Raw genomic sequence first — 1,153,433 nt, 5'->3', positions numbered from 1 at the left:
AAATTGATGGGATTAGATACATAGTAAGGTACTTTTTAGGGCAGCCTAATCTAAGTACTTAAAATTATTTTTTAAAAAAACAGAATAAATAACAAAAAACATAAAACTACATCACGATATTCCTTAGGTTTCCCTGCTCATCTCTTATTGACAACTAAGAACAGCATCTTCTCTTCCCATGATCCTATAGAACCACACAACCTGATGTCTCTTTAAAGCTGGTCAAATAAGTAAAGATTTAGGAATTATTTATTTGTCAGTTGACAGAAAAAAAGATTATAAACAAAGCTATTCTTGGGTATTATCTGGCCACCTGCTATATGGAAGTCAAAAAATACTGTATGTGTATTTTTGTAGTTTTTTGGCACCTCATTTTCTACAAAACAGTTTTTTACAAATAATTTGCTGCTAGTTTTTGAGGCAGAGTTTACAGGGTATATTTTAGAGCAAATACACACAGTGCTCTCTGTGTATACTTGACTATTTTCTTGTACATCTTTTTCTCCTTAGTCTAAATAAAAGGAATTCATATTGAAAAGCATATGGTTGCTTTTTGGATAGAGATAATTATTACAATAATTAGATTCTGCCTCCTAAAATCCCCCCTTCAATTTCAAAAGGCAAAATTATTTTTCATTTCCTGTCCTAAATTGTAGCTGCTCTCCATGTTGGCTGTATTTATTTGTGGATGAAATGATTCAAGTGTATAATTTGTAAAGCACTTCAGAGCCTCTGGGAAGAATAACGCTTAACAAATCATTATCAGATTAGCATTTTTGCAGGGACATCAGCACCTTTCTTCTGCCTCTCAAACGAAACTTGTCCAGGAGAGGACACAAAAGGCCTTGGTATATTGTACAGTATCTAGTATTTGACAAATCAGTGTAGAAACATTGAGACGACTCACTTCGTTGACACTCCACTTTCTGGGTATGTCTACACGACCCGCTGGATCAGCGGGCAGTGATCTATCCAACTGGGATTGATTTATTGCGTCTAGTCTAGACACGATAAATAGACCCGCGAGCGCTCTCCCATTGACTCCTGTGCTCCACCGCCACGAGAGGTGCAGGCAGAGTTGACAGGGGAGTGGCAGCAGTCGATTCACCACAGTGAAGACACCGCGGTGGGTAGGTCTAAGTACGTTGACTTCAGCTACATTTTTCACATAGCTGAAGATGTGTAACTTAGATCGATCCCCCAGTGTAGACCAGGCCTAAGACAGTAGACAAAGGTGGGAGAAGTAATATTTAATTGGACCAACTTCTGTTGGTGAGAGAGACATGCTTCCAAGCTACACAGAGATCTTCAGAAGAGGAAGAGCTTGAAAGCTTGTCTCTCTCTCACCAACAGACGTTGATCCAATAAAAGATATTACCTCTCCCACCCTGTCTCTCTAATATCCTGGGATAAACATGGCTACAACTATACTGCAAACTGACAGTGACAATTAGACTGTGAATCTGCTTGATATAAAAAAAATAATGAAAATTGGACTGTTCTGTGTGGGGGGTTTTAATTAGAAGGTGGGGAGAGAATGAATTGGATGGTAGTTTGTCCTGTGTTCTTTTCCTTTTGGTGCCTTGCCATTGCTCCCTGACCTAGACTCCTCTTCAGCACAGGTGTTTTCAGAATCAGATTTCTCAGTCATTGCTTCCTCCGTCTGTTGCTTTCCAATAAATCCAATGACTCACTCCTTCCGCTCACTTTCCCTTGTTGACTCTGAGCCATCAATTGATTTTTCAACACTTGGCAAATGAAAGGACACTATCAAAGTACTTATGCCACAAAATATACCTTCCTTTACAAAAAAGTAAATTTCATATCTGGAGGAGGAAATACATGACTTAAAAAACAGTCACGAACAGAGCTGGACTTGTGCTACTTCCCTCTTTGATGGGTAAGTGCCCAGCTTGGAGGGCAGTAGTCTACATCTGACACCAGCACACAACTGAAAAGGATGTTTTCAAACAACATGGGGCTGGGTTCCCCTGAATCACCAGCAATAGAACCAGGCCATTTCTGGCAATGGTTACCACTCAAGGGAACAATGTGATATGTGCTGAAGTCCCTGTACACGCAAGGGCTTCGGTGAATAATGTTTTCCATATCGAAGTCTTTAGGCACCAAAGTTCACAATTCTTGTCCTCCATATCAGTCACTATTAATATAAAATTAATAAAACACACACAGAGAAAGATTTGTTTAATAAATTACATTTATCATGCACCTTCAATCACCTCACTTGCACTCTGCTGAGTAATGCAATTCCTCTGGGATTACTCAATGATCATATTCTAAATTTCAGAGATCTTCCAATACCTGCAGTTTTTAAATAAAAACTGCCAAAAATATTTCCTTCTCTACCTCATAAATGAGGGCCTTTCCTACAAAATTACATTGGCCTGTGACCAAGGATGGGCAATAATCAGCACTGGACCAGTGACAGATTTAAGCTCCAATATTTCACAAATTATCCTGGCTAGAAATAGATACTATATTCCCAAAGATGTACTGTACATGATTCCCAGCTTTGCAATGGGATACACTGCACCTACTTTTGGACTTGTGAGGTTACCTAACGAATCACAACTCTTCTATAACGTAGAACTTTTTCACATAATACTGTAGGTTTCTAAAATATAATTTCTTCCTGTCTTCCTTGCAGGCCTGTAAAGTTGGACTTGTGACAGCAAGGGAACCTGACTTTATTCATAGAAATATAAGAAAAATTAGTCCTACTAAATTTCATAATACTCTCCAAAACTTTCCTAAAATAGCTGATCTATAAATGATGCAGTACATACAGAATACAATACTGTGGTACTAGGGATTAAATGCCACTTCTTTAGGATGACCCACATAGCACAAACACAACTTTGCTACTGGTGATAAATATGGCCATCCCAAATCCATGCCCATAAAACCTTTATGCTACACCTTAACTACATAAACTTGTTTACTACAGAGATAAACCATTATTTTAAGCCTTTAGAATATTATTTAAAATATTAATGTACATAAGAGTTCCTTCAAGGATGCTACATGAGATTGAGTAACCTTTGTGGAAAAAAGACATCACGGTCTAAACAGATCAATGGCATCTTTTTAAATGGTGAAGTGTTTGGGCTGCAAATAGAGCAGTAAGAATATATGTGCCATTACACTCACCACTGTCAAGTGGAAGATTATTTAGCTCTTGGTACAATAAATAGAGCTGGTTGGAAAATTGGGGGTTGGGAGTGGTTCCCACAGAAAATATTCAAATTTTTGAAAAATGTTAATACCAGAAATTTCTGGCTGAAAACTAAAATATTTCATTTAGGAAGTGCTGCCATGGTGCTTTGAGGGAGTAGTAGTTCATGAATCTGGTGCTCCCATTCTCTTCTAAAGAGCAGGCTCCCTGTTTAAACTACATCTCACAAGATGTACCATGGTCTCCCTTCTTGGAGAGGGGAAGGAATCATCGTAGGGGGAAGGCAGTTCCTGGCCATGGTGCATCATGGGAGATGTAGTCTGTCGCCATAGCCTAGCCCATAGAGGAGAATGGGGACATGAGGCAATTGAACAACAACTCCCAGGAGGCACCAAGGCAGGATAGCCAAGTACAAATACTTCTGTTTTCAGGTTTGGGGTTTTTCAATGAAAAAATGAAATTTTCAGTAGAAAGCAAACTCTTTGTGAAAAAAATTGTTCAGCAAAAGACCACAAAATGTTCCTTTAATAAAAAAAGAGTTTTGATCAAAAATTTTCAACTGGCACTAACAATTAGCAGTCTTGGTAATTTTTCATGGATGAAAGGAATCAAAGGAAAAAATCTTGTCGTTCAATAGCAAAGCTATTTTCTCAAGTTATCAGCAGGCAGTAATTCTAGCTATTTCTGCAAGAGATATTATTTTAGTGTAGTGTATGCCATCGCCTCTTGACCGTGCCACAAGAGTAACAGAGGAATGGTAGGATAACCTTGTAACTATGGTGTGACTGATGAACCAGAAGACTGTGCAGATTGTTTCTGAGAGTGGAATGCACAGGAACAACTTCCTTTTTTGTGTTTTCGCCTTTTTTCATTATGTTTGACATTTCTGAGACTTACGTAGCTTTGTTACCAAGCTATAGCTGATAGCAGTGAGTTGTGGGAGAAGAGACTTCACTGAATTACATTATGTAGACAAACAGAAAAAAGAAAATATATAAAAACTAGATAGACAAGCCACTGGTTTGGAGACTGAGGTAATGACCTGTAATACAGCCAAATAAAATATGTGCTCTCTTCACCTATATAAGAAGTTTCAAGCATTAAAATAAAAACCTTATTTCTTCTTTACTCTGAGTTAAAGAGAGTTATGACTTTGCCATTGGTGCAGATTATTGTGCTGTAGTGAAAATCAGGTTGCAATCTGTGCTAGATATTCCCAACATTAAGAATAAAAGCAAAGCCAAGAGTGTTAATTCTAGTTAGGGACCTCTGATAACCTCAAGTCAGAGATACACAGCTTATGGTGGAACAGTTTCATTAACTACAAAACTGCACAGAACATAAATCAAGGCAAAATGTGGCCTTGTATTGGCAAGATCCTGAAAATCATATGTAAAAGCTGTGTAGGTTACGAAGATGCATGTAAACTAGGCATTCCCCAGTTCTCTCCCCCATATAAAAAAGCACACAACCCTGTCACCACAAGGACATTTAGGCTCCTTTATGACAACACAGGATGCATATGAATCTCAAGTTATGTATTTCACCCATTCATAGAATTTTGGCACCTAAGGTGCACCAGCCCTGCTGGCTAAGACACTTGTTCATCTTCACTGGATTTGGCATTCCGGCCTATGTCTGCTTTGGGTCAATTTCACCCTTAGTATAACTATGGGATCTTCAGGACACATGTCTTGGGATACATCAGTATTGTCACTTTGCAGCTTGCTTTTGTATTCTTGAAGAACTATAGTTTTAACAAGTTTCTTGAAACTTCTGAACTCCTCAAAGACTTCACTGAACCTGCCCCTTTTCTGGTTGCACAGAAGCTTTTCCCCGAAGTCTGAAACCTGCCTTCTCCACAAGGAATGCCTCTTACTCGCAAACCCTTTAACCTCTGTTTTTCCTCCTCTTTTTTTTCAGATCCTAGTAGTAAACCCCTTCTTTGGTTAAGTTCACACATTACCTATAGATTTCTCTGTAGGCTAGGGAAAGGAGTCTTATCACATCTCTTCTTTTTTAAAGCCGCCTGGAGTCTGAAATGGTGAAATCCAATCTGATTGCCTGTCTCATCTCAAGTTGTCCTTCTCTGATTTGAGCTTTCCACAGTTGACTATTGATTTTTTCTTTGCAAAAGCATAAATCCTCTACTTTACAGGTATCACATAATACTAAAGAACTTTGTATTGGCCTTAAGATTGAGCTTGACATTTCTCATATACACTGTCTCTTTACTGTTTATTGATTTTTCAGCAACTGTAGTGCCCAAATTCGTGTGAAAATCAGTTTTGCATCTGTGATTATCATTAAAAGATGGACTAAAGCATTCAAATAAAGTAAAAACGAGCCCAAAACTTTTGACCTAAATTCAAAATGTTTCTTTCTTTCTATCCTTTCTAAATTGTCATGCACTTCAGCTTCTATATTTGTACTTTTAAAATGTGTTTATCCTTGACCTTGGATGCATGAACAAAATTTCAATGACAAAATTCCCAACATTTGAGCTGGTTACAATATCTGGGGATTCTCCTGACTGCTTATGCTAGCTTGCCACGAGCTCTGACTCACAAAGCAGTCAGAACTGGCACCTGGATGTGTCCTTATACATAACTAATGCCGCCTACTCTGTTAAGTCCAATTTTCTAGGATGGTTTCTTCCATTGTTTCTTTCTTCCTTTTCAGTTATGTTTTAAGATTGTCAAAGTTATAGTCTCAGTATATTATAAGATCATCAGATAATGTCTTCAGGATTATGAAGAGTAGTTGAATGACTACCAGTCTTAAGTATATCTTGTGTGCTCCTAAATCAACATTTCAGGGATTTTTTTTTCTCTGCTGTGAAAGAGGAATCAGTCATTTAATCTTTGTGGTATCGCTTGAAATCCTTCCCTTCCATTTGATCAAAGCTCAGTATGTACCAATAGGTGAGTATATCTACAGCACCAGCCATTGCAGGGAGACAGTTTTTAAATCTATAGTGTTTCTTTGCTCCCGGCCCGCCCTTCTCTTGTTCTTGACTCCATTGTTTGCTGCACTTTGTGAAGGCATCATCCTGAGAACAAAGACCTGACTAGGGTGACCAGATGTCCTGATTTTACAGGGACAGTCCCTATATTTGGGGCTTTTTCTTATATAGGCTCCTATTTCCTCCCATCCTCGGTTCCGATTTTTCACACTTGCTGTCTGGTCACCCTAGACCTGACTCTCCTCTCACTTGTACTGATATAAATCAGCCGTAGCTTCATTGACTTCAGTGAAGCTACTCCCCATTCACCTCAGCATACAAGAGAGGAGAAGATTGCACTACATTTTGCTTTATTGTCCCTGCAACGAATGGTACATACTGGAGTGGTGCAGGAAAAAAGAGAAACATAATACAATATTTTAGTGGTGACAGGGAGAGAAAATGTCAGAGCTCTACTCTATTGCTGTTGATGATCTGGCTCTGTGTGACTTCACTAGAAAAAAGAACATATAGAAAGGAGACTGGCAATTGGTAAATGAGAATAGAAGAGGAGAAGAGATTGTTGAAGATGAAAGAAGCGATCAAGGAACATGAGGAAAAACTCGCTCAGTGAATAAGACAAAGAGAAAGAGGAATGACAAACATTGAAAGAGGGTGGAAGTGATGCAGAGTATTGTAGCCTGGGAATGACCTAGGGCATCAAGTGCTACTATCACAAATAAGTTTCTTTTGTAGGCGGCTACTTAGAGTTAATTAAGAAAATGAAGTTGGGGAAGCACACACACACACACACACACAAACCTTTATGAGCTTTAGTTAATACAGTAAAATATAACTGAAATCACAGGAAAAGTCAATAAACAGAATAAAATAAATACAGTGAAGTGGTTTCCTGCATTGTTCATATTTACAGTCATACATTGTGCATACTCACATTATTATGGAGACCATTAAATAAAGATGGGAGGAAAAGTAAGTGGAGATCCTCCAAGAGGAAGGCAGTGGGCCAGGCTTCCTATCTGGTTGTCACATGTCATCGTCCCAGTGTCCCAACAACAGGTTGAATAACCATATCTTCTATGCACTTTTTCCCATTGATAAGTTATCAATCCCTGCCCATATGTCATATGCCAGCTAACCACCGTTAAATTTCTGTCTGGTAACACCACACTTGTGTCATTTAATATTCCAATAGTTTTGAGATGTCAGTGCAGTTAGCTCCATGGTTACCATATTGCAAAAATACCCTAAGATGCTACCATATGTTGGTTTGTGGTTTACCTATTTATCACACAATGCATTGCTAAAACGTCACAAGATACATATTGCTCAATTTTATAACCTTAGGTCAAGCACATAATACTTATGTTAGCTTATGCCAACTGCCAACTTCTACTGGGCCACACTCTAAGCCCTTAACAATGCTCAAGACATATAGTTATGTCTATATTTAATACATATTTTTTAGTTCTTCCCCTTGCTGTTACTACTTCAATAGCTTCCATTATTATATCTACAGGCACGCTTAGCAGATAGATTACATTTTACCCAAAAATATACACCTCCCTAGATCAGGTCAGGATCAAGAGTGGTCAACAGCACACAATTGTAGCCTATTGATATAAGGGCTAGGTATAAGGCAGTAATGCAAGAAACCTACAGGTCCAAAACCTGAAAGATATTAGCTTAGCACTTAGCAAAAGGGTTTGAAGTCTATAGGCCTTACCATAAGGCAGTTAACCAGAAGTCACAAGATAGCAGAAGATGCATTCCTATAATAAACAAGTATGCTTAATCGCTGACAAGTAACTGCAAGAAGTCAGTTGATGCCAGTTGCGGGTATTTTAGGATAGGAACATCAGCAGATGTTCAACCTCAAGATTGCTATAGTAATCTATTGACTTATATGTTAATAGGTTTGAGATAATGAATACCCTAACCTATAGGATAAGGACACCCCAACATTATTAAGATGAGGAAGTTTATGAATATTCATGGCAGTCACCAGACCCTATAACAGGGCTAACCATAGTCTAGACTTTTGGGATCTCTTGGCATGCCAGAGATGAGATAGGACCTTCATGGATCATCACTTGTCTCATCACTCCTAGATCTCCACAAGGAAGGTATGAGTATGTGTTTGTCATGACACTGGGTATTAAAACAATTCTGGATTTTTGTTACCAACTTGTTTGGGTTGAAGTGTGTGGGTGTTTATTAATTGTGTTAATAAAATTGTTGCAAATTCAAAAGGTTTTTCCTAAGTATTGCCACAGTGCACAGCGGGGTTCCCAAATTAATAGTAATTCTAATAACCCTGGGCCTGATTTTGGGATTACAACCTACCAAACCTCAGTTTCAAAGTGAATTATGCTAAACCAAATTAAGGTCACTTTAATTCTGAATGAAAGTGTCCACAGTGGTGTACTGCAGTTTAACTAATCCATTTTAATAGTTAATTCAGATTAATTTTACCTGAATGTTCCCATTTAGGCAAGCCACAAATCTCACTCTAAACAAAACTAGTCCATTCTAAATAGTTTTGACCAATTCCAGGTTAGATGCTGCCAGGTTGCATGCTAATTGTGTCTGTAGAATTATAACAATGAATGGATCTCATTCAAGGATGTAAATCATACACTTCCCTGGCCAAATACAACACACAGTGCTCCCATCCTCTGCTGGCCTGGGGAGTGAGCGAGTTGTAGACCTTTGTAATACTGTCCTCGGTTTCATGTCCACTGAAATAAGAGAGACTCAGACTTCAAGACTTTTTATGGCTCTCCATCATGTATGTGACTCTTCATAGCCTTTGACAATCTCATAACACCCGATACATAGCTTGGTGATTTTTCACTGAGTATTGCAATTAAATAGGCATACCAGTTTATTAATTCAAATTGAGCACTTTTTTCCCCACATGGTTCATTTCAGATATATCCCCTCCTGTTTTCAGCAGTGTAAGCAAATTAACACCAGAGAAACTTGAAAACTGTGAAAATGCATCTTCTGAGCATCTGTGAAGTGGACTTTTGTTGTGTCACCTAAATGAGAATCAGACCTATGCCAGGTCAGGTAGTGTGAAGGACATACTAAACATATCAAATTGCTGCAGTCACTCATCTGTGTGGTGCACAGTTTTAAGACACAGAGAATAATAGCTCCTTCATCTCAACATGCAAAATTATTAATAGAATTAGCTTTTACAATGGGAAAAATAAGAAGCCTTCAGCTCTGTTTGATGTTTAATTTTCTTCTTGATGGCAAAGAACAGAGGTTCCAAAATTTGGAAAATACTGTAGGAATATTCTGAACACATACCACTAAGGGACACAAGCCTGGAGATCTTTCAAAACCCAGAAGGTTCTGCTTAAATACATTAGATTTTTACTTTCTAACATCAGCAGGGGTGTTAGACTCTATAGTGATAAGATTAGATGGATTGATAGTTTAGATGATAGCATCTATATATGGTAAATATGTCTTTAGTCCCTTATGTTAGTTGGTAGTCTCTAGTTGCAAGGTACCCACTTTAACGTATAGCGGTGACTGCTTCGCATACATTATTACACAGGCTATGCACTTAACACCACTGGAGAAAACAAAAAGACTGGGTTAGTTTGTGTTACCATTCCCAGAGCAAATCCAGATAATTTAGTCAATAGCTTGTGTTACTGCTATCTAGATATTGCTTCAGAAGCAAATGGCAAAGGATGGATATGGAGAGTCACTTTCTTTGTAAAGGAAATTTGCAAGGATTTAAAAAAAGGTGGGAAGTCACTTTTAATATTCTTAAGCACTAGTCTCATACATAAAATGGAAGCACTGATGTCCCTCAATAAGAGCAATTCAATACAAAAGCTATTACATTTAGACTAAACTGTGTAAAATGGTTTTAGGGCACAGACAACTGTCCACTGGGACTTAGGCCAAGACAATGAAATTAATTTCACCCTCCTGCTAGCATCAGATTTAACTTGAAGTCCAAAGATGAGAGGTTATTTTGCATTATGATTCCATCTCTGAGTCTTCCATTTTGAAGTGAAATGGCAGCATCGTATTCTGTAGCGATAGTATGCAGAAAATTGCATGAAACAAAACCTAAGCCATCCACACTCTGAAACAGCATCTCCATATGCCTCAGCTCACTATCACTTTGCTTATTAGGGTTCTAATGCAGAACAACTTTGTTTTTGAGGATGTTTGCTCTATTGGCAGGTATAAAATTGGAAATAATGCTACAGATAAACATGCATGAATTTAAAATGCAAAAAATCCCACAGTTACCCACATGCCAGGAAAGGAAATTATTTTTTTATTTATTATTAATTTATTAATGCTATTTTGCATTGTGTTCATATTTCTCTCCAAAGCATTTATAAAAACTGCAGAAGTGCAGAGGCAAAATGCAGAGTTTCACATATGCATATAGGCTCTCAGGTGAACAATGGACTTTGAGAGACAACAACTAACAAAATCATCCAAAGCACAAACTGGATGGTGATGGAGGACTTCAACTACCCAGACATCTGTTGGAAAAATAATACAGCAGGGCACGGATTATCCAACAAGTTCTTGGAATGTATTGGAGACAATATTTTAGTTCAGAAGGTGGAGAAATCTACTAGGAGAGAAACTGTTCTCAGTTTCAATTTTAATAAATAGGCAGGAACTGGGTAAGAATTTGAAAGTGGAAGGCAGCTTGGGTGAAAGTGATCATGAACACTAGAGTTCATGATTCTAAGGAATGGTAGGAGGGAAAACAGCACAATAAAGATAAGGATTTGAAGGTAGTGGACTTTAGCAAACTCAGGGAGTTGGTAGGTAAGATCCCATGGGAAGCAAGTCTAAGGGGGAAAATGTTTTCAAGAAAGTTGGCAGTTTTTCAAAGAAACATTATTAAGGGCACAAGAGCAAACTATCCTACTGCATAGGAAAGATAGGAAATATGGCAACAGGAGATCTTCAGTTATCTGAAACTCAAAAAAGGATCCTACAAAAAGTGATTGGTGCTTTAATTCTCAGATTCTTATGGACTTCAGTGAGTTTTGGATGAGGCCCTACTACTACAATTGCAATTTACAGCTCATAAAAACATGACACCTAAAATGCCATCCTTAATGAACAATTGCCTCATTGCTGAGAGAAGGCTGTTTGTTGTCATTTGTTATTTTAAAGGAAACCATTATAAATGCAAAGGGATGATAATATTTAACAATGCATTTCAATTCCATTTTACTTAAATTATAAAACTGAAAGGGCCACTCTTTCAGCACAGAGCTGAAGTAAGTTCCTTCCAAATCACTCAATCGGCATTTTACAAGGCATTAACCTCAATTAACTAAATTGTTGTCTGACAGGAGTTTTATTCAAGGAAATATACAGTGTGTGAAGGCTTTGCCAGGAGTTTAAGTCCAGTCAAACTAACAGAGCCGTTAAGAAACAGAAATACTAAACCTGTTGAAAGGCATTCATAGGTCTCCACTATCAGCAAAAGAAATTGCTCTGAAAGTGCTATGACTAATATGTCACCAAATCAGCCGACAAGAGAGACTCAAATAAATCAGATTTGTCTAAATACTATTAGAAATGTCAGCTGGGATTCTGAACTCAGTGTACCACAGCAATGTGTTTGTAAGCCTTGATTGAACTTTGCAAGGAGGTTGTTGTTTTCAGCAAGCAAGAAACCATTTTCTGGTGAGAAATCTTTCAGTGTTCCTATCATCTTTCTTCTGTCCTTTTCATATCAGGTAAAGATGCTCATTTTCTTCTCCTTCCTTAATGTGCATTTTCTTAACAAGTGTACTGTCAAACATATAAAAATTGCTCTGGGAGAAGCTCTTTTAAACAAAGCTGGCTTTCCCCTGTTCATTTTCATAATAGGTAGCACAGAGCAGTCATATTGCCTGTACTCATAGAAAGCCTATTTATCTATAGTGTTTTAAAACATTTCTATGTTTTATAAAGTGATTCTCTTTTTCAAAAGCTCTGTATTGTAGAACCAGCCACTTAACATTCATGAGGGGAAGGGGAAAACACACACAAGCTTCTAGGTAACTTTTGGGGTTCTTTGAGACAAACTAAATGCTTCACATAAAATAGGCCATTGGCTCGTAAAAGAGCATTCAGTAGAAATAAGTCAAAGTAAGAGCGTAACTAGACTGGGCCTGATTCTGATGTGACACCTCTTTTATGGTGCTGTAACTACCTGGGGCCTGGGTCCCCTGTGCCTTCAGCCCAGTCTAGTTATTTACATGTGCAAAGTTGCCCAGATCCTTGGGTCCAGCAGTGCTGTGGCTGGTCCCCAGACATAAATTAGAGCAGTCTGAGGGCTACTGCCAATTACACTGAGGGTCAAATGGTTTCAGACAGGACATTATGATAGTTAGCAACACTAAGGCACAAGGAAAACATGAATGCCACCCCCTCATTTTTTTTCCAGTCATGCCTCCTATGAAGGCTACATGGGTAGTGAATAAGCAGCTATACTGGCTTTATGCAATCCAAGATCCTCCTATAAATGAGTTGACCTTTCTGTAGCTGGCTATACCTTTACGGTTGCTCTGCACCAGTACCATGGCACAAAGTAGCCTGAATACAAAGGGGAATCTGGATATGGGGCTAGATCCTTGGCCCCAGTCTGCCCCCTTTGTGTTGTTCTGGTGGTGCAGAGGGGCCACAAAACTGTTTGAAAAAGCAGTGTGGGAATCCCTAAGTGGCATCCAGTTATCACAGCCATGTTTTAATTGCAAACATCACAGGTATTTTAAAAACCCATTTCCAGTGCATTTATCAAAGAATATTCCCAGAAATATTTCTATTGGTTTGGGAAAAGTTTCTATTTATAAAACCTAACTTTGAGGCCTAATCTGATTTATAAAATAGACTGCCCTATCAAATGAAAAAAAAATCCCAATCTAAACTGACCTTCCATCCACAAAGAAACACAGACGAGCATTACTGAGATTAAATCATCTGTCTCTCTTCTCTACCTTCAAGATCAGAAAATGTTTCTTCCCCTGAAACATTTAACTACAGTTTATGGATAAGTGGCACGGTCTAATTGCTACCCACAAATGTAATCATTTCCAGGCAATATCTACTTTTATAGCAATGTAAATCCAAGAGTTCGTTTTAAAATGAAAGGCTTTGTCCTTTATACAGAAGCACAGTGAGAAAACAAAGCATCCCTCCTTTGGTCAAGAGGTCTTGGTCTCCCCTCAGGATCCAACCGTTCTGAGCATAGACTTGACTCCTTATTAATTATTACTCATTTATATTACAGTAGTGTCTAAGAGGCACAGTCATGGACTGGGATCCCATTTTGCTAGACCCAATACAAACACAGAACCAAAAAAAAAATGGTCCTTGCACCAAACAGCTTAGAATCTAAGTAACTGCTTACAGAGAAAGCTGTTAGCACATTTGGCTGGATCCACAAATGGCTTTAGGCATTGTGACACTGAGCATCAGAGTGTCTACTGTTGTGTATTTGGTTGTCATGGGTTTTGTTACTATGGCAACTGAGTTAGACTATTAAGGGATAGCTCAGCCGGTTTCAACCGGCTGAGTGAGCTCTCTGTTTCTGTAAATAAAATGGAGGTTTTGGTTAGCTGTCTGCTCTCTGGCCTCAAGTGATTGCTTCCTACACCGGCTGCCCCTAGGACATAACACTGGTGACGAGGGTGGGATCCTGGTGCTGCTCCAGTAACAGGAGGAAGTAGAAGTCAAGGTAAAGACAAAACAAAGAAAAAAAGCTGCTTGTTTGCACTGACTGTGAACGTGAAACTAAAAATCATGGCTACTCTGACCAGGCCCCTGGAGCCTTTTGATGAGAATACAGAGCAGTGGCATGTGTATACTGAGCGTTTTGAGCTTTTTGGTATTGCAAATGACATTACAGAAGCGAAGAAGGTGCCAATATTCTTAACTGTTGTAGGGGCTAAAACCTACTCTCTGCTACGCAGCTTACTACACCCTGTTAAGCCTGAGACTAAATCTTACAGTGACATTATGGAAATCCTGGGGTCTCATTTCTCCCCAAAACCACTGGTAATTGTTGAAAGATATAGGTTCCACAAAAGAGACCAAAAGGAAGATGAAACAGTTGTACAATTTGTAGCCATTTTAAAAAAGCTAGCAGAACACTGTGAATTTAAAGAGATGTTAAATGATGCCCTGCGTGACAGGTTAGTGTGTGGCCTCTGCAGTGAAGCTATACGGAAGCGCCTACTGACAGAGGCTCAGCTTACATTACAGAAGGCTGTTGATATTGCTGTCTCCATGGAACTGGCTACAAGGGAGGCACAATACATCGGTGCATCCCCTAGGGTGCAAAAAGTGTCACAAGAACTGACCCACAAAACGGTGCAGAGTCAAGAATGTTACCGCTGTGGTAAGCTGGGTCACCAGGCATCAGAATGCTGGTGTAAGGACCTGGTGTGTCGACACTGTGGCAAAAAGGGACACATTGAGTATGCCTGTAAACAAAAGAAAAAGAGGCCTGTGGTCTGGCCGACAAAAAGAGGAACCTTGCATACCCTAGAGCAGACCCAGGATGATCAAGGTGACACCTCCTCACAAGAGGAAGTGCCACTGCATGTTTTGTCTTTGGCAGCGGGCTCACATGAATACTGGGTAACCCCCTTATTGGAGGGCAAACCTATACGCATGGAACTAGACACCGGTGCAGCTGTCTCGCTGGTTCCTGAGACTGTGTATAAGGAAAAGCTACAGCATCTTCCACTTAAGGCAACAAAAACTGTTCGAAGACGTATACAGGTGAAGCTGTGCCCATGTTGGGCACTATTGATGTTAAGGTGGAGCTCAATGGACAGGTGGCTAAATTGTGGTGTTTGTGGTGAGAGGTGACTACCCAGCCTTAATGGGTAGGTCTTGGCTTGGGAAGATTCAGCTGAACTGGGCAGAAGTGCACCGGATGATTAAAGAAGAAACCAGTCTAACCCCTATACTAAGGAAACATGCTGCTGTTTTTGGAGATGATTTGGGAAGTATGAAGGGAATCACTGTGACATTGAACATTAAACCTGGCAGTCCACCAAAATATCTGAAAGCCCGAACTGTGCCATATGCCATCAGGCCAAAAGTTGAAGCAGACCTGGAGCGCCTGGTCACCAATGGAGTCCTAATACCAGTTACCCATAGCTCATGGGCCACTCCTATCGTTCCAATAGTGAAGAAAGATGGCTCTCTCCGGATTTGCGGTGATTTTAAAGTCACTGTCAACCCAGTGTTGTGTGCAGAGCAATACCCGCTTCCCCGCATCGATGACCTCTTCGCAGGCCTGGCTGGGGGACAAAAGTTCAGTAAGATTGATCTGAGTCAAGCATATTTACAGATGCACGTCGATGAAAAGTCCCAAGAGCTGTTGACTATTGTGACTCATAAGGGTCTTTATCGATACTGTCGCCTACCCTTCGGAATCACATCGGCTCCCGCCCTGTTCCAGAGGGCTATGGACCAGATCTTGTGTGGCTTGTCAGGAGTTCAGTGCTATCTGGATGATATCCTGGTCACTGGAAGAAATGAAAAGGATCACTTAAAGAATTTAGAGGCTACCCTACAAAGACTGGAAGAGTATGGCCTACGAGTTCGCAAAGACAAGTGTGAATTCTTCAAGCCCTCTGTTGAATATTTGGGACACATCATTGATTCTGCAGGTCTTCATAAGGCCCCTGCAAAAGTTAAAGCTATTGTGGAGGCTCCCCCACCTCGAAATGTAAGCCAGCTGCGCTCATTTCTAGGACTACTGAACTATTATGGAAAGTTCATCTCACAGTTAGCCACACTGCTAAAACCACTTCATGAGCTCCTTGGGCAGAACAAGGCCTGGAAGTGGACTGAAGCCTGTGATGTTGCATTTAACAAAGCTAAAGATGCATTGTTAAATTCTGAAGTTCTAACGCACTTTGATCCATCCTTACCCCTGCAATTGGCCTGCGATGCTTCCCCTTATGGAGTGGGAGCGGTCGTGTCACACATTATGCCTTCGGGAGAAGAAAGACCTATTGCTTTTGCTTCACGCACTCTAAGCAAAGCAGAAACTAACTACGCCCAAATCGAACGTGAGGCATTAGGAATTGTTTTTGGAATTAGGAAGTTTCATCAGTACCTGTTTGGGCGAAAGTTTACTCTTCTTACAGACCATCGACCTCTGACATCAATTTTTGGACCCTACACAGGCATTCCCCCATTAGCTGCTAGTCGTATGCAACGTTGGGCATTGATACTTTCTGCACACACATATGAAATCAAATATCGGAAATCCACTCTGCACGGCAATGCAGATGGCTTCTCAAGGTTGCCTTTACCGGTCAAACATCAAGATAGTGCCCAAAAGGAAATCTTCTACTTTGAACAGGTAGAGAATACACCCATCACTGCTACTCAGATAAAGAAGGCAACCCGCGTTGACCCAGTATTATCCCAAGTTATGGACCTGGTGATGCATGGAAAATCTCGACAAACCTCTCCAGTCTCACCTGACCTTGTTCCCTACATGTCCAAGCGGACGGAGTTATCGGTCCAATCTGGTTGTTTGTTGTGGGGGAGGCGTGTCATTATTCCACCACCCCTGAGATCACAGATGTTAGAACAGCTACATTCCGGTCACTGTGGAATAGTGCGCATGAAGGAAATTGCATGAAGCTATTTTTGGTGGCCTAGATTGGACAGTGCTATTGAAGAGAAGGCAAAAGCTTGTATGTCATGTCAGAGTGTAAGAAATGCACCCCAGTGGGCACCCCTACACCCATGGGACTGGCCTGAAAACCCGTGGCAACGTAGTCACGTTGACTTTGCTGGCTCCCTTGAAGGAAGCATGTTCTTGGTGGCAGTAGATGCCCATTCTAAATGGCCAGAAGTCTCTATAATGCAGTCCACTACTGCAGAGAGTACTATCCAAAAACTACGAGGACTCTTTAGTCGTTTTGGTCTGCCAGAACAACTTGTGAGCGACAACGGACCGCAGTTCGTCTCTCAGGAGTTTCAAAATTTTATGAAGGCAAATGGGATACACCACATCACGTCAGCACCATATCATCCGTCCACCAACGGATTAGCTGAAAGATTTGTGCAGACAATGAAAAAATCAGCAAAGGGACAACACTCCATTCAAAAGCGTCTGGATATCTTCTTACTTTCCTATAGAAACACACCTCATGCTACGACCCAGGCTTCCCCAGCCTTTCTAATGATGGGACGACAGCTGCGTACTTGCTTTGATCTGCTGAAACCTTCTGAACCCAGACAAACTGTGCAACATCAGCAGCAATATCAAGTAATCAGACGGGCACCCAGAGCAAAAGACCGAACCTTTAGCCCAGGGCAGCCAGTTTTGGCTTGGAATTATACTTCCAGAGCTAAATGGGTCCCGGCCACAGTCATCACTCAAACAGGACCTGTTTCCTATACAGTCCGGACTGCAGAGAATCTTACCTGGCGGCGACATGTAGATCAGCTGTTGCCAGGTCATGCCAGTCTTCAGGACCCATCTGCAGTTGAGGGGTCTGACTTCACCCCTTCTGGTGAGACACCGAATCATGAGTCACCTGTTCCTGACTGTTCTCCTCCATTACTGCCGGCAGCTGAGATACCCCTTTGCCCAGCACGAGCTGATACCACCTCCTCACCTATTCGTGCTGTGGACCCTGAGCCCCTAGTACTTTCGGGTGCAACAACACCAGAAGTTCGCCGTAATCCACCTAGAGACAGAAGGCCTCCTCATCGGCTGGATCTTTAGTTAGGGCGAACCCATGGTTATGGGGCAAAATAATCCCCAGGGTTTAGCCGGGAATGGAGGCAGTCTACCCTCCTTCTCTAGTTTAGTGTGTGTTTTATTTAGGGGATGTTCTTATTAGGGGGGGAGGAATATGTTGTGTATTTGGTTGTCATGGGTTTTGTTACTATGGCAACTGAGTTAGACTATTAAGGGATAGCTCAGCCGGTTTCAACCGGCTGAGTGAGCTCTCTGTTTCTGTAAATAAAATGGAGGTTTTGGTTAGCTGTCTGCTCTCTGGCCTCAAGTGATTGCTTCCTACACCGGCTGCCCCTAGGACATAACATCTACCTTCTACATAGTGAGAAAAATTACAGAACACTGTGATCCACAAAGCCTGAGTTAGGCACCTATGATCTCTATACAATGAATGGGAAGAGATGGGACCTTAAAATGCAATCCACCAAAAAGCCAGCATGCTAGGCAGTGAGTTGTCTAAGATAGCCAAAAAGAAGGGTTTGTCCTAAGTCCTGCACCTCTGATTGAGTTAGATGTCTAAGTGCCAGCTGCAGGGAGGTGCCTATCTCTGCTAATGTTCCACAACTGGGAACCCCTCTCTTGGACCTCTCCATCCCCATGTCACTTAGAGCAAGATAATCTTAATATTTGTTTATACACTATTGTAACATCATTGGCTTCAATGGAGTTACTCCCTATTTAATCTGTGTAAGGGCCTGATCTGGAGCCCTGAAAAGTCTATTGAGTTTTTCCATTGTCTATGGACTTTGGATCAGCCTCTAACTGATACTGGATTAAAAAACTTTGCCTATAAATAACAGATTAAAAAAAATCAATTTAGAATAATGTGGTAAGGTCGATAGAAAAAAATCCAGCTTCTGTCTGTAAAATGAATGCATGTGCATCTACTATTTCACAGTTTAATGTTTTCCTTCTGTATTTCTGTTGAGGGCTTAAATTCTTACGTCTTCATGAAGGATATTTTCAGAGAGGTTGTTTTTCACCATGGGATGTCATATTACTCTTCATTTTCATTAAGATGCATTCTCCCTAATCTATACAAATGACACTTCCATTTGTCCCTGATCTCGAAAAAGATTTCTCAAAAAGGAAGATAGAAATGCTTTCCACTCAAACCCACATCAATTTCTGCAAATGTCCTAACAATAATATTTTGAATTCACATTGGCGAATGTATTGTATTTTCTTAAAAAAAAAAAAGTCAACATTTTTTCAGAAAGCATTTAAGTGTCATAACCTTTTCTAGATCCACACAGGCAGCGTTACATAGCAACAGGAAAAACTGCTCTTAGTTCTATCTATTCAAAAACAGTCAACAGATTTTTTTAATATAACTAGAAGCATATGCTACACACTATTTAAAAGCTTGCATACTACACTTTGCCATTGACTATATTATGCTGTCAAATAATTACAAAGCAAATAGCAACAATTCATTTTTCTGCTTATGTATATTTCTGTAAATGTATGCAAATGTATGTCAGTATATCTGCTATGATCTACTAAAGGTGGAGCTGGTACCACCTAAAGTTAAGGTTGCCTGACAATTTCCAATATAAGACCCTGTTTTCAGCTGCTTATAACTTTGCAAACTGTAACCATAGACATGTGTCTATGTCAGGCTGAATAATAAAATAATGTATTATTATATTTATATTTTTTTAAAGTTGAAGTAAAAAATCAGACATCCATTTCTGAGACTGAGAGTAGGAAAAAATACATTGTTTTGCCCAAATTAAAAAAATTCTGGTGACCTTTTTGTTGAGAAGTTCTACTGCCTCTATGCTTTGGAACAGGGACTTGAAATTTGGCAGAGGGGTTACTCTGATGTCAGGGATGTGCCTTTGGCCACCCTCATGCCCCCTGAAAACTACCCAAATTTGTCCAAGTTAAGAACCTTTGAAAAAAAATATTCGTTTTTTTAATAGAGACTTGTTAGAATTTGCCCGCTAAATTCTCCAAAGATTCCATCTGCACTGAGCATGCTCCATCCCCTCACAGCTGCTAGTGCCAACCAGACTGTGCATGTGCTATCTTTGAAGAGCAATTAGGCATGTTCCAGCCCAGAACTTCAGGGGCTGAGCAGGACTTTCTCTGCAACTGCTCCTTCTGTCTGCTGCAGGCTGATGTAGTGGTGAGCACATCAACTGAAAGCAGGGGGATTGTGTTTAATGTGATTGCAACTCCCCTGCTGGGACTCAGCCACACAGAGGAGGAAGCCACCTGACTCAAATGCAAAGGGGTGAGGCTTGGCAGTGGCTTTCAAGAGCCAGAGGGTAATGGGAAGCAGACAACAAGGGGGCCGGAGGGGTTGTAAGCAAAGAGAAGGAGGGTGGCAGCAGACAGGAGCTGCAGAGTAGTGAAAAGGAGCAGAGGGACAGGACCAAATTACAGGCAGAGGAGTTAAAGAGAAGCAGGAACACCCAGAGGATTCAGGGGACCTGGGGCAAAGCGGGGGAGCTGCGGCGCTTGTACTCACCTGGTGGCGGTCCGGGTCTTCAGCGGCATTTCGGTGGCGGGGAGCCCTTCACTGCTGCCAAAGATACGGAGTGACTGAAGGGCCGCCCGCCGCCGAAATACAGCCAAAGACCCGGACCACCGCTGGGCCAGGGCTCGCAGGGCCCCTGTGGGGCCCGGGCCTGGGGAAAATTGCCCCCTTGTCCCCCTGTCTGGGCAGCCCTGAAAAGAATTGGAGGGGGGAGGAGTGCAGGAGCCATGGGTGGGATGTAGATGGGAAAAGAGAGGAATGGAGAAAGGTTGTGTGCACAAGAGCAGAAGGGTCTTCCACTCAAAAGTTGGAATTGAACCAAGGAGTCCTGAGTCTCTGCTGTCAGTGAATGGCTGTAAAACCCACTGCTAAAGTGTGTTTGCATCCCTTTCCTGTGACTGGTCCAAGTGGTGAAATATGTCCTGCCCCAAGTCCAAGCAGCAGGACTTTCTGCCATGTGTGGAGTGTGAGGAGCCCCAGTGGACCAGCTTGTATATCTCCTTGGCCAGCGGGCCTGCCAAGAATGTTAGTGGCTCCTCCATAGAGCCATAAGCACTCGTGTGTATCTGGCATAGTCCATGGACACCTGACACCTGTCCCTTATGCAGCAAGAGGGAAACCCTGGAGCATGTAGAATGTGTCAGGCTGCAGCCCCTCTTCCAGAGCCTCCAAAACCTCTTATTGATGTTCTGGCCGCACTTTTCCCTGCACCTCCTCGTTTATGCACACCCCACGCATGGTCCTACAAAGTCCTGAGACCTCCTTCTAGCTCTGCCCACAATGGCTATCCACCATGCCAAAAGGAGGAAGCTAGACAGGGAGTTGCTCTGCAACAGTGGGGCCTATTTCTGCTCCCTCGTTAAATCACACCTCTGAGCAGAGTTCCTCCAGGTGGTGTCCCCTGTCTTCTTAGCCACCTTCCAGGAGCACAGAATGATGTTGCGGGTTCTCTGCCCCATGCCCCCTTCTAGTTGCACTATTTTTAACTATTAACCCTCACTCCCATTCCTGTTTTTTTTTCCATTTATTGTTCCAAGAATTCATTTGTGACTTGGGGTGAGTGGTTCTTTCCCCTCATTTGACCTTTAACTCTGGGATGGCCTGGGCCCACTGTCCCAGTACCCGCAACAGGTCCAAGGGGTGCAAATGAATGGGCAGGGATGGGAACTGGGTGGAGTCTTAATCCTGTCCCCACCCCATACAGCTGACCCAAGTAAAACTGTGCCAGGACTGGAACAGATGAAAGGAAGAGGCTGCAGTAGGAAAAGCAGCTAACAGGTGGGTACAAGATGGTGTAAAATAAAGCTGGTGGAAGCCTGGTCAAAGCGGAGTTGAGAACAGGAGATGATTTGGAGGCAGAGTGAAAGCAGCTGGGAAGTAACCAGCAGTTGCCCAAATAGGGATGCAGTGCTAGCGAGATAGCCGTAGGCTGTGCTGGACAGGGATATGGCACTTGGATCCATATATATAAACTGTGAGTTATGAGCCTATGCTTTATATTGCCGCTAGGTGAGATAGAATTACTCAGTCCTCACTCTTGTGGTTTGTCACTGGAGTCCCAGAGTGGAATTACAGATTTATAATTTACACTTGCCTATTATTTCCCTTATATGTACTTTGATCAAAAATCTTATAACAAATGGATATTGTGACAGGTCTGAGTATCAGGGTATGGAGTAAAAAATTAATTGGCAATTACTACATCAAGATGAGGCTCAAAATGTTAATAGCATCTTTATATGAAAAAAATGGTGCAGGAATCCTGAGTTTTATACAAATTCAATGGTTTCCACCCACACCCACCCCAAATTTACCAGTGTTATTCCCGGGTAAACTCTATTTTGAGCAATATACTTGAATTCATTTATTAATCCTGTCAAACTTAGTTCATGTACAGCAGTGATTCTCAAACTTTTGTACTGGTGACCCCCTTCACATTGCAAGCCTCTGACTGCGACCCCCCCCCCATATAAATTAAAAACCCTTTTTAATATACTTAACACCATTATAAATGTTGTAGGTGAATTGGGGTTTGGGGTGGAGGCTGACAGCTCACAACCCCCCCCCCATGTAATAACCTCATGACCCCCTGAGGGGTCCCGACCTCCAGTTTGAGAACCCCTGATCTACAGGATTTCTTATGATGGATAATAGAAGATATATTTTATATTTAAACTACCAGTGAAATAGCTTTAACTGGAAAAATTAATGCCTTTTATGGAATTTCAATATTGATCCCCATTTTCGGGGTATAATACTGAATTGCAGATTCCCTCTTAACAACATTTAGTTCATTTTCTGATCCAATTCTGTCATACGATATAAAGTTCCAACCATCCATTGTTACATTTGACTTGTATAGAGTGAGGTTAAATCTATGCGAGCGTGGATGCACATGCATGCACGCACACACACACACACACACACACCCACCATTACATTTCTCTAACTCTTTATTGTAACAGACATTATTTAAAAGGGTTGAATCTTTTGCTTCATCTGTCCAGAGCTTCCTTTAGTAAAATATATAACAGGAGATCATTTCCCTCTCCCCATATAAAATTAATAGGTTAGAACTGCAGTCAAGTGCTGAAAGTATGGAATGTATTTTTCTTTAACTGGGACTGCAGTTGACACTATTCACAGAGATGCAGAGTGACACCAGTGACACCAACATACCTAATTCTCTTCCACTCTCAAACTCAGAGCTGACATTAAAGAGCAAAAGGAGCTTGACGATGCCCTTGGACAGCTAGCCTAGTTCCAGTGGTGTCTGGATGCATATTTAGTATCTTAAGGAGTTATCCAAATACACCTGACAAAAGGTAAATAGGATTTCTTTAAGCCCACAATTTAAATGCTCTCTTATCCTCTCAACTATCAGCGTCTAAGAGAAGCACATTACATGGACAGATAGCCACTCCATCCTGTATAATGCTATGAATTAAAAGTTTTAAGATTTACTAGAACGAGCCAGTGTGTATTAAATAAATACCAACTAATTACTACATTTAAAATCATATTAGAGGAAGTTTCCAGCCCATAGAGCACACAAAAAGTTGTGCAAAATTCAAAATCATTCAAAACTTGCCTATTTTTCAGCAGTGTAGTTTTTCACACAGGTAAAAGTCTCACTGAAGGTCAGCAGAATATTTTGTGCACTACCAGGATATCTGCAAACCTTCTTAGTTGTCTATTGTTGTTGTGACTGTATTGGTCCCAGGATATTAGAAATACAAGATGGGTGAGGTAATATCTTTTATTGGACCAACTTCTATTGGTGAGAGATACAAGCTTTCAAGCTGTATATAGGAAACCCACTGATAACCATACTACCTTCAGAGATCCAGTAATCACCCAAAAACAGATGAAGAAATCTGTTGTTCACAGCCTGGCACTCAGATATCACACAACATGCTCCATGGAGAAAGTCCAGGATATACATTTTAACACACTTAAAACTGCCTTCACTGAACAAGGACACTCCACCAGAGAAGTAAATCACATCATGGAACAGGACACCCAAATACTCTGAGACAACTTGCTTCAACATGGAAATAAAACCCTCTCTGACCACACACTCCTAGTTTTCACCTACCATCCCACACTGGAACCCATCCCGGGTGTTACTAAACAATTACCCGCCACCCCACACTGGAACCCATATGGGGTATTACTAACAATTACAACCCATAGTCAATGGAGACCACAACCTGAAAGAATATTTTTCCTGAACCCCCTCTTCTGGCCTTCAAGCAACCACCCCCAACCTCTCCAAGCTCATCATCAGAAGCAAGGTCCCCAAATACCAGCACATACCAACTCAAGAGTGGCGCCAGACCCTGCAAACAGATCTTTCAAGACCCATCTGTCCCACTCATGCCTATCCACAACATGTGGTGTACCTTATTCAATGCACTAAATTCCCCAATAGCAACTATAGGTGAAATGAAATAATCGCCATACCTTCGAAAGAACTCAGACAGAAAATAAAAGACAAAAACACCATATGACCATATGGGTGAACATTTTTCACAAAGCGATCACTCTATATTTAACCTCTCAGTCCTCACCCTGAAAGGAAATCTATACAACACCTTCAAAAGATGAGCCTGTAAGCAAAAATTCATAACTTTGCTAGACACTAAAAATCATTGACTGAATAGAGGCACTAGATTTATGGCTTATTACAACAATCTATAACCACGAAGAGCCCCCAATCTTTTTTCCTCTCCCTCCTTTCCCACCTGTGACTGGAGAGGTGATAACTGGGCACTTCACCTGCAATAGTCCCTTGAAATGTGTTAACTACTTATGCTGAACAATCTGTTCCACTTTCTATGTAGCTGTAACCCTCTGAGTACATCCCAGGTCTGAAGAAGAACTCTGTATGGCTCAAAAGCTTGCTTCTCTCACTAACAGAAATTGGTCCAATAAACGATATTACCTCAACTGCCTTATGTCTCTAGCCTTCTTAGTTGTCTTTTTTTCAATTCTGAGTTTTGAGCTGTGACTGATTACATGCTTGAAGCCACATGGCTTTGTTTCTGGTTCCCTCACTACGTGAGCTTACCCCATGTACTCTAGAAGCCATATTTGACACATGTTCTGAGAGGATAGGGCTCTATTATGTGTGTCCTCTGAACCAAGAACAAACATTAGTTTCTCTTAATATTGAAGAGTTCTTGGTGTTTCTCTAATGAATATTCACCAGGTCTGAGGGACATGTACTTTCTATGAGTCATCAGCAGAGTGGAACATCTCTGTACTGCAGGATGGTTCTTATTTCTCCATCCAAAACCATCTTGTGTTGAGGGAGGGGCAGTGTCCCTGTCTGGCAGCTACATCCCATCTCTAAAGACAGAGACTGAGTAGCAGGCCTGTCAGCCAATACCACAATGGGTAAAGTGGGGGTAACAGGCTGCAACCATTCCAAGTAGTGGTGTGAGAGATTTTTGAAGGGAGAATCTGTTGAAAAGAAGATTTCAAGAGGAAGAAAGGATTTTGGGGCCTGGTTCAGACAGTTGGGATACTTTTTCACATTGAACTCCGTACTTTGAGGTGCCCACAACATTAGGTTTATATAGTTTTGTTTTGTTTAACTCAAGCTTTTACATGATTTTTCCTATGTAGTTTTCCTATGTAGTTTCCATAGTAGTTTTGCTATGATTACTTTGATCTGCCCATGTGAAAAGAGGAAGATCTCTGTGCACAAGGTCCAATCTGTATGCAGATTCCATGGGCTTATTATAGGTCTCATTAAAGGCATATTGGGGAACATAATGTAAATAATTGCCTAATATTGTATTGCTGGTGTAAGTTACATACTTTATATGGAAATCCTTTGAAACTGATCTTATCTTCAGTTCTCTGTTCAGATCCACTGCAAGGGGATTCGTCCCCCCAATCATGATTGTTTTTATTACATCTTTATCTATGAGGGTTATGTTTTTTGTAGCCCTAACATTCCTTATTCAGGAAAACCTCCTATTGACTTCACTTAGTTTGTGTGAATAAGGAATGCATAAGAACTCCAAGATTTGGACCAAAAGCATTAAGGTGATCATCCAAATAGATATGAGGTCTGCTGGGCCTCAGGGAATAATAAAAGTAAGATCAAACAAACTGAAATATTTATATTTGTATAAAAATATTTTTTGTTTTTTAAAATAAGTAAATGTGAATTATTTCCTATTACATGATTTCTTTATCATGCTTATACATAATTTCTCTACTCCATTACTAAATATAAACTACCGTAATCAACTATTCACCCAGTTTTTTCACGATTCTATCCAACTAACAATCTAGTGTATTTTTGTCTCTCCTTTTACATATATTATGGATTCTCTTTTTGCTTTCAGAATCAAATCCAGGTTCAGTCATATTTGTTCCAATAGATGGATTGTAACAGTCCTCTCTTGAGGAGCTTGGCCTAGTGGTCACATTTGCAACCCCTGACTGCCAAGGGCTTGTGGGGAGGGGAGCCTGGGCCCTCCCACTCCACCGGTCTCTGACCCAGGGCCCTTTGGGCTACCAGTAGTCTAGCAACCAAGACTGCTTATGACTGTTCTCCCTGGGCCTCTTCCTCTCGTCCACACCCCTGGAGTCAGCCTAGTCCAAGGCTTTTCCTGGTGGGGAAACCCAAACCACAATAAGTAAAGGGGGTTACCAAAGTCCAAGGTTCACAGGATACATCCCTCTCTGTTTTCTGTAGGGTGGGTCCTCCCTCCCCTTGCCTCCCACTCCCCCGGGCCCCTTTGGGCAGCTGGGTCAGAGTCTTAGGCTTCCCTCTGCTCCGGAGCTGTGGGCTGCAGGTCTGCTCACCTCCAGCTCTGCCACTCAAATGAGCTAATTTCCTGCCCTTTAGTTCCTCCAGCAGCTGGAGCATTTTCTGCAGGTGTGGCAGGGCACAACTGGCTGAGCCCAAAATAATCCCCTAACTCCTTGTTGCCCAGTATGGGGTTTGTACACCCCATCCCAGGGATACATGTTAACTTCTTCATAAAAGTCATACTGTAATTATTGTCTTATCAGTTTGGGATCTTTGACCATATTGGCTGATAGTCTTCTCGGTGTATTCTTCTCATGTAGAAGATACCTTTTCAAGAGGGCCCCGATTTGCCAGAACAGTTAAATATGTTCTTAACTAAGTGAGCAGGGAGTTTCATTGAAGTTATTTAGTTTATTCAAGTTACACAGAGACGCTTTGCTGAATTGGGGGCATAGATGCTCCAACAAATACTAAAACCAAGTAATCACAATTTCTCATGTGAAATTTCTTCTCATCTGGTTCATGAAAATTCTTTGTTTAGCAATTAACAAAGATACGGACACAAAAGATCTGACTTCTGTACGTTTTCACATTCATTATATTCAACATACAGAAGAATTCCAGTGTGGCTGATATTTCAATTCCTGGTATTTCTGAGCCTAGTTGTGGCCTGCTTCTTGCAGGGATATCGGGGCCTAAGGAGGTGCAATGTTTCCCTTTACATCCCATGACAGTCACCACATCATGGGCAGCAGCACAGGAGAGAAAACAGGGTCCACAGAGCTGCTGCATCCACCTCTCATACAGTTGGGCAGGAAGGGGCAGAACAGAGCAGGGACCCTCAACACACTGTGTGGCACTAGTGCTTTGGACAGCATATGCTGGCATAGTTTACCCATCCCCAGAGCAGCAATGAAAGCAGAGGGGAAATAGTGATTCTCAGAGGTCGCCCTGTCTGCTCCTTGGACAGCACAGCTATTCACTACCCCTTACTCCAGGCACAGTGGCCTTCATGTGCTTCTTGAGCAAGCAAAAGAGAAAACTCTACTTTCAGAAAATGGAAACAACCATTTAAAAAAGGAATATTTATTAGGAGCTGGTTGAGTAAATCATTGTCGTTAATATTTGGACCATTTGTATCTTCACACATTTATTCACTTATAAACGTTGCTATTCTTCGACAAAATGCAACATTGATGATGTTGCCACCACCACCAAAGAAACATTTTATTACAGTTAAGTAGTGTCAAAGTTAGACTCAGGACTCACAGTTTGTCAGACCACTCTGTTTTATTAGCACAGCGCTCTGCTAATGACACCCAGATAATGTGAGCACCATGCAAGACACAAACTATCTTATTTATACAGATAAAAGGGTGAGAACTTAACAAGATAACAAAGGAAGCAGAATCAGATAAGTTTACCTGGGCTAGGCATATCTTATTTCCTTACCCATCTTCTGTTAATGTTTTGCCATTAGCACCATTGTTTATGCCTAATGTTTCTTTTCCTGGCACCTGTATTTCAACATTTCTTATTTCTGCTTAAAGGTACATACAACATTTCTTTAATCCATTCTTATTTTTACAATATAATTCATTCTACTTTCACAATCCCTCCTTTTGGTCAAGCTCACGCCATGACCAAAATTTTACTGGGTTCCACATATTAACCATTCTTTATCTCTTTGTTCATCAGCAATATTCAAAATTATCATATTAGCACTCTGTTCTGGGGCAGTCACCTGAGTGGCATGCCTTACGCAATTTTGGGTACAACAGGAGACTAACTGAAAACATACAAAAATTATTAGGATTCCAAACAGGATAGTCAGGGCTCCCTGAAACAACCAGTTTCCTATGCCAGAGAAATTGAACAGGTTACTTAGCCACTTCCATAAAGAACTCGGCTCTTCATGGGGAAGATATGCGATTTGTTCTAAGTGGCTAGCGTGATCTATTACCTCATTGGTATCGTCAGGTATAAACACACAACATTGTTTTCCAATGAGAACACAGGTCCCTCCTTTGGCCGCCAGCACTATGTACAATGCCTGACGGTTTTGGAGGCCACCTGTCGGATTGCCCCTGTTTCTTTGGCCAGGGCTCTTAAACTTTCTCCAGTTTTATTTGCAATTATTTTAACTACTTCTTTTAACCTCAGGAGCCTTTTTTTTTTTTTTTTTGCCTGGTGTATTACTCCCCCAAGTGGGTTAAAGGAACTGCCAATAGTCTCTTCCCAGGTGTCATTACTGTTCCATATTGTGTTAAACGGACAAGGTCCTCCAGTGAGGTCTGGGGAATTGAGTGGGATAGCCAGGACAGGAACATCAGTTTGAGAATGGGTTGGGATGTGGCTGCAGACCCAGCATTTAGAAATATTAAGGGTCTGAGCTATCCACACTTGCTGCTGGATAAAAGAATTGTCATTGTGAACTCCCCAGACCTTCAGACACCAACAGCCGAGGAACAGGCACCACATGTTGGAGGCAGGGCCCTTCTGGTTCTGACAACCTCAACTGAGGGAACTGTAGTAACAGTTTTATGTCCACCAGGCAGCAGGCGCTAGGCTCACTACTGCTTTTTCTTGGGCCTTGCTTTAGGTAGTTGTCTGCTTCTGGCAACCCTTACGAGAACGTAGATTGTAAGGTATTGCAGGCTGTTCCTCTACGTCATCTTCTGGAGTCAAAATTGACTCTGCGTGGTCCTGAGGTGATGATTGGTTCACTGGGGGTGGTGCATTCTTACTCGGCAAAGCATGTATTCATGCTGCGGATGCCAGACAGTTTAACAGCCGTCTGGGTAGTAAGCAGTGCCTGATGATTCTTTGATACTCTTTAAGTCTTTTTGCTTCTTTCCTTGACTCTGGCTATAACAATGGCCTTCACACCTTATCTTTTCCTGATGCATTCATTCCTCATTCACACAAACAGATTGAGAATACAAACAGTAGTATTTTATATTGAGCAAAAAGGCATTGCAAATTAAACCTTGCTAAGTTTTACAATTAATAACCAAGACAATTTACATTGAGACCCAGGCCTTCAATGTTTCTCTAATTTACTTAACATAGACACAATAGAGAATCCTGTCTCTTACTACCTAAATCTTAAAACAAAGAGTTAGAGAGGGCCCAATTTGTAATGCATATGGGAAAACAGAATCTTATAGTCCCAGAGGGTCATTTCTTTCTGCTATTCAAAAAGGGTGGCTGGTAGGATGAAATCAAATTATACATTATAAAGTCCAGCGCCTACATATCCCCCTTTTGACACTAAGATTATTAATCGCCAGTGTCACTTCTTATGTAGTAAAATACTGGGAGGTGATTTGGGCCTGTGGCTCTAGCTTTGCATACATTTGTTTTATCCACCAGCATACTTTAAACATTTCAATTAAACACATACAATTTAAAACCAAAAACAATTAGGGGTAGTAACATTAGTATGCCAGTAGTTGTGGGAGACCATCCAGATAATATGAATGGTTCTGTTTCCCACATTGTTTTGTTTGTTTGTTTTTAGGAACTATGTTACCTTTTTACCTTTTTAAACAGATAATTGGTAACTGTTTGCCATTCAATGCGCTAAGACTGATAGAGAACTCAGCTAAATCAGTGCTTACAGTAGGCTGAGACTTTTTGGTTGTGGCAAATAGTAAATGTGATTATTGGTAAACACAGTACTTACATTACATGTACATTTGTCTACTGGTGGGTTGCTAACACTTTTATCCTTTTAAAACACTTCTTTCCAATAATTAACACACACATTGCCCGTTATACAATACTTTGGCCTAATTATTAATTTTATCCCACATACAGGATCCTAGTGAGATGTCTTCACTACAGGGCTTTGGAGCAACAGGCATGGATAAGCCTCTAGTGTCCAATAGTTTCCCTTCCTCCCCAGCCCACTGGCTTGAGGTCTGAGGTAGCCAGAAGGATCCCAGGTGCAATCTGTGGAGTGGGTTAACTTTCCATATCTTTGCTTCCAGAGCCTGTTGGTGTGCAATTTTAACAACAATTTCTTCACTTAACAAATTTTGTCTTACCGTACTGGAGACATACTGCATCCAGTTATATTGATAGGTATTAAACAATTATCTTTTATTTTATTTTTTTTTGCTTTAACAGATGTATCAAAATCTTAATTTTTTTTATATTACCCAAAACATTTTATGTTCTAAATATCTGCATTTCGGTACATTTCATAGCTATTGCAGTATGTTTTTTTTAACTTTCATTTGTTTTTGTAATAGGTTGTTCTGTAGCTGGTATTATCTTTTTCTGATTTTCTGAAAGACAAAAAACATTTTTCTACCCCTTTCAGGGTGGCATTGATTGTCGCTTAAAAGATTCCTTTCTTTTACAAATACCCTTGCTGATTGCAGGCAAAACAGAGGAATTGCCCCCATATTTTCCTGTTTTTTTTTGTTTTTTTTTTATAGGCAGGTCAGGTTTTAATGGCTTCTACTTTTTAAGGGTTATGGGGAAATTATTCTACTGTTTAGTTATTAAATTCATGAGGTGGTGTACCTCAAGTTTTTCTTCTTATATAGCAGACCAAGTTTGTAATGTTTTTCCTGCTGTGTTAAGCTTTAAGTTTATTCACAGGTAATAGCTGAGAAGCATCATTACCATATTACCTTAAAGGATTTTTCCAAAAATCATACATACTATACGTTGTTAAAGGGGTACTTACTAACATTACATTTATTTCAATGTTTAATATTAACAATAACATTAGCGTCAAATCTATTAAAGATATCTTGTTATACCATGTTTTTTTTTTTTTTTTTTTTTTTTTTTTTAGGTAATTTCTTTTGTGCTGGCAGTTTTCACCTTCCTTTATCAGTTAGGTAATTTGCATCAACACAGGCTTGGCTTTTGGATTCAAAGCCATCAGCAGAGCTCAGAGACTCTGTCTTGGGGACACAATCAACTTTCACCACAGTTTTGATTTCTTTCCACTTTCAACTCCTGCTTACAAAACACACAGAGATCTGAAAAAGAAAACAGTCTATTGCGGCTCTTTTTGGAGCCCTAATAGGATTTTAATTCAGTAGCATATTTCATTTGTATTTCTTTTACCCCTTTTTACAATATACATTGCACATGTCCTAGGGAAAAAGCACATTCCTTCTATACTACAACTTTTTTTTTTTAAACATTAGCCATATCAATTTTTACATACGATGTAACTTTCTTTTTTTTTACAGAGTTTTCATGTACCCTTATCAAAAGTGACAGTCTGATTACACAGAGCCATTATAAGGCTCAATGTTTTTAACATTGCTTCTTTTTGTTTTATGCACCTCACCTCTGCAGTTGCTTCAGAGGGGCACTGTTAAATTTTTTTATTTTTTTTTTATTCTTTCACTACGGCTCTTATCTGCTATTGTTACAAAAAAAACCCAAACAAACAAACAAAAAGACTCCAGAATCTCTCCCTATTCTCCTGATTTTGACTGCCCTATTGCAGCCATGACTTGGTTTTTATTTAAAAAAACATTTTAAATTTTATAAAGAATCAAGTTACCCCTTAAGGGTTAAATGCTAAATCCCAAAGCCAAACAACACTAATTACCTGTGTCTTGCAAAAAGGTCTGTCAGTTTTGCAACTTTGAATTAAGAGTCAAATGAATTTTTAGTGGCATTAAAAACAAAAACAAAACCAATTTATCTTACACCTACAAAACAGGAGTTTTACAAACCAGATGTGCTGGTTTAGCTTCTTAGAACTTTACATATTTTCACAGACAAATAGATACATACACATTTTCTATTCCTTTACACTGCTTTGTTTTTACATAGCTCTATATATATTTGGATTATTTACAGGCATTCTTTTGGAAAAGGGCCCATTTTCCCTTCAGAATGGCTGCAAAGAAACCAAGAATTCTTTCTTTAACATGGTCCTTTTTAACATTTTCACAAAGTTTAACTGCTTAATTCTCTCCAGCCTTTGTAGAGTTAAATTTTCACTCTCTTTCCTTAAATCACTCGTTTATCTCCCAAAATAACACCTTAATCACCTCAGATTTCACCATTTTAAGTATTGTTCCAGGGGTTCATGCCTGCACTTACTGCTTTTCTTACTCCTTACACTATGCCCTTAGGGCTTCCAACCTGTTTTTCAGTTTCTTTATCTGTTGCTTGCCTGCTTTTCTGGGCCCGATCCTGCTTTTTTTCAATGAACCGTTTGTGAGTGATATTGTGGTCACTTCACAATTTTGAAATAAATGTTTAAGGAAAGGGACCAGGAAGGGTGGGGGCTAGTTGAGGAACCCACCTTCTTTGCTGAATTGGTAGTGGAACACTAAAGAATCATTTTTTTTTGAGGCAGACAACAAAGGGGAACAGAACAAGGGGCTTTTTGTCCTTTTTACAATGAGATGGGAGTATTAAGGGGGTTGGATCGATCCGGGGTGGGTTTTTGAGAACGGGGTAAAGGGGAGCGCTCGGTCTGGTGGTGGGAGAGGAGGCTTTTAATAAAGCTTTCAACTTATTATTTGAATATTTGAGAGAGGCGAGTTTTTTATTTTGTCCAGCTACGATTTCCCTCTTCCCACCACTGAATGAAGCAATTAACCTCTTCTTTAGCCAATTTAGTTTTAGGTTGGCCGAGTTTGTCCTTTAAGACGTCCACTCGGTCTTGTTCCAAGATTTTAACAGTGGCCACTGAGTTTTGGGATCCCCCTGAGTTAGCCTAGACCATTTTTCCAGAAATTTACAGGAGTCCGGACCCTTCTTACAGGAGTCTGGACCCATCCTAAATATATAAAACGAGCCAGCGTTCGTTTAGGGAACTGTCCTGACTTAGACGTCTGGTTACCCATACAGGAGGACTTCACACACCAATCGCACAAGAAGGAAATTCGGGTTAGGAGCCCACAGGCTACTGCCTCAATCGCCCTTGCTTTCACACCAGGGCTTTTACCCAAAGTGCGGTGCGGCTGCGATTGTGCAGATTCCACTCACTCAGACCGCGGGGACAGGAACCCCTTGGTCGGCCGATCCCCGGACGGAGATGGCACCCGGACTCAAACACTCCACAGGAGGACGGATAGACACAGAGACAGGACAGTCCTCAGTCCGGACAAAACACAGAAATAATTACCTGACCAGATTCCTGATGTCAGATCCCGGGATCCCTACCAGAACAGAGTGGGAACCAACAGGTTCAATGGCGTAGACTTCACTGTGGTCGTGCACCTTTTCGTTATAGTGGAGGACCGCTCGGGCCAAATGCCCAGGTGCCGGCTGCCACGGTCGTCCTACAAAAACAGTCAGGAATCACACAGCCCCAGTGAAGACGGTTGCCATCTCGGTGGAACCTCCAAATTGTCAAAGTTAGACTCAGGACTCACAGTTTGTCAGACCACTCTGTTTTATTAGCACAGCGCTCTGCTAATGACACCCAGATAATGTGAGCACCATGCAAGACACAAACTATCTTATTTATACAGATAAAAGGGTGAGAACTTAACAAGATAACAAAGGAAGCAGAATCAGATAAGTTTACCTGGGCTAGGCATATCTTATTTCCTTACCCATCTTCTGTTAATGTTTTGCCATTAGCACCATTGTTTATGCCTAATGTTTCTTTTCCTGGCACCTGTATTTCAACATTTCTTATTTCTGCTTAAAGGTACATACAACATTTCTTTAATCCATTCTTATTTTTACAATATAATTCATTCTACTTTCACAGTAGACACCAGCATATACTTTGCCATGTGCAGTTGCACACTTTTGCCAAGAAATATATAGAAATAATAAACATTTCCAGTGGCAGCATTGTGAAAATTTGCCCATAGGTAACTCAATTAACAACTGAACGGCAGTAATAAGATCTGTCACATTTAGAAAGGAGTACTGCTAATCCTTCCTTTTCAGTGAGTAAAATTCACATCAGCCACCATTTATTGCATACTCTTAAAGATGAGCTCATCCCCATTAGCCCTCCCTCACCACACACTTTTAACTCCATGACCAAATGAGTGCAAAGTGTTATTTATTATCATTATTGCCCCAATAAGATTAAACTGGTTATCATGCATCCAGCGAAGTGGGTATTCACCCACGAAAGCTCATGCTCCAATACGTCTGTTAGTCCATAAGGTGCCACAGGACTCTTTGCTGCTTTTACAGATCCAGACTAACACAGCTACCCCTCTGAGACTGGTTATCATTGTGGTTCTAACCAAAAGCCATAAATATTTCCTCTTCCTTCTCCTTTATTTTCCCGTCACCAGTCCAAGGCTGCACTGCCAGACTGGGGCTGCACAGCTGGCTGCTCTCTACCCCAAATGCCCAGTGGCAGCTGACATGCTTAGTTGCTAAAGCAGACTGGCACCCTGGACTACTAGTGCTGCTGCTGCTCAGCAGTTAGGTCCAGAATTACACTTAGCCTCACCTGTTCAACCCACTGATGCCAAGTCCAGACTGTTTTCCTTGACTTTTGTTTTTTAAATACCATTCCATTTTGTTGACTAGTCTTTATGTAATGAAATGCTTATAGGACCTGATCCTCTGGTCCAATAAAACAGTGCTCAGAACTAGAGCTGGGCAAACAATAGATTTTTTTGGTTCCCTAGAAATTTGAAGAGTGGGAAAAGTCATTTTGGGTTAGGCGATTAAACGTTTTTTGGAAAATTTTCAGCAAATCAAAAAGTCAAGAATATTTTCATTTCTGGAAAAAAAATTGTGTTTAAAAAAATGAAAACGTTTTGTTTTGATTTCAAGCATTTTAAAATAAAAGATAAAGGACATTTTGAAACGAAACGAAACTGAAAAAAATCTTAGTGTTTCATTTTGAAAGTGTCAAAGTGAAATATTATGGGTTTTTCTTCTCAAATTTCTTTCAAAACCATTCAGTGAAATCAACGAATTCACAAAATGTTGCCAAATTTTCATTTTTCACCAAAAAGAGTTTAGGCCAAAAAGTTTTGCCCAGCTGTACTCAGAACAGAACCCGAGGAGGTGGGAGACCTGTCTCGTGCTCTCCTTATCCTTATGTTATTTGTATCCAGTTACAATGGCCCTGAGTCATTGTGGTGGGAAGGGACTGCAGGAGTACAGCAGATTACACCTAGCCTCAGCCACACCCCTTTTGCCTGGGGATCTGTCTTCTACCTGACAGGGGCGGCTCTAGGCATGCCTGCGGAGGGTCCGCTGGTCCTACAGCTCCACCGAAGCCGCGCGGGACCAGCGGACCCTCCCCAGGCAAGCCTGTGGGAGGTCCACCAGAGCCGCCTGCCGCCCTCCCAATGACTGTCAGAGCGCCCCCCGCGGCATGCCGCCCCAAGCACGCGCTTGGCGTGCTGGGGTCTGGAGCCGCCCCTGCTACCTGAGCAGGGCCGGCTCCAGGCACCAGCTTATCAAGCAGGTGCTTGGGGTGGCAACTGCGGAGAGGGGCGGGACTTTCACGTATTCGGCAGCAATTCGGCGGAGGGTCCCTCACTCCTGCTCGGAATGAAGGACCTCCCGCTGAATTGCCGCAGATCACGATCGCGGCTTTTTTTGTTGTTTTTTTTTGGCTGCTTGTGGCAGACAAACCCCTGGAGCTGGCCCTGTATCTGAGTCCCAAGTAGCTGTTTAATCCAGCAATACAGCCCCTGTTGTGCCTCTGGAGAAGTGCAAAGGTGATGGAGCAAGGCCAAGGATTGTCCCTTAATGTTTTACATTTATATAGCACCCTTTCCTCACAAAATACTTCTCATACAGTATACAACCAAAATGAGACTACAGTATAACTGAAATGCAACCAACTCTGATTGGGGAAGACAGCTGCCAATGAAAACACAACATGGGGAAGGGGAGGAGGAGTAATGCTGGCCAATATCAGAAAAAATCCTTCCCCCTTTACATAAGATACTGGTGCCTTTTTTTTAAATTTAATTAAAACAGCATGACTTTTACATTTACATGACAATGCCTAAGAAAAGCTCACCACTCATGCTAGTCGAGCATTCCAGACTAGTTGTAAGACAGCTAAACATGAAAAGAGTTGTTAGAAGTAGGAGATTGGTACTAGCCATGGTGATTGCTGATATGGCCCTAGTTCAAAAATAAATGGAACCTGTGTGTAGTTCACATGAAAAGCAGAAAAAAAATGCCTAGTAAATAAAAATGTCAATGAAAAAAGTTAAATCTAAACAATTTCTGATGAGTTCATGAACTCAAATGATTTCTTGGGATCATTTTTTGCTGGCCTGGATAGCAAAAGCTTTTACAAGCAGTCATCACCTAATCATATTATTTATCATACGGGCCTCAAAGTTAAATCATGTCCAGCTCTGTAAATAAGTATGATGTGAAACAGTAGTCTGCTTGCACAATACATACTGCAAAGCCATATACTTCTCACTTCACTGACCTCTGTATTTACTCTGACTAGGTTTATGGATGTGCAACTTGTCAGAAAAGTAACCAGGCTCACAGGTCAATCAATCCATCCAGACAGCAGTTTGTTCTGAAGTTCAGTGCATATGATTTTGGTGGAGGGGCTATAGATCCTTGAAATACTTAGAGATGTAAATAAATTCAGTATGATGTCTCTGCATGTTGCTATGAATAAAATTTAAGAGACATCAAGGTTGTTTGGCCTAGAAATTATTAGGCAAAAAAATTAAAAACAAAGCCCACACATGACTTACTATGCAACCCCCTGTATACCTGAGCCAGCTATTGTTGGTGATGGTTGTTTTTTCTTTTAAAGATGTGCCCTTGAAAAAACTGGCTTTACAAATGAATATATCACTGAAATCAGGAAACAAATTATATAAAATGGGAAAAAATTGTAGGTCATTTTGTGTTTTGGTTTATTAATTTTAAGTAATAGATGATCTCATCTCTTAACAAGTGTAAACACATGCCACTGTATGGATACAGACCTCGGATAGAAGGTATACTGGGTATAAACTGATCCTATCCTGAAAGTACAATACCTACCAAGTATCTCCTTTAAAAACATTTCATATTTTTACTGAATAAAAAAAGTTAAAATTCATCTGAAGTGTGTCATACATCAGGTCCCAAAGGATTAATATATTAAAGGATGCATCTTGAATTCAGAACACAGAAGGCTATTAAATACATAAATAAATAATAATTTTTAAAAAAACCAAGCTTGCATAAAGTACATCCATTTTATATAAAAATGAAAGATGTGGCAACTGGATTTCTATTTACGTATCCAATACTAAGCAACACCTTTAAAGATATCACAAGAGTAACATTAAGTAGCAGAAAATAGGAACATCATTTCAACTGATGGGCAGTTGAAACGTACCAGAGGGAGACAGCTACAGTAATGGTATCTCTATATTTATTTTGACAAACCTATGATAGGACCATTCTGTTTCCTGATAGACAGACATAACCCATGAAATGTGCTGAGATTCCTTCTGCTGTTTTTTCTCTCAGTGATGTATTTTCATCACAAACAAAATCCAACCAAATGGAAAACAAATTGTTTTCCTTTTAACGTGCATTTTATTATTTTTTTTCCACGTGGGGACTTTCAATCTTGAGTTTGGTTTTCTCTGTTAATTAGCTTCAATATCAGTATGTGAAAAAAAAATTTTTAAACTAATCTCACAAATATTGCTTCTTTTATCTAGTATAAAATACCAATTATTATAGTACAATTTATCCATATAGATTATATTTAATGCATGCACATATTTTACACACAGGGGGTTTCTCTGTGTCTGGATGCTGTTGAAATGTCTACAAGTGTTCAATCTTGCAGAAATTTTTCATATGAAGGCAAGGATTCAGAGTGTACACAAAATGAAATATGTACATTATCAATCTCCGTTTATAAAAAGCTTGTAGATAATAGAAGTTTAACTTAAAAAATTTTATTCAAGGTTCTATAAGTTCAGAGAAATGACTCATATGGCCTTGCAGTGCTATTTCACAATTGAAAATAATTGCATTTCTTCTGCTATCAAGGTTAATAGCCAAGCAATTTTTGTCCCTACCTACCTAAAATAAAAATCAGCCTAAGTAACCCAATATGCAGCGAGTGATACCTACTTGTTCTAAAAATGTTTTACTTCAGTCAGTATTCCCAAATGTTGCTGTCAGGCACACCTTCAGAGAGAGACCAGGTAAAGACACTCCTTTATCATATTAGAGGATTCTTTTGCTAAAATCCAAATGAATGGCAGTTGTACTGAAGAGACCATGAACACCACATAGGAAGGGGGAAGATGCAGGGGGAGGTGAGGTTGTGGGTGGAGAAGATGGTGTGAAATCCCATTTCCAACATGACTTATGATAAATTATACAGTACAGATTAGTCCCAAAGCAGTTACCTTGCCTGGAAAGTTAAGGTGAAGCTGGCCTGAGTAGATTAGAGGAAATATTAAACAAATTAAGTATCAAAAGCACAATGTAGTCAGGGCAGAAGCAGATCTAGGTCTTGAATAAAGTTTTTTGGAAGTAAGCTTGAGAAGAGATCAAACAAGTTCAAAACTCTATCTTCACCAAGCATGAAATTCACTTCTGATGCACAGGACCAGCCTGGGGCCCTGTACAGGAGGTGCGTGAAGGGAGCATGGGGAGAGTGGCTGTGCAGGTGTGCCAACCTATCCCCAAGGCATCACACAAATGTTCTCTGCAGTGGCACTGCATAGAATGGTGCCATGAGCACAAGCCAAGGGAAGGCCATAGGTGCTTCATTTACATGAATCCAGCAACCCCAATATCTTGTACAACTTGTGCAGATGGGCTACAATTGCTGTTCAGCAGCTGTGGGTGGGCTGCAAGACAGCTCTGCTCCGCTCTGGGTCAAGGGGTTGGCTTTAATCTCTTCTGCCCTCCACCTGCATAGAACCCTATTACTCAGACTGTATGCAGGTGGAGTAGAATTGACCTAAAGTAACAATTGAAGCTGCTTTGCTTCTTCTGCTAGATACTAAAATCATTCTAGAATGACTAAATGATGCAAAGAAGGATAGCAATAGAAAATGATGAGGACTTTATGGTACATAATCTGTTATATACTGGTGATGGACGGATGTTTGGTTTGGATAAGGCGTCTTAAGTTTGATTCTCTACTAAGATGATTATCTGTTCAACTACTTGGTTGCTCTCTAGAATTACAATTTTGGAAAGGGCAAACTTTACATTTAGAAAAATTGCATATTTTAAAAACATAAATGCACTGCAGATGACAAGGGGAAAGGGAGAGACAAACAGTTTTTAGAAACTTGCCTAGACTGACCTCAGCCAGCTGACAAAGCTTAAAACACATTGAGAGGAGGAAATCCTTAAAAGCCAGCTCATTTCCTGGGTGGAACTTGCTCTCTCTCTTTAACTTAGCTATAAATGACAGACTTATTTCCTAACCCTAGCGCCCCACTGTGGCCGCTAGGACCACACATACCAATGTTCAGGTGACTTCCCTGCTCTCTCACCAAGAGCTAACAACCTTCATTATCCAGCCAATCAACTCTGTTCTGGAATTTGTAGCAGCATGACTCTCATTCTCCTAAAAACATCAGGTTTGAGAGGCCATAAACTCCACTCTCTTGTGCTATTGGGCTTGTCATCTGACCTCTTTGCCAGGTCAACCCCATCATAAGATGCCACCAGCAAACTGTTTTGCTGGCCACCTTCACCCCCATCATGTGACAAGAAATTCAGTCCAAGAGTTTAAGTGAAAAATGAAAAAGTCTCTGCATTCTGCTGCCATGACTTCACTCCTCCACACCAATGGTACACTGGTGGTGGGTGCAGAGATTAGAGAACCCCAATATGCTATGGACAGGGTGAATGCAAGACTTTTTATTTCCTGTTTAGACAGACTTACCTCCTTGCTGTATGCCCCTTTCTGGCCAGCCTATATAGTGGCTGAAATGTTCACAACTAATATAGTGGGATACAGAGAGGAATTCCCCTTTACCCTTCATTCTCCTCGCACTAACTCAGACAAACATAATTTGGTGGGGGGCTGATATTTTAAAACATTCAAAAAGTGACTCATGGTCACATTGCTCATACACCTTACTGTATGCACAATGGCAGGGGGCTGGGGGGGAAGGGAGTTGTTCCTTATTTTTAATTAACATTCAGACTATGAATTCTTTTGTGCTTTTGATTCCATGAAACTAGAGACCATGACAAATGCATTTTACTCATTTGAAAAGTAAAGAAAACGAAGAAGCACAAACACACACAGACACTTCCTATATCACTGGACAGTAAAACATTTCTTTTAAAACAGACAGGGAGAGACAATATAAAATTTACAGACTCCCAAAAGAAAAATCAGTGGCTCAACATTTTACACGGAGGAGGAGACTGCTGCATGATTTACAGATAGAATAACTTGCATAACAATAAATAACCATGCAACCAAATCAGTTCCAATAAAGGGCCAGATTCTGCCTCCCTTTCTCACACTGAATAGCACCTTATTCCATGCATAGTCCTAACAGTCCCGTTGGGGAAAAATGGGACTACCAATGAAATACATTACTAAATATGATTTTTTTTTTGGTGAGCTTCTGCCTTTCCTATTTACAGCTGGGACTTTAAGTGGTCATGGTAAATCATCTCCTGTTTTTATGGTATGTACAGACAGAAAACACTAGAAATCTTGCAATGCATCCTTATTGTGTGGCATTCTTCAATTTAATTTTTCAGAATCATAAGCTTTGATTAGTCCAAATTAACATTCTAAATTTGGGGTTCTTACTCAAACTGAAATCAACATCCAAATTCTGGTTCTGATCCTGGTCATGTTTCAGCATGCATGTTATTTTACTCACATGAGTAATCTGACTGTAGGATCGGGGCCTATGTTTGGGTTTCCCATCACAGGTATGGAAGCAATTATTTTCTTTCTATATCATAATGGTGATTGTTTTATATCCAAAAAGTCCACTGAAAGTTTTGCACTGAAGGTGAAAAACTTTTATACAGAAAATGAACAACATTTAGTTTGCCAGGACTTCTCCTGGATTATCATCAGATTTTAGAGAAAGCCTTAAACCTTTCCAAGGAAGAATATTTTTCTGACAGCCCATTTATTTAGCACTGCTCTCTGTGTTGTTTAGCCTGCCTATCCGATTATTTCTGAATCCCTGTGAAAACGACAACATTTCAGAATCAGGCAAGAAGGTTTTCTGGGGCATCAAACTAAAAGAAAGATTATAAAATTGATAGGAGGAGGAGCTGCTGTCTGACGTTGTAAGGCGTACAGTCAGGCTCAATTCATTTAGCAATTCCCAGCCTATCATCTTTCATTAGTTACTTCAGTGCAGAGTCTGAACACCTCATGGGCTACTTGTCACAGGGACCAAGGAAGAGATAAGAAATGATGTTAAACTATTTCCCTTGACAGCAGAGACACAGATGGAGACTTCATTCTGACCATATTGTGTGCTTTAGTGCCTCCCTGAAGCCATTAACTATCATAATGATGGGGCTCAAGTTATTTATTTCTTCACAATTTCCTGATGTTTTTGCAGTATTATATAAGTGCATTGAGTTCTGCTGCGAGCCGTGTGTTTGTCCTTGAAGACATACGGGACATGCAAAAATCTCTATCCAAGGCCATTATATATCAGTTCAAGTACATATGTGAAATAACATTCTGAAGTTGGTACGCTAAAAGTTATAGCCAGAAAGGAAACATGTCACAAATAGTCAGTGAATTGTCATGCGTTCCTGGGCCAGAATTTGCAGATTTATATTTGTTTTGCTTTTCAAAATGTTAATGAACAGATTGTTCTTAAAAGTTATATTTTATTATCTGGTCCATTGTAGTTGTTTTTGTGAAAAATGCCATATTTCGTAGCTTGCAGAAAAATGGAAAATTGAACTCTTTCACACAGTGTTCCGAATAACCATAGACAGCGTGTGGCAGATTTCTATAAACATGAACATTTAGTTAAGTAAACCAGTAATAATGAGGAAATCCATGTATGAATAAAAAATAGAAAAATGAAACACTTTATATTTTCACTTATTCTACAATGCCAAGTGTTGGAGGATGGATAGTGAGAATTTTTTAATGGATAGAGGAAAGGTCACAGTCAGAGGAAAGTTCTAGTAAAGAACTATTCAACGTTTGAGGCATTAAGTGGTAGGAAGGTGGTATTTGGTAGCACCTTCACAAATGTACCACTCTGGTGGTTGTCAGAATGGACTATTACAGTACACCAGAAAATGGGAAACAGAGGAAGGATTTTTTTCAAAAAGTTGCGGGGGGGGGATAACAAATGAATAAATAAAAGCTGATAGCGATGAGATTTAAATAAGAAACAACTGGAATCAGAGCAATTTTTTTTTTGGTGGGGGAGGGAAAAAGGATCATTTTATCACCCACGGGAGAAGTCTTTTTACTAAAAAGTTGCAGACCCTAAAGATATTCTTAATTCAAGAACTCGATGGCATGAAGTTTAAAATCTAAGACTAAAACAGGTGAAGAAGTATGGTGCTGTATGATATCACCGTGGGCCTGATTCTATCACTCTGAGTAGTATCTTACTCTGCAAGAAAATCCATCGAATTAATGGATTAAAGTGCTACTCAGATGAGGAAAGGATGAAAGAATTAAGCCCTATGTTTGGCAGACATCTGATTTTGCCGACTCTTGCCGACATCAGATTTTCCCAATCTGCATCTAGATATTTTTTCAAAAAGGAAATTGCAAAAGGGCAGGCACACATTATTTCATCACAGGGGCAAAGGGGAAAACAGGGACCAGACTGAGAATCTCAGTCATGCCCTGCTGATGGGGGAACACAGTTGCCTTTTACTGCAGTAAACAGTGTTAAAAAAAAAGCCGATTAACCAGAGAGGCAAAATAAGTAAAGAAAACAGTTCATTTAAAAAGAACAAAGACATACGCCTGTTTCTGAACCTGGGATCTTCCCACCATAGCAGATGCACTGTTCATAGGAAAGCAGGGAAACTGAGATTGAATTGCTAGTTTGATGTGGTTTTGTATTTATGACACTTTTATCCCAGGGAGCAGCTGAGAGTTGGTTTTTACTTCAGGCCAAATTTTATCCTTGGATGCTCGCACTTGTAACTGCCATTAGTTCCAATGGGACTTCATGCATACATGCATCCAAAGACAAAAATTGTCCCTTGCAGTTTGAGATATTTTAGCAGGCTCTTCTGTACTTCTAAAAAACCGTAAAAGGGGAAATTTTTAAAGGGCTGTGACATCCACACTACTGTTCTTTTGCTTTCATTTATATTGGTAACTACTCTAAATTATTGGTTCTGCAAATTAATTGACTAACTTGTGATCCTCAAAAAATCTCTTTCTACGTTGTTCAACATCTCTCATGAGGATAGGTATTCACACCTGTGCTGTTCATAAAACTGCTTTGTCAATATTGTGCAGCAATCCAATTCTGTTTAATTGGAACAGTGGCTTTGATGCTCAGAGCTACTGTTCTGCAGAAATTAATAGGGAATTGTGTGGCCTCTCTAATCATAGTGACGCATATAATCTGCTGTAAAGTAGTTCAGATAATAGGCTCTTAACTAGAACAAACTCCGTGGTGAATGACTAGTGTGCACATGAGCATGTGCAGTTGTAACAGTCACCTGCAGGTGATCAAGCTGGTTGTCAGTTTTAGTACCATGCAATTTTGTAGGATAATTTGCCCGTTGTTAGAGGCTAGTTGCCAACAGACATGCAACGTTTAAGTTAATCACAAGCCACCTGACCAGGAGGATCAGTTCAACAAGGTACTTAAACATTTGCCTAACTTGAAGCACATCAATAGTCCCAATGGATACTTCGTAGTACCTTGCTCAATTAGACATCAGGACAGCTAACTCTCTGCCTCCACAAAATGTATATACACATACATTTCCCCCCCTCAACTGTAAATTATCCACTTTGGATTTGAAAAATAACTCTTTGGAACAATCATGCCATACACTAGATCAATAGTCATGGAGGACTATTTACTCTTTACAAATGTTTTACTTTTTTCTTTTAGGAAAATTGAGTTTATCATTCTTGTTGCTAAGACAAAAAGGGGTGAAAAATGGGGAATGGAGGCCTTACCCCAGCGCTCTGGGAGGAACTAGGATTATCATTGACAGTGAGAACATAGTTAATCTTTGGCCAGGCTTGGATATATATCCAGAGTATCGTATGGGTTAACTCGGTTTAAAAAAAGAACTGGTCAAAAAATGGGATCTAATTCCACAGCAAATTCTTTTTGCCAAAAAAAATGAAATCACACATTTTTGATCAAAAACAAACATTTTCAGCCAGAACCCCAACATTTTTTCTCTTTGTTATTCTGATGAAAATTCAATTACTTTCAGGAAACAAGCACTTTCTGAGAAAATGTTCATTAGTCAAAACACCAATTTTTGACTAGCCTCAAATATAGCGATTTAATTAGCATAAATGTGGGGTGTCACTTTAATTATGAGTGACAAAGTCATGAGTGAGTTATGCAGATCATGCCAAACGAGCCCTGATGAATGCTCTATAACACAGCATATGATTAGGCACCCTGTATATGCCTCATGTTAGAGAAACTATTTTAGGAATGTTTTGATGAGTTTCTAAAACATTATTGGAAGTCTTATCCCTGCATCTGTGTGTCTTTGTTGCCATGAAACTCACTGTACATGAATCAAAAGGAAAGAAAAAAATTCAAAAATAAATCTACATCATCTCCAAAATTTATCTTTTAAAAAAATCACTTTTTCCTACTTAAATATATGATTCACCTATCTTGGGAGCATCCAGTGATAGAAGTGAGTGCTATGTCTCTCTGGGAAATAGACATCTCACTTCTTAAATCTCCTGGTTTTGCCACTTCAGCAACACCAGAAATTTGACTTTAAAACTGTGACATGATGTTTGAAGAAATTGCAAGTGGCCTGGGCTTGAATTTCACTCATCTTGGGCCTCAGGCAAATGTAATTTTGATGGAAAAATTCCACATTTGGGAGTGGAAACAGGAAACCTTTGTCTGATAGATTTTAAAAAATGGGGACTGATGATTTTGTGATATATTACATAGCCACATGATACATTTTAGAACTTTGAGATCATTGAATTTAACATACAGCTTTGATTGTCTCACCTGCATTCTGTCCAGCAGTCTACAACTCCTAGACCTTAGTCTAATATTCCCAACTCTTAATCAGCTTCAATCTTTGCATAAAAAAGTCCTACAAAAATTCATTTTCCCTCAAAATGTGGAACTTTCCCCCAAAATTACATCTCCCCAAGGGCCAGGATGAACAGTTTTGTTCTTTACCAGTGATCAGTTTTATGCACACAAAAATTGTCATTGTTTTAAAAGTCTGATATCCTAGGGTCCTTTTAGGGCAAGAAGCAGGAGACAGATTCCCAACATCCCCATGGTAGATACAGCACTTGTCCTAAGAGAACCTAAGACAACAGATTTTAAATTCAAGACAATTTAATGTATAAAAAGTAACAGTATGTCTTTAATACAAAGGATACAATAACTGCTAGGAAATACTATTGATTATCAATTCAGGAATAGAATTCCTTAGATGGATCCTAGTGTTTAAAACTCTAGTGATTTATGTAGGGAAGTCTATTTTGTATATGCTGTGGGACATCTGTGTACTAGCATCTGACCCCATTGTGGCCTTCCTGTGCGCTTCTGTCTGGCTCAGAGAGTACAGACAGTGTCTCTTGGACAGCCACGAACTAAGAAGGGAGTCACCTCCTCTGTGAGTGACATATCTAAGGGTACATCTACACTACGAAATTAGGTCAATTTTATAGAAGTCATTTTTTTAGAAATCGATTGTATGCAGTCAATTGTGTGTGTGCAAAAGCGTTGCACTGTGCGTAGCTATCCTACAGTTCCCGCAGTCTCTGCTGCCCATTGGAATTCTGGGCTGAGCTCCCAATGCCTGAGGGGGCAAAAACATTGTTGTGGTAGTTCTGGGTACATGTCGTTAGGCCCCCCTCTCTCCCTCCCTCCCTCCACAAAAGCAACGGCAAACAATCGTTTCTCACCTTTTTTTCCTGGGTTACCCATGCAGACAACATACCACAGCAAGCATGGAGCCCGCTCAGCTCACGGTCACCGTACGTCTCCTGGGTGCTGCTGGCAGATGTGGTACTGCAGTGCTACACAGCAGCATCTCCTTGCATTGCCTTGCCGGTGGCAGATGGGGCAATATGACTGTTAACCATCGTTGTCATCTCATGGGTGCTCCTAGCCGATCTCAGTGAGGTCGGTTGGGGACGCTTGGGCAGACATGGGTGCTCCTAGCTGACCTTGGTAAGGTCAGTTGGGGGCGCCTAGACAAAAATGGGAATGGCGCCAGGTCAGTCTCTTCTTTAAGTTTCGTCTAATGGAGATTCAGTCCTTCCCGGAATATCATGCCAGCTGGAGGCTTCTGCCTCAGGCTGCTCTCCCAGCTGGCAGCACCACGCGATCACACATACCCCAGCCTACCCCATTCTCCCATGGCTCATGAAGCCTGGACAGTAGTAAGGAGCTGTTCAACTATAGGCTGAACAAGTACAGAATGGTGGCCGAATGTGCTTTTGAACGTTTAAAAGCTCACTGGCGCTGTTTGTTGACTAGGCTGTTTATGATTAGATTAGAAGAGCACAGCAAGGTGCGCTGCATATCACAGAGGCTTTGAAAACCAGTTTCATGACTGGCCAGGCTTCGGTGTGACAGTTGTGTGTGTTTCTCCTTGATGCAAACCCGCCACCTTTATTGATTTTAATTCCCTGTAAGCCAACCCTGTAAGCCATGTCATGAGTCGCCCCTTCCTCCATGAGAGCAATGGCAGACAATCATTTTTTGTGTAGACGACATACCATGGTAAGCATGGAGCCTGCTCAGATCACCACGGCAGTTATGAGCACTGTAAACACTACACGCATTATCCTGCAGTTTATGCAGCATCAGAAACTTCAGAAGCAGGCGAGGAGGTGACAGCAGCGCGATGACGAGAGTCATGAGGACATGGACACAGTTCTCTCAAAGCATGGGCTCTGGCAATTTGGACATCATGGTGCTAATGGGGCAGGTTCATGGTGTGGAACACTGATTCTGGGCCCGGGAAACAAGCACAGACTGGTGGGACCGCATAGTGTTGCAGGTCTGGGATGATTCCCAGTGGCTGCGAAACTTTTGCATGCATAAGGGCAATTTCATGGAACTTTGTGACTTGCTTTCCCCCGCCCTGAATCACAAGAATACCAAGATGAGAGCAGCCCTCACAGTTGAGAAGCGAGTGGTGATAGCCCTCTGGAAGCTTGCAACACCAGATGGCTACCGGTCAATCGGGATTCAATTTGGAGTGGGCAAATCTACTGTGGGGGCTGCTGTGATCCAAGTATCCAACACAATCACTGAGCTGCTGCTATCAAGGGTAGTGACTCTGGGAAATGTGCAGGTCATAATGGGTGGCTTTTCTGCAATGGGATTCCCTAACTGTGGTGGGGCAATGGACGGAATGCATATTCCTATCTTGGGACCGGACCACCAAAATAGCCAGTACATAAACTGAAAGGGGTACTTTTCAATGGTGCTGCAAGCACTGGTGGATCACAAGGGACATTTCACCAACATCAACGTGGGATGGCCAGGAAAGGTACATGACACTCGCATCTTTAGGAACTCAGGTCTGTGTGAACGGCTGCAGCAAGGGACTTACTTTCCAGACCAGAAAATAACTGTTGGGGATGTTGAAATGCCTATAGCTATCCTTGGTGACCCAGCCTACCCCTTAATGCCATGGCTCATGAAGCCATACACAGGCACCCTGGACAGTAGTCAGGAGCTGTTCAACTATAGGCTGAGCAAGTGCAGAATGGTGGTAGAATGTGCATTTGGTTGTTTAAAAGCCCGCTGGCGCAGTTTACTGACTCGGTTAGACCTCAGCGACACCAATATTCCCATCATTATTACTGCTTGCAGTGTGCTTCACAATATCTGAGAGAGTAAGGGGGAGATGTTTATGGTGGGGTGGGAGGTTGAGGCAAAGCACCTGGCCGCTGACTATGCGCAGCCAGACACCAGGGCGGTTAGAAGAGCACAGCAGGGCGCGCTGCGCATCAGAGAAGCTTTGAAAACCAGTTTCATGACTGGCCAGGCTACGGTGTGAAAGTTCTGTTAGTTTCTCCTTCATGAAAACCCGCCCCCTTTGGTTCACTCTACTTCCCTGTAAGCCAACCACCCTCCCCCTTTTGATCTCCGCTTGCAGAGGCAATAACATCGTCGTTGTTTCAAATTCGTGCATTCTTTATTAATTCATCACCCAAATGGGGGGCTAACTGCCAAGGTAGCCCGGGAGGGGTGAGAGAGGAGAGAAGCACTGGCTGGGGTGGCAGAGGAGGGGAGAAGGGAAGGACAAGTCTACACTGCACTTCAAAACTGCCTTCTGTTGCTTGGGCAGTCCTCTGGGGCGGAGTGGTTGGGTGGCCGGAGGGCCCCCCCCCCACACCGCGTTCTTGGGCGTCTGGGTGAAGAGGCTATGGAACTTGGGCAGGAGGGCGGTTGGCTACATAGGAGCTGCAGTGGTGGTTTGTGCTCCTGCTGCCTTTCTTGCACCCCAACAATACACTGGTGAATATCAGTTTGATCCTCAAGTAGCCTAAGCATTGCCTCCTCTCATCACACTGACGCCACCGATCATCTTGATCCCAATATCTCTCCTCTTGCTCCTGCCACCTGTCCTCACGTTCATTTTGTGCTTTTCTGCACTCTGACAGTGTCTGCCTGCAAAAGTAGCAAAGAATCCTGTGGCACCTTATAGACTAACAGACATTTTGCAGCATGAGCTTTCGTGGGTGAATACCCACTTCTTCGGATGCAAGTAGTGGAAATTTCCAGGGGCAGGTATATATATGCAAGCAAGAAGCACCAGACTAACACGGCTACCCCTCTGATACTGTCTGCCTGCAGACATTCTGCTGGGCTCTTTCAGTGTGGGAGGACTGCATGAGCTCAGAGAACATTTCGTCGTGAGTGTGTTTTTTTCGCCTTTTAATCTTTGCTAGCCTCTGGTACAGAGATGATACGGGGAGTGTTGAAACATTTGCAGCTGCGGGAGGAAAAAAAGGGAGAGTAGTATTTTAAAAAGACACATTTTAGAGAACAATGGTAGATTCTTTCACGGTGAACCAAGCTGTTAACATTACATAGCACGTGTGCTTTCTTTACAAAGTCGCATTTTGCCTCTTGTATTGAGGGCCTGCCGGTTTGGCATGAGAGATCACACACGCAGGGCCGGCGGGCAACAGAATTCAGCTTGCAGGCAGACATGGTAAGCCACAGTCTTTTGGCTTCTTTAACCTTCATAACATGTGGGGATGGTTTCAAACAACAGCGCCCTCATTTCCCATACCAAGCACCCATTGGGTTGGCCATTTAAATTGAGTTGGCCATTAAAAGGAGGGGCTGCGGTTTTGGGGTTAACATGCAGCACAAACCCAACTAACCCCCTCCCCCACCACCACACACACACACACCCAATTCTCTGGGATGATCGCTTCACCCCTCCCCCCACCACATAGATAACAATGGGGATTATTTCTGTTAAGCCACAGGCAAACAGCCCGGCAGGAACTGCCACCTCTGAATGTCCCCTTAATAAAATTCCCTTATTTCAACCAGGTGACCCTGGGAGTACATCCAGGAGAGCTTCACTGAGATGTCCCTGGAGGATTTCCACTCCATCCACATACAGACTTTTCCAGTAGCTGTACTGGCCGCCAATGCATCCCAAGTCTTCAGGGCAAATTAATCATTAAACATGCTTGCTTTTAAACCACATATTATATTTACAAAGTACACCTTCCAGAGGTGCCTTCTCTGCCTTCAAGGTCCAGGAGCCCACTTTGGGTGGTTTGGGAGGGTATTAGATCCAGGGTGAAAAACAGTTCCTGGCTGTCAGGGAAAAATGGCTTCGCCACTTGCTTGCTGTCCACTATCTTCCTTGTCCCCAAAATCCGCATCCCTGTTGTGTGAGAATCCATTGATGGAGTCCATGCACAGGGGTGGGGTAGTTGTAGGGGCACCCCCTAGAATGGCATACAGCTCATCACAGAAGTGGCATGTCTGGGGCTCTGACCAGGAGCGGCCGTTTGCCTCTCTGGTTCTTTGGTAGGCTAGCTTGAGCTCCTTAAGTTTCATGTGGCACTGCTGCAGGTCCCTGTTATAGCTCTGTCCTTCATGCCCTTGGAGATATTTTCAAATATTCTGGCATTTTGTCTTTTGGAATGGAGTTCTGATAGCACGGATTCATCTCCCCATACAGCAATCAGATCCCATACCTCCCGTTCGGTCCATGCTGGAGCTCTTTTGCAATTCTGAGACTCCATGGTCACCTGTGCTGATGAGCTCTGCATGGTCACCTGTGATGATCAGCTCGCCACGCTGGCCAAATAGGAAATGAAATTCAAAAGTTCGCGGGGCTTTTCCTGTCTACCTGGCCAGTGCATCTGAGTTGAGAGTGCTGTCCAGAGCGGTCACAATAGAGCACTCTGGGATAGTTCCCGGAGGCCAATACCATCAAATTGCTTCCATACTACCCCAAATTTGACCCAGCAGGGTCAATTTCAGCGCTAATCCCCTCGTCGGGGAGGAGTACAGAAATCGATTTTAAGAGCCCTTTAAGTCAACAAAAATGGCTTCATCGTGTGGACGGGTGCAGGGTTAAATCGATCTAACGCTGCTAAATTTGATCTAAACTCGTAGTGTAGACCAGGGCTAAACAAACATGTTCCTGTTGTTACCTAACCCTGTATCTGCGCTGTGTGTCTGTTCCCCTGCTGACACAACTATTGCTGGCAATGAGATGGACCATTCACCGGCGCCGGCTTTAAGCCGATTCACCCGATTCCCCGGAATCGGGCCCCCATGCCAAAGAGGGCCCCGCTCCAGGGGTCTTCGGTGGCATTTTGGCAATGGGGGGAGTCCTCTGGTGCTGCGGAAAACCCGGAGCGGACGCCCCGCCACTGGGCCCGATTAGACGAATATAGAAATATGTGGAAGGATGTAGTGTTTGGATTCTTTTCTTATTCATCCTTAAAACATGAAGCTAAAGGAACATAGTCTGTGATAAGAACCACCATGACCTTGTAATAAAGTTTCTGGGAAGCTGGTGTATGTTTGGTCTCTAGCTTCATCCCTTCAGCAGCAAAGTGTGAAACATTTTTTATAAACATTAAAATGTAAGTAGGTGTACACCTGTAGGGCCAGGTTCATTATTGACATCTTACAGTTCTGCTCCAGTGGTGTGTAAATATACTTGGCATTCAAAGCACCAGTCCAATTTAGCTGACACAACAGCTATATGCATTTTCAAAAGTATAAGTTTAAAAGCGAAACCCCGGCTAAATGCGAAGTCTCTGTTAGCTCCACTTCTGTTCAGCTGAATGTCTGCTTTCACTGCAAGTTTTATTTAGAATCTCCTGTCATCCTTACCCTGGATTTCTATACATTTTTTCTACTCTCCATGCCCATTGCACTATCTGCAGGATTAAATCACTACTAGAAACAGAAAACTTGTCAATATAGGGCCAGATTTCCAAATTTAGGCAGCAGTAGAAAAATAAAAGATAATTAGGTGCTCATCACCATAGTAGCTCAGCCTATTCCACAGAAATTAATAGAAATAGCAAAGTCCCTAGTGGACATCATTGAGTCTCTAGCACTGCTCCCTTTATAGGATCTGAACTCTGCTTGGAGTAGGTTTGATTTTTTTGTGGAGAGGGGGTCGGGAGAGTGTTGGGGGAAAGTGGATGTTTGCATTATGTTACCTGTACATATGCAATTATGTGCATCTTACGTCCACAGCTTTTTTGCATTCTGTGTCTCTGCAAAAAAGTCAATTAAACGTCTAGCTGATCATGTATGTGCACTCAGTGGTATTTGTGCAACAAATCAGGTATGTTCCAAATACATGCATGCATTTGGATTTGTCTACATTTTGGAATCTGCTATTCTGTGCTGCAGTAATTACCCAGAAATTTATACCACAGGAATCAGTTCTAACAAAGTGGTTAACAGAATTAGAGATAAAGTCCATATATTTTCAGAAACCTTCTGACAGAGATGATTACTCCAAAAATATACTTTATCAACTCCAAGTGTTACTCTGAAGAAAACATGCATTACCTATGTGCTACTTTAACTATAGAAACATATTGTTCTTCTCCTCTTCAGTGATGTAACTAGAAATTACATTAACAACTGAACTTGAAAATGCTTTTTAGTCTTTTACTTATCAGAACTCTGTTCTTTATTCCCTTACCACTGAGCAGGCAAACTGGAGCTAAATTTAGCAATCACTACTGAAACTGCAAAAATGTCACTTCAATTTTACATCAACATCTTATTTTGACATTGACCATTTTGGGGTGATAATGAAGCAAACATTTTGGGGTACTAGATGGCTGAGAGGGTTACTAATGAGCTGCAGTGCTTTCCTCCTCTCATTCCCCCCAGGTCATGGATTCAAATCCTGATAGCAGGCCAGCAGTGACATTATGATTTCATGGCTATACAAAAAACAATGAGCTTGGTTGTTTCATAACTATTCCTAGTGGGTCAGTGTCCAAATTACAAAAAATAAAATTATAATGGTACAGCTAATAGCAGGCTGAGCAGAGAAGGAAAGAGATTAGACATGGAGACTTAACTGCAGTATTCATTCAGTCCTAACAGTGGTGACTTTCTACAACAGAGCTGAGGCACATTGGCAGGGCACCATGGGGATGGTTAGGGCTTTTGCTGCACTTGTTCTGGGGATAGATTCAGAAGCTTTGTTTCCACTGCAGTCAATCTGGCCCCTTTATATAAACATTAAAATACCTCTATGCATATACATATGTACCAGCACATATATACACAATAATGTGAGATGAACAGGGACAATTTAACATTCCCAACTTGTTTCTAAAATAATGCACTAAAATAATTCAGTTAGTAATAATCCTAGAACCAATAAAATGAAAGCCTAGAAAAGCTTCCAAGTTATGCCCCTCTATACAGAATCTTGGGAGAATATGCTCTTAATTTTCCAAATAGAAACCTGAAGTGTGTTTTTACACTTTCTTCCCAACACTGTTGTCGTCGTCTCATTGATGTGAACAGTGGCACTGAATTAACAGCATCCCCTATAATATAAGGGAATTGCATAAATGTCAGTGCTAGAAAACGGTGCAATTCACTGGCATTTACACATGTCTCAAAAGAAACTCTTCTGTCTTAAAAAAAAATCCCCAGTGGAATTTGAAGGCATGCCTAATAAGCTGATTTTGGAGCTAACAACTTTGAAAAAGTAATTGTCTTTTAAATGTTCTAAAATAGTTTTTGTTCTCAAAGACTACCAGTATCTGGGGACTCTTTATCATCTGTTTCTGCCTCCAGATGTAACACAACCCAGTTGCTGAAAATGAGCATTGCTAAATGTGAATAAATCAGGGTTTCTGCCTTTATGAACTGCAGGTTGGAAATTATCAGCTTGACCCAATAAAGAAATGTGTTTATTTAATTTTTTTAATGCCTGAGGGGGCTTATGGTCTTTTATACGTAAAAACCTAAATGTTAGATGCCAGTTCTCACACAGCATATGTGATTAGCTAACACTCCACTTTTCATTACAGGAAAATCATTTGAAACATTTCATACTATCGTCTCTTTCTCCCCTACACCCTTGCCCCCCACCCCCCCATGGTTCTGCAGGTTCACACAAACACATACAGCGGCAGAGTGGACAATCATGTTTGCTCTGAAGACAGCTTCTCATCAAGTTAGCATATGGTGATAACACACTGAGTGACAACTGTAAGATTGGTTTCTGGGATGAACTCAAGCTTTCAGCCTTGAGAATAGTAAAGAAGTTTTTATGGAGGTGATGCCCTCTGTCTCTGGGAAGACAGCTGCCCAATGCAAAAGTCTCTCCCAGTAGACTGGTATTGGCAAAAGTTGGTGTTCTATTCCTGGCTGAAGGAACAGCTGACTGAAGGGGAGGAGATAAGAAGGGAACAACTAGTCGAAACAATTACAATCTTCTTGGGAAACTGCCTACGCAGCATACATCAACATCCTAATCAGACAATAAGCAACAATGTGGACAAAACACAACGCCACTTTTTCAGTTGAAAGTGGGGCATTTTTTCATAAGCTATGTTGACCTAATTAATCACTTAGAAAACTTTATTAAAAATGTACTGGGCCAAATTCCTCTCTCAGATAACAATGGTAATCTGGAGTAATGCCGTTAAAATCAATGGAATGACTCTGAACTTTGCCCTCAATGCCAGAGTAGAGTTTAGTCATCTATCCAGTGTATTGTTTCCTTTTTTTAACCTATTATTTTACTTTCCCTCACTATACTTTCTCATTTTTTCCTAAAAACTTTTAAAACACTATTTGTTATACATGTCTCCTTTCAGTTACTGGATTTCCCCCAGTGACACTGTCAGGGTCAGCCCTAAATTTTTTTTGGTGTCCTAAACAGAATAATGCAAGCAGAGTTTTATACAATTCCTAACTCGTCTTCCCACCACTACCCATGTCATGATCTCTCCTGCTTGCCATTGAAACCCTCCTCTGCAAGGTGTCTGTCTAGGTGTTTATACCACATTCATCACCATGGTACCCAAGCACCGCTTCTTCACTTGTCTGTGAGACTCTGACCACCACTCGCCCACCTGTCTGAGAGGCTCTGCAGCTCCTGTTAACTCTCCTACCTGTGCAGGGAATCAGAACTGAAACAGTTTTCTAAGCAGAAACTGGGGAGAGCAGTTAGGGAATTCACTCTGTGCTTCAGGCTGCTAGCATCAGAATGAAGTGGAATCATGAGCAGGAAAGTGTAAATACTGCTCTGATGAGCAGGTCATGTGGCTGTGTCGGGGAGCACGTGGCTGTGTCGGGGAGAAGGGCACATGTGGCTGTGTCGGGGAGAAGGGCACCTTACAGGTGGTGTACGGCCTATGGCCTGTCACAATTGTGTGCTCCCTTGGGTTTGGCATTTTTAACCTCTTCCTTCCTCCCACAGCATCCTGTAATTGGGCTTTCCTCCTGCTCCCCCCAACTCTTTGATTTCCCACAGCTTTTCTTATCAGACTAGTCTGTGTTACTCACCTAGTCTATTCCTTTCTGAAACACAAGAGCACAGTGAGGTGCGAAATACTGATTGGAGGAGAGTCCTTTGTCCTGTTTTACATGTAAGCACTTCCCAAGCAGCTGCTCATCTTCCCACCTTGGCTGGGATGTTAGGCAAAGAGGTGAGCCCTGATCCTAGCTCAGGAATGGAGAGAGATGAGGAATGAGTTCAGAAGTGATGAGGAAGAGGAGGAGGAAGAAACAATCAACCCCCTTCTGCTCATCCAATTCTGTAAAAACTCCCTTGCATATCACAAAACCTGCTCTTTCAGAATTCTCACTTTACCCTTGCAATTTACTTTTTCATTGTGGTTATTTAACCTTCTTTCTTCTCTTGGAGTACTTCTAGTAAATCCATCTTGACTCTCTTTCCTGCTTTCTTACTCTTCTTTCTCCTCACCCTAAAAGAAAAGCTTGTTGGGGACCTGTAACCATCCTATCATTCCTTTCCTCCACCAATCCCTACAGACATTCCATCTTATTTTCCCCCTACATCTCTCTCTCATAATGCTTCCCTTCCCTCATAGTTACATCTCTCCCATCAATTCTTTCCCTACAGTCACATTATACACCAGTAGTCGACTTCCCCGCCCCATACTGTTTTCCTGTTTGCTATGCACTTTTCTATCACACTGACTCTACAGGACTTGTATGTTCCGTTCAAAATAGAATCCTAACCTGTTGGCATCATCTCACAGCAGGAGGTGATTTGGGTGTTTTTCTGGGGATAATACAAGAAAACAGGAAGAAAGAGAATATGAGGAAGAAGGCTTTCTGGGGGAAAAGGTCTGAGAAAGGAGGACATATTGGCAGATAAGATAGAGAGGAAGGGGAATAAAGAGGAAAGAGGGGATACAGAACAAAAGGAAGATAAAAGACAAAGAAAGAAAGGGAAAATTGTTTCTCTGCTTTGCATTTTCCACTTGCCAGGTGCGCAGGCAGTCCCGACATTTTATATCCAGCTCTATTTCCTGTCACACTTAAAGTACTTTAGGACAGAACTCTACTGTGTCATGTCTTTTTTCCACACATAAACATGGACTTGGGCTATTTGCAGGGTCCTGACATGCTTGTCCAATGCTCATCTATTTGAAGTGCTGTACAGACTGTGATGGTGAAATTGGCTTTGGCATCTGTTCTCTTTTTTTTTTTGTATGTCTGCAGAACTACAGAGAATGGGAAATGATCAAGCTAGCTGAGATTTTCTTCGACACCCCAGCACTTGTCTAGCCTGCCTCTCCCTTGTTCTTTGACCCTGTGTCATGTTTCTTGTTTTCCTATCCCTCCCTTCTATTTTTTTTGTCCCTTTGCCCTTTCTTGTTCCGCTTTCTCCTCCACATCATCTCTCAAACTCTTCTCCTCTTGTCTGTTCTTTTCTTTTCTCAAGCCTTTATTTTCTTATCCTCTTTCTTCCCATCCACTTATCCCTGCAACCTATCTAAACAACCTACTACTGCAAGTCAATGCCATGATGTTAATAGGCCATTTTGAAAGGAACCAAAAAAAAATACTGTATTCCCATTCAACTCTGATGTACTTAATTCAATTCCTTTTCACACTTTTAATGTGTGTGCTGTCACATCAAACATAGCAACACAGCATGACCTCAACCTAAAGACTATGTCAGAGAAACCCCTCCCCCCATTTTTATTTTATTAAAGAGAGATGGCTGGTTGGAAAAATTTCAGTGGAAGTTTTCCCTTGAAAAATGCTGTTTTGTCAAAATCAAAATGTTTCCTGTGACCATGTTGATCTTGCTGAAAATTTTGATGGAAAGTTTTTGAAACCATTTGAATCCAATTGGAATATTTTGTTTTGATGTTCTTGTTTCATTTAGACTCATCATTTTTCTCTGCTCTGTCATTTCATTTAGTTTAGGCCTTTATATTACATTATAATGTTTATATATATTTTACTTTATGGTATAACATAATGGCTCAACATTATAGAAATGAAACATTTTGACAATGTCAGAATAAAGCATTTCAATAAGGTTGTCTGATATTTCCACATCAAAATGTGGCAAATTTCCATTCTACATAAATCCTGAAATTAATTGTTTTGTTCCAATTCATAACAAAATCAAAATGTTGAAATGTCAGAATTTCTTATCTGACAGAAACCCCATTTTCTGACCAGCTCTACTTATGGACCAATGCTCAGAAAATATTGGCTACATTGAAAAGTCCATTTTGGTCACTTCTCCCCACCCCCACACAGCCACAGCTCAAATGGACCTGATGTTGTTAGAAGCACAGTAGGGTCAGCTCTAAACAGTAGTTCCATGACTATCTTGTTAGTTTCTCAGTGGCAGGGTACCATTATAAGTGGAGCTTGGCAAACCTCAAAAACATTTAGATTCATATCTTAATTGAACCAAAATGTTTAGATGCTCATCCACAGCTAATATATAGTGGGGAAGGATGGTCTAGTGGTTAGAGCCCTAGCCTGGGCCATGGGAGACCTGTGATTTCAATGGGAGGTGCATAACCTGCTTTTGAAAACCCTACTCAGTACTTATCTGAATACCATTGAAAATCTGGCCTTCTACACATCAGTGCCTAGTCTATAAAATGGAGAGAATAGTACTTCCCTACCTCATGATGGTATTATGAGGTGCTCAAGTACTATCGTGGTAGGTTTCATACAAGTATTTAGGACAGATAAATATCCCAAACTCTCTGGTCTAGATACATGGCTGGAATTTTCCAGGTAGGCTACACAGGCTGTAAAGATGCCCTTTCAATACATCTGGCTCTAGTCAACAACTAGGAAATAAATACTTTTTTTTAAGTTCCTTTTCTCTTCCTTCAGGCAAACTTTGGTTCAAGGTGTAGGCAAAAGTTCAGGTTGGTTCTTATTTCATGCAGAAAGATTTCCACACCATTATTTCCAAATCTAGAGGATTTTGACTCTCGATGTATTTACTTGTACGTGTACCTTAAGTAGAGCTGGTTGAAATTTTTCAAGTGTCAATGAAAAATGTCACTGAAATTTAGAATTTTGACCAAAAACCCCACAGAAAACTGTTTCATATTTTTTCATGAATTTCTCTCTCATTTTTCAACCAACTGTTCAGCTAGTTAATTTTTTTTTCAAAATTTTGGAGAGATTTCAAATTTCAATAAAAAAAACAGGACAAATGTTTGTGTGTGATTCCTCTCTCCATTCCCCCTCTTTCCAATCTTATGACCAGCTCTATGCTACAATGTTTTCCAAACAAATTTTTCTCAGGTAACACACAATCTTCCATAACTATTGAACCATCAGTTTTCCTGTTTACAAAGCCCTGGATCAGCATTGTTACTGAAATGCTCACCTGAAAACACTGTGGCTGATGGTGATGGAGTGTCACCATCAGTCACAAAGTTTTTAGTTGAGCATTTCAGTAATAATGTAAAACGCATCACAAAAGTTTGCCCTCAGTTCAGAGATCACCAAAGGATCTGCCCCGAGAGAAGCATGGCTAAATCCAGTTGAAGGATAATATTCTGCATAATATTCTAGGGGAAAAGGGATATGTGTTTCCTAGGAAAACTGAACTCTGAGGGGGAAATGAGTGGGTGAGCTAGAATAAAATAAAGTACATGGCCTTTTGATTGGCCAGAGCTGTACTCTGTTACAGAGAGGCATGATATTTCCTGATTTATCTTAATATAACGTGACTACACAAAATTTCTCTTGAAGCTAATTTAGAACCTACTCAGAGAAGCCTCTTCCTCGCTATCTTCAACTGAATAGTGGAAAGCCTCATGTCAGTCATTTTCTTCTTCATAACCAGTGGAGTTGATTTCTTTCTTCCCCCTCATCACCCAGGGCTCCCCTGATGTCATACTGACCTTCCATCTATCTCCTTGAATAGAATTCAATCTCCTAAACCATGTGGATTCAGTTTAATGTGTTATTGTTTTATAAATGCAGCTACACACATAAATGGTAAACATCTGAGCCAGGGACAGGAGATGATGTTGAAAATACAGTGTGTATCATAATTTCTGGGGATAATCACTGTTCATGTTAGAGCAGAGGCCACAATTCCCCATGCTACTGACTTGTTTTCACTGTAGTTCTACAGCAGAGTTATAGGTCACTGTGCCAAATGGATAAATTCATAAAAAAATTGATCAATAATGCAGATAGTTTTGTTGTTTTACTTTGTGCTTGAATTTTAAAAAAAGCTATACTTATCGTTCATTGGTTTAACTAATGGGCTAGTATCAGAGCAAATGGTTTAATCATTAGAACAGATGCTTCTGAGCTTGCAGCCATGGATTTAAAACCCAATTGGGGATTTACTATTAGCCCTATCATTAGCATAAATTGATTGCTCTGATTGGCTAATCACTTAATTAGCAAACAGACGATATTGAACCATTTTGGAATAGTTTCTATAACTATGGGAGGATTATTTCTCATATTCAGATTCTGTATACACTTTAAACTGGATTTGTTACATGCTGTCTATGTAGTTGTTTAAGCCTTTACTTTAATTACACACAGTATATTCAAGAGTGTGCTGGACCTCTTATCATTTGTAAGTTCCCAAAAGTAAGGATGGACAAAATTGACTGGAAAAAGAAAGTTTGCCCATTACTCTACACTGATTTCTTCCGAATTCTCCAAGATTTTTCTGTCACAATGTGCATACAAAGCATGCATACAAAGTAAAATTAAGGATAGTCGGCTAGGTGTCAGTGGCACTAAAGTCACACAGCCTATGAATCTAATGGAGAAATGTAGTCATAGGGCAAAGAGAAAGAGCAATCAAACTATCAAGGAACACAAGGCCTATCGCCTGCATTCCTTACAGGGGAATTCCCAGAACATTGATACAAGAGGATAATGGATGGTACAATATGTTATGCTGGAAAGGTATGAATAAGATGTAAGGGAATTGTTTCAAAGGCCAACCCAACAATTCTGTGAAAGAATCCCAAGGGCTCTGCCACTTCCACTTTCTGATAAACCTGATTAGCATCCCTGCTCAGTGACATCACAAAGTAACTAGTTTAAAACAGAACTTCAAGAGCTTTTTAAAGGCAAGAATTAAGTGAGTCTGTCTCCTTTAATTTCATTTAATGTAAGCAAGCCTCTGAATTGCATTCCTTTGCTATAACAGAGCTTGAAGTCATGCTGGCTGATTAATGCCTAGCTGTTTGAAGTATACTCTTTCCTTATCTGGTGCTGTGCAGGCCTCACTACAGCCTGCGGAGACCTGCTGGTAAGTCAGAGCTTGGGGAGATTTTTGTCTGCTCTACACAGAGGAGGATGGAGACCAGATAAGCTTCATGCCATAAAACAGAACACAAAATGAAAACCTGTTGCCAATTCTGAAAAAACTTCTTTGTAAGGGAAGAAAAAAACCCACAGACACACACTTCAAAACTGAGTTCCCTGTCTATGGATTTGCATACGACTTCCACTGAACTGATACATTAATGCCATCTCAATTGAAAATAATGAGATCGCATCACTGCCTAGAAACTTACATTTCCCTAAAGATGTCCTTGTTAGTTCAATTTGAGTGTCTGACACAATATAAATGGGCATGATAATCATTAAAAGAAATCTTTAAAGGGGAAGTTAGCAAGACCTGATTTCTCAGATTGTGGGTCAATTAACTCCAGGAGGAATTTCACCGTGTGTCTAATCTATTGGAATCCATGGATAGTCTGGATTCCAACCAACTTCCATTTAAGAAATAAATAAATGTGACAACAGGATCACCCTGAGAATGTACACATTCTACCATGTTTGGAACTCAATGAGCGGTATATCTTTCCATCATCATAGATTCAAGATACAGAGGAAAAACTGTTCTTGTTAAAGGCACATCCTGGAAGTACTTTGTAGTTCCTCTGATACTAGAAAGTTATGTAAATATATTACTTTGAACATGTTAAATGCCACTTTATTCTAATAAGATGTTCAAATCTGATTGGTGTTGGAGCCAAGTAGATAAAAAGGAAGAATATATAAGCAGGGGTTTTTTTAAACTTAGTATGACAGTTTTCCCCAGTCACATCATCAAACTGAACAGAAAAGCCCTTCACAGACAGCATCCACAGAGATGAAGCAAGGAAAAATAGTAAACTGGAAGGCGTTTCCTTTCAGTTTGCATATTAACTTGAAGGAAACAGTAAGAATGGGTTAAGGAGTTCAAAAGCAGTGCTCACTATAATGAGAGTTGGCTGCAAATGTGTTTGTCTCTCAGCTCTGTTATGTTATGCCCATTAACACTCCATGATATATACAAATAAGGAGGGGAAAAAAGCTCTGAGCTGGAAGATTAAAAACATCTTTGTTTGAACCACATACTCTGTCAGGAAAGTTTGCACCTTCCAGATATTCACAAAAGGGGGAAAAAAAAAAAACCCCTCAGAGCAGTCCTGGTTGGCATATCAATCATTTCTGTAAAGCAAAGCGTTGTTTCACAGATTTTGAAGGCCAGGGGAACCATTAGATTATCTTGTCTGACCTCTTCCCTAACACAGACCAAAGAGTTTTGCTCAGTTATGTTACCCAGTTATAACTAAGGGCTGAATCCAAAGCCCGCTTAAGTCACTGATTTGAAGTGTATTTGGGTCATTTGAACTTTCGATCAGGCAGACTGTAAATGAACAATATACAATGTGTGTTTAGATACCAATGTGATAGGCACCTTAAAATTACCAAAGATTTATACAGAAAACACTCACCACAGTGTGACAGGGCTATGTTGGAAGGACCTTGTTGCAGCTCTTTTCCACTATCAAGTTGAAGAGAAGGTTGAGATGAATTCCCTGCCTCTGACAAAGGCCCACCCTGTTCTCCAGATATTGCCAAATTATCCAAACCAGAGATCATACTTATTTCCCAGAGGTTCACAAATATTTCTGAAGATTTTTCATTTTGTATTTTACTTGTTGAATGCACCTGATCATTTGTTACAATCACATTTTTAAAAACAAAATTTCTAATATGATAATACTGGTCCTCCTGAAAATATATATACATACACAGACACCCTATTTCATAAGGTGAACACTGGTAGGCTTCAATATATTTAGAAAAATATTTCACAAACAGAAAAATCTCCCATTAAGTGTACTTGCTATGCCTTTATGCCAAGTTGGGTTGCCTCCTTATGACTTTTTTTTTGTTTAAATGGAAAAAACAGATGAATAGATAGCCTTTCATTCCTATTCACTACAACCACATGTATTCATGGGTACGTGGCATTTGCCACAGGATATATTTTGGAATCTCCTTATAAAAATATTGACACCACATCTCTGAGGTACAGTATTTAATACCTCACTGAGCTGTGCATTTTTAATATAGAAAAAGATGTGGTAAAGTAAATGTTGTGCAATTGAATAGTTTGGCAATTGAATGTCATCCACCATAGAGAAGAAATGATGTCTGCCTGACCTTAGGTTCCACTTCCTGGGTAAAGAGGAATTTCTTGTCAGGTTTTCCTAGATGTTTGGGAGGGCTGTTTTCCAGTAAACTCCTTTTTTCTCTCCCCCCAAATGGCTGGTGTGTTTAGTAGGCAGAAGAAACAATCCAGGATCCAAGATCAGAATTGAGGTCATGTTGTTCTCAAAGTCCTCCTCTTTTACTATCTGATTCTCCATACAGGATACTCTCTGGCTTGAAACTATTCTTAATATACCATTGATGCAAATGAATAGATAATAGATTTAGGTACATTTGAAAAAAAAACACACAGCTTTCAAGGCTGTTCAGAAGTCTTCCAGCTGTAATTCCAATAGGATAAGTCACAATAGCAATCTGCACACGAAATTTGAACCAAATGCTCATTGTTCTTGATTGACCTTCATTTGAGACAGTTTAAGTATCATTTCTTACAGGAAAATGGCTTCCTACTGTTTTTGAATTCATTAGTTTCATTAATTCAGAATTAATCCACTATATATTAAAAGCACTGCCATGTATTATACCTGCATTATTAATTATGCAAAAGTCATAAGAAGCCATACCAGGTATTTGAAAGGCTATGTTTCATAAGAGACCCTTATGCTTGTGCTGGTATTTCAATACACACTAAAGCTTTTTTTTCATTATTGCTATTGAACATCAATAGTTTGATTGGGGTCTTTTAGTGACATCTTCCATATATACGGTATTTAAAAAAAAATCAACAAGAGGTATTTTTGTTTTGTCTTTGCATGAAATTCTGTATAACATGCTCATATTAATTCAGAAATCTCATGCTTTTGAAGCACAGTACTGTATCATGATTTGACTACTTGTTTGTGTGGTTCAGTGCTTAGAGTAAGGAATAGAAAGTACACATTCCTATTTCTGTTCCCACTTTGCTACTGACTTGGTGTCTGATTGGACAAGTGATGTAACCTCCTCTAACAAGGAAGAGATGGAAACCTTTCACCTCTCTCCAAAATGAAGGTTTAAACTAAAAGACATTTATAAAAATATAGCACCCATGTTCACTACAGAAACAGGCATTTTTGCAATATGGAGTATTGAAGATGAAAAAACTGCTCAATTTTAGTAATCAGAAAAGGAATTATTTCTTATGTAAGTGCATACACAAACCACAGAATTGGGCTGTAGGTGAACCTCAAATTAAGAACAAAACTACAGAAATACCGTTCAAAGAACTGCTTTATCTCCCTATGAGTGAAGAGCTCAGTGGGATATATTTTCAGCAAAAAGTCTAGCAATAAAGGCAACTGCACACCTGATTCCTCCTACTATGCACTAAAAAGCTGCCTCTGAAATCTTTAGCTAAACCAAGAAATGGTTTCATGAGCTTGATGTTTTCTTCTCACTTATTGTCACCATTTTAAGGTATAACTATGCCTATCACTATTCAAGAGATTCTTCTGCGAAAGAAAAAGAGTTAGGGTTTGATCTTAAACAACACAGGTCACTGATCTTGGATTAATAATGAGAGCACTGCTATATGGCTATCAAGTTACTTCTGCCCAGCAGCAAGAGGAAGACCTGAGAGAAGGAGTAGCTAAGAAGCCTATTAACATGAGGATTGCATATTAAACCTTGTCTTCAAGTACTGAGGGAACTGGGATTGTTTAGTCTACAGAAGAGAAGAATGAGGGGGGATTTGATAGCTGCTTTCAACTACCTGAAAGGGGGTTCCAAAGAGGATGGATCTAGACTGTTCTCAGTGGCACCAGATGACAGAACAAGGAGTAATGGTCTCAAGTTGCAGTAGGGGAGGTTTAGATTGGATAGTAGGAAAAACTTTTTCACTAGGAGGGTGGTGAAGCACTGGAATGGGTTACCTCGGGAGGTGCTGGAATCTCCTTCCTTAGAGGTTTCTAAGGTCAGGCTTGACAAAGCCCTGGCTGGGATGATTTAGTTGGGGATTGGTCCTTCTTTGAGTAAGGGGTTGGACTAGATGACCTCCTGAGGTCCCTTCCAACCCTGATATTCTATTATTCTACACCCTATCCCATACTTTTACCTGGCATGTTTGCAAACAAGGGCACAGCTATCTTAATTTGATCAGCGTGAAGGACTATGCTTAATGCTCAACATTACACTGAGCCTGATCTGAGTCTGCTCACGCTGCAATGAATGGTAAGACTCCCACTGACTGCAATGGAAACTGAAACAGACTCTTGATCCTATGCTTAGCTTCCACTCTCTCCTGCTGGAGTACAACAGACTTGCAAACCTATCTGCACACTGTGCAAGGGCTTGCAGGATCACCTCAGGAAAAAGCGTTTGCAGTGCACAGCAGTATTGATAATTCTTCTCTGGAGAAGGTTGTTTTTGTGGTTTAAAAGTACAAAAGTGAGCACTAAAAAAAAAAAAAAACAGCTTGGGTTCTATTCCCAATTCTACCACAGACTTCTGGTGTTATTTAGGGCAAGTTACTTTACTTGCTAGTGCTTGGGTACCTATCAAAATGGGATAGTCTCTGCTTTACAGAAATGCTGTGGGGTTTAATTTATTAATGTTTATAGAGCATTTTGTGAGCCTCAGGTGGAAGGTGTTGTTATCTAAATGCAAAATGTGACAATCCACCTACACTTGTGTGCTGTGGTTTACGTATGTGGAAACCTTTTCTTGATCTTTGGCACATTGTCTTTTCCAGATGTATTTGAGAAAATATGGTTGAAACTGTGCCAGATTACAAGTAAGGTACAAATCTTCTGCTGATATAAGCATGCACTATGTTCTCCATTTGTCTGTTAAACGTGCTTGTGACTGCTATTCAAATTAAAACAAAGGAAAGAAAGCTGTTGTGATGGACTGCCTCCATAAATAATCTCCAATGCCACTCACTCTGCACCAGTTTTCAGACAAGAGAAAAACAAGGGTGAGAATGGCAGGCTCCTTTTTAAGTCACTTATAACACAGCTGATAACAAGTGAGGGTGAAAAAGTGTGTTGACGTTATTCTAGATCGTAACCTAGTTCATAATACTAAAATTTAGATGTAGAATATTCTGATTTAGAATCTCGACTACTGTTGATTGTTAGTCTTTTGACTATTTCAACAAGCCAAGGTCTGATCGAATTCATCCACCATGATTGTTCATTCCACTACCATATGCCAGTCATTAGTTTCATTTCCCTTCTGGTCAGGATGGGGCAATGCAAGTTAATATATGTCACCATATGAGGCGTTTCAGAATGACAGCTCTCTGTGATGACAAGCTGATCAAAACCCCCGTCACAAAGCGGGGGAGAGGGGAACACCTGTCCTAAAGCCAGTCGATTTCTCACAACTTTGGCTAGGTTCCCACTGATGGCAAAGCAGGCCCCAACAAGCACATGAAACAGCTGACAGCTACAGCAAAACCAGACATGAGCTCTGCAGGAATCAGTCACTGAAAGCCATGGAGGCTCAAAAGAGCCTCTGGTGGGAATTTTTAGACAAAAGAGCAAAACAGCTTGCGATGTTCTCATTATCTGCAAAACAAAGTGCATTAATAAGTGTGCCAAAATGCTCCCTGTTTCTGAAGGCTGTGTGCTGCAAACCTAGCTTCTTTTCATCGTGGAAAGTTGGAAATTATCTTTAAAAAGGAGAGAGTTGGTTGGTTTTTTTTAATACCCAAAATACATCAGCCAAACTTCTTAATTCTGTAATCAATCTTTTCAACAATTGTTTCCCCTCTAAAAACAAAATTTTGTTCTTATAGCTGTATATGGAGCACTAAAGGATAATACAAATAATTGTAAGTTACATCCAATAGGCACAACTTTTATTTTAAATCTTAAATTTGAAAGTATGAGCATTGGATAATAAGTTACAGAAACTGATTTAATGTTTGTTACATAGGTTTATTTATAATTATTTTATACACATATATATACATCCACACACAATATATATGTTATGCAATGAGTAAAGAGTATTCATTTCTGTATATTGTCGATGTGGGAGCTGTGATCTTTTCTTCCCGAACAGATAAATTAGCAAATCCCTGTTTGGGGTAAATGTTTAGAAATATAGTACTAAAAACGGAATAGAGTATAATATGTAGAGATGAATATCTGTTAAATACCTGGGTCATAAATACATTATTTCCTAGGAGTTTCTACATTCTAAAACTAGAAAAACTGGAGAGTAATATGATGTGATATTATATTATATTATTATTATTTAAAAAAATCAGATGCTCACTTTTCCCATCCTAGGGTATGTAAGAATGACTAGTATGACATAACCCCCTCCTCAACGATAAAGGTTAAAGCTGTGCCATTTGTCAATGGAAAGGTAATTTCTCTACCATTTGCAATCATGTCTCAAGATCTGACATTTGATTATGCCACAATGATTTGGGCATTTTTAAGGTAGCTAGACCTCCTACAGACTGCTTTTCCTTTCCAAAAGAAAGTGTAATCCCCCTCCTAGCTCATTGATGGTACCTTCTCCAGCCAATCTCTTCTCACTCAGTGCTGCAATATCAATATTGTAGCAAGCGAATTCTCTGGAGACAAGAGCTGTTCTTCTCTCAGGCCTTCGTGCATCACCTCCGTCCATAAGGGTGCAGACATTCCATGCTCCTAGAATGAGTCTTTTGTCCTTTATTGTTTTTTGACTGCTGTAGGATGATCAGCCAGCTGCGTTTGCCTGCCCCATAGTGTCTGGCCAGGCTTTGTTTGGGGTATCTTTTCTAGCCCCTTCCCTTAAAAAAGGTGAGCAGTGCTACCCTAGAAAGGGCTGCTCAGTCACCTAGGATGCTGCTGAACTTCTCTGCTGCCCCAGGGACGGACCTGAATGGCCATTACTCCCAAGGCTGCCTACCTGCAGGATTGGGGCTATGACTGCCAGTGGTCATCTCCATCTATCGCTTTGCCACGCTCCCATCGCCACAGGACTTGGATTAATTATACGATGTTAGTGATGGTGAGATTTGATAAGATGTTATTCCTGGGATGAGAGTTGCGAGAAAACCTATGTGGGAAATTTTTGAGTGAGAAAGGTGTTGCAGAGGAGCAGTCACACTCTATCGCTCTGGAAGAATCATTATGGCTGGGGACTTTGTTAGCTGCAGTGGGTGACCAGGACATCTTCAATGCCTTGTCATGGTCTCCGTTCCCCAGAGCACGTTGCTGAATTGCCTTCATGTCTATTGAATCACAAATTGATTTCCTCCACCCAGTCCACTGGAACAGTTTTCACATGCTAAAGAAAGGCGATTTCCCTATCTAGCCAAGGGCAAAAGACCCATTGCTACCCTCAGACTAGTGTGGAGAACAACAGCACAGATCTAGATGGGGAAAACAAACATGACTAAAGAGCAATTTACAAGGAGAAATCTCCAAGAGGTTTCCCCAACTTTCACAGAGATTCATAGTCCCCAGTAGGGAGAGACATGGTGTCAGTGTTACCCAACTTGAAAATTGTCCCCCTACCCTCCTCTCCAAGGGGGACTTAATCCTATTTCAAGGTGTGGGGGACATGGGACTGAGGACAACAATGAGAGTGGAGAAACTACATGAGCTGGGATCCACCCTGACTTCCACTGAAAATGTACTCCTGAACTAAAGCAACAGGTGGTGCTTTGAAAGGCATCTGTCAGCCATCTCAGTGACTGCTGATGCAGCTCATAAGTCAACAACAAAAGCAGCTCATAAATCAAAGATTGCAGGTTCTAGTACCACCTCATCAGCTCACATTCCTCTGGTCCCACAGCACTCAGTTCATGCAGCCTGGCTCTGTAGACCTACTACTGGATACCATTCTAGTCCCAAGATCATATAATATGTTGGTGAGTGGGGAACGTGGAAGGAGATTCCTAAACTTGAGAGGAAAACAAAAAATGAGAGTGAAAAAAAGAAAGAAAGAAAGATATGGCAAAAGAAAAGTAGAGGAAAAATAGGGAGAGAATAGAGAAAGTGATCGGGAAGGGAAAAAAAACAAAAGGATGACCTGGCTTGTGCCATGGCCTGATATGCAGAGAGACAGAAATGGAATATCCATTTGAGTTCCACAGAAGAAAGAGATTCCACAGAAAAAGGCTAGGAGCTACTTCAGCATGCAAGTCAATCATTACAAACAAACAAGGTGGCAGTTCACTCCTTAACAGTGAGGTCACCACAGAGATAGTCCTAGCTTCCCTACCTGAACATGATCAGCCCCAGATAGCTTCCTCATGGAAGCTGTGTGCACTGCTTACTGACCATATGCATATCTCAAAATCTCTCTGAATAATGAAGTATAGGGAAGAATGCAAGTGGTAAGTATTGTAGTGTTGTCTGTATTCTGTCAATAATCACTGACACACATGCTGACTTCTTAATGGTGCCTATTGTATGCAAGTTAACCAATACATATACTCCTATGTATTTAATATCCAAACATGGAGAAATATAAAAAGCAACATCATTTATTCATTTTAAAAAAGCATCTAATGAGTAATCTTTTTTATTTAATCTGACGCCATTTGGTCAACCACAGAAAACTTGAAAACAACCTAAACCATAACTGTTTGTCCTTCAGGAGAATTCACAAATTTCATTTTATGGCCAATTCTTTCTAGAACATTAGTTCATCCACCCACCTACTTGTGTGTTCTGAGCCAACCAGGAAAGACACTATTTCAATTGCTATCTGGGAAAATAAAACTGTGATTATGCCAGTTTGTAAACAGAGCTGTTTTGTGGGAGTTATCTAAAGAGTGCCATGCTACTTTTTTGCAAAAACAAGATGTTAAAGAGCCTCAAAAAAAGTTGTGTTTTATTTGCAAAGGCTCCTAGTTTCTTTGATGAGTTGAAAGTTCTCTTAAGCAGCCCTGGTCCATCACCCCGACGTCTATGCTCAGACCCACTGTGCATAGGATTCCCCCCTTAGCAGTTTAAATCAGGAATTCTCCATTGAAAATAGTGGAGTTGGACCCTGTTATACAACAGTGTAAGAGAGAAGTATCAGCCCCAGTAACCTTTATATAGAACTGATACCTTTAGTCTGTCTGTGGACATGATTCTCCAAGCAAGGTTGGGATTTTCAAAAGTGCCTGTGTGACATAGGAGAACAAGTCCCATTGCCTTTCCATGGGACGTTTACTCCTAAAGCTAAGTCTGTCATGCATACTCAAGAAGACAGACTTTAGCAAACTCAGGGAATTGGTAGGTAAGATCCCATGGGAAGCAAGTCTAAGGAGAAAAACAATTTAAGACAGATGGCAGTTTTTTAAAGAGACATTATTAAAGGTAAAAGAGCAAAATCTATCCCACTGTGTAGGAAAGATAGGAAGTATGGCACTAGACCACCCTGACTTAACCAGGAGCTCTTCAGTCATCTGAAACTCAAAAGAGAATCATACACAAATGTGGAAACTAGATCAAATTACAAAGGATTAATATAAACATAACAAGTATCTAGGGACAAAATTAAAAGGCCACGGCACAAAATGAGATTAAACTACCTAGAGGCATAAAGTAACAAGAAAACATGCTGCAAATACATTAGAAGCAAGAGGAAGACCAAGGACAGGGTAGGCCTGTTACTCAATGAGGGGGGAAAAAAACAGAAAATGTGAAAATGGCAGAAGTGTTAAATTACTTTTTTTGTTTCTGTTTTCACCAAAAAGGTGATTAAGCAATTGGACGCCAAACACAGTGAATGCCAGTGAAAATGAGGTAGGATCAGAGGCTAGGACAGGGAAAGAACAAGTTAAAAATTACTTAGACAAGTCAGATGTCTTCAAGGTCACCAAGACCTGATAAAATACATCCTTGAATACTCAAGGAAATGACTTAGGAGATATCTGAGCTATTAGTGATTGTCTTTGAAAAGACAGAAGATGGAAGAGATTCTGGAATAGGGCAAATATAGTGCCCATCTATAAAAAAGGGAAATAAGGACAACCTGGGGAATTACAGGCCAATCAGATTAACTTCAGTACCCAGAAAGATAATGGACTAAATAATCAAGAAATCAATTTGAAACACTTCAAAAATATTAAGGTGATAAGCATGGGTTTGTCATGAACAAATTGGGTCAAACCAATCTAATAGGTGTCTTTGACAGGGTAACAAGCTTTGTGGATGGGAGAATCTGTAGATGTGGTATATCTTGATTTTAGTAAGGCTTTTGATACTGTCTTGCATGATCTTCTCATAAACAAACTAGGGAAATACAACCTAGATGGAGCTACTATAAGATGGGTGCATAACTGGTTGGATACTCTCTGGGAATGGTTATCAGTGGTTCACAGTCAATATGCACGTTCAGCTTGAGTGGGATCCCGCAGGGATCTGTTCTGGGTCTGGGTCTGATCAATACCTTCATTGAATATTTATATAATGGCACAGAGAGTACACTTATAAAGTTTGCGGACGATATCATGCTTTGGGAGGATAGGATTAAAATTTGAAATGATCTGGACAAACTGGAGAAGTGGCCTGAAGTAAATAAAATAGCATGAAATTCAATAAAGACAAATGCAAAGTGCTCCACTTAGGAAGGTACAGTTGCACACATACATCATGGGAAATGACTACGTAGGAAGGAGAACTGCAGAAATGGATCTGATTTGCTGCTCCTGCAGCCCCTCTGATTGGCTGCTTCCCCTGCAGCCACTCTAGTCCACTTTGAGGCCTTTTCTTCTGTCCTCCCTGGGACAGGGTGCAGCAGCTTGTCTAGCTTAAATGGCTGTGTAAAGTTTCTTGTAGCCCAAGCCAGTGGCAAGCAATGCTCATTGCCATTTCCTAGCATGATTAGTCTCATTCTTTTCCCATTCCCATCTCCTTATTCTCCCTTAATACCATAAGGAAACAGGACTCACATAACAGCAGATGGTGGTAAAAAACTTTTCCTGCTCTTTATACATAGGAATATAAAGTGACACCAGGAGTTATTCACAACAACTTAATGGTCCACATTAAGCGCTCCATGGACTTCAGTGGAGTAACACCAAGGATCCATTCAGCATAAGTGGAAGATCAGCAGAATACACCCACCATCGAAACTGAAGACTATTTTAATAAAAAAAGACATGATTTTCAGAAGTGACGAATGGTCCTTGCTACACAACTTGACCTAACTTTCTCAGGCCCAGGAAGTCCATCTCAACAGTTAGAGCCAGGCTGAGGGGCCAAAAAGCAGAGCCAAGAGATGGAACCAGAGTCAGGGTCAGGATCAAGGCGGGAGCAGAAGAGGGCAAAAGCAGGACTGGAGCAAGAGAAACCACAGCTGCAGGCCAAGCATTGAGCAACCAATCACCTGCTGCTGCTGCTGAGCTGAAAAGCAGACTGCTGCCTCCCTTCAGCAGGCCAGCCAATCAGGTGGTCATACCACAACACAGCTGATCTTGCTAATTTGCCTGGAGGCTGGGCTGGCTAGTCCTCAGGCTCAGCAGATGGTGCTCAATCCTGAAAAACCTAAAGAAGGCCTGGATATTAATTTTTTTTTAAAAGCATTCAGCTCTTTCGAAAAATAATAATAATAAAGGCCCCTTTAAGGCATCTTGGGGTTGATAATGACATAGCTGATGCATTCCCTCATTTTCAGATTGACAGATTTTGGGAGCTGGCCCTAAACCAGCAAAGAACATAATTGATGCTGCTAGCTAAGAGGGACTTGAAGCAGATCCTAGAACTTTTCCCAGGAGTGAAAGTTATTTGGTCTGTTAAGTTGCAACGCAGGGTGTAGCAGGGAGCCATGAATCATCTGAAGGTTGACAAGGCTAGTAGCTACATGTACAGGGAGGTAGCCACATTTATATAATGGGGGGTGGAGGGTTGATAATTTCTCACCCAGGCATAGGTTACAGCACAGCAGGTATTCAGGGAGGAAGGGCTTAATCTATCAGACTTGGGACCGATATAGTTTTGGCTGATATTAAAAAAGGCATCAGTAAATGTCTGGGAACCCATCTAGATATAGAAGGCAAGCTGTCAAACTAATTGTTGGCGCCTCCTTGTGGTGGCTGTCCAGTGCAGGTACTCTGTATGGCATGGATATGGTGATCAGATAAGAGTATTGGTGAAGTATTTAAAGGAAGCATCCTTTAAAGGAGCAGAGAAAGAAGGAGGCGTTTGGGGCTCCTACGACTGGTACAGCAGGGAGTTTTCCTTTATAGCCCTATTAACCTTCATACGGGGGAGAGAGGGAAGAACAGCAGCAGGATGGCTGGGACCAAGACTGCTGGAAAGGGAGAAGGTGACCAGCAGCTCCAAGTATATGGAAATGGAATTTCTGGCACTGTACAATTTTATCTACTAGGTACTCCCAGATATTGAAGAATAAAAGTTGTGGCCTGATAAAAACCACATCCATTGCTTCCTGTCCTTCCTCAACATAGGTGGACAACAGCTTGAACAGGAAACAGGGGCCTCATTGTGGCAGGATTGTCCAAACACTTATTAAATTCTCACTACTTAATCTGTCAGCTCCTTGTGCAGGGACCATCATTTTGTCTTCCTTGTGGTGGATGTCCAGCGCAGGTACTCTGTGTGGAACTGATATGGTGCCTAACGTAAGGGGAGTCCTAGTCCATCTTTGGTCAGGTTTAGGCCTGCTAGGGCTGTTCGATAAACATTCTGCATCGCCTTCTGTGTTCCATTTAGTGGTGACAGATTAGTAATCGGACCTGTGATATTGTTTGCTTGCCTGGGACTCCTGAATCTGACTTCTCTGAAAGAAGCCATAGAAGGCTGAAAAATCTCATAAATACGGTACATTCCAAGAACAAATGAATTTTAGTCTTAATCTTTATTCTTTATAAATCTTGAACGATACGCATACCACTAAAATCACCACCACCACCAACTGGAATCTTTGACAACCTTTGCAGATTATTCTTCACTGAAATGTATCAGCAGGTAATGGATCGTTAGATAATAATTGCTGATTTAGGTCCAAATCCTGCAAAGTCATCCTCATGTACTTAATTTTACCAAAGTGAGTTTACCCAGTTCAAGATTGTTCCTTCAAAACAATATGCATACAATTAAATGCATAAATTAGTATTTCCAAGATTGGGTCCTTATTTTCATTCTATAGTACTTACACATGCTCTATTTTATTATTAAACGGCTGGCAATATCGATTTTGCCTGTATTTTTTCATGTGTCCTTTGCTGAAGGTAGATAAAATACCTACCTGTAATAGGTAAATAAGATCTATCACAATGGTTTCTAAAGCTACTATTAATGTATTTAGAATTATGTGTCCAAGCCGCTTTGTGAAATATATACAGCATGTAGTTTGAATAACTCCATGCTCCAAGAAGATCACCATCTAAACTCGATGGATGAAACAAACTACCTTGATATCTATTGGCATTAGGAAGCAGTATATCTGCACAAAAACAGTGTTTATCTTATAGTAGTGCCTAGATGCCTCAGGAATCAAGGTCATTCTGCTAGATAGAGCTGTGTTCACATTTGCTTCAACATTTCAAAAAAATAAAAAATAAATTAAAAGTGTTTCGACCGAAATTTGCCAATATCTACACAAATTCACAAAAAGTTTGACAGTGGGTCTTCCAGAGAGTTACACATAGAACCTAAGTCTCTTGACTCCCAATCCATTGTGCTATCCACTAGATCACAGTCTCCTGTCACATCATACTTTATGTTATCTGGTGCCCTCTGAACAACACTATCCCCTCAATTAGAGAAGTACAGAAAAGAATATTCTGGGAAAGTGGATGGATGAGCAGCTCACAGCAAGTTATATTATCCACTTGCTTCTGTAATTTCACAAAAACAGTAACAGGAGATTGTTCATCTGACTGTTGATTTGATCATTGTCTATGATTTTCTTTCCTAGTGTTTAAAGAATATACTTTCTGCATTGAACACTTAGTGAAGTCATTGTTCTCATTATGTCTATTATACATAGTAACGTGAAAAGAATCTGTTTTGATTTTTTAAAGCTAACAAGATTTATGCCAAGAGATTCCTGGAAGACATTAGACACTCCAACAAACATTTTACTGTTTTCTTCTCAGCAAAACGCAGATATTGAATCCATGAAATATTTTCCATTTTTTTTAAGAAAAAGGAGGTACCGTGTTAGTAAACCAGAATCAAGGAGCATCCATGAGAATGGCTGACTTTAACCATTATTGAATGTGCAGCAATGAAACTGAATGAGCCTGTTCCTCTCTGGAAAATACATTGTGTGACTAATCACCATGTCTTAGTATGTGCTTAGAAGTGTTTGGAGAAATTATTATATTTGTTCATCTTTTCTAAGTTTATTTAGAAAGAATCGCAGCTCCTCATTGCTTAGCAACAGCAACCAATCAAAAGTTGCTAGTCCCTTTATTCGGCTATCACCAATGGCTTGGAAAGGACAGGTTTGTGGCAGCTCCTAACCCCCCGTTGGAAATTACTAGCTACTCTGGAGATTGCTCCAGATGATGGAAAGATAATCTTCTGTCTCCACACATCTGCATATCCATCTGCACAGCCTCTCAAGATCAGACGTTACTGACAAATGCCATAATAATTCTTTTTTGCGTTACCCTCTATCGTGCTTTCACGCCTGACAAATTGCAGTGACTGGTAGGGAGATTGTTTCTATATAAGCAACTAAATATGGTGCAGTCAGCACTTAGGCAGACCTGACTTACTTCATGGGCATTTGTAATTTTTCATCAGTGCTACAAACGGCCATAAATCTTTGCAGTATAGAAAATAGGCATACTGAATATGTCATTAATACATATAGATTATCACTGGAACCAGTGACCCTAACAACTTTTGGTCATTAATATAAAAAAAATGTACCGCTCCCTAAAACACTGATTTATTTCTTGTATTGTCTATAATGTCTAGAAAAATGATAATGCACTCTATGCCAAATCTGGAACTACTGTAGACAGGAAAATGGTTATTAAACATACTGTTTAGATTATTCTGCATATCCTTTTAAACCCTTTTATGAGGAAATTTACATTCAGTGATTCAAAGCCAATTTTCTATAGATCCAACCACCTGGGCCAACATTAAACAGGATTGCCTAAAATTAGGCACCTGAATCTATATTTAGCCTCCTAAATAAGTAGCCTGATTTCCTGAGCTCCTGAAAATTCAGAGCTGTCATTTAATTTACTGGAGCTGTGTCTTCACCACCTCCAAAAAAAAATAAACCAAGTCTCCAATTTATGTATCTAAATATGGATTTAAAGCTGGGATTTTCAAAGGAGCTTTAGGACATTGAATGGGAGTTGTGTACCTAACTCCTGTGGGCACATTTGAAAATACCACGCTGTATGCCTAACTTGAGTCACCCATTTGAAAACTGACTGTTCTCTAACAAAACATTCAGATTTACTGCACCTTTGGAGATGTGATGACTCCACTTTGGTTGAAGTCTGTGTACACCAGATACTAGCTGCTCCATCCCATCAGCTGCAATTGCATCCTGTATTATACAGAAACATCCTATGGTAACATGTGGCCTTGCAAGGAGCATAGAGTCAGTTTCCTGCAGTGAACAGAGATTCCAAAGCACTGGAGACAACTAAGCAGAGTAGATTGGCTCCAAAACATTTCAAGCTCCATCTTGCTGAAGAATTGCTGCTAATCAAACAAACGGGTAATGCTGAATCTATACTAGAACAGCTAAATGTTAATATCTGTTGTTTCCTTTGATTCTGGGACCAATGAGCAAGAGACTATAATATGGAGACAGATTTGCCAAGGTGGAAAAACCAGACAGTGAAGAACTGCCAATCCTTCTAGGAAGCACCTGCAGTTTCTTCCATGGCCTATTGCACATCACCCATACACCCCATCCCATTAAATGTCTTGAGTCATACGAATCAAGAGCATCTTCAGTATCAGAGTGCTAAGGAGGGAAGAATTATTCCTAGGAAGATAAAATGCCTCCTGGGTGCTGGGCACAGGGAAGCATGCTTCAAAATATGTATTCCCACTGCTCTCTGAGTGCAACTCTTCTAGACTTGTGAACCAAGGTCATGAAAAACTATCTGTGGTATGCAGACATTTCAGTTATTTTCCAATCTCAACTTTCATGTGAAGGGGAGGGGGGGCGGGAATGGACAAAAAAGCAAGTCTCTAACCGAAGAATAGCTTCACAATATGAAGCAAGTTTAGTTAATGCAGAGATGTCTGCCTAAATTTGTAGATAGCTTGAAACAATAGCTCTGAGGAGCGAATAGCCCCAGACATTTCAATAAATGCTATTACTCAGATGCCAACAATGATCATTTTAAAATATCGATATTGTTAATTATTTTACTGCTCAAAGATGCAAGAAAGGATGGGAAATGTATGAGGAAGATCAACAGCAAGATTTCTCAAAGTGAGAGCAGGGCGGAGATGGGGAGAAGGACTAGACAGCCAGCCAATGTGGAAGATGTATAAGTGAAGATATCTAGCTAAGGTATCTATTTGGCCCTCATCAGTGTAGATACCAATATCTAAACTGTATTGTTAAATTTATTCACCTAAATTTGGGTTATTGCTGATTACGCAGTATATGAATCTTATGACTTTTAAAACAAACTTTGTATTTGTGGATAATTGAAGCACTATGCCCAGATGTCCAGACACTTTTCTCAACCTATGTATTTATACAATTGTTTAACATTAGCTTTAATAAAAATTTTAAATCTGAGCACTTCACTCTTCAGTGTATTCATTCTTTTAATACTGCACTGAGTTAGGAAAGTATTTGCCCAAAGGCACACAGAAAGCCTGTAATAGAATTTAACCCAAGTCTGCTACGTCCCAGGCAAGAACTGTCACCATTGGACCATTCATCTTCTGTAGCCCTTCATCACCACATGGCAGGGTAGCAGTGGGGAAGGGCACAACCAGGTTTTATTTTCCTCAAGCAGAGGCTCAGCTTCAAAATGTGGGTACCACTGTAATAGGTCTGTTCCACTCATGTCCTCAGGATATGTATTAATTGACTTTCACCTTCCCAGAGGCCCTATAAATATGAACACCATATAAAAAATAAAATATTTAATTGGATCAAATAAGTTAGAGATGGAACTGTGTGCAGAGCAATTCTGACTCAGATAATTCTCATCTTTCTCCAATGACGTTCTCAGGCAAGTATTACTGCTCACACTGGAGAAAACTGAATCACAGTAATGAAGTGTTACTGCTACTGAACTGTATGTCAGACACCACCACTGAGGGGTACTTCCAGAAGTGCTCTTAAAGAGCAACTGTAGAGTAAGACAAAATACATTGTCACACACACAGTTGTGATGTAAAGTCACCACTGTATAAATAATGAAGGCTGTAATCCAGAACACCGAGACTAACACCTGACTTCAGTGGGAGCTGTTGGGGGTCTCAGCATCTTTGGAAATCAAGACATATTTTTGGTGGTTTAATATAGATTTAGGAACCTAACTGTGGGCACCTGGTGTGTTTTGTTATTTTTAATTGCGTCCATAGAATTGGAGCTTCATTTTCCTATCCGGTCATCTTTGTTACCTCATGTTTTGGGGCTGATTCATACAAATGCGTTCTATGATTTTTCTTTTAGCACTTTTGGAATGATTTGTAACATAACATGTCTGAGCCACAAACAAAAATATATAAGTAATGGGGAAATGGACAACTCTCAAAGTTGATAAGCCACTCATGATGCCTGCCAGGAGAGAACTGTTCCTTACAAGAGGAGTCTTTTTTATTGCTTTGTCTGGCCTTTTTTTTAAAAAATAAGTCCCATATGATGAAACTTGCACCACATTTCTTATGGGACTACTTGGTACTCTCATTTCACAGACAGATTTCCTGATACTCAAGTTATTTTTTCTATTATAATGAGTTGAGTTTTTCTGCGATATGTTCTTCCAGTGGAAGCCATTGTAATCTATTCTCACACATGCCTAGGAAACATTAGTGGTGATCAGCATTTATTAAACGGACATGGAAAGTGAAAGGTTGGTCACTTTTTTCCAGTATTTGCCTCATCATTCAACTTTTATCTAAATTCTCACTGAACAGTTTAGAACAGTGCAGCCCGTCAGGGTAATCTGCTGGCAGGCCACCAGACAGCTTGTTTACATTTGCACGGCCGCCTGCAGCTCCCAGTGGCCCTGGTTCACCGTTCCCGGTCAATGGGAGCTGTGGGAAGCAGCGGCCAGCACGTCCTTGCAGCCCACACCACTTCCCGCAGCTCCCATTGTCCGGGAACGGCAAACCGCGGCCACTGGGAGCTGCGAGCGGCTGTGCAAATGTAAACAAACTGGCTGGCGGCCTGCCAGCAGGTTACCCTGATGGGCCACATGCAGCCTGCGGGCCGCAGGTTGCCCACCACTGGTTTAGAGTTATCCTGTGGCAAGAGAGAACTTTCAAATACTTCATAGAAACACCCTTTCCAAGTATACTATATTGTAACCTGTGTATACATACAGCCAGATTCTCCCCTCATGTACACCAGACAACTTAAATAACTGAGTTCCTCCTCATTTTACACGGATGTAAGTAAGAGGATTACTGGGACACAGACTTGTAATATACCAACATTTTAAAGTGACGAATGCAGGAAAACAGCCCTACAGTAGCGGTAAAACCTATTTTTAAGCAGTATTTTGGTGTTTTTTTTTTAATCATTCCACATAGTTTTTCAAACATCAACTAACATTTCTGCTGGTTACAGGCTGTTTTGTTTTGTTTTTTTAAACTAACAAAAACTCAATTCTTGTTTCTTTGGGTTTTTGTTTGTTTGTTTTTTTAAAGGGTGACCAACTTCACTCCTGATTTCAGAAATGCTGAACACCCAAAAGTCGAGTTGAAATCAGTGGCAGATCCAGATCCTCAGCACTTCTGGAAAAAAAATAAATCAGGCCCTAATTAATGTGTTAGCAGCAAATTATATGTAATATTTCATGGTATCATAATATTTGACCTTTTGGCAATACATATCCTCTCTGCACAATAAATTGAATGGAAAAATATTTCTGAATAATTTGATGTATGCCATGCTAATCAAAATATTTCTATCAGAATCTGTATTGGCATGTGTTATAATTATAAGTAGGTATTAGATCAAATACAATACAAAAGGTTTGTGTATATACAAGATGAATTGCAATTCGAGTTATGCAAAAAGATACAGTTATACCATAGCTCAATATTTCCAAAACCCTTCAAAAGAGAAAAAAAACAAAACTTTTTTTTATTTAACACACAGACTTAAAGACCAGAGAGAGTTAGTTAGTTAGTTAGTTACTTGGAATCCTAATTAAATACAACACAGTATGAACGGCAGCACTGGCATTTAACAAAATTTCATAGCCTTAGGGACTTTATCTCAACCAGGAGTCTGAAATAGGAATGAATTTGCAATTCCAAACAACATCCCAACTAAGCTCAAGGTCAAAAATATAATTGAGGGTGGACAACTATACAGCTATTGAAATATGAAATAAAATAAGGTAGAGAGGGACAATGTGTACATTATTTCAAGTGCTGTGTGGTGCTTAGCATGTTAACAGGTGGTTATACAAAGAATTTGTTAACAGATGAGAGTCAGAGAAATAGCAAGATAATGTTAGCATTAAAGGTCAGCCCAAGACATGTTCAGTTACCAGATTCAAAGTCAAGGGCTCAAGTGCATTGGGATGACAGTGATGTTCCAGACTCTTGTGAAGGAGGTAAAAACTAAGAAGAAAGATTAGGATACTCCAAGTACCAATAGTCAATCATATGGCTCTAAATAGAAAATGAAAGTTAAAGGGAATTGTGCATCCAAACCCGTAGGCAACTTTTAAAATTTCATCCTAGAGGAATAGATAAATATGGAGAAAAGACAGAAAGTATCTCCCTGTGTTCTGAAATCAGCCAAAACAATATATTTATCCGATTTTTATAGACTGATAGATTCCCAGGCCAAAAGGACCATTGTGATCATCTAGTCCAGGGATCAGCAACCTTTGACGTGTGGCTCGCCAGGGTCAGCACCCTGGTGGGCCGGGACAGTTTGTTTACCTGCCACGTCCACAGGTTCGGCTAATCGCGGTTCCCACTGGCTGCGGTTCACCGCTCCAGGCCAATAGGGATGGTGGGAAGCGGTGGCCAGCACATACCTCACCCTGCACCGCTTCCCGCAGCCGCTTGCTTACCCTGGCGAGCCGCATGCCAGAGGTTGCCAATCCCTGATCTAGTCTGACTTCCTGTATAAACCCAAGCCATAGAACTTCCCTAAAATAATTACTACAGCCTATCTTTAGAAAAACATCCAATCTTGATTTAAAAATAGTCAGTGATGGAGAATCCATTACTCTGTTAACAACATACAACTTATTCCCAGCCTGAGTTTGTCTAGCTTCAACTTCCAACTATTGCATCATGTTATACCTCTCTCTGCTAGATTGAAGAGCCCATTATTAAATATTTGCTCCTCTTGTAGATACTTACATACTGCAATCAAGTCACCCATTAACCCTCTGTTTGTTAAGATACATAGATTGAGCTCTTTGAACCCTCATGTTTATCAACATCCTTCTTGAATGGTAGGCACAAGAACTGGATGCAGTATTCAAGCAGCAGTCACACTGATGCCAAATAACATATAAAAATATGTAAAATAAACCTCTCTACTCCTACTTGCAATTCTACTGTTTATGCATCCCAGGATCACATTAGCTCTTTTGGCCACAGCATCACCAGGAGCTTGTGTTCAGCTGATTTTCCACCACAATCCGCAAATCTTTTTCAGAGAGTCACTGCACTCCAAGAGACAGTGTCCTCCTCCCATACATATGGCCTACATTCTTTGTTCCTATAAGTATGTTTACACTTTTATCTATATTAAAATAGATATTGTTTGCATGTGGCCAGTTTACCAAGCAGCCCAGATCGCTCTGTATCAGTGACCTGTCCTCTTTCTTATTTACCACTCCCCAAGTTTGAATGTCATCTGCAAACTATCAGTGATTATTTTATATGTTTTCCCACTAGGTCGTTGATTAAAATGTTAATTAGGGTAGAGCAAGAACCAATCCCTACATGATCGCACTGGAAACAAACTGCACAGCGAGTCAGACTTTAAGATCGGAAGGGACCATCATGATCATCTAGTCTGACCACCTGCACATTGCAGGCCACAGAACCTCATCCATCCACTCTTTCAATAGACCCATAAGTTCTGGCTGAGTTACTGAAGTCCTTAAATCATGATTTAAAGATTTCAAGTTACAGAGAATCCACCATTTACACTAGTTTAAGCCTGCAAGTGACCCAGGCCCCATGATGCAGACGAAGGCAATTCCCAATTCATGATTTCATTTTGAGACCTATCCGTGAGCCAGTTTTTAATCCATTTAATGTGTGCCATTTAATTTTATATCATTCTAGTTTAATAAGAATGTTGTGCAGTACTGAGTCATGAACACTTTTCCTGAAACTCTGACTCATGTATGCAGCAGCCCTGCTTAGATGTATATTGGCTAAGAAAATAAATGTCATCGCTCATTGGATTATGAGCTTGAATACATCTTTGATTAGAATTAAGACATCTAAAAGGCTCTACTACCTCACAGAAGACTTCGAAGAACATTTTGCTCACGATATCTCCTTTACTCATTTTCATTTTTTAACTATAAACTAGGGCTGTTAAGGGTTCTGGCATTTATTTATATATCTCCATGAAATCGAAGTGCCTCATAGAGCCCTTTCTTGGCCTGAATTAATGAGATATTACCTTTGGATAGTAGTTCAGTTCATAAAGGGTGTAAAACATTGAGAAGATCTCATTATTTTGGCTTTTCCTGCCCTTACCACCTTTGTCAGAGCTATTTCTGCTCTTCTCCCTCTAAGCTCTGGCAGCATAGTCTGTTCTGAGGCCTACTTCTATGCTTCAAGATGAGAAATACAAATCCTACCCACTCCGAGCAGGAACTTCCCTTACTCTTCATTCTTTCCCCTGGCTTTTCTCTTCTTTCTGAAGGGGAGATCAATTCACTTCTGACATGTCATGTTGTGGTACAGGCAGGAGCCAGGATCACAGAGAAATCCATGTTGTTGGAAAGGTAAGTGCTTTATTAGAAGTAACAGTGAACATCAGCACTTCCTTCTGGGTGTAGTGAATGACTACATTCTTAACTTTTAGTTAAGTCTTAACTTTTAAATGCATTCCAGCATACCATACAGAGATGTGGCCAACATTGTTGTAATCAAAGATGTTCTTGTACTGGAGCTCAGAACAAGCAGCAGATTACTGAAGTTTATTTGCTAATAAAGGAGACCTAAATCTATGTGTGTATCAACATCTGGATGTGTGCATCAACATCTGGATTTTCCTCCACACACAAAAAACCCAAAACCCACTATATGGTACAAACAAAGGAATGAGTAAGGTAAGACATATCACATCATGCCTCTTAAGATTTCCAACGAGATTAGTGCATCCTTGAATGATCCTAGAGAAAAAGTTAACTTTATGTCCCAGTACCATAGTCCGAGTCTCTCACCTAGAATATATGCAACTCCTATTGGCTTACTCCAAAAAGTTTTGAGGACCAGTCTTTTATGAGCACTCAACATCTACAACTGGGGCCAGATTTTCTAGAGCTCACTGGATGCTGAATTCTTAAAAACCTAGCCCTCGAGCTTTTTTGATTTCTTGAGGAACTTTAAAATTATTTGAAATTTCCCCTGAAAATGGCGCTTTGGGGAGAGTGATACTTAGGAGAGAACTAGTAAGAATCCAGTTAAACCCCCGGAATACAGAACATCAGCAATCACACAGCAGAAAGTGTCCTGCACAGTCATGAAGTGTAGTTAGTTAGTTCATCCCCCAAAACAAATTTTCAAGAAGGCTCAACCTGTCCTCTAAGTTTGTGCCCAGAGAAGCACATTCTTAATAAGAGTCTAAGCAAAAAAGGGAAGAAAGTGACCTACTGTATCTGGAGGTGGGCTAGAAGACTTCTTATGGACATAAAGTTTATTTTTAACTCTTTCCAAAGGCTGGAGTATTAACAGTGACTAGAAAATATAATAAAGGTTACAGTGTATGGGAAGGTCCCATCTGATTTGGATCCTTTTTCTGAAAATCATTTGTATTGACTTTGGAAGGAATACAGCAGAAAATGTGTGTTGTACATTTGTGCTAGAGATCAATACAATTATAGCCCACTTGAAAAATAAGATACTTAAGGGAAAAACTCTAATTTCTAATCATTGTTAGCATAACACCCACACTTCCTTCATCAAGCTATTTGTGTGCAGATACCATAGCAAGCAGAACTTGTGCATTTTACTCGCAGGAAAAATTTTCATTTTTAATTTTCCCTCAGCCTGCAGTGATTGTGTGCTAATAGCCCATCCTTATGCATGACAGTTTAAACAGGAAGAACAGTATTCTGACTAGTAGAGACAAAAAAAAGCAGGCGATGTAGGTGCTGTTGGAGCTGTTCCTTATAGTACAGACAGAGAAAACTTCAGTCTCAATTTGCGTTTGTGTGTTTGGGGGGGGGGGCGGGAATCAAAAGCTCTCCAGTAGTCTCCACTTCCTATGGTATTGTCCAGGCCAGCTGGTATGACAGAATTATGGTGTTTGCTCAAACATAATTCTGGGAAATGACTGTCAACTAGAGCCTATCTGTAGTACTTGGAGCACATATGATCTTTGTGTGGACAAAGACTTTTTACTGCAGTATTATGATGTGTGGTATGATAACTCTTAGAAGCCACAGCCAAGATTGAGCCCCATTGTGCCAGGTGGCTACATATTCATAGTTAGACATTCCCCAGCACAAAGACCTTACAGTCTAAGAAGTGAAACAAACTAAGGATGCAAGAGAAGGGTTATTCTTCTAATTTTACCAAGGAGAAACTGAGGCACATAGGAGTTAGGTACCAACCTGCTTAAGCATTTTTTAAAATCCAACAAGGATCTCTTTGAAAAATCTGTCTGTAATTGACCTACTCAACATCACAAAGGAAGTCTGTGGCAGAGTCAGGAATGGAACCCAGATCTCCCAAGGCCCAGGTTAGAGTCTTAAGTATAAGACAACCCTTAGGCATAGTCTATACTTAAAACTTATACCAGCATAGCTATGCTGGTGAGGCCTGCGAAAAGCTGCACCCCCTAACAGCACAGCTATGCCAGCAAAACTCAAGTGTGGATGCAGCTCTGCCAACAGTAGTGGGCAGGGAGGTGGTGTTCCTAAATGGGCAGAAAAAAATCCTTCAGTCAGTATATGCTGCATCTGCACTAGTGAGCTATACTAGCATAAGTTCTGTAGCGTAGCCATGGCCTTAGTCTTTCAGGAGGGTATGGGGGGGTGGATCAGTGTTTGTGTCACACTCCCCATCAGTACCTGGCCTGGGCAGCTAATGAGCCAACCAGCGGATCAAATTCAGGATGAATCCTAGTCACATGCCACCTGAGGCACATTGCACATATGCTAAGAAGGAGTCTTTCTAGAGCTGGAGGTGTGAAATCACATTAGCTAGATCCATCTAATCAAGTCTCTCTTGGAACTTAACTTACCGCTGGGCCCACATAAATATATATAAAATTTACTAAGTTAAAATATAGCAGATATGTCTTCTCTTAGGAATAGAGTTTGTTTCTTCACAAAGTGGATTACAGGTTTCTTGGAGGTGCAAAGATTATCTATCCTGTCCAGCAGAAAGGATTTTTGAAATGATACAAGGGACCAAAAAAAAAAATCACTGCTGGCTTAATCCTCAATGGAATAACATCCATTTATGCCAGTGGTGAATTTGGCTTATGAAGTTTAGACCTCCACAAGTTAACAGAACTAGTTGTGTCAATTGATAGGAGTTAGATTTCTAAGGACTGACAAGTGTGAAGTCTGCTATTTATCATAACATAATTGGATGGCAACTTAGATTTTTAAAAGCAGCATTTAACTTGTGTATTAGTCTTGGACTGATAGCTTTTCTGTTATAACACCTCTGTTCTGAAATTTGAATTTAATTTTAAAAAGTCAGTAGACCAAATATCAAAGGACCAGGGAATTAATTAATAAAACAAACTTGTCCTATATCATAATACCTACTATCTATGAAATAAACATACAAGAGAAGACATTCTCCACTTCACTCTACTGATACGGAGCTTTCACAAGTTCTTTACTCTTAAAAAAAAATTGAGTTAAAGTTATTCCAATTTCAGTTTAAGTTGCCTGTCGATCCATTTCTCTTTTTCTCCATAGGGCTTGGAGATGTTCTTCCATTTAACTTGAAGGGAGTCCACACAACTTTGAAGCTCCTCAATTTGTTTTCACAAGAAAAAGTCCGACTACTTGCCATATGCTACATAACCAGAAATCCCAGTTTCATTAAGGGGGCTAAACTTCTGTAAAGCCTAGTTTCAGTTAGCTTAATTCTCTGGTATGAGTTTGTGACTTTAATTAGTGGTTTAATATCGGTGTGTGTCCATGGCCATGGCCAAATCCTCAAAATGGTCTTCCAATTTGCACCTGCTATTTTGAACATAGAATATCAGGGTTGCAAGGGACCTCAGGAGGTCATCTAGTCCAACCCCCTGCTCATACAGCTCTTTGCACCCCCTTGGAATGGAATTGGTGCTACAGACAGAATTTTGACCAATAGATCAGGTGATTAGGTATCTATGTTCAGTTATATGTGGACTCAAACAATTTTGTGTTCAAAATTCCATGCACAACTCCAGAAGAGGAGTTGAAACACCATTGAAAATTTGGCTCTGGGTGTGAATGATCCATTACATTCCTATCTGTAAAGACTAGTTACAGATTTATGGTATTTTCATTCTTTATGAAGGAGTACAAATATGATTCAACTTATTTCAGATGATCTGCCATGAGTCTCTCTCTGAAAGTGTGCCCAAATGACAGCAAATATCAATTTCTAACACTGCCTCTATGCAATGGTTTATTTACAATAAATTAATCACACCACCACATTGGTTGTAGCAGCAAACAAGTACATACCCTAAAATGTCCAGAATCTGCAAAACACAAACTCTCCTTGGGACAGAAATGTTTAACATTTTTGTTATTATTTTTGCCCCCTACAGTACAGGGTCATATTTCTATGACAAGGATTCTCTCAAGCTAGCTTTAAAAAAATAAAAATACCACACAGACACACCGCTACCAAAAAATAGATACAGAGGAAGTTTAAGGAGTTTTACAGAACCTGTTTCCATACTGCATAAGTTTTTGATTAGTATGGAAGGCTTGGTTCTTCAAAATCTCAATTTGTTGCCCTATAGCATTTAATCTGTGTTACACTTTGATCTGGCAATATACCTCTGTAGTAAGAATTCTAATCCCTTCATTGTGAACAGTAAAATGTATGACAGCCCAGAGTATCTTAAATCCTACTTGACTTGGTTTGCAAAGGCAATAGTTAGTTATAGTTTAAATTTAAGAATTGAAGGGGAAAATATGGGGTATGAGTGGAAAAATAGAGGGGGGGTCAGCTTTTGAAGATTTATTTATTTAATAGTGGATCTTTCAAGACTTGCCAGAACTACAGAAGTGATCGTCTCAGTGTTTGTGAGTTTGATTAAATATATATCATTCCCTGAGACAGAATATCTAATGGATAACTGGGTGTCTCAGTGCTGAGATGTCCAGCACCCAGAAATCATAACACTTTAAGGCCAAGATTTTCAACTTTAAAGTTCAGTACTATATGTAGAGAGCAGGGCAGTCTAATTCAAGAAAAATCCTAGGATGTATTGGATAGCAACGAGACTTAAAAGAATGTGATAGCTTCTGGAACTGCAACAGTAGTAAGGGAACACTAACTCATTTAGGAAAGTGCTCAACAGTGCAGCCATTTTGTTCAGATGCCTCCATCTTTACAATTACATTGGTGTTGACTCAGCATGGAATTTGAATCAGCTTTATCTGTTGATACCTCTTGACTTATTTTGTTCTGTAAGGATGAGCTGCATTACGGTTTCTTTCAAAGCAAAAGAGTTATTTCTAATAACCTGAAAACACCTAACCTGCCTCTGATATAAGTTATTTCTGATTTGATTTGTTAGAAATAGCTAAATGTGAAGGCCACATATACAAGACTAAACAAATATTACTATGACCACATTTTGTTTCTATTTGGTTAACCCTATGCTGACAAGAAATGTAGAGAATCCTCACAATGCAGTTCTGAGATTATGTTCAGTTTTATTTGGCTATTCCGAGGCATACTTAACATGAGATACCAAGATATACACCTGCATAAACCAGTGATAGCTGTATCTCTTATTATACAGTTCACAGTGACTAGTGTCTTGTCTAATCCTGTGTGTTATTTTGGAGACGTTTCAGCTTGTCGTCTGTTTTGTTTGCTTTGCTCTAATTATTTTGGAATTAGCTTGAGTTTTACAATTATTACATCAGCTAATGGGATATTTGAATATATTCACTCAATAGCTCAGCTTGTTTGCTATGTTAATCTTTTCTTAACAAAGGTAATGAATACTAAATGATTAAAAAATAATCTTGTTTTTAAAATCTCTAAAGTCACCATCTTCAGACTTGGAGTGTTTATTATTTGGAATTGTACAATGTGGATAAGACTTAAATAAAACCATATTAAAAAAACCCCAAAAAGTCTATTTGTCCTCTCCTTATTTTCACCTGTATTTGGGGGGTGCGGGGTAATGCTGTTCATGCTTTGGAACTTCTAGATGCCCATGCAATTCAAAATTAATTCCCCTACCTCAGAACTAATTATGATTAAATTCTCTATTTAATTGAGCTAACATCTTGAATGAATCATTCAAACCAAAATACAAGAAAAAATTATGTGCGATTCGGCTCTTAATTTTGAAGGTCAAAACTGAGTCAAACCTGAAACTGATTCGTAGCTGAGTTTTTACTCGACAAATCATGCTATGAAGTCACAGGGAATATTTCATTATTTAAGATTTGCCAAACAGGTGTGTAGGTAGCCTCCTGGACGTCAGTCGGGGATGGGCATCGTGAAGTCCTTGTGCTTTCCTGCATGCAAGGCTGCATCGTGTCAGTCTCTCTAAAGATGGGGAGGAAGGACAAGACACAGCCCTGTCTCCCATCCCCACACTGGGAAGCAGAGCTGGCCGGGCACAGGGGAAGCAAGTGCTGCTCACTTGCAAAGGGTGGCAAAACAATATCACTCCAGAAAGCTCTCGGAAGCATTGGGCCTCCATGCTGATGTCCAGATGTGCCTTATGTTCCCCTCTGTCTGTCAGTATCCACCTGTTCTCTTATCTTAGATCATAAGCTTTCTGGAGCAGAAATGGTCTTTTTATTTTGTGTTTGTACCATGCCTAGGACACTGGGGTATTGGTCCATGACTGGGACTCCTAGGTGCTATACAAATAAAGGAATAATAATCTTGTGGGCATAACAGAGGGCCTACAAGTCATTCCGAATCCAGCAAAACATGCTTGAGGGGGGCCATCTTCTCGCAGCATTTCAGCTGTAAATATGAGACAACATAGACGGCCATTTCTTTTCAGCTACAAAATGAGAATGCTTAGCTTGTATAGTATTGTGACGGTATATGCCAATGCAATCAAACAAACTTGAGCACATTAAACTTTCAGCAGAAATCCACAACCATACAGCCCACTTCTGGCCATCCATTTATTTTTATGATAGGTGCACAAAGTATTTCTGAAGTCTCTAAACATGACTTCAGGGGGCTGGCACTTCTTGCCTTCCTTCCTCCGATTTAGAAGATACTCCACTGATTTCTGATGTCTGTTAATGATAGATCTCATTCTGTTTTGCAACTGCTGATATCCTGTCCTGACTTATTAAAATACTAAAAGCAACATTTCTAACTAGACTGCGAAGAAGATATTCCATTGTGTGAGCCAAGTGATGCGGAAACTCATTTTTCTTCCTTTGGAGGCTACCAGGTTCTATAGAGCTTAGATAAAGTTCAGATTTTTTAATACAAAATAAATCTTAGGCTTTATTATGTCCTCCTAGCTGTAACAAAACTGACAAACATTGTCTATTGAAAATACAACTCGCTAATTCTAAATTACATAAAATTACTGGTCTCTCTCCCTCGCTCTAGAGCTTTTTGCTGTCTTTATAAACAGCAGTAGGAAAAGAAGACTTGCAAGGATAAAAAAGGACTGCCATAGAAACTATTATTACAAAGCCACAAGGAACGTTAAGCTGATTGTGCCATCTGAGTGGAATCTCTCTCCGTTTACACACAAGCTATGCTGTTACAAGAAGCATAACAAATCAAAACCAAGACTGACATCTTAGCTCTTTGTAGAGTAGGAGATTTTTGTGTCAAATAACAAAAAAAGGAAGAGCAGAAAGCATGTAAAACTCTTATATGTTACTTTATTAAAGCTTCTATCCTAGAAAAAGAAAACAAAATAAATACGAGTTAAATGACTTTGGGGCACTCAGTTGATACTTTGCCGTACAATACTCTCCATAAAACTATCAACTGATTAGTTTAAGACAGTACGAAGAAGACAGAGAAAACAAAGACTAACCTAACCTGCGGGCAGCCCAGAGCCCTTTAAATCCCGGCCGCGGCTACGGTGGCCTGGCTGGGGCTGGGATTTAAAAGGCTCAGAGCTCCCCGCGGCTGCAGGCAGCCCAGAGCCCTTTGAATCCTGGCCGCGGCTGGGATTTAAAGGTCTCAGAGCTCCCCGCTGCTGTGGGCAGCCCAGAGCCCCTTGAATCCTGGCCATGGCTCTGGCGGCTGGGCTGGGGCCAGGATTTAAAGGGTTCAGGGCTCCCCTCAGCGGCAGGAGCTCTGGGCCCTTTAAATCCCTGTCCCAGCCCCACAAAGCTCAGGGTTCCCCCGGTGGCAGGAGCCCTGGGCCCTTTAATTTGCCCCTGAGCCTGGGGGTGGGGCTCCCAGCCACCTCTTCAGCTGGGAGCCCCTGATTGATTTAAAGGCCCTGAGGCTCCCAGCCAAAGCTGGTGCCCCAGGGCCTTTAAATCTTGAGAGGCCACGCCTCTTCTGGATGAGGCCACGCCCCCTTCAGGACTCCGGCAGTACCGGTAAGACCCGTAAGTTACTTTCATCCCTGAATAAGGGAGGCCATAGTGAAGAAACCTAGGAGAAAAAAAGTGTTCATTGAAAGACTTGGGGCGGGTGTGTGGAGAGTAGTGGGGTTGGCATAAACAAAATGAGAAGAGCAACCAGTTTTTGGAGTTTAGTGTGCCAGAGATACTGCCAGCCCTGGTCAATCTGAAGTTATTCTTTCCAGCAGTGTCTCAGTTTCCAGGTACAGGTATGTTACATGCTCCATTCTACATCTTTTCTTCTGAGAAGGCAGGGTATTCAAATACTGTATAGAAGAATCCTGCTGTCTGAGTACTATAGATAGTGAAGCTCTTCAATGCCAGGTTTTCAATACCCTGCCTTCAAACAAGAACAAAGCAGACTGGCAGCTTGGAGGAATTGTGTATCATGAGTGCTGAGATCTGATCCCATACACGTTTGCAAAGTAACGCAGTGGCTCTGTGCTCATTTGGCAGGTCGCCCAGCAGAGAAGGTGCTCTAATACATTTTTCTGGATTGAGTACAAAGAACAAAAAACTCCATTTTCGAGGTACTATGAATTGAAAATTTGATTCTGTTAGCTTTGGCAGTGCCCTTTTTAATACTGCATTCCTTTATACAGTATGTCCTAACTTATCAAAATACAAGATGTGGAGAAAATGCCGACTCTTGTGAGGTTTCAAGGACTCAATGAAACCCTCCATGGTTTACTCAACGTCCAAGCAGAAAGTCAAGTGTCACAATAGGCTTGGCTCTCTCCTGATCCATCTCTTTCCAATACCACCTCACTATCTAGCATCAAACAACAGGAAATACTACAATGGAGAGACTACAATTGCAGCTGGTGCATTTACTTAGCCCCCAAGCCTCTCCTGAAGACAACATGTAAGCAGAACCCTGAGTCTCTAGCATGGACTCTGATTGTTAAGGACCAGCAACACAGATACACCCAGCAACCATGTTTAATTCACAATACTAGGTTGCATTTCACGTTAGGATGTTAGAAACAAAGACAACAGGAATTGCATCCCTTTGAATCACAGCTTCTTAACACAGTCAACAAAACAGGAAGCTACTCTTAACAAAAGATCTTGAAAAGGCAAAACATGAGGAGGTTTGAGACTAATAGCCACACTTAAAAAGGAGGTTGTATTAAATAGGAGCAGTTTACTTGAAAGGAACTGAGGGGTTAGAAATATGATCTCAATGAGGGCAAAGTGACAACTTAAAGACGCCTGCTATGGTTAATTTAAACGGATTCCATAAATGTGTGTTGGTATTATCAAATTGTTTATAATAACAACGTTAATGCATCTGCTCCATCTTTGTGCAGTTACCTAGACTACTTTGCTTGATCCACTGTTCTGTAATAACCTCCATCTGCTCTGCTCTGTCTATCATTTCTTTTGCTGTAACATATTGTGACAGAGGCTTCATTTACCTAAACTTATCTTGGCAACTTGTACTTCATTAAAGAGAATCCTGCAAGCATCAGTTAAAGCTTTCTTATCTGGCCATGCATAGCCAAGCTTCATAAATCATTCTTTCACTTTCCATTTTGCAGCTTCTGGAAAGGTAACATTATTGAATTCAGATCACTGGAATAGAGCAGTACTAAAATGTTTATTGACCAGCTTTTAGGCACTGAGCTCTGCTTTGAATGCAGACAGTAATATTAGCTAAAGCTTTTGAATTTAAAAGGGATGTCACTACTATGTTTTATACATTGCTATAAATATCAATTGATGGCAGGCCACTTTAGCAAGCTGCTACCAACCTAGCAACAACAAAATATTATTAGCATACAGTTCCCTCCTTGTCCTTTTTACTTAGCACTTGCAGATTAAGGCTTATACATACTTTGGACCAGATCTTCAGGTACAGCTGAGGAGCAAACTGTGCAATGCATGCTAGGACAGGCAAAGGGAAGGGGGAAGATAAAAGTGCCTTAAACTAACATTTACACTTCACGGACACTGTGCTGGCTTTGCACCATGCCAGGCAGCTGGTGCAAGTTAGAGCAGCCTGAGAGACCATTGGTTTTCAGTGGAGTTGCTCCTGATTTGCACCTGAGTGAGAAGAATCAGGCCCTTCCTGCCTCAGCATAGACTCCTATATTAATCCCATATTGCAGGCAATGCAATTTTCTGACAAAAGTTACCTGTTATCAGAAGGAAAATTATTATGGGCGATATTCTCAGAGAGAGCAACACACATTTACATCAGCTGAGGGACTGCCCCTATGTTTTCTGTGTTGGGTGATGAGAAATCTTGCAAACAAATGGCAAGGCTGCCGAAAATAGAACATGATCAATCCCCCTAAACCAGCATATGTCCTCTTCACAACTGGCCAGACCACCATAGCCCCCTGTTCCAGACCCCTACAGAAAGGACCTCAGCACCTAGTGGGAACACCTATGCTCAGTTCTCTTTTCTGTGGCCCTCACCCACTGGGAAACCCAGCTTAATGAGGTCAGCTGCCAGTAGAAGAAAGCCTGTAGTATGGTCTTTATGGGGCCACACTGACAGGTGGTGGGCCAGACAGCAGGGGGCACTAGTACCAGTTTGGAAGCACCTGACCTCCATGCAGATAGTCATGTGCTCCCTATGGATCCCTGAGATCAGCTGGGCTTGCTGGCTGTGATTCCTGCTTCTTCCATGGGAACCTAATGGAGACTTCCCCATTATAGGCCCCCTTCCATGAATTTTACTAAGGGAACATATGCTCTGGTCCAGTTATTACTGTTGCACTCTTTAAAAACAGGAATGATTCCTTTCCAGCCTTAAAAACTGTTGCCTGCGTTGTTAGAATTTTTTAAACTGAGAAGAAGTTTGTGTCACTTTATTTTATTTTTTTTTTAAATCTTGGAATTTGGCCAACATTTAAATAATGCAGACTTATTTTCAGCTAAGAAGTGTTATCAGTTCAGATAGCAATTTTCACCACTATAAAGCTGCATCTTTTAATGGAATATAATACCAATAATTTCATTTGATCTGCAGTATTTGTTTGGTTTAAAAGGTTTACTCTGCATCAAATACAATTAAGCCTAATTTACAAGACAAGTAAAAAGAAGCTATTCTTTTTTGGCTAAGGAAGCCATTATCTGCTCAGGGTTTGTTTTAACCAAAAAAAAAAAAAAGCCACCTGTGACTGTATAATTTTGATCCTGTCAGGGACAAGGGGTATCAGAGCGCACACACACACACACACGCACACACACTACCAGCCCTGCTTATTAAAGTTGTCCAACACTTCCCATTAGAAGACACTGTTTTCAGTTGTTTATAACTTTGTAGCCTGAATGGTTCAAGTTTGGCAATCTTACTTGCCAAGCATTGGAGTTTGGGGAGAAGAATTTTAGCCAAAAAAGTTCAGACAGTTCTAAGAATGAGTCTAGGGAAATATACCTTCGGCTAGTGTTAAAAACTCTGGTTACCATGACTTTGAGAAGCTCTGGTACTCCTATGCTTTGGAGCAGGGACAAGAAATTTGACAGGGGGTGGCCTCCATATTGGGGACGTGCTGTTTGCTGCCCCCATGAAAATCTGCCCAAATCCAGCAAGTGGTAAGCCTTTGAAAAGTAGCAGTTTGTACATGCTCAGTGGAGACTTGCTAGAGTTTTGCTGCTAAAGATACCATCTACACTTGGTATGTTGTAACCTGGAGATGGGCAGAACTTCCACTTCAACTGCAGCTCAGGTATGGTGTAGACACCAGAACTGTGTCTCCTGTGCTCTCAATGCCCCCGACACTCCCATTGGACTCAGGCAGTGAGGAGAAGGATGCTGCCTGATATGAGCGCAGAGGGAGCATGTGTCATTCCTGGAGGGGGAAGGGAAACTGGGACTGGATGGGATTGGGAACCAGGTGTGTTGGGGGTGGGGAAGGGATGAATTCAGTGAGTGGGAAGAAAAATTGAATGAGGAACCAGGATGCAGGGGGGAGAACAGGAACAGGTTGGGCAAAAAGACTGGGAGATAGGGCTTTGGAGGGGCTGGCCAGGAGAAACAGATTGAATAAAATGGATTGGATGAAGAGCCTGGGGGGTAGATTGGGAGCAAGTGAGATAGGCGAGGTGGGAAATAAGTGGTGAAGGAGAGAGAACAGAGAGCCTGAAAGGGGAGAATAGGACTGGCTGGGCAAGAAACTGGAGCAGGAAGTGGGTATGACTGGGCAAAGAAAATGTGACAGGGGCAAAGGGAGAGGTTCCTCAAGTCCAAAATGGAATTTCTGGTCAAAACCAGAGAGTGCCACCTCAGAATAGCCAGTGGTTAGGGCACTCGTATTGAACCTGAGACTTCCATGTTTATTTCCTACCTTGCCCAATTCAAATGCGGAGCTTGAACCTCACTCTCCCCCATACCACGCAATGGCCCTATCCAGTGGGCTATTGGGGTGCGTCTCTCAACACAAAATATTTCACAAGGTCTTGGTTTCATCCTGATGGGGAACAGGAAAGTGTTCAAAATCATGAAACTTTTCAAAGGACAGGAAAACCATTTCCCATCTGCCTCTTTTAGGAACATGCTAGGAATGCACGTTCCAGTATTCTGCCTGGGTTCCATATAGGACTCAAGGGGAGGGGAAGGCTTCTCTTTTGCTGCTCATAGGCTTGTACAGTATTAGGCACAGTTTAGCCCTTTGGAACTATTCATGACTAGATAGACAGATTCCAATGCTCTATGTATATTAGAGAATGGAGGGTTTCATTCATGTCCCTTTCAACTCCTTACTGGCCTGCATTCCCACCTATTCACAATGCACACAACCCCTAGGAACCTAAAGATTGTCCCCCTCATGGTATCGAGCAACCCATTCTGTGAGATTCTGCATCTTCTGGTGACCCACTCTCTCCTGCCCCATTACAGCAGCACTGTGAAAGCAAAAGTGCAAGTTCCTCTTGGCAATAACTTCTCCTCGGAATCTGCCTCATTGTACTTCTGTTATTGTTAGACAGTTTCCATGCTTATGTTCTAGCAGCCTGTGAATCATACTTAGCGCAAAAGTTGCTGAAGCGTTCAAGCTATCCAGCATCCCATACCATACCACAGCCAAGCAGAGAGGAAGGAATGGAATTCTCCAATACAGGCTAGTGGCAGATGGATCAGAAAGGATGATGGGTTGCTGGAAAGCATGCAACTGGTGGCTGGAATAGTGCTTTAGTGGGTGTGTGGGGCTCTGAGTGCACACATGCCTCTTATGACCGAATAGATGCAAGGCGAGCAATGGAAGTGATTTCCAGATCAATTAGTACTCCATCCTTTATGTTCTTTGCCCTTCTCCTCATTTATATAATCAAACTCACATTTTAGAAGGACAGCGTTCTGCCCATTTTGAACTTTAACAATGACATGTTTGTACATACAGCACCAAATGAGCCTTACACAATGTTTTAAATAAGCACCAGCAAGAAGGGAAATGCATCATTTTAGTCATGGAGTCAGCCAGCCCTCATCTTCCTGTATGAAAGTAACGCTCCCAATTTGCCAAGACTACAAATTACACTTTGCTGTAGTTTAGCATAATCCTTAAAACCTTTGAGAAACAAGGCATATTGAAAAATCCATTTTGCTAGCTACAAAAAAAAACCCCACCTCTTAAAAGCATCAAGCTCCTTTGTGCCAAGTGGAGAAAATGCAATGAAAGGTGGAAAGATATTACTACAGAGCAAAGTATTTGCCTTTAACAGGGTTTCCTGTCGTGTTATTAAATGTGTATTTTTCTGACAACAGTGATTTCATTTTGCATGATAAAAGCCCTGTATGTCATCATCTAATCTTTTTTCCCAAAAAAGATATTGGGTTTTGAGAAAGAAACTGGTTCGCCACAATGCAGCTTTTCTTCCCCCTCATTTGATGGCCACCAGCAGTTACAATCATATTGCTGTTACCACAAAGAATTTAATCAAGATCAGCAGCCTGATGACTGTGCAGAATATGACTGCTCTATAAGAAGGGAAGAAGCATTAAAAAAAACACACACACACACAAATCACTTTTTTCCTGAAGCTAGTAAGGAAGGATGCCAGCTGCTAAGATTTTATCCGAACTAACCTGACTCTTATGATGTTGCCAGGGTAAGCGGTGGAAAGGAGGCAGTGGGTAGGGCAAAAAGCAAAGAATCTTAAATGTTTAATTGGTGAGCCCCTAGGTATCATAAAATCTAAACTCTTTGGGACAGATCCTCAGATTGTGTAAATTAGCATAGAGCCACTGAATTCAATGGACCTGTGCCAGCTTACACTTGCTAAGGGTCTGGTTTGCTAAGCGCATGCCATGCAAAGCAGCTTCCTGTTGCCTTGTATCCTGCTTGCATTTATATTACTCAATGACCACACACACCACTAGAAAGCATAAGAACATAAGAATGGCCATACTGGGTCCATCTAGCCCAGTATCCTGTCTTACAACAGTGGCCAATGCCAGGTGCCCCAGAGGGAATGATCAGAACAGTTAATCATTAAGTGATGCATTCTCTGTCGCCCATTCCCAGCTTCTGGCAAACAAAGGTTGGGGACACCATCCCTGCCCATCCTGGCTAATAGCCATTGATGGACTTATCCTCCTTGAATTTGTCTAGTTCATTTTTTTAACCCTATTACAGTCTTGGCCTTTACAACATCCACTAGCAAAGAGTTCCACGGGTTGATTGTGCATTGTGTGAAGAAATACTTTCCTTTGTTTGTTTTAAACCTGCTGCCTGTTAATTTCATTTAATGAGCCCTAGTTCTTGTGTTATGAGAAGGAGTAAATAACACTTCCTTATTTACTTTCTCCACATCAGTCCTGATTTTATAGATCTCAATCATATCCCCCCTTAGTCGTCTCTTTTTCAAGTTGAAAAGTCCCAGTCTTAGTAATCTCTCCTCATATGGAAGCCTTTCCATTCCCCTAATCATTTTTGTTGACCATGTCTTCTCATGAATTCCAAAATAATTGCATTCAACAAATACTAGTGATAAATCTGTAACCAAATAGACTACAAAAGCAGCAAAGAATCCTGTGGCACCTTATAGACTAACAGACTTGCATCCGACGAAGTGGGTATTCACCCACGAAAGCTCATGCTCTAAAACGTCTGTTAGTCTATAAGGTGCCACAGGATTCTTTGCTGCTTTTACAGATCCAGACTAACATGGCTACCCCTCTGATACTTGACAAATAGACTATAGCTTCCCACCCCCAACATCCCAGATAATACATTCCAAAGATGGTGAACAAATGTGTCTTGCACAGTGTTCTAAAGGCAACAAAACTTAGGTTTCACAGACTTAATGAGGGTCTATATTTGAAAGGCTCTCCCTCTGATAGTACCCCTCTATCTATTCCCATGAGTTCAACACTGGAGACAGAAAGGAGCCTTCTGGTTAATCTTGTCCCATTAGTGCTTTATCACATTAGTATCCTTATTGCATTAGTGTGTTACTAGTGCACTATTTAATTTAATTAGCTTACTTTTTAGATTACCATTCCTACCTAATACATGCAAGTCCCTTAACATCAGGTTAAGTGTAAAATTAAGATATCTGTACTATAGGGTGAGGAAAAACCCTGTCAGGGAATGACTTTTTAAAAAATTATCTCCAGGTGCTGAGGCAGCTAGATCTCTTCATTTCCCCCTACCCCCAAGCCAGGACACACATGCCTATTTACAATCACAGCTGGTCAAAAACTTTTCAATTAAATATTTTCCTGTTGAAACCAAAATGTTTCATAGAAACAGGTAGACATTTCATCAAAACGGTGTGGAATATCCAGGATGGACTATCCTGCCATGGCCCAGTGGTTAAGGCATTGGCTTAGGAGAGTGGACAGACAGGTTCAGGCCTCTGCTCTCAGCTTCATTTCACATTGGAATGAACCAAATCCAAAACCTCATGTCTCTTTGTGAAACAGAATACAGAGTTCTGGGCAGCTCTACTTCTGATGTGGATCTGCTTGGGTATATGGGCAGATTATGTGATTTGACTGCTTATTTATAAAGGAAAAAAGGAAGCTTATATCATGCTCTTCAACTCTACCTATTCTAATGATACATTACCTGGTGTTCTAGGGCTGGTACCAGGTACCACACATGAATAAGTTAGCTGGATTCCTATCTACTCTCTCTTACTCCACTAGAGAGGGTTATTTACCACCACCTCCACCTCTCCTCCCCCCGTTCCTGCTAGCTCTTTCATAATGTTTGTTCTTAAGAGCTACCCTCACTACTGCTTGGAACATACCACCTTCTCCTTCAGCAGGTTTCACTAACACCTCCTACAGGGATTTTTTTTTCCATCTCATATGGTTTGCAAAAAATTTCCAGTAGGGATTTAAAAAAGAACCTTTTCCTTCCTGCTCTGTTATGTACAATGCATTGCTAAATCAATGCAGTACTGTAGGGCAAATAGCAATCATATGAAATGAATATGTTCATTGAAATTGCTCATATTTGAGAGTTGATTATTATTCCGTGAGAAGGGATAACAGCATTTAGTGAGCTGGCTTAATAATGGTCAAGATGCTGAGTCAATTAAGTGATGACTTGAGAAAGTCAATAATTCCTGATTGAGAGAATGGGTCAAATGCTCGAAGGCAAAAACCAAGATTGGCTCCCTTTTTAAAGCCAAGTAACCCCAGATTGATAAGCACATGCATTCATGTTTTTCTGGCACCTGATGGGTGGCTTGGTATTGTGACTGAGTCAGCAGCCAGTCACATGACTACCAAAGTGTGGAAAGGCCAGATTGTTGGTAAATTGATAATTGTGGATGGAATTTTCAAAGGCACTTAAGGGAGTAAGTCTCCTATTCTCCTCATTGATTTTCAATGGGATTTAAGCACTGACTTCCTGAAGCTCCTTTGAAAATCCCATCCAGGTGTAGACTTGTGCCCACAACATAGGTGACGCAATACATGGACACTTCCCTGATAGAGACACCTAAATTATTGACATTCTAGAAGCAAAGGATTGTGGCTGTCATTTTTCATCTGCAAATAAATATGGAAACATTTTTGCACTAGCCATCCTACTTCCACAAAAATAGAGACCCACCTGCTGGTCACATATGGGCCTTAATTTGTTTTGGGGAGGAGTTAAGGTCTAGTAGCCTCAGTGTTTGAGTTAGAAGTATTATCTGGGGAGAAGCAGATGACAAACACTATGACTAGAAGCTGAATACAGCCATTTTGCTGGACTGCTGAAACTGATGCTACCTCTGAGACTTATAAACAGCAGTTTGCTTTTACCATTGAATACCCCCTAAATGAGTGTGTAATCTTGTCAACAAATTAGACTAGAAAGACAATATCTTGTATCTTTGTCCATATTTTTTCCCCATTAAAGGAATAGCCTGCACCTGGAGCCCAAAGCTTTCCTAGCTATTTGGAGGCTGAAATAATTCCCGATGCTGGTAAATTAACAAACATTAAAATACGATGAAACATCATCTTTGAGGCCCCAGCCCAGAAAAGCACTTATACACGTGCTTAACTTTAAATGAGTAGTCACACTGAAGTCAAAGGGACAATTCATATGCCTCAGGTTTAAGCACATGCTTGAGTGCTTTGCTGAAATGGAGTCTTTAAACTATTACAGGAGTACAAATTTAGGAACTAGGCAAATCCTAGTTCTCATGCTAGAGCTGAAATTGACTTCCTTTGTGGCACTGGTCAAGTCATTTATTCCACCCACCCTCCATTTTCGATTAACATTATCCCATTTTAAGATTAACCAATTAATATGCTCCCTATGGTCTAGTTATGTTTTTAAAAAGCTTCGAAGATGAAAGACTTACATGCATATAACTAAATACTATTATTAAATATAATGTAATTCCCATGTTAGTATCATCTTGTGCAATATGCCACAACTTGTCATAGTTCACCATGATTAAGTTTATAATGAAAATTAAAGCCATTCATGACACAAGACAGAATTACTTAATAAGACTTTCAGATACTATGGTGATGAGGAGGTGGGCTAAATAAGACCTAAGCAGAACAGAAAATAATAGTATTTTGAAGTGTTGCTACTTCATTCATAAAGTTAATCTCTTCTGGTGGTGGTTTTACTATAAAAAACCCAACAGAAATGCATCTTACACACTAGCAAATGTTAATGTATGAACTCTGGAAAAGAAATACATGCCTTTTGGGAACGTATGTACAGAATATTCTTTTCCCATAAAAATCTAACATTTACATTGATTTTGCTTAAATATATCTGTCCCCCAATAATCAATCGCTCTGGGGCCTATCTTCCTGTGCTTCTCAATTTTGCCCTATTGAACTGATGAAAATACTGAAATCCTAAACACCAGCAAATATCAGCAACAATATAGTTGGCATCACACAGCATTATAATATGTAAACGATTATATAAGATCCACAGAACCAGCAGAATAGACTGTCTTCTCTCAATTTCTAATTGCAGGATAGATAGAGGGACAGGTGGGTATTTCGAGCTCTGTTAAGCACTAAAGTTTTAGTGTCTCTCTGGACATGGATTTGGATTGATGACTGATGTGTCATCAGCTGCTTGGTAATATTGAAACATTCCATAAATAATGTGGACAGATTCCCATAAACCTTCTCCCCTGTACCTCCATCAGCAGTAAGCGAACATAAAGCCTTGTTTCTAATTAAACTACAGTGCAGGGGAGAATGCATAATGGATTTGACCATGGAGTCGAACTGTTGGGTAAATAGATAGTTGGCAGTAGGGAGGCAGGAGACAGTAAAGTGAGGATGAGCAATGTCCGGGTGAGAACCATAGCTGAGAAATGGCAACAATTACTCATAAAAAAAGAGAGAAAAACCCTAGTTTTGCAAAGAAGTCTTCAGAAAATTAGAATCCGACACCAATTTAGTAAAAGAACCACACTGCCATGGACACAGGCTGATTCAAACACCAGATGGCTTCTTTTAGCTTGGACTTGTTAAACCAATACTGTTAGTTCAGGAAACGCTTAGAGGAAAAAGGACTAGCTGAAAGGAGTAGCTAATCCAGAGTAATGTGTTGTCATCACTACACTGACCCTGAAATCCAGAACACCGGCTTGTTCTTGAACTACTCTGGAGAAAAAAGCCAAAGCAAAATACAAGATTTATTCCAGCAAATTCCGGACCAAAATACCAGGAGGGAACTTCATAGCTTTACAAAATGCATCTCACCTTTTGAGTCAGGCAGGGAGATTACCAAAATACCTACTATGAGATCACAGCGCATGTGTTTATAAGGATATATGTACAATAAATGGGTTAGTCTTTTTGCTCATGAAATTTAATAAACTCAAGTCAACATACAAGCTAGGTTTTTCCAGAGTGAGAAAAATTAACGGTGCTTGTCCGATGCTATTTAATATGACAGTTTAAAAAAAAAAGGCAATTACCTTGCTGAAAGGCAATTTAAAGCTATTAATAAGCACATTTTATTTGGGCAAGGTCTAAAGATTCAGCATGAGGTGGGGACTGGCACCCAAGAGTACACTCAGGTGCACCCATCCCTGGCTTGCATGCAGCAGGGTTGCACATACCCGATATCTGACATGCTCACTCAAAACTGCAGGTACACAATTTTGCACATGCACTTCTAAATATATGGGCTGAAAAGATTTTTTTTTTAAAGAAGTCCAATAGGAACACTAGGACAACCCTCCTCCCAGATCCAGTCCAGTAAAGTACTTACCATGTGTGACTTTAAGCTCAATATTACAGTTAAATTATTTCAGTGGACACTACACGAGTGCTTTAAGTTTGATCCAATAGAGCACTTGGGGATGGATATGTCAACTAGATTAAAAATTACCTATTGATATTTAGTATCAGAGGGGTAGCTGTGTTTGCTGCTTTTACAGATGCAGACTAAGAGTCCTGTGGCACCTTATAGACTAACAGACGTATTGGAGCATGAGCTTTACAACATGCTCCGACAAAGTGGATATTCACCCACGAAAGCTCATGCTCCAATATGTCTGTTAGTCTATAAGGTGCCACAGGACTCTCTGCTGCTATTGATATTTGTATATTTTTAAACAAAAAAAGTTTCCTATTTCATTTTTAAAACATTGACTTCTTTTAATACCACAAAGAAATCCTGTGAGTTCAACAATCATTTCTCTTCAAGCAAAGAGGTGGAAAGTCCACCCACATGTGGGAGGAAGTAATGGAAAGGGAGAGCACTGATTCTGCAGTATGAATTTCCATCTTCAGGAACTTTCTGCAGGTGTGAAGGTAGATCCAGGGAGCAGCCACAGTTCACCAGGTTATGCACCAATCAGGACTGAACAGATTACCAAGGAGTTAATGCTGTTCTTATAATCAGCATCACTCTCCATATCTTCTTACCCTCAGCAGAAGAGTCAATAGGAACCCACCTTTCTTAAAAGGCATAATTGCATGGAGATGGGTCACAAGACCAAGACACCCCGAGGAAGTACTGATTCTCCTTGCAGATATTCCATGATCTGTGAGGTCCCAGTAGACCCTGGTAGCATACATTCTGGCTCTTCTGGGAGACTTCCATTTATAAGGAAGCATTCTTGAGAAATACTGAGCTCAACCTTGTGAAGTTTTCCAAACCCTCTCACCTGGCCCAGGATTCAGAGACGGCTAGAGGAGTGAGTATGGAGATGGAAGTCAGAAAATCCTGACTTCTAATCCTAGTTTTGCTTCTGATTTACTGTATGGCACTGGGAAAGCCACGCCAACCTTTTGTATTAACTTCCCCATGTTTAAAGTACTTACACAGCCACAGGGGTCAAGGTGCAAGAGAGACCAGTGAGGGGTTTAGATACCACCTGCTCTGTAATCCTAGGTGCCTGAAATACCCTGGTCCTGTAGATCCTAGCCTGAGATGCTCAAAACCAGTCAATTAGCATATCTCACACCCTGAGTGTCTGTGTGCTAGACAGCCCTAGTTCAGCAGCTCTGAGCCCAACACCTGTCTATAGCGCCAAAGTACCATTCTGGCCTCCACCAGACAGGTGTCCCCACCACACTCCCAATCCCAAATTTTCCCAAACGAGTGCACCCTGAAGTGTCCAGCCCATTCCTAGATCACTCAGACAAATAGGATCCATTGCTCATTTGAAGACAGCAAAGCACGTTACAGCTTGTTTACTTAACTAGGGTAAACACACCCTTCCCCTCAAACGGCACTGAGCTGGTTTATAGTAAAAACTAGACACATTAACCATAGGACGTAGCCATAGGTTAAGTGATCCAAAATAAAACACATGAAGTTAGAAAGGGTTACAAGCAAATAAAAGCAAAAACATGCATCTAAAAGTCTACAACCATCTAGCAAGGTATTGGCTTTGTTTGAGATGGTTTCACTCTCCAGTCATTCTTCCCAGGTCCCTAACTCAGGACCTACCACAAAAAGGATAAGATGCTGGCTTCCCTTGTCTTTAAGCAGGTGTCTTTCCAATGTTCAGTTTCCAGAGATGTCAACTCCACCCTTCTTGGTTGAAGGGCCCATCTTTTTCAGCTTGCAAGAGTTCTGGCACCTGGTGTCTATCTACTGATGGATGCCAAAGATGGCTTCTGTTTTAGATTACATTTTCCAAAGTTCAATGACCTTGTTTCAAGAGATAGCATGACCTCATGCTGTTCTTCCCTTTCTGTGGGCTTCCTATCCCCTTGAATGGGGCTTCCACTATTTAAATTCCAGCAAGAATAGTTTACATAGGAGACACGTGACAGCTGTGGCATTCCCTCCTGTCTGTGAGTTGCATATTTCTCCTTTTGTTTGGGCATAGAATGTAAAGCCTAATATCAATGAGTATCCATAATTCCTTATATGATGTTAATACATACATACACTAGTAATTAAGGGTGTCATATGCTTTCATAAAAACCTTTATATAAATACAGTAATATCACATATAATCAGTTGATTCAATTGCTTCTAACTTGAGGTTCAAGTCACTTATATTTCTGTGCCAATAAAGTTTCTCTTCCCTTCTGGAAGCAGTCTCTTCCCCGAATCGTTAACTTTGTTTACATAATATGTAAATGGACCTTCATTGTTTCTGCCTGACAATCCGGGTGGTCATTCCTTTGTCTAGGGCAGACCTGTTTACCAACTCACCCTGACATGCCTGGTTTAAACACGTTAGTCACTCCTGCATATATCCATAAATCTCAATACACACTGCAAACATACATCATGCAAGAATAACCATGATCAGTGAATTAGTTTTCCAGTGATATATTACATGACACCTTTTACATATAGATTAAAATGTCAGTGAGTTGGGATTCAGCTGGCCTGACCAATTCAGTGTAACTCATTTCCTATTACCAGTAAGCCAGGTGCTTTCTGGCACTGGGAGGCTCTTAGGGTTACACCCACCTTCTTCATAAGGTGGCTTTGAGGTGTAATTAGTTGATGTCTGTACAGTGGTTTAAGTGTGATAAAAGTGGTAAGCAATCTTATTTCCATGAAAATATAATTTAGGTCCAGTTTCAAAAACGTACTCACCTACTCCATCTACTTAAAAATAAGTCTCCTCCCCCATTCTTTAATTGGGAATTTCATATTTTGCACTGTGAGAATATGGTTTTGCCTCAGCGATAAGAAAGGGAGAAACTGGGACTGGTGTTCTGGGGGAGGTCATCACAGAAATTAAGAGCACTTATCAGATGAAGAACAGAGAGCGAGAGATGGTAGGAGAAAGCAGCTTGTAAAATGGCCACTTTAAGACTACAGTTGCTCCTCTCTGCCAAATTTGGAGGGCCAGCTCCAGAAAAGTTCATATGGGGTGGATTGGGGGGAAATCCTATGAACAGGCAAGCTTGCCGTGGGCGAGATGAGGGGGGAGAGGCAATTATAAACTAGTGTTTTGGAGCTGTATTGTATGCTGTTATATCACAAAACGTGGACATATTTACATCCAATAGGGTAATGTTAAGCAAGGAAATTCAGAGCTGATTCATGACCTCAATATTAGTGACAGAGAGACTTCTAGAGTAGGAAAGTGTGGGAGAGAGATCTCCATATTGATGCAAAATTGATAAAGTTTTTAAGTCTTTACAAACTTGAACTTTTACTAAATATTAATACGTAGCTACAAGAGGATGCTTTGAGCTAAAAATACACACATTTAGCTAATTAGTATTAATATTTTGTAACAAACAAAAACATACCAGAAGATTTCCCCTTCCAGCTCCCAAGTAAGAGAAAACAAGCAGAAACCATGTAAACACTTAGGCAGAAACCTGGTTGTGAAAGGAATGCAGGGTTATGTTATCAGAGCAATAAATCAAGAGGTCAAGTGATCCTATACCCGCTCCCCTCTCTCCCCGCCAAACACAGGTTTTTCTTTGAAAAGAAAGTGTGTAAGTTTAAACCCACACAAAAAGAATTAGAGAAATATTTATTGAAACTGTTTTTTGTTGTAAACACACTGAAGTCTTCATGCTTTTAACATTTATGGTGGGAAATATTTTACAGAAAATACTAGTTACTTCCCAACTCATGTTTCCACTTAAACGTGAAAACCTTTGCTGTTTCTCAAATGCATAATATGGATATTTGCAAATATTTTGTCTCTAAATGAAAATCTGATATTGTTATGTACAAATATAGCAAGGTCATTTGATGCTAAACTAATTAGCAATGTAAGAAGCCGTTTAGGTAAAGCATATTTATATTAATGGGCAATTAATTAATTTACTGGCAGTGTGCAAGCAAACTCTCACCTAATAATGCAGTAAAACAAGAAAATCATGATTTAAAAAATCATCCTGTACAGTCAACAACTTAAGCTAAAGAAAGACTGTCTAACAGTTTGAAAAGGGACTACATTAACTTGCAGTAGGAAGCTTTTAGTGTGCGCCAGAAGAATCAACAACTCAATGCATAACTCCTGGTGCACATCAGAATTTATACCCCAGCTGGTGAAGACTAAGGCACTATGCTGACATGTCTTAGTGTTTTACTAAAATCTGAAAGCAGTGGCCCATTGACATCTGAGCCCCCTAACTCATGACTTTCTTTAGCTATTGGACCAAAGTAGTAGCACTTTGAAAGCACACATCTCATCACTTAATGCTATGCCTTCAAAAAGATCATGCTCTTCCAGGTCTCCCTGTTGCTACTTTTCTCTCTTCCATGATACTGCTATTCTCCTGGAAAGACACTAACTTTTATTGTTGCTCCTGGTGTGCTGATTCTGGGCTAGCAAGAGTGTTCTAGTTCTGATTCTCTTCCACTTCTTGGGAAAGAACCTCCAAAATTTGTTTCTATCCCTCTATAATTTTGCATCTTTTCCATAGTCTGGATCGATCCATATTCCTTCAGGCTGGGCCAGTTGGCTCTGAAGACTTGTGACATACTCAACTAGATTGTGAGTGACTGTGTTCAACACTTAAAAAGCAACCTTGTAAACAGGCCTCCTATTGCATCTGTATACATACAACCCATCTCTTAAGTATGCTGGAAATAGCTAGCAATTAGCCCAAGTCGCCAGAGACCTCACTCATAACTCCATCAAATGACAATGAAGGTAAGTGCAGGTTAGTAGTTCAGCACAATTCCTAAAATATAAATGCTTCTTTCAATGTGAGTGATGAGATCCCGTTAAGCTTTGTAGATTAACTTTAGGAGAAAGGATTTTGAAAATAAGGTCATTTATTCAAGTGAATAAATATGGACCAAGGAGTATAGCTTTAAAAATCATGGTGAGATATCTGAGGTATTGATATATCCCCTATTACCATAGTATTTGAGCTCCTCACAATCTAATGTTTTTATCATCACAGCATTCCTTGAGGTAGGGACATACTATTATCCCTGTTTTATAGATGAGAAGCTGAGGCACAGAAAGACTAAGGCCCAGATCCTCAAAGGTATATGAATTCAATGGGAGTTAATTACCTAAATACCTTTGAGGATCTGGGCATAAGTGACTAGCACAGGAATAGCAATGGCAGAGCAGGAACTGGACCTATGTCTCCCACCAACCACATTTGGCCTCTAACCATTTAATCATCCTTCCTCAATATCACACACACACACAGAATTGAAAACCAACATTTAAAACACTGGTGCATATGAAGGCAACTGGTCACAAGCCATGTCTACATAGACCCTGTATTATCTGCACAGTGTGTGTGTTTATATTGTCAACATATGTTAGCAATATGACTTTTTTGGGGGAGAAACCATTTAAATAATTTCTCGTAATTACTAAGTTGGCATGCACACAATATTAGACATGAGATATTTTTACAGTCCATGGTGCAACTTAATGTAAAGAATGCATCATGTTGATTAAAGAGTGTTGTTTTCCAAAAGAATGAAGAGAGTTGCTCAGCTAGGAACATCTCCATATTTATGTAAAGCGAAAAAGACTGACTTCCAGCAAGAGATTCATACCATACAGATTGTTCCCCAGTTGCAATCTGTACAGTATGTCATAGGTTAACAGGCAGCATGCAGCACACATTTTGAAGATCTGTTGTTCTCACTTTAAACAAGGAAATTGCTTTAATTTTTAAAAAGCTTAAATGGTTGAATGGGTACAAGAGCATATTGCAAGGATTTCACTTGCGCTTGGCTCAAGCTATTGTACTGTTAGGTGTCTTAAAAAAAACTGTGGAAAGGAACAATACAGCAACAAAGGAAATGTCTTTACTGACAGCTGAATATCATCCCTAGAGAATCTACACTTGCTAAATAAATCTGGAAACATAGTTAGCTGGAAATACAGTAATTATAGGTGCCAGCTGGAAGCAAACAATCATTGATGCAGGCCACCAACTCAGAGGATGTCAGTGGTTTTAAGGTACAAAATAAATTCTCACTTTACTCCTACCTTAATTAAAGAATCTAAGATTTTAGTACCCAGCCTTTTCTCAGAGTGTAATGTGCTGCAAAAAATAACAGCCTCCCACTTGATTAACACTCTCTAGGGCAAGGAATTTAATTATTTTTTTATCTGGTCAGACTTGGTCAACCAGATGTGACTTTCAGTAACATGGTATGGATTTATCCATATTTCATTGCGAATGTAAAGGCATGTCTGTAAATCAGCAGTAAAGGTGTGCTGTTAAACTGGAGGTTGTAAAATATACATAACATGTACTATATATAGCAAAGTGGGCTTTTGTAGCAGTTCTCTCTTTATTGACATAAAGAGAATGATTATGTATACCTAATCTAGCTAAATTTACAATAAAGAGATGGGCATGTTCCAGGCATGGTCCTCTGCCAAATGCCCAACTCCAAACACCCTGGAACTATCATGTGTTGGAAATCCAAACCTGAATCCAGATCCAAAACTTACAGCAAGCTCCTATCTTTATAGTGGGCTAAAACAAAACCCTGGATCCAAATACACGTTCTCCCCAATCCCTTGCTAAGGTGACCGAAACTTGGAGATGTATCCACATTGTGGTGGACTCCAGACACACTAGTAAATTCTTTATCAATGGGATTTACGTATAATTCTAGGAGTTACTGATGATGAATCTAGGGGAGGGTGTGTTGCCCCACTAAGTGGGTATTAAATATTTTGCATATGTATTGTTAAAGTTCTAGATGGTTATTCATATGGTTTTTCCAATTCCATATAGTTGTGCCTGCATCAGTAAGCCATTAGAGCCAAACCAACATTCCTAACACTCACAACTAGTAACTGTGTGTGCACTAGGGTTCCCCACTAGGGAAAACAATCCTTCTACTAAGTTGTAGAGTGACAGTGGAGCAGGTCTACATATGCTCCTGAAGCCTCAGGGCAACAGCCACCTCTGCTGTTGCTTCACCCAGTTCATGGGGGAAATGGCCAGTAAATCTTCAGATAGGGCAGGGACATAATTATTTGAGCTCTGTCTCCAAAGTCTTCCTCCATGCTGGGACACAGGTTGTTTCAGTGAAGCTGTGCTCCATAAAATGCTGGCACTTCCTGAATACTTCATCCTCCCTTCCACCTACATGTAGTAGAATCACACCAGTTCCTTTCCTTCAGGATCAGCCGTGGCCAAGGAAGGGTCGATAGAATGTACCATATCATTCACAATAGTGAATCAAGGACAAACGGCAGTGAAAACCAGCCTTATTAAACAGTCTCCTCTCAAAGAGAGAGACTGCCCTAAAGGGACCCCAATTGTGCTGAATATAGTGAAGACCACCTCTGTTCATTAAATGGATTTTTCTCAGTCCCTTGGTTACTCTGATAGGACATGTAACATTGTGCTTTTAGGGTGGGCTTTTCAAAAGCACTCAGTGTTGGCCTCATTCTAAATTATTTTAAAGTTAATGGAAGTCTCACCATTGACTTCAATGCAAGCAGAGTTAAGCCAATGTTGAAAGTTGTTGAAAATTCCAATGCTGAATGTACCACATTAACCTAAATGAGAAAACACAAGTTTGCTTTTTTACTGTAAAGTTAAAATGGCTGTGTCTAACAATTCTATTTTAATCTGTATTGCCTGATGTTCACACAGCAGCAGAATGATAAAAGGTGATGATGGCTGCATGTGCCTTCACTCCGCAGTAGGGTTTCCACTTCGCAGCTGCCTAAAAATATAGTTGGCCTTTAACTTGTGGAGGGAGGGAGTTGTATGGCAGTGAACATGGCCACCAACACGCCATAAGTAATCAATTTCTCTCACACATACAGACACACACAGAGAGAGAAACGGTGTCTTTGAAAAAGGTGGGGTTTATTTGATCAGGGTTTTTTTTTCCTCTGAAGAAGCTTTGTGTGTGATTACTGAAGTGTCAAGAAACAAAGCACCTATAACCACTGGTGCAATCCCCAAAGGGAAGTCAGCTGTATTTGTGAAATTATGTCACAAGGCAAGTAACATACTAGAAAACACTTTGCTGCCATTGCCATTTCATTGCTTGATTGGTCAGAACTGACATGTGATTTATCATCTTCACTTCAGCTGTTAGGGTTAAACCTTTCTAAAACGCTGCAGGGCTCAGAAGGATGCTACCTCCGCCACCCTTATCATCTCTTCCCTTCAGATCAGTCATTGCTGATCCAATTATCTTTGTTAGAAGATTCTCCAAGGCTCCAGATACAACTGAATACAACTATATTGCACCAAACCTTTTGAATCTATTCATACCTTCTACATGGCACAAATAAATGGAGATAGACTGTATTACCAAATTATTAATGCTGACATCCTGAAGAAGAAACAGATGGAGAAATGATATTCATGTACATGCACATGAGTAAAATGATCCAAAATAAATTATTCTAAAATAAGTGATACAATTATAGGCATTGGATTGATAGTCCTGCTCCTATTGAAGTCAAAAGTAAATTTCCCATTGAGTTAAGTGGTGCAGGATGAGACCTTAAATCCTCAAAACCTTGGTATTTTAGAGCTTATTGCTTCTGAATATGCTACATCCTGCAAACATGTCTCTTGTGCTGCTTAGTGCAACTGGCTCAGTTTGCTGTTCTGTTAACTTTTGTGTAGCCAGGTGATTTGGGGCTCAATCCTGCAAGATGCTGAGCAACTAATGGACCCATGCACCTATTGACTTCAGTGACCATCATGGACATTCAGCACCTGTAAAAGTTACTAACATTTAGCAAGAATGAGCCCTTAAAGTGGCAGCAAGGCAGTAGGCTATGCAGAAATGGGGTTAATACTACATCTGAGATTGTGTATCCATTTGCTCTCCTTTCCATAGGACTGTATGGACATAAACCAACTCCTACTGAAGTCAATGGAAAGACTCCCACTGATCTGAGTGGGAGCAAGACTGGGGCTGACAAGTTACCTATATGGCACATATTTACAGTGAGGATCATATAAGAATGGAAAATCAAAACTTACTTCTATATTTCCTAGAGTTCCACATGTTAGCCAATTTATTTATTTATTTTTAAAAAAAAACTGTGGGGTTTTGGTTGAGAATGCCTTTGTATTCCCCTTTGCAAATTAAGTCAGAAATTATTATGTGGTTAAATTAGTTTCAAGTTACTTGGATTTGGCAGGGGGAGGGGTGGGAGAGGAAAAACGAGGAAGGTACGACACAAATTAATTTAAGATCAGTCAGACTCTGCTGCACAAAGCCTCCTACCAATGTCATTGGTCTTTTAAAAATATTTTTCCCTGGCCTGCTTTAATACAAAGCTTGTCATTTGTTGCAAAGAAAAGGAAAATAAACGCAATCTAAAATGACTCCACCAAAACACTAGTGCTGCTGCTGCGATTCACTACCGCACATGGGATATGAGCAGCTGGATCCAGATCTCCACACCTTAGTGGGATGTTGACAATAGCAGGCTGAGCAATACTAAAGACACTTAAGGTTCAACAGTGGCAGTTGTACAATGAGATCATGATCCTGGCTGGAGCTCTTCATCGCACAGGTAATGTGCCTGCTGTGTCATCCCTTAGGAAACTGTAGCATACACACCACTCCATGGCAGGCTAGCTCCATTGGCTTCTGTGAAAGTAGAGCCATGGGTGCTAAGAGGACCAGTGCCTGCATTCAGGGAAGTATTGAGGCTGGAGACTCTGCCCAGCCTTTGCATGGGTGAAGCAAAAGGATAGGATTCTTGTATTCCCATGCTTCTTGTGCGCCCACATAATAGACAGACACAGCATCGTGCTTGTTGTACATCTCCATTAGTGTTATATTTTCTGTGTTTTCTTCATTGCTTTTTTTTATTACCAACAACATTAGCATGAAAAACAAAATCTTGGTAGCTTAGGACTTCATCTTTTCATGAAGTTTATTCCTCGCTTGAAGTAATCATTCTCTCCCTTTCCCTTTTGAACTTACTCTTTATTCTGCTCTTTTGGAATATTGTGTATAATTTTAATTATAACTTTGTGTATAGCCGTAGACAGAGATAGATAGATTCTATTAAAAAACATACCAAAAATAATGTTGCATGGGCTGATCAAAAGTCACACAATCTGAACATTTACACTGCACACAGTGGAGCCCTGCCTCCTTCAGCGCACATCCTAAGACACACATGATCATAAAACCAGTTAGCTATGCACATGTGTGAAGTGCAGTTATAGACACACAATACATATGATGAATTCCTTTTGATAAGTTAATTTATCATGCACGTCTGACTATCTGACTCATCCTTTGTCCACAAATCCATCTCCCAAGCATATATCACATACATATAAGCACACCCCACACAAAAACATACACACGTAGACTTATCAATCTAAGATGTGGAGTTTATACTGTGGAACATCACATAGTTCTTCTGTATTCTTGCATTTTCCAAGCTGAGTGCTTGATCTTGCAACCTTTGTAATGATATTTCATCATGCTTTTTTGGTATATATATATATATATACACACACACACACCCCAATTGTTAATTTGGAGTTCTTCAGGTAGGACCAAATCATTCAGTGGTTTGGAGGTGGGGTGTTTTTTTGGGGGGGGGAGGAGTAGAGGGGGCAGAATGTAACTAAGGGAAAAGTCAAGGCTCTAAAAAAAATATACTTGAGCTATTTCTTTTTCTGCAAGGTACTGAAAGAATGAGCAAACCATTTCAGCTCAAATAGCTGTCTTACTTGTGTGTTTGGGACTGAATTTCTTACATGTATACCACAGTTAATGTGCAGTAGTATATATTGTATAACAATCATGATATTCTTGCTTCATTTAGTAATAAGCACATTAAAAGGAAATACTGAACCCCATCTTGCAGTGGTAAGTCACCAGGATCCACCTTATCGTGCTTGTAAAGGATTGGGGCCTATCTTTCAGTGCCTTCCTCCTACAGGCTTTGCTCCTGCTGAGCCAGCTCACTTCCTGAGGTAATTCTGTCTGAGCACTCTTCAACGAATTTAGGGAAGCAGCTTCCAGCAGGCTTAGTTGTTTATTTTAACTCCTCTTAACAAAAGAAATCAAAGCTTACACTTTATTCCCTCAAAGCCTATGCAGGCTAAGCAGTCCTTTCCCAGAGTCTGTCCCTCACAATAATACCTTCAGCAACCCAAAATTCCTGGCACTTACTTACCTCAGAAACCAAAGATTTCCCAGTCTCCCTTCTGTCCATTTGGTTTCTAAAACAGTTCCTTTCTACAGTGGTTCCAGTAGCAGTCCTTTGAAAGTACAACCTCTCAACAATCTGAGGAGGGGGTTACAGTCTCCCCCCAGGTGTCTTCTTTCATAAGAATCTGTTAGTTAAGTTCAGCTCTCCTCTCAGGTGCAGCAGGCAGGGCTAATCAGCCAGGCAGCCAGTTGCAGGTCTCTGACCCCAAAGGAATGGTATCCTTTGTACCTTCATAGTGCTTTAAAAATACAAACTCTTCAGGAAAGGGACTGCCTCTTACTATGTGTCTATACAGTGCCAAATACAATGGGGCTAAGATTTTGGTTAGGGTCTCCATCCATAATAATTGTTACTGTAATAACAATAGTGGACTTGTGCAAGTCAATATGAAAGTGAATAAATCGAACACTTCAATTCCCATCAGTTTAAACATTTTTCCTGCAAGTTAGATGCACACCTGCTAAGCAAAAACTACCCTGTAATTTTCCCCCTGTATGTATGCTGCAGTTTTTGCTGAATTCACTCCCTGATTTATAATAAAAAATTGCTTAAATGGAGACATTTCCACTCTGTGCCAGCAGCTTCCGGAAGCAAAGCAGTATTCTGCACACTTCTGGTTCTGTATAAATAAATGATAATAACATTTTATGACTGCAGTAATTCAGATAGCCTTACTCTGTTGCCAGGTTTAACACTCAGTTACACTAATTCACATCTGCCCTGATTCCCTGTATGCTCCTCCATGGAGTGTCTGGTGATAACAATTCTCAATAGATAGAGGGTCCTGTTCATTCTCATCAGGAATAAGTTAGTGGTTAGTTCTTCAAGTCTGCACCTGGCTCTCACCAGGACATCCAGCGCTCTCACACTTTTCAGCCCTCTCTGGATGTCAACAATCTCAATTTCCTTGTGCCAAAAATTCCTTTTGCTCCTTTCTGCTTTCCAGATGGATAATTATTTTATGCTCATTTTTTTTGTTTGTTAATTTAACCCTCAGATCTCATTTTCATTGATGTTTCAAGTAGAGTGCGTTCCAGTCTGAATCAAAATCCTAGATCCAGTCACCCCCAAATGTCAGGGGTGTCTATAATCCAGATTTGGATCCAAACATTACATGTGACCCTGACCTATAGAATGGACTGAACCAAAACTCCGGTTCAAAGCACTAATGAATGTGAAAGTGTTCCAAATGCAGATCTAGATCAGAATGTTGGGCCTTGCAGCCATCTCTAGTCCCAAGGAAATGAAGAATATTTTTGTGTCATTCTGTTTAGGTTATAGATCCATGGGAAGCTTTAATATAGTACAACTATACAATAATACCATACAGTAGATTGTACACTATATTGTAGTAGTGGGGCTGCCACTGTAGGTCAGGCCAGGAGTGTCAGATTTGATTCCCTGAAGTGTTGCAAGTGGCATCTGGGATCTGGTTATGTCTGTTTTCTCCTTTTTCTTTTTTTTTTCCTCCCAATTCTTGGCCAAGATTTTTAAAAGTGACCAGTGATTTTGAGTTTCTGAGTTTTTGGGTGCCCAACCTGTGGCATGTTAAAGAGACATGATTTTCAGAGAGCAGGTGCTCAATTGAGCTGGTTTGGAATTTTCTGATGAACCATTTTCTCTCCAAAAAATGCCAATTGTCAACACTGTTCATGAAACAGGATCGATTTTGACAAATCTCCCAACAAGAAAAAAATGTGAGTAAAAACATTCTGAAATTGTTGAAACCCCGTATTTTTACATTTTCAAACTTTTAAGTTTCAGACTTTCTTAGTAGAAATGATTTTTTGTTTTGGAATTTAGGTAAATATGCACTAAAAATTAATTTAAAAGGTCAACATTGAAACAAAATATTTCAAAATTATCTAAGTGAAATGTTTCAATTAACCAAAACTGAATCTTTGTTTAGGAATTTTGGTTTGTGAAAATGTTTGAGAGCTTGACTTTTTGCCCCAATTCAGGATGGGAAAAATAGTTTGGTATCTTAAAAATGTTTGTGGGATAGAAAAACTGTTTCCCTACCAACTAAGATGCAAATTGTGGGCACCAGACCACTAGAAACTGAATTAAAGCCACTGAATTGGCATCCTATAGCATCAATTTTAAAATCACTCCTAACCTGGGCTGGATTCAATCTGGTAACCTAATCCCACCAAGCTCTAGTGCTCAGCACTTTCTGAAAATCAGGCCTCTTCAAGGTTGGTTGCCTAAAAACTGAAGCACTTATTATTAGTCACCTTTGAAATGTCTCATTTCATGACTCAGCTCTTCCCAGCTTCAACTGGGACTAGAAGAACCTGGAACATCACCAGAGAGACTGTTGCAATATTTCCAACCCAGTCAAAACCAATAATTACTTAAAATCTTGTAGAAGATCCTATTTTATCCAGATTTATTTCTAGACTGAAGAGGTTCTGTTAAATATAGACTAGCTACATGTAAGAACCCAAACCTTTGATTTCCTCTTCAAATAGAACAGCACCCTGGAACATTTTGCTCTTTGCCTGTTGCTGCTAGGAATCTGATTCCTCGTGGCCCTGCTGCTCTCTGTCCCTCTTAAGATATTAGTGTGTTCCCGACTGTATTGAATACAGTTCCATTACCGTACACTTGTAGTACAAACTAAGCCCTCTTATCCCCCCAAAATATAACTAGTATTCACACTTATTTACCGAGGATTAGATTGTGTCACTAGAACACTGCCTGTGGCACTGTTTTGCTGCACAGAAGCATCTCATGGAAGGAACTGTGACTCAGGGAGACAATTCCATCCCTGCTCCCCTGTTGCTGCAGAGGGATCACAATTAGCTGGTGCCCTAGACTGGCAGAAAATCATTAACCCTGTCTGTCCCTGTGTGTTAATCCAGCTGGGCTGGATAGTTCATTTCCAGGGATGGAGTCAAGTGTCTGCCAGTCTATACTCTTCCCTGCCCACCTGATCTGGTGTGCATTGCCCACGCAGCCCAGCACAGCCAGACCCAAGGTCTGAGAAGTCTACTCACAAGCAAATGAGGAATTTTGATTTGGTCTAATACTTTTGGGGAGGTGTGCTGCCCAAATCATAGTCTAGTCTTGAGTTTTTGCAAAATACTGTCAAAATTCTGGGCAAGACAGTGGTAAACTGCAAACAAGCTTGTCTTGTATTACACTGAGACAAAGTCATGCATATAAAAAAAAATACTGCTCCCACTTACAGCAGTACAAATGAACTGAAGTCAATGTATGAGCAGAATTTGGACCAGTGTCTTGTATCACTACAGTATTAGGTTAGCTGCGTTCTGTATCACCCAACGAAATCAGTTTTAGTTACATACCATACTGAATGAATTCCAGTGAAACAATATGGTCCATTTAAGCTGAGCAATGCAAAACCATTATAAAATCCTATCTACAAACTTGGAGGCGAAATATTGCATCAATGTAAATATTTCTTTCAGTACTGCTGTAACTTGTACTTGAAACTTGTGTTACAAGGTTAATTTTTTTGAACAGCTATCAGCCTAGCAGCAGTAAGTCATTTATCTGACTTGGGCCAAGCACGCAATGTGAGCCTTTCGCGAATGCATGTAGAGAAGTGATGCCTTACGATTTAAAAGATGGAGTCAATGCACTGTCATTGCACAGACTGTGCATTAGATCAGACAGCAAATTAGATATTGATAGAACTATTCTGAACAGTCAATAAGCTTTCTGATGATTGATATCTTTAAGCTGGCTGGTAATATCAATGTCAGCATTTGGAAACTAGAGAAAGAAAACGTAATGTAATAGTCTCTTGGTGGAATCCTTAAGTGTAATCCAAGCTCACAAACCTACCCAGTAATTTAGGCACTGGGGTTTGCATTGAGTTCTTTTTCTCAGTAACAGGAGGGAGAGAAAATTAAAACTTCATCCTTTTCCTTTGTGTGCCAGTGCTTCCCATCCTAAAGCAGTCTTGGGGAGGATGGGCAAATGGAGAGAAGAGTGGTGAAAGAAAATGTCCAGAAAAGCAATTAATCTAAAGAATACGAAATCAGAGAAAATAGGATACTCAGATGAACATTGTGCATTCAGAAACTGCAGACAGACATAGAAACAAATTGTGCCTCCCCAGATCATGATAAGCGATGCCTTACCCTGCAAGTTGTCCCACTGATTTCAGCATAAATGTTTGCAGAGTAAGAAAAGATGGGCTGTGAGGAATGATAGATAAATTGGGGCCAAAATGTTTTCTGCCGTTTAGTCCAGGAAAGTAACAGATTAAAGAAAAAAGGTGTTGCAGTTTTTATAAAATATGGCCAAGATTTTCAGAAGTGACTTGTGATTTTGGGGAGTCAATTTAAGAGACCTTAAGAGACTTGATTTTTCAGAGGATGGGTGCTCTGCTCTATCTGAAGGTGGGAACCAACAATAACTAGTCACTATTCAAAAATATGCCTCGTCCTGATAAAGCTGCTTTTTTAGCATTAATTTCTCCCCATCTCCATTCTTTTGTCTCGTTTAAATTCAGTAGTTACCCCTCCCTAGCCTTTAACTAATGGCCATTGTGTTTGTTCACAGCACCTTCATCTTGATGGCTGGGATCCACAATGGCCTATGCACTGAAACTCCTAAATTTTAGATGACTAGGCAGCCAGTGGAAACCATAAACTTGAAACATCAATGAAAATGATATATGAGATCTGAGGGTTAAATTAACAAACAAAAAAAAATGAGCATAAAATAATTATCCATCTGGAAAGCAGAAAGGAGCAAAGGATCCCTATACAAAGAATGTGGAGAGAAGTACCTAAGAATGGCATCGACAAAGGCAAGCATGCTAGGCAGGGAGCCATCTAAGTTAGCCAATAGCAGATGCTGACAAAAGGGATGCATCCTAAGCTGTGCCCCTCTCGCTAAGTTAGGCACCTAAATCCAGTCTAGAGAAAGGTGCCTAATTTTGCTTGGGATCCACAGCCAGGAACCTTCTCCTGGAGTCAGGCTCCTTAGGCACCTAAGCTGTCTCTTGTAAAAGCAGCAGCGGTGCATGCCTAAGGCCCAGAGCAGATTACCATTTTGTGCAGCCTGGGGCCAGAGCAAGTGGGGGCCCCTCCTCACCCCTTCTGCCTACAGTCCCTCCCGCTCCCTCTCCATGAGCCTGCTGAGGAAATGGGGTTGGGGTGTGTGGACTTGCCCTGACCTCCCCCCCCACATACACACACCTGTCGGGGTGCAGGGGCTTGCCTGATGAAGAGAGGAGATGAAGAGTTCCCCATATACCAGGTGAGTACCCCCCCCATGCTCTCTCTCACATGCAGAGTCATTGCCACACTATTGTGGGCTCAATGCATATCCCATCGTCTAGTGGTTAGGACACTCACATAAGATGTGACAAACCCCTGTTCAAACCCTGTCTCCTCCTTGGCTAGAGGGGGAAATTAAACCACATCCCAGGTGACTACACTATGCTATAAGGGCGGCCTCCTTTTGTGTAAAGTTAGGGTTGCTCAGAGCATACCTATCAGCTCAGGCCCTGCAAGAGAGCTGTGTGTGTACCTTCAGCTGCTTTAAAGATCACACTGGGGCATGGGCATGAGCATGAGCAAGGCATCCAGACTCCTGTCAAAGAAAAATAAATGAGGTAGCAGTACAGCAGGAGTTTTGTGGATTGTAGTAGCATCTAATCCTGGGCCTTAGGCACCCCAGTGGCTCAGGGCCAACATAAAGAAACATAAAGGTGGTGCTGTAAAAAACATGCAGATTCTGTTTAAATTACCTCAGTGATATCTAGGCTGAAAATGTAGTTTCCAATTAGTCATCAAGTAAATTTCACTTCACTTCCTCTAAAGTCTAGACTCCAGAGGATGAAATTTAGGGCCAGTTTAGAAGCCCTTTCCTTCAATTGATGAGGAGTTACTTGTACTTTTAGTCTCATTAAAGTCAATGAGATTACTCCTGGGTAACTGCTCTATGTTGTGAGTAATGTGTTCACAATCTGGCTCTTAGAAAATGAAAATGGAAAAGACGATATGTCTAACAGATTATATATTCTGTGAATGCGGTCCATAAGGATTACTAGGTTATTCATCAAAGGTTCACATTTAAATCTGTGACCTTTCTCATGTACAGTTGCGTACAGTGTCTGGGATGAGGGGAGGGAATTTTAACTCTAGTAGCCAATACAATTGTGTCTGCTTGGGTCCACAGGTAGATTGACCCCCCACACACGTAACCAGTCAGGGTGCCTGGATTCTTTGAAGACTGCCATTGGCTGCTGGAGTTAATGGACTTAATTTTGATCTCACTTAGCTGGTTTTACACCAATGTAACTGTGTTGACTTCAGTGGAACTACTCTTGATTTACACTCGTGTAAGTGAGATTGGAATCTATCCCTGGATCAGGTACTGTATCCAATTCATTACTTTTTTAGCATCTTGTTGAAACAGTTTGCTTGGGTGATCTGGCAACTCTCCTTCACCACCATTATGCCAGCCCCAGACAAAGGTTTTATTTTATTCCAGTTCTTCATTTGTACATATGTAATTTTCACAGCAGTGTATTGGACCAGGCCAGTGGCATCCTTCATTCTGCATTCTTATGAGAAATATACCCGAGTCACAATGTTTGGATCTGTAAAAGCAGCAGAGTCCCGTGGCACCTTATAGACTAACAGAAGTTTTGGAGCATGAGCTTTCGTGGGTGAATACCTACTTCGTTGGATGTTTGGATCTGGATCTAAACTGTCCCCAAGTTTTGACAAACGTAAAACTCCAAAGGTTGAGGCTTGAGTGAATATTTAATTTGTATTGGTCATACATATGTGGTGTGTTACCTGATGTTTTAGTTCATTACAGTGGGGCAGTTGCATTGTGTACACATTGGAAAAAAGTGGTGCCGCAAAATATATTATGTAGCAGTGGGATAATACAAACCTTTTATAAAGGCATTTTTAAAGTAATGGGACAGAGAGGGCAGGATCTATGTTTAATGTTCTGAAACAGCATGTTGTATGTACTGCACACTATCTGTTCATTACTATTATACTGACTACCTCCTGTTCTAATACAAACTTAATGAACAAACAGGCACTGTGGTATATTAAGGAGAGCTGAAGTACATGTGTGGGAAAGAGAATAAAAAGAAATCATCTGCTGAGAGAGGAAATGAGAATAATAGACATTTTGTGAGTCCTTTTCCCACACACCCACATACCACAATAGAAACCATGGTGGACTAAGAGGGATATTGAAATTAAAGAAAATAATAAATGAACAAAATCTTTTAACAATTCACTAGGGATTGTGAAGAACCAGAACTAGAAAAGGGCTCAGGGGAGTATAATTAAAGGAAAAATCATCCTTTTTTTTTTAGTGTTCATATTTTTAAAAGTTTTTGGACAAATTTTCAGCTGGTGTAACTAAATTGGGGCAGCCCCACTAAAAGAACTATGCCAATTTCCATCAACTCCAGATCTGGCCATTTATGTTCATAGTAATATCAAAGCAAAAAACCAAACATAGTAGAAAGGGTTAGCCCTTGTATCTGTACTTGCTTCTGCAAGTCTTGCTCCTGGTCAGCTCCTCCACAGCTCCAGCCCAGATCCTGACCTGCATCCAGCCTTGTCCCTATCCTGTTCCTGCCTTGCTCCAGCCTCAGACCCAACCCTGTTCCTGCCTTCCCTGACTCCTGATGGTTCTACCTCAACCCTGAAGTCAGAGTCCAAATACCTCTGGCATTCGGACTCTGACTTCAGTTCCAACCCTCAACTCTGATTCCAGACTTTGACTCTGTCTCGCACCTTGGCTTTGGCATTCGGACTCTGACCACTAGCCCTGTCTCCTGCCCCGACCACTAGGCCTGACCGCCTTAGACCTGGCCCACTGCCACAGTGTAGGTTATGCATATTTAAACCTGACATTTTAGAACATCTGCCACCCCTAGTGGTAGAACTGGAACTAGACAAGAGACACTATAACGGGGTCCTCCACATCACCAAAGTTTGGCATAGGGACTGCTTGAGAGGAAGGAGTGTCTGCCTCAAGAGCAATGTTAGAAAGTGCTTGTGCACCAATATTCACTACAAGGAGGATCTTTTGCACCAATCTTGTGTAAGTTTATGTCAAAGATCACTTTGGGGCAATCCACAGATTAGCTGAAGGAGGGGCTATGCATCCATGGTTACACTTTTTCATGGACTCAATACTTCTGACAATTTGTGCTGAGGAACTGTTTTAGCCCATTAATTGAGTCCAGTGGATTGGGGGTGGTGTGCTGCCCTTCCAACTTATGGAACAAATTGGTGGCAAGTCCTTTCTGAGTGGGGTCCTATACTCTGGCTCTCAGCCCCCACCTTGGTACAGCACAGCCCAGATTTGTTAACCTTCAGGGCACATGGCAATGTGCATCTTTTCTCTTGAAATGTTCAGGCCCTGATGGGTTGTGGGCTATAGTTCTGCTTGAGGGATTATTATGAGTCATTATGATTATTAGTAGCATTGAGGGGCAAACTTGGGTGGTTTTTTGCATTATTGTAAGAGCACCTAGTACTGGGGATAGACATTCTAAAAGAAATCAAAATACTACTTCGACTAAGTGGCAGAGGGAGGAATAAAATTTACAGCTGCCTGGCTCCTGAGCCAATGATTCTTCCACTAGACAACATTGCTTTGGGGGAAAATTGTTGCTACCTCTCTTTCTCTTTGCTGCTTTTTCAAAATCCATGAGTGTGACTTATTGGCTGGAAGCAGATTTTTCTGTTTTTCAGAGACATTCCAATTCAAGAACATTTTGCACACAGCTTTGTTGAGTACTTAAAGATCACAAAGTCACTCCAAATCTGACTATTTTGCAAAGTCTAAAAGGGGAACGTTTTGTTTAATCCCTCTCCCAAAAAACAAACAACTTTTCATTACAAATATGTCACCTTGCTCTATTATATAGCATGACGGGAGTCAGAGAAAGTCGATTTAATTTGTACAAATGTCACCTTGGGGAAAGAGTGATCTCTTGTATATCTGAAATCCTCCTGAATAGGTGGAGCTGTTTTATTTCCTTTTCTCTGTGGTTTGAGTGCATTACATTTTACAGTTCTTCAAAACCACTACAAACCTAATGGGGCCTTTTCTGCTTTTCATCTCTTTTGTTTCTCTGTTGGAATGCAACTAAAAGACTTTGCATTGCCTTTAACTAAAGTCAAGGATATTTACTCTGATTTGTCCGTCTCCTATTCATCTCTCAGGAGGAAACCAAATTGCCTACTACCTGGGCTGTGTTGCAAAGGGGGAGGGGCGACATGGAAAAAGGAAGGCCTTGTGGTATTCAAAAATCTCTTCTCTCTCCAGAAGATAGACAGGGCAGTCAATGGATCCAAGACAGAGCCTTTCTCAGTCTTCCTTGGCTGCCAAGGCAAAGTACATTGGACAAATCCTCAAGGCTCTGAAAAGGAAGTGGAAGACAACCTGCCAAGTCACACTGGGAAAGAAATGAAAGTTGCCATGAGACAAAGAGCTACTTTTATGGGGAAACTGTTCAAATGTGAGTGCTCAATGGTAGGCACCTAGGTAAGTGGCCTGATTTTCAAAGCACCCACTGGCTCTTTACCAAGGAAAATCCGGTTACTTATTTAGATAACTGAATATGGATTTAGGTGCCAAACTTTAGACACTAAAATTGTGCCTTATGGCTTTTTAGAAACAAAGGAGCTGGGGGGTAGAAGAAGAGTAACAAGGATTGTAGAAGGAAGCATACCTGGTTAATTTTATGCATTATGCCTTGTTCCCGTCAGAGTATCGGGTCACGGCAATGGCAAATTTCCCCAGGGAGATATGTTTTGGAGGCAGCATGGACTTGCCTTCCCCCAAGCACACTTGGATACTAAGCTGCCAAATTATGACTGCCTTTTGCAAAGGAACAATGGAGGAGAAAGCTCTTTTGTTCACTCATGCAAGAGCAGCCATAATGCTCTATAAGGGCCAGATCTTCAGCTGGTATAAATCATCAGAGAGCCACTGGATCTCAATGGTGTTTCACCAGTTTACACCATCTGAGGAGCTGGTCCATGTGTTTTCAAGTCCAGTCTGCATGTGAATTCTTGCCACTCCACCTTCAGATTAGCCCATTAAACGGGGAAGGAAAACAACAACAATAAAGAACCCTCAACTGAAAAATTCAGTGAAATCTCACTCAAGAATATTGTCACTGACAATTATGTCAGCAAAATCACTAACCCTCTCACCAAGAAGCACACAAAGAAAATTGATGTGATCGATTGGACAAGACATTAGTGCCAAGCTCCAAGAAAAATATCTGCACTGCTTATAAAGCTAAATGTCCAAAAGTGATCAGTTAAATAAGCAGACTGGAGGGAAATGTCGGGGAAGGCTGATTTTAAGTCCCCATTTCATATTATCTAAGGTAGCAAACACACCAAGGAACTTAATGTGCTGTATACACCTGTGTTATTGTTAGGGTCTTGTTTTCTGTGTTCTGCCCTGTCACAGAGTTTGCTGGCTCTTTAACAGGGCTGTGCCTAAGCCTCACCTGTGCTAGGTGTAGCTCACCTCCACGGGTCAAGGGAATGAATCCAGAGGTCATGTGATGGGAACATGAAACTCAGAATTTGGCCTGCTGGGAAATAGAAGGGCTGCCTGATTTCACTCAGAGAGGTCCACTTTCATTAGTTTTTGGGGTGTTGGTGAGTGTAAGTCTCTAGGGAGCCTTCATGGTCTAGGACCATGAGCCCCACACTAAGGGCTGTGAGACAGCTAGGGAGGCTGTATGGATGCTTGTGTTTCCTTTTAAACTTTATGTTAAACTTCACCCCAAGTTGGGGTGTTATTTGACCCACGAAAGCAGAGGTGAAGTTAGAAAGGACCTCAAGCGGGAGAAACTGAGGCAGCAGCCATGGTCAGAAGCCAAGCTGCGTAAGTCCGGGCTGTGTGCCCTCTCAGGAAGGGGAGTTATACAGACCATTCTAGAAGAGAAGGACAATGTGTGCTCTTCCATGAAGACTGCACATTTGCTCTTTGTTTTGTTCTTTTAATGAAAAATAAAGGCCATTTTGACTTAACATGTACGTGGCGGGGGCAGGTCTGCTTGAATTCTCAGAATGAATGTCTGGTCACCTGTGCCAGATAGAATTTGATGAGCAGGGGAATACAAAAGGATCTTTATGCCCTTAATCTTATTTGTGATACGAGAAAGTGCTAGAAGCCAGTAACACATTAGGAGAGTACCACACTATCTCTCTAACTTTGCCAAAATTCAACCAACTGAAATGCAATGTGATATGCAGGATCTTATACCAGAAAAGATATTATTGTGTAAGGTTTGACCATGGGCCTAATTTTAGGGGAGGTAAGGAAGGATATTTCCCCTCCCTCCCCCATTTATATCTTAGTGGAAAGGGAGACAATGTCTCTTCACACCCCAAGGGTTGACTAGCCAGAAAGGGGAAAATGGTAGAATGGAGGGTCTGTAGCTGCTTTGCACAGACCACTTTCTCCCTCCTGCTACTGCCTGCCAATTAGTTAATTAGCTGCAAGGTTTCAATAGGCAGAAGGCATCTATTGATTCTCCAGGGGATGGGTGGGCACAAGCCCACCCACATCTAAAGGCCCTAAGGGGAGGAGCTACTGGACCCAGACATCAAGAAATTCTGAGGGACAACAAATGAAAAAACAGAGACAGGATTGAGAGTGACGGGGTCAAAAGCAGGGATCCAGAGGGGGCCACCTTGGCCAACGCCAACTGGAGGCTGATGAAAAAGCATTGGAACTTCATGGGAGCACAGATAGGGTGTGTATATATTAAAAGGTGCAGGAGAAAGTGTAGCCAGAACCAGAGGAGAAGGTTCTGAAGGAGCCATAAAAGGGGCTGAAACCTGGTGCACTTGTGGTACAGGTGCGCCAGGGTCTCCCTCTTGTCACAGAAGGGGCAGGTGGCAGGTGAGATGGTGAATCATGCCAGGTACACGCCTGTGCTCACAGCTCCATTAAGGAGCTGCCAACTGATATCCTCAATGGGCCATGGGACCAGGGTGGAATACAGACTAGCCCACCAGGGCTCCTCCTCCTCCACAGCTGGCAGATGGTCCCACCAATTGGTGGGATATGAGGGTGAAGGAAGCAAAGGGCCTGGCGCAGGAGTGTGTACAGATGCTTCCTAGGCTCAGGTCACAGGTGTACCGGCTGCATGACCTGCAACCAGCCCAGGTGATGCAAAGGGTGTGGCTGGGGAGGCTTGTGGGGCAGTAGGCAGCTGCAGCAGTCTGCAAGCAGGAGTTATGTCCAATCTGCTGTGCAGGTAGCAGGGCCGGTGCAAGGAAATTTCGTGCCCTAGGCGAAACTTCCACCTTGTGCCCCCCCACCCAGCCCTGCGGCAGCTCCCTGCCCCCCTCCGCCCTGAGGTGCCCCCTCACGGCAGCTTCCCCCCCACTGCCCTGAGGCGCCCCCTCACGGCAGCTTCCCCCCACCCTGAGGTGCCCCTCCCCCACCGTGGCAGCTCCCTTCGCCCCCGGCCCGGGGAGCCGTGCAGCACCTGCCCACCCCAGCTCACCTCTGCTCCGCCTCCTCCTCGAGCACACCGCCCCCACTCTAATTCTCCTCCCAGGTTTGTGGCGCCAAACAGCTGATTGGCGCCGCAAGCCTGGGAGGCGGGAGAAGTGGAGCAGCAACCGCACTCTCAGGGAGGAACCGCTGTAAAAAAAATTGGGGGCACCACTTTTTGGCGCCCCCAAATCTTGGCACCCTAGGCAACTGCCTAGTTCGCCTTAATGGTAGCGCCGGCCCTGGCAGGTAGGGATCTAGAGCTCAGGTTCCTCTTTGCAACCAGCTCAGCTCTTGCCCTGATGGCTGTGTCTTTCTAAAACAGGATGCGTGGGATAGGGCAGCATTTTCTCCTTCCTCTCCCACAGGGAGACAGTTGCAAGAGACACAGATATGCAGGGGATGTACGAAGAGGGGAGAGATATGGGGGCAGCAGTCACAAGGGTTGAGTGATGGGCAGTAGGGAGATCTTGGGGAAAGGGAAAAGAAGCTGGAAGGATTTTGGAGAGGGGCAGCGAAGCAGGAGAAGAGAAAAGGGGGAAAGCAATGGTGGTTCTTAGAGAGGAGACTGAGGGAGGAGCTGTAGAAGGAGTTTGTGGGAAATAGAGGTGTCTGGGAGGACAGTGTAACCCACTGGAGTCTGTGTGTGTTACAAGTCCCCTGTGTGCTGCTCCACAGAGAATATGAGTTACAGCCGCAAGCTACAGAGTCTTGACTGTTTAGCTCAAACTATAGCAGCTTATGCTATTAGCTCTGGAGGTCTCTGGGGTGCCAGCCAAGATGGCAGCTGGCACAACTGCCCATGGAAAGAAGTCTGAAGAAGAAAGGAGAGAGACTAGCAGGTTTAGCATGCTGGGTTTCTGCTGTCTCCAGACTGCTGCAGCATGGGACAGGAGCCAGACAAGGTCTGTACCACAGGAAGAAGGCAAAGTAAGTGCCAGAGCCTGTTTGGTTTTTAATGGAGGTGGGGAGAAAGTAACTTGATAAATCAGGAACTATCCAATTTTCCATAAGAGACACAGGGAACTAATACGTTCTTTTGGCATTGTTAAAGGTGTACAATATTCTGTTGGCTTGGAGAACAGGATGGGCAGAGTTAAGATTCTTTGGGGCTACCTACCTTCATTTTGTATTTCCATACTTTCCAGTGCTTGTAGAGGGTTGTGAGTATAACCTTAACTTTGACTTTCCAGGCCTTCCAATTTTTTAAAGTAGTGTTGTTTTATTATTTTCCCCATTAAGTTGTTGATATGTATTTAAAATTTTGATTCCAGTTTAATAATTTACTTCTTGTTTTTGGTCTGGTTATCTATAAGAGATTGATCACCCATCTGCTTTCTCTAAGGATTAGTTCTTTCATAAGGAAGGAAAATAATACTTGTTTAGTTGCTTGCAATTCTCCAGAGTGGCTATTTTGGATCTGCAATTCTTCATGAGAACAAATAAAACACTGCATGAGGGACGTTTGGTTTAAGTCTGTCCACCTGGGTGGTCCAGATGCCAAAATTTTAGCTTGGTTGAGAGAGAAATAATGGTCTATAAAGTGCACAGCAATCAATAAGACAGGAATAATAAATCTGTTTTCAAACCATTTTGAAGGTTTATCAATCCTTCTGGGATTATTTGTTTGGTTTTGTTGAATATGTTGTTTTCAAATTCAGTAGTTAAAATGAGCATGTTAAATTGCTACAGATTTCTATAATTCACAGTTACGTTTTCAAATTGCTTTCTCAATCACTTAAAAGAGAGAGGTTTTATCTTGCTTTCTCATTCTTGTTTACAGTGAACTGTAGTAGTGTCAAATGAGTGTCACATAAACAGGAACACGTAACAGGGATCAAACCTAGAGATAACAAACAAAGAGAGGAATGTAAACAGAAACTAAACATTTGGAACATTGGAATAAACTACACTAGATATATTAAATATCATACACAATAGCTAAAATTGCCAGCAAGTGATTACAAGTTGTGGTTTCTCTGGGTTCTGTTCATCTCTTCAATAAGAAACAAACCTAAAACTGGCTGCCGATTGTCTACTGTTTTGAGAATATCTAGATCAGATCATCAATGTACAATGAGAATGGCTAATGCCATGGGGTAGATCCCTGCACAGGACTATTTTTTTGATCTTGCTCCGATCAAACCCTTGAAATGCATTCCTACCTGCTCCTGCATTGTTTCTTGCATTTTTATCCTGCTCCCACCTGCAAAAAACCTTAAAACCTGCAAATCCTGCAAGCAAAACTTGCTTTACATTGCTGAAATTCTATTTATGACAGACAAAAGTTCTAGTGTTTTCCTGCAAATTACCAAGGTCTGGTTTTTTTGCCCACTTGATCCCACCTGCAACAAAGTATGGCCCATGGTGCCCAGGCTCCAGCAGTATTCAGAGACTGGGGGCCTGGATCCACCAATGTTTGGGGTGGGGTCTCTCCCTCCACCCCACCTGCTGCCCCCCACGCACCTCCCCCGAGTGTCCCCCGGCCCCCACTTGCTCCCCCTGCATGCCTCTCCCGGGCCCCAGAGTGTCCCATCCTCAAGCCGGTGGCTGCCTCCAGGAGCTGAGCTCCACTCTTCTGGCTCCCAGCATCAACTACCGTTGCAGGGTCCTAGCGCCCCCCTATCCAATAGTGCCAGGGCAGGCTAACCCTGCTTTTCTGCCTCGGACCCTTTTTACAGCAGGACACTCCACCAGCACCGGGGACACCCTCCCCGCCATCCCCCACCTAGATTCACTTCTCCTGCCCCACACTGGGCAAGGGGCAGCCCCACCCCCAGTAAGGCTACAGTGAGGAGCAGCAGCAGGGGAGGATGTGATGGCAGCCCCCTGCAGCACCCACCACAGGAAAGCGAAGGGGCTTCCTGGACCTGACCGGGGGCCCTAGGAGCATGTGCAGTGACAGTGGTGTGAAATGAGTGCTGCCAGGAGCCTCCTCCTGCATTGTGAAACCCTCATCCCCAGCTCCCCCACAGCCCTCCCCCCTGCACCCCACCCCTCTGCCTGAGCCCCTGGCACACCCCAAACCCCTCATCACCAGCCCCATCCCAGAGCCCTCACATTTTTACATTATTTTTATAGATAGATATAAAATCAGCTTACAAGGCAGGTCTGGGAGGGCGGGACTTGGACCAGTTCTGGGCACCACCAAAAATTATACAAATCTGCCACCCCTGGGTCCTGCAGGACCCTGGGGATCCCACACGACTCCACGGATCCCAGTCCTGCTACAGAGCTCTACCATAGGGCACCTGCTTGGCTTCTGGCTGATCACAAGGCTAATGTCATCTCTGCTTTGCACAATATTGGCTATTTCTGTGCCTGACATTGTCAAAACCTTTTGGGAGGGGGCTTGCAATTAACACAAAACTTTGTATCTAATATTATACAAATATACATATATGGATATTTTAAAAACTTTCAGAAGGCTCATGACTTCCTGAAAAGAAAACAGTATATGCAAAAAAAACCTTACTGCCCACTTCAGCTCTCACATAGGATAATCTTACCTGTAGGAATTCTATTTTTTACGTGACACAGATCTCAGAGCCAGAACAAATAGTACATTCCTCTGGGTGCCTTCATGTAATGAAAGCGTATGCTGCAAGGGACCTCTAGATCACTGATGAATCATCAGCACACTTTACATATCTTCTGCCTTTGTCAGAATATAATCTGAAAATTTCACATTCAGCCAACCTGCTGCCATAACTGATTTGCTGAAATAAAAACTTAAAAGTTTCAATTGACTTGTTCGTGGTTATAGGGCCAGTTCCTGGAGCCATTCAGTTTTCACTTACTCCTGACTCCTGAGGCCAGGTTCCTACTGGTATTTTTCAGAGTCAAGACTAAATTAAAACTGAATAAGGGTTTGGCCCATTGCCCCGTATTAAATGTGTAGCAGTGGATACTGGCACGGAAGAAAGCAATTAGTTGCACCTGGGGGTGGGTCAGGCCCTATTTAGGATTAGATGCAGCTGGGAGGCTGAACTAAGGATGAGGCCTAGCTGAGGGGAGCTAGGTGACTAAAAGATTTCAGGGAAGTAGAAGGGAGGCATGAGATTAGTAGGCCTTGGATCTTTTCCTGAGACAGCAGCTCTACAGAGGACCAGAACAGACACTGTGCAGCCATAGAAGCAGACTGAGCTCCTGTTGTGAAACCTTGGCAAAATCCCAGGCCTGGGGTCTGGGTTTCTGGAGGAGAGAGACCCACACACAGAGGAAGAATGCCCTGGGAGGCATTGCTTGGTCCAAGAACTGAAAAGGACTCTGCAGAGCCTGGCTGAAGAGCCTCTGGAGTAGTGAGCCCAGGAAGGGGCTGGGGAAAAGGGCCTAGAGACAGGCTGTGATAGGAAGGGATATAGGGAGGCAGGGAGGAGTGTGAGGAAGCAGACCATAGCTGCTTGCTAAAGGACCCTGGGATTGGAGCCCAGGGCAGAGCAAAGTCCTGGGTTCCCCTACCAGGAACAGAGGAAGGGGGTATGCAAGGCCCTGGATATAAGGGGTATAAGGCTCATTGAGCCCAGAGTTGAGCTGAACACCTGGCATAAGGTCACTACTGTTTTGTGGGACTCTGTTACCCCCAGAAGGGATGGGACTGAATGTGACCTGGCCAGAGGGTCAAGTCATGAGATGAAGCAGACCACTATAGAGCTGGAGTGGCTGTCTACAAGGAGTGCTGGAGGAGGAAAGCCTGGTATGTCATGCCCAGCTACAAAGGGGCAACCTGGTTGCTGAGTCACTCTTCAATACTAACATGCAGAAGGTATGCTAGATCCCCTAAACTATGGCAGAACTTTGAACAAGCAGACACTTGAGTGCCAGATACGTTCTCCTCTTCTGGAGCCTCAAGTTTAAATGGTAATGACGTCCACTTACTGCACATCTCATTCTCACAAAGTACAAGGTAATGCACTTTGCAGCAGAGGACTGAAGTGAGGAGGATGCCTCTTCACTTATTAAAGCAGTGCTTTTAACCAATAGCTGGTTCAAAAAAATAAAAAACTTCCCTTCTGAGGCTACCTAGAACAGCCCCGGAGGAATGTCTGGGTTGGAATTGCAATACCCCAAATACAGTCCTGATGAAAAGGAAGAGGGTCTGTTTCAAATTCAGTTTAAATATGGGGAAGGGGGGCAAATCCTCTGTTGGTGCAAATCTGCTTAGTTCCATTGAAGTCAGTGGAGTTATACTGACCCACACCAGTGGGGGATTTTGCCTGGCATGTACAGGTTTTCCCTTTCTCCTGTCTTGTTTGGCTTGTATGCTACATATAATTTTTTTTTAAAAAGGCTTTTTCATAAATACTATCCTGGCTAGGTACAGGAAAGAAGAAACATCTGGTCTCCATTTTGCTCTAAAACAGTTTTTGTCCCACTACTGTTTTTACTAGTTTTACTGGACCTGTATCTTTTAGATACCAGCACAAGGATCTCTCTAAATAATGGTACAAGTTTACCCTGGTGGAACATCATTGATTAATTTGGGCAATTGCATTTTAGCTTTCCTAGTCTCCACATGCAGGGCTCTGTAATATGAGATCAAGGGGATTGCTTGATAAATTAATAGCAGGCAAAATTAGAACAGAGAAAAGGAAATACCTCTTCACACAGCATGTAGCTGGCCTGTTGCACTCATTGCTACAGGAGGCCTTAGACTCAGTGAGCCAAGTTTCTCTAATGTTACACCATTGAAATCAAGAGAGTTCTGCCAGTGATTAATCTGGCTCAACTAATGTAGCTACTTTCTTAAAGGGGCTATATAATCTTATGAACAATTAGATTTATAGTGCAAAGAGGAAGATAAACAAATCTCATACTTCTGGCACTTACCAACCACTGTTGTGGTCCGGGAGGAAATTTCCAACAATATACAGTGGTGAACAATTGGCTAGACTATAAGGATTATCACCTACCTCATAGTCCTGAGGTTCTGTTGAATGAAAGAAATCAATGTTCTGATATGATATGGAAAATGATATGATGTGGAATTGTGTGTGTGTGATGAAATACAACTGAAATAATTATTGTACTTATTTTGGGCATACCTGTGGACAGAGCTGTCAATGAATGGGTTAAAAATTAGAAATTGTCTCCTTGCATGTTGTTTCATTCTCTGGGATCTTCTAATCTAATTTTGAGAATGTTAGTTTCCTTTGGGTATGTATTTCCTTTATGTCCAGTGGGGTTTTTAAATGTCTTGACTGGGTGCTGCTTACTATGTTTCAGCCTAAAGGAGATGGATTCTGTTATCATTGAGATATTCATGTATTATTCTGGCCCCTGCTGGGGAAATTCGTTTTCCATATCCTATGGTATCTTAGTTTGCTGCTGGTCAGGACTCTTCGCTCCTGCGCCAGTATGATGCTAAAATTGCCATGTTTGGTGTTGATCTAGAGAAGCCTCGAAAATTACAGTACCAAAAAGACCAACCATCTATTCCTAGAATGGAATCAGCTGAGAAACAGTTTCTAAACAGTCAAGATTCCATGGGTAGGGCAATGGGAATTAAGCCAAATGAGGCTACCTTTGGCGATACCAAGTTGCTGAATACCTGAAATGGAAGGAGATTTGTTTTCTAACTCACTCTATGGGAGATTTCTTGCAAATAAAATTGTAAGGTTGCTGTTGTTGCTATGCAGAAGGGTCCCAGTTAGACCACTAGATGACATGTAAGTCACCTAACCCAGATGCAAAACTCTACGAGACCCAGGAAAAGGAGTCTCTTGCCCTCAAGCATGAGGGACTAAAAGAAGAAAGCCAGGTACTAAATCTGAGATTCAGAAGGGGCAAAGCAGCCTATATATCTTGTTGTTGGGACTGCCCCTTAGGTAGTAAAATAGAGCTGGTCCCAGGATGACAATTCCATTTCCTGACAGCTTTCAAGGTTTTGAAAATTTTCCTTCTACAGTGGAACAAAATCTAAGCCTTTTGCAAAATGGCATTGTCAAAATACCCATGTTTGGCTCAAATGGTCAGATTGTCTATTTTGGTTTTTCTCTGGAAGTGCCCGGAGTCCACCCTACACCTCAGAAACTTTCCTGTCAAAACTGATACATCTCTGAAACATTTTGGCTTCAACAAAATAACATATTTCAATGGAAAAAAAAATGTTCCAAGTAGCCCTCGGTTTAATCTGTTTCTTTTTCCTTAAAGAGCTGTAATCATGTTGAGGTAGGGCTTTTACCCCCCACCCCTCCTTTTCTGCCAGCCACAGTAAAATATTCCTTGTCTATTGGATGCCTCAATTGGACTTGTTAGGAACCCAGAAACTGTTAGTGCCTGTGGTCTGGTATCTAACATGCCTTCAAACTTGTGGTACAGGAAGCCTCCTTTGGTACTAAAAGGTGCCAGGTGTCCCACAACACACACAGTAGTAACCTCAAAGAAAGGAGGGTGGGGAGTCACAATGCTGTCAGCTACTGGATTTGAAAACATCCTCAGCTAAATTTTGTTTACACTTATGCCACCCCACTGACATCAAGGAAATGGTACTGATATGATTGAAGGAACCATCTGGCTCCATATCAATGAAAGGAAATGTAGACATTTTAGCAAATCTGTACATCGTTTTTTTAAAAGCACAGATGTTATTCATTTCCCCCTGATTTCCATAATGTTTATGGAGCATCACTTTCTGTTGACCAAGTTTGGCTTTTTCAAACCTACTAGACAGTTTACCGAGTTGATAAGATGTATGCTTTAAACTGTAAACTCTGCATAAAGTCAAACTCAGAATCTACTTATTTAAGACATTGAAATCTGCATATATTGTAGCATCAACATGAGTCATGCATGAATCCACACTTGGCATCCTCTCCCGGCACAGAAACAAGCAAGCCTGATATTAAAAAGACAGAACCTTTACTCAGTAGTTCCTAAAAGAACTGTTGACACCAGCAAAGAGGATGTGTGTGTCATGGTGCCTGGAATGGGTCACAGCTGAAAGAACCAATCTCTAGTCACACTGCTAGAGAACAGGGCAGACATAACCAAACTGGTGGTATAGTCTATAATTAGATTTAACCAAACCAGCAACAAAAGTGTGCTCTTGGACCACTATATTAGCTTACCGTGGAGCTACAGCCAGTCCTCTTAGATCAGTGGTGGGCAACCTTCAGCCCGCAAGCCACATGTGGCCCATCAGGGTAATCGGCTGGCAGGCTGCGAGACAGTTTGTTTACATTGACCGGCTGTAGGCACAACCACCTGCAGCTCCCATTGGCTACAGTTTGCCATTCCTGGCCAATGGGAGCTGTGGGAAGTAGCGTGGCCCACTGGCAGGCCACAGGTTGCCCACCAGTGCCTTAGATGCTCCAGCCTATATTACCAGCCAGACAAACTGGAATTAATGATGAAAGGTGATTAAAACCAAAAATCTGACATTTGTTTACTCTCAGCCCCAGGGCCAGTCACTTACCCCAGGTCAAGGTATAGTTCAGATCTCATCAAAAAGAATACTGAAGCCAATTTCTTTAGTAAACTAAACTAAAGATTGATTGCTGAGGAAAAAAATGAGTTAGGGAGGTTAAAGCAGATAAAATATGTAATCAGGGAGTCAAAGTTTGTAAGACCAAAATTATAGCAGAGATGGTATATCTGCTTAGTTCTTCATAAGTCTCTGAGGGCTGCCCAAAATGTATCTGGGGACCTCTGTCTTGTATCTGAAACCTCTCCCCAGCATCCAAGTAAATCAGAGATGCGGCATCATTCCCTTTAATTAGTAGTTGTAGATGGTGCTCACCTAAGGCAAGCTGACAAGCATCTTGACCCCCATGGGTGCTTCCTTTGAGGAATGTTAGGAAATGCAGACTGGGACTGTGAATGTCCAATGTTGAACAGGAAACGACCCTGGCTTTGAAGTGAACATTCTACTTCCTATGCATAGACAAGTAATCCAGTTACAGTGATATACATAATGTAATTGTTGGCCACTCATTACAATAGGGATGGATAAGTGGGAACAATACAAGTATCCTTCATTAGTATTCATATTCTGCTCACCTAGTAAATTCTCATCCTTACATTAACACACCTTTTTAATCTAGGGTTATTTCCTATTAAGCATGCCCTGTAGTAAATAAACAACAGGATATAGTCAAGCTTAACAATACAGTTGCATCTTACAAGTGAATTGGTTTGAACACGCCATGAACTTTTAACATTCCTTTGATTTCTATTAGCATGAGAGTGAATTAGTCTGCTGGCAACCTATGAGATAGCATCACAGCGAATGAAACACAAGCCCCTGTATTACCAATTCCCATCCCCCTCCTCAGGCACTAAGGCCCAGATCCTGCAACATACCACATACCAGACTGCTGCACCCGTCCAGAGCCCCACTGACTTTAGTGGGCTCTACAATGGGGCGGCAGTGCACCCATGTGTTACATGTTGTGGAACTGGGGCCCTAAGTTTTGCCACCAAGATATAGCATTGGTGTGGCACAAAGCTGCACACACCGGTTTTACCCTTTATTCATGAGACTGAATAAACTTTGGTTAACTGCATTGGGATGTTAAAGGTGTTGATTTGGCTGCAAAAGGGGGCATAAATTGTTCCATGAATGTAAATGAAACATTAATGATCACTAGGGGAAAATATACAAAAATTGAACAAAAGCGATACAGGTTTCAAAATACATTCTCTAGTTCATGCCACATACATAAATACGAATGCATCCAAACCTGGTTAATTCACTGTGGTTTCACATGGACACAATGCAATTCATACTTCTGCCCCTCTGCATGGTATTTATGCCTTGTGAAGGACCTTTCTGCTTAACTCAGGGCTGAACATTGTCTCAGGCAGCAGGCTGCCTACTGTATTGCTGTGCTCAGCAGAGCAACACCCAAATCCCTTTAAAAATCTGGCCCTTAGTCCTTTTCAGGTTCATTGTTTTCCAGAATGCAGTGTCCTCACCCCCCACATTCTTTGTTGCTAAGTTTATGACCTTGCATTTAACAGGTTGTTTTACTCTGACAGGTTAGCAAGTGATACAAATCAATTTCACCTGAAAAGAACAAGGATTTTAAATTCTCTATAAATAGAGAACTTAGTCAAATAGTTATAACATGTCATGATAAAGTGATTAGGTCTGTGGAAAAGTAGAAAAGGGAATATAGTTGCAATGCTTTTATTGTCAGGACAATATCTTAAAATTTCCTATAAAGTTCAACAAGTGTAGACAGTTCTGTTTTTGTTTTAGTTCTGTTTGAATTATAGTAACTTATGGCTAACTCTTTCAAAGGGTGGGTTGTGACTGTTGGACCCCAATATCAATATCAATAAAATAGATTTCAATCCTTGAGGGGGCCACTTAGGGATCTGGGGCAAAAATTGGTCCTGCTAGTGAAGGCAGGGGGCTGGACTCGATGACCTTTCAAGGTCCCTTCCAGTTCTAGGAGATTGGTATATCTCCAATTATTACCTTTATTACCTAGCCCCACTGAGTATTTTGCTTTGACCGCTTTGTGCCGAAAATCAAATTGAGGTGCAATTAACTACCCTCAGAATTACGGTACAATTAATTGCACCATAAATAAGACTATCTGGGTGCTGTCTAGATTTGTAAACGTATACAATTGAGTCCCACAAGGTGTGGAGCACTTCAGTGAGTGCTCAGTACTCTCAGCTTCTACCAAAGTTGATGAGATTTGAAAGAACTCACCACTTCACCTGAATGCTCAAAACCTTGCAGGTATAAGCCTTTAGGCAATTACAATTCTAACTTACTTAAACCTGCAGTGGAGAACAGGCACAAACAAGCAGATCCAAAATTGGATGCCCCTTGTGTCTTTTCCTGGTGATTCATGTCTCTTTTAAAGCATGTTCCTGTTCAAGTGATTACAGTACCACTCTTATTATGTTAGTTCTAGCAGAGATGGGGAGTTTATATTTACATACATGATTAATCTAGTTTGAGAGACTGTCCACACCAATGATACTTGTCACACACTGTTTTCCAGGTTGTTTTCATTTTTTAAAGCTCTTTCTGAGGTTATTACTTAAAAATAAGTGTTTGACTTCTCTTATTGATTGTTTTTCTAAATGTAATGCTTGTTTCACTCTAGTATGCACACGTTTCTTTAAAGTGAATCAATAAAAAGGTAGTTTGGACTGTGCATCTTACCGCTATGTGCATGCTATTAGTTCTAGACTCCCAAAGGCGGTTTGTGCAGTGAACCACAATAATGAGGTTGATAGTTCATAAAGGGGCTGATGTGACAAATTGCTGACCTGCCTCAGAAACACAGCAGTCTTACCCTTGCCAAGGTCTTGACATTCAGACTTTCCCTCGGCATAATATTAGTATTAAATGATGGTTATTAAAGTGCTCGACTCACCAAACTAGTCAGGAAAACACAGCAGAACATAACTGCTCACTTGGGTAGTGACGCATCTCACAGGAAAGAGCACAACTCCTGCATTGGCTTGAAGTTGATACATATTTAGGTGTTGCTATTATAACTGATGAAGCCCTAAATAGTATACATGCTGGTTAGAAACAATCCCTGATATTTCTCCGTTTATACTGCCACAGCTGAGATCACCTGAAGTTCCACAACTACGTTGTTAAGAACTTGCACCTTATTTCCAGTTTGAATTTGTGGACCTTCCAGTTTTTGGATCATGCTATGCCTTTGTTAGTTAGATTAGAGTCTTCTACTGTCAGATTTCAGAGTTGTAGCTGTGTTAGTCTGTATCAGCAACAATAACGTGGAATCCTTGTGGCACCTTAGAGACTAACATTTATTTGGGCATAAGCTTTCGTGGGCTTTAATCAGATGCATGGAGTGGAAAATACAGTAAGCAAATATAAAAATACAGCACATGAAAAGATGGGAGTTGCCTTACCAAGTATGGGGGGGGTCAGTGCTAATAAGGCCAATTCAATCAGGGTGGATGCGGCCCATTCCCAACAGTAGATAAGGTGAAAGTATCAATAGAGGGAAAATTACTTTTTGTAGTGACCCACTCATTCCCAGTCTTTATTCAGGCCTCATTTGATGGTGTCAAGTTTGCAAATTAATTGCAGTTCTGCAGTTTTTTGTTGGAGTCCTTTTTTGGTTGAGGAATGGCCACTTTTAAGTCTGTTATTGAGTGTCCAGGGAGATTGAAGTGCTCTCCTACTGGTTTTTGAATGTTACAGTCTTGATGTCTGATTTGTGTCCATTTATTCTTTTGTGTAGAGACTGTCTGATTTGGCCAATGTCAGAGACTCATGTGGGTACTTACAGGCTGTGATTGAGTCATCTCTTTGATAAGCTGAATAGATTGAGTTTCTTAAGTCTCACTGTCAAGCAAGTTTTCTAGCTCTTGAATCATTCTTGTGGTTCTCTTCTTGGACACCACAATATTTCAGAAATGGTCCCACCAGTGCCTTATGCCAAGTTAACAGCTCCCTGCTACTACATTTTTTTGTTTGCACATCAGTGCAGTCCTTGAGCCCTCATACATACATCACATTGGATGCTCATGTTCAGTTAGTTATTCAATTTGACAACTAAGGGCCATATTTTTAAAGGATGTGGGTGTCACTGACATTTTCAAAGCTGCAGCTCAGGCACCATCTAACCCCCAAAGCACTTAAGTATCCTAGATGCCCAACTTTCAGCCAATCACCATTTTCAAAGCTGCCTAAGTGCTGCTGCCCTAGCTCCAACCTGGAGGCCCCAAAGTAGGATTTTTTAATTAGGCAGGTGAATGCCTGTTTTGCCAACAAGACTTGATCTTGTAGGTGTGCTCTGAGCATGCCTAAACCTGTCAGACCCCACACCAGGAGACTGAATGCAGACCACCAATAGGTGGGGGAGGGCGCCTTGGCACAGGGATAAGTACACTGAACACAGGAAGGAAACAAATGGTGTTGGGGCATGAGCTACATAAGCAGCTAACTCCAGAACAGCTTTTGCAGCTAAGTATTCTTTGCAGAGGGAGGCACCAATTTCTGAACTATCTGAAGTGCACCAGGTCAGCCATGTAGGGTAGGTCTACATTGTAGTGGCAGAGAGCCTCACAGCATGAGGGGGGAGGGATAGCTCAGTGGTTTGAGCATTGGCCTGCTAAACCCAGGGTTGTGAGTTCAATCCTTGAGGAGGCCACTTAGGGATCTGGGGCAAAAATTGGTCCTGCTAGTGAAGGCAGGGGGCTGGACTCGATGACCTTTCAAGGTCCCTTCCAGTTCTAGGAGATTGGTATATCTCCAATTATTATTATTTATTTTATTTATGGGTAGCGGGGTTTGTGCTAGCGAGGCTCAAAATACTGCTACCCCCTCAGGCTCTCAATCCCACCAACCTTTTGAGTCTGAGCTCAGGTGGCTAGTCCAAGTCTCTGCTAGAGCTGCAACATCCACACTTTTTTTAGCATGCTAGGTCGAACCCCGCTACTGCAAGTTTGTCTACCAGGTCTGGGAGGCTCACTCCCAGCTGCACTGTAGACATATCTTCTGGCATTTCACTCCTGGCTCACTTAGGATGCTCCTGTTCATCCAGTGAGCTTCTGAAAATCCCTTTTTAGGTGCTGAGGTCCTAGCCTCATACACCTAGATGGCCCCAAGCCACTTTAACTCTGGGCTACAAATTCTACTAGGCAGCTCAGCAGAGAAACTCAGACTGCACACTGCAGTCATTCCCCCCGACGCACTTTGTTAGTACATTTCTGACCTTGCATTTGGCTGCATTACATGTGTTTGATTTTTGCCTATGCAACACGGCTAGACTCACCACTGCAGCACTTCCTACTGGCCATCCTGGGAATTACCTCTGGTTCACCAGTGCACCTTCATCTAGTAGCATCTCACCACCATCGCTTCTGCCATCAGGACCCATGTTGCTTTCAGGACTGCAGTGTTCTCTTCTGGACACAGCCCTCTGGCCATGCCCCACTCGGTTTTCTTCCCTCCACCCCCTTCCAGGGGGAGGACCAGCAGTCACATACTGCTTCACCTCCATACTCCACTATCTGTTTCTCTGGGCCACTTTCCTACAGCCCTAGCACCTTCTCCACCCTTGTGTCAGAGCCTCAGTCTAGCAGCAGTCAGCCAGGAGCTCACTTATGCTCCCCTGACTTGGCACAGTACTGCGCAGACTATGCTGCTGTCTCTTCTCCCTCCTTCATGGCAGCCAGCCCTCCCTTCTCAAACTCCAGGGAATGACTGAAGCTGCCCTTGAAGCCTGGCTTACCAAGAGATCCAGATCATCCTGAATAACGGACTTGTCCTTATTTAACACTCCCACCAATCTCTGCCATTTGGAGACTTAATCTGCAATCTTCTATTTTCTTCCAGATCACTGATAAATATTGAATAGCACTGGGCCAAGAAAAGATTGAGAGAGTCCCCATCACCAGTTAGTTTGAGATCAGTACATTTGCCATTTTAACCCTTTCAATAAATGCTATGTTTGTTTTGTATAGTACTAATATCTTAATCAGATCTCATACTCTACTAAGTCAATACCTTACAGAAATCTGTTTGGGCCACCCAGTTACCTCTATCAACTAAATTTTAATCTCATAAAAAGTGTTTATTATTAGTGCTGTTGTAGCACCTAGAGGCCCCAACCAAGAGCAGGACTCTTGCATTAATTTAGATGGACTAGAGGGGCCCAAAGATGTTGTTAAAGCCTAGATGCTGTCCAACATTAAACAGATTTGGTATACAGAGATTACTATCGTACTAAGCAGTCTGAAAATACACCATTCAGTTCCTTTTTAACCTTTTATTAAAGATAAAAGGAAAAAAACAGTGAAAGCATTTGAAATGTAAAGTCTTAACTAAGGCTTTCATTTTAGCATCCGAGATGTTCCTTTTCCCTGCAGCTAGAGACAGTTTTTAGCAGAAAACCCCTTCCCCCTCGCTCCCCCCCCCTTCCATGTTTGACAGTCTCTTAAATAGTATCAAAGATAACTGCCCTTTAGAGGAGAAGACGAGAAAAGGTTAGTTGAGATGAGCTGGAGCTGTTGTTAAAATCCAATGCCATTTCATCCCAGGTGGTGGTTGGGATTCAGCTGGAGTGGGTAGAGGTGGAAATGACATCTGAGTCCTTCTCCCTGGCCCTGTCCGGACAGAACGTCTGAGGATCAGGATGAAGGTCTGGGGTCCCAGGAGATGTTGGGGTTGGCTCCCATGATGGTGAAGTTCACTCCAATAGCCAATTCTTCACCCCCAAGCCTTTCTTTTTAAGGACCCACAATGGGAATGGTGGGTGGAATGGCCAATCTCCTCATAATTTTGTCCACCAATTATGCCTAATTTGTGACACAACTTTGATTTACCAGTTCTATACTTTCCTGTGTTACCAGGCATGATCTTAACACAATTACATCAGTAGGCCTTTTGTTTGGACTAATTCCATCTGTCTCCCTTCATACCTTTTCCCATCTATCTTTGCTATAGGTTAGTGTGACACCTTATGAACTGCCACATACTTTTTACAGTTGAGCTCACACTTAGGGTAAATTTGTTGCCCTGATTAGCACAACAGGACCATACTGTGTTCAACTCTGTACAAACACATAGTAAGACAGCCCCTACCTCTAAAACCAGGATGGATTTGATTTTATTACTAAGATTATTTATTAGTTTGCATATGTTTGCAGAGCTGTGGAAGTATACGTTGACAGGGTACATTGACAGGTATACAATGCATATTTACATGTGTTCTGCAGCAGCATGGAACACAAGCAAGTGTCACACACTTGAAAGTGTGAGCTGATGTTTAATTTGTCACAAGTTACTTTTGGAACATTGAGCAAAATAAACTTCATTATCTTATTGATGTGACCATCATAGAGAGTTGCAGTGATGATCTCTTTGCTTGTTATAAGAAATGTAATTGTCTGTGTCAGCTTTCATCTTTACCTACGGTTGTTGCTGGCGGGTTGGGGGGGTTGCTGCAAGGACTCCCAATATTCAAGTGAGCATTGCTGACCCCTTGGAGAGGAATAACAATCCCAATACACCATCACTGTCTCACACATTTAATGTTTGGTTTTTAAAAGAGAGTGTGTGTGGGGGGTGACACTGCATCTCTAGGACTCTGAATGCTAGATGCTGTGACTGGACAGAGGATGTATCACCTGATTGCCTTATTCCATTCATTCCCTTTGAAGCATCTAGCATTGATCACTGACAGAAGTCAGGATACTGGGCTAGATGGACAATTGGTCTGACCCATTACAGCCATTCTTATTTACTTCACATCACACAGGAAGTCTTTAGCAGATCCACTAACTGAAGCAAGTTCCTTTGAGTCTCCATTCACTGTTTTAACTATAAGACCATCCTAACAGGATAAAGCAAAGCTTATAGTCTGGTCTGCTACATATATTTAGACTTTTTTTCCCCCTTGTGGTACTACAAGGTGAAAGAAATACTTTTAGGGGAGTGTGTGTGCGTGTATTATATAAGGGATAGGATGGGCAATGTTCTTCAAAACACAAGACTGTTAATTATTTCTAGAGGTTCCATAAAACTTGCAATGTCACCTGATTCTCAAATCCCTATTTGTCTCATTGCTGTATTTTAAAAATATTCCATATTAAAAGGATAAATTGCAGAGGGCATTCTGCTTGGACTGACTCAAGAACCAAAAAAATCTGACCTATAATTAAAATGGCAGCAAAGGACCATTTAGTAAGTTGTGCCCTGGTAAGCTTTAGAGCCCTGGTAAGCTGGAGCAGGTTCCCAAGAACCGGTTGCTAAAATTAGACCTCTGTGGAGAACCGGTTGTTAAAGGGCCAGGGGGTGGGCAAAGAACTCCAGTCTGTGGGCCAGACCATCCTGTTGCTCCCAGGATTTCCAGCTGGGGAGGCTGAGGCTCCCCCGGCCCTTCCCCGCTTCCCCCCAGCTACAGCGTGGCCAGCCGCCGGCATCAGCTGGGCAGCTCAGCTGAGCTCTGGAGTCGTCCTGCTGCCACTTTTTGAATGTCCCAGCAAGGTGGGTGGGGGCTGCTGCAAGCTCCAGGGCTGGCCAGAGGGAAGGGGAGGGGGCAAGTGGGGCAATTGGCCCAGGCCCTGCAGGGGCCCCCGGCCCCACGAGGATCTCTCCCCCGGCCCCTCCCCCGCTCCCCCCTTAAATCAGAACTTTTTATAGGGAACCGGTTGTTAAGATTTTGGCAGCTCATCACTGGAGCCATCTCCATGAAAGTGCCACTGCTCCAGCTCATCCTCAGCCACAATCACTCATGCTGAAGCACAGAAATAAACAAAGGCTTTTCTCTGTAATTCTTGTTAATCACTATAATACAGATAAATACTGCATATCTGTGTAACCAACTATTTCTCACTGTATCTACAATGGGCCTTTCACCTTCATCTGGAAACCAAGTAGTAGCAAAGTAAGACACTTTTTCCATTGAAGTAATAAATTAAAATTGTTCAAAAAAAGTTTACACTAACCCAGTGTCTTCAATAATTACTCACATTCTTTACATTATTATTTTTTGTTCCATATTTGAGCTAGTTGGTATACAAAGTACACAGGAAAACTTGGTCTTTGCCCAGTAGACTACAAACAAAATGCTCGTTGTGGTGACTATTTCAATGGAAATTTTACTGTTGATATCAACAGGAGGAAGACCAGGTCCAAAGAATCAATCATCCTTCTGCGGAGGGTCAGCACAAGACCTATGCACCACTTAAATAGCATTTATGCCCTCAACATAAGGCTTAAGGGGTGCACGGGGGCCCTAAGGCAGGCCCTTAACATGGCAATGACTTTCACTCTAAATGTCTGACTCAACCAAATAACTAATTTTCCAGTTAACTATGGATTAAATTCACTCCTGTGAATGGGGCTTGCACCTCCTCGGTCCTACTTGAGCCTTACTTTGAGAGCGTAACTCATAGCACTTGTGTAGGCCCTCTGCACAGGGGTGAATTTTTTCTAGAGTGGCTTTCACTGTAACACTTTTCAACTGGAAGGGTTCCTGAATACTTTATACACAAATCATCTGGTCCCTAAAATGCAGCAACTTACAGTGACCATGTTGAGACTGACCTGTTGAATGTACTACTAGACATGACATAGCTCAACCAGAGTGGGTATTGTAGTAGTTGAAAAGTAGCAGCTGCCTGCTGCACCAAACTGGAAGGAACACTTGGACTCCATAGTGTAGATATCTTCTATATTAGCATAGCTCTGTCGGCATAACTATGCTGGTAGAGTGCTATCACATAGACATTGACAGAAAAAACCCTTCTGTTGTTGTAGGCAATGTAGGAACACCAACAAATTTAACAATGTTGACAGAAGCATTCTTCCGTAAAGGGAACTTCAGGTACACTAGGGGTTATGTCCACATAGCTATGTTGGGCAGGATGTGGTTTTTTTCTTTCAAGTGTAGCTCAAGACTTAGAGGTTCAAGTACTTTATACTGGTGTTTGTCCCTTTCCCACAGTGGGGAGGGGGGAATCACTCACTTCTGTTCCTTTAATTTTGAACCAGACTCTGCCAGCTGATACGGCTTTTGCTTATCAGACTTGCAGTTCCCTATGCCTACATGGAAACATGACTTATTAGCAAACCACAAAGAGATTTTTTTTTTCTTGCCTCCTCTTTGAAACACCACACATTTGGCTGACTTTGTCATCCAACTCAATGTCAACACGTTTACCATACCATAGGTGAAATGCTGCCATTTTCACAGAGAAAAGTCCAAATATGTGCCAGCAACTGTTGCCTTAACTGTTGTAGGAAAACAGCAAGAATGGCCAGTGTAATGGCATTGCACCCACCTCTCGTGAGCACCCCCTCAATGGATATGCATCTGCACCGCTCAGGCTGTGGCAATCCCAGTCTGTGGTTTCTCAGGAAGTTTCAGTGATTCAGCCTTCCAGCTGAGTCTCACACAGTCTGTAGGTAACACAAACAAAACAAACCCCTTCCAGGGTTGACAGTCCAACAGAGACCTATCAGTCTTTAAGCAGTCTCACAGTCTTTACACAGTCCTGGCCCTGGCCCTGGTATTGAGCCATACCCCCAGGGCTTCCTCGCAGGAGGCAATAGTTTATCCCTCTGTGGGCCTTTCTGGCCCCAGATCGGCCACTAAGCAGTTCAGTTCCCCATTTAGGGGTGTATCAAAGTCTAATACAATTCCAATTCCAGACCCACTTTGGGGTCTTCAGTCTCCTTTCTGAGGAAAATTTGTCTCCCCTCTCTGGAATTAAGGCCATCTGTGGCCAGGGAGGGACCTGGGCCCACTCACTACTCCAGGCCTCAGCCCAGGGACCCTATGAATAGCAGTCACATGCCACTGTGTCCCCTTTAACTTTTCACTATGCTGCTACAGTTCCCTGGGCCACTTCCCGAGCACCTACATGAATGCTTCACACCCTTACAGTAGGGTTGAAGTCTTGTATTCGGTCCCAGCAGCCAGTCAGGAGCTCCCTCTTGCTCCCCCAGTCCTTGCCAGAAACTGTTCTGTCTATAGATCTGTAGGTCCCTCAGCCACTCAAGAACACCATCCATGCTCCTCCAGCTCTAGGCAGCAACTAACTGTCTCTACAGCTGCATCTCCTTTTATATGGCCCTATTGGACCCTGATTAACTGCTCCCTGAAGCCTCTCTGATTGGCCACTTCCCCACAAACACTGTAGGCATCCCGGAGGACTTCTCTACTGCTCCTTTCTGGTTCAGCATGTGGTAGGACCCTGAAGCATCCAGCAAGGGCCTCTGGGCCTACTACACCCCATCACAGCCAGGGAAAAACATTAAGATATTCTAGTGTTCCCCAAACTAGCAAATGTTTGAATTTTAGGATGTTAGAATTGTCAGCGTGATCAAAAAACTGTCCCAAATTCTGAGGAATTTAGGATTTTATGAGAATTTCAATGCTTAGGCTTATGTATAACTATAAATCATACATAGGCTATAACCAAATCACATTTAATAAACAAAACTCAGGTAACAAATATAGCTTTGCTATTCCTATGACTTCTTGAAGAGTCATTGGCATGATATATGGTGCAACAAGTGACTATAGTGGACTGAAATGTACTCAGATTGACGTTCCACAAGACAGTAGTCTGAATAATTTGTCTTCCGCCAGAGCTCTTGCTCCTACTCACTTCGTATGACTAAATCATTGACAAAACTCTGATAAGCCTCTGTCTGATTTGGCATGCAGCTTGCAATAAAAGCCTCAATTTGAGAAAGGCTGTGTGTGTGTGTCTGTCTGTGTGTGATATTTTAAACGGCTACTCTGAGCTGGCCTACAAGCCTTTCCTATCAAGGTGAAATGCATTAAAGTACCTTCTATTTCTTCTGCCTGCTTTGTGTTGGTTGAAGAGCTATAATCAATTTGCCAAATGAAAAAAGAAATACATCCCTGTACTACGTGAAACCTGGAACTCACCAGCAGTGCAAACAGTTTGTGAATACAGATAAGGCAAGATTTATAATGCTAAAACTCCCAACTCCAGATACAATTGTTAAAATTCAGCATCCTTGAAATCATATTATCTTCTGAATAAAGAAAATAGGAAGAAAGATAATATTGCATATTAAACTTTTCTGAAATGAAATTGCATAACTAAACCTGAATTGAATGTGAAAGTGAGTGACACGTGGGAAAAATCTGTTTTAATTCATAAGGGCTATGAGAATCTTTCTCCCTACACCTAAATTAAGTTTAAAATTATGAAGATGAAGGTAATTCATAACATGCTCCATGGGATTATTTCACATTTAAAATTGTGTGTATGGTTTGGGGGAGAGGTTCCTCCTCTGAAAGAGCTGGGGTGCCAATCCTTGCTGCTTGACCGCAGTCTCTAAAATGTATAGATATTTAAGTCACTGTTGGAGGCATCAGTTCATTAGACTTTTTTTTATAACATCATGGACCGCCTGCTGAAGATATTGGGAGATAATGGGACCCCAGACCTGCTGTAAAGACCATATCTTCTACTCTTTTTGAACTATATTCTAAATTTCACCAGATCTGTGCTTTAAGCCACATTTGTGCCCCTCTCCCAACACAGTCCTGGCCCTGTCTCCCAATCCCCAGGGCTGCCAGTGGCTTGGCAAAAATTAGATTAGCCTTACATCCATAGGCGCCAACTTTCCCTGGCGCTGGTGGGTGCTCGCGTCCCCCCCCATCCCTGGACCTGCCCCAACTCCACCCTTTCTCTGCCCCAACCCCTTCCCCAAAGTCCCTGCCCCAACTCCGCCCTCTCCCTGCCCCTGTTGGACCCCTTCCCCAAATCCCCGCCCCGTCCCCGCCTCTTCCCTGAGTGTGCTGTGTTCCCCCTGCTCCCCCCTCCTTCCCAGCCACACGAAACAGATGTTTTGTGGTGCAAGCGCTGGGAGCTAGGGGGCAAAAGTGAGCATGCAGCACGGTCAAGGGAGGAGGCAAAGGCAGAGGTGAGCTGGGCGGGGAGCTGCCAGTGGGTGCAGAGCACCCACTAATTTTTCCCCATGGGTGCTCCATCCCGGGAGCACCCATTGAGTCAGTGCCTATGCTCACACCTATTTCTAAGTTATACCCATATGCAATGGCCACCAAAGGGCTGTTCTGCAGCCAGGGATAGCCAGAGGCCAATGGTACTCCAGCTACCTCCTATTACCCTGTGGCCAGGAAAGTATGTAGCATAAAGTGAGTCCTATGCCACCTGCAGATTTCCCCACATTGGGAGAATCCGTACCTGGCTAAATCTACTGCTGTTCCAATTGCTTTGTATTGCCAGAGAAACAGCTGGTGAAGGGGGAGAAGATCTGTTTGTTTTTCAACGGTTCTATCTAGCCCATCTTGAAGTTTAGAGTGCTGGAGATCTTCTTCTTCCCTGCAGAAGCCACGGGAATGACGTTCTGGACACTTTTCACACAAAACTGATGAAATATGTTTATTTTCTTAATGAATTCCACTTTGAGCCAAAACCAGGGTACAAATTTATCATGTGAACCTAAACTGCCACAAAGGTGCCAGAACTTCTCGGTAAATCAAAATCGCCGAGATGGCATCTTTACCCTTTGTGCGCACCCAAAACCTGCACACTTCCTGAGGATTTTCTATTGCTAAATATAACCTATTTTTCTCAAGTCACAGGTATATTTCTCCTGATCAATGCTTAATACTCAAGGCATGTCATTTTGTTCCCTTTCAGCTATACTAGTTTAAATCTATTAATGCAGTACCAGTCTAATCAGGAATCAATTTCCATGTGTGGTAGAGGGAAGTATGACATATTCTCACCTATATTGTTAGATTCAACACTGGTTTTCCATCATCACAAGCTAAACTAAAAATTAAACAACTGGAGCTGGGCTTCTTCATCAAATAAAGGCCTCTGTTTGGCTTACAAAATTTCATGGCCTGTTTACCCACCATCTTCTTCCCTTAACCACGCATCCAACTATGAGTTATCCAGACATGATTTAAAGTCACCTTTCTGTATTCCCTATTTAACTCTGAGACTGACAGTGATATATATAGATATCTCCAAGGAAATGACAATTTGCTAACTCTAGCTTTTGTGAGTAATAAAGTTTTTAAAATAAGTTTAAACCTACTGGGTCTCCTAGGATCTATTCTTTCTGAGCAATTACATCACTGAATAATTCACTCAAGTGCTCTGTGCTCATTAACGTACTAATGGCCAGTAAGAATGTTACCTAGAGATTCAGTAAGTTTTCAGATCACTACTTATTTCAAAATGTTTTCAGTCTTTTCTTTTTCTCTTTGAAAAACCATACATGGAAATGGAGACATTTGATGGAATGAATAAGAACAGATAGACTAAGGGGTTCTGGTGACATTTCAGGGACTTTAAAATGGGCTTTTTCTAATCACTGCTGCAATTTCATCATAAGCCTGGGAACTAATTTGCTCAGTAGGGGGGCTTATTTCTCACAAAACTGACAAAAGTTCTACATAATTGATCCATTTCATGCTGCCCTACTACTTTCTGTGACTTCATACATTCATAAATATGGTCAGCAAAAAAAAAAAACCAAACTACTAAGCTGGCTTTTCAGAGTTCAAGATGAGAACAGCAAAATCCTTTCAAGCAGGAATACATCAGCAAACTGAGGGCCTACTCCAGCTTCCATTGAAGTAAATGGAAATGTTGCCATTGACTTCAAAGTGAGCGAGATTAGGCCCTGAATAAGCAGGTAAGGAAGAGAGCACATTAAATTTTCAGTGTGTAAACTGTGGGTCAGAATGTGTGTAATGTGACACCGGTAAAGACTCACAGGAGGAGTTGCTTTCTTCCAACGCTGAACAAGGAACTTTATTACATTCAGAAAAATATTATCTCTGCCTAGAAGCTTCCTTGATTCCCCCACCTAGCCCCTCCTGGGTGGTTTACTGCTGACAGATTTAAAGAAACAACACACATCTTCACAGTTTGTTTCAAGCCTGAGCAGATTTCACTGCTGTGTAAGTGTCATGCATGCTGGTGTTTTGGGAGTGTAACAAATAGGAGCTGACAGGGTGTAACACTTTCCAAAACACTACTGCTACCAAGTGCTAATGAAGTGTTTACCCCAGAACATAATTAACATTGAAATGATGCTCCCTAACTGGTGCCTGTGATCACAATGCTTTAGAATATTCACCAGGGGTTCTTCTTTAAGTAGGACTTCAAGGACTCCAAAATTGTTTTTTTTTCTTTCTGTTTTTGAAGTTTCTTATTGGTAATCCTTGACAACGGGCTACATGTGTGTTGGCAGACATCAAAAAGTGTCTAAGATTTAGTATAGTCTTTGTCTTTTAAACGTTTAAAAAGAAAATCATTTATTTCTAATTTTTTTATTTTATTTTTTGGCACAAGTATCATCTTAGAATATTTTTCAGTTCCTTTCTCCACATTTCAGTATGTGGGGTCCCCCTCCCCATTACTTGAGCTGGTCATGTACTATGAGACAGTCTTCACTAATTATTATTTAGTTAGTATTACAGTGTTAGGAGGTGTTAGGATTCATTTATTGATAAGCCATCAGATAACTATGCACAATCAAGTGTATTAAGTAAACATATAATAGCACATACGGACAGGGAAAGTCCACGCCTACATGTACAATGCTGCAGTGGAGAAGCTATACCAATACAACTGCGCCGCTGCAGTCCGTGTGGTGAAGACGCTCTATGCCGACGGGAGAGAGCTCTCCCATTGGCATAAAAAAACCCACCCTCGCGAGCAGCATAAGCTATGTCAGCAGAAGAAGCTGGTAGCATAGAAATAACCAAAGATTACACTGTGGCTGCATCCCCAGATTGTGTAAAATTAATCTGCTCCAAAAAATATTAACTTACTACCAACCATATATATATACCTTAGTCTGTTACCATGCTCAGGAAACTCCACAAATTCCTTTATTTCATAGAGTACCGTAATTTTCCTTTCCCAGGCAGTTTGCACCTACTGTCCAATGTTCTTGGGTATCTGTACCCAGTTAGTTTAACAATCTTGCAACAATTATAATAGTTGCTTATTACTTAAACAAAGCTCAGCATAAGGCAAACTCTTCACTAATATATTAATTTTGTCTAATGGAGGCCACAACTGAGGTCAAAGCCCAATTTTTCTGGGTACTGTAAAACACTGTAATTAATCTGCTAAGCAGGAAACTACTATTCCCATTAGCAGTACTGCCAGCCTGAAAGGTTCATAGATCAGGAGTCATACCCCCCAAAAATCAAAGGATTGGCCCAAAATCATGAGATTAGTTTTCAAAGAGTATATTGTTGTTTGGGCTGTCTCTTAATTTTTCTTTTTATGCATTTAACTTCCCTTGCCCACCCTCAGTGTGTGTGACAACCTGGGGGTGTCAATGCTCCCAAAATCAAGGTAATTTTTGGCCCCCACTGCAGGAACTCTTATCCCAAATCTGCCCTTACCCTTGCCTTGCAATTCCACCCTCACATCAGTTCTGCCCCCACATCAGTTATGTCCTCCTCCCTCCCCACCTTCCATGTCAACTTTGCTTCTCCTATAGCTCCCGGGTTCTTCACCCTCCTTTCCCAGGCCTGAAGAAGGGTTGCAGTGGTGTCCCTCATCCCTTTTCCGTGTCTAGTGTTCCGTGGAGGAAAAGAGGAGCCAATCCAGAGTAGGGCAAAGGCACATTGAGCTGCTGTTTTTTTTTCTGCTCCCTCCCTTCCTGTGAGAATGGTGCGGTTTCTGAGGGAAGGGAGCTTTGCCAGCTTCTTGCAGCAGCCCCGATTGGCTGCCCTTCTGTGGGATGTAGGGTAACAGAGAAGGCAAGGAATCAGAAGGGATTGTCCTCAGACAGAACTGAAATTCTGAAAGAGAGAGAATGTGTTACATCATCATGAGACTGGCTCTACCAAACTCGTGTGACTTTGAAGATATTGTGAGAGTTGGCCACACTACATCAGCCTCACCCCACTGATTTATGACTCTTTATGGCAGAGAGAGGTGGCGGCAGCATGACAAGCCAGGAGAAGTAGAGAAGCTGAATGCAGGGCAATCCAACAGGTTGAGTAGGCTGCAGCAGGAGCTGGGAAAACACATGTGAAACGGTGTATAACCATTGGCCATACAGCCAGGCTTCGGTTTGTAGTGAACTTGTGAGGACGCAGTAGAGACTGAGCAGAGCTCCAGTGCAGAGGTGCCCTAACAAGATACACCCCTAACTAATCCTGGCCTGGAAACCTGCAAATTGCTCTTTGCCTCTAGTGTAGACTGGATTAGAGAGGAAACCCAGCCAATAGGTCCAGGGGCGGCTCTAGACATTTCACCGCCCCAAGCACGGCGTCATGCCACGGGGGCCGCTCTGCCGCTCGCCGGTCCCATGGCTCCGGTGGACCTCCTGCAGGCGTGACTGCGGAGGGTCCACTGGTCCCGCGGCTTTGGTGGAGCCGTGGGACCAGCGGACCCTCCACAGGCACACCTGTGGGAGGTCCACCGAAGCCGCAGGACCAGCGGACCCTCCGCAGGCATGCTGCCGAAGGCACCCTGCCTGCCGCCCTCTCGGCGACCGGCACAGCGCCCCTCGCGGCATGCCGCCCCAAGCACCCGTTTGGCGTGCTGGGTCCTGGAGCCGCCCCTGAATAGGTCTGAGAAGCCCTAACCTTCTAGTAGATTTCCCTCTGACCTCAGCGGCCCAGATAGGAACCAGTAGTGTTGTACATTAAATTTCAACAGCTTAAGCCACTGAATTTAGGGTATTTGCAGCCTTCCCCATTAAAATACACTTAGACAAATGTCTGAGTCATTGCTGGGACCCCCAAGGTGTAGGAAAAAGGAAGTAGTATGATTTTACAGATAAGAAGCTGAAGCAAAGGGAGATTTTAATTGACTGGTTTCTAATGTCCCCCAAGAAGTCTGTGGCAGTGCTGGGAACTGAAGGGAGATTCTGTGAGTCTCAGCCAAGTGCTTTGACCATAAGATCAACTTAATTGTTGAATAAACCATATTCATGCCCCTTTTTATTTGCTACTCATGAGTGTAATCCCCTGGGATTTACCTGAGTTTTGTGGCTCCTGGTCCTTGATCTATTGATTGTGTATTGATTCTGTTACTGATTTAGTTTCCTCAGTTAGCACTCTGAAATTTGGTAGGTTCTTCTCCCAAGATCAGGTCCACTATTATTGGAATTACTGTTTATTGGAACCCCAAGGTGAGCGGTTGAAACGCTCATACTTAGGAAATCACTCTATATTTATAATAGTTTTATTAACACATCTAACAAAGTCACAAACACTCCAACCCAGTAAGGTAGGTAGAGATAATACAGAATGAGCTGAGCACCCATATCCTTACACTGCCCCTTACATAACCACCTGAAGTGTTGGTTATTATCTTCCTCCTCACTGTCATCAGTCATCATATCCTGGCATCTTCCCAGGCACACAGGCTGGGATACAGCTTTTCTAATGTGTTATACTGATGCCACCATGCCTAATGCATGTTCAGTGGGGGTTTTGGCCCCTTTTCTTTATTTGCAGTTCTTCACCCCACTAATATTGGGGTGCCTTTCTCACATAGGTTAGTAACCTGTTTACCACAAGCTTATTAGCATATACCAGGCCTGCACAACATGCAGCCCCCGGGCCGCACGCGGCTTGCGTGGGCTCACTGTGTGGCCCGCGGGCAAGCAGCAGGGTGGGGCTGCTGGGTTCGCCCCCTGCCCGGAAGGGGGGCCGCCTCACAGCCCCACGCGCATGCCACACTCCAACCACCCTAACGGGCAGAACTGCATGTGTCTACGTCTCCTGCTCCCCCAATCTGGCATTCAGCAGCTTCCGGGGCTCACTGAGGCGGGAAGCGCTGGGCACAAGGCAGAGCCGGTAAGTGCTGAGCGAGGGGAGAGGCACCCGTCCTGGGCTCGAGCTGCAGCGCGGGGGGGTGGAGGACTGGGCCAAGATGCACCCCCAAGCCTCCCCCTTCGGTTGGGGGCAGGGCGGGGCGGATACTGCTCTGGTTGGTCCCAGGGCGGCCTCCATAGTGATCAGGCAGGGTGGGGTGTTGAACTGTCTGTGGGCAGCCAGGAAATCCCCGGAGGAGACGTGTGTGTGTGTCTCTGTGTATGTGTGTGTTGCACCTGTCCTGCCCTGACTGCTGCCCCTTTCACTGGTCCAGGGACCTTCCCCATCCCTGGCTCCTATCACACTGCCTCCCCCCTCCCGCCCCGGGCTCCCTGCGGCCCCTGTTTGTGTGTTGGACAGTCACATCCAATCCCTTCACACTGCCCCCCTTTCCCCTCCCCTTAGTTCATGCGGGGATGATGAGCCGAGCGGGTGGGCAGGTAGTGTCGGTGAGGCTTTATACTTGGGGGCGGGGTGAGGAGGTGAGCAGCAAGTCGGTGGCTGGAGGGGGCATCCATTTTCAGTATTTTAATTTTTGGTACTGCTGTGTGCAGTAATATAGTGACCCCTGGGGGGTTGAAGAGGGGTGTGATGGTAGGGCCGAGCGGAGAGGGGGCGGGTCCTATTTTACTGCTGTGATCTGGTCCCCCTACGCACACCATTTCTTTCCCCCTCTACAGGCTTCCACACACCGTCAGTGCCTTGCTAGTGTGCCTTGCACCATGAGATATCTCTTCTCTTTGTGCGTGACTGTGAATTTTTCCCTTGTGTGTGAATGTATTCAACAAAATCTTGAGCTTCATAATGGATACCATAAATGAAAAGAAAAAGAGAAAAATAGAATCAGAGCACAGAGTTTTCAACACTGAATGGATGAATAAATACTTATGTACTATTTCCAAAGATAAAATACTGTGCGTCTTGTGTCGCGAAACGTTAGCTGTTCTGAAAGAATACAACCTTCGGCGGTGTTTGGGGGGTGGGGGGCGCTAGGTGGTGCTGGGGGGCAGGGGGAGTGTTTCGGTGGGGCTGGATGGCACTGGGGGGGTGGTTCAGTGGGGCAAGGGGGTTTCGGCCCTCAGCTGTTTTCTTTGGAGTAATACGGCCCTCGCCGCTTTATGAGTTGTGCAGGCCTGGCATATACTTCAATTAGTTATCATGGCATCCTTGTGGTCAGACATCTGTTGTATCCCTAACTTAAAATATCTCAGGCTGGTATAAACTTGCATCTGGTGGTTACTTGTCTGCAGTTTAGTCATTACAGCATTCCGTCTTGTGATCTCTTATGATCCGGGGTAACTCTTGGTTAGTTGCTTGTACTTAAGGTGTTTTTTGGGCCTTATGCCTTAATTAATTTAGCTACGATGTTATCTTGCAGGCCTTGAGGCTTGTCGGTGCTTTGCATTATTGCTTTAACATACGTCCCCTAGCAAATATTTATACCTATAGATTATGTTCCTATACAGAGACACAATGGGGTTTGGAAAAATACAGTTGTATTTGCACTAGAGACTCCAGGATGTAAACTACCCCAAAAGCCTCCTGATGGGAGCACTCCAATTGCCATCTAATGAGATCTCAAACTCAGAAAATGTCCATTGGAGACTAAGAAATGTCACAAGATGCACTTTAAATCCATCAAAATCCAGTGATATTTCTCCAAAATGAGAAGAAATAAAGCAGTAAAATTTTGGCAGAGTCAGACCAGGGAGTTCCAGAACAAAAGATGTCATAGTTCTTAGAACAGCCTCTGCAAACTCTAGTCAGAGAGAAATGCCATTCACACCCTCTCACTCAAGGGAGCTGAGCCTGTGATGTCATTGGGGAAACAGGGAAATACATCAGACAATGAAGTGAAAGAAGACATGTATTAGCATAGAGCAACTTGCTCACTCTTACTCTCCTCAGAAGGGTCTTGGTCCCTGTCCCCTGCCTGGAGGAAGGAAAACCACTAATTGATCTGGATAAGCTCAGGTAATGGTTAGGTAAAGTGTGTTTGTGTATTTAGTCAGCTAGGCTTTATGATTATGGTAGATATAGGTATACATATAAAAATAACATTAGGCTGGGCTCTATGTATTACAAATGGAAAGAATATTGGAAAGGGTAGATAACACTCTTCCTGTTCCATTTTTTTGTCTTTCTCCTCCCCCTCATATCATCCAGATGGTAGTTTCCTTATCAGATCCAAGAACTTCTCCTAGTCAGCAACATATATGATAAATTTTCATTCTTATTTTTCAGTTGTTACCAGGCCCATACTGGCTCATAGCAGTATCCCACAGTGTTACCTCCACATATCTGTTGATCAAGGCCATGTTAATCTCCTACTATTTTAGGATTTGTCTGCCTTGTTTGATATCAATGACCATCAGTTTCTGCAGCAGAGATTAATGATCTTCTCTGGATTATCTAGCATGGCATGAATTCTATTTCTTTCAGTGAAGCCAGCTTATTGCAGTTAAGCCCCTTTATCTTCAATGTAACATTCATTATTTCTGGGGCTCTACAGGATTCCATTCTGGGACCCATACTGTCTTATAATTATGTGCTTCCCTTAGGCAGTATCAAATTGAGCTCATTGTTTCCAGTATCACATGCAGGTGATCCTTGGATCTGCCTTTTCTATTCCATTCCAAACTGAATGCTAACAAGACAGAATAGTTGCTAATTGGTCCATCTTGAGATCTCTGCACACCTCACTCAGTGCTTCTATAAATATATGTTCCATTTTCCCTGTTACCAAGGCTTGTAGCCCTGGTGATAAAGAAAAAGGGAAAAAATAGGCCCCTTGAACAGCAGTGAAGATGTCCTCCTGGTGGAGGACATAGCAATTGTAAAGAAGCTGAATGTCTACTTTGCTGGGATGTTTACAACTGATAATACAATGGAACAAATGATTAATTATAAAAAAAAATATGGCATGGATGACAGCAAATGTGGTACAAGGCATTTTGGAAAAGACTGGTCTTGGTGATTTGTTTAAGCCTGATGAGATACTGTCCTAAGATTACTAGGTAAGGAACTGGCATGGCTATTGATGCATCTCTGTAAAATTTCAGTAAGTGCCAAGATGGTACTGCTGGGATGCATTGTCACTTTAGGCCGTGATGCCAAACCTGCAGCCTCCCTGAGGCTCTGAGTAAAGGGGATTTCACCTCATCAGGGAGAGAGAGAAATCTCAGTGTGATGTTTGTTAGTGATCCAGTCCAGATGGCATGGAATGAAAGCTGCTTTGTTCTGACAAAAAGCCTCCGTAGGGCACAACACTGGTTTTCCACTCCTTCTGGTTGGAAGGAAACCTCCGTTTTCCCCTAACTCTCAGAAGACACCAACTCTGGTCCCATGTGCTATTGACTCTCCCTACTTCCTACCCCATTGGTAGGAAAGAACTGTTTGAGGAGAATGGGGAAGGGGAAGGTCACATACTGAAACCTGGCTTTGAACTGGGAGGCCCAACCAAACAGACACGCTGGGGGAACAGCTTTGCTAGCAGTAGGCCTGCTAAGATGGTACAAGGAGGCTGATGTTTTGCAAGTCATCAGTAAAAGAAATAGCTGTGAATCAGAGAGCAGCAGCCTTATAAATCTAACTGCTGTGCAGGGAAAGATTTCAGAATTATTCATGAAGGATGAACTGGTTAGCTTGATAGATACAAAGTCAGTTAAGCAGTAGCTAAAGTCATGGGTTTACAGCCATTAGGCCTTTTCATAGGCATCTGATCGCTGTAAGGGCAGGCAAATCCGTTCTATCCGTTCTATCAGCGCTCCGTTACAGAAGATGAAATTCAGAATCCTTTTTTAAAAATCTCCAGACAGACGCCATAGCAGGGACTCAGCGCACTGCAGCGTGACAAGCGTAACGGAAAGCCAAAGAATCAAATGGATGCGCATGGACTGGAGGACTGAAGCTATCCCACAGTTCCTGCAGCCTCCTAAAATTATTTGCATTCTTGGCTGAGCTCCAAATGCTTCTAGGGTCAAACACAGTGCCCGCGGTTACAGGAGCACCCCCTGTGAATAGCATACAGATAATAATTTCTGCGGGCTCTGACACAGAGCAGGTGGCTCTCTAGCACACTTGCCTATATTAGGCAGCACTGATTCTATTTTTAGATACCAAAAAGGAGGGATTGACTCAGGGAGTCATTCCCAATTTTTGCTTTTGCGCCCCTGGCTGATCGGCCAGGGGCACTTATGACAGCAGCCAATGGTACAAAACGATGGAAGGTACAATATGGCTAGTAACCACTCTTGGCTTTTGCGCCCCTGGCTGATTGACCAGGGGCACTAGCAGCAAATGGTACAAAAGGACTGGTAGCCATGATCATCCTCAGTTCCAATTTATGGAAGGGTTTGGATGGTGCAATATGGCTAGTAACCATCTCTGCTGTCATGCAAAAGCAAAAGCATGCTTCTGTGTAGCGCTGCTGAATCGCCTGTGTGAGCGGCATCTAGTACACATACGGTGAGAGTCACAAACGGCAAAAAAAGCTCCATGATTGCCATGCTATGGCATCTGCCAGGGCAATCCAGGGGAAAAAGGCGCGAAATGCTTGTCTGCCGTTGCTTTCCCAGACGAAGGAGTGACTGACGACATTTACCCAGAACCACCTGCGACAATGATTTTTGCCCCATCAGGCACTGGGATCTCAACCCGGAAGTTCCAAGGGGCGGGGGAGGCTGCGGGAACTATGGGATAGCTAGGGAATAGCTACCCACAGTGCAACGCTCCAGAAATCGACGCTAGCCTCGGACCATGGACGCACACCACCGATTTAATGTGTTTAGTGTGGCCGCGCGCACTCGATTTTATAAAATCTGTTTTACAAAACCGGTTTATGCAAATTCGGAATAGTCCCGTAGTGTAGACGTACCCTGATAAAACTAATAGAGGAGCAAGTGGGACAAAGAAATTAGAGGCTGGTGAGGCTATAGATCTTAATTGACCTAGATCTGACCTGAGGCTTAGATTAAAGTTTTACATAATTTGATACTGGAGTCAATGAGAGAGTGATAATATGGATGGGAAATTGGATGGAAGGGAGACTACAGAATAAACTGGCATGAGTTCACTTGGTGAAAGGTAACAAGTGAGGATGCCTGGGGCACAGTGCACACATCTACTAAACCCTGAAGTCAGCCTATTGCCAGAAACATCTCCAGGCTTTAATCAAACATTGTTGTGATCCATCATTGTAGCACTCTTTCCTTCATACCTGAAAACACATGTGGGGCCTGATTCTTCTCTTGGTTTCACCAATTTGACACCAGTGTAACTCCACTGCCTTCAATATTATCAATGAGTTGTCTTATCTGCCTTATAGGACTTCCACTTTAATACATCCTAGAAGTGCCCAGTTCTTAACTGACTACATTTTCCTTTCCATCTCCACCTGTCTTCTCCCTTTTTAACTTTGGAACACTGAGTGGAATTAGAGTGCACCTAAAATATTCCAGTCTGAATCCCACTCTTTAAAGTGGAGAATTCCATTTGAACCAGAAGAATCTAGAAAACATTGTCCCATCCCCTGTCCACTAGACAATACTCATTTTGTTCCAATGAATTCCAAATTGGCACAATTTAATTACATTGGCATTAATGTCCTCTATTGGTCCAGTTTCTGCCCTCACGTACATCAGTGTGAATATGACTTTTAACTGAAATAAATGAGAGCAGAGTTCAGTTATTTTGTGACTAATTTATATCTTTCTATGTATTGGTATGTATATAAATTTATCCCACCAAATGGAAAACAAAGACCAAAATACCTACCCAAATAAGGTTTATAGACACAATCCCTTTGCCCAGCCTTGCAGGGTCCTTGCGGTGTATGGGATACCCGCAAATGGTTAATCATTAACTCTTCATAGGTGCTAAGATGCATTGCCCTGCCTGCTGGCTATTGTAAAAGTTCATGTCTTTGGCCAGTACAGCTGAGCACTGAAGAAGAAGCCATAGCAGAAGAGGGTGTCCTCCACATGACCTCACTTCCTATTCTGCTCCTCAAACACTGGCAGTGAAACTTATATTTAGCTCCTGTTGACACTAGTTTTTTTTGTTTAAAATTTGCCACTATCGGTACCCCCAGTGCAACTCCACTACCAGTAGCAGAAGTGGAAGCACTAGAGTAGATGGAACATAGGCAGCTATCAGAGGTTTAACCATCACATTACCTAGGCTTGCACTGAGTAGGGTTAAATGACAAAATGGCTAAAACCTTTGAGGTTGGCCTACACTAGTGTTTCCATCATTGCTACTACCAGTGGGACTGCATGGGTGATGGCGGGGGAGGGACGTTAAAGAAAAAAATCAAGCATTGGAGTGCAAAGAGGGTTCAGTACAATACCTCTCATTTCTTGCATTTAATTTTTTTACTAATGCCTGTATCTTCTTTTAGTTCAAATGCAAAGTTGCTTTGAGCCCTAAGAGTAAAATTCCTCACGGTACATATGGCCCAAGAAAGGTCCTACACACTACCTGAATAAGAGCTTAAGCATGTTCAAAAGTTTTATGGACATAACTTTTTTCCATATCTTCTTTACCTGGAGTTTTTCTTTTGTGAAGTCTTTCCCTCTGTCAAAAGTTCCTCATAGCTGGTTCAGCCAACAAGATTGTTCTGATAATTGAATGACTCTAGCTTGTGTTTTGTCTTATAATAGCCTCTTGAGGGTGAATTTTTTGGAAAGATTACAGGAGTCTCATTCTGTTCATAAAGTTGAGTGAAGCTCTTAGTAAAAGTTCTAGATCACTTCTGCAAGCTTAAGCTTAAGTAATTTTCCAAATGCCGCAGACCTGTCTTGCTCATATTTTGGACCCAGTAGCCTGGCTGGATAGTATGGTGTCCATTAATGTCCTTCCTTGAGGCAGTCTGCTTGCAACACACGTGTGATGCTCTAAAATACCAGGAGCTGCTGGTGTTCCCTATAGCCTCAGAGCTTTATTTAAACAAGTATTTTAAAAACAAAAAAAAAAGAAAGTGAAATAATGTTTAGTTGGGGATTGGTCCTGCTTTGAGCAAGGGGTTGGACTAGATGATCTCCTGAGGTCCCTTCCAATCCTGATATTCTATGATTCAAATATAGTCTGATTCGCTAGAGCTGCTGTAATTCACTGGAATAGATGTATTTTGTCAGTCAGCTGAATTAACTGGATTAAATCAGTGGTTCTCAACCAGAGGTACATGCTGAGGCCTTCCAGGGGATACATAAACTCATCTAGATATTTGCCTAGTTTTACAACAAGCTACATAAAAAGCATTAGCCAAGTCAGTGCAAACTACAATTTCATACAGACAATTATTTGTTTATACTGCTCTATATACTATATTATACAGCAATGTAACTTGCGTATACACAGTGTATTAGATGCGTTTTATGTCATTTACTGATGTGTGCAACCATGTTAATGAGGTTAAAGTTGTCATGGTGTGTATGTGGTTGCAATATAAAAATGGATAGATTTTTAAAATGAGGTAGAAATGGCTGTAACGGCAACAGTGAAAATTGTCTGAAATTGAAAATGACTGACTGAAAAAAAATCAGTTCTGCAAGGAATCTGTTGCTTTTGGGTTCACATCTACAAATAGTGATCCACCTCAAGCTTTGTGGTTCCTTTGGGGAGAAACTCTAACAAATAGCGCATGAAGCTGGTGCATTTGCAAAGACGTTTGAAGACAAAACACCCCTGTGCATGCAGGTAAGCCAGTAGAATTTTTTAAAGAAAGCTTTCTGAGTTCCAACCTTGCCAGTTTAAATGAGAAAAAAAAAAAACCTTTTGTAAGCACTATACCGTCTGCAAGCAGTGCAAGTAGTTTTTAAGTGAGATGAAACTTGAGGTACACAAGACAAATCAGATTCCTGAAAGGAGTACAGAAGTCTGGAAAGGCTGAGAACCACCGGGTTAAATTATAACTGTGGCTAAACTGGTTGTGCAGTCTCATTTTTCTGTGCTGTACAACTAGAACTGTATTATAGGGCAATATAAGTAGTTAACAATAGGGGATTGGCTCAGTAAAGTAACTAGTTGCTAATATGATTGATTTTTCTACTCATAAATCCTGATCATGTGGAGAAGGTGATCATCAGGTCAGCACTTTGTTCAAACATTATACCAATCAATGACGTTCCAAAAAACAAACTTGCAACTATTTCTCTCCTGCAGGGAAGGTAGAAAAGCCTATAACGCTCCTATTGACTTTAAGTTCAGTGCTTGGGAGCATCACCTCAAATCCTGAGCAATTTATTCGCTGAGTTCAACAGCAAGGGGCTGACAAGTGATCAGTTCTGGTAGGTGTTATTGCAAGTCATTAGGCGTTACCACAAAGGAGTTCAGAGGACAGGGAGATAATTTGACCAGACCAAAAAGTCATTAGGCAGCTAGTTCTGTGAACTGTGACCGACTCTCTCCAAAAGGAATGACAGGATTATGACTGGTCTTCTTCCTATATGCCTGTGCTGAAATCTTTTCCTCCTTGTTCCTACCAATACCTGACCTGTCAGTCATAGAAAAAAAATCAAGAATGATATGTTCTCAGCCCACATTCAGGGGCTAGAGATGGGAGGCATTTATTTGAAGATCACCAGTAAGCCCATGTCTCTTCAAACATGCCCATTCTGCCCTCACACCCCATCTACTTTTACCATGTGCTCTTAAGGGCTTGGGAGCAAGTGTGTAAGATGCTTGAGATATACTTGTGGCTAATATAGGGGATTATGCTTAGGGCTTAACCTGGCTTTTTCTACATACAGCCTCAGCTCACATTTGCAATGGGGTGAAAAAACCTTTGTGCTCCTTGCTGCACTCTGCAGGATCAAGGCCATGAAATATTATAGCCTAATTGCTCTATTCCTTGGTTTCTAAGAATTTAGTTGCATACATCTTTACTTTCAATTCCCTTCTGTTGTGTCCAAGAAATGGTGTTATTTCTGTATGTGTAATTCTAGCCTCATGGGGTTCAATATTTTCTGTTCATTGCTTTTTCTTTTCTGATTATTTCCCTGAATGCTGCTCATTGTTTCCCACAGAATTACCTGGAAAATTTTGCCATGGTGATTAATTTGAAATAAAAGATTATTTCAAAACCTCCACCTTAACAAAAGATGGCTCACAAGAAAAAAAAATGAATCAGAAGTAATTTCAGTTTTGAACACTTTGTTTCACAAAGCATCATCTCAAGCTGCATCGCAACTTGTTTCTTCTTATTCCCTAGTCAATCACTTCATATTCTATGGAGCCTTTCATACCAAAGCAATAAGGCAATAGAAGTTCTTTCTTATGCTGAGCCTTCTAAGCCATTGTAGCTCATACCTCAAGGCCCTTGAACAGTGTTGCCCAGGATTCATCATTACTGTAAAGTTAAAACCTAATCAGCTGATAATGTATATGAACGTGTCTTCCCCTTATGTTGGATGTGCTTTGGGGGACTGATTTTGCATCTGATAAGCTATTGCAGTTTCAGTAGCAGACCACCCTTCCAGTTTGTGTCATATGCTGCTGAAAGCAGTATCCTTCTCTAGGAGTACTTCCGAAAGTGGCAGCTGAGACCAGATCCAAGCAAACTGATCGTCTCTACTTTCCACCTTGACAATAGAATTGCACAAAACTCTGAATTTTTTGGTCAAACTGGGTGTTATGATACAACGCCAACATATCTTGGTGTCATTCTTGACCACACTTTAGAAAGTAGCCTCTAAAGTGAAGGCTCATGTCAACTTTATTCAAAAGTTAGGGGGAACAAGCTGGGGATCACCAGCCCCAATGATCTGAATATCGGCCTTTTCCCTGGTGTTGTCAGTTGCAGAGTACTGTGCACTGGTGTGGACAAGAAGCTGCCACACCCAACCTGTGGATAGGCAGCAGAATCAGACCATGTGAATAATCACAGGAATTTTAAAATCAACACCTCTACCATGGCTTTCTGTATTAGCAAACATCGAACCCCCTGTTATCCATCCAGATATAGCCAGTGGAAATAGTCAATGCTACCTCATATGCAGATGAACCAACACTTGGAACCATTTAAACCAGTGGTTCTCAAACTTTTGTACTGGTGACTCCTTTCACACAGCAAGCCTCTGAGTGTGACCCCCCACCCCTTAGAAATTAAAAACACTTTATATCTATTTAACACCATTATAAATGCTGGAGGCAAAGTGGGGCTTGGGGTGGAAACTGATAGCTCACAGCCCTCCATGTAATAGCCTCGTGACCCCCTGAGGGGTCCCTATCCTCAGTTTGAGAACCCCTGATTTATACAATGCTTCAGATTTCAGAGGTTCAGATAAATTGGGATTCAGATGCAAACTTTTGGGAGCTGTTCTGCAAAACAAAAAACAACCAAAAAGATTTTGCAGAACCCACCTCGTTTTGACCATAACCATAATAAATGGTAGCATAATCGATGCCAGTAGATGCCTCAGATGAACAAAACAAAACCAAGAGTAACCAAAGAAATCTAACAGCTTTGGTGGCCACCGGAGACCCTCTGGACAGAAGTATATTCTCATTTAATTAGTGTTGGTCATAAGAATAAAGCAATGATCTTAGAGCACTTTTCCAATAAATTATTTTAGCCTCAACTTCCCTACACATTATTTGTTTCTATTTTATAGATGAGGAAACTGAGGCACAGAGTGATTCATCCAAAGTCATACAGGCATTTATGGTAGCCAACAATAATGCTATCAAAGAGAGAAAGTGACAAATATCAGAGTCAAAACTTTTTCCAGAAGGTTTCATGCTAGCATGATTCTGATTGGAAAAATATCTTGTATCTTAACATTTTCCTTCTTAAAGTCACCCCAGATTGCATAGAACCTTCAGTTGTTAATACTGAAAAATTGTATGACAAGGTATTATATAGATAAAAGTATATGTTTCTAAAATATTAAAATGCTATGCATAATGTGGGTTCATCTAACTTTATTGGAAAGAGTTTTATGGCCATGGCCTACATGGCCTGAAAGTGTAATATGATTCTATATTTTTCTGCTTTCTTCCAAGGACATTCTGACAATGAGATGTAATGTCTCAAGCATTTTATCACAGTAGGTAAAATGTTAATAAATAGATAAATCTGAATTCCTGCTCAGGAGAATTTGAAGGGGAACTGGGTGGCTCTGGGGATTTAGAAATTGTATACATAATCTTCAGCTGCAGGTCACCAGTAAAATATCTAGCTCATGTCAGTTGTGATACTATGTTATCATCATTTGATGGCACTCTGTCTGAAACAATTTGGTGACCTCAGTGGACTTATTAGGGGTTATCTATGTGAACTTTTAGTTCACAGTAAGTTGTCACGTGAATCTACCGCGTACTAGCCTGCTGCATGCTAACTGTTCATGGGGACTCTGTTGATACACATTAACAATCTGTTAGTGCGTATCAACAGGGTCTACTTGGACAGTTAGTATGTGGCAGATTAGTGCAGGGTAGAGTCACACATTATCTTGCCACAGACTAATTATTTGAGTAGACAAGTTCCCGCACCTTATAGGAAAGTTTATAGAATTTAATAGAAAATTAAGTTATAATTTTGAGCCTTTACAATGCATTTAATAGGGAATTATATTTCCCCAATATAGGATAATTTAAAATAGCATTTTCTATTAAACACAGTAGGTTTGTGGAGTGATTTTTTTATAGAACTTTAACATATTTCTGTGTAATCGTATTGGTTCAACTCTGTTCACTTCTACAGAATTTTCATAATGGATGTCACAGAAATGACTCTCACATTGGGCATTAGCTTGCTCCTTTGCACTAGGTGGGTGCTCAGGAAAAGCATTGAGACACATTGAAGTTCTGGTGTATGAAAGTTTGTACTGCCTTGCATGAATGGTACATGCTCAGAGCATAAATCAGTGTCTTCAATCTCCAATTCTGTCAATTTACCTCCTTCCACAAATACAAAAAATGTACCTAAAATATTAAAGACCTTGGCCCTGATTCTACAAATATTTAGGGATGTTCCTACCTTTACTCCCTGTGAGTTAACCCATTGGCGCCAATGTAACAAATCGCATGAGATACATTTGAGGTTATCCAGGAGTGTTTGCAAAGCTGAAGCCTTTGGCAATCTGTCTGCAAAAAAGAGACATTCTAGCTAGTTCTTTCTTGTGCTTCCTTTGTTATTTCCACACTTTCTATAAGTTTAGATGTTAGAGTCACTGTATATCTGGAAAAATAATCTTAGCCTATAATAAATGAGCTTTAATAATTAATTACTGTGTATTTAATGGGCACCTGTGACTAAAGGCCTTTCTGCAGCTTGAGGTCTTCAAACCACAATTTGAGGACTTCAATAACTCAGACATAGGTTAGGGGTTTGTTATAGAAGTGGATGGGTGAGATTCTGTGGCCTGCATTGTGCAGGAGGTCAGACTAGATGATCATAATGGTGCCTTCTGACCTTAAAGTCTATGAGTCTATAAAACATGAATGTCATTGTCCAAATTGTCATAAAAAGAAAAAAAAACTCTCTAACTTACTTCCCAATATTCAATAATTATAAGTAACTCCAAACTAAAAAGGAAACCAACACATGGAGCTTTGCCAAAAGGATGCCAAAGGCATATGTTGGGGTAAGAGCATTTATCAATACTTCATAAGAGAAAGCCCTGTCTCTAGTCCACTCAAGGTTATACTGTGCAGTTAAAATATGACAAAAAGTAACTGCTTTATAGAGCCCCTGCTTTCTCACATAAGACATTTTTTTGGTGTCCTTCACTTGTCTACTGCATTAGCTCAGTCTTTAGTAATGACACAGCTCACATACTGAACTGAAATCTTCTCATTGCATTACTTGCTTCAGAGCTTGGTATGAAAGACTACATGATCATATGCCTTTTTTGCATTTAATTCCAGAAACTTGCCACTGGGGAAGTTAACTAAGCAGTTGTGACAAATACCATTTGGATTTGCACACATTAATACCACAGCGCCGTTCTGCAATTCCACCTTCCCTGCATTTGTGGATGTCTCTAACGTGTCAAATCGTTTTACCATTTCTCAGAGACGGTGTAGCTGGAAATACATCTATATTATTCTACATATCATTCTAGAAAGGTGTTGGTTTTTGTTTTTTTATGACCTTATACAGCCATCAGCAATAATTATTAGAGCAAAGATTAATTAGTCAAGTTTGACAGTGAGAGATTGCTGCATGTCCCCCCCTCCACACACACAGTATTTAAAAGGTAATTATTTTATTAGGAGACAAACACCTCATCTGTATCATCTCTCAAATGGCAACTGTGCATGATGATAGCTAGATTAGAATGCTTTGTTGCTGTGTGGACTGAATCAGCTTTTACAATCAATGTTTTTAGAGATTATTTATATTATATGCCTAGGAAAAATGCTGGGAAAATAAACCTGTTACATTGTAACTTGTGTAAGAGTGTACTGTGCATTACATTGAAATTCTGCCATTATCTACCTCTCTGCAACCCCAATGATTTCCGATGATCTGTTTATATATGATTTTTATTTGCTGCATCATTGGACCCTGCAATTTGCCACATATTGCAGAAATGCTGTGGAGTCAATTTAGATACCTGTGGCAGTTATTAGTCAAAGTTACCAGAGCTGAATAATTAGATTTGAATTCCCCTATCTGACTGATGGGGAAAGGGACTGTCCTTCTGACAATTGGACTGAGAGCATGACAGCAGGGGCCTGGTTTTGAGAGCTGCTGAGCACCCATAACTCTGATTTACTTCCCTGGGAATGGAAGGTGCTCAGCACCCCTGAAAATCAAGCTCTGGAGAAGTTGGGCTTGTCATGCTGTCTGGAGTAGTTCATGACCATGAGGACCAACCTCAGGACCAGCAAAACCAACGAGGAGTCCTTGTGGTACCTTAGAGATTAACACATTTATTTGGGCATAAGTTTTCGTGGGCTAGAACCCACTTCATCAGACGCATGGAGTGGAAAATACAGAGGCAGGTATAATGCTCAACTTAGTGGTAGTTGGTATTGTAATGTCCTGCAATGGCCCATTTATTTTTGATAGCCTTCTTGATGAGCTGGAGATTATTCCTCCTGACAGGTTCACCATTTCAGAGCAAACAGATTCTATATTTATAATGCAAAAACTTAAATGTTACCTTATAGCATGTGATAAAGATATGTGAGATTAATGCATGCAGCAATTTACAAGCGTTTCATAAAGTCTAAACAGTAAATGCATCATTATAAATCCAATACCTATCTTCACCATACTAACACCCAGGTGAAACAGGCTGACTTCCAGCAATTAATTTGTTAGTGCTTGGCTGACGCCTAAAGCGTTGTGAAGAACTGGCACTTGGTTTGCCAGCATCACAGGGCCGTGATCCAGCAAAGCACAAAAGACTACACCTGGGCTTAATGTTCAGCACATGCTTGAATGCTGTGCTAGATTGGGGCTGAGAGGAGGACAGTCAGAAGAACTGAAGTCTTGTTATTTGTCAGAGAATGCTTACAGGTCTAACTTCAACACTAATTAGCCAGGAAGTGCTGGCTTGCAACAGATGATCTAGTCATGGATTTGGAGCACATTATGGGGCTATGCATAGATTGTTACTTGTGCAGGAACAAGTTCATATTACTTCCACAAAAAGAGTCATGTGTATCCAACCTTGTGAGCAAATTCCTTCTGCTTGTAATGGCCTGACAACCTTTGAAGTACTTCTAATATTGTTTTCCAAGACAATGGGAAGGAAGTGTAAAAAAAAAAATTCATGATAATAAAAATATCATTGACAAGTAGGAGTGGATCCAAGTTTATAAATATATAGTTGTTTTTGCTATTATAATTTTTCCTCCCTTTTCTGTCTTTTACTTTACATTTTCATTTTTAAAAATAGCATATGCATAGTAAATTCTTGTGACTTGCATCAAACATTCTTGTGGTTTTGATATAATTTGGTTTTACCACTTCCTGAGAGTATACTGTTGAAAACTATTGAAAAAAAATATTACAAAGAAACAAAAAATTGCATCTGCCACTCTAGAGGCCCATGTGAGGTTTCAGATGTTTCTATCTATCATATTGCTGTAGTTTTTTCAGAAAAACATTCACTAGGATGGAGCAGAGTAGAGCATTGTTTGAACACTGGATAGGTGTATTATATCTGACAGAATCCGATGCAGCTCAGTGACCTTGCCAAATTTTCTTTTGTTTTTAAGAACTCTAGGGTCAGAGCCAAACTCCATTGAAGACAGTGAAGAGGATGCCACTGGATTCAGTGAACTTTGGATCTGGTCCCTTGTATTGAAATATGGGAAGGGGGTTGTTACATTACTATTCACAGAACCATAGTGAAAAGAAATGTCAGGAAGCTCCTAGAGCTTCATGGATATGTGTTCACAGTCCCTAAAGCCTGTTCCCACCCCACAAAGACAGCAGAAGGCCAAACCTTCAGTGACCTGACTGTTTATGCAAAGGAAAGGGGAGTTGGGCAGAGATCAGTGGGTGGGAAATGACTATTAGGAGTGAAATATTGAGAGTAAGCTGGGGGAGGGACACAGAGTTATACTGCAAAAGAAAAGGGAGAGATAAAACTGGAAGGATGGTAATTGCGTGGCTGGCTGGCAAAATAGAAGTGTACTTCCCACAAATGTAAAGGAATATTGGAAAGAATTTTTAAAAAGAGAGGAAGGAAGGGCAAGGCAACAAGGGCTATAATTAAAATAAAAACAGACTGAAAATGCAGATAGGAAAGGAGAGAACTGCATCAAAATAGAAAATTGGCTTGTGTTTATAGCCATTCAAATATGGCACTAGATTGTTCAGTTTTGAAAACTGTATAAAGTCTTTAAAAAGAACAGGCGTACTTGTGGCACCTTAGAGACTAACCAATTTATAAAAATAAATAAAATTAAAAAATAAAAATAAAATAAATAAATTGGTTAGTTTCTGAGGTGCCAGAAGTACTCCTGTTCTTTTTGCAGATACAGACTAACATGGCGGCTACTCTGAAATAAAGTCTTTAAAGTCTGGCTCCCAAGTCCCACGAAGAAGGATTTAGGAGTCTTATTGTAGGCACCTATTTTTTAAGAAAATTTTCACCATAATGCACAGTCCTGCCCTGGGGGCAATGTTGAGCTGTCCCACGATGCGGGAGAACACCAGTTACACTTGGAGAAAGAATAACTTAGTAGCTTCCTGGCAGAGTGGCCGCATACTACTCCTCCTGTCATCAACACTATTCCAGCTGGATAGCAGGGGGAGTGGAGGGAGGACTAAGCTACAACTCCACCAACTCCTCACATCCCACCCCCTTTTCTGCTAGCCGGGTGTGTCTCAAAAGAAGCCCCTACTCTCGCTTGAGTCCAAGGGGATTGATTATGGATGGTTCTTAATCAGGCCTCATAAAAGGGGAGTTTTTAATCTGATTCCCTATAACTGTGCACCCACATGAGAGCGGGGCACAGTATACCTCATAATCAATAGAAACAAATAGATAAAGGATAAACAATAACAAAAGAAAACAAACAAGGGTTTAAAAATCATAAAAAATAAACTAAAACCAAAACACTAGACATGTTTTTAGTTCTTTCCTCCACTTCTTTGTCACTGTGTTGTCTAGTTAGGTCCCTGACCCTGCGAAAAATACTGACCTGCCAGTATTCCCATTGCACTATGACCACCAGATTCTGCACTCCACCGACTAGCTCTATTCCACCATTATAAGACTCTATTTCTGGATAGCTCTACTTGGGCCCTCTACCAGCCCCATGTCAGCAAGGGAGAGGATGTGTGCAGGACATGGAGCAGATCTTACACCACCTTTGCACCTATGTCTTCTGTATTACAGTTTTATTAACAGTTAGCAAAATCACAAGGGCTGGGTGCAAAGGTGGATTAAAGCTGATTTTGCTCCTGCTCACCTAATTCTGCACCAAGTATAGCTCAGGTGGAACAAAGAGTCCAACTCAATGGGCAAACTTAAATGGCAAAAGTTAAGCATGTGAATAAGACATTGCAGATTTTGGTGTCTCTGAGGCAGGCACCTGGCTTTGTAAAGTGCCTTGCAAATTCTTGCATGAAGTAACAATGAATTAGTTGATATAATAAATATTTTACACAGTAACTTTTTAAAAATTGTTTCAACTGTTCTCAAGATGCAAGTATATTTCATTTTGGAGGCATACTGGGTTTTAGATTCCTCTTATACTCATTTCATCTAACAATCAACTACAGTAAACAAAATACTATTTTTTTCAGTTAATTAATTTGTTCATAATGAGGCTAAAAGTATTGCTGGCTATTTGGCAAACAAAAATAGACAATGTCCTTTCCTTTATAAAATGGGTTATTGTGTGTGAGTTTTCAGTGTATATGTTGAAAGGGTTTTTAACACACTGATCTATTGCATATTGACCTGAGAGAAGGAACCAATAATCAATCAACTCAATGATCTGTGAGCTAAATTATGTTTAAGTGGATCATGTTGTAGTAGATCATAGCTCCCAGAAGAGGTGGAAAAATTCTTAATTAGGCACTTATCCCAAATGTCATTAATATTGCACACTTAAAAACTTACCTAATAATGACTCTAGTGGGGTAGACAAACCCCATGCTGGTGAGGCCGTGGTTAAGCAGCTGGTCTGGGCTCAGGCAGCCCCACACCACCATACCTGCAAAGCCTGCACAGACTGGAGGAGGAGCTCAAAAAGGGAAGTAGAGTAGCAGGCAGACCATGGAGATGAGCTGACCTGCACTTGGAGCTCTTGGAAAGGAGCTCCATAGGACCTCTTGCTGCCTGACGCCGGGCTATAGTGACCTGGTCAACTCAGGAAAGATGGGACCAGTGACTCTTTGAAGCTCAGAGAGTTTATCTTCAATCCTTTACTTTACCTGTGAGAAGAGAGGGGACTGGTAGGAAGTGATCCAGGGAGGCAGCTGCATAGCACCCGAGGCTGAAGGATTTAACTGCCTGGGCCCTGGATTGGAGCTGAGTGGAGAGGCTGGGCTGGGGCTCACTTACCAGCCCCTAAAAAAGGACAACCACAGAAATCTATGCCTCAGCAGGGAACCTAATTGAGGGGAGACCCTGAAGATAGAAGGGTCCATGAGACCCTGACCGAAGGAGGAAGCCATGAATAAGGTCTCCCCATTACTGGACTCTATGCATACCCAAAAGGGGTGCACTTGAAAATGTGACCTGGACAAAGGGCTGAGCAGTAGTGGAAAAGGGGAATGCTCAGAAGAAAGACAACTCTTCACACACTCCCACCCAACCACTAGGCAGCACTGGCAGTGAGTGTTCCCCTTCACAATGAGCCATATCCCAACCCTTGCATGTAAAAAGATTCAGAAGCAAAGTTCTGTCCATCAAAGATGCATGGCTTTGAGGTGAGCTGGAAGCTCCCTGGCCTTATGTCCCCTCTAGTAGGACCATTCCAAATGCAGACCCTGAGACTCTCTATAGCTCCTGTGGAATTTAGGTTATCCATGCTATTCCTGCCTTCCCACATTGCTATTGATGCTCCCATGCTAAATACAGTTAGCCCCTTTGCCTGCATGCTCTGTAAAAGCTAATTGAAGAAAATGGTGGCTTTCCTAAGCAAAGTCTAAAGGCTGGAGGATTGCTCCTATGGTAGAAAGGAGAAGGTGTTGACTGCAGAAAAGACTTAGGATGTTATTAATTGCTACAGACAAGGGACCAGGTTCTAGTTTCTGTAACACTGTTAAATTCAGTGAATTTACTCTGGATTCACTCAATTGGAACTGAGACCAGAATCTGGCTCTTAATCTGGTTAAACTGGTAGTTTCTTGAAAAGAATTGGAATCACTAGTATTAGGCTTCCAATCTACTGCTGACAGGATATTGATCAGTTTGAGAATGCCTTCAGAGAGACAGTTTTAGTTTCTGACCAGATTTCTAGAAGTTCTATCACAAAACCAATACAAGTAATTTTAGTATGAACTTGCATAATCTTATATGTTCCTGAGCATGCAAATATTCTTTAAAAACAAAAATGTTGCCTCCTGAGGCCAAGTTTAAAAAATGAAACTTGGAGAAGAATAATTTTTCCTCCAGAGCAATGACATTCTGAGCTTTTCACTGCATCATCTCAAAACATGGAGGGCCTCTTAAAATACTGCAGCAAAAACTCATCTGTGCACGTAATTCTTTCAGCTGATGGGACATACACTGTAATTCACTGTGCCTCCACCCACTGGATTCATCCTCTTGTCTATTTCTGTACCAGTTAACTTCTAGTTACACTTTATTCTGTGCCACATGGTAAGAATTTAATTCAGTTGATATATTAACTGTTTGGTAATTGCCATTGAGGTATCTATAGCAAATGTCACACAGCTGCACCCTCACCCCAGGTCAGAACTGAAAATGCAATGTTGCACCTCAGTGCGTTTATCCAGGGAAATGAAAACTTAAGATAACTTATGATTTATCGTTATCAGTAGTGATATTTATGATGATTATTTATTACAGCATAGGCTGGATGCTGCACATATGGGTGCAGAAAAAAAATGTCCTGTATATAAATGCAAGATAAGAAATGCTGAATGGGACAGGGGGCATGGGAGAATCCAATTTGGCATGAATGTCAGCACTGCTGTGTGACCATAAAGTTATTTTTCCATGTCATATTAGCTGGAATAAGGCCAAAAGGGGGGGAATTGTAGAACTCACCGAGTAGACAATTTTTGTCTTAATCTCCTTGTGCCTCAGTTCCCCAACTCTAAAATGGGGATAGTGCCACCCCTTCACATCACAGGATTGTTATGAAGATAAATTCACTGTTTGTGAAGCACTCAGCTACTATAAGAGAACCATAGAAAAGCACCGGAGGAAATTAATAATTTCATATTCAGTACAGGTTTTGTATGGTGTGTTGCATATAAAACATGGGTTTATTTGTTGAATTAATTTAATCAAAATTAAAAAAATATTGTACAAGTAGAGATTTAGTAAGCAGTGCACACTGAATGAAGCAGGAGTCCTGTTGGGGGGGCTTGAAATGTGGTAATGTAATTAAAGACCATGTCATAATGCACAGGCAACCTTAATTCTGGCATTTCCTAACTTTTGAATGTTTGACCTGGGAACCTTAATGTTTTTATGTTGTTTGTCTGCAATATATATTTAACTGAATGTAGACTCCATTTAGGAAATCTGCCCCCATAAGATTTCAACCATGATTATAGAGTCTAAAGTATTGACATGACACTGACCAATTACAATTTACAGGGTGGTGGAAATTATCATTACTATTTATTTGTATAACAGTAGTGCAGAGAGATTCTGAGATTGCGGTCCCATTGTGATAGGTACTGGTCAAACACATACTCCTGAAGAGTCCAAAATCTATATAGATGAAGATGGGAAAATGACGTAGTAGAAGTATCCCCATTTTATAGACATGGGAACTAAGACACAGAAATTATGTGACTTGTCCAAGATAGTCACACAGGAAGTCTGGCAAAGCCAAGAACTGAACCTAATCTCCTGAGTCCCAGTCCAGTTGCTTAAATTTAAGACCCTCTTTCCTCTCTAATGTTTCTGTATTTGTTGTTTTCTGCCATCTATGAGCTATTGAATATTTGTGTTTCGGAAGTGGTGCGGTATCACTTCCCTCTTTTTTTTTTCCTACAGATTTACTTTGAGGGTTATCCTGCTGAGGTTGTTAACAATTTTGCATGTTTCAAATAATCAAGATAAAAGGAAATTTTTTTTAAAAAAATCCCAGCATTCCACCAAAATAATTCACTAGATACATTTATAAAAAGGAAGGGTGTTTCTCAACACTTCTCTACTGCCAATACCAACATTTTTAAGTTGCAGTGCACTCCAAATAGAGCAGTCCATTCAAGGTATTCAAACTTATATTTATTAAGTGAGGCAGCAACATTCACAAAATGTCAATGTTTTGGCCAGTAATTGACACTTTAGGAAATCTGCCTCACTTAATAAATGTAAGTTTAAGTATCTCAAATGAACTGGCTTGCCTGGAGTGCACTAGAGCTTGCTATGTTTCCACATGTAGTAAGTAAAACAACTGTAGCACATAAACTGCCACATGAGTTGGAACATGCTAAATTATCTTTTTGTATATAACTGGGTATCCTCATGTATCCAATAGAGTACAGAGAGATTTAAAATATTTGGGGGGAAGTGGAGTTTCATTTAATCCCCAATGGGTAGTAAGGTAGTTAAAATAAAGAAGTATGGATGCTTATGGTAAAATCCTGGCTTCACTGACATCAATGGCAAAACTCCCATTCACTACAATGACGCCAGGATTTCACCCCTTCGTTATAATTCTGGTTCTCCCACCGACTTGCTGTGTACACTTGGCCAAGTCTTTTAAGTTCTTTGTATCTTAGTTCTATAAAATTGTTATTAATAATAATTAGCTACTTAACAGGGTGTTGATGCTTGCTTATCAAGTTTTTATGAGATCCTTGGATGACAGGTGCTATGGGAAAAAATGTTGTTGCTGTTAATAAAAATCAAGTATTTTTATTTTAGCAAGGGAACAGTGTTGGGCTGTCCATAAATTACATAACTCATTTGGGTGTGGTTGGGTCCTTAATTTTGTGTGTTTGTTTTTCAGTTTTAGAAGATGTTACACGAGTGGTTGGGTCTTGATAATCACCAAAAATAACTTAAGGATAGCCTCTGCATGTTGAGTAGAGAAGAGAGATAAAACCTTAATTAACTGGGATATTAGGTTAACAGAAGGACAGCTAGTTACATGTGGTTGAACTATATTTAGCTAATATTGCCACATAAGACTCTGTTAAAGTGAATTAGAAGTTGCAGGCACATAGCACTCTTCTGAGTGCATGTTACCGCTCAACAATGTTACAGTTAAAAAAACAGAGACCATTAGAAGTCTAGAAAAGAACATAAGAATGGCCATACTGGGTCAGACCAAAGGTCCATCTAGCGCAGTATCCAGTCTTCCGACAGTGGCTAATGCCAGGTGCCTCAGAGGGAATGAACAGATCAGGTCATCATCAAGTGATCCGTCCCCTGTCGCCCATTCCCAGCTTCTGGCAAATAGAGGGTAGGGACACCATTCCTGCCTGGCTAATAGTCATGGATAGACCTATCCTCTATTAATTTATCTAGTTCTTTTTGAATGCTGTTATAGTCTTGGCTTTCACAACATCCTCTGGCAAAGAGTTCCACAGGTTCACTGTGGAAAATACTTCCTTTTGTTTGTTTTAAACCTGCTGCCTATTAATTTCATTTGGTGACCCTTAGTTCTTGTATTATGAGAAGGAGTAAATAACATTTCCTTATTTCCTTTCTCCACAGCGGTCATGATATTATAGACCTTAATCATATCCCCTCTTAGTCGTCTCTGTTCCAAACTGAAAAGTCCCAGTCTTATTAATCTCTCCTCATACGGAAGCCATTCCATTCCCCTAATCCATTTTTGTTGCCCTTTTCTGAACCTTTTCCAATTCCAATATAAAAATTAAGCATTGAGGTGGCATGTCCACAACGAGCGTTAAAGTTCTGTTCAAATAGCAATCACAACGTTAACTCTGGCGCTGTAGAGGTTTGACAATGCAGTAGTCTCTAATTTAGACAGTGTGGCATATTACCCTTGTCCAATTCACTTCAAATTTGTACAATCATTCCACTTTGTCCCCAGACCTTATGTACCAATTTTAAGATTATACATTCTCATGAGTTTTTAAAAGGGAAACAAAAAGAGGGCTGTACTGAATTCTTGATTGCAACCTTAACTATACAATGGCTAATACCACTCCATAATATCTAGAGCAAGAAACAATTTAGTGTGGGGTTATGCTAAGTTAGTAACTGTCAAGAGTGCTAGTAACCATTTTTCTGATATTTCTGAATTTTCTCCATGTGAAATTTGGCAAGGGAGAGTCATTAAAGTGCATTGGGCATGCTACAGTCAGCACTGATTGCTTTTGAGAATAGCAGGCAGAGTAGCTGAATCCTGGAACCAGGCCACATGCTATAGATTTAGCATTAACTAGTTACTATTATAAATGATTTAATCCTAAGTAGTTTTTTTCCACACAGGGATGATAACTGCAGGCCATTCCTTAGTTTTGTTTTTTTCTCTCCATCACTTAACTGGAACAGAGTTGTCACCTATGTGTATAGAGAGAGAGAGGGTAAACAGAAACATAGTCGTCAAATTCAAACCTTTTTGGACCACAGGGGAGCAATTATCAAGGGAAAGATCTCTTCTATTGGATTCTCCAAAGTGAAGAGAACTAACAGAAGTTCCCTAATGTGACCCATCAACCACTTGATTTGTTGGTGCTGGTTTTGTGACACTGTATCTGGAGAAAGCAGTCTACGCAGCTAGTTCCTTGATAGGTTCTATGGGAAGATATATCTACAGTTGCCTCTGGGTCTGTGTTATGTGACTGATAAGCTGTCTGGTATGCTGAATGCATTTGATCAGCTGCGTACCGTATACTCAGGTCTGTTAAGGTATATCTGTTCTTAACATCCACCTGTGGATTTTTACAAAGTACCATAATTTTTAGTGGAAAGGAATGTCTTTTCTAACATCATTTGACTTTCTGAGCAAATCTACTGTGTGTTCTTTCCAGACAGTGCCGTGCTGCATTTCATGTTCTTTCTTTCAATCCGTTTTCTTTTTGGTGGTGGTGGGTTGTTTATCTGGGTGGGGGAAGGGGGAAAGGCGGTGTTGATTCTTTAGGTTTTTTTATACATTGTTTCTCCCATACACACTAAGTGCTCTAATAGATGTGCAGGTACAACTAACATTATTTCTACATGGTTGTATGAAAGACAAAGGTTAAATCTTTAGATTTTGAAGATGTTAAACAGTAAAATACTGCAAATGATGCTCTTCCCCTTGGTGCTTTCTTATCTTTTCTTGTTGCAGTACAAGTCTGAGGCACCATTCATTTGAGACAGTTACTTGGAGGTTCTGTAGTCCATGCTGGCCTTATAGAGGTAAAGGGGTGTATGGGGTTGTCAGGGAGGGGTAGTACCTCTGATAGGGGAGCAGTCGTACTCCTAGGAGTAGCTCATCCACTTTGGTCCCCACTTGACACCCAGCTCTCACCTGTGGCTCCAAGTAGCTGTCAGCATGCGACAGCGGCCACACCCCGGAAACCGTCTCGACTGGCGGGCTAAACCAGGTAAGGGTAGCCGATGAGTCTAAGACCCTCGGTGAGTTAGGGCCTGTCTACCCATTGCATGCGAAGGCTGGATCTGGCTGACTGAGGAAACCTGGTTCAATGGTCAGGAAGGCGGTGACAGCAAGCGTTGTGGAACGCTCAAGAGCACGACAAGACACATAGGCGTCCTGGTCATCCACTGCGCCCTGCCCTATCTCCAGCAGTCTCGACTCTTGTCCTGCCACTGGATACAGATAGGAACTGGGAAGAGAGAGTGAGGTTGACGTTGCGCAACTCTCCCTCACTTTAATTCAATTCACGCGCAAGTCTCGACATCATATCATATCACATCATATCAAGTCCTGTGGCGATGGGCGAGCGACGAAGCAGCAGGTGTGGATACACTGGGAGCTGTAGCCGCGGGCCTGCACACAGGCGGCTCAGGTATAATGGTTGTTCCTCACTGACCGAAGCAGCGGTGGAGCTCGGCATCTTCTTGAGCGACTGAGCAGCCCTATTCAGGATTGCACTGCTCTCCTCCATAGAATGAGGAGGGGGCTAGAAAAGGTGCCCTAAACATTGCCTGCTTCACCTTATCCTGGCCAGCATACCGCAGCTGGCGGGGATCCCATAAAAGCGGTCGAACAAAAACAAAACTTAGAGTGACACCGATCACCATTGGCACATGGAATGTGCGCACGCTACTGGATAACATTACGGCAGACAGACCAGAGAGAAGAACAGCACTTGTCACCAGAGAGCTCGAACGCTACAACATCGACATTGCAGCCCTTAGCGAAACTCGCCTTGCTAATGAAGGACAGCTGTCCGAGTCAGGCAGAGGCCATACATTCTTCTGGAGTGGCCGCAGCGGTGATGAGCATCGCAAATCTGGAGTTGGCTTCGCCATCAAGAATCACCTTGTTCGAAAACTTGCCAGTCCCCCCAAGGGTGTGAATGATCGTCTCATGACAATGCAGCTTCCACTTCAAAATGGAAAACAAGCTACTTTGATCAGTGCATACACTCCCACAGTGACCAACCCAGAGGATGTGAAGGATAAATTCTACGAAGAACTAGATGCTCTGCTATCATCAGTTCACCGCACAGACAAGCTGATCCTGCTTGGCGATTTTAATGCAAGAGTCGGATGCAATGCCGCAGCCTGGGAAGGAGTCATCGGGGAAAAATGGAGTGGGAAAGTGTAACAGCAATGGTCTGTTACTGCTGGAAACTTGTGCAGCACATGACCTTCTGATCACCAATACGGTCTTCCGCCTCCCTACCCGTAACAGGACTTCGTGGATGCATCCCCGTTCCAAGCACTGGCATCTGATCGACTATGTCATCATCAGGAGAAGGGACAGACAAGATGTCAGGGTTACAAAAGCTATGTGCGGCGCTGACTGCTGGACGGATCACAGGCTCATACTATCTAAAATGAAGCTCCGTATCATGCCGAAGAGACGACCACAAGGCTGTAAGGCTCTCAAAAGGATCAACGTGTCGAAGCTGAAGAACAGCCGCATCACTGAAAATCTAGCAGAAGACCTAGAGAACGAGCTTGCTGATCTTCGTATTGAGAATGACGCTGAGAGAGACTGGGAGCGATTCCGCAACACTGTCCATACAGCTGCATCGAAGGTATTGGGGCCCTCCACACGCAGGCGGCAAGACTGGTTTGATGAAAATGATGCAGAAATCCAGGCCTTACTTGCTGAGAAGCACCGCCTGCATCGCGCATATCAGAACAATCCATCCTCAGCGGCAAAGAAGACTACCTTTATCAACGCTCGCAGAACAGTACAGAACCGACTGCGCAAAATGCAGGACTTGTGGCTGAGCGCCAAAGCAGATGAAATACAGGCGTACGCGGACAGGAACGACTATTAGCAGTTCTATGAAGCCCTCAACACGCTCTATGGTCCACAGGCTTCTGGGAGCTTTCCCCTCCTGAACTCTGATGGCACTGTGCTCCTTACAGAGAAGACGCAGATTCTCCAGAGATGGGCTGAACATTTTGAAGCAGTTCTCAACTGCCCCTCAGTCATCAATGATGAGGCCATCGACAAGATGCCCCAGGTTGCAGTCAATGACTCCATGGATGCTTCACCAGAAGAGGACGAAGTGAAGAAAGCCATCAACCAGCTGTCAAGTGGCAAATCCCCAGGGTCAGATGCCATACCAGCAGAGGTGTACAAAGTCGGTGGACCAGTGCTGCTACGGAAACTCACTGAGCTGTTTCAGTCCTTCTGGAAGCAGGGATCCATTCCACAGGAATTTAGAGACGCGTCCATCGTGCATCTCTATAAGAGGAAGGGCAATCGCCAGGTATGCGACAATCACCGTGGAATCTCGCTGCTCTCTACAGCGGGGAAAGTTCTTGCACGGGTTTTGTTGAACCAACTGATCACTCACCTGGAGCAGGGCTTACTGCCAGAATCACAGGCGGCTTCCGCAAGGGGCATGGGACTATTGACATGATCTTCGCTGCACGTCAGCTATAGGAGAAATGTCAAGAGCAGAACCATGAACTCTATGCAACTTTTGTGGACCTCACGAAAGCGTTCGACTCTGTCAGTCGCCAGGGCCTGTGGAGGATCATGTCGAAATTCGGCTGTCCAGAGCGATTCATACAAATGGTACGTCAATTTCATCACGGTATGATGGCTCGTGTCCTGGATAACGGTGAAACATCTGAGGCCTTCCCAGTCACCAACGGCGTCAAGCAAGGGTGTGTTTTAGCACCCACTTTGTTTAGCATGATATTCTCTGCCACTCTGACTGATGCCTTTCAACACTGCACTGAAGGAGTAGGCCTGAAGTTCAGAACCGATGGGAAACTATTCAATCTGAGGCAACTGCGTGCCATCACCAAGGTGAAGGAAACTGTACTTCGAGACTTTCTCTTTGCCGATGATTGTGCTCTGAATGCTAGTACAGAGCCAGAAATGCAAGCCAGTATGGACAAGTTTTCATCTGCATGCAACAGCTTCGGCCTCACCATTAATATCAAGAAGACTGAGGTCATGCACCAGCCAGCTCCCCACGCCCCGTACTCAGAACCGTCCATCACTGTAAATGGACAGAGACTTCAGGCAGTGGACCACTTCACGTACCTGGGCAGTACCCTTTCTCGAGCAGTGTCAATCGATGAAGAAGTAAAGTGCAGAATTGCTAAAGCCAGCTCTGCATTTGGCCGATTGCGCTCCAACGTCTGGGAACGTTGAGGGATCAGCCTACCAACGAGGCTGAAGGTCTACCAAGCAGTGGTGCTTCCAACTCTGCTGTACGCCTGCGAGACGTGGACTGTCTATCGGAGTCATGCACGAAGGCTCAATCACTTCCAGACTTTCTGTCTGCGAAAGCTTCTAAAAATCAGATGGCAGGACAAAGTGCCCGATACTGAAGTCCTTATCAGAGCCAGTCTGCCATCAGTTCACACACTGCTGATGAAAGCCCAGACCAGATGGGCTGGACATGTCGTGAGAATGTCAGACGAGCGCATTCCTAAACAGCTCCTCTACGGAGAACTCGCCCAGGGAAAGCGCTCCCAGGGAGGACAAAAGAAGCGGTTCAAGGACACGCTGAAGACCTCTCTGAAGTCCTTTGAGATTAACACCGCCACATGGGAAACCCTCGCACTGAACCATCCAGCATGGCGCAGCCTCATTCACACAGGCAGTAATACCTCTGAGGCGAGGCGTACTGCTGAGGCTGAAAGAGAGCGTGAGCTGCGCAAGTCCAGAGCTGCCCGCACATCATCGACAGTGCCATCACATGTCTGCCCAACGTGTGACAGGATGTTCCATGCCCGAATCGGACTGATCAGTCATCTTCGGACGCACAGAGTCCGGTCATCGAAAGAATGAGTTGTTGAGGTCTTCATTGACAACGATGGACGAACATCAATAGAGGTAAAGGAGTTGTTTCACCATGGACTCTATAGTTAAGTGCTTTTGAGAACAGACTTTTGTGAAAGTGATAATTATAAATGAAGATTATGAACAAATACCATATAACCCAAAGCTGAAGGAGATTCTTTATGACAGAATCAAGATTCAAGAGACCAGTGTTGTAGCACAAATTCATGAGGAGGCTCATTGACTTTATTGGGACTATTAGGGGTACCGGAACAGGGGGGATGCAGGAGGCCATCGCCCCACCACTTTTTATCATCCATAAGGGTGAGCGAGGGGGCAGAGAGGAGCGAGCGGGGCGGGGGTTCTTGAGAAGACAGGGCAGCATGGGGCGGGGCCTCGGGAAGAGGTGGCATGGGAGCGGGGGCTCAAGAGGAACGTAGGCGGGGCCACGGTTTGGGCTCCAGTGGGCCCCCCAGCTTCTAGGAAGCTTTCACCACTCCTGCTACTAGCATGTATAAATACTACCCAGCATGAGTAAGGGTTGCAGAATCTGGCCCCCAAAATAAAAAAGGCAACCTGTTTCTTCATCGGGATATAGAAAAGCGCAACAATATAGAATAGAATACATGATCTAGTAGAAGGGTATTGATTCAGACATCAGACTTCATTTCAGAGTTATAAAAAGAGACCATAGAGAAACTCTATAAAAGAGTGAGGATGGCAGAATCTAACCTATTTTTACGAGAGAGAGTTAAAATAACATCTCCCTGAATCTTCACACAAAAACTAAACCAAACCCAAACATTCACTTTTTCTGCCTCTCCACTTTCAGGTTCCAAATGCAAGTGGAACTGTTGAAATGCCATGAGAGATTTTTTTTCCTCTCAGTATGTCTATCTGGACCAAAAGCAGGAAATGTCAGAAAACTTCTGAGAATGCCTGTTATTATGAAATCTCTTATCCGACTTTGCAGATACAATAGGTTGTGATTGTCTGCAACTTACTCAGTCATCTAAAATTTTGATAATCTAAAATTATCTGAAGTGAATATTTGTTACCCTTGTGTTATTGAAGGTAGTATTAATCAGCAATTCTACAGGATTAAAATTGAAAGAAATGATGTTCAATCACATGCAAAAGGAAAAATTATCTCCTCACACTTATCAGCAGTTCACCAACCATTAAGGTTGTTAACTCAAAATAGGTTCTTGCCTTGGGCACGAAGATCAAACCCATGCAAAGTACAATTCTGGAAAGAAAATGTTTATCTGAATAGCTAATGAATCAGATTTTATTTCTGGTGGTTGTGGCCAATTTTTTTTATTTTCAAATCTATCTATACTATATATTTATGCCATGACCATTCAAAAGTTGCTTTGGATGGCACATCATTTCTGCTGTTTAATCATAGGAATGTCTCCTCTTCATTCGTTCATTTAGCATAATGAAGTTTGTGTAGGCTTACTGGAATACACTGTGCAATTTAAGCTGTGCCATTCTTTCTCTTTTCTAAAATGGCCTTCATTTTATTTTATTTTTATTTTTTTTAGTGGTGGTATCCTATTCACTAAACATCATCCCAGAAGAGCTTTCGTTTAGGATTCTGTTTGCAAGTATGAACACAGTCCTGATCTTTAAAAAGAAAGAAAAGAAACCAAATACAATATGAAGTTGGAAAAATTAAGCTGAATAATTTACAATGCTAATTAGTCAGAGGAATACATTTTGACAATGTGTTTATACGATATTGGGAAATAATTTTCCACTTTGTCTCTCTCCAGTACAGTCCTTATGACTGCAGAACATCTAAACAAAATTTTCTTTGTTTGCAACCTCTATGCTCCTAACAATGCTCACCATAAATGACCTTTTTTTTTCTTTCTTATTTATTGTGAGTAAAATGTTGAAGTACTAAATGGCACTAAAACAGCTGTTTGAATTTCCTCTAGCTATCCTATAGTTAAATACAATTATTCTAAACACACATACCCATATGCAGCTTTAAATTGTGAAGATGTAGGCAGAACCAACCTGGGGAGTATTTTGAATTGAGGACTATTATAATATTTATTTAATGCTGAGTGCTGGTCTTTACCTACCAATTTTTGTACCAACGTAGCTCTAATTACAGCTGTGAAAAGGGAAAGATTTGCAAAGAAAACAAAGGCTGTGATTCTGTGGGACACAGTCGGCCAGCAGGTTGACATCTGTGAATTATGCAAATAAGGGAGTACAAAACTATGACCTTATAAGCAGGCCATATTCAGACTGGAGGAGGGATTGGGAGAAACACTTTTGTCTGGTAATTATTAAAGTTGGGAGGGAACTTATTCCCATGGTGCTTCTCAGAGAGGAATAGTTTGTTTTGCCTTGCCTCTTCAAGTGGAAATGTAAGTGTGAATTAAAAAATGGCATGCTGAGTTTTAGGAATGGCTTTTTCTATCTCTGCCAGAGAAAAATGCTGGGTACAGGGCAACTTGTCACTGATTTTTGAAGCTTGAATGCGCTTTTTATACCCTTATGGTGAATAGTAAATAGTCTAATGCTGCTTGTGGTAGAAATATTATGAATAATGCTAATAAACAGAGTGTTTGCACTGCTGCTCCCCTCCTCTGACATAATATTACCACCTGCTCCTTACACTTTGATTTGGTGCAGGCTAAATTATTGCCTTATTTAGAATACTAGATGCTAATTTATTCTCAATGGGAACATATTTCCACAAGTATGACTTTATTTTTTGTTTTGGTCATGATCCTTGCTAATGCTGTTAGATAATTTATGCTGGCAATAGAAAAGTATAGGCTCAATTTATGAGAGAGAGAGCAATCTTTAAGCTTGAGAATATTAATGTCAGTAATATCCTTCTATAAACCTACAGTCAACAGCAGTAATACTAGAAATGCCATCAATGATCAATAGATTTGGATGGAAAGTGGTACAGGAGGAAACAATAGATACACTGTGGTTATATCAACATTATGTTCTTGGGGAGGCTGGGGGCAAAATTTGACTGTAGCCATCATCATATAATTTACAGTCTAGGGCAAATGTGGGGCCTGATCCTTTAGATCTTAGCCACTGAGTAGTCCCATTGACTTCAGTAGGACTACTTCCATATATATGGCCCAGAGAAACATCCCCTTATGCCTGGGAGCAGTGATGCTAACCAGACACAGTATTATAACAATTTTAGTAGTAAGAAAAGCACTTGAGATCATGAATAAAGTACAAACATATCAATAAATACATAGCATTAATTAAACATCACAGTGTTAAACGAAATACATTTATGCAATGCTGTCCATCAAAAAGTAGTGCACACTTTCATGAAAAATGATTTCATAAGGATTGTAAGAAATTAACACACATCTATATCTACCTGAAGATACACACTGTATATATCATGTATAGCATTATCATCATCATCATTCATGCCCTTCACCCCAACCGGGGTATGGGCCGCCAACCATAGATCTCCAGAGTCTTCTATCCTGGGCCATTCGCTCTAGCTGGTTCCAGGTATAGCCCATTTTTTTGCTATCAACCTGAAGGTCGCGTCGCCAGGTATTTCTTGTACTTTGGGCAAAATGGTTGCCTTCCTTGGATCACTAAGTTCTGACCACTTCTAGAAGATATTAAAACTATATGGATTAATGGTCTGACTGGGTATGCCAAACTACCCTTATTTCTACTCTTGTTCATAGTCTATGACCAATAACATCTTATTATAAAGTAAAAAAATGAATGGGAACTTGAGTTCCACAGATTTTTTTCCTGAGAGTTCCTTCCTTTTGGTGAGGGTGGAGGGGAAGAAAGGAGAAGGGTTGTTTTTGAGAGTCACCTTTGCAGTAATACATGCATTAGGTGTCTCCCTTATTTTTTCTTATTCTAACTTTTCCAGTCTTAATTACATGGCAATTATTTTCACTTAGTAGACAAATAATGAATTGTTCTAGTCTACTTGCAATACAGTTTTGCAAGAAACCTAGACTGGCCCATTGTTGTGTGATGGAAAATGTTTGTCTTGTATTCTTACTTTTTTAACCAGCATGCTACAAAGGCACTCTATGTAGCAATAACACTTGGGAGTTTTTTCAGTTATTGATTTATATGTTCTATAAAAAATTCCTGAGTCAGCATAATATTTTTTTCTCATGCCCCTGGAAGAGATTAAACAGTGAACTTGTTAACCAGTAAAACTCCCTCTCTATTCACTGTGAGTGAACTTCACCCCTAAGCAGAGTATTTACACAGGGTCTGAAAGATTATATGAAGTGCACATGTCTGACAAGGAAAGGCTGACGAAGGTTAACAGTGTAAATAAGTTCAATAACATTGTTCATACTAATACCATCCTGTGTGTTCTATAAAGGGATGGCTCGTGTTCAAAAGGTTTGGAATTCTGGTTTTGTTTGGGAAAGCGTTCAAAAGTGCAGATACGTACCCAAATGTCTTGACTGAGAAAAGTTTGATTGGAAATCTTGCCAAAGAAGTTTTCTAACAAGATCTTTGGTGCTTCTGCTTCTGTTCCTGATGGGAGATTCTGCGAGAATAGCCTTTGTCATAGTATTTGGTACTTATCAGTCGCAATCTGGCTGAAAACCAGAAGACTAAAAATAATTGTATGAACATTTCAGAACTTCAGATAAGGTTCATTTTCAGTCTGGGTCTAAAAACAGTAGAGCTGGTCACAATGTTTCCAATGGAAAACTCTTTTGACAGGATGCTTATTTTCATGAGAATTTCCATTATTTAGCAAATTTGGGTTTCCATGTCAATTCTGCCAAAAAAAAAATCATTTTTTTAAAATGGAAATAATATGTCCTTGTCCGGCTTCTAAAAATATGCAGAGGATCAGAGTGACAACACCTGCTCCTGTGGTCTGCTCTCCACACTAGCTGTGAGTGAAATGGAAGGGGCTATACTGTGACATTTTGGGGTTCACCTAGACCAACAAGGGACTTGATCAATGTCTGCCTTGTAATCCTGGATGTCTTGTGGCTGTTCAGTTTTGGTGCAGAGCTCTGACCCCAACAGCCTGCTAGCAGCCCACACATCTCACCCTGCCTTTACCTAAGTTGGTACTCCTTGCAGGCTGATCTTAGTATCCTAGCAGCCCCAAATTTGTCCCAAAATTGTCCTATTGCAGAGAACAGTCCCTCTCACTGGATCCTCACAGAAAAAGTATTAGGTTTGCTGCCTCTACAGACAGTATAACACTCCAACCTTTCAGCTTGCTAGAAACCCACACTTTACTGAACTTACCCAGCACTGATGATTTATAACAAAAGCAAAACAAGTTTATTAACAAATGAGCAGGGATTCAGCGATACCAAATTAAAGAGATAAAAGTAAAGATGGTTACAAGCAAATAAAATTTAAAACAGGTGTTTAAAAGTCTAAAACTTAATCTAGCAAGGTACAGCATTTGTTCAAGATGGTTTCTCTCATCCCCAGTCATCTTTCCATCTTTTTTTCTGGCCAGGACACATCGCAGAACAAATTGCTTGGTTTCTTTGTTTCCTTAAAGTGAAGGATAACTTAAGGGTTTGCTCCCCCTCTTTTTATAGTTCAGCGAACCTTTGAAAGGTATCTGAACAGTACCCCCAGATAAAGTTGACTAGTTCATGCTGGGTAAAGGAGCCATGAGGTCTGGAAGATAAGGATTCATGCTGGTTCCTCCCCAGCTGGTAGTTGCTACTCTGCCAATTATCTCTTCCTGATGCAACCTCTGATACAAATGAATAGCCCATTAAATGTGAGTAACAACTGTTTAGAGGTGTCAGCCTTGTTCCTTTGTCTGGAGAACCTCTTTATCGGCTCCCACTAACATGCCTGATTTGAACACCTTGTAGTCACTGACTTTAAAACATAATATTGGTAGGTATCCATAATTTCACACACAGCATTAACACATATTTTATAATGATATAATTCACTAGTGTGTCATTAGTATTCAGTTGATACCTCGCAAGGCATATTTTGTACACAAATCATTGCAGTTTGTAGGGTGTGAATACAGGGATGCCTAGGGTCACATAGACACGATCTATAAAGCTTTAAAAGGCTTAGGTCCCATCACCCAAACAACTATCTCTCTTCCTATAACTTGCCACAGAGTCCACTGTAGCTGAAAGGCTTCTGTTGACTGTTCTATGGGTGACACCTGTAGGAGCTGAGAACCGAGTGTTCTCACTATTGAGGCTCCCTGTCTGGAACTAACTCCAGATGATTATACATCTGAACCAAGCCTGACTACTTCTAGAGCACAATGTAGAATGAATTTTTGTCCAAATATGCTAGTGCTTAGCACCCTACTGCACTACTACCCTGTTGATGAAATGTTCCCTACTTTGTCCATTAAAGTTAATAGCCTGGAATTCAGGTGGTCATGGAATATATATGGTTTCCTTTCAGTTTGGGGGCAGCACAATAGTTCATAAACCTAAAGAATATATATAGCAATGAAATTATAATAATGAGTGCCTCAAGAATGCTTGTAGTAATAAAACTTTTTACTGTACAGTAGGTATGTTGGGTGGGATTCACAAATGGGATGTAGACACCTAAAATGGAAGTTAGGCACCTAAGTCCAACAATTAGAAACCATTCACAAAACCCCTGTTCAGTTGCCACTTAAACTTTAGGATATGGGAGACCAGGGTTGAATTCCCCCCACTGCCTGATGTGGAGAAGGGACTTGAACTGTTGGTCACCTGCCTCCTTGGAGGATGTGCTAACCGCAGGACTATACGGTCATGCTCTCACTCTCTCTGACCCAATGATTATTTATATATTTATACAACAGTATGAACAGGACAGACTGAGAGACCTGCATCAGCATAGCCCAGTGGCTTGTACAATCTCCAGGGATGTGGGAGAGCCAAGTTGAAGTTTTTGCTCCACATCAGGCAGAGGGACGAATTGAACCCATGTCTTGCATCTCCTGGGTGAGTGCCCTAACTATTGGGCTAATAGTTATAAAGGGACGAGCACCACTACTTCCTCCCTATTTTTTGGTTGCTTGGTTGTTTCTTGCAAAAGGACTGACTTAGCTTAGGAATCTAACCCCAGGGAGGGTTCGTAGCTTGGAATCTTAAAGGGAGATAGGGGTCTCCTCTAGTCTGGAGTTAGGAGCTTTGTTCTTCTTCTTCTGTTAGGAGCCTAAGCCTCACCCCTCTCCTTGGCATTTCCTACTGGGTAGCTTAGGCAGCTCCCCCCCACAGCATGCTGGGTTTTGAGAATTGCCTTTCTCATGCCTAACTCTCCCTATGCTTGTACAGGGAGCCTGCGCGCCTAACTCAGGGTTGTGAATTCTGTTTGGTGGCAAGGAGCCTAAAAGTTGTTGCAACGCTTAAGTCTCTCTTTGAATCCCACCCACTATCCTTCACAAAGGCTCCAAATTTTGGAAATGTTTTGCTGGGCAGAGCCAAACTCTGAGACATTATTCTTTGCTACCACAAGTACTGTTGTAGCTCCAGTATAAGATTTCCGGGCTCTGTTGGCACTGGCAGTCTATAAAGTCTCTAATGGAAGCAAATTAGAGACTTTCTAAAGTGACAGGATCACTTCAGTAATGTAACAGATAAGTGTTTGAGGGAAATCTAATAGCTCTCCCTCTCCAGAAAGAGTATTAAAATAATTACTCCTCTTTTTGCAAAGTGATATTTCATGTAGCAGCAATTTCTGAAAGGAAGGTAACCCAAACTATAACAGGAGATGAAAACTGCCAAGACAATGCTTCACTTCTTTCATTCCAAAGCACAGCAGTCAGAACAACTCAGCAGCCCAAGACCCTGTGTTCTAAACAGAACATGTCTGTGGGTAATTGATCTCATTCTCATTGTCCGAAAGATCATGGGTCTGAGCTGAGCTTGCCTATGTTTTTTTTTTAATTATTCAGTATGTGCATTTATTTACCCATCATTAGGACAGCAATATGAGATCTTTGTCCTCTCGTGTTTTCCTAATTTTATTTTCATTTGCTCACTATCAAATCTGTGTCTATGTATGTACATTTCTATAGCATGTATAAATAGGGTTACCAGGTAGCAACTGTGAAAAAACAGGACAGGGGTGGGGGATAATAGGCGACTATATAAGAAAAAGTCCCCCAAAAATGGACTGTCTCTTTAAAAACGGGACATCTGGTCACTCTATGTATAAAATACAAGACAGTGGAAAATACATGAAAACAATATTAAAGATGCAAAACTAAAAACCTCACAATTAAGGAAATGTGAAAGTTTTATATTTTCAAGATCAGTGTCAGTTTGAACCTATTTCCTTTCCTGTATATGTTATGGGATATGTCATGACATAAACAGTAATATTTTAATCTTCACATTTAAACCAAAAAATCAGGAATAACAAATGTCACACATTTGTAGCACAACTGAACTGGAACCTTCAATGTGCAATTCTTCTCTGAAAAGTGACTAAAAGAAAGGTATTGTGGATTTCTCTCATTGCTATCCAATGTGCTTAGTTTTCCTATTAAAAACAATTGTCTTTCTGTTACCTCTGCAAATACAACCTGTAGTCTCAAGCTGTGTTCTTTCTGACCCGCTGCCTCAAAATATAGCAAGCTAGATGTTTGTCACTCCCTTGGGCTGCTTTGCACCACAAAGCTGGTGTAATTGGCTACCAAAAATGTCTCCAATGGAACAGGGTCTCTCTTCCACACCCCTCCCAGCTCCCAGGATCCACTGGGGGTGAGACAGAGGGAAAGAGAGCATTGCCTGAATCCAGCTGTGCTGTCCATCTCTGTGTGCTACAAGAGTCTGTTACACACCATTGCAGCTGGGGCTGCTCTAACTTGAGCTGGGGTCTGAACCAGCTGCTAGCCAACTCCAGGATCAGAGAACCATAAATGTGGCACAAAGCCACCTTTGTCCATCCCCCCAACACATATTTGTCCTCACTCTCGTGTGTGCTTGGTGCAGCATCAGCAGAGCTACTCAAAAACAGTATACTTTTTAGACTTCTTGAGGGCCTAATGCTAAGCTACACACAGTGCAACTTGGGAAGCATGCAAAATTTGCTTTACATTCCTGTATGCAGTGCTGTTGTAGCTGTGTTGATCCCAGCATATCAGAGAGACAAGGTGGGTGAGGTAATATCTTTTACTGAAGCAACTTCTGAGAATTCTCATTTTGGGATGAAATTTCCTAGGGTTGGTTTCTGGCAAACAGTTGATTGTAATCTTTGTAAACTTTGGGCAAAATGAATTCAGGTGTTTTTAAATATGGGGAAAGTTAAAATAAAAAAGCACTCTTTTGCCCACAGATAATTCAAAAAGAGCTGAACTTTGCAGCTTGAAACTTGGCATGTTAAGGTCCTAATCAACAAAAAGGAAGCATGACCTTTTTAAATAAAACTGGGTTGCTAATACATTTTTGAGCGTTTGAAAGTACATTTTGAACATGTGAAATATAAGCTTTTGTTAAGTTTCAGTGTTCTTCCACTTAGGGGCCCTAATTCAGCAAGACAGGGTGTGTGAGGTAAAGTATTTTATTGGACCAATTTTAGTTGAGGAGAGAGCAAAGCTTTCAAGCTTACACAGAGCTTCCTCCCAGGACTGGCTATTCTGCCATTAGGGCCGCCTTGTTCATTTGGTGCTGCACAGAGCAACCACACTACAGCCCAAGATCTGGACCTTTACATTTAGGCTTAGCAGAATTTGATTTTTATTTTCGTATAATTTCAACAGATAAAAATAAGCATAATTATTAAGTATGTCTTTCTATTTTTGATTTAAATTTTCAGTTGTTGGACATTATAGGGGGTGGCCAGACAATAATGAGTGAATGAAAGTAGATGTTGATATTCAAGAAGTTAAAGCTTTATAACCATTAAAACACGAATTGTGTATTTTGTCATGTGATGTTAACAAAGTAAATAGCTTAGAGTTTGATTTAAGGATATAGAGTAGCATTTTTCTTACTTTGCCTATCTGTAAATTTCTGTTATAAATGGAAATATTTTTTGTCAGTTTGTGTGTGTGTGTACAGTGAAAGCGACATTTGCCGATTCAAAAAATCTAATCCTTCCAAGCCTATTTATACTTAATAGCACATAAGTGCTTAAACCACCAGAAATGCTGACAGTAGTATATGGTTTTAAGGCATAACAGGCCAAATTCATCCCTGCTATAATTCCATTGGCTACAGCTGAGTTGCATCAAGGACAAGCTTGTTCCAGTAAGTCCTAAAACAGCACACCATAAGTACTTAAATCACGAGTAACCTCCACTAAGCATTGTGCACTTTAACCCCTTCTATTTCCATCAGCCTGGGAAAAGGAAAAAGTGCCAGATGAGTGGACCAATGGGATTATAGTGAAGATACCAAAGAAAGGAACTATCTGTGATTAATAACTGGTGTGATATCACACTTTTATCTGAGCCAAGCAAAGTATTGTGTAAGATCATAGTCCAGCATATATCAGAGGCAGCTGATAGTGTTCTCAGAAAAGAGCAAGCTTGGATGCACAGACCAGTTCTTCACTCTATGAAACATAATAGAACAATGCTTAGAATGGCAATGGTAACTCTACATACATTTCATAGACTTTGAGAAGGCTTTTGATAGCATTCACAGGACCAGCGTATAGCGCATTCTGCAGGCATATGGAATTCCTTTCCATATAATCAATGTCATCTAAAGCTTCTATTTCAACTTTACATGCAGTGTTGATCACAGTGAGCTCACTTTTGAAATCAAAATAGGAGTACGTCAGGGGTGTGTCATGTCTGGAATCCTCTTCAACATTGTCATCGACTGGGTAATGCGGCGTACAACAGAAAACATGCCAGGAGGCATTAAATGGACACTTCTCATCCCTTGAACACCCGGACTTCGCAGATGATGTCGCTGTCCTGTCACCCAACACCATATACTCGACTCAATGAATTCAGCCAGCAAATTGGACTGAAGATCAACCGCAATAAGACAGATATCATGACCTTTAATATTGCCTCCCCATCACCAGTATGGCTAGAGGATTATGTTCTCACCATGCAGTAACATTCACATACTTGGGCAGCACCATCAGCCAGGATGGTGGAACAAGCCAGGACATCTGGAACAAAATCAATAAAGCCAGGAACACCTTTGGAGTTTAAATACAGTCTGGAAATCATCAAAATACAATATCAAAACCAAACTCAAGATTTATTAGAGCTGCATACTTTCAACACTACTTTATAGTGGAGAATGCTGGGGAATGAGAAAATATGACATGTCTAAACTGTCTTCATTCCATACAACCTGCCTCAGAAAAATCTTCGGTATCTTTTGGCCCAGAAAAATCTCAAACCAAGATCTATTAACACAGTGCAGCCAAGGGGACCTGAGCACCATCATTGCCAGGAGGCGTTGGAGATGGATTGGTCATGTGCTTTGGATGGAAACTGATTCCATCACCAGAGTAGCAATAAGATGGACACTTGAAGGCAAGCAAAAATGAGGTTGCCCAAAAACAACATGGCGAAGAGCTGTGGAAGCCGAGCTGAAAAACATGGGGCACAGCTGGGGAACCATTAAAAGACTTGCCAGAAACAGACAGGAGTGGAGGAGCTTCGTCACTCCCTAAATGCCAGAGGCATAATAGGAACATGATGATGATGAAAACTTGAAAGTGTGGTTCAAATCTGAGAAGTGAGACTATACAATGTGGCACCTTCTTACTCAACTGATTTGCTCCCTGTATGTATTTGGAATAATATCCTTTGACTTTAGTTGCTAAAATAAGGTTTTGTAGCACTGAAGAGGCATTATACCCAAGACAAGATGAGCTGGAGTCTATATTTCATCTTGTTTTGCACCAACAGGACTATTAACAAAGTTCCAATCCAAACCCATTGATACGTACATCTAGGAACACATCGTAGGCCATAATTACAGAAGGGAAGACTCTCTCCTGGGAAGCAGTGACTCCAAAAAAGGTTTGGGGGTTGTGGTGGGTAATCAGCTGAAAATGAGCTCTCAGTGCCAATCTGTGACTAAAAGAGCTAATGGGATCCTTGGATGCATAAGCAGGGGAATCTCAAATAGGAGTAGAGATGTTATTTTACCTCTATATTTGACTCTGGTGTGACCGCTGCTGGGATACTGTGTTCAGTTCTGCTGCCCACAATTCAAGAAGGATTGTGATAAATGGGAGAAGGTTCAGAGAAAGAAGAGCTACAAGAAAGATTGAAAAATTAGAAAATTGCCTTATAGTGATAGACTTGATGAGCTTAATTTATTGAGCGTAACAAAAAGAAGATTAAGGCATGACTTGATCATAATTTAGGAGTAGAGCCCTGCATGGATACAAAATTTGTATTCACATCCGATCTGCAAATATGGTCCGCGGATATCTGTGGATGCAGATATCCACAGATATAAAGCAGATATCCATAGATTTGCAGTGGTCTATTTATGATACTTAAATTGGGAACAAATATTTGATAATGGGATCTTCAGTCTAGCAGAGAAAGGTAGAACGTGATCCAGTGGCTGGAAGTTGAAGCTAGACAAATTCAGACTGGAAATAAGGTGCACATTTTTAACAGTGAGATTATTTAACCACTGAAACAATTTACCAAGGGTCATGTGGATTCACCATCACTGGGGATTTTTTAAATCAATATTGGATGTTTTTTTCTAGCAGAGCTGCTCTAGGAATTATATTGGGGAAGTTCTATGGCCAGAGTTGTACAGGAGGTCAGACTAGATGAAAAGAATGGTCCGTTCTGGCCTTTAAATCTTATGAATCAGATCCCCAATGCAATTTCTACAGAATCAGTATTGGGAGCAGCCATGCGCTTTAAAGCTGGTGCTTATTGATACGTGCTGAAAAGTGCATACATTTAAAAAGATCAGTATATCTTTCTAGCCCTGAATCAACAATCAATTCTTATTCAGCAAAGCATGTAAGTATATGCAGGGCCGGCTCCAGACCCCAGCACGCCAAGCGCGTGCTTGGGGCAGCGTCCCGCGGGAGGGCGGCAGGCAGCTTCGGTGGACCTCCCGCAGGCATGTCTGTGGGAGGTCCACCAGAGCCGCGGGACCGGTGACCGCCAAAGCGCCCCCCTGCTTGGGGCAGCGGAAATCCTAGAGTATATGCTTAACTTTAAGCAAGTGTTTAAGTCCCAGTGGGGCTTGCTGACTAGGGATAGATTCAAAAATGTGCTTGAATGCTTTGCTCAGCTAGAAGAATACCTGTGTAAGCTTGATAGCTTCCGTCTTTCACCAACAGAAGTTGGTCCAGCAAAAACGATTACCTCATGCACCCTGTCTTGCTGAGCTATCTGAGAAACCAGCCAAGTAATGTCTTTTTATCTTTAGGGTTTTTATAACTTTTTTTTTCAATATGCTATGCACTATACCTCACTGAGGCTCTGATGTACACAAACAGAACAAAAAGACCATCCCTTCCTCAAGAGACAATATAAATAAGCATCCGCTTAACTTTAAGTATGTCCCCTTGAAACCAATAAGGCTACTCCCATGCTTAAAGTTAAGCACGTTTAAGTGCTCTGCAGAACTGGGACCTGAGCTACCACACTATTTTAGTGATGTCCTTCTTCCTCAGAATCCTTGTCCTCCTCCCTTAGACCATTCCCTACTATTTTGTTACCCATCCCTCCTCACTACACCTTGTTTGTTATTAGCTTGTAAACTCTTCCAGGCAGAGATTATTTTATATTTGTTAATGGGAAGTGCCTGTCAAATGTTTGGGTGCTATAAGAAATAACAATCAGACCCTAAACATATGGGCCCAAGAGCTATGCTGATTTATCTTAGCCGAGAACCTGGCTCATAGGCTGTAAGCCTGGGTGATAAACTCGTGGAATTTGAGTATCCTCCACAAGAACCCAAACATGGGATAAAGGAAAGAGTAATTTCCCCCCTGCCTATTTATATAATCTCCCACCATTTTTGAAGTGGGGGGGGAGAGAGACAGGCTTGAATTTAATGAAAATAAAATCTTCTTGTTCTGTCATTCTCCCACATAATCAACAGAATTAAAACTCTTGCTTTGTCCTTATCACTGTAACCATGTCTGAATTTATCTTTTCCGTTAAGGTTCAGATGGTTTTTATTTGTCTTTCTTCTGCGCTCTTCAAACTCCACACACTCCATACATACAAATAGACAGGTAATGCACAATGTAATTTCCCACCGACTACAACAAGGTCTAAATCATAGACAGTGTGACTCCCTAGTGTGTTAAACCACTGAGGAGATGAGACTCAGCACTGCAGGCAGAGTGGCAACCTGCATTATCTCCCCTTCTGATGATGCATGGCCTGTGATTTTGCACAATGTTGCATATAAGCCCACAGTAACCAGAAGCAAGGCCCCATTTATGCTAACCAACGCATCTGAACTCGTCCAAACCATTTTGTTTTCAGCCTTCATCAGGATGCTGGATTAAAACCTACAAAAAAGGAATGGCTTGTGTTATGCATGATTTTCCTTATTATTCTCTCAGTAGCTCCCCTCTTCACCATACACACAGCAGCATGTGTTTGCTTTATTTAACACCTCATTGGATGAGCCCACAGTACAGATAGAGCAAACTGTGTTACCACTGTACACCAACCGTGCTGGCAGTTGCTGCTTTTTTCTTTTCTATTCCCCGCCTCCCCCCTGCTGAAGCAGAGAAGGGAGTAGCTTGTTAAAGATGATATCCATTTTAAAACTGGATTGCCCAGGCATCACAGTGGGGTTTGATTTTTTTCTAGGTTAGAATTCTGGTATTAGAATCGACAAGTCTCTCTGCATGTTCTTTGCACCCCGTTTGATAGTGCTGCTGTCACTGCTGTCCTTCTTTCATTCCTGCAGGTATTCAGTGTCTCTGGGGAGCACTATTTCTGTGAGAATGAGAAATATGACACTGCAGGATGGAACTGTAGTGTTAATGGGTCACTGACTGACAGCTGAGCCTTCTCTCGGAGGTATCAGGCTGGCTATCGCTGCCAGGAACACAAGGTCTGTACAGTGAAGGGTGCCAGTTAAATTTTGTGGCCTGGGCTGTACAGATATAGCAGCTTTAAAAAAAACAACAACACTCTTTGACAAGGCTAAAACCCTTAAATATGCTAATCAGCAAATAATTGTGCTGGGTCCTACAGGTTTTACCATATTCATTTATCTTAGGTTCCTATAGAATGGAAAGGGGGCAATTTAATGTACTTTGTGTGATTTGTAACGAAATTCATTATTATTGCTGTTCACTAGTAAATAACAAACCACAAATAGCTTTTAAACAGCTAAAATCCAGTTGATTTGCTCATTAAAATGGGTTTTGCAGCTGCTGTCAAACTATTGCTCTCATTAATTAGCTTTTTGCCTTTTTTTTTTTTTTTGCCATTTTACTACGTACCATTTGAATACAAGGCAATCTCTTGTGCTTTGCATAGGCAACAAAATATCCTTCCTTTGCTGAGAACAACAGTTAGTCACTGCTTCCTAAAACGTTTATTCCATACAAGAGCTAAGTAGTCATCTACATACACACTATCACAAATCAGTTTGCGATATAAACTAATCATAAATCCAAGTTTTTAATTAATGTCAAATCTCATTTTGAATCTATGCAGAATTAGAGGAAAACAGATGAACACTTTTATAAGGCTTGTGGCAGACTTTATATTTAATTAATTGAAAAAAAAAGCCTACTAAGAGAAGATGATGATTATGATAATTGTCAGGCATGCCACTATGATATTTTTCATTTTGTGGTTGATGGATTATTCTTGTGATAATCCCTAAAACTGCCTTTAAAGACATCATATGCATTGCCAGCAAGAGTACATAAAATGCACAAGATCATGCACGAAGATATAAAATGAAGCAGAATGAGTATGGGAAAGGACAATCAGTATAGACTTATTTGGTGTTTTTTGATTTTTAAGTGTGATTCCACACCAGTTAAGACCGGGATATGGTTAGGGGCTATTGAATTATTGGTTGTGAAGATATTTCCTCTAAATAAATTATTAACAAACTGATCCTGATTTCTATGAATATATGCATTCTTCACATGGTTTCACTTCATTGAATATGCTAAAGGTTGACTGCAAATTTTTCACTTTAACTACTTGGTATCCAGTAGTTATGAGTTAGGTATCTCACCACATGTTTCTACTTCTTAATCTTATGATTAAAACATTTTAAATAAAAGACACAAATAGGGCCTGATCCAGTGCTCATTGAAGTCATTCATTTCAAAAGGGATTGGATCAGGTCCATAATGAAAAGTGAATAATGCGCTCTCAGTATGAATTACTGGACAAATCACTTTTGCTGATATTCATATCTCTAAGATTTTAATACTTGCAAACAAATAACATGACCCCATAAATAACAGTAGAGTGAACTTCTCAGCTTTATTCAGAAAATAGTTTGTGAATCACTTCTTACATTTGAGTGTCTCTAGCTGTAGTAGCAGAGAAGAAGGTTTTGTATTTTTGACTTGAATTTCTCAAACTTAATCCCTGAAATAACTAGAACCAATCTGTTTTCCTCTGGCATGAAAATAAATAAATTACTATGATTTAAACCTAGCCTATTTTAAAGCATTTTGGAGATTATTGATGAATGTCCTGTCTTTCATTTTACATTTGTTTCTGTTATTGGCTCTATGGAAGAAAAATCCAAAACCTGTCTGTTCCATGTGAGCTAGGAATGGGCCAGTGCACTGGGCTTTGGATCTGACTTGTGGCTAATGCTCATGTTCAAGACACACCTGGTACTATTTTAATAATGATAATAACAAAATTCAGTGGGCCAGATAAGCATCTGCACTACGCCAGACTTCCAAACTATTTGAAATTTGCCTCTCATTATCATTGCCTCTGAGGGAGCAATATTGAGGTAGAACCCTGGAAACTGAGTCAGAGGGCCACAGTAGCTAACAATTATCCTTTGGAGCAGGGTTGGATGTACTGTGGGATCAGTGTTGCAGGAGGAGTGAGACCACATCAGGGAGGTTAGGAATGACTCGTAGGATTTGTCTACACTGAAATTAGGCCCATGCCAGCTGACCCGGGCTTGTCAGGCTCAGGCTAAGGGGCTGTTTAACTGTGGTGTAGACAGTTGGTCTGCAGCCCGGGCTCTGGGACCCTCCTATCTCACATGCCCTTTTAGCCTAAGCCCAGTGAGCCCGACTCAGCTGGTATGGGCCAGTCATGGGTTTTTAATTGCAGTGTAGACATACCCATAGAGCCATAATCCAGTGACACAAAAGACCAGGATCTATAGATTATCTCTTGTGGATCCCAGCCCCCTTCTAACTCTTACAAGTTGCTTTCCTAGACTTATCCTGCCATATGCTCTGCCTCCTGGAAAGGACATGGTAGTGGGTCAGAAGCTGCTTGATCTATCCTCTTCTTCCACACCTTTTGAATAAGCAGGGGGGAGGGTTTGGCCCTTCTGGGATTGGTATCTCCTGACTGACAACAGATAGAGCAAAAGATGCCTTATTTTCAGCTAAATTAATCCTGTTATGAAAAGCAATTAGACTCTTCATGAAATGAGATCAGCATTAATGCTGCAGAAGCTCATTCAATCAGAGAGAATTCTTCCTCTGACATGGCTGCGAGCTGGCTCTTGATCAGAACATAGCAATCATTGACTATATCTGATTGGCTGGTGAGGCCTTTGTGATGTTGTCACAGAAGTACACCTGCTCCTACAGATGTACAGCTGAAACCATTATCACTTAAACACATTTAAACACCAGTAGAGCAGTCATTGGAACTATGCCACCTTACACCAGCTGAAACTCTCGTCCATTATATCGAATGTGTTCAGGGCAAAGTTTCAGGGGGAACAAAGACATCACTCTCTGTGGGTGTGGAAGGTAGAGGAGGAGAGATGGAGAGGTGGGTGGTGTGAAGGAGAAAAGGTGACTTGTTTAACATGCTCTTTCCTCTTAGTGCCAACTTGCCCTTTCAGCATCAGTCTGTGGCCCTTTCAGCTACTTTTACCCCCATCTTCTAGCGACAAAGCTAAATTGAGAGCTAAATTCAGTGGGCTACATTATTTTTTATTTTTAAAAAAAGAGTTAAAAGTAGCTGTCAGGCCACAAACTGTTGCACCAGAGCGACTTTTGTGGGTCAAGGTGGAAATAAGAAAATGGTCCAGTCTCCTCCTCACCATTTTCCAGATAGGTTCTTTCCCAAAGATAGCAAAGACCAAGCATTTCCTGTGCCTATGAATTGTAAACAGACCTTGTACAGCTCCCTCCCCAAACCTGTGCACCCCCACAAGGTCCTGTTGCAACACGGTCCCAAACTCTTTTTTCCTTACTTTTTTTTAAAATTTTTAATGATAAATAGAATTAATGAACCACAGTATTATAGGAATGGACCATGCAGGATTTGCGCACTTCTCAGATGTCTGAAGGCACTTAGCTTCCAACCTCATGCTTCACCACACACTCAAGGCATGCACAAATAGTCTCCTAATGCATATCCAGTGATGGCTTATTACTATAGTAGTTACTTTTCATGCATCCAGAATATGTACTTGTGTAGTCATGTCTTCACACTCCCATACAGTCACTTATGCAACCTCATTACTTACACATATGCACGCACACTTGTGACAGCTTTGTAGTTGGGCATTCATAAAATATCACAACAGAAAGACCTATTCATCAGGGAAGTTTATGTTTTACAATAACAAAATAAAATCTTCTCTGTGTAAATACAAGCTCTCACTCTAATTTGTCCCCCCTGTCTTCACTTTGTCATCATCCCTAAAAGCTTGCCACCCACTCTTGCTTGTCAGGATCTTCTATCTAATTCTCTCTTTAATGGTCACACCTCCCAGTCTAATGCACTAGTTTGCAGTAGTGCCTCCTGGCCCCAAAAGGAGCCAGTTCAGGTTCCTTTTGCTGGTTCCGAGGTGTCTTCCAACATTGCTTCTGCCTGTTGGGTTGGAGATAGTTATGCTCTCTCTCCTTTAATCTCTTGCCACCATCTCTTAGAAAGTAAGGGTAGAAGAATCAGACCCAAAAGCATGGCAGTCCTGAATGACAGTCCCTACATGTCTCTGTTCCATATGTGCACATTCCATACCTTCGTTAACGTGTAAAATTATCCTTTCCATCACTTATTACAATAGTTGGTTTCTTCCATTATTCTTCCACCTCTTTTCTGACTGACATTCCAGCTATTTGTGACCTGACCCGTACACCCACCTCTTTTTCATAAGTTATGCCATACCTGCCATTTAAGATCTAACCATGAATTATTACTACACTACTATTATTATGAATGTATATAGCACGCAAACTTCACACAGTCCTTTACAAACATAATTACAAACATTATCTAGATGACTTCTTCCATATAGATTTCCAGAGCATAAATATGTTCCACTTCCCAAAGATCTTGACCTTTAAGACAATCAAAGCCAAGACAAAACAACGGTATGATAGTTTTGGAAATGGATGACATAGTATTATTAAGGAGAAGAGGTCAGGAGTGACTTCTGGAAGAAGTGAGTCTTTAAGGACTTTGCCAGGGGGAGGGTGGGAGAAAAGGGTGTTTGATGGATAAGAAGAAGGAGACTGAATTATTAAAGATAAAAAGCTGAGAGATAGAGAGCAATAAATCCAGAGAACTGGATTGGGCTTCAGGAGTGAAAGGAGGGGCAGGAAGAAAGATGCAGGTACAGGCAATATTAGATATGGACACAGTTGGTATGTGGACTAGGAGCTTGAATGCAGTATGATAAGAGATTCAATGATAATCTGATGATGCTCTGTACCTCAGTTTGCCCACTTGCAAAAGTGGATAATCCTGGCTGATCTCAGAGAGACAGGCCAGAACTGAGAATTGGTGGTTGTCTACAGTAACAGGCAACTGGATTTGATGACTCAATTGTATGTTCTTACATTAACTAATTCTGGTATGTAAAGCAAAATCAGATGGTAATGATCAAACACAGGAGGGAAATTTTTCTTAAAACTGGGACAAAAACACCCAGATCTTGCAAACTCAGGCAGAGTGCCCAGACAGGCTGCTGCTATCAGGGTACTCCTGTAAAATCTGGACAGATGGTCTCCCTATGCATGCCAGGGCAGATGCTGAGAGTTCCTTTTCTTCTCGGTATGATTTCCATCAAACAGCATGGATACACATATACGTATGGGGCAGAGTTAATATGCTTATTTGGAAAGGAAGGATATTAATTCTGCCCCATACGTATATGTGGCATACCAGAACCCCAGAGGGGCCTAGTGTAAGAATAGTTTAGGGGGCTGATTCTGAGTCATCCCTGACCCCAATTTACCCTACAGCCCCTCCACACTCCCAACTCACCCCATTGTCCAACCACAACTCAACCCCAGGACCTTTCTGGCCACTCACTGGCACCTCTTCACTGAGTGCTCTGCTGCTGTCCCAGGCGAGGGAAGTTATTCCCAATCCCAGTTGCCCAGCTGCTCTGCTCACATCCATTGTCTTGCCTGCACTCACATGTTGTGGGTCAAATTTGAGTGATGAGTGGCCTTGTGACCTGGGACACAGGGTGGTAGTTCCACTCATGTTTGGCCCAGCTATCCCTCTGTAGTGACAGAAGGTGGCCAAGCCAAACCTGAGTGGTGCTGCAATTCTGTTTGTCCCATCCCAATGCCACTGAAATTTAGCCTGTCTGACCATTTCTCCAACAGAGGAGCGGTGAGGATAAATTTGAGTGAGTAGCATTCACTGTGTGCCAGGTTAAGTGCTGGAGCGCCGTTCCATCTGGTTGGACCCCCATAACTTTGTAGTCCCTGGCACGACTGCACCATTTGCACCATTGTAGCTACACTACTGGAAGGATTTCCTAAGGCATGAACAGGAAGCCCAGTGGGCACACATCCATGTTCACTGGCATGCATTGCTCATGTAATTCTTCAGAGGGGTCATTGAGTCTTCAATAATGCAAGATACTCTGGGCCTGATTCACCTCTTCCTACCACTTTGTGAATGCATCTACATCTATGCAGAGTGGATGTAAAATGCTACTACATCAGAATTATCCACTCCCCTAGACAGGCATTTACATCCGCTTGATACTTGCTTTGCAGAAATGAAAATGATTCCATAATGTGCAAAGGACTGGGGACTCATGCCCTGTGTGGGCCCCTGTAGCATTCCCCATGGCAGGTCTGATGCAAGACAGCAAGAGGGCTACTGAACACAAGTCCCTTAACTCAATGGCCAGTGCAGTTTCTCTAGTTGAATATGGTCACCTTTACGTAAGTAGGTTAAACAACAAGTTTCGGTCAGCCCATATTTGAAGACCTCAAAATCTTTCTCCCCTCTTGATACGTGACTGACAATTGAGTCTGCTTAGCTTTCCAGATGAAAATTAATGCACAAATAATGCAGATGTGCCCATGGAACAAGAATATACATACATGGGTGACATTTTTGCTAAACAGCACTTTTAATATTGTTCCATAGTATTGAGAGAGAATACATTAATCACGAATAATGAACAACATAATGATGATGGAAATATGTTTCCAATTTTCCTACTGCACCTGCAGAACTATTTTGCATTAATTTAAATGAGACCTTGTACCTGTGCAAAAGTAAAACCTTATGCTGCCTACTTCCAATGTGATGGGATTGCAATTGTAAATTGTTCATGATCAGTGCTAATAAAGACAAACTATGGGTCTAAGAGGTGCCTTGAATTCAATAGCATAGTTTTATTGCCTCTTTAGCAACTGTTTATGTGCCCCTTCCCCTATCACTCAGCAATATGATATGCCTTTTCCTCAAGACAAGTCCATCATACTTGCCAAAGCTCCCAGTACTATACTTCAGCACACTGCATGGGATCCAATCAGGTTGTAAACTGCTTGCATATCTTTAGAGTCATATAAATAACTAATGAAGGAATGAATGCCACTTAACAGAATACAGTTATAATAATAATAAATCATACAATTGTCTCTCTTGTCTCTCATGAAGGAAAGAGGATTCAGGGTAAGGAGAGATTTTAGAACTCTTTGGGAGTTGTATCAAAATATTTAAGAAATAACAAATTCTGGGTCAGGCATTTCCTGGCACTCTTGTCTAGCCAGTAACTGCCAGAAAATGACTGGCCTGGATGTTACTAATGCTAAACTATGAAAATACTTAAAGAAATAAATTAGGTAATTACCTTCTTTAATGCTGAAAACTTAAGCTAAAGTGAATGTTGCCAGTTGTCTGTTGCTCTGTTCACAGTACTGATTTTTGCCTACCAGTTAAAGTAACCAGCTGGAAGCAGTGACTTCAGATTTATAAATTTGCATTATTTCCTCACAATCTTAACACCTGGGATATTATCAAATTATTTTAAGAAACAAATGCTGTAAAGGCCATAAATGTAACTAATTCACCTACAAACAGAAGCTGGGCAAAAAAAAAAGATGGCAAAATATTTGTCAGCTTCTGTTGGCATGTTGAGAATCTTTGAGCAGCTCTAATATAAACCTTGCTCCTGTAAAATGACATTTTCTAACGTAAAAATGTCCTTCTGCTAGCAAAGACTATGAGCCTTCCAAAATAAGAAGTGCATCTCTATCGTAATCTCAGTTCCTTTGTTGGGAGATGCGCTGACTGAGAAATTCATGGCACCTGGCACGTCGTGAGCATGCATAAAGTGGTCCTGTTCTCTATGATTTCTTTGCCTGCTCCATCCCCGAGGTGATGTGTGATTGAAATTGGCAGCATGCCTGTTCCATGTGGATTTCAGCTTATAGGATTCTCATAAATTTCAAATCATAGTAGGCTCCCGAAAGAGAGGGACGACAAAGGGACAGCACAGCATTATCACATGTACACACAATGGGTGACATTTTTTGATGCATAGGCTTTGCGCTAGCCCTCTTCATGGAAGTGAGTTGTACTCTATGGAGGTTTCTTATTTCTCACTGTAGTGAGGCGGTGGTTCCCCGCTGCCCCGGAGCGAGACGAACCCCTCCAGATACCAGAGTGGGCGGAGCTAGTGAGCTCTGAGCCCACCCTCCAGAGGGTGAGGCGGTGCCCTGGAAGTATAAAGGCTCGACCTCAGAGATCACTGGGGAAACAGGTGCTGGAGAGGCCAGATGCCTCTGGCCTAGGCTGTGACTGGGAAGCACCAGTGGCCTGCAAGGACTGGCCCGACCTGCCCTGCGCCAGCTACCCGGAGGAGCTGCCGAGCCTGTCCCACGCCAGCTAACAGGAGGAGCTGCCAGGCCTGCTGCTCGCCCACTACCCCGAGGAACCCATGGGGCTGGACCCCCCAGAGGACAACACCCCAACCCACGTACTACCCGAGCAGGAGTCTGGAGGTAGCCCGAGGGCACCTGACACTAGTCTGGCTGCAGCACTGCCAGAACCCATGTCGGTGTGTTGCGGTCAGGACCCCCATTGACTCAGCAGCGAGTCTTCTGCTGCTGCTAGGGCCCCGGGCTGGGACGCAGTGGAGTGGGAGGACCTGCGTCCCCCCTGCCACCAACGAGGGCGACCAGACAGCAAGTGTGAAAAATCAGGACAGGAGGTGGGGGTAGTAAGCGCCTATATATGACAAAGCCCCAGATATAGGGACTGTCCCTATAAAATCAGGACATCTGGTCACCCTACACCCAATTCGTGGGTGGCAGTCTCCCCCTGTCCCAGGCCTTTTGGAGGCTTGGGCCTCCTGTTGTTGCTCAGCTCTGCCTGAGGGCCTGAGCTCTTGACTCATTATTGCCCCACCCTGACCTAGGGCTGGGGCTTACTACAGTTTATATTGCTACTGCTATAGTGCTATTGCTCAGCCCCGGCCTCAGGGCCTGAGTCATTTTTGCCTGCCCTGACTAAGGGCCCAGGCTTATTACTGCTGTTGTACTGATATTGCTCAGTCCCTGCTCGAGGGCCTGAGCGCCTGACTCATTGTTGCCCCGCCCTGACCTGGGGCCTCGGCATAACTGTACTTATTTCTGCCTCCACAAGAGCTGCCAAGGAAGACTTCCGCGGCTGAACTAATTCTCCAATACATCAACAGTGTGTAGTGAGGCGGTGTGGTTCCCCGCCACCCCGGAGAGAGATGAGCCCTGGCTAACCTCTCTACACTCACCCACCAGAGGATTTGGCATTTTATGTGTGTGCTGCATCCTTGTTTTGATGGATTCAGTTTTGTTTTTTATTTTTTAAAAAAGCCACCCTGATGATACTTACTTTTAAAGGGAATGTGATCCTATTTTCATGTCATATTTCTTTTAAGCAGCTTTCAGTGGTTTTGTCAATAAAAAAGCTCTTAATTTTATTTTCATATTTTTATTTCCCAATGAAATTACAAATCTAGGCCTGAATTTAAAAGAAATTAAAGCTACTTAGGCATTGCTGCATTTGGCATAGCAAAACCTAACCAATTTAGAAGCTTAAATCTAATTTTCAAAAGGGATTCAGGTACTTAGGGAGTCTAAATGTCATATTTAGACTCCTAAGTGCCCACACCATTCAGGCACCTAAATCAGTTAGGCATTGCAATGGTGAGCACAGAAATGCCTAAATAGCTTTACAGATTTGGGCTTCACTGCTTGCACTCATGTGAATAGCACAGATAATACGCCCCGGAGTGTGTCCTGTACAAACATATTTCTGCTTCTTTCTCCAAAAAGAAAGGAAGATGTTATAAATATTCTGTAACAACTAAATGTTTTACTCTTCTAATTATTTAGCTGTTCATAAGATTCCTACAAATATTTCATCTCACATGGGAGGTTAAATCTAATTGTTTCTACCACACCTACTGTACATAATTATACACCCTCTGTTGCTTTTGCATTGTTTAGTCTTCAGAGCTTTGCAACAGTGATGCCCATGGATATGCTGATGAAGGTGTTGAGCTAATTAATGTATAATAAAGTAATGGCTAGGTTTATCTCTGCGCTTCCACACACCCATCCTGATGACAAAGTCTTTTTATAAATAAGCATCCATGCTGAAAAAAATTACTGTGAACACAAGGCATTTAGGGGGAAAATGTTAATTTGACAAGATTACAAAATGAATGTGTCAGATGCTTTCATTTGAACTTTGTTCATGAAAGAGATTGTTTATATTTTAAATTCTGTTTTTTAAAGAAGTGATGAAAATTCACCAATGGGCAGCCTCTAGAACCCTCAGATAGAGAAGTGGGTTTGGTTTTGGTTTTCTGCCTCAGCAAACAACTTCGCTATATGTCCAATGAACCCTGTATCCAGTCAGAACTAACCACCGCAGCCTGGATTTTGAATCATTGGCTCCCGTGGATACTATGGTGTTCAGTGATCACTCAGTGCTTAAACTGCTTGCAAGAGATCTGCTTTATTCTGTGTTTAGTCTCACCAGGCCGTGCATAACAACAAGGTCAGAGCACCCCACCCAGACTCTCTGTCTGGAAAGCTCAGCCCTTAAAGACACAGTCACCAATACCACATCTTCTTCCAAGTCAAAACTTAATAACAATAATATCCAAATAAACCACCTTACAAATACTTGTAACCAAGCTAATAACTACACTAAATAATAATGTTCAGTTATTCCTTTGAGGTGCCCTGCACTGTCGCTTGAAACTGTAGGGTACCCCTAAAACATCAGCACCACTGATGTCATTGAGCCAGGGAGTATGGATCGTGTTATAGCCTGGTGTTTAGGGCACTCACGTGGTGAAGGCGAACACTTAAGTTCTAGTTTCTGTTCCAACGTATATTTAATTATTTATACAAAATGGAACAGCCTCAACAGGACACACTGAGAGAGACCTACTCTAGAATAGTCAGTTGCCTGGTTCTCAAGGCATTCACTTAGAATATGAGACATCTGGGTTCAAGTGCCTGCTCTATAAGGGGGATTTGAACCAGGGTCTCCCACATCCCAGCTGAGTGCCCCAAGTATTGGGTTAGTGAAAAAAGGGGATGACTATCACCACTGTTTTATGCATAGCGCTTAAGTCCCCTTGTGAATCTCATCTGAAAAATTGAAGTGTTTCATTCCGGAAAAGTCAAAATGGTTCATTTAGACATTTCAGGAGATGAGAGAGGATCTGAATAAAATAGCCAAAATCAACACATGAATTCAGACAACATCAACCTACATCTGCTGTGTTAACTTCTCTCCCAGGTAGACTCTTTCCATTACACAGAACTTACATGTTTGTTTGTTTAGCTTTAGCTCTGGTTCTTTCCAAAGCTACTTGAAGCCTCTGGTCATGCTCCTCTACTGTTTTTTCCCAGGTCAAAATATGATCTATGTACATCTTAGTACCCTCTACACCATCAAAACTTTGTTAGATGTTCCAGTGACAGGGCTGCCCAGAGGCGGGGGCAAGTGGGGCAATTTGCCCCGGGCCCCGCAGGGGCCCCCACAAGAGTTTTTCAAGGCCCCTGGAGCGAGGTCCTTCACTCGCTCCGGGTGCCCTGGAAAACTCTCGCGGGGCCCGGGCCCCCGGAGCTTCTTCTGCTCCAGGTCTTTGGCGGCAATTCGGCAGCGGGGGGGTCCTTCCGCTCCGGGACCCGGCGCCGAAGTGCCGGGTCTTCGGCGGCAATTCGGCGTCGGGTGCCCCCCACCGTGGGTCTTTGGGGCACTTCGGCGGCAGGTCCCGGAGCGGAAGGACCCCCCACCACCGAATGACCGCCAAAGTGGAGGCCCCCCACTGCCGAAGATCCCAGGCCCCCCTGAATCCTCTGGGCGGCCGTGTCCAGTGAAATACTGTGGATGCCCAGTATGACGCAAAGAGCAGCATGGGGAAACAGAGTTTCCAAAGGGGGTGTTGAAAGTACACAAACGTACTGTTTTTCTAAGAACACTTGCCTGAACCCTGCTGACTCATCAGCAGTAGAAAAATATTTGGCATCAGCCATCTCCCCCAAAATGTCTTCCCTTGCAGAAAGTGGAAAATGTTCCTTTTTTACATATGTAGTCAGTTCTTTGAGGTTCTGTATTTTTGGTTGTTTGCATAAAAAAGCATCCCCACTGGTGGTTCTTCTACTGTGGGGGAGGGATAGCTCAGTGGCCTGTTAAACCCAGCATTGTGAGTTCAGTCCTTGAGAGGGCCATTTAAAGAACTAGGGTTAAAAAAAAAAGTCTGGGGATTTGTCCTGCTTTGACCAGGGGGTTGGACTAGATGATCTCCTGAGGTCCCTTCCAACCCTGATATTCCATGATACTCACACTACAATTCCCAGAGTAGTAAGCCTATCCAGCTCATCATTTAGCTTCTGCTTTAGGTCAAGAGGAACTTTCCTAAGGACATGAATGGTGGAGCAGTAGGGCTCTTTCAGCTCTATTCTGTAGTCTGTTGAGAGCTTCCCTATCCCAGGGAAGATATCCTCAAACTTTGTCAATTGTTTTGGTCCCTGTCCCTCCAAAGAGTGCACCCTTTTCATGGACCAAGATCTTGACATGCTTTTTTTTTTTTTTTTACCAAATAACGTGTCCTTTTTTCTCTGATGCAATGTGTAACAGCGTCTTTTCCAATTTATTTGCCCATACACTTAGCTCATGTTTGCCCTTGATGGGGATACACTCACCACTGCAAGTCCTGAGTTACCCATTTACCCTCTGTCTTTTTTTTTAAGCACTAATAAGACATTATCATGTGCATCTGTGTCCACTTAAAATAAATGTCCCATTTGCTTTCAGGTTGATAGTCCAGTCATCTTCTGCTGCAATGTCATCTCTTGCTCCTGTGAAAAATTCATCTGAGCTAGTGGTGCTATTGTCATTCCTTTTGTCCATGCTGTGCACACTCTGCTAGTGTTTGCAAGCTCTTGCAAAGTGATGTAAACCGTGGTATTTCTTGCATTTTTTTCTCATATGCTGGGCATTGTCTTGGCTTGAGTTGGTTGCCACAGCATCAGTAGCTCCATGTGCTATTTTCTCTGGCCAGTGACTTAGACCTGCACAGGCCTTTCTGCCTTTTCTTGTTGTATTTTGGATTATTTGTCATTGACCACAATGTTAGCGAAATGTCAGCCATCTATAAGCTTCGTTCTGGACTGGGTGACTTCCTTTGCTTGGAAAATTCTAATTGCTTTGTCACAGATTAATTGTTGATCTTCAGGTAGTCTCTGATTTTTTTTGTCCCAGATCCCAACCATAATCTGGTTTTTGACCAGGGTCAGTTAGCCCCCCCCAAAATTGCAAGTTTGGCAGCTTTAGAACAGTCACAAACACTTCTAAGGTTTCATCTTCTTTTCATACTCTTTGTTTAAAAACACATCTCTCGTGTATTCACATTTTCATGAAGTACTATAGCCTCCAAATTTTGTAATACCGTTTCATAGTTAGCCTCCTGTGGGTTAACTGAAAACTGTTGAACAAATGAAGAGCTTCACAACCAGCTATTGTCAGAAATAAGGCCCCCTTCTGACTTTCTTCCTTGTTTGCTGACACCCTTTACTTGCAGATAGAGTCAAGTTCCATTTAAACTTTCTCCGGTTGTTTTCCATGCTTTCAGGGAGTTTCAGCCCTGGTGAGGCTTTTAACTGATCCATTCTTCCACTCAGGGTCTTTTCCTTTTCCTTTTATTTTTCCTCCCAGTGATCACTCGGTGTTTAAGATGTTTGCAAGAGATCAGCTTTATTCTGTGTCTGGTTTCATCAAGCTGTGCATAACAGCAAGAGCTTCACAGCATGCCCCCAGATCTCCCTAGGAAGCTCAGACTTTAAAGTAACAGTCCACAATACCACAATCAGAGCCTCACAAAATACACTAAGCACATTACAGTAACACTCTGTATGGATTTGATCCAATAAAGGACTAATGGTCCAACCAAGGAAAGCTTTTAAGCATATACTTAAGTCCACCCCAATTCAGAGAAGCACTCAAGCAAATACTTAACTTTAAGGATGGGCTTCAGAACCATTGATATCAATGATACTGAAACACAGGCTTAAGTAATTTGCTGAATAGAGATTCAGTGCTGAATTGGGGCCTCTAGCATGTGCTGAGTTAAACGCATGCTTCAGTTCTTTGCTGTATTTTGGCCCAAAAATAGAAACTTCTTAGAGCTGATTGAATAATTCATAGTGAATTTAGTTGCCTTTTCTGTTTGTGAATTGTTCATAAGCATTGCATGACTTTCTCAAATGTATTTGTTTTTCAAAATTTAATCACTATATCCACTTTCAATATATTTGATTTTCACTATATATACTGACCAAATTGCAATTTTGTTTTCATTACTATAAATACAATGCCAACTATCCACTTATTCTAATCAACCAAGCAGTTATTGATTGATTTTAAAAAGCATATTTTAATATAGGTGTCATGGAAGAGGTGGGTCTAAGAAAAAATATTTTTAAACAAGCAGGGAAGCATGTCTTTTGTCAAAAATCAATATTTAAAAAAAAATTCAAGTTAAGCTAAAGTTTTTAAATTTCCTTAATGTCTAATAATGTATTTTCTCAATAATAGCCTCTTCTGCCCAAGGTAGTTTTATGTTGTTTATTTTATTTCATTTAGTTCATAGAAATGTCTTGAATCATGATAATAGAATACCTTGGGGTAATGTTCAAAAAATCATTTTAAAAACCTCTTTATTGATTTTCACATTTTTACACTGAGAAAATGTACATTAAAGCTTTGGAAAGCAAACAGATGCCTACATGGAGCACAACAATCAAACAACAGAAAACACAAGAATTAAAGCACATCCCTGAGTCAGGGGAATACTTTACTAGAATAACACAATAAATTCCAGCAGTTCTCTTTAATGAGTTTCTAAATAAGCATTAACATCCTTTTAATACAAAATAGGTTGATCTGATAACCAGATTCATGGCATCATTTGAATTAGCTACTAACCATCTCCCATGAGTTAAGAGCAGTTAGGAAATGGGTTATTAATAGACAGTGTGAAACGAAACTGAAAATATTTCCATAGGCATATGTACATTTTTGCTTTAGATGATTTCACATGACATTTTGCTTTGTCAGTTGTTGAGAGCACTTTCTAAACTGAGTGCCTTCACATGCCAGTGAGCCCCATCCTAGTTCTGTACAGGGAGGAGAAAGGTACTCTATTTGAAAAATATTGTTGATCCAAGCAATTAGTCATAGTTCAGAGCCATGGTGATGTTCCAGTTGGAAATAGTCTGCATCAAAGAGATATCAAGCAATTTCTATCTTGTTTATTTACAAAGAATATTCGAAGTCCTGCTTCTCAAACACAAGAGGAACCAAATCCTGCTTCTCAAATACAAAAGGAACAGATTCTTAGCTTACAACCACAATCCTCTTTAGCTAACCAAACCAAAAGCTTTCTCTCTAAATCTTTTTCTAGGCACTGTGCTCCCTGGCTACTGCTTGCTTTTCTTGCTTTTTGCCTCCGTGTCTATGTTCTGTGTCTTCTGTTTCTGTGTATTCTTCACACACAAACACACACACAACCCCTCTTCAAAACAATACTTAGCAAAAACTCCGTGGTAGGTTCACATACTCCCTTTGTCTTAGGTGAGGGCTTATCCTTACAGTTACGTTAATTGAAGGATGTATTCACGCCTGTCAATCTCAATGAGGTATTAACCCATAACAAGGCTTCACCCATCTCATAATAATATTTTGAAACATGGCTCCATTTTTAGGAGAGGTTCTCCTACCAGCTTGCATGCTGATGGAATCCAAAAAAATTACAAATAGTTTAGGGACCACTCACGCACTGCTAAAATGCAGGTGGGTGGATAACAAAAAGTAAGATGTAGGATACATTTTTCAAAAGCATCTGAAGTTACTTCAGAGCTCCATTGACTTTGAATGGGACTTTGGATCCTAAGTGCTAAATTCACAAGGGTCAACTTAAGTGCCTACCTGCCCCTTCAGGTATCAAAGTCCAATGTTTTGGCACCACTGGCTTTCACAAAACCTGCACTCAGCTGCCACCTAATCTTGTAGATGTCTGAAGTCCCTAGGCACCTAGGTTTCCACTGGTAAAGTCTTCTAGTTGCCCAAATGTCTGCCAGAGCACATGCACAAAGCCTCTTAGGTCCTGACACCACCAAGCCAATCAGCACCTACGTTAACTCACACCTAAATTCTAGCAGGATTCATGAATTAAACATAACTTTTTATCTCACCGGTGGGGCCCAACCCCAGTCTCAGCATTGTGATGCCTAATTTCCCCTTGTGAATCTACCTTAAGTGACTACGTCAGTTTTAAAAAAGGGATTTAGATTTCTAAGTCACTTTGGTGCTTTTGAAAAAGTTTCCTCATAACCTTCTGACACCTACCAAAAACAAAATGGGCCAAGAGTGAGAAGCAGCCCAATTTTTAAATTTGGGTGCCAAAGTGTGTCAACTCAAACTCCACCTTTGGGTGTTCAAATCAGTATATACAATAGGTGACTAAAACAGGTGATATGGACACCTAATTGCTGATTTGAACACTCAAATCTTAGCTCTCTTAGGTTGTCATATTCCTTTAAAGAAGCCCCTCTGACTGAATCGAGAGTGGCATTGATTGGAAGGTGGATGTTGTGCAGGTGGGGATAAAATAGTTAAAACTGAAGGACGCTTCCCTACATGCACCCGAAGGCTCCAAGGCAGACTCAGAGAGAGAGAAAAACATCTGCTATTCCTTTCCGACTGCTTCAAGCAAACACAGCTCAGCCTTCACCTCTTCTCTGTGACAACTTCAGTTTTACTTACCCGGAAATGCACATCATTTGGCTGCTAAAGGTTATGCTGCAATAGAACATAGGTTTCTGCTAGGTTTATTTCATGCATCTGCACCCAAAAATGTCACGCTGTAACCTTTTTTATCTCACCTTTAATTTTGCTTTCATACTCTGTACTTATATTTTTTTCCTTTACCACTGAGATTCTGGTCTCCAATATTAATTAATCCAGTTGTGACTTTTGAAAATTGACTGCTGCATTCCATTTTTCGTTTGTTCTGATTACTGTTTCATTTCATTTACCTGTGCTAAACAGGGGGAGCAAGATCAATCATTATTAATTAGAATGGCATTTTGATACCATTAAGTTTGTAGGGATGCAAATGGATAAAAGCCAGGCAGGTCAGTATAAAGGCTTACACACTTTCCTTGGCTTGTCCTGCTGACAGTAACTATTCCTGCATGTGCAGGTAGGGCACATTATGTACTGGTGTGAGAACTATGAAATGCCTATGTCAGTAGGCCACACTACGAACAGGTTATCTGTCTTAACTTGGGTGTTCTTTGCTTCTCTCACAAATTTGTGACACACCCTTAGAATTACAAATAGCTTTTGTGTATGTAGCTTTTTCCTGGAGAAACTGTTCTTTGTTTTCTGGGTACTGCACCTTTAAATGTAGAGGTGTCTCCGTCCCTGCTGCAGAGGCAGCTGGCATTTTGTGTTTCGGTTCAAATGAACACTGTAGGCGGATGAGTACCTCTGTCCTCCCTCTTTCATGGAGACTTACTTTTTGTTCTTTAACTCTTCCTTGTTTGCCTTAATCTGAAATGAGTCATCTAAATTGAAAATACATGGTTCACTCTTTTTGTATATGAGGAACAGCAACACCCTGGTCTAGTTCCCTATCTATCTATTTAATCAGGTTTAAAGGTATGTTTAAAGACAAAGATCTACTAAGTTATAATTATTGAAAATGAGGCATCTCCATGTCATAAACTGTAATAAATCCTCTCCGGTATTGTTAGTGTGAAAGTAACAGTTTTTAAAATGCATATTTAATATATTGAATGATACCCTTACTCACATCAGCCTCCAAACTGAAGTTCTTCTTCTTCTTAGCGTATGTGCAATGTGCCTTGGGTGGCACATGATTAGGATTCATCACCGAATTTGGTCCACTGGTTGGATCATTAACTTCCCCGGCTTGGTCTGGGTACTGAAAGGGAGTGAGACATGAACGCTGATCCATGCCTCCCCACACTGAGGTGAAGGCGCATTAATCAATGGAGCTATTTGCATGAGTAAAGGTTTACAGGATTGGATCTACAAAGAGATAAAATGGCCTGTGAGTTATTTGAAATCTATCCTGCCTCCAGTTTAGTTTCTGTTAGAGTATATCTGGGGACACTGGGCCTGAGTCTAATCTCAATTATACTGGAAAAAATCCATTGTAATTCCATTGACTTTAGAGTAGTTACTCTGGATGTATACCAGTATAATGAAGGTCAGAACCCAGTTCACTCACTGTACACATCCTGATTGACTAAATACACCTTTCTGATGTCACAGCCATTCATAAACTCCCAAAAGTGCACAACTGTGACCTCATCACTTATAGATTTAACAAAGAAAGTATTTAGGAAGAATGTCAACCCAATCCTGTAAACTCCCTTCCCTTCTCCTGTTCACTTTCCTCTCTTCCCCTGTCTCCCAAACTACCTTTGTGGCAGGCAGCTGAGAATTTTAAATGGCTAACATGACTGAAGAGGTTTGGGAATCCTAAACAAGATTCCAATTCAGGATAGTTACTTGAGAAGCCGCTCAGCTCTGACACTCAGCAGAACCTGAGAAGCAGGTAGGCTGCTTCTAATAAAGCTAAGAACAACTAGGTGTGGTCTGTACTTCCTTGCTGGCCAGCTCCCTTGAGCATAGAGACCACTAGCTGGCTTTCCTAAGGCTGGTTGGTGCAGACACCGAGGCTTGACTCTGGTTTCTTCAAGACTAGATTACACTGAAGAGTCTAGCATTCCTAAGGCCAGTCAGTTCACCACAAGAAGCTGGCAATTGTGTCTTCATGCTTTAGGGCTTGATCTAGACTACCATGAAGAAAGGAAGCAGTGGTGAGGGAGGCACTGTATGCCTTTGAGAAGATATAGACAAATCTGGGTTGACTGGGAGACTCGGACAATCAGAGTTTGTGCTGTAACAGCTTGTCTAGACCTCTAATTTTCTCTCTCCTTTACAATATTAGCCTAGGAAGGAAAAAAAATCTTCTGGCATTTTCTGTAGTGAGATGGTATTCTAGCCTAGCTCTTTGAATGATTGTAAGTGAATGGATGTAGCAATACATACAGCACATTGACTTTGTTTCAGTTAATATCAAGATTTATTGTCCCAACTGTTAAATATTGACTTAAGCCAACAGAAGTCAATATCTGCTATTTTACATGCTCGATATTAAACTTCAGGAAGAACAGTTGGGGGGGGAAGGCTGAAGGCCATGTAGGGCCATGACTTAAGCCTTCATGTAACTGGTCATTAACTGCTTGCAAATACCTTCCCCCTCCACCCCCCCACCCCAACTTTCATTATTATTTTTACAAACAGTGAGAAGTTAATAAATGAAGAAAATAGGTTGTATCTCCTTTATTAGATGTTCATTGAGTGCTGTAATTTTTGTCTTGTTTGCTCATCTCTCCCTAGCAGTTAATGACTGGGAAGCAAGCCTTCATTTTCAGTGTTCTAGTGGGTGCATAATAAGCATTGCGTTATTCCACAGGCAGACATACTGGCCTAATTTTCAAATGTGAATAGTGATTTTGGATGCCTCCAATTTTGGTGTCCAACCTAAGACACCTTAAAGGAGCCCCATTGTTTTTTTCAGAAAATGGTGAGTGTTGTGTATTTGGTTGTCGTGGTAATAAAATCTTGTTGCTATGGCAACTGAGTTAGATTATTAGGGGATAGCCCAGTCAGTTTTGGCTGGTTTGGTTAGTTCAGTGTGTGGCGATAAATGGCTGCTTTTAAGGTTTACAGCTCTCTGTGTCTCAAGTGATTTCTTCCTAAAACTGCTGCCCCCAAGGATACAACAGTGAGCATGTATCCATGGCAAACCAGTTTAATTTAAGGTGTCTCGGGTGGGCATCCAAAAATTGAGGCACCCAAAAATCACTAGTCACATTTGAAAACTTAGTTCAGCATAGATTTTTACTGCAAGTTGAATCCATGTGTGCCCCACTCCAATGTAAAGGTGCTGGCATCCCATGGGAAACCCGAAAAGGTCCAATTCTCAAGTTTTGTAATCCTATAATTTAAAAATAGGAGAATATAGTTTTGTCTTTGGGCTGATGTCTCCTGTACGTAAAGCTTCATTACCATGCAGAATCTTTCCATGTCCTGGCTAACTTCTAAATAAGAGTTATTAGTGGAAGCAATAGCAGAACTTTTATTCAGTGGCACTGCTATACCAAGTAGCATACTATACTAGTAGCATTACTATACTAAGAAATTAAACCCAAACAATCTACATTAATCAATAGTGTGATGTTGCACTCCCTATGTTTTATGGAAATATGTTTCTGAGTGTAAATATGATGCAACTGGAATATGCTTTATGCAAAAGGTCTCTTGTAAGGTATCATTAGAAAGCTTATAATCTACTGAGTGTGTTGAGCCTATTTGTATATATGTATCATTCTTGTATCTGAAACTAGGAATATGTAGCATAACTCTGAGGTCCTATTGTAATTATGCAAAGTGTGGGCCATTAATGGTGGTTTAGAATCTTGGTGGCTCCCATTGACTAGAACAATTAACTATAGATGGCTCTGTTTACCTGCAAGTCTCCACTGCATACATATGGGCCAGTCCTGAAAGAATGGAGGGGAGCTCACGGAACATGTGAACATGTCACATGATACTGGAATCCATCTTTAATCTGGTGCTTTTCCATTTAGAAGGAGGGGTGGGAACCCAGAGAGAGACAAAGGATTCCTGCCTTCTGCCAAAGATATAAAAGGGAGTGGAACAGAACAAAAGGGGCTGCCAGTCATGAGAAATCCCCTAGTTACCACCTGAGCTGGAACTAACAAGAAAAGTACCAGGGGAAAGGCTTGGGGTCCAGACTAGGAAAGAGTCTAGTCTGTGAAAGAAGCTTACTGGAACATCTCTGAGGGTGAGATTTACCTGTATTCAGTTTCCTAATGTATTAGGCTTAGAGTTGCATGTTTTGTTTTATTTTGCTTGGTAACTTACTTTGTTCTGTCTGTTATTACTTGGAGCCACTTAAATCCTACTTTTTATACTTAATAAAATCACTTTTGTTTATTAATTAACCCAGAGTAAGTGATTCATACCTGGGGGAGCAACAGCTGTGCATCTCTCTCTATGAGTGTTATAGAGGGCGGACAGTTTATGAGTTTACCCTGTATAAGCTTTATATAGAGTAAAAAGCTTTAAATAGAGTATATTTGGGGTTTGGATCCCATTGGGAGCTGAGTGTCTGGGTGCTGGAGACAGGAGTACTTGCTGAGCTGTTTTCAGTTAAGTCTGCAGTTTTGGGGGCATGGTTCAGACCCTGGGTCTGTGTTGCAGCAGGTTAATGTATCTTGCTCAACAAGACAGGGTTCTGAAGTCCCAAGCTGGCAGGGAAAACATCAGGTGACAGTCCCAAAGTGGTCTCTGTGACCGAACCTATTACAAATCCATTTCTAAAGTTCCTGTTAATATCAATGCAAATCAGGACTCTCAGTGATCAAGCTATATCCTAGGAATCCTGAAATTAAAGGAAAAAAACATTACGGAGAAACAATTACACCACGCCTAAGTAGTATTTCACTTGTGTCATCTGCCTTCCGTGGGGTTGCCTGCGTGTAACTAGGGAGAAAATCTGGACCTATTCTTTATATTCTACGACTAAAACTGGCCACACTATATTCCTCTCCCCTTCCTGTCATGAAAAAACACCAAAACAGTCTCAAAAAATAAATTTGAGCTTAGACTGACTAATCTAACATGCCAAAAGCGCATTTCTACAACCATGCTTTAAACCTTTCAAAATAAGGTAACTGAGGCCTAATATTTCTTTATATGACATTTTTCCCACCTTTGCACACACATTTGTTATTTATTTACTTATTTGTATTAGCGCAGCACCTAAGGGCCCCACTCATGCATCAGGACCCCATTGTGCTTGGCACTGTACAAATACTAAACAAAAACAGATGGTCCCTGCTCCAAAGAGCTTTCTAAGTGTAAGACAAAAAGGAATCCACTTAATACAAAACAATAATAATTAAAACAAAATATATAATGCAAGCTAAATAATACCTAGTAAAATACTGGGAGGCTAAAAAAAAGATTCATAGTTTAAAATCATCACGTGCTTAAAGTCGGGGAAATAACTTTAGTTACAGCCAGTTATGTTACTGGGCACCAATGGGGAACCAAAAAAACCCAACCCACCAAATTGTGCACATGATCCTGTAGCTACTAGTGTTCTGTGTGTGAAACTCCCATTGAAATGAATTACTTTTATACAGACACAGAGGCAACTACAGGATCAGGTCTTAAGATGGTAGTGTGAAATAGTGTAAATGACATACTCAGGACAGACCTAGGGTGAAATCTCTCCCCATTGAAGTTAATGGCAAAAATTATTTCAATGGGGCCAGGATTTCACCCATAGTGTCTAATTATTAACTTGTCTTTTGAATCGCAAGCCCTTTATAAGTCCCATCCTCCATTGCATTGTGGAAATTTGGATATTACTTTGTACATTATTGCATCAAAGGCATCTTTTGGGCTAATGCTGTTCCTAAAGAAAGCTTGACTTGTGATGTCTGTTAACCCAAGTTTGTGACATTGACTTGGAAAGAAAAGCGATGTGAATGAAAGCAGTGTTTTCTCAGCACGACCCGCACTATTATCCTGTTTTGGTGCTCTGACTCTATGAATTTAAAAGGCTGGGCAAATGTACACTAAGAAACCAAACAACAATCCAAAAATGGTCATTCATGCAACTGTAATTTTGTTTTATGCATACCGTAGGGGCCAACTAAATCAACTTGCATGTATTTAAACACTTTATAGACTTAATCACAGTTTCCCCTTTTTTCAGCTGCTTAGAGCTACAAGAAAAGTCACATCTCTAATCTTTGACCTCTGCTAGAGACCAAGAAAGTGAGCTAACCAAAACTGTCTGCATGATTACAATTCCCTCAGCAGTAGGTACAAGGAAAGTATCCTCTGGTCTTAACTTTTTAGCATCAGTTGTCTGTCTGCCTGACTACTTCCTAACAATTAAGGAAACTTTGCACTGTTAGGTTAATTGCTGAGCAAGGGAAAACATCCCTTTTCAAGGTTTTAATATAGTCCAGTACTGAAACATCACTATTCAAAATTCATATTTCCTTTTAATAACAAGAAAAGAGTAAACAGATTTAAAGGTGGCAAAAGAACAGCAAAGCCCCAAGCACTGAGCAAAGTAAATAGCAGGTGAAAGACAAAAGGGTGGAAGAATTGATTATGCCACTTGGTTGCTCTCCTGAGGAAGATAAAAGAGGCCAGGATATGCTCTGCTACTCCCTGCATGTAGAAGTCAGGCTTGGAAACAATACTTTGACATCTCTGCCATGCAGATAACTCCAACAAGCAAGTCTGCTGTTTTAACTATTCACACTTTGTATTTTTTGTGCCCACTGATTGACAGCTACAGAACATATTCTACTGGCCCAATCTTTGTATACTGGTTATAATAAAAAAGGGAAAGAAAGAATTAGGAGAGAAAAGAGATGAAATTGAAAAGAAAAATTATTAAATGAACGATAAGGTGTGCAGGGCTTATGAAATCTGAGACTCTGCAAATGTATGCTTTACAACAGGGGTGGCCATCCTGTGGCTCCGGAGCCACACACGGCTCTTCAGAAGTTAATATGCGGCTCCTTGGATAGGCACCGACTCCGGGGCTGGAGCTACAGGTGCCAACTTTCCAGTGTGCAAGGGGGTGCTCACTGCTCAACCCCTGGCTCTGCCACTGGCCCTGGCCCCACTCCACCCCTTCTCATCCCCTCCCCTGAGCCTGCCATGCCCTCACTCCTCCCCGCTCCCACCCAGAGCCTCCTGCACACCATGAAACAGCTGATCAGGAGGTGCGGGGGGGTGGGGAGGGGAGGCACTGATCGGTGGGGCTGCCAGTGGGTGGGCAGCATTGGGAGCAGCGGGGAGGGAGATGATGGGGGGCTACTGGCTGTATTACTGTGGCTCTTTGGCAATGCACATTGGTAAGTTCTGGTTCTTTCTCAGGCTCAGGTTGGCCAGCCCAGCTTTACAAAGAATGTTGGGAAGAACTGTGCCACCTCGATTGGCAGCTTTCCAAATGTGGGTCATAGGTGTTGTGTTAACTAATGTTCCCTAATACTTCTAAAACAGCAAACCAAAGGACTAATCCTGTACTGTGCTGTGCACTCTTAATGGCTATTTAATACAATGGCAGTTGAGGTCTCACAGCACTGCTCAGGAAGTGCTTAGCACCTTGCTGGGTCAGACTCTAAACTCTATATAACATTTTGCTGATAGTAAGATCTAAACTGAGGACACGGAGTCAGCTGACAGTCATCTAAGAGGAGATATGAACCCCTGTGTAAGACCAGTCAAATCAACTCAGTGATGAAAAATACAAGGCAGCATGATCCAGGCCATTTTCTGCATTGTCTTGGAGCAAAACTGCTAATGGTCTGGGGGGCTTTGGGTTTTTGTTTGGTTGGTTGATTTGGTTTGTTTATATATATAAACTTGGGCTTTGCTTCACCACTCACAGTTCCTAGAAATAATGATTTCTGGGAGCTGTGTGAAACAACAAGCTGCATGGAGGAGCAGGATATTGGATTACAGACTGGTCTGGGAAACCAAAATAGAGCGAAGCTGCAGAAGAACCTTAAGGGCAAACAAATTGTGCCCTTAGGTATGCAATTGCAAAGACCATGGCTTTCTCTAGAAGTTGCACATGAATGTCTGAGGGCAAAAATTTGGCTCCAAAGATTAAGGGCCTGATCATGACATCCCAAAAAGCCAAAGAGAACAGATGGACATAAAAACCATGAGAGAGCCAGAAATGCTTAAACAGATTGAGTTGACCTTCCTTAGGTTTCCAGGGTTTCATGCTTTCAGAGGTTGGCTATCTGTGGAGTGGTTGTCAGTGTGTCCTTTTAATCTGGGGGATAACCTGAGTTCTGTGGGAATATCCCAGGGATCTCAGAGCATCTGTCAGGAGGCTGATGCCCTCTATGGCACTCATTCTGTCTCACTCCCTGTGAAGAATGGCAGCAGAACTCTTTTCTGACTGTTACTATGGCCTCCCTTCCTCCACGCGGGCTCTGTAGGCCCCTCTCTCTGAAGCAGGTCTCCATGTACCATTCATATATATGAGGAAATGCCAACGGCTATTCAGGGGATGATGCCATGGACAGGATTGTTCTCTAAACTCCTCCCATTCTCTACTCTGCCTTGTGCTCCCAGAAAGAGGGAGGAAGCTAATACCGTGTTAGCCCAACACCCTTCCCTTTCGGGGGAAGGAAAGGGCTATACACACCATTCATTCTCTCTGCTGAAGAAAATTGCAGGGAAGATATGGGCCCAAGTTCTATAAAAATAGCATCCACATTACACTCACAAAATATACAGTCACAAGCGCAAACATGTACCTGATCAATCAAGCATCCATATGTGTGCACACTTACCAGTTTGTGCATGTTTGTGAAGATTGTAGTTTCAAATGGATTCAAATAAGTAGAGTGCACTAGGAAGAAACAGAAAAGCTCATAAAAGGAAAATTGTATTTCCCTGAGGATGGGAAGACAAAATACAGGAAGATGAAAACAAAACCAAGCAAAAAACTGCACTGTAAGAGAAAATTGCATTATCTAAAGTACCAATTAAAGGCATTACTAGGCCTAGGTTGCCAGAAAAATGAAAGGGCCATTAGAATAACTACAACAAAGAGCTGACTAATGGGAAATAATTGGGAAATTAAGAAGAAACTCTTTTAAAAAAATCGAAAAAAGAAAGAAAACGGAGATAGCTGGCACTGTGGGGAATAGGAGGGAGTGCAATAGTAGTAGTAATAATATCTTACCTTCATCCAAAGGCAATTTTGAAAAGTGTGCGCTTGATGTTCCCATGCTGAATTAGGCACAATCAGTATTAACATCAACAAGAATCACTTCACTACTGATTTGCAGTCACCTTTGGAGTGAAGAGTGGTAGTCAGACAGGCAAAAGACACAGCAAACAGCCCAACAGTGAGCTGGGAAGGGAATTTTGTCCAGAGACATCCAGGCAAACTCACAAGCTAGATTTAGTAATAAATGATCATATACCTGAATATTTTGTCATTTTAGGTGTTGCTCCCAGTCTCAAGAGACCAGTCACTTACCGCAGATCAGTTTGTACCTTAGATCTCCCACCTAAGATAATGCTGGTAGCCAATCCCAGAGTAAACAAACTAAGGATTTATTAACTAGGAAAAAGAAATGAGATAGTTCTTTACAGGTTAAAGCAGGCAATATATAAGTACAGATGAGTTACAGTCTACAGTTCCACCATGCATCTGATGAAGTGGGTTTTAGCGCTCGAAAGCTTTTGCTCAAATAAATTTGTTAGTCTCTAAAGTGCCACAAGACTAACTGTGGCTGATACAGACTAACACGGCTACCACTCTGAAACCTTTTCCCAGACAGGAGGATATATACTGTAGGTCCATTTAGAAGATTTCATATCACTACTGACTTATTTCCCATATTTCACATGTAGTCACTGTTCAAAGACTTCGGTGATGCAGGGTGTCCTGCCTTCAAAGATAAAGCTTTTATGGCAATCCCTACACGGGGAAAAGTATTTTTCTTTTTGAAGATTTCATCTTCCAATAACATGTTGTATCATATTTTTCTGCGGGAGGATCTCTCCCTTAGACTTGCTGTCTCTGCAGAAAACCATCAAGAACCTTGAGCTCACCTTTCCCTGTCTTTGGGAGAAGAGTGAGCTTTCTACAGTTGTTTGGGTTGACCAGGGGAGAGAGAACCCCCAGCAGCAGCAATGAAAAGAAGGTTGTCTGGCAGGCATGGATTGCACAGTGAGTTGAACAGCAGCTGAACTCTCCTCCAATCTAACACCACACTCCCTCACTGCCCCTTGTACTTTATAGAGATCATTGACTACTTATTTTCAACTTTGGGAGGCACAGTTTGACCAAATAGCAGCTTTCCCAGACCAAAATAGAGGACTGTTTCACATTTCACTTTTTGAAGGCCTGGTCACTTTGCAGATAGAATGTTGCAGTTGCCCCTCCGAGTGATTTGGTTTAGGGAGTAACTGCATTTTTTTATTATTATTTTTGCTGAGCAGGAAAAATAGTAAAACATCTTCTAAATAACTCCACCTAATGTTTACATTTGGTGCTACAGAAACATGTAACAGTGGCTTTGACTTTGCAGAATCTGAAAGAAAAGGGAAAATGATGGAAATTGCTCTGACCCTTACTACCAGCATAATAGAAGTGGATTATTTCAGTGTAAAGGGAGCTTTCATGTGTTTTGAATGAAACTAAAGGATATTTATCACATATGCTGTGTGATTTGTAAAAGCTGATAAGTCTATCTGAGGTTTAAAAAAAATCGCATACTCGCATGAATGCATATCACTCGGATATCAGAGTGAGCATCTATTGTACATGGCATGGGCCAAACTCTCCCTCTGTGTGAGTGTAGTGGAGTTGCCAGGGAGTAACTGAGGAAGAATTTGGCCTTTTATAGCTGTTTTCTCAAGTCCTTTATATTTTATTCTCTGCCTCCATTGTGGGTTATGTATTTTAGATTATTTATCATTTGACCCCATCATAAAATTGCACAGCTTCAGCAAAAACAGGAAAATAAGAGTGTGCGAGTGATTCCTGATTAGCATTCATTAGGGAATATTCTTGACTGAATATTGCAACAGCATTAAGAGTTCCTGATAGTAATCATGCAAGTTTGTTACTCTCCCAAAAACTGGAAAATGGGCCCAAAATGGTCTCCAGCTACCTTGTAAGCCAGACAGAGATGTACTAGCAAGAGGGACTCTTGTGAAGGAGGGGATAGGTGACCCACCCATAGAAATTAGCTGAGGCTAGACAGGCAAGGCAAGCACAGTATATAAACAAAAGCTTATTAGTACATGAATAGTTAAATATAGAAAGCCAAGCAGCACAACAGCCAGAGCCCATGTTTATTTTTCTTTAAAAATAAATTACTTTTAAAATATCATGAGTGGGCCAAATTCAGAGATAATGCATAAGGTAGTGTTAGACCCTCTGAGAGCCCTACTTACACCCATTATGCCCACAGATCTACTTGCACCTACACAACCCATGTGTAAGTGAGTCTTATCTATATATCATAGGGTTTTGTAGTGCACTGATCCTCCATGCATGTTAACTCCCCACCCTACTCATGTCTTCTTCTTGATCTCTGACTTGCCAGTTATACCAGCTTCAACTTCTCTTCAGGTCAGCCTAAGGGAGCTTCAGTAAATGTAAAGGAGGTAACCAAACACAAGGTGTTGTAGCACACACCATATGTCATCTCTGGGTTTGGCTGTGTGGGTGGGCAGTTACAGTTGGGGGCAGTAGGTCACATTTTAGATTTTGTAAGGCACCAGATTTTAATACACTTCATACCTTTTCACACCTTTTAAAAAAATTCTTTATTAATTTTGCTAAGAAGAAAGAACCTACAGGGATATTGAATGAATATACTCAAAATACTAGTTGATGTGATACTACAATTAAGTCTAATTCAAAATTACAGTGAAATAAACAAATTACACCCCAACTTCCCTACAGAAATAAACATAAATCTCATTGAAAATATACACAAAATGCATAAAAAGTGCAAGCCAAATATAAATGGAAAGATATTGTAAATCATATATCATTGAAGGAGATCGGGTTGTCCATTAAACAGAGGAGGTATTATACAAGTGGATGTTAATGAAGCAAAACCAGATATCTTTTTATTTCTTTCTTCTCCCCGTATCTACAGATACATAGGGAGTCCACCAGTGACTGCCATTTATTCCAAACAGAATGAATACTTGAAAAATCCCATAACAAAGAAGTTAGTGTTTCTTTGCTATTCTTAAACTTCCAGCCTAAGCTGTGACTTAAGTTATAAGATTTCTTCTTTTAAGTCTTAATAGAGTTTAATTTATCTTGGGAATGACCCTAAATTGAACTGTTCATGTTGTTAGAGCCATAGAACCTTTTATGTATTATTTGCAATAATGCTGTTCCAATTAGTTTGTGATGTTTTGATTCTCACAGCAAACTCCCAAACCATTTTAACCCTATTTTTGATTTAACTTGTTTAACTCTAACTCTAAATACTAACAGTAGCACATCTGGACTTTGCCAAAGAAATAGAAGTATACAAGTTGGCAAGAATCGGAATATCATCCTTCCCAATTTCTGCATGACATTCTTAAAACATGCATTTATTTATTTGGTCTTCAAATATATCATAATCACTGAAATTTTGAAGTCTTGGACGAATCACTATCAAATAAGTCTTTTAGAGCTGAGACCCCCCCCTTATCTTCCCTATAGTGATGCACAAACTATGTCTAGATTTTTAAGTATTAATTAAACCAAACTGGAGCTAGTGCAGATCGAGATGTAAGAACCAAGCTGTTTTTATGAAAGATATACATTCTGAAGACAGTGTTTTGAATAAAAAGCAAATTCTGTTCATACTGGTGTTGCTGACATCTTTGTCAGTGCAAGAAGGCTTTTAAGGGAGTTGAGTGGGAAAGATTGTTTAGTGTATTGGATGAAACTGACCATTACGTTTCTGTGCTACAACATGGAGTATGTCCAAAGAAGTTCTTTGTTGTTAAAGGAATCAGTGATTTGCAATATGGCCTCCTGCTATTATAATTTGTTTACTAAGATAAACAAGGCCTAATGTTCAGAAATGTTGAGCTTCCATTTACTTTATTTGGAGCTGTAGGGTCTCAACACTTCCGAAAATCAAAACTCACATGGAATTACAGTAAGCCACTACCCACAGAAAATATGGATGAGTGTAGATGATATAATGATGATCCTTCATGAACATGAATCTTGCATCCCGGTCCTCCTGGAGGTCACTAATTTTTCACAGAGTTTAAAATAAAATATTAGACGTTAGTATTTGTCACTGTCCCCATATTGCCCTAAAACCGTTTTCTCTATATAAGATTTTATTTGGTGCCAAAAGAAAGGTGATATTTATGACTTTAAATGATATTGTTTCCAAGAATGTACGCTAATGGGGAAGGTGGAAGCAGCTACATCTTTCACTTGTGGGGAGGGTGATTAATTCTCTCCTTCAGGGTGATGACTACTTCCTGGGCAGTCCTTAGTGCCTCTAACTCTCACAGATTCCATCAGGAGCTATAGTGCCATTGCCCAGGACCGGGGCGGCTCTCGGTATTTTGCCGCCCAAGCACAGCAGGCAGACTGCCTTTGGCAGCTTGCCTGTGGGAAGTCCCTGGTCCCACGGATTTGGCAGCACGCCTGCAGGAGGTCCGCCAAAGCCGCAGGACCAGCAGACCCTCTGCAGGCATGCCGCCGAAGGCAACCTGCCTGCCACCCTCGCGGCAGAGCGCCCCCCGTGGCTTGCCGCCACAGGCATACGCTTGGTGTGCTGGTGCCTGGAGCCGCCCCTGCCCAGGACCCCTCCACTGCTGCTCTGTAGCTGTTGGGGAAGCGACCCAAGGGGAGTTTGTATTTTTTGAAGCAGCATTAACTCCTGCTCTGATATCCTCTGAGATGATATTATTATAACAGTAGCTATTGAAATAAGTGGATAATGATCTGTGCCATGTAACAGGAGTATTAAACTTTTGTAGCTTCTTACCCATGTTGGGTGACGGGGCAAGAAATAAAGTTTGACCTCTCTGTCTCAGATTTATTGCATGGTGCAAAGTGGGTTGAATTTGCTCAAATATGCTAATACATCCAGGTCTATGTCTCTTTCCATTTGTACAATTGCCTCCACTTTTCTTGGATCTGATCAAACTCCTTTGTCACTGAGTGTGTGTCCTACATAACTAATTTCTTTCAGCCCAGTCTGCCACTTATTCCTGTTCAATTTAATTCAATTTTCCTTGGTACCCTGGAGAATTTTATTCAGTCTCTCATCATAGTGCTGAGCATTGTCATCTACATGTTCATCACTCTTTACCTCCACTCCATCTCCTTCATATCTTCAAAGATCTGGAGCATAATTTTTTGCTTCAGATACTCAGGTAATACTCAATTTAATTTACATGTACCAAATGGGAATTGAAGGCTCAATTTAATTTACATGTACCAAATGGGAATTGAAAGTTGTCATAAATATAAAGAAAAGGGTAGCATAAAATCTCTCCTTGGCAGCTGTATTGAATCACTTTACCTGTAAGGAGTTAAGTAGCTCAAAGCACGTAGTTGGCACCTGACCAGAAGGACCAGTGAGGAAAGAAGATACTTTTAAATATGGGGGAAGACAATTTGTTTGTGGCTCTCTTTGTTTGTTCCCTCTCCAGATGGAGGGAGAGACCAACCAGGTACAACATTTCCTGAAAACATACCTGGAATAATCCATCTAAAATTTCAGAAATTGTAAGTAAGGCAAGGAAATGCATTAGGTTATCTTTTGTTTTGGCTTGTGAATTTTCCTGTACTACAAAAGGTAGTTTTATTCCTGTTTTTGTAACTGTGAAGCTGAGTCCAGAGGGGAGTCCTCTGTGTTTAAAATCTTATTACCCTGTAAAGTTACCTTCCATCCTGATTTTTCAGGCGTAATTCTTTTACTTTTTTCTTTATAATAAAGTTCTTTTAAGACCCTGATTTATTTTAGTGTCTTAAAGATAAAGGGTCTGGTCTGTACTCACATTGCTAAGGCAATTAGTTGTATATTATTCTCAAGCCTCCCCAGGAAAGGGGGTAAAGGGGCTTGGGAGGATATTATGGGGGCATAGGGATTCCAAGTGACCCTCCCCTAAATTTGTGTGTAAATCACTTGGTGGTAGCAAAACAATGCAAGGACAAGGAAAGGAATTTGTGCCTTGGGGAAGTTTTTAACCTAACCTGGTAGAACACAAGTTTAGGGGGTCTTTCTTGCAGGTCCCCACATCTGTACCCCAGAGTTCAGAGTGGAGTGGAGGAGAACCCTGACAAAGGTGCAAAGACAGATTCTTCCTTCCCTATTCAATTAGGAATAACCTCTTTGAAGTTAATGCAGCAAAGAGTCTTGTGGCACCTTATAGACTAACAGACGTTTTGGAGCATGACCACTTTCACAGGCCTTGGGTGGCAGGCCAATCCTCGCCCACAGACAACCTGCCAACCTGAAGCATATTCTCACCAGTAACTGCACACTGCACCATAGTAACTCTAACTCAGGAACCAATCCATGCAACAAACCTCGATGCCAACTCTGCCCACATATCTACACCAGTGACATCATCACAGGACCTAACCAGATCTGCCACACCATCACCGGTTCATTCACCTGCACGTCCACCGATGTAATATACGCCATCATATGCCAGCAATGCCCCTCTGCTATGTACATCGGCCAAACTGGACAGTCTCTACGGAAAAGGATAAATGGACACAAATCAGATATTAGGAATGGCAATATACAAAAACCTGTAGGAGAACACTTCAACCTCCCTGGCCACACCATAGCAGATCTTAAGGTGGCCATCCTGCAGCAAAAAAACTTCAGTACCAGACTTCAAAGAGAAACTGCTGAGCTTCAGTTCATCTGCAAATTTGACACCATCAGCTCAGGATTAAACAAAGACTGTGAATGGCTTACCAACTACAAAACCAGTTTCTCCTCCCTTGGTTTTCACACCTCAGCTGCTAGAAGAGGGCCTCATCCTCCCTGATTGAACTAACCTCGTTATCTCTAGCCTGCTTCTTGCTTGCTTATATATACCTGCCCCTGGAGATTTCCACTACATGCATCCGACGAAGTGGGTATTCACCCACGATAGCTCATGCTCCAAAAGTCTGTTAGTCTATAAGGTGCCACAAGACTCTTTGCTGCTTTTACAGATCCAGACTAACACGGCTACCCCTCTGATATTTGAACTTAATGAAGTTATACCCTGCTGTTATTGGGCCATTAAACTAGAATCATGCAAAGTAGATGGACAGTACATTTTTATTGGTGGAGATGATTAATCATTGGAACAAACTACAAGAAAAGTGATGATTTTTCTATCTCTTGTAGTCTTCAAATCAAGAGTAGATGCCTTTCTGGAAGATACCTTATAGTCAAACACATTGGGCTTAATACAGGAATAAGTTTATTAAATTCTGTGTCCTGTATTATACAGGAGGCCAGATTTGTTGATCTAACAATACTTCTGGCTTTAAAATCTACAAATCCTGGAGAATATAGCTCTCTGCTTATTTCTCAATTATTTATTATTTCAGGTTTTTTAAAGTTTGTTTATTGTTTTTTTCATACAATTTAAAGAGGTTTTTCAAGCTAGATGAGAGGAAAGGATATTTCTTCAGTTATAGAATATAAAAGGTCTTTATCCTTATTTCAATTAAGCTGCATTTATGGCTACTTCATATTGCAAGCTGGAGAATTCAGGTGAATCTGGCACTGTGTGTATTGAATGTTTAATGTACTAGGAGAATATTTTTTCCCATTGTCATGTTGGTGACAATTTATCACAACAGATATCTACATTTTGTTGTGGAAAACATTACTTACAATGATGCTTGAGTATAACTGTTGCAGCAGGCATGGTGTACATGATAGAAGAAGTGGGGAAACTATCTCAAATGTAAATGTTAATGCTAGTAACCTTGCACGTTAAGCTATTTAGCCTTGAAACAGGTAAGTTCATGCCATCTTTCAACATCTGATATCCCAAGGTCAGTTATATACAGCTCTGGCTTCATTGAATAAAAAGTCAAACTATTGATAGTTCTCCATGTTAGTCAATTATTGTAAACTAATACTATTGACTCAGAGCAAATATTAACTATACAAGTGCTCAGTATAGAATAGAGTGAGTGACAAGACTGTGTACTATTGTAAATTTCTGGTAACCAAGCTCTGTTTACCAGGAATAAATCATTCATCTGTGTCATTTTTGGTTCTACTGACTATTTCTTTGATGGATGTTCTCCCAAAGAATCCTAAACATAACAATATGCTAATATATTTTGCAGATGTGTACTTTTAATATTAGATACTGATGGCACCCTCTATAGTTAAGGTTTAAATATGCTTATCATTATAAACTCTCCTTTTGCTCACAACTGTCTGAACCTCCTTTTGGGAGGAAATTCTACATGCTTTGTCCTAGTCCAAAATGCTGAGCAAATTTGACTGTGGTTTTGGTGAGCACTGAAATGTAAATTAAAAAAAAATCCATGATTTTTTTTATAATCTAGTCAGATATTTTTCACTCAGATAACTTAAAATTGGTTTCCATTGAGCCTTTAAAATCAAATCTGTTGTGAAAAATTTCTTTCAGTAATTTTAAAGCTGTGAGATTTAAATATGGCAAAATTGTGCATCGTTTCTAGTTCTTTTTCTAACATGTTTTAAGGATGCACTTGTTAAGGATGCCCGAGTTAAGGATACACTACTCTGATTAATATTCAATTGAAGCACATATACAATGCTTATGAACAGAATATGAGTACCTTCCAGATTTAGGAAAATACACAAAGACTAAGGTCTGTCAAACGCAGTTTGTTTCCATTTTCATCTCCCTCCCCTGTGAGAAAATTATGTTTATAGTGAATGTTGGGGTTGTGAGTAAATTAATATGCTGTAGGATATCTTTGGGGAAGTTCAAAGAAGTACACCTTGCATTTGAACCAGAACATAGTAAGGTTTGTGGTAATTCTTAGTTCTTGTAGGAGAGAGAGCTATAGTAAGAAACTAGCTCCCCAAGAAGTTCTATCTCCTGCACAAATGAATTTTACCTTAGAGGAAGACAGTTCCATTATTCCTGAAGAGCAGAATAGACAATGGCAGTTGTAGTTCCAGACAGTGAAAGTCTTTTAGGTATCCTTAGCCCAAGCTGCTTAGCACTTCGAAAATAAGACTCAGACCTTCATAATTAATTGGAGAAAACAGAAGATCTTGAAAGCTTCCCAAGTGCAATATATCCAGGTAAAGGAATATACACCTACAACTAGAAAATCCTTTTAAGCTTGTAACTGTTACAGGCTAAATAACCCTTTATCAAGGAACATTAAGGTAATTGAGGACAGCTAAGTTAAGGACATTTCAATGAGTCAAAGATAGCACACTCAAGCACTGAAGTTAAGAACGGTTCTTTTAGTGTCCCTGAACTCTGAACCTGCTGAGTTGATAAGCTCCACAGGGGAATGAGCCAGTAGGAAAATGAACTATTAGAAAAAGGCCCAGGATCAAGGAACTTGCAAACTTCACTGCTGAAGATGACTGACCTTGTAAGTGCTACTAGCTGAATAGGCAGCTCAAAGACTTAAAATACCTGTTGGGAAAGTCTGTAAACCCCCTTGTAAAATTGCTCCATGTGGCTTCCCCTTCCCTTTCTCCCCTCTCCCCCCAAGTAGAATAATTAAATATAAGCCCCTTTCCCACCCAATACTCCCTGAAAACTCAACAACCTAGTATAAATTATGCAGCATTAGGAGTAAAACAACAGTCACTCAACAAAAGTTAGGTGCTTCTTAAGGTAAAAGTATTGTGTCTGCATTGTTACTTCAGCTAGATTGCATATTGGCACTATTTTATATTCTTGTTCTCCTTGTTAAATGTTTTATGGTTTATGTTTTAAATATGCTCGTATATCAAAAACTGTTGTGAGAATCCATCTTCTTTGTCTCCCCTCAGCCCCACCCTTTACATTATATCTTAATATAGTTCATCCTAGTAAAATGTTTACTTAATGAAAAGTATAAATCATTCTAAAGTAAGGAAATGTGCCTATGATTACAGTCTTTGATTCCAGGGCTTTACTGCTGTCTAACATCCCTTGCAATTTCTAAGACTTCTGTGGAGATTGATCCTTAGAATATTTTGTTTTGCACATTAGGTCACTCCTAGAAAAGAGGTTATATTATTACCCTGGGAGAATAAAAAGAAGAATCCTTGATTCCCATCATCTCACCATGGCCAGCCACAGCCGCACTCATCTCTTGGCTATCATCAAAAACCAGCCACCATGAGAGCACCTAGCAAACTCAGCAGCAGACACTACCACATTTGCCCCGGACAGCTGACCAGAAGAGTCACAAGCAATGTAGAGAATGCAATGCATTTATATGCACAGAGCACTCCACATTGATGCTGATGTGTGAACATTGCATAGAGGCTCACAATGAGACTTTCTAGTTCTTTCAATTTGCTAGTTAATGTTTTGGGGCTAAAGAATTGTTCTTAGTTTCTGAATGCATTTGCGGTACAAACTTCCCTCATGACATAGTTAATGTAACTTGTTTTTCTGACACTGGATGAAGGTAAAATAAGGGTATGTCTACTCTTAAATTTACAGCTTCTGGAGACATGCTTGCATTAGCTCTGAACAAGCCAGCACACTAAAAATAGAGTATAACTGAGTGGCAGGAGGGGCTAGCAGTGCCTAGCATATTGGATGGGTGTGTACTCAGGGCAGCTAGCCCCTCACACTGCCACAGCTACACTCTATTTTTAGCACACTAACTCAATCTGAGCTGATACACATACGTCTCCTTGAGTGGGGAATCATTCCCTCAGATCAAAGTGTGAACATAACCTAAATCAGTTCAAATTCACACTATAGCTTAAACCAGTGAAACTCCCTCATGAAGACAAACCCGTACAAGGATTAACAAAGGCCCATACTCTTATGTAGGTCACCTGGACTTGGGTCCAAGTACATAGTAATCAGAGCATTTATTTACCTACATACTCCCTCTCTGGGGCAAGTGAATGAGGAACGGGCAAACCTTTAGGATCCCCTCGTCCCCCTTCCGCTTCCCCCTCCTCACCTCATCCCACTCTTTGGTCGTATAAACATGCACTCTGTTCTATTTTATGCTAAAATCTCTCAAAGATATCAAATGTACTGGGTAATAGATAAGCAATAGGACTAGACTTACTGAGCTGATCCAGAGTGGACAGGCAGGGTAGTAGTTTATTGAGGGTATAGGCCAACAGAAAATTACTAACCCCTCCCTAACTGTAAGGAGGATCCCTGGGTAAAATTGTGCCTCAGACATGCCTCTGACTAACAAATGCCTCCTGAGGTGGGGCAGCTTATGCACCACCGCAGCTCAGGGCTGTCCCGAAAGCCCTATCTGATTATCTATTACCCTGGATATTAGACTTCTTTGAGAGACTTTAGCATACAATAGAACCATGTATGTTCAGACTCACTGAAACCTGGAGGAGGGGTGCTGAACATCTGATATAATGGAGGAGTCAAATTTCTGTTGCAGACACTAATCCCAGAAGTTGCACCTCTAACTACCTGATTACAGGGGCACATTAGTTGACTAGAGGTTTAACTACACAACTTTGTGCCCACAACTCATTTTGCAAATGCAAAAAAAACAAACCAAAAAAACCATACACATGAATTTGGCAGATGCAGTGCAAAGAGTAAGGCCACATTTCAACCTGGCTGAAATAAAATTAAGTGATGCTGAAGGTTAATAAATAAAAAAAGAAGGCAGTGGGCCCTTTGTTCCATATTTGTATCAGGATGAAGTAGGCTGCACTGCAGAACAAGTAGTTTTCACAGAAAATATCTTAGCTGATACAAAGAAGTAACCTTGTCACCTTCTGTATCTTTTCCTGAAGTTAACATTGTCTTTGTGCTTTTGGTATCTTGCAGTTTTAGCGCAAAACACTGAGTCAAAATAGTGCTTCTTTTGTCTCTTTATTTTTGTCCTTTTCCTCAGAGCCTTGAACTCTAGATAGACTGTGGGCCTTGAATCAAACAGCTGTGCTCTCCAGGTTTAAGAAACTGGCACTTTCATTAGGATTTCAGCACATATAGGGCCTGATTCTGTTCTCACTTACATTGATGTAAATCAGGCATAATTTCAGTGTGGTCACTGGTGGAAAACTGGTTTACGTGAGATCAGACGTAGCCCCAGGCTTTCATACAATTGGAAAAGAAGCCGCAACATATCTTCTGATTACTCTTAACAAAAGTGTTCTTCCCAAAGTACCAATTTCTTTTGAGCTCTTCTTTCCTTTAAGACTCCTCTTGAATGAGGACAAATGAGATTGATGCTCACGTTCATCAGCAGCCCAGTATTGGAGCATTGGTGCTGCTATTGATGTGCACTCATGTTGGTTCAGAAGCAATTGTGCCTCTTTTAGGAGTCGGACTTGAAAACTTCTGAAAAAATAAGAAATGTTTAAAAGCTTAGCTCAATAACAGAATATGCTGTGTGACTAGACTTAAAATAGCAGATACCTTTAAAGGGCAACAGAGGTGGCTCACTTGATGATTACCTGGTCCGTTCATTCCTTCCAAAGTACATGGCATGGCCACTGTCGGAAGACAGGATACTGGGCAAGATGGACCTTTGGTCTGCCCCAGTATGGCCGTTGTTATGTTCTTAAAACAAAATCCTTGGAAAAATCAACTCTTCCTCTCTTTTCATGCCAAGTTCTGAGTTCAGGGTTTGGTGTTTCTCTTGCAAAAGTTGATGACAACAACTAGCACTAGTGCAAAGAAATGTTTTTGCTTTGGTTGTCATCAACATCATCAACTTTTAGAAGGGAAATCTGAATTCGGATCCTGGCAGGTGAGTGAAGGAGGGATGGACTGTCAAAATATTTTGTTTTGCAATGAATTTTAACTCTGTACACTGAGAGCCAATCCCTAGCCTGGATCACACACTAAGTAATAGGACTCTGCGATGGGGCATTCCAATGGAACAAAAAGTGAAATCTCAGTGGTTCCTGTGTATCCATTCTACTGGGGAAATTGCTGGAGAATCCATATGTTCAGCCACTGCATCTTTCCCTAAATATCTCTGCTGTGTCCCCAAAACCCTTTGTGTTGAGATGTAGGGAGTTCCATGAAGCACTGCTCTGCAGACAGCAGGAGTGGATCCCCTTTCTGAGGGTCCTGGCATCCTCTCTCTCCTTTCCTCTGCACAATTGCAGAGGTTCTGCTCTGTCATGCACCTCTGTGATTATCGAGAAGGGGGAAGATTTATCCCATAGCAATTATTCTGTAATATGCAGAGGACAAGGGAGAAATTTCAGCTGTGGAATTTGTAGTAGGAAGAGAGCCTGACACAACAAATGAATGAGGTAGGACCTGCTCACGGAATTTGGCAAAAACAGAGCTAATATTGTAAAAATACACATTCCTAAGAAGTGCTAGTTAGAGTGCTTATGCAAATACATCCAGATATTAAGTGGTACCAAAACATCCCCAGTTACAAACTGTGTATGTTACCACATGTGATTCATTTGTACAGTAACTCAATTATTTTGTGGCTTATAGTCCAGCCAGTCCCCTTTCAGATCCTTCCAAAATAAATAAAAAATGTCATTGATGATAATATGAAAGAACTCCATTGGAGTCAGTGGAGTTACTCTAGATTTATACCAGGTTTGCACCAGAGGAGAATCAAGCTACACTATCCTGATCATGTAAGCTTTTACTCATGCAAATAGTTGAGTAATAATTACATTGGCTTGATTCTCCTCTGGTGAAAATCTGGAAGATTGACTTCAGAGTGTAAGGGTTTCCAGGACTGGGACCTAAACACTCAGTTCTATCATCCTTTGGGAAAAGCTTCTAGAGATCAGGAATTGTACTGAATTTTTAGAAAAGTATATATAGACATACAAACAAGCGGAGAAAGACTAAAAATACAAATACCAAATAATATGGTTAAAATAAGGGAAAGGGAGAAAACAAATTCCTGTGTGACTATTGTTTTGTCTTCTAATGTGTTCAGATATCTCATAACTGAGGCTCTTAGACAGGTTATACAACATTAGAAATATAGTTGAATGCTAATCTGCAGATATATGTTTTCTTATTAGTACTAATAGTACCTAGCTCTTTTATATAACACTTGGTAGATCTCAAAGGGCTTTACAAAGGAGGTATCATTAGCCCTGGTTTTTAGACATGGGGAAACTGAGGCACCAAGCGGTGATGTGACTTACCCAAAGTCACTCAGCAGCCAATGTCAGAGCTGGTAATGGAACCCAGGTCTCCTGAGTTCCAGTTAAATGCCCTATCCACTCGCATGCTGTTCCTCTCAGTGTCTTCAAGAAGTATAAATCTAAAAAAGATCCAACACCCTCCTGGAAGATTTGCCTGTGTGAGGATTACAGGATTGCTGCTTTAGAGATTAACTTTCTGATGAAAAACACTTGGCCCTTATGGAAAACGAGCGCTTCCATTGATATCATTCTTATTTTCTAAGTGTCCTTTTATTTCAAATATGAAGTTAACGCCTGCCTGTTAACTATAATGGCTTAACACAGAAGTTGCTTTTATATCATCTATCAATATCTCTACATTAGTAGATGGAGCTACTGCCTCTGCTAGGGGGGTGGATCTCATTACAAAGATACTTGTCTGCAGGTGCCTAATTTGATGATGTGAAGGGACCTCTGTTTCTGCATGAAGTCCCATTGACTTCAGTGGGACTCCATGTGGGAACAAGGGTCTGCATGAATGGAACCACTTGTGGAACTGAGGGCAAGGACTAGGAAAAGGAGATGTCAATGTGAATTCTCTAATTTTTATATATATATAAATATATATATTAATTTCACAACTCTAAAGTTAACAAACTTTTTTAAAAAAATGTTGAAACATTGATTTCCACTGCTGTTTAATGGGAAAGCTGAATCTCCCAATCCTACCCGTCATCATCAAGTTATTGGATTGCTTGTTCATTTTTAAAATATATTTTGGAATGTACCTGTGACGGGTTGGATCACTGAAACCGCCCTGGGAGCTGCCACCCAATGTGCCAAGACTACCTCTGCTCTTGTTTTCCCTGCCAGCTCAGGACTCCAGCACCCTGTCTTGCTAAGCCAGACACTCCCGTCTGCTCCAACAAAGACCCAGGGTCTGAATTACTTGCCCCAAAATTGCAATTTTACCTGAAAGCAGCTAACAAAAGTGTGCTTGTCTTTAACACCCAGATGCCCAACTCCCAATGGGGTCTAAACCCAAATAAATCTGTTTTACCCTGTATAAAGCTTATGCAGGGTAAACTCATAAATTGTTTGCCCTCTATAACACTGATAGAGAGATATGGACAGTTGTTTGCTCCCCCAGATATTAATACATACTCTGAGTTAATTAATAAGTAAAAAGTGATTTTATGAAATACAGAAAGTAGGATTTAAGTGGTTCCAAGTAGTAACAGACAGAACAAAGTAAGTCACCAAGCAAAATAAAATAAAATGCACAAATCTATGTCTAATCAAACTGAATACAGATACTCTCACCCTCAGAGATGCTTCAGTAAGTTTTTTCCTCAGACTGGACACCTTCCAGGCCTGGGCACAATTCTTTCCTCTGGTACAGCTCTTGTTCCAGCTCAGGTGGTAGCTGGGGGATTCTTCATGATGGCTCCTCTCCCCTCACTTTGTTCTGTTCCACTCCTTTATATATCTTTTGCATAAGGCGGGAATCCTTTGTTCCTCTCTGGGTTTCCACTCTCTCCTTCTCAATGGAAAGACACCAGGTTAAAGATAGATTCCAGTTCAGGTGACATGATCACATGTCACTGCAAGACTTCATTGCCCACTTGCCAGCACACACATATACAGGAAGACTTACAGGTAAAGCTCACTCATCTGCAGACAATTGTCCTGGTTAATAGAAGTCATCAAGATTCCAAACCACCATTAATAGCCCACACACAGCATAATTACAATAGGCCCTCAGAGTTATTGTTCATATTTCTAGTTTCAGATACAAGAGTGGTACATTTATACAAATAGGATGATCACACTCAGTAGATTATAAGCTTTGTAATGATACCTTACAAGAGACCTTTTGCATGAAGCATATTCCAGTTACATTATATTTGCTCATTATCAAATTTTCATAAAATCTTATAGACTGCAACATCAGACTATCTACCTATGTATTGTGCTGTTCTTTGTAATTGTATGTAGTGGTTAGAATTTGGATGATGTTACAATGGAGCTATCCATTAAGAAAACACACAGACAAGGCCTAAATGTTAAATTCCTTAGATGTTGCCATTTTGAAAGGAGGGTGAAGTGTATTTCACCCCTTTATGGATAGCAATGGTCAATATCTTAAGGATACTGATTGGGTTTTAGCTGCTACTGTGTAAAACTGAGAGAGGCAAAAATACCCTGCTAGTTTTCCCTGAACAAAATAAAGAACAGGCAGGATTACTTGAGTGGATTTGCCATGTCTCAGAGGCCTGCTTTACCTTGTTTAGTGGCACTTTAATGAGACTACTGATAAAAATTTCAGCATGAGCCTTTCAACTATGACAAGACTGACTCCTAACAGCCTCTTCGGCTCCGTAAAGCACATCTCCAATTCTCTGGTTTGTCTCCTTGATGCTATTCATTGTGGTTTCTGTCCTCTCACAACACCCTGCTTAACTAACCTTGAGAAAAGTAATTATGCACTCAATATTGATTAGTAAGGATCCATATTTAATTATGTGTAACATGTTCCACTCTCAGAGTTTTAGTTCTTTGTTCATTGATGCACGTCAGGTCAGATTGCTATGTAATTTTAGCCACACAGTAGTGATCTTCACACTATAGTGAATTTCCTCCCTTCCTTAGGTTGCACAAGGAAAAGTGTTATTTCCTGCTTTCTTCAAGAAGCTAGTGGACCAGTCTTTTAGTACACACGTCTAACCAGTCGTTCCTCCTTGTTGGGCTTTTACTTATTTATTTACCAAAGGGAATCTTTTTATATGCTGACATGGTTGGAGCAGAGCTGTAGGATTTATGTGCAGTATCTGTGGTGAGCACCTGAAGAGAGTTCAAACATTACACTCGGAGGTTCTCATTTTTTAGGTCACAGAGACAGTTAGATCACACTTGTACAGAACTTCTTCTTTCCTGACTTCTAGATTTGCTGCAACATAAACTTTGCCAGCACAAAAAGGACATGTAATTAAAAGTTCTTCAGCTCCAGTACTTGCTTGCCATGTGCTATCACTTTTTATAAACACCCTCTTTAGAAGCAACTTGTGGTAATTTACCTTCAGTTAATAATCAAAGTTGTTTAAAATAATGCATCAAGTTAACCTTCTTTTAGAGTATTGTGATTATAGGTATAAGTAGAGATGGTCCCAAGCAGGAACCCAAATCTAGCCTTACCCACCCCACCCCACAAGTCTCAAAAAGAATTCCGACTAAAAATCTTTGCGTCTGAAACCATCCCATGGGTTTTTGTTCCAGGTCAGATTCAAAACCAGAAGGAGCTTTCTCTTGGTCAGGTTCAGATGTGGGCTGAGTGACAGAAATTTCATGAGAATAGCTCACAAAATGTCAGCACCACTGAATGCAAACGTTGACCCTGATTCAGCCTCAGTCTCTGAATCCTAGCCTAAACTGAATCCAGATCCAAACGCTGTCCCCTTAACCAAGTTGTTGATGATAAAAACATGTTCTAGTTCTATATGAAATTCTTTAGAGAGCCCAGTGCAGGCCGGAGCACTCTGACTGGGTGCTGGGTGGATTCCCGGGAGGGAATGGGGATGACAGGACTCTTCCCCGCCCCCCATCATGGAACTGCTCCATAGAGGTTAGTTCAGCCCAGTGGCTGAAATAAACTGCTACAGGCTCTTCCGTAGCCCCAGACTTGAGGGGCAAGTTGTAAGGATTTGCATCGGAGTAGATCCTCCTGGCCCTTGCACCACCTTGGCCCTTGTGCACATTTACATGGGAAGTTCACATGAAGCAGAGCTCTGCATTGCACAGGAGATATGCAGCCCCAATGTGCCACTCTTCACAACCAGGCCTTCCTTCTCCCCCACTTTATACAGGTGCTGCTGTCTTGGGAGCTTCCATGGCCACAGAAGAAGGGCTGTGTGTGGGCGGCGGGGAGGTTAATTTCCCACTCATAGGCCAGCAATAAATTATTACTCTCTGGAACAAGCAGGGGAAGGAACTGTGACTCAGAGACCCACCTTGGAGTCACAAAGCATCCTTGCATTGCTTATAAATTGTTGGAGTTTACACATCACCCCTTGCTCGGGGCTGTCCCTAAAGTCACACTCTGACATTTGTATCAGATAGTTGTACACTGTTGAATAGCTGCAGTATTTTGCCCAGAGATGGCTGTACTGCAAAAGTGGACACTGATGCCTGTGTATATAGTTTCTACAGCCATCAGAATAGTGCTTTGGGAGTCATTTGGATGCAAGGCATTAGAAGTGCAGGATCATTATCATTGAAGAGTTCTTTTGCTAGCAAATGGTCTGTATGAAACAACAAAACAATAGAGACTGTAATGGAAATGCATAGATATTCCCTGGAAACACATTACATTAACTCATAGAGGCTATACTATAAATTGATATACAGTAGTGTCCCGGGGTACCTCTATTTATGTCAGGAGCAGTTCTGGTTAAGCTGTAAGGACTACAAAGTGAAGCTGGGTAACATTGCCATGGCTGAACTGAGAACAAGACACCCAGTGGTGAATAAAGGCAGGATGATAATCTTTCATGTGATGATGGTAAAGAATCACAAAAAGATATTATGGTATTGGTTAAGGCAAGGAAAAAGTAAGGAAAACTGTATTATCCGTAATCCTCCTTCCTTCTCATTCTCTGAACAAGAACTTCCTCTGAGGCTCCTGGGCTGTCCAGCCCAAGGGAAAAAGAACTCTGAAAATATTCTTAAGAATCATTTCCTAGTACAGTAGCTATTAAGGGTTGAGCAGGTCCACCTCACAAGAAGGAAAGAACTGTATAATATATTTATATAGCAGGATGTAAAATATAGTAATTTATATGAAAACTTATTTCTGATAAGAATCAGAAACCAGGCAATTATTGTTTTATAGTCTGGATGGCTGTTACTGACAGTACAGAAAAGCTGGATTCTCCTGTTCATATAAACCAGTATGATTGAAATCTTCCACATTCTAGTATTGCATGTGCTGCTGCTCCTCTTATTTTATGCCTTATAATATTTCAGTGATGAATTTTGTTATCCAGTTCTTTTTAAAAAACAACCAAACCTTAAACAAACATGCTTATTTGTGAAAATGAAAATAGATCTGTGCCTCGATGGAAAGACTGAGACTCGGATTAGTCTATTGTTCTTCTGAAAAGTTCAGGGTTAACATTTATAAAGCTAAACAGTTTGTACCGACTGAACCAGAAAATAGGCAGAGATTTTTGTGAAAATTCTGCTTAAAATAATTTTTTTTTAAACAAAACCTTAGTGTTTTGTTTGTTTTTAATTTGGGGATTTTTTAAGCCAAAAAGGGAGGGCTGCAAATTGAAAGATTATTTTAAACAATTTAAAATAGTCAATTATGACAGCCACCTGAATTACCCACAAATAGCCAAGTGCCTAGGAGTTACAATTATTATTTTATTTAAAAGTGTTCCTCCACTACTTTCAAGTTTGTAGCCTTTTCATTGATTTAAATTGAATTTAGTAATTTTGTATTAAACCACCATGGGTTCAGCTCCTGTTGCTACAGTTTTAAGATCAACACAGTGAAAATTACCTCTGCTACTTTTCTCAAATTTGAAGACTCTAGGAACAGATGAAGTCTAAGGATAGCGACCACAGATATGATCACAAGTACAAAGTCTTATCTGAACTACAAGTTTTAGTAAAGCAATATGTGAATATATATAAATCCTAGAAAAACACATGCAATGGCATAGACTATAGTCATATTCACATCCTCAAAGATATTCTAGGGTCCAACGGACCTCTCAGTAGACTATCATCAATAGAGGGAGGGTTCCTGCTGGGGTTTCCTGTGGGGGTCTTCCCACTTTTACCCCAATAGGGTAACTCTTTTATATTGTTGTTCTGACCACATCTAACACCTATACATATGCATAAAGGTTTCAAACCTCTTTTTCCTTATCTGTACTTCCATGCCCCACAAATTTGGGGTGGCCCATTTTTTATAGTTTGTTTTTAGTTCCCCTTATTCTCATTAGCATCTACACACAACATATATCCTGCGGTCAGGACAGACCTTTCCATGATGTTACAATCAGGTGTCTCGTGATCTTGGACAATACCTTGCGGTTTATTGCAATCTAGGTTTTTGTGTAACACTACCTATTGGCACATTTTATGCAGTAATCTTGTGACATTGCTATCATAGGGTTATTCCTAGGTCACCCACTCATGTCAAACAATCCTAAACCTATGGCCTAGTAACTTAAATCTATTTAGCATATGTCAATTACATATGGACTAGCATATGAATTGACCATAACATCACATAATAGAATGATAAATGGATGATAAAGTGAAGTAATTGGCTATAAGGTGGTACTTCCAGGACATTATTAGTTAAAAATTAATCCAGACACTACACTCTGAAGGAATGTGCCCGGCATTTATATTGGACACTGTGACCTCACAATGCAAATAGCATGACATCAAGCCCGACCATTTGTAGCCTCTATTTCAATCTGCTTCTTCTGAGCAGAATTTAAAAAGAAGCAGCTGTTCAGAATGTAGGTCAGGTAATCAAATAACCAGTCCCATATGGGTAGGCAGATGCTCTACCTCCACATATTGAAATACTATATTAGGGCCCAAGACTTGCACATGTACTTGTCTGTATGTCATTGAAAAGTCAGTGTGTAATTCTAATAGCAGAATATATTACATAATCGTCCCATGAAGTCAATGGGACTATTTGCTGCCTTAAAGTTAAGCATGTATGTAAGTCCTTGTGGGATTGGGGCCAAATAAACCAAACTGGATAGGTCTACAATAGCTCTAAACCAAGTAAAAGATTTAACATTAATATAGTCTTCTGTATATAAAAAGCTGCCATTTGCTTAGATTTCTCTTTTACTATATAATATTTACAAGACAAATTACTGCATTTCCAGACTTTTGGAAAATCTGTAATCATAGTTTTTTTTCCCATAGGCATATTTTAGTATCCTCAGGGTCAAATTTGAAAGAAATGGGCATCTAAATTGCACCCACAAAATATATGAATGTACACTCAAACACATGCTTGATTATATTCTCACAATTACCTATTGTGTGCACAATTGTATCTTTAATTACCTGTTTGCATATTCATATGAATATTTTGTAGGTGATTCTTAGTTGACTGTTCTTATTTACACTTAGGTCTGAAAAGTATTGGCTATAGAGTCGATATTTTAACTGTTAATTTGTTGTGTAAATATTTTATTTTAATATCATTTATATATTTTTAAATTTTCCAAAACATTTTAACCCCTCTCAAAATGGTAATTTCAACTATGAGATGGTGCTGAGGAAACCAGACCAGCACTCTGTGCTTTTATTATGCAATATATATTGTCTTAAGTACACATGTATTCCTGAAAGTCTCACTGCATGCCATACAGATATGTCAAGAATAGCAGCAAGAGCCTGGAATGTGTGAGTCTTCATTTCCTTAGTTCAGGTTTCCTTGCATCCAATAATGCTGCATATCTAGTAAATGACAAACAACAAGAGACATAGCGAAAGAGTATGAGGAAGAGAAAGAGAAAGGGATGCATTGTTTGGGTTTGAGAGTCATCAATCATATCTTGGCTGACAACCACAAATATAAGAACATGCCAGAAATGCTATAAGAAATCTTGTGGCCTCCTTGACCAATCTATCAAAACTATCAAGCTCTTGACTCTGTTATAATGGGAGAAATAACTTCTGGCAACACTAACAGACAAAGAAGAAAGTTTCAAATTTCATGGACTTCCAAAGGTTGATCTGACTTCTGGAAGGACTGTAAGTACTAAAGACAACAACATATACAGGCAAAGCAAATGTTAAACTGACTCACTGCATTGATTGGAACCTGATACCCTCTTTGACTGCCCTAATCAAGCTACCAGTTAAGGTGAATGCATGTGAAATCAAGTGTAGCCCAATAGCCCGTCACTTCATGTTAACACGCAAGGCTGAAGGAGTGGGGTAGTATGTGATGATTGTTCAAAGACACATTGTAAACTTGCTTGATAAATATATTTATTGGAAAGAGGCACAGCAGTCAAACCTTATTACCCTATAGCCAGTGCTCTCAATTCACCAAAGTACAGTGATGTCCCCCAGCAACAATGCATGGCATGCATTAGCCTGCTATTTATGTGGAACACTGCTTTTATGAAGGCCTCTTATGGTCCTTCCTTTGGTGGAGTCCACTCTCCTTTACTCACACTAATGATGGGCAACCTCTGGCAAGTGCCAGAAATCAGACTTCTAAAAACGTTCCTAAAATGAATCCCAATTGGTGAAAACAACAAATTACTGCCACACAGGGATCTTCACCTAGTCCAAGCCCCTGTTGATCCAGGAATGAGGGAGCACTTTCAGTCCTGGTGATACAAGGGCAGAGAGAACCTTTTGTTTTTCTTTGGTGATGCCCCCACCCCCAACCAGCTGAAGAGAAAACACTGAAGGGTTCCTGTGGAGTTCTTCTCATCAGAAGGAGGTTTGCTTTAGGGTTGCCTTTGGGGGAAAGAACAGGGCAGAGAGAACAAGAGGAGGATAAACTGGAAATATCTGAGATGGGTCCAGCCAAATCCTTGGAGGTAAAAAGTAACAGAACTATTATTGCTTTAACAATAGAATGAGAGAGGCATAAAACTCTCCTGATCAATCTCCTAATTCAGTCAAATGAAAGGTTCTTGTCCACTTTGGTGGAAATTAGATCATGCCCATAGTCACTTGGACACCATTGGCTGCAATTTGGTAAAAGCCTACACAGCATTACTTAAAACCTTCCTGGGCTCAGGAACACGCTGTTAGTCCCTCTGTAACAGGGTGCAAACTCACCACTGCTACGCCTCCTGCTGGCTTGCTCTGGAATTAGCTCATGCAGCTGTGGAGCGCCCTCTTCAGGTGATTTCTTGGCCATTGCCTGCTCGGCTGTGTTGTCTCCACTGTCAAGACACGCATGGGTCTCTGGACCACCATGTACTCTTCAGGACACAGCCCACCAACAGTGCCCACTACTCCATTTTCCCCCCTTCTGGGGGTATATCAGCAGTCCTAGTCCACACCTGCCTTCATGGCTACCTGTCACCCCAAAGTCTAGTCCCTTACCTCAGGGACCAGGTGCAGTCCATGGGCCACACTCCCTCATGGCAAGGTGCAGTGCAAGGGGGGAGGGGAGAATCAGACCCGCCCACTACTCTCGGCCCCAACCCAGGGACCCTTGAGTGGCAGCAGCTTGCTGCCTTCCTCCAGCCTGGCCCTGACTGGCTGCCCACAGGCCCTTTCTGATTGGCTGCCCATTTGCGCAGCCTCTCTGGCCTATTTTAACCCATTTTCTCCTGGAGTGGGGCAGCCACCCCACTACACCCTCGTATTCCTGAATACTGAATTTACCTACAAATTATGGGTCTGCAAGGTGCAGAATGACTGGTGCTGAGAAATGCAGAGTGCCCAGAGCTCTGAATGAGACCTATTCCTAATGTACTCTGTTAAAGTGATTCTCCCTAAGGAGTCCTTCAGTGGAGCTTCTTCAGCTGGGCAGAAGGGGTCACCAGAAGGCAAAAAAGTGTTCTTACTTCTCCTGACTGCATGTAGGGCTGGATGGCAAATTAAAATTCTGATTTGTGAAAAATTTAGCCATTTTAAAAATTGGTTTCATTCCAGTGTGGAACACAAAAGAAACCTTTTGCAGAGGAAGGGAAAGAGAGAGAGAGAAATCTATTCTGGACTTGAGAAACCTTCCTGACAAATTAACATTTTTTGCTGAAAAATTCCCAACCAGCTCTAACTACATGTGCTCCCTCCTAGCTGGAGTTAGAAACACTGGGTCACATACAACCCCATGCAGAGAGTCAGGAAAGGACTATGCGCCACTTAAATACTCTATGTTTTGAGAACTTAAGTAGGACCTAAGTGGTACATAGATTGAAGAGATCTTGTGCTGGTCCTGTGCATTAGAGGTATATTTCACCAGCTCAGCACCTTGCAGGATCTGGACCAGAAATCCTCAAATATAAATGAAGACATAAAGATACAAAATGCACTCTGAAAACATTACAGAAATATGAGGATCAACATGACATTTAATTTTTAAAAGTGTCCTGGTTAGCTGCTAAATTACAGATGAGGAGGAAATGCTTCTGATGATACGGTGCAAAATCAAATAGAAAAGCATTGGTGACAGTTGTGTCAAGTATAGTATCTTGTGCGCTTTCATATTATTCAGGTTGATGTCAAACGCAGAGCAAACTATATAAATGCTGAGCTTTGAGAAACTCTGAGTGAATAAATATGTGCCTACCATACCTCATATATAAAATATTAATATATTTCAATGCTAATTCTTCCCTACTTGCTTTCTGAAATGATATTTTGACAGCAAAGGTGCTGGCTGCAAAGAAGAGTTAATATTATTGGTGCAGACAAGTACTGAAAAGAATAACTAGCCCCTTTTTATTTAATGCTCAATGGATGGCCATTTTCCTATTCCACACTGATAATTACAAGTGCCAAACTCAGTAGAGAACAAACTGCATTTCTCCCGCATTATTGCTTAGTAGTATAGTGCTGGTTGTGATGCAGATCCAAACCCCGAATTCACTGATGTGCTCACAAGTAGTCAAGGATTAGTGTTTAATAAAGAGGAGGTCAACTATGACCAGTTTTAATTGCAAACGGGTGGCCTGAGATAATTTAGAGTGAAATGCTGTGATTTTCTGCCAGCTTTGGAAAGGAAGAAATGTCAATTCTCTGAACATCCTTATTACTGGTGGTGGGAAAACTCCAGTGACAACTAGAATTATCCATCCAGTATTGGATCCCTTGCAATCGGGTGTCTGACCCAGACAAGGAGACAACACTATACCAAGGTCAAATGCTCATGCTAGTTGTGTTGGTTCTTTTGATGGCCTTTGACACTGTGGATCATAAAGTACAGCTCAGCCATCTATGACACGTGACTGGCGTGGGTAGGAGTTATGTCAAATTAGCTTAGTGTGGGCATTAGTAAGGTCTACATCATCTTCCCAGTAAATGGGTACATTATGCTGTGGGTCTGATTCTCAGGTGCACCATACTTGCCTGTGGGGCAGGGATGGAGAAAGAGGAAATGTTGGTTTTTAAGCTACTTTTGTGCACCGCGTATTCTGGGGGCTTTCAGGGGGCCGCTCATCTGCTGGTGTAAGGTAGAGCAGCCTCAGGGCTACTTCAGTGTATGCTTTGCTTTCAATGCCCTCCCCGACCCGCAGTGGGCTTTAGAAAGCAGAGAATACCTGTAATGCAACGGGACCTAGTCATGCCTGCGGACATGGGCTGGCCTGGGACATGGGCTGGTGTAAAGCCAGTTCTTCACTAGCCAGGGAGGTCCCCAGCATAAGGGGGGCTGTTTACAACCACTTTAAGGCCTCTTTACACTGCCAGAGCAATGTAAAGGAGTCTCAGTGTAACTGAGAATCAGGCCCTGCAATTCCCCCAGTGCCTGAATATAGTGGGAGTGTGGATGAAGAGCAACTGGCTGGCATTCAGTCCTACCAGGAGAAAGTTGGGGAGAAGGAAAAATGTTTTGAAGGAACAGATATAAAAGGGACTTCACCTCCCCTGGAGGCATGTCCATCCTGTAATGTGTCAACCATGGTATATGGTCTTGGATCCTCCTTGATTCATTGCTCCTTTTAGATGCCCAGGTAGCATGGCCTTTCTGACAGTGATCCACCCATTCCCTCACACTCCTATTAAAGAACAGGGAGGAGAACTGGGACCTATGGGGATAAATGATGGTCTTTAATCTTGTAGGGTGTTAGGATAATAAAGTGATAGTACTATATAAAAGCCTATACATAAACAGAGACTCCAAAGGGGTCTTTTATCAGGGGACATGGTATATACATTGCTGAGGTCACAACATTGCTGTTACCTCAGTAATTTTGCCTAGATTTGTCCTTGCTTGATTTTACCCCTGCTGAAACCCTCTTCCATGCTATCACCTCACCGTGTTCATGTCAGCTCCCTTCACTATGGCTTCCCCAGGCTCCAGCTATCTGGCTTCCCCCACTACCCACCTTGTCAAAAAAAAAAAAAGTCAGAAACACCACCTCATGTTCAAGTAACTTTGATAGCTCTCCATTAATTTCGGAGGCCAGTTCCAAACTGACCTTATTTTAAAACTCCCCATGAACTCACTTCAGTCTGTTTCATTGGCATTTTCTCTCTCCACTCCCCTCCCTTGTATTCTCTGCTCGTCTACAGTTGACCTCCACACTGTCCCTCCACACAGCTTGAACCTGTGGTTCAAGAAATTTCTTTCCTGCAGTTCCTGCCATCTGGAACAGCTTTCCTGTACCTCTCTGCCTCATCAACTCTCCCTCTAGTTTCAAATCTCAGCTGAAAACGTATCTTTTTCTGTCCCTTCTGTACCTCTTACTTTCTCTCTTTCTCTGTAACTGTTTATTATTTAGCATGTCAACTCTATTATTTAACTCCGTAAAACATTTAGAGACGAGATGTATATGTAAGATGCTATACAAAATAAGGGTGGGTTGTGTTATAGAAATTTTGAAACTTCTCACAAGAAGTATTGTCCTGATCCTTCTCATTTACCCTGTTTTTTCCCCAGTGTAACTCCCTTAGCTTTAACAACGTCATCACTGATTTATGTGAGTGTAGGTGAGAGGAGAATGGGACACAATTTGTGTTAAAAGAAGACTTGCCAGCTGTCCTAGCCAATACATAATGGGCCAAATTCTGCTCTCATTTGCCCTATAGTGAGGCCTGGCCTCAAGATCAGGGAAATGCACAGATAACATAAAGCCTTTAGTACAGTAAGCAAAGGGGATGCTACAAATAAATCTTATCTACTTAAGTACAACATCGTTGGCAAGTAAATAGATTTTGTCTTCTTTTTAAGTATAGTCTGGTTTTCTTTTAATTCTCACTACTTTTTTCTTTAACTTTTTTTTAATCTTTACAATACATTATACTAAGGTCTGGTCCACACTAAGAAGCGAGGTCGAACTAGGGTACACAAATTCAGCTACGTGAATAGCGTAGCTGAATTCGAAGTACCCTAGTTCGAACTACTCACCCGTCCAGACGCCGCGGAATCGAAGTCCGCGGCTCTAAGGTCGACTCCGCCACCGCCTTTTGCAGTGGTGGAGTACCGGAGTTCGAACTATTGCTTCCGGAGTTCGAACTATCGCGTCCAGATTAGACGCGATAGTTCGAACTCCGAGAAGTCGAACTCACCGCGTCGACCCGGCTCGTAAGTGTAGACTAGCCCTAAGAGTCTGAATATATTCAGAGCCATTGATGTATGCGCATTTGGAGTCACTGATCACTCTAAAGCCACTCATCCACCTTTGTCATGCACACACACTGAGATTTGGCTACACTAAGGTTTTTTAATTGCTAGAAGTTGCTTTATTTCAAATTCAGAGTCTTACACACTCCAGATCTAGAGCTGGGATAATCTGGCATCAACGAGACATGGTACATGCTGCCCCTGGAGGTTCCGCCACTGCAAAGAAGTCAGGCATTGCTGATTATTAAAGTGGCTTACTGTATACCTTGGCTTAGCTGACTAAAAATCTGATCCAAAAATCTCATTGAAATCGGTGGAAGTCTTTCCATTTACTTCAGTGGGCTTTGGATCAGGCCTTTATTGCATTGTTTCAGACCGTATTTAAATACAGCTTGAGTTTTGGCTCGTCTCATAAAGTAGATCAATTATTCCCAGATGCACTTTTCAGAAAATAATTATTTTCATTTTCCATGTGACCTTTAACATGAACAGCAAGTAATCTGAGAATTTTGTGGGTGGCTGGCTTGACTTCTGTCCTAGAAACTCCAGACTGCCCATGCATAACCTTTCTTGAGTAGACAAAAAAAATCAGATTGATTTTGATGTGAGCATAGCCAAAAGGACTGAAAGCTGGCTGAGAAGACACTAACTTGGGAAGTATTTTAAACCAGTGAGGACAGAGAAATAATAAGAAAAGAGACTAGAAATATGAGCAGGAAATTACAAAGTGAAATTAAAATTGCAAAAGGCAAGTTAATAGATGTGGGCCAAATTCTGCATTCACTTGCACCTTATGTAGTCCCTTTGTGCTTGATCTTCCTCTCTCACTGCTTTTAAATTGGTATAAAAATTCCATTGGCTTCAGTGAGGTTACTCCTGGCTTGTCCCAGTGTAAATGAGAGAAAAATCAGACCATTAGACTTTAATTGGGTTACATGGGGTACAGATCAGCAACAGAGGAAAAACAAACCAAAACCCACTAACTCAACAGGAAGAAGATACTTGATCCGTATACAGGACCTCTCTTTCATTCAGTGCACAGGATGGATACACAAGCGGTAGCATAAAGATTGCACAGGGAACCTTAAATCTGGCATTTCCTAACTTTGGATTGCTTGATTTTGCAATCTGAAATAACAGTTTTCTCGTAGCTTTTTATGTAATATTTATATAGCTTGGCTAATTATGAATAAATGGGGAATGTAATTATTATAAACCTCTAGAAACATTGCAAGTTAAGATCTCAAACACTAAGGAGAGTGAGAAATTAGGAATGATGGTATGGAATTGGGTAGAGAAGAGTTTCAATTTAACATCAGGGAACAGTTCTTCACAGCAAGTTTTATTAGAAGGGAATAATCTTGATAAAAGTCCCATTTCTTGGGTATGTGAAATTAACCGGACAGAAGCACTGGAGAATAAATACTTTATAGGAAACAATCTTGTATTGGCAGAGAGACAGAATTAGATAACCATAAGTAGATATATATATCTACTGTGGATCCTGCTATGATTTTAATGAACTATCTTATAACTAGGGTCCTGCCAAATTCATGGTCCATTTTCATCAATTTCATGATTTCAGCTATTTAAATCTGAAATTTTACAGTATTGTAATTGTCAGGGTCTTGACTCAAAAAGGAGTTGGTGAATGGAGTTGCAAGGTTATTGTAGTGTACTGCTACCTTTACTTCTGCGCTGCTGCTGGCAGGGCGCTGCCCTTAGAGCTGGGTGGCCAGGCAACAGCTGCCACTCTCTGGCCACCCAGCTCTGAAGGCAGCAGTGCAGAAGTAAGTAAGTAGCTTTCTTTCATAGGATAATGAGTCTTGTGGATAAGGGAGAAGCGGTGGATGTGGTTTACCTAGACTTTAGTAAGGCATTTGATACGGTCTCGCATGATATTCTTATCGATAAACTAGGCAAATACAATTTAGATGCGGCTTCTATAAGATGGGTGCATAACTGGCTGGATAGCCGTACTCAGAGAGTCGTTATTAATGGTTCCCAATCCTGCTGGAAAGGTATAACAAGTGGGGTTCCGCAGGGGTCTGTTTTGGGACTGGCTCTGTTCAATATCTTCATCAACGACTTAGACGTTGGCATAGAAAGTACGCTTATTAAGTTTGCAGATGATACTAAACTGGGAGGGATTGCAACTGCTTTGGAGGACAGGGTCATAATTCAAAATGATCTGGACAGATTGGAGAAATGGTCTGAGGTAAACCGGATGAAGTTTAATAAAGACAAATGCAAAGTGATCCACTTAGGAAGGAACAATCAGTTTCACACATACAGAATGGGAAGAGACTGTTTAGGAAGGAGTACGGCAGAAAAGGATCTTGGGGTTATAGTGGACCACAAGCTAAATATGAGTCAACAGTGTGATGCTGTTGCAAAAAACGCAAACATGATTCTAGGATGCATTAACAGGTGTGTTGTGAGCAAGACATGAGAAGTCATTCTTCCGCTCTACTCTGCGCTGGTTAGGCCTCAACTGGAGTATTGTGTCCAGTTCTGGGCACCACATTTCAAGAAAGATGTGGAGAAATTGGAGAGGGTCCAGAGAAGAGCAACAAGAATGTTTAAAGGTCTAGAGAACATGACCTATGAAGGAAGGCTGAAAGAATTGGGTTTGTTTAGTTTGGAAAAGAGAAGACTGAGAGGGGACATGATAGCAGTTTTCAGGTATCTAAAAGGGTGTCATCAGGAGGAGGGAGAAAACTTGTTCACCTTAGCCTCTGAGGATAGAACAAGAAGCAAAGGGCTTAAACTGCAGCAAGGGAGATTTAGGTTGGACATTAGGAAAAAGTTCCTAACTGTCAGGGTGGTTAAACACTGGAATAAATTGCCTAGGGAGGTTGTGGAATCTCCATCTCTGGAAATATTTAAGAGTAGGTTAGATAAATGTCTATCCGGGATGGTCTAGACAATATTTGGTCCTGCCATGAGGGCAGGGGACTGGACTCGATGACCTCTCGAGGTCCCTTCCAGTTCTAGAGTCTATGAATCTATGAATCTATGTGTGTGACAATACCGCAACCCCCCTAAAATAACCTTATGACCCCCCTGTAACTCCCTTTTGGGTCAGGACCCCCAATTTGAGAAACGCTGGTCTCTCCCTCATGAAATCTGCATAGTATAGGGTAAAAGCACACAAAAGACAGATTTCATGGTCCATGATGCATTTTTCATGGCTGTGAATTTAGTAGGGTCCCACTTCTAACAGGAATAATAGAAGCCACACAAATGGCTCCCACAAAATGTTAGCAGGAGACTTAATTACCTAACTTCCCTATTTCTTGAGGATCAGTACTTGTTTGAAAATTCTCACACACTGATATATTTAGAACCCAACAGCAGCCTAGTTCAGGCTGGCTGTCACACATGTAGGATGGCTGCTATGTACAAGTGACAGCAATAAATATACTTTTAAAAATAACTCTGTAAAGTCTAGGACCCAGAGCGCTGTAATGGTCTAGGCAAAAGATGAGGAGCCAGAAGGGTCCTGCAGTCTGAGTTTACTGATCTCAAGCTGTAAAACAAACTAAAAATTTAGTTTTCTGGCATACCCACCACTGCCATACCAAGATGCTGAATCTACTCTATGCAGATAAACAAGATATGTTTTGCAGTGTATCTATTTTTATATCAAATTCACTATACGTATATAAAATAATCTATACAGAGAATTTTTTCATTTAACTAAATGAAGCAAATAGGATTAGCGTACATAAAATGTACATGTATGCAAAACTTGCAAGCACATAGTATTTAGATAATTCATGTAGTTAGTACACAGTTAAGCATATTGTACAAATATTGGGTCTGATTCTCCTCTCACACTGGTGTAAATTAGGTATAAATTGGATTAGTCAGGTAACTTTGACTGATACTTGTGGTGCCTTAGAGACTAACAAATTTATTTCAGCATGAGCTTTCGTGAGCTACAGCTCACTTCTTCGGATGCATAGAATGGAACACACAGACAGGAGATATTTATACATACAGAGAACATGAAAAGGTGGAAGTTCTATATGCATACCAACAGGAAGAGTCTAATCATCTCAATTGATTAGACTCTTCCTGTTGGTATGCATACTTCCACCTTTTCATGTTCTCTGTATGTATAAATATCTCCTGTCTGTGTGTTCCATTCTATGCATCCGAAGAAGTGACCTGTAGCTCACGAAAGCTCATGCTGAAATAAATTAGTCTCTACAGTGCCACAAGTACTCCTGTTCTTTTTGCGGATACAGACTAACACAGCTGCTACTCTGAAATTTGACTGATACACAATTTCATTATATAGTTTTATATTGGTATGGCCTCACTGAATTCAGCATAAAGCTATTCACATGCAGTAGCAGCTTAATGACTGCAAACCAAAAACATTTCCACCAATGTAAATCTCCTTTCACACCAGTGCAAATTAGCAGTAACTCCACTGAAGTCATTCTTCCTATTCCTTTTATAATTATGTACTGTGATCCATTTGCAGGACCAATCTGTTGTAGAGTTGAACAGGTATAACTGAGGGCAAAATTTGTCCAACAGAGCTTTTATAGCTGGTGATGATGTGTGAGAAGGAAAGCTCTCAGAATGCATTCTGAAAGATGGCCCTAAAACAAAATCAGTATCTTTGCTTGTCAGCTACACGTTTGCTCTGGAAATCACCCAGGCACAATAAACATAGAGAACCATAATTAGAATGATACAAAGAATAGAAGTTCCATTCTGTGCATGATTTAGAGATTTCAAATTTTGGCTGTGTTCTGAATGAGACTGAAAATTTCAAAATTCTCCACAATGAACAATTAAAAAAAAAAGTAATTTCAGGTCATTCCAAATGTTTTGTTTTGACAAAGTCAAAATATTTCACTTCAATTTGACTTTTAAAAATTTTTATTACATTATAAAATACAATACAAAATAAAAAATAAAACTGAGAAGACATTTCAAAATGAAAAATCAAAACATTTTGTTTTCACACTGTTAATTTTTTTTTCCTTTTCTAAATATGAAATTCAGTCTAAATCAATCCAAAGTGTTTCAATGTCAATGGAATCCCATATTCCATCAGAACATGCTTCTATCAAAGTGTCTCTGAGCAGCTCTACCCACAATAGCACTTTTTCACATACCAGAGCACAGTACAACCCCACTTTAAGACTACACCCAAAAAGTTTACAATCCTTTTGTGAAGGGTATCTGCTAGAAGAAGTACTTTACATCAGTGCTCTGTGATCTACACTGGCTTCCAGTTCACTTCTAGTTGCAATGTGAGTTTTGTTTAAACCTTCAAAGCCTTCAGTGAGCTGGATCTTGGAAACCTCTGAGACTCCTTCTCTCTCTCTCTCTGTGACACTAAGGCAGTTGAGAGAGCCTGAGACACTCAAGCTAAAAATCCCCCTGATTTAAATGTGAAGGGGATTCAGCCAGGGATGTCCCACAACTGTGGAACTTAATTCCATGCTGGATTCATCAGAGTCTGAATCTGTTGACCTTTGTGTCATGTTGCAGGGTACACCTTGTCTCCTTGCACTTTTCTTGATGGGATGAATGGTTGGGAGAGTTTGGTGGGGGATAATTGGGATTGTTGATTTTATTTTTTTTTACACATTGGCCTGATTATTTTTTTTATGCTGAGTAACATTTGTACATGTGCCAAGAGCATAGGATAGACATATTTTTAAAAAGGAATGCCAATAAAATAATATGTGGTAAGAAGGGACTGTTGACTTGAAGAAAGATATGCATAACTAAAGAAATATGAAGTAATGGGAGGAGGAGCAAACACTTCATGCAAGGCCCTAGTCCCTCATCAGAGTTGCGCTAGCTTAAAAACAATGTAAGCAATCTTACCTCTGGACAGAAATAACTGTTTGAGTTTTCCACAAACGACACCTCTGGGACCACTTTCTTTCCTGTATTTGTTTCCTGAGTTTGTGTTTGCAGGATAAAAACCTAGAATGGAGTAAATTGGACCCCGAGCCTTCCATTCTTAGTCATACATGGCCTGTTACCACCTTGAAAGTCTATACTAAAGCATTTATTTTGGATATTCTTGAGGATGAGGAGATCACTTCATAAGACTAACAAATACCCCAGCCATTTAATCTGACTTGCAAGTCAAACTTGACTGAACTGAGAATAGAAGAGGTAGCACAAGCAGAAGTAGACTAAACCCTTGGTAGAGATATATAATAATAAGATTGCAAGAGACCAAATAGGAAATGTGTGACTTATGCAGATATGAACAGGAAAGGTTTGAAGCTTTTGTTACCACAACAGCTGATGATGATGATTATACACAAGTTTCTATCTGTTTTTTATTTTTATAGTTTTACCTGAGAAAGCCAGATATATATCATTTCAGCTCCTTACTGCATTTGCAAACCTCTGGATGACTAAGCAAAAGGAAAAAGTCTTCCACAACAATTGAAGGGGGGGGGAAGTGTTGCATAAAAGCAGCCTAAGTTTAAGACGAGTGTAGGTTAAACTGGAAGAGGTATTTATAGGACTGAGTCAACAAATCAGCTTCAACCACCACCATACGTTTGCTTTTGGACCATCTGTAACTCTATTTCTGGATTGTTTAATCACATTTACAGGGGCTGATTCTTGTGTCATTTATACCCGTGTAAATCAGGACTATTTCCAGTTTAGTCACTGTTGCTGATATGAATGCTGTAACTGAGAGGTGAATCAGGCCTAGAGAAAATTAAATAAATGCAATTTTTAAACACTACTTTAATTGAATATGATAAAATAGTTTACAAGCCAAATAAAAATTATGGGTAAGACAATCCATAACTGATCAAATCCACAACTGATGTCAATCAGCATAGCTTTTTTTAAGACAATGAGGAAACATTGATTTATACCAAGTGAGGATCTGGCCAAATAGTCCAACGGTTATAATTACTCCCACTGTTAGTGAGCTGGATGAATAATATACAATTTCTGTGAATCATCACTTAACTTTGTAAAATGAATTCAGGTTGGCCTTGTGTGCTGTGCTGTGCCATGCCGTGCCCCTTTTGTGTTTGCACTCTGTGAGCATTGAGATAGTAAACTTTCTCTGATTTCAAAGTCTCAAGCATGAGTATTCACTGAAACCACATGATAAATTTGCATGTGCAAGATGGTTTGCATGCATGCACACCCAGTCGTGAAACAGAAATGACATTGCGACACTTGTCTGACATGTTATAACTCACCACTATAGCTTAAGCAGCTAAGATAGAATACTCCAAAAGAACTGTTCACCTTCAGGACCTCAAGAGTGCTATGTAAGCAAAAACACTTGTACTTTTCACCAACAGGAGTTGGTCTAATAAGAGAGATTACTTCATCTGCCTTGTCTCTTTAATATCCTGGGATGAACATGTCTACAACAACACTGCAAACAATATATTCAGTCCACACCACTCAACAAATTCCCCCAAAATTAATTTTGGATAATGAATACATTGGAGGAAATCATGACGTGTGGAGACAGTTCACAAACAGGAAAAGAGACTACATTAATTTGATAAATTACTCATTGCAAATTACTCAGATCCGCTTAAGCAGCAGGCACATTGTGAAAGCTAAGGAGCTATGTGCGGGGAAAGGAATTATAAGGACTGTTTCCCAGGAGAAATGTATATCCCAGCAGAAAAGTCTATTTCCTACCAGGTACAAGAACCCATCTAATGATCACTCCCAAAGAGCTTCCACCACCATCCAGTTTCCAAGAGCTTATTATTTTAGTATGAGAAAAGCCTTCCCTTGTGGCCTGGATGACTTCAGAGTAAGAACAGTGGGACAGGCTGATGCAGAAGAGTACCTTTCAGGTTTCTGGCAGTGAACAAGGCCACAATTGTTTCCTTGCAAATTGTTCAGTCCCATGAGATGCTGACACCCTCAATTCACACTAACTTCAGTGTGGGCTGCAGGTGCTCAGCACCTCACAGGGAATACTGTGCACTTCACAGGAATGAACCCTATGTGCCAAACTCTGAGGGGAGTCTGAACTGGTATAATTCATACCTTCGTATAGCTCCCTTAGCAGGTATATTACACAAACTTAGACTCCTTGTAGACTTATTGAAACTGAGTCTGAGCTACACAACAGACCTATATCGGTATAACTACGTTGCTCAGGAGTGTGAAAAATGCACACCTGTGAGTGACATAGTTATTCCAACCTAACCCCCCACGTAGACAGCACAATGTCAGCAGGCAAGTTTCTCCCACTAACATAGCAACTGCCTCTTGGGGAGATGGATTAACTATGTCACCAGGAGAGCTCTCTCCCATTAGGGTAGAGCCTCTCCATTAAAGTGCAGCTATGTCCATAAGTACAGAGCTGCAGCATCTGGTGAAGACACTCTATGCCGATCGAAGAGAACTCTCTGTGAGCGGTGGGAGCTATGTTGGCAGGAGAGCTTCGGTGCACATGAGCGCTTATGTCAGTGTAATTTATGTCGCTCATAAGTTATATCAACATAGGCGGTAATGTAGACATAGCTTTCTACAGCAGCGCAGCTGCACTGATGCAGCATTTTAAGTGTAGACTTGCCTTGATTCAGATCTCACACACACCAATATAAAATGTATTCACTTCAATACAGCTAATGATTACATTGTTATAGTGAAGTCAGAATCAGGCCAGTTAGTCTCCCTTAAACTTACTTATGTATATAGGATGCTGTCATAAACAGATAGTTAAGGGTTAAGGTCTGTTTTACCTGTAAAGGGTTAACATGTAGTACCTGGTGACCACCTGACCAGAGGACCAATCAGAGATAAGATTTTTTCAAATCTCTGTGGAGGGAAGCCTTTGTCTGTGTGAGAACTGTTTTTGGATTTAACAGAGGACAGTCATGTCCCCAAGTTCTCCTGGAGTAGTTTCTACTAATTAATAGTGAGTATTAATTAGAAAGGCGAATTAGTCTTATGATTTGATTTCTATATTTGCAATTGTGTGTTTGCTAAAGGAAATGCTTTATTCCTGTTTGCTGATATTGCTTTTACTGAGAAAAGGGGGAGAGGGGATTCTCTCCAGAGATTGATAAGGTTATACCCTATGAGTGTCCAGCTTGGGCTCATAGAGATTCTGTATTTTCTTTTTGTTCTCTTAATAAATTCTTTCTTTTCTTTGGACTTGGTTAATTCCTTCCCTTGGGGAAATTCAGGGGAAGGGGAGGGGGAAGTGGGCTGCTTCCCTGTGTGTAGAGATTCAAGGCGTTTGAATCCAGGCAACTCTGTCTCCAGAGCAGGCTGGAGAGAGGGAAGAGGGGGGGAGGTTCCTCCTCTGTGAATTGATCTGTGTTCCCAAGGGGGGAAACAGGGGTGTCCCGGCCCACGGAATTGACCGGGTGGTGGCAGCCGAAGGGGAGACCTACCCTAGGATTTTGGGGTGGGGGGAAGACATGCGGGTCCTCACTTTGAAACCGCCCAGTTTCAAGTGAGGGTAGACTCCTGACATGGTGGCAGTGGTGTTTCGGACCCAGAGAGAGAGGCTAGGCTTTTCTACCAGAGGCACTCTGAGGCAGTTTCAGGGTTAGAAGTATTTTCAGTTTTTTGCAGGGCTTTCTGTTACAAAGCCCTCTTGCGTCCATTGTGATACGAGGTACCACTCAGGATTCCTCAGGTGGGGGGAAGTGCTCGCCAAAGTACATTCCCATCCAACAGGAAAAAACAGGTTTGGGGGAGGAATAGACCAGATTTTTCTCAGGGGTATTGTTAGCAGCAGCCTTTCAGCTGGGCTGCTGGGTACAGCAACTCAGAGCAGAGGCAGTTTACAGTTTCAGCCAGGTTGGCTGGAGGCAATTTAGTTTTCCAGCAGGCTTTGTTGGAGGCATATTTTCGTTCTTGTTGCTTGAACAGGCAGCTTGAGGAAAAGGCAAGTTTCAAGCAGTCTTCAGGAAAAGGAGGAGTTTTTTTCTCTGCTGGCTATGCTGAGGAAAAACTCTTCCCTAGAGGTGTGTCCTTCCTTTGTGATATCAGGTATCACTCAGGATTCCTAAGGTGGGGGGAAGTGCTCGACAAAGTACATTCCCATCCAACAGGGAAAACAGGTTTGGGGGGGGGAGACAGAAATCCTCCAGCCAGATTTTTTTTCCCTGTGTCTTTTCAAATCCTCTGGAGCCAGGGAATACAAATCTCCGAGAGGATTTACTACACTTTTCTGCAGGTACTAAGTAGCACCAGCCGGTCCGCTGGGCTTATTAGTAAGATTGTTTTTTTGGAAACAGATTTTCAGCTGGGTTTAGCTGAGGCATAAGGTTTCTAACAGGCTGTGTTAGAAAAGGATTTTTTTCCTTCTTCTTTTCTTTTTTCTCCTTTTTTTTCTTTCTGTCTGCTTAAAAACAGCTAGGAAAGAGGTGCAAGTTTTTCTAGGAGGCTTGTTAGAAAGGACCCCCACTGTGAGGTACTTAGCAAGTGCTAGAAACAGGACAAACCAGTTTTTTGGGTCTTCTCAGTATATCAGCAAACAGCAACTACACATTTGCAAATGAAAAGGTTTTGTTTCTTTTCTATTCAGTCTCTCGGGAATAGAGAGGGTTAGGAATTGGGGAAACCAATTCCCTGACTGCAAAGGGGTGTGGCCAGCACCAAAAAGCAACACCAGCAAGCCACACATAAAATTCACTGACTGCAGAGGGGTGTGGCCAGCACCAAAAAGCAACACCAGCAAGCCACACATAAAATTCACTGACTGCAGAGGGGTGTGGCCAGCACCAGAAGGCACTGTTCCCCATCCCAAGAAATTTCCCACCTACATGGCAGGTGAGGACACTAAGGCCTTCTTCAAAAAGGTTAAAAGGACCTGCCATGGGTACAGCATCCCTGAAGACCAGTACAAGGACTGGTCAGGAAAGAGAACTTTTGCTGTCTATTACAATTATTCCATCCCCATGCTACTGGGGGAAAACTTGGCCAACCATGTGCAGCTGGCCAAGAGTGGGGGAGTGGTCACCTGCGGCCAGGCCAAACAAGCAGGCACTCCCATCCCTGTTCCTGAGCCATCCACCAGGACCCTGTCTGTGTTACCAGAGACCCAGACAGAGGTGGTGAAACCGGATCTCATGCCAACAACTACAGCAGCCATAGTACATCCAGTTCCAGGACCGGAACTGGAAAAGCAACCAGCGGCAGAACCAGCGCCGGCACTGACGCCAGCGCTTGCAACTCCACCGCCAGGGGGCGCCAACGGGCCTAAACTGGCAGAAGCAGCAGACAACTCTACCCAAGAGGCTCAGCCAGAGCCTGATATATCACCTTGTGCACCAGCGGAGAGCGGTTCACAGTCAACGAAAACAACCTCATCACCTACATCGCTTCCAGAGGGACCAAGCCCAAGTCCACAGTCTAAGGAGGAACTGGTGTCTCCCGCCTCAAGGGAACAGTTCCAGACTGAGCAGGAAGCCGATGACAGCCTTAAGAAAGCTTGGGCGGCGGCACGCAGCAACCCACCGCCTCTCAGCTCTTCTACCCAATTCCAGTTTGTTGTAAAACAAGGACTTTTATATAAGGACATTCTTTCTGGTGGACACCAGGAAGGCCAGCATCCTCAAAGACAGTTGGTAGTTCCAACTAAGTACTGGGACAAGCTCTTAAGCTTGGGCCCTGACATCCCAGTGGCCATTCTGGGGTCAACAAAGCAAAAACAGGTTAAAAACATTCCTTCCACTGGGAGGGGATGGGCAAGGACAATGCCAAGTATGTCCGCTCAAATGCATACAAAGTGTTCTTCAGTGTCAAATATCTTGTTGTTTACATACTTAGTAGTATATGTAATAGTGCATGTGTTTTGTTTATCTGTTTATGTTACAGTGCTAGGAGGAAATCACCACCAGTAGTTCCCACTGTTGGCGATTTGGGGGGCGTGTCATAAACAGATAGTTAAGGGTTAAGGTCTGTTTTACCTGTAAAGGGTTAACATGTAGTACCTGGTGACCAACTGACCAGAGGACCAATCAGAGATAAGATTTTTTCAAATCTCTGTGGAGGGAAGCCTTTGTCTGGGTGAGAACTGTTTTTGGATTTAACAGAGGACAGTCATGTCCCCAAGTTCTCCTGGAGTAGTTTCTACTAATTAATAGTGAGTATTAATTAGAAAGGCGAATTAGTCTTATGATTTGATTTCTATATTTGCAATTGTGTGTTTGCTAAAGGAAATGCTTTATTCCTGTTTGCTGATATTGCTTTTACTGAGAAAAGGGGGAGAGGGGATTCTCTCCAGAGATTGATAAGGTTATACCCTATGAGTGTCCAGCTTGGGCTCATAGAGATTCTGTATTTTCTTTTTGTTCTCTTAATAAATTCTTTCTTTTCTTTGGACTTGGTTAATTCCTTCCCTTGGGGAAATTCAGGGGAAGGGGAGGGGGAAGTGGGCTGCTTCCCTGTGTGTAGAGATTCAAGGCGTTTGAATCCAGGCAACTCTGTCTCCAGAGCAGGCTGGAGAGAGGGAAGAGGGGGGGAGGTTCCTCCTCTGTGAATTGATCTGTGTTCCCAAGGGGGGAAACAGGGGTGTCCCGGCCCACGGAATTGACCGGGTGGTGGCAGCCGAAGGGGAGACCTACCCTAGGATTTTGGGGTGGGGGGAAGACATGCGGGTCCTCACTTTGAAACCGCCCAGTTTCAAGTGAGGGTAGACTCCTGACAGATGCAATTAAGAAATGTGCAAAGTGATGCTAGACTCCATAGACCTATTTACACCACTTTACTCATATGTAAGGAAGTCCAAGTTGGTGTACCTTGCCCACCAAAAAGAATGAAGGATGAAGAAGAAGGTGTGCAACAACAGAGCAGAGACTACTTTAACACGCATGCTTTGACACCCTCTTCCAGATTCTCATTTGATAAGTTCCACCAGCTTAAATCCTTTTCCATGTGATAGAATGAGTGTCAGAGTCAGAGGGAGTCTGAGTGCAAGAGCCTCTGACACCTCTGTACACAGCATCTCTGAATATGGCCCTAATGGTTCACAGATATTACCAAAACGGTTGCTACTACCATATGTAACAAATGCATTTTTCCATCTGATTCTGGGCCTGAGCCGCCTTTCTCTCATATAAAGGCTGCAAGAACTGACTCTTTACCATTATTCCTCCATATTCAAAGGCAAGAATGTTCTGCCCAGCAAGTAATAAGAACAACGCTAATAAATCATGGAGGAATGTACAGTATTCTTCAGAAAAACTTAATTTAGGGTATTAGCATATTGGGATTATATAAGTATTTTTTCTCAGCAGAAGCAGGTATTCTGTGTGATGCTTTTTAAAAAATACTCATTCCACAGTGCAGGTAGAATAACAATTTTTACCCCAGAGAATACTCAAGTGACAGACCAAGTAACGCTAAGAGAAACTTTGAGCTGAAGTGTGATTTCCTCAGCCATTATCAGATGCACTCCCGCGACTAAAATGCATTCCTCAGGAGAGAAAGCAAAGCCAGCAGAGCTTCTAACTAATTTACAAGAAATCTTTTTCTCCTTGGGAAAAGGGCATGAAAGAGCAGTAGGTGGAAAAATTAACTTTATTGAGATCAAACTCTCAGAACTCAAACTGACATGAAATAGTCACTTATTGCAGAAACTTAATGCATCAGGAGACAACGGCTGTTGTCTTCAGTGGAGCTATGGCCGTTTACATCCGCTGAGGATTGGCCCCCACCCAGTACCATTTATGTGGTAAGTTAATAAAAAGTTGTTTTTTTATCCAAATTGTGACTCATTCCATCAAGTTTTTATTTCTGACGTAGTGCAGCCACAACAAATAATACTCAATTTGTTACCACTAGTAGACAGTCGTAGTAGAATGCATTTCTATAGCACTTACTGTGGGAGGATAACAAAATTCATTATAGATGGTACCAAGTCAGGTTTCTGTCAGCTGATGATCTGACCCATTAATTGCAGTAATTACATTTTTAACCCCCCCTCTCTTCCCCCGGTCAGATAAATAGGGATTATTATGCTCATTTTATAGATGGGGGAACTTTGAGAATCTTATAGTGCAGGGGTAGGCAACCTATGGCACACATGCCAAAGGCGGCACGCAGGCTGATTTTCAGTGGCACTCACACTGCCCGAGTCCTGGCCACCGGTCCGGGGGGGCTCTGCATTTTAATTTATTTTTTAAATGAAGCTTCTTAAACATTTTAAAAACCTTATTTACTTTACATACAATAGTTTAGTTATATATTATAGACTTCTAGAAAGAGACCTTCTAAAAATGTTAAAATGTATTACTGGCATGCAAAACCTTAAATTAGAATGAATAAATGAAGACCTGGCACTCCACTTCTGAAAGGTTGCCGACCCAGTTACAGTGAGTCAGTGGCAGTCAGGAAGAGAATCCAGACCTTATGATTTCCAGGATCCATTCTGTGTTCACTAGGCCATGCTTCCAGATACTCATAGCGTCGTCATTCTATATAGTCACTGCACTGATGTTCCTTGGGCCGTTTGGTACAAGATGCAGTTGATAGATGAGGCAAATGACCACAAGCAAGTCCGTGGCTGAACATCTCTTTCAGATTTTAACTAAATTTCTTATTCTATTGCAACCTTTGTAGCTTCAGGCATCTCTACCTAGGGCTGTGTACGTTCTGAAGACTTGTATTCCAGTAATATCTCACAGTCTCTGTTTCCATCTCAGTACAGCACTGTAAAATATCATGGCATTCTGTCAGTACAGATCTTTTTGAATGATGCACAGAGACAGAATCTGAGATATATGATGAGCAAGTGTTAAAAATTACTCAATGGGGCAAATTTGTACCTTAAATGTCCTTTTGGTAAATTCAGAATGTTGCCATAATACTCAAAGGGACACGCCATAAAGTTGTTAAAAATAACACTTCTATCTGGACTAGGTTTTTTGGCTCATTTTTGTCACAAGCAACACTGATGATTATGATGACAAAAAGAGAGGGGAGAAAAAATACACCATTTTTCAGTTTGTTTACAACTGGGCATTAGACAGCATGTTGTGCATGTGTCACTGTTTCCACGGTACAGTCTGTTTTAGTCACTTTCGGGGCCGACGAGAGTGGGGGTGAGGCTGGTACAAATTACCGGGGCCCGGCGGTCCGGAAGGGGGCCCGGGGCCCGGTTTCGTCGGCCCTGTTTAGCCAGGCTGCCCTTGCTGGGAGGCCCGAAAAATTTTTTTCACAGGGGCCCGAACCCACTCTCAGCAGCCCTGGGTTTCCCTCTTGGGTGTGATGGAGGAAAGTTCCCAAAGTAACAGGAAAGGTGATATATTTTGAACTTCAGAAATTGCAAGGGGAGTCAGGAGCATGTTTTCAAATGCGGCTACAGATTCCAGGTGCCTCCGTGCTTTTGGTGCCCAGCTTCAACATGTTAGTGTCTCAAATTGAACAAACACACACAAAAGCAAAACGAAACGAGTAGCTGTTGTGTATTTGGTTGTCATGGTTTTTGTTCCTATGGCAACTGAGTTAGATTATTAGGGGATAGCCCAGCCAGCTTCGGCCGGTTAGGTGAGCTCTGTGTCTGTAAATAAATGGTAGTTTTGTTAGCTGTCTGCTGTCTGGCCTCAAGTGATTTCTTCCTAAACCGGCTGCCCCCCAAGGATATAACAGTAGCTACACTTGAAAATGTGGGAGTTGGTGTTTTAAACACTAGAACTGTCTGTGTGGGGGTGTTTGTCTTTAAATATAGCCAGTCCTAGTTAGGAGGAAGTAAAGAACCCAGAGGATTCTGGAAGGAAGAGAGAGCGAGCGAAAGAGAGAGAGCAGTAAAATTTGTGTCCTGAGGGGAGCCGTTGTTTATAATGAAAGAAAGTGTTAATGTTAGAAATACCTCTACAGTAGATAAACTGCACGCTAAGAGCTGAACAAATTATCTAGGACTGAGGTAAAAAGATCCCTGTTTTTAAAATACAAGAGAACAAGCCCTGCTGTGAACTACAAGAAGCCAAAGAAATCTGCTTTGAACTACAAAAAGAGAGACCAGTAAGAAGAGCCCTGCCTTAGCACAGCAGTAAAAGAATTCTACTTTGAAATGCAAGTAGGTGAAGAAATCCTATTGTACTGTGAGATAAAATGAAGTAAGAAATGTGCTTCCAAAAACAAAGGCAAAGCTGGATTTAGGAACTTGAAAAGGAACAAGAAAAAGACATAGCTGTAAATACAGCAAGAGGTTTAAGGTAGAGAGAAGTGTCTAGTGGATGTTGCATAGGATTGGAAGCCAGGAACTTCTCCGTCCTGGCTCTCCATTGAGTCACTCTGTGTCCTTACCAAGTTACTTAACCTACCTGCTTCAGTTTCTTCATCTGTAAAACATAGATGTTTACACTTACCTGGTTCACAAGGATGTTGTGAGGCACAATGTTTATACAGTGCTTTGAAGATGTAAAGCTTTAAGTACATGCTAAGAATTATTATTATTATTATTATATTTATAACTGATGATTACAATACAAAACAGGAAGTAAAGGACTGCTTTAAAACAGAAAAGATAAATGCATTTTCTATATGGAAACAAAAACAAACCAACTTCCAAAGAGCAAAGGATCTTGAATTAAAGAAGAAAGAAAGGGGATATTCTTTTCAGAGTTCCTCCTCCCTTCATGTCAACCACATGGAACTAACTTGCAACAAAGTAAACCATTTCTTACCTCAGTACCTCCTAGCAATGCAGTGGGCCTCTTTCTGCTGTACTGCCATCTGGTGGTGGAAAATGCAATGCAACGGGCAATAGTAAACTTCATAGATTTTTAGGGTTGGACAAGACCTCAGGAGGTCATCTCTAGTCCAATCCCCTGCTCAAAGCAGGACCAACACCAACTAAATCATCCCAACCAGGGCTTTGTCAAGCCGATCCTTAAAAACCTCTAAGGAAGGAGATTCCACCACCTCCCCTAGGTAACACATTCCAGTGCTTCACCACCCTCCTAATGAAATAGTTTTTCCTAATATTCAACCTAGACCTCCCCCACTGCAACTTGAGACTATTGCTTCTTGTTCTGTCATCTGCCATCACTGAGAACAGCCTAGCTCCATCCTCTTTGGAACCCTCCAGTTAGGTAGTTGAAGGCTGCTACAAATCTCCCCTCACTCTTCTCTTCTGCAGACTTAATAACCCCAGTTCCCTCAGCCTCTCCTCGTAAGTCACGTGCACCAGCTCCCTAACCATTGCCCTCCACTGAACACTCTCCAATTTGTCCACATCCCTTCTGTAGTGGGGGTACCAAAACTGGACACAATACTCCAGGTGTGGCCTCACCAGTGCCGAATAGAGGGGAATAATCACTTCCCTCGATCAGCTGGCAATACTCCTACTAATACAGCCCAATATGCCATTGGCCTTCTTGGCAACAAGGGCATACTGGTGACTCATATGCAGCTTCTCATCCACTGTAATCCCCAGGTCCTTTTCTGCAGAACTGCTGCTTAGCCGGTCAGTCCCCAGCCTGTAGCAGTGCAGGGATTCTTCTTTCCTAAGTGCAGAACTCTGCACACGTCGTTGTTGACCCTCATCATATTTCTTTTGGTCCAATCCTCCAATAATCAACACAACAATAATCAAGACAGAATTGTTACAATAGCCAAAATGACACCAGAGGAGGCATTAGTTCAGAGCAGAACTGGAGGGTTTGGATGAATCACTTGGGGAATTCCATGGTATCTATAAACATTATGGGAGATAAAAGACAGGAAGCTTCATGACGCTGATTTAAAAGTACACATAACATATAACAGTACATATTGTGATAAACAAAAGTAACTCAATCATGCCAAAGAACTCTTACTTCTTTATATTCTTACATGAATACTTCAACACAACATAAAATATACTCTCTGAAATCCAGACATTCCATATGGGGTAAGTAAGTGCCCCAAGAGTCAATGTAAAAGCAGCAAAGAATCCTGTGGCACCTTATAGACTAACAGACGTTTTGCAGCATGAGCTTTCGTGGATGAATGCCCACTTCGTCGGATCCGACTCTTGCATTCTTTGCTGCTTTTACAGAACCAGACTAACACAGCTACCTCTCTGATAAGAGTCAATGGATATCCTAACCACCCAACTGCCTGTCCGAGCTAGTCTCGTGCCTTTGATATTTTCAATAGGCATGGAGAAAAATGACACAGATTATATACATGTGCATCTTTATATGTATTAAATAAAGAGCTTAGAGAAGATTTTCCATTGGATGGTTTGCTAATTACATCCAGCACATTGGAGAATTATGAGGAACATTTAAAATTAATGTGACACAGTGCAAAAAGTGTCAAAATCCAAAGTAACCACATGCAGATCCAAAGTAGGTATACACACAAGGGAAGAGTATACATGAGACTAAAATGATCAGAAGTGTTAGTACTCTACAGAAGGTTTTACCCAAAATTAAAATGAATGTCTAGCCATGGGATACATATATTGCATCTGCAGCAAGGACAATTATTTTCAAGCAGCATACTAATCCTTATAGACTAAAACATATTCCCAACAATGTAAATAAATCTATATAAGAGTTCAGCTATGGTGCACTGCATAGAACATGACTCCACATTAATAGCCATCTGAATATTACTGTGTCTTCATCAATGAGAGAGACAATACAGTCCTCTCAACTCAGAGGCCAGATTCTGAGTTTATTTACCCCAATGTATTCTCACCCACTACAAATTCAATTTTAAGGTGATCCCATGTAACATGATAATTGCAAAATGTCTAGCAACTGCACCTGCTAACAGTAGAGTTACATTTGAACCAGTGATTATACTCTCTGTGCAGTTTCACCTTCACTTGAAACCTTTAGCAACAAAGTGCAAAAAAGGTCCCCAGAACTGAACATTTACCTGCTTATCTCATTTAACAAGTTTAATCACACTGTGTAAGTTATTTATTTTTGTCCTTTGACCTATTAGGAGGATCTGACATTATTTGGGACAGTTTTCCTGCATTCTCTTCGCCTACATTATATGTTCTAAAACAGGAGAGCTGTCATGTTTCTACATGAAAATGTGTATATCTTTAAATATTACCCATTCTAGTTAAGAGAAAATCAAGAACCCAGGCAAATACATGAAGAAAGGGGAGAGAGAGAGAGGGAGAGAGAACTAGGAAGCAGTAGGATGTGTGTGCTGACTGGGGCCATTCTTTAAACTTAACGATTAAGAGAGGGAACAGTTGGACCCAGACTTGTCTCTATCAGGACATCTGCTATGTTTTCAGTCATCTTTTCCTGATTGTTGCTGTTTAGTAGGGCAGAGAACCAGCCCCAACTCCAGCCAGACAGAGGGCTCCCCAGAAGAATATCTTTTGTGATTAATTGATCACATCAACCTGTTCCTGGCAACACAGAGCTACTCTGGTAGGACAGCAGGAGAATGACAGCATCCCCAGGTCACATGAAGCCAACATAACAGGCTTTACACAGCAATGCCTGGCTCTACCCCCACATCCTGGTACAGGGAATAAGCCCAGGATGGGCAGGGGTATAGCAAGAACACATGTCATTCTGGTCATATCCAGCTGGTGGAATGGTCCCTAGGGGGCCATTCCTGATGGCACAATTTAGAGCAGCCCTTTGTCCTTGTCACCTTTCCCTGCCTCACTCAGGGCCTGTGTCCATAAAGTGCTAGGTTGTGTTAATCACTGATTTTTACCTTTTGATATGGTAAGAGGTCCAGGTTTTTTTTTTCTTTACACATTTATTTTTGTATGTGTATTGTACTGTGCTGGCTTTCTGGATACAGCTTTTAGTAGGAGGTAATTTTTCAATGTATTTTTGCTCTGAAAATAAACACTTGGTAATATAAAATATAGAAATTAAAATTAACTACAAATATTAAATTAAAATATGACGTTACTGTCAAAATTACCGTAAGTGGTTTCCAGACCAGCATCTATACCTCCGGGGTCTGTGAGACTCTGCAGGCTATAAGCACCCAAACTACAGTTCTGGAACTGTGCAATTTCACCTGTTCTGAATTTCTTTCCTTGCAGAGTGACTTCTATTGCATAACATTGAGTTCCTATAAAATCTGTCTTTTCCTTCATACATGCTATGTGGAATTCTTAGTCCTCCGATTTCCCTTTTAAAACTACAGTCAGATATATTGTAAGACAACATGTAAACCAGTAATAATAATTTAAAATTCAATTGTTATTAACCAGAGGAATTATAAGAATACAGGGCCTAATTCTTTCCTGCTTATGTCTTGTGTAGTCATTTGCACAGATGGATGGTAAGTGCAAACTGGGCATAAAACCTTATCAAATCATAATATTGTTTTACATCCAGTTTGTGTTCACTTTGCACAAGTTCAAGATATAAGCCCATGGAGAATCAACCCCATAAAATGTACTGTGCAACGACTGCCCAGGGCTATTGTGGGACAGCTCCTTAGCTGATATAAATCAGTGTTGCTCCACTGATTCCATTAGCGACACCATTTACTCCACTGGAGCTGTAACTGGATGCTCTGCCCTTGGGGCCACCCAGCCCTGTTAGATTATCAGGTCCAGGTTATCCTTTTACAGTTCCTGGAGATCCCACAGAAGCAGCAAGAAGCACAGTTTGCCTCTCAACAGTGGTGGTGGCAGGAGATCCACCACCAGCAACAGGAGCAGTTTTTGAAATGCCTGGAGAAGTGGGATCCAGGGAATCTTACTGGACCTAAAGAGGGTAACTCAGGCAGGCCTGGCTCTAGGTTTCCAAAGCTGAGGACAGAGGATGGCTTTGAGGCCTTCCTCTGTGCCTTGGAGGGAGTGCTGCTGGCTGGGAGAAGTCAACTTGAGCAGCCAGGGTTGCACCATTTTTTATGGGAAAGGCCCAGGCAGCGTACCAAGCCATGAGTGATGAGCATTCTGGTTCATATTATGAGGTAAAAGCTGCCATTTATGTAGACTTGAACTTAGTCCAGAGGAGAATCACCACCAGCTGTCAAGCCATTTCTATGAGGAGCACACTTTCATATAGTGACCTAGCAGTTGCAGGACCTCGCTACCCATTCGTTGGGTCCAGGGACTAACTCTGTGGAGAGAATCATGGATCTGGTGGTCCTGTAACAATTCTTATAGATCCTATCTGGGTAAGAGGCTTTCACCCATTGTCTGTGAGGTGAGGTGATGGAGAGAGCAGAGGCCTATATGTGGAGGCTGAAGGAGCTAAGTAACTTGCCAAACCAGGAAGAGGAAGTGCCCTGACCTGAGGAGGCTGGAGAAAATTCTCAAGACATCAAAATCCTCGGTAGCCCAAAATGTAAGGTTTCAGAAGGGCCACCAGACCCCCAGTCAGCCCACAACCTAAGAGAAGTTCCCTTGGGGGCGGCCAGGAACTTCTGGTAGTATGGTACCATTGTGGCAAATGTGGGCACATCTAGAAAGATTGCCTATTAATGCAGAGTAAATATGTAGGGCACTATTCCAGTCCCCAGGATGTCTGGGACCCCTTCCTAGGAGGTTGTCCTGTAAGCGGTATATAAGGCCTCAGACCACCATGGAGAAAGGACAACTGTGAGGTGTGCTTTGTATATGAGATGGTGGGACATTTACTAAAGGGCATGCCCTTTTGATAACTGAGACCTCTGAGAAGTGGGTGATGGCTCTGAAAAATGAGGGGCCCTGTAAATGAAGAGAGAGTCCCCAGGACCAAAGCAGGGAGAAGTGTATAGTCTGTTAATGGGGTTATGTGAGCCCCAGGTTCCTGAAGTGAAGCAGGTGGTGACAAGGATTCAGTCCAAGCCCATGGATATAGATTGGACCCAAAAAACAGCACACCTGAGGAGGCAGAGTGTAGGACTTAGAATAGGGCAGAAATCTTGGCCCAACCAACCAGCCTATAGACTCAGTTGGCAGGTGCAGATGCAGAGGTTGGCTACACCCCAGACAGAGATAAGTGTCAGGAAGTAAAAGCCCAAACTTGAGACTCAACAGTGCACAGTGGAAACCCAGGAATTTTCTCATGGGGAAACAGGGAATGTGCTGGTGACTATGCCCCCTTCCCTCTCCCTCGTGTTTGTGTACCTGGGAGCAATTGGCAGAGGAGCACCAGAAAATTCTGAAGGAGAGGTGTCACCTACTCTTGATAGTGGAGCAGGAACATCTACCCACACAGACCCCACAGCCTCAAGTTAGAAAATATAAGTGACCAGATAAGAAGAGTCTGGAGTGGGTACTTCATTAGAGTGTTGAACTTGCCTCGAGGTCAGGCAAGATTCTAAGCGGAGTAGGTGTGTAACTGTGTGGTCTGCCCCTTTAGGGGCCATTGGGCCAGCCCGGTTTGACTATCCAACCATCTGGGAAGGAGTCGGAGGATCCCTGTAAAGAGCTAAGAAAGAGCAGTTGGGAGGAGTGAACAGGAAGAAGATGGCTTTCTGCGGTAGGCCCTGAAGCAGAGGAATTGAAGGGAAAGGTGTGTTGTCCTTTCAGCACTGAGAGAGGCAAGGAAAAAGTCACTGCGACCTATAGACCAGGGTGGGCAGAACTGCTTTGTTTTGAAGTTCTACTTCTGAAGAATAAAACTGTGCCCTGGAGGAAGGACAGTGGCAGTGAGCATAATCTGGGGAGACAGGCCAGCAGGCTACAGGAACTACACCAATTTACACCAACTGGAGATCTAACCCTGTGAGTTTAAGAGGGTTTTTTTAAATGATATTTCCATCGTGGCTTGCAGAAAATGCATTTTATGGTGCCTCTCTCTCCGAGAAATCAAAGTGTTTTCTCTGATCTTCCTGAATGGAGGTAGATTCAACAATTCAAGATATTAGAAGCAACAACACTGTATGACTTCCACCAAGTGCCCTGTGTGGCTGGAAACTCAAAATGCATTACAAAAAGCGAGAGTGATTTTCATTAGCATCTGGATAGTGCAATGAAATTTGCATTTTGTTTCAGGAAAAGTTTAGCGGGTGCAAAAAAAAAAAATTTAGCGCAACGGGGCTCTAGTCCATAACTAGGTGTTACTGCAATACAGATTAATAACAATAATTAATAAGAAATTGCACCATGTTTGTGGAAACAGTTCAGATTTGAAAAGTGACACTTTTTTCAGTTCTTTGAGTTTCAGGTTGAAGAGTTAATACAGCTCTGTACAAATTGTGAGAGTTATTCTAATTGCCATTTTTCAAGAAAGAACGAAGAAACATTGATCGACTATTTGGTTATGATACGTAATGAAGAGAAATACAGAAATGCTCACATCCATTAGCAAATGCAGCTTCTACCTTGCAAAATTCCTTTTATTCCATTTATATCACACTGGACAGAGCGGTTTATATGGCTATTTAATTAAACCCAATTCTCACAAAGTGATTCTGTTTTCTGCATTGCAGTCCCCTTCCTTTACTTAGGAGTGCTCTGAATTTACATCAGCTTGACAATTAAAGCTCAAAACTTGTTATGAAAGCCTTTTATATCTGGTTTTCATTAGTTCATATTAAACGATTCATTGGCTTGATTTTCACTTCAGTGAGCCTTCTCATAAAATCGACTTAGGCATGATCACATAAGAAGTGAAATGAATTAATTCATCAGCAAAAACACTTCCTAAGAGACTGTTTTCTCTCACATTTTATTATTGTGCAGATATACTTGTCAGTCATGTGCAAGATATACGGAGGCAAAGAGGACAGAAAAGACTAAGCAGCTCTAAGTCAAAAAGAATTCTTTGAAGCTACATTCAGACTTCATTTGCTGAAGCAGGTGTATAGTCAGCAAGTCTCTAATGGGAAAAATTACCCTTTTGATTGTGTCTTCTTAGTATTATAATGGTGCCCACTAATGCTGCAATAATTCAGGGTGTCTCAGCATTTCCATTATACATTCATAGTTTCAGTTAGGTTCATAATGCAGGTATAAAAATTTTTGCTTCTTCCTAAAATTTGTCAGTCAAAGTCTCAACTTGGGTGTGGATTTTAAAATTTGTTTTACCAATGTGAGGGTCGAAACTATTTAATAAATTTTAAGTTCAAAAAGTTTGGAGGAGCAAATACAATGCTTAGCATGTAACAACCATTTGACATCTTTCAAATGCGGTACAAACATTACATCTTTGTTCACAACACTCCTCTGAAGCAGGTACAGCCCTGGAGCCTCAAAAATTCACGTTATTCACTGGAAATCCTGCAGGCAAAATGAAATTTTAAGACTCTGGCGTTTTATATATTATTTAAAAGATGGAGGAAACCGAGAAACAAAAATTACAGCTCACCCAGTGTCACAGGGCTAGTCAATAGCAGATACAAGAATAGTAATTCTGGATCGTAGTTCCATGCCAAGTCCAATAGACCACTTTGCCCAAGAAGGATGGCTCGGGGCGGTTACCTCATTTCTTACCACTCTATTCTGTCCCATCTCCATGCCAACAAGTCTCATCATAGTAAGGTCAGAATAGTAAGCCCTTGGTTATACATGTGTGTATATGGTAAATGGTATTGAAACTGTCAATTGTTAGGTTGCCATAATAGACCATTTTGCATGAGTCCCCTCCTCATCCAGTTCCTCTGTTTGCTACCTCAATGTTCAATAGGGAAGGGCAGCTAAATGCTGCTGGATGTACATGCAAAAATATTTTCTACAGCACATTTTCAGACAATGATGTAGCATATGATATTCCATGACCTAAATATGGAGAAACACATTAAATAGCCTGTAATAGTATCTCTAAAAAGAGATCTGAGTACTGTATATACAAAAGCAACAAAAGAAGATGTTCTGGTGTCTTTGCCACATAATATACGTTTTGTTTTTTTATTTTAAAATTACGTAAATATTTATATTTAAATGTATCCAATATTTACCAAAGAAACTGAAACAGCTCTGTCTGGAACATATTGTAATATTGCCTATAAATAAAAAAGAGGTATAATTACATAGCTACCCAAGAGATGGTCCCTGGATTAAATTATATCAGTTTTTAAAAAACTGAATATTATAATTATGCATTTGCCTGAGAGACCACACCAGCACCATGCAAGATATTAAAAATACAAACCCAGAAAATATTAACAATTAACTCTATATATCACACAAACTGGACATAGACTTTCAGAACTTGTTCAGTTCGAAGATAAGTGGCCTGCTTTCACTCTCCTCTACACCAGTACAACTCCATTGCTTTGAATGGAGTTATGTCTGATTTACACTAGTGTAACTGAGTGGAGAATCAGATCAAAGGCTAATGTTTTGCTCTCCATAAATCATGATGTTCTACCTGGTTTTGTCATCCTTGACTTCAAATGTTTGAGCTAAACTGTCAACTTGTCACATTCTTGACACTGAACTATATTAAACTGTACACTTTTGTATAGTGCCTGCTGCATATCTAAAATCTATGTAACTGACACTGAAAGAGTAGGTTCATATGAATCTGTGCCTGTGTGTACTATCCTTTTGTATTTTCAGTAGGCAAAACAATCCACAGTGTAATCAATTTATGAATGTAGCTATATAAAAAAGATAGAAATTCACATATCCAAAATGTGACAAATCCCAGCACTTTGGTATGTGGAGATGCAGTCTTATGTTTAAATCTACATGTTTTACTAATTCCAAGCAGCCGACTTTATCCCAGTTAGTTCCATTTAACTTTAATATAATTTTTTGTAGTCCCCTTTCATTTGTCTTCAATATTTCTACCTTTCAATTTTTCAAAGGAAAGAAATTTGCACTAAAGTTAAATGTCTTTTCCCTGCCTGTCCATGCAGTGGAATGAGTCATACATGTTTGACATCTCTGCCTGTTGCTATGGAAAAGGCTCCAAGTCTTTCCCACATGTCCAAAAACGTGGTCTTTTCGTTACTGGGACAAAACGAGGATTCCCTCCTTTCTCTCCCCCCAATTAATGAATGGCTTGTACAGCTTGTACTTATACTTCTAACGCTAATGTTTTTATAAGTATAATTCATAGCAGCAATGTTACTGTAATTTTGCACAACTCTGACCTGGCTGTTTTCCTACATGATATTTTTGTGTGAATCTAGTGTTAACGAAAGATGCCCTAAAGATCATTTCCAGATTAACATCCCTAGGCCCTGATCCTGCAAACCCTTATGCACAATTTTTTTAACATCATTTCTTTTTGTCAAAAATGGCCCTTTTTTCAAAATTAATATTAATGAAAAAATGTGACTTTTTCCAAAAATTTCATTTTTCACATGTATTGACTTTTTATTTTGTATCAAATTCATTGCTAAAATAGTTATAGATATTTTTCATTTACCCAAATCTCAGCTGCAAATCAAAATCAATTTTGAATCTAAGTGAAATTTTTCATATTGAGGAAAACTCAGAAATTTTTTTGAAAAATACAAATATTTTCCTGAAATTTTTCATATAGTTTGAGAAGCCTTTTATTTTTCTTAGTCCAAAATCATTTGTAAACCAAAAACCTTCAATCCATAGTAAAAGAAAGGCATGGGAAGTGCAGCACAAGCCCCTGCACCAAGAAGTAAAGGACTATTGAGCACAGGGTTGGCCCATGAAGGACCTGTTTGTTTTCATCTATATATTTTTTGTTTGGCCCACAAGGGAAGCACCTTTTGCTTTGATTGCAGGGGAGAACTGAGATTCTGAGTTAGGGAGATCAGACAGGTAAGAACCCACTACAGCTGCCAAATGCAGTGTGACCCTGAAACCATCACCATCTCCTCCTTTTATGCATTCCATCAGACAGAGGTTATATGATAACTATTTAGACACAGCTGACGAGGACTTGTTTAGTCCTGTAGAGATGGGAAAGCCTGTTTCTGATGTCACTTATACCAGTTCCACATTGGCATAGCATCACTGACTTCAATATTGTGTTATCTACCAGCTCTGTGTTCTTGGGGACTCATGGTGCAGTATCCCTGCCCGTTTCCCCCAGCCTCTGCTTGAACCAAAGCCGATCAGAAGAAAGACTTGCAGAAAGCAATGAAAAGGTGGTGGAAGACACACTTAAACTCCTCCGAACAAGAGTGTCAAGATTAAGAAAACTCCCCTAGCCTCATTTGCATCAAAGATGGGCTAGGGAGGCATTCCCATTAGCATACATAATGGAGAACAGAGATTCCAAGGCAAGAACCACACTGAACTCTGGGACCAGAAAAGCAGGAAAGCACTGCATGATGGGGGAATCTCTGCTCCAGATGTTAATGGACCAGCCTGCACACACCCAGATCAGTACTTATGAGACCAATTCTAGGAATAAATCCTTTATTGGTATCCAAAATACTGAAGCTGCCTAACTGCATTGTGAGCTCCCTCGAAGGAATACCACCCATAGGAATGATCAGCTCTAGCCGGAACAAAACAACTTTGGTATACTCCCTTGAGTCATCGCTTTACCCACAAACAAATCTAGTGTTCTCCTTTGAACCATTGTCCTTTCCCTACAAAAACCCCTACCCACGCTCAAGTAACTGCTCTGATGCCTGAATCCAAAATCTGCATCAGTTCCATTGGGACTTCATCTTCTCCTGACTGATCAAGCTGGGAGCTCTGCCTGTCTCCAGCACTCTGGACCCTCAGCTACCACCACCACCTGGGACCCCCGATTGATTCAAGCTTCATGGAGTGGTGAGAACCCAGCTCTCTCTCTCTCTCTCTAGGTATAGCCTTCTGACCTGACTGATGTGATCAGTTCTAGTTTTCTAAACCTGACTTTTGTAATCCAGTTTAAGATATATTTAATATTATCACTCTTTTGTTTGTTTGTCTCCCCTTGTATGGTTATTACCTGGCAATAAATAACTTTCACGGTTAAGCTGGTTGCTTCTCTCTTTCTCTCTCTCTTTCCCCCCACCCCCGTGGGTGTTTTTTGACTTCCCCATTCAACCTGCAGCAACGCTCCTAATCTAAAGATCCCTGCAGCACCCAAAAATACTGTGAGGTTTGCTCATCAAGTGGGTTACTAACAGAACACTTGTAATGTGAAAGTGGGGATAGGGACATGCTGAACCTGGGACATATGAGCGTGGCAGCTTGGAAGTGCTGTTCAATCCAGCCTGCTGAGTCCAGTGGCATATAAGGGTGGCAGCTTGGAAGTGCTGCTCGACCCATCCTGCTCAGGCATACTCTATTCCAATGCGGTGCCCATGGCATATGAGGGTGACAGCTTGGAAGTGCTGCTCGACCCAGCCTACTGAGTCCAGGGACATATAAGGGGTCATCTTGGGAGTGCTGATTAACCCGGTCCTCTTAGACGTGCTCTGTTAATGTGTGTGTGTGTGTTTATCTGATTCTAGGGCTAGAAGAACCCAGCCTTGGGTAACCTAGGTCCTGCAGGATAGCCTCATTGGGAGGGAACTTCCAGAAGGGAGAAGTAGAGCTCCATATGAGAACACAAATAACACAAGCAGTACATTGATAGAATTACCAAAACCTGCTCCCCCAAAAAAGAGTAATCCTAATAACAGGCAAATCTGGTAACAGTTGTTATTTCTTAATTACTCTGGTGTAAGGATCATCAGACTTAAGCTCCATATCCTATTACCTGTTATGTCCCCCCTACTACAGAATTATAAATTAACTACAGTAAAATCTTTGTTGTTTGTAAATGCCTTCCCCCCATTTGTCATGAAAGCATTTTGGTAGTGGTCAAGGGATAGTAATCCAGAACTTTCCACTGGGATACAACAGAGTGAGTGAGTGGCAAGGGGTTGACAGGGTGTCTTGAGAAAGATGCAAATATAAAACATTTTTAAAAAACAGTGCTAATAGTTTTAATCTTTAGGTGTGTAATAATATTTAACACTTCTAATCATCAAAGAGTTTCACCCTCCAAATGTCTCTGTGAGATAGAAAAGCATTATCACTCCCGACCTTACAAGGGCAGGAAACAGACAGGGATCTTAGATGATTTGCCCAAGGCCACAGAGAAAGTAATTCTTGGAGCCAAGATTAGAACTCAGATAATCCTGGCTTCCACTACATTTCTCTTAAGAAGCAGAAAGAAATCACATACCCAGCCATATTTTGAACAGATTATAGAATGGATGCTTCAAACAAGAAGGCCAGCCATGAGCACAATGGGGCGGTTGTGAAATGACTGCTAAGTGAGCCTAAATTTACAAAACAATGGCAAGAAATTGTTGTTCAAACTGATTTGAATAAAATGAGAGCCAACTACATACTAATGCCTAAAACTCAAACCAAACTTAGTTTGTTTTTGGTTGGTTGGTTGGCTGGCTGGCTGGGGTGGAGGAGTCTAGTTTGTTTTTTGCCTTCCTCTGTGCTTTTTTGATTTACACACAACAGCCAAAATACTACAAGGCATCTTATCACATCTCATAGTATTTCTAGCTTCTCCAGCACCGCAAACTACTGGAAAACTCTCAAGGAAAACTTTCCTTCCCAGATTTCCAGCTTGATTTCCTCACCAAAGAGATACAAATAAATTCAGATGAGGGTGTGATAATCATTGGGTAGGTTATCAACACCAAAACTCCAAAGCTTTGAAGTTGCCAACTACCAATGAAAAACATTTTGGTAGTATCAGGGGTGAAAGTGGGCCGGTACGGGCCGCTACAGCGTACCGATTAAAGCACTGCTGCAGCAAAGGACTCTCCTTAAAGCACTACTACGGCAGTGCTTTAACGTCGCTGCCCCTTTTGCGTCCCCATTGGCAGTCCTGCCGGTAGGGACCTTATCGGTGGGGCCGCCACTGGGGGGAAGAGAGAAGGGGCAGATGCCCCATGGGACGGCGATTTAAAAGGGCCCAGGGCCCCCAGCTTCCACCACCGCTACCATGGCAGCGGCCGGAGCCCCAGGTCCTTTTAAATCACGGCCAGAGCCCCAGGAGGCATGGGCCAGGCAGCACGGATGGGCTGGCTGAGGGAGGCTGTCCCCAGCCCCGCTCCTTCCTTCTGAGGCTCCACCCCTTCCAGGGGCCCAGAGCTGGGCCCCCATACCAGTAAGTGTTTAGTATTACTTTCACCTCTGGGTCGGATGATGAATAGATGGGCATCAGAGCATACCACAAACCCTTGACTGCTCTAGAACAGACAGAACTTGACACTTGCCACATCATTTTTGACTGCATTATTAAGAATTGATGGCTTTGTCCATTATTCCTCCAACCTGCATAATATAGTGCAGTGGTTTTCAAACTGCGGGTTGAGATCCAGTACTAGGTTACGGAATGTAAGGCACTGGGTTGCAGTGGCTCTGGTCAGCACTGACGACCGAGCCATTAAAAGTCCCATCAGCAGGCTAGTCCTTACCTGTTCTGACACCATGCTGCATCCCGGAAGTGGCCAGCAGCAGTTCCGGCTCCTAGGCTGGAGGGCCATTGGGCTCCGCACGCTGCCCCTACGCCAAGCACCAACTCCGGCTGGGGGGGGGAGGCCGTGCTTGCGGGCGAGAGCTGCACAGAGCCGCTTGTGTGTCTCTGCCTAGGAGTCAAACCTGCTGCTGGCTGCTTCTGGGGCACAGCGTGGTCTGTGGTGCCAGGACAAATGGGAAGCCTGCTTCTGCACCCCGGCTGCACCACTGACTGGAAGCTGCTGAAGGTAAGCCCGCGGCCCAACCCTGCGCCTCAATCCCCTGCCCCAGCCCTGAGCCCCCCACCTCAAACCTGGAGCCCCTTCCTGTACCCCAAACCCCTCATCCCTGGCCCCACCTCAGAGCCTGCACCCCCATCTCAGAGCCCTGACCCCCTCCCACACCCCAACTCCCTGCCCCAGCCCGGAATCCCCTCCCACAGCCTGAACCCCTCATCCCCAGCTCAGTTGGGTCATGGGCATCAACAAGTTTCTTCAACTGGATCACCAGAAAAAAAGTTTGAAAACCACTGCTATAGTGGAACTAGCCTCACAAGAATGCCTGGCTAGGTGAACCTTTGTAATGTTCCTATCAAGAACATTCCATCACTTATACAGATTCAGTAGCAAGGGCAGTTTCAGCATTAGCAAGAACCTCATCCAGAACCAAGTGCAATTGGTTACATGGCAGAAGTCCCCATCAATCCAATGAGTGACAGTCTCCAAAATAGTACTGAGTATTCTTCATGGCAGAGGCAAATGAAAGCTTTGCTGACACCTTGCGGAGAAGCCCAAAGGGGAATGGGATTTGCTTCTCTAGGAAGGAAAAACAATAGCCTCATTATATTTATACTATCCATTGTCCTAACAGCTAATAGTTTAGTAATATGCCTGCATACTTTTCGACTGAACTGAATGCTATTTCATGTTATTCCAACAGGAATTTTATCAGTTAAAACATTCTTTCCTTCATGAGACAGACATTTCTAGGAGACGTGATTGGGTTTCTGTTGATCTTCTCCTATTCAGAGTTAGCAATCAGATATAGTGTTAATGTATGCCTCCTGCGTGGTGATAAAGCATGTGTTCTGAAAGCATACAGTGTGGGCGAGCAGGAGGAAGCCTTAAAATCTCTTTTCAGTATCCTAGAACTTTCTCCAATCTCAAAGCTTAACCTTTGTTTTACCCACCGAGAAATTTGTTCAGCATTTTACAACACCTCAAAATACATTGCCCCAGGGCTTTGTCAAAACTCCTCCTCCTAACCAGCTTTCTTACTGCCAGCTACACTGTATAAACCATACGTAGTATCTTGGGGAAGGGCAATTTGTCTGTCCATCTGTATGTACAGTACATTAGACTAGATTCAGAAGTACTAGTAATAGTAGGTGAGATTTAAATCTTCCTATGCACATTCTGGTTAAGTGAGCATTCCCCATACCAAATATTGGTATGAAATAAACAAATTATTCCCCTGGCAGAAACAGATAGTACTGTGGGATTTCATCGTTGTAAACAGGAAACAACAGGGGAAGGCTGACATACATGCAGTTTTGCAAGTCACTTTGATTTAGACTACAGGCCAGACCAGCAAATTTAAGTCAGCCTTTGGCATACAGCCCCAAGAGAGCTAAACCACCTAGTCAGCTTCAGACATTATCAGACAGATGCGATTTAATTTTGATTTTTCTGTTTATAGAAACAGAGTAACGTGATGATGTGCAATTTCTGATGACAGGTAAAATATGTATTTAGCAGCATGAGAGGGGCTAAATCCAAAGATGCTGAAGACTAAATGCCATTAATATGGTGTTTGAGGCAGGTGTCCGTGGATGTAAAATTGACTCCTTTCATCTCATCTGCCAATATTGCATCATCTATTTATTATTTTTTGGATGAAAAAGTATTGCCTCTAAAGAGACCGAGAGAGATTGCACATACGGGCAGTACAGGAATGCACAGATAATTACAGTACTTAAATGAGGGCTAAAAAGCTAAGGCCCATATTTTCAGAAAAGAACACTGATTTGGTATGGCTCAGTTTTGGGGTATTCAACTTGAAACAAGTAGAACCCATTATTCAGAGGTGCTGAGACTTCAATTGGTGTCCCTCAGCACTTGTGAAAATAGTTAACACGCAGGACACTGAAAAACTGAGGAACACAATTACAGTGTTGGCAACTTCTGGAAACTTCTGTTTCCACCTGCACACGTTACATTTAGACCTCCATACAGCTAGCCAGATGTGCTAACACAAGGAAGAATTTGTGGTCTGGAAGCATCATCTGAAAATTATTTCTCTTCATAGGCAACAGAGTTTTCAGAATCACAGTTAGCATTTATATTTAGGACTGAATTCAAACTAGGATTTTCAATGTCTTTAAAAAGAAAAGGTATAATGATTGCTAGTTTTCTTCCTATATGTACCATTTGTATTCACTTACTAATAAGATATTCCTGACCTCCAGCAGATTAGTACCAGCCTGTATACTGTCCCTTATTCATAGCATGTGCCTAATCACTTTAAAAAAAGAGGACTAAAAAGATGATTTTGATTAACTTCAAAAGTGCTTGAAACTGACAAGTATGGGCAAAAAATAAAAAAAAATCTGTTTGTCAAGTGTCAGATGAAATATTTTATTTCTTATACTGGTCTGAAATGATTAAAGCATCTTCTACTTTTTTCAGTGATTTTTTATTGTTATTTTGACTACTAAAAAAAAGAAAGAAAGAGAATTCTGCTTGATGAGCTGTAAACTTTCAAAACCATTATCAGTTGAGAGAGAAAAATGTCAGGACCAAAAGAAGGAGAAAAAAATGCTTCTGTTTGGTGGAGCTAATTATTGCATCTACCCTGGTAAAATTGTAAGTATGCACAGCGCTTTGTGATCATAGTGTAGGACATCAAGGGAAAGAATATACAACTGTGGACGCCTATTTTGGCTTTGTAAGTTTTGAGCAGCATTTCATATTACCCTTTAAAATGTAGAAGCCTTTCAGCCATGAGCTGGAGCAAACCAGTGGCCTGGACTGTGCTCTCCACTTCAACTGGTGGACAGGAGCTAAAGTTGGTTGAACTGGACAAAGGATGCAGAAGGAGGAAGCAGAACCTCTGCAGCGTGTTCCTTTGTCAGTCTTTAGAGCCTATTAGGAGGTAATCCAGGGGAGGAGCTGCTGTATACTAACTAACTATGCTGCTTCCATGACTTGGCCATTATACAGATGAGGAACAAAACACAGAGAGATTAAGGCGCTGATTCTCCTCCCACTTACACATGCTTTACACTGGTATCATTCTTTTGACTTAAGTAGAATCAGTCCTGATTTTGAAAGAGAGAAGAGTCAGGCCCTAAGTAACTTGCCTAAGGTCATAAAAAGTCAATGGCAGAGCCAGGAATTGTATCCACATTGTACACATCTGTTATATCCTTGGGGCAGCCGGTGTAGGAAGCAATCACTTGAGGCCAGAGAGCAGGCAGCTAACCAAAACCTCCATTTTATTTACATATATACAGAGAGCTCCTCAGCCGGTTGAAACCGGTTGAGCTAACCCATAATAATCGAACTCAGTTGCCATAGCAACAAAACTATGACAACCAAATACACAACATATTCCTCCCCCCCTAATAAGAACATCCCCTAAATAAAACACAAACTAGACTAGAGAAGGAGAGTAGACTGCCTCCATTCCCAGCTAAACCCTGGGGATTATTTTGCCCCATAACCGTGGGTTCGCCCAAGCTAAAGATCCAGCCGATGAGGAGGCCTTCTGTCTCTAGGTGGATTACGGCGAACTACTGGTGTTATTGCACCCGAAAGCACTAGGGGCTCAGGGTCCGCAGCACGAACAGGTGAGGAGGTGGTATCAGCTCGTGCTGGGCAAAGGGGTATCTCAGCCACTGGCAGTAATGGAGGAGAACAGTCAGAAACAGGTGACTCGTGATTCGATCCCTCACCAGAAGAGGTGAAGTCAGACCCCTCAACTGCAGATGGGTCCTGAGGACTGGCATGACCTGGCAACAGCTGATCTACATGTCGCCGCCAGGTAAGATTCTCTGCAGTCCGGACTGTGTAGGAAACAGGTCCTGTTTGAGTGATGACTGTGGCCGGGACCCATTTAGCTCTGGAAGTATAATTCCGAGCCAAAACTGGCTGTCCCGGGCTAAAGGTTCGGTCTTTTGCTCTGGGTGCCCGTCTGATGACTTGATATTGCTGCTGATGTTGCACAATTTGTCGGGGTTCCGAAGGTTTCAGCAGATCAAAGCAAGTGCGCAGCTGTCGTCCCATCATTAGAAAGGCTGGAGATGCGTGGGTCATAGCATGAGGTGTGTTTCTGTAGGAAAGTAAAAAGGTATCCAGACGCTTTTGAATGGAGTGTTGTCCCCTTGCTGATTTCAAAGCGTTTTTCATTGTCTGCACAAATCTTTCAGCTAATCCGTTGGTGGACGGATGATATGGTGCTGACGTCATGTGGTGTATCCCATTTGCTTTCATAAAATTTTGAAACTCCTGAGAAACGAACTGCGGTCCGTTGTCGCTCACAAGTTGTTCTGGCAGACCAAAACGACTAAAGAGTCCTCGTAGTTTTTGGATAGTACTCTCTGCAGAAGTGGACTGCATTATAGAGACTTCTGGCCATTTAGAATGGGCATCTATTGCCACCAAGAACATGCTTCCTTCAAGGGGGCCAGCAAAGTCAACGTGAATACGTTGCCACGGGTTTTCAGGCCAGTCCCATGGGTGTAGGGGTGCCCACTGGGGTGCATTCCTCACACCCTGACATGACATACAAGCTTTTGCCTTCTCTTCAATAGCGCTGTCCAGTCCAGGCCACCAAAAATAGCTTCGTGCGATTTCCTTCATGCGCACTATTCCACAGTGACCGGAATGTAGCTGTTCTAACATCTGTGATCTCAGTGGTGGTGGAATAATGACACGTCTCCCCCACAACAAACAACCAGATTGGACCGATAACTCCGTCCGCTTGGACATGTAGGGAACAAGGTCTGATGAGACCGGAGAGGTTTGTCGAGATGTTCCATGCATCACCAGGTCCATAACGTGGGACAATACTGGGTCAACGCGAGTTGCCTTCTTTATCTGAGTAGCAGTGATGGGTGTATTCTCTACCTGTTCAAAGTAGAAGATTTCCTTGTGGGCACTATCTTGGTGTTTAACCGGCAAAGGCAACCTTGAGAGGCCATCTGCATTGCCGTGTAGAGTGGATTTCCGATATTTGATTTCATATGTGTGTGCTGAAAGTAACAATGCCCAACGTTGCATACGACTAGCAGCTAATGGGGGAATGCCTGTGTAAGGTCCAAAAATTGATGTCAGAGGTCGATGGTCTGTGAGAAGAGTAAATTTTCGCCCAAACAGGTACTGATGAAACTTCCGAATTCCAAAAACAATTCCTAATGCCTCACGTTCGATTTGGGCGTAGTTAGTTTCTGCTTTGCTTAGAGTGCGTGAAGCAAAAGCAATAGGTCTCTCTTCACCTGAAGGCATAATATGTGACACGACTGCTCCCACTCCATAAGGGGAGGCATCGCAGGCCAATTGCAGTGGTAAGGATGGATCAAAGTGCGTTAGAACTTCAGAATTTAGCAATGCATCCTTAGCTTTGTTAAACGCAACATCACAGGCTTCAGTCCACTTCCAGGCCTTGTTCTGCCCAAGGAGCTCATGAAGTGGTTTTAGCAGTGTGGCTAACTGTGAGATGAACTTTCCATAATAGTTCAGGAGTCCTAGAAACGAGCGCAGCTGGCTTACATTTCGAGGTGGGGGAGCCTCCACAATAGCTTTAACTTTTGCAGGGGCCTTATGAAGACCTGCAGAATCAATGATGTGTCCCAAATATTCAACAGAGGGCTTGAAGAATTCACACTTGTCTTTGCGAACTCGTAGGCCATACTCTTCCAGTCTTTGTAGGGTAGCCTCTAAATCTTTAAGTGATCCTCTTCATTTCTTCCAGTGACCAGGATATCATCCAGATAGCACTGAACTCCTGACAAGCCACACAAGATCTGGTCCATAGCCCTCTGGAACAGGGTGGGAGCAGATGTTATTCCGAAGGGTAGACGACAGTATCGATAAAGCCCCTTATGAGTCACAATAGTCAACAGCTCTTGGGACTTTTCATCGACGTGCATCTGTAAATATGCTTGACTCAGATCAATCTTACTGAACTTTTGTCCCCCAGCCAGGCCTGCGAAGAGGTCATCGATGCGGGGAAGCGGGTATTGCTCTGCACACAACACTGGGTTGACAGTGACTTTAAAATCACCGCAAATCCGGAGAGAGCCATCTTTCTTCACGATTGGAACGATAGGAGTGGCCCATGAGCTATGGGTAACTGGTATTAGGACTCCATTGGTGACCAGGCGCTCCAGGTCTGCTTCAACTTTTGGCCTGATGGCATATGGCACAGTTCAGGCTTTCAGATATTTTGGTGGACTGCCAGGTTTAATGTTCAATGTCACAGTGTCGACACACCAGGTCCTTACACCAGCATTCTGATGCCTGGTGACCCGGCTTACCACAGCGGTAACATTCTTGACTCTGCACAGTTTTGTGGGTCGGTTCTTGTGACACTTTTTGCACCCTAGGGGGTGCACCGATGTATTGTGCCTCCCTTGTAGCCAGTTCCATGGAGACAGCAATATCAACAGCCTTCTGTAAGGTAAGCTGAGCCTCTGTCAGTAGGCGCTTCCGTATAGCTTCACTGTACAGGCCACACACTAACCTGTCACACAGGGCATCATGTAACATTTCTTTAAATTCACAGTGTTCTGCTAGCTTTTTTAAAATGGCTACAAATTGTACAACTGTTTCATCTTCCTTTTGGTCTCTTTTGTGGAACCTATATCTTTCAGCAATTACCAGTGGTTTTGGGGAGAAATGAGACCCCAGGATTTCCACAATGTCACTGTAAGATTTAGTCTCAGGCTTAACAGGGTGTAGTAAGCTGCGTAGCAGAGAGTAGGTTTTAGCCCCTACAACAGTTAAGAATATTGGCACCTTCTTCGCTTCTGTAATGTCATTTGCAATACCAAAAAGCTCAAAACGCTCAGTATACACATGCCACTGCTCTGTATTCTCATCAAAAGGCTCCAGGGGCCTGGTCAGAGTAGCCATGATTTTTAGTTTCACTTTCACAGTCAGTGCAAACAAGCAGCTTGTTTGTTTGTTCTTTACCTTAACTTCTACTTCCTTCTGTTACTGGAGCAGCACCGGAGTCTCACCCTCGTCGCCAGTGTTATATCCTTGGGGCAGCCGGTGTAGGAAGCAATCACTTGAGGCCAGAGAGCAGGCAGCTAACCAAAACCTCCATTTTATTTACATATATACAGAGAGCTCCTCAGCCGGTTGAAACCGGTTGAGCTAACCCATAATAATCGAACTCAGTTGCCATAGCAACAAAACCATGACAACCAAATACACAACAACATCCCCTGTCTAGTGCCTTAACCACAAGACTAACCTTCCGCTTTCTCCCTTCCTACCCAAAAAGTGGTTTACTCCAAAAACAAACATAAGCTAATATTGTCTCTTAATTTTGTAAAAAAGATTGATTATCTAGTACTTTCCTCAAATGCAGCTTGAACATTGCTGCATTATACTAGCCGATGTCTACAAGCTTTTCAAGTGTTTTTGAATGTGTATGTTTAGCTCCCAGTGAAGTCAATGAGAGTCATATGTGAGCACCCTTGAGTAGAATTTGGCCTACAATCTGCAATACTCTATAAATATTTCAGTATCACTTTAAAAGAAATTAGGTGTCCTAAATACACTGAACAATTCATTCAATTAATTTCTGGTAGGCTGATTGTTGTGCATTAAATACAAATTGATCCCTACAGGAAGGGAGATGCCAGCTTCCCTCTAATGAGCAATTGTTGGGCCCATTAGAACAGAGGTTTTCAAACTGTGGGGCATGGCCTCCTATGGTGGGGTAGGAAGGAACGTTCAGGGGGGCGAGTGGTGATGCCTGGCAGCTTGGGCCAGGCCCACACCATTGCCACCCCCTGACTCACCTCAGTGGACCACGCAGCATATGGGTCAGTGTCAACATCTGCCCTGGCTGCACTGATTTCCGTTCCTGGCAGCCTCTGCACCTAGTGCTGGCTCCACCCCCTGAGGCTTCCCCCACCCTGAAAACCTGAGGGGGGGAGGGGAAGGTATTGTGTCTATTTTTGTCTAGGTTGGGGGGGGGCGCACAACCAAAAATTATAATTCAGAGGGGTGGGGCTCAGCTCAAAAAGTTTGAAAACCACTGTTTTAGAAACCTTCAGATTTCTTTGTTCTCTTTAAATCCTGCTTTCAGCTTGGATATTTCACAGACAGGACATGTTTTATTGGTCAATACGCTCCTGCAATGGTGGCAAATTTCATCCATGTTCATTCTCTTTGATCTTTCTGGCATAAGAAGGTTTTGTTGATCCATATGAAGTATATAGTCTCTCTTGTTCTTTCCTATTTGAAAGATCTCAGAATGTCATTTTGGGAAATTGCTTCTCTGTTCTGAAGGAATCAGTCATGCTAAATTCTACCATTCTCTTCTGTTGCCCGATCTATTTAATGCAATCTGTTTAATGGGCAACTCTACGTCTTGTGTGTGTATGCACGTGTGTGTGTGTGTTTGTGTGTTCATTTCTCCCTCCCGCCGCATCAAAACCAGATGGTGCTGTGTATACGCTTTGTCAGTGCCTAGAAGAGATAAAAATTGGATGAGAATGAACTGACTGAAGTGCAATACAAACAAGACCAAAATGATTCTACTGACTTATTAATTTGAATTCTAAAACAGATAATATCAGTCGAAGGTGTAACAAGACAGGGTACAGTAGGAAAAATATAAAAGGTAAAGGGTAACTTTTCTTGCACCCCTTAATCTCCCCATGATGAAGCATGCTGAAAATTCTGAAAAGTACCTATCTGTTTTTAAACCATTCTTCCAGTGATTGTGAAACTGCTGCCTAAGGACCTAATCCAAAACTCGTTGAAGTCATTGGCAGTCTTTCCATCCACTTTAGTGGGTGTTTAACCAGATGCTAAAAGCCTAATCTTGCATTCCTTTTGCACCCAAAACTACCAACCCAAAATCAATTGGGAGTTCAGAGTGTGAAAGAATGCATGGCTGGCTCTTAAGGATATTTATAACCTATTTTTAATCCATTTTGAAACGGAACTGAGATAAAATTGCTCTGCATATGGCCATAACACTTACTTCCACGGTGCTTTGATATTTAAGGCCAAATAATGACATTTTGCCACTGGTAACAGATATGTGTGATCCATGGGGAGTTGTGCTGCCCTGTGGGATTGTACTGAGCTAGAGAAAGCCACAATCTCTCCCCAAGCAGCCCAGAGCATAGTGTGGATGGGGGAGACCATGGCTCCTCCCATCCCACCCACTTTAGGGCACCAAGAGTGCAGCTCTTGCACTTCTCTGAGTTCACAGTCTGCAGCTGTGGTGGGCCATTGACCTAAAGAGCAAAGTTATACTTCGTTGAGAGGAAAGTATTCAGCTAATGAATACTTGCCAAGACAAGGGACAAAGAGGAAGTGTTGAATATAGCAAGGGCCCAATCTGCTGCCAACTGAAGTCCATGGGAGTCGGTCTATTGACCTGAATGTGCACTGGATCAGACCCTTAGAGTATGTCCACACAGCATTTTGGAGCAAGCCTCCCGGCTCAGATCAATAGACTTGGGCTTGTGGGGCTCGTACTGATGCTCTAAAAATACCTGTGTAGACAGTGCTTTGAAGTTGGGTCTTGAGCTGGAGCTCTGGCTCTGAAGCTCACTCAGTTTCTTAGGCTTCAGATCCCAAGCTCCAGCCCAAGCCTCAACTTCAAAATGCTAATTTTAAGTTAAAAATTAAGGCTCAACTTTGTGGGCTCCAAAAGGCTATATAGACATAACTTACATGTCTTTGAAAACCTACAGGGCTTACTAAATCCAATTAGGAACTTTGAAGGGAGCCGAGGTAGAGAACTCAGAAGGGGTATGACATGATCACTTTTTGCTTCCCTGTGAGAATATGCCATGTTATGGTTCAAGCAGCAGATGAACTGGCCTTCAGTCTTGGAGTTATGGGGAGTAAATAAAAATAAATTTAAAAGATCCTCTCTTGCAATACAACGTAAGGAAGCTTCAAGAATTTGCACGTAAGTGGAAAATGGAATTTTCTTTGCATCGTCCAAAATAAATATTCACTCTTTTTAAACTGCTCTGATATAAACTGCTCTAATTTACACTGACGTAGAGCAGAAGAATTTTCATTTAAGTCATTGCAGTTATGACAATGTAAAATCAGTGTAAGAGGAAAATGTCGGGAAATTATATTTGTAGTGAATACAAATGAAGATAGCTCATTCTTGCAAAAATATTGCCTGTGCATTATTGCCAAGGTTAGCAACTGACTGACATTGTTTGTGTAAGTGCTGGTTTATTCAGTGAAATTAGTCCCTGGATATCTTTAATTTCTAATACATATATTTTAAATGGTTTATTGAGAGAGAGAAAGAGAGATGTCAGCTCCTGGACATCTTTAACTTCTCATATTTATAGATTTTAAATAATTTTGCATTCCCAAACTATCCTCTTCTTTTATAAATCATTCTGTTAGTCTTCTTTGGACCCATGCAGAGACTCCTTCTAGCTTCTACCTGCCATGTTTTCTACTACTACTGTTTGTGTGCTGATAAAGGTAATGGGCATTTCATACAAAAAACACTAAATATTTTTCATTATGATTCAGTTATGTTAAACTTATTAAAAGGTATGTTACACTAACTGCATCCTTTTGCTCCTGCTCTTCTATTAATTCCCACATTTGCCTTATTCATTTCTCTTGCAAACTTCCATCTAAGTAACTGATTAACTTTTCTTTCTTTTCTTACCCTCTTTAAGTTTGACATAGGGCTATGATCACATCAGATATACACTCTTGTGTCATCTACTCTGCCTTCAGATTTGACCTTAGTTCTCTCCAAATAGAAAAGGAGTGATGAAGGAAAAGAGGGAAGAATATGCACTTACCACAAATGTCCAATTAACTTATTTTTCTATATAGAGAAGACTATCATCAATGGGAAATATACCTTGCTTTCACGAGTTGCATTGCTCCTTTAGCAAGGACTAATGTATATTTTGGCGATAAGCAATGGCATAGGAAACGAGATTAAACCCATCATATGTTATGCTTCACAAACGATCTCCATGGAAATGCAGAGTTGACTTTCTTTCTTGCTCAAAAACAGTTTTGGGTAGAGATCACTACTGATTTGAAATTTAAATCCAAATTTCCTCATGAATGAGAGGACTTTGTAAGTCATGCATGGCACAGTTTTTTCCAGTATGACCTCTGTTTTCAAAACAATGGCTAATTCCCATTCTCAGGTTGAGGGCATCTACAGTGAAGGAGGAAGGTTACAGTAGCTTTGAAAGAGGTAACTGTTTGTCTTGAGTGCTTATTTTAACATTTTCTGATGCAAAAGCAGAGAGCATCAGAATCAATTTCCCTGGCTGCTGTTAGTCTGCCTCACTTCTTCTGGAAGGTGCTAGCTGTGGGGATTTATTGCAAAGAAGTGTTGGTCCTCATACTGTCCTAAGCATAGCTCTTACTTTCATTTTAATATGCTCACAGTGTGAGAGCATTGCATGGAGTGGAACATCATTTAACATATACTGTATAATATAGTAGTCCCTGATACCAATGGCGCATGGCTGGATACTAAAAGCAACAGAGAACTCAGCCACCATATACTGTTATCACATTTTTTTTTCATATTACTTCTCCATAGTGTGAAATTGATTGATGTCTTTGGTTAGCTCAATTTCAGCATAAAGCAAGAAATGGGTTATTCTAATTTCTTGTCTAGACATGATTTAAAATGCAAAGAGCAATCTCCAAGTAGATATTCCTTGTATTTAAGTATTACAATTCCTTTAGTTCCATATCAGATTTAAGGTTTTGTGTAGTATAAAGCATATACATTCATATTGTAAAGTAAAGCTCACTCTCTTTGCCAAGGAAATGATTAGGAACCTAAGTGCCAGAGATATGTATGTAAGTGTATTTATTTCCATTCACTGGAAATTATTAATCTAAAGTCAAGATTTAACATTCCATCTAATGACATTTTAATTCACTTTCATTATTTATGTACTTAAACAAGTTTCAGTTCAGTGTTTCTATTAAACACGGCTTTAAAAAGCTCAAATAATTCATATGCTAAGTTTAAATTAAAATGGCAATAAACATGGTATCACAGTAAAATAAAAGTTGAAAAACTTCTTATGAAAGATACTGGACTGTAAACAAAACTGTAAAGAGAAATTTATAAGCCCTTAAAGAAGGTTTTGTCATTTACACTAATGAATAGACCCAGTGGAATTTTCAAAGATCCTGATAATGAAAAAATCTAAATATAATGATTGAAGGAAGATTACCCTTTCTCTTCTTTCTGTTCATTTTTCACCTAGTATATGTAAGAGGGAGTATATGTTTGAAATTTCACACTGAAAATGTAATTGTCTTAAAATTAGAAAAAACAGGCATGAATGGATTTCCACAGTGTTCAGTCATTAGTCTTGGAATATAAAACTGGTTTGGAACTGTTAGAGGTAACAATACTGTTGTTATGATTCTAATATATTTCTGAAGAAAAATCAATGGTTAAGGAAAATTCAGTTTCCCAACTGAGTACAAAACTGTGCTTCTCCTATAGCAAAATGAGCACAGGTGCAATTGCTAATAATGCAGGAAGCATAAGTGCACCACTTGAGAGGGATGAGTAATTCATGGCCATCTTGTTCTTTTTGCTATCCTGGTCAAGTCCCACTCAGTATGGCTGCAGTATGCATTCATTCTTATTCCTAGTTCCTTCCCTCTTCCCCAAAACTCTTTTGTTATAGGTAACGCCACTGGAAAGGGGGGCTTTGAATTCAGTTTGACATAACTGCACAACATTCCAGATGTGTACACAATTGCTTAGCATGTAGTGAACATGTGGAAATGGCAAAACCAAACAAACACGAAAGCTGCTAATCTGCTCCTATGCCTTCTACTCTATCTACTTTACTTCCATCTGGAGATGGCACTGAATTTTGCCATGCCTGGGTAGATCCATGGTCTTGGATTGGGCTCATGTCTAAGTCAACCCAAAATGCTGGATCTGAACAATACAAACTTTAAGGGTGTTCAAAATCCAAGTCCAGATCAGAAATTTGAAAATAGAGCAAAACATAACTTCATGCCCCAAACCCCTGTACTTCAAAGTGTTCAAGATCCAGATCCAAGCTCTGAGGCTTGAGTCCATCTCTCCTTCCAATTCCAGTAAAGACAGATGAAGTGATTCAGAAAAAAGTAAGAATACTTCCCTCTCCCTTTGAATAAAACCCAAATAAAACCTTTCTTGAGATTCCAAATAGTTTTTTCCTTAAAGGTTGCCTTATTTTCCACTATTTTTCATTTTGTGCTCCTGTGCTCCTGAAGCTTCCATCTTGATCTTCTGAGGTTCAGATAAGTTTGAAAGAGTGTCCAAACTGTAAATGTTTAGGCCCCAGTTCTGGAAAATATCCCTGTTCAGGACAGCACTTAAGTCCCACTGACATCAGATTAATTAGTGATTATATAGTAGTCTGACAGCCTCAACTGGGAGTGGTTTGACAGCCTCAACATAAGATGTACAATTTTTTGTTATTTTATTTAGGAATACAGGACTGAAAGGGACCTGCTGGGTCATCAAGTCCAGTCCTCTGCTGTTACAAGCAACCCCTTCATATAATCCTGTTCATAAACTTATCAAGCTCCAACTTGTTTTATTAATCAAACAGAAATCCAAAAACATTTGAAGATTGCATTAGCAATGTCATCATATCCTGAAATCTCCAAACCAAAAGTCTTTCTCCATAAAAAAAAAATCTGAGAGTCATTCTCCGAGACCTTGTAACTTATTTAATTTGTTACTTCTGTAAATCTTTCAGTGATTGATAATTCAAACAAATGTAATAATATTAAGCTTTCTTAAAAATATCCTGCATATACTTTGTAATAAGAGGAAGAAATAGAAATGTTTGTATTAGCATAATCACAAGCACAGCAAAAAGATCATTGTGAGGTAAGAGGAGAAAAAAAGTAGAAAATCTGAAAATTAGGTCATTCAGCATATGTTAATTTATCCTTTTTGGGGGTAGAATAATGGAGATTTTTGCATAACAGCTTATCTTTTCCAGAAAAATAAAGCTATGTTGGAAACATAAAATCATTTCAATGTTATCTTTAACGCCACAAAATATATATTTGCAAACAAACATTAATTGTTTTTAAGGCATGGACACTTTACAATGTATGGCATGCAAAAAGAGTATGTGTAATCCATATAGCAGCTACCCAGCTCTGACAAGAACAAGCAGTCAAGTGCTGATGTTTATCAGATGAGCAATATTTTAAATTGATTTAAAATGAGTAATTGATTTTTTTATGAATGTTCCTGATTTAGAGAATCTTTCTTTTCTCAAATGTGCAAATGCATGACAAAATTATGCGTTCAGGACCTGATCCCCAGCCCACTGAAGTCAATGAGAATCTGTCTGCAGACTTCAGTGGGTTTTGGATCAAGCCCTTAATTAACAAGTTGAACAAAAAAAGGCCTTGTCAGAAAACACTAACCAAATATATTCACTAATGTCTCTTTATCTGTATTTCTCTCTGTTAGGTTCACACATGCCTTGCCACCAAACAGCTATCATTACAGAAATGGCTTTCCTTTACTATCAACCTGACTAAACTTCAACAGGTGACCTAGAGGTGAAAGGTTCTATATATTTTCTTAATTCCCCTGATCCTATTTTGAAAGGGGTGGTTGTCAAGAATATCTAATATACAGCACATCAGAAAACAGATATACTTTTTGCTTGGAATATAATCCAGAAATGTAATATTCAGTGTGTTAAAAACTAATAAGAACAGTGGGATACTTAGACTAACGTTGACTTTGTAAACTTCCCTATAACACAAAGTGAACAGCAAAACTTAACATTTAAAAAAACAGATTAAATGAAACTCTTGGGTCAATATTTATATTCCCAACAGTATTAAATAGGCTTAGACACATTTTGTGACTCAATCATATTGGAATATACTTGTCCTATTTTTGTCCTTTTCTATGGAAGACTCATTCTCCACAAAAGGGCAAGACATATTTTTGTTTCAGTTTAGTTCTAACCAGATGTTCAATGTCAGTATTCTAAAAGATTTCCCGATTGAAAATAAATGGGATTTAGGCTCTGAAGTATCTCAATCACTTATAAAAATGAGACTTAGGCTCCTAAATTGCTTAGGCCTTGCAACACTTAATAGAGTAATGCCTAAATACATTTAAAAATCTGGGCCTTAGTCTCTCTGTGCCTCAATTGCTTCTTTAAAATGGGAATAATAGTACTTCCCTGTATTATGGTAATAGGGGCTATATAAGTTCCATAGATAGATTTTGATACTTTTACTTATGATGGGCAGGGTCTTACTCCACAAGTATTCCCATTTACATCTGTGGAGTACTGACTCCAGAAGTATCGCTTTGACTATTCATGGAGTAAGGAACTATTCAGCATGAGACAGTGTATCGGGATCTTACCCTAAATAACTCAGCAACAAGTTGTCCTGATGGTGTTTAGTTTGGGCTGAGATTCTGCAAAGTGGGCAGCTGCTGGGGAGAATTGTAGCTTCTGCATGAGAGAGAGACAGAACCAGACAAGACAAATAAAAGAGAGAAATTACATTATGTAGGAAAACTTCAGAATTTGTGCCTTGCCTGTGGGCATTCCGACTTTAGACTAAACAGACAAAGGAAGTCACACAAACAGGAAGAGGATATATGAAGAGGAGGCTTTTTCTTATCAAGAACTCGCTTCCCGTCTACAGACATTTTACTGTAACTTTATTAGCTGTTATTTATGACCAGCCTTTGCTAACCATTACCATTGAATCTCTGTCCTCTTGTTTAGTTAATTTCTCACGAGGGATATATCTGTCTTCACTTGCATTTACTACATTGCTTTTTCCCCCTCACACAAATCATTCACTTCTGTTTTAAACAGGAATACATGAGATTTGTTCTTTGTGAACATGGCAGAGACCTTTAGAGATTAAAGGCTCTTAGACAGTTTGGGATCTAGAATCTCTGGGCTGGAAAAGGTAAATATTTTGTGACTGCTGAGCAATACCTCAGTCCTAACATGACTTCTTCTTCTGGCAATTACAGCAAATAAACAATATATTCTTTCTCCTTTTAAACAAACTGTTCTTCATTGTTTGCAGGAGAGTCTGATCATAATGATGGGCCTGAAGTAGCCAGGGATTCTTTACATAAAACTCTTTTTTGCATTGGTGTCTCAACATTCCCCCCCCACCCCCTTTCCCAAAGCACTTGCTGGATATTTTCATCCTATAGGCTAGCTCATTTGTCTCTGTAGCTCTTCCATTCAACAGCATGCTACTGCTTTCTGGCACATAGCCCTTCAGCTAGCAGAGCCAATTAACTGCTTTTTCAGCTAAAAAAAGATCTCCCTCCTCCCATTCTTACAAGAAGGTTAGCCAAAGTACATCTTAGTTTCTATGAATATATCTCTTGAAAAAGTATAAATGTGCCATGGATTGGACTTATTTTTATCTTGGAAAATCTCACTTAATAAAGCTATACTTTTCAGCCTTTTCTTTGCTTGTCATCATACACATTATTAGCATATGCCAACATTTATACTTCTACTAACATACAAAAAGGCAGCGGTGTGTTCATGAATACGGAAACTAGCCAGATGAAGTGATGAGGTCACAGGTGCAGAACTCACCTGAGTCATTGCATTGCCTATTGAAAAGCCAAGATCCTGCAGCAGTTTGGGATTCAGATCAGTGGGATCTTGCGGAACAAACTGCCCCATCTCTGCCAAAAACAATAAATCCTCTATAAAGCACTGACATCAACTCAGGAGAGGAGGTCATTTTCTCTGTGCAGGAGAAAGAGACACTGGATAAGCCATGAGGTTTTTTCCAGTTGCAATATTTATAATAGAATTATGTGAACAATTTGTAAGTGAACATCGTACTTGGCAAATATAACCTCCTATGAAAATCACTTCAGTGCAGAGAGTCAGCGCATGGCCCATTTAAGCCCTAGATAAGTCAGAATATTTCTAACCATAATATCATGGATAGAGCTGGTGAACACTTTCCAGCAAATTAAGTATTTGTCAAATATATTCCTCGATGTGGTCAAGAATGGAAATTTTTTGAAAAATAAATGGGAAAATGTTCATGATTTTTAGCCCAGTGTTTTGACCAATTATAAAGCTGATCATGGTTTTATTTCAGAACAATTTGAATTTTATTTACAACCTGAGAATATTTTTGGAAATCTTTTGCTATTTTTTTTAAATCAAAAACTGTAGTTTTTGTTTTAATGGTGAATTATCTGCAAATAGGTTGTGAATTCCCTGGGCTACAATCTGTTATAAATATTTACCAAGGCTTCCAACAACTTCAGTGGGCATTGGATCATGCCCTAATTGCAATTCATTGTTCAAGTTATGTGACTGGGCACATATGTCATGTGGTATTGACTGGAGAGTACCTAAAATTTGTAAACAGAGGGACTGCCTGAAAAAATAATTGGGGATTTAATTCTATCAGGGAAAGGCTGGACTGGAGACCATAACACTAGATAGAGAACAAGGAATAGTATTTCATTACACTTGGCTAGGTACGTGGACTCCGGATTTTAAAATAGAAAGATATAAACCAGATTTAAGAGCTGTATAACAGAATTTACTTTCCCTATTTTTGTCCCATTCACCCCAATGTAACTGCCTATGTATGTCATGCCCGTTCCTAGCTGAAAAACTTGTAACTTTAGATCCTAGTCCTGCTCATTTAATTTTCCGCATGCTATGGGTCCAGCTATGGGAGTTTGGAGAGCATCTGTGTATTGTCTCCATTCCATCTCTCTACCCAGTGCATGTATATAAATCCACTGGTATCCATTTTATGTCACTTAATCACCAACCACTCACTACTCTCTTTAGTTTTATGTACATGCACAGTGTTATTTGCAGAGGGTACGTTCTTATGGCCTTATCTTTCTAACAGTGCCAGGTCTTTTTGGAATACTGCCTTATTGGCGCAGTGGAGGAAAGGAGCCTTTCTTGGCACCAAAGTGCCTGTCTCTTTGCCCAATGGAAATGTTGGGGATTTATGGATATAGGAGAACTTGGTGGTTTTATTTGACGTTTATGGGGAGGGGGGTTCTGTGTCTGTCTTTTTCTTATTTTTTCTAATGAGTCTGATGGATAATTTTGCATGAAGCTCTCTGAATGTGAATGGGCACAGGGACATTGAAAAAAAACATGAATCTTTTTGAGTACTCGTCCCAGAAGAAGGGGGATATTTTATTTTTGCAAGAGATGCACACAGATGCAGGCAACCAAACTGATTGGCTTTCTGATTGGAGCGGGGCGGGTGGGTTTCTGAGTTATGGGTCCACTGCAAGCACAGGGTTTGCCATTCTTTTCTGTGGACAGGGTGAAACCTGATTCAGTGGTTGTGCAGAAAGTTGTTCCAGAATGTTTATTGACAGTTCAGGCTACTTTTGTGCAATATCTTTTTTTAAAATTTATTTATTTAATGTCTATCTTCCTGTTGTAGCAAAAGACAGGGTGGAGTTTTCTTTTTTCCAGAGTCTGGGGTGTCTTGACAAATGGCTGGACAAGTGATATCTTAATTTTGTGGGGTGATTTTATTAGAACTCTGAATGAGAGATGGATAGGACTCATTTGGAACTGCAGCCACTGACTGCTCAGCGACTTTTACAGGCTTCCAGCCTGACCGATGTGTTGTGATGTTTTCACCACTATGCACAGCAGGACACCTGGTTGAGTACTAGTGCCAGCTCTTTCTCTGTGGCCCATTTGGACCATTTTTATGTTTTTACTCATCATTTGTCTCATTTGCTTTCTCGTTGTATTGTCCCTCCTGGGATTGCAGATCATGGTTTGGTCTCATTTGTGTTGTCTCTTCCTTCTATTCAAGACCACCATCCATACTGACATTTTAACAAGATGTTCACTTTTGGGACTCTTTCAATTATTTTCAGAGAGCCAGGGTTGCCTCACAGGATATTTTCTCTTCCTTGAGGCAATGGTGGGAGGTGGGTAAAGTTAATGTTAAATGTTTTTTGTCAGCAATACACACAGTGGACAGCCCTAGGTCTTCACTGGCGTATGAAGGAGCTAGAGCTGTGGATTGAAAAAGCCTTTTGTGGCAGTAATGATGCTGGGTTGCATGAGAGCCTTTTTAACACTTGGAGATTTTTTTATGCAGAGACCACTTCATAGGCAGTTGGAGTTCCCAGGGCCGCTTGCTGAACCCCCTGTTTATAACCCTGCCATGAGGATTCCTAGTCTTGTTTCTAGGAGTCTTGTCTCTTTTCTTACTGTGGCAAGTGTAGCAAAACCGGTTCATTTAATTGATTTTACTAATTTTACAAAGGTCTCTGTGGATAGCTTGGCTGTCAAGCTTGTTTTTCATTCCATTCACTGCGTTTCTCAGTTTTTATCAGAAGGTGGAATCAGCCCTTTCTAGGGGCGTTATTGCCAGGGTAGATAGTTGCTTCCTTGAGCGAGCCATTCCTGATTATATTCGCGTTTCTATCTTCTTGCCTGTTGCTCCTGCTGAAGATTGGGATGGTGACAAGCCTGGCAGCTTGCTTAGGCCATAAGTCATTGTATATGCATTTAATTGTGGGGGATGGGGAGCTCTTATGAATGGGGAAGGAGGGTGTCTTCATTAATTATATGGAGAGATGCATCAGTTGAATTTGAGAACAGTCTGGGTAGGACCCACCTTTTTCCATTCATGTCACCCTCCCACTGGTACCCTAAGCCCAGGCAGGGACTCCTCCCAACCCTCCCACCCAGACAACCACACACACCTGGGCCCTAAAAGATTGAAATGTGACACCTGTGTTTTCTTGCACATTTGCACCATAATTGACAGATTATAACGTTTTTAAACTATAGAACCTGTTTAAAGGATGTTTCCTCACTATGTGAATCAAACAAACCTATAACGGGTTAATTTTGTGGGGGGAGGGGTCCTGTTACCAATTGCTGAAATGTTTAATTAGATTCACACAGTGGGGGGACTTTAGACTTAAAAACATAATCTGTTGCTAATGGTATGGTATGCAATAAAATGGAGGTCTCACACGTCAGTCAGCTGTCACACATTTCCAGGTTTGAGAGGCATAGAATTGGGGACCACTAATTATTTATCTATAGTGCGTACAGATGCAACACTAGCATAAGTGTGCCATGCTGTGCATGTGCAAAATTGAGAAGTTGCACACCTATGGCAGTATATTGGATTAATTATATGCTGTTGTTGATGTGTGGTTGACAACATCTTCTCTCTGCATTTGGTTCTTGACCTCAGATAAAGGGTAAAATGTGATGCAGACATGTGATCGCTTTTTCTCATGGGTATTCTGTGTTGTGCTTTGCCTCTACATATTGCTTAAGAGGTACCTCATCTATGATCCAAAAGCTCTGTGCCCACTTTAGAGGAGGTGTATTCTTTGAAAGATTTGGCTGATTAAATCATGAACTTCCCTGTCTTCAGATAGAGCAGGAGGTGGTGATTAGAGATGGTTCCCCCCCCCCCCCAAAAAAAAGCATAAGGAGTAATGTCATGACATTTGTTTCTAAATTATTTTCTGTTTTCCTCAAAATTTGAAATTTTTAAATTTGAAACTTTCACTCAGCTTTAGAGTTGGTCAAGTAACGTGGGGAGGGGTAAAACACAAAAATATTGTTGAAATTCTCCCATCTTTCTTCACTAACTTTTATTTTAAACATCACTGAAATTTTGAAATTCAGAGGTATCTACCAACTTTGGAATGTGGAATTCCACATTTCACATGTTAGATTACTTTGGTGAGCTGTTTGCTTCCATTCAGGCTTTCTACCTGCATGGCTCCACCAAGAAATATGGCAGGCTTTGTACTGGTAGACTAGCCACTAGTAATGACTGGCCCCATTGAAGTCTCCATTGGCAAAACTCCCATTGACTGTAATGAGGCCAGGAATTCACTCTCTGTGCAAACAATGCGAATGATAATGTTTGTTATGGAACGAAGATCTCCAGTGGGGATGATGCTGACATGAGCTAGGTCATTCCACTGGTCTGCCTATTAGGAGAAAAATTCCTGTATTGACCATTACAAGGAAATGACAATGCAAGTCTGGAAGTGGTGTGAGAAATGCTGGCGTCAGGAGACCACCTTCTCAGAGAAATAGTCAACAGCATTATGATGTTGCTATATATGGCCACTTAAAATGACCGTGATTTATTCTACCTGCCTGAACGAGAGACAGACAAACCACTGGAAGGCAAGACTAATAGACATGATGGCTATATTCATTTAGCAGCGCCTGAATGCAAACTCCAGGCAGTGTTATGCTGCTCAGAACAATACAGGTACAGTACATCATTGGCATCACCATAGCCTTTCCATTCGCAAATACTTTTTTGCTGTATTTGTCTAGCTCAAATCTATTATATTAATTCTCTTCCCTCTCATAGAGCAAGTGCTTTCTAGCACAGTAGCAAATCCAAGAACATGGAGGCAAGAATGGATTAAAGGGAAAAGTTACAGTCTCTGTATCTCTGAGTTATTTAGTCTCTAATTTTTACATATTATACCCCATTATTCTTTGTTGAATCAGAAATCTTCCTAGAACCAAAAAAAAAAAAAGCAGCTTATAAGCTTGTTTGACAGAGTTGTGGGAAACCCCATCCTATGCTGGGTGAGTGTGCCCGCCTCTCTTAGGAAATAGGGGGTGGGGTGTATACATATCTTACATCTACATCCCTCCCAGCCAGAGTCTATACGCTCACCCTTATCAGCAGGGTGGTGCGGCCTAGTGGCCAGAGTCCATAAATTCACCCTTGTCAACTGGGCGGTAAGGCCTAGGGGGCAATGTCAGTCAATCTGCCCTTTTCGCAGGGCAGTAATGCCTACTGGCTCAAGTCAATAACTTCACCCCTTTTCACAGAACAGTAAGGCCCAATGGCCAGAGTCAGGAAATCTGCCCCTTCTTGCAGGGTGGTCAGGCCCAGTGGCCCAAGTCACTACATTTGCCCGTGTTCACAGGGCCATAAGGCTTAGCAGCCAGAGTCAATAAATTCACCCTTGTCAGCAGGACAGAAAGGTCTAGCGGCCACTGCCAGACACAGGGGGAGGGGATGCACCCCCAGCAGGGGGGTCCAGGCCCTCCCTCTCCACCGGACCCCAGCCCAGGGCCCTGTTAGTGGACATAGCATGGGCCACTGAGTCAGCAGGGAAAGGCTCCAACCGAAACATGCTGACTCAAGGCTTTGGCTCACTCACCAGTCTGCCATCTGATTCCCCTGAGCTGCTTCCTGCCATCATCCCTGCTGCTGTAGTCTGGGCATCCCTGTTACCTCTAGATTCTCCAGTATGCCCTTTCTCCAGCGCCTCCAAACCCTGCAAGACCTCCGGGGTTGTCTTGGCGTCTGCCTGGGCTGCGGCGTCCCCAGCTCCTACAGTCCTGGACTTCTGCTGAGCCTTGGCTGGAGCAGGCAGCACATGTCCTTCCTCCATGGTAGTCAGCCTCAACTGAGCCGAGCTGCTCCTTTTTATACCAGTGCACCTGGAGCATGCCCAATAAAGTGGGCCTGGCTTCCTCAACCCACAATGTAGGGTTAACCTTTCCCCATCCAGTGCGGGGCGAGTGCGCCCCATCACAGCTTGCTTTTGATATTCCAGTTGGAAAATGTTTTGTTAATTGATTGGGGGAGGGGAGGAAACCCTCTCTTGGAGCATTCAGTAGAGTATGCAAAAAAAAAAGGCGGGGGGGAGGCATTCCAGGTTTCTGTTTTGTGCCTATGTAAAGGACAGTTTCCATTTTGTCCAACTCTAGCATTAGCTTTAATCATGCAATGCATACCTCATCCTTTCCCCCTTCTGAACACATTAACTTCCACTGCATGCCATAAAAGCAAAAATACATTAGAATGCAATTTTACAACTATTTGGTGCTTTTCCTTTTATCTCTCAGCTCCTTGTGCTGGAAATGCTCCTCCTACTGGTTCCTTAGTATATCACAGTGCAATGTATAGAAAATACAGCACTGTCAGCTATGCATCTTATGTAGTCATTTATATCTGCACAAAATACTACTATTCTTTCTGGTAGCATGCTACACCCACTTTGTTTAGATGTAAGTGATTAGGGTTACACAATGTTGAATGCAGTGGAGAAACAGGCTTCATTTGTGTTGTTGTTGTTGTTGCCTGTCTGTATTTTTTTATTTCTAACCAAAACTGCAGACAGCAGTTACAAAAAATCTGAACCACGAAACACAAACTTTTCTAGACGCACTTACAAATTCCAGGTTGGGGCTTTCATTTATTTCCAGAGGCAGATAACGACCTAAGTAGAAGCTGCATCTACCCCTAGTAAAGCTTAGAGAGAGAATTTCTTCTCCATCTCTTACCTCACTGCTTCTGTTTGCTGAGCCTGCCACGCTTGTTCAACATCAGAGTTGAAAAGACTGAAAACTCATGAAGCAAAATAAAACCTGCTAATGCTGTGGCCCTTTTGTAGTGGCCTCAGAGGAGTATGGAACAGGGAAAATCTCATGCCTCACTCAAGGGCATTAGAGTAGGAGGAAAATCCGTGTGAAGAGGATGGATCATTGGGGATGGAAGGTGACAGTTTAAAATGCACTGGTTAGTAGCTGTGGGAACAGGTGAAAAGTGAGGGGGTGAAATGTGAAATGAAAGGAAAGGATGGGTGTGTGGATGGGACCCCTTTCAAAGTATGTTTTCAAAAGCACAAAATAAAAAAATAGACCAAGACTTCAGACTAGGTAGGCAACGAAGAGGGAAGAAGTATTGGGCTACCTTTTTATATACTCATATACTGTGATGAGACTCACTTAGCAATATGATTCAGGCCCCAATTTACGAACAAGCAGTACCACTAGGAAGTTAGATGCTTATTGTGTGTTCGTTCCCAAAACATCATCCCAACTCTGCTTAACATAAGTTTCAAGTGTCTGGCAGTCTCCTTTCATCACAACAGTTTACAGAAGACAGGCTTACAACTCCCTCCAATCATACCTAGCAGCCTTGTTAACAATCTCAGAAGAGGCCAACGACCCAGCAGGCACGCAAGCTGAACAATTATCCAACCTTCAACGCCAGGATTGAGGCACGCAGATAGAGCAGTATAGTGAACTTGTGCTGTCGTGGCCTGGCTTTACCTATATGTGGATTAACAAAACTTCACTCTCCAGGGTTTATTAGTACTTATTGTTTGTGTTATGGTAATGCCCTCATGCCAACAAGAATGGGCCCCCACTGTGCTATGCCAGGGGTCGGCAACCTTTCAGAAGTGGTGTGCCGAGTCTTCATTTATTCACTCTGATTTAAGGTTTCGCGTGCCAATAATGCATTTTAACGTTTTTAGAAGATCTCTTTCTAGAAGTCTATAATATATAACTAACCTATTGTTGTATGTAAAGTAAATAAGGTTTTTAAAATGTTTAAGAAGCTTCATTTAAAATTAAATTAAAATGCAGAGCCCCCTGGACCGGTGGCCAGGACCCAGGCAGTGTGAGTGCCACTGAAAATCAGCTTGCGTGCCACCTTCGGCACGTGTGCCATAGGTTGCCTACCCCGTGCTATGCATTGTACAAACACTGAGCAATAGACAGTAGTTTAGGGCTGTCAATTTGGCACATTTCATGGACACTCAAATCACACAGCATATTTTTAAAAATGACAGAAGTGGCAAGAGGGGGAAATCTTGTAATGCTAGAGATGTAAAATGCCGTTGGAAGCCAGAGAATCTTTGTCTGATATGCTGGGTTATACAGGCTCCCAGTCCCAGAAACTCTCCCACCTCCAGTTTGAGAGGAAAAGCTAAATTCACTTGTAGCCAAATGAATTTAAGAAGTTACTTGCACTTAAGTGGGGGGAAATATAGCCTGATTCTCTGTCACTTCCAATCTGCACTCTTTCCCATGCAGAGGCTCTGCGAGCTCTTCTGAGTACACTAACAAGCATTTCTCTGCAAGACAGAGAACAAAATATTGTGTCTTAATAGAAATGGAAAAATGGAGCAATGCAAAGTAGATGCCAATTAGTGAGTCAGGTTAATTCTTAAATTTGTGGCAGCTCTGGACGATGAAGTCAACATTCTGCCTCAGCATTGTCTTATAGACATTGCCCAGGGTGAGGGCCATGCAGGGCTGCATGGCCGCAGAGGGAACTCTGGAGCTGCCTGGATTGCAGGGAGAAATTGGCCACTGCTGCACCCTTTGAGCGTGACCAGCCTACTACTAGGTAAGAGGACCAGGCTCATGGCTCAGTATTTGGATAGATCACTCAGAGGAACCCAAGTGTTGCAGACAGTGGTGATGGTAACGCAGCAGATTGCATTTTTTCCCTAAATCAATACTGAGATTGTGAACCAGCAAGATGATAGGGGACACTTTCCTATTAGGGGTGCTATCTAGAGACGTAAAACCGAGGCCCTAACTATTTGTGGATGTTAAAGTTGCAAATGCACTTTCCCACAAAGCATAGGTTAGCGCCAGTGCTCTGTCCCATTTCCAATTTAGGCAATTACATTCTGTTCACCTACAATTCTGTGTGGTTTTGTCTTGATGTGATTGTTCTTCACTCTCTCTACCAAGCTGCTGTGTAGTGTTGCTGTCAGCTGTTAAGAGGGGCTTCATTGCACTGAGAGGTAGCTGCACCTCTGGGCCTGAGAGCCTGTGAACCCAGCATATCAGAAAAAAATTATCTGGCTTCCAAATGCATTTTATATCTCCGCATTACAAGATTTCCCCCTCTTTCCCTTTATATAATATTTACAAATATGCTATGCAAGAAAACATTTTGGAATCTTTTGGAAGATAGAGTCTATGTGATGTATATAAAACCCTGTTTTAAGCCTATGATGTTGTTTAATTCAGGTGTAATTACACAAGACACACAAACACACTAAAAGAAGCAAAATTAAAGCATGGATTTTTTAAAGTATAGTTTGAAAACTTGTGCTGTGAACAAAATACATTTTTACGCTAATGAGATTTTAATTAGACACAGTTCCCATTTGCTAAGATTAGGAGCTGGATTACATCTGCTGCATTTTTGAAACATTATATGATGAAAAGGATAAGTGAAAAGAAAGAATTAACAGGAAAAGTTTTACTGCATCTAGGGATTTTCTAAATAACATCTGAACAAAGATAACTGACTTTCATCCACCCCTCCTCATGTGTTTGGGTTTATCAGCATGAATAAGAGTCAGAGTCTGTGTTTATGTATTGGGAGATCTTTGTTTTAAATATTTATAGGGTGCAAGCTCCTTAGGCATTTAGAGAAGGCTTTGTGAATTCATCATCGTGTTTGTATTTAGACATATTTTATTGAAACATTTTGGCATTAACACAAAAGGACCAGGACCCGTCTCAACTTTAATATCACCAGGTTGTTTGAAAAGAAGGGGGTTCAGTGACACATACACTGCTGGAAGGTATACCTGATGACCTCAGAACTGTAAATTCAAAGCAATATGCCACTGTTAATAACACGTAGTGTTGTTATAGCCATGTTGGTCCCAGGATATTAGAGAGACAAGGTGGATGAGGTAATATCTTTTTTTTAATTGGACCAATTTCTGTTGGTGAGAGAGACACGGTTTCAAGCTTGCACAGAGCTCTTTTTCAGATCTGGGAAATAATATGGCACTCAAATCCCTGACACCTATGTTAAAGGTTTATTCACCCCTGCCTTCCCAATCCCTCCCCATACCCCACACACCCACCAGTACATGCAAGTAAGATCCATAGTGCCATGGGAAAAGTGGGCAGCTAACTACCTATTTATGTTAAGGTGACTAATGGACAGAAACCTTTTTCCAACCTTTCCCCAGAATCCTTCTGTGATTAGCCATGAAGACGTGGAAACTTCCTTATCCTGCTTCTCTCCACCCATTGCCTTCAGCTTCCTTGCCCTGTTTTTCTCCATCCCATGATCCCCTTTCATTTCCTATATAATTTCCCTTTATCCGGTTCCCCTCCACGTCCTCCAGTCTGTATGAGATGAATGGGGCTACAGATGTTTAAGGATAAGCCTAGGTCCCAAACTCTGGAATGTGGGATCCAAAATATTCACACATGCCAATGTGGGTTTATGTTTAGCCAAGCAGCCTCCTTTTGAGCTGAGGGATTCTTTTGTCCTCTCAGAATAGGTCCTTCCTTGCCTTCTCCTCAGTAATTGTGAGGGTGGGGGAGAAATGATCAACCTATTATTTTTTCTCCCTTCCCTCTCTAAAGAAGGAGAGTAGGAAAGGTTGGCTAGCACATTCTTCTGTCCCCACAGCTACAAGGGAGGAGGATGTAAATGGCCCTTCTCCATCCTGCTCTAATCCTCTGTCAGTCCTTTTTTTCTATGAAACTCAGAGGAAGAAAGGGGCCTGGGTCTTTTTGCAGAGCAAAGAATGCACTAGTGAGAAAGAAACCACCATTGGGATCGTGCCTCCTGGTCTCCTTGGAACACGTCCATGGAGAACACACCTGGAAAGTAATTTCATGGGGGTCAATTACTCTCTCATGAGCACTATTCCATAGCATAAATATCAGCCTCAGTATTAGTGATATTTGGGATTTATCTCCCTAGAAAATATGTAGGGATCAACAGTGGCACAACACCTTAATCATAGACATGTGAACTGAAGGGTACGTCTACACTACGGGACTATTCCGAATTTGCATAAACCGGTTTTGTAAAACAGATTTTATAAAATCGAGTGCACGCGGCCACACTAAACACATTAAATCGGTGGTGTGCGTCCATGGTCCGACGCTAGCGTCGATTTCTGGAGCGTTGCACTGTGGGTAGCTATCCCGTAGCTATCCCATAGTTCCCGCAGCCTCCCCCGCCCCTTGGCATTTCCGGGTTGAGATCCCAGTGCCTGATGGGGCAAAAATCATTGTCGCGGGTGGTTCTGGGTACAGCCTCACCCCTCCCTCCCTGAGCAGCAGACAACCGTTTCGTGCCTTTTTTCGCTTGGTGAACTGTGCAGACGCCATAGCACAGCAAGCATGGACCCTGCTCAGCTCCATACCGCAATCGTGAATGTTTTAAACACCTCGCGCACTCTCGTGCAGTCTATGGTGAACCAGGACCTTCAATCCAAGGCGAGGAGGAGGCGGATACGGCAGCGCGGCGATGACAGTGATGAGGACGTAGACACAGAATTCTCTCAAACCGCGGGCCCCTGCGCTTTGGAGATCCTGATGGTAATGGGGCAGATTCTATCCATTGAACGCCGATTTTGGGCCCGGGAAACAAGCACTGACTGATGGGACCGCATTGTGTTGCAGGTGTGGGACGATTCCCAGTGGCTGCGAAACTTTCGCATGCGTAAGGGCACTTTCATGGAACTTTGTGACTTGCTTGCCCCTGCCCTGAAACGCCATAATACCAAGATGAGAGCAGCCCTCACAGTGGAGAAGCGAGTGGCGATAGCCCTGTGGAAGCTTGCAACGCCAGACAGCTACCGGTCAGTCGGGAATCAATTTGGAGTTGGAAAATCTACTGTGGGGGCTGCTGTGATGCAAGTAGCCAAAGCAATCACTAAGCTGCTGCTACGAAAGGTTGTGACTCTGGGAAACGTGCAGGCCATAGTGGATGGCTTTGCTGCACTGGGACTCCCTAACTGTGGGGGAGCGATAGATGGAACCCATATCCCTATCTTGGCACCGCAGCGCCAGGGCACCCAGTACGTAAACCGGAAGGGGTACTTTTCAATGGTGCTGCAAGCACTGGTAGATCACAAGGGACGTTTCACAAACATCCACGTGGGATGGCCAGGGAGGGTTCATGACGCTCGCGTCTTCAGAAGCACTACTCTGTTTAAATGGCTGCAGCAAGGGAATTACTTCCCAGACCAGAAAATAACAGTTGGGGATGTTGAAATGCCTGTCGTTATCCTGGGGGACCCAGCCTACCCCTTGATGCCATGGCTCATGAAGCCATACACAGGCAGCCTGGACAGTGGTCAGGATCTGTTCAATTACAGGCTGAGCAAGTGCAGAATGGTGGTGGAATGTGCATTTGGCCGTTTAAAGGCGCGCTGGCGGACATTACTGACTCGCTCAGACCTCAGCCAAACCAATGTCCCCTATGTTATTACTGCTTGCTGTATTCTCCACAATCTCTGTGAGAGTAAGGGGGAGACCTTTATGGCGGGGTGGGAGGCTGAGGCAAATCACCTGGCCGCTGATTACGCGCAGCCAGACAGCAGGGAGATTAGAAGAGCACACCAGGAAGCGGTGCGCATCAGAGAAGCTTTGAAAACGAGCTTCATCAATGGCCAGGGTACAGTGTGACTGCTGTGTTTGTTGATGAACACCCAACCCCCTTGATTGACTCAGTCCCTGTAAGCAACTCCCCCTCCCCCTTCGAGTACAGCTTACTTATGCAAATAAAGTCACTCTCATTTAAAAAGCATGAATTCTTTATTGATTCATTATAAATAGAGGGAGAGAAGTAAGGGTGTGGTTTGGGAGGAGGATAGGAGGGATGGAGAAGGCCATTAAAAAAAAATTCACAGTAACGACATCCTTCTGGTTGGGCTGTCCACGGGGGTGGAGTGGGCGGGTGCACGGAGCCTCCCCCCACGCGTTCTTACACGTCTGGGTGAGGAGGATGTGGAATATGGTGAGGGTTGAGGGTGGTTATACAGGGGCTGCAGCGGCACTCTGTGATCCTGCTGCCGTTCCTGAAGCTCCACAAGACGCCGGAGCATGTCAGTTTGATCACGCAGCAGCCCCAGAGTTGCATCCCGCCACCGCTGATCTTCCTGCCGCCACCGCTGATTTTCCTGCCGGTCTTCCTGCCGCCACCTCTCATCTCGGTTGTCCCTCCTGTCCTCACGTTCATCCCTCCTGTCCTCACGTTCACTGGCCTCTTTCCTGTAATTTGAAACCACGTCCTTCCACTCATTCAGATGAGCTCTTTCATTGCGTGTAACTTCCATAATATCCGAGAACATCTCATCTCGCGTCTTCTTTTTCCTCTGCCTTATCTGTGCTAGCCTTTGGGATGGAGGAGGTATGGTTGAAAAATTTGCAGCTGCATGAGGGAGATAAATATTTAGACAGATACATTTTACAGAACAATGGTTATACTCTTTCACAGTGAACATCACTATTCACCTAGCACATGTGATTTCCCTATAAGGTCGCATTTTTCATCTTAATAGTGAGTGCTTGCAGCTCTGGAGTTACAGATCTCACAGACACAGGTCCAGGCATCAGAATTCAGCTTGCATGCGGCCATGGTAAGCCACTGTCTTTCGGCTTCTGTAGTGATTTACCCCTCCCCCCCAACGCATGGCTAATACCACGCTAGTTCCCTGCTAATCAACAACCTTCCCACCCCCCCACCCACTGCGTGTCTGGTAGCTTGGGGAAGATCGCCGGTGACCAAACACAGAAAAGATCATCGGCATTTCACTCCTCCCCTCCCCCCGCTTCGCTACGTGCAGGAAAGTTTTTTTTTTAAGCTGATCCAGTCCACGAACCCAGTAGAAAAATGGCCACCCCCCTTACTTAAATTCCTGATTTTTAACCAGGTTATCCTGAACGATATCACTTTGCTGAGGATAACAGAACAAGATAAAGAGCGGATGCTTCTTGAATGCCAGCAGTCACCGGGACCATACGCTGCTATGCTTTGCCATGCAATGATACCTGATTACTTGCTACATGCATGGCGTGGTAAAGTGTCCTACCATGGTGGGCGGAACAAGGCTGCCTTGCCCAGAAACCTTCTGCAAAGGCTTCTGGAGTACCTACAGGAGCGCTTCATCGAGATGTCCCTGGAGGATTTCCTCTCAATCCCCGGACATGTTAACAAACTTTTCTAAGTAACTATACTGTCTGCGAATGCATCCCAAGTCCTCAGGGCAAATCAATCATTAAAAAAGGCTTGCTTAAAAAACAATGTTTGCTATTTGCAAAGGTACACTCACCAGAGCTCCCTTCCATGGCGTCATTGTCTGGGATAGTGGCTTGTGAGGGCTGGGAGGACGGTAATTCCGTCAGGGTGATAAAAAGCTCCTGGCTGCTGGGGCTCACGGAGTGCTGTGTGCTCTCTGCTAGGTCTTCCTCCTCTTCTTCATCTTCATCTTCCCCGTCTGCATAATCCTCAGCCATGGCAGAGATTACAACCCCCACCTCGGAATCCACGATCAGGGGTGGGGTACTTGTGGCGCAGCCCCCTAAAATTGCATGCAGCTCAGCATAGAAGCGGCATGTTTTTCGACCTGCCCCGGACCTTCCGTTTGCTTCTTTGGTTTTCTGGTAGGCTTGTCTGAGCTCCTTAACTTTCACTCTGCACTGCACTGAGTCCCTGCTGTGGCCTTTATCCGTCATAGCCTTAGAAATTCTTTCAAATACTTTTTCATTTCGTCTTTTGGAACGCAGTTCTGTTAGCACTGAATCCTCTCCCCAGATAGCGATCAGATCCAGTACCTCCCGTGCAGTCTTTTACGTGGGGCTCTTTTACGATTCTCAGGAGACTACATTGTTAACTGTGCTGATGAGCTGTGCGTGGTCACCTGTGCTGATGAGATCTCCACGCTGGGGAAGCAGGAAATGAATTTCAAAAGTTTGCGGGGCTTTTCCTGTCTACCTGGCCAGTGCATCCGAGTTCAGAATGCTGTCCAGAGCGGTCACTGGTGCACTGTGGGATACCGCCCGGAGGCCAATACCGTTGATCAGCGGCCACACTAACCCTAATCCGATATGGTAATACCGATACTAGCGTTACTCCTCTCGTTAGGGAGGAGTACAGAAACCGGTTTAAAAAGCCATTAAAATCGATATAAGGTGCCTCCTAGTGTGGACGGTTGTGGCGTTAAATCGGTTTTACGCTCCTAAAACCGATTTAAACGCCTAGTGTAGACCAGGCTGAAGATGCACAGCCTGGCTGGAAAGGCTGCCCTTCACACCCACACTGGATTAATATAAATGCTGCCAACACTCAGGCCTATCTGTTAGAATGGAAGTTAACCCAGTTAGATGTTTTTCAGACCCTTGCCCTAGGTCATGGGTCCAGGCAGCAAAAGGTTTTGATGCATAGGTTTGATTCAAAAGTCGCACTTTATGTGCTGAAAGCACAAAGACTTTTGCAAGCTGACCGGGGTGTTTTTTGACTGAAGCAAAATGTAATTACACCAGAAATTACAAGTTTATTTGTGTGGGTGTGTGAGCGCATACTTGAGTATGTGTGTGAACTACTTGTAATTCTTGTTATGAACAGAAAAGAACACACACTGATGAGATTTTAATTAGCCACATTTCTGTGCCAGGACCAAAGCATCGGCACGGCATGCCTTCATACACTCTATCACACCTGCTGACATTTAAGTTCCAAAAAAACTTATAAACAAGACAATAGCCAAGAAGCAGAAGACAGGAAAACTCAAGGTTCATAAGACTTTGAGGGTGCCAAAAAGACAGATTGCACGCAGCAGGCACTTCACAAAAACCAGGAAAACCACTTGGTCTCTCAAAGTGTATGTCACAGTAAAGAACTGTTCCCAGGCAGCTCAAATACATCCACTGACACCTGGAGATAAACAATAAAAGAAGTTAATCAGATGAGACATACACAGTAGGCCGCTAGTCAAAAGGGAGCAATCCCAACTGGTCAGCCACAGGGTATGCAATGCCCTTGAACATGGAGCAAGGGCTCACCAAACTCTTAGTACAGTCGGTGATTGTTGTTATTAATTATTATTATTGTATCACCTCAGAGCCACAAGGTAGATCAGGTCCCCATTTTAGAAGGTCTATACAAACATAATAAGACAGCAGGCCCTGCCTTGAAGAGCTTAGTGTTTAAATAGACTATATGGATAAAAGGTGGGAGAGGGAAAAAGAGGCAAAGTAACTTGCCCATGATCACACAGCATGTGAGTGGCAGAGCTGGGGATAGAACCTACATCTCCTGAATCCCAGTTCAGTGCTCTCCAGTGGCCCATGCTGCATCTCAGATGAAAATCACCCCTGGTTGTGCTGTGCATGCTCATTAATAAAAGCAGACAAGTTAGTGCTTTGAGATTTTTCAGAATGGCAGATGCTATAAAACTGTAAGATATATTTACAAGCCATCTGTCATAAAAACAGACAATAGATTTGGAATGTAATTTGCACGCATTGGACAAAGGACAGAGACATTGATTTGCAGCTCTGATTTGACTGTATTTATTTGCTAGCTCTGAGATTTTTTAGGCCTATTCTGTTTGCTAATTAGCTGTCAAATTGGAAATCAGGATTGACCACAATTCAATTTTAACTCTAGGAATGTGACCTCTACTAATTCATTGACTTCAGTGGGAGCTGATGAGTAATCAGCACTCTTGTGCCTAACTTTGAGCACCCATTTCTGAAAATCTTGGTCTTGTTGCAATCATTATGGCACAAATCCTCAGTTTTCCAATAGGAATTTTGAATGGTAAGGACCACATGATTTCATGAAGACTTGTATTAGAATCAGAATTAGAATTAAAATTATAGAGCCCTGGAATTACAAATTTGTCCAAGAGCAGAAGCCTTTTGATTCTAAATAAAATAAAACTTCCCATACAAACTAATAATGTTGCAGGCTGTGTTTGGACAAAGCAATACTCACAAATATGTGATCTTGTATCTTAGAAAATATATATCCCAAACTTGATTTTAATCTAGCAGTTTTGGTCTGGGCACATTCAATCTAGGTGTATTTCCCAACCAAATATGTCAATCATCCATAATGGTTTCCAGATCATTTGAAAGAGTGCTACTTACGTGCCATGGGAATGCACACTAATCTAGAGGCTATTTACACAGTAGTTATGGCCTTTTCTACAAGAGAAGCACTGCAAGACCCTGATCCCACAGCTGGATTCATGCAGGAGCCCCGTGGATCGTAATAGTGTTCTGCGTGGGCTCAGGAGTCTGCCCACATGGATCTAGTTGCAGGTTCCAAGCCCCTAGATGTATCTGTAAGTTATTGGCAAGCTAACATAATATCTTTGCAAAGGCTGGATGGATGACAGGTATGTATAAATGCTGAGTCAATGAGGCTCCAAAGTAATTCCTTTCTCTTCATAGTACAGTAGTTTACATCAACAAGTTCCAAATCACAGTGTACTGTAATAACTCAGAGAGACACAGATGGCAGCATACATTTTTTACACAGAGAAGTCTAAATCTACTTCTTCTTGAACTTAACATGTCATTGTATTTCAAATAGAAACTACTTTACTCTCCTCTCCTCCTCCTCCTAGAAGGAATCTCACTTCACTGAATATTTATGGAATGTCAAATGCTCTTCTGCAGATGCTCCCATGTTTTGAGACATTCTTTACATTACATTTTTAAGGTTGATTTTTGTGAGTTTTCTTTCTGTAATAGACAGTCATCAAATGAGAAATGAAGTCTTCCAATTTAAAGTACTGTATCAGCTCACTTAACATTTAATTTTGTATATCTCCCTGCTTTTAACTTCAGTTAGGGGCTAAGAGCTCAGAAGATTATTGCTGTCAGAGTATTACTGTTTGAGGTATGGCTGTGTAATAGCAAACTGCAATAAATGCCTTTTATCTATATTGATTTTTAGAGATGAGCCAACTTAGGAAAACCTAATGCCCACATGTACCTGTCAAGTACCCACCTGTCTGTAAGCTATTGAAGTCATGTTTGAAATTATTCCAGAGGTCCAGAAAATAATATAGAAATATGAGTTAATCAATATCATCCAATGCTGTAATACAAGTTCTAGGAGTTACACTTCCAAAAGCAGCACTTCCAGGAATGATTAAAAGCATGGTGCTGCCAGCAAGTTGAGAGGTAGCCTGAGTACCAGTTCCCAGGTACCATTTCTGCAGGTCAGCATCCATCACCATGTTTAAGAGTACTCAAACTTTATTGGACTGTTTTGATCTAACCACAGTTGAATTTGGTTTTGATTTACTCAGAATTAGGGGTTATTGATTTTTGCAGCTGAATCACATCTTTTTACATCCAGTCATAAATTTATGCAAATGTCTTGTCACCTGCTTAACTTATTTAGATTTCTGCTTCCCTACATGGAGGTCCTATTACTGTAAGTTCTAGATCAGTTGGCTGTTGATATCCTTGAAGCTGGGATACAGGATATTCTTTCAAGTGATGGTGTTAGTGTGGATATCAGACTTTAACAAATTGCAAACCCAAGATCAGTCTGTGTGCTGCCAATGCTGTTGCTGAAGTTGGAAAGTGCTGGCAAGAAGTTACCCCCAAAATATTTTAGGACTGCTAACATCCTTTTTCTTTTTTAAATTAACAAAAAGAAAAGGAAGCAACATCGAAAAATTTTAAAAAGTTTGCAAACAAAACCAAATACAACCAGGGCCGCCCAGAGGATTCCGGGGGCCCGGGGTCTTCAGCAGCGGGGGGCCCTTCCGTTCCGGGACCCGCCGCCGAAGTGCCCCGAAGACCCGCGGCGGGAGCCCCCCGCTGCCGAATTACCGCCGAAGCGGGACCCGCCACCGAAGTGCGGCGGGGGGGGGCCCCGCCGCGGGTCTTCGGGGCACTTCGGCGGCGGGTCCTGGAACGGAAGGGCCCCCAGCCGCCGAAGACCGGGCTGCGCTTCGGCGGCAGGTCCCGCTTCCCCCCGGCCCCGGCCCCGGCCCCAGCCTCTTACCCCCGGCTCCCTCCTCGCCCGGAGTCTCAGCGCCTCGCTGAACAGCCGCAGCGTGTGGCCGGCGGGGCCTGAGCTCCGTCCCGCTCAGAGCCACGTGGTGAGGGGGCGGGGCTGGGAGCTCCACGCCGAGCGGAGGGAGCTGAGCTCCCAGCCCCGCCCCCTCACCACGCGGCTCTGAGCAGGGCGGGGCTCAGGGGCTCCGCTGGAGACAACAAGCGCTGAGGCTCCAGGAGAGGGGCGGAGGCGGGAGCCTCCGCTGTTCTCTTGGGGGCTCCTGCGGAGCCCGGGGCAAATTGCCTCCTTTGCCCCCACTCTGGGCAGCCCTGAATACAACACAAATTAACAATGAAGGCCATGCATGACCACCTATGCATGAAGAACAATTTCTATGGCAAATGACAACTTTTAAACCTCAGTCATTTCAGCTACAGAGTTGTTCCAAAAAAGTCACCAAAATACTTTTCTAGGGAGAAAAGTGGTAGATTCCGCCCCCCACTCTCCTTTTTTTCTCATTCAAAATTGGCTGAACCATTTTGACTCAAATATTCAAGAACCTTTGGTCAGAAGCAAAACATAATGCAACTTTAACCGTCTGGGGTGAATGTTCTATAACCATTTGGAAACAATTATTGCAGTAGAACCCAATTTGCAAATTTAGCCCTCAACCTCTACTCTTGAAAATACATGTGAATAACTTTAGCACCAGAGTTACTAGCAGCACTGATTCCAATGGGACTACTCACATGCATAAAGTTACACACATGCATAATTGTTTAAAGGACTGGGGCTTTAATTGTTAGAACTAGTAATAAATTGTGAAAATTTTGAGGAAAAGTTCCTTTTTTTAACAAAAGAACAATTTTACAAAATGATTTTGATGAGACTTTCTCCATTTTTCGATGAAAATTTTTATTGATCAATTTTACTGTTTTTCAGTTTAATGTTCAGATTCCTTTTTTTCATAGATTTCTTTCTCTGTTGTCACTTTTGATTTGTCACTCTAGTCACATGAACCCACATCCTATACAAACATATGCACATATTTATTTTAAATATGTGAGCAATTATACTCATGCTTAAGTTTTTTCAGTCAAGGGGCTTAATACATTAAATATTTAATTAGTCATACATTAATACAAATACTTACTTAAAACATTTGGTGGAGGATGATATTTTCTAATTTTTAGGATGATTTTACTGTTGCTATTTCTAAAAAACTGCTTCCAGGCAAGTCCCCTTTTACATTTTTTTCACTTTCCATTTTATGTCTTTATCTTTTTTTCTTTCCTTCTTTATTTCTGGACTTTATGACTCAAGACTCTTTTTATAGTTCAAGCAAAGCACAGTGGTTTTGGTATTCTATTTCACGTATTATTAAAATGTATAAAAATGCAGAACTGCACAAAATATGACAGTAATGGCAGACCAAACTCAACCAGTCACAAGTGCAACTGCTTTACATTGAAAACTCTGCCACTGTGCAATTAGGAAACATACTGGATAATGCTGGGTGACATAACAGAAATGGACTTACCCGTGTATTTCTTTTATAATTCCAATACAACAAATGTTTTAAAGTTGAAGTTAAGGAATGCTACAGTAAACAGTATAATCCTTATACAAAGTTCATAAGAAGAGAATTATATTTAAAATTGAATTACATTAAAATGATTAGATCTCAATCCTGCAGACACTTAAGTGTGTGTGAAATTTTATACACTTGAGTAATGGGATACTTGCATAAACTTAATCACGTGCGTACATATGTGCAGGACCATGGCCTAAAAACATTATAAAGAATGAAAAGGTCCAGTTTAAGTAGTATGTGTAAATATTCTATCCCACGGAAGTGCATACATTCAGTGAATGATGTTGCAATGTGGAAATTCACCTTACTGATTTTGGTTTTCACCAATACAACTTTCACTGTGAGCCACAAGACTTGCAAAGTCTTTAATTTTTAATTTTCTTTATCTGGAAAACAACTTGTGAATCTCCTGAAAATTTCAGGAAAAGGAATCTACTTGTCATCAAGACTTAACCAAAGCATTTTGAATTTGTAAACATCTTTTTAACTTACAAGACTCTGCGTGTCTCAAAATTGACTTGTAATGGGTCCCTGTTTGCAACCATAATTATGGAGACACTTTCTGCCTCTCCATAATTTTGTTTGTGTGTGAACTGATTATGAAAGATATAAGACTGACAGCTTTGGATACTCTTCATGGTTAGAACAGTTACAGCATCAACAGGGCTACTGAAAGCTTTCCAACTCTGAGCAGCAATATGGCTTAAAGTTTAGGCTTGAAATTAGATGAAGGTTTCTAACCATCAGAGAAGTGAAGTTTTGGAACAGCACTTCAAGGGAGAAGTAGGGGCAAAAAACCTAACTGGCTTCAAGGCAGAGCTTGATAAGTTTCTGGAGGGCATGTTATGACGAGACTGCCTACAATGGCATGTAGCCCATCTGCAACTGCTAACAGCAAACATCCCTGATGGCTGGAGATGGGACTCTAGATGGAGAGGCTCTGAGTTACTATAGAGAATTCTTTCCCAGGTGTCTGGCTCGTGGGCCTTGCCCATATGCTCAGAGTCTAACTGATCACCATATGTGGGGTTAGGAAGGAATTTTTCCCCTGATCAGATTGGCAGAGACCCTGGGGTGGGGTTGCCTTTCTCTGAGCTTGGGACATGGATCACTTGTTGATTTAAGCTAATGTAAATGGTGAATTCTCTGTAACTTGAAGTCTTTAAACCATGCTGTGAGGACTTCAGTAACTCAACCAGATGTTAAGGGTCTATTACAGGAGTAGGAGGACGAGGTTCTGTGGCCTGCAATGTGCAGGAGGTCGGACTACATGATCATGATGGTCCCTTCCGACCTTAAAATCTATGATTCTCTGAGCCTATAAACTGGAGAGACCACTTCTTTTCAGTCTGTATGCCCACTCGCACACCTACTTAACTAAAAGAAATATTACCAAACTTCAGTGTGTGGGGGTGGTATACATATAATTGTGAACTGGATTCTTAGCTGATGTAAATGGGCATAGCTCCATTGACTGCAGTGGAGCTAATCCAATTTACACCAGTTGAGGATCTGACCATTATATCCATCTATTTGTTTTACAATAGCATTCAGAGGCTCTACACAGGATTAGGCTTCCATTATGTTAGGCACTGCACAAATACACACAAATACCTGGGCTTTGCCCCAAAGAACATACAGTTTAATAAATATATTTGGAACAAACATGACTTGTAAACTTCAAAAGCAAGTTAATTCCTGATCTGAGGCCATATAAATCTCTCTCCTCTTCCCAATCTCTTACCTACTGTCATGTCTCCCTGTTCCATGTCAAGTTATACGTTATCTAGACTATGCATTCTTTGGGGGTAGTACTGTACCTTTTATTGGTTTGTGGAGTGTTGTGGGTATACATGATGCTGTATGATTGATAAATCATAAGGCATACATTTTTAACAGTGAAGATAATTAATCCGTTGAACAATTTACCGGGTCATGGTAGATTCACCATCACCTGGAATTTTTAAATCAAGATTGGATGGTTTTTGAAAAAATATATGCTGGTTCAAAAGGAATTATTTTGGGGGAGTTCTATGACCAGTGTTATACGGGAGATCATGATAATGATAGTAGCCTTTTCTTTATGGTCTCCTCCCTTCTGGAAACTGGACTCACCACTAAATATATTGCACACAGGCCACCAGGGCTTATCTTGCAATTTATTTTGAGATGAAGTATTCACAGATAAATTAATGGGATAACTCATGTGAGTAAGTGATACTCAACCTGATTAAAGTTTGCAGAATCAGGCTCAGTAACTTAGTTACCACCACTCTGGGCTGAATTTGAAATCATCCCCTGCAGGTGAGAGGCTTGATAGGCCACTAGAAGTCCTCTAAGACGCCATCCACACGTATACAAACTTTTAAACTTACTTTCTAAACTAAATTTCCTTACTCTTGTCTTGGATCACATATTTCCATACCTTGTAGAAACCTTGTGATCCTAGCTTGTCAAATGTCAGTGTCTTAAGTTTTTTAAATTTCTGTCCTATGGGTAGCACTTCATTTTCTAACTGCATGGTGTTCTACATATAAAATCCATCAACCAAACCAGTACCTGATTCCAGCGGTGACCTTAGAGACTGCAACTAATAGGATTACCCTCAATGAAACATTTGGAATGTCTTAAACTTGTGAACACTTAATCTCTCACCAGTAGTTAAGAATACTAGTAAGAGATTTTAGAGTTATAAAGCTGGTTTGTATCAGTAGCAGATGTAATTAAAGGGACAGCTCTTTGGTTAATGTTCACCTTTGGCACAAATTCTACTGATGCTTAAATGTAGAAGGATATGACTGTGGTATGTGAGGAGAATAGCATCTCTGTTTACAAACCAGTTGGATAAAAAACCACAAACAGTTGGTCCACATGAAAACTATTTCTGGCAGAAGTGAAGACCGTATTACATACTGTGGGCCTGATTTTCAAAAACACACGAGCCCACAGTGAATTGCAATAATGAATGTGCAGTTGCATTCCCAGTCTGTGTGTGTATTTTCTGCTAATGCACACACAAACTGGGCATTTGGATACCATAAATAGCCAGTTAGATATCTGATGAGGTATTTTGTGCTGACGAGCTCAACTAGGTGGCAAAGGTGACAGCATGGAAGGTATGCTCTCATTTTTCACAGATTGTAGATGTTTCCAGACCACTTTTTTCCTTTTCTCATCCAGTTGCTCTGAGTTTATGCCTCAAAACACCAATCATCACCCGGTATTAATACTTAATAGGAGAGAGAAAAAAACAGGATAGCTCAGCTTCTAATTCCACTGCCAGCTATGTCTATTTATCAATGCCTCCAAATGAATCAACTAGTTGCAATGGTGCTAAAAAATGTCTTTTTGTTAGAAATCCACAAACTTGCACAGAATACTGAATCATACCGCTGAACAGCAGAGAATCCAACATCAGTCTAATGTCCAGGCAAACTCTATTAGCTTTGGTACCTGTGCTTTTTTATATATCTCCTGTAAAACCTTACAAATCTTCTCGGTATAGAGATTTTTGTATGATTTAGATGCAAGGAGCCAATTACACTGTCTACAATTCACAAACTGGTTTCAGGGAGAAGACAGATTTGGAATGGATGTCTTGAGGACTATTATCTTTTCTAAAATTAGCAGTCAAAACCAAAGTTTTTGCCTAAACAATATTATAAATAATGTCTATCACCAGTTGAATAGAAAAATGATAAACTCTCCAAGTTATGGAACAGAGATCTGATATTGGTAAAGCCAATCTAGATCTGAGACTAATACTAATCCAACCACATTAAACTCTGTTTAGACCTTTTTTCCCAGACCCTAACTTTTAGCATTGGTTTGGATAAAGATAAATGATTAATGCTGGAGTTTTGGTAGTGAATAAACAGATCTTACTCATAAGACCATATGTATACTAAGTCTGGGAAAAACAGCTCGGAGAATAAACATATTGAATGTAGACGTGCCTTTTGCTCCTAAGATCTTTATCACAGGAGGTTTTAGTTCTATTATAAACATTAAGGGCACACAGTATTCCTAGTGCAGAGGGGAACAGAATGGCCTTAAAAATGCAATGAAGGGACAGTGGCCCATGAAAAAATGATTGAGGCTACATGGGAAATGTCTTCTCATTATATAGCTCTTTATAGCCACTCTGTGTCTGTAACTCATGAGCAGAGCTCCACCACAAAGAAGTGGCTGACAGGGGCAAGAAGTCAAGGAGCAGCCCTCTATCAAGCAATTCCCTCATTGCAGGCAACCCAAACGCATAATACAAAGTGCATTATAAACCACTACTGTCCTGGCAGCTGTAACTCACAGTCCATGGCTTTTGCTTACTCCAAGAGAGAGTATGGAGAGGTGGTTGGCAAGGACACCTTCCCAAAGGTGGCACCATGAAACAGATTGCTGTGCTACCTGTTCTGTGGGAGACCTGGGGTGGAACACAGATGAACCAAGATCTGTAGGAACTGGCTTTGTTCATCCCATGGGTCCTTTGCAGGAAATAGCTACTATGACCCCTGCTGTTCTGTTCTGCTGGCAGCCTTCCCTTCAGAGGGGATAATACAGAGAAGCAGGAGCTCAAAATAAGTCACACGACTGCAAAAGTTAAATGCCACATTGTGTCACACAAAGAGAAGGGGAGCAAGGCCCTAAGAGTGAGCAAGAAATATTTAATGTAAAAGCAAACCTGGGACTCCCAGGCACTACAATAATACAAATAATAAATAATTAGAATAATAATTCTAAGTGCAAGAGAAGTTAATTCTGCAAAAAAGTAAATTGGCTAAAAAACATAGAAGAGCTGATTTGTTCTGTATGTATGTATGGTGGGAGCTAAACTATCCAGAAAATAAAACATTTCAAATGCAGAGGGGGAAAAATGATGAAACCTCTTCTGGGTGTATAGCTGTGTATAATTATTATCATGCTAGTACATATTATTATTCTCACTGTTCCAAATAACCAGATTTTGTTGTTTATGAATATACCGTATTGCTGTTTTTCAGCTTGTTGCATCCCCTACACTCTTCCCAGTTGTTCACCTTTGTAACATTAAATACAGTTCTTCATTTTTCTTTTAAAATAGCCAAATCTTCCTCCCCCATTATTTTTAAAAAAGAGGCAAATGAAAAGCAGAGATGACCTGTGCCTACCGATAGTGGGGAGGCACAGTGAGGGGGGCACAGATTCACCACTGTTACTGAGCATGCTCAGTCCATGTAAGCATGCTCAGTACAAGCCAAGCAGCAAATGTGGGGAGTCACGTGACCTCCCACACACCACGTGATGAAAAGTCAGCTGCTGCCTCCACACACTCAGACTCACTGGGTTCCTCCTCATGTTAAGCTCTAGTAGGAGGGATCTGGGGCAGTATAGACATAGTAAAGGGTTGCAGGAATGAAGCTTCAAAACTCCACAAGGATTGAAAATCCATTGTCAAACCTTGTGGAATTTGGGATCTTCTTGTAATAAACAAGTGCTGCCTACCTCCTTCCACCTGACTTCTGCAGGAGACATGCCTCTATTGGCCTCTCTGTCCATTCCTCCATAAAGCCTACCTCTCTATAAGGCCTGCAGGCAAGGAAAGGAAGTTGGTGCTTCCTAGTAGCACTAGCTCCGTAGTGAATTTCTGGTAGGAAATCCAGTGGCTCCCCCAGGGAGCATGTTACAGAATACGTCTGCTTCAGTAACATATCCCCTCATTTACCTCCTTACCAAAGAATTGTGATGGAAGAGTCATTACAGGCTCAGAGACAGGAGAGGTTGCTGTACACCCTGTCCCAGTTTGACCCATTTTTTTGTACCTCTCTGCCAGCAGGCGGGAAGCACTAGGCACAATGAACTCTGGTTTGTCCTACCTGTTTTCTTACAGAATGCTCCTATGCCTATATTTGAAAGCCATTTATTACATCAAAGAGTAGTAATGAATAATGAAAGATATTAGAGTTATGGAGTTAACACTAGTACCCTATTTTTCATATTAGATGCCATATCGCCTCTCGGAGAAAGTGAGTAAGCCTTGTCTTGGGCCATTATAAAACCAAGATTTTAATCTGCCTTACATCTCCTCAGCTTCTTAAAGACCCTGTGGATAGTTTTATTTCTTTAAAAAAATACTGAATATTTTTATGGAGGATAATGTAGAATATTAAGTTTTTATTAATAGATTACCATCATCTAATTTATGAATGCATGTGGTATGAAATGAACTAAGAAATTCAGTGCAAGCTACTTAATAATCCTTGAACATAGATTGACAAAGATTTCTAATAATGGAATGCATTGTGTGTTATCACAGCCAAAGAGCCATCCATTATACAGTCATTTATTTGATATTAGTTTCCAAGGTGTTACTCAAAATTGAAACAATATATATAAAAAGTGTAAGCCTTGAATTAAAGATATAATAGACTGGACAGCTGCTGATAGCCTCTAGTGCTCCAGAAGAGAAATAACAGACTCTGGGCTGTTGTATTTATGGTAAATGCAGTCTTGCAAATAAAGGACCTAATCCTGCAAAGCTTTCTGCACAAGTAACTTATATGAATACTCCCAAAGGGCCTGATCTTGCTCCTATTGAAGTCAATGGGGCTTGGGGGAGGAGCAGACCTAAAATAATTACATTTTATTTAGGATAAAAGTTTCAGTTATAATGTATGCTGTGATATCAGTGAATTGTAGATAACAGGTTTATTTACTTATGGGTGTGCTAGTTCTTGGACTGTAAGCTGTTTGAGGCAACAACTGTTTCTTCCTGTGTATTTATACAAGACCTACCACAATAGGGTCCTGGATTGGATATAGTTATTAGTGTTGACGTAATATACTCAGACTTCTGTAAGGCATTTGACTTGGTACCTCATGACATAGTGATTAAAAAACTAAAAAGATATAAAATGTACATTGCGCACATTAAATGGATTAAAGGCTGGCCAACTAATACGTCTCAAAATGTAACTGTACATGGAGAATCATTATTGAATGGGTGAGTTTCTAGTAGGAGTAGGGAGGTTATTTTACCTCTGTATTTGGCACTGGTGCAACCTCTGCTGGAATAGTGTGTCCAGTTCTTGTGTCTATAGTTCATGAATATGTTGATAAATCAGAGAGGGTTCAGAGAAGGGCCACTAAAATGATTGGAAGGTTAGAAAACCTGTCTTACAGTGACAGACTCAAGGAGCTCAATCTAGTTTAACAAAGAGAAGGTTAAGGGGTCACTTGATTGCAGTCTGTAGGTATCTACATGGGGGAAAATATTAATAATGGGCTCTTCAGACCAATAGAGAAACATATCACATGATCCAATGGCTGGATGTTGAAGCTAGACAAATTCAAACTGGAAATAAAACATCATTTTTTTAACAGAGAGAGTAATTAACCATTGGAACAATTTACCAAATGTGGTGGATTCTCCATCACTGACAGTTTTTAAATCAAAATTGGATATTTTTCTAAAAGATCTGCTCTGGGTATTATTTCAGGGAAGTTCTATGAGCTGTGTTATACAGGAGGTCAGTTAGATGATCACAATGGTCCCTTCTGGCCTTAAAATCTATTAATCTGTTTGGATTTACCATTTTTTATTACATATATTATTTTTCAACTCCAGTAGAGAGAGATTGTTTTAGCAGAAATACATGATGTCATCTAATTACTGATAAATGATTGAACGTATTGTTAATTATGTGACCTAAACTAAGAATAATGCTTCACAAAACATAAGGTCTATTATAAAATGATAATGAAATTAATGTTATAACTGCCATTATTAAAACAATTGTAGAATACATTTTAAAGAAATTCCATTTTCTTTTTGTTTTTACACATGCTTGTTTTACTCCTTTATCTCTGAATTCATAAGCAGTAGATATACTCATAGCTTGCAGTATTGTATAAAAGCATCTTCTTATTCTAATCAATAAGTTAACAGATAATTTCTAAATAAACTGTATAATGTTTGCTTTAAGTACAGGGTTTATTTTTGGCTGTGTAATTGAAACACTATTAGTGCTGCCGCCAAGAGATCAAGAAAAAAGCCTCCACCTGTGGCTTATGGATAGATTCAGTTAGGCTTGGTCTACACTAGGTATTTATGCTAGTATGGGTCAGGGATGTGCATATAACTCAGGGCTTGTGTTCACTACAGAGGTAAGTCGACCTAAACTACATCGACTCCAGCTACGTTATGTTATTCATGTAGTTGGAATAGCGTAACTTAGGTCAACTTACCCCAGTGTCTTCACTGTGCTGCGTCGATGGGAGATGCTCTCCAGTTAACTTCCCTTACTGTTCTCAGGGAGCTGAGTACCGGGGTTGACCAGAGAGCACTCTGCTGTCGATTTGGTGGGTCTTCAATATACCCACTAAATCGACCCCTGCTGCATCGATTGTAGCAGCGTCAATCTCCCAGTAGTGAAGATCAGCCCTCAGTGACACAGTTATACTAGCCTAACCCCTGGTGTAGACAGCACTATGTCAATGGGAGGGCTTCTCCTGTCAACACAGCTACCACCTCTCAGGGAGGTGGAGTTCTCCTGTCAGAATAGGTAGTGTCTTCACTGAAGCTCTACAGTGGCATAGCTAAAATTGGTGCAGCTGCACCACTACAAGGTTGTACATGTAGATAAGCCCTTAGACTCAAGCTTAAAGGCATCCATAGGAAATCCACTTGTGCTTAATGACAGCACCACCCATTTTGCATAGGAATTTGACTATTTCTCTAATCACTCCTTTTTTTGTCCGAGCAATCAGTCTGGCTTTATGGCACCATGATGCCTCATCCATCTCTAGAGTAAATCAGAGCCTACTAATAAAGTGCAAGGGAGCCATCTATTTGAGCTGGTCAGATTTTTTCACATTTTGAACTTTCCATAAAATGAATCATCAATTTTGATTTTTGATTTAAAAAGTGGAGATTTTTTCAATATTTTTTTCCTGTTTTTTTCCCTTAGAAGGATAGTTTGGGTCCCAGATTGTTAATAACTTTGCTTAATTATCTATTTTCTTCAGATAGCTGATTCACAAATTTGCAAATAAATTTAACTATAAAAAAAGTTTGAAAAGATAGAAAGAAGATGTTTTTGAGCAACAGGGAGACAAATACATGTTAAACGTGTGTGTGTATTTGATCTGTCTGATCTGCACAGCACCCTAATATAATTCCAATAGGTTAACTTTCTTTGCAATTTCATTTTCTAATAGCATAAACATTTTAGAATCATAGAATTGTAAGACTGGAAGGGACCTCAAAAGGTCATCTAGCCCAGTCCCCTGCACTCAAGGCAGGACTAGGTATTATATAGCCCATCCCTGGCAAGTGTTTGTTCAGTTCGCCAGCCTTTAATCCATTTAATGTGAGCCATGTAAAATTTATATCTTTTTAGTTTTTTAATCAACATGTCATGAGGTACCAAGTCAAATGCCTTACAGAAGTCTGAGTATATTACATCAACACTATTAACTATATCCAATCCAGGACCCTATTGTGGTAGGTCTTGTATAAATACACAGGAAGAAATGGTTGCCTGACAGGAAACTTTTCCTAATGTCAAACCTAATCCTCTCTTGTTGCAATTTAAACCTATTGTTTCTTGTCCTCTATCCTCAGAGATTAACAAGAACATTTTTCCCTCCTCCTTGAAACCACGTTTTATGTATTGAAAACTGTTATCATGTCCCGTCCCCCGTCCCCCCCAGTCTTCTCTTTTCCAGACTAAACAAACCCATTTTTTCAATCATTACTCATAGGTCTTGTTTTCTAGACATGTAATCATTTTTGGATCACAATACTCCAATTGAGGCTTTATCATCATGGAGTAGAGCTGAAGAATTACTTCTTGTGTCTTGCTTACAACACCCCTACTAATGCATCCCAGAATGATGTTTGCTTTTTTTGCAACAGTGTTATACTGTTGTGTCATATTTAGCTTGTGATCCACTATAACCCCCAGATTCTTTTCTGCGGTACTCCTTCCTAGGCAGCTATTTGTACAGTTGATTGTTCCTTCCTAACTGGAGTACTTTGCATTTGTCCTTCCTGAATTTCATCCTATTTACTTCAGACCATTTCTCCAGTTTGTCCAGATCATTTTGAATTTTAATCCTATCCTCCAAAGCACTTGCAAACCCTCCCAGATTGGTATTGCCCACAGACTTTATAAGTGTACTCTCTATGCCATTATCTAAATCACTGATGAAGATATTGAACAGAACTGGATGAAGGACCAATCTCTGTGGGACCCCACTAGTTCTGCCCTTCTAGCATGACTGTGAACCACTGATAATCACCCTCTTGAAACGGTTTTCCAGCCAGTTATGCACTCACCTTTATAGTAGCTCCATCTAGGTTGTATTTCCCTAGTTTGTTTATCAGAATGTCATTTGAGACAGGATCAAAAGCCTCACTAAAGTCAAAATATACTACATCTATCTCTTCCCCCCCATCCACTATGCTTGTTACCTCGTCAAAGAAAGCTATTACATTGTTTTGACACTGTTTGTTTTGGACAAATCCATGCTGACTGTTACTTATCACCTTATTATCATCTATGTGTTTGCATATTAATTGCTTGATTATTTGCACCGTTATCTTCCTGGGTACTGAAGTTAAGATGACTGGTCTGTAATTCCCTGAGTTGTCCTTGTTCCTCTTTTTATAGATAGGCATTATATTTGCCCTTATCCAGAGACTCTTCTGAACTTTCTCCCAGCTTCCATGAGTTTTCCAAGATAATCACTAATGGCTCAGATATCTCCTCTGTCAGTTCGTTGAGTAGTCTAGGATATATTTCATCAGGCCCTGGCAACTTGAAGTCATCTAACTTGTCTAAGTAATCTTCTTAGATATCTTTAGCTGCATAGTTTTCGGGCTTTTTACCTTTATTTTTATTTAATCTTTTGTATGCTATATGTTTTCTGCCTCAAAAAGTGGATTTATACATGGTATCATTATAATTCTGTTTTAATTTTAAATGTGTTACAGAAAAGAGAATTTACATGGTATTATTGGTCATTCTGACCACAGTAGCTGAACACACAGGAGAGCATTTGAGAGAAAGCCCCTCCCAAAGCATAATGAATCCATTATCTCATAGTGAGACAAGTTAGAGAGAAGATGTGAGCAATGTGGGCAATGAGGTAGGATTGAAGAGTCAGAGAGAGGACTCTATGACAGCAATAATACGAGGAAGTCCATCCTGGATTGGAAAGCCAGAAATCAATATGGGGTAAACCAAAACCATGTCAATGACACCAACACAAGTGAATAGTTATGAGTTAACATTGACTGTGTTTGCCAGCCATGTGGACATCCAGCTCTCAGATAGATCCATATACACATATCTACCAAAAGAGAAAGAAAAATATAACATAACCAGAAAGCTGAGTTACTTTAACACCACACGGAGAAATAACTACATTTTCAAGTTACTCACGTTTTTGAGCAAAGATCAGGCTTGAGCCCAAGTAAGCCTCCTGTAGGATGAAATAGTTAACATGGTCAGACTTTAGCCCTAACAAAATGTCCTGTTCCAGGACAAAATGCTTAGATGATGAGAATCCATGGCATTCTGACATCTGAAACATTAATCACTTCGCATTTAAGATGTTTGAATTTGAAATGAACTCTCTCTCTCACACACTGTGTGTGTGTGTGTGTGTGTGCGCACATGCGTGCATGTGTGCGTCCGTGTGACTGTCTGTCTTCTGCATTTAAGATGTTTCAATATGTAATGAACTGACACACATGCGTGGGATAGAGTGTGTGTGATACTGCCATCACCTGGATGGAATCAGAATTACTCAAGTGTATATCATAATAAGAGATGGGTGAAAACTTCAAAAACACTTCTGTGAATATTAATCTGAATTTTTAAATAAATTTGTTTTGACAATATTCCTATCCCCTTTTGTGTTTGCTTTCTGTGACTACTCTAGCAAATGAGGTTACAAGCAAGAATGATCAAAAGAGGGATTTTAAAGTGAATATTTGTAGAAGGCAAATTTTGATTTCATAATCACAAGTATATGCACAAGGAACCTGACTCTAATATACCACTTGTCCTCCATAGTAAATAAAAACAGCTTGAATTTTATACTTCAGATACTCACAGTGAATTGTTCATGAATGAGCTACATGAATTCACAGAAATTATTCATCAAACAAATTTGAATAGTGAATAAATACAAGAAAAATTTGTCCTGTTCACAGAAAATTTACAAATGGAAAAATAAACAAAACTCTTCAGATAAATTATTTGTTATGAATTATTTGTTCAGCTCCTGCAGTAGGGTAATATTTTAAAAAGTGTCATAGTGACTTAGGAGCCTAAGTCCCATTTACTTTCAATTAGATGTAGGCTCTTAAGTACCTAAGTCTCTTTGACAATGAGACTTAAGTACCTTTGACGTTTTTCCTGTAATCACTAAGGGTCAGATTCTGAGCCTCTTACTCATTCTGGGTAGTACCTTACTCCACAAGTGTTCTCTTTGACATCCACAAGACTATTTGCAGAGCATTCAACATGAGTGAAAGTTTTAGAATCTATTCCTAACATTGCTTTAGCTAGTGGAAGTGCTCCTTTAGTTCAAGATGCTTGGATATGTGTTTTTGAAGAAGGACCTTGAATTCTGTCCCTGCTGTCACTGTGAAGCCCTGAAATGTCAAGGTGTTTTGCAGTATAGTGAGTACTGTGAATTCTTAGGTTGCTATGGATCTGCTACAAAAACCAACCAAAAGCATGTTTGAGCCAAAAAAGCACCATTTTTAGCACAGCACACTGCTTATTCCTATCTTACCATCTGAAAACTCCTTAATGTGGTCTGCTTCAAGAGTATAGTATATATTATTAGGTGAAATACTTCAGTCTTTGAACCCTTCTCTGGCTGGCAACATATATTTTGGTATATAAAGCTGCTAATATAAAGTTCCCAGTGCAAATTTAGCACACTAGAACATTATATGAGTATGGACATTCTCAGAAGGCATTTTGTTCCATAAACAAGCAAACAAAATAATGATTTTGGCAGCTTGGGAGATTTTATCTCGTTTCCATATGTTTCACTGAGTATAAAAGAAATTTTCCTCAAATCAAGACTCCAAAATTTCACAATGTAAGTGGTCTCTCTCAGCATGAATTAAAGCTTGGAGATATTTATTGAAAATGATTTTATGTTAACTTTTGAAATGTCGGGCTTCTGAGATGAGCAAAATGGGTACAGTTTCTTTTAGCTCATTTACAGTACTGTATGGTATGAGAGAGAATAAAACAGAATGGAGTTGCTTACCCAAACTGTGAGAAAGCAGCTTTTGGTAGCATGTGGCATGCATGTCAGTAAAGTGAAGGGCATGGCATACACCTGTGTTTTTTTCACTATGCCATACCCCCCCTAGGTTCTACCATAAACTAAGAGTGGCATGGCAGAGCCTATAGGCATGGCATAGTCAAAAAGCAGGTGCACCTTTCACCTACATGCATGCTATATGCTACCATATCTTGCAAGCTCCTGATAAAAAAAATCTTGCAACCCCCCCAAACCTTATTCAGATACTGTATATTGTTTTATATGTTCCTCAGTATTTGAGACCATCCTGACAATCAAATATAATTAGCTGATACAGAACCTGATTCTGCATCCCTTATTCATATTGTTTAGAGAATGATTCTGCAGACATGTAGCCCCACAATGGAAATATGTGCCTGAGGAAGTGATACACAATGTGAGTAAGGGCTGCAGCATCAGGCCCATAATTAACAACACACTAACAAGGCACCACTCTGTGGTTCAAGCTAAGACTCTCAAAGCCTCTCATAATACAGGAAGTCAAATTTTCTATTTACAAAGCTAAATACATTTACCCCAATGTCATTAACTAGATGTCAAGATTGCAAGTTTTTGGGGGCAGTGACCATCTCTTTGTTATGTACAGTGCCTAGCCACCATGGAGTCCTGCTGTGTGTTGCCACAATGTAAATAAATAATAAGCAGCAGCATTTCTCAATCTCCTAAATTCTTTAATTAAATTAAGGCTTGTTTAAATTGTTTTTAACAATCTTATTGTAAACAACAAAGTATCTTTATCTATATTACCAACACCATAAATTATGAAAATTGAAAGAACTTTTAAAATCCAATTTAGGTCACCGTATTTTTATTTTTTTTCATTTCCTGTAGGTTGGGCAATTAAAATCATTCAGGTCAATGGGCAATATTTCCAAAAACAGGTACCAGGCTTTCAGAATAGCCTAGCACACACAATTAAGATGGGTAAAATTTTCAAAGGTGCTTAGGAATTCAGGTTTCATTGCAAGTCACTTTTGAAAATGGGACTTAGACTCATAAATCACTTGATTTTACCTAGATTTTCCATTCACTCAATTAGGTACCTGAATGGGAGATGCTGGATGCTGAGCTCGTCTGAAAATCTGACCCTAGGGCATGAAATTAATCTTATGTATCTATCTTTCAGCACCTGCCTGATTTTCAAAAGTGTATGAATCCCATAAAAGCTATTTGGTGCTCATCATTTCTGAGAATTAGACAAGTGTCTAAATAGGGAATTGAGAGCCTTACTTTAGGCTCATATTTTTTAAAATATTGGCCTTCCAGGTTATGTCTGCTGTAGGGTTTCACTGGGTTTATTTGTAATTGTGTAATCATTTCTATTAGTCAAATTTGGGAAATGTTTTAGTCAACCCAAATCTACGTTTTTTGAGTAAAAAAGTTTCAGATGAAAAATTTTGCTCGACTCCTGAGTTCTAAACCTGCCTCTGACACTAAATCCTTCAGTGGTCTTGGCCAACCCACTTTCCAGTCTGAGTTTCCAAATCTTTCTCACAAATTGTTGCTGGCTCTTGAATAGATGTGCAAGATGGAGGAAGGATGGAAGCCGCCTTCTTGTTGAGAACCAGGTACAAATGCAGTCCTTGTTATCAGGAGAGTGCAGGGATTTCTCCCCACTAGTGCCTTCTGGGATGGATGCCATCCCAGAAGAAGAGAGGCCATACTTCTTCTCCCCTTGCCGCAACCCAAAGTCCAGCAGAGTTGCCTGGGTGCAGAGGAAAGGCAATAATGCATCTCAAGGGCACAATGTACCTCCTTAAGGGCACCCAGAACTCACCTTACTAGGCACAATATGATCCAAAATGATTTTAAAGCGCTTTTAGATGAAAAGCTCTATATATGTGCTGTCAATAAGAATTGCCATTTAAATAATTCTCTCCAAAAAATAGCTCTAGTTATAGCAGCTTGAGTTCCATGCTGTGTTTCACACAGTAGCAGAATGTGTTGTCAAGAGGCTGCCATGTAATGGGACACGCTGGGCTACTCCCCAAGGAAAAGCCATTTGCTCAGCATTTCCTATCAGTAAGTCAGTATCCAGAACAGTGACTACTCTGCATCCCACACGGCATTACTCAGGTCTTGCTCATCCCCTGCTTAGCATCTACCTGACGCACGTTAGGTAGCAGGGAAACAGAGGAGTCCAGCAGCTACTTTACATCCAGACTCGGAATAACTGTCCTTGTGCAGTTACTCCTGTTGTGGGTCCAAAGCAGCTAAGTTCCCATATTTTTCCACTCCTGGTTGAGATAGGCCACTGGGTTTGTAGCCAGAGGGGATCCCAAGACCGAGTTGGAGGGATACCTGCTTTGAAAGTGGGAAGGAGCTATTTCATGAGGTCAGGTCACCCACCACAGACTTCACAGTGAGCCTCAAACAACAAGTACTAACCATGGGAATCCCTGGATCATCAGAAATAAATGAACTCTGGGACATTGCACTCGATATGATTTTATGAAAGTATGCTGATGAGTGTGAACATAATTAACTAAAATATGCTTAATGCAAAAGGTCTCTTGTAAGGTATCATTACAAAGCTTATAATCTATTGAGTGTGGTTATCCTATTTGTATACATGTATCACTCTTGTATCTGAAACTAGAAATATGAAATATAACTCTGAGGGTCTATTGTAATTATGCAAGGTGTGGGCCATTAATGGTGGTTTGGAATCTTGATGGCTCCCATCAACCAGGACAATTCACTGTGGATGGCTCTGTTTGCAGGCAGGCCTTCCTGTGAGTCAGGCTGGGAGGAATGAAGGTTTGGGGACTCACAGGACATGTGACCATGTCCCCTGACCTGTAATCCATCTTAAACCTGGTGCTTTTCCATTTAGAAGAGGGAGTGGGGACCCAGAGAGACAAAAGATTCCCACCTTGTGCCAAAGCCATATAAGGGGGTGGAACAGAACAAAGGGGGCTGCAATCATGAGAAATCCCCTAGCTACCACCTGAGCTGGAACAAGGGCTGTACCAGGGGAAAGGACTGTGCCCAGACTAGGAAGGAATCCAGTCTGTGAAAGAAACATATTGAAAAATCTCTGAGTGTGAGGTTTTATCTGTATTCAGTTTTATTGCTGTACTAGCCTTAGACTTGTGTGTTTTATTTTATTTTGCTTGGTAATTCACTTTGTTCTGTCTGTTACTACTTGGAACTACTTAAATCCTACTTTCTGTATTTACCCGTATTTTTCCGTGTATAAGACGCCCCCATGTATAAGACGCCCCCACTTTTCTAACCCCAAATTCAGGTTTTTTGTTTTTTTCCCCCCTGCTTTGCCGCTCCAGCCATGCCCCAGGTTTTTTTTGTTTTGTTTTGTTTCCCTGCTTAGCCCCTCCGGCCACGCTGCAGGTCCCTCCCCCCTCCCCCGCTGCTCCGGCTGCGCTGCAGGTTTTTTTGTTTGATTGGTAGGGGTAGAGGGAAGGAGGAGGGCCGTGCGCCCAGCTGGTCTCCGGCGGCGGCCCTGCCCAGCTCCTGCCGCGTCCCTCCCCGGCTGCGCGACTCCTGCCGCCCGGCTCCCCAGCTCCCCCGGCTCCCCAGCCGCCCGGCTCCCCGCGTCCACAGCCGCCGCAGTGCCCGGACCGCACTACCGGAGCCGGGGAGCGGGCGGCTGGGGAGCCGGGGAGCCGCCCGGCACCCCGGCTCCCCACCCGCCCGGCACCCCGGCTCCCCGGCACCCCGCGTCCCCGGCTCCCCCGGTCCCCAGCCGCCCGGCTCCCCCGGTCCCCAGCCGCCCGGCTCCCCGCATCCACAGCCGCCGCAGTGCCCGGACCGCACTACCAGAGCCGGGGAGCGGGCGGCCCGGGAGCCGCCCGGCACCCCGGCTCCCCAGCCGCCCGGCACCCCGCGTCCCCGGCTCCCCCGGTCCCCAGCCGCCCGGCTCCCCGCGTCCACAGCCGCCGCAGTGCCCGGACCACACTACCAGAGCCGGGGAGCGGGCGGCCGGGGAGCCGCCCGGCACCCCGGCTCCCCAGCCGCCCGGCACCCGCGTCCCCGGCTCCCCCGGTCCCCAGCCGCCCGGCTCCCCGCGTCCACAGCCGCCGCAGTGCCCGGACCGCACTACCGGAGCTGGGGAGTGGGCGGCTGGGGAGCCGGGGAGCCGCCCGGCACCCCGCGTCCCCGGCCGCCGCAGTGCCCGGACCACACTACTGGAGCCGGGGAGCAGGCGGCTGCGGAGCCGGGGAGCCGCCCGGCACCCCGCGTCCCCGGCAGCTCGGCACCCCGCGTCCCCGGCTGCCTGGCTCCGGTAGTGCGGTCCGGGCACTGCGGCGGCTGCGACCCCACCTACCCGGATGCCCGGCTCCGGACACTGCCTGGCCCCGTGGCTCCGGCCGCCCGGCTCCCGCCCGCAACTCCTGTCCTGGCCCCGCGCTCCCAGCTCCAGCCGCGGATGGACTGTAGCGCCGCCAGCCACGTGCAGGCAGCGCGGTAAGGGGGCAGGGAGGGGGTGTTGGAGAGAGGGCAGGGGAGTTCGGGGGGGGGTGGATAGGGGTTGGGGTCAGAGGGCAGGGAACAGGGGGCTTACTTCCGTGTATAAGACTACCCTCAATTTTTAGTCTAAGGATTTTAGGAAAAAGTATAGTCTTATACACGGAAAAATACGGTAATAAAATCACTTTTTACTTATTAATTAACCCAGAGTATGTATTAATACGGGGGAGGGAGGACAGCTGTGCATATGTCTCTATCAGTGTTATAGAGGGCGAACAATTTATGAGTTTATACAGGGTAAAACGGATTTATTTGGGGTTTGGACCCCATTGGGAGCAGGACCGCCCAGAGGATTCAGGGAGCCTGGGGTCCTCGGCAGCAGGGGGCCCCCACTGAATTACCACCAAAGACCCAGCTCTTCGGCGGCGGGTCCTAGGGCGGAAGGACCCCCCCCCCCGGCGGGTCTTCGGGGCACTTTGGCCGTGGGTACCGGAGTGGAAGGACCCCCACCACCGAATTACCACCAAAGACCCGGAGCAGAAGAAGCTCCAGGGACCTGGGCCCCACGAGAGTTTTCTGGGCCCCCCGGAGTGAGTGAAGGACCCTGCTCCAGGGCCCCTGAAAAACTCTCATGGGGGCCCCTGTGGGGCCCGGGGCCTGGGGCAAATTGCCCCACTTGCCCCCCACCCTCTGGGTGGCCATGATTGGGAGTTGGGCATCTGAGTGTTAAAGACAGGAACACTTCTCAAGTTGCTTTCAGTTAAGTCTGCAGCTTTGGGGCACGTGGTTCAGACCCTGGGTCTCTGCTGGAGCAGACTGGTGTGTCTGGCTCAGCAAGACAGGGTGCTGGAGTCCCACGCTTCCAGGGGTAGAAGAAAAGCAGGGGTAGAAGTAGTCTTGGCACATCAGCTGGCAGTTCCCAAGGAGGTTTCTGTGATCCAACCCATCACAAACTCAATTTAATGGAGAACTGTTCCCCTTTTTCTTCCAGTGACTTAAGGTCCCTGGTGATAGCAGATGTGCCAATCATTTTGCTCCGCAGCAGGTATATTTTCTACATACTGTATCTTTTAGTGGTTCCCTTTTATTTTCTCTCTTTGCAAAGTTTCCCCTGGAATATTAAACAAATGAGAGAAAACTTCCCAACTTTAACAGATTACACAAAAATGCCTAAGAAATGTCACATGTAGGAAAATTATTTGTGTACGTGCCACTCACTCAGGCACCAGCTTCAGTCATAAGACTACAGAGCACCAAATCTGGGGTGGGTGTCTCGAGAAAAAAAAGCACCATAAACAGGCCTGGGGCTATTTGCTGTGGTTCACTTAGTACAGTAAATGGTTACAAAGCAGTACCTTTGCAAAGCAATGTAGCGGAGTAATCTCTGCTATGTACTGCTGGGCTGGGCCTGTTGATGGGGGGACCTACTAGGAGTGATAAAAGATTGTTGGAAGGGAAGGTGAGAACTGATGAGGACCAGCCAGGAGTTAGGTTGCTTTTTTCATCCCCCACATTAGGGGTTAAGCTATCCAGCCATGACTTGCCTTGCCAGTGTCTACCCAGGAGCAAGTCTGGATAGTTGGGAGAGCCTCCTCTCCTCTTGGCTGGGGGATTGCACGGGGAGGATCTCTCTCCTCCATGCCAGAGTCCCTTTCCTTTCCCCTCTGCCACACTCCCACCCCCGGGAGCGGAGCTCCTCCAGCCGGGTTTCCATGGGGTCTGCTTTCGTCTCCTCTCCCGAACTGGGGGTCTCTCCCTTTCCCTGCGTTCTTCCACCCCGGGGAGGGAGGCAGCCAGCTCCTGGCTGCCGCCGTCAGCGCTCTCGACAGCAGCGGCCGGACTCACATAGTTCTCCAGGCCGAGTCCTTTCTGCCCCTGCCCGAATCCCCCCGCTCTGCTCTGCCGGACGTAGCAAGGAGATTCCTGCCCAGGAATCCAGCGCAGGTTTTGCTGGTACCTCCGGACAGGCAGAGCCCCATTGGATAGACAAATGTGCCTTAGCCAGGGCTTCTTCGCTCTCCGTCCCTGCATGTCGGAGCCTCGTAGAGGGCAGAGGAGAGAGGGGCAAACACCCCCAACGCAATCGCTCTCTGTCCGCGTCTCTCTCCACACACGCCGCTCTCATGTGAGTGCTAGATGCGTACATATTAATCTCCGTACTACACAACTGTCACGCTCTCCTGGGCAAAGTTGAGGCTGCTGCTCTTTTTCTTCCTCTGAAAGACTGGGCTCCTAGGGATTTCATTTCACCCAGACAATCCGCGCTCCAGGACTGAGCTCTGAACCCAGCCACAACTCTATTGCAATGTGACAAGAGGGCCTTGGCAGAGAAAAGAGGCGCAGAGCCCCACTCTGTCGCCTCCTGCCCCCCACTACTCCACGCAGGGCCGTCAACATTTTGAACGAGACAGACTTCAAAACATATGGTGACTCTTCCTTTGCAACACCTATTTCGTTGCAACAACCCTTCGTCACTTTTTTTTGTTGTTGTTTTGTTGATGTGTTAACCGGATAATTTACAAAAGACTGAAAAGCCAATATAACCAACATCAGTAAACGACGAGATACGTTTATATAACAAAAGCAGGTCTCATCTGCAACACTGTTGCAACGCTTGTTCTTTCCATAACTTTTCCACACACCTTTGTCTGACATCCCTAGCTGTGCTATGTCTACTTTAGAGTTAGGACAGATATTTGTTGTGTGCAAAGCAACGTGCACACCTGTAAATATAATAAATAATATTTTCCATTGGGCGTATAGGGCAATGGTGCGTAGGGTCTGTTCAGATATGGAAATATTGCAAGTATAGCTCAGCATAAAATAATTCTCATTCCCTCTCTCTTCACCTCACCAACCAAAGTGGCCTGCTGAGCCCTGGAAAAGGAAATTCCTTTTGGAATACCATATTGATTTGTAAGAGCTCTCCTACAATGTGGTGGCAGCAGTCAGAGTGTTTCCTCTATGGACTTTGCAGATGTTACAATCAGTAGCAAATTGTACCAGATAAGTATCTGCTAGCTGGCCTGAGCATTCTGCTGTACTTCTGCATACTCAGCAAGGTTTTAAAACACTATTTCCTGGAAAATTAATTCAAAATGTGGGAAACTTCCCCCTAATGAGTGAGATTTAAGAGGTCTAACACAGAGAGAGAAGTGTGCATGAGAAACAGAGCTCCCCAACTGACAGTTTCCTTCTAATTCCTTATGGTAAAAAAAAGGGCAGGATGGCTGAGGCCAATATTGGGATTTGGATGATATTCCTATTCAAGCCTCCTAACATTTGGATGATATGTTGCTCCCCCAAATAGAGACCAAATCTGAATGTAAGATTCCCCCCCCCCTCTCCCCATTCCGGGAGCTCATCTTTATGCTCGGGTGGGGAGGGAGGAGAGAGGCCAGTCTCCCAGCCCACATCCTGGGATGGAAAAGAAGAAAGATTCGCTGGTAGAGATTGGGGAGAGGCTGCCCCTTCCCCCGTGGAGAAGGGGAATAGCCCGGCCTGGGGACAGTCATCCCCTTGTCAAGTGGGAGCCAGATCTGTTTGGGGGATGACCCAAAATTCCCAAGGGGGTGACAAATCTGACCCCTTCCCTAGAGCTTAGCAACCCCCAACAGCCTTCCCGGCCCAGATCTCGGCTCCTTCATAACTTTTCTCTTGTCACCTGGTGGGGCGGGGGGGGGGGGTGGCCCAGTCACCTGTATGGGGCCGCCTCCTCCTTACAGTTTGTGAGTCTGCCCCTGCCTGTGAGACGGGGGCCGGTGTCTGTGCCCCGGACTGTGGAGCTCCTGCACGGACGCGTCAGGGTGCACAGCCCCGTAGCTCTTGACTGGCCAGCACGGGGCCGCGGGCGCTCGGGACGTTCCTCTGCTGCAAGGAAACACAGCAGCTGCGCCGGTGATGCAGCCCAGCACTTTGCGGTGCACGTGAACAATTCCTGTAATAAAGCGGCCGGTTACTGACCGACTGTGGGGTCTCAGGCTGAGGGCTGGGGGTGCCCTGGCTGGAGGCAGAACAACGTTTCACTTCACGATGTTTATGGTACCTGGCCAGCAGGGTGGGGGGGTGCATGGGACAGACAGACCGATCGGTCCCTGGCAGGGGTTCTCCTTGCTGCATTCCCCAGATGGATGGATGGGGCCTGGGGTGAGGGAGCCTCTCCCCCTCAATGGTGTCTCCTGGCTCTGTTTCTGCCGTTTTCAGCAGGCGGGCTGGCAAAGGAGCCCTTCTCCCTCCGCCTGGGCAATAGCGGGCCGCGTCCAGGCCGGGGATCCAGCGCGGGTTTTGCCGGTGTCTCTGGGAAGGCTGAGCTCCATTGGACGGAGCAATGTGCCTTAGCCAGGGCTGCGCTCCCCTCGCTAACATTCAAAGGAGGGAGACAGGGGCGAGCGCGCTCTGTCCCTGGCTCCCCCAGGCGCGGGGCTAGGTGTGCGCGCAGCTCTCCCGGCGCTACTTTGCGCGCGCTCTCTGGCGCATATGCAAATCCACGCGCCCCCAGCCGGAGTTAGGAGGATGCTGCTGCCGCTTCTTCCTCCTCGGCAAGCCCCAGCTCCCGCAGACTTGTTCTCAGGACTATGAAATGACCAGTCCTCTTCACCTAGCAGCAGCAGCAGCAGCAGCAGCCTGGGCACCTGACCTCCTCCGCGCAACCTTGAGCCGACCGGGGGGGAGAAAAGGGCTCCTCTCCTCACCTCTCCTCCTGTGCCTGGGTGCGGTGGCAAAGCCAGGGGGGCTGTGAAAGCAGCGCAGACTCGGGGCACGTTGGTGGCAGCCTTTGGGCTCCTCAGACTGGACGAGTGGCAGGAGAAGCAGCCACTTGAAGAAGGGAGGGGCTCTTGAAAAGCTGCCCCCCTCTTCTTCCCTTCCTCCTCCCTTGCCCAAAGAAAGTGGAGTGCGGGGCTTGCTTCTTCCCGAGGACTGCTGCTGCTGCTGGTGGCGGTGGTGTGTTTTTTCCTTTGCTTGCTTCTCTGCCCAGCCATGGGGAAAGGTCTGGAAAGCACGGCTGCCCGATGCGGACTGGGACTGGGATACTTACTGCAAACGTTCGTGTTACCTGCCCTGGCTATCCTGAGTGCCAGCAGCACGGGCTCCGCAGCGCAAGGTAAGCCACTCGGGAGGGGCTCAGCTAGCCACCCACCCAGCCTCTCCTCCCTCAACTCCTCCAACAGTAGTGACTGTGCACCTGGATTCCCACTTCCCCAGCTAGCCCGGCTATCTCTCTCTCTATCTATCTAGAGATTTGCAGATCTATACAGAAAGGGACAGAGAAGACGAAAATTCTCTCTCTTTCTCGCAGTGCTTCCAACTAACTGAAATGACCAGGGGAGCTTTCTCCGGGGGACTGACGGGGGTGGGGGGCATAAGGAGCTGACACTGTTCTAATATGCGTGTTCTCTGCATGTGTGTATTTAGGCACATAGTGCATATTTATGATGATTCCTCTGTGTGTTGTGTGTAATACATTCCTCTGCACACATGCATCCTCCCTGCCCATGCTGCAGAGTAACTTGAACAGCAAGGGGGTCGGAGGAATTGGCTGTATGGACTCTCGGATTCTCCCACTCCGGGAGCAGAGAGAAGGGGAGGCTGGGATCCACACGTAGTGGAGCCCTGCAGCTTACGTGTGAGTGTATATTGGTGGTGCCGAAATTGGTGAAGTCCTGCTGGAGCTCGGGAGGTCCTGGTCTGATCGCATCCCTCTCTCTCCCTTCCCTTGCTGAAATGGCTTTGCCGGATCTTGGGAAGATGGAGAAGGAGACTGACCCAAGATGAGTCTCCAATAAGAGCACATCTGGGCTCCGCAGTTCTGGCTGGTAGGCTGTCATCAGTGGCAAAAGGGAGCGGTGGGCCGGGTAGCAGTGGCCGCTGACTCCCGGGGCAGACACCTGGGGAAGGCATCCCGGAGCTGGTCTGCACTTCCCATACCAACTTGGGCACTCGCACCTCCTTGCTACGGTCCCTTACTTCTTGTGCCTTCCCCTTGAGCGACCGGTGTGTGATGTGTGTATTGCCGCAGCTAGTGTCCCTGATGGGGAGCTCGGGTAAACAGGTATTGTGATTGGTTTAATCGTAGTCATTTCCTGGGTCATCGACCTGACAAGTTCGCTTAAACAAATAAAATAACCCTCCACCTCTGTAAGGAAGGCTCTGCTGCCCTACGCCTTCGCCTGCCCTTCCATTTCACCCCGAAACTCAGCATACCCTCTGTGCTGCTGTTTGCATCAGTTTCTTTGGACTGCAGAACCGAAAGCTTAAGCAGAGAAAAGAACTTCAGTGGGAACTTGCGGAGGTTAAAACCAGGCACAGTCAGGAGAAAGGTGTATGTCTGTGTGTTGGTGTTTTGTTCGTAAGCTTCTGCTTGCTGCTCCAACATCTCTGTGCTTGGGTGTGCTGGAAAGAGACCCTCTGAACCTGACTAGGACGAATGAGTGAATGAAGGCACCAGATAAAGACACATCATGATAAAAGGGCGGTGATCGGGAAATTTGAGAGCAGAACTCGGCCTAGGTCTTATCACGTCAAAATAAAGAAAAGAGATCAATCAATGAACAAAGCAAGTTCAATAGAGACAATCAAACAGGAAAATAAGCTGATTAATACTGGAAAGGTGGGGAGGATGGGCTTGGCATCATGAATGGCAAATTGGAAGTATCGATAGTGTTTCTTTGTATATTCCTTTAGCCATTTCTGTAAATCTCCGATAGCCTGAGGAAACAGGGGAATTGATCCTTTCTCCTCTCTGTGCTGAGAAGAAGCAGATCCTCCTTTTATCCTTTTCTTCCCTGCCCAAAATATCATATGCCCGAAGGGAGTTAAAATGTGTAGAGTGTAATGTAATTCTTTTTTATTTTGTTTGTTCAGTTTTCTGTGAATAAATCTGCAACTGTGTTTTTATTATAGCCTGTAGGGAACCGTAAAATGCCCCTTTCAAAACTATCATTACTTCCAACCCTTCACAGTGAATGTTTAGCTACTTCTTGAGTACACCACAAAGAGCACTGAATCTATATGTCACTAGTCCTGGCTATTGCACTACAGATAATGTCTGTACAATACTATTTCTCTCTCATACTCTGACTGCACATAAAACTTTGCTTGTCCCTTCCTCCCCTCCAACTCCCTCTCATTCCAGTAATGGAAGGAATGGAAATGGGTTGCTTGTGTGCCAACGTGGTAAATAAATGGTGGGCATTGGTTGCGTCTGTGTGGCAGTGTACTGTTCGTAATGAAGATCAGGTTCATTAAAGCATTTGAAAGAGCTGTTTGCATGGTTACCAAGTAGAAAAGGAAATATTAGAAGTTGATATTTTTTTTGTCACAGCCAAGCAATATTATGTTTTAGGGACATAGATTTTATTAGGGAGTGTTGGCATACTGTACATGAAGGAATTCTTTTTAAAATGATCTCAATGGGGAGGTTCTTGAGAGGACTCTGCAGATCTCCCCCAGTATAATCACCCTGTGATTAAAAGCACACTCATTTATGACCTTTTTGACAGCACTATACCAAAGTGCTGCTGATGGTTCTGGGTTTCAGAGGACTCTGGTGCTGCTGGCTGACTGTCACAGATCTAAGAGCTCTCTTGTTTAGGACTGAGTGAAGATATATGTGTTGTATATTATGTTTCTCTGTGTGGCTATTCTGATCAATTTCCTGTCAATGCAAGGGATCTCTTATTCTATTCTCAGATTTACCTCATTTTACTGAGACCTGGTCTTAGCCAGCATAAGTAAGGTACATCAGAAACTTGATCATGAAAAAGAGGTTACAGAAAATGTGAATGAAATAAAATTTTTGGAGCATCATGTTGCATTTCTTCTGTGTTTGTTTGTCCCATCATTTTGTATCACTGGTTCAAGTCTGAGCCAGGGCAAGTTACATAGAGGTGTTAATGGTACTGTGTGTATGTAAACCTTTATATTAGAGAGTATGTAACAATGAATATAGTTGTAGATAGGGGTCATGAGGAGAAAGGATCCTCTTGGAAGAAATTGGACAATGGGTAGAAAGGTATTCAACTATTAAACAGTCAGGAGAACTGTAATTCACATGACAGATGGGATGAGGGGGTGGAAGAGAAACCCAAGAGTTCAGATCTCTCTAACCTCACTTCTCAGAGACATAGAGAGCTCCTTGCAATTTCAGTTTGTCACTAACATATTACTAAACCTCGTTCCGTTTTTGCTACTTCTTACATTTACTCTTTGTAACAAAACTATGCGTAACAAACCGAAAGCACATTGGACCTGATTCCTCGCACACACCAGAGTAGGGAAGGGGAGGATCAGTCCACACTAGACCGGAGGAAGGTATCAATGTAAACTACAAAGAGACTAGTAAATATGGTACCTGACACATAATATAGCTGTGATCATGCAGTGAGAGGAAGGGGAGAGATCACTGGCAACTCTTTCTGTTGTTTGTAATAGAAAATTTATTATTTGCCAGAGTGAAAGAATCCAGAGAATGTGGCTAGGATACATTAGTTTGGGGTTTTTCAGATTTCTCTTTCCATTTCTTGTTTGTTAGAACCAGACATAAAATTTGGATGCAGATCTGGATTTGCGATCTTTCCCAGAGTTTGGGGATCTTGAGATCCGGTATATTGCTTTGGTGATCTCTATATATGTAAAATTCCATTTTTTAATGGTGCTGTGTGACAAAGGGTGCTACAATTTAACTGCAGCCTTGTTATGACGTTTTCTTTCCATACAGGGTTGGGTAAGATTTCCCTCCACCTTATTTAATTCTTTACAAAAAATATTGTCGGTTGATTTTTACTCAACCTGCAATCCAAAGTCCTTCTCTAATTTGGCCATTCCCCTCCACCCATGAATACTCACACTTTGCATCTATATTGCTTTGAACTGTTTGTGTGACCAGCAATAGAAAATAGCCAGACTGGAATCCTTTTCTCTGACACACATATAGTCTTCTGATCTTTGAAGGACTTGTCTCCAAATCACTGCTGGTTTTGGTTTTGCAAAATCCAGACCTGATTGATGCTATTTTCCAAAATAATTCTGCCCCCATTTCCCCCCTTCTTTAGTATGTAGCACTGTTTGTCTTTTGACTGAAGGAAAGAAGGCATTGTTTTAATTTTACTTGGTTCTAATACTATTTCTTCATAACTATCAAGTACTTTTGTCCTCCCCCCTCCACTCCCTTCATCTTTTGAAGTAGGGTAAGGATGCCTTGGGCATTTTTGGAGCCCTCTCTCTCCTCCTCTTTCCAATGCCTCCTGGAAAATAAATCCACTAATTGAGTAATTGGTGGATTTTTCCCCTCTCTCTAGAGATGGATATCTCTGTGTCTCAGAATGTCAGTATATATGCCATTCAACAGAGCTACTAACCAGCAACAGAAGGACATACACTTTCTACTTTACTAACTTCTTTATTTTATCTGGAGCCATAGAAATATTTTTCTTCAGTTGTCATGAAATCATATGAAAAGCCCACAGTGTTTTAGTTAAATGGTAATATACACCAGAACCCCCAAATCCAAATACCCCTGAACTTTTGAGGATCAAGAGGCTTAGCAAACCAGACACAAACCATGATCTGATATTCAAGATTGAGGCCCATCTCTATAGTGGGCCAAACCAGAGTAAGATTTTGGACAATGCCCAGGACAAGAATATGACCAACCCCAAATTTTGAGAGAGAGGATGTCCAAATCTCAACCCAGATCTGAATTAACCAACTCAGGCTCATCTCCAGTTAGAGTATTTGTTATTTCCATATGCCTGTTCTGTGTGAATAATGGGAATCTGCCTTTCCACTTACCAATTTCTGCCTTTGAATTCACAGTAAAGTTTTTCAGAAGTTATACTGCAGCTGCTATCATTTCTTGTAAGGCACTCAGATACCACAGTGATGAGGATGTTACAGACAGATTTTTGGGCTAGTAATGATGGTGTGAGATCTGGGCAAAATGAAAGGCAAAGGTGATGCATATTAGATAGGTTTTGTTTCAATTGTTCCTTAACAAAACAAAACAAAACCAAAAAAACCCTAAACAAACAAAAATATACAAAAAGAGAGAGAGAGAGAAAATGTTGTTAATCTTAACCCCTAAAACCTAATTAAATTAAAGTGATAATTTAAAAAGAAAACCATAAAAGAGCCATATGTACAGATATTTGTCCTAATTCAGAGTACCCTTTATTAGCAACGGCAGCAGTCTGAAAATGCTTGGTGCGGAAAAAGTGAAATATAACATGTGAATATACTAACCTTTTGGGGATGCACTTTTTAATTAAATACCTAAATGCATCTTGTTGCAAAAGGAGTATGTGTGTGGGGGGGGGGGGGACTTAATTATCTTGATGCATCAGTGGACCATTTTTATTTGATAGTGTGGATGTAACTGTATTTGTATGAGTAAAGAAAGTGCCGAGTAGTATTTCACTGTGAAAATTAATTTATTTTAAAGTCATGTGCCCTTGCAGGTTTCAATGACATTAATAATTTTGGGCCAGATTTTGCTATCCCTTATTCAGATTTTAGTACTGCAAGTAGCCTCATTGAAATCAAAATAGCCCATTAAAGCTACTTGCTGAGTGAGTGGCAATTTAGTCAAATCACAGTAAAATCAATGGGGCCAGCTGTGGAGTCAGGCACTTCTCATTTGGGAATAAGGGATGCAGAATCTGGCCTTTTGTTTATAAGTATTCAGTCACTAGCGCCACATTACAAAACTTATGAAAAGTATAAACACTGAGAACAGCACCATTTCTGATGTCTTTCCATCGTACTTGTATCCTTCCTTGTAATTTGGTTGCCTATATAACCAAAATACATAGGTTCATTTAATCATCCTGATGATCAGCAGTCACACTTCTCTTGTGTTTAGTCGTATGTGAATCATTGATCACGTGGACTTTTTAAAATCACAGTTTCAAAACTTTGTCTCTTCACTATATTGTGGAAAAAACTTAGTATGTGACATGAAATCTCTAAAAGAAAACAGCATTCAACATATTAAAATGATTTTCTTAATTTAATTTTCAAAGACAGTATTCTTGAAAGTAGGAGTAAAGTTATGTTTGAAAATGTAGGCAAATCAGTTCCATAGCTGGCCTGCAGACCAAAAAAGAAGGAAATGTGTATTATATTTATATTTAAAAGGCATTTTCACGTGACTATGCCAACACTTGTACATTAGTAAAAGACTGATGTTGTGAGCAGCAGGCTCTTTTGGCTCAATCGTACGAGGTGCAGAAAACCCCCAATTCCCTCTGAAGTCAGGAGGAGTTCAGAGAGCTTAGAACATTGGAGGAGGCTTTCTTACCATACACGATAAGACCATTTGTGCATGTGTGAACTTCTGGACAAATCTTTGGTTTGAAAAATGAACCTAAATGGAGAAATTTCATTCACCATAGCAACACAGTCATCTAATTAACACTGGCCCATTTTATAATGTATAACATGTTTGTTTCCTGAAGTTTAATTCATTTTGTTATCTTTCCGGAATTCAAATGAACCTAATGAAATTTTTGAAGAATCAGGTCCAATTATCCTTTTGGAAAATGGTACAAACATTGCTTTTGTGGCCTGCCAGGAAAAGATTTTTTAATTACTGTAAAAAGTGAGTTGTTTCTTTTCAACGGGCTGAATCCTGCTTGCTTTACTCAGAAAGTTCATTGGGAGGCTGGTGTCAGACCAGGAGGATTTAACCGAATGTAAGGAATCAATTGTTCAAAATCATAGATAGCTTTTTTAATTAAAAAAATGTTTTCTATTCATGACATTTGAGCACATTCTGTTCTAAAATAAAGGTTAATTAAAGCCTGAGTGCTCTTTTGTTAGGGTGTAATATATTTCCATGTAAGTGTATGACTGTCAGTAAAGAACAGGGGGTATATTTATTTTTTAGTTTTTTATTTTTATTTTTGGAATTGAGAGAGAAATATTTTAGTTTGTCAAGTGTACACATTATTAGCCACCCAGTGGAGGTGTTCAAGTTTAGCAGGCAGCAATCTTGGTGTCAGTACTGATAAAACAGTAATTACCTTGCCTGTCATTTTCATTAGCCATTTTTGCCTTCAGAGTCTACTTGCAGTGATGAAATAGTATAAGCTTTTAAAGCGTAAGTCAGGGATCAAATGCAAGGAATAAAAGAGACAGGCAGGATTTTTCCAGTCTACTACAACCACCACCAACACAGCCACAGAATAGTGTTATACGAAGGCATAGTTCACTGCCAACAGCTTTCAAGGACTGGAGAAGAACAGTGATGTTGTGATTTAGTGCATGTGCTCCGCAGAGTCCAGTCTCAAGATCAGACATCTTTTGAGCATTCCATCATAATATTGTCTATCCAACAGGCAATCTTAAGGAAATGACATTAAGCCCTTGCGATGCACACTTCATCCAAACAATGGCTTAATTTGCATAATTTTAAATCAGTTTTTTGAAAGTTTTTAAAAATAAAAATATATTGAAAATGAAAAGAAATGTATGCTGGAATGTGTCAAACCAATAATAACACTGTTTGTTCGGTGATCTACTGGTATCGTAAATATCATATTTCCCTATGTCAAATTTAACTGGGGTTCCATTTGCAATATTTATAAGCAGTGGGTGAAATCCTGAAGGTTTAATAGGACTTCACCCTTTCTTAATTAAACATGCTTTTTTTTTTAATCTTGTCATCATACAGGAATACACAGGCAATGAGATTTAAGTAATGTAACGTGGCTGATTGTAAGCTGACAGGCAGATATGCTATTCGAGGGAAATAAAATAAAGCCCCAAACTCTAGCTCAGTTCATGTCCCTTTCCTCAGGGCTGGCTCTGTTGATACAAAAAAGATTGAGAAACAAGAGCAAAGCAACTCAGAACACTTGGTAACAACCACCAAAGGCCTTTCCAGCTTTCAGCAAGCTATGAAGGGAAAGCACAGAACCTTCTCCTCAGGTAGTCATTGCTTCTGAAGCTTGGATAGCCCCACCCCAAATAACCCATTTTATAAGCAGAAAATGTGGGCAACCCTTGTAACTCATTATACACCGGCATTGAAGGAGCTCCGTCTATGTGGTCACACCATTATCTAAAAATCAGAGCTGACTGAAATTTTTAATTCAAATGTTTTTTACCAATTGGGGGCATTTCCCTGGGAAATGTCCTTTCTGACTTTTTTGGTTATTGTTGTTCTGATTGAAGAACCAAAAACTCTAACCAAAACCTGAAAAATTTCAGTCAGTCTGATGAAAATTTTCAGTAAAACCAAAAATGTTTGCCGAATTGGCCAAGGCTTTTTGGTTTAAAGTTGCTAAAAACTGAGACTATTTCAGTATTCCAATGAAAACCAAACAAAAAAAAATCTGTGGAAACATTTTTGACAATAATAATTTTTAATTTACATTAAATTTTTTCATGGCAAAAACCAAAACATTTCCCAACCAGGTCTACTAAAAATAAAACACAAAGTTAGATCTGATTTACAAAACTGGTTAATGACAATAATACTTTGTATGTCTATAGCACTTCCTGGGCCTGATTCTCCTCTCCATTACATTGTTTTTACATTCGTGTAACTAGAATCAGGCACTATGACTTAGTAACAGTCAATGGTGCCAGACCTCCACTTGGTGCACACAAAGAAGGGGAGGTAAAGTTGGCTTTAAAGCCACCTTTGCACTCTGCCAAGCCCCAGAGTAGGGTACGTCTACACAGCCCACGACAGTGAGTCTCAGAGTCTGGATCAACAGAGACTCAGCTTGCGTTGTGGTGCTAACAATAGCTATTTAGGCATTGCAACCTGAGCTGCAGCTTGGGCTCTGAAGCCCACCCTCCCTAGGCAACTCTTTCTGTAGAGGTACTCATAGCGGGAAGTTTGACTTCTGGTGCAAGTTAGAGCCGTCTCCTGGCTACCCTAACCTGCACCAGTTTGTAATAGCCGCCTGTGGACCATTACAGCAGCAGGGAACACTGGAACACAACAGTGTTCTGGCCATGTTTGCTCCTGCCCGGCATGTCCCCTACACAGCCATGACAGAAATGGGTGGTGCACAGACGGCTGTCTGCTCTACATCAGTTGCACAAATCCCACACTGGAGGAACCTTTAATTCCTTTTTAGGGACGCTTTACCCACTGTTGCGTGGCTGTAGCATGGAATGGGAACTCACCTAGTGTACATTAACTGTTTAATCCTCAGAATCTCCTGCTGTGGCTATAATTGTTCCCATTCTTGCAGATGGAAACACGGAGGGAGAGATGTAAGAGGATTTGCCCAAAGCCACACAATGATTTTGTAGCAGAGCCAAGATTAGAACTCAGGATTCTCAGATGCTGAAGATTGTGCTCATTGCTCCACACAAATTGTCTGACAATTTGTAAAACAGATTGCACAAAAGGAATGCTACCTTGATGGATAGTAGATTACTTCATGAAATTTGAAATTATCCTTGCTCATTTATGGCTTATTTGTATGCACTGGTGATATCTAGAAAAAAATGTAAGTATTAAAGCCTAAGGACAAAACAAGATTTCATAACTCAGAAATGGGTACTTACTAATTAATATGACTGCCTAAAAACTGTGCCTGATTCTTATTTCACGTACATCAGTGTAACTCCACTGAAGTCAATGGAGTTACTCAGAATTTGCACAGAACAGAATCTAGTCCAATAGAGTTACTTTGATGGAAACACTAGTGTAAGTGAAATTAGAATCATGCCCTTCATCTTTATTTTCAGTGCACTAACATTTTATCTGACTGTTTTCTGCATTTTAATCAATCACTTTACACTCATAAGGGCCTGTACAAGTCATAAGCATTGAGGTTGCCTAGGCAATTAAATCAGCATCTTTTTCTCTTGCTGAGGTAACAACCAAGTCTAGTGCTGAGATGCTTGCTAAGGTTCAACTGACCTGGCAACAGCTGAGCATTTGCTTATTATCTGGTATCTACCAATCTCCTTTCAGCCATTTTCATGAAGCAAAGTAGCTTTATTGCTTAGTCGCATACTGACTGAAAGGTTGAAATGTTAAGCTATGTGGATTAACTGTGTATCCTTTGAGAAAAGGAAAGCTTGGGTTTTTGTTGATCCCCTGGCTGCTGGATGTAATTGTTAGAGAAATCTTGAATTCCATCAGTTATATATATCAGGGAACATGCAACTAACCATTCTGAGATCCTTCAAAGGAAATTGACTCTATCTCAAGCTAGTTTGGAAACTTGTTAAAACCAATAGTCCCAAAGATGTTTCTTTGCTTGCATCTGGTACATTTCATGTACGGAAATGAATAGTGGACACTCTGGGAACATACTTAGTACAAAGATTCTTAGAGAACAATAGCTCTACAGTAAATTTGCTGAAATGATTGTGGGTAGATGATTAATTGCACTCTTATGAAGTGTTTCATTTATTTATTAGTTTTAAAATGCATGGTTTATCTTTGCCCAGTCCCAACATATATGTTTCTGTTGGAAAGTTTACAGTTTGCAAGAAAATAATGTGGTACCACTGAACGAGGTTAACTGCAGTTCAGTCATACAAAATCTGAGGACCAAATAATTAGGCACAGAAATGCCAATATAGCAAATGGGCCTTATTCTGTTCTCAGTTAGACTATTCTTATATTGGTGTAATTACACTTACTACAGTGGAATTACTCCTAGGTTACCCCAGTGTAAGTGAGAATTTAATCATGCCCACGGTCTCAGTCTGAATTAGCCTACTTTTTCTTTGTAAATTTAACTTACACTTTTGCCAGTTGTGCTCTAAATTGGTACAGACACATTCTTCTCTCTTGTCTTAACAACATTAATAGTGATTTTCGGTGTCAGCCTTATTACTGCAATTTTACAAATAATGAGCTACCAGGAATAGCAATAAGTAGCCACAACTTAAGCAAATCACATTGCCACAAAGGTGTCCAAAGTGAATTCTGAGGGTCACATGTATTTAGATGAGTGCTATTATGAAGCCCACAGTGCCTCTTTCTTGTATTCCAAAGTGAGGGCAAAATTGATTAACTACTTGTTTTTATTCCAGTTAAACAAGCTATTTCTATTAATCTGTTAAAGAAGCTTCAGGTCCATGTAAATATCGTGGGTGTGTAGAGTAATTAAAATATATGTAAATGGACATGGAATGAGGTCTGACCCTCAGGTGAGTTGCCAGTACCATTCTTGGTGTCTCATGATTTGGGAACAATGGCAATAAAACTCTCCCAGTCCCCTTTGATACTAGTATTTCATTATAGCTGGAAGAAGGAACCCTTCTGTTAGCTTAGAAACTGTGTCTTCGTGTTGCTCTATAAACCTCCATCACTTCAGTTCAGACCTAGCTCACTGCCCACATATGTGATGGGGATGTGTTAAATGGAGAAGAATGTGATCTTCCATTCATGCAATGGGCTCTATACCTTATTCTGTTGGCTCAGAACCTGTCTGGATAGCTAGTGACCCTCACATTGAGCTTTTTGGACAAATTTGTGCACTAGTTTGTCCCAAGCCAACATTCTTCTGACAAACTTATTTCATGTAGTCGTCCTAAACATGGCTCCAGACTGCTGCTTTCTGCCTCTTCACCAGCTTCTGAAGGCTACAGTAACTTCTTCAGCCTCTAGTTCAACTAAAATTGCGCTCCATAGATGTCCTTGTGTTCCTCACTACTGAACTGAAATGGAATTAGGATACTATTTGCTCTGTTTTCTTAATTAAATTCACTGTGATCAGAATGCTAAAAGGTAAGCCAGGAGCTGAAGGTCAGTTGGGATGCCAGTTAAGCAGGGGCGGCTCTAGACATTTCGCCGCCCCAAGCACGGCGGTCCCGTGGCTCCGGTGGACCTCCCACAGGCATGCCTGCGGAGGGTCCGCTGGTCCCGCGGCTTCGGTGGAGCACGGGACCAGCAGACCCTCCGCAGGCACGCCTGCGGGAGGTCCACCGGAGCCCTGCCTGCCGCCCTCCCGGTGACTGGCAGAGCGCCCCCCGTGGCATGCCACCCCAAGCACGCGCTTGGCGTGCTGGGGCCTGGAGCCGCCCCTGCAGTTAAGTTACTTTCCCTACCCTGTGACAGCCAGTGTTCAGCAAAGAAGGCTTTGGTACTTTTTCCTTGGGGGTATTATGCCAGATCTTCATCTGGTGAAAACTGGTGTAGCTTCATTGACTTCAATGCCAATTTACATCAGCTGATGATCTGGCATTATCTATGCAATAATGATACTGTATATTGGAATCTGGGTCATGATATTTAGTTTGTACACAGGGAGGTAAAAAAAAACCCTGTATTATGCAATGAGTTGCTCATATCCTTGATTGCTACTCAAGCAAAAGAGCCATTGAAGTAAATGGTGCTATGCGTCATTGTAGTAGGACTGCAGGATTTTGTCCATGTTGTGGCTCTGTTGTCTTAACATGCATTGATAAATACATTAGATGAATGTGGAGGCTTACTTGTTACAAGAGCTTGCAACAGTACCTCTTAACCCTGTGGCTCTCGAGCCACCTGGGGCTTTGCAGCTCTGTATTTTGTTCCCTTTTTCTGGGCTTGAACAAGGTTTCACAGAGCATCCTGCCCTCAGTGGAGTGGGATCCCCCAGGGGAAAAAATGGAGACTCAGAGAGACACTTGCTCTTACAGCTTGAGTCTATGACATATAGAACAAGACATCTCAAAGCTGGTGAAAGGCTTTGAAAGACAAACCTTTCACTGAGTCCTAAACACCCCTGCTCATATTGTAACCTTTATGGATATAATCGTATTTACTATAAGATACTTGTTGCATATATTTTTGTTTTCTTAATTAGTACAATTCACCCTCGTGCAGAGGATCAACGCAAAGCATATGCAGCACTTAAATCTTCAAAATAGGGCAAAAGGGAGGCTGAAGTGGTATATAGGACTTGGGCTGGCCCTCTGTACTGGGTAGTATTTCACCCAATAAGTTGAATGATTTCATGTCTCTCTCTCTGCCTCTGGTTCATAGTGAAGTGGTCTTTAGCTGCTAAAAGATTAATTTAATTGTTTTACATTAAAAACTATTGGCTAAATTTCGCTGCCAGTGACTCAGCATCTCCTTTCATGTCTATGGAATTACACCAGATTGGCACCCTAATTAGGGTGACCAGATGTCCTGATTTTATAGGTACAGTCCAGATATTTGAGGCTTTTTCTTATACAAGTGCCTATTACCCCTCACCCTCTGTCCTGATTTTTCACACTTGCTATCTGCTCACCCTAACCTAATATTAGACAGCAGAAACTGGTCGACTATACGTACATATCCACATAAACATACATTACGTATAACTGGTGTAATGACTTCCTGCCTGAGCAATCAGCAGTCTTTGAACCCTAGACCTTCAGCATTAAAAGCACAGGCCTCTACAATTTGAGCTAAAAGAATACTCCCAGTAGCTGATATCAATAGAGGGCTATTATCCTCTATAAAACCATTCACTATCATGCAGTATGACAAACACTTTGCATGTGCACTGTAGAAGACAATAACTGTTTTGCTTTGCTAGTATCTGTCCATTCTCTGCCCTGCAATATTTCCCCATAGATCTTATTTTCTCTTACATTTATTTTGTGTATTGAACATATCTATTGGATGAAACCTTTCAACTGCAAAAAGCAATGTTAATTTATTGACTTTCTTCATAAATATTTCTGTGGCTTGTAGTCTCCAAGGGGAAGTCTTACATTTGCATTTATAAGAAATCACAGGATGAAAACTGAATTAAAATGACTGAGTGACACTGCATGGACTAGTCATTTGCTACATATTGCTGATGAGCTTTGTCTATGAATATGTGCTTTTCATTAAAATGAGTTCTCACTTAGAAAAGCATTTGATACAATATTTGGAACAAATCCTGTTCTCTTTACTCATCCACCTAGCCTCACAGACTTCCATGGAACTTAGTTGCTTAAGTAAGGCAAGTAGGATTTGGTTTTCAAAGACAAAAGTTTCACCACCAGCAGTGCAAACGTAGAAAATGTATTTTGCTGGCTGAGGCTGGGCTAAGGTTAATAAATTGGTTTTAAAGATAACAGCAGATTCCAGCGTCCTTGGGTTTGTTTTGCATTCGGTGACAGTCACTAAATCAGAGAAAGGAATGTTCAAACAACACACTTGAGGAAAAGTGATTTTTATAGAAAGGGTCCATTCCTGCTAATAGCCAGTAACTGCACATAACCCCACTGACATTAAAAGTCCATTAGCTAAGCCCAGTTTAAACAGCAGCTGATGCTATGTCAGCTAAATGTACATTAGAATTTTTCATGTAATGCAGCAATAGCACTTCTGTAATTTTTCTAAAACTATGTACATTAGGGGAAGTAAATGTCTTCTGATAGTAATAAGATGCAGAGCTCATATTAAAGTGGGGAAGGAGTTGTAATCAAACTAAAGTAACCACCTGGCTACATTAATTAGCAGCATACAATGGTAATAAGAAAAGCCAAAAGTGACAGGTTTGAGAATTAAAGTTAAATCAATATTGTTTGGAAAAGTTTGGGAAATTATGCTTCTGAAATCAGCACGAGTGCCACAAAGGTGCATATTAGTTTGTTTTTTGCTCATTAAACATACTGTGCTCTAGTTCAAGAAAATCCTCCATTGAAGTCAATGGGAGATTTTTCTTGTACAAGGAGTACTGAATTGAATTTCAAGCAAAAAAGGTAGTTTCCTGGTATATATGAAATATGTCTGTTTGCAATAGTTTGAAAGCATTTAAACTTTTCAAGATGCAGTGTTTGTGTTAGAATGGGCTTAAATTGTAGTTAATCATTATTAAAGCAATTAATGTATAGCCCTGCTTAAGCTGCTTCCAAAAGTACATTGAGAAATATTTTGTAGAAATGCTTGATGCATGTTTGCTAAGAGGAAAGTAAAAATTATAAATGACAATGTAATGAAAATAAATGTGTTCTTTACAAAGCTTATTACTCGTGTTTAAAACCAACCATAAGCTGTTAACATAGAGAGATCACAGAGCCCACTAAAGTACAAAGAGCTTAGTGCCCAAATTATATTGGCACCCAACCCGATTTTGATAGGTCATTTTAAAGTTTCCTGTGAAAATAGATAATTGCGCTACAACTATAATGCCGTTGTGGAGTCAGACTGAGGGTTGTTTAGTAAGCTAAAGTGAGAGCTGGGAAGAGAGCAGTAATTAATCACTTACAGTCACATTCACAACTACTGTGAAGTATTACTATAACCTCCTCCTCCCCCTTTTCTATTATCAGTCCATTAGTGAAACCCTGTACAAGTACCAACAAGTGTAGATCTGTCCTTCAGCGTACGACATACCCTCAGCAAAAGCCCTGCATATTTGTTCACAGTGGTTACTTAAATTCTTAATGCTTTGGGTTAGAATGCAAACTTCTTTACTCTTCCTTTCATGAGCCTAGCTTTCATTTTTGTTTTCCAAATTTGAAGGCATTTTCATCAATATTGTGCCCAGAACAGAGCATATGTTAGTGAACCACAGAATTTAAGGAGGGTAATTTAATTGCATTTTTTTCCCTTCTGGAAATGAACATGTAAACATATTACTGCACTAAAGCCTGTTTTTAATTATAAGCAGTGACTTTTTCTTGTTGACAGATTTTCACATGGAAACCTTTATTGAATCTGAGGAGACCTTTTTGCCATCATTAGTTCTTGCTGCTTAGTGCTTTTATCAAGTACAGTAAAATACCATTTGTAATTAATTCTGAGCTTACATGGACATATTTAATATAATTACCCAACAAAATCCTGTTTACTAACATATTGCTTGGGAAACCTGTCTGAATAATCTGGTCTCTGGCACACATAAACCAGACACTAATAACAGCTTCAAATATTTTGCAATATAGTTAGGGAGCTTTGATTTTAATTCTAAACCCACGTTAGGGTTTTAGGGATAAAGCATAGGGCAGAAGTGACTTTTCCCATGTTTTGCCTTGTCTCTTGGACAGTTTCTGCCATAAAAGATATATAAAAATCATTACTGTATTTCATGACAAAAATAAATATGTACACATTTATGAGCTGGGAGAATTATGGAATTGAATTATGTTAGTGCTAACAAGATGATGATGTTCAGATTGGTTCTGGACAATTGCTGCATTATAGTCATGAATTTTTTTCATAGCAATATGTATTGCAATGTCAATACACTTTGTCTTTCTGAAGGTTTTACTATTTGTGTCTCATTGGCTGGGTATTTGTATATTGTGTGTGGAGGAAGATTTGCCTGAAATGTATACATAAAACTGTTAAGTGAAAGTGACTGTGCAGATAATTCAAGACCCCTGCAAGCTATGCAAACTTTTGATGACCATAAGCCAGATTCTGAGCAGAGTTTACATGGCAATGATGCACACACAAGACCTATCAGATTGTGCCAACTGCTATACTCTGGACCAACTTGTCTGGGGAACTTGAGGCCTGGTGCTAACTGTGAAGAGGAGGAAAGGGCCCATAGCCACTCCACTGTTAAAGTTATGGAGTTGCCTGAGGCCAGCAAACTCACCTTTCTGAACTTTCCCCTGCATTACTCATGGCCCATTTGCCTCATATTTCCCCTCCATCCCCCAAAACAAATACATTGAACAAACATCTTGTGGGGGATTGGAAGAGGTCAGTGAGGAGGTCTTTTCTTCTCCTGCTCCTCCTCTTCCCCTCACCTCAAGATTGCTAAGCGACGGGTATAGATTCTTTGGACTGTTCAGATCCTGGGATTACAGATGTATGTTGGAAATGCCAATCTGAGAGTGAGGTCTTTGGATCATATGGCCAGTTTTGTTTCTCCATGGCCATCAGTCAGTTTTGTCTCTCCATGCCCATCAGGACACTGGGAGGTTCTGCACATGTATAATGCATTCTCTGATGTCATCGCTCTGTGACCCACTGACATGTAGAGTGGCTGAACTTGGAGAAGTCTGTTTCTACAGTTACAGAGCCCAAGTGGGCCATGTAAGTCTAAAGACTGTCACTCTGTAGAAGCCACTGGACCGGCAATTTATCCTATTAATAGTAATTATTATTAATAATTTATAAATGTTTCTTTTTTATTATTCAGCTGATGCAAAATGTGGATTTATACCAGTTGAAGATTTGGCCCTATAACTCACTAAGGTTTCAGTGTGATTGTGTTCATAGTGGAAAAGTTTGTATCTCATTTTTTTTGCCCAGAAAATTCTCCCTGATTATAAGAATTCTCTCTCTCTCTCTCTTTTTTTTTTTTTAAGAGCAGAAGTACCAAAGCACATTTGATAGGAATCCAGGCAATAATAAACAGATTCTTTGACACCAAACAATCATGAAAAAACTTCTCTATCTTTGTATGATCTTATCTAACTTAAAAGGACCAAAAGAAAAGACATGCATCCAGAACAGCAATTATTGGGTAAAATGACTTTTTATGGCTAGTAATTGCTTTTTTATATGTTAAAAATAGTTCAGTTTGCAGAGATTTTCTTTTAAAGTCTTTTTTTAAGCCAACCGTACCCCCCAACCACAGCAAATCCTAATAATTAAAATAAAAGACTCTACATCAGCATTGGCCCTCACTGCCTAGGGCTGTTTGTTCTTAAGAAAGCATCCTATTTATGATCAAAAAGTGAGATGAACTTTTCCAGGCAGGTCTCCTGTCTCATCACGGCGGTGTTTTCAGCTATGGAAATGATGAATAACTTTTGATCATCTTATAAAACTCATTTATTTAAAAAAAAAGTTATATGCCCTCTCCTGCCCTCCCTTTTCCTGAACTAGACTATGGAAAAAGCAAACAAACAAGCAATACTTTGTCAAGTTAATGATTTATTTAGAAATAGTGAAAAAAGTTTTATTTCTCTCAGGAACCAGAGATTTCTAAGGTATTACAGTACTTCTTTTATTTTTGTTACCCTCTGAAACAAATTAGACACTGTGTTGGGCATAAAGACAAGAAAGATCTATTTCTGAATACAAAATATATAGTAAATGCAAAATTCTTTTAATCTAATTAGCTATTGCTTGGGAATTTTGGATAGGAACGAGTCTATTTATTGGAGTTCGTTTGTGGAGATTTTGTGGAGACTAAATAAAATGTCACCTTGGGAATAGTATAACATACATTTAATAGATGATCCTAACTCATGAGTCAGACAAAAAAAAGCACACAGGCAGCCTTTTTAAGGTCACCAAAACATGTTATGGATGATGTTATTTCAGGCAACAAAGGGAAGATTATAAAGTAACTGTTCCTCTTTGTCAAGACTCCAGTAAACACAAAGCTAACTTGTCCTGTGTAATTACCACAGGGAATTGTGCAATGGTCTATTACTGGTAGTTGTTTGTAATCAAGTAGACTGAATCTTGCTGTGAGGGGCCCACCCTCATTCTAGTAGAGAGAAGACTTACAAGCTCTTCTGGGCTTGGCCAGCACTAACCAGGTGTGCCTGTAAAACTTGCTCTGTCTGGAGTGGGGAAGCTTAAAAAGGAAAAGCCTGCCCCAGGAAATGGTGGTGAACAGGAAGACAACTACTCTCCCTAAGGGATTGATGGCCACAGGGACCAATCAGCAAAGAGGAAAACAGTCACTGACCTTGCCACCCTTGAGATAGCACAGATCTGCGTGAAGCAGGGTGACCCCAAAGGAGGGGTTGGAGGCACATCCGAACCCCGATTAAAGACGCTATACCCACTGATAGGCCAAACCCCCAAAGGGTGACCAAAAAGACTGCCTAAGAGACAGACCATCTTTTTTTATTCTCTGGTAACTTCCCTTCCTACTCCCCCCCTTGGGAAGGAGAGAGAAAGGGAACTTTTTGTTTGTTTTGTTTGGTGAACCCCTTGTGTGCTACAGGACGCAGGGGAGCCCCCAAGCCCCCACAAGTGGTGGAGAATTACCCCTGATAGATTGGTTTATAAAAAAAAGCCATAGAGGGGGATAGAGTTCAGCAGGTCTGAGAGAGATGAAACTGGGATGATGGTATAAGTGGCTAGCGGAGATGCAGAAGCAGCAAGCTATTCAGCAACAGCAGTTCCAGCAGCAATGGCTGCAGCGGACCACCCAACAGCAAATTGTGATTCATGCAGGAACAGAGAAACGACCCTACACTGAGCCATAGATATGAACAACTGGCCTCCGTAAACAGAAAAATAAAGGAGCCTCAGGGCGGTGAGCAGTATCCGCACTCTACACTCAAGAAAGAGTACCTGTATTGAATCAAAAGAGATCAACAAACCGAGACAGTGAGGGCCCAGCTTCTGGTGCCACGCGGGTACCACCTGACAGTGTTGCAGCTCGCACAAAACATGCCTTATGCTGGACACCTGGGAAAAGAGAAGATATTGTCACAGGTATTAGCCCAATTCTACTGTCCAGGCGTGCATCAGGAGGTGAGAGAATACTCTTCATCCTGCCTGGAGTGCCAGCTAGCCAGCAACAAAGTGACTCCTAAGAGGCCCTTTATCCCTCTGCCCTTGACTGAGACACTCATCAAAAGAATCAGAATGGACATGGTCGGGCCCCTAAAAAAGATTGCATCAGGGCATCAGTACACATTAGTGATTGTCGACTACGCAACTAGGTACCCGGAGGCTGTAGACCTTCTTTCTGCGAAAGCTGTGGTGATAGCACCAGAGCTCTAGAAGCTCTTCTCACACATGGGATTTTCCTGGGAAATACTAATGGATTAAGGGATTAACTTCACCTCCCAGCCGATGCAAGAATTATTCTTCCTTCTGAAGGTCAAGTCCCTGAAAACCTTTAGGTATCACCCCCAGGCTAATAGCCTAGTAGAGTGGTTTAATAGGACCCTGAAAGAACTGTTGAAATGCTTTGTTAGGAACAACCCCTAGCATTCGGGCCAGCTACTCTTGCCACGCAGGTTTGCCATAAGGGGGGTTCTGCAGGCCTCTGTGGTGTTCTCTCCCTTCGAACTACTTGATGGTCACTGGCTGTGGGGAAACGTGGATTTGCTATGAGAGGGCTGGGAGGAACAGGACACAGGTGCCTTAAGCATGCCCCTGTACATCTTACAATTAAGGGAATACCTCAGGGATATACGGTTGTTTGCCAGAGAGAATTTAAGAAAGGCCGAACATAAAAGAGGGGTGCGACTATAGACTTTCTACCTGGGTAACTGGTTCCTTTTGCTGCTTCCCTCAGCCAAATCAAAATTAATGGGCTGGTGGCAGGGTTGATTTGAAGTTGTTAGGCAGTGGACTATGAGAGAAAACTATCAAGTAGAAGGAAGTAAACTAAAACCTATTATGTGAATCTTCCTAAGCCTTGGAAGATCTGAGAGGCCCTGCTGATAACTCCCTCCCCTACAGAGCCTGAATTTTGCCCCCCAAAGTACCGAGTGGCCAAGAACCAGCAACAGTGCCTGGGGGTGGGGACCCACCTCTGCACAGAGGATGCAGCTCCTCCAATCAATTGAGGATTTTGCAACTGTATTCTCCCCCCAACTAGGCAGAATGCAGCTGGTCCAAGACCACCCTGGGCCAGCTAGGCAGGGAGAACCCTAGACTATTGCTGCAGAGGATGTTGGATGCACAATTAGAAGAAGTACAGCGATGCTGGAGATGGCATAATTATGGAGTCCAAAAGTGAATGGAGGAGCCCCGTAGTGCTGGTTCCCAAAACAGATGGTTTGGTTCAGTTTTGCATCGATTTCAGGCAGTTTAATTCCATCTCAAAATTTGATGCCTACCCAATGAGTTACTAGTGCAGCTGAAACCAGCAAAGTACCTGAACACTATTGATCTGACAAAAGGTTATTGGCAGATTCTTTCATCCCCATCTTTGCAAGAAAAAAAATGTTTTGCTTCACTTCCTTTGGGTATTTTGAGTACAAGTCTATGCCTTTCAGCCTCCCTGGAGCTGCTGAGAGTTTCCAGCAGCTTATGAATAGGATCCTCAGCCCAAAACCTTGAATATGCTGTGGCCGACATAGATGGCATTATCTTCTATAGTCCTACCTGGGGAGACCACCTGCAGTACTTAAAGGTAGCTTCAAAGGGCCTCCAAGATGCAAGTCTTACCGTCAACCCCACAAAATGTAAACTAGCCATGAATGAAGTAAGTCACTTGGGATAGTGCGTAGGGGGTGGCCTCGTGAAACCAATGGTCAACAAGGTCCTAACGGTGTGCCCAGTTCCCCAGATGAAGAGGTAAGTGAGGCATTTCTCGGCCTGGCAGGGTGTTTCCAGAGGTTTATCCTCGGTTTCACCTCAGTCACAGCCCTCCTTATGGAATTCATAAAAGGTAACAATTCAAAAATATCTGATGGGATGGGAAATGCAAAGAAGATTTTTGAGAACTGAAAGTGTGACTATGCCAGGCGCCTGTGCTCTTCACCCCCAATTTTTCTCTTGAATTCGTACTGCATACTGACACCTCGGATATCGGACTTGGCGCTGTCCTCTCACAAGACTTCAGAGGAGAAGAAGATCCAATCCTATACCTGAGTAGGAAGCTATTCCCTAGAGAAAAGGCCTAATCAGTTATTGATAAAGAGGCACGGGAAATCAAATGGGCCATGAATTCCTTTAGATATTACCTGTTGGATAGCCCCTTCTCCTTTATCACAGATCATTCTCCCCTATGCTGGCTTCACATCATGAAAGACACAAACCTGCATGCAGTGTGATGGTACCTTGAGCTACAACCCTATATATAATTTCAGAGCACAACCCTGGGAGGGAAAGGACCATGCTAAGGTTGATTTCTTTTCACAGGAAATTGGAGATGGAGATGACTTGCCCCAGGACTGCCTTTCCAACTTGAGGGACAGAGGTCTGAGAGAGAGCGAACACCCTCACTCTAGTGGAGAGGTGGCTTATGAGCTAATCTGGGCTCAGCCAGCACTAACCAGGTGCACCTGTAAATCTGCTGTGCATGGAAAGGGAAGCTTAAAACGGGAAAGCCTGCCCCAGGAAGGGGTGGTGAACAGGAAGAAGACTGCTCTACCTCAGAGACTGCTGGCACAGGGACAGATCAGCAAAGAGGAAGACAGTCACTGACCTTGCCACCCCTGGGACTGCAGGGCCCAGGTATAAAGTGGGCTGACCCAAAAGGAGGGGCTGGAGAGAGATCCTAATCCTGATTAAAAACCTGGTGATAAACCAAACCCCAAAAGGGTGACCAAAAAGACTGTCAAAGGGATACACCCTTTTTCTTTCTTTTTTTTTACTCTGATTCCCCCCTCTCTCTGGAGAAGGAGAGCAAAAAGGACCCTTTTGTTTGTTTTGTTTGGAGAACCTCTTGTGTGCTGTAGATGGGAGAACTGACATTGTAAACAACTCAAATCATGGTCTGGTGTGGACTCAAGGGAGCCCCCAACCTACCATGCTTGCCTTGACATAAAACAGAGGAAGTGGTTAGGAGATAGGCCTGTAATTATCATCAGCAGGTGCCCATAATGGAATGCCAGAGAGATGTTTGAAGAGACAAATATTGCTTTAGGAAAGACTTCAGGAATGTCAGGCCAGACCACAAGACAGCTAAATGAGAATTGGGTGGATAGAGAAAGGGGGTGGAGAGAGTTCTTTGAAAGCCAAAAGAAAAGGCAAATTAGTTTAATTAGACTTTTGGAAATTACTTTATTTTATAGTTTACCTACAGCACTGGAGTTTTTTTGCAAGTATTTTAAAACTGATTATGTTATTCTTTAACTTACTACAAAATGATGAGACGTAAAATAAAGATACTTTTATAAAGACAGGAAGAGAAAAGGTTAATGTTGACCGCAGATTATTTGTTGATTTATTTTATATGAGCCTGATCCTGCAACATTTTCTCATGTCAGGATTCCGTATTTACATGGATAATCTTGTTGAAGTCAAAGGGATTCCTGGAGCAAAAAAAGTATTACTCTCAGAAGTAAGGATTTGCAGGATTGGAACTGCCTAGATTTCAGGAATTCTTTATTAACTTTGAACACGAGAGGAAGCTGTAGAATTAAAAGAAAATATATGCAAGCCTTCTGAGCAAAGAACTCACAACTATGAGCTGGGATGGGACTTTGTGTGTGTGTGTGTGTATGAGAAAGACAGAGAGAGAGAGATCAGTCAGGGCCTTTGTTCAATATTTAACATTGCAGCAGGGGCAGGACCATTTCTTATCAATAATGTTCCTGCTTTGATGCTAAAATATGCATAATTTGGGTAGAGCCAATGGGTACAAAGGGCTGTATATTGTATAAATAATAGTGATAAAATAGACATATGAGCTCGTTGGCATCACACACTGTAAAACTTTCAGAAGAAATCCAAAAAGTTGAAAACAAACATAAAAGGAGCCAGGGGCTGATCCTGTAAAATCCTTACTTCTGTGAAGCCCTAGTAAAACTTTGAACATGCAAAGACATACACAAGTGCTCAAGTTTAAGCATGGGAGCAATCCCATTGAACCTCAGCACGACTGCCCTTGTGCTTACAGCTAAGTACACGCATAAATCTTTGCAAGATCAGGGCCTAAGATGAGTGGTCCCATTGAAGTCAATAATGGGTTAAAGACTATTCCCAGGAGTAAGGGATGTCAGGACTGGGATGCAACTTTTTTCATGACTATTAAGCTCCCATCATAGACGTTTTTGATGGTCTATTGATTTATATTTTTTCTGTACCTTAAAGAGGAATCAAAGGTCATTTTTATATGGGCGTGCAAGGAATTTTATTGATTCCTTTTTATGAGGCATTAATGAAATCTATAGAAGCCTAACAAGATGGTATAGATAGGTTTGGCAGAATTGCCAGTGCTTTTAACATGTGCAAAAGATAAAATACAAAGTTTCATTTTGATTGTTTAAATTGTGTGGAGTAAGTGAATTTCATGGAATCGAACACCTCTTAGTAGAGAAAGAGGGCATGATATATCTATATGACCCCATTAATTCCAAAGTGTGCTTAGCAGAGTTTTTTTTTTGAATACTTTGTTTTCCTGACTAGTGGCACCGTATATTTATCATTATGAAAACAAGCAAAGAAGTCAATCACTCATTACACTTGCCAGATATGCCCTTCTGCATTCACAATGGTAGTATATCAAGATTTTATCCTACTTAAAAAGAACATGCAGGATTTATTCTGGAAATGTACCAGTATGGGCCAATCCTTCACAAATATATGAAGCTGAGATCAGCCTCACAAAGTTAAAATAAACTGTAGTCACATTTGACCTAGTATATGCTAGCAGAGGAAGAAATTGAAAGAATTGGTGAGTCTAAGGAGCTGGGTGGGATGAACACTGAACATAGGAAATTTGATTAAAAAGAAATACTGACCTAAAAAATAAATGCATAATAAAAATTGGACAGAATTTGCAACACTTTATTTCCTCCTGAAATACTTTATTATTTGTCTTTTCCCAACTATGTCTTAAATTAATGAGAGCCATGTGAAATCTTTACAGTGAAATTCAAAACTATGTGAAACTTATTTGATTCCTGTTTTCGGGTTCCATGACAAACTCAGACCACGTTCATCCAGAAGGTTACTAAGCTTCGCCAATCTTTTGAGTGAATATGATCGGATCTATGGTGCATTTTTATCTGCAGAAGTCAAAGCGGTTCACAAAATTGGGCAAGTATCATCACCCCCATTTGATAGATGGAAAAACATGGGAGTGGGCAGGCAGGGCCAGGGAGTGATCAGAGACTTGGCTTAGTCACTTCAATGTGCTGGCTAGTATAGCACAAAAGTAAGTTGTGGTAGGGAAAGGGTTGGTGTATCTTACTTCCGATCTAGAGCGAGGAGGAATCCAGGGCCAGATTGTGTCTCTGAGTCACAATCTTGGCTCTTGGATGCTTTTGGAGCAGCACAACTGTGTTGCGCTTTACAAAGGGCTCATAGTAACTCCACAGTCTAGCCTATTCTGACTGGTCCAAGGTCAAGCAGTGAGTAAGTCCATGGCATAGTCAGAATTAGAACTCAAGTCTCCTGACATCCCATCTTTTGCCTTGTCCATTGGAACGAGAGAGAACACTGGCTGGCACTAGAAACTACAGGGGAGGCATACAGTTTGTACAGTTCTGCCAACCTATGTTAGTACTGATCTGCTACTTTTTTGCCAGTAGTGTGCATCTTTCTCCCAGCAAAGACTTCTGTATTAGTTTATGCGGTCATTTTAGTAATGAAAAAGCTCGTCACTCGTTTCTCTTGTGACATCAGCTAAATTTTACCCATTATCTAAATAAGAATCTCCTCTCCCCCTCCCCACTGGATTGGAAGCCCCTCTGAAAGCCCTAAAAAGCCCACTTGTTTTTTCTATCTTGAGGCCTTGTCTACACTGGTATTTTTAGCATCAGAATGTCTACAATCCTGTAGACATGCTGCACTGGTATAAACCATGACTTACACTGCTGCAAAATATTCTGGTTTAAAATCAGGGGAAACTGCACCAGTGCAAATCATGGTTCATACTGGAGCAGTGCATCTACACTAGGGCTTTGAACCTGGTTTCAAAGTAGGATAAACTGTATTGGTGCAAGTCATGGTTTACACCAGTGCAGCACTCTGCTCTAAAAGTTTGCACTGCCTTATGCAAGAGATTAAAAACCCCAATGTAAACGAGGCCTTACTCTTCTTAACTTCACTCATGTGTCAGGTCAGCTGTCTTTCCAGCTAAAGTTGAGAAAGGCTGAATGGGTTCCCTCTGCAGCTTGTCAGTGTTGCTTTTGACTTACCTAGAATGGTCACTACATAGCAATGCAAGGCTTTCTATTTGCTCTTTCCTTCCTACCCAGGTGCTCCCATGCCCTCCTGGCCCAGGAATGAAGGACAAAGCCCACTCCAGTCTCTTCTATCACTAAATCACTTGGCTATGCAGAGATGTGTTCTAACAATACAGATGTGGTCCCCCACCCAGATCTTACTGTTTTTATTAGCTACCATGAACTTAAGGCTAGACATTACTGCATCTCTCAATTACCAACTTCACATTTGTCAGATGGGCACAAATCAGTTGTGTGTGTGTGCGTGTGTGTGTGTGCGTGTGTGTGTGTGTGTGTGTGTGTGTTTTAAAGACGTTTTACATGCTTTAATATTTGTTTGAGTAATGGTCACCTTGGTGCGCTGGTGTTTATAAAATGATGTCAGGGCTGGAAGGCAGTGGCCTGCAGTGTATTAGACTCTTCCCCCCTCTTCCCCCAGCTTTGAAAGATACATCTAGAGAAAACCCATTGCCTGGATCTCCCTGTGTGGGAAAAGCCGTGGAATCAAGCTGAAGTAATCTTCTGGGCTACTGTAAGTAAACTGTAGGGACCAGCTGAATAATAAATCTAAACCCCTTTACAAGTTCTAAATGAATCAAATAAAAGGACAGGCAGATATATTTGAATGTTCTCCCAACCCTTGATTTTCTGAAGTATAAATAACATAATAAACAGGAACTGCTGCTGCTGCTTCTTTTTATTATTATTATTATTATTTTTAACTGAATATTTTGGTTAGATTTCCTCACAGCTTTGAGATGTAGATGCATTTGTAGGTTTATTTTAACTGAAAAGGAAAGGGATTTTGATGTCCTCTAATACCTAGCAGAAAGGCTTAACCCTTGGCTTTCACTTCAGCTGAGCTACTGAAAACAGTTCTCTATTGATCAAACAAGCATTATTATTTTATTTTATTCTATTCTATTTTGAAGATTAAAGGATGCCAAGAAGAGTTTTTGAAGCTTAACAATCCTGGCATTTTACTGCTTCAGAAATGTAAATAGTAAGCCCAGTATGTGAAAAATATCTTAAAGTAAATTCTCAGTGTAATAGCATTCCCAGGAAATCAGACATAAAACATTTTGGTAAGAAAAAGAATGATAGAAAGAGAGACCAAGGGACAGGAAGCTAGAGAGATGGATGGATGGCCGAATGGACCCACAGAGCTGTAGTTAAATCAACCCCCTTTGAACACAATGTCATGCATCTCCAGAAATTATGATTAATGCCCACCTCAGAAGGTGTGGTAGCAGGGCTCCATTGTCCTTTTGGAGGTATACCAGAGATCTGTGTGTACAGTAAGCAGACAGGTTGGTGGTGGGGTGATCGGGGCAGAAGATCGGGTGCTGAGCTGTCTCAAAACTGTCCTGAAAATCCAGCTGTTAGGAGAAATCAATGGAAAGAAAGCTGGTTTTAGGCATCAAAGACTCAGCTCCAAACAAGGATAGCAGCATATAGCAATCAGAGATGTTTGGCTGCCAGGCATCGACAGCCACATTTACAATTCTGACAACTCAGCTTTCTTTGCCCCAAACTTTGCATACCATGGTTTATGTGTTTGCAGGTGAGTGCACCTGCCGCACATTTGTACTGAATGCTGATGATGCATGTAGCTAGCAGTGAAACAAAAATTGCAACATGGCTTCTTCCACAGCTCTGCAGCTGTGGGTCTGGGGACTGACATGCCATGTACGAGACAGGTCTTCATGGCAACCTTAAAATCAGAAAGAGGACCAAGATCTTCAAAGGCGTCCAGTGATTTTGAGTACTCGGTTTGAGATACCTTCATGGGTCTTAATTTTCAGAACGTGCTGAGCACCCACCCTATGAAAATCAGGCCCCTTTTGAGGTGTCTCAAGTTGAACACCCCAAAATGGAAGCATTCAAAATCATAGGGTGACAGGGGATGGATCACTTGATGATTTACCTGTTCTGTTCATTCCCTTTTGGGCACCTGGTATTGGCCACTGTCGGAAGACAGAACACTGGGCTACTTGGACCTTTGGATTGACCCAGTATGGCCGTTCTTATGTTCTTAAATTAGTTACTTTTGATTGTCTTGGCCCTATTCTCAGGCCCTTTATGTATTGAATGTGTGTATTTCCTGTACCCATTGGTTCCTTCTCAACTTCCCATTTCCTCCTTTGAAATCCATTAAGCTGTACCACTAGCACATGGAATCTGAGAGATCCTTTCAGTCACTTTAGTATGGTATTTAGTCCTGTATCTGAAGTTGAGGATGATTCACACGGTGTGTTGTGGGAATGTTGTCACTAGGGTTGCCGAGCCTCCAGGATTGGCCTGGAGTTTCCAGGAATTAAAGATTAATCTTTAATTAAAGATTATGTCATGTGTCATGTGATTAAATCTCCAGGAATACATCCAACCAAAATTGGCAACTCTGGTTGTCACTGTGGTCCTGTCTGCTGCTGCTGTGGGCTTCTCTCTGAAGCTGGAGGCTCCCTAGACATGCTGAGTCCCTTCTCCTCTGAGGTGCACACATGCTTGTCTGCACTAGAGGAATTACTCTTCCTTGGCAATATCAGCAATGGGCAGCTGAACTGCTGCTGAACAAGGTTTAGCTGCAGTTGTAGACTATGTTCATCATAGTTTCAGGAACTGGGGTTAAAACCTGGTTAGACAACCTGGTTATATGACATTATATTCAGCTGGCTGGTCCTCAGAAAGGATTAGGGAATGGCTACAACTGTTGCCTACTTCAGTTCAGGTAACAAAAACCTGTGTTTTTTGGAAATGAAGGACAAGGGTTCTAGACCCAGCTCTGTAACAGTAAATAATTATTGCCTACCAGATTTGAATGTATTACAATATACTTTAAAGCACCTGTGGCTGCTTGGCTTTGTGAACAAACTTGTGCCTTTTCCATCATGAGCATGGATAGGATATGATGCTGTGCAGGTCAGATTTCCTTAGACACTCCTCTTTCCATGTCATTATTAACTAACTATGCCTCTTTCACTGAGTCCAGTAGCAGTGCAGTACACACGCCAAATGAGGAAGTGTGCACAAAGGGATGGGAGGGACATGCCATGTGTTAACTTTATTACTTTTTCCTCCATGATATTATGCAATCTTCATGGACTCCTGTGCAACTTGCAGCCATTAGGACACCCTGATAAACCAAACGAACAACAAGAATTGCTCTAAATACTGCAGTGCCTTTATATCATTACTGTAAGAAACTGTACTATGTTTTTATAGGAGGACAGCTGAGCCCGTGTACTTTTCACACGGCAGAAATAAGGCCACACATCCACAGCAAAATGGTTCCAGACCAGTAAATGTACTATTCATCTTGCCTAACATATGAATTTATTTTGTGTTTATACATGGGGAACTTGTTCTCCATGGCATTGTGACTAAATGGTGGTGCTGTGATTCCAAGCAAAAGTATAGCCAATGTTAGTAGTTTCTGAAACCGCATTAGCTGAAGGAATCAAACATGCTGTTAGCAAAGTTACTGCAGGGTTCTTGACATGTGGCATGTGCTTACTAGCAGTAGACACAGTACTAGAGAGGTTTTTCTCTTTGCATTTTATATTGTAATCTTGACTGAATACATTTTTGGTTTCAGAAATTCTAAAACAGTGTCTTCAGGAAGCTTTCTGGTTCATCTCATTTATTCTTTTGGTAATTCATATCCTTCCTATTATTTTTAATTGACACAAAATGATTTGTTTCTTATTTTTCATGGAAAAGCAAAATAAACTGTGGAGGCCTCAGTTTTCCTAAATATTATAGTAATCCCCTGCAAGTGCCACAAAAGAGTCTGAGGTCTGAACGTTTTAGGGAAGTGATGGAGAGAAGGTGGATAGATAGCGGTGTATGCACTTGTGGCCTTCACTTCTTGTCTGCAGCTTTCAGTTGGTACAAAGACACAGAATAGCCCTTGAAGAGAACATTATTAGAATTAGAATATTTGTGAATCTTTTAGTAAACTTGAAGATTCAAACTAAGATCAGTGTGAAAGTTAAGAAAGTAATAAAAGAGGTGGGGAAAATTAAATTCTAATCTTTGAACTTGTCCTAATGACATTTCATTAATCTTACCCTTCTTCAGAGAGGTAGCAAAGGCCTATGCACCACTTAAGTCCTCCACATAGGACTTAAGTGCTGCATAGGCTTTGCGCTGGTCCTCTCATAGAGGTGAATAGCACCCATGAATATCATTCATTTTAAGAAGGCAGGAAAAAGACTTGGGTGTTTTTGTTTAATTTTAAATAGCTTTAATTATGTAACATTATACTCAAACTCTCACTTGGATATTGGAATTATTGTATATACCTCCATTGTCTTAAAGGGCTGCTTTAAAATCTTGCTCTCTCTTTATCTTTGTCTATTTCGTAATAAATCTGGTTCAGTCAGTTAATATATGGTACAGTACTTTATACTACAAATAAACGTGGTTCAGCTAATGTATATATGGTATAGTAAATGCATGGACTGGAAAAGTGAAATAATATTTTTAGTGCTATTGACCACTTTCTGGTGACATGGAGAAATGGTGTGTTATGGACATGCCTTTCTCTTTCTATGAAGTATTTAAGGTGTTGGATTATTCAGTCAATTTCATATTAAAAATGTATTGAAACTCAATTATAGGGTCAGAAACAGCTTTCTGGAGTGAAAAGGAAGTACCATTTCCTAACTTGGATAACTTACTGTAACGTGTCTTGACTGTCTTGATGGAAAAATGGCGAGTTTATGTTAACTGAAATGGACTTAACTCATTTATATGAGCATTATAATCAGCTGTAGTAAGATAGACATTGTCTGGATAAGCAGTATGGTCAGAAGCTTCCTAGATGTATGCTTCAATACAAATTAGTGAGAATAAATGTATTTTCCATATTCTTTGTGGGTGTTCAGTGTGCCATAAATACCAGTTCTGTGAATCCCTACTCCCCTGAGTGGCCCTTACCCACCTGAAAGGTTCCATTGAAGTCTAATGGCATAATAGTTACTCACATGAGTAAAAGTTTGAAGTGTGCCTTGGATATCTAGAAAGTGCTTGTATTCTGTTCTACAATAACACTGCATAGAGGATGGTAAGAGAAATCATTATTAAAAATCTGTCCAATGAACAGCTTTTAGTTGTTTCAAAGTGAAGTCATGTGGAGATGTAAAAGAACAGCCAGGACTTGTGCTGTGAGGAACAATTGACACAAAGCCGATCTAATTCGCAATGTGAGGTACTAAAAGAGATTGTCGCCTAACTTGACTCTTTAAAAGAACATTTACAGCAATACTGGCAAAGGATAAAAGAGTAAACTTTGGGGAAGAAACACTTTCTCAGTCACAGAGAACACTCAATAAAAGGCAGAATTGACTGGCTATATATGTGTGTGTGTATATATTAACATGGTAAAAATAATGCATACAGTGGTTGCAAAACAATGTTCTAACTGTTAAAAACTTGCAATTTTACTTCTAACTGATTTCAATAGAACACAATATTAAATAGCGTATTTGGTACATTTATACATATGGCTGTTTAGAAAATTCATAATGTGCCTGTGCTAGCGTAAAGGTTCTATTGGCAGGAGTTCGACTTTACCTCCCACACAGATGTCAATAAAGGTGGGATAGGAGCCTTGGGTGCCCAGCCCCTTGGCATTTTTGAAAATCCCCAGCCTAACTGGTTTCTCCTCTAGAAACCATCTCTTAATTTCTTTATCAGATATTTTACAGAAAAGCAATTTTAGACCTTTTTAGAATGTTTGTTTTGTTTGTTTTGAATGATGGGCCTGATTCTAATTTCACTCAGACCAGAGGAAATTAAAAGAATCTCCACTGAAGTCAATACAGTTATAGCAGCATAAAAATACTGTAAATGAGAATTAGACCCAGTATTGGTAGTGTATTTTTTTAATCCTGCACCTGTTAACTCATGTACCTTAGCAGATAACGTAGCACGTGTGCAGGTGGTATGAAAGAAAGAAATAATAATAATACATTTACCTGCTCTGTAAATTACATTGTCACAGTTTTAAGGTCCAATATATCTGGTGGTCTTTCAAGACTGAAAACAAATGTTCTGTGGCCTGATTTTGGTTTCCTTCCCACCAGTTTTACACCAGTAATTTCTCTGGAGTTGTTCCTGATTTATACTTAGCATAAGTGAGATCAGAATCAGGTCCTAGTCTATACTGTTGAAAAGCCAGGTTTTTAGCTCTCCAGTCCCTGCAGTGAAATAAGGCCAACAACTTGTGTTGCACAGTTATCTCTGCGGGTGACTGGAACTATGTAGGAAGCTTTGGGGGCATTTTCAATATCATTTTGCATGGCAACTTTAATTACTACAAAAATAATTACTTTTAGAAAATTGGCCCTTTTTGCTTAATTTTTTTTCTGCTTCATATTAATGTTCTGTAGCTGCCAGTTCCCTCTATTCCCCAAGCAAAAACAAAATGGAAACACAAAACTGAACTGCAAATTAGGTTCACTCAGCATAGCCTCACACTTTCCTTTTAGGTTCTTCCTCTTTCATAACTAGGCTAACCAGTTCTGAAAAATTAACTTCTCTCATCATGCTTTCTCATCCCACACACCCCAAAAAAGTCTGGAATTAAACTAGAACTTTTTTGAAGCTTCTGAAATTTTCTGTTAATTTATATTTATATTTTATTTTGCCTCTGTACACCTAAGCTTTAGAACCTGAAGGGAAGTATGGAAATAGCAAGTCTGTTCTCTCCGTATTCTGAAAACAAGGATAGGAACCCTTGTGAAATCACCTGTTCTCATCAGATTTCCAGCCAAATTTTGCAGAGCCAGGATTTTCAGATGCTCTTAGGACACATGTCCAAACTTCTTGTTGCTTATCTGGACCTTTTGAGGTTTCTCTGTCACAGGTTGTAATATTTTCTACCTCCTAGTGTAAATAGAAAAGTGCAAATAGTGATTAATGAACATATTTGTTAATAAGTCACTGAATTTCGATCGCAAGTATTTGTTGGGTCATATTATTCATTATTTATGAATGTTGGGCAACAGCCAGGTATTATTCAAAATATCTGTGACACCTGAAAGTTTTGTGAGTTTTAGAGTGAGTGATTATTTGTCTGTAAATTCATATCAGAAGTGTATGATTCATTATTTGCAATTTGTTATTTTCCAGTTCACAATGTTCAAGTTTTTGAATCAGAGAGCTGGAACCATACTATGTGACTTATGTGGTTGGCCATGCAATGCAAATATCAAACAGTGAATAGCCAAAGTGAAGAGTTTGTGAACAACTCCCAGTAAGAAAATTGTTCATCTAATCAGTTCACTGAATACTTAGAAATAGCAAATACATTTGTATAACATTGGGATCAATTTGCAAATAAATCTAAGAAAGTATGTAGCTTGTAAATAAGGACCTACTCACTGTGCTGTTCATTTTTGTTGCTATTTTATCTTCTCATTGTTATTCTCAGCCATTCAAAATCATTGTAGTTATTTTAAAAGGCAGGTTTGACTTATTGGATTTCAGGAGACGTAAGTTTGAACAGCTCTGTTATCCCCTTTGCATTGTAGTTCACATAAAAGGAAGAACTTTTTATAAAACAAGTCAAAAGAAAAGTTACTTTGGCTGGTGTGGAATTAAAACCTTTTGTAAGGTTAAACTGATACAACAGGAATCATGCTATGAAATGATAGAAGGATACAGCAGGGGTCAAATCCTGACCCCATTGAAGTCAGTAATAAAACTCCCATTGACTTCAGTGGGTCCAGGATTTCATCTTTGGTGTTTAGTGAATACTAGTTTAAAGTTATAAGTGATTGAGTGTTGTTCTGGACTTCCTTCACTTGTGCACATTTATTTTTTAAAGAGGCACCAGTTCCACTGAAAGGCGCCAGTTCCACTGAAAGGCATTCTGAAGCATTATCACATATGCTTCACTTTCTATTTACCTTGTTGATATATCTACCACTGTGGGTGCAGTGGAAAGTGAGTCAGTGATACATAGTGAAAGAGAAAGTGACTACAAAATGTTGGTATACTCTTCCATTTTATTTGGAGTCATATTTACCATTAGATCCTGGCTATAACGTAACAACCTTTACCTCAATTTATGGTAAAGGTGGTTACAAAATGGAACATGTTGAACCAGTGTTTAAAGTCTGTCCATGGAAGCAGGAAAGAGTACTTTGCTTTCAAAGAGAATTATAGCTCCTAAATTGCATATGCGCCTACAGGATTGTTGATTTTTTTGTTTGTTTTTGTCAGAGTGTCCTCAAAAGGAGATCTGCTCTTCTCCTCTTCAATGTGTTTGAAAAGGGATAAGCAGTGGGGGTTCTGCAGCATATGATTTATTGGGAGTCAGAGTACGAGACATGTTTCTTGAGACACAGTCACCGGAGACATTCAGGCCAACCTGAAAGAAGATTATGTTGCCTCCATTCTGGGAAAACTGGCAGGACAAGAGATTTCCTCTGGTATTTTATCAGACAGTGCTTGGATAGAGAGTGCAGGGTTATCTTAAGTAACACATTCACTATCACTGTTGATTTTTCTTCCACCCTTAAGTAAAAGAAAATCAGCTTTCAGAGTACAGATAGTATTCTCGGTGCTTAGAGCAAATGCAGTTGCTAACATCTTCCAGATGTTTTAAAGTCTCATGCGTCAATCTCACAATGAGATGTCTCTGTCCATTATCCATTTCTTTTTTGGACTGAATGTTACTGTTTTTAACTTCAGGAAACACACACCTAAATACTTTAATGAGTAACACCATTTATAATAGATATAGACAAAAGTTATTCTACTTTCTCAGTCTCTAACCAACGGTATTTAGGGCCTGTTCCCATTGACTTCAATAGGACAGGATCAAATCTTTAGTAAACATATTCACATACGAACCTAGTCACAGAAAGGACTCCAGGAAAGTGAGGATTTTTAAAATGGGAATGTGTAAGTCAGAACACTTTCTTCCTGAATGTGAAGAATTGCCATTTCATTCTGGTAAGTAACAAAAAATAAACCACTGAAGAAAAAAAAGAAAGAACATATTGTCTTGGCAGGTGTCTTATAATATTCAAAAGTAGACCTGGTTGGATATTTGGTGTAATGGGTGAGGGGAGGAGGAAATACTGAATATTTTGTGAATGCTAGTAGTACTTTAGTTTGATTCAGTCATATTCAAGCCCTTTAGTAACCATGAATTCACAAAGCTTTGAATCTGGTCTGCATGATGCATTAGAATGAATGCATTTGACATTGAATACAAATACTGTACTTACTAGACCAATTTTGAAGCTTAATATTCTTCTTACCTGACTAGTTTTGAAGCTTAATTACTGAAAACCTATATTTCATAATTCACAAATAATTCCCCACCTGCCCTTAGGAGTATATTTTCATATACCAAATAAATTCTCAGATAACATGACTGATTTGCAAATACTTCATAATGCCAAAAAAGATCAAAATTAATTGAATTTTGTATTCAGAGTGTATTGTATACTATTCAACTGGCTCTGTAGAGAGGTGAAATGTTACCCCACACTTTTGGCTTCCCAAGTTAACATTTCCCAAGCCTTTTAATGCTCTTCTTTTCATAATATCTTTCATCTTCTAAATCTGAGAAACAGAACAGGTTTCCCTTGTTTTAATTCAAGAAAAGATGTTTTGCCCTTATAGTTCACACATTAGTTATCTGCAAATACATTTTCTTAGTCAGGGGGTGGGGGGGCGTTGTAAGGGAGACTAAGGGGTTTTAAGTAAATAATGTATTGTGGACAAATCCAGCCCAAGAGTAAAGAGGTGCATCTCTAGTGACTTAGAGTTACACCCACTTAGACCAGTGCTAAATTTGATCCCTGTACTGTAGCTTGAGAAATTTTCTTTTCCTGTTAGTTTTATGGAAAACTTTGCAATGCATGCTGGATCATTTGACTGCCAGATTCAGTTAGCTAAAGCACTATATACCAAGGGACATAAAAGCAATATATCTAGCAATGGAAATTGCTGGTATTGATTTTTGCCCCATAAATTGACCTTATTTTTAGTAATAATGGTATCACATTATTACACATAAAGATTCAGTAGGAGTGCTTTTTCTTTATGAGCAGAAGTGACTTGGAAACCTTTAGAATTCCTTATGATCAATGTACAAATGATACACAGAGAAGAATCAGGATTTTGCATTGGGAAAAATACATCCCAGCATCAGGCAGTGCCATTCAAATATTTCACCTTTCTAAGGAAAATATGTCAATAACAGAATTGCTACAGTAGTTTGAATGCAATAGGATGTTTCAAAATTTTGCCAGGTAAGCTATAAGTCCTGCTTGTTGTTCAGATCATTTTAATGTTCCTGTAAATTGCCCACATTTCTAGGGAGAGGGTTTCTATGATTATCTGCCTCTGCAAAGAGGCAACTCAAACAAACGTAGAAGGTATGCTTGACACGTGAAGTCTCTGCTCCCATTAGTTTACTGATGCTTATACCAGAATTTTGAAGTGAAATCCAGTTTGGTCATGGGTTTCAGATTCCACTGGACATGCAGTATGTTCAGAATAGTTCTCATTGTTTTCTGAATTGTTGGCCCAGATCTATTACTGATGTGAAGTATCTTTAATCCCCTTGAAATATCACATATGGCAACTCCAGGAAAAACAATATAGTGCTGCAAACCAGCCTGACAAAAACTGAGTAATGTGGAACACTTTTTTGTGTACTTCCCTCCCCCCTCCAGCTTTTTAGACTGAGGCACGTAAAAGGTGACACCAACTTACTGCATTACTCCCAGCACCATCGATCAAACAACAGTAGCAGCTTGAGTTCATCCTTGCTCAAGCTGCTGCTGCACTGAGTGCCAGAGGGGCTGTGTATGCACTGTTATCACTTGAAGAGCTGCACATTCTTTTGATGAAAGCTCAAGGATGCTGGGTGGCCAGATACAAGAGAAGCTGTAAATGCAACAGAGTGGTTTGTGTGGGAACCCATGGAAAATGAGAAAATCTGAGAGTGGCAATGCTGAAACTAAGGCTGTCTGACGCAGTTCAGATAAATGAAGCTGTGACCTCAACCTTCACTCAGAACACGACTCACACCTGGTTTTCTTTTTTTGTTTGTTTTAATGTTTAAAACAGCTCAGTTGGGGGACAGAGGGGCCTGAATGGCTTATGGTGAATTGTGGTGAGTTCCAGAGCCTTCCATCTCTAAGGCTATGTTTGCACAGGCTAGCCCAGGTGAGCTGACTCGGGCTCTCAGGTCTCATGCTCCCGAACTGAATAATCTCTGTGTAGACACTTGGGCTCCAGCTGAAGCCTGAGCTGTGTGATCCTGCGAGGATAGAAGGTCCCAGAGCTCAGGCTCCAGCCTGAGCCCCAACATCTACACAGCTATTTTTAGCCCCACAGACCCGAGTCAGCTGACCTTCATCGTGTCCGTTTGCTCCCCCAACAGACGTTTCATCATGTCTGTTTGCTCCCCCATTAGCCTCAGCATCGTGTCCTGCCTCCGCTCTTCATGCTCACTTAATTCTTTCCTGGCCTCTGGCACTGAATGCCTCCATGCATTAAGCTGTGCTCTATCAGTGTGGGAGGACTGCATGAGCTCGGAAAACATGTCATCGTGAGTGCATTTTTTTTGCTTTCTACTCTGCGATAACCTCAGGGACGGAGATAATAGGGGGAGCGTAGAAACATTCTACACTCTATGATTCTGGGGGGACTGCATGGTCACCTGTGCTGCTGAGGTCGCCACGCTGACCAAACAGGAAATGAAATTCAAAAGTTCCTGGGGTTTTTCCTGTGTACCTGGCTAGTGCATCAGAGTTAAAAGTGCTGTCCAGAGCGGTCACAATGGAGCACTCTGGGATAGCTCCCGGAGGTCAATACCGTCGATTTGCATCCGCACTACCCCAAATTTGACCCAGCAAGGTCGATTTTAGCGCTACTTCCCTCGCCAGGGAGGAGTACAGAAGTTGATTTTAAGAGCCCTTTAAGTCGATGGAACAGGGTTGGTTGTGTGGATGCATTCATTTTAAAATCCACCTAACGTGGCTAAATTCGACCTAATCCCATAGTGTAGACTAGGGCTTAGGGACTGTCTTCACTGCAGTGTTAGCCTAGCCTCTTACCCTGGTGTTGCCCCTAACCCCCTCCAGTTCACACACAAAACCATTTCTCCTGAGTTTGGTGGTGCTTTAAACCCAGGCTAGCTGGCCAAGCTGGGGGCATGGGGTGGAAACCAAGTTCCACATTCATTTGGGCTGGTAACCCTCCCACAGGCTAAATCACTCACCTCCTGATAGTCCTCCAGTGCCTTCCCACAATTCCCCCATGTGCTCAGATGAACAGCTGAGTTATCCCACAAGTCACTGGAAAAGACAGAAACTTGGGTATGGCTTTGCAGTGTAAATGCTTATTCGCAGGCTAGACTAACCCAGGTGCTCAGACCAGAGCTGCCGATCACCTGAGTTAACTCTGCAGTGAAGACAAATGCTTAAGGGTGCTTCCTCTAATTTAGAGTTCAGATGCATTAATTGGACACTGTTGAGAAGATTGTACTACTGCTGACTGGGCTAAATTTGGTCTGTATATAAACAAAGGACATTAGTTTCCAGGGACATCTGTCTACTGCCTTAGAGCAACAAATGGGTGTATGGGAAGAGGGATAGAGGGTATCAGTAAAATAAGATTACATTAAATAAATATATGGAGATGTACCTATCTCATAGAACTGGAAGGGACCCTAAAAGGTCATCATATTTAGCCCCCTACCTTTATGAGGAGGACCAAGTACAGATTTTGCCCCAAATCCCTAAGTAGCCCCTTGAGGATTGAACTTACAATGCTGGGTTTAGCAGGCCAATGGTCAAACCACCAAGCTAGCCCTCCCCTGAATTAGTCATAGTTCATCAGCCATTTAACATCAGGAAATGCCAGAAATCTGATAAGCAGCCTGATTTCCTGGAATTGCCAGCCCAGTTTGGGGATCAGATGTTTACTAAAGTTTTGGATAAGTCACCTAAATCCACACTGAGCCTCTGACTCATTTGAGGATGGCCCACTACTGAATGGGATATGGCACCAGTCCTGTAGCAACAGCTACGGATTCTTCTGATCCTGTAATGGCCCCTGGGTCCAGGCGGAGTCCATGACAGGATTGGGGCCATATGTATCAGAGTTAGTCAAGGGTGTACTAGTTGGATTTGTGATGTGCAGAGTGGTCTGTCAATATTTTCAAAGGGCTTAGCGATCTGCAGCTGAGAGGTGCTATATAAGTACAAAGTATTATTAAAGTTGCACAGCAATTTGTTGTTAATATAACACAGCACCCAGTTTGATCACTATTATATCAAGTTCTGAGAAACAATACTCACATTTAAAGATTTGTAGAGTTTTTTCTTTTATTTATATGAAATACTTCAGTATATTTAATGAGACAGCACATAGGGAGCAGAAAACTTTAGCATCACATCTCCCTCTAATTCAATATGATTGTAATGTGCACTGTTTTTACAGCTATTACTATTGTATAACACAATGAGTGACAAACACTACTTAGCATACTGGATGGGGGCAGCGTCTCCAGCTTTAATCTACCTAATGCCCCCACTGCAAGATATAAATAGATTAAGAGAGAAAATCCAATATTTTCTCCATTCTCCCACCAGAGCGATACACATTAGTTGTTTCTTGCCATCTAATTGCATTACATGGCAGGGGATGCGATAAACATTTAATGGGAGTCACAATCATCTGTCACTTCCCTTTAGATGGATAACGTTCAGTATGATTTACATAGGGTGCACTTGTGCAGGGATCATAGTGCTAGCCCACATCCGGGAAGTTGCACTTTTTGCGGATGGATTTTCTTTAATTAGGGTTAAAAAAAAAAAAAAGATCATGAGTACACAGGCCCTCTGAGGTACTTTAATTAATCCTTCATAAAGCAAGCCTGGGCCTTTAAAAATGCCTGGGTATCTTAGGCCTGAATCACCACTATGTTACTCCAGTTTTATGCTGGTGTAATTCCATTGAAATGAAACTGGAAGAACAGCAGTGAATTCAATAATTTATATTAAGCTAAACAAACACTCTTCAGAAACCTTTTTTAATTAACTTCCCCTTTTGTTTGTTATTTAGAGAACTCACATAAATCACTATATTTCAAAGAAAGCATACCGTAAACTATCTGCCCCAGCTATAGTTAGATCTAATCATTGAACTAAATAGCAAATTACCGTTAATTTCAATAGGAGCAGGACTGGTCGATCACTTATAATCTACTAAAAATACAAAGATCATGAAACATTTTTAATGTTTAAGCATTCAAGAGAAAAGCCAAGGATTACAGTAGATGAGTTACTGTCAGGTTAGAAAATCTTTGGGAACATTCGTGTAGAAAGAGATAATGGAGATTACTGAAAAGCTGATGGGTGATGTGTGTGTGTGTGTGTTCATTTGCCTATCGAACACTGTTCTAACTGAGCCTGAATCAGAAACCTGAATATGAACTCTCACACAATCAGAAAAGTTCTGATCTGAATCAATTTTCCCAGATCACCCCCATCTCTAACTCCAACTCAGTTTGACTCTGCTGTTGCTAATGGTTTTCTCTATGATAGAAAATGGTCCAATGAGAGCTGTAATTGATTCCTGTTGTAACTTGGTTTGTAGAAAATGTTCCCTTCTGAGGCACTGTCTATATACACTAGGGACAGAGTTCAAAATCCCCCTCCTCTGCTAACACCACTTCACCTCCATCAGTAGGTAGCAGCACCGGAAGCTCTAGTTTAAATGGACCACTGGCTGCTGCCACTAATTTAAGCAGGGCATCAATTAAGACCTGCTCTGAGCACAGTGTTCAATGTAGTGGTGGCAGCCAGGGGCCCTGTAGTGCTAAATTAGAGTTAGCAACCATGTGGAATTTTTGAAAAATTCTGTAATGTAGACAGGGCCCAATGGTGAGACTTAGTATGAGTTGAGGTGATGGCTTTGTAATTTAGGCACCTGCCTAAACAGGTGTGGGAGCAAGACCACCAACTCATTTCACACAGACAACCAGAAAGACCTCAGATGGTAACAGCTTTCTTTCCTTATAAATCTGAACTGGATTAGAAACAGCAGCCTCAAGGTGACAGGCTCTGTAGCCCATTAACAATCCCCTGAGGCCTCTTGTCCCCCAGCTGAGCCCATTTCTTCCTCCTGCTGTGAGCTTATTTCATATTCCTATTTGCTGTGCTGCACTTCCGGCTCAGGAGTAGTTTAGAGAGAAAGTGCACTCTGACATTCTGCATTAGAGCCCAGAGAGCAGTTTGCCATAGACCTTCATTGACCTGACTTTTCCTATCAATTTTAAGAAAGATGATGAATATAAAATATTTCTCAATTTAGCTTTTGCAAGTTGTGCGGGGGGTGGGATTTAAAATATATATATATATGTATGTGAATTTCACTTGTAGGCCTCCTGGGACATTTCATCAAGTGATGGAAGAAACAGAAATCCAACACTGGGTCTCCCAGCACTGAAAATAATTCCTAGCAATTGTGTTCAACAAGAAAGAGAAACAATCTGGCATCAAAAAAGCAATGGGGTGCAGGGAGAGAGATTCATTTATTGATAAAATTGCCAGTGTAGTTTGCCAGTGAGATAGTATTATAGGATTCTGCTAATTTGACAAGGTCAGTTCATGTGGTACTATCTGCATTGCAAACAATTACCAAAGGTTGTAAGGCAGCTTCTCTTATATGAATCACTAAATCATTAACTTCTCTGTCACTGAAAAAGTATCCTAGCTACTGTTGGTGTCCTCTTCAATCAATATCCCCAGACCAAGTATCCATGTCCTTTATCTCCCACAGGAATGGACTAAACCATTCTACTAGTTCCAAATCACTCAGCTAATGGGCACAGGAGTAGGGACCTTAATTGTCCCTGACACCAACACAACCACTTTTCTTCTTTGCATATCAATACTATACATCTCTGTCAGAGAGGAGGCAAATTGAGTTATGAAAATGCTTAGGCTGGTCTCAGAGAACATTATATCGAATTTGGGGCATACAGAGTTGATTCTGTTAACATACCTCAGAATTTTAATATCCAACTGAAAGCAGTTATTTGTCATTCATTGTTGAGGTTGTCTAAATTACTCTTCTACAAACGTGTAATACAATTTCTGCAAAATCCACTGTATTTCAAACTCCAGTTATGAATCACTGACAAACCTAATTTTTATGCTAGGAGGAAACAAAAATAGGAAAACACAAAAATTGATGATAGATCCTGCATAAACAAAACACAGTAATACTTTGTGATTTGTTTGCTGAAAAACATCACCTAGTATACAGAAACCAAGAACTTTAGGCAACCTAATGAATTTATCACACATCAGTCAGATTGCAATGATGAGGCCCTCTAGTGGTTTGTCCTGATGAAGTAATTTGAAATCTAAAAACGGGCTGTGACCAAAATTCTATTTTGTTGGGGTTTTTTTAGAATTATTGGGTCATTGGGTTCAGAGGAAAAGATATAATTTTATGCATAAAACCATTTTACAGTGTGTTTTATTTTGCTAGCATTTAACAAAATTTAACAAATATTATAACTATTATTATTGTTGATCTCTTTGCCATACAGCAAAAGGAGTAATTTAGAAACCAAAGCACAGGTTAGTAATTATTGAAAACGTGTTTTTCTTTTCTTGTTGTTTATAGCAAACTCTTTGGATCTGTCTTATGTGGGTGTTTTAATTGCACTGTCTAACCTGTGGTTTTTAAAACAAAAGATTAATTTCCTTATATTTGATATTCCGTGATGCAAAGATTTTGCAAAAGTCTAACCATTCCAACCAGTAAAACAAATCAGCCTACAACACTAATACAACCACAAACAGCAACAAAATCCCCATATTTCTAGGTGGTTGGAGAAATAAAATCTCTGTTCATGATGACAACAACAACCTCAAATCATGAACACCACTGTAAAAGCAGGGGTTGGCAACCTTTCAGAAGTGGTATGCTGAGTCTTCATTTATTCACTCTAATTTAAGGTTTTGCATGCCAGTAATACATTTTAACATTTTTAGAAGGCCTCTTTCTATAAGTCTATAATATATAACTAAACTATTGTTGTATGTAAAGTAAATAAGATTTTTAAAATGTTTAAGAAGCTTCATTTAAAATTAAATTAAAATGCAGAGCCCCCCAGACTGGTGGCCAGGACCCGGGCAGTGTGAGTGCCACTGAAAATCAGCTCGCGTGCTGCCTTCGGCACGTGTGCCATAGGTTGCCTACCCATGGTTTAGCGGCTTCATTGAGTTTTCAGGAGATCAGCTCTAGATAGTCCTTCACTCTTCTCTCATAGGTGTGTATTTTACTGTGAAAGGGGAATATTCTTATTTAGTTGAAGAGATTTACAAGTGTAACTCCCTATCCATCCATTTGGGAATTTGTGGTTTGACAAATTAGGAGATTCTTTTTTACAAGTATCAGGCCTTTGAAAAATCCTCCTATATCAATTATGTCAAAACAGTATTTTTGGTTGTGTTTACATAGAATAGGATACATATGCATGTCTTCTTCCTCCTTTCCCATATTCCATGTAAAACCGTGTATTCCAGTCAGCGTTTATGGGAATGTATTTCCCCTTGAGGTCAGTGGGTTGTGTGTTCAGTTATGCTAATTCTGGTCCCAGCAACTATCCTAAATCATTGAGATGGGCTCCTGAACTGAGCAGGAAGGAATTCTCCCCCCTATGCTGTAGAATGGCAGCAGTGTCACTCGGACGTTGCTACACAGCTTCAGAGCTGCAGTTCTAGTGCATCCACTTAATGAAGGGGAGAGGGACAATTGCCATGGAGAGCTAGATCCACCAGTATTAGCCCTGCCACAACCCCTGCTCAACCCCACTAGGCCCCTACAATGCTATCATTCATAGCAGCAAATGGAGCTCCCAAAGCACATCTAGCCGGGCCTCAGAAAATCCTGTTCCTTTCGTCACTGCAGCAAAACCATACTGGTTCAGATTAGGCTTGGTCAACACTACAGAGTTAGGTCAAGGTAAGGCAGCTTATGTCGACCTAACTACGTCAGTGGCTACACTACAACCTTGCTCCCACCGATGTAAATGCCCCACTACACCGACATGATAACTCCACCTCCAGGAGAGGCGTAGGGCTTATGTCGGTGTAGTTAGGGTGATGCAGTGTCCCTGTAAAGCTGTTAGCTAAAATTCTTGTCAATTTCACGGCTCTCACAGGGAGCCATGAAATTGACAAGAAAGGCTGGTAGGTTCCCTGCTGTGAACCCTGGCTTGGCTCACAGCTCAGGCTCTCACCCCAGGCTGGTAGGGGGCTGCCACCCCAGGCTCCCGGTTACCTGCTTTAGCAGGCTGCTGCCCATGCTCCCCTCTTCCCACTGGGAGCCCTGCTTCCCTCCAGCTCCCTGTTCCCAGCAGGCTGCTGCCTGGGCTCCCCGCTCTGAACCCAGCTGCCGAGTGCTTAAAGCCCAGGCTCCCAGCTCCCCAGGGAGCTCCCAGAGCACTCAAGAGTGCCCCTGCTCTAAGCAGAGACAAGAGCAGTGTGAAATTGACAAGAATGTCAATTTCTCTGTTGGTAGGCTCTGTGCTGAGAAATGGAGCCTATGCAGGGCTCACAGCTGGGGCTGTCACCCCAGGGCGGATGAGGGCTCCAGTTGTGAGCCCTGTGTGGCTGTCAGTGCCTCACAAAACCTCACTTCAGTCGGTGCAAACACTCCTGGTGAGGATGTGCTTCATCGGCAGAAAGAGGGTAGTGTGGACACTAATAGCCGATTGACTTACTGCGGTGGCTGCAGGTCAACCTACATTAAGTTGACCTAATTTTGTAGTGTACAAAAGCACTTAGTCTGGAACCCTCTGAATTGATGGGCATGTGAGACACAGAGTTCATCCTTGTTCACAGACTGTTGCCTGTTGCTTACTGTGCCAAAGGACTTGTTAGAAATGTTGATATCTATATATGCATATAGATTCATTAATACATTTATTACTCATGCATACAGTCACATCAATCATTAACAGAACAAATGTGAGCAGCATGCAGCAGTACTATCAAATTGCTTGAAAAACACTTATGTCCTAGATCCGCTATGGGTGTAAATTAGTGTAACTCTATTGAAGTCAGTGGAGCCATGTGATATACAGCAGTTGAGAATCTGGCCCATATTCCATATTTTTTTATTTGGAGTTTGGGGGTTTGTGTTGGGTTTTTGTTGTTGTTGTTTGGTTTGGTAATTGCTTTTCTGAAGGTCCACCTCCAACAGGTCTATTAAAAAACAAAACAAAGCCCCCTATCATTTTATTATATTTATTACATATCTCAACAGACCAAAAATATGCAATAAACCAGTATAAACAGTCTCACCCCCAGGGGATCTGTTTTTACCAAAAATACATTTTTATACAACATACAAAGCATTTTTTGTATGACTCCACCAGCGGCAATAAAATTTTCTTAAGCTGCTGTTTCATACTATGAGAACAGACAGACATAAAACACAGAGTTAGAGGAGAACAGAATGCACTGAGCAGAAATTATTTAACAACTCCTTCAGGAAGAAAGTAAAGCCAGTAAACTGAAAGCAAAAGGCATTGTCTTGGATGTCTTCTAATATGATAGTGGCATGTCATCATTTTAAAAATAAATACCCTCTAAGAAAAGCCTAGTGTGAAAGCTTTTTTTTTTTTTTTTGGTGTGGTGGGGTGGAGGGTAGCTGAAAGGGGTTTGGTACTGTGAACAAAGGAACTGTCTCCTGTTACTCTGGTTTCTCCTATATTCAGGGAAACAGAACTTTGTACATTCTTTGTCAATAAACAAGATTGCATCGCAAGTACCCAGACTCCCTCATCAGTTTATTTTCCCTACTGGAAAAACCTACAAGATGCCAAATTTTGCCTAGTCACTTTTGTACAAAGGGGTAACACCCCAAACCTCTTTCACTTTAGTCTTGGGAACTGTATGCCAGATGACAAAGGATGCCCTATAGGCAGGGGCGGCTCCAGGCACCAGCATGCCAAGCGCATGCCTGGGGCGGCAAGCCACCGGGGGCGCTTTGCCGGTCGCCGTGAGGGCGGCAGGCAGGTTGCCTTCGGTGGGATGCCTGCGGAGGGTCCGCTGGTCCCGCGGCTTCGGCGGACTTCCCGCAGGCGTGCCGCCAAATCTGCAGGCCCGGGGACCTCCCGCAGGTAAGCCACCGAAGGCAGCCTGCCTGCCGTGCTTGGGGCGGCAAAATACCTAGAGCCGCCCCTGCCTATAGGGTTTCATACCAGAAGGCCAAAGTTAGAATAAAATACAGTAAGCTACAGAGGTGTTTTTTACATGTCAAAGATGGTATTTTATTAGAAATATATCTAGCACTTTTTGTAAGAACAGGACACACAAGAACGTTATGTGTCTTTACAAGGCCACGCAGAGAGCAGTAGAATAAGAATTAGAACTCGGAAGATTTGTGTTCCCATTCCTTTGCTCAGTACATCATTGAGAAGTCTATATGCAAGAATTCACAAACTATATGCACACCCGGCCACCCAAAAGAGACTTCTCTAGGGAGCAAGCAGATATCCAGCCAAATTGCAACACACTATGTAACAGCATGGAGATGGGAACATTTTGGCTAAAGAAGCTGGGGCAAACATGAAAAGTTCCATGAGAATTGTAATGTCTATGCAGGGCAGACAGGACCCTAGTTTTAAAGATTTTATCTGTAATCATTTGGAAAGAGTTTGTGGGGTGGGGGGGGGGTTTGCTAAGTATTTTTCCAATATGTTACCAGACCTACCATGTCTAGCAGTAAAAGTATGCATGCATTACAGAGCTATCTATCATTACCTATTCATAGGAGGCTGTGGGAGTCAGCTACTCAGCCCTCTGTGTATTCTTACCTTTCTTTAATGTGTTCCTAAAGTGCTTAGAAGTTTATTTGCAGCTGCTGTGTCCTTGTACTTTTCCCATTTTGTCAGTGGTTTGTAGAATTATACTTCAGTGGTCACTGAAGTTTGAAATCACTGGCAGCATTTCTTATTATATCACTTTGATGTTGTTAAAGGCTGTTAAGAAAACAACAAAATAAACCTCTTTGCTTAGTGCAATTAAGGTTTCTTCAAGACAGTGCGCCTCTGATGGTTTATGCAATCATCACTCACTTAATATGACAGAACATTTGATAAGATATTATTGGTGTAATTTACCATTGAACAATGCAAATTAAACATTGGCTTTACACATGCCCAAAAAACTGACTAGAAACTGTTGATAGATGAAACCTCAAAACATTTAATGAATGTTAGATTGTATTCTCATAAAACAATTTGATAATTGCAGCGTAGTAGTTTGTTCCCCTTTAGAAAACAACTGACATGTGGCACATGTGATATTTCTGAGCATCAGGGTTTAAAAATCAAACTGTGGACCAAATTCTTAGAAACATCTTAGTTCCATGGAAATCAGAACCCAGCTTTGACTTATTCATTCATAACTTTATACAAATTTGACACAAGTTTTTCAAAGCAGATTAAAAAATGTGTTTTCAGGCTGTGTCTACACTGGGGAAAATTTACAAAACAATTCCCAACTGAACCAGGATTAGCACCAATGGGAGCTCTAGTATTGTCTATGCTCCCACAGGCAGACCAGTTTTCAGCTCCATGTAACTTAAACCTATTTGGTACATAGGTAAAAATGCGGTCTGCTGCTGGAGCTTTGTCTACATAAGGGCGCCTCCTGGCACTAAGTATGCTAGTTTTGATGGAATTTTGTTGTTTTTTGTAAATTCCTCCATGTAGGCAAAACTTTTGAGACTGAGGATCACAGAGGTTTTAATTATGATTATCTGGAATATTTCTGAGAAACCGCCTGTTACAGACCATGGACTAAATGTGAGCCAATTCCTGCAGTTTTCACTCAGGCAAGACTCCCAGTGGAGTTATGCTTATTTTTAAAACTTAGAAGCAAATAGAAGGCTGTCTTTCTTTGTTTGGTTTTAAAGAATGTAGTGCTAGTGAGTGAAAGATCCCAGGTTGCCATCACTGGACATTGAAGTAATCGGTTTGTCCACATGTAAACAACTGTGGTGGAGACGTCTTTGTAAAGGGTTCCAGGTACCACTGATCCCTCTATAAAGAGCTGAGCTGAGACTACTGTAGAACACAGACAGTGCAGAGTTGCAGTGGTAGTAGCTTTAAGGCAATAGATGGCGCAGAGCTGAGGTAGTTCAGGCTGAAGCTGCAGAGAGAGCAACAGCCTACCTAAGGACTCTGGTGTGGGTCTCCTTAGCCAGCAATTAAAGCTGAAATCACCTGAGCTGGGTCAGCTGGAAGAGCCCCTCGAGTAGCCAGGCAGCACTGGCCTGCCAGCATCCTTGGACTTCTTCAGCCCAGGACAGCTAACTGTGAGTGGGGACCTGGGAAGGAGGGAAGTGGCTTGAATGCCCCAACCCCTTACTATTTTTAAGAGGACTGAGGTTGGGATTACGGTTAAAAGAACCAAGAGGGTGGGAATCTTATTGCACAAAATTTGTTCATTTATTCATTGCTGGTTTTCGCAAATTTATTTTGTTGTCCTCCCCAATAAAGTTATCTTTGTTTTAAACCATTGGTATTTGCATGTGGGAAAGTATTGCTTGTCAGGGGTTCCCAGAGTGGCAAATATAGTTTTCCAGGTCTCGGGGGGGGGTATGATTCTGAGGACCTCAGTGCACAAGGAACTGGGCTGAGTTCTGTAACTCCTTTTACATGTAGGCCACCACACAGCCACCAGATGAGGTCAGACTTGAACCAGTGACCTAAGGTGAAAAAATTCCATATTCCACTGACAGTCCCCTGAGATATGCATTGCCCTTTCCTCCGCTCGTAGTCATTAACCACAAATCACATTTTTCACATCTCCAACTCTTGCATTAACAGCTAGGATGAAGGCTAGAAAAAGAAGAAAGAGCTGACAGTGTAAAATTGTATGAATTTGCTATCATTTTCTGAAATTTCCTACTTGTTTTTCAGTTTTTGGTTTTTTAACTTTTAACTGGCTTTGCTGAGAAAGGGAGGCATTTTGCTTTTGATCAAAATGGGAGATTGCCACCAAAAAGCAATTAATTTTGTTGCTGTTTTTTCGCAAGGCTGAGGGAAAACAAAATTTGTCAGATTCACTGTGTGTGAACCATTTCCATGTTACTCTTTTAGAGTAGCTGCAGATTGTACCTGATTTTAACCTCTGAAATCCAGACAGGCACTTTCTCATGTGCTGCTTGACCTGCTCCTGTGCTAATGCAGCACAGAAAGATGAAAACAAATACAAAGTCTCCGAATTTCCTCTGTGGTTTTCATGCTCCTTCATTTCCTTCCTGAAACGCCTGTGCTACCTCTGTGTGCTCTTAAGTAGCTGCTGCCTTCCACCCAGGGCCGGTGCAACCCATTAGGCAACCTAGGCGGACATCTAGGGCGCTAGCATTTGGGGGGCGGCATTTCGGGTCCTTCGGCGGCAACCACAGCGGCTGGATCTTTGGCCGTCCCGGTCATCGTCAGCATTTAGGCGGAGGGAAGTGGGGCGGGGGGCACGGGGAGGGCCGCTTGCAGCAAGTAATGGGGGGGCATGCAGGGGAATCGCTCCCCACCCCAGCTCACCTCTGTTCCGCCTCCTCCCCTGAGCACGCCGCCCCGAGCCTGGGAGGCAGGAGAAGTGGAGCGGCGATGGCGTGCTCGGGGAGGAGGTGGAGCAGAGGTGAGCTGGGGCGGGGAGCTGCCGCATGGCTTCCCGGGCCGAGGGGAGCTGCCGTGGGGGGGGCGCCACAGGGCATGGGGGGGAGCTGCTGCGGGGGGTGGGGCGCCTTGAGGGGGGGCGGAGAGCTGCCACAGGGCTCGGGGAGGCGCAAGGTGGAAGTTTCACTTAGGGCGCGAAACATCCTTGCACCCGCCCTGCTTCCACCCCAGAGGTGGCTGCCCTTCAGTGTTAGGTCAAATAATTCCTAAATAGAAGGAAAAAATGAAGGCTGTCTCTGCACAAGTGGAAGGGGAGGGAGAGTGCATGCAATGCGTGGATGGTGCCAATTTCATTCTAGCAACATGGGCAGTGCTAGTTGACTGTGAGTCCCCCCCTCCCCTGAGTGCATGTGGCTCCCATTTAAAAGATGGCAGAGCTGCCACTGTATTATGCTCTCTTGGAGCCTAAGGAGGGCTTCTGGGTAAATCAGCAGTATGATCTGTATCGTGTGTGTGAGAGAGAGACGCACGCGTACACACACACCACCCCAGTACACAGCGTGTACATTGCTTTGAGACTGTAAATAGCTTTGGGATCCTTTGGGATGAAAAGTTCTATATAAATGTATTACTATTCATATCATTAGATTATTATTATTATTTGTTTATTAAGGTACTAGAGGTACCTATTGATGAAGTGCTGCTTCATTTTTTCTGGAGTGAGGTGAGTAAGCAGTTTTCAGTAATTAATCCCAATCATCTAACAAAATGTGAAGAACCAAGTAATGGCTTTACCCTAGTCTTAGCCTGATGTGCATAAATGGGACTTTTCATACTCTGTGTGTGCAAGTGTTTGCTTTACTTCAAATATTACGTCACAAAATGACCAGAACAAAAGGTGTTTGTGAGGCATACTGTACAGTTAGGAAGTGAATTCCTGAGCTATATAGCTAACTCTGCAGCAGGGTTTGAGCAGCCCCATTTCTGAGGCTGAATTGTGGTCTTTGATGAGAGCAGGCTACAACAATGCACTCTTTGAGAACCTTGCTAAATCTCAGTTTAGTCACTGAAATGTTTCCACAGTTTATTTTTCTAGGATCTCTTCCATGGCTGCTTGCTCATAAAGACCTGGCTGTGGAAGGAAATTGGGCAGGAACTTTTGAATTGGCCTCTTGTTTGCCCAGCTCTATTGACCTGTATAAGGGGTTGTTGCACTTGTGAGGCCTTGAGTTGTTTGTTCACAACTGCTTAATCGATAAATTGTTCTCAGTTAATGAATAATTAAAAATCAGATTCTGATAATGGACCAGCCAGCCCTGCTCAGGAGGTGAAAATCCTCAAGCAGGGCTGCTGGGAGATTGTACTTATAGCTCCCTGCCTTAGCCTTTCGTAATCAATGGGAATTGTTTTGAGTGGGAAGTTGATACACTGCTCCTTAAGCTTAACTCATAAGGTAGAAACCAGGAAAGTTGGACCTAAGTTAAGGAGCTAAGTTTTCTTCTGGGACTTGTTTCATTTGTCTCTTTATTTTTACAGAAGACAGGCTGTATAAACAAAAATAGAAATTTTCTACCTTTTTCCCCCACACATATTTGAATTGCAGGCACATAAAAATGAGACAGAGTTTTTTGGATGAAAAGGTCACAGATGTTGGGCCAAATTCTGAGTAGTCCATTGATTAAGTACAATGGAGTTCCTCACTGTTATATTAGAGTAACAAAGAGCAGAGTTTGGCCCACTGAATTTAAAAACACACCATGAAGGTTGTGACTGTGAGCTTGATTGTGGTCTCATTTACATCAGTGCAAATCAGGGGTTACTTGTCCAAAATCAGTGGAGTTACACTGGAGTCTAAGTACTGTGAGACTAGAATCAGGCTTTGTGTCTTTTACAATGTAAAATTAAATGCATTTGGCTCTGCACAGAGGGTCAGCACAAGTGAGCTGTATTTTGAGGGATTAAGTGCAGAGGGGTGAATTTCACCTATAATGAACAGTAATCTCTTAAACAGCTGAGATGTGACACTAAATTCCATAATCAAGGGTCATACAGAATCCTCTCTTTGCATAGTTTCATAAAGGACAATTAACTAAGTCTTTGGATTTCTGTACCAGGAAGAAATTTGTCTCCTTTGTCAGTCTGAATGGCTTGAATTTGTTATTGTTGTTTTAGAAGAAGAAGAACCAAACTATTATAGTATAATTATTGGTTTACAGAGATGTGCAACTTTCTCAATCAATTTTTTTCTTTCCTGCTGTTGACCTTTAAATATTAAAGAATTTGGTGTGCTGAAAGACACCTTGCATAAGCCAAAGCCATGATGATGCTGAAAATTAATTGCAGTGGTTTTGGATCACTGTTATAAAGTGAGCTTCACAAAGGTGCATTTCAACCTAAAATATTTGCAGCGAAAGCAAGACAAAACTGCTCTAGAGAACGAAGGAAATGGAGATGTGAGTGGTAAGGAATAGCAGATTTGTTATGTAGCTATTGTCATTCTGTGAAAAAAACTTCCAAGATGCTTAACACCAAATTGTCAAGACTGGACTAATCTCAAATCCCTTCAACAGTGTCCACAAAATCCTGTTGTTTGTGCAAAACTTGTATTCACTGATCCAGGCAGTGTAAGAATAGCACATGGCCAACATGATAGGACTGTCCACGTGTGTCTCTCCACCCTCACTCAGACACCCACTCCGCCCACCCCCATGTGGCCCTGCACCCCCTCTCCCTGTTCCCATGTGGCTCTGGGCCCCCTCTCCCTGTTCCCATGTGTCTCTGGGCCCCCACCCAGCCACTCCCCTGTCCCTGTGTAGCTCTGCACCCCTCCCCCATCACCAGGTGGCCCTGCACCTCCCTTCCCTTTGTGGCCCTGTGCGTCCACTCCCATTCAGCCCCTGCCCCAGTCTGTCCTCCCCCACTAGCCCTTATGACCTCCCCCAGCACCCCACGCTGCCCGTCTCCCCATAGCCCCTGTCTCCTGACCCGGCCTGACAGGTGCTGCAAAGAAGGCAGGCTCTTTCTCGTCCCTAGCTGGCCAAGTGCTGCTGCTGTGTTCTGTCACCACAGTGTCCTCTGGTGGGGAAAAAGGCAGAACTGCAGAAGTGATTTTCTGCTGGGAAAAGCGACAAAGACTCCTGTGGCACCTTATAGACTAACAAAGTATTGGAGCATAAGCTTCCATGGGTGAATACCCACTTCGTCAGACGAAAACTTATGCTCCAATACGTCTGTTAGTCTGTTAGTCTATAAGGTGCCACAGGACTCATTGTCACGTTTTACAGATCCAGACTAACAGGGCGGCTACCCCTCTGATACTTTCTGCTGTTCTTGTGCCGCAGCACTCTCTGGTGGGCAAAAGGTGGAACTGCAGCAACATTTTGGCAGAAGCTTTTTTTCTGTGCAAAAAATTTAAAGTATGCACAGCTCATTAATTATGCACATGCACAGTAGCGCAGAATTCCCCCAGGAGTCATACAAATAATACTAATAATCCCATAATCTTCCATTTCTGCTAAAAAGTACACCCAACTCCCCCTACACTTGGGCATGCAAACTGTCAATTGAGCATGCAGAACTGGTAGCTGCTGTCTTGTGCTCATTGCTTGCACAGGTACCTCTTTTGCTGTGTGCATGCAAACCCCACGTCTTCATGTGCAACATGCAAACATGTACATTTTGCTGGTGCAATTAAATGGCCAGTTGTCAAAGGGTGGTCCAAAAATATTACCAGTACCGGGTCTAAGTAATGCACATTTCTACAGGTTTTACAGAAAATGAGTGATGTCAGTATTCCCGAGGCCAGGAAAATATCCTGCACATTATTCTCCTTGCTCCTCCAAAAAAGGAGTGGGCTGGGGTGAAGTCTATAGGCTACGGCAATTATAGACTGAGTTGCTCAGCGTCAGTCATGGGAGAATTATTATGAACTTTTTTGCAGGATTTGATGGAGGGAATTAAACATTAAATATTGTCATTTATTGAAAGAAGGCTAAAAGACTAATGAAAGGAAAGTTTTCCTGAACCTAACCCTTGGACTTATCGAAAGGCACATTGACAAGAAGAAAAGAGATGTACATACCTTTTTCCATAAAGATTTTTATTAATTTTCAGATATATAAATGCAGATTTTTTAAATTAAACCTGACCAAGCCAGTGTTCTTGAATCAGCACGGACAGGGCTAAATCCTGCCTGCTACTATTGCCCATGGTTCTGCACTCACCTACTGGTAGGAAGGGATGTGGGGGGGAGGGTGAAGGTATGGCGAACCTCTTTCCCTTATACAAATAGCATGGCAAGAACTTCTCCAGGAGTACACTAAGATGCAAGTTCCGTTAACTTACCAAACTTCCAGCCACATCTCTAAGGGGAGGGAATGCAGGTAAGATACCCCCAGGAGACTTTAGAAACTCTGCTAGGTCTATTTTGAAGTATTTGAGGCATTCACAGAAGCTAGTACTCTTTATCTGGTGCTCACATACAGTACTCGAGTGATAAACACCTTAGGTGGACAGGCAGGACCAATCATAAAGTCAATAAGCATGAGCATAATCAACATTCCTGCAGTGGCAAGGCTGTTTAATGGAATAAGGCTAACTAAGACAAGATTGCTAGTCATCCACCTCAAAAAAACATATCATCTATTTTCAGCTACATTAAGCTGTTTGTTGAATTGGGAGGTAGTTCATTTAGATTGCAGTAGAGGTTTCCTGCACGCAACCCAGTGTCAATTTAAAAAAAAAATATGGTAGTGGATAAACTTCCCTAGTGAAGTTGTTTGGTTAATGTCAGGCATCACAGTCTAGGGAGGATAATAGCTGATTAGGTAGAAAATTGTCTGGCAAACAGGACGCAGCGTGGGAGGCTGTACATTGTAAGTTGCCTGGTTTGAAAGAGAGTTACCCTGAATGGTTAGTTTTAGGGGCCCTGCTTTGTAGACAGATGTAAATGATCTGGCTAAGAAGGGAAGATGTAGCGATCACTATTTGTGGATAGTAATAGGGAGCAATACAAACAGAACCAGGGGGATTTCAGTCTTACGGGCAAGATCCTGGTGGTAAACTGGCATAGCTGCTTCATCCACATCAGTGGAGTTGCATCTATTTACACCAGCTGTGGATCTAGCTTCCTTTTAAAGTGCAATAGGCAAGTGAACAGAAAATGCAGTTTAACATAACATACAATGCACTAATAAGAGGAAGGGTAGCAGTAATAAATAAGCCACATATGAAATGCAGCACTTGTGGTATAAAATGACTTAGAACAAAAGCTAGAGGTAATGGCAGAAAAAAACCCTTCAAATCATCAGAGTAGTGTAGGGTTGCAAGATAAAAAACAAACATGACTGTAAGATTCATCAGTGGAGCGGGGAGAAAAGAAATCTGAAGAAATTACATTATTCAAGGCACTAAGATTCAACCTCATCTGGAATACAGGGTTCAGGTTTGCTGAAGTTTTCACGGGCAGACTACTATTGCTTTAGAGACAGCGTGACACATGGCAACCGGGATGAGTTTTAAGCCTATTTTTAGAGGAAATCTAGAGGAAAAAAAGAGTTTCTCTCGTTGGAGAGGAGAACAATAGAGTGTGAGCTAACAAGAGTATTAAAAAAATAAAAACAGAGGCTGATAAAGTAGAAGCAAGTAATCTGTTCACAGTGGCATTGGGTTAAAAAAACCATACTAATCATTAGGAAATTATGAGTAAACGGGAATTCAGACAGAACTGTTTTACTCAAAGTGAAGTAAACATATGGACTAAGTTGCTGACCAAAGCCAATAGTGTAGAGTTCAAGAGAGACAGAGAGAGACATATTTATGGTGAGAGAGGGGATTGAAGGATACAATGAAAAAAGCAAGGAAGTGGGGATGAGATAAACTTAAAGGGGCAGACAGGATTTCTTGGGCCCAGTGTCCTTTTACCATTGGATGACTCCAGATGTGTTTGTAAGCAGAGATGTGGAATATATTTTTTAATCAAAGAACTATGGTTAAAGGAACCGTGTTTAGAAAATGATTGTGAACTTTAAATGTTTGATTTTTCTTTTACTTTGAACTAGCATTTGACTGAATTTCTTTTCACATGTTATCTCTACCAGATACCCATAGTGTCTGATCCTGTAGCCCATGGCACAGATGCTCAGCTGATATAAATTGCCATAGTCCCATTGATTTCAACTGAGATAATTTGTACCAGCTAAGGATCTGGTCCTTATGTGCTCATAACTTCCATTGACGTCAATGGGCGTTCTACCTGTGAAAAGACTACAAGATTGGGTCCTAAGTAAAAAATCTGTAGAATAGTCACACTCAAGTAGGGTCAAGATAAGTCAACAGTAATAGAACACACGCAAAGTGGGTTTCGTTATCAAAGTGCTTTACAAATACTGTACTTGGTTAAATTCTGCCCACCTTACACATGAGTAGTTGTTTGCTCTACACTGAGCAGAAGCAAGTCTCCAGCCTCTTGTACACTCGCTGCTTTGCTCTCAAGAGTGCAGGCTGCAAAATAAGGCTGTGTGTGGGTTTGGTATTAGCCTGCAAGAGGAAACATGATTCTAAATAGGATACTTAGTCTGCACGTGAGTATGTTAGTCACAATACTTGCTTCCCTTTTTGGTTTTGATCCTGTTATGAGGTAGGAGTAATTTTGTGGTCCTGCAGAAGTGTTCTCCTTAATTATGTTAACTGTGTTTATACACGCATTGTTCTACCCCTGTGCCATGCAACATTAGGCTTGCGATGAATCAGTTTTACAGCCAGGTCTGGGATGCAGGAATTGGTGACTCCTAGTCCTTTTCTCCAGACACTGGACTCAGGGCCGGCTCCAGGCACCAGCATTCCAAGCTGGTGCTTGGGGCGGCAATCTGCAAGAGGCGGCAGTCTGTGTGTTTTTGCCTCCAAGCAGCGCGCCAAATTGCCAAGGCAGACAGTGAGGGCAGTCCATGTGCCATTAGGGTGGCATGCGTGTTTCCGCGGCAGCAGCAATTTGGCGGCAGCTTCTATGTTCAGCTGTCTGCGGTGGCGTAGCTTCTGTCTTCTGGCTGAAGACAAAAGCTGCTGCCAAATTGCCACCGACGCGGAAACGCGCGTGCCGTCCTAACGACACACAGACTGCCCTCACCGTCCATGGCGGCAATTTGGCGTGCTGCTTGGGGCGGCGAAAACAGTAGAGCCGGCCCTGACTGGACCCCTACACTCCATGGTAGCCCTCTGTTTCATTTGTACCCACAAATTAGGCTAATACTTAAGACATTTATATGGTCTATGAAATAATAAATATTAATAAAAAATAAATATAAAACAAGATCTGAGTTTTTCAGCTTTCCTGCACCTTGTCAAGAAACTGAGCAGAGCACGAAACACTGCACCAAGTCCTAAACTGGAAAAGTCAGTTTCAAAAATATCAACCACCCACACCCTCAAACAAATCAAACTCAATCTTCTGTGGTTTAAAAGAGCCATTGTTGTCCTCTGAAGGCTCAGTCCTGTCATTTTAATCAATATTCTGATTACTTCTAGTTCTGTCATTTTCTAATAAATTGAGGGGGTGTACAAGCACCAATTAACTGCTTCAGCTTTAAGGTTTGTACAAATTACTTGGGATGGAAGTAGTTATAGGCTGGTCTTTTGCCAGAAGTTGTTACTCATGTAATAGACATTTCCATCAGTATCAGAAGGCCTTATAATAATGTATTTCAAAATAAAAAAACAGTTAAACGGACATTCATCACTCTGAGAGCATTTTCAAAGGAAGTGTCAGACTTGTAATTCAAGACAGCTTCAAAGCTGAATTCCTGAAAGAGGATTTAACAGGAGAGAAAAAACACAGCCAGCACTGTTTGTGTCCTTTGGTCTCTCTGGTCAGCTTTTTTTCTGTCACTGAAGATGTATGCTTTGCCTCTTTATTATAAATCAAGGGCCTAAACCTGCAGCCCTTACTTAGGCAAAATTCCAATTAACTTAAATGAGAGGTTTGCTTGAGTAAAGCCAGTAGGATCAGATCCCAAAGATGTAGCCACGCTTCTTATTTATTTCAGTGGGCTATGGATAAGGCCCAATATAGGGAAACACCCTTTCCCCATCTGGCTCTGCCAGTGTATCTCCATCCTGACTTGGAACATGCATGCTGTTTCAGATGCAGGCCTTTCATCAGTTTGCCTTTCAATTATGCAGTACCTAATGTCCCTGAGAGAGAAAGATGGGACTAACAGACCCATTTCCATTTGGGAGCCAAGGCAGATTTTGAACACAAGTTTCCATTGGTGTTATACTAGTGCATTAAGGCCTGATCCACACTAGGACTTTAATTCGAATTTAGCAGCGTTAATTCGAATTAACCGTGCAGCCGTCCACACCAGGAAGCCATTTAATTTGACATAGAGGGCTCTTTAGTTCGAATTCTGTACTCCTCCCCGACGAGGGGAGTAGCGCTAAATTCAACATGGCCATTCGAATTAGGCTAGGTGTGGACGGAAATCGACCTTAGTAGCTCCGGGAGCTATCCCACAGTGCACCACTCTGTTGACGCTCTGGACAGCAGTCCGAGCTTGGATGTTCTGATCAGCCACCCAGGAAAAGCCCCGGGAAAATTTGAATTCCTTTTCCTGTCTGGCCAGTTTGAATCTCATTTCCTGGTTGGCCATCGGGGCGAGCTCAGCAGCACTGGCAACGATGCAGAGCTCTCCAGCAGAGGAGTCCAGGCAATCTCTGAATAGAAAGAGGGCCCCAGCATAGACTGACCGGGAAGTCTTGGATCTGCTCGGTGTGTGGGGCGAGGAGTCTGTGCTTTAGGAGCTGCGCTCCAAAAAACGGAATGCAAAGACCTACAAGAAGATCTCCAAAGCCATGACAGACAGAGGATCCAGCCGGGATGCAACGCAGTGCAGCCTGAAAATCAAGGACCTGAGACAAGGCTACCAGAAGACCAAAGCGGCAAACAGACGCTCCGGAGCCTGCCACCACTGCCCCACCAGTGAACGTGGACTCTGACGATGGGATAGCGTCGACGGCTAGTTCCTCGGCGATGTTCGCGGACGGGGAAGATGAGGAAGGGTTTGTGGAGGATGAGGCAGGTGACAGCGCTTACAACGCTGGTTTCCCCGACAGCCAGGATCTCTTCATCACCCTCATGGAGAGCCCCTACCAACCCTCCCCGGCCGTTAACCCGGACCCTGAATCAGGGGAAGGATCAGTCGGTAAGTGCTTTAAGCATGTAAACTTTTATTATTAATGGAACAGGAATCTGAACTATGTGAAAAGGAGGTATATAGATATGGGGATAGAACAGAAATCCTCCTGGGAGATCTCCACGAAGCTCTCCTGGAGGTAATCGAAAAGCCTCCGCAGGAGGTTCCTGGGGAGAGCTGCCTTATTGGGTGCTCCATGGTAGCACACCTTTCCACGCCAGGCTTTCATGAGGTACTCAGGGAGCATTGCCTCCCCGAGCACGGCTGCATAGGCCCCTGGTTTGTGCCGGCTTTCACACAGCATACGCTCTCTATCTCCTTCAGTGACCGTCCTCAGGGTGATCTCGCTCGGAGACTCCTGCATCTAATTAGGGGAATTACTGTAATGTAACGCCTGGTCCAAAGTATTTTTAAAAAATCTCCAGACAGACGGCGTAGCAGAGACTCAGCACACTGCTGCGTGACAAGCGTAACGGAAAGCCAAAGAATCAAATGGACGCTCATGGAGGGAGGGGGGACTGAGGACGCAAGCTATCTCACAGTTCCTGCAGTCTCCGAAAAGCATTTGCATTCTTGGCTGATCTCCAAATACCTGTACGGTCAAACACATTGTCCGCGGCGGTTCAGGGCATAGCTCGTCAATGTACCCCCCTCCCACACCCCCAGAAGGAAATGGAAAAAAAATCGTCTCTTGACTCTTTTAAATGTCACCTTATGTGTACTGAATGCTGCTGGTAGACGCGATGCTGCGGCACTGTACTGTAGCATCCTCCCCCGCCGCCTCATGGGTGGCTGACGGTGCAATATGACTGATATCCGTCGTCATCATCAGCCTTGCGGTAGATGGTGTAGTGCAATACGACTGGTACCCGTCCTCGTCATCAGCCCATAAGTAGACGGCCTGCTAACCGTCTTCATCATAGCAACAGGGGGCTGAGCTCCATCAGCCCCCGCCCTTCATGTGTAAAGAAAAGATTCTGTACTGCCTAGACTGTCATAGCAGCAGGATGCTGTTTTCCTCTCCCCCACACTGCTTAATGTCCTGTCTGGACAATCATAGCAGCTGGAGGCTGCCTTCCCCTCATTTCATTTCAGTAACAAGTCACTGTTGCTTATTCCTGCATTCTTTATTACTTCAGCACACAAATCAGGGGACACTGCAACGGTAGCCTGGGAAGGCTGGGGGAGGAGGGAAGCAACAGGTGGGGTTGTTGCAGGAGCACCCCCTGTGAATGCCATGCAGCTCATCATTCCTGCATAATCTGACACGGAGCGGCTGTTCTCTCTGGTTCTCTGAAACACTGGATCTCTACTACACTAGCCCCATATTCTATACAGGAATTCTTCTATTTTTAGATACCATAAAGGAGGGATTGACTCGGGGAGTCATTCCCAGTTTTGTCTTTTGCGCCCCCGGCTGATCTCGGCCAGGGGCACCTATGACAGCAGCAGAAGGTATAATGCAATACGGCTGGTAACCATCATCACCTTGCCAATTTACAATGGCATGGTAGATGGTACAATATGGCTGATAACCATCTCTGCTGTCATGCAAAAGCAAATGAATGCTGCTGTGTAGCGCTGCTGAATCGCCTCTGTCCGCGGCATCTAGTACACATACGGTGACAGTGACAAAAGGCAAAACATGCTCCATGGTTGCCACGCTATGGCGTCTGCCAGGGTAATCCAGGGAAAACGGGCTCTAAATGATTGTCTGCCGTTGCTTTCCCGGAGGAAGGAATGAGTGACTACATGTACCCAGAATCACCCGCGACAATGAAATTTGCACCATCAGGCACTGGGATCTCAACCAGGAATTCCAAGGGTCGGGGGCACTGTGATGGGGTGGAACAGGGGCAGAGTTTATGCTTTCCGGATTGCCTGCAGCAGGAGTGCGCACGAGATAGGTGCTGTGCATGCTCTTGTTCACAGACACAGACTAGACTGTGTTCATTGTTCGCAAAAATGTATCTTTGCAAGGAATTCACTCCCTTTTTCCCATCACACAGCTTCGACTGTCTCCAGACCTGCCACAGCATCCCCCTCACAGAGGCTGGCAAAGATTAGGTGGCGAAAGAAAAAGACACGGGACGAGATGTTCGCTGAACTTATGGGCTGCTCCCGAGACGAGGCGGACCAGCAGAACCAGTGGAGGGAGACCCTCTCTCTGTACCAGCGCTCACACAGCGAACGGGAGGAGAGGTGGCGTGAGGAAGACAAGCAGGCGACTCAAACGCTGCTTGGACTAATGAGGGAGCAAACGGACACGCTCCGGCGCCTTGTGCATGTTCTGCAGGACCGCAGGCAGGAGGACAGAGCCCCCCTGCAGTGTATCTGCAACCGCCCTCCCCCGCCACAAAGTCCCATACCCCCCTCACCCAAAATAACCAGAAGGAGGGGTGCCGGGGGGCGTTAAAACTGTCACTGCACCCCAGCAGAATGCTCAAGTACCCAAAAGCTCTCATACCCTAAATTTTGAGAAGTCCTTCCCTTCCAGACTCACCCAAGCCCCAATCCCAGTTTCATCCCCTAACTGTCTAGTTAATTATTAAAAATACTTTGCTGTTAATTACTGTTTCCGTCATGCTTTTTTAACAGAAGACTGTGTTTGAAGGGGTGGGGTGGGGAAGGGGGTTGGTAATTGCATAGGACGGTCACCTTTACCAGAGTACAGACACGGGGGCAGGATCAGCAGCAGGTCACACACACAGTGCAGTCAGTAGGCACCCTGGTCGGTATGGGAGGTGGTTTCCACGTTCTGTGTGGGTGGGGGGGGACGTGACTTTGTAGCGGGGGAGGGCGGTTACAGATCTTATGCAGCGGTCCTTGTCCTGGACCGCAGAGTCACGCAGCAGAGGAATCTGTATCCGTCCTCCTCCGCCACAAGGTCACATAGCCCCAGCACACAGAATCCGAAAAAGGAGGGATGGCAGGCGCCGTTGAAACAACCAGTCCGGCACTGTGGACCGCTCTAGGAGCAGGAGCCTGTCATTCCTCGAGTTCAGAGGCAGTCTTTACATCACCGCACACCCTACCCAGCACAGTCTGCGTCCCAGTTTCAACCCTTTAACGCAAAGTCATTAATAAAGAAACCTTTGTTAAGTAACAATGGAACATGTATTTTATTTTTACACGTGTGTTGGAAGGGGGGAAACGGGGTGAACGGGGTATGTAACTGCAGAGGATAGTCAACAGTAACCAGGTAAAGAAACAGGGGCAGGTTCAGCTTCTCTGTAAAGAAACTGAACAGTCACAGGTCACGCTGCTCGCTGGTACTTGAAGAGTTCCTTGTCGCTGTCCAAGGCGCCTGTATAGGGCTTCATGAGCCAGGGCATTAGTGGGTAGGCTGGGTCCCCGAGGATCACTATAGGCATCTGCACATCCCCAACAGTTATTTTGTGGTCCGGGAAGAAACTACCTTCCTGCAGGCGTCTAAACAGACCACAGTTCCTGAAAACATGCGCGTCATGAACCTTGCCTGGCCACCCGACGTTGATGTTGGTAAAACGTCCCCTATGCTCCACCAGTGCTTGCAGCACCATTGAAAAGTAGCCCGATTTCTCAGCAGCTGACTGTGGAAGAGGTGGATGATAAGGTGCGAGGAGGTGAAAACGGCCATAACTGCAGCGGGCTCCATGCTCGCAGTGCTGTGGCGTCTGCGCTGTCACTGACCAGAAAAGTGCACGAACAGATTGCCCGCAGGCACTTTCGGGGAGGGAGGGAGGGCGTGATTGACGGTTCAATGATGACAGTTACCCAAAACCACCCTCGACACATTTTTTCCCCCAGCAGGCATTGGGGGCTCTACCCAGCATTCCAATGGGCAGCGGGGACTGCGGGAACTGTGGGATAGCTTCCCACAGTGCACCGCTTCCAAAGTCGACGCTGGCCCCGTTAGTGTGGAATCACAAAGTCGAATTAGTGTCCTTAATGTGGATACACAAATTCGACTTCGTAAGGTCGATTCCATAAATTCTAATTAAGTTGAATCGAACTACTCTTGTAGTGTAGACATACCCTAAGTAACCTACTGTACATGCAATGGGATGTTTTCTAACACTCATTTCCTTGTAGCTGTTCATAGTGCAGCATTTTCTGTAATGCTTGTTAGTGTCACAGAAGGAGTGAAAGACTTTGGTTTTAATGTACAATGTGTGGATTGCCATACTGTAAAAATGCATAATGCCTGGAGACAACATGATCAAGGTACTATCAGTGAGACTACATTTTGTTTTTAACTTCAGATAACTGGAAAATGAAAATTGCTCACTAACATTTCAATGAGAAGTGCAAGAAACTATTAGCTAAAAGAGCTTTCTGCCTGACAGCATTAATTTCCTATTCATTTCATTAACAGGATATTTTTGGTGGGGCTTGTAAATTACAGCATGCTCCTAGCAGACTAATAGCTTCAGGAAAAACATGTAATAGCTCTCCTTAATCAAAATAAGGGCAAGAGTCTTGTTTATCCTGCTGAAGAACTGCAGATTACTGGAGCTTGCTTTCAGTTCTTAATGCTAAAACATCACACAGTTTTTGAAATGTGTATAAGATAAGCAGGACTCTATTCTAGTAAAACACATATGCAGCCAGTTATTTGTTCCTAACATATGAGTGCTCTCATTACCTAGTTGCTTTATGCCAACATCATAGAAGATTAAGGTTGGAAGGGATCTCAGGAGGTCATCTAGTCCAGCCCCCTGCTCAAAGCAGGACCAATCCCAGACATTTTTACCCCAGTTCCCTAAATGGGACTGAACACACAACCTTGGGTTTAGCAGGCCAATGCTCAAACCACTGAGCTACCCTAGGTTTCACTTATCTTTCTACTCTGGGACACATACCATCAAAAAGGAAGCAACCATTGGCTAAATAAACCAAAGTTCTGTCCCGATTGGACATTGTGCCAGATACCTATAATTCTTTGATTAAAAGTTGGTCTTAATTCCTCCCTCAAGAGAAAAATTCTGTTTGTCTTGCTCCTGGGACTAGTCCAGTTGATCTGATTTACTGCTGCTTTGTACTCTGCATAGTCATCTACACCTCTCCACAGAGGATGACAATCATGACCATTTTTTTACACCCACTTAGCACAAGTGTAAATGATTAGACAAAAGTGCAAGGGAGTGGAGAATCAGGTCTATTGATGGCAGTGGGGCTTTTCAGGGAGGTTTTGTCTACAAATGGGTAAGTCCCTGAAAATAAACCTTCTAACATTTTCTTCTTTGTTTAGAACCATGTTCATATATGGTTTGGCTTGGCCCAGCCTGGGCCCATCTCTGCTTTTAATCTCAGATTCTGGAGATGTTTGGTATCATGGAGTTGTGATTTCAAATGTTTCTTTTTACATTGTATCTTCTCTGCAGTTCAGAATACTACTGCTTTGCATTTCTATGGTGCACGAGTTTATTATAGCACTTTACAAACATCAATTAAGCCACACAGCATGAATTTATTAGAAAAAGACTATTTTACAGGTAGGTAAAATGAAGTTTCAGGGAAGTTAAATAGCTTTCCTAAGATCACAAAGCAAGTTAGTGGCATGGAATCCTGCCTCCCAGTCCTTGACTTTGTCTGTTTATATATTGTACTTATCTGGACCCTATTACCATTGTATCTGATAATATATCATGTTGAAAGTAGTTATCCTCACAACACCCCTGCAAGATAAAGATTATTGGCACTTTTGAGGGGGGTAGCTGAGGTACAGAGGCCCTTAGCTAAAAGAGCTTTCTGCCTGACAGCATTAATTTCCTATTGTTCCTATTTCCTATTAATTTCCTAATTTCTGTACCTTTGTGGATCTGGGCCAGAGAGAATAAGGGCTAGATTTTTGGTACTTCTTAGGCACCTAAAGATATAGGTTCTTTGTAGGATTTTTTAAAAGCACCTAACTCTCTTTGAGTTCATTTGCCTAAGGTCATACAGGAATCTTGTAGAAAGAAGCAATTGAACCCAAATCCCAGCCTCGCACCCTAGCTACTGGGAAATCCTTCATCCCTTTTATCTGTTAGTTAATATTGCCACCATGTATACAAAGACTTGTTGAAAAAGCCAAATATAGAAATTCATTCATTGATAAATGACTGGAAAACATATTTAGGCTTGTGTGTCATTTTGTTTTAAATCCTTTTGGCTCAAATAATGAGCCTGCCAGATTTACCAAAAGCAAGGAGAGAGAGGAGTACTGTCAGTGGGAAGAGCTGTGGGTTCCTACAGCATATATGCTAGAGCAGGGGTAGGCAACCTATGGGACACATGCCGATTTTCAGTGGCACTCACACTGCCCAGGTCCTGGCCACCGGTCCGGGGGCCTCTGCATTTTAATTTAATTTTAAATGAAGCTTCTTAAACATTTTAAAAACCTTATTTACTTTACATACAACAATAGTTTAGTTCTATATTATAGATTTATAGAAAGAGACCTTCTAAAAATGTTGAAATGTATTACTGGCACGCAAAGCCTTAAATTAGAGTGAATAAATGAAGATTAGGCACACCACTTCTGAAAGGTTGCCAACCCCTGTGCTAGAGGTTTGGAAACTCTGCCCAAATTCCATTTGTGATTAGATTTGTAATGCAATTGTGCTTTTAATGGCTTATTAATTAAATTTAGCAATTTAAATACATATTTTGGGGGGATAATGCAGGGAGAGGGCCATGAAAAGCCATAATATTCCTCAATAGTAGCTTGTGTATCAGACAAGTGGAATGTAACGTGTAGCATACATGTCTAGATTGCATTCTCCATCTGGCTAGTTACTGAAAGCTTAGAATTTCCTAGGCTTCTTTCAGTTATTTACTTTAATCTTCTGCCTTTTATAGAAAAGATTACCTTACATTACTCTCCATACTGGATAAGTTTTGTGGTTTAATCCTACACCTGCTATCTAATTCTCTTAAATGTAATATTTCCCCTGACATACAGAAACACACACAGGATTTCTTGTCTTCTGGTTCTGGTAATGTCTCAAGCAGAAAATCTTTCCCTGTTACACTTGATTTAAGAAAGAGCTCACATGTGACGCTGAGGACCATCCAACTCTTTCAACATGGGGAACCGTTCTCTGTTACCCAGGAACTCTGTTCCCTTTAGATGGCGCCAGATCCAAAGCCCAGTTAAGTCAATGGGAATTCTTCAGTGGGCTTTGCATCAGGCCCTTTCTCTTAGGTACTTCTATGGCCCCGTTACTGTAGTATTTGAGCACCTCACAGTCTTTAGCAGATTTACCCTTGCAACACCCTTTTTGGGATAGGAAAGTACTATTATCCCCATTTTACTGATAGGGAACTGAGGCACAGAGGGTGGGATCCAGTGAAGGGACTGGGCATTGCAATGCTGAGCATTACAACATCTAGCTTTTTAGGCACCTAGAAAGTCACAGGAACAACACAGGGACCCACTAACCTGAGTTAAGTGCCTAGACCCCCTATACAATCAATGGGGAGAAATAGGCACTTGCAAATACTATCCGCAAAAGCCAGCGTGCTAAGTGAGGAGCTGCCTAAGCTAGCCAATGGGAGATGTCAAACACTGGTGGGTGTACTAAGCCCCTCCCCTCTCTCAGAGATAGGTGCCTAAGTCTGGGTTGCAGGGAGGCGCCTTGCTCTGCTTTGTGATCCATGAATAAGAACCAGCCACCTGCAGTCAGGTGACTAAGATGCCTAAGCTGCTGCTTCCAGAATTTGGTGCCTGCCTTGCTCCACACAAACCAGCTGGAGGAGGAGGAGAAGGTGGCGGTGGTGGTGCCCACCTTATAACTTATATCCCAATGGTTAGAGCACTCACATAGGATCTGAGAGACATAGGTTGAGTTCACCTCTCTCTCCCAGAGGGGGAGAATCCCACCTCTCAGAGGTGTGATCTACCCACATTCTGATGGGATCCCTCAGTTTTTCCGGTTGAAGTTGGTCCACTGTAGATGAGAGTGACTGGAGAAGGGGGACTAGAGTTGGCATCTCCCACCTCCCAGGTGTGTGCCCTACCCTGCAGACAACAGAATCATTCTTTCTCTCTCTCTCTCTGGCCCAATATCAGTATAAGTATTTATCCACAGTCGAACGGTCATTGGGCCAGACAGAAAGAGAGAGAGTCTGACAATGACTCTGTCCCCCTGCTCCAATCACATTGTCATTATTGCTTCAACAGGAGAGACTGACAGAGCCCCACATGAGAATATCTGATAGTTCAGTGGCTAAAGAACTCTCTTCAGAGGTAGAAGCCCCCTGTTTAAGTACTTTCTCCATCTCAGGCAGAGTGGGGGGAATTGAAACTGGGTCTTCCACAATACAGGTGAGTGCTTTAACCACTTGGCTAAAAAGTTACAGGGGTGCAGCACCACCATCACTATCTCCTCCATCTCCTCTGGCCAGATTTTGAATGGGATCCAGTTTGGCAAGCATGCTCAGCAGCAGCCTGCTGGGTCAGGCCCTGCATGTGGCATAGGCGGACGAATGCCTAGATTCCCTGGTTTGTGAATCAGTCTGGGGCGTACGGAGGAGATAGGTGCCCAGGCAGCAGTGCACATGTCCCAATGTCTAAATCTTAGTCACCAAGGGAATTTTTACAGCAGAACATTAGGCACCGAGCATAGGCATTAGATGATATGAGCCTGGGCCCCACCAATGTTTGGGCCCAGGGCACAATCAGAAGAGGGGGCTCAAGTTACCTGCCTGGCTGCACCAGGTTTCAGTGGTGTTTGAGCTTGACACACAGGGTTGCAATGTCACTCAGTTTGGCCTGGCGGCCCTGATCAACATGACAGAGACAGTTATACCTGTGCACCAGGTATGACAGAGATATGGCCCATATGCCAGGTATTTGCCCCTGCCTGGGAGGCTTCACTGCCCAGGCTCCCCTGGAGTCCAACCCATCCCCTGGCCCCAATCAAAAATTTTACAACCCCAACACCTATGGCGCCTAATGAAGGTTTGGCGGCAACCAAGCAGGAGTTTCATGTATTACAGTGGGGCCATGCACAGAGTCTGAGGCACCTAACTAGAGTTTAGGCTCCTAATTTGCTTTGTGGATTGCACCTAGAGAGACTAAGTGCCTTCCTCTGTGATCTTGGGCAACTAACAGCAGAGCGAGAAATTGAACCCAGGTTTTTTTTGAGTCCCAGGCAGGCAAGCACTCTAACCACTGGAGTGTTCTCATTAGTTGGGAGAGAATTTAGGTGGTCTCCATATTGGCTGATACCAATAGGGTTCTATGGGTTGCACAACAGGAAGTGCTTATGTCACCAATCCTGTCACCTCCCAGGCTATGGGCAAAGTTCATCAGCTCTGAAATTTCCCTGAGCTTTACCAGTTTACATCAGTTATGATTTTGAAATTGAACACAACCCCTGCTCCTTCCCTGCACTGCACGTACCAGTGCAGCCCCACGCTCCTTTGAGAAAGACAAATCCAATCTCTCCTGTGATCTAGACTCTTAATTTCATGCAGAAAAAGAATTTTTCTTTTAAAATCAGCTCAGTCATCAGTGTAGGGACCACTTAATGCCTTAAGCAAATCATTGTAAGAGGTTAAAAAGCTTGTGGGAGTACGTTTAGTCTTTCTACTAGGCTGAAAGGGGTTTAGGTTTCCACTGATTGACCACTGAACCCCTCCCCTTCTCCCAACTCCACTCCTCTGGCCCAGATCAATGTCAGTAGTTAAATGGATCAGTTATTTGAAAGCTGTCTGTTGACCTTTCCTTCATGATTGATTGCATAAAAAATGCACAGGAGTGAGGTTTCCAGCTAGGAGAGCAGTCGCTGCTGACTGCTTTCTCTCACCACTCCCAGTAGACCACTAGGATTTCCCACAGAGGAATAGGCTGCTTGCATAGATGGAGGACCTGAGAGTGCTCTCACGTAACAATAAAGAAACCGAAAGCCACATCTAGTCTTCTTCCTCAATGGTCTAGAGGAATTATTTATGAAGAGAAGACAAGGGTTGAGTGGTTTACTGGCCTTCAAAACACTTCCTGACCTGAGGTCTGCAATTGGCGAGTCACAAGAGCCCTGTGTGACAGTTACCTCGGGGTGTTGGCCTGTGCACCACAAGCGTGAGGAGAAGCGACTGAAGGGGAAAACCTAGGGCATCTGGCTCACTCACTCAATCACATACACACACATGCCCCTGCTCATTATCAAACATGTGCCCTTGCAGGCCTGAGAAATAATTAAATTTTCTATCTTTCAATGTGTATTTAAAATACATATTTTTTTTCTACACACCTTATAGTGTAGGCTATTTTTGTGCAACTCTCTTCCCCATTATGCTTTCTCTGTCTAAAACAAATTTTGTCAGGGCCTTAATTTGCTTTAAATCTCATGTAACCAGTTCCATGGTAACCATTTTGATTTGTCGCACATGGAATGTTTGAGCTGCCAGGGATTGTGTTAGCAGTGTGAATAATAAACCCACTTTTTAACTCTTAAAATAAAGTTTGACAGTGCAGTAAGTGACATTCTGTTTGCGTGGAGGCAGAGAATATAAATTACCCTAATTCAGGAAACACAAAGCAGATAGATGGTGATTATGTTATATGCATCATCCTGTTTTAGTCTCTTCTGTTGGATCAGTTATTCAATGCATGATCTCTCTTCTAAATTACTTACTTAATAAACACGTAACAATACTAGCCTATTGTAGGGCCCAGTGTAACAAGGCCTCTATGCTTAATCCATATTTTACAATCTGGCAATGCACAGCAAGTAATGAAAAGGTTCATAATGGCATTGCTTGAGTCATATTATCAGGGACCGCTCTGGGAAGAACACAGTGCTGCATAGATAACTAGAGATGAACCAGAGCAGTGAAGAAAAGTATGTACCTAGATGGACAAATAAGATTGTTAGCTAAATAGCTAGATATGGGGATGTCCGATATCTTAACAATTGGAGAACAGGTGTTTTATAACTTGCCAATGACAAATCATCAATGGCCGTTTACTTGGTCCACTCCCTTTTCCCATGATCTCTCTGTAACTTCCCAGTACTGCCAGCTTCAGGAGGGTCAACCCTAGGATTTGCAAAGACAAGACATAAATGGAAGTGGAGCTGGAGGAAGGAACCTCAAGCAGACTTCTGTTTGCTTTCTGTAAATAGTGTGAGAGAGATTTGATGGCGAGAGGAGGTGGAGGAGCATCCGTAGGACTTTGTCATTTTGAGTGGGCCTGTTGCTGAAGAGGTTTTTGATAAAGGCTGGAAGGGGCAGGAATTTGACCTGAGTGCTGGTCACTAAGGCTAGTGGGTTGAATTCTCAAGTCCAGTGAAGATTGGGGAGGAGATCATGATAGGCTAGATCTTAAATGTATGCTGGGAGAAAGTGCTGAAAGAGTGGGACCCCAAAACACATGGGGCGTAGGCACCTGCATGCTCAGCCCATGCCTAAGGCATGCCCTGCCTTTCAATAGTTTAATCTGGGCAGGTTACATTGATGTAAGGGTGTCCACAGAAGTAGTGCCAGCTCCTCAGTTGTTCTGTTGCCCCCTCTGGTCCATGTGAATTGAAGAATAGCTACTGTATTCCAGTGCTTTCCAGCCACTACTCCCCCTGCCCCACCCACTGGCTCACCTGTATCATGCCTTTGATGCCAGGGCTGGTGGTAGAGTGGGCACAGAACTCTTGCACAATCTTACACCACCTGGGGAGGCCCCCTATACAGGGATTATTAATAAGGGCCTGTTTCGTCTCCCTTTGAACCCACCTTATGCTGTTAGAGTGACCTAAAGGGACCTTAAAGTAACTCAGAATGGGGCCTGAAAAGTGAAATTAGAGAGGGGAAAATAACTTGCTAATGCGTGTGAAAGACACTTATTCCAGGTTGTGTCTACTGATATTCCCCTTTCCCTCAGCCCCTGCACCCGCCAAAGTCAACAGCACCGTCCTATATATGGGGATTAGGACAGATATTATCATGATCAGTTGTTGTACTTTTCTAATTAACTGTGAGCTGCTGCCAGCTTAGAACTCGCATTGATACAATTCCATTCTGGCGGCGTTTGTAGATTGCCATGGTTGCTAGTCTGAGTAAAGCATTGGTGCTGCTAAGCAGTGTCTAGGCCTATTGTCCCTTCCAAATCAAGCACTAAATGATCTAATAAGAGACCAATCAAAACTGTTGCAGAGTTAATAAAAAGTAAAGAGCTTGTGTAGGTGGTAGCACTTCTCCTTGTCAAATTCCAACCCAAAGTAACAACTTAGTTGTCCTGTGAAGGATGACAATCAAATAGTGACTTAGCAAGTTAGAGGAAAGTGAGATTAGTTCAAGCTCTGGAAGTCATATAAGAAGTAATGGACAATATATTTCAACTGTGGCAACTGGCCTACTTGCTCTCAAATACAATCTGAACCACCCGTAGGCTAAATATGCACAGCTGTATGTGACGGTGCCCTGCTGATCCATTTGCATCACATGACAGTTGGAGTAGGTTGGCTGAGAGATGCATTAGACAAACCAAGCCCTCAGGACCCTTAAGAAACATTTCCTCAGCCAGTTTTAGCAAGAGTTTGGTGTGCCATAAAAGATGCTGGTACCAGCTCTCCACAAATCATGCCACACTGAAGGAGTGATGACAAAAAAAACTTCACTGACAGAGAGCTGTTGTTATTAATACAACGTATTAAATACTGAGGAAACATATGCAAAGTAATGTTCTATTAACGCTTGATGACTTGACTCATGCTAGAGAATAGCCAAAAAATGGCTCTTTGCCATTCTGCCAGGATCACTCTGACAGTGTTTACACATTACTAACAGAAAAGTGCCTTTAATGTAAATTGGTTTCATAGCCTATAGGAAAAGGACTTCCTCCACGCCCCTATTTTTGTAGTCCCAGGAATTCTTCTCTCTTATTCTTTTTCCTTCCTCTTGCTTAAAAGGAAGAATTAGGGCACTGTTGGCTCAAAAAGAGGGGGCTAGAGAATGAGATGAGATGCTCCATCCACATCAGAGGCTGAGGGCAGTGCCCTAGTAGCTCTGTGAGCCACTGCCAACCTGGGAACATGGGTCTAAGCTTGGTACCTGAACATAGATATGCACACGGGACAGCACAGGACACTCTCGTAAAGAAACCAGGTACCGCAGACAAAAATCACGAGGGGAGCTGGGACTGCAGTCATAGTCCTTCAGCTTTCAGACCCCAGCGTCCCAACCCTCCAACTAAACAAGAGCCCTTTTAAGTGATAGAACTAACAAATCCCTTATCCCAGGGGTGGGCAACCTATGGCATGGGTGCCGAAGGCGGCACGCAAACTGATTTTCAGTGGCACTCACACTGCCCGGGTCCTGGCCACCGGTCTGGGGGCTCTACATTTTAATTTAATTTTAAATGAAGCTTCTTAAACATTTGAAAAACCTTATTTATTTTACATACAACAATAGTTTGGTTATATATTATAGACTTCTAGAAAGAGACCTTCTAAAAATCTTATAATGTATTACTGGCACGCGAAACGTTAAATTAGAGTGAATAAATGAAGTCTCGGCGCACCACTTCTGAAAGGTTGCCGACCTCTGCCTTATCCTCTCTGTGAGCCTGCCAAGAGCAGCTATCCCCCATACTTATGACAAGGCATTCCACTAACATTCACAATATCTTAACTACCAATAATAAGATAAAAGAAAATATTTAACTTCAGCCACTCTATGAACCCCTATCTCTTCTCATGCTGAATCAGTTACCAAGAGCCATATCTAACACAGGTTCAGTACAATGCTACTCAGAATCTCAGTCATATGAGGCTGTGGTCTCGGTAAGCTTGTAGAATTGTTTCACAAGTGGGTCCCATCTTTGCCTAATACCTTGCATTTCTAAAGCACATTTCATGTGAGGATTTCGGTATGCTTGGCAGAAACTGATCAATTAATTTAGCTTCCCAGTACTCCTCTGAGGTTGTTATCCCTATTTCTCCTACAAGAATATGTCTGATTTGTGTTCCTCCTGCTTCCAGCAGATAGTGCCGTTTTGCTGGTCACAAGCCTTGTAGAGCCTTGTCTCTACACTGTGTTCCCAGAGTTTTCTGTCTTTGCACTAGAGAGCTGAGCAGACATTAGTGGAGCTCCTGCCCCAACCAGGAATTCTACAGTTTTTCAGAATGCAGACACCAGCATCTCTCCTAGTGGCCATGTCACCACATGGCCACCTAACATAGTCAGGCCTGGTGAACGCACACCTCCATGTTCCTGTTTGTTGGCATATCATCAGATTTTGCAGCCAGAACCTTCAGTGCTAGTAGAGTACTCTACCCTTTGGATTCTCAGCCTTGTTGGGCTGCATTATCAAGTGCATGGTAGTAGAAATTATAACCTTCACGATGGAGGGAATTCAATTTTTCCTCTTTCTAAGCCATAATCCCAGTAAGCATTCCTACAAGGAAGCCAAATAGGCCCCTCCCTGATATACAGTGAGATAGAAATGGATGGATTTGTCATAAACAGACACAAGAGCAGCCTAATCACCTGCCAGTCTTGACCCAATGGTTAGGATTGAAGAAAAGAAAAAATAGCAGGTGGGTTATTTTTTTCTCTTACAGAGGGAGAAACTGAGGACAGTTTCCATGACTTGCCCAAGATCACACCAGGTTTCCGGCAGAGCCAGGAACTGAATGTTGGTCTGTTGCTGTCCAGTCTTGTAATTTAGCCCCAAGACTGTCCTCCTCCTTCTTAATGAATACAACTATTTTGAACAAACGAACTGTGATTCTTTCTTACTTGGCTTCTTTCAGACCGTCTCCGTGCACATAACGACTTTAGAAAATTTGAAAATAAATGCAGGTCGCAGCAGCATGCTTTCTTAATAAAGTTTCCTAGTGAATTTTGAGTGCATAATTTATGTTATATCATATTGAAATGTAGCACCTGCAGTGAGTTATTTCTTTGCAAATGCCAAATCCGATGTTTTCAAAGGGGGTTGAAGATGAAACGAAAGCAGAAGTTTTATATAGCTCTTGTTAGCCTTGAGATTGTTTATGAATACTAGAGCTGACCTGCAGGTTTAAATGACATTGATTGTTACACTTTAACTTTGAGCTAATGGATTAATGACTTGCAAAGCTCTGAGTAGCCAAAAACAATAGGAATCTATGAAAGATTTTGGTCTGAAGCTATAGTATTCTGCTGACTTTTTCTTTAAGTGGGAGCATTGCACAGAAAAATAGAACTTTAAATATGTAATTATTCCAATTTGTTGCTTAGAAAAATGCCTTTTTAAAACAGCATCAATTTCTGTGTCTTTAGCAACAGAAATAGAAAACATTAAACTGATTCCTGGTACTTTCAATTATAATTTCTCAATATAAGAGGTAAATCTTGCTGCAGTTTGGCAGAATGTAGCTATCGAGCCATCCTTCTGAATTGTTCAACTTAAGGGAAAGGCAGCTCAGTGAATACAGATCAAAAAGATATGAAAAACATCCTGCCTCCCTTCCACAATTGTGTATGAACTAGATTCTGCCCTCATTTCCCCGTTAAAGCCATTAGAATTGTGCAAGATATAAGGGAGGACAGAATTTGGCCTTGTGTCCAATACATTGGTGATTTTAAAATTGCTGTTTGCCTCTTGTTTTTATCATCCTGAGTAAAATGTGCCAATACAGAAATCCTTTCAAGACTTGAAATATGGCTAAAAGGTCACTGTTTACAACACAGACAATACAGCATATGAGACGCTGCTTATCTATTGGTTCTATGATGAATATGTTGACAAGCATTTGAATTTTAATAATTAATCATGATAAAACAAAGGAGTGTTAATAATTTAAAGTCTCCTAATGCAGATTGGTAAACTACTTGTATACACGGTTTCTGTTAAGTTTTGCCTGCGTTAATTTTAACCAAAAAGAGCACCATCAATTTTAATTATTAAAGAATATAATAACATTACATACTGGCTCAGACCAATGGTTCATCTAGCCCAGTATTGTGTCTTCTGACAGTGGCAGGTGCTAGATGCTTCAGAGGGAATGAACAGAAAAAGTCAATTTATCGAGTGATCCATTCCCTGTCATCCAGTCCTAGTCAGAGGTTTAGCGACACCCAGAGCATTGGGTTGCATCCCCAACCATCTTGGCCAGAAGTGCGCAAACTACAGCCTGCAGGGCACATCCAGCCCACGGGACCCTCCTGCCCGGCTCCTGAGCTCCTGCTCCAGGAGTCTAGCCCCCGGCCCCTCCCCTGCTGTTCCCCTCCCCCGCAGCCTCAGCACACCCCCACCGCCAGTACAATGCTCTGGGCGGCAGGGCTACGAGCTCTTGCTGGGCAGCGCAGCTGCAAAGCCCAGCCTGACCCGGTGCTCTGTGCTGCGCTGTGCGGCTGTAGTGCTGCCAGCCACTAGTGCTCCTCGCAGCGCAGTAAGGGGGCAGGGAACTGGGGGGTTGGATAGAGGGCAGGGGAGGTCGAGGTGGTGGTCAGGGGATGGGGGTGTGGATAGGGGTTAGGGAGGTCAGAGGGTGGGGAACAGGGGGGTTGAATGGTGGCAAGGGTCCCAGGGGGGAAGTCAGGAAGGAAGCAGGGGTTGGATGGGGCGGTGGGGGGCAGTCAGGGACAGGGTTGCCGGGGTCAGTCAGGGCACAGGGAAAAGGGGTGGTTGGATGAGGTAGGGGTCCCGGGGGGGGCATCAGGAATGAGGGGGAGAGTTGAATGGGGAGGCGGGGGGCGGTCAGGGGACAGGGAGCGAGGGGGTGGTGGATGGGGCAGGGGTTCCAGGGGACTGTCAGGGAACAGGGTGAGTTGGATGGGACAGGAGTCCCGGGGGGGGCCATCAGGGAGCAAGAAGAAGTGGGGGGGATGGATAAGAGTGGGGGCTGGGCCACGCCACCCTCCCCTAACTGGCCCTAAATACAATTTCCAAAACCTAATGCAGCCCTCAGGCCAAAAAGTTTGCCTGCCCCTGATCTTGGCTAATAGCCATTGATGGACCTATCCTCTGTGAACTTATCTAATTCTTTTTTAAATCCAGTTATACTCTTTACCATCACAACATCCCCTGGCAATGAGTCCCACAGGTTTACTGTGCATTGTGTCAAGAAGTATTTCCCTTTTTCTTTCTTTCTTTCTTTCTTTCTTTCTTTCTTTTCTTTTCTTTTCTTTTAAACTTGCTGCTTGTTAATTTAATTGGGTGAGCCCTGGTTCTTGTGTTTATGTGAAGAATAAGGAAGTGCTATTTACATCACTCTCTCCACATCATTCATGATTTTATAGACCTCGATCATATTCCCCCTTAGACATCTCTTTTCTAAGTCCCAATCTTTTTCATCTCTCCTCATACGGAAGCTGTTCCATACCCCTAATCATTTTTGCTGCCCTGTTCTGAACCTTTTCCCATTCTAATATATCTTGTTTGAGGAGGAGTGACCCAAACTGCACATAGCATTCAGGCTGTGGGCATACCATGGATTTATATAGTGCATTATGATATTTTCTGTCTTATTATCTATCCTTTCCTAATGTTTCTTAACATTTTGTTAGCTTTTTTGACTGCCGCTGCACACTGAGTAAATGTTTTTAAGAGAACTATTCAGAATGACTCCAAGATCTCTTTCTTGTGCGGTGATTTAGATGCCATCATTGTGTACATATAGTTGGGATTATGTTTTCCAATGTTCATTACTTTAAAAAAAGGTCTGGGTGCTGGCAAAGAGGAGGCCAGCTCCAGTAAATGTTACAGCAGATTTGGGGAGGAAAAATGAAATGAGTCAAAGGCCAATCACCCAGAGTCATTGGTTCCTCAGGCTACGCTTATGCTGTACTATAATAGTTCTTTATGGGGGTTAAAAAAGGTAAACCTAAAATGTAAAATTATTATGTATAAGTAAAAAATAGACACTTGTGACTTTGGGTCTTTTAATCACAAAAAGACGGCATGAAATCCTGGCCCAAATGAAGTCAATGGTAAAATTCCCATTAACGTCAGTTGGGCCAGGATTTCACCCATAATTTTTTTTACTGGGAGATTGTTATTAGCCATCCACCTCAACAGACAATATTTTTTCTTGCTGTTCAGCTCATGACAAGATTGAACAATATTTTCTCTGTCATTTTCCTTATTATTATCCTGGTGATACACATGTAATGTTTTCTCCTAATTTAATCTACATAACCAGGACACTGCTGTGCTCTCCCTTTACAAAATGGCTAGCTTGCCATTAGAAAAAGTCACTTCAGTGTCTGCAGTGTTCTCTAGCATTTCCCAGGTTTTACTATAGAAAATTCCTGAAATACTGGACCTACTAAAGTAGCTGTTCAGTTATCGAAGGCATTTGGCAAGTTTTTAAGGGTGACCACTGTATTCAAATTGTTATTTTAGTAATTTTACAAAGCTCCTTGATAAATGGAGATTGACATTAGTAAAGAGCCCTAGCTGTTCATCATTATTGCTGCTAGAGTCTCATGCTAGCTCTCAGGTTACACAAATCAGATCATTTAACAGTCATTCCAATGTTAGCTGTTTAAATAGATGTTGTTGTTCCACTCATGGCTGACTTTTCAATTCTCAAATCTCCTACCATTTGCTTGCAAAAGTCCAGCTTTCATACTGAAAAACATTAATACATCAAAATGCTCTTAAAGGAGGAAGAACAATAAATACTTGAAACATACCCTATGCAATAGTCAGGCCTATCTGTCTCAGTGCTATATTAACAACACCCCCCCCCCCGCCGCAACATTTAAAAAATGTTCAAGAGCAATTAAGAGGAGCGAAAAAGTTTGTAAGAGCTCTAAACAATGATCTTTTAATCACTCTGATCTAATAGTGTATGTAAACTCGTGTGTGTGTGTGTGTGTGTGTGTGCGAGAGAGAGAGAGAGAGAGAGAGAGATTTGCCCAGGGTCCAGAAGATTCTTACTAGAGGCTGTTTTGTCACCGTAGTTGTCACGTCTCTGTTTTCCTTGACATTTTCCCCTACTGCTTTTTATATTTGTCCTACAGCACAAAATAACTGCATCATGACATTTGTAGCTTCACCTTGTGTAATGTCAATGTGTGATGATGCAGTGTCCTATTATGACTTTACGTCATTGAATGGACAATGCAACTTCATGACACATCGACAAAATACTACTAAGTTGTGTTACCATGTGTCAACTTATGCCATGGTAAATTTGCATCAAAGTGTCATGATGGTGAAAGGCTCAGAATTGATTCAGGACTGTGCTTCATACTAGGCTTCTAGGATGTGAGAGATTCATGAACATTAGGATTGTCCCAGGATTGTCTTTGTTTACCTCCTCTGCATGATTTTCCAGCCTGATGCTATTGCTACTGCTGCTCTGTGAACTAACCAGCCAGCATGGGTATTGAGTTACACGGTGTTTGGCATCCACCCCAATAGAGACAAAACATGTAATCGCTGTACCTGATGACCTCCCATCAAATCATCAAGCGGAAATTCTGAATCATCCATCCCGTATCCCACACCACGGCGTGGTAATACAACATACCATGGTAGCCAGATAGCCTATTTGAAAGAATGACAGTCCATATAACAGATTGTAGTTTGATGGAGTATAGACACTTACACTGGGGGTTTTTTTTGCAACCTGCTTGAAAAAGCATGACACTTACAATGTGAACAGTGCATGTTTACTGGGAGTGAAAAATAAAGCTGTATCTATGTTACAGTAAATGAGTTTTAGATTTGGTTACCTTCTGAATAAAAGGCATCAACATTCTCTGGGTAATATATAAATTATTTTGTGAGTGAAGTGATGAAAAATGTGTAAATGAGAATTTTGGATGTGTTTCACCTACTCTGTGAACTCAAGTTATATTTGAACCAGACTTCTAGAGCTGTGTCTTTATCCTTTGGGTCACCACGCCTAGTTATCTGATATCGACTGTATCGTCTAATGATTTAGTTTGTTTGTAGAAGTAATTACATATGTCATTACCCTATATCATTGTGGAGTGTGTACTATAATTTATTCATTTATATATAAGGTCAAGGAGAAGTCTGAAATCAGATAATCTTTTCTACTCGATATGGCTACAAGCAGTGATAACTTCATAACACTCTTATATACTATAGTTCCTGTTAATAATTATTAGCTTCAATTCTTTAAGCTGGAAAGGGAGCAATATCATCTTCAGGAACTGGAGAAGGGTTTGTATCATTTGAAGAACTGCACATTTTTAATAAGATTTCAGCTATGTCTATATAATTCTGTTCAGGTTTTCAGGGTCTTTTGATTATTTTTTTTTGTTTCTCAAAATTTGAGACAATTTTTGGAAGCAATAGAGATTAGTTGAAAGTACAGGATTTAAGGAAAAACTACAAGTCATCCCTATTGCCAACTATTTATCACTTTTCTGCATATAAAACTCCAGCACTTTTTCTATCCTGCCTTCTAGCTACTACAGAACATCAATAACTCTACATATATCTTCTGTGCATTCTGTGGACTAGAAGAGAAATGAAGTCTAGCTTGTAATTATTTTTTTTAAAGGGGAGTTATGTTTGATTTCTGGCCAACAGAAAGTCCTTATACTTTAACTGTCTCTGCCCAGTCAATAATATTACAAGTATTCTCAAGACAGTCCACCATTTAGTATACATAAGAGTGAGCTCATTCCTACAAACTTATCAAGTTGTCGGTCAGTTAAAACTGCAGCTTGTTTTTCAGCTTTTATCACATTTTAACCATTAATCACTTTTTCTATTTTTAAACAGCAAATCAATTAAGTAACCTAAATCATTTAATTTTTTTAAATGATCAAGCAGTCTACTGTTTAAAATCAGTATTTAAGTATTTAAATTCAGTATTTGATTGATTGATTTAAAATCAGTATTTAAGATCAGTTGAATCGCAGCCACCAAGCATATATGATAATTTTATCTGTTTTCCATTTAACTCCATGGGTGTTCTGGGACTTGCAGTTCATATTCACAAAAAGAACAAGAGTACTTGTGGCACCTTAGAGACTAACAAATTTATTTGAGCATAAGCTTTCGTGGGCTTATTTTCCACTGCATACATCTGATGAAGTGGGCTGTACTTTGCAGTACAGTACTCCTGTTCTTTTTGTAACTACAGACTAACATGGCTGCTACTCTGAAACCAGTTAATATTCAGTGATGCAGCATACTGCTTTGTTCCCATCATTTTTGCTCTTCCAGTGGCAATGGGGACCAACCCTAAAATCTATGACAGTGGTCATAACAGTAGGGAAAGGAAAAGAGTCCAATTCTGCAAAGTGCTGAATGCTCCTAGGATTTGAGGACACGGAGCAAATCATATCTAATTATGGAATGTATCCCTTATATAGTAGGCAAAGCTCAAGATATACCTTCCCTTTTCATTTGTGTCCACCCTATAATTGTTTCCTACTTGTAGTTTTTATTTCCAGATTGTTTGGTTGCTGTGTGGCAGCTGCACAACTGATACATACTAGCAAAAAGTAAAACCAATTAAAAAAAATCAGACAAAGAAAATATCAGTCAATTCCATCTGAGAGTTTATCTCCTTTAAATTACTTCCATATAATAACTGTAATTGTGTGCACAGCTAAAATGGAAAGAGAGCTTCCCCAGCCCTTGTACAGTTTATATTAATAACTAAAGAGAACATATTTCCATTTGATTTGTGTGAAAGCTCCCACTGACACTGTTAGAAGATGCATATATGGATTGATCATTAGCAGCAGAGTAACAAAGTAAAGATCATAAAACACAGTTAGGTTTTTCCTAACAAGGACCTCAGGCTGCAACTAGTGTAACTGCCTGCCAGTTTACCAGATTTATCAAAAACACGTCTTGCAGTTAACTGGACTTTAAGTGGTTTAAAGACACATTATCAACATTTTGGTTTTGTGTGAAATAACGCAAGATAGGGAGATATAATGTGCAATGAATGCAGGCAGGTTTGTTTTTGACGAAGTGAGGATTGAAAGGGTTGAAATACTCTACAGCACTGGAAACGCAAACATAATATTATTCTAATGCATTATTATTAATTTGTTCATGATCGCACTCACAATGTGCTATAGGAGATTTCCAGACCTTCAAGAAGGAGCCAATTCTGCCCCACAAGTTCACAATTTAAGGGGGAATGTGCCAAGAGAAGGGACACAACAAATAGGGATCTTTAAAATACAAGTTAAGAACATTCACTGTAGGCAGTATGGCAGAATTGGTTCTTAATGGGGCATGACTGGTTAGTTTCACACTCTGTCTAGTTTCGCTGCCCAAGCTGAGGGAAATACTTAAATGCCCCATTTAATCAAAGCACTTAAGCATGCGCTCAACTCATGACTATTCAGCAAAGTACTTAAGTATGTCAATGGGATTTAGCACATGCTTAAAGCCTCTGTTCAGATGAGCACTTACGCACATAACTTAAGTACTTTAAGCACATGCTTAAATGCTTTCCTAAATAGGGTTATTTTCCTGAATCCGGACATATGTGCTTTTCTGAATAGACCTGGGCTCGAGCATGAGTTTTAACATCAAGTAGGTGCTTTAATGGATTGGGGAATAATTAAACAACAGTATAAATGATGTAAAGCAAATCCGATTTTTAAAATTAGTTTAGCTTTAATAATTTAAGGGAGAAGAAAAACATGTAAGAAATTGAAAATACAGGTAGTGGGCCAGGTTCTCAGATGGTTTAAATCTGTCTAACTTCACTGACTTCCTTAGTTGAGGATTCAGCCCATTATTTTTATCTTGACAATGCCTCTTGAATGTGGGTATTATAAACTATTCAAGCTGGATAATGCTTTCCAAAGGATCATTTCTGCTTCATCCTGTTCTCTCCTTGTGCGCAGCGATTAAGGAATTTAATGGGTATGGACCAATACTGCTCCCATAGAACTCAGTGACAAAACACTCATTGACATAAATGGAAGCAGGATTGGGTCCAAGGTGGCTTCACAGGGTTTCATTATCCAGAAAGTAGACTCTTCTATTTTGAATTATTTGATAATCCTGTGTTTTAAGTGTTCGTTGCTTGAAGGACAATGTAATGCTTAGCAATGTGTACATAGTATCAACTGTCCTTATTGTCTGAGATCAATAGATATCAAAGGCAAACAGAGGACTATCTATGTATAGCTCATTTGCCCTCATGTGCCCTTCTCTGAGTTCTGGAATCTGCTGCAATTCCATTCTCTACACTTGTGCTCCATAGGAGAACCATAACACTCGTAGGATAAATATGATGTTGTGTGTGGTACATTAAGTAACTGATGATGTTAAGAAATGTACTGATATGATACTTATGTTTGTAACTGCCTGGTCCAGTCTTGGTTCTCATGAGCCTCTTTAATACAGGAACACCATGATTTAAATAATACAGGACTGTAGAACAGTCCTCATTAAATAGTTTGTTTATTTTCCATGAGGAGAAGCCTGATTATATATTCTTTCTTTCTCTCATGTGTGTGTAATATAAAATTTTTAAAAGAGAATTTTAAAATTCTCCTCTCTTGAAAATTCTCTGTTCCCAGAAGACATCTAGTCATTTTTAATGTGGGTTAGTGGCAGTAAGTTAATGAATTTCTATCAGAGACATTTCAACTAATAAGATATAGTACTGAATTTAAATTGGAATATAAATTTTATACAGTAAAATGTCTGTACTGATAGAAGAGGGGCAGAATTACAAATGCTAAATATTCCAAACTGCCTCTATTTTAAGACTACTGGAGTGCATTTGAAATGTTACATCAGCACAGAGAAACTGCTTAGAGTGGGAATGATCTTGTTTACTTGTTTGTTTACTGTGTTTACTAATCTTGTTTATTGGTTGATACATTCTTTGCATATTTGTCTGTCAACACTGAACCTTGAATAGGCAGGTCAAACCTGCTGCAGTCCTTTTCAAGTGACTTAGATCAATACTTAAAAACCCTGCATCAGCATAGCTGCACCAATGCAGCTGCACCACTGTAGCATTTAAGTGAAGATGCTCTTATGCTGACAGGCGTGGTTAATCCACCTGTGTGAGCAGCGGTAGCTGTGTTGACAGGAGAAGCCCTCCCATTGATATAGCACTGTCTAAATGGGGAGTTAGGATGGTATACCCCTGAATGACATTGTTATATCAACATACATCTGTAGTGTATACCTGGCCTTACTTAAGTTCCTGTGCTATTAATAAAGCTAGGAAGTGTTACATCACTACTCAATTTGCTAAAACATGTTGTTTAACCCCTTCACAAGTTTAATGGACATTGCTCCAAATTCTGAGGTGTTTACTCAAGACCCCATTCTCCTTTTCATGGGAATAACTTTCACAGGGAAGAAGAAATGCCTCCCACAGAATATAGAAGAAATAAGAAAGTCAGTCCATTGACCCTTTTATCCCTTAAAATCTCTTGGGATCTTGAGGAGTTTACAACATCACTACTTCCTGGACAGAATTTCCTACTACAGCCCCTATAGAAGCAGAGAGCTTGAGACATAAGCCCCTGCATTAGAAGCCTGGTACGAGGCAGGACCTGCTCACAGAATCTGGCAAGAACAGGGCTGATGTTGCAGACATACACATTGCTAAGAACAGTGGCGTAGCCAGGTGGATGGAACAGGGGGAGCAATAAAAAAAAAAAAAAAAGGCGCCACCCGCTGCGGCGCTTTTACTTACCCGGCGGCACTCCAGGTCTTCGGCGGCGGACCCTTCACTCACTCCAGGTGTCTTCAGCGGCACTGAACGTCCTGCCGCCGAAATGCCACCAAAGACCTGGAATGAGTGACGGTCCCACCGCCCAAGTGCTGCCCCTGCCACGGCTGGATCCGGGCTGCACCACCCTAGCCGTGGCTGGGTCCAGGCTGCTCCAGCAGGTCCGGGTGCCCTGGGGTCGGGCCGGGCCTGGGCTGGGCCAGATCGCGCCACTCTGCTCCGGCTGTGCCTGGGGCTGGCCCAGGGCCCGACTGCCCCACCCCAATTGTGGCTGGACCCTGGCTGCTTTGGCTGTGGCTGGACCCAGGCAGCCATGCTTGGGGCTGGCCCCGACCATGCTGCAGCATAGTTGGGGATGGTGGAGGGGATTCCCTGCCCCCTGACCATGGCAGGTTGGGGGCTGGGTGAAGTGGGGACTGGGAGAAGGGCACCTCAGCCCTAGCAAGTCCCCAGGCGGGTTCCTTGAGCACCTGTGCAGCACTAAACAGGCTGCTGCGTGGCTACACAGCTTACAGGGAACTTAGAGCAGAACATCCCAATATCAAGAATGGTACAAAAACATTACCCAAAGATAAAAGGAACACGGTGACCCCTCCTAAAAGATAACGTCAGGATGACAGTTCGTAACTTGTTTATAGTAGGGTATAAAGAGTATTTTTGGCCAGCTTAGGGGGCAGTGGAAAGTTCCGCCACTGACTGAGCTGTGGCATACATGTCTTAGTATCCTCATAGCATCTGCCAGGTGCTATTACCGTGCTTCAATGACAGTAAACCTGACCTGGGGCCTTCATACCTTAACGGATCTTGTGGTCATTTGGCGGTTTGCTTGAGGTCTGCTGGGACAGCACACAAGGCAAACACACACATGCAGCCAAACATCTTACCACAGGGGCTATGGTTACTTTTAAAATGGGTTTCTATAACCTGAGGGAGAAAGCATGCAAGTTAATGCAGCTTCACATTGTATTAACTTGGGGGCTGTTCCACGTGGGATTTATGGGTTGTGGGCTAGGGTGGGAAGAAGAACATGTAGGAATCTTACTCACCCCACAGAGGGCCTTCTATGAGGAGGGAGAAGCAAGCCTGGAGCTCTCTCCTTGTACAAGCAATCTCCTTGCCACATATGGGCCTGGAGAGGATTATGGGACATCTACTTTTACTCAGATTTTACTCAGTCCTTAGCTGGGCAAACTCCCACTGATATTGAGACTGAGGAATAACCTCAAGATTTGTCTTAGGCTTTGTAATATTTTGGCACTAGTCCATCTTTCTGAAGAAAAAAATCCTATTTTTCATTTATGACGCTGGCTGACCTGGTGCCAGCTCACACCGAGGCCCTTAGGCCTAACTGAACACTGACAAATACAGAGCTGGAAACCAGTCTGGCTCACCTGTGTGTTAATATTGTTATAATAGGTATTCGATTTATACAAATGTGATTTAGTGCTTATGAAATGCTTGTCAATTGCTGCAATATTAATCTCATTTATAATATCTGTACCCCCATATTATAAGGTTATATTGAGTGTTTGCATTGCAAATCTCTGTAATTGTGTAAATCATCAAACAGGAAAGGAACAAAAATGCTGGCTCCCTACAGTGGTGTTAGGTCCTGCCCACCAAGAAGGCCCATTGATGTTTCACAATGCCTCATTTGTTTTCAAACAAAGACTTTGTTGATTGGTCCCTCCTCCCCCCATGTAGAGGAGACATGTAAATAGACTCCTACCATCAGCTTGAACTCTGGGGGAAGGGAATACAAATCCTGACAAGAAGGAACTGTCTCTCTATGCTGCTTGGATTTGGAGATGTCAAGATTTCCAAGCATAAGCAAGGGATCCCTAGTTGCTTAGCCTGGACTAGCCCTCAAGGACATAAAGCACTTGCTTATTATAGAAGCTTCTGCCGCCTTTTAGAACCTAACACTGCAACTCGTCTGTGTGTGTATATTTACCTGCATTAACTTTGTAAATAAGTCTCATTTCTTTGAAATTTCTTAGTTAATGCATCTTTAGATAGTTTATTGTTGGATTGGCTACAAGCATAATCTTTGGTGTAGGATCTAGTGTGCAATTGACCTGGGGGCAAGTGACTGGTTCTTTGTGTTGGGAGTAACCTGAATATGGTTTCAAGTATCAGAGGGGTAGCCACATTAGTCTGGATCTGTAAAAAGTAACAACGAGTCCTGTGGCACCTTATAGACTAACAGACGTATTGGAGCATAAGCTTTCGTGGGTGACGAAGTGGGTATTCATAGGACTCTCTGTCGCTGAATATGGTTGTGATTTTTGACGTAAGGGACCATCTATCACAAAGGCCAGGCTTGCCTAAGTGTCAGGATGGACCGGAGTACCAAAGGGGACTGTCTGTGACTCCATGTTAAGGATGTTATAGTGCTTGAGGAATTACTTTTCCTCCCTTTTTCTAGTCCTGCAAAGGAGGGGCAGATTGTTCTTTTTGAGGCCTTTAGCGTCTCTCTCCCTTCTGGAAATGCTATATTGTGAGTTATGTTTTCAGGGTAACAAAGCTGTTGCATTTGGCAATAATACACCAGAAGGGAACTCCTTAGAATGATTATTTTTGCTTATAGCTCCCATAGAGCAGCTGCCTTATGAACCCAGTGATAAATCACAGTCAAAAGTCCACAGTGGCGATGAGGCAAGGTACAAAAAAACCTGGAAAGTAGAAGGCAAAGACAGTGGAGGGAGCGTTGATTTGATTTTGATAGCTGCTAAACAAAGTGGTCTGACAAAAAGCATTAATGCCCCTTTCAGTTCTCTCGACAGGAGGTCAACTGCCAAACAAGAGAGAAAAGGGCTGGGGTGAGTTATTTGCTGGATATAAGACTGATGACTTCTTATGTCTGAATGGAACCAGAGTTGCCTGCTAGTGGATGTCTTGGTGTACCAAAACAGAGGCCTGGGCATTTAATCTCTGTGGGAGATCATGAAAGAAAGGCAGCAAAGGACTGTTGTCTGCAGTGGGCTGGCAACAGTTGGCATGTGGGAACTGCTACAGCTCCCTGCTGATGTTCCGGTAGATTCCATTGTGGTCCTCTGAAAACACACTATTCTTGTCTGAGGCACGGCAAGGGGGCACGTACAGCTGTTGTGTGTGATAGCAGAGACGCGGTGGAGGGTTGAGTGAATGTAGTTTTGACATGGCCTTTTGAGCAGATATTTAGCACAACAATGTCTCCACGCCACAATTGCATTTTTATGATGATGTCTTGTGTCTATGAAGGGAAAAAGGAGCCTGTTTCTAAGAAACTGGTTAATGGTTTTGTTGACTGATCATCGTCTTTCTGACACAATGAAAGTGAAAGATGGTCAATATATTGTTTTTGTCTCATGTAATAGTGTTAAGACGCAAGGGGGCATAGGGTGAAGGGAAGGGAGAAGTAGTAGTTAACAGGTGGTAGGCCTGGGGAAGAATAGCTTTCAGTTGATGGCACTTGCATCAAGTTTTTATGTGTGTGTCTGTATTATTTTCACCCTTTTACTCAGAGTCAAATTATTCTTGATCAGATCTTTGTGCTTTTGTAAACCTGTATAGATTTGTAGAGCTTAAGGCCAGAAGGAACCACTAGATCATCTAGTCTGGCCTCCTGTATATCACAAGCCAACAGCACCACCGAGCATCTGCACCCTAAACCCAGCAACCGATATTAGTCAAAAGCATTGCAGCCTACAGGAGACTAGACTATTAAGTGCCACTGGCAGAGAAATGAACAAAGGTGCACCAATGCCTGAGGCCCCTGCAGTGGCAGGAAGATGACTGTGAGGTACACCCAGATAATCCTGGCAAGTGACCCACACCCACATGCTGCAGAGGAAGGCAAACCTACCCTCCAAGGTCACTACCAGACTAACCCAGGGGAAAATTCCTTCCTGACCCCACATGTTGTGATCAGTTAGACCTGGGCATATAAGCAAGAACCAGCCAAGCACCTGAGACAGAGAATACTCAGTGCCACCTCAGAGCCCTGGCCCACCTCATGTATCAGGAACTCAGCTGGCTCTAGGCATGGTTGCCTAGTAACCTAATGAGTTTGGCTGGGCCCAATAAGCTCTCACTAAGTGACTGTGCTTCCTGATTGGACAGAAATGCCAGGAGATCATCACTGGAGTAAGCACAGAAGCTGCTCAATGTGTTCTATACCCGCAGGTGCTCCAGACCTGCTTCCTGTACCTGATCCTTGCTCCAACCCATGCCTGTTCCCACTCCAGTCCTAGTCTCTACCTTCCTCCAAACCTCCTGGCTCCGAGTGTTGGTTTGTCTCCTGATCATGGCTCTGGTTCCACCTTCCAGCTGTGCTCTGACCACTATGACTGACTCCTGTTCTGACCCCTAGTTCACACCACTTACACCCCCAGTGTGAGACAGTTTGAACAGCCACAAAGACGATAGATGCCTCCCTCTGGGGAAGTCAATGGGCAGATTTTCTTCAAGATACACCCTGAGGATCTTCAGCTGTGGTTTGGATAGGGCATAAATATATCTGGAAGGAACCTCCATTCTCTGTTGAAGGTTGATGGGGTAATCGTAACTGTGGTGAGGTGGTTGAACATCCACCTTCTGTTTGTCAAATACCTTGGCACGTTCCGAATATTTGGTAGGAATTCCGGGCACTGCTGATGAACTTACAGTTTGCCCCTCTGGATCACTCGGGGACTGCAGTGACCTCAGATCTTGACTAGTCATTAGTTGGGACTGGGAAGTCATGCATGTGCACTGTGGGTAAAAGAAGAGTATGAACCGATTGCCCGTGCATTCAGAGGGTGGTGAGTGATGGGGCAGGGGAGAAAGTGAGCCAGTACAGGTGTACCGGTAAGGACCCGTAGCACGCAGCCCACATTAAAGCACTATGGGCTCTGGCCCCCAGAAGGGGCCTGGGGCGGAAAGGGCGGGGCTGAGTGTCAGCAGGGCTGCCGATGGGGGAAGCAAAAGGAGCAGGGACATTATAGCGCTGCCGCAGCAAAGGACACAGCGGTGCTTTAACTTCCCTGACCCTTTTGCCCCTCCTCGGCCGCCAACACGTGAGTGGGGGGGGCGGGAGAGAGCAGCTGCCCCAGGGCCGGCAATTTAAAAGGGCTCTGGACTCCGCTGCCATGGTCCAGAGCTGACTCTCTTAAATCACCACTGGAGCCCCAGGCAGCGTGAGCCAGGCAGCCTTTATCAACAATTTTCTTCAACTGGGTCCCCAGAAAAAAAGTTTGAAAACCACTTCTTTAGTGGTCCCTTCTGGCCTTAAAAATCTATAACTATGACTCTGTGACGTGGCGACATGGCAGCTGTGTCCAAATTTTGCAGTAACTAACACCTATGAAGCTTAATTACTATGCATTAAGCAACCTTAGCCAAGGTTAAATGGCACTCAACCAATGGGCAGAGGAAAATCTAAAAGAAGAATGGCATTTCATTTGTATTTTTTCATTTCACTGCCTCCTTGGATGCTTTTATGTTCTCCACTATGGAAAATTATTGGCAAGCTGTTACATATACGAGCCACAACATATCTCAGGAAACACAGTAAGGATTTCAACAGTGAGCCACAGTCAGCCTGTTTACTCAAATATTACAAGGGTCAGTTTGGATTCAAATCATTCTGACACCAAAGGAAAGTTTGTCTTTGAAACTTTGCTTCTCAGGGGACAGTCTGGGGAGTGGAAGGCAATGTATAATTATAGTGTACAGCTGTTATTTGTGCACTGACGGCATGTATCCCATCTGGGGGTCCATAGATTGTAAGTGAAAGAAAACGTAGTGTGAGAGGATTGTATGTTTTCCCCAAGGTTGCCACCAAGTTACATGCCACCCTCTCTTCCCACTCTCTCTTTCTCAGGCCCACACATATCCCTACTCCTCATGACTCTGATACTACAGTAATGAGCACCAATATAAGAACCTGTGTGGATGGATCATATCTACCCACTTGTACCAACTCACACAGCACAAAATACAGGTGCTTTTATTTTGGGCCAAATGATTACCAACCAGAAAACGTTACTCAGGCTTTGAGTGAACCCTGAAAACATAAATGGTGCCTGTCCTGATTCCCTCTTTTAATCTTTTAGAACCATTTTTTATAGAGTTACTTTCATTTTACAACCTGCCATGTTACCTCCCCTCCAGTTTCCTCCACCTTTTTTAGGAGCATGACAGATAAACAGCCTCTACATATGTGCAGAATGGCTGGCTCCCAAGACATATTTCCATTACTGATGTCAGGACAGCAGTAAGGAGGTATGAAATCATCCTGACCATGAGACGTTTTCTAAGCAAAGTCTCCTCCAAAACAAGCAGGCATTGTGAGCCTGACGGAGAAGTGAAAGCTGCATAGCATGAGGAGGGCCTTGGAGAGCCATATATTTGAAGGCCGTGAGTGGCATTTCTGCATTTCTTCCCACATTTGGTCCATTTCTGTTTGTTTTTTGTGGAGAGGCTGGCTTATAATACAAGAGGACAGTGAGGCTTTCCACATACTCTAATGTAAGCAAAATAGCAATGAATATAGTTCAAGGAAAAGCAAGGGTGTGTTTCGGTTTGTTACCCTTGTAAAATATGTGAACTGTTCTAGCGGAATACATATGTTTGAGGAACCATTTTCTGAATATGCTGTGGAAAAATGCTGGGTTGTATCTCATTACTCAGAATTGAACCAAGTCCCGAAACTTTCCAGTTTCAATCCATTATTATTTGTATCCCTTATTATTTGTATTACGGTAGCACCTACAGGACTCAGCTAAGATCAGGGCCTAATTGTGTTAGGCACTGCGCATACACCTCTCTGAAGAGCTTACAGTCTCATCAGATAGCGCAGACAAAGACTGGGAGGAAGGAGGTATTATTACCCATATTCTATAGGTGGTGAACCTGAGACACAAAGAGATTAAGTGACCTGCCCAAAGTCACACAGGAATATTGTGAGAGAGCTGGGAGCTTGAATCTCTCAAGTCCCAACTGGCTGCCTTAACCACGACTTCTCAAAACAAAGCATTAACAGCAGATGTATTTGTCATCCCAGAATTGGGGCAGTATTTTTGCTAATTACCCCATAGTGCTGTTAAAGCTGGGATAGTTAACACCTGCCAGCGAAACCGTAGCCCGAGAGGTTTCTAAAAGAAGTAGGTGCTAGGAGAATAAAAAGAATGAGACTATCCACCAGCTCAGAATGGGAATTGTTACTGTGGCAATCTGGATGGAGCCCAAAAGGCTCTCTCCGTTTTCTGGAGGAAAGAGTTTAGGAAAACTGGAGGAACTAATGGATTCCTGAGCATGTGTAACCGCATATGAATTAAAATTAGTGACAGGGAAACCCCAAAGCGGGTCGGCAACTTGGATAAGCACCTAAAAATATTACCTGAAATATCTCAGTGCTTTGGGTTTGCAAAACTGGGCTGGAAATCTTTAGAGAATGGGGCTCCCTGTGAGGTTTCTGGTACTTCCTGTTTTTTGTTAGCCAGGAAACATGCCGAGAACAGGCTCTCACATTGTATTTTGGCATTTCTGTTTCCAGCTGGACTTAGGAAGAAAAGGGGCACATAAAACTGAAATAATAATGATAAGGAAAGGGTAACTGAAATGTTTTGAACCTTTGTTCAGGTTGGGGCTGGTTTTATCACTCCTCCCCCCGACACACACATTTTAAAATATAGTACCTGATTCTTCTTGTATGTGATCTGGCAAATCAGGAGCAACTTCACTAAGTCAATGGAATTACTCCAGTATAAAATGAGTGATAAATTAGAGAAGAATCAGGTGCATAATCTACTTATTAACCAGAATTGGGTACTCCTACCGTTGCAGTGTTTGTCCATGACAAATAGGCTCAAAATGAAAAATACAAAATAATACAATACAATTATGGAATTTAATCATCCAGCATTTAATCATTGAATCTGGGGGTAGAAAAATAATACAACAAAAGATGACGTCCTTATTGAGCGGGAAGGATATGCCAGGGAAGAGGCAACTCAGGATGGTCCATGATATGAAACCAAGACTGCTCTTAAATAAGTACCAGAAGAAAAGCATTAAATTGAGTTCAAACTACAGCTGATCAGTTCTGTGGTCCTGTACACTAGACAGCCACTGACATGATAATAAATAAATAAACACCTACAAAGCCCTCATGCCACCGAAGAGAGTCTAGTACTTTCTGTGGAAAACAAAGGTCTTTTCCCAATTTTTTACAAGACTTATCACGTAACTGTGATTCTGTGTGCCTCAGATGCCATCACCCTAGGACATGATAAAGGAATTGCCGTAAGTCGAAAAACAGGATATTGAGATTCCATCAGAACAATGAGAGAATGTGCTACCGCCTAGGAAAATTACAACAGGTGGCCAGTACAATAAACAGGCGATACCTAAAGGGATCAGCACAAAGGTCTCAGTGGAACAGGAAATCAAGTCCATTGTTGTATTACAATACTTTCCTATCTCTGTGTAAGGCTCCAAAAGATTCCCAAAAGCAGTGGATGTGATGTGGTGTATTATGAAATGTAGTAGATCATATTCTAGGATTGACTAGACATATATGCAGGTAGGCAACACTGTATTGCTGAGACCTAGATTATGTCCATATTGGATTCCAAGGTGTGATTCCAACTTGGGCAGACATACCCATGGTAGCATACCTAAAAATAGCAGTTTAGATGCGGTAGTGCAGGTTTCAGTGTGGGCTCTACAAGCACTCTGGGGACCTACTCACTCTTCTAGCCTGCTCCGAAGTCCATGCCACCACATCTATGCTGCGATTTTTAGCCATGCTAGTGCAGGTATGTCTAGCGAGCTGCAGTCACACTTTGGATTTCAGCATACACATACCCTTAGACTATCACAGCCATTAGTCGGCCTTGCAGAGGAATAATGTGGAGTAAGGCCCCATTTTTACTCCCCAATTCAGCACTACCCAGCTACGGTGGAGGGAGCAGGACTACTCACGTGATACTCCTTGCTGTTAGCAAGTGGGAGAGGAAGGATTGGGAGGAATCCTGGTTCCGCTCCATACCCCACACACTCATTGACCAGAGCAGCTGGCCAGGTGTCTGTGTGGAGCCACTCCCCGTCCCCCAAAGAGTTGGGAGGGGTAACCTACTGCCCCTTTCCATCTCCAGAATAAGGGTGGATCGAGGAGGAAGTAAGTCCTCCAGTTGGAATGGGAGGGAACCAAGTGATTGTTTTTCCTTGTCATAATTCATTGCTTGGTCTGTTCCTGGGATGGTGCAGCTATGCACTACCGCTTACTCAGGGCTGAATGTAGATTTGCAATCTCGCTCTGAGAAAGGAATTGTATGTGCAAGGCAGGTTCTCATTAAAATGTGACCAATCTCTGAAGATTTAAAATCAGATATCATAAGCCAAGTACTTTCACACACGCCCAGAACCATAGGTGTGCGTGAAGTGTACCAGAGCATACATCTGCTATCTTGACACAAACGCTTAGGTGAGAGCATATATGGAACAATATGAGACATGCAGGGAGTACAGTGGCTGACCGAAAAAAAGAAGGAACTATAGCCCCAAGAAATAATCTTATTCATGTTTAATGAGATGAACAACCTGATCACAAGAGACTACCTCTCTAATTTCTTGCAAGTGGATTACCTCAAGGGCATCTAGATAGAACTAGTATTAATAAACTCTGTCATGCATATTCTGCCAGATGTGACATAGCAGATAGGTTATGATCAGACAATAGATCCCAGTACACCTCAGAAAGATTCAAGAAAGTCTGTGAAAAATGGGAACTCTAGCACAAGACGGTATCCCTGGATGCATGCAAAGTAAAAGGAAATCATCCCTAGCTGATCGTGATGGGCAGCCATACTGTATCTTCACAGGGTGGGGGGAAGAAGATCATAAAGGCTGATCTGCCAAAGAATCAAGATAGTCATCCCAGCAATGACTAGCCTTTTACAACAAAATGGAGGAGCACTGGGGCAAATCCCCCAAACTATCAATTGTTCTTATTTTTAAAACATTTTTTTTTATTAAGTGAGTGCAAAACAACACTACTGGACTAAGAACCAAATCCATTAAGCATGGGAAAGGAAGTCTGGACTGAACCACTGACTAGTGATATAAGGAAATGAAAAGAGGCATCCCTCCAATTTCCAGTTGTTCAAAATATGAATATTTTGATATGACACACAGATCACAGTGTGGTGTTTCTGTCCCATGATTGGATCAGAATAACTCTCAGAATCGAGTTTGCAGTGGAGATACTCTCAATTATAAATGTGAAATTTGCTTTCTATATACCTTCTGCAATAGTCTTGTGAAATTTCTGCAGGTAAAACTATTTGCTAGAGTATTTTTTGAAAATCAAATACATAAAGGGAATGAAGAGAGTTGAAGCAAATTTATCTTTAAAATTTTGAAATAATGCTGTTTTGGGATCTTTATTCTTCTCTGTATTCATCCACGTACTGGTGATAAAAAGTTGTGATTCAACAGCTAGTCCTTTGCTAACAATCTCTGGCCACAGTAAGCAATCAGCTCCTGTAACGCTGACCTTTCACATGCTCAGATAACCTCTATAAAAGGAAAGATGTAACAAGTGACATGAAGACCAGGAGGCAGCACACCAGGTTCACCAGGGAAATATTTAAGGGAATCCCAAGGAGTGGAATGAGGTCAGAGGGCAGATTGTGAGGTGGGAACTTGAAGGACTAACCTGAATTATTTGAGTTGCTGTAACATTACACTGAATGAAAACATCCTTTAGTTATAAACCAACGTCTTTATTGCAGCCCTATGCTAGGTATATGAAGCAATTAGTACAAATAAACTACAACATTACTGAACACGAGCATATATATATTTCTTTAATTTTACAGCAATAGAAGAGGCCAAATATCCATATATATTATATTTAATGAGAGAGATTCTACTTTTAATGAAGTCTCTGTGCTCTGCAGTGCAGTGAATGCAGATTTGCTAGTTAATAAAGCCCTAACAGTGTTTCTGTTCATGGAAAATGAATCTGAAACGATTGTCAGATTATCTGTTTGGCATGCCTGACTGGTGTCTGGAGTGGCTTTGCTAATGTGCTATTACTCAATGTCATTAACCCATAGAAGTGATTGAAAGGTGAATTTATATTTGCATCATGCTGTTCAGAATAGGCGGTGCACTGGATTAATAGTGTCCTGTGAAATGATGCTGCACAGGATAAAATGAACCATTCATTTCAGAAAGCACATGTCCCTACTCTGTGTCGGTCCCCTTAAGATGTGTGTAATATTCAGACTGTGAAACAACAGCAACAAAAAGTTGCCTATAAAAGAGATGCATTTGTTTGCTATTTTGTTTGACATTAGAAATCTGAAGTTTTTACAGCTCCTAAGAGAAGCCTCCTATTTCGCTCCTCAGCAGCAAAAGCCACATTAAATACTTTGGAAATATACTGTGTAGAGCATCTATAATAAATGTTCCATTAAAAAGGGTGGGGAATGGTTAGAGAGAAATTCCTTCACCATGACTTTAAACATGAACGGATTCATTAAGAGTCCTAAACATTTCCGACCCCCCTTCCTAAATATGTGTACTTTTTTTTTTCTTCATAAGATAAAGCATCAGTATTAAATTGCTAGTTTGAGGCAACTTAAAGCTTTCAGTCCCAGGCTATTTTTTTAAATAACATTCCTTCCCGCACCGCCCCTCCCCCCCCCACAAGCACTATTTGCACAGTATAAATTAGCATCCACACCATTCCATTTGAATGTTTCTTTCAATTGAAAGGGGTCTGCAAGGATTTGTCCAGGCTTGTAAGGAAAAGGAACTGTTCTGTTGCCTATTAAAACAAATAAAATAGGAGGAAAAATGAGCTGTGACTGTATTTTGTGTTTTTTGGAGATCAACTTCTACCATTTGAGTTTACAACCATGTTTGAGGCCTGATGTGATTAACATTCTGCCTGTTCTGGTTTTTTAAATTATTTGGGTATTTAAAAAAAAGAAAAAAAAAAAAAGGTTGTGTAGCTTTTTTGTGCCACACTTCACATAGGACAGAAGAGTATGATAGAACACGATAATCTGACTCGACGTACGGTATTTCAAATGCTTTCAAGTACCCAGATAATGGACATTGACTTTACGACATTAGGCGCATACTCCTCTAGGGTTTACCCAATCAAAACTCCCATTGCCTTTAGGAAGAGGTTTGCCAGCATGATCATGTAGTAGGAGTCCACGCCCAAATGTTACAGAAGAAAAGTTTAAAGATCTGGCATGTAAGTGAAAATTGTGTGACATTAACAAATTATAGAAAAGGAAATTGCAGGGGGAGAAAACTTGATCTTAAATGAGAGGTGTCATGGTAATAAATGACATCTGAGAGTTATGTTGACAGGCTAGTGTGTCTTGGATGGGGATGTGCAAAACTGCATGTCAGCAGTATGGAGACACTTCTGTGTTATGCGCTTGATTTAGATACTTTTCAGCCAGAAGTACATTTTTTTGTTTGTTTTTGTTTTTTAGGAAATTTATCGTATTAGAAAATGTTTTCTTAAATACCCTAGATTAGTGCTGGTGATTTGTTTATAAAGTATAATCTGATAAATGATGGCAATATTCTGTAGACACACAAAAATAGATCATACCTACTATTCTTACTAATTACTGTTGTATTTATTCTGTTTAATCAGATGGAGACCAGTTTTCTATTGTCATGTCTCATAATAATAATTGCACTAATGAGTGTAATTGTTACAATAATGAGAACTGAAACCTAACAGCAGTAACCCCTAAATTATCTTGCATAAAAACAGATGCATGCAGAGCAATCTTTAATTTCCTTGCTTGTGCTGCTTAGTGTTAAAGCTTAAATATACAGACTCTTGTGTGCATTAATTTGTGTTTTATTTGATGGTAAAATAAAAAGAAAAGAATCCCAAGTTCATCCACATGGACATGATAGATTGCAACAGCTTTTCCAGGGGGATTCATTCATCACATACATTTAATACATATATTTAATCTCCTGTTTTTTTAAACAGAGTATTCATTGCTATGTACAAAGTTAATTAGCACAGCTTCTTAGGAAAAGAGTTATGCCGGAGGCAGTTTTAAAATCTTGTGTATTTTAATTTTTTTTAAATCTAAACATTGAAATCAAAAGGACTGTGTACACTTACCTGTACAAAGTGGATTTAGCCCATATTTCTAGAACCAAAACTGCTCTTTCACTTAAATTTGTTAGTCTTTAAGGTGCCACAAGTACTCCTGTTCTTTTTGCGGATACAGACTAACACGGCTGCTACTCTGAAACCTGCTCTTTCACTATCACTCTGGACATTTTTTTTTATGCCAAATGGATTTTTATTTTTGCTAACCAACAAAACGCTGTCTGAGCTTTGTCCGAGCACACCCAATGACAAGCAAAAAGTGACACATTCTATCGCTTCATGATACCAAGATGAAAGTAGCAGAGGTGGGATACAAAAGTATAAAATAAATGATTATCTAGTTCTGGAAATCATTAAGTAAGCCCAGACTTGTAGCATATGTCCTTCTGTTGAATCGTTATGCCACTGAAAAACCAACTTTGTGTAGCATTAGTATATATGAAGTGTCGACAAAAGCCTTGAAAATTCAAGCAGTTAATTTTTTAAAGGGCAAGAAATGAATCAGAATTAAAATGCATTTCTTATTTTTATTACTATAACTTAGACTACGAAAACAGAAAGTATGTTAAAAATCGCTGCTGATGTTGTTAGTGTAGTCTTGCATTTCACTCCAAAAGGAAAACAAAATGAGTGACCCTTTCCTCTTCCCACTGAAGTCTGTGACATTGATTTAAATCTGAGCAGGATCAGACCCCAGACTGTTCAGTTTCATTGTTGTCTCTAGTCTGTTATGCTTCCTGCTTCTCTTTCATTAACAAAATACTATTGTGTTTGCATTCCCAATGCTGGATTACCCCTGAAAATGGAAGAAAAAAATCACATATGCATGATAATTATGAAAATTAAAAAATAAAACCCGATAAAATATATTTAACATTGGTTGTTGGTGGTGGAAGAATAAATTATTCCTGGTTTAATCAATTTTTTAAAATGCCTCTGTAAAATCTGTTCAATCTAAATGTTTGTGCCTACGCCAAACTGACTGTGTTCCCTTGACTTTAATAGCTTATTTTCACTAAACATATAAATATATTGTAAAACAACTCTGTCAAGAATTCTTCCAAAATAATATTTGTCACATTTCTAAATAGGCTGAACTACACTAAATCCTTTACAGGTTTCTATTGCTGGTGAGGGAGATTGGAGTTATGAGCACCAAAATCAATCTAAATGTATTCCTTTCTCCTACTGTGTACTCATGCAATTCATTAATAGCCCAAACTTAAAATGTATAAAGAAAAACAAACAAACTGCTCTCTGGGATGGAGATGTCTTTTATAGTTCATTTCAGAACAAATTTATATTCGCTTTATAATCTCTAGAAAAGAAAGACACTAACCTACTTAGGGCAAGACCAGAGTACACCTGGACTATCTAATTATAGATACATTCCCTGCAGTTAGTCTGGGTGCCTTCAAATGAAATAGGAAATTTTGTTTGAGAGGGTCCCCTCAGTATGAGTGGAGATGTTTGGATGAATTAAGAAACCCCTGCACTCAATTGACTCTTTGCCCAAAACTTGAACTAGAACTTCTGGAAAATTCAGAACTGTTCAAGTTAATGGTCCATTCCACTCTCCCCACAATTGCTATTTCTTTGCTACAGTGGCAGGCATCTGTGGCACTGCAGCCTGCTTCCCTAGGTCCTCTCTTTAGAGAGGTAACCTGCTGCACACCTCATCCCCTCTTTCTGACCAGGTCTTCTCCTCACAGTACAGCTAAGTAAGTGGATCACTACCTAGCTGGATAGTGTCCTCCTGCAGGGGTCTTCTTCAGGGATATCATTTGCTCAGAAATGTACAACAGAGAGAGATTCTAGGATATAAATAGTGCCAAAGCCTTCAAAGTCCTTTTACATATGAAAATAGTAGGAATAATGAGAGCTTCCGTGAGGAAGGCTTACTTGGTTGGCTGCTGGATGCCATGGTGCTGGAAGGGGCAGAGGTGTGGGCTGAACAGTGGCTCTTTGAAGAGGAAACCTGCCTAAATGTAAGAGCAGACCTTTCCTCCCTATGTCACTTAAATCCGATAAATGGAACTCTGGCTTGTTGTGGAGGGTTTGTATGCAAGGAGGGGCCCATACATATGTGGTGGAGTGGTACAGTATTGAGAAAGCAATGCACAGTGGTGGGAGCTTGTCAGAGGTTCACATTATTCAGGTAAGTGTTGGGTAATCACCTGAACTTTAGGGTGAATGTGTGAACGGTGGTTCAGAAAGAGAAGACCTCTCTCACTCATGTAATTCAGGATCTCTGACAATTGTGAAGGCAGCCAGTGTGGTAGAACCCTCCGAGGGGCTGTGTTTCACTCTCACTTGGATACGTTTTACTTTACGGTTTAAAAGGCCAGCTGCGGGGAGTGGCTGGCACTGATCCTCTTGTCCACATGAGAAACCAACCCCCCATCACTCTTTCTCCTGAGTGCCCTGAGGACTTTGTGATTGTTCGATTTTAATTTTTTATTGTTGTGTTAGCTTAACCTGCAGCTGACCCATACAGATTTCATTTGGAGCAGCGCCACTTAGTAGTAATGCTTTTTCTGACACCCTGTAGAAATTATGCTGCCAGTCTTGTGGTTTCAGCCGTCAGCGCTGGTGTAAGTTCTTTCTGGTGCATCCCCCTGTGAGGAACCTTGTACAGGATTTCTTTTTTCATTATTTAGCACCTCGCTCTTGGCATTACATTTGAACTCTAGAACTTTTCAAGTCCACTTACTTTCCTCGAGTTTGATAGGTGGTTGCTAGCCCTTGGAGTGCCACTCTGATGAAGCCGAACATGTTCTTGGAATATCTACATACATGGCTAAAATATGCAAGGGACTCAGCTCTTGGCAGACATCTTTAAAAGAAGGAGGATGGGATGATTTTTCACTCCCTCCTCCTCCCCTGAACACACACGCACACATGCCCCTCTCATACACGCCCAGGAGAGAGAAGGAGAGAAAGCTCTTTGTCCTAGAGTGGATGAGCATGGTTGATGATGATGACAGTATTGCACATGTGCAGAGTTGTGATTACACTCAGCTTCCAGTGACTATGAATGTGTGAAATGTCCCAGTAATTTTAAGATTCTGTGGGGAGTAAACCATTACTTTTTGGGTACATGCATGAATTTTAAAACCATTCAAGATGTGTTCCCACAAAGCAGTTTAAATGTGATTTATACAAGCACATATAAGTCTATACTCAAGACTGGCCACCTCAAAACTATGCACAATAATCCTAATCTTGCATCAAGAACTATGCAGGTGGATCCCTACGTCAGCCTGGAGCCTCATTGAATTAAGTGGGGTTCTGTGCGAGTTCAGAAGCCTGCCCTGAGTGGTTCTCAGTGAAATCCGAGCATTATATCTATCTCCACTGCTTACAGATGCATACAGCTTACTTGTGTTTCATCCTTCACACTGGAAAGGCTGGGTGAATTCCTGGCTCTATTAAAGTCAATGGCAAAGTTCCCATTGACATCAGTGGCTCCAGGATTTTATCCACTATGTCCAACATAATTTCCAGAGGTATATGCTCCCCCTAGAAAGCAGTATTTAAAGGTGTTATTTCACAATGCCTGCTCATGTACATTTAGTTTCTTCAAGTAGGATTTGTAAGAATGACTTGGTAAAATATAGGTGCGGTAATGTAATTAATGCTAACAAAACAGGCTGATTAACATGCTGATTTCTGATTATACTGAATGCTCCGCTCCTCCCAGCAAACATGATCCTTCAGGAAATCAATTTTAATTTTACAAGAAAAAAAGCAGAAAACTTAAATAAATGTGCCTGTTTCAACTGAGCCTCTGGCATAGCCTCGGGAGCTCAGAAATCAGGCGGACTTGGGCTATTTTTCCATTTTAATATGTTTTAGAAATAGCAGCAGTATGTCTAATTAAATGGCAAGAAAAACAAGTACATCATTAAAATTTCAATGTTGGTGTTGGGTTTCAATTTGGAAAGAATTCTCTTGTTTGATTATAAACCCTGCAAAAACACAGGAACAAACTCCTGAAAGAGGTGGGTGGCTGTGCGCGTGCCTACTGACCGATCCATTGGAAGGGCTTTGTGAAGCTGTGGTGTGGCCTGGTGTGTAGTCAGTGTTTTCATTCTCCAGTGCTAGCAATTAGGCAGCTCTCACAAGCATTAAAAATCTCACATGAAAGGGGAGGGGTATTAATATAATTGCCAATATATACTTATTGGAATTTATGTCCTGATTGCCAGGGTAAAACTTGTTTGAGGGGACCATGGATGGAAGAAGCTCCATTGGAGTTCCGCTTCCAGAGTTTATCCCTCCCACTCTCCTCTCCTCGCCCCCTCCCCCCACCCCCAGTTTATCCATTGTGGAATAAACGGGGGGAGGAGGGGTCTTGGCAGCAGAACCTGTGGATTTTCTAATATCCACATTGATTCAAGGAGCTGGGTTTCTGCACCAGAACTAGTCTTGCTCCACCTGGCTTCCCAGCATCCTGGCTCCACTGAAGCTATGGTAACATGGCAGTTGCTCCTGGAACCTTCTGAGAGGAGAGGAGAGGATTGGTTTCTCAAACACAGGAGAAAGGTGCTTTAGAGGCAGTGTCACATGCATGGGATGGGAGAAATCAGGGTATAGATTACTCTCTCCATATGCAGGTCTTGGGAAGATGACTCCCTTTCTTACTTAACTGTAATCATGTCAGGTAGAGAAACAACATCTAGAACCAGGCTGAGAGATGGGAGTGTCTGAATAAGGACTGTGGCATTGGACCCTAGGCAATGACACTCTTAACGCCTAAGTCTCGTGTGAGGAACGGCAACTGCAGCAGAAAATATTTAATATTTATGGTAAATAAATAACGGACAGGCTGAGATATCAAACAAGAACGTCTCTTGCTTGGTGATTGATTGAACTATTAACACAACAGATTGTGATTCAGGCAAGCAGAGACTCTTCCTATTACACATACCGTATTACGTTCTACATACTACATGGCTCCAAATGGAGCTGTATAAGGGTCTAAAAAAAACTCCATGCATCATTGCTTGATTAAAAAAATTGAATTTGCTTCACCTGTGTTTACACTTCTTGGGCCTGTATACAAGATGGAGAAATGTTCTTTTTTAAATCAAGTGAGATTAATATGATTGTATATTCCCCTTAGCCTCGCTGTAGACACACTTTGATATCTTTATGTGGTTTTAGTTGTTTGTGTTTGTAGCCTAGGCTCCAGCATAGGACAGCAAATAACAGCAGGGGGTTGCTGTGACACCCCTTCTCCAAGGCACATGTGATATAGAAATTCATTTGTGCAGCTGATAAAGCAGGACTTAAAAGGGGTGGAGGCCTCATGAATTTCATGCTCCCTGGAGCTGCTCCTCTGCTAGTTCTGTAAGGGTGAGCAGTGAGTTACAACGTTGTAAATAATTATGCAAAAAAAGTAGCAATAAGGTGTTGTGTAACAAAGTGAATTTATGACTAGATCCCTGCAAATGGACAAAGCCCTGTGCCTGTGGGGAGCCCTACAGACTTCTGTGGGGCTCTGCATAGGCAGAGTGGCCGGCACACCTGCACACAGTGCATTCCAGGATCAAGACCATAGTATTATGAAATATATATAGTAAATCACTGAATTTTTAAATTTTGATACAAAGTTATAGTATGGAATGACTTTATATAGTCAGGCTATAAATATTTGAGAGACAGGTATGTACATGAACACATGAAATGATTGCACCTCCTTAGCTGCAGTACAGCGGTATTAGGTTAGATTCAATTCACAGCCATCACAACCTATCTATCTACAATGTTAGATAATGCACTATCACTGGTAATTATTGAGCATTACTGCTTTAACTACTTGTATTTTCTAAATTAGGCTTTATCATTTTAAATAGGTGGAACACGTTTTTTTCCTGGCAATATTATAGGTACATTGATCATACTTTCCTAACCCTGAGACCACTAGAAATATCACAATTAATTGTGGTTTTTAATTCCAGTTGAAATAGGTTTTTGGTTTTATTTGGGTTTTAATAAAAACAAATAAACACTATTTGCAATCCAGGCAGAAGACTCTGAAATTGACTAGAAAATGACTCCAGACAAAACTGAAACTGACTAGTAGTCTATTTTTGTGGTCCAAATTGAGAGAAATTCAAACATAAGTAAAAATATTAAGCAGTGAAAAATAAATTATATTTAAAAATATTTTGGTGTTCATCTTTTCATAAACTGTAAATATTCACTACATGAGTATAGACTTTTGTTTTGTTTTAAATGTTTTTTAACTCTTTCTTTTAACATGAGGAAATGCTCTTTGTTTCTGGAAGCCTGATAATTTCTCAACCATCTAATCCACATCATAAAACCCACTAGCAAATTGTGGGGAATCAACTGGGAAAGTGAAAATCAATATTTAGCCCACTGAAAGTCACACAACCACAACAATGGATACAAGAGAATCAGAAGTCACTCCTTTCTGAGGATTTTTTTTTGTTGAATTTACACATTAGTGTTTCCACTTGAATGGCTAAATAGCTGATCATACCTGCTGTGCCATCCCAGGGAATTTCTTAGGGTATGGCTACACTTGCAGCTGTACAGCGCTGCCGCCGGAGCGCTCCCGCGGCAGCGCTTTGAAGTGAGAGTGTGGTCGCGGCGCCAGCGCTGGGAGAGAGCTCTCCCAGCGCTGCAGGTACTCCACCTCCCCCTGGGGATTAGCTTACAGCGCTGGGGCACTGTTTACACTGCCGCTTTACAGCGCTGTAACTTGCTGCACTCAGGGGGGTGTTTTTTTCACACCCCTGAGCGAGAAAGTTGCAGTGCTGTAAAGCGCCAATGTAGCCAAGACAGAGTCAATGGGCAAGAGCAATTTGCACTTTTGATTTAGCACATGATTTGCAGTGCAATCTCTCAGACACTTTTGAACCAGTTTAGGGTGAGTGTCTGATCAAGATGATCGTAGCCTTGGAAAAGGAAGGGAAAACCTCTTAACTTGTCCACCAGATCGTTTTATTCTCCAAACTTGCCTCTCTTCCACTTCAAAATGTAATCTGCCACCTTGCAAACTGGAAATCAAATCTGGAATGTCTGAAAAAGAGAAGCGGGGTGGGTGAGGTAATATCTTTTATTGGACCAACTTCCATTGGTGAGGCAAGCTTTTGAGTTTGTCTCTCAAGCTTCTCTCTCTCACTAGTGGAAGTTGGTCCAATAAAAGGTGTTGCCCAGCGCACCTTGTCTCTCTAATATCCTGGGACCAACATGGCTACACCACCACTGCATATAACAGTGTAAAAGAGGGCACACTTTGTCCATAATTTGCAGTAAAAGGCCAACTTCTCCAACCAACCTCCATGTTGTTCTATTATATATAAAATAAGATATCAGAGTTCAAGTTGTTTACCTCACAGGAGTGTTTTGGGAATATGATTAATAGTATTGATTCACTTTTCATTATTTTACTCTTTAAATTTGTGAATATATAATGCCTTAGGTGTACTTGGTACTATATGGAGAATAAGGACAAGATCCCCACTCTGAGGAGGTTATAACCTAAATGGAATTCAGAGCTAGCCTGTGCCCATGAGTCACTCTGATTTGGAAGAACTAGAGGTCTCATTTACCACTGCTTTGCCCCTTGTGTAATCATCTGCACTTGTGCTAAGTGGGTGTTGAATGGTAGCATTTCACGCTAACTTAGCATAGGTGTAAATGATTACACAAGGGGCAAAGCAATGGTGGATCAGCCCCCATGAATGTCAAGGTCACTCATAGTCCGCTGCAGTTTGTTGAAGAAATTCTAGCAGCTTGCTTGCTACTCAAAATTCTTTCAATCTAAGTATCCCATTTCTCTTGCATCTCTTACCCAGAATGTTGATGGGACCAGTCTTGGAAAAACTGTCTTATTGGTGCTTACTACCAGACCTAGTCCTGTTGAAGGTGTGAATACTACACACTATACAAAAGCCAACATTTTCAAACTTTTATGTGCTTGACATTAATTCCAAGAGCACTCTGTTAAGTTTATGTCTGCATTTCCATTATGAAGCCCTCATTTTCAGGGGAAATACTGTGTATGAGTACTGGCCATGAAAGTTTTCTCCATATTAAATGCAAAATTTCCTCTGGTTATCTTTTTTGTAAAATCATTTGACTGCTTCCATAATACACATAGGCTGGAAACATGAACAACAGAATTTGTGAATTGATTTTTGTGGGGGCTGGGGGAAGGGAGGTGGGTTGGCATTCCTGAATCTGAAAAATGGTTCCCAGCCTCATGTTTGGCAATGACTTTCAGAACTTTAATGTTAACTACCTCATTTAGAAAATGTTTAAACCAAATAACAGTGATAATTCCTTTTTTCAGAGAAATAATATTTTCTTGTTCATAGTTTTTTTCAGAAAAAAAAATCATAGATCTTTGACAGTTTTCAGAGTGGTAGTCATGTTAGTCTGTATCAGCAAAAACAATGAGGAGTCCTTGTGGCACCTTAGAGACTAACAAATTTATTTGGGCATAAGCTTTCATGGGCTAGAACCCACTTCATCAGATGCATGAAGTGAAAAATACAGGAGCAGGTATAAATACATGAAAGGATGGGGGTTGCTTTACCAAGTGTGAGGTCAGTCAAACAAGATAAATCAATTAACATCAGGATACCAAAGGAGGAAAAATAACTTTTTGAAGTGGTAAGAGAATGGCCCATTACAGACAATTGACAAGAAGGTGTGAGTAAAAGTAGGGATAAATTAGTATTGGGGAAATTAAGTTTAGGTTTTATAATGACCCAGCCACTCCCAGTCTTTATTCAGGCCTAATCTGATGGTATCCAGTTTTCAAATTAATTCTAGTTCTGCAGCTTCACATTGGAGTCTGTTTTTGAAGTTTTTGTTGTTGAAGAATTGCCACTTTGAGATCTGTTATTGAGTGACCAGAGAGATTGAAGTGTTCTCCTACTGGTTTTTGAATGTTATGATTCCTGATGTCAGATTTGTGTCCATTTATTCTTTTGCATAGATCCTGTCCGGTTTGGCCAATGTACATGGCAGAGGGGCATTGCTGGCACATGATGGCATATATCCCATTGGTAGATGTGCAGGTGAACAAGCCCTTGATGGTGTGGATGATGTGATTAGGTCCTATGATGGTGTCCCTTGAATAGAGATGTGGACAGAGTTGGGACCAGGGTTTGTAGCAGGGTTTGGTTCCTGGGTTGGTGTTTTTGTTGTGTAGTGTGTAGTTGCTGGTAAGTATTTGCTTCAGGTTGAGGGGTTGTCCGTAGGCTAGGACTGCCCTGTCTCCCAAGGTCTGTGAGAGTGAGGGATTGTCCTTCAGGCTAGGTTGTAGATCCTTGATGATGCGCTGGAGAGGTTTTAGTTGGGGGCTGTAGGTGACGGCTAGTAGCATTCTCTGACACTGCATCATGGCAATGATGTGCATGCTACAGATTGCTCAAGTTCCTGTTAACTCTATACCCTGCAATGGCTCTAGACCCACTGTTGTCTTTTGCAGATAGACAAAGAACATAGTTGCTCAGGCTTTTGGGGAGTGAGTAGATGGCTGAGCCTTAGTTTGTTAAGGGAAAGCAGAGGCATTAATACAATTAATAAGAGAAATTGTATGGCTGGTTGACCTCTACTTTAGTATGTGAGTGAAATGATACTGCTAGATTTGTTATTTCGTATTAATCGTGTCTAGAACCTGGAAAAAGCACTTTTACTTTTTGTATATATATATATATATAAATGTAAATAAATGACATTACCATAGACCAAAAGATATCAGGTCTCTCAAGTGAATGACTTGTATCAGAAAAGTCCCAGACACGGGGTAGCCTGAAAAAGGAACTCATAATTTGCCATTCAGTTCAGTCAGATTCATTTAGAACCTCCCTAATAGAGTACAAGCATTTTACTGAAATTTGAGGGATTTTATTCTTTATAATCATTACAGTTCTATAAAAATAAATTAATTAAAAAGGTTAAACTTGTGCACACAAAATTACCATATGTGTTAGAAATAATTGTATATAATTATGAGTATATGCTATAGGTGTATGAGTTATTCTTTAGAGAGAGAGAGAGAGAGCGATAACTCACACATTTTGAAAAACACTAATTGACAGCCTTGCTTAAATTATTAGCTAAAAGGGTTATGGTTGAATGGACATGGAACTTCCTTCTCAACCCTGGAAGCGGTCTTTATAGGTCAGGATTCAGGAACTTTGACCCTGATCCGGCACTCATTGAAGTTGATGGAAAGAAAACTAGCATAAATACCCAGGGCCTGACATTGCAATTGGATACTGTCCTATATGGACACTTGCCTGCATTAAGAGTTTAGGACTGAGTCCACATTTGGCCCATTTATGCAAACACCGAGCTCTGTGGAAGACTCATATGTGTGAATAATTTAATCACATAAGTGTTTCCAGGATTAGGCCCTTGGTCTGAGGGACCTCTGCATACTGACACTCTAGTTTCGGTGAAGTACACACAAAATTAATACAAAGTAACATAGGGATAATAGTCCAAATTAATTACAAGTGAAACTTTGTTGACTTCAGTGAAGTTACAGCTGGGATGCATTTGGCTCAGAATTCAGAACCCTGTGTTTGCTGGCCTTTATGTAAGTCATGAAGAAGACAGTTCTGCCCGCCATTCACACACACAGCTGGAGTGAAATTCACCAGTCTTTGGGCTGGAGTCTCTACTGCTACCCTCAGTGAGTTCAGCACAAGGAGGTGCTGCTAGGAGGGGAGACATTAAGCCTTTTTTGTGCTTCCTGAATTCTAGGATGCCCCAGGGGCTGCTTCATCCCGCAGCAACTTCCCCAAGGCTGCGCATGGGCTGCTCCACAGCCCGGAATAGCTGGAGTAGTGCCCCATCCACTACCCCTGAGGCTTTCCCAGGCTTTCCCAGCCCTGCACATCACTGGAGTGATGCACAGGGGTCAGCATCTGGCCCTAAATGTTGATTTTTTTTTTTAATGGGAAACTAAGTGGGAGTTGGATGATGGAATTCCCCTCATTTCTACTCTCACAACCTCTGGGCAGGCAATTGTCACCTCTCTGGCCTTTCTCTGGCCTGTTCTTTATCTGATCTGGCTCAGAGCCCGTGTCGGCAGCATGCAGGGGCTCTGGTGGTTCCCCTTATGGTTCCATTTATGGGTCCTACTGTGGGTCTTCAGCAGCACATAGGGTCTTGTACTTGCCCCTCTGCAATAGGGTGAAATTGATCTGTGAAAGAGGTGACTTGATGTAAACGAGGCCTGATTCTACAGCTGTGCCATTCGCAGGATTTCTGTTGGAGTGAATTGGAATCTCGTATGCTGAAGGATGGTAAGATCAGGTCCTGTGTTTAGTGTGCTTAGCAAGATTTAAACTGCAGGCCACAAAAGCGTGGACGGTGACCTTTTTTGTAAGCCTTTTCAGACTTTTTTTTAAAAATTCTTGTTTCACTGTTGTTTTAAAAAAAAATTCAACAGAAGGTCTGTGACTGACATTTCAGAGTGTAACAGGGAGAACAAAATTTCAATTTGACCCTGGCACCACAGCTGCTAAAATATTAACAGCATTAAATGCAGGTGAATCGGAAATGTGTGCAGGCCAAAGATTCCTCTAGGCGGTTTTATTCTGGCTTGCTTGTTCCTTCACTCATTGCCAAGAGACTAGAATCTCATCTGCCTCCCTCACCCAAATGAAGAGTGACAGGGGTGATGAGGATGGTGGATATTGCAACAGCATTTCTTTGATAGCAAAAGCTGCCTGTCTGATAAGATTTAACAGGCAATATGGGTATTTCAAGAAATACAAAGCCACCTTTGAAAAGTGCAGAGAAACTCCAGGGAGAGATGTTTATACAGTTTCTGGCTGATACAGTCTCTCTCTTTCTCTCTCTCTGTTTTCATAACGTATGTGTAATTAATGCTTAGATTCACGTTTACATTAAAATATCCCACTGAAGCAGGGTTTTCGAATGATCCTACTTTTCAGAAGGTTTTCTGAAAAAGAACAAATCTTAATCCCTTGAGAATGCAGAAGCACAATGGGCCAGATTTGTCTTTGGTGTAACTCCATTCACCAGGGATGTATTTGACCCAGTAGGTTTTATTGTCCTGTTCTTTAAGGCTACATTTTTCATTATCACCCTTTCAGTGTATACATACCATTACTACTCTTGCAAGTGGAAATCCAGTTCTTGAGTACATAACAGCATAGATTGACCAAGCAAATGCTTAATTGCTCTCAAAAAGGCACTAGCTGGCTGTTTGTAAAGGAGGTCTTATGCACATGAGAACTTTACTCCAATGAGTAACATTTACTCTATGTCCAAAAGCCTTTTGTTAACCAGGACCTTTGTTAAGTGTGCCTGTTCACAAATTTTGTTCATAGCTTTGTTTTTGCAGGGTAGATGTTGAGCTTCATGTGCAGGGTGCTGGCAGAGAGTGACAGATGTTTCTATGGGCATAAGAATCTACAGAGGGATTTTCCTTTTAATTGATTTCTTTGAAAAAAACTGTCTCGGCCATCACTCTAGAAAAGCAAATATTGGAATTAATTGTATTAACTGATTTAGGAATATGTTCAGCTGCATACTGTGAAAAGCAATGTGAAGTATTCTCACTACACTAATATCAGGCTCTAGGTACTTGTAACTGGTCTATTTTAATGATGCTGTGAGGATTAATATTTCAAAATGGGGACACACACCCTTTTTGCAACCATTAGGATTGTTAATTTCCATGAATGTCATACAAGCTCTCTTGCAGAACTAGTTAATGAGGTGAAGCAATCATTTGGCGTGACCACATTTAGATCATTGGAAAATCTGCTGCGTACATAAATGGAGGGTTTTGGGGGTTTTTTTGTTTTGTTTTGGAGGGGGGGGGTTTACAAATGTATTTAATTAGCCTGTTTTTTTTTAAACATAAAATGCTAAAATTAGCGCTTAAATAACTAGATCTATGTCCAAGGCATGAATTTCAGTACTGATTACCATTAGGGAATTAATAAAAAGCCAAAATCCAGCTGTTTTCTACAAAGTTAGCCATATAATGGGTTTTTTTCCCAATTTCTCTGACTTTCTCTCTACTACTTTATCCTAGCCTTCTTCCCTCCCCCCAACCACGGCTGCACATGAACAACTCTTGCTAGCATTCTTGCAAAGCTGCCAAGAAACTGTGAACAAATTTAATGTCTGAATAACTGCTTGGTCTCCCAGTGACCTTGAAAAAATTAGTTTGCATCATTAAAAATTCATAGAAATGAAATTTTTGTGAGGAGACTGGCACATGCAAAATTAGTACTTGTTGAAATGCAGCTGGAGTAATTCAACCTAGTGAACTTTCAAAATGGTAATTCTTCTGAGAGCTAATTGCACCCACCTTACAACTTGGATTGAGTGTTGCTATTTGACTTTCTAAAATAATATCTGTGTGTGTGTGTGTGTGTGTGTGTAAAGCACAGGTAAAATGCATATGCAGTTTCATAGGAGCAGAGTGTTTAAAGATTTAAGCATTGGCAAGAGGATATGTACTGTAACAGGATATAGTGACTGAGGAGGGTTGTTGGGAGAAAAATAAATTATAATGCTTTGCTATTATCAATAAATTGTTAGTGATCTTTGCTCTATAACCTTTGGGAATTCTGTATACATGGTTAGCAATGTGTCTGAGTTGAGAGGTTAGGATCTGAAACCAAATACAGTATTTTCCAAAGTCTGGGGCTGTTCAGATTATGTCACAGGCCTGGTCTACACTTAAAAATTAGATTGACCTACTTATGTCACTGAGGGTTGTTAAAAATTTTGCATGCTGAGCACCATAGTTAGGTTGACCTAACCCTGGTGTAGGCACATCTAGCTTAACAGAAGGATTCTTCTGTCAACCTAGCTACCACCTCTCTCAGAGGTGGATTAACTTACTTCACTGGAAAAACCCTTTCTATTGAGGTAAGGAGCATCTATAATATGGTGCTACAGTGGCATAGCTGCAGCACCACTGTAGTGTAGACATGCCCTCATTCTAGAGGAGGTCCAAAGCCACAAAACTCAGATCTGGATTTAAATCGAAAGTTTATTTCAGATTTCAGGTGCATTTATGTTTGGATTGGAGGCTCCAGCACAGACCAGTGTCTGCTGTGACATATGGATATCTGTCTATCTTCATACTACAGGTTCATTGCATGCTATCTTATAAATAATGCTTGTTCCTCTTAAATACTAATCGTCATCAAGGAAAAGCTAACAGAGGCAGAACTGAATACATACCACTAAAACCACAGCATTTAGCAGTAAGGTATCCTGCCCTCCCATCCAATGAATGGCAAGATACAATTTTGGAAAAGTGCCATTTGTAACCAGTTCAGGGACGCAAAGCACAAAACCCATAGAAACTGGGCAGTTGGAATGCTGTCCCTGTGCACAGAGAGTTCTGATTTTCATTTGGTCCTTACTCAGGCAAAACTCCCACTGAAGTCATTAGTTCCATATGCATGGAATAGGACCTGATGATTTGGCCTTCTGTTTTTAACACAAGTTTGTTGCTGTAGGAATGTTTTTAAATCCACAAATACATTGATGCATACTGGGCTTGATCCAAAGCCCATTAAAATCAATGGGAGTCTGTCCATTGGCTACATTGGCTTTTGATCAGGCTCCAAATGAGCAGTGGGAATAGAAAAACATTCCTTTTTATGATTAAAATTCATGGAGGCTAAATTGTGCTGTCATTAACACTAGTGTAAATTGGAAGCAAGACTACTGACTTCAGTAGAGTAACTGTGGATTTACTCTGGAATAACTGAGAGCAGAATGTTGCCTTGAACAGAACTGAACTGTGGTAATTTTCATTCCGGCACTTCACTCTCACTTGGAGAAGGAAAGCAAGTGTCAGGATAATGCCGTTCCACCAATTTCCTCACTTATCTCTCAAGCAAAGCTGGAAATTTCTCGAAGGGTGCAGTCAGAAGTGTGAATATTTCTCTCTAATTAGCATTTGTGCCACCAGCCTTGAGATTTGCCCTTGAACTCAGCTTAATTGTTGAATGCTAGCTCAGACTCTGTCAACGCGTGCACAGTGGTCCATTTTGCTGTCACATCCTAATTAAAAAGTCATTGCTCTCAGTAATGTTTACCACCATGGCAGAACTGACGTGGTAGGCAGTTTAGACTGGATACGATAGAATGAAAATAAGTTGCGCTGCTTGATGTTTTCATGTTAGGATGATCATACAAGCATACATTTGGGGAACCAATTTCAATCTTTATTGATTTTGTTTTGCTCCCGTGTTTTTTTGTTTGTTTTTTTTTGTTTTGGTTTTTTAACACAACATGTCAGCTTGTATGGCTGCCTCGGCTGCTTGATGGCATTAACATATATCGGGCCACCCCTTGTGCAGAACTGTCCTGAGGTGAAACCTCTAGTGGTCTGGAATGGAAAGAGGCTGCAATTTACTGAGTCCATTATCACCTCTGGACGTGTAGAATGATAATGGAAGTGACAGAGGTGCAGCTGAAAATTGGCTCTTAATATTTTATGTGTTAAAGCTGAGAATTGGAAATCTCACACTGCTCTTCAGGGGAAATGAAGTGTGTGTCTTTTTTTTTTTCCTCCTTCCTCAGAAACACAAATTCAACTACTGGGCAAATCAAGTGTCCTATTTCGGAGGGCAAGATATTCTTATTATTTGAAATATGCTTCATCAGTGGTTTTAAACAATAATTGCATGAAATATTATGAGGACTGAACACATTTATTCAGCATTTATAGGATGGTGGCATCACTATAATTACTGCAGTAAAGCTTTTTCAAAATGTACATGCAGTGTTGTTTTCTTTTTGCCAGTGTGTTCAATTGAGGGACAAGCTAAAGTGTTTGCCCTGAAGCAGCATCTTAAAATTGCTTTCTTTAAAACCTTTTTTTTTCGCTGCTTGCAGCTTTGTAACCTGTTCTATTTCATCACTGCTGTATAATGCTTGCAAATTGTGCTCTTCTATCAAGGCAAAAATATTCTCACCAAACTATTAAACAAGATTACCATCCATCCATTCCTATGTAATGGGAAATGGATACAACAATTTAAAAATAAAATAGTTTCTTCTTTTAAGCAACTTCTTATGAAAATAGCAAATTAGCTCCCTGGCCCTCCACCAACCCTTGCCCACAGACTTACTGCATCTTCTTGGCCCTGATTACAAGCAATATCCAATTATGTCAGTTCTTGCAGATTGGATTTATACATTTCTCATGTTTTCATATAAGTTGGATACTTAGGGTTGAATGCAGCTGATGAGGGCATGTGCACTGACTCCCATGGAAGAAGAGATTGCTTGAATGAGTTGGGAGACTTTTCCCTTTCTGCATAGTCTCTGTGTTTGCAAACACTAAGGGTAGGTCTGCGCTGCCAAAAATAAAAAGGTGTATTCTTAATTTGAGTTTGCTAACATGGGATGAAATAGCAGTGAAGACAAGACACCTTGGGTGAGCAGCTCCAGTTAAATGAAATCCAGTTAATGGGGGAGCCTGGGATTGTGACTCGAGCTGCTAAGTAGAGTTAAATGCAGAGTTGCCATAAAGAACATACCTTTCATTAGCAACATAGATATATTCTAACATAGGGAATCAGGCCACTCGGCGGTTAAGAATATTTCCAAGACTACCAAGGTGATTGTCAAATTTCCAGTGATCTGTACCTTCCTCGGTAAAAGTGTCATTAACTTTTCATAGTAAAGTCTTGTTTTGTACAGAATTGCTTCCCTTGAAGGGAAGGTTCACTCTGGTCAGAATTGTGACTTGCACACGGCAATGCACTGACCTACTTTAAGGCTTGCAGCTGGCTTTGTTATAGAACAGACCAGTGTTACATTGTGTCCGATTTAGTCACATGCAACTTTTCCTGGTGAGTTTCCTGCCTGTCTGTTCACCAAGCCCGAGCTTTGAGATTGCATTTCCTGCTCTCTGCCAGTAAGGTCTGCATCAAAAAGAGGCTCAGACCAAACCCCTGAATGCAAACCACCCCTTTAAAGTTGTTATTGCTTTAAAGGGATGTGGGTCTTCTATTTAATACACTTGGACTAGGATACAGAAGTCCTGGGTTCTATTCCTGGCTCTTCCACAGACTTCCTGTGTGACTTTGGGCAGATTGCTTAGTCTCTTAGTGCCTCTGTTCCCCATCTGTGAATGAGGAATAAAAATACAGCTGCAGAGGACTTTTGTGGGATACATTCATTTAAAATGTGTGCAGTGCTCCCATACTACCGAAATGAGATGATCTTTTTCACTAGGAGGGTGGTGAAGCACTGGAATGGGTTACCTAGGGAGGTGGTGGAATCTCCTTCCTTATAGGTTTTTAAGGTCAGGCTTGACAAAGCCCTGGCTGGGATGATTTAGTTGGGAATTGGTCCTGCTTTGAGCAGGGGGTTGGACTAGATGACCTCCTGAGGTCCCTTCCAACCCTGATATTCTATGATTCTATGATGAAGTACATAGATGGATTTCTTATTGCACAACTTGTGTGCATCGTGCTTTACGAACACACATGAAGATATGGGCTTTAAGAACTTAGTCTATACAGGGGTGAAGATCTGAAACTGAACCCAGATGCAGGCATCGTGGCTGATCCAATCTCTGTAAAGGTTGAGCTAAAGCCACAGAATCAGCTCCACCTTAGCCCTCTGTTTCTATTCTGCGTATAGCTAGTCTCAGTTCGCTAGGATCACCATTTGTTGTAGCTGGCTCCATCAGGATCACAGTGATAGGACTGCCGGTTTGAGAAACAGGGCAAATTGCCAGCATAATACACATCTTTTCTTCAGTGGCTCCAACTGACTGTTACAAAAGTTAGAGAGGTTTTTTTAATTAAAATTTGTTGTTATTGAAGTGAACAGCCCTGCATGCCGTATGGGGACAAATATAATATAAAATCAACACCTTCCACACCATTCACAACTGTTTTTGAGCTTGCTCTGTTTTAGATGCAGAACTGAACACCACCCTATTAAGGTTTTAATTGACTTAATTGGAGAAAAAAATCAACAAAGAAAAATGAGCAAATAACAACTGCTTTAATCCCAGAGGGATCTTATTCAGTGTACAAATAAACCACTCAGTTCAGACTGTATTATATTTAATGGGTATGTGCATGCCTAATTTGTATGTCCCACTCTAAATCCATTGTAAGTGAGCGGTCAGTTTTTCTAAGAGGAAGATAGATGATAAAAGATGCAAAAAATATGTGCAGGATATTTCAAGGAGCTTTGGGGCAAAGGAATAAGGGAAACAGTAGAGGGAACAAGGGGAGGAGGTGTTACATGGGTGGGGAATGGGAGTGAGTATGGAAAACTAGGCTCTCAAATTCATATTCCTTGTCACCATAAAAGTGTTTAGCAGGAAATAAGTTTCCCAGAGAAGAACATAGGTGATTTTTCCCCTACCTTTTAGAGTTTGACATGTGAACCACAAATCTTAACATTTGAATCCAGATTGAGATTTTGAACCCCTCAAACTTTGAGAACGTTTGGGTCTGGGTTTTGGATCTGAGTCCATCTCTTATGTTTACAGCTGATAATAAAACAGTTCAGGATATTTTCCTTTTACCAAATGTGTATTTTGGTGATTTTTTAAAAAACCCTTTCATTTAATAGATTCAGTTCTGGTTTCTCAGAATCAAAATGTAAACATGTGTGTGGTGACACTGGTGGGGGAGTTAAGACTCGCTTGGGCAGCTTGCTGAGCTAGAAGATTCAGTGTAAGCTAAAAAAGTCTTGGCTATTAATACTTTCTGTTGTTTGACATTGGGTTACTTAACCCCCCTATTTTCCTCTTCTATAAAATGGGAATATTAACACTTATCTGTCTCAGAGCAGGGCTGTGAGCAGAGATGATTGAAGATTTTAAAAATAATCATAATAACTGCAGATACATGTGTTAGATTCTGTTTGGTGCAAGTCATGGGGTCAAATTATTTGTTATTTATGTATTTTTGGAGCACCTCAGAGAATCATTAAAATATTTCTAAATCCACCAAATTTCCTGAAATTTAGCATAAAAAATGTGCTATTCTCTACTTGCTATTAGTTAGTTATTATTCTCCTGTTTTAAAACATTTGTCATTCAATCAGAGAAGAATACTATGTGATTGAATACTATTCAATCACAATACTATGTGACCTCAGTGACCAGGAAACAGAGGAAGTAAACAGTTTGCAAACAACCCATCATCTAAAAATGATTTTTCCCAAACGATCTGGCAAGCACTTACAACTAACAGATAATTTCAAGGTGAATTCACAAGTAAGTGTCTCTTTAAAGAGTGGTGTGGGGATGGGGGATGGGAAGCTAAATTCATAAAAAAATGTGGCAAAGGTCTGTGCACAGGTTAACTGGGATATTCGTATAGTCTTTTGAAAACACACAGCTCTAAATAAGTCATTATTATCTGCCCCCTACAGCTTGGAGGAGCAGAGAGCACTGCATGGTGGAAATCAAACAACATTCCCTCTATCCTATGTCTGCTGCTTTTCTCAGGGGTGGGAGATACTCAGGATTTAGAAACAGAGAAGGAGTTGGAATGGGAAGAAATTTAGTATAAAGATTTTGTGTAACGAGAATTATTGATTTAAGAAGAAAACAAGAGAGGAAGAAGGTACTTGCTGTAGCAACTGAGTTTTCACACTCTTCGAGAGCAGATGGCTTAATGGTCTAAACATCTGGTTTGAAATGTTTATTTTCCTTAGAGCCATCCACTCAAATTTAGGCAAGCTTGGGTCATATCGTCATTCTCAAGCTAAAAATACTGTGCCTGATTCTTCACTTGGTTACACCAGTTTTACATTGGAGCTGGTGGTGTATCAGGCTGAGTATCATACAGTTAACAGTATGGATTTTTCAGACCAGTGGCCATGTTGTGTGTTTTAAAGAGCCCATGAAGCTTTCTAGAAGAAAAGAGGTTTGGTCTGGTGTCATTGTATTACATTTCCCTCACCTCCTCATTGATGTGCAACATTTCGTACATTGATAGATGTTGCTGCAGCTTTCTCTGGGTGCTCTACGTTTATAATCTGTAAAGTGCTTTGTCATGGTAACTGTATCTGAACTCGGACTGCAGGCTTATGCATGGGGCAAGGTAGCTGTGATCAGAGTGCCCACTGTGGGTGAAATTCACTTCACAAAGAGAGCCAGCATAAGTCATATGCCTCCCTTACGTCCCACTTAACGTCTCAAAGTAGAGCTTAAGTGGGATTGAAGGGATGCATAACCCTTGTGTTGACCCCTCGGTACAGGATTGAATTTCACCTTGTGGATGCAGGGTATATGATCGCTACCCCGTGGTTACTAACAAATGCTAGGATTAATTTTTTCTTGTAATCAAGAGACCAAAACCCAGATAGTAATGTTGTTAGAGGGCCAGTTTGGTTTAATGTTAGACATTATGTATTCTGCTGTATATTTCTCATTGCTGAATTTGTCATATTTGTGGGTTTCCTGCAGAATTTATATTACGTAGCAGTACAGCTTGGGTACAAGCAGGTTGTCACCTGCATGAATGGTTGTATAAGAAATTCGAGTGTGGTATTTTTTCTGTTATTTATTAATAGAATGTATTTATTTAACAAATGAGATAAAATGAGTAACATAGAGATTATGTGCCAAATTCTGAGAGCATCACTTAGTCCACTAAATAATATTGGAGAGTGATGAAACCAGAGAAGAGATTGAAAAGAGATTTAAAGAACTAACCACAAATACAGACAAGGCTACTTGCTTGGGCAATACTTACAACAGCCCAGGACATGTTCCAAACAGATTTAATCCCTCCAATTTGCAAAGAAACTCGAGGATTTCAAGATATAACACAGAGTGTTTCTGCTTGTAAATCATTGTAATCAAGGCATCAGTTTGTGTCATGTTTTGTTTGTTCTATAAGTGAAAAAAGCACAGTTCATAATTTTCTAATCAAATCTCTGTCATCCATATCAGTTTAAGCAGTCAGATCCTCAGCTGTGTCAAGCACTTCCTTAGGCCACTTTTGTACTCTCAGTTCTTGGACCCATTCTGTGCCAGGCCAGTCCCCAGATCCCACTGCAGAAAGTAGAGTAGTCTGATGGCCGCTCTAACTTGTACTGGCTGGCTGTGATCTAAAGATACCACTCTGACAATTGAATGTTTCAATGGCATAGGGAAGCTATGGTCACACTTTCCTTTCCCACCTCCAGTGATGGCCACAGAGGCAGTGGTGTAGGCACCACTATGGTGGCTTTATGTTACCCAAGGATTTGCCTGTACTAGGAGGGGGATCCTTCAGTAGCCAGTTTAGCTGTCTTTAGGCCAGATTTTGCACCAGCAGAGTGCCAAAGATCTTCCCTAGTGCAGGAGAGGATCTGTCTGTAGTGTTACATTTTGGATTTCAGAGAAGTTAGATAAGTTCTTGTCTAGTTCTATAGGCAGTACCTCTGCGTGGATTCCCAAGTATAACTTTGCAAGCCTTGGCTCACCATCTAGTAAGGAGGGTCATCTGTTGACAGACTAGGTTTCCAGGGTCCTTCCACTGCAATATTTATCATGAAGAATTTCTGTTTTGGTCATACTTAAAAGCAGTCTGCTTCCCACCACTGGGTTCCTCCTCGGTATCACCATGGATTCTCTGCAGTGGAAGAAATAAAGAAAGGATTTTTTAAAAAATTACTTCAAAAGGAAAATGGAAATCCTGCACAATTCATTTCAGAAAGAATCTTCACCTCAGGGGCTTTCACATTGCAAGGGGAAAAGAATCAGTGGAAGAACAAATGATTTTTGAAAACTTCAGTAAAATTTGGTGTGGTGGTCATCTTCAGGCTCTCTCCACTGCTGGAATAAAAAGTCAGAGAGAGAAGGTGGGTGAGGTAATATATTTTACTGGACCAACTCTATCTGACCAACTTTAAAAGTTAATCCTATAAAAGATATTACCTCACGCACCTTGTCTCTCTCATATCCCAGGACCAACATGGCTACAACAACACTGCAAACAGAAATAAGAAGTGAGTTAAAATTGCAGCAGACTGGGAACAAGATGAGAGAGGTGACAGCTTTGTCATTATTTTTAATTGGATTTGCTCTTTACCTCATGACTGACATACTCAATGGTTTTCTTTCAGAGCTATCAGCTCTCCTACCACAAATACCTTTGCATACTGTAAAGTTCCCATTAAAAAAAAAAAAACTGTTCCAAGTGGATAGACATCGGTACTGGTATAGGGACCCTGGATCTGGAAAAATCTTCCCATCCTGGAATTTTGAGAAAATTAGGCCCTTGAACTGGATCTGAAGTTTTACAGTTTGAACCTAACTCTGTAATGGACCTGAACCAGTACCCTAAGTCCAACAGGCTGAACAGAGGGAACTTTTCATCTGGAATATGATCTGAACTTTGCATATTAGTCCCCTCCACATCCTGAGATTTACAAAGGGGGTGTAGTCGTGTTGGCCTATCTTTAGTGCATGTGCACAGGGGCAGATTTAGATTCCATGTACAACCTTAACTGTGTCATATCTTGACTTTGTTTGCATGGTTAAGCGCTCACGAGTTCTCTTAGCTTAGGAGTTTTGATGAAATCTGATAGAACTTGATGGATAATGTATGTTTAAGGTTAGTTAGGAAGTGCCCATTAGTTTAAATACTCTTTTCCCTCTTTCCATCATTGAAATACCTGTTCTGTATCAACTTCAGGTGTAATGTTAAATAACTACAACTCAATAGGATCATGAGTAAGTGAAGCATTGGGTGGTTAAAAAGCTAGAAGGCAAGCTTCATTATGATTACATCTAACTGGTAATTTTTCTTTTCTTTTTTTTTAATCTATTGGCACCTACAAACTCCTTCAAAATATTTACTCAAGCATCGTAAAATGTCATTCTGTCTTGCTGAGTGGCTCAGTTGCTGGATCCATTCGAAGTGATGAGCAACAAAAAAAATAATCATCATTAAATATCCTAACTGATACGGTTGGATGAATCCTTATTTTACAAAACTGTTTTCCTTATAAAATAATCAGCAACATTTTTTAATTGCATCTCAGCAACTTTGGGGGCCAAAATTAATATTGAATAAGCAATTAAAGAGTTGAAGAGTCATGAGTGAAGTCCTGTTGCTCTGCATGGAAGAGATTTGAATGACTAATAACAGAGTAAGAACCACACGTACGGTTCAGGTCTGGTTCTGTTACAGTTGCTGGGTTCCCATGTGGAGTGCACTGCTTTTTGCTTTTGCCATAGTCTAGATTTGATCTCCCCTCCGGCTTTGGGTGGACTTGAGACAGCCTTACTTAAACTTGATTTAACCCTCTTGGATCCAAGACACAGAGCTTTCACTTTTCTTAAAAAGGATGTTATCCTTACAAGAAGTAGTTAATTATACTTAGCATATACCCTCGATTTTTCCTGCTCTCAGTGGCTTGTGGTAGCAGTCGTGGTTTATTTCCCCTTCCGCAAAAGTAAAGCAGAGAGAAGTTTTATTTGTCTGTGTTATTTTGGTGCAGGTCTTGATTAGTGTTGCCAGCTTCGGTTGGATGAATTCCTGGAGATTTCATCACATGACATTATCTTTAACTAAAGATTAATTTTTAATTCCTAGAGACTCCAGGACAATCCTGGAGGTTTGGCGACGCTAGTCTTGATGAAGAATGCTCTGCATAATGGATTGTTTACAGTGAGGACTTAAATGATGGAAATGGGGCTTAGCTTGATATGTGAACATTTAGCTTCTGGGAGTGTTATTTGTCTCATCACATGGCAGTACATAAAGGAACCTCAGTCATTTGTAGGGTTTTTAGAGCTTGCGATGTATTATTGAATGCCTACTGAAGAAAAGGTGGCTTAAAATAAGTCTGTAACCACAGGTGTGGATACTGGAGGGAGAGGATCTAAGGTAGCTCTGCCCACCCCAGCCTGCCGTAGGCTGCAGTGTTTCATCAGCTTGCTGAGCAAAAACTACGTGCAGATAGTAAGAGGAGAGCCAGGAGAGAACAGCTGCTGGGGCGGGGGCATGTGTTTGTAACAATCTTCACACTGTGGTCCTTGAGCAAGTAAAATATAACTAAGACCCTGGCAAGTGGTAATATGCACCCCCCACACAAACATAGAGCTACAAACTGATCTTAGCTATGTAGGTGTGAACCTAGAGCAGTTCCTTTCGCTTCAATGGACTTAATCCTGGATTTGCAGCACTATTTGTGAGAACAGAAGTTGGCCCATACACTCGGGTATTATGCGGTTCTGTATTTCTCATTGTCTGGATGAGTCATGCCTGAAGGCAACAGTAAGTCAAAGTAACATCCAGCAATAAAAATAGAAGAAAGAGAGACAAGGCCACATCCTAGGAACCAGATTTTCTACACCCAGCACAACTTATCTGCAAAGGTGACAAAATGGGGACCAGAATCTGCCCCATACACTTTTTTCACTTCAGAGATTCTAAGGCCAGAAGGGACCATTGTGATCATGTAGTCTGACCTCCTGTATCACCCGGGCCAGAGAACCTCCCAGATAATTCCTACAGTGTATCTTTTAGAAAAACATCCAAACTTGATTTTAAAATTATCAGAGATGGAGAATCCACCATGACTCTTGGTAGATGTTCCCATAATTAATTATTCTCACTGCTGAAAATGTACACCGTATTTCCAGTGTGAATTTGTCTAGCTTTCACTTCCACCCATTGGATCATGTTATACCTTTCTCTGCTAGATAGAAGAGCCCATTATTCAACCTTAAACCCATGGGTGGCTAAGCCTTCCCTGGCGCAGCTGCCGCCGACCCGCCACTGGACACCTGGGCCATGGTGGCCCTTTCCTGAGACCCTCAGTGTCTGCTGGTGCCTGCTTGCCACTGCTCACCATGTCCCTCCTCCTTGGGGGCTGGGGAGTCAGGAGGGAACGCGGTGAGCCAGTGGTGGGCAGGAGGGTCTGGCGGGCAAGTGAGGTGGCTCGCTCGGCCATGCTCTGGGGCTCTGCCGGGCATGGAGGGGCCGGCACCTCGGCCCATCCGGGGGAAGCTTGGCTCGGTGCATGGCCCAGCATCCCAGCTCAGGGGGCTGGCAGATCAGCCCGGAGGGGCAGGCGGCTCGGTCTGGCATGGCTGGGACTGGACTGGTGCTTGGGAGGGAGGTGGCCCACCGTGGCTGGGGTGGGCAGGCTGTGGGGCTCCTCCAGTCGTGGGAGGGGGCCCTCAGGGGTCCTCCTGTTATGGCAGGAGGGAGGGTTGGGGGTTTGGTGCGCAAGGGGAGTGGGGACTCGGGTGGAAGGGGTGTGGCCAGTGGGCTAGCCTCCCCAAAGCGGGGGTTTCTGAGCTGTCCCTTTCTAAAACTGAAGGGAGCAGAGTGGGACTGGCTGGCAGGATAAAGCTGATTTTCCTGCCGTGCTGACAGAATTGCGGCAGAGCTGTTCTCTGGTAAGAAAAAGGGCAACAGCAATAAATGCTGTTTCCATGTAGCAAAGCTCCTGTATTATATTTTTTGTTTGATTTTGTTTCAGTGAATGAATAAGGTCTGCACGGATTATTAATGGAGTCAGGGGCACAAGTGAGCTGGCTCTTACCCTGTCATTATCTCTAACGGGCAAATAAACTACAACTAATTGGCAGAATTAATCACACTAAAGTCCTGGGCCCTGATAAGGATCCTGCCACTCTATTTTTATTTATTTTGAGCCTGGAAAACAATTTAGCTCTGTTCCTCTGGATGTGCCTTTTGCAGTATCATATGGCATTATGTTAGATCTTATCATTATGGCTACATTAGTGTGACAGAGCAGCATTCCAGTGATTATATCCACCTTATTCAACTCTAGTGCTAAATGAAGTGGGACAGGAAAGCTAATTTGCTGTGGAGGAAGGGTTCTTGTTATCTAATCTACCCATTGTGCAAGAGAAATGTATTCTGTGTGCTACAACCCTTGATTTTAAAAAAATGTACAGCTTGTTCTGTGATGCTAAACAGAATGTAGTTTTTTGCTTTACTGGTGATTTCAGACCTCTGAAGACTCTCCGGGTCTTGAGGATGATAGAACTGATTGGCAAAATGTTCAGAACCTTTTATTTGAACCTTGCTGAAACTGGAAAGGGCCTGTATTCCAATTTGTGGTTCAGGTGTAACTAAGATTTCATAGAAGCAGCTTATCTTTTGAGAATGCCACCATTCAAGGTGGAGCTCTGGGCTGCATTTATTGTCTGCCTTCACCTCTGCTCTGGCTGGCCCTGGCCTGCTTACTGACTGCGCCTCCCCAACATGGATCTCTGAACTGCAGATTGCCCCGTCTAGACCTTGAGAAGGGGCAGGCATGTCTGTCATTAAGGCAACTGAGCCTTCAGGCCGTGGTGTGGATCTATGTGCAGAGGGTCCCCTCCATGTTAGTCATGACTGGGAAAATGTCCGAGTCAGGACTGAATAAAGGCCAAAAAATACTTTACAGTAGAACCTCAGAGTTACGAACACCTCGGGAATGGAGGTTGTTCGTAACTCTGAAACATTCATAACTCTGAACAAAGCGTTATAATTGTTCATTCAAAAGTTTACAATTGAACATTGACTTAATGCAACTTTGAAACTTTACTATGCAGAAGAAAAATGCTGCTTTCAACCATCTCAAATTAAATGAAACAAGCACAGAGTTTTCTTACCTTGTCAAGTCTTTTTTTAAACTTTCCCTTGATTTTTTTAGTAGTTAATGTTTAACACAGTACTGTGTTGTACAGTACTTGCTTTTTGTTTTGTTTTGTTTTGTTTTTGTCTCTGCTGCCTGATTGTGTATGTCCAGTTCCAAATGTAGTGTTTGGTTGACCGATGATTTTGTAACTCTGGTGTTCGTATCTCTGAGGTTCTACTGTAAGTAGCTCTGGGTGATAAATGCAAACAGTTCTGTGTATTCAACTGAATTTTTGTTCGGTGAATCTTCTTCATCTACATTCAGCCGTTTGTGATGTTGTTGGTGAACATTTAAGCAATTTATTTTTTAGTTGGAACTGTGTTCAGAGAGGGTCAGTTTCAAGGCTGCAAGCGCAAGTAATCATTCAAGAAGCACTTGCATGGTCATGCTGTCGGGGAACAGAGACATGACTATGGGCCTTGTTCTGATTTCACTTACACTGGTGTAAATCAAAGTGACTCCACTGAAGAAAATGGATCAACACTGGTGTAAAACCAGTGAGATATCAGAATCAGGCCCCCTGCAACCATTCACAGCACAGCTCAAATTTTAAATATGTACTATCATTCCATACATTGTCTAGCACAGTGGGATCCTGGTCCATGACAAGGGCTCTTATAGGCACTACAATAATACAAATAAGAAACAATAATAAAGGGAACAAAATTAAAATATTGTTGTACAACCTCATGTTCTCCTTCTTGGTGGGTTAGCACAAGCATGCAGAGTCCCATGAATGCTGACATTGCCACAAGCTCAATAAACAACAGAACATGAATTTATTATTTGTAAGAGGGTCCTCTCCTGCTGGTGCTGACTCCAAAAAACAGTTTTGCTTTCCCTCCAAGCAGGAAGTATACCTATACTCCATTTCCCCTCTAGAAGAAGCCACACCCTCTAACGGGTCTCTGTGGATATGCCACATACAGACCCAGTCAGCACCATAAATCTGTTGCAATATATTTGTAGTAGTCAGAGAATCATGATCTGAATGTGAAAAACCTGCCAAATTAACTATTTCCTGAAAATTATTCCCTCAGCTATAGTAAAAAATGATTAAAGACCTCAGCGTTTGAGCCCCTGGAATTACTCCCAAGAGTCAAGATTTCAGGATTGGGCCCACTTAACTTCCTCTATTGGAAAATACACTTTCCCCACTCATCTGCATGCTGTTGATTTAGAAGGTTTGCATTCAGGAAGATTTATTTCTTGGATTTCAGCTGAAGTAGAGAAAACCCTGCTAGTGTGAGAAAACTTTGAGTGAGACTATTTCACGCTAAAAATAAGCAAGATAAAATATGAAACTTAAATCCTGCAGATGTATGCAGTATTGAGCCAGTCGTTCTGGGATTACTTTATGGTCTGACTAAACCTAAAAAAGCAGGACAATCTGTTTGACTGTTAGTCCATTCTTAATGCATGCTGTTGTACCCAAATATGGGGGCTGAGAAGGGATACGGGCCCACTCACTGATGTAATACAGCATGAGAGAGGAACATATGAACTGCAGTATCTTGTCACAACAGGGTATACTAAGAACAGAATGCAGGACTTCACTCTGCATTTCCCTGCCTTTGTCGATTTAAGTCTGACCCCAGATGTTGTCATTTTAATGCAATTTTAAATTTTAATATATTTTAAAATTTTAATAGTCTGACTTTCCATTAAAGGGAATAGGGAGTTTGCGTAATACGTTAGTACTGTAGCAAAGATAGTAGATATGGCTAAAACCAAAACATCAGATCACAGCAAACCTGAACTTCGGACAGTTCAAATTCAGATCTGCATCAAGCCTAAAATTATGCTCTTAAATCTACATCTGTGCATTGGTTTTGAATGAGTCTTATACTGCTAAGTAACAGGCCTGATTTAGGGAGTCTTAAATAAGGATTATGGGCCATAACTGTAGGCTGTTTTAACTCCAGACTTTGTATCTTGGCCTATTTCTATTATGTAACATGTGGGGACACACACACACGCAGACTTAAATGCACTCAGCAGAGATTGCATATTCAAAAACATTCAGATACACACACACGTAAATGCACTCAGCAGAGATTGCATATTCAAAAACATTCGGATACACACACACACACGTAAATGCACTCAGCAGAGATTGCATATTCAAAAACATTCGGATACTATCACACATCAAAACTTTAGGGACAGTGCTCTTAGGATTTGGCTCTGATGGTGTACAGTGTCTTTCATACAAATTGTATTTCAAAACACTTCACAGAGTTTCATAATAGTTACAGAATGATGTGCAGCATCTGCTTAGGGTGACACTGTCATGGTTAATAAGCTCAAAACAGACTTTTTTTTTCTTCTTCTACTTGTAAATGTCCACTACATTCTTTCCCACGTTTAAAAAGCCCCCTACTAATACTGTAAAGAAATGAATACAATAAAGTTTTGGAGCCAATGTATCCTCAATTAACCCAGTAACAATGAAGTGTATGTATAAATGTCAAGGGGCAAATACATTCAGGAAAGGATCAGATACATGTTTCCAAATGGTTACTGCTGACAGCAGTGGGAAAAAAATCTATGTTTAAATTAGCAGAAATACCTATCTTGACAGTGTGCTTTCCAACACTACAATTATCTGCATGCAATCTATAGAAATAGCTTACTATTGGTCATACTCAAACTCCCATGAACATCTATGAGAGCTTAATTACTAAATAATAGTACTTTGTATAATGCACATCATTGTTCTAAATATACCTATCTCCACACAGTTATAAAAAGGGATCTGCAACGTAGGCTTCTCCATAACTAGTTTGGAATTACAAATATCTCTCTAGCAAGAACAAAAAGGGTGTCGTACACATTATGGACTAAAATCCAGATCCTGCCAAGACTTATGAACATGTTTAACTTTACACACTGTGAGTAGTCACATTGAAATACATGAAATTATTCAGAGGGAAAAGTCTTGTCCACACTGAAAGCAATGGCAACACTTCTGTAGATTTGAATGGGGCCAGCGAGGATTTCACCCCCATTGTATGAAGTGAAGTATGTATCTAAATTTTACCAGTTTGGGGCCTTAAAGCCAAACTGTACCCTCAGATACCCCTGTATGACTCTTCTGAAGTCAATGAAATTGCATAAGTACAACTAAGGGACTAGCTGTCTGAAATATTTGTTCTGTGTGTGTTTGTTTTTTCAACTGGTGACATGAGAACCTCCTAAGGGCTGGTTCAAGATAAGCGCCCAGAAGGTGGTTTAAACAAGACAGCTGTTGCAGTTGTGGCCAATAAATAAATCAATCCTTATTTGATATTTTCTGACAAGTTGACTTCTGGACAAGGTAACAACAGCAGATTAGCAGAATCTAAGGCCAAGATTTTCAAACTTGGTGTCCATAGTCAGGAACTTACATCCATATCAAGGCACCAAACAAACTTTTTGCAGAGGTGTACTGAGGACCCACAAGTCCCAGTGAAGTCAATGGGAGTTCCAGGTGCTCTTCATACCTCCAAGAAACTAGACATGGTTATTTAGGACTAGGTACCCAAGTTAGAAAATTTTGGCATATACTGTTGTTTAAGCTAATGCTGTGCAGAAGTAGAATGTCAGAGGCTTTACCGCTCTGTACGTGTGAATAAAGTCGTGCATGTGAGTAAGTCTTCCCAGAATCAGAGGTTAAGTCAAGATTTTAACCCCAGTCTCAAGGGGTCAGTGGCTCATGCCCTAGTCCATTGTACATTTCAAGCTAACACAGTACAGAAGCTGAATATTAGAAACTATCAAATAGAGGTTTTCTTCTGCACCAGTTTGGCAGTAAAAGTCTAATTTTAAAACATAATTTAAATAATTTTATTAAAACCAAATTTGCATTTGGACTGATATAACTTTTTTGTGCCAAGTTCCGACATGATGCTATGCAGTATGACTAAGTTACGTGCTCCTGGAAGAAAGGGATTTATAATGGAAAGGTTGACAGACCATTAATTCCAACTGACTTAAAACTGCAGATGGATTTAGTTGAAAGTAATGATCCATGCTTTCATGAGTACTTTTGAAAACTCTGCCACTCCTTTACATCTAAATATCAATGAGATGTAAGAGTTAATTTTGTTTTCAATGCACTTTTAATTGTGTTTCATTTTTTCTTTTATGATGCCACCCACCTGCCCATGAAGAGTTAGAGACATCTGCTACCCTTGATCTTTGCACAAGACTCACATTGACAACAGTGTGATTTTCCGCATGTGGAATGAGCAGAATATGACCCACAGAGTATTGCTAAAACAACACATTCCTTTCTTGATTATCTTTTTTTTCTCTTCACTTCTGCAGCCAATAGAATAATTTTAAAGAGGGAGACTCTTTTTAATTTCTGAGTTTTCAGTTTTGCAAATACTGATCCTGTTTTGCTAATAACCACCCTCCCTGGGTTTTTTTTGATCACCCTCTGCTTTTGTCCTTTGCCAATTTTCAATTGCTAATATTCATTAAACAAGGAAAGATCATGCTGCATCTGGTACATTTAACAGCAGTAATTAAAGAGTTCACAATTTCAAAGGAAATATATCATCCTCTGTTGAAGTCCTATAAACAACCAGTTATGAAATCTTGAAATCTAGTGCAGTATCAAAAAGTCTGTGTACTGGGCAAGACCATGATGGGTGGACAGTCTGAGGGAGAAGGGAGAGTGCACAGCTTGCTATGCAATACTCATAGGGCCAGATTTTGCTCTTATTTAGAGCAGTGTAAATCCAGAGTAATTTCACTGATGTCTGGATTTACATCGGTGGCCCTGAGACCTTTAAATGGAACAGGAATAGCAGCTGTTCGAACAGATCGCCTTTTTCACTTTCCCTACAGCAGGGCTAACACAATAATCCAAGTGGACAGGCAAGTGAAAAAATATAGGACTAGCAGTGGGTCTGGCCTATTACATCCTGTTACTGCACCTAAGGGAAAGGAAAGACCCACTTCTTAGACCCTTCAAAACCTTGCTCAAATGAGTAATTTTTATTTATGCTAGCCTTCCTGTTGAAATCAGTGGGAATACATTTGACAGCAGCTAATTGGTTTAATGCAGTCAACATGCATAATGAAAGAGTATACAGTTTCAAAGAAAGATACACCATCCTCTTTTGAACAGGGCCGCCCGGGGGGGCAAGTGGGGCAATTTCCCCTGGGCCCCACAGGGGCCCCGTGAGCCCTTGCCTGGCGGGGGTCCAGGTCTTCGTCAGCATTTCGGCAGCGGGGGACCCTTTAGTGCTGCTGAAGACGCGGAGCGACTGAAGTGCCCCCCGCTGCCGAAGACCCGGACCACCGCCGGGTGAGTACAAGTGCTGCATCTCCCCAGCTGTGCCCCAGGCCCCCTGAATCCTCTGGGCGGCCCTGCATTTGCAGTCATACAAACAACCACGTGTGAAATCTTGAAATCTAGAGTGTTATCAAAATCCCATTGAAATCCGTGGGAATACTCACAGGAGTCAGATTTCACCAGACCATGCCCTCCATGTTTGACATGATAGGCATGGCCAGTTCCCAATATGTGTTCTCCTTTTTACTTGTACACAGAGTTGCATACAAATTGCCAGTAAAATCATGTTACAGGTATAGAGCACAACACGGAGACACCATTGAAAAAAATGCAAGGACTTCTCCATTTTTCTGCAGTGTGTAGTTTAGTAAATGTTTAATAAACAAAAATCTAGTTCTCTGAGACAGTGTGTCTTGTGAGCCACTGGGAATGCTAAATTACACAGATGAACTTCAGTACAGTGGTAAAAAAGCTTCAGTACAAATGTTCGGCGCTGAAACTCAGTTTGCATTTTTAATAGGCTTGTTTATTAACATACAATAAACTGATTATAGTTATCAGCATGGTACATTTATGGAAACATAACAATTATAGCTGCGTAATTTATTTTCAATAATAGAAATTGGTGATAAGTGAAGGAATTATACAAAACATTCCGGTGAGGTTACATTAACTCCAGAATGTGCATTTCTTACCATAATGTCTGATTGGTTTGGATTTTTATATCAGGTTCTCTTTCCTCTTTTTATTTTGTTAGTGACAGTACTGCAGACCTGCTGTCTTGGTATTGAATTTTTAAACTAATATAAAGAAAGAAGAAGGGAAAATCTAAGCAAATGACCTATGAAGATTAGGGGCAGTTTCTACAGAGTTTACAGACATTTCAAAGAAAGCACATTTTGGTCAAAATGATATTTGGAAATTTTACCATATGACTTTTGCTTCAGAGATGAACTAAAAGATGTATTGGAAAATAAGTTTAAAAAAATTAAAATTGGTATAACTAAATTTACGGCTGGCACAATGACAATCTTGTGTAAAAAGTAGCTCTGTGTGTATATATATATATATATATATATATATATATATATACAAATACTACTACTATATATATACAAATATATACTATATATATACAAATATATATCCTTTCTGCTTTAGTACTGGTTTCACATGTATCTATCAATAGGTCAATAGATTGCTTTTGTGAAAAGATGGGTCTGAAGCTAAACCCCTGATTTGAAGACACCGAGATTCTGAGAAAGTTTGGATCCAAATCCAGACTTGCAGTTGGGATCTATGTAACTCTACAATGGGCCAAAGCAAACATGTGGACCACTTTCAACCTTTGCTCGTGCCCAAGGCTTATATCTAGTTGGTTTTTAAAAAAAAAAAGTAGAGTAGGGACCTGCTGTTATATCATTATTAGAGCAGGTGATTTACAGAGTGTTACAATGAGCTTTCAAGCTGTCTGTGTTCTAAAAACTCTGTGTGAAATCCTGAGTTGTGCCATTGACTTCCACAGGGCTAGAGTTTCGCCCTGTTCTCTCACTTGCTTGCAGACATAGGTTTGGTGAAGTGGTCTTAGCATAAACCTGAGGACTGGGACTTATTGGGTTGTAGTTCTAGCTCTCAGAGTGAGGCCCTCTGTGGCCTTGAGCAAGTCAATTAAACTGTCTCCCTCCATTTTCCCCTGTCTGTTAAATAAGATAAAAATACTCACCTTTCTCACAGGGACTTTAAGAAGATTAGCTAGTTAATGGTTGTAAAATGGTTTGAGGAGGGGAAAAAAACTACTCCACAGAAAAACACGGTGTGAAGTATTATTACTTTTCATCAAGATGGCCGCCACCAGCTGCAGTCTCCGAGATGCCAGTTTTAATAATTAAAAGGTTTATTCCCTGACACAACTCCCAGTTTTATACTCTCTGCCCACAGAAACTTTAGGATTTCTCTGCTGCTGAGTAAATGGCTGCATCTTTGTTTTAATGCAATAGCTTGCTGCCCATCCGGCAGTACTGTGGAATGCGATGCTGGCAGGTGGGAATGCGAACGTCACTGAAAAGCCTAGAGAGCGTAGGGGACAAGCAAATACTGCTCTGCCTGCTGAGGCCTGTCCCTGTACATTTCTTGGCAAGTGGACAAATCTGCTGTGATGTGTTCAGACAGCCTGGCAGAATGTTGCCCAGAGTCGATGGGAACAGGAGTTCCTGCAGGGCCCAGCACAAAGCCCCGGCCGCAAAACCAGCACTGACAGTTACGCTGGCTTTTGTGCTGTAGAAATAAATTGTGCAGGATTGAGCATAAACGGGGGTGGGAGAGATAAATAAATAGCTGCTTTGAGCTGAAACTTCAGAGTCACAGTGGGGGGACATATATGCGGCCACCGCTTTCAACTTTGTTGCACTCCACAGCACTGGAGTTTGAAACCACCAAGTGGGAGTCACTTTGACATCTCAGCCACAACTAACTCACCTGCCATGTAAGGAAAAACTTCCCATGACATGGTGGGAAAGTGAAAGGCAGGAGGTGGAGGGGTAGGGAAATAAGGTTTTGATTCTGGAATGAAGGAGATGCTATAGCTTCAGAGTAGTATTGTTGACAAAGCAATCGTAATTCTTCTTCACTGCTTTCATATTGCCAGTTGCGCCTTTATGATTTATTTTCTCTCTTTTAAAGATTTATAGTGCGCCTCCTGCCTAGTGCCTCAGTGCTTACTTACAAAGTTAAACATAACAATAAATTACGTAAGCCCACCCAAATTGGACAGCATTAAAGAAACACTGCCATGTTGTCAGGAAATAAAAACAGATCATCAGACTGAAGCTAAGCAAAAGATAAATCTGATTTGGGCTCTGATGGACCACCAGGAGGAGAGAGTTCTAAAGGCAGGAGCCCTCATCCGAGAGAGCCACGCTGCCCATCCCAGAGTGTTTAATCCTAGGAGCCGACAGCCAGAGCCTCCAGGCTGATAAATAGTAACAATTTCTTATTACTGGAAATCAGGGGAATGGTTGGTATCTGCGAGTACTTGTGGTATTAGCATCGCATTGTAGGTTCTTCCTGTCTGCATCTGACCCTTATCAAAGATTGGTCCAGTGGGATTCTGAGGATTCATCGTCCTCACCCTCATTCATTCTGTGGTCCACTGTTTCCTCCATTTGTCTATTAGTTGACTGTGAAAATGCAGCACATCCTCTGAGCAGTGTCATTGGTAAACCACCTTACCCCAGAAACCGAGTTGAAGAGCTGTCTCATCCCCAATGTAATGCTACAGAAAACAAAGGAGTTACAATGGGGATTAATTTTCCCATTTGAATCTGCATCATGACTCAGACTGGATGATTGCACAATTAGCCCTTCTCCACTGATTAAGCTGCCATGCTCCAGGAGATTATTTTATTCTATCAATGTTATTTCCCTTAAAACATCGTGGCTAGTGTGGGATTAAATTATAGAAATGAAGGTGGCTTTACTGGGAGCCTGTTAAATGGTCATGTGACTGGTCCATTTCATAGTTTAGCTTTTAAAGTGCCTCTGCTAACATTTGAGTAATGCATGTTGCTTATTACAGAAGAGGCTGAGATTGTTCCTTTGATAAGTTGCTTCCTACCAGGAGCAACACAGTAATGCGTTTAGATAAGTGTCGTATAATCATGCTAGGATGGAGGTATTTGGTTGTTTACAATCCCCATACATTTTCAGTGGAAATATTTTCCCTTTTCTCTTTGTTCTTCCTGACCCTCTCCAGTCAGGAAGATAGGGTTCCTATTTTAATCTGTAAATCAAGAGTGGTTAGCTGGGTCCTGCCACAGGATTTGGTTGCGTTCCAGTTGAAATATGCAGTTTTGACCAACTGCTGTGGGGTCTGCTTTTCCAAGTGTCTGACAAAGAAGAAAAATACAGATAGGATAGTCCCAAGCAGAAAGAAGCCCTTTGTAATTTCAAAATGCATTCTCTTCCGGTGTTGGCAAAAGGCCAAATTCAATGTGTGACAAATAACAATATATGTAGGATATAATAATTTTGTTTGTAACATTAGAGAAAAAATGGGCACTTGTAGTGTCCCAATTAGAGAGAGGGCACAGAGTTTTCAGATAAAACATAAATTTGGTTTTAAAAAGGGAGATGGAAAAAATGTCTCTCTCCCTGCCCCTCTTAAATTAAATTTAAACTCAGAAGGAAGTTAGATTACTGTTTATGTTTATAAGTATGCTCAGATCAATGGTACTTCAAGACTGATGAAGCCAGGCGCCTGCAATAATATTAAATGGCCTGATGTCTATCAGAAATTGCTGAGAACCTTCCTAGGGTGGACTGCTGCTAATTAAAAACAGGGAATCCACAGAACAGTTGTGCAGGAAGTGCAAGTACAGATTGCAGCAGTAACCTAAAGGGTCATTCCAATTTCTAAACTGTCTTCAGTGGCATCACATTTTTAAAAAGTCTCCGTAGCTGCACAATTTCATTTATTTTCATTTGCTTGGACATTTCTTTCACTTATGCAATGCTGGTTTCTCAAGCTCTGTGTGCTTGGCATTCTGAGGGCCTGGCACCGAGGCTTGAGAGCTGATACGTGAGAGCCCAGTAATTCCACAGTCTTGTGTATTCCATTCCTCCTCCTTCAGCACCAGCTCCTGGCTGTGCCTTTGAACCCCCTCAATACTTGTGACTCTGGGTTTTCCTTTCTTCTTTGCTTGTAAGCAACTCTTCCATATTGTTCTTGCCAGTCGCCATTCTCCTTCCAGAAGCTTCCTGACAGGCTGGACAAAGTATTTGAAATCAGACACCTACATCTACATTTAGGCAGCTACACTAAGTGGCTGGTTTTCTATGGCACAAAGCATGAATCCTCTCTGAGCTTTCCAATATGCAGAGGGACTCGGACTCAGCAGACTACGCCAGACTTTAGCATAGAACAGCCTGCTCTCAAAAAATGTGCTGAGCCCACTCTGCAGGCTGGTGCGGAGCATAGGCCCTCCTTTTCCCAATCTCCTTTGGGACAGTGCATGGCTCTGTAAGTTCATGGAGGGAGTACAGTCCCAGGCACAAAGACTACCCTTGCGACAGGTCCCTGTGCAGGGTATGCAAGATGGGAGACTCCCTTGGCACCTGTATGCCAGTCACAATCTCTATTTAAACCCCTGTTAGGTGCCATTTTTTGCAACAAGCTTGGAGAGGGAAGAGCCTTGAGATCTCCCACTAGATTCCTGGGTCCCTCATGTAACAAGGCCACATGCCACCAGTACCATGTCCCAGTATTCGAGAGAGACTGATTTTCCTCATAAGACTTCCTTAGCAGAAAAAAACAGCAGCAGAATGAGGCATGTAACATGGAAAACTTGGGGAACCTGCTGCACTAGTGTCTGACTGCTGCTTAACAATTCCCCACTTCATTAGTGATTGGGTATTCATTAGAAAAGCCAAAGAGAGTATGAGAGCTCATTTGGAGAAATGGCAATGGGAGACGAATAAAATAAAACATCAGCAACAAACCCCAATGCCCCTAGACCCATACACAGCCCTAGCGCAGCTTGCATGCCCTGGATGAAGTCTTTATCCATTTCAGGCGCATATGAAAACAGAAGTTTGCTTTCACCATCCATAACACACCTCTTCAAAGAGAACAGACAGAATGAACAAACTACGGCTTATGTTAACCTCCAGGTCAAAGAACTGACAATATGGTATTGCATGTCTCGTTCACTTTTAATCACCATTTCAGTCTTCCTGTTGGCTTGTGTGTGTCTGTGCTAATGGCAGGCCAAACATACACCAGAAGCCTATAAATGCAGCTAACCTGAATTTTTATATGAGGAATATATCGACTCTACTACTGAAAGCTGAGTGCTGGGCCCTGCTCTGATTCATATCCGTGTACAAACAGCCACCTAAACATTAAGCACAGAACCTGTCAGAAGTGGACTGGGAGGGAAGGAATCTTTATTTTTTTTAACTTTGAAAGTGGGTGGGTTTGATATTGATCAGCACTAAAGAGCTGTCACCTCAATGAGCAACTGGATTTCATTTCTTTTTTGTTTGACTTTTCCGATCTGGATTAACTCTCAAACAAGGGAATCACTGCCACTCAAAGCAGGTAATGGACAGGAAATGGCTTTTCACTGTTCAGGTACTTGATATAATCCAGACAGTCCACACAAAATGATTAAACAATAAACCCCACTTCATTGTTAAGGATTCGGTAACATTTGTTATCTGAATGGAAAGATAAAACCAGGCTGCTTCAAGGAGAAAACAGCTTATTTGAGACTCTTCAAAGGAAAATTTTTAAGAAATGTTAATGAAATGCTATCAGTAATATAGCACCTAATGAACTATGAGGAGATAACTTAGCTGGCAAATTTGCTTTCAGTGTGTTTCTGCCTCCAGTTTGAAAGGCTTGCTTGGGGCCCCCTGACCATCCCTGCTTAAATAAACAGAGCAAGGGGAGAAAGCTTTTAGATCTCTTACAAGAAGCCATTACAAGAGGCTGAAAGTGCAGCCCATGAAAGAAAGGAACTGTTATGGTGCGGTTTAGGGCTAAGGCTGACACCGAATGGTGGATAATAGACTTCTAGTGGTCAGTCTTTACAGGAGACTGCGGCAAACTGTAGCAGCTTTGTCAGAAAATAGAATTGCTGGGTTTACCCACTTGACCTTTAGTCTGAATAGATGGGCTTAGGGAGATCACAAAAAGCTTTGCAGAAAAGTGGTCTGCTCGGTTCCATTGGTGCCTGAAGGAGTTTTGTGAGACTAGGAAGCCTGGGCTTCTGCTCTTGTAGACCTTTAGTGTTTGTTTGCCTTTTTGGATTCTTTGAAATCTTGATATCAAAATGTAAACGAAAAGAAATAAACATCTTGATGGAAGAATCAGGAAATGTCTATGTGCCTGTAACTGCTGAGTTTGTTTCCCTTTAAGGAATATGTTACTTTAAGTAATAAATAAAATAGATTTAAAGAAGAGTCAAGAGCAGGACAATATGTATTGAATACATCCTGCTTCATCCTGCAGATTTGTATCCAGACAAATTTCCATTACAGCCAATGAGAGCTTTGGCTGAGTATAAAGATTGCAGGATCAGGTCCCCTCAAATGTTGAAGCAGCATAGAGGGTGTTTCACAGACCAACAAAAAGGTTGTAATGACACACTGGGGCAGATTCTGCCCACAGTAACACTTGTACAAACCCTTTTAATTGAGATCAGAAGTTGGCCCTCCGAGTAAACTCACAAGGCCATGAAGTTTAAAAACAACCACCACACACATACACACAAACAGTAGTGATACAGCTAGTTCAAACTTTGAAACATTTTTTCAGCGAAAATGGCTTTTTTTTTTCAAAGCTGAAAACTTGAGTGGAAAACTTTCATTTTTAAAAAATCTTCAATTTAAATTGTTCTGTTTTGAGCCCACTGAAATGGAAATGAATTCAACATTTTTAGGATTTTTTTTTCCAATTTTTCAACTAGCTCTAACTCATGAGCCAAGCTGGATCTTTCATTTGCTCTTTTTCTTGGGTCTTTAATATCTTATTTTTTTCTCTTTAATTCACAGCATGCTTCCAAACATGCAAGGATTCTGTTCTTCCCCTACCTGTGTGAATACACTTCTCACTAACACTAATGAGAGTCATGAACACATAGGAAAGACAGAGAAGACGCCATCTATTATTTTCCTGCTTGAATGAGAACTTATTTTTATTTCTAATACTAACATGGGTCCTGGAAAGGAGCGCATATGGGTTATGTCCCCCGTTATTGGCAGGTTGAGTTTCTCCCTAAAATGTCACCTTTCCTTAAAAAGTTGTAAATTTCTAGCTCTTTTTGTTGTGGAGGAAATGTCAGTTTTGTGATGTCACAGATAATTCATAGTTTCAACCACAGCCATCCCAAGACTGGCCTTTGAAGCACATGAACCCCATAGCTGTGGCTATGCTGATGTATTTTGAAAAGCACCCCAACCAACTTGCAGATGAGGAACTGCTGCCACTGGCACTAAAGCTTTTTTGAGCTTCTTCTGGCCAGAAACCAGTTGTTTGCAGCTCATTAGCTGCTCCATTGAGCTATCAGTTTGGTCTCTTGCCACAAGGAGATGGGGGGGGGGGGCAACTCCTTTTTTCCACTGGGACCCGTTTGTGTGTGTGTGGAGGGGAGGACAACAGAGTACAGTTCAGTGGGTAAAAGAGAGTGTTGTCAACTCTCACAATTATATCATGAGTCTTGAGATATTTGGTGGGTTTGCTAGAGCCCACACTGCTGGAATTGGGTTGTTATCTGAGAAACTCGGCATTCATTTTAAAAAAGAAAAAGTCATGATAGCCATATGCCAGCAATGCCCCTCTGCTATGTACATCGGCCAAACTGGACAGTCTCTAAGGAAAAGGATAAATGGACACAAATCAGACATTAGGAATGGCAATATACAAAAACCTGTAGGAGAACACTTCAACCTCCCTGGCCACACAATAGCAGATTTTAAGGTGGCCATCCTACAGCAAAAAAACTTTAGAACCAGACTTCAAAGAGAAACTGCTGAGCTCCAGTTCATCTGCAAATTTAACACCATCAGCTCAGGACTAAACAAAGACTGTGAATGGCTTGCCAATTACAGAACGAGTTTCTCCTCCCTTGGTTTTCACACCTCAGCTGCTGGAACAGGGCCTCATCCTCCCTGATTGATCTAACCTCGTTATCTCTAGCTTGCTTCTTGCTTGCTTATATATACACCTGCCCCTGGAAATTTCCACTGCTTGCATCCGAAGAAGTGGGTATTCACCCACGAAAGCTCATGCTGCAAAACGTCTGTTAGTCTATAAGGTGCCACAGGATTCTTTGCTGCTTCTACAGAACCAGACTAACACGGCTACCCCTCTGATACCTGATTTTTAAACAAGTCTAATTCTTTTTTTTTTTAGGACAATGACTCATGTTGTTTGAACATTGGGGTTGGCAGAGCAAGGCTTGATCCATGAGGAGCTGGAAGGTCCACGAGAAACAAGAGATGACATTGGACTCAGTATTTCAAAATTTCCCCATATTTTTTTGTTGCGTCTCCTCCCCATTGTTGACTGGCTGGTGATGGGCCCAGTGAATTCGGGAAGGGGAGAGCAGCCACAAGTTCTGTCCAGTTTTGTTGCCTCCTAGGGGGCACTTGCCCTTCAGACTTGTCCTGCCCCCTTCTTAATAATGTTGGTGTTCCTCTGTTTGGTGCTTTTGAATTTCACTGGGAGCGTGTGTGTATGTAAGAGGGGGAAATTTTTGCTGCAGATTGGTAGTACCAAGGTTGAACTCTGCAGTCCATGGACATTTATTTCTTCTAGTTCTATTTGTCTTTAAGAAAAATAAATAAGACACTCATTGTGCTACTCTGTACAGATTATGGTGAATTCTCACTTAGGGTTATTAGAGCTTGGTTCTTAATCCCATGAAACCGCATTATGAATACTCTTATTATAACAAGTATCTCACTGTCATGTATGCAACTATCTTATCTCCTGAGAACAGCCGGGCACCGAGGGTGCTTTTATTGAACACTTAAAGGTATGTGCTGAGATCACTTGTTTCTTTTAGCGCCAGTCCATCACTAGAAAAATCAATAACGCTTCTATATTTGTCTGTGACTTTTCTGTTTTGTTAGTTTCGTCTCAGCATCAAAAAATCTAAATAGTTAAGTTACTGAAAAAGGAAGATACATTTCTACTTCCTGCTGCAAAGAAGCATTTTGAGGATCCACAAAGGGAACAGAGGGAATTGTCCATCTCTTTCAGTCTGCCTTGTTTGCGATTATCATCAATGATAGTCTATGTCCTTGTTTTAAAAATTACTAATTCCCCATGTTTGTTTGTTTTTTTTAAATTACTTAAATGCTTCATATTACTATCGTACATTTAGCTTGTCAGGAGCATGCAGTAAGCATGCGGGACTCAGGCATGTGTTCTGCTAAAGAGAATCTTTGTTCCAGCAGTGGCAACTTAAATATCTGAATTTTTTATAACATGCCTCTCAGTCCCATGTGGGGCTTGATTTGCTAGATCCTGCTCCTAGGTATCCTTTTATTCATCTGTTGGTAGCCTTTTCTTTTCTTTCTCAAACTGGTGAGAAAAGCAGTGAACCCAATAAACCATCAGAGGCCCTCACTATAAAACTAAACAAGGATACTAATGTACTAACATGTGCAATGTGAAACCAGTCTGTATCCTCTCCTGAGGTCTCTTTGAGAGAGATACTAGGACTTCATTAGGCACACTGTGTCTTACTCTGGACTAATTGAGCTGTCATAAAGAGTAAATCCATTAAGAAGGTCAGATATGTCTCTGCTGTCACAAAATCCACAATTTGCAAAGCAGTGGTCTTCAGAGAAAATTTTGTCCTCAGTTGATAGACCTTTAGCTGATGGGGTGAAGGGAGAAGAGAAAAGGTTAAGAAGAAGAACAAAAGAAAAGGGGAGGAAAGAGCAAGAAAATCTGAGGTCTAATTGGCATTAATAGGGCACTCATCTTAGAAAATGTTTTCTTAACCGATTGCTGCAGCCCTGTACCTCAAGGTTTTTGATTAAATTAATGATGGTAGAGATAAGCTCCATTAGTGTTGCTGTTTCTGGAGGGAAGTTTTCCATAGCCTCTCCCCTCCTCTTCTCCCCTAAATCTCAGGTACAATGATAGAATCATTAATTGGGGCCAGAGTATGCCAAGAGGATGAACTTTTTGTATTACTATGCAAATGTAGACAATCTAGGAAATTAATATTTCATGTGTTCCTATTTTAACAAGGAGCGTTTCGATTACAGGCTGCTTGTCACTCATCTGAGAGGCTGGTTGAGAGGATTGTTGTCATAAACAAGGGCTTGAACTTATTTTTGTTGCATGCTGGCTGCTATCTCAGGATCAGTCAGTGAGTCCAACATGTTGTGTTATGTGGACTGCTGCTGGAGCCGTATGAACAGTGCAATGAGGAAAGTGTCAGGAGGTACGCAGTGCCTTTATGAATACCATACTGTCTTCTAGTAGTAGAGTATGGTACAGAGCATCAGCATCTCTTATCAAAGTTGTCAGTCAAGGAAGGAGTGGGAAGGGAAGGGAGTCAGTCAAGGAAGGGAAAGGCCTCCAATAATTGTGAGAGCTGTCGAAATATTTTCTCCTCATCCCTCCTAAGAGGTATATAGGTAATGATACATATGGACATAGCTGTTAATTTGTCTGTGTTGCAACTGACATTGAAAGATCACAAGTCAGTACATGAATATAGGGACAAGTAATTGCTTTACTCTGAAGTGGTGGGGTGGTATTTGGGGGGTCTGGAGCTGTTGTTGTGTTCTGAGTTAAGGTCCTCCAGACATTCTGTCTGCCGCAATCGAGGGCAGAGGAAGAACCAGATTGCCTCAGGGGATAGTGTGCTGTACAGGGTTCCTTACAAGTGCCTTTGAAAGGAGGGCCATGCATTCCACAGGCATCTGCTGCCAGATGCTAGTTGGCGCGCAAAGGGAAGGAGACCCTAGGGTGACCAGAGAGCAAATGTGAAAAATTGGGACAAGGGGTGGAGGGTAATAGGAGCCTATATAAGAAAAAGACCCCAAAATCGAGACTGTCCCTATAAAATTGGGGCATCTGGTCAACCTAGGGGACCCTGGCCACACCCACAGTGTGGCTTGACATGGTCCCTTAGGACCATGGATTGCCAATAGCCATGGTAGGCTGGCCCCACAGCCTAGTGTTCTAGGAAATAGTAAATCTATTATGGCTGGGTCCTGGGCATTTTTCCTTCAATCTTGCACAGGACAGCTGTAATTTTGCCCTAATTAACTAAGCCTCATAACCTATCTGTGAGGTAGGTAAACCAGTTGTTCAGAAGGTAGAGTTGTTAAATAACTTGTCCAAGGTCACACAAGAGCCAACGGCACTCAGGGACAGAACAGAGGAATCAAGTGTTGAGTTGTTGCTTTTTTGGCAATATTTTTAATGAATATGCATTATATAACATGAGACATGAGATAACAATAGGAACCAATACGTAACGCATCCTAAGAACACATTGGCCAGATTTTGCCAAAGACACATCACACACAAGTGAGGAGAAGCCTTTTAATGTGTTCAGAGCATTATTAAGCTTTGGGGTGATTTGAAGGAAAGATAAGAGGACAGTTAGTTAGCTATCGATCCTGGTATTTCATTATTAAATCACAGACATTAAATTGCTCATGGATTATTCTGTCCTAGAACTATAGCAGTTAGAGATGGAAAAGCTGTTCAGTTATCCCATTCATCTTCTCACCAATGGAAGAGTATTCCCAATGGCACATTCTCTTAGTGGTTGATGTTGATTACTTCATACCAATTACTGACTGTCTACTAATTTCTTAGGCCTAATTCCAATTTTCGTCATCCCTCCCTGTCAAGAGATCTGTCCTGCCTCCTATAAGTGAATAATTTGAGTGTTCTTGAGTAGAAAAACTAAAAATAAACCAAAGACTTTAAAAAAATATTATTTCCTCTGTTTAAGTCTTGGATAGTCAATGTTCTTTTTGTCTCTTAGCTTTTCTCTGATTGTTTGAGTCTGTGTTCTATTTCTTTATTTACCTTCACTTTTTAACAAATGCCTGACTCAATCAATGCAATAAAACAGATGTGTGTGAAAATCCCCAGCTATGATTATTTTCCATCCCATTTGCCCAGCTCATGTCCGCTTGACAAACAGATTTTTCAGTTTTCTAAATAAATTAACATAAAATCTCTACCAAAATCTCTAGCATTTGTCCCCAGAGCCCAACTCATTTGTTTTTCACACCAGTCAGTTAATTCCACACCAATCTTTGGTTTTTTAGAACTTAGTCTTGATTAAAATAAAACAATAATAATTTTCTCTTACTCATTGGCAAACCTGCTCCCTAGTACCCACCTCCTCTCTCTCTTTAGAACTCACTTAACCGAATCTCTGTTTTAATATCGGTGTGAAAGCTTAGACATGCATTGGCAAGCGATCCAGGGCAATCTACGTTTTCTGCCTTCCCTAAATCCTTTTTATCATGTATTTATTCACTCATGTATTTGGCTAAAAAGTGAGTGAAACAAGGGTTCCTGATGGGATTGGGCAACTAGATATGCAACAGATGGAAAGGGCAGTGGCTGGTGGAGACATAGATCACAGAATAGTAAGAACTAGTCTGAACTTTATTTAAAAAGGAAGAGTTAGTAGTGGGGAAAAACTGGCATGGATCCGTGCAGAAGATAAAATGGATGATGATATAAAAGGGTGATTTGATAGTTACTGAGGTTTGCAACCAAAGGAAAATAAGATGGAAGAAGAAGGCCATCTATAAACTTCTTAAAAAGTTGTCTAACAGCCACATGAAAACAAATCTCTTGGACCTCCCGGCACAAAAAACTAAAGAATTCTGCTCAGTCACTAGACGACACAGAGAGATGTCAAACTTTTCATTGAAAAGTTTCTAAAATAGCCTGCACTCTTCACTTGAGTTTGACTTTAAACATCCTAACTGAGTGCTAAAAGAAAGAATAGCTATGGAGAAAACAGGCTAAAAATAAACAAACTTGGCAGAGCCTTTGCATTGGAGTCCATGTCCTTTCACCAATCTTCAGCTTTATCAGCTAACACCTTCTCAACTGGAACGTTTATCTTATAAGATAAACTGTATGCAAGAAAAAAAATGTGTGATAGGCTGAGGGGACAATATTCAGGTAAGTGAAGCATAGAGTTTAGAGAATGAATCAAGGATAGGGCCCAGGATCTTATTATTTATTAATTATTTATATTCTGGTAGTCCTCAGAAGCACCAATCAAGACTGGGGCCCCATTATGCTAGACACTGTACAAACTCACTAACTTGAACAGTTTACAATCTAGACTACAGAATAAAATGGATCTAGCATGAAATCTTGTTATGGAAGAAGCATATTGGCTGTTACCTCAGTTATACCATGAAAATCTCAACTCAAGGGTTTTTTTTCATAGCATGTAGATTTTTTTTTCCCCCGCCTGCAACACACTCAGAACGTGAATTCAGTTCTGAGATAGCCATCCCTTATGGGAGCAGGACACTTTCTCTTCACAGAATCTCAATCCATGATTTTACATGTTTCAGCCTTAATTTACTGGCATATCACACTATTGCTACACCTTGGACCATGACATCCCTTAATTAAGGGCTTCATATTAGGGAAACTTTTAAAAACCTATTTATCATTTATTTTTCATGAATTTTCTTGCCGTGTTTTTTATTGAGATATTTGTGTTTAAACAGGAGCTTACTACATCCACCGTGCTTAATCATTAAGGACTCAGTCACGAGCCCTGCTGTGTGCCTGAGCATGGGAGTAAAGGGTGTCAGAGCACCTGCCACCATGCAGGTGGGAAGGGTGGGGAATGGTAGAGCTTTGGCTTGTCTCCCACGCACTACAGTGCATTGGCCCATGCGCCAGAGCAGGCAGAGAGGGGGAAATAACCTGCACCAGCGAAAGGTCTGGCACAGGTTACTTCCACCATACTGCAAGGAGGAAGCAAGAACCAGATTGTGACTGAGTCACAAGCTGGTTCCTGCCCTGCTTCTGAAGGAGTGTGCTGCCTCTCACACAGCTGGATCGTAGGGTTGCAATCTAAACCGTAGTGATAATGCTACGTTTGTGGCATCCCATTAATTCTGAGAACATATTAAGTAGTCGCAAAGAAAAGATTAGGAGTTCACTACAGGATTAAGCAGAAAGAAAAGATGGCAGGGGGTGGGGGGCAGAGGGAATTCAGGTAAACATGTCTTCTTTCAGGTGCGCTCCAATTGACCTTTAAGCAACTGTGAGCAGGAGTTACAGAATGTTGCTACCAATTAGACAATGTATCTGAAGTGTCTTTAAAAATAGTAATGATAAAAACCCTATACTGGCTTCCACATTGCGATGGAGGGTTTGTGGTGAAGAATGGGGGCTCGATCCCTGAATCTCTTTTTCACACAGGCAGTGCCATTGGAGCTGCTACAACTACTAGCATGTGTATGGGTTGCAGGTTTGGATTATTTGTTTGAGTCACAAACTCAGAGCCTGGTCCCTCAGTCCTTTCTGTGGGAAGTAGTTCTACTGGAGACAAAAGAGCGATTAATTTCTAGGCTTTTTGGCCGGCAGTGTTTAGTTACTTTGTTGTGAAATATTTGGTGACAAGTTGGCGCTCTGGTCATGCTGCCTTTGATAAGAACTAGTTTAGCTGCAGCCAGATTGTCTCAGTTGCCTCAGAAGCCGTGGGACCAACAGACCCTCCACAGGCAAGCCGCCGGAGGCAGCCTGCCTGCCACCCTCGCGGCGCCGGCAGAGCGCCCCCCGCGGCTTGCCGCCCCAAGCACACGCTTGGCGTGCTGAGGCCTGGAGCCGCTCCTGCCCCAGATGCAGTAATACCATCGTTTCTGCTTGCTGGAACATTGACTTTTGAACTACTCTGAGAGCGTATCCACTTTAATGCATGCCCCAGACGAACCTGGTATACAAAATGAATATCTTCAGGTGGAAATGGAAAATCCAAGCAGGCAGCAGTGTCTTTTCAAATTAACTGAACATTTTTTCTCAGACTTTGACTTAGAAGCAAAGCTCTTCAGGAGGCAGGGAGACAGGGTTGGAATGCTGAGTAAGATGAGTGTGCATGTGTTTATTCTAGAAATGACTGTACTTGTTTCTAGTGTTGTTTTGTAGGTGAAACAGGAGAAATCTTCCAATCTCTGCTGCACACCATCTCTGATGGATTGATGTAGTGTGCACAGGAAAGGGGGAAGGGGAAGGCATGTCTAAAAATGATTTCCCATAGCCTTGAGAAGAACAGAACATATTATTTTTCCCCTTTTTATTAACACTAAAAGCTTTACTTTTACTCCTTAATAGATGGCTGTGTTTGATTAAGCTTTTTGAACCGCCTAAATTGTCAGGTGTCAGAGATATATGGGTAGCTGGTGTTTGTTTAGTAAATGATGTTCATGTTATTGTAGTAAAAGACAGGCTAGGCCGTAGGTTATAAATACACTCTGTCCCCATGCATCATACTGCTGTCTGAAGGTTCATTTCAGACCTTTGGTTGTTTGCTTTCTTATGTGTTTCCTTTTCATTTTAGTTCTTCCCTCTCTCCCCCTCCCAATTATTTTGCTGATATGGGACCAAAATATAACACTCTGGAGACATACTACTGTCAGAATTTAGGAGACATGAACATACATAGTGATTTCCATTAAAACTTTTACAGTTGTCATTTGCAAGTAATTGATATTTCTCTGTTATTTGAATACAATGAATACCAGGACTATGTTAATTAGGCAAAAGGTAAAACTGTACAAATTATAATGGGGATCTCTATTCCATGCACACTCTCCAGCTTAAAATGATGTTAGATAGCAATGTCAGGTTTTTAATCCACTTTCCAATGTTGCTTAAATGTCTATATTTTAAGGATGGGAAGGGAATCCCATCTGTTCAGGGAATTGTGGGGTTTCATTAGATGGGCAATTGAAGTTGAAGCAGCATGATGTGGATTATTTATCTGTCTACCCATCTAGAGTTTTATACCATGCTGGTCACAATGACACTGAAGGACCTCTTTATGAAATTCAAATAATTCATTCAGGTTCAGTTCAGAGAAGCTCCCAAGAAATTTGTATGCTTATCTAAGCCTCCTCTGAAATAGCCAAACCTCTAAGGCCTAAAAAATTGTGTTGGAAATCATAGAACACTCTCTCTTACATGAGATTCTCCATTCTTCCTGTTTATAGGTAGGCCAGAAATCGTCTAAGAACAGCTTTTCTTATGGTGGCTTGGCACTGTTCTCTCTGGGACTCGGAAGTGTGTGAAAATAGGCAGGTACACAGATGAGATTTTTGAGGACACAGTCTTTTGTTCTGTATTTGTACCATGCTTAGCATAGTGGGGTTCTGGTCCACAACTAAGACTCCTAGGTGCTACCGTGATTCAAATAATAATAACAATAAACAAAAATGTGGTTGGCTGTAGGTGGGTGTGAAGGATAAAATTTGGGATGAAGATTTGGAGTCAAGGTGCGTGTTTGGGGGGTTATTTTATCCAAACCCTTAGAAGTTCCTCATATTAGACAGTGAAGGTTCTGTATTCCTTCTTTTGACTCAGATACCACATGATTTTTACCCACTGCTGTTAATTGTCTGAGCCCATTTTTTGTCTCGTCACTCATGCCTACCCACTTTCGGATGTCAATAACCTGTGCTGATTTGAACCAGTTTGCCCATTGCTTGTGTGCATGTTGGAAATGTGAGAATGAGTCCAACAGGGGAAACATTTTTACCTGCGATGGTCCTGAACTGGAACTCCACATCTGAATCTCTCCTGAAATTTTGGGAAATTTGAATCCAAAACAAGATTTGGATTGGAATTTTTACCACTTCGGTGTAAAAGAGGAGCCCAAAATCTGGAAAACCCTGAACCTGGATCTGAACTGTATTACTTGGAATGATCTCTGCTTTCAACTCTAGCTCTGAGAAAGTGACATTTCACCGTGGCCACCAAACAGCCCGTGGAGCATTAAGCCCTTTCCATTAAGCCACTTAAGCCATTTCCCACGGAAGCATGGGAATTCAGTGCTCCTGTACAGACCCTGTGCACAGGGGTGAATTTCACTAGGAATTAACAAAGTGTAAACTTTAGTTTTAGAGGATTTTAAAAGATATTGAAGATTTAAAAGTCAAAAACAATTTTGACTTTAGGGGGGTGGGGAACTAAGTCTTGCAAGAGCTAAAGATGTGAGGACCAAGAAGAACCATGGATCCCCATGGTTCGGAAAAAAAAGGTGATCTTAAGCAGGGATTTTTGGATACTATTTTGAGTACATGACAAAAGAACAAACAGATCTTCCTTGGTGAGGATAAAAAGGGAAGGGGATATCCATTTAAAAAAAAAAGCTATAAATGTTTTCCCTTCAAATGTCCATGCCAGTTTTAGATCTGTAATAAAATTATCCCAAGAAATGTGCAAATCTGCTGTGATTGCAGGTCTCTTTCAGCAGTTTTTTCCATTTCTTGTTTTGCTGCTTTTTTCAGTTTTCATTTCTTAAAGCTGCTGTGCTCAAACCCCCAAAAGCAGCAGTTCATGTTTGCTATTTTCCTTCCCCCCCCCCCCCCCCCCGGTTAGGTTTCCAGCCTCCTCACTGATGTTGCAAATTAAAATCTTTGAGGTAACCAAATATTTTGGATCTTCAGGGGTACTGATTGCTCGTTTTCCACAAAATATGGAAGTCATTGGACCGAACCATGAATACAGCAGGACTCACTTAAAGGGTACGTAAAAATGGAAATAAAAGGGCACTTATTTTTTTTAAAGGCAAACATCATGAAAGTGACATTTCCCCACCTTATCCTAAAAATATAAAACTATTTTAACAGCTTTCATAACTGATACCATGCAAGGAGACCCAATTAATTTTATCTTCATGCCACTATGCTATTGGTATAATTCTTTTGGTTACTAAAATGTCTTTTACTACATTGTTATTCATACAGATTTCACTCCTTAGAAAAGAAATCATATTTAATCTCTCTCTATCTGTGGACTGATCTATGAACAACACCAAATCTTAGCCATAGAAAAGTTCAGGTAATAATAACCTGATAAGTTCTGGAAGAAATCATAAAGAGACAGCAAGTTCACGTCAGACACAGACTGACATATAAATAGAAAAGCACATACAGTATGAAGATAACTGTGTTATAAAGAGAATGTGCCCTAACTATTACTACATTGACAAAATGAAATTTATCAGCATGGCATTGCAGTGACCTTACAATTCATGTGTGGGTAATAAAGGCAACACTAATAATAGCAGATAACATTCACATTCTATGCATATTTATGACATATTCAGCATAATCAAACTCTACAGGCTAGATTCACTCTCCGATTCCATTGGTGGAAAGCAGCGTATCTGCTAGCATAGTGTTCCCAGAGGGGACGGGTACAGAGCGCTCTAACAGAGGGCCTAGAGCTGATCGGCAACCCCAAAAATGTATGTAATGTCGATCAGGAGAGCATATGGCCAGGGCCCCCAAGGGATGTGCAGTTCAGCTCATCACCTGAGCAGCCTGCGTTAGCAGAGCTTGTCTGGAACCTTTTCTAGTAGAAAGCTTGGGACAATGGTGGTAAATTGCCCTTAGCATGCAGGGATATGCATTCTGTCTTCTTTTTGCCACTAGGGGTGAGTGAGTCAAGCATCTCATCTTCAGAACTGTTTCTTGGTTTTAGGCCCATTTGCTGCAGTTATCTACTCAAGTCTTGAGTAGAGTTCTGTGCATATTATATACTTACCATGCTCAGAAAGAATGCCAAGCAAGCAGAGCTTCCAAAAATGAGAATCCACTAGAGAGTCTGCTATGGACAACACCATGTGAATCTAATTTAGAGTGTTTAGCAATTAGTCTGTGATTGGTGCTCTGAAAATGCTTATGAGGGTGGGAAGATGGATAGATTTCATAACTAAATCTGAAACTGCCTAATTTTAGGATTTCATTACCAACCCAGAACTCAGCCCCAGTTTGGCAAAGAGTTTGCTCAGATTGGAAACCTTTCAGCAAACTTGGGTTGAGTTTCAAGCAAGGCTGGGCTGAAGGTCAAGTAGATATGGGCTGGGTTTTGAGCAAATTTGTGTCAATGTATGATTTCAGGTGTTAAAGTCTTATAGAGTGTCAACTAGAGATGCATCTAAACCGGAACATTAGATCTGAACATCCCTGAACTTCTGGCTGGACTCTGAACCCAGATCCTGATACAAATGTCATAGCTGGCCCCTTTTTCTGTATTGGCTCTAACGAAAACCCTAGATCCAAACATGCCCAAACTTTAGGGAAATCAGAGTTTGGATCCAAATTTTGGTAATTGGGCCCATATTAGCTTTTAATCCTAAATCAGGCAAAGCAGATTCGCTTTGTCTCAGTCATTTGAACACAAATACTGGGGTGAAATTCTGTGGTGTTCAACCCACACAAACAGAAGCCATTAAAAACGTTTGTACAACACACTGTGAATTGAACCCGAGGCGTTTCTCTATCTGGTGCCAAGCTGCAATGAACCGACTCTATAGGGGCCAGTCCATAGTGTATCCCCGGCCATTGGGCCCTAGAAGTACATTATAGAAAAGGAGGGTGAGGCTGGGACATCATTAGACAAAAGCTGATAACAGAAGAAAGAGCGTGTTTCTTTATTTAAACTTTCAGAAACTGCAAGTTTCTAAGAGCCTCATTATAGTCGGGTATCTGAATGTTTTCCATATTAATATGCCGTGCCAATTTGTTTAGAAATGGTGAACTTGGTGGGTCACATATGCCCCACACTACAGGAAATGCAGGACTAGGGCACCCAGAATAAGATTGTCATAGTCTTACTTAGCTATGCAAATAAGTAAGGATGAGTAAGCCCCCACCCCCTTTGTCCCCTGCTCAAATTTTGATTCCAGCTATGGTCAAGAGCCGGAGCAACTCTCTCACTGCTCCCCGACATTGCAAGTAAGTGGTTTAGAGAGCAAGAAGTGGGAGGAACCCTACCTCTGCTCCCCTTACTCATTGGCCAGGTGCAGGGGAAGGAGTAACCTGCTCCCCATAGAAGGGAAGTAATTTACTCCCCATGCAGGATAAGGAGGGAGCAAAAGAGGAATTGTGACTTTGAGTTATGGTTCTTTCTCTGGTCTGCTGCTGGCAGAGTGCAGCTAAGCACTGCCCCTTACTCAGATTATGAAGTTACGATCCAGTCCACTGTTTTATTTTTTTTGTTGTTGTTTGTTTTTTTTAAAGCAATGTCTCCAATCAGCCCTATTGTCAAGGTGGGTGGGGAAGCATGTTGGAATATAGGTCAGAGATTCTGTCCTATATTCTGATTTTTTTCTCTTCTTTTTATCAACCGCTTATATACCATGCTGCTGATAGAAAGAAGTGCTATCCTGAACAATGGTCCATTTCTGAATGTGCATCTGCTAGCATTTAAAAATATTTTTAATGAAGACAAACAAGCAAAAATCAATGGATTTAAACATGTGTACAAGTCACACACAGGTTTTCATAAATGTAAGTAATACTTGGCTCTTTCCTCACTGAAATTTAATTATCTTTCAAATGCAGTTTTAAAATGTTTTATTCTAACAGTTTGGTCAGTACAGTTGAGGCCAACCAATTTTTTGGTTATTACTTTTCTTTTTTTCCTTTGTAAGTCCCGGATTAGTAGAACTCAAGTTAGCAGACCCTAGGTTTGTTAACCTAGGGATTGTGCATCTAAACTCATTTGTAGCCATAGGTTAGGAATTATTGAACCCTGGGTTCCAATCTATGACTCCAGCATCTACACTGCATTATGTGGGCCTGAGTCCAATCATTCATATCCCAGACTTCCTAGCATCCTCCCAAAATGTAGCCCTTTGTTCGTGGTGCAGTGTGGGAAAAATTGACTTTTTACCAAACTTGACTGTCCAGAGTGAAAAGAAAGTCAGCCCATGGGATTGTGGGATACGTTTGGTGGATTCCTAGAACACAAGTCCAGTGGGGCTGTGTCTACACTGTAAAGCTTGAACCCTGGGTCCTGGCTTGACTCAGGCTTGGACCCTCCATGGCCATGGGGTCCTGGGACCCTTGATCCAAGCCCCGCGTTAGCACGATTTGTGCGTAGATTGAAGAGGGGTTAGGCTTGAGCCTGAATTTGAACCCTGGGCGTACATTGGAGTGTAGATATATCCTTAGATTCTCTCTCTAGTGCACACGCAAATAACTACCCTTCAGAATAACATGTTCTCTACATATCTGCTGCATGCACAAGATATAAATATAAAAAAGGCAACTATGGTTACTCCTTGAGGATGCATCTTACATCATGTGAAATTGAATCATGTTTTGTATTGCTTTAGAGGTTCTGAAGAGAACTAAACTCATGTAAACTGCAAACAGCTGAGAAGTTCTTGCTACCCAAAGGTAGAGTACTTTATCTTTAATAGCCTTGCCCTCTTGGCACCTGATTCAATAAGCTGGCTGTGATAGAGACAGACACCCCCCCCACCCATACACACACACACACACTTGTACAGTTCAAGGTTTTTCTTGTCCCCTCTCTCCAGAACCTGAAACATAAATCTTGTTTCTCTAATAAAGACATTTTAAAGCAGAAAGTTATGATACTATTTCCTATATTTCTAAGTTAGGTCTGTCACTGGCAGTAGGAGGCATTTGTCTTTCCTGTCACTCGGCCTCCTTGCTTGGGTCCCTGGGGACAGGAACATTTGGTTTTCCTGAAATTTTCAATAAAGGACAGGCAAATAATGTCTTTCTCTACTCTACTTTCCCAAGCTTAACTCCAGCAAGGGTGTCTTGCAGGGACAATTAAACCGAGCTGTTGCCTCAGTTTAGGTGGACATTGTTATTGCAGCATTTGTCCCCTTCCTGACAAATCACATTATTCCTGTGCCCTTAGACCATTAGTGGGCCCACAGGGAGCCAGGTGGTGATCATGAGTGGCTGATCTTGCATTCCTCAGCCCTGAGGCAGATGAAGTCTGACTTAGAGAGGTCCTTTGATTCTGTGTATTAGTTAAATGGGGGGATGGAAGAAGGACAAAAAGAAACTCTGAGTGCTGTCCTATGCCTCTGAGCAGACGGCTGTCGTCTACTTAATGCTTAGAGTGTATCTGGTGCTGTCAGACACGTTCAATAAGTGCCCCACTTTTGTGCCTCAGGCTTGATTTTTTTCTAGCCAAAGGTTGCCATGTCCCCCTCCTCCTTCCATCAGCAAAGTATCCTTTTTCATTCGCTCTTCATTCTCCACAGTAGCAGTTTGCGCTACAGGGTTGTTTCAACATGAACAGCATCTTACGAACCTCTCCAATTGTGCTGAAATGTCTTTTTTTTTTTAACTTAGCAAATTTATTGCTTGTGAATTGACAGCCCTGGGAGACAGATGTGCTCTAGATTTCCAGAGAATAGCACAGGTGGCAGCAGCATGAACTTCCTTACATCGCCCCACCCACTATGTCTCAACATTTTTCTGAAGGTGCCACTTTTTAGAGAGAGGATGGATAAGTCTCCATTTAGTCCTTAGCCTCTGCAGTAAGACTGCCAGAAAGGGTGCCAAGTATAGTGGTGTGTTTGTTGGATGGGGACTTGTCCAAGCAGAACTAGACTAAGATGATCAAGCTCAGTTCAAAGACTACAAAAGCAGCCATCAGATAGCAAACTGTCTGGGACACAATTGAGCTTAGTCACCGAGGGACAAATTCATTCTTGGTGCAACAGTATTAAACTGAATGGCGTTACCGTAGAGATTCATTTCACTTGCAGAGACTCCAGTGATAGGGGCCATAAAAAGATCAATAGATAGATAGCAAACCACTGATCTCAAGCTGATAATCTCTCTATCTAATTACTAACCCCGAGATAACTTTTAACTCTAATCCTGCAATACTCCACTAGTACATGTATAACCCACTGGGCAGTCAATGTGTGTTATCTGTCCCCCTCTGAGCTCAGTCCACAGAGCATGTGAGCCTGTGGCAGACCAGGGCTGCAGAGTCTGAGTCTTTTGCTCAAGCTACTAGAGACTCTTGCTTTTAGCTCTGCAAGCCCCTGGTTCACTCCCTGGTGGATTGGCCAAAGTGGCAGATATCATAGGTGCCCTTCTTTTATTTATCTAAAATAGCTGAATAGGGAGTGAACCATAATTGAACCATAGAAATGTAGGGCTGGAAAGGACCTTGAAAAATCATCATGTCCAGCCCTCTGTGCAGTAGCAGAACCAAGTAAACCTAGAAGACCATCCCTGACAAAAACAACAAGGAGTCCAGTGGCACCTTAAAGACTAACATATTTATTTGGGCATAAGCTTTTGTGGGTAAAAACCCCACTTCTTCAGATGCATGTTTGTCCAGCTTGTTTTAAAAGCTTCCAGTGAAGCCTATTGGAAGCATATTCCAGAGCTTAACTACCCTTATAGTTAGAAAGTTTTTCCCAATAGCTTCCTTGCTGCCGATTAAGCCCATTACTTCTTGTCCTACCTTCCGTGGACATGGAGAACAATTGATCACTGTCCTCTTTCTAACAGCCCTTAACATATTGGAAGATTGTCATCAGGTCCCCCCTCAGTCTTCTTTTCTCAAGACTAAACATGCCCAGTTTTTTTAACCTTTCCTCATAGGTCAGGTTATCTAAACCTTTTATCATTTTTGCTGCTTTCCTCTGGACTCTTTCCACTTTGTCCGCATCTTTCCTAAATTGTGGTGCTCAGTACGCAGTACTCTAGCTGGGGCCTCACCAGTGCTGAGTAGAGCAGGACAATTACCTCCTGTGTCTTACATAGAATGCTTCTGTTAATATACCCCACAATCATATTAGCCTTTTTTGCAGCTGCATCACATTGACAACTTATTCAGTTGTGATCCACTATAACCCCCAGCACCTTTTCAGCAGTACTACCACTTAGACATTTTGTAGCTATACGTTTGATGTTTCCTTCCTAAGTGAAGTATTTTGCATTTGTCTTTATTGACTTTCATCTTACTGAATTCAGATCAATTCTCCAATTTCTCAAGGTCATTTTGAATTTTAAGCCTATCCTCCAAAGTGCTTGCAACCCCTCCCAGATTGGTGTCATCTACAAATGTTATAAGCACACTCTCTACTCCATTGTCTAAGTCATTGATGAAAATATTGAATAGTACTGGGCCTACGACTGACCTCTGGGGGATCCCACTAGATATGACCTCCCAATGTAACAGCCAGCCATTGATAATTACTCTTTGAGTATGGTTTCAACCAATTGTGCACCCACCTTATACTAATTTCATCTAGACAACATTTTCTTAGATTGCTTATGAGAATGTCATGTGAGACTATGTCAAAAGCCCTACTAAAATCAACGTATATTGTGTCTATTATTTCCTCTCTATCCACTAGGTCAGTAATGCTATCAAAGAAGGAAATTAAGTTGGTTTGGCATGATCTGTTCTTGACAAATCCATGATGACTCTTCCTTATAATCCTATTATCCTCCAGGTTTTTCCAAACTGATTGTTTAATAAAATGGGTCTAGTATCTTTCCAAGCATTGAAGTTAGGCTGACTGGTTTTTCTCTGCTCCACTTTCCCAAGCTTAACTTCAGCAAGCATGTCACAGGGGAAACAATATACAGCAACCTATGGCTTGTTTTGTGGCTTCATCATTTTGAATGCTTAGGAAATATTTGAGAAGCTCAGCATTTTGTCATATGTAAGGATTCTATCTTCTTTTCTGTTTGTTCTACTTGCCCTAGGCACACCATGTACCTTCAGATAGCGATCTCTTCACCCATATCATGTCAGTAAGTGTCAGTGATATAATTCTACCATTCTGTTGGGTTAAATAGGCAGATGGATCTCTGTCTGTCTATATAATACATTCTCTTACTAAGCACTCCAGTCTAATGTCTAGACTTCCAAATGCAGTGATGCTATTGATTTTTGCATTTGGTAAACATTGTACTTGTCACAAAGAGGCAGGCTCTCTTCTTCAATAACTTTCTAGGGATAACCAATCAGGTGGAGTGTTTACCATTCGTTAGTATTTTTCATATTTGCATTCATAGATGAGAGACATTGTGGAGAAGATTTGTATCTTAATTGAGCTAGGTTGGATGAATTTGTGTTCTAGGGGAGAATTATTGCAGTGCCTGTGTGGAAACATGGGTCCAAGTGGTCAGAGATCTCCTAGATTTCCACCACCTATAGCTCTTTATGCTAAGCACCCAATCCTGCCCACATGTATGAATATGTGTAAGTGAATTCACATGAGTACATCATTGAACAAGAATGACTGCAATGAGGTAAGTTAGACATGTCCAAAAGCCTGGGCATGTTCTGACCCTACGTAAATAGTAAAAATGCTTAATTACTTCAAGGAGAATTGTGATAGATTGATTAGCTATTAAATTACAATGTGAGAAGTGCTATGTCAGAGCTAAGTATTATTACTGGAATGAGGGTCTGATCCAAGCCCCAAATGCTTGCGGTTCTGAGGACCTGACCCTGAAAGTGACTCCCTGTGGGGAGACCTCTGAGCCTGTGTGGAGCTCCATTGATTTCTGCCCATGTGGAGTCACCTGCAGGATATAATTCTCCCCCAGGCAAAACTCTTTTTGATTGGCAGAGTGAGGGCCTCAAAAATCCATCTAGCAGTTAGTATTTTTAGTAGAGGTTCTTTTCAATGTCCATTCTAGGGTTGTTATAGTTTGTGGCCATAGAAAAAATAAAAGGGAATTTTAAAAAAATTCAGCTTCCACCCCCCCGCCCCATGTTGGACTGAATAGACTGAAATAATGCAGCTTTTCAGTGGATTAAACAGTCTCTTTAGCTTAATCCTGTTTACTGGACACATTGGTAACAGGAAACGGAGTAACTTTCTGCTTCTGTTAGTAGTGGCTAGAAAATGATCTCTCTGTTCATCTCCCAGCTTCATGGGTGTGTCCTGCTACTTAAAATAAAGGCATTTCCAAGAGTTTTTTATATGTATATATATACACCACAGAAGCTGATGAACTTTTTTCCCTGCTTTACTTAAAAAAATATTTTAAACCATAGGGAAAAAAACTTGGTATTTTTAAGAGAGATTTTGGTGGATTGAGGCATTTTTGACAATGAGCTAAACGGATAGCTAGACCCCAATTTAAGAAAAACTTAAGCATGTGTTTAAGTCCATTCATATTCAGTAGAGGGTGTCACATAGTTGCTTCTGAAAAATGTTCCCTGAGCCACTAGGTGATAGTGACCATACTATAATTAAGTCTGACATTCTCATAAAGTAGATCTTACAAAGATTTAGTACTGTGACATCAAACTTCAAGAAGGTTGTTTTTTTAAATACGGAAGTGAAGATGGGAGCTACTGTGGAATACCTTACTCCTCTTAGAGTCACCAAGCATAAGTAAGCATGTCCCAGAAAAAAACAAAAAGCAAAGTTGAGAATCAAGTTACAGAATGTACTCGGGCCCCAAAGCATCTTTTAAAAATGGAAATCCATCGCAAGTGATAATTATAGAAGAGAATAAAAAGTATTGGGAGGCAAGATGCAACACAGAGATTGAGGGCTATGAGGAAACAGGAAGACCCATATAGCCAAAAGTATAAAGAGAAACATCAGGAAAATATGTAAGTATGTCAGGAGTAGGAAGCTCTCAGAAATCAGCAGGTCCACCAACATATTAAGGGATAATCAAAGGGGATAAGGAGATTAGAGTCATTGGTGCATGATTTCTTTTCATTGGTCTTCAACATAGAGAACGATGAGGACATACTCAGCATGAGTTCACGCTTTACAGATAGTGACAGTTTAAGAGAGTTTCATTGATGGAGGCATCAAAAAAGATAGAATAGATCAACTTGGGACATTTAATCTCAATAAATCATTAGGACCAGATGGCATTCATCTGAGAGTTCAGAAAGAATTGAAGACCAAAGTAGCAGAACTACGAACAAAAAATATGTAACATATAATTGACAACAACTTTGTATGCTGCATATCAACACGGTAGCAATTTTTTAAAAACAGGTGTGATCTAAGGAATTGTATGTAAACCAATGAGTTTTGCTTCAATTCCTGGAAAATTGTTGAAACAGGGTAGATTTATAAAGTGTTTAGATGACTAAATTTAAGCTAGTGTGGCTTGTATAATCTACTAGAATTCTTGGACAGAATTAACAAAAAAAAAGTAGCTAGGAGAACAGGGAATATAATTTATTTATTCCTTCAAAATACTTTATAAAAAGTTTTTCACCAAAGTCTGTTAAGGAAATTTGTAACTAGAAGGTGAAAGGTAAAATCAGTTCCTGTCATAGATCCACAGCTGGTTGAGAGAGAGGAATAAATACCTAAGTGTCAGAATGGAAGAAGGTTGTTAATATGTTGCTGCAGGGATCAGTACTAGAACAGGTGTTGTTAAATACACATAATGTCTTTAGTAATGATTTAGGAGAGGGGGAGAGTAGGGAAGTGGCTCGTGACACTATATTAGTCTGCTTAGTTAATAGTGGGAGTTGTGAGGTGCACTGAAATGCCTAACAAAACTAGGTAGTTGGCAATATAATTCAGTACAGATAGGTGCAAAGTAACACACATTGGAAGGAATGATTTAACACTGTTATTACATACAGATAGGTTCCAAATTAACTGTAGGGATAGATAAAGGGACAGATTATGGCTGCTCTGTTGCAGGTGCACAAGGGAGTGTCCCTTTGATTATAATAGATGAGATCAGTGGTGCATAGAACCCGTTCTTCCAGAGCACACTCAGCATGGACCAATCATCACGTGGCTGGAGGTCTGGACAGCATCTGGAGGGGAAGGGCAGCAAACACTCCAGGCAGTGGCCGGGGCCCCAGTGGGAGGTGTGCCTGGATGGGATGAGGGTGAAGTCATAGCAGGATTGCGCCGGGGAGTATTGGCTTACCCTATACTACAGAGGTAATAAGGGGCATGTGAGGCTGTGTCCCACAATGCTTTTATACCAGGGCTTCTCAAACTGTGGGTCGGGACCCCATTTTAATTGGGTCGCCAAGTCTGGTGTTGGCCCTGGGCTCCAGCAAGTCTAAAGCTCAAGCCCCATCACCCAGGGCTAAGGTTATATGCCCCATGCCCAGGGCAGAAACCCTTGGGCTTCAGCTTTGGCCTCCCCATCCCAGGCGGCAGGGCTCGGGTAGCGGGGGGTGGGGGTGGGGGGGGCTCAGTCTTCGGTCTCCCTCCTCGGGTCATGTAGTAATTTTTGTTGTCAGAAGGGTGTCGCAGTGCAATGAAGTTTGAGAACTGCTGCTTTATACAACACCTCATTTATCACTGTTCAGGCAGCCAGACGCCTAACCCTGCCTTTGCCTAGAAAGTTCACTTCAGGCTTGTAAGAAGTATAAATGAGCCCAAGATCTAAGCATCAATATAGATAGCTGATTGAAGATGTCTGCTCAGCATGAAGTGGTGGTTGTCAGAAAGCTGACGTTAGACTGAATTAAGAAGGAAATAGCATTATAATGCCATTGTATAAATCTATAGTATGTCCTCACCTTGAATATTTATTCATGTTTGCTCATTTCATCCCAAAATGACACACTCACACACTTTTAAAAATGGGTCAGTGACGTTTGTAGAGGATGCTGAAGTGTTGTCTTACTAACCCTCCTTATTTAGATAACCTTACTAACCTTCCCTATATATAAAACCTTCTCTTGATCCTTTCTTTTTTCCAACATAGATCCAGAGAAGGTCGACCACAAATGAGAGGTATGGATTGAAGAGGGAAAGAGGCTCCATAATACAAAAAAAGGGGGCACTCTGTGAAATTGATTGCTATCTATTATCACACCCCTATGCATGGGTCTAGCCTAAGGATTTTGGGGAGGGCTAGTGAGACAACACTTTGGCATCCTCTCCAAACTTAATTGACCTATTTTACTTTAAAAGTGTGTGAGGGGGTGGAGGAAAGGAAGGTATATTTGCGTTCCCCACTCCAAGCAGAAATGGAGCCCAGCTGCGTATTCCTTTCACTCCTAACAATCAGTCTGCATCATTTATATTTTCACGGCTAGCTTCACAAAGAAAAGGACTAGAGACTTTTTTTTTTAACGTGAAAGCTGAGATTTCCCCCCCAGGGGATCAGAAGACTAGCCTTTTAACAAGGGGCTCATAGGAACCTTTTCCAAATCATCAGAGCTTAGTTGAATAGGAAAACTGTCTCCTTGGGAGGGTTGGATTGGCAAATTATTGCAGTAGGTAGGAAGTGTTTGCTTTATTTTGTTGCTTTTTATGCTTTTTGTTGTTGTTGTTGCTACAGGAATATGAACAGCAGCTTCCCTGCCTAGGTTTACAAAGCACATATCTAAAGTGAATGTTTTATGTTTTGGAATTTCACGGAGAGACAATATTTTCTTCTATATGGTTCAGGAAATTTGAGATGTCAGCAAAATGCTTTTAAAAAAAATCTTCCATGTTATAAACTGGATCTTTTTCTACTATGACTTCCTCTAATTAGATAAAAACCTACTTCCCATCAGAAGGGCTGTGCCTTCTGCAGCTCCCTCATTTCCACTTAGAATGCACTGTTGGCAGAAAGAGGACATCGCTGAAATTGTTGCTACCAATTATATAGTAAAAAATCATTCCACTGAGAAAGCATTGACCAAACTTTATCTCATTAAGATAAAGTCCAGATGTTTTGTTTATTTGTGGTTTAAAATCAATGCTGTAAATTTTCCCAGCAACATATAATTTGCAACAGAAACAGAGTACAAATGGGTATGACTCCCCTCTTTTGTTTTAATTCCTAAGTGAAATACTAGTTTATCTTCCAAATACAAACTTCAAGAAGGAAATTAATTAGGTGGCATGTCAAAGAGACTTCACAGAGAGAAGTTGCAGGAAAGATTGTGAAGTAGGTGGAGGAATTATAAAGAATGTGTTTCGGACTAGATAATGTTGGATAAGAGGCCAGATAGCAAAAATTTAAGGAATTATGTTAAATTCTAGACTTGATTGTTTCCTGTTTTAGGGTTATCAGGGAGGGAAGCGGGGGGGGATGGGGAGGAAGGAACCAAATACTTTCAGGTCTTCAACAGGGAAATGTTTCTCCCTGTGGGTTGGGATGGAAAATAGCTTCTTCTGATTAGCCAAATTGTCTGAGAGAGCCAAGTGGAGGGTCTGATTATAGACACAGAATCCTTTGTCTCAATTTACACAGGAAGTGAAAAAAAACTGCATTTAGACAATTCTTGTTGGAAAATTGTAGCTCAAGGGTATAATAAAGATGCCAATTCTATGAAACTGAAACTGGCCTTGGACACATTGAAGTATGAAGTATGAGAAGAACATAGACAATTAATAGCAAAACTGCTCTTAAATATAAATGAGAATTTAGGATAATGTTTTTGCTGATAATCTTTGTAATAGTACAATAAAGTGATCTGTACTCCTTGCCTTGCACATAAGAGCTTATTTAAATGTCCTCTATTCCCTCAAGACTAGGCTTAGCTATTTGAAGTACACCATTATGTCAGTCATTATTTCCTGAGCACATTGACAAAGTTTAACTCCATTTCACCTAAGTGCTGAATTTAGCTGGGGGCTTTATCGGCACCATATTGTACCAGCATGCCTAGGAATGTAATGTAAAATGATGTGAGATATCTAAATGCTGTTTCTGCAGAAGCCTCTGCTTCCACTGGCAGTGGATGTCATATGCTCTGTTTTGGCCTGGAACACACCCTTAGCGTATATTAATCAAAAGCCCACCTCACCTCTCCATAGAATGAGAGAGAGCTCTCAGAAAAAGTAGTTGCCCAAAAGGGATGTGTTTGTAAGGCAAGCTATGGACAAAATCCTCTAGGTCTCTTTGTCCTGAGTAAATCACGTAAGCTCTCTAAAGTTGTTACCACTTTGGGGGCTTGAAGTCATAGACTGCAAAACTGTGTGTAACATAGTGTGACCAGATAGCAACTGTGAAAAATCAGGACACCTTTTTGGGGGGCAAGAGGAGAGAAGGGGTACTGTCATATATATAAGACAGAGCCCCTAATATCGGGGTGTCTGGTCACCCTAGTGAAACAACAGTGCTGGAGAACACCCAGTATTACTCCTGTTCCTGTAAATATTGGATTCACAAGACACTACAACAAAAACTAAGGTCCCAGTCCTTCTCTCATTGGAATAGTGCCATTGACTTCCAGGAGCATGATCCTACTCCCACTGTGTTTATAATCACTGTTTTCTTTCCATGTGACCAGCTCAAGAGCCCACTTAAATCAATGGCAAAATTCCCATTGATATTAGTGGAACTGTTATGATTTAAGTGATGTAGAAGGATGAGCTTTTTCCTTTAAATAAAGAGCCTATATTTTTTGTAAATCTCTCTGAATTCATCTTTACTGTAATCCAGTATAGACATGATATGCATCTAGTCTCCATAAAGGTCCAACTTCATGTATTTCTTCTGTCTGCTTACATATGTTTCCTATGGTGTTGAAAAAACCTGGTTGTGTTTTCAGTTCAATTTCTGCATTGTGAGTCTACAAATTGGGAATCTGGACAGAACTTAGACGCTGGTCTCCACTCTGCGTATTCCATAATTGGCAGTGTAGAGAAAATGGCACATCTTTATTATACCAGCAGGATGTGCTTTTTCTAAGGATAGGGTTAATTAGCTTTGTTAGGACAGTGGGAGAGAAAAGACTTAAACTACAACAGCTGTTACATTAGACAGGGCTTGGAAGAAAACTGTTGAGACAGTGCACCCTCCAGAGTTAACCTCTCCTGCCTGAATTTCACAAGCTCACTTTAAAACTTATGTTTGAAAAGGTAGTTTTTTATTTTTAATAACATTTTATTAGAGTCTGTGCAGAAAAAAAAATATACAATAACTTTACTTTGATGGTGACCTGCATTTTCTCCCTTCATATAAATGAGAGAATGGCTCACCCGGGAAAAGAGAGAGGGGATTTAAAACAAAATAATAATTTATAAAACACATTACTGCAAGATAAATACGTTTCTAAGCACATCTAGTAATCTGCCAGCCTTGAAGTGTATAAAAAGCTTATAGCTGAAAGCCATTAAGGGAATTAGGACTCTACAATACCTCAGTGCTACTTCATATTGACAGAAGGACTGACCAATGTGAATGACCTCCCAAGCAGACCGATTTACTCTGTCTGAGAGACCACCTTCGTCCTAATGCACTGCTACAGCAACTGAAGTCAGCTGGGTGTGCTCTTGCTGGGCACTGCTGGATGGGCTTTTTTTGTTTGAAATCTATCTACTGGAATTTCCTTTCCACATTGATCTGACAGAGTTCACATTTTTTAGCCTTTGGGCCTGGTGCCACGGTTTTTTGCTGTGTGAATAGAGTAGGGTGCCTTTCAGCCCCAGTTTATTAGATGGGGATTCTAATTTGTTTTAGTTACATTATAATTGGTACTGTTTGAATTTGTACCTGTTTGAGAGACATATCTCCAGATTCTGCTCCAGGTTTCACTGGTGTAAGTTCAGAGTAACTCCCTTGACTCTGAATTTATATTTGAGAACAGAAAGTGGCCCATTTTGACGAGTGCTTTGTTCAAAATTAGTCAGTCCCGCTCTCTCCACTTGGGCTTGTCAAAGGGTGGGGAAAGGGACATGCAAAGGGGTGGCTGCAGTGAGGTCTGGGGGGTGGGGGATGGCAGGCTCAGTTTGAATGTTTGCCCTTTGAATTAATTCTAGCTGACCTACTTGAGCAATGATTGAAGAATTTTTTATTCAGTTTGCCCCGATCTATCCCCTGGTGAGGATGTGCTTGTTATTTTTTAATGAAACCATTTTCACAGCCTGTTGTTTTAGGTGTTGAGAATGTAGGAGAGTGAGGTTATTTTTTTGGTTCAGATTCTATTTTCTCTTTCTTCAAGGTTGCCAGCACCACTAAGTTGCTTTTAACTGTATCCTCACAGCAAACTTCACCTTCCTTTCTATCAAAACAGCAGGATTGTTTTCACAGCAAATAAAAATAGATAGTTTTGGTTTTTTAACAATTGATTTTTTTTAACTCTTTCTCATATAAGAAAAACAACTGTATGTTTCTATCTGTTCCTGTAATTCGTATAAAAGTTTATTTGAGGAACAGCATCTTCCAGCAGTAAACTTTGCTGGCCTAACTCATTTCATGTCTCTAGATAAACTGTATGTTAAGCATTATATCCTGAGGTAACTGTGATAAATATTATTAATTTATGTCTTGCGTTCTGAGGTCGGACACAAAAGGAGTTGCCATACTGGTTGAGAACATCTATCCAACTAGTCGTCTTTCCTGCCTGTGATCAAAATCCTGCCCCTTCCCCACACTCCAAATATATATGTATGCCCAAAACCCAGCAGGACTAGTCTGGTATGATTGTGTATGGAACTCAGAGAGTCCATGATCCTTGTGTATCGAGAAGCTTTACTTCACAAGAGTGTATTGACTCCACCATGGTGCGGAGTTTGTGGGCAAGGTAGCATGAAGCGGAGTTGAGGACATGGCTAGTGACTCAGTGATTATATGGATTCATAGGTTAAAACCCCTCATGGTATGTGCAGTGGCCATGAAGTAACAGATATGACCCCCACCCCCCAAAAAAAGTGTATTTGGCATCATGGCAGTAACCAGTACCCCCAGATGAAGGTGAAAACTTCCCAAAGCATACTAGCTCATTGGTAAAAAGCTCCATCAAAGATGAAATTCCTTTCTGACCCCTCACAGATGACCAGTTTATGACCCCATTCTTAAGAAAAATCTCAGCCTTCATTTAAAAAAAAGAAATGTTTCTAGCCCTCATGGTTGCAGAGAAAAGCTGGAAAATGTGAACTCTAAAGATTCCCAAAAAAACCCAGAAGGCAAATAAAAACGTCAAGAGTATTATTTTTTAAAAAAATTAATGGTTTTTAATTCAATCTGCATTGACCTCAGTTAGCAAAAGCCTAGGATTAAAATCTGAAGGGGAAATTGATAAAATGCAGATAACATTTTTCTTACAAAAGAAAAGAAACCAAACACATTCTAGAAAAGATCAACATCATGCAGTGTTATTTATTCCATCATATTAGTATGATCCACCAAGGCTGTTAAATATGTGCATTAATGGCCATATTGTGTATTTAATGCAAGTTTAAAGATGCAAAATAAGTCCTTATAACAAACAAATGACGATGTACTGCTTTATTCCAGCTTCTCAGTATAACTAGCCTGGAACAGATTTCATAATGGGACACCATTATCATAACTTTAATCTTGTTTAAATTCAAAACTCTGTCTGCAAGCCTTGAGGCCTAGAGAAAAGACTTTTAGTAAGTTATCTTAAGAAAGCAGATTGCATGGGAATCACTTCTTATAGTCTATAAAATCCTTTGTAATTTACAGAACAGCTGTCCATAATAAAACATCAGAAAAGCTCCTATTTGAGTCTTTAAATTGCAATAAATAAACAAGTGCTATAGAAAAAGGACCAGTGCACCACATACAGTTAGAAATATGCACGTGCCAATTACCAGCTTTTCACCATGCCCCTGATGTACATACCCACTTTGGGAAAGGGGATGTCAGATCAAATAACTGACAACAGAAATCAGGTCAGAGGTATGCCGCCCAAAACAATTACCCAAAGACAATGCACCAGGGTTGTCAGAAAGAAGCTCAGCGGTAATGCGTTGGTGGGGAAAATTATTGTTTCTAAATACAGGTTTTGTTGGGTCATCAAACCTCATAATTTTCTGTTATTCTTCCTGTTATTTAGACAAACAAGTGCCAGGGCATTTTCAAGATAATACAAGAGGTGGTGTAACATTCCAAAGTAATGGGTCTTTACTTAGTATTCGTTGGCTGTGATGCATGATCAGAATAAGCAGAGTATTGGTTACATCATGGCGGTTTGTAGAACATACACAGTATATTTATCTCAGGCAAATATCTTCATTAATGTATAGTTAAGTTGCTCAAGTGAAATGTCCCATCAAAGAAATCATTAAAAATACCAGATAAGGCCACACTGATATCCGCATCAAGCTCAGTTCACGCGCCATAACAGCCAAACGCACCCATGTACTCCTCATTTCTAAAACAAGCCTCCTTACACTTGCAACGTACAGCTATCCATTATCCATTATCCACGGACTGGCTTAGGACTGAAGGGGCAGTGAGAGGAGATTGTCTGGCAAACCTTCCTGTGAAGCAGAGCTTGGACTTCCACTATTGAGGGAGATGATCCCTCGGTAGTTGGCCTGAGCAGAGCTCTGTTTTGATGAACTTTACTGGGTCCATTGGACTGGAGTTCCCTCTGCCCAATTAATGGAAGTGTGGGGGCTGGGAGGCTTGCATGAGTGGGGGGCTGTTTACATGACTTGTCTGAGGGCAGATTTGCCAGCCCACTGGAGAGATAGGCTGAGCTGGGGTGGGATAGGGACAGAGGCTGGGAGTCAGAATGACAGATGTATGCCTGTTGGGGAGCAGGGCACTCTTCTGCTTAGCCTACCTCCCTTCCTCCCCAGGGTCACGTTGGTCAGAGATCAGAGTTAAGAGGCAAGTTGAGCAGCATTGGGAATGGACGTATGGAGTGGATTCAGAGAGATCTATTGGCTTGTACAACAACAAAGATTATTATAACTTTGTTTAATTTTACAATTGCCAAGCTGGCCTACACCCAAAATGTGGTGGTGGTAGGCAGTGGTGTTTGAATGCATGTGCAAGCGTACAGGCATGTGGAGTTTTGAACGTGTGATAATTTTGGTTGATAACACATCAGAAGCCACCCCAAAAAAAAGGAGATTGTCAGGGCCAAATTTCCAAACTAGCAGTGTAATTGTTTTCTCTTGAAACAGTAGCAGCTCTAAAATCCAAATAATGTTGCTGAAAATTCAGTTGTCCTCTGAACAACTGAACTGTGGGGAATTTGAAGACTAAATTTTCTCATTGAACTGTGCAAAAATGGAATTTGAATTTTCCTGTGAGAGAAATCTTGACACAACTATGGAGCCACTACCAGTGCTTCCAAAATCTAGGACTCAGCTGGTAAACAGGCTGGGAGTGAGTGCTGGTAAATGATACCTTCTTCACTGCACAAACAACAGGAGTCTAGATTGGGGGGAGGGTGGGGAGAGAGAGAATTCTAACAAATTCTAACACACTCTCTATTTAACAAGCACAAAGATTATTTTCCCAAGTAAATGGGCTATAGTAAATTTTAATTATTGAATTTTTTTCCCTTCTGTTCCCATTTGTCACTCTCTTCTCTCTTTTCCCTCCCCTCCCCAAAACCGAGCTCAAATCCACACATATGTACTAACCACAGCCTAAACCTTCCCAAGTGGAGACTGCTTCCAGGAAGGACTGTAAGCTATTTAGACTGGTTGGACCAAGCATTTTCTGAAAAAATTACAGGTATTTCAGAAAAGCTGGGATATTTGGACTCTGGTGGATAGAGCTACAGTCACTGATACGGGTTGTTACATCATGTGTGAGAGTATCTCCCTGAAGATGGTTCTGCCAGGAAAGATTAAGCTATGCTTGAGATGATTGGCTCAGGTGTGGTGTATGCCTTTTATCATAGAGTACATCCCAGTGTCTCTCTTCTTTACTTTCATTACATTTCTCTCCACTTTGACAGTGATGAGGGTGTTTGCTGTTGGTAAGTACAGGCAAAAAGAGAAGGTCGAATCAGGTGAATTGCGAGCAGCCCCCATATCAATAAGAGGTCCTGGGATTTGTCTAGGTATCAGAAACTGCTTTGATTTTTTTTTTTTTTGGCCATTTTGTAAAAAACAATGGTTGCTGAATTCACTATTGATTTGGGAGAATTCCAGTAAATCCAGCACATACACACCCTCACCCTCTGATTCCCTCAGGATTGCTGTGATAATGAATCAATGTCACTCTTCAGCATAGGTGGGGAATGAGCTAAGCAGTTATTCTTACCGTCTAAACTCAAAGCTCTGTAATGTGTTATTGTTTTAAAGGTCTGGCATTAGTCAAGCTGGATGAAATTTTCCGCAGTTTTAAATTTTGATGAGATTTCAAGTTCTGAGGGGGGAAAGTTTATCTGCATTTTCCCCCTTTTCTCCTCTCTTCCCCACTGGATCAGCTTTACTAATTAGAACTCTTTGTAGATGCACAAGTTCTATGTAACGTCTAATAGTGGTAGGTGGGCATTTTTGAGTCTAGGATGGTAGAAGCCAACAAAGACTATGGAACAGGAAACTCAGTGAGAGTCCACAAGAAGAAAGGCTGCAGCAAAGTCAGATAGCCATTACTTCTCCTGTGCTGTGGACATGCAGTTGGTCAGTGCAGCTTACAAGTGCGCAAGGTGGAGCAAATAAGGTATTTGCTGATCCTGAGAGTCCGCTCAGCACTCTCCCCCTAATCTCCAAAGGGAGTGTAAAGCAGCGGCAAATCTGGAGGGAGGAGATTAATGATGGAAATAACAACTGACCTCCACTCTCCCATGGATGAAATCCCATGCAACACAGAGGACAGGCTAGCATGCTGGGGTGTGATTTACAATTCCCTGAACCAGCTAGGGTGAACCTGGCCTAATGATGTCAAGGTAACCGTGTATTTATTGTTCCCAGGTACCTCTGAAATTCTGTAGTCTTAGCAGTCACATTTTGCTTGTTTTACAGAAAGAAAGAAAGCAACCCCTGCTTCTCCTTTAGCCCCAGCAACATCTGTTTCATTTCATCAAATGATTTCCTAATAAGGTTTTAGTCTGCTCTAAATGAAGTTCCATTTTCACCTGTTTATTGAAGAAACAAGTTGTCTTGGTATGTCTCACACCTTTATGCACAAATTACTTGGTCTTTTTTTAATTCATCCTATCTGAATCTAGAGCAGTGATTCTCAAACTAGGGCCACTGCTTGTTCAGGGAAAGCCCCTGGTGAGCCAGGCCAGTTTGTTTACCTGCCGCATCCGCAGGTTCAGCTGATTGTGCCTCCCACTGGCCCTGAACAAGCGGTGGCCCTAGTTTGAGAAACACTGATCTAGAGGCTGCACAGAACATATGAGACAAAAGAAAAACTCATGTCAAAAGTGATAGGAAGACAAAGCCTGAGAATTGTTTCAGCCACAGCTAAAGTTCTGATTTTCCCCAGGAGGACTTTGCCAAGTTTCAGCCTTCTAATATGCTCCTTATGCTTTCTTGGCTCATGCCATCAGCTCAGCCATGCATTGGAGCTTCCTTCATCTTTAACAACCTGCTCTTTCAAAGTGACTGCTCAAGCGTGGCAAAGTTGAAGTGTTTAGGTGTAATAGCATTCCACTGGAAATGGATCAACTAACTGTTTATGAGGCCTCAAGAATCCACTCATGGTGATTTTTAGCGACTTTTGCTGGGGTTGGTAATGGACTGCTGAGAGAAAATAAAACGGCTGTGCTGCCCCAGGTATAGACTGAAGCTATCTGAGCTTAGAAAAATTCACTGGGTGTGAGCAGCATCTCTGTCTCGTATTTCTTTCTTTAAAAAAAAAAGGAGGGGGGAGAGACCTCTAAGCTCATGAGCTTGAGGAGGACAACATTAAATTTCTTTGCAGCTGTTACTTTAAAATATTTCCACTTGTGCTTTGATGCATTCTAAAGTGACAGGTTTAAAATATACTATTCTTGTTGTGTCCTCCCTTCCCAGCTGCAAAATTTCATCTTATCTGTGTTTTGAACTCCTGTAAAAGTGTATATAGAATAAAATACTGGTCTCTTTTTGCCCTCCCATCTGCAGATTGCTGCCCATGTGTTACATTTGGAGACATAATTTAATAACTAGAAGAAATTAATATGTTAAAATATTTTTGGAAGTGCATTTTAAGTACTTTTAGAAGGTGCCAGATGGACAAGCAGTGGAAAGTGAAGACCTCTTTTTATCTAAAAGAGGATCTAAAACATAGGTAGCAGCAGTTCAAATCTCCCCACATGGCTTGTTAATGTGTCTTAAGGTTGCCAACAGTCCCTTATTTTTTCATCTCTGTACAAGATCGGAATTGCTGAGTGCTGCAAAAAGCAGCAAGAAATACCTCTAGCGAATGTAGGTGAGTGCTGCTGCTTAATTATTATCAATATTAATAATAATATTGGGAGGTTGGATGGGGCAGGGTGCTGAGAAAACAGTCTCTTATTTTTAAATACATAGTTGGCAACCCTAAGTTAACATTGACCCAGAAGGACCATCTTCTAGGAGTAAAAAGGTAGTGCTGTTTCAATGCCAATTATTTGTATGGCCCCTATGTTGAGACTTCCATTAGGGGTAGATTCAACAGTGCTGTGGAATGTGGGAATAAGATTTAACCCCCAATGAAATTAATATAGGGCCACATTGTATCCAGTCCTTATGCCCAAAGAAGATGGAAGGAAGGGTGCAAAACCCTTCTTCTCTGACCCGGTACACAGGCGATGGGCTGGGCACAGTCTAATTACTTCTTCTGAGGACTCCTCCTGGTTAGTGCTGTTAGCCACCTCAGTAATGGCAGGGAGCAGTCAGGGCATTGGCCCTGTCACTGTTTCAAAGGCTGGCTGGTAGAAATGGAGTGTATAGTACACCCTTCAAAGGGCATAGCTGTGGAAATGCTCTCCAGCTCTGCTGGGAGTTCCTCATCAGACCAATATAGGCTAGTGTCTTCATGATACAGCTGAGCCCATAGTTACCATGTAAAAGTACCTAACTTGATAACCTCCACTATCCCTGTTCTCCGCTGCAGATTCTTCTTCCTTAGAATCATTTTGACCTTCAAGTCATAAATTTATTTCACAGAAAATTTCACCCTTTCTCTCCATCCTTTCCAAACTGATCAGCACTCCTTTGAGCTTGTTCTCAGTCTTCACTCCAGACCCAGATCCTTTCTGTCACTCTGTTGGAAGCAGTGAGGTCAGTTTTACAGCAGGTGCAAAAGAAATTCAGACTAATGGAGGAGCTGTACTAGTACTTTGCTAAATATCTGAGAGTTTGTTAAAATGGGCGAAGGAGACTGGCAACCCCATTAATGTTTGCTTTTTTTCCATGTGAGTGTACAAGGGTAAATGTAAACACAATGGCAGAGTTGGTGTTCTAAGCAGTGTGCACTGACACCGGCTGTGGTTGTCACATTCACCAGGACGAGATATAGCAGTAGTGTGTTTCAACCCTCGGTTTATAAACTAATCCACAAAAACAATACAGGCTGGGCTTTTAATCAAGGAGTCGTCTTGATGTTCAGAAAATTATTGCAAAAAAGTCAGTATTACATGATCAAATTGTATGCTTAAAAATCAGCAGCTCGATCTGTTTTAATTTTTTCTCTCTTACGGTCTTTTTCACCTTTTTAAATCTATATTATCCTCTGGTCCACTTGGAATGATATTTCTCAGTACATTCAATTAAATAATGGCAGGCATGAGGTTTCTGGTGTTTGTTTAAAAATAGGTCACCAACAGTAGGTGGTTTCCGTTGTAAAAGTAATTCTGCTTACTCACTGAATGATTTTTATTTGCACTAGGACAAATGTGTAACCTTGCTGTACTGAAGCTGAATTCTTCTGGGTTCTATTTATCTGCTGAACTGTCTTGTAAGCATTGCCTGCAGTAACTCATGTATTTTTGATAGCAGCCAACCACTTACCTTAAAAGGTCCTATGATCTACAAGATTCTTTGAGATAATTTTGTTTTTTAACAGATGGATTATCTCCAGGAAGAGTGTATCATGTAAATGCATGTAAAATCCTGCCCACCTGGCTTTCAGGTGCCACTGCCACAAGCATTGGACCTCCAGCTTCAGTCCCTGAAATTCTGATAGTCGAAAACTGTGGCTGGAAGCATGTGTACTTCATGTGCAGGCTAGATTCACAGCCAGCTCAACTATGGATGAACTATATGTTTGTGTCATGTTCTAGGCATTACTTTTAAATCTTTTGGACTGAGCTTTCAATCAATGCTTAATTTGTACCAGGGCTGTGCCCCCGCAGCTCTGGGCTTCGCAATCCATAGCCCCAGCATCTCTGGGCTTGCTGCATCAGTTATGAATGTAAAAACAATTGCATGAGTCCCAGCCAGGGCTGGCTTTAGGCTGATTTGCCCGATTCCCTGCACCTAAGAAGGGCCCGCACTTTAGGCGCCTTTTTAATTTTTTTTTTTACTTACCCGGCAGCGGTCCGGGGCTTCAGCGGTATTTTGGCAGCGGGGTGGTCTGGCAGCATTTCAGCGGCATTTCAGCGGCGGGGGGTCCTTCAGTGCCGCGGAAGACCCGGAGCGGAGCCCCCGCCGCCGAATTGCCGCTGAAACCCCGGACCGCCCCCAGGTATTCAAATCGGGCCTTGCCCTTCATAAAGCCGGCACTGGTCCCGGCATCTAATTGTTTAGACCTCTTTCATTACAAATTAAGCACTGCTTTCAACAATTACGTAGAAGGGAAAGGAGTATTGTAGCACTCTTTCTGATCTTGAGAATGGGCTAAGGTATTGTCAGAAGAGGACAGGAATGAATATGTAGGATTCAGGAGGGTTTTTTCTATCTTCATGTAGCTCTTCTGCTTGATGATAAAAATCATAATTCATGTTGGTGAGATAGAGAGCAAGAGAGAGCACATAAGGAACACTTTATATAAACAATATGTAAATAAGAAATGAACAAAACAATCAATGGAAGTAGGAACAATTGCAACTGATGTAATGCAGAACACTTTTTCATCTTGTACAGTACGTTTAAGAAAATCATCTTTTATCTTCAGGATTCAGATACATAGTTTCGGTCACTTGGACTATGTTGCTTCCTCATGGGATCTCTGTGTTGCTGCCACGGTGTCCTAAGATTGTCAGAGGGCTACAAATGCGAAGTTCAAACAAGTCTATCCTTTCCCTTACCTTCTAAGTCTGGATGCATGCATCAGGAGTAACCTTGAACCTTTTGGCCTAAGATTGTACTGTAATAGAAAAGGGGAAATAGTGCTCAACTAAGTAATGATAATATTTTCTAAGACTCTACGTGCTTTATAAAAATTAATTAAGCCTCAGAACACTCCAGTGAAGTAGGCACATGTTGTTATACCTATTTTGAAGATGGGCAAACTGAGGTCCAGAGAGTTTAAGGCTGAGGTTTCGCATTGACTTCACAAGGAGTGGGTTAGGCCAACACTAAGCACTTTTGAAAATCCCACTCCTAATCATTTTCCCTCCGTGCTTGAGTAGGGTCTCAGTGAAGTCAGTGGGAGATTCTAGATGTTCAGTGGAACCCACTGGTCAATGTGTGTCTCTGTGCTCTATCCACAGAGGATGCAGGTCTGTTACAGCTGTCAGCTAGAGAAACCTGCTGTTCAGCTCAAGCTGTAGAAACTCATCAGTTTACCTCTATAGGTTCCTGGCTCAATCCTCAGTGTCTTGGCCAAGAGAGACATTCACACATATGCATTTATAAAAATCAGAGCACTTATTTAGACACCTAAATAAGCACCTAAGTCCATAACTTTAAGCCGCCATTTTTTTCTAAATCTTGGCTAGTATGTAGGCTGTTTTGAATCTTATCCCAATAAATAAATATACTGGCATTTTAAAGTGCATACTGGCATTAGAATCGCAGCACTGATGGTGTACCCTTTGTCTAGGGAAGAAACGCATGAGAGAAAGTTGTAGGTTTTCAGTTCGCTTTTTCTAATTGTCATACTGTCTTCACTCCAGCTGTGAAGTTGTGTCGTATTTTAGATGTGTTGCTTACTGCATGCTAAGTTTGGTTCATATCATATGCTCCCATTATCCTATCCTGCTGACAACACAGTAAATGGAAATTTTGGCAAATATGTGACAGCAGCGTCGAGAAAGTGCTCGTATGTCTCCAGTAAGTTAATCAGCTTTTGATACCTGAAAACTAACTGTAACATGGCCCGCAAGACTGATGGCACAATGCTGCAGTAAATTGTTTCTTAGCAGGAAATCTACAGTAGCAGTGTAATTTGGACAATGGAGCATTTGACAGCTCACCCATCAAGAGCTGTGCACCCCAGGGAAGCAGCTCACTTTCAGTTTTACATTCAGCCAAGCATTGATGAAGCAGTGGCTAAATAGGAGAATCATTTTCCAATCAAATAAAAGAGTGGCTATTTATCCCATTGCCAAAAGGGTCTCTGTCAAATACTACTCTGTCAGAGGGCCATGCTTTTGGCATGCTTATCCAAGAAAGCCTTGTGCTTGACTGGTTATTCTGTATGCATCAGGTACTGTAAACTTTTTTTAAGGCCAAGGAATTAGTGAAGATGATAAAAAGCTTTTCTGTTATATGGTCCCATCAGATTCATTAACGCAAGATGGCATAACAACAGACACAGGGAAAACTGTCTGTGGTCTGTGTGCCTATGAGAAGAAGATCTTGCCTGTATTTAATAGACAGAGAGAGTGATCAGACAAAAACTATACATACACAGACTGACCTGGTTAATCAGTGTTTGGCTCATCCAGATGTCTGAGTATCCAAATGGCTTAAATGATGATCTGTAAGCAGGGTAAACAATATTATGCATGTACTATTGACTGGTTATTCAGAATTTGTGGAGGATTTTTAAATCCAAAATACAACTGTGGTTTAACAAGTGATTGGGATTATCCAAGTTTTAATATAGATATTTCTTTTACATAAAATGCATGATCCCTACTCAGCTTCATCCTGCAGTACAGTTCATGTATATGATGAATGTTGGGCATTTCTCTTACAGGTGGGATCCTGCAAGCCAATACACATTTGTACCATTTTATTTTACAGGGGTAGAAAAGTTATGATTTTTAATACTATTTAAACTATGTGTAAAATGAAGGACTGTAGTTGAAATCCATATGTCATTTTACATCCCTTTGCATGAATCCCACAACCTTTCCCTCTATCTACATGTACTGTTCTTTCCACCACTACACCACCATATTGGACATACCAGGAATATTTTTTTAAATCTGTTACTTACAAAATAAATATAATATAATCAGTTTGAGAGGTGGTAGTATAGGAACTCAAGAGCATTCAGAGCAATTTATATTTCCAATGTTCAGTTACCCCTTTTGCAGGCTTTTGAGTCTTTCCTTGGAATCTGTAGTGGTAACATTCTGAAAGCAGCTACTTATTCTGTTATGTAATCTTACAATTTCTTCTCCAGATAGAAATCTTTTAGATTAATTGGGTTAAAATTCTTCTCTTACTTAGTGTGACATATATGCAGAATATTTCTACTGATGAACGCGAATGGCACTAATTTCGATAAATATTAGTGCAAATAAGATGAAATTTAGTCTATTATGTACGTATATACACACATACACTGTTTTTGAAATCCTTCGTTAGATTAACAGAAATTATTGACATCTCTGAAACCTGGTTCAGCGTGATGAGGATACATACTTAGCAGTGAAATACCCATCCAAACCACAGTCCTTCAAACAGAATTTCCCTCTTTTTCCTGTTCATTACTATAGCTATGTCACCTTGCACTTAAACTCAGTTCTTGTCCATCATCATTAGGTATTTCCTGTATGTCATTGGGAACACAGCCATAACAGCAAAAACATCTTATGGGAAGTGAACAGGCTTAGGGTTTGCATAGTACATTCTCTAGCTTGGGTATTCAGCTTGAATCCAGCTCACTGTCTGCATGTGAAAAATCAAGGCATGTCATTTTCTTATAACTCCCTCTTAAGTTTATTCCATTCCAGATCAGATATGAACTACTAACATTAATGTTGACATGTCACAAAATAATTGGGTTTTTTTGTTTAAATTGTAAAATCAGGGGGGATCTTTCGCAGCTAAAATTTGGAAATCTCTTATCAACTTCTTAATGAGCACTTTTGTAACCTGTACAACTACTTAGCAAGTCTATTGACATTTAGATGATAATACCAGATCTCCTGAGAGGTCCTGTATGCCAGGACCTGACTTCTTTGATCAACAATGACATCACTCATCGCTTGGTCTTTGGAGAGAAGTATTTTCTAGAGATGAGGGCTCAAACCAAAATCTTTAGATCTGACACTTGCATCCAGATCTGGGTACAGATCTGAGATCATAGCTCAAATCTTTCTCTATAATGTGCCGAATCCAAACACCAATCCTGAAGATGCCATCATTTAAGGAAATTCAGATTTGGATCCAGATTTTTAAACCCCAGTTTGGGAATGATTGGATCTGGGGGTGGGGTTGGGTTGCTTTTGCCTATTGTAGAGTTATTGCACCTTGTGTAAGCATTTACACATGTGCATTCTGATTTGGTAGAACTTTACATTGGTGTAAATGGTGACACAACGTGACAGCCAATGGGGAATCAAGACTATGAAATTCATTTCTAGGGGTTTTGGTTCATGACCATCTCAAGTATTTTCTTTAACAAGTTTAATTAGTTTAATATGACTTGGTGCTATTAGATACAATGGAGTTCAAAAACTGCAGATTTCAGAATAGGTACTAGAGATGATAAATTCTCAATGATAAATACCATTCCCTGTTTTCTTAAATCCCATGCAGCTTGCTGGGGCTGTCTGCACAGTGATACTGACCTTGAAAAGCACAGTTATTTAACAGTTATTTAATGCTAGGGAGACTTGTACTCTTTGTACATCACACCTCCATATTAGAGATGAGGGTGACTGCAAGTGTCACTGCGGAAACCTGGGCCAGATTTAGCATGGAGGCCACACTGGGAGCCCTCTGTCATATGTCTCTATGATAGAAAAAAAGCATCAACAACAAAAGAACATAGCATCAATAACATAGTTGACTACAATTTTCATATACACTGAAGAAGCCCAATGTTATGATTGTGAATTACTGTAATTTGAAAGTAAGGAATCCGTTTGCTCCCTCTCCTTACCACTCCAGCTCAAGACTCTGCTTTGGGGACTTCTCATTGTACCTAAGTGTATAGTATCATAGAGTGACAGTATATCTGGAGTGCTTATCTGCCATTGAGTCAGCTTCACCTCTCATTGTTGGGGAAAAAAACAAAATCTTGGTTCTCATAAGGAATCAGGAAGCTTGAGACTGAGTGAAGTAACAATCTTTTACTGAAAATAATGATACATCTTAATATTATTGTTTGACTTTGGTTTGGGGGCTTACCAAAAGTCTTCTGGGACATACTGCATAAATCTCTCTGCAAGTTTCCATGTCTATGCTGTGATTTTAGAAAGCAAGCACACTGTGATGGGTTCAATCACAGAAACCCCCTTGGGAACTGCCAACTGATGTGCCAAGACTACTCCTGCCCCTGCTTTCCTGCCCTGACAGCTTGGGACTCCAGCACCCTGCCTTGTTGAGCCAGACACGCCCGTCTGCTCCAACACAGACCCAGGGTCTGAACCACATGCCCCAAAGCTGCAGACTTAACTGAAAGCAACTCACAGAAGTGTTCCTCTCTTTAACGCCCAGACACCCAGTTCCCAATGGGATCCAAACCCCAAATAAATCCATAAATTATTTGCCCTCTATAACACTGATAGAGAGAGATGCACAGTTTTTGCCTCCCTCCCACCAGGTATTAATACATACTCTGAGTTCATTAATAAGTAAAAAGGGATTTTATTTAATACAGAAAGTAGGATTTAAGTGGTTCCAAGTAATAACAGACAGAACAAAGTAAATTACCAAGTAAAATGAAAATGGAACAACATGCAAGTCTATGTCTAAGAAAAATGAATACAGATAAAACCTCACCAGTTCCAGTAAGCTTCCTTTTACAGACTTGTCTCCTTCTAGTCTGGGTCCAGCAATCAGTCACACCCCCTTTAGTTACTGTCCTTTGTTCCCGTTTCTTTCAGGTATCCTTGGGGGTGGAGAGGATATCACTTTAGCCAGCTGAAGACAAAATAGAGGGGTCTCCCACAGGCTTAAATAGACTTTCCCTTGTTGGGGGAGACTCCCTCCTCTCTCCTGTGCAAAGTCCAGCTCCAAGATGGAGTTTTGGAGTCACATCGGCAAGTCACATGTCCATGCATGACTGAGTTTCTTACCAGCCAAGCCACATTCCTGAGAAAGCTCCAATGTGGATTGGCGTCTCCAAATTCATTGTTGGCTTAAGCGGTTCTTGATTGGGCACTTAATCTGCTGGCCAAATGCTCAGGCTAACAAGCAAGTAGACAGCCAATATTCCTAACTTCAAGTACTAAAGTGATACATGCATGCAAATAGGATGAATGTATTCAGTAGATCATAACCTTTACATAGAGTTGTTAGATGGCATATGTAGCATAAAATATATTCTAGTTATGTCATATATACATTCATAAGCATATTCCATAAAGCCTTATGGGGTACACCGTCACACACTCCTAATCAGAATATCCAAGTTTTCTGGCAACAATGGCTAGTGCAGGTTTTCTAGCAACCTGTAAAAGAAAGGTCATCTATTTGAATAATCTTCACATTCTTTCATGGGCATTTGTGTTTTTCAGATGATGTGAAATTTGTTGGGTTTGTTTTTTTGAAGATATAGACTGGTTTATCTAAACTATTGCTGCATGCTATTTACTATATGTCATAACCTTATCTTCTTAGTGGATTTTCCAATAGTGCACAGTGTGCATCTGTGACTGAGACAAAATCAATGCTTATAGATTTGGCTGTGTAATCCTATCACTTGTCCTGTTAGATATGATTTGAAATGTAAAGTTCGTTAAGGTTTAAATGAACTTGAAGGCTCAAGTCTCTAGAGGAGTTTTTAGTTTCTTAGAGAATAATCCATTTCTTTCCTTATCTTTTCCCCCCTCTTGTCACTCTATCTGTCTCTGTCTCCGTCTCCCTCCTCAGTTAACATCTAGAAACACTTAGCCATTCTTAAAGTATTTATTAATACCTTTCTTAAATAAAAAGAGCATTCTTGTTGCTATTCATGTTCCCAATAGTTGTAAAAGCAAGTGGGGCACTCTGGATCCCTCCACTGGGGTCCAGGTTAGTATTGTACAAAGAAAAAGAAAACCCTTTGCTGCTTTTATCATAAAATCAGTTACAAATTAATTGTAAGCTTCCTGAAGGATCTCATGTTATATCCTTCAATCGTTTCCCTCCCCAAAAATAACCCAACCCACCTCCAAATTTGTGCTGTCCTAAAATACCTTACATGACATGTCTTGGCACTAAGTTTTTTGAATGCAGGCTTTGTTAAAGAAGCATTTAGAAATTATATTTTTATTAGATGTTTATATTATTATTATTTCTTTTGATTAATTTCTGGTAGAACATGCACATCATACAATTTTAAATAATGTTGTTAGTAAAGCCAGAATTACTGTATAACTCCTTAGAGGAAGCAACATAAACCTGGTATGTTTGCAAATGTTGCTAGTCCCCCATTTGTAACCAGCTGTTACTTACTGGGATTGCATTGGCAAGAAGCCACTCGTATTTGCATAAGTAGCAAAATAGAATACTATGCTTTGGGTCTTTTAAAAAAGGTCACCTGTTTTTGGCCTTTGGACATTAAGAGCAATAACTAATTATTCTTTCATGTTTTGGTCCCTTAACACTGAGCCTAATATCGAGAAGAAGTGCTCTCTCATTTTACTAATGATTTATCCTTTTATGGATAAAGATCTGGACTGGGCCCTAAATTCTCATGTCTGTGCTGCAAACTAAATCTCACCTTGCACTTATCGTATATTTGCTGCAGCCAGAGTGATGCTTTTTGTAGTGAGAGATAGTGACACGCTCTTCACTGTCCAACAAGCACTGTGCCTAAGATTCACATCAAACTGCAACCCCATGCACACTGAACCTAGGTTTTGCATTTTATGTATTTGTGAACTTCAGCTGTGCTTGGCAAAGTTTGGTGAATGTGGACCAAGTTAGTTCCCATCACTTTCTTCCCTTGCTCTCCTCCAACAGCTGACCCTGCCCACAACTAGGACACCTTTGAAGATGTCTAAAGAAGAGAGGATTTAATGGCTTGTTGGGGCAGCTGCCCGTTCAGGTCTGCATGATGGTGGTGAGGAAACTGTGAAGGGGCCAGCTGTAGAAGAATCCCTTTTAGGTTTCTTAAACTTGAATCTCCAAATGAACCTACAAAGGTCAATACACTTCAGTCTCTGGGGAATTAACAGGTGTCAGTCCCCAAACTCCTTTGTGAACTCAACCCTCAGAGGTTGCACATCCTTAATTCCCACACCCCACAAAAAGTCTGAGCCATGAATAACATAATCCTTATTTCCCCACATACAAGGCAGACTTGTCATGGAATCCCAAACTAAAATTTAAACTAGGAAACTGAGAGTGATTAGAAATTTCACTTTAATTTCCTTGTGAATCCAAATCCCTTGCCATAAATCAGGGCTAATTCTAATGTTGTTTGGGGTATTTCTGTTTACTTGACAGGAAGGAAGGCTTAACAAGTAACTTTATAGGAGATGACTTGACCTTGTTGAGGGGTGCCCTGTTCAGGAGATGTCCAAGAAGTAGGGCTAATATAATCTGTATTTACAGAAGGTCTCAGAATTCTTCCAGCTAGTTTGGTTTTATAATCCAACTAGACAAGAGTAGTGGAGGAAGAGATAAGTGGAGGAAGAGATAAGTGCCTCAGATCATTTATATAACACTCCCATCTGGTTCCCAGGTACGATAGCAATTGCAAGATTACTAATACGGTAATTTTTGTATCTCAGAGTGTACTGTTAGCTAAGTAGAAAATCTTACTTTGAAAATCATTATCGGTAGTGGGCAGATGCCTGTTTACATATATACAGCCGATGGGCTGAGCTTTGATATAAACCTTTTCACAGTGGCAAGAATAATCCCCTGAATGACCTTCCCATAGTTCACCAGTTTAAACACCACAGCCTGTGTATCAAATACATCTGCCACCATGTAGTAAAAGTTCCCCTCTGCATGAAATCGTGATGTGTGGGGAGATAGCATGTGTAGGGAGAGGGATTTCTCTGCTGCTGGGAGAGGTAATTCTCTCCAACAAATCATTAAGACCCATGTGGTGTGCATATTTGTAGGAAGGCAGTGAGTTCTGCTGCTGATTTATTAATAGGGATACATCCAAGCTATACATTCAGATTGTAGATCTTGATATTGAAGCCATCAGAGTTCAGAAGGGGGAGTTTCTAATTCAGGACATTAGTTTGATGCATTTGTGGCCAGCTAAACAATATGGAACTGGGTGTGAATTTCAAATTCCAAAGCTTAGGAGTTTTCAGAAATGGATTTCTGACTTGGATCCACATGTAGTTAATAAAAACAATTAGCGCCTACACAGAGCTTTACAACTTTAACTTAATCATCTTTACAACATACTTGTGAGGGAGGTGAATATTATCGTTCCCATTTTACAGATGGGGAAACTGAGGCATAGAGGGGTTACGTGATTTGCCGAAGGCTGATCAGCATGTCAGTGGCAGTGGCAGAGCCAGAAGTAGAACTGAGGAGCTTCTGTCTCCTGCTCTTATGTTCAGTTGAGAGCACATGCTGTCTCCCCTAAACAGTATTTACAAGATGATGAGCGTAGCTGCAACTGCAATTAGTAGAAATCCAGGCCATCCAAGCTATGTCTACACTTCAGGGTAAACCTGGGTCAGCCAGACACTGACTTGTGGACTCAGTGTTTCTAAGTCCGTGCTTGATCATCCACACCTGGGCTTACAATTGCTAAACTCACATCTGTCCTGCTAAAACGTCCATGCTGCACTATGCAGACCTTCTGACATAGTTCTAAGGCTTGAACTGCGTCCACACTGCAAAATGACAAGGCTTGGACCTAAGTCACAGTGGGACTTGGGCTCTAATCCCCACCACCTCCATCAGGGCCCTAGTCCCCGGGCCCTGAGTGCTTGCTTACCCGAATCAGAGTGATTTGTGTGTGGACAGAAATGGGGGTTGGGCTCAAACCTGATTCAGAGCCCAGATGTAGCATGCAGTGTAGACATACCCATAGAGGCTCGAGGGTCTAAAACAGGAGCGGGCAAACTTTTTGGCCTGAGGGCCACATCAGGTTTCGTAAATTGTATGGAGGGCCAGTTAGGGGAGGGGGTCGTGACGACCTCACCTCCTATCTGCCCCCCCCAGGACTCCTGCCCCATCCAACCCCCCCCCCTCATTCCCTGACAGCCCCTCTGAGACCTTGCCCCATCCACACACCCTGCTCCCTGTCCCCTGACTGCCCCCGGACCCCCACTGCACCATCCAACCCCTCCCCACATTCCTGATGGCCCCCCCGGGACCCCTGCTCCATCCAACCACCCCTTCTCCCTGTCCTCTGACTGCCCCCGGAACCCCTGCCCCTGACTGCCCCCTGCCGCCCCATCCAACCCCCCCCCTCCTTCCTGACTGCTCCCCCGGTACCCCTGCCCCCATTCAACCCCCTGTTTCCTCCCTGACCACCATCCACACCCCCACTCCTGACCACCACCCCAAACTCCCCTGCCCTCTATCCAATCCCCCTGCCCCCTTACCACGCTGCCTGGAGCACCAGTGGCTGGCGGCACTTGAGCCACGCCGCTGCCGTCGCCACCACCACACAGCACAGAGCACCAGGTCAGGCCGGGGTCTACAGCTGCGCTGCCCCAGGAGCTCACAGCCCCGCTGCCTAGAGCATTGCGCCGGCGGCGGAGCGAGCGAGTTGAGGCTGCGGGCAAGGGGGAAGAGTGGGGGAGGGGCCAGGGGCGAACCTCCCGGGCCAGGAGCTTGGGGGCCAGGCAGGACAGTCCCGCGGGCCGGATGTGGCCCACGGGCTGTAGTTTTCCCACCCCTGGTCTAAAAACTGTACCTCAGCTTCTCTCTCAAATCAAACTACATTCTACATTCTTCTGGAAATTTTCTTCTGGACATTTCTCTGAAAAAATAAAATAGTTGATGCTGCTGCAGCCAGCTGTAGCAGGAGTGGCGTCTGGGATTTAAGTGCTGTTTAAGACTGTGAAAATCATCTATTTTAATAATTGATTGTTCAATTAGTAAAGCAAATGTTAAAAAGTTAGACAGCTCTTTTTATCAGTGGCGGCATGGAACAGTTGGCTGCAATTCATTATCAGTCTGAGGCTGAAAAACAGAATTTAAAATCTTATTTGTTATTCTTGTTGCTTGTTTTTTCCTCCTCCTCTATTGTTCTTAGAGTGTGTAATATAATCAGACAGCTAAATACATGCTGTGAATAATATTAGATGGTGATTTAGCTTTGATGATTATACTGCTGGTAATAGCATTGGATAACATGAGAGCCCACAAACTTGTATACTCAGAATAATACTACACCATCAAATTCTTCTGAAAATGCAGGGGCAGAAAAGCAGGCGAGTCGGAGTTCTTGTGGAGGAGTACTGAAAGACCTTCTTGTGCTGCTATTTCCAGTTTGCCCTCGCAATGTTATTGTGCCCAAGGTGATTGCAGTTTTGCAAAAGAATACTGAAAATGCAGTGTAAGCAAATTAATGTTTTGACAACACTCAGAGGTGAATTCATATTCATGATGCACTTTATAGTGTACATTTTTAAAGGTTTACTATGTCAGTTACAAGGAGCTTGTGATTTTCTGGATGAGAGAGTTACACAAATCCCTTATCAGAAGTTTGCACAACAGCTGGACCTCTTCTGGGTACTTTGTTGCAATCTAGAAAATTTAATTTTAAAATCTGCATTGAAAGTATTGCACCGCTAATCGTCCTTCCAAATTATCGATCATGGTACCTAGGGCTTCTACAGTGCTTTCCATACAAGGGTCTCAAAGTAGGTCACACACATTAATTAAGCCTCACTACACTCCTGTCAGGTTGTATGGCAGGTACCATATTATTATCTCCATTTTTCAAATGAAGGCTACAGCTGAAGGGAGGTAGCTAATAAATGGATGTACCATATATATGGATCTCATTCTCTTCTACTTGAAAGAGTGCTGACTCTCTTATGCAACGTTGCTGTCTGTCTCAGCATTTTTCAGTCTGCAGCCCAGAGGTTTGGGAATTTGAACTTGCGGGGGATTTTTTTGTTCCTCTGAGTTTAAGAAAAACTATAAGCTAGACAGTCAGGATCACTCAGTGGAGTTGGAAGAAGGGGAATCGGGACACGGGCACACATGCGCACACACAATCGCAAGGCCCCAGTTCCCCTGGGGAGGCAATGGGGGAAGCACTTTTCCAAGGGGACATGAGTGATGGCATATGACATGGTCAGAAAAAATTCTCTGATCAGTAAGGGTCTGATTCTACATCCCTTATTGACTTAAGTGGTTCAGGATCAGGGCTAAATGCTTTCATGCAAATGACTGTTTGGAAGTGAGGCATGATCAAGGAAGTAGCTGACTGGAGTGGTAAGAATTTGATGGTGGGGTCACTGAGATGCATTTTATCTAAAACTTTTTTAAAGGGACAGTGAAGAAAAAAATAGAGTAAGATGATTAACTATAAAAATAAAAACAAAGGTTAAGGACACAATTATAAAACAAACACAAAATAAGGCAAGGGTTTTGTTTTATTGAAACAATAAGGGTTGAATTAAAGAATAAATTGAAAAGTGTTGAATAAAAAATACGAGGCAATTAACAAGATTGACCTATCCCTTAGCCTGATCATTTTGTCTGTGTTTTGTATCACATTCCTTCTCCCTTCCTTTGCCTTTGCCTTTTTCTGGATTCTAAACTCCTCAGTGAAGGAACTTTTCATGTGTGTTTCTACAATGCCCAGCATGTTGGCACCTAGTCCTGATTGAGATCTTTGAATGTTACCATAATATAAGTAGTAATAATTATATTAACAATATACACACACGCATAGGGAGTATGTAAAGTTAGTACAAATCTCAACGTGATGAATTATTGGGCAGGTTATGCAGTTGGAGACATAAGGTAAATTGCACAAGTATGCACAATACACATACACACTGGAGAAGTAAGTGTATTTGTGTGTATAGATGTCTGTATGTATATATATTCACCCGCTTCTCCAGTTATCACATAAAAATCACCTTCGCATATCTGGGATATAAAATAGCTTTTCTCTACATGAATATGTATACGTATTCTTACATTGGTGCAGAACTAAACATTGACTTTTCTGTTCTTCAGAGTAGTGTAATTTTGACAGGAAAATTTCAGAACTGCAGACTTCTTTTTAAAGCAACAGCAACTGTTTGAAGCTGCTCAGACATTTGGAATATGAGTCTCAGGGCAGATGGATGAGTGGATAGAGTGCAAGCCCGGCCATCAAAGGAACATGGGTCTACATTATGATAGCACAGCTCCATATTTCATACATGGATATCATGACTGCATCTCTTTATAGATACATTTATATATTTATAAATACAGTGGACCCTCACTAGAACGTGCGTCTATATAGCACGAATTCACTTATAGCATGGGACTGTGCATGGATCCCAAATTTAATTACCTTCATTAGAATCCATGGTAACGCGGTTCCCCGCGTTAGTGCGGGACCGTGCATGGATCCAACGAGGGTACGGTGTAATAATAATTAGCATTTTTCATCTTTACAATTCAAAGCACTTTACAAAGGAGGGCAGTCCATTTTACAGATGTGGAAATTGAGGACCAGAGACAGGTAGTGACTTAACCAAGGTCACCCACAAGGCCTGGGATAGAGTCAGGAGTTGAACTCCAGCCTTAGTCCAGAACACTATACACTAAGCTGTACTGCCTGGACACATATATAGATATTTAGCTACATTAGTTGGAGGGACAATACATGTTTTGTATTTTTTCCTGGCAAGTTAATTTAAAATAAAATGGCACCTGCTTGAAGCTGTCCACGGGCTCAGTGTCTTATAAGAAGTCCAGTAAGATAGATCAGTAGGCAGAACGCAGGCAAGGCTGTCAAAGGTGTGCGGTAAATGTATTTATCACAAGCTTCGGTAAGTGATAGCTATTCCCCATCACATATAGGGTCAGATCATCAGCCAGTTAAGCTGAGTTGACTATCGCTTTGTGTCGTCAGAGTGTATCGATGATTCTGGCCTTTTATTCATATGCTTGGTTTGAACTGTATGTGCAGAGTGGCTGTTCAGAGGGCTGGTCTCAGTCTGGGCAAAGTTTCAAGCTGCTTTTGTAACAAATATGCTAACCTGGTTTTGGCTGGGTTGGGGTTGTCCTACAATATACAGAATTTGGGCCTAATGTAAAACTGCAGGTTTCATAGTAATCAATCTCCAAATGTTGGTCGTGTTCCGTGTAATTAGCTAGCAAGCTGCATGAATGGATAATTACTACCTATTTATGTGACAGTTGTCTTGGAAGTAAATAAGAGTTACAGTGCATGATTATATGTATGGTGTATAGGATAAATTGGTACCAAAGGAAGAATAAATTGGGTTGGGTGAGGGAGTCTTGATCTGTGTTAAAGGAACATATTGAAAACCACTGCTTCTTTCAACCTGGATTTTATCTTTTAGAATTGGATACAGCATCTGTGATATCCTGCGGGTCTGTCATGTTAGTGGCAGTATTTGTTGTTTAGCGTAATTTAGGCCCCGAAAACATGGAAGCCAAACACTTAGAAAGCAGCTGTTCTTCTAAATGTATTAAGCAATTTACTTTAGGTAATGTGTAGCCTATAAAATTTTAATTTTGGATTAAATAAACCGTATCCTTCAGCATGACTATTGCACCTTGACGTTCAAAAGATGAAATATAGGCACATTTAGTGAATTTCTTCTCCAGGATGCTCTAGTGGAGAAGGGTCAATAGTTTCCTAATGAAAGCAGTCAATAACAATTTCTCTTAGTAAGCTCAAAGAAATTAGCATTAAACAACAGGCGTCAATGGCTGGAGTTTTAAACGATTATGTGGTTGGATTGCTACCTGCTTTAGGAATAGCTCTAGCAGGTAATGCACTGACTAGTTAATTGATGGGAAACAGTTTAATTATCTCAGTGCTGGCTGGGGGTATAGTGTTCAAAAAAGGAGTGCAAACAACTTGGCAGCAAAGGTACAAATATTTGTGTCTCTGTGCGTGCATGCATGTGTGCTTTCAACAGTGTTGATATTATGCATTTTAATTCTAAAGGTGTGAAACTGAACAGATGTTTTCCTATGCTAGGATGGGAGTTGAAGTCCCCTTCCCTCACAGTAATGAGCTATTTCACAAGTACAATGCTCACCCTTAAAAACTTGCCAATTCTGCCTCAGGATTGATAAGGTTACATCCGTATTAACTTCTCTAGGGGACCAGATCCTCAGCTGGTGTAAATCAGTGTTGCTCCATTGATATCAGTTGAGCTATGCTATTTACATCTGTTGAGAATCTGCCCCTCCTGTATTTAATGTAGGGTATACCTAGAATGCTGCAATACTGAGGTAGAGTTATTTAGTTATCTAGAGCAAGAATTGAGGCAATTGTCATCCATTAGAGAAACATTTTATGCTACAGGTTTCAAATCCAATTACTATTGAAGTCAATAAGAGTTTTTTCCAGAGACTTTAATGGGCTTTTGTATCAGATCCTGAGATAGTACAATAAGAGGTTTCAGCAGGGAATACAGGTAGTTACAGAAGCTATAGTGAAAATATGGTCAACCATTTCAAATTATTTGTAAGGTCTTACGAATCCCATTTAAGGTATGTGAAACAGTATGTTAAGCAGAGAAAGATCAGCTATATCTACCACATTGTAATAAAAACATGTATCCATCCCTCCTGCCCCACCCCACCCCCCACACAGTTAAAAGTCAGTGCACACCTGTTAGCTCTTGCTTATCCATGTTTATTTTGGCCTCAAATTAAATGTTTACTTACAGTGCAGTGTCACATACACTCCACAAGTGTGAGAGATCAGAATTTGACAGTTTTCATTGTTTTGTGTATGAAATATAAATGGAAGGTTTAAAAAGGACCCTACTCTATAATACACTCCTTTGGAAACTCTTAGAACAAATATCTCCTGAAGAATCCTATATAACCCATTTCTAAATTTGCACAATCTTTACTGTAGTATTGATTTGGAATAGGCCAGGAACTGTACTATTGGCAAATTAGGGAATGAAGGAGCATTTTTAATAAACCTTAGATAAGATGGTGCCAGGAACTCTTCCTTCATCTGGGTTCTAGTCTGGATTCATTATATCTGAAAACAAACATGTGCACCTAGCCAAAGGATGAGCTAAAGCATGTTTTTAAGGTCTTCCTTTTTTTACAAGTCTCTCTTTTTCAAGATGAAAAATATTTACTGAGGCTGTAAGTCTGAGATTTGTTTACTTTTCTCTTTAGTTTATTTATTTCTGGTGGAAAGTGGAGTATTGTCAGTCCCTGGGATAAAATTCCTCACTTTATCCACAGAACATATCCTGGGTCTCTCCTGTTCTCTGCCTGTGCCACACAGCAGTTTTGTCTCCTAAGGACTGAAATACTTTTGTCTAAATCACATTATGGGGCTCTGTATAGTGGTAACTAGGGAAAATTTAATGGCCTGTGATACAGAAGAGGTCAGACTAGATCATCTCATGGTCCCATCTGCCCTTAAACTCTATGAAACTGTGAAAGAACAAATCCAGCACAGATAAATATAGTGTGAGCTTCCCCACACTGCTTAGCTGCCAACATGCCTCAGTCTTGACTTGGAGGATCTACTCCACCTTTTCATGTTCTCTGTATGTATAAATATCTTCTGTCTGTGTGTTCCACTCTATGCAACTGAAGAAGTGAGCTGTAGCCCATGAAAGCTTATGCTGAAATAAATGTGTTAGTCTCTAAGGTGCCACAAGTACTCCTGTTCTTTTTTCAGATCCTTGGTATCTCATTGCAAATGCCAGTTAGTGCCACCTATGGTAATGGTGACTTTTTGTTGGGCATACTTGTTCAATGAGAACTGGATTTAAAAATCAACTTATTTAATAGTTTTTATTATAATTTTTCATTTGGATACTAAACAATCATGGGGGGAAATCCATGGACCTTTACTTCTAGCAGAAAAGCGGTTCAAAGTAAGGCAGTTGAACTTATTTGTATTTGTAACAATACTGTACAAAACCTAACATGAGCACAAACATCTATAGTTTTTTCCCATGTGTTTAGGTGGGATATTTGTATGAGATTTTTTTTTAAAAACTCCCTGGGAGTGATTCAGGGAACATTTCTTTATATATTTTGGTTCCTTCCTTCCCCAAAAGTCTGAGATTAATTTGAGATTCATGTGAACTCAAAATGGCTAGAGAATCTTGGAAGCAGGAACCAGAAACCTTCTGTGAGATGTTCAGAAAGAGGTTTCATCAGATCCCCCAGGAAAGGTTGGTGAAAACCCATTTAATCTCTTCTGGAAGATTCTGTAAACCTCGCATACACCATCATCCCTCTCAAACATGGACAAGAATATGTTCTTTCCGGTTTATTACAGGTTTTAAAAGCATGCACACTGCCATGATGGAGATTATGTGACAGCATAGAGATAAATATGGTATATTAGTATCTAGGCAGATAGGTAGAGATGCTATTATTATTTGTATCTCTGGAGGGCCTAGAGTCCTAGTCCTGGGCCGGGACCCCATTGTGCTAGGTGCTGCACCCTAACGTTGGAAAGACATAGACCATATGAAAATGACCTTTTGCCAAAACACTGTGTCTTTGCCTAAATGTTGCCCTAGGAAAAAAAATCATGCTTAACTCCTAATCGGCTTGTCCACTCATTTGCATAGAGGTGGGGGGAATAAACAAGGACAAACCCAGTATGAGTTAATTGTTGAGCTAGAGGCCAATTCACTACACACACAGATGCTGAACTGAAAGATGTCTGAGTTCATGAGGCTAATACCAAATACATGTGTTACTTCTTGCTTGGGTGGTTTAAAGATTAGCTTGTTGTCTAATAACATCTCAAGAAATTCCAAGTCTTTGAACAATGTGAAAATAAGCCCACAGAGCAAAATAACTTTGGGATGAGGGATGGAAAAACAGTTTTATTTATATACTGCTATAAGCAGTTAAGTTACTGTGTCAGTTATTAAGACCCACACTTTCTTTGATGGGGAAGGTAAAGTAACATTATATATCATGTACTTTCAGAACAGTTATTTGATAGATACAGAAATTCTATCTGAGGCATGGATGGGCTATTGAACTGTTGATTTTTATTCATGGATAGTCTACCGATCCATCCGGCAAAGTAAACTGTTAGGGAAAAATTCTTCAGTCTGATGCATTCCACAGGTCTCTTATCCACAGTGCACATCTTTGTTACATATTCTGCATTAATTCTCTGCTTATATTAATGGAAGTTCCATGCCCAGAAGGTCTCTGCCATAGAGATCTGCCCTGCCGATCAGAGAGAATTTTCCTCTTAGTCAACCATGATTTTATGAATAACCAGACAGAGAATTACAAACATCTCTGCCTCATGTGGCCCTATTGAGATCTAGTTCAGATACGGTTGAGTCTGGGTTATATTTGTCAGAGGATTACTGCGAAAAATGAAATTGGGCGTTTTCAGGATGGTATATGATTCCATGCCCACAGAACTTCACTGCCATCTGTAATACTGCATGGGGGCATGTTCATACGGGCTTAACAATCATAAGCAGCGGAGATAGAATTCAGACTCTTTCACACCAAAAATACAAGCCCCTACCACTTGAGCTAAAGGAGAATTTCTGTTAACTGTATTATTTATTAATATTTGTATCACAGTAGCACGTACTGTATAGAATACTAGATACTTAATAATATATGAAGGCAAGCTAATAGAGGAAAAGGTGGTCATAAACATGAGTGTGTATTCTGTGCGGTACAGGACAGCGGTAAACATTCCCGATTGCAAGGACATTCCAGTGTGTTGGATCAAATTCTTCTGCTCTAAGAACAAATTATTTTGAGGCATTTTCAGACAGACTCTTGGCTGATCTAAATCAGCAATTTACAGCAGCTGAGTATTTGTTCCTTCATGGCTTGGCCAATGTCTCCAAGCTATGGTTGGGGTTGAGGCTAAGAGTACATATCAATAAATTAGGGTACACTTCAGTGATGGTGCAATTATCCCAAATAAAGTGTTATAAACGCGGACAATTCAAAGTTAAGGTACCACTTAAAAGAAAGCCCCACGTGTTAAGATATGGAAATTCACTATTAGAGTCCCCCAAGCAAACTTAACTTTTCCCTATCGTGACATCACACAACAATGCTATGAGTATGATTAAGGCATTTTAGTGTTTGTGTTCCCACGTTATTTTTTCTTTCCCCCCCCCCTACCATTATTGTGCCGTTACAGAGTTTTCTCGCTTTCCTACAGCCCGCTACATTCCCTTTATACACACACACACACACACACACACACACACACACACACTCACTCACTCACTCACTCACTCTTATCAGATTTCCTTTCCCTCCTGTATTCCCTCAACACCCTTAGGCCTGGTCCACACTAGGACTTTAATTCGAATTTAGCAGCATTAATTCGAATTAACCATGCACCCGTCCACACCACGAAGCTATTTAATTCGACATAGAGGGCTCTTTAGTTCAGCTTCTGTACTCCTCCCCGACGAGGGGAGTAGCGCTCAATTCAACATGGCTATGTCGAATTAGGCTAGGTGTGGATGCAAATCGACCTTAGTAGCTCCAGGAGCTATCCCACAGTGCACCACTCTGTTGACGCTCTGGACAGCAGTCCGAGCTTGGATGCTCTGATCAGCCATACAGGAAAAGCCCCGGGGAAATTTGAATTCCTTTTCCTGTCTGGACAGTTTGAATCTCATTTCCTGTTTGGACATCGGGGCGAGCTCAGCAGCACTGGCAGCGATGCAGAGCTCTCCAGCAGAGGAGTCCATGCAATCTTTGAATAGAAAGAGGGCCCCAGCATGGACTGACCGGGAAGTCTTGGATCTGATCGGTGTGTGGGGCAAGGAGTCTGTGCTTTCAGAGCTGCGCTCCAAAAACCGGAATGCAAAGACTTACGAGAAGGTCTCCAAAGCCATGAGAGACAGAGGATACAGCCGGGAGGCAACGCAGTGCCGCGTGAAAATCAAGGACCTGAGACAAGGCTACCAGAAGACCAAAGCGGCAAATGGACGCTCCGGAGCCTAGCCCCAGACATGCCGCTTCTACGAGGCACTGCATGCCATTCTCGGTGGGTCTGCCACCACTGCCCCACCAGTGACCGTGGACTCTGAGGATGGGATAGTGTCGACAGCCAGTTCCTCGGCGATGTTCGCGGACGGGGAAGATGAGGAAGGAGATGAGGATGGGGGGGCAGTCGACAGCGCTTACAACGCTGATTTTCCAGACAGCCAGGATCTCCTCTTCACCCTCACTGAGATCCCCTACCAATCCTCCCCGGCCGTTATCCCGGACCCTGAATCAGGGGAAGGATCAGTCTGTAAGTGCTTTAAACATGTTAATATTTATTTTTAATGGAGCAGGAATAGTTACTAGTTGAAAAGAAGGTCAATATATATGGGGATAGAACAGAAATCCTCCTGGGAGATCTCCGAGAAGCTCTCCTGCAGGTAATCGAAAAGCCTCCATATGAGGTTCCTGGGGAGAGCTGCCTTATTGGGTGCTCCGTGGTAGCACACTTTTCCGCGCCAGGCTATCATCAGGTACTCCGGGAGCATTGCCTCAGCGAGCATGGCAGCATAGGCCCCTGGTTTGTGCTGGCTTTCACGCAGCATGCGCTCTCTATCTGCCTCAGTGACCCTCCTCAGGGTGATCTCGCTCGGAGACTCCTGCATTTAATTACAGTAATTTGTATACTATTAGTATTGGGAGTGCTTCACTGTTCCTTTGCATAACAATGAGCGTCACTTTACAGCCACGTGGTGGAGGCTGCAGAGTGGCAGCATACAGGGATCTTTCCCAGGGAACAGACGCGAGGGGGTGCAACAGGGGCTGAGTTTATGCTTTCAGGATTGCCTGTAGCAAGAGGACAGTGGTATACATTCACTTTTAAGCAGCCAAAAGTTTTTGGCTTACCATGCCTGGCTGCTCCACGGATTCTGCTGTCCTGCCCCGCTTGTCTGATCTGCAGTGCAATCCTCCAGGCAATGAAAGCGAATTCCGAAAATTCGAACTTTCCCTGAGTGAGTGCTGTGCATGGTCTTGTTCACAGAGACTGACTAGACTATGTTTCTTCTTTGCAAAAATGTATCTTTATAAGGAAGTCAATCCCTTTTTCCCATCACACAGCTGCAACTGTATCCCGACCTGCTCCAGCATGCCCCTCACAGAGGCTGGCGCAGATTAGGCGGCGCAAGAAAAAGACACGGGACGAGATGTTCGCAGAACTTATGGGCTGCTCCCGAGCCGAGGCGGCCCAGCAGAGCCAGTGGAGGGAGAATCTCTCTCAGCAGCAGCGCTCACACAGCGAACGGGAGGACAGATGGCGTCTGGAGGACCAGCAGGCGACTCAAACGCTGCTTGGACTAACGAGGGAGCAAACGGACACGCTCAGGCGCCTTGTGGACGTTCTGCAGGACCGCAGGCAGGAGGACAGAGCCCCCCTGCACTGTATCTGCAACCGCCCTCCCCCGCCACAAAGTCCAATACCCCCCTCACCCAAAATAACCAGAAGGAGGGGCGCCAGGGGCCGTGAAAACTGTCACTCCACCCCAGCAGAGTGCTCAAGTACCAAAAAGCTCTCATTCGCTAAATTTTGAGAAGTCCTTCCCTTCCTGGATCACCCAAGCCCAAATCCCAGTTTCGTCCCCTCACTGTGTAGTTGATTATTAAAAATAGTTTGCTGTTCATTACTGTTTCCGTCATGTTTCTTTACAGAAGACTTTGTGTGAAGGGGGGGAGGGGTTTGGTAATTGCATAGGACGGTCACCATTACCTGGGTACAGACACGGGGGCAGGATCTACAGCAGGTCACACACACAGTGCAGTCACTAGGCACCCTGGTCAGTCTGGGAGGTGTTTTTCATGTTCTGTGCATAGGCGGCAGGTGCCCTGCTCCAGCTATATTTGGAGCTGGGTCTCTCCCCTGGCCCTGCCTGGATCGGGCCCTGGCCCCCACGGGTCTCCCCCCCGCCCCGCCGCGCTGCGTACCTGCCTGACAGTAGAGCGGCTCCCCGCAGAAATGCTGTCTGGTGCCCCAGGGTCCTAGTGCCTGCCATACACAAATGGCAAGGCAGGCTGCCCTTACCCTGCCCTTCCACCATAGCCCTGAGCCTCTCCAATGCCCCAAACCCTCAGCCCCAGCCAGAGCCCTCATCCCCCTACACCTCCTCCCCCTTCCCACACACCCCTCACCCCTTCCTATGCCCCCACCCCCAGCCCAGAGCCTGCACCCCTCACCCCTTCCTTCACACCCACCTGTAAACGTCCTCCCTCCAGTCCTCCCCCGCCACAAGGCCACATAGCCCCCGCACACAGAGTCCCGAAAAGGAGGGATGGCAGGCTTCGTTGAAACAACCAGTCCGGCAGTGCAGACTGCTCTAGGGGCAGGAGCCTGTCATTCCTCGAGTGTAGAAGCGGTCTGTACATCACTGCACACCCTACCCACCACAGTCTGCGTCCCTGTTTCAACCCTTTAACGTGAATTCATTAGTAAAGAAAATGTTGTTAATTAACAATATTCCATTAACTTTATTTTTAAACGTGTGTTGGAAGGGGGGAAACGTGGTGAACGGGCTATGTAACCGCAAAAGAAAGTCAACAGTAACTGAAAGAGGGGCAGGTTCAGCTTCTCTGTAAAGAACCTGAACAGTCACAGGTTACCCTGCAACCTGAGGAATCTATCTTTCAAAGCCTCCCGGATGCACAGCGCTTCCCGCTGGGCTCTTCTAATTGCACGGGTGTCTGGCTGAGCGTAATCAGCAGCCAGGCGATTTGCCTCAACCTCCCATCCCGCCATAAAGGTCTCCCCCTTGCTCTCACAGAGATTGTGGAGCACACAGCAAGCAGCAATAACAATGGGGATATTGGTTTCACTGAGATCCGAGTGAGTCAGTAAGCTTTGCCATCTCCCCTTGAGATGTCCGAAAGCACACTCCACCACCATTCTGCACTTGCTCAGCCGGTAGTTGAAGAGTTCCTTGTCGCTGTTCAAGGCGCCTGTATAGGGCTTCATGAGCCAGGGGATTAGCGGGTAGGCTGGGTCCCCGAGGATCACTATAGGCAACTCCACATCCCCAACAGTTATTTTGTGGTCCGGGAAGAAACTACCTTCCTGCAGGCGTCTAAACAGACCAGAGTTCCTGAAAACACGCGCGTCATGAACCTTGCCCGGCCACCCGACGTTGATGTTGGTAAAGCGTCCCCTATGGTCCACCAGTGCTTGCAGCACTATTGAAAAGTAGCCCTTTCAGTTAATATACTGGCTGGCCTGGTGGGCTGGTCCCAGGATAGGGATGTGAGTCCCATCTATAGCCCCACCGCAGTTTGGGAATCCCATCGCGGCGAAGCCATCTATGATGACCTGGACGTTTCCCAGGGTCACTACCTTCGAGAGCAGGAGCTCAACGATTGCGTTGGCTACTTGCATCACAGCAACCCCCACGGTAGATTTGCCCACACCAAAGTGGTTCGCTACTGACCAGTAGCTGTCTGGCGTGGCAAGTTTCCAGAGGGCTATGGCCACTCGCTTCTGCACACTCAGGGCTGCTCGCATGCGGGTGTCCTTGCACTTCAGGGCAGGGGACAGCAAGTCACACAGTTCAAGGAAAGTGCTCTTACGCATCCTGAAGTTTCGCAGCCACTGTGATTCATCCCAGACCTGCAGCATTATGCGGTCCCACCAGTCCGTGCTTGTTTCCCGTGCCCAGAATCGCCGTCCCATAGCATGAACATGACCCATTGCCACCATGATCTCCACGGCGCGGCGTACCGTGCTTTCTGAGAGGTCTGTGCCACTCTGAGACTTTATGTCCTCACCACGCTGCCGGAGCCTCCTCGCCCGATTTCTCAGCATCTGACTGTTGAAGAGGTGTACGATAAGGTGCGAGGAGTTGACAACGGCCATAAGTGCAGCGATGATCGCAGCGGGCTCCATGATCGCAGTGGAGTGCTGTGGCGTCCGCGCTGTCACTAACAGGAAAAGTGCGCGAACTGATTTCCCGCCGGCGGGAGTGACGGTTGAATGCTGACAGTTACCCAAGACCACCCTCGACACAGTTTTCCCCCCAGCATGCATTGGGGGGAAATCCCAGAATTCCAATGGACAGCGGGGAGTGCTGGAACTGTGGGATAGCTTCCCACAGTGCACTGCTTCCAATTTCGACGCTTGCCCCGTTAGTGTGGACTCACAAAGTCGAATTAGTGTCCTTACTGTGGACACACAAATTCGACTTTGTAAGGTCGATTCTACAAATTCGACTTAAGTTGATTCGAACTACTCTTGTAGTGTAGACATACCCTTAGTTCCCACTATGTAGTACTGGTGCAACTGTTGAAAAGAAATATTTAGGGTTAATGGTCTTTTTGTGCCATTGATTTTTATGACTGATAAAATCATAAAACTGGTGCATAAAAATCTTGAGAAACTCATGAAGAATTGCTCCCTTTCATCATGGCTGCCATCTTTCATTGTTCTCAAAGGGACTGAGACAAAAGCTTCCCTTTTTTAAGGTGCCTCATTTCATAGTGACCATTTCCGCCCATTATTTCGAGTCAGAGTGAAATCATCATTGCTAAGAGCAGCCCATGGCCTCAGTCCCATTCTGAACAATGGGAGATAGATGCCCTTTTCAAAATGGCCATCTACTCTGGGGAAGTTATGACCTCCATCTCATTGAGAACAATAGGAGATGGCAGCCATTTTGAAGAAAGGCAGTTCTGCCTGGAATTCTCTGTAGTGGACTTGTCAGCCCCTACTGAAGAAGAAACTTTCAGTTATGAATAGTAACAGGAAAAATTACCATGAATCCTAAAAAGTTATCAATATTTCAGTGAGATTTAATTATAAGAGAAGTAAGAAGCATCTGCATTATTCTGTTATAAAGATCATCTGGAAGAAAGATGCAGTCTGGCATCATATGGCAAGTTATTTAAAGGACCCATTTTAAAAATTAGTTTTAACTCATAAACTAACCAGTTTACTTGCATAGCCTCAGAAAATTAATTCTTTGTTTAAAGAGTAATTGCTGTAATTTTGGGGTAGATACATTGTATTCTTCATACATAGCAAAGTGGTAGAATCCATACTTTCAGTGCAAAACTCAACTCAACCACTGTTCTAGGCACTATACAGTGCATATAGTAAGAGAGTCTTTGCATCAAAGAATATACAGTCTGTGCAGATAAGATGCATAAAGGGTAGGAGAAAGAGAAGTATTATCCCCATTTTATAGATGGAGAACTGAGGCACAGAGTGATTAAATAGCTTGCCTGAAGTTCATACAAGGCGTCTGTGGAGGAGCTGGGGATTAAACCCACATCTACTGAGTTACCGTTTGAGGCCTTTCCTAGAAGACTATCCTTCTACATAAATAACATACATTGATGTTACATTTCACTCAGGACCTCACTATCTTACTCATGCCACATTGGGTTGGTTGGGACTCGTATCCTCTGCAAGAACTTTAGCCTTTCATTTTCATGCCCAGTGGAAATCCTATTTACTTAGTCCTTCAGGGTTTAGTTTTTCAAAGGCAACTTCAGCATGTTGGGAAGGCACATAAGGAGTTTGCATCATATTTAAGGGCATGATCCATCTGACTGGCACATCATTATATATAGAATTTACTCATTATTATTGTATCATTGCAGTGAGGGACACAGCTGTGAGAGAACTCTTGGTAACTATAATATAGAGCTCTTTCAAATTTCCTGGCAAATTTGAGATATTCAGTACACAGTTTGCTTTACAGCTATGATAATCAGATGTTCCATAATGATGCATGATTGAAAAATACTGCCATATCCAGCCCGCCCACCTCTACCCCCACAAGAAAAGTATTTCATATTAATGGGCATCTTAGCTGATTTTTCTCTTGTATTATGTGGAGCTTCATCCATGTAGCTGAGTTGTATTAAATGCTGAATGCATCGTAGCCTACTATGCTTACTCTAGGGCATAAAGCCCAGCAGTGATATCCATTCATTGGACTAGTCTTGAGTCTCCTCAGAAATACTCTGGGTCCCCCACAGTGTTGCAGCTTTGATGGCTCTGAGTTTAGAGCAAATGCTCAGAAGTCTCCAGTTTTGAGCATGCCTGAAGCAATAGGAGCTGTCACTACCATGTGAGACAGTGACCACATGAGGGCTTTCCTCTCCTTCACTTTTGTCAAAATGAAGAACTGTCCTCAACATAGTCACTGCAAAGATAAATAATAGGCAATTCACAGTGTGTGCTGTTATGATTCTGTTGATATTGACTGGCGGTACCAGGACACTGCAGAATTAGCTTTGTCTAGCCAGCAGCTGATCATCTGTGACAGCCCTAATAGTGCTTATGTCAGGAGACAAGCAAAGAGCTGCCACAAATGGATCACACATATATATAGATATAATTGCTTTGAAAGCAAATTTGCTAATAGAAGCATAGGAGAAAATTGACAGAAAGAAATAGGTTATCTCATGCTGAATTTCCCTAGCTTTTTTTTTTCTTTAATTGGAACTCCATCTCTGGAGAATCCCATTTGGAAAGCTGTGGGGGGAAGTACTAATTAATAATAATTACAATAATGAATTGTGTTTTGCCTAAATAAGGGTTGAGATTCAAAATGGGTATATCCAGCTCAGGTCAAAAGTGACTGAAAGTTGTTACCCGTCCGATGGCTTTTTGGGGTATTCTTATTATCATTTATATAGCACCATCGGAATGCATTGCAATGTAGGCAAATGAAAAACAAAGGTAATTGCCTTAGAGGTTATAAAAGTTAAGGACCAAGTTTATGTCCTACACAAATTACCCTTTGGTAGGGGAGTGAAAATGCTGCACGTTTCAGCTCACTGAGATTCCTGCTTATTCCTACGTTACAAGAGAATGTTTGAAGGAGAGGATTCTGCACCCTCAACCCATGATTACTTAAGATCTGTGTAGACAGGGACACCTATGTAGAGGCCACAGCAGGGCCGCCCAGAGGATTCAGGGGGTCTGGGGCAAAGCAATTTTGGGGGCTCCTTCCATAAAAAAAATTGCAATACTATACAATACTGTATTCTCGTGAGGGCCCCTGTGGGGCCCAGAGCAAATTGCCCCACGTGCTCCCTTCCCCTCCTCCCCCCAAACGGGCGGCCCTGGGAAAAATAAACCTTCCGCATCTTGGCACAAACCCAGTTTTGAGAAAACATCTTTACAAGGTAAGACTGGTTCTCAGCATCAGCTAGTGCTAAAAGGCACTAAAGCTCATTAAAAGGGTTGGACAAATATTTTCCGTCAAAACTTTTTTTGGATCGAAAACTAGGGATTTTTAAAAAGCAGAAAAATATCACGGACAATGTCTGCTTTCCTTCAAAATTTGTTGTGTTTTTTTAATTGAAAAGCTGAAATTAGTCTGCCAAAACCTGAATATGGTTTGGGGTTTCAGAAGTGTGTGGCCAAATATTTGCCGCTTGCTGTGTTTGATTGTTTAAAGAAACAATAAAAAAAATTCTGCTTAAAAAAAACCCAAAACTTTTGAACCACCTCCGCTTGTGACCAAACGCCTGAGCCCATCCAGTCAGAGATTTTTCCAGGTTTCTGATACTCCGCTGGCTTCCTTGACTCATATCTGTCTCTATAACTTTGGGTTCATTTAGGTTAGAACATAAGAACAGTTATACTGGGTCAAACCAAAGGTCCATCCAGCCCATTATCCTGTCTACCGACAATGGCCAATGCCAAGTGCCCCAGAGGGAGTGAACCTAACAGATAATGATCAAGTGATCTCTCGCCTGCCATCCATCTTCACCCTCTGAGAAACAGAGGCTAGGGACACCATTCCTTACCCATCCTGGCTAATAGCTATTAATGGACTTAACTACCATGCATTTATCTGTTTTCTAGAGACTTGCTCCATGGGGTCCCTCACAAACTGGAGACGATCACTGTGGGTTTGTCTAAATATAGCTGATATACATACTCCACGAACTGAGCATTTGAGCTTGTTCCAGAATCTGGGATGAGCCTATGTTGTGAAAACTGAAATGCTCAAAATAGCACATGCATGTGAATGGACACAGGGTGCTAAAATTAAATTAACTCAGGGGTTCTCAAACTGGGGGGTTGGGACCCCTCAGGGGGTCATGAGGTTATTACTTGGGGTCGCGATCTGTCAGCCTCCACCTCAAACCCTGCTTTGCCTCCAGCATTTATAAAAGTGTTAAATATATAAAAAAGTGTTTTTAATTTATAAGGGGGGGGATCGCACTCAGAAGTTTGCTATGTGAAAGGGGTCACCAGTACAAAAGTTTGAGAACCACTGAATTAACCCCTCTGAAGCCTCAGGGAATGCAGGGGAGAGGGGTCTCCCTTGGTAGGGTTGGGAAGGAGGTAGGTGGTGTAGGATATTGCTCTTCTCATGTGATCCATCCCCCGGTGGCTAATGTTAAATGAAGCTACCCTCCCCTGACATGAATCTCCCTATGGCACTGAAATTAAATATAGACTATAATTTGGCATTTGAGAAGTGAAAGGGATGGTAGCCCTAATGGAAAAGCTAACAGCTTGGATCTTCTGCAAGCCTCAAACTGCTGAATGAACTTCAGGGTAGGGAAGGCTGTGCCTCCCAAACAGCCTGGCCCTGCACCCTATCCGACCTCCACTCACTTCCTGCCCCCTGACTGCCCGCCCCCCTCAGAATCCCTGACCCATCCTGCTCCTTGTCCCCCAGAGACCTTCCCCAACCACCACCCCAAAACCCCACCCCTGCTCCCAGTCCCCTGACTGCCCTGACCCCTATCCACCCCCCCACAAATCCTGACAGACGCCCGGAACACCCACAATCCAACCCCCCCGTTCCCTGTCCCCTGACCGCCCCCTCCCCAACCTCTGTCCCCTCCCTGTGCCCTGACTGTCCCTGGGATTCCCTGCCCCTTAGCCACCCCCCCCGGCCCTCGCCCCTTACCCCCAGCTCCCCTCGTCACCCAGAGCCGCACCATGCTGCATCCAGAAGCGTCCCTGAACAGCGCTGCAGCGTGGCTCCGTCAGGGCTCCTGAGCTCCTCCCTGCTCAGAGCCGTGTGGTAAGGGGGGGCTGCGAGCTCCAGCGGGGCCTGAGCTCCCCCCGCTCGGCCTGGAGCTTGCAGCCCCGCCCCCTTACCATGTGGCTCTGAGCGGGGAGGAGCTCAGGCCTGCCAGAGCCATGCTGCAGCACTGTCCAGGGATGCTCCTGGATGCACTGAAGCTCCAGGAGAGGGGCAGAGGTGGGGTCAGGCCGGGGAGAGAGCTTTAGCCATTCTCATGGGGGCCCCTGCGGAGCCCGGGGCAAATTGCCCCACTTGCTCCCCCCTCTGGGTGGCCCTGGCCACAGTCCCTGAACAGCAAAGCTGCAGAGTTACTCATGTGAGTAAGGGTTTGCAAAAAGGGACAGTACATAAAACGGTTGTGATAGAGTATAATGAAGGAACTGAAAACTGAGTTGTCACAGCAACTACATAAGGAAAAGGAAAAAAAAACCCTACAATAAAGAGAAATGCATAAAGTTAGCACATGAGGCAGTAAAGCAGAAAGTAAATATCGTGAGGCAAACTGTACCAAATACTCAGATGATTCTTACTTTCACTGAAGTCGATAAGCGGATCTGTGTGAGGTTAGTGGAAGTAGAATCAGGCTCAACGTATATGAAGCCAGAAAGCGAGTATTTCTGTGAAAATTAATAATCCTATCATAGCTCCTTTGTTTCAGTGGAAGGAATGTAATGAAAAAATTACATTTTGAAAAAATTAACTGCAAATTCCCTCTCCCGTGTTTTGTTTTTGTTTTTTGTGGGTTTGTTTGTTTGTTTTGTTTTATTAAGACCCACAACAAACAATGAGTTGTACTGGCTGCTGCAACAGGGTGTTCCCAGAGCAGTGGTACTATCACAGATGCTGATGTACAAACATTACATATAAATTGCTACAGTGTTGTTATAGATAATGAGAGCTATGAAGCAAGGGGCGGGCCCAATATGTATATATCCATATGGCTCTATAAACTCTTGTTTACAAACACCCACCCAGATCAATTCAAAATACAGGTGAAAACTAACATACTTAAGATGGAAGGGAGCAGTTCTAGGTTATGGAGCGTTTCCCCTCCAGGGTAATGGTTTGTATCTAGCCAAAGTGGAACAACTGAAAACTGTTAACATCTGAAGGATATCTAATGCCTCTATGAAGTGAATTTGTGGTCTCGGTATCATTTTTAGTGGACACTTGTCTACCTCAAAAAAAGCTGAGGCATCCTCATGGCACCTTAGAGACTAACAAATGTATTTGGGCATAAACTTTCATGGGCTAGAACCCACTTCATCAGATGTATGAAATAAAAAATAAAGGAGCAGGTATAAACACAGGAAAGAATGGGGATGCTTTACCAAGTGTTAGGTCAGTCAAACGAGATAAATCAATTAACAGCAGGATACCAAGAGAGGAAAAATAACTTCTGAAGTGGTAAGAGAGTGGCCCATTGCAGATGTTCGACAAGAAGGTGTGAGTAACAGTAGGGAGAAATTAGTACTGAGGAAATTAAGTTTAGGTTTTGTAATGACCCAGCCACTCCCAGTCTTTATTCAGGCCTAATCTGATGGCATCCAGTTTTCAAATTAATTCCAGTTCTGCAGCTTCACATTGAAGTCTGTTTTTGAAGTTTTTTTGTTGAAGAATTGCCACTTTGAGGTCTGTTATTGAGTGACCAGAGAGATTGAAGTGTTCTCCTACTGGTTTTTGAATGTTATGATTCCTGATATCAGATTAAAGCACCCCCATCCTTCCATGTATTTATTCCTGCTCCTGTATTTTTTACTTCATACATATGATGAAGTGGGTTCTAGCCTACGAAAGCTTATGCCCAAATAAATTTGCTAGTCCCTAAGGTGCCACAAGGACTCCTCAGGGTTCTTTTGCTGATACAGACTAACACAGCTACCACTGAAACTTGTCTACCTCAGAATCTCTAAAACCCAGTGTTAGGGGGCTTATTCCTTCACCCTCTCACTTCCATGATCCTTCTCGCATGAACAGAGAGCAACAATACCCGAAGTCCAAAGGCGCAAACAATTCAATGTTTATTGGGGTGAACTTCCAGCAAGCATGATTTCAGTTTCCTTCCTTAGTGTCCCCCTTCCCAGCTCTGACACCACAGAGCCTTGTCTGTGTCCCTGTTCTTGTTCCCATCCCCTGTTCCCATTTTCCCCTTTAGCAAGACATGATTTTAATTCCCCCATCCCCAGTCCCTGTTCCCATTCCCACCCTCCTTACTTCCTGATTGACTGCAGACTATATAGTAAAACCTGAGTTTTGCTTAGCTATTCCTTAACCAATCATTTTATTGAAATTTAACTAACCAGTCCTAACATATTGTAACATGGTTATTTAACCAATTATACCCCACCACCTTAATTGGTTTACACCCAACAAAATTAATTATACAGCAGACAGAAGCAATCACAGAACCAGACAGAGACCATGCAAATAAACATATAAAACAATACAGAAGTGAGGATTTCACAACTACATCTATACAGACATAAGGGTTTTCCAGCTGTCTATTGATAAGTGAGTTCTTGCCAGACAGGATGCTATTAAATCAGTTTCCTTTTACATCTTCTAGGCTCTACCCTTTCTCTGGAGGTGATAGGAATATCAGGACAGGATTGTATTCCTAATAGCCCAATAGCACCTTATTTCAATGTGACTAGTTTGGAATGTGAGGATGTGACCATACACTTCCCAGCTTAAGGCTGCCTAACGACATCTTAGCTGATGGCCTTAGCCTGTCACAGTAAGAGAAGGTCATTCCACAGACAGTGATTTTGATTCTTTCTTTTATACCGCTATAACTAGCTAAGTGATAAGAATACACCTAAATTCTTAAAGTATAGGCCTTTACAGACAGGCCTGAATATCTATATCCTAACACCCAGCATCTAAATTGGCAATAATTTGCAGTTTCAGCAGAGAGGCCACAGATTAAATTGGTTCAGAGACATAGGATGAGATTTTTCAAAGCTGTCTAGACAAGTTGATTTTGATGGAATCACCTAGGCTGCATTGAAAATCTCAGCCAAAATGACGCTTACCCCTAGAGATGCTCCATCGAGGTGAGTACTAAGGTTGGGGCACAGAGAAATCACTAGCCTGGAACTTGGGAAACCTGGCCTTGATTCCTGGATCAGCCACAAACTTCCTTTTTGGCTTTGGACAAGGTACTCAGGGTATACCTACACTGCAATTAAAAATCAGTGGCTGGCCCGTGCCAGCTGATTCAGGCTCACCGAGCTCTCTGTCTGCAGGGCTGGAGCCTGGGCTCTAGGACCCTCTGAGCTGGAATGTTTACATCACAATTAAACACCTTCGCAGCCTGAGACGAGTCAGCTGGCACAGGCCAGCTGTGAGTTTCTAATTGCAGTGTAGACATGCCCTCTGTCTACCCTGTGCCTCAGTTCCCATCTGTAAAAAAAATGGGGATAATTATTTTCCTATCTTGCAATGGGGAGTGGGGAAGATAAAATCCATTACTGATTGTGAGATGCTTAGAAAGTATGATGATGAGGGCCAGAGAGTTCAGGAGATAGGAGAGGACTGATGCATATTTGGTGGCGGTTGTTTTGCTGTCCTGGTTGTACTTGTCCTGTGGATAAATTGAGGATTCTGGAGCTGTCAATCTGGTGTTTTTGCTAGCACTCATTTACATTAAAAAGACATAAAAGGAAAAAGATCATTGTTTGGGGGAACAATTGTTTTCAAGCTTCTAAATAATAATTAATTACAACTAATGGAAAGTAGAAAAAGAAAAGGAAATAACAACTATTTAAAATATTTCTTCATATTGTTCTTTCAACAAGGATTAATATGGAAGGTGAATATCTCCACAGCTGACTGCTGTGCTTGGTGCTGAAACAATTTGTGGTTGGATCAGTTTTCACACTCGTCATCAATTGTTTGGGACTTTGCATTATTTAAACACAAAGTAGAGCTTCATATTCATTATTTCCTTAGCTACACATTCTGTTCCATAACTGGGGTTCCACAGAGCAGTTACCACATGAGCCTTCACTGCCTGAGCAATGAAGAACAAGTTGCCGTACATGACATTTCCTCTTTGAATCGCTAGGGACAGTAATGCATGAGCTGCAGGTGAAGGCATTAATCTCCTTAGCTATCCAGAAATTAACTGTCATGTACAGCAACTTGTTCTTTGCTGCTGCTCCTACATTTTTCCCCTCCGCCCACTCCCAGTTTGTTTTTCATATATATTAAACAAATACTTGTGGAGCTGACATTTTCTGACTGACAGTGTCTTGTTGGCACTTTGGTTGCTGACAGGGGATGCTATGTATCCCAGAGATCTGGGTGCTGCAGTTAAAGGGGCCTTGAACAGTAAGTGGTTTGAGACACAGCTAGTTGCTACTGATGCAGGAGGAGGAGCTGTATCATGAATCTGAGGCATTGATTCGCCATCAGTTCCTCAGGTAACATCACCAAAGGGAAGCTACAGAAACGGCCTTCGTTACCAAAGACCCTGTTTTTGAGCTGGGGATGTAGTATTCTGAGGAGCATCCCGAAGGTTGATATCATCCCAGTATAACCTCAATTGACCTCTGTCAGTCAGTTAACTGGTTTCCAATAAATTAATTATCTTCGCAGCCAACATCAAGACACCACCTGTCCCCTGGTTTCTGATCGCTTTGCTCAAAGTTTAAAATACAATGTTTATATCTGGTGAAAGGGATAATCTCCATTTAGAAGTGAATGGTGATTTCCAGCCTAGCTTTGGCATTTCAAAACAATTGTCAGTGTAGTGGCAGAGAGATTTTATTCAAGTATTTAAAAAATATAGTACGGGGGGGAGGGGGAAGAGTTGGTATCAATAAGGTGATGTCAATGTACGACATCTTGCCAGGTAACAAGGATGGGTTTGGGGAAAGACTGTCGCTTTGGAAAGGACAAACCTGGCAACAGCTCAGCCTCCTGAGGCAAAGTGCTGACTGCCGTGTTCTTACAGTACCTGTTTGCAGCTGCACAAAAATACATCTTGGCATCATCTTAAAGTACAGTGGGAATTAAACCAAAATGCTCCTTTTGCCTTAAGTATTAACAGCAAGCAAGGGGATATGAGGTTTCTTGCATACCGTGGATGTTAAATACTCTCGAAATGCACCAGGGCTGTTTTAATTTAGATATTAATTTATTTATATGCTGTGCTTTTGCCACTTAAGGTGAAATGAGGCTCAAAGTGTAAAATCAAGCCATTGTAAGTGACCTTTTAAGTGTAAGCATTCTCTTTCAGTGGCTAATAATTAATGTTATATGTGTTCCAGCCCCTCTGCCCCAAGACCTGGGCAATCATGAAATGTGACCTTTTCTCCCTATATTTACAGATGTATGATTTAATACTATACTGTGTGCTGCTGACCACGAATTAGAAATCTGCTGAATGAGACCAGCTAAGCTCATGTTAGGTTTGTGCTGTTCAAACTAGTGTTGCCAAATGTCTGGCAGAAAATTTGCCCAAAACCAATGGAAAACCAGCTCAGATTGTGACTGTTGATTTGACATTCAGCACTAGGTCTAAATTCACTTATGCCTGTATGAATCAGGATTCATTCCCAATTAACACTGTGATGTTTTACACGTGTGTACCTGCTGTGGGTGAGATTAGAATGACACCTGTAGTCTAGTCAATAATTCTGTAGATAGAGTAAATGAAAGTGGATAGAGCAAATTAGGATTGTTGTTGGCTTCTGGGGTACTACTTGATCATTCCCTGGTTCTTCTTATTGGCTTCCAGAGCTACAACTGCACATTTTTTCTCCCTCTCAACAACCCAGGAAGATTTCTGAAAAGGAAGAGTGGCCATGGTGCTACTGGGCCTGAAATAGAAGAGAGAGGGAACAACAGAAAGACATAAGGGGAGTAGAGAGATGGGGGATAGAAAGAATGGAGCAAAGAATGGAGAAGAGGAGGGAGAAGGAAAAGGGAAATGAAAAAATTGGAGGATAGAAAAGGAAGAAGAGACAAGGATGTACAAAGAGGCAAAAGGAACTAGGATTAAGAGCAGAAGAGAAGAGGTGGTTAGAGGAGAACAGAAGAAAGACATGTTAAAAACAAGAGAGGAAGGAAGTGAGAGAACCTTGCCAAACTTGTAAACGCTGTTTTTGTTTTTGTTTTAAATAAAGTGTGTTCCTTGCTGAGCAGACATTGGAGGCAATCCTCCAGTCTCTCAGTATGTCGACCAGAATTTCACTTCCCAGTGTGGGCCTACAGTGCCTATGAGATAATAGTGAAAATACCTGTGATCTATACTCCTAGCTGTAGGACAGAACTGAAAGAAAATCATGTAACCCTGCAGCTTTCGTCTGATGTACTGGGAAGCAAAGAAGAAATGAACTAGGACTGAGCACTATAGAACAAGTTCAGTGAAGACTTTTAATTAATTAAATCTCTCTCATTCCTCTTTTACATTTCTTATTAATTTATTTCTCTTCATCCACTTATTCAAGTAAGTCTATACTTAAAAAAACAAATGTAACCCATTCATTTCTGTATATTGCTGAGGGCGCCAATGGAATGCAGTGGTGCTTTTCATGGAGATGGCTGACTTTCAAGAAGGTTTAGAAGTTTGGATCAGATCAAGACTTGAGTAAGGCCATATGTCAGAGCCTCACATTTTCAAAACATGGTTTGCAATGGCAGGTTCACAATAGTTGAATAGTTGTTCATGTGTTCACGCAAGGAAGGCAACTGCAGGGACAAATGGATATGCATGCAAAATTTGTGCATGTACATTTATAGGCCAGGTTAAGACTGTCTTTAAAAAGAAAGTATGGCCCTGAATATTTATGCAAATCTTATCTGAACCTCTGGGATCTGCGAAAGTGAGCTAGAAATCTCATCTTACTTTTGAATCATGCTGCCAAGGAAGGGTCTAGCCATAAATACCTCCATCAGCCTTTCTCACAATATATCATCATGTTTGCTTTCAGCTACAGCTCCTGACATTAAAATGTAATAATTTTATACTGTTATGATTATTATTGAAACCTAAAAAAATCTTTGGGTTGGTTCTGATTTTGTCCAAACCAGAGCACACAGCTCATGGCAAGTAACATATCCTAGTGGCTAGAGCACAAAACTGCAAAGCAAGGTACTTGGGCCCTGTCCCTGCAGTTTGTTCCACGTGGGCAGACCTCTGTGCCAACATGAAGTCCTAGTGGTGTCCATTCACCCATGTGGAACATACCCTTGAATTCTGTTTTTAACTTCGCTGGGTTAAGAACATTTGCTGTGTGACCTTGATTCTCACCACCTTAAAAGTGTTTTTTGAGATTCCTGGATGAAAGCTACTATATAAAAAGTAGTATTCCTTATTATTAATTTATCCCTAGTTCTCTGAAGTTGCAGTGATAACATACCTGGTGCATGTGACAGTAGTGATAGTTTATTTTTTCTACATGTATTAGATACATTAGGCAGCAGTAAAATAGTTAACATGCTCACTATTATTACTTACATTACAGCAGTGCCTAGCTCAGATCGGGCCCACATTGCCAATGTCGTCATCAATAGACATAGTAAGAAAAAGTCTCTCCCCATAAAGCTTTAATTAGTAATAGATAGGACGGACAAAGGAAGAACTATTAAGCCCATTCTGCAGATGCAGGACTGAAACACACTAAGTGTGGGGCAGAGGCAGGAACTAATCTCCCATTTCCTGAATCTCTGTCCAGTTTCTGAATCACAAAACGATTTGTTCTTCCTCAAAAGGGATGGGCTGGCACTGTTCTCAGCTCCTTCAAAGGGTCAGTGTTGGAACTGCTCTTGGGAACTTCTGTTTACTATGAGGTACATCTGTAATTGCAGTGGGTACTACTGAATTCTCAAAATTGACTCCTTTCCTCTTGATTTCCCATATTTGGTTTTAGGCCATGTCTACACTAGAGAGCTTACAGTGGCACCGTTGTACCAGTGCAGCTATGCTGCTGTAAGATCTCTCATGTAGCTGCTTTGTGCCAACGGGAGAGACCTCTCCCGTTAACATAATTAAACCACCCCCATAAACCACCACATAATTAAACTATGTCGGCAAGAGAAGCTCTCCCACTGACATAGCACTCTGCATACTACTACTTATGCCGGCATAACATTTGTCACTCAGGGGTCTGTGTTTTTCATGACTCTGAATGACACAAGTTTTGCAGACATCAGTGGTAATATAGATGTGGACTTAGAGTAGCTTGTTTTGGGTGTGGCTGGCCATGCGGTTAAGTTGGGCAGAAAGGACAAAAATGAGGGAAGTTGAGGATTTGCTGCCCAAGGCAGGAGAATGTGTATTTTTTAGCCAGCAGCTTTCAGAAATACTACATCATGAGTCTATGAATCCTTCTCTTCACAGGGCTGTTTCATAACACAGCCAACAACTTCCATTTGAGGCAGCTTTTGTGTACGACGGCAGGAGATTAAAATGATAACACTGCACAAGAACTTTAACTGAACCCATAGAGGGTGGGGGTGAGGCAAAAGTCAGGAGCCTGCTGGCTGAGGTTGCCCTCCTTGGTTAAGTAAATTGGAGCTGGAGAGTAACAAATCAGCAAGACCTAGAAAGGGAGAGTGGATGAAATTAGTCACTGTAGGGGGAAAATTGCAATCTGTAACCAAATACTGCTATACATCAGGCCTTTCATGAGCTTTTGAAATAGGTCTATGAATTTAGATTGTTTCTGAAAGTCATATGAGCCATACTGTATTGTACTATCCCACTGTGAGCCCTGAAATCAATCCATTGCTGTTTCCAGTTCTGGAAAAGGATATGGTGTTAATATCAATGCACTAGCTGTATTCTCCTCACATTTTTTCACTTGCCGAGTTTGTTGATGGGAGGTGTGGGGGAGAGGAGCTGGCTCAGGGAGAAGAAAGGACACATGCTCCAACAGCTACATTGTCTATGCATCTCCTCAAATAAACAACCTCCTCTGCATGGAGGAGACTAGCCATTTAAATTATTGTATGTATTCTAAAAATACATGAGCATTACACTTTCATTTTTCTCCATGGGGAAGAATAGGTTTGATTTTTTGGCATGAAGATTTCAGGTGCATGCCCACTTTTTTCCATTTGTGAGCACTGAATGCCACAGTAGTTTCAAAAGTCCTGTGTTTTTCATCTTCCTAATGACTCTTCTGTAGAATTGATAGTTTAAAAAAATGTCTACGCCACATTTCTGATTCCAGACTGCAGTTCATGTTCTTCCATCTAGTTGCCTAAGTACCTGGATGTCTAATTTAATAATGAGATATTTATCTTATTTTTTTTCCCTTTACCAAGGCTGGCAGACAGAAGCCATCCCTCTTGTCTTCCCCCACCCTGTAGAATTTAGCTAATGGATTTCTAATGTAATTTGAACTTCTGCTGAGATCAATCAGTCACATATAAAAGAATTTATGGTTCTTGAAAAATTGGCCATAGATACAATCAGATAACTAGTGCTGGGCAAATAACAGTGGTCATTAAGATCCAAGGAAGAAAGTAGTGAATTGGGGCTTTTAAGTAACACTTGTTCATAGGAAAGGTATAGTTGTGTATCCACCTTTTGACCTGTGGTATTAATAGTTGCCTGAGGTGAATTCAGATACTTGAGGTGAAATTCGGGCCCTATTGGTCAATGGCAAAACTCCCATTGACTTCAATAGGACCAGGATTTCACTCTTGCCATTTTCTGGATGCCCTGACTTCTGTGTGCTTTCTCCCTCATGTTTGCTTCAGATTTTGTGCTGTTGATTACAAATGTGTCATCTAGAGTAATTCTGCACATTGAAGAAGAAGCTGAGGGATTCAGGTTTTTTTCCCCCTTTACATGTACAATGAGTTTGGGGTGACCAGATGTTCTGATTTTATAGTGACAGTGCCAATATTTGGGGTTTTGCCTTATATTGGCACCTATTACCCCCGCCCCCCTCCTGATTTTTCATATTTGCTATCTGGTCACCCTAAATGAGTTGGAGTGTTACCTGTCAAGGTATTTATATATGGTCCCCCTCACTATAGTACTTGATTGCCTCAGGCTACCCATGTGAGGTAGGGAAGTATTATTATCTCCATTTATCATGAGTTCCTGAGCACAGAGATTATGTGATAGCTATTTCCTGAATACCAGTGCTTTAGCACAAGACCATCCCATTGAGTCAGTTTTTCAGGCACAGGTAAGCATCCAGAGTATGATCCCACTAAAGAGATCCGCTTTCCATTGCAGGTTGCTCATGTTTTGATGGAGATCCACAATGTCCCTCCGGACTTCAGCGGCCTTAATTATGTAAAGTTTTTACGACCACCTCAAACTCAGAAAAAGAATGGTCTTGAAAGCAGCCGCAACTCTCTGGGTAGAAGGAACCTGGAGGGAAATATGCAGAATTTTTTTAGGTTTGGGAAGATGGTGGTAAAAATATTCACTCTTGGCAGAGCTAGAAGACTGAATTTATGACCCTAAAATGCTGGCTTGCAAACTCCAGCTGTCTTCTCATTCGATTCATTCTGTATTTGTTTTTATACTGTGCTCACCACCATAGTATCTGAGCTCCTTCTAGCAGTGCATTAAGCAATATGACTAACATCTGTCATGTGGTTTGTTCTCTCATCTTCTCTCCATGTTACTATGTATTTCTGTTAAATAAGGCAAAGTAAAGAATTTCACCTTACACTTGGAGAGGAAAGTGGTGAAGTTTGTGATGATCCTTTGATCCTGCGGGAGTTTGTTCCCACTCCCGGGAAAGTTCTTTCTCCTGCACTGATAAGTTTTACCCTTATTGCGAAGAGTTCCACTGTGTCAGAGGAGTGGAGTTGTTACCTAGTGTCCTCATCCCAGATCTTTAGATGGTTAGTTATGTAGGGCCAACATCATGGAGCACCTTGAAGATAAGGACCAAGACCTTGAACTTGATTCAGAATTCAAAGGGGAAGCCAGTGTAGATAGATGAGGACAGGTGTGACGTGGTTATAGTAAAAAGAACAGGAGTACTTGTGGCACCTTAGAGACTAACAAATTTATTTGAGCATAAGCTTTCGTTGGCTACAGACTAACACGGCTGCTGCTACTCTGAAACCTGTGGCTATAGTAGTCTGTGTTACTGAGAAGATGCGCTGCAGCGTTCTGTACTAGCTGGCAGGGGCGGCTCTAGCCATTTCGCCGCCCCAAGCATGGCGGCACACCGCGGGGGGCGCTCTGCCGGTCACCGGTCCCGCAGCTCCGGTGGACCGCCCGCAGGCGTGCCTGCAGATGCTCTACCGAAGACACGGGACCAGCGGACCCTCCGCAGGCACGCCTGCGGGAGATCCACCGGAGCCGCTTGCTGCCCTCCCGGCGACCGGCAGAGCGCCCCCCCGCGGCATGCCGCCCCAAGCACGCGCTTGGCGTGCTGGGGCCTGAAGCCGCCCCTGCTAGCTGGTGATTCCTAATTGCTGAAGGCTTTGTGCCCAAAAACAAAACTCATGAACTAAGAAAACATGTGTAAAGTGCAACATAAATTTACAGGTCCTCTGGCTTGGAGGACAAGATGGGATTCCTTTCAGCAAACAGCAGTTCTCAACCCCTGCCATCTCGATAGACCAAGATATCAAACGACATTCTGCCATATGGAATGATTTTACAGGTGATCCCAACATCCGTATGTGCGCAGATGAGGATATATAGTTTAGATCTAGCATCCCTTCCAGTATGTGGGTGTATCATAGAAAGTTATATTTGGAAGGGCAAGATCAACCCTTTAATTTGCTAATTTTATTCACTGTAACACATTTGGATTGTTGACATGGCATCCAGATAAAGAACTGGAATCTGAATTTCTAACTCAAAAAATACGCACACAGTAATCATCTTCAAGTTTTGCCAAAGTTGTATGCTTTGGAATATTCCCAAGAAATCTGTTTCTAGTGCGTGTTGGGAATGTATTTTGCATGTTATAAAATGCATCCTACCTTCTAACCACAAAGGTTACGTTAAGTCTTGTCTTTCATCTTCATGTAAATATGGCAGGCGTTGTCCTAAGTGACAGAATGCCTGAAGGGGACTTCAGAATGAATAGGTTTAACAAAAACTATTGTAGCCTAAGCCTTGTCCATCTTTAATTAGTTATCAAGGTTAGAAGAGGGGTCAAGAGCCTGAAGCTGCTTCAGGACTAATGTGTCAAAGAAAAGTGAAGCGTAACACTGAAAAGGAAATGATGCTCCTTGGAGGTTTAATAATTTTTTGACCCTATGTCAGCCATTATGACTACTAATGGCAGCTGGGGCAGAAATGTTTCAAATTAAACTTTGCATTGCAGGTGGTTTCGATTGAATCCTATGCCATCAACTTTGGGATACAGCCTCTTCAATACTACAGTACAAATGGGGAAAAAATACGTTTAGTTTTACAAGCTATCCACAAAGAAGGAATCTTATGTTGTGATCCACAAACCCTATTACTGTTCATACATTGTATTGCATGTATTCTTCCCTCCCAATCAAATATTCATTATTTAAAGGGAGACAATAAAAAATATTAATGAGATGCGGCTAAACTGCTCATAATGTCCACATCTAACTTGAGTAGTGTCAGTTTTCTAATTAGATAAAGTGCCTGGAGCTCACACTTTTGGAAGGAGGTGCATGTGCCAGGTTAACGAAATACTTCAATGTCACTTTCTGTGTTTTTGTTGCATGAGAGACCAAGAGAGATAACGTTTCAGACACAATTTGTGACCCACTTTCTTTTTCTTTTAAAACTTAAATATTTTATTAGTTTTAAGCAAATATAAAGAGAAAGTGACAGTACAAAAGACTATAATATACAGCCCTGTAATAATTAGAAGTAAGTTTCATCAGCATCATTTCTAGTTTGCTCAAGCGTAGTTGGGATTTTTTTCAGATACTGTACTTTTGATAACCTGACTCAGTAACCAACCCAGTTCTGTACAGAAGCTCTAAAGAGGCAGACTCTATCTAATTTTCCAAGTAAAATGTTGATGAACACAACTTCCCAGAATTCACACACTAGGCTATAATCCTGGCTTAAGAGTTCAAACAAACCGAAACCTTTTTGCTTTGCAGCTTGATTAATCCTTTATCTTTGTAACAAATGGAGGGGAGTATGACTGTTGTGATGATACAAGTAAGCATAGAATTCTGATCTTTGTAGAATTTTATATTTACTTCTCACTCATTTTGCATAGCTGTAAATGACTATGCAGAATACAAGGTGGTGGAGAATCTAGGCCTGCAAGTCATTATCATATATTGGAAAAGTCAATATTATATATTTGTGTCATGAATGGTCATCACAATCATCTTTTAAAGAAAAATAATGCCCCAACATGTCTTTGATATTCAACTTTTCAAACATCTTGGGCCAGATCCTCCTCTGTTGTAAATCAGTCTATATCCATTGAAGAGCCGGCTCAATCTTTTCTCTATCGATAGCATTAAGACAACAACACACACAAAAAAACAAGGAGTCCTTGTGGCACCTTCCACTTTGATACCTGGCCCTATCAGGAAGTGTGTTGCCATATGTCCTATGTTTTTCCAGGGATACCTGGGCAGGATGATCCCAAAAGGAAAAAATGGGGAGGAGTGTTGGGATATAGATATTCAGGCCTTTCTGTAAAGGCCTATACTTTAAGAATTTAGGTATATGTTTATCATTTAGCTAGTTATAGAGAGATAAAAGAGAGAATCTGTATAAGGGCTTTCTCTCACTGTGACAGTCTGAGGCCCTGTTCTTAGGCTAATGCCTTTGGCTAAGCAGTGGGAGCAGCCATGCGCTTCCCAAGCTGGGAAGCGTATGGACGTCCTCACATTCCAAACTAGTCGTTTTGAAATAAGGCAAGCTGGGGCTGTTAGGAAGGTGATCCAATCTATCACCTCCAGAGAGAGGGAAGAGCCTAGAAGATGTAAAAGGAAATTTAGTTTGATAGTTTTCTGTTTGGTAAGAACTCACTTATCAATAGACACAGCTGGGAAACCCTTATGTCTTTATAGATGTAGTTGTGAAATTATCACTTCTGTATTATTTTGTCGTTATAGTTCCCATTTTGCTATTGTTTATTTGCATGGTCTCTGACTGGTTCTGTGATTGTTTCTGTCTGCTGTATAATTAATTTTGCTGGGTGTAAACTAATTAAGGTAGTGGGATATAATTGGTTAGCTAATCGTGTTACAAAATGTTAGGATTGGTTAGGTAAATTTCAGTAGAATGATTGGTTAAGGTATAGCTAAGAATATTATTATATAAATTAGGGGCAAAAAGGAAGTAAGTTAAGATTCGAAAATAAGGAAAAAGGAACTTGGATTTAAGCTTGCTGGAAGTTCACCCCAATAAACATTGAATTGTTTGCACCTTCGGACTTCAATATTGTTGTTCTCTGTTCATGCGAGAAGGACCAGGGAAGTGGGAGAGTGAAGGAATAAGCTTTCTAACATCCTGACCATCTAGCACCACAAGGACTCCTTGTTGTTTTTGCTGATACAGACTAACACGGCTACCACTCTGAAACCTAACAAAAAAAGAAACTTGCAGACATCTCCATTAGGTCTTGTAGAGATAAAAATTATCATGACTGTACTTGCCCAAATGAACAATTTTATTTCCTCCTATAATACAGGCTGGATTTCCCTTGTCTTGTATGTAACCTCGTTAAGAGCTAATGTTTACCTAGGCTGAATGCAGTGCTAACAAGTACATTTATGGCTATATATGCCATCTCTTACTTGTTTCAGTAAGAGCCTCAAGTCAGATGCAGTTTGTCCTGAGCCAGTGGTGGACTTTGTTAACAGAGCCTTCATTTACATATTTGTATCTATATATACGACAATGAGTCTGTCTTGAATTACCAATATGACACCTTGAGCAATGTCCCTCCCTTAGAAGAATGCAAGGTACACCTTGAAGGGATAGATTTAGGGTCTGCTTCTCCTCCCAATCTAGTCAATGGCAAAGCTCCCATAGGCTTTAGTAGGTTGAGGAGCAGGCTGTTAGTTATAATTATTAATTAAATGTGATTAGGGGATGACATATGCTTTATGAACAGTATTAATTAACCTTACAAGTTGTCCTATAAAATCAGGATGTATAAAATAATGAAAAAGGCCTTTTTCTTCCTTTATCTGGGATTGATTCTCCTCTCTCTTACAGTGGTGTAAATCAGGAGTAATTGCACTGAAGTTAGCTTTTCAGAGAAGTCAGTGGTGTTACACCAGCTTTACCTTTCTGTAAGTGAGAGGAAAATCAGGCCCTTTGATTTTTTTTTCTAGACATTAATTGGTGATAATAAGGCTGTAACATAGTACACTCCAGAAGAAAAGCAGAGAGAAAAAGAAAGGAGATCCAGCTCAAGCAAATTACATGTTGAATACTGCAAAGAAGTTGGTTGCAAAGAAGTGTCTGCGTTGGCAGCATGAGCTTGACTAGTTAATATTGAGTTTCTTTCATTCTGAATTCTTCTGTTTTCTGTTTTAAAACCTACCATGTCCCATGCAGTTTAATTGACGGAGGTAGCCCTTGTGAAACTGGAAGTCTGATTCTCCTCTGTCTTGCCCCTGACATCAGAGGCGATGGATTCTTTGTAAAAGTGGGGAGGGCATGAGGCCCCGCCCCTCCATGGCCCCACCCCTGCCCCATCTCTTCCCCCGAGGCCCTGCCCCCTCAGGCAAGCCAGAAGTCGAAGCCTGACTGTGGAGCCCAGGCCCCTCCACCTGCCCACTGTAGGGGAGCCCAAGCGCAGCCCCTGGCGCGTGTCCCTGCCCCCTGGGTCCCCCACCCAGGGCAGGTGGTGGGTCCGCAGCCCCCCACAACTGTCCACACGGCTCCTGTGCCGACCCAGCTTCCAGCCTGGCCTGGGCACGGGGCCTGGCCAAAGAGCCGCAGCCGGGCCATGGTAAGAGCCGCCTGGGGAGCCGCAGACCCTCAAGGTACTCTGGGTGGAGGGTCTGGGGGTGGGGACACAGGCCAGGGGCTGCTCTCGGGCCCCTCCACCCTGGGCAGGTGGAGGGGCCCGGGCTCCTCACAGCTGGGGGAGGGGGGTGGGGCATCAGAGGGAAGAGGTGGGGCAGGGAGCTGGGCCCGTTGCGAAAATTGGACTGACCTGGCCTGTCCACTTTGAAAAGTGGGAGGGCCATGGCCCCTCCCCCCTCAACCCCACCCGCCTTACATAGTCTTTTACATCTCTGAGGAGGGAATGCAAAGTAGGGTAAAATGCAATATCCTGGAAATGAAGCCTCAGTCTCCCATTGTTCAAGCAGATCTACTGCATGTTGGGAGCACCAGCAATAGACTTTTACAACAACTGAACTTTCCTGATCTTGGGATTCAGGCTCTCGATCCTAAAGTCAGCAATGATAAGTGGGAATGTAACTGCTGCGAGGAGCAGGTACAGTGCTTCTCTTGCCTTCCTCTTGTTCCCAGAGTTCTGAGTTAGGCTGAGCTGGCAAAGTGGAGGTAATCATACTAGCCCTCAGGTGTCATAGAGGCCCTTAGTCTTCACAGTTAACAAACTTGTCACTGGACCATCCCTGGAAACTGTTTCTCCTCACTCACCATTGATCCAGAGTCCAAAGTCCTTTTCTCATTCAGAGCAGCTTGGAGACTTCTAGATGAGGCCTTCTCCTCTGAAGTGCGGACCTTGAAGCTGCAGAATGCCGTCTTCTACTGATAAATTAGCAATACTGGTGTTTGCTGGGCCACTAAGAAGAATAACACACTTGTTCACCGCACACTATCTTAGGCTGTGGCTACACTTAGCGCTTCAGAGCGCTGCCGCGGCAGCGCTTTGAAGCGCTAAGTGTAGTCAAGGCGCCAGCGCTGGGAGAGAGCTGGGAGAGCTCTCCCAGCACTGTCCGTACTCCACCTCCCTGTGGGGAACAACGTACAGTGCTGGGAGCCGCGCTCCCAGCGCTGGGGCTTTGACTACACTGGCGCTTTGCAGCGCCGCAATTTGCAGCGCTGGAGAGGGTGTGTTTTCACACCCTGCTGCAGCGCTGCAAATTTGTAAGTGTAGCCAAGCCCTTAGATTTCCTCCTTGAAGGGCTTTAAAAAGGCCTCCACACCAGTACCCTTCAGAGGTGAGGGGGTTATAGCATGGCAGAGATGTTAGTTCCCATTCTTATGGTAGGAATTTTTAGTTTGTTTTCGCTGAAGAGCCCCCAGGATCATCTAGTGACTCTTCAATGTATTTGTCTCTCATTTTCCAAGTGTACCCCATTTAGACCCCTGTGGGAAGTCCCCCTAAACTACTATATGCTAAGGTGATGCTTTTCATTAGAAACATGGGAGAATTCAGTTCTTTCCTGAGAACTTATATCTTTTGTCTCTGACCAGAAGTCATCCTGAAGCAGTATTGCCAACTTCAAGAGATCAAAAATCACAAGTCGGACCCCCCAAAATAGTCAGATTGGCCCCAAAATCATGGCATTTTAAAAAGAGATTGTATTGTGTTTTTTAGGTCAGTCTCTTGGTTCTTAGGGCAGTCTGCCCATCCGCAGGGTGTGTGTATGTGACAATTAGTGTTGCCCACTCTTCCACTTGTACTGTGATTCCACAGGTGATTTTTGGGCCCTGCTTCAGCTCTCACCTCCACATCTGCCTGTCTTCTGCCCAGCAATTAAGCCTGTCTCCCAGTCTCCAATCAGTTCTCTCCCCACCCAACCCCCACTCAGTTCAGCCCCCCCCAGTTCAGTCCCCCAGCCCTCATCATCACCATCCCATCAGTTCATCCCCCCATACCCCGTCAACCCCACCACCCTCAGTTCACCTTTCTAGCACTTACCACATCTGTTCAGAACCCACCCTCAATACAGTTCCCCCAAACCCTCATCCTCCTCACTTCAGCTCCCCTGCAGTCCCCAGCCTCATTTCTGCTCCTTAGGGTTCTTCACCCTCCACAAGTTTGGGAGAGGGCTGCAGTGGGATCCCCTCTCTCACTTTTCAGGCTGACAGCGAAGCAACCACTTGGGGCTGATAGCAGGACAGAGCCCTGGCCGTGGCTGGAGTGGCTGACAGGATTTCTAAGTGGAAATATGCCTCACTTTTAGAACTCAATGTCAGGATTTTTTTCCCAATTGATTCAACTGTTTACTTGAGGGTTGCCCTCCTCCCTTCTATCTCAGATGAAGTTTCTCTTCCCTGCTGGGGTGTAGCCATGCTGTCTCTTCCTCCTACTTGTTAGCTTGATAGCTCTGTTTATCTGGTATGTAAATGAATTCTCATTGTTTTTCAAAGTACTTTGGAGAAATCACATTCTTTTGTTTAGGGTGAGGTAATTCCTGTTTGACTGGAAACACATTTGTGCTGCCACCAGCCGCGGCTCCAGGCACCAGCGCTCCAAGCGTGTGCCTGGGGCAGCAAGCCACAGGGGACACCCTGCAGGTCCCTGCCAGAGCAGCAGACAGGCAGCCTTTGGCGGCTTGCCTGCGGGAGGTCCACCGGACCCACGGATTCGGCGGCAATTCGGCGGCGAGTACCCGGAAGCCGTGGGACCAGCGGACCTCCGGCATGCAAGCCACCGAAGGCTGCCTGACTGCCATGCTTGGCGCGGCAAAAAAGCTAGAGCTGCCCCTGGCTGCCACTGGGGGGAAAAAAATCCTGACATTTGAGAGTTCTATCACGAGATCGTGAGTGAGGCTCAATTTTACTCAGAGATTGCAACTCTCATTATCAATTCGCAAGAGTTGGCATCTCTACTGAGGGGTGAACATTGCATGCTGCATCAATTACCTATCATCCTCCCCAGTCTCTGCCTCAACTCTGCTTCTCCACAGGGAGGAGTACTTAATTCCCAGTATGTTTAAATGTGAGTTTGAAGTTCTGCTTACTTCATTCACAAGAGTTCAGAAAGTTTCCATAATTGTTTGGTGGGCTGCCACATAACCTACCATGATCTCCAGACAGGTAACAGGCTGCATTGTATTTGTTCACAAGTTCTGACACCAGCCTTCCAAACAGGTCAAATATCACTCTGTTATAAAGGTAACAACTTCCTGGCATGTTTGGGTGGTAGTTTCCATTTCCCAGGGATGTAGTGCCACAGTGTGGTTGTCTCAGCCCACGTGCATAATGATCTATCAGATGGATCTGTCTACATCTGATGACTCTTCCACTGGTCATAACAAGGTTTTTCAAATAGGGCCCTGAAGTATGCCCTCCTTCTCTGCGTACTGCTCATTACATCCACGTTTGTCCTCGATTGTCCATAGGGGTAGGATGGAAGAATAGGGACATGCGACAGTGGAACGTTATGCACTGGTAATTCCTTTTACCATAGTCCTCTACACCTACTTTCTATCATTCCATCTGCTTTGAGTTCTCTTGTTCTTGTTTCTCTATTCCTTTCTCAGGGCTTGGCTACACTTGAGAGTTGCAGCACTGGTGGAGGCTTTCCAGCGCTGCAACTTAGTAACTGTCCACACCTGCAAGGCACATCCAGTGCTGCAACTCCCTGGCTGCAGCGCTGGCTGTACACCTGGTCTGCTTGGGGTATAACGAGTGCAGCGCTGGTGATGCAGCGCTGCTCGTCAGGTGTGGCCACACACCAGCACTGTTATTGGCCTCCAGGGTATTAGGAGATATCCCAGAAAGCTTTTAACTAAATTACTCTCTTTGTTTTGTTATGCTGCCTCTCTTTGTTTTGTTGTGACCTCAGAGCTCCGGGAGCTGCTTATCTAAAAAACAAACACAGCTCCTGTTTGCTGTGATCAATCTGTAACTGACTGTGAACAATCAAATGAGAAACCTATTACCTTGCAGTGAATGAGGCAGGCAGGGGGATGAGTGTTTGCTTGAGGATAGAAACAGCGGGGGTAGAGGGGAGAAAGGGAGTCCGTTGGAGCAGCTGCTTATCTGGTCTGCAGGCTGTTTGCAGTTAAGAGTAAGGGGTCAGGAAAATTTTCTGATTTTGCAAGGCAGGGAGCTGATACACAGCGTCTGCTCCAAAAATCCACTCTCTCTCTCTCCCCCCTGGTCCCTGTCACACTCCACCCCACCCCCCTCTTTTGAAAAGCATGTTGCTGCCACTTGAACGCTGGGATAGCTGCCCATAATGCATCACTCCCAACAGCGCTGCAAATGCTGCAAATGTGGCCACACTGCAGCACTGGTAGCTGTGAGTGTGGCCACACACCAGCGCTTTCCCTACACAGCTGTACGACCAGCGCTGTAACTCTCAAGTGTAGCCAAGCCCTCACTCTAAAAGGACTAATTCTCATCTGCACTAAGGACTTATTTTCATTACAGCACTACAGCTTCTCCCATTATCTTAGGGTATGGCTACACTGGTGATTTGCAGCACTGGAAAGCCTCCACCAGCGCTGCAATTAGTAAGTGGCCACACCTGCAGGGCACTTCCAGCGCTGCAACTCCCTGGCTGCAGCGCTGGCCGTACACCTCACTCAGCATGGGGAATAAGGATTCCAGCGCTGGTGCTGCAGCGCTGGTCATCAAGTGTGGCCACACACCAGCGCTGTGATTGGCCTCCAGGGTATAAGGATGTATCCCAGAATGCTTTTATAAATTACTTTCTTTGTTTTGTTATGCAGCCTCTCTTTGTTTTGTTGTGAACGAGCTCCGCGGAGCTCCGTTGCTGGTTTGCTGTGATCATCTGTACCTGGCTGTAAACAATCAAATGAGAGGCAGGCAGGGAGCGAATGAAACAGCGGGGAGTCGTGTTGGCTGCAGGCTGTTTGCAGTTAAGAGTTAAGACTAAGGGGTCGGAAAAATGTTCTGATTTTTCAAGGCAGGAAGCTAAACACACAGTGTTGGCTCCAAAAATCCACACTCTCTCTCCCCCCGCTCCCTGTCACACTAGACCCCACTCCACCCCCCCTCTTTTGAAAAGCACGTTGCGGCCACTTGAACGCTGGGATAGCTGCCCATAATGCATCACTCCCAACAGCGCTGCAAATGCTGCAAATGTGGCCACACACCAGTGCTGGTAGCTGTGAGTGTGGCCACACATCAGCGCTGCTCCTACACAGCTGGATGACCAGCGCTGCAAACTACCAGCGCTGCAAACCGTAAGTGTAGCCATACCCCATCTGTCTCCCTCAGCAGTAGCTCTCTCATAAACATAGTATTGCCTACAAGGTGGGTTGGTCAGTATAATTATGTCACTCAGGGGTGTGGATTTTTCACACCCCTGAACGACATAGTTAACTAATAGATGTCTTTAATATGGATCTGGCCTAAGACCCATCTTCACTGCTCTGGCACTATAAAGGGGCTGTAAAGTGGGTGTAAATTATTTCACATACAGGGCTCCATTGACAAATTCTTTGCCTCCTTGCTTCCCGTTGATTGGCGCCATAACGTTGTGTGTCTTTGATAGGGAAAGAGAACTACAACCAAAGGAATTACCAGTTACCTTTCTGGAAAATGTTTCTCCCGTAAAACAAACGATTACCACAATCACAATATTACAGAGCTAGCACCTGCTGTTAATTTCACAGTAAATAGGACTTGTTGCTCCAGAAAGTTTTTTAATCATAACATTAAAAACTTAGCAGAAATCCCATACATACAGTTAACTCCAGCTGTCTTTATTGTATCACGAATGAGCTCACTGAGTGATGGGCATCCAAATGCAAATGAAATTAGCTTTGTAACCATTCATTTTAAATTGCTCTTGAATCACTCTGAAGTAAATTCCATTTGAGAAGAATTTACTTCAAGTCCCAGACAAAGAGATAATGGTCCTATGTATTTTGATATAAGCAATAATACTTTAAGTCTGCAATTCAGAAATATAGTGAGTTAAGTGCCGGGCTGATGAGAATTAAAGCTTGATATATAGTAATAAAACTGGTGTACTGAGCACAATATTTTCCGACCCTGAATTAGAGCTGGAATACTAGTCCATAAAAAGTGAAACATACCATAAACTCTTCCTTTCTCACATGTTAATGCAAAAAGTGCTGCATTATGTACAGTTTCAAAAATGAATTCCCCAACAGGATATTTTTGCCTAAAATAAAGATTAAAATATAATCCTCCCACAGGTCTATCCTGTGTATGATCCTTAGCTGGTGTAAATTGCTGCAGCTCTATTGACTTCCACTGCATTTCACCCATTTTCACTAAGTTTGGATGTGGTCCACTGTTTTTTTTTTTAAAAACACTGTTGTAGGATGTTAAAGGAGGGAGGTAAAATAGCATCTCTAAATCCAGAGAAGCCATTAAAGTATAAATTCAGCACTAAATTTATAGATGAAGATGGTTTTGGTAAATTTATTTTCTTAGTACGAATGAATTGCATGAGTGAAACCAGGTTAGCATTTTCATTAATCAGGTCTTTTGTCTTGGGAGTATGGAGCAGTCAATAACAACAGCGGGGTTGTACATTTTATTACATGAAAATAAAGATGAATGTGACATTTTACAGAAGTAAACTCAGTTTGCAATAATTGGGCACAAATGGAGTCCTGTTATGTAGGAGAGCACTCATGTCTGAGTATTTGTGTTTGATCCAGGGGGCATGTTACACAGGGCATTGACAGAGTAATTGAAAATCAAGCACATGGTTCCCTGTTTAAAGGTATAATTCTTTTACAGACCATTCTTGAATGGGTATTTTTCCTGGAATGGTTAGAAAAGTTGAGATAAGTCCAGAGATAATGCAAAGCGTGCCTCTTTGTTGCATTTCCGTGGGATGCATTATTAAAATGTTCAAGGGATGTACTTTGGAAGCCACAGATCAGAATGTTGGGCAAGCACCCCCTTTTACATGTACAGCCACAGACATGCCAACATCATAAGAGAGACACAGACACGCACACACAAATATGGTGTTTTAAGTCCCATCTACATTGTAGAAATAGTCATTATTGTGAGGCCTGGTTATAACAGTACCTTCACAATGTAGCTGAAACACAGTTGATCTTACAGATTTAGGACTGAACTGTATTCTAACAAGTTGGTCAGATAAGCTTTGGCAGAACAGTTTTCCATTGAAATATAAACACTTCACAAAAATGTCTTGATTTCTCACAAACTTCATTTTGGAAGGGGATAAAAAGGAAGAAAGCCATGACAGTGTCAAAATGGGACATGTCAATTATTCCTTTTCAGAGGGTTTTGTTTTGAATTTTTTTAAATTTTGTATTATGCTATCTTTTATAAAATAATGTCAAAATCTAAACTAAATGTTTAGATCAAGCTGAAACAATTTTTTTCCTTAATTTTCTTTTGCAGAGATTTTTGCCATTTTCCAGTTATCCTAAACACAACATAAACTAATTTCAAAATCCTCCATAAAACAAATTTTCCAATCTCTGCCCCGCTATAGTTGTAACTATGTTCCAGAATCATGCTACATTCCAGGCGACATATTGTAGCTGATCCTGAACAGATGTTCAAGGGAATGAGGCGCCAACCTTGTGACCCTGGTAGTCTGGGGAGTAGAGTTTTTATACCATGTGGGCACCATGAGCCTCCCAAAGCAGGTAATGTGATGGCTGGATGATGGCTACAGCACAGCTGTCTGGGAATGTAAGGAATCACATTCTGTACAAGTTTATAAGGTGTCTGAATCAAGATTTTCCTGTAAGGCTTCCATCCACCCCTAACAAAGGGCTGTCCCTAAACAAAGCAATCTAACCTTTGGATCTTAGGCCTGGTATACACTGGGGTGGGGGGGGGATTCATAGATTCTAGGACTGGAAGGGACCTTGAGAGCTCATCGAGTCCATTCCCCTGCCCTCATGGCACGACCAAATACTGTCTAGACCATCCCGGATAGATATTTATCTAACCTACTCTTAAATATCTCCAGAGATGGAGATTCCACAACCTCCCTAGGCAATTTATTCCAGTGTTTAACCACCCTGACAGGAACTTTTTCCTAATGTCCAACCAAACCTCCCTTGCTGCAGTTTAAGCCCATTGCTTCTTGTTCTATCCTTAGAGGCTAAGGTGAACAAGTTTTCTCCCTCCTCCTTATGACACCCTTTTGGATACCTGAAAACTGCTATCTGGGATCGATCTAAGTTATGCAAATTCAGCTACATGAATAACGTAGCTAAAGTTGACATACTTAGATTACGGTCTCGTCGTTGTAGTGAGTCGACTGCTGATGCTCCCCTGTTGATTCCACCTATGCCTGTCGCTCCGGTGGCATACCGGAGTCGACGGGAGAGCGCTCAGGGCTCAATTTATTGCATCTGGACTAGACGCAATAAATCGACCCCCGCTGGATCAATCACTGCCCACCGATCTTGCAGGTAGTATAGACAAGCCATTAGTGAGACTGTGGCATGAATCTGCAGCATGGCTAAAAGCCATTTGTTCCCATCTATACTGCAAGACCAGACACTGTTTTACCTATGTCAGGGACTGCCCTGTTGTAACATGGTTCCCCAACACAGCAGTTTCTACACTATAAATAGATGGAACTTGTAAGCCTCGGTTTCTCTGTCTGGGGGAGAATGAACAACATTTTGCTTTCCTGCAGCAGGAGATCTAATCACTTCTGGGAACTTAGAAGCACAAACTGAGTTCCAGCTCTGATTCTCACAGCCTGATAAGGCTGCCTTATTACCTCTTAGCAGTGTGCAGCAGACGCATGGGTTAGAGACCCTGAATGCTGATGGAGATGAGGCTAGCTTTGTCATATGATTGTTTTCCTTTGTTGAATACAGCAAAATCCAATCATGTTTGCATTGTAGATGGTCCTCTTTTAAGTTTTTGTTCCATATAATATTAACTCGCTCAATCATAATAAGCATGGAGGCCTGCAAATGAATGAAAATGCCTCTCTGTGGAAAATGTAAAAAAAATGGTATCTTATCTGTTTTGATTCTCTTAAATGTACAAATATTAAAAGAAAACCAGTATCACTGGACGGCAGAGCTTCTGTATGTGTGTTTTATCTGCATGTGTGGGAATGGTGACCACCTATCTCTCAAACATCTGTCTGAATGTGGTTCGGATGCCGGAGTCTGAAGATAGCACAGTGAGAGAGAATAAATTTGGACTTGATTGTAATGTAACTTTTGTTAAAATATAATAGCAATGAGGAATTATACAGTATATTAAGGTTAAATAAGAAAACTGGCTGCTCACAACAGGCATTTTATGAGCTAGAACTGCCCTGTGTTTCTGGCGGGGTGTGTATGGTACGCCCTGCCCATTTCCCAGCAATCAAGAAGAGAGGCTGAGTTTGTAATAAGCAGTATTAGAAAATCCACTTGAAAATAAAAACACTATTTAAATGCTAGAAATGGGCACCCTCAGCAGAGCAGCCCAAAGCCTACACACGTTCTTCAGATTGATCTCTCAGACTATAGGAAATAAGGAAGGAAATCTCTCTCCCTCTGACCCAGTTTCCTCTCCTTTGCCTTTTTTGGAGCTTCCAGTTAGATCTTTGATAAGAACTAGTTAATTGTTCAGATAGCATAAGTGTTGTCTTTGATGATGTGCTGAGATCTATTGGTGAAAATAAATACATTTGTTTTTCCAGTCACCAGAAATTAGTGAAGCAATACTTGTTTAATTATAAAACATATGTGTGCTTTGTTAGTTTCCATCTGTCTGCTCACCAATTTGCAAATAAATGACCAGAAGGAAAAGATATATCCTGTGGCAATTCAAGTGAAATGATTCATCTCTAATGTCTCTGTGTATGTTTATCTGTATGTTTGTATGCATTATGAGCAGAAGTATAGTAGGGAGGGACAAATTCCCCTTGCTTTAGCTCAAACCTGCTGTCATCATGAATTCCAAACTTTGACTCAAACTCATGCTTTTAACTTCATATTACACTCTGGAAACACTGGGGAGAAAAAGGTAGCAGAGAGAAAAATCTAATGTTGAGAGAGCAGGTGCAGAAATAGGGTGAAAAGTGGAACATAAGGTGGTTGGAGTGAAAACAAAAGCACAGAGGAAAATAATGAAAGGGAAAAAAATCTAATGAAAATTAAATCTGTTTTTTCATACTATGTGCAGGGCACCTGCCTACAGCAGACTAGCTTTTGGTAAGGGAGTTGGAGTCCTTTTGTCCCTGTTATTTTATAGCAGAGGTTTTCCCTCTGATAGAAAAATACTGGTCTTATTCACCACTCCATCATTCAATGAAGTAATGCAGTGGTGAGTCAAGCCCATGATTGTTTTTAAACTGAAACACTTTAATGGAGAAAACAACTACAAGGAGTCTGGTGGCACCTTAAAAATGAGCAGATTTATTTGGGCATAAGCTTTCGTGGGTAAAAAAAAAAACCCACTTCTTCAGAGAAAAAAACCTGTTTCAAATGAAATGAGAAAAGGTGTGTGAACTCATATTACAGATTTGAGATTCATAAATAGTTCAAAAGATTCATAAAACCTCAAACTCTGTAAGATTTTTCTCATGCCTAATGAAGATGTATGGTGTAATTCTATACAGCTATGTAGATAGGTACTGTATTATCTACTTCTCCAGTTTCTTTCATCGGTTGTTGTTGTTCCTTATCTGTCTTTCTACAACAGCGGTAACTGGAAGGAAAGTCTTTCATACCCTTTGTAATTCTGGACACAAAAAATTTGGTATACCTAAAGTAAAGAAAGGTAACTGTCTGACATTTAATCTTCATGGAGACTGACAAGTAGAGGATAGCTAACCTTCTGCAGTATTTTTAGTTTGATATTCTGTGATGCTTTATTGATCATCACCAACGTCCATCACTGTGTATAATGATAACTGCTTCAGAGGCAGAAAAGAGGAGATTGAATGAGGCCTTCAGGACTGTCAGCTTCTTGCTGATGGATCTGTCAATAGTTACTGTTCTCTAATCCCTTTGCCACTGTGAGCATCTTGAATGTTCTTGTATGTTGACAAGAGTTTTGCAAGTCGATGGGAAGTGGAGTATTCTCCAGTGAATTATCACTCTCTGAGCTTGGTGATTTCTCCTGTGAAAGGGGTGGAGAGATGATGCTTTGCCTGTAAAAAGGGATTTTTATGGAGTAAGAGGCAGGAAGCTGTGTGAATTAGCTCATTTTCAATGTTTCCACTAGTTTATTGGACTGGTTTTTTAAAAAAATAAATTGTTTTGTGAATTTACTCCTGCTGAAAAGTGCTAGATTGACAGCACTGAAGAAGACCAAAGTCCTCTGTTAATCCACATAATAGGTCTATATTGTACCATTTCATAACAGTTCTGTGCTCTGTGTGAAGTGAGTTAAGTGGTACCAGTCCCACTTCCTTAGTGGGCATTGAGCAGGTGTACACACTACAAAAGGAAGCATCAGAATTTGGCACCCTGTTAGCATTCTCAACAGAGAAGCCAAAGAATGAATGAAGAGGCATAGAATGGAAACTGACCCAGCCTCTTACTCCTAGGGTCAGTTTCATACTGAAGACCTAGAGGTAACATCCTAAGCCATTACTGGCCATGTGCGTTCACATATATTCAATTAGCATGAACACAAAGTGGTATTTGTGCACATCTATCAGGGATGCAGAACTGTATGGGTGCCACGGAGTGTGGGGGAGTCAGGGCCCTGCACCCCTTACTCCCTGTGATTCACTGTGACTCTCAGCCAGCCAGTAAAACAGAAGGTTTATTAGACAACAGGAACACAGTCCCAAGCAGGGCTTGTAGGTACAACCAGGACCCTTCAGCCAGGTCCCTCTGGGGGGAAAGGATCTTAGACCCCAGACTTGGGGTTCCCTGCCTCTTCCCAGCCAGCCCAAAACTGAAAACCCAAAAACCCCTCCAGCAGGCTCTCTCCCTTTGTCCAGTTTCCTGGGCCAAGGTGTTGACTGCCCCACCCTCCTCCTGGCTCAGGTTACAGGCTCAGGTACTGTCCCTCACCTAAAGTCATCCCCTGCTCTCCCATCCCCCATGTAGACAGCCCCAGTAAAACTAAACAACATTCCCAGGTCAATCCACCCCGCTCCCTACTGCATCACAATGGGTATGATTGCCCATGTCTGTGTCTAATAATTATGCCTTTGCCTTGTACTCTCAAGTGTCAGTTTAGGTTAACAGAATTTTGTACTGGGATTTAATAAGTGACAGAACCAAGTGCTAAAACTATGTTCTGTCATTACCATTGCCACTGAAGACAAATAAAAAGGAGCCATTCACAAACACAAAGTTAGCGAATGAACCAGTAGAAACAGAAAGAGCAGGGTGTTAAGTGGAAACACCTTTTAGGCTGAAAACAACTCTGTGTTTAAACTCCACTGCAAGGACACTTCCCATATCATTTTTTCACTTGAAAAGGCACTCTCTTCCCTTGAGCTTTTTAGAAACGCTTGTAATTTCTTACCCAGCCAGAATTTCAGTTGCTGTAATTTTCTAACCTTTCTGCATTTTCCCTCTCCGTTTCTTTGTTACAGATGATGATTTTTTTCATGAACTCCCAGAAACTTTTCCATCGGATCCTCCAGAGCCTCTGCCTCATTTCCTCATTGAGCCTGAAGAAGCTTACATCGTAAAGAACAAACCTGTGAACTTGTACTGCAAAGCCAGCCCTGCCACCCAGATCTATTTCAAGTGCAACAGTGAATGGGTTCATCAGAAGGACCATGTGGTGGATGAGCGAGTAGATGAAACTTCTGGTGAGGCGTTTGTGCGTTTGTGTTTTCTCACCATGTTATTGGGGGTGCTATTAAAACATTATTAGGTCTGATTCTCATTTACACTGGCAGAGCGGTATAAAATGGATTTAGCATAAAATGAGAATGAAGCCCAATTGTGTGCTCATAAAAAAACCTCAGTGATTTCTCCACCTATACTGCTGCTCACTACTTCACAGAACTGGCTTCCTTGCTCAGTTCTCTAAGGGCTAGTCTACACTTACCGTCCGGGTCGACGCGGTGAGTTCGACTTCTCTGAGTTCGAACTATCGTGTCTGATCTAGACGCGATAGTTCGAACTCCGGAAGCGCCGCGGTCAACTCCGGTACTCCACCACTGCAAAAGGCGGTGGCGGAGTCAACCTTGGAGCCGCGAACTTCGATCCCGCGGTGTCTGGATGGGTAAGTAGTTCGAACTAGGGTACTTCGAGTTCAGCTACACTATTCACGTAGCTGAACTTGCGTACCCTAGTTCGACCCCCGCCCTTAGTGTAGACCTGCCCTAATTAGTCAATTCCAAATTACTTGTAGTCACGCTATGGGAGCACAATGTTAGACAAGTTCTGAGGAGCTTTTGGAGCACTCTTATGTTGAAGGTTTAAAAGGAGAGAACATGGAAAAGGAGAAATTACGGTTAGCCTCAGGCAGAGAAATAATGGGAAGATACAATATTCCCCCAGCCAGGAACAACATACTGACTCCAGAGCATGCAACTGGCTGCTGTTCTATTATATTCTGCAGTCTGCTACGTTGACTTGGTACTAGAGAAACCTATAGTAAATCTGGAAGAAATGAAAGAAAGAGGCTAAATGTCCAATCCTAATCTAATCAATGCCAAAAACTCCCATCGACTTCCATGGAAGATTAATAGGGCCCTCAAAATATAAAGGAAACAAAGAGGCTTAAAAACGAGCTATAAATAAGCCCGTATCAAAGATGTGATTGTCCCAGTTTGGAAAGACTGGTAATCCAATAAGGTTTGAGTCACGTGCAGGGGAGGGAAGTGGGGCTTATTGCTGTCTTGATGGCTATGAAAAATAACCGAATATCAAGCAAGAAAGTAGCTTTCATTTGGGAATTGCACCACCACTTGGTCTAATTATTCAGAAAAATAACTCCACCAGATGTCTTGAAAGTCTCATGTGACCTGGGTTTTATTTGTTTCAGCTCATTTATTTGCGCAGAGTTCAAAAGCTCAGCTTGAGAAAGAGAAAGATGGGCGGGGTGGGGGGGAGCGTTGCAGAAAGGAGAATCAGGGATAAAAAGCCTTTGGCTATGTTTGACTGTTAGTTGTAATAGGATCTTCCAACAGGTTGCAAAGTGACTGTACAGGAAGAAGACTGGAAGAGGGGAATACTTCAATTACTTAGTACATCTCCTAGTTTCATCATTCATGTAAGACTGGGAATCCACTGGAATGAACTTTCCCTGGCTTTCAGTGAATTCAGTTTTCATTTCATTTCTTCCGTAAGGTTTATTAGCATTAACATTCAGAAACTGAATAATGCCTATAATTGCTATACTGTAAAATGCAGTCAAGGGTCACTTTTTAGAATTAGAGACCCGATTCTCTTCTCAGTTACGCTGAGGTAAATAAAGTGTAACTCCATTGAAATCAATAGTGCTATATCCATGTAGGCGAGAGGAAAAAACTATTCTTAATGTTTGTTTTTAAATTCCTGCTCTTAATTGCTTCTGATAGCAGGAGGAGGAAGAACACTTCACATAAAGATGCCAAATCTAGGATCGCTTTCATAATGTAGCAGTGGGTTTAAGGAAAATAACAGTAGATCATCTGCCTCAAATGATAAAACAAATCATTTCCTATTCTTCATTGCAGGCCATGGGGTGGATGAGCACAATAACAGTTGCAATATTCATTTGTACTCAGTCAACAAACCAAGCCAGCTTGTTGTGTCCAAATATATCTTTATGCTCATGAGTTCAGATTTACTGCTGCCATGGCACATGGAGGTAGAAATTACATCTAGTAGTGCCACCTTTTTCTCCTGCACCCCAAATAGAAATGAGGGAATCTTTTAACCATCCTACTTATGGCCCCTTTCTGGACAGCACCTACCACCCATTTGGGTTTGAACTGAGAAAAGGGTATTTGAACAGACTGAGAAGTCACTGCTATTTGTGTGAGTATACTTTGATCACAGGTTAGAAATACTGAGCTAAATATGACTATGCAGAGCAGAAGCAGAGAAAATGAATCTGAAAATCTCCCAAATTTGTGTAGTATCCCAGCTGCTTAGCTGGAAAACCCATGAAGGTTAGCATGTGTCTAATGTTAACGTCATGTCTCAGCTATGCAGTTGGTGGAATCCTACCAAGTAAAGTGCCAGATGGGAAAAGGACCCAACATCTTCATTCCCAGAGCATTCACTAAAGGGAAAAAAAACCCCACTATGACAAGATAGGAAAAGAGGGTCTGAGAATATCTGGAATTACAACATCTCTAGAGTTTCAGAATGGGAAGAAGTTTACATTGATTAGGGAAAATAGCTTCTATAAAAATGTTTGGACCAAATATGAGCAGTTGCTAGATTACAGAGAGAGATGGGCTCTGATGTTAACATGGTCTCTTTCTCCCATCTAGGGCAACCAGATGTCCTGATTTTATAGGGACAGTCCTGATTTTTGGGTCTTTTTCTTATATGGGCTCTTATTACCCCCCACTTCCTGTCCCGATTTTTCACACTTGCTGTCTGGTCACCCTACTCCCATCCATTATAGATAATCAGTAAAAACACAGAATTGCTGATGTGTTTATTCTGGTTGCTAATACAGGTGAAAAATCCATTGCAATCTAAGCCCATTTTCAAAATCTGATTTTGGAAGATCTTCCCAAAGCTGCAAAAGAAATGGCAGCAGAGAATGTAAATGTCCCTATCCAAAAAGAAGATATATCTGAAGGCTGTGTGAATGTTCTAAATGATGAACAGCCTAAACCACTTCCAAAATCTGAGCTCACAGGAGTGAGAGATTCTGCCTTGTGGAATTTCTGCAGGGGGCTACCAAAAATCCTTGCAAATCAGATTGTTAGTACAATTGCATGATAGCCACACTGTAATTGTTGAACTGAAAACTGTCCTCAGAATCTGGATTTTGCAGCCAAGTTTGGATATGGACATAAAGTGTGATATGTCTGCTGGCGCATCCTACCATCATTGGAAATGGGACTGAGAATCCCTGGAAGAGAATTCGTATTGACTTTGCAGGCAAGGGAAAACAGAAGTAATAGATTTAGATAATATCACCTCTTGCAAAGCCAACGAAGAAACTTGTCTGGAGCTGGTTGACTTTGAGAAAAAGTTGTATGAGATAGTGGGCCGCAATTCATTTCTGAGAAATGATAGACATGCCTAAAATAGAACCTACGATCATTAAACATACTAGATCAGCAGCTTAGTAGCCTGCATCCATCAGGCTAGCAAAGAGCTTTGCCCGTTCGTGTGTCACTGGGTCACTGCATTGATTACACCATATTTGGGCCTATGCAGCCTCTGTTAGTATCCTCCACCAGTGTAGTAAATTCTAACCTTGTAGATATTGGTAACTTCTTGGTCTGCTCAGATGGGTTATATTTGTCAGGTCAAACCCTAAGAATTGTTGTTCTCTCTCCCCCACACCCCTTTTTTCTTCCGTAACACAATTTCATTGAGGTCATTACCCCAAACAGGTTAGATAGACACCGTCCATAAAGCCATATTGTGCCCTTAAGTAGATATGCAGTTGGGGAGAATGCAAGGAGCATGCAGCAGCAGGCATCCCCTATTCCACGTGCCAGGGAGTCCCAGAGAGGAATTTTGTCTCCCTGGGGCAATTCCCTTTTCCAGCACAACTAACAGTCAGTCAATGCCACAAGTAAGCCTATAATAATGAACCAGAGCTAAAAAGGATTTCAGTTATACAACACTCAGGGCCGGTGCAACCACTTAGGCAAACTAGGTGGCCGCCTAGGGCACCTAGTGGTTGAGGGCACCTAAAAGCCCGCTCAGGTGAGGAGGTGGAGTGGAGGTGAGCTGGGGCGGAGGGGTGCGGGGAGGACCACTCGCAGTAACGGGAGGGGGCGCACGGGGAACCGCTCCCCACCCCAGCTCACCTCAGCTCGGCCTCCTCTGCTGAGCACACAGCCCCCGCGCTAAGTCTCCTCCAATTGGCACCGCAAGCCTGGGAGGGGAAGAGAATTAGAGCAATGCCGGCGTGCTCAGCGGAGGAGGCGGAGCCGAGGTGAGCTGGGTGGGCTCCCCAGGCAGGGTTAGCTGCCACGGGGGTGGAGGGGGAGTCTCCCCAGGCAGGATTAGCTGCCGTGGAGGGGGGCTCCCCAGGCAGGGTTAGCTGCAGAGGGGGGTAGCTGCTGCTGGGGGGGGCTCCCCGGGCGGGGGGCTGGTTTAGCTGCCGCGGGGGGGGGTCCTCTGGTAGGAGGTGGGGGCGTGGTTAACTGCTGTGGGGGGGCGGGGTTAGCTGGATGGGCGGGTGGCGCAAGGTGGAAGTTTCGCCTAGGGCGCGAAACTTCCTTGCACCGGCCCTGACAACACTTTTATTCTGAATGCTGCTTGAGTTTCATCCTTCCATGTCAGTCATATGACCTGAGTGACTGAGACGTAGGCACATTTCTCTTTGCTGTGGTTCTGCCATGCTATCCCTCAAACAACAAGCAGGAAAGCCTGCTGAGTTGTTTCCAAAATGCCATCTGAGAACCAGATTTTCTCTCTTAAGTCCTCTTGTAGCAAAGCAATGACAAGAAGAACAAGACAAAAAGGTAATGAAATGCAGAAGCAAAATAATAAAGTCTAATCATGCACTCTTTACTTTAAAAAAAGTAATCAGAATACAGAGAAGAGAGAAGAATATGAAATAAAGGTGTAATGCTAAAAGTATTTGGCGCAGTAATTTATCTTCCAATGAAAAGGTAAAACATAAGGAGAGAGAAATAAGTTTTCAGCTGTCCATGGACTCTGAAGCTTTGGAAACACTGTGAATGAAACTTGTGCAAAAACAGTTGTGGATCTCCCTGATATGGGAAATTTGTTTAGCGTTAATAAATGCTAAGGCTGCACGGCATATGCCGGGTGGTACGCCAGCACTGATGCAGGATGTAGAATCAGGGTGCAATCCTGCTCCTAACAAAAAGACTTGCTGGGCAGAAATAGTAAATGGTGTAGGAGGGTTAGGGTTTTTTTAAAGAGAAAAGAAACATTTGTATCTCTTCTCTGTGTAAGTTGAGGAAGTTATTATTACAAAGTTGGGATGTTATGTAGGCACTTTGCACCATGGAGTATTTTAGAGCAGTAACTAAAGCATTAGTAGCCTCAGAGAGTATGCATATGGACTCAGCCAATCTCCATAGGAACTATTGCAACTGGTCAGAGACACTGAGAATAGTAAAAGGTGACAGGATGTTCTAGACTTATTTATTAAATTAAATTAGCCTGGTAATAGAACCGTGCAAATACACTTAGAGTCAATTCCAAGAAAACAGAAGCATCTTATCTGGAAGATCTTTGAACTCTGTTTTTGATCTTCAGCCCCATTGGAATTTTCTTCCTCTATTAAAAGTTAAGCATTTTCTTAAAGATGTCCAAATGGGTGCTTTGTTCTTCATCAGTGCACAGCATATCTGGCCTCATCATTTCACACATGCATGGAATGGCAAGCCAGGATGCAGTCCTTTTTTATATTTTTACTGCAGTATTTTGATATTAACACAGAACAAAATAAAATATATTAAAGTGAACATTGGCGATATTTTGTTTTAAAGCGAGAAGATGAAAGTAGGAAGAAGGGCATATATTTAATGTTCTGAGCTACTATCATACAAGATAACAGCAAAGAAAGGAAACAAATACTGCAGAACTAGTGCTTTTGGGGCCAAGAAAATGTCATTGATACAGCACAGGAAGGGCAAGAGCATCAATAATCATTAGTGTGATTTGTGCACATTTTTTATTTTGAATTATTGTGCAACTGAAAATGATTGTGGATAAGGAATTGTTGGTGCATTTGCTTTTTATGTGAAAATATTTCCCATTTCTGCAGTACAGACAGCAATGCAGATACGCGTGCATTGAGTCTCCAGGACTTTACATCTTGTATAGTGCTTTACATCTGTTCAAAGCAAGGTTAAATGCTACCAAATCAAAATGGACTGCACTGGATGCACAACAGAAAAGAATCAGGCCCACAGAGAACTTACTTCTGGTTTTTTTGCCCTTTTCAGTTTGTATATATTTTGGAATGATGTCTGCAGAAATATCCAGAAATGCTCTATAGGCGCACTCTTGTTGTACATTGCAGTGCCCCCGATATACTCTTCGTCTCCGTCTCCTTCAGCCAAGGAGAAAAGAACATTTGAAACCATTATTTCCTAGTGCTGCAGCTGCTTACTAAATAGGCACTTTAGGTCATTTAGCTAATGTTAGTGTTTTGCCTATGCATTGTCTTGCTCAGGTGCACAGGGAGAAGAGGGCATATGGAGTCTGTTTATCCCTTCTTCAAAGCTCCCAAGAAGGAGCACGGCAGAATAAGGACCTTTGAGTGCTAGGCGGGGGATGCCTCTAACTTGCACAGTGGAACTCACTGGCAGAGAGGAGGCATAGGGAGTCTGAGGCCTGGCCATGCCACCAAAGAAGAGGACCATGCCCCTTTGGAGTCATTTTGTTTGGAGTCAGACCAGGTCTCCAATTCCTCTGTTCACAACTGCCTTCAGTAGCAGGCTCTAGTGGGAGTGCACACTTCCTTTGGGAGCAGCAGTAAAGAATGGTTCATAGCAAATGGCTTTCCTGAGCCATTCTGTCCTCAGCAAGGAGAATGGCTCAAGGAACATCCACTTGAATGCTACCTCTCTGCTCTTCTCCCCCAACCCAGATTGCCTACAATGGTAACACCAGAATATGGGAGTTTGTTACTATTTTTCAAAGCTTCTCTTCCTAAATGCTTCCCTGGGCTCTTTATTCGCCTGCCCTGAACTGGATTCACAAAACTACACTCTGGTGAAAGTAGTATTTCTGTCTGTTACATAACATTGACAAAAAGCTAAAACTTCCAAAGTGTTGTCTCTTTGCAAAATACTTCATGTAGTTCCACTTCCATGAATAAAGACAGCACTTCTGTTTGCAGGGCTGTCACTGTGCCATTTTAAGCAAGTACTAATTAAGTGTACATACACAAAATGAAAACTGCTTATTTGGGTGTTTATACCACAGCATTTTGGGGAGACTGGGAAAATCTGCATTACCTTCATGTCAAGACCCTGTTAATCTATTTAGCACAGCTTCTTTTAGATGCCACCAGCATTCCTTATTTTAGCTACTGCACTAGTGGTGTGGAGTTTTGACTATTCAATGAGGATTGCCTGACTCATGCTCCTTTTGACCCGTAACACATTTTTATTAAAAAAATTGTTTCTAGTTCTGAAAAAGGTAATTTACTTCAGTTCCACTCTAGAAATATTTATTTCAGCAGAGAGAATGTAAGACTCATTATTTCCAGTGTGAAAATAGCTCTAGGGTGGAGTAAATATAAATAGAAAATGGGCATGAGACCATGTATTGCCATGGCTATAATTCCTTGTAACATCAAGAACTCCAAGAAGAGAGCTTAAAGTGGCTTACTATAATACAATCTCAAGCAGGGTGACCAGACAGCAAATGTGAAAAATTGGGACAGTGGGTGGGGGGTAATAGGAACCTATATAAGAAAAAGACCCAAAAATCGGGACTGTCCCTATAAAATCGGGACATCTGGTCACCCCTAATCCCAAGATGGACTTGTCTTTTGTAATGTTTTTTCTTATTATTTGTGTGTACAGATGTTCCTTTTTGTCATCTTCCACACCCTTTTCCACACATTCTTTCAAGCTTATCTTCCCTCCTAAACCTCACTTTCCCTCTCATTGTTCTGGCATCACCTCTCAATCCGCTGTATTTTTAGGTAGGTCTCTAAAGGGCAGAAAGAAAAGCTACTTCCATTACCAAATTTATTGGTATCCCTTATTAAAAATACTAAAGAAATGGCCTCCTACATTAATGGTCCCAAATGCTGGAGTGTTGCTATTGTGTAGCCTGTTGTGTTTTGGATCATGAGGGTAGAATACTGTAGTGTTGTTTTAATAAGGGTTGCTACAAATTATAAATTAGGATTGTTGTTTTCATTATGTTATTGTCATGACCTTTTTTTTACTGTTCATGTTCTGTCCAATCAAAACCTTCAGAAATACCAACCATCCTTATTTAGAATAACCATTTTTCAGCAAAATATTGCCAGTTTTCTACTTTTCCCCCGCCAATACTCTCTCCTAGTCCAAATACATTTCAATGAAGTTTAAGAATACATCCCTTTATTCCTATTAATAGTTTTCAAATGTTGGCAAGTATGAGCACTATACATAAACTGATGGTAGCACATCAGTAACCATACCAATTTCTGTCCTGACTGCCCTTTGACTGGAGGGTGTTATAACTGAAAGAGAGAGTGTAAACATACATGTCCCAAAACGTGGTCAGCTAGTGATGAAAAACTTGATAGCTGTATTTCTCCACAGGTCCGTAACTCTTCAGTAAAATACAGTGTTTTTTCTTTAATGCATAATAATAATAATTAATAATAAACCCACACAAATGTCCCCCGACCACCACCACACAAAAACATTTGAGAGTGCTGTCACTTTAAATGTCACTCAAGCCTCTCCTTCCACATCTCTCCCAGTAGCCATATAGGAACCTTTCATGAGGATGAAGATTGTGTGAGAATAAGCATCATTAGTACAATACAAGCTTTATCTACCCCACAGCTTTTACAGCTTCAAAACCAGCTGCAGGGAACTTGGCCCTCTGTGGATCAAGACCAAGGTAGCAGCCAACAGCAAGACCCCTGTGGCTATTTTTCAAAGTGGAAAAAGCTTTCTACTTTTAGCTTGAATATAGTGAAAATAACACAACTGTACAGATAAACAGTAGTTTTTAATGCTTCAGAATTGGGAATAGGGAATTGCTGTGTTCTGAGACACAAATTCAAGATGGTGGATGGTTTTGCAGATGTGAAAGCAAACTTTACACTACAAAAATCCCAAATGCTTCACACGTAGGGGAAGATATCATAATAAAGCACTTCCTAATTACTTCAGATAAATTGTTTTATTAGGCTATGTGGATTAAGAACACTGGGCTGGATATTCCCCTCCTGTGGCAGAAACTCACAAAAGAAAGGCTTTCCTGGAAACCATATAAGGTCACTTTTTAGAGGTTCCTCCACATCCTATCCTGCAAGAAGAGGAATTTTCACTCATTTAGTTTGGGAAGGGGCTGAGGTCTTCAACCCCCATTGATCCCCAGAATCCAAAAGAAAGCAGAAGGCAAGCACGAGGATCCTAGAACGGTCTTCATTGCCTCCAAGTCCTTTCCTCTCCTGCAGACAAATTTCTGCCATTGCCTGTCCATTCCATATCTGCATCCTATAACGTCTTCATGGGGGCTAGCAGCCAATGAGAAGGAGTTAATACTGCTTCTGTGAGGGGTCGTGGGATCCATGGGATAGTACACTGGACTGGGGAGTCAGAAGTCTCGGATTCTAAAGCAGACTTTGCTATTGACTCATTGTGTGTCCTTGCGCAAATCATTCAACCGCTCTTTGCCTCAGTTTCCTCATCTGTAAAATGGGAATACTAATGCTTGCTCACTTGTGGAAAGTGCTTTGGGGACCTATGGATAAAAACTGCTATTTAGATATTATTATTACTATTATTTGTTATAGCAGGGTTAACTTCCACTCAGCTATCTTCCCTGTCTGGTGTTCTCTGGCTCTGGTCCCCTGTTTGTCCAGCAGAGGGTAGTGCATGCTGCTCATCTCTCTGGCTGTGTTGTGGACTGGGTCCATGATGTGCAGTAATGAGAGAACAAGTAAAATTATTTTTGATTAAGAAATGAGCTGCCTGGATTTTATCTCATTAATTTGAGCCATTTGAGGATGCCCACCCTGATTATCTCCATGCCTTTTCTCCCCTCCAGCTGTCAACTTTGCTACAGCCTACCTTCCTGTTGATCCCATCCAACTCCCAGTAGGTACCCTGGGACACTCCTACACTCACCGCAGTCTCAAATTATCTACACCCCAGCCCTCCTTTATTCTTTCCATTCAAAACTCTTGTTGCTGTTTTTGACTTGTTCTTCCCAATTTCTTGTGGTACCGGTCTTGTTGGTCTTACTGGTGCTGGTTTAGCATCTTGAACATTTGGGGATTTTAAGTGGGGTTATTTGCACTACTGATTGGGGGTTTTAGCTTTGTCAGGGCTGAGGAGCAGTGATTTATTGAAAGGGATTGTGTTTTCATTTGGATTTAGTTTTTGATCCTTTAGTGCTTTGTGATGTGTTTTGACTAGGTGGCAACAAAGAGTTGAAACCACGGGTCTCAAGCTTGGCACCTGGAAAAATGGAGGCAAACAAAAGTTCTGGAAACTTCTGAAAATTTTCACATATATGACCAAAAAGGTCTATTCCACCTCTCAGTGGTTTGATTCTCCGGACCAAATTCTGCACTGACTTACATCCCATGCAGTCCCACTGTCACCACTATGCTGCCTCCTTCCCCCACACCCCACATCATTCTTTCATCTCCTACAAACTAAAAAATATCTCACAGTGGCCAGGAGGTGGCGCTCTCACTGTTAGCCTGACCACTCTGGATGTGGGAACAGGCAGTAAATTCCCAGAGCCACTGCATATCTATCTGGTGAAAGTCACTTAACTTGACAGTGCACTGGACAAAAGAACCTTTGAAAGCAGCTGCGTGTCCTCTGTTGTTTGTTGTTTTTTTCTTTTTAAATTCTCAGGATTTCTTAGTCGACTGTGAAATGCAATCCCTAACTGGCAAAAGAAAAAAGTGGTGATTTTACACTTCTCCCCCCCAGCCCCTGTTCTGCCACATCATGGACTAAGAAAAAGGACAACTACTCAGAAAGGCTCCCTAGTGACCCCTTGTGTCACGTTGTTGGTTGTCCTTATTCCCACAACATCTATACCAGCCACTGAACTGTGACACGGCATCAAAATCATGGAAATAAGGCACTTTTACTTCAGTGCAGCTTCTCAAAACTCACTTAAATTAGGTGCTCTGTGTGTGTGTGTGTGTGTGTGTGTGTGTGTGTGTGTGTGTGTGTGTGTGTGTGTGTGTGTGTGTGTGTGTGTACACCCCAAACTGAAAGAACCTTGGTATATATACTTACCCTTTTGGGGAAAAAAAATCACATTTATTTTTAATTTTCCCTTCCCTGGTTACAATGTAAACATGCTTTTCAAAATTCAGAAGCTCTCTGTTGGCTTCCCAGATGGCTGCAGTTCAATAGTTGTTTGTTTGTTTGTTTGTTTGTTTTTTCATGATTTCCTCAGCCTCTTCTTGCAAAGTGCTAAACAGCCATTATGCCTTTTGCCTGCACATTGAGATTCATCTGCAGGCTCTAAACTGCCTCAAAAGTGCTTCAATTTTACATGAGCACTAAGCTGGGGACTGGGAAGCATTACCCAGTGCTGAAGGCCCAGATCATTAGACAGAGCATGTAAATCCTCTGAACCAGAAATAAAAAGTGCATAGATTTTCTTTGTGAAGTCTCGACTGCAGGTTTATGTAAAACATGAACCTCTGGCAGGTTTTTTTCTGGCCTCTTTTTAAAAAAAAAAAAAAACCTGTCACACGCCTCAACCACAGAAAAAGCATTGGGCTTTCTGTCAAGAGCTGGAGTAACTAATACAGTCACTCTCTGTCATGCCTTTCCCTCTTAACATCCCCTCCCCAACGCTCCCTTTTAGTGGTGCCAGTCCTTCAAAGTATTGCTAAGGGACCGCCAAATGTGACTGCTGAACGACAGGAAGCCCTGAGATGCTATGGCTTGACACAAATGCAGATGTGTTCGTGGACGAGAGCCCTATATTATTTCAGAAATTATAGATTCCTATGTAAGTATAGATGAACACTTGTACTGAGATTTCTGGAGAGAGAAATTGTAGTAGGATTATTAATTTGCACCAAGGAGGGGGAAGAAACCCAAAAAGCATGAGCATATGGCACTAAATGTGTGAGAGAATCACTCATTTTGGTGCATTTTGTAGACATTTTGCACAAGTGAGGTGGAACTGGAAATTGTCTCTATAGAAGGATTTTTGCTGTGTATTTCCTTTGTGTGAAAATATTTTTAACAGCAAATAGCCAGCTCAATGTTGTTTTAAAGATATTCAACCTCACATGTCTGCCGAGGGGAAGGGGGGGTCTGTGTTACTGGAGCTTCTACAGCTACTGCAAACATGCAGTAAAACCTGAACCTTCAAATTCTATTCCTGTCTGCACAGACAGTCCCCTGGCAGCTAAACTGGTGCAGGTTTCCTGCACAAGGGGGAGGGAGCAAGATTTGGAGAGGAGATGCAAGAAAAGGAGGGCACTTAGCACCAGAGAATCAGGTGCTACAGCCACAAGACGGGCATAGCCTCTGCCGAGCATCTCCAGAGCCATTCTGTGACCTGAGGAGAAAGGGTTCCTTTCCACTTCCCCTCCGAACATATACCTAGAGTTTACCCCAGCTACTTGGCCTCTGGATTAGGATTAGAACTTGTGCCCGAGTTTAGAATTTGTCCCTCTGGCTCTATGTAGAATGTGTGTGATATCATAATAACAATAACTTTGTATATATGCCTTTCTTTTATCAAGATATAATATAATATTCCTCTCTGGTCTTCTGTAGCAGTCCAGATGTGTGGATAAAGTTCTTCCCTGTCCACAGGCAGAGACAGTACAGTTAGACCCTTTGATGATATCATCCCTTTTCAACACAGGGTGTTCTTGGCTCCCAAACCCCGTTATCTCTGTCTCAAGCAGGTGGAGCATCATTACCTGTGGAGCCGAGAGAAAGGCATGAACACAGAAAACAATGCAACAGGCCTCATAGGCCTAATAGCATTTCTGCCCAGGCATTGGTCTGCAGCTGCCTCCACAATACCACCTGAGGCACTGGCAGGCTTTTCACACAGAGCAAAGCAAGTCATTGCTCCTTTTTCAGCTACAGAAGCCACCACGGCCCCTGGAACAGGAAACATTCCTCCTACTTGCTCCCACTTGAGCAGCAGCAACCCACTGCCCTCAGAAGGAAAAGCTGAATGAGATCCAGCTGCTCTCTTAGCTCCTCCAGAGGGATTTCAGTCTAAACTCTGCCTCAGAGTCTGTGGGGCTTATGAAAACTGCCTTTAAGGCATTCAGGGAAAAGGGACTAAGCTAAGAAATAGAGGGAAAGTGAATCTCCTCTTTCCAGCAGCCTTCCATCTTGTGATACCTTCAGACGAGGGCCAGTAACCAGTGATCCTCAGGCTACTTCCATTACAAAAAGGGAGTCCTAGGGAACAAGAAGGGTAGGGGAAGAGCCACAGGGATGATGAGGGCCAGAGGCTGATCAGGAAATGCCTGATCCCCACCCCCAAGGGAAACGGGAATTCAGGTTCTTCCAGGGTTTACCTTCACCTGCTAGCTCTTGGCTCTAACTGCCTTGTCTTCACTAGGACGTTTCTTCAGGTTAGCTGCCTCGAGTTAAGAATGCACCTTTTTTCCTAGTGAGGACAAGGCTACACAGGGCATATAGCTGGAAGCTGTCCATTTAAAAATTTGAGCTAATAGTTACAGAAAATTGTTTGCAGTATGCATCTAGTTCCTCTGTGTGCCATTAGCCAAGCAGCCATTACTGGGAAGTCAGAAAGAGTAGATGCTTGCAATAACAGGGTGCATGGTTATTGGAGGGGTTTTCAGTCACTTAGCTTTATTATTTATTTATTTCCAAATAGTTTTATTTCTTATTTCTTTGTTGTTAAGATTTCAGTTGATGTGTTTAGAAAATGAAGTATACAGGAGGCTGCCATCATGCAATCATCTCTGTCCCAACAGAATGCAGAGAGAACATTTTTCTCAGCAAGAATCATTATATTTGAAGCAGTCCTATTTGTGCTCAGCCTATTTATTAATTTTTGAAACACCAGACACCATAACAGAAGTACTTTGAAGCGTTTGAACAGAGTCCTTTATGGCTGTGACAAACCCATCTCTGAAAGATTATAAACAAGTTTCCATCATCACAGAATATTGATTTAACTTAGTATTTATTATAAAAAGAATATTTCATTGAGTAAAATTATTCAGGTCCCCCCTCCCAAAAATGGACCCTTTACTGAGTCTGTGACTGAACAGTACATGAGATAGATATTCTGAGTCACCTCTAAGTGAAAATGTTGGCCATACTCTGCTTGAATTATTACATTTTACCACAGGAGACTAAATATAATAACAAGCACTAGGTGAACCTTTTATTAAGTACATCTGCAGTCATATCACTTTGGGTTGTACTCTTGGCCAGTTTGATAAGATAGGGAAAATTCTGCCTTTTTTGGATGCGGCATAAAGCTGATTCTGAGTAACTGCCAATTACAAGTGCTATTGGACTCTTAGTTGGAGTTGAACAAATACGGATGAAATCCTGGCCTCATTGAAATCAACTGCAGAACTCCCATTGGCTTCAGTGGGGTCAGGGTTTCAGCTGTAAAGGCAGCTATGAGACATCATAGACTAGTCCTAGTGGCTAGAACAGGGATCTGGGGAACATAAAACAGGGGTTCTGTTACAGGCTCTGGCACTGATTTATTTTGTGACCTTGAGCAAGTCCTTTTACCTTATTCTGTGTCATTTTCACCATCTGTGAAATGCAGATGTACATATTTACACACCATTGTAATGTACCTTAAGACCTTTGGTTGGAAGGCACTATGTAAGTGCAAGGTATTACTAATATAGTTATTTACAATGCACATATCACACAATATTTCCTCGCCCCAGACATGGTGGGTGGCAAGTTGCTATCTCCTGGGAGATGCATTCTCTGGCATATACCTCTACCCCGATATAACACTGTCCTCGGGAGCCAAAAAATCTTACTGCGTTATAGGTGAAACCGCGTTGTATCGAACTTGCTTTGATCCACCAGAGTGCGCAGCCCCGCCCCCTCGGAGCACTGCTTTACCACTTTATATCCAAATTCGTGTTATATTGGGTCACATTATATCAGGGTAGAGGTGTATTTGATTACTAGTTGAAGAAGTATCTCTTGGTCAATTGAAAGCAGAAAAACACAAAAGAGAATCCATTAACAGAAAAAAATACAGATACAGATTCTCAGAATTTGGAAACTGAGTTTATACTTGCAGCTGAGCACAGACACACACACAAACACACGCACACACAATTTTCCCTATACCTTAAATAACATCAAAATAAGTTTTGGCACAAAGGAGCCCTGTAGAGTGTAGATATTAACCCTACTCACCTGGACAGATTCCAAGCTGGATAATTAAATTCTGCTTTGCTGAAATTCCTCTTACACTTTGAAATGAATACAGTATTCTTCATTGCCTATCCTAAACTATTGTATAGGGTTGCTGTGCCCGATAAAACAGTTGTTGGGTTTCACCACAGGAGTGAATGAATTTTAGTGGTGGGCACAGTGAGATATATATAAAATCGTGTAAGTGATATTTATACTGCCATGGAAATCATTAGGAGTTTGTCCATTTAATTCAATAGGCGCAAAATAGACCCCATGAATTGTTATTACTGTTACTAATTTATATAATACCATAATATTATATGATTACATTACATTTATGGACATTTAAAAAAAAGAGATACAGCTCCTGCCTTTGAAGAGCACATAATCTACTCATAGTTTACTTAACCAGTTAATATATTAAGCACTTTGGGATCATCAGAATGTGTCTTTGCTAGACTGTGTATCTAGACTGCAAGTTATAGTAAATTCTTATTATATGTCTATAATAATTCCCTCCCTGCTGTCCCTTTGCTCCAGGAGGGGAAGTTATTAGCTGTTCTCCTCTACCAGCTGCAAATGATCATCCCTCCAAATATCCCTCCAACCTCCTGTGCTCACTTAGCTGTACCAGTCAGCAATTAGACAGATTTAGCCAAGGCTCCATCTATTCTGTGCCTCTTCCCACCCATTCCCCACCCACAGATGTCCAAGTAAACAGTGTAGGAGTGTAAGGGAAGTTCTGTCTCTTTCACTCACTTGCATGGGTGTGTAGTCAAGTCACAATCCAGCCCAGAAGAAGTAGAATTTTCCATTAAAACGTGAGAAGAGGCATGTAGTGCTGGTGAATAGTACTAGAATGACAGCCCTGGAGATTGAGGCCTTCTCTTAATTCACAGAACTGGTGTAAAACAGGCACTTTCAGTGCTAGTTGTCCTTAACCTCCTCATCAATATGCCTCAGTCCTTACCTGGAGGGACAACCTGGAGGGGTAAAAAGGTTGTTCAGTCCTTGGGATCTCTGCTGAAAGTGCCAAAGTGATGCCATTTAATGCCAGCTTCAGACTTGCCAAGTACACTGTGTTTCCCTTCAGGCTACAGGTGTTTGGCCCTGTCTACAGGGAAGTTCCAGCAATTGAATGGATTTTTCTGATGGCAGGCTCAGTGCTGTGTGTGGGTGGATTTTATATGAAATCAGAGTGATTGGTGTGTGTAAATATCCCTGAAACTAAACAGTTTCAAAGTCATCTTCTCTTTCTCAGACTTCTTTCATAATTTAGATTATCCAAATCCACAAGACAGAATTCTAAGTATTTCTCTCCTCTTCTTTGTTCTCCCTTCTGAACTTTCTCATTTTCTCTTATTTCAGTTTCAAAACTTTGAGCAGTTCTTGGGGCTCCCTTGCAATTTTTCAAGTTGTTTACTGAGGTCAGAGATCAAATACTTGTGAATTAAAAATGGGAAGGCATGTTTTTATGGATCGCTTTCTTTCTGATGTACATTCATAAGATGTCATTACCAGTTCTTATACAAAACTGATTCAAATGGCTTGACTTTCTACTTTGACTTCTCACTTTAAGGCTCCACACCACCACCACCTTGCTGCAAGTGTGTGTGGGGGTGGCAATGGGTGCATCCAAGGTCTGGGTAGCCTGCACAGGGGTAGAAGTGTATATTCCCCTTATGTTACTAGGTGAGCATGCAGGCCAAGGGATAAACCTCAAACTAGGAGATAGTGCAAGCAAAAATTCCCCCTCCCCACCAGTCATCTTCTTGCTATTTATTTCCATGAAAGAGAGTAGGAGCTATACTGTAACCACAGCAGGGAAGCTTTTAATAAAGATGGTATCTTTATTTATTGAATTTACATACAGTATATGGAACCTATCAAATATTCTAGCTACCCACAAATGCATTCAATTATCTCCCTACAATTGGGTTTGTTATTGCATAACTATAAAATAGGAAGGCATCTGCTTCTGGTGGTTCATGTTTGAATTTATGCAAATATATTAATTTATGCAAATTTGCAATTTACTGGAATTTTGTCAGGCTATGGGCAGGTATGCAGTTGGTAACATGTTTCAGTTATTACTGATATGGGGTGGGTTTGAATTGGTGTCCTAGACGTTAAGTGCTCCATAAGCAACTACCAGTCGTCCGAGCGATTGAATCCTCCTTTGTGTGTGGTACGTGTGTGGTGCACGTGTGGTAAACCCACAGGGGAAAGTGTTTAAAAATGGCTTCTAATTTTGCGCTCACAAGTATGTGCATCTGTATATAGTCAGGCAGGTAGACATAGAACTGAATATCCAAACAGGCGCACTCAGAATCTGTGAGAGCAAATATAGAAGCCCTCTAAAAACAAATTGGGCTATAAAGTGTGTGAGATATGGAGCAAATTCTACGCTGACTTACATCCCATGTGATTAGTGAGGTTGTATGAGGTGCAAATCAGTGAAGAAGTTAGCCCGGTGTGAGCATAAAGGCTGGGTTACATTTAAACCAGGATATGTGTCGTTCTGTAGAAGCCAAAGTACTAAAAAAGCAGTGGGGGATATAGAGGAAATTAGTTTATTCTGCTGTTACTGTCAGTCTCTTGGTCTCATACAGTGTTTAATGGGATGTTGTCAGGATTTAACATCCACGTTTTGACTTACCTTAAAAGTTACATTGCAGATCAACTGAGTCCTTAGAACAACATTTTTAATGCAAAAGGTGTCTCTTGAGGAACATTATGAAATGAATTCAACCTGTTTCCTGTGATTGAATAGTAGAAGCACCTGCAGTAGTGGTAAGATCAGGATCTCGCTTAGAAATCCTCCTCTCAAGGTTATCATGCTATTATTATTCTCCTGTGAGGTTTTTAAGCAGAACAGTACTGGATGAATGTAGAGAAACTGTATCAGGTTTTCTGTGAGACCTATACAGCATCATTTCAGCATGATAATAGGTCAGCTGCTGTCTGAGATACCTCTAATTAAATGTTTCCTAACACAATTAGAAAGTGTGACCATGGTAAGGATTATTTTTTAAGTGACACCAATAGGATTCTGACCTGTCACAACACAGAGGAAAATTACCCCATTCCTAGTTGTATGACCCTACAGCCAGATTCTGCCACCTTTTCTTAGGTCGTGTGGTACTTTATTAGGTAAGAAGTTCCTTTTCAATCACTGGGACTCCTTGTGAAATGAGGCACTACTGAGCATGAGTAAGGCCAGCAGAATCAGATCCTTACAGTGTGTGAAAGTTCAGGAGGAATCACGCAGGGTCACCTTCTGCCAGACATGCCAACTCTGTGAATTAATTGCGAGAGATGCGATTTCAAAGTAAAATTAAGCCTGATTCATGATCTCAGTATAGAACACTCAAAGGTCAGGATTTCCTCAGAGGTCAGGATTTCCTGACCTTTGAGAGTTCTAGCCCGAGATCATGAGTCGGGCTTAATAATTTTACTCAGAAATTGCTGTCAGCCCCAGTGGCTGGGGCTCCTGATGCCAGTCAGCCCCAGTGCTTACTCACACAGACTAGTACCTTACTCCGTAAGTAATCAGTGTGGTTCCTAATGGAGTAAGGTGCTACTTAGCGAAATTAAGGATGTCATAATCTGGCCCATAAATTTCTACATTCACTACCTATACATATAGCATATCGTCCCAGCTAATGTCTCAGCAATTGATTTGATCTTCTATATATTCTGGAAAAAATGTTTAGCTTAGAGCAGGAGTTCTCAGACTTTTGTACTGGTGACCCCTTTCACACAGAAAGCCTCTGAGTGTGCCCCCCCCTTACACATTAAAAACACTTTTTTATATATTTAACACCATTATAAATGCTGGAGGCAAAGCGGGGTTTGGGGTGGAGGCTGACAGCTCGCGACCCTCCCGTGTAATAACCTCGTGACCCTCTGAGGGGTCCTGACCCCCCAGCTTAGAGACAGATGTAATCATATGGTGATACTGTATTTATGATCACATGCTTTTAAGCACAAACAGAAAATGTGCTTCTAGATGGCTACCATACAATTTGTGAGATCAAAAGACTTTAAACAACCTGAAACCTGTGAGCGTTTATGTCCTAGAAAAGCAGTGCCTTGACTAGCTTGTTGCTATTAAATGGAGAATGTATTAAGAACCAAGAAATAAAAGTTATGCCAGTGTATTTAATGGATGTTATTGACATGATGTATATTTTATATCTTCAACAGATCAGAAAACTGGATTTGCATCCAGAATTTTAAGTCCATTTTGTAATCATTATTAACCAGTACTCTCCTTTCATTATAAGACTACCTGCTTTAGCCCTATAGTAACCTAACTCTCTGCTCCATCAAATTCCATTATAATCAGCCTCGTTGTAAAAACATAATATGGGAACACTGAAACTGCTAGGCTCTTGAGGCTATAAAAAGTGGGAATGTACTGAAGTGAGATCTTTAGACTAGCAGTAGTTGCACTGTGAAAACATAACCTCTTTTGAGCACATCCTGTATATATAAGCTATTTTTCCTTTATAGATAGGACAACGAACAGCCCTGGACCACTTTTGGAGCCAATTGAGCTCTTTCAATAGGGTGACCAGACAGCAAATGTGAAAAATCAGGACACGGGGTGGGGGGTAATAGAAGCCCATATATAAAAAAGCCCCAAATATCGGGACTGTCCCTGTAAAATCAGGACATCTGGTCACCCTATCTTTCAAGCAAAGAAGTTTTAGAAGGTGTTTGCCACATTCCAAATATATATGCTGTATTTTGTTTTTACTTCATCGAAGTACAGCAACCAAATTTTGAGTGTTTAGTTTCAAGGAGAAAAGCTAGTATGTATTTTTCTCAAAATAGCTTATAATTTCCTGGGCAGACATGCCAAAGATAAGGAAATTAAAAAGATGATAGGCTATATAATACCTAGCAGGAAAATGCATCTAATTATAAAGAGTTCCTACCAAAATTCTGTATGATATTGCATGCTTCAATTCCTGTTGTTGTTTTTTATGATGTTATGTTGTTAACCGAGTTTTGGATGGAAAGCGTGTGCAGCATAAATTACAGTATACAACTGTGCACCAATATTAATTAATCTTCAGCTTCCTGAATGGAGCCTCTATGAGGCTGGAGGCAAAATCAAGGGTTTGCTTGGTTTCCAGAGCATGCAGTGCGCTCTGTGCTGTACAATTGGGAACATTCATGTTATGAATATCACCTTGTAATTCATGTTGTAAGAGGCTGGGGGTAGCTGGCCTGAAAGTCTGTGTTCAGCAGAAAGACTCATAACCCTGTGTTAGTTATTCAGTGATGGGGACAAACTATGCAGACTAAGATCAAGTATCTTTTAATTAAATTTCCTGGCATTACAGTAAGGAAAAAGAGAATCAGTCACACTGTACAAAATATTTGTATGTGAGGTTTATATACTTAAGGTCCTTTGTTGGACTACGTTTTAGAAATGGTGATGATTTTTTTTTTTATGGATGGACACACTCAAAGTTTATTGAGACTTTGGCATCAGCAACACAGTGCAAATATGTTTTAAAAATGGTGCATAGATTCTCCCCCCTACCCACCCACCCACACCCCTTGGCTACCATTTTAAAACTGAAGTAAAGAGCATTTTCACAGGGTTGGTGAATTGTAAGGGTGGGATCATGCAAAACATGGAGTATGTCAATTGGTGTTAAAAAGTCAGCATCTTACCAACAGATATTGCAGTGGTATCTGAGATACCACAATATTTCCTTGTACGTAAAATAGGAAAAAATGCTGCACATCAGATAGCACTGTGTGGTAACTGGGCAAATGCTAGGTTTGTAATGGCACTGACAGCGTTATCATCACTGTTGTTCTCATTGCAGATTTTTGAGGATTGCATTAAAATACATTATTACAGGATATGGGGGAAGGCATGTTAGGGGGCAATGCAGAGCACAGTGGTGTGCAATACTGTAGTGCACAGTAGACCCTTGTTCTGGACAGTATAGTTCAAAACAATACTGCTTACAATTATTAAGCTGCAGGGTTTGAGACCATCAGTGTAGACAACTGTTCCGTTTTTAGGAGGGGTGAAGTCATGGTGCTATGCACAATTTAGTATTCTAGTGAACAAGAGTTGCTCCATCAGCATCCCCAAACTGGATGATATTTTTTTTTAAAGGAGGAGACTTGTATTTTTACACAGCTCCCGATAGTGTGAGATGGGAAGCATGTTTCATATTAAAATTGTACTGTGCCAGATCCTCACCTGGTGTCAATGGGAAATGGAAGCAATGGAGCTACTCTGGCTTACACTAGCTGAGGATCTGCCCAATGTTTAGATGTATTGTGTGTGTGTGTGTCTGTGTGTGTGTGTGTGCGTGCACGTATACATGATATAAATGAGTCTTGCAAAATATTCACTTGTTCACTCACCTATAATGTTGTGGTTTTTCTTAACAGTCTCCTCATGATAAGGGCTGTTGAGTAGATTATCAGCCAGGGCTCAGAAGAGTTTTGCAAGCACACTCGCATGCGCTCGCTCTCTAATATATTACTCTGAACAATAGCTTCACCAACTCTAATACATTCGGGATATTAATTGTATCCTGACAGGTTTGATTGTTCGGGAAGTGAGCATTGAGATTTCCCGTCAGCAGGTGGAAGAACTCTTTGGACCTGAAGATTACTGGTGCCAGTGTGTCGCTTGGAGCTCTGCCGGCACTACTAAGAGTCGAAAGGCCTATGTTCGCATTGCATGTGAGTACCTCTTCTCTGGGGTGAAGTGACTCTGGGTTGTTTGGGTGGGGACTTTCGCTTTAACCACACACACTGAATAGGCCTTGAATCTTCTGTGGTGGTTGATGCAGCATGTCAGACTTCAGACTACCAGTATTGCACTTAGATGTGTCAGTTCATCATTTCTTCTGTTTCTGAGAGCCAGACTTGCATCTTCCTCCCTCCAGGTCTATAAAAAAAGAGAGCCAACAACAGCAAATCATTTGTGAAGTTCTGCAATGATCCTGACCCAAGGAAAGTATTTGCAGCTAATAGGCTGGAATTTATCAAAGCAAACCCTGTGATGGGATAAGAACAATTCCCTTGTGTCTCTGCAGCCATTTAATAATGCTGCTTTTGCCTGACAAACAAACAGAGACCAAATTTAGCATATCACTGTAATCAGAGAGGAACTATGATAGCAAACATAGGCACCTTAACACTTAACATTTCATCCTTGCTATGCATGGTTATTAATCTCAATATTTATTTTAAATCCTTTCTCCACTCTCACTCCACCCACGGAAAAAAAAGGACAACCAATCTCCAGACAATAGCTCCTCAGTTGACAATACAAATATTTAATGTTCATTAATTTTCAAAAAGGGGCTTGTCTTTGTAATACAGCATTTACAATGGGGATTCCCATTTCCCTTTCATGCGGATTAAGTGAGTTTTATTTAGTACAATGCAAGCAAGCTGCGTAATTCAGAAATCATTTCACCTGCCTTTGGAAAAAGGAACAAAGAAACATCGTTTGGTGTAGCCACAGCTGGATACTTGTCTGGCTTGTCTATCCTGAATATAGCCTGACATTTTAGAACAAGAGAAGAGAATTCCTCTTCCAGAAAAAAAAAACATCTTCCTTACCAACACCTTTAAGAAGGAAGACTAATGAAGCACTGTTTGCTTATCATTTTGCTATGAAATAGTGTCATCTCAAGCCATTACAAATGGCTTTTTAGGACTCCATCCTGCTCTCAATGAAGTCACTTGGGTTGAGGCTGCTGAGTGCACTTACAAATCGAGCCACTTTTATTTACATGTCTAGGTACAGATTTAGGAGGCTAATTTTAAGTACCCAAGTTGAACACTTTGACCTAAGCTACTTGACTAGAAACGGATCTTGCCTACAAATTTTTGATATTGAGATGGATCTGGAGAAGAATCTCCTCAGAGTTCAGTGGAGTTTGGATGCAAGGTTTTGGCCTCATCCCTCATACAGACACAGACTACTTGTAATCAGTTTATCAGATATTATTGCATCAGATAATAATACCTGGCTCTTACGTTATGCTTTTCATCAATAGATCTCAGAGTAGAAGTCAGTATCATTATTAGAACTGAGCAAAAATTTTTAGACTAATAGTTTATTCACCAAAAAGTAAGTCTTGGATTGACCAAAACTATTCATGATTTGGGGTTGAATTTAGCAAATAATCTTGACCAAAAAAAATGGGGGAAAATCAGAAAAAGTCCAAACATTTCATTTCAACGTTTTTGAAACAAAATGTTGTGACTTTTCATTTTGAAACACTGGTTTGTTTAGAAATTTAGCTAGGCTCAATTTATTAAAACAAAGATAAAAAAATCCAAAAAGAAAATAAAATATTTTGTTTTCAGTTGCACAATACAAGTCATTTAACCTGAAACAAAACATTTTTGCTTTTTCATTTTGGCAAGAAAAGTGAAAACAATCTGTTTGGGGTCAAACCAAAACAAATTTGTTTTCTTATTTTTATTTTGGTTCAACTACAGAACCGAAAAATTTTATTATTCACTCAGTTCTAATAATTGTCCCCATTTCAAGGATGGGAAAATTGAGGCCCAGAAGTACATTGACTTGCCCAACATCCCCAGCAGATAAGTGGCAGAGTGAGGAGTAGAACCTGAGTCCCCTTCTGGTACTTTATCTGCTCATTAGGTCATGGTGCTCTTAGGAGTAGTTAGGTACTTCGCAATCACAGCAATGAGTACACTATAAATATCTATATAGACAGAATCTGCATTGAATCCTAATTTCCCCTGGTTCTGGAGTGTTTCATACATGGCATTTTGTACTGAATCCTTTTCTAGGGGCAAACAAACATTTCTAGAGTTCTCTATGGTCTTTCTGACAGGAAAGCAGTGAACTTTAACTACCCATTCCAAATGTTAGCACTGTGCTTCAGAGAGCTTTAGCGATGTTTCAGCAGCTTTTTTAGATTACAAAATCTGTATTAAATCACCGAGTAGATTTTGGTGCCCTGCCAGTTAGCACTTGACAGATGGCCATCACATTTACTTCAGTTAAGGGTTTGAATGTATATCAGATGAAGATAACAGGGCAATGTTAAAGTTACAGATGTGTAATTGCCTTTCATGAAATTAGATAGATATACATATATATATACAGCAACTGCACTTTAGCCAAGAGTCTGTCAGTGATTTCATCATAAACTTCTATTTTCAGAGGCTTGTAACTTAGCTGTAAAAAAAAATCATTCTGGTTGAAAATTGTCATCCAAGATCTTTGCTTGTGATTGATATTTTTGACCACGTATGAGAGAGAGAGAGGAAGAGAAAGTCAGTCTAGTAATTTTTATAGTGCTTAAGTGTATTTTTAAAAATGGAGGAATTGAGCCTATGAACTTTCAGTTTTGCTTTTTTATGATAATTTTTTGCATACTTTCCCTTGATTTGGGGCTTCTTGGACAATTATGGCCCAGGCCTGTAGCCTCTATTCACGGGACTAAGAGCTGCAGTGTTGGGTATTTAGCCTGCAGATTTATGCTGAGCAGCAAAAGCACTGTCACAGAAAAATCATCTATTTTAAACTACAATTTTTTCAGCTGGCCTCATAGGTAAATAATAAATATTTGTATGGACTCTAAACACATACAGTATGTACATCAGTGAGTGGAGACAGTATTGTCTAAAAGGTAATAATTAGCCAAATTTTAGGCTCAGTTATGCCAGTGTTAATCCAGAGTCACTCAGTTGATTTCAGTGGATTGACTCTGAATTGACACCAGCATAAGTAAGACCTATTTCAGCAAGATACTTAAGCACATGCCTAACTTTAAGTAGGTCCCACAGGACTATTCCATTGCTTAAATTCCAGCTCAAGGATCAACAGCCAAGGTCTGCACCGTGCCAAACCTGACTGTTGTTTTCCTGAGACTTTTCCTACTCCAGCCCTATCAGGCTTCTGCTCTATCACACTTGTGAGTAAACCCTTCCTTAAGGCCCAGAATCCCAGGCTTCTACTCTCCTGAGTGTCTTCTCCTTTCCCTCTCTAAGCCCAAAGAGTGACTGCCATCTCCTGCCCTCACTTCCTGACCTTATACCAGCCCTGCCTGCCCCTGCCCAGCTGGTCTTCATCCCCACTCAGTGCTTGATCATCAAGACTAACTCCCCCTCGGGATGGCCTATCAGGTTACTTAACCCATCCTGGGCCACAATAACCCTCTCCGGGATAGTGTGGGGTGAACACCCCGTCACACCTGTCTAGACTCGATTTGAAACATAACTAAACATTCAACGGTAGCCATACCCATACAACTGTGACATCTCAAATCCTACATCCTCTGGGCATGCCAAGGTAGCTGTGCATGATGACATATCACTAATCAGAAAGAGCAAGTGTGCCAACATTTAAAATAGGCAGTAGGAGGGTCCAGCATTGCTGCCTGAGGGAATGGTTACCCAAGAAGTTTATTGCAGTGCAGCTGCACCACGGCTGTAAGCTCTCTAATGTTGGCATTCTAAGCCAATGGGAGAGAGCTCTTCCATCAGTTTAATTACTACAGCCTCCACAAGTGGCAGTAGCTATGTCGGTGGGAGAAGCTCTCCTGCCGACATAGCACTGTTCACACTAGTTTGTATGTCAGTGTAACTTACGTTGCTCGGGGGGGTGTGATTTATTCACACTAGTGAATTTCACAAGCTGGTGCATGTTGGGGAACCGTGACCCGGAGCAACACTAAGTTAGGAAAGAACCGTCCTTGTGCTGTCCTGGTCATTATCTGGGACAAGCAATGGGTGGGGAGGGTCTTTACACTCTCCCTCATATTGTGCACCTGCATAGAATCCCTGCAGAATCTGGCCCTTAAATTTGCCTGCAGTAAGCACACAATGCTGAGTTTTGAAGGAAACAAAACACAACACAACTCTCTGCGGGGTTATGACATCAGGCCAGACATTTTTCATTTTTAATAAGTACAAAAAAGTGAAGGCTAATATATCTGGGGGAGGGAAACCCTACAGTGCTCTGTGTGCAACAGTTACTTCACATTAATAGCCGTAGCTGGTGATTTCAGCACAAGTCGTACCGTACCCTGATGACATAATTAGCCCTTTCTAGCATGTTCAGAAGAAAGATTTTTTTTTTCCATTCTGGCCCCCAGTGTTATTGCTTTGCAGGGTTGTAGAATTATTGTGTCCTCTAGAAGACCAGTTCTGAAGTCCATTAAAACAAAAAAAAAATTGCATTCAACATCTCTGTTCATTGACCGTGTAATAGAATTAACTGAAAAGTAATTTGAAAGTGTGAAGAATGTGCATCCTGGAAAAGCAGCTTGTATTTATTTAATTCAAGGTCAGGCATGTGTCGTAAAGGACATAACAACTTAGTCGATGGAAATTCTCTGTAAAAAGTCAATTGAAAAATCACATCACCCAAGTAGAGAACTTCAGTTGGTCAAGAGGGAAGGCATCTTTACATTTGGAGTAAAGAGTGATGTTTTTCAGAGGGATACACGTGCTGGAAATTTAACCTGCAAGTGAAACTGATTCAGAACTCAAGGTTGTGACTTGTTTCAGTGTGTAGAACTGGGTGGTGTGAAGTCTGCAGCTTTGGACCATTTGTAATTAAGGTTTGGACCATTCTCATCTATCAAGGTTATTCCTGAATAGTGGAATGGAAAATCCATGATTTTCTCTGGAATTCTTCCACTGGAGAGTTTGATCTCCCCTCAACAAAAAGACTAGAAGGGGTTCACCCTTGTAAACTGGCAGATTCCCTAGGATCTGTTTAGACCTGAAAATCCTAGGTATGTTAATTATCTAGCAAATGGAAAAGCAGAATGAATAATAGTGGAGCTGGAGAAATGCAATTCATTGTCTGGGATACATGATATTAGATCAGGGGTCAGCAACCTTTCAGAAGTGGTGTGCCGAGTCTACATTTATTCACTCTAATTTAAGGTTTCGCGTGCCAGTAATACATTTTAACATTTTTAGAAGGTCTCTTTCTATAAGTCTATAATATATAACTAAACTATTGTTGTATGTAAAATAAATAAGGTTTTTAAAATGTTTAAGAAACTTAATTTACAATTAAATTAAAATGCAGAGCCCCCTCCCGACTGGTGGCAGGACCCGGGCAGTGTGAGTGCCACTGAAAATCAGCTTGCGTGCCATAGGTTGCCTACCCCTGTATTAGATGGTGTAAATACAATTTTCCTCATCATTCTAGGTAAGCCCTAGCTATATTGACTCTAGGAGGTGCTCAGATGCTTTGAAATATTAATGTACACTGGGCCTAAAATATACTTTTCTTACTGAATTAAGAGACTGTAGCTTTATGGAGAGAAGACAAAGGAGTTAGGATAGTTTTTTCCTTTCGTTAAAAAAAATCCCAAACCATGCATTATTTTAAAACTAATATTTGAAAAATGTTGATCTGATTATATGGATAAAATCCTACATTCTCTGCTTGAGCAAAATTCCTGTTGAGAGAAATCAATGCGAGCTGTGCCTATGTAACCAAGAATAGAATTAAACCCGGCAACGGTTTCACTTGATAAAGACTAATTAAGTACTGCAGGATTTGACCTAAATTGTGGGCCAGTTCCATAACTGGTGTCATTGACTTTAGTGGAGCCAGGCCAATTTACCGCACCTGTAAATCATATCTTATCAATTTACAGCGCAATTGAATAAATGTGAAATTGAGCTGATTATCTTCTCAACTGGTACCAGTTTTACACGGGTGTGATTCCATTAGATTCATTGACGTCGCACTTGATTTGCCCCTGAAAATGTACAATCACACTCAGGGCCAGTATCTGTATGTCCAACTTCGAGTTGCTGAAAACCTGCTGCAAGAAATATCTAGCTTTCCTCCTAATTTCATCGGAGGAGGCTTTTTGCATAATGAATTTAGATGTCTTCTCATTTTTGGCTCGTTTCCAGTGTCTTGGAAACAAATGGAAACTTAAAAAAAAAATATTGCTCTTTTCCACTAAGAAATCACTATTTAATAAGGAATGGTGCTTATTAAACTTGTATTTAATTTTATATTAGTTTTATATAGAGTTAACTAAAAGCCTTTTTTTCCAGAATTGTTTTTTTTTAAGACGGGAGATTAAATAGTAGCTTATATACATGTCTCATACTGTATACAGATAAGATTAATGTGGTACAGGAAAGTGGATTGGTTTATGTGATGGATTATCTCCACTTATGTTGGACAGAAAGACAGATGTGAAAATAATCACACATTCATTACTGGCACTCAGGTAGTGAACCTTTTAATTCTGGGGTTCTGTGCTCATACATTATGTTGCTGAATTACCTATTTTCCCATTATTTTCATATCCCAGTGTTCTAGCACCCCAGACAATACTGTGAAGAGACAGTTCTATTGCCTCCAAAATATTAGAGAGTAATGTATTAGTTATAAGATCTGGGAGAAAGGGGACAACTAGGCGGGGACATTTAAAAGAAAGTCAAGAACACACAGGAGTGTGAAATATGAAAAAATGAAGGGAATTGGTTAAACATGGTATGCGTACATTGGGCAGTACTAAAGAGGGGGCCTGATTCCTTCTTCCCTGCAGCTTGAGTAATTCCCAGTCAATAGGCATTACTTGTATCCTGTGTGGAGAGAACTGAGCCTCATGGTCTCTAGTTGAGATTACTCTTGAGCTAAAGATGGACCTCCTCCATCACAAGTCACAGAAAGAGAAAGAAGGCATTTTAGAACTCATCATATGCATTAGCTCATTTTACATATTCACTACACTAGAATCATTCTTGTCAAGCAATTTTTTCTAGCAGGTCTATATCTCTTTCAAGCTCTCTCATCTCAAAATATGTATACTTTTCTCTTTGATACATATGGCTTTGGTTCTGCAGTTAATGGTAAATTAGTGCATTTACAGCCAAGTGTAACCAAGACAGTTTTGAGTATGTTCCATCTTTAAAACAGACCAAAAACTGAATATCTTTTTCACTGGACATTGCATGAAACATGAATCCCACCCAGTCTACCTTGGAGTAAACCTAGATAAATCTCTCACCTGATCTTAACCACCTGAGAAAAACTGCAGCTAACTTGAGGATATATAACAACCTTCTAAGCAAACTGGCCAGCACTTCGTGAGGAGCCAACACTCAAACTCTCGGATCATCTGGTTTAGCCCCTGTGAGTCTGCAGCAGAATATTGTGCTCCATCTGGCTCCATTTGTCTCATGTCAAGTTCGGTGACACACAGCTACTCTCAACTATGCACATCATACCTGGGACAATTCAACCAGACTGTTACCGTGGCTCCCTATGTTAAGTAACATCACTCTTCCACACATCCCCCATGAGGACACTACTGCCAGTTGGTTGAGAATATCAGGACAAACTCAAACTATCACTTTCACAGACCTCTTCAACCACCCAAGGGTGTGGTTTTCACCAGCCATTGTAGACCCATTTGCCCTGCCAAGATTTCTCCACGACATTGATTTGGCATGAAGAATGGTCTGCAGCTGACATCAGAAACCAGTCTCCTATAACTGACCTGACCATATGTATACATGGCTTTGATTTTCCATGCCAGTCATGGGTCCTTCTGAACAAAATTTCGAATAGGCTAAGTTCAACAGACAGCCAGTCTTCACATCTGGGGCCAACAAGAGGATTCCACATGCAGCTGTGGCCAAAGGCAGACAATATCACACATTATGATGACTGCCATCTGACCGGATTTGATGATGGTTTGAAGGCTCTGCTCTTCACTGAGAAGGCTGCCACAAATTGGCTTGGAAAGCTCCACATGCACTAAGAAAAAGGGTTATGATTAGGATATATAATAAATGCAAGCCTTAGGGTTTCACAATATTGAGTTAAAAACACATTGAATTAAAATGGACATTAATGTCATTGTTAGTATTACTTTCATTTAACAAATCTCTGAATTTGTGTGTGTTAATACCTTCGGGGGGGGAGCCTTGGGGACGTCCTGCATATGTTGTCATATCTCATACAAATCAATGTCTTGCAACAGAGCCTGCTTGAACCCTGCAGGGGATGGAAATATAGCAATCAAGAAGTTAAGTAAAGATTTGTACATATATTTCTATAGAGATAGTCTGCTGCTAGAGACAGATTAATGAATCAGAAAAAAAGTGTTTATGCAGAATTTGGGTGTTTTGCTTACAGAAATGCCTTTAGAGTTCCTGTATAGTATAACTTTAGCTTCACAACTAATTGCAAATGCACACCTAAAATCACTAACTACTACACTTCCTTTGATACATTTATGCTCTTCAAAAGACCACCTGCCAATGCTGTGAAAAATTCAAGGTTTTTGTTTTATGCTTTTTTCCAAGGTAAAACTGAACCTAGTGGTTTTATGGATTTTTTAAAAAAAATTTAACTTCACATTCACATTTTAATTATTATAATAGATAGTTGAAAAAAATACTAGAAATATTAGACTCTGCTTTCAATTTCTAAATGAAAACTTTGACCCTTCTAAAATGTTAAAATGGAAGCGATGAGAACTTATTATGCCTATTAGGAAAAAATAAAGAGATTTAGATTTATTTGGAAGCTTAGGCCAGGTCTACACTACAAACTTATGTTGTTATAACTACATCGTTCGGGGTGTGAAGAATCCACATCCCTGAGCAATGCAATTTTAGCAACCGAACACCTGGTGTTCTCCTATCAACATAGCTACCACCTGTTCTGGAGGTGGATTAACTACGCCGACAGGAGAAGGTCTCCCATTGGCATAGGAGAGTCAACACTTAAGTACTACAGTGACGCAGCTGCATCAGTGCAGCGTTTTAAGCGTAGACCTGCACTTAGAAGGGAAGGGGAATAGATGGAGCCATTGGTGATTGTAGAGAGGGGTGTAGTAAGTAAGTGGAATCAACTATCATTGAACTGTAGGGAGAGTGGGTGGGGTTGTGAACTGTTAAGGGAGCAAGAATCTAGATACTTTTGAAAGATGGGTAGGCATCAGATCAGTTCTGTGTAAAGATGGCTAGCTCATATTACTTTTCAGTCTTTACGGTGCTGAATTCATTCGGTGGCTTTTCCTTTCCTCATTCTAAGTGTAGTAAATCTGAAAGTTGCTGATCAATTATGAAATGGGTGGTTGTCATATAGGAATGTATCTGACTCAACATGCCTGAAGTTGAAGGAAGTAGTGCAAAACAAGCATTAATCTGAGAAAGGGCAGACAATCCGACTCTTCAGATTCTTCAAGTTCAAATACTGTCCAAGTTGCTGAAGATGCCATCGAAGAATGCATCGAAGAATATCTTTGCCTTTTGCTCAAATAACAAAAATAAAATGAGCCAAAGAGGAGAGAACTTCTTGAGTCCAGTCATCCTAATTTCCTCACCTATGGGTATTCAGCATACAATCTAAACTTCATTGAGAAAGGAGCATCTAGCACATTGTACATTCAAAAATTATTCTGATGCCACCATCAGCCTGGTTGGTTGACTGAAAAAGGAAGATTGATGCTCCAGCACCCACTGACATTCAGTGGAACTCTCAGGAAAATCGTGGGCCGGATTTTGAGTTCTATTACAGCAATTGTGCACCTGTTTGCACAAAACTTTCTGAAGCCAGAGGATCTAGTCAGTGGAAGATTCCCCCTGAAAAGGCAACTCCTTTGGCTTCTTTGCCACACTTCCACTGGCTGCAAGTGTTCGGAGCATGACTGAGGAAAGGGTGTTTTTCTGGGGCATCCCTACATTGCAGCACTCCTCAGCTACTAGAAGTTGGGGACCATTGTCAGCTGGTGTCATTTAAAGCAGTCTTTATGCAGGGGACTAGGATGGTGCAGATCTGGCCTCGGTATTGTGTTGGAGGCACAAAGGGATCTCTTATTTCCCTCCTCTTCAGCTGTGCTTATTGTTCTTTGGGCACAGCTGAGACTGTGGTCCTGTCTCTCTACATTTACATCCAACTAGAAGGTCTGTGTTGAAATTTGCACCGAGCATGAGGATGACTTTGATCAAAACACAGCATGCGTTTTACACAAGGGGCTCTCCAGAGAGAGGCATGACATTTATAAAAGCAATTGATAGAGGTTTCAGAGGAATTTGCCAGATTACAGGCTGATGAGACTAGTGTCACAGTCTCACTGGAAATCTGGTTTGATCTAAGTAACAATAAAGAACTGGAACCACACAAGAACAAAATCAAAAAATAATTCAGAGACGCTATGGAACCTTTCTATTACTCTAGCCACCAGTGCAACTGATCTCAGATACAAGGGTCATAGACTCAGCTGTGAACAGGAAGAAGTAACTGAAATGTGGCTGATGGAACAGAGTCCTGAGTTTCCTTTTTCTCCTCTACCCCTTGAAACTGAAAATCCAGATTTCAACTCCCTAATCCGTGTTTGCAAAAGGTGGTGTCACAGTTTTGTCCCAAATAGTGGAAAATTATAGAAGGAAAATCATGGAAGACAGGACAACTGAATTCAGAATTTTGTCAATTGGAAAAAGACCTTCACTCCTGTCCACCTCGCTCGGCATCACTCATACATAGTTGGAAAAATAAATATAATATGTAATTCATTTTCATGAGTATGTGATTTATGGTAACCTGATTAGCTTTTGTGGGGTTGAGGGAAATTAAAACAACACTTGTCCTTTCATCCTTTAGAACTTTTGTCTTCAACAGAATACAAACTTTATTGCTCAAATTTTTCTTACTCGTGTCTCCATTAAATAAGGTTAAAAAAACAAAAACAACCACCCTACACACACTATCTCTTGTAGTAAAGAATTTTCATGTTCTTAAAAACTTATCTCCCTTAATGCATCTCTGCAAAAGGCTGCTTCTTCTCTTATATGACATCAACCCATACTAAATCAAAGTTGGGTGAAAAAGAATGTTTTAAAAAGCCCTGCTCATTTTCTGAAGACGTTGGTATGTTTGTTTTAGAGGGAAAATCCTAGTTAGAGTTACTGGAAAGAGCACAAAACAGAAGTGAGGAGTCTTTAAGGTCTGCCAAGGGCAGAAATCCATCTTTTCCTGACATTAATGCTGCATTGTTCTGTACATTTCTGGTTTACATCTAATTCCTGGCTGACAAGTGTCCGTTTTTCATGCTTATTCATCAGTCACCCTTGCATTACCACTGCCTTGAAGGCGTCTGCCCTGCCTCTTATCGCCTTTCTCAGAAATGATAAAGGATATCCTTAAAGTTTTACCCACCCACGCATCACAGTAAAACCCAGAACTACAATGAAGGAATAAAACAGTTTATAAAAATAAAAAAAACAAAAATGGAAAAAAAGATCATTCTTTGCTGACTGCAAAGATGAAAGCTAAAAAAGAAAAGGAAGCAGAATAATACCAGGAGTTAAAATGATTTGTACACAGAAACTGTTACCTTTGGGAGATTAAAAATATAATGTTTGAGTTGTTTTTAGACTGAGGATGCATTACACTTGGAATTTAAAACTGAGCCTTTTAAAGATGCTTCACAAAAAGAGCTATTTTTCCCCTCCAAAAAGCAAAGAAATTCAGACATGGGTTTACAATGAGAGATTGATTCCTCCATTCTATTAGTCCAGTTTTACAGCAGTGGAAAACTATTGATTTCAACACAGTTGTGAATGAGGCCCTCTGTCCTGATTGCAACAGATTGTCCCTAGGTATTTCAGGAGTCTCAGAACGGTGTCTCGCCCCAGTGCGCTATGTGTGTGTTTTGTACTATGCCTGTAATACGTGGCACAAGAACAGTCATTGACTTCACTGGGACTGCACATTAGTAAGGAAAGTCGGGTTTGGCGCAGTCTCGCATCCCAGAATTTTAATCCTTAAACCTGAATTTCTTTCCATGACATCACACCGTGGACAGGAGGGGGAAGAATAAAAATATCTGTTGTACAGGCTAAGAGTTCTAGCCAAGCCAAAACCACTTCCACAGAAGCTCCAAGGTGACGCCCCACCTGCAGCCATGAAGGTTGCACCTTTGGAAGCAATTATTTATGTAGTGCTTACATTGTGCAGCTGTATGAGCCATCGCCTTTTTGATTCTCTCAAGCCTGATATGGCTGCTAATGCAAGAATCAGGCTTCATGAGAATGACACCAAAAAGGTATGCTAATCCCCTAGCATCCTAGCATAAGAAGTGGATTCTTCCTTGTCTGATCTAATCTGCCTTGGAAGAAATGTTAAGGGTCCTGGAGCTCGGGCTCCAACCCAAGCCCAGACGTCTACACAGCAATGAAACAGCACTGCGAGCCCTCTAAAACCACAAACAGCAAGAAAATGAAGATTGGAATCAGAAAACAGCAAATGGAGAATTGTAAGAAAATCAAAATATTTTCACGAGGGTTTTTTTTTTAAAGGCCATTTTTCATCAAAAAACTGATTTGCTCAGAAACAGCCCCAGTCTTATACCAGTGGGATGTATCTAGCTGGACGCAATAGGTGCTAGAGTCACTTACATGAGCTCTCCATCTCCTCAATGTTTGTAAAAAGCCTAAATTAGAACTTTTGTTTGTTTGCTTTTCACAGTAAGCCAGCTTTATGCTTGGATAGTTAAACATACTGCACAACCAGTATCTGTCTGCAACTATCTGGTGACTCTATGGATTGGGAGGACATATATAGTTCTGGATGGATAAAGCTCTAAGCACACAGGATTAAGTTGACAGAATGGAGTAGAAGAGCTCCATATCTTGTAAATACACAATTATGTACTTTTTTCAAATGAGTATTATTTACTTGATAGTCTCTAATAGCTCCTTTGAGAACATTCCCCTCTATTATGTCAGACCTGTACTTAGAGTATTTTTTAGTTTGCAGATCATTGACCCACTGTAATGCAGTGGCGTTTTCAAAATATTACCGCATATTAGGTCACTGAGTGATGTGGAGCTTCATGTGCATTAATCCTGCCCGGTAAAAACTCTACTGAAATTTTGAACACGTACTGCTCACACTCATCTGTGCCACCTGTTTATAATAATCAGAAGAAAGCTTGTTTGTGTACTAAATGTAATTATTGCACGTTATGGGTAATGTATTTTAATTTGTAAGTATTAAAGCTTTGTTTTAAAAACAAAGCATTTTATGAGATGAGGAATATTGTGCATGTGTATGTGCGTGTATACATACATACACACACACACACAATATTCCTCATCTCATAAAATGCTTTATATATATAGTGTTTGTGTGTGTGTAGATGTATCTAATATATATAATCTCTCTCTCTCCCTCTATATATTTTGTGTGTGTGTATAAAAGATTATTGAGTGAGCTTCAGATCTACATTTAATGCTTTGGAAGGGAAATGGGAAGACATAAAACAATATGACGGGGAAGATTTAGGATTATCTATCTATCTAATCAAGTTACACTGCACTCATTGTGGTATCTGACAACCTGAGATTTATTATTTGATATTTATGACAGTATACTACTATTATTAACACTATATTCTCCTTTTATCTCCTAGTTTTAATATGAGGGCATAATAAAACCTGTTGTAATAGTTCCTAAAATGTATTTATATACACGTCGGAGGTAGAATCATAGTTTCATGGAAATGTAAGACTGGAAGTGACCTTGATAGGTTATCTAGTCCGGTCCCCTGCACTGAGGCTGGACTAAGTATTATCTAGACTATCCTTGACAGGTGTTAGTCTAACCTGTTGCTAAAAATGTTTAATAATGGAGATTCCATAAACTCCCTATGTAATTTGTTCAAGTGCTTAACTATCCTTACAGTTAGGAAGTTTTTCCTAATGTGTAACCTAAATCTCCCTACCTGCAATTTAAACCCATTACTTCTTCTCCTGTCCTCAGTGGATAAGGAGAACAATTTATCACCCTCCTCTTTATAACAACCTTTTACATACTGGAAGACAGTTATCATGTCCCCTCTCTGTCTTCTAATCTCCAGACTAAACAAACCCAGTTTTTTCAGTCTTTCCTGGTGGGTCATGTTTTCTGGACATTTAATTATTTTTGTTGCTCTCCTTTGGGCTTTCTCCAATTTGTCCACATCTTTCCTGAGATGTGGTGCTCGGTACCGGACACAGTACTCCAGCTGTGGCTTTATTGGTGCTGAGCAGAGTGGAAGAATTACTTCGCATGTCTTGGTTGCTTCTTTTGCAACGGTATTACATTGTTGACTCATATTTAGTCTGTGATCCACGATAGCCCCCAGATCCTTTTCTGCAGTACTCCTTCCGAGGCATCATTTCCTGTTTTGTATTTGTACAATTAATTATTCCTTCCTAAGTACAGTACTCTGCATGTGTCCTCACTGAATTTCATCCAATCTATTTCAGACTATTTATCCAGTTTATCAAGATCAATTTGAATTCTAATCCTGTCCACCAAAGCATTTGCAATCCCTCCAAGATCGGGATCATCAGCAAACTTTATAAGTGTGCTCTCTATGTCATTATCCAAATCATTTATGAAGATATTGAATAAAATATATTAAATACATTTGCTGGATGGAGGCAATGCATCTCCTTTGGGAGTGTCTTTGTAGATGCATTAAACATTAAACTCTATTTTTGTATTTTACTCAACTAAATACAGTTATTAATTTTTGCTTGTTTAAAATCTAAAAGAAAAACTGAGAATGCATTGCACTTCTGAAGTACCGTTACTCTGAAGGACTCAACATTCTTTACCAACATGAATGGATTAAACCTCACAAACACCCCTGTGAGGTAGTTGGTGTTATATCCTTTTTTATGCTGAGCAAACTAAGAGCTTGTCTTCACTTGCAGTGCTACAGCGGCTCCTATGCTGATGGGAGAGCATCTCCCGTCAGCCTAGTTAATCCACCTTTCCACGAGGTGGTAACTATTGCAATGGGAGAAGTTCTGTAGTATAGACCTGGCCTAAGGAAGTGAAGCAAACAGAGAGATTAGTCAACATTCCCAAGGTCATGTAGCTAGTCCTCAGCACAGCCAGAAATAAAATTAGCAAGTCCTTACTACCAGCCTTCTTGCACCAACCACTAGACCGCACCAACTTCTAGCTCAGGGTACATTTTTCTGCTATAGTTTTAAGACCCCTGGAAAGCAAGATTTTATTGAGAACCCTAAAAACAACACACTTATAGTAGTGCTGCACAATGTCTTTTCTAATTCTCCAAAACTATGGCTTGTAGCCACAGCCCTGCACTGGGTGTGGCATGGATGCACACCAAGTCAGCAGCAGCTCTGGCAAGAATATGCCACAGGAAGCTCTGAGCATATTGTGCCTCTGAGAGCACAATGTTTTCTGGTGCTTACTGCCCCACCTGTCAAAGGGGTTCGTTGTCCATTCCCCTCTCTGCACGGGATAGAGAGGGAGCAGAACCATAGCCCAGTTTTCTTTCCTCTCAGCTCCCTGTGCAGGACAGCGATGTTAGGCCTTGCCTATTCTAGGAAAATGTATCAGTTTAACTAAATGAGTTTGTTTAAAATGTTACCAAATAAATTACCAACTTAAGCTAAATCAATATAACCAAGGGCTAAACTGGTTTAAGTACATCAACATTACAGCTTTGTACTGGTTTAACTAGACTGATTTTTAAATCCAGCTAGTTAAACAAGCACACTTTCCAAGGCCCCCTTTACACTACAGGGACTACAGCAGCATAGTTATGTCACTATAGCAATTCCAGCATAACTCTATAGTGTGGACGCAGCCTATGAGGGAAAGGGTTTTTCCATGGCTGTAGGAATGGCACCTCCCTGAGTGGTGGTAGCTAGTTCAATGGAAGCGTTCTTCCACTGACCTCGCTGTGTCAATGCTGGGGCTTAGGTCGTATAGTTACAGCACTACGGAGTGTGGATTTTCCACACCCCTGAGCACCATAAATTTTTAGTGTATACCAGACCTTAGTATCGATAAGGCCTTAGTCCAGTGATTCTCAAACTTTTGTACTGGTGACCCCTTTCACATAGCAAGCCTCTGAGTGCGACCCCCACCCCTTATAAATTAAGAACACTTTTTAATATATTTAACATCATTATAAATGCTGGAGGCGAAGTGGGGTTTGGGGTGGAGGCTGGCAGCTTGTTGATCCCCCATGTAAGACCCTCACGACCCCCTGAGGAGTCCCAACCCCCAGTTTGAGAACCCTGGCCTTAGTCCTGCAGAGTTCTGATGCTCCCTGAGTGCAGGGACTCTCATTGTGATTGATTGGGTGGGTAGGTGGGGAGAATGGGGAAGAGGCCCCGTGTGTTTTCTCTCTCTCTCTCTTATATGAAGTTGCACAGGAGCCAAAAGCAATCCAGCTCCAAATGATGATGGTTATAATCTACTTAGATTGTAAACTCCTTGAGGCAGGGACCAACTTTTTGTTCTGTTTGTACAGCGCCTAGCACAATAGGGTCATGGTCTGTGAGTGGGGCTCCTAGGCATACAGCAATACAAATAATACATAATAAAATTGCTAAGAAATCTTTTCCCACATAAGTTCTCCAACATGATAAAATAAAGTGAAAATATTTTTCAGTCTTTTTAGACTAGGGTCTCTCCAAGACAGAGATTGTGTCTCCTGTCTGCTTGGAAATACCCTAACACGCATTCTGCACTACTACAATCATCTGTATATCATTGCAAGAAGAATTAATGACCTCACAACCTGCTTTTGGTTTTTACTAGATCTCCGGAAGACTTTTGAACAGGAGCCCCTGGGAAAAGAAGTGTCTTTGGAACAGGAAGTCCTGCTCCAGTGCCGTCCACCTGAAGGCATCCCAGTAGCTGAGGTGAGTGACAATAGCTTCCTGCGCTAGCAATTGCCACTTAGTTGTCCTAACTGAGGCCTAATATGTGGCTAATGGTGCAGTGAATTAGGGTATGGCATGATGAATGGATGGTAATGGAGACCTAACTGCCTGCTGCTGGTAGAATAGATTGATTGGGAACTGATTAATGACTTTGGAGTCAATTAAAATGCCCCACTGGGCAGAGCTACAGGCAGTTCAGTTTTATTTTTTGTTCTCTTTCATGAAATCAGAACACAGCAGTATTATATCTGGCATCAGTAGGGCAAATTCCTGGTGGGATTTATGAATGCAACCCTGTTGTTTTTTTTCCTTGTCTTTTTTTAAAGTGAAAGTAATTGCTGTCCTTGAGGCAACTGGCTTTCATGTCTTACTAAAACATTTATTTTTAATTTGCAGTATTTCATTTTCCTCACACATTGGTGCACATACACTCTCACACAGACTGCATAGCACAGTACACGGGCCCCTACCAAGATCTGATGAGGGACCTCTCAAAGCTGAAACAAGGTGGTGTAAAGGAAAATAATCCGTCTTCTAATGTGGCTTATCTTTCCATCTAACAGCAATTAAAAACACAGGCGAGGGTACTCTGTTTTCTTAGAAGCAGCAAAGAATCCTGTGGCACCTTATAGACTAACAGACGTTTTGCAGCATGAGCTTTCGTGGGTGAATACTTGCATCCGAAGAAGTGGGTATTCACCCACGAAAGCTCATGCTGCAAAACGTCTGTTAGTCTATAAGGTGCCACAGGATTCTTTGCTGCTTCTACAGAACCAGACTAACATGGCTACCCCTCTGATACTCTGTTTTCTTACTGGCAGGAGTAACCCTGCACTATTTAGCAAAAACTGTGCACACAGGCGGTGATGGACTCCTCCGTGAAAAGGAGCTCACCTCGGCATGGTGGTGGTGCTAGTGGAACAGGGCTTTGAACTCATTCCTCACAGGAGGGGGTTTCAGAATCACAAGGGAACTGCTGAAATTCTAAATTCAACTCTGCTGATTAGTAGAAAAAATTATTGTTAATGACGGTAATTCCCTAATCAGAATTCTCCTCATTCTTTCTCTACCATGCTCAGAAGAAACTGATGCCAATTTGCATTAGGATAAGTTAGCCTGTCATGGTTAAGTAGCAAAGTGGTTGTCATTCACTGCTGATGACTGATTTCTCAGGAGATCATGCTTAACATGTTACATCCCTATCAAACTAGATCTTGGATCTAATCAGAATTGCAAAAAAATGTCCATAAACAACAGAAGGAATAATTAACATAATAGATTACACACACATACACACACACACACACACACACACACACACACACACACACTTTTCAGTAAGCTTTTTTTCTTTCCCCTTTAAGATCCCAAAAAACTCAAAGAAGTGATTGAGTCTGACGAGCCAACTCTCTGACAGCCACGATATTAATCAGTTGACTTTCCTCAAGAACTTATCAACTTTTGTTGCTTCTTAGCATCCTGCCAACCTACTGTTGTGTCTTGACAAGTGTATTTATAACAGGGCATGTCATATCGCAGATGCTCTCGGATAGTGGGGGACTTCATTACCTTCGCTGGGAGCTGAGCTTGCTCATGAGTGGCAGTTAGAATGTGTGCAGTGTTACACACGGCTCTGCACCTCTCAGCGACTTAACAGCTAGTTCATCTCTTCTGTCAAAAAACCCAGCAAGCCTGATTACGTGGAGGAGAGACAAACTGCATGAGTTAGCCTGATGAGTAGAAAGGGGGCGCTCGTCTGTGTCACAAACATTATGGAAGAAGCATTAGCCTTTTTAATTGTTTTTTTCTTAAATCGGATTAAATGTATCCTCCTTCCACTGAACTGCTTTAAAGGCTAATACGCCCTGGTTCCTGTGTACACTTCATAGTGCAGCATATCCCAAGAAACTGATCTCTGAAAAGATTCTCTGTGAGCTGACCATATAATAATTGCTCTTTTTCATACTCTCTAACAGACAGTTCACTTTGTTAAGTAGTAAAGATTCAGGGCTGCAAGCTAATTGGCTGTGAATCTTATTTGCACCATGGTCGGGGCAGACACCAATTAACATTTGGCAGGCTCAGGAGCCATACCCTGTCTGACATTCAAAAGAACTATTCTTAATGTTTCTCTCCCCTCCCCCCCTTCTCACTTTTGAAGTCAGGAGGGAGATCAAACACCCAGATTGGAGAGCAGCCTAATGCAGCTTCTTTGTAGACTCTTTCCAATGCTATTAAAAGAACAAAGACCTGAACACTAATGAATAGGAATACCTTAATGTGACACTTTATTACTGGCACTTGCTGAAGCTGGTATGATAAATTAAAAAAATGGAAAGATGAAAGGTAACTTGGTGGGTTGAAGGATTACATGATTATTTTAATTTACAGATGAATGTGTTCTTTGTTTAAGACTTCATTTATTTGTTCAGAGAACTTTCTGATATGATGATATAGTTAACCGAGAAAGAAGGGACTCCAGGAAGGCAGCAATCAGCTGTTAGGCTCTCTCACATTATAGAAAGAATGTTTTGATTCCTGACATCCCAAGTCTGTCTGGGTAATGTAAACACAACAGCTATTAGCAATGTTTCCAGATTCGATGAGGCAGACAAGAGTACCTCAGATTATTCCTCATTACAGGGACTGCTTCTGTGCCCTAGAGACAGATTACCGTGCTATCCAATCCAGACCAATCGGTGACCCACATTTTCTTGCATTTTTCCAGCTCTCGAAATGGTGAATAGTTTAAAAAAATCCTATGTTGCAGGTAACATAATTCACACTGATATTACTATATAACCCTGTCATTGAAATCTTTGCTTTTGTTTTTTTCCTCTTTGTTTTAATTTGTATTATGAAGTGCTGGAAATAACCCACTGTTAGGAGGGTAGCGAATATATCCCTGTCAATGCAAAGCAGATTTAGACATGTAATTCCTAGCATGGTAAATGGCAGTGGTAACCACATCAAGCCCCTATGGATCAGGACAGATCCTTTTGTTTTTAGTAGGTTGAGCCATGTCACAGTTTTTATCCCAGCCCCTTGCCTCCTCCCCCAGGGAGGAAGAAAGACTAAGATAGAGATGAGGGAGCAAAGCTTTTAAAGCAGCACTTACCAGTGCTTCAGCTCCACTAAGGCATCATGCGCATTAGAGTAGATTGAAACTACAGACACTTAAAAAGCCCAAGATCCAAATACAAGGGTGTGTGTTACAACACAATGCTCTGAAGGTCTGAGGTCAAACCAAAATTCATCCTGCTTGCTCACTGGGGACCAGGAAAGGCAACTGATGATTTGTTCAGTCACTATGGAAATCAAATCAACTTCTCTGTGGCTGTATACCCTGACCACCGACTAAGAACAGCAGTAGTGCCAGCTGCACTCTGGCAGGTTGCAGAAGAAGAACTGACGCAGTAGGAAAAATGAGCAGTGACATGGCAAAAATAACACAAACAAACAACAGCTCTGGCTCTTTCTAGGTTTCCAAAGCATTGCAGTGCCTCCAAAGCAATGCTTAATTGTGTGCCTTAGAGCTTCGATAAGGATGGGAAACCAGTCCACATGGGGAACGTTAAATTTTAGAATCAAACTCACACCAAACCTTTCAAGCGTTCTGCAACGTCTGGGTAAGAGTTGGTTATTTCCTGACTGTGCCCCAGACAAGTAGTGGAAATGCTAAAATACCATAAGCGAGATTCTTATGAGATTTCTGCACATAACTAAAGCGGGCAAACTCATTCCTGCTGTAACTCCATTGAAATCATCTGGGAGAGGAATGAGAAAAGAAGCTGCAAAATCCATTGCTCTGTATTTGTGCCACATGATATCATGCCTTTCCTCAACTGAGACACTGGGTTATACCGAGATAAAAGATGATCAGATAAAGAGCATCTGAACTGTTGGATACTTATTTAAACAAATAAGGCTTTTTGAGATTTGCATTTGACCATCACTAGGCATTAGGGGCCTGATTTTCAGAGATGCTGAGAACCCTGAACTCCAGTCAAGTCAATGAGATCCGCTGGCATGTAGCACTTCTGAAGATCAGGCAGTTCCAGTCCTCTGGATTACATCTGAAGCCTCAGCATTAATTCCGCCTCCTCTTGGCATGTGGATTCTTTCAGGCATCTCTGAAAAGCCAAGAAAGGAGCACATTCTTGATAGGGGCACATACTGGGATTCTCCCAAGGTAATGCAACAGAATTATTAGCAATTAATCCCTTTGCTCATTTAATTTGTTCTTTGAAAGATGCCAGTATCATATTGTGAGTGAGAAATGTACTCAGAGACATGCAGCCCCATCAAATTAGCTCCTTGCAATAGGTTATAGATCAAAACATCAATGAGATGTAAGATTAGTTAATATGCCATAAGCAGCTAAATGAAGTTTTGCATTGAAATGTGATTTGCTGCACCTTCAACAAGGAGATAATTGCTTTTCTAATTATAATTGGGCATAGCGTACAAACTTGGTGACCCAGCAGAGCTTAAAAACTGGCACTATATTTATCTATCTTTGCATGTTTAATTAGGAAGGGGAAGAAGAAAAAAAAAACATCAAGGAGTCAAGTGGAAAATGGAGGAGTTGTTTTGCCGAGTCAAAATGAGTGTGGCGTAGACTTTATTCGGCTGGTTTTGCCTGAACAAAAAGCTAGTGGCAACTAGGGACTTCTCCAAATAGGCAGCATCAGGTGGCTGCTCCATCTAATTGATTATTAATATGACTGCTGTTTGCTTTGTTTCATGAGAGGGCTTATGTTTTGCTGCAGTTATTCCTTAATTGGAACTTCATGTGTATGCATTTCATGTAAGTTCACTGTCTTCCAAGCAGTGTTTTATATTCCCTGCCGGAAAGTGAGCTTGTAGAGAGGCGAGCAGAGGGGTTGATGGCCACGAATGCAGATCAGCTGGGAAATGGCATTGTCATTTGTGGCCCCTTGTGATACATGATGGAATTACCTGTGGGTCAGGTATCAATAGGAAAGAGGCTGGAAGGGGCGAAGTTGATTTGTGACATGTAAGGAGGCACATCTCTCCATCTTCCTTTACTTACCAAATGCTAACACAGGCTATTTGCAAATTCCCTAGCTCCTACTTTCAATTGTACTAATAGGCGATAAGGGCCCAGACAGCCTCTTTTCTTGCCCGCAGTGCAGTAGCAGGGCAAGAATTCACTCCTGAGGCTAAAGTCCTCCCTCGTTTACACCAGTGCAAATCTAATGGCAGCCAGTGGGGATGCATTGGTGTAAGTGTGGGAAGAATTTGTCCCTAGCTTTAAAAAGTTTTATAATCCAGTGAATGCTCCACAGCCACAATAGGGCATGGTCTGCTGGTCTGGAGAAACCGCCAGGCCTCTCGCCTCTCCAGGTGTGTCTACATGCAGCTGGGAGCAAGCCTCCCAACGTAAGGAGATAGGTTCATACTAGCGGGGAATGAGCTAGTGTGCTCTAGAATTGTGAGCCAAAGCTGGAATGTCAACCTCCCTATTTTTAGTGTGCTAGCCCAAGTCCCTCCAGCACGAATCCGTCTGCCCCGGCTGGAAGGCTCACAAGTGCAATATAGACGTACCCCCTGTGAATAAAAGAAGCAGTGAGGTGCATGTCACCATGCATTCCTCTCTCATTACCCTGCCCTGTGCAGCCCAGGATAGCTCTGGGACTCAAAGTACAGCTGCCTGACACCACTTTCTTTCATTGCCTCCAGTTAATAACAGCAGAATTTGATATATGTATTTAGAAGATTTATAACACAGGAGAATGTAAACACAACAGCTATTAGAAATATTTCCAAATGTACTGATGAGGTAGACTTGCCTCAAATTGCTCTTCATTGCAGGGACTGGTTCCATACCCTAGATAGGGCCGGTGCAAGGATGTTTCACGCCCTAGGCAAAACTTCCACCTTGCGCCCTCCCCCCACCCCTCCGCCCTGAGGTGTTCCCCCCCCCCACGGCAGCCCCCCACCCCTCCGCCCTGAGGTGTTCCCCCTCCCACGGCAGCTCCCCCCCTCTGCCCTGAGGTGCCCCCCCTTGCAGCAGCTCCCCACCCTCCGCCCTGAGGCACCCCCCCCAGCCCCAGCTCACCCCTGCTCCGCCTCCACCCCGAGCACGCCATGGCTGCTTCACTTCTCCCGCCTCCCAGGCTTGCGGCGCCTAAGCTGATTGGTGCCGCAAGCCTGGGAGGCAGGAGAAGTGAAGCAGCCACCGTGTGCTCAGGGAGGAGGCGGGGCAGGGATGAGTTGGGGCAGGGAGTTCCCCTGCATGCCGTCCCTTCCCTTACTTGCTGAAGGTGGCCCTCCCCGTGCTCCCCTGCCCCAGCTCCCTCCACCTAAATGCCGGCAGTGATTGATCCGGCTGCCGCGGTCACTGCCGAAGAAAATGGCGCCCTCCCAAATCCTAGCGCCCTAGGCGACCACCTAGGTCACCTAAATGGTTGCACCGGCCCTGACCCTAGAGACAGATTACCCTGCTCCCCCAGAAGATTAGTCCATCAGTTTCTGCTTTTGGCAAAATGACCAGAACCCCTGATCCCTGCCAGATATAGTTCTCTTAGTCTCTGAAGTATATGAGCTGATTACCATTAATGTAGCTTGCACAACTGGAACTTTCAGTAGCATTCACAAAGTTATCTACCCACAGTATTTTACATGATTCCTTCTTGGGGCAGTACGTTCTCCAGATTTCATGCTCAAACTGGGTGATGTGATTGGTAGTACTTCATGTTCTAACATCAAAGTTCCCAAGCTGTGGCCCATGGATCCCTTGCTGGCAATCTGTGGTAAAATGGCTCCTCCTCCTTTCTTGCCAGCTGTTAGAACTGTCCAGCCTAGGGTTGCCAACTTTCTAATTGCAGAAACCCAAACACCCTTGCCCCACCCATGCCCTGAGGCCACACCCATGCCCCTCCCCTTCTCCAAGGCCCCACCCCTGCTCACTCCATCCCCCCTCTCTCCATCACTTGTTCTCCCCCACCCTTGCTCACTTGCTCATTTTAGCTGGGGATGGGGGTTGGAGTGTGGAAGGGGGCTCCAGGCAGCAGTAGGGGGTTGGGGTGTGGGAGGGGTTGAGGGCTCTGGCTGGGGTGCGGGCTCTGGGATGGGGTCAGGGATGAGGGATTTGGAGTGTGGGAGAGGGCTCCACACTGGGGCCGAGGGGTTCAGAGTGCGGGAGGGGGCTCAGGGCTGGAGCGGGGGTTGAGATGCAGGAGGAAGTGTGGGCTCCAGGCGGTGCTGACCTCAGGCAGCCCCAGCATTTCATGGGGACAGAGGAAGTCCACACAGCTCTCAGGAAGTGGCAGCATATCCCTCCAGCTCCTAGGCGGAGGGGCGGCCGGGGGCTCTGCGCGCTGTCCCCACCCACAGGCGGTGGCCCGGCAGCTCCTATTGGCCATGATTCCAGGCCAGTGGGAGCTGCCGAGCCTGCGCTCAGGGTGGCGCCTATGAGCGGGGGCAGTGCACAGAGTCCCCTGGCCACCCTTCTGCCTAGGAGCTGGAGAGACATGCCGCCGCTTCCGGGAGCCACATGGAGCCAAGCAGGGAGCCTGCCTTAGCCCCGCTGTGGCCAATTGGAATTTTAGCAGCTCAGTCAGCACAACTGACCGGAGCTGCCAGGATCTGTTTTGAACTGGGCATTCCGGTCAAAAACCGGATGCCTGGCAACCCTAGTCCAGCCCTTTTTTAATCTTAAAAGAAAAATGTGGATGCCTTTAAAAATAAGACGAAACAAGGAAAGGGAGCCCATATAACTGCAGTCACTGGGGGGAGGGGAGGGGCGGGGTGTTTGTAATACAATGGGAGGCGAGGGAACAAGTGCCATCCTCAGAAATCAGAACCACCACTAGGATTCTTCTTTCTCATTAAATTTAGTGATGGTGAAAGACATCTCCAAGCTCTGGAGAATGAAGTCCTGCCAGCAAGGGATCCATGGGCCACAGCTTGGGAACTTTGATGTTAGAACATGAAGTACTACCAATCACATCACCCAGTTTGAGCATGAAATCTGGAGAACGTACTGCCCCAAGAAGGAATCATGTAAAATACTGTGGGTAGATAACTTTGTGAATGCTACTGAAAGTTCCAGTTGTGCAAGCTACATTAATGGTAATCAGCTCATATACTTCAGAGACTAAGAGAACTATATCTGGCAGGGATCAGGGGTTCTGGTCATTTTGCCATCGAGCTACAGCATGGACTAGAGCAGAGCAAACTTTCTCCACACTGTCTTGACAGTCTGCCACAAGCCAGTTCCAGAGAGACCCCTTCTATGGCCAGAGGATAGTTCCGTCTTTATGCCTGTGTGATGACTGACTTTTTTAATCCTAAAAGTGGCAGCCCAGTGTCTAATATCAGTTGTGGACACCCTTCTCCACTGGGAACTGGAATGAACCAGCCAATTAGTTTAACACAGGGCCTCCAGCAGCAACCACATGGTCATGAACTGAATAAACTCAGAGTTACGAACAGCAGCGTTACGAACTGACCAGTCAACCACACACCTCATTTGGAAACGGAAGTACGCAATCAGGCAGCAGTAGAGACCCCCCCCCCAAAAAAGCGCAAATATAGTACAGTACTGTGTTAGATGGAAACTACATAAAAAAATTTTAAAAAGGAAAGCAGCAATTTTCTTCTGCTTAGTAAAGTTTCAGCGCTGCATTAAGTCAATGTTCAGTTGTAAACTTTTGAAAGAACAATTGTAATACTTTGTTCATTTCAGAGTAACGAATGCCATTCCCAAAGTGTTCATACCTCTGAGGTTCTACTGAATCCATAAACCTAACAGTGAAAGTTTTCCATATCCCATTACCTGAGCCCTCTAGTCCATCTTCACCTGAGCCCTTAGTCCATCTTTTAAATAAAAGTTCACCTCCATCTAGTACTTAAAGCAAAGTTGTAACATTCTCAAAAACAGCTAGAATTTATATCGCTTCTACAGCACACTCTGTATAGATCTTAGTACTCAAGCAGTGAGCTGGACATATGTGCAATTAAGGAAGTGTTTCCACAGCAGGAAAACAAATCCCCCTTATTGGCAATAGAAGCAGAAATAACGACAACTGAATAAAATGCCACTGTGGTTTGCGCTCGCTGTCTTATTCCCGGTATGTGTTTTGCAGTCACTCATAGTTGTAATTTCAGCCTCTTTGGAGACCACCTTTAAAAAAAAATGTAGAAATCCATTTCCTGTCACTAGCATGCAAAGAACACAGCATCCTATTTAGTGGGCAGTTGGTAGGATGAAAGCGTGCATTTGAAACCAAATCCAAACATCAAATAACAGTAGTCTTCAAAGAGGCATTCAACTCTCAAGATAACTAGTATATTTGTTAGCTCAGTGACCCCTCAGAAATATCTCTGAGTCTGAGTTTCTCACTTGGATGTCTTATGCTCTGTACAAACTGGTAGTTTATTTCACCAGCGAATATATATTTTTTGTTTTAATCAGCAGACACACACTTGTGATTAATGGCTTTATGGTACAAGCTAAGTCTCTCTATGGTCTGACTGTTGTAGTAAGTCATGCATACCCTACTTTCCCAGAACAAAGGTTCTGGTAAGAATGCGGAGAGCTGTGATTAAAATATGAGTGTTGAAAGAAATACAAGTTCAGTAGAGATACTGTTCAGGATAGCAATATAATTCTATCCTGTCTATATGACTGCATAATAAGGGAGCCCAAATACTAGCAAGAAATTGCACGGTTAAGGCAAAAACAACAAGAAGTCCGGTGGCACCTTAAAGACTAACAGATTTATTTCGGCATAAGCTTTTGTGGCTAAAAAACCTCAGACTAACACGGCTACCCCCTGATACTTGACACGGTTAAGGCAGTAGATTGGAAAATGTTCAGTAGTTCCTGTTAGGTGCTGAGCAGCCAGCACTCCAGTAGTACCAAATCCTCTGGTTCTGACTCTGTTTTTAGTCAAGCAAATCTCTCGTTGAAGTCAGGAGGCCAAATCTTGCAGTCCTTGAATTTTGTTCCTGGAAATCAATGAGTTTTGCTTAAGTAAGAACTAAATCAGGCCTGCACAACTCGTAAAGCGGCGAGGGCCATATTACTCCAAAGAAAACAGCTGAGGGCCGAACCCCACCCCCCCCAGCGCCGCCAAGCCCCCCCAAAACACAACACCCCCCCCGGCGCCACCCAGCCACCCTGAAATACTCCCCCCTCCCAGCACCACCCACCCCTCGGAAACAAACCCTCCTTCCCCGGCGCTGCCCCACCGAAACAGCGGTATTGAACCTTGGTAATATGTTATAGCGGGCCCCTAAGGTAGTATAATTAAGGTAAAAGAAAAATGTCTTTTTGCTAGAAGTAGAACAAGCTCTTCCCCCCACTTTGTAATCAATTTCCCTGTTGAATGAATGAGGTGTGAATGAGGAAGGTGTGGAAGGCAGCACCTCCAGACAGCTGCAACCCTTGGAGAGGGGCTGGGAGCCAGACCAGATCAGTAGAACAGGTCAGCCACTGACTCCTCACTCGCCTTCTCAGCCCCCCCATCCCCCCCGGCTCGCCTACTCACCCCCCCCGCCCACTCGCCTCCTCAGCCCCCCACCCCCCTGACTCGCCTCCTCAGCCCCCGCCACTGCCCGCCCGCCCGCTCGCCTTCTCAGCTCCCCACTGCCCCCCCGGCTCGCCTCCTCATCCCCCGCCACTGCCTGCCCGCCTCTTCAGCTCCCTTCCCTCACCCGCCATGGGCCACACAGTGAGTCCCCCGGGCCGCATGTTGTGCAGGCCTGAACTCAATTAACGACATCAAGATTTGGGGTAATGTCTTCAGTGACATTTTGTGTGTGCTCAGCACCTGACAGGATCAGACCCAGTGCAGACTTAAAAAATCCAATAAAATGCTGTTTCATCTGCCACAATTACAAGTGAAAGAATTGTAAGGAACAATCCTGCATTGGCAAGGGCAGAGGATCTAGATGACCGCACGTGCCTTTTCCATCTCTGATCTTCTGTCCTTATTGCTTCCACCTTTGGCAGTTTATAAACCAGTCAGAAAAGCTTGCCAAGGGGTTTCAGCCTCTAGATAATGCTAGTAGCTCGGCGTGGCTGAGTTTGTATCAGTAATTGGCTCCTGTAATAGCTTTTCCCATTGATATAATCGCTTGTTTGATTAATGTACTCTCTACTCTTGTAGTCTGCACTGAAATCTTGCACTACTTTGTATGCTCTCATTTCCATGCGTGTTGCATTATTTTAGTCCACTGCTCAAAACATCCTGATTAGAGCACAGAGATATAGCCATTGTGATTATTGTGGGTTTTTCTTGCTGATGGTCTCACATATCATGTTGGGTGGCATGTGGCAGATTCCCTCTGTTAATTAGAACAAATGTGCCAATTATGTTAATGTATCTCCCGATACCAATCAGTGAATAATTAGAGACAACGCATCTGTCTCTCACCAGGGAGTAGAATGAAAGAATAAGCTGCAAGGTGCATTGCTCTAAACGACTGCCACCTTCAGATTGTGTGTTTCCTCAGCCAGTCACTGTGACAGCGCGGTGTCATGACAGGTTTGGAAGCAACACAGTGCAGACAGATAAAATAGAGTTGGTGGCAGTCATGGTGCTCACTGGTCTGAAAATTAAATCCAAAGAACATAAGAAGTCATAGTCAAAATCAGGAGACCTTTATGTGTTCTTTGTACCACAGCACTTCTTTCAGCATTTCTTATTATTATCTAACATTTTATCGTACTTTAGCACTTAGAGGCCTCAAACAGGCCAGGTTCTTGTTGTGCTACGCACTGTACAAACATATAGCAAATGACAGTACTTGCCCCAAGGAGCTTACAAACTCAGAGTGAATTGTTGTGGATTTCACAGTCTCCTTTCCTTTGTAAGGCTAATGTGGAAGAATATTGAGTTATATATCACTGAAATTTTCCTTTGATATTAGGTCCACATGGGAAAACTTCTACTGTTTGTAATGGTTATATCCCAAATTGAAGGATTTCTGGTTTGATGACAGAAAATTGAAGTTAAAGTTATTTCACTGATTGGATTGATTGATTTCAGTGATACTTCCACATATACACAAAGGTTTATATATCTTATTTTTATGAGAGGTTTAAATATGAGTAACATATTTATTTACTAGTGGCCTAATTTTATTTATACTCAAATGTTTATTATTAATAGTGCTAGAGACATTCTCTAATTTACTGAATTTTTAAGAGACAGAAACCTATTTAGAGTCCCTGTGACTACTACCGGTAAAGGTACTTCATCAGCAGAGTTGCAAAACAAATACTCACTTTAGAAATGTGGTTCACCAGAATAAAATTAGAGAAATTGGATGACTTTCTGCATGTATTAGGTTAACAACCTAACTCCTTGAGGAAAGATGGATGGGATGACATGATTTACAAATCCAATAATTGATAAAACCTGTATAATAACAGTATGAATAATTGCTGTCACCTATAAATTATACTGTCTCAATTCTGCTCTATTCTCTTACCTTGTGTATTTGGCAGTTGCTCAATTACTGCTTATACGAGAAAATAAGTTGTGTTCTCATAAATTCTGTTTACCTCTGATGATAACACACACACACGCACGCCTGATTTTCAGAGGTGCTGAACACAGAAGTCAGTGGCAGCTGCTCAGCAACTATGGAAAAATTAGGCCATTAATAAGTAAAAATGTGTGGTAACCAAAACCTTATTTAAATGTTATAATAAGTTTTTAATTAGCTAACATTTGTACATGGTGTTGAACAAGAAAACACAAGATGTGCTAATTATTATTGGAATCGTGCTTTTTAGCTTTCACATTACTCGTTGATTACTAAAATGTGTGTGTAAATATAACTTATACCTCCTGTCTAACCAGCCATCCTCTGATCATTTCCCTCAGTGATGATGATAATCTGGTGTTGGTGACATACTTCACTTCCATTGGTGTAATTATGATGTCATAAACAGTGGATTGTAGCATCTTGTAATGAGTAAGGCAGGAAAATTAGAAAAGACACTGTGTTTAGACACACACAAGTTAATGTTAATCAGCAGTGATGCTGCAACAGGGACATGACAGCTGAGGCTTTTGGTAAACTATATTTTTCAGACTGACTCAGTGTAACAGAGACTAAGAAATTCTTTCTGCTTTGCACTTTACATGTTATACATGGAGTAAATTTTGCTGGCGCATTATGTGAAGAGGGTTTTTTCCTTTGAGGAATTTGGGGAAGAGCCAGAGGCTCTAGGCAGAGACACCTTTGGTTTGTTCTGGTATGGCAGTCCTATTCTCATGTGATCTGCTCTGATTTAGTCAGATCAGAATTGTCTCATCAGAGGTCCAGGCTGAATAAAGATTTGCACAGTTTTGTGAGCAGCTGTAAGACTCCCCTAAGTTTATTTATGTAATTAATTACTGTTTTGGTATTGGGGGAAGAATGCTTTCATAACCAGGAATATTGATCTGCACATGCAAACCAAAACTATTTTGTAATGAATCCAGGCCCAGTCCTGTTCCCACAGAAATCAACGGGAATTTTGCCATTGACTTCAGTCAGAGCAGAAGCAGGTCCTCAGTATGCAGACCACAGAAAGAGGAGCAATAAATGATTCGTTTCTTTAACATAGGTAGCGTTTTGCAGAATCTCAGCTTTGCAATCCTGTATTGGTATCACAGAAATACACATTAAAAAAGCAGAAAGACTACACTTGTCTCTGTGAGATACAGAGGTTAAGCTGATGTCTGAAAGGAAGAGTGCAGAGAAGTGAGCTTTGGGCTTGTTTCTCAATCTAGACGCATGCAGCTTTGACCGGTGGGTGATGCAGGGAACAAACATTGCCACTGACTGAATGGGAAGCTGTCCGTCTTGATTATACTTGATTCCTGTTAGGACTCAATTTGGCTGAACACCAAGGAAGAAATGGGGGGGGGTGGGAACAATTTTAGGCTTCTTGCCAAGGAAATGCACATTATTGAGAAAAGCTTAGATCTTTCATGGAAAATAAAATGTGAATGCTGTTGACGGAATGGTTTCCAAAACGTTGCGCCTCTCTCTATCTTTTTTACTCTCTCTCTCTCTCTCTCTGTATCTCTCTCTCTTTTCCATTTCTCCCACACTTTTTGCACCACCAGAATTTTTAAATGCTCTGGAAGATTGGCACTTTAAATCAAGCCCACTGCAGGATAGGATCTTTGTATTCATTCCTGGGTCTTCCTTTGGAAACAAATAAACAGAAGGCAATCAAACACATTCAAACTAACAGCCTTGCAATTGGGTTGGGAATCACTAGCTCTTGTTAATAAAACTGTTACTAACAAAACAGTGCGCTTTTTTCTAAAATATTGACTTGCAATAGATTGAGAAGGGTCTCTATGGAGTTAATGCAGCTTTTGACTTGAAAGAATGTACCCCACGTCTGTTACTGTGCACCATTGCAGCTAAGATTCTTCATACTTACTGCGAGGACATTACAATACCCCTGCTTGTACTGTGTAATATATGGGACTAGGACAATTATAATAACTTAAGGGAAAGTTTGAAGCAAAATAGACTATATACACACACACACACACTTCTAAGGCCATTGCTAAATACATTTTTCATCTTGAAGACTTGTGGTCAATTTAACTTCCCTATTGATAGGGAAATTACAATTATTTAATTATAGAGCACTGTATAAGTGGATCCAGTGATTTTGGTCCCAACCCCAAACAGCTTATGATATAATATTCAGACTGGAACAGGCAGAAAAAAATAAGTATATTTCATAACATTGTTTAAAAGCAATGAAAATTTTTCATTTTGTTTGAAATTTTCCATGACAATTGATTTGATTGATTTATACATACAGCATTTGGATTTAGGTTTGGTGGGGGCGAAATAACTCTCACTTTTTACACAGACACTTAGAAAGAATGGAAAAAAAGGATGGGGGATTTAAAGAGTGATAGTGTTGTATTCCCCCATTGAAAAAAATTCAATAAATTTCACTGAAAATGAAAAATTACAACCAATAGGGAAAAGTTCCACACACTCTTCTTTTTTCGTTGAAAAAAAGGTTTAGACAGAATTTTTTCAACCCAGACGATTCTGTTACAAAGTACAAATTAGATACTGAAGAATGGTCTAGATTCCTTGCCAAAAAGTCAAGGTGCTATTGTTGGTGCAGAGATAAGCACAGAAGATTTGTAAAAGAACTAGCTTTGAAGAAGGCTTTTGAAAGAGGGAGTGTGAGGCTGTTTCAAGAGTATAGGTTGATGCAAGAGGAGGTTTAAATGGAAAAGTGGAAAAACAGAAAAGGGAGCAGTTAGAGGAGAGGTGAGGAATGTAAAAAGGAGAGAAAATGTGGCTGAAGTGAAGACAGAGTTATAAGAGAGACAGCCGTTAGAGAGCCTTGGACGTTTTGAACTTTATGTGGAGGCAAGAAAAAGCCAGTGAATGACCATATGACATGGTCTGACTGGCAGAAGAAGATTGTCTTGTATATGGAAAAAAGAAAAATTGCTAAATGGGAATGAATCAGGGGAACTTTATTAATTAAATTACATTTTTGAATAATAAAATATATGAAAGTCTAAATACTAAACAATGACATATATTATCTGAGTGGACACACCCACGTACATATTTAATCACTTTATTTTTATTCAACCAGAATAAAACAAAGCAGTGGAAAACCTGCAGCTCTAAAGTGAGTTGTGATCTGAACCTATTTGCTGGAAGTGTTTATATAAATAACAATATATTTAAAGCAACTTTTCACCAAGAAATCTGGAGGATGAGGAGGAGTGCACTCTCTCATGGTCATTTCAGGTAGATACAATCAAAGTATTCATAGATAGAGACCTTAGTCAGGGGCCTGCAAGTACAGTGGCATATTTGCAAAGGAGCATAAGAGTTACAGCAGCGCTCCATTAAGTTTCTCCCAACCCTCCCTCTGCTCTATTTGATGCAGTGGAATATCCATGGGAAGGCAGGTTGGCCTGCCCCTCCCATCACACACACATTGAATAGTGAGAGTTTTAGTATATGTTAGACTCTACATATATTTTCCAACTAAACCTTTTTTCTTATATCACATTCCAAAGGTTTTACCATCCCTCTGCACCATAACCTGAAAAGAGGGTGGATACTCCTGCCCTCCACAAAGGGTTCAACAGCTTTAAATTTGGTCTGGGATTGCAGAAGAGGCCTGCTGGCAGAGGCACCTTCGAGATGAGCTTAATCAGGTTTCCCATTGGACCCACTAGCCATACACCCTCCCACTTTGTCATTTCTGTGATCCCCTGGTTTTTGTATCGGTGAGCCTCACTCCATTCAGACTTTGCCCCAGTCTTGGTTCCACAGACTGAACCTAAATGTTCCATGGATTGAACCTAGAATTTATCCCTCTCTTCTGTTTTGCAAAAGATTTGCAAACAAATGTTGATATTTACACACGTATATTTGCTACTAGTGAATGTTAGACAGTTGAAATGAATGAAGATAGCTTACAGCTTGTTGGTGACTGGTCCATTTCACCATATGCTGTTCGTGGTGATTGGCCACATAAATCACATGGTATTGCTTTTGCTGTATGACTAGATGGCTGAAGCTTTCTAATATCGAGAATAACAACTGATGAATAGCCTATATGGTTGTTTGCATATTAATAGGTACTTTCACCTGAATCTGGGTATTTGCACAAAAAACCCAAAGATGCCTCTAACATTAGTGAGGCCAAAAACCTGCTTGTGCAGATGTTTGCACCCATGGAATAGAAAAGTGAATGAAGGTGGTCAAGCTGAACAGCCAATCAGAATTCAAACATATGCACAAACACTCTGTTTTGCAGTATTTGACCAGATCTATGCAGGAATGAATTGAGCCCTATGTGACCAAAACTAGGAGGGGCCCTAGTAACTCAGGCCACTGGTCACAGTGGTCTGTCTGTCTATCATATGGAGGAGGGCTCTTTGTTGGTTTCCAGTCTTGTTGATGGTTGGGCAGTTGTTCAAATATCTTTGGAAAAGTAGTGGTCTGTCAGTACAAATCAGGCCTGTCTTGGCAGTTGGCACCTTTTAGTTCCAGTGGGTTGATTTTTGTTTTTGTTTTTCTTCCTTTAATTAAATCCTAGGCACAAGCTGAAATGATCTAGTGATGTGAAGGCCCTGCTTTGATCCATCCAGAGCCCCCCTCCCTTCCTCTAGAGCACTCTTAGTTCAGACGAAAACAAGCCACTGAATGTTCAGCCAGCTTATGCTAGAGTGGCTCACAGCCGTCAGCTGTGGGATAATGGGGTGTTTCTTTAGGAGAGTAATAAAAGGAATGTTGTCTGGATAAAAGTCACATTTACAAACAGTTTTCTGTGTAACCTATGAAATCGTATGTTATTAACATAGTAATATTTTTTGAAAATATACTTTACATAAAGCAGAAAAATAAGCAATTTTCTATTCTTCAGTATTCCCCAGTTCCCTGGTAACGGTCCCTCTTTTAGTTATCCTGATCGGTACAAAAATAAAATATATAATTTACCTCACGTTTGGGGTGTTTAACTAAAAAAATAATTACATTAGGGTGCTTGCTAGTGCACCAGTGGGAGATTTTTTTTCCTTAAATCCCCAATTTTAGACAAGGTTTTAAAGAAAGGTCAACATCTATGTCCCTCACACTGTCCATCAGATGTTGAAAGTCTACATTAACTATTTAGTTATATACAACAGGGGCAGCCTTTGAAAAAAATCATTGAACATTTTGAAGGCAGAAGAAGCTGTGAGATGGGGGAAGAAATGAACGCTGTGCTCCATGATGGCTACCTTCTCATTTCAGTGCAATGTGATATTGGCAGAATAGGCAACATTCAGCAGATGAGTCCTTTGTAGTGTATTTTAGTTTACAGCAGTTTCTGGCAGGAGCAAAATAATCAAATATTGCACACATCCAGAGGTTAAAGCCTCTGCAGATTGGCATGGTGATGACTGGTAACCTTTCCGTGTCTCTTGTAAACTTTTAGGTGGAGTGGTTGAAAAATGAAGAGGTGATTGATCCCGTCGAAGATCGGAATTTTTACATCACCATCGATCACAACCTGATCATCAAGCAGGCACGTCTTTCTGACACAGCTAATTACACCTGTGTCGCCAAAAACATCGTCGCCAAGAGGAAAAGCACTACTGCCACTGTAATTGTCTATGGTAAGCGAGGCATTGTCCTTCTGACCTACAGGCTTCACTTTGATCTATGTGCAGAAGTGGTCTGTGTAGTTCTGTGATGCAGCTGCCACCATCTTTGATGCAGAAGTGAGGTCTGTGGAAACTACAAGTTCCTAATTGTAATGCACTATCTTAATTAACATGGCCAGGCTGCCAATGTGGCCCTCATCCAGACTAAGGGCTTGGCTACACTTACAAGTTGCAGCGCTGGTGGAGGCTTTCCAGCGCTGCAACAACACCCCGTCCACACTTGCAGGGCACAACCAGCGCTGCAACTCCCTGGTTGCAGCGCTGGCTGAAAACCCATCCCGGCAGGGGTATAAGGAGTGCAGCGCTGGTGATCCAGCGCTGCCCAGCAGGTGTGGACACTCACCAGCGCTTTACCTGTCCTCCAGGGAATAAGTAGTTATCCCAGAATTCCTGTTCAGCCACTATGCACATCAGTTTGCACTCTACTGCTCTTGCCTCAGGTGACCCGCCCTGTAAATGCCCCGGGAAATTTAAAAATCTCCTTCCTGTTTGCTGCAGCCAGGTGTGGAGTGCAATCAGTTTTAATCAGTTACAGGTGACCAACCATGCCTCCACGCGGCAAACGAGCCCCAGCATGGAGCACTGGTGAATTGCAGGACCTCATCAGTGTTTGGGGTGAGGCATCTGTTCAGGCACAGCTGCGCTCCGGCCGTAGGAATTACGATATCTTTGAGCAGATATCAAGGGCCATGCTGGATCGGGGCCATGATCGGGACGCAGTACAATGCAGGGTGAAAATTAAAGAGCTGCGGAGTGCCTATTTACACAGCCCGAGAGGGGAATCGACGATCCGGAGCTGCTCCCACGACCTGCCGTTTTTACAGGGAGATGGATGAGATACTTGGGGGTGACCCCACTGCCAATCCCAGGATAACGATGGACACTTCTGAGCAGGCTGGGGGACAGGAGGAGGAGGCGGAGGAGGCGGCGGAGGCGGAGGCGTGGGGGGGAGGAAACCGCGAGTGAAGCTCCTGGCATGGGGGAAGAAACCGCAGATTCCCTGGAGGCATGCAGCCAGGAGCTCTTCTCAAGCCAGGAGGAAAGCACCCAATCGCAGCAGCCAGCAGTTGCAGAAGGACAAGCAGAGGAGCGTGTTACCGGTAAGCGGCTTTTATTTTCTGGGTGAAATGTTTCTGGAGAGGAGGGGGGGTTATGGATGCTTGCTGGCCAGCCTCTAGATGTGGAATAGCCCGTTGATGTGGTCTATCACGTCGCGGTAATCTGCCTCAGTTATCTCAGCAAAAGCTTCATCCAGAGCGTGGGCAATATGCCTGCGCAGGTTTATAGGCAGAGCCACTGTGTCCCTTGTCCCAGTGACGGTGACGCGTCCGCGCCACTCTTCTGCCAGTGGTGGGGGGACCATTTCTGAACACAGGCAAGCCGCATAGGGTCCCGGGCGGAATCCACATTGCTCTAAAAAGAGCCCCCCGCTGTTCCCTAGTGACTCGCAGTAGGGAAACATCTTCCAGGATTAAGTCCTGTGAAAAATGTTGGGAGACTCTTTAGTGAAGAGATAGGGAGATAAGATCACCCCTGCATCTGCATCTTCATTTCACTCAAACCCCTCTAGCACTCCAGATTACCTGAAGCAACCAGCTCCCCTCTTACACCCAAGCCCCACTTCTCCCCATATAAGCACTGCTCACTCACCATGTCGTGGCTTCTGTAGTGTTATGCGTGTGGGTAAAAGAATGCTTAAATAAGAACTCACTCCCTCAGTGTAACAATTCATGTCTGGAGATAGTGGATACAATGCTGCCCGTGTTAAATGTTGTCATTTCTGTTTCTACAGTGACCTTGACTACTGGACTGCCCAGATGTTCAACATCACAGAGGCTTCAAAATTTGAGAAAAAATCCCCGAAAGAGCAAAGAAGACATGCTTAAAAACTGTTCTTAATCAGTCTGCTCGAGAGAGTAAGGACTTGAAGGATTGGCGAGAGAAAGAAAGCAGGACACGCAAGAGAAATGCAGTGGCCAAGAGGAAAACCACGGAGCGGCTGCTAAGCATCCTGGAGCGCCAAGCGGAGTCTATAGAGTCACTCGTTGCCATGCAAGCAGAGCACTACCGTGCTACTCCCCCACCCGCCCCGTCCTTTGTGCCTTGTGCCCCAATGTCAGCTCAAACCACCTTTCCCCAGCATCCAGGTTCTTACCACCACCAGCTGCCTCCAACACCTGTATGTTCCCCAACCAGCCCTGATACCTACCACCACCCTTACCCTCTGCATTCAACCCCCATCACCATGCAGTATATGAACCCTGAAGTGCAGGATTCATTAAACAGCAATCCAGACAGGGCATATGCAAACTTGTGACTGTACAGTTCACCAACCCACACACCCTGCCCTCTTGTGTTCATGAAATGTTGTGTGTCTGTCTGTCTGTCAAGGAAGTTTTTTCTTTTCAATAAAACAATTCTTGCCTTTGAAAACAGTCTTTATTATAGCAGATAGTGAAAGATACCTTAGCCCAGTAAAGAAAGAGGCACTACAAATCATATTATTATTATGGATAATAGAATAACAGTGTAAGCAGTGCAATTCACTCCCATGCAAGGCAGCAAACATTATTGTTGGCTTTCAGCCTCAAATTCTTCCCTCAAGGCATCCCTAATCCTTGTAGCCCTGTGCTGGGCCTCTCTATTAGCCCTGCTCTCTGGCTGTGCATATTCAGCCTCCAGGACTTGAACCTCGGTGGTCCATGCCTCACTGAATGTTTCACCCCCTTCCCTTCACAAATATTATGGAGGGTACAGCAAGCGCATATAACCGCGGGGATGCTGCTTTCCCCCAAGTCTAGCTTCCCATACAAGCAACGCCAGCGGGCTTTTAAACGCCCAAAAGCACACTCCACAGTCATTCTGCACCGGCTCAGCCTGTAGTTGAACCGGTCCTTGCTCCTGTCAAGCTTCCCTGTATAGGGTTTTCATTGAGCCAAAGGCAGTAACGGGTACGCGGGTGGTCTCCAAGGATCACAGTGGGCATTTCGACATCCCCTACTGGTGATCTTCCTGTCTGGGAAAAAAAAGTCCCTGCCTGCATCTTCCTGAACAGGCCACTGTTCCGAAAGATGCGTGCATCATGCACCTTTCCAGGCCAGCCTGTGTAAATGTCAATGAAACGCCCGCGGTGATCCACAAGCGCCTGGAGAACCATAGAGAAATACCCCTTACGATTAACGTACTCTGGATGCCAGGTGGGGGGGGGCCAGAATAGGAATATGCGTCCCATCTATCGCCCCTCCACAGTTAGGGAAACCCATGTGTGCAAAGCCATCCACAATGTCCTGCACGCTCCCCAGAGTCACGGTCTTTCTTAGCAGGATGCGATTAATTGCCTTGCAAACTTGCATCAAAACGATTCCCACGGTCGACTTTCCCACACCAAACTGGTTCCCGACCGACCGGTAGCTGTCTGGAGTTGCCAGCTTCCAGATTGCAATAGCCACTCGCTTTTCCACCGTCAGGGCAGCTCTCAATCTTGTGTCCTTGCGCCGCAGAGTGGGGGCGAGCTCAGCACACAGTCCCATGAAAAGTGGCTTTTTCTCATACGAAAGTTCTGCAGCCACTGCTCGTCATCCCAGACTTCCATGACGATGTGATCCCACCACTCAGTGCTTGTTTCCCGAGCCCAAAAGCGGCGTTCAACGGTGCTGAGCATTTCCGTAAATGCCGCAAGCACTTTAGTGTCACACGCGGCAGGCAAATCCTATTGATATCATCGTCGGAATCCTCACTGTCACTTTGGAGCTGAAGGAATAGCTGGACTGCCAAACGTGTTGTGCTGGTGACACTCATCAGCAGAGTCCTCAGCAGATCGGGCTCCATTTGCCACAGAAATCGCGATTCACACAGAGAGTAACAGAAAGACACTCACAATGGCGCCAAACGCTGCTGGAAAGAGTGAATGCTGGGATGTGAAGCGATGCACCACGGGGCGCTGGCAAACAGGAAGCGGAATGACCCGCACACTTCCTTCCCCTTCCCACAATACTCAGCGCCAAAACGGCGCCAAAACGGGACGAGGTGCTCTGTGGGATAGCTGCCCACAATGCACCTCTCAATACAGCGCTGGAAAGTGCTGCAAGTGTGGCCACACTGCAGCGCTGGTAGCTGTCAGTGTGGCCACACTCCAGCGCTGGCCCTTCCACAGCTGCATGACCAGCGCTGTAACTCCCAGCGCTGCAACTTGTAAGTGTAGCCAAGCCCTTTGTGTGATTGCCCTGTCTCCGCAGTCCCTTATTCTACATCCACGTCTGCTCTGCCCCCATAAAATAGCCTTAGCAGAAAGCTAGGTCTGCCTTCCATGAAGTTATTGCTGTTGGTATTTTTGAGGCAGAATGTATCCACAGGGACAGAAGCTGCTCTAATGATACACCAGCTCATTGTGTTCATTACAATCAATTTAATTACAGGACAGACAAATGGAAAAAAAAATCCCTATGATTACCCTGAGCATTCATTCACTTCATAGCCAGGGTAGCAGTTATGCTTAATTGTAAGCAGTTGCATCCCTAAAGGTACAGTGCGGGCTTTTTAGTTCCATTCTATAGCAAACTAGCTGAATGGAATTGATTAGCAGCATTTGTGATGCAGAGGAGGGACACGGCACAAGCATTCTGTGTTGTGATCGTGGTGAATACTTTAATGGATAGACATGGGACAAATTTCACCATACACAAATTTTTCCAAACACACAGAGTTAGATTCTCTAAAAGCATAATTTAAGCTGTCACTTATTGAGAGTGGGCCGTGCAAGTGGGGGCACAATCGGGAGACCTGCATTGGGGAGCAGCCATCGCCTGTGTTCTCACTCTAGGGTGACCAGGTAGCAAGTGTGAAAAATCGGGACTGGGGGTAGGGCGTAATAGGCGCCTATCATAGGCGTGCACACGGCGTGTGCCGGGTGTGCCCAGGCACACCCTAATGCCCGCGGGCCTGATCCAGCCCCTCAGGGCTTTGGATCTGGCCCACGGGATTTGTCCATCATGGTGCCGCATGCCCCGTGCCACTCTCAGAAGCAGCCAGCACGGCACCACGTCCCTGGGCCCCGGCGGGGGGGGCAGAGGGCTCCGTGTGTTGCTCCAGGCATCGCCCCCCACAGCTCCCATTGGCCAGGAATGGGGAACCGCGGCCAATGGGAGTTTCGGGGGAGGTACCTGGAGGCATGGCAAGGGCAGCACACGGAGCCCTGTGCCCCCACCGGGACCGCACAGAGACGTGGTGAGCGGCGCGGCATGGGGCCAAGGCATGCAGGCAGGGAGTGCGCCGCTGCAGGTAAGCGGCGCCAGGCCAGAGCCCAAACCCCTCCTGCACCCCGCCCCCCAACTCCCTGCCCTGAGCCCCCTGCCTGCATCTCGCATTCCTCCTGCACCCCAACCCCCTGCCCAGAGTCCCCTGCTGCATCCTGCACCCTCATGCCCTCCAACTCCCTGCCATGAACCCCCTGTCGCACCCCACACCCTTCCTGTACCCCAACCCCCTGCCCTAAGCCCCCTGCCTGCACCTCGCACCCCAACCCCCTGCCCTGAGCCCCCTGCTGCACCCTGCACCCCTCCTGCACCCCAACCCCCTTCCCTGAGCCCTCTCATACACCCCACACCCCTCCTCTGCCCCAGTCTGTTGCCCTGAGCCCCCTCCCGCACCCCAACTTTTATGATGTTCGCCTTTAAAAAAAAAATATTCCCTGGGTGCACACCCTAATGAAATGTGCTGTGCATGACTGTGGCGCCTATATAAGACAAATCTCCAAATATCAGGACTGTTTCTATAAAATTGGGACATCTGGTCACCCTGTCTCACTCCCAGGGATATTTTAGACCTGTGGTGTGACTGGTAATACTACAAAATTGAGGGATTAGGAAAATTGAGCAGTTTAAATGCTTATCATTATGGCTACACAGTATGGGGCAGTACTGGTCCCTGTCCATCTTGTTCTCCATGTGTGTCACATATCGAGGTTCATAACAGAAAGGGTAAGCAGTAACCATCTTCCTAAAATCACGGATGAACAGTATAACTGGTGAGTTTGCGCTGAGCAGCCCAACAGGCGGAGTACCTGTCATATGGGCTCCTCATCTTCTGTAGGCAAGGCGCTCATTGGGACTGGTTAACAAGGGATACCCTTGTCTTAGCATTCTGTGAACTGTTGCTGTGAAGAGCGGAAAGTAACGTGTTGAATTTCTGATAGACCACATCCCAAAAGAGAGGAGCATAGATGACGGGTACGTCTGAACGCTAGTTATCGTACAGCCGCTATACACACTGGATTATCTTGCTGTGAAATACAATGCAGCTTTCAGGATGCATATATTTTGGCTTACAAAGTTCAAGATGCACTGTTTGATCTTACAGTGATTGCAATTATAGAAAGAAAAATCGATGCTCATTGCTGGATCATATTGGGTCTATATGAAGAGGAGGGCCATTTTAAATCCACAGTAGCCATGGTACAGGAAACTGAAAGGACTTTTCATGCAATGGTATTTCTAGGACTTTGACAAAGACAGTGGTTAGAAAAGGGGGATTTGTGTTTATTTAATGCTCTTTGTCACCTGTCACCTTTCAGTCAATGGCGGCTGGTCTACCTGGACTGAGTGGTCAGTGTGTAATGGTCGCTGTGGAAGAGGCTATCAGAAGCGCACAAGGACCTGCACCAACCCTGCCCCCCTCAATGGTGGTGCCTTTTGTGAGGGCCAAAGTGTCCAAAAAATAACTTGCACCACCCTGTGCCCAGGTACAGTATGAAAGACCCACAGCCCAGATGTGATTATCTAGTTTTTTCCAACAACAAGTATTTTAGGAAGTAACTATTAATCATAAACACTCCTTTTATTTTACTGGTAAATCCAGCATTTCAGTGAATGAATACTAAATTGTGTTACATAAATAGATAAAACATTGTGCACAGAGTAGATCAAACCCACTGTGGATTAAATCCCACTATTTCACAAAGCTAGCACCATCATCTCAGTCCCTGTAATTCGGGGGATTTGAGTAACATTTACAGCTTCAAATCTTGAGAGCTAAAGCTCTTGATCTGTTGAAAGCTGTGGAAATAAACTAGAATTTAAGTACAGAATATTATTTTGATTAAACAGATTTGTAACATCCTTTTCTGTGCATACCAATTTCTCCGTTTACACTGTAAAGATGAGTAGAGCATTTGAAACATCTGGATTATGGATGTTAAACTTGGCATACACATTTGCCTGTCAACAAAGACAAGAACATTCACACCAAAAATATCCCACGCAGTCACACATTAAAATAATTTTAAATTGCATCAAAATCCAGAAAATTAAACCATGAAATGTGTACTTTATCATTTAATTCAACACTGTTTAAGGGCTCTGGGTGGCTTTTAGAGGGACAAACTCTGCTATCCCTCACTCGTGTTGAGTAGCACTTTCCTATGCATTGAAATCAATGGCACTACTGTTGAAGTAAGGTACTACTCAGCACAGGTAAGGGGCATCAAAATCAGGCTCTTAGTGCTGGGTGAAACTCAGAGAAATGGAAGTTCATTTCAAATTCTGGACACTTAGCTGAGCCTCTTTAGTCCAAATATTTAATAGATCCAGCTATTAAAGTCAGCACTTTGCTCCCCAACATTGGCCTAACTTTTCTCCCATTGAAATCATTGGAGTTATTGTATTGACTTCAGTGGGAGCAGGGTCAGATTAATATTGAGCACTTGTCAAAATCCCATTTTAGTCCATTAATGTAGGTACCTAATTGTGGATGTGGGAGCCTGCCTTCAGGCACCCGTTATTTTAAAACGTTGGCCATGGTTTTTATCTTCACACTGTCTCTTTAAATACATGACCAACTAGTTTATAAATACAGATTGTAGCGCAGGTAATAAACTGCGTGTGCAGAGTGCATATTCTTGACAGTTTTGCTGATTACGCCTAGTAGCCCCTTTTTCAAATGAAATATTTCAGTGGCTTTAGTCATTTCTCTGAATAGGAAAAGTGATGATTTCATAACACAGAATAATTCCTTGCCAAATTTAATCTTTTGTTGTACATAAGTGCCAAAAAGCATAAATTTCTGGGCTTTGGGGTTTTTTTCTTCTTAAACAATTTAGCCATGGAGAAACCTCCTTTTGTTTCCATTTCAAAAAAGAGAGGAGAAGAGAGAAGGAATGAGTACTCGGGGACAAATTTCAATCCAGAATTAGTTCTTCTACCAAAGCTATAAATTCTACAAGACAACTGCTGACTGACTCTTTTCCTGAAGTCAGTTCTTTATGTGACTCAGTGGCTCAGATCTTGTTACTGGGACAGAAAGCCTTAAACATCTCGATAAGGTGTTGGGATCCAACCCAGACAAGTATTAACTGAAAGACATAAGTTTCTAATGGGCACTTGGTGGCCCAAGTGGACTGAAGAGATGTCAAAATCACAAAAATCACCACTGTAATTAGCACTAATGATTACCCTTGCTGGCAATCCAAGCATGTATATCTAAGACCATGGAGACTGAACTGCCTCATTCCCTTACAGTTGGTCCTTCTAGTGCTAACTTGAGGCAAATTAGCAGGGCTGTGAGAGGAAGTTTGTATTTCTGTGGTCTATGCTGTAAAGATTTCGGTCCGTAGTTCTGTCAGTCTGGCACCTTTCACAAGGGCTAAATTCACAAAGATCTTTTAAAATCAACCATTTTCTCTGCTTCTATCTGTATTTGCATCTCTCTCTTTCTGACCTTCCTAAGTGATGTCGCTTTTTTGTCGCAGTGGATGGTAGATGGACAGCGTGGAGTAAGTGGTCTACCTGTGGAACAGAGTGTACCCATTGGCGCAGGAGGGAATGCACAGCGCCCGCACCGAAGAATGGTGGGAAAGATTGTGAGGGTCTCGTTCTGCAGTCCAAGAACTGCACAGATGGGCTGTGTATGCAGAGTAAGTGGAAGTATATTAATCTGTTGTATTGACTTTGGAGTTTGGAAAATATATAGCCATTAAAAAAAACAAAAACAAATTAAAGCTTGAATGTTCTCCTGCCATAAAAATCTCCTATAAGCAGAAGCTGGAGAGTATCTAAATGAAATATCCTGCACCATAACAACATAAGGAAGAAAGCTACATTTAAGTGACTTGGCATAAAATGACCAAAATAACCCATGTGTGGTGCTGCAAAATTGTGCCATCTAGTCATTGTCTGCATTGGGTGCAAAGCTTCACCACCTACAGCAAGCTTAGGGAGGAATTGTGTGTCTGAGGCAAATACTCTGTAAACTCCCTGGAATAAATGGTGCAGCCTAGTCCTCTCAGCATTCTATGCCAGTTTTGTGTGGTGGTGGAGAATGGAGGTGGAACCATGACCATTGTAATGGTCTGTGCCTTTTCTGAGACCCTTTTCCAGTCCCCTAAGTGCACCACTTTCAAGTGACAGGCCTGTACTCTACTTCTCTTTGGGGTGGGACCTTTTGTTCCTTCCACTGTCTGAGTGGTCATGCTAGGTTATGCCCATCTGGTTGCCAAATTTGACACCTCACAGGCTTGATGGGCACAGCACCTATAAGACTTCCCTTCAGGAGTTGGTGGACAGTAATATTATGCAGTGATACAGAAGCAGCTTTTTCAAGACAAAGGATGATTTTTTTTTGCCAAAAGGTTCACAGCACTCAGAGAAATGGATTTAAAACAACGGAGAGACGGGTAGGCGCAATGTTTTACCTATGCTAGGCATTCCCCTGAAGGCCCCAGGTAGATATGACTTAGCCTTGGTATCCTCTGTTCTCTTGGGGGCCAAGCTACAGCCTGCTAGCTGCAGACCCTGACTCACTGATAGTCTGGGTGTCAGCTTGCATCCCTGTTGGTGCTCATTGGCATTCACTGCAGGGCCGCCCAGAGGGGGGGCAAGAGGGGCAATTTGCCCCAGGCCCCGGCCCCGCAGGGGCCCGCACGAGAGTTTTTCGGGGCCCCTGGAGCGGGGTCCTTCACTTGCTCCAGGGGCCCTGGAAAACTCTTGCGGGGCCTGGGCCCCCAGAGCTTCCTCTGCTCCCGGTCTTCGCCGGCAGGGGGTCCTTCCGCCCCGGAGCGGAAGGACCCCCCACCGGTGAATTGCCGCTGAAGCGGGACCCGCCGCCAAAGTGCATCCCAGTCTTTGGCAGTAATTCGGCGGCAGGGGGTCCTTCCGCTCCGCGACCCGCCGCCGAAGTGCCCCCGCCACCGAATTACCACCGAAGACCCGGCTGCACTTCGGTGGCAGGTCCTGCTTCGGCAGTAATTCGGCGGCGGGGGGGGGCCACGCCACGGGTCTTCGGGGCACTTCGGTGGCGGGTCCCGGAGCGGAAGGACCCCCCGCCGCCGAATTACCGCCGAAGTGGGGGCCCCCCACCGCTGAAGACCCCAGGCCCCTGGAATCCTCTGGGCGGCCCTGATTCACTGAGCAGCCTCTCTCAACAAAATCAATCCCCCACCCTTTCCTAGGCCTAGGGTCCTGTAACGGTTTAGTACCCTTTTTTGATCCTAGATTTAGCCTTGGGAAGAGTAAACCATTCTAGCTTGATTGGAGCCTGGTGGGGGGTATTATCCAGTTAACATCTTCCTCAAGGACTTTTATCTGTGTCATTGTTTTGCCTTTCCTGCTTGGTCCCTCTTACAACCCCTTCTGATCTAACTCCATATCAAGTAGCCCACTATAAACATTATAATGCACCATATACATAAAAAAATAACACAGATATTTCCCAATTCTCCACAGCTATGTCTTCTTACAGCTTCCTTTGGGGTAATTTTGCACCCCCCAGGGGCCAGGAGGGAGCAACCTCTGACCTCTCCCAAATGCAAGGACTTGTATTGTCCTTGGCCCATGTGTAGAGTGCTTGGGGGAGGGAAGAAGGCTCCTTCCATTGTTCTTCCCCAACTGTGCACCCACGCAGATGCCAGGGGTAATCTTGTCTACAGTAGACATAATTACACTCTAGCTAGAGACATCTGCAGAATAAATGAACTCCTTTAGAGGAAAGTACTGTTTCCTTTGTCAAGAATATGTAAACAGACTTGCTGCAGGGTATCTCCTCGGAGGTTTGGGCAGAGTATTCTTCCCTCTTAGTCCACAGGGATGCAGTAGTCTCTGCAACTCTTGTACCCCCTCTCTTTGGGGGAAGCAGGTAGTGGATCCATGTAGCTTGCATCTAGAGCTCTCTAAAGCTACCACTCCTCACCCTTATATGCAGCAATGTGGAAGCTGAGGGTCTATGTCATAAAGATGTGCAATAGAGTATATCAGTCTCTCTGCATCCAGGGCCCTTCCCACCCACAGAAGAGGAGGCAGGGTTTGCCTCTTTGCGTAGCGTAGATTTAGGATTCTATATCCAGTATAGCATCCTTGAAGAGAGAACCTGTTGTTTAGTTATTCATTTGGATATTTACAGCTCTGCCATAAACAAGGACGCATCCAATACTCTGGGTGCCCTGGACTAGTCTTTTAAAAAATCCAACTTATTAACCAAATGACACATCTGTTACCCCAGATCAAACAAACTCCCAGGAATGTAAATAGAACAAAATGAATTGACCTCCCCGTACAGCCCCACCAGTGTCCCATATCATCATTGTTGCTAGGCCCATCTTATGGGCCAGGAAGTTAAGATGGATGTTGCAGCTCTCCCTGAAGGTTAACAAACTCGGGCTCTTTCGGACCGTAGGGAGAATCGAGTTGAAAAGCCTTGGTGACCTACCAGAGAATACCGTGCCTGTTGACCTTTCTCTCTGATACCAATGAGGCTCCAGCCCACTGTCTCTGATGGTCATAGGAGAGAGAGTCTCACGGATAGATGGGACTCGGGGCTGATAGAGCTTTTATAGTTCAAAACCAACATCTTCAAAAAATCAACCTTGTAAAGCCGATCATAGGCCTTTGGTACTGTTCATTTGCACACACAAAATTGGTTCTAGGTACATTACTTTGTTCTTTTTTTGTATTTAAATGAATTTAGAGCCAGACTGATAGCGCTGGAGACTGAAGCTGTCTGTTTGCAGAACAGGTACAGCATCGGCAACAGCGCAAGTTTCAACACGCTGACCCTCTAATGTGCCTCGGCCGCTAAAACTCAGAGGAGAGTTCAGTTTTCAGGACCATCCTGGTGTTGGCCACTCCACTATGACTGCCAAGAGGTTCCCAATTGTCAAAGGTTATGTTGGGGTTTTTTTGTGAATTTGACACCTGTTCTCAAGGAACTGAACCATCCCACTAAGTCTTTCAGATGATACATTAAAAATGGAGGTCCTATCTGCACTGTTGGTTCATTAAAGATCCACTGAACTTTTAATAAGAACAGTGGTTGGTTCCAATGGCCTTTGCCAAAATTTGCCTTCTTCCACTCCTCTGCATTTTACTATACTGCTTTCTGATTCTCCACCTGCAGCTCCCCATCACCCAAGGGGCTGCAGTTGTATCTGTATAGTGGTTGTATGTACACAGTTGTACGGTCAAATAGGCCACAGAAATGCCATTAGCTAGTATGCAATGATTTTCAGTCACTACCAAACAGGGCTAGATTTGAACAAGTGACCTAGACATAGAAGAATCTGTATCGAAACCCTGAGCTATCCAATCTCAAAACATGATTTTGCCTTCAGTTTTCCAGTTTAACCAAAAACTGACTCATCCACATGGCCACATCCTTCATTTGAGTTTTGATGCTTTGAGTGACAGCTTCATGAAACCAGCTGTAATTTTTCCATTTTTATTTTTGTGGAGGAAGGAAAAGAGAAGCTAAACTTTTCTCTAAAAGTTAAAAAAAAAAAAAGTCATGCTGAAGTAAAGCTATATTACACCCTGAAAATATGGGTTTGTAGTGGGGAAGCTAATGTATCCTTAACTCCAGTGGTGTGAATGAGCCATTATGGTAAATTAGCAAGAAAAGAAACCACCTCCACTCTAAAAAGCTCTTTATTACCAGATTATATTTAGACAGGTGTGTGTCATCTTTGGGTATATGCGTAAGCAGAGTCATTTAAGCAGAACTCTCATGAAAACAAATTCCTAATGCTGCTGCAGAATAAAAGCCCTGTAGGGATCCCATTTTTATGTAGATGGTATATTGCATTTTATTTGTGAAAGTGACTGCTGGGAGTAAAGCACAGATCTTCGAAAAGAGAGAGGGCGATGCTAATGTGAATCCCACTCTGCATTTTTATATCTATATGGAGGGTGGGAAGAAATGAAAAATATACAGTTGCATATTGATCTCCTTAGCTCCAGGGGTTGAGATTGTCCCTCAGTGTTGGAGTTTAATGGTAATGTCTTTATGCGTATGGGGTTCATATACTTGTCAAACTTACAGTCCTGCTCCATGATCCATCACTGCTGAATAGATTGATTTGCCACACTTTAGCTCTGTGCCTGCTATTCTTTCTCTCTCTCAATTTATGTAAATCCATTCAGAACACTTTTATTTTTACTTCTGTACGGGGTTGGGTTCCTCCAGATGAACTCATAGTGCATCTGTGTGCTGAGCTAGGGAGGAACACAGGACCCTTTTCATTCCTGGAACACACTGAAATTCATTACAGATTATTAGATTTTTCATCTGGATTGAGTTGGAATTAGATTTTTTCATAACTCGGAGGCCTTTGAATCCAGATCACACATTTTCAGAGAACTCCCAGTAGCTTTCCCTGGTGGGCACATGGATAAGAGCCAAGGGACCCAAGATCAAGCCGTCTGTGTGCTTGGATCCTGTTCTGATTTCTACTTGGTTGGCTGCTTAATTGCATGCTATGCAGATTCTACCCATTAGAGCAGTTTCTCCCTTCCTTCCCAGAATCAGTCTTCATCAAAAACTGATAGGTTATCAATTAAATATAGTAATGTGGAGGTCTAAGAATTATTAAATAGCTTCTTGTAGCAGGAGCGACTAACCCATTGCTTTGACAGAAACTCACTTGTAAAAAAACAAGTATAAAAGAGATATCCCAGGAAATATTGGATTGAATCAGTCTAATTTACAAGCCCTTTCTCTTCCAGTCTATTATTCACTACACTAACATCACTTGGGCAAATCAATAAGCTCTTTCATCAGACTGCCCCAACTCCAACACAGAGCAGCAGTCTATACCGCTATCGATTTCTGTGTGGGGATGAAAAGTGTGGAGCCTTCCCCATCCCTTGTAATTACAGTATTTTACACCCAAAGCTATAGTTTCTGCTTACCGCTAACCATGGTGTTTCTGGTGCAACTCTACTGTCACATTTACTCAGACTAATGATCTTGCTAGTGTACACACACACTCCTATTCAGTAGCTAGTATTTTTCCCTTAACATGAAAGAATGAATAAGCATTAAACGAGCATGCCCGCAGAGAGACAGGAGGCAGATTGAAAAAGAAAAGTAACCGCAGTGAAAATTTAGGACAACTGTTACTACTGTAAGCCTCCAAATATACTGTATCACCTAGCAGGAGTCTTTACAATAATTTAATAATTTATTGTAATGGCATTAATAAGCCCTCAGCAACATTGTATACTGTGTGTGTAATAAAAACTGGCACCACCCACAGTAGTTAAATTATTTACCACCATATTTGCAGCATATCCTATTTGAAGCACAGAGATTAGGTTAAATATCACAATGCTTTGAGATCCTTGCCTGCAAGGCTCTATTGACATTCAAAATATTCCATATTATTCATTGTTTTAATAATAGTAATGTCAGTCTCAGAAGAGTATATAATTTGTCATCTTTATGTATTAGAAGGTTAACACTTCACATTTGTCCACGTTTTCCTGCCAGGCATCTATTACATAAGTTGCTTCTTGAGAAGGAAGAAAGGTTAACCTAGTATTAATGTCTGCTGTGCTTTCTGTCGCAGCAGTTTCTTGCTGGAACATACATATTCTGCACATGTGCTGCTTGTTCAATGTAATACACCAGAATCTTCTGATGAAATAAGCATGTTTCCCTTTTTGGTTTGTTTTCAAAGGAGGGGTGCTGTGAAGAATTGTAGCCCAGAGTAACCTGATGAGAACCTAGAGAACTTCTGAGCAGTTCAGTGTGCGAAGAGTAAGGGGATGCTTTTCAGAATCAAGGAGGGAAGCAAAGTTGTCTCAAGGGAGATCACAACAGCAGCTAGTGTGTGTGTAAAAGAATGAAAGGAAATCCTTTATGAAAAGCATGTGGGTTGAGAAACAACTTTTAATATGTTCAGTCTCTCTGCATACTAATGTATCCACCTCGCCAGCCTTGCTGAGCTCTTTCAGGAAGAGCTGCTTTAATTTAAAGGATCTTCTCATCTTTTCTTCCAATCCATTCCTGAGGGGAGGATTTCTGTAGCATTTGTTATTTGATATAAAATTCATCCAGATCTACAATTCTGTTTGTTTAACCTGCTGATAAACAATGGGTGAGATTTCAAAGCACTCTGATGAGTTTGGACACATCTTCTTGCTATTGTTTGTATTACATTCATGCAAAAAGGCCCCAATTCAGAACATGGTTCCTCTGTGCTAGGCGCTGTACAAACGTACTGAGAAACAATCCCTGGCTCAAACAGCTTATGATCTAAATAGACAAAAGGCAAAACGGGAGACAGAGAGGTGAAATGACTTGCCCAAGGTCCCACAGCAGGCCAATGGCAGAGCTGGGGATATGACCCAGGATTCCTGATTCCCAATCCAGTGCCTCATCTACTAGAGCACTATACCACTCCATTAATTTTAAGAGAAGATATTTTTTCTAAAGCCTTTGGACTGCATTGAAAATGTCAACTTATACTAAGCATAGCAGCATGCATATATGAAAGAAACTCCAAACATTCTTCCTATATATCTATAATCATTGTAAATTCCCTATCTCTTGTCTTCTTTTCTCCTTTATTCTTCCCTCATACCCCCTGCCTAATAATGATAATATATAATAATAAAAGATCTCCACTTAGATGAAGAGAAAGACATGTAAACTGATAATAGATGCATGGGCGCCAACTTATATGGGCTCTTGGAGCTAAAGCCCCAGGAATATTCATAATCAGGGGCTCTGCTCCACCAATATTGGAGCTAGGTTTTTCCCCCCCGAAGTTTCCCTGCCTGAATGTAAAGAGCGCACAGCGAGTGTCTCTCTCCCTTGCTTTTGCTGCCGTAGCCTAAGGCTACAGCTGCACCATTAGCATAAGAACAATGCTAACCAACTGCTGCTGTAGAGGGGGAGGGGAGTGGAGGGGGCCTCTTCTCCCCTCCCCTGCCCCTACCTGGAGGAGACGCGAGCGGGACTTCCGGCCAGGAGAGGGACAGCGCTCACCTTAGCAGCTGCTGGGGCTTCCGTGAGTGTTTGACCCTATGATTTTTTTTATTATGTTTGAGTGTTTGACCCTATGATTCCCCCCCAGCCCCAGCTCCAGCCCCGACTCCTACCCCCAGTGAGGCGCAGCAGGCTGCACAGGGGAGGCAGGAAGCCACATGTGAAGGCAATGCCCCCTCCCCCAGCACCCACCAACCCACCCGCCACAGGAGGGATGGGAGAGGGAGGCTTCCTAGACCTGAGCAGCTGGGGCTTGGGTGAATTTTATGACACCCTGCTCCCCCGCCCCATAGCCAGCCACCACCCTGACTACCCCACTTCTGCCCCATGCTGGGCAAGGGGCAGCCCCATCACCCATCCACAGTGAAGTTATGGTGAGGGGCAGCATGGAAGGCCACCTGTGATGGCAACCCCCCCCCCCCCCAGTACCCATCATAGGGGAGGGGAGTGAGCTTTCTGGACCTGAGGGGCCCTAGGAGCATGTGCAGTGACTGTGGTGCAGAGTGAGTGTGCTGTGGGGGCACGGGGGGGAGAGGAGGGGTCCCTCCCCTGGAGCTTGCTGCTCCCAGTGGTGGTGATGGGGAGTCCTCTCTGGCCCTAGCCCTGGGGCGGCAGCCTGTCTGCACCCCAAGTTCCTCATCCTCAGCCCTGCCTCACCCCAAAGCCTGCACCCCCAGCACCGAGCACGCTCCTGCACTGTGAACCCCTCATCCCCAGCCCCACCCCAGAACCCTCACCTGAGGGGAAAAACGTGCAACTTAAATTTGGTGGTCAGTTTGGAGTATCATTGTATTTAGCACAATATTTGATTATTTTACACCCTTCAAAGTATGTAACTGGTCATATACAGGTGTTTTCTCTGAATACTGTCTGTGTGCCTCAGTTTCCCCAATGCATTTCTTAAGGCTCTAGATGGTGGGATAAGGGGGTGTGATTGTTGTAAAGCCCTAGAGGGCCAGTGTGATGCTGTCTGCACAGAGAATGGCCGACACCCTGTCTCCAGGCAACTGATGGCCTGGGCCACTCTCCTGCAAGGTGCCAACTGAAGGTGTTTGGAGTATCATTGTATTTAGCACAATATTTGATTATTTTACACCCTTCAAAGTATGTAACTGGTCGTATACAGGTGTTTTCTCTGAATACTGTCTGTGTGCCTCAGTTTCCCCAATGCATTTCTTAAGGCTCTAGATGGTGGGAGAAGGGGGTGTGATTGTTGTAAAGCCCTAGAGGGCCAGTGTGATGCCGTCTGCACAGATAATGGCTGCAATGGAGAGTGGCAGCTGTTGACTGGGATCCCAGCTCTGAAGGCAGAGTCACTGCCAGCAGCAGCGCAGAAGTAAGGATGGCATGGTATGGTATTGCCATCCTTGTGTGCTGCTGCCTGCAGAGCTGGGCCCTCAGTCAGTAGCCACCACTCTCCAGCCACCAGCTCTGAAGGCACCGCAGAAGAAAGGGTGGCAACACCACAATCCCCCTAAAATAACCTTGCAACTCCCTTTTGGGTCAGGAGCCCCAATTTGAGAAATGCTGGTCTCCCCCATGAAATCTGTATAGTATAGGGTAAAAGAACACAAAAGACCAGATTTCACAGGGGGAAAACCAGATTTCATGGTCCGTGACACGTTTTTCATGGCTGCGAATTTGGTAGAGCCCTAATAACAACATAATGATAATACATAGTGCTTAGTTCAGCCATAGATTTCAAAGCCCGTTACAGAGATGGGTAAGTATCACTGTTCCCACTCCACTTGGCTTAGCAAGGCACAGAGAGGTTACATGACTTGCCATGGGTCAAACAGCAAGTCAGCCTCAGAGTCATTCCAATCTCTTGATTCCCTGCCCCAGGCTCAACCCAAAGGTTAAACGGTGGCAGCAAGATACATAACTCAGTGAACTCTTGTAATGGAGGAAGTAGTTTGCAGTTGAATATTTAAGAAATCTCAGATAAACATAATGTTGATCCACTAATTCTGAAGTCATTGGTGCTATTGGGGTAAGAAGTAAGAAAACTAGAATAAAAGAATTATTCTGGTCTTTAGTTTATAGAGCTGTTTAGTCTGGTGCATGTTGCCAAACAGCTGCCTGAATATGTGCCAGGAGGAGCCTCTTCTCCAGCAGGGTTAGCATCCCATTCTCCTCTTTCAAATTCCTCTTCAAATGTCATTTCTTTTGCCGCGCCATCTGCCACTCATCTCTATTTGGACACTCCCCTTCATCACTTCAGCTCCTGACCACACTACAGTAGCAAAGCAAAGCAAACTCCAAGAATTGTCAGTTTAATATGAAAACTCAAATGCAATCCTAGGCTGGTGTGTCTGTGCTCTACAAACCCAATTTAAAGATTTTGAGACGTGACCCCCAAAATGTGATAAGAATTAGCCAAAAGGGCAAACCACTTACCTATTAATCTCCCAAATGTCAGAATTGCCTGGGCTAATTCACAGCAAATTTTAGCAAAAAGTTATTCTTCCCTTCCACCCACTTCCTCACACACACATGTGATGTGTGAACTTAAACTGAGAAAGGACCTTTCTAAGGATTTTAATTAAGGGTCAGAAATCTAATTTATAATGAAAACATAGTTGCAGCCTTAACTATGGAATATCACAATCTTCCCTTCACCACCAAGGAGAGAGAGAGACTCTCAGTAAAAGCCAGAGTCAACAAATGAGTAAGTAGTAGGAGAGATTCACGAAACCTCAAACCCCATGCTGTTGTCTCAATCCAAAACTTGTCAATAGTTAGACCTTCAGAAGGAAGATAAATTATGGTGAATTATCTCTAGGATGTCTGATGTCACATCTGACCTTTGACATCATTAGTGCAGACATAAAAGGCTTTCTATATAACAGCAAGTGTCTTCGTAATAGAAAGAGACTGGACATATTTCTTATGGTTGGCTTTTAGGAACTCTAGAGACTTTTTTCACCACAAAAAAATATGATGACCTTGTAGAGATCACATCATCTGTTTATGTGCTATTGCTGCTGGGAAGCAGCAGGGAAGGGAAAAGTTTATGAACTGCTATTGTAAGAGAAGCTGCAGATTATTCTTACTATAGGTATTATTTATTCCATAGGAAATCTATGTTAGGAGAGCATTAAGAGAGCACTCAAAGTCAGAATATATTATTTCTTTTAAGGATGCACTTATACCCTTAACTCTGCCCTCTTGTGCATGTGCAGAGCCGGATGTTTGTCTCCACCAGTGTCTCTATGGTCACTCTAATGTTACAGAGGATATTGAGACAAGCCCTAAAGGGGATGGTGAGGAGTCTCATAATGTGGGAGAATCTCTGTGCTGGTATACAACACTCCCTCCTGGTTTGTCCCCCCCCCCCCCCCCGATGAAGGGGAAATGATGGGCGTGTGCTGGACTGCAAAGGAGCAAAGCTGGATTACACTAGCTCTAACTGGCATAATGGTCAGAGGGCCTAAAAGAGCCATTGCAGCCAGATTGCTCCCCAGGTTCAAGAGGACAAAAATCCACCTTTGTCCACCATCCCTCTGAAGTGTACTCAGCAGAGTCCTGGCACACCCAGAGAAGTGGCCCACAGTCTTTTATTACTTGGTTTCATACCATTTTTCAAATACAGCTTAACCTCAAACCATTTTCTGAACAACCTTAGCTGCAGGTGTGCCATGGCCCCTCTTCTTCCCCGCCTCAGTGCACGAGGGAAGGAGCACACTTTGCAGACAGTTGCAAGGTGCCACGCTGGCAGTAGGAACCTACAATAGCTGTACTTCATAAAGCCTCAAGGGGACCCTGCTAGGACAGTGCAGCTTTGCACTGCAGGATCCCTAGCTGCAGAAATGTAACCCTGAGAGTTTATCGCTCCTGTATTTTATTTCTTAATACAGGATGTGTTTTAGTGTCAGACATTAATGAATGTGCAACCTTAACCATGGCTTTCCAGCTGATTTATAGCAGGGACACCCATCCCTTTTCTAAAGCATTCACTCAGTACCCTTTCTACTAAAGCAAACAGATAAAGGCCAAAAAGAAAAACTGAGAAAACAAAGCAACAGTTTGTTTCTATGTAGGTATATTACAGCTTTCATCACACCTTTGATTTCATAGAGAAAGGTTAAGTTTCTAGGAATTTTTTTAAATAGCTTATTTTAAGTTGTATATATAAATGCAGACTCATTACTGATGTTAGGAGAATATTTTACGTTTCTGCTTTACCATAATAGAAAATAGACTACAACATCTGAAAAAGAAAAGAAAATACCCACATCTTCCTTTAGTAAGTTGCTTGCATGACCATGCAATTCAGAGTCTCCATTTTAGAGGAAGGATGAGATCATGGATCCAATCCTCCATTGGTATGAGTCGCTGGCATTATGCCAGCAGAGAACTGTGTTGGCTGGGTGTGCTTGTGTTATACATGCAGCACTTAAAGGAAGGAAATTCCAAGTGTTAATGCTGCTGCATCAGTATTAATTCAACCAATTTGTACATTTAATTGTATCCATTAATAACAAACAGTACTATACTGTATTACCGTTTATAGTTAACCAGGAAAGTAGACATGCATGCACATGTGCAGCGTGGCTGAGTTAACGCTGTCAGGGCACCTTCGGCTTTTGCAGGCTCCTACTCTTTGAGCACTACACTTGATCTGTCACCTCAAGTTTGCATTAACTAACAAACTCGCCATGGTCAATGAAGGTTTAGATTGGAGTAGGGGACAGAAACGGCATTAGTAGTATGGTTCAATGCTACAGTAGTGGGATTGCAAATACTTCAGGGCTCTGCTTATAGTGTTTTGACAGCTCTTTTTTAAAAATGTGTATGGAAACATTCCTATTGGTTAAAGATTTTACAAAATATAAATTGGCGCTGATAATTTTGGTTGACAATGTCACTTTAAAGTAAGGAAGGAAGATACTGCTGTTGAGCTTGCTGAGCTTGGAAGTAGCAGAGTATCCTTAACTGAAGTGTCTTTAAAATAAGTGTAAATATGTGTCACTCAAACAACAACTCCCCACACCGGAAAAACCCCAAGGGCCTAATTCAGATGCCACTGAAGTCAAAGAAAAAACACTGATTCTGAATCTGAATTTACTCAAACTTTTCAAAAGAATTTTCTGGGCTGAGACCAAGTGCAGAAAAATTCAGCCCCCCAAAAACTGAGAGTCACTGGAAAAGGAGATTTGAATGAAAGCTGAAAGCAACCTTTATAGTGGGCAATAGCCTACTGTGTTATATGCATTCCTAGAAGAAACCACATAATACATGCTTTACTGAGTAGTATTCAAAGACTGGAACCAATTTTCATATGTGGGTGCCTTAAGAGAATATCAAATCCTGCCTTTAGACACCAAAATTTGAAATTATTTTGTATTACTTAAGTCAGGGGTCCCCAACACAGTGCCCGCAGGTGCCATGGTGCCCGCCAGGGCATCTGTGTGTGCCCGCCTACTGGCCACCAGACAAGCAACTGCCGAAATCCTGCCAAGAAGTGGCAACGTCAAGAAGTGCTACCACCTAAATCCCGCCGAATTTCGGTGGCAGTGCCTCGTGATGATGCTCTTTCATGGTGGCATTTCGGCGGCGACGCCTCTTGACGATGCCGCTTCACAGAGGCATTTCAGCGGCCGCTTGTCCAGCGGCCACGGTCCTCAGTGGCTAGTCGTCCGGCGCCCGCCCCCCCGAAAAGGTTGGGGACCACTGACTTAAGTGCTGATTTGAGTGACCATATTTGAAAGACTTTGGTTGTTGTGTTTAAGCACCATGTTTTGAAAATGTGTCCATAACAGCTTCATGATTCAGAATGTATTGACCAATCAGTAATGACATAATTCATTTATAATTCTGCATTCCTGTGTAAAATCAGAGAAAGAAATAGCAGTGATTAAATGCTCATGTTTCTTTTCTCTGCCCTTGATGAGATTAAAGGGCAGTAACTTTGGAGTCCAGAAAAGGAAATACTGTTACATCAACTTATAAATCCACCTGCTGAATTCACTGCCATGTGACGGCATTGGAGACAGATAGCGTGGCTGGATTTTTGAAAGAACTGCATAATTGTATGACCATTGGTTACATCTGAAGCCTTGTGTGCAAGGCAAAGTACAGAGCATCTGCAGTTTAAAGATGGCTAATGACAGATTCAGACAGAGTGCATTAAAGTGAGCAGGTAGATCTTGGATACTTTATTTATTCAAGTTTGTGCTATACAAATTAAAAGTGCCCATCATAAGCTCTGGGTGACCATGAGAACTCTTAAAATACATCTCAAAAAAAAAAGGACCCTAGCAATTACCTGCAGACAGAATTATCCTGGCAGCAGCATAAATATAACAAATATTTAATAAGACCCATTAACAAAATCACCAAGAAGCGCTCCCCCAACCACTCCCTGGCCTCACCCAACTCCCTGCGGGGAAGGGAGAAAAGATGGACCTTGCAATATTCCACAAATTCTATTATGGATCAAAGAGTGAAGAAAATTCCAAAGGCCCTCCCAGCAGCTTTATTTGTTTTATAGCACGGGGAGAGAAGCCGTCTCCTAGATAGGTAATGTCTCAAGTAGTTTTAGGGTTGCATAGATAAAAACCTACAGCCCAGAATCAATCCCTGAACCAATAGGCAGCTAGTGCAGTTCATACAGCATATGGCAGGGACCCTCTTTTTGTTTTTACAGTGACTGGCACATGGCTTCCAGGTGGTACTGCAATGCAAATAAATAATAATAATTATTATTAATATTTAACAATAAAGCAGTAGTTAATATGCTTGCAAAGAGAAATCTACTTAGCAAGTGGGCTGCTGAATTTTGCATCAGCTGTAGTTTCCAGATGGATTTAAACAATAGCTCCATGTAGATCGCAGTAGTCTAATTTTGAGGTGACAAAGGATGTAACATGATGTAGTAGTATAGAAGTCCACATCCCGGTAATGATTAGTGTAGACCAAAAATTCAGAGCTGCTAGGTTGGCTACTACGGACATCTCTGGAAATTTTGAAAAAGGACTCCAGGGAGTCAGTGTCGTAACTTTTTGCATCATTACCTTTCAGAGTGATGAATGTTTCCATTCCCCAAATATACCATCTCTTAAAAAAGAGCCAAAGTATCTTTTGCATGGAGTGGGCTTTTCTTCTCCTCTGCAGGTAAATTATTTTAGGGGACTTTTTGCCACATGAAGAGAAATCCTCTCTCTGCTTATTAATTCTGCTACCTTCCCACAAAGGTACCACATGTCCAGAAATTTTGTCCACTTAGTTATATCTTGGTGTCACTTACCTATTGCCTTTGGCATGAATCTGCTTTCTGGAGGTCAGAGCAGGAGAAAGGGAGTCAGGATACTTGGTTTCTATTTCTAACTTTTGGGGCATATCTACACTTACAAATTGCACTAATTTAATTAAATCCGTTTCTAAATCTATTTAGTTAAATCTGTGCAACCCTGTAAATCGGTTTAAGAATGACTGATATTGAAATTTAATTAATCTCAATGGATATAAGGCAGTCAAAGGTCTTTTCTACCCACAAAAGTTAACTAGACCAGTACAACCCCCTAGTGGATTATATCAGTATAAAGGATGTTTACATCAGTATTGCTATTCCCGTAAGGGAAAGAGAATCAGTTATTATGGTATAAGGCACCTTTATAACTGTTTCAGTTTAAAAAAAAAAAAAGCTCACCCCTCACCACTTCCACTGAAACAGATATACTGGTACAAAAACTGTGTGGAGCAGCCTGTAAACTCAAGAGAGTTGCACCAATTTAATTAAATCAATTTAGAAATGAATTTAGTTACATTAGTGCAATTTCAATGTGTAGCCATGGCCTCTGACTGACTCACTGTATGTGACTTTGGGCTAGTCAATTAACCTCTCTATGTTACTATTTTCTGTATGGGAAATGGGGATAATAAATACCTCACTTTGAAAAGCATCCGAGATCTTCAGCTGGAAGGGCCTATGTAAGTGTAAAGTATAATTATTCATATTTTTATTGTTCCAGCAGTAACACGCACAAGAAATAAACAACAAAGCACCAAAAGAACCTTTGGAAATGTTATATTTCAAAACAAGCCAAGTGGCAGGCTTAAGTTACTTTCCTCAAAGCAAGTTACTGACTGTGAAACCAGCTGCTCAATGCATGAGTCAGCAGCACCAGCAGGAGAGTCAAAGCCTGTTAACAGCACCTTTCTTAGTTCCCCTCGTTTAAAATTTTCATAATACCAGTACAAGTCCCTTAGGTACTTGGCAAACAGCACTACTGATACAGCCAGTGGGGGGGATATCATTTTGCATGGCACTCACTCTGAAGATGGGAGGGAAGCCATTTTTCATTATCATAGGTACTAATCTCAGCAGGTTTGCCTCATTATCTGAAGAGAATGTCCTAGCTCATTGTTTCAGAGTGGGATCAGATGGGCCAGCATGAAAACCAACTGTCTAAAGAGATACCTGTGTTGTCATTCCTGAGGGTGGCAATAATCTCATATCCCCCACTGCCGCCGTCATCAGAGTGTGTCCTCTAGCCTTCTGCCTGTCTCTACCATTTGAATTCTCTCCCTCTGTTAAAAGTGAAAGGAAAAGTTCTTTTTTTAAAAGCTGTTTAGAAGTGCAGTTTTACTTTGAATTGTGACTCTGTAAAAATGGCATGGGAGGGCTCCTTGCTTATTATCTCTCCACAATTTCCAAAACAGTTGTGCTCAATTGTTCTGCAAAATTCAGCCTGGGCTTTGAAAGTCAAGCCTGGAATAAAGGTCATAAACAAGAATAAAAAATTCTGCAGGCCTAAATTATGCCCTCAATGGCACTTGTGCAACCCAATGTGGGTTTGCACAGATGCAGCTGATTGGAATTTAGTAACCAGTTCAGTTGCTGATGCAGAGGAGGGAATAGAATCCAGCTGCTTTGTCTTAGCCTTTCAAAGCCAATACATTTAACAGGCCTAGCAAGCAGTAAAGCTTTATTTTTTCCATTTAAGTAAATAGATAGGACTTTCAATACTCACACAAAGCAGATCTTCTGAATAAGATGATGCCAATATTTTGTAGCTGCCTTTTCATGAAAGTTCTACTGTTTTAAATTCATCGGTGGCAGAGGGCATATAGAGTTAGAAGTTGCAAATAAATATTTTTAACAAATAGAAATCTATGGTGTAGTCACTTCCGGATAAATTTGACCCAGAATATTTAAAATCATCCCTGTGTTTACTTACCCATGTTATCTCTTTTGAGTGGCAGTTACTATATCTCATCGCAAGTGTAACACAAGACTCTGAACTCAAAACTTGCCAGGTTAAAATAAAACAAAAAGCAACTTTTCAGTTCCCCTTTAATGCCACATCATTTTGTTGGCTTTTAGGGAATTTTCCTATTATAGCACCATCTATTGGCTGGATTTCAGAAGGCATCTTTGTCTGCTGCAGGAAGGACATCTAAGACTGAATTCTTCTTTCACTGAGTTTAATAACTCCAGAGCAATTCCACTGATGTCACACCAGTGTCACTGAGAGCAAATTTAGTCCTGTATCACCTCCCCACAGTAGACCAAGATGTCCTCAGGTTTCCACCAAATCCCTGAAGTTTTCATATTGTATGGTGGCACTGGTGCAGCTGCAAACACTAGCATGAACTTTCCCAACCATGGACTGACTAACTGTGCTCTCACTGCCCCAGACTTTCGGCAGTTGCTTGCCTGACTTCTCTCCTTAAGAAGAGCTCTTTTTAAGCTCAAAAGCTTGTCTCTTTCACCAACAGAAGTTGGTTCAATAAAAGATATTAACTCACCTACCTCGTCTCTCTTCTCTCCTTGCATCCTTTTCATGTCCTAAACTCCAGTGTTATGAGTTCACTAGTACGAGTGAGAAACAATTAAAAATGCAAACAGGCAAACCTGCCTCAAGGAATCATACAAATGAGTGAGGAATATAATATTTATAAAAGTAAGCGCAAGCCTGGAATCATTGCTGGGAAATAAGGCATAATGCTGTCCCATGGTGCTGCAGCAAAGCGCCTCTATCATAAAGAATACCTCTGCCTGCCTCTAGTATTTCAGTTAACAGCATGGTTATGTGACAGGTAGTTAGCTTTCATAAACACTTGGTATTTTTACAGTATGGCTTTAAAAGTGCCACAGCCTGAGCACAGGAAAGGGAGTCAGGCCCTCTGAAGTTCTCATTTCAGCTCTGACAATGACTCCCTTTGTTCCCTGGGGCATGTCATTTACCTCTCCAGACATGATTGACTTCTATGGGATCAGTCTTGGACCCTCTGACTCATTTTCTGCATTGGTAAAAAGGGAATAAAATAAATGCCTACTTCTTGGGGTTATTGTGCCAACCAGCTTGAGCAACTGGAAAAGAAAAAGTGCTACTATATTATTGTAGGAGATGGAAAAGAAATAAAAGAAAGAAAGAGATACTCTTACTGTTGATCAGTTTTGGAATAAAACTGAATTATGTTATGATTTTATCAATATTACACTATGCCTTCAAAGATTTAAAATAAATAAGTTTATGACCCCAGGTCCTCTATTGATTTTATAATGATTTCAAATCGAACACATTCAGTTTCTAGTTCAATTTGCTGGCACCCTGTGGAATTCCTATTGGATTCCTATTAGAAACAGGATAAAATAATTCCAAGGAAATCCAAAAAGAGGGTTTTCTGTATGGGCTTTGCTCCGCAAATGGGTATTTAACCTCTGACCAATGACGACAAGTCTCCTTTAGCTCTATTAGACCAACAGCAAGCCACTATAATTAAATAAAAAAACTGTTTAGAGCCCTACTGAAAATGTCCTGGGAATTAAACCATATGGCAGGGGTAGGAAAAAAAGACTTTCCATATGCTAATGATGCTTGATGTCTGAAATAAATTAGATCCATTAGAGTTTATGCTCAATAAAAGAAAGACTTTAAGCACTCCAAAGTTAGTGACTCGAGACCGATTTTGGCTCTGAAATTCAATCTGCCTACTTATTAATTCTTAGTGAGGCTCTGGAGCAGACAGGAGATGCAAAATCATAATTCTGTGCTGAATCAGAATTGTAAAGTACCATGGGTTTCTTTTCCTTCTTTTTTTTAATTAAACCATTTTTCATGCTTTCCTTTTTTTGGTTCCCCTCATTAATTTGATTTTGTTCCCATTTTTGTTTAATTTCTTTCTTTTTAAGGTTTCATTTATCCTATTTCAACTGAACAGAGAACCCAGAATGAATATGGATTTTCTTGTAAGTTTAATGTTTGATTTTATGTTTCTGATTACTGATGTGATGCTGTTACTTGGTTCAAGATTTACTTTTAGCCCAGCTACATTTGCATCGGGAAAGAGGGGCTTAATGTACAGCGTGAGTTGCATCCTGCTTGCTTAATGGGAGGGAAGGAGTGGCAGTGTTACAATTGTCAATAGACTCATGTGAGAGAGATGAAGTGGGTGAGTTCATATCTTTTATTGGACCAACTTCTGTGGGTGGAAGAGACAAGATTTTCAGCTACACAGAGCTCTTCTTTGGACTTCAAGTCTGTTTAGCTTGAAAGCTTGTCTCTTCCACCAACAGACAATGGTCCGATAGAAGATATTATCTCACCCACCTTGTCTCTCTCATATCCTGAGACTGACATGGCTACAACAACACTGCAATCAGCACATGCGGCATGATAACTGCCCTCATTAATAGGTGGCTAAAGGAAAGGGGATAAGCTGGTGCTTCAAAGACAGAAATCAAAGGGAGAAGCCTATTCATATCTAAGGAGGAGTAGGAAACTGTCAAATATTAAATTATTATAAACGTTAAAAAGAGATAGCGAATATGGAGGAGATATAGCATCTTCAGGCTGGAACTCAGAGTTCTGCTTCCTGAGAACCTGTTGATGAACAAAAGTGGGTTGCATTTTGAACAATGGAGATTTTAAGACTACATAGTAGCTAAGACCAGATAGAGTCCCTTTCAACATCTGCCATATCTCACCTGCAAGGCAGACTGGTTTACACCTCGGGAAAGCAGAGAACAAAAAAATTCCTTCACATGCTCTAAATTAAACCAAAATGGTGCATGAGAAAGATTTGATTTGTTTGCAGTTTCTTCGCTCGGTATGCTTCTTCTAATAGTGGAATATTTCGCTACACACACAACACATCAATTTTTGATCATGTATTCAGGCCTTTTGGAAACATATCTGGTAGAAAGTGGTGCTAGGTATTACCCTGGGATTAGTGCAGAAGTTATGGTACAAACAGGTAGCGAAAATCTCATGGGCAGGCCTTGTTCCCAAAGGAGAGCTACAGTGAACTTGGCTTCCTTTTGTAAATTGCGGCATTCATTGTTGAATTTTGCTTTCAGTAGATGGTGCTTGCTTCAGCATTTGTCCAAGCATTCCACTAATGAGATCTCAGCATTTGTTTTGCTCTATTTTTGCAGGTTTTTTGTCTCAAATGGGGTGTATGGGGAGGTAGGACGTGCTCTGGGAGGAAACTAATGACTTGGAATATTACACTTAGAAAAATATTCTAACTCAGTCTACACACATTATCAGGACATGCCAGGCGTGTCCACAAAAAGTGGCCTTTTATTTTTAAAGTAAGACGTGAAGTAAAAAACCTTTTCGTTATCCAATGTACCACTAAATTAACATTGAATTTTTCATCAGGAATTGATATGGTGTTATACCCCGTTTAGCTAAATTTGCTTTATAAGTCTAGTTATAAATGGTTTGTTATGCTGCCTAGTTACTAGATAGATAGATAGATAGATAGATAGATAAAGCATGAGAAAATAGCGAAGAAAAATCTAGGATCATTTTTCCTCTGAAAGGGAACAGCCCTGTTATACAGCTTTGGAGATAGATTTTCAGTTAACCTATAAGAAAGGTAACAAATGTCAGAAGGAAATGACAGTAATACGGATGTATATTCTTGAAAATTCCTGTGACCAGATACCACTGAACAATATTTAATTCTTTTGTCCCTCCAGCTGCTCCTGACTCAGATGATGTAGCTCTCTACGTTGGCATTGTGATAGCTGTAATCGTGTGCCTAGCTATTTCAGTGATTGTGGCACTGTTCGTGTACCGGAAGAACCACCGTGACTTTGAATCAGATATTATAGACTCCTCGGCACTAAATGGCGGATTCCAACCCGTTAACATCAAGGCTGCAAGACAAGGTTAGTTGTCATTTCATTTCATGTAGATCAATTCAGGCAGATACTGTAAGGAAATGGTCTTCAGGGTTGTATGACTTATATTCACTGGATGCTAGTTGCCCCTTCATAGAAAAAAGAAAGGTTATGCTCATTTGTTTCTTATAGTCAAGTGCTAAAACCTTATGCTGGGATTTTTCAGACCTACCTTAGAGCATGAAACAGAGGAGTATAAGCTTCAGGAGAAAAGGAGTGAGAGGAACACACAGAGACATGTAGAAATAAGGGTTTGTATATAAGTCAGTGGCAAATACACCATTGGCTACAACAGAAACAGGATTCATTCTACCATGTCTTAGAATAATACTCTAATAAAGTAATTCCATCACATTATATTTCCCATTTTACTGTCTGATAATCATATTTACTGTGACCTCGCTGTCTGCATGGAGAGATGTGTGGGAGGTATTTACTACTGAGAGATGAGACATTGCTCTGGCGCAAGATTCAGTGGGTGGAAAACATAATAAATTTCTGTCACCAGTTAATAATAGCATAATTATTTGCAGACATCATCAGACAGAAAATGAATGCACAAAGCCAAGACTGGCTCTTGGAAGCTATACATTTGGGCTGAAACTTCTGGCTTTTGATGTCATTCTTTGAGTATTAAAGTTACATCAAGAAAAAAGTAAAACTGGCTAGAGAGTTGTAAAAATGGAACATTAGCAGGAGCAGCACTTTCTTTGCCAAGGGTTTGTTTAAAGCTAAGCTGCAGAAGGCACTGTACAACATACCGTTGGTGACAATTCTGCGCTGGCTGTGGGTGATGAGGAAGATGACCCCATAGGTCTTTTCTGTCTCTTCTTTCTATCATTCTGTCTTTGGACTGGTTGAATAAATAGGCTAATGATTCTCATACTTAGCATTTATGGAAGGAAAATTAATTAATAAAACTGGTTTTGTCATAGAGAGTCTCTTGTACTGAGACCTGGCATGTCATATTTGAAGTCAGCGTGCAGACTGGAAAAGAATACAGGTTAAAAATCCGTATTGAGCAGGGTTGCACTTCAGTTTTGTGCAGCAATTAGATTCCATAGCGATAGGGCCTATGTAAACCCCTGGAGATGTGTGGATGGATACAAAAGGAGAAGAATATCAGTCCATTAGGGCTTTGCTCATCATTCCCTTTGTGGAAGAAACAAACTCCACTCTCAGGTTGGAAGCAACAAAATCAGAGACAGCTTTATTCAGGACATGCAATTGCAAGGGAAGAACACAGCTGACAGACAGCATCTCTGCCTCAGTTTCTCCAAAGTACAAGCAAAATCACACAAGCATTTATACCTCTTTGTGACGTGCATTAATTAAAAACATCTGCATTTTATTTAGGCTATTTGCTATCTATTCAGCATTTTCTCACTTTCTCTTCTCAAACATCGTTATCTCAAGACTAGGTCACACTGACTATTCTGCTGTTTTCCACTCGCTTCTGATGTGAGCCCTACTTCTACACGTCTCACAATATTAGGCTAAGACTTGATAGAACAGTTGCTCTGTCTCTGACACTTAAATGGCTGCACTTAAACCCTCTCTTTCTTTCCCTGCTTCCACACCTTCAATATGAAGACACAAGTAGAATGGCACCACTAAATCTTCACCCAGAAGGAAGTCTTCAGTGAAGGGGATACAGCCGTGGGTAATACTTTGTCGTTTTTTCTCATTTCCAACACAGATCTCCTGGCAGTGCCACCAGACCTCACATCTGCTGCAGCCATGTACAGAGGTCCTGTCTACGCCTTGCATGATGTCTCTGATAAAATCCCAATGACCAACTCTCCAATCCTTGATCCACTGCCCAACCTGAAGATCAAGGTCTATAGTACCTCAGGTGCAGTCACCCCACAGGACGACCTGTCTGACTTCTCATCCAAGTTATCCCCACAGATAACTCAGTCTCTTCTGGAAAATGAGACCCTGAACATGAAAAACCAGAGTCTTGCTCGACAAACAGACCCATCATGCACTGCTTTTGGCACCTTCAACTCCCTTGGAGGTCACCTGATCATTCCCAATTCAGGTAAGTATTGCACTTATCAGCTTCAGAGGTTCCTAGTGAGATTTCAAAAGTGGTGGTTGTTTGGTGGTTTTAAGCAATGCCATCTATCTGTTCTTTTAGGAAGAAAAAACAAGGTCACTCCTTGGAATCTGCCTTTTCTATGTTTAGCCCAAACAGCATTTTTTTCCATTCAGGTTTACTCAGCTATTTCACATATCCTTTCCCCAAAGTCCTGGCCTTCTTTAACAACAAATCAGAAGACTGTGACCACTTCCTTCAGAAATATTAGACTTCAGAAGTTCCCTGTGTGAAGTGGAATTCAGTATCCTTGACCTTTTCCTTTTATACAGATCCCCAAAATAAACCAAACAACCCAACTTCAAGCCAGAAAGCCTCACTTTTGTTATCATGCATAAAAAGGACAAATTAATTAGAAAACAAATCAGTTGTTCCAGTTCCAGTTTGCTGCAGACTGTGCAGTGCTGAAGCAAGATAGCAGAATACTAATTTTCTGCAGGTGATTGAACAGGTTGCCTAACAGAGATTACATAGCAAAGGAAACCAGGACATTATGTGTGTCTTTTTCTTATTTCGTTATTAGAAGCTTTTCAGGAACTGCACAAGTTAGTAAAGAAAAAAATAAGTTCTGTTTACAGCTTGGAAAATGGCTACGCTGTTATTTAGCTGGATAGTTGGACCCCAATTAACCAAAATTTTCAGTTAATCCAACTCCAGTGTGATGGCTTATTAAGAGAAGTGAGCTGGGGTGGATATTCAAATCTGCTAGAATACCAAATCTTCACCACATTCAGGGCCAGCTTCTTAAGTGCTCAGCACCAGCAACCAGGACCAGATTTAAAAGAAACAAACAAAAAATGCAACTCTGTTCCTATTTAGACACCGAATGAAATGGTTTGATTTTCAAAACCCCTTAGCCTCTGGTGATCCCTATTCTTCTTACTGGATGCTGAATGCTTTTGAAAATTTAATCTGTCTCATTTATGGGCCTAAATGGGTGCTGAGCTGTTCTGGAGAAAAAAAAAATCTGGCCTGATTGTGGTTTGCTGAGCTCAGTTCAAAATCTAGTCTATAGTGCTGTAGACCTGAAGTTCAGGATCTTCTTGTTAGAGGTCCAGTTCATTCTCAGGTTACTTTCCACCCTGCTTTCCACATGTACTGCAAAGTCTGTTAGACAGACATAATTTAATTCACATATTAACTTCAGTTTGTAGGTGAAAAAGTACGTATCTATTGCTAGGAGCACTTTAAAAATAATTAAAACAAACTGGAACAAATATAGCCATCAGCTATAGCCCAGTACAGTGGGCTGTCTATACAGCTTCTAGTAATATTTACCCACCAATTAACAGTCAAAAGTCCTTATAATCCCTCCCTGTACATCTGAGGAAATACATGGGTGAGGCAGCATGCTCAGAAGCTTAATGTATCTGGGCTGTGACAGACCCACAGGGAAACAAGTTCCAAAGTCAAAAGGCATTCATGAAAACCAGCCTGCCAGCTGTACCCTCCCTTTTAAAACAGGGGGGAGGGACTCCAGCTCAAACACCATCCCCTGGTCACAAGAGGGGATACTGTATAGAGAGAGAGGTGGTCTCATGTAGCCAGGCCCCAAACTATTCATATGTTGCACGGCCGGCTCCAGGGTTTTGCTGCCCCAAGCAGCAAAAAAAAAAAAGCCACAATTGCAATCTGCAGCTCTACCACCGCTGCTTCAGTCTTCGGGGGCAATTCGGCGGCTGGACCCACTCCGAATTGCCCCCGAAGATCCGGACGTGCCACCCCTCTCCATTGGCTGCCCCAAGCACCTGCTTGCTGTAGCCAGCCCTGATATATCGATGAGGACTGTCCAGTGCATCATTTTGTAAGGCCATTTCTTCTTCTTCTTCTTCTTCTTCTTACACACACACACACACACACACCTTGTGAATATTCTGTTCGTAGGTTTGCTTCAGCTGTCTAGTTATAATTTTATGCAGGAGAAACTAAAATCCCTACCATAGATTTCTGATCACTCCAGTTCAGCAATAGCAGCTGGTGCAGAATTGCCCGGCTGCGCGGGCTACTGAGTACTTGTGCCTCGTGGCACATCACTAATTGCCACTAACTTGTGTTCAGTGCAGGGCAGACTTGACTGGGTATTGGAATTCTGGACCACTCTTTATGAATGGACATAAAAGGGATGTCAAGTATCCCCATTTTGTCCTAACTATTGTATAATTAGAAGTTAAGTACATCTAAACACTGGATGCTGACCACGTGACCAGCTCCTCCCAAAAAGAAATGGTTCTTGTTGTTTCCTGGGCCAGTATTCTGCTGTTTGGGGATTTTATTGTTGTTTTTTATTAAAAAAGAAATGCCTGGGGAGAGATGTTCCATTACAGCTGTTTGAAATTTTAGACAGAGCTGTTGGTTTTCCCCACATTTTACAAGGTAAGCAACAGAGTAACCATCTGTTTGTTCCTTAAATAAAACAAAAGGAGAGGGAAAATATCCAGTTCTCCACTGCAGTAATTCAAAACAGACAATGGGAGGCACCAGGGTGACCTGCATGTAGGGCTTCGTCTTCAAAATCTCCTGTCATTCTTCATCAGAGACCTGGTTGCCTTTCTTTCTCCGTTTCCTTTTATTTGTGTCTCTTCTGTTTTGCAGGTGTAAGTTTGCTGATCCCTGCAGGGGCTGTTCCCCAGGGAAGAGTCTATGAAATGTATTTGACAGTTCACAGGAAGGAGAACATGAGGTAAAAGACTCTACTTGGCGTGCATTTGCTTGAGCACTAATTATGGAGGACGGGATGAGAGAAAATGTGCTAACTAAAATCTCTGATAAGCAGATATTTATGCAAAGCCAATTGTGTTGAGGCTGCTTATTGGTTTTAAAGCAGACACAGGTGAGAGCTGAGGATAACCTGGCCACAGAGCCAGCTCTGATATTTGCTTTTTATAGGTTTTGCAAAAAGCTTTCAAGCTTAGGGGAAGCTGAATCCAAGTTAGAAGTGAGAATAATGCAGTAGCAAGAATTAAGTGCAGCAGGAAGAGTGTCTGATAACCTGTTGCAAAGGGCCTTTGCTCAGTTGAATAGAGGAGGGAAAAGGGCTGCATGCTCCATGCTACCCTGGGGAACACAAATCCCTGTGGAGGAAGAAGTGGCTGGGAAAGGATATAAGAGGGTACATTGGGCTGTCCATAGGGATGCTGTAGCCTGTGCATTGCCTCCTGTGCTCACCAAAGAGCACAAGGAGGGACTGAAGCACAGTTTTGAGGCATGGCTGCTTCCCTTGGGTCACTGCAGCTCCATGCTACCCCCTATTCAGAGCCGAGGCTACATGTCACAATTAGCACAGGCTTGCCAACCGTGTGTGCCTGTGCTACTCTCCAGGTTCAAGCTACGTTGTCAGCATATCACCTCTCTAGAATCCCCTGCCACTTTCCCACCCAAATGGGAGGCACTTTCCAGCTGAGCCTCATACACCCCTCACCAGGCCCATCCAATGCCTTCCTCTTCAGAAGACCTACTCTAAAGAGGGCCATCACTGGAAGAAATGCCTGCACTCCATGGCTTCCAGCTCGTTTGCAGTCTTGACACAAGCCTCTGAAAAGCAGATGTGAAGCTGAGAAAGACATGCTAAGTGTTAAGACAGGATTATGAGGCAGCCCTCTGATGGCCTGTTCAAATGATTAATTATTATCATCACCATCACATTTCTAGCAAGCTGTCATTTTATGAAATAAGAGTCCATCTTAACACAGGAAAATGAAACGTACTTTCTAGTTAACTCACTAAAATATGATTCAGAATGTGGACAGAGTCTGAAGTAAGGTAAAATTTATAGAAGCACCTTAGTGATTAAGGGAGACTAAGCCCCGTTTTCAAAAGGGAGTTAAGCACTTTGTAACCTAAGGGAGAGACTTTCAAAGGCCCAAATGATATTTAGTCACATATACTTAGGTGCCTACATGTCGTTTGTGACTTTGAAGATCTCCCCTTAAGTCTCGGAGAAAGACAGTGAGACTTAGGTTTATAAGTAAGTGCCCAAGTCACATAGGGATAGATTTACAAAAGTGTTTAGGTGTCGAAAGATGCAGGGAGGTGCCTAGTGGTTCTAACAGAGGGCTGACAGTGAGAGCTTCCAGTCTGATATTCTCCTCTCTTCACCTAACCTTCTCTGTGACCTAGGACAAGTTACTGAGGGCTAGATTATTACCTGTGGCACAAGTTCAGAGCCAAAGGCTACACCACCCCAGGAAGAGTGATTCAACACCGTCATTCTGAGACACACCGCTGAATCACAATACCTTCCCTTCTCCCTTCTCGCTCCCAGGGAATAGCAATTTTTGGCTGCCCTATACCATTAGCAAAATATTATCTAACCCTGCGCTGGCTCAGCTACTGCAGCCGATGAGTAAGGAATGGAGCCAAGGCTCTACCTGTTCCCCACGCCTCTCTGCCCACCTGCTCAAGGGAGGAAATGTTGTCCTGCTTCCTCCTAGACACCCAGACACAGGGGCTAGGTAACTGGCATCCTGATATACAAAAATGCTTCTTACTCCTTACTTCCCTGCATGGGCATGTGGTCCATGTCACAGTCTGGCCCTTAATGTTGGCAGAAAGGAGCCCTAAAAGGGCAAGGTATTACTAGCAGCAGTGTGAGCAAACCTGCTGAAGAGAAGGGAGAAATCCTATTCTTTAGGTGTGGAATAACGTGCACAAAGACTAAATGACAAATGTAAAACGAAGTAATCATTGCACGGTGTTATGCCTCTTTCTCCTCCTTATAGCTAAATCCATTTTTTGGCTCAGCCCTTGGATAGCTTTTGTTATGCCCTTAGCCACAGCTGTTTGTACACCGTACAATAGTGAGCACTGTTCTCTGGCTAAGTAGTCTTTTGAACCATGCTAAACATAATCTGTTTAAAGAAAAATTAAATAAAAAAGACCTTCATGCTTACATTATTCATGCCCTCTGTTTTGAAAATGGCTAATTACAAAAATGGCCTTGTCTATATTCACATCCCATATTGATTTTTTTCATGTTACTTTGGGCTATATTTTTTAAAAAACTAGCAACCTGTACTGAAAAAATGTCCACCTCTTGCAGAGGGAAACTATAGCTAACCCAAGGAGACTTTCCTATGCCTTTATTTGAATGGTGCAGCTGAGATAGCGTCCTACATTAAATTTCTCTGCCCATCTCCACTCTGTTTTACTTCCTTCTGGAAGGCGGGAGTGTGCACAAATGAGTCACCCAGAAATTACTCCTACTAGTTGTTCTTCAGATATGGAAAGAATCATTGCCTCTTCTCCCATTCAGTGATGGGCACCCAACGTGGCAGGCCAATCCTTGTTTTTACTTCCCTTTAAGGGCCATAAAATCCACTCTACATGGTTCATGATAGCAGTTGCACTGCAGGTGGTACTGTGCATAAAATCAGCATGGAGAGGGCATGTTTCAAGTAGTGCTACCTGAGAAGAATGAATGAATGTGGGTGTGGGCATATGAAGGCATGAACGGAAGGAGGAGGTCTTGCAGGTGCAGGAAAGATTTTGTGAGAGAGGAGAACACTGAGCTCAAATACGCCGTGGAGGCAGCAGAGCACATCATACATATATCGAGGTGCCAGTTGACTCTAGGGGGACTTGTCATAGGCTCATTTCACTGGGTGATCAGATATGGTAAAGAGTATACAGAGCATAATGAGATTGTTCAATCCCAGTCCGCTACTACATTACTTTCTCCAGGGGGGTGGATGGCCAGCCAGCCACTCGCAGCCTCTTCCCAGATTCATGTACTGCAGAAAAGCTTCCTGAGGCCCAATACCTCCTATGCAGTATGTCACATCTGCAGGCTGGTGCTACCTGAGATTCCTAATACGGGGACCGCTAAGTGATAGTGGATAATTCAGATAATTCAGATATATATATGACTTTGATTTTTTCCAGCACCTCTTTAAAACTCCAGGCTCTCCACACGTTCTAAAATCAATAGTGTGTACAATATTTAACATGAGCTACTTAGGCCTAGATTTGTAAAGGTATTTATGCACTCGGTGTTGAAACACCTAATTGATTTAGGAGCTTAAATCTAATTTTCAAACGGGATTTAGGCATGCAGAAGCCAAAATCCCACTGACAGATGATAGGATTTAAACTCTTAAGTGCCTAAATCACTTTTGAAAATGAAATTTAGACCCCTAAATCAGTTAGGCCTTGCAATGCTGAACACAGCAACACCTAAATACTTTTTAAAATCTAGGCCTTATTGCATTATCTGTAACCATTCCTAGAGCACTTAGAACTGCCCCAGACCCCATCAATCACTTCCCCAGACCCCTCATATTATATTACATATTATCACACCACAGTCACCCAGGATCCAACCCATCAACCTGTCCCCTCCTCAAACACCCAGGAACAGCAAGGTGGTGAATTTAATGAACAGCAAGCTAGCTTGCAGTGCTAAAGAAACCCAGAAGAGAATAATACATAAAGAACTAGCTTCAGACATTCACTTTTTAAGGAGAAGTTTGTGGCCTTGGGTTTGGTAAATAAACCCTTGGAAATCCTGAGGAGTTTAACTTTGTGTGTACCCTGCATAGATATTTTCAGCAAACACATCAAAATAACTCATGGGAAATGTATTGCGCCTAGGCTGAAAAATCCTTTAGAGCATTTCCAGCTGATGACATTTGAAAGTCCAAATATTAAACTATAATATGGGATTTATAATGGAAACTTTGAGCCAAAACCTGCTCTCAGATATATGAGTGTAACTGGGAACAGAATTTGGTACTCTTAGATTTACTCTAAGTAGCATAGGTAGAGCAGCACAGAGTTTCAGCCTCCTATATTACATGCTTGGGGATATATCTGCAGCCCCCTGAGATTTAGTTCACACTTGTTTCAGAAAAATATGAAGCAATTCTAATAGCTCAAGCGAAATCAGGAAGTCTGTTATTCCTCAAAGTCCTGCTAATCTCTTCCCTCTCTTTCCTCCCATGCTCTTCTAAACTCTTCCCCTCTAGATCTATTTTGCAGGAGCCCTCTAGAAACTAGAATTTGACAGAGTTCCCTCCACAACCTAATAACGCTGTTCTTTCCGTTGACTGAAAGGACTGGGTGTCAGAGCACTGTGAGGCTTTTCTTTCATTTCCTCCCCATTAAAGTGTGTGAGAGCAGGAGGATCTCTGTGAAAACTTTACCTTTCCTGCAGTGAAGTGGGGCTCTAATGGTTCATAATAATTGCTGGTGCTCCTTCAAGGCAGTCACAGGATAGTTGTTTTCTGTAAATGTGTTAGGGTGGGGACAGGCAAGAGTGGTTTTCTCTATTTCCAGCTTTCTAGCCGGATGTTTTTCTATTACTCTGCAGTACGCTTATATGCTTTACTCCTATTGCTTTGAGCAGGGTGGGCTGCCAGCTGGATCCCGTCGGGCAATAGCAGAGCTGAGTGAAGCTTTCGTGTTGACCTTGAACCCAATTGAACTAAGCCAGAGTTGAATGTTCACTATGTTTGTGAACTGGCTGTGGTGGGGAGGAGGATGTTTGCATAGTGGAGAAATGCGCAGCAAAGTCCACAGGAATGTTCTCCAAACAGGTGTTCCTGCCTCCTGGCCAACAGCCACCCTCTTCCCCCATTTCCTCAGACTCTCTACACACCATTGCTGTCTTCAGGAGTGTGCTCAGTGTCCTCTTTCCCGCCTCCTGAGGCTAGGGGGCCTCCTCCCTGGCCTATGAAAGTGCCACATCTACATCCCTACCTTCAGAGGAATCTCAGCCAGTGTCCTTCCTATCTAATGTGTCTCTTTTGTTGGGGAGGGTCAGGAAATATCCTAATTGAATTCCATGGAGCAGCAAGACAGGGAATCGCTCTTTTACTGCATTGGCTGTGCACTAAGAGGCAGGAGTTTGTAGTTTCTCCTAGCAAGGTCAACTCACAGGTCTTACCTAGCAATCATGTGCTAAAAGAAGAAGATCAATTGCCTGAGGGTTCTAGGGAATCCATGCGAGTTCCATTGCTATTGCTCTGGGGCTTACAGGGAGCTATCTGCTCTGGCAGCTTAGTGCAATGTTGCTGGAGTGGGAAGTGGAGGGTTTTCCTATCCTGTTCTCCCGAGTATGGGCAGGAATCATTCTGTCTGGCCCCACCACCCGAGGACCCTTCAGGTGCAATGCAGTGACAGTGCCATGATGGAACATGGGGAACACTACTCCATGTGAATGTTTCCAGAGGGGTTCGCTGGGCTTGGGAGGCAGGAGGAGGAGGAGGAAGAAGAAACAATCTTGTTCCTCCCTCCTCTTGGAGGCAAAAGTAGATAAGGAGTTTCTTGGATATGTGTGTTTTATAGTCTGAAAAGTTGAGGGGGATGTTCCTTTGTGGGCAGAGCTGGCAGTAGGCATAAGCAGGCTAAGCAATCGCTTAGGGCTCCGAGCAGCTCAAGGGACCCCCCCATTCACTTTTTTAGTATGTGTTGGGGGGGGATATTCCTGATTGGGGGGCCCCCCAATAGGTTAGCATTGGGGTTGTTTGTCAAACTCAAACTTTCAAACAAACCTTCAGGGTCTGGTTCACTGCTAATCCATCGTGCACGAAACTGCAGGCTTTTGTTGAGCATGTTATTGCATAATTAGCCATTAACGGGGCTTTATGTCTTCTTCTGAAACATCTGGAACCAGTCATTGCTAGAAACAGGCTTTTGTTCTTGATGGACCATTGGTTTGATCGTGTATGGCAGTTCATGTGTTCTTATGTGAACCACAGCTTTAGGAAGAATTTTATTAAACATGGCACAGTGAAGGCTATCAGGATTTTGCTCCTGCACCAGGCACTCTAGCTTAATATGTACAGCAGGAGAACTGCAGAGATGCAAATGAGGCTGCATTTCACAATACCGGAGAAAGTGCCCTGTGCTCTTCAGCACAGCTCCACGAAAGTCCCAATTTTGCTTTCTGGGTACAGAATAATAACAGATATTTATACAGCACCTTTCATTCCAAAGCACTTCATAGCTGTGTACAATCAGCACCAATAAAATGCAGCTACTGCAGCTGTTGGGGAGAGAAAGTACTGGCCATTGGCTCTGCAGGGAAGACCCATATGAACAGTACCACTGGAAATCTAACAACCATAAAAGGCAGACAGGACCTGAATTCTGAAGGTCACACCCAAGAGACCCACTTAAACTGAAAATTGTGTGTATTTCAATTTATCTACCTCAGAAGAACAAAGAGGGGCTGCGTCAGCTCTGCCAGGATTTGAACCCATGACTCTGGGTAGTAGAGATATTTCAAACCTTGAGTTGAGACAATTAAGCCATCCTCCAGAAACCCATAATGGTGGAATTACTGATTAATTTGCTCCAGGGTGTAAGTTTGCCATTTTCACCAGTAAACTCTTACTTGAGTGGCAAAAAAAAAAACAAAAACCTGCTAAAACTCTCTGCCCCATTACCCACCATCCCATTCTCCCCAACTATCCTAGACAAAATTAATCTCCTAGACTCATTTATTTCAATCAAAAATTCAAAACAAAAACCAAAATACTCCAACAGCCATCAAAGGGGAGGGAAACTTCATTTCTTCTTTCCTCCATAAATAGAACCAGGCAGAAGAACCCTGGGATCAATCCAGGACACTAGGTTTTAACTTGAAAGGGAGAGAGACAGCAAAAACATGGACCAGCAGTAAAGAGAAAATAAAATGTCCCTCTCCCCAAACTTTCCATTAACCTGACTAGAAGGGTGACCATCTGTTGCTATGAGTTATTTATTCCTCTCTCCCCACTCCGTCTTCTGCTTCCTATTTTGTTGTGGGGTTTTTTGAGAACAGCTATGATTGCCGGTAAAATCCACAGTTAAGCACTGCTGAGAGTAATGCGTGCCTGTTGAAAAGGGGAGATTTTTTCTAAGAGTGCTCCCATCTGCAGCCTGAATGGAGACAACAATGGCCAGAAGTCATAACTACCTTAATGGAAGTGATATGTTTTATTACAGTGGGACCTACTTGATTGAATAACTCCATTAAAGGCATAACGCTGGTTGTGAAAAGTCGGTATATTGTGAATAAATGGGGAATTTTAATAGCAGATTGTTCTTAACTAGCAAATGTAGGAGGGAAAAGTGCCTGGAAATGTTTTAAGAGCTTTCAGTTGTTGTATATTTTTCACTGGCTGCAGTAAACAATGAGCTGAATTCTGCTCTCATTTACACCAATGTAAACCAGGAGTGGCTCCTCTGATTTCAGTGGAGTTGCTTCAGATTTACACTGATGTAGCTAAGGCCCCAAGCACATAAACAGGTGATTAACCCCATTGATTTCAGTAGGACTGCTCTCATGCTTAATGTTAAGTATATGCTTATGGGCTTTGTTGAATCAAAGCCTGCAAGAAAGATCTGACCCCATTATGTGTAAAGATGTTGGTAGGTTTTCGTCCTTCAAGAAAATAATCCCCCTTTCCTCCATCAAACCTAAATCCAGCACTTGACAGGAATTGCCAAGCTCCATCCAGTCCAGGATCATGTCTCTAACATTGTCCAGTACCAGCTGCTTCAGAGGAAGAATGAATAATCCATATAATGGACAATTACAGAATAACCTGCCCATAGGGAAGTTTTTTCCGTAATCCCCATCAATTAGTGGTGGAAACAGGAGGGTTTATATTCCTGTTATTTTTATTCTATCTAATGCAACTGTGTCTGGTCTCATTAACCATATTAATGTCTACTCCTTTGTTTGGATGGAATTTAGAGACAATTAGAGATGAACAAAATCTGTTGGGCCATTTTCATCCATCCCTGTGGCAATTGCAGGATATTTTCTCTATGTTGTGTACTCCATTGGGTTGTCCAGACTAATTTTAAATGACTCATTTTTCAAAGTTTCAGCTAGTTGGTTTGGGAAACTCTTGTACAGTCCAGTAGATTTCAGTGTCCCCTTTGTGCAGTAACCCAGATGCAGTCTCACTAGAGCTGTGTAGAGAAGGGATTATCACTTCCTTGAACTTGTTACATGCCTCTTCCTATGTAGCCCAAAATCATATTTGCTTTTTTTTTTTTGCCACCTTATTACACTGCAAGTTGACATCTAGTTTGATGCATGCTATCACCCTACATCTTCTTCACTTTTACTGTTTTCCTTGCTGACACATAACTGTGTTTTGGATTGTTCCCCTGAACTATTAGCTTGCATTTTTCTAGAATTAATAGTTTTTGTATCCTGCCTGTATTTTTAACCTCTCTAAGTCCCTTTGCATTATTTCCTTGTTTTCACTGGTGCTCACAACTGCCTTTTTCATTATTATTATTATTATCTACAAATTTAATGAATGTGCTATTATTTATACCTTCTTCTAAATCATGAGTAAACGTGTTAGGTGAAATCCTTACCTCACTGAAGTCAGTGAGAGTTTTGTCACTGATGTCAACGGGAACAGGATTTCTCTCGTTAAATGACACCGATGTGTGTTGCACTCCAATAGACAACTTCCCTACACCACCTTACGTTGCTGTTTTCAAAGGCTTAAAGTGGGTTAGGTTATCTGTAGTCACAAAATTAGCTCAAACATTAGAAAACACTGAGTTGGGTCCGTTTCTAGCAAATGGTGGATGATGTGGCAGGAGCAGGAGTCAGGGCCTGCAGCACAGCCAGTCTCCAGGCACCCTAATGAGAACAGACGGCCTATAGTAGGCTGCCAGATTGACTGCCCCACCTGATTGGTAGGAAGAGTCAGCAGCCGTTCAGTGGCTGCTCAAAGCATTTGCCCATGGCTACAATAGCTCCTGCCCTGCTTGGCCATAGCCTTGCCCGACTCTGGTAACCCGATCCTAACCCTCAGCTCCGATTCCTGACCCTCAGCTCTGGCATCTGGCCTCTGACCCTGCCTGTGATCCTGGGCTCTGATTCCTGACTAATGACTCCCGCTCTAACCACTGGACATGACCGCCCATATCCTAGGCACTGACCGGTAGAGTATGAGTGTGCATTTGACTGACAAATAGAGAATGTAGCATCAATTGTCCCCACAGCTGTATGTTTTCTATTCTTTTCTCGACAGAGGTGATTCGTAATCCTGCCGTGTTGTATATGCCCAGGAGAAAGGCACTAGCACTGAAAAAATGTTTTGTGTACACTTAAAATTGGAGATAAATCTCATAGGTTTGGTTTTGTCTTCTGGTATTTCAGTTGCTATTTACCACTTGGAGAACACCATGTCAGACCCTGCTGTCTCATCCTTATCAGGTCATTACCAGCTTGCATCTATGCAGGCTGATGCAGATAGCCTGCCCTCCATGACTGGCATATTAGTCCATTTGACTTTTCCTCTTCTCATCCCACTCAGAGACTATTTAACCATTCTGGGCCAGGTTCCCCAACACATTGCATCTTGTGTAATCATTTATTCCTGTGAAAAGTGGCTGTAAAATGGTTCCATTAGGACCCGATAGTATTTTATGCTTAATTTGCACTCGGTTTGCACTCTGTTTGGGCAAGCGTAAATGGCTGCATATGTTGCAAAGCAGATCAGAATCAGGCACTCTCTCTGTCTGAGCCCTAACATTTGTTATATTGTAATGGAAATCTGTCATTGGCCGATGCCTGACTTAATACTTCTTTGAGATCACTTTAAGTGCTATCATTACTTTTTTTATTATTATTCAATACAACAGTGCTTACATCCAAGCCAATTTTTAACTATTTGTCCACTAATTTTATAGTTCAATCCAAAAATTTATCATGTTTGTGTGATGTGACTTGGTCTTTATAAGTCAATGCTTTTCTCCCTGCCCTCATAGTTCAGTTGTCCTTAAGATGGAGTTAAGTTAACCAGATGTTTAAGTCTGTGGGTTTGCCACAGCTGTGACTGTCAATACAAAAACTGTGATTTTTAAAGATTTTCTAATAACAAGTCATGGTGTTTTTAACCTACTGAGAAGACTCCTCCAGGAGTTTTTACAAATCTGAATCCACTAATATCCAAAGTATTGTAGTGAAGTATGGGAGAGAAACATAAGTCTGAATGGTTGAAGGTATTAGTTATTTACTGCTAAATTATTTAAATGTTATTTATTGAAAAATGAGGAATATTTTGTTGAAAATGTGACCTTGTGATTTTTTTTGTGTTTTGTATGGGACTTATCCAGCTCCCAATGAAATCAATGAAGAGAGTCCTACAAAATTCACTAGGAGTTTTTTTTTCCCCCCCATAAGTGGTTGGTTGTTCAGGAGTTTATTTGATTTTTGTTTTGCCATGTCAAAACAACCAGGCTAACAGATGATAGTTGACAGAATTGCTTTATTTTACTCTTTTTGAAAGATAGGTACTACATGTGTTAGTTTTCAGTCCATGACTTTTTAAAAATAATTACCATTAATTTAGTAAATTCATTAGCTAATTCTCATAGGACACACAGAGATGTATATCATCTGGATTTGCTGTTTTATATAGATTTCAGCTTTTCCATGTGACCCCTTCATTTGTCTGCTTTTTACCAATAACTATACTGACAAGGGGTAGAATTTTCAAAAGCACCTAAGTCCCATTTTCAAAAGTCACTTTCAAAACTTGGCTTTCAATGAGACTCAGGCACCTAGTTGCCTGGGTCACTTTTGAAAATGGGATTTGGGCTCCTAAATCACATAGACTTCTGAAAATGTTACCCAAGGTTTACATTATTTTTCGCCCCTTTTTTTTTTTTGAGACAAGATCCCGATTCTGCAGACACTTACACACATGCATACTTTTGCTAACATGAGTAGTCCCAAAGAAATCAATGGCAATGCTTACATGAATGCAGGTCCGTACATGATTAAGTGTTTTCAGAATTGGACCTAGAGGACTCAACAGTGAGCCACCCAGGGTCCTGTGAACTCATTGCAGACTGTGTTAAATTCAGGTAGCTTAGCTGCACTAAGCCCTTTTGGCCACACACTCGCATTCATTCCCTTCCTGTTTATAAGAACTACATCCCGGATGGCTTTTTCTATAGTTGGATTTTCTGATTTTTGGATCATGAGTTTGTCCTCTATATAATTTAGGGATGTCTTTGATGATCCATGTTTCGCTATCTTTGTCAGCCACCAGATGTTTGGTTGGCTAAAGTCACTCATGAGTACAGTATCCTATGGTTTTAAACTCCCCAGTAGTTATTCTGGGATTAATTATTTTTTTTACAATTCTCTCCACTCCCAGTCGTCCATTGCTAAAGCCCACTACAAATTCTCCTTTGTTTTAAATTTACTCTACCCTCATCACAAATATTTCACTACCACCCTCCTCATTGTCACATTGTATATGGCTAGTCTTGTATGTATGTGTGACATATTACATCTATCCCTTCACCTTTTCCTCCTTTTTTTCTTTCTCTCATACACGCTACATCTATCCACCGTGGACACATTTAAAAAGTTCATTCTTGTTGTAGATATATTACTGGTTCCAGTAAAATTCTCTCTTTTAATTTAAGGGAAATTACTGGATCTGGTAATCGTATCAGAATATTGGTGGATCTAAAACCAGAATGCATTTTTTTAAAAGTGCGTCCATAGCATATGGACACTCCAGTTACGAGAATCCTCTCATGAAGTTTCAGATGTGGTCACTACTTCATACTCTTCCTGTGTTCTATGATTCTTCTTGTCTAGGAAGTGAAAAATTCTCACTCATGGTGCTTTCAAGAGCCCACATTCACTTTTTGTCTATGTTAAAGACTGGTGGCTGCATTTCACTGGTGAGTGAAATGATACCTGGGTCTATGGTCGGCACATCTTTGGGGATCCTTAGGAATGAAGGGTGGTCTGTAAAAATGAAGTGTTATTTGCTTTTTATTCTCCCTGCCCCAACAAACAGCTGCTTTTTATAAAAATCTTTGTGAAAGCGGAAATCTGTAAGTGTGTGTTTCCAATCCTTTTGCGACAAGGACTTTTTCTTTACTTTGGCTGCATCTGGGGCCCTTTAAATTCAGCTAACAAACACGTCTTTCTGTAATCTTGTCAGGCCACCAGTGGAAGACAGTCAAACCCTTTTGACCCCCGTGGTGAGCTGCGGGCCTCCAGGAGCGTTGCTGACACGGCCTGTCATTCTAACTATGCACCATTGCGCAGAGCCAAACACAGAGGACTGGAAGATCCAGCTGAAGAACCAAGCAGCCCAGGGACAGTGGGAGGTGAGTTCACAGTGAGATCACAGACTTCCAGCATATGCCCTGACTGAACACAGCACTCACCATCTTTGTCTTAAGGAAACAAAAACAAAACAAAAAACCCAAACATATACGTATAACTTTGATGCCTAAAGTTTGGGATTTTCATGGGTGAAACATTTTGCTGGCAGTCAACTCAGCAATGCCCTCAGGTATCTATGTGGTTATACAAGCACTGGAAATAGTTACCTGGTGCACAGGCCTTTCAGCTCTGGATAACTCAGTTCAAAATATAATTCAGATCAAAAGTGAAATGGATGTGGGGACCTGACCCAGTCTTTATTGCACTTTTGTTTTTGACATAAAATGAATATCATGGCACAATTCAGCATGACTAGCCAGGTCAGCTCAAAAGAGGCCTGGGGGTATGTAAACAGAGTTGTTTGGGGAAAACTTGCACAGTGCTTTCTGCCTGGCTCTGCTTTGTTAACGACCAGGTGGATTTACCCTTTGAGAACGTAATAATACCAATCAATCTCCTAGAACTGGAAGGGACCTCGAAAGGTCATCGAGTCCAGCCCCCTGCCTTCACTAGCAGGACCAATTTTTGCCCTAGATCCCTAAGTGGCCTCCTCAAGGATTGAACTCACAACCCTGGGTTTAGCAGGCCAATGCTCAAACCACTGAGCTATCCCTCCCCCCTAACCTTCACCAGGCTGGTCTCATGCACAAGAGAAATATTTAACCCTAGGGCTGCCAGCTTGCCACAGCACTTAAGGACAGTGAGTTTCATCTTGAATCTTCATGGAAGGTTGCTTCTATTTTTCTTTAGCTCCTCTCTTCCCCTATCTCTGTAGTTCGCTCTGCACTGAGGAGCGCTCCTGGTCGATGCGTGCTATTTCAAACGAGTGCACACAATCAGGAGGATTGGCATTAAAGCTGTCTTTTTGGATTTATCTCATCTTCCTTTTCCCTGGCTACCAAACAAGGGACATTGAACATGCCCTGCAATATAGAAGGAGCTTGTAACACTTCAGTGCTTTGTTTGAGACAGAGAAAGAAATATCTGTGCAATATGAACCAGGGATAAACAGCAAATAGTTTTACAGCTGATATATAAGGACTGGTTTTCTATAAATATAGACTTTCACTAATACTAAAACTGTGTGCCAAAACTCATAATAGTGAATGGCAGTGTCATTATCAGATTACAGTTCAAATGACAGGGAAACTATTCATTACCCACTGGAGGAATCCAACTCACTCTTTAATGGAGATACATTTTTCCTTAGAAGTCTCTTTTAAAACATTTTGTAAACTTGGCTTGCACTACGCAAAAGGTTTAGAGTTTGGACTCTGTGTGGATAAAATTCTAAAGGTTGAATCTTTGGCCAAACCAAGACCTCTTAAGCAGTTTCATAAAGACATATGTTCTCAGGAGAGTTTTAATACCTCCTGCTTCTGGTTGGCTAGATACAGAAGCACAGTGGCCTTCTTTCAGGGATTCTGACATGTCAGACTTCAGTCTTAGCTGGCCACAATGGTGAAGTGATGAGGGGAGATGGCAGGGAGAAAGAAAGGACAAATGAAAAATATTGGGAAAAGGTCAGTTCTGGATCAATTCTAAAGAGGGAACGTATTTTCCAGCTGGTTCCTACCTCCCTAGTTTGTACTGCGGTTTTCAACAGGATAAGAGATGACAACAATGCTGCAAACGATCCTCAGCTGCAGGACCTGGGCTATATGAGTGTATTTAATATTGAGTAGAGTCCATCTCTCTTCCTCGCTATCTTGATATGAGGCATGCAACCGGAATGCAGCATTACAGATTTGTAGAGTATTAGGGCAAAATACACCTTGATGAGCTTGACGGGATGCTTGAAGTCAGTGCTGATAATGCTGAAGTAACTGGATCCCAGGGTAAGGAAGTGGTACGATGCTCCTGTGCCAAGAGTTTCTTATTTTAACAGGAAGAGACAGTGGAGGTATCTACATCGTGTGCACATTTTGTCAGACGCCACCTCCCCTAACCATTCTCCTGGCAGACTTGTTTGCTTCTGAAAAGGCTGTTTTGCTGCCACCATCAGTTCTGTGTCTCTCATGAAATTTGGCACCTGCTGACTTCCTCCTCTGAGTAGGTTTTAATGAGGGCAGTGTGACTGACATGGACGCCTGGACTGATAGCAGCAAGGACCCATTTCCAGGGTTAACCTTGAAAGAAGATTGCCTGTGGCACCAGCTATTCGCCACACTGGGATCGTTTCTGGGCCAGTGAATTCATGCACATCTAGCTGACTAACCTGCACTCCAGTGGAGTATCTCCCAGCACTGTACATATGTTTCTCGTTTGTTTTGTGTTCATTACTGGCATCCCCTGATTTTTTTTTCTCCAGTCTCCTTTCTTGTCCTTGAAAGAGCTGTTGCCCTGCTGGAGGTATCCATGCTGACACCAAACTGGTGCTTGCATGCTGTCTGCAGAGTCCACAAGGTCTGTGGCTCCAGTATAGTGAGTCTCATCTTCTCTCTTCTGGAACAGCTCTTCCATCTTTATCCCCCAACAGATGCTTGGATTGCCGTAGGCAAGGAGTTCCTGCCAGGGCCAACACAACTGTTTCACGACATGGCCAGTAGGGGGGCGTGTAATCAGCATTGCAGATGGCAGCCTCTCTTCTGCCCTTGAGAAGGTGATGTCACCTTTGCAAATGTGCTGCATTCGCCCTTCCTTAGCCTGGCATTCTGAATCTGCTCCCAAACTCGGGTTGAATCCAGCTGCTCGGTCTGCTGCCAGATACCTGCTCCTCAGCTCATGACAGCAAACACAGGGTGGATGAGTTCTGCAGAGACTTATGAAACCCGGAGCTGCTTTTGCAGAACCACAGTCTATTACTATCACCTTTTATTTATTTTTTCCCAAGTCATTTAAAGTGCATTGTGCAATGTGGAAACTATAATGTACAGTTTTGAATGGAGGAAATGGCAGGGGGGCTGTTTTCTTCTAAGCAGAGGAAAGAAGGTGAAAAAGCAGTCTGTTTGTATTTGATTTGTATGTGTTTTGCCTTGGTCCGGCAGTCTTGTCATGGGGGATTATTCTGATGAAGCAGCAGGTGATATTCTTTGTACATGTGGCATTCAGCCATCACTGAGGTTATTTCTGTCTGAGTTCTAACAACCACTGATTATGAAAATTAAGAAATTAAGACTCTTATTATTCACTTAGATAATGTATTGAGTGTTCATGTCTGGAGCTAGTCAAATAATATTCCTCAAATAGGTCATTCAACAAATGTTGTTGCATTTTTCCTGTAAAATTTTTGTAATATTTTACATAATTTGCCCTGCTCTGCTCATCACTCTAAAAGCACCTACATGCTAAACATAAAACAATCAGAAGTTTTATGTAGCCAATGGCAGGAATAGACCATCAGCACACAGCTGCATTTCCCTGTACCAGCCCAGAAGGAAATCTAGAAGCAGAGAAATGTTAAATATTGATTAATAAAATGACCCAAGATAAATTCTGGGACTTGCATGAGCATCTATGGCAATGGGGTTCTGCAGTCAAGGCTATCTCTGAGTAGGCTTTGTCTATCCCCTAGCCCAATCCTGATTAATGCAAAATAAATGGGCTTCTCTGGTGTCTGGCCTGGGCTCTCTAACTCTGCCTGTTTATCCCTTAGGACGTGGTGATGGTTGGAGAGGAGAACTTCACTACCCCATGCTACATCCAGCTAGACCCAGAATCCTGCCATATCCTGACAGAAACACTTAGCACCTACGCCCTGGTGGGACAGTCAACCACCAAAGCAGCAGCAAAACGTCTCAAGCTGGCCATCTTTGGGCCGCTCTCCTGCTCGTCGCTGGAATACAGCATCCGAGTCTACTGCTTGGATGACACTCAGGATGCCCTTAAGGTAAATGTCATACACTTTACCATCTAGCTCTAGCAGGATTGCAGTAATTGCAGTGAATAGACCCTAATTAGTGTGCAGCTGCTTGTAATTTATGTTCTCAAACTGGAGGTCCTGATTCAAAAGGGCATCTCAAGGCTATTATGGGGAGGGGGATGTGCAAGATGATATGGTGCTGCTGCTGGCATACACGCTGCCTTCAGAGCTGGGTGGACAAAGAGTGGCAGCTGCTGGTCGGGCACCCAGCTCTGAAGGCAGTGCCGCCGCCAGCAGCAGCGCAGAAGTAAAGGTGGTATGATATAGTATTGCCGTACCCCCACCTCCAGTTGCCCCTCCTCCCAGCAGAATCCTCTCTTTGGGAACTTGAAATATGGTAACACTACTTTCCACTTTTTGAAAGGCTTCAGCACCTTTGACAGCAAGGATAATGATTACATGCTTCATTTAGTGCCCCTATGAGTATGTATGGTAGCTTGCTACCACTTTTTGCGGGGCTGGGGTGGTCAGAGCCTGAAATATTTCCAAAGTGGGGGGCCGAGCAAAAAAAAGTTTGAGAACCCCTGTTCTAGATCATTTTTAAATTATTTTATTTTTATTTGATTTAATTTTTGATTGGAGGAAGAACTTGACAAGACACTATTTTATAGAAAGGAAAACAAAAAACAAAAGAAAAAACCCAAGCCCCAGGTTGTCCTTTGCGTAATGATTTCACTCAAATGCTAAACTAATTCCCCCCCCCCCAGCATTCTTTGTTCCTTTGTTTACCTGGATCATAACCTGAATTCTGAGATTTTTGCATTATTAAAGGGCCATAAGGTGCACAAGGGCTTCATTCGTTATTCATGTATTTTTAATGGTAAGTGCTAGGTCCCCCGAGATGATGAAATGTATAAATACCTCTTTGTAAATAGCTGATAATGATAAAAGAAGTTCCTGGGTCATTAATCACTGCCTGCTTTTATATTGCTTTGTTATACCTGTCTGTGTGCTGTTTTTGTGCTGAGAATTTGCAGCTGAAATACATCAAGGCTATTGCTTTCTACAGCTATGTACCTAACTTTCTCTGTATATAACTCGAGCATATACATAAGTTTACACATACATTGTGTGGGTATACATAAGTATGTATACTTGTGTATATATAGTACCTATAATTGACAAATAAAGACAGATGCTTATTATAATAACTATACTAACTTGTGCACATATATGTATGAATGTAGGTTATTGAAAGATTTTCTGTACTCATAACCAGATCTACGGATGCCATCTAGGTAGCAAGAAGAGTTCAAATCCTAACGCTAACTGATTAGCGGCACTGCCAGTGATATCTAAGCAGCATGAATTGCGTGTTGTGTACAGAAGAACAATGCTAACAGCTTTACTTAGAAACAAGCCACATAACATGTGCGCACACACTGCCTCAATATGGGACATGTTTGTGTTTCTCAGAGTGTTGACTTTCACTGTGGCTGGAAAATTCCATTTTCATCTCAAATGCTATTTAGTATCATGTCTTCCTGGACATTATAGTTTATTATGTTTGTCACTGGAGTGGTGGGAGTACTTTCCATAGCTATAAGAAATTTAGCAAAGCAGTGGACTGAAGAGCGGAGTGGAGACTAGCATATCGGGGTCTGATGCTCAGCATTGGGTTTGTTTATAAAGCGGCTGGGAACTTGATCTAGAGAATTATGATTTTGTCAGAGCTGAACCCCTTTGGAAACAATAATTATTTTTTCATAGTATGATTTCTTTTTCTTTAAAAATTGGAAAAAGGGACTTCTGTACCAACCAGGCTGAGGATCTCCAAAAGCCAAGACCGCCTTAAGCCTCTATTCCCTTTGGTCCACATGGTCTTAATGGAATTTTCTATTGGTTTATTAAGCTCTGAGGTGAAAATAAGTGATTCAAAGCTGCCTTGTAGCAAATACTGAAGATGTTTGAATGCTGCTGTGAGTTTCAGAGTAGAAGATTTGGGCAACTGGAGATGGCTGAATTCAATTAAACACTGTTCAGTGGATTTTTTTTTAATGTTTATTTGAGCATTTGGAACTCTGTCCAGTAAAGTTCACCTGAATAAATAAGACTGTGCAAAGGATCATAAGAACAGTTGAGTAAAATGGAGAGAAAATCCTTTATAACATGCAGTGATAATGAATGGAGGAAGAAATTTACTGAGTATAAATCCCTGGAGAGATTGTGTTGATGTTAGGATGTCGGAATGTAAGATTGGTTTGTAATTTGGTGGTTAATCCCTCACTTCCTTTCCAGCTTTCAGTTATTTATTCAGAATGTACTACAAAGGGCTCAGTGTTGGCAGTGTTGTGTCTTCTGGAGTCAGATCTGAAGAGTCCTTCTGGGTCTATCACTGAACCAACGATAACATGTTTGGGCTTACAAGCGTGGGCAACAGTTGACAGAGACTTGTGAACAAGTGCCTCGTGGCCTCCTGTCCACAGAGTGATATTAGCATTGTCCGCTTTCTTCAGCAGAGGATGAACACTTCAACCACAGTTTTGTGGAAAATAAAGAGTCTTTGGAAGGGAAAAAGTGGGTTGGCCTCAGAATGAAGGACTGTGAATGGGGCCATGCAATGTAGTTTGATCTGGCTAGGCCCTGTGTGACAGATTCTACCACAAAGATTAAAGGAGAAGCATGGAAGATACCAAGCCCCACAACACAGATTTTGGTTTCAATGGCAGCTCTTTGCACTGCCAGGCTTGAGACCAGGGTTTGATGTCTGGGTCCCAATCCTTTGCTCTGCAGAATGACAGGGGCAGGGAATGCTTTCGTTAGGGCAGCTCCTCTGGCTGATTGAGGGGCAACACTGAGGGGCTGCAAAAAGTGGATTATAAGATTTTTGGGACAAGGGCCCTCTTTTTCTTATGTGTTTCTACAGTGCCTAGCACAGTGAGGCCTGGATCCATGATTGGGGCCACCTAGCACTACCACAATGCAAATAAATAATAATAATAATTAAGGGATCCAGTCTATAACTGGAAGGATAATGGTTGTTTCAGGGGATCTTGAGGGTTTGGGTGGAAAGTTGGAGAGTAGGAACAAGGGCTGCTCAGGACTTTGACAGAGATTTGAAGGATGTCTGGGATAATAGTGATTTGGGACGGGGGTAGATCAGAGAAGTGGCAGGTGAGACATGGATTGGAATTCCTCACATCCCAGAGGAGAGGTTGCTGAATCTGCAGTCCGCAAAGCTGAATTTAGTAACATTGAAGAGCAGTGGTGCTGGAACTACTGGTGCTGCCACACCCCCTGGCTTGAAGTAGTAATAACAAATACCAAATACATGGTTTCTATGGTTTCTATAATCAGTACCCCCACTCTAAGAATTATTCCAGCACCCCTGTTAAAGAGGAGTAGGTGGGCGGGGGGGAGGGGGTGAGAAGCAGAGTGGAGGCAGTTTCCCCTTGCAGTTTTGGTGGGAGCCAGGAACGTGTCAATAGACCAACAGCTCTATGCTGATGGATACAGGAAATGTTTTCACATTGGAATGTCTGAGGTTTGGGGAGCCTTTTTAGGGGGTTATGTATTTATTTTAATAGTCGGCCAAATACATTCTATTATTATTTAGAAATAAGAAATCTGACACGTACAGTATCCATCCCAACAATTACTAAGGGACGATGAGCAGTTGCTCTAGAAAGCACAGTGCTGTATTTATCCAACAGCTTTCCCCTCTAATCATGCAGAGTAAGCTCTCTCTCCCAAAACTGCCTGAGCAGTCTGGGGAGTCTAATGACTTGTCACAAATAATGGCTTGGTTATTGTGAAATTTGCTTGTTTCTTTTCCTTCTGTTTGTGAAGCAGAATTGCTGACTCCTGCTTTAATGTTGAACCATAGGAGAGTTTCCTTCACTCCACAAGTCCCCACCCTGAAGGTTGTGACCCCCAAGGGAATTGCAAACAGGTTTTGGGGGGGGGGATCACAACCATTGTCCCTTTCTTTATGATTCGATGTGAGGGGAGATCTGAAACGTTTTGGTTGTAATATGGGGTCACAGTATGAAAATGCTTGAGAATCACTGCTTTACTCCTGTCTATCCATTTCAACGGCTGCTGTCACTCTGCTGAGCTTCTTTTCTCAATATGACAATTACGGAAGAGACTGGTCCACAAGACAGCTACCACACTGTATCGATGAAGCAGATCACAATTTAACAGGCATGCCAAACTTCTTTTACCTTCTTCCCCAGTGTGATATTTGGGTTTCCAGTAGCATATTATTCATGTTACTTTCTATTGGTTATTTGGATTCATGCACATACGTCCTGTCTCATGGAGAAAGGAGAATTATACGTCTTTTTGAAGCCACAAACTATTATTAAATGTAAGTTCTTCCTGCTGTGGCTTTAATTAGAAGGCAGCTTCAAAATATTGGTAGCTCATATCTTGCTTACATGGTCGGCATGAGGATACTGAATTAGGGCCATTGCTGAGCAAAGATCTATTTTATTCAACCCCAACAGGAAGACACCTAAGAGGGTATAAGTTCATATCTTATTACATCAAGGTGCTTATACAAGGAGGTGAGAGACACTTTCCCAGGCACCTAGAATTATGGATTGACCTTGTTACCCCTCTGCATTAGCAAAAGAGACACTTGCTGGAGATAAACAAAGAGAAGTTTATTAACAAAGATAGGGAGTCAAGTCCTAAGAGTACTAGGATAGATATGGTTACAAATAAAACAAAAGTATAATATGCTTCTAGGAGACTAAACTTAACTTTAGCAGGCTAAAATCTTTGTCTAAGTTCAGTTTCTCAACTAAAGTAACCTCCCAGCATCTCTAGCTTTTATGGATACTAAAAGGATCCAGCTTTCATGGATACAAAAAGGGTTATCCTTTTTGCTCCCTCAATGATGGACCACCACAGCATTCCTTTTCCTTCGCCTCATAGACCAGAAAACCTTTGAAATATATCCCCTTGAAAGGTACCCTCCAGACAAAGGTCTTCTCCACCACTGTTTGTTCTTCAGTGTGCTGATGCCATATGTCTTTCTTGTTCTCCTGTTAACTTGCTTTTCCTGTTGCTCAATATGCAAATGAAGCTTGGTTTGTGTTGACCTGCACAGTGCTTGATTGACATTGGAGACCTAGGCAGATGGGCAAATCAACATTCCTTTGTCTGGGGAAAACCCGTTTATCTATCCTGCCTGCTTACGTAGTTTATACATAATTTTGGTACATACCTACAACTTCTTGAATAACCCCATGCATCATATATCTCACAATATTTATGATGGCCAGTATCAGATAAGCTTTCATTTGACATCTTATACAACTTTCTTTATAGATAAATACTAAGACAGCAATCTGTTAGGTGTAGTGAGTTTGTCAGGAATTGCATAGGAGTTGCTATTGCATGATAGGACTCCTTTGCCAGTGGGCATTGAGAGCAATAAGGTGGGAGCCTGTTCTTATCTATCGGAAAAGGCAGACTTAATGGCCAGGATTTGGAACTAAAGATGGAAAGGCACAGGCTGAGGGTTTCTTCTCCTAGGTCATACCTGTGTAGAACAAACAGCCAAAGAGGCAAGTAAGCAATACATGGTGTAAAGATAGTACAGATAAGGTCCTAAGGCCACACAACATTTCTGTGCCGGACTGCTGAAAGGCAGGAGATGAACTGCGTATCCCTTCTTCTCCCCATTCTCAGTGTCTTTGATTTAGCCTGAATTTGAGCCTCAGCTTCTTTCAGCAGAGGTTTACAGTGGGTTTCTTCCATTCCCATAAATGCCAACAGGGAGAAAGACCAATCTTTCCAAGCTTGTATGCCTAAACTTAGATACCCAAATCCACAGCGTCTTCTTTTCTCACTAGCAATACTGAGCGCTGGCAGCTCCCACTGAAGCCCCAACTCCAGCGTTGGAGAAAGTAGATGAGTGTAGTCAAAGCTGTTATTCACACACAGGCCTTCTCGGTGTCTGTTGTTTAACCATATGTGCCAATATGTATGCTTGAGACGTTGGTAGGTACAATTACTGCACAAAATACCATGAATCTTCTTTTAGACATCCCAGAGAGATAATTTGAACATAATGAAGATCTATAGTAATCAGATAATTACTATCGATTGCTCTTTAGACATCTAGATGAGGTAATTAGGGCACAGTGGAAAGAAGCTGGAACTGATTGATTGGCACAACCTTAATCTAAAAGGTTTCTAATTATGTTTCTTTTCTTCTAATAGCTGATAAACAAACATCATTTTAGCTTTAGAATTTGTCAGGTGGTAGGTTTGTTGGGGACATCAGCTTTCTCTATTATGCTAACTAGATACTGAATGTGATCAACATCGGCTTATTATGCCTCACAGCTGAAGTGGAAGCAACTTCAATTACCCCATCTTTTACTTTCTCTTCTTGGTTTCAAAAGCCCCTGATTTCTTCTTGGTGTGTGGTGCTCAGTGTGCACCTGTGTGTGCATGACGCATTTTGTGTTTATGTCAAAGCTAGTGCATGTGTGGCGATCGTGTCTCTGGCTGGGTTTATGTACAAAAGCAGCATATGTGCATTTGTGCTTTCGTCTTTCATATACATTGCCAGTGGCTGGCCTATATGTCATTGTGGATAGCATGCAGAGATGGGGAGGAGGCCTAGTATTCACTGGAAGTGTCATTACTCATAGGCATATTATTAATTTGTGTATCAGAGCAAAAGCCTTTCTCCCCCATCTCTCATCAACTATTGATCAGTCACTGTTCCAGTCGCTCTCTGAACCACTGCGCTTTCACGCTTAGATACACACCTCTCTATCACAATGTTCTCTCTACTGTTTTGCATTTTTTCAGTAGGTAATAATAGCCCTGTGACAAACAGGTTTCTTATTTCTGTTGCATATTCTGATTCACAGAGATAATCTGATTGGTTGGTGCCAATCACCAGTTGTATATTGATGGGACCACATCTTCATGGGTAGGAGCTCTTGAAGGCAACACATTAAAGCTGCTATTAAGTGCCCTCAGGGTGTCCAGTGTCCAGGGTGATGCTTTATCAATATGCAACCATTGCCTGTGTGCTGGGGCTTTGACCTAGACACTCTCAAGCAATTAAGCAAGCCGAACGTGGGACCCAGCCTGTCATGTCATGTATTTCCTAAAAGGAAATATAGGTGTGTGCAGTTCTCCTGGATAATACAGGCTGTATTTGTGTTCTTGCACTAGAAGTGTGATGTAAAGCCGTAAGAGTGATGTGTGTGATTATTCTCAGACTCCTTCATACAAATGTCTTTCCTGTAATAGATGTGTGTTTACCTTACAATGTGTGTGTGTATGTCCTCCCTGTTATACAGATTACCTCGTCCGCTGCAGTTGATCTTCAGGGAGCAGAAGTATAGCATGTCCTTTCATGGCACATTTGTATATAATGTCTCTTTGATCACAAGCTGACCACTTTCTATCGTTCTTACTGAATCTTAGGAAGTTCTACAGCTGGAGAGGCAGATGGGAGGACAGTTACTGGAAGAACCAAAGGCTCTGCATTTTAAAGGAAGCACCCACAACCTCCGTCTGTCCATTCATGACATTGCCCATTCTCTCTGGAAGAGCAAATTGCTGGCTAAATACCAGGTAAAAAGGACAGAATGCCTGGAGGATGGCTAAATCGCATGGGTCAGCATAGAAGGGCTTAAAGATACGTAGCAACACACAGTTGTGCAGTGCTCTTTTAAAAATGAGATACAGTGACTGTTCAGGCTCCTGTACTCTGAAGGTCTTGAGGCTGTTGCCCATAACCAGCTCTCTCCCCTCTGTTACACACCGTGTGTATTTTCAATTTCTTTGAGCAGTGGAGAGGAGTAAAGGGCTTGGTTTCTTTTCACCATCCTCATTAGTGCCAGTCCACATAACAGGCCATGGTTTGTTTAATTTGGAATGAAAATCAAAATTCCCTTTTAACAATGCACTGGGAGAGAGAGATGGATCAGGACAATCAGAAAATCTGCTTCTGGCAGGAAAATGCTTCTGGCAGTGCTGAGAGGACAGGACTTAGGGCTCAGCTACACTAGAGAGTTTACAGTGGGGCAGATGCACCGATGCAGCTGCGCTGCTGTAAGCCGTCTAATGTAGCCACTTTAAGCAAACGGGAGAGGGCTCTTCCATTGGCTTAACTCCTCCAGCCCCCACAAGCAGGAGTAGCTATGTCGGCGGGAGAAGCTGTTCCGCTGACAGCGCTGTCCACGCCGATGCTTCTGTCGATGTAACTTACGTTGACTTATTCACCCCCCTGAGCGACACAAGTTATGCCGACATAAGCTGTAGTGTAAGCATAGTCTTAGAATCAAGGGTTAGTGCATGGGGTTACTATCAGCCAGAATACATGCACCCTTCAGCCTGTTTCCAGCACTGGCCACTAGGGCCCAGTATTGAGAGGTGTGGGCTGCACTGAGCATTTTAGAGGACCCAGGCCCTTTGTACTCAAGCAGCAGGTTCAGTCTTAAGGAAGCAGGAAAACAAACACACCCACCTTTGTAATGTGTGTGAGAGAACAGCAGAGCTTGTGAAGGTTTCTCATCACTGAGGGGAAAGGGGAGGATTTGCTTATTTTTATTCTGTTTCCACTGCACGGTTCAGTTGCTAGTCTCCAGTGCAGTGAATGCTTTTCATGGGACGCTAGACCGGGGACCACCATCCTGAAGAGCAGAGCCAAGTCTTCTTCAGAGAGGCCGCACAGTATCTCCTCACAACACTCATGACCCCATTTGCCATATTCATTCCAGAGCCTTTTGGGAGATGAGCGGAGAATTTGCTGAGATACATTAAGACTGTAGATGCCCAGGATCAGTTCAAATTTTTCCTTAATTTTCCTCCTGCAGGAAATTCCCTTTTACCACATCTGGAGTGGGTGTCAGAGAAATCTACATTGTACCTTCACCCTGGAAAGGTTCAGCCTGAGCACGCTGGAGCTGGTTTGTAAACTCTGTGTACGGCAGGTCGAAGGAGAAGGACAGATCTTCCAACTCAACTGTACGGTGTCAGAGGTAAAGGGCCCGGCCATTTCACGCTGACTGGTGTGGGGGGAAAATGGCAGTACTTTCCCAGCAAACATCCCTTAACCTGACCACACTCCCTATGCTTGTTTCCCATGCCCATTAATTCTCTCCTTCCTCCTGGTGGCTGAGAGGTACCAGGCTTTCCAGCCTCTCTCATAACTGCTGTAGGTACTTTCCCTTCTCATGGATGCTAGATAGCAGGTGTGGATACAACTGCCTTCTTCACTCTTTCCTCATGCGCCACCTGGCTGCCCAGTTGGCTTTTCTCTACTCCCTCCTCTGGAAGGAAGCATCCTTCCTTCAAAACGGACAAGGGAGGAATGGTAGGTGTGTTCCTGGTGTCTCTCCCTTTCCTCCCTGGAGCTTCTTATTTCCCCTGTGCACACGGGGGGTCTGTTTCTTCAGCACACCCTCTTTTACATTATAAAACATAGGATGGTCACGTCTTCCTACGTCCATAGTTCTCGAAGCACCAAGTACTCATGAAGGAGAAGTGTGCTGGATTGATATGAACCAGTTCACTCTGAGCACTGACAATAACTGCTGTGAAATAGGAAGCATAAGACATTAGATATGCAACAGGCTTTCCCTTCAGTCTTTATTCCTGCCAAGTTCCAGCAGCTTGGCGTACTGCATAAAACTGCTGAGGCTAACTAAAAGTAGAAATGTATTTCAATGAAAGGGGAATGGCTAGCAGAACCTAACGACTCATTCTCCTGAAAGGCACCAGTCCTCTTTTATATTTAACTGTATTTAGTTATTTATAGATGTCTAAATTACACCGATCAGATGTGCCCTGAGCGCACACACATGTTCTTTAAAAACCAGTATACACCATTTACCAAACCAGTGCCAATTTTCAGGGTCCTCTAAAACAAGTCTCCGTCATCACACACAAAAGCAAAAGCCTGAGGAAATAGATGAGCCTTACATCTCACTTTGCAGATATGTGCCATGACTGTTATGTAAAATCAGACTCTTTTGGTCACTAGAGGAATGGAGAAATGTAGAAGGTACAGAAGAGAAATATCTCCAGGAGCAGCAGTAGGGAAGATAATCCATAGATTTGAGAGTGGATGAGTGCATCAGCCTAGGGAAAAGAGCATGACGGGCTGGGTCTTTTGCTTTGTTGTGTCCCAAAATTAATACCACAGGGGGAAAAGTGTTGGAGATGACACAGGAGTTTGGTAGTGGCACATTGCTATGGTCCCTTTTTTTTGGTGACCTTAGGACTTGAAGGACTTTAGTGCTTGAGGACAATAAAAGTTAGTGGTAAGTGATTCTTTGAGGTTGAGGATAAGGGCAAATTCTACCGCTCTAACCAGCCACTGCTTCACAAAGAGCCATTGGCAGCATCTGTGAGCAAGGTGGGAGCACACACCGAGCCATGTGAGCCACAGAGCCCTCTGATGGGAGTCCCACAAAGGAGGAGAATTGCTATCCATCTGGATTTTAACAAGCTTGTCTCGTGTCATACCAGCTAAGTGCCTGGGACACTTGAATGAAGCAACATCAGAAATAACTTGAATGGTGTAACATCAGAAAATGACGACGTATGAGTCAGTGTGGAAACCTTGAGAGATTTACATCAGGAAATCACAACATCATGATGAAACTGAGAGCAATGATATCATTTGTCTAGGAGTCAAGCACATGTGGCAATAATAGGGACATAAGTAAAAAAGTGGTTGCACCATGCTGAAGTTGGTGAAATGTCAACATCTCCTCATGGTCTGACCTTTACAAGTAGAGCAAGTCTGACAAAGGAGAGCCCAGGCTCAGATACCAGAAAGGGGTGAGGAAACCTACTATAATCACCAAAACAAATGCCATCTTCCTCCTGTGTCCTTTGTCTCCTACGCAGTATGAAATGACAGACTGGTTATGTCTTGTTCCCCGGCTCATAGTCAAGGATAGTCCTCTTCTATAGAGAAATAAGCTTGGCCTGCTACAGTGCGGTCACCATTTCCTCCCAGAGTTTCATGAGCCCTTTGACTTACAAGCATCTTTAGTTAAAGGCCCCACTGACATTAATAAGGAATGTCACGATACCATAGCAACCACTGGCACTTTCCAATCCACAGCCATATCTCTGAGCCACACAGTTTCACCCCTGCTGGCTTTGGATGGCGTTTTCACTTTCCAGGCCCAGCAGGTCTGCAGAGTTCAATAACTGTACAGCTCCAACAACAACAGAAGAAGCAGAATTTGGCAAGGGTGGGAGTCTGTCCCTTTGATGACTGCCTTCAGTTTGGATTGCACATATGCCGGCTGATGAAAAGGATGGTGGATCGGGAATAGAAATAAATGAAAAGGAAGTTAAAATCCCCCCTTTGTGGAGAAATGATTCTTCAAATAGTATGGCTGCCACATAAAGACTTTCTGTCAGTTTCTCCAGGATAAAAAAATTGATTTATTTCATGGTTCTGCTGCAGTATGATCCTTCCGGATATGATGGACGGGAGAAATGTCAGTGAGGTTTCTCCACAAGCAGCTGATAGTTTAGATAGATAAATAACTAAATCCGTGTAAATGAGATAGTTGTGAGCGTTGGTAAGGAAAATAGAGAGGCATTTATCTGCAAGTCAGCAGCTGAGAGTCACACCCGGTTGGTAGTGACCCAAAAAGTCATTGTTGTCATCAATGGGCTGCTGACATATGTGAAAATGTTGGTAGCCTTCACCCCCAGTTCCTAATGAAGGGTGCCTTAGATAGTATGGTCATTGGCACTCCAAAAGTATCATTAGATCAGAGAGATAAACAGAATGAAACCCCCCACCCTCCAAGGCACTAATTGCATCCTAGCTGGCAAGGACTGCAAGGCATGAAGAATGAACTATCCTGTCACCCCTAAGGTACTTCTTTCCACTTTTAAGGACTGGGCAAGGTATTTGCAGGAAGTTTGCATTGAACCTTCCTGTGCTGTACATGCTCTCTGGATAGACGGAGGACTTCAATCTCCATGGCTTGACAAGCTGACACCTTTTATCAATCGCTACATTCATTTTTAAAACTTAACACCCTCCCTCCCCTGCCATCCTCTTCCTGAATTATTCTCCCTTTTATGTTCCTTATTATAAATCCCTATAAAGGAATCGGTCAAAGGGTCAAGATCAGCCAGGCACAGCTACAGTGGAGTAGGCATCATTACTACATAGTTAATGCAGCTACTCAAATGTAACCATTATTCTGGCTGAGAAGAGAAAGTGGGCAAACTCTGAACTGTGAAATCATGGAAAGTGAGTTCTTGTGGGTGACTTTCGGAAGGGCTGTGAGATGACAGCCGAAAATTACTTATTCTGCAGGGCCTTGAAAATGTGCACCATTACCCATAACATCTGCTTGGTTATTGGGTGTAAAGTTGTATATTCAACTGGGGACAACATAACATTAAAGACAGATGGTAAAACTACTATCATAAACAATTACTGTATAAGTGCTGCGTTGAGGTAATCTCTGATTTAACCTAGCAGAGAAGTGAAAGAATTGGTAGTAGCTTTAATGAAACTCAAGTACACACTATAATTATCTTCTGCTGCTTATATGTAATAGGATCTGGTAATAGTTTCAAAGGGAACAGAAAGAACACTATTGTCTTGTGCTGTGATTCCGTCCATCAGGGATTAATGCAGGGAGAGAATAGCACTCATTAGCGAGGCTACGGATCATGAGAATTGCTCATCGTGGTTGGTGCATGGTGACATTCCCACATCCACCGTGGAAGGGGTGGTTAGTGCTAAGAGCTAACATGCAGGATTCTTTCACCACATAAATTAGCTTTTATTGCTGTGCTAGTTTTGATGGCAAGGAGCATGTGGCCTCTTACGCATAGGATGGCTCTTAACCTGCTAGATTATAGTACAAAAGTCCTGGGATGAAGCTAGAGAGTGTGTCTGTGTAGTTGTCTACAGCTAAGAGAAGAATAATGGCCTTGTGTGGTTAGGACTGTGAACTGGGAGACATGAAATCTAAGTCAAATTCCTGGCTCTGCCACAGACTCCCTGTGTGGCCTTAGGTACATCTCTTAATCTCTCTGTGCCTCAAGTTTCCTACCTTTAAAGTAGGGATTATAATGCATCTTTCTCTCACCCTTTGTATGTGTTTGCTTATATTGTAAACTCTTCAGGCCAGGGAGTTTCTGTACAGAAACTTTCCCCAATGGAATCTGATCTCAGATGGGGCTACTGGAATACGCATGATAATATATGTAAATATGAGAGAGTTTTCAGTCTTTGCCCAGTCCTTAATTCTAGAAGACCCCAATTCCCCACAAAGAAACAGGCCCTTGTGCAGAAATCTTTACGAACCCTGCAATATTCCTAAATTTCACAAAGCAGCCAATGACAGAGCCACACCCAAACTTTCAGAGTGCCCTGAGAGCTCTGTCCATTGTATGCTTTGGCCTGGAGATGGAGAGGGAAAGTGCCACCTCTGTGATGCTCCCAGTCACCACTGCCCTGAAGAACCTGTATTCTGTGTCTTCCATATTCCAGGATACCAGCCTCTATTACAGGGTTAATACCTCCAACAGCGTCAATGTTGTCGAATTTATTATTGACACAGGCCTTTTGCTCACACACACCAAGCACTGTAGTTTGGTATGTGATTAGAGAGACCATAGTCAGTAGTTCTTTGTGCACATTAGTGTGAGAATAATTCTCCAGCTATGTATTTCAATGTCTAGCATAAAAAGTCATTATGGAACATTTTCAAAAAGCATGGGTGGAATGGACTAGACACTAAAAGGAGTAGATAGGGGAATGGAGACAAGGGAAATACAGAATAATTCCACCCAAAGCCCAAGAATCGAGCTCACAACATTGACACCTGCTATTCCCAATGTATACTATGGAAACCTAAAACCTTGACCGGTTGCTGCTAAAGTGTGAGGTGCAGGCTAATGAGATTTCCTGGATGCTGTGTGATGGCAGCTTGCGCCAGGCATTGTAAAGTTTTGAGACTGTTCTCAGTTGTGTTTGTGGGGCATCTCCTGTAGCTAATTATACAGAGCAACACTTTAATTAGTAGAAAACTAAAGAAATTGGCATTTAAAGTAGATTTTTGTTATGGCTTTAGTACTTCATAGGTAACATTTGCTTTTCCTTTCCAATCAGCTAAAGTGATTATTGGAATCACTTCCCTTGTGCTGCTGCAGATGTAAGTTAGATCATGTATTGATGCTTTTTATTGCCTTCATCTACATTAAATGTCAATTTGCGGGGTTTTTTGTACTTTTTATAAACTTCCCATTTGGTATTTGGTACATATTTGGTCTTTCTGAAAGTACCCATTACTCAGCTGAGAGGCTTGGGTCTTATCCATGCACAGTTTTATTTGGAGCTGTGTCTCTTTTCAGTTTAGTGGTCACAGAAGACACCTGGATTCTGTCCCCATCTCTGCCACTCACTTTCTGAATGACCTTAGGCAAGCCACTTTATATCAATTTCCCCATCTGTAAAATGGGGATTGTTTATATTTTCCTTTCTCTGTAATGTGCTTTGATAGCTACAGATGAAAAGCACATTGCAGGAGCTAAGGCTGTGGCTACACTTAGCACTTCAAAGCGCTGCCGCAGTAGCGCTGCCACGGCAGCGCTTTGAAGCGCTAAGTGTAGTCAAAGCACCAGCGCTGGGAGAAAGCTCTCCCAGCGCTGTCCGTACTCCACCTCCCTGTGGGGAATAACGGACAGCGCTGGGGCTTTGACCACACTGGCGCTTTGCAGCGCCGCAATTTGCAGCGCTGGAGAGGGTGTGTTTTCACACCCTGCTGCAGCGCTGCAAATTTGTAAGTGTAGCCAAGCCCTCAATGTTGCTGTTCTGTTAGCAGATTGCCTGTTGCTACAGACTGATTTTGGTTTGGTTTTTAGCGAGCCTGCATGGTTTCCCCAGCACACTTTAAATATCTTGTGCTATCCCCTATGCATTCCCTTCCGTGAAAGACAGCTGCCATCACCTCAACCTTCAACACACTCTAGGGAAATTTCTCTCATGCTTCCATGGTGCCAATCACCTTCAGTTACTGTTGTTTGTAGAAGTAGTTGAGGGCACTCAGCACCTTCTATGATCTGGCCTGCTGAGATCACTTAATGAATAACCTCATACCCGAAAATCTCAGGGGAACCCTCAACATAAGAATATAAGAACATAAGAATGGCCATACTGAGTCAAACCAGTGCTTCATCTAGCCGATTACACTGTCTCCACCACTGGCCAGTACCAGAGCTTCAGGGGGAATGTACAGAACACCCCATGTTCCAGCACTCAGAGGTTTAGGGGCATCCCGAGCATGGGGTAACATCCCTGACCATCTTGGTTTACAGTCATTGATGGATCTATCCTCCATGAACTTATCTAGTTATTTTTGAACCCAGTTCTACTTTTGGCCATCACAACATCCCATGGCAATGAATTCCACAGGTTAACTGTGCATTGTTTGAAAGAGTACTTCCTCTTGTTTGTATTAACCCCGCTGCCTACTAATTTTATTGGGTGAACCCTGATTTGTGTATTGTGGGAAAGGGTAAATAACACTTCTCTCATTGCTTTTTCCACATCATTCATGATGTTATAGACCTCTGTAATATCCCCCCTTAATCGTCTCTTTTTTAAGCTTAAAAGCCCTAATCTTTTTAGTCTCTCCTTGTATGGAAGCTGTTCCATACCCTTGATCAACTTAGTTGCTCTTCTCGGAACTTTTCCAGTTTCACTATATACTTTTTGTGGCGGGGCATAACTCAGCCAGTATTCAAGGTAGGGCACACCATGGATTTATATTTTTTATATTTGCTGTCTTATTTTCTATCCATTGCTAATTGTTCCTAACATTGTGTTAGCCTTTTTGACCACTGCTGAGCACTGAGCTGAAGTTTTCAGAGAACTATCCACGATTACTTCAAAATCTCTTTCTTGAGTGGTACCTCCTAATTTAGAACCCATCACTATATAAGCATAGTTGGGATTATTTTTTTTCCACTGGGCATTACTATCCACTTATCAATGTTGAATTTCATCTGACATTTGTTGCCCAGCCACCCAGGATAGGGAGATCACAGTCAGCTTTGGACTTTACAAAATTATTCAAGATTGTTTCATCTGCAAACTTTGCAACTTCACTGATCTCTTTTCCAGATCATTAATTAATATGTTGAACAGCACTGGTCCCAGTACAGATCCTTGGGGAACTCTGCAGTTTCTCTCCATTGTAAAAACTGACCATTTATTCCTACCCCTGGGTTCCTATCTTTTAACTAGTTACTGATCCATGAGAGGACCTTCCCTCTTATCTCATAACTATTTGTTTTCCTTAGGACCTTAGTAGTGAGGGACTTTGCCAAAGGCTTTCTGAAAATCCCGGTACACTATATTGACTGGATCACCCTTATTCATATGCTTGTTGATACCATCAGAGAATTCTAATAGATTGGTGAGGCAAAACTTCTATTTACAAAAAGGCATGTTGACTCTTTCCCAACAAATAGTGTTCACCTATGTGTCTGGTAATTCTGTTCTTTACTATAGTTTCTACCAAGTTGCCTGGTACTGAAGTTAGACTCACCAGCTTGTAATTACCAGGATCCCCTCTAGAGGGCTTTTTAAAAATTGGCATTACATTAGCTACCTTCCAGTCATCTGGTACAGAAGTTTATTTCATACTATGGTTTCGTATTTGAGCTCCTTCAAAACTCTTGAATGAATACCATCTGGTCCTGGTGAGAAAAGGTGGCTGAGGTAATCTTTTATTAGCCCTACTTCTATTGGTGAGAGAGACAAGCTTTTGAGCCACACAGAGATCCTTATGACTTATGACAGTTTAATGTATTAAATTGTTCCAAACCTTCTCCGGAGACACCTCAATCTGGGACAGTTCCTCAGATTTATGACCTAAAAAGAATGACTCAGGTGTGGGAATCTTCCCCACATCCTCTGCAGTGAAGACTGATGCAAAGAATTCATTTAGTTTTTCAGCAATGGCCTTATCTTCCTTGAGTGCTCCTATATCATCTTTGTCCTCTAGTCACCCCATTGCCTGTTTGGCAGGCTTCCTGCTTCTAATGTTCTTTAAAAAATTCTTACTGTTAGTTTTTGCATCTTTAGCAAGTTGCTTCTCGAACTCTCTCTTGGCCTGCCTAATTATACGTTTCACTTAACCTGCCAGAGTTTGTGCTCCTTCCTATTAATTAGCCTCACTAAGTTTTAGCTTCCAAAGTTTAATGGATGCTTTTTTGTCTCTGCTTAACCATGGTGACATTCTTTTGGTCATCTCATTATCTTTTCTGATTCAGGGTATACATGTAGCCAGAGCTTCTATTATGGTGTTTTTAAATAGTCCCCATGCTGCTTGCAGGCATTTAACCTTTGTGACACAGCTCCTTTTAATTTTTGTCTAAGAAGCCTCCTCATTTTTATGCAGTTCTCCTTTTTGAAGTTACCATGTTGATTTTTTTGAGTATTATCCCCCCTACAAGGATGTTACATTTAATTATATTATGGTTACTATTACCGAGGGGTTAAGCTACCTCTTGGATCAGATTCTGTGCTTCAGTTAGGACTAAATGAAGAATTGCTTCTCCCCTTGTGAGTTCCAGGACTAGTTGCTCCAAGAAGCAGTCATTTATGGTGCCTAGACATTGTATTTCTGCATCATGTCCTCAGGTGACACATACCCCAGTCAATATGAGGATAGTTGAAATCCCCCATTATTATTGTGCTTTCTGCTTTTGTAGGCTCTCTAATCTCCCTGAGCATTTCACAATCACTGTCACCATCCTGAACAGGTGGTCAGTAGTATATTCCTACTACTATACTCTTATTGTTCGAGCATGGAGTTTCTTCCCATATACAGATTCTATGGTACAGTTTGTTTCATTTAAGATTTTTACCTTATTTATGCTTATCTATGCCGTCTTTTACATGTAGTGCCACTCCCTCACCAGCGCATCCTGCCCTTTCATTTCTATATATTTCATACCCTGGTATTACCATGTTCCACTGATTATCGCCATTCCAACAAGTTTCCATAATTCCTATTATATCAATATCCTTAGTTGATGTGAGACTCTCTAGTTCACCCATCTTAGCAGTTAGACTTCTAGCTTTTGCATGTAAGCACCTGTACATTTTGTCAATATTCAGTTGCTTGCCTTCGTGTGTTGTATTTAAAGGGACTCTTACATTTGATTGTTCGTCAATAACTCCTATCTGTACTTTACCAACTTCTTTCCTATCCTCTTTACTAGGCTATAGAGTCCCCTCCCCTTGAATAAATTCATCCCTAAGAAACATCTCTGCCCGAACCGTGCACTCCTCCTCACCTGTTGGCTTTCCCACAGCCATTTCATTTAAAAAATACATTTTAATTATGTGTGCCATAACCATTTTGGTTTAGGTAGAGCCTATGCCTCCTGTTTAAGAAGGATTCTTAAAGGGAACATATTCTAAAAGGGTGATCTCACTGGGATTATAAAAAAAAAAATCTGATCCTAGCTGAGTTTTCCTGCATGGCTGAAAATGTCTGGTTCATTTTTTCCCTTCCTCCTTTTTCACTTATGCATCCTGCCCATCTGGGTTGTGACTGGGCCTGGAAGCAGACAGGCCAGAACACTTCTAGAATGGATGTTCTTGAGGTGTTATCAGACAAAGAATCTCAGATCTCATGGGACATCAGCAACCAAAATTTAGTCTCAAGACTTGTTTAGATAAGATCCTAGAACAGAGGTGGGCAAACTACAGCCCACGGGCCACATCCAGCCTGCGGGACCATCCTGCCCGGCCCCTGAGCTCTGGGCCAGGGAGGCTAGCCCCCGGTCCCTCCCCTGCTGTCCCGCCTCCCCCGCAGCCACGCGGGGAGCACTCTGGCCCACCGCTCCTGCCAGGCTGTGCAGCTTGCACCCGCCCACCTCCCAGGCTTCCCAGTCAGCCAGTCCTGCTGCTCTGAGCGGCATAGTAAGGTGGCAGGGAGCGGGGTGATTGGATAAGGGGAGGGAATTCTGGGGACTCTCAGGGAGCAGGGGGCAGTTGGATAGAGGGTGGAGTCCCGGGGGGGCGGTTAGGGGCGGGGGGTCCCAGGGAGCGGTCAGGGAGCAGGTGGATGGGGCGGAGGTTCTGAGGGGTGGTGGTCAGGAGATGGGGAAGGGTTCGATAGTCATGCGAGTCCCAGGGGGCCTGTCAGGGGACAGGGGTGTGGATAAGGGTAGGGGCAGTCAGGGGACAGGGGGCGATTGGATGGGGGGGACCCTAGGGGGCGGTCAGGGAGCAGTTGGATGGGGTGGAGGTTCTGGGGGGGGCGGTCAGGGGACGTGGAATGGGGGGGTTGATAGGCATGAGAGTCCCGGGGGGCCTGTCAGGGGGCAGGGCTATGGATAGGGGTAGGGGCAGTCAGGGGAGAGGGAGCGGGGGGGTTAGATAGGGGCTCTGAGAGGGGCAGTCGGGAGGTGGGAAGTGGGAGGGGGCAGATAGGAGGCAGGGGCCAGGCTGTTTGGGGAGGCACAGCCTTCCCTACCAGGCTGTCCATACTGTTTCACAACCCCAATGTGACCCTCGGGCCAAAAAGTGTGCCCACCCCTGCTCTATACCCAATACATGCTAAGACACTTTTCAGACAAGGAGATGGTCGAGGTCCCTGCCCCGAAGCACCCACCACTTGTCATTCATAGATTGTTCAGTTATGTATGTCAAATATGTGCCACTTGGTGTAAAGTAATAGGCTGAGGTGGCTCCATTCCCTCTATTCCTGCCAGCCAGATGACAACATAGAAGGTAGTAGAACTTCAAAGAAACCCACAAGGGGTATATATAGGAGAAAGGTGACTGCCAGGATGCTTCCTCCTCTGTGTAAAGCCTCTGTTGCTTGTTAGCCCATGGCTTTGTGTAAAAGAGAGAGCCGGGGAGTGGGGTTGCAGCAGGAGCAGGGGAACAGCACGTTCCACATCGTAGTGCAGACTGAGGTCCACATAAAAATGAGGGATCAGCTAATGCCTGGAGCGGCATCAACTCTCTCTCCACGGTTTGTCCCCCATCAAAAGACTCCCAGAGCACAGGTGCTGGCTGAGAGATAATAGCAGCATATCCACCAAGCTGCCTTTGTTCTGTGTCTGCGTCTCTCCATGTGTGTGAGGAGGAGGAGAATATAGAGAGAGATGTCTCCTCCTTACTACCCAACGGGGGCTGCCCTACCTCTTGGTACTAGCACACCAGGGCTGGCCCCACGCCGAAGCGGGAATGGTGCATCAAAAATACCCTTCCCCCCAAGTCCCAGGCATCTTTGGGGGGTAAATGCTTCCATATTTTCATTGACACGGATGGAAAACATAGGCCCCTTAATGCTTTTTCTGTCACCTGACTCCAAATGCTCTTCCCCACAAAATTCATCTCCAATATTCCTTGCTCCCCACATCAGGGAGAGTTTCCCACACACAGAAGTCACTGAGAGCTGCTGAAAAGCTCTAGGGGTAGCATTTTGCCCTAAGAAAGAGCTTGGTGTTTCTCCACATTAAGTGATCAAGCTGGGCCCAAGGTTTTCACCTAGACCAACCTGGAGTGGTGATAAAGCTGCTGCCTGTGAAAGTTAGCTATACATATTTCTGTTCCTTTCAGCTGACTGGCATCAAGCACATATACAACTTGATTAGCATGAGGCTGATCCTCCACTAACGCGAGCAACAGGATTCTGCCTTTGTGCTTGGTGATTGCTTTTGTGTTCAGTAACAACACTGCTTTATTTCCATCCCCTCCCCTTTCTGCAAAACTTAGGAACCTACTGGCATTGATTATCCTCTCCTGGATTCAGCAAGTACCATCACCACCATAGTGGGACCAAGCGCTTTCAGTATCCCCCTGCCCATCAGACAAAAGCTCTGCAGCAGCCTTGATGCACCACAGACCAGGGGCCATGACTGGAGGATGCTGGCCCACAAACTGAAATTGGACAGGTGGGTGTGTTGCCAGTGTGAACTCAACAACGTGGCTGAGTGAATACATAAGGGCTGTTGTTATAGACCGGTGTGTGTGCAGGCAGTGAGCTACTCACTGTTGTCCTTGTTAAGGGCCCAGCTCTGGTCCCAGTGAAATCAGTGGGCTATTTGCCATTGACTTCAGTGTGAGAGGAGTTTCTCAAAGAGCACTTTTACAGAGAAATTGCCCACAAAATAGCAAGGCTTGGATGAACCATATAGGCAAGAGGACAATGCCAGCTGTTAAAAGGTAGGGCAGATCCCTATCAGCTAGTCTAAATCAGCCCAGGTCTATTTAAGCCAGGGGTGCAACTCTGATTTGCACCAGCTGAAGATCTGGTGCAGAAGGTTTCAGTGCACAAGTGCAGTACAAAGACCTACAGACTAGTCACAGTGAATGCTCATGCAGAGTGTACACACTGGGTGTGGTTTGTGGATAGTTTGAATCAGCATTGACAGAGGCAGCCAGTCTTACAAGACCATTTCCCTTTGTTCTGTTGCAGGTACCTAAATTATTTTGCTACAAAATCGAGTCCTACTGGCGTGATCCTAGATCTTTGGGAAGCCCAGAATTTTCCTGATGGCAACCTGAGCACGCTGGCAGCAGTCCTTGAAGAAATGGGAAGACACGAGACAGTTGTTTCTTTGGCGGCAGAAGGAAAATATTGATGCAACCTTGGAATGAAAAAGAAGGAATGGAACTAGGGTAGTGGTATTGCCCTGTGAGCTATGAATAAGAAACAAAATGAATACCCAGACCAATGAGTTTCACAAAAGACATTTCAGAGAAGGAAAAAATAGCCCTGACTTTCACATATGTTCTCCTTGTACATTATGACAGGATCTAAAAGAAATCATGCAAAGTTGTACCTTGAAAATATAAATCAACCTAACGTTCCCCTCAGCTTGGCTGTACACTGCTTGGTACAGGATTTTACAGTTTCCTAGGAAACGCTTTTTATTGCTATCCAGATGTATGGATAAACTTTCTTAACAATCCCAGTTTCTATGGACGTTGTTTACATCAAATACCGGACAGGGGTAAGGAGACTGTCCAGGGCTCTTTATATTTTTGTTTAAAGCCATTCTAGACAAAGCTGTGGACAGTTGGTTGTGGCTATTTCAGATGATCAATTTCCAGTGAAATTCAGACTTTGGCTACAAATCCGTGCATCAAGTGTCTCAAAATAATCCTCCCATCATTGTTCTGTTTCTTAGATCTGGTTGTAAGACCGGTGTTTTGAAATGTGTGCATCTGGAAAGCAGATAATCTGGGTGCTAAGCAGGAATGCATGTCTCTCTCCCTGCCTCCCCCAAGGGAATTCCACGGGTTCATTGTGAAAAATAGCTGTAAGATTGTAGGGACGATAGGGATTCATTTTCAACTCACAATATAACCCACTCCCTTCTTAAAGAAAGTGTGTGTGTGTGTGAGATAGATGCAATTTGGAGTGTGGGTTGGGTGGAGGGAAATAACCCTGCAAACAGATTTTGCTGTAATGATTATTTACTGCTAAGTATCTAGTGCAAGGATTATTATTATTTTATTTTAATTTCTAATTTGTCAGCAATAGCATGTATCATTCAAGTGAAAGCAGAACCTGTTCTCTCCCTTCTGGAGCTGCATGGGTTCTTCTAACACACTTCCCTTCAAATGCCACTCTCCCTCCCCTTCTCCAGCCTTTGTGCTCACCCTCCAAGGCCTCGGGTTGCGAGCAGGGCATGCTCACATGGTTAGCATACACTGGACCAGATCCTCCACTGGTGTAAATTGAAGTCAATGATTTAAACCAGCAGAGGATCTAGTTCAGTGAGTGCCAACTACCACACCATGTGAGCTACTGCCGGAGCAGCTCCAGGCACCAGCACACCAAGCGCGTGCCTGGGGCGGCAAGCCACGGGCAGCGCTCTGCCGGTCGCCGCGAGAGCGGCAGGCAGATTGCCTTCAGCGGCATGCCTGCGGAGGGTCCGCTGGTCCCGCGGCTTCGGTGGACCTCCCACAGGCGTGCCGCCGAATCCCCGGGACCGGGAACCTCCCGCAGGCAAGCCGACGAAGGCAGCCTGCCTGCCGTGCTTGGGGCGGCAAAATACCTAGAGCCGCCCCTGGCTACTGCAACACCCCCTATTTACTAATGATTCGAGGAGCAAACATCCCATTGTTATTCTGGAAGCCGGGGCTGCCCAATGCCAATGCTGTGAATACACCCTCCCAAACCAACCACACATAGCCCTTAATTTTCAGAAGCACGTGTAGCAACAGTATGTAGGTACTTCTCGTGAATGCCTGACGTGGATATTCATGTGACACATCAGGCAATGAGTGTGAAAACCATGCGTGTGTATTCTGGAAAATAAAGACCTTAAGCTCTGATTTATTTTTTTTAAAAACAGGTCTTGAGCAGCCACCACTCTCATTTACTTTCCTTGGGATTGTGGGTGCCCATCCCCACTGAAAATCAGTCCCTTCGATTTTAATCAAAGGTGTGTGATAGTGGAGGACAGTTATGGAACGGGGAGGCTGCTCCATTTTATTCTATGGGCAAATTCTGCTGTGTGTGATCCATTGCTGCTGCTCTGCCTCCATGCAGGGAAGTGTCACTGGAGACCATGAGAGTTCCACCCCACAGGGCAGTGTAGAATAAGTGTTGAATTCTGCTCTACAGCAGAGCTTTCTCCTCGCTATTTCCACACGCTATAAATACTCTTCAAAGTTGTCTCAGCAGTTACGGCTGGAACTCATTTCCGCTGTTGTAGAAGGTGCTCGTTTGTTTTCATCCCATGTCCCTCTTGGCCATTTTGATGTGCGCAAACAGCTGATGTGGGGAGTTACGCAAGTAAAGCTAACTGTTGTTTTTCCAGTTGCCATCTCTTTGCAGACTTGTTTTGCTTTGTGATTAGTGGGAGGAGTGACTCTTTTGTATAATGCAGGGCATATCATTTCAAGATTTCTTCCTAACCTTTCCTTTCACTTCCAATGCTAAGAAAGCATTCACACCCATGCCATTGAGCCAGCCCCTAATTATTTTATTCTCTCACTCTGTATTCTTCTATGGGATTTTTTTTTCTCCTCAGGTTTTAAAGTCTGCATTTTTAAATGTAACTGTGGAAATGTCAGAATGGAAGGCGAATTTCATCTGACCTTTTCCCCATTTTGACATTTCCATAAGCTTTTTAGCTTCAGCTCAGTGTCATCGACAGTGTTCACAAAACCATTCCGTGGGTGGAGAGCAGTTTGCCAGCAACTCACAAGTGGTGAAACACAGCTATGGACTCATAGGGCTGGTGTGCACAGGTTCTTACCTTCAGAATCTGCCTGCGTTTTAGTGTGGAGGACTCTCTGACGCGCTTCAACGTGATTGTCCTTTTCATATGCAGCCTTATAATCCTGTTGTTTTTGGGCCTAATCTAAACCCCATGGAAGTCAATGGAAGTCTTTTCATAGACTTGAGTGGGTTTTGGCTCAGTCTCACCATTTCCTCTTCCCCAATACTCCCTTCTTGTCTCCAATATGCCTTCCTAACCCAGCCTCACTGTGGCCTTCAAAAAATGTCTCCCTCTTTAGGGAAGCAGAGTCCCTGCCTTTCAGCAACCATTTTCCCACACTCCGTTCCTCCCCAATGATGTAAGAGGGGGGCTGAAAGATATGTCCCAGTTTTCCTCCATTTCAGCTCCAAGCAGGTACATCTTTCATACTCCTCCTGCTGGGCTGCTCTTTCAGGACAGGCTGATGCTCGTCTCTCTCTCAGCTCCTGCTTTCCACTCCTAGGAGCAGCTTTTGTCGTATAAGCCTCTAAGATCCTTTGAACTCGCTACTGTATGTTTTAACTCAGTAAGAAAACCTGCAGCCTTCTCACCCTAACCATGCGAGGAAGTTTCTGATAGTCACAGGCTAAGCTGCCTTAAGCATAAGCTTGGTGTTGGAGCGCTCTTGGCCGACGGAGTGTCTGTTCTCTGGTTAAAAAAAAATAAAATAAAAAAATCTGCAGCTGGGTGATTTCGGGTAAGCACTTCTGACAGCAGGTCAATATCATTCTCGATGTACAGTGCTTCCCTCGTTTTGCCACTAAGGGATTGGTCAATAGGAAAAGCTTAGCCCATATTCTGAGGGGAGCAGAGAGTGAGTGCCTATCCAAACTAAGATTGCCACTTGTTGAGAAAGGTGAGGTGAGCTTGACTCAGAACCGCAGTTGTTCCTATTCTTATTTCAACCCATCTGCTTGGGTGTCCAGTAATCTGAAAAGATCTCAAGTAATCCAGTGAAGGGACAAAGGTGCTCTTTACTTCCCTTCCCTTGCAGTAGGTTCACATGGGTGGCAAGTCTAATCGCACCGTATAAACTTTTGGTCTAGCCTACATGTTTCTGTTGAATGGTCCAACGTAAATTAACGCTCAAAATTAGTGATAGGCAACCAGTTGTACTTTGCAATTGCACCTCCTTGGATAAGTGATTTGGGAATCTGGTGCCCCCCTGAGTCCCATCCAAACCTTTAGCTCTCTCTCACTTTAGCTTCCACATCAATTCAAGCTTCCTTTGTTTTGGGGGTTTTCTTCCACCCTGGAAAAGTACTAAGTGGTTCGTGGATGGCAGATACATCTTTCTAAATTTCACTTGGAGTGCTCCACATTCAATCATTCCATTGAGGAAATGGAGGGGAGGGGGTGTTTTTGGGGGAGAGGGATTAATTTTCAAAATCCCTTGGATAGGAGAAAATAGAAGCAGTCCTTACCGCTGTATGTTTGTACACACTGCCATCTAGTGCTATGGACCATACTTTTTATGGAATCCTGACACCAGCTTAAAACTAATAAAGATTAGCTTACATATTACCGGAGGGAAATAAATGTTGTGAGCCGGCTGTTTAGAATGGCAATTCAGTTGTGCAGAGAGCACCAACTCTTACGAACTGTCATAACATTTACAGTGGGGGAATCAGCTTGTTTAAAAGATGACTGCACGCTTCTTATCCTCAAGATATGTACTTTTTTTAAAAAAAAGCTTAATATTTTCATTGCCCACCCCATGATTTTGAATTATTGCAATTTTGCTGCTCATTATGCCACCTCCTCATTACATGTTGGTTGCTAATGATATAAATAAAATATGTTATATATAAATATATATATTAAAATATCTACAGACTTTGAAGAAAAATCTTTAATTTCTGATTTAAAATCACTATTGGATGGAGTTGTTTTAGTCTCATTGCTTTGGGTTCTTTTGTGTTGTTTTCCTCGTTAAAGGTGGCTGTCGGTGTACTTGATAAGTCCCGTGTAAGTTTTACATGCACACCAGCTGTATCATATGAACAGGGAGAGACCCGGTGATGATTATTTTTATGAACTCATGTACATTCTGAAGTAATGGAGGTCTCTTCAGATAGGATTTCATGTTGTAGGAGATGGTTAGTGACCAAGACTCCTTTTTGATATCTGCGGAAATGTAAACGTTCACAGGACATTTAGTGGTTTCGGAGGCACATAGAGCAAAGATATTTCTGTCAACCCAAGTATCTTGACATTTCTGTTGCTCACCTATAGATGTATGTACACGGAGTAAACCTATTATCATGGATAGGGTCCTGGTGGGATTCTTGTCTTGCTACCCAAAATAGGTTTGGGTTTTTTTAACCTCTTAGACTTTGGTGTGTGTTTTAGCTGAGTAGTGACTACAGCACTTAGATTAATTTTCTACACGATAATGCGGTTGAGTCTGTTTGATTCTAAGTTCAGGGCACTTTGTAAACTACCTTACTGAGCATTTGAAAATCTTTTCAGGTATTTTTCTGATCTGGTGGCTGGCCCTGAAGTGACTAGTCACCCTCAGAGGTCAGTGAGAAACTAAGGATGCAAGTGGTTTAGGAATGAAAACAGAGCCTTTACACCTTCCCCTGGGAAGGACTCCAACCACGTATTCACGTCAGGGTCACCCTTATTGCTATTTCTAATCTCTAGTTTGAGCATTTAGTTTGCAAAGTTTTGGAAGGCACATTGCAACTTTCTAAAACACATTTCAGTATTATGTTCCCCTTTCACATGAATGCAAAGTTGAAGGGGGCAGCGAAAGATATTTATAGTAAGTGCTGGAGGCCCTTAGCTATGATGTCAGATAAGTGCGGTTAAATAAGCGATTCCTACTTCCTCACAGCCTAGCTGCTGCTTTGGAAATGACTCTACAGTGAAGTTACTACAATCCCTTGTCTGCATACTCCATTTCATTCCAATGGGGGGAAAAAAATGAAGGTGATGTCCAAAATTCAGCATTTAGCATCACTGCAAGCTCAGGTAAGCAGAGCTATGGCAGGAGGGAGGTAATGGTTTCAGTACTAAGAGGGTTGGTAACTGGCAAGACAATGCATGGAGATAGGCCTTCACTAAACCCCCACGACTGAACACTCTGGCTGGTGGTATGAGCTCATCTCTGGATACAAACTCATTTGCTTAAGCTTGGTATGTCTCAAAGTCCCCCCAACCCAATATATGAAAGTCCCTCTTCAAGCAATGCCTATACAAAAATAGATAATTTCACTCATCTCCATAGGTGAAAGGGTATTTAGCATTTTGTATGATGTCAGTGAAAGTGTACATTACAGTAACAGGTTAGTCTTTACTGCTGTTTACAGAGAAATTGCTATGTGTGTATTGTACTCTGGATTTGACCTTCTCAATAGTTCTAGCATTAAGCTAACTTCTGGGTTTTCTTTTAAGAACCCAGATGTTACATGTCACATCATTCAAAGGAGGATATCAATTTCTGTTGGCATCCAGTGGCTGAACAGGCCTTAGCTGAGAACAGCTTGCTTTGTTTACTAGCGCTTAGGTGGCCATTTCCACCAATCTACAGTAATGTGTAAACCAGGGGTAGGCAACCTATGGCACGGGTGCCGAAGGCGGCACACGGGCTAATTTTCAGTGGCACTCACATTGCCTAGGTCCTGGCCACCAGTCCAGGGGGCTCTGCATTTTAATTTAATTTTAAATGAAGCTTCTTAAACATTTTAAAAACCTTATTTACTTTACATACAACTATAGTTTAGTTATATATTATAGACTTATAGAAAGAGACCTTCTAAAAATGTTAAAATGTATTACTGGCACGCGAAACCTTAAATTAGAGTGAACAAATGAAGACTCAGCACACCACTTCTGAAAGGTTGCCGAACCCTGGTGTAAACCAAGGATCCTAAAAAGAAATAAGCCTGCAAAACAAACAAGACTATAAAAAATGAACTACACTGTGGGCTCTCATTATCCAACCCATGCATCAGCCACCAACCCCTCCAGAGCAGGGCATAAAACACAATCCGTATTAAGCATTTGTTCTCCACAGCTATAGTACGGGACGTATATGTTTGACTTCATTTACTAAAATGCCCTCTTTCCATTTAATACTGAACAGTGACATGCAGATCACACAGGCAATGCCTTTTTAAAACACAGAGGTCTCTAACAAAAGGAAAACCTTGCATGGCCCATGCTTTGAAGGTATGTCACGGTTCCACTACAGACATGTTACTTAAGGTTGTTGGATTTGGGGGTTTTTTTTGGTGTGTGTTCTGATACCGAGATGTATTTTGTTTGGTTTTCATTTTCCTGTTGCTGTATCTTCTATGCAATTCCTTTTCTAAAGAATTACTAACAGAGAAGTGCTAGCCATTGCATTATTTGTATTGCTGTACAGTGGAGGTGTGGTTTACTAGTTCTGAGTGTGCCTCTTCTCCCTTTTTTCTCTCCTGCCCTCTGTTTGTAAATGCCTGCATTTATTCTGTCAGCCTAACATGTACAAAGTGTAAGAAAGAATTTTTAAACAGGTAATAAATTATATTTATAAGCAACTAGAAAAAACAAGCTGGTGTCCAAATGTTTGAAATAAACATTCTGTCTTGCTCTTTGACCTGTATCAACAGCAGGAGGTGCTGTTTGTTTTTATATTTTTGCACATCTGTGCGCTCAAGAGAAGTGTTCTTGGCTATAAATACATGCCAGGACCCAGTCTTACTCCTAAGATGCTGCACAAGACAGCAGGGATCAGAACCACAAATTTGTAGGGGGATATCATGTCCTGCAATTTGAAGTTAAAACTAAAAAAAAAATTTGGGGAAAAAGTGAATAGATGCTGAGATAAATGTTTAGGGAAAAATGGTCTGTCCAAGATATTGCGTCTGACTGAGCCCTGTGGGGTTTATAACCTAGAAATTACAAGAGTCTGTAGAAGCAGCACCACGTGGTTACCTCTGTTTGAGTTAAGGTCCATTTTGGGGACGAGAGATGTTGAACATCAGCATTTTAATGTGTTTTTGGTTATTGTGCCTGCACTAAACTCATGAGTAACAGTGCCTAGCACTGTCAGACCATTAATTGCAGCATTTGTAAGTTCTTTAGGATCTCAACATAAGAGTAAATGGTGGAAGTTGTGTCCACATTTGTCAGCTGAATGTGTAAGGCAGGATAAAATTTGGACTTAAGTTGAAGGAAATATGTCTAGAGCACAGGGATATTTAGTGAGTGCTGGGGGAATGGCATCTTATTCCTCTACCACTCACATGCCAGCAGCCTGGAAAAGGTTCACAAGAGCAGAACCTATAATAAACTATCAAATTATTTAATTTTAAATCCACAATGGACCATTAGATCATCCTATTCTGACCTCCTGGATAGTCCCACTGCATTACATTTCACCCAGTGGTGTTAGGTAGTGTAAAACATCAGTCCTCAGAAGGCTAAACTGATGTGTACCACAGACAAAACAGAAGAGATCAAGGCACAACCACTGCCAGGGAACTGATGAGATAAGCCCAGACAGTACTGCTCCAGATCTCAGGACTGTGGAGTCTACTCTTCCTATTGGGAATGACAAAGACAATGGATCAAGGGGAAGGCTAATTTTACACTATTTTCTTCCATAGGAGAGGAAAATGGAATTGTAGCAAGTTAAATAAAAATCATTTCTTCATACCGCAATACATTGAGGGGTTAAGCAGGCTCTCATTCTTGGGCTGCCTGCACTGAGAAAACTGATCGACAACACAGACTGCTGGAGCCAATATTAAACTCATCCCATTGACAGACAGGGACAATCACAGAAAACCCTTTTTAGGAGGCATGTTTCACACTTAGAAGGAAAGGCCTAGCATACTCTTACAATGGCCTTTGCACACTATTTACACCCAACTGTTTGCAGTAGCTTCTCACTGTTGCAACCCTCAAGTCTAGCAATACTTGATGTTTTTCCTCAGAGGCCCAGCTCCTAGAGTATAGGGTTACATGAAAACTTAGTTAGAAAATCACTTCAGTTTTACAGTGATTTTCTAGCTATCATGATTGAAGAGAAAAACCTGAACACATGACCTGAGTACACCCAGAAGGCTCAGAAACGAGAAAGCAACTAAAAGAATCTAAGGTAACTTAAAGCCTTCATGATTTTTGAATGCTTGGGGTTACTGATAGATACTGCCTACTTCAGGGAAGCAGTTGAGGGTCCCGTTTAGACACACTTTGCCTAGTTGAGAGGAGAATCGAGCCTACACTGGTGTAAATTCAGGAGTAACTCCATTACTTTTAACAGAGCTATACTGGCATAGATGGGTGAGATCAAAATTGAAAATATAGCCAATACTGCAGCTGCCAAGGTTAAGCCTAGTCCATGGCAGACATGAAATACCTGATGAATCTCATCCTTCCCCCATCTCCTCCTGAGGAAACACAGCTTGGCCCAGTGTCTGATTTAAGAAAGCTCAGTGGAGGACCAAGCATGGCTCCTTCTTGCAGTGTTCCCAGCTCAAACCAGAGCTCTTACTTGAGCCCATTTCTTAAAGCAGATTAACCATGAAAGGCAAGAATGTGAACAACTGAAATGCTGATTGTAGGCTTACCCTCTCCTGCTATTATCTGTCTATGAGACCTATGCAGCTTTTGTTAATTAGGTTGCTTAATGGATAATTTTATAGTCCCCTCCCTGACTTGAGATAAGGGCTTAATTTAACCCTGATAAAGGACTAAATTTAACTTGGTTAGCCTCAGTGAATTCACCAGGGGTGAAACTGGATCAATGTCTTCTCACACTTCATGCAGCAGTGGAAGGGAGAACCCAGCTTCTTGAACCAGTTTCAAAAACCCATCTTCAAAATGGCTGAAAGCTGTTTCATGCCCCTGCTTGAGTTTTCCATAACCATGCATATGTCCTCTTAAAGGGTCTTTCATACACAAGGGTCTTTCAGCAGCCAGAAAGCAATCATCCCAGTCCTAACCCATTAAGCTACTGCATGGTAGGTCAAACAATTTATGGTTTTTACCCCTTCAGTTGCTTGAGAGTAGGGAATTTGCAGGAAAAGAGCTAGATGAGTCACCCTGTCAAAAAGGTTAGTAATAAGCAGAGAGTCCATAGGGAATGGAAGGGGGCGGGGGAAAACTATTGTGGAGGTTAGAGTGTAGAAAAAGCGAGAATTGCCAGAAGTCAAGCTGAATTAGCTCTGCCAAGTTATAAGGATTTTAGTTATTCTATAAAGAAAGGAGTTGGGGTGGTAGCAGTTGGGCTACCATGCAGTGTAGATGGGAAGAAGATTAAAGATAATGACCCAAAAAACTAAATGAAAACTGAGAAACCATTCAATAATATGGAACATGTGTTTAAGTATGGCTGCTGGGAATGAGAGTCTAAAAATAGAGGTGAAAAGAGCACATTAAACTTTAAGTTGGAGAAAATTTCCATCCCAAAGGATGCAGAAAGATCTGGCACTGCTAGTCTAGTAACAAGGATTTTTAATAAGTATCTGTTATTGCTCCCACATGACAATAGTATATGTACAATTATACTTCAGAAGTGGGGGGAGGGGAAAAGGTAATCTAGGTAGTTACAGACCTGTTAGTCTGACCTCCATAGTCTGCAAGGTTTTGGAGCAAACAGTGAAAAAAATTCTGTTCATAGAGGTAAATGGTATGGGGATGTAATGCTACACTGGTTTACCAGAGATAGATTATGCCAAACTAAACTATTTCCTCAAAGGAAACCAGGTTAAAGTACAGTAGATCAATACAACTGAACTATGTGGTGCCATGTCAACGGCTTTACCAAAGTGCATTAGTTATGTTAGGGAAGAGGAAATCAATAAGAGTATTGTAAGCTGGATAAGACATTGGCTGAACAGGAGAAGGTAACTGATTGTGCTGAAAAGAAAATTCTAGGACTGGAAGGTAGTTACTAGTGGAGATCTTCAAGGATCTTAGCCAATATTTTTATTCGTTACCTTGGCACAAAAAGTAGAGATTGCCAAGATCTGGGCAACCTTGTAGGTGGAGTGACAAAGGGGATGGAATTCAAAATTCAAGTTCAAGGTCATGCACTTAGGTTTTAATAAGAATTTCTGCCACAAGTTAGGGCTCTTCAGTTGGAAGTGAGTGACCTTGGAGTGTGGGCTGATCACAAATGTGGGCCACCAGTGCAATGAGGCTGTGAAAGAGGCAAATGTAATCCCAGGGGGTAATTAGGAGTGGTAGTTCCAGTAGAGAGGGAGTAGTATCAATGCCCTTGGACAAGGCATTGTTAAGAACTCCTTTGAAATACTGAGGTACAAATCTGGTCACCTGTGTTCAAGACCTTCAACTTGAACAGGTCCAGACAAGAGCTATTAGGATAATCAGGGAAATGGAGGAACTTTGCTTGTTTAGTCTCAGACCAGAAGAGCTTGGCTTTAGTCTCAAGAAAAGGCTGAGAGGGGATAAGATTGCTCTCTATAAATCAATTGGAGGGTAATTAGCAGGGAGGGTCAAAAGCTATTACAGCTAAAGGACAAGAAAACATAGGGCTATAAACTGGCCATGAACAAATTTAGACTGAAGTTAAAAGGTTTCTAACCATCAGAGGAGAGGTTCTGGACCAGCCTCCCAGTGGGAGATGTGGGACAAAACTTAATAGTCAGAGCAGGACAAATTTAAGTGCACTTGTGTGATGGGTTGCTTGGGCTCACTCTAGTTTGTGTCTTATGTTCAAGCTCATGCTTCAGCTGGACACTGACTATCAGAAAGGGATTTCCCCTCTCTTTCCCCTCCCCCCTGGGATCCTAAGGGTGCAACCCAGACAGGGGTACTGCTGAGCCCTCTGGCTTACCAACCTGGGCTTCCTTACACTGATAGACGAGCTGACAACCTCTCCCAGTGCTGCACTTAAACATCCACAGGCAGGGACACACCCAGCTGAGTTACATGAATGCTTGTCCTAGCTACTCATGTTAGTTCATGAGAGGGGCTCTGGCCAGTTCCCCCCAGCTCAGGACCCCAGAGCTGTGCTGTCTTGCCCTTGTCAGAAGCAAGACCAGCATAAGGTTATAACCCAGGCTGCCCCTCCTTCACTGTGGAGAGGAGATGCACCAGCTTTTGTACACTGAGCAAAGGTTTCCCCAAGCACTTCAAGCAACACTTAGATAAAAGTACAAAAACAGGTTTATTAGCTACAGAGATTAAGTGATTATAACTGATAGAAAGAACATTCTGTCCCCTTATGCCTGTTTCCTTTGGTAACAAGCTAAATACCGCCAGGTTAGTGAACAAACAGTCCAAGTCAATGATCAAGACTCTCATTGTATGGTACCTGCATAGTTGAGTCAGTTGATGAATGGGTGGTCAGCCACCTGGGCAGAGATCTTTGTATGCTATTAGCAAACTTACAACACATCTCAATTTTACACTAGTATCCACACATTTGGACAGAACCATGTGTTTAATCAGACTGTGACTTTCATACAAAAGCTTACATAGCGTGCTTTGTGCAAGATATCACAACCCTCTATGGATGACTATGGGGTTACAGGGTGTCATTTTGAGGTAGTGTCATACCCCCATTTTATTCTGAGGGGGCAGTTTAGTCTCCTTCCTCTGAAAGAGGAGGGATGGCCATGGCTGGAGATGGGACACTGGGCAGGGCTCTTAGGCTGCATTGAGTACTCGCTCAAGTACTTTCCTGGCTGTTTCTTGCTCCCATGCCTAGGGTTGAACTGGGCACTCTATGGGGGTTGGGAAGGATTTTCCCCCAGGTAAGATTGTCTATCACCTGGGGTAGGGAGTCTACCTTCCTCAGCAGTGTGGGTCCTGGGGCAGGACTGTTTATGTACATCTCACTTAATCATTTCCCTGCCACTGCAGGGGCCTCAAGCATTGGTGCATTTCAGTCCCTCCTGTTTGCTACCTGTGGCACACAGTCTAGTCTCCCGGAGGCTGTAATTGGTCTAATTTTGGTTGTTCATTTAGTATGTTGGTACTTTGTGATGGCAGTTTGTGATTTACAAGGGGTGACACTAGCTGATCTGGTGAGCCTTGGCCTTAAATTCCATGACTGAGGTGATGGCCAGGCACACAAGATAGGACCTGTGTACTGGCTGCACTCCCAGATGTAATGCACATGGCTGGGTTGTTACAAGATCATTGCACACAAACAAAAATTCAGTATTTACATCTCGACTGGCAACTAGCAAGGCAGTACAAAAAAAGCCAGCTGGGTTCAAAACCTTCCTTAATTATGGAAGGACCTGATGGCACTTTTAGAGCACCTGAGCATGTACCTAGATTTAAGTTCATGAGCAGTAGAGACGGTTGAAATTTTGTCAACATTTTCTTCCAATGAAAAGGGCATTTTCAGGGAAACAGGAAATTCTGAAACAATGTTGCCAGAAAACCTTTAGCTTTTGTTGGGCGATTGAAATAAGGTTCTTTGGCTGCCTGTCTCACTTGCCCTTTAGGCCAGTAAAATTGAGATGCTTTCCTAGCAGTCTCCCCTATGGCTCCCAGCATCCCCCACAACTCTGATGCCAGAGGTAGAGAGCCAGGCACTCAGCCTCCCCTCCTCCTACACCCCAGCTGCAGGGCTAGAGATGCAGAAAGCCCAGACACTCAGGCCTGGACTATACTAGTGAGGGGGTGTTGTTTCAAACCAAGATATGCAACTTCAGCTACATGAATAGCTTAGCTGAAGCCAAAGTATCTTAGTTTGACTTGCTGCCATGAGGAAGGCCAGGTAAGTCAACTGGCATGGCTCCCCCATCGACACTGCTTACTCCTCCTGTGGAGGTGGAGTACAGGCATCAATTAGCAAGTTGATTTATTGCATCCAGATGAGATGCAATAAATTGATCCAATACATTGAACACTACCTGCCCATCTGGTGGGTAGTATAGACATACCTTTAGTCTGTACCTTAGGTCTGGGAGGTTGACTGCCCTAGTTCCCTGCCTCTAGTCCTGAGGAGAGTGTAGAAGCTTAATGCCCCATCTTTCTGCCTCTGGAAGACTTGTCATTCTTCCAGGCAAGCATCTTGGAGGCCAGAAGTTTTTGGTTTAGTTCTCCCCAAGTTGAGCTTTCCTTGAAATACTAGTCTGTTTGTAGGACTTCACAGCTTACCCTAATTGGGAGTTTAACTGTAAGTAGTGAAAGTTCATAAAATGTCATGACTTCTCTGGATGGGAAAAGTTACAAAAAGGAGACAAACTGAATTAGTCCAAACAAAAGGCCTACCAGAACTCCAGGACTGTGTGAAGATCATGCTTGGGAAACAAGTGTGGAACTAGAGATTAGAGAACCAAAATTGTAGGACAAAATAATGAGCAAATGGGCTATTCCCCACCGCAGGTAAGATTGGTAGTAACCCTGGAAATATTTTGTCTTCCTCAGCAGCATGTTGGGAATAAAATAAATAGATAATCCTGGCAGGTGTAGGTCACCTGCCAGGATTATCTATTTATTTTATTTAACAAATAAATAGTTTCCCTGCCATTGCCAGGGCCTCCTGTTCTCTGCCTGGGGCACACAAGACCCATGGAAGGCTAGACTAGGTACATCACAGCTTCCAGAGCCCATGTGGCAGGATGTCAAAGCAAATGTGATGTCTTGATGTATAAGACATTGAGAGAGGAAGTAAGGTTATGAAAACAGACTCCCTCAGTAAAACAATTTGTAGTCTAAAATTTTAGACATACTAATTATATTATGTTCTATCCAGTTATCCATCTCCTATATAGCAATAAGTGTACTCCTCTGTACAAGGACAGAGTCTTGGTCATGTTTTATTTCAGGGAGCTGTTACTTGACTTAGTCTGAGTGTTGGCCTGAAGATAAGGAGGCTTCTTAGTAGGGGGATCTTGTGAAAAATTACATGATCAACAAGGCCAGCCACCAGATGGGGAACAATAGAGCAAACCTAACTAATAACAGTGGGCCAATAAGTACACTTTGACAGTAGTCCACACCATGGCCACACCATTGCAAACAGCACCTTCTGAATGTTTCTTGGAATCTAGAGGGTTTATTCTTTCAGTGACTCCTAACTTTTTAGCCTTGGAAAATTTCTTTGTTGATGTCAGTCCCAACGATCTGGGAAGCACCAGCTAATTTACAGCCAGAGAGGCCAACTCTGCCCAAACTGACAATAGCATAAGCAGAACCAGGTTTAACCTGCATAACAGGGGACTAAGAATCCATCCATAAATTGTAGTCCTGAAACATGGGGAAGTTTCCTGCTACATACAATTCATTAACATGCTAAGAAAGCAATTGTGCCATTTATCCTTACATGTACATACCTTGGCACTATTGATGGCAGCCCCATAACCAGCAGAAACCCCTAAAACAGACAGACTTTATCCAGAGGAGGAGCAGCAGAAGTTCTTGCTAGAACAGAACTGGGCACAACTGTATTCTGTGAAGGTGCTGACGATACACAGGAAATGGTGAATCTGCTTCCCTTGGCAGGTAAGTCTGTGCAGCATGCAGTTCCTGTGATTCAGAGAAGCAGCTGGGGACACATCCAGACTTGACAGTTCTATAGAGGCATGACTAATATTGTCAGTGGGTGAAATACAGATAAAAGTGAAAGTCTCACTGTGTCTTCAGGCAACAGTTGGTGTCAGGATTCAAATAAGAGCTGCATTCCCCACACTGAGGGAGACAAAGATAGATAAGACTGTTTTAGGAAAAAAGCAAACAGATCTGGTCTTAAATAGCTTCTGAACCAAAGAGACTCAATAACTGCCAGGCAACAAGTCTGTCTACTGCAGCTTTTCAATCAAGTGCTCTTTATTATGCTGTCCTCTGGAAAAAAAGTCTGCTTTACCTGTCAGCTGGAGATTGGGAAGCATTTAGTACTTTAAAGTGTACAAATAATTTAGTCACAAAATTAAATAGCATCTAAGCTTTAAGAAATCTAATCTTTTAGATAAGACCACTATCAAGAATTAACACATTTATACAGTTAAAACATCAAATCAAAGAGGTGATGTATTTTTGTACTTAAAGCTATTAAATTGTAAGCAGAAGGCTGAATCATGAGTTTCAACTTAAAATATAGACCCTGTTACTTAAGTTATTAGATTTCCCCTCATTGGAATAGAAATAATAAGTTTGTGGCCTCCCAGTGCTCATTAGATGAAAGAAAGCCAGTAGTTCCCCCCCCGCCCCCGAGTGAAACTTTTGAGATGGCTTTGTACTGAGAAAGCAACCATTTTGAGTAATTGGTTTAGAATCTAAGTTAGAGATCCAGAAGAGGCCAAATAATTGGATAATTATTCTAATTCAGGAAGCAACACAAATTACCATAAGGCACTTTCAGACTAGCATAACTAAATTAGGGGTGTAGTTTTGTAATCTACAGTTAGTGAGGTAACTTGTAGTTTAGATTTAAAATATCTTGCATTCTATGATAAATGATTCTTCTACAAGGAGATTTATTAGGATTCTGGGTTCCTCACTGAAATCTGACATACTCAAGAGCAGCAAAATATAGCTTTTGCCATGAATTTCTGGATTCTATTGTGACACTGGCAGATCAAATGGCAGCTTTTAGGCCTTAGCCAAGCACTAAAATTCATTGCTGGAAGCCAGTCCAGCTCACCTGTGTGTTGGTATAATTAAGATGGGTAGTGGACTTGCAAGCCTTTTCTAAGGACTAATGCATTGTAAGTTGCTACCATGTATGAATCCTACTTCTAGTGTCTGTAGCCCATGCTATGATATTTTAAAGCTATAGCAAACTCTTAAGTATTTGTTCTTAACTATGTACTTAAACGGTTTTATGTAGTGTTAATCCCTTTGAAAGTCATTCCCAGTAGGCAAGAGGATCTACCAAAACTAAATAGGCCTTGGATCACCACAATACAAAGACTTGTTAATTGCTCCTGCATGGGCTAAGTGCAAAATGGCTCACCCCCATCAGCTTAAGTTATGGAAGAAGGAAATAAAGATAGATAGAAAGTACTGTCAACTTTTAATACCATAGATTAACTCATTTGTTATATGCAATGTTTGCCTGCTTTAACCTGTAAGCAACTCATTTCTTTTTCCTAGTTAAATCCTTAGTTGACTATAGGCTGGCTGCAAGCATGGTCTTTGATGAGAGATCTGACCTAGGGTAAGTTTTCCCTTGGGACTGGAAGCAACCTCAATCTCATGATCTTTGGTGTACGGCAACCAGCTATCTCTAAGTTCAGCTTGCCCGGGTGGCAAGACAGACTGGAGTGCCCAGTGGAACTGGCTGGTATATTGCTTCTGGAGTTCATTTGTTACTAGGTTGATGAAGTCTAATTCTTGTTCATACAACCAGTTTGTGGTGTCTGCCCTGCTTTTTGACAGTCTTCTCTGAAGTCAGCGCTGTTGTGAACCACCCCAAACAGCATGATATGCATCATCCCAATGTGTTCTCTTGTTGTTCAAGAGTTAGTTAGTAGCCAGACCCCAGGTAATGTGAGGGAGGGTGTGGATATCTAAGGGTACCTCTATACTAACAAGTGTAGACATGACCATGGCCCTCAGTTGTCCACACCTAAATCCCAGAAGCAAGTGTCTGAAGGCAAGAGGGTGAGTAGGCTAGTATGCCTGAGGGGTGTGGGTAAACACCCTCCTTCCATACCTGTGCCAGTTTGCAGCATGAATGGGGGTAAGGGACAAACGAGACACCTGGTACTAGTAGTTCTCCACCCTCATTCCCACTACATACCAAACCTGACCATTACCTAATCTGTAAAGTGCCCTGTGACCCCATTTTCACCAGTAGTAGCATGTTGCACTGACCATATCAGAACTGCTTTCCACTGCACTCTTCACAGGGGACAATCATAAGAACAGCCATACTCAGTCAGACCAAAGGTTCATCTAGCCCAGTAGCCTGTCTTCTGACAGTGGCCAATGCCAGGTGCCTCAGAGGGAATGAGCAGATCAAGTCATCAAGTGATCTGTCTCCTGTCACCCATTCCCAGCTTCTGGCAAATAGAAGGTAGGGACACCATCCCTGCCCATCCTGGCTAATAGCTACTGATGGACCTATCCTCCATGACTTTCTCTAGTTTTTTTGAACCCTGTTGTAGTGAAGGACTAGACTATATCCTCTGGCAAAATATCCCCCCCCCCATTAGTTGGACTCTCCAGTTGGAAATGAGAGATTAATAAAATGTCTCTCATACAGAAGCTGTTCCACATCCTTAATCATTTTTGTTGCTGTGATAAATGAGGGGATGTAGCTCTCTTTTATGGGCAGGGAGACAGCTATAAAAATCCTTGTTAGTAGCTGTTCTCTACTTGCTTTACCTGTAAAGGGTTAACAAGTCCACAGATAAAAGGAAAGGAGTGGGCACCTGACCAAAAGAGCCAATGGGAGGGCTAGAATTTTTTAATTTGGGGAAAAACCTCCCTCACACACCCCCCACCTGTTCTCTGGAGAGAACAGACACAAGCAGCAATGCTATAAGCAGCTTTAATCTAGGTATGGAAAATTAAATCATACCTGGAACTACTTATTTGAAACCCCAGACATGCAAGTAGATCAGGAAGTGTCTAGAAAGACCATTAGATTTATCTGTTTTATTTCTTATTGGCTTGTGGACTCCTGTGCTAACCCCAAATGCTTGTGTTTTGCTTGTAACTGTTAAGCTGGACCTCAAGAATACAAAAATTAAACGTCAAGAAGGGTAAGTGGGGTTTTTTAAATCTAGCAAAAGCTTAAGTTCCAAATGTATTTTCTCTGTTTAATAAAAATTTACCTTTAGGAACAGGATTGGATTTGTGTCCAAGAGGTTTGTGCCTATGATGTTTAATTAGTTGGTAGCAACAGCTGATTTCCTTTGTTTTCTTCTCAGCTCTTTGCCAAAGGGGTGGTGGTGAAAGGTACCCCACAGGGAGGAATTCCCAAGTGCTCCTTCCTGGGTCCAAAGGGGTTTTTGCACTTGGATAGGTAGATGCTGTCACCACTCAAGGTCAGAGAAGCTGTAACCTTGCAAGTTTAATACAAGCCTGGAGTGGCCAGTATTACTTTAGAATCCTTGCGGGGCCCCCCCTACCTTCTGCACTCAAAGTGCCAGAGTGGGGAATTAGCCTTGACAGTTGCCCTTTTCCAATACATCTTTTGAGATGGGGCAACCACATGTGCCTACAGTATTCAAGATGTGAGCATACCAGCTTGAGGGGTAACATCTAATTCAGACCCCATCATTTTATCTGTATAGTTGGGATTATGTTTTCCAATATGCATTACTTTGCATCTATCAACATTGAATTTCATCTGCCATTTTGTTGGCCAGTCTCCCAGTTTCAAGAGATCCTTTGCAGTCTGCCCGGGACTTAATTTTGAGTAGTTTTGTATCACCTCACTGTTTACCATTTTCCAGATCCTGTTCTGAGAGCAGCCACCTGGCCCACTGACTACATCCAGGTGCTGATCAATGTGTGGTTGAAGTACATCCTCTAGGGCTTCTCCTGGAATGGCAGGACAAGTCACCTGTACCAAGAAATTTCACCAAGTAGAAACAGCTGCGGGAGCATATTCCAACCCAGGACCAGAATGAATCAAGCACTAGAGGCTCCCATGCAAGACAACACTCCAGCTGGGTTCATTGTACATGCCCCTTCAAGGAGCATGACTGGGTGCTGTAAACTGCTTCCAATGCACAGCCAGAAGTGGGTCATGACCCCCTCCTCAACCCTGTCAGACAGGATGCTGATGAGGCATCAGGGACTGTGAAGGATGCCCTGGAAGACAAGTAGCATGTGTTTCTTTGTAACCAGTTGAGGAGACCACCCCACCATCACCCCCATGAGCCTACAGAGGACCCCCAAGTCATGGCAGGAACCAGAGCCTCCAACTGGTAAGTTACAGTGCACCCTCCCTTTGACAGAGGCCCATTGGTGGTTCACGACACTGTATCAAAAGTTATCAGGCCTGACATGCTCACTACAGCTAATACAGTTGTCCTGATAGATACCCAAAAGGTGGCATGTAATGGATCAGTGGAAAACTCACTGATCATTAATATTTTTGCATGATGTATGGGGTGTGCACAAATAGTTATAACTGTACTAGAATTATGCTCTTAAAATTAGACAAGCAATACATACAGTGCTTTGTCTAAGGCATGCTGTGTTTATTTGCTTGTCTGACCAGCTTGGTTGTCAGGCAGGCACAATGAAGGCATATTTACATAAAAAGGTAAAAAACAGCCACCTACTTAGAGATCTATTGTGGGAAAGTAGGATCACCACTTATAGCTTTTAACAGGGGCGGTCCAGGTTTAGTTAAACTTCGCTAACCTTGCTGAGCCCGCTACAGCTCCAGGATCCCATGTTATTTTGGGTAAACCGCGCTACCATGCAGACCCAGCCCAAGTGTGCAAGAGAACGATGGTAGGGAGCGGAAGGGGACCTTTGTGAACACACAGGATGTTATCAGTGACACGAGTCCTCACCTCGTGGGCCAGGAGCGCGCGCTGCTTGCAAAGCTGCTTGCTCTGAGGGAAAAAAAGTGGGGGGAGACACCCTCTTTGCTAGGACGACAAAGTCTGACCCTCAAATGATAAGCAATTGAATCAGCTAATTGTTTCCATTCTTACTATATGATTAAGGCCCTACTTAACTTGCCTAATTTTGTTGAATCCACAATATTGCTTCTAGAGCCATTTTGATAGTGGGAGCCCTGGGTGGCTACTCTAAATTAGAGAAAAGTAATGGACTTGATTACTGTAAATAAAGTCCATTACTATTTTTTCCACCATTTTCCATGGCTTGTCTGCAATTCAGCTGCAATTTTTGGACACAATTCAAGTACAGCCTTTTAGTATAAAAGTGCATCAAGTGAGGTCTTGTATGAAAGCCTTTGATACACTGGTGATTAATATTTTGAAACATCTGTACTGCACTATGGGGAATTATTATACTTTACACTATTCTTCATCCTGCAGCCATCTTTCTGGTGCCAGCTTTTTAGCTTTACACAAGTCCTGCCTGTTCCCTCATAGGAGGGAGCTTGCTTCCAATTAGCAACCTCCTCATAGCCTACCTCTCCCTCTATTTGCTGCTTAATTGGTTGATTGGGCCTGCCTGGCCTAATTTAACCCCTGAGGACCCATGTGAGGAGTACACCCGTCACTAGGGCAAAAAGACATTTGAGTTATCCATGACTTAAGGGATTCAAGAGGTCTGGTCTCAAAATCCCAGACCATTAGGTCCTTCAACCACAGAGGTTCAAGCATTGGGAAGTGAATGCAGTTGAGAATTTTTGCTTGCTGAAGTTAAGTTTAGTCTTACAGGCATTTCTCTCCCTGCCCCCTCCCCCCCACTTTTGGCACCCTTTCTAGCATTACTGCTTATACTTTGAGTCACTTAAACCTTTGACCTGTTGTTCAGTGCACTTATTTCACTTTTACAATAAATCAGTTCAGTGCTGTGATTAAATTTAGAGTTATTGTTAGCCACAATTAGTAAACTATTGTTATCTCTTCAGAGGGGCAGCAAGCTTATTTCCTGTGAGTATTCCAAGAGAAGGTGGGTCACTGCAGGGAAACATCCCTGGGGAACTGAGGAGTAGGGGTCTGTTAGTGGCAAGGCAAGGTTTGGACTGGCAGAGTCCTGAAGAGTTCCCTGACAAAACAGGCAGGTACACCAGGGGGCTGTCATACAACTTACCAATGGTAAAAATTCACTTGCTGAGACTGAGAGGTGTAACATAGTAACTCAATTCTGGGAACCTTGGCCGATTATCCTATTGACAACTGGTTTGGGTGAAATTCAGGAATGAAGTGGGTAGTGGAAGCCAGGGGTGACCCACATGCTTTTCTGCAGGCTGTTGGTGTCCAGCCTGAGAGTCACGGCAGCATAGCATTTAAGGCCCCCCAGAGCTGCAGGGAGATGGGGTGGGAGTTACACAACCTCTTAATGGTGTGGGTTAAACCCCAGAATGTTACACCTCCACCCTCCCCACCAATATCCTCTCTTGCACCATTGGATTCCAGATTTAATTATCTGGGGCATTGGAAGCATCATGCACTCATTTTGCCTCCCTGGATAATGAGCCATGCATTGCTAAGTCTGAGTTTGACTTGCAGTGCTAAACCAAATGATTGTCACAGCCTATCCCCCTTACCAGACTCCTCCAACTTTCCCTCCTGGATCCAGTCCATCCCAGTTATCAATGATTGTATTGATCTGACAAGCCAGTATTATGCATTTAGCTGAAGTTATGGCTTACAAAAATCAGATCATCCTGTATTCATGCATTTCTTGGCCAGCAGCCAGGCAGCAATGGCCTCAAGGCACAAAAAGGCCTCACTATTTTGAGTGTGAGGGGGTTAAGCCCTTACACTGGGCTTACAGGGGAGCAGGGGCAGCTCTAGCCATTTTGCCACCCCTAGCATGGCAGCACGCCACGGGGGGGCACTCTGCCAGTCCCATGGCTCCAGTGGACCTCCCGCAGACATGCCTGCGGAGGGTCCACCAAAGCCACGGGACCAGCAGACCCTCCGCAGGCACGCCTGCGGGAGGTCCACCGGAGCCACCTGCTGCCCTTCCGGCAACCGGCAGAGCACTCCCCACGGCATGCCGCCCCAAACACGTGCTTGGCGGGCTGGGGCCTGGAGCCACCCCTGCAGGGCAGTCATTTTGCCTGGCACATGAAAGTGACCAATGACTAAATAAGCATGGGAAAAGTGACCCAAATCCTTCTTAAAAGGTGGTCATTAGATAACTGCATGAAGAGAGGCCAGAACCTAGAGGGGGGAAAGGAGAGACCTACATTCCTCACTAGCCAGGGGAATTTTTGCTTAGCAGTTGCCTGGGGCCCAAGAAAAGCTAGATGGGGGCAGTTAGTGGGTTGGCAGTGTCCCTCCCTCTCTGGCTCACTGGGAGGCCACTCCACCTCACTACATCCCTAGGGCACCAACCTCTACCAAAGATTAGATCTTAGGTGGGGCAGTTCAGGTCAATAGTCTCAAGGAGCCCAAGCCCCCAGGTAGGGCAAACCAGGTTAGATACCTAGGCCATAGAGAGAAACAGGCCTCTGAGCCTCAGGTGGGGAAGCTACCAACCTAGGGTGGAGTTGGCAGCAGGACATCAGGGGAATCCAGGTCCACCCTACTCCAACTAGTCCCAACCAGGACCCCAACCTGGAGAGTGTTCCACCACTGGCTCAGCAGGGAGCCAACCAAAACACACAGCCCAGCATTCAAGCAGCCACAGAACTAAACTATAATCAGCTGTCCCTGGACTACTTCCTACTCTCCCACCATAAGGTACCTGCAGCTCAGGATCATCCTCCATCTCCTGAAGATAAACAGCAAGCAGCACTCCCAGCAAATCTTCTCCCAGGTCATCCTCAGGCAGGGCACAGTGTGGCTGCTACTTCAGGCTCTAGAGCAGTCTGAGATCATCTACTCCCTTCCCTGACTCAAGCTGAACAATGGTAGAGGTTCTGCCTTTTATACTTCCTGCCCCACCCCTCAGCTTCCTGTAGGAGGGGTGAACCCAGCCTGGCTCCACCCACCAGGGATCAGAGCGTGGTACCTCCCCTTCCAGCTCAGTGGGAGGCCACTCCATCTCACTTGGGGGATGGAGGCACTAAACCCTTGTTGCATGGAGAGGTGAATCACACAGGGCATTTAAAAGGTGTGAAACAGAAAGAGACCTGAGCCCATATTTAAGCATGGTCCTTGAGCTTCAGATATGTAGTGGATACCCAAATCATTTGTTTGAAGGTGAAGGACCTTGATCACTATTTACAGGAAGGTCCTTCTACATGGCACTTGTAGGGGGCATAAGCCCACTGAAACAAGTGTTTAAGAGCCAAGCCCTCATTATGGGGAAGCGGGGGCACGCATGCAGTGTGTCTCCATCCTTTTTTCAGGGCTTTTTCTTCCCTTCTACTAATCCTTTGGTGCTTCTGTGGTCTTGTCCATTTTGTTTTTAGAGTTGCTAGAAAGATAGCAAGAGAGACGAGAGAGAGAGAGACAGAAGGTTAGATGTGGGCTGAGTGAATATATGATTACAAGATCAATTTAGATTAATCTGACAAGCCTCTCCTGCCTCCTTGAACCTAAACTCCTAGCCTTCCTTACCTATCTGTGTACCTCGGGGGAGCAGCCTGGTTTTGCAGGGTAGCTGCTGAGCTGGAGATCAGCTCCTGTCATCTGCTTTGGGAGTAGAGACCCCCCCAACTCCCTGCAATACCTGCTCAGAGGAGTTAACCTATAAACTGGGGTGGGGGGAGGGGAGGCTGAGACCACTGCACCCCTCTATGCTCCCCACCACTCCTTTCTGCCGGGGGCTCTCTGTGCCCCACTTCTTCTACCCCTCATGCTGGGACCCCCCTCCCACTGCGGGGAGCCCCTCCTCCGGCTTGCAGTCAGTCCCCCACCCATCGGCGTGCTCTGACCCACTTCTCTCCCCTCCCCCACCCAGGGCTGGGAGCCAGCTCTCTCCACATCCCAGGCTGAGACTCCCACTCCTCCCCACTCTGTGCTCACACCCCCCAGTCCTCCGGCCCTGCCCTCCCCTGGGACTGCACCCCCGTCCCCGTGCTGTCCCCTGGCTACCCATCATAGGTGCAGTGGGTCCGGACCCTAATCGTGGTGTCAGCACCGTCACCGATCAGGCAGTGGAAACCAGGGTCTCAGCACATTTGGGTGGAATGCAGACCCCACCCCCATTCAGGTCCCTCAGCATCATCATGTTCTGGGGGGACACAGAGAGAGAGAGATGGGAGCCTGGATGCATGGGTCCCATTCCCTACAACCCCCACTCCCAAGCATAGGCGGCAGGTTTGTATAAATTTTGGTGGGGCCCAAAATGGTGGTGCCCCCCCTGCTCCCGCCCTGTAAGCCAATATAAAATGAAGCTACAACGCGTCAGTGCCACAAGATTACAAGGGTCAATTAAAAGTGGAAAGTCAGAAGCAGCACTTGCCTACTTCAATATACAGTATTATATTTTGTTGCACCTGTTGTGATGACGTGGGAATGTTCTTAATATTTTCTCTGAATACTGTGTGGGTGCCTCAGTTTCCCTTGCAAGATGCCAACTGAAGGTGTTGGGGACAAAGAGATCAGGTGGCCTCCCTGTCCAGAAGAGACACAGAGGCCAGAGGAGGGAGTGTCAGTTTGGAGCTGGCTGGGGAAATGGGGAGAGACCCAGAACTTGGTTCTGGGCTCCCCACCCCTCAAGATGGACCTGACAGAGGGGTTCTGTTTTCTGTACCAACAAGCTCTGTTTAAACTGTGTTCCCGTCATCTAATAAACCTTCTGTTTTACTGTCTGGCTGAGAGTCACATCTGACTGCGGAGTTGGGGTGCAGGGACCTCTGGTTGCCCCAGGACCCGCCTGGGCAGACTCGCTGTGGAAAGTGCATGATGTGGAAGGGCATGCTGAATGCTCTGAGGTCAGACCCAGGAAGGTGTAAGCTTCTTGCCCTGGAGACAGTCTGCTCAGAGAGAGGAGGCTCCCCCAGAGTCCTGACTGGCTTTGTATGGAGTTGTTCCAAAGCATCACAGCATCCCCTTCCACACCATGCACTTCCCAGAAGTCCGCACAGGCACTGACACTCCCTCCTCTGGCCTTTGTCTCTTTTCCAGGCATTAGGAGGCCACCCGATCTCTCTGTTCTCCAACACCTTCAGTTGGTACCTTGCAGGGGAAACTGATTTGGGAGAAATGAAATAAAAGCTGCCCAAACGGAGCTTGAGCACTCCTGAATTTTGAGGTGTTCAAATCTGGAAGACAGGTGCTGGGGGTGGGAGAGGGCTGTGGGCTCCATGGGGGAGCATGGCAGCAACTGTCTGGAGCTGCACGGAGCCAGACACGCTGGTCTGAGTGGCACAGTAAGCGGTTTGGGGGTTGGAGAAGAGGTAGGGGGTTCTGGGGGGCAGTCAAGGGACAAGGAGCAGGGGGGGTTGGATGGGGCAGAGGTTCGGAGGGGCAGTCAGGGGACAGGCAGCAATTGGATAGACATGGGAGTCCAGGAGGTTTATCAGGGGACAGGTAGGAGGGTCCTGGGGGGAAGTTGGGTGGGATCTCAGGAGGGGGCAGTTGGGGACAAGGAGAAGGGAGGCTTAGATAGGGGCTGAGGTCCCAAGGGGCAGTTAGGGGCAGGAGTCTTGGGAGGGGGTAATCGGGGGACAAGGACCAGTGGTGCTTAGATAGGGGGTGGGGGTCCTGGGGGGCAGTTGGGGCAGGGGTCTGGGGCAGGGGCAATCAGCGGCCAGGGGCTGGGATTCAAAGGGCTCTGAGCTGCTGGTAGCCGGGGGGAGCCCTGAGCCCTTTAAATCCCAGCCGGGACGGGAGTCAGAGGGCTCTGGGCTCTCTCCGCAGCTCTCTCCGCTGCGGCTGCCTTCTGGGCTGCCCTCTGACTCTCGGCCGCGGCTGGGATTTAAAGGGCTCTGGGCTCCCCGCCGCAGTGGGCAGCCCAGAGCCCTCTGACTCCCGGCCGCGGCTGGGATTTAAAGGGCTCTGGGCTCCCTGCGGCTGCCGGCAGCCCAGAGCAGGGGAGAAACCTAGCTCCAAATATTGCTGGAGCAGAGCCCCTGACTGTGAATATTCCCGGGGCTAAAGCCCCAGGAGCCCATATAAGTTGGCACCCATGCTCCCAAGGGCTGGGAGCTGCAGAGCCCCTAAAGGAGTCATCCCAGATGCCTGGGTCTCATTCCCTCCCCATCTCCCCAGGAGCTACAGAGCCCCTGCCTAGCTGTCCTGGATATCTGGCTCACATTCCCTCCCCATGGGGCTGGCAGCACTGTCATCCCTCTCCCAGGAGAGCTGCCTTGGACACCCAGGTCCATTTCCCTTGCTGCATCCCTCACCCCCACCCCTGGGCCTGGCAGCACTGTGGTTCTGCCACTAGGGGAGTCCTCCCAGATGCCTGGGTCCCATTCCAAGCAGGGAAGTGTGGGGGTCAAGGGGGCAGCGATCTGGCTCATTGCTGAGTCTGCAGCTGGGACATGGGTCCTTTTGACTGGCGGATCCCAGGACATTAAGGGGAGAGAATAGTCTGGGCCATGCTAGAGTCCTCCCCTCCACCTCCACCCCCACCCCGAATCCATCCAGGCCCCAGATAGAAACTGGGAGTCCTGGATCCAAGCCCCTTCCCCCCCCCCCCCCGGTCTAACCCACCCCCTCCCAGAGCTGAGGATAGAACGAGGGCATCCTGGTTTACAGCTCCCCCCATGAGCTGTGGTGAATTCTCCAGCTCTGGCCAGGTTTAAATCAAGATGGGATGTTTTCCTAAGAGATCTGCTCTGGTTTAAGCAGGGATTAATTCAGGGCCTGGGTCAGACAGGGGGGACAGATGAGATGATCACAGGGATCCCTTCGGGCTTTGGGATTAATGAAAACCTTGAGCTGTCAGCAGAGACCCAGGGCAGCTCATTGTAAGGCCTGACACCACAGTCATCATCAGCTGTGTATGCCTTGGTGGGAGGAGGAGCCAGGCTGATCTCCAGGTGGACAGGGAGTTTCACCACCTGCAGCCAATCAGTGGGTAAAGAAGGGTCAGGAAGTTTATTTAAGGGCCAAATCTAGGCCGGGTTCCCTCTTATGGGGAGGGCTATGACAGAGAATCCCCTTCAGAAAGTGCTCCAGCTTGCAGCAAGTTTGGGGTTTTCCAGACCCTCTCCTCCCCCCCGTCTGCTGGTGGGTGGGAACAGTCTTCTCATTTCCAGCGTCAGTTGATCCCTGATGAGTTTATCCCCATTGGCTTTTGGGACAACATTGTCCTTTAACTTCAGTGGCTCTTTCCCTTTCCTGGTGTACTTCTAGGGAGCAACCCTGTTTTTAGGCTAAACAAGCCAAACTCTTCAAGTCTTCCCTCAGAAGAGTGGTGGGCTGTTTTCCTGAGCATTGTAGTTGTCCTGCTCTGTCTTAGTTAGAATTTCTATTTGGGGTCATGAATTGGACCTAGGATTCCAGATGAGGCCTGGTCCACAGCATTGAAATGTTTTGATCATTCCTGGAACTATGTTGCCTGGTGCATCAAATGAGCAATGACAACAGGAGGACTACTCTGTGGACTCACAAGGAGGGGTGAGCAGAGACGGATGGGGGAACACATGGGCTTTGCTTATTTTATCTGAGTATCTGTGACTCTTGTGTGTGCTGAGGGTAAAAGTTACTGTGGTTAAACTCTTTTTGCTTTGTCTCCTGTGCAGTCCTCAAACGGTTAAATTATAAACCAGAGTGCCCATAGGGATCCCCATATAAACAGCCCCTGCGCCCTACCCCAGAGGTGGCAGCATCTCAGCACCGGGTAAGGGGGGGGTCTCTGTATAAACAGCCCCTGCACCCTACCCCAGAGGTATGAGGAGTCATTCCCACCCCAGAATATGTGGGCATTAACTGTTATGCTGGAAGGTGATAATGGCTCTTTGATCTATAGACCATTACAGACCTGAGTGTGTGAAGAGCTTTTCTTTCCAGCTAAGCAGAAGGAGCATTTGAACGCTCCTTTGTGTAGCAATAGCTGAGAGCAAAGGGGGGCCACCACCCGAGACACTGGGCTGCCTGGCACAGCGGATCAGAAGCTGAGGGGTGTCTCTGGGACCGGTTGTAGCAGGGTTGTCCATAGGATTTATGGGGCCCTACGCAGAATTATTAAACTGATGCCTCTATGCCCGACGGCAGCCCGGGCTCGCATATGTATTTTAGATAACGGTGATCTTTTGAAGGATTTATTTAAAAAACTATATGTCTGAAGATCCAAGCATTTAAGGTAAAGATGAATACTCAGAATGTGCATCTAAAAATCTATGCAAGGACTTTTTAGAGATGTGATTTTATAATCTTCAGCAACACACTAATGGAATAATTTTTAAAGCATATTTTAAACTAAGGTCCTGTAGAGTAACATGTTCTGAGTAGTCATGTGCAACTGTTTTTTCAGGAAATTCAGAAACTGACAGTATATACCTGGGGCTTGGCAAATGCCTGTTAAATGGCTTCATTACCACTTGAATGGCTCTTTAACCGTTTCAGTGTTGTGCTAATAGGTCTGGCAGGCTGGAAGGCTTTTTCACTTTTAAGTACTAGATCCCCTCCGCAGGAAGACTCACCAGGATGCAGCAACCAGCTGTGGTGGGAGCCTGCAGGAAGGGTAAGATTAGAACAGGAATAGGAAAAGGTGGGCGGGTGGGCACGAAGTCCCAGGGGTGCCCCAAATTGTCGGGTGCTCTACGCAGTCTCGTATGCTACGTTTGCCTAAGGAAGGCCCTGGGTTGTAGACCTGGAGACTGGGGGAGTGGCTGTGTTCTGGGCAGAAAGTTAGCAGACAGTGAAGGAAGCCGGGGCCCTGGACGGAAGCAGAGAAACAGCTCCTTTGGGCATGGGGCGGGCAGGAGAAGCAGGCCTGGGTTTCGGCTGTCCCGGGTTTACAATGGCGCCAGTGGCACCGTGGAGCCGGGACCGTGCTCAGAAGGGGCCCTGGCCTGCTCCGCTTGCACTGCACCCCGAGACCCCGCCGGCTCGCCACTTGCTCCTCTCTGTCCCTGTCCCCACCCCCCTGCTTCTCTCTGCCCCCTGGCCGGACCCCAGTGCACCTCTGGCTCCAGGCGGTCTCCGCCTGTGGGGCCCCGCCTGTCTCCTGGAGCCGAGCCGCCTGGGACTGATGCAGAAGCCTGGCCAGTCTCAGCCGGTGGTGGTGGGGAGGATCACAGCGGAGGGAGGTGTGGGGGCTTGACTGGGCCTCTCCAGGCAAATGGGTCCTGATAGCGCCACTCCCAAGGGGCCGGAGAGGTTCCCTGCCCTGGGACCAACCCTGGCTGTGCTGCCAGCTCAGCCTGCAGTTGCCTCCCAGCAGGGCCGGTGAGTGTGGCCAGGAGGCAGGGCATGGGGGAGTGGGTCTCTTAGGAGTCTGGGGGGGGTGCAGTGCTGTGAGGGGGTGGGGAAGATCTGTGTGTGTTGGGGCAGTAGGGAGTGGGGGTTTTGGGTGGGTGCTGGGCAGTTGTGGGGCTGTGGGCAGGGGTGGTGTTGTGCAGGGTGCTGTACATTTGTGGAAGGTCGGGGGGGGGCGCTGGACATAGTGGGTCCGGGGGGGCTCTGGCCATAGGAGTCAGGGGGTGTTGGGTGGGGGGGGGGCTGTGTGGTGCAGCATAGGCCCGCCGCCCAAGGGGAAGGAGCACGCTGGCAGCACAGGGCCAGGCAGGCCACTGTGCATCTGGCAACTGCTGGTTTGTAAATATTGCCCTCGCACTGGGCTGGGCAAAGCGGGGCTGCACCTGCCATGCCATGCCCCATTGCCCCTGGCTGGCCCCTGGCTCCGGGGACTGACCTCCCCGCGCCATGCTCCATTGCCTCCATGGGGGCCCTCAAATAGGTTTGGCGCCAGGCCCACAGAAGGTTAATCCAGCCCTGGGTTTTAGAGCAAGGAAGGCCTGGGAGGTTTGATTCCCTCGGGGAACAGGATCGGGTGTGTCCTCAGTGAATAACTCAGATTGTGCCAGGTGGAAATAGCTCAGCACAGGGGTCAAAGGGGCTACCGTAATGCTGCTGATCATGTGTACTTCATAATCCCCCCCACACACACCCTCTGGCGCTACCATAATGCTGCTGACAATGTGCACTATAAAAAGGGGAGGCTGTTACTGTAACGCTGCTGATAATGTCTATTTCATACTGGGAGCCCCCACCAGGCACTATGGTAATGTGCACTTGTTCTGGGATAGGTGCTCCTATACAGGGGGGCTTTCCCCAGGCACTATAAAAAAGGGGAACCCATAGGCGCTATTGTAGTGCTGCTGCTAATGTGCACTTCATAACGCCCCCCACCTCCAGGTGCTACTGTCGTGATGCTGATAATGTGCATGTCATAGTGTCTCCTCCTTAATTTTGAGCCTCTATGTGCTACCGTAATACTACTAATAATGCACATGCCATAAGTGGGCCCTGATTTTGGGCTGCACTACTGTAGCCCACACAACAATGATCTCAAGCGGCTCAGCTACGCTGCCTCCTGGCTGTCGCTGTCCTCCCCCACCCCCTTTTTAACTCTCTCTCTCTCTCATTGCTTCTCTCACTTCAGCATCCTACAGTTCCAGGGGAGTAGGAGTCACATCACCAGAAGAGCACAGCCCGCCTGGATGGTATTACTGCTGGAGTCACTAGAGCAGAAAGGGTTAAAGGGTGCAATGATGCATTGCTCTCTCAGAAAGCCCAGCAGCTGTTTGACTCTGGGCTGGATTCTGCTTTTGATTCCGTCTGTGTAACCCCGCTGACTCCACTTCAGACTGGATTTTGATCTTGATATCTTCCTACCCCATCTCTCCCCATTGGGTCATTCTGGTTTCACAGGGGTCTAATCAGAGCACCATTGACCACTGTATAGCCAGGTCTCTCCAATCAGGGACCAGGGGGCTTTGCTGAATTGTCACAATATGTTTGTAACCCTGTCAGTATTTCCATAGTTTTGGGGGCATTTTTTAATTCACAGAAATAATTCTGCATGAAGAGAGACGCTGAGACCAAGGCATATCTCCTCCCAGTCAAAGCGGTATCAGGGCTTCACGCTCAGGAAAATGGTTTTCCAAGGGTGGCTAAGCTATAAAAGGGGCAAAAACATCTCAAATGATCTATTCTTGTCTATCTCTCTCTTTCACCTAAGAGGACAAAAGAAAACAGCTGTCGGACTTTGGGAGCAGATCGTGTCCTGGAACTTGGTCGGCAAAGCTACTGAAAACCTGTGGTAACAATTTTACCTTGAACCATGTCTACTTTAAGCTGAGTACTACAAAGTGTTTTATGTTTGTTTGTCTTGTAACCATTTCTGACTACAACTTGTACCTTCTTAAAATTTCTCTTTGTAGTTAAATGAACTTCTTTTGGTCTTTAATCACAATTCATCTAGCATTGTGAATTGTGTGGGGAACTCCATGTAAGGTGCTGTAGCTCGATGCCCTCACAGAGGCGACGGACCGAATATATCTGGACAGAGCGAAACAGACATTTCTGTGGGGAAATCCGGGACCGGGAGTGAGTCCGAGTCACCGTGCACATAGTAATCGAAGCTGCCTGCCGGAAGCCAGAGCATAGCTGCTGTTCACTAACAGGCCACCAGGGTCAGAATTGCCGGACCAGACGCTCAGGGTGTGACCTGCAAGTCGTTTGGCTGTTTGTGAGTGGCCCTGTTCAGAAGCCACAGCAGCAAGGCATTGTGAGGCACCCCACGTCGCAGAGGAGGTTGTCACACGGCCACTCACCAGTCTGGATTGCACCCAAAATGTTTCAGATAGCAGTTTCCGGGAAGCCGTTTCACGAGGCATTGTTGAACTCACCGTTTGCAGAGGGTTTGCTAGCAGCATTTGTAGGATGATTTTACAAGTTATAAAACTTTCTTCACGTCACTAAAATCCAGTGCATCAGTTTGTCCCAGTCCTTCCACTTGTTCTAAACTTTTCATTCTTCTTGTTTTGGATACTAGCATTCCAGGTACTGGCCCCTGAAGGAACTTCTGTAACGTGTTTGGATTTTTGCCAAGTGACCTATCTGCTTATGTCAAAGGTCAGCAGTACTATGGCAGAATGTAGCTTACCTCCTTTGTGCCGCCTGGGTGCTCAGACCGGCTTGCCTTTTGCTTACAACCAGAGCCATCCCAGGGCCTCCGCAACCCACCTCCTGAGACAAGGGGGTTATTTGTTTGATGGGTTAACAAAGGCTCGGTGGCTAGTCACAAATCCCCGCGTTGACTCATTGCTGCCGCTTTGGTGTCTGTGAGTGGGAGGGCTAGCTCAGTGGTTTGAGCATTGGCCTGCTAAACCCAGGGTTGTGAGTTCAACCCTTGAGGGGGCCACTTAGGGATCTGGGGCAAAATCAGTACTTGGTCCTGCTAGTGAAGGCAGGAGGCTGGACTCAATGACCATTCACCGTCTCTTCCAACTCTATGAGATATTAATATATGGAGATATACCTATTTTAATGGCAACTGGCAAGAGGGTGCAGAGGGGTTACAAAAATCTCCTGAATCTGCTATGAACATTCTGGGTCTCCCAAAGAATCTCAGGTAAGGAATCACCTGAAAGCAGTGGACTTGCTAGTCATTAATAGTGTTGTCAAATGGTGTACAGATACCATGTGAGGAGTTAGGTGTATATATACTGAAAACGTGTTTAAACTCTGCAAAGTTGGGCTGTAAATGTAGCATTGTAAAATATCAGAACGCATGCCTGTTTAGTCAACTGTTAATAAAGAGATGTGACGTCAACAGAAAAGGAGCACGCAGGTGAAAACAAGCTGCGGGGGATTATCTGGCCTTGGAGTAAAGACAATGAATTTCGGGGGTATCTAGCGAAGGCACAGAAGACACCCCTTCATCCTGCATCTGGGAAGCGAATGGACAGCGTGGGTCACAGGCAGCGTTCTCAACCAACGCCGCGGAGGACTTTGGGTGAGAGAAAGGTCTTCAGCCAGGAGGTTAACCTGCTAGTTTTACTAAAGGTCTAGAAAGTGTGCTATGATTTTGGTTGTTTAGGTAATGACTTGTTTCCACTATTCTTATTACACAGTTCTTCGATAATAAATTTATTCCCATTGTCACTAATCTCAGTGCCCGTGGTTAAGTCAAGTGATGGGCCTGAGTTGAATCTGCCAAACCCGTGTACTGTTGATTTGGGAAAGTGTTCAATTGCACAGGCTGTGCACTGTAGTTGGGGGGGGTGTACTTAGCTCTTCTGGTCCAGTCTCTGTGTAACTAGAGGCTGGTGGTGTCAGAGAGTGGCTCCATAGCAAAGACTGCCTTAAAGAGCGGGCAGGGGGAAGTGAGACGCCACCTGACCGAGGGGCCAAATCAGTGTTTGTGCAGGCATTGGTCCCTAGTTGAACTTAATGAGCTCCGCTCTCAACACAACACCCTCCCATTTGTCGCCGGTGCAATGCCCCATAGCTAAATGTACCCTTTTCTGCATTGTGGTGTCACATAAAGGAGAAGGGAGTTGTCTTTGGTCTACTTTCAATATGGTCTGTATTATACAAGTGCGGGGTGGTGGTAATAAAAATGTGACAGAGGGTTACTTAGTACTGGCCTAAGACCTGTGCCCCATGCATGCTTATTTCTCTGTCAGTTTTTGGGGGATGGCTGTTGTTCTGTGTCCCTTCAGCGCTTGGCTGAGGGCTGGGGTTCATTGAGTCATAAGGCACAGTAAGGACGCCTGGCCTGCGCAGTTGCAGTCTCAGGGGTGGGGGAAAGCAGCAGCCTGACACAAAACAAACTCCCCAGCACAGGTGAGCAGGGGCGGGGCCGGAACAAGCGGCTCCCTGTTGTGGAGGGAGCCACACGCTGCCGCGGCGCCCGACCCCGGGACTAGTCCGCGTCCCGCACACCAATTCAATCAGGGCCAAGCGCCACCTGACGGGCTGCACAGCGCATGCGCATTTGGGAAACAGCGTTCCCATTGGCTGGGAACGCGACGGCGGGGGGTATAAAGCCGGAAGCGGCCCACGCGCGAGAGAGCGGCGGCTGCTCCAGCATCCAGAGCAAGGGAGAGGCCGGAGCGGTGCCTGTGTCCCGCCGGGCCTCCGACAGCGCCCGGCCCGCTGCCTGCCCGGGCTCGGCGCTACAGGACCCCCCCCCCCAAATCCGGAACGGTGAGTGTGAGGCGAATGGGCCGGAGTGGGGTGCGGCGCGGCGCCCGGTCTACAGACACCGCCCGCCCCCGCATCGGGGTCTCCCGCCTGGGCCGGGCCGGCTTCCTGCCACCCGCTGTGCGTGCGGCAAGGGTGGAAAAAGCTAGAGCCTGGCGGAGCGGAGAACATTAGGGGGCTGTAGCTATCTAACTCGGCGGGGGGGGCCTCCAGCATGCATGGTGGTAAGAATGAAATATATTTTAAATGATTGTTTACCATAACAGGGGGTGGGAGGGAGGCACTCAGAGGCTTGCTATGTGAAAAGGCGCACCTGTTGGTCTTTAGTGATATTAAACCAAGTAACAGCCTGCTTTCTGCAGGCATCTTTCAGCTTGATTGGATTGCAATGCCTGTCCTAAAGTGGATCAGTATTGGGGAACAGGCCCAACAAGACAGTTATTATGGGACTAAGTAAAATTGGAGATGTCTAACATCCTGCACACGCTGCTTTGCTTTGGTCTGTATCTCCAGTTTAGCCAAGCCCTAGAACTGTAATAGATGATTGATATGTGTCTGACCATTTAAATATTGGCATTGTTGAGTTAATTCCAAATCTAGTGATACTTCAGTCTCTGGCTCCTGCGCTTCCTTTTTTTTTTTTTTTTTGTTTCCCCTTCTCAGGTAAGGAAAGCTGGCTATATTTTAAAAAGAATCCTTATTAAGGTTGCAAGGAATGAATCATCCCAATGTGTAGGAAGGAAGCCCAATCACACTTCAGGTATGGTGGAGGCTCCCAGCCAGTGCCAGCTGTACTCTACACAGCAAGAGCTCTAGGGAAACTACAGGCCAGTCAGTTGTCAATCTCATCTTGGAATTGCATGATACCACACCATCACCATAATAATGCCCCTGGCTGACATCAGCCAGGGGCATGGCACTACACTGAGTCAATTCCCCCCCCCCCCCCTCTCCTCGAAAACCACCGTATCATAGCTGAGGAGGACGGTTACCAGCCATACTGCAACTACTGCACGATCTACCAGGAAAAATTAGGGCCAGGAGCCCTTGATCCACCTCACAGATGCTACTCAGTATGATTACTGATATGTTGGTGTTGAAGCACATGTAAAAGAGAGGATTGTTGTCCCTTTTGTCCACTGGGTCTGTTCGCGGCCTGGTTTCTAAGAGGCCGCGGGTTGGGGACCCCTGATTCATGGTGTCTGGTCTGTCTAGAGATGATTTTTTAAAAATGAAAATGATTTTGAATTATTTCTGCATGGTCCACACTGGAGCTCTTTATTATATTATATTGATATAAAGGGCCTCTCAGTGTGGATGGGATGGGTGTGGGTCTATGCTCCTAAAACTGGTTTAAATCTAGCCAGGCTCAAGGGGCAGCTGCTGGTATCAGTGCTGTGTCCAGTTTTGGGCCCCCCCGCCACACACACACTATTTATTTAGGTGGGTTCTTCCAACCCTGAGATTCTATATATACACTAACTAAGTCATTTTTTTTGGAATTGAGAGTTAACCATTTTATTTGGGGCATGTTAAAACAAATACAACACAACTGTTTGTTCCCTAGTTCTTAGCTTAGACTAGAAGTACAGTATTTACAGGTTTCATAAGGCACTGGTTCCCAAAAAAGAACACATTCTCTTCACAATGAGAGAGAATCCAAAACACAGATATTAGCCCAATGGTTTTCATTCATTTGCCTTCACTGAACCATAAGGTTTACTTGCACATAAAATTTAAAGCAGTATCTTCTTTTAAAAAATCAAAAAATAAAATAAAAATAATGGGCTTTCACAGAAAGCAACATGCAGAATCTTGGTATAGTAGAGAGATGTCTTTTGTTGAATCAGAGTTTAATGTCCTGTGACTCTGACATTTTGGCAAGTGTTTTCTTTACTCGCAGGGCTGTCAGTCTAGAAGCAGGATTGTGAGCCCAGCACTCTGTCATGAGTTTTCCCATTTGTCTTAGGCACTGTGGAAAGAAAAGATCACACATTCACTGGGTTTGCTACCTGCAGGCATAGTCCCTATTATTTCTCTGCACTAAAGCCTTTACAACACTAATTGGATCACACCCATACTCTTAGAAGTAGGTTGCTTAACTTTTGGGGGGGGGGGGGAGATAAATGGTAACATAATAAAGTACTTCTTACCTCATCACTGCTCCATCTATTGGGGAACGAAGGACGGAGCTTCTTGATGCACACAACCTCCCGCATGTCCTCATAGGAGGGGTCAGTTGGCACAAGATCATGGTATGGAAGCTGGTATTCTTCAACTATTCCTGAAAGAAACATTTTCCAGATGTGTCATTCCTAACTGCAGGATAAGGGGGAGGGGTGGGTGGGTTCCTAAGGCTGTCTGGATTATATAGCTCTGTCTCTCTTTGTTGTTAAACGTGAAGCTTAAGGTTATTAAATGGAGTTTGCCACTACAAGGAAAAGTCATGCCCTGACCTAGTTACCAACAATATGTTTGCCATTTACCTCCTGACACACATCTCCTTGCCACCTCCCAAAGGATGAGTCCAAAACTGTACATATCAGCCATGATATATGACTGGAAGTGATTCCTGTTCAAGCTTTCATCCAGCACCTCAGGAGGCATATAGCGCTTTGTTCCTACCCGGGTGTTTGGTGGTATGTCCACCTCATTTGTATCACTAAAAGGAAAAAAAAGAAGAATCAAACATACAAAAAAGTAGCTTGAAAAAAAAAATCACCTTTGAAAACCCAACTACTGGAGGATGTGGAGAAAAAACAAATTCAAACAAAAATCATATTACTACACCTAAATGGTTTATATCCACTAATACACCTCTACCCTGATATAACATGGTAACGCAGGGGGTAGGGCTGATTATAATGCAGTAATATTTTGTTTACTTCCTATGATATTTGCAAAGACTCAGCAGTAGAAAGAGTTAAGCATAACTGGCAAATTCTAGGCACTTAGTGCTGCCACATATGTTCATAACTTTAATTTCAGCATGCAGTAATAGTGATAAGTTGTCTATTGGAGTGTGCAGGGCCCCCAGGGAGGCAGATACAAAAAGATCCACATTATCTGTCTGATCCCTTTTAATTAACAAGCCTGGCATCAGGAAAGAATTCACACACAAAACAAAGAAATGCACCTACTTTTACTTACCTAATAAATTTAACTGCCAAGCCCAGGTCTGCTATACAGCAGGTTCCATTCTTTTTCACTAGAATGTTCTTACTTTTCAGATCACGGTGGGCAATAGCTGGTTTGCCTTGAGTACTGAAGATCTCAGTGTGCAAGTGGCACAAACCACTGACAGAGGAGTAGGCCAGTTTCAGCATGGCTTTTGAATCTAAGGTAGTGGATTTCAGATAATCGTACAGGGAGCCGTTCTCATGATAGTCTGTGATAAGATACAGTTGGGTCCAAGACCCTGTACCTTTAATGTCCGCAGCAATGAACCCTGGGGGGGGAGAGAATATTTTCAGCTTAATATTTTTTGGGGCTTTTGAACACCACACACAACTCTAAATGATCTTTCAGCTACTTGCATGGTTTAGCTAACAGTTCAGCTTCTTGTATTCAGTTAATAAGGATATGAACCATGCCTGCATCAGCACATATTAAAAATGTGAATTATACTGCATGAAAAAAATATGCAACAATTACACAGCTATATGAAGAACAGCTCATGCTAAAGTTTATCAATGCTTTCTGTCTAATCCTTGGATTAAGGGTTAAATTGTGATCAAGAGGGCAGGGGACATCACAATTGCTTGTGCAAGGGAAGAGTACAAAAGCAGCACAGCTAAGCAAGGTCTGCTCAGTTGCCCCCACATCACCCCCCCTACAGAGAGCTCTGTACAAAGTGCATAACAGAGTTTTAAACAAATACCCTGAGAATGCCTTCAATGTCTCTTTTAAAATGTCAATGCAGTGGCCTGGAGTTTTTGCTTTCTAAAAAAAAATCCCATCCCCATTCCCCCTCCCCACCCCCCGCGCACACACAAAAACACAAGCCTCTCAAATCCATTATCACTCACCCAAAATGTTTTCATGCCTCATCAGGACAGTCTGATAGATTTCTGTCTCTCTGAACCAGCTGGCCTCCTCAGTGGTGAAGAACACTTTTACAGCTACCTTTTCTCCACGCCACTTTCCCATCCAAACTTCTCCATAGCGACCTTTACCTATTTGTTTCACCATCTGAATCTGCTTTGCTATAGTCCTTTGGACCTGTTAAATCCCAAGAAATGCAGTTTAAGCATGCTAAAACATAGGAACCCTTGCACAAAGTTGGGAGTACTCTATGAGCGTGCTACTGTTTTCCTCTTCAACATTTTTCCAAAGGAAACCACATTACTTTTGGAAAAACAGGGACAAAAAATTCCCAACCAACTCTAGGAACCACCCTGATTTTCCAAAATGCTGTCTACCCAGCAGCTCTTAGAATCTAACTGACATCAGTTTCCTCAAGTAGCTTCACTCTGAATAAAAGCTAGATTCAACACACCAGTTGACATATACCAGAAGTTTAGTGCAGCCAACAGCATTGCAGAGTAATCTCTGTTGGGGATGACAGATCAGACGCAGAGTTAAGGAAGACTGAAATCCACCTTGGGCAAATACAGACTTTCTTACCCTTTCAGGACTGAGATATGTCTGGAGACTATAACAATTCATAGGGTAAAAGTTACAAAGAGTCCTTAAGCTTTCATGGGTGAATACCCACTTTGTCAGACGCATGAAAAAGTTGTGATCCAACCTACAAATGCATGGATGTTCATAGCTGAAGAGCTAATCAACCTCTATTTCCCAGTCACAAGATAGTACAATAGAATATTGAAATAGCAACTGCTTGTGCCTCAGTGTTACCAGTTCAATCCTGAGCTGAAAGAGTCCAATGCAGTTGCATCTTCCTACATCAGGCATTAATTAGACCTTGGTCATTAGTTATAAGAATGCTTAATGAGTTACATTAATTCAATGTCCTCCCAAAACATTCTGATAAACAAGGCTGCTAAAAATAAATATTCAAAACTGGATTGCAAAAGCATTAGCTATTCTTGTTTTCTCTGAAATTAATTGGAATTCAGTGGAAGCTGTCATATTCCTTATGGTTCCAGCAGGTGGCCCATTTGATAATGCAGAATAGGACTGAAACTGTTCGGGCATTCCAAACCTCTCAGGTTTATGTTAAACTATTATGTTTAAACTGTTTTTAAATTGCCTAAAATGGAAAAAATAACCAAACCTCTGTAACAACAACTTTGCAAGTTCCTTCGTTATTTTGACTTACACCAGTGGAAGCCAAGAACAGAAATTGAGCTTAAGTTGTTTTTAAACTGATTTATTCTCCTTCATACTTTGAAGTAATGATTGAAACAGTTCTATTACACTGGACTCTTTCTTTAACATTTTGTAATGTAATTTTAGCATAGTTGCTTTCCAATTTGCCTACTTTAAAGAATGCATCCTGAAAAATAATGGAATTACATCAAATAACTTAATTTGTGTCAATATATGTAATGGCATCATAAAGCACATGCAATTTAATGATGAAAAGTTCCTTATTAAATTATATTAAGAAAATGAAAATCACATTTCTGTTATGAGTTTTCAAAAGGCAGAATACTACATGGAAGACCTTAATTGGTTTCTTCCTGCTAGAGCTGGTCAAACTATTTATTGTGTTCAATTTATTTTATTTCATGCATTTAGTTCTTTTGCTGTTCATAAATATTTAAAAAGATGCTTGTTATTCTAAATTGTTTGACAAACAGATTTTTACAAACATTTTAGTGTTATGGATTGACTGTAAACTGTTCACAGTGAACAATCCATTAATTTTTCAATATTTGTATTTTTCTACACAAACAATGACATTGGTCAGCTAAGGAAATAGGACATTTTGCTTCTCTTCTCTGACAGGATGAGCTAAACATTTTTTGCTTCTTGAATGAAAACATCTAGGCTAAAGTGACCAGAACTGTGATGCATTCAATCAAAAACCAACATGTATTTATAAATGTAATTATAAAAATGTATGAGCAAGCTGAATCGAAATGGCTTGATGGAGCTCTGCCTGGATGCAGAGATTTGCCTGTGCAATCCAGCTTGCAGTGTAGGAACAGTTATTTACAAGTTTTTAAAACGCTTCCGCAGGGCGTAGAAGTTGAATGACAACCTGCAGCAAACTTTTATGCTAGAGATACGGTCTCCTAAAAAAACCCACCCAACAGCTCACCGTGGTTTATACTCTATAATAGCAACATTTACACTACCTTAAATATATGGGCACGACCAAGAACCACCATATAATTATGAATAATACAAATAAGTCAGAGAGAGAAAATGAACAAGGTTGAATGTCAGAGTAACGACACTATCCTGCTTAAGGTTTCGAAGCGAGCTACAAAAGAAAGACAATATTGTTTATCATAAGCTGGCATTTTACAAGTTCTAAAAAAAAAGTATGAAATGTTCTATATTGGAAATAAATAATAAAGAAGCTTTCACCACACATTATTGTACATATTTGTTACAGGCATGGGCATCCCCTCTTGGACAGTAAGTATCAATCCATGCACTTCTAAGCTGCATATTGCTGTGGTAACTATCTGACAAACACAACAAACGTTTATTATGATGTTCACCATAGCAAAAGCTTTAAGGCTGCAATGCAACTTCCTTTCCTGATTTTATAAAAGAAGTCACAACTTGGTCTAGTCACTACAAAGCCACCAGGTATGGCAGAACCTACGCGTAGCTTTTTAACGCTAAGTGAAGCCAAGGTATAAAAGGATTCCATTTAACCATCCTGTCTCTAAAGTTATAAAAAGCACCACATCTAAGATCGTAGGCCGGATTCTGATCTCATCCAGATACATTCCATTACGTTGGTGTACCTGAGATCAGATTCAGATCCTGGTACATGAAATAAAGAGCTCTGATTCTTAAGTATTTATTCGCCAACTGATATCCTTGTTATTTCTGCAGACACTGAGAACCTAATTCTTCCTTCACATACTAATGTAATTCCTATTAAATCCCCTTGAATTTTTATGCTGCTGTCTTTGCCTTATAGAGTTGTGTGAATCTAAAAAATTACATTCCTTTCTTACCAGCAGAGGGAGCCCAGACCCACTTCCTGAGCTCTGAGACTGTTCAATCAAGTCTTTCAGGGATTCCCCTGGAGGAATGTAAGTCTCATCCTGTTCAAGTCCAATGCTGTAACGAGGTCTGGTTTCTTGCCTTTTATGCCTATGATTTTAGTGAAAATTAAATTAGTTGACAGTACAATGAGGAATGGATGCTATGTAGAAAACGCTACTCACATTTAATTTTTAGTCATGCATACGTTCCCAGCAATTACTCAGTACGTGCTACTCATCAACGACTATTTTCTGATCTATTTGCAACGTTAGAATGCTTTAGGTCTACGAAAGGGGCCGACTATCAGCCTGCTTGGGGAATCCAGCATAATTTTGCATAGCCAAGTACCAAAATTAAAACCCCTAATTCAGAGAATAGTCCTAAAAACAGCGATGCAGCAAATACCTCACCTTTTTGTTATGAATGTTGTGGGTCTTTTATGACCAAATAAAGGCATTTTTATGAATTTGCCTATGCTTTCTTTGTGTGCAACCTTGTGTGCACTGTGTTAATCGGCTTATGAGCTTTATTTACTATAGGGTGTCTTTACACCCATTGTTTTCTTTCATTTTCACTGTATACTACTTTGTGTTATTTCCCACTGGAAAGCTTTTTAGGACATACTTTCTTTGAAGGATGCTATACAAAAGACCAACTATATTATAGGCATTATATTGATGCCTTTGTATATTTTGCTAATGTTAAAATCACAATTTTTCCCTATAATATAAAAAAAGTTTTTTTAATTGTTCTCCAATTCCCTCCTGTTAATTTTTTATTTTTACAGTTCATAAGGGGGGTTGGGGGGAGAAGTGATGTTGGGAAGGAATCTGAAGCAGACAAAGTTTAAATACTTCCGACTTACCTGAAGTAACAGAATATGATGATAAGTACCAGAAGTATACTGCAAACTGTCACTGAGATCAGCAAGGCCTTATGGTGAATGTTTCCTTCAACAAAATCTGGTTAAAAATAAAAAAGCTTTATACAATGGCTGTATTTTTGTCTTAGAAGTCAACACTACTCTCTCACACCTGAGATGTCTTTCACATTAGGTTGGCTGTAAAATACATTCTGCCTTCCTGGGTTTAGTTTCACATGTAAAAAGACATAAAAGAATTTATAAATATATTAAGCAACAGAATTGTTCCCTTGCTTTTCCACTGAAACATTGTGTTAATGTATCACTTAATTTCGGAGCCATTTTACATGCTCCTTCTTTAGCTCTCATCGAACAGGGCAAACGTAGCACATGGAACGGCAATCGAGGGCCTGACTGATCCTGCAGCCTTTACTCAGACAAAGCTCTATTTAAGGCTCTTTAAAACCGCTTGGAAATGCAACATTGCCAAGCACTGTGTAAGAATTGTGATTATATAAAAATAACTGACAAGTTCGGATTAATCCTTGCAGGCTATACTCATTTTGTGGTCTAAAATTTAGCTGTCATCTCCAAATTTGTATCCTCATTCCAAACACGTGTTGGACCGTCGTGCATATTCTCATGCTGAAAACTGAAGAAATCCTGCACCATCTTCTTTTAAAACTAGAGTCTCAAAACTGTGATACATTAGCACACTCCCCACCCCCCAGCCTGGTGTTCACGCTTATGCAGATAAAGATGAGGTTTTTCTGAAACTCTCACCATCTGATTGTCTTGCATCTTCCACACAAATGCTGAACACACAGTAAACTGTGAGAATTCTATCTTTATTGACTCATCCTGGAATAACACTATTATGTTTCAGATTTACTAGGGTAATGAGGCAAGGAGGATCCATGGGGAATCTTGGCTTACTGTCATGCACTTTTATATTAGAGATCCAGTTCCCTCTCCCATCTTTGCTTCCAACTATTTCCTTCCCTTCCCATCATGATCAGAGATTACCTACCATTATCTGCCTTGTGAGCACACTGGTCATGTTTTAACCTGACATTACCTGCTCCTGGAGCATTAACAATGTAAACATTTAAGCCATGGCCATGCGCCTTTGAAAGGAGACACTGACACAGGGCCTATTAGGAAAAAACTAGGGCACATCATTCTCATCGGAGCAGCAGGTTTCTACCTGGACTGTCACTCTAAGTGTGCCGGGAGCTGAAACTGAGAACCCACCGGGGAGTCCAGTTCTCTCTGTGAAAGAGGTGACAGTTCAGGGGGGGGGCAAGATTCTATTTCATGGTTTATTAGCAGTCTAGGTCTGCCAGTCATTTCCCTTCTAAAATGTGTGGTTTATAACAGTTTAAGATGTCACTGCCTATTAGCCCAGGAGAGGCTAAACAGAGTGTGCAGACTATAGGGGGCGAATTCTTCATACTCCAGAGAATATGGAAATACGTTTGCAGCAAGGGGTTTCTGGTTTCATAGAACATGTTACAATAAAAACTGGGCTGGCCGTTTTTGTGCTTCTTTAGCGCAACGAGTGTTGAGTGCCACACATACAAGGCTCAGTTCTGATCTTGCGTACACCAGAGTAAACCAAGAAGTGACTCTATTCAGGTAAATGGAGTTACACCTATCAGAAACTGTAATGAGCTCGCAGTTAAACTCCCTCTTCTTTAATATTATAAATGGATTATGTGTGTGTATAAAACTGTATACAAATAAAATGGAATAAAGAACACTGAAGATGATTCCGCAAAGAAGAGTGGCTAGATTTCTATACACTGTGGCCAACATTTGCAAACTTGGGTACCCAAAGTCAGCTACCTAAAATCCCTATTTAGGCACTTGCATAAAAGTGCTGAGCATCCTCAACTTTTACAGAAGTTAAAAGTGCAAGTGCTCTGCAACTCATAAAATAGGGCCCTTTATAAGGGGCCCAACTTTAGAAAGCCACACTTGAAAATTCTGATTTACATTTTTTCTGTGATCAAAGGCATTTGTGTGGGAGGAAAAAAAAATCCCAGAAAGCACTTAACGATAAAAGGGAATCTAGGTGTGAAAGACAAGTTCTGCATTTTAGCCTACAAAATTGAGGGAGGCTGAACTAGTTACAATGATGAAAGTTATTACCTTAGATCAGAAGGTTGTTTCTAAAACAATATTACATAAGGCTTTATTAAAGATGCACCAGGCACACAGTAGGCATGAAATTGGCCCTAAGACTAAAGGAAGGCAAAACATCTTTCTGGAGTCCTTCATGTTTACCAACACGTTATGCAAGGCAATAATAATGGCAAATGAGTGAGTTATCTGCCCAGAATTCAAACATGTTTTTAAATTACTCTGGCGGGATTTAGCTTGTTTGCTCATTTGTGGGTTTTGGAAACCAGTTAATGTATGTTCATCAAAATGTAAAGAAAAAATGCTTAAAAATCTTTATTTTTAAATGTCAGAGAATAATCAAAAATGGCTCTCTGTCAAACTGGGAAGATCTAGCGATGTCCCACAGGGGTCAATCCTGGGTCTGATACTATTCAATATTTTCATTAATGAGCTGGATAATGAAGTGGGGAGTACACTTATAACATTTGTGGATGACACCAAGCTGGGATGGGATGCGAGCACTTTGGAGTGCACAATTAGAATTCAAAACAACCCTGACATATTTGTTCTGAAAGAAAAAAAGAAATTCAATAAAGAGAAGTGCAAAGTACTTCACTTAGAAAGGAAAGATCTAATGCACAACTACAAAATGGGGAACAACTGGCTATGTGGTAGTATTGCTGAAAAGGATCTGGGGTTACTGTGGATCAGAAATTAAATGACAGTCAATAATGTGATGCAGTTGTGAAAAAGCCTAATGTCATTTTGGGGTTTATATAAGACGTGGGAGGTACATGTCCCGCTCTACTCGGCAGCAGCTGGAGTACTGTGTCCAGTTCTGGGTGCCACACTTAAGGAAAGATGCGGACAAATTGCAAAGAGTCCAGAGGAGAGCAACAAGAATGATAAATGGTTTAGAAAACCTGACCTAGGAGTAAAGGTTAAAAAAACTGGGCATATTTAACCTTGAAAAAAGAAGACTAATGGGAGAGCTGATAACAGTCTTCAAATACGTTAAGGGCTCTTAAAAAGAGGACGGTGATCACTGTTCTCTGTGTCCTCTGAAAGCAGGACAAGAAGTGATGAGCTTAATCTGCTGCAAGGGAGATTAAAGTTAGATATCAGGAAAACATTTCTAACTATAAGGGTAGTGAAGCTCTGAAACTGCCTTCCAAAGCAGGATGTGGAATTCCCCTCACCCAAGGTTTTTAAGAACAGGTTGGACAAACACCTGTCAAGGATGATCTAGGTTTACTTGGTCCTGCCTGAGCACAGGAGGCATCTCACAAGGTCCCTTCCAGCCCTATCTTTCTACAATACAATTTAGGCTGGTGAAAGATGCCAGACTGACTTCCCCTGGACACTGAAGTCCTCCCTTTGTCCACAGAACAGGTGCCGCATACAAAGCAGCCATGCAAACTTCTCTGTCTGCCTCAGTGCAAACCTGCTGGGGCTATTTCCTGGGAATGGCAGAGGGGCAGGTGGTCCAGTCTTCAAACTTGGCCTCTCATCTGCGATTGAAAAGGGTGCCAATTTGCACTAATTTTTGTGATATGGGAACTGGACTTAGACCCAGTGCTTCCTAATGTTTTGTAAGTTATCAACTCCAGCCAAGCCAAGCTGTGAGGTTATGAAAATAAGCAGGATTTTATTTTTTTTTTAGAAGACCGCAGTGAGTTGTTATGTGAGGGATACCTAATAAACACGCAATACATTACTGAAGCTCTTCTACATACTCTGGCTAAATGGGAGTTTTAGCCATTGTCCAATGCCCAGCATGCAAGGAGTGTACTTTATAAGAAAATACACAGTGATGTTATTTCTAGACACCACACAGGGGTGTGTTGTCTCTAGAACAGGGAGGGAAAAATGATAACAGAAGAAACAGTTTCTCTAGAAAATATCTTCAATAAGACTCAAGAGCCTTTCAGACAGTTCTAGTGCTTCCCTCCAGCCCCATTTCACTTTGTCATGTACGGCACTCTGCTGAAACGTGTACTTAAAACTCAGCAAAATGGGTTTCGGGTGGAGGCAGCATATCAAATGCACAGAAGATTCTCCTGCCTCCCCAGTTTCTTCCAGTTCACAGTATTCATATAATCTGGGTAAAAACGGCAGTGAAAGCTGAGGCTTGGAGACTTGTGTGCTCACATCAGACCCCCATCATCATTCCTGTGCCCATTCATCACTAGCTCTACAGGCAGGGAGCCAGACATGGTGGCACCACCACTTCTGCTTATAAAGGCTTTAAATCAGTAAAGACATATTTGTTCTCATCTGCTTTCAGTCTGCACTTTCACTGGGATTTCCAGTAATATTTGTATTGTTTAAAAGAGAGGTGTCCTTTCAGACATGATTATTATTCTCATTTCCTTAATAAGGCGGCTGCATGACTAGCAAGGGGACTCCATGTTATCTCCAGGGTATTTTTATTCTACTAGTACTGCAGGATGCACCAGAACACTGTCCAGAAATGGATTTAGCTGCTGTTGTGTTTTTCCTTCCTGCTTGACACAAAGATAGTTCTCTGGCTTGATTAATTTTAATTCTTCTGTCTGATATTTTCATATACCTGCTGCTTCATTCTGTTCATGGTTAAAGAGTGAGTCCCTTCCAGGAAATGCTAGGTATGGAGAAACACTTTCAGAACACAAATTGCACGCATCTGTAGATGATAATTCTGTGCGTGGGTTAATTTCTAGTTAGCAACCTTTGACCTACGGCTGAAGGACCTCCCCAGACCCCGGTTTCCCCTGAGATATGACCTTGGTCAAAAGTTCCTGATCAGGAGCTAACTTTTTTTGTATGTTTTAAAATACCAAACAACATACATTTTTGCATCAAATCCAGTGGAGTTTTTGTTTCAACAAGTCCATTTTTAATTTTAATTATTTATTTTAATATCACTGTTTATGTTAAATTCTGATAATAATTCTGAGAGTCATTGCACCACATTTAAAAACAATCCAAGACAGGAAGAATGGCTATTAACACAGAACTCATCAACTGTTATATGGCTAGTGGGAGAATTCAAAGTCTAAATTACTGCCTCTTTAGTGAGTGTTCAGATTGTGATAGAACAGTAGCAAGCTACCCTGGCTTCTGGCACCAAGAATCACAGCTGACCATACAGCTTTCAGAAAGGGGCTGACTTTGGTGCTGTTTCACAGCTACAGACCATAGAGCCACATTATCTGAAGCAGGCTCTAAAATGACAGCCACAATTTGCTATCTAGCTACTAGTGCTGGAGGAATTACGTTAAATGAACATACTGCCATTTGTCAAATAACAAATTAAAGAACTAGTTTTGCAGTATTCAAGCAGCTCAAAAGCTATTCATCTAATAATGTATTCAAAAATATTCTCTCTGCTATTTGGTATTTATTCATCTTAGCTATCTGTCACCTTAGCACTTCAGTGTCCTCTGCCCCCGCAAAAAAAAAAATTGGCATTAGCAAAAGAGCTTGAGTTTTTGCATAAACAGTAGATAGATAGCCGACTATGCTAACTACTTGATTTTTACATTTCCATCCAGTTTAGGCTGGAATGGAAAATATAATATAAAACCAAGGAAATAGACAAGTTAGAACAAGGTTGCTCCATTTTGAATCTGCAGGGTTTAATTCAACCAGCATGTGGGGGAAAAATCAGGGACTTGATTTTCCAAAATAAATTGATATTATTCATATACTATACAAACATACAAATGTACTTAATTCTGGGATTTTCTCTGTCCAAGTCACTTTTTTTCTCTTAATAAAGACCAACAAAATGACACAGAGCTCTTATGTTGGGAGTCAGAATTTTATGAGGTTTCAGTGATCTCATGGCTCACCAGTCAATGCTGAATTATTTTACATATTACATTTTATGGGCCCAATCCTGTAGCCCTGCTGTGCAGAATCCCAATGAAGTAAGCCCTTATATAAGTAAGGACTGCAGGAATAGTCCTTTCTATATGCATGTGTGGGGGTAAGTAATTACATAAACAATGTGTTTAGACTGAGATATGAAACAGGTCCTATTTACTGTTCAACTCTATGGTCCAAAGTTTGTTCTCAGCTTTAAACAGGCAACACCAAAAAAATTGTAAACTGTCTCCTACAACCAAATTTGATGCTGACCACACAAGTCAGGCACAGCAGCTATGCCAATACTATAAACGTTGTGCTTACCCAGGAACTGCTGTACATTAAAAATAAAAATATTGTATAACTTCCAACCAGACCTGGAAATGCATTTGTGCAGAGTGTTACTCTATTGTTTGTTCTATACCTCTGAAACACAGAGTTCATGGTAACGCCTAGACCCCATTCTCTGACGGCCAGATTATTGGCGGCTATAAATCGTCATTAGTTCCACTGGCTTCAATGGAACTACGCTGATTTATAGCATCTGAGGATCTGGTCCCAAGTGTCATTCTGAAACTGTTATGTAGCTACAAACTACAATCTTTTGCAACGACAGAGGGCATTCATTATTGTTATTTTATATTTGTATGGCATGAGCACCTAGAGGCCTCGGTAAGTCAACCCCGCCCCCCCATCCCGTGCTAAGCACTGTACAAACAAAGTAAGAAATAATCCCTGCCCCAGCCTAACCTAGACTATGAGCTCTTTGGAGCAGGAACTGTTATTTTACTACACACAGCACCTCGTGCAGTGGGTCTCTGATCCTTGACTGATGCCTGTAGGCATGATGGGAATACAAATAGAGGTAAATACCAGCAACAACCAAATAGATACTCTTTCCGTATATTACCAGAACAGCTACAGGATACAAAAAAATATTGTTTTTCCATGAAGCTCATCTAATTCTCTTTTCTAGGAAAAATACATGCATCTACTGATTTAAGGATAGATTTTCTTCCTCCTCTTACCTCTATTTTTCAGTGGTGGCAGTGTAGGATGAAGGTTTTCATTACAGAAATCTTCATCTGTGCAGCATGCAATAGTTCTTCTGTGATGTATTATGGGTGTATCCTGCAACAGAGAAATTCACAGAGAACTCTGTGAGTAACTTTGTTCTTTTAAACAGACACTGTTGTTTGGGCGCTGGAGAAGGAGACAGACCTGACATGGTAAACAGCATCACAACCAGTGAAGGATTTTGAATATGACTGCAATAAGGATTTGGGCCATCCTAATAAAGCCATTTAAACATCAAAGAACAAATTCATCCCTTGTGAAATTCCACTGAAGTCATTACAATTATACAAAGATGTATTTGGCCGTAACAGCGTACGGAAGAGCTGCGAGAGAACGTATGCGTTAGTGTTACATTATTCAAGCATTCCAATTGAATTCTGGGGCAGACAGATTTCATGTTTATGTACAGTGAGACTGAGGGCCTGATCCTCTGTCCCACTTTCCAGAGCAAAGCAGACAGAATTTTGCCCCAAGGCCAAGATTTCAACAAACAGATGCCTAACGTTAGGCCTGCATTCATCAGAGACTTTAGGATGCTTGGCATTTAGGAAAATGTGGATGCTTATTTAGTAAGCACTTAGAAGCCTCATTTTAGACTCCTATTTTTGAAAATCTTGGCTTTAGCGCATGATTCCCTTCATGTAGGGGAATACTCAGACGGCTTAAAGCCAATGTAGTCAACCCCCAGCGAAACAGATTTGTGAAGGGTATGAAGAGGGAGCAGGAGGGGACAGAACACAGTACACTATACTTTGGAGATATTTACTGGAATAATGGCTCCTATGAGTTTATTACAAGCTGGTGAAAATAAGAGCAGCCATTAGCCTGCTCTAACTTGAACCAATAGCTGGTTTGGCCCCTGGATAGGCCCAGATTTGGGTGTGGGAGCAGAAAGATTACTTAGGGTACATCTACACTGCAAACAAACAAAAAAATGCGGCAGCCAGTCTCAGAGCCCCAGTCAACTGACTTGGGCTCACACTACAGGACTAAAAATAGCAACGTAGATGTTCCTGCTTGGGCTGAAGCCTGGGCTCTGAAATCCAGCAAGGGGTACAGTATCAATGCCTGGACTCCAGCCCGAGCAGAAGTGTCTACACTGCTATTCTTACCCTGTGCCCTTATTCAACACCCTGTAGCAAGAGCCCAAGTCTGTTGACCCAGGCTCTGAGAATCGCTACCATGGTTGTGGTCTTTTGTTGTTTTATTTTGCAGTGTAGATGTACTCAGAGTCAGTTTAACTTCTGTGCCAGGGAAGATAATGGAGCAAGTAATTAAGGAAATCATCTGCAAACACTTGGAAGGTGGTAAGGTGATAGGGAAAAGCCAGCATGGATTTGTAAAGAACAAATCATGTCAAACCAATCTGATAGCTTTCTTTGATAGGATAACGAGTCTTGTGGATAACGGAGAAGCGGTGGATGTGGTATACCTAGACTTTAGTAAGGCATTTGATACGGTCTCGCATGATATTCTTATCGATAAAATAGGCAAATACAAATTTAGATGGGGCTACTATAAGATGGGTGCATAACTGGCTGGATAACCGTACTCAGAGAGTCGTTATTAATGGTTCCCAATCCTGCTGGAAAGGTATAACAAGTGGGGTTCCGCAGGGGTCTGTTTTGGGACCGGCTCTGTTCAATATCTTCATCAACGACTTAGACGTTGGCATAGAAAGTACGCTTATTAAGTTTGCAGATGATACCAAACTGGGAGGGATTGCAACTGCTTTGGATGACAGGGTCATAATTCAAAATGATCTGGACAAATTGGAGAAATGGTCTGAGGTAAACCGGATGAAGTTTAATAAAGACAAATGCAAAGTGATCCGCTTAGGAAGGAACAATCAGTTTCACACATACAGAATGGGAAGAGACTGTCTAGGAAGGAGTACGGCAGAAAGGGATCTAGGGGTTATAGTGGACCACAAGCTAAATATGAGTCAACAGTGTGAAGCTGTTGCAAAGAAAGCAAACATGATTCTGGGATGCATTAACAGGTCTGTTGTGAGCAAGACATGAGAAGTCATTCTTCCGCTCTACTCTGCGCTGGTTAGGCCTCAACTGGAGTATTGTGTCCAGTTCTAGGCACCACATTTCAAGAAAGATGTGTAGAAACTGGAGAGGGTCCAGAGAAGAGCAACAAGAATGATTAAAGGTCTAGAGAACATGACCTATGAAGGAAGGCTGAAAGAATTGGGTTTGTTTAGTTTGGAAAAGAGAAGACTGAGAGGGGACATGATAGCAGTTTTCAGGTATCTAAAAGGGTGTCATGAGGAGGAGGGAGAAAACTTGTTCACCTTAGCCTCTAATGATAGAACAAGAAGCAATGGGCTTAAACTGCAGCAAGGGAGGTTTAGGTTGGACATTAGGAAAAAGTTCTTATCTGTCAGGGTGGTTAAACACTGGAATAAATTGCCTAGGGAGGTTGTGGAATCTCCATCTCTGGAGATATTTAAGAGTAGGTTAGATAAATGTCTATCCGGGATGGTCTAGACAGTATTTGGTCCTGCCATGAGGGCAGGGGACTGGACTCGATGACCTCTCGAGGTCCCTTCCAGTCCTAGAGTCTATGAATCTTCATTCCACCTGCTGTCCTCCCTCCACCGTCATGCTGAGCTTTGCACGGAACAGCTGGGGATTTAACCCTGAGTGATTTCTCTGTGTTAAACATGCAAGCACAAAAGAGAATTGCTGTGTAGGGTGAGACGTTGATTGCAGTACATGAAATGGAAACACATTTCTCTCCCTGGAACTATAATACCTTCCCCACATTTACTGACTGGATGACCGTCTACACATACAGGACTCACGTTACACATCAGTGATATGTAACAACTTCTGTGAAAACAGCAACTTTTTTACGGCACACTACTATGCAGCACACAGCAGTTTAGGAAAGGAAGTAAAGACTGTGTTACCTAATTCAAGCTGCAGGGGGAATTTAGAGAATCAGAATGTAATTACCCGAGTGGCAGTTTCACCAGGAAAGCACGGGCTAATATTAGTTAACTAACAATATGGTGTGCTTGAAGAAGTAGCAAGAGTTTTGGGGAGCAGATGCCATTTCCTCAGCATTCAGTGCAGAGGGCACATCTCCCACATGACCAAAATTCAAAGCAGCAGATGTATGCATTTATCCTGACTACACTGCAGCTGAATGAAAACTATCACAATAGCTAGACCAAACCTTGATCATAACTGTTTTCTTACCCGGCATTGGAAGTCTGAGCCTTCTAAGCCTAGGCATCCTGAAGCAATTGTACGTCCTCCGGATTCATCTTCTTCTACCATGGTGAAACAGTAGCCGTCAGTCCTGAAAGAGCGAAGCAGAATTAGTTTTTTAAAATGAGAGATTTTCTATTAGATATGCTGTGCCCCACAAACATACAGTTGATAAATCAACACACTTTGAACAGTACTGTAACAAAATGCGTATGACTAAACTATTATCTCATATGTAAAATCTTATTTATTTACGCAATGTTATTTCAACATACAAAACAAACAGATGCTTATTCCAGGCTCCTGGCACCCACATATAGTTAAAATTAAATCCAACAAAGACAGACAGCAATCACAAACCGATAACTTTTCTTCAAACAAAATAAGCCAGTCCTCAAAGCTGACATTTTCACACAAACCTCTAACCCCCATAATTAAAAATCTTCACCCAAGGCCCATCCCCTCTGCACAAATGTCTATCCCAGTGGTTCTCAACCCATGGCCCGCAGGCCGCTTGCGGCCCAATCAGCACACAGCTGCGGCCCATGCGATCTCCTCAGGGCCACAGAGGTAGTATATTGTGTGAATATGGCCAACATAACACAAAGAGAGCTGCATATCCGGTCCACAGTGGTAAATAGGTTGAGAACCACTGGTCTATCCTAATAGATGGGTCTCCAATGATGCAAAGCCTATCTTAGTAAAAGCATCAGTACTAAAGCAGGTCCACTTGTGCATGCACACACTGTACAGAGATTTGCTCTGTGGTGCAGATCTGAAGAGGCCACCGTCATTGAGATAATGACTGTGAAACACTATTAAGAGTGATTTGTGGTCCTTACTTTAACCATATTACAAACTGCAACACTCTGTTGCGGATCAGTTCTTGAGTTATCATCAACATCCTTCATAACTGTTTACTTGGGTTATAAGCCTAAAGTGATCCATAATACTTCAGTTTACAAGAACATGTACAAGAGAGGACAAGTATACTAACAGATGGCTAGATGGTGCTGGTGATAAATGTCCTTCCCTAATGAAGGTCAAATGCATGAATGTTATCAGGGAAACAAAAAGAGTGCCGGCATCTGACTGAAAATCTTTGCTAATTTCTCATCACTTTCTGGGGACTCACTACCCATCAAAATGAATGAAAAAACATCTTGATCGTAAGAAATAAAATGAATAATAAAAAAATAGCCCCTTATCCTCAAACAATCAAGTCATATAGCAATAAAATGTTTTCTTAACCTCTTATTTTCTTTCTAATATTTATGATAATTAGATATTTTCACAACAAAAGCACAAATGAAGAAGGACAATAAAAGGGAAACAGATAAAAGAAGTAACTAAATGGATTTACAAGGCTTAAATAAAGCAGAATTTCAGATAATTATTTTACTTTTACTTGAAAGAAAGGAAAACCTAACAAAACAAACAAATAAAAACAATAATGACAATAAGGAAGTTGTAGGAAAAGGGGAACATTCCGTTACACACTGAATGCATAAATACAATTTGGAAATATTATCTGTGCCACAGAAGGATGCCGGAGAGGAAAACACCAAACATTTGCTGTGGCACGTTTTTAAATTACCTGTGTGAAATCTAGTCAGAGCAAGCTTGTTTCACAGTTACTTTCAATAACAGGACAAGTTACTAACTTCTGGATCTGAAAAGTAACCAGTTGCACACTACAGACTACTTTGTCATAGAAGCACACAATTTACTTTTATACTACTTAGATGTTGTGCATGAGAGTAAAGTAAGGAAGACAACAACCCTTTTGGGTAACAACTCCCATGACTTCATTACTCAGTCTCAAGATAGGAATGATAGGATTGCCAAGAAAAGAGACTGAAAAGAATCCATTAGAGTACAATATTATATTAGACTACATTTTATTTGTTTACATGGTGTCTTCGATTCAAAGCAAGGAGTAAGAGTAACTGAGGGACACAGTAACAAAACAATAAATTGCAATCAATTGAAAAACAAAAGAAGTCAACAACTGATGGTCTCTAATAGAGCCAATATACAAAAGGAGGAGAAAGAAAATCAAATTGTTAGAAGAGGTACTATTAAGAAGGGAAAGCGAAGACACAGGAGGTTTTGGCATTCTAGTGACTTTCAACTGGACATAGACCAGGGGTCGGCAACCTACGGCATGTGTGCCAAAGGTGACACGCAAGCCGATTTTTAATGGCACGCGGGGTGGGCTGAGCCACTCAGCCCACCGCCGCTCTGGGGTTCCCGCTGCTGGCCCCTTGCCAGCTGGGGTCCCCCCGGCCACAGCCCCACTCAGCATCCGCTGCTGGCCTGGGAGAAGGAACCCCAGGCTGGCAGGGGGCTGAGACCTCAGCTGGCAGGAGCCCGCAGCTGAAACCCCAGAGCGGCGGCGGGCGGAGCCGCTCAGTCGCTGCTCTGGGGTTCTGGCTGCTGGCCCCTTGCCAGCCTGGGTGTCCCCCCCCCGCCACAGCCCCACTCACCTTGCGCAGGCCCCCTTCCAGACAGGGTCCAGGCCTCCGGCTCTGCTCAGCCCTACCATCCGCCAGCTCCACTCACCTCAGCTGCCAATCTGGGGTTCCACTTGCTGACCTCCTGCCAGCCGGGGTCTGGATCTCCAGCCTTCCTCAGCTGCTTTCTGGCCTGGAGTCCCAGCAGGCCACCCTGGGCTCTGCTCCTGGCCTTGGATCACTGCTATGCAACCTCCCCACTGTGGCCCACTGTTCCCAGCCTGGGTCAGTGAGGATTGCACACAAGGCCAGAGGGGGTGCAGCTCAGCACCCCCATCTTAAAATTGCTTATATCAGACCACACTGCGTTTGACCTTGTGCCTGCCTTCTATCGCCATTTTTTCCCCACTGAGAGCTGAAGGGAACATTTGATAAAATGGCAGCTCCTAAGAAAGCGAAGCTAAATGTCCGATCATTTCAGCCTGCTTGGACAGACGCATTTGGATTTATTGAAAAGAAGGACCTTGCTATTTGTGCTTTCTGTCATGAAAGTGTTGTTTGTCGCACATCAAGTGTTTGATGACATTTTGAAATGAAGCACGAGAAAACCTTTCTTGACGAAGCAGACAAGACTGAATCAATCAAAAAGGCAGTAGCAGCCTATGAGAAGCAAAGCAGTGTTTTTAAAAGCTTAAGTGTAAGGAAAAATCAAATAACAGAAGGAAGTTACAAGACTGCACAGTGCATTGCAAAAAACGGAAAGCCGTTTACAGATGGGGAATATATAAAAGAAGTTTTTCTCAGCAGTTCGGAGATTTTGTTCAATGATTTGCCAAATAAAGATACAATCATATCTAGAATAAAAGAACTGTCCATCTCTGCCAGAACAGTTGAGAGACGCATAAGTGAAATGGCAGAAAACATTAAGGAAAAGCAGACGACTGCATTGAAAGACACAGCAGTGTATAGTGTTGCAGTTGATGAGAGTGTGGATATAAACGACGTTCCGCGTTTGGCAGTTGTTGCAAGATATTGTGCTTCCGATGAAATCCAAGAGGAACTTTGTTGTCTAAAACCCCTGTATGGCACAACAAAAGGGGAACATATACTGGAAAGTTTTGTAAACCATTTTGAAGAACGAGGAGTTGACATCAGAAAAATATTTTGTGTGACAACAGATGGTGCTCCTGCCATGGTTGGAAAACAGAAATTACCTGAAGATCAAACTGGCCATCTGACAGTCAAATTTCACTGTATCATCCATCAAGAAAACCTGTGTGCTAAAATGTCTAATTCAGAGCTTAATAATGTCATGAATACAGTGGTGCGAATTGTGAATTTCCTTGTTACTCAATCAGACAATTTCAAGCACTGCTAGAAGAGATGGACAGTGCTTATAACGACATCCCACTTCACAGCAACATTTGGTGGCTAAGTTGTGGCAATGTTTTGGTACGCTTTGTAAACTGTTTTGATGCAATCAAGGCCTTTTTGTCAGAAAAAGAACAAAACTAACCCGAACAGGATGATGACAAATGGCTGTGTAAGCTTATGTTTCTAACTGATATCACCACTCACCTAAACGAACTCAACCTCTGTCTCCAGGGTGCAGGGCAAACAGTTCTGGATCTTTATGAAGCCTGGAAAGCATTTTTTGTGAAACTAGCCATTTTTTCCAGGGATATTCAAACTTCTACTTTCCGCTACTTCCAACTCATAAAAGAGCTATTGACACGTTGCACTGTCAATGTCGATGAAATTGGAAAGTACATGCAAGAACTGGAATCAGAATTTTCTGACAGATTTCAAGATTTCCAGCGATTTGGCCCAATGCTTTTTTTTCTAATTAAACCTGAAAAGTTCAACGAAAGCGACTTGGATTTGTCTGTATTTCAGTGGATGGGTGTTGAAGATTTTGAAATGCAACTCATTCAGTTAAAAAGCTCAGAATTGTGGACATCAAAGTTTGTGGCTCTGCGGAGCGCACTTGAAGCTACCGAGAGAGATCATGGAGGCCTCTATTCTGACCTGCTGGACATCCCTGCCAGTTAAATTTAACTGTTTGAAGAAAATTGCGTTTGCATTGCTTTCAGCATTTGGATCCATATAGCTGTGTGAACAGATATTTTCACACATGAAATCTGTCCTCTGTCCCTCTCGGAGCCGGTTAACAAGTGATCACTCAGAAGCCTGTGTGCAGCTTAAAGTATCCAAATACATTGGAAAACTCAGCAAGGAAAAGCAAGGGCAAGGATCACACTACACTGATAAGATCTACATTTTAATTTAATTTTAAATAAAGCTTCTGAAACATTTTGAAAACCTTGTTTACTTTACATATAACAGTAGTTTGGTTATATATTATAGACTTATAGAGAGACCTTCTAAAAACGTTAAAATGTATTATCGGCACGCAAAGCCTTACATTAGAATGTATAAACGAAGACTCGACACACCACTGCTTAAAGGTTGCCGACCCCTGACATAGACTCATAAATCACTTTTGAAAATGGGAGATAGGCTCCTAAGTCACTTAAGTGCTTGTGAAAATTTTACTCTGATGTAAAATGACAAAGCAAGTTAGATCATGGAAAGCAGAGGGGGAGAGAGCTCAAAAACTTTGAGGGATGGAGGAAATCATTCTTTCTGGAGACAGCAATAGGAGAATGTCTCACAAGCTTCAGACCATGATACAATGAATGAAGAATGTGGAATGAAATTAAAAGGTGAATGTCTTATATAGGAAAAATGAGATTTAAGAGGGAGAATTTTCAGTGTAAAAGTTACCTTCACCCCTCGGAAAGCCTCCCAGAGATCTGGGCAAGAGAGTAGAAGAGAGAGTGTCTCCTAGAACTCCTGGAAGAGCTCTACTGTGGTGGTGAGGAAGAGATCCTCACAGGTCGAATATAACGCACTCTACATAGAGAGGAGTGCCTAGCACATTCCAGCTGCACAACTCAGCCATGTCAGAAATTAAAATCTTTCCATCATTAAAAACAATCTGAACAAGCATGTACCACATCTATTATGCTGTAGTTCACTGCATATTGCATATAAGTATGCATGTATAACACAGAATGATGAATACAGGGGGTCCCCTGTATACACTGGTGTTGTGTTCTTGAAAAGGGCGATGGATACCGAAATGACGTATACTGGGGAATTTTTCTCCATGAGAAATAATGGAATAAGAGGGAGATGCGTTCACAACTTCACCACACTTGCCTATGACAATGCTCTTTTCACGTAAACGGTGTACCTTTTTACACTAACAGGTTATACAGCACACATTTTACACACAAAACATTGAATAAAATAATGTAGAACCCTACTAACACTGTTCAAACACACAGAACATTTTAATACAGTAAATACAGTACAGTATAAAACGATGTCAATTATGCTAAACTTAAGTAGGGGTGGCGGCTGGGTTTTCTTGGGCTGGCTTTTCGGTTGCAGAAGTCTTAAAAAAGGATTTTATCGACATCTGCTCTCCTGCATGACTCTTTGAATGACAGATCTCCCTGTAGCAAGCCACTGTGTCACTGAGAGCCCTGGAGACTTTGGCAGACCGTTCACGAAAAGGATCACTGCTCTGTATGATTTTTGTCATCTCATCTAGCAATCCAAAGAAACGGGAGAGATTCTTTGTCGTCAGACTCCTGGCTTCCTGCCCTACGTCATCGTCGTCATCGTCCTTGCTTTCTTCAGTATCCGTTGTTGGTCCAGCTGTCCAGCTCAATCAGTTCCTCCTTGTCAGTTGCTCAGCATGAGACTTCAACAACTCCTGTACATCATCTTCCTCCACCTCCTCAAAGCCAATATCCTTCGCAAACTTGACAATTTCTTGCTCGAGAGCAGAAATGGCATCAAATCCCATGAATCTGTGGACAGCATGTGGCACTGCACAGCGCAAAACGCCATTCATATATTGCAAAGTGACCTCTTCCCACGACGCGTCCATGTTTTCCACGCTGTTCAAGATGTTGTAGGACTTCCAAAACTCCTTTACACTGGGCTTTCCTTCACCTGCCATCTCCTTAATCAGCACGGAGAACATCCTCTGTAGGTAATAAGCCTTGAACGTGGCCAATACACCCTGGTCCATAGGCTGCAGCGACGATGTGGGTGGCAAAAATAGGACACTGACCTTCGGGCAGAGGGCTTCATTGTCCAGTTCATAGACACTTGCGTTATCCAGCAGAAGGAGAATCTTAAAGGCCAAATTTTCCTTCTGACAGTAAGCCTTAAATTCAGGGACAGCATGGTCTACAAACGGAAAATATTGCATGTCATCCAGGCCTTTCTATTTGACTTCCAAATCACAGGGAGATGAGACTTGACATAGCCCCTCATTGCTCTTGGGTTTTCACTGTGATAGACAAGCAAGGGCTTCAGCTTATAATCATCTTCTGCATTTCCCCCAAGCAGAAGGGTTAAGCGGTCTTTTAAGGCTTTGAATCCAGAAGCAGTCTTCTTGCCATGAGAAATGTAAGTCTTTGTTGGCATCTTCTTCCACTAAAGGCCCATCTCGTCGACATTAAAAACTTGTTTTGGAGAGCAGCCACCTTCCAAAACAATTGTGTTTAGCTGTGTAGGAAACATTTCAACTGCTTCTTCATCCACACTGGCCACTTCTCCTGTGAGTTTTACATTATGTAGATTGGCACGCTTCTGAAATCTGTGGAATCACCCATGACTAGCATGGAAGGTCTCCTTTTCTGCTGTTGAGCTCTCTCCCTCTCTTTCCTTTAAATCGTTATACAGGCTTTTGGCCTTCTCCTGAATCAAGCTTAAACTCACAGGTGTTTTCTTTTCATGGAGGTCATCAATCCAATCAGCCAGCAAACATTCCATCTTCTCCATTGTACAGGGAGTCCTCGGACTTACGACACCCGACTTCTGTTGGACGCCACTTATGACGCTTTTCAATTGACTGTCCGTTTTGCCCCTACGACTCTTGTTTTGCCCTTACGATGAAAGCCGGCAGGGAGAACAGCACACATCACATGCTGAGCCTCAGCCAATCTCTGATTTCACTGTTCAAGCTTTCTGATTGGCTCCCGGCCCCGGGCTCAGTCAATCAAAAACAAACGGCAATGCTACCCAGCAACAAGCTACCCTGGCCGTGGAAGCCAATCAGACAAGCAACTGCAAGGACCCCCCCCTACTTCCAGCTCCATTCATTATAACGCAGCGCAAATAGGGGCATATCCAACATGTACATGTGCTACAGAGAAATTTACAAGGAGAAGAGGGGAACATCTGTCCAAACTTCCTTGGACACTTCAAGATCGCAGACAAGACTCCAGAGAAACCTGCAGCTCAGACTTCAGCGAAGCCCCCAGCCAAGAGCCCTTCAAAAAGTTCTGGAAAGTCAAAGCATATGTGCTTTTATGTTTATTTTAATACTGTTTACCAAATAAATGCATTGATGTTGCTACATTAGTCATCTAAAATTCATTTAGTACAACAATCTGGATTATTGTGGTGAAAATAGTGTATCAAGTCTTGGTTCAGGAACCAATCCCCCCTTTATACCATTGATTCCTACAGGAAAAGGAGTTTGGACTTACAACGCAATTCTGAGGAACAAATTGTGTCGTAAGTCTGAGGATCCCTGTACTGCTGCTCTGTTTCGTTATCTTCACTGATGACAACTTCGTAGCACTTCTAGCGCTTTCATGAATTCGATTAGCACTCTTTAAACATTGAGTGTATCGTTGAAGCAGGCAAACTGAGAATATGAGCAACATCAGCTGCATGCTCAACTCTTTCAATACACTTTATAACATCCAATTTCACTTCTAATGTTACACTCTTACATTGCCTCTTAGACACAGGCCCACTTTTAACACTTCGAATGCATTTTAAACTCATGATGGGTACAGGACACTACTGTACTCAGGGCTGCCCCGCCTCTTCCCACCCCTACTATTCATTCTCAATAGTGTAACATTTATGGATTATTAAATAAAATTACATTCACTTAAAAATTAAAAACATTTATTGAATTGAATTGGGTGTTGTAAAATGTAGCCATGTAATGTTGTAAAATGTAGGCATGTGGCCATGCCTCCAGTGAGGCATCATGTTATGCTACAGTACAGAAAAGACATTGAACAGATTTTGGACGTGATAATTCACAAGCAGAGATCTGGTATGTCATATTTTGGCTAGGGTGATTTTTTTTACAACCAAGTCAAATACCGGGGGGTGGGGTGGGGGAAGAACAGCAGAAATGCTGACAGAGCCTGAACTAGAAGGTATTGCTACAATTAACAATTACTATAATGACATAGGTGATCTTAACTGAGACCTTTACTAAATGTCAGAAGCGAGGCACGGGGGCCCAAGAGCTTTGCAGCTGTTCAAGCAGATGTCCTTACTGGAGAAGAGCCATTTCTCATGAAAGATGCAACACTTTAGCGACCGCACTTTGATTGTTGAAAATTTCCTCCCCGGGCTTCTATGGTAGCATGACATCAATATCTGTCTTACTATTTCTCTTTCCCTCTCTTCTTTTAAAATAAAAAACAAAAATGCTTTAAATACCCATCTACCACAGAAGGACTTTAAAAATAACAGGCATAATAAATCCTTAACCATCTTTCAATGAATATGCTAAGTAACTTGTGGTGGCAAAAAAGATTTGGACAGATGAAATTATTTCCTCATTCATTTCCTGCAACCTGCAGGTTGGTTAAACTCCCTGACTACTAAACCAGAAACCTCCTACTTTTCAGTACATTACCACCACCTTACTTTGGTCTGCAATGCAGCCTGTAGGATTTTATTTTTTTAAACTTCATCTCTTGTGCACATTTCTGAATACACTGGCAGCATAAATTATATTGCCCATATGGTCCCAATCAAATCAGCAAAACAACTTCTGCATTGTTCTTAGTAATGATGGGGAAACTTCAATTACAGTTTGTATAGAAACCTGACCATTCAGATGCTTATGTGAAGCTCTACAGACTTTCTCTAGTTATGAAACTACTTAAACTCTCAACATGCATCTACTTCCTACATTTTGTCATATCTATCACCCTACGAATATGTTCATAAAAGCCAAGTTTAGCAGAACACTGTCCATAAACCAAAGAGCCACTGTACATTTTTTCAACACAAACTCATTTTCTGGCAAAAAATATTGTGGTAACAGTAACATGAAACCCAGTTAGAAGAACTGCATTATACTCCTGCTGAGCCAAATTCAGCCTTCAGATGTGTATGCAATGACTTTGAAGTCAGTGGGAGCCATGCACTTGCAACAAAGCACAGAATCTGGCTCATAATGGGACAAATCCTCGGCCTGTGAAAGGACCACACAAGCCTCCAAGTCAGCAAAACTGATCCTGTTCTGCTGTGTGGGGCACATCCCAGATGTCAAGAAGTCACAGAGGGACACTCTTCTTACCCCATCAGTGACGACCCTCTCTACAACACTGCACAGAAAGATGTGAGGACACTCTGCAGCATGGAATGGAGGATTCTCCCAACTCCCACAGAGAACCACTTTATAAAGCTCATTTAAGCCTGGTCTACACTAGGCGTTTAAACCGGTTTTAGGAGCGTAAAACCGATTTAACACCACAACCGTCCACACTAGGAGGCACCATATATCGATTTTAATGGCTCTTTAAACCGGTTTCTGTACTCCTCCCTAACGAGAGGAGTAACGCTAGTATCAGTATTAACATATCGGATTAGGGTTAGTGTGGACGCTGATCGACGGTATTGGCCTCCGGGAGCTATCCCACAGTGCAGCAGTGACCGCTCTGGACCGCAATCTGAACTCGGATGCAGTGGTCAGGTAGACAGGAAAAGCCCCGCGAACTTTTGAATATTTCCTGTTTGCCCAGCGTGGAGCTCCGATCAGCACGGGTGGCGATGCAGTCCGAAATCAAAATAAAGAAAGAGCTCCAGCACGGACCATGCGGATGTGATCACTGTAAGGGCAGGCAAATCCGTTCTATCAGCGCTCCGTTACAGAAGATGAAATTCAGAATCCTTTTTTAAAAATCTCCAGACAGACGCCATAGCAGGGACTCAGCGCACTGCAGCGTGACAAGCGTAACGGAAAGCCAAAGAATCAAATGGACGCTCATGGACTGGAGGACTGGAGGACTGAAGCTATCCCACAGTTCCTGCAGCCTCCGAAAAGTATTTGCATTCTTGGCTGAGCTCCAAATGCTTCTAGGGTCAAACACAGTGTCCGCGGTGGGTCAGGGCATAGCTTGGCAATCTACTCACCCCCCCCCACCCACCCCCAGAAGCGAAAGGGAAAACAATCCTCTGACTCTTTTACATGTCACCCTATCTTTACTGAATGCTGCAGATAGACACGATGCTGCAGCCGTCAACACCAACATCCTCACTCCCCCCCTGCCATGGGTGGCTGATGGTACAAAAGGACTGGTAATTGTCCTCGTCATCAGCCTATTGGCACATGGGGCAGTAACCATGCTGACTAGCATCCGTCAGGTCGATCAAGGGCGCCTGACCCTAATTTTTTCTGGTGGATGGTGCAGTATGGCTGGTAACCATCATCATCATAGCAACAGGGGGCTGAGCTCCATCAGCCCCCACCCTTCATGTGTAAAGAACAGATTCAGTTGCCCCTGGACTAGCAGAGGGATGCTGGGCTTCTCTCCTACACACTGCTTAATGTCCTGTATGGACTATCATAGCAGCTGGAGGCTGCCTTCCACTCATTTCTCACTAACAAGTCACCATGTCTTTTTATTCCTGCATTCTTTATTACTTCATCACACAAGTGGGGGGACAATGCTACGGTAGCCCAGAAAGGCTGGGGGAAGAACGAAATCAACAGGTGGGGTTGTTACAGGAGCACCCCCTATGAATAGCATACAGATCATAGTTTCTGCAGGATCTGACACAGAGCAGCTGTGCTCTCTGGTTCTATGATACAGTGGTTATCTAGTACACTTGCCTATATTCTAGGTAGGACTGATTCTATTTTTAGATACCAAAAAGGAGGGATTGACTCAGGGAGTCATTCCCAATTTTGGCTTTTGCGCCCCTGGCTAAGAGCAGCCAGGGGCACTTATGACAGCAGCAAATGGTACAAAAGGACTGGTAGCCATGATCATCTTAGTTCCAATTTATGGAAGGGTTTGGATGGTGCAGTATGGCTGGTAACCATCTCTGCTGTCATGCAAAAGCAAAAGCATGCTTCTGTGTAGCGCTGCTGAATCGCCTCTGTGAGCGGCATCTAGTACACATACCGTGAGAGTCACAAAAGGCAAAACAAGCTCCATGATTGCCATGCTATGGCATCTGCCAGGGCAATCCAGGGGAAAAAGGCGCGAAATGCTTGTCTGCCGTTGCTTTCCCAGAGGAAGGAGTGACTAACGACATTTACCCAGAACCACCCGCGACAATGATTTTTGCCCCATCAGGCACTGGGATCTCAACCCGGAAGTTCCAAGGGGCGGGGGAGGCTGCGGGAACTATGGGATAGCTACGGAATAGCTACCCACAGTGCAACGCTCCAGAAGCCGACGCTTTGGACCGTGGACGCACACCACCGAATTAATGGGCTTAGTGTGGCCGCGCGCAATCGATTTTATAAAATCTGTTTTACAAAACCAGTTTATGCAAATTCGGAATAGTCCCGTAGTGTAGACGTACCCTCACTGTGTTAAGTACAGAGCCTATATCTACAGTTTCCAACCTGATGGTGACTCTGACATGGCAATACTACCAACCATTGAGTCATCCCTCTGTATTTTTGCTTCTGTCTCTATCATCACATACAAAATTCACTTGAACAGGTACTTGGGTTATTTACAAAAATGAATGATCAAAATACTGATAATTTATATTCTAATTTTTTGGTTGAAAAAACAAAGCAGATTAAAACAAGTAATTTTCTGTGCACATATGCAAGATCTTAGGCTGAGCCAGCTCCATTATTTTAACATTGCAAAATGAAAAGACAAATGTAGAGTGAGTATTTTCTAATATGGAGTGTGTTCTTGGTTTAAGTAAATTCAGTTTATTGTGGAAATCTCCCATTTTCTAGGGCTTCCTCTCTGAAGCTCATTGTGCTAGCTGGGACAGTGCAAAGGGGTTCAGCAGAGATTGGAGTATTATCAGTGATTATTTACCATAACATATATAGCAACAGAAAGGTACATGGGCCTACATTTTCAAAAAGTGATTAGTGATTTTGAACGACCAACGTGAGACCTTAACAAGGCCTTAATTTCCAGAAAGTTTCGAGCACCTGCACTCTGAAAATCAGGCCCCATTAAGTGGCTCGAGTTGGGCACCTGAAATTTGCTAGACACCTTGGAAAATTTAGGCCATGATGCTTTTACAAAACACAAAGTAAGACAATTCCCATTCAAAACAGATTAAGGCAGTGTGCAGAGAGAACGTGGGAGTCATGAACTGTATTAATTTTGAGAGTACAGAGGAAACCAGGCTTACCTCAACACAATACTGTATTTGGATTGGGTTCATGGATGGAGGAGAAAGATTCACGCCAAGGTCTTGTTGTAACTGAATCATTTAGCCCATGCTTAATAAGGACTCCTGCTCTTCTCTCCCAAAGTATTTAAGGAGTTACACTTAACCTAGGCAGTGCTAGATTTTAAGCAATGGCAGAATATTCTTTTTTTGGAATAATATGAATAAAAATAGCTGAGTGATACAGCTTCCCCCTTCAAATCATAACAAAAGTTTGCTTTTCAACCACCATTCCAGAGGACATTGGTCCATGCTGATGACAGATTCTGCTCAATAATGATCCAAAGCAGTGCAGACCGACGCATGTTCATTTTCATTATCTGAGTCAGATGCCACCAGCAGAAGGTTGATTTTTTTATTTTTTTTTAGTGGTTCAGGTTCTGTAGTTTCCACATTGGAGTGTTGCTCTTTTTAGACTTCTGAAAGCATGCCCCACACCTTGTCCCTCTCAGATTTTGGAAGGCATGTATTGGAAGGCACGTTCTTAAATATTGGGTCCAGTGCTCTAGCTATCTTTAGAAATCTCATATTGGTACCTTCTTTTCGTTTTGTCAAATCTGCAGTGAAAGTGTTCTTAAAACAAACAACATGCTGGGTCATCATCCGAGACTGCTATAACATGAAATATATGGCAGAATGCAGGTAAAACAGAGCTGGGGACATACAATTCTCCCCCCAGGAGTTCAGTCACAAATTTAATTAACACATTATTTTTTTAACGAGCGTCATCAGCATGGAATCACGTCCTCTGGAATGGTGGCCGAAGCATGAAGGGGCATACAAATGTTTAGCATATCTGGCACATAAATGCCTTGCAATGCCAGCTACAAAAATGCCATGAGAATGCCTGTTCTCACTTTCAGGAGACACTGTAAATAATAAGCAGGCAGCATTATATCCTGTAAATGTAAACAAACTTGTTTGTCTTCGTGATTGGCTGAATAAGAAGTAGGACTGAATGGACTTGTAGGCTCTAAAGTTTTACACTGTTTTGTTTTTGAGTGCAGTTATGTAACAAAAAAAATCTACATTTGTAAGTTGCACTTTCTCAATAAAGCGATTGCACTACAGTACTTGTATGAGGTGAACTGAAAAATACTATATCTTTTATCAATTTTAGAGTGCAAATATTTGTAATAAAAATAATATAAAGTGAGCACTGTACACTTTCTTTCTGTGTTGTAATTGAAATAAATATATTTGAAAATGTAGAAAAATATCCAAAACATTTAATGAATTTCACTTGGTATTCTATTGCTTAACTGTGCGATTAAAACTGCTATTAATCATGATTTATTTTTTGAGTTAATCGCGTGAGTTAACTGTGATTAATCGACAGCCCTACTTCTGACAAAAGGCAAAGGACCTTAATTTGGTATTTCAGCTGAAGTCCTCTCCCCATACATTTGAAATTAGAGATACTCACAGCTCCATAGTTTGAGAACAAAATGAGAATAAAATTGCTCACATGTCCGATGCAAACATCCCCTCAGCTTGTTCTGGCAAAGCAATTTTATTCTCTATTACAGTTGATAAACCAAAGCTAAGTGTTTTATCTGCTTTAAAACACAGCTGTGTAGAAACACAATCAAAACAGACCATTAGGTAATATCTGAGAAACCAGGCGGAACTTGCTTTGCATGGCAGTCGGACAAAAGCTATGGGACAGACTTTTTAAAACTGCAGGCACATGTTTGTGCACAGAAAATTGTATATATGACCATGCACCTAATCAGTGAATGTGATTACTCTGATTGCATTGTGTACATGCCCAGTTAAGTCCATTTTTTGTTGTTGTATGCAACTACCCTATAGGTATGCATGACTGCAGTAACCATGCATGCATTCTGCACATGCAAATGCATCGTTTCAATTTTTAAAATGAGGCTCAATTTGTCTTGAAACTAAGCAGCTTTGAAATTCTGTTTTGAAAACTTATTTTGAACCCTCACAGCAGAAAGAGGGTTAAAGTTTCAACAGGTTGTGAGTTAACAATCTTTACAAGTATAAACATATGAAGTTCTTACAAATACTTTCACCTCTTCCTGAGAAAGGTCCCTGTTAATCAATCAGTCTTCCAAACACCTGTGTGCTCAGCCACTGTCTCCCTCAGTTAGACTGACACTATTTGCATATCTTTTGTGATAATGTAAGGTAACAAGGATACACAATACCCATAGCCTTGAAAACCTATCGGACTCTAGAGAATTCATGCTGAAGCCCAAAGACAAACATGAAACTAAGCACCCTATTCTGTCTCTGAAATCTAGGTGCAAAACAATCATTTTCAAGACTAAATTACTAGTTAACTACATAATATAAAGGTGACCCTTGAAAATTTGCCAATTGCCTTAGATAACTAAGTCAATATTTGCAGTTGGATAACGCCATGGTTTAGAGTAATAAAGGTATTACCTACAGTAAGTATAGGCAAGTAGGAGAGGAATACTGTAGACAATAAGCTAACCCTAGCCATTTATTTTAGTTGTCAAGTGTTTAAAAGGGCCATCGTTGTTATAAATGACAGTAATCATTTTTTTTAATGTTAAAATCATGCTAGCTTTAAGAGAAAATAATTAAGCGTGTTCTTAACTTATCTGTAGGGCTAAAGTATTGCTGAACACATGCTATATAAAATTGCCCATTGTTCACAGTACTATGGAATTGACAGACACTTGCTTTTGGAATGTTGACTTGAAAAGAAAGTAATGCCTATATCATGTAGTCCCTGCAAAAGGCATAAGAAATACAATCCTGGAGGGGTTTCTAAGTGGCCACAAGATGTCCTCATTTTTATACAAACATCCAGATGGATAACAGTACAGCTGGTTGGCAGTCAGTTGTGTCATACCACCCCAAGTAAATACCTGTCATAGTGGACCAAAATTTTCTGGCAGAGAAGCAGGTTGCTTTTTACAGAAGGAAATTCAATACTGTACCTCACTGCAGTTGCTACAGGGCTGTACTCTATATCTGAGTCTTAATTTGAATATACCTGGAAATGCTTTCTCACTGAACTTTCAGAAAAGCTGTTCCTTGACCCGTGAAAGGTCCCCTGCCTTTGGTAGTGTTCCAACAAGATGGGTCTCAAGCCTGAAATTTTGCTGGGCTCTGGCCAGCTGGTCTAATGAAATTTCACTTGCATTGTTGGGTTAGGGGTGACCTAGAATACACTGCTCCAACTCTGTGCACAATGAAATCTCATAACTCATGAGATCTAAAGGCAGCCAACAACCTAACAGACTGATAGGGTTGCTGAGAGACTGAGATGGATTTCATAAAAGATAGGAAGCCCTTTTGGTGATTAGGGGTGATAGAGCGGAGATAATTAACTGAACTACTGTAAGAAGATTTTACCAGAATTAGTTCACCTATACATCGCGCAAATACAGTGGCAGCTCCTTCATTTGAACTCTGATAAGGAGAAACATCATTTATAGAGAAGCAGAATGAAAGTTCCTGATTGTTTTAAGGCATTGCAATGTGCAAACAGCAATTCAGATTACAGTGAAGGGTGAAAATTAAAGGTTCTATGGTGTGAGGGTCCCAAAGTAAAAGGAGTCCCAGTTTAGCAGGGTAGGCTCGGCCAAATCTCTTGAGAACTGGTTACAACACAGTCAGCTGATTGGTGACTTAGCAATCTCTCTCAGCTCTATCTCCTTCACCTGAGTATCCCTCCATCCAGATCTGAAGAAAAGCTCTGTGTAGCTTGAACGTATCTCTCTTTCATCAACAGAAGTTGGTCTAATAGGAGACATTACCTCACCCACCTCGTCTCTCTAATATCGCTCACTTACTCCTTCCCAGCTTCAGAGGCTGGGCACCCTTCTCAATACAGAGGTCCCTTTGTATCTCTCTTCCTTAATTCTGAATTATGTACTGAAGACTTTAAAAAGAAAAAATATTAAAAACTAACTGGACTCTGCAAATATAAGGAAAATCAGTGTCACTTGGAGCTCAGACATAGATTCTACAATGATGGGAGGTGTTCAAATATTAAATTGTCATCCTTGAGAAGAGTCCTTTTATATTATATTTGGAAAGAGGTTCCTTTGAATTATATGTTTATTTTATTGCTGATAAATCATAGGGTACCTTTAAAAATATAGTATAAGAAATATGGTACAAACTTCCATTTTCCAGGTACTGGCTTAGCAATTTTTTCTTTTATGCCACTGTTCAGTGTGAAATTAACAAGGAGTACTGTGTTCAGATGACATATGAGAGGGCAACTGGTGGGGGAAAATGAAAGCATTTCAGGGGTAGAAGGGTTGTGCTGGGCTGGAGGGAGAATAAGGTTTTGTGAGGTAAATTCCAGTTTAAACTAAACACCTGACACCCTAATTAAAACTGGAAATAAAGCTCCAGAGAGGTGTGACTCCAATAAGGATGATTTTGCGACTGGATGTTTAACAATGTGAGAATCATGTTAACAGAACATAAATTTAACATTAATTTCCTCTCTCATTTAGGCTGAAATGACATCATATTCTAGCATTTTACTTTTTTTTTAACTGTTTGTAAGTGGTTAGCTTTAGGTACACATAGCTGAAAACAGCTACAGGTTATGATTTAAAACTAAAGGGATATGTTTTAAAAGTGTTACCTGGAAGGACTCTGAATAAATCCTGGTGTTTGTGAGTGGGATTTGTGCTCATGGCTCCTGAGCACTATGTTAAAATACATCCAAGGGCTGGTCTACACTGACAACTTCCACCTGCATACCCGTGCCTCTCAGAGGTGTGAAAATATCACACCCTGAGAGATGTAGCTATGATGACCTAACCCCTGGTGGAGGCAGTGCAAGGTCAACAGAAGGAACGATTCTTCCATCGACTTAGCAACCGCCTCTCAGAGACGAGGTAGATTAACTACGGGGACAGGAGAATCCCCTCCTATTGTTGTAGTCAGGGTCTAGACTGCCCGTGCTGCAACTGTAGCACTTTAAATGTAGATATCGCCGTAGGCTGGTCTACAATAGAAAATTAGGCCAGTTTAACTATGTTGCTTAGGGGTGTAATAAATTCACACCCATGAGCAGCATTGTAAGCCGACCTAAGTCCCCATTTAGACAGCACTAGGTCGATAGAAGAATTCTTCTGTTGATCTACCTGCTGCCTCTTAGGGAAATGGGTTATCTATAATGATAGGAGAACCCCTTCCATCCACTAGGTAGTGCCTACTCTGAAATGCGACAGCGGCTTATCTACTGCCACTGTAGTGTTTTAAGTATAGACAAACCCTCAGAAACTTCACATTACACTGCTAACGAGTGTTAGCTTGGTGGCAGGTTCTGTTTCTAGCACATGGGGGTACTCACACCAGCCAATTGAATGTTTCCAAAGTGGACACCTTTGTATTTTCTAATCAGCTGCAACTTTTTAGCTACTGCTTTACAAGACTTCTGCTGTGAAAGCTGGCATGTGTAAAAACAGTGGCTCTCCTTAGACATGAATAGGAAATGGCTGATTCACACAGCAAAGAACCTGCAAACTGGTAGCCAAGTGTGGAGTTTTAAACCTTAAAACAAAATACCATGCAATAGCGGTTAGATGCTGCTTCATCTAGACAGAGCGCTAAGACTCGGAGGAGGAGCTGAAAGGGGACAGACAAATACTACCCAAGGCTCTTATCAAAGCTTTGGCACTTTTAAATTTGACAAATCTTGAAACTGCAGGCTGTGCAGAATAGTGTCGAACTGAGAAGCAACTGTTTTTAAAACACCCCCTCCAAATCTCTATAAACATCTTGAACAACCTTGGAGATTCCTCCCATCCTGTTCTTTTATAACACTTTGCCTTGAAATGTAGTCCAGTAGTATTAAATTATCAGACTCCCTGTAACCTCCTCAGATTAAACTGCATACCCAGCTGGAATGTCCAAGTCACAGTAATATACCTATGTTCCAGTTCTATAGTTATTGCATACCCAATACTCCACCGGACTTGGATGAGAGCATAAAAGCTGTAGGAACTTAACATTAAATAGCAAAATCTTCAGTATTCCACATTCCTTACAGAAGCAGAACTGAGTTCCACATATACAGGGAAAAGAGAATAACAGAGTTGAAATTCACCACACCAATCTGAGAGCAGCATTTTCCCCTCACGGTGCTACAAGAAAGGCTAATCACATATACATCCTCAGGCTAGATTGTGCCATTATTTAGCCACTAACCCTCCAAAGAGGCAATGCATTACACTACTCCAGGAGAAGCACAATTTCTTTAATGCTGGTCCTTATGCACAGGGGAAGAGCAATTTGCTCCATCCATACTAAGCTATGGCTTGTACTTTTTGATAACTTTTTGTTCAACTATGTTTCATATGCAAATTATTAAGACAAGCATTGGCCTAAATTTTCAAACTTGAATGCATCAAGTTAAGCCCCTAAAATCTATATTGAGGCACCTACATAAAAATGGTCTGATTTATAGAGCTCCACCACTCCCATTTAATTTTACACTGATTGTATTAAAGGTGCCTAAACAGACTGAGATGCCTAACTTGATGCACCCAAGTTTTAAAATGTTGATTATTGTACATAACCTTCCCCCCAAAATAGCTGAAAGACTAGTTGTCCCATCAACCTGCAGGTGCTGTCGACTGAGTCCTCTGGACAGTGGTGATTGCAGTGACACTGCAGTGGCTTCTGGGGAGGAGCAGGTGCTGTACTCTCACCATCTTCCTTTCTGTTCTCCAAGTTCAACTGTCCAGAACTCCGCAAATACGGTTTGTCTAGACCACTGGCTACAAAAGAAAGAAGAAATGTAAGTTTCCAGGTGGGAGGGGGGTTGTGAAAGACTGTGAATAAGTCTATTTTTTTTTCTTACTCGCAAAAATTTTAGACAGTTCTTTGTTTTGTATTGGAGATTAAAGTGCAGTTTTAAGATGACTCTAAAAATGTAATCATGGGGTTTTATGTTTATTGTGACTCAATGATCCCATATCAAATTTGCTAATTGTATACATTTTCTAACAACCATTCATACAACCTCAAGTGGGGGCTGAGAATCAAACTGTTCCCCCCGCCTCCTCCCCCCCGCTTTGGTGCATCATTACCAGTACCAGATTCTGTAAGACAAATTCCGTACTTGGTTACACCACTACCTTCAGCGGAATTGCACAGTTGTAACAGAGGGCAAGGTTTGGTCCCGTAATTTTAGTAATAGTTTATTGATGGTGAGTGGATGGAATAGAATCCAGCTCTCTCTCCTAAATTTATGTTGCCTCTTCAATTAGGGGTAAAAGGCTTTAACAAAAAATGTTAAAAACAACTTATTTTTGTCACCAAAAGCAAGAAATATTACTTTAAATATACATAGTATAGTCTATTAAGTAAGAAAGTGCCAGTTTTTATATAGTAACCATAGAGTACAAATGCACTTTAGGATGAACAATTCCAAGCCTTACAGAGGTTATTAATCCCTTCTCAAACCAGCAAGCATGAGGTGATTTAGGGCTCTGTCTTTTTGGAGGTGATGGTGGTGGTGGTGGTGGGGTTTCAAAGGATTTTCTCTTTTTCAGTACTACTCACGCAGCACTTAAAACTAACATAGACTTAGAATTTCAGTCTCGAGGACAAAAAAATTAGCCCGGCATTAAAACCAGCATTGGTAGTTTCTTACTTTTAATTTTCTCTCTCCTCCCCCACCTGTAATCTCTTTCAAGTGTCTTCTGGAGCCAACTCTCAACCTGTGGAGCTTAGACAGCATCTGGATAAACCCCCCACATTCTTGTCTTACTTTTTTATTTACAATCTTTAAAAACCATTTGCATACTCTCGATTCCTGGTCTGTTTCTCCAGATCCAGCGAAACACTTTTTCTCATGCCTCCAGGCAGGTCTGCAGGGAATAAGCATAGTTTCCTCAGCAGTGACTATTCCTTAGCACTGTGGGTAGCTGTGATGCAACTGAGGACAAGACAGGGAGACTAGCTTTTCTACTCTGCTCCCTCCACTGGTGTGGAGTGGCTGGGCAGAAAAAACGGAGGAGGAAGCAGAGGTGGAGTGGCCAGCACTTTAATGGCGAAGAGGTGATAGGGATAGAAGGGGATGGCAGAGGCTGAAGGGGTAAAAGGCTAAAGGGATAGGAACCATAGGGCTATCCCCCTCAACCTTTTCCCCCCGTTAGGCCCAGTCTCCTCCTGGGACTCACAGGGCGCTTTCAGGTTTCAGGCTGGATCAATCTCTCTGCACCTGGATAAACTCTGCACACAGAGCTTATCTTTTCCATCTCAATGAAACCTGTCCAGATAACAGCTACAATGGCTGTACAAGCTTTAGTGTTCTCCTCATTCATTAATGGGTGATATAAATGAACAAAATCTTCAGCAAACCGGGAAAAAGGGTTCTGAGCTCATAAGCTTTGATAAAAGTGTGACCTGATGGTGAAATGCCTGAGAACCACTGATCTAGAGAGAAAACTTAGATTTGGGGACACTGTAGCCCTCCCATTCCAATTTCACCTCCACGGACTATGGCAGAAAATATCAAACTATCCCCATCACGAAAAATATTTGAATACAACCACTAATGTAATGCATGTGAAATATAAACAAAAGCCCACAGAATGTACATTAAAAGGCACGTGGAATATACATTCATGGCCTGATCTTGGAAGGTCCTCAACAGTCTCACATCCCACTGGACCCCATGAGAGCTTTGAGTACTTGGCACTGCTGAAAGTCAAACCGAAAGCTCACTGTGAAGTATCCATAACATAAAACATTTGCATTTGGTGCACGATATACCTGGCTTCCCCAAAGTCCCATAGCTGCTTTTTTAAAAAAAAAAAACTTAGCAAAATCAGAAATTAAAACCAATTTACACACGGAATTCACGACATCTGATATATTCTCTACTTTCCCGTAGCTATGATTAATATTATTTTCTTTTTAAAATACATCATATTTGCATTATGATCTGCTTCTATTTCTCTAAAAGTGTTACATTTGTATTTATCATATTTTAAATCCAGCCTATATGCAACAAATTAACATCAATAAATGTTCCCTTTGTGGGTCACTGGAACACAGATTTTTAAACAAAGTCCTCTTTCAACAAGCAGTCACAAAGCAGGTTTTCTGACTATGTTACATTGTTATTTGTGGATAAGAACTGAACTTTTAAAATGTTCCAGTCAAATATTTTCAGACATCTGGCTCATGGGGCAGGGAATCTAAATAAAAATATTAACAGTAATACTGAGTGAAAACACTAGGCTCTGATTTAATCATGACATTTTCTGGATGTAGCTACTAGCCAGCCAGAGCTTTTCTATGGCAAAAATTACAAAACATTCTAAGTCTAACATAAATAATGGATCTGGAACAATTAAATATCATAGTATGTCTCTGAAGCTATCAAATTTAGACAAGTAAATGCCTTCTTCACTATAAATGCAACCTGAGGTCTTTCCGTTTCTCACAAATATCAGAAGACAATCCATTGGGCAGAGACTGATGTGCAGACAGCAATACAGTGTGACATCAATCAATTTTGATCTAGAACAACTACTCTCAGTGAATCCAGCAACTACCGGCAACCTAATGAATTAATTTAGGTCTCAAGAAATATAACACAAGACTTTTAACTTTTCTAAATCCTGCACTTGCCCATTCACTTACTAAATTATTTTTCAATTTCATTGTCATAAAATGTCTATTTTTATTAAAATATGAAAAATCACATCACACCTATACTGCATGCACTGTAGAATGATTACATCTGAACAGACCAAAATTACAGCACTGAAATGATTGTTTTATGGGCAAGGGAAATTGTTAACTGCTAAATCACTGTATTTTACAGTCAGTCATCAGATAAAAGAATTTCCACACTTTTTTTTGGCAAATAATCAGCTGTGACAATGCAGCTCATAAAGAAAGCTGTAATAAAGGATACCTTAACACAGCCTGATATACTGCATGCAAAAGTAAAGCGGTAACAGTAAAACCACAGTATTGCTGATGAGATGTTATTGGTGATGATCATATACTGAAGAAGAAAAACAGAATGACGAACAGGCTTCCAACATCCTATCCTCACTGTTGCCAAAAAACTGAAAAAAGGTACTGCACAGTTTTATTAAAAAACTGAGTAAATTAAATTTGGTATGAAGAAAAATAATCTTCCCTTTCAATAATATGATGCAGTATTACGAAGACCAAAGTTGAGGTTGAGGTTGTAATGCATTTTACTTGACAATTTAATACATCTGATAGAATATTGATATTTTGGAATATCAGTGGAAATGTAATATGTTTGGGATTATGTTTTATGACATTTTCTTTTCTCGGCTTTTTTGGCTGTGCTGTTCACAAGTTCTTGCAGTCCTTAGGCAAAATTCCTACTGAAGTCATCAATTTTGGATTTCTCTCTCTTTGCATAGATCAAATTTTATCAGAAAAAGTCATGACACAAATATTGTTTGTGGTGTTGTAGCTTGTTGGTCCCAGGATATGAGACAGACAAGGGGGGTGAGGTAATATTTTATATTGGACCAGCTTCTGTTGATGGAAGGGACAAGCTTTCGAGCTGCGCAGAGCTCTTCCTCAAATCTGGAGAAGGTAACCAGTGTCACAGCTAAATACAAGGTGGGACAGATTGTTAGTCATAAGATATTTACACATGTTGTAAGAAATCACTTAAGATGAAGTGACATTTAACACCTCTTCAGTCATAGGACAAAGGAGGGTTAGTAGGCAGCAAGGTATGTTACAAATTGTCATGAGGCAGAAAACCAGCATCTCTGTGAAGTCCATGGCTTTTAAGGTACAGCAGAATTACGAATTTAAACTCCCAGACTCATCTTTTGAAGGTGCTGTGCAGGTTCCTCTGAGGATGAGGACTGAAAGGTCAGATATGGAATGATTGCTTTATGAAGTGTTTGCCCATGGGTGATCAGGTGTTTTTGTCTTTTATCATTTGTCTGTGAGTTCATCCGAGAGTATAGTGATTTGTCTGGTTTCACCCACAGAGGAGTTGTTGGGGCATTTGATGCACTGGATGAGGTACACCACATGTTGTGATAGGCATCTGCATGTTGTGATGGAGCTTGAAAGGCATGCTGGGTATACTGATCACTGTAGCTATGGACATGTCTCTGTAGGTTTTGCATTGTTATTCCGGAAGTGTATGGTGCTACTTTGAATTGGTATCTCCTGGGTGGGGAAGCTTCCATATAGGGTATCATAGAATATCAGGGTTGGAAGGGACCTCAGGAGGGTCATCTAGTCCAACCCCCTGCTCAAAGCAGGACCAATCCCCAAACAGATTTTTGCCCCAGATCCCTAAATGGCCCCCCTCATGGATTGAACTCACAACTCTTGGTTTAGCAGGCCAATGCTCAAACCACTGAGCTATCCTCAAACAATTACAACTCATGCTTGATGGAAATCCCATCCTGAAAGAAATCTTATCAGAAGTTTGAATGCCCCTCTTCTGGCCTTCAAACAACCCCCCAACCTCATCAAGCTCATCACCAGAAGCAAGCTCCCTACAGACTACTACTTTGTCTTGTACAATGCATCAATCCCACTCCCCAGCAAGCAACATTCATAGATAAGTGGGTTAAAGAGCACGACACCAGGGTTTGAATGGAGGCCTTATTAATCCTGAGAGGACCAGACTGAGGTCCCATGATGAAGTAGGTAGGAAGGAAGGAAGGAAGGAAGAGGGAGGGATAGCTCTGTGGTTTGAGCATTAGCCTGCTAAACCCAGGGTTGAGAGTTCAATCCTTGATCCAGGGCAAAAATCTGTCTGGGAATTGGGCCTGCTTTGAGCAGGGGGTTGGACTAGATGATCTCCTGAGGTCCCTTCCAACCCTGATATTCTAAGGTTCTGATCAGACCTTCCAGAAAAACAATAGTCATAGGAAGATAGAGTGGTTGCCAGTTGGAGGATGACAGGCACTTATAGCCACTAAGTGTACCCATAGGGAGCTAAAGGAAAAATCTGAAGTTCTTAAGGAAAGAAAATATTCCAATCTGGTGGGGAAGGTAGAGCCCTCTGGGTTTTCTGGAGATGCTGACACAAGACCAAGAACCTTTTCCACTTAGCTGTGTAGCCCTTTCTAGTAGGCTCCTACTATTGTTAAGAATGGCCTGAGCCAATTCTGAACATGTCCTTTCTGGATTTGATGCCTATCCAAATTCCAGGTTATCAGGTGGAGGGAAGCTGGATTGGGATGCCTGCCTGGGTCCATAGGTCCGGGAAGAACTGCATACTGATGTATGGGCATGTTGATATCTGCAGGATGTTGGGAATCAGAATTATCTGGGTCACCTGGGAGCAATCAGGATGACCACTGCTCCATCTTGCTTGATCTTCCTCAGAATCCAAGGTAAGAGTGGAAGGGGTGGGAAGGTGTACCAACCAAGGTATTAGAAGTGTCTCACCTCTGAAGCCCTGACCTTCAGCTTCCCTGGAATAGTAAATGAGGCATTTTTCTGTTCTCTTGGGACACAAACAGATCCCAAGATGGTGACTCCCATTGATGAAACATGATCTGTACCATGGAATTGTGTAGTTCCCATTCATGGTCCTAGGAGACATGTCTGTGATGGGTTCAGTCACAGAGACCCACTTGGGACTGTCAGCTAACATGCTGAATTTACCTCTGAGCCCATTTTCCATGGCAGGTTGGGACTCCAGAACCCTGCCTTGTTGAGCCAGACCATCACTTCCCCTAGGTCAGTCTTTGTTCCTCAGGTGAGTCCAGGTTTGTTTTTGTAGGGAGAGTGAGGTACCATCATGATGTCATTTCCCCCTTTTATATCTTCTTCTCACTTACTGGAAAGTTCTTTTGCTGTGACCTGGGTAGCATTGTGTAGTGCTATCTTTGAGAGGTTTCTATTGTACACAGTTCCTGGGGTAATCCTTGTGCTTGTGTGCATTTCCTCAATAAGCCATTAACATTGTTTGGCCTTTTTACTATTATACCTGAAAGGCTGCTTGTGGGTGTTTTCAACCTCACAATATGTTTCAGTAACACATACATGGCCAAACTTCATAACTTCACATACGATGATAGCGCATACAATCCAATGAGGTATTAATGTCTAGCAGATCAAGACTTTTAGAATGATAGCTCAACAAGGCATACTTTGTGCAAAATATATACTAATTATATGACAGTGGTGAATAAGGGGGTGCCAGGGTGTCACAGTATGCTTGTCTAGATGTCTTCTTGGGGGTGGTGATGGGGAAATGAAGGGGACCACCATATACACTTGCACTCTGTGGGGGGGGGAGCGAGATTAGCTTGTCCAGGCAACGAAGGCAGGGTCTGGTGAAAGGTGTCACATAGATACATGATACATGCATGGCTATGTGACCTAAAAGGATGATACATTAATGGATTGATGTCTGCAGGCTCAGCTGGAGCTGAGTGACCAGATCCTTTATGGACTGGCATCTGTCCCGAGGAAGATATGCTTTGGAACTGAGAGAGTCCAGCGTTGCCCCAATAATCTGTATAATCTGCATGGGAACTAAAATGGACTTTTCTGTGTTCACACAGATTCTCAGAGAGCATGAGAGATTGAGAAGGGATGAGGTGGCTGTCAGTACCTCTTGCTGAGATTTCCCAGTCAGTAACTAGTGGTTGAGGTAGGGGAAAACTGAAGATCTGTGCAACGGAAGTGAGCTACCATGACTGAGAGTACCCTTGGTGCTGTTGCAAGGCCAAAGGGGAGCACTTTGTGCTGACAGTGATTCATACCTATAGTGAACCTCAGGCATCTTCTGTCTGAGGGATGGATGTCTATGTGGAAATAAGCATCCTTCATATCAAGAGCTGTGAACTAGTAGTTTTTTTTCAGTGAGGGAATTACTTAAGTCATGGTGACCGTCCTGAATCTCCATCTGTGGATAAAGACATTGAGCTGTCTGAGATCTAAGATGGGTCTCCATCTTCCCTTCTTTTTGAGGATGAGGAAATATTTTGAGTGAAAACCCTTTCCCCAGCGTTAAGGAGGCACTGGATCTGTGGCTCCCGGGTGAAGGAGGGATTCTATTTTGTGAACGTGCAACCTCTCATGACAGTGGTCCCTGAAAAGGGATGGGGAATGGAGTTTTGGAGGGGGAAGGGAGAGCCAAAAAGGGTGTAGCCAGTATGAACAATGTTGAGAACCCATTTGTCTATTTCAGAGTAGTAGCTGTGTTAGTCTGTATCAGCAAAAACAACAAGGAGTCCTTGTGGCTCAGGTATAGATCTTGCTTACTCCTAACAAACTGAATTGGCTCGTTAGCACTGAATCCCCCACTTCGTAAGGGAACTCCCATCTTTTCATATGCTGTGTATTTATACCTCCCTACTGTATGTTCCACTCCATGCATCTGATGAAGTGGGTTTTAGCCCACAAAAGCTTATGCCAAAATAAATTTGTTAGTCTGTAAAGAGCCACAAGGACTCCTCATTTGTCTATTATCATCTTCCAAGCTTGGGAGAAATGAGCTAGATGGGCACCAAATTGTGTATTAAAATTTTGAGTAAAGGGACATGATATCTGGAATGATTCGCAGATCTCTAAGGCCCAGTCAAAAGTGTTCATTAGCAGGAGGCTGAGGTTGGAAAGAGGAAGACGGGGGGAATATTTACTTGCTCCACTGCACCCTCTGTCATTTCAGTGGTGGCTCGTAGCCCCTCAGATGATTAAGAGTTGCAGTGCTGGTTATTGTTTATATCACTGGGGCCTGTGGAATTTCCTCCTTGGTGCTCAGGTATAGATCTCCAGTGAGTGGAGGGTTGTCCATGAGTCCTTCAATGAGTGTAATGAATCATTCGACTTCACACTGAACTGATTAGAGGATTTGCCGTTTGAAGGGAGCACAGTACATTGGACTTCCCTGAGGAATCCGGAGGAATGAAGCTATAACGCTGTAGGCACTCCAATAGTCTTCACCATCAGGTGTCTGTGTTCTCTCCATCCATTGAAGGTTGGAGGGATGATCTGGAAATCAATTCACCTTCCTCAATAAGCTTGGAACTGCACTCTATCCTCCTGTGGGAGATTGTCAGTGAATTCCATGAATATGGAATAATTAACAAAATCGTATTTAGACATTAATACGCTGACAATTTGCTATGTGGCACCGCAGGCTGGTTGAAGTAAAAATATTCCAAACAGATCCAAATGTTTACCTTCCTTATCAGAAGGGGTGGATGTTGCTATCTTCTTTCAGTGACTGCTTGGACTATTAAGGAGTTTGGGACAAGGTGGATAAATAAATTCTGATCCTGTAGCTGGTACAAAGTATTTCTTTTCTATCCCTTTTGGAGTGGGAGTGCATGTGGCTGGGGCATGCCAGACCACCTTGGAGGATTCTAAGATGGCTTCATTAATGGGGAGTGTCACTCTGACACTCCACAGAATGCTGAGGAATTTGGAGTGTTTCTTGCACTTTCTCCATGTGTCAGTGATCTTTCTTAACAGGTCTTGGAATTGCAGAGAAGGCAAGGCCAACAATCGTTCATCAGGGGATGAGGATGACAGCCTCATCAGAACTATCTGTCTGTTCTCCTCATCCATTTGTTCCTGAGGGGGTTCAGATTCCTCTACTCAATGGGATTGTACCAACTCAGGATAACACATCTACAGGTACCAAGGTCCCCAATAATGCTAGTCACAGAAGCTGATTAATGGTTGAGGCAGCCCCCATAGCATGGGGTACCACTGGTCCCAAGAGGGGTATGTTGTCTTATAAAAATGGGAGAGAACCCAATAGACTCTGGATCCTCTCTCTGGGAAAACCTCCTGCCTTGGCAGAGGTAGTGATACTCTCTCACTAATGTCAGATCCATCCAAGGAGGAAAAAGTTGGTTCCAATTCCATGGGCAGTGCCATTGGTACCATGAATCTTGTGATACCATGGCTAGTGGAAGATACTGGAAAGTAACTCTCTCTTTCACATCATCCCTGGACTGGGGGTGTTATGATCTCTCTTGTGAGGACTGGATCCAACAGGATGGCAGTCTCCAGATCTGGGAGGAGGAGGATATCCTCAGTGGCAATGTATTTCTACCCAGCCATGGTGAGGTGTGGAGGTTCTGTCCTTTCATAGCAGTGGAGTTGGCTTGGTTAGAGTTCTCTATCTTGCAGTGTGCCAATCCTTATTGCAGTGCACCAATACCACTGATGTAGGAGGCACTTGCTGCTTTTCTTTTGTCGGTACCATGGATGGTCCCACTTGTGCAGATGGTGTTGGTCTTGGAGCACTTTTGCTTTTTGGAGCTGGAAGATTGGTACCGTGCCCCTTGTGTGCTCGTGAGCCTTCTATTCCAGGGTGCAGCGTCTCACCTGACTTTGATGGTGTCAGGGAAGAGGTCTTCTTCTTGGAGGTGGACCAGGAGGGGGATTTCTCTCATCTCTTATGAAAATGTTTTCTACTCTCTTAATGTTCCCATGTGGAGGACTTTTCAGCTCTGCTCCTATCATCCCCAGAATCAAAAGTCACCATCTCGGAAGCATGCTTCTCAGTGCCTCTGTCCATTGCATAGGAGTGTCTGCCCAACCGACTCAGAATGGGGCACCATCCACAAGAAATCTTTGGAGCCTATAGTCACGGGCTTGGTGAGTTCTGCTAGTGAAGGATCAATCCTTGTTGCACTTAGAGCAGATGTTAGTTTCTCTGAGGGAATACAGGCACTTTAGGTAGTTGTTGCTGACCGGGAAGGACAGGGTACAGGAAAGTGAGTTCCTGAATCCCAGGATCTTGGGCACACTAGTCACACTGTATTGGGTGAGGGGACAGACCCTCAAGCCCCAAACTTATCCTGACTAGCTAAATACTAAGAAACTGTCTAAAACTATCTACAAAGTAGCAAAAAAGGGACTATTCACAATTATTTACAGTAACTCCTCACTTAATGTTGTAGTTATGTTCCTGAAAAATGCGACTTTAAGCGAAATGATGTTAAGCGAATCCAATTTCCCCATAAGAATTAATGTAAAATCGAGGGGCTAGGTTCCAGGGAATTTTTTTTCACCAGACAAAAAGCTATATATTATATAGATATACCCACAGTATACGTTTTAAACAATTTAATACCGTTCACAGCTATGATGATTGTGAAGCTTGGTTGAGGTGGTGAAGTTAGAGGGTGGAAGAGGGAGGGATATTTCTCAGGGAATGCCTTGCTGCTAAATGATGAACTAGCACTAGGCTGAGCCCTCAAGGGTTAACACATTGTTGTTAATGTAGCCTCTCACACAAGGCAGCACGAACATGAGGGAGGGGAGACAGCATAGCAGTCAGAGACAGACACACACCTTGTGTGTGGGAGGTAGAGAGAGAGAGAGAGAGAGAGATGCACACTGCCCCTTTAAGTAAGCTGACCCACTCTTAAGTGCATTGTCTTTTTAAGTGGATCAGGAAGTTGAGACAGCAGCTGCTGCCCCAGGCTCTCTCTGTCTCTCTTTGTCGGTGTCCCCTCTCTACTCTATATGGAGAAGGGGTAAGCGGGGTGCAGGAGCGGGGGGAGGGGGGCACCCTGACATTAACTTCCCCTCTTTCCCCCCCCTCCCCGCACTCCGCACAGTAAGTAGGAGTCTCTGGGAGCAGTTCCAAGGCAGAGGGCAGGAGCAGTGGGGGGAGGGACAGCTGAACTGCCAGCAATTGATAGCCTGCAATTGATAGCCTGCTGGGCGGCTGCAGCACAAGGAACTTAGGGGAGCAGGGAGCTGATAGGGGGGCTGCTGGTCCACCCTGGTTACAAGCCCCAACCAGCTAGCTGCAATGGGTTGCTCTTCCTGCAAGCAGTGGACAAAGCAAGCAGCTGCCAAACGACGTTAGAAGGGAGCATTGCACAACTTTAAACAAGCATGTTCCCTAATTGATCAGCAATGTAACAACGAAACAACGTTAACCGGGACGACTTTAAGTGAGGAGTTACTATACATGTAAAATGTTGAGGAAGGTAGCAAATGCGGCGGACATGGAAAGCCACCGTCTCAGACCACGGGCACTAGAAAGGAACTGGAGATGCAGTTGGCCTGCAGCGCCCCTTACGCCCTCAGTTTGGAGGAAGAGGGCACAGGCACAGACCTATGGACACTGATGTCTTCTGATCTCAGTAGCATGGAGCGCATGTGTACCCACAGTGGAATAGCTCTAGAGACCATCACTTGAAGAAGAAGCTGTAGTTATTTCTATTTTCAAGCTGCAAAACCTGATGCCTTTCCCTATGTGTTGGCAGGTCACATAGCAAATTCCGAATGCCACCATCTCCAGATTAAATAAATATCACTGCAAGCAGAGTCCTGAAAACTGTTCTGAACACCAGCAAGCGAAGAAAATATAGACAAGAAACAATGCAACCCGATGCTCTTGCTACTAAACTATGCTTTGATATTTGATCTTAAGGAAACATCAAAGATTGCAACGAGCACATCACAGCATTTTACTGATTATCATTTCAGATGATGATATACCAATTGGCAAATGCGTTAAGACAATGACATTTGAGAGTAAAAGTAATAAAGGACCTTGAACCTCTGCTCTTATTACATACAACTGAAATCATCATAGCTCCTCTTCCCTATTCCAATTAAAAAGTGATCCAGGACCATCTCACTAGTATCCAGGAGAAAATACTAACCACAAAATCAAAATATCAACTGGAATTTCCCCCCAAAAAACAGAGACTATATCTGCATATTAAAATATAAATTATGACATGTACGAGCCAAGCTTACAAAACACTGCGCTGACAAGTGCCACTGCCCTTTCAACTAATTTTGTTTGAGCTATTCATGGCTAGAACTAAAACACAGTATCAGTTCAGACTGCACCACAGAGCAACAAGGCCTTTTTGAAGCAGATTTATATTTGATACATTTCTTTTTCAGTTCCATGACATGAATTGTTTCATCTCCCCTCTCCTAAGGGCATATTTTCAAATGAATCCCAAGCCAGCTGCGAAATTCATGCATGCAGAATTTAAATACACGCTACCTTAGTTGACACAACTTGTGTCCTCTGTGCAGGCAAGTGATTATACACATACACTTGACATTACAAATGTACAGGACATTTTTGAAATTTGGCTCTCTGATTAATTCATCCTGAATCTTTCCACAATCCCCTATTCGCCAACACTCTCACTGCCCCTTCCCTGGGTGACTGAGGCTCCAGGTAAACTACAGAGCTTACTGTAGTGCTGCTAGTGCAGACATTCTAAGCTGATGGGAGAGAGCTCTCCTGTCGACTTAATTACTCCAGACTGCGCAAGCCGTGGTAGCTATGTTGGCAGGAGAATCACTGTCCACACCGGCACTTAGCTCAGTTTAACTTACGTCACACTGGGGGTGGGGTGGGGGGTGGCTTACTCACACCCCTAGCAACATAACATACCGACTTAAGCTGTAAGTGTAAGTGTGAGTTGGGTGGGTGGATCAGTTCATCTCACCAGAAAACACCAACACAGTGTGATGAGTTATTTGATGGGAAAGTGATACCCAATGTCCAAAAATCTCATGGACTTCAGTGACGTGCTGAAATTTCCATATGTTGCTGAATTAGCTGCTTAACCATTTGCAAGAATTTTAACTTCTCTGAGGCAAATGCCACCCTGCCAAGTCACCAGGCCAACTAGCAAGTTAGTGTTTTAAGTAACTGAATAGCTAACAGTATAAATTAGTGTACTGTTTACCTGCCAAAATGGGGAGTGAATTGAACTGACTACAGCTCCTGTTGGGCTAACCACACACATGCTGAACACGGATGCTGCTTTTTGACATGCAATAAAAGTCTCATTCTCTTACTATAACCATCCTCTGAAATGAATGTGTCGAAACAGCAAGCAAGGAAAATAATCTTTAAGTGAGTGCTGAGGTACAAAACGTATCTCTGGCTGAAAAGATGGGTGAATTCAAGAGCAAGTGTCACTGACTTACTCCATTTGACAGGAAGCTACTACACATCATGTTTCAACTCTGGGGAAAGCTGCTCTATTACACACCAAAATTAATTGCACACATGAAACAACTATCATCAATTTTGACCACAGACAGCAGGGGTATAATTTGCTAAAAGTATTCGAGCAGCCTAAAAGCATTTCTGTGTTTGAAAACCATAGTGCATCTGTTCAGTTCGGCTTTGCTGGAGTAGAAGCATATTCACGGCCCTGCATCTTCTGACAATAACATCAAGGAATCAACTGGCCCTTCTGGCAGACTGCCATGGTTTGGGTTCTGGCTTTATTCAGTGGAAGACGCTGTATCAACTGTCTGCTTCCCAGATTTTTTTTTAAACTAATGCAAGTCTCTTGAGGTACAGAGTATAGCAGCATTTTCACCTCCTGATATTAAGAAAAAGAAAGCAAGTTACGCAGGGATTCAAAACTTCTAACCAAATATCAGTCTAGACACGATGAAACTCTACAAATCTTGATAGATGCCTACTTGACTTCGTGCAAAAGAAAATCCTAGGACTGCACAGCAAAAGTCAGGTCTGAATGTTCTATGTTCATGCTGACTCCCCATTCTGCTGTATTTACATGAGCAGATCTTTCACAGACATCAATTCAGTCTCTCACTTCGTTTAAAAAATTGAAACAGCCTGGTCTTTTTCCACTTTGGTTTTAATCAATTCCTACTAAGAGTCATACTTTGAAATGTTATGAAATAACACTTGTTATCAGTGTTCTATGCACATCTTGCGTCTTTACCCATATTGGAAGACAGCAGAATATCAGAGACGAGGTGTGCATAGCACACTCAGCTGAGCCTCACTATTTCATTGATTAAAACACTTAATCGAAAGCCATGAGATGTGTGTTCAACTCATCTCTGCCACTGACTCACTGGGTAACTAAGAGCACTCTGTCCCTCAGTTTCTATATCTGGAACATGGGAATAAAGAAATCTTACTTAATTTTTGTAAGGATTTTGAGGCTTATGGATAAAAAGCAATTTGTAAGTTTTGAGTAAGTTTCCTATAATTAGTACTACTACTTAAAAAAAGATCATAAACACAAGTTATAAGACTGGTCTATTTTCATTATCCAGCCAAACAGAAATACAAAATAAAAACAGTTTACAGGGAGAAAAAATAAATAAAACTGCAAAATTATCTAAAGTTTAAATAATGTATAGTATTATTATGAAACAGGTTAGGTAACTTTTAATATTTATTTTATTTTCCAGACATATCCCTTTCTCCTCACATACATTATATTGATAATGTTCCTTTAAAACAGAAACCATTGTTCAATTCACCTGTTATTATGGCTAAATATAACAATTCCAAACACTATAAAGCATCAACAAAATACCAACTACCATGGCAGTGCAAAAGCTAATAATTACTATTAATAAATCCTTCCATGTTATAAAGGTTTTTAAATTTACAGAAACAGATGAATGACAAAGCAAGTTTTTGAGGAACCAAGACAAAAATATTTCATTTTTTTTTGCCAACCTGAGTTCCAGTTATGTCGTCTTTTAAAAATCTCTTTCACCTGGACTCTTCTGTACCAGAATGTGAAAGGCATAACTTTCTGTGATTTTTACAATACTCTTTCTTTAAACTGATCTCACTCCCTTTTAATAACTAGTGCTAATGAAAGTGTGGAAGGATAACCTTGTTACTGAATGCTTATGAATTCTTAGTGGTCTGACATATATCCTAAGATAATACACTAAAATTCAAAATGAAGGTCATTTGAACTCTCAGAAATACTTCACCACAGAACTAACAGATTTGGATTCTGAAAAGAGTCTGCATTTAAAATATTTAAGATCTTATTGATATAATTCTCGTTAGGAAAGTTCACAGAGGAACTACAGAGAAAGTTGTAAGAATACATGTATAATAAGTACCAGTCTATCCTTTGCCCCATGGGATAGCTCTGCATCTGCACGCCACTTAAACTAAGCTGCATTCTCTAATCATGTGTTTCCATGTTTGACCTTTTGTCAAAAACCACTGAACTTTTTTCCTTCTTTCAAAAAGCGGCCAAACTCTGAAAACCTCTTTAGAATTCAGCTGAAACCATTCTTTTTTTTTTTTTTAAGAGCTTTGTAAGAGAAAAAGCTGACCCTTTTACTTACATTCAATTTCCGTACGCTTGTTATATCAATGCCAGATTCCCCCTGGATGAGAGTCATGTGAGGAGGCACAGAGCTGCTAGGGGGTTCCACTAACAAAACACAGCACCGTATGCTGGGCTAATCCTGCACCTGTGATGAATTATTCAGCAGCTAAAAAATGAAGTCCAGAGGGTGATTGCCTAATACAGCTCAGCTGTTTTTCTCAGTACTCTCTTTGATTGTAAGCAAGCAAGCAATATTATTCCAGCCAGGCACAAAGCTATACTCAGAATACATAGCATATGACAGTAGAAAGGTGAAAGAAAAAGAAAACCCCGGCATTTAAAAAAAAAAGGTTTCTGACCAATACAGTATTCATTACCATTTCCAGATGGTTCAAAGCTGCCTCTGATGTGTGTGTGTGAAAAGCTATACTTTAGTCCCATTCTATCTCTACAGCTGTTTGCAGTGTCTCTTTTCACACTGGTAAACTACATGTAATATAACATAATTCACTGTTCCCTCTCACACAGTATTTAACTCCATAGATTCTTCAGTAAAAAGAACAACAATTGCAAAGCATCAAGATTTCTTCAACTTCTCTTTTATTTACTTTTTGGATAATATTAAAAATGCAAGTTGAAAACTGAGTATGGTTTATTTAATGGTGTGGCATACAATCTGTGAAATTCCTAGAACGGGAACAGCCACAGAAAAGGCCTTCAGGTTGTGAACTAAGACATATAATACATCACAATATAGTTAGCAAATGACAAAGCTACCTGCAGAAAAAAGATATAGTGCAGAGGAAAATATAGCTCCTTGCTGAAAAGTACAGACTAGTTAAAGCCAAGGAAGAGACTCTAGTTTAGGAGAGGGGTTTCCCTGGCTCTGCACCTATAAATCACTGCATATAATCCTCCAACCTGTGATGTACATTAATGGTTTACAGAGCTTTATAAAAAAAAATTACAGCTTAATATTCTTCACAGTAAATCCTAGATATCATTTAGTTGGAAAAAAATAGTTCTAATCCTAGAGCAACTATGCCTGGAAACAGATTTACACTGAAAGATCATTTATGTACTGCATCTCTTAAACCCAATAAATAGCTTGTATCACTGCAAACTAGTCTATAGCTGTATGGCTGCTTTGAGTAATCAACATTTTTCTTGATGATATTCATCTGAGAACATCTGACATTTCACCCACAGCAAATTGCTTACAGCACTTTGCACATAATTGTTATACTCCACAAAATGACACTTTGATTTCTGCTCCTCAGTATCTAATCTAATCCCAACCTTGGAGCACAATAATTAAAACAATAAACATCTACACATTCAGAAAATGTACTGCTCCCATTAGTTACCCAAGGGAGCCTTTCCAAAGAAACATTTTAAGCTTATTTCCTTTATGTAATGAATGTTACAGAGTTGCTAGTTTTCCCAAGAGCAAATACATCACTCTCAACTAAAGCCCATAACCGGGAACCAAAATTTGAGGTTGAAAAACCGTGATACTTCCTCCCTCGTTGTCTTTGGCTGACCTGGATCAGGCTTTCTTTTGATGTACTTGGCAATAGCAATGCAGTATTATCAGCACTTCCATCCTCAGTCTGATTCTAATACTTGCGTAGGTTTAGCCAAAGTCAGTGGTTCTGGCACATCTCTGTTCTTTCGACTGCATTTTGCAAAATGTTTCCTCATATGGTCTTGCCTTCCCATTCACTTTTTCTTTGCAATTTCTGCATCTAAGGCGCTCTTTACCATCTTCATGAACTTTCTCAACATAGCCATGAATTAGGTCAAGGGGTCTTCCACCTTTTTTCTCATGCTGAAATATTTTGCCTTGAGTTCAGTTGCAGATATTGCATTCTAGCCAGTCAGATCAAGAGACAGAGTACTGAACTGGACAATTAATCTGGCAGTTTACCTCATACTGAAACTTAAACTTCTGAATCTGGGAATTACCCTTCTTTGTCTGCAACACAAAAATGTAATTTTCATTGCTAAACAAAAGAAGGTGAATCCCCAGATTCAGAAGTTTCAGTTGCATTTTTGAGGTAGCCCAGTCAACAGCACACAGCTTTAGTTCAAGCCTCTTCTTTGTTTTATTTTACCTCCTTTCATTAAAATTCAACAGATCATATCGCTGCACAAATAGTATGAAATTGCTAAATATTTTTCAGCAATTTTCATTAGTATATTTTCATCAGAATTTTATTTTTCCCCGTTTCCTGGTTTACACCAGTATTTGCCAGTACCCTGTCCTAAACTAGTTTTTCCCGGGAAATTGTCAATCTGGAAGAAAAGACAAAATCCAGGTGTCTAACAAATCTAGTGTGGAGGGGCCAATCCTTCAAGATGCTGAGCACCTCCTGTGAAGTTCATAGTGCTCTCAACTCCCATTTACTTGAATGAGAGCTGAGTTTACTCAGCACCTCACAGAATCAGTCCTGCTCTAGTTAGTCATCTATTGATTTTATATAAGGCCCAAGGTTAATAATTCTTCACAGGCCACATCCAAAACTACAGCAGTGTAATAAATAAAATCAACAGGTAAAAGTGTACAGTGATATTTACTTAGCTCTCCTTAGGTTTCAGTGATTCTCCCTCTACCATCACTTTACTTCTTTTGATTTCATAAAAATATGCCCGTCCAATGCTCAGGGCACATGTACACTAACAAAACCCCACAACATTTCAGAGTTATTCTCACCAGGGATGACACAACTCTCTCTTATAATAACTGTACTGAACATCAAACCTTTTTCTGAACTGAATCCAAACTTTTTAAAAAAAAATCTGGGATTGAGTTAGCGAGACCCCCATAAACTTCAAAATTGGCATTAAACTACTGCACTGCAGTCTCTCATCTCAGATCTTCATGCTTAGTCACTTTCCATCTAAGTCCTTCCCCAGAGTTGCCTCTTTTCTCCTTCCATCCAATTTCCTCCAAACTCCCAGCTTCAAGATAGGACTACGTGGTGAGTAGACAACCTCCGGGGCTGGCCTTACTATGAGGCGAACTGAGGCAGCCGCCTCAGGTGCCAGACTGTGGGGGGGGCACCACTAGGACCCAGAGTGTAGAAAATTGTGTCTGCTGCTGCTGCATATGTATTCTCTCTGCTCTAGATGCACAGAGATGGTGAAGTGCTGTGCTGGAGGAAGGAGGGCACAAGAGACATAACAAGCAGGCAGGAGAAAAGGTGAGAGGAAATAACAGAAAGCAGCAGGAGCTTCAGGAAGAGAGAGTAGAAAGAGCTTCTTAGGTACCTCTGTAGCACCCCCGGGAGCGTGGACTGATTAACACCAGCTTCTCAGGGAGCTTCCTGTTTCCTGCTGCTTCCCTTAACCCACTTGAGGAGAACAGGCAGTCAACTGAAGTAGTAGGAGCCAGTTAGGCCTTTAAGACACTGATATCTTCCCTCACTCAGGCCCTGCTACCAGCCTGCTTATTTGTCCCCTTAATTGAGTGTTGAGAGCCACTATAGCTGGCACAGAACAGCAATCATGAGTGAAAGAAGGAAAACGCCCCTCTGGGGCAGCATTCAGAAAAAGAAAGCAAGCAAAGGAAGCTTTTCTATCTAAGCAGGAAGGAGCTCTCCTGAGATACAGAGACACAAATGTTCACGCTGAGCCTTCCGGCCCCACTGAGGATGTGAGTGGTGAGGAGATGCCTGATCTTCCAGTTAGTCAGAGTGCAGGTGACCTGGCAGCTACTGCAGCATCCATATCTCCATCTCAAATGGATGTAACCATGCCTATTCCTGAAGAAAAGTGTAGATCAGAGAAGAGTGTGGTGGAAGCACAAGAAACAGCTGCTGCTGCTGAGTTTAGTTCCTTAAGTCTAGATGATCCAGGACTGTGGACCCACTTGAGCAGTAGCCTGAGGGACTTCCTTGTACTGCATGGGCCACAGCAAGCGAAAAACTTCATGTTCCCCAAAGACAATGAAAATAAAAGTTTTCATCTAACACATTACTGGCGTGAAATCCCCAATGGTGACAAAGTGGAGAGGCCATGGCTTATGTACTCAAAAACCCGGAATGCTGCATACTGTTTTTGTTGCAAACTCTTCCAGTCTAATGTTCCAGCAAGATATTACTCTGTTATTCTGGACTGCACACCTGACATCAGCCATACGGAACAAATGACTTTAATAGTGCATTTTGTAACAACAACAGAACCTAGTGAAGATGTCCCTGCAATGGTGACTGTCAGAGAACATTTTCTAGAATTTATTGACATTGATGATACTACAGGAGCTGGTATGACAAATGTGCTTCTTAAAAAGCTAGAAGATACGAGAATTGCGATAGCTGACATGAGCGGTCAGGGCTACAATAATGGTGTCAACATGAGAGGAAAGAACAGAGGAGTGCAGACACGGCTCCGAGAGTTAAACCCTCAAGCTTTCTTTGTCTCATTCATTGAACTTGGTCAGGGATGCAGCATCAGCTTCTAGTGAGGCTGCTGATTTTTTTAATGTAATTCAAAGCATCTATGTATTTTTCTCTGCATCAACTCATTGATGGCAAATTTTGAAGCAACATCTGGGAACATCCTCTCTGACACTGAAACCACTGAGTGCCACACGATGGGAAAGTTGAGTGGGGGCGATAAAGCCTATCAAACACCAAATTGGGAAGATAGATGATGACATAGTTGCCATTATGGAGGATAATGCTATGACAGGAACTGTTCATGGGAGAACAGTGGCAGAGGAAAATGGAATCACCAGAAACATACATAACTTCAAATTTCTGTGTGGCTTAGTGTTGTGGCATGACATACTGTTTGAAATAAATGTTGTAAGCAAGAGACTCCAAGGTGTTGACCTTGATATATCTGGAGCAATGGAACAACTGGACAAAGCAAAGGTATACCCACAATCTTACCGGTCAGATGAGGGATTTCAAAACATTCTGAAGAGTGCACAGAAGTTGGCAGAGGAACTTCACACTGAAGCAATTTTCCCACCCATTCAAGAATACAAGAGTCACCGAAGAAGACGACATTTTGATTACGAGGCATGGGATAATCCCATAAGAGACCCCAAACAACAATTCAAAGTTGAATTCTTTAACCAGGTGCAAATTGTGCAATACAGTCAGTTGAAGAACATTTCATGCAGCTCAAGGAACTCAGCAGTATATTTGGGATGTTGTCTGATATTCCAAAACAACCTCATCAGGGCCGGCTCTCGGTTTTTTGCTGCCCCTCCCCCACTCTTTTTTTTTTTTTTGGCTTTTACACGTTTGCACTTTGCAATGTTTTTGTTTTGTTTTTTTGACTCTTTAAAATAAAAAAAAATGAAAACAGAATTTGTAGTTAGTGAAATAAAACAATCTCCTACTAGAGTACTCATTTAATTGTAACAAAATCACAATTACAAACATGGATACTGGTAATGTTAAAAGAATGCATAATGCTATAGCAATGTTTGGAGTGAAAAAATCATTTCTTGCTATAAATTCTAATACTTTTAGAGGAGAAGTTTTAGGACTTCTTAGCTCAGATAAAGCTATGTCTGGTTCAGACACAAGCAGCTGCCAGGAACTCTGGACCCAGAGTAGCAGCAGCACACACAGATTCCCCCTGTCCCATCACCCCAGCTTAGTGGAAATTGGGTACACAGGTGGGGGGGGAGACACCCGACCATTAATCAGCGCCTGTCCCCTCCTCTACCTCCCCGCAGAGCAGACAGGAGAACGCTCCCAGGCTGGAGTGGTCAGGGCGACTCCAGGGATGAACGGAGGGTTGCGGGGACGGGGGACAGGAAGAGAAGCAGCTGCAAACGTGGAGCAGGGCAGAGGAGGGGCTCCCCCTGCTCCGGAGCAGTCACCTGGCTCCGACAGCTGGTCGTCCAATTGCCCCCTGCAGCTCAGGTCTCTTCCCCTCCCCCACGCTGCTGCTCACCTCCCTGCCGTGCCGCCTCCATCAGCCAAGCGAGCCTCTCGGCAGCAGGCCAGGTGGGAATAGGGTGACCAGACGTCCCGATTTTATCGGGACTGTCCCGATATTTACTTGTTTGTCTCGCGTCCCAACCGATGTTCGGTCGGGGACGCGAATTGTCCCAGTATTTTGCCCTCCAGTGCACAGGCGGAGGGGGCTCATGCCCCCCCCCCAAATTCAGCCCCAGCCCCGCCCCGACTCCGTCCCCTCCCTGCCCCATTGGATCCTTCCCCAAATCCCTGCCCTGGCCCCACCTCTTCCCCAGGCACACTGCATTCCTCCTCCTCTTCCCCCCTCCCTCCCAGGCTTGCGCGAATCAGCTGTATGACGGCACAAGCGCTGGGAGGGGGGGGGAGAATCAGGATGTGGCAGCTGGCTCAGGGGAGGCGGAGGTGAGCTGGTGTGGTGGGGGGTGGGGCGGGGAGCTGCCGGTGGGAGCTCAGCCCCCACCAATTTTTCCTATGCTCCAGCGGCTTTTTTTTTTTCCTCCGCTGGCATGCGGCTCCCCCCACCCCTCCATGTCCCAAAATTACATGTCTCTCATCTGGTCACCCTAGGCGGGAATGCAAACCCTCTGCACCGTGGAATGCCGCCCCTGCAAAATGTGCGGCCCCAAGCATGTGCTTGCTTGCTGGTGCCTAGAGCCGGTCCTGCTCCTCACTATACCTGAAGAAAATCTACATCAGCAATGCAGGGCACTAGAGACAGTGCTGACACATGATGACATGTGCGATATTGATGCAAGTGATTTAGGTGATGAACTGAAAGCCCTTTCAAGATACATTTCAAGATACATTTCAGAGGATCAACTCCAAAGGCTGTTCTGGAATATATGTGCACAAATAAGATGACCACTCTCTTTCCAAATGCTTCTGTTGCTCCGTGCATACTTCTAACACATCCTTTAACAGTTGCCAGTGGAGAACGCAGCTTCTCCAAGCTGAAGTTAATAAAAACACATCTACACTCCACAATGACACAGGAGAGGCTGGTCGGCCTTGCAACCATCTCAATAGAGCATGAGCTGGCCCAGACTGTGGACCTTCAGCAGGAAGCAGTTCAAATCTTTGCAGCCAAGAAGGCACGGAAAGCACCTCTTGGATTATTCAAACAGATAAACATGCCAGTGTTTATGCAGACAAGAAAAGTTACATTTGCTGTTCAAGCATTTGAAAGTTAAGTGTTCCTTAAAATTTTTGAACAAGGCATTTTAAGTTGTTAGTTCTCCTTTATTGGGGTAGGTAGCAGAGCAGGACCATGAGAGGAGTAGAACAGGAAGGCAGAATTGAAACCTTTCAAAGTTTTGGCCCAAGCGAGGGGGCTCGGGGGCATCATTTGAGCTCCCCGCCTCAGGTGCCAAAATGTTGTGGGCCGGCCCTGCCTACCTCCAACTTTTTGCCCCTTTCAGGGACAGAGCTCTCCACTTGCTGTAAGCATCTTTCTCTAGACTGGATTCCTGATGTCTCCCCACTTTCAGTTCTCATCGACACTGGTGTACAGTGCAATTTGTGAGGTTATAAACACCAAAAGCACTCCATATGCTAAGAGAAATGAAAGTAGCAGTCTCGTACTTCTGAGAAAGAGACAGACAGACACAAATATGGTGGATTCCTTGGGAACATGATGTGACAAAGACTTGAGGGATGTTCCTGGAAGAAAGTGAACCTTTGATCATGCACAGAGGAAGCTTAGGGCACAACAGTGAATCTTACAAGAAAGAACCAAGGTGGTTATTGGGAACTGAATAGGAAAGCTTCAAAACTTAGGTTTGAATTAGCATTCAGACATATGGGGCTTACCCAAAGTGACCATTAAGGGTTTTTTGTCATTGCTAATACAGAAAAGTCCTTATAATTGCAAAGTAATGCATTGACACCAACACACTAAACTTTAAAGCTAAGGTTATCATTATTATACAAATTTCTAAGGTATTCATCATGATAATATATTTATGGTGAAAGTAATTCCATTGCATTGTAAATTTCCGGTTATATGATTTCTCACAATTTGGGCCTTAAAGAATTGTATTTAGAGTTGTCTATATCACTTAAGCAGCTGCAAAATAATGTACTGCAAATATATTGCTTTAAAGCATCAAACTCTGGTTTCCTCTTTAGTACAATGTATAGGACCAGTTTCTCAGCAACTTGGAACAAAAGCATATGGGGTCAGATCCTTAAGTCCTGTCAATGGAGTTATGTTAAATTACATCAGCTGACATGACGACTCTGGATTTGAATTTGATACATTTGGGGCAGGGCAAGAAACAAAACTATTACATAGCAACATAGGCATCAAATTTGTAAGCAAACCACCCACAGGCGCCGACTTTCTCATTTCCACAGAGGCGCTGGGAGGGAGAAGGAGGAGCTGACTGGTGGGGTCCACTGGTGGGTGCTGAGTTTTTTTTCCATAGGTGCTCCAGCCCCAGAGCACCCATGGAGTCAGTGCCTATGTGTCCTTTCTCAAACTCAAATAATAGGTGTGTTGCCATACAAAATGCCAACACATGTATATTTTTATTCCCCATAGATGCATTTTAGTTTCCCTTTTCCGAAAAGCCTGGATCACGCTTTATATTTTTAAGCTACTCTTTGCTCAAACCGAGTCTCTTTCTGGTACTGGTAGAGTAATCTGCCCTATTCCATGCTGCTCATTCTTGTTCTTGGTCAGTCCATACTCCCTGAAAAGTCCTCAAAACCAATCTGGTAGGGTGCACAGTGTGCCATCTAGGTGTCTAGCATGTCCAGGAAGTGCTGAGTTACTATGGCATATCACCCTCTCCTAATATGACATTTTGACAAGACCTGAAGAAGAGCCAGGATAGGGGGCATTTGAGTCCATGGTATTTTCCTCCTTCCTCTTTCCTCATCCCCGAGCCATGCCATCTACTGCTCTCCTCATTTTGGGGGGCTATAACATTACTGTTTGAATGGATGGAAATGGAGATGGCGCTCCGCTCTCTCTCCTCCTCCCATCTCTCCCTGAATTCTAATTCTGGTTTTCCAGCAGTAGGCAGGCAGTAATCACCAATCGGTCATGTAGTGTGCCATCTCCTGCTACTCTCCTGGCTCTGCTATGCCACTGTCAGCTGCTCAGTTTAGCTGAGGAAAGAACCCGCACCTGGAGCCATATACCAGAGAACCACTGTTAATCCACCACTGCCAATGCTGAGAGTTCAAAGGTGTAGCATCAGAAACATGGAAAAAGTTCAAAGGTGCAGGGCAATATCCACGTACATGAACAATAATGTCACAATTAAAATTCCCCTAGGGAAAGAGGAACAAATTACACAGGACAGAAAAGCCAATAAACTAAGGGCCATATTCACTCAGCATCTACAGAAGTGGAAACTGGAATACGCCCTGCCACACAGTCACAGTATCAGAAAATCCACCTGGAGACAAGTTGGGGAAATGTATCCTACTCAACTATCCATCCAGTGGGGTCCCACAGGTGGCCAAGCCCAGCCTTGAAAGTGATAGTGCAGGTTGAGAAAGGATTGAGCTAAGGAGCAGTAGTATTCATTACATCCATGTTGCCCCCATGTCGCTGACAAATCAATAAGAATCAGCACAGACATCTGGTCTTTGATCATCACCAGGAGATCAAGACGACAATATCCAACCAAGAAAACAACAAGGAGTCCGGTGGCGCCCTTAAAGACTAACAGATTTATTTGGCCACCAGACTCCTTGTTGTTTTTGTGGATACAGACTAACATGGCTACCCCCTGATACATATCCAACCAAGATGCAGAAATGTTTAGAACTGAAACAGTAATTAGGAGTATCAATGGGTGAACCTGTAAACTTCTAAGGATTTAGTTTGATTAAGCATCCTAATATTTAGATATTTTATCCAAACCTATTTAGTAAGTGGAACGCGGCTAGAAGACTCCTTAAAGATGAAATTTCCCATATTTTCTGTTTCTGGTCAGGCTCAACAATGCCATAAAGCAAGCTCTCATTGCTATGCTTTCAAGCCTCTCTTACAGTATTTCACTCCTTCTACTTTCGGAATTAGGATGCATAGAAGTATGTAAAAGGGATATGAAATGGCTAACGAAACTGTTTAAAACATCATGAAAATTTGAAAGGTTTGGATCAGCTCCTATTTTGTGTGTACAGCATTACAGTGCACACATCGTGTAAAGGACCTGAAATGATGCATTACAACAAGTAAATCATCCTTCTCTCTCTCATATATATATATACACACCCACACTCACACCCACACACATTTAAAAAAAACTTATCTGTACCCATTTACTGTAGGGTCTGAGCACCTCACAATCTTTCATGTATTTAACATCAAAGTACCCTTGTGAGGGAAAGCAGTACTTTTTATCTCCATTTTACAAATGGGGAATTGAGGCAAAGAGATGCTAAGAGACTTGCCCTGTGCAGGAGCAGGGACTTGAGCCCAGGTCTCCCATGACATATGCTAGTGCCCTAACGATTGCACCAGCCATCCTCTCTCCTCCACAGGTTAAAGAAGAACATCTCCTGAATTGTAAGTGGTCTCTCTTCATTATTTTTCTTTATACAGTGCAAGATTTTGACACTTTAAAGCACTGCACTTAGTGTTACATACACAGTCTGCTGTGCTGTATACTTGTTTTCAGTACTCCAGGCAATATTATGTTCTGAATTGATTTGTTTTTGTTTTTTACATACTAAGAAAAAACATTCAAAATAGAAGTACAGGAGCCCAGACACAAAAAAACAAGGTTGATATAAATTTGATTAACATGAAAAACCTCTAATATACAGTTCGCTTTGCAGGCCACCAACCAAATATCTATTTATTTTAGTCTTCCAAAAAAGGGGAGTGGATGGCTGAGCAACTGAATACAGAGACTAACTTCCAGTATCACTGGTTCAGAACCACCCCTGGTGAGCAACAACTGAAAGTTATCATCTGCTGGCTGTCTGATTTGCAGCCAGTGGGTATATGCCCGCCTAACGAAGTCCATCATTGCAACTGCCAATAACTGGCATCCTTGTAGACCGTCTCAGTGAGGAGCAAAGAACTGAATGGGCAAGGTGAGAGAACTACCAGGTTCCGGCTCATCAGTGAGGGCTGTGTGGTTTTGTTGCAGCCTGTGTTATACATGTTCTCAGTAAGTAAAGGCCTTGTTTCTAGAGGTATCAATGTAACACTTTTCAGAATTACTAAATCAAACTTTTTTTTTCCCTCACGAAAGCTCCTTCACTTGGGATCCACTTCACCCTATTACACACAGAAGTCCCTTGACCACACTCTAAAATCAAGCAAAAGGTCTGGACAGGGAAAAATAAAACATCTCATGTTCATTAATATATTAAAATGTCATTAAAGAAAACCTAGCAAAAACACAGCCTCTGCCAGCATCCTAATTATTCTCTCCAACTCCCAGTACTCAACCTAATGCATCCTTCAGGATCTTGGCCAGCGCTGTTCAGAACATTAAAAATATCCCCAATTCCTGTAGAGCTTTTATGTTGCAACATGTGCAGTGACAAACAAAACTGAATCAAGTTTAAAGGCAAATTGATGCTACTTACTTTAAACCCTGAAGGAGAGGAAAGTGTGTGAATTCTGTTATATGGTTTGCTTCGGCTCAGCCTTGTATCCATATTCATAAGCAGAACAGTTCAATGACAGGAGGTTAGAGGTGACTGAGGACAATTTTCTGTTCCCAATTAACACAAAGGCAATGAAAGCCTTGACTACCAGGCGCCATCACATACAAACTATCCTCCCTTTGTACAGGGCCCTTGCTCTCTGTAGAGTTCAGTGTCTCCTGACTGCTCTACAGTGTAAGCAGAGGGATCATTAGTTATGACTAGGAGAGTCTAGCAGATAATGTTGACTCTTATTTCAGGAACTATTAAGCTATAAACACAGCTCTGAAAGCCATTTATCTGCATTTTAGGATAAACAGTAGAAGCTACTCAATTAAATAGATTGCAAGAAATAAGCTACGGATGCCAAAGCAAGGGACACTTAAATTTTGAAGAAGAAAATCTGTGCATTTAATAAATGCAATCTTATATCACAAAAATATTGACAAGGAAGTGCATATGCTATTAGATCTTATACCTCTTTGGGATATACGATAAAGAAATCCAAATCAAACTGGAATTATGAAATGGTTAATTCAAAGCTGCGCTCAATTGTAACATGTAGAATTCACAAGTGTTCTCCCTTTCGATCCCAGTTCCAAAGTGGAAAATTCTAAAATGGAAATCCTCATAGAAAAGTACGTTTCTATATGCACATTACTACCATTTGAAAATCTGATGCTATTATAGCACTATGTGAAGGAGATAAATGTTAAAAAAGTCATGCCTGCATTTGCATTTATTATTAAGAGAATTTCTGTCTACAAGCCACAGTGTATAAAATTAAGGAGCAGGAGTGACAAACAGAAATTTATCAAATGATGGTTCTTTTGCTGCATCTCTAAAAATCCACATATGTTAATACTCTAAGCAGAAACATCAATGAAGTATATTGACAAATAGAGTGATTTTCAGCAATGCAGCCCATATACCCCGCTCTCACAAAAAGCTGCAGTAAAACACCAGGATACCTAGGCACCTGATGGAGGGGAAAAGCAACAACAACAAAAGATGGGTATTTTCTTCTTGTGTCACAAAAATAAAAAATAAAAAACATGCTTTCTTCACGCTTCCAAAAGTAAAGGGATTTTTCAAAACAGTTTAGAGGTCAGAAAAGAGAACACACAGGTGTGCGTTATGTCAATAACTGAAAGCAAGCAAGGTTAGGCTGGAATCTGATCCTGCCACTGACACATTCCTGAGGGCATTATAAACGCTCCCTGAAGGAATATTACATTAATGCTGACTAATTTTCACAAACATCACCAATCTCATTAAACTTCCTCTTTATCAGCATTATTCAAAGCTGTTTGGCTGGCAACACTGAATTTGTACCTATGTAAAAAGAATCCTTTCATGTTCTCTCCAATGTCATTTTTTCTATTCAGTTCCACTAACAATGCACAATGGGTTTAATAAAATATATTCAGTTTCATCATACACTGTGACTAGTCTTTCAACCATGTCCCAACGACTATGCCACAGAGATTAAGAGAGAGGTTATGTTCCCTTAAATAAATATGCTGTAAGAAGGCCATTCTCCAAACAGTGTTTGATATATTTTAATATGGGGAACTCATCACAGCTATCAGGCAGGCACACCTCCCAAGAGATTTAATAGAATGGTGCTCCTAAATATGGAGGGTGCTTACCTAGTACTGTAATTTTATTTGTGCTGATATTGATCCTGCTTTCTTTCCCCAAACAAATCTCCCATTTACTGTAGTGGAAAGTACATATGTACGTGTGTACACACACACACACACAATTTTTTGGCTATGTGATTTTCTCTAGAAAAAATTCTGTTAATCTGAACAACATTCATTTTCATTTACCTAAAAATTATGGTACATTTGCACATGGCTTGATTTGTGCACAAAATAATCTCATCTGTGCACCTTTGAAGTGGGAGGAGACGGTAGCATCCTGCATGCATACATGTGGAGGGCAGTGTTGTCTAATGGTGAAAGCATGGGATGGAGAAATCAAAAAAACCAAGTTCTATTCCAGACTTGACCACTGCTTAACTGTGGGCAAAATTCTCTGTTCCTCAGTTTCTCCCTCTGTAAATCATGGACAAAAATATTTGTTTTTTTATGTTCAAATGAAAGGTATTATTCAAAGATTAATGCAAAAATATTCTTTGCAGAAGCTCTTTCCACCCCCTACTCTCCTGAAATCATCTTTTAGATAACCAAACCCCAAATACAACACAGAATAATCGCACAGAGAAACTAGATGCAATGAAAGGAAAGGGCATTTCTGACTTTCATAGTCACAACAAATAAAAAAATAAAGAATCATACAACACCACAACCCTGAAATTATTAAAATAGTTTTAGAGCATTTCTGTTCCTACTAAGGAAAGCAGTAGACTTTATACTTCATTTCCCATAGGTTCTGCTAACTGCCGTTCATTGAGCAAACAGCTGAGAGAAAGCACTGGCAATAAGCATACTATTGAATAAGGAAATGCAGGCAACATCGGACTGGGAAGGTCGGTCCTCTTTGGGATGCTAAAAGTTTATCATAATGAGTAAAAATATAAGCAGATAATCAACGGTGGAGTAATTTTGGCCCCAAAGTTGGAAGGGCAAAGAGCTAGTTCCACAGATGACTGTTTCCTCCACTCCTTTCCACATGAGGCCCCCAACATCAATACAAGTCTCTCCCGCTCCCCAGGACATTAAATACTCTCTCTCTCTCTCTCTCTCTCTCTCACACACACCCCCCTCATATAGGAAGAAACATTTATCATGATTCTGTCTTTGTACAAAGTCCATTTTTTTAAACTTTTGACATTGATGTAGATGTAGTTCTTTCAAAATTAAATGCATATTTTCTCCCCCTTCCCATCATCGTTCGTGATGCCTTCCTCCTCATTTTATAGGGTCTTACTCTAGGTATCCTCTTTGACTGCTCTCTCTTCCTTGCCCTAAAGATCCAGGTATATCATGGTTTAAATTGTGCCATTTCTTTCCCCATAAATTTTCTAAGAACTGGTCTTTTTTTCCTGTCTCTGCACAACTAAACGTATTGTCATCTCACATGTTTTCAACTATAACCTCCTCCTCTTTGCAATGCCTACATCACCTCACTCCATCCCATTCAAAACACGGCTGCTAAAATCATCTTTGCTTTGACCAAGCCACTCCCTCTTCAAATCCTTCCATTGTCTCCTCCTTTACCATTGCATCAAGTTCAACTTCTTGTCTTAACCATCAAGATCCTTCTTAAATCAGCCCCTCTCTCTTTATTTACTCTTGTCACCAACCATTCTATTCCTGCCTTTCTTTCAACGTGAACACTGATCCAATGCCCCCAGGGAGACCAATGAAAGAACAGGTAGATCAATGTTCTTTCTTCGCCTTCCCTCATTTTCCTCCTAGCTGTGGTAATTGGTGAGGAGCAGAGCAGAAACAAGTAGAGAACCTCCAGTTCTCTCCCCTGCTATACAAGGAGAAGAAGGAAGTGCTTAACAGCACTTATTCTCTCTCCTGTAGCCTAATGAGCTGCTGGTTGTGGCTACTAAAATGGGAAATGTGTATGCACATACTCATCATGTTTTCCCCAAATATACTACTGTCCTTCTTCACGCAGCGCACAGTCAACTTGTGGAACTCCTTACCTGAGGAGGTTGTGAAGGCTAGGACTATAACAGCGTTTAAAAGAGAACTGGATAAATTCATGGTGGTGAAGTCCATAAATGGCTATTAGCCAGGATAGGTAAGGAATGGTGTCCCTAGCCTCTGTTTGTCAGAGGATGGAGATGGATGGCAGGAGAGAGATCACTTGATCATTGCCTGTTAGGTTCACTCCCTCTGGGGCACCTGGCATTGGCCACTGTCAGCAGACAGATACTGGGCTAGATGGACCTTTGGTCTGACCCAGTACGGCCATTCTTATGTTCTTAGGTGATGACAAGTGAAACACACAACAGAATCTTTCCTAATATATCAGTTCAAATTGCTACATATTGTATATGGAGGAAATCTTTGCTTATCATTGGCTGATAAATGTCACGTGATATATCAATAAGTACTTCCTTAGGGGTCAAATATACTGTGGTGATCAGAGCACTACAATGACCAGCAGAAGGGACCACCAAGGGAGTAAGGGACAGGAGGAAAAGCTCCATACCCATTGAGCAGAACTGAGACAAAAGGAGAGAATTGACTTAAAAGGTTTTCAAACTTTTTTTGCTTTTGAACAGTCCCGTTTTCTTTGCCACTTAGTATTTGTAACTTTGCTTTCATGCAGTCTTTTTTTTTTTTTTTTTTTTAAGTTCCTTTGCTTCCTTTAAAGGGAGTAAGAAGCTGAGGCAATGGCTTTGCCGCTGACAAATAGCTTGACAACTCGGATTACAGGAAACAAGCAGACCAGAGTGATTATAATAGGCAAGTGTAAGATATACATATTCATAGTATGGTTATTCAGAAGTAACAGCACAGTGATTCTACAAATCCTTGCACTTTGATTAGCCGATTACGACTGTTGGGAAGAATAGCGGGTTTTGTATACTGAATGGTTATTGGGAATCAACATTAGAATGATTATGCAGATGAGACACCTAGAACCAATCAGAGCATAGGGAACTGCATTATAGAGGGAGAACTATATAATTATACTTTAACAAATGCTCAGCATCCCTCCACTGTGACTGCCTGAGACAATTTATTTCAGCGCAATTCAGCAGTAATGTAAAGGATCATAACAAGTTATTGATTTTTCAACAGCCCCTCAATGCCTGGCTTGAAAGTTTGACCCCATTGAAATCAATGCATGTTTTGCCACTGACTTCTCTTCAGGCCAGTATTTCAACCCCGGTGTAAAATTAATGACAAGTCAATCAAATATCAATTGACTTGCAGCCTTCCTTGAAGTTACAAGATAGTTACTTTCACTGATGCAAATAAAAAAAAATCAGCTCTATTTCCTGTATTTTCTGGCCGTTGCTTAAAAAAAAACAGAAACAAAAAACCCACACAGATGGATATTGTTCCCTGACAGCAATGTCATTTAAAATATCCAGACAACTCTAAAAATGCACTGAATAGCAAGAACCTAGGTGCTTAAACCAAATATGTGTTTCATGCTGCGATGCTGTATACTTTCTGAGAGAAAGAAAAATATTTTTGCAAGCTGTTAACTTTTCAAATTGTATAAAATAGCTTATTTTATAGCTAGGCAAAGCTGTTAAATTAGAGTAAACTTCTTCATTAGTGTAATGTAGTGTAGCTTATTATAAATACCATAAGCATAAGTAAATGCACTAGTTGTGCAATATTTTCCATCGGAATATATAAGGAAATAGATGCCAAATATAGGGTAAAGAAATATAAGAAGTTATTTTTCTTCCTCAAAATATTAACATTGCTGAAGAATGTGTTGGTGGTCAAACCTCTGATGAACAAGAGGTTGTTTCTGTGCTGTATAGCCCTGTTATTGGTCTGATCAGCGTTTACCAGGGAGAAAAAAGAGGTGTTTGGATACATGGTAAATACGCACAGGGATTCTTTTTTTATAAAAGTCTGTGCAATTCTTTTCTAATGCAATGCTTACATACTCATTCTATGGCGGGTGATGCTTTAGAGGCACTATGCTGCCCAAGCACTGAGGGTACTGGACTTAACAGAATCAGCATCACTATGCCCCTGAACATGGAGGGAGTTTAAGGGCAAGCCCGGGTAAGCATGAAAGGCTGGGTCTGGGGAATCTATGACTATGCAGACACACTATCTTCCTCACGTATAGTTTACACTTCCATAGTGCGTCCCTTCCCAAACTAGCTGCTCCATGGACTGGTGATGGCAGATGGGGATAAGTCACTCTATGGACTGGGCGAACGGGGCTGAATTCCCTTGCAAGCTTCAGAGAAACTCTGTAGAAGCCCATTTGCTTTGATACAGGATACAGTATTTAGCCCTAAATTACTAGTGGAAAAAAACAAATTCATTGTGTTTTGGAAATTACATATCAATTTAGAGTAAACTCTTATTTAAGGGGAAATTTTCAATGACTTAGCAGACATGATGGGGTCCCGACCCACAGTTTGAGAATCACTGAATTAGACAATGGCCGTTTCACAAATAGTTCAAAGGCAGCTGAGCAGAAACTCAAAGTAAAAGCCTTAAAATGTATTTAACATCAGAAAATATAAGGGTTAGATCTAACAATTCTCTTCTGTAAAACATAACGTTTGTCTACAGGTTACTAACTATTCCTGCTCAATGTTTATTTCTCTATAATACCCTGCTTACAGATCACATGCACGTGATATGTAGCGTGTTTCGCAGCTAAAGCTGACACATAAAACAGATGGCAGAAGTAACAAGCATGCCAATACCATACTGAAGCAAGCGTTATTAACCTTGTCCAAATTTAAAGGGATTTGTGGTTCTTTTGAGCCTGTTTAAGAACAGAACTATGAGTCACTTCACACACATGTTTCATTTTCTGATTTGTACCCAGAAAACTAAGATGGGGTATTCTTTGGGGAAACCGTCGGGTGCATTTACATTGATAGCTGTGTTTTGGCAGTCAGCTTGAAGACCTGATTTTTAAGGTAAGAACAATTTGATCTTCATTGTCAATCTTACAAACTATGGAGGCGTCAATATACTATACAGTGAGTTTACTGTACTGACCACCAGTACAATGCTGAACACCTAACCTCAAAAAACAAACAAACAAAAAAAATAAAACTCACAACCAAAAGGCATCCTTTAATAATTATCTGGAAAAGTCTAAGAAACATACGTTTCAGACAAACCCATGACATTTCTTTGAGAGAAAAATACTTTATTGTAAAAGCTGCACATTTTTGTCAATTTGTATATGAAAATAAATGTCAAACGAAGAAATCCTGGAAGATACATTAAAAGGAGAGTGTCAGAGATTAATCAGAATTCTAAGTACAAAGAAAGATATGTAAACATTGCCCTTTAATTACTTTCAAAAATTCATAAGCTAAATAGCCATCAGATGCAAAAGGAACCTAATACTGAAATAACGATTTCAGTTATGCTACATTCTGCCGTGTTAAATTGTTGCTGCAATTTTAATAGGATACAGTATTCAACTTCAGATTTGTCCTAAAGTGATTACTGTTTATTTTGTAACAATCTGTCATAGGGCCTGATCCTGAAATCTTTACTTGGGTAAAAATACTGAACCTACAGGCTGCAATCCTGGCCCATTGAAGTCAATGGGAATTTTGCCACTGACTTTAACGAGGCCAGGCTTTTACAGTCCAAGTCTTTATTAAGGCAAAATTCCCAGTGACTTGAATCCAACTGCACAGCTGATGTAAATCAAATGAGAAATGTACATATTGAGTTCAGTTCTCTCTTTAAGTACACGGGATGCCTGCAGCCACTCAAGGAAACTGGGATGGCACCATTGTAAACGAAGGCAGAACTGGGCTTAGTCGGTACAGTCTAAAATCAGCTCGTTTCCCTCAGACTTTCACAGTTGTCTCTATGCAGTACATCACGCCCACCTGGAATATCTTAACAACAGCAGGGAATGGGAACAGAAGTCAGGATCTTCTGCTCCAAAACCCCAGGCTCCCACTTAAAAGAGAATCTTGGTGAGCAGGAGCAGGGCAATGGTGCTCTAGCCAGTTCATTACAACATATTTCTCATTTGCTTTACTATTACACTACAGCGTCTTTTCACATTTGGCAGCAATAATAATAAACCAATGTTAAGGGTGCATTTTCCATCCAAGAATTAAAAGCACAATGTGGACTATTTTATTGGAATAGCTCGAGTGAGCTACCACAAACCAAAATATGGTCAAATTAAAAACAGGTTGTTCGGCCCCCTCATAAATGGATAATTAAAATTAAGTTATCTGTTCAGTAAATCAGATTAGTACTCTGACTTGTCTAAACTCATCTGAAAAGAAATCTACAAACTCTTAAATAGGTGAAGTAGAGGAAAGAGCCCATTGTTTCTGCAAACATATTTTATGACTACTGCAGCATGCATCACACATCTAACCTGTCACATGGAAGCAGCTGTCCACTTGTGACCTTCCAAAAAAGTGGAAGGAAAGCATCTGCAGCAGGGCACAAACCGGAGGGCTTAGTTAACAAAATACAATATTTTAAAATCTATTTAGCCTGCATTCACAATCTTGATTTTGATGGACAGCAATTCATTTATCAGTCCCTCAACTTCCCTTCTCCAGCAGAGACAGAATGTCACATTAAACATTGTTTTCAGTCTCTTCACCCTTTTCCCGTGTCTCCTTCCAACGTAGCTGCTGTATAAGGGCACCAGCTTATAGGACAATCACAAGGGACTACCTGGCAGGCAGGGGACAGACCCTTTCCTGCTTCAAGTCAACCAGATGATTTTAAAGAGGGTAACACTGGATGTCATCTCAATGAAAGGTTTCCAGAGGTCACTCAAGGAGAAGAAACGGAGGACAGTGCAGTCCGGCCATTAACATTTGTTACTTGCTTCTCAAAACCTAGCAATTAGTGTAAGGACAGAGAACTTCATTCCACTGCACTCCCACTGTTTGCTTGTACGGAGTGCCTTATCCTACGAAAAAAAATGGTGACACAAGAAGCATTTCTTGTAAAATTCACTGGCAATCATGGGTGAACAGGCACCCCTTATCCCTGTTATTTCCTAGGACATTGGTTGGGGGAATCATCCATCTTCCAATCCTAGACCACGTGAGGCGGGGTTTATTAACTGATAGTATTCTAGGTAGTACTGTGAAGTCGGAGATCAACATTTCAGATTAAATCATCACAAGGAATCATTTACTTTTTTTTTTAAATGTCTATTTTCAACAGAGAGAAAAAAGTCTTACAGCCTATGCAACTCCATTATTCTTTATACCAATGTGTCACTTTGTGCCCTTGAGAATCTGAATCAGAAACAAAAGGATAATTTCCTGTTAACCTTTTTTTTAAATGAAGCTAGTGCATTTTATCCTTGAAAATCCCTAATACCTTTCAAACACTGTTCTGACATTCATTGCCTAAAACAAATGTAATGACTGCCTCTTGGTCAGCTGCTAAACTCGATCTGCCTGTTGGTATGAGATTTACAGATGTCTTTGCTTTCAGAGCAAAAGATACTGTATAGAGCAAACTCCCTGTCTCTCCAGAAGCAACTGCCTTCCCATCGCCAAAGTTCAGAAATGTGTGTCTTGTGATGTGGCACATTTGTTTGTTTCAACTAGCAGTGCCATGATGCAACCCAGAGTCCTAAGGAGATGTAAACTATTTACCATGTTTTAGTGTAAATTATTTTTTCAGGCAAGCTTCCACAGACCCTTGTTTGTTTATAATTCAAGTATGCTAGTGCTCCTTTAGGGGCACTAATAGGAGAGGAAGTCTGGAAGTTTCTATTTGAGGAAAAGCTCTGATTTGTATTTCTAGTGTGGAAAATGTCTTGTTTAATTTAAAAATAATTTTGGAAGGCAGAAGTGTATCTAAGCAAACAGCAAGTATCTGTTTTTCCTGAAGAATTTAACATTACAAATGATAGAGTAATACTAATAAGAGGAAAGTTCAGAGCTATCATGCAACATACTAAGAGTTTATATAGCAGCTTTCAGACACTATAAAATACTTTTCTTTAAAATCTTCACAATTATGTACAGTTTATGTGTTGTACCCATCATTCCTAAAGTGGTAGTGGCTAGTTTCCTTTTGAAATGCTTGAAACGTACCAGATCAACCTAGTACCTATCCTGATGAGTAGTATTTGTCCCAGGAAGCAAAATGAAAACGATAATGTAGAAGTTAGATATTTGCATGTATCTATGAATTTAAAAAGTTGCTCCTGTCAAATAGTAGACCTTCCATAGAAACCTAAATTAAAATGTCTATCTTCGAAAAACACAAATAGTTTGGAATTAGCACAGAGAAAATTTACAGCAATTTACTGCAGGGCCTTATCACAAAAAAAATCAGATTGTCATTTAAATCCCACAGATTTATGATAAAAATCCACAAAATCCACACAAATGATCAACCACCACATACTGATTCCCCCTGGAAGTGTGTCCACTTTTTATCACACTGTCGGTATGCCAAGTATTTTAACAGTAGACACTGTAATGCTTCCAAGCATCCCTGATTAGCAACCCATCTTACAGAGGTGAACTCATGAAGATGCCTATGACTTCTTTAGCGATAATATTGTATTTTAATAGAGTTTACACCAAATGAATCTCTCTTCTACATAAATAAGGCTGCAATTCCACATAAATGGTTAACATGCAAGGGTGAAACAAGAATTTCAGCCACAGCTGGGTCAACCCTGTTGAACAAGAAACACTACAGAGAAAACTCAAAGTAATGCCTTTCCATGATTCCACGGAAAAATATTTGGTAAGAGAGGAGAGCTGTATTATTATAACTTTGCTTCTGTGAGAAATGCTCTCCTTCTACCAATTAACTGAACCTCCTCAAAATATCTTAGTAGGGCCAGGCTGACTTTCCTTTTTTTGAACGTATTTATAAAAGGCAACAAAACTGTTTTTAAATAGTCAACAGAAAACTCAACAACCCACATTTCACCTAAGAGTCTCCTTTTTCAATCCATCTCTGCTGGCTGTTTGTGGTCTGCATCATTTCACTCAGCTTGCAAATTGACTAGCTAGCTTCCCTTTTGTTTCTAAGGCAGTTTTACTTTCTGGTTCTCATTCATTACCACAATCATGGTTAGGATTGGAGTCATCACTGCTGGAGACTGTTCACAGCTGCCAAACTCTGTGCAGCTGTGTGTGACAATTAATGTGAATTATCTAATAAGCTAATATTCTTATTTAAAAATATTTCCAACAACAATAAAATTCAGTTTCAAACACAGTGTTGTGTGGATTTTGTGCTAGTGAAAGGGCAGCAATGGGGCTTGAAGTCTTCTGCTAATCTACCAAGTAACAACAGGAAAAGCTTCCCATACATACTGTTCTGGCAGCATGTCTCATCCCTGATTGAGGGAGCCTTTTTCTAGGAGTAACAGGGACACAGGCAGAGTTGAGTCTCCATGGCACATACAATACTTGCCCTCTCCGGTGAGTCTAGCAATTAGCATTGAGTCTGGTGATGTGCTAGTGATGTGCGAGCTGGAATTGAGACCCAATAAACAGACTGGGGAATGTGGGCTGCTTGTGGGACCCTCTCCCATCCTGACCCTGCTTCCATAAGCCTCCCCATTCAGCCAGCCAAATTCTGCTCCAGTCCCATCCTATCCCTCTGTTAGAGGCTGTCCTCAACCTTTCCCCATGAGCACGCCGTGTCCTTCCTCCCATTAACTTTTGTGCCCCTCCAATTAGCTCCTCTTTCTTAACCTTTCCCTAATCATATAACAGTTACCCCAATCTGGGGGGGATTTGTAAAGAGGAGCCTGTAGGATTAAATGTCAATAAGTGCCATGCATCTCATGGAAGTCTGAATACTTAATTTAAAAACAACACTATTTTCAAAAAAAATACTCCATCCACAGAGTTCACACTCTTTAAAACATGTAGACTATCAACATGCCTCCTTAGGCATCTTTTAGCCAAGCTGCTGTTTATATAATTCACTCTTTTAATCTTGCTGCCTAACATTTTCATTGTTCAACAAGCTCCAGGAGGACAGACTCACTGCATCTAACCTCGTACCCAGGTAAGAGTCCCATATATGTTGCAAGACTCAAAATGGATGTCTGTCCACACGGCTCACTTTGCAGCATCTTGGCCCTTGTCTATTCCTCTAGCACTATGATTATTTTTATGCTCTTCTCTGAATTGCTTGCAAAATCTCTCTCATAATGTGGTTTTCAGAACTGAACAGAATAGTCCAAATGTGGTCATAGATGAAGTATTCTAAAAGGGACATCCTAGTTCCAGAACATGAAGCCTCCGTGTAAGCACCCCAAAATTGCACAGGCCTTTTTCACTACCTTACCACGTTTCAAATGCATATCCATATTAGGTGGTTCACTATTACTAGCAGATCTCTTTTACCACTTTCCAGATTACTTCCTCCCTCTGAAAATTTGTTTCAAATTATTTTTACTTGTATTCATTAGCTTGCATTTTTCAAAACTGAATCTTTTTTGTTATTTTCTGATTTTTCTAGGTACTTTCATACTATTTTTGCTCTCACTGATGCTCCGAATTCATTCTAATTGAGTGTCATTTCATTAACGTGATGTTTACTCCCTTTATTAGATTATTAATATGTTAAATAAGATTGGACTCAACATTAAATTTTGCAATACCCTAATACAGTGGTTCTCAACTTTTCCAGACTACTGACCCCTTTCAGGAGTCTGATTTGTCTTGCGTACGTACACCAAGTCTCACCTCACTTAAAAAACTACTTGCTTACAAAATCAGACATAAAAATAGAAAAGTATCAAAGCTAATTGCTCACTTTCTCATTTTTACCATAGAATTATAAAATAAATTGATTGGAATATATTGTACTTACATTTCAGTGTGATACTTGATCCTGTGTTTCACTTGTGAGACTTCTCTGAAGCCCGAGCCCAGCCACCTGGGGCTGAAGCATGTAAGAGCTTCGCAGGGCCCCCCGTGGCATGGGGCACCAGGCAGTTGCCCTTCCTACTACGCCCTAACACCAGTCCTCCCCGTTAGGCCTGTCCTGCAACCCCCAGGTTGAGAAACACTGATCTAAATGAGTTGAGTACTTCCAAAAGACCTGTGTGTATCCCCAGAGGTACAGACATCCCTGGTTGAGAACCACTGCCCAAGTAGACACCTGCCCTAATATGGTCTACTGCTGTTAATAATTACCCTTTATTGCTAGTCCTCAGCCAGCTTTCAGGCCATATGAGAGAGTTCATATTCAAGCCAATCTGAAACCATTTTTAAATCAGATTTTGTGATATAATATCAAATGCCTTATTAAGATTGACATATATTACATTACTGCATGCCTTTCATCCGCTCATTTTGGAATTCTATCAGACTTTGAAATGCCAGTAGGGTTATACCTTCTATGTCAAACATGGAATACAGCAGTGTTAAATGAAGAACAAAATTCTGGAGCAAACGTGTAAACTTTAGGGCACAAACATGGAAACAATTGTTACTGGATATAGTTGCTTGCTACCATTCATATATTCCAAGACCAGAAAGGACCATTGTGATCATAGTCTGACCTCCTGTATAACAGGCAATAGAACTTCCCCAAAATAACTCATGGAGCAGATATTTCAGAAAAACATCCAATCTTGATTTAAAAACGGTCAGTGATGGAGAATCCACCACGACTTGGTAAATTGTTCCAATGGTTATCTACCCTCAATGTTAAAAATGTACTCTTTATTTCCAGTCTGAATTGGTCTAGCTTTCACTTACAGATGCTGGATCGAGTTATACCTTTCTCTGCTAGACTGAAGAGGCCATTATTAAATATTTGTTCCCCATTTAGGTACTTATTGACTAATTAAGTCACCCCTTAACCTTCTTTTTGTTAAGCTAAGATTGAGCTCCTTGAGTCTATTGCTATAGGGCAGGTTTTCTAACCCTTTAATCTTGAGAAACCCCAATGACGTTAATAGAGTTTCTTACAGTAGTATGTTCTACTCACAGCAATAAGTGTTTGCTTCTAGGACTGAGCCCTTATTATGCAAGATTCCTGACTCATTTATGTCAAATAGGTGTGGACACGGATTACACATTGGTTTATCCTGTTAGGATGAGATTTTAGGATGCAAATGGGAAAAGCAGACATACACCTCTCTGCCCAGTTAATGCCACAGTTGAGCTTGAGTGGTTAAATGGCTTAATAGAGCTCCTATACACAACACATTTATCCATTCTAGTACAAACAGTGGATCTGCTTCATATTAACTTTAATTTAACAAAAGTTGGTACCTTTAAGATTTGCATAAAATAACTGGGTTTATGAGACATTTCTTGGCTGGTACTGCAATTTTCTACATTTAAACTTGCTCAAACTGTAAACATTTTTGTTTTACAAACTAGTCAAGTCACCTCTTTTAATTTTATTTTTGTAATATGCACATTGCAAAGAACAATAGCTAAGGGGCAAGAAGGATGGGCTCGGATTAAAGGATTTTATTTTATGGGAGAGAGATTAGTTGGAACTGCTTTGGTGGTAGGATTTTTTCCATGCTATAGAGGTCAGAGGTGAAATAGCTGTCAGGATTTTTTTTCTCTTTCATACCACCTTCTTTCTGTGACAGGAAGCATTACCTTCATACATAAAGAGAAGAGAAGGATAACTACTTGGATTTTGGGAAGAATTCTGCTCTCAGTCACTTCCTCAAAACACAATTAGGGCACAATACTGCCCTTTGTTGGGATTCTATACTATGATAAAGGCCTCAATTTTACGACTTTAACAAGTTTAAATAAAGGATTATATTCTTTTAGGTGAAAAACTTTTGAACTGTTATGTGTGTGGATAAGTTGTATTTACATGAAGTGGAGTTCCAGTCTAAATATATCGATGGAAGTTGAGATCCCCAAATCAAATGCCCTTCCTAATTTCTGGATGTTGAATGGACACTGGCAGATATGTTTGTGAATGTATAGATGTTTTTAATTGCAGAGCAACAGCAAGATCTACTATGAGAGGTGCTAAATATGCAACTCATGTCTCTGGAATTCCCTTTGGAATGGATAAAATAACACCATGGTCTTAGCAAGTATTATTGTGGTGGAAGAGCATATTAGAACCATGCTGTGTGGACAGCTTTAGACAAATAAGCTCTGTTCATTTAAAATTAGATACAATGGGCCTGACTGTCTTTACACTAAGGCCTCTTTACATTTCTCTGGCAATAAGGCCACTCTGCAGTGCCAGAACAGTATGAAGGGCTCTTAGTGTAAATGAGAATCGGGCCCAATATTGCTAAAGTCCTCAAATAAACTATTTATTAGTTCTAAATTCAACATTAAGATCAGAACTTTCACTTGGGAGGGCTTTGTCTTGCTGTCCGAATAAACAAATATATTTAAATACATGTGCCTAAATCCAGACCTCCCTAAGGGACAGTGAATGGCTGTGTATGAGCAGTGTAAAGTGGTTAACTCCACCCTCGACTTTCCTCACAAATTTGGATGTTGCCGATTTAGCTGAAAGAAGAATTTTTGCACTGCTAGAACAAGTGTTTGTGGTCATCCAATAGTCTGATATCAGTGGCTAAACTTAACTGTGTGTAGATTTGCTATAAGATGTTTTGTCTCATCTACCAGACAGTAAATACCCACCTTAATAATCCTCCCAACTGAATTGACAAAGAACATAATCCTGATAAGGTCTAACATTATCTGAAGCACATTTATGTTCATGCTGGGAGGTCCAGAATCACACCAGTTAACCTATTCTTGTAAAAGCCTCAGGAAAATTAGCAGCCAAAACCCAAAATCTACATATCCCACTCATATCAGGAAGAGGATCTTGGTGAAAGAACCTCATATTTAACTTGCCACAAAAACAAAAAAACTGCTCATTGAGATAGACAGGCAAATAGAATGTTTAAGTCTGAATTTGAGTCTTGTTAAAGTAGTATATATTTTACTCATAAAAGAACTAGAATAGGAGCATAGCCTTGAAGGAGATAACTGATTCCAGGTGGTTCTAGTTAATGCAGTGTACATCTGGCTGTTTTGTTCTTTGGAAGGGGAATGCACGAGCTCAATTAGGCAAAGCCTTCTGGGGGAAGGAGTCAACTTATTATATAGACTAGAGCAGTGGTCCCCAACGCGGTGCCCGCAGGCGCCATGGTGCCCGTGGGGGCATCTTAATGCGCCCGCGTCCTGGACCCCAGGAGAGCACCTGCCGAAATGCCGCCAAATTTCAGCGGCATTTCAGCGGGGACGCCTATCGATGACGACGCTTGTCGCCAACAAGTGATGTCATTGAGAGGCGTCGCCCCCAAATTTCAGCGGGGACGCCTCTCGATGACACCACTTGCCGTCGACAAGTGACGTCATCGAGAGGTGTCGCTCCCGAATTTCGGCGGGGATGCCTCTTGATGACGCCGCTTGCCATTGACAAGTGACGTCATTGAGAGGCGTCACTCCCGAATTTCGTCGGGGACACCTCTCGATGACGTCGCTTGTCGACGGCAAGCTGCGTCATCGAGAGGCGTCGCCACCGAAATTCGGCGGCATTTTGGCGGGTGCTCAAACGCCGCACTGGTCCTTTGTCTGGCACCCAGCAGACAAAAAGGTTGAGGACCACTGGACTAGAGGTTCCTTGTACCAGAGAGAAGAGCAGGTTGTACACCTCTGCTAGTTCAGCCAAGCTTGATACTTTATTCCTAATGAACCGGTGAGATGAGGGAATCTGATGCTGAAGTCTTGAGTGTCAGCAAAAGCAAGGTGTCTACCATATGTCGAAGCACAAAGCACCTTCCTTTCTTATAGTTCAGAAGCATTTCCACATTGGGGGCTGGTCCTCATGGCTGTCCTGGCCTCATTTTCTTTTTTAAGTGCAGCTCCTGTGGACACTTGAGTGAGCTACTAACTCCTGTCTGGCTGCAGAAATTACTGAAAACACACAAAATGGCTGCTGTGTGCATCATATACAAATAACCCACTGTACCACCTTTTGCAGACCATCAGAAAGATCTGAGTTCTGTTCCCATTTACCAGGAAGGAGCAACTGCCATCTTATAGCCATTCTGCTTGCAGGCTAAGGGAGCCTGTCAGGTGAATTGTGCTGATAGAAAGCAGGAGCTTTTCCTCCCACTTCATGAGTCAGTTTCTTGTTCCTGATGCCCCATCTCCCCAAAAACTATTTGCTAGTTTAGGAAACCACAGCTGTATTTTCCATGTAGATTAGGACTGGAACCCTTAACACTTTTCTTTCTTGGACACTAGCATGTTTAGATGCCCATATCTCCAGCAAGATTGTTCTGTCTCTTTTACCATTTTGCCGAAGCAAAACAGAGTATGAATGGAGCTGTAAGGTATGCTTCCGCAGAGGAGGAGAAGACCATGGAAATTACAGCAACCCATAAAGTTGGATGCCTGTTAACTGACAGCTAGAAGCAGCGGCTCATACTCCTAACTGGTGGGCACCCTTGCTGAAACTGATATTATCCAGGATGCTGTCTTCTTTAAATTAGGATCTTTAACAGATGTATACGGTCAAGAACAAGCACTCAAGCCAAACATAGTATTAACGTGTCACTCTGTATAATAAATACATGACTTACTGTACAAAGAAATATAGTTGAATGGCTTTGGCCTTGTCCAAGACTTATTTATTACAAGTCTAAATATAAGTCCCTGTGACAATGAATTGTGTAATGTCTACAAGACAAAAAACGGCACACTTTGTTAGCTACAGAAAGACAGGTAGACAGACAGAAGCTTCCACTTAGTGCTTTATTGGCTGCCAGCCATTCTCTGAATGGGGGCAATTATGAAAAAAAATGAGTACATAACTTTAATAAGGTTCACTACAGATTGCTGTCTGATAAACACAGATCTTGACAATAACCTACTCTGGATCTAACCCCTTCTACTTGGAACACACGTGTTATTCCAAGAGATGTACATCACATACTTGTTGTATGTAGGAGAAGAGATTAGAGAGGACAGTGGCATGTGAAAATATGTATGATATGAACTATACACAGAATATCATGTCTCCTAAAATATCAGAGATATCAGCCTAGGTCTTGATTCATGTGTCTGTACTGGGGATGGGATTCAGAGACAGAGAAGAGCAGAGATTCCACCAAGGATGGGCAACTATAATTAGGGCCCTACCAAATTCAGTCCATTTTGGTCAATTTCACTGTCAAAAGATTTTAAAAAATCGTAAATTTCATTATTTCAGCTATTTAAACCTGAAATTTCAGGGTGTTGCAATTGCAGGGGTCCTGACCCAAAAAGGAGTTGTGGGGGTCACAAAGGGGCTTGTGGTACGGCTACCCTGACTTCCGCGCTGCTGTTGGTGGCAGCGCTGCCTTCAGAGTTGGGCAGCTGGAGAGTTGTGGCTGTTGGCTGGGAGCCCAGCTCTGAAGGAAGAGCCTCCGCCAGCAGCAGGGCAGACGTCAGGATGGCATGGTATGGTATTGCCACCCTGACGTCTGCCCTGCTGCCTGCAGAGCTGGGCTCTCAGTCAGCAGCTGCCACTCTCTGGCTGCCCAGCTCTGAAGGCAGCAGGGAAGAAGTTAGGACGGCATGGTATGGTATTGCCACCCTGACGTCTGCCCTGCTGCTGGCAGGGTGCTGCCTTTAGAGCTGGGCACCTGGCCAACAACTGCCACTCTTCAGTCACCCAGCTCTGATGGAAGCACAGAAGTAAGGTTGGAAATAACGCGAACCCCCCCCTATCTTTTGGGTCAGGACCCCCAATTTGAGAAATGTGAAATCTGGTCTCCCACTCTGTGAAATCTGTACAGTATAGGGTAAAAGCACAGAAAAGACCAGATTTAATGGTCCCGGATGCATTTTTCATGGCTGTGAATGTGGTACGGCCCTAACTATGATTTATGGATAGGGCTTAATACGAGCCCCCGAAGAAGAGACTTTTCAGGCATGTGTTTAACTAGATCAGTGTTTTTCCAAAAACGGAATGGCGAGACCCTTCGGGGTCAATGAAAGCAACCCCACAGTATGTTGTCTAAGACCTACACATCTTAATGCGTGTATCTTCCACACTGATGTTGACATTTAAAATATCACTGGCCTCTGAGTAGGTACCCATTGAAATGAATGGAGGCAGGTCATCCCTCAGAGGTATTGTTTCAGGCTCTCCACAAACTCAGGAAAACATGCTGCTGCAGCTTACACTTGATTCACACTTTGAACATTCACAACAGCTAGAACCTTACAAAAACATGGAAGCTGAAGCTCTGAAGAACTGTGATGTCTGCCCACCCCAACTAATCGTTCATATCCCTTCCGGGAGATATGACCCACACTTTGGGAAATACTGAAATAGTGTATCTTCTGAGCACCTTGGAAAGGTTCCTCCATGGCTAGCAAATCTAATCTTTTGATCTGCGCTTGCTGGAACTAGGCCTATAGGACAGAGCTGGGTGTGAGGGTGTCTTGTATTTTTATAACGTTAATTATATCGGCCTTTCCATATGGGTAAATATTTTCTCCACCAGCACCCTGCAGCCTGGTTTAGTTAAATTGCAGGGAGGGATGGAGATAAATAATTTTCAGGTCACTTCATTTTAGAAACTTTCCACAATTTTGGCAGCTTTGTAAAATACTCTACTAATTCTAACCTAATCATTTAAAAAGAAGAGGTTCTGCCATTTCCCATGACTGTGATACCGTTGTTGTTGCAGTGTAAACAGATGGGTTGTTGCTGCCCTTTTAACTTAGGGCTGCAGGTAACTTTCCCTAGACAATCACCAGTATCAGAAAAGATGAAAAATTGTCCCCCTTCTCTACCTTGCTTCACCCCCACTTTAGGGAGGTTTGAACTTCAAACCCTACTGACAATTGGAACCATTTAAATGTTAACATATTAAGCACAGGTATTTCCTCTACTAACCCCCTTCTTTTTTAATATAAACAAAGCAATTACATGCTGTAAACTGCATGAATGCAACATTAAGGTTGCACATTTTAAAATAACAAAACATTAACAAATCCAAAAGAAAGTTCCCACAGCAATGGTTCCTGTTGCATATATTTGGTATTTCCTACCCCCGTTTCTGTGGTTAAGTGTGAGCTTAATATGTTATTACTGTCTGGATCATAACATACCATACCACAAAACATAGGATATGTGGCCAAGTTAATAGTGCTATCAAAACCTTTTACGTTTCCTGTCTTTGTAATTTTAAAACTATTTTGTGAGATTTTATATGAAAATCTTATGAACTCATTATATATATATATATATATATAAACATGTATATATATAAACGAGTTCATAAGTACACAAAATTCCATCTATTTCACCTCCATTCCCCACTCCCCATCCCTTCTGATAGATTCATAGATTCCAAAGTTAGCAGGGACCACTGTGATCATCTAGTCTGACCTCCTGTACAACAAAGGCCATAGAACTTCCTAAAAATAATTCCTGGAGCAGATCTTTTAGAAAAACACCCCATCTTGATACGAAAATGGTCAGTGATGGAGAATCCACCAAAACCCTGGATAAATTGTTCCAATGGTTAATTACTCTCACTGTTAAAAACGTATGCTATATTTCCAGTCTTAATTTGTCTAGTTTCAGCTAATGGATCATGTTGTATCTTTCTCTGCTAGATTAAAGAGCCTAGTAATAAATATTTGTTCCCATATAGACTGTAATCAAGTCACCCCTTAACCTTCTCTTTGTTAAGCCAAAGAGATTGAACTCCTTGAGTCTATCACTACAAGGCATGTTTTCTAATCCTTGAATCATTCTTGTGGTTCTCCTCTGAACTCTCTCCAATTTATCAACATTCTTCTTGAATTGTAGACAACAGAACTGGACAAAGTATTCCACGAAAGGTTGCATCCAGTGTGAACACAGGTAGAATAACCTCCTTACTCCTACTAGAGATTCCCTTGCTTATGTAACCCAGGATTATTTTAGCTCTTTTGGCCACAGTGCCATACTGGGAGCTCATGTTCAGTTGACTATCCACCACAACCCCCAAATCTTTTTCAGAATCCCTGCTTCGGAGGATGGCTATGTTATTTTTTCCTAGATGTATACATTTACATTTACCCATATTAAAATGCATATTATTTGCTTGTCCCAGTTTACCAAGTGATCTAGATTGCTCTCAATCAGTGACCACTCCTCTTCATTACTGACCACTCCCACAACTTGTGTGTGAACCTTTATCAATGATTTTATGTTTTCTTCCAATTCATAGATAAAAATGTTAGATAGTGTTGGGTCAAGAACCGATCCCTGTCTGACCTCACAGGAAATACACTTGCTCTATGACTATTCCCTAGGTTGGATACAATTTTACAGCCTGTTTACATTTTGAGGCCTATTGATATGGCCCTACCAAATTCACAGTCCATTTTGGTTAATTTCACAGTCACAGCATTTTAAAAATAATACATTTCATGATTTTCAGCAAGGACAAGTGCAGAGTCCTGCACTTAGGGCAGAAGAATCCCATGCACTGCTACAGGCTGAGGACCAACTGGCTAAGCAGTAGTTCTGCAGACAAGGACCTGGGGATTACAATGGACAAGAAGCTGGATATGAGTCAGCAGTATGCTCTTGTTGCCAAGAAGGCTAATGGCATATTGGGCTGAATTAGTAGGAGCACTGCCAGCAGATCAAGGGATGTGATTATTCCCCTCTATTCGGCACTGGTGATGCCACATCTGGAGTACTTCATCCAGTTTTGGGCCCCCCACTACAGAAAGGATGTGGACAAATTGGAGAGAGTCCAGCAGAGGGCAACGAAAATGATCAGGGGGCTGGGACACATGACTTACGAGGAGAAATTGAGGGAACTGGGCTTGTTTAGTCTGCAGAAGAGAAGAGTGAGGGGGGATTTGATAGCAGTCTTCAATTATCTGAAGGGGGGTTCCAAAGAGGATGGAGCTCGGGTGTTTTCAGTGGTGGCAGATGACAGAACAAGGAGCCATGGTCTCAAGTTGCAGTTGGGGAGGTCTAGGTTGGATATTGGGAAACACTATTTCACTAGGAGGCTGGTGAAACACTGGAATGGCTTACCTAGGGAGGTGATGGAATCTCCATCCTTAGAGGTTTTTAAGGCCCGGCTTGACAGAGCCCTGGCTGGGATGATTTAGTTGGTGTTGGTGCTGCTTTGAGCAAGGAGTTGGACTAGATGACCTCCTGCGGTTTCTTCCAACCCTAATCTTCTATGATTCCAGATATTTAAATCTGAAATTTCACAGTGTTGTAACTCTAGGGGTCCTGACCCAAGATGGGGTTGAGAGGCAGAGGTCACAAGGTTATTGTACGGAGGCTGCAGTATTGCCACCCTTACTTCTGCGCTGTTGCTGGTGGGGGCGCTGCCTTCAGAGCTGGGCTCCCAGTAAGCAGCCACCACTTTCCAGCCACCCAGCTCTGAAGGCAGTACCGCTGCCAGCAGCAGCACAGAAGTACAGATGACATGATATTGCCACCCTTGCTTCTGCACAGCTGCCTGCAGAGCTGGGTCCTGAGTCAGTAGCCACCACTCTCCGGCCGCCCAGCTCTGAAGGCAGCAGCACATGAATAAGGGTGGCATGGTAAGGCGCTGCTCCTGATGGGGTGTTGCCTTCAGAGTTGGGCACCTGGCCAGGAGCCATCGCTCCCTGGCCTCCCAGCTCTGAAGGCAGCACAGAAGTAAGGGTGGCAATACTGCGACCCCGGTAAAATAACCTTGTAACCACCCTGCAACCTCTTTTTGGGCCAGGACCCCCAGTTTCAGAAACACTGGTCTACCCCATGAACTCTGTATAGTATAGGATAAAATTACACAAAAGACCAGATTTCACAGTCTGTGACGTGTTTTTCACGGCCATGAATTTGGTAGGGCACTACCTATTGATGATGATATTGTATATACAGATAATGTTTATATAGGCTATGCAAAACATTGATGTACCAACCTACGTTAATGCAACGTGAAGGTTAAATTTGAGTTGCATTTTATATATAAGCAGAAAAAGAGAGAGACATGCCTTTATTTAAAGTTGCTCAAAACTTTCCATTATAATATCCTGGTATTCAGTTGCTTATAAGTTTGCCAAACTAGCCATGTAAGTAGTAGTAGTAGTAGGCTGAAATTTCGCTTGCTGAGATCTGCCTCGGGCTCTTACTCTTCTTTCCCCGCCCTGCTCCTTTTTTTTTTTTTTTAAATGTCAGCAAAAACACATCAGGCATTTTAGAGAACAAGATTAAGGGAAAATATGCTCTTCCCACGTTCAAAATTTTTTTACAGTTGGTGTAGATGGGGTCTTGTAAAAAGAATGGTTATGTGATCATGTAAAGACTGTATCATGATGTATACATACAAAGGCTGTACACAGGCAACTATAACTTTGGGATTTCCCAACTTTTGAGTGCTTGACTTGGCAATCCTAATGTGCTTTAAATGTAATTTTCCATGTGTGTGTATACATATGCCCATGCATATACAAACTCTCCCTCTATACAAAATCGATTTTTGGTGATAAAGACGTATTTGAATAGTTATATCTAGATTGGCTACTAATAGTGAATATCAGTATTCATGCAGAATATTTCCAAACCAGTGCAACATGGGGAACTACCAATGAAACCATGGGGACTGGTTATTATATTTTCCATTAAAAAAAAAAGGAAAACATAAAATGATGTTCCATACAATGGGACCTCTTGAGACATCTAGATAGACTTATGTGCAGTGCTGGGGAGGAGCCGGTGGTTATGGTACATGTAGGTACCAGTGGCAAGATAGGAGAAAAGTCTTGGCGGCCAAGTATAGGTTGTTTGATTAGATATTAAAGTCCAGGACCTCCTGGTAGTATTCTTTGAAATGTTTCCAGTGCCACATACAGGGCCAGTTAGACAGGCAGAACTACAAGGTCTCCATGTGTGGATAAGAAGATAAGTGTTCAGAGGAGGGATATAAGCTAATTAGGAACTGGGAAAATGTTTGGGAAATGAGGAGCCTCTATGGGAAGGATGGGCTCCACCTAAACCAAAACAGAACCAGATTGCTGACATGTAAAATTTAAAAGGTTGTAGAGGAGTTTTTAAAGTAAGGATGACAGAGGAACGAAAGGAGCACCCTAAGAAGACAGGGCTATTGCAGATAAGCCAAATTAATTCTTTGTATCGGTCACTGCAGAGGATGTGAGGGAGATTCCCACTTCTGAGCCTTTCTTTTTAAGTGACAAATCCGAGAAACTGTCCCAGATTGAGGTTCAACAGAGGAGATTTGGGGACAAACTGATAAATTAAACAGTAATAAGTCACCAGGACCAGATGGTATTCACCCAAGAGTTCTGAAGGAACTTAGATATGAAACTGTAGCACTAACAACTGTGATATGAAACCTATTGCTTAAATCAGCTTCCATACCAGCTGACTGAAGGATAACTAATGTAACACCTATTTTTAGAAAAGGCTCTGGAGGCGATCCTGGCAATTACAGGCCAGTAAGTCTAACTTCAGTACCAGAAAAATTGGTTGAAACTATAGTAAACAACAGAATTATCAAATAAATATGATGTGTTGGGGAAATGTCAACATGGCTTTTATAAAGGGAAATCATGCCTCGACTATCTATTAGAATTATTGGAGGGTGTCAGCAAGCATGAGGGCAAGGGTGATCCAGTTGATATGGTGTACCTGGACTCTCAGGAAGTCTCTGACAAGGTCCTTCACCAAAGGTTCTTAAGCAAAGTAAGCAGTCATGGGATAAGAAGGAAGGTACTCTGGTGGATCAGTAACTGGTTAAAAGATAGGGCACAAAGGTTAAGAATAAAAGTCAGTTTTCACAATGGAAACAAGTAAATAGCAGAGTCCCCCAGGGATCTGTCCTCGGACCTGTGCTGTACAACATATTCATAAATGATCTGGAAAAGGGGGTGAACACTGAGGTGGCTAAGTTTACAGACAATACAGTTCTCTGAAAATGTCTGCTCAATGTGCAACGCTAGTCAAAAAAAGCTAACAATGTTAGGAACTGTTAGGAAAGGAATAGATAATAAGGCAGAAAATATCATAATCATAGAATCATAGACTTTAAGGTCAGAAGGGACCATTATGATCATCTAGTCTGCACAATGCAGGCCACAGAATCTCACCCACCCACTCCTGTATCAAACCTGTGTCCGAGCCATTGAAGTATAATGCTACTATATAAATTCATGGTATGTCCACACCTTGAACAATACATGGAGTTCTGGTCATCCCCTCTCAAAAAAGATATAATAGAATTGGAAAAGGTATAAATAAGGGTCACCAAAATGATTAGGGGTATGGAACAGCTTCCATACAAGGAGAGATTAAAAAGACTGGGACTGTTCAGCTCAGAAAAGAGATGACTATTGGGAGATACGATAGACGTCTATAAAATCCTGAATGATGTGGAGGAAATGTTATTTACCCTTCACATAACATAAGAACCAATTAAATGAATAGGCAGCAGGTTTAAACCGAACATAAAGAAGTACTTCTTTACGCAACACACAGCCGACCAGTGAAATTTGTTGCCAGGGCATGTTGTGAAGTCCAAAACTATAACTGGGTTAAAAAAGGAATTCGGTAAGTTCATGGAGGATAGGTCTATCAAGACAGTCGGAGACTCAATCCCATGCTCTGGGTGTACTTAAACTTGGACTGCTAGAAGCTGGGATTGGACAATCAGGGATAGATCACATGATAATTGCCCTGTTCTGTTCATTACCTCTGAAGCATCTGGCACTGGTCACTGACAGAAGGCAGGATACTGTGCTAGACAGACCAGTGATCTGACTGAGTCTGGCCATTCTTATGTTTTTCAGACTCCTGATGGACTTATATCACCTTGTAAAGCAAACAGTGATTTTGAATGACCGTGGCCTTGAAAATGATCAGGTCATTAGAAGTGGTGTTTAACTGCTTAATTTACTCAGCTATGATAATAACAAAGCTATTCCTCACTGAAAGTTTTAATTTTAGTCAACTGAGAAAATGGTTAGAGTGACTAATATTTCTGCCTAAATTGTTCTTGCTGTCCGATGTATTTGCGATGTGCTGCAAAAGGGTAATTGGTTTTGGAGTGTTTTCATTCCAGATATACTTAAGCATCACTAACACACAAACACAATATAAAATAAATGAGTAATATGCAGTTTATTGCAACCATGAATGCAATTTATGTATTAATAGATGCAATTTTATCTATGTGTTAGTTTGCTTTATTATTTAAAAGTCACCCCAGCAATTGTCATATACAGCCATTTGAATCTGGACCCCAAATGCCTCATTTAATAAAAAATATAATTATAAGGAAAAATCATGCTTTCCATATTGTTTTCAGAGAAAAACATGCATAGAGAATAGCTGAAGGGAAAAGTTCTACTTGATGGTACACTTTGCAATCATCTCAATTACCACACCCACTTGACAATTCATAGCCACTGATAAAGAGGAGACAGTAGCAGAAAATGCTAAAAGTTTGCAAAAAGTGTTTGCTTCGTTTGTTTTTAGGGGGTGTTGACTAATCTAATTTCTGGAAATAATGAGAGACTGTAGACAATGTTATTTTGTTTTTTCTTAACTCTGGAAGTTAGAAGTACAGGTGCCAGCAAACAGCTGGCATAATAAAAATGTACTTTGTTAGTTGCATTCATTTTTCTCCAAGCACAGTCGGATTCATCATTACATTATCTCTGGTTTTATGAAAGTGTAATTCCAGCTGAGTAAGACGGTGCTGAAACCAGCCCTATGACTTAATATCCAAGTTATCTTGTCAACATCTACATGATATTTTTAATGGAGCACAAAATAATTGTTTTTCCAGATAAAGTAGTTGACAGGATCTCATTATTTCCACAATTTAGATTATGCAATGCAGTTTACAGGCTTCTGTCTTTAAAGGTGCTTAGTTTTATATGCAATCATTTATTTTTAAATGACTGACAAAAAGTAACATTTTAAAGGTCAAAAAAGAAACAAAAGATTTTTTTAAAAATAATTTGGAAAGCAATTTTGTTGTGCAAACGAGTAAAAGTAAAATGATGGCATATAATGGAATTTACTATATTTTTGTTACCTAATAAATGTATTTGTGAGTGCTAACTTCTGCCTCATATTGGATTGTCACCGTTGGCTGTTATAGCTGTTACAGCTGTGTACTTTAATTCAGTGGCTCTCAATATTTGCAGACTCCTGTACCCCTTTCAGGAATCTGACCTGTCTTGTGCATCCTCAAGTTTTAACTCACTTAAAAACTACTTGCTTACAAAATCAGGCATAAAAAATAGAAAACTGAAAAATGGCTTACTTTCTCATTTTTACCATCAAATTATAAAATCAATTGGAATATAAACATTGTACTTACATTTCAGTGTATAGTACATAGAGCAGTATAAACAAGTCATTGTCTGTATGAAATTTTAGTTTCTACTGACTTCACTGGTGCTTTTTATGTTGTCTGTTGTAAAACTAGGCAAATATCTAGATGAGTTGATGTACCCCCTGGAAGACCTCTATGTACCCCCAGGGGTACATGTACCCCTGGTTGAGAACCACCGCTCTAATTTTCATTGCTTCTTTTATATTTATACATTTTTGGATGTCTTTATATTAGTAGAGTAACCTCCTATGCTGTGTACTGAATTGAACTGTTGATTATTTGGGGGTGAAGGTGGAGGTTACTTTCTTTGAAGGGCTATTTTATGCTGTCACACCCAACAGTGGCCAAGCTGTGTGCAGAAAAACAGACGTCTGGGCAAGATGAGTGGAGTGGGGCGAGGAGTAGGAATGGGAATAGAGCCAAGTCACATACACAGAGTTGAGTAAGTGATATTCCTTCATTACCAGTTACAAAGATGTTACACTCAGGTGAAGTAAATCTACATAAGCAAAAAAAAAAAAAACCCAACTTTTTTGTTGTTGTTGCCTGACAGAGTTCAAGGAATCAGATGCCATGTGTTTTGAGCTTTGCAGAAATGTCTTGCATTTCTTTTTGGCATGTCTCTAAAGGGTTTTCAGTGACGATTCCAAACAGTAAGCTCCTGGTAATCTGTTGGAGGGTCTGACAGGAAGGACACTGCAATTCAACCTTACGCTTTGGGAAAAACACACAGGTGTTTTGTCGGAACACTTAGCCTAAAACCTGCCTTATGATTATGCTGTTTTTGGAATCTTTCTGGAGAAAGAGATCTGACAACAGTCCTGGGCTTTGTTTAGAGAGTCTAATCCACATTCCCCTGGCTGCTGACAGGAAGAGACCATGTTTTGCTTAACTCCAAATTCCTTTCACAGAATCAGAGACAAGAGGGTAGGGAACAGCAGACGGAGATTTTCCCTTATCTAGCACAGTTAAAAACATTGTACAGATAGGAGATGTGTTTAATCCTGATTTCCCATCCTCCCTGACACCAAAAAAATAGCTTTGTTTCTGTTCTACAACATACATCAAAGTCAGAAATCTCTAATAAAACAAATGACAGTCATTACTGAGGTCTTATAGGCATAGAAAAAAACATCCAACTGACAGCCTGACCATATGAGATACTCAGCATCCTCAACTCTCACTGACATAAATGGGAGTCTGAAAGCACTCAGCACCTTGGAAGACTGGGCCCTTAACCACACACTGGAGTTTACACATCACAAATCATTTTCAAGCAGTGTTCTGAGGTTTATCTTGAACCTTTGCAAAAACCTGGCATTATTCATTTAGGGCCCAACTCAAATATTAGCTGTGTAGTACACACATTTCTATGTAGCTCAAATTACTACTACTGTACTGACAATCAGCAGATGCTAACAGATTTTTCAAGGTACGTGACAAAGGGAGATTTCTTTAATTAATTAATGTATTTAAGATAAGTAGTCAGTTCTAAGTATACTGCTATTAAATACACTTTAAGTATTATAGGCAGGGCTGGTATGTTGTTTTGTCCATGTTAAAATATTCTGGCAACCATTTCTTTAAAAAATTACCTGTCCAGCTATAATTTGGTCCATTTGTGTGTATGCATTATAATACAGTCTTCAATTACATGATCACAAATTATTTTTCCACAAGTCCCCTGCCTCATTCAGTGCACAGGATGGACCTGCTGTCAAGATGAATCAGGGTGTTGTAGTAAAGGAGGTTACCTGCCTCATTTGTTGCGAGAGTTGGAAAGCGTGTAGTGAATGAGGCAGGGGAATACAGGAAAAGAAGGGAGGGTCTCATGGTTCAGGCAGCTTTATACGGCCCTGGAGAACTGGATTCTACCCCTGCCTCTGCGTTCATGTGTGATTCTAGTAAAATTATATAAACTTTTCACAGGTGGTCACTAATTGTGTGTCGCTCAATTTCTTTATGCCCAGACAGCGCACTCTGATTTGTAGGAGTTTTGAGTGCTCACAGCTGCAACTGAAGTCTTGGGAGCTGTGCTCTGAATATTATTAAGAGCTTTATAATGCGAAGTACTCTAACAAATCAGGTCCTAGGGTGCCTCAAAGTGGGCACCCAAAAATAGTCAATACTTTTTACTTTTATCTCTCTGTGCCTCTGAAAAATAGGTATAATACCACCTCCTCACCTCACAGGGATGTGGTAAAGATCAATTAATGTTTATGACGCACTCAGGTATTACAGTGCCATAAAAACACCCCTGAGGAAATTAACAGTTCTGTCTTCAGAGCAGGGTTTGAAAAGTGGGGAGAAAATACGGTCTAGGACCACATGCTGAACAACAAGGAGGAAACAAAATATTGAACAACTGCTCACTAAGTGAATACCATCCATTTTGTGAACTGAATGAGGCAAAGGTGCTGTGAAAAAAATAGTATGGGATCATGTAAGACTCCATCATAATGCATAAATATAAGGGGGGCAAATTAAGGTTGCATAGACATTTCCTAACTTTTGAGTGTTTGACTTTTTGACCTGAATCATGTTCTTTTAACATAGTTTGTGTGCATGTACTACTAAATAGTTACTTAGAATTCAGCTTACCTAGGGCTGTGGCAGATTCTCTATCACTCATCAGAGGGGTAGCCGTGTTAGTCTGGTTCTGTAGAAGCAGCAAAGAATCCTGTGGCACCTTATAGACTAACAGACGTTTGAGCTTTCGTGGGTGAATACCCACTTCTTCGGATGCAAGTTGCATCCGAAGAAGTGGGTATTCACCCACGAAAGCTCAAACGTCTGTTAGTCTATAAGGTGCCACAGGATTCTTTGCTGCTTCTCTATCACTCATAGTCTTTAAATTGTCTTTCTAAAAGATATGCTCTAATTCCACTACAAGATATTGAGCTTGATACAGGAATCACTTGGTGAAATTCTATGGCCTCCCTTATGCAGGAAGTTCAGATTGGATTACTGTGATGGATCTCTCTGGCCTATCAATCTAATCTGGATGATTAATGTTATTATAGACACTTTTCTCCACTGTACTTGGGATGGTAGCCAGAAGGCTTCTGTTCTCATCTTCCAAATGTGGGTCAGTTCATAGCTAGGCATGGGTGACAGGGGGCTCATGGTGGCAGAATGGGGAACAACACCTCCCACAGTCCCTAGGGAGAAATTGATTTGATTTTAGAGTGAGCTGCCATATTGACCTTGCAAGAAGAGAGAGACGAGCATCTAATAGGAAACAAGCTGGTAGAAAGAGACTGAAATCTGCCCTCAATGGGCTGCCACAGGGTTGCAAAATACCCTAACAAGCAGTTGGTCCAATTAGCTTAATGAGAGATGTGGAAAAGAACAGCCCAGTAATTGGTCTATTTATTTAGATATGGCCCTTGTCACTATAGCATGTGAGAGCCACATAGTTAGTTAATCTCACAATAATCCTATGAGGTCAGGACGTCTTATCTCTATGTTCTAAATGGGAACCTGAAGCACAGAGAGACAGACTTTCATAAAGAAATGCAGGAAGTCGGTGGCAGAGCTGCGGATTGAACCTAGGGCCCTTAACTCCCACTCCAATGACTTAACCACAAGAGCATCCTTCCAAGGTCACTAGAGGAGCTAGAGCAGAAATTCATGCATTCAGGAAGTGAGGCAGTACGAAGATTTATTTCCATGGATCAAGGCCGTTCTCTATTAATACAGAGAAGGGCAACAATAAACAGGCAAGTAAAATTTGAAAAGCGTTAGCATTGTCTGACTTACGACATTTGATTCTTGATTGAAAATGGCTGCAGTTACAAGCATGACATTTCCTTTCCCCACTTTTTATCTCTGTTTTTAATGCTGTCTCATATACCAAAAGCAATAACACACTTAAAACTATAGGAGCATAAAAATTTTTAAGCCTGATATACAATAAGAAAAAAAAACTTGTCATTTTAGCTAACAGCTTCATAAGGACAAATTGCTGTAAAGCGTTCATACTACATCTTTAATTAGCTCCTAAAACCATGAAGTATCAAACACAAGACTTGAAGCTACACCACAGAATCAAAGAGAATGCACTCCCACAGCTGTTCAAATCCAAAGCTGGGACTTTCTCTCCTATTAGAAGTAATGTATAGTTTGGAGAGGCAGTGAAAACTGTACACCATCTACGGAGATTTACTCACTAAAGCCACTTGCCAAATGTGCCTACAGCAAGTGCACAATGCTGCTCTGAAACCCACCTGTCTAAATCTGTGGGATCCAAATACAATTTACCAAAATAAATGAATAAAACACATGAAATATCTGTTGGCACTCTACAAAGAAAAGGTACAACTTAGAGTGTACTTTTAGCATTAAGAAATAAAATATAACGGTGCCAGGGCTCCTTCTCAGCAAATTCTGCTGTCTAGAGCTGCAGATGACATTCCTTGCTTGCACTCTAAATAGTTGAGAGAATTTACAAATTAATCACTTTCATTCTTACAATATTTGTGGGAAAACAGAAGGTTACTTCTCCATTTAAACAAATTTGTTGTAGCAACAGTATTTTGTCCTTCTCATACCCACCAACAGTGCCTGTTGTCATCCCTATAGTACCTAAAATAATAAGCAGAGTTATTTTTGGCACAAAAGGAACTACATGGTATTTTACTTCATTTTAACTGTGTTCATGCTAGTAGAATAATGGTTCAGTATTTGTACAAGATTCAAGTGAAGTACTTTAACTAGCAACCTGTTTAGGGCTGTAAAGAGAATTAATTAAAACAGAATTATTCAAAGACATTGGCTGTGCACTTTATAAGTTATCACAACCCTGTGGCATTGTGTTTTATTATTGATGGGTTTTGGTTTGTTGTTCTCTGGTGGTGAGACTTGGTTATCTATACAGAACATTTAAGCAATACAAATGCAGTACACAGCTACACAGCAAAGAACAGTCTAGCTTTTTTGTTTTCTAAGGGAGCTTTTTGAGTAATCCATGAAAAAGCCACAAAACCATATTTTAAAACCTAAAATGGCACCATCAAGTTAAAAAACAGGGGCCAGATCCTCAGCTGGTGTAATTTAATGCAGTTCCATTGAATTCAGAGAGGTATATCGATTTATATCAACAAGGTTATGGCCCTATATGTTTAAAAACTAATGATGGGATTTTCAAAAGCACACAGCATTGGCCTAACTTTGTCCCCCTGAAGCAATGGGAGTATTACCATTGGATTCAATAGGAGCAGTGATAAGACAATCCTGAGTGCTTTTGAAAATCATGTACTAAGGGTTTGCCTACATGGAAAAACTGAATGGCAGAAACACATTGGTATAATTATGTTGTAGATAAGCCCATTCCTGTCATAGGTCACAAACAAGATTTTACAATATTAACATAGAATATCAATTCTAGGAAGCACTTAGAGGAGAGGAAAGTGATCAGGAACAGTCAGCATGGATTCACCAAGGGCAAGTCATGCCTGACTAACCTAATTGCCTGAGGAGATAACTGGGTCTGTGGATGAGGGGAAAGTAGTGGATGTGTTATTCCTTGACTTTAGCAAAGCTTTTGATACGGTCTCCCACAGTATTCTTGACGGCAAGTTAAAGAAGTATGGGCTGGATGAATGGACTATAAGGTGGATAGAAAGCTGGCTAGATCGTCGGGCTCAATGGGTAGTGATCAATGGCTCCATGTCTAGTTGGCAGCCGGTTTCAAGTGGAGTGCCCCAAGGGTCAGTCTTGGGGCCGGTTTTGTTCAATATCTTCATTAATGATCTGGAGGATGGCGTGGACTGCACTCTCAGCAAGTTTGCAGATGACACTAAACTGGGAGGAATATTAGATACGCTGGAGGGTAGGGATAGGGTACAGAGGGATCTAGACAAATTAGAGGACTAGGCCAAAAGAAACCTGAGGAGGTTCAACAAGGACAATTGCAGAGTCCTGCACTTAGGACGGAAGAATCCCATTCACTGTTACAGACTAGGGACCGAATGGCTGGGCAGCAGTTCTGCAGAAAAGGACCTAGGGGTTACAGTGGACGAGAAGTTGGATACGAGTCAACACTGTGCCCTTGTTGCCAAGAAGGCTAATGGCATTTTGGGCTGTATAAGTAGGGGCATTGCCAGCAGACTGAGGGATGTGATCATTCCCCTCTATTCGACATTGGTGAGGCCTCATCTGGAGTACTGTGTCCAGTTTTGGGCCCCACACTACAAGAAGGATGTGGAAAAATTGGAAAGAGTCCAGCGGAGGGCAACAAAAATGATTAGGGGGCTGGAGCACATGACTTATGAGGAGAGGCTGAGGGAACTGGGATTGTTTAGTCTGCAGAAGAGAAGAATGAGGGAGGATTTGATAGCTGCTTTCAACTACCTAAAAGGGGGTTCCAAAGAGGATGGATCTAGACTGTTCTCAGTGGTACCTGATGACAGAACAAGAAGTAATGGTCTCAAGTTGCAGAGGGGGAGGTTTAGGTTGGATATTAGGAAAAACTTTTTCACTAAGAGGGAGGTGAAGCACTGGAATGCGTTACCAAGGGAGGTGGTGGAATCTCCTTCCTTAGAGGTTTTTAAGGTCAGGCTTGACAAAGCCCTGGCTGGGATGATTTAGTTGGGAATTGGTCCTGCTTTGAGCAGGGGGTTGGACTAGATGACCTCCTGAGGTCCCTTCCAACCTTGATATTCTATGATTCTAACAAAGAAATATTTTCACTGTTATAATTTACTCTTCACTATTTATGTTGTTTGTTTATCTTTACATTTCTCAACTCTAGACCAATAAAAATAGACTACTCACTTCCAACGTTTGTTTATAGCCAGCTTCCAGTCAATTACACATGCCTGTTTGCCTATGCTCATGAATTGGTAGGAAATGTATGGGGTGTTCTTTCACATTTTTTTTTAAAAGAAACATGTTCCCATTGGAATTCTCGCCCCCCCTCCCCCAAGTCATAAAATGTTTCAATGATTTGGGATTGTTTTAGGATTATTAAATTTACAAAATCTAATATTTAGGCCCAATTGGATGTGATAGTATCTCTCTAATTTTCCCCAAATGTCTTATAAATTAAAAGATATTGTACCCTCTGACCAATCCAAATGCATCACTGACCTTCAAAACATATATAAAAATCACCTTGATGAAGATTGCAAATTCAGAAATAGAAAAGATCTACAGTGTAAGGTCATTAAGTCCACCCTCCTGGTGTTCAATTGCATAAAACTAAACTGTTATACTTTCATTCCAGTTAACTTCCCCCCTTCCCCAACGAGGGGTTTGTCTGTGAGGGGAGAATTTTCAAAAGAGACAGAATGACTAGGTGCAGAAATCTCATTGTCACTCCATGGTATTCACACTACTGAAGTCATTTGAAAATTCTATCCTAAAACGTTAAACATTACCGAGGGATAGATACAGCTGAATGAAGTGTGAACCATTTTTATTCTTTAATTAACAGTAAGACATTATCAACGTTGCTATGCCCCAGTGTTCAAAAATCATGAATCCATTCTGTTCCCCATCCCCTCAGAGTGGACCAGAAAATCATGCAATTGTAGAAAATATATATTGCCAAGTAGGGGGAGGGATTGCCTTCTAGTTTTGGGGCCTTCAAAGAACACTTGGTTCACATTTTCAAGCATTTCTCATCATTAGAGCAGAACACTTTTTTTTTTAAATGAAAGATGTGGTTCTCAGGTAACCACAGAACTCCAGGATTTATGAAAAACAAAATATTGTGAAAACTGGAAACACTATAAACTGGCTAGTTATAGGTTCCCCTCTGTGCGATCTGCAGAAGATAATGATTTGTTACAGCCCCTCAGCTACAGAGCCTTGCCTTTTTACATCAAGCTGCAGTAGTTCATGCTTTTCACTCTGAAGGTCCCCAGTTCCACCCATGTTGTGCTGGGCAAGATGGTAGCTGCCACGACTGCATTATTCTCATTTGCAGGAGAAAACTGATATGAAGGTGAGGGCTGCCTTTTTGTACTCCCTCCCACCTTTCGAACACAAGAAATGTTAACACCTTCTGATATATTAGAATAAGCAACAAAATGAAAAAGCCCTATAGGAACTACTGCAGACTGTTCCCTCCCTACCCCCTAATTTTTACAGCAGGTGCTGCTTCTCGGTGCATACATTTGGTAATATAAATATGAAAAAAATAAGCAACCAAGGACATAGAAATAATGCAAATACTACTTTATGGGGCTATTTAGGATTGAATTCTCAAACAAATGTGAAGAACATCCATTTAATAAATAGCAGAACTTGCGAATATACAGAGATTCCAGTCAACTGCTTTGAAAATTGACCCTGGAGAAAATGCTGACCCACCTTGAAACAAAAACTCATTCAAAAATTAATGTCATTAATGAACATTTTAAAAGTAGAGCAATACTTTTGCAAAATTTCTGAGTCCTTGAATATTTCAAATGGGTAATTTTCAATGGGTGGACTTAACCATTCAATGTGCGTCAAAATCTGCTTTATTGACAATTTTTTTTAAAAGGGGAAGAAGGTAATTTGTTAAATAATACTGAGATTTCATCTCTCACCTAATCACACAGGAAACAGTAGTATAATATGATACTGATTTAAACAATGTGCATTCTGACTTAAAATCAAATTGCAGAAGTATTTGGGTTCAGCTTCCAGCAGCTAACTTGCATTATGGTGGACTAAACCAGAGCAAATGCTAAAAAAAAAATCTCTGTATCCCGGGATATGGGGTTAATTCAGTCTAGCAAAATAGCAAACTCTATGACCTTAGGAGCACCCTGTTGAGTCAATCTGATGCCAGATGGTGCTACTCTGTATGATGATGATGCGTAACTACTGCTGGGTCATATTAGCAGGTAGTTGTTAACTTCAACCATTATAAGGAGGGTAGGAGTATCCACCTGGGCAGAGAGAACGATGATGAAATCAAGCAGAAGCGAAAACTGGGGAGAAATTTAAGGTTATGTTTATTTTTCCTTTTTACTTTAATTTCCAATAAAGCCAAACCCCAGAAAAGGGGTAAATTTGGACTATATATAGTTTGTGCATATTCTGTTCAGAGCACGTGATTACACCCAGTATCTTTATTTCTTTAGATAATGTATTTAATTATAATACAGAAGTAGCTTCATTTTTTAATATTGCATAGAAAATAGAATCAGACTGTTAATGCATTTCAGAAAATGCAGGTTTTGTTAATCATGGCCACTTCTGCACAAAGTTAGCTAACATGAACGGTGAACGAGGCATTGTACAGATCTCCCTTTCTGGTTACGGTCCAGGCGAAGGCTAGTCCAAATGAGTTACTAAAGATTCCTCACAGTTCAATTCACTATACACCATTTTCTTCTATGAGCCCCCCAGACAGCCATTATGAAATTGGACCAACATTACCGCTGCTTTTACTGGTCAGGAGGAGAGAGCCCAAAAAGCAGCTATGTACTGCCCATATTGCCCAGGCATGGTACAACATTCTCCATTACAAGCCTGAATTTCATCAACCCAGTAAGAGAGACTGAAACACTTGTTCCTGAACCTGAGCCTTTTATGCTGCACCTCCCAATACTACTGCAAAGCTACCAAACCAACCAACTACAATTCTGCTGTTGGCAAGAAATACAAATTTGCTAGAAATCCCTTGCAAATGAAACCCAGCTGAAGTCTGGGTTTAAGCAGAATACCAGATGTCTCCTACACTGTGTGGCTTTGATAGGTTAAATTGAGCATAAGAAAGAGATGAAATATTTATGAAAATTAAATTTGTAGGATGCATGTCAGTAAGCCTGAGAAACACTTTTTCGAATGACAACAGGAAACCACATTTTTCACCCAAACAGGTTAGGTTATAGCACTCGTATTCACATGAGTCTCTGAAATGCTTATGTTTCATGCAAGCTGCTTAGCTTTTATTCAAACCATGCATTCCAGGAACAACTAATTCTAGTATATCAAGGATTTCTAAACTACATGCATAAATGAAATTTTATCCATTACTCCCCCCCACGCTTTTTTTTTTGCACAAAAATTTAGCATTTTTGGAGACTGGCACACAGTCAAAATCACGTAAGGTATTACTCACGCCGTGATACTGTACATTTGATATCCAGTATCAATGGAATGAAAAAAAGAACTACTGTACATTTAAGGGAACATCATTAGTTAAGCAGCTAATCTGATCAAAATTCATACACTTGACTTTCAGATGCTCTCTTCTTCAAATGTCATACAATTTTCATTAAGCGATGTCCTAAAAATACCCATGAAACCAAAAGAGAATTTTGGGAATGGGTACAATGACAAAAATACAACATTAATTTAAATAAAATCTGGGACTAAGTGGCTTAGAGGATTGATAATTGCACATAGACCTTTTTAACTTTAGAGCACCTTTTCAAAGATCAGTAATTTACCACCCAATTGCTTAATGATGGCCTATTTGAGATGACCATGATGGCATCAGTCAATTTCCCAATAGAAAATGTTCACATCAAAGGCCAACAGAACAACTGGCAGTTCTATACGGTCTGAGTCCTGCCTATCTCAGCACACCCTCTCTACCTATGCTAAGTGTTGTCAGTGAAGATGAACAACAGCTCATCTATTAATGGCCCAGATTCAAACTCTTTCAGGCATTCTTGCCAGAAGATCTTCAGCGATGCAATTCACTTCCCCTACTATTGGACTGACAGCTCAGAATTGTTGACCTTCATTGTATGCTGGTTATTTCTTCACTCAGATACACTGTATGTGCTTGAGTTCTGGCTTAACTGAATTAAATATCCACAAAGATTAACTCCCCAAGCATAATATCAGATGATGTTATCTGTGTGGAGTAAATTTTTGTGGATATTTAGCAATCTGTTATTTTGAGAAATTTGCTTGGTATAAATGTCCAGGTGCTTAGAGAATGGACAACGGGTGCAGTTTTATTAATAAAAGAAATAAGATATGAAATTAAGCAAAAACCAAGGATTGAAAGGGGGAATGTACACAGAACTCACTTCTAAGTGGTCCTTTATATCTAAAGGCACACTACGCGGGCAGTGTGGGTAAATGTGCACTGACACTGCTAATATTATACCTATTTTGTGGATTAACAGAGGGCCGCAGTTTCCAGGGCTGTCAATCCAGTACTTTTCACAAAAAAATTAACAGGCCCCTGACCTCAGTGAACTAGAAATACATAAAAATCAAACCTTTCCCACTGAAACTGTAACAACACGTGTACTGTGAAAACTCCTTCCATTGATTTTACTGTGTACCTGGCCATTAGGTGAACCTGGCCAATGGAACAAATACACAGTTCTCTCCCCAAAGACGTCAAATATTTATATCAAGAAACAGCAGGCAACATACTCTGTATTTTCCCAATCTCTTTCAAAAGAAAGGTACAAATTGTTTAATTCTCTTTTGATGTAATGTTTATGTAGTAAGAACAGGATGCATTTATTCTGCAACACCAATAGGGTGTCAGGATTCAGTACAGGAAGACTAATATGCATTCATACTGCACATTTTCCGTTCTATTTGCATTAACATTTTGTGGTTGAGGCAACAGTGTAATAAATTGCTGATACATCATCAGGGCTATTCTCGTGATATCAAACTAGCTCCACGGTCCTACTAATATGCCACAGCAATCAAAATGACGCTTTGTAGTATGCAACACTGAAGAAGCCAGCAAGCAAACTCATTTGGTTTCTTTCCCCAAAGACAGGATGCTCTTGATAAGCAGCTTCAAAATAAAAACACAATAAAAAAGGTCTTACAATAGAATATCCAAATACTGTGGTTAGAAATGAGCACCAAATAATAGGCATTACATTCATCAGCTTAATTAATGTATTTCATACTAGCCATATCAAATTATTTAGTCTTAATATCAAAATTTGCAAGTGCAAATAATGTGAATATTTTCATTGTAAAAATGAAAAAAAACCCCACATGTATGCCTTTGTATAATCTGCAGTGAACTGTTTTCAGGATAACACCTATATTTAATATAATGAAGAAAGCAAAAAAGAAAGAGTTGAGATGCAAAAATTTTGCCATTTCCCTCCTAGGTGAAGTGCAGTGGAGATCACATTTCGAGCATCTGTGATGCTCACCACAAGTTGCTTTTACTGCCGATTAATAGCTGGAGATTAATAGCTGGGAATGCCACATAATAGCTGTAGTATAAAACTCTTAAACACACAACCATGCTTATGTATTTAACAGCTGTGTCAGCCTTAACTGTTGAAACTTCCAGTATATTTTGCCATATGGTAACCAGGATCATTTTACACTTTAAAATTATTACTTTAAATGCATGTCATATAAATATACTGCATATCTACTTCTAAAGCAATATATTCTAGGGACCAATTATCCTCATGTTCCTTGATTCATCCTTCAGCTTTCAGGTTACTGAACAAAGTTGACTTGTGTATCATGACTAAGAGTTTCTGGGTTTTCAGCTGGGGAGTTTTAAAATACACTGGCTATGAGCACTTATTACAGTTTGGGAGGAGGAGGTCTGGAACTTTGCCAGACAACAGCTAGGCCAGCAGGTGAACATGAGTTTTTTGGATCAGACTGAAGTATGGTACTCCCTGCTAAACCCCTCGGGCAGTGAACTGCATGACAAGTAATTATACCAAGGAATTTTGTTGCATCAGGTTTATATATTCACCAGATTGCTATTGTAATTAACAACTGGTTCCTTACTCAAAATCTCTGTAGCATTAACACACATGCAGTAGAGAATGTTCCGTCCTAAAGGTGGTCCCCTTCAGACCACAGGGATAAGTCTACCAGCAGGAAGCAATGCAGGGGTAAAGCTTGGACTGCTGGTGCCTACAACATACTTGTCTCCTGGACTTTAATCCCACACTTTTCACAAACACTACATTCATTTTAATTCATTTTTAAAAGCAACCCCCCACCAATTTCTCCATGGCTTCCAGATAATGATTCAGGACCAGAGTGGTGTATCCTGCATGCCCATGCAGTGAAGTAAGGCACTCCTTTATGCCCCTGTGCTGACTACCATCATCACAGTATCAGCATGGATGAAAACAGCCTTTGCTGAGCCACAATTCTCCCCACACTCCACCTAAGCGGGCATGGGAGTGGTTAGAGCCTGGGCTCCACTCCCACAGTGTGCTGGGGGCGGGGAGGGTGTCGTACACTGTGCCAGGTACCGGAGTGATGCAAGGTACATCATCCTCTGGACCGGAGAGAAAACCACAAGGCGGCCTGCAACTCCTCAGTCACAATCAGCTTTTTAGTCTGTTCCTGGGTCACTTCAACTACGCATTGCCTCCCGTACGTGGGGTTTGTGACAAAGTGACTCTTTAGCCCATAACATATCTTTATAACTCAGTCTGCTCTGCAGTTATTTCTTACTACAGCTTTTTTCTTTCTATAATAATGAGCGGGGCTTTGTTGGAGTTATTGGGTGGCCTGCACTTTTCCTAAAAGACTAAGCTGTTTCAAGGAGAAGACTTGTCATCATTTTTCCTTTTACAGCACAACCCTTTACTTCCCTTCATACAGCTCAGTCAGCATTTTCTCTTCTTGGTGTCCAATTAGACCAGCTGTGCACTCGTTTTACATTCTTGAATTTTCAACCACCAAATGCATTTCCTAAGCCTCTTTCTGAAAAGTGAAAAATTCTTGCCAAAGCAGACTCCTGAGGTTTAAACGTCCTCTCAAATATTTCTATGAAAGATTTTTCTGAAAAATTTAAATGGTAAGTAGCACACAGTACAAATTCCAGAAAATAAGTTTGGCAATTTGAGTTGATGAGCCGCTTTGCTCTCCAATTCAAGATGGCCTTTTGTCCCTCTATAGCAAACTAAGTAAGTAACTAAGTAAGCAAGCAAGCAAGCAAGCAAGCCCAATGGGACAAAGTCTGCTATTAGATTCATGGCACAACTGCTTCTGAAATTAGCAAAAGTGGGCAAAATTTGGCCCCAAATCAGACTAGCTTCCTAATATTGACACCTATTAGAGTACCGAATAATCTTCCAAGGGAAGCAGTGTGAAAGCACCATCTCCTGAGATTTTTGAATTAGATTGGACCAAACCTCAGGAAATACCTGACAGGGAAGAACTCTGCACCATCTAGATGCAGAATTGTTTTTTACTTAGGCTACGTGTATGCTGCAAGTGGAGGTGTGGCTGCAGCTCACACAAGCATACTCTCATGCTAGTGTTATTTAGCTAGCGCAGCTAAAAATACCAGTGAAGAAATGGCAGCACAGGCTTCTGCACAGGCTCTGCAAGTCGAATCAGAACTCTGGGTACACACTCATGTTACCAGCCCATGCCAGGGTCCATGCAGCCAGGTCTTCACTAATATTGTTAGCCCACCAGGTAAATTAAAGCTAGTGATGCCTATGAGAGCTGCAATCACCCTTTCATCTGAAATGTAGAGCTACTTTTAGATTGTTCTGTGATTGTACAGTGCCTAGCACAACAGGTCCCTGATGCAAGACCGGAGCTACTGCAATACAAAATAAAAGTATAATCTTTATTGTAGATGCCCTACTTCTATACACTTCTTTAAAGTATATTTCCCCATAAACTATCCTGAGGTTGTATTTTTCACAACTTCAGTTGTCAACTAGCGTGTCATCTTTTCAATTTATTAAAGATCTGGGGACAGATCCCAGCCCACAGAACAGACCCTTTTCATTGCTGCAGTAGTCTCTGCTTCCATATTTAAAGGCAGAGGGCAAATTTTCACTCCTGGGAGCCTGAAGGTAAACTCTTAAATCCATATTTAGACACCTAAATAGAAATCAGCTGATTTTCAAAGAGGAAAAACAGCTCTCATTGACTATGTGGGTGCTCAAGCACAGTTGAAAATAAGATCACTTGTCCAGGTGACTACATTTCTATTAAGGAGCCTAACTTACAGGCACCCAAGTACGAATATTTTGGGCAGAGACAGTACAATATTTAAATAATAAAAAGACGCCGCAATACAGTCTAAACCTTGGTTGCACAAGTGTACAAGCAATAAAGAGAGGAGGAAGGCATTGCAACACACAAGAAGATGGCCCCAGGCCATCACAATATGCAAGAAGGTGCCAGCACCTATGCTATATGAAGGAGAGTATGCACCAAGGTCTAACCGAGGCATGGCTTGTTGGACCATTAAATAGGTTTGTGGTTAGAAGTTGAGTAGGTGAGTGAACTTGCTGTAATGAGCATGAGCACTGACTGATAAAGATACCTGAGGGTATCATGCTGCTCTTGCTCAGAGGAAAGGTAACAGCCAACAGTCCTCCAAAAAACAACCTGGCCTGAGACAACAAGATGCCCCAAGCTAAGCATGCTGCTGGTTACTTGTCACTACAAACATTGTGTAGGCATCACCAGTCGAGACAGGATTTGACTCTTATCTGGCAAGATGTGGAGACAATGTTCCAAATGTAACACACAGATTCCTAAATAGTTGTGTTTGTGATATGGTATGAGGTGGTCTTCTGCCAACACATTGAATCATAGGACTGCAAGGAACCTCGACAGGTCTACTAGTCCAGTCCCCTGCACTCATGGCAGGATTAAATATTATCTAGACCATCCACGACAGGTGTTTGTGTAACCTGCCTCAAAAATCTCCAATGATGGAGATTCCACAACGTCCCTAGGCAATTTATTCCAGTGCTTAACCACCCTGACAGTTAGGAAGATATTTTCTAATGTCCAAGCTAAACCACCCTTGCTGAAATTTAAGTCCATTGTAATTATGCTGTCGATAAGGTGAATAGTTCTAGATTTTTATTTTCTTTTTGATTCATTTTTATCCATTTGAAATGCTCTAATAAGACAAGCAAACTGGGACTCTTATGGCTGAAAAATGGTGTGCATATCTTTCACCAATCCACTGCAAGTTTCCTCTATTAATCTGTCCATGCCCCTACAGATGCCTGTATCTCAGAATATGTGTCTTCCTTGAGGGTCTACCAAACCGTTAAGATTCTGTGTGTCTTTTATAAAAAGGCCAAGGATCTGGCCCTGAAATATGGTCCATGTATCCAAAAACTATTAGAGGTTGCTTCAGCAAAGTTAAATGCTTTTTTTTTTTTGACAAAACTCCTATACTTTTTGGGTAACCCAAGAACCCTTTCTTTTCCCAAGAGTTCATCAGAGATAAAGAATAAGGGCAGTTTGCATTTGTTTCCCCAAACTTTAAAAGTAATTGAGGAAAAATAAAATGTCAGAAACAAGCTCACTCAGGTTCCATATCGGGCTGAACAGTTTTAACGCAGTGCTTTTAACCAAGATACATAACTGGATTTTGAAGCTTCACCCTAACTTTGCAAGATTTACTCAATTACTACACACAGTTTTAAGAAGTAAGATGGCTTCTATGCTTCATAAATAGCTTCCCCAATATAAACTGGAGATGGGTCCAAATCACTAAGTTAAGAACCATATTTCAAGATAGTTGTCAATAGGGAAGGCGGGACATTGAGCTGAACTTCACCATAGTTCAGGGTGTTGGGATCCAAAGTTTTATTTTGGCTCAGTGCACAGAGCAGACTCAGGAAGTTAATTTTCTCCTACCGATACTACCTTCCTACCACACATTAAATCTTTGAGAGCAAATTGACTATACAAAGGTACTACTGCTGTTTCTTCTGGCTATTAGATTTAACTGTATCATGTCCTATTAGGGAGCCAGAGTAAGATTCCCTAAAGCACCAAAAAAAAAAATAATCCCCCAAAACAAACCACATGTCCAGTACTGAAGGATTGTAGGTGAGTCACAGAAAGTTTAAATGTTTAATAAACAGAAATGACAAATATATGGGGAGAGAGAAAAACCTTCCTTGTTGTGAATATTTATTTTTCTTTTTAGATGCGATAGTCCGCTTGCTAGCTAACTGCCACATGGTGAAAAGAACCAACCAAAGGAAAAGGACCAAGACTATTTCATAAAATTATTTGCCATCTTTTCTGAAAGCATACTACTTCAAAAAAAGTCTCTGAAAGATGGCACATTTATAAGGAACGACAGTATGTGTATAAAGCAAATTACTTTAAGCACATTTATCTGCTATTAAAAAAAACATTTTCTCAATTATTGCACTTGCTTTCATACAGTGGTATTGTAAACATGTGAATTTCATGTAGCTTCCTTATCACACTCTCGACAAGGTATAATGCTACTGTGTCTCTGCTGTCAGTCATTCACAATTCTTCCTTATTACAACCTCTGCTTATTGGGCTTTCTGACTGGTAAATACTGCACTATTATAATTAGCCATATTCTTCATTTTTGCCTTTTAAAAGTAAAGTATAAAATCTATCAGTCCATATTATTGAAGAAGCAAAATATGTTTCCTAATCCTTGTTTATTGATAAATCCTTAAAACGAGTGACGTTAAGGAACAGCCTCTTAACATTATGAAATGTTCAAAGATAAAACTATATAACTGTAATTAGTAATCTTTACCTATTTCAATTTAATGCATTTGTTAAAAAAAATCTTTGTTTCTACCTGAGCAACACATTTCTCAAATATTGCATCAAAACTCTAATAGAAAACATCACTTGGAGCTGATATGTACTGCATCCCTAAACATGTTGGTTGATTCTACAAACTGTGTCTATTGAGAGCATCAATTGCATATTCAGGTCTAAATCAGATTAGAAAGTAATTTAGACAATTGCAGTCTCAATAAAAAACTTCTATTCTATCTCTCTGTAACTACCCTTTGAAATTCTGTTTCCAATTCAGACATACTACTTATATATGCCATACAGGCAGTCAAAATACTGTACTTTCACAGACTGCACTGTGGTTTGGAAATTCTTAAGCTGCGATTCTCCATGCTAAACTTTTCCTTTCATAATAAAATTGAACAGTTAGCTGTTATCTTTCAGCTCACCACCCTGTCATAATTACATTGCCGAACACTTTTTCTTCTTACCCTTGGTGTGCATGGAGAGTAGCATGATCAAGGAAATGTGAAGCTGCCAGTTTGATTCTTCCAGCCAACCCATTGCTGCGGGAGAGTAGGGATTATGATTCGCCTGTGTTCTTCTGTTTCTTTTGCTTTTCTTATTTCACTGTGCTTCGCCTCTGTCAGATCCTCCGACAAGTCTGCCAGCAAGCCTGAGAGGATAATGTGAAAGACAAGCCTGTTACAAACTGGTTCTGTCACCACATAGACCTCAACTGATCACCTCGTGGGGAGGACAACAAAAGGGCAGCAAGGATCCCAAGCTGGAGTGGATTCCTGAGACAGGAGCATGGATTGACTGCCCACACAGGGATTTGTGTAAACTTGGAAGCTGCAGCCGGAGTCTTTAACTCCCTCTTTACTTTACACATACAAAAAACAAAGCCCTGAAAATTCATATGAAGTTTGTATTGCATTTTTCAACGAGATGTAAGCAAACCCCTCTTGTCAACTACTTATAAACTGTTTGTTTTATAAACTGAGTGCTGCCTTTGGCTTTTGTTTTTGAAGTCACACCAGCGTTTTCCTATGCACTTCCAATATTAAGAGAGAAATAAGGATTGCTCTGAAGCAATAACAGAAGACAGCTAAGAGAGATAAGAAATATAGAATGTCTGTGTCTGCACACTGTGTCATTCAAAATGAAGTTTTATTACCCCATCCCCATGAACAGTGATTTATTGGAAAATTGCAATAAACAGATTTTTTTAAAGGTCAGTGGATTTCTCATGTAACTGGACTCCTTTAAATTTATATAAATCACATGAAACTACTGTAAGTATATTAATGAATTAGAAATGCATACAGATTTCATTAAATCTCTCAACTGTGTGCCATTGGTCACAGTTGCAATACACACTTTTTTGTATTCTGCTAGAGGCTACTCTATGTGTCAGAGTTCTAAATTACTGCTTTCTCCATTTTTATACAGATAAATATTTATTTCAGTTTGTTTGTTTATTTATTTATACACAACTGAAGTCCTGGGGACAGATCCTTCACTAATATAAATTGATATAGCTCCAACTGACAGATTACACCCGCTAACGATCTGCTGCCTGCTTTTGGTAAATGGAAACAGGAAGCAGATGTACGAACAATATTACGGTATCAATATTAAAAGTTTGCGATCTTCACTTCTGAATAAAATTCAATAAAAACACTAAGTCCTGAAAAGGGAATGTAACAGGACCTCACTAATCCACATAGAACAAAATTAATTGATGGTTTGTCACCATCTCTGAGCAAAGATTTAACAGCTGAATACTTTAGTGAGGACTCACATTGGTCATATATATTTACAAATATACTACAGTATTGTACAATTACTAGTACATATTGATGTATTATCATTAATAATTAAAATACAGTATAATTGTCTAAATAAATGAGCAAAGTACATTTTATGATGCATTAGTCTTGCTTTTTTATAGTCTTTGTTCCCTTAAGACCTGATACTGCCCCACTGAAATCAATGGGAGGTTTCCGATGGATCTCGAAGGGCTAAATCCTGTCACCCATACTTGAATAGTACCTTAACTCTACAAGTCATCCCATTACAGCTCTTCAAATAAGGGACCATCTTTTGGTTATATTTTTGTACATCACCTGGCAAAATGGAACCTAGATCCGTGACTGGGGCCCCTAGGTACTACCACTATACAAATAAAAAATCAACAACAACAGTGCAATAAACGCGACTCAGTGCGAGTAAGACTAATCTGGCCCACTGCTGGCAGAAAAGACCCTTGCTGGCCAAGTAAAAAAATCGAGTAATAATACTGTCTGCCTCCCAGACTTCAGCGTGAATTAGTGAGATTCTACTGCATTGTATTTACTTTTTCTTTCCTTATTTTTTTTTAATTCTTTAGTGACTAACTACATTATACCAAATACACTAACAGGTCATTCCGGCCATTCCCATCATTTTCCTTCATATAGAATTGGAAAGTATAGAAATAAAGAAACATGTATGTTCCCAGCCTCATCACTGTCTGTTCTGAGATTTGCTGTATATTTTACACCATTTTTCATGGGAAAAACATGATCCTATCTCCTACTTTATTTTTAATATGTGTGTTTTGCTTCAAAGGCATCTTTAAAGTTTCTCTCCAGAGTTCACATATAAAGCACCAGTGAAGCTTGGAATAATGGTTCAACTACTGACTTTTAAGCTTGTTTCTTTTACAAAAAAACAAACAAACAAACAAACAAACTCACTCACTCATGAACATACCATATCCTTCACCAAAAGTCTACAGAACAGTCCAGTCAAAACAGTGAGCGCCCGGATGAAACGGGAGATCCAAGTTCAAGATTTCAACTGGTACACCACCCCATAAAGGGAGTGACTTGAGCTGTTCTGTATCAACCTCTTGGGCTAGAAGTGTCGAGGAGCTGCAGAGGGGTGTTGAACGTGGGTATTTGGGGGGGGAGGGGAGGTTGGTTAATAGCACAGTCACCGTGATATAAGTTTTTGTGAGTGAAGAGGACGTCAAGAAGGGAGGGGGGAAATGGAGGATGGGAACTATGATACTACACTGTCATTAGCAATAAATGCTCCAAATGCAGCCATGTCAGTCTTAGAAGTATAGCTGTGAATTTGAAAGACAGCTATCAAACGGGGACAAGCTAATCTGAATACTTTAGAAAGCCAAGGGGGACACATTTTGCCCCCATCGCCACTAACATCAAAAGGAGTTCCACATGCAGACTAAAGGGAGCATGTGTCCCTAAGATCAATGTTTAAGTCATGTTGGCATCCAGGTATAGATATCAACTCCCAGGGCTGCACTAGGAGAGGATTCTTGGACTCCCGAGCTATGGTTGAAGCAATCTTAGATGAAACAGCCAGGCTGCGCCACAGATGGGGTTGCAGTGGCCAGCTGAGCGCTACTGGAAACCTGTTGGGATGGGCTCAAAGGTAGCTGGACTGCCTGACTGAGCAACAAGATCAAAGATGGAGAAATAAGGAAAATACAAAAGTTCAGAGAGGTGGAGGGCTATGATAAAAAGCCTGCCTGGGAGACCCCCCCCAAAATTCTGATGTCTCCAAGCACCATTAAGCACTAATCAACTCTTGGCAATCCCCTTTAAAATTAAAAATTATAGAGGTTTTAGTTTATCATCAGGGAAAGATGGATTCCTTTTGTGGCTAAAACACAGGGGCGGGGAGCCAGTAGATCTCTCTATCTAAATTAGGCATTGCTAGAGTATCCATCATGTGAGTTATATTCCTGACTCTGGTACCGACTTACCCTGTGGCCATAAGTATCTAGGTAAGTGGCTCCAATCTGTGAAATATGAATAATATCATATAATACAGAGGGAAGTTATGATAGTTGAGCTGAGGAACACAGATGGGGGAGGTCTCTGTTGGATGTTTGCTCTTTCAGAATATTGGCTATCAGCAGTAGTTCAGGAGGCTGTTTGTTTAATTGTATATTTTTAATGAGTGTCAAGGATGCTCTTTTTGGTAGTAGAGTGCAAATCAAAATGAATACAGTAATAAATTACAATAATTACAGGATTTATAGAAAACAGGAGTACTTGTGGCACCTTAAAGACTAACAAATTTATTGTAGCATGAGCTTTCGTGAGCTAAAGCTCACTTCTTCGGATGCATAGAATGGAACATGAAAAGGTGGAAGTATGCATACCAACAGGCAGAGTCAAATCAATTGAGATGAGCTATCGTTAGCAGGAGGAAAAAAAAAAACTTTTTGAAGTGATAATTAAGATGGCCCATAGAAGGTGTGAGGAGAACTTAACATAGGGAAATAGATTCAATTGGTGTAATGGCTTGTAGAATGTGGAGTTAGAGAGTTGTCTGGCAGCCTCTTGTTCATATTCCGACCTATTCATGATGACGACAGCACCTCCTTTGTCAGCCTGTTTGATTATGATGTCAGAGTTGTTCTTGAGGTTGTTGATGGCATTGTGTTCAGCACGGCTTAGACAAGTGATGTTGCTTCCACAATTTCAGCCCGTGCACGGTGACGGAAGCAATCTATGTAGAAGTCTAGTCTGTTGCATCCCTCACTCTCACAGATCTTGTACCAACGTGATATATGCCATCATGTGCCAGCAATGCCCCTCTGCCATGTACATTGGCCAAACCGGACAGTCTCTACGCAAAAGAATAAATGGACACAAATCTGACATCAGGAATCATAACATTCAAAAACCAGTGGGAGAACACTTCAACCTTCCTAACCACTCAGTGACAGACTTGAAGGTGGCAATTTTGCAACAAAAAAACTTCAAAAACAGACTCCAAAGAGAGACTGCTGAACTTGAATTAATATGCAAACTAGATACCATTAACTGTGGTCTAAATAAAGACTGGGAATGGTTGGGTCATTACACCAATTGAATCTATTTCCCTATGTTAAGTTCTCCTCACACCTTCTATGGGCCATCTTAATTATCACTTCAAAAAGTTTTTTTTTTTTTCCTCCTGCTAACGATAGCTCATCTCAATTGATTTGACTCTGCCTGTTGGTATGCATACTTCCACCTTTTCATGTTCTCTGTATGTATAAATATCTCCTGTCTGTGTGTTCCATTCTATGCATCCGAAGAAGTGAGCTTTAGCTCACGAAAGCTCATGCTACAATAAATTTGTTAGTCTTTAAGGTGCCACAAGTACTCCTGTTTTTTTTGCGGATACAGACTAACACGGCTGCTACTCTGAAACCTGTCAGGATTTATAGACAGACTCTAGAGTTTATGGATCTTCCATTCAGTACCAGAGATTTAACTGGCATTACACACTTATCCATTGTACAACATACAAGCAAGAAAAAGCCCTGCAAAATGCTGTGTGGGTGGGGTCATTATATATCCAAGAATGGAAAGAAACTTTTTAAGATATCACAAATGTGGAAAAAATCTCAATTATTTCCACAGCTTGGAGAATGACATCATTGTTTCCATAGTTGTTAATGTTATCAATGGTCTAACTCAAGCTTTTATTTCTTTACTGCTAATTATCCTATTATGTATACATTTTCTTATTTTTAAAAAGCCCTTTACCCATAAAGTAAAATTCCTTTCTAAGTGAAATGTGTCACAGTTGCAACATTTCATTGAAAGAGACAGGAAAACAGTTTTTCCCCTTCCCAGCTTAAGAAAACAACCAAGTAACTAAACCAGAGTAACCAAGCAACATCCACATAACTAGACAGACACCAATCCCTACATTAAACTTGGGTTCTTGTTTTGTTTCTTTTAGACAAAGACTGGCAGTGAATTTTTGAAAATAATTTTATTTCGTTATTTATATTGAGGTACCCCCTAGAAACTCCAGTCATGGACCAGGATCCCATTGTGCTAGGCTCTGTCCAAACACAGAACAAGAAGATGGTCCAAGCTCCAAAATAGCTTACAACCTAAGTAATGGGCCCCCCTAACTGCTATGTTAAAATTCTATCAGAACAGCATAAACAGACTTGAAAAATACTTTAAGACGTCAACTATTTACAGTGTATTAGCAGTGGAGCTCAGAGTCCCTGGTGATAGGTGTGGTGTAGGTATCTAGCCAGTTAACTACACAGGTGTTAGCAGTGGACAGAATTTTCATCATAATTTGAAGAAGAGAAAAAAAAGGGTAACTGAGCAGAATTTGTTTTGCCAGATGGTGTGTTTAACTCCTGAGCAATCTTAACATTTTTATTTTATTTTATTTTTTAAAATTCAAACAACAAAAGTTGTGAAGCATTAAACAATTTCTGAAGGGATTTGGAGAGTTTAAGAAAAATCCCACAATAGAAGTGGGTTTGACATGTTTCCCCAAGTTTCTTTTCATCCCACTCCATTCCCAACTTGCAGCATTCCACATCATTAGACATCAGCAACTCAAAGAAGAGAAGCTCATTTCAGCCACTCAGTGAAAAGACTATCACTTTGTTACAAATAAACAATCCCCATCCCCCCACTTATTTGAATGAGCGGTATAGTATTCTGAGCACGTATTCCTTTGGCTTTCAGAGCTCTGCCAAGGTTCCCCCTCCTTCCCCCACCCCCGCCCCCCTGTACAGAAAGAGGTAAAAGGAGAGAAGGGAGAAAATCCCATAACTTGTCCAAAGCATGCAGAGGATGATTTGTGTTCTCACTTACAGAGTATGACTGTCACTGATGATCTGCTTTCAGGCCTAGATTACATGTGATAAGGGCTGACCTTATTTGAGTATTCACACATTATGCACTCATGGAGAGCAAGCTGGACACAAAAGTCCCTCACATGTTCTGGGCATCAATCAAGCTCACAGCATGGAAGCTGCCAAACTTTTCTTCCATTTAACTCAGGAGAGGAAAGGCTAGTTCAAGACAGACTTAATAAAGTTTAAAGCTGTGCCACAGTATATTTGGGGTCCATTGTCTTCTAAAAGTGAGCTTTTTGACAAATTCTCAGCAGTTACCACTGACAACAACTTGTCTTTAACAATTTTTTTTTGCGGGGGAGGGGAGAGAGAAGACAGGGAACAAATGCAGAGCCAGATTCTTAAAAAACAAAAAACCTCTTATTTCCAGCTGTTTACAAACAACTAAATTATTGCTTAATGTGTGAATATATTTTTCATTACCTAGGATTTTCATCCCATATTTGTAACCTTTTCCTGAAAACTAGTGCATGCTTCAGGGAAAGACTGGATCATGATCATAGCCAATTTTAACACTAAAACCTTTTATTGCAGGAAGATTGACACCTAACACAACACATTTTCTGTTTGCACCAGGACTACAAAAATGTTTTATCAACCCTCACTTTGAGTACTCACATTCAGCTTAAAACCAACGATACACAAACAGTAGGCAATAGGGTGCACACGGCAGAAGGAAATGTGTGTGTATTTATAGAATGCACACATCAGCAGGGCTCAAAGTGCGTCTAAATAGGCCAGAAAGCCATTCCAGTACTTCTGTCATGGCCACAATCAGTTCTACAGAATTTAAGCTTTCACTTAAAAAAAACTAAGCCTCTTGGCCCCTATACACGGTTCATTTCCAGAGTTTACAGGCAATGTGAAATAATAGCTTAATGAGAATATGTGAACTGCTCTGCCCATCACATATTGTTAACTCTGGAGTCTAATTATGATAATGGGTCAATATTGTTTTCTCTTCCTTTGCAAATAATTTTAATAACAACCTACAGCTAATGAGCTTTTCTGGCATGGCTGGAAATAATGTAAATTAGAAATGAAGAAACTTATCCCCTAGAGTTACTGCTGGATTGTTCCATACAGTATATTTTCCCGTGCTTTCTCCAGTCTATCTTAGATGTCCTGCATTATGCAGCCTCCACTACTTCCCTTGGGAGACTCGTCCACAGCCTGACAGATCTCATTATGAGGCGTTTTTTCTGTCTTTTCCAGGTGAATCTTTTCTTAATTAAATCCCATTACCTCCCAGTTATACAAAGTAAGAATGGTACGAGGAGGGGACCATAGGGGGTGGGGGGAGAGCAAGCCACCAAAAGAAGTCAACAGACCACTATGGTATACACCCCAAGAAGTGCACAGAGGGAGGTAGCTATCAGGTACAAGGATACACAGTAGCCTCCAAAGAAGATAGAGAATGAAAAAAAGAGGACAGCCTCCAACTAGAGGAGGAGCAGGAAGGTAAATGAGGAGCAAATGGATATCAAGATAGAGTTCCAACAGACTACTTCAAGGGACCAACACAGCCACAACTACACTGCAAACATATATTTTATATAAGATATAGGATAATAAAGTCATAAATATAAATGTTATAGCATCTAAGGGCTTTAGTGCTGTACATGGCATGACGCAGTTGAGTTACCAGAACTAATCATTCACAGTAAGATAACATCAGAGTTTTACTTACACACACTCTCTCTCTCTCTCTGTGTTTTGACCCCAAACTTGTAAGAATGGGACACTTTTTGTTCAGAAATCTTCACTTATGAACAATACAGAGAACTTCCTATCACATGCACGAGAACAATTTTGTAAGTAGGTATAATTTACTCAATTGTAGCAAGGCATGAAACAAAAGAAGGTTCAATTATAGGTCTGACATGGAGTTGTACATAGTCCTGTACTCTGTAAACTTGCAGTTAAACCATTTTCAGCATTGATTTAACTGCTGACACCCACTGTCAGCAACAGATACAGATTTAAAGCAGGAGATGGTAGGGTAGCAATGCTAATGAAAGATTAAGAATTCAGTCCAAGGGTTCTGCCTTGATTAAAAGTATTCTTTTGAAAGCATTAGCTGTATGACATTTGGATCATGAGAATCGAAGAAAGGTTAGGTCTAGAAAGGGTACATCTGCACTGGACTAAAAGACCTGAGACATGGCTGCAGCTGGCCTGAGTCAACTGACTCAGGCTTGGGCTGCAAGGCTAAAAACGGCTGTGTAGACCATAGAGCTCAGGGACCCTCTCCCTTCAGAAGGTCCCAGATCTCAGGCTCTAGCCCAAGCCTGAATATCTACACTGCAATTTTAAAGCCCCACAGTCTGAGCCCCGTGAGCCTGAGTCAGCTGACCTGGGCTAGAGGCAGGTGTTTAATTGCCCTGAAGCCCAAGGTTTCTGTTTCTTTTCCCCCCTGGTGTGGAACTAACATATCAAAGATCATTTGAAATTTCAGTTTGCAGTTGTTATATTTGTAATGACAGTACCACCCCCGTCTACCCAGCATTACAAATTCATTTGTCAGCTTCCAAGGCATGACTGTTTTATAGAATGAAAACAAATTTTTTAGACAAGGCTGAACCACAATCTAAACTTGCAAGGGAAGAATTTATCTTCAACTTTGTAAAGCTAAAGCTCTTCACTAGGCTCATTGTATTTCAACAAGAAACCAACATCATAAAAAAGTGCCTGTTTAGAAAAGTTGAAGGAGGTCAGAAATGTGTATTCCCAGCATTTTGTACTAGTTCCCAAAACCATCTAGCACATGTATAGTCACTGAGGCCTGGAACCTGCAATGGGATTTGCCTGCACAGAGCTCAGGGTGGGATTCGGACCTATGTTCGTAATTGTTCTGACCAGAATTTAGAAAAAAAATTATTAAATTTCCACATGAATTTGGAATTTGACTCATGAAAGTTGATAAACTGACTGAGCTATGCCAATGTGCTTCCACACACATCATAAGGAGTCATTATTTAGGGGTAAATGGTTATTTCAGTCACTTCTTGGGTGAGAGTGGTTGAAATAGATTAAAACAGGAGGGGTCGCTCTCATGCTCCAGCCAAGGAGGAGGAAGAGCTATTGTGGAGTTTTGCTTGCTCAAGCCAAGGAGAGGAGGAGTATACCCAGCTCTAGTTGTTCTTCCCCACCTACTGCGTAGTTTAACCGCTGCTATTGAGACTGCCAATAAGAGTACAAGTTGTGGTGATTTTTCCAATGAGGTTCACTGGAATCTGAGCTGAGACCAAGAAAAGCCAAACTTCAGTCATTTCCAACCTAATTTGGTCACCAGTTCAAATCCACCTCGGGTTGGTAGCCAATTTGGTTCCTGTTTCTTGACTGGATGAGCACAGCCAATATGGTCATAAGGATGTAGCCAAAGACTTTTTGACTCATATTCTCAGAGGATATTACTCCATTTTGGGTGCTATCTCTGAACTAACTGGAAAAAACGGTGGGTGGCAGAAGCAAGGAGTTTCTCTATTTCTCCGCAATGCAGAATCCCATGTTAACTTCTGAAAAATCACTTAATGTGCTTTACCTTATACCTCATTTCCCTATCTGTAAAATGGGGCTAATGCCTTCCGACCTCACGGGGATGTTTTGGGGGCAAAAATCCATTAAGAACTGTGAGGAACTCAGATACTACAATTATAAGGGCCATATGAGTATTTAGACAGATTGGAATTGAGGAACAGACATACTGGATCAGAGCAACTGCGCCTGGCTCCAACAAAAGATATTTCCTTTTATTAATCTTAAATGTGTTGCTTTTTCATTTCAGTCGGCTGTCTCTTGTTCCTGTACAACATGAAATGTTAAACAGGAGAATCCAGTTTACCTGCTTTCTATATGTATAAAATTGTTGTTTACCTTATCATGACTCCTCTTATTCATTTCATCTCTAAACAGTCACAGTATTTTAAATCCTCCGTCACAGAAAATCTCTCCATATCTCACATATCTTTTCTTTGTATTTCTTTTTTGGAACAGAGTGACCAGAAATGAACAGTGTTCCAAGAGAGGGTGACCATTGATCTATGCAGTGGCATTTAGATATTTGCAGTATCTATCTCGCAGTTTATACAGACTAACATTTTGTTTGTCTTTTGACTATGCTGCACATAGAACTTTCCATGATGACACCAAAATATTTTCTTAATATGTTTACATTTAATTTAAAACTTAGGAACATGCATGAGTATTTAATATTATTCTTCCAACCTGGTATTTGTCAAGGAAGAGTTTATTTGCCTGCTCACTTAACTTTGCTAAGTCTCTCTGAAGTTCGGCATCTAAAGTTCTAAAATAACTTTAATAACTTTGGTCATCTGCAGATTTTTCCACCTCTCTTTTCACCCCATTTTCCAGACCATTAATAAACATATCAGATACCGCCAGTTCCAAAAGTTGCTTATGACCCCCCTTCCTGAATAAATATCCACAATTTGTAAGGGGCAGTATTCCTACAGAGTGCATGCCCTCTCCTGAACATACCAAAGAGGAAGGCAGTACCTCTACCAGAACTTAGACTTTTTTGAGGACCTCCCTCCCTACTCTGGTAAGATATATTGTTTAGTCATGCTCAAGATGGTTTTCTGTATACACGTATGTGTGGTTGGCATATATTAATGCTGAGGTTTGCACCCTAATCACCTGCATTGTTAGCTGTAGAACATTTGACTGGACATGAGCAAGAAGGACTGAGACTCATGCTGAGGAGCTATAATTCTTAGTTGTTCAGAGCCTGCTCATGCTGAGCGAAAGCAGCCCTAAAATGTGAGAACTTGGACACCGCTTGCTTTCATGCAGCAAGAAGATTTGGCAGCTGCTCTCTACACCTCCCTCCCTCTTGCATTTCTCACCACCTGGGTGCCTCAATTTAGCCCTCTGCCCTGGCCAGAAGAGAAGGTAGAAGCTCTAGGGCATGGAACCCAGTATAGTTCTCTGCCACATTTGGAGGTGTAACCAGAATGCACGTCTCTGGGAACTTTCAACCCTGCCTGACTCTGTGCACATGGTACTCTAACCTACTGATAGAGACGGCCGCTGTACAACTTTGGCTTGCGAAATCCATCTAAATGTTGACATTTGAAATATTGTGCCAATCTAGTATAAGTTTTGGTGTCCTTGAAACTTTTGGAGAAATGGCATTTGGTGGGTGTGAACAATATGTAAAGATAAACTAGCGCAAGGTTTTGGAAAATAATTTCACCACTTGTAGCAAGTCCTATTATTTGGCGGGAGGGAGGGGGAAAATTTACAATATTTGATATAGCATGTTCCCATATTTAACGAGATCCTTTCATCCCAATTTACATTTCAGTGTCCGATTTATTATTCCATGTAATACAGCAAGCTGAGAATATCCAGTCAGTCGTATATGACACCTTTACTCACAATACACTTATAATTAAATTTAAGTACTTGTATATTTACAATGCTAGGAAAGCTTTATTTTAAAGTACCTGAATAAGAGCTCTGTGAAGCTTGAAAGCTGTTGGTCCAAAAAAGATATTATCTCACCCACCTTGTTGTCTATCACTAAAGTAGTCCTGGAACATAATTTCCTTACATACCTCTGTTGCTTTCTGGTTAACATTTTCCCACTTTAAATAATTTTTCCAAGTGTGCACAATAGTTCAGTTACTTCATTTGCAACCAAAATTACTCTATGGCCTGAGTTATGCAAAAAATTAGACTAGAGGACCTAAATAAATATTTCTGCTATGTTTTCAGATATTATTCACATATTTAGACAACTTTTCCTCCTCTGTTAAAAACAATTTGTATTATAATTGGCGCTGGGACAAAATCAAAACTTCAAATCAAACCTGAATCTGATCTGGACCGTAACACCAACTCTTTGGCCCACCTCTAATTAATACATTCAACTTTAAAGCAAACAAAACTAGGTACTATCTGCTGGCTTAGGGGATATAGAAATAAGAACCTCAATTACACATGGACAGAGAAAGTAATAGCTCAAATATCAGATAAAATTATTTGAGTTCTATTGCATGACAATATTCACTACACTTGGTGTAGTTCTGGTAGATTAAAATGAATTTTAACAAAAAAATGTGACTGTCTCTTTAAAAAAATAGACAGTTTCTTTATTTCCTCAAATTCCTTCACCTGTCCCCAGTTACACACACAGCTGCTTGGGGGTTTTGAGACTTTTTGTGAAGTAACAGTTCATGATAATCTCATTAAATCCTTTCTAACACTTTCCAGTTCATACAGGATTTCCTCAGCCTGGGCAACTGCAGCATGGATTGGTTGTTTAAACAATCTTGCTGCAAAAGAAAGTAAAACAAAACCCGACTTGCAGAACAAACCATGGCAATGACTGACACAGTGCAGAGAAAACAGAGTTCAGTTGAACGTGTGAAACTAAAACAAACACTGAGATGCAGAAACTCTCTTCAGTGGCCCAGCTATAATACAGCATTAAAAACTTAATCCCTGATATCGTCTGTGTGTGAAACAAACCAAGCAATAACCATAGATTCCTTTATCTGTCAATAGTTTTGTTTTAAAAGAGAAAAAACTTGACTTGTTAATTTATGAAGGACCCATCTCAAAGTAGCAATGAGGGACATTGTACAGGAAAAAAACCTACAACTGTACTCTGCTCACAGAAACAGGCCATATATATTACACTGAGTAAGAGAGAAATATGTTTTGAAGAGAAAGAGATGGTGAAACCAGAGAGGTTAAAATGGTCAGAGACATGACCTGAATAGATATGCCCTGCATCAACCTTGAAGACAGTCTCAAAGGAATTCCTGCAGATATTTTCAAGGAGCGAAGTCCACAGACAGGATCTCTGGGCCCTGGAAGGCCTTTTCTGTCATATAATCAAAATGAGACAGGGAGAACAAGAATGGCCAGGATGCTGTCAATTGCACCAAAGGGACAATTTGTCCAACAGACAATTTTCAGAATCCAATAGAAAATATTGTAGAGGTACTACTACTACTGCCGTTGGACACATTGACCATCCCATTGTAGCACAGTCTCATCCATCTAACAGTTTTATGAATGGGGCATGCTTCATTTAAATGTACTTTCATGTTAAACACACATTTCATTCTTTAATTGCCAAGAAATATTATTTTCTGCTTGTCTATCTAGACTTATCCAAAAGAACTATGCAAATTGCATAATTTCAAGTGTAAAATATATAAAGATGAGGGAGGGCTGGAGCGCTCAGGGACCTGGTCACAGGATACAGAACTTTTGAACGGCTCAAATCCAGCACAGGTCAGTACTGAGCGACAGTTACTTCTCTCTAATAGCATTTTAACAGCTATACAAAATCAGCGGGTGGTCTCAGTCTAGTTTTTAGCAGACACTTTCCACATCAACAGTAACTGGCACCATAGCTGGCCACCTCAGTAAAGACAACAGGATTGATGGGGCATGTCACAGGACTGGATCACAATGATAAAGCCATGTGCAGGAGCTTTTCTGAGGCATTCCATTCATAAATGCAGGAGGTTAATGTTTAGGGATGTCGATCCAGCACCTTTCATCAGCTCTGTATGCAGTTTCTAAAAGTTACAAAGTTTGCCTTCTGGAGGAGTATTCAGCTGTACAAAATTGAGACTGTCAATTAACTTCCTCTTCCCTTACCTGATGAGGTGGGCAAGTCATCCTTATAGCCCTACCTGCAAAGAAACACACACCTCTGGCTTAATCTGTTTATTCACCATTCAAAAGAATCTTGCGGACTGAGACCTCACATACGCTATGTGGCAAAGAAGAGCCCTTTCCTTGCCTCCTACATAGTTACGATACCTAATGTAAGACAGACTTGGAACCAAACCTCAGCCACTGAAATTCTGAAAATCTTCCTTTCCACTTCCTCTATCACAGGCCAGCAGTATACCACAGTGATTTACAAGGATGAGGCTGGAGAACAGGTTATTAGATTGAGGGTCAAAGCTAAAAACATTATAATGTCCTTATGAGGCTGCTGACACGAATGGTCTGTTGGCTAAACATTCTTCTCCAGCGTCAACTCAGACAAAACTAGTTGTACAAATCTCTAAGCATGGTGCAATAAAAATGTGTCTTCATCCAATGGGACAGGTGCATTCTGCCCTCGAACAGAAGTAAACTGCAGTGAGTCCATGACATGGACCTCCAAACTCACCCCAACCCAAATACCTACCTATGCATCAAGAGCAGCCCCACCCATGTATCTCACATTGCCTAGAAACATTCTATTCATTGATATGCTGGAGGAGGCCCTCAGGAGCTCCTTGCTAAAATTCCACCACTGAATATACAGAATGGTGGAATTATTTCCCTACCTCCAGTAAATTCAACCCATCTCCAGCTATTGCAAAATCTTCCAAGATAGACAGGGTGTATGCTTGTGCTGCATAAAGCATACTTCTGAAGAATAATATACATAAATCCTGCTTGGCTTGGATGATTCATCAACATATCTTTATGGCTAGATCCTCAGCTGATGTAAACCAAAGTAGCTCCATGGACTGTCTATGGGCCTTTCATCTCCATTGAATTGTGATAGTTGTCATACTGTTACCACCCCCCCAATGAGATTACAAACTCACAATTCTAAAACAGCCAAACCACTTGGACAACAACAACATTACTTTTATTCTATCCTTTTGTCCCTTTAGTAATAAGCGACCTGATTCTACAAGAATCAAAGTACTGCATGTTCTCAATTCCTACTGACTTTAGTTTAAGGTAATGAGTAGCTCATGAGAGTAGAGCCAACGTTTCTGTTTTCTACTTTAGTTTTGACTAGTGTGGATGAGACAATGTATGTGTTTAAATGTGCCAATCCAGTACCTTGGATGCAAGAACAATGAAAAGAAATACACTAATCTAAGCATTTGCAAATATTTAGATGTAAAACAAGGAGTAAACATAAGACACTAGAAGACACCAGATTACTTTAAACATGCAGCTGGAGAGTGTCACTGTGACATAAGATTATTAGATTAAAATTAAACCTGCAATTATATAATATCAAATAAATAGCACTGCAAATAAAAGGAAACATGTTTCCATAAGAATATGAGTGGTATCCAAGTAACAATTCCACAATAATATATTTTCAATTACAGAATTACAATAGACCATTCTTATTTTTCTCTCTAATGCTATGTGAAATTAATTATTGTACAGGCAGCTGAATATTATTAACTTAAAGATTCTGTTCTTTGTCTTCATAGTAATTAGGAAACATTGGGAAGATCAAACCCTGATTGTATTACAAAAGTATCTACAAACCAAATTTCAAAAATTGAGTTTGTCTTGTTGCCCTTTTATTTGGCTGTGTAACCTGAGGTTTGTTTCATGATACTGCAATATTGTTAACTACAATTGCCAGACTGGCCCAGGTGCAGTAGAGAGTATTAATAGCAGAGATGTAAAAATTGTTCCTAATTATCCTGTTCCATAATCATAACAGGCTACTTTGTTATAAAATGATAAAATTAACAAGATTTAGAAGGTAAGCGAAGATATATCAAGCTTGGGTGCCTGCATTAGGCACCTATATCCATATTTTTGGCGCCCGAGTAAGAGGTTAGAGGTGAGATTCTATGCTGCACCTCTAAGCAACACACAGCCCACAACTCACAGTCCCAAGGGAGGGAGGGGGCCTATGTTGGCTTTAAGTCACTTTGCCTCCTGCCAACTGCAGTCCCTGGTATAACAGACAGTCCTAAGCTAAGTTCCCTCTGAGCTACGCAGCAGGCTATCAAGGGCTGCGCCTCTCCCCCAGCCCCACTGCTGGAACGCTGCTAAGGCAAGAGAGGGCTGGGGGGAGTCCTCGCTCCTCGGCGCAGCCCCGGGGCAGCCTGCACTCCAAACCCCTCATCCCTGGCCCCACCCCAGAGCCCCCCCAGCCAGAGCCCTCACATCCGAACCCTCTGCCCTAGCCCTGAGCCCCCTCCCGCACCCCAAACCCTTCATCCCCGACCTCACACCCCCAGCCAGAGCCCGCACTCCAACCCTCTGCCTCACACCTGAGTCCCCTCCCACACTCCAAACCCCTCTACCCCACCCCTGCCACATCACTTCCATATTGGTGCACAGAACAAAATTCATTCCGCACATGGATGCAAAAATTAGAGGAACTATTGGTTTTAAGGTTTGTCTAAATTGTGCCTGTCTGTCCCCAGCTGCCCATGGGCTGCAGCACTTCAGCACTATACGCTGTGGCCCTGCTCTTTTTGCATCCTTCCCACACCAGCCCACCCTCAGGAAGAGCTGTGTTCTACTGTTCCTCTGATGGTAGAATCTTCCTGCCAGATTCTAGGGCTTTAAGAACTTCTTTAAGCCACTCTAGCGTTTTTACTCAGGGTTTTTAAAGATGGCATCAAACATGCTGAGCAATCATCATTTCCACAAACTTCAGTGGTGGTACAGGTGCTGAATTCCTCTTAAAATCAGGCCCTTTTTATGTAGGTGCTTAAATATGAATCTAGGCGCTTGAGTTAGGTACAAAAGTCTGAAAATTTGGGCTCCCAGGTTTTTATGAAATTCTACAGAAGACCTACACCTACAGTCAGCAGTGACAATGCATGAAAACACAAAGAAATTAGAAAATGAGTTATCTTATTTGCTTAATTTCCATCGCTATAACCATGTTTATGTAACATTTGATCAGTCTGAAGATGAACATTTAATACGAAACATGCCTTGATATGTAAACCTGCACTGAAAGAGAGCCAGCAGCACATTATATTGGTGAATTCCTCAAGAACGCTCACGAATTGCTTAACCCTAAGGTAAAAAAAAATCCTCAATTTGAGATAAAGATTTATTTTCAAATTTAATAATAAATATATAGCTAAATAAAAATAAAGCAAGAACCAAATAATTGTTCCCGTTCTATAGTACTGAAGGGTTATTTCTGAAATTAGAAAACTATCAATATATGCAAATGTATTACATGATGAACAGTAATTTTTGCTTTCCATGAAAGCTATCTGCTCTACATATGTAAATGGTTTAAAGGACATTCCCGGCATTGTGTCAAGTCAAAGGCATCCCCACTAGAGTTACAGAAATACAAGCACTCGTCACTCTGGCAGGAGAGGGCTCTAAAATGCGACTCCGAAGACACGTACAGCACAAACCTAAGGACCACAGGAGTTCTGCTGACATGTAAAATGTTTATCAGTTGTTTTTCATCAAAGGGCAGGGACAGTCTTTTTGTTCTGTATTTGTACAGCACCCAGCACAATGGGGTCCTGTGCTGTGACTAGGGCTACTAGGAGCTACAGTAATACAAATAATAAACAAACAAAAAAGCTCTAGCAGGACTGTCATTGACAAAATTAGAAATTCTTAGAGTAAACATAAGAGGGTTTCTGCTCCCTTTTGCTGCAAAGTGGCATCATCATCATCAGCGTTCTCTTCCCCTTTCACAGCTGTGTGTGTGAATGTTACATGGCCAGAAAAATCTTATTCACAATGGGCTTCATCCCTTAATGCGAGTTCTGTCATTGACTACAATGGAAGCAGGATTGGGCCCAGTTTGACTTAAGTACTCTGTTCATTCTCTGATCAAACCCAACCAAAAACACTTGATGGAAAAAAGGAACCTAGGATTAGAATGATAATGCGTAATGCCTAATAAGAGAGAAGAATAAATTCGTAGCCTATCTGCCAGCCCTGTATTTCAACAGTCCCTACTCTACTGTATGAGCAAATTCAGATTGCAATTATTTTTCCTAGGGTGCAATTAAATGTTGCAACCAGTGTTAAGAATAAACAAAATTCCAGTAACAGGCAACACTCAGATGACCAGTTCAGGTTCAATGGTTCAGTGCACATGAATATCCATCAATACCACCAACAGCCCTAGCAGTATAATGAACCTTGCAGCAACTCAGGCAGGCAAGCTACGCAATACATGGACATAATGTCTCAACTTACAGCAAGTCACATCTAACAAGCAATTCAGAGCAACTCTTACAGCTCATATAGGCACATATTTAAGAACTATTTACAAAATTAGCCCCATTTTGTCTTTAAAATGTTTAGATTTGCTTCATTATAAGCATTTTGAAAACAATTCTGGACACACAGTAAAAATCAATATGTACCGTATGTGATATTCAGCTCCACTAAATTGCCATGGTAATTAGCAACTTATTCTTACACCAGTTAATTCAAGTGTGAACCATACAAATGAAACACACTTCCCCTTTTAAACAAATGCTTAATATTTTATTATCTTTAGAGATGTTTACTTATTTTTTTAAACTTTCAACCACTGTCGATAGTGCTAGAGATTCCCCCCTTAATAGCACCATTTTGGGCACTTCTTGAAGTGCACGCCCTGTTCCCAGCTCTAGAACCAGATATTTGTTAAAGGGACGCTCTCAATTTGAAATCTGGTGATTTTTTTAAAAACAGGTTCAAATAAGTTTTATATACTACTCTGGCCCTGAATTCCCATGCCAAAATTAATGGTTTTACAATTGCATATTCCTGTTTTTAAAGGTGTTTTTCTTTTCCCCATGTCTCTGTGAAAGCCTCACACAAACAACAGAAGAAACCAGCTATATGGCCTAGCAGATAAAGTATTACATTGGGGCTCAGGGGTTCTATTCCTGGCTCTGCTGAGGGCCTGGTGGATGATCTTGGGCAAATCACTTCCTCCGCTCTGTGCCTCAGTTTCCCCATATGTAAAACAGAGATAAAGATACTGTTCTCCTCTGTAAAGGGCTTTGCGATCTACTGATGTAAAGTGCTATATAAGAGATAGGGTGTATTATAATTAAAATGAAATTGACTATTCAAAAAGTTACATCAGATATACAAGGCAAGCAAACTGAAAACAGTATTTTTTTCAATAGTCTCTCAGTACAATAATTTTACTTGAAACAACTGTAAACAGTTGTAAATTCGGACAGAAGGTAAGTTTTAAGTTAATGGTGTCACTTTAAGGTACAGAACATCTTTGAAGATGGTCCTGCTTAAGCAATTCAACACTTTCCTCTCTATTTTCTTGAGTACCCTATCCTTAGGCTGTCCCATTCAACACTGCAAAAGGCTGAATATTATTTCTCATATGTTTAGCGCAGAAATAGCAAATCTAGGGTGAAAAAATTTAGGGGAAATAGCAATCTAGGCTAGAAAAGAAAACCAGCCATTGTGTAGGGGCACTAAGGTATAGCCAGTGTGACACTGATGGGCTCAGAGTGGGTTATTGTTTTGCCTGATGTATTAAAGCCATGAAAGGAGGAACCAGTACAACTGGCCACCCGTGGGCCTAAACTGGCAATTCTTTTAGTTTGCTCTTCCTGATGAAGAGCTTTCACCATTTGTAAAATATGGTACTAAACCCCAAACTGGGACAATTTTATCTCTTGTTTGAAAAAATTATATCATTTAAATTAGTTAATTGTATATATAAATATATGATATAGGTGGAGCTGGTAGAGCCATCACTATTTAAGATTACCTGATACTTCCCATTATAAGGCTCTGTTTTCAGTTGCTTATAACTTTGCCAAATTGTAACCACTCAGGCTGAAATTTCTCGTGCTGGGTGTCTCCCTCAGAATGAATCCTTCACCATAGTTTCTGCTCAAATGGGTCAGTTGCTTCAGGGAACAAGATTAAGGGAAAAATAAGTTGTTTCCCCACTGCTAATACACTCCTAGAACTTTTCACTGAGAAGCGCAAGCACAGCCAAGCTTTGCAGCAAGGGTTAGAAATTTGGCAGGGAGGTCACTATGGTGTCAGGGATGTGCCTTTTGCCATCCCCAATGAAAATTTACCCAAATTATAAGCCTTCAAAAAATTTTTTTCTCAGTTTGCACATGCTCACTAACAGCATGTCAGAGTTTGGTAGCTAAATTCTCCAGCAATTCCATCTACACAGAACATGCTCCTACCTGGAGCTGTGGGATCTCAGCAGGACTTACCCTGTAATTGTTCCTCCCTGCTGCCAGAGGCCATGAGATATTGGGTACTGGAACTGAGAGAGACACTCTCCTGTGCTCTGAAAATCTGAATGCCCCCTGTACTGGCACTCAGGCAACACAGAGGAGGAGGAAGCTGCTTGATTAGAAGGCAGAAGGTAAGGAGCATGGAGGCAGGGGAAAAGGGTTTGCAGGAGCTGGATTGTGGAACAGAATGAATAGGGAACGCAGGAGCAGGTGGGGGCAGTACAGGAGGGAGGATGGATAGGAGCAGAGTGGGAGGAACTGGGGTAGGGTGAATTGATTAGAATAGGGGAGGGGAGAGGAGCCAAAAAAGTTGGATAGGAGCAGAGCAGGTCAGGTACAAGGGCTGGGCAAGATCAGAAAGGTCTGTAACCACTGAGCCCACACCACTCCAAAACCTGAAATTGAATCCAGGAGTCCTGCATCTCCACTGTCCTCTGCTGTCAGAAAATACCTATGAACACCTGCTATCAGAAAACACCCATTGAAAAAATGTCTCTTCTTCCCCTCTCGTGCCTGTTCCACACAGAGGACAACAGCCTACTATTGCTATCAGTTACTTTGTTAGCTCAAGTGATTGATGTCTGTGATATAGGTCTAAACGTCTGAACCCTATTGATAACCCAAGTTGAGGGACACAATATGCTTCCCCACAATAGAAATTTCTGTTGTTTTAGGTTTAGGAAACTGCATAAAAAATAACCTTGGTTAAAAGAAAGTTAAGGTTGCAAAGTCAAGATTTCAAAAGTTAGGAAATGCCTGTCCATATATACAGGTACAGCCAGATGTGAATGAAAACAAATGCACTACTTAAAAAAAAAATCAATGAAAACACCAGCTAAGCTTTAACTCTGGCATCAAAAACATTATGATGTCATGATACAAAACCACAGCAATATACTTTGATCCAAATATTTATGGCAACATGTAAACAAATAAGAAAAACATGAAAAGATAAAGCATGTCTTAAATTTAAAGAAACTACACAGGAATATTAAGGAATGATGGCCCTTTATGGCTACGTAGAAAGTCTGTGGACTGCCAGAGATATGTAGTCACAGAGGCTACTCCAGATTCATAGAGAGCACTCTACTCCCAAGGAAGGAGATTCCAGGACAACTGGTCACCAGCTCCCCACAAGCAGAATTAGATTCCTACCAGCTCAACTACCATATGTAAAAGCAGCAAAGAATCCTGTGGCACCTTATAGACTAACAGACGTTTTGCAGCCTGAGCTTTCGTGGGTGAATACCAGGCTGCAAAACGTCTGTTAGTCTATAAGGTGCCACAGGATTCTTTGCTGCTTTTACAGAACCAGACTAACACGGCTACCCCTCTGATACTTGATACCATATGTAACAGGACTATTGACAAGGAATTCAGTGAGCATCTCCCTTCCCTCTGCATCACATAAGATCCTGATGTGGAGATAGTGCTTCTATGCTTGACTGATTCAGAGAACGCTTTTTAAAACAAGGTTTTTATTTTCACTCCTCACATTAACTCAACCATTCTTCTCAGTAGGCTTGGAAGGCTGCAGATGCATTTGGCTGTCTAAGGCTGTAACAGAAAGTCATATAGACTCTTGGATAATTTTATAACTCCAGGAAATACTAATCAATGTAAACACCTCACATCTATATTCTGATTCAACACTGTACCATTATATTTACATCTTTAACAAGATTTGACTCACTTTCTTTTGGATTAATATAGGTCTGAAATGTCTATGGCTGGTTTTGGCAGTCCATTAAACATACTCAACACATCACCTCTGACTTTCAGAACACTTACTGTTCAAAATGATTTATTGGCATCAGTACTTCCTTCTTCAGAATCATATAAGATACAGCACATATAAATGAGATTCAGTGTTCTCATCTGTCTTTCTATACAAGCTAAATCTGGCATATCTTTCTGCATATGTATCAAACCTTGAAATCATCTGGCTTTTCCAAAAAAGGTTTACAAAACAAACAACAAGAAAACAGATGCACTGAACACATAGTCAAAACTACTATTTCCCCCACCGCCTTTTTTTTTGCTCCTGTTTTTCTTCCTTTAGTAATCTTAATAATTAAAGAACAAATTCATTTGTTAGGCCATTTGTATTAATAATGGGCCCTTTAGGTTCTCATGGCAAAAGCAATGTGTGCTGAACAAAGTAAAGAAAAGTTAGACATTTTTATGGCTGACCTGGAACAACGCTTCCTCAGCTCTCGTCCACTCACGCCCCTTCTCTACCTACGCTACACTGATGACATCTTCATCATCTGGACCCATTGGAAGGAGACTCTGGAAAAATTCCACCACGATTTCAAAAGCTTCCACCTCACCATCAACCTCAGCCTGGACCAATCTACACAGGAGGTCCACTTCCTAGACACCATGGTGCAAATAAGTGACGGTCACGTCAACACCACCCTATACCGAAAACCCACCAACCACTATGCCTACCTTCATGCCTCCAGCTTCCATCCCGGACACACCACACGATCCATTGTCTACAGCCAAGCACTGAGGTATAACCACATCTGCTCCAACCCCTCAGACAGAGACCAACACGTACAAAATCTTCACCAAGCATTCTCAAAACTACGATACCCACACGAGGAAATAAGGAAACAGATCAACAGAGCCAGACGTGTACCCAGAAGCCTCAGGTACTTCAGGACCAGACTTCAAAGAGAAACTGCTGAGCTTCAGTTCATCTGCAAATTTGACACCATCAGCTCAGGATTAAACGAAGACTGTGAATGGCTTGCCAACTACAAAAGCAGTTTCTCCTCCCTTGGTGTTCACACCTCAACTGCTAGAAGAGGGCCTCATCCTCCTTGATTGAACTAACCTCGTTGTCTCTAGCCTGATTCTTGCCTGCATATTTATACCTGACTCTGGAAATTTCCACTACATGCATCCGACGAAGTGGGTATTCACCCACGAAAGCTGATGCTCCTACATGTCTGTTAGTCTATAAGGTGCCACAGGACTCTTTGCTGCTTTTACAGATCCAGACTAACATGGCTACCCCTCTGATACTTAGACATACTAGTTATTTCACAACCTCTGGGGCTGTTTAGTAAGGTAGCTGCTCCTTAAAGCTTTCTTCACTGTTAGAGAAAGAATTCTACACATCTTCACCAATATGAAATCCTCAGCCATGCTACTTTCAAACTGAGTGTACTCTGGGGCTAGAGGGGTGAGGCAGGAATCTGATTAACCTGGGACGAGGAGTTTCGGTGGAGTAGCTTATTGAAACTTTAATTTATGTTTGCATGTTGTCCTTATCTGTTAAAGAAATGAGACCACCTGAAGAACATGCTCTTTAATATGAGAAAGACCTGCTTGGTCATGTTTATACCTCAGGTGAGGGGAAACTGAGTCGGGGTCAGCTGCAGAACCATGCCTGACCTCAGCGGGTGCACCAGTGTGACCGTCAAGCCATTACACCATTTGACTGTCTCTAACATAGTTCTCTGACTCACCAGCAACAGTCCATTCTTCAAAATCATGCCGATAATATTTGTGCCTGGACATTATGCTGGAGTGCCTGGGGTATGGTCATTCTTCCTAATGCAGCTCTACTTCTACAGGGAAGCTTTCCAAACACAAGTGGAAATAAAAAGCAGAAAGAGTTAAGGGGGATTGCTAATGTGAGGACTGACAAGTTAAGCATAGAGGGGAGTCATATTAATAGGAATTGGCTGAGGCTAGTCACTAGTTAAAGGAAAAAAACTCATTTAGAAAGTGTTAGAAAATACAACAGAATCAAAGAATTGTTTTGTAGCCCCTGTTTCTAAAAGCTCCAGCTTCTGGAGTTATTTGATTGGATAAGAATTTCAACTTTTTTCGAACTTTTAGCCCTCATAATCGCAGATAAAAGCTTGAACCCCAAAAGCGCAGAAACCAGAAGGCAAATAAAACAGCCAGTCAATTTATTTTTAAAAATCTCATGATATTTTGGGGCCTGTCTCATTATTTTTGAATGCTTGGGGTTGGCAACGTTGACTAGGAAATAGTGGAGATCCCACATAAACCTGTAGTTATTGCTGGGCTTTAAATATAGCCAGGGATCACAAGGCTCACATAGCTTTTTAAAAGCCTCTGCAAGCTTAAGTAGATCTACAGTGAAAAGATGCACTAACCTCAACCCTGCTCAGAGCTTTGGCTAATCATCTCATGGCAGAAACAGGTTAAAAAAACCCTTACTTCACTTTCCCCTTTTTTCAGGGTTGTGACAAGTGGCTCCCCGGCTCTGTCTTGAAAGGCAAAAGAATGTACTTTTCAATCATCTTAGCTCAAGTCATTTAATTTAACATGATTGAAAAGACCTTTTCACACACGTTAAGACTCAGGCTAACATGTCTGAAACCGTGTTAGCTGGCCATATTGTAGTCTAGTGGGGGGGTCTAGAGTATGTGCAGTTTTTCCCATACAATCACTCCATTTTCTCACCTAAATGTGAAGTTTTGCTGACACAAGTGCATGCCCATTTTTGTATGTATACCTGTTGCACCTGGTTTTGAAAACAGAGCCCACTGTTAAAATTACACACATGCTACATGGCATGAAGACCAAAATGAAGAAACCACTTTCTTACATTAGGCCTTGAAATACCATAGGGTTTTGTTTGTGGTTTTTTAAACTCTCTGGGATATCCAGACACGGTGGCTGAACACAAAGGTTGGGTTTAATTTCATATCAAACCTCAGTATTGGTAAATGGAACTATGAAATTGAACAAGATCACGTTTCATCCATAGTATGTAAGAAAAGTATGAGAAACCTCATTCTACATGTAATTTGAATGTACTGAATATTAGAAGTTCAAATTTATATGGGATTACTGAGACCCTCTGATGGTCCTTAAAACACTATCTGAGAGGGTTGTGTTAAATTAACTAAGCTATTTTTAAATATAGCTTCAAATGCATTTACTAGGATCTCTCACTCTCTCTGATATTTATAGGACATCAATCCAAACAAGACATTTTGCTTTAAAGTCTTGAAAATAAGAGAATATAAAAGTGGTGGTGATGGGGGTGGGGTTAAATTCACATGGTAGTTTATGCATTTGCCAGTGAAGCAAAGATGTACTTAAAGCGAAAGACAAGTAGCAGGTCACCCTAAAAGGAAACAGAAGGAGTTGGCCAGGGAGGAGAGAAAGGCAGAACAAGAGCGTGAGAAAGGCCAGAAGAGAGGCTTGCATTAGTGTGGGGGTGAGAAAGGCAAGCGGCCCAGTGGCCTAATGTGGTTCTCCATAGCTGCCAGAATGGTTGCAAAAGTTAGAATCTCTGATGAGCATCTGCAGGCCAGTTGTCATGCACCAAGATTAATGCTGCACAAAGCTGTAAAATGTGCCCCCCCCCACCAGTTATAACTGGGGTGGTGGTGTTTTGATTTTGTTAAATTCAGCTGCCTTTAAGAAGTGTTACTTTTCAGATGACCATTTACAAGGAATTAGTTGACATGTTCATTTAGCTGCAATTATTTATTTCACTTTAAAAAAGAATCTTACAGAATAGATCAACCATGATAAATATTTATTATTCACCTCCTCAACATAACATAACCATGATGTTTTCTTTTAAAATTACACTGCATTGTTGATACATTGCTCATGAGAAAGAAATCAAATTGCAAAGCTCATAAAAGAGAATTAACCAGCTGTAAAAAAAATTCAGACTATTCTGATCTAAAACCTCACCATTTTATAAAATCTCTCCACAAACCAAACAATCTGAAACATGCATTCATCACTGAAGAACACTCCTGTTCTAGTATTTGAAGCTTCTGGGAAATATATTACTACAATCACTGCTTAACCACTGATGAATAGGACTCACAGCTCTCATGCTCTTTTGAGACTTACTATTGTATTTCATTTATCCATAAAAATAACATTACTAAAAATCACAGTGGTAATTTTAAGGGAGTAATCCTGGAAAGTGCTGAGTGCCCTCTGTTTCCAGTGGGAGTTGAGGGTACTCAACATCTTGAAGGTGCAACTCTGAATTCCCTTAGCATTAGGAATTCAACCCAATATTTCCATGGAACAGGAGAAAAAGTTACTGGACTGAGATCCTAGCTTGAATCAACTCCCAATCAAGTTCACAGCCAAGTTGGAAATAAAATACTAAATACTGGTCACGGCTCAATTTATAATGCACAGAAGTCAGCACCAGAAAGACACTACATATAAAAGGCAAAATTACCATTACATTTAATAGTAAGGCAGAATTGAACTAGCCTGGAAACTAAACCATCTCTCCAGATAGAACAGAGAAGCTTTCAGAGTGGGGAGTCTATGTAGTAGTTGCTGAAAGAGGTATACTACAAAAGCATTTCAGAACATTACGGTTATATTTGCTAATTATAATCTTTGATTGTCTATCGCTATCCTGTTCCCCATGGTGATGGGTCAGTACTAATGTCATGCTCTAGGAATCTAGTCCATCTATCAGAGGAACTGGCAGCATCACATGGACAAAATATAATTGTCAAACCTAGCAGTTGCCTGGTCTGTCATTTGGGGTTACTGGCCATGACATTCTACACTGCCAGACTCTAGACTTTTTAGAGAAGACACCAAAGGGAGAAAGAAATTCTAAATGAATTTGCCACAGTCCTTGAGGTGCCTCCAGGTACTCCCAGCAGGTAGCCTAATGAGACAGTAACTAATCTCATACCACTTACTAACATCTTCTCCTCTGCCGGCTACCTCTGCAGTATGGAGCTGTTTCTAGATTACACACAAGTCTGAATGATGCCATTGTGGCTCTGAAACACTACATCCATGCTGGTTCCATACGGGGAGTTAGAGAGAAAAGAAGCTAACAGCAGAGGGAAGAGCAGGACACAGTTAAACTAGAGGCCAGAAGAGGGAAAAGGGCCCTGCCAGGAGTTTCAAACCAGGCCCACCTCCTACCAGGTCACAGACCTTCTTCTCACAACAGCATTCTCTAGGGGACTCTCAGCATCGCAAGAAGCTGGTCATTCTTGAAGTTATAAAATAATTAAAGATTGGCTATCGTATCCAGTACTTAAATTCTTAGATTAGACAATTACACCTTCAAACAAACAAACAAACAAACCAGTCCTAGTGTTGTGTATTTGGTTGTCATGGGTTTTGTTACTAAGGCAACTGAGTTAGACTATTAAGGGATAGCTCAGCCGGTTTCAACCGGCTGAGTGAGCTCTCTGTGTCTGTAAATAAAATGGAGGTTTTGGTTAGCTGTCTGCTCTCTGGCCTCAAGTGATTGCTTCCTACACCGGCTGCCCCTAGGACATAACACTGGTGACGAGGGTGGGATCCTGGTGCTGCTCCAGTAACAGAAGGAAGTAGAAGTCAAGGTAAAGACCAAACAAAGAAAAAAAGCTGCTTGTTTGCACTGACTGTGAAAGTGAAACTAAAAATCATGGCTACTCTGACCAGGCCCCTGGAGCCTTTTGATGAGAATACAGAGCAGTGGCATGTGTATACTGAGCGTTTTGAGCTTTTTGGTATTGCAAATGACATAACAGAAGCGAAGAAGGTGCCAATATTCTTAACTGTTGTAGGGGCTAAAACCTACTCTCTGCTACGCAGCTTACTACACCCTGTTAAGCCTGAGACTAAATCTTACAGTGACATTGTGGAAATCCTGCGGTTTCATTTCTCCCCAAAACCACTGGTAATTGCTGAAAGATATAGGTTCCACAAAAGAGACCAAAATGAAGATGAAACAGTTGTACAATTTGTAGCCATTTTAAAAAAGCTAGCAGAACACTGTGAATTTAAAGAGATGTTAAATGATGCCCTGCGTGACAGGTTAGTGTGTGGCCTCTGCAGTGAAGCTATACGGAAGTGCCTACTGACAGAGGCTCAGCTTACATTACAGAAGGCTGTTGATATTGCTGTCTCCATGGAACTGGCTACAAGGGAGGCACAATATATCGGTGCACCCCCTAGGGTGCAAAAAGTGTCACAAGAACCGACCCACAAAACTGTGCCGAGTCAAGAATGTTACCGCTGTGGTAAGCTGGGTCACCAGGCATCAGAATGCTGGTGTAAGGACCTGGTGTGTCGACACTGTGGCAAAAAGGGACACATTGAGTATGCCTGTAAACAAAAGAAAAAGAGGCCTGTGGTCTGGCCGACAAAAAGAGGAACCTTGCATACCCTAGAGCAGACCCAGGATGATCAAGGTGACACCGCCTCACAAGAGGAAGTGCCACTGCATGTTTTGTCTTTGGCAGCGGGCTCACATGAATACTGGGTAACCCCCTTATTGGAGGGCAAACCTATACGCATGGAACTAGACACTGGTGCAGCTGTCTCGCTGGTTCCTGAGACTGTGTATAAGGAAAAGCTACAGCATCTTCCGCTTAAGGCAACAAAAACTGTTCTGAAGACGTATACAGGTGAAGCTGTGCCCATGTTGGGCACTATTGATGTTAAGGTGGAGCTCAATGGACGGCGGCTAAATTGCCACTGTTTGTGGTGAGAGGTAACTACCCAGCCTTAATGGGTAGGTCTTGGCTTGGGAAGATTCAGCTGAACTGGGCAGAAGTGCACCGGATGACTAAAGAAGAAACCAGTCTAACCCCTATACTAAGGAAACATGCTGCTGTTTTTGGAGATGATTTGGGAAGTATGAAGGGAATCACTGTGACATTGAACATTAAACCTGGCAGTCCACCAAAATATCTGAAAGCCCGAACTGTGCCATATGCCATCAGGCCAAAAGTTGAAGCAGACCTGGAGCGCCTGGTCACCAATGGAGTCCTAATACCAGTTACCCATAGCTCATGGGCCACTCCTATCGTTCCAATAGTGAAGAAAGATGGCTCTCTCCGGATTTGCGGTGATTTTAAAGTCACTGTCAACCCAGTGTTGTGTGCAGAGCAATACCCGCTTCCCCGCATCGATGACCTCTTCGCAGGCCTGGCTGAGGGACAAAAGTTCAGTAAGATTGATCTGAGTCAAGCATATTTACAGATGCACGTCGATGAAAAGTCCCAAGAGCTGTTGACTATTGTGACTCATAAGGGGCTTTATCGATACTGTCGCCTACCCTTCGGAATCACATCGGCTCCCGCCCTGTTCCAGAGGGCTATGGACCAGATCTTGTGTGGCTTGTCAGGAGTTCAGTGCTATCTGGATGATATCCTGGTCACTGGAAGAAATGAAGAGGATCACTTAAAGAATTTAGAGGCTACCCTACAAAGACTGGAAGAGTATGGCCTACGAGTTCGCAAAGACAAGTGTGAATTCTTCAAGCCCTCTGTTGAATATTTGGGACACATCATCGATTCTGCAGGTTTTCATAAGGCCCCTGCAAAAGTTAAAGCTATTGTGGAGGCTCCCCCACCTCGAAATGTAAGCCAGCTGCGCTCATTTCTAGGACTACTGAACTATTATGGAAAGTTCATCTCACAGTTAGCCACACTGCTAAAACCACTTCATGAGCTCCTTGGGCAGAACAAGGCCTGGAAGTGGACTGAAGCCTGTGATGTTGCATTTAACAAAGCTAAGGATGCATTGTTAAATTCTGAAGTTCTAACGCACTTTGATCCATCCTTACCCCTGCAATTGGCCTGCGATGCTTCCCCTTATGGAGTGGGAGCGGTCGTGTCACACATTATGCCTTCGGGAGAAGAAAGACCTATTGCTTTTGCTTCACGCACTCTAAGCAAAGCAGAAACTAACTACGCCCAAATCGAACGTGAGGCATTAGGAATTGTTTTTGGAATTAGGAAGTTTCATCAGTACCTGTTTGGGCGAAAGTTTACTCTTCTTACAGACCATCGACCTCTGACATCAATTTTTGGACCCTACACAGGCATTCCCCCATTAGCTGCTAGTCGTATGCAACGTTGGGCATTGATACTTTCTGCACACACATATGAAATCAAATATCGGAAATCCACTCTGCACGGCAATGCAGATGGCTTCTCAAGGTTGCCTTTACCGGTCAAACATCAAGATAGTGCCCAAAAGGAAATCTTCTACTTTGAACAGGTAGAGAATACACCCATCACTGCTACTCAGATAAAGAAGGCAACCCGCGTTGACCCAGTATTATCCCAAGTTATGGACCTGGTGATGCATGGAAAATCTCGACAAACCTCTCCGGTCTCACCCGACCTTGTTCCCTACATGTCCAGGCGGACGGAGTTATCGGTCCAATCTGGTTGTTTGTTGTGGGGGAGGCGTGTCATTATTCCACCACCACTGAGATCACAGATGTTAGAACAGCTACATTCCGGTCACTGTGGAATAGTGCGCATGAAGGAAATTGCACGAAGCTATTTTTGGTGGCCTAGATTGGACAGTGCTATTGAAGAGAAGGCAAAAGCTTGTATGTCATGTCAGGGTGTAAGAAATGCACCCCAGTTGGCACCCCTACACCCATGGGACTGGCCTGAAAACCCGTGGCAACGTATTCACGTTGACTTTGCTGGCCCCCTTGAAGGAAGCATGTTCTTGGTGGCAGTAGATGCCCATTCTAAATGGCCAGAAGTCTCTATAATGCAGTCCACTACTGCAGAGAGTACTATTCAAAAACTACGAGGACTCTTTCGTCGTTTTGGTCTGCCAGAACAACTTGTGAGCGACAACGGACCGCAGTTCGTCTCTCAGGAGTTTCAAAATTTTATGAAGGCAAATGGGATACACCACATCACGTCAGCACCATATCATCCGTCCACCAACGGATTAGCTGAAAGATTTGTGCAGACAATGAAAAACGCTTTGAAATCAGCAAAGGGACAACACTCCATTCAAAAGCGTCTGGATACCTTCTTACTTTCCTATAGAAACACACCTCATGCTACGACCCAGGCTTCCCCAGCCTTTCTAATGATGGGACGACAGCTGCGCACTTGCTTTGATCTGCTGAAACCTTCTGAACCCAGACAAACTGTGCAACATCAGCAGCAATATCAAGTCATCAGACGGGCACCCAGAGCAAAAGACTGAACCTTTAGCCCAGGACAGCCAGTTTTGGCTCGGAATTATACTTCCAGAGCTAAATGGGTCCCGGCCACAGTCATCACTCAAACAGGACCTGTTTCCTATACAGTCCGGACTGCAGAGAATCTTACCTGGCGGCGACATGTAGATCAGCTGTTGCCAGGTCATGCCAGTCTTCAGGACGCATCTGCAGTTGAGGGGTCTGACTTCACCCCTCCTGGTGAGACACCGAATCATGAGTCACCTGTTCCTGACTGTTCTCCTCCATTACCGCCGGCAGCTGAGATACCCCTTTGCCCAGCACGAGCTGATACCACCTCCTTACCTATTCGTGCTGCGGACCCTGAGCCCCTAGTACTTTCGGGTGCAACAACACCAGAAGTTCGCCGTAATCCACCTAGAGACAGAAGGCCTCCTGATCGGCTGGATCTTTAGTTAGGGTGAACCCACGGTTATGGGGCAAAATAATCCCCAGGGTTTAGCCGGGAATGGAGGCAGTCTACCCTCCTTCTCTAGTTTAGTGTGTGTTTTATTTTGGGGATGTTCTTATTAGGGGGGAGGAATATGTTGTGTATTTGGTTGTCATGGGTTTTGTTACTATGGCAACTGAGTTAGACTATTAAGGGATAGCTCAGCCGGTTTCAACCGGCTGAGTGAGCGCTCTGTGTCTGTAAATAAAATGGAGGTTTTGGTTAGCTGTCTGCTCTCTGGCCTCAAGTGATTGCTTCCTACACCGGCTGCCCCTAGGACATAACACCTAGTTTTAAAATAATTTGATTATTTATGGGGGCGACTAATATAAAGGGCAGTAACTTAGGACCATTTGAAAAATTCTCATTGGCTGCTATCCCATGTGTCACACATCAGTAAAGATTTCTTATTTACAAATAAGTAAAGTGTATTTCTATAATTTGTGTATAATATATTATGGCATTAATACAAAATCAGGGTCAGTACCTCCAGCTACGGAAGGCCTTTTTCTCTTTTAATCGGAATCTCTATGTGAGGCGGCTTAAGCAACTGTGGTCTGGAGCATTCCTTTGTTTTTATACTATTCTTTCACCACTACAAGATGCTCCTTGCTGTTCTGCGATGTGTTTTGACAAGGTGGTATCAAGGTGGTGAGAAGGGATTTTTGTTGTTTGAAGCTTAGAGCAACATTATGCTCACACATTGCTCATGTCACCCAAGAAATTAATAAAAAAGGGAAAAAAGCAAATACCAGACTTGACTCACCAAGTTTAAGGCTTGATCTTCACAGCATTAAGCTGTGTTTTAAAACAGGCCATGTATAAGAAAAATGAGAAGAAAAAGCTGATTACATTTCTAAAACAGAGCAGAAGCACATGGCTCTTTAGAATGTTAGTCTCCAACAGTTGTCCTGCAAAGTCATGGGGACGACAAGTAGCAATGGCTTACAGAATACTAGAAACACCTTTAGAGACTCCTGAGATCAAGTAAATTAAATTCATGCAATTAGAAGATCCCTCTCTTAGGGAGATGCTTAGACACTCTGGGAAGCAGCGTGGCCTTGTGGATAGAGCACTGGAATGGGACTCAGAACTGGATTATACTCCCAGTGCTACCACTAGCCTGATGGGTGACCTTGGGCAAATCACTTCAACTCTTTCCATCTCAGTTTCCCTATCCATAAAGTGGGGATAGCAATACTTTCTTTCTAAAGTGCTTGAGGTCTATGACTGGGAAACACTAAATAAGAACTAGCTGTTATTGTTCTTAGTAAATGCAATCATCTGACAGCAACGGTGTACAAAAGGCTTTCCCTTTCTTTCAACAGTGTGACTTGCTTTCCCATTTTAGTCAGTGCTCTTCTAGCTAATGAAAACAAAGCAGCCCTTTAATAAGCCATATGGTCCCTAGTACCTGAAGAAGAATCATTTAGTGTTTATTTGTAGAAATTTGATTAGAAAATGTACTCTACCTACTAAGCTTGCCGAGATTGTGACTATCTTCTCACTGGAGAAGGTAAAGTTACCTTTCACTAGAGCAGTACAACACTGCTCTTCATCTGCCTCATTCATCGGAGCTTATTTTAACAAAGTTTATCTCCAGATATCCATTCAACATCTGACTGCTACATTTCTGTTTCACTGAAATCAGCGAGCCATCCTTTAAAATTCAATCATAGAGGCATTTATGCATAGAGGCAGACTCACGACTTTAACTACTCTCTTTTGTCTTCAACGACTCTCCATGAACTGCTAATTTGAAATCACATGCTTGGCATAAAGCATTCTCATATAACATCTTTTAAGAAGGTATCAAACAGGCCAATTTTCCTTTTAGTAAAAAGAATTTAAATTCAAAAAACAAGGTAGCTGATCTTCAAGATGAGTGCTCTACTAACCAAAACAAACTCATGACCTATTGCCTACCTTCCTCACCAGTGTTAGTTTCCATCACTTGGGTTATGTAAGGTCTTCATTAGTGGCCTAATTCTACAAACACTTACTACTCATAGTAGCAAGCACTGTACCTGGTAATACTTCTGAAATCAATGGGACTACCCATGGGAGCAAGCACAAGGGCTGTCAGGATCCAGGTCTTTCACTGTATTCTCTTTGTGTTTTTTATTTGTCCATAAAGCATCAAGCATATTTATGTCACTATATAAACAAACAACAACAACAACAACAATAATAATAATAATAATAATAATAATTAATAATATGGAATGCAACAGGAAGAACCAATCTATCCTTGGGCTTGTGCCATGCTCATCACTGTGGTATCTGAGCCCTTCACCCCAGTAAAGAATCCCTACAACCAGAAAGCAAAGATTTCTAGGCACACAGTATTCTGAGTTTAAATTATAGCAAATTAGTCAAAGTCTCTTAAAGAGCCTCAACTGCATGTAATTACTCTAGAATATCATTAGCACTGATACAGTACAAGCCAGCAAACATACCTAAGCTCTTGAAAAAAAATAGGACACTGTTCTACACATGAATACACATACATAACCTGGACACACTGCATTATTTTCATGAAAGGAAAATAAGTTTTCTCATCTGACATACACTTTTTGGGAGTTACATGAACACAGTTAGTACGTGGAGTTACTTGAATTAATGACTCCTCAGTTCCTACTCTCTTCAACCCCCACCCCACCCCCATTATCCCAAATGAGTAGCTGGTCCCCTCTCGTTTATGTATAATTCCAGCGGGAGGACGGGGTGGAGTGATTTCAAAAAGGGGAATTATAAATACATCATTTACACATTAGATCTGAGTATTCATTAGAAGAATTAGCATAGACAGAAATAACTTGCACACTAACAAAAAACGTGTGTGTTGTTTGCCTAGTTCTTCCACTAGACTATTTGAGCCAGTAGTATATACAGTGGTATAACCCCAAGACACAAAGCACCCTTGAACCACCTTACCATAATAATGAAACAATTTTTATCATCTATGAAAAATTATAACTAAGTGCATGTGTGCTTAATATCTTTATTCTAAACATTATTTGCTTAAAATATTTGCTCAAGTAAACTAACCTCCTGACTTTGTTACTAAACATGTTCCTATACAGTAAAACTGAAATAACTATAAAAATCAAATTTACTTCTCCATTATGCTGTTGATTTAGGCCTCCATTCTGCAAAACTTTATGCACTGTGAATAGTCCCACCAACGTAAAGTTAAACATGTATAAATCTTATGAGGATTGGGACAGGGGGATTATTTATTTAAAACACCTTTCACTCAGCTTTTTCATGGGACAATGAAATAAGACCAGTCAGTTTCACTTCTGGTTCTTGTTCAATAACACAATTTGGTTTGCCATTTTACCAACTCAAAAAGTGTTCAGAAATTATGAGACAGGTCCCCAAAAATCATGAGATTGGCTTAAAGATGATGATTTAAACCCAATAATTTCTAGATACCTTTTTATTTGCTTTCTGGGTTTTGAGCCTGTTGGGTTCATGTTTTCAAGCATTTCCCCACGTCATTGGACAAGAGCTAGGAACTTCTTTTTGTTGTTTAAATGAAAGCACAGAGTTCCATGTGATCACCTTACTGCCGGAGCTGGGGCTTTTCAGAAAAACACCAATATCATGAGATATGATAAAACTGCAAGAGGGGACAACTCTTTGTTTGGGTTCACACCAGCATGGGGGAATGCTTAGATGCTGCCTGCTCACCCCCCCCCCCTGCCCTGCCACCCAAAAAAATATTTAATTTACATTTCAAAACATTTTAAGAAAACATTTCTGTTCCAAATAGGCTTTCTAAAACCCTTTTGTACGAAATATAAATATGGACTTCATTTTCCTATCATGTGACTACTACTGATATAGAGAGACTAGTGTGTTTTTTGTCCTCGGCCATCTTAGCCTGAGGCACCTGTGCGTTATAGCCAGAGAACAGGAACACTCCCTTCCATCTGTACCACTGACAATCATGCCATAGGAAAATTAGTTGAATATGTGCATTCAACCAAAAACTGACGGGAAAGGGTTAAATTTAATGGGGATGGGGAAGCCATGGGGTCCTAGAGAATCTGTGAAAAGATGAAACGTAGGCCACTATCTTTTCATGCCACCCATTTGACATCTGTTGGAAGAGGCAGCAAGGGACATTACCTTTGCAAATTTTCATTGGGTGATCAGTGTCTGTGAAAGCAGCAAGAGAAAGTGTGCGTTACTGTACCATTGCACACTGGATCCATTAGTTTCTGAACAGAGCACAGATTCACAGTATCATTTATTTACTTTACTCTGGAAATGCCACCCACTGCTTACTGACAATTAAGGCCTTACCAAAACAGGGGTTGTTTTTCATGCACAGCTCCAACATACCTTTAGTACAAGCGTATGAAGATAAACTAGGGTAACGTACAACTGCATTCCACAGTGGCTAGTAATAGCAACCATCAAAGATGAGACATGTCAGACCATTGCAGAAGTTTAGTTCCAATTCGAATTAGTGCAAGATATGAGACACAGTGTATACAAAGCCAAACTCTAACGTTTACTTTCATATCTTTGTAATATGTTTGTAAAACAAACTGTGCATTTTGTTCTAGCTTCAGCGACTTTGTGCTCTCTGGCCCGGAATGCCAAGTTTAACTAGACAAAATACTAGCAAGAGTCCCCACAGAAGCAAGACACCTTTTGAACCCCTTACAGAAATTCTAAGGTAAAGTCTGTGATCTTAAAAACACCAGTAAACATTTACATTTTACAAATGGGACTTTCATACATTAATAAACTTTTGGCAAGAAAAAGTTACCACAAAAATTTACTTTGCTGTGTGCTGTTATTGAAGGTATTCCTCTACTCTTAGCATCAAATCAGAACGCCTCCTGTTTTATCCTATAGTGAAGTCAAAACTAACGACTATGACACATCACTGTCTAATACTATGGAAATTACTGTGACCTCACAAATCCTGCATTAATGTTGAAATGTAGACCTTGTATTAGTGGTTATACTACTCTTGACACCACACAATTTTAAGCAGCAGCAACACACATAAAAGAGGTACAGGGGAGCAATCTCTTATTTAAGTAAATACAGGTTTTGTAATTGTAACAGGCACTGGCACGCTTTAAGAAACCCATCAAGAAAAAAAAATAGAAGTAACCAATGTAAGGTGCATCTATTTCAGCATGGATTTAAAGTTTTAGCTGGCTATATTTGAAAGTCCCTTTTTATAGGGCAATTGGAAAGAAATTTAGTTGTTAAAAAATAATAATTGACCTATCTAAAACTGTCCCATACCAGCAGTGTTTTGCACATGAAAGGGGCTTGGAATTTTGTTTGTTTTTCAGTTTTAAGTAACTCTTTTTCTGTAGCATCAAAATTTGAACAACATGAACACAGTTTCATGGGCAAATAAAAGCAAACCCATGTGCACATTCTGAAACCCCCTCCCCCATGGCACACGTGGACTGGATCTCTTAGTAATTACAGTCTTTTCAACTCCAAATTTCAAGCTTCAGTGAAGATTTTTGTTTTAGACACAGTAATTCACATTGTTAGAAACTCAGAATCAAATTCAAGCCTTAAAAGTCAGCACCATGCTAAAATAGAAAGGATGGGAAGTTTATCTCTAACTATAAGTCTACTTTTATATAGGATAATTATGTCTAGTTTGTGCATAAGTGAAACCTGCAAATTCTTGAGTAAATTATCTCTGTTTATTTTTAACCCCCATCTAAAGCCTTCCTCTCAGAGAAAACATTACAGTACTTCTTTTCAACCGTTAAGTACTTTGCTTTTAAACCAAATCATGTCAAGTATCAGAGGGGTAGCCGTGTTAGTCTGGATCTGTAAAAGCAGCAAAGAATCCTGTGGCACCTTATAGACTAACAGACGTTTTGCAGCATGAGCTTTCGTGGGTGAATACCCACTTCTTGCATCTGAAGAAGTGGGTATTCACCCACGAAAGCTCATGCTGCAAAACGTCTGTTAGTCTATAAGGTGCCACAGGATTCTTCAAACCAAATCATGTTAATTTTCAATGCCACTTGATTTCTTTTTAAAAAGGGAACAAAAGTTGTAATTTACTCATTTAAGAACCTGCTGAAGAACTGTCTATTTAAAAGAGGAGACATTCCTCAGATAAATGGCATACATTTTTGGGGGTGTTTTAATGATGCAGGAAATTTGCACAGAGGTGCTAAACTGGCAACAGTAATGAATCATGATGTGGTGATAGTACAATTGCAGAACTGTCCCTGACTAGGGAACTCCAACTGGAACAAAACAAAAACAAAACAAAAAACTGTCAAAAGTTCATGCACCCCTATTACACATTCATTTTAATTAAACAAAGAGATTACACAGATGCTGCTGACAAGAATTATCAAGAGTGAATGGAGCCACCTGCCCCTTACAACCCTATTAATTAGTACAAAATCTGAGGTGCCAATTAACACAAAGAAACAAGGAGGGATCAGTAAATACCATGCCAGGCTAACTTGTGAATTAACTCTTTCAGCTAGGCTCCACAACTTCATACACATCCCTGATGCATTTGCTAGGGTATTTTAAAAGCCTTTCACATAAAACCCAGAAATTAAGTCTTGCATACTTACTGTGATTTTCTGAAGGATGATGACTGCTGCTGGCTTTTTAAAATCTCTCATGCAATGCTATGTGGTTTAAAAAAATGTATGATGCTCACAAGTTTAACATAATATTTCTAGTGCTTAGGTTTACATGAGATATTATAAAAAGTTAGTTAAGTGGAAGGATGAGGAGTCAAGGGAATTCAGATTTATTCCTTGCTCTGCCATACACTATGTGTAATCTTCAGCAAATCACTGAGGGCTGATCCAATTCCCAACTGAAGTTAATAGGAAGACTTTCATTGAGTTCACTGGGAGTTGAATCCGGCCCCTAACCTCTCTCTGTTTTAGTATCCCCCAATGTAAGGGTAAGGATAATGGGCTTGATTCAAGTCTGTTTGGTGGATCCTAGGTGGCAGGCCTCCAGCCATGAAAACTCCACTTGAAGGGAGAAAAAGAAAAGGAGTGCAAGTTGCCTGAAAACCCACTCTGTCAGGGGGCCCAGCGTCTGACGGAACATCCCAACGCGTTTACTCCTGAGGGCATTCTGCACCCAAAAATTAAAAATTCTGTGCACATTTTAAAATTCTGAAAAATTATCCAAATTTTATTTTTCAAATACATGTGGAGGCTCCAGCATGGCAGTGGGGAGCACAGGTCACTGGCTGCACAGAGGTGGGAGATCACTGTGAAGCTGCCCTCTCCCCCCTTCCCCAGGACATGAACTCAGCAGTGAGGCTGCACCAAACCCTGATAAGCGCAAGGACTAGGACAGCCACAGAAACACCCCATGGCCCTGCCCCTCTGTGTGGACAGGCAGACTCAGCAAGGCAGGATCCAAGTGTGGAGGGGCCTAGTGTGGGGGATCCAGGTGTGGGTTTAGGGAGTTCTGAGTGGGGCAATCTGGGTCTGGGCAGTGGGGAGTGCAGGGGGAATCTGGATGCACAGGGGTTTGTTGGGGTTCTGGGTGCAATGGTAATGGGACCCTGCAGGGGGGTGAAGGTGATTGGAATTCAGCAGGGGGGTCTGGATATGGGGGGGATAGAGCTCGGCAGGGGGGTCTAGGTGTGGGGTGCTTAGTGGGGGGGGGTCCAGATGCTAGGGGTATGGGGCTCAGTAGGGTGGGGATCTGGGTGCAGGTGGCTCATTGGGGTAGTTCAGATGCAGGGAGAGTGGGACTCATTGAGGGGGCGTCTGAGTATGTGTGGGGGTGAGGCTCAGTGGGAGGGGGTCTGGATGCATGGGAGCTGGGCAGATGGGGGTGCAGCTCCCTGTACAGGGATCCGTGCTGATGAGGGGCAATCGGTGCAGGAAGCGTGGGACGGGGAGTTTGCAGAGCTTCTTGCAGCCAAGGGAGAAATCTGGGGGTGTGTCTGATCCAGCCCTGGATGCCATGCAGGGGAAGAGGAAGTCCTGTCCTCCCCAGCCCAGCCAGGACTAGCAGCTGACCTGGTGCAGGTTAGGAGCCACCAGCCGGGTCTTCTCCAGTCCCACCTCCTGCCCCACAATGATTTACCTCTCCACTGGCTGCCCTGGGCTCTGGAAACATACTGCTGGGGAGGGTTGCATGACTGCTCTTGTGGCTTCCCTTTGCTTCCCCATCAGAAAGTCACATTTCTGCAGAGAAGCAAAGAAATCTTCAGGGGACATAAATTCTGTGCACGTGCAGTGGCGCAGAATTCCTGACAAGGGAGGGGCAGGGCACTTGAGAGCCACAATGGTTCACTGCATTGCCTTAGCAGTTTGCTTCAGGGCTCGCAGGGAGCTTTGGTGGTGCCACTGGGAAAAAGCAGCAGTACTGTTTCTTGACCTTTTCTAGGGATGTATCCGTATCCTCCTATCCCTTCAGCAGAGCTGCCTTGCTGGTGCAGGAGAGTCAAAACTGCATCTCCTCTATGCCTCTGGGGAGAATCAAGCACACAGGGTGTTGCACAGCTTAATTCACTACTGTTTTAAAATGTGCTTTTTAACCTTTGGATGGAAGAGGCTACGTAATTACTACACATTTTTGTTACTATTACTGTAGTGTGCATTTATTGACGAAATAGTAAAACATTAACCTCTTTGGGGGAAATGATTAGTATGCTTTTCACAACCACCCACCCAAAATAAAAGCTCACCACACAGTTTCCTGAAGGTCATTCAGCATATGTGAAACGAAAAAGTAACTGCTTGCTTACATTTGCCCAGTTAAGATCTGCATTAATGCTGCCTTTGCCAACGTCAATAGTTATTGCCCTGAAGGGTGGCTTATTTCACAGAATGTTAATTCCCCATATGTACAGTCGCTCCACGATTACATTCATAGCAGTCAGAGGTGTGACATGGAATGAAAAACTGACCACTACTTATTTCTGTTAAAATATATAGAGAACTTGGGCCAATTCTAGACTGATATACATTCAATGTCACTGATTTGTCTTTACAAGAGTAACTCCAGCTTTACATTGCTGTAGAATTTGGTCCTTAATCTTGTCCAATTCCTTTTCTGTAAATATTGAAAAAAACGTGCTTTGCATGACAATACAGTAACATTTTGGATGAAATGGCAGTTAGGTAAAAGCTCCATTGATTGAATAAACATTATTTGCACTTTTGACATTTCCATTACCATTTTCAATAGCATATAACTGTGCAGATATCAGAAGCAAGCACAGGAAAGCCTTCAAGCAGAAACCCAGAACTTCACTCTGGAACTCTAGTTTTAGACTCATAACAACAATGCAGTTACATGAGTCAATTACATTTCAATTTCTGTTTCAAGCATTGCTGTGAAAATACAGAACAAATCGTCAGAGGTTTCACTGAGTGCAAAGTCGAACAGGACAATTTTAAAAAGTGTATTTACTTGTAATTACAAAATGCTCTGTCTAGGAGGCAACATTCAGCTGTTTTTATTGTTTGACAATCAGGAAGGTAGAGAGGGGTTCATCTCCAGGCTACAGGACTTCTCTCTTTTGTACAAATCTCAGAGAAAGGAAGTGAATGAGAGGGGAAAACATTTGCATTTAATTCACTACACCAAATAGCTGGCAACATGCTAGGAGCAGTACTTGAAAGTGCTGAAATAACTAGGCACAACAGTTAACTGTTAACTGGTCATACCTCCACATAGGTGTGAAAAGGCCAGCATAGCTCATCATTACACATCAGGATTGAGTTCATCTCATCAAATGGGTCTTTGAGTGTATTGTGAAGTAATTTAGCAACTGAAAAAATTATTACTATTTTCCACATCATTTACTTCAACAGTAGCTATGTGATGTCAATAGTTTTAAACATTTAATTAGACACACCACTTGTTTTATGCTCTACTAATTACATAAAATTGTGCCCAATAATTTTCTTCCCATTCAAACAAACTTTAAGCAGCTGTTAAAGCTCTAATTGGGCAAATACTTCCACACAGTGCATTTGATTTGATGCCAAGTACGTTTTGCCCCCAATGGTGAGCAGAGTTTTCCAATATTCATAATGGAATTGTAAACACATGTCAATCTGTACACTACAGTTGAGCCAAGGAATGAATTCAAAACATTTATTTTGGCTGTTGCCTTTAAAAGCCAACATAATGTGTAAAATGCAACAGTTTAGAAAAATGTTTAATTATATTAGGCTTTTAATTTTTCCTACTCCAATTTCTACTCCTCCCTGAAAGGACTTTAACGTGATATAGAGGTTGTGTGTGTTCAAGGCATTATTCTGATCATTTAGACTCAGAGACTTTAAGGCCATAAGGGACCATCACAATCACCTAGCCTCACCTCCTGCACATGGCAGCTTACAGAACCCCGATCCTGCAATAGGCCCATAAGCTCTCGCTGAGTTACTGAAGTACTCAAATCTTGATTTAAAGACTTCAAGTTATAGAGAATAAGACAGTTACCTTTCCATAACTAGTATTCTTCGAGATGTGTTGCTCACGTCCATTCCACATTAGGTGTGTGTGCTCACCACATGCACCACTGCCAGAAGTTTTTCCCTCAGCAGTATCTGTAGGGGAGTGACTCTTGTGTTCTCTGGAGTGGGGACCATATGGTGCAGTACAAGAGGCACCACCAGCTACCCTCACCCTCAGTTCCTTCTTGCCAGAAACTCCAACAGTGGGGAAGGAGGGCGGGTCGTGGAGTGGACATGAGCAACACATCACGAAGAACACCAGTTACGGAACAGGCAACTGCCTTTTCTTCTTCGAGTGCTTGCTCGTGTCCATTCCACATTAGGTGATTCCCAGCAGTTCTTGTGGAGTTGGGTAGGAGTGCACAGATGTGCAGATTGTAATAGAACTCTGCCGAACCCAGCGTTGTCTCTGGCCTGCTGAGTGATGGCATAACGAGACCTAAACGTGTGGACTGAGGACCACGTCGCAGCTCTACATATGTCCTGAATCAGGATGTGCGCCAGGAAGGCTGCTGAACACACCTGCACTCTGGTCGATGAAGAGCTGGGTCAATTTACAGAAAGGCTTGGTACGCTCCAAATAAAAAGCCACGGCCCTCTGGAGGTCCAGCGCGTGCAGACGCCTCTCCCTCAGCAGTCCTGTGTGGCTTGGGAAAGAACACAGGCAGGAATACATCCTGGCTCATGTGGAAGGAAGATACCACCTTTGGTAGGAAGGCTGGGTGGGGCCGCAGCTGGACCCTGTCCTTACAAAACACTAACTTTACAAGAACTCTAGTTCATATGAATGAAGCCTAAGCAACGCTAGTAAGAGCAGCAAACATTCCATGCACCGCCACTGGCTGCAAGAAGGAACTGAGGGTGGAGGGTGCCAGCAGCACCCCCTATACCGCGCCATGCGGGCGCCACTCCAGAGCGCACCATAGCAGCTCCCCTCTGAATACTGCTGAGGGAAAAACTTCCGGCACCGGTGCATGTGGAGAGCACACACACATAATGTGGAATGGACAGGAGCAAGCACTCAAAGAACTACCATTTACTCTAGTTCAAACCAGCCAGGCCATGCTACAAAGGAAGGTCAACAGCTCCAAGGGTGTCTGCCAATCTAACCAGGGGGGGAAATTCCTTCACAACCCCACGTATGGGTCAACACAATTTACATAATCAGATATTCACTACAATGGATAAAGGGAGATAGATGTACACTACGGAATATTTCCCCAAGTTTACCTGTGTGACTCATCAGGTGTCTAGGACTACCAGTGATATTCTGTCTGTTTAATGTTTCAAATGCTCAGCTGTTTACAAATACATGTACTATAGTGTGGACTCTAAACTTAAGCAACAGTGGTATGTATGTGCGGATGGGAGGCAATGGGAGAGAGGACCGTGGGACACTTTTTTCTACCCTCTATGGTCAAAATGCATTCCAGGGATTTCTATGTTTCACAGAGGTTATTTTAATCTTTCAGTGACACAATTTTTTTTACCATATTCTCAGAAATCCATAAATAACCCCCACTGACTTGAGACAGAGTTGAACTGAGGTAAAAATTAGGCTTCATGAATCAATTTAATCTAGTATAACTTCACCGACTGCAGTGGAATTATACCAGAGATGCATTTGGTCCCCGAGTCACTATCCATAAAAGTGTAGAGCTGAGGGCCACATGCTGCAGTCCAGATGAGGACTGGATCCTGGCGAGGCACAGGAAAGAAGGGCTGCCCACTAAATCCTGCTCATTTTTCTGATGTGAGAAGTCCCAGGATTTGGCCCCTATCTCTAAAAAAAAAAAAAAAAAAAAAATCTCCTCCTGAACTATAATTTTTTTATATGAGCTTCAAATTGAGAATTTCTGTCAGGATTCTTAAAAGAAAAAAATGATTTTTTGTGATATTATTCTCTGTAATGACCCTACATAAATTATTCATCTTAAACTGAAAACGGATGTGCCCTGATAGAATTGGCTTCTGAGACTGTCAGTTTTCTAATCAAAATCAATTCCTCTATGGGATTATTATTAAGGCTATGATTTAGTCACGGGTATTTTTAGTAGAAGTCACAGACAGGTCACGGGCAATAAACAAAAATTCACAGCCCCTGACCCGTCCATGATTTATACTAAAAATACCTGTGATTAAATCTTGGGGAGAATGATGCTGGGGGGCATGAGGGGGCCACTGTGGGGAGCGGTTGGGGGAAGGCTGTCATAACTATAAAGGGAAGGGTAACAACCCTCCTGTATACAATACTATAAAATCTCTCCTGGCCAGAGGCACCAAAATCATTTTACCTGTAAAGGGTTAAGAAGCTCAGGTAACCTGGCTGACACCTGACCCAAAGGACCAATAAGGGGACAAGATACTTCCAAATCTTTGCGGGGGAGGGGGAGGCTTTTGTTTGTGCTCTTTGTTTTGGTGGTGTTCGCTCTTGGGACTAAGAGGCACCGGACATCAATCCATGTTCTCCAAATCTTTCTGAACAAGTCTCTCATATTTCAAACTTGTAAGTAACAGCCAGGCAAGGCGTATTAGTTTATCTTTGTTTTCTCAACTTGTGAATTTTACCTTTGCTAGAAGGAAGTTTATCCCTGTTTTGTTGTAACTTTGAACCTAAGGCTAGAGGGGGTTCCTCTGGGCTCTTTGAATATGATTACCCTGTAAAGTTATTTTCCATCCTGATTTTACAGAGATGATTTTTACATTTTCTTTTTAATAAAATCCTTCTTTTAAGAACCTGACTGATTTTTCCATTGTCCAAAGACCCAGGGGTATGGGTCTTTGATCACTTTGTAACCAATTGGTTAGGATATTATTCTCAAGCCTCCCCAGGAAAGGAGCTGGGGGGGATATTTTGGGGGAAGAGGAACTCCAAGTGGTCCTTTCCCTGTTTCTTGTTAAATCACTTGGTGGTGGCAGTGTACCAGGTTTTAACCTAAGCTGGTAGAAATAAGCTTAGGGGGCTTTCATGCAGGTCCCCACATCTGTACCCTAGAGTTCAGAGTGGGGAAGGAACCCTGACAGAGGCGCTAGGGGGGGGTGTGTGCCCGGGGCCAGTGGTACCAGCTGCCGGGGGCCGCGGCTGCTCTGGCTAGCCGCCCAGGGACCGCTGCCTGGGTCAGTGGACCACGGCTGCTCCGGCCACCCCGGGACCACTGCTGGGGGCCGCCGGAGAAGTGACTGGTGTGGCTGTCCCCAGGCCCACTCCAGCAGCAGCCCGTTGGCTGTTTTGGGGGCCACCTGAGCAGCTGGCCCTGGAGCCAGCTGCCTGGGTGGCCCTGGGATCAGCTACACTGGCCCCTACAGAAGTCACGGAGGTCGCAGAAAGTATAGCACCAATGGTATACTTGGCACTTCACAAGCAGTGTTTTGTCACATTTTTAATTTAGTATCAAATCTCACTGTATTTTTAGCACAATAAAACTTTTAGCAGCACAATAAAACTTTCAGCAGCTTCAGTGGTGTAGTCAATTGTATAATGTGCCTTTAAAATGTAATACATTTGCTTATTCTCAAAACTATTTTAATTAATTAATTTGATTAATTATAGTTAAAAGAATTATTTCCTTTGATTATCTTAGGCCCATTTTTATATAATCACAAGCCCCTAATTAATTTCCACACTCTGACATGTGAATGTCAACCAAGAAGAGCATGATTTCTCTCATGATTTCTTGTAATATCAATGAGAAACCTACATGAAGGCCTTTGATTAACTTAAAAGCACAGACACTGCACTGAACATAACTACAGATTTGCTTCAGAGACCAGATATCCACTGACCATGTAGCGAAACTGAAACAGCAATAACAAGTTCACAAAGGCCTCTAAGCTACTACATTCATTTGTGTGATGTATCATTTACAATACCTTGTTCGTGAAGACTTGGCTCTGAAAGGCAACCAATCAAGCAATTTTACACTACGATCTATCTGAAGGATGAAAACTCCTGTGGGAAACTTTCCACAGAATCTCTGCAGTGGACAGGATTTATGTCAGAGCTCCCTTATCTAATGTTGTTGTCATCTAGGCCAACATATTACATATTTGTACATATTTAACCTGTTTGCCTAAAAGTTAGGCACTTCAAACCACATTTAGTCACGTAAATAACAATGGACTGATTTTCACCCACAAACCCCTTTGAGGTCAGTGAGAATCACAGATACTCAGTACTTTCAAAAAGTGACCTGATTTTCAAAGGTGCTGAATGCCTGCAGTTCCCATCAGCTTCAGTGGTAGAGTTTGTGGATGGAAAGCAGGCCTAATGAAAAAGAAATGCACATACAATATATGTACCAAGGACTCAGGTTCAAAGAAATTTGCCGCAATATATAGGTTCAGGGCTTTTTTATTATTATTTTGTGTTTTGTTTTATCCCTGGGTTTGGGACAATATTAGTTTCTCATGTACTGGGAAGTAAAGGGTGCTGAAATGTTTTTATTCGATGCCTGGGCAACCTTAAGATTTTTGCATTTCCGAACGTCTAAGTATTTGATTTCATAACATTAATGTTCTTTTAATATAGAGTGTTTAATAGTATATAGCAAAAATAGTATCTAGAAAATGTAATTAAACACAGAAAATAAAATATTATAACCACATTTTAAAAACTGCAGTTTATACAAACATTGCATTATTTTTGATAAGCCTAAACTTACACACTGATTTGTGTATTTCATTTTATCTGCTCACACAATTAAAAGCAAAACATGATTCTATTAAATAAAAAAACAAAAACCACAAAACCAACACAAGACAAGAGGGTGGTTTAAATATGCAGTGTGAGGAGGTATTCAAATGTAGAAGAGCAAATGCAATTCAGTCTGCAAGGACTCAATTCAATAAAATTATGTCCTGCTTCTCTTTTGTGAAAAATCTATACAAGGCTACAGAGTCCATGGAAAAAATTAATTGGTGGTGATCTTCCTTAACGTTCTACTGTGAATGCCTGGACTTTTTTTTTTTTCCCCAAGTATGAAATCCTGCTTTTTTCCATATTATGTTCTGGTCTGTGCCATACTGCAGCTTGAGCAGAGATAGAACAATCTGTGGTCTGACTCAATTATTAAAAAAGAACACTAGTAAGCAATGACTAGCGTACATTGCGGCCTTGAAGCAGTGACAGCCAATCATAACTAATATGCAAGAGTGTCGGTCTCCGTATACAGTTACTTGTATTGTCCTCATCCTAATAGTGTAAGAGGGCCTGGTGTGTATGTCATAAATCTCATATCCATTCATCTAAAGGAAGGGGGAGATGGAGAAGAAATAATTGGAGAATTGACAGGAAGAATTTCACAAAGCATGTCAAACAAAGGGTAAAAGAAGTATGAAAAATGAACCCTGGAATATGCAGCATTTAGCAAAGGCACATCCAAACCAAATGCAAAATCAAAACATGTCACTCATAGTAGCACATCTATGTACTAGTGATTTCCTTTGCCTGTATAAAAAAGCTTTGAAAATTCAAATACTTTAAGGTGCTTCCTGTTAATAATTATAAGTACTACTGATATAAACTCTAAAAGAGATTAGATTGTAGACATAGTGCTCATTGATGCAGACAGCCACACACATACAAACAGACCTCCCTTCACTTCTTATATACCAGTATGCTCTTTCAGCTTCCCCGTTGCATGGGTCCTTCACATTCATAGGAGCCAGGCACACATCCTCCACTGTGTGTTCCAGCTGCAGTTTGGCTATGTATCCGTTTCCTGGGCACGTGTGTACAGTACACAGCCATTTACAATTTGTCTCTTGATGTCTGTATTCTAAAACTGACATATTAATTCCTAGACAGACAATATCTTTTATTGGACCAACTAATTTCTCTGGGTGAGAGAGACAAGCTTTTTAGCTTACACAGAGCTCTTCTTCAGGGCTGGGAAACTTAATCAGAGTGTCACAGGTAAATACAAGATGGAACAGATTATTTAGCGTAAGCAGTTAACGCATTTCAAGGTGAAGTGCCCTGTTAACCCCTACAGTCATAGGGAAGAAAGGAAATGTGTGGGAGAGAGCAGATAGGGGATGGTGGTGTTAGTGGATTATAGATCATTGTAATAAACCATAAATCCAATGTCTCAATTCAGTCCGTGACTTTTAGTGTCTAGCAAAGTTATGAATTTAAGCTCCCAGGCTTGTCTTTTGAAAGTGTTGTACAGGTTTCCTTTGAGGATGAAGACTGATAGGTCAGATATAAAGTGATTGCTTTGTGGAAAGTATTCACCCACAGATGATGTGGTGTTTTTGTCTTTTATCATTTCCATGTGTGACTTCATTCCAGAGCATAGTGATTGTCTGGTTTCACCCACACAGTTGCTGTTGGGGCATTAAGCGCACTGGCTGAGGTACACCACATATTGAGATAGGCATTTGTAGGACCCATGAATCTTGAAAGGTGTGTTGTGGGGGGTGTTAATCATTGTAACATGTGAAAGACATTACCTCATCCACCTTCTCTTTCTAATATTGTGGGGCTGACATGGCTACAACAACACTGCATTCTTAATTCTTCTCATATACTTCACACAACTTTTCTCTACAGCATTCCCCTCTCCTCAACCGAACACCTATCACTCTATGCAGGATGTTCAGTAGAAGATAGAGGCCACATAGGCATTCTCCATTTTCAGGTTTCTCTACTTCTTCCATATTTACTTTAGGAAAATTCCCCTCTCAGCCACATTAATATTCTTATAAACGTGTTTTTAGGAGTGCACAAGCCTCAGTAATTTCAATAGGATGACTCCCTACTTTCTTGGGAGCTATAGGGACAATGACCCAAATCCTATAAATCATTAAAAAATATTTTTTCTCATAGAAATTTAACTGTGCTGCTTTTTTCCGCAGTAGCAGAGACAGCATCTTATTATAAACAGTTATATTTTTGCCCACACTAAAAATTCTGCATTTAAAATATACTAAATGAGGGACAGATGTTTAAAATAGAGGTCCTACAATGAAGTACTAAATATTGTTGGCATAGCAAACCCTTTGGTACAGTTTAGTCTGTTTTCGCAATAGGTATGTTTTCACAGCTGTAAAAGCACTAAAAATTACTGTCTCTGCTCCAATATTAATATAAAATCAATGAAAATATAAGCCAGACTGCTGAGTAGATTACACTATTGTTCACATACCATACTATTAAAATCATTCGCTTTTAAAAATTAATTCTAAGCAAGTCATTAAGCAGTTAAATGCTTTAAGGTTGTTCAAGAGGAACACTGTCACTAAAATAGCCTATATATTTCCATCATAAACATTACAATGCAACTCTTTGTTGAAACAAAATTGTGTCCCACTTCCAACAAACTAAACCAACTACAACTAGTTTTGTGCTGCTGCTAAATTTAGATACTTCTCCCTCCAAAGTTTGTATAAAAAACTATGTGATGGGAAAAGTCAAGCTCTTTTCCACAAGTGCTGGCCGCATTCTTAGAGCTTAGTAGTAGAGCTGGGAGAAAGTTTTCAGTCAAAACTTTTCTTTCTGTGAAAAATGCAGATTCAGCAATGCTGAAAAGTTTTGTGAATTCATGTCAGTTTCACCTAATTGTTTCAGCCAGAAAAAAAATTAGAAATTCCCCCAAAATCGAAACCTTTCATAGACATTTTCTAAACAAAGTATTTTGATTCTTGGTACAAAACAACTTTTTATTCTGGAGTTTCCTTCAATTTTATTAAACAACAATAAAAAACATGAACAATGCTTGAAATTGAAACAAAACTTGTTTTGTTTGATGTACAATTAAATGTTTTCAACTTTTCAATTAGCAAAAAATTTCATTTTCAGTTTGAACCAAAAGTGTTTTCCCCATTAATGTTTTAGAAACTGCCAGTGAATTGCAAAATCCACTATTGTCCCAGCCCTACTCTGTAACTCCACTGGGTTGTTCTGCTATAGGTTCTGATATGACGTGAAAGAGCAGATTCTGTGGCAACTGGAAGAGTGCCCCACAGATGTCCATCACCTCCCAGATCTGCTCCTGACAGAGGAGGGAGCAGAGAGAGTAGATCATCATAATCCACTTCCTTTTCCGCTCTTCACTGTATTAAGGATTCTGTGACTGACCCCAATTCTAAGGTTCAGACCCACAGAACCAACAAGTCATATGAGCTATTGGCCAAATTCTGTCCCAACTTACACTCCTTCCGCAAGTTGATTTATTTCAATGAGGTTGGAAAGGGCTAGCTGAAGGAAGCATGGAGAGACCTTTCAATTTTTCTCCAGAGTCTTAGCTTTCATTTTATTTTTACTTAAGTTTCCAGTGGCTATGGTTGTGAAAACAACTTAAAAACATGACCATGATGTACTCGAGACAGGAATGTTTACCTGAGTTTGCAAAGAGCCTGAAACAATACCTCTGAGATGTCAACTGTCCTATTTTGTTTCCATGGGTGCTGCTAACTCAAATGCTGATGACAGTTAACATTGACATTTAAAAGTATCTCACTGAAAGAAGAGAGAGGAAGTCTCACGTTATGAAAATCTATACCAGTGTACACACAATGTAGGGTGCAAAGGACTAGCCTGGGGCTGTAACGGAGGTGGAGAAGATATATAAATTAGTATATTTAGGGGTTCAAGGAAATGGGGGTCATGATTTAAGGGTATCTAAGCCTTTGAAGGTGGGAAATGCCGTCATAAGGGCAGCAGAACTGAAACAGAGTGCAGGGAGCCTGTGCAAGAGAAGGTAGATGGAGGGAATCCAAGAAAGGGCTCTGAACCATGTGCAGGGATTCAGTTTGTCCTTAAGTGAGGGGAGAATCTGAACACAGGGATTTTCCAGTACGTTCTATAAGAGTTCTGTGGGAACCACTCACCACAGAAACTACTGCAACCCTGAGGCTGTGTTGCTGCTACTCCATGGCCTGACTGAAGCATTCCCCAAATCCATACATAGATCATTTACTCAGACTGTGCACAGGGAAGATTATTTGTCTTTGAAAAGCATGTGTATGGCTAAATTTTTATATGCCCTCTCCTGAAATGTAGAACGCTGCAACCATTCAGTGGCATTTAACAAGAAAAAGAATGTCTCTCTCCTTATGTATTTTTATTACTTTATGCATGTAATATAGGTATAACCCTGCAGATATAATTCCAAGTAAAATATTCATTTTCATTGTCTACAAAGTATTTTCTTTTTCAGCCTCAAGTCAGACTTGTGGGTCAGTGAATGAACCCTGGTTTTTTTAAGTTGAGATCTTATTAGTTGAACAGTTTGTTCTTCCTTTAAAGGAGGCATCACATTAAAAGTTTGACATTTGCTAAACACAGAGAATACCCTGTAGTAGAATGGAAATACTGAAGACCCTGAACCTGTATTTGATTCTGCACAGATGCACCCCTGCCTTTACACAGAGCCCCATGGAGGCAGGGCTGCCACTCAAAGAAACCCATTGACTTCAAAGAGTTCTGATGAGAGATATGCACACATGCACTCAGTGGAGGTGAGTAAGAAACACACAATTCACTTAAATAACAAAGAAACCCCTTCTTCTTTAGACTATAGAAAAAATAGGAACAACCATAAATGAAAAAATAAAAAACTGCACATATTTTCTGAGTAGAAAATAGGCAAAATTCATTGAATTAATTATTCATTGGAATTATTCACTTGGCTTCAATTACAATCTAATCATCTCTATCCACCATCTACATTAAATTATAATAAATTTCTCTATTAGTTGCACCAGTGAATACTGTAACTTGGCTCAGTGCCTGCTGATTCACTATAATATTTTTATTCTGAAAACAAAAGCCTGATACTGTGTAATCTTTTACACCTGTAACTAGATGGTGCCCGTTTTTTTGAAAATTTCTCTCTCTCTTCTAGATTTGAGAGAGAATTTATTTATGGCGCTAGAGATTTAGAACACCAGAGAAAAGGCTTCAAATATCAAAATGGCCTTAAACAAAAATATGATCTTGCAACTTTCCTGAGTAGTTTGGTATATGTTCTCTACTAAATATCCACATGCAATACTGAAAAGGTATAAACGTCTTCCTTTAAGTTCCAGATTTCTTTACTGAACATATACTTTATTATTGCTTTAAATGAAAAAGTTTATTGTATTTTAGCACAAGATGTCCTTGGCATACAAATGGTACACGGCTGTACCTTGGAAAATTAATTATGCCCGTAGATAACAAAAAGACTAAAAGGAAGGTTGGTTTTAATTTGGTAATGTATAAAAACAAGATTGGTTCCTATAGCAACACAAGACTGATTACTTGATGAGAATCTCATAATTTGCAGGTGTGATAATACACCTGTGGATTATGAGATTCAGGCCAAGTGCTAATCACTGTAAAAGATGCTCTGATGGTATTGAAAGAAAAAGCATGGGTGGAAGGGTAATGTGCTATTAAGACAGCATTTCCAAAACTTTTGAAAGCCAAGCCTCTCCCTGCCTTTCATGTTCTGCTAAATTAACATAATTGTACACCACTACAACCCCATCATGTGGTGTTAAATGGCTACCTATCTTAATTTATCTTCTGCACCCTATGCCACCCCAGGAGGCGTGTCACACTTTGGGAAAAACTACTTTACATCTTTATAATATGATATTTCCACTCCTTTCTTAAATGCTTTGAGTATCCAAACAGTTAACAACACTGACATTTACAGTATCATCACTGCAATCTGAGTTAGCTAGCATCCACAATAATGAATACGACAGTTCATGTCTCAGAGTTACTATTTCAGGCTTTCTGCAAATGCAGGAAGATATTGCTGCATCTAGTATACTAGGGTCATGTTTTGAAGTTTTCTTCAAATATGATCAAAACTTTTTTAAAAAAAGCAAAGCTGATAGTCTGGTAAAACAAGGAAGAGCTGGACAAGCATTACAGGGATAAATGTAAACAAGCCAAGACTGCTGAGAAAGCAGAAGCAGTAAAAGCATTACGCAAAACAGTGACGAAATCACAAAGATTGGACAAGCAAAATTGCTGGAAAGAAGATGTGTCCTATTGTTACGGAGCCTCAAGAAAACGAAGTATGAAAATGATATACAAACATGTTCAATTGTACGGAAGCACAGTCAGGCCAATGATACAAGCAGTGAGAAAGGGTACTGTTAAACAGGTAACAAATCCTGACAATATACCAGATGAGCTGCTGAAAGCTGGCAAGACAAGTACTATCAAAACATTAGGAAAATATATATAAGGCGGCATGGGAGAAAGAAGTGGTACCAAATGACTGGCTAAAGGCAATAGTTGTACCAATCCTAAAGAACGGAGATCCTGCTAATCCAAATAATTATAGAGGCATATTACCAGCACCAGGAAAAGTCACAATGAAAGTAACTTGTCAATAGATTAAGGCCAGTTTTAGAGGAAGCAGTAGGTGAGGAACAGTGTGGCTTCAGACCAGACCAACTTTGCACTAATCACGCTCCAACAGGTGACATAAAAAAATGTGAGAATAGGGACTAAAGACATTTGCTGTTTTCATCGACTTCACAAAGGCATTTGATTCAGTTTGGAGGGACAAATTATGAAAGTAGTAAAATCATATAGAATTCCAGATAGTATAACCACAACTATAAAATTATGTATGAACTCTCCTGTAGTCCCGCAAGAACTGGTGGAAAATTAAGCAACTAGTTGAAATTAATGTTTGGTGTAAGACAAAGGGCAATGGAACCACTGTCACTTTTCATCATGTTCTTAAATTGGACAGTAAGAATAGTAGATGATCTGGAGGGTGTGACATTGGGTGATCTAGAGTTAAGCTCTTTCTCTTATGCAGATGACATCATACAGCTGGCGGACGTGTTTAAATTAATGATGATATTCTTTGTTACGCTGGAAAATTGGTGTAGTCCATTTGGATTTACAATAAATGTCAAGAAGACAAAATTGTTGCTTATTGGAAAAGGGACAATAAATCAAGTGTTGAAATGCAACAGCGGTGAAATGATAGAACAAGTAAAATCTGCTATGTACCTAGGAAGCTTGATCAGTGCTGATGGCTCTACCAAGGATGAGGTTAAAAGGAAATGTGCCTTAGCTACACGTGCTGCACAGAAGTTAATGAAATTATGGACAGATAAAACCATTATGTACGGTACCAAAGTGAAAGTGCATCAAACTAGTGTACTAATAATATTGCTCTATGGTATGGAAGCAGCTGCATTAAATGAAACAGACATCAGAAGGCTGGAGGCAGTAGAGATTAAAGTTCTTCGGATGATGGCAAGTATAAAGTGGAATAATTTTAAGACAAATGAAGTTGGAAAAAGAGTAGGAGGTGAAATCAGGGTATGGGATTAGCTGCAGTAGAAAAGATTATGATGGAGGGGACACTGTAGAAGACAAACAGATGACAGATGACAATGAAAATAATGTAAACACAAACCGAATTCAATCAGACCTAGAGGCTGACCACTGACTAGATGGTGGAATATTATACACAGGGACATAACCAGGCTGGACTTTATGGAGGAACAAGCCATGGACAGGAACAAATGGCAACCTGGTACTGTTCCCCATGTCTTTAAAGATGCTTTGGAACGAGAAGAAGAGGAGACCCCAGAGAACACCTGAAAAGTCCCTCTGAACCTATCTGCACCTCCCAACTATTCCTTTGCACTACACCATGGGGAGTGGCATCTAGGTGAGTGGGATCTAGGCTTTGAAAATGCTGTGTAAGCAGAGAGAAGGGATTTGGCAGCAAGTCTCCTCATCCAAGGATTCTGAAGAGGCAGTAGCATGAATTTGTGGAGGAGGGAACAAGACCTTCTGGGTAGCTAATTACATAGATCCATATTATATACAATTTTAAAATACTCATTCTGCCCTCGGATGTGTACATGAACCTGCCCCCACCCACTTTGACTTCAACAGAAATTGCACATGAACATCTGATGAAAGAATCTGGTATGGAAATTCTTACAGGGCCTCAAACCCACTACCAGTATGCCACTAAAAAATAAAGCTTTAAGAGCTTTGATAACAGCCCTGAGATTATTCCTGCTTCCAAGATTCAATACAGCATGGGCCCAAGTATCTTGAAGAGCTCCAAAAAGTATTTGTCTATCGGGGGCAGCATTAAATAAAATATTAAGATGAAAAAAATCACATCACATACTCAAATACAAAACACATTCATTTTACTCTTATATGTTTAAAGTAATTATCTAGGTCCTGGACCATGTCAGAGATGTGGTTTCAGAATGGGATAAACCAGTGCAATCAGAGGGGATGGATCAGGGCCAATATAAGGAACATAAAAGAGTAAAAACTTCAGTAAAAATCTGCACACACCTCAAGGATCTGAAAACACAACAGACTCCTTCAGTTTGGTTCTTGTAGTTACCCAGATATCATCAGAATCTCATGTCTCTAGCCCTGTATCTCAGAGTAACAAGAGGAGACTACCTAAGGTGCACTTTCTTATTTATACAGAAAACTAAACAGAAGTACACTGAGTTTGATTTTTCTTTTTCTGACATGGTCAAGGTCTATCTAGTTAAAAGTGCTTCTATAATCCCGAGAAAGATTTATCACATCTTCCATGTACACTTTTACTGCTGACCTCTACCACTATTAAAGAGTGCTCAGATATTTCAAAAGTTATATGCTTAGCTAGTTACCAGACACAGTATTATGTAGATAAGGCTGAAATATTTCTGTTCCTAGCCTATCACAAACCAATTACAGAACCTAAAATTTAAAACAAATTGTCTTTAGCAACCATCTATTTTACAATAAGTGTATGTTCCTTGATCACAACTGACTGCACTATGTTCTAATTAATTTTTGTAGAATAACTTTGTTATTGTGTCTAAATAGATTTTCTACACAAGATTAGTCACACAAACTTTACCTTTTGTATTTTCACCTCATACCCAAGTTAAAAATTTACATCGTTCTAATATTTATGGAACAGCATTCTGTATATATGCCATTTAACTTGCTGGTAGCAAAGCCCTGCATTTCTTTGCTTTCTTTATCCCAACAGGCACATAATGAAGGAATGTGCATCAATATAGCTTTCATGTTAATGACTTGTCTCCTGACCAACTAGTTGTGCAATCAAGTCCCAGACCAGATCTGGATTAGCTTCTTATGCAGTGGAGAGCAGTGCCATGGGCGGTTACCGCATTAGATCTGCTATATCAGCAAGACAGGATAGTTACCTCCTCCACCTAAACATTCTGAAACATGCAAGGGCAATGATGTCATATACATTAGAGGGCTGGTAGCTCTTTTGTTCTAAAGTTGGTGTTGGAAGGATCCTTTATATAAAAAGGGACACCTCTCTTTTGCCCATTCAGCTACATCTCCCTTCCCTGGAAAGCTCCCTCTGACCTCAGAATGCTTTCCTATTTCATTCAACCACTGCCTGAGACATTACCTGCCTATAAACCTAAAACTTAGCCTTCTAGATAGATGTTCAAAGGTCCATGTTGCTTCCCCAGACTTCTTGTATACTTGCACCATGGAGTCTGGGGTCTCTAATGCTTTGCATCAGACCTAAGAAAAGAAAATAACAGGAGACAAACAGTGGGAGGGGCATAAGAACGGTCATACTGGGTCAGAACAATGGTCCATCTAGCCCAGTATCCTGTCTTCCGACAATGAACAGTGCCAGATGCTTCAGAGGGAATGAACAGAACAGGACAATTATAGAGTGATCCATCTCCTGTTGTCTAGTCCCAGCTTCTGGCAGTCAGAGGCTTAAGAACACCCAGAGCATGGAGTTGCATCCCTGACCATCTTGGCTAATAGCCACTGATAGACCTATCCTCATGAACTTACCTAATTCTTTTTTGAACCCAGTTATAATTTTGGCCTTCACAATATTCCCTGGCAACGAGTTTTATAGGTTGACTATGAAGAAGTCCTTCCTTTTGTTTGTTTTAAACCTGCTGCTTATTAATTTCATTGGGGGCCCCCTGGTTCTTGTGTTATGTGAAGGGTTACATTACACTTCCCTGTTCACTTTCTCCACACTAGCCATGATTTTATAGACCTCTATCATACCCCCTCCCTTTAGTTGTCTCTTTTCCAAGCTGAAAAGTAATAGTCTTCTTAAACTTCCTCATATGGAAGCTGTTCCATACCCCTAATCATTTTTGTTGCTCTTCTCTATGCCTTTTTCAATTGTAATATATCTTTTTTGAGGCAGGGTTACCAGAACTGCACACAATATTCAAGGTGTGGGCGTACCTGGATTTATATAGTGGTATTAGCATATTCTCTGTTATCTATCCTTTTCCTAATGATTCCCAACATTCTGTTCGCTTTTTTGACTGCCGCTGCACACTGAGAATATGTTTTCACAGAACTACCTGCATTATCTCCAAGATCTCTTTGAGTCATGACAGCTAATTTAGACCCCATCATTTTGTATGTATAGTTGGAATTATGTTTTCCAATGCGCTTTATTTTGCATTTTTCAACACTGAATTTCATCTGCCATTTTGTTGCCCTTTGTTTTGTGAGATCACTTTGTAACTCTTCACAGTTTGCTTTGGATTTCACTATCTTGAGTAATTTTGTATCATCTGCAAACTCTGCCACCTGTTTACCCCTTTTTCCAGATCATTTATGAATATGTTGGCCAGCACTGGCCCCCCATACAGATCCCTGGGGGCCACCACTATTTACCTATCTCTATTATGAAAACTGATAATTTATTTCTACCCTTTGTTTCCTATCCCTTAACTAGTTACGGATCCATGAGAGGACCTTCCCTTTTATCCCATGACTGCTAACTTTGCTTAAGAGCCTTTTGTGAGGGACCTTGTCAAAGGCTTTCTGAAAATCTAAGTACACTATATCCACTGGATCTCCCTTGTCCACATGCTTGTTGACCCCCTCCAAGAATTCTAGCAGATTGGTGAGACATGATTTCCCTTTACAAAAACTATAATGACTCTTCCTAAACAAATCATATTAATCAATCTGTCTAATAATTCTGTTCTTTACTATACTTTCAACCAACTTGACTGATATTGCAAGTTAGACTTACTGGCCTGTAATTGCCAGGATCACCTCTGGAGCTTTTTTTAAAAAAAAAATGGGGTTACATTAGCTATCATCCAGCCATCTAGTACAGAGACTGATTTAAGTGATAGATTACATACCGTAATGGTAGTTCTGTAATTTCATATTTGAGTTCCCTCAGAACTCATGGGTAAATACCATCTAGTCCTGGTGACTTCTTATTGTTTAATTTACCAATTTATTCTAGTGACACCTGAATTTGGGACAGTTCCTCAGATATGTCACCTAAATAGAATGGCACAGGTGTGGGAATCTCCCTCACATCCTCTGCAGTGAAGCCCAATGCAAATAATTCATTTAGCTGCTCAACAATGCCCATGCTGCTCAACAAAGCTCATGCTGCAAAACGTCTGTTAGTCTATAAGGTGCCACAGGATTCTTTGCTGCTTTTACAGAACCAGACTAACACGGCTACCTCTCTGATACTGAACAATGCCCTTGTCTTTCGTGAGTGCTCCTTTAGCTCCTTGGTTATCAAGTGGCCCCACTGATTGTTTGGTAGACTTCCTGCTTCTGATATATTTAGAAAAAAATTTATTAGCTTTTGTATCTTTTGTTAGCTGCTCTTCCAATTCTTTTTTTTTGGCCTTCCTAATTATACTTTTACACAGAATTAAAAAAAAGTGGGGAAGGAATACTAAGGAATCTGGAGATCAAGAGGCATTTTCCCACTGGTCCATAAATATACTTCAATGGAAGGGTCTTCTGCACTCAGTTTTTTCAAGTGAGGTCCTTTCTGACCACTTTTGGTGCTGTCCAGATGCCAGTTAATGAATCTAACTGAAGAGCATGCAGGATACTAGTAGTTTGCTGCCCAGAATTCCCTCCTTGATTACACAATTTATATAGAAAACTCTGTCTAAGGCTGCTTGGAAACTACTAGCACATAATGGTTGCTGTATTTGCCTTCAACAAATGAACTCCTCATATCTACCTCATTACTTTGTAGAGTGCTTTAAGATACCAGTACTTAAAAGTATAAAAGCCATAGTACAGTTTCTTAACAATTTTTGGTATATCTGCTTACAGAAATAACGAGACACACCTTAAACAAATTGAAATAAGCATAAAAGCTAAATTCTATTGTATTCTCAATAAGAGAGTAAACAGCACATTTAACTTTAATGCCAGGGAACACCATTTCACATGAGCAAATAAAAGTAATTACATAAATTCTTCTTGCACATCATGGTCTAGAAAAGTCAGAAAAAGCAGTTCATATTTTTTGGGGGAGGCAAGGGAGTATTGCATGCTGTGTGAAAGGACTCAAAGTATTCGACAACTCTGACACTTGGCTACTAAAGGCTAGTGTCTCAAAGAGTGAGGATGCATGAAAAAATCAGAAATAAACTTTTTATTTTAGACTGAGGCCATAAAGGACCTTGTATGTTAAAATCTCAAATATTAAAATCAACTTTGTACTGCACACAGGAAACATTTGCAATGAGAACCAAATGGAGGTAATGTGGCCCAGCTGGTTGGAAGAGGTACAAAAAAGCATAGACAGCTGGGTATTATACAAATTGAAGCCGCAAGAGGATTATACCTGGAACCCTCCAGAATAAAACAGGGCTGTAAGCTCGTATAAAAAGAGTAAATGGTATCAATGAAAATATCTCAGCATCAGAAATGTTAAGAAAAAGGAAAATAATTTGATTTACTAATACATTCTGAAGTGTTCATGCTGTAAATACATCACAGTTAGGAATATCTAAGTATAACAGCACATATACTAATATTTTTAATCTTGATTTAGGCAAGACCTGAACAAAATAGACATGGTTCTCCTCTCACATCAGTTTTCCGTGGGTACAGCCCCATTGAGTACAGTTTAATTTACTTTGGATTTACACGGGTGTGGGGAAAGAGTCAGGCTCAATTTCCCCCCTGCCCACTTGCATTATTCTGTAGCAAGTATCAGAGGGGTAGCCGTGTTAGTCTGGTTCTGCAGAAGAAGCAAAGAATCCTGTGGCACCTTATAGACTAACAGACGTTTTGCAGCATGAGCTTTCGTAGGTGAATACCCACTTCTTCAGATGCATCTTCTTGCATCCGACGAAGTGGGTATTCACCCACGAAAGCTCATGCTGCAAAACGTCTGTTAGTCTATAAGGTGCCACAGGATTCTTTGCTGCTTATTCTGTAGCAGTAAAGTTGGTAAGAGATTTACAAATACATTTAGTGCCTCAAAAAATCACACGACAAATAGTCAATCTTCCTATAATTTAAGTGTGGATAAATACACCCAGATTAAAAGCTTTTACTCTGCGTAAGACACAAGGACACATATGTTTAAGTGTCAGCATTTTAATATTGTTTGGGTCTCTGTAATCCAACTTTTTAAAATATAGTATCCATATGCAAAAACAAAACACAAACAAACCCACAAATGAAAGGTATATCTGTGATGCAAAAAAACCTAAGTTCTCTTGACAGAAAATACATACTTAATGTAGTGTGAGTGTGCATAAGTCACTGAAGTTTAGAGGTGGTAGCAATTAAGCTAATCTTAATAAATTCCAGAAAAGATATTATTCCCTGGAAGTTCTAGCACTGGACATGTAAGGTTACTAACTTAAGCTGCAATTCTGCAAAGATTTATGTGCATGCTTACCTTTACACACTGTGAGTAGCCCCGCTTACTTTAATGGGACTGCTCACAGTGGGTAAAGTAAAGAATATACACACATCTCTCTGCAGAATATGGACTTTAGGATGTTGTCCAGCAACACATGACACCATGAGAGTGTATTAGTATCGTGGACCTTGCAAGTTATTTTAGGGCCCTTCAACATTCTGCAAAAATATTGGGGAGTGGTTAATCATTTCAGATAAAGCTACTCCCCTTTCGGATTCTGTTTTTTGTTTAGAAGGAGTGAAACTAGGAGAAAAACTGCTCTTGTATATCCTATCCCTGACAGTCATCATCAAAGGTCAGGGTGGATCTCTTACATAAAAGCATATATAGACATCCCATGCATTTCACAAGCATGGGTTTCAGCCATCCAGCTTACTTTACAGGGGATAATGGACCAGAAATTAATTAAATAATTATGAACACAAACAGACCCAAGTAATGGAAAATTCTTTAACCTCTTCAACTCTGACTTGTCATTAAAAAAATGTATGGTCAGACACAGCATCCTAAATATAGCTGATACCAGAACACAACTTACAAAGACTGCAGTTCTACTTTTCTCATTCTTTCCACTTTGGGTTTATTAGCCGTTTGTTTGGGTATATTGCCTTGCGTGTTAATTTTTAAAATTTTGTTAAAGTGACCTGAAGCTTTTGGGACATGTGGCATGCGCACGCACGCACGCACACACAATGAAAGAGTAAAAAGCCATTTGCAAACCATATGGAAATTTCACAGAGCTAGCTGCAGATGTGAAAGGAAAGAGACTAGGGAGCAAACAAAGCATTCAAAGACTGGTTGCTGAAACAACACAGCTTTAAGACTATAATAGAAACAGACCAATAACACTTTTATGTCAAAAGCGGCAAAGAGTCCTGTGGCACCTTATAGACTAACAGACGTTTTGGCGCATAAACCTTTGTGGGTGAATACTCACTTCATCAGATGCTTATGCGCCAAAACGTCTGTTAGTCTATAAGGTGCCAGAGGACTCTTTGATGCTTTTTACAGAACCAGACTAACACGGCTACCCCTCTGATACCTTTATGTCAATAACACTGTATGAGCAAAGACAGAAGAAATACAGTGAAACTTAGGCCTTGTCTACACTACAAGACTATTTCGAATCTACTTAAGTCGAATTTGTGGATTCGACCTTATGAAGTCGAATTTGTGTATCCACACTAAATACACTAATTCGAACTTCTGAGTCCACATTAACGGGGCCGGTGTCGACTTTCGAAGCGGTGCACTGTGGGAAGCTATCCCACAGTTCCCGCAGTCCCCGCTGCCCATTGGAATGCTGGGTAGAGCTCGCAATGCCTGCTGGGGGAAAAAATGTGTCGAGGGCGGTTTTGGGATACTGTCGTCATTGAACCATCAATCACGCCCTCCCTCCCTGAAAGCGCCGCCGGGAAATCTGATCGCGCCCTTCTCTGGTCGGTTACAGCGCGGACGCCACAGCACTGCGAGCATGGAGCCCGCTGCGATCATCGCTGCACTTATGGCCGTTGTCAACTCCTCGCACCTTATCGTCCACCTCTTCCACAGTCAGCTGCTGAGAAATCGGGCGAGGAGGCTCCGGCAGCGCGGTGAGGAGAGTGGCGCAGGCCTCTCACAAAGCAGGGTACGCCGCGCCGTGGAGATCATGGTGGCAATGGGTCAAGTTCATGGTGTGGAACGGCGATTCTGGGCCCGGGAAACAAGCACGGACTGGTGGGACCGCATAGTGCTGCAGGTCTGGGATGAAACAGAGTGGCTGCGAAACTTCAGGATGCGTAAGGGCACTTTCCTTGAACTGTGTGACTTGCTGTCCCCTGCCCTGAAGCGCCAGGACACACGGATGCGAGCAGCCCTGAGTGTGCAGAAGCGAGTGGCCATAGCCCTCTGGAAACTTGCCACGCCAGACAGCTACCGGTCAGTAGCGAACCACTTTGGCGTGGGCAAATCTACCGTGGGGGTTGCTGTGATTCAAGTAGCCCACGCAATCGTTGAGCAACTGCTCTCAAAGGTAGTGACTCTCGGAAACGTCCAGGTCGTCATAGATGGCTTCGCCGTGATGGGATTCCCAAACTGCGGTGGGGCTATAGATGAGACTCACATCCCTATCCTGGCACCAGCCCACCAGGCCAGCGAGTACATTAACCGAAAGGGCTACTTTTCAATGGTGCTGCAAGCACTGGTGGACCATAGGGGACGTTTTACCAACATCTTCGTCGGGTGGGCGGGCAAGGTTCATGACGCGCGTGTGTTCAGGAACTCTGGTCTCTTCAAACGCCTCCAGGCAGGTACTTTCTTCCCGGACCACAAAATAACGGTTGGGGATGTGCAGATGCCTACAGTGATCCTCGGGGACCCGGCCTACCCGCTAATGCCCTGGCTCATGAAGCCCTATACAGGCGCCTTGGACAGTGAGAAGGAACTCTTCAACTACCGGCTGAGCAAGTGCAGAATGGTCGTGGAGTGTGCTTTCGGACGTCTCAAGGGGAGATGGCGGAGCTTACTGACTCGCTCGGACATCAGCGAAAAGAATATCCCCGTAGTTATTGCTGCTTGCTGTGTGCTCCACAATCTCTGTGAGAGCAAGGGCGAGACCTTTTTTGCCGGATGGGAGGTTGAGGCAAATCGCCTGGCTGCTGTTTACGATCAGCCAGACACCCGTGCCGAGAGAATATCCCAGCGGGAAGCGCTGTGCATCCGGGAGGCTTTGAAAGCTAGTTTCCTCGCAGAGCAGGGTAACCTGTGACTGTCCACTTGATTTTAAGAGAGCCTGATCATGGGCCTGTGTCTGTATGTGTCGAGTTAGATCTGAGCTCACAAACCCGGTTCTCCAAGTTTCCCCCACTTCCAAAGCACGTTTTAAAACTAATGAAATGTAACAGTAATTAATAATAAATCTTTCGTTGACTTTGCATTTCTGTTCCTGGGTTGAAACATGGAAGCATACTGTGCTGGGTTCGGTGTGCACTGATGTACAGACCGCTTGTCCAATACAGGACGGACAGCCTCCTGCTCCTACATAGGTCTGTGGGGTGGGGGATGGTTTACAGTGGTTGTGCATGTAGGAGTGGGTTTGCAGGAATGGGTGGGTTTGCAGGAAGGGGCGAGGGGTGCCGTCTTTGGATAGGGGTTTGCATGACGGCTGTGGGTTTGGGCGTTGGAAGGGGTGAGGGGTGTGGGGGAAGGGTGAGTATCTGTCCCTGGATGAGGGCTCTTTTTGGGGCTCAGGGCAGCGGAGAGGCTCGTGGCTACGGTCGAAGTGCATCGTAAGGGAAGCCTGCCTTTACATTCGGGGATGGCAGGCGCCAGGACCCTGGACAAGCATACACATCAACGAATCACCCGGGGCAGCATACACCACACAGACTGACCCTGGTGACTAGTGACTGCAGTCTGTGTGTGCCCTGCAGTTGACCCTGCCCCCAAGTCTGTACCCTGGTAATGTGGGCTATGCACTGCAATTAAAAATCCCCCCCTACACACAAAGTCTTCTGACACGAGAAACGTGACGGAAACAGTGAGTAACAGCAAACCGCTTTTAATAATGTTATACACAGTGGGGGGTTGAAACTTGGATTTGGGACTGGGTGATCCTGTAAGGGAAGAACTTCTACAAATTTAGAGCGCGAGAGGTGTCTTGTACATTAGCGCTCTGCTGCGGTGCAGTGACAGTTCTCACGGCCCCTACCGCCCCTCCTTCTTGTAACTTTGGGTGAGGGGGGGACAGGACTTCTTGGCGTTGGAGGGCGGTTGCAGATGCAGTGCAGGGGGGCTCTCTCCTCCTGCCTGCGGTCCTGCAGAACATCTACAAGGCGCCGGAGCGTGTCCGTTTGCTCCCTCATTAGACCAAGAAGCGTTTGAGTCGCCTGCTGGTCTTCCTGCCGCCACCTATTCTCCCGTTCGATGTGTGTGCGATGCTGCTGACACAGGGTCTCCCTCCACTGTCTCTGCTCTGCCGCCTCTGCTCTGGAGCAGGCCATCAGTTCCTGGAACATCTCGTCCCTAGTCTTTTTCTTTCGCCGTCTAATCTGAGCCAGCCTCTGCGAGGGGGATGCCGGGGCAGTCCGGGAAAGAGCCGAAGCTGTGTGATGCGAAAAAGTAAGTGATTTCCTTGAACAAATACAGGTTTGCGGACAGTGAACACAGTCAAGTCAGTTTAAGAGAGCAAGACTATACAGGGCACCAAGTCTCGCGAGATCTCAGAACTAGTTCGAGATTTCGGAGTACGCTCTCATTGGCGGCGCCATTGCACAGGAGAGCGGACAAGCGGGGAGAGACAGCTGAATCCGTCTTGCAGACAGTCCTGGTAAGCCATACAGTAGATAATGCTTATCAGTTAGTGGATAGCTGTGCTCTCCTGCTAAAGGCAATGTGGAAAGCAGAAAGGATGAGCCTTTTGCAGGCCCTCCCGCCAGTGCATGGGAAAGATCAATGTATGCTTGTTCTCTGTGGCCTCTAGCACGTGGCTGTTAGGCGAGGGTCATTGTTATGCAACCTAATTTTAAACCATTAACAATAGTAACAATACACTAATTGCCCTACTTAGATGCAGTATTTCCAGAACGAGATCACCCTGAGGCGGGTCACCCGTGCCCAGAAAGAGAGGATGCTAAGGGAAGCGCTGCACCGACCAGGACCATATGCAGCAATGCTCGTGGAGGCGATGATCCCTCTGTATATTCGGATGTCCTGGCAAGGAAGAGTTTGCTTCAACGGAGCGCCCAACAAGGCACCTCTCCCAAGAAACCTCCTGCGGAGGCTTTTCGAGGAACTATATGACACCTTCGTTGAATTGTCGCTAGAGGATTTTTCTTCAATCCCTCTTTGTGTGGACCTACTTTTCATATAGTTTAATATTTACAATTTTTTATATAGTGTTTCTATTTTTTCTATACATATTTTATAAAAAATAAATGTTTACACGTCTATAGCACTTACCGCCTGATCCTTCCCCTGATTCTGAGTCCGGGTTAACGGCAGGGGAGGGTTGGTAGGGGATCTCTGTGAGGGTGATGAAGAGATCCCGGCTGTCAGGGAAAGCGGGAGTGGGTTCGCTGTCGCCTGCGCCGTCCTCCAAAGACCATTCCTCATCTTCCCCATCGGCGAACATCGAGGAGGAACTGTCCCGGTACACTATTCCGTCCTCGGAGTCCACCATCACTGGTGGGGCAGTGGTGGCAGACCCACCTAGAATGGCATGCAGTGCCTCGTAGAAGCGGCATGTCTGGGGCTTGGCTCCGGAGCGTCCGTTTGCCGCTCTGACTTTTTGATACCCTTGTCTTAGGTCCTTGACTTTCACGCGGCACTGCATCGCATCCCGGCTGTATCCTTTGTCTTTCATGGCTTTCGAGACCTTCTCGAAGGTCTTTGCATTCTGCTTGCTGGAGCGCAGCTCCGAGAGCACAGACTCCTCGCCCCACACAGCGATCAGATCCATGACTTCCCGGTCAGTCCATGCTGGGGACCTCTTTCTATTCTGGGATTGCCCGGACTCCTCTGCTGGAGAGCTCTGCATCGTTGCAGGTGCTGCGGAGCTCGCCCCGATGTCCAACCAGGACGTCAGATTCAAAGTGCCCAGACAGGAAAATGAATTCAAATTTTCGCGGGTCATTTCCTGTGTGGCTGGCCAGAGAATCCAAGCTCGGACTGCTGTCCAGAGCGTCAACAGAGTGGTGCAGTGTGGGATAGCTCCCGGATAGCTACTAAGTTCGATTAGCATCCACACCAAGCCTAATTCGAGCTAGCCATGTCGAATTTAGCGCTACTCCACCTGTCGGGGTGGAGTACCAAATTCGAACTAAAGAGCCCTCTAGTTCGAATTAAATGGCTTCCTGGTGTGGACGGTTGAGCGGTTAGTTCGAAATAACGCTGCTAAATTCGACTTAAAGTCCAAGTGTAGACCAGGCCTTAGGAAGAGCTGATCTCAGGGAATACTGGTGCCTTAAAAAATTCTCCCTATTAAACAACAGCAATTTACAATCAAGAAGATCCCCACATAAGTAAAATATAGTAAATAGAAGACAACAAAAAGAAGTGTGACTTGCATCACCTCCTAAGTTGACAAACTTCCTAATACAGAGACTTATTAGACATGATAAGCTATTATTTGACCAACAAAAAAGGAAGATATACTACTTCTAAGCGGAATAGTTTCAGAAACTTAAGGTATTGTAATTAAAATGTATCTGCAAGTTGGGTGTATATTTTGTTAGGTATAATACTAGCTTGCCATCACACAGCAGGCACTCATTATCTGCACATCACAAAAAGAAAACCTGCTCATGAGAGAGGTCTCTTCTGGAACTATGCTGCTGCTGCTGCTGCTGCTCTGAGGATGAATTGACATTTTAACAATTTCCAGAGGTAGGATACAAACAGGCATTCAGGAGTGATGTCATAACACAGTTATTTAGGGTACTAACAAGTTTAGGCTGGAGCGCTCTGTTTTTTTTAACAGCACCATGTGCATCAAGGTCACAACATAAAACAGCAATTGTAGTGTCTGATATTTATCTGGACATGAGAAACTAGATTATGGAGTGTAGTGGATATTTTGGATCAAATCTTCATCCAAGTAAAACAAAAACATTAAATAACATAAACGAGAGTCTGAATTTCCAGAAGGGTTCAGCATTCACAAGTGGGCCAGATTTTCAAAAACAATCTAGCTAATTCTTCCTTTAGGTACCTAAATGGGAGATGAGCTCTTTCGAAAATCTGGCCCCAAGGTGGGGAGGTGATGAATACTGAGCTGGTTGGGGTTTGGAAATCTTCAAAGAAACAGTCCAGGATCGGAGAAAGAGGGGAAAAAATAACCCTCCACCCCAAATAGCCTAGTCTTTAGGGCACTTACCTGGGATGTGGGACACCCAGGTTAAAAACCCTGACCTGAACCAGGCAGAGTGGGATCTTAAATCTGGGCTTCCCACATCCTAGGTCAATGCTCTAACTGCCAGGCTACTGGATAAACTGGGTGAGGTCTCTCATTTTTCATCAAAAAACTGCACAAGGTCTCTGTTTCCTCCTCTGTTTAGCAGAATGAAAAAAAAAATTCCTGCCCAGCTCTAGTGAGCACCTTTGAAAATCCAGATCCACTTGACTTACCAAGTCTTTTCTACCTCAGTTTTGGTTTCTATTATTCTGCTTTCCAGCACTTCTACATGGAGAGCTCTCTAGATCCTGTGTAAGTATTTGCCAAAGATCCATACACGGGATGGGGTGTTCAAATTTCTCTGAGTGCCACTGGGCAAACTTGTGAATCGTACCCTATTTTCTAAATCCAGGGAAAACTATTTTCTCCCAAAACGTATGATGGGATAATAGGTACATTGTGCATACTTACAAACATACTCTTTTTAAAAAAAAATAAAAATTCAACACCTCAGCTGGCCCAGTAGCATTGGAGGCAGTATGAGCAGGAGTCCTATATTTCAAAAATATTCCTGATACACACTTTGCCTCAAGCAAGTGCCCAGAGTGGAAAGTGCTTGGCTTGATGTTCAGAAAGGAATGCACACACTGCACTCCTCTGTCAATTTTTGGATAATACTGATGGCAGCTTCTGAAGCTCAAACCATCCATCCGACCTCTCCAGAGAAAGGCATTGTGGGTAAGAGCAGCTTAAAAGAACTTGTATTCTACAGAAAGAAATGGTGGTTCTGAATTAGGAGGTAATAAACTATGCCTAGCTACCGTGAGGCGAATGAATGGGGAAAAAGAAGGGTGTTAATAGGACACAACATAGAGCAATTATGTGTGTAAATAACATTTTACTGAAGTTCAGTGCCACAACCCAAGTCTGCACATTGTTTCTGATGTTAAACAGCCTGAAAGAGACGACTGATGTTTACTTTAATGGGAGAATGGGTCTAAGTAAAACCCATGTGAAATGGAAATCAAAAACATCTGTTAAAGACAAAAATGGTTTGTTGGCTGATGTCAACCATGGGAAAGCCTCCAGAATATCAGTTCTGTGCTCACCAGCAGGTGTTGCTGCAATTATGTGGACCAATCAGAGGTGACATTTCCAAAGGCATGAAAAATGAAGGACCAATAAGCCAACTGAAACATAAGTATTTCTCATAAACTCTTTTTCTTCTCTACAGCAAACAACCCCCTTGCCCAACAATATTTCTGAATCATGACGGATCAGATTCTACCAGTTTTACTTGCATTGAATATCATCTTTCTCCTTGAGCAGTGCCACTAAAATCAGTGGGACCATTCATGGAGTAAAAGACTACTCAGTATGTGCAAAGGGGGAGAATCTCACCCTGACAGAGATAGATCAGTCAGCTACATTATAGCTGTATACCAGGTTTTCCAGTTATGGCCTCTAACGCTGAACCAATATGATTATTTGAATTTATGCCCCTTATTATTAATAAATATGATGTTTGTTAAATGCTGAAGTTCACATTTGGTGTATGACGTCCCAACACATTTTTCGCCCTCTCCTCCACTTCCCTGGTGAAAACTCCATAATTCCTGGCATATCACCAAATCTAGCCTCTGGTCTAAAGGTTCATATAAATCTGGTGCTGAGGTCCCCCACAGCACCAGAGGTCCTCCTCTGAATACTTGGCCATATGTACTGTACATACATTACCTTCCACAGGCCAAGGTTATCACCTATGTCCAACGCCACAAACATCGAGAGAGTTAGAAGCTTTTCTCAAAATCAGGTTTCTTTTATGATATGTTGTGCTTGCCCTGTAGGCTACCAGATGGTTTCAAATCAGACTTCTGATTCATGCTTGGCACCAGGTCAAAACAAATAATGATTTTTTTAAGCAATTCCGTTTTTTTAATTAGTTGGCACTTTAGACAAAAATAGGCCTATTTGTAAAAATCACCCATTGTATTTTTATATTTTTAAGTATAAAAAAAATAAATAAAAATTGAGCCAGTAGGAAGTGCACAAGCTTCACTCCTTCACCCTCACAGAACTGATACACTGTGTACTGATACACAGCAATCCCAATCTGCTATTTTAGTGCCTGGTCCTGCCCCACTGAAACTTTACCACTGACTTCAAAGGGCTCAAAATCAAGTCCTTAGTCCACAGCAGAGACTTCCAACAGTTAACACGTATGATAGATTTTGTGGCAAATCAGGACTGGATTAAGGACACAAAACATATTTTCTTTTGAGCTAAGGACCCCCAGAGGGAAAGTCTCTGCTTACTTGGACTTTCACACACATCTTCTCAAAGACATTTTTAATAAAAGCACAATAAGGATGTGATCTAGAAGTCTGGGCAAAGGACTGTGAGCCAATCACTCCTTACAGACACACTTCAAGAGACAGGGGTTGTAATTCACTGTAGTTGCATCATAATGTCAGTGTAATTACACTGTGACTAAGCTTTTTGATAACTAATTTCCACTAATTGATATGATTAGAACTTAAAGTTCATTACATGACTAAAGCACATATTCTGCTCTCAGTTGACACTACCTCCCCTTTGTGAACTTGGCCAACTCACTTAACCCTGGCTAACTGTATTTTCTAATTTCTAAAATGGACATACTACTATTTTCCTATATCACAGGAGCATTAGCTAAAGTTTGCAAGGTGCTTTAAAGACAAGTGCTAGATATTAAATCACTTAAAACAATTATGGGGATGAGGAAAGTAAAGATATCGTATCACACAAAATTTCCAGAAAGCACCACCAAAGAAACAAGACCTAAAAGTAGCAAAGAATCCTGTGGCACCTTATAGACTAACAGACGTTTTGCAGCATGAGCTTTCGTGGGTGAATACCCACTTCTTCGGATGCAAGAAGAAGAAGAAGTGGGTATTCACCCACGAAAGCTCATGCTGCAAAACGTCTGTTAGTCTATAAGGTGCCACAGGATTCTTTGCTGCTTCTACAGAAACAGACTAACACGGCTACCCCTCTGATACTTAAGACCTAAAAGTGCAATTTTACTCTGAAATGTGGGTTGGTATAAAAATGACATAATGAACTTCAACATCTGTGTTTCCATGAGTCTAGCGTAAATTTTCTCAGTTTACATGTGAAAAGGTTGTTCTTCTCTTGCCTGCTCTAGAAACTCAACCTGAAGTCAAGCTGTGCTCTTTCTAGCTAACAATTACAGTTTAGTTAACAATTGTGCTGATGATCTACAAACCAGAATAGAAGCCAGGCCACTTTCTTATAGCACTACAAGAGCCAACAGGAATAACAAGTCATCAACATTTATTTTTGAACTAAATAAGCAGATGTGTGTTGGAATGTAGAGTAGAGATCTGTGGAGGGGGAAAAAAGGTTACTTACCTGTAACTGAGGTTCTTTGGGACAGATTCAGTGTATTAACATTCTTGGGATGTGTGCCAATCGATGCTGTTGAGTGTTGCAGCCTTCTAGCATAATGGAATGCTAAACTGTATTCTACTGTTCAGCCAGGAGGTAGCACTATGTGTAACATACCTTATTTACATTAATCTCAGCCATACCTGGCGGAACATTAGAGGATCTTATAGTGAACACATCTGATGCATAGCTCTGGAAGCTCTGTGGCCAGTCTATATCTGGCATAGAAGCCTGATCTGCCAACAGCAGTCCAGCAACCTACCATATACAAGTAGCACATGATCAAGTAGTACAAGTGTTTATTCGAGGGCACACACACCTCTCCACGCCCCTCCCCTTAGCATTTGAGCATGTGCTGAGGATGAGACTATAAAAGGGGACACAGCAGCAATTGCCACCTCAGTTCTTCTCTTACAAGGCTGTAGGACCCAAGGATTTGGCTGTTGATCTCATCTATTTAATGTTCTCTAACAACTCATTTTTAACTAAACAATCCACCCCCCTCAAAGGGAAGGTCTTCGATCTTTGACCTTGTTTCTTAGGGAGGAAAAGAGGCATGTAGCCATGCATGTCTTCAAATCCTTATTGCTGCAACTACTGATCTTGACAATGCACCCAACACATTGAAAGACAGTCTTAATGCATGTGTTGCACCATTTTGACCCTCTTGAAGAAGGGCATTCATCAGTCTGCAGTGTCCCTCAGGAAGATTCTTTGTAGAGAGAGAGATCTTGTCCCACAGGTGAAACTGGTACACAGCCAAGACAGAAGGATAGTTAGCTATCCTTATGTTTAGAGATGCTGAAGAGAATAACTTTCTTCCCAAACAATCTATTTTTTTACCCTCTCTGTCACCAGAAGTAGAATGTAAATATTCCATTCTTGACCACTGCACTGTTGCAGCTCTCATCACAGAGTTAGGGGGAGGATTCATGTAGCAATAAGAAAACCCTTCATACAGGATCGGATACAACCTATCAGCTTTTTTTATCAATTGGTTGACTAGAATATGGAATATTCCATACTGATTTTGCTGTCTGCCAAAGACCTTCCAAAAGGGTCAGACACTTTGTCTGTAGAAGTATTCACCAGCATATCAAAAACACGATGAGGAGTTTCCTGAAATGATTCAGAAGGTAATTTCATTGTAGACACCATTCTGATTACTAATTCCTGGAATTGCATAGCTTCCTCAGATGGTGAGGAAAATGAGGCTACTTCAACATTATCCTCGGGGGAGGATTTGTCTGTAGGTTCTAAGTCTTGATGCACAATATTAACTTCTAAAGACACCTCAGCTTCTTCTTCCTCATCATACAAAATATCATGGGGACCTATCTCTTGGTCTCAGATCCCCTAAAGTCCTCAATCCATATGCCTTGGATCCGCTGATGCATTTTTGCCATGATGTGGAACCAAGATCATAGCTGTTAAGGGAGGTTGAAATAGAAAGTCTGGAGGTGGCCAATATGGCCGAGGCATCCAACAAGGCACTTGACACTCATGTCAATTTGTCCAGTCCTGTACCATCTCATAGTCAGGAAGAACAGCCTCTGTTGCATGAAAACAGACTTGAGGATGAGTTTCCAAGTAAACTGTTGTATCCAGTTCCTCTTCTTAATGGAGATCATAGCTCATATCTGACAAGGAACCAATTGGTAATACCACAGAAGTAGTAACAAGGGTGAGATAGTCTTCCTAGGTGAACATACAGGTGGTTCTGGGAGGTGGCGGTAACATCACAGAAGATCCACATGGTGAGGAATCAGCTTTGTGTTTTTTGTGAGAGTGAGAGCGTTGTGTCAGATCCTTATCTAACCCTCTCTTTTTCTGCTGGTGAAATGCAGACAGGATCAGAGCAGTGCAGTTTTGCAAGTACCTGTGTAGAAACCCCTTCAGAAGATATCGGTGCTGATGCGATTCAGGGGGATCTGTCAATTTCTCCAATACCTACTGAACAGAGCGACTTCGGTCTCTCATCTGTCTCGGAGCCTCATACTCATGAACTGAAGGATCTGATGAGACCCCAGACCAGAAAATAATGCCAGGCCCTGAAAGATGCTTGGTCTTGGCCTTCTTATTCCTTGGAATTGAAGGTCCTGGTTCCATATAGGCTTCAGGTGTAGAACTCTTATTGTCTAAGCCAGTTTCAGCCACCATCAATACCCATTTTGGATGTGGGTCTGAGGTTTTTGCTGCTGACTGGTCAGTCCTTTTGACATCGAGCTCAGTGCCAAAAACAATGACTTAGATGTAGAGGGTTTCTTGGAACCAGAAGGTCCTGGAGCTGATCCAGGCCTCTTATTTCCATGATCCGGAAACTCAGAGCCCTCGAATTCAGAGGTTTTAGCCAAGAAGGCTTCCTGGAGTCTGTTTTGCCTCTTCTTTCTGGCTCAGGATGTAAATATCTTACAGACAGTACACTGAGAAGGAGAGTGACATTCTCCTAAACATTTTAGGCATCGAACATGTGTGTCAGATGCTGGAAAAGCTGCAGGATACGATGCACATCGCTTAAATTCATGTTTCTTGTTCTTCAGACCTGCCATAAACTAACTAACAGTAACACTAAGGCTACCCCAATTGTGAGAACTGTAACTATTTACAGAAAAGCAAGACACCTATCCAATTTGCTAAGAATCCTGAATCCTGAAGAAGGCTTACTCTCTCCGTGGTAGTGGTTGGAAGGAACAGTGGCAGAAACCACTGCTGCACCTGTTACAGCTCTACCCTTAGAACATGCTTGAATGCAGAGAGGAGGGACACGGAAGGGGCACGTGAGTGCTCCAGTAGGCACTGGTCCCCCGCATATTGCAAGAGTGGAAATATGTAGAGGACACGCAACGATAAACAACACTTTTACATAGTCCCTTTTCTGAAAAAAATTACACTTTAACGTGAGTTTCCATATTCCACAATAACTGAACTAGTTCAGTACCAGAACAACTACTGCACCTCCAAAAAAATGTCCCTTTTCTTTCAGCACACAATATGATCTGAAATTTCCCTTCCTAAAAACTTCTAAGAGTGATTGCAGAAAACCTACGCCTGTCAAGAGACAAAAAGCACTCAGGTGGTATATCATCACTGGAAGTGGACTAGGGAGAGCTAATAACTAACACCCGCTCACATTAGATATTTACAGTACCCCACCATGACATAAAAATTGTTTTTGCTTTAAGTATGTAGGAACAATAGCAAGGAACTTTCACACACCTCTCTGCCTCCTCACAGTATACAACTCTAGGTGTTTAGAGACACAATAACATCCCTCCAACACTGCTGCTGGGGCCCTCATGGCTACCCTGTCAATCCTCTTTATTCCCCTTTTTTCCCTATACAACAACTGCATTACATTCAAAAGGACAATGGAGCAAAAGTAGCACGGCAGAGTAGTCCTAAAGACATACACCAGGGAAGTACATTGACTCTATGAACAGTGCTGAGATTAACACTATGTTGGTGGCCGGTCTTAGAAAGTACCTGGGGCATGATACCCCTGAAGCATTTAAAATTGAGGTAATCCTGCCAGTTTAGTACAGTATCAGAGCGCTGCCAGACAGGGATCTATGTTAGCTTCATCCCTGAACCAGCAGCGGCTCACTGCACAGGCAGTGGAGGGAGGGAGGAATAGAGTTGAACATTTTGCATCACTTGAGTGACCCTAGTGGTACAAGTCACTTGGAGGTGCTGTGACTAAAGTAAATCAGAATTAAGTTTCTACTTAAATAGTAAGCAGATTTAAGACAATCATTTGAGGCAAAGGGGAGGAATTAAACAAGTGCATCTCCATTCTCATTACTTTTGGATAAATGATGGAGTTAAGCAGGTGAAAGGGAAAATTTAAGTGAAAGAGGCAGCAGGACACACAGTCTCCTCTGTCTCTATTAAGAGATCAGGATTCCTGAACAGAGGTGTTCTAGTTCCTTCTTAGTATAACAACATACAGGTGGTATCATTATACTTTTGTTACACTCTAACCGATTAATTTGTCAAGTGAAGGGCACAGTTTAATGTTTCGGCCTCAACACACCCCTTAAACACAAAAGGCCTAGAAACAGCCCTCTTATTGATTCTCAGCACCGTGTCTCAAGCTGCAAAGATAAGCAAGAGGAATGACAAGCAATGCTTCTGACAGCAATATAGTTTCTAACTTTTCACTGACCACTAGAGGGTGCATACAGAATTAGTTTACTCCTGAGCTGAAAGGCTGACTGGTACAATATTGTTATAACAGAGGGTCAAATCACTATCCATGACCCCAAGTTCTATCTTTTAAATTGTAGATGTTTTAGCTAATGATAAGGAGAAAGAATATTTCCAAAATAAAAATATGCCATTAATTAGCAAGAGAAAAGGTTACAAGCCCAAAAATTCACTGGCTCTACATTAATGATTAGCTAACAAAACTAACCTCTCAGTTTGTAATTTGATTCACTCCAAAAGAAAAAGTATTTCAAGATCCTTGAAAGATTTTTAGTAGAACTGTGTGTCCTAGGTCACTCTGTTTTCCCCAACTTTCCCTTCTGATTGTCAAGCTCCATTTGCTGGCAGAGTTCTGACAATAAACATAGAAATATGTTTCAAGGCTAGTAGACAAAACTGCTACTGGATGTAAAGACAGATCATTGTAGTGATGAAGTTAAGGAGATGTGGTGATGGAAAATAAAAATCATTTTTGCACAGAGAATTGCATAGCTTTATTCAATTATTGCCACTCATTTATTGTACTTTGACAATTAATACTGAACATGTATCTACGATTTTTAAATGTGAGGAAACAAAATGTGGCTGGGAAGCAGAGGGATATTATTTATAGCTGCTTGGGAGAAAAGAATGGTTTGCCAAACAGCACATGTACTGATATGTAATTTTCCAAGTCAGAGCTCTGGGACAATGTGCTTGTTAATTAAAAATCATACTTTACACTTGAGCTTTCTGAGGTGGGATGATATACAGTAAATAAACTATAATTCACTGATTTATTTCAAGTTCTGCTAAAGCAGTATGTCCTGCTTCAGTGCTCTGGCACACAGAGCAAAGTCCAAGCAAAGGCTATGCTGACCTTAAGGGAAAGATTTTAAACATATGGCCTGTGGGGCCAAGAAACATATTCTAGACCATTAAGGATTAAGAAAAATCAGTATATTTTGTCCCCTGCTGAGAGGGAATGTTTCTACATTGCCAACTCAAGATGGTAGGCAGCAGGCCTTTCATCATCATATATATGGTTTAGAAAACAGGCTCACTCTTCCTCCAGGCAGTTAATTTCTAAAGTGCCATATATGTTCAGATTATGGAGTAACTCTCCACCTTCCTATCTGCTCAAATCCAGAAATCAGCTGATAAGAGGTATACCATCTCCAACTCAAGAGCAGCTCAGAGGATCCAGTCACTTCCCCAAACACGTCCTTCTGTGAATTCAAGCAAGTTATTTGTATTCTTGCTTGTTCAGGAGAAAGATCAGAACTTAAATCCACATCAGATTTCCACTGTTGCCTTGGGCTAGCAGTATTATTAGCACTGGTGTGGCACAGTCTCAGACTTTTGACAAATGTGATTTTCAATAGAGGGATGTTATTTTAGAAAAATTCAAGGTGGATTGCAGTAATCCTGCTGGACTCTGATTGGCTGCTTCCATGCAGCCTCTCTAGGCAGGCCTGAAGGACCCACCTTCATTACTACTTTCTTGGGAGGGGGTTTAGTAGGACCTCAAGGGCCTCCAGCAGGGGGCCATGAATGGCCTGGTACACACAGTCCTTCCAAAAATACACCAGAATCATCAACAAAACAAAACTTTGCACTGTTCTACAGTAGCATGAAAGTCTGAGATAATCATATTGATTGGACTACTTGATGTTCATGGAAAAGCCTGAATAAAATGCAATGGGATGTTTGACACTGCATACACGATTTCTAAACCAATAAGCATTAATGAGTGAGCACATGTAATTCTTCGCATCCTTGATCTGATCTAAATGAGCATTACTTCAACCACTGGATAAGCGAACAAGGCTTAGTCACATAAGACTGGACTTCCTACATGAAAGAAAAAAAGATTAAGATCAATGATCAAGGAAACTTGGTGCCCACAAATATTACCTTCTGCAAACACACAGTCTATTAAATGTGCACCTGCATGCATGCTGAGCAGTCTTACTCAGACATTAAGGCCCTTTGTGGTATCTACATGTTATGTTGCCGTTAGAAACTGAAGTTTCTATTTGTATCTATATCAGAAGGAAAGTACTCTGATTAGAGAGACTTTATAGTGACGTCTAAATGCAAGTCTGACTGCCAAATACTCTTATGTTTCCCATTTAAAAAAATTTCCATTGTTAATTGAGGTTGCAGTAATCCATAACGCCACATTGCATGTATGTACCACAGCAGAGGATGGCTAACAAAAGATGGCTAACAACCCAGAACAACTACACCCAGTCAAAGCAGGGCTCTGTGTTCCTGGGAGGAAAAGGAGCTCTGCAAGAGAAGAGCACTTCTGGGCCATATGGCCAGCTGGGTGAAACAGAGGGAACACAAGCAAAAGGAGGAGGAATGGCTGAACCACTGTCTTGGAGGCTGCCACATGCGGCTCATATGCCACATAGGAGCAGAACACCAAGTCAGTCCACAAGGTAAACTGCTCTTCCCCTGATATGCAGTATCATGAGCTCTCTTTTCTGTGCTTCACCCTGCTGGTCACACATCCTCTATTCTGACAATGCTCCCAAGGTCATAGGTAGGCAAATAGAGGAGACAGAAAGAGGCAGGTGGATAGACATTTCTCTGGAGTTAGGCAGCACTCAGATTTATGTGGCATTTTGGAAAAAGGGTAAATTACATGGCCATTTGTTCAGCTGCATTATGGATCACCTAGGGACCTGCCGAAGGCTAAATTTCAGGTCCAATGATGTAGACTGAACTGAAGATAGAGAAGATAGAACACATACTACGACTACTGAAATAAATCACTCAGACCATTACAAAAGAAAAGAAATCTGAACAGAGAACGCCTGACAGTCCCTTTCTACAGATACTATTGAACTCACATAGTGTGAGTTTCCATTCACCCTCTAGCAACTGAGCGTCTTTCAAAGTTCCTGGTTCTTCCAAGAATGGGGAATTAGCAAGGTACTTTTATGAAGGAAGAGCAGAATTTATACATAATGCACACACTATTATTAGACAAATCCTTAGTTAGTTGATTGTCAAAGCTTCAGGAAAGGACATCAAGGTTAGAGAAATAAAATTGATAACCAAAATATTCTTTCCCGTAATTACCTGCCTCAGTTCTATTCCACACCTACATCTTGAGGGTTTTCCCCAACTTGAGTACTCACAGCAATAATAGAGAAGTCTTCCCTATACTGCCTTTGATCTTTACAGTACAGCAGTACTTCTCCTGTCTACAAAAGATGCACAAGAACTCGCAATAAATAGCAAGTCCTTGTAAAACTGGAGATGCCAGAAATGGACATAAGCACTCAAAAAATAAATAAACAAACATCCTACATCCTAGCCAGAAGGGCTCACATATATTATTTGCTCTGAACACCTTGTAGAGGCTCCAAACAGTTCCAATATAAAACAAAAATATAAATAATGTATATATCTATAACTATATGCATGCACACGTACACACACATTCTCTGACTGTATTCCCCTCTTCCTCCCTTCATACGTTACTTTTGTAAAACTAAGTTCTTCAATGTAGGAACTGCATCTTGTTTTGTGTTTCAACTCTGCCTAGCATACTGAGGGTGCTAATGGAATAGTCCTTGTGGACTGAATCCCAATCCTAGGATATGTTTGGAAAAAGAGAGTCATGTTTTGCTTGTACAATTTTAGGCTAATTAAAACAAAGCACAAAACTATGAGCAATCACAGTTAATTACCGTGAGGCTCTGCATTTAGCAGTAACTTGCAGTGAGGTAAATAACCAAAAGGATAACCTCTGACACCAAAAGCAGCCTTAGCAAAACAAGCACAAGAAACTTCTCAGCAGAAAACAGTAAAACTGTTGAAACATGTCACTTAACATTTCATGTCACAACTGCAGACAGACCTAAATACACAGCCAGGAACCAAAGGTAAAGTTCTAGTGGGAATTAGTGAGAGGAAAGTATTTTTCTGCTGGGTACCCACGGCCTGCACATATAGAAGCTTCGATGGAGCTGCCATTCCTTCCCAATCAGCTAGTTATATGGAATGACAGTGGACTGCACAAATGGAACATGAAGGTAAGTGAAACAAATTTATAGAACAAAACACCTATATTTTACACAATCCTGGCCTACACAAGTGATTTAAAGGTACATGGGTTGCTTGAGCTCCCACATGACCGAGCCAGAGACTAGGCTGGCCTGACATTCAAGAGGAAACAAAGATAATCCAGATCCAAGCCCAAGCATTATAGATCTGTAAAGAAGCATGGCAACTCCCCGTACTGCCAAGATGACAGCTCTAGCACTGAAGTAATCTCATACACAGCACTAGCATGGGAGACAGGACAAGAACCTGGTGGTCTTTTTTCTTAAAGCTAATAAAGAAGTTCAGGATTTTGTTTTGGAGGTGTTTTACTCGGTCCCACTTCTCCCCTGTTTCCTAGAGGCTGATGCACGGCCCAACATTACAAAAAACAGATTCCTTTCCCTTCTCATTACTCCCATTGCCATCGGTTTGGTGAAGTCATGGGAGGAACATTTTAATCCTGATTGGCCCCTTCCCTTACATCTGTTTCAGGAAGCAGCCCCTTCAAGAGTCCTCCCAGGGGTATAGGCATCAGGCAGGCAGGCAGGCAAGAACCAATCTGTTTTATTTCATCACATCATCATTCCTACAGTTAGTCAGCATGAAGTTTGTGACTCTCCCTACCCTGATCCCAGAAAGAAAGTCAGATTTAGGTGATTGCATACAGACGAAATGGGCTTTACTTGATTGGTCCTGCCTATCTGAAAGAGAGTCTCTCCCTCCACCTCATGACAACAATATTCCAGTGAAACCATTGACCAGGAGGCTAACTTGGTTCCTCCTCCTGAAGTTAAAGCATCTACACATAGGCTTATGAAACTTAGGAGGAGGGAATTACAATAAAAAAAGCTACCTATAAAGGTTTACATCTCATACATAATTTGTTTACTTGGTTATACTGAGATTGACATGAACACAAGATGTAAAATACATCAAACTTGAGAACAGTTCAACTTCTGGTGTGCTAATAGCACTGCCCAACATACCGACCAATGTTGTCTCACTGTTTCCTGGTACTGCCCCATCTGTCTGTACCCAACTGTTGTGTGTACTGTAAGCTCTTTGAGGGCAGGAGCCACCTTTTTGTTCCATGTTTGTACAACACTTACTACTATGGAGTCCTAGTCCATGCTGGGGCTCATAGGCACTACAATGATACAAATAATAATTAATAATAAAATTCAAACGGGAGTGTTTTAGGAATGGGATATTAGCAGTTTTTGACACAAGTTTGCTGTGTTTGCTTGCCCAAAACACACCTTTTAAGACACTTAAGTGCACAAGGCAAGCAAAACCAGGCTTTGTGCAACACCACAAGAACAAATCTATTTTCAGAGGTTGGTGTTACTAGGTCTACGGAAATATAGGAACCTACTCATTCACAACTTGTGAAATTCTGAGGCTGCTAAGCCTGGTCCACTGGCATGCTGTGCCCACGTATAGCAGAGTTCAGACTCTCACAACAGCTACATGCTTTCTCACCCCCAGTCAGCTGCCTCTCAGCTATGTTGCTGGCAGGGGCGGCTCCAGGCCCCAGCACGCCAAGCGTGTGCTTGGGGCGGCATGCCGCGGGGGGCGCTCTGCCGGTCGCCGGGAGGGCGGCAGGTGGCTCCGGTGGACCTCCCGCAGGCGTCCCTGCGGAGGGTCCGCTGGTCCCGCAGCTCCGGTGGAGCATCCGCAGGCACGTCTGCAGGAGGTCCACCGGAGCCACGGGACTGGCGACTAGCAGAGCGCCCCCTGCGGCATGCCGCCGTGCTTGGGGCGGCGAAATGGCTAGAGCCGTCCCTGGTTGCTGGGAACAGAGGGGACATCCACATCACCTTTAAGTGGTTAAATACATAAATATATTTTATGAGGTGAAATTGTGCTGGTTGTATTTTTATAAACCTCAAGAACTGATGCAGCACCACTGTGTTTTATTAAGCCCAGCAGCTACCCAGCAGATTTTTACACTTTTATTTGTAATGCCCATCTTCTGCTATAACTTCCATACTGAGAGGTGTTTATTTCTGCCTACCTACAGATCAGTTCTATTATTGATAATTGTCTTTGTACCAATTTCCTTCTTCTTTGCTGGATTTTCCAATACAACCTCCCAATATTTCTAGTATCTGTGATCTCAACAAGTGTTCCAACACATACAGAATATTTGGGCAGGGGCACATCTTGTATACATAAAAGCATGATTATTAACTATGCATCTTTTATCTGCAAGTCCCCATTCTTCATCTGGAGTTCTTGAAAATCACTGTGGTTCACAGCTAACTGAAAATGTCAGTGAGATTTTCATTATTTTTCCTTTCTAATTTCCCCTCCCCATGACACCCTGTACCTCAAAGTAGCCTCCTGTTGCCCCCATATCCATCATTCATAAATGGTTGTGATATTTCATATAAATCATGCCATGTAAGATATCATATGAAAGGTGATGATCTGCTGAAACCCATTGTTCTGTCAAAATATGTATAGCATTAGCATGTATGAAGTTATGAGATTTCGCTATATAGAGGTAGTTGTTATTGAAATATGTTGTAAGGTTGGGAGTCGTCCACTGTTAGTTCTCCAGGGACAACACAGGAGGTGACTGACATTGGGGCGGGCGTTGAAAGATCATCATGACCATTAACCAGCAGGGGAGTTGTAAACAAGGGATTTGTAAATCTGTAAAAGAGTTGCGCAAGCATCACACAATGGGGCACTGCTCAATTTTGTGTCTCAGCAAAGCCCACCAGGACATGTCTGGGCTAATATTTTCCATTTTCCAGGCACATGGACTGAGGGTATAAAACAAGGGACAGTGGCATCATGCAGCTACCTGTCTCCTCCCTGACCTACGCTGGAAGCAACAAGAACACTGGAAGAAAAAAGACTTAAACTGAGGAGACTGGTCCCAGGCTTAAAGGGGAAGCCTGTGTATTAATAACTGTAACCTACCTGCAACATCCAGTGGGATTAAAAAAAACTGCTTGATCTAAATAGTACCTAGTCTAATAAGGTTTAAGATTTAGACTGTGTGCTTACCTTTTATTTTCTTTGGTAAATATCTCTGACCTTTTGTGCCCCCCACTTATAATCACTTAAAATCTATCTTTCAGTAGTTAATAGATCTGTTTTATATTTTACCTAAAACAGTGTGTTTTGGTTGAAGTGCTTGGGAAATATTTCAGCTCAGATGACAAAGGCTAGTGTGTGTGTCCTCTCCACATAGAGGGAGGGGTGGACTGGGTAATAAACGTACACTGGTCAGGCTTCTGACCAGGGCAAGATGGTTTATTCTGGGGATGCAATGCTGGGGACTTGGGAGATTTGCTGGTGCCTTTCTCTGTGTGATTCATGAGTGGCTCGGGGAGCACTGACGCAATTTAGCTGGGTGTGTGATTCCATATGCTGTTGTACTGAATGACAACAGCATCTGGAGGGGTTTGCTGCTTGTCACTAGCAAAGCATTGTGAGAGACAGCCCAGTCTGGAAAGTTAAGGGGGCACAACGGTACCTCAGTTCCAGGTTGTACCCTGGGAACCCATCACATCTCCTCAAACCAACTTAGTTTTACATCACAATAAAAAAAAATAAAGCAACATTAGAGGCTAAATATCCAAATGCTCCAAACAAATCAAATTCAGCCTCATGGCTGCTACACTTCATCTTTAACTCACTTTGTTGTCCTTAGGAGTCTCAACACAGTGGATGGTAGTTGGTGTTACATACCATATGTGGTGCAGAGTGTTAATAGGTCATATTAAGGCTACAGCGTGAGCCTTAACCCTGCAGTTCCTTGTATTTGTTAGTTTGTGTCTCAACCTTAACATTATTTTAATATATTTTTGTTTTTAACATATATTCACAGTGTATTTGTCTAAAAACCCTCTAGAGTTGCAAGTTACTCTCCCAAACAGTCCTCCAAAATCTTAAACCAGAGCCAATGCCCATATTTTCTTAACTTAAAGAAATAATTTCAGGGCTGATAAATTTCATTCAGGAAAATGCTGTGTTCTTTATGCAACAAATTAATCTTCACTGAACTATGAATGCTAAACATAAATGTCTAATTGCACAGATTTTACCTGTGCCAGGAAAGAGGTTTAGAAGAATTATCCCCTTTTTAGGTAACCCAGCTTTTCAAATTACACCCTGGAATATGCAAACAAAGAAGACTAATGAACTCAGCAGCCCATATGTTTGGTGGAGGTTGCTGAAAAGTTATGGCATGTAATGGAAACAGACTCATTTTTCAAATGTGGTATGTAACTACCTGGGGGAGGGAGGGGGAGAATCTTTCTTCCACCTTGGTTATAACAGTTGTTATGAAAACTCATTTCCTTTCTATTATCAGAGAACATTCTATAAAGGGTGTTTTCTATATCACCTTGTAAGAATCATCCAAGCACCAGGGAGAGTTTCTCTCTCTCCTTCTAATCAAATATATTGTTTTACATGAAATGTTTGAACATTGCTATTACCTACTATCCTACTCCTCCTGCATAGCCATCACAGCAGTGACTCGACTGTCAACTTAGACAGCAGTTCACTCAATAGAGTTTACCCAACATTTTTATTTAGCTTTCTGCTATTAGAAAGAACATAGCATACACAGGATGACATAAGAACAGCTTATGGTGCAAATGCAAGCATCCAGATACTGCAAGCAATAGATGCTTTAAAAACAGCAATTAATAAATTACTAATAAATTAGCGTTCTCATTCCCAAGTTATGACTTTCTGCTGTGAGGTGAGTGTTCCCACACCAACACCAATTGCCCTTTTCAAGTACATTACTAAATAGGAATCAACATGACATTCCCCAGTAACTATACACAAAATAACCACACTCCCAAAAACATCCTTAAACATCAGGCACTACCACTTATTAGCCAGAACACGTACCCCAGGTCTTGCTTATTGATGCAGTGCCCTCAAAGGGCAGCACGCAGGCACGGACACAAAGTAAATGTGACCCCGAACTAGCTAATTACTTACCTTCAAGCTTCTTGTTTTAATTCTGTTTCCTCCCAGTCAGAGCTTGGAGCAAGACTATTAGGACTTGCCAAGAAGAGATTAAACCTGACAGTGAAAAAAAACCCCCAAACTTTGTTTAAAGGTAAAAATCTGAAATAAAATTGCCTTCAGTTCAGCCAGTGATTTCTCTCTCCTCCTCTCTCCAGGGCTGCTACGTAGTGGTCTATAAATATTGGCCCCAACACTTGCTCAATGCTTTACTTGCTCATGGCACAGGTCTGTGTTACTGTACACCATGGTATTACTCGGATGAAGTTCTCAGCTGCTCAGACAAAGCCATGGATTGGCTCTCTATCCTGCAACACTCTGTCTGCCTGGAAATACCATTTTGCTGCCAGCTTTACAGATGCTGTGAGCCTTTCCTGGAGGCCCAAATCAGGCACAGAAGGGTACTTATGAGCTTTGTCTGAAGAAATATAGCTTTCTGCAAGCAGGTGGAAAAAAGGGAGGGGAAAGAGGGAGGAACTACCTTTGTTTTGGCTAAACAGCATAATCTCAAACCCCCTTAACAGTGCTTTATAACTAACTAGGATCATAAAATTACTGCATAATGAGGATGTCAAAAATTTCTGGAAAAGCATTTTATTTAAAACTAACTTCTTGAATAAAAATAATAATGTATTTTTCATAGACTTTAAGGTGTGCAGACATTTCATAATTGGCAGTAAAGCACCAAAAGAACACTGAGTATATTTTCAGTGTGATGGAAATATACACACCTTATGAAAATATTTGCCAACCCAGGTCAGATGCTTGGTACCCAAGACTCAGAGTGATGTTAACATACAGCATGAATGAATTAACAAAAGAGACCAACAAAGATATCGATCCAAGAGCTGGGTGAAGAATGGCACTTTCATTCCAAAAAGGATTTGAAAATCTGGTTTCATTCTGATTAGGAATGAAAAGAAACACTTCTAAATTCTCTGTGAAATGCATTCACCTCTCTCCACTCAGCTCTACTGGAAGCCTCAGACTTCCAGGCAGACTGCCCTAGAGTGAGGGACCCTGGAAGCCCCGACTTCGAAGCAACTCATCTGGCAGGCTGTCCCAGAGTCAGGGAGACGGGACACCGGGGCAGCCAAGAAGCTGGGATCCTGGGAACCAGGACTCCCAGGGCTTCCAAGCTCCTGGTCCCCTGTCACTCACTAGGTGGGCTGCCAAGGAACTGAGTGGATGATCTGGCAAGAAACCAGGCAGGTTTTGAAACCTAGTTTTTATTGAAATGTCATTGAAATCAAAAAGGTCCTGCAGAACTTTTTTATTTTGATGGTCTGGAAAACAATTCCAATGAAAAAATGTTTTGACTACATGTTTCCAACCAGCTTTAGTATATACTTACGGGTATCATCAAAAAAAAAAAGTCTAGTCAACATCAATCATGCACATTGGTTTACTTTACTGCCATATTCTTTATGACTTCATACAAGACCACGATTCCTTTTGCACTGCTATGCAGGGAGTGTGGAAGATTCATGGAGTCCCTTAAGGTTCAGCATGCTCCATTTCCTGAGCACTGGAGATGAGCTATACTGCACACCCTAAAGGTACAAGGACCTAGAAGGCAGGGGACAAGGCTAGGAAACTACTGCTGCACATCTGGGAGGATGTGGAGGTGCTATGCCTTAAGGGCACAGCTGCCTACTCCAGTACCTCCAGAGGCATTATGCCTGCCTTTACCACATGCAGATACATTTCCAATCACTACAGGTTGGCTGCTACACGTCTGACCATGCACCCCATTACACCTCCAGTGGTATGAAGCCATAACTTGGGGTTTCAAATGGGAAATACCACACTAAGTCTAAGTAGCATTTGTGGTGGTGATTGATTTGCATTATAAATATACTCCCCACAATGAATGGTCACCACTTTTCCATGACACACACATGCCTTTATTGAGACACCCCTCTCAACCTTTTTTATTAACACAAAAGTTTCAGCTCAAGTCAATGAGAGTTTTAGGAAGTAAAACCTAACACAACAGGCCCAATCAGATTGGGCCCTCTAGGTAGTAATAGACTATAAATAATAATAGTCTGCAGGATTTTGGTTCACCTTGCAATCATGATGTTTGACATAACTTATGAGCATGGAGTTTTCATCAACCCACACCCTCACACCACATTCACTTTCATTTTTTTTAAGATGCTGCTCATAAGATTGATTTTTGTGTGTGCCTTCATTCTTTTATTACTACATAGGCATGAAAAATTAGGCTTCTCATTAGTCACTTGCTGATATGGTACAGATACTGCTTCTGTTCATTAGAAAACCTTATTTTAGAAAGCGCTTCATTGATACCACCACACCATTTTCCTTTTAAAAAAAAAGTAAATTGTGCTTCCATGAGTAATCACTAACCCTTGGTGAGCTGCCAGATGGAAGCTCTTCAAACTAATTTGCTTGTTATAAGTTTCTAAAAGAACTGCACAGAGCACAAATGCATTTAACTGAATGTGACAGTATGATTATGTCATAGCGTCAACCTTTAAGAAGCCACAAACAACTCCCTGGATAACCAGAAAAACAAACAATGGCTTAATAAAATCAAGCAAGCTGCTTAACTGCTAAGCACAGCTTGCTGTGTAGTGTAAGAAGGGATATTCTTGAACATCTATAGCTTTAGGATCTTCTTAACCATCTATAGTTTTAGAATGACATATTTTGTTAATGACTGACACAAGAGAAGCCAGCATTCACACAACACAAAGCATCAAAGACATCCATGCTTCTCTACCATTGGAAACCAAAACGCAGAGCTATTAACCATTAACATGCCATTTAATAGATAAAACTGAGACATATGAATAAAAATTAAGAGCAGGAAACCATAAAAGTAATGGAAATAAATTGTTAGAAAAAGCTTAATTTTTAATCAAACATGTATTAGCACTTCCCATTCTGAAAGGTCCTAAAGAAGTTCATGAACTACATAGAAGTAGCACCACTGATGTTCACCCACTGCTGAAGGCCAGCTGCCAAGTAGCCAACAAGGGTATAGAAATCCGCACAAGGACATAGAGAGTGTGGTGTGTCAGGGTGTGGTGTGGCCTTAGGTGTAATTTTAGCCCAGGGTACTGGGGCAAATCCTAATTCTTTTACTAAAATGCGGTGGATCTTTGAAATCCATGCAAACATACGAAACCTCTGTAAGGTCCCATTAGTGCTTAGAAGGCACTGACTGATTAGTCTTCGCTTCCAAGCACGGTTCATTCAACTGCCAAGAATAAAGCCTTGCCCAAGCCATGGTCCATTCCCAACCAGTACTTGGAGGAGTTAATCACTGAGCTTGAAAAGCAAGGTTTTATTTATTTAACCCCCAATCCAGCACTCAAGCATCTGGTTATTTTGATCCTTGTCAGAGAATTATGGCGCAGAAAATTTGAATACCATGCCCCACAGTGGAATGAGTTGTTGTTCTTCTCCCACTCTTGCAAGGTATCATGGCTGCCTTTTCTTATTTAACTAAAGCAGAAACAAATCCTCTACTGGCTTTTCTGTTAGACACAGTTGCTGCTGTGTTCAAATCTCATATCTGCTTTGTGACAGACCCAGGCCAGTGTGGTACAGGAGTCTGGTAGAGGGCAAATATACTGGTCACTGGATGAGTGGTTTTCTGTTCCCTGAGTGACCAGAGCAGGGGCTGCACTAGAGTAATCAGGAACCTGCTAGAACCAATTAAGGCAGACAGGCTAATTAGAACACCTGCAGCCAATCAAGGCAGGCTAATCAGGGCATCTGGGTTTAAAAAGGAGCTCACTCCAGTCAGGCAGGGGGGAGCCAGAGGAGAGGAAGTGCGTGTGAGGAGCTGGGAGCAAGAGGCACAAGGAGCTGAGAGTGAGAGGGTGTGCTGCTGGAGGACTAAGGAGTACAAGCGTTATCAGACACCAGGAGGAAGGTCCTGTGGTGAGGATAAAGAAGGTGTTTGGAGGAAGCCATGGGGAAGTAGCCCAGGGAGTTGTAGCTGTCATGCAGCTGTTACAGGAGGCACTATAGACAGCTGCAATCCACGGGGCCCTGGGCTGGAACCCGGAGTAGAGAGTGGGCCCGGGTTCCCCCCAAACCTCCCAACTCCTGATCAGACACAGGAAGAGTTGACCCAGACTGTGGGGAAGATCACTGAGATGAGCAAATCTGCCAATAAGCGCAGGACCCACCAAGGTAGAGGAGGAACTTTGTCACAGCGTGTACACAACATATAAATTGGGCACTCGCTTGGGTACCACAGGAATGCTTCTTACAGCTACTGAATGCCTCCAACCAAATATTTGGGCCTGTTATAGGATAATAATGAGGGCAAGAGAACACACTGGAGGAAGCCTCCATAAACTGACAGAGCTATGAATTGGATTCCTTCATACATCAACTGCCACTTATTCATGAAGTCATAACCACATCGCCGCACAGTGTTGAGCATGTGCACAAGTCATTGCCCAATCAGGGCCCATAGTTTGTAAAAGTAGTGAACTGTAGTAATCAGTGACATTAAAAAAGAAAAGTGAAGGTTGCATTATCACCTTTTACTTGCATTTCAGAAGCTCAAATAAGTCTTTGTGATTTAAAAATGTATTAATCTTTGGGATAATGCTACTTTAGTTGAAGACCTCAAAATGTAATCATATGACCCAGCACCAAAATTCTACCACTCTTAACAGTTGGACTGACTAGATTCACTTAAAAGGCGATCAATAGTTTCAGCACTTCAAGAAAAATTATTGAAAATGAAAGAAATTAATAACTTAAAAGCATATAGGATTGCACATAATGAGGACAGCATGTGGATATAAGCACATATGCAAAATTCTCAGTTATCCATTCCTTCTTCTAGGTCTGGCAGCCTTTTATGGGCTTCTACAATGTGGAAACAAGATTCTTTTTAAAAAATCTTTTTTTTTAATATACATCATGGTCCTTGTTGCTAGTGTTAAGTAACATTTTAAAATGAAAAACTAGTGGTATATAGACTTCAGCTTATTTGGGGGGGGGGAGAGGAATGATTTGCATAATTAAGAAAAGCAATACAAGGAAAAATAGTTTCCAGAAATACTATAAAACTAGAAGACTGTAACAGAGAATAAGAACAGGATTTAGCCAACAAGCCTGGGTTTGGCAAATGAAAACTAGTTAACATGTTGAAAAATTTCAAATATTCTATATATTTTTTAAACATCTTATTCCATTTTTGTTTATTACCTTTGTTAGGATACTGTAAATCCATGCTAAAAATTCTAATATATTGAAAAAAAGTTTGGCATTTGGCAACAAAAGCACCCACAATATCTCTTGGAAACTGTCTTTACAAACTCTACTTCCATAGGGAAATTAAATCGCCCTTAAGTTAAATACCCCTTTATATATGTGCATCTGCCTTTCAGAGTGCAAACTGTTAGCTGGGTCTTCTCATTCTCTGTAATGAAGTAAGAAAGTTGAGACTACAGTTTTAGCTGTGTTTAATGAAGAGTCCCACACCCAAAAAAGATTCCTCTCAAATAGAAAGAATATTCTAACAGAGATTATGGGCCCGATCCTGCAAAAACCTTGGAATTCGTTTGGAGATATCTAATTTATAGACAGCTACAGCCATGTGAAGAACTATTGTGCTACCTTTCAATATCTCATTGTAATATGACAATATAACAAATACAGGTTGATCTTGTTTGAGTTACACCTTGAATTCATTTCTGTTCCCTGTTTTTTACATTTGTAGAAGCCAAAATGCCTGCAGTTACAACTAATGTAGGGTATCCCACAGAAACCTCATAGGACTGGGGCTTACCTGTAACAGTCAGTAGCCACATTTTTTGGTTTTAAACCAGAAGCTAACCAAAGATGTTTGTGTACAATTTGGTCATTAAGCAGGATGTGTTGTACGAGAGATCTGATGTTCCCTTACAACTATAAATCCAAGATATTAATCTTCCACAAGCCATTTTGCTGTTTTCTCTGATTAATACATGTTGTAGAACCTACAGTGGAAATTCCAGGGAAGTTCCTTGAACAGGCTATTGGAGCAAAATGACCAGCCACTATGATATTCCATCGTGCTACCTTGCAATAGGCCAAGAAAAATAAGAAAATAAGTGCCCTTCAGTTTTTTTGCAATGTAGCAGAAAACTTAGGAGAACGTGTTTTAACCACACAAGCACATCTGTCATCTAGAATGGAGGCATGTTCTAATGCAGAGGATGTGTAACTGTAGTTAGTCTTTGAGCTCTTATAGTCTTCATCATGGCCTACCCTTGCGCACATATTACATGGTCAGAAAGAAGTGAAACAACTACACAAGATGTTCAGGGAACATAAGCACAGTTATGTGTGTGAGGTTTGGGGAATTTAAGGACAAAACCCAAGAATTGGTTGTCAAAAGGATCTAAAACAACAACTACAAACAGTCAATGCTTTCATTGTTTCAGCAGCACAGCGCAAGCGATCATTCAATACAATGAATCATGTACCATCTCCAGAAAGTAGTTCTGTCAATGATCCATTCTTGTCAAATTACTATTTTTTATTTTTCCAACTTGTTGGCCCATGACCAAAGAAGTTTGATTCTGAAGATTAGGTTTAGTGTCAGTGGGTGCTAGTGTCTCTCAACAGTCACTGGGAGGCTAAACACCTAGGAAGAAACAGAGGAGAAAGAAGCTCATGAAAGTCACAATCAGGTTGTCTGGTAATCATGGGCCTAATCCTGCAGGCCTTCCTTAAGGAAAATATGCACTGGACCCAGTGGCAGTTTGCTATGAATGAGGCCTACAGAAGGAAGGATTCAGCTGCTACAACTAATAAACTGTCTTCCTAGGGTTGCCAACCCTCCCGGTTTCACCAGGAGTCTCCCGGAATCACGCTTTATCTCCTGGAGGCTACAGCAGCCAAACTGGGAGATTTTAGGCGTTAAAGGCCTGGCACAGCAGCGGGGCTAGGGAAGGCTCCCTGCCTGCTGTGGGTCCACACCATTTCAGGAAGTGGCCAACACATCCCTGCGGCCCCTAGGGAGAGGGCAAGGGGTCTCTGTGTGCTGCCCCCTTCTCCCATTGACCAGGAACTGCAGCCAGTCGAGGAGCCATTGCTAGAGGGACAGGCTGATCGCTTTCAGGAGCTGCCTGAAGTAAGCGCTGCCCCCCTCACAACCTCCACACCCTAACCCCCTGCCCCAGCCCAGAGCCCGCACCCCCTCCCACACCCAAACTCCCTCCCAGAGCCAGCACCACCTTCTGCACTCCAACTCCTGCCCAAGGCTCAGCCCAGAGCCCTCTCTCGCACTCAAAGTCCCTCCCAGAGCCTGAACTCCCTCCCGCACCCCAACCCCCTGCCCCAGACTTAGCCCAGAGCCACCTCCTACACGCCGAACCCCGCAGCCTCACACCTCCTCCCACACTTCAACCCCCCGTCCCAGCCCGGTGAATGTGAGTGAGGGTGGGATACAGCAAGCAACGGAGGGAGGGGGGCTGGAGTGAGCGGGGCTGGAGCCTCGGAGAAGGGGCAGGGCCACGGTGTTTGGGTTTGTGCGATCAGACAGTTGGCAACCCTATGTCTTCCCCTCACAGTGGACTTTAATTTAAAAGTTTTAAATAATTTTAATAGTACAGTATTTTTGTTTTTCTTGCGCGCGCGCACACACACACAACATGGATGATTTTGTGTTATTTTCATGTCATCAAGGAACGGTGGAGAGAATTGTGAAAGAACAGAAAGTCATAGAAAAAAACATGTGGAGGATTAATGGGGGGAAGGAATTAAAAATGGAAAAAAGAGGGATAAAGTAAAAGAAGTTCAGTAAAATATAACTTCATTCATTCCTACACCTATATTTTATTCAATTTACTGATAAAAATGAAGGCACCTCAAAAAGATGGGGGGCCAACCTATCATAAACTCTTGCCGCAGTACAAAAGTAAAAAAAAAAATATCAACCAACATGTCCTGAAATCATAGACAGGGATAGAAATACTTTAGAAAATGCTTCTCAATCCAAAACAAGCACCAACCCCTACACTGCCCCAAAATACCAATCTCCAAACCTCTTGAAGAGCCTGCAAGAGCTTACACCAGATCATCAGAGATGATATTACTAAAGAAGTGGGGGGGGGGGTTTCAAACAACCAGGACCCAAGCCATTTAGGGCTTGATAGATTAAAGGGAAAGGGGGTCGCAGTATGCATTCTGATGCATTGTTTTACCAATATACACATAGCACATTTTTCCTTTTGCATGTTCCCACGCACTCCTGTCTCTTGTATATGTACACTGGTGCAGGTATCCTTCCAGAATCTAGCCCCAAAATTTGTGTGGGGCTACAAATAATTCCTAGCATACATCTAAACCTAGAAATAATGAAAGCAAATGATATTACAGTTGTTTAAAGGAAAGGTTTGAAACTGGGTAAGCCAGAAGAAATCTTCTGGCCTCGGATGATGTCATTTCTTCACTTCAACAACCAGTAAAATTTATGGAAATTACAGCAAGGATTTTCTCATATAGTACATTAATTGTCCATAAATTAGGCAAATTAATTTCTACTTCGTGGATGCTTTCCACTTTAAGAAAAATTAAAAAAAAAAGTAATTTTGGTGACCTCATACTGAAATAAACTACATCTCTTCACCCCTTGCCTCCCATTTCTTTATGATCAGATAGATCAAGAATTCACATTTCTTCAATCAAAAAGGGAAGTGAGCATGACAGTAGGGAACCAGATAAGCAGTGAAGTGTAACTTCTGACAACACTGCTAAACAGGATTTAGAAAGAGGAGCTGCTAAGGACAATTCCAAAGGTACTTCATGATTGTTGTTCTCATTATCATAGTTGAGTAACAGCAAACATATCACAAGATCAAGAAAATATAGTTTGCTTCCATGGTCTCAGAAAGGTACAAAAGTACTTTTGCTACAATTTTTAGTAAGACAATACTGATAAAAATGCATTTGTTAAGACAGTTAACTATCAACAGCCTCAAATCTGATCAAAGTCAATAGGAGCTGCCTTTGACTTTTGAAGGAAGCAGGAATGGGTTCCAAATATTTCTTCTGTGGGATTAATATTTCATATATCTTTAATGTTTATATATATTTGAAACAAAAAAACTTAACCTACAACTAAGTTTAAATGAATCTAACACTTGAGGGGAGGAGACACATAAACTTGTAATTCTAGAAAGCCTAGAAACTCCAAGTTTATGTTTAGCTTCAGCTGGGAAAAAAAAAGATCTCAAATATTCAAGAAGCATTCAAATGCACAATTAAAGTTACACAGCTAGCCTTAACTCTGCCCCATAGTGCCAATCTGAGAATTACTATACACTCAGAATTGTCTGAGATTTTGAAATGAAGGCTTCTAGTAACGCAGCTTTGGGCACAGGAAAGTTACAGGTCAGAACCTTCTTTAAGAGCCTGTTCCGACTTCTACTGAAATCAATGGGAGCAGACCCTTAGACACAAATATAATGAATCTTAGCACATAATTAAGTATACTGAATTCTGCATTTTAATTGGTTAACAGAGAGGAAGGCATGGCACTAAATGTTCACCTGCATTGAAGTGGATATGTTAGAAATGTTACTGGATACCACAAGCAATGAAAGATTTTAGAGTAACTTTTATGGAGTTTGTAACTTTCCATAGATTCATAAATGTTAAGGCAAGATGGGACAATTATGAGCATCTCAGTTTGTGACCTCTTCCTTAGCACAGTTTTTAAATAAAAAGCAGATCTGGACAAATCTAACGGAAACGTCATTAGTATTACTTCCTACTTGGTTTTGTTGAATTGTTTTTTTATTTACTAAAATAAGGTGCTAACCACGTGTTTCCCCAAACAAACAAAAATCCAAACGTAAGTTGTGCATATTTTCAGATGATCTACAATCCTGAGAGTCATTACTGAACCCAATAAAGACAAGAATATCTTGGTTTATCCCTTACCTGAATCCTGCACCACTTCTTTACTTCACTGAGTTCTATCATTCAACACTACATTTTTATCTGCCATTAAAGATGCAGATACTAAAATCTCATTTGTTTCACTGTGATAGAGTCCCAAAAGTCTGTTTACACCATTATTTTCTAGTTAATTCAAAAAAAGATATTGCCCACAACTACTTGTTCTGTGTCTCTTTTTATTAGAAGTTATTTTTCATCCTAAAATCACACCACTTCTTGATTAGGATTTTCTTTTAAACAACAGGAGCATTATCAGCTTGTTCCTGCATCAATGAATGGTTTTGCCATTGTTTAGAATGGGAGTAGGACTAAGCCATATATGACTCACTTCAGTTACCAACCTCATTAAGCCCCATAATAATGACTCACTATAAGACCATTTTATAACACTAAATATGCTTGATTTTAATGGAGTAGGGTGCAAAAGGAACATCTCAATACGCAACTATTTCCAGGAAATATGAAAGTCAAAAGGAGAAACATACTCAGTATATTCAGTGCATTTATTTGGCCTCCGGTGTAAGAAGTTTTTGTGAACTGTGAGAAAAGAAGCCAGAACATACCTGAACTTTTATGGCCTGAGGTCAAGCATAAAGAATAGTTCTTAACACAGCTCGTAATAACAGGGCCAGCTCTTTACACTTTTCAAAAACCATTTCCTTATCTCTTAAAACTGGTTACTAGCAGGTCAATGGCTTAATGATAGTTTAATGTAATAATGTTTTCTCATTTACTTACTCTGCTTAACACTCTCTGACAGACATACATAAAAATCAAGTTAGTCAAAACATACAGTACTGAACTTTCTTTTAATCCAAAATTAATTTAGCTGCTTAATAAAAGATGTGTTCCGAATAATTCAAAAGTAATATCCCAACCACAACACTGTACTTCCTAACACAGAGGCTAAAAACAGCACCAGAAAGTAAGACACAACTGTAGCAAAATAGGCAGCACTTTGTTAAGTTGGAAGCAATCACGAAAATGAACATCTTCTCACTTGCTGAATCACTGCCTACAAAATGTAAAGTCTTTAAATAATTTCAATATCATATGCACAGTAACCAACTACCTTCTCTACTTTTCCTTTGGCGTCCCTCCGACTCCATCTTTCGGTCTCTGATACTGTCTGTCAATATTAGAAGCTACTTACCATTTTCACAAGCAACGTTAAGTTTCAAACCGTAGTGTAGAAGGCAGCAAGCTCACACAATGGAGAACAGATAAAGTTAGTTCTCCCCTAGTTAACAAATCAAACCCCCAGTGCCAGATTTTATAGGAATGACTTAGTCTCAGTTATTTATTTACTGAAAGCCGCTGCAGAGTTAACATTATACATGCTATTATTTACTAATGAGCTCTCCTAATAAAAATGAGTTTCAGGATGCCATGGCACCAAGCACTGAAATGAAAGCCAACAGCTCCGCTAGATGATTTTAGGTTTTTAGAGTTGAATTTATCACAAGTGTCACTGTCTCCTAACTTCCTGAACAAGTACAAACTGGGGAAAGGTGAGGAGAGAAACGGGCTGTGACACACTCTTTGAAGAAATGTATATGCACAAAATATGTAATTGGCACAGCTAATAATCTACATACCATATGTACATTACATATCCCTGCATATACCATACACCCTCTGAGCATACTGAGTGTACTGTAGCTACACACTAGAAAAGCAGCAGGCAGAAGGAGAAGCTCAATTATAGTGCAATAAAGTCTATATATTCATGTCTCAATACTGGTAGCATCATAGCAGAATTTTTAGAAACCTTCTCCACCCATCACTAGCTTCACAGACTGAGCAGCTGACTTCCCAGTGAACTGCTGCACACTACGTATCCATCTCCTTGCTGGCTGCATCCTACTAGGATGACCTGCCACCATTCCTTCCATGGTCATTTTTTCAAGGCCATCTCTAAGCCTGTGACCAAAGTACATATGTTTGCATCTGTTTATTCTGAGAACAGAGCCCATTTCTCTCCAAGAATATATCTAACATAAGCATTCATCTTCTTTTATGTCCAGGAGATACACAAGAGTCTTTCCCAGCACCACATCTAAAAAGCTTCCATTTTCTATTTGTCAGAAGTATTAGTTTCCTTGATTATGGCGCCTCACAAAATCCAAAGAAAGGCTGCTATGGAAGGACATTTCTGGTGCATCTGTACACATCCTCCCCAATCCACCAATGGAAAACAGCTGTCTCCTTCCCATATTAAGGATGATAAAATAATCTAGGTACACAAATAGACTTCTGACCTATGGATTCACCTATACCTCAAGACACCTGGTTACAATACAGCTAAACGTTGTGTGTGTGGGCAGGATGAAACCTACGTCCAATATTTCAGTCAATGTACGAAGAAATGGCTAGATTCAACCCACACTACAAAATTTAATTCTGTTGTAACCAAGTGCCCTTGATCAATTATATTTACAGGGCAGATGAGTCAATAGAGGAGTTTATAAATGTAAGCTTTTGCCAGGGTTAAAATTCAGACTAAATTATTCCAGCCAATACAGAGTACCTACTGTCTCCAATGCATAGTAAAGAAATTTACTCTGGTCAATCAAAACCTAAGAGATGGGTTTCAAGTGAGATTTACAGAACTGTATGATCCACTTTTGTTCAATACATGTTTTCTCTGAGCATACTTAACCATTGTTAAGGGATGTTATTATTTCATTCAGATGACTGGTCCATTTGAACACAACACCACTGCCATTTACGAGATACACATCTACCCCCATATAACGCAGTCCTCGGGAGCCAAAAAATCTCACCGCATTATAGGTGAGACTGCGTTATATCGGGTTTGGTCCGCCATGCCGGACTGGACCGGCTTCCCTGGCAGCGATTTAAAGCACCAGTGCTCCAGCCGCTGCAGGGAGCCCCAGTCCCTTTAAATCACCGCCGGAGCTCTGGCAGCGGGGCTTGGGCGGTGATTTAAAGGGCCCGGGGCTCCACACGAATTCAGATATAACGCGGTAAAGCAGCAGGGCTCGGGTGGTGCTTTAAAGAGCCCAGGGCTTCCCGCTGCTTTACCGCGTTATTTTGAAAGGGTCAGTATGTTCTCCATTAAATCCTTGCTCTCCTGAGGCACCTTCTTACAACTATGCTGATTATAAATTTAATTAGGTGTTTTGCTTGTACTGTGTACCCAGCTCTACCTTGGAAAAGAGGTTCTGAAAGGAAGATGGTCTCACACCATTGTCAATGCATTAGATTTTACACACCTCAAAGAATGTACATCTGTTCAAATGAAAAAGGAAAAAGCAAGTATATTTGTCTCCTTCACCTTTCAGGATGTCTATTTTTGACACTCTTAACTAGGTGTTACCTGCTGCAGGAAGGTTTACAGTGTTTCATGCATTCTTACATCAAGGCTCAATCTTACAACTTTAACTCATACAAGTAATCTCATTACATTTCAACAATAGTAGATACAACAACATCTTCAGATGGAAATGTAATATTCAGGGTCAATGGATCCTTGCAAACTTTGCAAATAATATCTGCAATCTTTTGCTTGCAGAGTTAATGTGAATAGAAAGACACATTTAATTCATAAAATTGTTAAGATGTTCTCTCTCTGAATATTTCTCTGATTATGAAGCAGATAAATATCCCCTTCTCCATAGCAAACAATGATGAATTAAGATTTAAAATATGTAGTGTGACTTAAAATCTATGCTTACTTTAAAAGTCTGTGTATAGTTTGTATCTGGCTCAAAGGCTAAGGGCCCAATCCCACAAAGCAGTGGATCAACTCCCAGTTAGAAACTCTAGATGTTTGGCCAAAATGATCATGATATGGAATGGTGACACATTCCTCACAGACTAATGAACATGTGTAAAATATGTATGTTGTACAAACTCACTCTATGAACATGACTGCAGAGAACTGTGACTTTTAGATAAAATAGTTTACATGGGAATGGGTGGAGAGAGAATACTGAATATACAGTGGGCCCTGCTAGAGGACCGTTATTAAATGTTTTCTACCATGCTCCAGTTTATGGGCATGTGATTGCTCTTTCAGCAAACAGTGGCTTACCTTTGACTCTAAGGTTCTTTGTTTCCAAGTAATAAATACTTTGGGCTCCTGGGACTAGACAGGAAGATCATACATGACTCCAAAAAGCCTTGACTGTTGACAGATTATTGTAAGTGCTTATTCATTAATAGCTGAAATAGTGTTGACTGAACACTTAATAAATAGGCCATTTGTTCTTTTCAACTGGAGCGATACTGTAACATAACTACTGAAGAAACAAAAACATTTTAAAAATAAATACACCAGAGGAAATAATCTCTGGAATGTATTTTCAGTTTTCCATTCATCCTAGCTAGATTAATAAATAGTCCACTAAGTGAAACTGGGTTATTATTAAACCAATAGAAATTAAGTGCCCGCAGGACATGCATAATCACAAGTGATCTGAATGTCTATATAAAATGAGGCTTGGATATATTATATGTATCTGGTACAGTGTTATGGGTAATGTGGCATACGGATTTATACTCCAATGGGATAAATATCAACAGTGTCCTCCTCCCAGGGAACACATCCAACATGCAGACTGTGTCAGGATGATTGAATTTTACACTCCCAACTCCTGAACTTGATGAGGTGCAGTATTGCAGCACCTCGACTACCACCTTTCCTTTTATTATGCTGCTCATCTGATGGAGCCTATGTACAGTGGAGGTCTCCCTGGCCCAGATCAGAACAAGGCCTCAGCCTTCTCCACAAGATGTTTTATTAATCTAAGCTCAGGAGCTTTACAAGTTCAAGGCAGAAAAGAGCAACAGGTGCTGCACTTTGCAGCAATATGCATCTTTCCCAAACAGTAGAGACAGCTTTGATGATCACAGCTCATGGAGAAGGAGCAAGGTCAGGAGACAATGTTCTTAAACCCTGGGACTCTGGGCATAGTCCCAGACTATGGGGAGGGAGTCCCTGGTATGGGAAAAACTAACTATACTTACTATACCAAAAACTCTAAAAATGCTAATATAAACTATTTACAAATGTATTTACTGAGTAGAAGGATAAAAGCTGGAGAAATCTCGGGACACAGATTCTGACTCAGGCTATGCAGCCATAAGAAGGAAGTGGAGAGGTGCTGGCCTGTGCTACTTCTTATGCCCTTGGTCTGGAGCATGATGTGAACTACTGCACATGCGCGAGTCAATGGACCCAGCTTGTTAGAATTTCCAGACTCAGGTGCCTGGCACATATGCACACCCACATGTGGAATACACGTAGGGATCGGCACTCCATGAAGAACAGATAGTTTTATTGTGTTTTCATTTGTTTTCTGGGTTGGGGGGGGCATGAAGGGGGCAACCACAGAAAAGAGGAAGTATGGTCCAGTGGTTAGGATTCTAGCCTGGAATTTGAGAGACCTGGGTTTCAATTTGTTTGTTCCACCCCAGATTTCCTGTCTGACCTTGTGCAAGTCACTTAGGATATGTCTGTGGCACCTTATAGACTAACAGACGTTTTGCAGCATGAGCTTTCGTGGGGGAATACCCACTTCTTCAGATGCAAGTGGTGGAAATTTCCAGGGGCAGGTTTATATATGCAAGCAAGAAGCAAGCTAGAGATAACGAGGTTAGTTCAATCAGGGAGGATGAGGCCCTGTTCTAGCAGTTGAGTGAAAACCAAGAGAGGAGAAACTGGTTCTGTAGTTGGCAAGCCATTCACAGTCTTTGTTTAATCCTGAGCTGATGGTGTCAAATTTGCAGATGAACTGGAGCTCAGCAGTTTCTCTTTGAAGTCTGGTCCTGAAGTTTTTTTGCTGCAGGATGGCCACCTTAAGATCTGCTATTGTGTGGCCAGGGAGGTTGAAGTGTTCTCCTACAGGTTTTTGTATATTGCCATTCCTAATATCTGATTTGTGTCCATTTATCCTTTTCCTTAGAGACTGTCCAGTTTGGCCGATGTACATAGCAGAGGGGCATTGCTGGCATATGATGGCATATATTACATTGGTGGACGTGCAGGTGAATGAACCGGTGATGGTGTGGCTGATCTGGTTAGGTCCTGTGATGGTGTCGCTGATGTAGATATGTGGGCAGAGTTGGCTCATCCAGGAATTGGTCCTCTAGTACCAACTGCTCGTTGTCCTCCTGTTCTTCATCACCCTTATCCCGCTTCCACTGCCACATCACATGGCTGGTGGTTGACCAGCAATGTCAGGAACTCAGCTTGCTCCAAGCTTGGTCACTGTCATATGCAGAACTGCCTCCTCCCCACCATCTTTGACAGAATTCCTAAAGCAATCACATGGAAGACTGATCTGAATCCCTGAATCTAGCAACTAGAGTGATTCTGAGTGGTCTGGATTGCTTGGTAAACTGAGTGCAAGCAAACAATATGAGTTTTTTAATACAGCTAAATGTAAATGTATACATCTCCATCACTGGCAGTGGCCATTTTTCAATCAAGACTGGATGTTTTTCTAAAAGATCTGCGCTGGGAACTATTCTGAGGAAGTTCTATGGTCTATGTTATACAGGAGGTCAGGTCAGATTATCACAATGGTACCTTCCGGTGTTGGAATGTATGAATCTAAAAGATTAGTACTGTATTATTGAAAACCTATCAATCTTACACTGACAAAGTGCCTTTCATTCTGAAAGATCCTATATTTGCACACTATACACAGGAACCATTTCACTCACCTCTGAAGTACATGCACCTCTAGGGTGAAGCATAGCAGCTATTTAACAGGGCACTGCAATGTGGTGCGTAGCAATTTAGGAAAAGACAGCATCCATCTAGAGAAGTAGTAGCTAGATATAAACTGGAGGATAAATTGTAGACATTCCTTGTAATTTTCTTCTTTCCTCCCTATGCTTAATTTCTCCAACACCTGCCTTCTTAGCGATTCTTCAACCTCTTTCACAAAAGCTTTAGTTTTCTCCCTGAATACCTTTTACAGGTAAAAAAGCCCAATGGGTCTTCTTTTTTCCTGTCATTTTGCCATATAACTGTCCATCACTGTTTGTCAGAACCACTGGAATTGAAACAACTAAAATAGCTGCCACACAACAATACCTATTTCCTTACTGCTTTGTATGAGAGCTTCACCACAGCCTGAGAGATGAGCACTAACATTGGCTAACTAAATGATAGAAACCAAGCATTTGAATACTTTTGTTTATTTATATTTTGCTATTAAACACATCCTTCATCTCCTTATTGCAAAATTATACTAAGGAAAGATACTTCCAATTATGTTATACTGTAATCAAGCCAAAAAAGCAGCATAACTTTTAGTTATACTTATTTTATAGAGGTTAATTTTTTACAACTTTACTGTAAGGTAGCAAATTGGTTTAGAACCCAGATATTTTTTCAATAGTAAAAGAGCACTGCAAACTGTGTGTGTGACTGATGTCACATATCTAAAAGATACTCAGACCTCCCACAGGTAGCTCATTTTATTTCTGACATCTAACTGTCCCAAATAGCTGCTTGCCTGCCCTCCCAGCCGGATGAATACTGCTGGATAGCTACAGTGCTCATGGCTGAGGGAAAAACAGAAGTAATGATATGCCGTGAATGGGGTTCATTTGAAGCAGACTAAACATTTGGTTTAGAGTCAAATTCCTTTCAAAGCACACATTGCCAGCATATGTCCTGACAGTCAGAAGATAGGTTCATTGGAGGGGACGAATAAAATAAAGCCCTAATTAACAGTCCACTTTCTGGAAAAGGCAAATTCACTCCATAAGTTACAGCAGTTTCTTAAATACATTTAATTGATTGATTTCTTGGTGCAATGCTATAATAATTAGTATTGAAACGGTTTTAGTTGTTCTAAGCCTCATATCACTCAAATGTACATGTGTGGCCAGGCACAACCCAGACAGAACAGTTACAGACCCAGAAAATACTCTGCCTTGTTTCTCTAGATATACTCTACCTGCTTGTCTTCCTGTTTGCCATTCTTAGAATTCCACAAACTAACAATAATAGTAATAAACTGAAGAGTGATTGAGTGACCTGAGTTTAGGACTAAGAGCCTTCGGGACAGATTCTATACTTGTTCATATCAGCAGAAATCCAGAATAACGCAGATGCTGAAGACACCTGTAAGGTTACTCTGTAAAGCAGAATCTGGCACAAAAGCTCCCATGTTCTAGTCTTAACCCTCACACTGAATCCTCCTTGCAGCCGTGGGCAAGTCACTCTATATCTCAGTTTCCCCATGTGTAACATGGGGATAATGCTCACAGGGAGGATTCAATTCAAGATGAAAAAGCACCATCCAAGAGGTTTCAAATCCATAGTGTCATCCACCTCCATTTCAATAATACTCTGTCCGCCTGACTCATATTTCTATATGGTTTGAGAGCAAGGTGCTCCCATACAGAACACTGGTTTCTAAATTAGAGACCACTATTATTTTATGAAGCCAGTAAGCCAAAGCAATTAATGTATTCAGTCACACAGCCTGGCAAAATGTTGGCTCCACTATACATCCTACTGGATGCTGACCACAATACAATAAACTCTAATGTCATTTTTATTACTCTTTAAAGGTCATAACAAAAGATTTGTAAACAGGGACACATGCATAAGATACTGATCCATTAAAGTCTACAAGTATTGTTGATTTTTTAAAAAATTAATATTTAGGGACAATTTGAACCCTCTACTTAGCGGGTGAGCAAATCTGAAGATGGTTCATATAAAGGAGCTCCTTACAATTCAGAAAGAGAACTCTGTAGATTAGTCCAGTGAATCGTTCAAGTAATCTCAGTAATAAATATAGTAGCAGTCTTTGTAGATGAAACACAATGAACCCAAGCTGTATTTGCTCATTGATTCCCTTTTTCAACTTTTCTACTTGCACAGAGAATTGTCTCCCACGTTAACTACATATAACACATCTAAGTGCTGGTACAGAGTCATTTTCCAACAGACTCATTTATTAATCAACCATAAATCTTATTCAAAAAAGAGACAGAAAGACCTAGTGGCTTTGGTGTTTTTCAGCCCTTTTCTGGCTATTGATTAGCTCTTTGGCAAATCTGTGTTGAAATCTAGGAGTAGTGAGAAGGGAACTAATGAAACTGCCAAAAGTAAACATAAGAACTCAAGAATATATTTGATCAAATCCACATACCATAGAGGCCAGGCAGTGTATTAAAAAGGGAGAAGTAAGAAAAAAATATTAGGAAATGCAGTGAAAAGATTTTAAGTGTGACCAGCAATTCTTTGACCAAGGGCCATAATTTGCTCCAAGTCAAGTAGGGTTGTTTCCACAATTATTCACAGCCTTGGAGTCCTTACGGATCTTTTTCTGTCACTCTTCACAACAAGTCCTTTGGAAAGTGCTAATATTTAATGATAAAGAGCCCATGTACCACAGTGCAAAGTTATTTAAAATGAAACTTCAAAGGCTGAGAAACCACTGGTCATTTCCTTTAAAAAACAACCTTTTGTTGAAAACTTTCCTGCTCTATGCCTAAATTGCTACCAAATCTATTATCTGATGGCTAGTAGTTGAAAAGAAAACAAAAAAAGGAAAGTATGTTCAGAACTCTGTTCGACACAGTGGCAAACTGATTTTATGACTTCACAGTGAGGGCACACAATGTGTGGCCAGAAAGCCAATTATGGTCCACGGGGTTATAAAATGAAGCCTTCAGCCATCTCTCTCCCTTTAACTGTGTGACTGATTAAAAGCTGATTAATTGCATGTTATTGCTTGTTAACACAAGAAAGCAAATTCTATTCAGCTATCAAGGTAGCCAGCAGCTCAGGAAAGTATGCTTGTGTGGCTTTCTTATGATTTAAAAAAAACCCGTAAACGTAAAGGGAAATGAGGGGCTTGATCCAGCGAGTCCTTTATGTGTGGGATTCCCAGTGACATCAATGGAACTTTGAAGGTTTGCAGGTTCAGACCCTCAGAAATCTGACATTACAGTATTTGGTGTCACTAGGCTGAGCAGCCCGATCAGTAGGCTTCCTTTATGTCTTCCTAACTGAATGTTGTATGACTTGCTTCTCAGGAGTGGGTTAAAACAATGTCTCAACACTGTCCAGAGACCAGTGCTTGGTAAAATTTCCCTGACACTGAAAGCATTTGAACTGCCCTCTGAAAACATTTCTGGCAGGTCAAAATAAATTGGACATTAAAAAGAGGGGTACTATTAAAATAGCTCTTTCCAGTTTTTGTTGTACCACTGAATGTAACTGCATAAGATCTCTCAGAAGTTACACTCTCTCTCTCTCTCTCACTCCAGGAGGGTGCAATTTACAACTTGTGTCAGAGTATTTGTGTCCAAGGGTGAACAAAGTGGCGTTTCCTTACAATTAGTAAATACAAAAAAACCCAGGAATTTTCCTTTTAGATACACCTTTAATTACATTACTTTCCCCATCTTGTAGTTTCTTCTTCTAATGAAAAGACTACTACAACTTTGCACAAGTATTGTGCTTTGTATTTTCCTAGAAGTGTATAAACATTACCCTTTATACTTAAACAATCACTGATTTGGACCAATTTACTGCTAATACTGTCCAGTTTAAAAACCACAAAAAACAAATACAACTTCAGCCCCATTCAAAGTCTCCACCCCCAACACTAACCATTCCCTGCAAGCATGCTGAAAACTGGAAGGAGAAATTGGATTATTTTTCTGTGGTAGTTTAATCTTCATTGAAAGAAACCACAATAAGGCCAATGCTCAATAAGCAGAACTTGAGTAAACATGCTTTGAAAGGTAAAACTTAGTCCAGCTGCAGTATCTGGAAAAAAAACAAATCCTGTTTTTGTTGCTGATGTGTAAGATATCAGCTTTTAAGAACAGAACAGTAGATTTTTAAATTGAGTCACGCTTGTTCTAAAGACCTTCTTAAGTTTATAGAAGAGTCTTCTGCAACTGAAAGCTGAGACAAAGCAAAAAATCACTTTAGTCATAGTACTTAGATATAGAACAGATATATTATGCCATCAAGCCTACCCTCTGTAAGGACAAAATATAGAACCCAGATAGGGACATATCAGATATTCAATTTTACCTGGGCCAGAAGACTTCAAAATCCAAAGAAAAGTTCATCATGGGACTACCCAAGCCAACAGTAACATTTTATATGATAGTGAGAGTGACTACACAACTTTCATTTATATTCTTGAAGTCAAGTCAACTAGATCTAAATTAGTTCTTTGCCAGATGACACTATCACATCTAATACAAGCCATTCTCTCATCTGCAATAAACTGTTTTTTTATTTGTTTGAGAAAGCTACATACTCCCTCTTCCGGGGAAAAAATGATCTTTAGAACATGCTGATTGTGCTGGGGCGCTGTAACTGGCAGAATGAACCAACCAGATCTCTTAATTTCACTTAATCCTATCCCCTGTAAGGTCACAATTCAAATCATGGCACTGCTGCAGATTAGGTATTTTTCATTTTTTTTATCCCTTTGCTTTTCTTTTGTTCAGTGTTGCAAAGACAGTGAGATTGAGTTTCTTGCATGCAAACTGTGTCTGTTTTATAGACCTGATCAAACTGAAGGATCTCAGTACCGCAAGGATCAGACGCCGTCACTGCTACATACCATTGCTCCTTGTTGACCTAAGTGGACAAGCAAATTTCGGGGCTCTGGGGATGGTCCAGATGGAAGTAGAAATTGATGGAATCTGGTATTTTCTTAGATGCAATCTTATTTATTTGCAAGGAATGTATAAAGTCTACTCCTGCGGGAATTCTGTGCTACTGTGTGTGTGCATAATTAACGAGGCACACATTTTTTATTTTTTGCACAGAAAAAAGTTTCTGCCGAAATATTGCTGCAGTTCCACCTCTTTCTCCACCAGACGGTGCTGTGGCGATAGAACACAGCAGCACTCCCAGCCAGCTAAGGAAGAGAGTCTGTCTTCTTTGCAAAAAAAAAACCAGGAGTACTTGTGGCACCTTAAAGACTAACAAATTTATTGTAGCATGAGCTTTCGTGAGCTAAAGCTCACTTCTTCGGATGCATAGAATGGAACACACAGACAGGAGATATTTATACATACAGAGAACATGAAAAGGTGGAAGTATGCATACCAACAGGCAGAGTCTAATCAATTGAGATGAGCTATCGTTAGCAGGAGGAAAAAAAACTTTTTGAAGTGATAATTAAGATGGCCCATAGAAGGTGTGAGGAGAACTTAACATAGGGAAATAGATTCAATTGGTGTAATGACCCAACCATTCCCAGTCTTTATTTAGACCACAGTTAATGGTATCTAGTTTGCATATTAATTCAAGTTCAGCAGTCTCTCTTTGGAGTCTGTTTTTGAAGTTTTTTTGTTGCAAAATTGCCACCTTCAAGTCTGTCACTGAGTGGTTAGGAAGGTTGAAGTGTTCTCCCACTGGTTTTTGAATGTTATGATTCCTGATGTCAGATTTGTGTCCATTTATTCTTTTGCGTAGAGACTGTCCGGTTTGGCCAATGTACACGGCAGAGGGGCATTGCTGGCACATGATGGCATATATCACGTTGGTAGATGTGCAGGTGTACGAGCCCCTGATGGTGTGTCTGATGTGATTAGGTCCTGTGATGGTGTCACTTGAATGGATATGTGGACAGAGCTGGCATCGGGCTTTATTGCAAGGATAGGTTCCTGGGTTAGTGTTTATGTTGTATGGTGTGCGGTTGCTGGTGAGTATTTGCTTCAGGTTGGGAGGCTGTCTATAAGCAAGGACTGGCCTGTCTCCCAAGATCTGTGAGAGTGAGGGATCATCTTTAAGGATAGGTTGTAAATCTTTGATGATGCGCTGGCAACAGACTAGACTTCTACATAGATTGCTTCCGTCACCGTGCACGGGCTGAAATTGTGGAAAAGCAACATCACTTGCCCCATAACCTAAGCCGTGCTGAACACAATGCCATCAACAACCTCAAGAACAACTCTGACATCATAATCAAACAGGCTGACAAAGGAGGTGCTGTCGTCATCATGAATAGGTCGGAATATGAACAAGAGGCTGCCAGACAGCTCTCTAACTCCACATTCTACAAGCCATTACCCTCTGATCCCACTGATGATTACCAAAAGAAACTACACCATCTGCTCAAAAAACTCCCTGAGAAAGCACAGGAACAGATCTATACAGACACATGCCTGGAACCCCGACCAGGTGTATTCTATTTGCTACCCAAGATCCATAAACCTGGAAATCCTGGACGCCCCATCATCTCAAGCATTGGTACTTTAACAGCAGGATTGTCTGGCTATGTGGACTCTCTCCTCAGGCCCTATGCTACCAGCACTCCCAGCTATCTTCGAGACACCACTGACTTCCTGAGGAAACTACAATCCATCAATGATCTTCCAGAAAACACCATTCTGGCCACTATGGATGTGGAAGCCCTCTACACTAACATTCCACACGAAGATGGACTACAAGCCATCAGGAACAGTATCCCCGATAATATCACGGCTAACCTGGTGGCTGAACTTTGTGACTTTGTCCTCACCCACAACTATTTCACATTTGGGGACAATATATATCTTCAAGTCAGTGGCACTGCTATGGGTACCCGCATGGCCCCTCAGTATGCCAACATCTTTATGGCTGACTTAGAACAACGCTTCCTTAACTCTCGTTCCCTAACACCCCTACTCTACTTGCGCTACATTGATGACATCTTCATCATCTGGACTCATGGAAAAGAAGCCCTCGAGGAATTCCACCGAGATTTTAACAATTTCCATCCCACCATCAACCTCAGCCTAGACCAATCCACACAAGCGGTCCATTTCCTAGACACTACTGTGCTAATAAACGATGGTCACATAAATACCACCCTATACCGGAAACCTACTGACCGCTATACTTACTTACATGCCTCCAGCTTCCATCCCGGACACACCACACGATCCATTGTCTACAGCCAAGCTCTAAGATACAACCGTATTTGCTCCAATCCCTCGGACAGAGATAAACACCTACAAGATCTCTATCAAGCATTCTTAAACCTACAATACCCACCTGCTGAAGTGAAAAAACAGATTGACAGAGCCAGAAGAGTACCCAGAAGCCACCTACTACAGGACAGGCCTAAAAAAGAAAATAACAGAACACCACTAGCCATCACCTACAGCCCCCAACTAAAACCTCTGCAGCACCTGTTAGGCCAGGTCAGGAGACAGGGGCTATGGGGAGACGGACAGCATGGGGTGGTGGAGGGGTGGTCAGACAGGAGCTCATAAGGGTTAGTGGGGGAGGACAGACTGCAGCAGGGGCTGAATGGGAGTGGACACACAGGGCCGCAGGGGGTAGGGAGGTGCAAGGCCATATGGTAATGGGGGGAGGAGGTGCAGAGCTACATAGGGTCAGAGGGTGGCTGAGTGGGGGTGGAGGGACACATGTGGACAGGGGGTGCAAATACAAGTGGGGGTGCAGGAATACATGGGGACAGGGGCAGATGTGCCTGACTGAATGGGAGAGGCTAGGGGTCAGCCAGGGTCTGCATGGGGGAAGCTCCCTAACAATCCCTTCCTGCCCCTCAAAAAAACGTGTTCCATACTTTTCCCGCCCATACCAAACAACCCTCCAAGTTCACACCCAGGCGCCTTCCCACCAATTTACTTCCCTCTCCTTCAGCTCCTCTGTTACTCCTGACTCCTCCAAGCCTTTGCACTGCTTCTGAGGGGTGTGGGAAATACGGTTCTCTATTGTAGTGTTAATGAATTATTATTCAGAGTTCTATATTAATGTGCCTAGTAAGGAATCTATTTGTCAAAAGATATTTCCTGAATTTTTTTTATTGTCTGTATTATTACAGACATACTTGCTGACAGGTATTTTTAAATAAACAACCAAAAATAATTGAAACGGATGTGATTATATTGTGTTATTTTTGATAAATAAAACAGGCACAATTTTGCAGAATTTTAAAATATTATGCACAGAATTTTAAACTTTTTGGTGCAGAATTCCCCCCAGAAATAAAAGTCCTGCTTTTGTGAACACAGAAGAAACCAAGAACAAAAGGAGGAGTTTCTTAGCTTTAGCCCCAAATCTTGTTAGCCAACACTAGACCCAAAATTCCGCTCTCTCGCTCTTTCCAGGGTCACCCTGTGCTCACAGGCTACTGCATGGCTTTCTTTCTTTGTGTGTGCCTCTATGTTCTTGTCTGTTCTCACTTGCTATGTGTTCTCTCTCTGTCCCTGTCCCCCATTCATAATACCCAGTGGAATCCCCTTGCCCACATAGTGCTAGGTTCTGGGCAGACACTAATAGGCCTTGTTTTTTTAGGTGTAGCCCCTTACCTGCCTCTAACAACAATCTTAAATGAAGGGTGCATTCACACATCAGTCTGAAGGAGTTTAAAAGTTAACCCATAACAAGGTTTCACCCAGCTCATAACAATACCTCAACCTATGCAGGGAGACTCCAATTTAAAATTCACTCTGCTCTGGGGCATCAAATCTATTGAATGTGATAAAGAACCAGAAGTTATTCCAATTCCTTAATAAGAGAAATAAATAAGTATAATATCTATATAAATATGCAAATATTGTTACCATACTCCACAATCCATTAGAGATTTCGCTATTGATTTTACATGGAAGGCACTCAGATACTATAGTGACACACAGCAGTATAAAACCCTAACACAATAACACAATACATCATATTTCCAAAAATAACATCACCATTAAATCTACTCAAGTCCAAAAGAAGTTTGTTTATAATCTCTATGTAGACTATCTGAAAAGCCTGGCAGTGGCAAATATCTGCTATATTCGAGGAAGACTTAAAATTGAACAGTGCTGTACAGGGGGGAGGGAAAGAAGATTCCATCCTGAGCTCTGAAAGTTGTGATCTTATTGCCTGAAGCGTGAGATTTGATTAGCTGGATCCTACTATGCATGATGATTATTGGGCCCGGTCCTGCAGCCCATACTCAGGAAAAACTTGAAACTAAAGGGAGTTTTGCCTGAATATGGAATTAATGGGTTCAGTGCATTATCCAGCTGTTTTGAAAATCCAGACACAATATTTTATTCAATTACTGGTTATCACAATGATTTCCACAGGCTGACTACATGATGTGTAAAAAGACACCACAAAGATGCAACATTCTAAATGCACATAGAAGCTAAGCTTGTAGCATTTTTTAACCATTCTTTACTATCCAAGGTTATATATTACACCAATAATGCCCAAAGGAAACACATAGGAAAACTCCCAGGGTAAAACTCCACTTATTTATTTTTTTCAAAATCAGGCTGGGCCTGATTGGCCTGTCAAATACAGCAGAGTAAATCAGGAGTACCTCTGCAGAAGTTAATGCAATTACTCCGGGTTAAGTGAGAAGAGAATCAGGCCTGTTGGATCTTGACTTGTCTAGATTGGGGGAATACACTCACAATCTGTAATTTTCTTCATATTCCCTTTGTTCATCCTCTCCAAGCCAATCAGACAAAAAAATGATGTTGATTAGCCTAGGAGAGTTCCCTTCTTCCCTCCAGCTAGAATATAAGGGACCTCCCACAGCAGTTTCACTCAAGACTACTTTTCATAGGTAGCCATTAACGGGGAGATGGTCCTTCCCATCTATGTGCAGAGCAATCAAGTTCATAGCACAGAGGTAAGGAAGAAAGGGGAACATTTAACTGTTGATGAGCACATGAAAAATAGCAGCAACACTGGTCCCTCCTTTAATCTGCACTGAAGATTGCCCCTCTCCTATTACCTCAAAGGATCTGGGGACAAGAGATGTCAAGCTGGGAAAGCAGGCATGTCCCCCTTTGCTGTGGAAAGTGGCAGCAGGGTCCTGTGTCTGTCTCACTCTAGGATGACAACTACACATCTGGAGAGTCGACTGGAGGAGATGAGTATGGTAGGCCTTCTGCATGCATGTCCATTTGCATAATGTGCATGATTTGAGGGAGGGAAAGAGGGGCTTTTGCATAAGTTTGGGGGGAAAAACAACCCAATGTTTACTCAAAGTCCAGACATTTTGAGGTCCTGAATTAAGGTATTCATGTTAAAAACAACCTAAAACTCACCAAAAGATTCACTGATGGTGAGTTCCAGCAGATTCTAGACCACTAATTTATCTGGAGAAATTATCCCTGAAGGGGAATAAGTATAAATGGCGTCAAGTTATGGGGAAATGATTGTGCAGAGGATGCTCACTACAATATGAGGTAGTACTGAATTTACAACAATGGGCAGAAAAATTAAAAGCCATTTGGTGCTAAATCATCCATCTAGAAAAACCAACACATAATATTTCCATTGCATTTACTGAAGAGAACACACTCACAATGTTTCACTTCTGTTATAAGAACATTCAAGAAAGATGATTTCTAATAAAAGGTGTCTTGACACTGCAGATGGTGGGCTTACTTTGCCCTTCAAGTTAATGCCTTTTCCACTTCCCAAGCAGAATTTTATAGTTAGCACTAAAAACAAGAAACTCAAGAGTAAAAGTTATCTGCATTAATTAAAAGCACATTATTTATATTATAGTACTTATTATGACAAGACACTTAATCTTTAACTTATTATGTCTTCACTCTGGGAAGATCTTGAACGTAGACGATCACTTAGCCAATCAAGTAGCAGAGCAGGCAACAGAATCCAGATTTCTGAACTCCCAGATTTCAATGCCCCTGCACAGTGGTTCTCAAGATTTTTATGCCTAGGGTCCTCTGTACCATTATTCTCTCTCACAAAACCACCTCGCCCCCATTTCTGCACCCCCTTCTCCCAGAACACGGGCAGTGATGACCTCAGTGCAGCCCTGGAATCCTATGAAAATGGACACTGCCATTTTTCTCACTGGACGGATAACAGGAGGACTGAAACTGGAACAAGAGAGCCTTGTTATCCCCCTCAGCACAGGGCCCACAGTCAAGTTTACAGGCTCTCTGGGCTATCCTGAGCTCAGGCCTAGAAGGACCCTCATAGGTATGGTGTCGCAGAACCCTGAGTACTTGGGATTACCTATGGGATTACTTTGATACCCCAGTTCTCACAGGGGCTAACCCAATGGTTTCTGTAAGGGAAGGAGTCCTCAGTATAGTTCAACAGCAATTCTTCTTCTCCAGGAGACTTATGAACTCTGAATGGAGTCTTATCCCATTCTCCTTAGCCAAAAGAATGGTTGCAGTAATACAGGATCTTGAAGCCAGTGGCATAATGGGAAAAATCTTCAAGGATCCATAAAGAGGTAACAGGATTTCCACCCTCTCCCCTCCCCACAGCCCTAGTTGAACATTTATCATCTTCTAGTAAATAATCAGTCTCACAAAATAAGTATAGTGATTTTTCTAGCTTCAGATGCATGAGGCTGTGACACTGCACCCCATATTCTCCCTAGCTGGATGATTATGATATAATTATACTTACTTATGATGCATTTTCTACAAGATGAGTCATGTGAGGTACCACTGGAAAAGTTATGATTTGCTGAATATGATTATCTTATTTGTATGAATTTATAATTTCTTTCTGTATCTGAAGTTATGAATATTGACTATGTATCTGTATTTCACATGTAGTCACACCTGGGTAACACCCACTAGGCAAAATGGTTCCAGTCTAGATAGCCAGCTCTGAAGGGCCTATTGAAGGTAATGGGCCATTAGGAAAAACAATAGGCCTTAGGAGAAGCTTATCCCCACCTGGTGAGCCTTCCTGAGAATGCTCCAGACATCCTGTAAGTAATGGCTGCTATGACTCAGCAAGGTATGAAAGGGCATGTGACCAGGCCACATGACTCTGGACTCTCCATTTTGGGACATCTGTATTTTTCCACAGACTGGGAACCAAGTTTGAAACAAAGGGTTTCTGCCATAGCTGTCAATGATGCCTTATATAGCAGGGAGTGACAATGATGTCACTCCCTGCTATATAAGGCAGGGAGTGACATCATTCCCCACACAAGAGTACTCCTGAAAACACCTGAGGGACAAAGACTGAACTGGTAGAAGTGCTGGACCCAGGCTAAAGACATTTCTAGCCTGTGTATGGAAACCGGGGGAACCCAAGCTGTAAAGCAAAGGCAGCTTGTGCCTTAAGATTTTGCAAGCCTGCTTGCTATTGCATTTCCTCTCCACACTGAGGGGTTGGCGAACTGGATAATAAATTCCTGCCGGTCAAGGTTTTGACTAGGGCAGGAGGGTACAGCTCTGGGGTCCTAGACTGGAAAGCTAGTGGTTATTTTGGCTGTAGCCTCCTTTTGTTGGTTCATGCAGTGGCTGGTCAGCCTGCATGTAACTGCAGCTGGGTGTGTCTCTACCTGTGTGAATGCTGGTGGAAGTGCAGGACGGGGAGCAGGTCTGCAGCTTGTCACAGCAGCACAGTGTGAGAGGGAGCCCAGGCTGGTGAGTCAGAGGGCTCAGTGGTACCCCAGTTCCAGGTGGCACCATCACAGAGGATACCACTCACTTCAATTTATGTAGGACCAGATTCTGCCACCCTTACTCCATGGGTAGAACCTTTGAAGCCAGCGTTTGGACTTCTGAGATGTCGCATCTGTGGGCCATATTCAGTAACTTAACTCATCACCATTTGCTACTCATGGAGCCCGGTATTTCTCAGTGTGAGTAAAAATGGCAGAATCTGTCCCACATTTTTATGTGTCAGTCTCTGCTTAGGAGAAACTCGGGACTAGCCTTAGAAGAATGTTGGAGTGTTATAGGTCAGGATTGGGATGCATTACTTGGTCGAGCTCCGTGACATTAAAGTTGCACAGAATATATCTACCTTGTTCTGGCCAGTGCTATCAGTCCTTGAATGCCACACTTAACCCCAATTTTTAATTAAAATAAATATTAAGTTTTAAAAAGTTCCATCAGAGATCTTGTAAAGTCAAGACTCTCCTCATGATGCTTACTTGTTAAAATATTCCCTTTGTTTTTACTCAAAAGCCTATTTAATTAATGTAATTTCTCCACCAAAAGTATCTAAGCCCCAACCCTTTAAATTTTTTTCATCAGATAGTCTCTTTAATACAATTTTCTAAAACCAAGTCAAGAAGCAGGAGGCACATTCTGCCTTTATATGCATTCATGTGGCTCCCCCTGATGGCAATGGAAACCACATGTGAGCATCAGAATCTGTCCTTATAAAATACCAGAGAAAACCTGGGAAGGCAGTCAGGAGGAAAAGATGGTGGTAGACAGCTAATATGCTGGTGAACAGTAACTTAAATAAAGATTTCACTTTAATCCTGACTGATTGTTTCCTTCTGCCAACGTACTGCACATGAATTAAATTCAAGGGACCAGCTTCTGATTTCCGTGCAAAACATCATCATGTGTAAAACATTATTATTTCATTATAGTAATCAAAAGTCAGCGAGTCAATATGGCACATTCGGAAGTGAACTGGGGCAAATTCCTGTCTTTCAGCCCTCTCTAGATGTGACTTACAATAACTCAAAGTCCCTTACATGTTCACTCATTGATGTGTAAATCTCACGTCACCTTAAAGGTGGACCCTATATGCATTCACTTTTTTTTTTTTTAAATCAGACGTAACTGGATGACAGACCTCTTCCCCTCAAGTGCACTTCTGGCTGAGTCTTGTTATTTCGTCCTCCATCTACACAGATCACACAATTTTTCTCCTTTTTGCAACTCTAATGGGGTTCCATCCAATCCCAGCTGTTATTTTGCTCTTCAGTCTCGCTCCTTCATTTTCTTTATCTCTTGGCCTAACATGATGCTTCTTCATGGTACTCCTACAGCCTTACTTCCACTGCCCTTGCTTCTTTCCACTTCAGCTCCCAAATGCTCTGCGCAACTCCTCTGAACTTCTGCCTCAGTGCCTCCGCTTTAACCAGAGCTTAGAAATTCATTCACTGACTCACTCATGGCAAGAAGGAAGCTTTCCAGGGCAAGGGCCATTAACCTCTGCAGAATCTAAGCTTCCTTTTGGTTGCAAAAGCAACTTTCCAAACGTGACTAGCGAATAAACAGTACAGTGCAAGTTTCCCAAGTCTACGGACAACTCCAGTGCCTCTTCAGCCATGCATAGTTGTGCCAAACTGCAGCAGGACATTGCTGCTATAAAGAATCCCGTGGGAAGCAGTGAACCCATAAGTATCAGGTCAATTTCACACCGCTGCTGCTCGGCAAAGCCATTCATTAGGCAGGAATCCTCAAAAATTTAAATTGTAGGAAGGGTAGAATAATGAAGACACCATACCCATCCACCTTTGCAACAGCCAAAATACTCAAGGTTGGGAAAATAGAGAGAGCCCACTTCTTCTTCATTCTATCGCCCAAAGTGGTTTCAAATGTATTATTCACTTGCTAGCCAGAGGCTGATATGAAAGAGTGAGCCCCTCTTGCTCCCAGCATGGCCCAGGGACGGCATGCCAATGGAAATCTTAGCACTTCCTCCGCAGGCTATTGTTATATCCTTGGGGCAGCCGGTGTAGGAAACAATCACTTGAGGCCAGAGAGCAGGCAGCTAACCAAAACCTCCATTTTATTTACATACATACAGAGAGCTCCTCAGCCGGTTGAAACCGGTTGAGCTAACCCATAATAATCTAACTCAGTTGCCATAGCAACAAAACCATGACAATCAAATACACAACAGCTATGACAGTGGTAGGCTTTTTATCTGGGTGTTGGCCTGTGGATAGTTTCCCTCTCCCATCTTTTGTGTTGGTATTTACCAAGTAGACGTAGTCCTCTGGCCACTAGTTGTCAGGTAAAACTTCCAAACCCTATGTGGAGGAATGGGACAGGTTAGAAAAGAGAAGTACAGCACTGAGAGAGAGAAGTTTGGGAGACAAGGAGAAGAAAGGAGAGACAGAAAATGCAGGGGAGGAGCTAAGAACCCAGTGTTGGGACAAGTATTCAAGGAGATTGAGAGTGAGAGAAGAAAAAGGAAACCAACCCTGACAACGCCACCATAAAAGATTTATAGGAAAGAAAAAGTAGAGTAAAGCCTGGAAGTACAAGCAAGTATGTTTAAAATAAGGGAGTCAATACATTATACAAAAGTGTGCAAAACAGAATGCTGCCTGACATTATGTCACAGATACAGTAGACAGCATGCCATTTTTTATTCTTACATTTCAAAGGGAGTGGTTCTGGGGCAGACGGCAGTGCACGTATTTTTTCAACCTGGCTATTTGGCATCGGGTACATTTTTTAAGCCATGGCTTGAACTTCACAGAGTTTCCCGGCTCCAGCTCCTCAGACATGAGAGCTCAATCTCACCTCATTCTGCAATATGCTGAGGGAACTGTTTGTTCTCTTGCTCCAACAGCATAAAAGGCTGAACTATTTAAGACTCTACTGTAGCCCTAACTGCACTCTACAGTTATAATCGAGTGCAATAGCCTGGCACTAACATACAGAGCTAAAAACAGAGAGGAAACCAAAAGGAAAAGAATGAGACCCAGCAGCTGGCTCACTATTGGATTTCATTGCTTTAAAACTACTTGTTTCTCCACATGGCCTAATGGATCCAAGCTTCAGCATTCACCTACAGTTATCAGACCTGGTTTGGGCAGCGGCAGAAAGAAATAATCCTACTGCACATGGTAACTCGCCACCACATTAAAACAAACAAGGGGCAAGTGCAGTTAAAGAATTTCAGATGGTTTGGTGGTGCTGCCATCTCCTCCCTGCCACCACCCTGCATAAAGCCGAATAGATTTTGCACTGCGGTCCATGAAGGGTTTGGGGGAGACAGGAAGGAAGCCATTGTACCACGGCTACTGCTATAGCATGCATAAGTGGCAATCTGCAAATACATTAGGCCTATGGAGCCACAGTTCACTCCCCACATCCTCGCAAGAGTCCCTCAAACATACTGCTTGCATGCGGTACATCCAAGTTGTCCCTTGTGTGGCCTCTTCACAACTTGTCCACCCCTGCATCAGAACCACTGCCATTTCACTCAATTTAGGACCTTCAAGGCTCACAGTGGGAACAACATCTGGCTCTTAACAGGCAGTAAACGAAAGCTGTGTATTCCCTACATAAGTCCTTCACTCCCTATGGCAGAGGGACTTTTGTTTTGCCCATTGCTTGATAACCAACCTGCACAAATAAACACTTAGTCCCTGAAAGTCAGTCAATAAACTGTTTTCCTTCAGTCTGTAGTAATAAAACTATACAACACTAAAAACATTTTCCACATTTGACTCCAAGATATTTGGCTCTCTGGCTAGAAACATTACTTCTTTTGTTTTTAAGTTACAGCAGACCCCTTCAGACCTAATTTACCTCAGGATGCCAAATATTTGTGTCTTCTGTTCTTCACTATTACAAATGTTTCTAAAAACTACGTAAGAGAGCTGAATGAACACTGGAACAGGGCCTCCTTTTGAGTTAGGCACATCACATATCAGATACATCAGAAAAATAAAGAGATGCCCAGAGAACAATTTTCCTTGACGAGTGCCTCTCAATACACAAAAGTAAGATTAGCATTAAGAGGAGGTATGCTCCTAATTCTCTCAAGCAGTGAAAGGAGAACAGATCCCATGGAGAACAAAACTTATCTTCCATGCAAAGATAAATTTAAAACTAATTAAGGAGTTGAGAGAACTGTCAAAGACAGTCAGCATTTTAGGTAAGCTATACTGTAGGATCTCCCACTCAGTCATCCTGGCCTTGGAAGGAGCACGCCTCCACAGAACAAAGAAGCCAATTCAACTCTGCCTTCCTGCTACGGTCGCCAAGAAGGTGTTGCAATGGTGATTTGCCCTATAGACTTCTCTTCACTAGCAACTGGACTAAAAGCCGTCCATTTGTTTCACATACTGGAGGCTACTGGTATTAACGTCAGCAGCTCATAATAAATTGTGCTCATTACTAACCAGAGCCATCTTGAAACTGACCCAGGTCGGTAGAGGTAAATAGCTTCCATTATAATTTATCTGAGCCGTGAATATCCCTTCCAAACCTCACATCATTAGGAAACAAACAAGACACAAATTATCAAAAGGTTAAACAAAACAAAAAATGCAAAATAGCAAACTTTGACTAGGACTCAAAGAAAAGGACTGTTTTGTCACATAAATGCTATGATGATATGCAATGACAATACTTCCAAGCTGATATATAGTGATGTTAGTAGGTGCTGTTCCATTGTAAATGCAAGCGAAAAGCCTCGTTCTGTCAATCTTCAGCTGACTGTATTGTAAGTGGTTTATCAAGGGGAATGTGGATTTATAGTTTAGGGTCGAACACATACTCAAGTAAACCAGCTTTCTGGAAAGTTTGGTCTCAGGCATATCTCTACATCACTGTTGTAATTTGGATGTTCAGATTTATTAGTTTTTGAGGTACAGTTTAAATATAGTTGACTCAATTGTTCGTCACATGCGTCTGCTCTGGCACTGGAGCTTAAAGGAAATGTGTTAAGGACTTGAAAAACACACTTTCTATTAAAATATGCGGACTTCCCATTTTACTCTATTAACAACACTTCATAATCAGCAGATCCAATGAAAAACATGCGAAGTGTACCTTTACTATACACAGTACTGGTATTTATAAAACATGCTGATTTTCAATACTCTCCATTATGTGTCTTCTCAAGCAGAGATCAATACATTGGCATACACATTTCAATTTCACCATGATTAGGGGCATTCACTAGTGGGCCACAAATTAGATAAGTTTTAGAGCACTACCTTACTTGCATTTATTCTGTTACAAAATTCAGATTATTACATGAAGGAATGCATTTAACAAAGGATTAATGTATAGATGACACAGAGGCTGAGGCTTGGAAGTCTAACGTTCCTGTTCTCTTGGTGTTCAAATTGCAACTATATGGTCACATTTTTATCTAATATAAATATGAATTAACTATATTGATTTCAGTCAAATTACTGCAGATTTTAACTGGCATAACCCTGATCAGAATGCATTCTATTATCATTAAATTATTTGGTTCTGTACATATAATATAAATTGTAATTATAAATAACTCTAGAATCATATTGCTTACTCCAGGGTTCATCATTAGCAAATAGGTTTAGATTTGCCATGTTTCTTTTATGGAATCAAATTTACTTTAATGAAATATTTCTATAGGTTTCTTAATGACTTTTCTATTTCTCAGTGAATACTTTATTCAAAACCTTTTATATGGATTTATGCAAAATAAATTTCTCTCCAACTAGAAAAAGAATATTGGGCATGATTTTTTGGAAAGTTAATTTTAAAAATGGTTATTTAGAATTATTTACTTAAATAGGGTAATAAAATATCCATAACCAATTTCCACAGTACAATGCTGCCAAAACTAGTATATAATACCGGTTACCAATGAACCACAATTTCTATAACAAGGCTTGACAAAAAAATTCCTTGATTGTTTTGTAAAGACAAATGATCTACAGTGAGTAGAAAAATCAGTCCTGATCCTGCAGCTTGCTCCTGTGGCTAAACTTCAGAGTAAATACATGCAGGCACAAACGACCACTCACACTGAGTAAATTGCAGGGCCATAGTCTGACAATAAATCCCAAATATTAAGGATTTTAAAAAAATAAACTGTAGAAATAAACTGATACTTATACATAGGGCTCAGTCCTGCTCGGAATGAAATTAATGGGAGTTTTGACAGACTTCAATGGAATCACGACCCACAAATAAATTAATTATATAAAATATTAAATATTAAAAGGTATCATGAAATTGAATTTGTGTTAAATGTATAATTCAGATGAGAGTTGATTTAAGAGGCTGTGGATGTGGTTAGAGTTTTTGTTAGTATACCATGTGCTAGGTCAATATGTCAAAAGCTACCTACCCTTTTATACCATACCGGTCCCTGTGCTATCTGCATACTTCACAAATTCTAAAGAGTGGCATTAGCTTCTGATATGTACTGGCTCATGTTCTGCACCCACTCCCTCCCCACCCCCCAATGACTTAAGGTTCCTCAGGTGTAAATCAGCACAGAACGTTGGCTTACAGTGTTTAATCAGGTGTTACAATTCCATGCAGTAGAGGATGGAGGTGTGCCCTTTCAATTTTGCTTATGGATCTGAAGTGCAACATAGAGGAGATCAGCCACTCATTCTTTTCCAATAGTAATTCCTTGTTAGTTGAACGTGAAGGACGAGTACTTGATATGTCACAAAAGAGATCAGTTATTTCTTTTAGGAAGGATCGCATGTACATCAGCACACCCATAAACCATGCATAGGTATGGAAACATTCATATGGATGTGGTACTTCACCGAGTTTGTCTTTGCAACATCAGCACCATTCACCATCTTTCAATTTACCTATTGTAATCTAAAAGGTAGCAATCTGCAATGCATACCAAATAGGACGGATAGTTGATGCAGAATTCGACCTTTTTCTCATCGGGGGGGGGGGGAAGGGAAGGGAAGAGGAAGAAAGAGGAGGAGAGGGACAGGGACTGGAGAATTAGAATCCAGTGTTAGCTATCAAGTATTCAACACTGAATATTATGAGCATTATTGTTGCTTTAAGCCACTACAACTGGCAGTGGGATGGGGTCAACGGAGGATGGTCTCCACAGAGCTGTCCAGCAAAATGCACTCAGGAATGTGGCCCTCAGTGGCCCCTATATTTCTTTCTTTCTAGAGGGCACTACCATGTGTTTTTTAAGCACAGCATGCCCTTTCTCCTTCACCTCTCTCAGTTAGCCAGTACAGCTGGGGGGGTGGGGGAGATAAAGAGGGACCACAGGACCATGACTCTGTCCTTGCCCCATATATCCACTCCTTTGCTCTTTCAGGGGAGTCTAGTACCATTGTCAGCACCAGGCTACCCCACCACTCCTTGCACCCTAGAAGCAGAAGGACCTGATCTATGCCTGGACGATGCACAGCTGCACCAGTATGGGGAGAAAGTACTTTTGTATCCTCTCTCTCCTCCCTCACTCCCCACTTTTTTGGAGGGTGGGTGGGGGAGGGGGAAGAACCTATACAGTACTGAAAACAATCTACTGTTAAACTGTAACTATATGGCTCCTCATCTTTTGAACCCCAAATGGAAGTGACCTGTAGAAAGGGTGAGGGGGGCGGGGGAGACATGACAACAGACTGTCTGGCTTTGCCCATAGAATTAAAATCCATTTCTAGGGAGCAATTTGGTTTCAGGAATTTTTCTAATGATGTCTCGTTACCTCTCCCTCCCAAACCCCACACCCCCTTTAGAAAAAAGTTATATGCATGCCAGCCTAAATAATATTCCTGCATTAGGGAAGAAATGTGTCAACACATTAGCTTAAGGAGATCCTTGTTAATTCCCATCACGAGACTTCTGAAAGAGAAACCTAACCTGTTGCAAAATGGTTCCAAGCAGCATGAGTTTGCAGTGTAATCTTTTCCCATCGGCATATTTAAGCTCAGACTGTCGGTTTGTTTTTTCAAAACAATATTGGGAAATCATGTAATCAGAAAGCACAGTCATGGTTCATAGCACACACTGCCTCCTGGGGCACAGGGAAAGCTTCCACTTGCTCACAAAAAATGGCCAGTGAAAGGTACTTGTGGGGAGGCAAGTACCATCTAGTACAAGCCTAGAGCAGTACTTTCTTTGGTATTTATATGGCCCCTGGTATTGTGGTATCTGAGAACCTCAAAATCTTAAATGTATTTATCTATACAACACCACTGTGAGATAGTATTTGCCTATTATCCCCATTTTACAGATGGGGAAGCGAGGCCTCAAGAGACTTAGTGACTTGCCAAAGGTCACACGGGAAGTCTTGTGGTGGAGCTGGGAATTGAACCCAACTCCCCTAAGTCATATTCCCTTCACATTTGCACTCTGGGGAGCAAAAAATCCCAACAAATGTCTCGGTGTTGTAGCGAGGTGGTTACCCCACTCCTGCCCTGAAGGGCTTAAAACAGCCCCGGGAGAGGGCTGTGGCAGGGACAGCAGCTGCTAGGCCACGCCCCAATCAAGCCTCAGCTGGCCCTGTATAAGAGGCTGGGAGCCAGGAGCTCAACAGTCTCTCTCTACGTTCAGAGAGAGAAGGGCCTGGCTGCAGAGAGGTTAACCAGGTATCTGGAGTGGAGTAGGGCTGGGGAAAGGCCAAGGGAGCCGGGGAGCTCCGGCCTAGGGAAGCCCCAGGCTGCAGGCCTGGTAAGGCCTATTAGGTACTGGCTTGCAGGGGCAGCCCTTGGGTAGCCAGAGGCAGCAGGTCCAAACCCCTTTGCCTGTGATGAGTGGCTTATACTGCAGTCTGCCCCAGTGAACAGGGGCTAGATGGAGACTGAGCTGTAGCCAAGACTGAGGTGAAGTGGGGATAGTGGGTGGGGGTTCCCCTGGGAGGGGGAGACCCAGAACTGTGAGGGGTTACTGCCAGGGGGCAGCACCCCAGACAACAGGGCACCGGGTCCAGGAGGGACACGGGGGCCAAGCGGTAGCGGGACACCGGCCTGCAGAGGGCGCTCCAACAGCTGGAGAGCTAATTCCCAGAGAGGACCAACAGGAGGCGCCGCAGGGGTGAGTCCTGCATGTTTACAGTGTTCATTCATCGCCAGGCACAGATGGGCCCAGAATGCTTCTCCCCTAAATACTAAATCAGTTATTTGTAAACACACTTTAAAAAAAAAGTTCTAATTAATTAATTTTCATTGTATTACATCAGCATCATGTTGCTGCAAGATTCTAAAGTCTCAGTGACTAACCTAAGGATCAACTAGAGGATAAAATGGAAGAAATGAGGGTAAATTAATTCTGAATTACATTTTAAAAAAGCCTGCTTATTTCCATTAATTTGATATCCACCTACATATTACATGGGTACCTTCTAGAGTTAGGAAACCACACAGCTTTGCAGAAGCATTTGATCCTTAACTATTCTAGACCCAAGCAGAGGTTCCCAATCATGCCAAGGTGTACAACAGTTGTGAGGTGGACCACTGTCTACTAGGAAACAGCATGAGACCACCAGAACCATTTTCATTGGTAATTTCTACCTTTTCAAAATTGCTTAACTCAACTTTATTTCAAACGCATACGTTATTTCCCACCCTAGATGGAATAACTCACTTTTCATCGCCTCCTTTGATCTGGAATCAACCAGGTGACTAGATAGTAACACACTGAATATCTGCTATGGTAAATGAACCAAGGGAAAACAACAGCCCTCAAGAACATTAGAGTGACTTGGGAAAATACCCAGATTTTGTTTGTTTGATTGAAGAAATATTTTTAAAGCTTCTGACAGATATATGGAAGTCATTTACCTGTAATTGGAGGGTCTTCAAGAGATGCGGTCCCTATCTGTATTCCCCTGTTGGGGTCATGGAATCTGTATGTATGGTGCCCTGAAATCACGTGAGAGTCTCACTGGCCTCTTCCGCAAGGCAACAACAACCGACTCCCCCAGTGTATACACAGGAGGAAGACATTGAGCCAAATCCACTGTTACCGGCGGTACTGACAGGTGTATCATCGTCCTCATCCGATGGAGCAATCGCCCGATCCCTGCGTGATGACCACAGGCAACAAAAAGAACTTTTGCAGAGGGTGGTAACTGAACTTCAGATCCCACTTCAGGAAGTTTATGACACACAGCAAAAGCTTTTTGATAACTGTTATATCCTTGGGGCAGCCGGTGTAGGAAGCAATCACTTGAGGCCAGAGAGCAGGCAGCTAACCAAAACCTCCATTTTATTTACAGATATACAGAGAGCTCACTCAGCCAGTTGAATCCGGTTGAGCTAACCCATAATAATCTAACTCAGTTGCCATAGCAACAAAAACCATGACAACCAAATACACAACATATTCCTCCCCCCTAATAAGAACATCCCCAAAATAAAACACACACTAAACTAGAGAAGGAGGGTAGACTGCCTCCATTCCCGGCTAAACCCTGGGGATTATTTTGCCCCATAACCGTGGGTTTGCCCTAGCTAAAGATCCAGCCGATGAGGAGGCCTTCTGTCTCTAGGTGGATTACGGCGAACTTCTGGTGTTATTGCACCCGAAAGCACTAGGGGCTCAGGGTCCGCAGCACGAACAGGTGAGGAGGTGGTATCAGCTCGTGCTGGGCAAAGGGGTATCTCAGCCGCCGGCAGTAATGGAGGAGAACAGTCAGAAACAGGTGACTCGTGATTCGGTCCCTCACTAGAAGAGGTGAAGTCAGACCCCTCAACTGCAGATGGGTCCTGAGGACTGGCATGACCTGGCAACAGCTGATCTACATGTCGCCGCCAGGTAAGATTCTCTGCAGTCCGGACTGTGTAGGAAACAGGTCCTGTTTGAGTGATGACTGTGGCCGGAACCCATTTAGCTCTAGAAGTATAATTCCGAGCCAAAACTGGCTGTCCCGGGCTAAAGGTTCGGTCTTTTGCTCTGGGTGCCCGTCTGATGACTTGATATTGCTGCTGATGTTGCACAATTTGTCGGGGTTCAGAAGGTTTCAGCAGATCAAAGCAAGTGCGCAGCTGTCGTCCCATCATTAGAAAGGCCGGAGATGCGTGGGTCGTAGCATGAGGTGTGTTTCTGTAGGAAAGTAAAAAGGTATCCAGACGCTTTTGAATGGAGTGTTGTCCCCTTGCTGATTTCAAAGCGTTTTTCATTATCTGCACAAATCTTTCAGCTAATCCGTTGGTGGACGGATGATATGGTGCTGACGTGATGTGGTGTATCCCATTTGCCTTCATAAAATTTTGAAACTCCTGAGAAACGAACTGCGGTCCGTTGTCGCTCACAAGTTGTTCTGGCAGACCAAAACGACTAAAGAGTCCTCGTAATTTTTGGATAGTACTCTCTGCAGAAGTGGACTGCATTATAGAGACTTCTGGCCATTTAGAATGGGCATCTATTGCCACCAAGAACATGCTTCCTTCAAGGGGGCCAGCAAAGTCAACGTGAATACGTTGCCACGGGTTTTCAGGCCAGTCCCATGGGAGTAGGGGTGCCAACTGGGGTGCATTCCTCACACCCTGACATGACATACAAGCTTTTGCCTTCTCTTCAATAGCACTGTCCAGTCCAGGCCACCAAAAATAGCTTCGTGCAATTTCCTTCATGCGCACTATTCCACAGTGACCGGAATGTAGCTGTTCTAACATCTGTGATCTCAGTGGTGGTGGAATAATGACACGTCTCCCCCACAACAAACAACCAGATTGGACCGATAACTCAGTCCGCTTGGACATGTAGGGAACAAGGTCGGATGAGACCGGAGAGGTTTGTCGAGATTTTCCATGCATCACCAGGTCCATAACGTGGGACAATACTGGGTCAACGCGAGTTGCCTTCTTTATCTGAGTAGCAGTGTTCAAAGTAGAAGATTTCCTTTTGGGCACTATCTTGGTGTTTGACCGGCAAAGGCAACCTTGAGAGGCCATCTGCATTGCCGTGCAGAGTGGATTTCCGATATTTGATTTCATATGTGTGTGCTGAAAGTAACAATGCCCAACGTTGCATACGACTAGCAGCTAATGGGGGAATGCCTGTGTAGGGTCCAAAAATTGATGTCAGAGGTCGATGGTCTGTGAGAAGAGTAAATTTTCGCCCAAACAGGTACTGATGAAACTTCCGAATTCCAAAAACAATTCCTAATGCCTCACGTTCGATTTGGGCGTAGTTAGTTTCTGCTTTGCTTAGAGTGCGTGAAGCAAAAGCAATAGGTCTCTCTTCTCCTGAAGGCATAATATGTGACACGACTGCTCCCACTCCATAAGGGGAGGCATCGCAGGCCAATTGCAGTGGTAAGGATGGATCAAAGTGCGTTAGAACTTCAGAATTTAGCAATGCATCCTTAGCTTTGTTAAACGCAACATCACAGGCTTCAGTCCACTTCCAGGCCTTGTTCTGCCCAAGGAGCTCATGAAGTGGTTTTAGCAGTGTGGCTAACTGTGAGATGAACTTTCCATAATAGTTCAGGAGTCCTAGAAACGAGCGCAGCTGGCTTACATTTCGAGGTGGGGGAGCCTCCACAATAGCTTTAACTTTTGCAGGGGCCTTATGAAGATCTGCAGAATCAATGATGTGTCCCAAATATTCAACAGAGGGCTTGAAGAATTCACACTTGTCTTTGCGAACTCGTAGGCCATACTCTTCCAGTCTTTGTAGGGTAGCCTCTAAATTCTTTAAGTGATCCTCTTCATTTCTTCCAGTGACCAGGATATCATCCAGATAGCACTGAACTCCTGACAAGCCACACAAGATCTGGTCCATAGCCCTCTGGAACAGGGCGGGAGCAGATGTTATTCCGAAGGGTAGGCGACAGTATCGATAAAGCCCCTTATGAGTCACAATAGTCAACAGCTCTTGGGACTTTTCATCGACGTGCATCTGTAAATATGCTTGACTCAGATCAATCTTACTGAACTTTTGTCCCCCAGCCAGGCCTGCGAAGAGGTCATCGATGCGGGGAAGCGGGTATTGCTCTGCACACAACACTGGGTTGACAGTGACTTTAAAATCACCGCAAATCCGGAGAGAGCCATCTTTCTTCACGATTGGAACGATAGGAGTGGCCCATGAGCTATGGGTAACTGGTATTAGGACTCCATTGGTGACCAGGCGCTCCAGGTCTGCTTCAACTTTTGGTCTGATGGCATATGGCACAGTTCGGGCTTTCAGATATTTTGGTGGACTGTCAGGTTTAATGTTCAATGTCACAGTGATTCCCTTCATACTTCCCAAATCATCTCCAAAAACAGCAGCGTGTTTCCTTAGAATAGGGGTTAGACTGGTTTCTTCTTTAGTCATCCGGTGCACTTCTGCCCAGTTCAGTTGAATCTTCCCAAGCCAAGACCTACCCATTAAGGCTGGGTAGTCACCTCTCACCACAAACAGTGGCAATTTAGCTGCCTGTCCATTGAGCTCCACCTTAACATCAATAGTGCCCAACATGGGCACAGCTTCACCTGTATACGTCTTCAGAACAGTTTTTGGTGCCTTAAGCGGAAGATGCTGTAGCTTTTCCTTATACACAGTCTCAGGAACCAGCGAGACAGCTGCACCGGTGTCTAGTTCCATGCGTATAGGTTTGCCCTCCAATAAAGGGGTTACCCAGTATTCATGTGAGCCCGCTGCCAAAGACAAAACATGCAGTGGCACTTTCTCTTGTGAGGAGGTGTCACCTTGATCATCCTGGGTCTGCTCTAGGGTATGCAAGGTTCCTCTTTTTGTCGGCCAGACCACAGGCCTCTTTTTCTTTTGTTTACAGGCATACTCAATGTGTCCCTTTTTGCCACAGTGTCGACACACCAGGTCCTTACACCAGCATTCTGATGCCTGGTGACCCAGCTTACCACAGCGGTAACATTCTTGACTCTGCACCGTTTTGTGGGTCAGTTCTTGTGACACTTTTTGCACCCTAGGGGATGCACCGATGTATTGTGCCTCCCTTGTAGCCAGTTCCATGGAGACAGCAATATCAACAGCCTTCTGTAATGTAAGCTGAGCCTCTGTCAGTAGGCGCTTCCGTATAGCTTCACTGCAGAGGCCACACACTAACCTGTCACGCAGGGCATCATTTAACATCTCTTTAAATTCACAGTGTTCTGCTAGCTTTTTTAAAATGGCTACAAATTGTACAACTGTTTCATCTTCCTTTTGGTCTCTTTTGTGGAACCTATATCTTTCAGCAATTACCAGTGGTTTTGGGGAGAAATGAGACCCCAGAATTTCCACAATGTCACTGTAAGATTTAGTCTCAGGCTTAACAGGGTGTAGTAAGCTGCGTAGCAGAGAGTAGGTTTTACCCCCTACAACAGTTAAGAATATTGGCACCTTCTTCGCTTCTGTAATGTCATTTGCAATACCAAAAAGCTCAAAACGCTCAGTATACACATGCCACTGCTCTGTATTCTCATCAAAAGGCTCCAGGGGCCTGGTCAGAGTAGCCATGATTTTTAGTTTCACTTTCACAGTCAGTGCAAACAAGCAGCTTTTTTTCTTTGTTTGTTCTTTACCTTGACTTCTACTTCCTTCTGTTACTGGAGCAGCACCAGGATCCCACCCTCGTCGCCAGGGTTATATCCTTGGGGCAGCCGGTGTAGGAAGCAATCACTTGAGGCCAGAGAGCAGGCAGCTAACCAAAACCTCCATTTTATTTACAGATATACAGAGAGCTCACTCAGCCGGTTGAAACCGGTTGAGCTAACCCATAATAATCTAACTCGGTTGCCATAGCAACAAAAACCATGACAACCAAATACACAACAATAACCTACAGCCAACTGAACCCATTGGGTAGCTCACCCAGTAAATGAGGCAATCATGGAACCAGCCAGAATGGTATGGCACACACCTGTATCAATCACACACCTGTATCATGCAGCTCCCAGAAGAGCTGAGAGACAATACTTTCTCCCTACAAAAGGGGCAGAATTTTCTATGAGCACTTGATTGGGCCCTCAGCTATCAGCACTTCCTCATCACACCAATCTGAGCTCCAGGGAGAGCACTGAGCAAGGCGTCACCTCTCCACTTGCTGGATGCCAAGTAGGACTTTTCCATATTCTGATATAGGCTATTATAGGAACAAATTCTGTGTGTCTATAGTACGGCACATAAAAACTATAACTCTTTACCAAGAGCTATGTGAAATTATATATATTCTTTGAAATATTAAAAAATTGCATATTTCTTATACCAGCATTAGAAGAGGTTAAACTCCTATGAAGCTAAACTATGATAAAAATGGTGCAATAGAGTGATCAAGCAGTCCATGTTCTCCTGTTACATGATTCCCCCAACTACATGGAGAGGCAGAATGGAGATTATTCTTTCCAACTGGGTTGCTGAATCTGCAATTCTGTTTTACAACCATGAGAGCCCCATCCCACACTTTTCTTGTGTGAACTCCAAAAGTCATACAGAAAATAAAGGAAGTAAGTTTCCGTGGATTGGGCTAGAGAGCTTTAAGGGACTGGCTATCTATGGAAGATCTGAACAACAACATTGCAAAACCCACAGTAAAATACTTCAAATGACTTGCCATCTGTGCCAAAAGTCTGACAACAATATTTTTTTCATCTTCATGATTTACATGCAGAGTTTAGTTTAGGAGGGAGACGAGGGAACAGGACCAGCCTTTAGTCAAAATGCGACAACAGACTCTGCAGTTCTGTAAGTTATCCCCTACTGCATTATGAAATGCTTCATACATGGGGACCTGTTTCATTACTGGCCTGTTAACAGCTCCACAGCTCTGAGTTTGGCTGCATTCACTTTGTTTTGCATCAAGCTGGCCTATCACCATCATTTGTGAAATGCTGCTAGTTTGTAACCTAAAACACAGAAAAATAAAGTACACAGCAGCTGTTCATATTTTCAAGGAAGTCTGTGTTAATGATGTCATGGAAAAAGGCTGGAATCTAGTAAAACGTGTCAGACAGGCAGGCCATTCAAGCCCTTTAAACAATACGTGTACACATGTTGCGCCATGTACATTACATTGCGGTATAAAAAGGCAAAGACTGGAGAGCATTAATATATTATTGAGGACAGACAATTAGGGTCTTTTCATAAATTTACTTTAATAAACTCAGTTTACTACTGGAATTACCCAATAAAGCAACATACAAAAGCTACAGTAATAGCTCCATATCGAGCAAGCCCATTTTGACCCATCAAACAGTTTAAAACTATTTTTAAGCCACTAGCTAGCCGGGACTATAAGGGAATTCAGAACATCTCCCAAAAGAGATTCTGTACACAGAAGTAAAAGTAAGAAATTAAACACAAAGCAACAACTTGTACATTCTTTAAGAGGTAAGAAAGGTGGTGGCTCAAATTCTGCCTTTACACATATCAGTGCAGATCTCATTGCAGTCAATGGGAGCCCAACACGTGCATCCGATTTGACCCATTCTTGGCAATCAGACTTTCTGCAACTACATGTGCTCGGCTATTCCATCTCTTGCAGCAGCCTGTTTGTACACTACTATCTAAGCTCAAGCAGTGTACATGGCATCACACAGGGTCTGCTCACCCCCTACTCATCTTCTAATAGAGGAGCATTAAAGAGGGGAGGATCTGCAGTGGGATGTGGAGTTGTCAGAGGCAAACAGGAGATACTGCACACATTCTACAGTCATTTGGAAGCCTACAGTAGTCTTTATTTTGCCCTTATACTGGTCCTTACAGAGTTTCTTCTACTGGGGATCTGAAGATGTTTACATGACATTAATGTGGTGCTAGGCAGGCTAACTGGGCATTTCTGATAAGATGAGATCTTCTGTTTCTAAATTTACTGAGAGAATTTAAACATTCAAGCTGACTCTTTGGCATATTCAGCAGCTGGATAAGTAAAACAAGGCCGGCCCTGTTTAATGCTTGTAGCCACAACATAAATACATAGACCTAAAGGAACCACATTCTGCTATGTATGGGCTCAAGATACACAGTATACATATTTTGGAATACACTCCGTAGCTGGAATATAAAATGAATTAAAATTTAATATAAATGAGGGATGAGCTCAAACATAAATCCTATATCCGACATCCTTAAATTTTTTGTTGTTGTTGGGGAAGGAAAGTCAAGAACCGAAACCTGGAACCAGATCACAATTCCTGACTGGCCCAAATTTCTATAACAGGCGGAGCCAAAACCTCAAATCCAAACTCCCTTTCAACTTTGGGGGATTCAAAACGCAGATACAAATTCTGAAACATAGACCCCTCTCTAGTGGGGGGAAAAAAAACTCTCACAAACAAAGACACACAAAAACCAGGCAAATGTTCTAAATGGCTTGTTGGGATTCTTCCAACCCCAATTATGATACTCGGAAAGTAAGTCTGAGCTAGCTGCTGTAGAGCATCTCTTCACAGTGCTATGTTGTCTGCAACTGCAATCGGCAGCCACAGTTTACACAGACACCTACCGGACTAGTGAGGGGTTACTCATATGTCTGAGTGTTTGCAAAACTGAACCCCAAATGAGGGAAGTCGTCAAAGAATGCAAAATTTTTGATACTACTGGTTATGATTTACGCTTTTGTAATACAGACTAGCTTAGAAATGGCCAGATACAATTGTGTAAATCTGGAATAACTTCATTGATTTCAAAGGAATTAACTAAATTTACACCAGCATACGTGAGATTGAAATTGGCCCTATGATTTATAGCAAAGCACATTTATACCTTATGTAATTTGTACAATACAATGGAAAAGATGTTCAAGAACAGTAACTCAACAAAAATGTCTCCATAATACTACTAAGCTGAGTAACACAAGCCTGCTGAGTGACACTTTGCATTTATTTGGGTGGCAGTTTTCCTAATCTGTCTGTTAATGAATTGGCTTGTTACTACTATTCTACTTTTACGATTCTTGCTGGGTTCTTCCCTGTTCTCTTGCAGGACTTCATGTAGCTCATGCTATGTGCACTAAAATATTGCATAATCAAATACCCGATGAACCGCGTTCAAAAGAACTGCATTACATCATGGCTCCTCCAAGCATTTGATATACAATCCGTGTGTTGCAAACGTTGCATAATACAGTTCAAGCTGTGGGTGGAAGGGATGAATGTGTAAATGTGGTGGAGGAATGAGTGGGCAAGACCAAACAGTTATGGCCCTGCTCAGAGCTTCCTACTTATCCTTTAGTGACATCTTACATCTAGTTCACCGTCACGGAGACTATAAATCTAATAAATATTAAGGGCAATTCTGCAAATCAAAGTGAACATAAACCCAGCAGAAACAGCCCTTGTAGGATGTCTCTGGCATAGGGGGAGCCCAGGTTTGCTGAGCCAATATAAGAGCAGCTATACTGAAACCACACTTGCTACCAGTACAATGATTACGGCCGTTACATTCCTACGCTCCAGCAGGCTATGGGTAGCCAGCATAACAGAACTACCAGAGGACTGGACCAGCGCCCATCAGCTCTGAGATAGGGCTTAAAGGCTGCTTAAAGACAACTTTGCACCCGCTGAACTAAACCAACTGCACACAAACTGGGTGCCAGGGTCTGGCCCCATATATCTATACCAGGCAATCTGCAAGGGAAATATAAAACTCTTCCCTAATTAATAAAATATGTATTTGAGTCTCAGAGTTTCCCAGTCACACTGCCATTGGCCTACTGCTTATAATGACTTAGACCCTGATCATACAAATCTAAGATCTAAAAGTGGGCACTGGAGCTACTATCACTTTGCTTGAGAAAATTTAACCCTTTATTGGATCTCACTTTTACTTGACAGTCAGCTTGCTCTTTATGGTCCCAATCCTGCTCCCATACCAATGTGGATGGCAAAACTCCCATTGACCTCAATGATGCAGGATCAGACCCCATTTCCCTTAAGTTCACAGACCTAATAGGCTAGACTACATTGGTACGGGTATATCCCGCGGAGATTGGATAATTGTGTTGGCAGGGTGGCTCTTGCAATGCTTGTGGATGGAAAACATCCAAGGGAGAGGATATCAATAGACCTCAGAGAGCTCAAGCTACATAACAGCCTGGCATATAATCATGAGTTTTGGAAGAAGACTATAAAAGTGGCAAGAAAGATGACAATACTTAGTAGCCCTAATCCTGCAATCAGCACCATGCCGGCAAACCCATGTGCCCATGTAGTGTTTACTGTAGGACTGGGACCAGTAATACCACTTTGTAATATCCTAATCAGTTGCTTTCCTTTGTTAATATTTATACACTTCAAATACTTGTAGATTGTTAACATGGTTGTTTCTTGAGTAAAAAAACTGTGAAAAAAATTAATTAATACAAAAACTGCATAAAAATAAATGTGTCTTTAGATTAAAAACAGAGCTGTAAATTTGAGGAAGTTTCCTCCTAAGTATTTCATGGTAAGTCAAATTTCAAAAAAATCTACTATTTGTGCTGTGTGAATTTCAGAGAACATCATATTGCTTATTGTCAGGTGACCACTCCCTTTCTCTCCCTCATTTGTTTACTCATTCTGTGCACATAGGTGTCAGATGGGTCCCTTCAGACATTACATTTGGAAACAACAATGATGCTAGTACACTGACAGAGAGAAAGATGAGTAATATAGCCAAGTTGCCTGTCACATTACCAGAACCCAGCAAAACACAGTGGGACTCATTCTCCAGTGTCTGCATCTTGTGTAGTCATTTACACCTATGTAAAATGCTACCAAATCAGAACTCTCCACCCAAATTGGTAATAACATTTCACACTCACTTGGTGCAGATGTAAATGAATATATAAAGAGGAAAGTAGTAGAGAACCAGGCCCAACATTTGCTATCAGTTTTGTGGCATCCAGGAATGTCTATAAGTAGAAAACTTTTCAAATGAGTTTGGGTTCTTACGCTGTAAATTCAAAATCAACAGCATTTTAATTTGTTTTATAGTTTATGTCAAAAAGAAATATTTCAAAACTTTGCCTTTAGAAGGTGCGAAACTTGGGGGAAGGGGGATGACGTTTTCCTAGCAGAGATGTGAAGATAATGGAGTTTGGAAAACAGAAGAGAAAATAAATTACTATTTTAATGATCTCAAAAATGTCTTTTACATTAGATTTCAATACAAACAGTGTGTAAAGCTGAAAAGCACCCTCTTAAAACAACACTGTCTGTACATATTTTATTTACTTACAATCTAAGTTTCTCAAGGCAGGAACTGCCCTACATCTTCAAACAGTTCCAAGCATTGCATCGACATTTAAATAACAACATGGCTATTTTTATAAGAGAATGTTACAGTTTTATTTTAAACTTAATAGACATCCAATTTTTCCTTTTCAAAACCTGAGCCTAGGTAACAAAGCACCAGAGTCCTATAAACTTTCTAACACCAAACGCAAATGAAGCAGTGAAATTGCTCTAGGAAAAGTTCCAAGAATGTAAGAATCTCAACATAACTTCTATATCTTAGGCTCTGACTTTTTATCACACTCAAATAACATAAAATATCATACTGTCAAGAATTATTACTTCACTATGGAAGATTTTCAGTTATTTCTCTAGTTGCAAGAAACTCATGGCCCTTTGCGTGTAGCTCTCATATTAGATGACAGAGGTTCCGTTGATAGAGTAGCTCAGAAACTGCTGATCTGCCTGAGATGCTAGACCCTAGGGTTCATATCTCATAAACCATCACAGCATATACTGTACACTATTGTGAAATATGTCACTGCACACATGCTGTTTGCCATGGAAGAGTGTATGCTAGTAATCGGTATTGTGCCTCTCTGCATAGAAAAATGTCAGTATTGCTGGTGTAAAACAATCAGACTCAGTTTTACTTTCTGTGCCAGCTGTCATCACAGGAGTTTATAACAGCATCTCCAGTGAGTACGGGACCAACACACCAAAAAGCTCAGAATCCTTCCTCCTTTGCACAACTCAGGGTTTTAACTGTTTAAACAAAGAACGGCTGTTTTTTCCAGTACAGAGCTACTGCTTGTTTATCTAATGGGAAAGATCAAAGAATGACAACCTAGTTCTGTACAAATGCTATGATTCAGCAATACCCCCAAAGGGAAGGAAGAATGTTTCCTGAACACAAATTGTAGAGCCACCCTTTCTTGTCTGAAAATCTAAAATGGGCAACGACAGCCAGATTAAGTCAAGCCTGGCGCTACTGGTGCTCTCTGTGCTAATTGCAGAGCCACAGTACTGATATTTACACTTTGAGGATTTAAAAGTGTAATTTCTCAGTTGGTTCCTATTATTATATCTGAACTCAACATCCTACCCTTCATGTTTTCGGTGGCAGCCCACATATACGAACAGAAACCACCTTTCCCCACTCAAAATACATTTCCATTCCATTACAAAGTGGCATATTTTCAATTATTCTTCTTTAGTTTTTTTTACTACAGCTCATGAACTGCCATTCTTCTTCTGTGTCTGCTTCATGCTGGTGCTTAATAATAATAGTTATGTCCCTAATATAAACGAAATGACTGATTCAATTAAATGGATATAGCCCTTACCTGCAGAATTCCCAATGTTCAAGAAATCTTCTTGCCAGGTCTATGCTTTAAACAAAACAAGAGCATTCCCCGCTGGGTGACCTACAATAGAGCAGAAAGATATATCAAGACAACATAATACGGTACATTTAACATCAGCATCAAATTACACTTTAATGAGAAAATTAACAGTTAAACATTTAGCTATTATCTTGCCGTAGCATGCCTTTTATGGATACTTGTGCCAAACAGTAAATGTTTGGCAGGAATCACACAACATGAAATGCACATATTAATAAGAGGTACCTTTCCCCTCCTTCAACATATACGCTCAGACACGGAGATGTTTCGATTGCCCTTCATTCTCTACTTGTACGGCTCATGTTGCAGTTATATAAATTAAATAATTAAACTCATGCTGACACTAAACCATAGTATTTTTACAACTAAACAACACCATCAATAAAATTAGTCACTTGAGTAAGAACTGTAGGATTGAGAGCAAAAGCATTCTAAGTTGCTGTCAACTTCTGAGTCTTGCAGGAAAAATAAAAAATCCTTCTTGCTTTAACCTTTTACCTGATTTACATTTTACTGAACACTGAAACCTAAATATTAGGGTGACTGAAGCCTAAATATTATTTCACAATCTAATATTATTTTGTTTTGCTACGTTTCAGTGTCAATTTTTTTAATACACAAAAGCCAATAATCACACTGCAATCAACAGACTTTCAAATTCAAGTACCAGGTAGTGATTTAACTATGCAATCCCCTATTAAGAATGGAAGCTGTGAGTTTAATCCTTCACTTGTCATGCTGGACATATTCCTAGGTGTTTCAGCCAGTTTCCTTGACAGTTATTTAAAATATATATTTAGTGCTGCTCTTGTATACAATAAATTTGGACAGACGTTCAGTGATAATTTACCATTACTTAATGGACATTTTAGCTGACTTGACTCCTATGGAGTCATAAAGGACTTGACTGAGACTTTTACATTGTGATGATGGTTTTGTTTTAGTACTGCTCTTACCAGACAAGTGGGATCACCCATTCTGCTCCATTTTTTTTTAAACGTGCATGTTCCAAAGACAAGAAAGTAACACACACAATACTTGGGGCCAAATGATACCTTGTAGCAGGGTGGTTACCCCACTCCTGCCCTGAAGGGCTTAAAACAGCCCTGGGGGAAGGTTGTGGCTGGGAGCTGCTAAGCTGGGCTGATTGGGAAGTGGCTGCAGCTGGGCCACGCCCCAATCAGGCCACAGCTGGCCTGTATAAAGAGGCTGGGAGCCAGGAGCTCAGCAGTCTCCCTCTGCCTGTAGAGGGAGAAGTGCTTGGCTGCAGGGAGCTAGAGACAGGGTACCTGAGTGGAGCAGGGCTGGGGAAAGGCAGAGGAGATGGGGCACTCCAGCCTGGAAAGCCCAGGCTGTGGCCTAGCAGAAGGCCAACAAGTACTGGGGCTTGCAGAGGGCAGCCCAGGGGTAGGCAAAAGCAGCAGGTCCAAACTCAGCCTTGCCAGTGATGAGTAGGCTGATACTACACTCTACCCCTGGGTGTGGGGGCTAGACAATGACTGGCAGTAGCCTTATACTGAGGTGAGATGGGGTAGTGGGTGGGGGGTTTCCCAGGGAGGGAAGACCTGAGAGAAAAGGGTTACTGCCAGGGGGCAGCACCCCAGACAACAGGGCACCGGGTCCAGAGGACAGGCAGATCACTGGCCTGCAGAGGCCGCTCTGGTGCTGGAATGAGCTAATTCCCAGAAGTCACCAGCAGGAGGCGCCGCAGAGGTGAGTCTGCACCTCTACATACCTGCTCTGGAGTGGTGGGAGAGAAACCCGAGAGCCCAATTCCACACCTAATAAACTCACACTAGATGCATCTATAATGAGGCCTCTTACACCATCTGAGAGCCCAGTTCTTCCACCCTATTAGTGTTGAGTAGAAGCTTAGAGCTTGATCCTGTAAACACTTCATGTGCCCAACTTTAGCCATGTAAGTAGTCCCATTGAAGAAGTCATGTGAGAGTGTTTGCAGAATAAAGGCCTTAGTCTGTAAGTAGTCCCCTGAAGACTCATTCGATAATTAAACAATAAGCTAGTAACAATTTTAATGATAGTGAGGCTACTGGCCCACTATAATACAGGTGAAATCAACGCGGTATCTACTTAAGGGAGAGAGTGGAACAACTGGGCCCAGAGTATGGGGGCTCGAAGAGGGCAGGAGCTGCTTGAAGCACAACATATTTACTTACTATTTGGGGGGGGGGGGTTGGAGGACAGATGGTGTAATCAAAGTGGCTTTGAACAATAAGATCCAAAACCAAATTAATTAAAAAATGTAGATGCAAAATTAAAAGTTTCAGTTATAACAAAATATGGCAGCAGACAATCTATATGGGGTTCAAAGTGAGTGATGACCTAACACTGAGGCATCTTTAAGAAATGTACTAGTAGTTTTTAAACTGCAATATGTGTTTTAACTGTGTATATTTCTTACTGATAAGATTTGATTTTGGGGGGGAAGGGTCAGGAAGAACTGTAGATGTAACTGCAATACAAATGTCAAAGAAAAGAGTCATCCATCTAAGATGACACTTCTTTCCTGCAGTATGGTTGTATGTTAGTGAAGCCCAGTTTTAATGGCTTATCTCAGTGCAGAGCAGCAATCACAATGGAAGGCCAAAGTTAATAGTCCACCATTTCTTTTCTCCAAGACCCACAATTTTTGTTGGCCTGTTGAGTGTCTAGTAGTGGCATGACTACAATCTGTGATGAAAGTGTCCTCTTTGCAGATAGAGGGCTGCTAAACCTCTAAAACAAATTCAAATCTTATTCAAGAAAGTAATATTTAAAATACAGTAACATAAGAACAAAACAGTCAATATTGATTTCTGAAGATGAATCTTTACCAGGGCCAGCTCTAACTTTTTTGCTGCCCCAAGCAAAAAAGAAGAGCGCCGCCCCGCCCTACCCCCCCCCACGAGCGCCGCGCCACCGAAGCCCCGCCCCCGAGCGTCACGCCGCCCGAAGCCCCGCCCCCTCAGAGTGCTGCGCTGCGCCAAGCCCCGCCCCCTGAGCACCATGCTGCTCTAAGTCCCCGCCCCCCCTCCGAGCGCCATGCCAAGCCCCCGCCCCTCCGAGCGCCAAGCCAAGCTCCCGCCCCCCGAGCACCGCACCGCGCCCCCGCCCCCCTTCGAGCGACGCGCCAAGCCCCTGCCCCCCCGAGCGCCCCGCACCGCCCAAGCGCCGCCCTGCCCGAAGCAACCACCCCCCAGAGCACCGTGCCGCAGAAACAAAAAAAAACCCTCCAGCACTGCCCTGAGGAATCAAAAACAACAACAACAACAAAAAAAACCCGAGCGCCGCCCTGCCCCAAGGTGCCGCCCCAAGCACGTGCTTGGTCAGCTGGTGCCTGGAGCCGGCCTTGATCTTTACAACAGGGGTGGGCAAACTTTGTGGCCTGAGGGCCACATCTGGGTATGGAAATTGTATGGTGAGTCATGAATGCTCATGAAATTGGGGGATGGGCTCTGGGATGGGGCAAGAAATGAGGAGTTCAGTGTATGGGAGGAGGCTCTGGGCTGGGGCAGAGTGTTGGAGTGCAGGTGAGAGGATGAGAGCTCCAGCTGGGGGTGCAGGCTCTGGGATGCAGGAGGAGGCTGGGACCGAGGGGTTTGGAGGGCAGGACGGGGATTAGGCCTGGGGCAGAGGGTTGGGGTGCAGGAAGGGGTGAAGGGTGCAGGCTCCAGGTGGCGCTTATCTCAAGCAGCTACCGGAAGCAGCAGCATGTCCCTCTTCTGGCTCCTACATGGAGGTGTGGCCCCATCTGCAGGTGCCGCCCCTGCAGCTCCCATTGGCCATGATTGCCAGCCAGTGGGAGCTGTGGGAGCCACGCAGAGCCACAGCACGCGCAGAACAGGACAAGACCCTGACCCTGCTCCTTGGCTGGAGCACCGGAGCAGGGTAAGCCCCGGAACCTGCTCCCTGGCAGGAGCTCGAGGGCCTGATTAAAATGTCTGAAGGGCTAGATGCGGCCCCCAGGCCATAGTTTGCCCACCCCTACTTTACAAAATAGTTGTCTAGTACATTAAGGCCAGGTGTACCCTGGACACTTTTGCCACTATAGTATTATCAGTTAGCAGGGTGATTTTGTTACATTTCTATACAGGTAAAAGCCCTATTGTAGACACATTTATACAGACCTAAAAAGTACTTTTGGCAGTATAGCTTATTTTGCTCAGGGAACTGATATAAACTACACTGGCAATAGCACTTTTTGGCAAGATGAATCTATACTAGGAAGGTTTGCCAGGTTAGCTATACCAACAAATCTTTTCTAGTGTAGATCTGGCTTACGTCCACTAAACAATTAATGTATTTTCTCTTTTCCTTCCCATTTCCTTTATTTTCATAAGTCAATAGTGCTGTACACCCTAAGTAATTCCCAGCCCTGCCGTTCATGAGACAAATTAATTAGGCTGTTAAAACACCAGTTATATCTTGGCATTACAATTCAGGTTAGCACCTTCAGCAACCAAGTTCTAACTATAATTATGCTGGCATTTTCTCCTGGAAATTATGGAAAATAATTACTACAAAGCTCTAGTCGAGCTGAGGGCAGAAATAACTTCTCAGATCAAAATCAAGCAGGATCCCACCTCCAGTCAGTTATCTTTACCCTCTTCACTAGATGACCTCAAGAAATAGGAATAAAAAGATAACAAGACTTAAACAAGGCAACAAAAGGTAATTATTCACCCCTAACATACTTTAAGGAGAAATACGCACTCCTATAAATTTTGGATTTATAATTACACCTCTACCCCGATATAACGCTGTCCTCGGGAGCCAAAAAATCTTACCGCGTTATAGGTGAAACCGTGTTATATTGAACTTGCTCTGATCTGCCGGAGTGCACAGCCCTGTCCCCCCGTAGCGCTGCTTTACTGCGTTATATACAAATTTGTGTTGGATCAGGTCGCATTATATCGGTGTAGAGGTGAATTTGCTGGGTAAGATGTGGTAGATTAATACAAATATGTATAGGTGTCCACTACAAAAAGTATACAACTTTGAAAAATCACATATGCCCACATCAATTAGCTACCCTAGGGTGGACCAAAAGCACGTTTTAAGGAAAAAATGATAGCTATATTTAATAAAGCACAATCCTAGAATGTTAGTATATAACAAAACAATTATCTACCTTTCCTTCAGGAAGATATTTGGCTTCATTTTCAGTGAGATAATACCATGGCAGATTGTTATATTGTAATATTTTAAAAGTAGAAGGAGACCTCTCAAGACCATGAATGAGACTGTTTTCCAACTAGCTTTTTGCTTTTGACTTAACTTATTGGGCTAAATTTTGGAAGGAGACTTAAACCTCCCTGTATATTTTCACAAGCTATTTTGCATACACAATCATCCATACACACAAGAGACATGATTTTTGGCAGACAAACGCTGTGCTGAGAAGTCATGAATGATACAAAATTGTGAGAAGAAATACATGGGTGAAGAGCACTGATGCTGAAGATGTTAATTTTTAACATCTAAATTTAAACAGAGTGGAGGTCAATTTTTATATTTGTGGCTTTTTTAATCTTAAGAACAAAGAAAAATTAAAATGGTAAACAGTGTCATTTCTTTAAAAAAGGAGGCCCCATCGTGAGGCATACAGTGGTGAAGATAGGTGCATTCTATTTCATTTAGCATTAGGGAAAGATGTAGGATTGGCAGCCCCACAGACTATGGTCCTATATTTTTTCCAAGGACAAGTACAACAGAGGCAGTGGCAGAGACACTGCCCCACATGTGTACCTCAACACTGCTCACATCTGGGGGTGAGGAACCCGTTCTTTCCCCGTGCCTTTTTAATTCTCAGCGTGACTGCAGAGCCTGCTAATAATGATGAAAATTACAGTATGATGTATGTGCTTCTTGAAGTGCGGCCCCTATCTAAAATGAACTGAAACAAGGTACTCAAATTACATTACAATGTCACATTTTTCAAGCTTGCATTCAAAATGGCAGCTAGAAGTATACCCACTACCATTTTTAAATAACATTCCTACAACTCTGAGGTATAAAATCCTGAACTGACCACAATAGAACAAACTATTTTGCCAACTCCTTGGCTCAAGAGATTAGTAGTGGGATTCAGAGACTTTCTACTCTATGTCACCACTTGAAATCCAAGCCAGTTTCATAGTGACTTACAGGCATAATCATCTAATGGCTATTTGTTGACATATGTGAGATGAGTTGGTGGTTTCAGTTCAGTTCTTAGTGGAGAGTATTCACATCACAGAACCGGCTATCCCAAATGGCACTATCTTGGTGGCAAGGAGTGCAAGGATTACATGGGAATTTAGAATTAAACTATTCGCCGAGTCTCATTTCCAGAGATGGTACTTCCTGGTCTGCATTCAGGTGCATTAACAGCTCAGTATGGGGAAACTGGGAGAAAGGAGTTCAAATTCTGATTAGTTTTCTCACTTTCAAACACTTTCTTTTGACATTAAACTCATGCATTAAACATGTTCCTGCTCAGAATACTGTAAAGGTGCAGATAAAAGGAAACTAAGCCTAAAAAAAGGTGATAGTTTCAATTTGTTGACACTGTTAGTGCCAAGTTTTACTTGCTTGAGTTAAATATATATAATGGGGGACTAAATTGTGACTATTCACGAACATTTTTAAATGCTTTGCCCACGCTCACATCTCTTCTGTGTTTGCTTCTGCTAATATTCATGTTGTTGACTTTTACTAACATAAATGTTCAAGGAAGGCAAATTTCAAAACTGCTTATCCAAGAATATGTACACAAATATTTTTTTAAATTAATATTGGAAGTTGTGCACTCAGCAAACCAAAAAGAATAAATCATATGACTTCAGACCATTCACTACCAAACAAAACATCTTTAAGAGAGACATCAAATACTCACCTACAATGACTTGAATAACAATCAGAGTAGAAAGAAGTAGAAATATTTCAAATAACAAATTTGAGAAAACTGCAATCTGATTAAGGCTATTCTGCAGCCAGCCAAAGAAGCTAACTTCAGACAAACTGTGAATTATTCACTTGGAGCCAGTCTCTATGCTCTTGTTTATTAAAATCATTGTTGTCATAATGCTCTGTTTACTAGACTGCACTACAGTTTTAACGTGGGTCAAATCTGCATGTAAACAAGTGAAATTTTGATACTTGTTAATTATTTGTATTTAGTGGCAGTTAAAGGCCCCAACTTCAGAGACTGGGGTCCCACTGTGCTAGGTACTAGTACGTGCACATAATAAGAGACAGGCCCTAACCCGAAAAACTTGCACTCTAAGTAGACAATACAAACAAAGGATGGGAGACTGGAAGTAGTACAACACCCCATTTTATTTTAGAAATGGGGAACTGAGACAGAGGGACATTAAGTGCCTTGCCTAAGGTCACTCACACAGGAAATCTGCATACCCCAGAATTGAACCCAGTTCTAAGTCCCTGGGTAGTGCCTCAACAACAAGGCACTGAAACCATCATCTCAGCCAAGTAGGGATGCTCTAGGAGCTACCTGTTCTGTAAGGATACAACATTGCGCCACTGCTCTGAGTAGCATTTGGTCATTGGCTAAGTTAGCCAGTCAGAAGCTGTATCAATCCCTCATTCGCATCCAGAATACACGTGCAGATCTGAAGTAAAGTTTGCTAGCTCCATACGTTGTGGTTTGAGGATCCCTCTTACGTCTTAGCACACGAGTAGGAGCTAAGAGCCTTGCTTCCTTTACAGTGTCATGTGTGTATCAAAATCTTCATAAAAGACACATTTAAGAACAAATTTATTAATTCTATTTGTAAACAGCAGGCTGCCTTTTTTTTTTTTTTTGGCATGAACTACTAAACTTTAAATCTACAAAATCTCGGAGACAAGTTTTCTAGTCCCCGATGCCAGTTCTCAACTATCCATGGTTCTTTTTACCCAGCAACATCAGGAAAGTGCAAGTGCCATTACATGTATCCTGTGACTACACCTCAATGATAATAAAGTTATAGTATTCACTATTACCTTTTGCCAAAATACACCATAAGATAACTACAGTTATTTCCTATTCTAGGCCTAGAGGAAATCAGGGCATCGTGGATAACCTTCTGTGATAACTGTTGGCTTAGGCTGCTTTTAACAATAGAAAGCCCTATTCTAGTGTTTGAGGGAAAGTGTGGGAACGTACAGTATATTTATAAACACAGACAACAGATTGCACATTTTCCCACTAGCAGAAGTAAGAACATAAGAACATAAGAAAGGCCATACCGGGTCAGACCAAAGGTCCATCTAGCCCAGTATCTGTCTACCGACAGTGGCCAATGCCAGGTGCCCCAGAGAGAGTGAACCTAACAGGCAATGATCAAGTGATCTCTCTCCTGCCATCCATCTCCATCCTCTGACGAACAGAGGCTAGGGACACCATTCCTTACCCATCCTGGCTAATAGCCATTTATGGACTTAGCCACCATGAATTTATCCAGTCCCCTTTTAAACATTGTTATAGTCCTAGCCTTCACAACCTCCTCAGGTAAGGAGTTCCACAAGTTGACTGTGCGCTGCGTGAAGAAGAACTTCCTTTTATTTGTTTTAAACCTGCTGCCTATTAATTTCATTTGGTGACCCCTAGTTCTTATATTATGTGAATAAGTAAATAACTTTTCCTTATCCACTTTCTCAACATCACTCATGATTTTATATACCTCTATCATGTCCCCCCTAGTCTTCTCTTTTCCAAACTGAAGAGTCCTAGCCTCTTTAATCTTTCCTCATATGGGACCTTCTCTAAACCCCTAATCATTTTAGTTGCTCTTTTCTGAACCTTTTCTAGTGCTAGAATATCTTTTTTGAGGTGAGGAGACCACATCTGTACACAGTATTCGAGATGTGGGCGTACCATGGATTTATATAAGGGCAATAATATATTCTCAGTCTTATTCTCTATCCCCTTTTTAATGATTCCTAACATCCTGTTTGCTTTTTTGACCGCCTCTGCACACTGCGTGGACATCTTCAGAGAACTATCCACGATAACTCCAAGATCTTTTTCCTGACTCGTTGTAGCTAAATTAGCCCCCATCATGTTGTATGTATAGTTGGGGTTATTTTTTCCAATGTGCATTACTTTACATTTATCCACATTAAATTTCATGTGTACTGTTCACAAATCAAAGGAGTTTCTCAGCCTGAAGTGTCAAATTTCCTTCTATGTGACATCGCCAGCCAAATATAGCCAAGTAGTTTTATGCTGTATATGATGACTAAGAAGTAACATTTTCAAGTTCCCTAACTAAAGAAATATGTGAAGGGAGAACAAATTTCTCCTGACCCTAACTTGGCATACTGACAGTACAGCAGTAGGTTCTAACAGAAGAGCCAGGAGAGTTAGAAATCAGACTGGGAGCTGGTCTCCCTTTAAGCTTTCTATACTTCAATAAAAATAAAATGCAATTGTTTTGTTATCAAGAAAAGTTCATTCACACAGATTCTGATCTCACACTGATTTTATCCCACCATAACCGAATCACCTCTACTGGGAGTTGCAGCGGTCCTCTTGTTTTTTTTGTTTTTGTTTTTTTTTTTGCTGTGAGCACAGACTCAGACCCCTACTTTCATCTTTGTCTGCAGACTGCATATAAAAAAACCCGCAAGAAATCAGATGTAATAGTGCTTGCATCAATTGGTGTCAATTATAAATGCATAACTTTATATATGAGTTCTTTAATAAATAATAATTAACGATACTACTACTTAGCTCTTACACTGTGCTTTTCATCAGTAGATCTCAAAACACTTTACAAATGGTCACTACTATTAACCCCATTTTACAGATTGGGAAACCAAGGCACAAAGAGGCGAAGTGACTTGCCCACGGTCACCCAGTAGACCAGCTTCAGAGCCAGGAATAGAACCCATATCTCCTGAGTCTCAGTCCAGTGCTCAATAAACCCTTCTCCTGATTTGATTTGCAGCTGCTTGTATGTAGGTAAAAAAGGACCAAGACAGAAGACAGTGAGAGCAGCAGAAAAGCCAAGAGACAGCAAGAGATGCACTTGAAGTGTGGCCCTGAGTGAAAGCTAAGGGAGAGAGAGAGACAGAGAGCTTTTTTGGGTAGAGTACTGTCTGGAAAGACAGGCTTGGAATTGTGAGCAAGGAAATTGATTCCTGTTTGATGTTACTCTCTTCAGCGGAACAGGACTTTGTGTATATTTTTTGTACACAGGATTGCATCAAATAAACTCTGGACTATATTATCAACTACTACTTCTAATAGAAACAACCTCCAAGGCCCCAGATATTGGATAACCCCCTATACCAACCACTGATGAACAGCTACTGACATAAAAGGTCCCATTCATTTCACCACAGTTGTGTGTATGAGAAACTGCTCACCAACGGCAGCAAGGGGTTCAGAATCCAGCCCATAAATTAGTGTATGCAAATGAGTAAGTATGTGATGGGCCTGAGCCTAAATTATGCACAGCTTTGATTTCTTTAATCAATTTTAACAAATGAATCAATCCCACATGTAATTAGAATCTTCCATTTTAGGTTATTAATTTAAGATTTTCCCCATAGATCTCAGGGCATCTGAGTAGTTACAAAACCAAGTGCCCTGCCCCCTCTACAACTCCTGGAAAGAATGATGTATCAGAAACTCCAGGTGGAGTTTACTTACATTTTCCCCTGCTGTTGGTTTTCCCATGGAAGTGTGCAACAAAGCCCTAACTGTTCACCAAGGATTCAACTAGGTGAATATCACACCAGGGAATGGTCTGAGAATTTTTTTAAATTGTTTGTGTGGTTTTTATAGATGAATAAAATACATATTGGAAATTGGTACATATAATAATCATTGCTTCATATCAAAAGTCAACTACAATTACATAGGAAAACAAAAATGAAAAAGAAAAAATATCAATTTAAAAACACCCTATAATATTTAGACCATTAGAAGAAATACCATTTACCTTGGGAGACAGTTACTCCTCAATTATATTTATATATACAGTAATACAACTCAACAGTGCAATAAGTTTTCCCCACATCTTTGTTTCAGATAGTCAACAAAGACTCTACTGTCAAACTTTGCAGAATGATCTGGGCTGCCAAACCTGAACAAGTTTGACAGACAGCTCCAGCAATGGTCTACAAGAACAAATTCTAGTTCTCTTGGTCCAAAGATTTTTTAAAAAGACAACAACTTTGTAAAGTTATCACTAAGGCTACTCCAATTTGTAATTTGCACTCTATAATTTTGGTCACTTGAACATGACATCCACTACATGGCATCTTATGCTGCTATGGACTTCACTGTAAGACTTGTTATGCCTCATCCAGTAGGCTTTGTGTTACTTCTAACCCAGAAAGAGCTAGGCCGCTAGTCAATTTTTATCCTGGTCAAGGTCCAAATTGTTTGGTCAAGGTACAGTCAAGGTCCAGAAACCAGAGAAAATACTAAAAATATATAACAATAATTATAAGTAAATGAAAAGATGTGGGGGTCCAGTCAAAAGCGTCCTGCGGTCCGGATTTGGCCCACGGTCTGCCTATTGACTTACCCCTGAGCTAGATTCACAAAAATGCTGTCAGGTATCACTTTCCATCTCAAAAACATCCTGTTCCCAACCCTAGGGGACAGAGAAGTTGAGTATGCCAGGAAAGAAGCTTTGCCAGTACCAAAAGCAACAACTCCAGGGCTCTGACAAAAAGTGGGAGGGGGAGAGAAGGCTGCTTTCTACTTATATCTACAGAGCTTTTTTGTTGTTGTTGCTGTTACTTCAGCTTTTTAAACATAACAAAGCAAGTGTTCTGAGCACACTATTTCAGAACTAAATGTTCAGGGACACTGATGAGTTCTCTTAAATCTGTAAGATTGCATTACAAAATATTTAGGTTCATGAAGTTTTATCCACTTCAGGAACAAGAATATATACTGAAGAGTCTGGAAGCAACAGGACCTATCTTAATGAAGCAGTACTTGAAATTTCAGTTTCTGTTTTAGGGGCCAAATCTAGAAATCTTTATTCAAGCAAAACTTCCATTTAAAACAGTAAAATGCAGATAGCTTTCAGATTTTAGCATCAAATTATTCCCACATTTTCTTTGCGCATGTTTTTAGAATAAGAATGTATGAAGCTCTGTAATGCTTCATGTTTTATTCAGCAAGTAGGCTATATTTAATTTAACCAGACAAAACAAATATTTCATCATTTTAATTGGAAAATCCCTCACTCAGACACCACTAGAAAAGGACTACCCAACCAGGGAGCTCACAGGCTGCAGGGAGCCCCTAAATTTGTTACCGTGGGGGCCCTGGCATTGTATTCAAAGCCATTTTTAAGAGCCAGTATGGTAGGCTGTGTGGGGAGCCCCATAAAACTCTTTAATAGAAACAGTGCACCTCTACTGGGGCAAAAAGTTTGAGAAGCTTTGCATGCCAGTAGAATATATAATACAGTTTGCCAACAATGTACAAAAACCAGCTCAAGAAAACAGAATTGTTAGTAGCTCTAAAACAAGTCAAACCATTTTGTGTATTGCCATATTTGGTAAAAGAATTAAAATTTAAGCAGTCACAACTCAAACAATGACATATCGTGTCAATAGAAGAATTTCCTCCTTACTCCCATTGCTCCCCCTAGAGCAGAGGAGGCAACGTAAGTATAACTTTAAAAGATAACATCATCACTCTCGTCTCCTATAATGCTCCTTTCACTTTTAAAGTATGTATTTTCAAAAGACCTCTTTCGAATACTAAAGAGGCATTGCTACAGAAAGTGCAACAGGCTGGCAGGCAGCAGCAGGTGTATGGAGCAGTGGCATATAAAAACACATCAGTAAGATGATGTGTCTGGGATGAATTTCCTAGACTACATGCAAGAGAGGCAAAACAAAACTAATAGGGAAGCAATGACTATCCCTCGGTACTCAACTTCTCAAACCTCTCTTAATAAATTACTCTTGAAGGGAAAAAATCAAATATAATTAGCAATAAGGAAACCCAGACCAGACAATGGATTTGATTACATTTGCCCTTCTCTTTTCTATTAATTTCTAATGTAAGCACCTTTTTCTCATAAGCAAAAGCAATATAACTTTCTATTAACTATTATTATCTACAATGTAGTAGCATCTACAGTCTCATAGATAATTTCGAAACACTGGGGAAGACATAGTCCCTGGTTCACAGGGACTATGGGGATGAAACCAATGACCCAACTGTTGATTCCCAGCTTTAATTTGCATGGTTGTATAACAAGCAATAAATACAAAGTCAACATTCAGATGAATGACACCTTTTCAATTATAAGTTATGCCATTTTAGTACTATAGGTCATTTTTTATAACTGAAAATAATATCAAATCTGGAGGACCAGAAAGCATATCTTAAAGTCATTTCAGTATCTATTTACAGTAACTATACTTATCTCTACTTTAAAAGACAAGAAATAATATAGTCACTAGGGGATCACCTGGTTCAAAACCAGAAACAATATGGATCCACAAAAGAAGGAAATTATTACATTCACCTTTCCTTGTTGCTTGCTATGTCAATCCCAATGCATCTCCTAGTTTTCTATCACACAGAAACAAAAATTGCCTTTTCACACAAACAAAAGTTGTGTTTTTATAAAATGGTTAATCACTTCTTTATGACTGAGTAGACAGTTTATATTTCCAGCAAAGGGAAAAGATTCTTCTAAACAGACCCTTTTCCCTACAGAAAGTCTGCAACTCCACAGCAAAAGTAACTAGTATCCACTACTGCTATAATTCACTGAAAAATCCTACATTAATCCCCACAGAGCCACATTACTCTAAGTCCCAAGTTAACTCTAGCCAGAACTGCAATTTACAAGTTATACTGAAACAATATGAGATTACCCTCTTAACGTCGTATATACTGTACTATATTACATTCTAAGTCACTAAAGGCCAAATACTGATCCCACCAAAGTCTAAGGGTACGTCTACACTTACCTGCCGGTTCGACGCGGAGAGTTCGACTTTTTGGAGTTCGAACTATCGCGTCTGATCTAGACACGATAGTTCGAACTCCGGAAGCGCCGCGGTCGACTCCGGTACTCCACCTCGGCAGAAGGAGTTGACGGAGTCGACGGGGGAGCCGCGGAGTTCGACCCCGCCGCGTGTGGACGGGTGAGTTGTTCGAATTAGGGTACTTCGAATTCAGCTACGCTATTCACGTAGCTGAATTTGCGTACCCTAATTCGAACCCCCTTCTTAGTGTAGACCAGGCCTAAGGCAAAACATCTTCGACTTGAGTGAGGGAAGGATTTCACCCTATAAATGGTTCTGCTTTCTAGGATAATGGGACTTATTGGATACTGTCCATCAAGAAATCATGCTTGTTGTGGTACTGGAATTAGTAAAAAACCGTGACTGCAACTTTATGGTGATGACTGAAAGATGATTGATCTACTGCCTATAATTTCAGGGGCACAGAGTGAAACTCCCAGGGAGAGAGAACCATTAACATGCAAATGAAGAACACTTGCAATCTGATCAAGATGTAGGCAAGATCAAAGGAGCATCTGAATTTCCTGGTTTGAGGAAAGGAAATTAGTAAAATAATTCCATGTCTCAAAAAGGTGGTGTACAATTATCAGTATGCAGTACAATGGTTACTGTACTGAGACAAGACAGAGATAAATTTGTTTCCTAAAACAGGACACCTGAACAAACGTTCTTTATCCTAACATGAATACAAACTAAGAACTCCAGAGCTTACATGCTAACATACCCTACTTCAAAGACTCCCTTAAAACACATCAGGAGCAGGAAGTCCAGAGAGGGGGTGGTGGTTTTTTGACACCAAGCAGATTTCGTGCCAAGGAACACAGGATTCACAAGCTATGGTGCTGGAAGGACAAAAAGGCTATGAGATAATAACAAACAGTAAGCCAAAGATGTGAACATTCATTTTTTCTTTTATAATTTCTCATTTTTGTAAGAACGGTGCCTTATCTAGCTAAACTGTTATCTAGTGCAAGACAGGATAGATTTTATACCATTTTCCATTTGATTTCCTATGACACTCTCATACCCCTCACCAACTGTTTAAATTGTTTAGAGATATTTGGGTCTGATATCATTTTGGCGTACTTCCAGGAAGTCCCTTCTTGGAAAGAAGGAAAATGAACTCATGACCTCTGACAGAAGGGGTACTCAGTAAATGGACTAAGGACTTGTCTTCATTGCAGAGTTAACTCGAGATCCATCCACTCACAAAAACCCTTGTGGTAATTTTAACTCAAGTTGGCTGGCCCATCACAGTGTACACGCTAAAGCTTGAGGTAGCACAACTCATCAGCCGCAAACACAATCACTCTGTAAAGCGTAAGTATTATTTTGCAGTGCTGCTGCTCTCACTCGAGCTCAGTTTACTTGAGATGATTTTACTTGACGGACGATAACTTAACTCTGCAGTGAAAACAAAGCCAAAGGCAAAAACTGTCTGTCCCCTAAAGGCACTGCCAAAATGTTTGCTACCATCAGTGAGGTACTTAAGGAAATTTGGTGACTGGCAGAAGCATAGAGGACTGAAACTGACAAAAACGTAGACTTAGCAACAAGCTACCATGTAAAATTATTCATATGCCTTTTGTGGCCAAGTTAACAATGCTATGGGAACTGTAACTCCATATATGCACTCACTGCTGTCATGTAGAATAGTGCATGCTTGCACAGATAATCAGATGTTAAATTACATCAACAGTGCTAATCTTTGAAAACAGAATATTAATAAGATTAAGAGGTTTAAAACATTTGTATATTACAATTAGTGGGTCAAATTCAGTGGTGACAAATAGAGGTATACGTCAGCCACTAGGAAAAAGCATTCTTTAGGGGGTTTACAGGTAATAGTGTAACTTAAACATAGACTTAATATTCATAGCTGTTGCTTAACATCGGGAGGAATGCCTGTTTTAAAAACCAATGTTATAAGGGAGCATTGCACAACTTTAAACAAGCATGTTCTCTAATTGATCGGCAACGTAACAATGAAACAACGTTAACCAGGCCAACTTTAAGTGAGGAGTTACTGTACAACTTTGCCACCTAATTTATGACCAGTCTGCAATCAATATACTATTTATCAGCACACCACTGTATAATCACCACTGGATTTGGACTTTGGTATTGAGAACAGATCATATTGTGGGGGGGAAAAACTGCTGCTTAACATCTGGAGGAATGCCTGTTTTTAAAAAAATTAGCCATATTATAGCCTCTGGTAATGCTGCATGTTGCTAATGTTTAATTTTTAGTCCCATAAGTTACTTGGCACTGCTGACACCTGGTCAAATGATTCCCATGGTTAGAATCTTAAAATCTCTGGTTATAACCTGTTTAGGAAGGATAACGTGGTTAAGAGGCTGGGGGTGGCTCTCTTCATTAAAGAGTTATTAGTAACTCTGAACCACAGAATCTTGTGTATATGTATCTATGGAACAATGTACTAACTAACAAAGCTGAGGAGGTGGTACTGGTGACTGTCTGCAGAAGACCACCAAATCAAAACAGTTTGAATTACTTCTGACGCACCTACCTGTAATGTGTGAAAAAAAAAGGTATTGATTTGGAAGGCTTCAATTTGGGTAATTACAAGTCATTTACCCTCACAACTCTCCCAGACAAAATAATGGAAAAGCCAATATGGGATTCAATTAATAAAGAAATTAAAGAATCGAAATATAATTAATGCCAGTCAACATGGTGGGATGGAAAACAGGTCTTGTCAAGCAAACCTGATGTCATTCTATTACGAGCTTACAAGTTCGGATGACAAAGATAACTGCATAGATGTAATACACTTTTGTAAGGTGCTTGATTTAGTACCTCATGACATTCTGATTAAAAATAGCACTAGACAATATCAATAAAGCACACATTAAATGGATTAAGAACTGGCTAAGTGACAGATGTCAAGAAGTAGTTATCAGTGAGGAATTATTACCAAATGCTGCTGTTTCTCGTGGAGCTCCACAGAGTTCGATATTGGGCTCAATGCTAATTAACATTTTAATTAATCATCAGGAAGTAAATATAAAATCACTGCTGATATTTGTGAATGACACAAAGATTGGAGGAGTGGTAAGTAATGAGGAGGACAGGACAGTCATACAGAGCAATCCAGACTGAATGGGTCCATCTTACCAAACTAACAATACAGCCAAATGAAAAGTTAGACATTTAGAAACAAGGCATGTCAGCCATATATACAGAACCGGGGACTGTATCCTAGTAAGCAGTGACTCTGAAAAAGATGCAGGCGTCATAGCAGACAAGCAACTCCACATGAGCTCCCAGTGCAATGCTGTAACTAAAAGGGCTAACACAATCCTTGGGTAAATAAACTGAAGAGTAGGATTAAGAAGGTGATAAAGGAGACCTCTGTCTATGGCTGTGGTGAGACTTATTTCAGAACTCTGCATTCAGTGCTGATGTCCATGTTTTAAAAAATATGTTGAAAAAGTAGCAAGGGTGCAGAAAAGAAAAGTACCACAAAAAAAGATCTGAGGGCTGGAGAAAATACTTTACAGGGAGAAACTGAAAGAAGTCAATCTGTTTAGTTTATCAAAAAGGCAAATTAGAGTTGACTTAATTAGGTGAGATAAGAACAAGACCACTTGGCTGGAAGCTGAAGCCAGGCAAATGAGAATTAAGGCACTTTTTTCTTTTTTTCAACAGTGAGGGTGACTAACGACTGGAACAAACTACAAAGGCAAGTGGTTGATTCTCCATCTCTTAACATCTTCAAAGACTGGGTACCTTTCTGAAATACATGCTAAAGCTAAATACAAGTTATGCTTTAGCCAAACACAAGTTACTAGGCTCAGTCGTGGGGTAACTGGGTGAGATTTAAAAGCCTGGGATATTCATAAGGTGAGATTATATCTCATTAGATCCCTTCTGCCCTCTAAGTTCTATGAATCTATAAAAGATGATGTAAAAGAAACTGTTATAAGTTAAAGGAGTTGGGATTCAGCGCTGATAGCAGCATATTCACTTTTATACAAAAATGTTAATAAAAAGTAAGAAGATGTAGAGAAAAATAAAAGCAAACAATCCTTCACCTTCCCACGTTAAATTATCTTGAACTGTTGTGGACGGGTTGAATTGCTGTTTTCATCCTATCAGTAACGAAGTATAATATTATGTACAGTACAACATGAAACCAATAAAATTATCTTTCTTAAATAAGTTAGCACTGGTACTGATCGTCTGATATAAAGCCAGAGAACAACCACCACAAAACAAACCAACCCTGAGACACTAAAAAATTTCATTAAAGAAAAATTAAAATAAGTGCAATTGCTCTTAGGCAAGACATAATGTAATCATATGTTAAACAAGTGCCAGTATGTCCCAAGTAAATTGGATCACCTTTGCATGTAATTCAACTGTGGAAGTAAAGTTAACTTCTCTCCTGATGTACTCAATGGTTGGGAATACAGCTAGGAAAGGAGTATCAAGGAAGACTGGGTTAGAGGATAAGGATGAAGACTCAAGCGGAGAAGGTCAGCAAAAAAGAGGAAGGCCAGTTAGCAGGATATGCTGGGAGGAATGGCAGGACTGAGAAGAGATTGATCAGAAACAGAACCCACAAGATTTTATGAACAGCAGCACAGGGAATAATCATGGGAATGGTTTGAGAGGGAAAGGGAAAGCATCAGGAACAGAACTGTTTTTTCCCACCTGAGCTAATGAACCTGGGTTCACAACCCCATGAAGATTGAGAAGGGTTAGAGTCAAATGAATTGGCTCCATAAATAAAAAAACATTCCAACTTTATCCCAAATCCATAGGTTTGTTGAGCTAGCATTGCCTACTGTGTATGATTACGTATGTCCATATACAGGTATGTCCATATTAATATGATTATGTATGTCCATATACAGGTATGTCTACACAGCAAAAGCTGGGCACAGGCTAGCCTACCTGAGCTAGTTTGAATCCAGCCCCCGCAGGTAACAAGAGCGGTAATGACAGCACAGCCCAGGCTTCAGAGTGGACTAGTGAGTGAAGTATGTACCCAGGATGCATGCCAGGCTTGTTGAAGCCTGTGCTTTGCTTCCTTCGCTATTGTTACCCACACTAGGTGGATTCAGTCAAGCTCAGGTAGGCTAGCCTGTGCCCAGCTTTTGCTGTATAGAATAAGTATTTCTGTCAGCCATGATCTGAACAGAGCAGATCTCTCTGTTGCACTGCTTCCACAAGATCACCACCTGCACCAGGACATTTTTCTCTCTCACGCAATAGCAAAATATATTCCAGTGTAAGACTAATACACTTTCCACTACCTGATGGCATTAATAACACATGGGTGCTGCCAAAAATACTGGGTATGTAGCTCTAGGCAGCTCCTGCCGCTTTGAGCAGCAAGGTGTGGGGGGGCTTCGAGCTCCAGAGGGCCGCGCGGCATCCTTGCACGCTGCCCTGAGAAGCCTGGTAAGGGAGGCCAGGCTGGAGCTGGGAGGAGGGGTTGGATAAGGGGGAGGGAGCAGTTGGAGGGGGTGGAGGTTCTGGAGAGGCGGTCAGGGGATGGCGAATGGGGGGGGGTTGGGTAGGTGTGGGAGTTCCGGGGGTCTGTCGGGGTGATGGTGGATGGGGTTGGGGCAGTCAGGGGACGGGGAGCGGGGCGAGTTGGGTAGGGGGTGGGATCCTGGGGGGCAGTTAGGGTGGGGATGGGTCCAGGAGGGGGTGGTCAGGGGAAAAGGAGCGGGGGGGGGGTTGATGGGTTGCGGGTTCTGAGGGGGGCAGTCAGGGGCAGGATGTGGGTGGGGGTCAGATGGGGGAGGGCAGGCACAGCCTTCCCTACCCAGCCCCCGATACAATTTTGCAACCTCGGTGTGCAGGGCCAGCTTTAGGAAGCACGGGGCCCGATTTCGACAGGGACCCGCCAGGGATGACTAAAAAAAAACCACGTAAAAAACCACGTGGGGCTTATACTCACTGGGTGGTGCTCCAAGTGTTCAGCGACACTTCAGCAGTGGGTCCTTCAGTGCCGCCAAAGTGATGCTGAAGACCTGGGTAGGGAACCGATTGTTAAGATTTTGGCAGCTCATCACTGGGTGCACACACATAATATATTATTCCCAGAGATACAGACACACAAAACAGGAATCAGAGAACTCTGTACAGAAATGAAATAAACCCAGATAAGTCTGGATGCCATGTGATATAATAGGGCTGAAAAAAAAAACCATATTTGCCCAAAAGTGTTTTTCTTTTAAGGAAACATGTCATTTCCTTGGGTGATCTGCCACTGCCTCCATCCACCTTCCAGGTTATCGAGTATGAGCATTTTTTTTTGCTGGGCACTCAACACATTGCCTTTGCTTCCTGATCCAAACTGTAGTGTTGTCTTTCAGATCAGACGTAAACCCAAGGGCTCTGACCACGTGTGGCCATTAAATATAATTTAGCACATTTCTCAAGAGAAGGAGTGCTAGCCCCAATGCTTTGGCCAGGTTTCTGCATATCTATCTTCTAGACTTTAAATTGAATAAATTATTCTTCACTTCCTGAATTTAATTACTGCTTGCTATTATTATTTTATATAGATTCCCATGCAAGTCTTTGGGTCTGTTCATAAAGAAATATCAACAAATTTGTTTCTTAATAAGCAAACTTCAAAGATTCTTGTATGAAGAGTCCCAAAAATGTGCAGCAATAAATTCAAGCCATGAATGATCACAGCACTTTGGCCACGACCAGTATCACAGCAATGTACCCAGCAGGTAAATATTGCCTTGCCAGGGGAGCAGGGGCAGCTCCAGGCCCCAGCATGCCAAGCGCGTGCTTGGGGCGGCATGCCGCGGGGGGCGCTCTGCCGGTTGCCGGGAGGGCGGCAGGCGGCTCCAGTGGACCTCCCGTAGGCATGCCTGCGGAAGGTCCGCTGGTCCCTCGGCTTCGGTGGAGCATCTGCAGGCACGCCTGTGGGAGGTCCACCGGAGCCGCGGGACCGGCGACCGGCAGAGCGCCCCCCACGGTGTACCGCCGTGCTTGGGGCAGCGAAATGGCTAGAGCCGCCCCTGCAGGGGAGGATCAACCTGATCAAGGGCCAATGGCAAATCAACAGTGCACCAAACACGTCAATATAATTTTTATAGCTCTATAAAGAATGCAGAAGAAGTCTGAACTACATAGAAAACTAGTCTGGATCCTGACTGAATAGTCATGACGGTGCAGGGTTGTCTGATCTCAGCAACATGCCTACTGATAGCATACACCTTAGCTACAAGACGCCCACAGATCCCAATCCATATTAGTAAAAGTGCTGTGTCCCATGCCCCACAACACCATCCCTGAAAAAGATGCTCTTAGACAGAACCATCCTTTGGGTCATCCAGCATGCTTTGTATTGTGTCAATCTACTTACATTGTAAACCAGTAGAAGCAGCACTTAGTTTTACCAAACTTAACTTTTGGGTCAGATTTGACCTGACACTGTCCCTTTAAAGCAGCGTATGCATAGTAAAGCATGTCACTAATAAATAATCTCTACAGAGTGTGTCTGTTTCAAAATACCATTTGATTTTGCACTTTTAGAGTAAATCACATTAAACAGCAGCTGTATAGAATTTATATGTGTTCACAGATATTAATGTTCTCCCTGACCAGTTTCCAAAACTAAGAGGGTAGTTTTATCACATACTATGAAAAGGATATTACAGAATTCAGTAAATTTGTTGAAAAATCTGGATTATTTCATCCTATTACTGTGTTCTCGTGTTTCAGTAAGATACAAAGAATTAATTTTTACCTCTATCTTTTGAATGAAATATGTTTGAGAAGAATTCTCTAGCAGATGAAGGATCTCCCAGTTTATATTTCATACTGTTTTGTATAGATGAATACATGTTCCTCCTGCTGTGAGCATACCCATGTATGTTGACTTAGCAAAACTTATCATTTTACATGCATGAATTATGATGTTTGCAACAATATAAATGGCTCCCACTGCAAAAGCTGCCACATTTGGTGAAATATGAAGGCAGGTGGTTTTTATATGAAAACAAAATATTATGGAACACTTAAAACAATGAGAAAACTACAAATATTTCAAGTTAAAAATCAGAAGTGTCCAAAGGCCATTTACATGCAACAGAATAGTCACCAATGACTTTTTTTTCCCATTATTTGATATTACATATTTTGGTTTTGCGAAAAGTGAAGTACATAAAATTCTGAAGAAGCAGCAAAGAATCCTGTGGCACCTTATAGACTAACAGACGTTTTGCAGCATGAGCTTTCGTGGGTGAATACCCACTTCTTCGGAAAGTGGGTAGTCACCCACGAAAGCTCATGCTGCAAAACGTCTGTTAGTCTATAAGGTGCCACAGGATTCTTTGCTGCTTCTACAGAACCAGACTAACACGGCTACCCCTCTGATACATAAAATTCTGAATAACCTAGATTCAATTCCCAAGAAGAAACTATACAATCCTTTCATTATACATTTTATACAAGAATGTATTTCACAGCTCTCTTTTATGACTGGTGTCCTCAAGTAGAAAGTTAAGTCTATGAAAAAAATACAGTCTGTGAGTACTTGCACAAACTGTTGTCTGTTTACCTGCAAATGATAAAAACCTTAACAGCTTTTACAGTCCAAAGCTAATATAAACATTTATGACACAATCCCACAAGGTGCTAACTGATTTAAAGTCCCTGGACTTCAAGGGGATTTGCGGGTGCTTAGTGCCTCACAAGAGGTGCTCAACATTTGGCAGGCTCGGACCCCTATAAGAGTATGCCTGGATTTTTTCTTTAATACATTTCCATCTGGATTAAATACAACAGCAGCGGCAGATAGAAAACAAGATTAAATGTGTGTAATTTCAAGTAACGCAATACATTTAATTTAAGGCTTCTGGGGCAAATCACTGTGGTCTCCTGTGTTTGAATAAGGAGGTGGGGAAGGGAACAGAGAGGCTCTTCCCCAGCACAACCATGGCTGCGAAGTCCAGGGGAACGCGAAGGTTGCACAACAATGCAGGAGTGAAGGCTGGCATTAGGAAAGCACCAACTCTCTCTTTCTGACACTACATTACATTACCTCCGCTCCTAGCTGCACAATATGCTCATAATCACCTGGCTTTTTATATCACATTTTACAACAATCAAAATGTTTGCCTCTTTAATACTCCTCCCCACCCTGCCTCCGCCAACCAACAGGCCTCAATTCCCACGAAAACCTTTACTAAAAAACCGACACCGGATATTTTGCTGTATATATGCCGCTATTTTTGTTAACATACTCACAATCAATGTAAGTAAAAAGATGGATGAAGACTAAAATCTCACAACCAACAGGGGAAGGGGAAACTCTTTTACCTCACTCATTGGTTTAGCCTCTTAGTTATTCCTATCACTAGGAATAAAATAATGCCCTCAAAGCTTGGAATGTTAATGTTTCCATTAGAACGGGCGAGCTTATTGAGATGTACAGCGTGTGTGTGTTCGGTTGCAGGTGCCCTTTAAATGATCCCTTTATTAAATGGCTGAATTTTTCAAACATGACTACCCACCTCATAGGAATGAATGTCTTGCTTCTGTTGCAGCATTTGTTACAGCCTGAGGGCCCCTTGGGAAACTAAAGAAAATGTCCCTGATACCAGAGGTCACAGTAGTACGACAGTTGACATCTTTCACCTCACATGTCAAATGCTCCAATAAGCAACACACTTCCCAATTAAATAACTACTGACAAAAAGCTCTGAAGTTATCTGTAGGCCTCCGTGTAACTGATTACATGGTAGTATAAGCAAGTGGGTCACTCAGAGGTCAAATTCTAACTTACATTCCTTTACTAATTAAAATAAAAAACGATACAGAATTTGTGGATGGAAACTGATAACTAAAGCCTCGGAAAAATTCTGGTTGCTTTAAATTAAAATAAGGGTTCTCCAACCCCAACTCCAGCCTGCAACAAAAGCTGCTGTACTGCCAGCCATACTAATTAAAAGTACTTAAAAGCATTCCCACTATAAGCTTTCAGCACTGAGCCTTTTAAATGAGAGATCTCATCTCAAAATTGTATCAATAAAATCAGAAAACATGATAATGTACTAAAAATAAGACTGATGAAAGACTTTCTGCTTAACTAGTGTTTAAGGCACTGTATGTGCTATGCCAACGGGTAACGCTGTAAGCCACGAACTCATGAAACTGGAACCCAAGTGTCAAGGCCAAAGGGAGTTTTGAACTGCCATTTGCTGATTGATGCCAGCTCAATTCCCTTTCAGAGAATAAATTACTTGACTTAAGAAAAGCCATTTATACCATAGTACTTTCTAGTTTTCAAGTGATAAGCATTTGGAGTGACTTAAGCACTTAGTAGCCTCTGTTTCACTGACCTTCATTGCTCCTAAAATAATAATAATAGGAGATATACCTATCTCCTAGAACTGGAAGGAACCTTGAAAGGAGTCCAGCCCCCTGCCTTCACTAGCAGGACCAAATACTGATTTTTGCCCCAGACCTCTAAGTGGCCACCTCAAGGACTGAACTCACAACCCTTGGCAGGTTTAGCAGGCCCATGCTCAAGCCACTGAGCTATCCCTCCCCCCTAAATGCCTATGTCACTTTTGAAAATGAGACTCAGACTTCCAGGTGGATAATTTGGAAAATTTTACCAGCAAGCTAGGACAGCGGTTCTCAAACTTTGTCAGATGCTCATACCTTTATCAAACATTTCTTCTGAATCATTCTCTTAGCTCAAAATGAATGTTTTCCTAAGTCCAGGTAACACTGATTTGTGTGTTACTGAGTTATCAACGAGTGAAAAACATTCATTTTCCATCTGTATTGACCAGACATTTTGTAATTAGACAAGTTGCCACACAAGATATTTTAAATTTGGCTTGTTCGTTAGATCTCATTGGGTACAGCTACACTGCAAAAAAAACCCACCCGTGACAGTGAGTCTCGGAAATTCCGGCTCACGCTATGGCATTGAAAATGGCCGTGTAGACACTCTCATTCAGGCGGGAGCTCAGGCACTGAAACCCAGGAGAAAGGTGGGCTTAGAACCCAAGCTCCATTCCAAGCAGGAACATCTAGGCCAGTGGGTCCCAAACTTGTTCCGCCGCTTGTGCAGGGAAAGCCCCTGGCGGGCCAGGCCGGTTTGTGTACCTGCCGTGTCCGCAGGTTCGGCCGATCGCGGCTCCTACTGGCCGCGGTTCACCGCTCCAGGCCAATGGGAGCGGCTGGAAGCGGCAGCCACTACGTCCCTTGGCCCGCGCCGCTTCCAGCCGCTCCCATTGGCCTGGAGCGGTGAACTGCAGCCAGTGGGAGCCGCTATCAGCCAAACCTGTGGATGCAGCAGGTAAACAAACCGGTCCGGCCTGCCAGGGGCTTTCCCTGCACAAGCAGCAGAACAAGTTTGGGAACCATTGATCTACGCGGTTATTTTTAGCTCTGTAGCGCAAACCTGAGTCTATAGACTTGGGCTCTGAGATTCACAGCCATGGGAATTTTTTTTTTCAGTGTAGTTGTATTCATGGAGACTTAAAAATCAAGTGAAATTTAAGGAAAATCAGTCCACATGTTTTTAACATTACCAGGGTTTAAATTGAGAAATTTTATGACAGCTGTGGCCAAATTCTCTCACATTCTCTGTGGGGATTCTGTAAATTAACCTCAAAAAAGTGTCAAAGTCAGCTTAAGGAGGCAGTCCCATCGGGGACCTTGAACAGGGTCTAGTTTTCTCCCATGAGCAGATAGAGCGGTTTGTTGTTATACTGAGGTAGGAAGTTCCTGAGAAAATGAAAGAGCTACCCTGTTTTGGGGGTTGCTTTGTTTTGGTCTGTAGACAGGGGCGGCTCTACAAATTTGGCCGCCCCAAGCAGTCATGCCCGGGAGGCGCCCCCGAGCCGCGGGAGCAGCGGACCTCCCGCGGTCATGACTGCAGAGGGTCCGCTGGTCGCGCGGCTCGGCTGGACCTTCCGCAGCTGTGGGCGGTTCGCTGGTCCGGCGGCTCCGGTTGAGCTGCCGCAGTCATGCCTGCGGAAGGTCCAGCCGAGCCGCGGGACCAGCGTCCCCTCCGCAGTCATGCCTGCGGCAGGTCCGCTGCTCCCGGGGCTCCGGTGGACCTCCCGCAGGCATGACTGCGGCAGGTCCGCCGGCCCAGCCTGCCGCCCCCCCGGGAAAGGGCCGCCCCAGGCAGGTGCTTGCCCCGCTGGGCTCTGGAGCCGGCCCTGTCTGTAGATTTGTGCTTCTTAAGTTTAATGATTGTAATGCTACATGGAAGGAATGCCTCTACACACAGTTTATATTATTTCAGTTAAACTAGAGCTATTGAAATAAACTGAAAAATCCAGAGTGAGTTTGTGTTTGTTTAATCTGTAAACTATTTCTTCAGCCATTCAAAATCTAATCTGGCCAGAGTTTGTATTTCTTTCAAGGTGGACAAAGACAGCAGGCTAGTCAGTTTCACATCTGTTTATAAAGTCAGTTTCTACTCAATTTCACTTTCAATTTCTCATGCACTAGCACAATGCAACAATGTTTACAAGGTGAACACTGCAGATAGATGAAAATCTAAAAATAATCCAGGCCAATATGAATACATTTTGTGTGCAAGATTTATAAGATACTGACATATGTTGGGCCATGCAAGAATGAGGCCATATTTTTACAGCAATACTAATGTTCTAGAAGCATGTTTCAGACAAAGACTTTTGGGAATAGGCGCAAGCGGAAAAACCAAGCCAAGACAAAGTGAAACACAAAGGCTAGTTAGGGGTTGGGATGACAATTGGGTCCTTCACTACAATGGGGGGACTTTCCCCTTTGGTGGGTAAACTGCTGGACAGTCAGAAAAGCCCTATCTAATAATGTTTCGGGGTCAATCAAGGTTTGAAAACCTTATGTTTAGAAACAAGACCCCAGGCCAGTGAAGTTAAGGACAAACAAAAAGTTACTGTTCCAATCTTATTAAAATAAATTTCTGATAATCTTCTCAGTAAAGTGCCTTTGTGCCTGTACATTTCTCCCAAGCTTCCAGTCCATTCAGAATCCAGCATGCAACGTGTATATACTGATACCAAGGAGCCAGAACTGAGACAGAGCAGATGTATTTTCTATGAAAATACTATCCTGCAATTTCCTAATACATCACCACCTTCCCCAGTAAAAGCCAGTATCTGTAATGAGAGACATGACAATGACATATATGAATGTGTGTCAATGCCTCATACAGCCACAGTACACCAGGACTGTGATATTGAGGGTCTGTGCCTTTACAGGCTCAGCTTTCCAGGCAGTCAGCTAGCTGGGACCAGCCTAAGGTTCAGAATAAAGCAGACCTCTTGCAAACACTTTCCACGCTGTGTGATCATTGAACACAAGGACTACTATTTTCCCTCTTTCATCCTGATCAGAAGCACGTTACTACCTCAAAATATTTGTTAGCTGTCTCCACATTACCACCTATTGACCCTATTATGAAAGTGTCTCTTGAACACCAGGCAAAAGCCTGAAGCTGAGGATGGGAGCGGCACTAGACCAATACCAAGAAGACAACTGAAGTTTCACCTATGGGAAGGTCTCTTACACAATGCATAAGCTGGAACAGAGGAAGAACTACAATCACCAACAGAATTAAATGGTACATTAGGTCAAATTTAGATGAACCTGGGGAAAAATTTTAAAATGAAAGGTACATTCAATAAAGATATGGCTTTTTATGGTTAAGTCAACAGAAATTATAGATGGATATTTGTGTGTTATTAAGGGATGATTTTATTTTTCTGGTCCATAATACTCCTATGTACCTAATTTACATGGATTTGTCTCCTCAAATGAACGAATATCACTTCATAAAAGTCACCTTTAAATAGCAGCTTAAAATGTGCAGCCTATTAACAACCACTAAAATTGGTTTATTATTACTTCTCCCCTCCCAGAAAAGTGAACAAAGGAACTTAACATTTCATAAAATTTAATATTTCTTTTCCTGACAATACTTCAGAGCTATACCATTGTCAAAACTGTGGCTGCTGAAAATATTAATATTAAAATTTGGACATTCAGGACCCAGTTAGGGATGAAAATACATCCAGCTTTCATGCCACTTGGCTCAACCCCACAGGAGCTGATTTTTTTTAGGTTTCCCCAATGCAGAATCTGCAAGTATTTTTTCCTGAATCATCCCTTAAATTATATTTCCATATTTTAAACAAGTATCACATATGTAACTGTGATTTTAAGAACTGCTGTATTGCAATAATGCATCTCTTTGGGTACATTTATTGTACCCACTGCTAGTAGTTTAAGTACCATACCTGAGAAGAAATAATAAACCTGTCTGCGGTGAATGTGAACCAGTTGTTTTGGCAACAGAGTAGTCTGTTTAGTTATGAAAACAGAGGTTGTCCCTGGAGAAAGATTTGAGGGGTGGGGGGCAAAGAGGGAGAATTGGAGCTAACTCATACTATAAAAGAGACAGATGCCCATTTGCTGACTCAAGAGAAGTTCTGACAAGCACTGGCTACAGGAGAAACACGCACTTCTTTAGGCAATTTTTCAAAAGGAATTCAGAAGTGGCTTGGAGCTAAAATGGAAAACTAATTTTTTGCACCAAAGGAATCCTACTGGTATCTGCATTTAGGGTTTCTTTTGGATTTTTTAAGTGAAAAGAGGAATTCGAAAACCCTGGAAATGGATTATTTATTTTTCAATGATGCTTTTTTCCTAGCATTCCATTGCATACACACGGAGGGTGGTTTTTAGATTATGGGGAAAACAAACAAAGCAAATATTCTTTCCTTGAAATGTAGTCCAGAAGTGCTAGGTATTAAGCTGCAGAGGAAAATCAAATTAAATTCTGCAACAATGACTATAAGGCCATACAATAGGTTTCTCAAGCTCTCAAAGGTTTCATACAATTCCTGACAACCTCCCATTTCTGCAAGTTCCCAATTAGTTATTTTTTAATTCTTTCTACCCAAATATTCATGCAAACTCCATTCTGTCTTAACAAGTTTGCAAACCATACAGTAATAGCAATTTTGCTTTAGCTATCATCTCAATCTCATTTCATTTCTGAGAAGAAAGTGACTGTTTTATACTCTGGCTAGTGTTTCTTAGAACAGTTGTCTGCTCACTGCACTGTTAGCAACTATTGACTCATGGCAGGTGATATTACCAAAGTCTTATCTACAGCTGCCTTTCAAACTAACAAGGAAAGAGCACCTATTTTTAAAAAAACAACAACTGAAAATGGGAACTTTCACATTTACAACATGTCAATGTTTATTTCTTATGCTCAATAAAAAGGATCAAATTTACCACCACACAGATTATAAACCAATGACATTTCATGATGCATTTCAACCTTAAATAAAGTATGGGAGGGAAAAAAATTCACATCTCCCAGGCTGTATGGGTTACCAAGACATTTATCAAAATTAGCAAATATCAGTTTTTCTGGGAAATCCTGTTGAATAAACACAGGATGGAGCATCATTTTCCATATCATTAAATTGATTATCTTTTAGCTGACATTTTTTTAAAGTTTTTCCCTAACTTCACTCCCAAAGGCCTGGATAGCACACACGCAACATAAGCTGAAGCTTCGGCACTGTTGATTATAATCATAATTGGACACTTTTGGGTTTTACAACTGAGGGAATTACAGAAATGATCCAACCATATGCCTGGGTACAAAACTCAATGACTCCACCTGAGCCCAGCCCTAAAACCAACAAATGCTGCAGGGGAAACTCTGTGTGTTCCTGGTGCTCTGGTAAGTAAGGGAAGGCCTCAGCCTTCAGTTCCTCCTGCACAGGGGCTGCTATGCTCTTCACTCGCTGCCCCTCCTCTTCTGTAAAAGCAAGAGGGCTCCAGTTCAGGGCTCCCTATACCCCCTTCATCTTAAAAGAACAGTGACTCAAAGACAGGAAACAGCAGTGTCTCCAGCTCCCTCATTCTCCCTCCCATTCTAAAAATCAACTATTGGCACCACTCCTCACTTTCCCTCCTGTTAAAGCAGCATGGACGTAGGCTGCTAAGCTCCCTGCCTTCTTTTTCCCTGAAGGGGGACATGACCACAGGTCTTGAAGTTTTACCAAAACTGGTTTGAAACCTCAGTTTGACTAAAACCTACCAGATCAGCGGGGCAGTCCCTCCAAAGTAGGGCAATGCTGGGCTATCTGGTCTCTCTGAAGGCCAATCCTACAGTTGCTCCTTGTGGGCTGACTCTTGTACCCTTACAGAGCCCCACTGCAGTCAATGGGGTTCCTCATGGATAGGGTCCTACCAAATTCAAGGCCTTGAAAAACACGTCACGGACTGTGAAATCTGGTCTCCCCCGGTGACATCTGGTCTTTTGTGTGCTTTTACCCTATACTATGTATGATCTGGAGAAAGGGGTAAAAAGTGAGGTGGCAAAGTTTGCAGATGATACTAAACTGCACAAGATAGTTAAGACCAAAGCAGACTGTGAAAAACTTCAAAAAGATCTCAACAAACTAAGTGATTGGGCAACAAAATGGCAAATGAAATTTAATGTGGATAAATGTAAAGTAATACACATTGGGAAAAATAACCCCAACTATACAAACAATATGATGGTTAATTTAGCTACAACTAATCAGGAAAAAGATCTTCGAGTCATTGTGGATAGTTCTCTGAAGATGTCCACGCAGTGTGCAGCGGCAGTCCAAAAAGCAAACCATGTTAGGAATCATGAAAAAGGGGGTAGAGAATAAGACGGAGAATATCATATTGCCCTTATATAAATCCATGGTACATCCACATCTTGAATACTGCACATAGATGTGGTCTCCTCATCTCAAAAAAGATATACTGGTATTAGAAAAGGTTCAGAGAAGGACAACTAAAAGGATTAGGGGTTTGGAACGGGTCACATAGGCGGAGAGATTAAAGAGGCTAGGACTTTTCAGCCTGGAAAAAAGAGGAGACTGAGGGTACGTCTACACTACGGGATTATTCCGAATTTACATAAACCGGTTTAGCAAAACAGATTGTATAAAATCGAGTGTGCGCGGCCACACTAAACACATTAAATCGGTGGTGTGCGTCCACGGTCCGAGGCTAGCGTCGATTTCTGGAGCATTGCACTGTGGGTAGCTATTCCGTAGCTATCCCATAGTTTCCGCAGCCTCCCCCGCCCCTTGGAATTTCCGGGTTGAGATCCCAGTGCCTGATGGGGCAAAAATCATTGTCGCGGGTGGTTCTGGGTAAATGTCGTCAGTCACTTCTTCCGCTGGGAAAGCAACGGCAGACAAGCATTTTGTGCCTTTTTTCCCTGGATTGCCCTGGCAGATGCCATAGCATGGCAATCATGGAGCCTGTTTTGCCTTTTGTGACTGTCACCGTATGTGTACTAGATGCCGCTCACAGAGGCGATTCAGCAGCGCTACACAGCAGCATGCTTTTGCTTTTGCATGATAGCAGAGATGGTTACCAGCCATATTGCACCATCTACCATACCATAAATTGGTAATAAGATGATCGTGGCTACCAGTCCTTTTGCACTGCACCATCTGTTGCTGTCTTAAGTGCCCCTGGCTGCTCTTAGCCAGGGGCGCAAAAGCCAAAATTGGGAATGACTCCCTGAGTCAATCCCTCCTTTTTGGTATCTAAAAATAGAATCAGTCCTGTCTAGAATTTGGGCAAGTGTACTAGAGAACCACTGTATCATAGAACCAGAGAGCACAGCTGCTCTGTGTCAGATCCAGCAGAAATTTTGAGCTGTATGCTATTCACAGGGGGTGCTCCTGCAACAACCCCACCTGTTGATTCCATTCTACCCCTAGCCTTCCTGGGCTACCATAGCATTGTCCCCCCACTTGTGTGATGACACAGTGACTTGTTAGTGAGAAATGAGTGGAAGGCAGCCTCCAGCTGCTATGATAGTCCAGACAGGACATTAAGCAGTGTGTAGGAGAGAAGGCCAGCATCCCACTGCTAGTTTTGATTTTTAACGGCCTCGCCACACGTGCTGATCGGAGCTCCACGCTGGGCAAACAGGAAATATTCAAAAGTTCACGGGGCTTTTCCTGTCTACCTGGCCACTGCATCCGAGTTCAGATTGCTGTCCAGAGCGGTCAGTGGTGCACTGTGGGATACCACCCGGAGGCCAATACCGTCGATCTGCGGCCACACTAACCCTAATTCGATATGGTAATACCGATACTAGCGCTACTCCTCTCGTTAGGGAGGAGTACAGAAACCGGTTTAAAGAGCCCTTTATATCGATATAAAGGGCCTCTTAGTGTGGACGGGTGTGGCGTTAAATCGGTTTTACGCTCCTTAAACCGGTTTAAACACGTAGTGTAGACCAGGCCTAAGGGGGGATATGATGGAGTTACAGTATATAAAATCATGAGTGATGTGGAGAAAGTGAATAAGAAAGTTATTTACTTGTTCCCATAATATAAGAACTAGGGGCCACCAAATGAAATTAATGGGCAGCTGGTTTAAAACAAATAAAAGGAAGTTCTTCTCCACACAGCGCACAGTCAAGTTGTGGAACTCCTTGCCTGAGGAGACTGTGAAGGCTAGGACTATAACAGGGTTTAAAAGAGAACTGGGTAAATTCATGGAGGTTAAGTCCATTAATGGGTAAGGAATGGTGTCCCTAGCCTCTGTTTGTCAGAGGGTGGTGATGGACAGCAGGATCACTTGATCATTACCTTTTAGGTTCACTCCCTCTGGGGCACCTGGCATTGGCCACTCTCGGTAGACAGGATACTGGGCTGGATGGACCTTTTGTCTGAACCAGTACGGCCATTCTTATGTTCTTATATGTACATACTACCCTATGTATAGTATAGGGTAAATACACATGAAAGATGACATTTCACAGAGGAGACCAGCGCTTCTCAAATTGGGGGTCTTGACCCAAAAGGGAGGTGCAGGGGAGGTTGCATGGTTATTTTAGCGGGGGTCACGGTATTGTCACCCTTATTTCTGCACTGCCTTCAGAGCTGGGCAGCTGGAGCGTGGCAGCTGTTGGTTTGGGGCCCAGCTGTGAAGGCAGCACCCCGCCAGCAGCAGCACACAAGTAAGGATGGCAATACCATACCATACCATGCCATCCTTACTTCTGCACTACTGCTGGCGGTGGCTCTGCCTTCAGAGCTGGGCTTCAGTTAGCAACTGCCGCTCTCCAGCTGCCCAGCTCTGAAGGCAGCGCTGCCACCACCAGCAGCACAGAAGTAAGGGTACAAGTACCACAACTCCCCCTACAATAATCTTGTGACCACCATACAACTCCTTTTGGGTCATGAGCCCTACAATTACAACACTGTGAAAATTTCAGATTTAAATAGCTTATTTTAAAAATCCTGTGAGTGTGAAATTGACCAAAATGGACCGTGAATTTGGTAGGGCCCTACTCATGGACACAGCAGTCTCCCCATGCAAAACAATCTGCAAGACCAGGGTCTAATATCCATAGGAAGCAAACTTTTTATGTGGTCCACAAGAAGGGTTATTAGTGCAACTGTGGGAGTTTTCCCTCCCTTCCCAAATTAGATTAAACCAATTTCCCAGTCTACATGCTCAAGCTAGGATTGCATGGAGGCAGGGGAATGGATGTTGGAGAATTTTTCTAACTATGTTGGTCACCAATCTTATAAGGTACGGAACATTATGCAGTTTGATCCTGCAGACCGCTGAGGTCTGTGGGAATAAAAAGTGCTCAGTACCTCTCAGGATTGAACTCTGTAATAGCCGCAGAGCCTAGCGACAACAACTGTGTTAAAGAATAACGTCAGCTTTAACTATAAATGTCTTTGGCTCTGCTGTTGAAGGCAGAATCTTGATATTATTTTAAACACAGTTATTTTATAGTCAACACAGTTGAAACTCAGTATTTCTGACTTTCAAAAATACTATTTTAGTGATGAGCAAAAGCATGAATTTTATCTTTTGACTTTCTATCACAAACAAATACCTATCATTCAGATTAAACATAGGCACTGTTATTCCAATTTACTACTGTTATCCCAGCTATTTCCCTCTCCTGCCCCCGAACCACTGCCTCCCCACCCCCGTTTAATGGCTGCAGGGTAAAAATACACCTTCAAGCAGACTGACGTAAAACTGTACACAAAGCAAGCAGTGAATAGAGTTGCGGTCCTGATCTACTACACTGTAGTGTCTTTCTAAAACTGTGCATATAGCTCAGCATGGAATGTTATGATTGGATATGCTACAGGTTTCCAAATAAAAATCTTTGTTTTCATTCCAGTCTGTTTATATAAAGGTTCTGAAGATTACAACTGGCAGGTTATTTCTAACCCCCATTTTCTCTTTCCCTTCCACAACCCATATCCCTCCCAAGCCAGCCCACACTCTGAGCCTGGAAAGTAACAACCTGTCATTCTCCAGAGCTGTTACAGTAAAATATCTGGTAATAAATCACCAGTACTGTACATGCAAAGTCATAACTGTGAATCATAACTGGAATGGTTAATTGTATGTAAGTCCTATCACAACTGGGCATGGCAAATTTAGTTACTGCATCATCATTCGGCATCCAGGAGAAATTGGCCTGATTAACTTTATCTTCAGTAATGTTTGTAATAAATTAGCCAGTGATTGCCTGCCTGAATCTAATACAGGTCATTGAATGTCACCCAATTTTTTTCTTACAAAATAATCTGTGAAGTATAAACTGACAGTTTCTTGTATTGTTATACATCATCACTTATGTCACACCACATATATCGGGAGACACAAAACACAATTCAGGAAGGATAAAGAATTAAAATTTCATATATGGTCTTTGGAGCTGGGAATGTCTTCTTGTTCTGCGTTTGTACAGTACCATGAAGTAGGACAGTAGGGTCCTAGTCCATGGCTAGGACTCCTAGGTGCTACAATAACCAATGAGAGTCAAAATTTTCCTATCTACTCACAATATTTTCAATGCAGCGCTATTTACATATTCCTCACTGATGTGAAATGTAAGATATTTTGGGACCAATCTTGGAACTAACATGAGTAAGGGATGCAGGATCAGGTCCAAACAAATAACTTAGAGCTGAACTGAACCCTGCATGACTCCCACACCACAGCAAGAGAAGAAAACCCTCTATTAAACCCTAAGCTAGGATAGCATGTAGAATGCACACGAAGTGAGTCCAGTCACTGGAAAGGGAGTAGGCTACCTGACAGAGTCCAGTGGGTTCTGGCTAACAGCTGGCAGATACAACATGAAGCGGAGAAGTTTTTTTGTGAAGGGCAATCAGTAATGAGTCTTTAGTAGCTGTTATGTTCATGGCATACAAACAAGAATGTAGATAAAAAATATAAAACACTTTCTGGAAGGTAGCAAAGTAACATTACTTTTATTCTTAGAATCCAGAACACGTAATAACCAAAAATAAAGACACACAAAACAGGCTGCTCTGCAAGGCAGAGAGGAACAACTCATTCACTCACCCCACCTTGTTCTAGGCTGGCTTTTTCCAAACTAACTGCGTCTCCCAGATTAGATCTCATGCTTCACAACAGAGCACTCCAGCCTGTAAGCAGGACCAGGAAACATCCCTTACCATTCTTTAAGCAATAGCTTGCAATTCCAATGCAGTTCTCAATACACCACAGTAATATTTGTAAAAATATATTTTAAAAGTTAAATAAATAAATATGGCACCGCGTGGAATGTAAATTATATACATTTGACTTCTTAAGGCCTGATTCAGTGCCCAATGAAGTCAACGGGAGTCTATTAATTTTATGGGCTCTGAATCAGGCCCTTGGGCATTAAATGTTTTTAAAGGCAGCAGGGGTTGTTGGCAGGGTATTTTCCATGAGCGCCCTCAAATCTGGAAGGCACTTCCCACTCTGTGGTACAGGAGAACCTAGATATCCAACCTGCAAAGCTCATCTGTATGTTTGGGCTTTAGATGAGCAGCTGGCTTGAGAAATGTGGAGTGTGTGTATAGGTATGTGTATGGGGTGATTATTACTTTTGGGATTAACATTATTTTTAATCTGGGTTTTTTTTCATTCCTTACATATTTCTGGATTTTTAAAATTAATTTTGTATATTTTACATAGTAGCAAAAGTGCCTAGAGTTGTTAAGAGAACACACTTTAAAGAAGTGCAACTATAAAAGATAAATACTTTTAAAAGCCTTTTACAACGTTTTAGGGATATTTTCTATGCAGTGTTTTATAAACTAATTACTTCCCACTTCCATCTACAGCACATTTTTCTATTTTCACTTTAAGACACTTATTTTCTCCCTCCCCCCTTTCGAATGAAGATGAAATCAACACGGCTACTTTTGATTATTACTTCAGTTTATATCTAAGGTTTGATGTAACTAGCCTTACATAACTGTGGAGTTGGAAGGAATGGAGTAAGCAGCCTCCCACCTTTGTACAGCCAGGGTAAGGACCAATCGGAATTGCAGTCCTAGAACAAGGTCACTGCGACCCCTTACCCTCTCTCGGTCCCCTGCAATCCCATCACGAAGAGTATCCCTTTTGGCTGCCATGGCACACTTGTGCAGGGTATCATTTTAATTAAATTTAACTTGCTGAGAACCCATATTCATACAGGCCTTGAAGATTCAGAGAAGAAATCACCCTGAGATGCTGAATAAGCCTTTTCCCCCTATAAGGGCGTGTCTACATAGGGACTAGAAGGAAAGCTAATACAAATTAACTAAAAGTGTCCATTTGAAGTGGCCTTAATTTATGTTATCTTAATTCAGGAGAATTTAACTACAATGAATTAAGGCTACTTTAATTCTGAATGAGAGCGTCCACATAAGGCTTTAATGCAGTTTACCACAGTTTAAATTCACGTTTAGTTCATTTGGATTAATTTTCCTGCATGTACCTGTGTAGACAAGCCCTAACTTGTCCAAAATAAAATGAATTGCTGCAGGAGAGTTAAACCTGTTTCCTTATAGAAGTCAGTCAATATATTGTTCTCCTCTTCCCCCTTAATGAGGCTTTTCTTTGTCCAAGACTAATAGAGACTTCATTAACCATTTGTGACCTATCAAAAACTGGATTTCTGATCACCATACCCTGCACACATGTAAAATTAAGAAGTTGTCGCAGATACAACTTTGAACACATGCAATATCAAAAGATGTAACAAGCCATACGTTTTCATTTGACTATTTAAAACCAACGTTCCCCAGAAGCTGCTTATAGCAGAAAATAGTGTAAACAGAAATGTTACGTGAACATTTTATCTGAAATTGCCAATTCATTAGTAAAGTGCTGAAGATCCAAGTCTGCAATTTACATTAACAGTTAATTCTTCAATCCATAATTCACATATTTCTTAATCCAAACAGCAATACTTTTACCTCTGTTTTAAATCCACAGACCTTAGGGCTGAAAGTGTCCAGCTGTGCCATCTGTATTTGTATCCTATGCAAGTATTTATATTGTAAACTTTTCAAGGCAGGGGCCTAGTATGCATATTTGACTGTAAAATGCCATGTACACACTTAGACCTGGTCTGTACTGGTCCACACCCCTGAGTGCTGTAGCTATGCTGACCTAGCCCACTGGTAGAAGCAGCAAGGTCAATGGAAGAAGGATTCCGTCAACCTAGCTACCATTGCTCAGGGAAGGAGTAGTCCTGGAGCACTGGTAAATCTGCTTCCACCACTGTATGCTGCATCTACATTAGGTTATGCCAGCAGAGCTATGGTGTCATAGTTATGCTGCTATAGTCCCCATAATATAAACAAGGCCATGGTACAACCTAACTAACTAGCAGTAATAGTAATAATAAAGCACTGGAAAAGCTTAAAAAGCTCAACCGTGTAGCACTTCTCAACAATACCAACATACACAAGTAAAGCTATTTTGCAAACCACTAGAAGTGGAACTTCTGTACTTTTGTCCAAGAGCCAACAGCTATCTATTGTACACATTGTAATCCTTTATATACAATCTTCATTTTCAACCTTATGAGTTTCTTGTCAAGGAGCTCTTTGAGGATTTCTTGAACAATTCCAGTTTATTTTAATGAAAAGGAAAGAGAATCTCTCAAATTTTACACTTCTTAGGTCTCCTAGATAAGCTTATTATAGCTCTCCTGACAGCTAGTCGATAACACTCTGGCAAAAAAAATTTTTTTGGCTTGGATTACAGCATTTCCTTTATGTGCCTATTAGGATCATGAACTGAGAAGGAAAGTTTTTTGCTAAGTGGAAAGCTCCTCTAAAATTGGAGAAGGTACCCTAATATAAAAATCCAGCTTCATGAATCTTTTGATACTTCTTATGCTGGGGGACAGGCAGATGGGTGATTCTGGCCATGCAGCTATCACAAAATGATTCAAGATTGCTAGTTAAACTTCCTTTCCCTTGGGTACCACATTGCCTTCTGCTGATTCAGTAAGCCTGCTGCACACAAATCCATATATGCTCAAGCGATGTTTTACTGCTCACGTCAGGACGCATTGGGTTTCACAAATACTTCATTTGAGCTTTGACCTGCACTAATTGTTGATGTGAAGCATTCTTATCAAATGTCTTACTGCTCCAAAGGACAGGCAGATGTTTTTAGGATTAAGAACACAACACTGGCCTTCAACCAGTTCACAGGCAAAATCTAGGGATAGGAGAAATCCATTTGGAAGTGGTGTGCGTACAGTAAGAAGCTGTCATAGAGTACCCACAGAAAACAGTCCAGAAAATAAGACTTAGGTCTTGTCTATCCATGCAGCAGCACACAGGGTACATGTAGCTACACACCAAAGTGAAAAGCAGGCTGCAGCCACACTGTGATATGTAGCTACACATGTCAGTGAAAGGCTCTGCCAGGGGAGAGGAAGCACAGAAAGGCTCTGCCAGGAATAAACTGCTGGAGCCTTTCCCTACTGCCAGAGCCTTTCACTGTGGTGGGGAAAAGACTCTAGCAGTGAGGAGGCTGTGGGACACTACACTACTAAAAATAGCAGTGTAGACCTGGGAGACACTACTTGGGCACGTAGAGAGTTGTGTACGGTCTATAATCCATGGTTCCAGCATGTTTATACTCTACTTGCCTGAGCAGTGCCTCATCATCTACACTGTTTTTGATATTCATGCTAGCTGAGCATGCAGGGGCTGTACTCTACACACCACTGCAAATGTAAACATACCATTAGTGCCAAAAAGTTGCCAGGGAATTTATGGATACTCCTTACCAAAGTAACAAACAAACATACAAACACAAAAAACATATTAGAAGAATGTTAATGTGAAGCACTCAAGAGTCCGAAATAAAGTTAAGGTTCCCCACACAGCTTTTGTTCAGATGAAGATAGTCTTTAAATTACACCAAAAAGACGAATGCAATACATGTGCAGAAGAGCACAGAGTTTAAGCTGTATATACAACCTGTATTTTGTTATTTTCTCACCTTCCCTTTTCATTCTTAACATCTTTTCAACGTAGGTGTCTCATGGAATTTCCTACACTTTTAAAAAGAAAATTAACTAATGAAATGAAAGTGCTCTGTTAGGAGCAATACAGGCAATGCATAAGGAAGAGTCCTTGCTTCATTCCAGGCACACCTTTCTGTATCATATACAACACGAATCCCTTGATCCGTGGCTTCTTCCACACTCACCTATACTTATTTTCTGAAGGAGATAGTAAAGAAGTCCTAGACAGAGCCCTAAGCAAGCATAAGGAGGTCAAGATGCTTATGCTACACATGCCAATAGAATGTTGGCAGGCTGTTAACGGACCACATTAAAGGAATTCAGTGCACACGCCCAAAGTCCTTTTCATAAACTCATATAATTTTCACAAATTGCAACCAGACCAATGAGCCACACACACCTATGACTTAGGGATTATCTCCCTGCCAAATTCAGAAGTATAAATCAAACCACTGAAGCACTATAGTCATTGAAAAAAATAGGTTGCAATACAGTTATCCTCACAGGAAACATATTTTTTCACTCTTTGTTCTTAAAAACAACAACCCCAAAGCAAAACACACACACACACACACACACACACACACAGTTGAAATGTTTTTGCTCAAATTTACCAAAATACTAATTCCTGGGTTGAAAATAAACTTGCCAGATTTCAGCCCAAAAAAGGTAGAAAATCAAAAAAGTCATAAGAAGAAGCTGATAATTGCTACAATGGGAATGCATTTGTAACTATAGGCATCAATCCAATTTCAACAAAATAACTAAACTAAAACAACAAAAGGAAAATTAAGTGCATCATGCAGAAACACAAACTTCCAAATATCCCAACACACACAAAAATGACTTCACCACCTAAATATTTAGCTGCCATGGTTTTCATGCTAGAGTTCTGCCCAGGGGATTGGGGTTTCCTCAAGATCTCTTCCATTTAGTTCCCCAAGAAGTCAGTTCATCTGCAGTCTCTTCACTCAGGTTCCTTTATTTGGCAAACATGTATGCCTGCCTAAAGGATAGCAGAGTGCTACCAAAAATTATCATAAAGCCTCTGCCATCTCTTGATGTTGACTGTCTGACTGGTTGTATGCAGTGTTGTTGTAGCTATGTTGGTCCCAGAATATTAGAGTTAGAAGATGGGTGAGTTAAGATCTTTTATTGGAGCTACCTCTGTTGGTGAGGGGGAGACAAGCTTTCAAGTTCCACAGAGCTCTTCTTCAGGTCTGGGAAATGTGCTCAGAGGATTTATGATCATTTTTTGCTAGCACTCTGCGATCCTTTAGGCAGGCATAGACAATCTAAGCCAACTGCAATACCTTAACTCACCTCATTTTACTAGCAATGAGACGCATAGACTGAACTGTAAGATCTCCCCAACCAAACTCCCTAATATACACATGGCATCTCTGAGAAAAACTTACCAAAATTCAACAAGACACAATTCTGGACACAGATTTGCCCCTATAAAATGGTGTGAACCTGATCTGTCTTGTTCATGCAGAAACTGGTCTCCCACTCCTTTCAAGGCTCATGGCCTGAAGTAACACCCCCAACTTAATGTGAATGCCTGATGGTTTTAAAATTAATGAGTTATAAGAATGAATTGATACAGTGGGCAAATGTAAAAAGTGCATTCCAGTTTTAGCGGTCTTACCAGTTCCAGTGATATTCCTTATACTTAGATAGGGAATACTGTGCTTTTTAAGCGTACCCACTGTATTTAGCTGTCAAACGATCAGTCATGCCAAAATGAAAGTGACAATTATGTAACCAAAATCACATTCAATAGCCTTATCTGACATGCGTAATATGCTTAGCCTGCTCTTTTTGTATATAAAACCAAGTTGAGGGTTAACAACAACAACAAAAATATTAAACATATGACCATACCATTCAACAATTATGCAGAAAATGGCATAGTATTTTGTGGGACAGGCATTCACCAATATTTGCAGCCACATTAACAATGAATAACTATTTTTACTGGGGCTTAACATCCAAGTTCTCCATAATATACTTATTTTGTTTTCTTAATAGTTGTCCTTTTTTCCTATGGATCTGTGTGTGTAAGAGGGAAACTTTGATGTGCCAGTTTACCCATATGCAAAATTAGTATAATATTTACCAGCATCACAGAAGTGCCAGGTTTAGTGGAAAGTGCTTTGAGATCCTGAGATAAAAGACTCAATATAAGAGCTGAAAATATTCTCTTTTATGTGGTTTGCTGGCTGGGTGACCTGCACAGTATTCTATTCTACAGACTTCAGAATTATGTGGTTATGTACTTAGGCACTGATGCTGAAATCCAGTGCACACAGGTTGAACACTGTGCCTGAGTGGATCTCCAATGAAACCACTGGTCTCCACACTAACATAGTGCACCACAAATTCAAGATTGGGGCTTTATGTAGAGCAGTACATATCATTAATACACAAAAGACCAGAGGCTAGACCCCCCTCAGCTGGTACAAATTGTGCACATGGAGCTATGACAATTTACAGTAGGTAAGGATCTGCCCCCAGAAATCTGAAGCGCTGTAAAAAGGTAATGGGACTTTGTGCTTTAGAGAATCCCCTCCTATGATTCATTCTATGTTACTTTAATATACATCATTTTCTTCTGGTCTCTGATGATGTTTGAAGTGAAGTCATTATCCAACCATTTTTGCTTCTTTTTTTCTTCCTTTTTAAAGCTGATGCTGCCAATTCAATATCAAAAGCCACTTATGAAAGACTCATTGCAAAGGCTAGTCTAATTGTTTGTGGTGGAGAAAAATGGTGGAAGAGAAGATATATGTGTTAATGTCAAAGAAAAGATTATCTGGGCCTAATACATTGGAAAAATTGTTAAAGAATAGTTTAACCATATACCAAGGTCAGTGAAACCTAGGGTGATTTTTGCAGCATGCAGTATGTGTCAGATGCTCACTTGAAAGCTACTCGAGGCTTTCTTTAACTTACATTGTGCATCCCAGATCAAACCTTTTGGGAAAGTAGTATACAGGTAGCATGCTTATTTTCTGTTCTCTCCTTCATTTGCACACCTTACTTTGCATGCCTGTCAACTTTCCCAACAAGCACCACACAGTACAGCCAGGGTGGGAAATACCAGCAGTGAGTTACTGAAATGTGAGAGCCGCATTACAGCAGTTTATGGATCAGTCTGAACTACGGCAGATTACCTTTCTCGGTGTTTAACATACTATAACAAGAGTAGGTAGTAGCCACATTGATATCATGTGGTTTAAGGTTTGACAAACTGCCTATGACATCTAAGTATAAAACTAACAATTTACTGTGCTGCTGTTGTTGTATACTCAAAACTATGTATTATGAAAATGAGTACCTCAGGCATTTCTAGTTAAACAAATATTTATCTTCTTTACCTGGAAATGGACACTTTTCAAAAGAATCATAGAATCATATACTTTAAGGTCAGAAGGAACCATTATGATCATTTAGTCCAGGGGTAGGCAACCTATGGCACGCGTGCCAAAGGCAGCACACAAGCTGATTTTCAGTGGCACTCACACTGCCCAGGTCCTGGCCTCCGGTCCGGGGGGGGGGCTCTGCATTTTAATTTAATTTTAAATGAAGCTTCTTAAACATTTTTAAAACCTTATTTATTCTACGTACAACAATAGTTTAGTAATATGTTATAGACGTATAGAAAGAGACTTTTAAAACGTTAAAATGTACTACTGGCACACGAAACCTTAAATTAGAGTGAATAAATGAAGACTCGGCACACCACTTCTGAAAGGTTGCCAACCCCTTATCTAGTCTGACCTAAGGCAGACAATTGATAATATTGCAAATCAGTTTCCATTGTATCTTTTTTTCCCCCCAAACACAGACTTTTTGCAAAGTTAGTCCTTTTGTGATTAAACTTTCCACATCTGATCTCAGCAAAAACATTAGTATATCTAGAAAATTTTAGTATCCCTTTTGAGCCATTTTTTAATTATGTGAATTAGAAAAATATATATACACTTCTCAGGATTATACACTTTATATAATTTACAAACATCTGTTTTTGAAATCACGTATATCTTAATGATTGAAAATACCAGACTGAGGATGCCTAGTATAAAATTTTGGCAGTTTAAAGTGCATGTTTCCAGATAAAGACATTCTGCTTTCCTCTGCAGCATGGGGTGTGCCCCCTCGGGCACTAGGCAAAATCAGTTATTTTCAAGAAAGTGCAGGGACTGTTCCCCATGTGCACTCAATGGAACAGTAGGTGTCAAGATTATGCTCCCCCCCCACTCAAAAAATTCACTACATGGAGCAGGTCAGCTTGCACCAGGGAAACTTGTTTACACCATCAACCAGGATAGTGCAGCCTCAACCCACTCTATCCTGTCCACCAGGGAACTCAGCTGTCAATGGAGTTTGTATCCGTGACCTTCAGAGAACACCCACCACTGGAAGGGAATCAGAAACCCACATGCTATCAGGGAAGATTATTCAACAACTGGGGAATCTTGCCTGTTTGATTTAGCCATGTACCCAGAACTCTCACTCCTCTGGCCAGTGGCACAATGGTAAGTAATACAAGGAAGAATCGTCATGAAAAATGTCATGAAGGTAAATTTGATTGGATTTAACCATCCTAGGCTCGCAAGCTGCAGAACAGATCCACAAATTTTGAGAAAGGAACTACCTTTCTTTTGAAAATGGACCAGAAAAGATGCAGTCATTAGGTACAACAAAACTGAGTTGAAGATAGATCGTGTGCATCATTTGAATTTTTCTGTGGGCTTACGCCTCAATCCTAATATTGTTTAAATCTAAATGCCTACAAACAGTACTATACATCCTGTACAGGAAGGAGGATGGTTTAGGTTTTTTTCCCACCTCTAAGTGCTATGGGGGAGATTTTCAGAAGTGCCTAATGGATTTAGGAGTATGTGTTCTGTCAGTGGGACACAATGCTTTTGAGAATCTCGGTGATTCTATAATTCTGTATTACTTTAACATACATCATTCTCTTTTGGCTGCTGTTTCAAACATTAGCATGAAAGCTGCTATCCAACTTTTTTTTTTTTAAAGCTGATGCTTCCAGTTCAATATTAAAACCATGTCATTACAGATTTATTGGTAGCAAGTCAATAGGCCACTTCTTTGCTTCCTCATCACAATCCTGACCGCACCTTCTCCATCACACTGTTTTAAACATAAATTATAGTTCAGCAAACAATCTGTAAATCAGTCCAACCTCTGTGTATATTTTCTGCTGCCCTGAATGAGCACCCCCAGGGTTTTAAAAGATTTTGGCCCCACTGCACTCTAAATTTTCTATCCATTTTCCTTCCCTTCTCTGAAATACCTCTGACTTTTGGTGTCACACATGGAGATCATCTGATGGCTCTGGGAGTCACACACTGACCTCAAGAGGCGAACACAGTATTGTTCACCTCAATGTGTCTGCAGAGAGAAAGATTAACCCTATTAGACAGCAAAGGTCAAAAGGTATTTTTTTTAAAAACTACAAGTACTATGAAAATATGAAAAAAAGAGCAAGAGATGGTAGAAAGGACAAATGAAGCTGGACTGCTGTTTTGCTTAAGAGTTACCACGGAACAGTCCTATTTAGCACACATATAAATAATCAACTCCAGAAAATAAGCATAGAAGTCATATATACAACTATATCAAGTTCAATGAACTCTGAAATCCCAGCAACTAACATTCTTCCCATTAATATTTTGTCACTATGTTCCTTAAATATTCCCACATACCTTTACAAATGCTATTAGTTTCACCTTTGAAGCTTTGTCTTCAGGTCTGAATTTTCAGCTTAAATATTTGAAAATTTCAGTGTCTAGCAAGGTGTCTTTCAACTCTTATCTGTCTCACTTCGCATGCATGTTTCACATACATTGAGAACAGCTCCTCAACATTTAGTTAGAGGACTTGAACTGTTACAACTATATAGTGATTACTCTTTCAGATGGTTATGAAATAAAAATCCAAAAAGGAAACCATCATTTATCTTAACCGCGTTAAACAACAGAAAACATAACACTTGTTTGGAAGCTCATTAGCAATGAGCACAGACAGAGACATTCTGACACAAAACCTCTTTCAGCAGTCAGAAATAGAACACTTTCTGCATTTGTCACCTTTCAGGTCCGAGTTTCCAGCACGCTTCTTGTTATACGCAATTAGCTCCATGCCAAGATTTGGTACATTTCGTAATAAATCCCTTGACCACATTTGCTGCAGGCTTGGCAGCTGTGGAAAGGCTCTATTCATTAAGGCAGCAACCAAGCCACAGAACTTACCACACAGCACAGCTCACTTGTAGAATTCCAGCAGGCAACAAATTTCAACAGCCATCACTCCCTCCTTTCTTGCTTGAAAAAGCCTGACATATGACTGTGATTAAGTAGGATATGAAAAAGCTCCAATAACTTTTCTCTTTTTCATCCCTCGCCTCCCCCTTTCCACCTCTCTCCCCCTCAAACACCCAAAAAATCCCCCTCCTCTCACAGCACTACATATTAGGTAGAACCCGGGAGGGGGGGGTTGCCTGCATTTAAAACAGTAACCATCTGTTTCTTTCAGGAAGGCTGTCTCCCCTTCTCGGGTTTCTTCAGTTTTGGAACACTAACATCATGGCACAATGTAAAGCTTGCTCTAGGCTGGGAAAGTTCTCTATGAGGCAAACAAGAACAGCAGCAGCAACCACTGGCTATGAGGCCATATGTTCAGAGACAAAGCAAGCAGAAAAATCTTACATTTTTCCAGCTGCTACTCTTCAGCATTCCAACAGCTACCGGCACAAAAGCCAGGCGAGGAGCAATAGGAGTACACGCAAGTGTGTTTCATAGTTTTGTTGAAGAGTGTGGGGGAAAACAATCCTTACCTAGACTTTATGTCTGCACTTCACCCCACCTCCCAAAGTCATTTTCTTGCAGCCTGTGCTGGGAAAATCCAATTCTGGTGCTGAAGAATCGAACAGCTAGTGACCTATGTAAAGAACTCTGATCATATTGTGCACATATATTTGAGATGTCTGGTAGAGTTGGTTAAGAGTCTGTAGGGCTGCTGTTATAACGGAGGATGGGCAACATTTTCAGAAAAACTGGCTCTAATCTCATCTTTCTCTGAACAGACCCCTACCCTTTAAGGTTTGAATTGCTCAGTTAAGGAGACTGGATTACTATAACAAACTCTATACAAGTGTACACAAGAAACACATCCAGAAACTTAAGCTGATGCAGAACACAGCAGCCCACTTGATAAGTGGTGTCCTCTCAGTAGCAGCTAGGGTGACCAGACAGCAAGTGTGAAAAATCGGGACAAGGGTGGGGGGTAATAGGAGCCTATATAAGAAAAAGATCCCAAAATAGGGACATCTGGTCACCCTTGTGGCAGCATATGTTACCTATGCTCCATGAGGTTCACTGACTAACTACTGTTTTTCAGGTGGAGTTTAACCTACAAAGCCCTAAATGTCTAAGGAATTGAAGATTCATTACTGTTGACTCAGACATGCTGATGTGGCTTATCAGAGTTCCTCTTTAGCATAAAGGAAATGTGAATAGTCTTCTGGCAGAAGGAGATAGGGTCTGGGACAGATAGGACCAAGCAAAAAATTCTAGATGAAACCAAGGCAGGAGAGAGAGCTATGCCAGCAGTCTCTCTTCGTGGGGTCCTCTTCTGACTCTACACCAAGCTTTCAGCTGGAATTGGTGGGTCAGCCAGCTTACATTTGCCCATTGCTGTCTTCTTGTTATAACTCTTCTGACTGCTATATAGTCTTTGTCTACACATAGAAAATTCCAAATTTGTCCAATTTCCTAATTTGTTCTTGTAACCAGGATCCAACTTGGGTTTTCACAAATATCCCCATTCATTTACACTTGCAGCACGAGGCACATTTTTCAAGGCAATTGCTGAAGTGACTAAAGTATTCTGGTTATCTGCAATAAAATATTAAGTTAGTAAAAAACGTCCCTTTGAAACCAAGTAAAATGTAGCAGTCAGGAAGTCTTTTGCCATGTAACAACAATTTCACTAAACGTAGAAGGCTAACAATAATAGCAGATATTCAGATATACTAGTAGATGGTATTCTTTGTATTAGCTACCTACAAACACGGCACATGGATACTTTACTTCCTGATCCAACTTTAGACAGTAGTAACCATATTGGTATTCCCCAGCTATGCTGTAGGGCATAGCTGAGCAGGGAAGCACAACATTTTGGGCTTAGTTTGCCACTGCCTGGCCCCTTGTATGCATTTTGATTTGGTACTGTTTTACTGCCCACTTTGCACACTCTTGGCAGGTATAAATGACTACACAAAAAAGGCAATGGAGAATAGATAGTGTAGGAGTGAGCTGTTTAGCAGCACAAAGCCACTCAAGAAACATACAATAACTATACAGTCTCAGTTTTCTCAAATGTTCTTTCCTATAATCTTGTATTTCAAACAGTCTTTACATTATTTATTTCTTGTACAACTGGAAAAGAAAGAAGCTGATGGTTTTACTTGGACGTGCTGATTTCACTCCCGGTCATGATAAAATAGTTGAAGCTCGGCTCTGTGAGCTTCTGCTTTAGCTATTCACAAAGGTCCTTCTAGGATCTTAGTACACCCCCTGCCTCCATCCTTCACATATAAGCCCAACTCCCTTAAAAGCCTCCCATAAGGACGATCTGTTTATGTTTCCTGTGATGTCCCCAGAGGCTGCAACAAATAAGAAGTGAAACTGGAAAATTCACACCCCAGCAGTGACATAATCATTTCTAGTGACACTTCCTTAAATGGCAAGGGAGTCAAAGGCCCCTAAGAAAAGTGAGAAATGAAGCCTTGGGTAGTGTGACTGGAACTGAAAGGAGGACTGTGATAAGGAGGAAGTGAGGCTGGGGATAAGTTAACCACAGGAACAATTTACCGAGGGATGTGATAAATTCACCATCATTCTGAGTCTTTACATCATTACCAGATGTCTAAGAGTTATGCTGTAGTTCAATAAATTGTTGGGTAAAATGCAGGAATATTTGGGTTAAAACTGTGGCTTGTGTTAATACACGGGGTCAGACTAGATCAAGGGTCTCAAACATGCTGCCCACAGGCCACATGCAGCCCGGGGAGTTGTTTCCTGCGGCCCGCCATAGGCGCCAACTCCACAGGCAGCCAAGCTCCCCTCACCCCCGCCCCCTACCAGTGCACCACGTCCCCACTCCTCCGCCTACCTCCCAGTGCTTCCCGCCACCAAACAGCTGTTTGGCCGCGCTTTGGACTTTCCAAGAGGGAGGGGGGAGGAGCAGGGACACAGTGCGCTCAGGGGAGGAGGTGGAGAAGAGGCAGGGCCGGGGTGGGGATTTGGGGAAGGGGGTGGAATAGGGGTGGGGAAGGGGTGAGAAGAGGCAGGGCAGGGAAGACGTTAGCTGGATCAGCAAAACATAACCCACCTCTGGCCCTGCTGCTGCCAGCTCCCACACACATGCTCTGGGGAGGAGGACAGGCAGGGAAGCGGGCTCTTGGAGCTGCTGTTTAAGGCAGTGTTTACAGTCACTCTCGCTTTGGGGGTGGGGATGTCTGTCGTGTGCATTTCAATGAGCCGTTTCCACAGTTCTATGAAGTTTACCCGAGTCAAACTGCCCAAGCTTGACAAACAGCCTTGCAGCTCCTCGCTCCCAACCAAGCCCTTGAGCCTGCTCTTCCTGCATCCCCAATCCTCCCCTCCAATTATACCCCGACTCACACCAACCCTCAGCCAGCCCCTTCTCCACTCTTCAAATCTCCCCTTCCTTAAGGGAGGGCCAAACACACCCACCATTGAAATCTGTCCCCACTGATCCCATGCGCAGTGTGAAACACTGGGGGAGAAGAGAGCTGGGAAAGCCGCAGCAGCCAGGTACTGGGAAAAGCCCTTTTCCTTTAACACTGGGAGGGAGGGAAAGGCCAAGCCTGTTCCCCGCACCTCTCACCCTCAACAACGCCTGGCTGGGAAAGAAATCCCCGACCCTCCTAGGGAACGTGGACGTGCTGCTGAGTAAATTCACTCAGTAGAGGCCTGCAACTCCCAGCATGCTCTACTCCACCTTGCTGCCGCCTTAGAGACAGAGCAAGGCATGCTGAGAGTAGCTGGGAAGAATGTTTGTTAAAATGGCAATGTATTTTGTATGAATAGTTCGTTTAAAAAGCTCCTGCCATTAGTGTAGATCATCATCAGTGTTACTGACCACATAAGGAATAGTTACAGGTGTTTATATTTTATTAACCCCCACTTCACATTACAGTTTTTAAAAAGCAAATACATTGACTTTTAATAGCATACTGTATTACTCTTTCATTTTTACTATATTACTCTTCATTTTTTTCATTTTGACTATACTTTTGTATCATTGTATGAAAAGGTTTCAGTGATGCGGCCCTCGGGCCAATGTACTAGTCCTCATGTGGCCCTTTGGGAACACTCCACAGGGAAAGAAGAGAAGACCCAAGAGTTCCATGATCATGGTCAACAGTATCAAAGGCTGCTGATGGGTATACCCAGGGTGAATTGATTTAAATAAATTGACTTAAATCACCAATTTTAATCAGGTTAGCAAGCAGGAAACCTTCATTTAAACAAGTTTAATTATTTGCATTTGTACTTTTTAGTTATTTTACTAAAGAAAGTTTCATTCTCACGGGTGGCTCACTCCATCAAGCTAGCGCAAGAGAAAGCAACTGATGAAATTAAGATGTCTTTCTCTATTTCTATGTTCTTTTCCTACAAAAACTTTGGTACATTGCAGAGGTTCTGTGTGATGTTCTACAGCTGGGTGATACAAGCTTTCCTAAACAAATTGAAACCCTAAAGTGACTTTACAACCTTCATCTTCTTCTATACAGTCAGCGATAATTTTGTTAGCTGATGTAATGTTTATTTTTTCCATCAGACAAGCTAGCCTGTGCACTGAGAGAGCCTATTTGTGATCACATCATAAACAGATTCTTTACATGCTTCTTATGTAATCAGACTCATGTTCATGGACGATGATCAGTGGTGCACTGAAGGACTATTTCGTGAAAGCCTCCACTAGTGACAGCTACAAGAACAAAAGGGTCCAGAGGTAGAAAAACAAAAATCTTTGCTCAAAATTTAATGATTTGAGGGTCTGACACTCTAGTCCTTACTTGAGCAACACACCCCATTAACATCACATGCTGTACCAATGTACCGGCAAGCTTGGATAATGACAGCAAGAGTGCTGCTTGATTAAGAGCTGCTGTTTCAGACCCTGAATAAGAAACACTTTGGAATTCTTGAGACTAACACAGTATGACCTGTGACAAGCAAAATTATTTCAAGTAAATATATTTATTGATGTAGATAGTTTGGATTGCAGCTTATAAAACTGAGGCATCTGAACACTGCTTCTTTTTCACCCCCAACTAATCCTGACCATGAAAAGTGTGCTAGAGAAAGAAAACTATTTTCACCCAACATCACTTCATCTCTTCCTTTCCTAAATGAATCTTTGTCAAATCTACTTCCCATGAACACCTATCTTTTCTTTAAATCCACTTCTTTTTAATATTCTATTCTGGAACATAGTTACTTTTGACAAGCTTCACCAACACCACATCTACCACAACACCCCACAAGTGGTGAGTAAAACATAGAAGAAATACAATTTAAAAGTGAGAAATAGATTAAATGAAAGCGGAGGAGAAAATTTTTAACCCTTTGTTGCCAGGATTTCCTGATGTGAAATATGAATGCATCATGCATCCATTGGAATTCCCATCAGCCCTCAGAAATTAGGGCCTGATTCACCATCCGTAGTGCTGAAGATGTTTAGTATCCTACAGATCTTGGCCAACACCTCATAAAATTGAGTGTTCAGTTACTAAGACATTCTGTCGATTAAGTCTCTCAATTTAATCAGGTTTAGATAGTGAAACAACGTAACAGTCAATTTTGTGAAGATTCACTGAAGTCAATGAGAATTAAGGATGCCACAGATCATGCCTTTAAGCCTTGATTCAAAACCCACTGAAGTCATACACTGAATGCAGTGATCAGACCCTTAACCTTATCTGAAGATCCATTCACCTTTCCTATATGCTGTTATACAGCTGGCATATTCATGCCAACTTTATTATGTCACCTTGTAATCTACTGTGCTCAGTTTAATCGGACTGAACACTGGAGCATTTGATGAGTCCCGATAACGAATGTTCATCCTGATTTGTGCAATGCACTCATAGGTGGTGCAGATCGCTATTGTTTTAAACAAGGTTTCCAAGTGTAATTTTGGCAGCTAAACAGGAGCATACATCACAATTGAAGTACCACATAATGATTTTAGATTTTTTTTTAAACTTTGGGAATCAGATCTGAAAGTCCTCAAACAAGTTTGCTGCTCACCTATCTGAGCTGACATTTAACTACATACATACTAATAGGGAAAGCTGAATAGAAAGGACGTTAAATAGAGAGAGACAAGGTGGGGGAGGTAGTATCTTTAACTGGACCAACTTCTGTTGGTAAGAGAAAAACTTTCAGACCACCTGAAGACTTTCAGAAGACCGGAAGAAGAGCTCTGTGTGGCTCAAAAGCTTGTCTCTCTCACCAACAGAAGCTGGTCCAATGAAAGATATTACCTCACCCACCTTGTCTAATATCCCGAGACTAACATGGCTACAACTACAGTGCAAAATAAATATATAGTAAATCAGAGTCTTAAATGAAAGCAATTTTCTTCTGTAGTAATGTATTTTTCATTAATTTCTTTTATTACTGCAACAGCAATCAGTGGTATTAAATGGAAAGAAAATCCCTTAAAGCGAACTTAGTGGACCTCATAAGAGACTCTTTAAAACCTTATAAGCAGTTTATATGTGGATTTTAAATGCTTATTTCAAAATCCATGGTGTTTTTGGAACAATTTTCCAAATCTCCATATTTGCCAGCTCTAATTTCTTAAAGAATAAAAATACTGTTTCATCACAAGGACATGGTGGTATACAGGCCAGAGCTCAAAAGCGCCTTAGGATTGTCTAGGAACTGTTGTAATACTGGACGTTATCCTGTTTATAATCCATCATTCCCCCCAATCAGAGGGTATCCCTGAGTGCTGCAACCCTTTGTCTAGGAACCTTGAACACCTCTCTGAGCATTGTTTACAATTGTGAAAATGTTTTGCATCCCCAAGAAACTGAAGCATGTTGTTATGTGCTGCAAGGACCCAAATGCCAAAACCTGAAAACCACATGAAATAAAAAAGGGAAAAAATGGTTGTTTATGAACCTGAGATTTCCCCACCTGGTCTCACATTTGCTAAAATATGTATTGTTCTCCTCCTCTTCTTTAGTAGATAGGGATATCTTCTAATTTTATTATCTCAGCTACATCACCCATCAAGGGAAGTAGTGCTTTACTCAAGACTTATGAAACAATATTTAAGAGCAATGACTCTCAAAAACAACAAAAAACCCTTTGTAATTTTTCAAGAACTCTAATGGTATATTATGTTGTGTTTGTTTTTTCCCCTCAGATATGTTTAATTAAGTAAATGTTTTCTCTAAATTGTACTGGCCTGGAGTGTATCGTAGTTTGATGTTGTGTTAATGGTTTTAACTAGTTGAGTATGTTGGAAGAGACCATAACATTTTCAGCTCAAGGAATATGTCTAATATTGGAAACGCTTGAATGGAACATATTTTGTTGACTGGATTAAAAAAATGACACATAGTTAAGAACTTCTTTAAGAGTTCTATTATAGTATGTCACACAGGTTTTTAAGATAAATTGGGTCATGTAACACCAGTGCCTACACCTTCGGATGTTCCAATTGCAATATACTAGCCAGCATATATCAGTACAGCTGCCATACATAACTCTCAGTCTCCTAAACATCAACAGCCTGAATGTCCCCTCACACTGGTGCAAAATCAGGAGTAATTTCAGTTAAGTCAACGAAAGTACCTTATGATAAGCCCAGTAAGTGAAGGGGATTATCAAGCCCCATCTCTGTAAAGCAGACTTCCAAAATGTGTAGCAAATGCCCAAGATCACTAGTTGCAGCCTGCTGCATGTTTTAAAGATATTAGTTTCCAGAGACATTTCTTGCTGTACTTAAAATGGGGAATATTGCTAAAACTGGCAACAGCCCTGGAACTAGAATGAACAAGTGCTCCCAATACAATACTGAAAACAGACATTTTTCAAGTTCTTCAGTGCAATGCATTTTACACTGCCTGTTAATTTGTGTTTATCTACTTATCGGAGTTAGTCAAAAAAATTTCAGTCAGAAAAAAACCCGATGAAGTTGTGTGTGTAGGGAGAGATCTTACTTACACATAATTATTAAATACAAAGCTGTATTTCTCTGTGTACTGCCTACATCATTAAAATGTTAGTAGTCTCATAAAAGACAGTTACAGATACTATGATATGCTAATGCTTTCAAGCAGAAAGCCGGTATTATTTACCTTTCTATAAATTGAAAAATGAAGTACAGTCGAACCCATTTATCTCGACCTCGGTTAACTTGCCAATCCTATTAAGTCGACGTTTTAGAAGTGGAACCGCCAAACTCCCTCTTTGTCTTATCGGTTTCTCATCGGTTATGTCGATTCTTTAATCTCGCCGAACCCTAATATCTCGAGCACAGAAGAGCGCCGAATATGCCACTAACCGAGGTCGAGATAAATGGGTTCGACTGTAACTCCGGCGGCGGCCCTGCCCGGCTCCTGCCGCATCCCTCCCCGGCCACGCGACTCCTGCCCTAGCCCCGGCTCCCCAGCCGCGCGGTTCCCCAGCCGCCCGGCTCCCCGCATCCCCGACCCACCGTGTCCCCAGCTGCCCGCTCCCCGGCTCCCCAGCCGCGCTGTTCCCCAGACGCCCGGCTCCCCGCGTCCCTGGCCGCCCGGCTCCCCACGTCCCCGGCCGCCCACTCCCCGGCTCCCCAGCCCCGCGTCCCCAGCCCCGCGGTTCCCCGCGTACCCGCCCGCCCGGCCCCGCTTCCCGGTCCCCGCTTCGCCGCCCGCCCGGCCCCGCTTCCCCGGTCCCCGCTTCTCCGCCCGACCGCCCGGCCCCGCTTCCCCGGTCCCCGCCCGCCCGTCCCCTCGTACCCCATCCCCGCTTCGCCTGGTGCCCGCCCTCCCTGCCCCGCTTACCCGGTCCCCGCTTCGCCTGCCGCCCGCCCACCCAGCCCCGCTTACCCGGTCCCCGCTTCGCCTGCCGCCCCGCCCGCCGCTTACCCGGTCCCCGCTTCACCTGCCGCCCGCCCCGCTTACCCAGTCCCCGCTTCGCCTGCCGCCCAGCCCGCTTACCGGGTCCCGCTTCTTTGGCTGCCCGGCTCCGGGTGCCCGGCCCCACTTCCCCGTCCCGCTTCGCCGGATCCAGCCACGTGCAGGCACCGCGGTAAGGGGGCAGGGAGGGGGTGTTGGAGAGAGGGCAGGGGAGTTCAGGGGTGGGGGGGTGGATAGGGGTTTATCTCGATCATCGGTTATCTCGACGCTTTTTGGCAAACCCCTAGGCCGGCGACATAACAGGGTTCAACTGTATTATGTTTATTGTTATAGCTTGGAGTCAAACATTTATGTATTGTCTAGCACAAATTTTCACATTTCTAGCTTTGTGTTAGAGAATGTACGGAAACTAAAGATATGCAAAACTTTATGTGCATCTTGCTATATTTTTTAATAATTGTTTGATTTGTTTTTTAAATCTGTAACATTTTGTATTTATTTTGAAACTTCCAAGTGACATGATGGCTTCTGTTTATGGGTATTGTAATACATCAAATTGCTATTAGATTTGTTATTTGTTTGGGAATGATTACAACAAATCTGTAATTATTTAAATGCTAGTTACAGCTGAAAAGCCACTAAAATCCAAATGATAAGAAACATATATTACATCTGCTTTCCATAACAAAAACTCAACATTGGATAAAGATTAAACATTTGTTCCTATTTATCTAACTCAGTGCTCCCAATATTCAAGCCCAACTTCTGAGTTTAACTGCTTATTACAAAACAGTAATATTTCTTAGCGGCAAAAAACTTGATATTGAGATAAGATTGCAAAATCCATGCTCCAGTGAAGTATGTCTAAAATAAAAGTAAAGAAAATAAAGTACTAACGCCAAACTTTTAAAAAAATGCAAAGAAAGAAAATAAGAACTTGAAAAGTGGTTAAAACTTTACAACTACATTTTCTGTGAAATGGTGAACACGAAGTAACTCAAACAATTTGATGTGTGATTAAAAAAACCAACTCAGTGTTAATAGGGTTACCAACCTTCCAGGATTGCCCTGGAGTCTCCAGGAATTAAAGACTGATCTTTAATTAAAGATTATGTCATGTGATGAAACCTCCAGGAATATGTCCAAGCAAAACTGGCAATCCTAAATGTTAACCCTGTCTAACCAACGGAACCTCTCTAAAGTCAGAAAACTGACTCAGTAGGTATATATCACTTTGTACATGTTGCCGCAGAAATTAAAGGCAGAACCTTTTAGTAACTGAGATTGCAATAAATACACACACCACACCACAATCACTCACCACAGCAAGAAAAACAGCAGCAAACATCACTACAGTTTGTCTTCACAAACTAATCTGTACCAATATAAAATTTCTCTGTTTGTTACAGAGTATGTTCTAAAGCCCACTTCAGTCATTAAGTGTCTTTCCATTGACTTCATCCTCTCCTCCATGAAGTCTTCAGGTTTTGGGGGACCATTTAATACAGCAATCAATTTAAAAAAAATCTTATAAAAATTTACATATGCATAGAAATCAATTAAAGTAGAGAGTGAGTAACAAATGCTACTTTAGCCAAGTTAGAAGCAGCTCTACAGGGCTAACCCTAACAAGGAGATTGGGATAGTGAGCTGGCAACCAGGCATCTTTATGGAATGCACCTTTGCAGAGGGTCAATGCACCAAGGCCTATGCACCAAATAAGTCCCACTGAAGTCCTCAAAAGGGGGCTTCTCCTCAAGCCCCTAAATTTACACTAGCTAAAGCTGTGCTTTTCAATGAAGCTGTAACAGTAATATGTTTTGTGAAACCTGTGATCAGATAATCTTAATAAAGTTGGCTAGAGAACTCACTAAAAAGCCTGAATATAACCAGTTATTACTTAGGACCTGAGAATTTGTATTTCCTTTCTACATAAACCAATGGGAGTTTGCCTAAGAAAGGACAAAGATTCATATCTATAATCCTAATTTAGACTCCACTTTTCCATTCCAGTAACTGACATTCTGCAATGCTCATACCCACTTTTATACTAGAGATTTTAAGAAAATTTTCTTGTCATATTACGGGAAAGAAACAGCCTGAAAATATCACAACCACTTGCTACATGTGTTTTAAGATTCATGCTGTATAACTACAGACCAATTTTGTTGATATGTTTTAAGAGTATAGGCCAAACTTTTCAAAGGGGCCTAACCAGTGTCAAAGTGTCCAATTCCCATTAACTTTCAATGGGAGGTAGATACCCAGCTCTTATAGGCTCCTTTGAAAATCCCAGTAATAATCATTGTAATTTTAATCTGTGATAGTAACAATGGCAGCATTTCAAGTCTAATTTTAGAAGAGGAAAAAGTAAAAAAGGTCAGTAAAGACTAGTAGCCTCACACGATTTGACACAGAAAAATAAAATATCATCTAACTAATAAAACATTCTTACAGCACCTGGATTTTGTGCTTCTGAAAATAAAAACAAATACTGCACAGAAAAGAAGAACACATATGTAGTTTTAAATCAGAGTCTGCATAGTTAGCTACACAAAATAAACTCTGTGAGGTTCCCACTTTTGCAAGCTGATGCCTGTCACAAGAGAAAAAAGAGTTATGTTTGTAATAAGGTAAATACAACTCTATTTGACAAACACCTTTGAAATATTTAAGAAACAAGGTATGCTAAAACTTACTTTTGAATGCCAATTACATCCACGATAAAACTTAGTTAGCCTTTTCCATATTAAAAAAATCTAATATACTGTATTAAGTAAATATTAACTGTTCAATAAATGCTTAAACCTCTCAGAAAGCACAATATTGAGTGCTATTAGACACTAGCAGTTGCATGGTTACTATTCTTTTCCCAAAATAGCAATAAGCTTCAGGTGCATTTTATAAAAGCTAAGAAGTTACCGGTCATTTAAGTTTTGTCACTATCAAAAATAAATTCCTTCTGAAGTTATGCCAAAATGACTTAAAGAACACTGGTAGTAGTCATGCGGCACCCTGGCTATTTTATAATGAATTCACTCATTACTATGCGAGCCTGATCATTCTCAAGAGTCCTTCCTAGGTTGGTACGATAACCCATTCTGGATTTTTTTAAATCCATCTGTGTGTACACAGAATGTGTTGACCATATTTCTTTTGAACTCTGCCAACAATCTCCTAATCACACTCACAAATGTTTCTGATATTTTACGTCAGGAAGAACCAAATGATCCGTTCCCCGCCTCCCCCTCTTTTAGAAATAAACACCAACATATTTTAAAATTAAAAATAAAATAAAATAAATAAATATCAATCTTATATCAGGATTAGCCTCCTTGACCACCATCATAACGGTAACTAGTATCCTAAAAGGGACATGACTTTGTTGTTGAGTCATTACTTTTGAATAATTAATTTGTTCCTGGAATTTAAATTAAAGTCAACAGAGAAATAGATACACAAACATATAATTGCTTACCCTTAATTTTAAAGAGGGCCATAGCCTCAAAGAAAGATACAGAGAGATTAAATTACTCAGAACACTTTGAATGACTTTTAAACAGATGTAGCTACATTTCAAACATCTGTGTTTCACATAGGCATTAAGCCCCCGTTGCACAAACTACTTGTTGTTTCTCAACACTTATTTGAATAATAGTGTCACCACAAACTAAACATGTTTGAGACTAAATTACTTATATGTCTGCTGGGAATAATTATAAAATTAGCTCATTCTAATTAGCACTTGTGGGTTTAAAACATAAAATACCAGGTGAAATAATAATCCAAAATGTCAACCATGGGTTGGCTCATGTACGTGAGACTTTGATTTTTCTCAATCCAACGATATGATCTCTAAGGAAGGCTTAGTCCTTGACTTGTGTCTCATAATTCTGTAAACAATTATTCCCATTTTTCAGTCTCCTGAGATTCTTTTATTTATTCATCACAGCAACAGACTACGTATTATTTAAATAATTACATGAAAGAAGCATGAACCATTAATAATCAGAATGTAAAATCTTGAAATGCAGGCCATGTCTTAATTTCAAAAATTAAAATATTCCATTCATAATACATGGTTACACCTAAGCAACAACACACACCCAAGAATTTTGTTTATCTTGGATACCACAATGCTTTAGGGTTGCCAGTATTTAAAGGTCCCAGTTCAAGAAAGCACTTATGCATGTGCTTAGGTACATACCTATTCAGGACAGCATGCACTTAACTTTAAAAGCACGTGCTTCAGTCCCACTGACTTCAATGAATCTAATTCTAAATTATGTCCTTCAAGAAGAAAAATCATCACACTGTCACAATGCTTATGTTGTGGCATCTTGATGTGGCACGTCAGGCATTTGTGGGTAAAGCAGTTATATTTTGAGGTACCGCAAGTTCCAGTGAATGCCAATGACAAGGTATCCCAATATAAAAGAATATTCGAGAAAGACAGTATTATAATACGAACATGCCAAAGTTCAATAAATATAGTCTCAATCAACTGAAGTCTTATTTCTCTTCTCTCTCTTGTTCAAGACCTTCCACACACACTTTTCAGTAACTAACTCGCATTTTTCCAGCATTTTCCTGATAGTTCACTATCTTCCTCCATCCTCTTCTCCTCAACCTCCCACTCCCCTCCCCCTCCGCCACACTGATTGTCACCACTCTGTTTAGGAGCCAGATCTGCACATGGTGTTCTATACAAAGTTACAGTATTTAAGTCCACTTGAATTTGGCCTCTGGGTGGAAGCATGAAAAAAAAATTAACTTGCCTGCAAGTAGCAAAGAAAAATATTGATGAAAATCTGCCCTTTTTAGAGAGAGAGATTAAATTTTATTATAGTAATCATTTGATAAATTGAGCTCACTTAATTTGCAGCTACACCATCTCCAGCTAAAGTCTCCTTCCCAACTCCTCCCCCCAGACTGTACCATTTCTTACATACACTGTAATACAAAACTTCATTTGAGGTGAATGGTTTTTACTTCATTTTGGTAGTTAGTATTACAGTATTGCTAGTCTGAATTTAATTTACTATCCATATATATGATATGTCATATGCACTTCCAAAGTTATTCATGTCTAAGACAGGTGGAAATAAATTACTTTTTTTTAAAGTATACACAGTTTTCTTTTTAAATGCCAAAATACTCTCTTACATATACACATAGTAGGTAAGTATTTCAAGCTGCACTAAAAACAACAACTAATAACAACAACAATAATGAAAGAAAGCGAACATAGTCTATTAACAAAATTGGGTTTTTATAATATTTATCACTGCTGCCAAGGGCACAATAATTGAAGTGTGGATTTCACGCTCTTGTGACAACTGAATGAACTTATGTGAAACAAATAACTATGACTGATTAAAGCCAGGAGTATTCAACTGTTTTCTTTTTGGATCTTACAAAATACTGGTGCTGCTCTTCACTACTCATCTGCAGAGTGATTCATGCTAAATGTATGTGTAACAGATTTATTTTCTCTTTTTTCCACCCCACTCAGAAGTCTCAGAAGAATCTCAATTATATTAATATTTATATGACTATATTACAACAGGTCTGTGATAAAATATACAGGAAGCTTGTTATAAAATGACATGGGGTATGTCTACATACTTGCCAACCCTCCAGGAGTGTCCTGGACTCTCCAGGAATTAAAGATTAATCTTTAATTAAAGATAATGTCATGTGATGAAACCTCCAGGAATTCGTCCAACCAAAGCTGGGATCCCTAGCTGAGAGTGGGCCACCCATCCCAGGTAGACAGACCCGCACTAGCAGGGCTCAAGCTAGCGTGCTAAAAATAGCACTGTGGGCATCCCGGCTTGGGCTAGAGCTCAGGGTCTCGAGCCCTGGGGGAGGGGTCAGGTAGACTTGAGAACCGGAGCCACAAAATCCACTCTGCTATTTTTAGCCTGCTAACTTGAGCCCTGCTAGTGCGAGTCTGTCTACCGGGAGTGGGAGGCTTGCTCCCAGCTGCAGTGTACATACTCCCATGGGGCTTTGCAAGGGTTTAATAGAATAGTTGTTCATCTGTTAGACCTAATAGTTACATGGGGATCCTTTTACTAGCAATAAACAAATACATTCTTCCCTCTCCAATTGTTCCTGCGTTTCCTTCACTGGGGACGTTTTAACACAAGAAAATATTGATTCTCACGTTCTATTATAATCCATCCTGATAGGCATTTTATCGATTTTCTTAAAACTAAGACCTTTCGTTAATAGAGTCATTTTAAAATACAGGATCATTTTCTCTTTTGAAATTTGGATTGTTTGTGTGCCACCTGAGTGGGACCAAGGAGCAAGACCTGCCCTTAACTGTCTAAAAACGTCCTGCATGCATAACAAGTTCCTGTACTCCACGGCATTTTAAGAGATGTGTTTGGGGCAAAAGTCCTCTCCCCAGCACTAATCTTCAACTGGCATATGATTGTTTGGTACCAGATGCCACTGGTGTTAAGTTACAGCAGTCAGAGATACTCTATCTCAAATGAGAGCCAGCACAGATTAGCCCACAGGATCAGAGTCATAATCAGCATAAAGGATATGTTTGGAGAGGAAGAAGGGACCTCTGCTCCACTCTGCTAATCCTCATTGTACCCTCTCACTCCCCCAAATCCACATCTTTCCACTCAATTAGAACGATAAATTATTATTGAGCCCCAATCATGTGTTCTACGCTACAGATGACATGAATATAGAGACCATCCCTGCCCCAAAGAGTTTTTGATTTAAAAGTCTGTCTTAGAAGAGAGAGTTAACACTGGCTGATCACACGTAGGAGTTAAATTAAGTCAGAGCAGAATGTTGCTTTTGCACTGAAAGTCTGTGGATGTTTCTCCATCATTTAATGAAATCAAGGATGAGTTAATTTTTAGGAGCAATCTTTTTTGGGGTGATGGTGAGTTTTTTGGGTTTTTTTTTAAATGATGACTTTTATGGGAAATTTCCCCAATCCTGCAGCTGCTGCCACTGCCATTGTAAAACTTATTCTTACCAGAAAGGATAAAATGTGCTACTTAGATGCTTGTGTTAACTCCTCTCTTTCAGTCAGCTGACAGACATTAAAATCAGTGGAGTTATGCCAATTTATCTCAGTTTAGGATTCAGGGTATATAAGGATATCCATGTGATACAATAATGATCCAAGGTTCTGTAGTGTAAGAAGTGCCAACGATGATTACGTTACTTTACATTTGAGACAAATATAATCAACAAAAGAATAACTGACTACTTTGAGTCTTTATTGACAGCACAATACTCTAGAGATTATAAAAGAACAATACTATGAATAATGCAGGCAACAAATTTATATAATCCCTATTCAAAATGCAATGGACAACTAGAGTTGAAGATTGTTTAGTCAGCATCTTCTTGTAGAGACAGCAAATATAAAAAATCAAAACATATAACTCTGGATGTTTTGTTTTTTATTAGCAAAGGAAATAATAGTATCTCCATAGTACTGGAATGCAATTTAGTGATTATGACACTATTATTCTTTATTGGTCTATTTGAAGGATTATCTAATTTTCCCATAAGTGTCTTGCTCCTTCTAAAAATATCCATTAAATTGTTTCCTCTAAAGATGTTCTTAATTTGCTGACAGAAATGGTGGACGTAAAACCAAGTTTAACTATGTAAAGTGTATTTATGGTTTCAATTTTTCTCCATTTAACCTCTTTTAAAAAAAGACAAAAAAGTAGCCAAGATATGCTTAGTGTAAATGCTATCCCTAAGGCATAAGAACTGCTCTCCCTGTGCATCCCGTGGGGTGCATGACACTCCAAAAGGGAAAAGAAGAAAGTAGGAGCACTGCTTTACACCCAACAGAGCAAACTGCGTGCGCAAGGGAGAGTAAGCTGCATCCTCTGAAGTGTTACTTCCACTGTACATCTGGAACAGCTCAGATCCGCAATGCCCCCAATGGAGGCCTGTGCATTAAAAGGTGTAATTGAGTCCTGACACACATTAGACACATACAAATACTTTAGTACACTAGGTACCAAGTACAGTTAGTATATTAGGTATCAGAATTTTAGATGTGTAATTTTAGTATATTGGTGTAAATGAGTACTTCGCTGCAGTAAACAATCACATCATATACTCCAGGAAATACACACTATGAGCTCAATTAAATCCTGACTCAGGCAAAATTCCCATGTAGAGTAACATGAATTCCGCCGGAATGAGACTAGATTTGGGCAATATTAGTTAATTTACAGATTACTACTGGTACCTTTTCATCAAGGTGACAGTACAACTCTCTCCCCTGCACTAAACTAACACCTGAATGTATGACCTTACAGTCGGTAGGTTACAATGCTAAAGACTGAAAAACAATGTTATCGCTATAGCAGGATTTCCCTCCTCCTCCTCCTCAATTCACTATACTTAATTGACATTTTACTAAATAGCAATTTAACTGTGAGCATTTGGGGCTACATTTAAGTCAGACTAAGTAGATTGTTGATGCAATTGTACTGGTATGCAGCTACCTTAAAGCATTATAGCTTAATCCCCTTTTCTACGGGAATAAGATTTACCAGGCACTTTATACAAATACAACTCCATTCACACTAGGAGTACTGTACAGCTTTAAATACACTGGTATATTTAAAGCGGTACAATTTGTATGTGTAGACAGGCCTAAGACTTTAAAGGTGTGCGCGCGCGCACACACACACTTTGTGACTAAGTTCTGCGTTGCTTTGCAGTAGTGTGGTTCATGTTGTTTTATGTAGTATATGAGAGAACTTTTTAAAAGTATGACCAGGCTTTCCTATCTTACCAGCTGATCTAAATGTTAATATAAAAACAGAGTATTCATAGTGCAGTACAACCAAGGGGATGCTAATGCAAGTCTAATACGGATGTTCAGTTGTGTGCTACAAGCAGGCTTCAAACAAGGCCAAGGGGAAATAAGGAAAGACAATGGGATTACGAGAATTTTTAAATCAAAGTCTTCTCTTATCAGTGTGGTCATTGTGAGGTACAGTCACAAACTGTAATATTTTAGGGCTACATCGTGCCTTTTGGCACAGCCCTAAGCAGGGATGCTGTGTAGGCTGCACTACTCCAGGAGTAGCCCTGGGAGGCACTGTGGCTAAAACACACTCTTCTGCAGCACAACTCCCATTCATCCCAGGGAGGAAAGAGGTAGGAGTTTGCTGCTGTTGTAGGCCAGCAGCAAATTACAATAGCCCAACACTGGATGAACTGACAGCCAAAGTTCTGCCCACTCTGTACCACTCTCCACTAACCTGCTACTAAATGCACAGTAACAGTTTGCTCCTGTGCAGTCCCAAGGTAGCAAATAACAGGGATGTAGGAGAGGGGGCTACTCTCCCTTAACAACCACGGGCAGGTATGTAGTCAGAGAAGAACGCAGTCCTTAGAGAACTTGTATAAAAGTTACGTGCTATCATCCATTAATGCACCAAACGACAAAGGACTGGTACATGTTTCTGTGTGTGTTTTTTTTTAAGAAGTGTATATAGGATATGGAATTCTAACTCAAGAGCTCTTACAGTCTGTGCAAATGTTTGATGAAGAGAACCACAGCTGAACAAGCCAATATTTAAAATTCAATGGAGTATAGAAAATGCCAGAAGTTACTAATCATGTAACAAATTGATATCCACTTTGTCATGTTGATCTACACCTCCTTTCTTATCTCCAGGGGTTCTACTGATACCTGTGGTAGAAGTACACATTCCATTCATTATACAAATTATGTTATCACATACTTCACTTTAACTTACTGCTAAAGCACAAAGTTAAAAAACTTCACATCACACACCTCCATTGACAAACTTACTATAAACTCATAATAATGAATATTATTTTATCTTTACCAATAGATGTTGTCTTACCTTTATCAAGTTAACCTGAAATGTCCCTTTCTCCTATTCAGTTCCCAGGAACAAAAGAAATGAACTCCACCCTATGAACAAAGAAAAATTTAAAAGTGATTGACAATGTGCTGAAAGTAGTTTAACTATATTACTACCATTAAAAAAAGACTCCATACCAGGGTGTCAAGCATATGGCTCACTGACCAGATGCGGCCTATAGACCAGTTTCATCTGGATTCCCATGAATCTTTGGGCTTGTCTGCACAACTCTGGAGTCTGCACTATAAGTGTGTTGGGCTCTAGCTCCCCTGCTAGCCTGCATTGATGTAGCCACTGTTTGAAACAAGACTACATCATTGTGCTCTAAGGAACATTTAGTGTATGCCAGCAGGGTCCACACAGGGGAATAAGGGTGAGTTCACACTGGAACACTACATATCGCAAGGTATGTCATCAGGCCCACCATATGAAAATTGTTTGACACTCCCTCACCCCCATCCTGTACTGTCTTCTTGTAAACATGTAAAACTATAACATCACTTGCGGGAGAACCCAAAGACTATGCATGGCTAGCTACAATAGAACTTCAGAGTTACGAACACCAGAGTTACAAACTGACCAGTCAACCACACACCTCATTTGGAACCGGAAGTACGCAATCAGGCAGCAAGGGGGGGGGGGGAGAAGCAAATACAGTACAGTGCTGTGTTAAACAAACTACTAAAAAAGCAAAAGAAAAGCAGCATTTTTCTTCTGCATAATAAAGTTTCAAAGTATTAAGTCAATGTTCAGTTGTAAATTTTTGAAAGAACAGCCATAACATTTCAGAGTTACGAACAAGCTCCATTCCTGAGGTGTTAATAACTCTGAGATTCTACTGTAAATAGTCATTACAGCATTTCAAATGTGACACTTGAGGACTAGCGTTTGATAAAATGAAGCACATGGATGGCAAAATATTTAGCAATACTGTATCAATTATGGGTGGAAAAGATTTACATTTTGCAATTTATGCTTATCATCTCATCTTCCAAGAGAACTTGCAGAATGCATGCATTGCAACTCATCCGGTATTCTCTGAATGGATGAGTGTTACCTTCATGCCTCAGCCCCCACAGGTCCAGGGTAAACCAGCACAGATGTCATTAAATTAATTTCTATAGCACTGATAATTCACAAGATTTACAAACCAAATCCTTCTCTGGCTCCCATGATGGCAGAACTGCACAGACCTAACAGGGAGCTGAATCAGAAATGTATAGCAGCAGAGGTTGTCAGTCCCAAACAGCTGTTTGGTCATTATGTGCACGCTTCTTAAGCTACAATTTGGTTCAAAATCTGTCTACTTCCTCTCCAACTAATCACCAATAAAACAGAGGTTGCTTCAAGACAATAGTCTCACAAGAGAAGTATGACAGAACAGTACCAGTGCTTAATTTGTAATGAAAGAGGTGCCAGGGTTCATGCAATTTTTTTTTTTACTTTCAAAGCTGACACAGCAAGCCCAGAGGTGCTGGGGCTATGAACTGCCAAGTCGAGAGGTGCCGAGGCTTAGCCCTGGCAAACCCTGGCACAAATTAAGCACTGATTATTACTAGAACTACTGTTGGCATTAGGGTAGAGCCAAGAGGCCCTAATCAGATCATGGCCCCAAACACAGAGTACATTGTATGAGGCAGTTAGTGCTCCCAAGAACGTACAAAGCACAAGGCAGTTAGTGCAACAAAGAGCATGCAGTTTCCAGTAAGATTGGATGTGACGTGGAAGTGTAACAAAATGGAGGGAGTTGCAGAAGGTAGCCAAAGGTAACAATGTAGTTACAGAGGCTCAAAAAATCCAGTTTAAAATGAAATGCAGTGTAAACAAAACAGGAGATATTAATATCAATAGTCCCTGCTGGCTACCAGCCTAGCCATTATCAGTTGGCAGTTTACCATATACCTCCTGACAGAAGTAGGTCTCGAGAAAGGATCTGAAGAAGGATAGAGAAGTGGCTTTACAGATGCATTTGTGGACTAGTTGCCCCTTGTGCGTGGAGTCGTGAAAGAAAATGTGAAGTGGGAAAAATGAACAAATAAGCAATTTAGACTAGCATCATTGGTGAAGTTGAGTCAATGGCAAGACTAAAAAGGGGACGACATAGTCAGAGCCACAGGCCAGAAATATGTTAGTAGCAGCATTTTGAGAATGCACCTAAAATTGGTAACGTGGATGTGAGGAAAGTCAAAACGGAGAAGAAATTTCTGCACACGAAAAAGGCAAGATCTCGAAAATGTTACAGAGAAAGCAGAAGCAAGATCTGGATATGGCTTTGGATACATGGGCTAAAGTGAGGGCAAACTTGAAGAGAATACCCAGATTTACAGGCCTGAGTGGATGATGGCGTTGTCTACAGTAACAGAGAGAAGGGATAGAGAGAATAGGACAAAGAGGTCAGTTTTGGCCCTGCTAAATGTACATTTCTGCAACGGATATCAGAAGCAGGATGAGTTGCAGGAGTGAATGGAGAGAGTCAGAGCAGGAGAGGAGAGGAGAGATTTGAGAGACATCAACATAAAGGCATGTGAGCAATGAGATCACCTAAAGAAATACAGCAGAGAGATAGTAGAATGAAGCCAAGGATGGATCCCTACAGGTGCCACAAAGAAAGTGAAAGAGGGGAGAAGGATTCACTAAACAGAATTCTGAAGAACAGACACTGAAATAGGAAGGAAACAAGGAAAAGAGGGACTCAAGAAATTCATAGAAAAATATTTTAAGAATTAGGAGGAAAGTCAACAGTATAAAAAGCCGCAGAGAGATCAAGGAAGATGAGAATGGAGAAGTGTCCTGAGAATGGATTAAAGTCTGTAAAAAGGCTACTGGAGACCTCAGCAAGAGCAGTGTCAGAGGACTGGAGAGAAAGGAGTGAAAACAGTTTGAAGAGTATCAAGGACAAAGTTGGAGAAGGATGGATCAATCAATTGGTTTATAAATGCCAGGAGTGAGATGGAGTGGTAATTTCAGTGGGAGGGCAGGATGAAGGGAGGAGGGATTTTGGATGGAGAAACCAAAGCATGCTTGTATTTTGAGAAGAAGCATCTTGATGAGAGAATGGGGGTACAGAGAAAAGGGAAGTAGAATATGGCAGAAATAGAGGTCATGAGGGGCAGTAAAACCAAGGCTTTTACTTCTTTTGATTCATATAACTATTTCCTGAACCACTACAGTATTGCCTTAGAGGCTGACATCACTCATTTAGCCTCTCTAAACCCTTTCACAATGCCCACTGCTTATCTTATCTGAAGTAGTGCTACACATATCAACATACAGTCAAAGCCTGGGGATTGGTTCTCCCTCATTTCCGCCCCAAACATCAACCAAATATTTATCATCTCCTTCATAGTATTGAAGCAGCCAGCGCTACCACAAAGGACATGGAAAGAAGTGGCTTTCTGATAATCACTTGATTCAAACAGCATGTCCTTGGTTTTAAAACTGCATGTTTTGAAGTCTGAGTTTATCAGTTGGGCATCCAGCAGCTGTTCTATTACATTGTTCAGGAGAAGAAATTAACTTTGTCAGAGTTGGGGGCTGAGAGAGCAAAGGATAAAAATCTAGCTAACATCTGTGGTTATAAAATATCTGACACCATCATCATCTTTATACAGAACTTCTGAAGTGTTGCAACTGGTTTGTAGCCAATGCAGCTAATCCACAGTGCCCCATGACTGGTTTCCATACCCTGCTTTATGTAATTTAAAGAAAAACACCATCCATTTGGCTCATGACCGCTATCTGAAAATTAAATGAAAAACCTCTCTTTTCATTAAGTGTAAAGAATAAACTGCTGAAATTAGTTTTAATTTTTTTTTTAAACACAGTCACCCACTGATGGCAAGTGTATCTTGCTAGAAAGTGACCTCATTTTGTGATTGTAGCAGTCTGGTAGGCCTGTATTTGAGGCTGTAAAATAGCTTCCAGCCTCTGTTAACAATCAAAAGAATAATGACCTACATTTTCAAAAGTTACTAGAAGTTTTGAGTGCCTTGATGTTGGGGTGTTGAACCTAACTAAAGGGCCTGATTTTCAGAGCAAGTGTTCAACACTTTCGGGGGGGGCAAAAAAAACCCCACCCACGATTTTTAGATGCTTCAAGTTGGGCATCAACATCCCTAACACCTTATGAAAATTTAGGCCCAACGTGCTGAAACATCTAGGTTTATTATTATTAAACTGCCACAGCTTTTACAGTTGTATTTAAATTTAGTCACTCTGTGAATATTTTACATCCTAAGTGTGTTAGCTGGTTTAAAAACCAATTTGTAACACACACGTTAGAAAGGAACCTTCAGCAGCACCAACGAAGCCTTCTATGCTGGAAAAGCTCCATTAATATCTCCTTTGCAGCTTCTCACAAACTCTCTCCCAGTGTCACTTAATCTCCCCTAATACCGAGCTTGAAAAGCCATGTGTATCTTGCAGCATGATCTAAAACAGGGGTGGGCAACCTGCAGCACGCGTGCTGATTTTCAGTGGCACTCACACTGCCTGGGTCCTGGCCACCGGTCCGGGGGGCTCTGCATTTTAATTTAATTTTAAAGGAAGCTTCTTAAACATTTAAAAAACCTTATTTCCTTTACATACAACAATAGTTTAGCTATATATTATAGACATAGAAAGACACCTTCTAAAAACATTAAAATGTATTACTGGCACGTGGACCCTTAAATTAGAGTGAATAAATGAAGACTCGGCACACCACTTCTGAAAGGTTGCCGACCCCTGATCTAAACACTGTCAAATCCAGGCTCTGGTGAAACAAGGCATGAAATGAATTCCATACCTTCTTGAGAACACTTGGCTGAGTCCCCCATGATTATACCAAGGACCACTCACACAATCATCTCAACACAGAGGATCCAATTCATTTAGGGTTATGACCCCATGAGTTACAAGTTAAGAAGAAGATAAATGAAGGTGCAACACCTTTAGAACAAAACAATACTCTGTAAGATTATAATAAAAACAATACATGGTAGATTAAAGTTTTCAGTTTGTAGAGAAATTACTGCTCTTTGGGCTGAATAGTAACCTCCAGTGCACAGTAAAGACCTCCACTCCAACCAGCATAACATGCATACTCTGGGGCAAACATACCTTTTAATGGAAAACTTGCAATACCATGGGGTAGAGGAACAGCAGCACTCCCAAAAATCCCAGGAGATCCAACACAGTTACTGCTGCATTCTGACCTCAGCCAGGAGTGGGCAGCAGCTACTCAGAGACAGAAGGTGCAAACTTCAAGTTACACGGAGCCTGCTCCCAATTCTACAGATATTTGCAGTGAAGGTCTGCAAGCAGCCACTCCACACCGTTTCCCAGCCTCCCTGCTCCCTCCTACCAGCACAGCTCACCACACAGCTATGGCTCTCCCTGCATGCATGTGTTCTTGCACACCACAGCACACCCCTCCCCCGCCCTCCCCTCCAGAAAAGAAGGCAGAAGACATGGAGCTGAAGTTATTGTTTACAGGAGCCGTGTAATTTCCATAGACTTCTCTGGAGGAATTTAAACTGAGCTACTTAGGAGGCATGATGCCTGGAGAGCGACATGTTACTCGTGCACAATGTGGCTCCACGGGCTCATGAGTAGGAGCCAACTTGCAGCCCCTCCCCCGCTTCCACTGTTCCTGGGGTCTTCCTGCACCTTCCTTGCTCCCCTCGGCAGTGCAGAATTCAGCAACTGGCACGATGCATGTATACATTACAAGAGAACATATACAATGGACACACTGTTATGGGGGGGGAGGAGGTTTCAAGATTTAAGAAATGCTATCACAACACATAAGTGGTGGGACTAAGCAGACTATGAGTTAGCTCTGAAGTCATCTGTAATGAGTACAAATAAATCCACTGTGAACACTCAATCTATTGTATGTTTCTTTAAACAACACGAGTTTAGCTATTTATCTTCAAACAAATATAGTTGAAACTTGGTTTTCCACCTTAAAAAAATACAAACCTTGGCAGCAGAGCATTGGGAATGAAAAACTATAAATTGTTCTTTTTGATACAGGTTGGTGATTTTAAAGAGTGTTGAAATAAAAGGTTTTATATGAAGCGAGGGTTCAGACACACTATTTCATCTCTTTCAAAGTCAATATGATCAAAATGGATTCCTCAGGCAGAATTTATCCATACTATATTAGCATAAAATTATGTGAACAATTATGTATATACTGCAAAAATCAAGATAGACAAGAGCAGGGCTTTATTGTGTAATCTTTCTTTCCCCTGATACCAGGTATTCCAGATAAGGGCTTTCAAAATAGGTAGCTTCAAAAGAATTTGCACACTTTTTATTTTTTTTGTGTAGTCTCCCACACTGTCCCTATCACACTCTATGTAGGGAAATCTGTCAGGAACCTGCATTTTTTATTTTGTAAGATTCTTGTTGTCAGGTACCTCCTGTAAGTATTTAGGTCAAGATGCATACATTTCACCTTGAATTTCACAAATGGATCAGGTGGATGCTTAAGGAACACTCCTTCACTCCCTCTACTCCCCAAAAGCCAAACAACGCAGAGAAGAATCCATGTTTCTATGCACAGAAAGGGGAACACAATGTACATTGTGCTTTACTGATCATTTTATTTTAGTAGACTGTTCTTGAGTTCTGGCAGCCACATTTCAGACCAATATCAGCAGGACATAACGTACAGAGAAGGGTGTGTCTGGCCACAGTGGAAGATGCTAAAGAGGTCACTGGCTATAAGAACTTGAGCTAAATTCAATCACTATTTATTGTAAATTGCATATAAAACACTCACATTCTGACCCAATTTATCATTCCCCTAAATCTCCCCCAAGAACAGAGACAGACACTTAAAATTTAACACTGGCTGACAAAGTCTAGGACCTAGTGCAAACTGACACAGGTACACCAAAAAGTTGGGAAAAAATCATTAAAATGTTCTGTTTCAAAAGATAAGGAAGCTAGTTTCTGCCACAGGTTAATACTTATTGTGTATTTAATTTTTCAGTGCAGTTGAATAGTATTTTCATGATTTTCTTACTCCATTTTTCACATCTTCCAAAAGGATTCCATCCATTTAAAAAGCATGCATTGCAAGGCAGACTACAGGACCAAAGACGCTTCAGCCAATAACAGAAAGTTGGCCTTTTCCCCTTCATGCCCTTTACCAGGCCTTCAAGGCAAATGCTGAGAAAGGGGCACAGCTTGGAATCATTACAGAGATAGCTTTAAAATAATTAAATAAGTTATTTGGAATCAGTAGTACTTAGTCTATTGAGAAAATGAATAGAATCCATCAGGAAACTTCCTGAAGTGAAGCAAATTACAGAAAAGTGCTACAACATGAGGAAGATGAAATTTCATTTGATGTCTCTTTTGCAAGGCAAAGAGATTTTGTCCTTATTGAGAAGATTTGTAAGAAAAAATACCTATATGTATACAAATACTTAGCATGTGGATTTCTGTGGGGTCACGTTATCTATCAGAAAAGCGTAACTCACTATTTAAACAGCAGTTTGGATGCTGGTTCTTTCTAGGACACAAAACTATGATGATTTGAATACATTGTGAATGGTCAGCATGTGTGTGTTCCCCCTAGAGAAAGGAAAAAAATATATTCTGAGTAAGGAACTGAAGCAGACAAGTGCTTCTAATTAAGGACCAACAAGCTGCTTCAGTTAAAGAATTTCAGCTGAAACTGAATCAATGCCTTCATTCCTGTGAGATTAACTATTCTCACAGGAAGGACAATGGGATTTCACTGTGCTATGGTGTAAGCTGGGACACACACTCCAGTGTGCCTTTTAAAGTTTTAAAGTGGCAGAACCAGGCCCATTGAGAGAAAATTGGGTCCCTTGTACATATGGCTCACTGAGGCCCTCCCCTCCCATTTCACTTTATTTACATATTTGTTAGATGGGGGGGACCCCCTGAGTTCTGAACCCCAGTACAACTCCCCCCCCTTCACTCCCAAGGCAGATCGGGGGTCCCAGGATTATGTGATTCTGGAATATGTAGGTACTAAAATTAACAGCTGATTTTCAGGGAGGAGGGAAGTACTTTTGTGGATGAAGCCTCCCCCTGCCCTTCTCTCTCTCTTTCTCACTCACACTATTTTTCTGTATGTATTACTCTACTCCATTCAGGCACTCACAAACTGAGCCTTTTCTGATCTCAATTTAATTTAATTTCCCCCTCACTGGATTAGAGTGATAAGTACCAATTTTAAAACATCCAGTATGAAATATGAACCTTTTGTTTTCAACTGAAATCGACTGAAAAGAAAAGTGCAGACTGCTTTGTGGAATAATAAAATACAATACTCTCTAATACAAGAGAAGAAAGAGACTAAATTCTTCCCTACCAGGGCAATCTGAAAAGCCTCCACAGGGAAAAAAGTAAAAGTATATTCCAAATATTGTAACAATCAACACCACTTGGCTCTTTATTAATATTTATTGTGACTATTCCAGTAGCACCTAGAGGCCCCAGTCAAGATTGGGATCCCATTGTGCAAGATGCTACATAAACACAGGAAAACACATTGTCCTTTCCCTGCCCTCATCAGCTTGCAACCTCATTTGAAACAACCTACAAGTGACTGTGACAAACACTAGGAGTGAAAGGGAGAAGGAAGCAATTCTGCAAGGCTGCTATAATTCATAATAGCCCCCAGGGCTACTCTATCTTACTCCATGCTAGCCTCCAGAGCAGCCAAGCATCAGGAAGGAAACAAATGTGTCTTAGAGCCATCTTCACTTTCCTTGCCTGTGCTTACATGCTATAGGAGGCTTAGCACAGAATCTGGCTGATTGTTTTAGAAGGTTTGCATGGACAATATACATTGCAGCTGTTGTTTAGTCAGGAGTAATGGGTATGAACCAAGGCTTGCTGAAGTCAATGAGACTTTTTCCACTAACTTCAGTGGGCTTTGGATGAGGCCACAAGAGAGGAACAGGTGAAGAAGCAAGGTTTCCCTCATATTACTTTAACTGAACAGGTCAGAATTATAAATTGGACAGAGATATACAAATGAGTAGAATAGTTTCCCATTGCTTAGCTCACACAGCTCTCTCAAATTCTCAATTAAGAGTTTATTTTTCTTTATACATTTTATACAGTAATATATTTTTAATGTACAGAATATTTCCTCTTTCTGCTTTTCAACAGAGGAGATTGCTAAGCACCACCTCCAAGGTGCTATTAACAATTCATTGAGCCTAAAAGAGTTACATTGCCTTTACACAAATATTGGCCAAGACTATCAGCTGAAATTTGGTACCATGGTACATATTCCAGATATTTTTACTTCCAGGAAAAAAATTTGAAGAAGCCAAACATAGATAAGAGATTAACTACTTAAAGCAAAGTCAATTTTTAAATGTGTTATATAGAGTCTTTCAAATACAAATGAAATTAGGTAAAACAAAGATCACTTAAGTGCATAAGATTCTACTGTGATTAATCAGATTAATTAAATAGCATACTTTATCCAAAATCAACAGTAATATTTGATACATGCCAGTATTTCCCTGTATTTAGAACTGGGGAAAAAACAAAGGCATCTCAGACAGTGTGTAATAACTGTAGATTTATTTTTAATGGCAAACATTGTAATTTCATTTTTAAGAACTACTTCAGTTGTAATGTGTGATTCTGTATTGAATAGTGACTCTATAAATGGCAGTGTAGGAATCCATGTTTATTTTATTTCATGGTAATTCCAAGATCATCTTTGCAAATAAGATGACTAGGGTTTTCCCCCACACCAATTGCAATCCATACAAATCCTTGAATATAGGTCAAGCTGTGTTCTTTTGGTTTAGTGCATCTTATAATCAGTAGCCCTGGGCCATTTAGGATGAATGAAAAGTCTGATGAATATGTATCTGAGGTGTAATCATCTGTATACCTAAATTCTCCATTTGGAATTTACACTAGTTAATAATCCTGTTGATGATGCATAAGTCAGAACAGAATCTAGCTATGTTGTCTCTGAGTAATATTATGTATCATATCTGATTACTTTAGTGAAATACACTTAAACTAACCACATAAGATTCTGAATACTCAGAGGCAGTAGACTGGAAAAAATATCAACTACTTATTTACCCACATCCCCATTTCTGACTATTAGGATGCATGACCAATTCAGGGATGTGAAAAAGAAAAGGCCAAAGGAAAAGGAGAGGGGGAAACAGCTTTAAACAGTTAGCTACAAAATGGCTTAATTAGAGCTATAAATGATTGTCCCACCCACATTTAAAGTGCCAGCTACCAGACAGAAGTATTTTGGCAAAGGGCCTTTTAAAAAGAAAGAAACAGAAAAAGGTGAACCCAAATAGAATAATTCACTGATGGCTAGACAGCCAAAAGGGATAATTGTGCTAATTAATGCTAGAAAAAGGAACAATGCTCTTAACATATTATGGGCCAGAGATTTGTGTGGAAGAAATCCTGCAATTGGCCTGAATACTCTGGCATTTTAAGTATCAGGAGAGCTGCACAACATTGGTGAGATTGCACTGAGAGAGTATAGCAAAACTGCTTCAGGATGCTAGGACTTGGGGCAGGATGAAGAAAGAGAAATTTCATGATTGATGTGGGAAGACATGACTGCAGTGTGGAAGGAAACCTTGATAGACAGGAAACAGACATCTCTTCCAGAAGATATAATTAGGGTCTAAAGGACCAAATTATGACTCCATTTACCCACACGTCTGATTAACAGGTCTGAGTCTCCTGAAAACTCAAAGGAAATGAGAAATACAAATATGAACGATCAACTTCTCTCATGGGTCCATCCGCTTCAAATCTCTCAGTGCATCCAAGTGTCTCTGACTCAGTCTTTGACAAAGACTTCTGACTTTGTCAAAACCCTAGAGAAAAACATTCCATAGTGCAGCAGAGACTCAAGAACAGGAAAGGCATATGCTCCTGGTTCATTCACAAACATTGCAACTAGAGTCTTTCCTAGAGTGAGGGTGAAACAACAATCCCACGGAAGTAGCTGAAGGGGCTTTGGGAAATCAATTTATCAGTTTCCATACAGCTGGATTTACTTCGTGTGGGTTTGTACAAAAAGGTCTCGGTTCTGATGTAGTTTGTCCCCAAAGCAAGAGCTGTGGCTGGGACATCTCCATGAGGAGGCAGTAATGAAATCAGTACCTTCAAGACCAAGAAGAGACGATGATACAAGAAAGACCTCAATCTCTCCTGATTTTTTAGGGCAGTGTTTCCCAAACTTGGGTCGCCGCTTGTGTAACAAAAGCCCCTAGCGGGCCAGGCCGGTTTGTTTACCTGCCGCATCCGCAGGTCTGGCTGATCGCGGCTCCCACTGGCCGTGATTTGCTGCTCCAGGCCAATGGGGGCTGCTGGAAGCAGCAGCCAGTACATCCCTCAACCCGCGCCACTTCCAGCAGCTCTCTTTGGCCAGTGGGAGCCGCGATTGGCCGGACCTGTGGACGCGGCAGGTAAACAAACTGGCCCAGCCTGCAAAGGGCTTTCCCTACACAAGCGGTGTCCTGAGTTTGGGAAACACTGTTCTAGGGCATCTTCACTAGCAGAGGATGGAGCACTGCATATTGTTTTCTGTGTATTGCTTCAGACATTTTAAGAGACTATGGGACCTGCTGCTGGGCAGTTAAGACCAGAATGCTTCTTCTGGAAAGAAGAACATCTATCCGCTGGCCTACAGACTCAGATCTGGTTGGACATAAGAGAAAAAGGTGCTAGTAAGAGCAAAGAGAGCTCCAACATCCAGAGTGCTACAAGTCTTCAATCTGCAATTGTTACAGGGACAGAAAAACAGGGAGGGTTGGTACCAACCTGGTCTTCAGGGGCTGAATTTATATACTAAGGAAGAAATTTGCATTAAAATGCCTGTGTAATCAAAGAGGATGTGGCTATTTCCTCTAGGAGCTCTGCAATGGCAAGTGAATATTTACATGAGAAAGTGATTTTATTCATTTTAGTTAATGTACCTTATTTTTTTAAATAACTTTTTCTTCTTTCCTAACTTTAGAAGAAACAACTGATTACAAGATTGAAATCTAGGTTCAACAGACTATAAAACTTGAAACACGCACACATACACACAATTGCCTTACAGTAACCAGGCTCTTCAAGATGGTTGCTCCGAATGTATCGCACTTTTGGTGTACACACACCTCATATGTGCAAGATCAAAATCTTTTGACCAGTAAAACCTGTTTGGGCTGCATCTTCACCCATCATATCCTTGCGACCCCAACCACCCAAGACCATACAAGACAGAGTGGCTCCAAGCTTCTTTCAGTTCCCTAAAGCATCATCCCAGCAGAGATGGACTCTAGAAAAGTAGGTTGTCCACATAGACAAAACATCTTGCAGGACAATGGTTACTGTAAGGTAAGCAACAATTTGTCTGTGTGCATGTCACTTACAATGACTAGCTAGCAGTTCCCAAATTAATAGCAGAAGGTTCTGTGCTACTGCTAGCTAATTAAGAATTGCTTAACTGTTCTCCCAAATTTGGCATTTGATCTAGTCACCAAAACCAGGGTGCAATGTTTGGTAAGGTATGGACTGAGCTGTAAGTGGACACCTGACAGATCTCAGATACAGGCCTATTCTTAGGCATGCTGAGGAGATTGCCTGGGCTCTAGTTGAAAAGCTTAATGCCTGAGGGAAGGGGCACATCTGCTTGTTAATAACAGATTATAATGCACTAAGTCAGTCATTTGTATAATCTCTGGGCAGAGATGGCCTAACCTTTCATGGCTTTCCCTAAAACCATAAATAAATGGAGTGATTTCCCAAATGGCTTTGTTGTATGTACATAATAAAGGAGGGCTCTGGAGAACACTCAGGTATGAAGCTTGGTTTCTCCCAGGATTGAGAATAGTTTGGGGAAGAAAATGTGGAGGCTGATGGTTTGGCTTAAGTGAGAAATCAAACACCACCTTGGTGAGGAACTTGGCAGGGAGGTTTCCAGCCCCACCTTTTCCTTGTGGAATACATTATAAAGGTGGTCTGCCATTAGAGTCTCACGCTCCTAGCAGAGGTGATGGCCCCCAAGGAGGTTGTTTTGAAAGCGAGATAATGAAGGGACCATTTGGGTAAGAGGTCAAAGAGGAGGGTGTTATATAAGTCTCATAAGAACTACTTTAGTGTCCCAGGTCAGGGGAGTCTCCCTTACAGAAACAGTGGAATGACAGAACCTTGTGTATAAGTTTGACTAGGAAGGTAGCAAGCTGAAATGGCAGCTGCCAACAAGGCAGAAGATTGCATCTATGCTAAACTAACTAAACTTTAAAATGTACAAATATTTACAATTGGATTAGGCTAAAGATGTTATCGGCCTACACTGCTGAGTTACACCCTCTGGTGAAGGGCACTAAGACATCCAGGGTGCAGGTACAATCCCAATTGCTGGTCAAAAATTCCAACCGCATGGGCATGAGGCACATTTGCACCAAAAGTGGAATCCACATGGGCAAAGACTCAAAGAACAACCATAAATTCTCCCCCTCACCCAACCCTTAGAGGTAAACTTCTTTTACCTAGTAACACCAGTTTTAGATAAGTATTCCCCTGCATAAAAAGTATCTCAATAGGAACAACTTCTTAGCTTAAGTCTCCTTGAACTAATTCTTGACACAGTGAGCCAAGACTGTATTATACCTATTTAAAAAAATACACAGGATTCCAAAAAAGCAAGCTCCCAAATCATTTCCAGATCAGCCTCTGTATGTGCAGAAACCCTTTTCATTAAAAGAATAAGATTAAAGGAACAGTTAAATATGTTGACCCAGCTATCAATTTACATGACAGCTACAACAGGAAAGAAATCATAAGTTAAAAGGGGGATCGAAAGCAACAATGTTACAAAAGTGTTAGCAGCTCACTTAGGGTACGTCCATACTACCCGCCCGGGTCGGCGGGTAGCGATCGACTTCTCGGAGTTCGATATATCGCGTCTCATCTAGACGCGATATATCAAACTCCGAATGTGCTCCCGTCGACTCCGGAACTCCACCACCGCGAACGGCGGTGGCGGAGTTGACGAGGGAGCCGCGGACTTCAATCCCGCGCCGTGAGGACAGGTAAGTACTTCGAACTAAGGTACTTCGAGTTCAGCTACGCTATTCGCGTAGCTGAACTTGCATACCTTAGTTCGAACCCCCCCCCCCCTCTCCCAGTGTAGACCAGGCCTTAGATTTTGGCCTATTTGTGAATAATTAGAAAAATCTAAATGGATTGAACATAGTATCAAGAGACAGAATTACAGTTCCTTTCACTTTGATGTCTTGAAAACTAAGAAGTTAAGAGATCCAGCATAATAATTAGAACAATCACAAAATCCCTCCTTCCTTTTCTAATTTACAGCACCTTAAATTACTACCACCAATTTAAATAAGAGCAGAGGCTTTTTAGTTGCTGCTTTCATGCTTAATCCATAATTTGTTTCAGTATCTTTTTTAGGACTAACCAGCTCACTACCTATTGCACATCATCTGCCGCACCTTCCACATTAGAGGAAAAACAAGGAAGAACCCCTTTCTCATACTATGTATCCAAACTGTTATTCTGATCCATCACCTGCTACATGAGAATCAGAAGCCATGTCATCATCACATATGCCCAGACTTCATCAGCTTGAATCAAAAGGATTAAAAAGTTCTCTAATATGGTTACTTGTAATAGGGTCATCTGTCACACACGCACACCATTGTAGTCAGAAGTCATACTGCTACATCTCATCTCTGTTTTCTTCTCTTCAGGGTCCCATAAGAACTGTAGGCTATTGTATTTAAAACATTCCCCTTCCAGGGTCCAATTCAGTCAGTCCTCAGGTCAACACATTAGTCCTCCAAGCCCCAACCCCACTTCAGTCTCTCTCTTTCTCCCTTAGGTAGGGAGTCATTCCCCTGCCCTCCTTTCCAGAGCTGGGTTCCAATTCAATCACCCCTTTCCAGGTTTTACCTAGCTAGGCAGAGTCTTCAGGCTCTTCCCCACTCTTGCCTTAGCAGGCTACTCCCAGTCCTCCCAGCTGGGGCAACTCATCTACTTTTCCCTGCCTTTCCTCAGTCCCTGACACAATTTCCTAAGCTTCACCCCTCTCTTCAGCTTCCTGCTGCCCATTATAGGGGAATCATCTGACCCCTATCTTCCATCTGACCCCATCAAGGTTGTTAACACAACACTGATGGCTCCTTCAAAAAGCAGGGTTGGCTGGCCCCAGGCCTCTACTCCTTGAGGATCAAGCCCCCATTACACTACTAAATATAAAGCAATATAGAAGTCAGCGGACCAGAAAGAATAATGTTTATAATATGATTTCGTTCCTTAAAATGAACGACAGGTGACTTAAATTTTGTTGCTTTCTTTTCCAAATCAAAATACATGGAGAAAGTTAGTCATCTATTGTAAAAGGAAGTAATTTGTGGATTGAACCCTACTGCTAGACAAACATACCTCTCCTCCTACCATTAAAGGTTTATTTAGGGGTTTGAAGGTTCCTGAATTTTAAGGGCTCCAGACAAAATAATGATAATTACATGTCAATTAAAATATATTGAAATTGTTTATAGATTGGGAAGGTTTAGAATCAAATGTTATCCCAATAAAGTTTTTCATGGGCATGAGCAGTGTATAATATTTCAGCTAAACAATCTCAATACATGTGTGCAGGTCTTGTTTGTCAGACAAAGGTTACAAAAAATGACCTATGCAAAACTTCCTGCCTCCTGATGTTTTTTTGCCAGTCTCCATTCCAAACGTTTTCCATATAGTTGGAATTCTGCCCATGATCTCCATATCCCCAAAAAAATACTCTTTCCAGATGAGTTCCCCAGAACAGAGCTGTGATTCTTAGAAGGCAAAGGGATATTTATAAAAAGTACAACATCCTGAAGGGTGCACCAGTTGGCTAATATATAATTATTCTATAATCTGACATGAAAGTCTGGTAGCAATTTACAAACATTATGAAGAGCACCGATGTTCAAACTATAAGGCTGTTGGATGCTACAGGGTGAACATTTAATACTTTCAAATACTTGTTAGATTTCTTCTTCATTTTGTCTCAGTTCAGAATTTTTAAAATAAAATCTATGTTAATTTACAACCTTTGAAGTTTTATCCAAGCTTTTTTTAAATGTGACATTCTAATGCCCTATAACAAACATGCAGAATGGTCCAATAATAGAGAAGTTTCTTTTCTAGATGTTTTATTATATTTGTTGATGTTAATGATTTGCTAGTTTTATTTCCTTTCAAATACAACCTACTTGTTTCTCAAAGTTCTTTAGAAAAAGCACTCAACTGACCTCAGGCATTAGTCTGAAAAATGCATTTTGATACAAAGATGAAAGGAAAGATAATTTAGTATATTATTTACCAATTGAAGGGTCACACCTCAATACATGCAGCTGTGCCCATAAGTTCACATCCATCCACCTATAGCCCAACCACACAGATACACACCTTTCAGCAAAGTAACGCCCTTCTGAATGAAAAATGCCGTTTAGTTTTGTTCAGGTTCCAATTTTACTGACTTCTCAAATCACCTAATCTATGCTTTGTATAAACAGAACTGCATTCTACACAAATTGCAAAACCAGGATTTCTTAAAATTAAGTTTTGTAACATTAAACTCAAATTATAAACAAAACAAAAGGATATGCAAAAGGATATGACTTTGTGCCCTCAGGTTGCATCGCCATAAATCCTGTTACTGCAGATGGGTTCTAATCAAGCATGTATATCAAGAGAAGACTATTTTTCAAAACTATGTACGGTAACTATACTTGAAATGAAAGTGTTGTATCTGAAGAGTTGATTTACACAAATTAATACACCTCTACCCCGATATAACGTTATCCTCGGGAGCCAAAAAATCTTACCGTGTTATAGGTGAAACTGCGTTATATTGAACTTGCTTTGATCCACCAGAGCACGCAGCCCCGCCCCCCTGGAGAGCTGCTTTACCGCGTTATATCCGAATTTGTGTTATATTGGGTTACGTTATATCGGGGTAGAGATGTATTAGAAAACTACCGTTTAAGGGGAGATTGTCAAAGGGATGAGTGGGTGTCGGAGGAAATGGATTTAAATCACCATTTTAATCATGATTTTAATCAGCAAGCAGGAAATCTTGATTTAAATCATCTTATTTTGCATTTGTACTTTTTAGTTATTTTCCTAAAGAAAGGTTCTCTCTCATTGGGTGGAAACCATCAACACACATTGATATGGAACCAAATACGCCTTTGCCTAAATTTAGTACTTCTTTTTATTAACTCAAAGAATACTCTATATCTATAAACATGTATTTAATATCAATACTTACATACTTAATTAAATAATATACTTCAGTGCAGCACGTGACACGGTGACATACTTATACAGCTCAAGTTGACTTCAAAATTTAGAGATATTTTCTCCCTGATTCTGTATGTAACTAAAAAAGTCACACCATTTAAACTCACTAAAATGTGAGGAATTTTCATTGATGTAGTATACTATATTTGTTTAAATGATTTTAATAGGTTATAGTAAGTTTAGCTATTAAAAGTTTTCATAATTTCAACTTTAATTTTAAAGCAGGCTTATTTTTAAAAGAAAAATGTACCACTGCATTTTAGAATTAGAAGGGACAGCAAGGGCCATCTAGCCTAACCCCCTGCCAGGATGCAGGATTTGTTGTGTCTAAACCATCCAAGACAGATGGCTATCCCAGCCTCCTTTTGAAAACCTACAGTGAAGGAGCTTCCAAATCATTGGATGTGTATCCACATTAATGGGAGTTAGGCACCCATCTGTCGCTCACTTTCAATAAGAGTTGGGTGACTAATGTCCCTTTGTGGTTTTGACATTTTTTTTCTTTAGTGTGGAAGCTGGAAACAGTTTAAGATATTGGCACAAATGCTGGCTCTATTTCCTTTGTGGTGCCCTGGCACCAATGCCAGCTGGTGGATTTAAAGCCTGAGTCAGGGGCGCACACACAGAATTTGGGCCCATAGGGGTTGTCAAATGTCATGGGGGATAGAATTCTGATCTCTTAATTCCAAGTCCTTTGTCTTAACCACCAAACTCTTGTAGGTCCTATGTGTAGGTGACAGGAAACACAATTGGAAATTGGGAGTCCCACACTGACTCAATGTGTGAGACTGGGTAAATCACTCAGCTTCCTCCTGCCTCAATTTTCCCAATTTTACTATATCTGCCTTACTGGATATTGTGAAGCTTTGTCAGCTACTTAATGATCTTAAAGCTTTTTGAGATCTTTAGACAGAAGGTGTGCTATAAACTTTATGTATTTTTAAACAAGAGTGTGTCCTTTTCTAGATGGGGGAGATTAAAAACTAAAAAAAAGTTACATGCTACTGAAAAATCATGCTACATGCTACTGAAAAATAGTTGGCATTTGCTAAGATTTTAACAAAGTCCAGTGAAGGTCTGCACCTTTGTAATTTCACTGCACACACGCTCTTAGAAGCTGATGCGCAAATGCTGCTTTTGGTAAAAGTAGCATGAGAACGATTGTAAATGACTCACTGAAAGTCACACAGCAGAAACTACTTTAACATCTGCAATACTAAAAATAATTCCACTGCCTATGAGAAGAACCCACCTGCTTACCTGCATGTTAGGCTCTCATTACAATTTTAGCTGAATTCTGAAGGTTTTCTTCAAATTCTAAGCTTTCATTAAAGAAGTGAGGATTGTATCTTTTTTTCTGAGAATGAGGGCAATCATTCAATATTTCTTCTTCATAGATCAAATCTGTTAAATTTTTCTGTCAAATTCAGCTAACAATAAAGTGCCACTACTAGAAGGTAATGGATTAAGCATATGTTAACTATACTGTGCCAGGGCAATGTTAAGAAAACAAAAACAAAACCAGAAACATTTGGAGCGTGTTGAGCTTTAAACTTTTTCTTTAATTACCTTACATTTCATCATTCATGTTGTTTTATTAATTTTTGTATTTCACTCAACTTGGACAATAAAAATAAAATAGTGAGTTTCAATTTTGTTTATTTTGTAGCCACTTTGAGCATCCAGCTCTCATGGTCTCACACAATACCCTAATGTCTGGGTGAAAATGCTGCAGGGCAATGTCTAAAAAAATAAACTGATTTCATGGAATACCATAGAAACAGTTCTATTACCATTATTTTCTGAAAATAAATTTTAAAAATCCCAGGTACTACCCTTTTTGTTTTGCTTTAAATAGAACCAGCTTTTGGGGCTAAACTTCCTGGCAGCATCACTTTAATATATATCCTTATTCAACAGTTTACATAACATAGCAACCTATAAACATAATTTCTTTCTGAAAGGCAAACTTCAGTAAGTGAGAATTATAAATGAAAAAATGATGGTATTAAATTTTGTCTGTGTTCAAGTGTCTAGATAAATCATATACATTAAACATAAGGTAACAGTAGCTTAAACTAATTCCATTAATGTCTATGAATAAGCTTTTCATTTGGCTATTTTCACATCCTGTAATTATTGCAGAGGAAACACAGGTTAAGGGTTCAACTAGCGCTTAAAATGTGTAATTACATCTACTAGACTTACCCTAAGGGTAAAAACTTCATGACCGAAAATGCAAGGAACCAAATTCCTCTTACACATGCTGTGGAGTCTAATGTTTCAATGGATATTTTTATTATTATTAATATTCAAGAATCTGTCATCCTCAAACAAAAGCTGCAGAAGTTAAACCCACATGTCAAGATTTTGGACAGGCTAACAATGTTATTTATCTGTAATAAATGATTAAAGCAGTATCATGAATATATTTGCTCAAATCCATTCAGAGACAACATCTTGAAAATATATCAATACCTATAAATTCCTCCATGTGTAGTACTTGAAATAACATTTTAAAAACAGCAAATGGGTGGGTAGGTATTTTGAAAAATTCTATGTCTGATTTCAAGTAAATTGTAATTGTACTAAGATCACAACTTTTCTTCACCTTACCCCCAGAAAATCCAGTAAAAGTTTCAGTTTTCCAACATCACATTTAACAAAAACTAACGAAGAAAGAAACAAAATAATTAACACCACAGGGATTCCACTTACATGGACAGGCACAGGAACAGGTAAGCATCATGCACTTAACCAGACTATCCACTAATTTCAAATTGAAGTCAGACAGTTTTGCAGTAGGCTTTGGTTTATAGCAATAGGCTCAGCAACTGCCATCTCTGTTTATCAAATGTCCACCATAGTGTCACATAACACCAGTTCTCTGAGTTTTATGTATGTATTCATCTGCAGACAGTTCACAGGGGAAGATAGCTCACAGGCTATATGCCACAATTCGGTACATGTTTAGCTAAATTATGCACTTAAGAAATATGCACTTCCACAGGGATCACATAAAATCCAATGGGTATAGTTTGGAACCAAGTGAGTGCTATGCAATAAATAGAATTTGAATGTAAATTGAGTGGTTTTCTGGCTATACCAAAAGGAGGACAGGAGACATTTGATATGGGTTTAATTAGGCCGCAACTTTATTATTAAATGTCTGGGACTACCCGGCAGATAACAGTGTACAGTGCAGGTAACCCCATGTTTTTCTGTAATTATCCAGGGGGCTTCAACCAGTTCCCCCTCTTTTTCCATCCAGGTCCCTCCAACAAATCCATTGCCGGGACCTTCTCATCCACCCCTCCTCATAGGAGGGTTAAGGTAGGCTATAAGAATGGAGGTTGGCTCACTGCCGTACCACTCATAGAAGTCCCCAACCATTTGTTCCTTTAATGAACACCTCTTTTTAAGTCCTTTTCCAAGCCATTTATCCAGTCACTGTATACCTTTCCTTTGGAGTACCTGCACTGGACGTCCACCCTACACTAACGAGTTGCAACATATGGCCTACTACCCATCATGCCATGCATGAACAGAGCCCTTCCTGAAACCCATTGTGGGGAAGGCAAAAAAAAACAACCAACTGCACACAAGCCAATATGGGGGTAAGGGAAAAATTCCTTCCCAGGTCCCCTAAAAAAGGGGCGGCTAACACAATGCCCACAGCAGGTGTTGACCAAACCTGGTATTTTACCACCTAAAGGGCAGGGAGGGTGGGTCCTGCTTCAGCCTGCTCCGTGTAAAAGGGAAGCTTCAGGCGCAGAGCTGCCCCTTTTATACCCTGCATCCCTAGGGGATGAGTCAGGGACCACGCTGACCCTTTTGCAGGAGTTTTCATCTCCAGCCATAAAGCACTGTTCCCTTCATTTGGCAGTCCAGCCAAATAACCCCTGCTTAAAGATGAAGGACGATCAAGTCTAATATCATGGTCTCATATAATAAAAGCCTAATCCTGCAATTCTTACGCAGACAAATTCCCATCAAATATAGAGTGCTTTGTATTAATTGCCAGACGACTCACATTTTTTTTTATTTTTATTTTTTTGGTTAAATTTCAACTTCAAGTCAAGATAATTTATAATAGCTGGGTTACAAAAGACATGAGTAAAGGGTTGCTTGTTCGCTGTTCCTTAGCTCTGATTTTGCTTGATTAAAGGCATATAGAACTCCCATTGAACTGATGCTCAATATCAGTGGGAATTTTTTTCCTGAGCAAGGCTTGCGGGAGTCTACTCAAAGGATGTACACAGAAATACAACTTCACTTCTCACTACAAAAGGTTCACCTGAGAGAACTTACTAAGCAAGTTCCAAGATTTTTCAAAAAGTGATACATAACATACCAAAAACCAGTTAAAAGAACATTAAGGTTATAAAACAAAACACTCAAAAATTAGTAAATGCCAGAATTAAAACTGTCTAAGCAGCCTGAATTCAGAGCATAGATAGATAGATAGATAGATAGATGATACTCTTGCACAGTATTACATGGGAAATCTTTAGCAGAGCCAGGAAAAGAACATGGAACAGAAGCCAGTTCCCCTATGTCCAAGTTCAGTTCCTTAAACAAGCCCCCTTTTCTTCTTCTGTTTTATTCCCTGTCTAGCCTGTGTACTGAATGAGGCCTGTATCCTGTTCAACAGATAGTATATGATCATGTTATCTCAAGACTATGATAAGCCCTACAGAAGGCAGCTGAATTAAGGCTGCATAACATTTCGATTCGGCCTATTAGAAAGAGAATTTCAGACTCCAAACTTAGATGATCATGGGTACGGTTCAAATGTTTTAGTTAAGCTCAGTTTCTAATTTATTTACTGTTAAAGCATTCAGTTTACATATAGAAAAATAATGCCTGAATATAAAACCAACTACTGGGCTCTATTTCACTATTGAAATCTTTAAAAAATAAACTGTATATGAAATATCTTCCAAGGACAGTTGATGGAATTTATCTTCTTTTAAGGAAAATGCATCTTGAAACCTAAAAAGGTTGACAGAGGCCTAATGTTTCACTAGCTTCTACAAGTTTTAACCACTTCTCCAAATTTTCTCTTGTCTTGGCAATTTTTCTTACAAGTTCCATTAGCATCTCACTAATCATCAAAGATACCTAATGGACCCTTGAAGGCATTTGCCAAGAAAGGCAAGACCTAACTTATATGCAACATCAAATAATGCAAGAATGTACTATGCTTCGAACATTACTGCTAAACGTTCAAGCTGAGAAACAGTGAAACAGTCAATATCCTTAAGGGATTCGTCAAGCTGTGTAGGAACTTAGGTTGCTCAAAGTCTCAGTTCTAAGAATGATCCCTCACTAATTATTATTTACATTGATGATATTTGAGGAAAAATAGACATAGCAAATTGTTCCTTTAAAAATTATGATGTCAGGAAATGTTGTCCATCAGCTCATAAAGCAGCAGATATCTTCAAGGTCTTCTTGACCTTTGTAGCATTATGGGACAATCTTTACACAAGGACAAACTGTTCTCAAACAATTCCTCCAATGTACAAGGCACCGATCTTTTCGTCAACACTTGGCGTGCAGGTCTTCTTGTTCTACTTCTTTTTTTCCTGAATAAACTATTTATTATGGACAGAATCCCAGGGCAGTGAGGCAGCACAGGATCCTGTTCCAAACTTGAGTCTGGCTTTTTGGATCCCCCTTTCAAAACTTTAATGTCAGCATGACTGGGGATGTATAGTGACTTTTTGCACCTGTGATCCTCTTGTTTTGGCAGTAAAACTGATCTTCATTTGTGACATAGGTATCTTCATATTGCCTTCTGCAGAGTCATGTCCTACCGACTGACAATATGAGTTCCACCAGCAGCAAAAGCAAGTGTAAGCAAAACTGTTGTTTAGACAGAAGGGAACACAATGTTGGAGGAGATCTCTTCCCCTCACCTCTATTTTAATACCAGTGATTTTCTGTGCATTACACATGAATGGAAGCAAATTATTGTTACTGAATACTTTGAAAAGTCCACAGTTAGCATTAGAATGATGGGTTTTCCCTTCCAAGTCAGAAAAGAGGAATTCTTTGGCCATACTGGAAAGCTGCAGAGGGTCAGCCAAAGTCCAGCTAGTTGTTGTCAACTACTAAAGCATATTAAATTATATTCTTGCCAAAAGACCATATAATTAACACACCTCTCCTTCTGAAGGCAAGATGCATACAAAGGAAAAGATGTGTATACAGAATCAGAGCGGGACCTACAAATGCCCAACATGTGATCTCATACAGCATGCAAAATGTTTTACCAGAAATAAATGGCCTTAAATTAAAAAAGGAGAAGAAAATGAAAAAGTTTTCCTGTTTACAAACCGAACATAATCAAAATATTGTTTGGTAGATTTATTTGAAGGAGGGATCGGGGGTGGAAGATGTTGCCACAGCATATTAAGGTCTCAAATGAAGCTCATTAGAAACTATTGGAAAATATACATTAATGTTTAAAAACAAATCTACAACACTGCTATCAAAACGTAATGGTCCAGCTTGTTAAAAAAATTGTTGAAAAGCAGGGGAAAAATATCAGCAAATATTTTCACAAAATGTTTTCCATTCTTCAACCAGCTCTAATTAAATTAATAGCTACTTACCAAAAAGAAACCCTTTATGCTATTCTGTGGCACCAAATAAGGCCCTGATCCTGCAAACACTTAAGCCCATACATAACTTTACTTGTGTGTCCTTCCATTGAAGTCAATGGGAATACTTACATGAAGGAAGCTATATGCCTGCTTAAGCATTTGCAGAATTGGAGCCAAAAGCAGTAACCAAAAATCTACCATATGTTATTTCTGACACAATGTAAATCAGGCCTCCAGTTGGAGTTTAATGCCTGTTTGTAACTTATAGTGCACTAACTAGCTCAGAACTTGCCTATTTGAAAGTTTCCTACCCCATGTGACTGCCAGAGTTGCAATGAGCAGAGATTCTTAAATTGGAGTTCCCTTGGTTAATACAAGAGGGAGCTGATGGCAAGGTATTCTCCATGACAGAGAAGAATTCTCCTTTGGTTTTATAGATACTGCTACCATGACTTTCTTTTGTTATATGGAAGAACAAAGTTCCATGATATACCTTGGGTGGGAGTTGTTTTGTTTTTTTAATACATGGCACATCTGGAAGGTGGAACAAGTCAGAGATTGTATTCACTATTTATATACTGCCACAAATTGTCGTGACACTTCTCAGAACTTTGAAATCATGAACTACAGGAATGTCACCAAATTATTAATATATTTCCAATAGCTCCAATAGTCATTATCCTCCAGTACATGGTTGTAACCCAGGAATCTCCTGGTGACAACTGCCAGAGAGCACAGGGGATGCATAGAGTTTTACAGGAATCCCCTGGGTCAAATATCTGCATAATAGTTCACTGAAGCATGGCATGTGAGACTTACTGAGAGCCAGTAGCCCACGGGTCATCACAATCATTGCAAAATGTATGTACAGATAATATTTAAGGAATTATGCATCTATACTGAAAATTATGTTCTTAATGTCTTTGAGTTAAAGCAGGTCACCAAAAGATGACGTACATTGGAGATGTACCTTTCAAACAGGAGGTAACTGATACTTATCTCCCTGTCTGGCCATTGCTTGGCTCACACTGTATCCCTATTTGCATGCTGAGCCAGCTGCCAATTGAAAGATTGCAAAATCTACAAGAGAGGAAGTCTACAAGAAGAAACAGTGCAGGGCAAAGGGTGTCCTTTTTATGAATAAAGACAAAAGATTGGTCTGGTATAACTTGGAGTGCAAAGAAATGCACTGAATCCTTCACTCAGTAGGCAAACTAATAACATGCATGTCAGCCAGCCTGGCTGTCAAGTGTTGCAGGGATTTTGGGTGGGCCATACTCTGCTAGACAGGAGAGTACCTTGTAAATTAAGTCTAGGCTCTAGAATGCGTGTTATGATTTTATTATGTGCGTAATCATTTGTTTCCAATAGTTCTACTTCTTGAATCACTATGCTTTGTGAAAGAAACCTGAAACTGATTTCACTATAAACACATCTACTGTATGTTAAGTGGAGTGATGATCCAAGGTGGAATGGATAAGCTGGGCCATCCTGTTTCTTTGGAGGCAGTGAATCTGTGACTGCTTTGAGTGTCCAGTGGATTAAGGGCTGGCCACTCCAGGGAGATGCTCAGAGGGCTCACGTGTGCTAATCACTAATGTGCAGAGTGACAGTGGGGCCTGTGAGGCCTAGCGAGGGGTGCTTGTGTTGCCAGTGCCAGTGGGGTTATGGAGCTGGCCCATGGCAGACAGAGACAAGGCTTCCTCACACTAAGGGCAGGTGGTAGCAAGGTGCCTCACAACTCTGGGTACCCCCAGGAAACCTCACAGTGGTTCTCTTCATTTACATGCAACACTCTAGCTGAATAAGGAACATATAATACATGTCTCCTGTCATTTGTACAAGCAGTGTATAAAAGAAAGAAAATAAATATCTGCAAGTGACATATACAAATGTTATCCTAATTCCAACTACTGTAATTAGAAAAAAAGAAACACTTTGTTCAGTACTTACATGCAGATGTTTGTGCCTTTGGTAACCTGAACTTTTTTTACAATTAGTCTTCACAACAGGTCTTCTCCAAGATACTTTAATTTCATTGGGATTCCACAGGAAAGCATAGACCACCCTCTCTAATCTGAAGGAAAAACCCAACTCTACTGAGCGGTAGTCTGCCTCCAAATGAATAACAGGTTATCTTTGTCATAAACCCTCTTCCCTACTCTAGAACTCTACAATACAGTGTTGTGTGCCTAGTTACTGTAGCAACTCCTGATGTAAGTTCTAGAATATCTAGTTAAGTATTAGTGTTTTGGAAATGTATGCCTTAAGCAGGAAAAATAGAAACCTGTTAAACCTGCTCAAGCTAATTTTACCTTAAATCCCCTCTCACAAATAAAAAATTGCTGGCAGCATATTTAATTTCTTATAGCATAGACTTTTTAATAAAAAAATACAAAACCTGTAGTTCTCTAGATCTGTTCTGTACCACTTACAAAAATAAAAATAGATTTCGCAAATTAATTGAGTAAGATATGTAAGCTAATATTTATGAACAAAAAGAAATATCTGACATCTTCTCATATTTCATTTTTCAGAGGAGAACTGTGATAGAAGGCATTTCCTGTAATTTTGTTTATGGTACAATATGCAAGACTACACTATAAAGGGTTTGATTCACATAAAACACTGCATCTACATCCTCTCCATCATACACATACTCACAACTTAAAAACACATGGGCTATGGAGATACAAATCATTATCTACTTCTCCACTCTATTTATACTAGTTTTACACTGGTATGATTCCATTACAATATTGGTGTGTAAAAGAGTTGAGAATCAAGCCACATACATCTCTCCTCAGAATATATTTTATGTCATTGCCAACATTACACTAACAATGCTATAGCTAAGATTGAAAAGCGTTTTTCAAACAAACAAACAAAAACCATACTTTACTAAGTCATAACTATGGCAACTATTCTTGTCAGACCGAAATTTCTCAAGTTTGAGAACAAATTTTGTCTCTTTGATTTTGGCTAAGATTCACAAAATATGGACTGGCCATATCAGTTTTACCTAAACATGGACTAACTTTGCCTTATTTTTAAATTTCTTCTCAGTGTCTAAAATGAAATCAATATTCCACATACACATGATGGTGTGACTCTATGTAAGTGATATAAATAGTAACCTCTTTTTTTCATGAAGCTAGAATTTGCTTGCCCTTACAGAGCTGTGCAATGGAGAGTGGAAGGAACCTTCCTTTCCATGCAGACTGCATAAGGCAGAACTGCAGCCCTTGTAAAGCATGACTGGCTCAGTGGAGGAGTAAGCAGCATCCCTTAAGAATATGTCTACACTGCATCGGTGAGCAAGCCTCCCAGCCCAGAACAACATACTTGTGGTAGCAGATCTTGTGCAAGCATGCTAAAAATAGCTGTGTAGACATTCCTTTGATATCCTGACATGGGCTGCAACTTGAGCTCTCCACACACGTGCACATAGCTTGGGAGCCCAAACTCCACTCAGGGTCACAACGTCAAAGCAACATCTACACAGATATTTCTAGTACACTAGCAGTGGATCCAGCTGGGAGGCTCCCTCTCAGAGGCAGTGTAGACATATCCTAAGAGGTGTAGCAGTTGGCCTGCCACACCTACACTCTGGGAAGTGCCAAAGGAATGTCTGAACCAAGTTAAGACTCAGTTAGCTCAGGGCCCTCTTTCCTTTCCCCCACACACTGGCCATTGTCAGGGAGATTATTGGAGTGAGAAAGCCCCAAGTTCATCTCAAGATAACTGGGGAACAGAAGAGTCTTAGTGAAAGATATGTGCTCGCTGAACTTCCACAGGACATCAGACTGAGATCAGATCACATCAACTTTAATATTCATTTCAAGAGTAACCTATTTAAATTCGTGGTCCCTCAAACAGTCAAATCATATGACACTGTGGTACAGCAAGCACAAAACAGTAAGACAGAATAAACTACAAGTACTTCATAACTGTCAAGTAACCTATGCTTAATTATTTGGACAAATTTGCTATAAATGGTTATATTAAAACTGTCCAATTTGGCTAATACAATATCTACTATGTTTTCAGCTCTAAGCCATCTAAGCACTACACGTTTTCAACCATCTAAGTACTAAAAGCCCCCTAAATTCAAAGCAATGGCAAACACATAACATTACACAAATAATACTGTACACTGTATGTCGATAATCAAATACTCCACAATTAAAATCTCCTTGGCAAGAATATTTGTAGGACATGAACAGAATGGCATCAGATTTGGGAATAATTTAATGGTCCCTTTTCACTCGGGTTCTGCTCACAGTTCCAGTGTTCCTGAACATATTACCTAAAATGATCAGCAGTGATACAGTTACCAGTGTTGACATTTATATTTGTGTCACTAGGCTTCAGTAGCTATTCTCCTCATGGATGAACTGAGGCAGATATTGTCTATTTAAATGCTCATTAAGATAACACTACCTTGGTTTATATTTTGAAGATTTTCTTTGGAATAATAAAGGCTAGACTTGTTTTTAAGTAAAGGTTAAATTCTGCAAGAACTGACGGTGCCACCAGGAAATGATGGCACAGTGTACTTTGGAGTACCAGTCAGTTCAACCTTGACAACAGAGCATTAATGTTACAGTTTTTCCCTCTCTTAAGAACATTTCTTTCCCTTGTTGTGCGCATTACATGATACACTACTTCTGTATCTCTTCAACTTATGAGAAGACAATGTCCAGATGTTATATAATTCATTGTTAGTCTCATGGGATGATAGACTATGTCCTTATAAGCTCTTGACAACCATCACATTTAAGCACTTAAAATAATTATTTTAATGAGGAATGTGCTAATTCCCTAGTTTTATATAGAGAGTTTCAAAAATAGTGTGCATCAACTCCTTGATGCAAACTACTTAATGAACAGGAGAAAGAGGAGGGATGCATTGGGGGACAACATATGGTGAACAGGAAATAAATCTAGAGATACTCTGGCCTCCAGTGCGCCTTTTATGTAAATTGAAAGAAGAAGGAGGAAAGAACAGAACAATTGCCAGACATGCCGGTGTGCTAACAAATTCATACTGGGACAGAAGAAAACATCTGAAGCATCACTTCCACCTCTACTTCTTACACCAGCATTCTTTGAGATGCAACCGTTATTTTGGACAGAACTGCTTTCAATCAACCTTGTCTATTCTACGAACAAATCTAGAATGGGTATCTATACAGGCTGGCAGAACTCTCCTGCTGCCTCATCATTGCCAGCCAGTGTAGATTACACCAGTCCCAAAGCTGCTTTAACTCACTCTAGGATGGAGACAGGCAGAGAATCAGGGAACAGTAACTAGTTCCCTGCTGGCCCATAAATTCTAACTATAGAATTCTCATTATTGAGAGTAACTGTAATGACAATAAAATATGCCAGTCATAACAGAACTTTTTAAGAGCATGGGGTTAGGACATGTCCACCAGTTCCTTCTTGACAAAGTCATGAGCCCCATATACTCTGTGTCTGTGTAGTTGTCCATAAATATAATTTCTACATAGCTGTATTGCCCTCACAAAATGGAGGAGAATGTGAATATTTGCGGGGATGCTATATATCCTATGTGAAATTTATTTTTTTCCCAGTCAGAAACTGAGACGCTTTTGTTATATTTCCAACTTGCTATTTTATCAACTTCTGTATAGTTCGTCTCAAAATCTATTTCCACTTCTGGCAGTAACCCTTCTTTTTTAATAACTATTTTACAAACTAATTGGAGAACTGAGGAGTTCATAATATCACAAAGTTCATAAAATTTAACATCTCGAATTTGCAGAAAGGTATGGTGCAAAAATTGTAATATGATGCAATGCATCTTTTTTTCTTGTTCCTAAAACTAATGCAATCAAGGCATTAAAATGTGAAACAATATGAATGTGTTATTCAACATCATTTTCACTATGTGATTCTTCCCCCAACCCAGACAGGAAAAATGGTTCCTGTAACTGGTTATTCATAAGACTGGTGTTCTACTGTAAAATTTCATATTTTGTGAACAGTAATCTCATATTTCGTTTTGTTTTTTAATATAAAAACTTTCAAAAATTCCCATTTCTCCGAGCCAGAGATTTTTGGTCTGTCTGCTACAGATATCATGGATTTTGCGCAAAATTATATCATCTGAAAGCAAAAGCAATTTGTGATTTTCCCCCTGCTAGTCTATATGCTTGTAGGTCTGGATTATTATTGAGCATCCATGCCAGCGGTTTTAATAATACATTAAATAAGAAGGGTAAAAGATACAGTCTATTAAGGACCATGAAGTGGTGCTTATGGCACTGACCAAAGCTGATGTTCACAGTGATCCACATAGGGAATTGATCCAGTACTGGAAAGTCCAATAAACCTTGGACTGAGAATAAACAAAGTGGTATTACTTGGATGGAGAGTGAAAGTTCAAATTAATCCCGCCACCTACCATTTTTCCTGTAATGGGAAATGTTTAGAATGAATATCCAAAGCCAACACCTAACAGAATTTTTATCCATAGGGATAAAATTTCACCCTCCTAAAACAGCCTTTCAGTAAACTTCTTGTAGTTGGAATGATTTAGTACAATAATTTCTGCCAAAATTATAGGAAGAATTACTCATACATTTAATAGGAATTACGTATATTTTCTCTTAATAGGTACACCTTTTAAAGCAGAGGTGAAACTCAATAAACTAGGAGCTACCTTGGTCTCTATAAAGAAGGGTCAAAACATTGTTAATTTGCCAGGAGCCTTTAGTCTGCATATAACCAGCATGCAAATTTCCCTTAAAATATAGTTATTTTAGTTCTGGTAAGAAGTCCATTATGGACTGCCCTGAAAGTGAAATCACCTATTCATCCAAAGAACATAGGGCCAGATTGTGCCCACCTTATCCATGTATGGAAATGGACCTCCATGAAGCAGGGGTCCCTGTTGTCACCCAAGTCCACAAACACATATGTACAAAGCTGGATTTGTGTCACAAGAAGATACAAATACTATAATATTTTTCCCCAAAAATCACAGTTAGAGGGCTAGCTGCACTTCTTTTCCCTTTCTGGCCTCTCTGAGTGCACCTCCCCCGCGCCGCTCCCCACTCCCCCCCCCCCGAAGTCAGGAATTGCAATTCTTCCATTCTTAGTCCAGGCCTTGTGCTACAGCATCTTGTGCTTTAACCATGCTTATCCAGCAGGTCCGACTGGGCTTAGCACCTTCAGTTCTTCCCTTCAGAGTCTGTGACCAGTAGTGAATACAGTGGCCAGTTTTCTTAAAACCAAAGTATTATGCATTTTAAGTCAGAACAAAGCATTTAGAGAAAAAATTTACCCGGTACAACATCCACAGTCTACACTCATGTCTATCTTAGATAAAGCCCTCCCCTTCTCTCCCCGCCCCCCATGATGATGGCCTACACAGACCTACCTTCTTCAGACACCCCAACAAGTTTCTGTGTCAGTTTGGTTTCCCCAAACAGCTCCTCAATAACTACCTCCCCTCTGGGAAGTGAGGGATTCCTTTACAATCCAGTCAGAATCCCTTTCTTATAGTCAGTTCCTGGGCTTTTGCCACTGTGGACAAATCCAGTCTTGTAGGCGCAGCAGGAAGTTGAGCCAGAATCCTCTTTACCAATGGCTCTCCCATTGTCCCACAACAACCCTCCAGCTTTTACCCAGTGGTATGGCTTATCTTGAGCTACTGTTTCTTTTTCTTACAACCTCCTATTAAACTAAACCAATATATTCAGACAGTTGGCATCCCAATAACCAGTTCAACATACAGTATTCAGAAACGAGTACAGAGCAGCTCCACCCTTATCACACTATGCTCCCTTTAGTTTGATTGAAGCCATACAGACTTGTGGGCCTGACTCTCCTTTGTGTAAGTGAGATATTGACAAACACCAGCTGAGAAAGAGGCTGGTGTACATTTAGAGGACATGATTCTTAGCTGGTATAAATTAGTATTACACCATTAATGTCAATTTACCCCCAGCTACCAGTCTTGCCCTCAGTGTTAATTTGAGTCCATACAATGGGAGGTTTTCCTGCTCTTAAGTACGCCTCGATAAAACTGACATGGGCGGAGTACAGCTGTCATCATTACTATAACACCTACCTCTAGAGAAGACAATATTTGTGGTCAGTTTGGAAACACATTTTATAAATCTTGTAATCAAGACTCACCAGGGGCATCTTACCAGAAACACAGCTACAAGGGCTTGAGAGGCAGTAAGAGGATTTCTTCCATACTGTCATAGCACAAAGAGTTCTGTTAAAATGGCTACGTGCCGGTGACTTTTCCACCTCCTCTGTAATAAGATGACTAAGACCTTCAGGTCAACACATTGGCACACTGTTATTTGGCAAGGCCTTCCCACATTAGCAGAGAGGAGCAGCCACAGCTGAACCAGCTGTGCAGTGACGTGGCAGCAAGCTTCCTCACTGGCCCCCAACCAACGTAATAATGTGTGATCTGGGCATAACAGGAAAGGTCACACATTGCACAATCAGCACACAGAGGACAATCAGTGGACAGCAAAGAATGTTGGGATATGCAGCCGCATATTTTCACAGTCTGCCCTTACATACACAAGGTACAGAAGAGTGGCTGTGATGGAGTCGGTCATAGAGACCCCCTGGGACTGTCATCCGATGTGCTGAGACCATCTCTGAGCCCATTTTCTCTGCCAGGTTGGGCCTCCAGAACCCTGCCTTGTTGAGCCAGACATCCCAGTCTGCTCCAACATAGACTGAGGGTCTGAACCACATGCCCCAAAGCTCCAGACTTAACTGAAAACAGCTTAAGAAGTACTTCTGTCTCTAGTACCCAGACACTCAGCTCCCAATGGGATCCAAACCCCAAATAAATCCATTTTACTCTGTATAAAGCTTATAAAGGGTAAACTCATAAATTGTCTGACCCTCTATAACACTGAGAGATATGCACAGCTGTTTGCTCTCCCAGGTATTAATTACTTACTCTGGGTTAATTAATAAGCAAAAGTGATTTTATTAAATATAAAAAGTAGGATTTAAGTGGTTCCAAGTAATAACTGACAGAACAAAGTAAGTTACCAAGCAAAAAAGAACAAAACACGCAAGTCGAGGCCTAATACAGTAAGAAACTGATTACAGATGAAATCTCACCCCCAGAGATGTTCCAATAAACTTCTTTCACTGACTGGACTCCTTCCTAGTCTGGGTCCAGCAATCACTCACACCCCCGTAGTTACTGTCCTTTGTTCCAGTTTCTTTCAGGCATCTCTTTGGGGTGGAGGGGCTCTCTCTTGATCCAGCTGAAGACAAAATGGAGAAGCTTCCAGGGCCTTTTATATTCTCTCTCTTGTGGGCAGAAACCCCTTTGTTCTTCTGGGCAAAGTCACAGCAACAAGATGGAGTTTGTAGCCACCAGGCAAGTCACACGTCCATGAGTGAGTCAGCTTTTTGCAGGCCAACACCATTGTTTACCTGTTAGTTTGAACGTTCCCAGGAAAACTCAAATGCGGAATGGCATCTCCCAAAGTCCACTGTCAATTAAGTGTTTCTTAACTGGGCACTTACTAAGAATAGTCCTTTCTCAAGAAGCTGACCAAATGCTTCACCGAAGCTACTTAGAATCAAACACATTGAGACACAAGTATGTAGCCAAAAATTATAACTTCAAATACAAAAATGATACACACATACAGACAGCATAATCATAACCAGCAAACTACAATCTTTCCATAGACGGCCCACTTGATCTCCTCTGTACAAGACCTGGTGCAACCATAGGACCCTGGTTGCAACAATGATCTATACAGTCACAGTTCATGTCAATAACGTCATAGTGGCCTTTTTATTTCTTCACTTATTTTTGTCTCAGAGGGCTGCAGTTTGAGTGGCCCTGCAATGCAATAACTACAGTATATTAAGTCACCTGTAACTCACCTACACAGGAGGCCAGCCATAATCTGGTCCCTAGCTTTGAGAATTGGAAGGAGTGCCAGCAACACCCACTGCCCAAACAGAATGTTTCTGGACAGGATGATGCTTGACAGTAGCACTTCATGCCTGAACACTGGAGACAACTCTGTGGCAGAGCTCTGGATAAACTGTTAAGAGGTATAACCAGGGATGCCCCACTCCATACACATCCAAACCTCACACCCCTTACAGTATTGGGCTTTCTCCCTCTCCCAGTCCTGCTAGAGTTATCACTGAGATCTAACTAAGCAATGCTAACGGCAGAACCTCCCACAGTAAGTGCCATTACCAGCAGCATCAAATCATCATGGAACACTCCCACTGAGTCATTGGTTTTCTGATAGACAAGATGAAAATGGGTATATACAGCATGCTAGATGGACTAAAACAAAGACCCTCCCACAAAGCACACAATGTGAAGGCATGAGCAGTAGAATACAGTTAAAAGGGTATGTCTACACTACGGGATTATTCCGATTTTCCATAAACCGGTTTTGTAAAACAGATTGTATAAAGTCGAGTGCACGCAGCCACACTGAGCACATTAATTCGGCGGTGTGCGTCCATGTACCGAGGCTAGCGTCGATTTCCGGAGTGTTGCACTGTGGGTAGCTATCCCATAGCTATCCCATAGTTCCCACAGTCTCCCCCGCCCATTTGAATTCTGGGTTGAGATCCCAATGCAAAAACAGTGTCGCGGGTGATTCTGTGTAAATGTCGTCACTCAATCCTTCCTCTGTGAAAGCAATGGCAGACAATCATTTTGCGCCTTTTTTCCCTGGATTGGGAGCTCAGCCAAGAATGCAAATGCTTTTCGGAGACTGCGGGGACTGTGGGATAGCTGGAGTCCTCAGTACCCCTTCCCTCCCTCCATGAGCATCCATTTGATTCTTTGGCTTTCCGTTACGCTTGTCACACAGCACTGTGCTGTGGCCTCAGTCTATCATAGCCTGGAGATTTTTTCAAATGCTTTGTCATTTCGTCTTCTGTAACGGAGCTCTGATAGAACAGATTTGTCTCCCCATACAGCGATCAGATCCAGTATCTCCCGTACGGTCCATGCTAGAGCTCTTTTTGGATTTGGGACTGCATCGCCACCCGTGCTGATCAGAGCTCCACGCTGGGCAAACAGGAAATGAAATTCAAAGGTTTGCGGGGCTTTTCCTGTCTTTTCCTGGCCAGTGCAACCGAGTTCAGATGGCTTTCCAGAGCGGTCACAATGGTGCACTGTGGGATACCACCCGGAGGCCAATACCGTCGATTTGCGGCCACACTAACCCTAATCCGACATGGCAAAACCGATTTCAGCGCTACTCCTCTCGTCGGGGAGGAATACAGAAATCGGTTTAAAGAGCCCTTTATAGCGGTATAAAGGGTCTTGTTGTGTGGACAGGTGCAGGGTTAAATTGGTTTAACGCTGCTAAATTCGGTTTAAACGTGTAGTGTAGACCAGGCCAAAGTGGTCTTTTTAACAACGATTCTTTAACTACTTGGCAGAAAAGGTAGATTTTCATAAATACTTTGAAAAGGAATAAGGTGCAAAGTAATTGGTTCCTACATAAAGGGTGATGACACAAAAAAAAGATATGAAACCTGGACTGGATGGAGAAAAAGGAAGTGGTCAAGAGAGGGATATGAGAAGAGTCTAGGAAGTTGGAAGGGTCAGAGGAAGAGATGACAGATTGAAGTTACAAGGTGCTTTTGAATGAGAAACTTGACCTTTACAAAAAAGGAAGGGAAGCCAGAGATTGTAGGAGGAGGTAAACAGTAGGAAGGGAAGATGATTTTGGCAGCAGCGTTTTGGATGGACCTGAGTAGAGAGATATGAGAGAAATAACTTCACAGATTACCTTGCATCTAGAGGCTTCAAGTTTCACAACTCAATATTAAATAAATGTTAGTTAGTAACAGATTAAATCTCCCTAATAGAAAATGGAAAAGGAGAAATGATACCTTGTCTGCCAAATGACTACTCACCCATAGATTTAAAATTTCTGGGAAGTACACATTATTTTTTACTGTGAGTTGGCTTCTGTTTTTTATAGCTCCTTTGGTAAAGTTAATAGTCAAGTGAATAATACAGACTTTTCAAGAACCTTTACCGGGTCTTTTCCAAGATTTCTGAGGAACGCCAATAACCAAATGCATGTTTTTAATTTAGTAGGTTAAAACACAATTATTGTGCTGTTTTCTCTGAGATTCTGCACATCAGTAAATTTAAATTTTAGAAGACAAACAATGGTGCATACAACTTATCACAAGAGAAAGAACAAAAGAAAGCCCTGAAAGATTTCTGTAAACACAGAATTATAAAGTATTAACTACTACAGCCAAGATTTTCAAATTTGGGTGCCTCAATTTAGGTTCCTAAATGTATGTTTAAGATCCTAACTATAAACGGCCTGATTTTCAGGGGTGCCTAGCAGCCCTGCATCTCTATTTATGGGTTCCCAATTCCGCACTTGGTTGATCAAGTAAGTAACCATATGAGGCACCAAAGGGCTGACACATGCCCCCTGTTGTACAGTTTTCACCAACAAAGCAGCACTCAAGAATGGTATTTGAGAAGTAAGGTCCACCAAGCCCTTCTTGCCAGCCAGTGTGTTTCCCTCTCTTTCCAAGAAAGCTGACATTATACATGCACCATTTCATATAGTTGTCCAAAACAGAACACTAGCAAATGCCAAACACCACAATACATTGTACAGAAATGCTCCAGAGTTAAATTATAATATGTAAATTAAGTCTCCTGGAGTTACATTTTCTCCTTTCTCTCAGTCAGGAAGCAGAGAGTTCTGTTCCTCCGAGTGTGATTAAAAAATTACAAAAGGAATAACATGAAAGGATAGGCAAAACCTAGTTTCTATTTGCCTTAAGAAAAATGCAGCCAAAAATCACAGTAATATAAATCTATGCATCACTCCCCTTTACTTATTGCTTCTGTAATTTAAACTAGTGAAAACAAAAATGATACTCTGCTCATGCATGAGAGCGCCTAATACATATTTTACTCAGCTACACTAGCGTGGCGGTCTACCACAAATCATGACTCCAATTCAGTTTGCAGATTGGCTCTTCCATCCTACATATTTGCTGCCTGCATAGTTTTGGGGATTGTCCACGAATTAAGTCACAATTGAATTTACACCATAGAAATGCAAGCCAAAGAAAGACATGAAGTAACTATGCAGATGCAGAGTGGTTTTTGTTTTGTTTGTTTTTTGTTTGTTTGGGAAATGTTAAGTGACTCCTGGACTGGATTACAACTATAGTACCAGGAAGTGTCAGTGCTTGAAGACTGACAAATATTCATCAGAAATACAGAATAGCTTTGTGGAACACTTAGAGTGCTCTGAAGACCACAGCAGTCCGTGAATCTACATAAGAATCACTGCCATAATAAGTAAACATCTAAATATGTTCTAGGGGGAATATTTAGGTTGCTTAACATTTTCCATTATCAACTAATCTTGTGACCTTTACTGGAGAAACTCCAATAACTTCATTGTTTGCAACAGGCCTTTGAAATTCGACAGGCAGAAAGCCCCTGGGCAAGACAAGTGCCTTTTCTTTGTACCATGAAATGACCACCCTGCTAAACCTGAATGGAAACTTGATATAAATTGCCATTTCCTTTCTAATGTTGGCATTCCTCAGGAAAATTTCAGCAGCATGCCAAAATAATAACTGATTATGAACATTCTAAAGAGCCAGACCTATACGGCTGCCAAAGAGGCAGCTTGCACATAATGGACTGGAAACACCTGGGAGCTGCCAGAGATGTTATGGCACTGATGGTGGGGGAGAAAGCAGTGTCATGATGGGACAGGACAGGACTCTCCCACTCTGGTATATGAACCTAGCAGCCCCTCCACCCAGAGCATCACTCAGCGCAGGAACTCCAGTAGAGGAGGGGAAGCTGGACCAGTCTCCTTACATAACTCCTTTGGACCCAAACAGCCCATGTCTCACTTCAGGGACATGACAAAGACAGAAGGCCTCCACATCTTGGGGTAGGGTGTAGGGGAGACAGCCAAGCTCATTCCAACCATCTCTTGGACCCAATGCCATCCCATCCCTCCTCTGGATAACAGCCCTCTCAGGTTGCTAGCTAATGTGGTTAGTCCTGTATCTAAAGTGGTAGCACTCTATGTGGCAATGCTCTCCGATAATGCACTAGTGGGGCTGTTTAAGTTAATACTTCTACATTTTCGCTCTTGTCATAAGGAGTCTCTTCTTTACCCATGTTTTTAGCATACTGTGATTATAGTGCCAAGAGAGATGGAGATTGTGGTGGTGGTGGTGGTGGTGAAGATTAACTTTTCCAACCCAATTATCAGACTGAAGATGATGTTTGGAAAATTCAGATAAGCATCTACATCTCTAGATGTTTATCTGGACTAAACTTCTGAACCTTTTACATTTTCTCGCACCACAACTCCATGTGTGTATGGGTTCCTCACGCTGTTGTTACAATGATTCACAAGGTGAGCAAATGGAAATCTATACCAAGGATAGTATTGCATAGTTAGGTTTATAAGTATATTTATAATTCTATTGTGTGAGCAGTTCAAGACAAGAGCAAGAGAGGGATTTTAATGCATGTACAATGCAAGATTTTGGTGCAGTGAGTAAGCTGTCTGTGTGATTACAACAACTTTTCCTGAAAACTACGAATTCTATTACATGGAACTGATGAGTCAGAATGGTGCAATGAACAATACAAAAAGAACAACAGAAGGACATTGGGATAATGGTGCCATTTCTTGAGAGAAAGACAAACTGATCCTGTGACAAGTTAATCCCCTGACTTGACAAAGAGAGAAATACAAGTCTAGTGAGGACAGTGCAATGTGACTATGAAAACCAGCAATATTAAATGAGTTTTCTGAGAGCAAGTTACCTCCTCACAAATGAGAAAAAACTCAAGTGGGGAAATAGCTATGATAAAATGACACAACACTTTTTCTTGAGAACAGTGTTTGTTCAGTTTGCAGTAAGTCTAACCATATGAACGAGCTTCAAAGTGATATCAGAAACTTATTATGTAAGAATTGTTGTGATGTACTTGTCAGAGAATATGTCAGCTACCTAGTGAATTTACATTTATGTTATGGTTATTCAGATACTTCCATTTTATTTTTATATTAGGGAGTGAGTGAATTGATGTGGGAATAAACAACATATTGTGTTGCTGTCAGTCTTGGTAACTGTTTCATCAGCTTGGGAGTAGTACTATAATTATGCCTGGTAAAAATTTTGCCAATAGTGGAGGTAGTTATTTTTAGCATGCAGTATTTAGCTAAAAATATTTACAATATAATAATGAATGAGTGCAAAACACCTTGAAATACTTCCAGGTATGTAAAGGTTTATGATCATTTTCACTTACAAAAGAAAAATAAACCTTGTTATCTTATCTCAAAGAGAGCATTTACTCTAATCATAAAAGCTTTATAAAGCTATTCATGGGGTAATATTTTCAGGCAGCCTCTGGAAGTGTACCTACATCTGTTTGAGCATGTGGATATACACATTAGGTACATAAATAGCAACTGGCACACATCATTTAACATTTGTTTGGCCAATTATATGCCTATGCTCCCCTACATGTAGCTAAGCATATGCAACCAAGTTCACCTGCAAATTTTGCCCTAGGGAGAGATTTTATAAATCCATCAAATCAATGTAATAATAATAATACAAGATCTATTTTTCAAACTTGCGCAGCCAAAGTTAGGTGCCTAACTCCATATTTACACAGCCAATCATGAGTTAAACAGGTAAATAAACATATACACCTAACTTTTGGGACCAAAAATTATTAGGCCCATAATAAATAATGGATTTCTTTCATATTGTAACTTAAAATGCTTAGTTGACAGCACTTTACAAATATTAATTAACCCATCTTTACAAGATCTCCCAGAGATTTGTATGTTTTACCAACCCTATTTCACAAATGGGTAAAGTGAGGTGCTTCTACTGTGGTACGTACTAATAATGGCATGGGTGACATAGATAACTGGAGATAGTCAATATATGTGAACAAAATTAATTGTGTTATTAAATGTCACATCATAATTAGTACCTTGTACCCACTTCTACCTTTCATCTGTTTGCTTGCTTTGCTTTTTTTTAGATTGTGGGCTCTTCATGGCAGGTGCAGCACCGAGCACATGGTGGGCACTACTGGAAACAAGTAGGAGCAATAGTTTGACTTCAGTGGGAGCAAAGTTTGGCTGATACTGAACATTTTTCAAAATGCCACCCCAAGCGAACCGCCCATGGTCACAGACACAAGGTGTCAGAGTAAAATCGACATGGAACCATTAAATTATTCCACTGTATTAAAGTTATAGTAGGACATCAGGTATTTTAACAAACTCTATTGTTGGGCTTTTTAAATGAAATATTAGAATGGATCTATTCTTCACTGCATAAATGTTGAGTATAATTCCCAGTCATTTCCATGAGATTAATAGGAATGCCTGAAGAGAAAAATAAACTCTTTGCAGCCTAATCTAGACAAAATGAGCTTTCAAGGCTGCAGGGGCACAGACCCTGCAGAGACTACTCACTTTCTGATTAGGCATTTCATGACTGCCTCCCCGGCAAAGATAAAGATATCAACCTGATAATCATATAAACTATTCTAGATTTGGGGATAAAACCAGGGTGCTCAATTAACATGCTCAATGATTCCTCCAAACTTTCTAGCATAGAAGTGGGTTCTTTCAAGTAACTGGGGAAGTAGAAGTGGAGGAGGATTTCAAATGCTCATCTCTCTCAGAGGTATTGAGCTCACCCTGATTAAGAAAGAAGAAAGAACCAAGATATTGTAGACACAAGGAGAGGCTGAAAAAACATAAAAATCAGATCCAAACTTCAAAGTCTGGGAGTGTTTGGATCCTGGATGTTGGGTCAGGCCCATCTCCAACTATTTTGTTTTAAAATATACCCCCAAAACTAAAGAGAGGGGATTGGGATGTCAGAAAAGGGGGATAAGGTACCAGAAGGAAGAAAAATAACTGGTAAAAAATTACCTCTCTCTGTCACTGTATGATTGGCAGATGTGCTTTTTGAAGGAATCAACATTCTGAGAAAGGGTTGGAGGATTATTTTAGACTCTTGACTGATGAGCCAGAAGAGAGTTTTCTTTTAGCCTTTTTCAGGCAAATAGCAGCTGCTGATATGTCTTCCTTGAAGGAGAAAGTGTTTTCAATGTGGTATATGGGATAAGAATTGGAGCAGGGTTTAACTGCTGGGCAAACTGGTTCTGGGACCCTCCCTGCCCTGGGAGGATCTTGACCTACTGGTACAGCCATGAAATTGGATTGCACTTGGCAAAGTTAAAAGGATCCAGGAATAATGCCAGATTACCTGCCAAAAGTTGCTAAGAACCATGATGACATAACTTCACGCATAAACCTAGACATCTCCACTATATGATTTGGGGGTGCGGGGGGGGAGAAGATTAGGCTACTTACTGCTCCTCCTAGCAACAAAGGTGCCTTCTATGGTGAGGGGCTCCTCAACAGCAGGATCTGAGGGTACCTTTGAAGAGCCATGGCTTCGACATAGGGAGAATTATGGGGGACACACCTCACGTTGGACCAGGAAAGGAAAGAATTAATCATCTGCCCTGTATACAGAAGGCTAAATTCTCTGTTGTGACCAACCAAGCTGAACTCACTGCAGGAACAGAGGGTGGGACAAAGATGACCTTTGGTACAAGTTTGTGCTACCTCAGGTTGCGCAAGCTTATGCACACCTTCAGTGTTTCCCAGAGGCCTTTCTATAGCTGAGACTAGCTGGAGCACAGCATTATCTAGCTGCCTCCTATACGTTCTCCAGTCTGCCTCTAGCACACCTGCTACCCAACAGGCTGAGACACACACAGCTGCTCCACCAGCTCTATCCACCCAGGGAACTCCCATGCAAAGATTATTCCCAGAGGGGCCACAACACAATTAAGAACCCAGCTCAGGGTCTGAAATTGCCTACCCCCTCAGCAACAGTCGTCTGAAGTGTGAAGACTATTATGAAGGCCCTCCAGTTACAGTAAACCTTCAGGAGGTAACTGAACATAAAGAAATAGAGCCAGACCTTAGAAAGCTGGCTGCTATGCCAAGGGTAGGACACTACTTCCAGATTCAGAGGGAAATGGATTCACAAGACCTGAGAACTTCAGCTAGTCAGTGAAACAAAGGCTTCCCTGCAGAAGAGAAGGTTCACATTACATACTGTGTGCCAAGATTTTCAAAAATGGGCACCAAAAGTTAGGTTCTTAAATCCATATTTAGGCAGCTAAATAAATGACCCGATTACCAATTAGAACTGTTAGGAGCTCAGAACATTTGAAAACCTGGCCACACATTTAGGCACCTAAAAATCTTTGTCTGTTTGACCATTTGATGGTAATGGAAAACCTGAAGACAGACTCTTTTTTGGGGTGGGCAGGGGAGGGTTCTGTGAGCCAGTCTTCAGGCAGTTTGACCACTGAGTGAATAGAAAACACTGATTATGGATCCCTAAGAAGAAGGAAGGACTAGCTATCAGCTAGGTGGTTTCAGGGAATGACCCCAGTAAACACTTGATTTGATCCTTGGTTAAACAGGGCTCTAAGAACAATGTGCTGCACACTAACAATTGATTGATTGATTTTTGATCTCTTCACTTCTGTATTTTGTTTTCCCTATAGGAAGTATAGGAAATACTGAGGTGCAGCTATCTAAGTGATCTCAAACAAAACTGGCAAGTTTGTGAAGGGTGACCAGTGTACAGTAGATTTGATTTCACTGTTATATCTCCACTATTTCTTAGGCTATGTTGGTCCCATGAGGTCTAGCCCCTGGCATAGATACAACCTACACCAACAGACAATTTTCTGCTGGTGTAGGAACACTACCTCCCCGAACATTAGCTATGTCAACAGAAACCCTCTTCTGTGGACATCAGTGCATCTACACTGGGGCCTTTGTCAGCATAGCTATGTTGAGTCAGGGTTGTTGATTTTTCACACCCCTGACCAATGCAGCTATATCAATACAACTTTAAAATGTAGACCAAGCCTCAGTGGTCTGCCGTCTACTACTACCTGCATGTCCACAGTATTTTTCTGCTAAATAATAACTGCAAAGCACTGTATCACTGCATTCACTGTACTCTCTGTATCCTACAAAATCAATAAAATCCCCTTCATTCGAAAACTTTATATCTTTTCCTATCCTTGCAGTACAACTATTCAATTTCTAACTACACATATTTGATTCACCTTTTTCTGTGATTCAAAATGCTGAGTAATTAAAAGATAGTAATTTTCAACAACATTACATTTCGCTTTCATTTTGGAAGCAAGCAAGTGTATAAGCAAGCAAGTCAGTCTTTTGATCAGGCTTAAGAGTAGTAATTTTAGGACACTACAATCATATTTCTGTCTGAAAATATTTTACCAATTGTTAGTACATGTAACACCTAACATTACCATTAGCAAGTTTCCCCTGTTTTTATGAGCCTTTGATACAGCAACAGAGGCGAGGGTTTTTTTTAAACAGGATTGTAAAGCCACAAATATTCACAGAGGGATTCAGAAACTGGTGCCATACCTGAAGCTATTGCACTTTTAACTCACTTTTTAAAAACTGACTAGATAGGAAGTTGACAGTGTCCCTCTAAATAGTTACAACTTAAGATATGATATAAAGACTTCAGGCAAATTCTATTTCTACAACTCCCGATGAAAAGACTCAAAATGGATTCAACTAAATATTTAGAAAATTCAGCTGGAGGCAGATTTTTAAAGGTATTTACACACAGAAAGGTGCTTTTGAAAATTTCACAAATTGCATCTTTAGGTACCTAAGTACCTTTGAAAATCTGGCACTTGGTCTAATTCCCAGGGAAATCAATGGAATGTGGATTGGGCCCTAATTATTGGGCCCTAATTTTCTGCTGCATAAAATGCTGGTGAAGCATGTTAAGCTCATATTAAACTGAACACAAAATAGAAGGAAATGAACAAAATATTATTTCTTTAAAGGCTAACAGTCTATAAAGGTTAACAGTACAAAGGAAAAAATTCAGTACATTAAAAAAAGAGAGTTACTTAAAATCTATTAAAAACCTCAGTGAACAATTGTTTTTTTCATTCAATCTATATATCAAATTAACAAAAAACCCTGAAAGTCTGCCTCTTCTCCCCCATTACCTCCATACCACAGGGATGGTAGCTACATTATGCTGTGGGGGAAAATGCCATTCTGAAGCACATAATGTACACACTTCTGAAATGCATCAATACTTGGTATATGGTGCCAAAGAAGAGTCTTCACTGTTTCTGCTTGTAATGAGTTCTGGGATGACAGTATGTAAACATAAATATCAGTGGTACTATACCTTCAAATTGCAGAAAGCTGATGTTGGGAGTCCCAAATGACTGGATTAATTTTGTCTGCAGCCAAGTACAACAACATTTTAGAGTCTCATTCTATCAAGGGAGAAAATTCTAATTGTATCTAACAAAAAGGTTCACTACTTAGGCACATGTGTTAGAAAATAGTTCCCACATCACTTAAACCCTAATACTAAGAACAATTACATGGAGAAGGGTATTAGAATCTGACCCTTAATATATTTCACCAAAATATACAGCTAGAGGGAGAGAACTAAGAAAACTTAGAGGTGGGGAAGGAACAAGAAGAGGAAAAACAAAGTAAAGAAAAAGAAACAAACAGAAAAATATCCCCGTGCCTCCCACCAAACAATCCCAGTTTTTACTTTGAGACTCAGTAAAATGCAAGATTTCACTAAGCTACACACACAATGAATGTATTCAACTGTATCTGATAGAGGTTTTTAAAATGTATTTGTTAAATACACTTTTAAAAAACCTGTATGATACTAATGATTTTAGAAAGAGGTATGGCATTTGTTAAAAGGCAAAAACCTGCTCAGGATTCCAGGTACGGATGTACCTCTGGATAATATTTAAGGGTTATAAATTATAGACCTGATTCTCTAGTCTTCTCACTGAATCGCTCTCAGAACACAAAGGAAGCAAAAAGGACCTGGATCTCACCTGCTGGAGATTTCCCCTGTTAGGAGGGGTCCGCAGCAGACATAGGCTGGCTCCTACATCATTAACTCTACAGTCCTAGCATAAAGGATATGTTGGAACAAGGCTGGACCATGCTGTGCTCCATCTATCCTTAGATGATGGAGGGACAATGGCTGGTGCAGAACTGATTCCAGAATTAGGGAGCTATCTTGTAACTAGCTCCCTTTTGCCTCCCTCCACTTTCCCTAAGCTACACCCAGCAAAAACTAGGCCCAGATGGATATCTGACCCTGTGTGTTTTGGAAACTAGCCCATGTGGCATGGATTTACAATGGGAGCCAAGTGTGTGTTCTATCAAAGCAGGAACAAACACACCACATACACTGCAACAATGTAGTTTTGATCAGGAAAAATGTCCTGAGGCTGGAGGAAGCAGCCCTGAAAATGTGTAGGAGACAACTGGAACCTCTAAGAGTCCCACTCTTATTTTAAGATAATGGAAGGGAGTGAGGAGAAAGCGATCGTTACAATAGTTCTGCTTAGCATCACTATATTGGTTTGCTATGGCATTTCGTCTAACACTGTGCCATTTTCCCAACAGACTGAAATGTGTGCATCATTGTAATGGAGTAGGAGAATGCAGTGTGATAGGACAGTCTGAGAAACAGGTAGTCTGCACCAGAACATGCACGGTTTATTCATCAGAGCATTGCTGGAAAGCTTGACTTGAAAACCTCTGAGACTTACTGGACCCATGATCCACATTTGGCAATTACTGCAGTACTGCACAGCACTAGCCTTCTGTTGTTTCCACTGGAATTCACACACAGATCAATTAACCTTATAGAGAAAAAAGAACTGACGACAGAAATTTTCTGAGCTGGCTCTGGACTGAGGACACTGGCCTTACAACATAAATCAAATCTTTGGTTTGCAGTGCCTCTCCCCTTGTAAAAGCCACAGTCTACCAGCTGCCTCATTCATATTCCCCACACTACCACTCTCACTGACAAGCAACTGTCACTATAAAAGTTCTCACGTAGTGGGCTGCAGCCGCTAAATCTGCCAAGTGCCAATCAGTAAGTAAAAACATATGTGAAGAGTGATGTTGGGTTTGTCTGTCACTGAAAGACTAAAGCAGCAGCATAGTATGAGAGGAGCGGCAGCATAGCAATGCCAATAGCAGTCTGTGACACAGAGAGGACCAAAAAAGTGTTTTTTCCTTTCTCTCATCAATGTCTTTACCCTTATGTGGAGCATTTCGTTTCTAATCAGGGTCACTTTAGGAATGGAAAAATGCCACAGCAGTATGGCCTCATCGGTGCCAAGGGTGAATATTTATCACATCTGCTTAATTTGGTGCACCCCTCCACAAATATCTGCAAACTCTAGCCCAGGGCACAATCTGACCAAATATCTCCTCACCCCATCTCCTTCTTAAAAACAAACAACTACCAAAAATTTGGCCAGGAGTTACATACCCAGGAACCTGCTTAAGTCCATTATGGTAACCCAGGGAATGGAACGTTAAATATATTAAAATCTCTCCTTTTCCAAATCAATGTCAACGTTCAGAATTAGTAACAAGAAGTAATGAAAGAGTAAAACTTTTGCATATAATGGGTCCCAATTTCTGCTCTTAATTACAACAATATACAAATGGAATAACTCCACAGAAGACCATGAGTGAACTCCCGGCTCCACTGAAGATAATGGGTGTTTTGTCATTGACTTCGGGACTAGGATATCACCCACTATGAGGACAATGTAAGTAAATTCAGAATTAGGCCCAGTGCTTTCATATACTATATACCCCTGAGCACATCTGGGCAAAGAGTTATTTTAGGATCATATTCTTTCCTCCAATTCATCTCTGTCTCTTTTTCTGAATACTTCCTGAATTAAAAATTCTTCATATCAAGTTAATCTTAAAATAGTGGGTTTCACAGGTGGTCAAAAACCACTAAGATATATGGGCTTTTCTAAACCCAAAACTTCAAATGTTGTTATATATCTACACAAATTGAACACATTTTGCATAATTCCAACCCAATAGGAACATAAGCATGTTAAGGGGAAAATAATACCATCAAGCACTGGGGGAGAGGTGGAGGTGTGGGCTACAGGAGACTTGTCATCACCATGCTAGTGCTGCACAGGACTGAAGACTGCTTTAAAATGTGGGCTGAGGGCTTCCTATTCTTCATGTAAGCTGCATAACCCCTCTAACGAGTCTTGCAACACAGTGACTGCTGGGTGGGGAGGGGTACACTGATAGTTAAACCTGGCAGAATCATCTGCGTTCTACAAATTGCATACCAAAAGCAAGCATTTCACATATAGGTACCATATAATGACCCAATGAGATAAAGTGAGAAAAATCAAACAGTACGTTCCTGGGTTAAGTATTTTTCTGAAGCGTTCAGGAAAATTTTACTACAATTTCTTACCAAACCTCTTTTCACATGAGTTTCAAGTTCATAATTTTTCTTTTTATTTAAAATTAACCAGAAATAATCATACCCAAGTATATGGGCTGGACATATTAGCTAATAATTATATACCACAATTAAAAATTGAAATGTTTGTAGGATGCTTGTATTTTGTTATATGAGAGACCATTTCACATAATATTACATCTTGGACTGCTTGCAAACATTCAGAATTTAGTACGTGAATACATTCACTAGCTTTGAAATGGAAATTGTTCTCAAACTCTAAATCTGAATGGCCAAAAATATTTAATTTACTACATTCCCCGTTCTCTGTACCAATAATAATAATGAATGGGCAGAGAACTTGGGTACTTAAAAAGTTATCTGAAAAAGGGGGTAGTAAATGAGATTTACAATTGTTTTCTTTACAGTGTTCAAATAATCCTTTAATAACTGGAAGAGAAGGTTAGGAGAGGGGGTTGTTTGTTATATTCTTATTTCTTCCCTTATTTTTTACTTTATCAATATTTGGCTGATGAAGTCCAATCTCCTCAGATTTTGCTGGAGAACTCAGACATGTAGATTGCAGGTTTTTGCTGGCCCTTCATTGAAGAAGTGGGAGGATGAACTCTCTCACATGTATTTTCTCCACAGTGTTTCTGAGGACACCCTTAAAAGTGTGGCAGTTCTGTTCAGACTCACTTATGATCCTATACTCATGGATTGCCAAGCCTCCACCACCATCACTGCACTTCCAGAAACAGAAACTTTCTGAGGAAGTGATTTTTAATGTCACTGATTGGCTCTTAGAAAACAAACTTTTTGAAAACATAACGGGCAGAGTTGTTTGTTTCAAACAAAACTGACTGCTCTTTAATTGACTGCTGTGGTGGCAACATTGTGCAATGCAACTCACTCCCAACAACTGGGGGAACTGAATGTGTTATGGTCACAGTGTTAATAATTTGCTGATAGCCTGAGGAGTGACAGGGGCATGAATATTTTTTTTAAACACAGCATTCAAGAAGCAAACAGCATACTTCTGTACTCTAAAGAGTTACATGGGCTTCGCAAATGGAGTAAGGCAAAAGGGCAGTGATTGATGGTGTGGATAGTAAGTAGTCAAATTTACCAAGTATAGCCGTGAATTTTCCTTTTGCTATTCATGCATTATGTCCATTAGTATCAATATACACCATGCACAGGTTCTTGAGACTCTGTATTGAGCAGCTGCTAAACAGAGTTTTCTGACTGGGAATTGACATCTAAATTATATGGGAAGCATTTAAGAAAATCATTGAGCAGCATGATCATTGAACAAACTCTCTGAGCCTAGAACTTGAACAGTACTGTATTCAAAGTAATCTGCAAAGTTAAAAGGACTAAGAGTCAATATAAACCTTGTTGTTTTAATAGCAAACAAAGCTATAAAATTGCAATAAAAATCAGCCAATATGAAATTCCAAAGAACTTTATTAAATCTACTACAATAAAAATCCAAAATTCACACCTCTGATGTCTGAAAGTTCTTGTAAACCTCCTTGTGTCACTTCACTAATGTGAAGACTTAGTGATCAAACTGTAGCCGATTCTCACAGCAACTATGGGGGATTGGGCTATATGCAACTTTGCATCTTTGTTGGTACAACAAACACTTATTCCCTTTCCACCTTCCTTTCTATCACCACCTCTGTGCATCGGGACTCACTGGTGTGGTTGGGTAGAGAGTGACACAACTAGGAGTAATGCAACTAAAAAGTAAATCTAACCGCTAGTGTATTCAGTTCAGTTCTATGGAAGTCACTGCCCAAGGCAAATTATGCAAGCCACATAGTTTTAGATCTTTTTTTAAATCAACCCGAACAAGGTATCAGAAAAAACACAATAGGGGTAATTTTTACAGTATCAGAGAAGCGGATTAGATGATGTACAGCAATGTAAGATTATACCATCCACCATAAGCAGTTTTGATTATTCTGAGGTTTATTCATCAACTGGAGACACTGTCTCTCCTGAAGAATCTAAATCTTAGTCATCATCTGAGTCTATTGGCAGATTTCTGGGAAATCAAGGTCTTCAGAGAACTGGCGCAAGATGCAATGACCTTCTAGCTTGTGAGGTCATAACTTCTTTTGGCAAGTTCCTTTTGACTGAAAAAAAATATCAGGTGCTGTCTCCATTCAGAGACCTTCTTCCAATTCTTTGGCACAGAACTTCTAAAACTCTAGTTACATTGAAGGCCCTGTCCTTCTCCTGCTCAATACCAAGGGAGACTTACTATTGACTTTAGGGGGAGCAGGTCTTAAATCTGAACAAATAAATTTAAATCTCCAAAGCTTCTCTAATGTTGTCTGCAATGGATAAATGTTGTAATCTAAAAAAGATCCAGTCTGTCCTCACAGCATCCTCTGCTCCCCGGGATCCAACCATCTGCCCACTCTTACTGTACATCCCTTCTGACCACTATAGCCCTCTGCATCAGTATAGGTGAATCAGGGCCAGGGACAACCATGAGGCAAATGCCTCTCCTACTTACCATGAGGAGAGTTTGTGGTGGATCATGGGAGAAGTATGATCCATCCTAGCATACAGAGTATGATCTTGCCCTAGCATACAGAGCAAGATGGGAGCGTGAGACATCTAAACTACAACTCCCACCATGAGCCATCATGGCAGCATTTCTGAATTGAAATATTTAGGATTTCACCCCCCCCAATGGTAAAGTTTTTGCCAGAAAGCAATTTTTTTCTGTAGAAAACTGACAAAACAATGTCTCCACCTTCACCACCATCCCCTCTAAAATTTCCACGGGGGAGGAAGGGGAAAGCACATTTTCTGACCAACTTTACTACCAATGTCCTTAACATTAATTAAAAATAAAAAAAACACATGCTAAGCTAAGCTTAAGAAGATCAAAAAAATGAGAACCCAAATTCTGCTCACATCCATGGACTTCAGTAAATTTGCACAGATGTAGCTGACAGCAGAGCGTAAAAGACATTTTGGAAGATTTTTCTCCAGAGTCTAGAACAGATTTAAATTGTGTACCTAGGTTAATTTTTTTGTTTTTTTCTCACTTGCAAGTGAATTTAAAGTTGCCACTGTCAGGCTTGTTACATTGTATAAGAATGTCTTTACTTATTCTACAAACATCTTAAATCACTGAAAGTGAAAGAAATTTAAAAAAACTTGTCACTATCTGTGCTCTTTGTTTATTTTTTTGCATTTCTCCCAGCTTGCATAGTTCATTTCACTTTTAGGTTCTTAGTGTTGCAATGTTTGGGTTTCAAGGACTACTGTTAAATATTTAAAACAACAGCTTTTACTGTTTGTTTCTCTTTTAAGTTGTGGAACCATTTCTATTATTCCTAGGCTTTATACAACCCAGTTTTTGAAAAACTTAAATTTTGGGTCGTATTTAAGTTGACAGCGTCTCTTTAATGTCACAAGCTGACTTAAGCCAACAGTAGTGAAGGTCTAAGACATGATACCCTCCCCTGTGCAACTCTGCCAGTGCACCTCAGTCAAACTCATAATATCCCTGCCATTTTGGTCCTGGGCCTCTCGTGCAAACTGTCAGCACAAAATGCTGTCCAAATGTGGGTACTGTTATACCCATTTTATAGACGAGGAAACTGAGAACAGACAGTTTAGTAGCCTAACTTTTCGAAGATGCTGGGCATCCACAGCTCCCATAGATTTGGATGGATCTTCGACACCTTTGAAATAAGGCCAAAGTCAGTGGTAGAGTGAACAGAACCTGGGAGTCCTGACTCCCAGGCCTACATTCTAAATAGATCACATGATACAGGAAATATTAGTACTTAGATTTATCTTTCAATATAACTCAACGATTTATACCGGCTCATCATGTATATTGAACCAGAAAAGCGTTCAGTGTTCTTGGCTGTGCCTACATTTTGCTCTTAAGTTATCATATGATAAATCCATGCAGCTAGCCCTATTTTATTTCTTGAGGGTATGATGCATTTGTGTAAGATTACTTGAGACCTCAATACACAAAGCAGGCTGTGGTTATAGGCTTTGTAATTGTCACTCAGCAGCCAAAAATGTTAAAAACAGACAGATCAAGGATATTTCCAGCTCAAGGCAGAACTGAAAAGAACTGTCAATACAGCAATTATGGACATTCCAAATAACTCAGATATACAAACAGCTTTGGCTTCATTTAAAAAAAATACCATTCATTTGCAAGTGTTATGGCACAAGCATCAGATAAGGAAATTGATGCATTTAAACTTTGACACCTCTTGAGTTTTCTGATATTGTCAAGCAGTGTTGCTCTCTATTTTAATGGAGTGTACTCTAGCACAGAACAGCACATGTTATGTTTTATAATTGTTCTTACAGATCCAACATAAAAACCTTGTTTGCACTGACCAAATGATTTACGTCCATTGCAGTGAAAACCAAGGGCTTGACCCCTATCAAATGCTAAGCATTTCCTACCAAAGTGGTACTGAAGCCAGCCAGTCAAGAGGAACTTTACACAGAAATTGGTACCAGTTTCTAACTGCAGCAACATTTGCAACAGATGTTTATCCAGTTACAAATCCAAACTGGATGTTGGTTTACACCGTTCAATAAAATTTTAATTATGGTTCTGCAAGAGTGTAAACCGATCATGTCATGCAACTGAACACTTGTTGTTAAAGTTAACATCTCTATGGCTTGAACTAGACCTAGTGTTAACCTACCTTCCCAAGACAAAAATGAGGCAAAAGTAAATGCAAAACCACCACATTAAAATTTTAAGAAGATGACTAGGAGCAAATCTGCATAAATCAACATTCTACAATCCTGTTTTTGGAGACACACGACGCTTTTCCCCCGGCATTGTGATACAAACATCTTTAATATAATCCTTACCTGAAGGCAATAGAGAAGGGAAAGGACAAATAACATGCCGGATTTGGAGACATAAGCTCTTTCCCTTTGGGACAGACATATGGAAGGGGTCTGCGATATCAGTATGTTCAGAAATGGCCTTACATCATACTCTTCATTCTGTACAGTAGGTTGTCTGATTGAAAGGGCAATAACCAAGACCAGACAACTGTGCGGTCAGAAAGAATGTAGGGGAAAATGGATCAAAATCCCTCAGATTAATTACTTCACACATACATGTGTCGCTGCCCGGCAACATATTCCTCCCACCATCAATACAGTTTTGCCAATGGACGTAAGGATTACCTATTTGATACGTTCTGCAGGATGCATATAGTGAGCTAGTGGTGCCTCAAGTGGTATTAACTTGTGAGAGAAAAAACATCCTTTCATTTTTAGATATGGATGGCTTCAAACCTATGACCCTGTAAATCTGGCTCCTCCTACGTTTTAAGTGTGCTACAGACAATTTGAGGATGCTTGGAAATGTACTGATTGGGTTATGCTGCTTAGACAAGATTGAGCTGTTCTGGGGGTTTCCCACGTAATCCTACCCACCTTTTCCCTCTGTGGATAGTATTTGATGGTATGGCCTCCCACAGATAATAAACAGTTACATAATCCATTTAAGCAGTTGCTCAGTCGCTGTGTGGTAAGTTCTAATGTCCATAGAAAAGATGCCACAAATTATCCTGCTTATTGGCTCTTGTCGCTCTACTCACGTCCTTGCATCCCCTCTGAATACATAACTGGATAAATATTTGTTAGAAATAGAGTGTTCTTGCAATTAAACATTTGTTTTCTAAGATCATCAGCTGGTGTAAATTAGTGTAGCTCCACTGATTTCACTGGAGCAATGCTGATTGAACTGGGGTAATGGCCCAAAGTTCCTCTTTCTACTTCATGGATTTTATTCCATCTCCTTGGCATTGTTTTCCCCTCTATATATTATATAAATCTATATATTACAGCTTTGTTTCCAGTTGTGAAGGCGGGTAAGCATATCCTTTCCCAGTACTGTACTGAATACAAGCGCCATTCCTTGAATTATCTAAAAGGTGCTTCAAATCATTAAGACAGGATCCCTGAAGTGAAAGATAAATCTCCTTTCCCAAGTTTTCTTTAGCCTAACCAAACAATATGTTTTCCCTACACTCCTGTCAAATGACTAAATACTTTGGACTTCTAGTGGCTTTCATGCAACAAGCTCAAAGTATTTCACACACCTTAATTAAGCCCAGTAGCAGCCAGGCAAAGGAGGTAGGAAAGATTAACTGCCTCATTTTCAGAGGTTCTTAGCATTAATATTGCTCACTGAAGTACATGGGGGCTGTGGGTTCTTATACCCCCTCGAAAAAGAAGGGCGGGGGGGGACATTTACCGCAGTCACACAGAGGCCAGGCCTACATCAGAAACTTTTGCGGCCCAGCAACATCAGTTAGGGGTGTGATTTTTCTGCAACATTTCGTTGCCAACAAAAGTGGAGATGCAATTATACAGCATTGGCTGTTCTAGCTTATTTTGTTCACCAAAGCAGTACAAGCTACACCAGCAAAAGTACTTTTTTTTGGCCAATATACACTAAGAGGCTTTTGCCAGTATTGTTATAATGGTATAGCTATACCCATAAATCTTTTAAGTTTATACTAGCTCAGAAAGTCATTAGCAGAGCTAGGAATGGAAACAAGTACTTCTGTGTGCCCTACCTATTAATTGTATTGCTTTTTCCCCCACAAATCCATCCATATACCATATCTTACCACTTCTGGAACATTGCACATTGCTACTGCCTTGGCCTCACTACTGATGAAATCCTTACACAAAACACAAAGCAAAAGGAGGTAAAGGTGCATAACAACTCCTTCAAACCAGCCATGTCCTAGCACTTCAGTGTCTGCAGAATGTTACTTACCCATCACCTTTCACATACAAAGAAGCACAATAACATCACTACACATCTTCAGACAAATCCAAGGATTCATTTAAGGGTACTGTTCTGTACTACCCTTTCTGGCCCCCGTCCTGCAAAACCTTACACGTGAGTTTGACTTTACAACCAAGAGTAGCTTCGTTGAAATCAATTAAACTATTCACAAACATGCTTACATCTACTACCACAAGCAGTTTTATTATTTCATTGAGACAATTCATGGCAGTAAAGTCAAACACACGTGTACAGCTTGGTAGGACCAGGCCTTTGTTTGTAAATTCTCCTTGGACCTTCCCTACCTTATCTCACTGACACAGTCTCCAGACACTGTCAATACAAAGGCTTTCCCCCGGAATACTAGAGCTGCTGAGGGAAGAGCCTTTTTTCATCCTTCTATCCATTTGACTTGTTACATCTGACCTCATATCTCATTATTATTATTCATTATTTATATTACTGCTCTATGAACCCCAGTAATGGACCAGTCATTGTACAAACACAGAACAAAAAAATGGTCCATGACCCAAAGAGTTTACAATGTATCTTGACTTAATTCTTCTGCAATAATTAGTGTTATGCTCAAAAATTATAAAATATCCTTAACACCACTGTCTTCTGTCTATCATATGATATACAGTCTGCTCTCTTGTTCTTAGCTTTGTACAGTTTTGGAGCATGGCTTGAGAAAACTATAAAAAAGGCCCCAATTTTACAATCCGGTCTGCACTGGCAGACACATGCAGAGCTCCACTGACTTCAATGGGGATTGGTGTGGGTGATAAGAGCCCAGAGGAACAGATCCAATTGCAGAGTCAAGGCCTGAAGTTGTACAGTGCTGTCTATATTAATTTAATTTGCAATAAGAGGAATGGAAATGGCAAAACTAAAAAGGGTTGTATAAACATGTCTGAATGCTACTAGGGGCAAAAATGAGATTGGGATAAATATTTCAAATACATGCACCATATCTGAAAGCACAAGGGCAGCATGAAAACAGTAGATTAGACAGATGCTTATGATAAGCCTCCTTTTTTACATACCATTCCAAGTCATGTTGCATGAACTGTCAGGGTGTATTAGAAAATTTCAAGTGGACACAAAGGATGAAATCCCACCCTTTCTGCAGAGGGTCAGCAAAATGACTGCACATGGCTTATATTCTCAAAATAAGTAACAAACAGTACTGCCAACCTCAAATGTTCAAAAATCATGAATCAGGCCTCAAAAAATCATGAGGTTGCTTTAAATTGCCTGAGATTTAAATAATAGTAATATACATGGGGTTCTTTTTATTTGCCTTCAGGTTTCCAAGCCTTTAAGGCGCACAGAGATAACCTTTTCAAGCTTTTCTCCACAACCATTTTTTTCAATAAAAGTTCTGACTCTCACATACTCACAGACCTCCCAAAGGACCTTAAGAAAAATACTATATTTTACACCACATGGCAATACTTAAGTGCTAGTGCTCTACCACTCAGTGAATTTCACCCCAAATCTGATAGCCATGACAATACCCTAGTTTGCCTTTAAGAAAAGAACGACTACTCTTTCCTAAGAGTACAGAATAAAATTGAATAAATGTTTAAGACCTTCATTCTCTTCCAACGTAGATGGTCAAAATGTTGATTTGTGTAGATTTTTTAAGTCAGCAACTTGATGTCAATGGTGACAATTACCCTGGCAGACTAATAACTGCACAATTCTCATTGCTAACATAAGTCTGTATTATTCTCTGAAAATTCCTTTCAAGTAATCAGATTAGTTTGCTTTGATCGCCTTCTCTTTTATTATTTGTAAGTATTACTTTTTTTTAATATAATCTTCATCTTGCTGGAGACAGAGAAAACAAATCGGAAATTAATGATGGGGTCCATCCAATAGTTCAGGAATTTTCTGTCTCGTGCTTACTTGTGGAGGGAGAGTGGGGAAAAAGACAAATCTCAAGGGTCCTAGTGCGGGAGGACTCAGAGAAAAGTCATTAGCAGGTAAGTTAAAATGTATTTATTTTCTCAGTGATTTTCTTATAATACACAACATGGATCTGCCTGCTGCTTTGCCTGCTGTTTGGATAAGACCCTCTGCCACCGCTGTAAAATCTAAATAGTAGGGCTGTCAAGCAATTAAAAAAATTAATTGCACTGTTAATAATAGAATACCATTTATTTAAATATTTTGGATGTTTTCTACATTTTCAAAATGTATAGATTTCAATTACAACGCAGAATACAAAGTGTACAGTGCTCACTTTATATTTTTATTACAAATATTTGCGCTGTAAAATCAAAAGAAATAGTATTTTTCAATTCACCTCATACAAGTACTGTAATGCAATCTCTACCATGAAAGTTGAACTTACAAATGTAGAATTATGTACCAAAAAATAACTGCATTCAAAAGCAAATCAATGTAAAACTGAAGAGCCTACAAGTCCACTCTGTCCTACTTCTTGTTCAGCCAATCACTAAGACAAACAAGTTTATTTACATTTGCAGGAGATAATGCTGCCCGTTTCTTGTTTACAATGTCACCTCAAAGTGAGAATAGGTGTTCACATGGCACTGTTGTAGCCGACATCAAAAGATATTTACATGACTGATGCGCTAAAGATTCATATGTCCCTTCATGCTTCAACCACCATTCCAGAGGACATACATCCATGCTGATGATGGGTTCTGCTTGATAACGATCCAAAGCAGTGCGGACTGACACATGTTCACTTTCATCATCTGAGTCAAATGCCACCAGCAGTAGGTTGATTTTCTTTTTTGGTGGTTCAGGTTCTGTAGTTTCTGCATTGGAGTACTGCTCTTTTAAGACTTCTGAAAGCATGCTCCATACCCCAACCCTCTCAGATTTTGGAAGGCACTTCAGATTCTGAAACCTCGGGTGGAGTGATGTAGCTGTCTTTAGAAATCTCACATTGGTACCTTCTTTGTGTTCTGTCAAATTTGCAGTGAAAGTGTTCTTAAAAAGAACATGTGCTGGGTCATCATCTGAGACTGCTATAACATGAAATATATGGCAGAATGCGGGTAAAACAGAGCAGGAGACACACCATTCTCCCCCAAGGAATTCAGTCACAAATTTAATAACCACATTTTTTTAAACGACCATTGTCAGCATGGAAGCATGTCCTCTGCAACAGTGGCTGAAGCATGAAGGGGCATATGAATTTTTAGCATATCTGGCACATAAATACCTTGCAATACCAGCTACAAAAGTGCCATGCAAATGCCTGTTCTCACTTTCTGGTGATATTGTAAATAAGAGCAGGCAACGTTATCTCCCATAAATGTAAACAAGCTTGTTTGTCTTGCACTTGGCTGAACAAGAAGTAGGACTGAGTGGACTTGTAGGCTCTAAAGTTTTACATTGTTTTATCTTTGAATGCAGTTATGTAACAAAAAAAATCTTTCAGGGACCCCCACACTTCCCTGCTCAGCCCCAGGCCTTGCCCCCACACCATCCCTGCCCCCAAAGCCCCAGCCTCCCGCTCACTCCATTCCCCCCCCCACACACCCTCTCACTAGGCTGGTGCAGAGGTTTGGGGTGCAGGCTCTGGGAGGGAGTTTGGGTGCAGACTTTGGGCTGGAGCAGTGGTGCGGGCTGTGGGAGGGCGTTTGGGTGTGGGGTGTAGGCTCTGGGTTGAGGCAGGGGGTTGGGGTGCAGGCTCCGGCTAGGTGGCGCTTACCTTGGGTGGCTCCAGAAAGCAATTGGCACATCTCTTTGGCAGTGGCTCCTAGGCAGGGGAGTCAGGGGATCTCCACACACTGCCACTGCAGCTCCTATTGGCTGAAGTTCTCAGCCAATGGGAGCTGCAGAGTTGGCACCCTCCCACCGGGGGCCACAGGGACATGCTGGCTGCTTCCAGGAGCAGCACGGGGCCAGGCAGGCAACCGTCAGACTTTTAGCACCTAAAATCTCCTGGTTTGGCTACTGAAGCCAAACCAGGACATAGAAGGAGCGAGGGGGGGAGTTCATCAGCAGGGCTCATGGACACCTGAAGTACCCTCGGGGACTCCAGTTTGAGAAATGCTGCTATACAGAATAACTGTGAATGTGCACACTATGCATAACAATTCATTGGGATTAGGCATCACTCTTCATCCAAGGATCTCAAAATGCTTTACAAAAGGTGTATGTCAAATTTGCAGAACCCAAGGTCCCAATCTTGTGCTGACCCATTGAAGCGAATGAGACGGCACACGTGCTTAAGGGGTGTCCTGCACGGATCCCCCATTCAGAATTGGCCCCTAAAAGCCTGCCTCTAGACAAAGCAAATCAAGTGGGGTTTGTATGTGCTTAATAAGATTCCTCCAGGCTGCAAATGCCTGCACAAAATGACAGTTATAACAGAAGACAAATGCCCTGTTTAGAAAAACTTATACATTCAACCTTGATAACCAATACAGATAGATAATTAACCTAATCTCAATTATAATATCCTGCCTTCAAAATACATCTTGAATAGAAGCTAGATTAATTGTGTTTGTCCCGTCCAAATCTTTCTCGCGTGCATACACACACACACACACAGTCTATGCGCACAATACACTTTGAAGCAATTTAGCTACGGCAGATGTAGCTTATAAAAATGTTTATGCTCTCTATCTGGAAAAGGGGGATGCGCATGCCTGTGCGTGAGGAAGAGAGAGCCTCTCTTGGTGGGGAAAAGAGGAGTCTTGAATCCAAAACTTTACAGGCACATAAAGGAAGGACTGATTTTTAAATATCTGATGACAAATAATTTTTTATTTGTGTGCTTAAAAGGTATGTAAACACCAACAGGCCAAATCTTGTCTACCTTTCTCGTACTAACAATACAGCTGGGCTTCTAATGTGGGTAAGGGAAACACAATTTAGCCCAAATTCTGTTTGTAAGATGGGGTCTTAAAACCTTTACAAGAAAATAAGTGTTTTACAGTTAAACTTAAGGAACTGCCACATAAAGCAAAACATTTAAATGGATATTTCTATCCTGCAAAATCTTCTACAATTGAAACAAAATTACTCTACTAATATATATATTAAGCAGCAGCAATTTTTAACAGTACAATCTGCCTATTCTGTTGATCAAATGGACTGTCCATCAAGTGATTAACAACCCTCTTGACCATCAAAACAGCTATTTACAGTAGGCAAATTAATCACAACAGTTAGGACCAATTAGTCCTCTCTCCTTGTGATCTTTAATTGATCTGGAGTCTCTTAATCTGGAAAGGGAGAAATTAAATTAATCCTAATAAAAACCCTAATCCAGCAAATATATACATACATGAAGCTATGCACATGCAAGAGTGCTGGTAGCTTCAAGGAATAAAATGGCTTTTAAAAAGGCTCTTTTCTAATGTGGCTGCTTTTACAAATATATGTTATTAGGCTCACCCCTTTTTGACTTGGCTTTTACGTTTGAAATATTCTATGTCACCTACAAAATTTGGGTTTTTTTTAGAAAAGTGTCAAGAATACATGAATTTATAATCTAATTCACAGAAAAAATAAATTAAAATATATTTTGATTAATATTTATAAGGATTTAACTCAGTATCTTTGAAATATGAGCCAAACACTTTACTCATTGAAATACACAGCCTCTGGTTTCATGTTGTGCAAATTTAGAATATTATTTAATCACTGACAGGTCTCTATATACTGTATGTATATATATATGTATTTCCACTTAAGCAAAAGAAACATTGTGCTGATTTTAAATTTTTATTAAAAAAATAACTTTAAGGGCAATGAAGTTCAAAGTTCAATTCATGTAAGGAGTTATGAATTTGTAAAGCCATACAAAAGTTAATTTATTATTAAAGAAGCTGCCTTACTGTGCATTTTGTTTTGACACATGAGAGAGAATGTACCTAAGTTTTATTTATACATTTTTCCATAAACAGAGCACCTATTACAATGACTTTCTCTGTATGATATTAGGTTGATGCAAAAATACAAAATGTCAAATACTAACTGCATAGAACTCATGCATAGGACTGAAAAAATTAATCAAAAGAAAAATGAAGATTATCAAAGAGAACCATGATTTTCCTGTATTTTAGTTGTCATTGCTTCAAAAAGAGGGCCTATATTAAAAGATGGCACTCCAAGAACTAGATATGGAAGGAAATGCAATTCTCCTTGTAAAATTATAAATAAATTGGTTCAGTATATGAGGACATGACAAAAATAAAAGAAGTACTCCTTTTCTGGTCAAGCCTTCATCTGCAAGGTCACCATTCTGCAAGGAAATCGTCAACTGAGCTGGCATTTCCAAGTGATGCTTGGATACAGCTTTAAACAAAACAAAACCTGGTAACTTAGATATAAAAATAAAATGCCATCTAATTTATATGTAGCATATCATAGCTACTCCCTGCTAGTCACTGTCTCACACAGTACAGAGACAAGTTTTCACTACTGTTAGCACTTAACTATTTCATGGCTGTTAAAAGTTAACTGGGATGTGTTCTGCTGTTCTGTCTATGTACCTATTACCTGTCACTAACACCATAGAGTTCTTGGCAACAACAAAATTATCAGCTACAGTAGGGTCTGGCTGCACAAATATTATTAGCAGTACTGATGTAAGTGGCAAAGAAAACTTCGTGATTGTCAGGCTTTTGACTTTTAAACTCAACAAATTTGATCTGGAGTCTTAGAGAAAGAATAATATGGAACCTCAAGTTGTCATTTTTACCTGCACTTTCCTGACTACAACCACAATTTCCTGCTCATTTTACTCATGGGAGAAGTCCCATTGACTTCAGTGGGACTACTCATGTGAGAAAGGAGAACAGGATTTGAACCTTTCAAGCTGTTTCATAATTAAGGTGAAAAATCCAAAGTAAACCAAATATAGAATTTCACTTCTCTTTACTGTTTCAGAATAACAAGGTGTAAACTCAACAAGTGAGAAGGCCATCTTCATAATCTCAATTGTTAAAGTCTTCATTTAAAACAAACAAAAACAAAAAGGTCAGACTAAGCAAAAGTTCCTAGGAAACAATCCTCTTATTTCCTCTGGGCCTGATTCTGATCTCAATTTTTAAACTGGGGGTGTATCTCCATTTAATTTCAATTGAGTTACAATTCCATTTACACTGTGGACATAAGATCAGAATTGTACCACCTGACACTATTCATCAAGAGATGTAACAACGTCATGGTAAGCATAAAAACGATCTTGAGTAGTTTATCTTGTCATCTGAGCCCCACTGAGGGCTGGTCTACACTAAGGGGAAAAATCGATATAAGATACGCAACTTCAGCTACGTGAATAACGTAGCTGAAGTCGAAGTATCTTATATCGATAACTTGCCCGTCCTCACGGCGCGGGATCGATCTCCGGGGCTCTCCATATCGACGCCGCCACCGCCGTTCGCGGTGGTGGAGTTCCGGAATCGATATAAGCGCGTTCGGGGATCGATATATCGCGTCTAGATGAGACGCGATATATCGATCCATGAAAAATCGATCGCTACCCGCCGATACGGCGGGTAGTGTAGACGTAGCCTGAGATGTTGAGAAGTACCAAGGAAAAACTGCTTTGGAAAAGTTGAAATAATGAACTACTCATTTAAAAGCTTGGTATTTGACAGATATCTGCAAGGTGATAATGTTACCCCAAATTTAGGCGTGTCTGATGCTCCGTAATCTGACAACCTCTTTATCCCTTTCCTTACAAGAAAGACAATCAATAATTCCTTTGCAGAGGGATTCAGATATTCTGCCAGATTACATGGTGCAAGTTCTCCACACAGCCCAGTGAGTGACAGAAGATACATCGTGTCCGATAATGCCCATCAGAAAGAGATCAGAAACAGAGATGTCAGACTCCCTGCGCTCATCACCAGCGTAGAAGCAACTGGTAAGAATTAAAGCCTTTGCTAAAGAAGCAAAAGCTACAGTTTTACTTGCAGAGCAAAAGCAGACAGGACACAGGATGATCTCTCTGTACTTACTATTAATCATCACGTTTATTATGGTAGTGCCTAAGAGCCAGCCAAGAATGGGGTGCCATTGTGCTAGGTGTTGTACAAACACAGAGTAATAGACAGTTCCTACTCCAAAGAGCTTACAGTCTAAATAGATAAGGGGTGGGCAAAGGAGAACCCACAGGGAACAATATGATATTAGCAAATGTCATTGGATGTTTAGTTAGGAGAGGATAAGTGAAATAGAAATTCATTGAAAAATTAATGATGAGTACACAAACACTTGCACATTTTTGGAGCTAAAAGCAGAATCAAAAGACAGTTACTATTTACCTGTTACAAAGGGAGAGTAAATTGCTGGACTAGTGGAAGAAAATATTGGAGTCCAAGCTAATGCGTCAATGAGATTAATCCAACATGGTAGAAGAATGTGCAGCGCAATATAACAAAGTCAACATACTAGAGCTACTTACAAAAAAAGAAAAGATCACATACACAAAAATTAAAAGTGGCTTGAGTAGATCATAAGGAATAATTAACAATCCCATATGAAGCCGCTTTTTCTTGACAACTACATTAAATGCTGAAGTTTTAGATAGAGGAAATGCAGTTCAGCATTTGAACACAGGAAAGAGCAGAAGTAAAGATACACCAAGGTTTTATTATATTTTCAAAAATATTTGTTACTTTAACAGTGTTTTCTTATTAAAAAACCCTAGAGCCCACTCTACATTAGCTACAGTATGTAAGTCTCTTGCCTCTCACATGCATCAGAAGAATTGGGATGGTGGATATAAAGCGCTATATTCTTTATAAGGGAGATTTGAAAGCTCTCTGGGAATTGGGCACCAAACTCCCCTTTGTGCCTTTGAAACTCTTACCCTGTATCTTTTGTTATATTTCTCCTCTTTAAGCCACACTGGGACAGAGATTGCTTGAATGAAGACTAGGTGCTTCTTATCAGGGCTAAGCATGCTTCGGAACTTGTACCAGGATAGAAACCAGTTTGCATATGAATGAACTAGAACTGAGAGCTGTATAAAGAGTTTTCCAGTCACTTCCTTCAGAGTTTTGCCCATCAAGGCGAAATATTTATATTATGTCAGACAATGCAACAACAGTAGTTTATCTATACAAAAAAGGAGTTACTCTATGATGAGTCCGTGTGTTTCAGATCTAGTTTTAAGAAGCGTTATCATTTAGATCAGAATCACTCATTTCTATCAGCAGTTCATATTATGGCCAAAGATAACTCCATGGCCGATACATAAAGCTACAGGCGGAGGAATGTTTCTGGACATGTGGTAAAACAAGCTTTTTTACATTTGCTGCCAGGTCTGAAATATAGCCCAAATCCTGTGAATGCTTAGTCATGTAACCTTCCTCAGCTGAGCAGTTTCTCTGAGCTCAAGGGAACTAGTCACCCATACGAAGTTACTAACCTATGTAAATCTCTGCAGGATTAGGCCCTGTGTTTAGCCTCAGATATTTGAATCCTGAGTATGAAGAGAAATGCATTGCCCCTAAACTGAGGGAAGCAACATTACCTATACACATCTTTCTTTCATTTCCCTCCATTTCAGATAAGGGCCAGCTAATCAAGGAGCCTAACTCCTTAAGTGGAATAATGATAGCAATGTATTATCCAAGTGACCTAGTGCAATATTCTGCTCTTGGAGCTACCTGAATATTGACAGAAAATACCTTTCAGAAGTTTAATTGAGGTCTTCAGAAGCATCCAAGGATTAATTAAATTTGAAATTACGTATTGCAATATGGTTTTTATTACTATTTGTATTGTAGCAGTGGTTAGAGATGCCATCTCCATTGTACTAGGTACTGCGTAGACACACAATAAAAAGAAAGTCTCAGCCCCAAAGAGCTTACAATCTAAGAGATATGTATCTATTTTAGGCAGTACAGAGTCATTGGTTCTGTTAGGAAATGGAGGCGACTATAAACATGTATGAAAAAAGTAATCTTATTTCTCATTAGTAGGAACTCACATATCCCACCTGAAAAAGTGCTTTCTTCTAACTCTCACTGTTTCCACACACCTGGCAAGGGATGTGATCACTTACATATTGTTCTAGGAAATAATGCTTAGAAAACAAATCCAGAAACAAACAGGCTAGAAAGCTCTGGCTTTTGTGAACTGTTCTTCCTGAATCTGTCATTTAATGTTACCACCAAGTAACATTTCTCTTGTAAGAGAATTTCAAGACCCGAGGGCTCAATCAGGAAAAATAATGAGAATTCTGGCCTCCATCCAGCAAAGGACTTAAGCACATGCTTAACTTTAAATTATATAAGTAGACCCACTAACTCCAAGTGGACTACTCACACGCTTGAAGTTCAGCACGTTGTTAAGTGCTTTGCTGGCTCAGGGCAACAGCCTCAACACACTGTAGGACTGAGCCATATTCCATAGCTGTTCCACACAAAGCAATCAGATTACATACAAAGTGGGGATCTGAATATGGTGGAAGTACCTACAAAAATCAGACTTGGAAATCCTGATTCTTCTTTCACATCGGTGTAAATCAGGAGTAGCTCAGCTGAAGTCAATGAAGTTACAAAAATGTAGGAAGAAGGTCAAACCCCACGATTTATTATTCTGTATTCCTTCTTTTAAAATAATTGCAAGGTCTTTTTAATAACAAACACAAAATTTAAATATGGTGACCCGTATAACTTAAATACACCAAGTAATCTAACACTGAATATACTGCATTCTAATGATTTAAAAAAAAAAAAAAAAGCAGCTCTGGGTGAAACTCACCCCTGTGCAGATGGACTATGCACCAGGACTGAAGAGGAACACAAGTGCTGCAGAGAACTCTTGCTGGCCCTCTGCATGCGTGAATTTTGGTTTTTATTAGCAATAATGTAATAAGCACTAAGTCAAATTAATTTGAAAGTATAACCCTCTGTGCATTCTTTGACTTTTCCACAAGCCATATCTAGTTTAGTGTCGTTTTAATTTCTGAAAAAAGTACATTAACTTTTAAAGTTGTTCAATATGATTATTGGTCAGAAAATAACACTGTGTATAGCAGGTAGCTATTTGTTCTGAATATACAGTTTTAACTATTTACTTTTTCCTGTAACAAGTGAAATCCTCTCATCAGGCTCTTCAGTCAGTTAGCAATGAGTTGTGTAAGTGCTGTTTTCAAAGCAGAACTTCAGAAAATTGAGCACTGTAAGTCAGTATTTTATGTGGGGCAAAACCTATTTTTAAACAACTAGGGAAGTATTCTTGAGAGAGAGAGAGATTACTTTTTTCAAAAATTCACAGCATTCTCCATTATCTTCCACAATAAAACAAATTTTATCTTGACAGACATTTTGATTTAAAAGCACATTTCAGTGTCATTAAAAATTCATCAACAGCTTTTGACACATGAGTAATGAGATCATATCAAACTGTAACATGTGACCACAAGGAAAGGATCCAGTGGCTTACTAAACAGCCTCTTCAATTAGACAAATAACATGCTGTCTCTGTTTCTTGCATTAAGTTAAATTTAAAACTAAAAAAAAAAGAGCCCTACTTGCATGATTATAAAAATATGTCTGAAGTCATGGTAAATTAAATGTATTGTGTAAGTTTAAGTATGCTTTACATGCAAAACATCACTACAATAATGGCAGACTTACAGAATAAAAGGCAATTGTTTTGCATGACTTTACAATGACTTACCAAATGACATTAAAGCACTTGAAGCCAAAATGCCATATTCTCAACAAACATCTCTACAGCAAATGTTAGAAGACATCTGCTATGTACAATAACAAATCTTTGAATATTCTTTTTATAGTTAGAACACAGTTATTTGACCACTGAAAATGTTTAAAAAGTCTTTACACCTATACTTTGGCTTATGGTTACTCAAAGGTCACTAGATGAGACTTCCACCGCTTTTTCCAACTAATGAAAAGGATTAAAAATTTCACCAGTGTAGTTGCAAAATTAAGAAATTGGATGTATATTTGGTGAGTATAGATGTAGGAATCCCATTAATATCCAGCCGCTGATTTAAGATTTCAGTGGTAGTTCCACAGAAATTGCCTAAAATAACTTTTTTAGCCAATATCCTGTCCTTTAACAGCCACCTTTGCATTGTTGAATCCAATTACCTCTCTTCAGCTGATTCTTCTTTGCTAACATAACAGATGTTTCTGCAATTGTAATATGTTTATTTTTAGGTGGTTTTGGATAGTTTAAAGACTTTTCTCTCTGTGTTCCTTCACAGGCACCTTTGAGTGCACAATGAGTCATTCATTCTTCACCTTAATAATAATATCCCTCCAAGAGCAGTCCAGCTCATGGTGTTAAAGGCGAAGCGCTCCCTGCAAAATCCCTAGGAGCTGCCAAAAATCATGATCATTGGTCTGATTTAGTCAGAGAGGCAGCTCAAGGCAGGTTGGAAAACACAGACTATGCTCCAGTACTTATTGAAAGCACTGTACTCAGTTCTTCTGATCCAAACAGGTAGGGGCTAGGCAGGAAGAAGACGCACAGGTGCAATTAATTTCTGCAGTCGTTAAGGTCCATTCTGTGGCATGGCTGAAGTGCAATTATGAAGCTATCAAATACAATCAACTTAATTGTGCTATGATAAAAAGATTACGGTGGCTGTAGGGGTGGGGGGAACGGCGTAACAACCTGTCTCCACGCCTTGGCGTCCTCTGCCACGGGGCTGGGTTGGCAAGTACCAAATAACAGCCTCGTAGCTGATCTGATCTCAGAACCACAGAGACATCAACCGAAACCCCTTTGCCCGCAACTCTTCCACATGCGAGCCACCCTAGCAGCTACTTAAACGCCCCCAACCCGGGGGACCCACAGGTGGGCTCCTAAATCCGTAGGTGGCTAGTAGCCAGGGTCTGGTTCGCAGCGCGACCGAGCACCGCCCGCTCCCACGGCGGTGAAAGTGGGGCGGCACCTGCGAGAAGCCGGGCGCGTCTCCCTCGGGTGCCGGGATGCGGCAGTAGGAGCCTCTGCAGCGAAGCCCTTGGGCTGGAAAACTTCGGCCAGAGTCAGTAACCGCCCGCCCCCCCATGGCGGGATCACCGGCTCGCTGAAAAGCCCCCACCCAGGCACTCCCGGGGGCGGGGAGAGACTCTGCCCATGGCCCCCGGCCTCGGTCACCTGGTCCCGCGGCTGCTGCCGCCGCTCGCCCGCCCGCTGCCTCCCCTCCCAGCCCCTCACCCGGCCGCCAGGAGCCGCCGCTGCCTCCACCCCGGTCCCGGCTGCAGCATCCCAGCGCCGCTTCGCCTCCCGGCGCGGGGGCGGTTGCCAGGGCACAGCAGGTACCGCACACAAACCCCAGCCGGCTCCGGAGCCAGCTGCCCGCGCCTCCCCCAGCGCAGCGCGGGCCTGTGGCGTGCCCGCCCCGGCGCCCCGCTTGCCCGAGCCCCAGAGCGCGCCCCGCGGGGAGCCGGGGCAGAGCTGCCCCCGGCGCGGAGCTCCCTTACCGGCTGCCGGGCCGCCTGGTCCGCGGGCCGGAGAGCAGACGCCGCTCAGTGCCGCTGCTGCTGCTCCCCCTGCGCCTCCAGCCCGCACGCCACAAAGTTGGGTCAGCTGCTGCTGCTGCTGCTGCTGTTTCTAACCACCACCCCCCACGCCGGGTTCTCTCAGGCTCTGCAGATTTTTTTTTCCGCTTGCCCTCTCCAGCTCCCACTAGTGATTGCACGGCCCGGGCGCCCGCCAACTCTTTAGCAAAAGCGGGACTAGGCTTCGCCCCTGCCAGCAGCCCGCGCTGAGCTTCTGGCCCGGGAGAGGGCTGCTGCCAAGCCCATGCTCGGCTGCGTCCCCACAGCCCAGCTCTCTGGTGGCGGTGCTGCTGCCGCCAGAGGGGAGAGTCATTGCTTGGTGGTTGCACCCATGAGCCTTCTAGTCTGTCTCTCTAGCTGAGAGGTTTTGCAAGTACCTTTTCTTCAATAGATGGCCACAAGCCCAAAAAACTAAAAGGCTTGTAGCACTGTACCAGTGGGGTAGCCGTCTTAGTCTGTAGCCACAAACACGAGGAGTCCGGTGGCACCTTAAAGACGAACAGATTTATGTGGGCATACACTTTCGTGGATAAACCCACCCTGCTTCCTCAGATGCAAGCAGTGTCACTGTAGCACTGATTACCAACCCTGCACATACTGATAATAAATCAGTAGCCAAATAACACACCGCCATCTCCCCCAGCTCATTCCCAATCAGCAGCAAATCCCACTGACAAGGCTAAGAGTTTTGAGAGAAGTGGAACAATTTACGGCCAAGATCAGATTAGCAACCAAACTGTTTATGGTAAAATGGACAACATGGGGTTAATTGGTTAAAAACAAATAACATTTATAACAATATGTGAATTTTCCACAAATCATAACCTATTCTGCCTCCTACCTGCTATGTTCCCTTACTAGAACTTGTATTATGGTAGCACCCAGAAGCCAGAACCCCAGTGTCAGGGCTGCATGGGAGTTTTTGGGGCCTGGGGCAAAAGCTGAAATTTAGCCCTCTCCTCAACCCTTCCAAAAAAAATTACTTTGGACACAAAAGAATTTAAGAAAAGCGGAGGAGATGGGTAGTGGGGTGCTGTGGGGTGCTGCTGTCACTGTGGGGATTTGGAGGGCTCTGCCCTGCTTGGGCCCAGGGAAGTGTTCCCAGACCTACTTCTCCCTAAGCCCCGACCCCTCTTTTACTTACAGGCTCTTGGCCTAGTGGGTTACCTTGGGTTCACTCCAACAATGCCAGTGACAGCAGCAGTGGGATCTGGGCCTGCTGAAGGGGGAGGGAGGCGCCAAAAAACGATTGGCATTGTGACTCCATGTGCCAGGCCACAATGCCAATCGCTAAAATTTGCCCCCCTCCTTCATTTTGGGGGCCCTCTCAAGCAGGAGTTTGAGCAAACTGACCCCTTTCACCCCCCCACTGGTCAGCCTGCCTATCATTCTAGCCCCACTGTACAGACAAAGAAATGGTCCCTGCCCCCACGAGCTTACAATCTAAGTAATCTTTTACTACTGTTATAGAAAATAACTCATACTGTTAACAATTTATTTATCATGTGGAAAGCTAGTAACTAACCATTCCAAGAGTCTTATACCACACCCTGAAATTAGTCTTTGACTGACCACAATTGAGAGAATTCCAAAAGCAAGAACTGAAATAGTCTGACATACAGGGAGGAATTAATCATAATAGAAAATTATTTCCTTTTAAAATCACATGTGCAGTTGTATTTCCTTTCTTCCTCCCCAGCCTCATTGGAATTAATTTATTTTTCATCTGGCAAAAACATTTCATTTATGGGAGAGGTAGGGAACAGACCACCTCAAGATTTTGGGAAATTCATATACAGGAATGGGCAAACTAGTTACAAAAACAAGATGACCCTCCTCCACCTGACCGCTCACCCATTTCTAGGACTGAACCTTTCTTTACATTCCTGGCATGTTGGGCTAAATCTTATTTGTTTTCGCCTTTTCATGCATCTTTTTATTTCTAGGCCCTGGCTGGAACTAGCACCAGCAGTCCTGAAATACTGTGAGAAAGGGTTATTATTGGCTGTGGTAAAAAGCAAAAATGCTGGCAATCTTGCAAGAAAGCCTGCTCATGCTCCACTTTTGTGAACTCCATGTTCATGAGTTACCCTCAGACAGCTCAAATACCACACGTTTTGGCCAGTTTCTTAGTCATGGCCCACCATAATACTGGTGGATCCCATATTGTGAACCTGCATTTCCCACCTTAGCAGAGGAACTTCAGCTCCATCTCTTCTGGTGTTCTCTTCTGTTTTTCCCTCTGCCCAGATGCTACAGAAAAAGAAAAGGCCAAGAGGAATGGAGAAAATATGCCATTATGGGAAATGCATGAGCAGCTCTCCCAAGCAAAAAGGCAAGGGAGACCAGGAGAAGGCAGAGAGAGATGGGACAGAGGGAAGGGAAGAGATGAGAAAAATAGAGGACAGAGGTGGGATGCCTGTAGAGGGAAAAAGATGTAGGAAGAGATGGGAAGGTCAGGTAAAGACAAAGGATGAAATAAATGGAAGGGGAGGGTGAATGATGTCCAAAATTATGCAGGCCGTTTTCCAAATTGTAGCACGGGGAAAAGGAGAGCGCCTTCCTCAACCCTGGCAGGTAATTAAATGTTTGTAGGACAACTGGAACTGGTAAAGAACAAGGATTTTGCCCTGAAATAGGGATGGATGCAGCCACAAGAGTGCAAGGAACATTTATGATTTTTTCCCCTGGAAAATGCAAGACTGATCTCCATAGGGGTGGAGCCCAAGAGGCTTGCCCTTCCTAGCTGCTATGAGCTAGCAGCCACAGAAACTATTAATTACTGAACTGAGCTACAAGAGAGAAGGATGATGGTCTCTCTCTTTCATTAGCATCTCTGACTAGTCTTTTTTGAGGGGATCACTTCAGACACCAGTCACTAGCTCCCAATTATTTCAGATCTCATCATAACAATTTTATAAAACACTCAAAATATGTAGCTCCTAATAAAGGAGATGTAGTATATTTGACAATACACTGTTTGGGGCTGTCAGTGGCACCAGCAGTAGATAAGTAATTGTCTAAATCTTCTGTCACTGCTAAGGTAAACAGATGAAACCACAAGCGTCCTGGCAAAGTTCAAGCCTTCTGGCGAAGTTTGCAGCGTGCTTTCACCTCCCTGACCTCAGAGCACTGAACACCACAGTGATCCTCCTTCAGTTCGTTAAGATATTGTGTGTGTCAGTAAAGGAGATTTTTCAGTAATCACGTGAATAAACATTCAAGGAGACACAAAAATATTCCCTTTCCGTCTGTGCTTATAGAAGACAACATAATCCTCTATCTTCTAGAAGCTAATACTGTGCATCTTTCCATACCAACACTATTAGCATTCTGTCATCTGAAGAGCTAAGTGATGCTGAGATTTGTGCTTTGCTTTTACTCAACCTGATCAAATCTATTTGTTATTCGATAACCTGACTTACTTCACAATGGCAAGTCAGTCTGCAGAGCCAATTTATTAATTTATTCCCAATTGCTGACTGGAGATGTTACTTTATTCTACTCTACTAAAGTAGTAGACTTATTTTTAGGGTCCTATGCAGCAAAATGTACTTTGTCGTGAAACCAGATAACATCATTTGGTCTTTCCTAAGTATATAAAATATGCTACAAAAATTGTTACATGGTCATCCTATGGTCCCATAACATGTTTTTTCCCCATCTTAAGATGACAATACCAAACTGTGTTCTCTATGACATGTATATTATAATGCAGTTCCCCAAAACAGGGCCCTTTGCTGTTTAGAGCAGCCCTTAGTTCACAATGAATAGAAAATAAAGAAGCTACATCAGCCAGTTAGAAAAAGCTTCTGCTTTTTAAAGTAGGGAAATGACAGTTACCATATGCACGTTGTCAAATATCATTATTTTATTTAGCAGAGATACTGATCATCCACTTACTTAATATATCTTACAATCTCCTCATTAAATCTCTCAATAAAACACAATTAATGTCCAAGAATCTGGGCCAGATTCAGTCCCGATGTAATCAGGCACAACTCCGTGAAATCAAAGGCTACATTTGGTAGTGTGTGCATTAGTTACTGCTGAAGACATAATTTTTACTGTTACTGCAGAGTTTGCACAGAAAATGTATCAGAATCAAACTCATTGCTGCGGAAGCCATTTTCCCATACTATGCCATATAATCATAGAACTGAAAGGGACCTCAAGAGGTCATCTAGTCCAGTCCCCTGCACTTGTGGCAGGACTAATTATTTAGACCATTCCTGACAGGTGTTTGCCTAACCTGCTCTTAAAAATCTCCAATGATGGAGACTGCACAACCTCCCTAGGCAATTTATTCTGGTGCTTAGCCACCCTGACAGTAAGTTTTTTCCTAATATCCAACCTAAACCTCCCTTGCTGCAATTTAAGCCCATTGGTTCTTGTCCTATCCTCAGAGGTTAAGAAAAAAAAAATTTCTTTCTCCTCCTTTTAACAACCATTTACATACACCTCTACCCCGATATAACGTGACCCTATATAACACAAATTTGGATATAACGCAGTAAAGCAGCGCTCCGGGGGGGTGGGGCAGCGCACTCCGGTGGATCAAAGCAAGTTTGATATAACACAGTTTCACCTATAATGCAGTAAGATTTTTTGGCTCCTGAGGACCGCGTTATATCGGGGTAGAGGTATACTTGAAAACTGTTATGTCCCCTCTCAGTCTTCTCTTTCCCTGAGTAAACAAACCCAGTTTTTTCAATATTCCCTCATAGCTCATGTTTTCTAGACCTTTAATCATTTTTGTTGCTCTTCTCTGGATTCTCTCCAATTTGTCGACATCTTCTTGAAATGTGGTGCCCAGAACTGGATACAATACTCCAGTTGAGGCCTAATCAGAGCAGAGTAGAGCAGAAGAATTACTTTTCGTGTTTTGCCTACAACACTCCTGCTAATACATCCCAGAATGATGTTCACTTTTTTTTTTTTTTTTTTTTTTTGCAACAGCAGCATTACACTGTTGACTCATGTTTAGCTTGGGTCCCCTATGACTCCCAGATCCCTTTCTGCAGTACTCCTTCCTAGGCACTAATTTCCCATTTTGTATGTGTGCAACTGATTGTTCGTTCCTAAGTGGAGTACTTTGCATTTGTCCTTATTGAATTTCATCCTATTTACTCAGACCAGTTCTCCAGTTTGTCCAGATCATTTTGAATTTTAATTCTATCCTCCAAAGCAATTGCAACCCCTCCCTGCTTGGTATCATCTGCAAACTTTATAAGTGTACTCTGTATGCCATTATCTAAATAATTGATGAAGATATTGAACAGAACAGGACCCAGAACTTATCCCAGCAGGACTCCACTCATTATGCCCTTCCAGCATGACTGTGAACCACTGATGATTACTCTCTGGGAACGGTTTTTCAACCAGTTTTGCACCCACCTTATCATAGCTCCACCTAGGTTGCATTTCCCTAGTTTGTTTATAAGAAAGTCATGCGGGACAGTATCAAAAGCTTTACTAAAATCAAGATATACCACATAGAATCATAGACTTTAAGGTCAGAAGGGACCATTATGATCATCTAGTCTGACCTCCTGCACAGTGCAGGCCTCAGAATCTCACCCACCCAACTCCTGTATCAAACCTATGTCTGAGCCATTGAAGTCTTCAAATCATGATTTAAAGACTTCAAGGTGCAGAGAATCTTCCAGCAAATGACCCATGTCCCAAGCTGCAGAGGAAGGCGAAACCCCCCCCCCATCTACTACTTCCCCCCATACACAAGGCTTGTTACCCTGTCAAAGAAAGCTATCAGGTTGGTTTGACATGATTTGTTTTTGACAAATTCATGCTGACTGTTACTTATACTACAACGCATATGTATGTGCACATGTCTAAGCATATATGTTATTGTATATTTATTTTATATAGTATTATATACATCAAAACACTAATAATGCATCTTGATAAGGGGAGAGGAACAAGAAGAGAGGGAATTCTTCACTTTCATTATATGAGATAGCATGAGGATTGTGAGATAGAAAGTCAGACAGAACATAAAAAGCACTATATTAAAAAGAATTATTTAAGTCAGAGGTTCCCAAACTGAGGTCCAGGAACTCACTTCCCTCCTGAGGAGAGCAGCTGGCTGGCTGCCTCAGCCTCTTCCACCAGCAAGAGGAGTCAGAAGGCAGTCATGACATCCATCTTCTGAATGTTTTAATCCACTTGGGGTCTTAGACTGTAAAGTTCTGGCATTTTCAATTCCCACCGATTTCAGTGGAAATTGAAATCACTCTGAATCGGGCCCTATCAATCCTTTATCACATAAAACAATTTAATAAAAGCAAATGATGACAGTCTCCAGGACAATAGTCAAGAAAATAACGTCCTCGGGTAAAAATAGTTCCTTCAATTGTCTATAACTGCGGGCAACATGCCAAAGATTTAAGGCCCATCCCACAATTGCATATGCACGTGAGTTATCTTGCTGATATGAGCAGCCTATTTGTGTTCAGTGGGATTACTCACATGAGCAAAATTACTTGTATCCCTAAATGCTCAATGGTTTGGGCTCTTAGAAACTGTGTTTTTGTTTTTTGTTTTTTTACTTTGGGGGCAATATTTTATTTCTTTGCCCTCTGGGCCGCTCAATATTTATATAATGTAGACTAATCCTTGTTTCAGTTGGAAGAAACAGCTGAGATAGCAAACTTTAACAATTTCGTATTCTGAACTCTAATTAGTTTAATGTAATATTATTTGTTCAGGAGTGCTGGTTCTTTAGTCAAGTTTCAATGTAATCTTAACATAATCCCTATTTTTTCCTTTCACATTTCATACGTCTCTGAAACATTTTTGAAATGTTTTGATCTACTGTATAAAAACTTAATATGTGGCTTGTTTTGTGCTATCATATTTTCTTTGATTGTTCATTTGTAATTTGACCTGACAGGTATTTTAATTGAAAGTAAGGATATCATCATTATTCTATATATTAACAAATATATGCGTTATATAGTATAATTTACAGTATCTAAAATACATAAGTGTTTTTCTTCTTCCTCCTGACTCCTTAATTTAAGATTGATCTCGGAAATGTGATTATTGTATATTTCCCACTTATTACTTTCTGGGCATCATCTATTAAATATTTTTTCCTTCTGCTTGAACTGCTCTACTGTTGGACTGTTATTTAACACAAATGGAATTCTCTCTCATGTTTAAATCCCTTGAGAAGTAGTCTGCTTCCTAGAGAACATTAATTGCTGGTTTAATACAATAAAAATAACAATGGTTCCTAAATTCACTGTATATTCACTATGGGTGAAATTCAGCCCTGTGCAGAGGGCCAGCCTCAGGCCTATGTATCAACAAGTGCTACTAAAGTCTACAAAATAGGGAGATAGCCTAACCCTAAACAGGTGTTCTGAAGACCCTGAAACAAGACTGCTTGAACTGTGCTCTTCTCAGGCCAAGGGAGCAACAGAGGTAGGGAGCACACAGACAAAAGCTGGCTTGGGGACCCAGAGAACCTTCTAGACAGGCTGCTTTATCCCTAACAAACTGATAAGACCATATATCTTCCCTTCATTTTGATTTCCTCTCATCAAAGTGAGCCTGCCTCACTTTAGCAGTGGATTCTATCTGGAGAAACAGGATGAGAAAAGCTTTGGCCTTTACACTGTGAACTAGCCAGAGCAGAGAAGATGCTACTGAATGAAAGAGAACAGCAGCCTATTTTACTTTGACTGACTATTTCCTTAATTTTTCAGTGGCCGATGCCCCAAGCCTGGGTCACACTCATACAGTTTGTTTTTCTTATATCTAGAATGGAATAAGAAAAATGCAAGAATAAGTATAATATAAAGCCATATTCATTGTTATAAAATAATCCTTTCATTTATTCTCTGTTGTATGTTACAGGGGAAAAAAAGTAAGCAAAGAGAAACAAGCCATGTGAAACAAAGGAAAGATGACATGCAAGGGAGAACCACCACCACAGAGAGCCAAGGAATTGTCATCAAACACAATGACATCAGCCTATTAGTGTCTCCAGCACTATTTCACCAGATCTCCCCATACACTTTATTGTTTCATAGCTATCTGTCAGTCAAACAACTCTAAAAATAACAGCCAAATGTTGTCATATTTATGAGTTATTTCCTTCCTTTATAAGCTTCTCTTTCAAGAGCTGCCATGTCACAGAACCACTGGACCATTTTTCTCTTCTGGGAGATGTAGCAGATTACCAGGGTTGTACCATCATCTATTTTGCTTCCAAAGAAATGCGTAAGAGTCAGCCTTCTTATGAATCCATGAGTAAGAGTTTTGTGTCAGGTGAGCGCTGACCAAAAAAAATTCTGTTTGAAACAATAGAGAATTCCCTACTATTAAGTTAATTCTTAAGTGTTCTGTTGGCAAATCATTCCTAATTTTTGAACTGTCAGAAAGTACGTAAGAAGAACCCACCGTATCCCCTATATCTCCAGCACTTCTCTATCCTTGTGGCCAGATTTCAGATCATTAAGCACTCAGCAGCCTCCCCATTGTTTTCTGTGGGAGCTGGTGGGTGCTGAGGATTTTTGAAAATTTGACTACTTTATTTGGACCAAATCCTGCCATTATGCTTTCTATTTTAAACAAACCTAAAACAGGGAAGATGCTCAGATACTATGGTGATGGTTGGCAGTATAAAATCCTAAAACCAACAGACAATAACAGAAACATTAACGATAGACAGCAGTTGTTATTAGCATTTGTATTTCTTTGTTTGTTATTTGTATTTCTATAATACCTAGAGGCTCCATTGTTCTGGATGCTGCAAAAACGTATAGTAAAAGACAGTTCCTGACCCAAAAAGCTTGCAATATATTGCCCCAATCCTGCAAAGATGTACGTAGGTACTGAACTTCATGCACTGTGGGTAGTGCTATAGACATTAATGGGATTATTTACAGTGCATAAATTTAAGTACCTATATAAGTCTTTGCAGCATCAGGGATTAATTACGAGAGTGAGTTGATGAAGTACAGTGCCCTCTTCAAGCACATCTTTGTGACTAATGATTTTTACACATTTCAAATTTTCTACCCTGGTAAGTAGTCTCTGTAGAATTACACGAGGCGTGAAAATGCATTGGGATACGCTATCAATAGTGCAATAGACAGAAACAGCAGGCAGGTTTTTTTGTTTTCATTGCCAAACTTTGCATTTAACAACTACAGCATTTCTGTAAGAAATGCATTTTATGTCCAGACTTTGTGTACTTTAAAAAAAAAGTATCAGAGGGGTAGCCGTGTTAGTCTGGTTCTGTAAAAGCAGCAAAGAATCCTGTGGCACCTTATAGACTAACAGACGTTTTGCAGCATGAGCTTTCGTGGGTGAATACCCACTTCTTGCATCTGAAGAAGTGGGTATTCACCCACGAAAGCTCATGCTGCAAAACGTCTGTTAGTCTATAAGGTGCCACAGGATTCTTTGCTGCTTTTAAAAAAAAATTATCTGACGTTCCAATCTCATTTTCTTCCCTTACTTTATTTAGCAGCTTAATGGCCCCACAAAATACATTTTCCCCTCCTGAGTATGTAATAGTGAGGATAGCCAAGAAAGCAACTGAGGATCCATCCTTTTCCATTAGAAAGGCATTCTTATGCAAAGCAATTTCCGTCTTTCTGGTCTAGGTGACTAGGCTAATGTGTTTTGGCATGAAAATGGCTTTTAGTTGATACAATTGAATTGTGCCATTTAAAAGTAAGTGAAAGCTCTATACCATTTCTTTGTCTAGAAGGCCATCTGTACATCCCTCAAAGCAAACAAACATGTTCATTTATTTTCTTTCTGAATCACACTTTGTCTCCTCTCGAGAAAGTAAGCTGTCTCTTCTCCTTTAATCTAAGAAAACATGTATTCCTCCTCCTATCCACCTGTCACATAGGGATTTATAAGATTTAAGGTTTGTCACAATACACTATAGGCTCTTTCCCTTCAATCTTCCTGTTAAAACCTATATATTTCCATAAAATACACATCAGGAACTATGAGCCTGATTCCGTTCCCACTTAAATCAGTTGTACACTGGTTTAGTTCCACTAATTTCAGCAGAATCACTCCTGATTTACAACAGTATAACTGAGTTTAGAGTCAAGCCCTCTTTATTTCTAACTGTGTGATTTCTTCTCATTCTCTGTGAATTCACTTTATCATCTGGACTTCATCAGGAACAACTATAAATCCCCGGATGCAGGCTTCCAGTAATTAGTGCTTAGAAGCTGCTTGTTTAAGTCTTTGCCAAGGAAGACAGAATATTTATCACCTTGATAGTAAGTACAGTAGTTGTGGGTCCTGCTCACAAAGTTCAGATCTGGAATCTGATCTAATGCTGAATTTCTCCAAAGACTGGGGACTGCTCAGTGTTCTAGAGTAGTTCGTTATTTAGAGAGACATGAGTGAGTTGTGCAGTTTGAGAACGGTAAGAGCTAGATCCAAAGTTCAGTGTATTCAGATCTGGTGCTCCAACCTTTCACTATCTTGCCTGGGACTAAAATATGACCAATGTTTTACCCAGTTACTTTCAAACACTTAGCTACTGCAACTCAGTGGCAGAAAGATTTGTGAGCTTTTCTGAACAGAGCAGAGTTCATCAGGGCCTAAGTGAAGATGTTGCCAACACACTACGAGGCTATGAAGTTACCTAGTGAGGACTGGTTATAAGTCTTGGAGAAGATGGACCAGCAGAAGTTTTGAGATAAACCCTTTTTCTTGGTGGTCTGGCTACATGCTTTGGCCCAGTGTCAGACAGGCTGGGTGACTTGCTGAGTCCACCCAAGACACAGACAGTAGGGGGACCAATGGATATGATACTGGAACAGTACTTGGAAAGTTTTCTTGGAGGTCAATCAGTGAGACAGGAAGGCAGAAAGCATGCCAGTGCAGCATGTACTTCATAAAGCATGAGAGAAGTAGATTGGACCATGAGACCCAAGGATGTAGTTAAGAAACTGTCTGCAGGGGATCTAAGTGATAGAGCAGGGATTTAGAAAGGCTTTGTTATCTATAATAAACATATATTAATTTATGTAATATCTTGCATCGAGAAGATTGCATTATGAAAATAAACCATCTACCACTGCAACAGCCATCTCTGTAGTGGAATATAGAAGAAAGAATATTTTTCTTTTTATCCTTTTTGTTCCTGAACCTTTTCCTATTTTACTGTTATAACAATAACAGTAAATAATAACAGCAGCTTGGGGGCCCTCCTTTTCTATTTCTCCAGCCATCATAAAAGATAAGAAAAAAAGTGTTCATTTTACTTCTCATTCCAAACAAAATAAAACAAAAGAGCTACTATATCAAAGAGTGATGCTTCCTGCCAGTTATGGTGGTGGTTTTATAGCATTGAAGGCCCACTTACATCCTATTTGGAGGACTTAAGGTGGATTTGAGTGGTACAAAGGCTTTGCATGAGCTCTCTGCAAAGGGGTGCATATTTCATTCAGTGTGAGCAGCACCTTTCACTACTGGTAAAACTCAGTAGCTGAAAATGTTAAAATAACCAGAATGACCTAGCTGTGTCCTTCACTGAGATGCACAAGCTTCAAGTTCACTGCTGAAAACTGGCATAGTTATGATGAAGCTATAAAACTTGGGGAAACACACCAAGAAAAAGTGACTTCTTCCCCCTCACTGCACACCCACAAATGTTGCCAGTTTTGCTTTATGCACAGAACACTTTTTGGAAAGCATCTCTATTTGTAATGTGTAAATCTGGTTATAATCCAGAGATGAATCTGTACAGCATAAACTCAATGTCAGATTGATTTCATTTTTGTACAACTTGAAAAAGACCAAATAATCATTTGGCAAAATTATTACGTGCCTTTCATTGTGTGACCTTTCTATTTCCACAGCAGCATAATTTGTAGTAATTATGTCACAGGAACACTGCTGAGATTCCTTTCAAAGGTGTTGACACATCCTTGAGAATGCATCTATAGACGTGGTTGTATTTAGCCCAAACTCACTCTTTTTCTCTCTTTACCCTTTTCTCTCTGGGTTAATAAAAGCTGCAAATGCTTGTGGTCTGAAATACCTCTCGGAATAATGGCAACACACAGAATTCTAATCTCGCTTAATATAATGATCATATGTGAATATCAGAGCCATAAAACTTAAGCCAGTAGCTGCTATTCTATTCAGTGTATCATCAGGATGCCGTCAGCTATGGTCAAATACTTAACTCATATAATTTGTAACTTTTTACATTCTTTTTGAATGAGGTGGTGTGCCATTGGGATAGCTACTTTTCTTTTCCAATTGTTATTTGCCAAACAAGGGCATTCATTGAGCTTTTGATTCTAGACATATTATTTAACCAAATGTTTATCTGACAGCTGGAAAATCATTCTCTTTTTTAAAATTTTGTGGTGGAAAAGCAATTACATTTTAAACAGTGTTTCAGAGTCACTTCCCAAGAATCCTCTGGAAGCGAACCTGAGCTTTCTTTGCTGTTTCACCACCTGTTTCACCCACCACCAGATATATAAGCTTTTTTAAAGCGTTTAGTGAAGAACTAAATATGACAACATGCTATACATTCCCAGACTATTCAACTTCCAATCACTGAAAAGAGATTATAATGTGGTTAATAGCACATTTATTTTGTCAAGATTGTTTACATTTATATGTAACTTATAGATCAAATATGGCCCAAGTGTTATGTTTTTCCTACACTAAGAGCAAAAATACTCCCTGCAGAGTGTTCTAGTGTGGCAGAGATCAACTTCATCTTTTACTGTGGTGCCACTGTAAGTCCCAGCATGCAAAGCACCATCTTTATTCAAACAACCTTCCATTCAAAGATGGCGCTTTGCGTGCTGGGACTTGTAGTATCTATAGGCTGCACCTTTGTCTTTTTATTCATATGAAAGAAGAGGGTGACTGTAATCTGTTTTATATAAATACAGACTTGAGTCACAACATATGGATACAGATATTAATACTGCAAACTGTGAGGATTTTCTGATAGGGGATTTTGTTTTGGCCAGAGACAAGAGGGACTAGTGGTGAAATTCTGATGCTGATTTGGATTCTGACCTACCGCCTTCCTAAATTCAGCAGTGTTGAAATCTAGGATTTTTTGTTGTTGTTGTTGCTGTTAAAGGACCAACTCTAATTTTATACAAATTAATTTAATTCCTCAGGCTTCTGACTGGTAGCCAACAGTTGCTGGGTTGTCAGTCAAAGCAAAAAACTGGGGGTAAGAAACTTTCATTAGGGAAGTTTGGGAGAATGTACCTTGTGTATCCTTTATTTATAAGAAGGGATTTTAGAATTAAATTCTGCCAGGTTGTATATGGAAGGAGGGCAATACCATCAGTCAAACAAACTGGTAATAAATACATTTGGCAGAATGCTTTATATTTTTTCCAACACACACACACACACTCTCTCTCTCTCTCTCTCTCTCTCACCCAGCTCCCCTTCCTCCCTGTTTGGCAAAGTGAGACTTACCAGACAGGAGAATCACAAGTATGAGCAGCTGGATAAACTAGTGTCTGGCTGAGGAATTTATGAGGCACCTGGCCTTTCTTGCCAATGGGTGGAGAAGCACCAGCATCTGATGGGGTAGAAGAGGTGTTGCAACTGGGAGTCCTCTTTTCTCTAAAGCAAGGTCTCTAGCTCCCACCCACCATATTGGTTCCTCCTCCCCTTACATGGAAGAGAAGACAAAGTAGAAACCCCACTGCATCTCTCTACCCTCTGTAAGCAGAGAAGGCGAAAATCCCCACCATCTCCCTCTCTCATCTAGGGGAAAAAAGACATAATAATACACAAGAGGTTTGATATTCCATAACATCTCTCCATTGAAATATCTTCTAAGATGCAGGAAATTGCAACAAGTTTTTCAGGGAGAAGGACTCTCTGATCTCTTCCTTGTATTTCTTTTGACATTAACAGAGATTCTCCAACCTGGATATTAGAGCAGAAAACATCACTGCCTAGCTCCACAGTCATGTACACTTTTGCTTGGTTGGCAAGGAGCCTCCTTGGGAACATGAACTCCCTCTAGATACACTTCTTCTCTTGACCCCATTCTCTTCCCCTTGCTGCAGCCCAGCAGAACGAAAGGCTGTAGTGTTGCAGCCCCACATGGCAGCAAGATCTATGAAGACAGCCACCAAAACTGGGGCGAGAGCAGAATCAATCCCTTTTTTAAAACAAAATACAAGAAAGCATAAATTCTATAAAACAAAAATGCCAAAAAAATTGAGAGGGTAGGTGCCTCCCATCATGCCCTATGGGCACAACATCCTGGCTCAACTGTGGAAAACTTAAGTGAACTTGGTCAATGCCATTGCCTCCAAATATGTCTGAAATGTAACCTAGGGACCACAAGATAATGCTATCTCCCTTTTTCTGTCTTTTCAAGAAAATGGATTTTAAACATTGCAACGATCAAGGAATCAATCTCTGAATGTTTAGGAAAGTCTAATTTCAGTTAAAAAAAAAGCCCCAGATAAGAGCCTGTAATGTGCTGTGGGGTGGAAGTCTCAATTTAAAAGCAGATGGACACATTATACTGGAGCAGTGGAAAGAACAGAGTGTACTATGAAGACTGGCATACATACGCTTGAGTATTTTACAAAAGACATAAGAGAGATTCCAAATGTTAAGTTATAGCAGGTGCAGGATTCATGGCCAATTTTTGTGGTCTATCAAATCTCTTTTGCAGGGAGTGAGGGGGAGGTATGATTTGATCAAGGTCAAATGCTCTTGCAGTACATTTCAAAAGTAGCTGTCTAACATTCTAGTTCTTGGATACATCATGAATAAACAAATTACCCTCAGGATCACTTGGTTTCTGAAAATAACTTTACACTATGTGAGTGGCAATTAGCAGATATAAAACCATATGCCCATTAGAAAGTACTATTAATAATAATGGGCACCACAGCACAGTTGCCAACTTTCATGCGGTAAATAAGCACCCAAACTTTCATAATAAGCCAAAAATCAAGCTAATCCCATTTAAAAAAAGGCCCAAACAAGCCAATCCCTAAGAATCCCAACACTCTATGCAACTAGGTCCCCCCAGCATGTAGTCCTGGATTGTGGTGGGCCCGCTGGGCACCCCTGGTTGAAAACTCTCTCCTATAGAAGTTTTAGTTCCGTCCTCTATATGCGGCTCACTCAGGCGCCTCCCTGAGTCTTCAGTGCTTGCTGGCTCTGTGGAGTGAGGTAGCAACAATAACAAGGGATGCCCAAAACTCAGTGGAGTTCAAATTTTACAAGTTTTAAAATCTGGCCACGGGGGTATAATATTATTGCCAGCCATAGTTCTGCTAGTAAATGATGTTATTTTAAGTAAATGCATTTTCTGATCCAGGGTGGTTCTATATGGAAACGGCCATGGTATTTGTCAGAGAAGGTCATAAATGAGTCATTGTGCACTTAAGATGTTTCTTGTTAAAGGGCTTGCTAAGGACTAATACACTGAAGCATCTATGAATTAATCCAGCCCCATATACATGAGAGGCATTAACCTGTTGAAATGCTATTTAATTAACTAAGATTCCTGTTTGCTCCAAAACAGCTTAGATGGCAGAAATAGTATCAAAAGAAGCAGTGGATGGGAAATAACATATACTGGATCCGATGAGCTGCAGATTCACTACCTTTCTACTTCATTCCTAGGTGTGACTCTGAGGGTCTAGATCAGAAGCAGGAAAGGTCAAGAGGGCAGACCAACAGGCCAGACAAGCTTGGTAGGAACTGTTTGAAAGGGTCTGTCCTGAAAGGGAAGGATGTCTTGAGATCTTGCCAGGAACTAGACCAAGTGAGCAACTCTCCCATTTCTTAAAAACTGAGGCCCAGAATATCAGAAGGTCTGAAGAGGAAGGGTCAATACTGAGATCTACCTAAGAGTGTACAGATGACACAGTGCATCCATGGGTGAAACAAATAATTTTTTTTGGACACCATACTCAGATACTAGGGTGATTGGCTATATAGAGAAACTATATAAAATGTTATATAGATAGACCCAGATAAACTGTAGGCCCTTTTGGGATGGGAGCAGCTCACAGCTTGGAGTGGAGCTGCAGCTGCATGCTGGGTATGCACAGCAGAGAAGCAATGTGCCAGCCACTGTGTAGATGTGATGCAAGTGAAGAGACTGAATTTGAGCAGGGGAAATAGAAGTGGGGCTGCTCTCTTAAAAGAAAGGGATGATGTGTTGTGAGATTACATTAGGAAACAGTTGAGTGTATGATCATTTGGGCCCCTGGGTTCTGTGACTGGGCTCCACTCACCACGCTGGTGCCTCCTGCTGGTCATCTTGGGAGCTAGCTCTGCAAGTCAGTACATCCAGTCCCAGTGATGCCTCGTCCATTGTCACTTCTGGACCTACATCACTCCAAGGACTGTAGCATTCTCTTCATAACACAGCCCTCTGGATGTGTCATGATCTGTACCCCGCCCCCTTTCAGGGGTGAGTATTGCAGTCTAGCTGTCCTGTCACTTCCCCAGTGGCAACTGTAGCCAATTGACCAGCCACTTCCCTGTGGCCCAAGCACCCTCTTCACCCTTGCCTCAGAGCCTCAGCCTGCAAAACCCAGCAGCCAGCCAGCAGCTCTTCTCTAGCTCCCCTGGTCGCTGCTAGCACTGCTTTGTCCAGGCTACTAGCTTTCATCTGCCTGCCAGGCACCCAGTCCTCTCTTCTTGAGCTCCGAGCAACTGACCCTGCTCTGCCCTGCGGCTCTTCTTATATGTGCCAGCTGAGCCCTGATTGGCTGTTCCTCACAGCTCCTCTCCTATTGGCTGCTTCCTGCACAGCCTCCCGAGGGCCCTATTAACCTCTTGCATGCCAGTGTGGGGTGGACGCCCCATCAGAGGCACACATTGGGTGGATCTGGTCATCCCAGTATAATTTTTTTAAACCCAGCCATGAACTTTAATATTTATTAATGAAGGTCCTCATTGAGTTATTTATGTGAACAGTGACAACAATCTGCTCTTCCATTCTGATTTTCTGCCTCTTGGCTACTAAAAAGTTGTCTGGTAAGTTTCACATGTCAGAAGCTTTTGATATACTGGGGACTTTGTACCCATTTTCCAGCAAAGGTGCAACAGCACCAGCTCTAGCATCAGCATAAATGCTAGTATGGATGGCCTCAACTATCTCTACCACTGTGTCATGAAAACCTGCCCAGAGTAGGGCCAGATTTTCAATATTAGGGAAAGTAATTATTGTATTTCCCTAAATTATACTTGCAAATAACCGCTGCACATGTGCAAAGCATCTAGTAAAGTGTCATACAAATTCAGCGGACAACTTGTAGGCAAGCGTAAGTCTAATTTAATCAGAGCAGATGTTCATGACATAGTGGTAAAAACACCCAATTCCGGTCTATGCTAGTGCTTACACTATTGCTAGCAAAGGTACTGTTGTACTGATGTTGGAAAATATGTACACAATTTTCTAGTGTAGAAAGAGCCTTTGTAGCCAAGACACACTGTCATGCACATTAAAATAATTCAATTCTGATTCTGCTAATTGTCCTACTCCACTAATTGTTCTAATTTCCCTAGCTGGGCTTTCAAAACCTCAACCTTTGCCTTTTGTTACCCTATCAATGGCTCTCCCACCTAACTGCAGTTTCAGATCCATTTTGTGCATCTTGCTAATCGAACATCAGGACCTATGTTGTTTCTTAAACTTCTCTCCAACTCGAATCTGGTTGACCCCTTCTGCACTAACAGAATGTCAGCAATTTTGGTTGCCCTGAATTGTTTTACCATCCTTAATACAGACCTTTCTAAACATTATAAACAAAAGCACTTTAGCAACAATGAAAAATATTACATGCACATTTTTTAAATGACAAGGAGTCCGGTGAGACCTTAAAGACTAATGGATTTATTTGGGCATAAACTTTCGTGGGTAAAAAAACCTCACTTCTTCAGATGCATCTTTAGAGTCTGAAGTCTTTAAGGTGCCCCTGGACTCCTTGTTCTTTTTGTGGATACAGGCTAACACGGCTACCCACTGATACTTGATTTTTAAAACGCTTTCCATTATAGTAATTTTTTTCAGCCAAAAACTGTGCATTAAAGTGGCCTTTTTGATGATGGCATATACATGAAATCCTTTGGTAAGGAACATCCTCCTGGAAAAATTCTATAGACTGCAATGAAAAGAATACTTTTATAGATTTTTGGATGATCCTATTGAAGTTAATAGAGAATTATTAACCTGCTATAGAATTGTTAGGATGGGTTAAAACAACCGACCTATAGAAAGGCTCTCATTTGCTATCAAATTCTATAGGTTTTTAGAGCATCTTTTAACAGAAACCTGATCACTTTCTATAGATCTCTGTTGGTTTTATCCCTGTCATAATTCCTATTCCATGCTCTCATACTTTTCCACAAGGGAAGGGACAGTCAGAAAGGATGCCTGGAGCCTCTTCTGTCAACTGCAGCCAGTCTCCTGAGTAAATAAAACAATGGTCTAATATGCATAAAGAAATAGCCCTTATCTTCAATTAAGGGACGTAGCATTACCTAGTGGACATGGCACTGGACTTGAAGAGTCAGGAGACCTGGGTTTGTTCTTGGCTTTGCCACTGACCTGCTATGTGGTCTTGGGCAAACAATTTCCATTCTCAATGCCTCTGTTTCCCCTCCCATTCTGCATTTGTCTTGTCTAGTCCAGTTAGATTGTAAGCCCTTTGGGGGCAGGGAACATCTCTGAATGTTTTTGTACAGCGCCTAGCACAAATGATCTTGGCTGGGTACTTCAGGAGTACTATAATAAATATAATAACAACTAGCTTCTTTGGCTGATGTGATAGCCTAGGTCTCTATGAGGTTACTGGCTCAGCATCAGTGTTTGGAGAAGATTAGATGAACATAGGAGGGTGAGGTCAGCAACTCTGGTGGCACTACATTATCATAGGTGTTGCCATGTGGTGAAGTAATCTTGCATTTTCTACTTGTGTGATGGGAAATGTGATGAGGCATGTCATGAAGAAAACAAAAGAGGAAATGAAATAAACGTATCTGAAAGGAGCCTAGGTTCTCAGACAGAATCATGGCCAACCATACAAAAGTATGTGTCTATGCCTGCACAATGTGAAGCTGTGTATAGGAACCCCCATACCACCCACTCACCCCTGAGTGGGGTGCCATGATGGGAGAAAGAGGTGAGAGGGACATTGTTTCCCTGGATCGTGCCTTGGAGGAGGGGGGGGAGGTGACAGGGTTTCTCTTTTCCCCTGGACAAGGAGGAAGCTGAAAGAAGTGGGCTTTCAGTTTCTCACACTCCAGACCATCTGGAGGGGACTGGGAACTTTCTGTAGGGGAAAAAAAGGCAAAGGAAGATTCACATGTTGGGCAAATCTTTTCCCATTAGTCACTGGTGCTGTTCTGCCTACTGGAAGAAATGCTTGGAGACTCATACACTCCCCTGCCAGGCACCAGCTCTTCCCAGTTGAGATTCTCTTGCCTGATGAGTCCTCATTTCATCATCCACTGAAGAAGCAGGAAGAGGGATAATACTTTAACCTCTGTAACTGTCTCTATGGGTATGCCTGTAGTGCAAGGGAGGGTGTGATGGGCGGGGGAGGGGGGAGGAATAGGCATATCCATTCTAGCTTTAATCTACCTAGCACAGGTAACAATAGCCATGTAGATATGGTGACATGGGCTTCAGCACAGGCTAGCAACCTAAGTACAAGCCTGCCGGGGAGCCTGGATGTGTGATTGTGTTGCTAAACAGTGCCATCACATCTTCACTGCTATTGTTACCCATGCTTGTTAGGTTAAAGTTAGCACAGGGTATGCCCACCTGTGCTTCAAACATACCTTCGCTTGCAGCATAGACATAGATTGTAAGCTCTTTGGGGTAGCAACTGCATTGTGTAAAGTGCCTAGCACACTGTAGGCATTATGTAGATCATAAAAGGAAGTCTCTCTACTTCTTTGTCCATCTTTAGACTGTGATCCCCTGGAAACAGGGACTGTCCTTTCCTGAATGTGTGGAAAGCACCATCACAAATAAGCAAACAACAATGACAATGATGAGAATAGTAATGTCCCACTTTTGTATTCCAGAGTCTACTTACCCTCCCTTAGGATGGCACCTTGGATTTGATTCTGTAACAAAAATGTGCATATTTACTTAGGGATATCAATTCATTAACATTAAATTATGTATCCTTGGAATAGTATAACCCTCCCTTCTGCCCCAATCAGCACTGTGCACTGCTCAGACTTCTGTTCACAGCACACAATGGGGCAGATGAAAGTTACTCCTCCCTGGCCCAGTGAGATCCCTTGTCCCTTGCTGCTAAGAGTAAGGTGCAGCTTTAATTCTTGCCATGGGCCCAACAGGAGCTCTACCAGTGGGAACTTCTGAAAAGGGTCTCTGGAAAAGTCTGGCCACATCCCCCTTCTAGTACCTTATCTCCCAGCAGAAAGGAGGTAGCAGCTAATTTGGGCCACTGGAACGTCCTCCCCTAGCAGAATTCCACTGCTGGGGGACTGCCCCAGGTTTCATGTCAGAACACACCATAATAAACCCCAGGGGAATCTGACCCAAAGGTTGCTCGCAACTCTTTATGGTTGTTCCAACTCCAACTGAGCAGCATAATTTTTTTCTGGAATATAAAACATGCATTTAGTTCAAGGATTCCTCAATATCCTCTTCACCTTTCTCCAGCTGGCAAAAATCTGAGAAATTTTCTTTTTTTAAATATATATATATATATTTATTTATTTATTTATTTTCTATCTATAGTTATAGGTCATGATTACGGTACATATGCCTTGTCATTTAGTCTTTACATATAGGACGCCTCCCTCAGGCATGTGCTGCTTTGCTCTAGAAAGCCATGGGAACTGTTGGCGCTCAGTTTTTTGTTTTCACAGCTTGCAGTAGCACCTGTTCCAAAGGCAATTGGAAAAGCTTGTCCATATCCAGATTCTTAATTTCCAGCCCACGAGCAACATTTTAGGGCTTAGGGCACAGTACCATATTTCACTTTGTAAGAACTGAAGGTTTTATGTGAACTTGTACTATTCAATCCTCATGCAGACTTTCCTGATTCAGCTGAAACACCGGAAGGGGGCAGGCTCTTCTGGCGTTTATCATATGGTCTGATATTGAATCATGCCAAACTTGTGACAGTATTTACGGTGCAGGCAGTTCTTTTCTAAATGGAGAAACTGTGAAAGATGTGCAAACTGAGCTGCACAATCATCTGTCCAAAATGATAGAAGTGCAGAATTGCAGTTTAAGAACTGACTCATCTTAGAGGCCAAGGAATGAATTGGTATGGAAAAAAGGTATCCTTTCACTATGAGTTGGTGCCTCACGATCAATACTGAGTCTCAGTGCTGAAGGATGCCTGTACAGCTGCTTCCTGTGTGTTGCCATTTCTGCAGCAAAATGTGGGACTTCGTGCTCCAAAGGTCTCAATCTGGCATATTCCACCAGCACTAAATTCTTTTAAAATTAGGACAGGACTGATTCCTGGTGGATGGTGATCTGCCCATGTGTTGTCTTTTACATACAATACACACCAACAAATAAATACAGCATGAGTTAAGAGTGAAGCATCAGCCCTTCCTTGAAAAAGACTGGCATCTGGCATTTTGTTTCACCACAACCTCCGCATTGTATATATTTGTCTTCCTTGCCTTTTTCCTATGCGTTAAGTGTATGAAGCACCAATTATGTCACCTAGCTGTAAGTTGATGACCATGTGTTAAAAAATCATAAACTAGGACATTTTATAGTGGTAACATTTTTAGGGGCATGAAATAGTCCTTCAAAAGATAAAAGTAGATTTTTCTTAGAATGTGTTCTGATACTGCCAGCTTCTTCTGGCGCCCCAGTGACACCTGCATATTATTTAAGAGCGGAGGATTTTTTCCAGTAACTGAGTTCTGAACATGTATCACGAAACACTGAACAAATATGGGTAACATGCACTTTTGACCAGAACAACAACTTTGATAGTAGCTAAACTGCACTTGGACTTTTCTCTTCACTTCAAATGCTGCTCATCACCGTGTGCATTTATTCAACTAGATTGTTTCTTCCTGATAAGAGAGAACATTCTCCATTCTATAACAATATATCTGCAACAAACAGAGTAGTTATTTAAAAAATTCTATTGATCGAATAAAAAACTAGAGCATTTCTGTGGTTCAAAAATTAGTTCCTCAGATCCCAGGACATCAAACAAAGTCTCTCCCAGGAAAGCTGGGATGTGTGGTCATTTTACCCAGTTGCTTTTTCAACTATCCAGATACAAATATTTTTAAAAGGAACAGATTTCCTTTATCTATCATGAATTACATGATGCATTGTGCATTACAATTACATCATGTATTACAATTATCGTCTTGAAATCAACCCAGCTAGCTAGAGGGGCTGAAGGCATATATGCCTTGACATCAAACCAATAAGCTACAGGCGCAGTCAGTGATGTCACAGAGACCAGTCCAGCAAGCCTACAACAGCTGAGCCAGTGAGTTCACAAAACTCCATGTACTGATCTCAGGCTAGCAGGCTACTGAGCCAGTGACCTCACAAAGGTCTGTCTCTCAACATAGAAGCAGCAAATTGACACAATACCAGCAGCGCTGAAACCAGGATGTTAACTCCTGCTTGAACTGCAGGACCAATAGAAAAGGAGTGTTAGGGCTGAGGTGGGGCAGAGATTAAACATCATTCTCTCCCCCCCACCCATCTCAACCAGCTCTGTGTAGCTGTCCATGGTAAATTAATACAGCTATTCCATAGAGATAATGCCCTCAACAATAAGAGTCCCCTTTTAAGGGAAGGGCATAAGGGTAGCTGTAATATATAAGCCCTAGTACTTTGGCTTCAATGCAGCCACACTGGCAGAAAGTAGCGCAAGGTATTTCAACAGATTCCAAAATTGGCAGGGAAGTGTTGATGCCTCAATTCATATTGGCCTAGGTTTCTGGTGATTCTGGGCAGATTGATGAAATTTGGTGGCCGAATTTCCTGTTTCAGCATTGTTGCCTCTTCCAATGGAAGAATACACAGGAAAGTCCATGAAGAGAGTTTCTCTTTGTTTCCTGCCCCTGCAGGATTATTAAGGTACAGGTACCCACTCAATCATGGACTGAAATAAAAATATTTTAATGGTTAGAACTGAAGTCCTCACCTGAGTCTGGGTGACTGAAACATAGGGTACTAAACCTTGAGAGACGTAAACTTACCTTAAAGTGCTGATTACTAACCTATTAGTGTCTATGCAGAGACTGATACACATTGTATGATGGTTGGTTTGTTTGCTGTCTTTTATATATAATAGAAAACAGAAGTCAGGATGTGAAAATGTCACTGTACATCGCCTGTCTTGCTTAGTTTTGCCAGTAACTAATACTTACCTGGAGATAGTGTTGAAGTGGTTCAAGTGTTCATTGGTGATCTTAGTACAGCGTCTACAAAACAGTTCAAAGCACCGTCTGCAACATGTTGTATATGAGATGTCCCAATTGCAGGATGACCGAAAGAGTGCAAATCCGGTTGTCTTCTCCTCCTTTTCCATTTCTGATCAATTAGCTCTGTGTGGCTTACACCATGTGCAATATATATTCCTCGATTTCCCCCCATGACTTTTCACCCAGATTTCTTCAGTTTGCTCATGAAACCCATGATTACAGGAGTTGTCTGAAGCAGAGGCTCCTGGTAGCCAGAGGGAGGAATCTCAGATTGAGAAAGTTATAAAATCCTGTGACATTTATGAAATGCATGACAAATCAGATAAGACATACATGCCACTGTGACATCCAGTTCCCATAATACTAGCACTGCACAGAAAAAATTGTGAGCAGTATATTAGGACCTTTTGTAAAAGCATTAGCATTACAGTACTTAATTACTTCAGCTGGGTGGCTAGAAGAAGCTATGACTTTCTAGGTGATTTCCATAGTAGTCATCCACTCAACATTTTTAGCAAGAAAGAAATCCAAAAGCACTAGTAATTTAAAATGTACCCAAGAAATGATTAAAAATAAAGTTTGGAAAAACTTCTTACCAACTGTAAAAGCAGCAAAGAGTCCTGTGGCACCTTACAGACTAATAGACCTACTGGAGCATGAGATTTTGTGGATGAATACCCACTTCGTTGGATGCATGTATTCACCCACTCTTTGCTGCTTTTACAGATCCAGACTAACACGGCTACCCCTCTGATACTTCTTACCAACTGCTGATGTAGAAGAAAAACCTGCAGATAATTTGCCATAGATTTCTTACGGAACTGCCAACTGACCTGAGATATATCAGTGTCTTCTGAAGAACTGTTGCATAGTAGGCATAGGCAGACAAGGTTACAAGCTAATTTATACCTGCCCCTGCATAGGTACACTGGTGGGCAGACAAGATGCAAAGAGCTTTCCCTGTCAGGATGCCTACACAAACAGCTGTGTTATGTTGCCCTTTTTGGATCATCAGTGGCAAGTGAACATGTGCAAAGCACAGACCTCTACCACTTGAGCTAAAGAACTAAATTAATTTGCTGGGGGCTGTCATGTCTGGATTAGCCCACACAGGAGAGACAGCACATTTTGCAAGTGTCTCTGCAAGCTTATTCCACGTTTCTGCACCATATAGCAGTTCAGATCCCCATGTGGCTACACCACTTGTAACTGCCCTTTGGTTATGTCATTAGTGGGAATGGAAACCAAGAATTCTAGCTTTAAAGCTCAACCTCTAACACTTGACCTAGAGGATCAAGTCCAATACGTGGGGATCAGAAGCAGGTGACTATCCTTTGTTGATTCGTCACAGGGGGGACATGCAAAATATTTTACCAGTATGTCAGATAGCCATAGTTGGTCTCCCAGCACTGCAGTGTGCAAGAGGCTACTACTGGCAATAGCTATTTCTGGCTGCAGAGGGGATATGTTTGGGGTGTGCGTGGCTCCCGCATGATAGATGCTTGTGCTGGGAGGAGTGGAGAGATATTATATTTGTTTTTCAACTACATAATACCTCTGACACCACTGCTTCAACAGAGCACCTTATCTAACATGCTTCATCTTCATAAGAGATAAAATGGAGCCTTCAACATTAATGTTCTTCAGAAACCAAGATCTGATAAAACACATGAAGCTGGGACTGGGTGAGAAGGGACGGATCACTTGATGATTCCCTGTTCTGTTCATTCCCTTTGGGGCACTTGGCATTGGCCACCGTCAGAAGACAGGAGACTGGGCTAGATGGACCTTTGATCTGATCCAGTATAGCCATTCTTATGTACAGTTCAGGAAAAGAATATGCATACAACAGTTTTACAAATGCACAGTGTAAGTAAATGGTACAAATATCGATGCAAAGAAATTCATAGGATCTGATTGTTGGATTAGATTAATTTTAGGGGTCAGATATGTTGTTTTATTTTCAAATAATCTCCAAAGAATCTATATTTTCCCAATAAACTGTTGCATGTAAGACTTTTTTTTTTTAACTGAATTGCTTTGAAAAGTAATTACAGCCTATGTGGAGCAGCTGTTTTTCAAAGTTTAATATCCTGTCCATTTGCATTTTTTACAAGATACCAAAGGTAATTAGAACTGTACTATTCGTTAATTCAATGCCAAATCTGGGGCTTGATCCTGCAGTCTTTACTCAGGCAAAATTCCTATTACAGTTAAGAGAAGAATTGCATTAGTAAGAACTGCAAGATCAGCCCCTTAATTGTTCATATAAAATGTGTTTTTCCATTATACTTGTAAAAGTGCACAAAAAGTGTCTGAAAACAGATCCTGTGTAAATTAAAAGTAACCAAGCCAAATTTCTTTTAAACTTAATTAAAGAAAATAATTTGCATCTAAGATGAGAGCATGCATAAGGAGATTCACCTGGGAATGAAATTTCACATCCAGACCATAAATCCCTAAAAATAGGGTCATATAATGGAAGTACTAACATGCCCTTAACTCTAGTGGTATGACAGTGCCAATGTAATGAAATCCAACACCACAAGGTTACAACTATATAGCAAAAGTATCAAAAAATAAACAAATAAGAACATGTTGAGAAATTACACAGAAACCCTATTAAACGTTTTAAAGGGTAATAAAAATGCCTTAGACCCATTAAAAGTTCTCTGCTGACTATAAGAACCAGTGCCAAATAGTGTCAACGCTTTTACAATGAAAAAGAAATTTAAAAAATCCAAGAACTACAGTACAGGTTCCTGTTCAGAAATTAAACAAATGTACTGGACAAAGACCAAGATACACACACACACACCCCCCAGTACACCACCCACCCATGTGTATGTAGGTGATACCCATGTGATAATTTGACAGGAATATGATACTCTGCCCTTACCTGCTCTCTGCCCACTAATCCACCTCCCTGGGATTTATTCTGAATTTCAAAGTGTTTGAGCAGATTCAGATTCCATTTAAAAAAAAAACAACCTGCTACAAAAAAAATGTTTCTTTTCCCCTCTAAATATGGGGAACATTACACCCACACTATCTAAGCCAGTGTCTGTCCTAAGACACTAACAGTTTTGCTAGAGGTCACTTGTTTTAAATACAGCATCTTGTAGATCCACAGGACTAGTAATGGAAGTTGCATAGCCCTGGAAAGGAAATATTCTCAGCTTGACAGTTGGGGACATAGCATTGCTTCTAATGTTGGAAGAGCCAAAGATATCAGACTTAAAAACAAGACATTTTTATTCAGTTATTTTCAGTCAGTTTTAGAGGAACTGTACATTTATCTATTTATCTGTCTTGGAGTGCATTTTTCTCTTCCTCTGAACCCTGTACAATTGGATTCCAGGGGCGAAATCCTCACCTCATTGAAGTCAATGACAAAACACCCATTGACTTCTATGGTGCTAGGATTTCACCCATGGTAACTGAAACACCTAAACTTTTCAGGAGCAGTGATACAAGGAATAGTCCAAAAACTCATTTCAAATCCCTAATTCTAAATCTAACTCTAGCCCTAACCCTAATTTTAAACCTAACACTATATTTAACTCGAGGCCTAACTATAAATCTAACCCAAAAGCAATCCTGAATGCTACCACTACATCTATCCTTAATTCTAACCCAAAATCAAATCCTAAAATTGACCAACCCTAACATCTTGCTATCACCCTAGCCCTGACTTCTGCTTCAACCCTAATTTTACCATTACCAACTATTCCAGCCAAGATTTGGGTGATTTTCTGTCATAGAAACATTTGCTAAACTTTTTCTCTTACCCCTCACTATTGAACACTATTGTTTTTTTAAGAGAAGATGAAGTAGCTTGAAATGTTTTCATGGAAAACCCAGAAATGTTAATATGTACCTCTGCACTGAGGGTAGGGTAAATTATGTGTTTGCATGGAGGTGAGACTATGACTTCTTCCCTATACTTCCTATAAACAATTTTGGCTAAGAGAAATAATATTTTACTGAGTATTTTGAAATATTGTGAACGGTGCCATAGAACTTACAATTTGACCTCTAGCATCGATTTTCCTTTAATAAGTTATAGTATCAGCATCTTGCTTCAATAATAATGCCACATGAAGTCACTGATGGGAAAAATTCTGTAGTGGATTTTAAACTACACAGAATTAATCTTGCTGGTCAAATCAAGGATTAAAATAAAGTAAGATGGAACTGGCAATTTGTAATTAGTATAAATCCTTAGCTGAATCAATGTGATGGTCCTAGTACTACTCCAAGTCTGTCACTAGGTCCATATCATTAAAATGTTACCTAAGAAATATAAATATAAATCTCAGACACTTATATTTTGGCACTTATTCTATGTGATAGAGCCCCAATGTTTACCCTGTTCTGTTCTAGTAATAGTATAATTCTACCATAATGCTTAACTGGTATATTATGTTACCTAACACTGTTTTTCAGCTTATTCAAAATTAGACACATTGTGCTATCTATAACCCCAGAGTCCTCAATGTTTATCCTACACAGAGTATTATCAGCAAGACACATTGTCTACATTGATGTGTTACTTCTTGTGTCAAGCAGCCAATTATTAAATGCTTTTATTTTTTCATCCTTTATTTAACTTCTATGTTTCACACAGAAGTCTATTAATGAAAGGAAGGTAGTTTGATATGGCATTTTCAGCAATATTTCCTGGAAAAGTGTATATAAATCCGCATGACACCAGCTATACTATTGTTTTGCATAAAAAACCCGCAAATCTATCCAGTTTTGCTAGAACTGTAGGCGATTATAAGCTTTCAGTTTTTACAAACTGAAAAAGTGTGTTAGACTTGATTATAGACAAACAAAAATACACACAAATTGTACAGAAGGAAATGCAGGACTTCAGTTTGCACAAAGAAAATAAAAACTTGCCTACATCTTTTTAACAGCCCATGACTGCTGTAATTTCCATTGTTCACAGAATAAATCTATGGCTACATCACCCAAAAACTGTGGGGGAAGAGGATGAGTTTTGCCTACAAGCTAAGATGTACAGCAACCCAGCATGTTCCCTCCAAGTCAGGAAAATAGGTGAAAAACATTTTCTGTCTCATGCCTTTGACTTGTATTTGAATTAGTGTGTAATTATTTCACTGGCCAAAAATGTAGTTCTAAAACATTAAGCGTTTGAGGTGAGTGGCCTTAGTCAATCAATTTCACCGGCCGATAGCACTAATGCACCTCACGTACTCATATTTCAAGATCTCCAGTCCATTAGTTTTGAACTCATTTTTTTGTACTTTAGTAGACATAATCAAATGTGGTATCTACATTTTTCAATAGTGCTTTCATTTTTCACAGAAATCTTTGTAGTGTATGTTACCCTAAATCATTGGACATAGTTCAGGGTAAGGCCCCAAACCAGAGGCATGAGTCTGTTCCTGGGGCTCTGCTGTAGTTCTTACTCAAAGATCCTGCCAGTTGGCAATTTTTATTTTTTGGCATCGTTAGAGACCTGGAAAGGTGCCCTGAGAAATGAAGTCCAGGCACACTGACTTCACAAATCTTTATAATACATTTTTTAACCTAAAAACTGCTATTCCCCCCCCCCACCCCCACGCGCACACACACTTTTAAATGTTAATAGTGGAATTTTACTTTACTTTATTATTATTATTATTATTATTATTATTAAACATTCAGCTAACTCTAAGAAGCCAAGTGGATTTCAGTAAAACTTGCTGAGGAGGTCTGCTTTTGAGTTGAAACAAAGCACGAGAATTTTTTTTTTTTTAAACAGAAAAGTGATTTTTACAGAAAAGTGATTGAAAATCGGTATTTAGAATGAAAGCACGATTTTGCTCTTAACTCCAGTGTCAGTTTGCTTGGGTAATCAATGGCATTTTTCAAATAGAGAACTTTTTTTCATTAATTGGTCGTGTTACATAGAAACTCTGGTGAAATCCAATTTGATTTCCATCCTGTGTGCAAAAAAAGTCACCTCGGTACTCAGATCAGTGCAAAAATGTTTGTAGGCATCTAGCTGGTGCCTCCTCTTGCACATGTCTGATCACTTCAAGGGCACATTTGTTGGCAAAACTCTTTCATGCTGCATGCAAATGCAATCACTTCAAGTCGCTAATGAGCAGCTCTTGGGACAAGCAACAAGTGTTGAAATGTGTTTGACAGAGCTCATTGTTGTCGAATCATTGCCTCTGTATTCTCTACAGCCCCGGAGCTATAACTTCTTTTGTGCGGGCAAGGCACTGCATCTATAGACGTAACAAGTGGAGTGGCAGAAAGACTACACTACAGGTAGAAACAGATATAAAGAGCAAAAACATGCAGTAATCTGTGGTAGGTGTGGAGAGCTGAAACAATATTTCCGAGAAACTCATTACCCCTCATTTGTAACGGTATGTATTCCAAGAACATCCCAGATATAGTATCCATTGGATACAAAGAACGAATCAGGCCACGAGCAACAGCTGAATTAATCTTTTCTGCCCTTTGGGGCAAATCCCATCTCATGTGCAGATGCAGAAAGTCCTTATGTAGGAGAACTGAAATCACTGTGCTGTGCTGGGGGCACACAGGGTGCAGAAAGTGAATGCAAGACGTACACATCTCACATATGCCTTGGAATAACTGTATGGATGGGTGGATCAGGGAAGCAGCTGGGCATAAGGAATGGTGTGGTAATGTTAATTATTTGTGAACTACTGTAACAATTATAATGGCACCAGCTATACAGCTCTGGTATTTTCATAGTTCATAATCTTTATATGGCTTGGGGATCTACTGGAAATATAATCCATAGGATTCAAGGTTGATCCCTTTCACCCAGGCTGGGAGTCATGAAGAGGTTGAACATTCAGCACATGAAGGACTGGACTCACACCCCTTTAGAACTTCTGGTTGAGTAGCAACTGTCTCAAATGACAAGCACATCCAGTGTCCATAAGCAGAAAGTACAAATTGTCCCAGCAGAGATATTCTAAGGGTAACTGGTTGGTACGGAAAGCAAATAGACACAGGAAAACTGGAGGACGCCTCTCCCATCCCCAACACAGCCATATATATTTAAGTTATAACTTATCACTTTTATCAATTATTTAAACACAATTAAATTTCTGGGGTAGGAACTGTCTCTTCATCTTGATATCACCCAGCAAGATGGACACCCAGAAACTTTTGGGTTATACTATAAAGATTGATAATAATAAACATAAATAATCCTTACTTTGTTTGAGACTCACGCAGTACCACATAACAGACAACAAGCAAGGCAGGAATAATTTTACCTAGTTGTTAGGAGACATGTTCAGAGCTTGAGATTTTGTTTCATTAGCATTTGACAAATACATATCAAAGTCCTTGTCCTTTCTTACTTATTATCCTCGTAAACCTGAACTGAGTCTTTTTTAAGAACATAGCACTTAGAAGCATTTTTACATTAGCCATCACAGTAATATATAATAAAAGACCATGCAGATGGACAAATAATTGTGTCAATACCTGAAGGAAAGCACCCTTAATGTCAGACCACTTGGGTAAACTCACTCTACCTACGTTTGTAATTCTGGGAGAATATAGTAAGTAGAATTGTATACAGCCTTCCCCCCTTATCCTACCCTACCAGGCCCATTGCCTACAGAGGGCTCACTCATGGAATGGGGCGGTCCTGCAGCATCCCTTCCTCAGTTTCCCCTCTAATGTGGGTGTCCTTGGCCTTCTCCACATGAGTCCATGTGGTAGGGTGACCAGATAGCAAGTGTGAAAAATCAGGACAGGGGGTGAGGAGTAATAGGAGCCCATATTAAAAAAAGCCCCAAATATCAGGACTGTCCCTATAAAATTGGGACATCTCGTGGTGATGTGTGTTGGCTCTCTGGCCAAGTCACTAAACAAATTTAACCTCTTCTGGGATAACAAAAGTCCAACTAGAAGTCCAAACAAACAAAAGGTTCTTCTACTCCTCTTGGGCTACTCTCCAGCCTGCCTTCTGGGCTCAGTTCTTGGCTCATATGGGCTATGGTCAATTCCTTTCCTGCTTTGTTAAAGATCAGCATCCATGTTACTTACCTTGGAGTCCCACTCACAGTAGCTCCCTGCTCTTTGTCCCTACTCCTGCGCCCTGCAGAGTTCCTCCTTGATCTTTTAGCTGAGCACAACCTCCCACAGCTTTCTCCATGGAGGCCCCTTTTGCTAGCAGGTCTCTTCAGAGGGTACTCTGGCAGCTTCTCCCAGGCACCTCCATGCTTTCTGCAGACTCTAGCTCCTCAGGGCACCCCACAGGAGCCTAACCTGCTTTCTGTAGCTCCTTACCTCTGAGTTTTCTCAGCTGTTCTCATGAAGCCCAAGTAGTCATTCGGCTGTCACCTGACCCCACTAATTCCACACTTTCAGGCTGCGAGAAAGCGAATTGTGGCACAGCTGGGGCTGGCCCTATTTCCCCTTAAAGGGGCCAGCCCCACCCTGGGACACCTACTATATTTTGTCCAGCAATGACAATGTAATATTTATTAAGTGGTTGCCTTTCAAAAAAAGGTCAATGGCCTTTGTAACTAAATGATGTTATCTTAATATTTCCCAGGTACACTAAGTATAAGGGCAGTAGGCCGGAATCATATCTCATTATCTAAAGCAAGATTGGAAAGATTTAAAAAAAACTAATGGGAGCTCTGTAATGGTTCCATCTTTAGCAGGGGGCCACGTGCTTCATTCATAAACTCTACCTAGTGGGAAGAAAGCAGGAAATGCTGAGAGACAGATGAGAGAGTGGCAGTCTAGGGCTGGCAGCCAGACCCTTGTGTTAATGTTCCTGTGAACACACTCAGGGCAGCCTGAACCCACGGGGCCTACTAAGGGATGAGAGGTCCCAAACAATGTGACTGGTTCAAATTAACCTGGCAAACATGAATCGTGAGCTTCAGAGGATTGTCCCGGGGTTTGGTAAAGAATGTCCAAGGGACCTACTAAATGGTGAATTATCTCAGGTGTTGCTAAGAGCTCATCCATAGATCACATCACCATGTAAATAAAAGTTATTACTGAAGTATTTTCTGTGCTACAGCTGTAGAGTCCTGTTGCTTAGCAAATTTCCAAACATGTCCATGTCCTATTGTATATTTTACCCCCAAGATAGCAAGAAAACTCTCTCAACCTCTGGGATATCCTCTTCATTAGAGTTATGCTCCACTTGACTTCATTTCTTTTAAAGCCTGTTCTTTCTTACTGTGCCTTTGTGTATTGGGGGCATCCGAGATTCAGTTGTTAAACTACAGGATACTGATTTCTTACACGCAGTATAATTCTCAGAATGGATATTTAAAATTTATAGCTAACTCTCCCACACGAAGGTGGTTTGGCAGCTGCAATTCCTTCTCCCTCCCACCCCCCATTTAAATGACTGTTTGGCATTATCTGTAACTGGGTTCGATCTACTTTGATATTTTGTTTGAAATATTTCCAGAAATAACTTAAGACATTGCTTGTGACTCAGCCATGGCTCTATATAATCCAAAACATTTCTGCGGTAAATAGACTGATGAGCAGAGTCGGTAACACTGTGTATAAAAATCCCTGCAACACAAACACTGACAATGTGACAAAACACAATACATGATCTGTTTCCTTTGGGTTTTGCAGTGTGTTGGAAGTTCCCTTGGAAAATGGCATCAGTTTCCTTACAAAAGTAAAACTGTACCACTGTATGTCAGCAACGTGAATATATAATTTATCAGACATACATGCCATGCAGGACATGGAAACTCTTATTTCAGTTCAAACCAGCCTTATTTTTGTTTAGTTTAAGTTGATTAGGAATTGGTTTAAGCTAAACTGAAATAAGATACTCTTAAACCACGATAAATATGTCTACATAGGAGTTTGCACCAGTTAAACTAAACCAGTTTAGAAACCAATTTAAATTGAACCTTTGCAATTTTCTCATGTAGACAAGGCCATATAAGGTGGTGATATCCAGTTGATTAATTGCTAAACAACGCATCTTTCACCACTTAACCTGTTTCCATTCCAGTATCTTCCCTGGAGTTACTTCTAATATTTCAACCCCCCGAAGAGCTTCAAATAATCATTTTTTATCCCTCCAACAGCCAACCTGCTAAATATTTCCCTCTCTGTTCCCAAATGTGGATTTACACCCATCTGAGGCCCATATTCAGTTCTGGGCCAGTGACATGTTGATCATTTAACATCTTAAGGCTCTACAGAAACAGCAACTTGGTATCTCACTGGACAGGGGATATTTCCAGCTTCCCAACAGGCTCTGGAAAGTGCTGAGGTAACAGGCTTTCAATGGTTCTTGGACACTTACCCATGTGAGTAATCCCATTGTCTTCAGTGATACAACTCATATCATCAAGGGCTCATCAGCTTGAACAAGAATTCCACAATCTTGTCCATAAACAGCTTATGACTAATTTTGCAAATAAAGCTCTGTCACAAGTGATAGATGTGAAAAGTTTGAAGTGTGTAAGTGTTGTACGGATCTGGAAAAAAAAAGTAGACCAGCCACGCTGAATTTTAAAACGGAGAGCATTGTAAATACTAGGACGATAAAAATGATATTACACTACAAGTATTATACATAACATTCATCTGGGTCATGATGGTTAAAGTCCAAACCAGCAAAGCATTTGTCTTCAGGAGGACTCCTAAGAAGTATAAGTGTGCTTTGCTGGATCGGGGCCTAAATGTAGCATGGTGACCAACACTTCTGCCAACTCTCATCTCCTGCTAGTTCCTTTAGCCTCCCTCCTTTTGTTCATCTATCACAGTCTAATGACCACACAGATCACTGGGAAAGGACACTTGGGTCCATGCCCCTTGACTGAGACTGGCAAAGGCATGTAGGTTGCAGAAACTCTTTACCTTTCGGTACCTCTTTCTATAAGGTTCCCTTTTCTTTGATGACATCTGCATAAAATTATCTATCCACTAGTAATTGTAATAAAAACAAGATTGATTAAAACCAGAGAGAGAATGGATTTGAAACAAAAGCAAATGGTTTGCTTAATGCCTCTAGATTTACTCTTCCTGTAAGAGAAACTAGCTAAGGCCTCTCAGCTTAGCCATTGGGGTGGGGGAGGGAGAGAGAATAGCTTACATCTGTTGAAAGCACTTTCTCCTCTGGTCGAACAGCAACTGATGTTGACAGTCTATGGACCATCAGCTTTTCCTGGCCTCTGGATCCATTTTCTAAGTTAGGTCAGCTTGCATGTCCAGACACACCTCTTCTTGCTCTCCATGTGTCTCTCAGGCGTTAGAGTCCATTAGTGTGTCAGGATGAGGTTTCATCAATATTAACCAAAACAGTGTTTGATTAGACGTTCCATTTAGGAGGAAGGACACACGAGTATTGTCTCCTAATTACTCCTAGAAGTTTCTTCCAGGCCAGCCTCCCTGTCGCCAAGGTTGATATGATCAAAAGTCTCAGTGATTTCCGTTTCTTTAGATTAAGTACGGTGAACAGTTTTTGATCTGCACTACTGCTCTTTTCAACAGGATTTTGCTCATACACTTCTGTAGAATTCACCCCTTCTCCATTGAACACAGAAGTGGCATAGATGTGATCCTTTTTCTTTTGTTAATGTCGCTTATCATAAAATTTTTGACAGACCTCCGTCACCTGTATATTTGATTAGGTAATCTGTCCATTTTCATGGAAAATAAGGAGATACAAAATTCTGTTTTAAACAAAAAATTCAGTGAGCCTGTAACAATGGATCAATTACAATGCCTTAATTTCATATAAGAATGCACATAATCACATTATATGTTCCCTGTGATTTCCATGTTAAATGTTGTATTTATGATATCTACCCTTGACTGCTTCACCTGCACTCTGCCCACTAATTCATTTCCCCTGGGACTTACTCTGACATTTTAGACTTTTGAGCAGCTTGGGATAGATTCAGCCCTTTTATATACATACCATGCCATCATATAGTCTTTGCTTTACAGATTATGCTCTGTTATATTTAAAAAGAACATTTGTAAAACTGCAAAATCAAAGATTCAATAATTAGGAAACTAGCAGCATTAATGTGGCCTCTCCCTGTGTGTACACTTTATGCTACAGTCTTTAATTACATGATCACATAGTATTTTTTCCACAGGAATCCAGCGTCATTCAGTGCCCAGGATAGATAACGCTCACTGAATGAAGCCTCAATTGCTGCAAAAGTTGGGAGGTGCCTAGCAAATGAGGCAGGAGATTGCAGGAAGTGAAGACATGGCCTTGCAGTTCATGCACTGGATTGGGACATAGGAGAATAAACACTCGGGAGAGTTACTTGTTCACAATTCTCTTCTCAGGAAGGTAGTTTTTTTAAGCCTTTTATATTTAGGTACATTATCCTATACATTATAAACAATTGAAAACAGGGTTTTATAATGGGAAAGTGTCAAGCTACCTGAGCTACTGGCAGAACTCAGCTTTTCCTGCAATAAATGTTTATTTTGTCAACTAGTCATCACCCTGGAAACTTTTCTATTAGGCAAATTGTTGGAATAAGGAGGATTCATTTTAAGCTACTGGATTTTAAAACATGTGCTTCAGGTTTAAGGGATCAGATTCATTATGAGCAATCATGTCAAGACACTGTTCACTAGATGGTATAATAGCCAATAAATAATTGCTAGATTAATTTCCCCATATGCATTGCATCTCCCCAAACTCAGGGAGAGCTTTACATATTAAATAATTTATTTCTCAGCAACAGATTATATGGAATAGGTGTTGAAATGCTTTGTGATGCAACTATATATATATTCTCCAAGAAACCATTGCATTAATGAAAACAAAGAACATATTCCCAGAAGAGACATGCCCTCTGGCACAATGTATTCCATTATTTATACTACCTGAGGCATCAAGTATGAGATTTATTAGCAGTGAACAAGTTTCCACGCAACAAAGACAGTGATTTTGAAACTGAGGTACAGAGGAGAGAAGCTCTAGGATTATGATGATGGATGATTTATCACAGAGGCCATTACTCTAGAGCTCTCTGATTATGATCTCTCACTCTTCTCCTTTCCACAGGGAATGTATACATCTCTCCTATTCAAAATGCGCATTTCATTCAAAAGGCCTCAAATTGCTTTAGAAATTATTAATGCTATACACAAATCACTTACTACCTTCAAAGAAATGCCTCTCCCAACGTGTGTGTGTGTGTGTGTGTGTGTGTGTGTGTTTTGATTGAGCCAGCAGGAGAAAGACAACCCCTATGATCATGAGAGGACGGGCAAGGGGGAGAGGGGAAGGAGGAGGAGGCTTGGCTGCTCTGCAGCCTTTCCACCTCAGCCTGCCCAGAATGCTTGTGGAAATCATGCCTGGGTGGGATAAAGGGAGGAGACGACAATTCTCTGCCTTTGGCAAGGGAGGGGGAGAAGAGGAAGAAGCTGATTGTCTTTTGCCCTTCCCCTTCCCGTATATGAATCCCTCCAGCCATGCAACATCCATTTTGGTGTAGTTACTGTCCTGCCCTCCAAGGGGGATATGGTTTAAGTGAGTTTCCAAGATGCTTTGAGTCTGACTGAGCATCAGTTTTTGGGATAAGGGAGGAATTTTTCCCTTGCAGCAAGAATGACAAGGTGTCCAGTGGGTTTTTTCACCTATGTTACAGCATCCTGGAGTTTTAGGATAATCAGGACTAAGAACAGAATTTGAAAGCGGTGAATAAGGTGGTCATTTCATCATAACTTGCCTCCAGTATTCAGCATTGGGTGAGAAACTCAAAGGGGCCAGCTCCTAGAGGTCAACATGAACCCTTGGAGATAACTACTCCCCTAAGTTCTCTGTGCAGCAGCTGCCCAGCAGGCTAACAATTGCAGCTGTCCCTCCCGCCACTGCCATGTGCTGCTCCTGCCCTCTGCCTTGGAGCTGCTTCCCAAGACTCCTGCTTGCTGTGCGAGGGGGGAGGGAAAGAAGATGGAGGCTAATGCCAGGGTGTCCACCTGCTCCCTGCTTACCCCATCTTCCACAGAGAAAGGGGGACGCACCAGGGCTCAGGACGGAGGGAGCTTGCAGCAGCTGTGGTCTCAGCAAGCTGATCTAATTAACAAGGCTGTGTACTTAAAGGGGAAATGCGCATATCTCCCTCATTCCTGCTGCCTTGCAGAGCGAGAGAGTTAACCGTTGAGGGCTCAGCCAATTGCTAGTTCATCATTTAACAGTAAGGGAAATATCCCACCCTCTGACTCCTCCACCTCAACCAAGCTTCACAATCATCATCACTGTGTACCAGTATTAAATTGTTTGTTTAAAACTTATACTGTGTGTGTGTGTGTGTGTGTGTGTGTGTGTGTGTGTGTGTGTGTGTGTGTGTGTGTATATATAATATAGTCTTGTCTGGTGAAAAAAAAATTCCCTGGAACCTAACCCCCTCGTTTGCATTAATTCTTATGGGGAAACTGGATTCGCTTAACATCCTTTTGCTTAAAGTCACATTTTTCAGGAACATACCTACAACATTAAGTGAGGAGTTACTCTATTTTTTTCAGTGGGGGGATTACAAATTAATAAATTTGTGGCCTTCTGATTTAAAATCCATCCCTTCCGTGTTTCACTCTCCACCATGTCCTGATCAATGCAGTCACCTCTGGGGTGAGACTTAGCTGCCATCTAGCAGCACACAGCATTTTGACACAACAGTTTTGGACAGAAAGTGAATACTGTACTCCAGCTGAAAATCAAAGGGAATTTCGATAGACAAAATGCAGTTGTTCGTGTTATCTACTCCCTATGCTACAAAGCTGTAAATATTGCTGTAGCTGGTAGCACTTCAGAGAACAGAGAACTATTCCAGATGGATAAGAATTCCAAAACAAATGCAGCATTATAACAAAATGACAATGCATGCATCAAACTGGAGAGTAGGTCTACAGACCTTGAGGCAATTATTCATCTCTGGCTGTCACGAAAGAGCATATGAAATCTATGCAATAGGGTAGTACTAGATGAAGTACATAACCCACATACCAGTACAAGCTGTGGATTTGTTTAACATTGAGCCATGGCAGCAAGCTTTTAGAAATTCATCAACTCCTAAAGCAGCTATATCACACTCCTACTAGACTATGCTATGTTGTTCAAGAGTTTGCTGTGCCATTGTATTGCATTTTAAAAACATTACAGCTTTAGTTCTTTAGCACAGCATACAAATAAAACAGCCCCAAATATTTGCAAATGACAACAGGTAAAAATCTCAAATTAAAAATGATGGATGAGATTTTCTCCCTCATTAGAACCCCTGTATTCTGCTGTGGTGTTCTAAAGGATCCTAGCAGCTGAGGGAGTATTTCCCCAGTGCAGGTACTGTTTATAACCATCACAAGCTGCTCTACACAGGTCTCCTTGCAAGCCCTAGCACAGCGGTTACACCAAGGGCAGGAAGGAGTGTGTTGGGGATGCATAACACTATGTGGATTCTGGGAAGCACTGCTATTCGTAAGCAGCGCAGGATGGGCGGCTGTAACTTAAATTCGGTGCCTGGAATCGCCCAGAATCAGGAGGGCACAAAGGTGAAAAAAAGCCATTTCTACCCTCCCGCTCTCACATCTGCGAGTTCTGGGCCACATCTCCAACAGCAAAACATTGCTGACTCGCAAGGATGTAGACGATCTATTAGCTATATGTTTGTATGTATGACAAACTGTGGGGACACAAAGTTCCAGTCCATCAGCACTGATGACTTCTCATCTGCTTTCAGCCCTCTCTTCCTTTTCTTCCATTGATACGGTTACTGATCCCATGCTTCACTCTCTTCCATCCTTTACTTTTTTGCCTCTACTTTCCATACCAAGGTCGGCCCAGCCATCCTCAACATCTGCTTCCTCCTCCATCCCTGCTCTCATGCTACAAAACATTTCTGGTGGAAATCCTGAGACTGGGCTGACTTCCTCTACCACAAATTTGTTCTCTCCTCCTCCAGTTCTGCCACCCTCCTAGCTAAACAATGTTGCTTCTCCAACTTAGTTGAATCCCAGGCCCAGAATCTCAGCTCCCTTTTCACCACCTTTGGTTCACTCCTCAAACCCTGCCTCCATTTCTGTATCTGCACATTATCTTGCAATTGCTTTCAAAAGAAATTTGACAAAATATATCATGACCTTCCCCCTTGGCTTCCCTTGTCACAGACAGAGAAGTTTCTTGCCTACTGCCCTCTCTAACTCCTCCACTTGCCTCAGTGACCCCATCCCATCCCCTGATCAGCCTTGTTCCCACTCATCTCCTCAAGCTTTCACTCTCCTCTGGCTTTTTTTCCCCATCAGATTACCAGCATGCTTTAGTCTCTCCCATCTTAAAAAACACAAGATCCCTTGACCCCATTTGCCTCTCTAACTACTGCTCCATCTCCCTTTCATCTTTAGTCTCATTAAACAAGCTGTTTACAGTTGCTGTCTAGAGCTCCCCTTTCAGTTCCATCTTGGACCCTCCTCTCCAATGCTGCTTCCAATCCTCATGTCCCACTGAAACCATTATCACCAAAGTCTCTAATAATATTTTCCTAGCCAAAGATCAGAACCAGTACATCCTCCTCCTCCTTCACCTGTCAGGATCCTTTAACAGTTTACCATGTTGCTGTTCTTGAAATGTTACCTTCTTGGCTTCTGTGACACTGTCTTCTCCTGGCTCTCCTCCTACCTCTCCAATCACTCTGTGACATTGCACTCCACATGCTTTATGAAAATATGAATCTGATGTAACTGGAATATGCTTTATGCGAAAGGTCTCTTGTAAGGTATCATTACAAAGCTTATAATCTATTGAGTGTGTTCATCCTATTTGTTTCCATATATTATTTCTATGTCTGGCGTTAGGAGAATACGATATAAACTTCTGTTACTGATGTAAACATATTAAGTGGAAGCCATTAAGGGTGCTTCAGAATCAATGAACTATAAATGGCTGTTTACTTGCAAACCTTCCTGTGAACATGTGGGCCAGCCCAGGAAGAACGGAGGCTGGGGTCTCACAGTGACATGTGACCATGTCACATGATGCGGGAATCTATATTTCTGCCAGCTGTCACAGAGTAGCTCCTACACCACCAAAACCAGGTCTGCAGCTGAGCAGGTCAGAGAAATCTTGTTTCCCTAGCAGGTCAGACCCATCCACTCCTGTGCCAAGTGAATCTTGGCAAAAAAGAATCCAGCCCATAATGCTTAAATAAATCCATGCTTTCATTTCAAGTCACCCCCTTTGTTGCTTGCATTTCCTTATGACATTTAAATAGGCAGCCAAGCTTTAGAGCATTTCTGACAATAAGACAGGCAGTGATTTGGGGTAGGGGGAAAAAGGAAATAAGAGCAGTGGCTAGTGCATTAGTCTTTTAGCTGGGAAAACCAAAACTGAAGGCCTGATCCAAAGTCCATTTAACTCAATGAGAATCTTTCCACTGACTTCAGTAGGATTTTTACTAGACCCCACCTGGGTTTAATCAAAAGGGGAAGTGAGTTTGTCAGTGTCTCAATATTATGCTAAGGCACATTTGTCCATCTCAGAAAGCAAGGCACAATTTGTCACAAATTGGATTAGTTTCTGGATGGTGTCAGGGATGGAGTAGCAAGAATATAGTTATAGTAACAATGGAACAGTTCTATGAAAAAGGTTGTGAAGCACCAACTTGTGCTCCATTTTTCATACCCTCCACAGGAATCATTCACACTGATGATGTAAGATGGAGGATATTGGTGGGAGACTTGCTGCCATAGTGATCGATGGATTCATTGATAGAATAGTTCCACACATTCTTGGGACTCAGCAGTGATTTGCCTTTAAATTCCATAAACTCAAATGACACAAAATGTCTTGAAGAATAGAAAATTTTTGCACCGGTTCTAGGGGCAGGATCATTGGACACAAGTGACTGGGGCTATAGAGTGAAAGGAAGCGAGTGCTGAATTTCAGTGAGTCAGGGCACAGCAGTAACTAGTTGTTGCAAAATGGTCAGTTGCTGGGATGGACTGGACTCATTGGGTTGTCTCCTTTGGGAGGAAGATCAATATCTCAGCAGTGAGAAGACAAGACTAGACTCCATACATGGTAACAGAGAGGAAGAATCTCCAGGAAGAAATGTGTGATGGTCCTCAATCCAGCCCCACATTAAATCCAGTGGAAAGACTCCCATTTACTTCCTTAAGAGCTGGCTTGGGCCCTGCATTGAGAAGCAGTATACATCAGGAGGGTAGGGTGAAATTTGAGGATCTGGCTTTTGTTTAGCCTTAGTATACTCTTGGGTGGTAATGACTATGGGAGAGATCTGTGTGGAGAAATCAGGCATATAACCCTTTCTAAACAATCTAATTGTGTACAAGCAAAACCCCCCAACTGCCTTAAAAAAGAGTTACTGCCATAAAAAAAAAATAGCGAAAAACCAATACTTACCCCGGTCACCACACAGTTGTATCTGAACTAGTGTAGCTATTTCCAGTTCTAAATACAGGGAAATTTACTCTGTGGCGACCGAGAGCAAACCCTGTTTTCTTAATGGCCACCACTTTGTTTGATTTACAAAGTTCTCTCTTCTGCAAGATTGGTAAATTCTGGACACTGTAGAAGCTGCCCTCTTAATTGATTGTAACAGTTTTCAAATCATTTGGGCTGACTTGTTATAAAACCTCTATATTTCAAAACTTTCAAAAAAACCAAATGTAATTGAATCCAGCCTTTACGTTTCTAAGTAACGCACCCTGTCCCAATATATCAACTCATTACAGTACACGACACTATAATGTATAAAGATATAAAAGCCAACAAATTTCATAAGCTATAGCATATGCCCATATATATTTTATAATACAGATTGTATAATGTAAAAAAGGGTTAATACCTTGAGCGCAGGAAACAGGTGTGATTGCTAATGGTGGTTATGGGCTTTTATCACCATTTAACCCTGCCTGTAATTTCTGGGCACAAGATGCAGCATGCATGGAATTAATTTCACTATCGTATAAGCAGCAGTATTCCAAAGAGTAACATATCCATATCCTACCCACACACTAATACATTTATATAGACAGTATACAATTGTCTATAGAATACATTACATAGCATAATTTGTGTACGTGCACGCATTTGAAAAGTAGTGTTGCCTGCTATTATACCCATTTTCCCCCAAAGTATGCCTTTGTAGGTTTAATGGTGGTGACTCTAGAGCATATGGTACCAGAGCACTGTCCAATCAGGGAGCTAGTTTCTTTGCGGTATAATACAAGCCACAACCATAATTGTCATTAAGCAGAAAAATATGAATTACAAAATGCAGTCGCTTACTAGAGTCTCAGAATATTCTGGAAAGTGAAGCCATTGATATGGGTCCCCATCAAGGGCTCTGCAGGTTTTGCAATATTAAGCAGCCTCAGCCAAAAGCATGTGATGTTACCCGTCTTTAGTGAGTATCCCTGGGGTATAGTCAAGAAATACAGCTGCATCAGCAATTGATGATTCTAGTACCAACACACACAAAGGGCCTTCAGTAAAAGCAGAAAAATAGCACACGAGCTAGGAATTAGGGAAAGCATCAGTAATGTAAGGATGCTTGTGATTTGCAGACAGATTGCAATTTGACTTGCATCAGTTTACTGCCATTCACCTTGGAGGAGTTGCTTCTGATTTACTGAAGCATGCCTGTGGCTTCTGGAGAGGGAATTTTGCATAGTTCCTTCCCCAAATACAAGTGGTCAGAGCTACCAAATAATCCTCTATTGACTGGCAGAGGGTCACGGCCTGAGAAAACACACACAGCATACATACAGCACTTGGATTGTTCAAACCCCTTTCTAAATTTCAACTAGTTTGCACAACTCCCCTGTAAAATAGGTAAAGCTTATGCAAATAGGAAACGTCAGCATTTACCCTAGAGCGGTATCTGAGACATTGCAGTATTGCCCCGTTTAGAATATAATGGATCTCTCACATATATGGTGACTGGGAAGACAGATTAAACTTTTTTAAAATGATGCCCACTGTAAATAAATGGCAAAACAGCAAGGGAAAGTGTCTTTTCTAAGGCAAAAGCTAGGATTAGAACTCAGGCACTCCTGGCTTCAAAATTTCTGCTCTAGCTTATAGATCAACCTGCTTCTCAGGCAGTGATGGGTGCAATATAAGAACCAAGACAGACTAACAGGCCCTCTAACAGTAAAGCACCATTCCTTAGAACTCCAGTTTGTTCTTTACATCTAGTGAGAGAGGGCTGAACTATTGCAGCGTTTTTCTGATCATCACCACTCACATGCTGGTCTTATGCATCATTTGTGGAACTGTTTGCACGTGTACAACTTGAAAAATGTCAGCGAATTTCAAATAATGCTTAAAAAACAATTTCATTTGCAGATATCTAAACAGTTTCTCCACCTACCCTCAAAGGTGTACAGTTGATGAGTTTACATATATTAGCAGTAGGTTTTGAAAAGAAACAACCAGCGGAGTCTGAATGTGCGATGAAGTAAGTGAATAAAGTCACAGTAAATATTGCAAGTCAGATTATAAATACTGAAAATTATCTTTTGTACATAGGTTAATTTTAATTAATACTTGATCACCTGTTTGATTTTCACAGACTATTGACTCAACTACTCGATAAAACATAAATGCAACTTACCTGGCTGTGAATACAATACTGAAATTAAATGTCACCAAATCAGTATCCCCAAAACAGCTACACTAGCTATATTAAATATCAGTTATGTACAAGCTTTTCTCACAATTAACCTAAGCTTTCTGCTCATTTATATTATTTTAGAGCTTGCCTACAGACAAAAAAAATCAAAGCTTCAGGAGATGAAATATGCTGTATGAAAAATATTATATCTTTTAAATGACCCTGGAAGGAGCTCTAAGTGTCATGGTGCTCAGTTGTTTGTATTTTGTCACCTAGTCTTAAAAGGATTTCATTTCATTAAGCAAATTCATTTTGTTAGTGAACATTTTGTTAAAGACAATGGGCCAGATCCTCAGCAAGTATAAAACTATTTACTTAAATGGGAATACACAGATTTACCTCAGTTGAAGATCCAGGCAAAAGGGCCTACTTCTGATCACACTTAATGGCTACACGTGAATAAAACCAGTGTGGCTACAATGGAGTTACTTGTAATTTATATAGGTGATTTGCTTCACTGGGCTTGCACAAAAATTGTGCCATTAATAAATCTGACCCAACACATAGTTTTGCTGTCCTGTTGCCTGATATACTTCAAGGGGACACAAGACTTCACATGGGAGGTAAGGTAATGTCCATTTATATTCAAAGAGCTGAATCAAATAATGGAAACTTCAAGGCAGGAAAAACATGACATTCTGATGAATGACTCACCAAAGCTCAGTTCAGATTTATATTTACCAAAGGAACATTTGACAGTTCATTGGTGTACTGGGAAGAAAAATAAAGACACACCTGATGGGATTATCTTTTACTGAAGTATTTTAAGCAAATAAAAAAAACAATGGTGCTTTCTAATAGGTAGGAAAGGTAAAGTACAGGTGAGTTTGTTTAAAAAAAGTCCTCTGTGTTTGGAAAGTGTGAAAGCAACTCAAAACATAGTGCTTGGTTTCGTAATACAGCAGAAGTC

General features: G+C 41.7%; 2 protein-coding genes and 4 long non-coding RNA genes across 23 annotated transcripts; 3 read left to right on the top strand and 3 right to left on the bottom strand.

Annotated features, from left to right (window-relative positions):
* Positions 1-340,337: 340,337 nt before the first annotated feature.
* Positions 340,338-698,332, top strand: UNC5C (unc-5 netrin receptor C). 6 transcript variants are annotated; one of them, XM_045017246.1, is made up of 17 exons: positions 340,341-340,588; positions 567,458-567,679; positions 589,631-589,774; positions 606,657-606,760; positions 624,747-624,927; positions 631,544-631,711; positions 633,716-633,880; positions 652,370-652,426; positions 654,167-654,358; positions 656,070-656,414; positions 659,064-659,151; positions 671,399-671,567; positions 675,221-675,454; positions 682,892-683,041; positions 684,286-684,450; positions 696,210-696,388; positions 696,913-698,332. In XM_045017246.1, exons 1-17 carry the CDS (start codon positions 340,465-340,467, stop codon positions 697,076-697,078), a joined length of 2,853 nt encoding a protein of 950 aa, XP_044873181.1. In that variant the 5' UTR covers positions 340,341-340,464; the 3' UTR covers positions 697,079-698,332. The 6 variants fall into 6 exon arrangements, with proteins under 6 accessions (XP_044873185.1, XP_044873187.1, XP_044873181.1 ...); XM_045017249.1 differs by lacking the exon at positions 340,341-340,588 and adding an exon at positions 404,137-404,214; XM_045017248.1 differs by lacking the exon at positions 340,341-340,588 and adding an exon at positions 404,412-404,504.
* On the bottom strand, positions 588,402-619,663 carry LOC123370618. Its single transcript, XR_006579483.1, has 3 exons — positions 619,612-619,663; positions 619,253-619,404; positions 588,402-589,982 (listed from the first exon to the last, which is right to left on the bottom strand). It is a non-coding gene; the product is annotated as an uncharacterized LOC123370618 (long non-coding RNA).
* A 3,284-nt stretch (positions 698,333-701,616) lies between the features above and the next one.
* Positions 701,617-720,086, bottom strand: LOC123371207. The gene is made up of 3 exons (XR_006579725.1): positions 719,936-720,086; positions 711,970-712,324; positions 701,617-701,839 (listed from the first exon to the last, which is right to left on the bottom strand). It is a non-coding gene; the product is annotated as an uncharacterized LOC123371207 (long non-coding RNA).
* Positions 720,087-731,108: 11,022 nt separating this feature from the next.
* On the top strand, positions 731,109-739,166 carry LOC123371208. The gene is made up of 3 exons (XR_006579726.1): positions 731,109-731,250; positions 734,478-734,589; positions 738,360-739,166. It is a non-coding gene; the product is annotated as an uncharacterized LOC123371208 (long non-coding RNA).
* On the bottom strand, positions 732,752-1,108,412 carry BMPR1B (bone morphogenetic protein receptor type 1B). 13 transcript variants are annotated; one of them, XM_045018523.1, is made up of 16 exons: positions 1,066,578-1,066,735; positions 1,040,647-1,040,717; positions 1,020,878-1,020,975; positions 996,109-996,181; positions 976,104-976,184; positions 840,975-841,159; positions 769,081-769,240; positions 749,521-749,623; positions 746,257-746,359; positions 739,253-739,349; positions 738,357-738,495; positions 735,276-735,468; positions 734,398-734,695; positions 733,734-733,909; positions 733,401-733,531; positions 732,752-733,219 (listed from the first exon to the last, which is right to left on the bottom strand). In XM_045018523.1, exons 6-16 carry the CDS (start codon positions 841,045-841,047, stop codon positions 733,094-733,096), a joined length of 1,599 nt encoding a protein of 532 aa, XP_044874458.1. In that variant the 5' UTR covers positions 841,048-841,159; positions 976,104-976,184; positions 996,109-996,181; positions 1,020,878-1,020,975; positions 1,040,647-1,040,717; positions 1,066,578-1,066,735; the 3' UTR covers positions 732,752-733,093. The 13 variants fall into 13 exon arrangements, with proteins under 13 accessions (XP_044874458.1, XP_044874467.1, XP_044874460.1 ...); XM_045018532.1 differs by lacking the exon at positions 996,109-996,181 and adding an exon at positions 931,753-931,913; XM_045018525.1 differs by lacking the exon at positions 1,020,878-1,020,975 and adding an exon at positions 931,753-931,913.
* Positions 1,108,413-1,131,020: 22,608 nt separating this feature from the next.
* Positions 1,131,021-1,144,099, top strand: LOC123370739. Its single transcript, XR_006579523.1, has 4 exons — positions 1,131,021-1,131,152; positions 1,136,806-1,136,915; positions 1,138,055-1,138,139; positions 1,143,968-1,144,099. It is a non-coding gene; the product is annotated as an uncharacterized LOC123370739 (long non-coding RNA).
* The last annotated feature ends 9,334 nt before the right edge of the window (positions 1,144,100-1,153,433 follow it).

Source organism: Mauremys mutica, chromosome 5, assembly GCF_020497125.1.
Source record: "Mauremys mutica isolate MM-2020 ecotype Southern chromosome 5, ASM2049712v1, whole genome shotgun sequence".
NCBI lineage: Eukaryota > Metazoa > Chordata > Testudines > Geoemydidae > Mauremys > Mauremys mutica.
This window is presented reverse-complemented; position numbering and strand designations above follow the sequence as displayed.

Excerpts from the sequence above, each read along its gene's own strand:
- BMPR1B (XM_045018526.1), bottom strand. The coding sequence starts at position 841,047 with ATGGGTTGGCTGGAAGAATCAAACTGGCAGCTTCACATTTCCTTGATC. Across the intron at positions 769,241-840,974 it reads ACTCTCCATGCACACCAAGG|CCAGTGGTCTAGACAAACCG; the intron begins GTAAGAAGAAAA and ends TTTCTTTTGTAG. Across the intron at positions 733,220-733,400 it reads ATAGATGGAGCAGTGATGAG|TGCCTAAGACAAATGGGAAA; the intron begins GTAAGAAGTACT and ends TTCTTTCCACAG.
- UNC5C (XM_045017246.1), top strand. The coding sequence starts at position 340,465 with ATGGGGAAAGGTCTGGAAAGCACGGCTGCCCGATGCGGACTGGGACTG. Across the intron at positions 589,775-606,656 it reads GGCCTATGTTCGCATTGCAT|ATCTCCGGAAGACTTTTGAA; the intron begins GTGAGTACCTCT and ends GGTTTTTACTAG. Across the intron at positions 696,389-696,912 it reads CACAAACTGAAATTGGACAG|GTACCTAAATTATTTTGCTA; the intron begins GTGGGTGTGTTG and ends GTTCTGTTGCAG.